Genomic DNA, 1,153,433 nt, shown 5'->3' with positions numbered 1-1,153,433 from the left:
CATCCTCCAGAAATATTTTGGCAAGGTATTCCAGCACCAGAAGAGTATGAGATTTCCTGTTTCCTTTCACCATCACCAAATAAAAATAAAAATTATAATTTTAAAACATTTTGGCCAATTTTATTATTTTGATGTATGCATTGCTTTATCAGTTAAGTTGAGCAATTTTTTAGCAGTGAATTGCTTCTTTACATCAGAAGCAATACTTACATGGAATAAAACTTGAAGAAAAGCCTGAAGTTTTAAAGTAGAAATGAAATGACTTGGTATTCAATATTCTAGATCAGGAACCAAAGCAAAATTTACAGTTTTTATTGTGAGATCTAGAGTTATTCTAAATATGTTTTTAAATTAAAGTTAATATAAAAAAAAAATCAGAGCACTCAAAGAAGAATGGGTTGGTGTCTATATATTTCTAACCTGACCACTTCTGTTGTTACTGACATCATTCTAGGCTAAACTACTATCTCCCACTTGAACAAATACAATAGCCAATTGTTCTCCCTGTTTTTTTCTTTCCTCTTTCAATCTTTGCATACAAAGCAGCCAAAGCAGGCTTTTAAAAAAAATCTGATATTTCTCCACAGTTTAAAAAGCTTCAAATGCTTCCTTCGGCTCTCCTGGAAGAACTGAATGTGTATAGCCTAATCTAGAAGGAACTGCATAATCTCATTCACCTGCTCCCCTCTAGTCAATCCTATAATGTCGTGGCCACACATTTCTGTTTCTCAAACACCCCAAGCTTTTGCTGCCTGAGGGCATCTACATGTCTCTACTACCGGCAACTACTCATTCCCCATGACCTTCCTCTTTAACATCTACTCTCCTTACAACTTAGCCTAAAGGTGCCTTCTTTAGAAGGGCTTCCCCAGTCTTGATTGAGGCCCTCTATCATAAGCTCTTGTAGCACTTGGTAATTTTACTTTTTAAGATTTTTCCAAATGTAGCTATACCATTATTTGTGCAACAACTTAGTGTTCTGTCTTCCCCACTAGATTGTAAACTCCCTGGAGGTGGAGCTGTGCCCATTTTGTTCCTGCCGTCTCCAACAACTAAAATAATGTCTGGAATGTACTGACTTAATTTTAGAGTTTCTCTTTTGAATGCGTAATAGGGTTTATCTCTTTAAAATTCTTTCCTTTAAAGACATTTCAAAATGTGGTTTCCTTATATGTGAAACTGGCATTTAAAATTCAAGCCCGTGTATCAACTGCTTCTATTTCTTAGCACGGCAATTCTTATTAATAGACCTAGAATAAACATTTTTGAAGAATTCATGAATGTCCCTTAATGGGAAACTTATTCTTCATATCCAGCTAAATTCTTGGCTCCTCAGGATAAGGAATGGGGGCACATGGCCCATATCTCTGCACAAAGTAAAAACATGCTAGATAAAGCAACATTATTTTTCTTATGGAATTCTTCAGTCATTCTAATGTCAGATGGTGATATTAGACAATTTTCCTGGTTGAAATGGGGTTCTGAACTCTATGGCTAGTGAGAAAGTGTTCCAAGGGCTGCTGCTAGCTCATGTAACTCCTTAGTGTCTTGGAAAACGGCTCCCCTGCTCAGGATACTTTACTTCCATCTGTTAGCAACTGTTGTAACATGCTACTGATTTTGTTGAAATTTTACTGCCAGAATTGTTCTAATCAGTACACAAATCTGTGACACCCACAATGTGAATGGTGTGCTGTCACTGTACCTGCCCAAATATTCATGGTTGCCTTGGGAGGTGTACCAGATGTGGGATGTAACACTAAAAACATGCTACCCACTGCTTACTTGTGCAGTGTTTTTTCTTCACCAGTGATTCAAAAGCACAGTAAATGTCAAAAATCTTTCTTTGTGCTCATTGGAATTTTTCTGAAGGAAGACAGTAGCCATATAGATAGGTCTTAAATATTTGATTTCTCCATTCTCAGTTCTTCTTAAACCCCATCAGTTTTGCTCACTTCCATTTTGCCCCATGTCACTGACTGATCTCTTACTTTACTTCTAGGATAGACCTTTAAGTTCACTCTTTAAATTCATCCCAGAGGGCTTCATCTTTTCTGCCTGAAAGAAACGACAACGAACAACTCAAGTACTTTCCTGGATAACAGTAAAATGCAGTTAAATTTTAAAGTAGCTGCTTTGTTGATAGGAAGTTTTTCAGTTGCAATGAATTTTATCTTTTCATCCAGCATTTCCTAAAGCGGTGTTCTGTAGGATGATGGAAAAAATACTCAATGCTGTAAAAATTAGGAAACTGCTGGTTCAGCACATTTAACATGTTTTGGAAGTTTTCTTATTTTTTTTTTTTCATAGGTTTTACCTAGATCTTTAGTTAACATGTCTGTAGATGTGAAGTGTTTCAAAACTTAGTTAACCATGACCCCCTTGAAGCACCTGCTAACAAAACCTTGAAAAAAGTTCTGGAGAACACAGGTTTGGGAAACACTGCTTTATTGATTAGTCCATTTTTGTGTGCTCTTGGCAAGCAGCCTACTGAAGTGGAAGGGCAGTGCCTGAGAACTAGGGGACCTGTTTCCAGAACTTCTTTCTGTTAAATAGTTATATACCTTGGGCAATGCACTAAATCCTTCTAGGTCTAGTTTTCTTCTTTGCTGACTATCTGTTCAAAAATGTGGCAAGTCACTGTTCTTATTATTAAGCAGTATATTAGTGTCCTACGGCTGCCATAACAAAGTTTCAGAAACTGGAGAGCTTAAAGTAACAGAAATGTATTGTTTCAGTTCTAGAGGCTAGAAGTCTGAAATCGAGGTACTGGCAAGGCCATGTTCTCTGACAGCTCTAGGGAAGAATCTTGCCTTGCCTTTTCTGGCTTCTGCTGTTTGCAGGCAATCGTTGGTGTTTCTTGGCTTACAGATGCATCGCTCCTGTCACATGGCCATCTTTTCCCATGTGTCTTCACATCTTTCTGTGGTATCTGTCTTTGTGTCCAAAATTTTCCCTTTTTTATAAGGACACGCGTCATATTGGATTATGTCTCATCCTAATGACCTAATTTTAACTTGATTACCTCTGTAGAGACTCTATTTCCAAATATGACATTTTGAGGTACTAGAGGTTAGGAACTTCCATGATATCATTTTGGGGGGACAATTCAACCCGAAAGAGGTAGCTATAAACAAAAGTTGCTTTTTCATCTGAAACACATTAAATTTACAGACTGTATTCATTAGAAAATACGCTTGCTCCCCAGCCCTACGCTCCTCACTGTAGCCAGCTTCCATTTGTCTGCATTGCCTCTTTCTGGGCTGGTCTAACAATTTGCTGTACAATATATGGCCCTCCGACCAGGAGCTTCATCTAGCAGCTCGTAAGAAATGGAGGCTGGTAGGCCTCATCTCAGATCCCTTGAATCAGAATCTGCATTTTCAAAGATCCCCAGGGGATTTCATATGCACATCAAGTTTTAGAAGCTCTGAATTAAAGAATTAACTCCCGTGAGATCAGGGGACTCCTAAAGCTGAAGTAGGAAATTGCCTCCTAAGCCTCCTCGGACCCTGAAAACAAGGAACCTGGCTCTCCAGGTATTCTCCTACTGCCTTCCTGCTTCATTGTCATCTGCTCCCTTGATCTGTCTGGACAATATGGACCCCAGTTCATACCATCTGGTTTCACTTCTGCCCTGATATCCACCTTCCTCATTAGTGCTTTCTAAGCCTGCCCCCTTTCCTGGCTACATCGCACTATAGTCTGCTGCCTTGGTGCCCCCATGCTGTAAATGTAAGTGCCAGTGCACCTGGGGTAGAAGGCATCACAAAGTACATCAAAGACTATTAAACAGACCTATCATCGCATCCTCAGATGACACCAGATTGTTGGTCTCATTAGTTTCACAATGTGTATGGTATCTCTTTCCCCCATTACTAATATAATCCACAAAGCTAAAACAGACGCTGCCCACCAGCTGGGAAAGTGTGTGATGTAAAGCAAAATCAAAATATTATGATATTGAAGTTATAAAAGTATGTATGTAATTATGCCGGCTCTATTTTGCATTGGATTCTCTCCGAGGTAGAAAATGAAATCGCCTTCCTTTGATAAAAAAGTAAAGTTCCACTTATTACAGGATATCATTTGTAGCATAAGTTTCAGTTAAATAAAAATCAAAGTGGCACAAAAGCAATCAATAAGCCATAGGAGTGAGACACGCCATTTTTATTCTTTGTGTGAATTCTAATTCACTAATAAAAGGAAAAAAAAAAGAACACAAAATTTATTATACTTCATCATTATTTAAGTAAAGGGTTATTTTTAATAATGTTTTAGGATAAATTTCCAACTTCTCCTTTTTAGAACTTAATTTGGATCATTAAGATCTTATTACCTATTTATGAAATAGGCAATTTTATTACCTATTTATAAAAAATAAAAAAATTTTCTATTGTTATTAACGTGTGAATCTTTATGTCTCAGAGTAGATTTTTTTAAACTGGGAATATTAATATCCTTCCCCCCTATTTTTTGGACAAAGCCAAATAATATTTTATACTTAAAGGTATGCTGCCACTATCTATATGCAATCACATGAAATTGTTGAGCTGTATTTTAAAACTCTGTATCTGGTTCTTCTTCCCTAAGTCAATGTTGTTTTGAATGTGGGCAGTATTTAAAATGGAGCTGTTTGCTGAAGCTTGATCATTAACAATCCTTATCAATGATGTATAGTTAGATTGAGATGTTGATATCCAAATGGGAAACATTCCATAACAAATAACTATCTTTTCTATATAGTTTGTGTCATGCTTTTCCATTAAATGTGTTTTGGCTAGGCATACTGGAAAGAAAACATTTATGACCAGGGAAGTGCATGCGCTGAAAGCCAGAGCAGTCTGGAAGGAGACTCACACTACACAGAGAAGGCAAAGACGAGATAGAATTGGAGCTCAGTGTTTCTTGTTCTGCTAGTAAGTCACTTAGATGGCTCTCGGCACTTAATTAACCTCCCTGGACCTCATTTTCTGTCTAAACAGGTAGGCTTCCGCTTATGACAGGAAGGTATTTTTGATAAGAAATATGTAAATGAGCTAAATGAATACAATTTTGGTAAAAATTCTTTCTTATTCATTTATTTAGTCATTAAACAAACAGATTGAACACCTATCTATTTCCTGGCAACATCTCTTACTTGAGAAGCTAACTCATAATCTCAGGTACAGATCATATACTTGGACTGAGGGCAATGCAGGACAGGAGAAAAATCTTATGATGCGCAAGGACTGGAAGGACCAGCCTTCACTCTTAAGAGCTGGGTGAACCCTGGCCCGTCACTGAACTCTTCCACTTCAGTTTTCTCATCTGAAAAAATGAAGTAATATTCTCATCTACCTGAGGAAGAGAACTATAAATTGAAAGTGCTATATAATCACTAGTTGTTATTATTTTTATTAATGTGTAGAAACTTAAAATGTGCAAAACCATGTTGTCAAACTGTCAAATAAAAGAATGACTACAGTGCTTTAAACTTTATCTTATGGTTGAAAAGGCACAGGCTGGAAATTAGAATTATTAGAAATACACTGCACATAAAATATGATATGGAAATCCATAATTGTATTCCTCAACTCCAACATAGAATTTGATATAAATCTGAGCAATCACTCATATCTTAACTACAAAGCCCTTTCAGATGAAAGGTTCTCCGTGAATTCAAAGTAATATTGTTGACAAGGTTTTATCGTCAACTCTCAATTTACAGACAAGGTGCTCACCCCCTGATTAATATCAGTTCTCTTTGGTAGATGCAGTTATTTTGCATGGGAATATTGCTTCAACAGGAATCAGGATCTGCCTGCTTATTGTGCAGGCAGAGATAAGCTTCTACATCCACAGAGGTCTGCTATATGCTCTAAATGAGCCCTTACTCTGGTTGGGCAGGGAAGGGTCCACATAGGACAGAGATTTCCAAGAAAGGTGGAAAGAAGGGATGAAGAACCTTTGAAACTGAAGGGGTGTCCCAAGTGAGAGAGGTTAGAAGAATTACCAAACCACAGGCAACAATCCAGTAACAACCTCGTATAAATCTCATCACCTTTTTGCTCGCTGGTTTTCTCACATCAGTGAAACATTAATAACAATAGTCTCCAAGGATCATCCAGAGGAATAAATGAAATGACAGGTAAGCACTGAGCACAGTACCTGCTACATAATGGGTACCCTATAAGATAACTATTCTCCCCTGCTTTCTCCTCCTTTTTTATCATCATCACCGTCACCATCACCATCATTATCATCATCTTATTCTCTTCCTTCCTCCAGGATCAAATGCTTTGGAGCTGCCCCCTGTCCAGAATTCTCTGGTTAAAGCTGTGCCTGTAGCCAGTTTTTCTTGCTGCCAGGATGATGGCTTTAATTAATGTTCTAAATCTCTCAGAGATAATAATCTCATGTCATTTGTTACCTACCACGTCTCTCAGGCTCTCTGAGACTTTCCGTATCTTTTATAGGGAAACATGCGGCCATTTTTTCCTCTCTTCCTTCAATAAATGAAATTATTAGCAACATTCATGACTCTGTGTCCTCTGTCATGAACTGTTTATGTCTTTGCATTATTTTAATGTTATTCCACCTGCTCAGTCTTGCCATTTATTGTGAGTGGGATTTGTACCTTTTGTAACCAGCCTGTATCTTCCTAATTTGAATTTCTTTTGGAATCATTCTTCAATCAGTTCCGGATTTTTCTTTATGACATTTAAATACAACAGTGCACAGCTTTTATTTTTTCTTTTAACATTTAGAGAAAGATGTTTCTTGTAGAAGTTAGTGATTTAATAAAATATTTGCATTTTATTTAAGTAGTATTTATCTATGCCATCCTTCTGTATCCTCATAATTAAGAAATGATTATGAATTGGCCACTATTTATATTTTTATTAATTATAGAAATTATAGAAAATAACCTATGTTCTTGTCATTATTGTGTTCCTGCTAGAACAAAAAGTAAAATTTTGAAAGAATAAAGGATTTTTATGTAAGAAAAGGATTTCAGTAATTACAAGCTTATTTATGGTTGAGAATCTATTAAAAAATCAAGTGAAGCTATATAAAAAGAAAAAATCTAAGCAAGAAAGTTAGACATTAATCTTCACATCATAATTATAACTTAAATACCAATATATATAGTGGCCTTATCTGAAAACATGAGTACTGTTTTCTAGAGATAAATTGGCTGTAACAAATAAGAATATTTCAGGGCACCTGGGTGGCTTAGATGGTTAAGCATCTGCCTTTGGTTCAGGTCATGATCTCAGGGTCCTGGGATCAAGCCCCAGATGGGGCTTCTTTGCTCAGAGGGAAGTCTGCTTCTTTCTCTCACTCGACCTCTGTGCTCTGCCTCTTTCTCTATCAAATAGATAAATAAAATCTTTTAAAAAAATAAGAATATTTATTTTGCTGTAGAATCTGCAGTTCAAACACTAAAAAAGAAAACCCAGGCATCATAATGTTTCTTCCAGAATCTTTTCTTGCAGGATATTTTGAGATAATTCTCTGAAAAGAGTAAAATCCAATTATATGCAAAGAAGAAAAGAATGTTAGACTCTTAAGGAAAGATATCCCATTGAGAAAGCATCTGTGAGGGTCTTGGCTGCACTTTGAGGAGAAATTTTTAAATTACAGTGTATAGGTGGTTTGTAGCTACCACAAGAATGGTGAGTCACTGAGAAATATGAGCTAAAGAGAGGGAATTTCTTGGAGTCACTTACTGAAATCAATACCACTTAGCCTTAAAAATTAAGATAATCCAGGATTTATTCACCAGGTTATGAGTTGTAAGGAGTCTGTGATCGAAAGCATGTTTAGTATAGTATTGTTATTAGTAGTAACTTAATTATAAAAAAGAAAAGAACACAGTTTTCAAGACATTATTATCTCCAGTCATGAAGTAGATAAATACAAGGCAATCCTACTATAGACAGAAACTTCCAGATAATCATGGAAACCAGCCTCCCCCCTCCCCCATTTCAAGCAAAAGGATAAGAGAGAAAGATAGGATGCTTGCAATCTAGACAGCAAATAATGAAAGTTGCTAACCATTGCTTAGAGACTACTGCATGATGTAAATATCCTTTACAACCATGATGTAAAAATCCTATGATGTCAGTGCCGTTATTTTTATTTTACAGATGAGAAAACTGAGGTAGGGAGAAGTACTATAACTTGTTCAATGTCACACCTCTGGTTAATGACAGATAATGGGATTTGAATTCTGGCAGCTTACACTCAGAAACAAGACTGAAATTCTATAGCATACTGTTTTCCAGAGAGCAAAATTCCAAAGAACTGTTCATTCTTAAAAAGATAAATGTTTAGATGCTGGTTCACAACATGAATCACTTTCTGTAACATACTCAATTCAGTTAACAGCATTAACAATTCTATTTTAAGAAATCTCAGTTCACATTAATTAGATTTGGTTATTCAATAGCCTTTGCTGACTGTCTCCAGCCTGTGGTCACACCATGATTATTGTAGATCAGTAATGAATGTTCAGACCACCTGGAAGAACCAGTATGCAGAGAAATTTTCAGGACTTGCCTAGAAAAATTCCTCCCATATCATCTGGGACTGGGTGATCCCAGATGGCAACTATCCTGCTGTGTTTCTACATCAGGCCAAATCTCTACTGAGGTCAGGAATCCATACAATCAGTCACTATACCTTCAGCTGATTCAATTTTGCTAAAAAACAAAAACAAAAACAAAACAAAAAAAACTGTGACATAACAAAATGTCCAAATGAAATGGCTGAACTCTACCATTAAGGATCCAGGTTCTTTCTCTTTTGTCACTCTGCCATCCATAGTGAATTGGCTTTGTCTTGTCATAGGATAGGAGTTATAGCCAATCTGATAATGTCCAGAGGAAGAGAAAACCATCTTCTCTAGACCTTTTCTCATGGTTTATTACTAGGTCACATGTCTACCTTAGCCAATCATTGGCAAGAGAAAAGGAGCTGCTGATTGGCTGAAAGAAACCCTCTCACTGGGGAAAGGATCTCTCTCTTTAGTTAGTTGGAGGAAGGATGGACACTCAAACACCATGATCTGTCAGCAAAGAAAAGGGAAAACGATCATGGATGGGCCACGAACAGGGTGCTCTACAGAAAGACTGACTGCTCGTTTTGAGATTGTTCACCTGTACGTTAAAAAGAAAAAAAAAAGCCTACCTTCTGTTTCAAAATATATATTCATAACATTGTCCATCTTTCTGGTTATGAGAAAGGTTCAGTGGTATTTCCTGCATTCAGAGACATTTTTCATATTCCTAGCTCTAATTTAACCCCAAGATCCCTAACTTTGCAGGAAAAATATTATGTAAATATGACACTCAAATACAGAAAGCAGAAGCAGAATGCACTGACTAGTACCTTGGTAACTGAAGTGGGAGAGATGAACCTGAAGTCACTCAGTAGACAGGTCAAATAACTATTTAATGGATTGTCTTCCTTTCTCTGGTAAGTTCAAAATCTTATTCCAGGTAGGGACATGAGAGTAGTGAAAAAAGCACAGAGAATTTGGGATTTCCAGGACTCAAGTCCATACTCACCTTTGTCTAGGTGTGTGTTCTTAACTGATACTCCATTAATTTCCCTTTCTCCATCAGTAAAATGGGGATAATGAAAATCTATGACAGATTTGTCATGAAGCTCAAATGAGATATTATTTATAAAAGCACTTCCTCACTTAGAAATACTATACTTTCAGTTACAAATAAGAGAAAAAATAAAATTTCCAACACTTTAAATGAAGAGGAGTTCATTTCTTTTTCTCATTATAAGACATCTGCAAGTAGGTAGGCAGGGATCGTAGCTCCATGATATCCATGTCTCAGGATGCTTTTATCTTTCTATTCTAGCTTCCTTAGCAGGTCAACTAATTGCTTCATGGTGACAACATGGCAGTTAGATCTCTAGATATTACTCTAAAGTTCCATGCAGAAAGAAGTATACATGAGCTTTGTCCATTCGTTTCCTCTCAGAACTCTCTCAGCAGTCTTTCACTTATATCTTACAGTCTCCAGACCTGGGCGACAGGGCTAAGACTATCTGCAAAGGAGGCTAGAAAAGCATTTGGCTTTTCAGCCTCCAGAGTAGGAGAGAACCAGGAGAGAGAGGAGTTTGGATAAGATCATCATACCCACCACAAGCATTTTGTAAAGTGAAAACTCTGGTTAAATGTTTAGTGAAGTTTCTTGAAAGTAAATCAGTCACTAAATACATGATGGATGAGAAATAGTAGAAATAATAATAAGAGAAGGTTAAAATGTTAGCGTAGAGGGATGCCTAGTTTCTATCAACATCTCTGTGATAAACATCACTAGGTCAAAACTGTTACCTCCCTCACAGGAAGACATGTCCAAAACAAGCCTCCAAATGAAATGCTACGGAAAGCATGTTTTAACTGGGCACCATTCCCTAGTCTTATCATCATGTTTTACAAGCAGATGAAATCATCTGTGCCCTTTCCCACCTCCTGTTTAGTATTTGTCATTAGAATGGAGTGTCAAAAAGGACTTACAATGCCTAGAACACTTAGAAATTAAAATAGTGTGCTAAGGTACAATGACCTTTTCAATATGCTAGATTTTCAATTGTTCAGCATCCTTCTTATTCTTTTTCCTGACTCCTCTTTATGGGAGAAAAAGGTGAATTGGCACCTAAAGTATGGAGTACTCACAGGAACAAAACAGCACATCATTAAAACAATTCAGAGGCAATCCTGCATGCCTTCAGAGTGGCAGGGGAACAAAAGAGGGTAACTTTACTAATTGTAATGAAGCTGGGGGAATGGATTTAGAAACTTGCCTTACCAATTTTCCTCTAGTGTGCTAGAGGTGCCCTGGTCTGCATGCAAAACATCTATTCATGTTCAAAATGTGAGCCTCTCTATTCCAAAGAATAAAAACTAACAAATCCCTCGATAGTACTGCTAGTCTGCTTTTTTGAAGGAAAATGGGTCCTTCAGTGTCACTGTGGTTTCATGACATCTCTTGGAAGAAGCTTCCTGGGGATGCTCAAGCCCCTCCTCTGGATTTCCCCAGCACTCTACAGGTACTCCCACGTAGAAATGACCACATGGTATCCCACGTTTCTGTTCACTCAGTTTGGTCTCCCAGATGATTATGATCTTCCTGGGGGGCACTTAGCACATGCCCGGCATACAGGAGGAATCCACAAAATGTCTACTGAATAAATGCCATCCTGTGTCAAGGCGCAGGCCAAGTCTCTAAGCTCGTCAAAGGTTCTCCATCTCTGAAGAGCCTTTAGGAAATAGCAGGCATATTCTAGGTGTGCCTGGTTGTGCCACCATCTTCATGTTCTATCCCAAGCTGATTTTGGTACAGTTCTCTCTATGCTACAGAAAATTGGGAGGACTACCTTAGAGTACCACAGATGCAAACAGCTCTATAGCCACTCTGTTATCTTCTTATAATGAAAGAGGAGGAAAGGTGTCTTTCTCAGATAATACTGGTAATTTTAGAAATCAAAATAAAATTTAAAAATCCAGTGTCTTCCACTTTTATTTTTATCTTTCTCTTTCTTGATTCATTCCAGAAGTGGGTAGCTCCAGAAACTGACAGTCAATGATGGTTAGAAAGAGCCAGTCTTTTAAACAGGTCCTTGTACATCCACCATAACTAGATATGTGAGCAGAGCAGGTGCTGGCATATGAGACTGTATATATTTAGGAGGGGGGAGAAACACTATTTTTCTATCTGATTCTGTTAAATAAGAGAAGGGGGATAGGTAAGAAATAGCACATGTGGCAGGGAACAATAAAGCATGTTATACTGGCTAAGAGTGAGGCCTCTGGAGTGGAAGGATCCAAGTTCAAATCCCAGATCTGCTACAGTGGTTTTGTGACCATGGTCACTTAACTTCTCTGATCCTTAGTTTCCATATCCATAGAATGGGGATAATGATAGTGTCTACATCACATGGAATTGTTAGGAGAACGAGATGTAATGTACAGGGTTCGGCGACTGATAGGTTCTCAGTAAGCATTAGCTATGTGACAATAACCTGCCATTTCTCTTCTTAGGAGGTTGAACATTTAAAGGAAGTAGAAAGGTCAAAAGACCTGAGTTATAGACCCAGATCTGTAACAAACTATAGACACGATGCTGGGCAATTCTTAGGGCTTTAGTTTTCTCATCTAATAAATGAGAAAGATGTGGATGAATTATCTCCTGGTTATTCTGGAGTCTCTGGCTTCTAGAAACCAGTGCAAAATGATCTCAACACTTTTCTAAGTATTTTCCATGAGACTGGATATAGTAAAGATCAGTTTCCTGGGAGCATCTTTCGACAGGTACAGGCTTCAAGCCCATATGAGGTCCATGCCCACAAAAAAGGAGTATGTGTTTTGAAAGCATAGCTATTAGTCCTGTCTCCCAGCCCACAAATGAACCCAAAAGACATTGAGAACAAGTGTCCTAGTTGGCTCCAGCCTCTCCCTGAGAGCCACTATTTTTGGGTTCCTGAACCCAGTTCCAATATGAGTGGGGGGATGTGGGAGGAGGCTTCCCACATAACACCAAGCAATTTTCAGACACCAGCAGGTTGTCTGAGAATTCAACTCAATTCTGACATTATTAACCCAGAGATAGCATCAGATTCCACAGGTTAAAGTTTCAGTCCTACAAGACTCCCTGTGCCCTAACTTCAGATACCAGTTGTAAGCCTAAGGTTATTTTAACTCCTGATCTTCTGACTATAAATCAGAATCTCCCCAGAACTCCTCCTCAGGTTCAATCAATAAGCTAAAGAAGCTTACAGAACTGAGCGAAACACGTTTACTAGTTTATTAAAGGATATGACAAAGGATACAGATGAACATCCAGATGGAAGAGATGCATAGGGCAAGGTATGTGGGAGGGGGTACACATAATTCCTAGCTCCTCCACCTGTTCAACAACCAGGAAGCTCTCCAAACTCAGTCCTTTTGGGTTTTTATGGCGGTTTCATTACATAGGTGTGACTGATTAAATCATCGGCCATTCGCAACTGATTCAAGGTCTAGAGCCTTTACCTTCCAGACCTTCTCCCTTCTGGAGGTTGGGACAGGACGGAAAGTTCCAACCCTTTAATCAGGTGGTTGATTCTCCTGGCAATATTCCCTCATCTTTAGGTGCTTTAAAAAAGATGGCTCATTAACATAACAAAAGATATCTTCATCATTCTTACCACTTAGGAAATTCCAAGGGTTTTAGGAGCCCTGCCAGGAATGAGGATGAAAATCAAATACATACATAAATTTCTTATTATAAATCACACTATCACAGCCACTTAATTCCTTCCAGCCTCAAATGCCTCTTTTCCTTGGTCACTACCCAGGGACACCTTTCTGGTCATGCTTCACCACCTAATCCTTATTCTATAAATGCATTGTTCTTCCTGATCCAATCTCCCATTCTCCTCTTCCAAACTCTTTCCTTGGGCCCTTTACAGCTTCTTTTCCATGGCCTTGAATAAGCCCCCCACCCCACCTCCTCAACTTCTTCAGGCAACATTTCCTCAATATTTTTACCTCCACTGACATTTGGCTTATAATCACCTTATCACCTTATAATACCACTTGCACTGCAACCTCTTGAGTGGAGGTTGCTTTTTCTCTCCCAAACCTGTGTAGCTCAGGATTGGGAAGGAGAGTCTATAGCCCATTACTTCTGTGTCTAGTCCCTATAAATGAAAACTTGTCTCCATGAAGCTCCTGACAACTAGACACAATCTCTGTCTATGGCTTCACATCCCTGATTAATGGGTGATTTTGGCAAATAGCTCATGGTCGCCCCCTCTACCCCAATTCCTGTCACCATTCTGCAGAATCCAAATGTGTATGTGGCTGCCTTGCCAGCTTCCCAGTTCCAGGACTTATGTTTGCATGAACATCTACTTCTCTCCAGCTGAGTCTATCAGTTCCATTTTCACATCTTGTACCTTGTCATGACCTGAAATTTTGCCACTTCAGAAATTTCTAATTAAACCATCCTATGCTTCAATCACAACTCCTTATTTTCTTTAAGATTCACTATTTATTTATCTTCTCTGTAACTGATCATCCACTTTATCAAAACAGCCATTCCCTTGACCCATCTACTTTCTCTTTACTCGCAGACCTTTTTCTGCTTGACCTCTCTCTCAATCAAGCTTTAGATTTCATGGTCCACAGTTTCAATCACTCTCTTGAGAAAATCCTAAGTACTTTTGTTGCAACCACCTGACAAAAATACCCATCCCCAGATGAATTTACTATCTGCTGTCTGTGTCTATTCTTGAGCTGTTCAGCATAGCTGGAGGGCCAAAAAAAAAAAAAAAAAAAAAAAAAAAAAAAAAAAAAGATACAACCAGACAAACTGATACCAGCATAAATCCATACTTTCAATCAATCAGGATAGACTAGGTTATGCTTTGGTAACAAACAAAATGAACCAAGATGAAGGAAAGCAAAACATCAACAATGAATCTCAAACATCAAGGGCTAGACACAGTTTATTTCTTGTCTATGCTCCAGAATATGCCCAGTCCAGAATGGGTTGGCAGGGGTTCTGCTCATCTTGGTCACTCAGGGACTCAAGGGTCCATCTGAGCTGATGCTTCCATAGTCATTGCAACAGAGGCAAGAGGACATGCTGATAAGTACTCTGGCTTTGAAAGGTTTCTGTTCATCTTATATGGGCCAAAGGAATTCAGGTGGCCATACCTGAGTTTAGGGGGCTGAAGAAGTGCAATCTTACCATGTGCCAGGAAGGAGAAAAAACAAATATGAGTATTTCTGACTAGCTAGTGACTGCCACAGTTACCAATCTCAGCTGCTCCTGATATTCTTTTTTTTTTTTTTAATTTTTATTAACATATAATGTATTATTAGCCCCAGGGGTACAGGTCTGTGAATCGCCAGGTTTACACATTTCACAGCACTCACCATGGCACATACCTTCCCCCAATGTCTATAACCCCACCACCCTCTCCCTAACCCCCTCCCCCCCCCATTTGTTTTGTGAGATTAAGAGTCTCTTATGGTTTGTCTCCCTCCCGTGCTCACTTCGGCAGCACATATACTAAAATTGGTTTGTCTCCCTCCCGATCCCATCTTGTTTCATTTATTCTTTTCCTACCCCCCCAAACCCCCCACATTGCATCTCCACTTCCTCATATCAAAGAGATCATATGATAGTCGTCTTTCTCCGATTGACTTATTTCGCTAAGCATGATACCCTCTAGTTCTATCCACGTCGTCGCAAATGGCAAGATTTCATTTCTTTTGATGGCTGCATAGTATTATATTGTGTGTGTTTGTGTGTGTGTGTGTGTGTGTGTGTGTGTGTACACACACACACATCACATCTTCTTTATCCATTCATCTGTTGATGGACATCTAGGTTCTTTCCATAGTTTGGCTATTGTAGACATTGCTGCTATAAACATTCGGGTGCACGTGCACCTTCGGATCACTACACTTGTATCTTTAAGGTAAATACCCAGTAGTGCAATTGCTGGGCCGTAGGGTAGCTCTATTTTCAACTTTTTGAGGAACCTCCACACTGTTTTCCAGCATGGCTGCACCAGTTTGCATTCCCACTAACAGTGTAGGAAGGTTCCCCTTTCTCCACATCCTTGCCAGCATCTGTCATTTCTTGACTTGTTAATTTTAGTCAATCTGACTGCTGTGAGGTGGTATCTCATTGTGGTTTTGACTTGTATTTCCCTGATGCCGAGTGATGTGGAGCACTTTTTCATGTGTCTGTTGGCCATCTGGATATCTTCTTTGCAGAAATGTCTGTTCATGTCCTCTACCCATTTCTTGATTGGATTATTTGTTCTTTGGGTGTTGAGTTTGATAAGTTCTTTATAGATTTTGGATACTAGCCCATTATCTGATATGTCATTTGCAAATATCTTCTCCCATTCTGTCAGTTGTCTTTGGTTTTGTTAACTGTTTCTTTTGCTGTGCAAAAGCTTCTGATCTTGATGAAGTCCCAATAGTTCATTTTTGCCCTTGCTTCCCTTGCCTTTGGCGATGTTCCTAGGAAGACGTTGCTACGGCTGAGGTCGAAGAGGTTGTTGCCTGTGAAGGATTTTGATGGATTCCTTTCTCACATTGAGGTCCTTCATCCATTTTGAGTCTATTTTCGTGTGTGGTATAAGGAAATTGTCCAGTTTCATTCTTCTGCATGTGGCTGTCCAATTTTCCCAACACCATTTGTTGAAGAGACTGTCTTTTTTCCATTGGACATCCTTTCCTGCTTTGTCGAAGATTAGCTGACCATAGAGTTGAGGGTCTATTTCTGGGCTTTCTGTTTTGTTCCACTGAGTTATGTTTCTGTTTCTGTGCCAGCACCATACTGTCTTGATGATGACAGCTTTGTAATAGAGCTTGAAGTCTGGAATTGTGATGCCACCCACTTTGGCTTTCTTTTTCAATATTCCTCTAGCTATTCGAGGTCTTTTCTGGTCCATATAAATTTTAGGATTATTTGTTCCATTTCTTTGAAAAAAATGGATGGTATTTTGATAGGGATTGCATTAAACGTGTAGATTGCTTTAGGTAACATAGACATTTTTCACAATATTTGTTCCTCTAGTCCATGAGCATGGAACATTTTTGCATTTCTTTGTGACTTCCTCAGTTTCTTTCATGAGTACTTTATAGTTTTCTGAGTACAGATTCTTTGCCTCTTTGGTTAGGTTTATTCCTAGGTATCTTATTGGAATTGGGTGCAATTGTAAATGGGATTGACTCCTTAATTTCTCTTTCTTCTGTCCTGTTGTTGGTGTAAAGAAATGCAATTGATTTCTGTGCATTGATTTTATATCCTGACACTTTACTGAATTCCTATACAAGTTCTAGAAGTTTTGGAGTGGAGTCTTTTGGGTTTTCCACATATAGTATTGTATCACCTGCAAAGAGTGATAGTTTGACTTCTTCTTTGCCAATTTGGATGCCTTTAATTTCTTTTTGTTGTCTGATTGCTGAGGCTAGGACTTCTAGTACTATATTGAATAGTAGTGGTGATAATGGACATCCCTGCCGTGTTCCTGATCTCAGCAGAAAAGCTCTCAGTTTTTCTCCACTGAGAATGATATTCGCAGTGGGTTTTTCATAGATGCTTTTGATGATACTGAGGTATGGACCCTCTACCCCTACACTTCGAAGAGTTTTGATCAGGAAAGGATGCTGTACTTTGTCAAATGCCTTTTCAGCATCTATTGAGAGTATCATATGGTCCTTGTTCTTTCTTTTATTAATGTATTGTATCACATTGATTGACTTGTGGATGTTAAACCAACCTTGCAGCCCTGGAATAAATCCCACTTGGTCATGGTGAATAAACCTTTAAATGTACTGTTGGATCCTACTGGCAAGTATTTGGTGAGAATTTACGCATCTGTGTTCATCAAGGATGTTGGTCTATAATTCTCTTTTTTGGTGGGATCCTTGTCTGGTTTTGAGATCAGTTGAATACTGGACTCATCAAATGAGTTTGGAAATTTCCCTTCCATTTCTCTTCTTTGGAACAGTTTCAGGAGAATAGGAATTAATTCTTCTTTAAATGTTTGGTAGAATTCCTCTGGGAAGCCGTCTGGACCTGGGCTCTTGTTGGGGATTTTTGATGACTGCTTCAATCTCCTTACTGGTTATGGGTCTGTTCAGGTTTTCTATTTCTTCCTGGTTCAGTTTTGGTAGTTTATATGTCTCTAGGAATGCATCAATTTCTTCCAGATTGTCAAATTTGCTGGTGTATAGTTGCTCATAATATGTTCTTATAATTGTTTGTATTTCTTTGGTGTTGGTTGTGATCTCTCCTCTTTCATTCATGATTTTATTTATTTGGGTCCTTTCTCTTTTCTTTTGGATAAGTCTGGCTAGGGGTTTATCAATCTTATTAATTCTTTCAAAGAACCAGCTCCTAGTTTCATTGATTTGTTCTACTGTTCTTTTGGTTTCTATTTCATTGATTTCTGCTCTGATTTTTATTATTTCTCTTCTCCTGCTGGGTTTAGGCTTGTTGTTCTTTCTCTAGCCACTTTAGGTGTAGGGTTAGGTTGTGTATTTGAGACGTTTCTTGTTTCTTTCCGTCTTTCTTTCTTTCTTTCTTTTTTTTTTTTTTTTTGAACTTTCTTGTTTCTTGAGAAAGCTTGTATCACTATATATTTTCCTCTCAGGACTGCCTTTGCTGTGTCCCACAGACTCTGAACCATTGTGTTTTCATTATCATTTGTTTCCATGAATTTTTTCAATTCTTCTTTAATTTCCTGGTTGACCCATTCATTCTTTAGAAGGATGCTCTTTAGTCTCCATGTATTTGGGTTCTTTCCAAATTTCCTCTTGTGACTGAGTTCTAGCTTCAGAGCATTGTGGTCTGAAAACATGCAGGGAATGATCCCAATCTTTTGATACCAGTTGAGACCTGATTTATGACCCAGGATGTGATCTATTCTGGAGAATGTTCCATGTGCACTAGAGAAGAATGTGTATTCTGTTGCTTTGGGATGGAATGTTCTGAATATATCTATGATGTCCATCTGGTCCAGTGTGTCATTTACGGCCTTTATTTCCTTGTTGATCTTTTCCTTGTATGATCTGTCCATTTCAGTGAGGGGAGTGTTAAACTCTCCTACTATTATTGTATTATTGTCAACGTGTTTCTTTGATTTTGTTATTAATTGGTTTATATAGTTGGCTGCTCCCATGTTAGGGGCATAGATATTTAAAATTGTTAGATCTTCTTGTTGGGCAGACCCTTTGAGTATGATATAGTGTCCTTCCTCATCTCTTATTATAGTCTTTGGCTTAAAATCTAATTGATCTGATATAAGGATTGCCACCCCAGCTTTCTTTTGATGTCCATTAGCATGGTACATTGTTTTCCACCCCCTCACTTTAAATCTGGAGGTGTCTTTGGGTCTAAAATGAGTTTCTTGTAGACAGTATATTGATGGGTTTTGATTTTCTATCCATTCTGATACCCTGTGTCTCTTGATTGGGGCATTTTTAGCCCATTTACATTCGAGGTAACTATTGAGAAATATGAATTTACTGCCATTGTATTGCCTGTAAGGTGACTGTTACTGTATATTGTCTCTGTTCCTTTCTGATCTACTACTTTTAGGCTCTCTCTTTGCTTATAGGACCCCTTTCAATATTTCCTGTAGAGCTGGTTTGGTGTTTACAAATTCTTTCAGTTTTTGTTTGTCCTGGAAGGTTTTTATCACTCCTTCTATTTTCAGTGATAGCCTAGCTGGATATAGTATTCTTGGCTGCATGTTTTTCTCGTTTAGTGCTCTGAATATATCATGCCAGTTCTTTCTGGCCTCCCAGGTCTCTGTGGATAAGTCTGCTGTCAAACTAATATTTTTACTATTTTATGTTACAGACTTCTTGTCCCAGGCTGCTTTCAGGATTTTCGCTAAGACTTGTAAATTTTACTATTAGATGACAGGGTGAGGACCTATTCTTATTTATTTTGAGGGGAGTTCTCTGTGCCTCCTGGATTTTGATGCTTGTTCCCTTTGCCGTAGTAGGGAAATTCCCTATAATAATTCTCTCCAATATACCTTCTGCTCCCCTCTTTCTTCTTCTTCTGGAATCCCAATTATTGTAATGTTGTTTCATCTTATGGTATCATTTATCTCTCGAATTCTCCTCTCGTGGTCCAGTAGTTGTTTGTCTCTTTTGCTCAGCTTCTTTATTCTCTGTCATTTGGTCTTCTATATCACTAATTCTCTCTTCTGCCTCATTTATCCTAGCAGTAAGAGCCTCCATTTTTTATTGCACCTCATTAATAGCTTTTTTTATTTCAACTTCATCAGATTTAATTCTTTTATTTCTCCAGAAAGGGCTTTTATTTCTCCAGACAGGTTTCTCTAATATCTTCCATGCCTTTTTTGAGCCTGGCTAGCACCTTGAGAATCGTCATTCTGAACTCTAGATCTGACATATTACCAATGTCCATATTGATTAGGACCCTAGCCTTCAGTACTGCCTCTTGTTCTTTTTTTTTTTTTTTTTTGTGGTGAGTTTTTCTGCCTTGTCATTTTATCCAGTTAAGAATATATGAAGGAGCAAATAAAATACTAAAAGGGTGGTGAAGACCACAGGAAAATGTGCTTTAACCAAATCAGAAGAGACCCCAAATCATGGAGGGGGGGAAGAAAGGGGTAAAAAGAAGTTCAGAAAAGAAAAAAATAAATAAATAAAGAAAAAATGTAAAAAAGAAAATATATATATTAGACTGGTGAATAGAAAAGGGTCACCCACTTAATTTTGGGAGTACTTTGGTCTCTTAGAAGAAACTACCTCCCCAAATTTTAAAGGATGAAAAACATATATAAGGGTATACACGATGAAGGGATGGAATATGACTACAAAAATGAAATTTTTTTTTAATTTCTAAAAAAGGAGTTGATAAGATAAATTGGTTGGGAGAATAAGAAAAAGAAAGTGGAGAGAATTTTCTCAGGCTGTAGACTAGAACAAAGCCCTGTGCTAGATTTAGGGTATATTTTGATCTATTAGAAGAAATTGTATCCCAAATTTTTTTTAGAAGAAAAAACCCTATGTGTATAGAAAAAATAAAGTTAGATACAATGAAGGATAAAATATGACTATAATAATGAAGTTTCAAAAAAGATTGTTTTAAATGAAAGGTATTTTTTTTGTTTTTATTTTCAGCATAACAGTATTCATTGTTTTTTCACCACACCTAGTGCTCCATGCAATCCGTGCCCTCCCTAATACCCACCACCTGGTTCCCCCAACCTCCCACCCCCGCCCCTTCAAAACCCTCAGGTTGTTTTTCAGAGTCCATAGTCTCTCATGGTTCACCTCCCCTTCCAATTTCCCTCAACTCCCTTCTCCTCTCCATCTCCCCATGTCCTCCATGTTATTTGTTATGCTCCACAAATAAGTGAAACCATATGATAATTGACTCTCTCTGCTTGACTTATTTCACTCAGCATCATCTCTTCCAGTCCCATCCATGTTGCTACAAAAGTTGCGTATTCATTCTTTCTGATGGAGGCATAATACTCCATAGTGTATATGGACCACATCTTCCTTATCCATTCGTCCATTGAAGGGCATCTTGGTTCTTTCCACAGTTTGGCGACCGTGGCCATTGCTGCTATAAACATTGGGGTACAGATGGCCCTTCTTTTCACTACATCTGTATTTTTGGGGTAAATACCCAGTAGTGCAATTGCAGGGTCATAGGGAAGCTCCATTTTTAATTTCTTGAGGAATCTCCACACTGTTCTTCAAAGTGGCTGCACCAACTTGCATTCCCACCAACAGTGTAAGAGGGTTCTCCTTTCTCCACATCCTCTCCAACACACGTTGTTTCCTGTCTTGCTAATTTTGGCCATTCTAACTGGTGTGAGGTGGTATCTCAATGTGGTTTTAATTTTAATCTCCCTGATGGCTAGTGATGATGAACATTTTTTCATGTGTCTGGTAGCCATTTGTATGTCTTCATTGGAGAAGTGTCTGTTCATATCTTTTGCCCATTTTTTGACGTGATTATCTGTTCTATGTGTGTTGAGTTTGAGGAGTTCTTTATAGATCCTGGATCTCAACCTTTTGTCCATACTGTCATTTGCAAATATCTTCTCCCATTCAGTGGGTTGTCTCTTTGTTTTGTTGACTGTTTCCTTTGCTGTGCAGAAGCTTTTGATCTTGATGAAGTCCCAAAAGTTCATTTTCGCTTTTGTTTCCTTTGCCTTTGGAGACATATCTTGAAAGAAGTTGCTGTGGCTGACATCGAAGCAGTTACTGCCTATGTTCTCCTCTAGGATTCTGATGGATTCCTGTCTCACATTGAGGTCTTTTATCCATTTCGAGTTTATCTTTGTGTACAGTGTAAGAGAATGGTCGAGTTTCATTCTTCTACATATAGCTGTCCAGTTTTCCCAGCACCATTTATTGAAGAGACTATCTTTTTCCCACTGGATATTTTTTCCTGTTTTGTTGAAGATTATTTGACCGTAGAGTTGAGCAATCTATACTTTTAATGCATTCCAATCAAAATTCCACCGGTATTTTTCAAAGATCTGAAGCAAATAATCCTAAAATTTGTATGGAATCAGAAGACACCCCGAATTGCTAAGGAAATGTTGAAAAACAAAAATAAAACTGGCAGCATCATGTTACCTGATTTCAAGCTTTACTACAAAGGTGTGATCACCAAGACAGCATGGTACTGGCATAAAAACAGACACATAGACCATTGGAACAGAGTAGAGAGCCCAGATATGGACCCTCAACTCTACAGTCAAATGAAAGGTATTGTTAAGATAAACTAGTTAAAAAACGTTAAAAGTGGGAAGAATAAAGTTAAAAAAAATAAGCATACAAAAAAATAAAATTTAAAAAAATTAATTAAGTTTGCAAGACTAAAGAATCATGGGGAGAAAGCCATGAATTCTGTGCTTTGCTTTCTCCTCTGGAATTCTGCTGTTCTCCTTAGTAAGTGATCTTGGTCTTGGCTGGATTTCTTGCTGATCTTCTTGGGGAGGCGCCTGTTGTAGTGATTCTCAAGTGTCTTTGCCTAAGGGAGAATTGCACTGCTCTTACCAAGGGCTGGGCTAAGTAATCCGCTCGGGTTCGCTTTTGGGAGCTTTTGTTCCCTGAACGCTTTTGGCTTTCCGCAGCGTTCTGGAGGACAGGAATGAAAATGGCAGCCTCCCAATCTCTAGCCTAGAGGAGCTGAGAGCTCGGGGCCCCACTCCTCAGTGTGCCCTAGGAGAAAAGCGCTCAATCAGTCCCATCTCCCTGGCCTCCACCTGTGCTCCAAGCTCACCCAGCCTGTGACCAAGTGTCCCTCTCTCTGGAACACAGCCCCGCCTGGAGTCTCCAAACCCCGTAGATCCCTGTACTCTTCCAGGGAGGTCTCCCCAGATCTTGTGTGGTCCTGGCTCACAGAGCAGTGGCCTGTGCCAAGGATCACAATTTAAGGTAACCCTGAGTTGAGAGTTCACTCCTCAGCTCCATCTCTGTACAGCTTTCCCGCTCTAATACCTGCAAGCTCTGTGACACTCGGACACCCCCATCCTTCTGTTACCCCGCGGGACCTGAGACCATGCTGTCCCTGCATGGGCTTCACTCCAGCTTAGCCTCTGGAGCAATGTCCCTCAGTGGAGCAGACTTTTAGAAGTTTTGATTTTGTGCTCTGTTGCTCCCCACTTGCCGGGAGCCGGCCCCTCCCTCTGTGGTCTATCTTCCTATTGCTTTGGATTCACTTCTCCACTGGTCCGACCTTCCAGAAAGTGGTTGATTTTCTGTTTCTAGAATTGCTGCTCTTCTTCTCTGTGATCTCCTGTTGGATTTGTAGGTGTTCAGAATGGCTTGATAAGCTATCTAGCTGATCTCTTGTTACCTGATGTCAGCTCAGCCTGCTACTTCTCTGCCATCTTCTGCTCCTGATATTCTTAATGTTTCCCAATTAGCTTGCTTTCTTGGCAATGATTTTTTTAAGGTTCTTATTTAAATTCCAGTTAGTTAACATACAGTGTAGTATTAGTTTCAGGTGTACAATATTGTGTTCACACTTCCATACAACACCCAGTGCTCAACACAACCTCCTTTATTCTATTCAGCCTCTGACCCTCTGACCCTGATCCTAGGACAGTGGCTGTGGAAATCTATCATCTCTGGTTTCCTCATCATTAACACTGAAATTATAACAACTGGCAATCTTACTTTAAGGACAAGGAAGGGTAAAAATTAACTGAGAATGTATGAAAAAGTACTTTGAAAAGTTAAAAACCGTATTTTGAATGGTAAGATATTGTTATTGTTTCTGAATACACAACATGCAAAAAATGCAAAAGGGGGATATTAGCATTACAATGATTTAGAACTTAAGTTCCATTTGGGGTGACTTCTTTTGTTTGTTCATTGATATATTCCCAATGCCTACAGTGTCCAACGGTATATTTGGCACTCAAAAATAATTATTGAATGAATTTTTATAAAATATGTGCTCTTATTAGTAAGATAGCATTGCTATTTTAGGATATTATAGCTAAATTTTTTTTTCCAGTTGTGTTGAGAAGTAATTGACATATATTGTTGTGTAAGTTTAAGGCATACGGCATGATGGTTTGATTTACGTATTTTGTAAAATGATTATGGATGTTAAATATTTTGTATCTAAATTCATATACTAGGAACTATTACCTAGTTCTGTATACAACTGGAATTTTTTTTTCCTTATCCACTATAAAACTAGGACAATGTGTTGGTAAGTGTAGGGGGCTGGTTACTTCAAATAAATTAGATCTAAAGTCCTATCTAAAGGCATTTTGGAAGTAAAATTTTGCTTGTTCAATTTTCCATATTCTAAATGCTGTTCAAATTCATATGAGTTTTACGTGTGCATAATAAAACATTGTCATAATTATAAATTTAAAATGCATTATTTAACATATGGTAAACATTTGCCAAAACTGTTTTCATTATATTTTAGACAAGGCTAGTACATTGTTTGATGTATGCCATGATAATTTAACAGGAAATATTTACAATTGATCTTTTTTAAAATTAATTGGCGGCAACTCAACATTTATGCAGCAAATTAGTCATTTTTTAGATTATATTAAATAATTCTTGTCTTCATTTTTTCAAGTTACATTATATAGCAGTGGTATACATGAATAGATATGCAGTTATGATTTGTTTGGTTTCCCTTATAAATACATTGCTTGCTAATATTTTTTTAAAAAACAACTGTTTTTGAATTATTAATCTTTGAGAACATTAAGTCTGGGCAATTTTTTTTTTAACTTCCAAAATTCAAAAGGCCTATTTTTCCTTTTGTCAAAAAGTTTTTTCATACATTATGGTTCTGCTCTGAATGGACATTTAAGGCAATGATCAAAGTGACCGCCATAAATGAGCAGCCTTCCTGAGAGTCACATCCAAGAGAGACAGCTACAGAGTTGCCTGGTTATTACAGAAGCAGAATTTGGGCCTCATTGTCACTTGGGCCACAGATGTCAAGTCAGTTGGATTTATTTTGTTGCCAAATCCCCCAGAGCCTCAGGACTCTCTCACTTCCCCACTGCTGCACAGAGATCACTGAGATGCTCCATTATACCTGCTGAGGGCAACATTGATTATATCTCTTGACCAAATTCTCCTTATCAAAATGATCTCTTATGTTCTCTACCCTTACACCTTAGGAGATATCTTGATACTCATTAGTAAGCAAAATCAAATTAAGCTGTTAATGAACATTTGATGCATTGCCCTTTAGCAACTCAAAACACGCTGAAGCATCTACTATGTGCGAGGTTCTGGAGTGTATAAAAGGAGTAAGAAAAAGATCTCTTTGAGGATATCTACCTGTAGATTTAGGCAATATATAATTTTATTAGATTTTAAAAATCTAACTAAAGGTAACCAAAATTTAGTGAGAAGGTATTATGGGTCAGTCATTGTTGTGAAATCTGTAGATATACAAGTGAATAAGACTCATTCTGTGCCCTCAAGGAACTCATAGAAACTTAGGGATAAATTGCAAATTGGTGCCTATAGGTCCATTCCTGCCTGTAGATTCCTTCTGGTTTTGACTGACACAGTGCTTTAGCAAATTTGAGACTAAACTTGAAATTGAGATTTCACATAAAAATCTGACTTTCCAGTTTCTACAGAAAAATCACAAGATCTGCCATTACTAGTCTCACATTCATGGCACAGTCACCCAACAGCCCTCTCATTTTGACAGGGTATGAATTTTCTAGTTGCCACAGTATCCACCAGACCCTCCTTCTTCCTGACACAGAGGATGAGTCTTAGTGGCCATTTATCAATGAGTTTCAAAAAACACTAGAGAAATAGTTTTAAACTTATGCCTATATCAAAAATGCCGATATCAAAAGTGGAAAATGAAAGGCCCAAGTGACCATGTTTTAAGAAAAATGGAAGGGAGCATATTTCTTTAAAGAAGTAAAAATAATCCAAGATATTTGATGTGCAACTTGTAGGCCTCTGTCATTCATTCGAGTCACTTGCTTTACCTCCTTATGCATTTGGATTTGGAGCCCCTGGTTTAGGGGATATCAGTATAAAGTACAAGATGGGAAAAAGAGAAGAAATTGTATAGGATTATGGGAAAGAGGGAGAGTGATAATTAGTGGAAAATCCAGAAAGTCTTCAATTAGATGGTGGCATTGTGGGTAGGGCGGGAAAGATCACTCAGAGAGAAGCATCATCTTGAAAAAAATCCTGAAGGTGGGACAGCATTTAGTGAATATTAATGAAATAAATGATAGTCAAAGTAAGCAGCCATGGAGTGGGGAGGGTAAATGGGTGATAATACTGAAATTATAAGATCTGATACATAAAATATAATGTTTTATGGGACTTTAGGAAGACTAATGTGAGTATCTCTTGTCCTTCTCATAGCATTGTTCTATAACCATCATAGATCATTTTTATGATATTTTTCAGGCTATCCTTGACTAAGGCTGAAATACCATTCTATTTTTGGGTTGTGCCAACATATAATGTAGAATCATCTCAAAATTGGGCCCAAATTGTGGCTCTATTGGCCAACTGATCATTAAGAATTTGCCCAAGGACTGTATGTGTGGGTCAAGGAAGAGATGACAAGGCAGAAGAACTAGAAGGCATGGAAATTAGAGCCAACTGCTCATGTAGCTCATCTGTTTTCAAGGCTTGCTTGAACATGATCTTGTTTATGCTACTTCTACTTAATTATGGAGTGCTGCTGCCCATTCCCAAGTTTGTGACTCAGTGAATTTCACAACTTCCAGTACATGGTGGGCAGCTCAAGTTATAAGGCTGTTTGATGGTCCATGTTTAGTCATTCAGTTTCTATCAGGTCCAGTTTTATTCCAAGAATTATTTCTCAAAGGAGAATTATCTGTGGAAGAGTACATGGTTTCACTTTACAACCCCAAGTGTTGCATTGCTATTCTCTTATCTGGATTTGTTAGAAGCTTAATATAGCCTTCCACTTGCAACCAGTGTTCTTTATGATTTGATATAAAGAAGAAAGCATTTATCCGATCAATAGTGGCATACCTGATGCCAGAGGAAAAATTAATTTGTTCCAGAAAAAAATAACACATTTGAGGCAGTAATTGTAACTGATGTCACAACCTGATTAAGTTTATGATAATCTACTGTTTTTTTCTCCAAAATTCATCTTTCTTCTGCACAAGACAAATAGAGGAGTTTTATATGAATGTGGTAGGAATTGGTACCCCTCTATATTTTAAGCTTTTAGTGATGATATTAATCTCTGAAAGTCTCCCAGGATTGTATAATTATTACTAGTTTAATGTTTTGGTAGAAAATGACAGTTCCAAGGGCTTCCTTTTGGTCCTTCCTATCATAAAGCCCTCACTTCAAGGGTCAGGAAATGAAATATGATCAGTTGTCAAATATGCTTTTGGAAACAGGGTAAAAAACCCCACAGAGCTAGGTTTACAGAACCCCTGGGCCCTGTGAGAGATGGATTCAAGCCCAAACTCCATTTATTTTATTTATTTATTTATTTATTTATTTATTTTTAAGATTTTATTTATTTATTTGACAGATAGATCACAAGTAGGCAAAGAGGCAGGCAGAGAGAGAGAGAGAGAGAGAGAGAGAGGAGGAAGCAGGCTCCCTGCCGAGCAGAGAGCCCGATGTGGGGCTTGATCCCAGGACCCTGAGATCATGACCTGAGCTGAAGGCAGAGGCCTTAACCCACTGAGCCACCCAGGTGCCCCCCAAACTCCATTTATTATTTGACATCCCTAAGTCCCCACCCTAACTGTTGAATCCTAAAATTTGGGGGTTAATTTCAGAGCCAGTGTCTAAAAATCTGAAACTGTCTGGTTTTTTTTTCCCCCCTTTCCCTAGGGTATATGATCATTCCAATGAATTGATACATTTTCTTCTGGGAAATACTAGAAGGAAATTATATAGTAGTTTCTTGTTGTAGTCTCATTGGGTCCTTCCTCATAAGGTCTTAATCTCCCCTTCTTGTAAGGGACCTTGTTAACTAGCTTAGGCCTGAGAACTGGTAAGTTGATGACTCTCTACTGTGGCTATTTAGTTCAGATATCTGTCCCATAGATTTAATTTTTTTTATTTTTCAAATGAAATAATACTTTACTAGGTTGACAATCTATTTAAGCCCCAGAGACACTATAATTGAAAAGTTATTGCCAAATATCTCTGTAGATAAAACCACTTAGATAGGACTCTGGCCTGTTGTCCAGTATGATAATCTTGTCTTCTGGTGGCTAAGTGCTGTCAGTTGGCCTCTGCAAGTCCTAGTAGCCCTTCTGAATAGTGTTATATTATACTTGCCATTCCTAATCTGAAAAGGGACAAATTTTCAAGGATGCTGGTGCTCCCCTCACTAATATACTCCTCAATACCGTCATAAAAGGCATGTCCTCTGGGATCTCCTTAGGGCCATGGTAAGGAATGGATGAGCCAGTAATATATGATTGATCCATGCCATTAATTTTATCTTCCTAATTGTTTGAATTTCTTCTTACTGCATCAATTTCACTTAATGAAGAACACTGTTGAGTTCTGGTTTTAGTTAACCAGTCAATCAAACTCTTTATAAGGTTGTTCCCAGCCACTCAAATTAATCATTCAATCTAGAATCTATGATTACTGTACCCATATTAACAAATTTGTCTACTACCCAAATTATGTCTCTTCTCTTGTCTATAACCATTAGATTCCATTCCCACTAATGTTTTCCAGGTTTCTGATATCCTCCAAGCATTTCTTGAGCTCTGACTCCAGTTACAAATCTGGGGGCAAATAAGGTGTGGAGGTGGATCATAAAGAGAATTTGCATCCTTGTGAGAAGTAATTGTATTGGGATCTTTACGTTAGAGGCAGCTCAGTGCGATTTAGAAGTTCAGAATTCTCAGAGTCACTGGAATCCACTCAAATGTCCTCATTCCAATTTTTGCTCTTTCCTAATCAATGCCCTCACTTTTACATAAGAGACCTGGCAAGTTTGTGAATTCCATTTGGGTTATAATTATGCAAACTACAGGATAAAAAAAAATTTACACATTAGCCATATGGCTATAAGAGATATTTTTAGGGCACTCTTAGAAGCTCTCTGGTTATCTGTGTCTTAACTAAAAATTAGAAATCTTAACCTTTTATTTAGAAGCAGCCAGTCCATACCACAGTTCTTACAATCCTTTTTTGCTCTGAAAATCTCATTGTAATAATTAGTAGTCTTGCAAAAGCTTTTCTATAGTAAGTACTTCATTCCAGAAAACTATAGATAATTATTTCATTGCTGCTTTCTATGGACTACTAGTATCCCATTTTTCATTGTCATTGACATCTTAACTGCCTTCCAATCTAAGAAAGTCAGATAACTGATTCCAGATTCCTGTCTTTGAGTTTCTATATCCTGGAACCACTTCTGGAACCAAACACTGTTATCAGTCAGGATTTTGCCAGGAAAGCACTTACCTCTCTAGTTTATAGAGGAAGGGAAAAGATTAAATACAAAGGGAATTACAAACTTACAAAGCTATTGGGAGGACTGGGGCAATTAAGGTTTATGGAAACATAATGCTGGCTTTGAGGAAATTTGGAAACCCAGGAATCAGAGTCAGTAACTGGTGATTACAGCTGCTTGTAGCACCAAGGTAGGTAATTCACAAGAGCTCACCTAGAAGCATCATGAAAACTTCATGTTTGCTGTCAAACTAGTCACTGCTAGGGAAGAATGATGGCTGTCCTCTCTTCTGCCTTCCAGATTTTGTGCAAGATGCCTTTTACTGGCAGAATCTAAGTGAGGCAATGAGGTACCTGAAGCAATGTATTTTCTAGGCTTTTTGACCCTACTATATAGGGAAGAATTTGGGAGAGTGGAATCACACTGAGTACAACGATCAATATTTGGCATAGTATATGTCCATCAACTTCTCAAAGATATTTCAAATGTGGCAACAACATATAAACATTCAGGGGTTTTTCCATTGTCTTTCCAATAGGTAGAAGATTATGGTTTTCCCATACTGTTTCTGTTTTTTCCTCAAATTTTGGAATAACTATTTTGAGGCTTTAAGATGAGACTATGTAGGGGGGGAAATGATTAGACTAAGTAGGTAAAAGACCGAAGAGAGTGATTAGGGAGGGAGCTTTTAAGAAGGTTGGAGAGAGGGACACCTGGGTGGCTCAGTGCGTTAAAGCCTCTGCCTTCAGCTCAGGTCATGATCCTGGGGTCCTGCATCTGGCTCTCTGCTCCGCGGGGAGCCTGCTCCCCGCCCCCACACCCCTGCCTGCCTCTCTGCCTACTTGTGATCTCTGTAAAATAAATAAAATCTTTTAAAACAAGAAAGAAAGAAAAGAAAAGAAAGAAAGTTGGAGAGAAAAGCCTAAGAGTAGCTACAATATGAGATCTTTGGATTGGAGGAGAAAATGACTTTTAGAAGCACTGCTCTGAACTATATGATTACTTCATGGTGCTTAAGAGACAGACACAAATGGGGATGTCAGCCATTTTGAAATTCCTTTGGTTGCTGCATTTTGTTTTTATGTTTGTTTACAGCAGAGACTCCACAGATCCCTGAGGATCCCTGGGAGTCTTTCAGGGGATTCTTTGAGGTAAGATTATTTTTGTAATAATATAAAGACATTACTTGACTCTTTCACCATGATGAAATTTCTACTAATGTGCAAAAGCAATAGTGGGTAAAACTTCTGGCAACTTGGCAAGAATCACAGCAGCAGTACCAAGCTAGTTGTACTAGTCTGAGTCTGCTGTTCTTCACAACCATGCACTTGCATCATAAAAATAAAATTAAAATGCTGTTTTCACTTAATAATATCCTTGATGAAGTAGTGAAAATTACTATTTTATTTTTTATTTATTTTTTTGGAAAACTACTATTTTATTAAGTCTTAATTCTTAAATATATATTTTTTTATTTATTTTCCGCGTAACAGTATTCATTGTTTTTTCACCACACCCAGTGCTCCATGCAATCTGTGCCCTCCCTAATACCCTCCACCTGGCTCCCCCACCCTCCCACCCCGCCCCTTCAAAACCCTCAGGTTGTTTTTCAGAGTCCATAGTCTCTCATGGTTCACCTCCCCTTCCAATTTCCCTCAACTCCCTTCTCCTCTCCATCTTAAATATATATCATTTTAATATTCTCTGTGACAATATGAAAAGTACATATATAAAGTGCTTCTGCTGCATACCAAAGTATGATGCTCTTTTGAGGAAAGGCACTTCTGTCTTTGAGTTGTGAACAACTAGTCAGTGTTTTTCACAGAACACTATCTTTACTTGAAAGAATAACTAGCAAACTGTCTTATTCAGATCCAATTCTGAATAATGATCTGATCTTTAAAATGAATAAGATGAGCCTGTCACTTCAAGGAAAATAATTTACACTATATATTGTCAATGATAAAATCCAAGATTTCAAATAAAAATTAACATTATGGGGGCACCTGGGTGGCTCAGCGGGTTAAGCCTCTGCCTTCGGCTCAGGTCATGACCTCAGGATCCTGGGATGGAGCCCCGCATACAGCTCTCTGCTCAGCAGGGAGCCTGTTTCCCCCCTCTCTCTTTGCCTGCCTACTTGTGATCTCTTTCTCTTTCTCTCTGTGTCAAAAAAATAAATAAAATCTTCAAAAAATTAATATTGTGGAAAACTTATACCTACACTATAAGCTTGATAGCTACTCAATAACTCAATGAACCAATATTTTCCAATTGATCAATACACGACGTTATAAAATCATGCATGGGCTAAAGATCCCACTGAAATCCAAGATAGGCCAATGGATTTTAATGATTGCCAATGCCACCTTGCAACTCATCCTAAGTACCTACCACTTGTTGAGTTTAGGTGTGGTATCAAAGAAAAATATCCACAACCATCTGAAAAGGCTATTAAAATATTTCTCTCTTTTTCAACCAATTTATCTGTGTGAGACTGGATTTTCTTTGTATATTTTAACCAAAGCAAAACACTGCAACAGTGAATGGAGAATCCAGATGTCTTATTAAACCAGACATTAAAGAGATTTGCAAAATGTAAAACAATGCCATTACATTCACTAATTTTAACTGTATTTTAATACAGCTATTTAAAATTAAAATGTGTATTTATACTAACATGCAATGGGTTTATCATTGTTATTTTAAACAAATTCATAACAATTTTTGACAGCTATTGTTTATACTATTATTTGATACACATTTGCCTCAAAAAGGAAGGCAAGAACAACCATAAGTATAAGTGGTTGACATTGTCTTAAATGGTATAGGAGTGTTCTCTTCTCTTTCAATAACTTGATAATTGATACTGAGCTGTGAGATGATAGGTTTTCTTTCTCCAGGGTATTTTATGAGTTAAGAGGAGAGTCTTAAAAAAATTTCTTTAATAATTTTTAAAAATTTGAGTGTAGGTGACATGATATTACATTATTTTCACGTATACAACATAGTGATTCAAGTGCCCTCTACATTATGCTATGCTCACAAGTATAGCTGCCATCTGTCACCATGCAATGTTATTTCAATATCATTGACTATATTCCTTATGCTGTGTCTTTTATTCCTGTGACTTATTTATTCTATAACTAAAAGCCTATATTTTCCCCTCCCCTTCAGCCATTTTGCCCAGTTCCCACCCTTTAAAAATGTTTCCGTTTTATATTTGAACAGGATAAATAAGTGTAGCTATAACTCACGTAAACAAAAGATTCCTGGTGTCCCTCGATAAGTTTTTGGTGTAAAGGAGCCTTGAGACTCCTTGTCACTTAAAGCTTGAGAATCATTTTCTTACAGCAACACCACTCCAAGACTGGGCCAAATGGATAATGGCATTACATATGTTTCTTACAATATTGAAGTACACTTTTGTATAAGTTCTTTCCTTATATTAATGTGTGTTTCATAGACTTACTGGTAATTTCAAAATACCTGGGATACTTCAAAACTTACTATTGATTTCTTTTTAAAAAAAATACATTGGGGGCATGGGACACCTGGGTGGCTTAGTGGGTTAAGTGTCTGCCTTTGACTCAGGTCACGATCCCAGAGTTCTGGGATCGAGTCCTGTGTTGGGCTCCTTGCTTAGCAGGGAGCCTACTTCTCCCTCTGTCTGTAGCTCCCCCTGCTTTTGCTCTCTCTCTCTATCTCTCTGACAAATAAATAAATAAAAATCTTAAAAAAAAATACACTGGGTCAGGGCTGGCTGAGTGGCTTGGTTGGTTAAGTGTCTGCCTTCAGTTCAGCTCATGATCCCAAGGTCCTGGGATGGAGTTCTGCATGGGGGCTCTTGTTCAGCGGAGAGGGTGCTTCTCCCTCTCCCTCTGTCTGCTCTTCCCTCCCCCTGCCGCTCCCCTGCTTTCTCATTCTCTCTCTCTGATAAATAAATAAATAAAATCTTCTAAAAAATACATTGAGTCAAGTCACATATACAAATTAATTTAGGAATTATAAACAGTAAAGCAGAGTGGGAAAGCATCTGACTTTATTTATTTTTTAAAAATTTATTTACTTGACAGACAGAGATCACAAGTAGGCAGAGAGGCAGGCAGAGGGGCTGGGGAAGCAGGCTCCCTGCTGAGCAGAGAGCCCGATGCGAGGCTGATCCCAGGACTCTGGGATCATGACCTGAGCCAAAGGCAGAGGCTTTAACCCACTGAGCCACCCAGGCGCCCCAGTATCTGACTTTAAAACCAAATATAAACTTAAATCCTAATTCAGCCACTACTTTACTGTTTTATCCTATACTTTTATAAGATAATATAACTTAGGCTTAAGTATTTTTTATTTAATCTCTTACTTTTAATTTCCTTATTATAAGATAAAGTTAATAATATAGACATTCCCATATTTTAAAATAAGGATAATAACAGACCTCTGTACTTGGAAACAGAATTATGTTTAGATACTACTTAGAATATAAGCTAAAGTTCTGTAAGAATGAAACCAAAAATTACAGCAGTACAAACAAGATTGTTTTTTCTATCTCTGCTAAAAGTCTAGCTGGTCCAGAATAACCAGATATTTCTGCACACAGAGAGTTAGGAGCCCAGGTAATTTTCATTGTGTTGCTTTTTCATTAGTTGGGTTCTTTTTTTTTTTTTTTTTTTTAAAGATTTTTATTTTATTTATTTGACAGAGAGAGAGATAGAATCACAAGTAGGCAGAGCAGCAGGCAGAGAGAGAGGGAGAAGCAGGCTCCCCACTGAGCAGAGAGCCCGATGTGGGGCTTGATCCCAGGACCCCGAGATCATGACCTGAGCCGAAGGCAGAGGCTTAACCCACTGAGCCACCCAGGTGCCCCTCATTAGTTGGGTTCTTGTTGAATATGTATAGCCAAGCTATTTTATGGACACATCTGCATTCCATCCAGTAGAAAAGGGCAAGAGAGAAGTAATCTAGGATAAGAAATTTTTATTCAAGTGATACAGAAGTTGTACATGTCACTCTGCCCATATTCTTTTGAAAAGACCTTAGTCACATGGCTACCTACCTGTAGGATGGGTTGAGAATAGTCTCAAGGTGGAAAACATGTGCTTATCTGAAAATCCATTACCACTGAAGGAGAGACTACACTGAAAAACATTTATCAAACCGCCATAGCTAATGTGTGTTAAATACCTTTTATAGTACCTACTATTTCATAGGTGCTCAGCAACTGGGATCTATTTTTATTTTAAGTTAATACTATACACAAGTATATGCTTTGTCAAAGAAGCTGAAAGGCTAAGAGAAAGGTCTTCTGAGAGAGCTTTTCGGCAAAGCCAGATTTTTAAGTGGAAGAATAAGTTTGGTACAAATATACTTTTCTTGGTTTAATATGACGACTCCTAGATTCAAATTGTACTTCTTACACTTTGCTGCAATGTCTGAAATTTTTACCATTAGAGTCTAACTTCTTTGAATACACTGGGAGTGAATAACACATTGTTATTATGAGGTAGTACTATCTTAGGATAAATTTATTAATTTCTTGTCTCCTGTCCCACTCCTCTTCCTCTTTTGCTATATTATAAAAATCTAGAAGAATTAACATGGAGAAGCAAAAATTTCCTAGTTGGGTGGGAGAAGAGAGGAAACTAAGCAAGGAAAGCCAAAAACCTTCATTATAAGATCAGGGCAGATACCTGTCTGGATAAATGAGGGGCATAATTGATAAGTTCTAGTAGGAAAGGGAGAGTGTGTTGTTCTGACTCAGGGCCCAGCCCTGAGAGGGAATGCCTTTGTGAAACTATAAAACCATTAGGTGCTCCTGAGGAGAAGAAGGCAACAAAAGGGGGCTCGAGAAGTGCTGATATCAAAGGTGCTATTTCACAATTTTTTTCCCAGGGCCAACCATACTTCAGAGATGGTTACAGAGATGGCTACAGCTGCATTTAGCTAGAGACAAATAAGGTATATGAAAATTCTCAGGGCTTCAAGCTTTTAAAAAGTTCAGTGCAATTTCTGGGCTTTTCAGTTATTTAATCAAGAGGGTTACAAATGCAACAACTGTTTGATTGAGATTAATGTGCTCAGAAGTTAACTCTTGCCTTCACGGCAACTGAGAAGTGAACATTAGACATTAAACAGTGTCTAAATTAAATCTGCCTGATTGGTAGCCTGGAACAGAACATAGCTCCTGGAATTTAGCCTTTTCATGGTTGGCACCAGAGCTGAATTAAATAGTGGCCCGTTAGGACATTACCAAAAGTTGCAATCTATGAAGAGTGATGGCAAGTCACTAATAATGTAACAAAATGGGTAAACATGATGTGGTTTCTAACCAGAATTTCTTTTAGAATTTACTAGAAGAAGTAGTTTGAGTGTGTTATGTAGGGTGGATGTTAAACCAGCCAAAGAGTTTGCTTAGAACTCTTTCTGTCTTCATTTAAGCCTATACCTCAAAAGCTGAGAATATCATAACAGGTTATAGGTGTTGGATTGTGCTTACATTCCAAAATGAAGTGCTAAGCCAGCATGCAAAGAAGTTGGATCAATTCTGCAGGCTCAGGCAAACATCTGAGGATATAAACAAGTTTGGGTTGAAGATGTTGGACAAGAGAAGGTTTTTTTCGAAGAAGTAGCTGGAGTATTATGGCTATCCCATCAGTGGCAATGTTAGAGTGGTAGGGTGTGCTTACATCTACCTCAAGGATGAAGAGTTTCAGAAAAATTACTTTAGAAATTTGACTTACATCCCTGAGGTTTGCAATGAACAGAGACTGGGAGAGTATAAAGATGAGAGACTATAGATGGTTTGCTGCTGTCAAAACGCTAGACATTCTCTAAGCAGCAGCAGGCGGGTAAGAGTAACCGGGTCACTGTGGAAACTGCTAAGTAGGCTTGCCACACTCCCAGAGATTTGACTGGTAATGAGACAGTGAGCCCAAGTGGATTCAGGTAGATTCTTACCACATGGCAAAAGTAAGGACACCACGATGTCAGCTCCCCGTGCTTCTCTCCCACAGGACAGGGGTGGCGATGACACCAAATATGGGAAGTGGTGAGAGTTTTAGCCAGTCTGCTGCTAAGAAGCCAACTCTAAACTACAGCCAAGAAGTTTTCTATACTTACACAGAAGCCTACATCTGTACCAAAAGGGGGAAGGGGAGAAGTGGGTGGAAAGCCCTGTGCTCAGCAGAAATTAGGAAGGTAGATGAGAAATGGTCTTGTGGCAGTCTCTCACAAGACAGGCAGGCAGATGAGAAACTGCACTGGGCAGCTCTTCACAAGGCTGCTTATCTCCCCTCTTTTCTTGGAGGAATAACAGGGCATTTAGCCAAGTCTTGAGTCAGACTGGTCAAGACTTGCTATGTGGCCTACACAGAGAACAAGGCTGTCATGGTGCTGTAGTAAAATTGTCTCCCTATCTGCCTTGATATGACGGATAAAAGAAGACCGCATTAGGAAGTGGCTGCTTTGGATTGTACCTTAACAGACAGATTGGAAGATGGATGCAACCTCAGCAGTTTGACCACTATATTGGAAGGACACTTCTTTTTAAAAGATTTTATTTATCTACTTGAGAGAGAGAGAGATAGCAGGAGAGAGCATGAGCGGGGTTGGGCGGGGTGGTGCGGCTGTGGGTGGGGGAAGTCAGGGAGGAGAAGCAGGCTCCCTCGCTTAAATGATAGAGCCACCCAGGTACCCCTGGAAGGAAATTTTAATTACTGATATTGTGCTTTGCCTAGAAGTTCCTGGAGGACTTAAAAAAAAAACATTATTTACAAGTGAACATAAAAGCTAAGATTTCATCCATTGGCAAGGAAGGAACTAGCCTATAGGAAGGATTTAAGGGACAGTGAATGACATTGTTTTCTCTTTGTACCATATTGGGCTCTACTAAATCAAGGCTAAATCAAGAAGTATGCATGAGTAACAACAGATGGTGAGAAACCGACTTAAAAACCTAGGTGGGTATCCCTCTGCTTAGTGGAATATGCAAGTTTGTGCTGGAGTTGAATTGCCTAAAGAAATAGAGGAAGGACTGAGACTGCCCACCTCCTTCTCTACCCCCTCACCTCAAATAAATATTAAAATAATTTTTAAGAAATATAGATTTGAAGGCATGCCAAATTATTAGACTGTTTGTGGCATATAAATTGGTCCAACCCTGGACCACTTCCTAGTTAGACTAAGAATCAGTCTAGTCTCAATGGAAGTAACTCTAAGTGGAATAGATTTCCAATAAGAAGAATTGTAACAATTCCTTTTCCAAGCCTTGCTGCCTTTATGAAGAATTGACTTGGGTTTTCAGGAACTCATTAGGGAATAGTATTGTCTTCCCGGATAGGCCACAGTTCTAATACAGACATGTTTATGTTTTGTTATTAGGACAGACCCAGAAAGTTTAGTACCCAGAAAGTTTCAGTGTTTTTGAAAATATGAAACAACTTCTGTATATAATTGCAGGTTTAATATGAAGATATGGCTAGCCTGGTGATGGTATTAAAGAGGGCACATATTGCATGGAGCACTGGGTGTTCATTGCAAACAATGAATCTTGGAATACTACATCAAAAACTAATGATGTACTGTATGGTGACTAATATAACATAATAAAAAATGAAGATATGGTTAAACATGCTTTCAAAAGATAATTTTTTTTAACAAAGAGAAGAATTTGTTATAATCAGACACCATTCAATGGTTCTTAGCTCTGAAAAACTTGTCTCTAGGGAAACACTGGCGGACGATTCATGACTGAATGAAAACTAGAGGATTAGGCTGCTAAAAATAGTGCTTAAGGTAAGTTTCAAAAGATCTTTTGATTGTTTTAGTGACCAATCAGAATGTTTTTTTTCTTTACTTCATATCACCAATATAAATATTCAACCTTTGTTTTCTAAATGCCAAGATTGATACACCTCTAATCAAATACATGGTGGCACTCAGATTTCATAGAATGAAAGAACTAAAAAGAAACTAGTGTAATTTTTGGCTCATCCAAGCAAATACCCCTAAGTCAGGAATTTTCATGTCTTCTGGGGGACATCCTACACTTAATTCAGAGAATCAGAAAGGGCCTTTTTAAAATACCTAAACTTAGTAATTAACTTTAAAGTGATATGCTTTCCCATACATTTAGCAGGATGATTGGGTGTAATAAAATAAAGCGAACAGTGAAGATATCTTCAGTGCAAAAGGTTGGGTTTTAGCACCTAAAGCCTGTGAGAGTGGAAAGTTGTCTACATACAGTTTTCAGAAATGGAGAGCCAATAGGTTCACATAGCAACCCATTTAAGTAGTATATTCCATGTATGTTGTATCTGCAGATAATTCCCATGAGAGATATTTTTTTCTGGTGTCCCAAATACTAAATGAAAAAGACATCATATATTTCATATGAATATGATGGAGATAAATAGAATTTTGTTTAGAGTAGAATGACCCAGGGCAATTAGCACATTTTTATAACTGGGGATGGATGGGGTATGACAGTGATGGTTGGACAGGGAACAGGTCAAAGAATTTCCATTACCTTGTGCTGACAAAGATAGAGTTTTCTACACATAACAGCCATTCAAATCTTCAACACTATTACCAAAGCAAAACTCAAGAGAATCCCTTCCTTTCTTTATCTCTAAAGTTAAATACTGTCCATGTGTTCCTTTCAAGGGTGTCCTTGATGCTAATTTAAACATTACTGTTCTGATGTGAACATTGTTTTCAGGCTTTAAGTACCTGGATATTTGGTTCTGGATCTGCACCCAGTTGGATGGCTCAGGACCTCTTCCCACCTAGAAACAGTAACACCGATAAGCACAAAGAGTCATATGAGCCTCTCCCCCAAATAAAGGCTGTTCCTTTATTTCAATTCTAGGCATTTGTAATTCATCTTATCACATATCATCATACTCACAGTCTCGGTACAGTCCCAGCTGTATTTCTCCAGGGATCCTGTGGGTTTCCCCACTGAATCTTCCTTGGATGCTTACATTCTGCTCTCTGCACCAAACCCTCACAGAACTGTGTCCTCTGACTTCCACAAGAAATGCAAACCCACTATCATGATTTTTGGAGTTTCCCTGAAGATTTGTTCCAAGATTAATTGTTTATGTATAACACCCAGTGCTCCATGCAATATGAGCCCTCCCTAAGACCCACTACCAGGCTCACCTAACCCCCCATCCTCCTCCCCTCCAAAACCCTCAGTTTGTTTCTCAGAGTCCACAGTCTCTCATGGTTCATTTCCCCCTCCGATTTCTCCCAATTCATTTTCCTTTCCTTCTCCTAAAGTCCTCCATGTTATTTCTTATGCTCCATAAGTAAGTGAAACTATATGATAATTGACACTCTCTGCTTGACTTATTTCACTCAGCATAATCTTCTCCAGTCCTGTCCATGTTGATACAAAAGTTGGGTATTCATCCTTTCTAATGGAGGCATAATATGCCATTGTATATATGGACCATATCTTCTTTATCCATTCGTCTGCTGAAGGGCATCTTGGCTCTTTCCACAGTTTGGCGATTATAGCCATTGCTGCTATGAACAATGGTGTACAGATGGCCGTTCTTTTCACTACATATGTATCTTTGGGGTAAATACCCAGTAGTGCAATTGCAGGGTCATAGGGTAGCTTTATTTTTAATTTCTTAAGGAATCTCCACACTGTTTTTCCAAAGTGGCTGCACCACCTTGCATTCCCACAAACAGTATAAGAGGGTTCCCCTTTCTCCACATCCTCTCCAACACTTGTTTCTTGTCTTGTTAATTTCGGTCATTCTAACTGGTGTATGGTGTCATCTCAATGTGGTTTGGATTTGAATTGCCCTGATGGCTAATGATGATGAGCATATTTTCACATGTCTGTTAGACATTTGTATATCTTCTTTGGAGAAGTGTCTGTTCATGTCTTCTGCCCATTTTTTGATGTGATTATCTGTTTTTTTGAGTGTTGAGTTTTAGGCATTCTTTATAGATCTTGGATAGCAGCTCTTTGTCTGTAGTGTCATTTGTGAATATCTTCTCCCATTCCGTGGGTTGCCTCTTTGTGTTGCTGATTGTTTCCTTTGCTATGTAGAAGTTTTGATTTTGATGGAGTCCCAAAAGTTCATTTTTGCTTTGTTTTCTTTGCCTTTGGAGACATGTCTTGAAAGAAGTTGCTGTGGCTGATGTTGAAAGGTTACTGCCTATGTTCTCCTCTAGGATTTTGATAGATTCCTGCCTCACATTGAGGTCTTTTATCCATTTAGAGTTTATCTTTGTGTATGGTGTAAGAGAATGGTCAAGTTTCTTCCTTTTATACATAGCTATCCAATTTTCCCAGCACCATTTATTGAAGAGACTGTCCTTTTTTCCACTGTATATTTTTTCCTGCTTTGTTGAAGATTATTTGACCATAGAGTTGTAGGTCCATATCTGGGCTCTCTACTCTGTTCCACTGGTCTATGTGTCTGTTTTTATGCCAGTACCATGCTGTCTTGGTGATCATAGCTTTGTAGTAAAGCTTGAAATCAGGCAATGTGATGCGCCCAGCTTTGTTTTTCTTTTTCAACATTTCCTTAGTAATCAGGGTCTTTTCTGGTTTTATACAAATTTTAGGATTGTTTGTTCCAGCACTTTGAAAAATGCTGGTGGAATTTTGATCAGGATGGCATCGAAAGTAGAGATTGCTCTGGGCAGTATAGACATTTTAACAATGTTTATTCTTCTGATCCATGAGCATGGAATGCTTTTCCATCTTTTTGTTTCTTCTTCAATTTCTTCCATGAGAGTTTAGTAGTTCCTTGAGTACAGATCCTTTACCTCTTTGGTTAGGTTTATTCCCAGGTGTCTTATGGTTCTTGGTGCTATAGTAAATGGAATTGCTTCTCTAATCTCCCTTTCTATATTTTCATTGTTAGTGTATAAGAAAGCAACTGATTTCTGTGCATTGATTTTGTATCCTGCCACATTACTGAATTGCTGTATGAGTTTTAGTAGTTTGGGGGTAGAGTCTTTTGGGTTTTCTACATAAAGTATCATGCCATCTGTGAAGAGAGAGAGTTTGACTTCTTCTTTGCCAATTTGAATACCTTTTATTTCTTTTTGTTTTCTGATTGCTGTTGCTAGGACTGCTAGTACTATGTTGAACAACAGTGGTGAGAGTGGGCATCCTTGTCGTGCTCTGGATCTCAAAGGGAAGGCTGTCAGTTTTTCCCCATTGAGAATGATATTCTCTGTGGGTTTTTCATAGATAGATTTTATGAAGTTGAGGAATGTTCCCTCTATCCCTATACTTTGAATCGTTTTAATCAGGAACCGATGCTATATCTTGTCAAATGCTTTTTCTGCATTGATTGAGAGGACCATGTCATTCTTCTCTCTTCTCTTACTGATTTTTTCTATCACACTGATTGATTTAGGAATGTTGAACCACCCTTGCATCCAACAGATAAATCCCACCTCGTAATGATAGATAATCTTTTTAATGTAGTGTTGGATCCTATTAGCTAGGATCTTGTTGAGAATCTTGGCATCCATGTTCATCAGGGACATTCATCTGAAATTCTCCTTTTTGAAGGGGTCTTTGCCTGGCTTGGGGATCAGGGTAATCCTGGCTTCACAGAAAGAGTCTGGAAATTGTCCTTCTGTTTCTATTTTTTGAAACAGCTTCAGGAGATTAGGTATTATTTCTTCTTTGAATGTTTGGTATAATTCCCCCAGGGAATCCATCAGGTCCTGAGCTCTTGTTTTTTGGGAGGTTTTTGATCACTGCTTCAATCTTGTTACTAGATATTGGTCTATCCAGGTTGTCAATTTCTTCCTGTTTCAGTCTTGGAAGTTTATAGGTTTCCAGGAATGCATCCATTTTTTCTAGGTTGCTTAACTTATTGGCATAAAACTGCTGATGATAATTTCTGGTGATTGTTTCTAATTCCTTGGTGTTAGTCGTGATCTCTCTCCTTTCATTCATAATTTGAACAATTCATGGAAACCAATGAGAATGAAGACACATCAGTCTAATACCTATGGGATATGGCAAAGGCGATCCTAAGGGGGAAATAGCCATCCAAGCCTTACTCAAAAAATTGAAAACCCAAATACACCAGCTCTCTTTATACCTTAAAGAACTGGAAAATCAACAACAAATTAAGCCAACGCCAAACACAAGAAGGGAAATAATCAAGATTCGAGCAGAGATCAATGAGTTAGAAACTAGAAATCAGTAGAACACATCAATGAAACTAGAAGCTGGTTCTTAGAAAGAATCAATAAGATTGATAAACTACTGGCCAAACTAATCCAAAAGAAAAGAGAGAGGACCCAAATTAATAAAATTATGAATGAAAAGGGAGAGATCACTCATTTCTTTCCTACTTAAATCACTAGAGCTGTAACCAAAGGGTCCCAAGTGATACCAAAACATTCTCTACTTTCTTGCCTCAATTGCCTTAGAAAGAGCATTTTTTCTGGAATTCTGGAAAATATTTTTTCAACTTGTTATATAAATACCACAACAATAATCACAATTCTCAAATCTGGTAGGTTTACTTACTTATTTATTTATTTATTTATTTTAAGAAGGGTAAGAAGAGAGAGAAAGCTCTTTCAACTATTTCTGATGGATTTTTCAGGGAGACAGGAGAAGGTCTGAAGTTGATACACAAACTATAGGCCAATACACTTAAAGTAGTCCACAAAGGCTTTAGTATTTATCCAAAGTGGGCTGAGATGCGCAACTAAGATGTGTTCTAAAAGTATAATTTCCTGAATGAAGAAAGATTTTCCTGGAAGTTAAACAGGGGTCTGAATGTAATTACTCCTTTTTCTTTGAGGACTCAGATTGCTGGCATTCACTGTGGTGTATAGTCTTCCTATTTGTCATGTGATTAATCAGAATAACTTAACCGTCCCTCCTACTCAGCTAGGAAAAAGTATTGTAAATACGTTAAATATTTTATTGTCTTAGATTTCTTTCAATATAACTAGAACTCTGAGTAGAAATTATCAATTGGAGTAACCGAAAATCAAATTCAAAGAAAATATTATACAGTTCTCATCAAATGATCATCCAGTGTTTCTTGCAAATGTTAGAATTCTAAGCCAGAGTTTCATTTGGCCTTGCATCAAAAATAGAGAAATTTAACAGTAAGAAAATACTTCAGAGAAGAGATGTTTAAGAGACAAATATTTACATATGAGATATGGTTAGGTGTAAATTGTGAGATAGTTATGAGATGGAACAGGTTATTTGTGTTTTCACATAAGGTAAAAGGCATACTATGAGGAAAAATTATTATATAAAATATGGTGTTCCCAATAAAAATGGAAATTGTTTCGAACTATACTTCAAGTTGGTCTGATACTGTGATTGATTATCTTGACTGCAACAAAACTGAGTTTTTCAGACTTAAGGCATTCTAAAGTAGTCTATAGGTTGCCATGGAAACTCCCCAAAATGTATTCTTACATCATTTGGGGGCATTTCCACTGTACCAGATTGACAAGTGCCTGACAGAGAAAGACTGTTCAGTTGGTGCCTTACCAGAGTAGTTTTGGATTGGACCTCAGTGAAAGATAATTATTAGTTAGAATGTATATGTTACATTGCATTTTCCAAACTCTTTCAGATACTCAGTTTTGGTATTCCTTACGACATTTATGAAGTAGGTCAGTATTATGATTGCCCTCTTTATTTAGCTGAGAAAACAAAGAATTGTGGGACTAGAAAGCAATTTTAGGCAGGGCTATAATTAAGCCATCAGGAATAAACTGTCCTGCATTTTATTCTGAGAAATTTCTAGCTTGTTCACAACATCCTTGCTGAAAATAATTTTCTTTTATTCTTCAGTCTATATCTTTCCAAGTAAAATTCAAGTGTATTTATTAAAAACAACAATAAGTAATATAATTTCCTTGTACTTAACAGTGGGTATGTGCTAAGTACTCCACTAAACTCTTTATGCATATTATATTACTTTTTCTCTCACACAGTTCTGTGTACTAGGTGTTACTGCCATTTACAGAAGCAGAATCTGACTCTGAGAAGTTAATTACCTTGCCCAAGTTCTCTACTGAATAACAGATGCAGAATCTGAAACCAGATCTGTTTGACTCCTATGCTTGAGTGCTTAATCATTTTGCCATACTTCCTGTTGCCATTTTGCATTTATACCTAACATGCATTTGTTTTGCCCAGCACTGTAGAAGTATCATATATGTAACATGCATTTGAAGTAGTAGTGGCTGAAAAAACTAAAGAGTTCTGGGGTCAGAGAGCTTTGGGTTCAAACTGAAACTTAAGTGGTTTGTAGCTAATGCTCTCTTATTATTGGAAGGATCTCATGAGATCAGATGACAATGTCAGCCTCAGGGCTTGGTGCAGGGGCACAGAAGAGGCAGTCAACCCATTCTCACAAAGAAGAGTTGTTCTCATCTAATCCTTTCCCCTCACTTCACGTAGTTAGCATATCTGAAATGCAAATGAACATTCATTCACTCTCTCCTTCATTCCTTCACTCCAAAAATGCTTACTGAATTCTTCCTCTCAGACACTGTCCTAGGTGCTGCTGATAAAATAGTTAACACAGACAAAACTCCAGCTCCTCTAGTGCCATTTTCCTTCAAGGATGCCATATTACTTACAGGAGAATATTCACATCCCTTATCAGGGAACCATTAGTCATTGTTGACTGGGCCTCTCTAATGGAGGGGTTTACATAGAGTCTGAATGAAATAGTAGGTCCACAATGATGGGAGAAGGTAGGGAGGATGTGAAAGAGCTGTAAAGAAGACAAGAGACTGAAAGGTCCTACAGGATGATGGACTGGATTTCAGGAAGTGTGGATTCTGCTTCCAGCCGTGAGCTCTGTGTAAGTCCTTCTCTTTTCTGCTCTGACTCCCCATGACCTTCTAAGCACCATGAGAGTAGGACTGTGGTACCCTTATCTGTGTATCCCTACTGCTTGTGCCTGTCCTGGCACATCATAAGAGTTTAATAAATGTTCCAACATAGCAGTCCTAAGTATCTATAGAAATTTAAGTTCCTAAATGCACTTTGGGAAAGATTTTTCTCTTCTGCAAATGAGGTCACACAGATTCTTGCAAAACAAAGTGTGGCCCTCCAATTAACAGCATTGGCTATACCGGGGAACTAGTTCAAAACAAAGAATCCCAGGCCTCACCCAAAATAACTGACTCTGAGTCTGCTTTTTAACAATATCCTCAAGTAATTTGCATGCACATTAATGTCTGAGATGCAATGGACCAGATAATTTTTATAACTGATTAATAATTTTAAGGTAAATATAAGCAATTCTATAATACTACTCTAATAGTGCCTGCTGTTTTCATAAAAAAAATCACAGTACAGATATAAGGTCAGGGTCTTAGTAAGCTGCAACAGGATAGACTGAAATCCTGTGAACCTCTGTGGAAATTTTGGCACCCAAGAGAGAAGGACTTTACAGCTCCTGACAAAGTTAGGGGGCTGTAGACAGAACATATTGCATTTGTCAACCTGGAAACATTAAAGAAAGTTTGTTCTTTTGTGCAATCATTTAGCAATAAGGTAAGGCTTGCCAGCTAGATTTATTGGGATATTGGATTTTATGTTTCTTGTATCGAATAATATTTTTTACATTGTTTATGTCTAAATAAATCTGTCTTCTATTTTACATCACCCTGTTGTATTGCTGCTTACAGATAAAGGGTTCAGGTAGCATAATTTGCTCTGCCCTTGGGATATGCTGCCATACATTAAAACCCAATCACATGGTGACTACAGCAGAGAATTTCAATGTGTTGTGAGAAGTTGCACAGAAATGCTGAATGAATAAAACTCAACGAGACGATGTGGTTTCTGATCTTGCTTTACCTCATCTGTGTCTAGCAAGCACTGATTATCAGCAGATTCAAGCTCAAAGGTGGTAATTTCATTGTAAAATCTATGTCCTAAATGTCCTACATATGATCTAGTCCTTGCAAACAGCCACTTTGTAACACCCGTATTATGCTCATCAATATCTACAGGATTTTGATTATTTTTATGAGGGGTGTGTGTGTGTACAAGACTTGAACCAGTAAGTAATAGCGAAAAGACAAAAATACAAGCAAATGAGAGTTTAAAAATAACCTAAAATTTTGCAAGGGAAATAATGACTATTGTAAGGTATATTAATGTAGGCCCTTCTTTGTGCTTATAAAAAGAGTAGAAATGTACTCGCATTTATCGGAGGATAAAATATGTCCATTTGTGTTACAGTCTTTATCCATTAGTCTGCTTTATGATTTGATTTCATGTTTTCATTGTTCCAAAGCAATTTTCCAGATTGAATCTTAAAAGGATTATAAACCACAAAAGTCACTTTAAATTCTACATGGAGTTAATACACCTTCTGCAATTCTGTGCATTTGTCTTTTAAATTTTATAAAGAAATTTGTTGACACTTTCCCTTTCATGGGTTTCTTACAATATATTTTGTGTAAAATTTGTCAAACACTGATGCCCATCTTATCTGATATTTTAAAACATGCTAGCCAATCAGCATAATTTCAAATGTCAAATATGATAGTTTTAAATTTTTTCTGCATTAAAATACTACCGCAAATTGAAATCATTTGGTGATGCAACATACATAAATAAAAGCTTAAGTTCAGAAAATAGTCATTGGAGGTTGTTGTTTTTTTCTTTTTTCTCTCCTGGGTCTCTCCTTCTGACAAAAGGATGGTCTTATCTTTCTTTTCCACTCTAAAATGGACCCACAGTTGACAGCATTAGGGAATGTAAGAGATCAGCCTTCTTAGCCCCTCTGAAAGAAGCTATGTTGGAAATAGAAGGAGGAAAATAAAAGAGCAATGAATTCTTCTATCTAGAGAAATAAGAGCAGGTGTAATAGTTCTTCAGCAGAGCCAAAACATTTAGGCAAGTTGTCTAATAGAGGCACTAATTTTTCAATTAGAAATTTACTCTTTCTTTTTTTAAGATTTTTCTATATTTATTTGACAGACAGAGATCACAAGTAGGCGGGGAGGGGGGGGGGAAGCAGGTTTCCCGCTGTGCAGAGAGCCCGATGTGGGGCTCGATCCCAGGACCCTGAGACCATGACCTGAGCCGAAGGCAGAGGCTTAACCCGCTGAGCCACCCAGGCACCCCTAGAAATTTAGTCTTTTCGGGGAGTCTGGGAGGTGCCGTCGGTTGTGTTTGACTCTTGGTTTCAGCTCTGGTTGTGATCTCAGGGTTGCAAGACCAAGCCCCGTGAGGAGCCTTGTGTCAGGCTCTATGCTCAGTGTGGAGTCGGCTTGATATTCTCTTCTCCTTTTGCCTACCCCCCCCCCCGCCAATAAACAAATAAATCTTAAAAAAAAAAAAAAAAAAGAAATGCAGCCTTTTCAAAAAGAAATGAGTAGTTGCTGGAATCTCCTTCAATTATCCTCCTTTTCATAATTCGGGTATAGGAAATGGTTCTTACTATTTGTCTGAGAACCCAGCGTAAGAGCTCAGACCAGGTATACCTAGAGGATTCAGCCATGCCCAGGAGGCAAGTGGATTTCTGAGCCGTAATAGAGGTGCCTGATGGGAATAACATCATTGGAAACAGATGAAGAACAGAAGCTTCATAGGAAGGAATTCACTCAAGTAATAAGAATTAAAGGAGACACATCACCTCTAAAGACAAGTTTTACTTGAAATAGTTCATGAGTGTCATCCAGCTTTTTTTTTTTTTTTAAAGATTTTATTTATTTATTTGACAGACAGAGATCACAAGCAGGCAGAGAGGCAGGCAGAGAGAGAGGAAGGGAAGCAGGCTCCCTACTGAGCGGAGAGCCCGATGTGGGGCTCGATCCCAGGACCCCGGGATCATGACCTGAGCCGCAGGCAGAGGCCCCAACCCACCGAGCCACCCAGGCGCCCCTCATCCAGCTTTTTGTCTGGCCCTGCATCCACTCCTTTCTATTCTGGGGATTTGTTAAGCTTGAAGAATAGACAGCTCAGAAAGTGTGAGATAGCCCTGCCTCTGCCCTATGGAACAGAGGGGCAAAAAATGGAATATAAGGTATTTTATCCTCTTCAGTGAGACTAGTATTGGCTGATGGTGAGGTATGAAATAGACCACTGGCTAGGAGTTCAAAGAGCAATAAACTCTGCCTTTGTCGTAGGCAAAGGTTCATGTCATTTAGCCACTGTTAGAGGTAGAGGAGGCCAACAGAGCTTCTGTCTTATTTTAGAGATACATGTTTACATCTCTTACCCGATAGTTTGTTAAATACAGAGATGTAATGAATTAGATAAATAACAACCAGCCTTAGGCACAATGTAGACACCTGGTTATTCATACAGTATTTGTGCATCAACACTGTTGTGAGAGTCAGGGTTGGTAAAAATGATCTGTATCTAATAGTTAAAGAGTTCCAGTAGAATATAACAGATTTGTGATCTATCCTCCTCCCTCTCCTTCTTTTTAACTTTTAATAATCTAATACGATTTTTGGAGGGGTTACTGTAGTCCATGCAAGAGGATACACTTCTCTCTGTTAATATTGGGGACAAGCAATTATCAGTTTCCAAACCAACATTCCAGTTGCCTGACACATGGCTGGAAATGGGCTTTTACCCTTTCTTGGAATAGGTGATTCCAATTCTTCCAGTCTCTCTGATGGCCATTTTCATACCTGTGCTACTAATAGTATCCAAATAAATCCCAAAAGATTATATGACTGAAGAGGCAATGTTTGGGAGATGATTACCCAATTAAATATTTTTACCTGATTAAGGTATTTCTAAATAGACAAAAACTGTACTTTGAGTTTGTACCTACTGAAAAATACATTGTTTTTATCAGACACTAATCCAGAGACAGAATATACCTCTGTTGCTTAGGAAAAAAGAAAAGAAAAAGGTAAAATTAGGGCAGTTGTAAAAATAATCTTTTTGATGAATATCCACAAAATATATTAACAAAATTTTTCTAGAAATGTGAATATTTTTTCAAAATCTTGAAATTACTTCTCACTTTCCGATATTCCCACACTGTTCCACACATGTTCACAATTCAAAATTGTTCTTTCTCCACAGGACAACATAAAGGTATTCAATTTTTTCACTTCCTGGTATGGATGAAGAGTGGACCAAAAGTGAAGATCTGCCACGGGCATTCAATTGCCCCTCACACTTCTCTCATTCTCCATTGCTCAGCTGTCAGTGTGAAAACTGATGCCAACATGCCAGTCCCGGAAATACTGAGAAGCAATCTCTGTGCCAGTAGGGAGACAGTGAAGAGAATTGTTTCTACTACAGTGAGACACTGGGGAGAGCATGTGGTTGGTATCCACAGTTAGTAAACCTGAGCTCACTTTGTTTTGTAAGGTAGGCTTCAGGTGAAGCCAGTTCACAGGAATGTAAGAAAATAATTCTTTACCAATAAGCATTGGCATCATTTCATTTAGCATTTGAGAACAAGTTTGTGAATATCTTCCAGGAGGCAGAATCATGTACCACAGAGTCTCCATGGCAGAAACCACTGCACAGACATCAATTCGATTGTCCATCTCCTAGAGGGATCATCACACTTGGCCCTGTTCAGGGCTAGATGGCTCTCAAAATAGTACTTCAGTAGAGGTAGCATTTTAGAGCTGGGATGGGAAGGGTACCAGAGGTTATCTGTTTCCACCTCCTTATTTCACATATGAAGAAACTCAAGTCCACAGAGGATGTCTATGTGCTGAGAATTAAATAAGATAATTCAAGTAGGTTGTTTACTGCACTGCCCAACACGTAAGCATTACAAATATTATTAGTATGCTGATTCTTAATTTTCTTTCTCTTTAAATATATATCCCTAAAATATATATATATATATCATGAACTTCTTTTATATCTAGTCAGTTACATGGATGTATCACTGTTTTTCAGTAGTTATCAATTAATGGACCTTTAGGTTATTCCTAATTTTTTTCCATTTCAAACAATGTGCAAAAGACAGCCTCAAATATCTATCTTTCTAAACACGTATTATTTCTGTAGGTTAGATCTGAGAAGTGCAACTGCCAATTGTATACATTTAGATTTAAAAAAACTATTGCCAATATTTTTCTAGGGTTATTTTACTAAGCTCTACTCCATCAACCACATATAGGAAGATGTCCCCACGACCTTGCCTGCACTGGCTGTGATCAGCCATTTAAAGTAGAAGGTTAAGAAAACAATAATTCATTATTGTTTTAATTAGCATTTTTACTATTAAGATAGAGCCTCTTTCCCTGTTTGTGCAAACATTTGCATTTTCCTGTGTATTTCCTACCATATCGTTTGCTTATTTTTCCACCGAGTGTCTTTTCCTTATTGATCTGTAGAAGTTATTTATTCAACAAATTCCAATTGAGTGTCTGTATGTGCCATATGTTGTTCTTGCACTGAGAATATAGCAGTGAACAATGGCTACAATTTACTGAACATTTACAATAAACCAACATTAAGCTAAGTGATTCTCACCAAAAAATGCTACGAGCTGAGTAATGTTGCTATCCCCTTTGGGCCATTAAACTGAGATTTGGAGAGGTTATATGACTTGTCTGGGGTCATGTAGTTTGTAAATGGCAGAGCCAGAATGTCAACCCAAGATTGATTAAGTCTCTTCAGGATACTAGGAACTCCAGATGAGGATAGACCCAAGAACATAGCCAGAGGGAGGGTGGCCTGGAAGACAAAGTTCTCTGCAGCACAGTGCATTCTAAGAACAAATAGGGAGTAATGCTGAGGATGACCCAATTAAGAAGGTTAACTCTTTGTTATAAGTATCACAAATATTTCCCCAGTTCTGCTACTTGAGAAGTGTTTTTGCAGTTCTTGAAAAATTTTAATACAGATGGAAATAAAAAGATTATGTTATCATATCTGTCAGTTTATTTCCTTCATGGTTTCTGGATTTTGTTTCTTATTTAGAAAGGTATTTCCCAAATCCAGATTTTCAAAATCTATCTAATATTTCATTTTAATTATTTATGACTTTGATTTTCATTCTTATATATTTAATTCATATGGCTTTTAATTTGGGGCTGAATATAACCTCAAATAATCCAAATAAACCTTTCTCTAAGTAGAAATGAACTTCATCTCATTCACTGTCTTTATTACTTGTAGTTGTTAATTTATTTGCTGTTTAAAGGATTTCAGGTTGAGAGAAAGATATATAAAAGGATTAATAAAAAGTCTACTTGAAAGGATTTTGATATTTCAGTTGCTTCTAAGGTTTTAATGTGTCTTTCTATAGCTGGGCACACTAGTGAGAAAATGTAGAAAAGGCCAACAATTGGCAACAGGTTGATTTCTTCTTGGAGCAGTATGGTGGAAGAGAAAGAATTTGGATTTTAGAATCAGACTACCTGATTTTAAATCCTACTTACATTATTTATTAGCCCAATGACTTTAAGCAATTATTAAAGTTCTGTGATATTCACTGTCCTTGTCTGCAAAAATGGAGTGGCAGATCTCTAACTTATAAAATATCCACCTATTTATCACCTTATAAGATTAAGATAATGTATGTGGGTAGTGGGAAGATCCATTCAGTATTTGGCCAATAATAGGTTCTCAATAAGTACTAGTTTTAATTATGTTTACTATACTTATTATCATGCTACATGTGATTCAGAAATTTGTCTCCTAATCTACCTGATGTCCTTGACATCAAGGACATCAACAATTATATATTTAATCAAATAAATGCTTTCATACATACATTTCTCTTTTAAGTGATAAAAAAGCAATAACAACTTAAAAGTTCTGGTGCTGTGAACAATTAGCCCAGTTGACGTGCATGTAACACATGTTAAGGGACGAACCCATTAGAAGAGGGGCCCTTGAAGTGGTGAAGGAAGGACACAAACACTTTAGGGGAATAAAACACATCCTAGATCATACTATCAATTTCTAAAGTAACTCACAGAGATCCATACAAAAGCTAAATGCAAAAGACTACTCCCAGGCATTCAACAGATTATACCTAATGATGGGAGGCTATGTTATTTGTCATTTAAATGGAAATAACCAGAGTATATTTGAGGAGAAATGGTGGTTAGTTTCCACTTTCATCCAATATAGAATAACAGAAACCAGATTTACTCTCCCACATGAAACAAACAAGCAAAAAGAACAAACTATATGAAATGATGGTTTGCAAGACATTGGATATAAGGCAACAAAGAGTAGTAATGCTTGAAAGATGGGAATCAAATAGAATTGCCTCAGCTTAATGCCTTAAAGGTGTTTTCAGGCTGTTGTGCAGGGAGAGGAAACCCAGTTAGATCCCTGTGGCTTCCTGGGGTCGAAGAGATAGAGCTGGGTATCCAGAGACATCAAGGTAACTGGTGGTCATAGGACTGAGTATTAGAGAGGGAAACGCTGCATGGAGCAAAAACTAATTATATACAGAGGGTCTGCCTGAGTTGAAGTCTGAGCAGAGCATGCTTGCAAAACTACTTGAGGTAAGAGAAAGAAACATTAAAAAATATTAGTGGCAACTGCCTGAAGCTCACACAGGGCTGAGAATAGTGTCTGTGCTTACCAGATTGGAAAACTTCATGGTTTTCATGGGAAACTAAATACAGTATACAGAAAATCTTGCCTCAGTAGTAGAAAACAAACGTCTGTAGACTGAACGTTATTTTAGTTCTAAGAAATATTAAAAGCAAGATATGAAAAGATCAAACTATTTCCAAATAACTACATTCCAGATTAAAGCTTGAAGTATTTGTAAACATAATAAAATATCCAACATCCAAAAAGGTAAAATTCACAAGATCTGACATATATATAAAATTATCAGGCATGCAAAGAATAGGAAAATATGAACCATAATAAGGAGAAAAATTAATCTACCTAAATTGACACTGCAGATGTTAGAATTAGCAGATAAGGACATTAAAATAGGTTTAAAAGTATTACATATATTCAAAAAGTTAAGACATAAAAAAGACCCAAATCAAAATTTTAGAGATTATAACTATAGTGTATAAAATAGGCAATATACTAGATAGGATTACTGGCAGATTAAATGTTGAAACAGAAAAGACTAGTAAACTTCAAGACATAGCAACAGAAACTATCCAAAATGAAACACAGAGGAAAGATTAAAAAAAAAAAAGAAATAAAGAAAGAAAAAAGAAAAAAGAAGAAAAAAAAAAAGAAAGAAAAAGAAAAATGAGCAGAGCATCACCAAGCTGTAAACAACTTCAAGCAGTCATATACTGTACAATTGGAGTCCTGAAGGTCAGTGTGGAAGACACAAGTTTTTGAGGAAATAAGGGCTGAAAAATTTTTAAATTGGATGAAAACTATAAATCCATAGATCTAAGAAATTCAATAAATCTCAGACACAAGAAATATGAAGAAAACAATTAGAGAAAGCAGCCAGAGAAAGAAGTTATGTTACATACAGGAGAACAGAGATGAAGATGACTGAGTTCTCACTGGAAATAATGCAAGTGAGAAGACAGTGGAGCAACATATTTAAAGTACTGAAAGAAAAAAAAAAAACTGTCATCCTAGAGATCTTTGGTCAGGGGTAACAATTTTTCAAAAAACAAAGGCAAAATAACATTATTTTCAGATATACAAAGGCTAAAAGGATTCATCAGCAGATATATTCTTACAAGAAATTTTAAAAATAGTGTCCAGGTGGATGGAACTAAACATGTATAAAAAGGAATAACACTAGAAATGGTCATTATAAGAGCAAATATTTAAAATTTCTTTATTATTTAAATCCCTTTAAAAGAGGAATTGACTGTTCAAGCAAAAATAATTACAAAGTAGTGTGTAGCTTATAACCTGAGAAATGTGTGACAACCATAGTACAGAGACCAGAAAGGAAGAAATGAAAGTGAGCTGCTGAGAGGTTCCCATACCACATGTGAAGTGGTCTAATGCCAATGGAAAGTAGACTGTGACAAGTTAAAGATGGGTACTACAAACCCTAAGACAACTAAAGTAACAAAACAGAGTGACAGCTAATAATACAAATAAGGAGATAAACTGGAATCACAAAAAATTTAAATAATCCACAATAAGGCAGAAAAAGAGGAAAAGAGAAGAAGAGGTGGGAAAATTTGAAAACAAATAGATGGTATATATAAACCTAACTGCATCAATAATCACATTAAATACAAATGATCAAAATATCCAGTTAAAAGGCAAAGATTGTTGGACCCAAATAAATGTTGCCTATGAGAAACAAACTTTAAATATAATAGCACACATAGATTAAATTTAAAAGGATGGAAAAAGGGGCGCCTGGGTGGCTCAGTGGGTTAAGCCTCTGCCTTCGGCTCAGGTCATGATCTCAGGGTCCTGGGATCGATCCCCACATCGGGCTCTCTGCTCAGCGGGGAGCCTGCTTCCCCCTCTCTCTCTGCCTGCCTCTCTGCCTACTTGTAATCTCTGTCAAATAAATAAAATCTTTAAAAAAAAAAAAAAGGATGGAAAAAGACATACCAAGATAAGACTAAAGAAAGAAAAGCTGGAATAACTACTACTTACAATACTACTACTATATTGCTATCAAATAAAATTGATTTCAGAGCATCAAAATATTAGTTGGGATAAAAAGATCATTTTGTAATAATAAAGAGGTCAGTTTGAGATCACTTGACAGTCCTAACATTAAAAAAACTAATAATGGTGTCAAATATATGAAGCAGAAACTTACAAAACTTCAAGATTAAATAGAAAAATCCACAGTTAGGGTAGATATATATTTTTTTAATTATTTTTTATTTTTAAGTAGGCTCCAATGCAGGGCTTGAACTCACGACTCTGAGATCAAGACTTGGGCTGAGGTCAAGAGTTGGATGATTAACTGACTAAGGCATCCAGGTGCCCCTATAATAGATGTTTTGATACCCCTTTCTCAGTAATTGATGAAACAAAGGGCAAAACAGAACAACTATCCAAAAGATTTGAAAAATAGTATATTAACCCACTTGACCTGATTCATATCTGTAGAACAGGAAAATATACATTTTTTTTTCAAGTGCACACAGGACATACAGACCATATCCCAGTTATAAACTAAGTCCCCATAAAGTTAGAAAGGATTCAAGTAATACGAAGTATGTTCTTTGACCACAGTGTAATTATATTAGAAGGCAATGACAGAAATCTCTCTGAAAAGTTCCCCAAATATTTGGAATTAAATAAGACACTTCTAAGTAACTTATGGACCAAAGAAGAAATCAAAACGGGAATTAGGAAGGTTTTTGAACCAAACAAAAAAGGAAAAAAAACTTTTTTAGTTTGTGCAATGCCATTTATAGGTATATTTATACCACTAATCATCTATATTATAAAGAGGAAGTATAAGGTGATGGATGTTAACTAGATTTGTGGTGGCAATCACTTTGCAATATATACCATTATTGAATCATTACATTGTATACCTGAAACTAACACAATGTTATATGTCAATTGCACCTCAATTTTTAAAAATTTAAAAATTAAAAATTAAAAAAATAAAAGTGAAAAGCTCAAACTAATGGCCTTAAGTTTTCCCTTAAAAAACTAGAAAAAGAAAACTGATTAAATTTCAAAGTAAACAGAAGAAAGGAAATAATAAAGATCAGAGCAGAAATCAATAAAATAGAAAACCAAAAATGATAGGAAAAAATAACTGAAATCATAAGCCATTTTCAGAAAAGAACAATAAAATTGATAAATCTCTAACCCCATTAACCAGGATTAAAAGAATATAATCAATGAGCACCAATTATGAATACCAGAAATGAAAGAGAAGGTATCAACATAGATTCTGTAAATATTAAAAGAATAAGGGAATAATTTAAACAGTTTTATGCCAATAAATTAAGAACTTAGATAAAACAGACAAATTCCTTGAAAGATAGGCATTCTTTTAAGCCAAGGAAAAACACATATATTTATAGACCCACATTTATTAAAGGAAATAAGAAATAGATTTGGTAATTAAAAACCTTCCCCACCCTGCCCCCTTGTAACTTCAGTTCCAAATGGCTTGACTGGTAAATTCTACCAAATACATAAGAAGAAATAATGCCAATTCTATAAAAACTCTTCCAGAAAACTGAAGAGGAAGTAATCCTTGCCAATTCATTCTCTGAGACCAGCAAATGATTTTGATACTAAAACCAAAGACGTTGCAAGAAAAGAAAACTGCAAACCCACACCCCTCATGAATATACATGCAAAAATTCTAAACATAATTGTAGCAAATCAAATCCAAGAACAGATAAAAAGAATAATATATCACGATCAAGTACAGTTTAGCCTGGAATGCAAGCTTGGTTTAGCATTCAAACATCAATTTGTCTTTTTAATGAACTTATTTTGTGTCACCTCACAAAAAGCAGAAAAAGTATTTGACAAAATCCAACATCCATTCCTGATAAAAATTCTTAACAAACAAAGAGTAGAAGAAAGCTTCCTTTAAAGGTCATCTATGAAAAAAATTCACAGCTAAGGGTGAAAGACTGAATGCTTTCCCACCAAGATCAAAAACAAGACAAGGATATCTGCTCTCACCACTCCTATTCAATATCATACAGGAGATCCTAGACAGCACAAGGAAAAAAAATGTGCTTAAGTATACACCGCATGATTCTATTTATATGAAGTTCTAAATAAGTGATTGCCCAGGATCCAGCCTGAGACCATGTGAAGTAGGAAGGAGGGAATAGAAAGGGAACTAAGGAAAATTTAGGGGATGATGGACATGACAAGTTCATTACCTTGATTGTGAGTATGATTTCACAGATGTCTGTATATGTCAAACTTATAAAATTATATGTGTAACTTATATGCAGTGTACTGTATAGCAATTATACCTCCGTAAAGCTGTAAAAAAAAGTAGTGGGATAGACAAAGAGGAAAAAAAGAGAAAGGGTTATAATTTCAAAGATCAGTGTATGGGGCAAGATAATGGGGTGGTCTGGATTAGAAAACACAGAAATGAACTTATTTATTAATGAGCAATATTGTCCCCAGTGCCTAAGTAATTCTCTAATAGGAAGTTAGGTGTATAGGGTTGAACATTATCTTTTTCTAGTCATCAGGGTGCCATTTAGTGGCTCTCTAGAAAACCAGCTATAATTGCAGTAATGCAATAATTGCTCAGAGCGGAGCCAGTGACTCCCTGGGGACTCAGCACAGCTCTCAAGACTTAGAGCATCTGACGCTCAGACAGAGGTCTCAGATGCATGCAGAGACAGGAATATGGAATCTTCAACGTCCTGTCCTAGAGAGAACCTGGACTAACCCCAAAGTATTCCCAATTTCCCAGGTTTTCCCCTGTATCCCGGACCCTTTCTAAGTCAGCCCACTAGGCAGAAATAGCAAAAGTGAGGGAGGTGGCAACAGCAGTGCTCACTGCTCACCTGTCCTATTGCAGCTGCTGGGCTAGGAGCTTAGAGCACAGCCCCTTCTACATAGGCCCAGGACCACAGAAAGAGTCTGTGCTGTGGCTTCCCAAGCAGAACATATTCCTTATCACAGCTGTCTCTAGGCACTCCATGAACCTTTTCTTAGCCAGGTCTTTCTCAAGGTTAAAATATGGAAATAAGTACCAAGCTTATCTCGGGGCGCCTGGGTGGCTCAGTGGGTTAAAGCCTCTGCCTTCAGCTCAGGTCATGATCCCAGGGTCCTGGGATCGAGCCCCACATCGGGCTCTCTGCTCAGCAGGGAGCCTGCTTCCTCCTCTCTCTCTGCCTGCCTCTCTGCCTACTTGTGATCTCTGTCTGTCAAATAAATAAATAAAATCTTAAAAAAAAAAAAGTACCAAGCTTATCTCTTTATTTCAATAAATCTTACCCATTAAACTTGACTTTGTGGCTATTTGTGTGTGTATGTTAGATATCATCTACTGGGTTCTTCCATGAGTCAGACACTGTTCTACAAAACTTACGTGGAGGACCTGGCTGGCTCATTCAGTGGAGTGTGCAACTCTTGATCTTGGCGTCATGAGTTCGAGCTCCATGTTGGCTGTAGAGTTTACGTAAAAATAAAATAGTAAAAATAAAAACCTTATGTAGATTAACACATGTAATCCACATAATCCTGTGGGGTCGGTGGTACTATCATCTTCATTTAAAGATGAGAAAATTGAGGCGTAGAGGGGTTAAAGTAACTTGTCCAACTTTTCAGTTAGTAACAAATGATGAAGACAGGATTTGAACCCTGGAGTTCCAAACATGAGCCCCTGCTCAGTTGATCACAACACTAATACAGCTGAGTGAGGGTGAGAACATGATTGGTTGTGAGCCAATCTACTTTCCAAATGAAAAACATTCTCTTGTGCGGCCACAGATGCCTTAAAATGTTTGCTTTTCGGTGACAAGCAGTATCATGTGAAAGAAACAGAATGGCTCATTGTAAAGACATTCTGATGATTTGAAAAACAGCCCCACTGCTCAGTGAATGCCAACAGTGCCGTCTCACCCAGAGGGCCTGGGTTGTCCTCCCTTTCATCTCTGCCCAAACACTGCTCTTGCAAGGAGTAGAGGCTGTAAGGTCAGTGAGAAAGGCAGGCACTGGAGCATCAGCCAGTGGAGAATTGTTGCCCATTGCCCGAAGCTGCCAGAGAGAAACAGGTTGGAGCTGAGCCTCGTGCTCTGAGGCTCTAAGGGAGAAAGACACAGGAATCAGATTTTAAATCACGATAAGAAAGAATTAGAAGGAAATCCTCCAATATTTTAAGAGCAAGTACATCTGGTTGGTAGTATTATGGTTATTAAGGATTTTTCCCTCTATATGCCTGTATTTTCCATATTTTCTAACAAAAACCTATAGTTAATGTAATAATCTTTAAAAAGATAAATGATAGGGGTGCCTGGATGGCTCAGTGGGTTAAAGCCTCTGCCTTCGGCTCGGGTCATGATCTCAGGGTCCTGGGATCAAGCCCTGCTCTCTGCTCAGTGGGGAGCCTGCTTCCTCCTCTCTCTCTCTCTCTGCCTGCTTGCCTACCTGTGATCTCAGTCAAATAAATAAATAAAATCTAAAAAATAAAAAATAAAATAAAAAGATAAATGATAGAAAAACATAAGTAAGCATTTTCTGGCAGAGCTTCCAAAAGACAGAATAGGCTAGAAATATCAAGGGCAGGACTTAAAACACACACACACAACACACACACACACACACACACACACACACACACACACACACACACACACAGAGTTAACTAGGAAGGATAAAGTTTGAATGTGCCCCATCAGAGGTAATGAGATTTCTTTCACAGGCGATAGTCACACATTGGTTGAATGACCTCTTGATGGGGATATAGTATAGAAGATTCAAGCATCTGCTTGGGGAGTCAGCCTAGAACCCTGCAACCCAAAATAGGGTCCATGAGCTGGGCATAGGCATCTGCTGGGAGCTTTGTTAGAAATGGAGAATCTCTGGTCCCCACCCAAGCCACAAGAGTCACCTGAGAAGTATTTAAGTATTTGGCCTGGCTCAAAACTGGGGACTTCTTATTCAGAAGTGTTATGTCAGGGTTATGTTTAGAAACCCCCAGACTAGAAGATGTTTCAGAGCTCTTGAAAACTGGACAGTCTGAGAATCTCAACTTCCCAACCTTGGTGGACAATGACAACAACCAGTTGCTTACTCCTACCCTACATGCCAGAATTCTGCCAGCCCCAGCCACCTTGGACATCCTCCGCTCTTGGGACATATTTGCGGCTTTGACCCATGCTAGTTTGTGATATTGGAGGGGGTCACCCTACCACTAATCAGAGAGTGGTAGGGATGACCTATGAATGCTCGTGTTGCCCCTTAAAGTGGAGCAAGTGTTAACTTTCCTTCTCTCTTATGACTGTTCTTGTGTCTGGTCCTGAGTTCTGATTGATTCTTGTTCTTGGTCTACCCCCAGAATCTCTCTAGAACCCAAAGTAAACTAGTTATATTTGAGTAGCCATCCTGTACTGGAAACTTTTATTTGTTACCACATTTAAACTTTCTCCTCACATTAAGGAAAAGTGATTAATGGCCCCATTTTGCACATGAGAAAAATCAAGGCCTAGGAAGATTAAGGAACATGTTCAATGTTGTACAACCAGCAGGAGGTAGAAATTTGACCCCAGAGCTGCCTGATCACAAATTTCTATGTTCATCCCATTGTCCCATCCACCAACCTAAATTCCCATTGGCAGCTGGGTGGCCTGGGCACCTACATGTTCTTTCCAGTCTAGCGCCATGGACTTAGACAATCCTGTGTAACAAGATGGAGATATTTTTGCCTGCCAAAATGTGAAGGCTGGGAGATTGTGAAAGACAAAGCAACCTGGTGGGGCCATGAGGTCACACATCAGAGTACAGGCTTCAGAAACCTGCAGAGTATGACCCAGCAGTTCCAGTGGAAGAGGAAGGGTGGAATGGCTAGGGAACAGGAAACTGGCAGGTGGTTACACTCTTCATGGAGCTTATCATCTGTCTCTCTCACTGGATTAGGAATTCTAGGAAGATAGGAATTTTGTCTTTCTATCACTGATGTACCTAAAGCACAGTACCTAAAGCACCTTACGGCAGTGGCTAAAACATAATACGTACTCAAGAAATGAAGGGATGTGTTTGCCCCTTGCCCTCCACAAATATCCAATAAAATTACAAAAATTGTGAAGTACTCTGTGCAACTGGATTTCTTGTGAAAGATGATGAGAGATGAGGTATTATTGTACCCAGGTTAGAGCCATGGTTTGGTGAGGACATGGATGCAGGAGTAGAGATAGAGCAATAAAAAATAAGTCTGGGGGTGCCTGGGTGGCTCTGTGGGTTGAAGCCTCTGCCTTCAGCTTGGGTCATGGTCCCGTGGTCCTGGGATCTAGCCCCGCATCGGGCTCTCTGCTCAGCAGATATCCTGCTTCCTCCTCTCTCTCTCTGCCTGCCTCTCTGCCTACTTGTGATCTCTGTCTGTCAAATAGATAAGCAAAATCTTAAAAAAAAAAAAAGTCTGGAAATGTATAGTAATTGTGTGGTGGGTCCTCAATAATTCCCAGTTGTGAGGGTGGATATTTGAGGAAAGTTTATTTAAATCTCAGAGGGTAGGAAACCCCCAACTGACTCCTGAAAGACCTCAAAGAGACAAATGTTCTGGATGACAACTATATTCTCCCTAACTTTTAAATACCAACCAACATCTTCCCCCTGCATGTACATTGGGCCATATACCAAGAGTTTCCAATATGGGGACAGAAGCAATTTTCTCTTGGGCACCAGGTCTGTTTCCATGTTGTCTCTATCGATGCCTCTTCTTCAGAAAGGCTGATTTAGGTCAATGGCTGCCTAACTCTAGTCTGTAAGGTCTTGTACTCAAATTCATGTTGTCCTTGGGGACCCATAATGTCTTGAATCCAAAGAATCCAGTACTATGACAAAGACCTTCATTCTCCTGTGGATTTTGTCTTGTCTTGGCTCCCAGGCATGATTGCTGGCCTATCTGCCTCATCTGCTGCACACAGCTGCATTACAAAGTACTGCTAGGGATCAGGAGCACAGGCTACAGATCTTTCTCTCTCATCTTTCATCTTATCTCACAATCATCAGTGCATCAGCCTTGCCCTTCCCGAGTCCTGTAAATGGTTGGTGCCACCCCCTGCATATTCTTCACACTTTCTGCACATACACTTATCATGGGCTCAATAAATGGGCCTGACTGGGGAGAATCTGGATCACTCTGATCTTTAAAGTCCTGTTGGGCAGCAGTTGGTATCACTTAACCTGACTCTAGGTAGGAGAATCCTGAAGGGATGGTGAAAGTTCTAAATTTCCTTAGTTATGCTTCTGCATAATTTTTGTGCTATTCAGAGTTTTGTTTGTTTGTTTCTGTACCATAGGCTCTACTTTCATTTAAATTTGCAGGCCTCAGTAAAAAAATGTTATAGAGACACATTCCAGAGAACACTAGAAAGATAGTCCATGACTTTGAAAAAGGAGAGAAGTCATTATCTTTTTTTTTCTTTTCTTATATCCTGTATAATAGGCACACAGTGATGACAAGCAATAGCAATGTTAATGAGATTAGGTGTAAATGATTAACTATTATGGACTATTACTATGCTTATTGTGATTTGCATGGCTCTACTGTTGATGCCTAGCAATTAAAAGATTCAAACTAGATTTTAACCATAAGGTACAGGGTATTAAGGAAAAAATGTACATACAGGAAACAGTAAAGAGCAACTGAGTTTTAAAATTATGGAAGGTCTTTGAACAGGTGTGCTTTCTGAGAAGCGATGCAGAATTTACATGTGGGTAGGTGTAGGATGTTAGTAAGCATGGCAATGTGGTGGAGGGTATTGGTGATAATAAACTGTAGAGTGCACTGAACTCTGCTCTTCCTACTGTAGAGACAGAAGGGGGAGATGCCTGTCCTCAACCTGTATCATCCTCCTCTTCCATCTTCTGGCACCCTGTGACTACTTCAAAATGCTCTCTTCCCAATTTGCTCTTTCTATCCCTGCTGCTCCCTTGCCTTTCTCTCATCCTGGAATTTTATAGCTTCTTTCCACACTACTCTCAGTCCCATGTTCATTTCTTACTATACCTTCTCTTAGAGACCTTACTCACTCTCAAGGGGTTAACTACGACTTCTGAGCTGCTAACTCCCAGACCTTTATTTCCTGCTCTAGTGTATCTTTCCAGGCAAGGGCACACATTACCTACCTGACTTTCTACTTCATTTCCAAATGATGCATCACTTAAAGTTCAGGATGCTTCAAAATGACCTCTGTCCAAGCTAGTTCCTTTTCCCAAAGTCTCTCTTTCCAAGTATGGTATCACCATTCCCTTAATTCACAGCTGTCCCTCACCCTCCATATCTAATCAGTCCTCAAATGGCATGCTTTTGATCTCCACAATTCTCTCATCCAGCCCATATATTCATGCCCATTTGCCACTGCCAGAGTTTGGGAGCTTAACCCTTTTCTGGACTGTTAAGATGGCCTCCTAATTGATCCTTCTGCCCTTAATCTCATACTGCCTCATTCCATCCTAAAATCTGCTGCCAAGCTAATTTTTTTCAAACGCTGCTGGGATTGTTTCATGTTCTTAATCAAAACCCTCCTACACTGTGGGAATGCAAGCTGGTACAGCCACTCTGGAAAACAGTATGGAGGTTCCTCAAAAAGTTGAAAATAGAGCTACCCTACGAACCAGCAATTGCACTTCTAGGTATTTACCCTAAAGATACAAATGTAGTGATCGGAAGGAGCATGTGCACCCAAATGTTTATAGCAGCAATGTCCACAATAGCCAAACTATGGAAAGAGCCTGGACATCCATCAATAGATGAATGGATAAAGAAAATGTGGTACATATATACAATGGAATACTATGCAGCCATCAAAACCCTGAACTCTTGCCATTTGCAACAACATGGATGGAACTGGAGGGTATTATGCTGAGCAAAGTAAGTCAATCAGAGAAAGACAGTTATTATATATGATCTCACTGATATGAGGAATTTGAGAGGCAGAGTGGGGGCTTGTGGGGAAAGGGAGGGTAAAATGAAACAAGATGGGACTGAGTAGGGCGACAAACCATAAGAGACTCTTAATCTCAGAAAACAAACTAAGGGTTGCTGGAGGGTAGGAAGGATGTGCTGGCTGGGTGATGGACATTGGGAAGGGTATATGCTATGGTGAGTGCTGTGAATTGTGTAAGACTGATGATTCACAGACCTGTACCCCTGAAATAAATAATACATTATATGTTAATAAAAATGAATAAATAAAAAATTCATACATCTCTTCATTATTCATTGTCTAAGAATAACTCTTGTAATCATTCATTGAACAAATATTTACTGAGCACCTAATATATACCATGTTGGGAGCTGGCAGTGAACAATATGGAAAAGATTCTTGTTTTCATGGCTTTTGAGAAGGTAGGTAGTAAACAAGCAAAGAAATAAGTTGGTGCTATGAAGGAAATGAAATGTAGTAATGGTAGAGAGTGAGTTGTTGGATGGGAAGGGAATTGCTTTCACAAGTTGGTCAAGGTAGACTTTCGGGAAGGAATGACTTTGATCAAAGACCTACCTAATGAGCAGGATCTTGGCATCTGGAGATCTGGGGGGAAAGCATTCTGAGCAGAGAAAACAGCAAGTACAAAAGCCCTCGGAAGGGAAGGTGAATTGTCATTCCTGGCCCTTCCCATGTTGAGCTGAGCTAGCTTCTTAGCCTTATCTCATATAACAACTCCACATGATACTCAGGTTCCAGCCAAATCATCTTTCAAACTGTTCTCCAAACATGCCTTTGTATTCCTGCTTCCATTTTTCCATTTCATGTGGAAAGCCCTGCTCTTTCTTATGACTATTGAAATCCAACAAAAACCCAGTTAGAGGCCACCCGTTCTGTTAAAGTATCACTGATAACCCCCCAGCAAAGTCCAGTTTCTCCTCATTGAAATCTTATTGCACATGCTGGAACCTCTTGTGTCTTACTTGCCACATCCAGGTAGTGCTATAGAAGGCTGCATTCCTGGAAAAGACATGTGATTTAAAGTACATAAGATGAATCTGAATTTTCTCATGGAGACTGTGTCATGATGATGGTTTTTCTCCCAGTCAAGGACCTGATGACTGGAATATAGAGAAATGTTCTGAAACAATAAATTTGAGGAACTCTAATAAATCCATATGCTATGTCAGAGCTGTTTGTATTTTATTTTTAAGCTCCATGATAATAATACTCATATTTTCCATTATATAAAGCATAAAAGCAGAACCAGTCTGGTTGAATCAGAGAAAGGAAACCCAAGAGCCATCCTGCTCAGCTTCTTTGCCCTCTGCAAGGCCCTCTGCCTCCATCTCCACCCCTCACCTCCACCCCTGGGTCCCTGACACCTTTGTGGAACCCTAGGACTTCAGGAGTATGATTCAATGATACACAATCTTACCCAACATAAAGCATATATAAATCAATTCAATTACCCTCATATTTTAATTTTCTTTAGAAGAAATTTTATGGAGGCTTTGAGGATGTAGGTATCAGGGGAGGACATTGCTATAAGGCTCACAGGTAAGAAATGGCCAAAGTATTCACAGGACAGAGGTTCTGAGATCCTATCTCCATTTACTTTTGTTTAGCCAACCCCTCATATTCCTTTAAGTCTCAAATTATGTGTCATTTATTCCCAGAAGCTTCCCCTGACCCCAAGCCTGGGTTATATTCCTCTGATATGATTTTGTATCTCCTCTTCACTTTGTTACCCACAGATCCCTATTGCAAATGCTTGGTACACCTTAATTGCAACAATAGCTCCTCCGCTGTTCTGTGAGCAGCTCCACGTAAACAGCAACTGTGCCCATTGTGTTTACTTCAGAACTCCCAGTGCCACCAACGCATGGCACAAGCTGGGTGCTCTGATATCTGTTGAATGGATGGATGGATGAAAACAGGCAAGGAGCAATTCAAGGCAGGATAAGACAAAGAAAAGGGCCTTACCAATCAGAGCCCATGTGTTAGGCACCCTGATGCCAGTAGACAGTGAGCAATCTGCTATAGAGTTATGAGAAATATTCTGAGTGCCCTATAGCATGGCTCCGCATACATGTTTATCTTTTCTTCTAAACTGTAAGCTTGTTGGAAGGCTCCACCTATAGTGTATACCCATTTCCCTGCAGGTAACATGCCTAGTATCCATCCCCTCTTCTTTTAACAGTCTCTTTCGGCAAGTACTCTTGCACTCTTGTCAGCCAGATGCTGTCAATGGACTGACCAGACTCTCAGCTCCAGAGTGGGTTCTTCAAACCAATCAGCATTCCTTTTCCCAGCAGCCCACAGAGATTGATTCAAGAAGAAGTACATAACCCAGAGACAATGGGCTATTAGCAGTTCTTAGTTGGGGCTTCTGGGAAGGCGTTGCTTAGCAGAGAATTTATAAGCACAACATTTAGCTCTAGACTGGGTCAGAGTCTTTGTCTCATGGCCATCTAGCTGAAAAACCTTGGAGGAATTACTTAATCTCTCTGTGTCTCAGTTTCTTCACATGTAAAATAGACAATGAAATTGTAGAAGTATATACATATACATATATGTACCCTAATACATATATACTTCCATCTATGTATATATCTATATCTCTACCTATGTCCATCTATCTATTGCTTAGAAAGGCACTGAGGTGGATATTAATTACAATTGATCATAGGAATATTTCACAACATACACATTTATCAAATCGCCAAGTCATACACCTTAAGTATATATAATGAGGGGGAGAAAAGATGAAAAACACACTTAATACATGGATCAGTACATATTGTTTCCACTGTTGTCACTGTTATTATTCCACAGGCTATGGCAATAAGAAGATGTGAGGCTTTGGGCTGCAACCATCTTGCTGCCTCAAGGGAAGCCAGCCAGAGAGTGAGGACAGCACAGAAAACAGTGAAGTTCAAGAGTGAGAGAACTGAGCCCAAAGACATGATTTGAGGGGCGCCTGGGTGGCTCAGTGGGTTAAAGCCTCTGCCTTCGGCTCAGGTCATGATCCCAGGGTCCTGGGATCGAGCCCCGCATCGGGCTCTCTGCTCAGCAGGGAGCCTGCTTCCTCCTCTCTCTCTCTGCCTGCCTCTCTGCCTACTTGTAATCTCTGTCAAATAAATAAATAAATCTTTAAAAAAAAAAAAGACATGATTTGAGTCTCTGGACTAAGCCCTGCCTGAAGCCAACCTCATCCCTACACTTTCAAAGATATGAGCTGATGAAGTCCCTTTCTTATGCAAGCCACTTAGGGTTATATTTGCTACTATTTGGAGTGAAAATATTCCTTTTTGGCTCACTCTTCTTTGGTGGCAAGGGAATAAACAGCTTTTTGAATACAAATGTGGGAACTGGGTGATCTTAACTCTGTTAGTCAGATTTGTGTATGTCATATCATTTAACCTTCATTATGACCTTATAGATACATATGACAGGTTTATCCGCTTTGGATGTGGAAACTGAGGCTTACAGGGATTAAGTGATTTTCCCAAGGCTTAGAGTTAGTCAGGGGTGGATGTGAATCATCTACCCTCTGATGCCAAAGCCTGTGTTCTTCCACCATAAACTTTACCTCTCTCCGAAGGAGGAAGAACAGATAAGACCCTGAAGGGTAAGTCCTCCTTATTTAGATACTTGAAAAAACCGTAGGGTCAAATTTAATTTTTCCTGATTTTGATACTGCCTCTGTATCATACAATAAAACTCAATCCCAGGGACAAATGCTAGTTAGTATCCAAATGTTTAGAGAATCAATAATCTTGATTTTTAGAAAAGGAATTAATACCATATTTGAATATTTAGGCTCATATCTCATTTTCTTAGAGCTACCTTAAGCCAGCTGAACATTAAAAATAGAAAAGATCATGAAATTAATGTGCAAGAATTTTTTTCCTTTCTTTTTCCCCTTCCCACTTTTAACCCCAGGCTCTGGGTAGGCAGCAATCCTAATTAGGAAATGATTTCCTTTCAATTAATTATAGATGGCCACAGTCATTCAAAGGTTGTAATCCACAGCTCAATATTAGTACCTTGGGTCAAAATGTTATGTTGGCAAATGTTCCTGTGGTGAATTGTGATTGTCCTGTTTTTAATAGTTATTTCCCTCCTGCTCTCTGTAGAATCAACCTCTTACGAATCCACTCATAAACTGTTAGCAAGAAGTTTTAATTATGAAGAAAATTATATGGATTCCGAGCTATTCGTGACACCTACTCTGCACACACAATTCTCTACATGATGATCGAGGGTTGTCATTGGAGGGGCTCTGCCCCATATGCTGGGTTGAAGGCTGCTAGTGATAAGGAGGGACATTTGTAGTAATTCTAAACCTTCCATGAAAAATCTCCAGGATTTCTGCCACTACAGTTTTGCAATTCATTATTCCTGCTGTCACTTGTAATACTTAATTTTTACAAAAAGCACAAGTTGCAAACCCTCATTTATTACTAGTATAAGTTCTTTACCCCACAATAGCCCCAGTGAAGAAAAGATTATTAAAGTTGGTTTTTGAAATACAAAGACCATGAAACAAAACTTAAAGATAACTTTAAAAGTAATACTTTATAAAAAGTATTGATAGGTGCATCTTTTCTAGGATGTACAAGTAATTCTTTTAGCTCACCACTTCTGATTATATTTGGTGTTAATTTTATCTATGTTTTTTGTTTAAAAGAATTGATTTTGCATAAAAAGGCAACAGAAGAGGAAGAACTCTGCCCCTGAAGTTGCTCTGTGGCATTTATTTGGAGATACATTGGATAATACTTTCAGCAACTAGTTAACGTATGTTCTTACCATAATCAAAATTCTTTTCTCCTTCAGTGCAAAGGCTTATCAAGCAGGACTTGTGGCAGCAGAAATCTGTTAGAGAGGGTTTCTGGGATACTTTATACCATTTTCTTACCTAGAGTTTAGGACAAAGAATGTCACTTCACAGTGAAGCCTTTGGAAGAGGGAGACCTGAGGAGTTGTCAGCCTTGCCCCTTCTCTGCTGAAACTTATACCTGAGGGGTTGTACAATGGATGCAGCATTGTGCTTTGGATATAATTCCAGTGGAAATAAAAAATGATATGGTTTTACTATAACCCACGATGCAAAGCAACTTGCTGCGTGAACTGTACAAAAAGGTCTTTGGGCAATCCATTAGAAAAGGTAGCTGAAGGTAACTTTGTTAAGTTGTGCTCCCCGGACTTTCTTATCAGGCCAACTCTTCTGCCAAACAACTTATTTTTAACATGTGTCCACATCTTGGTAATCTGGCCCTTCTGCCTCATCCAGGGAGGTGAGAAGTTTGGAAAGTCAGATGGCCTTCTTTCCTGGTTGATCCTTCACAACTTCCTCTACCTTCTACTCTGCAAGAACAGAGTCTGTCTGTAGACCAGGGACAGGTTATGTATGGAAGACCCTCTAACACAGTGGCTTATCCATTCCCTCAGCCAGGCTAACATTACAAAAAATTTCTTAAATTATCCTTAGTTCTTTCCCTTAGATTCATGTAATATAATCCCCTGGACTTAATCAAATTGTGGTAGGTATCTCTGGTTTGTTTAACTTGTTCTCATGCCTAGTCTGCAGGCATGGACACACATTCCTAGCCTTCTGGAGAGCTGTACATGTTGATTCTATTGGTTGTTGGCAGATTCTCCATAGAGTCGCATTTTTAAATTCTTTTAACCCCTTCTCCACTCCCCAGCCCAAGTGTCTGCTTCTTCTCCTCCCTGTTTTTGTTGTCGTTATTGTTTTGTTTTACTGACATCAGGTCGAGTCATTCTCAACACAAGACAGAGTGGAGGGGATACATAGGATCTAGACCCTGCAGGGAGAGTGGATTATCAAGTCACCTGAAGCTGAAATCTTTCCAAAAATCTTATTTTTTGCACTGTGAAGGTCACACAGACTTTTCCTCCAGCTACTCCCAGGCTATCTCAGCACATGAGTATATATCTCTGTCCATGTCCAAATAACACAGTGACCATCTTTTCATATTTCTGCTGCTCTTCTGTAACTGTTCCTATTTTCAATTATAACTGTCCCATTTTCTTGCCTGTGTATTTTTCCCCTCCATTAGATTTCATGCTTCTAAGAGGAAGGAGCTGTATCTTCTGTTTCACTTTAATACCCTAAAATCTATACAAAGAGCCTTAATGGATGCTCTTGGCTGCCTGATATGTCTTAACAAGTAGCTTTCATTCTGTGGTGCCCTGGACTTTGAACAGGAAGCTTGTCACGTGGAGGTGCCCCCTTTGACCTTGAGCAAAGCTCTAAATCATAGTCAGCTGTGTATTTTCCTTTTGTCATAAAAATACCACTGCCAAGGAGTTGTCGTCCAACACACACTCCGGAATCAGACCCCAATTTTGACCCCACTGTCGATGCTGAGAACAAGAGGACTGCAAGTCATACCCTGGATACTGGTGTTTTAGCTGTAGGGAAACTGTGTGAAATTAATAGTTCTGCTGACAAAGATTCAGCCACTCTCTTCCTCTTCGAAGAGAACACTTGCCTGACAGGCTCCTGATGAAATTCTTTTTGTCCCTTTCTTGTATTCTAAAAAATAAAACCAAGGCCATTCGCAGAATAATGACATCAAAATAACACTAAGCTTGTGAATGAGTGTAATGAATGCAGAGAAAATTGCTGGCAATTAAGTCTGAAACACTGTCCCTGTCTTTCTAGGCCTAGCAACGCCTTTCCCAAACTGCTTTCTTCCTCCTTCATCCTGCACAGGTTTTTTGAGGACATTTAGACATTTGGTCACTTTAGCCCTTGTTATGCTTTTTTCTCGTGATTTGTTGAGGAGTTTGTTGTTTGCTCTTTTAGTGTTACAACTCCTTTCATTTACTGGGGTTTTTAAGGAGGATGTGAATAATCCCAGGGAGGACAAGATTTCAAAAGCTCCTAAACTGACAGATAATAATGACACTAGGGTGAGCCAGTAAACAAAGAGAGCAAAAACTAAGATCAGGGTTTAGGGAAAACTGGCGTTCAAAACTTGATACAGAGATCTGAGGTCATTCAATCAGGCACTCAGAAACCCAACACAGCGTATAGTCCAATGATGAGGAATACAGGTCAAGATAGAAATGGCCTCAGGTTTGATGATGGGGCATATTGGATTAGATATTTTATTTTGACTGATTATATTTTGTAACTGAAGTGGCAAATGATGGACTTTATTGGTTATCAGAGAAGTACTGTTAAGGAAAGTTGGAGGCTCATTTCTTTAACTCTGACTTTGTCTGTGGATTAGGCTCTTGAGTTTCATTGGCTGTTGATCCCATGAAAAGTGATAGATACCCAGTTATAATTTTCTTTTTGTTTAGAAGAGCATTGTCTTCTTTCTTTCAAATTCCCCTTTTAATTTCAATATAACTACCTTTCCCTGGCTTATGTGTAATCTTAAAGGGAAATGCAGCATATATTTATGAGAATCAGTTCCCCCAGTAAGAAGGGAATGCAGACTTACTCTGTATTAATGAGGCCAGGGAGAAGGAGTCCTTTTATAACACTAATCTTGAATCTACTTTAAACCTCATTATTCTTTTTTTCAATGTACGCTGATACTCCTTGACCTACCTTGAATTATTTTATTTTCCATGCCCTTACCTACTTTGACGTGAATATCCATGCTTTTCATTTCTTTGGATGCTCCTAATGTTTGAAATCATGCTGAGAATCTTTACAATTTAATAAACAGAGAAGTACGATATATTTACCCTGTCCCTGTAGATACTCAGGTCTATCTCACAAAGAAAATGAATTCATCTCTAAGGTTCAGGGCTTCCCAACTGCTTCAAAGTCATGCACTCATATACATTGATGTGAATATGTACATATACATACAGGGCTTAAGAAACAGAGTCCCCTGTGCACTGCTGCAGCTGGATTCTGGACTAGTGAAAACACAGCTGGGAATTCTTTTCAACTCACAATGGGCTCTACTCCAAGCTGTAACCATCACACTGCTTGTTTTAAAACACTTATTCAACTCCTAGGGAACATACAAATTCCTGCAGGGAGTAGTGGGGATAGAAGAAGGCACAATCCTGCCTGCCAAGGTCTAGAGGGCAGGAACCAACCTCTCACAAGGGATGAGTTAGAGCAGAAGAGTCTGGCATTTTCTTCATTTGTTTCACATTTATACTCTGGCAGTAGCTAAAGTCCATACCAAAAGTTGGTTGACAGTAAAGGTAGGGGAGAGGGGAAAGAAAGGTAGTTTTGATTATTTGGTATTAATAATGACGTCCCAAATATTTTCCACTGCATTTCCACTGCAAAGAAAAGATTCAATCAAGAAAGAACAGTTAAGGTTCAGTCAATTAAGCAACTGCCTTCAGCTCAGGTCACGATCTCAGGGTCCTGGGAGCCAGACCTACATTGGAGTCTGCTTCTCCATTGCCCTCTGCAAACCAACCCCCCCAGCTGGTGTTCTCTCTCTCAATAAATAAATATTATATATATATGTATAATTTATATATATATAAATATATATATAAACTAACTTAACTGTTAAATATATATATAATTTATATATATATATTTTATATATATATATATATATTTAACAGTTAAGTTAGTTTGAAAAGTTCCCTTTTAAAGAGAACAAAAATTTCAAAGACAATGAGAGTTAAATAAATCCAATGCTGAAACTGACACATAAACATAAGGCTTTTAAACAAACTCTTATTCTTAGAAAGGCAAAATGTTCTCAGTACAGCAAGGGATTCATCCACAAAAAGTCTTTTCCCTCTCTAATATATCTGTTTAATTATGCAAACAGATGTCAAAAGGGGGTTATAAATGTTAATTTTTGCTCTGGATTCTTTAGCTTCTATCTACCCAGGTCTCTCTCCTTTTCTGACCATGCCTGGAGTCATTGGTCAGTCCTGTACTCACTCACATTTTAGGGAAGAGCAGCCAAACTGGGCAGGGTGCATGTGGATATACACATAAAATTCAAGTATTATTGTCAGCACTAAACTTTGAAAGGATGAGAAACTGGCTCTATGCCCTGTCATGACTTGCAGTTGGTCTGTTGATACATAAACTTTGGTTGGAGGGAAATAGGTCCTCTGACAATAATTCTGAACGTTAATTTTAAGTGCTCTCCCACAGATTTATTTAACTTCCAAAAATACCATGCTTCAAATTAATGGTCCATTTGTTTGAATTGAATGGATGCAAAAATGGTGAAGATGATACTCCAATTCTCAGCTCAGAGGCAGGACTCCTGATTACCCGCTAAGTTATCTGAGGAAGGGGAAAAGAATGTGAACAGAAGTTAGTATCAACATTCTTCACCCCAGAAATAGAGAAGTGCAAGTGACTGAATTAAGACAAGTGGTAATACTTTTTTTTAAAACATTAAAAAAAGTGTTTAAAGTAATCTTTTGCTAAATTTTTATTCTAATGACTTTGCAGTGTTTATTTTATTTTTGAGAAAAGCAATGTCCCCCCCACCCATTCTCCCTGCTCTCCAAAATTGAATAAGACTTTATGCTAAGAGCATCATTTCCTTCTCATGATTTAGGAGTGATCTTTGATAACAAAACTGCCCTGTATTCATTCACTCAACAAATATACTTATGAGTGCAAATTACTGGGCAGGTTCTGTGGCAGATGTGAATGAAACAACAGGGAGTGAGTTAATACACAGTCACTACCCCTGCAGGGAGCTTAGAATCTTGAGGAGAAAGACAAGTTAACAGGTGACTGAGTGGCTGCAAAGAGAAGGATAAAGATCATTCTGATGGTTACTAGGGTCCTTGGGAGCACATGGTAGGGAAATCCAACCCAGATATTTGGAGAAGGGGTTAATGAATACTCTCTGGAGGAATAGAGGGGTTGACTAAAAGCAAAAGAATCAGGAGGTACGGGAAAGGAGTTCAAAGTTGGAGTACGTGGGAGAATTTTTCAGGAAGATAATGTGTTCAGTTGTGGCTGACAGTGGGGAGTGAATTTCCCATTACCTAGAGCAGCCAAGTTCAATCATTGTTTTTGTTCACACTCTCCAATGTAAGAGAGGTCAATAATGAATATTTCCACTGAGTAGGTAAATATGGAAAATGACCTAGTTTTGAACTTGTACCCATGGAGGTAGGTACATCAAGGGGTCATTTTGCCTTAGAATGGGATTTCATACAGGAATATTACTTGCTTGTTCTTGTGACTGTTTCCGATAACTGACAACAATAGCCTGTAACTTTACTTTTGAATTTTACATATATTCATGTGGTATATAATTCAAAAAGAACCAAAAACAACAACACACACACAGTGTGTGTGTGTGTACATACATGTTTATATATATTTCTATATGTCTTTATTTCCTCAATAGTAGATGAAGATTATTCCTAGTAGGTAAATTAAACAACACCCCATTTTAAAAAAATGGTTTCCTACTGTTCTGTTTTATGGATGTACCATAAATAGTACTACTATATAGACATTTAGGTTTATCCAAATTTTGATCTCACAAATAATTCTGTGCCAGTGACCTTGTACATTCCTGCAGGTTAAGTTTCCAGAAGGTGAATTGCTGGATCAAATGTTACGTGCATTGTAATTTTGTTTGATATTGACAAACTGTCATCCATAGAGCTATGTCAACTTATACGCTCATTAGTAATGTACAAGAGTCCATGTTTCCCCATAGTCTGTGTAATTCTTGGATATTTACCAATATAGATTTTTTTAAAAGATGTATCAGATTAATTTTAATTTGCATTTTTTTCTCATTATAACTGAAGTTGAGCATTTTCCCTCTTTTCTAAAGAGCTACTTATATGTCTTTTTTGGGGAACTGTCTTTACATAAATTTTTTTTTAAAAGATTTTATTTATTTATTTGACAGACAGAAATCACAAGTAGGCAGAGAGGCAGGCAGAGAGAGAGAGAGGAGGAAGCAGGCTCCCTGCTGAGCAGAGAGCCCGATGCGGGGCTCGATCCCAGGACGCTGGGATCATGACCTGAGCCGAAGGCAGAGGCTTTAGCCCACTGAGCCACCCAGGCGCCCCTTTACATAAATTTTGATTCCATTTCTATTGTGTTTTGAATTTTCTATCCATTCAAAGAGCTCTTTATACAAAGACACATGATATGTATGACACATAGTTTTCTTTTACATTGTTTAGTGTGGACCTGAATACTTCTGGGGACCAAACTTATTTTAGGGAACACCCCAGTATAGTAAATGGGGTCTTAAACACTGATTCAAGTGATTTAGGGAATTCAGAAATGTTTCCTAAGAAATATGCTGACTTGGATTTCAGATACTCCTGCCCCTTCTAAATAAAGGAGACTATGCCTTATTTTCATCATAAAATATCCTTACCCACTACTCAACTACGTGATTTTCAAAGCCAATGAGTCAGTAGTGACAAGATCATTTCATTCAGCAACCCCCCAAGGAAGCAGAAATTTGGTGTGCTTAATACCAGCTCCCAGGAAGAGCTGTTTGAAGGTAATGTCCTCCAAGTGTGAGGTATGATAAGGTATAGGGGCAATGCTTTCTGATTACTCCTCTAGCATCGTATTCTAGGTTTTGTCTGTGTTTCATTTGAAGACCTCAGGACTACACACTAAAACACGGCGCTATAATCCCTTTAAGAACTGCCTTCATTGGGGCACCTGGGTGGCTCAGTGCATTAAGCTTCTGCCTTCAGCTCAGGTCATGATCTCAGGATCCTGGGATCGAGCCCCACATAGGGCTCTCTGTTCAGTGGGGAGCCTGCTTCCCTCTCTTTCTGCCTGCCTCTCTGCCTACTTGTGATCTCTCTCTCTGTCAAATAAATAAATAAAATATTAAAAAAAAAAAAGAACTGCCTTCATTGCAGTGATAGTTTCATGGGTATATACTTACATCTAAACACATCAAGTTGTATATATTAGAACATACAGGATTTTGCATGTTAATTTTTCCTCAGTGAAGCTTCAATAACATAGTTTTTTAAAAGCTGTCTTTAATTTGTCAGCAAGCATGAGAATTTCTCTCAGAATTTGTTCCAGGAAAAATGCTGTTTCCTAAAGCACTAATTTGTTTTCTCCTTTTACAGAACTAAAGCTTGAGTTCTACCCCCATTCCCCCCTCTTTTATTTAAATGCCTTTAATTATTGTTCTTGCTATTGATGATTAATTTAATTTTTGTGGAGGAGGGGTGATCCAGCTAATTAATAACCAACAATTTCCGTCAGCATTTCCCGACCCAATCTGTATATTAAAATCTTCTGGAGAGACTGAATACCTCCCCGTGTCCCAGACAATTCAATCAACATATCTGGGAGTGGGTCTATTTAGCAGCTGCCCAGGTGATTCTGATGCTCTGTGAAGCTTGAGGACAAGTGAACTAACTAAGGTAAAACTGTATTAACACTCATAAGTTTGAAATGACATCGAGGGTGGAGAGCTGGTTTCCCTCTCTCTCTCTTTCACCTGAAGCACTGGAAAGGAAGATTCATGCAGTATTTTCCCACAAAACAAGAACATTTCCTAAAAAATCTGACTGAAGTGTTAATATTGTCCTGGGCTTTTGAGGTGGGATTTTGTTATTTCACCCTCCCACTTGGGAAAGCTCATTAAAGGCAAGGATCATGTCTTAACAGCTTTGTATACTCAGTGTCCTACCTCTTGCCAGGCATACAGTCTGTACTTAACAAATGTTTGTGAAAGAAAAAAGGAATTAATTTATAATTGTTGAAATTACCCAAGAATAAATTGAACATTCCATAACTGTTTTGTCATTTTATACTGCATTTAGTCACTTAACTAGAAAGCCTGTTATGAAAATGAACTGGTCTCTAAAAATCACCTAAGTAAATATCCTATGAAACAGACATTAAAGTATACAGAGGATAAAGACAGTTTCTGTAACTGTGTTGTGTATTCCATCCCACCCCATATATGTATTTATCTGTTTTATCTTGTTGCCTCTTTGACAACATCTCTTTGATGTTCCTCTCTATAGGAAGAAAGTGAATCAGTGTGGGAGGAAGGCTTTCAGAAAGAAAGAGATGTGGGTGGAAAGAGAGATGGGGGAAAGGAACAGAAAGAGAGGGATAAAGAAAAAGGAACAAAAGTATGAAGTAAGAACTAGTTCTACACCATATGCAATTAAAAGGGGAAAAGTTGAAAATAATGTTCATGAAATTTTTCTATAGGTATTGACCCTTCAGATACAGATCAAGGATGGGGTGAAGAGAGCAAGAGTGTAGTAAAGGGACTTTGACCTATAGAAAGGGATCCCAAACCAACAACACAGATAGCATATCATTTAAGGGCATTTCCCCTGGCATTCCTTCTATTATGGCTCCCCAGCCCATCCCATCTCTATAATTCAGGAGAAGTTCACTGAGTATTTAATATTTGCAAGACATGGTGCTTATGTGAATATGAAGAATTTATCAAGATGATTGGAACAGGAATTCTGTCCTCAGAGATCTTATGTCCATACCTTCAACTATAATTTAAAATAAAAAGTAGTATTTCCCATAAAAAGGTACAGATACAATGGAATTTTATAAGAAAATTCTCCACTGATTCTCATTGGCAACCCTTTTGATGTTGCCTTTTCAAGGTGGTAATATCTCTAAATGTCTTAACTTCCTAGAATCAGCCTATTGTGCCTAAAACGAAATAACTTGCTTTCTAAAGTTACAGACAAATTATCTCCCAATTCCTGAATTCCACAAAATTATATTAAATAGTATTTTTTAAGTGACCAGATATGTATTCCATAGCTCCAGACTGTTAAACTCACAGCCCTTGTCTTTAAGGAGTAGATAACCCCTGTAGGACATCAAACAATATATGAACATACCATGTATATATGATGAAGTCCCCTGATTATTTATAGGAATGAAGTAAAAACTGACATAGACATCTTTGGAGGTTCTTACAATCAATTGATGTATGATACAGCAGAGTTAGAGCCAAGGTTGAGACCAAAGGAAATCTTACAAGAGTTGGGATTCAGCTGATGCAAAGGATGAAATGGAGCTAAATTCAAAGTACCAGAGTACCCCACTTAAATAAGATGTGAAGGCTCATGTTTCAGGGGATAGAAAAGAAAGACACCTCTTTTTAATCCTAGATTGAAGTAACACCTGAGATATTTGTAGAATGTATAGTTTTGTCATTTTATGATTAATGATAGACTTGGAAAAGGCTACTCTTGGGCACATCTTAGGATTGCACTAAGAGAAACTTGGGTTATGAAGGGAACCTGTTATTCTGATGTATGGCAATCATCTCTTTTCATCATCTGAAAGAAATAGACCTCTGTGGCCAGTCTAATAGGAAACACTGATTCTAAAGTGGGAAAGGCCAGGACAGAGAGGTCTTAGACTTGTTAGGTTCTATGCTTTTGTACTTATTTGTTCTTTGCTTTGTTCCAGTGAAAAATTCCTTTTGAAAAGAAGGAGGAGGAGGAGGAGGAGGAGGAGAAGTAGTAGTAGCAGCATCAGCAGTAGCGGTAGTAGTAGTGCTTCTGTTTCAGCAAACCAATGGCCTGGAGATTGATGGGTGGATCTCATTTCAGGCAGTTCAGCCAGGGAGCAAGATGGGGCTCAAGGTATACAAAGCTGGATGATTAGAAGAGGAGCGAGGACATTGACTTCTCTTCACCTGGGTCTATCCTTTGCCAAGTGGCCAACCCTAAGCTGACCTGAGCTAAGAGAGGGAGAAAAGCCTAAAAGGAGCAATTAGAGGTGACTGGCTCATCAGAGCTTCTTGGACTTAAGGGTGACATGGTAAGGAGGTGCAGGTGAGCTCTGAGGAGTTATTGTTAAGGAGAAAAGCCATGTGGTCAAGGGTGGGGGAGATATCCTCTCGGAAGCAGCATGAACCTTTAAGAAGCAGTCTCCTAAGGTAGAGCATGCAAATCCTGTGAACTGCTGCCACAGATCTGGCTGAGCTGGCTCCAGCACTCCATATTGTATATGTCATTGTCAATTTGGTAAACCAGGCAGTGACTGTAGCCACCATTTCAGGGGCCTCATAAAGTGAAACTGCATTATAATTTCAGCAATGTTAAGAGAAACTGAAGGTTTCAACAAAATGAAACCCGGAAACTATAGATATGAAGCTCTATCTTTCCTGAAAACAGCTTTATAGCATATAAAACCAACCTTCCTTTCTGCAATTAAATCAGGACAAAATAAATGTGTCTATTCCTTGACATAACGGCCTTGGAGCATCTTAATGGAAACATTCTAATAAAAGTTTATCTCAAATACTGACCAAAACCTTAACATTGGCTGCAGTGAGAATGGTGAGCAACATCCCCAAGTGTTCAGCCTTATCAAAAAAGAAACTTCTGTGTCGAAACCTGGCAAAGAAGAGTCGGGATGAATTGTGAGAACTGTGGGATAAGAAAAATACAGTGACATCTGGACTGAGCCCCTTCCCTCACTATCTCAGATAAGGTATTTCTGATTTCTTAGTCAAAAGGTCTTCTGAAGACCTCCTGATGCCTCCATCAACCCATCTATAGTGGCTGAAAGATGAATAGGATGACCTCCAATTCCTCCTTCCCTTAGAGCCATGTGAAAGAGAACAGGCCATCACTGTACTTCTCACACTGGAACTAGCTCTTTAAGAATAAAATCCCTTTTTAATCTCTAAAAGAAAGGAAAAGAAAATCTTTTGGCAGCCATAACAGAAATCCTAAGATGTGCTCAGAGAGAAAAACACTCCTAGGATATGCACCTCTTAGTACTAACACAACGCCTTCAACGTGGATGGGAGCCTGACTGCAATTCCCTGAAAGGGTTTTCCATTTCCACAGGAATCATGATGTTTCCAGGCTTTGCCTCCCATAATGACTGCATTCCACAAACTTTAGGCCCTATTCACATGCATATCCACTCCGCAACCCTGTCCCCTCAGCAGGAAACAAGGGATTGACTGATCCTCATTTCAGTCAGTGTAGTCAGGGGACAAGATGGTGCTTGAAGAACAGAAGCAAACAATAATCGATCCATCTTAATCTAAAAGAAGTTATTAAATTGGGATAAAGTGGGTAGTCATTTTCATGTCCATAACAATCATTTAGTATCTTTATTTACTGAAGGGGAAAACCAGAATAGAAATTGACATTGTAAATTTATACTGAAATTTAGCAGTCAAAAATGGAATTCAATTGCTAAATTCATTTCCTGTTGTTCACCTTGGCTTAGAAATACCACCTTGTACTATTGCTGGGAAAAGTCATCTCTTTAAACAACAGTTACTGTTCTTAGACTTCAGAAACTCACACAGCCATATGTCAATGGCATGGACTTTTCATTAAGTCCCTTTTTGAGTTGGTCTCAGTTTGAGTCTCTGTATCATAAACTATTAGCTATATGACCTTGGGCAAGTTACATACCTCTCAACATCTCAGATTTTTCACCTGTAAAAAGGCAGTTACCTCCTACGAGTTTTGGGAGGAGAAATTCAGATAATGGTTATAGACAGTGGTAGCCGGTACCAGTTAAGTGCTCCATAAATGGTAGATGTTAGTAGTAGTATTGCTAAGTGTCTCAGGCCAAGGATATACAAAAACTAGGCAAAATTGGCCAGGGCTGAAGTATTCAATGTACCTTCAGTTTTGTTTTGATTGTTCCACTTCCTGGGAATGAAAGGACGTCACTGAGGTTTTCGAAAAAAGGGATCCAATTTTTTTTCTGTATGCAACTGCTACCCTCTTTGTTAGGCCATGAACACACTGCCACTGTGAATAATGAACATTCTATAATGTTTCACTCAACTTCTGCCTCTTGGCAGCCATGACCAAAATCACCCTGCAGCTGTCATTTACAACAGGGATCCCCAGCCAGTCACTTGCAGCTATCCTGCTGGGAGGGGCAGCTGCTCAAGAGTATTTCAAGCAGGAAAGTGACAGAGCCAGATGCTATCAGGAATTCCTCAATGAGGTCAGAGCATTAGAAAACAGTAAGCTTTGGCTCCCCAAAAGGATGGGGACTCCTGTTTCCAACCCTTGCCAGGCAACTAACCATATGATTTTCCTGAGATCCCGTTAATTACAACAAAGGCCCAGATACTTTACAGTGTTTGGAGATCTACAAAAGTTAGAGAAAACCAGTGAAGCACAATGATAAAGTTTCAAGGAAAGGTGATATGTTACAAAAATCCTCTAAACCTTTCCTGTAGGAGTTCAGAATTTTAAAATGCAATTATGTAAGTGAGGATAACACATAATTTGAACTTTCATACAACTCAGTCAAATACATAAAACACATTCTCTCCTTAAAATGCTCTGAATTCAATAACCTATTTGGGAAGTCTAAGATCTTATTGTTTCTCTCGAATTCTTCCCCCACTAGAATGGGAAAGATGTTCAGAAAAACATTTTTCATTTGCTGTTTCAGAAATGTTAGTTTCTTGGGCCACTTACAGGTGTTACACAAAAGGTGTGTCCAAATTTATCCGAGCAAGATAAAATTAAATAGGATTAATTTAATAGTTAATACTAAATAAGATTCTACATCATCAAACCTCCAGAGCTTTTAATATGCTGATGTACCCTGTGTATAACATTTCAAAAATATGTTGATGGGGGGGAGGTCTGGGGAGGCATAAAGGAGGGGTAGAGTAAAACAACTACAGGAACGTGTTTTCTCTGTAGTATATTTTGAGAAATAAGTGTAGCCTTAGACTGTAAGCATCTTGAGAATGGGGCAATATTTCATTTTTCTTTATTATTCCTAGACCCTAGCACAATGCTTGTTAAAAACACTCATTAGGTGAATTAATAAATGCTAAGGTGATTCTTCAAATTTTTTTTAAGATTTTATTTATTCATTTGACAGACAGAGATCACAAGTAGGCAGAGAGGCAGGCGGAGAGAGAGAGAGAGGAGGAAGCAGGCTCTCCGCTGAGCAGAGAACCCGATGCGGGGCTCGATCCCAGGACCCTGGGATTATGACCTGAGCCAAAGGCAGAGGCTTTAACTCACTGAACCACCCAGGTGCCCCATGATTCTTCAAATTTATTAATAAATGCTTATGCAACAAGGAGGAAAAAAGTTTCTGGTCAGGCCAAAAGAATGGATCAAAGATGTATCACCTGATGAAGGTCACAATCAATTTTACAGTAAAATTGAGTAAACTGAGTGATATTAGGATAAACGGAGACTAATTCAGAAAAGAAAAAAGACATTGATATGTCAGGGAGTAAGAACATAGTCACATATCTAGTAGAACAGAAAAAATATTTTAATATAGGAAATTCAATAAAGGATGAGTTTTGCAAATGAGGGCCATAGGATATTGTCTTCTACCTACCTATGTTCTGGTGGTGACCTAAAAGTCTGCCTTAAGGTAGGATACTCCTTGTTCATCTTCTTTTATTTCACCTATAGCACACCAAGAAGTTGAAGCAGTCCCTGCAGGTGTGACTGCCCTATAATCCCCTATAATCCCTAGTGAATAGATGCCAGTGGGAAGAGAGAAAACAGTTTGAAGGAGATATATTTCTCCATCCAAGCCTCCCTTTTATGCCCCGACACACAACAGGGCCCACACCACACACCTGGCCACTGCTGCCCTGTCTGCAGCTCTTCCCTAACCCACATGGCAGTGTGAAGACCATCTGGACCACTGCTTGAAGGCAGAGTGGATAATGAGTACCCCATAGAGTAGCTACAGAAATGATAACGAACCCCTCATCAGCTGCCAGGATGCAAGCTGCCAAGCCTAGCACCTGCTTCCCACAGAGACTGTACAGGGATGCTGGAGAGGAGAGTTGAGGACCTGCTTACACCTGGCAGGATACTTGGTACAAGGAGATACAGGTTTTCACCTGTCGGAAGGGGGAAAATATCAAACAGTTTCATAATCAACTATGCTCACTCATTTTCTCAAAACTGCATATTGTTTATTCTGAGACTACGCTGGTCAAGAGTTTTTGGTAGGCTGATAAATTATCAGCACCTCATGTGAAAGGCAAAAAAGGTGTTATTTGGGTAATGTCAGATAATTAAGTTGCAATTCTTCAGCGTAAAAAATACCTTTAAATCTCTGGCAGAATATCTATAATCTAATATCTCCTCTTCCTATGCCAGCAGCTGCTGCATTTTAAGTGCTTTCCTAGGGATTCTATGTTGCCAAAAAATACAATTACTTTTCAGTTACTTCAGAAAACTTTTAAACAAACTGTAGGAAAATGTCAGAATCCGAAATAAGAATCTGCAAAGAAACTTGTTTCAATCACATCCATTTTGGCTGCAAGGTGCAAGCTTGGTGATTCCATCTTGATAGATTGTGTTTCATTTGCCTTGTAAGTACCGTGTAATTTATGTCTAGGGTTGAATTCTATCAGTGGAAATCTGAGCTCTGCGGGATTTGCTGTCGGGCTGCTCTCTGTGTGTAAGTTACCAGGTAAGGCCTAGGATCTGTCTTCTGGTCGAGCTTAGTGTTCTGTTAGATTGGCAGCATACAGAATGGTAAGGAAAGTCAAGTCTCCAAATTGATCTCATATAATTACAAAGTGACACTGGGCATTACGGACTTCTAGCAAACCTTTATAATTTCTGAAATGGCTGTGGACTCCTATTTTAAAACTGGAAGACCACTGTCCTGAATCAAGCAAAGGGCTATGCTTAAAGAACCAGGTGGTCCCAAGCCCTTACCTGATCTCTGGAAAGGAAGCGAAAACAGATTATGTGCCTATCACATGGGATTGGTACGATCTCAAATGATCACCTCGATGATCCTATTTAATATTCACAAACCCCTGCAATGTTGGAATTTTTCTTCCCAATTTCCAAGATGAAACATTCAGATGCTAAGAAATTCATTCATGTGACATAAGTCACATGACCAACATATTCTGTGGCATAGCCAGAATGTGAAGCCAGATCTGTCTAAATGCAAAATCCAGGCTCTTTCCATTAACTGACCCAAAAAAGACTACATTAATTTGGTCAGTTCATTAAGATGGTATTTAAGATGCTTCTGAGCTATTCTGTTCAATAGAAAGCTATCAACCAAGATGCCCTTCAACAGACGAATGGATAAAGAAGATAAGGTTCATATATACAATGGAATATTACACCTCCATCAGAAAGGGTGAATACCAACTTTTGTATCAACATGGACGGGACTGGAGGAGATTATGCTAAGTGAAACAAGTCAAGCAGAGAAAGTCAATTATCATATGGTTTCACTTATTTGTAGAGCATAAGGATTAACATGGAGGGCATTAGGAGAAGGAAAGGAAAAGTGAATTGGGGAAAATTGGAGGGGGAGGCAAAGCATGAGAGACTGTGGACTTTGAGAACAACTGAGGGTTTTGGAGGGGAGGGGGGTAGGGGGTTGGGTGACCCTGGTGGTGGGTATTAAGGAGGGCACAGATCGCATGGAGCACTGGGTGTGGTGCATAAACAATGAATCTTGGAACACTGAAAGAATAAAATAAAATTAAATTTAAAAAGTTATCAGCACAGTTTACTGACTTTCTTACTATCCACACCTCTACTTGTGGACCAGGAGAGAGGAGAAAGTGTACAGGACTGTGTTTGTCCCCACAATTCTAGTATACCTTGAAATGCACTGGGATGGAATCTAGGCAGCCGCCACAGACTACCTTAAAGCAGATTCCCCATTGGCATTGGAAAAATATGGCCCATTCGGGTGAAGCCTGTTGTCATCTTCCAAGCCAAACCACACTGAAATGGGATGGATTGCTCTTAATCCCACTGGTCCTCACCATGATCTGTCTCTCCCACCAACTGCCCTGTTCAGTTTCCAAGAGCATGGACTGCTTAATTTTGCTATCAGGGGAAAGCAAACACTAGTTGCAGGAGAAGAATGTGTCCTCCTTGTCCCCTTGGAGCCCTTGGAGATCAGTGGTGTGCAGTCTTCAAAACAAGCCCAAGGCCATATTGGCAGAACCTGAAGCTCATATCACACTTGAGCCTGGGGCATCCTGCCAGAGGAGAAACCTGAAACATCTCAGAAGAAGTAAACAGGATATAGTGATTCATTAACTCACAACTTGTCTCATGAGCAACAATTGCTCCTCAGCTATACCTGGACCAGTTTAGAAAGAAACACAGTATACCCTTTTAAAGAACATCTGGGCACTCTGACATTTCTGCCATCCTTTATTAAAGTGTTTATTTATGACACTTACTATGTGCTAGGCACTCTTTCAGGTACTCAGTGGATATTCAACAATGAAAAAAATGGATAATCACCAAAAGACATTCATGAAAAGAAAGTAATACAAATTTGAGTGCATGCTTCAATCACAATTACCGAAGATATCTATACCTTAAGCTCAAGAATGCAGTAACAGATGTACAACTGAAAATAATTATTTTGGTATTCAAGTGACAGCTGATTTTTAATTTTTTTTTCAAAATTTTCTTTAATATTGGTTTTATACCAAGTTTATAATTTAAAGAAAGCACAAAAATAGGAAAATAGTAAAGTTAGACACTAGAGTTAACTTGTTTGAGCTGTGTTTTTGTGGGTCTCTGATTCTTTAGTGTACGGTTTTTTCCTAATTTTAATAGGGAACTTATATTCCTTGAGTATTAAAGCTCGATGTCATTTGGGATAAGGGTTGGAGATGGTGTGGCAATAAATCTATAAAGAAGAGAAAAATTAGCTTCTAAAAGAAGCACCTACTAAATCTTGATGTTCATTTGTTATATTGTCAAACTGTAATTCCCAATGACAGGAAGGGAGAAAAAGAAAGAAAGTAGAACCTATAACCAAGAATTAAAAAATAGGGTTATGAATTAAACTATATTCACATATACTCTTGTCCAAGAGAACTTATTATTTGAGATATAATTTTAGAACCATCATAGTTTGCCCAAAATATCCTGAAACAGCCTGTGTGTGTTAGTTGTACTATTTAGCCAGTTGAACATTAAGTGGACTTTACTGGTGAATAGATGGTGATGAACTATTGCACTGAAATATTAATATCATTATTATCACAGTGAAACTACACTTTCTCTCCTTTGCCACCATCTTTTCACTTGTCTGAACAGTAATTTCTATTATAGATATGGATTATCCTTGAGGTGACCAGGCTAAATCCATTCACATCCAGGTTGTTGCTTTTTTTTTTGGTCATTATTTATCCAGTACTTAGTCCTGAGTCTTATTTGTCCATTCTGTATTGAGGAAAGAATTAAGTATATTGTTACCACTAACTCATGTGACCACTGTCTCATTAGGAATTTGCAACATTTTCTGATTATCAAATATCTTCAAGCATTACATAAATAATTTCCAGTTGAGCAGGTCTTCAGGAACTTTGGTGCAGTACCAAATACCAGTTGTTATGTTTTTTCTTTAGGTGAGCAAAAAGTTTTGTACTATCACTGAAAACCAATCTGGTGGTTCACTTTACTGCATCTAGAAAGAATTCAGCCTCATACCACGGTTAAAAAAATAAAAAATAAATAAAATGTACAAAATGAGAAGTATCTCCACGAGTAATTTCACACATGCTGCTAAGTACTGCAGAGTATTGCCAAGACTAGCCTTTAATCTCTATGGGAGCCAAAACAGCTGTAAACTCTTATTTGCTGTCAAATGTCTTTTTCAGGGTTATTAGCAGAGAGAGAAGATAAGAAATCCTTCCAAGTTATCTTATTTTATTTTTTGACCTGTTTTTCTTATCATTACTATTTTATAATTGTTGATAGCTTAAAACATGCATAATTTCACCAGGCCCAAGCAAAATTATGAAGTGGGATTCATGAGGCTTTGAATTTCTTAGTGTTTTCCTCACTCTGCTTTCTAGGTTTGCCCCTACATTTCCTTCTAGCAAGTTTCTGGCCCCCTGAACCCAGCTCCCGCCCTCCGTCCAAACCATTTTTCAACAATTTTAAGGGTATATTCTCAGCAAAATGCAGACCAGTGTGATCTACTGACCCACATTCATGGTTCATCACGTTACTTCTCTCAGGTAAGGATCTTACATAAGAAACTGGACCGAAAAGAGTAAAGCTAAGCTGTGGAGAAATCACACTTACTAAAGTTGTCCATCTCCTGAGTGTGGGTCCATTTGTAGATCATTAGTAGACTCCTAGTGTGCTCTAGCTTTTTTTCCTCTAGAGTTCCCAGATATGCTTTGCAGTATTACTGGATTCCCCTACCCCCACTTCAGTCACTCTGGGCAAAAACAAAAACCCACACTACCCTACAATTTGCCAACTTTGCTGCGATCCTCCTAGTGCTGGAAACACCCTCCTAATTTTAAAACACTTTAGAACTTGTAAGGAATAATAATTCCCACTGTTGAATGTGGGATTTAACAGTGATCTGTTGAGCCTGGAGAGCAGACTGTTACATTTTTAGGAATATTGAGAGCCAACTGACATCACCTTGGCAGATTACAATCAACCACAGGTGGAACCATTTACACCATGACTCAACAAATGCTACACAAATTAGCTGTCCCCACCCCCAGCTGGTGTGAGAAGAGCCAGGATTGGCATGTATAATAAACAGTGATAATATTTCCTCATCACACCATAAATTCCGAGTATCTAGCTGTTCTATATTTATGTTGTTCATTCTTATATCTCACTTGCCTGGCATGTTAGGTCTTCACTAAGTATTGAATGAATGAATAAATGAATGAGTTGGAGACAGAGAGATTTTTTATATAGTGAGTACATGTTCTGGACATTGCTGAAATGTCAAAAAAGTCTAGGCCTATTCTTGCTGTGGGCTTAGAAGTTCTTCTGGTAATTGGCTCCGAGCCTACTTATCTTGTCACATTTATCTTGGAACTGGAGTTCACCATTTTCTCTTACCCCACCTCACACTCGTTACCTCACCCATTTCTTTCTGTCACATAAGTTCATTGATATCCTACAGAATATGTTCCAAAAAAGTTAGGAAGAAAGAATAAAAGAACATTAACTGTCTCAGTCTGTTCAGGCTGCTATAATAAACTACCACAAACTGAGTGGCTTATAAACTATAGACATTTATTTCTCACAGGTCTGGAGGCCGGGAAGTATAAGATCAAGGCACCAGCAGATTTGTTGTCTCATGAGAACCTGCTTCCTGGTTCATAGATTGCCATCTCACAGTGTCCTCACATGGCAACAGGGACAAGAGAACCATCCAAGGTCTCTTTTATAAGGGCACTAACTCTGTGCATAAGGGCTCCACCCTCATGACTTAATAACCTACCAAAGGCCCCATCTCCTAATGTTATCACATTGGGGATTGCATTTTAACATATAAATTTGGGGGGAACATAAACATTCACTCCATAACAGAAAACCTGCCTTCTAGCCTCAGCTTAGTCATGTGATACCTGTACAACCTCAGGAGAACATGTAACCTCCCAAATCTTTGGTGTTTTCATGTGTAAGGGAGAATGTTATTAGTGCTCTACCTATTTTAGTGAGTTCATGAGGATCAAAGAAGGTGATGCATATAACAAGGCTTTGTAAACTGTAGAGTGCTCTATAAATGTAAATTTTTTTGTTAAAGGTAGCCAGATGCAATGAAGTAATCACTGACTTCAGAGACAGTGAGAATTAGATCTGAAATCCATCTCCACACTTCCTACCTTTTTGACCTTAAGCAAGACTTTTAACTTTCCTGAGCCTCTGTTTCCTCAACCATAAAATGGGAAAATTGACATCTAACAGGGCTGTTGTCAGGCTTAAATAAAATCATGTAAAAAAGGGGGGGGGGCTATCACAGTGTCCCAATAGTATCTCCTTCCTTTTCCAATTTCCTAGCTCAGATATCTTTGGGATGATATTATTGCCATTGCCATTAGTCCATCATTAAGGTTTCCCTGTTCTCAAGGAAGGACAATTTATATCTTATTGGCTAAGAGAGAAAGCTATGGTCCCAGATCACCTGGCTTCAGTTCTTGCCTCTGCTACTTGCTAAGCCTGTGATCTTGAGCAAGTCATTAAACTTCTCTGGGCCTCCTTTTTTTTTTTTTTTTTTTTTTTTTAACTTACTATAGTACTTATATGATATGATCAAGCATCCCAGCTTGCCTGAGAATAAAGAGGTCCCTAGGACACAGGATTTTCATTGTGTAAGTCCCAAGCAACTGGTGATGACCTGGTCACATCCGTATTGACCTCACAGGACTATAATGACAATGAAGGGAGCTGTAAATGTGAAATACAAATACGGTGGCTTGCAAGGAGTACATATTAGGTAGGACCTTTAGTTATCACTCTTATTTCTCAAGCTATATTCCTTTGGTTCAAAAGTTGAATACTGAGACTTAAGGCACAGTGACAAACTACAATAGAGAGGCTCGGGAATAAAAAGCTAGAGTACAGGTGCCCAGGGCCTGCTGCTGACAATGTTCTGAAATGTCCTGAGCTTCACAGGGTGAGTGGTAAAAGGGGCGGGGGGCACGTCAACCACTGACCCATGACCGTCCTTCTGGTCACTCTGACCTTACTGCTTGAAGAGAAGAAAGAGGTCAGGGAAGAAAACAATTACCTGCCTGTTGGATGCTTCTTGTGAGGACTGACCAAGGCCTGGAGGGTGAGGGGAAGTAAAGCCAGGAATGGGTTTCAGTCCTGCTTTTCCTATCCTCGTTCTGAATGGGGCCAGCAGAGGGCCTGGACTATATTTTTGATGCTATCCTTTGAACACTATTGTAGTGACCTGAGGTGTTAATTCTGAGCTTCTCTCTGGATCTGAAATCAAGCAGCCTGGGTTCCTGTATGCCTCTTGCCCTGCTAGGTGGGTGACTTCAGATAAGCTATTTAACTTCTCAGTTCCTTCTTCTGTGAAACATATAATAACAGGATCAACACCATGAAAATGTTGTGAGAATTAAATGAGATAATCCATGTCATGAACTTTGCTCACTGGCATATGGGAAACTCTCCATAGTTAGTCCCCTCAGTGCCCATTTATATCCGGGGTTGCTGAGGGGAAATGATGACTCTGAGGTGTTGTTTCATTGCTATGCTTTTACCTGTAGATCCTAAAGCCTTCTCTTTAGCTAACTAAACTCACACATATAGTTATTCACTCAGTCTTAACACATCTCTGAAATTAGAATGTTGAAAGTATGACTAAATATTTTTCTAGGCCTAATGCTACTTGAAATGGAAATCATGTCTGGTTTCTCTGCCTTGTTATGAGTTTGTTTGTTTTTTGTCAATAACCAATAAGAATTTAAAATCTGTGCTTCTGAAAACTGGTTCCAGGAATCAGGTTTCAGTGTGTCATCAGTTCTCCCAGAAAGAATGCCAGAAATGAACATCAAACAATAAAGTTATATCTTTGTTTATCATGTGTATCATGTTTAATTGCTTACATGTTTACTCAAATCACTTTTCATACCAAATTCCCAATCCCCACTCTTATCAATGTTTCAGAAGTGGTTTTAATTGTGATAAGGAAGTCAAACAATGTCTGAAATTCCAGCTTCTATTTTTCCTTCCTTCGTGTTCTACTGGGTTTGGCTCTTTGGCATTCTCTAGTATTTTTCCATGTGGAGGATCTTGCTCTTGGAAGCACGACATGAGGCAAGTCTTTCTCCTTCACACAGACTGGCGCTGGCAGAATTCCCTGTGTTGCTCCCTCTCCCACCTCCTCCATACATAAAGGGACCAACTAAAGGTCCCTGGTAAAGCTCTGGGGCCCAGATCTTAATACCAGGAGTAGCCCTCTGCACTCCCCTCTCACATAATCCTATTCTTCTGTAACAGACCTTCAGGTCATGTCATTGGTGGTGGGAGGGTGTGTTGTGAATCACAAAGGGAAAAAAATCTTCGGGCTTCAGGCTGCATGGTCTTTCCACAGTTCACTGATATGCATCATTGATTTGGTGTTTCTATATATATAGCCAAGAAAGAAAATTTCAAAAGTTTATATATTATGACCCTTGACAAACTGTACCCTTCGAGTAAATGTAGCTCAACATATATTTTAAAGGTAATTTTAATAATCATTCTCATTTCTGCTAATTTTTGAATCATTTCTGAATTTCTTCTAGTTCTAGAGATGTTCAACCTGTGGCTTGAAGATCAAAGATTGTGTATCTCTGAAGTTTATGGCATCTCCATTTTAAAACTGGATCCACTCATCAAACAGTAGAACAAAAACCTGGTGTTTGTTACTCTATTTATATTGAACCTAAGACTTAAAATAAGGGGAGAAAAGTCTCCAAATAGTTAACTTTGGACTTCTTGGTGATGGGGCCTGAATATGAATATATCATTCAAAATGTTCCAGGTGATTCTTATGTGCAACCAGGGAGGAGAAATATTACCTTTTAGTGTAGGAAAGCCAAGAGTAGTTTGGATACAGGGTTTGGGGCATATCTGCATCTCCTAGTACTGAGCTCCTACCCTCTACCTCTAATAGTACGCAACAGAAGATTCAATAATGCCATTTTCTTCTAAGCTGTTTGGGACTCTTCACACTTTCTCACTAGAACCTTAAGTATGAGCTTGTGAAGGATATGTACAGTATTGTTACCTGGTAGCAATGACCCCAGACTATCTTTTCTCATTCATTCCCACAGAATCGACATTTGCCTTATTGTGAGATATAAAAATGCACTGAGAAGTTACTATTCCTTTAACCAGGGACTAAAATTCCTATTTTTCATCTCAGTATAATTAGTTTGCATCTCTCCTTTCTTTGCCCTGCTCCCCTTTCTTGTCAGCCACAGAAGCACTGATCCATGATACACTTAGAACTAAGAAAAAACTGGGGGCACCTGGGTGGCTTGGTTGGTGGAGTGTCCAATTCTTGATTTGGGCTCAGGTCATGATTCCAGGGTCATGGGATCGAGCTCTGTGCTCAGTGGGGAGTCTGCTTGGAATTCTCCCTCTTTCCCCCTCCTCTGCCCCTTCCTCTACTTTCTCTCTCTCTCTCAAATAAATAAAATCTACTGAGAAAAAAAAAAAGAACTAAGAAAAAAACTGAATTTCACACAGGAAAGAATGAACATGCCTACTATAGACCATAAAAAACATGAATGGCAGCTTCCTGGCCCAGTCCAGAAACCAGAGTATGGCTTGCACTAAAAATGACAGAATAACTTACATATCTTCCCTCTATACCCTACTGGCAGAAGGTTTTTGAAAAAATGATACTGAACATCCCATGTCCTTGATCAGCATTTTCCTGCAGTCCCACTGGTTGCAGGATGAAGTACAGCCTTCACAGTCCACCACTAAGTGGCCTTACTCCTCAGATCCACAGCTACTAATTCCAGCCTTATTTTCCACTGTTTATCAGCACTACTCCTCATTCTTCCCAAGCAAATTCCCTTTCCACCAGAATGACTATGGGCTTTGAACTAAGACAGATTCATGTTAAAATCCCATGACCTTTAGCAAGTTTTGTTATTCTTTATGAGAAAAAAAAATGATAATAATACTTCTGAGGGAGGATTGCTGTAAGAACTATATGAGATCGCATGTGAATGCACTTAGATGACCAATACATATTTCCCTTCCCTTTACCACTCAAATAGCATTGGTCTCTATTGTGGGTTTTTGAGAGCAAGTCTTACTGTCTCTATAACAACATAAGGTCCTTGAAAGCAAGAGCTTTTTCTTAAACTTATTTGAACATTCTTTAACACTTGCACACAGAAAGTCCTCCATAAATATTTCTGATGGTTGAATAAATAAATAAATATATTTTCTGACCCTCTGTTGGGTAAAAGTTAATAGCATGAAGAGAGATGTGGAAGAAAGAGCCAAACCAGCCTACTTAAAATAGAGTATCCTGACAAATGTTATGATGATTAGCATTAATGATCATTATGGAATATGCATTAAATAACATATCCAGTCAAATACTAGCCTCTTAGGCTTCCTGGACATGAGGATCTTAACTTCACAAAGAATCATTAAGCTTATGTTCCATACAACAACAAAAAGGTACCCAGTATAACACAAAAATAAATTCACTGACATTTGATATCCTTACACTTGCGATATAAAGAATAAAATAGGCTCTTACAGTTGCCTCTTTAAAACTTGAGATATAAAACTTGCGATATAAAGAATAAAATAGGCTCTTACAGTTGCCTCTTTAAAACTTGCCTTTAATAAACTGCCTACTACTATGTAGTCCAGATGTCTATTTAGTATATCAATGTAAAGAAATGCTTTAAATTCCAGGAAAATACGGAGGAGACACACAAAAGGATGCTTTATGGAAAGTCCAGGCAGGCGTAGTGTTTTTTTCATAACAGGGATAAAACACATTTTTTAAAATGATTCTGTATGTAGAAAGGATGGTCCTTCACTATGAGATGAAGAACTGTTTGACAGGGAGATGATGCCAGGTTTCTATTCCTTGGGAGCAATAGCTTTGTCCTCTCTCAAGAGAGAAAGAAAGAGGAACTAGATGTGATGCTTTTGAGTGTTTACTGCTACCACTGCTAAAAAAAAAAAAAAAAAAAAAAAAAAAAAAAAATCATTGTCCTATTAGATGACACAGGAACATACTCAGTTTTGTATTACAAGGTAGGAACGAGCCACTCATTGATGTTCAGGATCCATCAAGACTTGCAGGTAAATTGAGACTCTTAACAGATGACCTTGAAACAAAGCAGTGCTATGTGATATTTCTCTACCACTGAAAAGAAAAGACATTTTTGACAGCTGATAAATGGTGACCAGATCTTGGAGTCATTGTTTTTCTCTTAAAGGTATCTGAAATATAAAACTTAAGAGAGAGGTCATATCTTTGCCAGGCTTTTCAAGAGTTTAAGGTAATATCAAGATCCTACAGATAAACAATGATTTCTCATCGTTAACTTTTTAAGAAAAAATAAATGATACGATTTAGTGAGGATTAAATTTAGAGCACAGTTTAACAAATGCCTCACAATTTCACATGGACAGATATTTATGCAGTTGGATCTTTCTTGCCACATCTAATACTGATGGGACAAACAGAGGTTCACATAAAAATTCCTTGATGTAAATGTATGATAATAGTATCATTGCTCTTCCCCCAGCTAATGCTCTATTGGGTAATCAGTATGACTAAACTTAAACAATGCTGCATTTTATGAGCAACTTCAAGATGTGTTTTACCTAGTTTATTCTTTCAAGTGCCAAATTACCATTTTAAAAGAAGGAAAAATCATTGTTCGTATTAAGGACAGATATTATAGCTAGTAGATAATCAATGACATATGATTTTTTTCTAAAAGGTTAGATTTAGAGTAGAAAGGAAAACTGAAGGGAAACGAATGAAATTCCAGGTTCTATCACTCTCACCAAGGTATCTACAAAATATTTAACGAGAATCAAGTTATAGGGGTGCCTGGTTGTCTCAGTCGGTTAAGTTAACTTTGGCTCGGGTCATGATCTCAGGGTCCTGGGATCAAATCCCAGATCAGACTCCTGGTAGGGCTCCAGGTCAGGCTCCCTGTTCAGCGGGGAGTCTGCTTGTCCCTCTCCCGTCCTCTGCCCCTCCCCCAGCTTGTTCTCTCTCTCACTCTTTGATTAAAAAAAAAAAAAAGAATCAAATTATAAAGTAGTGTTACTGTTATCTTTGTTACCAAATATGACTGTTAATGCTAGAGACTTTTTCCTGTTTCTTTCTAACATAAGCCTGACCATGAGATATAGATGAAGAAAAATATCCTTCAATTACTGACTTTACTATCTTATGGAAAGAAAGCTTTTGCTGACATCATTTGAGAAATGGATCCCCTTTCTAAAGCATAAGCTATGTTTCTGAATTTTTACCTTAAAATGTACAAGTAAACAGACTTAGTAAAAAGACAATATAAAATGGGAATTCATATTTTAATGTTGCTCTCATATATTTTTCTTCAATCACTTAGCTGTCATTTTGAGGCCATATTGTTCCTCTAATCAATAAAAGTAGAGGCGGAAGGATTTTTGAGAAATGTTATATCCAGAACTGATCAAAATGTATTAGTCTTTGTTTCACTTTAATTATCCCAAATAAACAACTTTGTCTAGAAGTTTCTATATATTTTTTATCCTTCTAATCTCCCAGGTACTCTAATTGCTTCCACATTGTAAAGAATGAACATTGTCATGACAACTAAAAGGAAACTTTGCCACCAGAAGTTTTTCAAAATACAATGAAATACTTACTGTTGGGCTTTCTAGTGTTGGCTGAGATTATAAAAGTGCTTTGTGCCTCCCACCTCAATCTAGATCAAAGTATTTTGTCTGCTTACATCAGGAAGAGAGTGTTTGCTTTTTAATTTTTGTGTGGGTTTAGTTGAATATATTTTAGTTACAGTAATGGTACATGGAAGGAAAGAATGTTTAAAGCAATAAAACCTAATTTTCATGGGTAGGAAAGGTGGTGAAAATGCAGTGGAATAAGCATGCAGCTAGTCTTAAAAGACATGGAGTTTCAAAAACATATACCAAGTTTTAAAAAAATAGGCAAGGCTAAACAATAGGGTCTAGGTTTGCTCTCTAGGATGATAAAGCTATAAAGCAAAGCAGGCAGGGAATAATTATAAAAGTCAGTGTAGTGACTGCTGTGGGAGGATGGAATGGCTGAGGTTGAGACAATTCATATGGACAAGCTTCTAAGGTGACCTGGGACGTGGTTACAAGGGTGTTAGTCTTATGACAATTCGTTAAGCTATACATTGATCTATCTTTCTTTATTTTACAATAAAGAGGTTTTTTTTTTTTTTTAAGTAAGGGTATGCAGCTTTATTTTATTTTTTGCAGGTTTAGGTTATGAGCATAACTGTAAGCTATCTATAATTTGGAAAAGTTTTCTTAGACTTAAAGCAATACCTCTTCCGTGGCACATCTCAAAATTGCACAGAGGGGGTTACAGTTCAAAGAGAAAGATCAGGAAGAAATACCATAAAGAGAAGGAAAAACCAATTATTTGAAAATAATTTTTTTAAAGATTTTATTTATTTGACAGACAGAGATCACAAGTAGGCAGAGAGGCAGGCAGAGAGAGAGGAGGAAGCAGGCTCCCTGCTGAGTGGAGAGCCCGATGTGGGGCTCGATCCCAGAACCCTGGGATCATGACCTGAGCTGAAGGCAGAGGCTTTAACCCACTGAGCCACCCAGGAGGCCTTGAAAATAAAATTTTAATTTAGAATTGCCTTTAAATTATTATTAAATTATTCAGTATAATGATTTTTTCAAAGAGAAACATACTGAAGTATCTATAAGTGAAAGGATATAATATCTGAGATTTGCCACAAAAATGATCCAGAGGGATGGGATATGAAAAAAATGGGGTTATAGGTGAAATCAGAGTGCCTGCATGTTGATAATTGCTGAAGCTATGTGATGGGTGCGTGGGGGATTATTATGTAATGTTCTCTACTTTTGTCTATGTTTGAACACTTCTATAGTAAAAAAGTTTCAAAAGAAAAGTAAATTCTAAGGTATACGGTGAGAACATACATGCTTTATAAAATACCTTTAGATACTGTAGTCTATATGGAGTTTGTAGCATGCGATTCAGTTTTATATACCTGAATATAACTACTTGTAAAAATTCAAAAAGAACTATTTTAGAGATTAGCTCTTCACTTGGGACTAGTTTAATTACAAATTAGCGACTTAAAATAATTGAAATTCAATGGCTCTATAACTGAAATGAAATAAATCCAGGTATATGAGCAGGCAGGGAGGTTGGTGTTTCAAACATTCAGAGAACCACTGCATTACTGCTAACCCACAATGGAGAGAGCAAGGGAGAGTTGAGCAAAGGGAAACTGTGCACAATCAAAATGGAGTAGAGAATTGAGTTAATTCCCGAGACAACTAAAAGAGAGGAGAACTCGAGGACAGCTATTATTATTTCTAAAGAAACAGTTATCTTTTGCTTTTTTTCCTTCTCCAGATTTTACACCTGTTTTATGGAAATCAGAATAGTTTGTTCTCTCTTACATACTGTTATTTACTTTAACATAAATGTTAAATCTATAAATAAATTTGTTATAACTCACAATCTTATATTCTTCCTGTTAAAATTTTATTCATTCTTGAGCTAAGAGTTCTTCAATATAAGAAAAAGTATCTTTTCCTGGATCAAAATATTACTCATAGCCAGCTTTTTTAGTTGCTTTCCTAATTACGGCCATTTTCTCTACAGATCAGTGTCCTCTAAAGGACAGAAAAATAGTTCACTAAAAGAACACCCATTCCTAAACAGTAATCTTTTCAGATGAAAAAACCCTTTTCTCAGAGCATCTTTCCTAGACATACAAAACACATAAACAAGCCCTAGAAAACAATAAAAAAACCCTTTAATTTGGAATTAATTTCAAACTTATACAAAGATGCAAGAAAAAGAATATTACAGAAAATACCAATATTCATTTTACCCAGTTTCATCTATTGTTAGTTTTTTACTCTATTTGCTTTATCATTTGTTCTGTATCATCTATCTATACACAGTGTGTGTGTATATATATTTTTCCATGAACAATTTAAAGTAATTTATATATATCAGGCTGTTTACTCCTAAATATGTCAATGTTTATTTCATAATATTTGGGATTTTTTAAAACATAAATAACCACAATGTAGTTTTCAACTTCAGTAAATACAACAGTGAAACAATACTTTTACCTAGTCCACCATCCATATATCCATTTTCTCCACTAACATAATAGCGTCTTAATAACATTTCTTTCCCTCCAGAATAGGATCCAGTCTAGGATCAAATATTGCATTCAGTTATCAGCCTTTTACTGGAAGATTTCCACAGGCTTTGAGTGATTTTCATATTATTGATTTTTTTAAGTATACAAAAATACTTTCTCATTTGGGCTTCTCTGATACTTCCTCATGATTTAATTCAGGTTCTATATTACTGGCTAGAATATTGCATAAGCAATGTTGTATCATTTTCAAGGTATCACATCTGGAAGAACATGATGTCTATTTGCTCTTCATTGGTAATGTGAATTTTGATTACATGGTGAAGATGTCTTGGTATTTGTGTACTACATAGTTACTATTTTTTCCCTTATAATTAACAAGCAACCTATGGGAAATTTTTTGAAGACTATGCAAATATCCTGTTCCCTGTCAAAATTAGCCCTATATTTATATTTATATTTATATTTATATTTATATTTATATTTATATTTATTGATGACTCTTGCCTGGACCAGTCTTCATAAACATATTTATCCAACTCTAATCTTCCTTCTATGTTTGCCACTTGACAAGTATTATACTGTAAGCAAGAGCCCTTCCTCTCCCTTATCCATTTATCTTATTTTCAGTATGAACATGTGGATTCCTAGTTTATAATTAATTTATAATACATGATTGGACTCAGTTATTTTGGCATTAACATTGTCCCAGTTTGGCCATTCATAGACCCTTTGAACTAGCCTCTATCATTTTTTTTAAAGATTTTATTTATTTATTTGACAGACAGAAATCACAAGTAGGCAGAGAGGCAGGCAGAGAGAGAGGAGGAAGCAGGCTCCCCACCGAGTAGAGAGTCCGATGCGGGGCTCGATCCCAGGACCCTGAGATCCTGACCTGAGCTGAAGGCAGAGGCTTAACCCACTGAGACACCCAGGTGCCCTATCATTTTTTTAAAAATCACTTCCTTTATTTCTGGCACAATAAAACCTTGTATGTTCATCTTGTACCTATTCTGCTCCAGTCTTCTGATATTTTCTCTAAGAAGCCCTGGTTCCTTTTAATAAAAGAATATTTAAGACACCAAAACATGCATGCTCAGTGTACTCCTCTGAGGGCTCTCTGCTTGACCACCCTCTTGCTGCCTCTTCACATGGTCACTCCTCTGCTCACTCATCCTCCTGCTGTCTCTCTGTGTGTCCTCATCTCTTCTTACAAGGACATCAGTAAGACTGGGCCAGAGCCCACCCTAATGGGCTCATTTTAACTTAGTTACTCCTTAAACACCCTACCTATTCTTAGGTACCAGGGATTAGGACTTCAACATATGAATTTTGAGGGAAAAAATTCAACCCATGACATCTTTCTATGTTTCCTTTTGTAAAGATAGGTAGGTACGGGAATGCTTTTTTCTTTCTTACACAAATGGTAGCATAGTATTTATATTCTTTTGCACTTTTCTGGCTTACTCTTCTCAGAGGCGTTTTTATGAAACACAGTTTTGAATTTTAGTATCCATTATGTAACATCTGTTACATATGTTCAATAGATTTCCAAGAATTTTTATGCATTTACAATGACTGCACGGATTTCAGCCTCACAGAAACTGTGTTTGGACTAGAGTGTAGGGAGTCATTTTGGATGTTTGGTCTACCAAAGGGTCTTGCAAAACAATAACAACTAGGTGCAATGGCTTAATCCATTAAGGCAGATATGAAATAATTAAATAACAAAATTGTCATGACTGTATCCAGGGAGTATTTGATAGTGTGACTAAAGAAGGAGCATTGTAGCCAGTCATTTTCACTCAGAAGGAGAATCTTTTTCAGGTATGAATGAATATTTTCTCTCCAAAAGTCAGCAAGGTCTGTATAACCTTCTTACTATCACCACACAGCAAAGAAACAATATAGAAAATAAAAGATATCCCTTAACCCCATCCCACCCCACCCCAAAATATCTAAAAACAGTTATACCACAGATTAAATTTGGATTGGTACAATAGCAAATTAGGAAAAGTGGTAGCTCATGCAATAGAAATATACTTGTCAAAGACCTTATACCTAAAGTCTAAACATACAGGATTAACATACAGAGACTAAATTATCTTTGCAGAGGAAACTATCTGGCATAGTGAAAATGTACATGGGTTTTAGAGTCAGATATCTGCATATTAGTCAAGTGTCATTGGCCACCCAGCCAAACCACCTCTAAGTGTTTGGAGAATCTAACACTGTGTGTATGAGTCAGGACCTAGATTCCCATGATGAAATAAAAAATAAAGAAGCTGCTTCACTTCTATGGACTGAATTGTATCTCCCCCAAAGTTGATGTGTTGTAGCCCTAATCCCAGTGTAACTGTATTTGAAGACAGGGTCTTTAGGAGGTAATTAAGGTTAAATGACATCATAGACTGAGGCTCTTAGCCGATGGAACTGGTGGCCTTATAAGAAAAGGAAGAGAGAATGAGAGAGAGAGAGACAGAGAGAGAAAGAGGTCTATCTTGGTCCACAAGAAGAGGTCAGGAGAGGTTACAGTGAGATGGTAGCTGTCTACAAGCCAGGAAGAAAGAACACCAGAACCTCAATCAGCTGCATCTTGATCTTGGACATTTAGTCTCCAGAACCGTGGGAAGTCAATTTCTATTGTTTAAGCTACCCAGCCTGTGGTGTTTGTTATGCAGCTGAGCTGACCAATATACTTGCTCAGACCAGGAGATGCTCTCCATCTTCAGATGCTTTCCTTCTGCAGCAAAGGATGTGGAAAAGGCACAGATGTAGAAAGCTCGTATTGATGCCACAACAGTGACAGAATCCCAACCAGACTCTGCCCTTGAGGTTTAAAAAATTATTATTTATTCCATGTACCACATACAAACACAACTATACAAAAATGCAGAAATGCAATCATATACACAGTGTATTTTTCAGTTTCTTGTTGTCCTTGGTTCTATCATCCTTCATCCTGCCCTTTGCCCAACCCCAGCCAAACACTTCTGGTGACAACCTAGAATATATCCTTCCATGTTTTTCTCTGTATCATCTGTATCATGTATTCATATGTGGAAAAATACATATTCATATATTTGTGTGCAAATATGTAGGCTCTGTGATGTTTTAAAAAGATGGGATTATATTATAGATGCTTTCCTGCATCTTGCTTTCCTTACTCAGCGACTCTTTATGGAAATCTCTCCAAGCTTTCAGTGAGAGCTCAATTTGTCTTCGTTAATGACTGCATTGTATTCCATTAATTCAATCATAATTTATTCAGCCATTCTCCTTGATGGCCATTCACTGTGTCCATTTTATTTTCTATTATGAACAAGTGGCAGGATTTGGGCTAAAGTTCTGACTGTCGAGCCTCCCCTATGTTCCCCCAATAAGTTTTGAGCCCATTTCCCCAGCATAATATGACATATTTTTTAAGGGAAAAAATAAAAAATAATAAAGGGAAAAAGTATGTGTGTGTGTGTGTGTGTGTGTGTGTGTGTGTATATATATATATATATATAAATAAAATTTCTGGAAGGATATTCATAGACATGGTGAGGTGTCTGATAATCTTCTAGTAGGTTACTATTGTGCTTTTGTTAAGCAGAATCAGATTCTATCATTTGCAACCCAGAACCCTAAATGGTACAACAGTATCCTCATCTTAGTTTTGGTATTATTGATTATTTATTATAATTATTATTATTTATTAGTTACTACCCATGTGCCCTCTTTGAGCCCTTACTCAAATTGTAAAATTGTAAGAATTTGGTAAATACAAGCAATATGGTTGGTACAATGATCAATATATGCTAGGTTCTCAAAAAATGGTAACAAGAATCATCATTAATGAGTTACTAATAACAGTTTAAGGATATTAAAGAGAATCAGTGGAAGATAAGCAAGAAGGTGAGGGTCCAAATGGGACTAGGCTCAAGTCTTTACCCATATTTTAATGAGAAGGATTTGGGGTTATTGAGAGAAGCATATAGTTATATATATTTACATGTATATCATATATAGAAGCATATAGTTATATATATTTTTATATATATATATATTTATATGTGTAATTACCTATTTATGATCTCATATAATAATTCCCCAATCTGGATCCAGGCATTCTTATTTTGCCTTTTGCATTGTCACTACAAAGTTTTATGTTACAAGGATCCATTTAAATACCAAAAGGAGTGAATAGACACATCTGATGACCACAGGCACGATTTGGCCCAGAATGGGTAGTGCAAGAAAGCACCTCCTCTTACTCCAAGGCCCATCCTTTGCAAGTGCCACATGTTAAATTACCATGTGACACACTCCAAAAATGTACATATCTCTTTGAATGTTTTTTTTACCATGTAAGGGTATGGTTGCAGCAGCTATTGCAATGAAAAGAATGTCTACATTTAGATGTCGATATTTTAGGTGGGTCATGAAATTAAATTTCCCTTCAGTAGTGAGCATATGTTGACAGTGCATGGCAGAGCTGTGTATGTGCGTGAGTGTGGTTAGGAAGAAGGGAAGAGGCCTTCTGTCTTTTAGATGCATATTCATAGGGAAATTCATAAAGTTCTTTGAGAAAAGTTCCATTTATGTATTTGATTCTTGATAATTAAAGCTATTGACTAAAAAAGAATCATTAGTTTCACAGTTTTCCTCATAATTTAGTGCTGTTAACACATGGCAACTAATGTGTTTAATGTATTGTTTAACATTTATTTTCTGGGTGTTCTAATTTAGAATCATGAGATAAATTTATTTTCATTGAAAATTATTTATTTCACCTTTTTGGATCAAATAATAATTTTCCTTTATTAAGCTTTCAATTGTTCTTTGATGTATTTGCCATTTGCCATTTGTTTATGTAATTTTTCATTAAATTTTTTTCAGTTTTAAACAGTTTATTATAATGGTAATTCATGCTCATGGCTAAAAATTCAACAGTATGATGGTGTATAAACTGAAAAGCACAAATATACCTCTCACCACAGTCTCATTCTAGAGGTAGTCACTATTTACAATCTCTTGTGTATTCTTCCAGAAATAATTTTATGAATATGTAATATCCCTTTAGAAGGGATATGTAACTTTTTAAAAAAGATTTTACTATTTTTTTATTCACTTAGGGAGTGTATGCGAGTTGAGGGGAGGGAGGGAAGGAGAAGGAGAGAGAGAATTTTAAGCAGACTCTGCACACAGCATGGGGACCAATGTGGGGCTTGATCTCATGATCCTGAGATCATGACCTGACCCAAAAATCAAGAGTCAGATGCTTAACTGACTGAACCAACTAGGTGCCCCCAAAAGGATATGTATATGAAGCCATTATATAATTAGAATATTTTATTTAACAGGTATCTTGAATACCTTTCCATGTCTTCAATATCTATGTATATTATATATCCTTATTGTTCATGTGATTTCTGTAAAATATTTATATATATTTGGTACATATATGTTATTTTCATAGCTGACCAGTATTCTATTGCATTGGATGTATTATAAATTTTAATTTTCAATTTATGAACATTTAAGGTATTTTGAGGGTTTTTTTTGTTGTTGTTAGATTATTTGTAATAAATGATTGATGCTAATTCAATTGTCCATCCTATTTTTGAGTCATGGACATCAACTGATCAGAGGAAAGACTTGAAATTCACTAATATCCAACCTATGCCAGCCCTGTCACAACAGTAATTCCTATTGGGCTTCTCTAGCAGTATTCTGGAAACCAATTAACTAAGCAATAACCTTTCTAGAAGCATTACTTTGGTCAGTAAAATTCCCTTACACTTTCATTTCTGGGTGAGAGTTTGCTAAGATTTAATGAAGTTGATTATTTTAATGGTCAATTATATAATTTTCTTTTTGATGACAAAGAATGTTTACCAGTAAGGCGATGGATCAGTAAGATCTCAGCCGAGCCTCTGCACATTGCCTAATTGTTCATGTGATTCCATGAGAAATGCAGTAATAACAAGATAATTCGGAGTGAAAAAGAGAATTAAAAAATTCTCCTATGATATGTGCCAAGTGCTTCCCACTTATCTCATTTATATTTGTAGAGTTTTGTTGTTATTGCTTTTGAGACTTTAATGGTTTTTTAAAAGATTTATTTATTTGGAGGGGGAGGGGCAGAGAGAGAGAATCTTCAAGCAGACTCCCCACTGAACATGGAGCCTGATGCAGGGCTTGATCTCAGGACCCAGAGATCATGAACTGAGCCAAAACTAAGAGTCAGACTCTCAACCGACTGAGCCACCCAGGTGCCCCTTTAACAATTTTTCTTTAATTGCAATTGATTTCTTACTTTTCTATTAATAGATTTCTCTTTTGGTTGATAACCCCCTTTTGTGGTACCTATAAACATTAAGCTAACAGTGAATACAAGTAATTTTATCTTTAGGTTTCTGAGTTTTCCTTGTCTATTTCATGAATGGCTTCAATTTTATAGCTAGTCCCTTTTTCACATTTTGATTGTTTATTTCTATTTATTTTCAAGTCATCACTATTGCAGATACCCCACAATGCATGTATTACCTGAATTCCTTTCATTCTTTTTTATTTCTCACTTTATCTTTTTTGTGATATAAATGATTCCTAACGCAGGACATTCCTATGCCTCTTTGAATGAAACCAGCCATTACACAGAGATTGGTCAGACATTCTCCAGCCACTTCTCTATTTTACTATCAGCTCTGAAATATGCATTATCTTTTGTTTCTTGACTATTTCTCCATTCCTCTGCAGCAACATGTGAAAATCCTTGGCATGGGGGAAAAAAAGATATGCTGCGAAAACAAAAACTGTATTCTTATCTAGATTGACTGTAAATTTTCAAGGTGTTTTCTTCTTTGTGTTCCCAGTACCTTAGAATATGGCCTGATGCTTAGTAGGCAGTCGGTGCTCACTAGGGCATTTATATGCTTTTTGAATAGATCCAAACTGCTAAAAGTGTAACTGCAAAACTATGTCTGGTGATGGAAAAAATCAAAAAAGAATATAGAAAAATAATAATTAATGTGTTAGCATGGGAGGAGTAGTAGGTGCTTTGCTGCTTATTTCTATTTTTTGGCATTATTATACTGCTGATAGAATAATAAAAATTTCTGTTAGAGTTCATCTGTTATAAGTCTGTGCCTGAATTCAGCATTCCCTCTTCTTCTACCAATGACAGAGCACACTGTGGCCTTTCTCTGACTCACCCCTACAATTTTTGATACAATAACATTGAACTGAAAAGAGCATCCAGACTGATGTTAAGGGTAATGATAAAAATAAAAGCCAGTATTGCATATTCACCCATAGGCCAAGCATAGTATTTAGCACATTGCTTGCAGTACCTCATTTAATCCTTTTGACATCATTAGGAGGGAAGATTATTATTGTCTCTATTTTAGAGATAATGAAGTAGAAACTCAGAAATCAAAGAACTTATTTGGGAACCCCCAGTATCTTGGGTCTATCTCCAAAGTCCTTTCTAGTAACCATAATGGAGCTTATTATAAGCAGTTTAGAAAGGGGAGCTGGTAGGCACATCCACTTTGTTCCAAAAGGTTTAATAGGGTTGACTGATTATTCTCGGTTCATGGGTTATAGCTGCTAACCTTAGCTTTGTTTATCCAAAACTCAGATAAATCAGAATATAAGTGAAGTACAAATAAGGTGGACCCATCAAGGGAATTATTTGCATGAAAGACAAAGGTATGGGGTAGGGAAATAAAAAAATACAAAAATAAGGAAAACGACAAATATATTCTTACTCTCAGTAAAAAAAAAGAGTCAAGACCGCAGGTTACACTCACTTCAGGCTCATGACTCAGGATCAGGGGAAAGTGTTCAGATCTCTAACAGTCCCTGTGTTCCAGGCCAAGGGTGTTACTAGCAAGAACAAAGGAGTTCTTTTGCACCATTTCTCTGCAGCTCCGAGAACACCACTTTCTGAGCCACATAAAAGATGGCATATGGACCAAGGGGTAAAGTGTGAGTCAAGGCACCCCTTACATTGTAGCCCTAAGAGTTTCATTGCAGGAAACCAAAGCAAGCAAGGAAAAAAAATGGAGACGATTCCTTTCATGAGTTCATGTGAGACAGCTCTAGTGTTCATAACTGGGCTACTGCTAGTGTTCAGAACTACCTACCTTCCGTTCCTCCCTGGCCTTCTAACTGCTTCCCAGAGTCACACCCATCTGGATGAGGGTCAGCCCTACCAGAATGCACTACACCCAAGGAACAGCAATAGTTTATCGTTTTTGTTATTAAACGTTGCTGTTCTATGAAGATAGCGAACTCTTCAAGGACAAGGGCAATATTATTTTTTGTCCCTTCAGTAGGGCTTAGCAAAATGTTGGGCACAGAGCAAGCAGTTGATAATTCCTCATTAACCTAATTTGACATTAGTTTGGTTCTTACTGTAAGTAACTCGAAACTTTACAAGGTTGCTGAAAGGTATAAATGAAAAGAAGAAATCCCTCCTTCCCAGCTATCACCAAGGACAACATTGCTTAGAAAGGATTAAAACATTTTGTATCTCTACCAGCTATTTCCCTTGGAAGCAAAGCCAAGCCTGTAATGCTGATTAACAATGTTAATGTTCTTCTGTAGGCGGACAGGCAACTCAGAGGCTTGCTTCCCACCTTCCCCTCTTCCTTAGATAGAATGACTGAACTCCTCTAATTTTCAGAAAGAGCAGGAGAGGAAGAAAGAGACCGAGACTTATTTACAGCTATGTAGACTCTACCTGGTATACACATATCCTATAGGAATTTAGAAAGCAGTGAACTTTAAACTGTAACAACAACACAAACGCTCTAGTTTAACCCTGTCTACCGTATCAGAATAAATTAGAAACCAAGAACTGAAAAGAGACTTGATGCTTTAGCCCATTTAAGGGCCTTTTTGCTGAAGTCAGTGAAGTTTCAGTATCAGAAATAGCTTGCAGCCTCTAGATCTCAGTGACTGTAAGAAAAATAAAATACCACAACACACCTGGCAGATTATAGTCTTTCAGTTCAGTTGTTTATTTATACGTTACCATGCATTTTCTTGACTAGGAGACCCCATCTCTCTAAAACATTTTACTGCAAGACCTTATCTGCTGCCAGATTTCCCTGGTGATGAAGGGGTGCTCATTAACTTGTTGGCCTCTTGATGGAAATTAACTGATTTGGGATGACTTGTGTTTACAACTAAGTTCAATAAAGCCTTTTTATCCATGGCAGTAAGGACTGAGCACTGGTCTAGGAGTCAATAAGTTTTAGCCTGATTCCTTTCTGACCTTTGGCGAAAACCTCATCTCTTTGGGCCCCATTTCCTTACCTTACCTGTAAATGAGCAGGTTGGACTAGATGTCTTAGAGGATCCAGCCCAACTCTGATGTCTTTGTTGTGAGAGTGGGGTGTGACAGAGAGGTAACCATCCAGCTGAAAACCAGAAGTGCCTGCCTTGTCATTTAGCTCGTTAAACCCTTATGAGCCTTAGGTTTTTTCATCTGTGAGGATCCGTTCTATTTCAAAATTCTACGGTATTTAAGATACTGCTTATTGAGTCTGAAAAAGCACAAACAAAAGATCTCAGAAATTACCTTTAAGATTTTCATACTGCACAGACTATAGTACAAAAACAACCCGATCTGAGCATCAACCACCGCATTTATTAGGCAAGCAAATGGTTTATCAACACAACCTTGCAGGCGAGAGAGGATGTATATTTTGCAAACACCATTCAGTAGTGGTGGCTTTACCTGCCCTGTCATAACTGAATTTTAAATCACTGTTAGTATTAAGCACTAATTACCACCATGCTGTCTGGTTTTCATGAGGTTAAACACTGTGTCAAGTTGATAAGTTATGTATTTTTAATAGTCTCGATTGCCTGCTTTCTAGAGAATGGTGCCATTAGGAAACAGCCAAACAAGCACAGACTGGCACCTTCATATGATTGGTCATTGGAAAGCTGCATGCCCATTGAGGTACTTATGTAGCCTGCTTCCTATAGTAGGTCCCACTTTAGGGTATGGCCAACTCATCTCCTTGCTCTTTCAGGAAATAGAGTGTCATTTTTTGTACCAGCTGGATTCTGGACCAGGCAGTTGTCTAAGCTGTGAGAGTGTGCCGAGCAGAGAAGGACTGCTTCCAAAGAGCTATCTGTAAGATGCAGAGGGAGTCTGCATTGCTCTGAGGGGCCAGCTTTGTGCTCATCATTCTCCATTCTCTTACTGACTTTCCTGTAAAAGCCCCAAACAGAAGTGTTGGTTGCCAACGATGGTTTGAATCTTTATCTGGCAGATGCCAAAGTCCAAGAGGGAGGAAAAGAGATGGGCTATAACATTTATTGAGCACCTCCTGTTGTTGCCAGTCACTGTTTAACTCATTCAATACTCACGAAGTGACGTTGGACATGATGGAATCCACAAGTTTAAACAACGTGGTCAGCCCTCTGTCTCCATCTCGCAGCTCTGCTTTTCCCTGCTTGACTGTTTTACACGGGCTCTCTTCGTGCAGTAGCAAGACAGCCACCAGCGGCCCCACTCTCACATCCTCCTAGCTTTGCAAGCCCATGCATGGAAGACTTCTCCTTCCCTTGTCTGTACAGCAATCTCTGGGAGATTCAGATTGGCCTTATTCTGTCACATGTTCATGATTAAACCAATCACCCCTCTGAGGCATGGCAAGCGTCTTTAGGAATCGGATGTCACAGTGGTGGCCAGTCCCAGTGTGGAATGGGGGAGAGATTTCTATAAGGAACCAAAACAAGAGGAGTGGGAACACTTGCTAGACAGAAAAACTCTGTCCAAATAGCTACCCCAAACCACTGCAATGAGCTACTAAAGGATAATGCTGGTTCAAGTTGTCAATTTGAATGTTTTCTCTAGAAGAACTGAATTGAGAACCAAAAGGGAAAGTTAAGAGCCATTTGCCAAGTCTCAGTGCACTTACGTATTAATATACATTTAACAGACAAGCTACATAAATCTTTTTTAATCTTTTTTTTTCCTTTTTTCATCTTTTGATGACTCTTGTGCAGAAATGGCAGTTAGCTTTCTCTTGGATACATATGCAGTCATCTAGATTTAAAGGCATATGGTCTATCTTGGATCGTTTACAGATTGCAAGATGTCTCTGAAGCCAAACTTGCTGCTTATTTCATGCCCTGCACATTTAATTACTGCTTGATGTGAATGAAGCGTTTTATCCGAAGATACGTGCTGCTGAAATTTTAGCTGGGTTGAGTCATAAAACAGTTTTCAACAGATTGAGGCAATCTCAGAGGGAAGTTTGTGAAGAAAGTTGGCTTGAACTATCCCACTGTAAATCATAAATGTTTTGAATCTGTCTGATCATTGCTAGGTAAGATGACAACTACAAGTGATCCTTGTTTAATACTTTTCTGGAAAATTCTAAGGCTAAAAAGCAAAATTCCTCTATTGGGGTTAATCAGTATTGGTAAATGGTTAACTATTAACAGGTAGATTCTGAAAGAAGGAGGGCATTTCCCCTGGCCACTTCTTCCTTTTGGGGGTTACACTTTATTTTTAGTTTGGTACAAACTAATTTTTCTGCAGCACAAGTTTTCTTAGTTCTACTCTTTGGCTTTTCTTCCATGTCTTCATGTGAGTTCAACCATCCCTCCAACTGGTCATCTTAGGTGGTACTAGCCTGGGCAGGGAAGAAGCAGTAACTGAGGAGACTATATAACCTAGCGTTTCGGCAGAAGAGCTCATGAGCTCAGGCTGTTCTATCTCATGGGTCACTCTACCAACTTCTAATTATGTAAGCATAAATGTAGGGAAATAGCTAGGCTTATAGTGAGGACTGGATAAAATGATGCTAGAAAACTGTCCTGCATAGTATCTGGCAAGTGTCCTTCATACTAAGTGGCTACTGCATTGTTAATAGTGCACAGGCTCCCGTCTGTGCACATTCTTTGTATTGGAGCACTTGAGGGGTAAGGGGGAGTTACTAGACATTTCTGGCTCCCGTATACCTACTCTGCACTAGTCTCTGCTATTCGCTTCTCTGTTGCCTTCCCTCCATGCAAAATAACTTGGTCAAAATACAAAGAAAAACAAAAAGATTTTATCCAAGCTCTCATTCTGAGAAACAGACTGGGGAAAGTTATTTTATTGACTTCTTTAAACTCATTTAGAGCATGGCATGGTCTCTCCCTGCATCTGAGTCTTCATACAGGCTGTTCCCTCAGTGAGGAACACTTTTCCTTATTTGGTTCCAAGCCTTCTCACAATCCAGACCTTAGTTTACATTCCTTGCTCTCCAGAAAGCCTTGCCTGACTCCTGCCCCGAAGCCAGGGTTCGATGCTGCATCTTCTAGGTCTTCTCTGCCTCCAAGCACTTTAGATTCCCTTACCACAGCAGTGTTCACAGCAGTGTTCACCTCGGGTGACTGACTCTAGCAGAGACTGCAAGTTCCAGGAAGGGTAGAGATCATGTCTGCCTCATTGATCTGTATTGATCATTGTGCTCTTGGCACCTAGCACCGTGCCTGGCCAGGAGCAGGCACTCCATAAATGTCTGTCCTTGGAAACACATGTCAGTTCCTTTTCTGGAAGGGGCTCAAGGATCATTTGCTCTTTTGTATCTCCTCAGTTATCTGTCTCCTAGAGCAGTACTGTTATTATGGTGGAAATGTCCAATGGCTGTGCTGGCTAGCAGAGTAGCCACTAGCCACATGACACTACTGAACATGGGAAATGTGTCTAGCGGAAGTGAGGGGCTTACATTAATTTAATTTAAGTAGCCATATGTGCTATCATGTCAGCCAGCACAGTCCAAGAGCCTGAGGTTTAAAGGTTTCTTTCCAGGAGCTGTAACTTGAGGAACTTTCACATTTAAGGAAAATGGAATTATCACAAATCCAAGAGACTGGCAATAGCCCCACAGTTTATTTAATATTTGGAAACAAGTTCCCAAATAACACGTACATTGCACAACTGGTTGGGTGGTGTAAGTATTTGAGCTTTTGGCAAAGCGGCACAGGGTCTGGGTTAGCATACCTCTCTGCTACTTTATAGCTGTGTGATCCAGGCAACTCAACTGACATCCTTGCCTACTAGTTTTCTTATCTATAAAATGGAGCTGATTATAGTTTCTCCCTCAAGTTGTGTTAAATGATAGTGTGTGTGTATTTAAGTATGTAATAAAGTGTTTAGTATACAGCCTAGCACATAGTATGTTCTCAAAAAAGCTAATCACCAAAGTTGATTATTCTATTCTTCCATTTCTAAATCAGCATGGGGTTTAGATGAATAGTGGTATGTGTTCGTGTGTCTATATACACCCCACCCCCCAATATACCCACTGCCTTTGCTTCGTAACTTTTGATCAGGCAGAATAGGCATGTGAGTGTGAGGTGCTAGGAGGAGGTCAGAGAATATGTGTGATAGAATGTTAACCTGGACCATTATTAGGGAAGGTGACTCATTTTAGAAAGGTAAAGTATCTTCAAATGTTATTTTTAAAGAGAAACAAAGTCTAAAGTGGGAGTAGAATTACTGCTTGCAGAAAGGCTTTGTTGCCAACATTTCTACTCTGCTCCATTTGTGTTCACCTGTCCAGGCTGCCCTTTTGTCATCATCCCAATAGGCAAAATGTTGAGTGGGTAGCTCCCTTGTACCATGCACCCACATGGACTGAAATGAGCTGATGCAATGAGTCCAAAATTCAACCTTCGAGTTTTACCACTTGAATCAGTGTACTATACAAGGTTCGTGTGTTCTTAGTGGCTCCTTTGCCCCATTATTAGGAAACAAGGTGAGCAAGAGTGGGAGATAGGGAGAAGGTTTCCAGAATCAGTAGCTGATTTGCAAGCCTGAGGAGTTTGCATGAAAGGCAGCAGTAAAAGTCAGTCATCAGCTCTGATATTTATAGTGAGAGGGAGGAAAAAAAGAAGAGAGAGTCATGAAATGTTATCAGCAAGTCAGGGAAATAAAGCTATTCAATATAACTCATACCTTACTACCTGTTCTTCATTTTTTAAAAATTTATGTATGATGTATATGTGGGGTCTTTTTTTTTTTTTTTTAAGAAATGGAAACAAGAAACTGTCCTCCCTCTGATCAATGGTGTATGGTAAGTTACTATATCCTTTTGATACAAGAAATTGAAATGAACTAACCACAAATGCAGAACAAGGAGATCTAAAGAGCACTATGAGGCTTCCTTTGTTTTTTCCCTTGCTTTTTTTATGTCAGAAGTCGAGGAATCACATTGAATTTCAAACAATCTGCCTGGTCCCAATACCAAACTGCTGCACATTATTTTGCAACTTGAGACACATCTTGAAAACTATCTTATAAAATACATTTGGTAGGGTGAGAAAACAGAAAAAAACCATAGTTCTCACATGACATTAGAAGACCATCTAGCGTCTTGCAAATTAGAAACAATGCAATATTGTACAAACAGCAAGTGCTCATTTTATTCACAAACAAAAAAATACCAATAGTCTCAGAGGCTATGGAAACTGTTGAAACTGCTGAAGTGGCACCAATTGGGGAGTTTTAACATGCCCCCATGAATTGTCACTATTGGAAGTCCAGAATTATCTGGACTTATTGTTTGTTTTGTAACTTTGATTTATTATTATCCTGGGAGATTAGACCATGGTGTTTGGAATTCTAATGGACCCTCCATGCTTGAAGATTATACTACCTTATGCGACTGAGTAACTAGAAAGCAGGCAAATGTTTAGGGGGAAATATGCTCAAATACTTGACTGAATTCCCTTTTAAGCATCTTTTTGGGTCTCTGAAAGGCATTCGTCTTAACACTGAAACTGCTCTTTGGTTTACAATGAGGTCCTTTTGGGAAGGCTTATAAAAACATTTGTTCTTGTGAGGCCACTGGCTTTCCACTGCAGTGAGTTAACCAAACCAACAGCAGTTAACAGAACTTAAAAGATTCTGAAGGAAGAGTCGCTCTCTCTGCCCATTATTTTGCATGTGAGAGAACTGGAACCCCAGAGGTTGGAGGCCTTGCCCAGCCCACACACTAGTCAGGGGTAAGCCCGGTCCCAGAATGGCAATTTCTAATGTTCCTCTAGTGCTCCTTTGACCAGAGCATGCTCTCTGGAAATCTACGGTACCCAGCACCTACTCCAATGCCTGGCACATAGCAGGCTCTCAAGAAATGTCCATTGACTAACTGAATGGCCTGAGAGCCTTATATTTTTTAAAAAAATCATTTTAAATTAAAGTGCTGAACAAATCTGGTTTTGGGAGATGCTAGCCAAATGCTAACAAGACCATTATGAACAAGAAGAGGGGCTAATTGGCTGTCTCAGTCACTAGAGCATGTTATTTTTGATCTCAGGGTCATGAGTTCAAGCCCCACATTGGGTCTAGAGCTTACGTTACCAAAAAAAAAAAAAAAAAAAAAAAGAGGGGCTACTCAATAAAAGAAACAGGAAGAAATAATTCAGCTGTAGCCTATAGTGATAGCTGAAACTTATCATGATGGAGAGGGGCTGGGAAAGGTGGTAACTTGTGACTATATTAGAAACATTAAAAATTCTTGGCTATGATGCAGAAAAGCATAGTGTGAGATTCCTTTGCTTTCTCTTGCTATTCAAACAGCAGGCGTGCGCTCAGAATGGTTCTTTTAGAGAAAACAGGGTGAAATTTTGACATCAAAAGGGCTTGAGATAACCGTAGTAATGAGAATGACCACTGGGGAAAGAGCTTCCCTCTTTTAGACTGAATTGGAATATATCTATTTTGAGCATTTTTATTCAAAAAAATGGAAATTTTGCTTAATTTCCATTTATCCTGTTCTAAGTCTACCAACCTTGCAAAGCAGAGGTATGATTGATCTTAAAATGTCAATCTCTCACCTAAGGAGAGGGAGAAAAGATTTATTTAAAGAATAAAATGTCATAGAGGTTCTTAGGAGAAAAGCTCCCGAGTTTGGATTTTGTCTTGACAGCCAGGCTTCCAAGTGAGTAATTTTGCCTCTCCATCCATCTTGTAGCAGCACCCCAGATAGTTATGAGTGCAGACATCCAGACGAGCAAATGTTTGCATGTTTTAGGCTCCTTTTTGGCACTTCATCTACCTGGGCACTGACTTTCAGTAAAGAGTTCTTGTTACCAAAAGAAAAAAGTCCTTAGAACTTCAAGGAGATAATAAAATTCTACTCTTGAACACACACATGCCAATAAAATAAATAAAATAATAAAACTCATTCAAAAATAAAAACTCATTCACTAGACTGGGTTTGGGATAAAGGAGCTAGAATTTGGTGTCTTTGATTTAGTCCTAGGGGATCCAGGCAGCCAGTTAAACCCACAATTTGGAGAGCTCACCTGAGTACAGTTTAGTTTTTTTATTTTTATTTTATTTTTATTTTTTATTATTCATTTGTCAGAGAGAGAGAGCGAGCCAGAGAGTGCACACAAGCAGGGGGAGTGGCAGAGGGTGAGGGAGAAGCAGGCTCCCCACTGAGCAGGGAGCCCGATGTGGGACTCAATCCCAGGACCCTGAGATCATGACCTGAGCCAGAGGCAGATGCTTAACTGACTGAGCTACCCAGACGCCCCCTGAGTACAGTTTAAAGTATAAGTGGATACCAAAAATGTGAATGAATTCATCAGAGGGCCTGAAGAATTCTCAGCATCTAGATGCAGTCTACACTCTGAACATTTAATACATGCATTATGCTATATATCCAGCATCTACAGCTGTGCCTGCCTGCCTGGCACATCAGAGGTGTTTGATGGTTATTTTGTTAATATAATTCAGCATTAAAATTAGAGAAAATCTCCCACTGATTTAGATATGGACAGAAATTTATTTTGTTAAAATATAGCCATTATTTTATGACCCTGTGAACTAAAAAATAGAACAAACAAAAAATTTAAAAACATCTTGAGGTATTGTCTAAACTGGCCTCTGTTTCAGAAAAAAGTCTTACTCATATCACTCTAGGTTAGTGAATTCTATTTCTGAAGACCCTTAGATGGAGAATAGCAGTATATAAAAAAAGTCCAGTGACTGGTGCCATGGTTTTCTTTGTGTGAGGGTAAACAATTCCTGTTCTTAACATTTGCTGGATTTCCCAGTGGTGGGCCGATTAATGGTACCCCTTGTCATTGCTCTGGACTAGTTGTAGGGATCTCTAGTCACCTTGACAGCCTTGAAGACTAGGTTCCTCTCCTCATCCTTGCAGTCATTACAAAGGTCAAAGTGCAGAAAAAAGAATCACCATTATAGCAGAAAACCAGACCAAGGAAAAACCACTCTAAATATAAGAATCTATGGCCTGTTCTCACTCTTAGGGAGTCTAAGGAATGAGCCAGTTTCTCTAAGGACCACCAGGCTGCCAGAACCAATGAAGTCTCATTCATCCCTTTAAAATATGGGGAGGGAGAAAAGGCACAGGTGAGAACACAGCCAGCAGTTGTAGTAGTAGTAGAACAATAGCAGTTGGCTATTCTGAAACAATTTAAAGCCTACGTCTCAAAGAAAGAGAGAAAGGGGGAGGGAGCCTACTATGGCCTGAATGTTGGTGTCTCCCCATAATTCATATGTTGAAATCCTAAGCCCTAAAAGTGATGATAATAGCAGGTAGGGCCCTTGGGAGGTGTTAGGTCATGAGGGTACAGCCCTCATGAATGGAATTAGTGCTCTTATAAAAGAGAGCCCCCTTGCTCCTACCATGTGAAGACAAAGACACAGTAAGACGTCTGCAACCTGGAAGAGGACCCTCACCCAACCTTGACGGCAACTTGATCTGAGATTTCCAACCTGCTGGACTGTGAGCCATAAATTTCTGTAGTTTATAAGTGACCTAGTCTGTGGTATTTTGTTAGAGCAGCCTGAACTAATATAAGGCCCAACTAAGAATGTTCCTCATTAGTTCTCTAAAGAGTCCACCAGGAAGCCAACTATTCTTACTTTCCAGATAATGCATGTTTCATTCATTTATTTATTATTCAAGTTCAGTAAACAAATATAGTAGCTCAGACCAATATTATGGATTAGATTGGCAAATACCTCTCTGCTTCTTAGCAGAAAATCAAGCAAGAAATTTACATGTGACTTAAGACTGTTATAAGTAACTTTTTTTTATAGTTTATCTGCTTAAGTTATCTCTACACCCCAACCTGGGTCTCTAACTCATGACCCCAAGATCAAGAACCACACACTCTTCTGACAGAGCCTGCTAGGCACGCCATAGACTGTTCTAAATAATCTCTGTAGGTTACATAGTTACATGCTTATATTCCAAACATATCAAGGACAAAAGGAATGATCTCAAAATAAAATCACCCTTCAAAATTATTAAAAAGGCCTGGAAGATGTTAAATTGAAGAGATAGATTAACATCAAGTCAGGGTCTGAATATACCAGAACTGCTATGTCTTAACAAATTTACTCCCCTAGGGGCAACATAATATACATGAAACTGAAAATGCACAGGCCTGCCACTCTCCAATAGCTGTAGGGAAATGCTCTAATATATTTGGAATCTGCCACGAAAACAGTTTACCCTTTCAGTTATGTCTCATTTTATGGTTTTGAATTTTTAATAAGTTTTATTGATTTTTTTGACCATTTTTCTATGACACACTGAGAAAATTGTTTCAGAATTTTCTCTCTAAACAACTCCATAAAATTTAATTATATTGTTTTTCAATTGTGTAGTTCTTGCATGCTATTTTCCCCACTTTGTGTCAATGACTCATCATGGGGGGAAAAAAAAAGGTTCCCATCCATTTCTTAATTGGTATCTGTATAACTGTAAGGGAAGACATTGGTTTTATCCACAAACTACTGTAGCCAGATTACTGCAGAAATATGAATTAATTAATGCAGAACTGATGTAACGCTGTTACCAGGAACCAGAGAGTTAAATCCAGGCTCCAAGATAATTCCTATAAACCAAAGTGGTTGGGATTTGTGTCTGAATCATGGTTGGGTATTAAAGTGTAAGAGGGAGGGTGGGATGGAGAGACAGAGAAAACCTCACCACAGCACATGGAAGTTTCTCCTTAGGGGAGCCTTGTGGCTCATTGTGCCTGTCAAGTAGGCTAATGTGCCTGTAAATTTCCTCTGACAGAAAACACATCACAGCAGCACCACCAGAAAACAACACAACCAAACTGTGGAAGACTGAAAGCCCAGCACTTTCAAGGGTGATCAGAATGTAACAGAGTAAAAAAATACAACGCACTGAAAATAAACAAAGGCTAGGAAGAAATGAGATCACTTTCTAAGAAAAAGGCATTTATCATTTATAGGCCAAAGGAAATGTTTCTCCCACAGCCATTTTTTATATATTATTTGGCAGTCTCAGTTCAAGGTCAAAAATATCAGAGGGCAAAAGGAATAGGACTCAAGATTTAAGGTTTGTCATGACTGGCTTTGTAATTGCATAAATATTAACTATGTAGAAATAATTGTAAGCACATTATCTCCACATCTCCACACGTAGCTTTAATTTTTAATGTAATCTTTTATCCGCCTTTTCCTCAGCTGGCTGTAGGTTTGTGATTTGCATAGCTAGAATGATCTGGCGCCATCAATTTAGTAATGAAGTCACTCATTGAGCAGAAGAGGCTTCTAAAGATTATACAAAGCTGTAGGAAGGAAGGGTGGGGAAATGAAATTTTATGTTTCAGGTAAATGGGAAGTTTATTTTACAGCACATTTCACCACTGTAAATTTCATATGGCCACTTTAAAATAAATTTGGAAAACAGAGAAGAGGGAGGACAAAGCACCCACATTTTCACCATCCTAACTTATCGGTATTGTACATTCTGGTCTTTTATACCTATGCACACATATTTTTCAAGCAGATGTAATCACTATGTGTGCGTTTATAAATTTTGCATGCTTCTTTTTTCTCTTATTAACACGGTTATCATAACTATAACTTTTGTGATTGTAAAATAATAATAAAAAGAAAGGTCTGTAATTTACTCAGTCACTCAGTTTCTGGTGGCTAGCACAGAAGAATGGTTAAGCAGCTGATGCTGCAGCCAGATGAATCAAATACCAGCTCTGCTACCTAACTGTGTGGATCTGGACAGGTTAGTGAAGGCTGTATCGCAGTTTGCTCATCTATGAAATGGGGAATAACAGTGCCTCTGTCAGAGTGTTCTAGTGAGAGTTAAAGGAAATCATCCATGAAAAGAACCTAACCTGGCTCTACTAAAACAAAGTGTTACTGAAGATGAGACAGTCAAATACATTTCACTGCATTTCAAAATTAACAAAATTACAAAACTGAGTCTCCTGAGACATTGCCATCACCCCACAACTTCCCATGTGCCTTTTACTAGTAACAACTCTCCACTTCCCCTGCTAACCAGACTTTGATGGTTAACATTTCCTCACTTTGTTTCATGCTTAACACGTAAGTATGTTTCCTGAAAAATATAGTTGTTTTGCCCATTATTGAACTTGATGTAAAGGCATCTGTCTCTCCTTCTCTCTCTCTCTCCCTCTCTCACATACACACATATTAACATACACGATATCATTCTGTATTTAGGAGGCATACAATCCATGGCTTGATTCTGTTGTGATGAGGAAAGTTTTGGACAGGGAGCCAGAGAACTTGGCTTCTAATCCAGCCTCCATGAGATCCCAGGCAAATCTTTCTGCTTCCCTGGGGCCTCCATGTAAAATGTGTGCATGTGCTAAGTGTCTTTGAAGCTTTAGAGTACTAAATTGTTAAGCCTTTCCTATTTGAGTACTTTGTTGGCATATGAGAAACCAGAGCCAAAGAGAATTCAGAGAAAGACCTGGGGCCTGCTAGAAATAAGCCTCCTCTTCCCCCAAATCATGCCAATAATAGTGTCAACAAACAAAGGACTATTAAAAAAAATGAAAGTGATGATCCTACACCACAAGTAATTTTCTCTTCTCTGACATATGCATATTTAGATATCTTATTGGCTTTAGTGCATGGATATTTTCCCCAAGATAAATCATAACCATAAAGATTTTAATGTCAGGAGTTTGGCATTCAAATAAATAATTACATATTATAGGTTTTCTTGGACAGAGTCAGTTTTAAACATCTTCACCAATTCTGTGTATTTCTTATATGTATTTGTGTCTGTATTTCTCCCAATACTGCCCATGGTAAATACTGCAGGTTGGCTCATTTAATGTCCATTCCACCCTCCTCTTATGGCATCTTTCATAATGCAGAGACTGGAAGCTTAAGATTGTTTCTAGACTTCTTTGCACCTAGAGTTATGGATATGAATTAGGTCTGCAATTAGATATATTCATGCAAGGTTTAGAAAACATAAGAGAAGTTGGGGCATCTCTGTGACCACTTTTGGCTATATTTCCCTAATAATTAAAGTCACTCAAACATTTTTCTGAAGCAGTGTTCATGACCCATTATTCAGCCCCCTAAAAGACAATAAGCAGTTTGGACAGCAGTAGCTTTCTGGTTCTGCCTGCTATCGCAGGCTTATGTTATTGAAACTTGTATTCCAAAAGTCCTCAGCAGTCACAGCTCTGCTGATAGGTCAACTCTGTATTGTACTGGAATCACTGTCACTTGCTTCTCCAATCCTGTCCATTCATTTTTGTAAGCACCCTCTATTAAATACCTTCGTTCACGAAAATACTTAAAATTGTTTCTATTGTTTACACTGAACCCTGACAGATACACATCCAAAATGTTAACTTTAGAAAATCTATTCACAAGGTATAAAGTATCATAACTCTGTAAAATGCAGTATTGAAAAGTTCTGAAGCCAGAAAAAATAAGCTATACCGTTTAGTATCTATGTACCCTAAAGCAAGTTGTCTAACTTCTCTGTGTCTACACCCTTTCTAAATAAAATAGATATTAATATACCAAGCTTACGGAGTTGTAAGAATTAAATGAGGCAGCACAGGTAAAGCACCGAGCATACGCTAGTCATTCACTATATAGAGATAATTTCTTTCTATCCCCATATTGGACTTCCTTTAGTAATGAAGATAATTAGTAAAATAATTTGGGGGAAATTCTCTTTAAAGGACTTGGTAAAAAAAATAAATAAATAAAACCCACACCCTTATAGGAACATAAAGATTCAGTGCTGATTCACAAAGACAAGAGAAATAGCTTTAAATGCCATTCGAGAGCAAAGAGACTTCTATTATGAGCCAGAGTAATCCATTTTGAGTACTACCAATTCACTCCAACTAGTAACTCAAGGCCCAAATAATCATTAATTCATTCAATGAATATTTATTAAGCCTTGACATTGCTAGACACGACTTTATTCATGAAGATACAGTGATAAATCAAAAGGTCCCCAACTTTCAGGAGCTTGCATTCTACTAGAAGGGACAGACATAAAGTAAGTCAATAAATAATTTCAAATAGTGAGGAAACATGAAGAAAAGGCACTCTACCTTTAGCTCTCTTTCCCTTACCTTCTCAGAAATTAATTACGTTACTGGACTCATCCTCTCTCTCAGCTTCCTTTCATGGAAGGGAAAGCATAGGGCGGTGAAGATCATGCCAACAATGTCATGATTCTCTTAGGCAGGCAAGTAGTTTCAGTATCTGTGATGGGTTTGGGGCCTGTCACTCTTTCATAGATGCCAAAAGAAAACACAAGATGCCTGCATTAGAGACCAAAAAGCATGTCAAAGCAGCATGAGTATGATGATGGTGTTAGTTTCTCATGTCTCCCAAATCCCAGAAGGCCTAAAGGAAGGGATCCAGATGGCTGCCATACACAAAGTGGATTTCTGTTACAGGCCAAGGAATACCAAACTTGGAGAATTTACAGCTTTTATAGTGTTTGGTAACCAAGCTGGCTCTTTGTTTGGGAGAGGATACGACTTACTTGCTCAAGGTTGTTCATTGCAAACACAATCTTGAAACTAACCCAAGTCAAGAGTAGTTGGGAGTCTTGCATTCTTGACATACACTAATAATGTGTAGAGGTGCTCATGGCCCTTGGAAGATTGATTTTCCAGATGGGGAGGAGATAAAATGACTGAACCCTCTATCCTTCATAGTTTTATGCAACTGTAATTATAAAATTTTCTTAAGTTCTTAACCCTTTCCAAATCTTAATCTTAGATATGATGTTCAGTCAGACTTAGAATAGCAGCTGGCAGGGGAAGAGATAACTTTTCCAGTTTAACCAAATATAACCCGAGACTCTTGTATAGCCATAGACCCTCTCATCATCAGAAGAATGGAGCTAGACCTCATACCTTCTAGAAATCTCACTCCAGGCTCTCTATTCCTGTTCAAGATTACATTGATTGCCCATTTTAACAAACCTCAGTTGTGAACATCTATTTATGTAGGTAAGGAAATAGTGTATGTTCCTACCCTGAGCACTCCTCACATGGCCATTGTTCTTTCATTCTGATGCAAACAACTCTTGCTGGATCATCCTCAACTTTCCTTGGGCTCTCAACCCATGGATCAATAACAGGGAGAGAAGATTGCAGACTTGCTCCATGACATATCAATGCTGTTCAAATTATCCATGGGGACTCCATTATCCATTTCCCGTAGTGGTTATTTCAAAAGGTTCTCTGTCCTACTCACTTATTTATGGGACTATTCTTCCCCTTTTCCAGAGAAAATGGAAGGTATTTGGGGAATGCTCTCCTAACATGTCATTTGTTACTTCTTGTAATCCTCCAGGAAATGCTAAAAAATAGCCATCACTATCCCAATGTGGCATGTTGGAAAATGGTGCTTTGCAGATATCATATAACTTTCCCAAAGTCACAAAAGCTATGTGTCCTGGAGAAGGAAGCAGATTGAATCTTTATGATATGGGCCCTGCCTCCATGCAGCTTCCAGATAAGGTAAAATAAAACTTAGTTGTTTTTTTAAGTGTTCATGTTAAGCGTTCGTGTAAAAAGCTCCAGCCTCCTAAGCCACAGAAACATGTGCACTAAAGAGAATGTTTGCTTTTGCCTTTCCTAGATACATTTTCTCATCTCATAAGGATTAGCTGTTTGTTTCCCTAATGACAGAGCTAATTGCTCTGATCCAAAGAGCGAATAAAACTTCTCTTATCTTCCCTAAAGCAAAATATTATATCCTGGGATAGGCATCTAGGTTAATTCTGCTGAAGGTGTTAGGGAGATTGGAGTGTTATCTTTACAGTTATTTAAATTCCAGCTAGGAATGAGACCCTATAGCTTGGAATCACCTGGAGTAAAGAGGAGAACCTTTTAGGAGATGAGGAGGAACATTTGCATCCTTTATCTTTATAAAGAAAAATCACTTCTTGTCCCTTGTCTAGAGAGTATCTGGCCACTCATGTAGAAAAAATGTCATCAGATTTCATAATATCGCCCCAGGGATAAGACCTGGAGCAAGTGGGAGAGAGGAGCATGCCGTTCTTATTTACTCTGGGGTAGTAAGGAATCTAACTCTGATCCAGAACACCTCATGTGCTCATTCAAGTTAAAATGAATAAACACAAACATTAAAAACACAACACTAGGGGCGCCTGGGTGACTCAGTCAACTGAGCATCTGACTCTTGATTTCGGCTCAGACCATGGTCTCAGGGTTGTGAGACAGTCCCATGTTGGGCTCTGCACTCAACTGGGAGTCCGCTTGAGATTCTCTCTCTCTCCTTCTATCCCTCCCCGACTGCTTATGCGCTCTGAAATAAATAAAATCTTTTTTAAAAAATCCCACAACACTAGATATTTCAGAGAAGGGATAAGAACACAAATACTTCTAGACCATGAAGTAAATAGTTACTACAAACACCTGGTAATATTTGAAGAGATAGAGATAGTGTTTGAGCTTCTTTGTGTAGAATGAGTAGAACTTTGCTGGTGGACAAGGCTGCTGAAAAGTATTCTAAACATAAAGAATTGTACCAAGGAACTGAGGTACACCTTTGTTCAAGTTGTTATAAAATTTGGCTTTTCTTCAAGGTGCTTTATTTCCCTATATCACAAAATTGTCATATTATATTAATCTCATTAGAATAAGATACTCTACTGCCATCTTCCAGAAGATAGTTCTAGTAACTACGCAAATTGACAATATCAGCGATACAGACAGAACCTCTTAGGGATGGTCTATGCATGATCTGGTACTATCATATGCAGTGGCCCTGTCTTCTTGGCTCAACAGGAAGAAAGCAAGTTGTTCAGCATGACTAGCATGAAGACTGTGTGTGAAAGTGCGGGGGTGGGGGGATAGGCTGGATAGAAAGGCAGAGATCAGAATTTGAAGAAACTTAGGGTTCATACTACTGTGATTAGAATTAGATCTGAAAGTGCTGGGAAAATACTGATGGATTTTAGGCAAGAACGTGTGGCTGACATTTTCACACACCTAGAATATAGAGCATTGAAAAAGTGGTGACAGTAGGATGAGATTAGTCAGGAGACCTGGTAAGAGACCAGAAGACCACAGGAGGACCACACGATAGGAAAGAATAGGGAGGAGGCTGAATTCTTTGGCCTCAGAGGGACTGGGGCGGGGGTCTTCTTCCTGTCCAGAGGGATTCTCTCTTCCAGAGCTATTGGTCCCCATCACTGTACCTTCTTCTCTACTATCTTGATCTTCCACTTAACTCTTTTTCCTCTGCCTTCAACCTCTCTCTCCACTTGTTCTAACCCTGCAGGCTTTGATTGCCCTAATATGCCAAAGTCTTGATTCTGCTCACCCTGTTTTTCTGCATGAAAATTAGAACAGCTTTATTCACTCTTCAGTTCAGGAAAATACTACCCTTCTAACAAGTGGTTGAATAGTTTGTAAGCTGCAGTGTTGTAGCTAACAGAGCCACAAGGATCACTACTAAAGCTATTAGGTTGGCTCGCCACACTTCCAGAGACTCAGTCAGTAAGCTGACAATATGCTCAACTGGATTAATGGAACTTATTACATACACACTAAAAGCAATATCGGGGCGCCTGGGTGGCTCAGTGGGTTAAGCCTCGGCCTTCAGCTCAGGTCATGATCCCAGGGTCCTAGGATCGAGCCCCACATTGGGCTTTCTGCTTGGTGGGGAGCCTGCTTTCCCCTCTCTCTCTGCCTGCCTCTGTCTACTTGTGATCTCTCTGTCAAATAAATTAAAAATAAATAAATAGATAAATAAATATCAGCACGGTGTCACCTCCCTATAGCTCTAGTCCCACAGGACAATATTGAACTGGAAGGACTTAATTAGAGAGACAGGAGAGATGGATTGATCTGTTCCTGAGAAGCCATCTAAACTATAGCCCAACAGTTTCTAGACTTACACAGAAGCTTGAAGCTATAATTGAAGTGCGGTGGAGTTAGATGGAAAGTCCTATGCTCTACTGAAACTAGGGAGCTTGATGAGAAATGGTTTGATAGAAGTCTGTTGCTCACAGGAAGCTTATCTCTCCTTGGTCACGGAGGTATTGCAGGGCATTCCACCAAGATTGATCAGATATGCCTGTCTGGCTTACATAGACACATGGAAGATCAGGTGGTGGCGAGGCTGTACCCCAAAAACTCCACCTCTGACCTATCATATACTGAAGTAAGAATTATTTTCAGGAGTTTAGGACACCTGTGATATTACCTAATTAACTGTACCGATTGATTGTAGGGGCTTGGACCAAATATTTTCCATTCATCTTAGGCCACAGCAGATGAAAGTGAACATGACCATGATGCCTAGCAAGATGGTAAGGCTAACTTGAAGGATAAATTGTAAAAAGGCTCCCCAACCAGAGCCAACACAGCTAAGTATGTCTCAGGTGTTGTTGAGACTGACCTGAGAAAGCCACACCTTTCCACCTTTCCTGATTCATTAATCTAAGAGCAGTAATAGGTGTTAGCATTTGAGTATATTCTCCCTTGACTGGCCAGCGGGAGGTCTAGGGCAACATGATTGTCTATAATCACTTGCATTAGGGATTTTACACTGGTTTATGTTTGTCAGGCAAGTATAAGGTCTGATGCCCACATATGTACTCTACTATTAGGAGTTTAAGTGTCATTTATGACAACAAGGGTGGGTCAGTTTTATGTCCCTTACAGTGGACAAATTCCTTGATTAGAGCTAAATAATTTCCTGCAAAGTAGGCTACACTGCTGCTTCTGAAGAGGACAATCTGGCTATGAGAGCCAACCAGCCTAGCCCTTTGGTATGGACTGTTCCTGGTGAACTAGATTCTACTAATACAGAAGTTTGTAGTGACTTCGGCAATGGCATTTTGCTGACATGGGGATCAAGGTTTAATTCTTCACTGTCTGAAGGAAAAGCTGTTAAGATTTTTTCAGTAGGGTCCAGAGGGAATGAGAGATGCAGCAATCAGTGAAATTCAGCAGTGGCTTTGGTCTGGAAAAAGCAAACCAGAGAACTTTTTTTCTTAGATAAGAGGAAAAGACCACAGGGGACTGACAAGAATACCAGGCTAGGGGTGAACCATATTAATATCCAGAAAATTAATCTTGTTCTGTCATTTCAGGTAGAAGTCATCCACCTGAAGGAGCAACAGTCCTTAGTTTAAGATCTAAAAACTAAGGATCTAAGTCCTTACATCTAGGAGTCTAGGATTTAAGTTAAGAATGGGGATTCAAGGTTACAAAGGCATTCTGAGATGATAGGCCAGAACAGGTGTCCTCTAAGTGAGAGCCAAGAGAGGCTTAATGATTCCTTCCCCAATTCCTGACTTCCCAGGGATTAGAGTGTTCCTCTCCTACTAGCTGGGCTGTTCATTTCCTTCCATAGTCACATGATTGGTATGACCAGTCTCTGCAGCAATCACTTTATTCTTTTTTCCAATCCACATCATTTCTAACCCACACCACTTGCTTGGATTCACTTCTCAGTGGTTTTTTGTTTGTTTTGTTTTGTATAGCTTATACCATACCAGAACTTGTCCTAACCTAAAGGTGGGGACCTGCCAGGACCTCTTTAGAGTTATCATCTCATACTCATGGTTTTCTTCTGAGCTCTAGTTCAAATATATCTTACTAAGGCATCTGAAATATCTGCTACTTCCAGTTCGTCAGGTCCAATTAGCATAATGTTGTCATAATGAGCAACCAAAATGAACCAATGTGATGTTTTGTGGAATGTCAAGATGATCAACATTTCTGTAGACTATATTAAGGAGAATTGATGTGTCCCTGCACTAACAATGTGAATGTATACTATTGGCTCTTTTAAGTAATAGCCAACTGCTTCTGCTGGTTTTTATAAATAAGTATAGAGAAGATGGCATTAGCTAAATCAGTAGCTGTATAACAAGTAGCAGGGGCTGTGTTGATTTGTTCCAGCAAAAATACTATGTCTGGAACAGCAGCCCCAGCTGGAATTACCTCCTGGTTAAGTTCACAGTAATCCACATTTTTCAAGATCCATGTGACTTATGCAGTGGCCAAACTGGTGAGTTAAATGGGAATGTGATAGGTATCACCACCCTGCTTCTTTCAAGTCCTTTCTGGTGGTATTGTTTCTGGTTTACGATTTTAGAAGGCAGTGAAAGTTCCAGGAGCATCCCACGTGGCTCCTTACTGCTATAATGAACTCCACTTCATGGGTTAAAAAGCCTATTTGGGGATACTGTTAGTTTTAGAATGGATAAAATAACCACAAAGTTCATGTTTGGACCAAATGAACTAACAGAACCAACATGAGCTAAAACTTCATCTAAGTACTGACCAAGATTAACTGTGGATGGAGCATAAAAGTAGCATTTTGTATTCTTAGGGATTAGCATCAGTTCAGATCCAGTGTCTAGTAAACCTCAAAAGATCTGCATATTTCATTTTTTCCAGCACACTATCACTCTAGTAGATGGCTACACAGCCATTTGGGGAAGGCTTGGGCGAACATTTAAAGTGGGTATTGTAGCAGTGGTACAAGTCCTTCTTTTTTTTTTTTTTTAAAGAATTGGTAAAATTATGTATTTTATATAATGTTTTTAACCCATGATATCTAAATATCATTTCCAAATATAAACGATATGAAACATTGAGATATATTACTTTTTTAAGGATTAAAAAATAGATGTTTATTATGACACTGTCCATAATGGCAGAAATCTGAACATCATCTGATAGTCCATCACTCGTACTACTGCTGAGATCTGTGCAAGGTCCTTCCTGAAGGATACTCTCCTTCAGTCAAAGGATTCTGGGTCTGTGAATTGGTTTAGGTCTGAATACCACATGAGGGGCTGTGATTGTCCACTCTGCTGACTAAAGTTAGATTTTACCTACCTGGGCTAGAGCTTTTGCTATTATAAATATCAAGCAGTAAAAGTTAGGTTGGCTATACCTACTTTATTCCTAGGGCATCTCTATGAGGTAAGGCATCTTACTGTACATACCTGCTGCCCTTTAAGGCAAATGTACCCACATCATATTTAGTGCCTATGTGCTGCTTGTCCCCTGCTATTGTCAGGTCCTGTCATCTCCAGTGAAATCCAAAAGTCCATCTTAGTGGTGGCATGCCCTGTAGTCATACATGGCCTACAGAGGGGAACATCCATAGTGATTTTCAAAGATGCATGTCTTCCTCTAATCTCTTTCTCAATTTTTCAGTGAAAGGAGTGTCCCTGGGCCTTTGATGGAATGCAGTTGAGGAAGGGTATGCAGGTCGTATATGGTAAATCCAGAATAACATTTCCCTAAATCTTTGGATTCCCCTTTCCACATGTCTGGGAAACTTGGGCACCTCAAACTCAAAAAATGGGTCCAAGTTTCCATCAATCAACCAACCAAGCTGTTAGAACCACCTCTAGCTGCGTAAGTTGAAACATATAATTAACAACATAATAATAAATTTGGCTCAATATAGTGTTCTACTCCAGCCTCCATAGTCTAACACCTTTAGAAGCCATTCCCACACAATGTTCTCCAGTTCTCTATGTATCAACAAGGTAAATTACTTCTTCTGCCTATGTATCAATTTTGGTGTTTATTTCTTCCTTCACCATAGTATGTACCTATTCCCCAGAAGCATGCTGAGATTTGACCCTAGTTAAGAGTATAATGGCAACGGAGGATGGTTGTGGTGGGTTGTGAGGAGAATGTGAATTCCCTCTCAAGGCATTGTCCCAAGGTGAGGTTGTCACAAAGTTTTCAAGCAGAGGAAGCCCCCCTCCTCAGACACTGGAGGGCAACCTACTTTCATTGGTAAGAGAGGCACAGAGCAACTTAATGGTTCAAGATTGCCAGTTTCATCCGGGTCCAACCCATTCTGAGTTTTGAAGCCCTATTATTTAATCATCAATATCCTAACTTTTACATAAGAAACTTGGCACATCTGTGAATTCAAAGAAAATTGTAATTCAGTAACCCCAAAATTAAAATTTTGTGTTCAATTTTCAGGAACGCCATTTTTGTTGCTACAATAAGAGCCTGTTTTATAATTGTTACAGAAGCCCTTTGGTTCTCGTGCCGTAACTTTGATCTGTGCTTGTCATTCCTCTTTGTAGGTATGCAAAGGAACTCAAAAGAATCCATCTCACATCACAGTCCTTATAGTCACCTTACAGCCATAACAGTCAAGTATCACTGTCACTTGCCCCCCCGCCCCCCCGCACATGCTTCAGTTGGTCCTTCAATCACAATCAGCCACAGGCAATTGATTAATTGGAAGGCCCTGTGTGCCATGAACCACTCGCCATCTCATTTCCGTTTGGCAAAGTGTTCAGCACTGAGCTCAGGCCAAATCAAACCAAATTCCTAACCCCCATCTTCCCAAGGCTAGCTCTTAGGGTTACAGATAAAGCTTAATAAAAATAAAAAGGCTTAAGCAAAAACCATTTTAAACTTTTAAACTATAACAGAGAATTAATGAGAGATTCACTAGTGGGAAGACAACCCTCTTTGAGAATATACAAATAGCAGTTATAAGGAGCTAACCTTATAACTAGCCCCTGGGCTGGTAACTAGAGTTCCCCAAGAAAGGTCCCAACTCCTCCAGGCTTTAGTGGAGAGTGAAGAGTCCTCTCACTGAATGGCAGAGAAGTAACACCTGCAGAAATATGCCCTGTGGATCTTACTACAAAGCTTGTCTCTAGAGAGCCTAGAAAGATGTTCATGGGGTAGTGGCTCATCTTAGCGCCTCCACCACAGAAACACTAGAGTTAGGGATGAGGGGGGAAACTTCTGACCTCCAAGCATTATTGGAGCTTGGCAGTGGAGAAAGCCAGGTATGCTGTAAGTGCCTGCCTACACAGACACCAAAACCAGCAAGAAAAACCCTTTTCTTCCGGTAATGTCTCTTCAGCGCCCTCTACTGACAAAGCTTCAGAGGCTGCGGGCAAAGGAAAACTTACTTAAAAGGGCTCAGATCCATTTTCACAGAGCAGTCAAAAAGGGCGGATTTGGAACAGCGCGGCAATAGAAAATAACCCGCACAAGCATCACTTCTTAGGCTCCACTCAGAGACTCTGTAGCCAGCTGTCGTTTGGCAGTCTCCTTACCCTCAGGTTTCACCAAGAGGTCACCAAAAGCTCCCTGGTTCTCGTGCCATAAAAAGATGAGTCTGGGCAGAATGCAAAGCCCCTTTCTCCTCTATCTCTACAGCTCCTCACCGAGTTGCCGTCCCAGGCACGCCAGGCCCGGGTCCTCAAGGACAGGAAACCTGGGCAGTGAAAAGGAAGTAGGGGAGAAAGCTCAGCCCCTGTAGAACCGGGGCTGCTGGCGCCTGAAGGCCTCTGAGGGCCTCACCTCCACCCAGGTTGCCTGCCAGTTCACAAAAGCCGTCTGAGGTCTTCTCTCCGCCTGGGCGCAGGAAGGCGGGCGCGGGGCGGGCCCGATGGACGGCGCACTGCGATTGGGCGCCGGAGGCCCCGCCCCCATCCCGGCGCGTCGAGAGGGGGCGGGGCCAGCCGCCTGCTCGGCTTCGGGGCTGCGGGCGCCTATTGACCCAGCAGCCGCCTCGCCGCGGCTGTTTCCTCTTGCTCGTGGCGGGCGGTGTAGGAGCGCCGAGTGGCGCTGGAGAACCGGCGCTTCCTTTCGCAGCTGCCGCCGCCATCTCCGCATTTACGGGGCGGGAAGGAGGGAGGGGACTCGCGGCTGCAGCTGGAGCGGGCTTCTCTCCGGGGACGCTCCTCTCCTTGCTCTCCTCTTCCTCCTCCGCGCGCCGCCGCCGCCCGCCTCCTGCGCCCTCCTCGCGCAGCCCGGGTCCGGGAGGAAAGAGGAAGGGGCGCCGGGGGGCGGGAGAGGACGGCCGGCGGGCGCGCGCTCGGAGGAAACTCCTGCCGTATCCGTTCGTCCCCTCGCCCAGGGTGCACCCCGGCCTGGCCTCGGCGGCGGCGGCGGCGCCGCCGGCAGCTGCAGGAAGGCGTTCTGGCGGGGGCGGTGCCGCGGGGGCGGGTCCGGCCGTCCCGGCGCTAAGTTGTGGGGCCCGGCTCCTCCCGACCCTGTTCCTTTCCCCTAGTCTGTTCGGACCTAGCTCCGTGCTGTCGACCCCAGAGCCGCTGATCCCGCACCTCCTGGGTGAGGGGGACACGCCTGCCCTCGTCGAGAAAACTTTTCCTGCTGACTCGGTCGGGGCGGCGGTGGCAGGAAGTCCGGACAGCGACCTCTTCTCTGCCTGCCTTGCGCACCCTGCCGGGTGCGGGCGCTGAGCTTGAGAGCAAGTTTGCGGGGGCCCCTTCCGGGCTGCAGACGGGTCCCGCCTTAAGAGGGACGCCCGACCCCAGGGAGGGCGGTGGGCCCGGGCGAAGGCCGGGGGCGTGTGGTGGCGCGGGAGGCAAGGTGCGGAGCGCGGTCGGGATCCGCACCCGCAGCCAAAAGCGCAGAGAGCAGGAGCCCGGGAGCAGGGAGCCTCCGGCGGCCGCTTGCAGGAGTCCACAGTCCGCTTCCTTCTTCGGTGAGGACAGTGTCTTGGCCCCGAGTCTATCGAGGAAAAATGAAGTTAAGCCGCCAGTTCACCGTGTTCGGCAGCGCGATCTTCTGTGTGGTGATCTTCTCGCTCTACCTGATGCTGGACCGGGGTCACTTAGACTACCCCAAGAGCCCGCGCCGCGAGGGCTCTTTTCCCCAGGTAAGCACCGGCGTGGGGCTCTGCGAGGGTAGGCGTGGGGGCCCGTAGTTCCTCGCCGCTCCGCGACCTCTCCCTCCTGCCGAGCCTCCGCGCCCGGGCAGGGCGAGGACGAACCGGGGGAGGATCCAAGCCTTCTCCAGCCGGGGCTCTGCAGCGTTCGGACGGCGGTGACCGCGACCCGGGAAACCTCCTGCTCCCGGGTGGCCGAGTTAACAAAGTGCCGGGCAGCATGCGGTGGCGGGATCGCGCTCAGGGGCAGTGGCCATGTTCCCGCACTCGCATTCGGGCCTGTTGGGATGGTCTCGGGCACCTGCCGGTTGGAGAGCAGCGCCGGGTTACCGCTGTTAGGAAGCCCCTCGGCCCACACTGGGTTAAGCTGCACAGACCCCCCCCGAGCGCCCCCAGTCGCCGAAATTGATCAGACAGACCCTGTCTGGTCTGTTTTTTCACCCCACTGTCTCTCGAGAAATAAGCAAAAGTTTATTACGTGTTGCAGACCTCTTAGATGTGAATCTGTAGGGTTGATTTTAGTGTCGTCATTCTTCAGCTATTACATAGGGTTTGTTTGGAGCAGACGTGGGAGCCCCGTAGGGAAGCGCGTGTTATACTCCAGCCGGAAGCTGTGGGGCGCTCAGTCCTGCGCCCAGTGGTCAAATTCTCCATCGAGTTGGGAAACCACCCGTCTTAAGTCTTTATATAAAGTTACTAAAAATAAGCAGAGACAGTCGGCTATTTAGAAAGATGATGTGCCGCGTGTGCGATTTGTTTCAAGTTCTTTGCCCATGACCTGTACACTTCAGAAATTTTAGTAAAACTGGGTGTTGTATAGTATTCTCTAATGAATGAACCGGCAGAACTCAAAACCGTGACAAGCTGATCTAACAACTAGACTCAGACATATTAAACAAGCTGACGGGGTTTTTCTTTCTTTTGTGACAATGTAAGTAACCAGAGAGTATCCTTGCCATTTGTTCTTGTGATGTAATAAGGCAAAAGGCTTGAATTTAATTGAAATTAAACCACTAACTTCACCAGAATTCTGAAAGTGAAAAAAACAACAACAACAACAACAACAAAAAAACCAACCCTCTTCGTGGATCCTGTCATCAGTACAGAGCCCTCGAAATATTTTGCAGGTGAAAGGTATTAAAAATATTGTAAACGCGTGTCAAAATTAGAAAATACAGTGAGATAAGCACTATGGAATGTCTTTAAATCTTGACTTTAGAGTTTGTCCAATGCGTTCCTGAGATTGAGTAAAAGTTTAAAATGGGGCAAACCCTCTGAAGCCATAGGAAAAGGAGTTCTAAGCCCTGCCTAACATGTATAATTTGGTGGCTAAAATTGCTGATTCCCTCTCCCACCCCGTATCACATTTTCAGAATTTTCTTCATTACAGGTAAAATCATAAAAGCTGATATATTTTACTTAAGCTGTTATCTTGAATAATATCCTTTGGCTTTGACTTGATGATCACTTGGAAATGATTTATGCAAACATCTGGGGCTGGGGTTCTCTGGTAACCTTGACATTTTACTGTTTCTAAAGAAGTGAGTGACTCATTCAGTTACTGGGAAATCTTAAGCAAAGTTAATTCCAATATTTTAATATCCAGCCTTAGTCCTCCTCAGGGGGCTTAAGTTCTGGATAGAGCAGAATGTGTTTGATGAAAAATGACAGTGGCTGCTGGAAGAGAAGGCTCTTGTCTGTTTTCTGCTTTGTGTGCAAGGGGAGAGGATTTGGAAGGTGGAGTTTTTTATGCTTAAAGTTGACATTCTCAGATTTTTAGGACTGGATTTTAGGTTCAGGAAGAAAGCACTTTTTTGCTGATTTAGTTTTGGAGAACCACTGAATCCCCAGACAGGTAGACAGAATAAGCACTCTGTAAACCTCTTATATGCCTGACATCAATTTATGTGTCTTACAGGACAAACTCAATCCCCACCACCAGTAGATGAGGAAACTGAGGCACAGAGAGATTTACTTGCCCATGGTCACACAGCTAAAAGCTGAGATTTGAACAGATGCCCTTTGGAGTCTAGGCTTTTAGCCAGTATACTACACTCTTAGTAGTTCTTTACCTACTTTTTAGGTCCCAGTCTGCCTGCAGAAAAGATCTGATGTGGAAGATAGAGCATGTTGCTCTGTGGTTCCTTAGCTTATGACTTTTTTTTTTTTTTTTTTTGTTAAAGAGCTTTCATTATGAAGCTCTAACAAATGTGCTCCTTTTTCTGAAACGTTTAACACTTGAGATTTATACCTCTCCCAGAATGTCTTGTTGCTCACTTTAGAGCTAAACATTGTAATGAAAACCATTATGCAACACAGCATCCAGCCTTTTGAGTCAGTTTTAATTTTTTTCATTACTTCTAAATCCCATGTAAACCTTAATTTGATGAGAACACCACACATAACAAAACTAGCTTGCAATATATTACATTTCTTTGGTCAATCTGAAGCAAGCTAGTCTATCACTATATATCGTTTTTGGTGTCTAGTAGAGTGATTTATCTAGAAAGGGATTGATTTCCGCTGAATTTTAGTTTAGGATTTAGGATTTTAGTTTTTTTAAGTCAATGTGGAATCTTCAGTAATGTACATGGTCTATCTGGTAAGCAAGATACGTTTTAAAGCCATCCTAGATGGAGAGCAATCCATTTGCTGTTACACTGGCTTTCATTCTTTTCCCTTCGTCCTCCATTTCTGTGTTATTCACCACTTGGCCAGACTCTGGGGTGGCAGTAGGCCCAACTCTAGGTGCTTCCATTTTTCCCACCCTGGAGGAATAGCCTACCTCTGACCTAGTCTTTGGAAGACTTTCCATTTTGCTCCTTGGGGAATTTCTTTGAGGCTTGGAGGCAACAGGCAGCCTTGTCTGTGTATATTTCTGTGTCTATTTCAGGGTTAATAAATCTCAGCTAGAAAAATTAATAAAAATTACACTGCATTTGAGAGGCTGACCAGGGCCTAATTCCCTGAAGATGCTTTGAGGTAATATAAAAATTCAAATAGATAGAAAAGAAAGACATTGTTAAGGTCCTGAAATTCTTCATTATTTCTTATAAGCAGATTTCACAATTTGCTTACTGTCTACATTGTGTGTAATAGATTGCTTATTAATGTCTTCAGTTTGGATCTGGAGAATTAAATTAATAAATCAGATCTTGTATAACAGACAGTTTTTGAATAATTAGTGTAGGCTATGACCATAAGGATTAATATTAACTCTTAGAAGTGTCTTCAGAGATTTGAACTCTGATAGAAAATGTGAAAGTGAAGTTTTGACTTCCTTGCCCAGATAACAATTATCAAACAAGAAAGTGAGACTGTCTTTAAGATACTTGATTAACAGACTTTAGGATGTGGAGACTTTTATGCCTTTTGGAATTTTTTTTTTTTTTTTAATAGGTGGGGAGGGGTAGAAGATGGGAGAGAATCTTAAGCAGGCTCCATGCCCAGTGTGGACCCTGACGCTGGGCTTGATCTCATGACCCCTGAGATCATGACCCGAGCCAAAATCAAGAGATGGTCGCTTAAGGGACTGTGCCACTCAGGCCTTTTGGATTTTAACTTTCATTGTGAATAAACACATATAAAAATATGCCTAAATGTTTTACATCTCTAGTACTTTTTAAAGAGTCCATAATTGATGTTTGGTAAAAGTTGATTTTAGTCTTCCAGTTGTTTTTTCTTGCTTTCAGAAATCTGAGAATCCTAAAGATGATATATAGAAAAACATGATCTTCCTTGCTTCTGCATACTCTAGTGCACTCCATAAACTTTTGTCGCTGAGGTTTGTGTAGGTATGTGTAAGGGAGTTAGTTTCATTGTAGAGGGTATAATGTTTGAGATCTGTGACTTTGGCAAGTGATGGAACTTTAAGAGCGGTGGCAAGCAGGCACTGAAGGAAGAATGCAAGAACATGGAAGCATCTGGAGAAGCTGGTCTACGCCACCACCTCTTTCGGTCAGTCAGCAATTCTGCTGGATCCCCTGCCCAGCATAAGTTCACTTCCTAAACAGTAGCTGTGACAAGAGTACATCCATGCATCTAGTCTGAAGGCTTAAGTTTATTATTTTTTTAATTGAATTGAATTTGTTGTTCCCAGATCAGCACCGCTCTCAGGGACTAAACAAATACTTTTGTTTGGGAGATGTTGCAATCCTAATTATCTGAAGGGCATTTTCTCTCTGACTCATTAATTAGCATTAAGGGGTATCTGCACTGTGGGCATATTAATCGCCACTTTTTTGGTTGTTTTTACTTTAAGTCAGCTTTTGTATTTTGTGATAGCTGTTAAAACTTTGGCCTTTTTTGACAGACTGTAGTAAGTGTTGAGATTTTTCCTAGTAGTAGTAGTTCAGTAGCAGCTGCTTATCCCTTGCTTGAGTTTTCATTTTTTAGCTCAGTGGTCTTAGTTTTACCTTGTTATTCCCTCTCTTCCAGAGAGATCTTTAAGAAAATGTGAGGATATTCAACAGCTTGGGATAGGATTGCTGGTTGCTGGGTTGTAAAGGCCTTACCTATGCTTTTGTCCCGTTCTGTCTTGGTGGTCAAGTTCTGGGTCACATCAGCTTTTACAGTACACATAGCACTGAAGAGAGGAGGAAGAACTCCTAAAGAGTGGGTTTTGCTTCTTTTTACAGTTGTGATTGGCAAGTTGATCAGGAACATGAAGTTAGACCATTTTGACTAAAATGGGTTTCTGTTTCAGTTGTAAACTTCAAGCCAAGCTGCTAATTTTGAGGTCGAAACCATGATGAGGTTTAAACAAATTTGAGGGTTGATTGTACTGAATGGTGTTTACACTTAGTGTTTGAGAATTGCCAGATTTGCCTTATGATAGGCAGAAAATCATTTGATTTGAATGGACTAAGTCTCCTGAGGTTGAACTGTAACTCTGTCGTGGGATAGTATATAAAATGTAATGTTATTTGTGCTTTTATGCAGACAAACTCATAATTGGTATCTAGGAAATACTTTGTTGAATTTGTAGATCTAACACACCATTTTCTAAGTAAAAGATCAACTTCGAAGCACTTCTCTACCTTTGCCTCACAAACTCATAGCTATTGATATTTGGGGCTGGATAATTCTTTGGTATAGAGGCTGTCTTGTGAATTGTGGAATGCTTAGCAGCATCCCTGTTTCTACTGAGTATAAACCAGAAATACCTTTCTTCCTTCTCCTGGTTGTAGCAACCAAACAGGTCTACAGACATTGCTAAATCTTTTCTGGGGAGGGGGAAATAAACCTGTTGAAAATCACTTGGCTGCAGTCCAGCCAAAGGCCTATTCTTTTTTTTTTTTTTCCCAAAGGCCTATTCTTTATACCCCTGGCACTGTGTTATATATCATTTTGCATTTTAGCAAGGAATGATCAGAAGGCTTAGTTCTAATACTCAAAAGGATAACTAGCATTTTTTGGTGTATCCTTTCTCTGAATGCCTAAAAATGCACTTATGTTTTCAGGATCCTAAATTGCAGTATGTTGGAGAAAATACAAGGGTAGATATTATGTTCATATGTAAATTAAAGAAAAAATAGAGGATTATTATAATGAAATTTCCTTTTTTAAAATTGAATATACTTATTCTGAGAAAAACTTCATGGCTAGGTGATAGTAAATAGATCATCTCTTACTTTTTGCTGGTTGAATTAGAGGTTGAAAGTAGTCCAGGTTTAGTCCCCTTATCTTTTAGCACAGAAGGAAAGACACACTGATCACTAATAAGGTAGTGTAAAAGTCATACACAAACACAATTTGAGATGTCTGAAGGTTTCTTAAGTAAGCTTTATTTCTTTTAATGCTGATGATTTGAGTTACTGCATTTTGTATTCCTTCTTGAGAAAAAGCAGAACAGAAACTGGAAAATAAAGTGGACGGAGATTTCCTTCTTGTTCAATTCATTTTGTTTTAAATAGCCTTTTTTAAAGAAAGGACAGTGGAAGTGGGGTAGGAAAAGAATGAAGTTCTTGGCAGATATTCTCCTTCCTTTTCTTTTGTCCCCAAGGTCTCTGGTCTTGAACTCTGCCTAAGTCAGCTAACTGTGGGCCAAATTTGGCCCACCACCTGTTTTTGTGGGGCCACACGCTAAGAATGGTTCTTGTTTTCAAATGGTTAAATATTTCATGACGTGGCCACACTCATTTCTCTACAAATCGTCTCTGGCCGCTTCTGTACCACAGGAGTTGAGCAGAGCTGAGTAGTTGCCACAGGAACTCTCTGGCCCACAAAGCTTAAAATATTTGCTGTCTGGCCCTTGACTGAAAAAGTTTGCCAGTCCCAGATTTAAACTGTATTTCTCTATTATTAACATTAGAGGCAAATAGTGTGGTTAGATCCGTTGAAGCAGAGGTGTGTATTGAAAACAAAATTCTTGTCACCTGGTTATTAGATAAGCATTAGTGAAACTTAGTTTGTGTTTTGAGACTGTGGTTTAAAACTGGTGTTATATCCGTGTTTCATAGATTTCCCAGGTATCCTTGGGGAACCTCTGTGCTGGAGCATGGACATGCTTGACATGTTTAATTTGTTTCCCTTCTATCACCTGCAGGCTTCTCACTACAAGACTGCCGTGGGATGGAGGGTTCTGGGGCATGAACAGTGCAAAATTGATCCATAGTCTCAAGATCAAAAACTGTGGCTTTATTGTATTTGGGATTAGCTGTAATTCACAGATGGGCTGAATTCTGAGCCTAATCGGACAGCTAGGGTTAGAATTGTGGAGGGAGAGCCCGTGTCCATCAGGATGGAAGGTGGCAGTCCTCTCTGGGACCCTGAAGGCTACTCAGCTTGGAGGCGGAGAACTACCAGGAGGTCTGCAGGGGCACTGGACTGCTAGTCATCAAAGAGTAATAATTTCTTGCTAATTTTGATACTTCTTCATGCTTCTTGAAGGTTATGTGCGACTTTCTTCATTCCTTTTGGCCCAGGCCACCACCCCCATTTATGTCCTCAGAGATTTCACTATCATCATTCAATGGCAGTACACTTAGTCCCAACAAAAATGAGTTTAATGAGTCTCATTGAGTATTATTGCAATTTTTAAGCATTGTCTTTCCATTTTTAAATGTATGCATTTCAGCATTTTTCACATGCACGTGGATTTCTCACTGGCTTCATTTGCAGAAGGAAAAAGTCTCTTGCCTCTAGGAATCAAGAGAAACGAAATGTTTTTTCCAAGGGCAGAACAAGCCCCAGATGTAACCTAGTCCCACCAGTGAACCTCATTGTCCTGAATCAGGAGCCTTGAGAGCTGAGGAATTTGCCAATGATTTTTTTCTTTTAAATTCATGTTTTCTTCCAGGATTGATTGTGTTTTGTGATGGGGAAAGCTCTCCTCCTGCAGGGTGAGGCTGTACTTTGGGGCTGAAGACAGACTTCACAGCAATTCACTCCTTTTCTTTCATATCACAAGTATGAAAAAATGTGGGGATTTGTGGGTCCTGGCCTTTGTGGTGACATTTTTACTGGTGGAACATTAGAAGATGGAAGCCAGAGAATGTGAATTATTCTCAGAATTACTTTCTCCCCAAAAAAGTCCTGAATTTGCATTTTGAGAATCTATGGAGCTAGTCATTCTCTTAATGGTTACCAGTACCCCTAGAAAAGTCATAATATAAAAAGTCAGATAGAGAATTTTAGAGTAGGGAAGGTCCTTCCAGATCAGATAATTTAGTCTTTGATTTTTCAGAGAAGGACACTGAGACACATAAACCCGGCTATTTGCCCTGGGTCCCGTAACCAGTCATAGCATACCTGGGGTATGCATCCTGGCCTATAATTCAGTGCTTTCTGTTGTACTTTACTCAGCACATATTTGCGAATTACTTTGCGTTAGGTACTGTGGAAATTATGATAGAGGTACTAGATAATGTTTCTTGCTTTGCAAGAGCATCTTAGTTATTTGAGGTGGTCATTTGTGAAACTGTCATTTGTGAAACAATTAGAGATAGCTGAGTGTTATTTAATTACTCATTAAAAGAGTTAGAACAGTGCCTGGCACATAGTATGTGTTCAGTAAATGCTAGTTATTGCCAATGAACAGAGATTTATGGAGTAGCCGTCATGTATCAGGAACTGTTGTAGGTTCTGGGCATATAAGAGCTAAGAATAAAATAAGAGTCCATGACCTTAATTCTTGGTATAAGGGCAGAGGCCTTAAAGGAAATTCAATACTAAGTTCTGGTAATGGCTTGGCTCAAGTTGACCAAAGGACCTGGAACCAGCACTCGGCTTTTCTGATTGGGTAGGACTATGTAGGGGGAAAGAACATCTTAGTGTGGAGTTAGGAGCTTAAGGCTTGGGTCTTGAAGGAGCCTGGAATCATGAGAAGAGGTGAGGGGATTGGTTTGATTTGGAGTCTTTGGTGCTTGTAGGAAGTGGTTGGGAAGACATTGTAGATAGTTTGGGATCAGATTGTGAATTGTCCCGGGAGCCAGTCTGAGAAGTTACATGAGTCAGATGATAGTGAGCCACTGAAAGTTATTGAGTATGTTAGGAAGCTGCTTGGGAAAAGCCGTGTTGGAGAATTAATTTCATAGAAAATTTTAGACCTGGAAGGGAGCTAAGAGTATTCAATCTAGATTATTCTGGTAGCAGTGTGTAGGAAGACTCAGAAGCAGGAAGGCAGCTGAGAATCTGTTTAAGGTAATACAGACATAAGGCACTAAATCCCTATACCAGTATCGAAATGGCTAGAATCAAGAGGAAGAGGAAAATGTGCAGACATTTTGTGAAAAAGAAGCATCAGGGCTTTCTCACAGATTTTTATAAAGGGTGTGTGGCTTGAATGAAACAATTTTTCCCACCTTTTTCCTTTGGGGCATTTGGAGAATGAGCTAATACCCTTTGCAGAAAGGGATAGTTTGGAAGATAACCTGGTTTGGGGAGCCAACCTCAGGTTCATGTATGATGAGGTGGATGTTAGTAGAATAGCCAAAGGGGCTGCAGTGCCCGTGTGAGAGGGGAGGGAAGGGAGATGCTGATCTGGTAGTCAGCAGCATAGAGTGGATGAGCTCACTCGGGACTGTGCTTTGTGAGAAGAGAGCAGACAGCCAAGGAACATTTCTTATAGCCAAAAGCTATGCTTCTCGTATTAAGATGATTGTGTAGCAGATGCTAATAAAATGAAGCAGCTTGTATTCAAATTGTCAGAAACCAGCTCATTGATCAGCATACCTAAGAAAAGATAAGACCATCATAAAGAAATAAGATTTCAAAGAAGCATTTCAGTAGGAAACTAAAAAAGACCCTTCTCATTTTTGGCCCAAATTATGGAGTGAAATAATTTTTTTTCCCCCCTAGGTTATAAGAACAGAAGATAGATTACTCTGTGTTTGTGTGTGTGTGTGTGAGAGAGAGAGAGAGAAGAGAGAGAGAGATGAAGAGAGATAGATTTATTAAAGATCAAAAGGCAACACTTGAAATAGGGGATTCATAGCTTAAGGTTGTTTTGAAGATCAGACAGATTTCTGAGTACCCCCAAACTACCTCTTGTTGATAGTAAAGAAGAGCCATTCCTTTTTCATTAGGGGCTGACCACACCCTCCTCCCCCCTCAAACTGAAGAGATAAGAACTGTCTATGGCCCAAGGCCAACTTTTGAAAACTTGTAGGGCCCAATGACAAGAAGACTTGAAATGCAGGATATTTCTTAAAACTTGAAGGGAAAAGACCTAACCAATAATTGTTTAAAATAAAGAAAAAAGGCTTAAAAAGAACCTGAGAAATTTGTATCCTTATCTTGATAGCTGATTGTATGATACTTAGAAATCTGTTTTCATTCTATTTTAACATATTCTGTTGTGCCTTACTATTACGTTTGTTGCTTCTGTGGTGTTTACCGTGCCCCACCTTGCCCTTGTAGATTGAATGGTTCAGAATGGACTTTTAGGAAGTCTGTAGGAAGGCTTTGTAAAACTTTAGAATATTTGCTGCTTGAAATGAGACGTTAGGAAATTCAGAATTTATAATAATTCAGATGGGGCTTGCCTACACGCTTACTTTTCTCCTGTCTGTAGGGAATAGAATGGGCTTATTCAGAAAATGATTAGTATAAATAAGATTGGAGGCAGGCTGTTTATATATTTAAAACAACACTGTCTTCAGAGGGCCCCCAAAACTTTTCTGTATGAAAAACTGTCTTACACATGTCAGTTGCATTTATTTTAATAGACTAACACTGTTTAGGTTGATTTGCTTTTTCCACTACCAACAGTTGTACTCTTTTTACATTAACGTATTTCTGAAAATTACTTGGGTAAACTTATGTTGATGGAACTTGTATCATCAGATCCTAAAATACAATGTATGTCATTCATCCATGCAGAATGAAATTAGGTGTTATAAATAGTACATAATAACAACCCTTGTGCATAAAGGTAGGCATATCTTTAAAAATGTAAGACAGATTAGCAACATAGATCAGCAGTCATTGACCAGATGACATAAGACAGCATGACCCTAGTTCTCTGGGAATTGTTACCATCTGAAAGCATATCCTAAGAACATTGATGCATGTTCTTGGGTGGGATACACTGTTGACATAGGTGTTGACATATGTTGACATAGCTTTTGGCTATAAGAATGTTCCTATGTATAAATGCTATGTATAAGAATAGAAGTACATTAAAAATATGTTGTAGAAGTAAAATTAGTGTGGTTTTCAAAAAAATAATTTCCCCCCAAAATGTAAAAGGAAATGTTCCACAGAACAGTTTGGGAAGTGCTGAAGTAAAGAATTTTATTAGTCAACACCTAATTTGCTTAGCACCACTTAATTGCAGTTATTAAATCTATTTGAAAGTTATAAAGCTGCACTGTATGAAAATATTTTATAATCGAAACATGTTGTACTTACAAGCCCTTGTTACAATAATCGTTTTTAAAAAGGTAGCTGTTTTGCGGCATCTCACTTTATACACAGTAGCGTGGTATCTGAAATGTGGCCTTGGCTGGAGGTGGTTTCTGTGCAACTGCGTGGGGGTGGTGTGGGTGGGGGCCTTACGGTTCTAATCTCCATTTACATCTGGAAACCCTTGGGTGGAGACAGAGCTGCATCCTGGAGCCTGGACACAGCACCAGCAACTGGAGTCCTATCCACATTTTTGGAGGTGGCGAGAGGATGGGGTTCCCAAAGTTGGGGGAAACTGGAGTGGCCTGTTGTTACTCTAGGTCAGGGCTGGGAGGCACCGTGATTCAGGGGCAAACGTCTGAGTCCTGAGGGTCCCCTCCTGGGGCAAGGCATGGTGAGCCTGAAGTCCCAGCTCTTCCCTTCGCCGTCACTTGGCACTCTCGTGTACCTGCGCCTGAGTAGGTTCTGCTAACGTCATATGTAGGCAGGTGTGAGATTGATGAGTAACAATTTGCCAAGGCAAAGCCCACCGCTCCTGTGTTTTGGCAAGGTGTTACATAATTAAGTGCTCCTTGTGCTCATATGGTGAGTACATTTATTTCTTTGAATGGGCCAGTGGAAGCACAAAGGCAATAATACCTTGGAAGAGATTCAGGCATGATAAGCTTCAGGTCTGGAAAACACCATTAAAAGGTCATTTGTCACTGTGGTTTGTGGCTTGTTAAAACTGTAGTATTACATACAGGACTGTGGCCACAGCCTCAGGTCACACTCTTTCTGGCCTCAGCACCGCACATCTTAAGAGGTGGGGTGGTCATTGAGGGGTTTCTTGTCATTTTATGAAACCAGAATGCCTTCCTGTTAGGTGCCTGCGATCTGACTGAATATAAATAGCAGGATTCTTCTGTGTAGTTGAATAGCGGCTGACTGACTTGGAGCTACTGCGGGAACAGTGACACCCCTGCTGGAAAAACAGACTCTCTTTTACCAAATCACTGTTTTTATATTTAGCTTTAATACTGTGGTTCTTAACCGGGGATGTGTGAGAATTGCCTGGTGAGCCTTTTGCAATTATTAAAGGCAGATCTGGGCACTCTCTATAGGTGATCCCCATTTGTCGCCACTGCTTTAAATTCCTATCTGTACTGACCACTCAAATATAGATTGTCCTCACTCTGAGACTTCGTGTCTACCTCACGTTGCTGTTGAGCTGTCTCATAGTTCCAGAACAGAACCTTTGCCCCTCCCTCTGCTCCTTTCCCGGGGCTCGCTCCTGATTTCCCTAAAATGCCACCCATCTTCTTCCCACTTGCCTCAGTAAACAAAACAAAACAAAACAAAACACAACAGCTATTTTTCTTCTTTCTCTGTACCTCCCTTTCCTAGCTCATCTGTCTTGTCACAGCCTTTTGCTTTCCTCCACCGCCTCGATCCAAGCCACCGTGGCATTGACTCCCGATTGCCCCACCATAGCTCCAGAGTAGCCTTAAAACACTTTTTGCTCATTGACCCTAAAACGGTCCAAGATGAAGATGTTGATGTTTCTTTCCTGGAAAAATATTTTTAACTATTAAGTCTTTTCCTACCTCCTTTGGTCAAAGATAGGTGTAGAGCCTAATGAGACCAAAACATGCTCCTGGGAGACAGGTTGTAGAGTCACATGCTCTCACCTCTCACTGCTCCATTGCAGGGGCTCTCAGCCGCGGAGGCTCACAGCTCTCCAATTCTCTGATGGGAATTTGGACGGACTTCCTCTAAGAGGACCAGCCAGTGGAAACTTTATTTATATAGGGTCAGCTTTTTACTGGCTACGTTAGTTTCCTATTGTTGCTGTCACAAAGCACGTGGAGTGGCTTAAAACAGAAAAATCTATGTCTTCCAGTTCTGAGGATTTGAAGTTTGAAATGGGTCTTACTGGACTGAACTCAAGATGTTGGCATGGCTGCCTCTCTTCCGGAGGCTTTAGGGGAGAATCCGTTGCCTCATCTTTTCCATCTTCTAGAAGCTACCTACATTCCTTGGTTCCAGGCCTCCTCCAGCGTGGCATCACTCTGACTTCCTCTTCCTTCTTTGTATCTCCTCTGCTTCTGATTCCCATCTCCCATTTTTCCCCCATAAGGACCCACATGATGACATTGGCCTGTCAGTATTCTAGGACAATCTCCCCATCTCAGAATCCTTAAGTTAATCGCATCAGCAAAGTCCCTTTTGCCATGTAAAGTCACAGAGTCACAGGTTTCAGGGATTAGAACCTGAACATCACTGGGATGGTCATCCTTCTGCCTATCACACCAGACACTCTTTAAACTCATTTGTATGTGCTCACTAATTGAACACTCATAACCACCCTGTGGGTGAGGTATTACTCATTATCCTATTTTACAGATGAGGAAACAGGCACGGGAAAGTTATATAGTTTGCCCAAAGATTCACTGGGGTAGTGGAGCTATAATTCATAATTGGCTTGGATTCATTTTTTATCTTATTATATTTTTCAGCTTTATTGAGATATAATTGATGTAGAACATTGTATTAAGTTTAAGTTGTACAATGTGTTGATTTGATACACTCATATATTACAAACTGGTTATTACCATGGTGTTAGCTAATACCTCCATCGTGTCACATAATTACCATTTCTTTGTTATGATGAGAACATTTAAGATTTACTCTCTTAGCAACTTTAAGTATGTAATACAGTATTAACTATAATCATCATGCTGTATAGTGGATTCCCAGAACTGACTCATCTTATAATTGAAAGGGGTTTTTGTTTTTTTGTTTTTTTAAATAACTGTAAGTTTATACCCTTTCATCAACATCTCTCCATTTCCCCTTCCAAGCTCTACCATTCTACTGTGTTTCTTTGACTTCAACTCTTTTAGATTCCACATGTAAGTGATATCATACAGTATGTGACTTTTCTGTCTGACTTATTTCAGTTAGTGTATCCTCAAGGTCCGTCTATGTTGTCATAAATGAAAGATTTCTTTTTTATGGCTGAATAGTTTTCAAGTGTGTGTGTGTGTGTGTGTGTGTGTGTATACATATACTTGCATAGAATATCTCTTTCCATCCCTTCACTTTGGGTTTATGTGTGTCCTTAAACCTGAAGTGAGTCTGTTATGGACAGCATACAGTTAGGTCTTATTGTTTGATTTTTGTTTTTTTTTTAATTTATCCAGCCACTCTGTCATTTGAGTAGAGAATTCAGTCCATTTACATTTAAAGTAATTATTGATAGCTAGGAACTTATGTCATTTTATTGATTGTCTTTTTTGTAGTTTCCATGTTCCTTTCTTCCTCTTGCTGCCTTCCTTTGTGACTTGGGATTTTCCATAGTGGTATACTTTGATTCTTTTCTCCTCATTTTATGTGCATCTGCTATAGTTTTCTGCTTTGTTGTTACCATGACACTTACATAGACATTTTATAGATATAACATATATTTTATGGTAACAACTTTGATCACATATAAGAACTTTACCCTTTTATTATTTTACCCTCCCTTTTATGTTTTTGATGTCACAGTTCATCTTTTTCTGTTGTGTATCCATTAACAAATATTGTAGCTGTAGTTATTTTTAATACTCTTGTCCTTTAACCATTTTACTGTATAATTAAATGGCTGACACTCCACCATATTGAAGTATTATTTTGAGTTTGACTATATGCTTAACTTTTACCGGTAGGTTTAATATTTTCATAGGCTTTCATGTTACTAACTGATGTGTTTTATTTTAGCTTGAACTATTTTCTGCATTCCTTGTAAGGCAGGTGCTGTGGTGATGAATTCCACCTTAGCCTTTGTTTGGGGAAATCTGTACCTCTTCTTCATTTCTAAAGGTCAGCTTTGTCAGATGGTATATTTTTGGTTGGCATTTCTCTTCTTTCAGTACTTTGAATGTATCATCTCACTATCTCCTGCCCTATAACGTTTCTGCTAAGAAATCTACCAATAGTCTAATGGAGGTGCTTTTTTCCCCCCCTTACAGCTTTTAAGATTCTCTTTGACTTTTGACACTTTTATTATAATGTGTCTTGGAGAGGATCTCTTTAAGTTGATTTGGTATGGTGACCTCTTGGTTCCATGAACCTGAATATCCATATCTCTTCATATTGGGGAAGTTCTTAGCCATTGTTTCTTTAATTAAGCTTTTTGCCTCCTTCTCCGTTTCTGTCCTTGAATTCTAATAATTTGCAGATTGCTTATTAGTCTTTTGTTGGTATCTCACAGATGATGTATGCTTTCTTCACTCTTTTTCATTCCTTTTTCGTTTTTCTTCCTTTGATTGGATAATTTCAATGGATCTTTCTTAGAGCTCACTTACTCTTTCTTCTGCTTGGTCAAGTCTTAAAACTTTTTGTTGACATCAGTTCAATCACTGTTTCCTTCAACTCCAAAATTTGTTTGGTTCTTATTTGTGTTTTCCGTCTCTTTGTTGAACTTCTCATTTTGTTTTTATATTGTTTTCCTGATATTGTTAAATTTTTATCTATATTCTCTTGTAACTCTGAACATCTTTAAGAACATTATTTTAAATTATTTGTTGGGCGATAGCTATATTTCCATTTTGGAAAGGTTTACTATATTCTTTTGGTAGTCACGTTTTCCTGAGTTTTAGTGATCCCTGTAACTTTGCACGGGTGTTTATGCTTTTGAAGAAGAAGTCACCTCTTCCAGACTTTATGGACTGACTTTGGCAAGGGAAGCCTTTTAGCTGTGTGGGAGAGGGGACATTGGAGCATGCTAGTGATCCCAGCGTGCCCCCAGGTCTAACACCTGTGACTCCAGCTCTAGTGGTATAGGGCACCAAGTTCAGGGGCACGTGGTAACATCCCTTTTGAGGTGCATGATGACTCTTAGGCTCAGGTTGCTGGGGTCCACAGCTTTGACAACTGCGTGGTCCTTGGCAAATGCTCCAGGGTGTCAGTGGTGGCTGCAAGGGCTGCTTGTGTCCTGACTGGCACCTCCAGGCCCAGTGACAGGGGCTAGGGAAGACAGCAGTGGTAGCCAAAGCTGGTTGTGTGCACCTGCTGAGCTGTAGAGGCCTGTGCAGTGGCAGGGGCTTGTTGCACACATGCATGTAGTGGTGGGATCCAAGGCAGGCAGCAAAACTGGGGCCAACGGTGGGTGCCCTGGGAGTTGCAGGTGCCCAGGTGGTTGATGGGGACTACCATGACTGCTCAGTCTCACCACAGGCACACAGCAGTGGAGGCTGGCCGTGGAGGTCAAGCTGGGGATATGCTGTGCACAGCTGGAGTGTCTGATGCCAGGAGAGGATGATGGTGCAGACTGGTGACCGAAGACAGGACCTCCTCCATGTTCACAAGCAGCTGTGGAGGCTCAGGCTATCAGCTTGCTCTCCCATTGTTGCAGTCTCCTCCTGAACGTGTGCAGGCAGTGGACAAGTGTCAGATTGGCAGCATGCATATACATAGCTGGAGGGGTTAACTCCATGGCAGTGGGGATCAGCCATGTGGGTCTGGGCTGGAGTCTTGCACTTTAGCAGCCACAGAGGACCCGGCTGGCTGCTGGCGTGGTTCCTAGGTTCCAGAGGGGCTTGGTGGGGAGAGAGCAGGAGGGCCACAGGTGGGTGGCATCAGCAAATGCCAATACAAGGGGTGGGAAAACTGGGAAAATCTGCAGGGATTCCATGGCAGCTGTGCTGGCTATAGGTTCCTTCGGTGGTGAAAGCTGCTGGGTTTGTCTGTAGAGCAGGTCACTGTGAACCATTCTTGTTCATGCTGTGTGGCTACTATTGATAGCCCCTGCTTTTCTTTCTTGTTCCTAGTTGTCTCTCTGTGTCTCTTTGGGTGGTGCTCCCAGTGGCTGGGGGACCTGTTTGACCCTGCTCTTCTTTTTTAGCAAGAGGAACTCTTTCTAGGTAGGGAGTTCCCTCTTCCCTCTTGGCATTGAGCATTGCCACCCTGGGGGATGGGATGATGCAGGCAAAATGAAGCAGTCTTTTTTTTTTCTCTGTGTGGTTATTTTCAGATTTTTTGTTCCACTCTGTTTTAAAGTTTTGTAAGTAGACTCCAGAGCTGCCCCACAGCTGTTTTTGTTCATGGATAGCTGTTTCATTGTTGATCTTTGTGGGAGGATGGAGGCTGGGGTCTCCCATGCTGCCATTTTGATGACATTACTCTTGGCTTAACTTTAGAGTCTGTTCTTATCACAGTTGTTGTGCCCATTCAAAGTGATTTTAGAAAGCTAGGGGCTCTGGGGTGGCTCAGTTGGTTAAGTGTCTGCCTTCAGCCCAGGTCATGACCTTGGGGTCCTGGGATAGAGGCCCACATCAGGCTCCCTGCTCAGTGGGGAGTTTGCTTCTCCCTCTTCCTCTGCCCCTCCCCCAGCTTTTGTTCTCTCTCTCTTGTTCTCTCTCTGTCAAATAGGTAAATAAAATCTTTAAAAAAAAACAACCCCAAAAAGCAAAGTGATTTTAGAAAGCCATAGTTTTGTTCCAGCAACAGCAGAAGTAATGTCTTCTTGAATGCCTATTTGGTAGCAGGCTCTGTGCTAAGTTCTTTGCAGCCATTCCAAGCAATAGGTGTTAGCACTGCGTTTTGCTTATAAAGGAAACTGAGGTTCAGGAAAGTTAAGTTACTTCCCCAAGGTCACAGTGTTACTAAGTGCCAAACTGAAGATTAGAACCCACGCGTAGTCTGACCCAGAGCTCTTGTGCTTAACCGTTCAGCTAAACTGCCTTTATCTTTATCTGGTAAAAGGAGTTATTAAAACTAAAGATAATCATTATTTGCAGTTACTAAAAATAAAAATGTGGTGAGGTGTAATATCCTAAAGCATGAAATGGAGGAATCTGGTACAAGGATAATTAGGAGAATTAATATCCAGTTAAGCAGATTATCAAAGGGTGCAGGTTTGTAATTTATGTCACCCTCTAGGGTAGTTTAGGGGTGATTTGCCAAATGGCTTATTGGCTGTATATCTAAAGTATTTCGCTGACATGCATGAGGTTGGAGGTGTAGGTCCCAAACCTGACTGATCACCAGAGTCACCTGTGGAGCATAAACATTGCAGTTTCTGGGACCCTTCCCAAGATTCTGGGGTGGATCCCTGGGATTTGTAATTTTTTTTTTTTAAGATTTATTTATTGGAGAGAGAGAGAGAGCGCACATGCACATATGCAGGGAAAGGGGCAGAGGGAAAGAATCTTCCAAGCAGACGCCCCTGCTGAGCATGGAGCTCGACTGCAGCCCGGCCCCATGTCACAACCCTGAGATAATGACCTGAGCCGAAACCAAGAATCTGATGCTTAACCTAATGAGCCACCCAGGTGCCTCTGAGATCTGTAGTTTCGAGCAGCCTTTCAGATGCTTCTGACGGTTACTCTTAGAGCCTTTTACCCAATCACATTGGTACACGGTGGGCACATTTTATGACAGAATCCAGGTCCAAAAATGTACTGATGTGATGGAGTGATTTACTGAATCTAACAAAATCTGATAAGAAGCGGGAAAAGAAAGCATGAATGACAGGTGGCATGGAGCTGGAGTTTCAGACATACACACACACACATATGTATTGCAGTAAAATTTTGTTTCTTTCAAATCCCACCATTGGTGATTATATTATAAATGATATTTTCTCTATCATTCTCTTAACTAGAAACTTGATTTCGTTGAGTGAAGATCTTTTACCACTACTGTGGTAGGAAGAATTTCAGAATCAACCTTGGGTTCTTTTACCAAACCATCTTCATCCCCCACATCAATTGAAATTAGAGCCCAGTGAGCTATGATTACTGGTAGTAGTGAACGTTGAAACTTTTGGTTGGACTGTACAGAGTCCATAATCTTTGCCTGCCCTCAAAGAGGAGCCACATAGTCTACCCTACAGATTGTCAATCTGTGGCCAAACATAGCTCAATTTCTGTATCATTTCCCTCTCAGTCAGTGAAGATCACCCTATAATTTAGGACTTTCCTTCTCATTCTTACCTACTTTTTGGGTCACAGTGAAGATTTTTATGAATTTTCTTTCTTAAAAAAATTGTTAGACTGTTTTGTTTTTATTCATATTATTTTTGGTGTAAGCTGTGTGCCGAAAAATGGCATTTAATACTGCCTTGTCTTAGAAAAAAATGTTACTTTTTTTTTCTTTTTTCACCCTGCTGTAAATATTTGTAATTCTTTTGTGCATCAGGCATTGTGCTAGGCATCAGGGTACAGTGATGAATAAAACAGCTGTGGTGACTGTTCTCAATTTAGAGATTTACTTAGTGATGAAAATGGGGAAACAATACATGAATAAATAGGTAAAAAATGTAATAAGGCCGGGGAAGAAGCAGGAAATAGAGAATAACACATGAAGGCCTATTTTAAATAGGATGGCTGGGGAAGGCTGTGCTGAGGGAACGTTTCAGGTGAGATTTGAAGGACTGTATAAAGGGAGAATGCGTATGGAGGTCCTGAGATGGGTTGAGGAGGACCTGGCTGACAACTGAGCTGAGATCAGGGTGAAGCTACATTGGGGGAAGGATAGATAGATGCAGGTGTTTACTGATTGTAGTAGAAGTGCACTTAGAAACTACCACTGGATTGTTGGAAGGGTAATGCAGCTGCTCAGGGCATGGTTGAAGGATGTAAGCCTAGCACTGGGGGGAATTAGTTAAGAGGCTGCTGTGTGCTAGGCAGGAGAGGTTGCTGGAGGCTTGGATTATTGTGGTTGCAGCTGAGAAGGAGAGATATAGAATGATTCCACAAGTATTTTAGATGTAGTAAGGAAAGAGCTTGCAGATAAGTTAGATGTATGAACAGGGTGAGGAAGGAGGAAGAATCAGTTATTCCACCAAGATTTTGGGAGTGACCAACTAGATGGGGATTAATGCTACTCCCTGAAAATTTGAGGATTGTAGAAGGCATTTTTGGGGAGGGTATCTTTTGAACATAAGTTTGAAACCCAAGTTGAGGAATGGGATAGTTGTTTGGCTCGATGGGTTTGTTTTTCAGAGAAGAGGCTTCAGCTGGAGATAGAAATAGAGATGAGACATCAGTACAAAAAAATGGAATTTAAATCATGGGGTGGATGAGATAACTTAAGATCGTATAGAGAAGGCAGAGAGCTCCGGTGTTAACCTTGAGGCAGGCACTCTGTCATTTAGATGCTAGGGGGAGAAGGAGACTGATAAACAGGAGGCAGGAGGAACCCCAAGAGCATGCTGGGCTGCAAGTAAGTGAAGAAAATGTTGCCAGGAGGAAGAAATGGTCTAGTGTGCTGATGCTCCTTGAGATGATGAGTAAGGGGAGGGGAGTGTGTGCTTATCATGACTGACAACATGGAAGCCTTTGGGGACTTTGCAGGGGCAGTTTTGGCTGATTGGACTGGGCAGTTGAGGGAATAGGAGTTTAGAAGGAAGGGGAGGGGTGAGGAGTATAGACTCTTCATACTCTATGTCTATGAAGGCGTTGGGCCCCAGGAAGGGAATCGTGGGGCTAAGGAAAGCACTGGAGTTTGATTTGGTGTTTTGGATAGGATATCATGTTAAGTTGAACCATAGGAAATGGGCAAATTTTACTATTTTTGGCTTAAGAGAATGGCAGATTTCATATCGCTTGACCTGAGGTTACATGTTACACAATTGAGAATGAGTTACTTTTAAAAAGGGAGTTTGATGAAGCAGTGTTGAGAGAGTTTTAACCAAAAGAATACCAGCCTTTGAGCTGTGAGAGAGATGGGTTTGGAGCTCACCAGTCAAGTGTTGGCCTTTGAAGTGGGGAAGGGGAAGGCACACATTTTTTTCCCACTGTAACAGGAAGGAAGATGCTGATGTGCAGGTTCAGCCAAGCTTGAGTGATCACGATGATGCCAATTCCGGCAGCTAGTGCTTACCTGGGGCAAATAATTGTGTAATAAGCTTTCAGATTTAGCTGTGGGTGTACATTGATTGATTTTGCTCATAGGACTGAGTGGGTACTGATCCTGTTTTGCCTTGTACGAGGCTCTAAATTTTCTCTCTTACAGTCATTCGGATTAGTGATTTTTTTTGCTCAATTTTTCTCTTTCATCAAAAGCAAAGTAAATCAAATATCATGACCTCCTTCTCCACTCCTCAGCAGTGCAACATCATGGCCTCCCTATAGAACTGATTAGCAAATCAAAGAAAATGGTTTTCTCACAAGTGATTTTCTTACCTTACAGAAAATTGTCTTATTCAGTATTACTATCAGTATTCCTTGACTTGTCAGTGTAATTGAAACATTATCTATGATTTCTGTTCCTTTAATGCAGACTACAAGCACATCCTTTTAAGGCCATACTACTCTTCTCTGTTGTATATACAAAATTTGCTTATGAGGTGTGTGTATTTCAAGAATTTCAGCCATTTGGGGGGAGACTTTGTGGCACCGCATAATGTAGTTTATAAAAAATGATTTTCATTAGACTATTCTGCTGACATATCCCCAGGCCACAATTTTCTCCACGGTCTTATTAATTCGGTACAGAATTCCAGGTACTGATCATTAATTGTATCTTTAAAGCTACAATGAGATCAGAATTCGTCTTTGGTGACTGCAGGTTATTTTTCACGAAACATTTATCTCCTGTAATGTTTATTTTGAGTAATACTCTCATCCATGGGTTATGGGGCTAGGGCCATCGTAAGGATATTCCCAGACGGAGCCCTCTTCTTTCTCAGTGTGTGCTTATTGAACTACCTGTAGGCAGCTTTGCTGTATGCATGGCTCCAAAATTATCCTTTCCTGAAAGTACAGAAAGGTCTGGAGAAGTGCAGGCACCCCTGTATTAATTTATACACTGCTAGTTTATTGGACGATGAAACATGTAGTATTTAAAAGCTCTAGGGTGCTGATATTTTAGACTAAGTTTTATTGTATGGAGGGGAGTAGCTTTACTAGAGGCAGGACAAGTCATCATGTTCTAATTCTGCTTGGAATCAGAGGAACTTGATTTACTGTTGTTACCTGCTGTGGTAGAAATTGCAAGCATCGCTTGTATCTTCAGGATTGGAAATATTCAACAGAACACATCAGGTTTCAAAAAGCTGTAGTCTCCGTGTTTTGAAAATATGCGAAGAAAAGTTTTTCCCTTTATTTCAGACAGTCTTTGATAGCATGTCTGCTTAGGAAAATCTGTATGGATTAGTTAGGAAAATCTGTATGGACTCTCACGTATTTTGAGCTTCTTTGGGTGAGCTTCGGGTTATGCCAAGGGGACTGCCTTTGGCCTTTCTGCTGAGAATCGCTCAACCAGCATCGACGTCTGCTGATAAAGAAGAGTTTATAGTATGATAGTGCTCACTAGCTTTGCTGACCCGAAGTCTCCATGGTTCACCCAGCTTCTTTTTGAGCCCTGAACTGGTGTTGCACTGATCCATCCTGTTTCCTTTGCTTTGCCATTTTTAGTCATGAACTGATGCATGTTCTCCCTCCTGCCTTTCACTAGAGGAAATGGGGCTTATCTTACAGGATGAGTTCTGTGTTAAAACCTTGCACTTCCGGCTTCTGTATAATAGGCTGGTGAACAAGCTTCAGAGTTCTACCTCTTGGAAACATAGCATGCTGCCCCAGAGGAGACAGTTGGCTTATAGGACTACAGTTTTGACATATAGAGCTATTTCTGTCATATGTCTCTAAGTAGGGTGGGGGAAGCATCTTTCAGGTCTGTGGAGGCTGTCTTAATGTTTCTTGTTTCTGGCTTTGGATATTTGTCCCCAGTGTCATCTTTTCTTCCACCTCCCTCCTCCCCACAAAGATAATGGGCTGCTGACTTGCTTCTAATTTTGGATATTTCTTTTCTCATTCCAAAATATTTTCTCTAGTCCCTTCAGACTTCTGTCAGTTTCACACAGTTTGCTCCAGTGGCCTTCCCTTGGTAGACACCAGTCTGCTGACCTGTCCCCTCCCCTTGTTGAACTGGCCTCTAACCCAGAAGTAGAATCATTCTTTCTCCTGGCTTCCCTATCACAAAGTCAGCAGCTATTCATAACAGGCTAAAGAAGAATATAAATACCCGTAACCAGTTTTTACCATCTTGATTATGGTCTTTCATTTTTTTTTTTTTTCAAAAAGGATGGTATCAAATTACAATTATTTTGTGCATGCTTTTTAAACATTTTCTCCACTGTACCTCCTGAAATACCTTCCCATATATTTCTGTTTTTAAGCAATTTATATTTCTAAATTTTCTGTGACTGAAAGCATTTCCATGATACAGATGTACCATTTGACCAGTTCTTTACCTTTGGACATTTAAGTGTTTTCTCTTTTCCCTTCCTCTTTCTTACTGTCCTCCCGTTATTTCCTTCTTCCTTCTTTCTGACTTCCTGTTATTTACTGGTGATAGAACTTTCGTTTTTGGGTGTTCAGAGTTATTTGCTCACTGTGCGTGTAGTTATTTTATTAAACCCCAGTGTGGACTTTTTGGGTAGGCTGTTTCTAGTGACAGTGTCACTTCCTTTGTTCAGGTGTGGACCCATATGTATATCTGTCTTCCCAGCATGTAGCATTTTGCCTGGTACAGTGAGTATTCACTAAAGATTTATTGTGGAGTTCCAGAAACATAAAGTCCATGGGACAAATATTTAAGTATCTACCATATATTTAAGGCCCAAGATATAGAAGTGAAGAAGACAAAGATTGTCCTTGCTCTCATAAGCTGAAATATTATTCTCTACAACAAGGTTTATGTTATAAAGACGACAAACTTCTTAATGAAATGTGAGGATCAATGAAAAAACCTTAAATTCAGGGGGCTGGGTGGCTCAGTTGGCTAAGTGTCTGCCTTCGGCCCACGTTGTGATCCCAGGGTCCTGGGATCAAGACCCACATTAGGGCCCCTGCTCAGTGGGGAGCCCGCTTCTCCCTCTGCCCCTCCCCCTCCACTTGTGCTCTTTCTCTCACTTTCTCTCTGAAATAAATAAAATCTTTAAAGAAGAAAAATAAAAACAATAAAAAACCCTAAAGTCACACAATGTAGGAAAAGCAGTCTACATGACCTCTAGCATGGTTACTTTTCATGCATATGGCTAATTCGAGTTGATTAATTGATCTTCCTGTAGATGATATTTCTTATTTAGGATTGTCCGCTAGGGTTACTACAATGGAATGATTTTTTTCAGGTTCATACTTTTTGACCCTTTCAAGTAACTAGTATTAGTTAATTGAAATTTAAAATTTCATACCTGAACATAATATGTTGTACTTAGCTATTATAGAGAACTCAACAATCTTTTAGGACTGGTTTTGGGGCAATAGGAAATAAATCCCCCAATATTTTTGGTCTCTCTGTTGCACATTTTAAAATGCGATTAAACAAAGATTGCAGCCATGGAGATTTTCTGCTGTAAATTGGTGTTTCAACACAGCCAGCTGTTCACGCTTTTTGCGATCCCACTTATAAAAGTGGAAAGTAAAGGGTGAGTGGCTGCCCTCTTGGGCAGGCACATAATTTTAAAAAAAAAATGTGTGTGCCTCAGCAGAGCTGTATTAGAGTTTCATATAGCTGCCTTTTTCTTTTTTATTGTAGGGCCAGCTCTCAATGTTGCAAGAAAAAATAGACCATTTGGAACGTTTGCTAGCTGAGAATAATGAGATCATCTCAAATATTAGAGACTCGGTCATCAATTTGAGTGAGTCTGTGGAGGATGGTCCAAAAAGTTCACAAGGTAATTTCAGCCAAGGTGCTGGCTCACCTCTTCTGCCATCAAAACAATTGTCCCTTGTAGTGGACCCCGAAGACTGTTCGTTCACTTTGCAGAGTGGAAGTCAGAATTCAGATGTGCAGGTAATGTATGCATTCATTAATGATCATTGGGTTTTTCTTGCTTTTCTTTCTTTTTTTGATCTGGTGTCTGTTTTCACTTAGTGAGTTACTTAAACTCTCTGGCTTCCAGTTTCTGTTTTTGTAAAGTAAATTGATTAGTCATATGATCATTAAAGTTCTTTTTAGAGATAAAATTCTATAATTCTATGCTTCCCCCAATTTTTTTTTATTATTTTATACTTTATGATTATGGCCTTTTTGTATGCTTTTTAGTTCTTATGTGATCTAGTAGATGAAGACCTTTAGAGGTTTAAATTTGGCTAAAGAGATTCTCTCATCTTCCTATAAAGAATATAAGAAAAGCCCTATTCTTACTATATATCTGTTACACATTATAGGTTTCACACAGTGTAGGGTTAGATACCGTCTGGTGAATATCTCTTTGTGAGAGAGGGAAGGGACATATTCTAGAGCTGTGCTGTTCAGCATGAAAGTCATTGTCCACATTTGGCTGCTGAGCACTTGAAATGTGGCTAGTTTGAATTGAGATGTGCTCTAATGTTAAAGACTACTGTGAAAACAAATGCAAGATACTTTGTTTCATTTTACATATATGTGGAGATAATATTATGAATATATTGGGTTAAATAAAATATATCATAAAAATTAATTTCACTTCACTAGGAAATTTAAAATTAAGGATTTTGGCTTGGATTCTGTTTCTCTTGGATAGCACCTTTCTAGAGGGTAGAGGAGTTGTAATCTAGGATAAGAAAGGACTTCTGCTTTTATTAAATTTAAGGTCAAATGTGCTCTGTTCTGCCAGTTAGCACAGAGCTATGTTTAACTTGTACCTTAGACCTGCAGCTGGAATTGGGTGACAAGTCCATAAAGAGCAAATATTTTACAGTTGGACAAAATGGGCTGGCTCTGGCCTGGCTTTAGAGTAGATGTTTCCACTAACTTCTGGGGACGGAGAACGTGATAGGATCTTGAAGTCATGGCTCACAGGCCAACAGCTGGGGACAGAGTGGGGCAGGCCTTGTGCTTATAATCTTATCAACTAGTGTGTGGCCAGGTTCACACACTATCAGGATTCTGTGTTGTGAAGGTATATCTGTTTTTGTGAGTCTTGGCCTTGTATAGATTTTAAATAAGTACCTTTTAAAGGAAAACAACAAAAAAGGAGGGGGCTGTTAAATCTGGGCTGGACAGAATCAGCCGTGTTGCTGACCAACCCCAGAAGGTGGTCATTGTGGGACAGGGCAAGTTGCAGGGCTAGGAAAAGAAGGAATAACAGAGACTGCTAACACATCCTCCTTTCTAGCTGGTTCCCAAAGATTTATCGACTGTTCCTTGGGAGCATTTTATTTTATTTACTAAATAAATTCATACATTGTGAAGTGAGATGTTGTTGCCTTAAAATACTTTGTATTCATTTCTTACATAATGGCTTGGTATCTTTAAATTTTTTTGTAGCCTGCTTAAATATTTTATAATATATAATAACTTTACATAATTTAAATTTTACCAAAGACATTTGTGTTCTCTGTCCCATTTAGTATTAATAGAGGGGATGAAAAATACAAGTTTTTAGGTTTCTTTTTTTCCTGCAGTATTTTTTCCTTTGTATCCAAATAGGTTATTACCTAGGACTATTACATTGGAAATGTAGGCAATATTTGAACATTTAAAAATTTCCATTTTGACATGATTATGCCTCATTGACTCAGTTGTAGTTTTATTTTTAGAATGAAGACAGTAAATAATACGTGCTAAGTGAAGGAATAGTTGTAGATGCATTTCCATTCAGATACAGATTTTAAAATATATGCAATTAATTGTAAAAAAAAGACAACTCGAAATAAAAAAAGTTATCCGTATTGTGTGTGAAAATGCTGAAATATTTGGTCATAATTGCATTTCATCAGAAATTTTTTCTTTGCTTAAAAAAAAAAGAGAGAGATTTTTTTTTCTTTGTTGTTTAGTTCCTATCAATTTCTATTAGATTGTATTAGAAGTCAAGCAGGGCAAGAAGTAATTGAATGAACATATTTTTCATTAGAAGCAGATGGAGGAGGGGCTTATTTATCAGGATAGTTAAGCAACAGTAGCATTTTAAGAATTTGAATGGTAATTAAATGTTTTCTGCCTTAAACTCTTCAGTTAATGTACACAGAAATAGCTTTATCTAGTAAAATACATACAGAGTACAACAGCTCTGAGCAAATATTTCCAACATTAAGTTCAAATTAAAAATGGTAATACATGGTTAAACTTACTCTGTTTTTTCCCTTTATTTTGTCTTTTGTATTTTTAGATGTTGGATGTTTACAGTCTAATACCTTTTGACAATCCAGATGGTGGAGTTTGGAAACAAGGATTTGACATTAGCTATTTATTTAATGAATGGGACTCTAAGCCCCTTCAAGTCTTTGTGGTGCCTCATTCCCATAATGACCCAGGTAAAATTTGCACTTCAAAAAAACTACAGGTTATTAAGCCCCTGTACACACAGAGTATTTTAATGAGAATCTGGTAGATCCAGTTTCTCAAATGTTTGAGACATTATTTGTTGACTTATTACAGTAACAGATTTCTTTTATATGTCATTGTATTTTGAGTTTTTATTTTTATCAATTTTTGTGCCATTCATGGATAGTACTTGTACAATTGTGAAATGGTAATAAGCACAAGAAGATCTTTGTTTTGAGAATGAAAAGTTGCACTCACTTAAAGTGCTGACTGTTCATTATAGTTACTTCTTATAAAATACGGCATGGGAGAATTACTTCATGTTCATAAACTCTGCACTAGAAAATGCAGAATTTTCGTGGGAACGTTTGAATCTTTAAAATGGAGAAACAGTGTGAAGTGGTTAAGAGTCTTGGTCAGGTGGACCTGAGTGTGGAGTCCCAAGCCCATGGTGTGAGACAACTTTAGGCAAGTTACTGAATGTGAAAGTAAGTATTTTTTCCCCAGCAGAATCAGGATAAAGTACCTACTTCATAGGATGAGGTGTAGAAGCATGACGCATGGCTCCAGGAACTGCTGTCATTATCATTTTTGTTATTAATTCATATGACAGCTTTTGTTATTTATTGGGGCTGGAGACTTTTTCCACCAACGTAAGGGAAAATCGCTAAAATTACAATGGGAAAGGAAACATGATTCAGTGTATAGATCTATTAGTGTGAGTACACTGGCACCGAGTAAATACTTCATGAATTCGGTTGCCGGACTTTTGGGGGCATATACTTTGAAAGACTTCCTTTGAGGACTGACTTAACGCTTCTGTTTGTTATTTTTCTCAATTTCTCCATTTCATCATTACTTTCAGAGGCACCATTATTCATCTAGTACTTTGAAGGCTTTTTCTTTACTCCCAACATTCATTTATCCCTGACTTATATCCCTTCCCACTGGTTTATTGGCATATGTTTCTTTTTGTTTCTAAGACAGTAGAACTTGTTACTTTAGGTCTGGACACATGATTTGGTAAAGTTGTATGTGTATGTTTGTGCATACACGTGTGTGCTGCTTTTGGATGTGAAAGGTACTTGGAGACAGTTTGAATGCTGAAATGTTTGAATTTCCATAAATCTTCAATATATAGTGTGCACGGAGGTATAAAATACGTACAATCAGTATTATTCTGGAATTTGTAGTGAGTACATGTCATACTTCTGACTTTGGTTTCTCTGTCCTTGGACTTAATATCTTTATCTTTTCTTAGAAATGCCTATCAGTCTTATTAACCATTCCTCTTAAATGTTTTGTGTCATATTCTTCCTTAATGTTAGCCTGTCCCTTCAAATCCAAACTCTGATGGCTGGGCATCATGGAAAGACTGCAGGGATCTAGAGCCAGGCAGAATGAGGCAGGCATCCTGGCTCTGCTGTATATTGACCCCAAGTCCTTTGGGCACGATTGAGTGTCTGTCAAATGTAGATCATATGGGAAGAACAGTATCTTCAAGTGATAGTTATCAAGTACATATAAAAGGTGATCACATGTAGTTAAAATTCCTTTTGCTATTTACGTGTATGCCAGATTAAATAGTATATCTGCATTTAGGGTATGTGTACTGAAAAATAGATCTTTGTTTATATCTAGACTTCCAGTGAGGTGAGGTGCTCACACATCACACATGGGATCTGAGTTTGCCTGTAGAACTACAGGTGATTTTCTCTGTAAATCTCATCCACTCTGAAATATTCCCTTATTGAGTGTAATGATGGCAGAGCCCCTCTAGTATTTAAACTGTTCTCTCCTTTCTTCTCTGCTGGCTATACGCAGTTTAGTTCTTGTCACTTGATTAGGTGTGTGATGGGATTCCACTGTATCCAGTTGCTTATAGTTTCGTAAATACACTTGGCAGTATGTCTTGCAGGTTCTCGTGTGAACCCATTTCTCCTCCCTTTTAGATTTTCTAAAGACTTTTATTATCTCCTCCCCTTTTATGCCATCCTCAATTTCCACCTATCTCATTTTTTGTAATTCTATAACACGCACACTAAACTATTGTAATAAAATTTGTAGTTTACCAGGCAGTGTGCCAAATGTTTTATGAACATGGAATGCTCACCATAACCCTTGAAGGTGAGTGCCATTATTCATGACGAAGACGTCACCAGCTTGTCAAGCTTCCGGGGGCCAGTAAGTGGCACCAAGGAATTCCTTGTTAGTTTCCCTGGATCTCCCACCTGAGTACACTTGAGAGCCAGAGAACATGTGCCTCCCGTCATTGCCTAGCACCACATTTGGCATATAATAATTGCTAAATATAGACACGGCCTTCTCGACCTGTCTCTGTGCCCCTCTGAAGCTTCTTGAACTTCATACACTTTGCCCCGTTTGCACACAGTCAGAGATTGTCAACACTTAGAGCACTTCTGCTTCGTCTCCTCACTAGAGTGTAAGCTCAGTGAGGGCTGAGACTCTGTCTTATAACCAGCACGTCGCTAATGCCCAGAAGAGTAAGCAGCACATGGTACTGACTTACTCAGTTAAATAAGCTAATGAACCAGGGAATGTAGCTCTGCAGACTAAGATGAAACGTTGGACCTTGACATACACTTTTCTTTAGTTTCCTTCCCTCCATCTCTTTTTCCTGTTGTCCTATTTCTCTTTCTTTAAAAAAAAATGTATATTTAAAATGTTCTTTGGAATTTTAAATACATATAGCAGAGGATACAAAGCTCTTCAAGGGCGGGGATTGCCTGTGCTTTTGAGATTTTGTGTCTAGGAGTTCCAGCAGAAGTTAGTGTGTTGTTCCCTGGGGAGACTCTCTAGTCAGTGGTCCTCACTGCTATAGGTGACTGTTGGTATCTTAGCAACAACAGTTGACTCTTTTTGTCTTAGTAAACGATGTTAATGACCCTTACCCTCAGGCCCTCCACCACTTGAGGGAAAAATAATGGCCAGACACAGACCTTTTAAAGCGAAAGGGATTTCTGCTATCAAGCGAAATGCTAGAGAACAGAACCCGCTGGCTTTTCTTCATAATTTTCATTGCTCCTTCACAAAAGTAGAGTTGAGGTAAACTAAATTATTCTGTGAAGAACTAAATGATTCGAATCATGAAGAAACCCCTCTTTCAGTGGAAGAAAAGAGATAAGTGTGTGCACAAACATTCCGAGTCAAAATGTGACTTCGTAATGGGAAATCTTCGTATAATACTCCTAAATGAATGTGCAGTTAGGCAGTTTACTTTCTAAATGAGATTTAGAGAGATTTGTTTGCATTTTCTGCAGCAACAGTTTAAAACAAACTTTTGCTCTGTGGCTTGTTTCATCAATGGAGTTTTGTCTGTTGGGGATAGAAGTGTTTGAAATAGACTTTTAAAAGACTCCTCTGTTGCGTTCCCTAACTTTAAGAATTACGTTGCTGTGTTTTTATATATGTTGGTATTTTCCTTTTTGGATCAAGTTCTGGTATCTCACAAGACAGATTAATTTCAAATTATGTTTGTATTTTAATTCCTAATCATGCCTTCTTCCAGTCCATGAGGACATGTAACAATTGTCATACAGTATTTTATGTGGCTTACATGAGTTAAAACAAAATTGGAAAGGAATTGTTAAATAAATGCTGATAACTTTGTACTGTTACGCTTTTGAAAAGTTTTGAATCATAGACCATGAAATTAAATGTTAGTTGATTGATACATGTTCATGTTATATTTAATAAGCTGATTAAAACACAATTACAGCACCTTTGTATCTACAATCTTAATTCTTTCCTTCCCACTACTTAAACTGCTGAAATATTTGGTTAATTTTCCTTCAAAGAAATCACAGTGTGTAGAGAGCAGATAAGGTATACTAAATGGAAAGTTGGACAGCATATTGTTAGTTAAGCAATTTGTAAAATGAACATTAGAAAATAATCCCCCATGTGGTATGACTCCAAATAGGAGAGAGACCTAGGCACAGGAGCCACAGTGGAAAATCATTTTATTTTGCACATTTGCAGTTCTTCTAGAGATTTTATTGATTCAAATGAGTGAGTAGGATTTTTCACTTTTTTTTTAAAAATTAAGACAATTTTGCTTTTAGCATTATATGATAATTTGAAATGTGTTTATGTGCCCTTCTTTTTTTTTTCTTCTTTTTAAAGATTTATTTATTTATTTTAGAGAGAGAGAAAGCAGGGGAGAGGGAGAGAGAATCCAAGCAGTCTCCTTACTGAGTGCAGAGCCAGACGTGGGGCTCAGTCTCATGACCCCAAGATCACGACCTGAGCCAAAATCAAGAGTCACATTTAACCATCTAAGCTACTCAGGTGCCCCTGTGTGCCCTTATTCTTAAAAAACAAGAAAGCCCAAAAACGTGAGGAAGTCACAGTGTGAAGTTATTTGAAAGGTTTTTCTGTTCATTTATTGTTCAGCACAGTCAGAAGAAAAGAGTTCCGGGCAGCCCTAGTTAGGTATCGCACAGGTGGGTGAAAACAGGGGAGACTTGCAAGTCCTGCTGCCAAAGGAACCTGCTGAGTGGAAGGAGATGGTCAGGAGAGGGGAGGTTTGTTCGTGGGCACAGTTTGGGGGGCACTTTGTTCTGTTCAGTAATTGAGGATTAAACTGAGTTCTTTGGTTTTGGCTACTGTGATGGGAAATTTGAGTTTCTGGAGTTAAGATAGTATGGAGGAGAACTGAGTAAGGGCTGATAGTCATTGCCTGTCTTGTATTAGGGGAGTGTCACATAATCCATTCTGCAACCCTCAAAACTAGTAAATTAAACCCTATTTACCAGGTGAGGACAGTGAGGCTAAAGTAGGTATACTAATGTCTTTGGGATCCATCAGTTATAAATTGGCACAGGTTGGAGACTTAAAGCTCAGATTTGCCTGATTCTGAGATCTCTGTTCCTTCTCTTTACCATGCTGCATCTCCAGATACTTTCTTTAGTTGATTTTCTTGCTTTATGGGGATTAACTAATTCGGCACATTTATCTGAAACTTGGGTTGTTAATAGAGTTGCCAGAATTTTTGTTGTTTTTTTTTTTTTAGATTTTATGTATTTATTTTAGAGAGCGCTCAAGCAGGGGAGGGGCAGAAGGAGAGAGACTCCCCCAATGAGCATGGATCCTGACTCTGGGCTTGATGTCAGGAGACTAAGATGACCTGAGTCGAAACCAAGAGTCGGGTGCTCAACTGACTGAGCCACCCAGGAGCTCTTTGGGTTGCCAGATTTAACTTAAAAAAAAAAAAAAGTAAGTTAAGCTTACATTTCCAATAAACAATATTTTTTTTAGTGTATTATGTGTTCTGAATATCATATGGAACACATAGTAAATATTTGTTCAATATTTATCTGAAATTCAAATTTAACTTGGCATCCTATATTTTATCTGGCAATCTTAATTAAGAAAATGTTGGCATTAAGAGTTAAATGTTTACACAGCTTTTTAGAATTATCTTTTTAAGCCATCTCTAGAATTGGTATATTGAGGTTCCTTTTCAGGGGGAAAAGGCTGATTGTTGTGGCTCTGACTGCATTCCCTAGGAGCACATAGATCAAGTAGCATCTAGAGATGTGGTGGTCATCAAACAGGTCCTCATTCTCCCAATCTGGTGACTTTTGTCTGTCTTTCAAGTCTGGGTCTTCAGAGCTCACCAATGTGCCAGTTATACAAATAATTGCTAGTACTTATGGGAATTTTCTGTGTTTCAGGCCCTGTTCTATACACGTCTTAAATCCAGTTCTGCTCTCAGCAACTTTATGGCAAAAGTCCTGTTATTACCCTCATTTCACAGATGAGAAAACTGAGGCAGAAGAGAGTCCAAGTAATGTGTTGGTGGCAGGGCTGGGCTTGAACCCAAGCTGTCCAGCTGTGGACTCAGGGCTTGTAAACATTATTTAATATTGACTCTTGAAGGTAATACTTATGAAACCACAGGCAGAGCTTCTAAGAAGATCTTTTAAATGTTTCCACGTCAGATATCATCTACTTTAGTATGATTAATCATATAAAACATTTTATGAACTATCTCGCAGAAGTAGACCCCTCACCGCACTGTTTCCCGTCCTTTTTCCTTCTGGTCTATCCTTATTAAAATGGATGTCCCTGTCCTCAAATAGTACTTGAGTACATGAGATGGTGGGTGGTTTTCCTCATTGCTGCATATTTTACAATTAGCAAGTCATTTAGATGCAGTATTTTCCAGCTTTTAAATGGTCTCTTTTAGAAACTGATAATTTGCCCCGTATTTGCCTGATCATAAGGCTAACTAGCCTTATATCCTAAGAGTAACTCCTTGAAGGAAGTCACTTTCACTTTTGCTACTAACGGTGTCTCTCATATTATAGACACTTCTTATTTTTTTCAAACCACTAAGCTCTGTTTGGGGAGGACGTGTTAGGGCCTGGCGTGGCCTGTGAACTGATGCTCATGGATGGAGTCCTTAACAAGGGAGGGAAGTAACGTTAGCCCAGATTTAGAAATTTTTGTGGTGGTTGATCTCTTAATGAAGGAGTCAAATACCGAGGTACACAGGTCTTTTAAAGGGCATTTCGAAAAGCAATATAGTAAGGAGTCACAATTGGGCATTATACATACAGCTGTAGGATGAACAAAACCCCGGCTTTCCTAACAGTAATGCAAACGGCTCCCGTGGTGTGGGATAGAATTTCCAGTGAGGACATCTTACATGGGTTCAAAAAGTGCTGTATCTCAAACAACTTAGTGGAAGTGAAGCTGATATGCTTTGAAAACTATTAGATGACACTGAATCACCTGGAAAAAAGGTGAGGTGATTCTGGAAACCCGAGTTCAGAAGCATATACAGGATTCAGCAGGCCTCTAGGTTTTGAAAGACTCATAGGTCTTTGGAAAACCTCAATTTCGTCCTCCGAGTCTCTCCTCCCTCTCGGGAGCGTCTGTCAGCATATTCTCTTCATTTTGCCTCCTTGGCCTCATGAATGTTTTCTAGCAGAATTTTTGCAGTGGTCTCATTTCCTGTTTGTTTTTTACTTTACCATCTTCATTCATGTATAGTATATATAATATACTATATATGTATATATAGAGAGTATATATAGTGTTATAGTATATGAGTATAGTATATGAGTATACAGCTAGTATACTCATTTTTGAAAGCACAGATCAAAAAACCCTAACTTCCTTCCTCCTAAATTTTCAGCAAGATTCGAGAATGGTTTAGAGGATTTTCAGTGATCTGACCCCCACTTCTATTTTTATTTCTCTCCATCCTCCCACCGTGTAAGCTTCCATGCAGCCATACCCGCCTGCCTTCTGCTCCCTGAAATTGACACAGACCTTTGTAGCTTAGTGTCTTTTCCATATGCTCTGCCTTCTATTTGGGAACTACCACCTTTTTCCTCTAGCCAGATGATGACTATTCTAAGAATCTCTTCTGTCCTTATGGTAGTAATTCACCACTTCTTTATTCCCACAGCATTTTGTTCATATTTTCACTGTGGAATCTCTTTTCACTGATTAACTTTATTGCTTTGCCTTCTTAGAGGTTTGAATGTGTTTGAATGAAATCAAACGGGACATTGATTTAAGCTCTTTCACAGTCTGTTGGGTGGGGGGAGGGTGGAGACAAGCTTAACTTACAATAGAAAGGTTGGAATTAAAATTGATCATTAGATTTGATTAAAGCAGATAAAATAATACCAACTAAGATGGTATGTGATGCCTTAAGTGTAAGACCGGCTATTGCAGTCAACTGTGGAAGGGTTTGACAAGTGATGAAAGAAACCTGTTGATCATATGTTGGTAGACAATAACATAATTACTGAATTAAAGAAGCTTTCCTATTTTATGAATATTTGTACTTATTTTTAAATCTGCAAATATCCTGTTAAAACAGAAGTAATCTGAAGCTTCAGTTGTAGTTTTTATGTGTTTATTATCTGGATATAATTATTTTTGGTTCAAAATTTCTTACATTTTCTTAATAGTTGGTACCTATTTAACTTTGAGTAGAATAAATATAGTCATTAAAAAAATCATTGTAGCAGTTAAAATCACAACAGTGTAGCACTGATTTGAGAGGCATGCCGTCTTTGGGATGTGTGTTTTAAATCATCTTAGGGCTGACATAGCTTTTTCTAAATATAAAATACAGCCTTAAAAGACAATGGCCAAAGATTATTAGGTTAGCATCAGAACGGACAGTGCATGCGTTAGAGCTAATTGTGTAAGTGTGCCGTGTCTTTTCCTTTTGGTTTCATTTCTAGTTGGAGGAATAAACTTAAATTTATACCTCATATGCCTTCCCCTCCCCTCCCATCCTTTCGGCCATACATTTCATTCATCTATCACATACTTACTGAATTCTTGACAGTGTAAGCTTCATACCAGGTGCCTGCTTCATGAGAATTGACTGCTTTGAAGTTCAGGTTATAGGTTCTTAAATTTGTAGGAATTGGGGCAGAAATACCTGGAGACCCTCAGACCCTTTGTATAAACATTTAAAAGTCATAAATCACATTGATATGTTGCTAAATAAAAATAGGTCTTTTCCTCCTGCCTTGAGAAACAGAACTGTTATCAGGAAGGCCAGGCGTGGGTTGAGATGCATCAGGCTCCAGTTCTCCACTGGAATGTGTTGGTGTGTGTGAAAAGAGCCAGCCTCTGGTAGCCCAGTTCCATCTCCCAGAAATGGCCCTGTCCTAAACCTGCCCTCCTTTGCTTTCGCACACCCCAGGACTCTTCCCATACCCCTGCAAACTGCATCTGCCCTGCCCATTGCTCAGGCTAGGGAGGTTACCACCTGTAGGCCGACTGTCCTATTGAAGGCCCCTGGTGGGCTCTAGAAACTGTCTTGGGGCCGTTTGAACACAGATTTCTGGGCCCTGGTACTCGAGAGAGCAGGTCAGGGCAGGCTCTGTGTGGGGAGGTTCTTTGCTTTGGGAATTTACTGTGTGAAAGGAGTGTGGTCAGAGGAAGAATGGGATGATCCCTCAAGTGTCCAGGGCTCAGGAAGGGATCCCCTTGCCCAGGTCTTAAATGGGTGCTGTGTATGCCCTTGAACCAAATAAAACTGAGTGTTCCTTCTGAGGATGAGAGCCCCACAAAGTCTTTGGACTTTGAAGCTAGATCAACAGTCAAATCTTAAAAATTGTGTTTTGTCAGTGAACAGCTACGAAGTGTTTAATTGTCCATACGCATTAAAAATAAGCAGTAGAGTTGTCAGCTTTATTAGGCTTTATATTTTAGAACTTTTTTATGATAAAATAGTGATAGCGAATTTGGAGTTACGCCTGCTTTATAGAACTTCTAATTATGTATTCTTCGTTTCAGATATTTCCCCACTTACTAAAAAATGGTGATTAGCTGTTTTATGGGTTAGAGTGTTAGAGGGGAAAAAGAGGAAATGGAAAGGTATTCTTTGTGCTATTCTAACCCTGGTTCAATTTCCAAGTGTATTCAAGGGAAAGAAAAAGGCTGTGAATTGACCACTTAAGTAAATCAGTTTGCTACTGAATGTCTTAAGATTATTAAACCCAGAGGTAGGAATATAATTTTATGTCACAGAAAATCGTCCATACAACTTTTCATGAAATACTATCTTTCTGATTGGTCTCATGTTAATATACAATTGTAGTTTTACAGTAATTGAGGAAAGGAAAGAGCCAATTCAGTGTAGAAGGGAATACTTGATTACTCTATTGTATAAGAGCAATAAAAGCTAATTTACTGTTATATTACTCAATATTGAAAGCTGCAAGAGGCTATCTTTTAGTTCATTCTTCATTAATTGTGCTATATTGTAGTGATATTAGTATCTATTATAGATGAGTTTTATGGAAGGCTTTTAAGTTGACATCTCTGAACATGTTATTTTGGCTCACGTAAATATCTTTGACATATTTTTGGCGTGATTGTTGAAGGGCAGATGAAGTGTTGAAGGTGAAATGGGTTAATCAGTCACTGCGATTTCTTTATGAAAACTCCTGTGATAAACTATTCTTTGAAAGGGTCTTAGCTAATAACAAATTATAACCGATGAAAACAAGTAATTGTACTTAAAAAAGAAAAAAAAAAAACCTGTTACTTTTTCATCTTCATAAAGACGATTTCTTCTAAATTTGCTTTCTATGCTAGATTACCAGAGTTTTACTATTAAATTAATTTTGGAGTCCTTCTGTTGTTCATAGTTCTTTTCTTTTATTGAGTTAATAGCCAAATAATTAGGGCTTAGCTTTGACCTTTGTTGAAATTCAGGTCAAAGTTATGTGTGATGTCTTAAAGACAGTAATTTTCACAGAGCCATTTCAAGAATTTACATGGTCCTTACTGCACCTATATAATAATAGTGTGGTGCAGAAGTAGATGTTACTTACATACGTATGATTTTAGCTGAGTCTTGCAATATGTAGGTAGATATGTGTTAAATTAAATATTATGATGGTACTTGGTAAAGTAAACTCTCTCCACATCGTAATCTTTGTTCTTTGGATGGTAACAACACTGATTTGTCCTAGGACTAAGTTAGTTTGCTGGGGCTACCATCCCAAAGTACTAACAGACTGGGTGGCTTAAGTGACAGAAATTTATTTCCTTATGGTTCTGGAAGCTGGAAGTCCAAAATCAAGGTGTTAGCAGTGTTGGTTTCTTCCGAAGGCCTCTTGTATTGGTTTGCAGATAGCCCTCTGTCTTCGTCTGGTCTTCCCTCTGTGTGCATCTGTGTCCTAATTGCTTTTTCTTGTAACGACATACTGGATTAGGACCCACCCTCATGACCTTATTATACCTGAATCACCTCTTTGAAAGACCCTTTCTCTGGATATAGTTGCATTCTGAGGTACCGGAGGTTTAGGACTTCAACATAGGAATTTTGAGGGGACACAATTCAGCCCATAACAGGGCCATAGAATGAATTCTTTGTAAACCAAAGTTTTGGGTCACCAATATGTTTAAGATGTGGAACGGTTGATTTAAATATTTTAGATAAATGTGTACTCTTCAAAATCTAGATGTTAGAAATATCTTTTATTTCTTCTTTTACCTGTTTTGATTGTAGAGATGGGGAAGGGGCAATTAAAGACTGATGAAGATGATAAAATAACAGTAACTAGTATTTATCAAGTCCTGTGTTATATCCTGGGCTCAGGTCTGAGCGCTTGATGTTGTTTTGTTTTGTTTTGTTTTGTTTTGTTTTTTGTCTTGGATGTTGACATGGTCTGCTCAGCAGTGAGTTAGAGCATTCTAGGGGTAGGTTGGATATTCTTTGCTTGTCTTTGGGAATCCAGATGTAGATCTTGGCTTTGCGCTCTGGGGCAGGAATCCAGGTTTGTACTTTTGCCAAGCAAGATGGAATTCTTTGCAAGCCACTATTTAGTGAGCTATCTTTGAATTTTCTGTATGTACAAGCTTTTTGTTTGAACATAGAAAAGTTGCATTATCCATGTAGTACTTCTCTGGTGACTTTAAAAGTACTTAAAAGTGTCCCAGATCAAGAAAGTCCTGTAAAGAATATTTTACACTGCATTCCTCTTTGGCTTCTAGCTTCAAACCTGTCACTTTGTACACGCTCACTAAATAACTATGTATTGAATGAATAGATTTTAGTTAAAAGGGAGAAATATAGTCATAGTGGCAGTGCCCTTTTCAGAAGCTCATTGTCAAAATCGTTGTATTGTCTTATCTGTCCTAGCAGATTTTAGTATTTTTCCAGCCAATATAGTATATTTTAGATATTAATTACAGACAAAAAGAACTAACCCATTGACCCCTTAATATTTTAGTCATCCCACATGTTTGAGGTTTGGAAAAAAATAAAGAAGTCATTTAGCCTGGAAGTATAGAAACTCCTACCTCTGTAAGATTTCAAAGAGGTTGTTCTCTGAAGGGTCTCTTTGGCCAGTAGACAGCTGGGCATGATGCTTTAATGCTCTGACAGGTAGGGCTATGCTTGGATGTATGGGTCTTGTTAAAAATGTTTCTTTATAATAATGGGGCGCCTGGGGGCTCAGCCAGTTAAGTGTGTGCCCTTGACTCAGGTCATGCTCCCAGGGTCCTGGGGTCAAGCCCCACATCGGGCTCCCTGTTCTGCAGGGAGTTTGCTTCTCTCTCTGCCTGCCGCTTCCCCTGCTTGAGGTCTCTCCTCTCTCTCTCTGGCAAATAAATAAAATCTTATAAAATGATTTTCTTTATAGTGAAATTGCAAATATCTTTAGATAAAATTTCCAGGATATTTGAGAAAAGTCCAAGAACTAAGTCCTCAGTATCTGCAATTTTCTTTTGAAAAAGACCTGACGTACATGTATACACTTGTGGTGTTTGATTAGTGTCAGTTTGTGCTTCCAAGAAATGGAGTAATTTACAGCCTTTGGAAACTAATGCCCGTTCTTGGCAGAATTCTACTTCTCTGTATTCATAATAGGGCTCTTAATTACCTTACTACTTTGCTTCTGGCTTTTAGATACAGTTTATTCTTGTGATTTTCTTTTTCTTAATTTAACTTACTAAAATGGGGGTAGGAAATTTCAGATGTCTTATGAAAGGATACAGTTTTCATCCCACATTATGAGTAGTGCCAGCTTGTTAATGCTGTTCAGATTTTTAAAATTAAAGCAAATTCCTTAAATTAGAGATAGATATAAGTAATTGAATTTGATACCATAATTATTAAGCATAAATAAATACTTTTTGTCCTCAGGTCGTTTTCTCATTTTTTCCTCATTTCTATCTGAATTTTGCAGTTTTCAGAATATTCTTGTCATCAGTGACTTTTTGAGTTTCGTGTCCATTGAAATGGAATTTCACTACTTGAAACATTTTAAATGTGTCTTCATATGAATGAAATACCTAAGGGCATCCAAAGGTGATGCAATGGAATGTGACTGAGTTGAAATCAGACATATGAATCAGACCTTTGTTGTATATTTGTGTCTTGATTTAGGTTGGTTGAAGACTTTTGATGACTACTTTAGAGAGATGACTCAGTATATTTTTAATAACATGGTCATCAAGCTGAAAGAAGACTCACGGAGAAAATTTATATGGTCTGAGATTTCTTACCTTTCAAAGTGGTGGGATACTATAGATAAGCCGAAGAAGGATGCTATTAAAAGGTTTGTTTTAAAACTGTTTTTTGTTTTTTGTTTACTTTGTGTTTTTGTTTTTGTTTTTGCAATTTGGTAATATTAAACATTAATTATACACTGAAGTGTTGAATTTTTAGAAGGTAAAAATTCTTAGCCTTATTATCTGAAACTTAAAATATTTCTTCACATCCTTTTTTCCTTGTTTCTGGTTCATCTCTGAAAAAGTGACTTGAAACTTTGCTATTGAAATCCTATGTTCCACCTTTGTCCCAGAAATTGAATTACTAGGTCAAAGGGGCTCAATATTTTAAACGGCTTTTGAAGCGTATAATCAAAGTGACCCCTGGAAAGATTGTTTCAGAGTATTCTTCTATCTTCCATATAGAATTGTACCAATGTCTCTGCCTAGTTGGCCTCCAGTATAATTTTTTTTTTAAAACTTTGACCAATTTGATGGTTGAAATATTTTAATTTGAATTTTTGATTACTGATAATGTTGCATATTTTCTCATATATACAGGCTAAGTTTTTTGTGAATTGCTCCATAGTATACTTTTTCTTACCCATTTGTAAGTTTATATGCATGTACATCAACCCTTATTTTCCCTCAAGTTATTTGCTTACCTATTAGTGTTTGATATACAGACTTAAAAATTCTTATGTAATTGAACATATTAATCTGTTTTCTTAATGCTTTACTGTCCTGTTTTAAAAGGTCTTTCCCAATCTAAAGATCAAATGAACAGTCCTTTCCCCCCCCAGTTTAATTTATCATTTAGTTTTTAAAATGCTGAAATTTATCTTTTTAATGTGGTATAATGGAAGATTCTGTTCCCCATGTCTCCCTCCCCCTCTGTTCCCAAGAGGTTAAGGATTATCATAGCATGTACTGCTTTCTTTTATTTATTTAATATCACATATATAGCACTTACTGTTTTAGTGGCTGTTCTGAGCACTTCACAAATGATAACTGATAATCCTCGCAGCAGTCCTGTGAAGTAGGTACAATGACTGTCCTCGTTTCACAGATAAAGACACTGGTCGTCTGGGGTCACCCAGCTGGGACGCGCCTGGCTGGTGTGCCATCCAGGCAGCCTGTCCAGCCCCACAGGCCGTTCCCTCCCATGCTGTGCTCTGCTGCTGCCCTAAGATGTAAATTGTCCATTTTTTTCCCTACTGATTTGAAGTGCCGGTCTTTATTGTATTTAAATATGCATTGATTTCTGGGTTTTCTGACCTCTTTCATGGACTTTTCTGCTTGATTCTAATTGTTGTGACTTTAAGATCTTTTTCATTAACAGACAGTTTAAATCTCCCCTTGTCTTTCTTTACTGAAAAATTCCTTTAATGAATGACCACTTAATTTTCCCAAAGAGCTTTAAAATTAATTTGTTAAATTCTTCCTGCCATATCAGAAAAGAAAAGGATTTTGATGGAAGTTGACACAAACATTTAAAGATAATTTGGGGAGAATTGATTTTCGATCATTATCCATCAGACCTTTTTTTTTTTTCTTGACAGGGCACAGCATTCATAAACTTTGCTAGTGATACAAACACACACACACACATACACATGAGATGCGAACATAATAAAGATGCTGGTAGAGTTTTACATATGTTAGGTGGTTAGAAATACGTAAATGCTACAATAAAAGATGTGAAATTTGCTTGTAGACCTGGGTGTCAAAAGGGGTACGGATTGTGAGTTAGTGCAAAGTAGTAGGAAGTGGGTTATCTGAAATATGACAGGATGTTGTTTGGCATATGTGGATGGTCATGAACACAGGCAGTGAACTGAGGTAGCTGGTAGACCTTGGTGGAGCATGAGCGCGTGTATGTATGTATGTGTGTGTGTGTGTGTGTCTGTCTTATGTGTCCCTTTGTGGCTGGTTCAGCTGGGTGCAGTTTTCTGCCTTCTTCACTTACTGTTTCTGAGGGACAAAATTTCACTTAAGCAATACAAAATTTGCTCCCTGATATAATCATTCACTCTGGAGTAAAGTTTTGTTTTTGAAGCAAGCATTTATAGCAGAAGTGACTGTACCTATTTTTTGTCCCTGTGCCCCTGTTGGCTTCCTTTTATTTTTAGGGATTTTATTATTTTTTAAATTTATTACATAGGGTTCATGCCCGATCTTTGCTTATTAGCTCATTCTGTCATTCGTTCTGCAACTGTTTCTTGAACATCTACAATGGGTCTATAAGGTTTGGACCCTCTTGGGCTGAGTATTTCTTTTTTTGATCATAAATTCTTACTCTCACCATTAACAAATAACTACCTTTTCTCTTTTTAATAACTAAAATTACTATTACTACCACTCACTTGTAGTTTGTTGGGGTTTGCCTGATCTCTCCTGTCCTTTTTACATTAAAGAGAATTCATTTAGAACACTGTTCAAATGGCTGAGCCCTGGAACCAGGCTACCTGCATTCAAATTCTGACAACTCCCTTCTACTGTGTGAACTTTGGGTAAATTACCTAATCACTCTGTGCCTCGGTTTTTTTTTGTTTTGTTTTGTTTTGTTTTTTCCATTTGTCAAGTGGGGATGATATTGGGACCTATTTTATTTGGTTTTTATGAGGATTGAATGAATACAAATAAATGCTTAGCCCAATGCCTGGTGTATTTGAAGTCCTTAATAAATATTAAAAGCTCTTGTTATTTTTAACTTTTGTCACTTTGAGCCTTACTTGGACACTCAATATAGATTTTAGTTCTGAAGTCATCCGGAGAATCTTCATCTTTTATTTATTTATTTTTTTTAACAATTTTATTTATTTATTTGACACAGAGAGAAAGAGAGAGAGAGAGAGAGAGATCAATCATAAGTAGGCAGAGAGAGAGGGGGAAGCAGGCTCCCCGCCGAGCAGAGAGCCCGATGAGAGGCTCGATCCCAGGACCCTGGCATCATGACCTGAGCCAAAGGCAGAGGCTTTAACCCACTGAGCCACCCAGGTGCCCTGAGTCTTCATCTTTTAATAAAAGAATTTAACTATAAAATATATGCTTTCTTTCTTAAAAAAGCTTTTTAATGTATTGCTTCAGTGAAGATAACCTTCCCCTCCACCTCCCTGCTCAGACATTTTTAGGATTTTAAAAATTTTACCCATAAAATTCTAAATTTTGACCACGTATCTAGGTATAACTTGTTATTAAATTTTCTGTCTGTCAGTTCAAACATATCTTCGGCTAATGTGTTCTGCTTTTACTATGCACTGTTTTTATTTTCTTTGGGGATTGAATTTTCTAGTTATTGAGTCTTTCCTTTGCACATGCATTTTTTATTTCTTTGTTATATTTACTGTGTTTGGGAGATTTTTCATAAGCGTTCTTTTTCTCCCCCACCTCAGATTCAGTTCTCTGGGCTATGAAGCATGTTCTTTTATGCCTCTGAATGCATGGTTTTAACTGTTTTTGTTTGCTTGTTTTTTAGCCCTCAGTTCTGCATTCTTTATGTTGCACCCTATAAGTCCAAGTATTTTCCCCCTTTTTATTATTCATCCTTGAACAATAACAGGTGTTATATACCTGGAATTTGTCCCAAAACAGAGAGTGTAACTGGCCTCAATTCCTTCCTGTTCTAACTAAATACTTTGTTTCCTTGTAATTAGTTAATATGTGTTAGTTATGTGTTAATATGTGTTAGTTAATATGGACTGGCCGTTCCCCCGATTTCCTTTTGGGAAATGGTCTCTCAGCCACGTCAGATCCTCCCATCTTCCTGCCTCAGGTCAGACAGACCAGCTATGGCCTGAGCTCAGCTAATGTATATTACTGCCTAGCATTGTGAGTCATTAGTAAGCGTCTGAGTGAAACGAGGGTGGACAGATGGAAGCAGGAGAGGCAGACGTAGAGGGAAGGTTGTAGGTCATCCCTCACAGTCCTGGTACATTCACAAGACTCTTCCTGTCCTGGTCCCTGTGATCCCTGTAGCATGGCCTGTGATCCCTGTAGCACAGCCTCTCATTTTCTTCCAGCCCTTCGTCAAGCCTGGACTTGGCATCCTCCGTTCTGTGTGCCCAGCAGAGTCTCCCAGTACCTTTCCTCTCCACAGTTGGCAGGTGTTGTTGGCAAACAAGAAAGCTAGCTGAGGTATTTCCCCTCAGATCCTTTGTTGGAGAGCTGGATTCTGAAAGACTGCATGGTCATCAGAGACCCAGCAGCTGGAGAAGATGTCCCTGTCCTAAATAGGAGTGGCCGAGGGGAAGAGAGGAGCTGGGGCTGTGGGAAGATGGGGAGATTTATGAAGTGTTTGCTCCCTGCTGGGTGAGGCTGCAGAGGCCAGGATTAGCTTTCTCCACTCAGCTCTTTGTTTTGTGACAAGTAAGCCAAATAAGAGCTTTGGCCTGTCTGAAGGTCCTGCTTCACAAGAGTATAGGAAAGAGTCCAGCTACCTCTGTAGGAAACTGGGCTTGCTGCCTGCTGCTTTTCGTAAAGTGAGGCCATGCTTGATTCTTCCCAGCACGGCTGTGTTAGGGAGCCGCCTTCTGTGGCAGTAAGGACCTTGGGGTGGAGCGGCTTCTCTGTAGGATGGGACTCTCCAAGAGCCCTCAGGTTGAAGTATGGAGGTAGTGATTAGTGTCTGTCCCAAGATACAGCTTTGCTTCAGTCCTTGGACCTCCAGATGAAGGGCTGTTGCCCAAATCTCTCCGAGTCCTTTCTCTTTATGATTGTGACTCCATGTTGATTGTTCTTGTAGGGCAATGGCAAGTCAGTACGTGAATAGTTTTAGTTTCATCTGCGTAGTATCTGCCAGAAAGGCCACCAGTTTACGGCATGAGGAGAGTCCCCTTCTCCTTAGTCTAGCTTGGTGCATGTCTCTCTCTTTCTACACTGTTAGCCATTTTACTTAGGTTGAGGTGTATGAAATTGCCAGTATTTCACCATTTTTGACGTACAAAATATCAATTTCATGGGAGTCAACCTAAGGTTAAGGATAGAAAATGGTAAGATGTTGGGAGTGGGAATGCAAATTAGAATGTAATGCTAATTTATTGTCTTAAACTTCTTTGACAGATGCTATTTTGGCAATGGGAAATATTCTGGAAGATAGGCCTGATCTTGATGATACCATTTTGCTTGAAGAAAATACTGTTTTTGTTTGTTTGTTCTTTTTGGTTTTTTAAAGATTTTATTTGAGGGAGAGACAGAGACAGCATGAGTGGAGGGAGGGGCAGAGGGAGAGGGACAAGCAGATCCCCCCTGCTGAGAGGGGAGCCTGACACAGGGCTCAATCCCAGGACCCCGAGATCCTCTGAACCAAAGTCAGGTAATTAACCAACTGGGCCACCCAGGTGCCCCAAAGAAAACATTGTTTTATGATAACATTAGGGCAAATGAGTTTTGTTTCTGATCAAGCTTTGTCAAAGTTTTCTCCCTTCTTGGTATAATCATTCACTTTTATTCACTTACTACATTTGTCTGTGGAACTAGGGTGATAGCATATTTTCCCCTACTTACTTAAACATAACATTCTTAGTATTTCTTGCCTAAATACATGTTTTGGAGAAAAGTTAATAGATGTATAGGTGTGCTCTCAGGATTTAAAATTCTGAGCTTGTACTAAGTGGTGTTACTGATAGAATTTTTTTTTGACTGCTAGTATAATACTTACGCAATGGCTTATTTTTTCCTTTTTGAAGATGAGTCTATGGATTATATGTCTGTACCTAAATTTGCAAGCTAGCTGTTGCAGAACAGAACCTGTTAATTCCAGCAGAGTTCCATGTAAGCTTTTATTGTCCCTGAAGAATACCAATTGATTGTGGGAACTTAACAGAAACATAACTCAAATGATCCCCATAATCTATTCTAGCAGCGACTTGTTTGATTCTCACCCCCTGTGGCAGCAGTATTCAGCTCTATAAGCTTTTAAAAATGAGAACCTAGTTAACTAAAGGGAGATCCATGCAAACAACATCTAGCTTTTTTATTTTTACTTTTTGTGATTCAAAGTAATTTAATCAATTATAGTCATGGTGCCTACTTGTAACACATATCCAGTAGATTTAAAAGAAACTGCCTCCCATTAAATAATCAGCACATTTTCTGTCTATGCTTGTTTTATTTTTGAAAATGACTAGGATGTTAACATACTTTTTAGGCTTCATATTTGAATATTTTCCGGCTAAATGCAGTTAAATACTGCATGATGTTTATAATACATCAAAATGTGAATCCTTATTCAGAACCAAGCAGCTGAAACATTAGCCTTAGCATTTCCTTGACTAGCGCCCAGCAGATTGCATGCTTATTTTTCCTCTGGGCTCTGAGACACTGAGACAGGATTTTAACAGTGCATGTGCTCTTGCTGTTGAGACTGGTGTTCAGTGAAGAAGCCCAATGAGTTGTTGGAATCTAGAACAGTTTATGTGTTCACCGAAGTCTTGACCAGCTTCCATGTGGACATTTTGGTATGAAATAAGGCTTCACATGTGTGTGGGGAGGAAAGGTATTAAAGCGAATGGTTATTGACATTACGGCTAATGAAAATATTTTATCTTCACCACATTGCTGGGTTTTATTGCTTTGCCAAGAATGCAAAATCTTTTTTTTTTTTAATATTATTTATTTGAGAGAGAGTGTACACATGAGAGAGGGAGCACTAGCTGGGGGTTGGGGGTAGGAGCAGAGAGGGAGGAGAAGCAGACTCCCTGCTGAGCAGGGAGCCTGATGCAGGAGTCAATCCCAGGACCCCAGGATCATGAACTGAGCCACCCAGGCATCCCAAGAAGGGAAAATTTTTCATCTTTCTACCAATCCCTTCCATCTTTTTTCCTAGATTTATACCTAAGTGAACCTTGTACTATTTTCTTAACTATCTGTTTGCTTATTGAAATCAGACAAATGTTTGAGATCACCTTCTTAAATAATACAAATCTAAACTTATTGATGTACATTTCAAGTTTCACTATAAAAATGTACCTTTAAAGTTCTCATACAGGTTAATTTATTATACGTTTTATACAGGTCAAATTTTACGGTATTTGACCGAAGGCTGCTGTAAAATTTGCAGAGCAATGAGAAGTTAGAGTGTGTCTTGTGATGTTCAGAGTAAATTGCAGATTTGGATTGATTTTAGAGCCTAAAGATACATAGCATTTCATCAAAGGAATCAAAGCAATTCACCGGTGTCTAAAATAATTTGGGTTATAAGTTGAAGCAGCAGCGGATGAGTATTTGAAAAAGTATAAGGTCCGCCCCCAGCTCCTCCACTCCCAGTTCAGTTCCTGGGAGGCAGCTCTCCTAGCTTCTGCCTAGCCCTCCGTCATTTCAGCTGCCTGCTTCTGTTTACATTGTGGATACTGGCAAAAGCCCTGAGGGACTTCTCTGCTGCTCTGTCTCTGGATATTTCCTTGGTCCCCCTGAAGTCTTTCTTTGCAGTGTCAACCCTGACCACTCCACTGTCCTTGAAATTCTTTCCGCTTTTGTCTTCTGTGACCCAGAGCTCTTTCTCTCCTGGGTCTCTCCCTGCACTGCTGAGCATTCCTTTTTCATCCCCTCAATTTCCTCCTCTGCTCACTTCCTCCACGTCCCTTTCTCGCCCGTGGGGTCATACCTTTTGCTTCTTCTCTTCATCCTGCAGGCACATCCACCCTGTTGTTGTAATTACTAGGTGTCTGGGCTGTTTCCAGATCTAAAGCTCCAACCTCAACTTCTTTTTTCCCTATTTAGTGGTAATAGTAACAGCTAACACTTCCTACGTGCTTAACGTATACCAGGCATGGTGTAAGCTCTTACATGAATTTATTCAGTCCGTCCTATAGCTTCCTTATGAGTTAAGATGAGTTAAAGTTTCCTTATGAGGAAAACTGAGGCAGGGGTGTAAAGGAACACCCCTAGGATCCTCCAGCTAATAAGTAGGACACGAGAGCCAGGCAGCCTTGCCCTAGAACCAGTGTCGTTAAGCATTGTGTGTTCTGTCTTTCCATCTGCCGTTCAGGTCACATCCAGTCAGTCCCCTAAGCCTTGTTAGTTACGCCTTTTTAAGTATTTCTGTGCTCTGAACCCCAGCTCCATCCCCATTACTCTTTGTTTCCTGCTGTTATGAACACCTCCGGCTGGTCTTCCTGTTTCTAGCTCTGTCTCTTCCAGGTGTCCTCCATTTCTCCAACAGAGTTGGGTTTCTAATATACCATTCTGTCCATGCCACTTCTTGGCTTTGAAATGCTTCAGTGACTCTTCGGTGTCAAAAGGTACAGACCCATCTCTTTTGCCTGGCACACGCTGGCCCTTGCTCTGATTCCTCCCTGCTTGTCCGCCCTTACCTCCGATCACCTCCTGCCTCCCATTCTACTCTTAGCCCTGCTGAGCCACGGGGGTGTCCTCAAACACATGCTATTTCTTGTTTAGGACTTTGGCCATGAGTTGAAGCTTAGATTTTTTTTTTCCTTTTGTGCACTGGATAATGTCAGTCTTACTCATTTTTCAAGACTCAGCTGAAAGATTATCTGATTTCCAAAGCCTTCCCTTATTTACTCCACATCATTTATTCAACAACATTTACTGTGCTAGGTTCCAGGGATATAGGAGGTGAGTAAGACAGGCCTGATTCGAGTCTTCAAGGCAGAACAGGGAAGACATGTAATTAAACATAGTATCACAATAAAGTGTTTCCTTCTATGGAAGTAAGAAGGGTGTCTTCGAAGGCTTCCTGAAGCAGGTGGTATTCAGGCTAAAACCTGAAAGGGGTTTGGAATTAGCCACTCAGGTAAGGGTGGGGAAGGAATTCCAGGTTATGAGAGGAGAATTGTGTTTATGGGCCAGGGATTAGCAAGAGCTTGGCATGTTCAGACACCTGGAAGAAGTTTATGAGGCTGCAGCAGTGGAAGAAGGTGTGTTTGCTCAGGCTGGTTAATGTCTAGTCATCAAGGAGATGCAAATTAAAACTACTGCAAGATTCTATCCCAGACCCTTTAGAATGGCTAAAATTGTAAAGCATGACAGCACCAAGAGTTGACAAGAATGTGTAGCAACTGCAACTCTCATGTTGCTAGTGGGAAAGTAAAATGGGACAGTTGCTTTCTGAAAAGCCCCCAGAGTTTTCCAAAGTAAAACATACATAATGAGACCTAGGAGCCCCCTGCTAGGAATTTATCTAAGAGAAATGAATACATGCTCCCAGAAAGACTTGTTTAAACCTTTTCATAGCAGAATCTTTCATGGTAATTTCAAACTGGAAACAGTTCAGATGTCCATCCACAAGATAATAGATGAAAAAATGTAGCATATTCATGCAGTGAAATACTGCCCAGCAATGAAAAAGAATGAATTACTGAAATACCTAGTACTATGGATTAATCTAATGAACATATTAAGCAAAAAAAGCCTGACACCGAAGAGTAAATATTGTCGGATTTTATTTCACGAAGTCTAAGAGTAGCTAAACTTATCTGTTATGGTAGAAATGATGAAGTAAGAATGTCTTTCTTTTTTGGAGCAATTGAGGCAGGAAATGATTGGAAGGGGGCATGAAGGAACTCTGAGTTAAAGGAAATAGTTTGTATCTTTTTTTTGGTGGTGATTACAGGGATGTAAACACTTGTCAAAACTGATCAAACCAAACACATGTGTATTGTGTGTTGTTTTCTCAATTAAAAGTCCTTTAAAAAATACAGTACAGCCATAAACATGATGATAGATCTGTTTATTAACATGAAAAGGTATGCATTGGTATAGTAATAAGTAAAATAAGTTGGTTAAAAACTGTGCCTACCATAACCCCTTATGCATTTATAGCAAGATGGTAGATTTATAAATTTTATTCTTTAATCTCATATTTTCTGATTCATTTTGAATGAGCATTTTATTTTGTTTTAGAAAATGAGAAAATGAAGTAATATTCATTATACAGTGAAATATTTAAAGACTATCCTCTTTTTTGCTGTTGGTTTTTTTTATTTCTTTAGTTTTTGTTTAAATTCCAGTTAGTTAACATACACTGTTATATTAGCTTCAGCTGTACAATGTAGTGGTTCAACACTTACATGCAGCGCTCAGTGCTCATCACAAGTGTTTTCTTTTTTTTTTTTTTAACATTTTATTTATTTATTTGACAGAGAGACAGGGGTCACAAGTAGGCAGAGAGGCAGGCAAAGAGAGAAGAGAAAGCGGGCTCCCCACTGAGCAGAGAGCCCGATGCGGGGTGCGGTGCCCCCACAAGTGTTTTCGTTAGGGGTGCCTGGGTGGCTCAGTGTCGTTAGGGGTGCCTGGGTGGCTCAGTGGGATAAAGCCTCTGCCTTCGGCTCAGGTTATAATCCCAGGGTCTTGGGATTGGCTGTTGTTGATAATACTGCTATAAACTTTGGGGTACAGGTATCCCTTCAAATTAGTATTTTTGTAACCTTTTGTTAGGGTAGTTCTATTTTAACTTTTTGAAGATACTCCATACTCTTTTCCAGAATGGCTGCACCAGTTTGCATAAAGAATATCCTTTTATTAAAACTTTATAGAAATGGGGGCATTTGTGTGGCTCAGGTAATTGTCTGCCTTCGGCTTGGGTCATGATCCCCTGGCATTGGGATTGAGCCCTGTGTCAGGCTTCCTGCCCAGCAGGGAGTCTGCTTCTCCCTCTCCCTCTGCTGCTACCCTCTGCTTATGTTCTCTCTCTCTGTTAAATAAATAAAATCTTAAAAAAAAAAAAAAACAACCCAAAACTTTACAGAAGTGATTAATCGAAGGACACCTGAGTGGCTCATTGGTTAAACATCTGCCTTCGGCTCAGGTCATGATCCCAGGGTACTGGTGTGGAGCCCTGCGTCAGGCTCTCTGCTCAGTGGGGAGTCTGCTTCTCCCTCTCCCTCTGCCCCTTCCCCCTGCCCGTGCTCTTTCCCGCTCTCTCTCTTTCCCTCTTTCTCTCTCTCTCTCTCACATAAATAAAATCTTAAAAAAAAAATGATTGAGCCATCTAATATGGGAATATTCTTAAATAACATTTTTGTACTATAGCTATATTAGTTATCAATGCTTAGGAGAAATTAGGGTATAATATTTATGGTTTGGAAAAAAATTTCATTTAATAAATGTTTTAATGTAAGTCCAAGTATATAAAGATATAAAGGGTACACAGTGAAGAGTAAGAGGTGAACCACTCCTGTCTCCTTGTCATCTATTTCTTCCCACAGGACACAGCTGCTGTGAACTCTTCTATTATAGATACACAGGAAAACATACGTAGATAGACCTGTGTGCAAATACATGTGTATTATGAAATGATAGCATTCCATGTTCATTGTGCTGATTATTTTTTTAGTGAGTCTATTTTTTTATTATAAAAATACTCATAACATAAAACTTAGCATCTTACTGATTTTATTTGTACCATTTGGTAACATTAAGTACATTCACGTTGCTGTGTAGTCATAACTGTCATCTGTCTCCAGAACTTTTTCACGATCTCAAACTGTGACTGTACCTGTTAAACAATAACTTGCCATTCACTTTCACCCCTGCCCCTGGCATCCACCGTTCTTTCTGTTTCTGTAAGTTGAACTACTCTAAGTACCTCATATGAATGGAATCATTCGGTATGTGTCTTACTGTGTCTGGCTTTGATTTCGCTTAGCATAAAGTCTTGAAGGTTCATCCATGTTGAAGCATGTGTCAGAATTCCCTTTTTAAGGCTGAATAATGATACTTTATTACACGAATATACCACACTTTACTTATCCATTCATCCATCATTGGTCATTTGGGTTGTTTCTCCCTTTTGGCTATTGTGAATGATATTGTTGTGAACATAGGTGTTCATGTATCTGTTCAAGTCCCTGCTTTTAATTCTTTTGTGTATATATCCAGAAGTGGAATTGCTGGATCATGTAGTAATTCTATGTTTGAATTTTTGCAGGACCCCCTTGTTTTCTGCAGCAACTGTACCGCTTTACATTGCCATCCACAGTGTGCAAGGTTTCCAATAGCTCCACATCCTCAACACCTATTTGCTGTTTTTTTTTTTTTTTTTAGTATAATTTCCATTCTAATGGGTATTGTACCATGCTTTTTAATCTTAGTGTATCTTGGAGAACCTTTCAGGAAAGAAGAGCCCTTCTTTTTAAAGACAGTATAAAAAGATGTTTTTTTGACTGTTCCCAGTGGGTGACCATGTAGTTTTATTTCTGATCTTTTGTGAATGCATGGAATGTATCTTTATATTTAGTGTGTATAATGCTTCTGTTTATTTTTATACTTTATTTTCTGACTTAATTTGAATGAACATGTATAAAAGTGCATATGTATTTTACAATTTGATAGTTACTGCCAGCAATATGTACCAGTACCAATTTCCATACACCTTTGACCTCATAGTATATTACACAACTTTTTGATCTTTCCACTGTAGTTAAGTGCAATTGACATCTCTTTGAAGTTTTAATTTTCATTTCCTTATGAGTGAGACTAAATCTCTTTTCATTTTGGGGAGGCAGTCATTTCTGAAATATATGCTGCATATTCTTTGTTGACTTGTCTTTTGAGTTGTTGGTACCCTTTTCTAATAGGAGCCCTGGAGTGTTAAATGGTGTGCAAACTAGGTGTGACTCTCGCCCTCACGGGGCTTACAGTCCATGGAGGGAGAGAAAGACTGTAAACATACAGTGTGTAATTTAATTTTGTGATAAATGCTATGAGAGGAAAATTTTGGGTTATATGAAAGATAACAATTTAGGTGGCTGGGCTTTGGATGAGATGTGGTGGCTAGGAAAGGCTCCCAATGGATCCCTAAGAGCCAGTGAGGCAAGCGTTGGGGTGTGGGGGGTGGGAATATGCCAGGCAGAGAGGACAGTGAAATGAAGGGAGTATGGCTGGAACGAAGTAAGGAAGGAATGATAAGAGAGAACACATTTGCCATCTGTCCCTCATGTTCTAAATCTTTATACATAAATTTTTTAAAGATTTCATTTATTTATTTTAGAGAGAGAGAGAGAACGTGTGAGCAGGGGGAGGGACATATGGAGGGGGAGAGAGAGAATCTCTAGCAGATTCCGCAGTGAGCACAGAGCCTGACATGGGTCTCGATCTCATGACCCTGAGAGCATGACCTGAGCTGAAACCAAGAGTCAGATGCTCAGCCAACTGTGCCACCCAGGCGCCCCCTTGTGTACGATATCTTTAAAGACAGGTGTCAACAATATTCAGAAGTATATGATGAATTTCCCCAATTAGTATTGTATGAGAAGTCTTAAAGCGGATTTTATTGTTGTTCTCATATATTAGTTACTTCACACGAAAGGCGTATGAATAGGCACATGATAAGCAAATGTTTTTAGGCTATTAATTGATTCATTGGGAGCCTCCATCTTTTTGAATTTTCCACTTAGCTAAATTTTTATTTAAGAATGAATCCCTGTACATCATCTTGTTTTATTTCATATTTCCCCAGATGTATGATTACAAATTCAACTCGTTTTCTCATGTGAAATTAATTTGTGATTCTTTGAAGCTTGCTAAATGATGCATTTTTTTACTACTGAGTTATCTGTAACAATTTCGCCATTAGGGAAAAACGCTCTTTGAGTCTGTCTTTCTATGTGTGACCAAGTTCCAAATGTGTGATAAGTCTACATAGGGGAAAAAGTGACACTCAGAGAAAATGATTTGCAGTTCCATGTGCTCGGCAAGTACATTCATAAGTGTAAAATCTGCATCTTAGGCAAATCGAGCTGTGACAGATATGCTCAGCCTAATTTTTTTTTTTAAAGATTTTATTTATTTATTTGGCAGAGATCACAAGTAGGTAGAGAGGCAGGCAGAGAGAGAGGAAGGGAAACAGGCTCCCTGCTGAGCAGAGAGCCCGACATGGGGCTCCATCCCAGGACCCTGGGATCATGACCTGAGCTGAAGGCAGAGGCTTTAACCCACTGAGCCACCCAGGCGCCGCTGCTCAGCCTAATTTTGATCAGTTATTTTGTTAAGCTTTTTATACCAAATTCCTCAGCAGTGAAATAGTAGAAACAGAAATGTGCCATGCTGTTACCAGTAGTTACAAGTCAACCATTTAAAAACGTGAAACAGGAGTGTTGTTAATTTTGAAAGTTCGTGCCTGGTTTCCCATTTTCTGTATGTATATATTCTTTTCTTTCCCTCCCTTTCCTTGTCTTTTCACTTCTGCTTCTAGATCTCATGTTTGTTCGGAAATATGAGGGAAAATGTACACGCAAAAAATTTGCCAGAAGCCAGTCTCTTTGGCAGAAACCAAGCAATACGTTCTATGGAGTGGGCATGTCTTTTTTGATTTTGTGTTCCTCTGAGCTAGAGAAAGAGCTCAGTTGTTTCTTGTTGAGCACTGGGTGCATGGAAATTGGAAGCACCTGTATTTGTTCTAAGTGACTTTTTCCATAGCTATAGGTATTTCCCATTGCTTGATTAAAAAAAAATTAGTCTCAAATATAGAGTTGCAGTCTGTCTTAATTTTATTCTCATCGTGTTGCTAACAGTGGCAATTTTAAATAATTGTACTTTTTTGTAGACTACCATAGCTTTTCTGTTATTACTTAGAAATGTTTTTCTAAGTCTTTCCTGAGGTGGTGTTTCTCTAGACTGGCAGTCCTACTTTTTGTACAGTTGCTGTGTTTCTCAACCATCTGGTTAATGTTTTACTCGTGTTTCTTTGGACCTTTTTGTTTTTCTGTCATTTACGAATACTTAACTGCATAGAATACAGGCATCTACATGGGAATTCTGTACCTTTCTCTCTTCTGCATTGCTGTGTATGGGTTTTTGTTTTTGTTGGGTTTTGGTTTTGGTGAGCGTTTTTGCCTAACCCAGTGAATATTTCATATCCGACCAACCATCCTGCCTCTAAGAATCTTCCAGTTTATCATCTGGTTTTCACCATTCTTTTGTATAGACTAGGAAAACCAGACAGTTCAGTGGAATAGGAGGACTTACCAACCTGATGGTTTGGCCAGTTGTCTAGTCACTGTTATATTGCTTCGTATTTCATTTCATGTTGTCGTCGTCGTCGTCGTCTTCTTCTTCTTCTTCTTCTTCTTCTTCTTCTTCTTCTTCTCCTCCTTTCGGTTTTTCTTCTGCTTGATTAGAGACAGTCCTAAGAAAAGCTAAAACCTGTGTCTTTTCTGGCCTGCGACTGTGGCATCATTCATGCTTGTTGTGACCTATTCATGCAGTTTTCCTTAAAAAATGTATCCTTATTATGGGCACCTGGGTGGCTCAGTTGGTTAAGCGACTGCCTTCGGCTCAGGTCATGATCCTGGAGTCCCAGGATCGAGTCCCAGGATCGAGTCCCGCATCGGGCTCCCTGCTCGGCAGGGAGTCGGCGTCTCCCACTGACTTCTCTCCTCTCATGCTCTCTCTCTCCCTCATTCTCTCTCTCTCTCTCTCTCAATAAATAAATAAAATCTTAAAAAAAAATGTATCCTTATTAAAGCTGATTTTCTATCGGAGATGCTCTTTCAAAGTATCAGTCTTTTGGCTTGTATGACATAATAACTTGGCTTTCTTATGAGTTTGCTTTAAATCCCTCTGATTCAAGCTTTTGTAAATAAAAGTGTATCCCGTTCTTTTCCACTAACATAATTTGCTACTTTAATAGTATAAATACTTTAAAATTTTATTTCTCTGCCTTATGTTCTGACCCACTGATGTGTCTTTTTCTGAGTAGGTCACAGTTACGTGGTAGCTTTTTAACTATAAAAGTTCCTTTCTCCAAGGGGGAGTGTAGGTTGCACCTCATTACTGTTTTCTAGAATGTTCTAGGCTATTTTCTCAGATTTATTCTTTTTATCTTTAACATTTCTTACTGCCTCTCTTTCCTTTTATATTTTCTTCTGCTTGGTCCTCGACTCTGCTTTTGGTTGTTTTCTCCTTACGCCCTAGCTTCTCTGTTTCCTCTGTGTTTTAGTCCCCTCAAGCTTAATTTTTATTTTGGCCTCTTTTCCTGAACTTTTCTTCTTTGGTTAGCTCCTTTGGGATGTCTCACCATCCTATCAAACAGCTTATCCAAAATTATATTTATGACCACAAAGTGACCTCCATTCTCACCTCCACTGTTGAGTGTCACACTATGGTGCCGTTAGACACCAGGAATTAACACCCAAGCCATATGTGCTTTAGTACTTTCTTCTATTGCCTGTCGTTGCCCAATTCCCATTGATGATTTTTCATGAGACACATCCTCTCTCATCCTCTCTCTCCCTCCTCTTCAATATTTCCTAAAGCTTTAATATTCTTTTTTTTTTTCTTAAGATTTTATTTATTTTTGTGTGTGAGAGAGAGCAAGCAAGAGCGGAGGGAGAGGGGCAGAGAGAGAAGCTGGCTTCACGATGATCAGGGAGCCTGATTTGGGATTCAATTCCAGGACCCCAAGATCATGACCAGAGCCAAAGGCAGACCCTTAACCGACTGAGCCACCCAAGCACCCCACCGCTTTCATATTCTGCGTTGTACCACCTCACACCTGGATCATTCAGACTCCTTTGCACCTGGCCGCTTGCTGTCCAATTTATTTTGCATGTGTATGTGAGATTCATGTAATCCAAAACTGCCTGTAGATACTGACTTTGAGCCGAGAGTCTTGTTCGTTAATTCCGCATTTATCTCACAACTATTAGAGTGCCCCTTACAGGCCACATACACTTCTCAGTGCTGGGTGTGGGTGAGTGAGCGAAACAGCAGGTGCTAGTCCATGCTCTCTGGGAGCTTACATTATGCTCTCATGGTGGCTGGAGTGCGGGGGAGGGCATGGAAACTAACAAGGTAATTCTGGTTGGTGATAAATGCTATTGTGTGAGAACGTGGTGGTATGGTGGGAGGATTGATTTAAGTTAGGTGCTCGGGGAGACTTCTCTGGGTAGGTTTTATTTGAGCTGAGACATGAGTACACCTGGTACCAGTCAGTTTGGGAAAAATAGGAGGAAGAGAGTAAGTAGGTAAAAATATTCTGGAAAACATTTTAATGCGTGGGAGGCTTTTCATGCCTTCCAAAATTAAGTGACAAGTTGATCTTTAAGATAACCATTGTGTTCGAATAAGAACTCAGTACGGATTACAGTCATCTATGGCATAATGGGGAGGGAAGAAAGGCTAGGTATACAAATGGACCTGGGGAAACTAGTTGCTGTATATAGTAGGTGTGATTCTTTTCTCAGCTGTTTTTGGAGCCCATTCATGCCTCTGGGACAGGGATCATGTAGCAAAAGAGAATTGAGATGAAAAATTCCATCATTGGAGTGATTTTTTTAATTTTACTTTTGATTTCTTAATCTGTAATTTCTATTTTCTGTTTGGAAGCAGCAAAGACTTTGTTTTGACCAATTTATTTCTGAATTTTTCCAAAAGATCTGTTTACTGGAATGCTAAGATAGGGAGCCAGGTTTCTATATTTGATGGCCAGAGTTTAAATCCCAAATCGGTCCTGATGTCTCAGGCTTCCAGGTACTGGCCATAAGACATAAGTGCTGGGTCTGGGCCGAGGCCTCCATAGTGTGGCTAAATCTGGCAATCACCAGAAAGATGTAGGGAGAATTGGCTGGAAGCAGTTTGGCTGTAAGAATAGGACAAAATAACCTTGGACTTAGTTGTGTTATTAAAGAAATGCTTTTTTTTTTCAGAGATTTCCAGCTTGTATATCAGAAGTTCTTGATTTGGGCCTATGAGAATCTAAGGTTTGGCTAGACATTTGGGTTTTTTTAGACACTGTAATGACGTTAGCCATCATAATTCCATGTAAAATTATGTTAGTTGGTGATTCCCATGGCAATACAGATTAAATTAATATTTAAAAATTTTAGGGGCACCTTGGTGGCTCAGTGGGTTAAGCCTCGGCCTTCGGCTCAGGTCATGATCTCAGGGTCCTGGGATCGAGCCCCACATCGGGCTCTCTGCTCAGAGGGGAGCCTGCTTCCCCTTCTGTCTCTGCCTGCTGCTCTGCCTACTTCTGATCTCTCTCTGTCAAATAAATAAGATCTTAAAAAAAAAAAATTAAAAAAAATAAAAATTTTATACAAGGGATTATTCATTTTTAAAATTTGTGTCCATTATCCACTCTGTCATGGATTATATGATTATGCATATGTTTGAATAAATGAGATGTTGTGTTAATGTAGTGGATTCTGTTATAGGTTTTATAGGAAAATGTTTATCTTTTATGCTTCTGGGCTACTTCGACTAAATTTGGCTGGGTACTTGGCTGTTGGGGGTAGGTATCCAGTGATGTGTACCCTTATTAGAGCTGCTTTTCTATCTGAAATTCTACACTATTTTTCAAACCATCTTACTGCAAACTGACAAATCTATGGCATTGAAGGTGTTTGCTTAAATTCTTGACTTCTATACTTCCTTGGACACTTCTTCACATTTTTAATAGTCTATGATTTTGTTTTTTTGGAGGAAAGGATCTTCTTGTAACAATTCAGTTGTTCTAGGGCTTGAAATCTAGTTACCTTGATAGTATTATGGCAAAGGAGTACCCAATGGACAAAAAATGGTAATGCTAGAGTTTTTCAGTCAATAATGTAAAAATAAACTATGTAGACACATTTTTTTTTAAAGACTTTATTTATTTGACAGACAGAGATTACAAGTAGGTAGAGAGGCAGGCAGAGAGAGAGGGAAGCAGGCTCCCTGCTGAGCAGGGAGCCTGATGCAGGGCTTGATCCCAGGATCCTGGGACCATGACCTGAGCCGAAAGCAGAGGCTTTAACCCACTGAGCCACCCAGGCGCCCCTATATAGACACATTTTAACTGAATCTGGAGCAAAGTGCTTTATAATGTTTTCGGTACTCCCAGAGGCATGTTATCTACTGGCTTTACCTTTATTATTATTACTTTTGTGTAGTTTGCATGATTAACTCACCATTGTCAGAAGGACTAAAATAAATATTGGTTTTTCAGTATAGGTATATTGAAACAAATATCGTGCTTAAAAATGACAGTCCTCCAATAAACATTCAGCATATACTGCAAGGAAAGCACTTTGCTAGGTGCTTTGTAAGGTTCAGAAATAAATCAGATGTGTCTCCTAATCTCAGGATCTTTAGAGTTGTCTGGGAGATCACAACCTTACGAAAAGGAACTTCCAGAGTCACCTGCAGTGGCTTTGCTTAGGAAAGGATGGGGAGAGGGGTCACTGCACACACTTTACTAAAGATGTTTTATCACTAGGGCCCCAAAGTTGAAATTTATTCCCTGGTTTAAAAACATTTTTTTAGTAACTTGTATAAATACTGGTTATACTTGGTTGATGGCTGTCCCTAATGTTTACACTATTTTGAATCTTTTATTTAAACTTTTCTTATATATGTTACTGTTAACTATATTATTTTCTCTCTAGTTTGCTACAGAATGGTCAATTTGAAATTGTGACAGGTGGCTGGGTTATGCCTGATGAAGCTGCTGCACATTATTTTGCCTTAATTGACCAACTAATTGAAGGACATCAGTGGCTGGAAAAAAATCTAGGTATGTATTGATGTCTTTCTCCTTCATTTGGACTACTTTGGGTAATTAATTTTGGGGAACGTGAGATGAGGCTCTGTTTTATTTTTTTAAATAACCAATTTTCCCAGTATTTTTTATCCTTCATTAATTTATGATGTCTCTTCAATCATAAGCTAACTTACATAAATATAATATGGTCACTTTTAGGGTCATCTACTTTGTAATCTATTATTTTATGTACTCTTCTTATTAATTATAGAATAATTTTTTTCTAACAGTATCCCATTGGGATTTTAATTTTATATTAAAACTATTTGGTTAGAAGAGGCAAAACCTAATTTACTTGCCTAAGAAAAAGAACAACCAAAGAAAGTTATTAGTTTTGTCATTGAGAATTCCAGAGGTATGGTAGGTTCAGGTAAGGTTGGATCCAGGGGACTCAAATTATATTGTGTGGACACTGTCTCTTTTGGCTCTGCCTGCTTATTTATTTATTTATTTATTTATTTATGAGAGAGAGGGTCGGGGAGGAGCAGAAGGAGAAGGAAAGAGAGAATCTGAAGCAGTCTCCGTGCCTAGCACAGAGCCCTACATGGGTCTTGATCTCACTACCCTGAGATCATAACCTGAGCAGAAATCAAGAATTGGACACTCAGGTGACTGAGCCACCTGGGCACCACTTGGCTCTGCTTATTCTTGCATGGCTTTAGTCTTCTCCTGGTTCTCTTCACATGCTAAGATGGCCATAGGCAACTATGATTCTCATCTTCCCAGTCTAATCAGTAGAAGTTTTTCTTAATACCTTATCTAATTGCTTCACTTCTAATTAAGTGTATAATTCTGAGCCAGTTTCTGTGGCCAGAGGTATAGGGGCTGAAATCATCAAGGCGTAGTCAATTTATTGGAAATGGTCATGGGGGAGAGGGGTTTGTGGAATGCATGGTCAGCTCCACTGGAACCATGTTAATAGGTCCTCCCTGCGAAAGAAGGATCTTGTTATCCCAAGATGTGGGGAAGGGGCTGCTGCACTGATAAAAATCAGTTGTTCACTATAACTTGTAAGAACATGGGACTCATTTAAATCTTTGCAATGTCTAATATTTGCATCTTGCAATGTGTTATGTAATTCTTTTCAAATATTTCATATCTTAGTGTAGTTTTATAGCATTTAGGAAATCCAAGTCCCCAGACACCAGCCAAGGGCAAAGCTTCCAAGCAAGACCTTTCTAAAGATAGTACTTTCAGACCACCTGTATTATGTCTTTTCTGTATAGATGTGATAGCTGCAACTTATTCTGATAACAACAGTCATACCGACGATATGGCAAAAGAAAAAAATAAAGCAAATATATTAATAATTAGTAAATCTGGTGGAGTTGTTTATGGGAGTTCTTCATATTATTCTTACACCTTTTCTTTTAAGTTTGAATTATTCCAAAATATAAGGAATGAATAGGGGTGGCAGTGAGTTAATCTCTAACAAAAAATGGAAATGCCAAGAAATAAGTTCAATAAAAAACATGTATACTTACCACACAGATACTATGGAATTGGTTCGCTATGTTTAAACTGTATAAAAACAATGTAGTTTATGCTAATCACAGATGCTACTGTGATCGTGTATTGAGTTCGTTTCCTTCTGGAAGTCCAGAGTCTTAGTATGTACTGCTAGCCTGAGGGTGCCTCCATGACCAGCCCCCAGCAAATACCCTGAACATGGAGTCTCTCAGGGCTTCCTTGGTTGACAGCATTTCACTCTTGTCACAGTTGTTTCGATTGTTGTCAAAACATGGAGGGATTGAACCCATCGTGTGTGACTCCATAGGGAAATGACTCTTAGAAGCTTGTGCTTGGTTTCCCAGGGACACTGTGCCTGCCTGTGCCCTGCCCCCATGCTTTTTCCCTTTGTGAATTTTTGCATTGTATCCTTTCACTGTAATAAATCACAGCTGTGAGTAGGACTGTATACTGAGTCTTAACAGGTCACTAGATGGGGGAGGCAGACTTAGGGACCCCCTACACAGTGCCACTTTTCTTAAATACTTAATTGTCTTCTAAACCACGAATATTTTCTTGATAAACCTCAGTTTTGGGTATTGTTTTTTCCTTTACATTTAGCTTTTATTGACATATAAGTTAAATTCAGTGTAACATGTAAATCTTAACTATGGAGTTCAAGTTTTGGCGAAAGTATACCCAATGAGCCACTTTTTCATTACCCCAGAAAGTTCCCTCATCCTCCTCAAGTCTCCTGCAGCCAGCTGCTCCCTGATTTCTATCACTGTAGATTATTTTTGCTTATTTCAGAACTTCATATATATGAACTCTTTGGATCTGGCGGCCTTTGCTCAGCATAAATTTTCTTCTTACAATTGTATTGTCTCCTGTATCATAAAATGTACCCACTTAAAGTGTACAGTTCAGTAGTTTTGAGTGTGTTCACAGAGTTGTGCAATCATTACCACCACCTATTTTTAGAATATTTTCAACATTCCCCCAAAAGAAATCTCTTAACCATTAATAGTCACACTCCTAATTGCCTGCAACCTTCCCTGCCCTAGGCCCATGCCACGACTGCCCTTTTTTTTTTTTTTTTTAAAGATGTATTCATTTATTTTAGAGACAGGGAGAGTGTGGGGGGCAGGGAGGAAGAGCAGAGGGAGACACAGAATCCAAGAGTCCGCAGTGACTGCGGAGCCCAACATGGCCTGAGCCGAAATCGAGTTGGACCCTTAAGGGACTGAGCCACGCAGGTGCCCTCTCATCTGCTTTTTGTGTGTATGGATTTGACTTTTCTAGACATTGCAGATACACAGAATCCTATAGTATGGCCTTTGTAACTGGCTTCTTTTACTTGGCATGATGTTTTCAAGTTCATTCATATTGTAGCATGCATCAGTGCTCCATTCATTTTTATAACTGAATAGTATTATTTTGTTTGGAAAGACCACATTTGTTTCTCCTTTTTTCAGTTGATGGACATTTAGAGTGTTCCCCTTTTTGGCTACTGTGCATATGCTGCTATACACACTTCTGTAAGTTTTTTTTTGCTTTTTTTTTTTTTTATTTTACCTAGCAAATCTTTTTTTTAATTTAAATTCAGTTCAGTTAACATACAGCAGATTAATAGTTTCAGAGGTAGAATTTAGTGATTCATGAGTTGCATATAACACTAAGTGCTCATCATTTCATCACCCAGTTCCTTAATGCCCATCACCCAGTTACCCCATCTCTCCCTCCCCACATTTATGTAAGTTTTTGTGAGGACGTAGGTTTTCATTTCTTTTGGGTGTATACCTAGCTGATTGCTGGGCCATACGGTAGCTCTGTGCTTAGCATTTCAAGGGGGCCTAGTTATTTTCCAAAATGGCTCTACCATTCTGCATTCCCTCCAGCAATGTATGAGGGTTCTAATTCCTCCACATGTGCAACAGCATTTGTTACTGTCTTTTTCATTTTCACCATGCTACTGTGTATGAAATGGTCCCTCATGATGGCTTTGATTTGCATTTTCCTGAAGACTAATGATATTAAGCATTTTTCTTGTGTGTATTGGCTATTTGCATATCTTCTTTGGAGAAATGTCTGTGCAAATTATTTGCCAATTTTTATAATTGGATTCTTTGTCCTTTTATTGTTGACTTACAAGAATTCTTCATATATTCTTGATACAGATTTCTTGTCAGACAAGGATTTGCAAATTATTTTTTCCATTCTGTGGGTTGTTTTTCAGTTTCATGAAGGTGTCCTCTGATGCATATAAGCTTTGATTTTCATGAAGTCCTGTTTAGTTTTTCTTTCATCACTTGTGTTTCTGATGTCGCAGCTAAGAAACAGTTATCTCACTTAAGGTCATAAGAATTTACTCTGTGGTTTCTACCTAGGAATTTTATGGTTTTAGCTCTTACATTTAGATGATGAACACATTTGAGACTATGAATTATCTTTTTTGTAGCTTTGGCTGCGTTTTATAAATTCATGTTCTGTTTTGTTTTCTAAGCAGCTTAGAACAACATGTTATTTTGGATGCTTTATTTTTATATTTGGTCATGGAATCTTTTTTAAATTATTCAGGTTTTTGTTAATTTCTGCTTTTGTGAACTCTATTATACAAATATCATTATACATTTTTTAAAGTTGGAATTATTAAGGTTGTCTTTGGGCCCACATAGCCATTTTTCTAACTGTTGCCTGACTTCTGTTATGCTTTCATAGTAAAGGTACTTGGAATAATCCAGTTGTACTAATTATATTATTCATATAACTCATGTTCTAATTTTTAAGTCTATTAGGTTTGACAAAAATCGAATGGTGTATTCATTCTTTTTAATGACTATTTCTTGTCATTTTTCCTAACAATTTTTAGTTTTACATATTTTGATAATCTTAATCTTGCTTGATGGCACAAAATTTTTTTCATGACCTTTCTTGGTATTGGCAAACATGCCCATTATAAAACTTTGGCCCTTTTTTTTTTTTTTTTTTTTAAATGCTGTGCTTTTCCCTAAATTTGCCCGATTCCCCCTTTTGAACAATACTTGCCATACCAAGGAAAACCCTAGCAGGGTACTGGGGTCCTTTCTAGGTCTCATCTCCTTTCATGTCAGAGTTTTAAAAAATACGGTTTACATTCTTTCTTTTTTCTATCGTTGCCTCCTAGGGACTCTTTTAAGTCCACTGCAGCTAGGTTGTTGCTCCTAATGTGTCAAGTGAGTTTGATATGGAAAACATCCCTGACTATGCTAAAATCTGACATCACTGTAGAATTTGATGGTGGATTCTTACTCTCACTTCTAAGCTAATTCCACCCCTTTTATTTGGGACTTTGCAATCCTTTATTATAACTTTTTTTTTTTTGAAGTTTTTATTTACTTATTGGTCATAGAGAGGCAGAGAACGCACAAGTCGGGGGAGCAGCAGGGAGAGGGAGAAGCAGGCTCCCTGCTGGACAAAGAGCTCGATGCAGGACTCAATCCCACGACCTGATCAGATCATGACCTGAGCCGAAGGCAGACGCTTAACTGACTGAGCCACCCAAGTGTCCCTATAATTTAATTTTGATATAATTTCAAACTTATAAAAAGTTGCATGACAGCTGGGAAGGGCTCTTTCATATGTCTTCTACTCGATTCATATCCCCTTTTTTTTTAGCCATTTGACAGTAAGTTGGAGGCATCTTCCTTTATCTTCCAGTCTTTCATGGTGCATTTTCTAAGAAATAAGGACATTTTCTTATATAACCAGAAGAAAGTTACCAAATCCAGAATGGTGGTGGTGATAGAATACTATAATATAATTCATAGGCTATATTCAAATTGTCTCAGTAGCATTTTTTTTTTTTTTTTTTTTTTTTTATAAAAGGTGCTTCTTTTTTTTCCTTGAAGTCCAGGATCCAACCATGGTCATGTGTTGAATTTAGTTATCACAGCTCTTCCATCTCCTTTAATCTGGAACAGCTAGCGCCTCGGCCTTTTTTTTTTTTTTTTTTTTTAATTTCTTGACCTTGATATTTTTGAGGAGTGCAAACCTTTGTTGTAGAAAGTCTTTTTATTTGAGTGTGTCCGTTTCCATGTGATTACCTTCAGGTCATTTTCCCTTCCTCCTTTCCTCTCTTCCTTCCTTCTTTTGTAACCTAACCTAAACCAGTCTACTACTTTTGCTGGAAGATCACTGCAGTGATGTCCTGCTGGCCTCAGTGCACCCTGCTTTAATCCTGGTGCTGCTAGCCTTGGTCAGTTGCTTAATTTGTGTCTGTTGAGTTTCTTTGCTGTTACTATCACATTTTTCTTCTTTAATTCTTAACTTATTTGTGGGAGACACGTTGAGATTAGGTAAATACCCTTTTCCTCATCAGACTTGCATGTTGTAGTTTTAGGATCCATTGATGATTTTCTAACTCTGGCATTCCTTCTATAATTATTAGTTGGAATCATGTTGAAAGGAATACCTTCCCTTTTTATTTCCTTTATTTCCTATTTCTTTTTTTTTTTTTAATTTTCTTTTTATTTGGGACTCATGGATCTCATGGCTTCTTATTTTATTCAGTGGGTTATAATCCAATACTATCATTGTTTATTTTGATACCCCAGTTGTCACACATTTGGATAGTGGAAGCCCCTACAGGCTGTCTCCTGAGTTATTTTAATATGTTCCCATGATGCTTTGACCATTTCTTTACTTTATGCTTTAAGTATAAGTTCCAGGCTTGTTTGTATTTTCCCAGTCACCATCCTGGGATGAGCATTTCCTTAAGGTTATTTTTAATAGAGCATAGTGTCATATCTAGAAGCTAAGGTGTACTCATTGGTCTTGGGGTGTTACAGCATCTAGGCCTTCCTAGGACAGAGCTAGAAAATGGGTGTGGGTGTGTGTTTCTTAAAAAACCTTAAGTTAGGGGCGCCTGGGTGGCTCAGTGGTTTAAAGCCTCTGCCTCCAGCTCAGGTCATGATCCCACGGTCCTGGGATCAAGTCCCGCATCGGGCTCTCTGCTCAGCAGGGAGCCTGCTTCCACCTCTCTCTCTCTCTCTCTCTCTCTCTTTCTCTCTCTGCCTGCCTCTCTGCCTACTTCTGATCTCTGTCTGTGAAATAAATAAATAAAATCTTTAAAAAAAAACAAAAACCTTAAGTTAGTGCTGATGCCTCCTATTTCAATTCAGTGTTCTAAGTACATTCTGCTCTCCTACATTTACGTATTTGGTGGTTCCTTAACAGTGGGAAACCTGGCTCCCTTGTCTTAATTTGCCCAATCTTGGAATACAGGAGAAGTAGTTCCAGAATTGTTAAACCATACCACCACAAAAACAAAAATACTAAATTGAGTTCAAGATTTCTTTAGTTTTTAGAGGTGAATTGCATATGTGAAATACAAAAATATGTGGTTGGTTCTTTGAGTTTTGACACATATTCTTGGTCCTCTGAGAGTTCCGACTTTTTCTCCTGTCTTCTCTGTGGGCTTCCCAGCCCTGTGTTCATCGTCAGGATTGTTCCACAGAGTTCTGAGTATCCTGAATAAATAAAAGATCAGATTTGTATAATGCTGGATAACTAGTTGTCTTTCCTTAATCCTAATCTTTATATTTATTATGTTTATTTTTTTATACTGTACCCTGTGTGAAATTGAGCTATATCTTTAGTCTGTGGCTCTCATAATTGCTGTGAGTCAGTTGTGAAAAATTCCATTAATCCTTTCTGGGTAGAGAGAAAGTACCAGCATTATATTATGTTACAATTATATTTCATCAAGATTTAATGAAATATGGTAGTTATTTTGGCCAGTGCTGCTATTATATAAAAAGATGATTCAGAGCTGTTGTGAGGTATGAAAGACAGCCCGAAAATTCCTTAACATTGTGATTGAGGGGTACAGGTTGAAATATGTTAGCTCACTTTTCTTTATTACATAGCAGCAGTTCCTGGGTTATCCAACTCAAAGGAAAACAAGACTGTGAGGTCTTAAAAGGCGGAGGGCTAGGTCCTGTTTGTTTCTCTAGCTCCATCAAATGGCAGTAGCTTTCTAATACCTACAAGATGGCAGAGTGCCTCTTTCTGCTCCAGCTGATTAACCTCTAGCGCCATTCCTCTGCTTGGGAAGACATGGTGGTGGCAGGATCCTCCCAACTGGGAGCCCTGCTGGGAGTGTATGCTGAAGGATAATGCTGGGGAGATGCTTTGTCCCCAAACCCAGAATACCGTAGAACTCTGACTGGTCTGAATGTATTGTGACTTCTTTTCATTTCATTAGCAATTAAAAAAATAACACTTATTTTCTTTATCAACAGGAGTGAAACCTCGGTCCGGTTGGTCTATTGATCCTTTTGGACATTCACCAACGATGGCTTATCTCCTCAAACGTGCTGGATTTTCTCACATGCTTATTCAGAGAGTTCATTATGCAATTAAAAAACATTTTGCATTGCATAAAACGCTGGAATTTTTTTGGAGACAGAATTGGGGTATGTGGGGTGTGATGAAAGTGGAAGATCTCCCTTGACCTAAAAGTTCTTTCATAAGGGTTATGGACTCCTGCTGTTACGGGTTTTATTCAGAGTTTCCGTCTTGAGAATGAGGTTGCTTCTGGATACACATTCTTACAATTTTTTTCCCAGTGTATTTGTGTTAAGATTCTCTTAATAAGTGCTGAGGCTATTTATCTGTAGAACATTGTGGATTCTTTTTCATGCCTTAAGGAGGTAAAGAAATGTAAAGAATCAGTCTTTTGCAAGTAATGCTTTTACTTCTGTTTTGAAAAGGACGTGTTTTATCACAAAGTTGAACATGTGTTAGAACTTATGTCCAGTCATTTATTTCACATTCAGCCTGTGTTTTCTCCTTCTGGCTTTCCTGTCTCTGCATCTAGTAAGAATTGCTTTTTAAAACCTTAATCCTGTCCTCCTGGAACAGCCCTCCTATTACCTGTACTGCTTGTTTTCACGCTGTGTTCTGTGGGTACACAGGTATTCCCAAGGTCATACTTCTACAGCTCTCAGCTGTGGGGTGGGGAGGAGACAAGATTTAGGCCTCTTGAGAGGTTTTTGCCTTTCCCAACCCCCATTTAATTCAGAATACTTTATTATTTCTTTTTCTTTACTGAGTTCTTATTATGGGCCATGCATTGTATTGTATGCCTTATACCTGCTCTCTCACTAGATCATTATCCTTTAACTTTGGTTCTCTTATTATCCCTTTTAAATGGTGAAGAAATGGATGCTTAGAGCTGTGAAGCCATTTGCCAAAGTCATGCAGGTAGTAGGTACAAATCCAGCTTTGTATAATTCAGAAGCCCGGGCTTTAAGCCCCTGGCATTCACTGCCATCCTGTTACTGAGATCTCAGTAAGATTTCATCTGCAAAAAGGATTTCGTTGCTAAAACAATGTTCAGAAATCACTGCATTGCATCATACTTGCTTTCCTGTGTAAGTTAGTTCCCCCTGTAAGTGTTTTCAAAAAATCATTTGTAAATCTAGACAGTAACTTTGTTATACATACTGCTGTTTTTTCAGTAAGGGAAGAAATTAACTATATAGTTTTTTATTCTGGGAATTAAAACCTATAGGGAAAACAAGAACTCGTAGGGGGTTATATCCTGTATAGTTTGGTCAAATGCAAAGGAGCATATTAATTTCTTAAGAAAAAGGATTTTTAATGTGAAGAGGCCCTACTTATAGTATTGCCCACATTCAAATTGCCTATAAATATCAATCAGCAAGAAATTACTAAGTACTTTTATGTACTTAACACCATGCTTGGAAGAAATGGAGAAAACTTCTTTGCCTATCAGAAATTACAGTCTTAGTATGATAAAAGACAAGACCAATGGCAGCAGATAAACTGAGATGTGCAAATGAGCTGCCAAATAGTACAGGTGCGGCAAAGGAGTGGGCTGTTTAGTGTGTCTTTGATCTATAGGAGAAGGCAAGAAAAGTTGCCACCCAGGGCCTCTGTGCAGATAGCAAACATTAGTGACCAGCATCTATGATGTCACACTCGAGTGTGATTCAGTGAAGCAACTGACAGCACAGAAATATACAAACTATAATAGCTTTAAAATTTGGAAAAGAGCTGGTAATTACTTTAACTAAATGGAGTATGAGATAGAACTGGAATATTTTAGCACTTACCAGATAGATTTGAACATGTTGCTTCAAAATTATGTTTTGGAACTCATTTGAGCTTCTTTGTGTGTTCTGGTTCTTAATGAAGCAGTTATTTTCATTTTTTCAAACGTGCGTGTTGTCTTTTTTCTTTTTCGTTGTTGTTGTTGTGTCTGTCTTTGTCATAAAAGCAGTACATAACCCACTGCTGAAAAGTAGAAATCCACACTTAAATAAAGGGGGAGTGGTATTTACAGATCAGGAGACTACAAAGGTAACAATTGTTAACGCTTGTTTAAGCCTTCTATCACTGGGTGGTAGGCTTCTGACCTCTCAAGGGCAGTGATAACGATACTCGATGGCATTGAGGATTTACTTAAAGACAGTTCTGCGTCACTAACCAGTGCTCACTTTCTGTATATTTTTTGTTTGCTTTGTTTTTGTTCTTGTTTTTTTGTTTGTTTGTTTTTGGGTTTTAAGAAGTACTTTCACTTGTCCTGTGTTGCTTTCTTGGTGAAAAGTCCCAGTGGCTCTTCATTGGTGAACATCGGGGAGACTGTGAACTCTTCTAGTGGCCCTTTCTTCTTCTCACAACAAGAAATAGATAGGAATTTGCCCGGCATTTCATAAGCCTCCCTACCTTCCTCCTTTCTTCCCTTTATTCTCTTCCTCTCTTCTTCTATCCTTTCCTCTGCAGCCAGTGTCACGGTCTTTCTCAGTGTGTCCCATAACTGCTATGGGGGCAGATGTGGCAAGGAGCTGGCAGCCTATATGGGACACAGGGATGGACACAGCCCATAATTTTGGGTGAGCCAGTGATTAAGTTTTGCTTCTGTTCGGTTTGTATCTTTCCAGGCCAGCAGACGCTGGTCCATGTTGGGTCTCTGCTCAGTTGAGATAGAGGAGATAGAGACTGAGATGTGAGTCTCTTCCTTCAGGCTGGTGGTCGTTAAATGCTGCTGGGGTTTATGTACGAGTAGTAGTCAAGTAGGTTGTGGATTTAGGGTGGAGCTTGCATTATATATGTAGAAAGTACTGGCATTTTGATCAGCTTTGGGAAAACACAATTTATAAATCCAGGTTTTGTCTGTTGGCTCTTTATTTTAGATCTGGGATCTGGCACAGATATTTTTTGCCACATGATGCCCTTCTACAGCTATGACATCCCTCATACGTGCGGACCTGATCCTAAAATATGCTGCCAGTTTGATTTTAAACGGCTTCCCGGAGGCAGATTCGGTTGTCCCTGGGGAGTCCCCCCAGAAACAATACATCTTGGAAATGTCCAAAAGAGGTATGAGAATATGCATTTCATTAAGACAGCCTCTCGAACAAAGCAGCAGCTCTGCTGCTCTTTGCTAAAGGGTTCAGTGGCCAACGTTATCCACGCTCAAGGTAGTTATTCAGCCAGATCTAAAGCAACTTAAAAATGCCAGAGCTTTGACTGTGCCTTTTATGTGTTATAACTTAATGGAAAATGAACAACAGTTGATCAATATACAATGGAGAACCTATAACACTCTGTTATTACCCTCTCCTTTGCTCTCATTATAAAAGCCTTCTGCTGCGTTTCATTGATCTCACATACTTTCGTTGATAATAAAACTTCTGGTCTCTATTGTATACATTAGTAAGAAAAGCAACCCAACTGCAAAAACACGTTTATTGAAATGGAACACATAAAGAGTATAATTATCTGTTCTTTTAATACAATTTCAATAATAGTGGATGCTGCCCAGCTCTGATGAATACACTCTTTCGATCTTTCTCATATTTTTGACTCACAGACCATTTTTAATTAGGAATATTTATACTTAAAGATCTTTTCTTAAATAAAAAAGGAATGAATCATTTTTTAAAGAAGAAAATTACGTTCATGACGGAGGCATCTCATTATACCAAGTTACCTATCCTTCTCATTTGTGTGCTTTTAAAGTTTAATTTCTTCACTTAAAAATTACTGGTGTGTAATGCCTTTAAATAAAACATTGTGTTGCAATATAAACCACTCACCTCTGGCAGAAAGATGATACAGGCTTTTATTTTATTTATTTTTAGATCGATTGTGTTATTTATTATCCACATGAGGAGATTTTTGAGAGTGAGGGGGGAACAATAAACAATTAAACTAGGATGACAGCCATAAATTCTGCAAACCACAAGTTTCATTAACTCTATTTTTAAGACCCTAGAATTTCTGGTTTCCAAAAGCCTACTCTGCCTGGGTTCTTATACATGTTATCCTTAAAAAATTTTCAATAACATGATGATAACGCAAATGTAGGCATATTTTTAAACTACTCATATTGTGTACATTAATTGTATAACAATAATTATGTGCTTTTTTTTTTTTTTTTGCCATATGTAAGTTTGATGGTTTCTGGGAACTCCATATTCATGTCAGTTGCTAAGAAGCAGCCAGGCATTCTACCTTCCATAGGAGGGTTAAAATGGGCAGGGGTGAGGTAGGTCAGTAGTTACCAAGCATGGCTGCCCAACTCACCCAGGGAGCTTTCGAAAAATCTCCAGCCCAACAAGATGAGAATATGGTACTCATATAACCACACCCCAGGTGGTTGCAAAGCACAATGATAAAGCCTTTTAGGTAGAGTAAGATCTTTGCAGTAGGCACTGTCAAGTCTATTTATTTTAAAAATTGCTTTTTAAAAACTGTGTGTGGAAGGAGAAGGTGAATTGAGTCTCTGCCTTGAGTCAGTCCTTTTGGCCATAAAATACTCCATTGTGAGCCTCTCACTGTAGCACACACAAAAGTATCTTAACATGGCAGCCTTCTTGAAGCCATAGATCCCTTCTAGCAAAATCTGACTTTCATAGTTATTTTGAAAAACTGTCCAAGATTAGGGATCAGCCTGGTTTCATTTTATTGGTTCCTACTGCAATGAAGATCAATGAGGAAGAGTGAATAGCATGCTTTCTGGGGTTAGGTTAGTTAGAGGAGAATAATCCAGTATATGATGTGGCAAAAGGTAGAGAGTTGGGCAGCATAAGCTGTTCTGTAGCTCAGGAGGTCAGAAGATAGATGCTTTAGTTGGGAACTCCCAGTGCACCAAAGACCTTGTGAGGCTCCTCCTTTTCTTTCTTGGGTGCCGCTGAGAGTACCTGTTTAAAGTGCATTATTGGGGAAAAAAGCTATTTTGTGTAATCCTTTTTGCTGTGTCCCATCTGACACTTCAGAGATTGCCCCCCAGGAACAGATCTTGTGCTCAGTTACTTCCAGTGAACCTGCAAGTGGTTTCCAGGCACCTGGGGGTATGGAGATGAAAGAGTCTATTTAATACTTATGTAGATTTTTTTAAAAACTTATTATAAGTCTTGAAATCTTAACTCTACTGGTTACTTTACATTCCAGATATCACCTTCCTTTTTACTTTGTGATGAATGGAGATCAAAACCAGGCATTCCAGCCTAGTGACACTTGATTTTTAATACCCTAAAGAAAATGAAATTTAACTATAATTTACAGGTTCCTCTACTTCACAAATAAAGAAATACCATTCTTTATCAAGTTGAGTGTTTGTTCTCATACAGTATATTTTACCTATAATGGTGATTTACATGTCACATGATACAGGATATTCTAGGGAATTTTTTCTTTTTTCTTGGTTCGAGTTAAGTTGACATTTCTAACCTGGTAGAAGTGAAGAGCAGATTGCTGCTACATATCTTCAAATGTGATATTGGTCAATTCATTTGGCATTAGTGTACCATAGATTTTGTGAATATCCACTCTCTACCAGGTACTATAGATTGGTCTCTTGGCTTTACCAGCGTTGACACCTTCTGGCAGGAGCTTGGGAATTAGGACAGATGCTGAATGGAAAAGTCACATTTAATGTTTGTGATTTCTTTCCTCTTATGTGTCTTATGCATATACACACAAGATATGATGTATCTAGTAATAAACCTCGGCATTCACTTAAATGATCACTTATCCTTTTCTATGCTGGTTGCCTAGGGGGAATCTGATGGAATGCTCAGTCACAGTGTACTTATATCCGTGATTTCTATGTTTGGTTTTCTCTCTTACTTATTTTTCTCTTATTTATCTTTCTATTTGATTAATCTCATTAGACATGTGTTTTTTAATTATAAATAATCAAGGTTATTTTTGGTAAGTGTGGAATATTAGTAAATTATTAGCAAAAATTGAGTACTCTACCGAATGCTAATCTCAGAAAACTATGTTATGTCAGAACATTATGGTTATATTTTACTCACCAAGTTATTGAATTTTGCTAATAATTTAATATTGCAAGGCAGTTTCAGAGACCATCAGTATAAAAAGATCATGTGAGATTCTAAGTTTAGTTAAATGTTTTTAATTCTATAAAATACTTCTTTCCATTATTGATGTTCTTTGAGTTTCTTTCATAAGTTTTTATACCATGAATTGGAACTTCTCAATAGCCCTTGACATGAAAATTGGAATACTGGGTAAAAAGCACATTAGTCATCACTAATTTCTTAAGCGTGGCATTACATAGAGAACTACTATAAGTTCATCTGCTTATTTAATTTCATTTTTGTAAGCCATTCCTCTTAAATAGTTTGTATTCCTAGACTTGCTCAAATGCTGCCCCAATTCAGCATTCAGCAGTTCAACTCCAAAGGTTTTCTGCAGAATACTAGAATATGAAATATAAAAGCACATCAGCACATTTAGTATTTAGCTGACCTTTAGACTCATGGGTTAGATCTGTGGGAGGTAGAAATCAAAAAAGCTAATTCAACTTCAAAGCTTTATCTGTTGATCAGCACTGGGAAGGACACTGTGACAGATACCCAGTTTATTGATGGCAGGTGTTAAGTGAGTTGCTTTTCTCCCTTTTGAAGAGGAAATCGGGTTCTGTAATCGGTTTCATTCAAACTATTACTTTTTTTATGTTTAATCAGGCAAGTTTAGATCAAATTAGAGAAAGGGGTCTTAAGTCAAAGCCAACTTCAAAGTTTATATAGGTGAGAACTCCTTATTGTCTCTTGGACTGAATTATTTTAAAACACGGACAGTCTGGGATCCAGTGTCTATGGCCGGGCTTCGGGAGGCTATTGATGGTCCCAATTATTATATGTCAAAGTTGGTATGTGACTTTATTTCTCTAAGGATAATCTATTGGAAACTGCGGGTTTTTCCCTCTGGTAAGAATTTATGAGTATGTTTTTAAAAAGATTTATTTATCCATTTTAGAGAGAGAGAGAGAGAGAGAGAGAGAGAGAAAGCAGGGGGGAGGGGCAGAGGAAGAGAGAGTCCCAAGTTGAGTCTGAGCTGAGTGCAAGACCCAATGCAGGGCTTGATTTCATGACCCTGAGATCATGACCCAAGCTAAAACCGAGAGTCTGGATGCTCAACCAACTGTGCCGCCCAGGCACCCCAGAATCTAGGAATATTTTAAAGACTTTATTTTTATTTATTTGTTTGACAGAGAGCGATCACAAGTAGGCAGAGAGGCAGACAGGGAGAAAGGGGGAAGCAGGCTCCCTGCTGAACAGAGAGCCCAATGCGGGGCTTGATCCCAGGACCCTGAGAACATGACCTGAGCTGAAGACAGAGGCTTAACCCACCGAGCCGACCAGGTGTCCCAGGAATATTTTAAATGGATAATGAAAATTAGTTAAATAGTTTTTTAAAAATCTGCCTTATAAATCATACTAATCTAGAATACAGGAAGAATATACAACAATTTCTTTTAACATAATACACTTTTTAATGAGTTGCCCTGTTGTCCTTTTCTTAATATTATTCTTATTTTACCTTTTTCTTTTGTAGGGCTGAGATGCTTCTAGATCAGTACCGAAAAAAGTCAAAACTCTTCCGTACCACAGTTGTCCTGGCCCCACTAGGAGATGATTTTCGCTACTGTGAACGTACAGAATGGGATCATCAGTATAAGAATTATCAGCTGCTTTTTGATTATATGAATTCTCATCCTGAATATAATGTTAAGGTAATTTGAAAATATTTAATTATGATACTGTATTTGAAGTTGAGCCTTCATTATTAAATGAGGCTAAAACAAAATAACCTTAGTTTCTTTGTCCCATATCCCAATATTTCCTAGTATATGTAGTCCTTATGTAAGAGGGTAGTTCTTAAACAGGAAAATTATCTAGTACTGTAGTTGCATTTCTGAAGTTGTCCCTTGCTCCCATTCCTACAGCATTAAAGAGATGTTACTTTTATGTAATTGTCAATATGCACCTACTAAGTTGTCATCTTTATTTTTCAGTGATGTCCTGTTTTTCTACCAGCATTGAAAGTTTGTTTCTCTGTGACAGTTGCATCCTTGTGATTTAGTAGTGTGACGGGCAGATACAGATGAACATGTCATGAATTTTGCAAATGAATATCTTGTGTCCAGAGAATACACTAGCATTTTTCTTGGTTGAGAAGACTTCCAAAATTAATAATTTGTCTGTAGCTCTTCCTCTTCCCCCACACCCACCCCCCAGGTTGGAAAATTTCGAATGTACTGTAAAGTTATGAAAACAACTAAAGTACCCTTCCCCTGAATCCTGCTTCCCCATATCCATAGTTCAGCTACCACATTGATCAATTCAAGGTCACTTTCTCTTCAGCTGTGGCTCACTGTCCTTTCTCACACTCTCCCGGGGATTATTTTGAGGAAATAGTAGTCATTTAGTTTCATCTGTAACCATTTCACTACTTACAAATGATGAGGACTCTGTTTAAAAATACAATCATAATGCCATTATTATGTCTAAAAAATTAACAATAATTCAGTATTATCATGTATCCAGATAGATTCAGATTTTCCTGATCACATACAGGCAATTTTTTCTTAGCGTATGTTTCATGAGTCAGGATTCAAACAAGAGTCCTATCTTAGACCCTACATGAGAAAATTACCCAATGTGTTTATTATAGTCACATACTAACCTATGAGACAGTAGAATATCTATGGAAATACTATAGAAAAGAAGAGATGTTACTGTTTAGGAAGTTAGAAAGCTGATGATAGGCCACATTTTATGTTGGGATAATTCAAGTTTATTAAGTAAATGTAAATAATATCAAATAGTTAAATAAACTTAAATAAAATGCCAAGTGTATTCGAGATACTTACAACTGAACTTCTGCCAGATTATGAACTCAGTGCATCAGGTCTATGTTTAAATTATCTCTTTAATCTCCTCAAAGATGAAGCTGATACACAAACATTTGCTTAGGGGATGGCATATATAGATGGGGTATTTTATCCCTAAATAATCCCTAAATAATAAATATATCCCTAAATATATCTTCCGAGTGAATGATTTTGAGGTCCACAAAAGGATCTAACACTGATTCTAAAAAATTAATGTCCTGATTTTTGTATTTTACCTATTTTCTTCTTTGCCCAATAGGGCAGTTTTTACCGAGGGTTTTAGAGGGGACGGGGGTGGGGGAATGGGTTGGCCCAGTGATGGGTATTAAGATGGGCACGTATTGCATGGAGCATTGGGTGTTATATGTGAACAATGAATCACGGAACAATACATCAAAAATTAATGACGTACTGTATGGTGACTAACGTAACATAATAAAAAATAATAATAAAGTTACTTTTTGATTATATGAATTACAAGTATCACATACATAGGAGGCATGCACAAACCAGAAGTGTACAGAGAATTTTTCAAGTTTAAAAACCCCCATGTAACCGCCTCCAGCATTTCTGGCATCCCAAAAGAGTCCCTTAGATGTCCTTCAAATCATTGCCGAATCTTACAGAAGTAACCTTATTTTCCCTTTTATCATCGTGAGTAGTAGTATTTCTTTTGAAATGATATAAGAAGGGAATCTTAAGTATGTTACTTTGTGTCCGCCTTTGCTCCACGTAGTGTTTGTGAGATTCATCTGTATTGCATATAGCAGTATATTCAATTTTTTTTAAAGACTTTATTTATTTATTTTAGTGGAGTGGGGAATGCGAGCGGGGGGAGGGACAGATGGAGAGGAAAGAGATTCTCAAGCAGACTTTGCGTGGAGTACAGAGCTCAACATGAAGCTCAGTCTCAGGACCCCATGATCATGACCTGAACCAAGGTCAAGAGTCAGATGCTTAACCAACTGAGCCACCCAGGCACCCCATAATACATTCCTTTTTAATACTATATATTATCTTTATTATCCATTTGATATGTCACGATTTGTCCATTCTATTATTAATGGACATTTGGGTTGTTTCCGGGTTTTGTCTATTACAAATAAAGCCATTTTGAATATTGTGAATGTATTTATATACATGTATGTGAATTTATGTGGGTATAAAATGGGATGGGACTTTTTGGTCATTGAGAATGCACGTGTTCAACTTCAGTAGATTTTTCCAAACAGCATCCCAAAATAGATGCACTAGTCCTTGCGCTGCATGACAATTTCAGTTGCTGTACTTCCTTACTGACATTTTTTATTGTAAGGATTTTTTTTTCATTTTTTTTTTATGATTGATGTGATGGTTTTATTTTATATTTCCATGTTGGTTAATGAGTTGAACATCTTTTCATAAGTTTATTGCTGTTTGTGAATGACTATTTAAAGTTTTTGATGACTTTTCCTTAAATTGGGTTGTCTTTTTGTACCATTTATAGCTCTTATATATTTTGGTTTGAATCTTTCTTCAGATAAAAGTTATGCAAATACTGTCTCCCACTATGTAAGCCTGTTTTTTAATTTCTTTCTTAAAGCTGTCTTTTAATAACCATGAATTCTTTGTTTTAGTTAAATCTAATTTAACAGTATTTTCCTTTATGGTTAGGGCTTGTCATGTTCTGCTTAAGAAATTTTTATTTATACCCCATAGTCATGAAAATACACTTCCTATGAAGCTGTCCTCCAGAAGCTTTATTACTTTACCTTCAACATTTAGGTCTGTAATGTATTGGAATTGATTTTGGAATTGATTTTTTTTGTGCATTGTATGAAGATAGGGATCAAGTTGCATTTTGCCCATATGGATATCTACCACCACTTATTGAAAAGACCAGTTTGCCCACTTTACTGCAGCACCATCTTTGTCATTAATTATGAGTGAAACTATTTCTGTGGATCTTGTGTAGACTCTATTCAATTTGTCTATTTGACTAATCTCATACTGTTTTAATTACTGTGGTTTTAGAATGCATATTAATGTCTGATAGCATTAGTCTTCTAATTTTTTTCCTTCTCAAGATTGCATTGGTTTTCTTTATAGTTCTATATAGGTTTAAGATCAACTTTTAAATTTCTACCCCCCAAAAAAGTTGGAATTTTGGTTGGGATTGCATTGAACCTATAGATCAATTTGAGTGCAGTTAACTTCTTTACAAATATTAGGCCATTCATGAACGTGGTATATTCCACATATAAAAATACAGTTGACTTTTGCATTCTAACCTTGTACCCAGTAACCTTCATGTGTTTCCTTTTTTTACGGAATTTTTGTCACTCACATGTTTGCTGCTTTGATTGCCCTTACATACCTTCAAACAAAAGCTTTTTTTTCTTTCTGTGGTTTATCTAGTTATATCTGTTCTCTGTAGGATGTTTGAAATTATTTCACCCAAGCCAGAAGCTTCAATTTATGATTATTTTCTTTTGATGAAAGGAAAAACAAAAGTAAGCAATTAAATTTAGATGGCTAAAAAATTGACATTGTACTAGTCAAGATGGTTAGTTTGCCATTGGTCATTATTTATTTAACAATTTATGTATTTTTTTCCTCATATGTTGTTCTTATAGAGGAATTTGATTATGTTTAAGAATAAGGTTACATTAAAGGTTTAATTTGTTGCCTTTTAATGTAAAAAACATTTACTTTTTTTGTTATTTGGAATATGTACTTTACTTACCAAGAGACTAGAAATTATATATACAGGAGATATATATATATATATATATATATATATATATACACACACACACACACACATACACACACATATATATATACAGGATTATATAGCAATCCTTTGGGACTGAATCAAGTTTGTGAGAAAACCAACCAGTCCACTTACATAAATTTTGCCCAGGAAATCACCAAGAAGGAACTATTTTCATCTTGACTAATACCAAAAATTAATTAAAATATTTTAAAAGGATATACTTTGTTGTTAATATTGACTCTGTGGCATGCCACAGTTCCCTAAAATCTGAAACTGAAGGGGATTTGTGTTATCCCTTTTTTATATAGATGAGAAAGTGAGGCCCAGAAATTTAGATTGCTGAATATTTTGTTACTTTTATCAGTATACTTCCCTGAGCTTCTCTGTACCCTCTGGGCCTGAAGTTAATGCTGTATTTCTTTGTATTTGTGACCCTCATGGTTGTACACACACATTTAATTCTGCTTTTTAGAATGTGTTAGGCGAATAATAAATAACACTTAATTTTTGAGTTACTTACTATTTGCTATGAACTTTTTTTTTTTTTTTTTTAAGAGAGAAAGGGAGAGCGCATGCTTGGCGGGGTTGGGGGAATGGGCAGAGGGAGAGACTTTTAAGAAGGCTGCATGCCCAATACAGAGCCCCATGTAGGGCTCAATCTTATGACCTTGAGATCATGACTTGAGTTGAAATCAAGAGTCAGATGCTTAACTCACTGAGCCATCCAGGCGCCCCTGCTATTAATTTTTCAAAGTGCTTCACCTTAGTTAACTTTTTAAATTCTCTGAACATTTTCTGATAGGTACTGTAATCATCCCTATTATAGATGAGGAAACTGAGACACAAATAGATTAACTTGCCCACGATACATTGTGTTTGGTGAGGCCCAGACAAGACTAGGTAATACTATTGAAAATTGCTTTTCTGTGATGTAAACATAAGGATTTAGAAATAATCGTCTATTTTGCTGTTATAAAATGTATTGTGTCACAAGTGCATGATGATAACTTAGATTTGTCATACTAATATCAGTTTTGTTTCCAGCTGAAATTTTGCCTTTGCAATAGAAAAGTGATAACTAAAACTCAGAGCATTACTTCCCAGTTGTATTTCTAAGCATTTTACTTAGAACCCTATTAGCTGTAACACAGACACAATATATAACATGCCCAAAACCACATATTAGGTAAGTGGTATAGATGGAATTCAAACCCATACTATCTGGATCCAGGTTCTGTGCTGTTCTTAGCGACTCTTTTAGAGCACTACTCGCTGTTTTTTAATTACACTTAACTATTTTTCTGCCACATTGAATCAAAATAGCTTTCAGTGTGTGTGTGTGTGTGTGTGTGTGTGTGTGTGTGTGTGTGTTTGTGTGTGGTAGGAAACAGCAAAAACAGCATCTTACCGTTCTTCAAAGAAAAAATTCCCTTTTAAATTCTCTGTTTGTCTCTAAAAACACTGCCTTTCAATATCTGTTTACATGGTCTGGTATAATACTTCCTTTTTCCTTTGATTTATGGAATAGCTTGGGCTCATAAAAATGGATTTATGTTCTGGTAATTTAAATCATTAGTCAAAAGACCTTTTCATTTGAGCAGTCAACCTTACAGTTCTTGTCATTCTTTGTATTTTACTTCTATTCAGTGTTACCTGCTGATAGAGAAAGTCCATTTTTTTAATAACCTGCTGTTCTTAAAGTCTCCCTCATGAGACCTCAAACTAGGGGCACGGGGAGGCCAGGGGAGTGTATGTGCATATGACATAGGAAAATACATAACAGTTAACCAAACTGTTATGTAAATGTTTTATTTTTGCTGCTTCCCATCTTTTATTCATCTCTGAGTTACTCTATTCCCTGACCCTTACACAGTTTGAAATTTTGGAGATTTGTAAGGCATTTTCAGACCCACAGATTTGTATATCTAAGTAGTACTTCTAACCTGTTAAGTGTGTAAGTTTTATTTCAGTTTAATTTGGGACCTGAAGCAAGTGAAAGAGTTACTATGTATTTCTCCCCCCTGTACTTGGGTTTTGTACAATCTGAGCTAGATTTTCATCCTAACTTGGAAACACATCTTAAATATTTACTATTAACTTTTCCTTTCAGAGCTAGAAGTAATTTTTAAGGTAGAGAATGAATAATTTAAGTGTCACTTTTCTTTTTAATTAGATACAGTTTGGGACTTTATCAGATTATTTTGATGCACTGGATAAAGAAGATGTAGCCATTAGGAAGAATGGCCAATCCATGTTCCCTGTTCTAAGTGGAGATTTTTTCACTTACGCTGACCGAGACGATCATTACTGGAGTGGCTACTTTACATCCAGACCCTTTTACAAACGAATGGATAGGATACTGGAATCCCATTTAAGGTACAAAATTTACGTTTAGATAGCGACATCAATTATTCACCTCTTTTATGTGATCATAGCCTTTTCATAGAGTTTTGCGTAATATACAACATTTATGCAGTATTAGGATGTTTAATGTAATTGTGAAATTTTAATGCAATCAGAGATATGTCTCCAATGCAGAATCAGATTATTACATGGGTTTTTGCTTTGAAAGGAAAAGCAGTTAATGTGATTAGACTTTCTCCTGTATCTTAGGTTTTACATGTTTCCAATTAATTACCGGTATTGTTTGCACACTGTGATAATATCCAGCGGCATGGTCATGTGTGTCTGCACGTCAGTAATCAGGCAGACTAAATTGTTGGAAATAAGCAAAGGTCACAAAGAACAAAAAGGGTCTCTCCATGGCCAAAATGTGGGCCTCAAAGTACATAATATAAAACCAATATATTTTATATGTGGGAAAACTCCAGAGTCTCCACCTCAGTTCTTATTTATCTGAAACGTATTTCTATAGGTGTGATTCTCTGTTTAGAAGAGCAAAACTTGAAAGAGATGAGAACTGATAGTAGCATAGTGATTGGCTGAGAAAGCACAGCGACAGGGAGAAGGCAAAAAGTCAGCAGAAAACAGCAATGCTCTAAACCAGTGTTGTCCAGTAGAACTTTGAGTCACTGGTCCACAGAACTTTCTGCCGTGGTGGAAAACTTCTGTTTCTGCTTTCTGCACTGTTCAGTATGGTAGCCACTTGCCATGTGTAACTGTTGAGCGCTTGAAATGTGACCAGTGTGGGTGAGGAACTGAACTCTTAATTCCCTTTAATTTTAATTGGCTTAAGTTGTGGCTAGTAGCTATCATAGTGGGTCTTGTTGCTTTGTATTAAAGATGAACCACCCCGCGGATTTCTGGGGCTCTTTCTGTGTGTGTGTAGCCTGGGAGGTTAATCCATTTTCATAAGTTCACTTTCAGCTTAGTTCAGATCATGAATTCATGATGATTAATTTTCATGATGAATCCTAATATTAAAAATAAAAAGTTAGTGTGATATGGTGAGTGCTGTGAAGTGTGTAAGCCTGACGATTCACAGACCTGTACCTCTGGGACAAATAGTACATTATATGTTAATAAAAATAATTAATAAAAAAGATAAAAAAATAAAAAGTCATGTCATACCTACATTCTTCTAAGTACTGGTAGAAACAGTGCATTTTGGGAAGCCTTTTTATAAAGATCATGAATTTCTCCAAGAGTTGTACTTTGGTATAGTAGTATGTTGTTGTTATTGTTGTTTTTAATTTTTATTATTTCTGTGCTATTACCTTTATTTCAAAAGCCTGACCTTTGCCTGTTTTGGGGATATTCACAAATATGCTGGGTGGATACGTGTTGCTGTGTTTATAATAAAATAGTATTTCTGTATTATAGAGATTTATGCATTCTTGGCCAGTAGAATATTAATTATCTATTATGTTATTCTAAATTACTTATGATTAAAAACAGAAAAAGTACTAAGTAATGTAGAGATTCTTTTGGACCACTGCATTTTTTTAAAAGTGTCAACTGTTTTTTAGTGACAAGGAGTTAAAATATTGATTCAATCTTACTTTATTGAACATATTTAAGATGAAGTACTTAGTGCAAGTAATAATATATTTTGAAAATCCTGCTTTAAAATAAAACAATAGAAAACCATATAATAATTATGAATTTCAAAATGTAATCAACTGATTTGAAAATAAGTTTATCGTTTGATAAAAGATATTTCATCTTGATGCTCATTTGTAAAACATTTGGACAGGATAGAAGAGTATAAAGAAGAAAATATTTTTTAAATCCCATGTTTGTATTTTGGGATATCTATGTATATGTACCCTTGCAAAGCCAGGAATATGTGTTTTGGATATAGATGAACATATATATACAGTTTCCTTAATTCACATTTAGTGTTTCTCCTGCCATGAATTTTAGAAGGATTAGAATTTAAAGGCAGAAATTATTTAGTATCCTTTAATTATTTCAAAATTTAAAGGAATTTTTTTAAAATATTTTATTTATTTATTTGACAGACAGAGATCACAAGTAGGCAGAGAGAGAGGAGAAAGCAGGCTCCCTCCTGAGCAGAGGTCCTGATGTGGGGCTCGATCCCAGGACCCTGGGATCATACGTGAGCTGAAGGGAGAGGCTTTAACCCACTGAGCCACCCAGGCACCCCAAGCCATATCTCTTTTTAAAGAACTTCTTTTGAAACTGTCTTGAACCGTACATATCCTCTGATGAAAAAAATAAAGCATGAAAATAATAAGTCCCCATATTCTTGCTCACAAACTACTCTTAAGCCAAAGTATTTTCTTCTTTAAAAAACAAGAAACAACAGCGTATGTTTTATCACATTTCAGTTTATATTGTTCCATTCCCTCTAGTTGTTGAATGTTCTCATTCAGCGTGGAGACTAGCCGTTGTTACTGAGCTGTCAGGCCATCGCTTTCTGACTCTCCTTCGCTGTTAGTCTCCCACTCGTGTGACCATTTCTGCGCCATCTCTCCTTTAATGTACATACGTGAGAGTGAATGGCTTTCTGGTGATGAAGTTCCTGGTACGTGTCCGTGTCGATCTTGGAGAGAAGAAAGGACAGAAACCATTATCCACTTCTTACTGCTGGGTGGAGCTATTTTTTTTCACTATGTTATACATAAGTAAACCTATCTCACTGCCAGTGGCTACTGGCTTTTTTCCAGGACCATCTGGAACAAGGGCCCTTTTATCAATTTAGACATGATGTTCTCTGATGATTGATAATTTATATATATATATTAGATGGATATCTTGATGGTTTTATAGGAATGTTTATTATCAATATCTTTTTTACAAATTGTGCTGAAGTCTTGGATTTTTAAAAAACCACATTTGAAAATGTATCAGTACCACATATTTAAATAGTAAATGTTTGTTTTGAAATAAGAATTAATGACTGTTTTATGCAATTAGGGCTGCTGAAATTCTTTACTATTTCGCCCTGAAACAAGCTCAGAAATACAAGATAAGTAAATTTCTTTCATCATCCCATTACATGACACTGACAGAAGCCAGAAGAAATTTGGGACTGTTTCAACATCATGATGCTATCACAGGAACTGCAAAAGATTGGGTGGTTGTGGATTATGGTACCAGGTAATATAATTATTAAAAAGTGATTATAAAACAATTTTTTTAAAATTTTGGGTCACAGGCTTGTATCTTTGGTGAAGTTGTTAATGTACATCAGACCATATCAATAATGACATCCTTTGTAAGTATTGCTTTAGAAAAACAACATCAATATTCAAAGCATTTTTCAATAAATATATTGACAATGTGCTAGCTGTCCTAACTTTAATATTATTGCAGTGCATTTCTGCAAATGGTGTACTAAAACATTATTATAAAGCTGATTCTGTTTTCTCCCAAGTATAGTGTGGTACCAAGGATTTGGTATCAAATAAATCACAGCTATAATCCAAGGTGATGAAGAGCCACACTTAATTGTATTGCAGTTAAATTTCATCCTATTCCATATCCAGTTGTTCTCAGATACCTCTTTTTTTTTTCCCCCTGAGGGACATTGATAAAAAAGAATCAGCCTGGAGGATAGCCAGGAAGTAGAAGAATCTACAAACCTTGACATATATGGATGATATAAGGAATTGGGATGAGAAGGGTTGGCCTGGGCATTGATATCAAAGCCCTCTTCAACTGTTGGAAGGGCTGTGAGATGAGGAGGGGGAAGGGGAAGCTCTGTTATTTTCACATTGCAGAATTGGAAACAGTGAGTACAGACTTTAGCTCAGAACAGCAGGAGACTTGTAAATAGTGCTTCTCAATAATCAAAAGGCTTACCTTTTGTGATAGTGAGATTTCCATCATTATGCCCTAGTTTGGGTAACCATTCATTAGGATCAGCGTAGAGGAGATTCCTATGTTGGGGAAGGAGTTTTGACTATTTTTTCGTTATGGTTTAGTTATTATTTTTTCCAGATTTTTTCCCTATCAGTAATGGTGTACTTTGATAATACTTTAAAATTGTTAAAATATGCTCTGATTTTCTTATAATAGAGATTTAAAAAGTGAATCTCTCTTTTTTTTGGAAGATTTTATTTGACAAAGAGAGAGAAAGATCACAAATAGGCAGAGAGGCACGCAGAGAGGGGGAAGCAAGCTCCCCGCTGAGAAGAGAGCCTGATGAGGGGCTGAATCCCAAGACCCTGAGATCACGACCTGAGCCGAAGGCAGAGGGTTAACCCTCTGAGCCACCCAGGTGCCCCATAAAGTGAATCCCTTTTTTTAATAAATGCTCCCTCCCATATGTGTAAAGTGTATACAGTACATGAAGTCAACATTATGGATTGATCCATAAAACTGATATCACTGATCATAATAAGTGTTAATTAAAATTTTAGTTACAGTATTTTGACTGCCTCTCTAGATATTTGAAAAATAAATTCTTGAGGTTTCATTAGCTGACTTGAGTCCTTGAAAATATATTCATGGTGGTATCTTGAATATCTTTTCAGTCTTCTTGTGGCAAATGTATTTGGCACCTGTTGAGGTTGAGCTGGGCTTAAAATGGAAAACACTCATTGGCTGATAATGATAATTGGTTTTTCTCCCACAGAAGGCATTTTTTAAAGTAAGGTCAGCTCCTCCATTTTTTCCTTTTCACCTGCCTGTCTTCCTTGGTTTATTGAGAGTTTAAACATGAAGCTTATACTCAGAAAAGAGTTCCTAAGAGGAAATGAAGAAGTCGTTCTCCTACACTGTCCGCTTGCTCTCTCTCTGGCTGCCATATTGAAAGGGGCTTGGGTACAGGTCATTGAGTTTTTGCAACCGAACATTTTCTGTCTCATAACCTTTCCAGAAGGCCTGTCATTAGTTCCTCCATATGTTTGGTTATGCTTTTAGCTTATAAAAACATCACGGTACAAAATTGCATCTTAGAGAAAAAAGACAATAATTCTCAAATTGTACTTGACATTTGCAAATTTGCTTTGCGAGCACTTCACACTTCATTGAAAAGTCATACACAATTATCAAGTCATTAGCATAGACATTTTAAGTAGGAAATTTCAAAACACAAGTTAGAGAGTTATAAACAAAGAGGCAGCTAGCATTGGGTTTTCTCTTGTTCTTAGACTGTTGACTGTTTATTCAGATGTTGGCAGAAGTGTCCCTATGAACAAATGTATGAGTTAAGGATTGCATTTGGCTGCTAGTAATAGCAACTTGAAACTGAATAAATCCTATCCTACTTATTTTTGTGCCATGTGGAAGAAGTCTGCATGTCCCGAGTTCAGGTATAGCAGCTCCACAATGCCAACAGGAGTCCAGACTCTTCTAGCTTTCTCTTTGGCCATCTAAAGGTGATTCTTAGTGCACTGCTCTCAACGGTAGATTGAATGTTTATGTAATTATCACCTGGAGAGCAAGAATACATCATGACTATTTGAAGGTTTATTATCATGGCATGAAAAAATGAATTACACTGGGACAGTGTTTGTGATGGATGTTCAGCATGGCATGAGATCAGTTACAGAAAGATTTAGAATTCTGCCAATTTCTATATTGTAATTAAGGTAGTTAGGAGAAAAAAATGAACAAAGAGTAAATATAAGGGCCCATATGTATAGATCGAACTATTCACTGACAAACATGCTAATATCTGCTTTCAACAGTTGTAATGATAACCGAGTAGAAAACTGCAATTTCTAAGTGATGGTCCTTGAATAGTTCAGTGATAAAAGAATACGGGCATGTTAGGATATTAGAGGCTCTGAGAAATCCCACAATGATGAAATGTTGAAACATTGAAATTTTGCTTTCCCAAGCTGTGGGAAATTTACTGTGTTTAGTCTCATTTTGCTTTAAACAAAACGGCTTTATGCATCCTGAGAAAGCATTTGGGGAATACTGTGCCAGTACTTAGTGCTTATCTTGTTAGAAGACTATGCATGTGCCTTTAGGATACAATCATTGATGTGTGACATTCCCTCAGTTTAAGCAGGATTCTTTTGTGCACTGTAATACATATAAGGTTTTAGCTGGTGGAGAACATGACTTTTGTTTTTCAGCTTCTGACAGACTAATAAAGTTAGCCAAGTAGATAATAAAAATAAACTTAAATCGAGGGGCTTGTTTCTCTAACTGAATTGTATTCATTCATGTTGTCTTTTAGTCTGGTGAAAACACTTATCACCTAGGAAAATATTTGAATAGACTAAGAAACTTAGCTGGATGATGGCCTGAATTTACATGCATAAGACTTTAATACTATGTATGTATAATACATTTGCATAGTTAATTAACTTACCGATTGTGATCACTTATATCTCTGAAAGTAATCTCAATGCTCTGCCAAAAAAAGAAGTTATTTCTCTCTTACACATTTTCTTGTTTTTGCATGACAACAAAAATGTTCTTAACATGTAGATCCAAAATTGCTTCCTATATTGGGGAAAATAATATAATCACTCTATAAATATAATAGATTCAGTGGCTGATTGAAAGCACGTTTAGCCAAGTTTCTCTACAGATTTCTCCAGTGGGTTTACTTGGGGTTACTTGTTCTATAAAGCTTTAAAGAAACAAGATGAAACTTGAAAAAAACTTCAAACGAATTCTTTTCCTATGTGTAGTGCTTCAGCAATAGCTGGTAATATAACAAGATTATGTTCCAGAACTGATCTTGAATAGGTTAATTCATATGTATCTCTTTGGTTTCTCAGACATAAAAATACAATTAGAATACAGTTAACAATTTTATTTTTTTTTTTTTTACAGATTTATGTATTTATTTATTTATTTGTCAGAGAGAGAGAGAGAGCATAAGCAGGGAGAGTAGCAGGCAGAGGGAGAAGCAGGCTGTCTGCTGAGCAGGGAGCCGGACGTGGGGCTCAATCCCAGGACCCTGGGATCATGACCTGAGCTGAAGGCAGATGTTTAACTGACTGAGCTACCCAGGCATCTCACAGTGAACAATTTTAATGACCAAGAAAAGTGGCAAGGACAAAGACAGTTTCATTATCCACACCTGTGAAAACTTTCTCTTTTTTTGAACAAGTACATGAAACTTAAGTCAACAAAATATTTATTTGAATTTTTCAGGAATTTGAGGTTTTTTTGAAGTGTGGATACTGATTGAATTTTCTTGTGAATGACAGTTAATCTCATGCTTTCTTCTGCTGTTTCAGCATTTGTTAAAGAATTTAAAGGACCAAATCACTTTTTTGATAACAATGCCTTAAAGCTATTGGAGTGATCATGTTGAATATTCTTAGTATTTGGCATGATATTTATAGAAAGTATCGGTAGTTTGAATAAGTTTACATGTTTCAGGTGTGTACAGAAAGTTTTCTGTTTTAAATGAATCTTTATTAGTGATATCTTTTGATTAACCTTTTTTTCCTAAGGACTTAGTTATGGGCGAAGAAGAGTCAGTTTGTTAGAGGTTTATTATAGGTTTCACTTTGTGAATACAGGGTGAAAGTAATGGTGGCTTAGCCATTATTAAAGAAACTGAAAATATTGTATACAGATATTTGAATTACTTCTCAGACCAGTAAAATTTTTGGTTCACAGACTCTTCCATTCATTAACGAATCTGAAGAAGATAATTGGATATTCTGCGCTGCTACTTATTTTGAAGGACAAAAACTCGTACAACTCTTACTCTTTTGATAACCTCCTAGACATGGTTAGTTGCTACCTTTTATATTATTATAAAAATGTGTGATTCTTTGAATCTTGGGTTGGAAAAGGGGGTGAGAAGCTGAGTGAAAAGAGACGTTGAAAGATAGCGATTTCCTTGTATATTATTTGAAAGAATTTGTATCCTTTTATATGAAATACCCGTGTGTTTGTCTTTCCTATAAGTGTGTCTTTGTTTGATTTATGGTGTATATTTTGTTCTGACTAAATCTTAACATGAAAAATAATGAGCTTGCTTTGTTACATGGAACTTACAGCTTTCAGAACATTATTAAGAGGACATTGTAAGGTAACTGGATGTTATGATTAGTTATTTTTGCTTAGCTTCAATTTGAAGCCCCTTGGTATTTGAACTTCTGTAAACCCTTCATCTGTTCTTGCCGAACTTCAACTTGAATCATCCTAAAGTCTTCTGGTTTCAGGATGAGTCCATGGAGGGCTATGGGCGGTGCTTGGATATTTGTAACCTTAGAGGAGCAGTTAAGGAATTAGGAGATTAGCTATTAGCCTCAATCCTCTGTACCTGACTGCATGGAAAAGGTTGCCTGACATCTGTGAGCCCTCATTCATTTTTCTGTAAGGTGGGATGATACCAGCCTCTGTTTGTATCATTGTTAGGATCAGAGGAGCCAATAAAACAGAACATACTCTAAAAGGAAGAATATACTCTTCAGCAGCAAGGAAGAACAGTTGAAAAAACGGTTGATTGCAAACCTCTTTAGACTTCCACGTGACAACTCAGATGTTTCAAAATTGTAACATTGTATCATTAGAGTCTGTTGTGAACTATACACGTTGAAATTTTACAGTCATTAGAACTTACACATCTGGAATCGGAGATAATAATTCAATATTTTCATATACCGATGCTTGCAATTGAATTATGGTTACACATTTTCATATTAAAGTGAGAAATCCAATAAATGGACATATATTGCTTAAGGATATGAAACCTATAATACAAAGGTAAAATAATGAAACTTTTTGCATTATCTTTAGTACTTTGATTTGCTTGGTTCCTAACTGGACTCTAGTAGTCCCTGGAACATATGCCATACCGAAGTCTAAAGACACACCCATAAAAATGCACACATGCAAGAATTACTTATTTTGAACTTTGATGGACCTTATGTAGCTCGAAGGAGGATTTTTTTCCATCCTTTTTAGGATTTTTCTAAGTACTATACATAACGGGTTTTGAAACTTAAGTTTTAAAAGTAAAATAAAAAATTTTTGTTTATTTTTATAGGATTTGAAACAAAACTCACAAAGTTCTCTACCACAAAAAACTATAATAATGCTGAGTGCAGAGCCAAGGTAAATAATAATTTCTCATAAACTTTTGCAACTGTTCTGATGACTTTTTTGCTTTCCATGACTCTTTTCTTTAGCCAGGATGTACTTTGAGGAGGTATTTTATTTAATGAATTTATTAATTAAATTTTTTTTGAAGATACAGATTTTTCTCCCATGAGTGTCATGTTCAGTGTTAATAGCTAACACAGTGCTTGGTACATTGATTGTTGAATGAACTATTATAATAATATTTTTTTACAGATATTTGGTATGAGATGGTAAATAATGATTTATGATTATGTTCTTTCTTAACTCCTTGTTTACTTACCTTCTTTTCATTGATCCCTTGATCCCATTTTTAAAATGAAGGAAGGAACTTAATTATGAAAGTTTCCTAAGATAAATTATATACTAGATGACTGTCATGGTGATGGTCAGACTGTATCGTTTTAGCGTGTGGATTTATGTTAAAGTAAATGGGAAAGATGTTCAGTTAACCTGAAGATGGGGCGACTAATTAGTGGCTGCCTCTGATTTATAAAGAAATGTTTCATGTTTTTATTGGTAATTATTTAACCAAGTATTCTGTTTTTAATGATGAAATATCACTAGGTCAGTATCCACTATCCCCAGATACACAGTATATTCTTATATACTATAACTTTTTGCTGTCTAAATGGAGAAATTTAGTATGTACAAATTGTAGGATAAAAGAATAATTGTAAAGGATAATTCATGATTTTAATTAAGTATTCTTTATTAGGATTATATTAAAATAAGTGGAAGCAAAGTATTACAGAAAATTTACAATCCTTAATAAAAATGACATTTTGGTTACGCATAGAATAAAGCCTTAGTTGGCTCTAAATCTCTTCAGGAAGTAGAGACTTAAAATGTATACAGCTCATACCTTTGAACAAGAAGACAGGTATTTTTTTAGTAACGCTAAAGTGATGGTAAAGAAATCCTGCATTTCTTTCTTTTAGCCAGAATAAGAAGGGATTAACTGGAAAAGACAGTTTAAGTCTCAACTTTAAAGACTTGTTGCAGGTTTAACAGCCATCAGGTTGCCAGGTCATGAGAGAGTAATGATACCCCCATTGCAAAATGTTTTCTTTGTCTTAAAACAAGTAGTATTTTGATGTAGTTGAGGTTATATGGCTGTTCCTTAAATATTGTGCCCCTTATAAACTCTGATGTCTGTAAATTTCTTTGGCATTAGGTATAATCCCCCTTTTCTGTTTTGGTGGGGGAAGATCTTTGTTTCTGCTGACTCTAAGAATGCCTTATGCTTGCTGTTAAGTAATTTATGCCCCTCCCACACCTCATTAGTCTTCCTTTGGGTGTATGGCAGGGTGGGTGGGATGGAGTTCTAATGGTTTACAAACCCTGTGGCTTTTCTTCTTCCTCTACTGTCCTTGCTTTAGCCAGGAAGGAGTAAGTGATAATTTAGCCCTACCTCTGCTGAAGGAGGAAAGGAGATCCACGTGTATTAACTAAGAAGAAATTTATTTTTGAGCTTTAGTATTGAGGAGTTTTAATTATAGATAAATGTAAATAGCATTTTTGAGACTTAGTAAAATTATCACTTTCTGATACTTCCTTTTGAACAGTTTGTATTTAAATAGTGTTCTTCATCTATTACTCCTTCATAGTTCTTTTCTACCAAATGTCCAGTGCTTCTGCCGTTTCCGTAGTTAGGTGAACTGGGGATACTTAAGATTGTCAAATTCTTATTTGTGTCTTTAGTATTTATTTTGTACTTGAGGACCTCATGAATAGAATTACTTGTACTTCTGGTTTTAAAATCTATGTTTTACTTGATAGCCACAAATAATCTGAGTGACTGATCTCTCAATAAAATCAGTGAAGGATGGAGGAATGACAGTGGCCTTTGAAATGGAAGAAACTGATAGTTTCATTTAGCAGGTACTGAAAGTGAAATCATTGTCTCCACTTCTTAGTCTGGAAGTTGAAAGTTTCAGAAGTATGGTTGTGAGTCTTCTCATGTTCTTCATGAGTCCTGTATAATGATCTAAGGCTTAGCATTATTTGGATGATAAGAATAATTCTTGTTTGAGCAACAGAGTATTAATCTAAATAAACATGCGTTCTCAAGTGAGAGAGACATCCTCCTTAAGAGGGTAAAAATTGGTTTTTGGGAAGTTTGAAATAAAAGGATTTTTTAAATATATGAAGCATAAAAATAGTACTAATAGTACAATAACATATACTTTTAAGTATTGTGTTAAAATTGTATGTGGGGGATGGTTAGCAAAAAATGTCTAAAAGAGTCTTTAAGGAGTTATATGAAAAGTATGAGAAACACTGATCTAAGCTCACACAATTTCAATAATACATGTCAATGAATTTGATCATGCTATTTGGCAACATTAGTTATAGCTATAACCTAACATAATTTAGTTTGGGAGTCTTTTTTTTTTTTTTTTAAGATTTTATTTATTTGCCAGAGAGAGAGAGAGTACACACAAGCAGGCAGAGAGGTAGGCAGAGGCAGTGAGAGAAGCAGGCTCCCTGCTGAGCAAGGAGGCCTATGCAGGACTCGATCCTAGGACTCTGAGATCATGACCTGAACCGAAGGCAGCGGCTTAACAAACAGAGCCACCCAGGCGTTCCAGTTTGGGAGTCTTTAAAAAGGAGTCCCTAATCTGCTCATGGGGATGTAGTACATGTCCATGAGCCTGATTGAGTTCCCATGGTTAGATAAGCTCTATGGTATATGCATTCATAGTCTTTAATGGAAAGCAGGTACAATCAGGAGTTAAAAAGTTAGGACACGTTGATGGAGTCATCAGTTTTCTAGCTTAAAAGAATCCTTAAATGTACAGAGGTGTCTCTTTTTCTCTAAGGAAACCAATTTTTAAAAACTGTAATACAAAGATTTACAGGATTAGGGACACGGAGGACATAGGGGATGGAAAGTAAACTCCTGAGACAGCCAGAGATTTCAGTCTTCTTTCAGTGTTTGGTACTTCAGGCAGGAGGGAAGCAAATATTGCCGCAGCACAAGCAGCCAAGTCATGTGTTTTGAGAACGTGTGAAGGAACTTTTTTTTTAATGTGGAAAATTTTAAATGCCACCGAGTATACAACTAAAGTTGCATTGAGATAACTTCTATAAATGTGAAAATTTAATTTTCAAGTAGAAAAATCTTTTAGTTGGAGAGCAATTTATTAAAACCCATTACATATTTATCATTATGTGCTTTTAATGTTTAGCAAGGCATTTCTTGGTTAGGGATCTTCTATCTCTTTTGGCCAGGAAAAAGAAGGGGTTAACTTGAAATGAAACCATCAAGCATGTGGAGACACAAAAGAAGTCATTGTTTTGGGGGCTTGGGTGACTTCAGAGTATCAACCAGATAGTAAAAGTACTCAATTCCAGAGAAGTCACTCAGTACCTCCCTTGCCATGTACTTGTTGAAGGGTTCTCCCTGGATGGCTGCCCAGCAGCTCTAATTTAATTTCCTCTTGTTTTCTCTGTGCATGCTTTCTTTTTGTATCCTAATCTTTATTAATAACATTATTCTCTTTCTGGTTGTCTAGGTTCTAAAACCCCAGAACCCACTTTGACTTCCATCTTTTCTTGTTCTTTTAAGTTTCATCAGCTGGAGAGTCTTTGGGGTTTTCCTGTCTACTCATCTCTTGACATTCATAGTCTCCTGCCTTCCTATTACTTTCCGGTTTTAAGCCTTTTTTTTTTCTAATGTTTTACTTGAACTACTGCAATGACTTCCTGTTCTTTTGTCTTCAGTTTCCCTCTGCTCCTAATTTATTGCATGTAGTTCTCACAGGAATCTACCCACAGCAGAACATAAGAAAGTTGCTTGGGAGGAAGCGGCAAGTCTTCTAGGACCTAGTCTCAGAAGTCCTAGAAGGTCTTTCCACTGCGTTCTTAGTCAAGCGAGTCACTAGGGTCAGCCAAGATTCAAGAGGAGAGAATTATTCTCCGTTACTTGATGTGAGGAGCACCTGCAGGAAGCGAAGAGAATGGTGGCAGTTGTCTTTGGAGATGGTCTACCACAGTTCACCCCCTGGCCACTGCAGTTCTCGCACCTACCATGTGCACAATATTCCACCTCTTTCCAAGATGCCAAAGTGTCATCCCATTATGATACTGGCCCCCAATTTTCATCTAAATCAGGTCCAAAATGACTCAGTCACATAGCTGCGAATTGATGTTTTCTTATTTCTCTCAGTATAATACTTATTATAGGTTAATTCTGCTAGATTGTAAACTCCTTGACAGCAGGGGTCAAGGAGTTTAAAACTGCTAGGAGTTTAAAAACTGCTTTTACTTATTTCTCCCACCATGCCTGTGGAATTACAGTCAGCATACTATGAATAGAATAAAGACTTGTTGAAATATAATTAATTACCGTTTGAAGAGATTATTAAACCTCAGACACCAGATATGCAGAGACATTCTATGTGAAATTGTGGTATGCTGGTATATCTCCTCCCCAAATCGTTCTTTCATCTAGTGTTTGGAGTTTGCATGCCGGAGGGCTTCTGAATACACTGAATCCTGCTACAAGCAAAACTAAATTAAATAACAATTCAAAGCTTCGAATTTGCTCAACATTTGGACAGCTGCTCCTTGGAGATTTTAGAGTTTCATACCGTGATACCTGAAAAATTTTAGGTTCCATCTTAGCATCCTTGCATTCTTACAGAATTACCTTTGTTGAGATTACATTCTTGAGGGCTCTGTAGAATGAGTGGGTTCGAAAGATACTCCCAAATATCTAAGTGAGTTGACCTCATCAGATCAGTTTTTTTTTTCTTTTTTAGATTTTATTTAAATTGAAGTTAGTTAGCATTATAGTGTATGATTAGTTTCAGAGATCGTATTTAGTGATTCATCAGTTGCATGTAACACCCAGTGCTCATTTCATTAAGTGCCCTCCTTAATGCCTGTCACCCAGTTATCCCATCCCCCCACTACCTCCTCTCCAGCAACTCTCAGTTTGTTCCCTGTAGGTAAGCATCTCTTGTGGTTTGCCTCCTCCTCTGTTTTTATCTTCTTTTTCCTTCCCTTCCCCTATGTTCATCCGTTTTGCTTTTTAAACTCTAGCTATTAGTGAAATCATATGGTATTTGCCTTTCTTTGACTGATTTATTTCACTTAGCAAAATACAGTCTAGTTCCATCCACATTGTTGCAAATAACAAAATCCATTCTTTTTAATGACTGAGTAATATTCCATGCCCTGTATGTACCACATCTTCTTTATTCATTCATCAGTGGATGGACATTTGGGATCTTTCCATGTTTTGGCTATTGTGGACATTGCTGTTCGGATCAGTTTTTACGCACAAGACTTTCTGTTGTTGCTGACTTAAAGAGTATTTGCCTCATTCTATATTTTGTGTTTTTAGTATTGTTATCACAAACAGTTCCTCTCACAATAAATATCTGTTGGTGTAACGAAATTCAAGTCTTCAGATCATTTTTTCATCGGTTACCATGTCATCAGTGTATTTTTATCAAGTCACACTGTATCTAAGAAAATATCTATTATCCCTACCAGTTGTTTAAGCTTATGTTTTAAGTGAAGTAACCAAATTCACAGCCATACAGTTATTGTTTGGAAGTGGAATTTCTAGGGACATAGAATTCTAACCACTCAGATTCTGGCAATGTTATTTATTATAATATAGACCCAGTAGAATCAGTCATTTGGAGTTCAAGAACTGAGCTGCAATTCCGCTACTTGAACAAAAGTGGTTCTAATCTGAGTACCTAGAGTCTCCTGAGAGCTTTGGATGTCAAGATGCAGCTTGCTTGTACCTGGCGGTCTTTCTTGGGGGAGATGGAACAGTGTTAGTGACAACTAGTGTAAGAACTGTGCTTATTGCTCACAGATCGTAGCAACGTGAGCTCAAATCTTGTCGTGTACTAGAAAACTGGTACAGAAATGTCTTCACAGTAGTTAGCCGAAAAATAAATGTACAGAGTCACAAAGATTTGAGGGTTTCTGTCCTTGATAATGAAGGGCTGCATTTTAACACTATCCCAAGGGAATTTAAAGTAATAATAGAATACATGATTTGACTAGGATTTGACACTCTGGACCCTCTGCCGGTTCTGTCACTATGAGAGCAGCTGAAATGTCCTTTCCTTTTAAAGTTACTTTAGAACTTTTCTTTTAATGGGGGAATTGTTAACTGACAGTACTGGAGACTCTTAAAAATAAAACTGAGTTCTAGTCTAGTATAGGTCTGTCTGGGTATTAATAGCATAGTCTATTTAAGAATTAATGCTCATTACTGGATTTGAAGGAGTTCCTAAACTCTCCTCTGAGATGCTTTTCTGTTTAAGTATTAATTGCTTGTGAAAGGTATTTGTTTATTTTCATTTATATTGCATCTGAGTTACATTTTATTAATTTTGACTTTTCCGAGATAGACATTGACCAGTTCACCAATTATCCAGAAACACGTTTCAGCCTGTGTGTAATGTGGGATATTTTTAGAAAGGGTGTCCGACCCTCTACTATTCTGAGTAGAATATAGTACATTGCTTTAAGTAACCAAAAACTTCCTAGGGAGTTAGAGATACCATCAACATGATATATTAGTTAATTTTATATTAGAACTAGTTTAAAAGCCTTTGTGTCTGGATTGCAACATCAGATAATCATATCTGGTATTTGCCATTCTAAATCTGTCATTTGCAGTCTTGTATTTTGCCTGATTTTTTTTCAGGGAAATATAAAATTCTCTGGGGGAGCAAAGAGGGGAAAAGGCTCTACCTTTCCCACAACAGGCTCCCTACCCTTAACATTTCTATTTATTTTATGATATCAGAAATGACGAGTGTTAATTCCTGAAATACTGTTTCAACCTTACATTGACTTAGATGAATAACACCTATTATGTGGAAAAACAAAAAAGTTGACACTTTGATTTTATGTGATGGCAGACGAGGGACTCTGAGACTGACTCTCTCAATTTCCTGTTAAAATTCATGAAAACAAAGAAGATGATGAACAAACAGAGGAACACCAAACCTTGGTTTGACAGTCACCCTATTGCCACAATTTAAGATATCCACAAACTATAAAGTTGATCGACCGGACTGGAAAATACAATTACTCACTGGCCAGTAGTAAACAGTTAGAAATAAAAGCTACACTGCAGGTCTCTAGAAGGAGGTATGGAGATTGAGTCCTTTTCCTTTTTATAATGTCTACCCCCAAAGCTTTGAAATTTGTGTACTCTACCAACTAGAACAGAGAAAGAATATTTTAATATAGGGCTGTGGCTACTTTTTGAGGCTGTTAAGGAGATAAAGTAGCTCTTGTTTACATTCTCTCATCCTAAGATTTCTGTTAACCAATCTCCATTTAATTGGCCAACGAGATCAGCTGATTGTCTCCATTCCCTTTCTGTGCCCATGATAACCTGACCTTGTTCCTAATAGGCCACTAGCTAAGGAAATGGGCACAATTCTCTTCCTTTTGTGTTTCAGTTGAATTGTATGATTATCACGAAACAATTGTTTATTCCCAGACCAGTTTTTCTTATTACAGGATTTGATTAATTTTTACTGAACTGATGAATTATACAAAAAGATTGTGTTTTTTAAGCGAAGTTGGGTGCTTTGGAAATTTTCAACAAATGTGAGTCACTGATGAGATGCCTATAAAAAAAATTGGGAAGAAATCATAAAGCTGTAGAAGCAGTCTGTACTCGCATTGCTTAAGATTTTTTCAAGTGTTAAAAAAAAAAAGATTTTTTCAAGTGTTGAAGTTCTTGGTCTGCTTTAGGAAAACCTAACCTAGAAACCATACATGATTAATCACATGCATGGTTATGCAGAAAATATGACACAGGACTCCAGTTAGTGGTCCCATAGTTAAACCAGAAGCTTTGCTCTTTCATCAGTAGATTAGGAAATGTTATATATATAAGTATATACAAGACATATATGAAAATATGAATTATTAAGTCATATGTGTGTAACTTAAAACTGTCCTACTTAAATTTTACTTTCAAGTCAACTTTATCTCTTTCAGTTAATAGGTCTATTGCAGCCTTAATTACATTGATAAGAGGGCTTCCATTGTGTCTGTATTTTACAGCCAATTTGGAGACTGAAGCTGACAGAAATAAAATAGGCAGAAACAAGTGGGGAACTGATGGTAGAGCATTGACCTAGGGAAGTGTCTGTTCAAGGAAATTGCTATTGGCAGTGGCACGGGCCAGAAGGGTACCATGATAGTCTTTGCTGAAGAAAGAATCCCTCCATTTGTTCACCAGAGTTGGCATAAAACAATGGATATACAGGCATAGCCACCTAGGATGGTGGCCTTTGGGAACTTTTGCACTCGGGCTGTCTCTATGCATGTGGACTTATATTCCTTATTTTATATTTTATATGTTATATAACTTACTCACTCACTGTTCTCCATCATTGCATTTTCTTCCCTTGCTTTAGGCATTATTAACAAACTGGTTATTTAATTTATTTATTTCTTGCTGTCTATCTCCCTTGTTAAAATATTAGCTCCATGATGGCAGGGAACTACCTTGCCTTTGAATCCTCTGGCAAATACTTGCTTTTGAATCCCTCGCCAAATAACTTGTCAAACTAACTCTAGGTAAGTGAGGGACTTTAATCCCAAATAAAGACCAGGAGTACCTTTAGCATATACAAGGTCTGGATGTGTGCTTCTTTGAGGGTAAGTAAAGGGAAAGTTGCCCCAGCAAACCTTTGCAAAGGCTCTACAGAATGTCAGAAAATGGCGGTCCAAGAAGACTCAGAAGAACAATTTTACCTTTTAAAATGATTTATTACAGTGACCAGGAAAACATTACAAAAAAGCCTCTTTGGAGTTCTCAAAAAGTTTGAGTCATGATCTCTAAGAAATCTGAAACGGAAAGCAAAGAGCCGAGATGAAAAAATGGTGAGAAGATAACAGGGGAGCGACAAAAGGAAAGGTTATTGGTGGGGGCACAACAAGAGAGCATCTTCACGAGCGATACTGAAGAGGGAGGCTGCCATTGTGAAAGAGTGTCCAGTGACATGAAAGAAGAAGACCCGTGCAATGCTTTGCAAGAATGCAGAGAAAAGGAAGAGGAGTGGAAACAATGGGTGAGAAGACGATAGGTATGGAGGACAAGATTTTAACAAAAGACAGAGATTTTCTTCAGGAAAAAAAATGGAGCAGAGGCAATGATCAAAGATAGACTTGATGAAAAGTTTTCTGAGCCGAGAAGGTCTGGCTTTGTAGATAAAAGGGTTAAGTTCTGGATAATATAAATGAAAAGAAGGTCACTCCTGGTATGTCTTGGTAACTTAGTCCAATTAAAAGGAAAGGGACATTTGTAGAAGTACCCAAGCAGAAAGATAGATATTGTGTAATGTGGAACAAAAGCTAAACGGACTTGGACTATACAATTTTTAAATCATTTTATACTCACAGTTATCTTTTATATGTGAAAGCAACAAAAAAAGAAGACACTTTCAAATATTAAAACACAAAATGTACTACGGGTACTCTACTTTTTAAAAATTTTTCTTGATAAAATCAACTCAGGTGACTAATACTTGAACCAAAAGTAAGAAGGCATTGAAAATAACGAGACATCGTGAAATGCAAATCATGACTGGAAATTTGGTTACCAGAACCGAAGCTAGATATGTACTGTAGAAAAAGCTACAGGACTGTAGATCTGTAGCTTCAGATTATCTTAACATCTGAAAGAGGTAGAGAGTCAAGAGCATATAAGAGATCTTAAATAAGTAATTGTTTCGCCTCAGGAAGATTTAAAAGATAAAAGCTCCTGGTGAGAGTGATATTTCCTACTCCATTGCCTTCATTTATTGTCAGTGTGCTGTTGACTCACCACATACATATCTCTTCTGAGAAAAGTTTGCCAAGGTTTGCCCACAGGCCAGATGGATAGCTCCATCAGGAGGGTCCACTTGTGCCTCCTTCTCAGTGTGTATAAAACTGAACAACTGGGGCACCTGGGTGGCTCAGTGGGTTTTGTGTCTGCCTTGGGCTCAGTTCATGATCCTGGGGTCCTGGGATCAAGCCCCTCATCAGGCTCCCTGCTCAGCAGGGAACCCACTTCTCCCACTCCGGCTCCCCCTGCTTGTGTGCACGCATGCACTCGCGCACGCTCTCTGTCAAATAAATAAAATCTTTTAAAAAAATTTTTAAATTAAAAATAAAACTGGACTCCCACTCTCTACTCAAATATTCTGTGGTCCTGATCTCCTTAATAAAATTTTAGCATCGTCATCCAGTTACCTGGGCCTCAGTTTTAGAGTTTCTCATTAGTGTCCCCTTTCAATCTCAAAGGTGTACTCATTTGGACCATAAATTGCAGATAACTTGATCATCTTTGTCTCCTTTCTTTCACTTTCACCTTGTATCCAAACAAATATGAGGTCTTTATATTCTGCTTTCTAAATGTATCACACTTCTCCTTAGCTTCAGTACCAGTGCCCTACTTGAAGTTGCTACTATCTCTCCCCTAGGTAATGTGGTGGTGACAGGGGTCCCTCCCTCATCCATTTGTTGGAGGAATTAAATAAGTTTACATAAATGAATTTAATAGTATAGAGTCTGGTACTTAGTAGGCATTTAACAGATACTAGCAATGATGGTACAACTGCTCAAAACTTTTCTCCATTGCCCTAAGGATAAATTCACAGACTCTTTAACTTGACTTATGTGTCTGCATTTTGGTTTCTCTAGCATCATCTTTCATATCACTCCAGCCTGCACTGTGTGCTTTAGCCCTTCAACTATCAATTCCCTTAACATACAATGTTCTCTTAGTTCTAGACCTTTGCTGCCTGGAGACAAAACAAATCCCCCTCCCACCACATCCCAAATCATATACAACACACACACACACACACACACACACACACAAAATTTGCCTGATTGATTCCTGGTTATCTTTTAGGATTCAGCTTAAATGTTGCATTATCTGAAAAGTTTTTCCAGTATCCTTGAGTCAGGCTAGGTGTCACTCTTGTATGTTATCATGGGACTGTGCTTTTAACCACTGTTGTCCCATGTAGCACATATATAACTTTCCTCTGAAGAAGCTTGCAATAAACCCCATGAAGGCACAGGTTGGGTCTTATTCATCATTCTTACATGACACCTAACAGTCTGTCTAGACAGTATCCTAGTAATAAGTGTTCAAATTAGGCATTGCACTGGAAGAAATCAATCCTGCAGAAGTAGTGCTGTGTAGAGATGAAGAGAACTGTGGGCAAAATCTGTCTCTCAGCTTTATCATCTGAACAAATTCTTGAAAAGACTTAAATGTTCAACAGTAACCATCAAGGAATTGGTCAAATAACACCGTGTTCATAAAATTTTTATAAAGTTTAAAAAGATGCCCACATTAGCATGTATTTTGTAATAAAGAGCATAGGATTGGTAAATTCTGAGGTTTTAGCTCACGTTTTTATACAACCTGCCTTTCACATTCCGCAGAGAAAATAAAGACTCGCCTGAATTAAAGAAGTTATAAATGGTTAAGTGAAATAAGGAAGTACTTGGTATACAGGAGCTGTCTGCTGATTGATCATTAAAAATTGTGGTAGAGAAGGTGACAGTTATGAGAAGTTACATGTAGTAATTGAGAGGCAGTTAGGGACAGATTTAAAACTAAATGCTCTGTGGAAAAAATACGTTTGTAGTGATCAATCTTTCTGGGAAAATTTTTGCTTTAGGAGAATCATCTTACATTCGCTGTTTCCTTCTTTTAAGATCAATAGGAGTTTTGGGTACTTCAGTATAATTTGTTGTGGGTGTAGCATTTCATTTCAGATTACGTTCAACTGCACATAACAAAAAACATGCTACATTAGCTTCCCAAGAAAGCAAGTTATTTTTCTTAGGTACAAGTTTCAAAGTAGTAGGTAGTCCAGGACTTGTGATTTGTTCCATGAGGTTGTGAAAGGACCAGGCCCCTTTTAGCTCTCAGCTCCATTAGCCTGTGGTAGTTCTCATGGTCTCAAGATTGTGCCTCATTCTCTAGACGTTGCATTGTGTTCCAGCCAGGAAGGGGTAGGAGGCGCAAAGGATGAAAGTTATGCCACTTGAGTCTCTGACTTTTATTAGAAGCTCCACTTGCTGAATTCTAATTACATTTCATTGGCCAGAACTATGTCACGTGGCCACCTCAAGCATGGAGAATCAAGGGCTTTTAAGCTAGGATTATTGTCTTCCTGAGTTTCTGTCAGGAAGGGAGAATATGAGAACGGCTATTGAGTAGGCAACTAGCATTATCTGCTCTCTGGGTTCATTAACTAGATGACTCAGGCCAGCTACCATATTTTCTGATCATTGACGACTCTTCCCTGCCCTCTTCTGCTCGGACTGGAGTTGTATTCTATGCACTGTAGAAACAGGTCTGCACTGAATAAATCAGTCCTGGGTGCTAGAAGCTTCTGAAAATTTTGTTCTCAAGACTCTCCTACCAGTTCGGTAGAAAAATCGTATCTAACACGATTATTAAAAAACAGCTTTTCCATTTATTCCAAAACCAAAACATAATTAGATATTGCAAAGTAAGAATTGGGAGAGAGATAAAGTAGAAGCATATATGTCCTGTTGGGATTTGGGGTATACACATATTAAGAAAATATAATATTCTTGAACGTTTACTGTTTCTTGGTGGCCTGTTTAGGATCATGTTAAAAGATACTTATTCCTTGGTTCAGATAGTCAGCCATTCAATGACAGATTTATTTTGTATTCCTGCCTTTGTAGCACTGTCCTGGGATATAGTCATGTTTTCCTTCCCCTTTGATTTCTTGTTTTTGTTTTGTTTTGTTTTGTTTCTTTCTTTCTTTCTTGCTCAGCACCTACATAGATAGGGTGTCTTCTATAAGTAGTCTATGACTTCGACTGCTTATATTGCTTACCTTTAAATAAAATCCTCAATCCTTTACCTGAAATCTTTTGTGAGTTCAGAATTTTTAATTTTTAAGAATGTAATATACATATATGGCATATTACATAAATATTTCAGTCTGGGACAGGGCTCATTAAATAATTTAAAATTTCTGGATATTAAGAACAAGTGGAATAAATAATTATATGTGGTTTCATGTCAGTTCAGTTTTGAAAAAACATGATTTTCAGAGTTCTTCAGATTTTGAAGATAGAGATTGTAGATCTATATAATAGAGGTTTGGAAGAGTTGTGAGATAATTAGTTTAAGGTAATTAGTAGCAAATTCCCTAATAAAGAGACAGTATGGGAGAAAACACCATAACTCTTCTGATTGGCATTGGATTGCTATTAGCATCATGCTTAAGTACCTCAAATTTTCTTTGTCCTGATTCCCATCCCTTCCAAAAATTAAAAAATATCTGTCTTTCAAGAAATTTTTGCAAGTCGAGTGGTGCTGACTCTTCACCCCCTGCACCATGTTCAAGAAGCACAGAGGTATTTAAGTACTAACTTTTCTTCTTCTTAAGAGTCCTTTCCTTGACTCTACTTGTCTACTAGTACTCTAACTTCTTGAGTGTACAGTATGCTCCTCATTATCAGAATTAAAAAAGGAATTCTTATTTCTTGCACCTCCTGAAGTAATACTTTTTACAACTTTGCATTAGGCATTTTAAAGTTTATGACAGGCATCTTTAAATAATATAACTGTGTATTAATTCTTTATACATTTTTACCATCATTTAGAGATTTTAAGAAACTGTTTATCAGTAGGCTACCATCATTCTCACATATTGATTTCTAAAAGATTTACAATGTAGATGGAGTTTGTCTCCTTAGTGCTTCCAGGGCATGGTATCTTAAATCATTCTTTTCATCAATTTTATGTGAACTTGAAAAGAATTTTCCTTCCCAGGCCCTTATAATTAGTCTGCTGTGATTTTGTTCCTAGGTACAAAACTATTTTAGATTTTATTAGCTTTAGATTTTATCTGTGAAAGTGGCTGAACAGACTGCATTGAAAATGATAGTTTTAAGTTTTATTTCTTCAAAAGCAATGGCAAAGTAGTTATGCGTTCAGTGAACACCTGCTAAATTGCCTGGTTAGTCTGTGTTTTAATTGCCTTTCTATTGTTTATACTTTAAATCAAACTTTCTTAACTAGCTGTGTGGTTCTAGTTTATTGTCAGATTATTACACAGTGAATTAAGTTTATACAAGGTGTTGTAGTTGTGTGGTTTGTCTAATGAAATTAAAGCGATTTTTTTTGTCGCTTCCAACCTCTTGCAGTTCCCTCACCAGGGATCATAATCAGGGCAGTGCAGAAGATGGCAGGAAAAATATGTGCCCTCTATCTGTCGGATCGAGATTTTTTTGGTTGCCTTACGATGTGAAGGCAGAGTTAGCATAGGGACTACCAACTGTAATCTGGGAAGGATTATAATAATTTCCACTTAAACTCTTTGGAAATGCATAACTTCGTAGAACCTAAGAAAAACTCCAGAAAGGAGATGAGATAGTGTCAAAGAAAAGCTGATGTTTGTTTTGGTGTATCTGCCAGATGTTGCAAATCTTGAATGATTCTCTTCTCTTACTGCTGTAGTGCCACAGGTTCTCCCCCCATTTGTTGGGAGTTATGTAATGCACTATGAAAGAGAGAAAGTAAATATCCGCAATACCAGTAATTTTTTAAAGTGTTGGGGTGGGGGGGAAGTGATGATTGAATGAGAGTCCTTAGTTGTTTTTTTTTTTTTTTTCTGGTTTCTTGCACACTCAGTCCTTTGTTCTCTCTCTTCTTTCCTCCCCATGCCCATCCTGTCTTCTGAGATTGCTGAGATAGAGCTGATTAATAACTCAAAGCAGTTCACAGCATAGACTGAAGTGATATGGCATATTTCAAAGTCTTCTGTTCTTCTGAACCAGATTTTTTTTCCTTCTAAATGCAGATTAATAAAGCGTGCACTACAAGAGGAACAAGGAAAAGGATTTTAGTGAAGGTATCCTGATCCTGAAAAAGTCAGGAAGGGCTTCAAGCCCATCTTGGACTTCAGAACACTTCACAACTTTGTGGTAAAAGAAAAATTTTAAATAGAGCCTTTGGACTTATTTATTTCATCCTTATTTGGAGAGCAGCATTATTTTATTATTTTATTTTATTTTAGGCAAATATTGTATGTGAAATTAGGCTACTTTTCAAAGTAAAGCATACCTGGGTTTTAGGTTTTTTTGTAGGTACTTAATATATACTCAAAGTATTATAGGTAGTTGGATGGCTTGTGTGTTTTCCTTCGAAACGTGTTCTTTATCCCTTGTGACATTTGTGTTTGCCTTCCCTGTGAGTGATGTTTTCTCTAGTGTTTTGTATCTTCTTCAGTCGGTTCGTTGGATTGTAGAGGAGAATGTCTTTCCCAGGACCAATATTGTGTCTAAAAGTGTTTTGAAAATCGAAAGTGGTTTGTGTTTTGTTGTTTCCGTATTTTTACCTCTTATATAACGGCTCACTTGCATGGAGAGATACAGCACCCATAACAAATTGTTATTGTTGTTTTTTTCTTTTCACCTGAAAAACCTCACACAGGATAGATTTCTGTTGTTGACAGAGATATACAAAGTGAATACAAACGTATTTGCCGTTTCTGTCTTTAGTAACAAAACAACTTTATTTTACTGCATTAACTTTTAAGGTCTTTTTATTCATGAAAATCAGCCTGTTTATGTACTACGTGTTCCTCCAAAGTTACAGCATTATAGTTATTGGAGAAATGAAATGTTCTCCCGGTAGATGAAAATTACATTTTGATTGAACATCATTTCTTATGCAGTCACCCATAAATATAATGCCTTCTGCTGTCTTTTTAGAAAATGGCTACAGATGTGATTTCTGAATTGACAAGAAAATAGAACATCTTAATGTTTTAGGTAAAACAGATGGTATTTTTGTTTTAGGCAAAACTCCCTCATAGTGAAAGCAACTTAATTGGTGACAAGACTCTTAGGGTCAGCCAACTTATATACAGCTTTTGTATCTGTTTCTTATTATTGCTTTAGTACCAAAGGTCTTAGAATAGTTGAAAAGGAGTGTTTATCGTCATTACTGCTATTTTCTCTTAGGCCCTGGGAATAGATGTAAGATTTTTCAGGTCTGTTTTATTTACAAAAGTTGTGAAATTGCATGTTGTTTCTACTTTGGTTATATTTTGGCTTTTAGAAGTGCTTTCCCCATTCCTGAAATATGCAGTTGTACTTTTCGACAGTTAACACCTTATAATAGTATTGAATTGCAGCTATAAAGAGTATTTGCAGCAATAAATTCTGATAACGTTTATATACTAACTCTTTCGTTTCCATACCATTGAGCTTTGGGCAGATTTCATGGTTGGGTGCCTAAAAACAGCACAGTATTGTGAAAGGAGCTCTGGGCTGAGAGTCAGGGGCTCAGTCTAGTCCCACCTCTGGCACTAACTAGAACCATTTTTTGGAAACCTAATTTCATTTACTGCACGTGCTGGGAGAGAGTGGCCTGAAGTACATGATTCCTAGAGTTCCATCTAGCTACCATTGGTTTTCTTGTCTGTTAAAACATAAATCGCTATAAAGCATACATTTGGATAAATGCTAAGGAAGGAAGTTTTCGCGTAGAAAACTCAACTGTGGAAATGAAGCAAGCTTGTCCAATAACTGGGACATAGGAAACTATTTTCCAAAATATCATCACGATTGCAAAAATGGAGATTTATTACAGTAATTCCCTTCCTATCACCTCTTAGAAAATGTTAGAACTTACTGAAAGAATAGCTTGTGTTATCATTATAGCAGCTCAGGAAGGTAGTCCCAATTTCATCTCAAAGAAACTCCTTTAAACCGCAGTGCAGCCATTGGAGGTGATTAGAAGGTTTCCGAGTGAAGACTCTTTACTGGGGTGGGCACAGAGCCCTCTGATGAAGCCCCCGACCGAGAACCGTGGGGACGTGGGGACTCTGATGGAACTCTGAGTGCTGCAGGTGGCGCGTCTTCTAGCACATACACCTTGAGTGTCTCCCCCAGAAAGGTGCCTTGAAGCCTGACTGCTTGAATGTAAATCCCGGCTCTACACTTAAGTGGCTCTGTGTCCGTGAGCAGGATGTGGAACCACTCTACACATCTGTAAAATACGCATGATTCTGGGACGTCGTAAGTTAGTTAGGAAACTGAATGGAGTTAATCCAAGTGAAGTACATACTGAATGCTAGACAGTGTTCTAAAGGCAAATTAAGTGCAGCTGTTGGTGTAATTGGTATTATTGTTAGTGTCTTTACCATTATATCTGAAAATCTCCCTACCACCTGCCAAGTCAAATTTACTGTATTAAAAATAGCAAAATTATTTCTTTATGTAAAGTGCTATTTGTGAATTACTGCTTTGTCTCTTAGTATTATAAACAAGCATCATCCTCTACTCAGAGTAATATTTTCCAACAGACAGCATTCCAGAATGTTCACTTAACAATCACAGACTTTTCATCTAAACGAAGATCTTTGATTAGAAATATTTTGTGGATTCCTTGGATTTGAGGTAGAAGGTATTCTCAGAAATTAAATCCTTAGTTGACAACAGCAATTTTAGGCCCCGCTATCATGTTGTTTCATGAAGGCAGCTTCCCGTTTGGATTCAAGCTCATATGCAGTGCACTTGTACGCTTTGCTTCTGCATCTTGTGCTCGGACAAATGACTGTTGATAGAATGGTGGATTCATAATATTTTTGTCCCATGAATTTTAAGAACGTTATTTCTCCTAAATGTAGGGGGAAATGGTGAAATACTGTGTTAGGAAGATCAGTTAACGTTTATGCCCTCCTGTATTCAAATATAGTCCTAATTTTTATTGCAGAGGAAAAGAGTGTTCTGTTCCTTAGTGTTCTTTTTTTTTTTTTTTTTTTGCCTCTTAGATGAGACCATATTTGCTATTTAATCAACTGGAGGCTTTCAAAAAGCATCATTTTTTATTTTTCCCCTCACAAATATAAATTCCATTGTCTGGTAATTGCAGAGAAGCAAGACTGTTACTGTACAGTTTCCAGAGAAGTTTTTATAGGGAAACAGTTAAATATTTGCCTGTTTAAGGAGGCCTCTATTTTTATAAAAATAGAAAGGTTTTTAAACTGGGAGGCCTTGGAACTTCTATGAAAAATCTTGTGCATGTGTGCATTTCTCCAGTGAATGCAGTCTGTATGAGATATTCAAAGTTAGAAAATAAACAGAATTTTAAAAGGCTAGGAATAACCACCTTAGTCACTATAAGGGGCTATCAGTCATTTGCTTTTCACAAAGTACAGGTTCAGGGTTTTCCTTGATTTCTTCATAGTGTTTGCTGTGAGCACCTACCACTGAGACGCTGGGCTTGGGGGCACATCAGACGTGGCCGTCAGTAGATGAGGAAGTGGGAAGGCACCCTCCCTGGAAGAGCGGGTCAGAGAGCTGGATACACTTCCTTTCAGTCTTTGCTTGGGCCCAGTTCCAAGGACCCCAAGTTTTCCTTATTGATCTTTGCCCATCCCCACTCTACCCTCCTTTCCAGCCCTCAAGATTTTCTTTTATGCGTTTGATGGTAAAAAGTCTCAGTCTTTGTGATATGAAGCCACAGCTTAGCCCTCATTTTCAAGAGGAATAGTATAACCTGATGTGTTAGTTTCCTCTTGCTGGTTTAACAAATTACCACAAACTGAGTCTCTTAAAAAAAGCACGCATTTATTGTTGAAGATCAGGAGTCTGAAGTCAGTTTCACAGGCCTAACCAGGTGTTGGCAGGGCTGGTTCCTTCTGGAGGCTCTGAAGGGAGAGTCTGTTTCTTTGCCTTCTTCATTTTCTAGAGGCCACCTGCATTCCTTGGCCCGTGGTCTCTTCACTGTATATTCCAACCTCGTGGTTCTGTTGTCACATGGCCTTCTTGTCAGTTGGACCTCCCTATATCTCTTTTATAAAGACTCCTGTGATTATATTGGGCTCTGCTGGACAATCCAGGAAATCTCACCATCCCAAGATCTTTAATTTAATCATATTTGCAAAGTCTTTTGCCATATAAGTTACTTATAGGTTCTGGGGATTAGGATGTGGACATCTTGTGGTGGGGTGGGGGTGGGGGGGATTGTGGTAAATTTTTCTGTCTACCATACCTGGAAACCTAATTTTTGTATCCAGTGGATAAGTAGATTCTGAGTTTAGAATAACTAAGAAGCATCAAGATAAAGCTGTGTAGATGTTCCTCAAGCACCTCAAATTCAAGAAGTCTAAACCTGAATTTATCACCATCTTGAAACTTCCTCCCACTACCCATCCTTAGGTGTTTGATCCTGGTTAATGGCACTACTACCATGTCTGTCCCCCTCTAACTGGAAACCAGGAGTTGCGAAAGATTTATTTTTCTCTGGTTTTACTCACCCTTTTCCAAGGAATCCAAAAAATCCTACTGATAAGATATCCTGCCTTAGATATCTTCCCTTTTTGTGTTTCTACCCTCCTGTAACGTAGGTCTTCACCTTTCCTGCCTGGGCTATTATAACTAGCTATTTGCTTGGTCTTCTGCTTTTAATCCTAACTCCTTAAATTCTTCCTCTACCTAGCAACTAGAAACATCTGTTGAAACTGAATATGACCATGTTAAACTTTCTAATCACTCCGTATAACTTAGATAATAGGGTCTATTTTCCTTGTAATGGTTTAAAGACACCCATTCCTCACTGTGCCTTGAGATTTAACTCCCTTTCTAGCTCGTATATTGGCATTTTAGAGATTCACTTTACTGTGTAGATTTTAGTGGTATTGGCTGGTTTGTATGTCCTGAAAATAACACCCTTTTTCTTGTATCTGTGCTTTTATTCTCACAGTCACACTACGTAGACCGTATTTCCCTACTCTGCTTTACCTGGCTATCCCTCCCCTGCCCCACTTTTAAAAAGTTGCCTATTTTCATTGTTGTCATATTTTTCCGGTTACTTAAAAATACGTACTTTTTATGGAATAGGGTTTTACATCCGGAAGTATTAAAGAGTAGTTGCAGAATATTCACTGTTAATACCAGAATCTATAGAGGCAGTACCCTGTTAATTGTTTAACTTCTCTTCTGCTCATTGTACTCTGTTGTTGAATATATCTGCAGAATTCTTTATTTCAACTATTTCTCTGAGAATTCATTCTGTTTAATTTTAATGTATTGCGTTTCTGTGGTAAAATTGTTCACCCTTTCACCTACTTTATTCATATTTTCTTCTTTCCTTAGAAATATGAATCATTATTTTAAAGTCTTACCAGTTAAACTCTAGTATCTGGATCATGTGGAGTTCTAATTCTTAACGTATTTTTCTCCTTGGTGTTTCATCATGTGGCTCTGTCTTTTGGGATGTCTCAAAATTTTGTATTACGTTGTAGATGTTGTGTATGAGATTCATGTAGTCTCCAGAAAATATCTTCTTCTGGAAAGCAGTCTTCCTCTAATCTAGCACTTTGCTTAACTGAGGCTAATTCGTGTCTTGTTCATCTAGCTCTCCCAAGTTTTCAGCTAATAGTCTTGCATATTCTGTGGGCCCTACTCCCTGGTAGGTTCTGAAATGTCATGAGGGGGCACCTGTGTGGCTCAGTGGGTTGAGTGTCTGGCTCTTGGTTTTGGCTCAGGTTATGCTCTCAGGGATGGAGCCCCATGTTGACCTTTGCTCTCAGAGGGGTGTCTGCTTGAAATTCTCTCTCCCTCTCCTTCTGCCACTTCCCGCCCCCGCCACTCTGGCTGTCTGTCTCTCTAAAACAAATAAACCAATCTTTAAATAAAATAAAATGTCATGAGATGTCTCTGGTCTACTTTTCATCAGCTTTCTGTTTAGGGTTTAAACTTCCCTTTCTGTGCAGCAGCCTAGTGTTTGACATGTGTACTGATGAGAAAGCTACATGTGTGCTTGAAGTTTCCTGGGTCCTCACCAAATGCTTTTCAGCCTTTTGCTCCCATAAGACCCTCCTCTGGGCTTTGCATGGAACTCGGCTGTTCTTGTTCTGAGAATTGGGCTGCCCCAGGGTAAAAAAAGTGAGAAGAAAGCTCACTCAGCAGGCAGAGGCAGAGGGAGAAGCAGGCTCCCTGTGGAGCAAGGAGCCCAATGTGGGACTCGATCCCAGGATGCTGGGATCATGACCTGAGCCGAAGGCAGCCACTTAGCCGACTGAGCCCCCCAGGCGTCCCGTTCTCTGAAGTTCTTTACACCCCTCAGCAGTTTTCTCTGTTGCCTTCAGATGATGGCTGCGTCTATCTGGGTTTCTAGTTGGCGAGTAGAGGTGAGAGCTCCTGTCTGTCAGCATCTCCATCTCTCTGAGATCTGTGTCTCCTAGAAGCTGGAGCAGCGTTTCTTTTTCAACTTCAGTTTGATAGCTGAAAAACGTTCACTTTGTCTACTTGGGTGTTTATGTTTCTATTGATTTGTAAGAGCACTTTACAAATTTCCCAAATTTTCTTTTCTTTTTTTTTTCTTTTTTTATTTTTATTTTATTTTTATTTTTTATTCTTGAACCTTACTTTTAAGATAGAAAATGCGTGAGCTTTTGTTATCAATTCTGCTAAGCTTTCACTTTGCTATTTTTTTAATGTTCCGGTTAGGGAGACCCTTTGTGCCACAGAGGATATATTTATTTTTTCTACTAATCTTATATCATTTTTTATGCTTCTACATTTTTTATTCTAGACTCAGTGTTGGCATATTGTCTTAAAGTGTCTGTTTAACCATTTGCCTTGCCTATCTATTATTATAGCGATAGGATTGTTTTGCTCTTTCTCCCAGCAAAAGGATTTCAGTGTGATTTTGATTAGCATTGCATAAGATTCATGAATTAATTTGGAGATAGTTGGGGTTTTTTGGCAGTCTTTTTTTTTTCTCTCCTAGGAAAGTATGTCTCTTCATTTATTCATTTTTATGTCTCCCAATAAAATATTATCATCTTCCATATACACAATCATTTTGTATAAAATTAATTTCCTATTTGAATACTGTCCTGATTCTTAATCATCCTGCCACCTTTTTGTGTGTGTCAGGATGCTGTGTGCACCTTTGTCTTGCTACCTACCCTATTATATTGAACTTAACAGTTTCCCTCTCTCTCTCCTCCTAGATTGTAGGTACTTCCACGACAGAAACTATGTAATCACATTCATAAGTTTATAACTACACATACCAGGAGGTATCCTTCTCTCTGTCCTTTTTTTTCTTTTACTTTGTACATGTGTGTATTGTATGCACCTGTGCATTGATCTCCCCCCTTCCATGTTACCCTAACTCTTGTTTCAAGGAATCTTTGTTATCACATACATAGTTTGGTTAATTTCTCTCATTTAGATTTTTATATACCTTACACAGAAAAGCATTTAAGGTAGTTCAGTGACCTGCGTTAATTAAAACATTCACTCCACTGCCCAGTGTGATTCATGTACCAGAGTTCCTGGTCAGGACGCCAGGAGGATTTTGTAAGGAAAAGGAGAGATTTAATTGCTATTGAGATTCTACTTTGTGTCAGGTCTGAGCTATGTGATTTTCCAAGCATTTTATCATTTAACCCCAATAAGAGTCTTGTCTCCTGATTTTATAGATGAGGATATTAAGGCTTAGAGAAATGAAATACCTTGCTGAAAGCCTCTTAAATTCTGAGGCCCATGGTGGGGTTTTCAGCTTGAAGGTGTTTGATTCCAGAACCCAGCAATCACAGAACTCTGTGATTTTTGAGACCTGCCATGGCTTTCTGTTTTTAGTATCTTGATTCTTTTCTCCCTAATGACGAACACGGTAAGCACTGTGTGTTAAACTGAGAAAACTAGGTGGACTATATCAGAAAGACTTCAAGTCTAGAAACTGATATTTTTATAAACATATAAATCTATATATTTCCACATTCAGAAAATTCTTTAAGTTTGCTACTTTTCTTGCAGATTATGCTCCACTAATGAGACTACTTAGGGGAGATGAATACATTCTTATTTGAAATGAATTTTTTATGATGCTGTCACTGATTAAGAATCAGACACACTGAGATCTAGTCTGCTTTATTCTTAACTTTATCTGTGATCTTGGATCTGTTATTTCTCCTGTCTTTGAAAAGGGCTTAATTGTATAGCTTGTTGACCTTAAAAGCATTTTTTTTGTGGAAGTAAAATAACTGAAATGAAAATGATCTGCTAAAATTATAAAGCCCCATACTAGTAGGCGTTATTTATAAATGAAACATTCTCTTAATGGGATTTTTCTGCATTACTCATTTATCAACTATTTATTGAATGTTATTCTGTGTCAGGTACTATACTAGACACATGAAGTTACAATGATTTTTCATATAACCGTAGTGTTTGCTTACTTGATATTAAACTGCACTTAAAGGAGATTTGCTGATACTTCTCATTTTTATCTCCCTTGCACAGTCATAAATATATGTAATGCTTTTTAAATGTTTTCCTTGAATGTTGCTTTGCTTACCTCATATCGTGAGGTCATAAGAAGAGCTCCTTAGTGTATATTGCAAGATTTTTTGCTCCACCGTTCCAGTTTATAAATTTTCTTTTACAAATATAATATATTGAAATGCAAATCGCGTTCTGTGCATCCTGAACTTCCCAAAGAAAGAGGCTCCATGGGGATCTTCGGCATCAGTGAGGAGAGAAAATTCTTCACATGTGAATTTGGAACTAAGGAAATCTCCACAGGAAACCCCAGTTGTCAAAAAGGTGCTTATAAGCTTGACCTGTGAGTAAAATGGTTAAGAAGATGGCTAAGGGAGTAAAGTCAGGTTCAGAGCCTTGTTGTGCCACTTTTTGCTGGGAGTCTTGCCTGCATACCTAACCTCAGTTTCCTACCTGTCCAGTGGGAAAGATGAAAGGCCGTGCATTATAAGTTGCCTCTACAGGCCCGAGGGCTGGGCTGCACAGACAGGAAGCATGCTAAGTGGTAACTCCAAGGTCACTCTGACCACGAGGCATACTCCTGGTCTGCCCTTCATTCAGTCCTAGAAGGAAGCCCACTTGCTCATAGACTCCCATTCATAGTCAGCCCCGATTAGATTTGCCTTAAAGACAGAGTGCCACAGTTGTCTTTTTTAACATGACATGAATCATTTCTACAAAAGGGGTGAAGGAATTCTAAATATACTCGTCCTCAATAGAGTCTTCAAGGACAGAACCACATTTACAATGGAATTCTAGTTCTTCCATAAAATGATTACCAATTTGACATGAATATGTAGAAGTCCTTTCATTTTTCTCTCAAAGTAGATCATAGTCTGTCATCTAATTTGATGGGCAGAAGGTCGCATATGAATGCTTTGCCTTTGTGAGGTGAGGGTTCTTCCTTGTACACAGAGAATTGAGATCATTGCTATAAGCCCCAAGTTAAGGGGGCCTACTGTCCTGATGAGAACGAGGAGTCTGGATGTGACCTGGTGGTAGATGACCCAGAGGAAGCTAATGTGAATGTGGGAAAAATCAAGGGGGCAAAGTCCAGAGCTTCCTGCATAGTTACTTACAAGATGAAATAGAAATCAACTACCCCCATTTTTAGGTTATAACTATTGCTCTCTTCTTCTTTAGTGTGAACCAGATATTATTAATTTCTAATAACTGGGTTTGATATTTAGGATATTGAAACCCATTGATTTCATTCACAGCAGATGGGTTTAAATGGACTCCTATTTAAGGATGTTGGCAGAATAACAATTGTTTGACTACCAAACATGATAATAAAACTGAACATTTAGTTAATTTTTGATTGTGTATTTATTTCCAAAGGAAACTATTTCATATGTGATTATACTTTCTCTGTACTCTACTTATAATGTGTGTGGATAAGAGTTGTGTGTATGTCAGGTGAATTTATGCTGTGGTGCATTTGAAGAACATGGTGTGAATCTCTAATTATGTTAAAAAAAATGATTTTCTTAGTGCAGCATTATACTCATTATATACTCTACACATTTAGTTTTTGAATAGATTCCTGGCATGATAATTACATAATCATTCAGTACAGTAGAAACATCATTATGGTCACATACTAATTAGCTACTAAAATGAAACAAAACAGAAACTAGTTCATAGCTTATTTTTAAAAGTGACTTAATATTGTACAAAACCAAATGTATGGTTAAAATTATTATTTGCTTTAAGTGTGAATCTTTTTCCCCCTATGGGCCATGGGACAGAATCAGTGTTCTGAATGCTTATTACCTAATTGATTGATTGGGAACATGTTACATTTCATTATCAGAGCCTTACAACAAGCCAGGTGTAGTGGAGAATCCAACCAACCTGCCGGTGGGAATTCTAGGCTCAGTCCCTAGGTGTGCCTTAGGGTTTCTGCAGAATTATGATGCTGGCCCGAGGCTTCCAACCATGTCTTAGAGTTCTTCACATAATACCTCTAAGCCTCTGGGAACATGAGGTTCAGCAGTAAATCACTCATTTCAGGGATGCTGGCTTGAACATCTTTGGTGCTGAGGATAGGTGATCCTCAACTGTTTTTCTTCCCCAGTGCACATTAGGAACATAGTATTGTCTTGCTGGTAACAATGAATCCTGGCAGTTGAGATTCTCCAGGTGGGTTTGTGATAGGACAAGTCAGGTGAAACGTCAGCTCTGATAGAGGGCAGTGGGAGGGTGCCAGTAGGTTGGCAGACCCTTCAGGTAAGTCTGTTAAGCATTGCCCTCACTATCCTTTTGAATTGCTTCTGTGGATAAAATAGGGTTTTGCCTAGTACATCAAGGCTTCTGTGTCCTTTGTAAATATGTTTTTGACTACATGGCTTTAGCCACTCTTCTCTCGTACACCTCTGGAATCTTGGTGAACAGAAGTGATGTAAGTTAGGTGGTGTGATCCTGATGCATACTAGAAGCCATTAGGAGTTAGGGATATTTTTATTGCTGTGGTGTTGCTTTTGATATGTCAGAATAATATTTCTATCATAAGAGCTTCTCCTGATAAACCACTGATAAGTCAGACATTTTATATATTTTGTGCTACGTCCTCTTTCTTTTCTTTTATGTTTTCCTGTTGTCCTTCACTTTAGTTTTGACCACGGCAGGTATCAATTTTATTTCTTACTCAATTTGCAATGCAATTGAAATACACAGAACATACATAAAATAAAAGAGCACGACTAAGCTTTCTAATGCACTAAGTACGCAGCGCTAGCTTGTGTCTGCCATCTCTGACGTAGCCACTGTGGGTCAGGGGAGATGGAGTTGCTATCTGACTATTCAGTTCTGTGTTCCTGCAGTTACAAAATTGTATAGGAAACCAAAATATTTCAATCAAGAAAATATTCAGTAATGAATCAGTGAATTATAGTATTCAAACTTCCTCTTTGAAATAAATACCTCTTGATTTATTTGAAGGTAATATGATTCAAATTGATCATAAAGTAAAATCATAAATCTTTCAAAGACTGTGTATTTCATGAAGTCTGCGATATGAGGGTCTAGAACATTTCTGCTCACAGGCAAAGCCTTGAGACCGAGAGGATCTCCAACTAAGAATTCTTTGACTATCAAAATAAGAGAGGACTTCAGGAAAAATGATGAAGTCCTTGAATATTTTTTACAAATGTAGTTATGTTTAAAACCATTCTATAAAAATTAAATGTGTGAAGAATGTCACAATGTGCTAATATAAAATATTGTTGGAGAAAGTCTGCCAGAAACTCCAGTTCATTCATTTTTTGTTCATTCTGAGAATTGCCTGTGGTTTTAAATATTGTCTAAACTTACTCTGATGGTTTGTGTTGTCCTTTTTTTAGCTAGGCCCAATCAAATATTTTTTACTATTGTTTGTTATAAAATTTTAACCCCCTTTTTAAGTGAAGTTACTTCAAATGATCTTTTTTCCAGAACCAACTCTCTTGGGGAATAAGGACCCCATATATATAAAATATATATATGTGTGACTCCGTGTGGATAGCCATACATTTTTGTTGTCTTTTAGTGGTCTGAAATGAATGTCAGGATTTTAATTGAAATTAATTGTGGCTGAAGTACAAGTAGGCAATGCATGTGTTTTCTTACTTAGCGAGTTTAGGCAGAGACCAAGAAATTAGTTGTACCAAGCTGATTGTTTTAGAAAGGCTAATAAAACCATGTGTCATATAGGTCATTTTCTGTGCCACAGAAATAACTTTATTATAGTTCTATTAATGTCTCTTTTTTGTATGTATAACATTTTATTCTTAGAAAGTGAATCATTATTTCATTACCCTTTGTACTGTGTGTTATTTGTGATGAAATTGTACGTTCTCCAAAAATTTTACCAGAATGTTCCTTATAAGTTCTCTTCATGTGTTGACTCTATGACTGTCTATGAGCTGAGTCCTTACACATAGTGTAAAAGAAGTAGAAATATTTTTTTTTAAGACCTGAATAGTGAAGCAGCTGTTTTTGCAGGTATCTTGTGGTCTGTAATCCTTCAGAACAAGACCGAATCTCAGTGGTCTCCGTGTATGTGAGTTCCCCCACAGCACAAGTGTCTTCTGCTTCCGGAAAGCCTGTGGAAATTCAGATGAGTGCAGTTTGGAATACAGCAAGTACTATTTCACAGACAGCCTATGAGGTAGGTTTTTGCCCTAGAACTTAAAGAGGCATCATTTAAAAAGCATAGCCAGTATGTAGTTTATATATGTAGCCATGCCCCCCTTGAGCTTTCAGATTGGCATATGTGAAGTGGTTCAAGTTGTGGATACCAGAGGATTTAACTGACCAGCTATATGACACTAAAGGAAAAGAGATCCTGTGTTTCCCAGAATACTAATATCATTGTTAGTAGGTGTATCGTATATTAGTAGTAGTATGTTATTAGCATGTATATTCTATATCTTTGTAAGTATTAGAACTTTTTCCTGAAGTAATAAAGTCATCGTTACTTCTGATATTTTGAATTTTTTAACTCAATTTCATAAAAATTATGCACATTGAATTTGGGACGAAAAACACCTTTTCTAAGTAATTTCAGTTATTTTCAGCTTTTCACTGCAAAGGTGATGTGACATACCATAAAGGAAAGACTTCCTAACGTATAGGAAGGTGCTTTTTTCCTGAGATACAACTGTGGAAAACCAGGCCTGAAGTAATAGATGATTTTCTTAAAGTAATATTAAACTAGACCCCTGTGTCACTAGAAAAGTTGAATTTTTGGAGTCTCGAGTGCAAGTTAAACTGTACTTCTGAAGGCAGAGCCATAAGCTAGGAACTCTAAATGAGAATTACTTTGCTTGCTAAAAGCCATTTCTGGGGTGGTGGGGTTATGGACATTGGGAAGGGTATGTGCTATGGTGAATGCTGTGAAGTGTGTAAACCTGGAGATTCACAGACCTGTACCCCTGGGCTAATAATACATTATATGTTAATAAAAAAGATAAAAGAAAAAAAAAAGCCATTTCTGGCTGCTTTCATAAATTCACAGTGCTCTAGTTAGAAAGGAAAAGAGTAATAGAAGTTTGGGTCAGATGTTGGAGGAGACCGCCTGTCTAGAAAAGGGAGGAGGAGCTCCTAGAAGGTAGAGGTCACGCACAACCGTGGGTGCATCCTCTGTGCTTTGTGCCTTGTCTGCTGGACCCAGGCATTAGATTCCCTGGATAAATGGAAATGTTGGATAGTCTACCCATAAATTCTTTAAACATCTTTATAGTAGAGTACTCTTTTTAAAATAACGGTGGTTTTTTGTTTGTTTTTTGTTTTTACTAGATGTATAAATGCTTTTCTCTGAGGAGATTATATTTCTCTTTAAAAAACTCTCTCATCTGTCTTTTAAAGATCTCTTTCCTAGTGCAGATACCACCACTCGGACTGAAAGTGTATACAATTTCGGAATCAGCAAGTTCAGACCCACATTTAGCTGAGTATGTCCTGCATAATGGTAACGTCAAAGATAAAGGAATTTTCAACATGAAGAATGTAAAAAGTACTGACGAAGATATAACGCTAGAGAACTCCTTTGTTAAACTTCGGTTTGGTCAGTCTGGGCTCATGGAGGTATGTTCTGAATAGTTTTCAAAGTCATGAAAGGCTTATCACTTTTATTATAATGTGTGCAGATTATGTATGCAAAGAGGGGAAAGTTGATGCAAATACAATGGGAGAAAGAATGGGTGAGCTATATGTATCTGATTTTTGGGGTCCACTGTGACCACTGGCTCCTAACAAGTGTGGTCTATGTGGTGCTGCTCCATGAACTGTTACTGGTCCACAAGATAAGTATAGAAGCTGTGATGGTTGAGAACAATGTTTGTGGAAACTCTGAAAGCACCACGACACAGTAAATGTATGCCTGCTGAATCTAATAGTAAAAAATTTGAGTATATGTTTGGTGTATCACTTTAAATTTAATTGTCCTAGTAATTCACTGTTATTGTACTTCACAAAAATATTGGTCTGTGCATACTGGAAATTAAAAAAAAAACAGAACGTGCTTCTTCAGTACAGAAAGTTTGAGAAGCACTGGTCTTCATTTGTGTGTCTCTCTTCCTTGATGAAATGTGTTCTGACTTTTTATTTCTATTGTGAATGTTTTAAATTCTAAGATATAAAAGTATACTTTTAAGTATTAGTTTTGGGTGTTTATCCAAGAATCATGAACATTAGAAGCTGAATGTTAGCTGTTTTCAGTCTGTCTTCAGGTTTTTGTTTTTTTTTTTAATCAACATAAACATAGAACCAGGTGCGACATCATTAAAATCTTAAAAGTGAGTTGCTTTAAACATCGTTTTTATCCTTAGGAAATGATAAATAAAGAAGATGGTAAACGTCATGAGGTAAAAATGCAATTTTCATGGTATGGAACTACCAGTAAAAAGGACAAAAGTGGTGCCTACCTCTTCTTACCTGACGGGGAAGCCAAGGTAAGTGCCGATGAGCTGAGCTGTGATTAAGGATTTATTGAAAGAGTAATGAAGGAAAAAATAACTTCATCTCATTATTTGGTCATCTGTTAGGTATAGATGAGTTGGTTCCACTATTATATTTCCTTATCGGCACTTGGCAATTGGTAGTCTTAAGTGTTAGGTAAAAAAAATAGTTTTTCAGGGTTGGAATTCAATAAGATGATACAATGAACAATGGATCTCCATGGAAAGAAGCCAGATTTGATGGAGTTCAGGTGCTGTCGTGGTGTTCTATATATATGTGGCATGGCATATAGACAGAGACAAATTATCTAGCCAGAGGGGAAAAGTAAATTGCCCAGTGGGCCATTTTTTCTACTTAACTTTCAACACTTAAAAAACAAAAAAGTTTCTCCCTCACTTTGACCGTAAGGGTGTAATATATGCAAATTTTGGTACATTTTTGAAAATGCAGAAGACTGAAGAAAACAATAAAATTTACTAGCTATTCCAAAGGCCGTGCAAACCACTGCCAACGTTTTGATATATATTTTGTTGTCTTACTATGCATATCCCTTTCTTCCCCATTTTCAAGTTTTGTCTTCTTACATTTACATATTTTTTCATTGTGACAGTGCTCACAATCAGATGGTATGTTCTTTGAAAACACAATTTTAATATATACTGTTGTGATTAAAGGTATGAGGGTCCAATGTCTAACATGGTGACTATAGTTGGTAACACTGTATTAGTGGATATGCAGAGGGAGTAGAACTTAAATGTTCTCACACACACACAAATGTATATATATGTGAAAAAAAAAAAGAATTTCCTATTATTGCATATGTAGATTTTCTCCCAATATTTCACTACTGTGTAGCATTGTGATAAGCTTTCTTTGTACCATCCTTTTTATGCGGTGATGATTATTTCCTGAGAATAACTTTCTAGAGGAGTCATTTTGTGTCAGTGGATGAGGCCTTTAAGACTTGATTCATGCTATTTCTCTGTCCTCTAAAGTGACTGCATAAATATTCACTCCCACCAGCGTTTTTAAGAGTAGCTCTCTAATACCCCACTCCAAGCACTGAGAATCAGCCATATCAAAAGCTTTTCCTATAATAATGGGTGAAAAATATTTTACTGTTAAGAGTTTGCAATTATTAGGGAAGCTAAACTGCATACATTTATTTCTCTCTCCTATATCTTTTGTGACCTTTCTGTATGAGTTCTTTGACCATTTTTCTACTGGTACGACTTACGGATCTGTAAGCATTCTTTATATATGGTAAAAATTAATCCTTTTTCCTATATATAGCAAAATGTTCCATCAGTGTGTCATTTAATTATTTTATGTTGTTATGGTATTTTTTAAATTTTTGGGTAGTCCGTTCTGTATTTTTTTCTTTAGAACATCTCCTTTGCTCTTCTACTTATATAGGTTTTCTCTACTTCAAGATAAGTTTGATTTTTTTCCATATTTTGATGTCTAGAGACCTGTCTCCTGCAAAAGTTACTTTTGTTCTATAATTTAGAAAAGCTTGCTAACCAAAATCAAATAATAGATTTTAAAGAATAGCATCGACCACCCTAAGGAATCTAGTGTTTTGTTCTTTTGATTTTTTAAAATCAGGTAGAAATTAAAGGTAAACTACAGCTCAGAGTAGTCATTCTAGAAAGGGCAGTGGATCCTAAGTATAAGCTGTATTAGTCTGTATTCACTTGAACAGGAATTTGGGTTTTTTTTTTAATGTGTGTTTTTGTTTTTTAACATTTATATTTATTTATTTGAGTGAGAGAGCCAGAGGAGGGCACAAGCGAGGGGAGCAACAGAGGGAGAGGGAGAAGCAGATTCCCTGCAGAGCAGGGAGCCCAATGCAGGGCTTGATCCCAGAACGCTGGGATCATGACCTGAGTGGAGGGCAGATGCTCAACCAACTGAGCCACCCGGGTGTCCCAGGAATTTGGTTTTGATTGACTGTTCTTTTTTTTTTTTTAAGATTTTTTTTTATTTGTTTATTTGATAGGCAGAGAGGCAGGCAGAGAGAGAGAGGAGGAAGCAGGCTCCCCACTGAGCAGAGAGCCTGATGAGGGGCTCGATCCCAGGACTCTGGGATCACAACCCAAGCCAAAGGCAGAGGCTTTAACCCCCTGAGCCACCCAGGCGCCCCATGGATTGCTCTTATACTAAAGGAAAAATGAAAAGTAGCTGTACTTACAGAATATTATTCATGGACAGTTGTGACTAATTTATTTAAAATTATTCTACCTTTAAATAGCTCTAATATTAAATAAAAAGACCAAGAGAATTATCATGTGTTTACAGAGAGAAAATAAAAGAGTCTCAGGGAGGCAGCTGGGCGCATCAGAAGCAGACAAGAGCCCAGAAATCCCCATGCCAGCTCTCGTCTTCTTCCCTTACTTTTTAGCTATATGGTAAAATTAGGTCCAAGAACTTTGTAAACTCTTAACACTTTATGTTAATTTCGGAATATTTTTTCTAGAACTAGAGAGGTACATTTGGAAGAAAACTACGCAGTTCTGAAAATCTGACGCTGCTTAAGTAGCGTCTTACTTACTTACTCGACATGCCATTGTTGAGCCTTTCCAGCCTGTAATGCTTAAGAAAATATAATTCCTTGTAGAAAAAAAAAAGAAAAGAAAATATAATTCTTCATAAATGCTTTCTATTTGTTTCTGTGTTGCAGGAGTTATGTTCTGTTCCTGTTTCTTCTTGACACTAGGTTCGAAGTGATGAAAACTAAACCAATGGTTGCCATAGTTTTTTCAAGTTTGTAAATTTGCTTTATATTCAGCTCTTTCTTTCTAGTAAAAGGGCAGTGTATTTTATAGAGTAGTAAACCTAACTGTGATTAAACGGTGTCTCTGAATCCTGCTTTCTCTTTGCTTAGATGACTCCCTGTGGTCATCCTTGCCACCTGCCCCGACCCCTGAACATTAGGGGGCCATGGTTATAATAAATGTTTGCCTGGGAAAATGTCACTGCTGTAGAATGAATGGTATTTCTAATAAATAACATATGGACAATATAGGTTTTAATTAGAAATTTTTATAGCTGGGAGGAATGTTTGTAGATCATCTAGGCCAGTCACATTGTAAACATTTTTATTTTCTATTTTCAGCACTTTCTGTCTAATGGAAAACCTTATAATCCATTTTTATAGCATGTGCATATTCTGATACATTGTAAGGTTTGGTTTTCACTTGAAAGCGCAAATATCAGGTGTTACGTATTTGCCATTTTGGAAGTGGTAATAAACATCTCTTGGAAATTTAAAAGCTAAAATTTTTTCTTAAAAATGTCATTTCCTCCTCAGCCTTATGTTTACACAACACTGCCCTTTGTCAGAGTGCAACATGGAAGGTTTTACTCAGACGTGACTTGCTTTTTGGAACATGTTACCCATAGAGTTCGACTGTACAACATACAGGGTAAGAAAACAGAGAAGCGTAGTTGTGAAACATGTATACTGGTTCTGGAATTTGTGTGTGTGTCATTTTTAATAAATTAGCCATTGGTTTTTGAACATGGTATATATGGTAGTCTTTTCTTAACTTGCCATCATACTCACTGTGTGGTTTAAAAATATACTTAACTTTTTGATAATCAGAAATGGTCAGACATTTAACTCTACATATACAGGTTCTTTCCTTATATGTATCACCCGTACCTATCATAATATCTGTCTTGGTCATGAGTTCATTAGTTGGAAGCTTTATTTCTAAGATCTAAAAAGAGGGTTTTTTTGTTTTGTTTTGCTTTTAATTTTACCAAATGGGAATTCTGTGAAGTATGGCTTTCAGTTAGTGGATCACTGACCGCCTCGGGGACGCACAAACACACGCACGCGCACCCCTTCTGCCCCACGTACGGCCTGCCTTAAATATGGGATATATCACAGTAGGAGGTCTTACTGGAACTTAACTTCCTTTTAAGAAAAACATTAGTTACTAGTTCTTTTTGTTTACAACTCTTTACCTGGGAGAGTATAAAGTCGGGTGATTATTTGTTGCTTTCTGGATGGGACTGAGCAGCATCTTTATCAACCAAGTGATAGTAAATAGGCTTTTAACCCTCTTAGGGACTTAACCACAGGCAGTGGCTCTTGTCCTTCCTTCAGATTTGGGCGGAGCCGTGGTTCCCAGATACCCTCTGAGTTGCACATTTATTTTGGTTGGTGTTGAATTCACTGTTTTTAGAATGGAGTACTTTTCCAACCATATGCCTAATCCTAGTAAGCGGACCACTTACCATGGTCTCAACTCTCTTAGAAAAGGACCTCATAAAAATGCCACGTTAGATTTTTCTTTGCTGTTAGCTAGGCTGCAAAACTTAGAAAAGGAAATATTGTTTCCCTGGATCTTTATACCAGTAGATAATAAAGTGTTTGAAAACTAATGATAAAATATATGGTCAGATGCTCTTTGCTTTTTGGGTTTTGTGGGGAAGCAAAGGGTACTGTGCTCAGGGAATGTTCACTTTCCTACCTGCAAGGAAACCTGTGCTTCTGAAATAATCTTTTATTGAGTTTTTCTAAAATCTCTAGAAAGTCAGAAATAATATTTTTGACTATCCCTTTCTACTCTTGCATAAGCCATTGTTCAACGTCTCTGAGAGCTGTAAATTACACCTTCAGCTATGGCCAAAAGTTTCATTTTATGGGTAGAAAGTAGCATCGTCATACAGCAGATGTGCTTATCTGCTTTTAGATTTGCTTAAAACTGTTGCTTGTAATGGAATGTTTCTTCCTTGAGTGCGACGGGGCACCCACTTTGGCCCAGACCTGTGTCATCAAGCATGGTTTACCGTCGTTTTTCGTCAGGTGTACTCAGGGGGATAGGCTGTGTCGCAGAGTTAACGCTGAGGCAACTCGCCGGAGAATTCCAACTTCTCAGTCAAGTCTGTTCACTTAATTGCTTTTGCTTTTGTTTAAATGAGTCTGTCCACCATCATGGCCACCTCAGAGTTTTCTCGGGTTGTCCAGGGGATCTGGAGCTCATCACAGAGGACGGTTTCTGTAAATTAGAGGGCCTTCTGCTGCTGTGACTATAAGCTTAGTTTGCTGTCACACCCCAGTGGTTGATTTGGAAATTAATAGGCTCTGGCTGACTTGCCTCATCCCAGAAAACATGTACTTACCAGACCCTAAATTCCTTTATTTTCTCCTCTCTCCTCCCCTACTGAGGAGTCCAAAATGCCCATTGGCTGACTAGTAACCCTTAGCCCCTTAGGGTAACCAGGAACCACCAAGATTTAACTGACTCCCACCCCTCCAAGGTGACCATGCCGGTGGATTAGTGAGTTAAGAAACAGAAGTTGTTCACAACTGAGGCGCTTAGAGTCTTAGCGTAACAAAAGTGATAATAATAAAGTAAGAATACAGACCCCAGATTGCCTCTAGATGTCACAGTGGGTGGAAAAAACAGGCTGGAGCATTTGTATTAGATTTTTGTAGTTTGAAAGCAGAAAGCTTCAGAAGTTGGTGACGAACGACGTATAATGTGAAGTTAACTCAGAGTGCTTCTCCAGGTGAGTTTTACTGTTCTTGCCTGGATTGAACCTGAAACCAGCGTATATAACTATTCGAAGTGACATAGCAATTTTTCTTTTTGCACTCTCAAGCCCAGAGCGTTTATATTTTTTGGTGTGTGGTTGTTTTGTTTTTTTTTTCCAACATGAAAGCTCTCAGTAGGAGATGGAGATACCAGTTCACCTGAAAGGCTTTCGTCCAAACTCTACATCCTTCTGTGTTTGTGTCTGAACCCCTTTCCGTAGATCTCCCTCTTGGGAAAAATAAGGCCCGTTGCGGAGAGAGAGCCTTTTTCTCAGTGGCCTTCCTGACCTCCCTCCATCTGTCATTTTCTTTCACACACCGTTGCATGAAGGCTCAGGTTGTCTGGATCCTGGCTCATTGGGGTTTTAATTCACTGGTCAAAACCTAAGGAAGAGATGTGAGGTCTTCAGGGTGTTTGGATGTCGACAAGTTCAAAGTGCCTGAACGGGGTCTGTTTATGCCGCACCAAAGCAGCTGCACTTGCCATACTTGAAAGCTCTTCCGTGTTTTAAACTTTGGCCTCATGTAAACCAGGCATCTGGGTGATTGATCAAAATCCATGGACAGGATGTAGCTTTCCCTCTTAGGTGTTAAAGAAAACATCAGCCAACTTATATGCTTTTGTAGATCAGCTTGTGTTTAATATTTCTTAAAAGAACACAAATACCTACTTTCGAATTTAATTTACTAAACTGTCTTTGGATGTATGCTAATTTTGCCCCCTTTAAACTGACCAGATGCAGTTACTGGATGAGTATTAAAGAATAGAGCATGTTTGTTGTTAGTACCAAATTTATGAGCCAGAAAAAAGTGGGGCTTGGGGGAGAGAAACTATTAATATTTTATGATTAGATACTATAATCGTATTAGGTTACTAAACCCTTAATTAAACAAAAGATTTTATTACCTCTCAGCAACAAGGATAAAGAAACAGGAAGATTTGTGATATTATGGATTATTTGTCTTTATTGAGAGTCTATATTAAGTGGTTCAAAATCAGTTTACTTAAAATACTCTTTTAAAAAAACTAAAGTAATGTGAACCTGATAAAGTATGCTTAAATTCCTCAATATCTGTTTTAGTTACTCTTTGACCATTTTCTCCCCAAAGTAACCTTTGGCCCAAATTAAGCTTTGAGAGAAAACAAAATCAGGAACAGAACTCAAATAGCACTTCCCAGATTATAAAAACTGTGTGGTCATTATGGATTTTGCAACAAACTGAGTTGGGAGGTATGGGTTCAACCAACTTTGTTTGTTTGGTTTTTTTCCCCCTTGGTGTTTTATATTTAAGTTTCAGTGTCTTATTTGCATTCTCTCCAGATTCTGAAAATGGTAGGAGTTGCTGTTTAGAGCCCTCTCTTAACATCATTTAAGCTATTAAAAAACACTCTGTGTTTCTTTTCATTATTGTTCAGACATTACATTCAAAGGTTTCTAGAAATATTAAATTAGAGGAAATCTTGTGCTCACTAGCTTTAAAAGCTCTACAAGATCAGAGGGATTTAAGAGATTTCTAATGCAACACAATGTTTTGCCTTCCATCAGGTTAAATAAGAAATCCATTTTGCAGCACCCATAATTTAATGAAATGCCCTTTTGGAACTATTTTTTTTTTCAAAGATTATATTTCGTTTATAGAAAATAACATTTTTTCTGGAGGAAATGGTGGGAGAAGTGAGGATTAGTTTTCTCGTACTGTAATCATCTTTTATTAAGTTGAAGCTTTACATGTTACTAAAGCTGCTTTGGCTACGTTAGCTTTTTTTGTTAATCTTGGTTTGGAAGATAGAAAGTGATATAGACAGAAGCCCATGTATCCCCTTATGTTATATTTGTTTCTGTGCCATCACAGTAAGTGCATAACTTGCAGTGACATCATGATCAGTAGGTGACATTTGCTAGCTGTGGTTTCATTTGTCTTTGGAGCGGTAATTATTAGACTTTGGTGCCCTAGTTTTCTGACATCAACAGCTACTTTGAAGAATTAGGTTGCTATGGGTTACCAGTGTGTCATGTTCATTTTCACCAGCACAAGGTTCAGGTTCCAGATCAGTTATAATACATACCTTCAAGCTTCTTTCCCCTGGGACTACGTTCTCCTAGGCAGGTGTTTGTGAGTGAATGAGTATGTGTGTAAACCATGTTTCAGCCTTTAGGAGAAATACCTAAATGCATTACTTTTGGCCTATTTTCTGCCAACATATTATGAAAGTACTAAATGTAATGGATCTTGCTAAAAGAAAGCAAGTAGCCTGGAGGTAAAATGTAATGAACTGCCATCAAAAAGTATGGAAGAAAAGACTTTCCTTTGGCGGCTATGACTGATTTCAGTTTCCTTGAGTGGGCACATTTAGCATTCAAAAAGAGGTCGCTAGTTTTTCTCTGTTTTGAATATGTAATATGATTGGATTCCTAACATGACCCTTGACTTTTAGAGAGTCAAAATGAACTTCATCTGGTTAAATACATAAGAGAATCACATTGGGAATTAGAGATTTGAATCCTTAGTTGCACCTTGAAGCCAACCAGAGTGACCTTGAGTTTGTCCCTAAATTTCTTATGGGCTCAGTTTCTTAAATGGTAGAAAGACTAGATGGCCAATTAGGTGTAACCATTAAGGAGTCTTCACAAAACTTAGTATCACATAAAGTCTCTGTTGTGCTTAACTCCTTGCTCCTAAATTCCATCTTCTAAGGATGCTTGAATCTGGGCCTTCCATCCCTAGAGTCCTACTACTTGTAAACAAGGTCTCAGAGCGTCACTGAAGCTGTTTTTATTTCCATAAAAAGATTCATGAGGATATTAAAATGGTTTGCAATCAATCTCTCATTTTTTCCCCCAGGACTGCATTCCATATTTAGTTTAAGAGTAAAAGCATTAAGTAAGTTATGGCTAGGCAGACTTAGGTAATTAAAACATTTTTGGAATACCATAATATGCAATTGACTGCTAAGGATTTTTTTTCCTTTTAATTGGAACTTTTAGAAATTGAATAAGGAGCTATGCGTTGAATCTGATTATTCCCAACAGGCATGAAAGAGAAGGTTATTTTGAGGGACTATAAGCACATGCTGGTTACACAAATTCAGAACTCAGAGGTTATCTTGTGGGCTCTTTGACATCAGCTGCTATCTTGAAGGCATAGCTTCCTAGCAGGGAAACATCATCCCCCACAAATAAGTGTTGTAGTAAACTCAGATGAAGGGCACAGGGATGGGAAATATAGAGGAAGTATGATGGTTAAGAGTTCAGACTCCAGAGTCAACGCACCTGCATGTCATTTCCAGCTCCTGTCCTAGCTCCGCTGCTTACAGTCTAGCTGCTTGATCTTGCACAAGTTATTACCTCTCTGTCCTGGGTTTTGTCATGCTGAAAAAGGTGACACTAATAGAGTCTACCTCATAGAAGTGTTGGAGGATTAACTGAATTAACGTACATAAAGCCTGGCACATATTAAGTGTTGTATCTCCTTAAGAGGATGTGTAGGCTTTGGGCACCTGGGTGGCTCTGTCTGTTAAGCGTCTGACTCTTAATTTCAGCTCACGTCTGGATCTTAGGGCTTGTGAGTTCAAGCCCCACATGGGGTTCCATGCTGGGTGTGGAGTCTACTTTAAAAAAAAAAAAAAAGAGGATGTGGGCCAGATGAATTAGACATAAGTGTTAGAAAAGAGAGTAGCCATTGAGGTTTGGGGGTGTTGGGGAAGATTTGATAAAGGAAGTGGGATGCTGAGATGCTGTGTCTTAGAGAAATGTCATTTATACAGGCAGAAAGGAGGGAAAGAACATTACAAAGCGTGAACAAACTCCTTTGTTCCTATAAGGATTTGGAAAACTATTACATATATTTAAGTTGACTTCTAGTTTTTATACATTTAAAAAATTGCAAAAGATGTTTTTTCTGGAGTATAATGAATACTGACATTTTAAAATAAGCATATCCAGTGAGTAGCAATTTGATTTTGAAATCATGCATTTTTTAAAAGGCCTGAATAAGACCTTTAACAGTCAAATTTCACATCTTTATTGTCTCCTTGAACTTGTATTTCCATTCCGCTTCCCACAGAGTTTTATCTTAATATACTGTTTTTATGCTTGAGGGTATTGATCAACTTTTCATTACTCTTATGAAACATATATATATATGTGTGTATATTAATTTAAGTTCAAAGATTCTGTCATCCTAAAAATAAGTGTTAAATTTTTTCTGGATTGAGTTATAAAAATTATTAATAGTATACAGTTGATGAAAACAGTCCTAATGTATTACCATTCTGGTCATTTATTTCATGAACTTGAATGAAAACCTTTCTCTCAGTGGATGAATCATATGTACCCTTTAGATTCCACATATGTTCATATATCCATTGGTGAATTATACTTAATGCTAGAGTGAGATAGGTTTCAGCATCGATTTTCTTCTTAACTTTTGTTTTTATAAAGGTAAGGCAAAAAAAGATGATATTACCATAAATAAGTAGGTGGGAATGGAAGGACTTCTATTATAAGAATGTCATTCAGTCCCTTGAACTCCTTGTGAGTTATATTCCATAAATCACAGAATTGTCTATTGTCAAACATGAATTTCAGTCAGTTATTTTTAATGCTTTACTGCCTGACAAATTGATTAGATACACCTTCCATTTTGTTGAAAGCAAACAAAAGAAAATCACATGTTTTGGAAAAATATTTGTTACCCGGCCATTAAAGTTCAGCCAAACACCAGTATTGCTAATTGTCTCTGTTTAGCATCCACTGAGTTAGGATGAGTGAGAGGTATCCTACTGCTTCTTTTTTGGTAAGTTGAGAGAAGTAATGGTAAAAGCGTGGTTTTAAAAAAAAAAAGAAGAAAGAAAGAAAGAAAAAACCAGAAAGAACTGTTTGGCTCCATGGCAAGATCGGCTTGAGAAGTGAGAGTACACAGAATCCAGGCTTCCTGCTTAAGCTGCCTTGGAAAGGAACGTGTTCAGGAGAGAAGGAAGTAGGCCAGTTCAGAGTGACTGTCTGTCTGAAGGGTATGCAAACAGACCATTGTGATTATCCCATATTCTTCCCTCACTTGTCCTGGACCAGCCCCAGCTTGGAAGGGAACAGAAAAGCTTCAGTGTTGTGAGCTGTTTTATTCACTTCCCATGGAAATGCTTTCGGTAGACCTTGTCTGTTGGAATACTATGCAGCCTTCAAAAAAAACCCCAAATCTTGCCATTTGCAATGGCATGGATGGAATTAGAGGGGATTATGCTAAGTGAAATAAGTCAATCAGAGAAAGACAATTATCATATGATCTCTCTGATATGAGGAATTTGAGAGGCAGGGCAGCAGGTCATGGGAGGTAGGGAGAGAAAAAATGAAACAAGGTGGGACCAGAGAGAGAGAGACAAACCATAAGAGACTCTTAATCTCAGGAAACAAACTGAGGGTTGCTGAGGGGTAGGGTGGTAGGGATGGGATAGCTGGGTGATGGACACTGGGGAGGGTATTTGCTATGGTGAGTGCTGTGAATTGTGTAAGCTTGATGATTCACAGACCCATACCCCTGAAACAAATAAATACATTATATGTTAATAAAAAAAAAAAGCTACTGATGTAGATGTTGTATTCCCATGAAGACAGAGCTTCCAAAATACCTGTTGTTTCTTAAAATCAGTATTTAATAGGACAAAAAAAAGACATAGCTTCCAGTGTTCCTGTGTATTTTTTTCTATTATTAAGTCTTCAGGTATATTGTGGTTAATTGGTGTCATCTTTAATCAAAATTTGCAAGCCATGAAATCAAAATGCTCTAACTTTCCTATTATGCATGTACTTTTGTGTCATTGTAAGAATTACTGAAATGAAAAGCCTAAAATTTGTACACTAGTGCCTCTCTCGTAATAAGTTCATCCATAACTCATAGTAGTTATTTATCTAGTGCTTTAGAAATGAAACAAAGTGGTACATCATCATTTTCTTAAATTCGAGACTTGAAATGAAATTTACTCACATTTATATTCATGAAAGCAGATGTTAAAATTTTCACTTGTGGGGAAATAATCAATGTGAACATTTACAGACCTGGAAATCAGCAAGTACCTCAGAGGATAAATTAGATCTTACAATGGATAGGCAAGTTGAGTAAGTCAACATGGAGAAAAAGGTCATCCAACTGTGGGGGTTATTACCATTTTTATTCTTGGTACTTTCAAATGTGAGTACAGTTTTTAAAAATGATAATATTTGCTTTTTTAGAAACATCATCTCCATAATGGCCTACTAAATTTATCATTGTTGCAAGAATTATCCTTAAAGTTTATGTGTTGAATGAAGCAGTGTGTAATTAGTTAATAATTCTATGTGTCAACTCCTGGTTAAGTTGGATAAGTTCACAAAAGCACTGTCACGAAAGTAAATACATAATGCGAAAAGTATTTTTTGTATTTTTGATAATTTAAATACAGAACAAAATACTCCCCAAGTTGGAGGGGCAATATTTGGACTTATAAGCTGTGGTTTTTCATGACAGCTTTTTTTGTTCCCTATTGTTATTGTTAACAATTATTGTTACCATTGTCCTACTTCTGCAGTGAAGCGATGGCTCAGGCACCCCCTCTGCTCAGACACAGATTCAAGAAAAGGGAATGAGGGCAACAATTAGATAATAAGCTTGCATTTTTGCCCAAGAACCTACATTTTTAAGGACACTCACTGAAAACCTTGCTTTGAATCTTAGATGGGTTTTTTGAGGTTTGATTTTATATGATTTCGTATCGATTTCAAATTCAGTTAAACACCTCTTTTAGGTTCTCACCTCCACTTTTCAGTTTCCTAGGTGGCTGTGGCCCAGTTGCTGTTATGGCACATTGATATAAGGACTTGTCCTAATCTTACATTGAGCGGCACTAGTAAGATATGGAAAACTTGCCAGTTGTGAGTCAGGCTCTCTTTTGTTTGCTCTTTCTCCCAAGCTGCTGCCTCTCACTCTGATAACCATTTGAGTATGGCGAGTGGTGTCTCGTATACTACTTGGAAAGGTTCTCTTTGCATTTTAAAATTGCTAGAATAAGGTGATTGGGTTGGTGGAGAAAATTGGGCCAACTCTGAGATTCCATAGGTCTGGGTTGACTTCCGCTGCCCAGATAGGTGTCATAATGATCTGATGGTGAAGAAAGGACACTGTGCAAGAAAATGAGGCCTCCAGTTCTCTGAAAGCCACCAGCTGCTGCCTGGAGCCATGGTCCCAGGCTTTCCATCTGCATTCCTCAGCCACACCCTCCCTCGACATTTCCATCTACCTCTTCTTTCACACACAAAGGATGTGTCAGAGATACCTTCCAGTTTCTTTCCACACAAGAAGGGGTATCCTTCTCAGTTTCATTAAGACTGGTGCTAAGCAACAAAATCAAAAGGTGAAGCCTCCCTCCCCGACCCTTTGCCTACTCGGTTTCATCTTTTTCCCTACCTTCCTAAAAAATAATCTTCTTTTAAAAATACTTAAAATAATTTTTATGTATACAAATAATATCTACGTATACTCTTGAAAAAATGTCACACATTATAGTATATGTATATAATGTAAAATCCCTCTAGAATCTGTTGTGGCCCCTATCCACTACTCTAGAGAGGTAATCAGATACCTGTGTGCACACTCGATCACTTGGGTTTTCTCTCTCTTTCTCTTTCTCTCTCTCTCTCACACACACACACACACACACTTGCAATGCACACCCGTAGAAAGGTATAGTACTGTGTTTGGTTTTAGCATGAAGGTCATCACACTGTACAAATGCTGTATTCACTTCTTGCATCAGATATCTTCGTGGCCCCGGGCAGGGAGCTATCTCATTCATTTGCTACAGAGCATTTATTTGCCTGTTGGTGGACATCTAGCCTATTTTCCCTGTTTCTACCCTTGGCAGCAGTGCACAGTGAATATGCTTGTGCTTGTGATTAGTGTTCATCTTATGTAGACAAGTGACATCATAGTGTCTTTAATTAATATATATTACTTTACTGGCTTTAAAGTGACTGTGACAGTTTTTTTTTTTTTCCAGAATATTTTGTTCTCATAACATCAGGTTATAGAACCTGAGGCTCTGGCGCTGTCTATGTAATTTGTCCATAAAAGTCCTTTGCTGTTAACTTAAAAAAAAAAAAAAAGATTTTGTATTCTTTTTTATAATAGTGGGGCATTTTTTTAAAGTTTTTATTTATTTATTTGACAGAGAGAGAACTCACAAGTAGGCAGAGAGGCAGGTGGGAGGTGGGGGGGAAGCAGGCTCCCCACTGAGCAGAGAGCCTGATGCGGGGCTCGATCCCAGGACCCTGAGATCATGACCTGAGCCGAAGGCAGAGGCTTAACCCACTGAGCCACCCAGGTGCCCCAAAGATTTTGTATTGTTTTAAAGAAGTTTTGTATTCCGGCAAGCTTGTCCTGTAATTATTTTTTTATTATTTTTATTTTTATTCTGTTGTCATTTTCTTCATAATTTATTTGTCTCTGTTAAGTAGCACTTGCAGCATATCAGATCCCAGATCAGTACCCTCTTCCTTTCTTAAAAAATAACATGGAGGTCTTCTTTCTACTTAGAGCCACTGCAATGGCTCTAAGTAGAGCCATTGGTCCCAAAGTAACTTCAACATTCTCTAGTGTTCGGTTTGCTAGCGAGGCATGATGGCTGAGGGGCTTAGTGCTGGTTCTGCCAGCCTCGTGATCTGGGGCAAGGAATGTCCTCCAAGGCTTAGGGTCAGGATTGAGTGAATTACTGTAGTTACTGTACATAAAGCATATGGCAAGCATATGGTACATAGCAAGGACTCAGTAATTTTTGGCTTATTCCTCCACGTAGCTGCTGCCTGTCACTCAGCAAACACTACTATCTGCCCGTATTATGTGCTGGGAGCATAAAGATAAATAAGACATGGTCTCAGTGCTTGAGGAGCTTACACCCTAACATGCATGTGTTTGCTCAAAATTAAAGTACTTATTCTCTTATCTTTCTATTTGTTTAAACTCTGCCTGTGGCCTGGTTTGCTTTCCTCCCATGTCAGCTGACTTGGGCATCTCGAAGGACAGCCTCTCACCTCTTAACGCATTCTCTTTAATGGTGATTCAGCACCTGCTACATTCCCAAAATGTTGTTAAAAACTGGAATGCAGAGGTGTTGTGTAAGACAATCTGTAAGAAGCTAACAGGCTCTAGGGAGGAAGAAAAAAGTGGATTCTGCAAGACTCTTTCCTTTCTCCGTGATGGCTTTCCACCTATGGACTTGCTCCGTTTTTAGCTTGCATTTCCTCTGCTAATAAAGATAAATAATCAGGCACCTGGGTGGCTCAGTGGGTTAAAGCCTCTGCCTTTGGCTCTGGTCATGATCCAAGGGTCCTGGGATCGAGCCTGGCATCCGGCTCTCTGCTGAGCAGGGAGCCTGCTTCCTCCCTCTCTCTCTCTCTGCTTGCCTCTCTGCCTACTTGTGATCTCTGTCAAATAAATAAATTTAAAAATCTTAAAAAAAAAAAAAAGATAAATACTCTCCACTCTTTCTTTCCCGGGACAGAGTGCGAAGTGTTAGCAGCAAGAGGGCACTTACTTCTCTTTCTTTATCAATGACATACCTCACGTCTTTGGACTTTGGACTACTCTTGTTAGGTAGGAGCTGTTTTCTGTCCCAGGACTGAAGAAAAACCATAGGGGTTTAGAAATCCCTGGCCGTCCATGCCCAGGTGGGACCACTTTGGTAAAAGGACCTTTTGCTGCCACATAACTGCAAAGATTCTGTAGACCACTGAGACCACTGGGTTCATACCCATGCTTTCCAGGGAGTTGTCCCCTCAATGCCATGAATTTCTTTGGGAATGGCACACCTTAGGGAATTCTTGACCTAGAGTAGGAAAAGGTAGCAGTCCTTCATCTCCCTCACATAGACTCTTCTTTAAAAAGTAATAAATTCCCTTTCCTAACTCAGGGATATCTCCTTGCTTTGATTACCATTACAAGATTTGTTTTGGTTTGTTCATAATAAGTGTATTAAGTTTGATCTTACTTTAAAAGCCTGTCCTGGCACAGAGTTTAAATTAATGTCTCGCTGAATTGTGAATGGACACCGAGGCTCCTTTTATTTATTTATTTTCTAAGATTTTATTTATTTATTTGACAGGGAGAGAGAGATCACAAGTAGGCAGAGAGGCAGGCAGAGAGAGAGGAAGGGAAGCAGGCTCCCTGCTGAGCAGAGTTGAGGACCCTGTGATCATGACCTGAGCTGAAGGCAGAGGCTTAACCCACTGAGCCACCCAGGCGCCCCTCGAGTCTCCTTTTAAAGGAGATGTAAACATTTGTTGCCACAACAGGATCTGAGCATAATACTAAGCTCAAGAAGGATGATTTTCTCAACAGAAATCATTTATTATTGCCGGAGGTAATATGAAATTACCTATTTTTTCTTGAAGCATGTTTTTTTTGTAAATGTTTTCCAGAGATACAGGACTTGAAATTAATGACACTCTCCTTTGTTAAGACTTTATTTCATGTATTGTGTTGACCCCTGAAAGAATATCCAGTCTAAAGAGGAGAAAATGTACACGGTGCTCAAAACCCTATGAATGCTTCCAGCAGATGAGGTGTTCTCCTGATTGCTCCAGAGGGGACTACATCCTTAGTGCTGCATTTTGTGTTTTTGGCGTCTTTGGTTCATTTATAGAAGCTTGTCTGTTAAAATTCCATATACATTTCATTGGCTTTGAAAAATACTGAGATTGACATCAACCTACTGAAAGGATACTTTGCATTGAAAGTAATACATTTCCTAATCAAAGAAGATACCATTGTTCTAGCATCAGTGGATGTGACTTTTTTTTTTTTCTTTTAACTTCCTGGTAGTAGTGAAGCTTTTTGGGTCAGCTATCTGGTAATTGTCAGAAAGAAAGTTATATGTATATTTAACTGGACAGAAGTTAGTGGTTCAAACTGGCCATAAAGTAGAAGGGAATAATGGTGCCCTCTTCCCGCACACATGAGGTCACACTGCTCATCTCAGCTTTGTGAACGTAGTAAGAAACAAGTCATTTCTGACGGGGGTTGTCAAGTTGGAAGAGTAACATCTCCCAGAAGAGAACTTCTGTGAGAATTTTGAAAATTCTGTTGATGGAGGCTTTTGCCCATTTAGCATTGTCAGTATATTACTGTTTATATTTTACAATTTCTGGTGTACTTCTCACATAAACCTATAGTGCCTGGGCTAGCTGCATTTTTCATGACTTTCCGCAAGTCCCACAGATTCAAACTTCCTTTCCTTAACTCTTCACTTTCACCTTCTCTAAGCCCTGGGGATTCTTCTTGGCTCCCAGAAAAAGTCCTCCTTACTCCCTTCCCCCACTCCCCATTTATCTTTACATAGCTCTCTATCTCAAGAGTGTGGTAGTTATTAGCACACTGTGACAGATTGTGTGTGAGGCATGCTGGGTAATGACTAACAATGGCCAGTACGTGTCCAGGGCTCTTAGAACCTTAAAAACATTCTGCCGTATGAAATAGGATAGAGCCAGTCTTTCTTCTTTTGACTGCTGGCTTTCCTGAATGCTCTTTCTTAGAAGATCCAATATCTCTTCTACACCCTCAATCTGTATTAGGAGTGTTGGATTTCTTCCTAACTCCCCTCTCCATCTCTGAAATAGACCCAAGTCTTCACTGAGGACCAGAAGATAGAGTTAGGGTGGTGTGACAGATAGAAATTAGTGAACAGTTTGGGCTTATCCAAAAAAATAAATGCTTGATACATCTGGGACTTCTTCAAGCTGTCCTCTGCTTTATCTAGCAAAGGGCAAAATGAATCACTCCATAACAAGGGGTCCTAAGAGATAACAAACTCAATTAAAATTGATTTAACTTCTGGGGAGTTCTCCAGATTATACTCCACAAATACTAATATGATAATACCCACTTCAGCCATAAATCATCTCATTGGACCTCATGTCTCTTTTCCTAGATTATAGATCATGGGCAATAATAGACTGTCTCTTGAACCAACAGGGTGTAAATTTCACTGCTTTGGATTTCCAGTGCAGAAGGCGAGTGGTGAAGAAGTAGGCTCCAGTGGCTCTGTCGGGGAAGGACAGTACACAGGACAGGCGGCCTGGCCTGGAGTGGGGCTGACCTTTTCTCATTCAATGTCCTCTTTTCCCTCCAAAACTCATTGGAGAATCATTTGCATGTTATATTTCATCTGCATTTATTTCATCCTAACCTCTTCATCCTTCTGTTGAGTTATATGTGCCCTGGAGTAAGCATTTTCTACCATCTGACAGTTTAAAAAAAAAAAAAAGAAAGAAAAAGGTGAACAGTGGCACAGTTAGCATGAAAAATGGTGAAGATAGGAGTAGAAAATGGGAAAAATGTATGTCACTTTGTTAGTTCCGTACAGTATATTTAAGAAAAGTGGAGCAATAAATTTCTATTAACGTATATATTCTTTTAAATTTAGGAATAGACGGACAGTCTGTGGAAGTGTCCAATATCGTGGACATCCGAAAAGAACATAACCGTGAGATTGCAATGAGAATTTCTTCTAGCATAAACAGTCAAAACAGATTTTATACTGACCTGAATGGATACCAGGTAATTTTCCTTTAAAATGTCTAAGTAATAGCGGTGTTAGTGTGCAAGTTTTATGTATGAAAATGGGTCAGTTAATTTTACATCCTTCGAAAAATTTGCTTAAGTTTACAAATTATTTCTAAAGGAAAACTGAATTTTAACAGGTACTTATAGGTTCTATATTCAACCAGATTTCTGAAGTTAGAACAAATATTTGAGAGATTGGTTTGTAGAACATCTGATTTACAGATGTATTTTTTTCAAAGGCAGATTTGGTGACCATTTGCATGTTAAATGCCTTGATACCAAAATATATCTGAATTTGTCTCACAGAAAGGAAACATAATTAGGGACTGATGGAGTATATATTTTCCCCTCATAAGGAAATGGTCTGTGCATATTTAATTTATTACATATATACTTTTAAATGTGTAATGTAATAATAGGCTCTTTTAAATTTCAGGGAAACTCTTTCCCTCTTTTTATCAATAATGTAAGGGTGTTTACCTTTATGCACACACATATGTGTACATAGACATAGACAGAGAAATACAAACATGTATCTATTTAGAAATGTGGGTAGGTATGTATTTAATCAAAATGTTCACAAAATAGTTTGAAATGGTAATGAGAAAATTGACTCAAAATTTTTCCAGATTGTCAGCACTCTAATTTAATAGGGCTCGTTTGATTGTTACCTAAATCTCTGTATTCAGAGTATATGTGTGTGACAACATAGCTTTGAAATAATACTATTAAAAACATTAGCATGTTTTTGAGACATTAGCATTTTAGAAAGTTCTGGCTATGAATAGAAATAATTTCACAACAAATGCTTTTACTTTGTCTGATTTTCAACTGGGTTGAGTGGAAGGGATTGTGGTAATTTTCTCTTGTGCAATTTTCTGCAAAGGTTAAATTTAAACCTTTTCCAAAGCATAAAAATTGCATTATACACTTTGAATTTACATGTTAATTCTACTGCAGCTGTTTGGTTTTCAAATGAAGCCATGACTTTATGGTGATTCATTTTCCTTGTGTACAAAAGAAACTCTTTTTCTTAAAATCTTACAGAAGCAATTATTTGTATGTGTGGGTGTATACATGAATGAAAAAAAAACTTAGTAAAAGTGAAAAAAAATGTGAATTTTCTTTTCAAGGATCAAGCATTTGAATAAATAGGGAAATATTATTTCTAAATTTATAAATGTCTAAATTTATAACGTAAATATTTCTGCTTCTAAAATAGGCGATTTTTTTTAAGCCTTGGAAAGAGTAGTTCTTGGGCAAAACCAGAAATCTAGACCCACAGGTAGGGAGCATGGCTGGCAGCCCCATAGTCATGACAGTGTGAATGTGTGAATGCCCATTGCATTGAGTGTACAAGTTAATTTGAATGGAAGGATTAGGACTGGAAAGAAGAAATGGAAAATTCTTTGAAACTATCTCTTTTTTTTTTTTTTTAACATTTTACTATTGTTTCTTCAGTTTCATAATTTCCTGGGCCTGTGATACAAATTACCACAAACTGGGTGGCTTAGAACAGCAGAATTTATTCTGTCACAGTTCTGGACAGCAAAAGTCCAAAATCAAGATGTCTTCAGGGCCACACTCCCTCCAGTCTGTAGGGAAATACTCTTTCTTGCCTGTTCTAGCTTCTAGAGGTATCAGGCGATTCTGGGCACTGTTGGCTTGTAGAGCCATCACTCCACTGTCTGCCTCTGCTGTCACAGAATCCCTGTTGTATTCTCCATGTGTCTCCATTGTGTCCAGACTTCCCTCTTAGAAGGACTCCAGTCCTTGGATTAGAGCCCACCCTAATCCAGTATAACTTATGTCTGTAGAGATCCTATTTCAAAATAAAATCACATTGACAGAATGTTGGTGGCCATGAATTTGAGGTGACTCTATTCGGTACAACCAGTAAGTTGGAGGACACACTGCGGGGTTGTTGTAAAGATTAAAGATCGTATTTATGAATACCTAGTACTTTGCCTGGTTATAATGAGCACTCAATACATGTTAACTATTATATTAACTTTGTATTTCTTTCCTTCTTGAATGTCATGTCATGTCAAATTTGCATGAGCTGAATAGGAGAGATGTCATTTTTATGTGGTGTGAATAAGATACCTGATAACAAAGTCTCTGATGTTTCCTGCTGTGGTTTGAGGGAGTCTCCTTGACCCCAGCCAGCTTAGTGCATTTTCTGTCAAAAAATAAAATAATGTATTTCGTGCATTCACATACTAGACCAAGAAAAATTAAAATATGGAACTATCTACATTGAAACTAAACAGGAAAAGTAAGCACTGAAGAGTCTTTAAATATAAATATGAATTTGATTATTTTAGTGTCATATGTTAGAGAATTCGATGAGGGGATCTGTGGTATTTATTAAAACTGATTCAAGAATTATAAAAGATATTTTTTGAAAGGGGATAGAGAGCTATTATGCTTAACATTCATTACAAAAGCAGTATGTTAGATTTAGATGAGAAATGAATACTTAATACCTTTATAATTTGTTTTATGCAAATATTGGAAAACTAGAAGACTTCTGTTAAGGATTTTTATTCTGAATTTAAATAGGAATGCCTATTTTAAAAACCTGGATAAGTTCTACCTTTCTCACTTTAAATTTTTCTAAGATCCTCATTATTTTTTTTATATTGTTTTGAGGAATGTTTTAATTCTTAAATTAGCTCTTCCTTTGAACAAGAAAGGAAGCTATACTCTTTTCTCTTTGGAAGAAAAGTCATCTGTCTGTAGTCAGTACTAATTTTTTAAAGTACATCTGTAAATATCACTTGATTTCTTTTTTTTAAAGTGAACTGTTTGATCTTTTAGATTCAGCCTAGAATGACAATGAGCAAATTACCTCTTCAAGCAAATGTCTATCCAATGACTACAATGGCCTATATCCAGGATGCCAAACATCGCTTGACATTACTCTCTGCTCAGTCTTTAGGGGTGTCAAGTTTGAAAAGTGGTACGTATTGTTTGGAATCTTTTTGGCTCTTACAAGTTTCATTTCCAAGTGTATAATTTTTCTCTTGGTCATGTGTAATAATTATCATCTTCAGACACCGGCCTCCTTCTTTTGAGAACCAGACTATTAGTTAACTTTGGTTTTGTGAGAATAACATAAAATAATGTATTTCCTCAATCTTCTGAGGAAGAATGAGGGACCTAAAACCCCACAGAACCATTGCTTCTTAAAGATAATTTAACTCCCCTGATAGCTCATTGTTTGCACAATCTTCTGTCATTGTCATAATGGAATAGCTGTGGAAATTCTCCAGAAGTAAAAGAAGAGAAGTGGCTGGGAGAAAAGTTAGAGAATTTCCAGAGTTGCGTAAGTTCCCACAAACCTAGGTCCTTCTGAATCACAGCCTTGTAGGGCACTACCACCTGAAAGGAGAGAGCTGAAATCATACAGCTAGGGGAATAAAGAGGTGACAGACACACTTTCAAGGATTCTGAAAGAGAGAACAAGATGGAAAGAGAAGGTAAATCATAAACACAGATTAATTTTTATAAAACTTCTATAGGGAAGCTTATGTCCTTCATAATACATATTTTTCATTGTCATTTATATGTAGTCAATTGCTCTTCTTTCTTACATATTAAGAGTTGCTAAGACAAATATCTTAAGGAGCCAGACAGATAATAAAGGGGCGCAGGTGCCTGGCATACCCTTTGCCACAAACCCATTTTTTTAATTAGGCAAATGCATACATTCTGTATGTCCCCTCCCCACCATGAAAAAGCATACTATTCCTCTTTCTTCGTGGCTTTCGTTACACAAAATCATGAGATGATACCGTAAAGCCATGATTGTCATCATAAGGTTAATAATGGCCTCACATCAGGGATACAGAGGGAGTGGTGGGGCTTTGGCAGGCTGGGGCCCACCATTCCCAGCGTACGATGGGGCAGCTGCTGCTCAGTGCTGGACCGTTGTCGCCCTGGGGTAAGGGGCCCCGGGTTGCCAAATTTTTCTGTTTCTGAAGAGTCCAGAAGTCTTGAACTGCTTATGTTTTAATTTTTAAAAAATTAAGTACATTTATAGATTGGACAACTTCACATAAAATTCCTAAATGTGGTTTAGGGGCAGAGGAGCTTTATTTCTCAGCTTGCCTTTATCAAGGGAAGTGATGTAACTGTCTAGTCCATGACTGCTCCACTCCTCATGTCTAGTTCCCTACTTAAGGACCCAGCTTTGAGAATTTAAGGCAAGGTTTTAAAATGGGCTCAAGAGTCACACCTGCCCCGGGTGCCCCTGCTAGAGACACCCAAGTACCCTAGCATTTGAGTACCTACAAACATAAGAACAATTTTTTTTTTAAAGGTTATTTATTTATTTATTTATTTGACAGGCAGAGATCACAAGCAGGCAGAGAGGCAGGCTTCCCGCTGAGCAGAGAGCCCGCTGCGGGGCTGGATCCCAGGACCCCGAGACCATGACCCGAGCTGAAGGCAGAGGCTTTAACCCACTGAGCCACCCAGGCACCCCCATAAGAACAATTTTGAGGACAACCCAGATTTACTGAGTGTCACATATTAGGAGGGCTAACATTTGGAGACGGGGAGAAGAGAGAAATTGCCAAGAGACTGATGTACTAATTTGGGTGTGAAGTGGTCAAGCCCTAGATGGCCAGTTCATCCCAATGCCTGAGGAGCAAATTCTAGACAGTTAAATGACTATGGTTCTGGGTGGTTTTTTGGTTTGTTTTGGATAGGGCTTTTTTTTGCTTTTTTTTTTTTAGTTTTGTTCTGTTTTTGAAATTTGTAGTCTCATAGTCTATTATTTACAACTTAAACCAGAGGAAGTGTGGAATTACTGCATAGAAATGAAGGAACCAGATATGACCTCTTCTTGAGCTGGAGGAGACAGGGTAGTTGATGATACTAACATAATACCAGGGAGGGAAAGGGGTACATGGTGGATGTCTCCAAATCCTGGGGTTCTTCAGAAAATCCCCAGATACCGAGTAACCCAAATTGTCTTTCAAATCCTACTTAGATTCTACCCATCTGTATTTGTCTTGTTCTCCATGTGTGATGTATGTTTCCTAACGAACCTCATAAACATTTTTAAATTCCAGATGCTGCCACTAAAAACTTTAGAGGACGTAATTTTCTCTTCAGATTAATTCTTTTTAGATCTCACTTAAATTTTGATCTGTCTTGTTTTTAAATTTCATTACCAGATTTTACCAGACATTAATGAAGAATCACAGTCCTATTTTTTACATTTATACTAGCTGCTTTGAGAAAGCCCTTGGTACTGTTTGCAGTACAGATCTGTCTCCTTGGCTTAAATCAGGACCGTGCCTAAACGTACGAGATCCTCACTGGATGTTGGTATTAAATAACCCTGGCCAGTTTGTTTGTCTGTTTGTTTGTTAGGTCAGATTGAAGTTATCATGGATCGAAGACTGATGCAAGATGATAATCGCGGCCTTGAGCAAGGTGTCCATGATAACAAGGTTACAGCTAATTTATTTCGAATACTACTGGAAAAAAGAAGTGTTGTGAATATGGTAGGAAAAGAAAATAACTCGTATGTTCTGATGTTGATTGTTCTTTGCCACCCAAAATTTGACATTATGACTTTCCACTTTTTTTATGACTTAGTATTTTTATGACTTACAATTCTCAGTATTGAGATATCTTTATAATAGATGTAGCCTGTAGTCACAAGAAAGAGAACTTCAGTTACACATATGTCAGATTTGCATTTAGGTCACCTTATTTTTTTATTTTTGCTTATTATGTAGATGGAAAATAATGTTAAGGAATCAGTTTGGATGAAATTTTCTGAAATTATTTTGAAAGAAAATAAGACTTGAATTTAGGAATAGAACCTCGGCCCATTCTTAGGAGATCAAGTTTGATTAGTAAACTTTATTGGAAACCTTTGTGTGCTTATTCTAGTCCTAGACTCCTCAATTGAAAATGGATTTTCTTGTCTGTCTTCTTGCTCAGTTTTCATTTCTCAGAACAAACCCCAGCATTCCATTAAACAATCCGGCTAAAGCTCCATTAGACGTAAAGCAACATGACAATACACCCCTTCAAGGTGACACCAAAGTCATCATCACCGTCCCCCCATGCTTTACTGATTTCCCACCACAGATGACTCTCTACACAGCCCTTTTTTCCCTCATTCTGCTCTCCTCCTTTCTTCACTGACCCATTTCAGATCTTTCCAGCTCTTCTCAGCTGGCAGCCTCCCCACTGACTTCACATTTGACAGGGCTCTCTGTTCTAGGTATCAACCATCTCCTCCCACACTTTCCTTCTTCCCTCATGTTGCAGTGGAGACGTCACCCTCCTCCTTCCCTCCCCCTGCCCGTCAGAGCCAGCGTTCCCCTAGGAAACCCTTTCTGCAGGCTTTCAGACACTCTTCCTTGTCTCCTATTAGAAATAAAAACCAAAACAGCCTCCATGCAGACTCCTCCCCATTTCCCCTTCACCGCCAGCCTGGCTCCCACACCCGGCTGAGCCGGTTTTTGAGAGAGGTTTATGTCATTGCTTCCATGTCACACTCCGTTCATTTTAGTGGTGCTTTAGCCTCCCCCACACACTTTTGCCAGCGTCACCAGATCCGGTAGATGTTTCACACCCTTTCCAGGATCACGAGATTTGTCGTCTTAGTTCACCTTGCAGCAACATTTGACACTGACCATGTCACTTCTCAGAAGACAGTCTGAGCCAGCGCTTCCATGGTACTGTGCTCATTTGGTTTCCCTCCTGCCTCCCAAGTGGTTTTTTCTCTGTCTCTCCAATGGTTATTGATTCAGCCATTAAATGTCAGAGCCCCAAGGGTTGGCCCCATGTCTTCTCCTGTTCTCATTGTACACATTCTCCCTCTGCAATCTCCCCTACTCCTGTGGCTGTGTGACCACTTCTACACGGATGAGACCCGCACATACATTTCACCTCTAACCTGCAGACCCAACCACTTAACTGTGTCCTGTTCTTCAGACCCAACATATCCATGATCACTCTCTTGATCTCTCTTCCCCTCCAAACCTGCTCTTTTCCAGTGTTCCCTCTCTCGGGGACTAGCACCACCTTCCATCCAGTGGCACTACATGTAGGAGGGACCTCTCATTGGTACTTCTCCTTTGCCTGTCCCTTTCTTAAAACAATAATCACCAGTGCTTGGCTCTTTTATTGCCTAAATATTTCAAATATATAAACTCGCTTATTAAGACCACCCTAACCTAAACATCATGTCTTTCCTGAATCATTCTGCGCTTCTTTTCCAGACATATTTGTTCTCAAATAAGCAAAGTGATTTGTTTTTTCAAAACTCAATGTGACCTCACTGAACCCCTCAGATATCTTCTCATTGCTCTCCTGATAAAAGCCAAAAACCCTTCCCATGGCCTGAAGAGCCCCCTTCGTGATCTGGGCCCTGCCTGTCCCCCAGCCTCATCTAGCATGACTCACACTATTTCTGCTCTGGGCCCACTGATTTTCTTTCAGTCCCAAGTACTCCCCATGCACCCTGCACCCATAGCACCTTTCCGTGGATATTAATACATACACACATACATACATGGGCATTTTCTTTGCATTTGCCCAGGGAACTATTCAGAGGAGTTCGAGTCAAAGCTGCCTTGGTCAACTGCTTTTACTTGAGCAGGCCAGAGCACCGTCTTCAGTGCCTCCTCAGAACTGCGCATGTGTCCTCCGTGCATGGATGTGATTATTTTTGATCATTGTCTCTCTCCTCTTTTGGACCATAACTTCACGGAGAGTGGGGGCCATGTTCCTCTGCTTCTAGAATTGTTCCTAACAGAGGAAGCACCCCATCTGTGTTGCAGGAATGAATGCACAAATGCATAAACGAGGGAGCTGTAACAGTGCCCGATGCCACCATATTTACCCCAGGCCCCGCTTGCTGCCTCGTCACATGAGGCATGTGCTCTTCCCCCTGCTCCATTCCAGGGACTCGTCTGCTTCATTTTCATGTGCCCCACACGGTTCCTCGCCTGTGGTAGCTATTCTATAAATAAAACACTAGTTGATTGAATGAAATGGCAACAGCTCATTAAAGCCAAGAATTCTTCCAGTATCTAGCATCTTTTAGGAAAAAAAGATTTTAATATCCATTTTTAGATGTCAAAATTTAAACCAGTTCTTGGGACTCGTGGTTTAAATCAATTACTGACAAGATAGCTTAATTTTAGGACTGAAATTGCACAGGAAAATCATTGTCTGAGTGCTGGCAGCTACTATCTTTTTCTCCTCCCGAAAATGTTTCCAGCTTTTATGATTTTTTTTCTCTCTATATAGACACTAATTTGCAAAGCTTCTGTTAACTATGGCAATAAGCATTTTCATGTCAGATCTATAAAGCTTTCACTTAGAAGTAAAATAATTTGTTTATTCCCATTCAAAAACTCCTTGGATAGTAATTGATTGAAATTTGATCCAATGTTTTTATAATCCTGTGTTGGTTAAATTTTTCTTTTGCTCAACTCTAGATTCTTGGACTTAGATCAATAGTTTCTTTTAAATAAAAAATGAACTAGAGCAGAGAAAATACATTTTAATTTCTAGTGACATTGATTAAAAAGACAGTTGATTAAGGAATGTTCCATCTCACATAGCTTAAACATTCCAGAAAGTACTTTTATTTTCAACTCAGACTCTCATGTTTAAACCATTGACAGTAGGAAGCAGGGTGATGAGGAGACCCTCTCTGTACAAGAAGACATTTTAACAGGAGGTCTTCAGCCTGCCGGAGCCTCTGGGAGTAATCTGGGTGACTAAGTAGAACCGAGTCCTGTTCTTGAGTGTTCCACAGAGAGAGAGTGAGAACAGGGACTGGAGTGATAATTTTGGGATGTGAAGCTGTCCAGTGGGTTGCCGTAGCTATATGAGGTGAATTGTCATCCATGGTAATGACACTCAGGGGTCAACGTAAGTGGAAAGTGGGAATTGTTTGGCATTGACCCTTTAGGTTTTGTTTCCTTGATGCTTACTCCCTTTCCCTTCCCGCCGACTGCTGTATACAGTCGAAGGCATTGAAACAGGAATTAGAAGTGCTACAAGCGTTCAGGTATTACAGCTGTGTCATTTGACCTGTGATACCAGTTATTTATGTGTAAGGAAAAAGAGCTGGGAGAGATCAGATGAAAAGCTCACATGCTTACAGGGCTCAGAGAAGTGATGGCATGAGGGAGGTTGGTCAGGTTTCAGGGCAAACGCTTAAGTGAGGTGACCCCAGGTCTGTGATGGGTATGAGGATACATCCCACCGAGAGCTACAACTCAGCTGCACTTGAGGGAATGTGGGGGCCCTGTGTGACTTGGATTTCCAGTGTTTGGGGTGAAAAAAATAAAAAGTTACCTGTTGTGGGGAGTTTTTTTTATTGTTGCTGACAATTTCAACATGGAATCTCCTGGATTTTTTTTTTCTTTTTTTGAGAGTTGGCCGAAAAACAGACATTAGTACCTTGCAGACCTACCAAAACCTATCTGTAGGCAAATTTAGCCCACAGATCACCAGGCTTTACCTCTGCATTAAATGAGGTTTATTTCTAAATCTTATGATTCATTATATTTTCATTCATTATTTCTTCTGTCTCTGTCTTTTCCTGCATCCTTTCCCCTACTGTATTTTTCTCTCACTTATTTATATTACATTTGCTTGTTGATAGATTAAGTTCAAAAAACATTTATCAAGTTCCCACCATGTATCAGGTCATACCGAATAAGCAAAAGTGATTCAAGATATCATCTCTTATTATCTTAGATAATTTATTTAGCAAGTTTTGATGTAGACGAATGGAAACCTTTGATATTTAGGGATCACATAACTTAAGTGGGCTTAATGAAGGACACCATGGAGCCTAGCAAGAGATTCTGACTTATGAAATAAGGGCTAGAACCCAAAGGAGGTCTCAACTTGGTGTGTTTTGGAATCAGAATGTGCTAGAAACTCTTTATAATTTCATACAGGCTGAAAGGAAAAAGCTAGACCTGAACAGCTTGAAGCCTTCCAACACACAAGAAACCAAATAATGTTTAGAATAGTATATTAGTTACTGCAAGGCTGGGGAATTCATTTACAGCTTAAACAAACACATAAAATTTCCCATAACAAACATGTCTTATCAGCGTTGGGTTTATCATAAAGGTTTCAGTTAAAAGATTACCTTTCCAGGAGATTAGTCGAAAAATGATAATTCACCAGCTAAATATCTTGTCAAGGCCCTCGTTGCTATAAAAATGTTAAGAAAGTTCGTGAATCCTGGAACCTTCCGTGAGATTTTGTCCCGCCCCGCCTGGCCAGCTTCCAGCGATGTTATATATTCTTGGTGCTTTTATAATCCTGAACTACCACTCTTCCGTAGACTTCTCTTCCTTATCCTGCTTAGGACAATAAATGGCACAGTTTTCAAATTCTCAAAGCGCTTACATTCATGGCATTGTTTCCTTTGACGAGGCTTATCATTCACATGTTTCTGAGTCTGAATCCAAAACATGTTGAAGGGTGAGACTTAGACATTCAATTCCAAAAAGAGCGGTTTCTTGTGCAAGGTTGTCTGGGATGACGGTTCCCGGCGCAGGTCCACAGAGCTGTGTCAGACCAACTGAGATTTTGAGATTTGCTTTGGGGGCTAAACTTTGGCTTCCTAGGGCTCACCCCTGGACATTCTGATTAAGTAGATTTGGGTTAGGGTTCAGGGATCCATGTTTAAATCTTCCCAACCCATTCTTACGTGTGGTCAGTTTGGGGGCACTGAGAGCCAGGGAAACTGGTGCGGGTCAGGAGGAATGGTACGTATGCCCACGACTGTTTGAAGGGTATACAAAATCCATCAAGAAGTAGCCTACCTGTTCACTGAAGTGTCCAGGGATTCCTCCAAGGGCAGAGAACAAAGCCAGACAGCTTTTTCTGAATCTTACTTGACCTAGAATGGACTTAATGCCTTCTGATTCTGATACAGCAGGTGTCTTCTTTTCTGTTGGAATCTTTTATCTTTTATTACTGAAAACTGATTTTGTCAGCAATCCTGACCTAGATTATGAAGTCCTTTGATCTTGGAATACATTTAAAGTTTCCGGTTGAAACTGTTCCTTCAGTATTCAACAACATGCATTAAATTTCAGTATTGTTGGTGAATATAATTATCTATGCTTTATTTAATCTTTCTTCTAAGGAAAGAGTGTGGGATGGGTACATATTTTTTTTTTACAATTCTTTCAGACCTGATATATTTTGTCAGTATCTTAATATTACAGTGTCCCTCTACTGCCTTTAATTTTTTTTCTCTCTCTCCGTAGTCTGAATTGTAATGACATCAACAGTTCACTGCTGGCAAGATGCCTGTCACTCTTTGCTCAACACCCTCTGTTCAGTACTAATCTGACATTAATTTTAAGCCCCGTATCTCCTATAAATCCTATCTTTTCACCCAGATAAGTAGCCAAGCCTTTTATTTGAGCCCCATATTACAAAAAAGATGCAAAATCAGAGGATATCAGTGAAATGGACAGTTTAAAAATAAGATACAAAATTAAATTTGTTCCACGTGTCACTGTTCATCAAAAAACCTTTCTACATAAATTATTTTCTTCTCAGTGTTTTTCTATGTGTGCTCTCTTATACCTTAGGCGTTACTGGTTAAGGTTCTACTTAGTCATTGATTTAATTAATTGAGTGTGTCATCTACCATATGCCTATCCCCAGCCCTGGCAGGCTTATTTAATATCTGAACATGCTGAACCACTTGTCTGAAAATATATGACTAAAGTACTTTTTAAATTCTAGTGAATAATTATGTACAAGGTAAATATGTACTAACTATTGCATAACATAATTTAAACAGTTCCTGTTCAGTGGCTGTGATTTACCAAATTTAACAGATGATCTAGGTATACTTAATGTGCTACTTAAAAACCTTATTTATTTATTTTGAGAGTTTCTCCCCCCACCCCCAAGTCCTATAGTTGGGTAACATGTATAGAGATTGGCTTTGGATCGCCACAAGAATTATGGTCTAGTTGAGTATAAATGAAACCATGAGAATATGCTGGGTAAAACCCAAGGGGGAAGAGATCACATATGATGGTGTGCAAGATGTGTGAATATCCCAACCCGTCTATTTAAGAATTTTGCGGTAGGTTGAGAGAGTTTCCATAAAACATTATACCTTAACCTAAAATGGTTTTTTGGAAAATGTTGTCAGGATTTTTAGTACAAAACAGTGGAAAAAAGATTTTTCTAAACATGAGCTAAATGGACACTGTTCATTTTCTTATGTTGCTTACAGGTGAACTTGGTAATCTCTGTGTTGGCTAAGACTGTTATTTCTAAAATATAATAAAATTAAACATAAACTGCTTATATTTCTTTTCTATTTAAACCCTGTTGGGTAATTCCATTAATATTGTGAAAACTGCAAATATGTAACACTTAATTAAGCATTTCTGTTTTTTCTTGATAGGAAGAAGAAAAGAAGTCGGTCAGTTATCCTTCTCTCGTTAGCCACATAACTTCCTTTTTCCTGAATCATCCTGTCTTTACAATGACAGAAAAGATCCCCGTGCCCACCCTTCAGCTGCTAGGTGAATTCTCTCCGTTACTGTCGTCTTTGCCTTGTGACATTCATCTCGTTAATCTGAGGACAATACAGTCAAAGGTATATCCCAAAATGTATCTATAAAGAATTACTTTTTATAATATATTTGATATAAGGGGATGAGAAGCAGAAAGAAATACGGCTGACCCTTGAACAGGAGGAGCTGGAATGCACTGGTCGGCTTACCCAGGTTGTTTTCGATAAACACAATACAGGACTGAAAATGTATTTTTTATTTTCCTTATGATTTTCTGAATAGTTTCTTTTCTCTAGCTTACTTCATTAAAAGAATACAGTGTAACATACATATAACATATAAAATATGTGCTGATCAACTGTCAATGTTATCAGTAAGGCTTCCAATCAAGAGGAGGCTATTAGTAAGTTATGTTTTGGGAGAGTCAGAGTCCTGTGGATTTTTGACTCGTGGGGAGGGGGGTTGTCACCCCTAACCCCCTGCACTGTTCAAGGGTTAACCATACGGTGAGTTTTACTATGCTTCAAGGAGCCTTTAAGAGGACTTAACCTTTAGGCAAAATCATTCTACCTTTCATTTGGTTAGGGAATATTATCTTTTTATAGATAAGAAACCAAACTCTGGCCCCAGGGTCACATAATAGTAGGTGGGAGAACAGGCCTTAAGATCAGCTCTTCTGGCATTTTCCATGCATTTCTCCTTGTTAGCCAGTGTTTCTTGAGGAGTTAGAGAATTAAGAAGCATAGCATTTAATTATTTCTCTATCAGAGGACTTGTACATTGATATCTTTCTCCTGAAAGTCATGGCAACTCAGACCTTTGCATTGAGAAACCAACTCTTAAAGACATCTAAAGATGGACTAGAGAAAGAGAGGGAGAGGCTTTATTAGATTCAGAATTTTTATTCAGTTAAGACTGCTTTTGTTTACATGTATGCCAACTTTTAAAGTCAGAGATTGCATTTGAAAAGAGTAAAAATTAGACATTTGACATCATTTTTATCTTTCGTAGAGCTGTTTTGATATTGTGAATTGACATATGCATAGCTGGAAATAGTAAGTGCTCAGGGATTCTGTAGGGAATGTGATAAATGGCCTGAGTATGAAAAAAAGAGAATGTTCATATTTGAAGACCACGTAAGAAGAGAAAAATATTTCGTTTAAGCACAAAGAACTAAAGCAAACCAAAGTAAGGATAAATGCCTGCAAATTTGGACATACAGGGCTTTTAAAACTATACTGACCAAGAGAAAGAACTTAGGCCTGACTCTGTAGGATTATCCATACGGCCCGTGATAATGAATACAGGTGAACACAGGAGGCCTGCATCTATCTGCATGTGTCAAAAGACTTGTTCGATCGTGTGAACAAACCTGCAGGATTTATTTCGTGCCTGCGACGTTACAGTTACAGCTAAAGGCACTAGGGATACCGTCGTGGGCAAACCCATGACAAACAATAACCCCAGCCTTTCTGAAGCATGGATCCTCATGGAGGGAGAAAAATAAAGAAGAAAAAAGAAGATAGACGTATAATGTGTTAGATGGTGGTAAGTGTCAGGGAGGGAAAGCCAGAGGGAAGGATGGCTCTGGAAGATGACGTAAGTTTGCATAGTGTGGTTAGAAGAGGACCTTGCAGTAAGGGTGTTAATGGAGTAAAAATCCGAGGGAGGTTAGAGAGTAAGAGACCCATGCAGATTTCTGGAGGTAGAGTGGCCCAGGAAGAGTTACAAGCAAGGAGAAAGGCCTAAACATGGTTGCCATGGTGAGAATAGAAGCTCCGTGGGAGCTGGCCTTTTCTTTGATTCCTTGCATCATTCTGTTGCCTAGAAGAGTGCTTGCACATAGAAGGGGCTCAGCCACAATTTGCTGATTGAACAAATCTCATGAGTGCTCTTTCTAGGATTCTGCTGGTCTTTTGTGGGTCAACTTTTTGACTCATGGAAAGAACACACCAGCGATGGATAGCCTCCCTGACTTTTCCTCTTATTAATTCATGAGCCAGAGGGAACGAGGGGGTAGAGTGGCGTTTACCAAAGACTCCGAACCTCGGTCTGCTGCCTCTGGGCATGGATGGTAGAGGATGTTAGCAGCCGTGGATCTGAGGGCTTCCGGGGCACACGGTGGCCACTGTTCCTTCACTTGTTTCTAGATGACTCTCCCATGATTATTTTCCGGAAGCAGATCCAGTTGTCTAGAATCAACGAATGTAGGGTTTTACCCACCATAATCCAGGGCTGGCACCTGTTTTCCATATCAGCTCTTTTCTATGGTTACCTGCTCCTTTCATTCTCCCTGCGTGTTGCCTAGCTTTCTGTCACCCAAGTGTCATCTCTTCCCAGATTAAAAATCCCGTTGCTACTCAACTGGTTCATGCTCTGAAGAATTTAGGCTCTGTGTGGTCTGGCTTTCACTCACTTGGCGTCCGCTTGCTCCTCACGCCCTTCGGGTGGTGGCCCACCTCCACTGCCTGATGGCTGGCCGAGTCCTAACTCAGCTACCTTTTATAAGATGAAGCTACTCTCAGAGCCACCGCCTCAGGTCTGTGGTGAGAAACACAGAAGCTAATGCTGTGAAGGCCCTTTGGAAACAGAAATGCTTTGTAAACATATGTCTGTGTCCTGATGGGACTTGCGGTACTGGTCAGCGCAGGGGCAAACCAGGGTTTTAGCAGAGGAAATAGAGAGCAATTTAACAATTGGGCCAGGAAGAATCAAGACTGAAATGTTAATGTTTAACCATAACTAGCATGTTAGCTCATGGTCCAAACTCAATATTTAGGGCTGTTTCACATTATCCTATCAATCAGTGCCGGTTCCTGTGTTCGTCTTTGACTCTTAGCACATATTTCTAACAGTTGTTTAAAAAGCTCACCAGTATTCCAAGGGGATTGATTTGGCCATTCAAAATCACTTCTTTAAAGAAAATTGCTTTCTGTCCCTTAACCTCTGATAATAGGAAAATAATCATTGAAAGAAGTTGATGTAGGTATTGAATCAAAGAAAGCTTGGTGCTTAAAAAGATGTCAAGTGTAATTTCATGGTTACACCAAAAGAAGACAAAAATGACTTGGAAGAAATCCAGAAGCCAGACCTCAACATTTTGGATTGTGTTCCTATTTTTATGTGCTGGCAGCTCCAAACATATAATCATGAATTGTTCCTTTGAACGTTGCAAAGCATTTTTCCCATTGAAATAATGTGAACATGGCTCTCGGCTTCTAAGCAAGACCAGAGCTCTGCACTGGTCTGTGTGTAAGTAAGCATTTTCATAACTACCACCTCCCAGTATTTCCACGAAAAACGTGTTTGAGAACACCCCGGACACGAGGGAGTCACATCTCTCTTCCTGCCTCACTGATGGAGGAGGCCTCTGCTTGCCCAGCTCCTGGGCCACATCGTCAGAAGCTTCCTGACGTTCTAAACCTCATGTGGGCAGCCTGATTCCTCAGGGAGAAAGTGGTTATGGCCTCGAGCAACAGTGAGAGGGGCCAGGATCTGGAGGTGTGCTGACTCATCACGATGCTGCAGCATTTCCAACTACCTATCCTCAGAGTCAGTGTGTCCGGGTCACACTGGGGAGATTTTGAAATAGAGACTTCTACTGGTTTCCCCATCTCTGCAGTTCTGATTCCAGAGGTCTGGGGTGGGGCAACTTAGGAATTAGTAATTTTTTAAAATTCTCATGATTCTAGAAATTACTGTTATCTCCATTTACTAAACAGGGAAAGTAAGAGCTGGAAATTAAATACCTGAGATAAAATTACGCAGCAGTGAATGGCAGTATTAGGGCCCACATGCAGGTTTCCTGAATCTGGGTGCTGGACAGGGCCTCAGAGGGTGGTGGTGGACTTCTTAAGAGTTACTAAATCTGTTCCTCCCAAATCCAGTTTTTCAGGAATTATTCTGTATTGGTAGATGAGTTTATGTTTTTATATAAGCCTGTCTTGCTCTTATTTTGTATGTTTTTGGAGAAAAACTGATTGCGTGTCGTATAGTTGCTGTCAGATGAAGTTGGAAGCAAACATCTCTTAAACCGTGTCTCACAGCATTGCCGAGTGCCCCCGCGCAGTCCCGTCTAGCAGTGTAACTGTCAGCCTTCTCCTTCTGTAGGCTCGCCCCCCCTTTTCTTTACCACCTCCTTTTCTTGTACTGTCAAAAGCTTGAGATATTAAAAAGAGGATTCTATAAAGGTTTGAAAACTGGTAACAGGAGCACCACTGAAATGGTCGGGAACAGGAAAACCATGCCATCATCAGGAAGGGGTATTAATTAAGGGAGAAGGAAGTCTTGGTAGAGAGGATGCTGGGAGAATCTCACGGGGGCACAGATCATCGATTGAGGTTCTGTAGGCTGGAGTGATAGGTTCAGCCTGGAATGCAGACATTCCAGGGACCAGAAAGAATTTGATTAAGCCATTTAATTAGGCTTCGTGGAGCCGTGCTGCCTGGATGTTTTTGCACAATGATATGTTGTTCGACCTTTTTCCTCTCCCCCAGATTATTTCCACCGCTTTTATGTTCAGATGTATTTTTATTTAATTCACTGATAGATCTGTATCTTTGTATCTGTATCAACCTCTATCTCTGTACATTACATTTAGCTCTATTCTCTGTGACATTTTATTCTGATTCTGCTTAACCATTTCTTGCAGATAGTTAACTAATCATTTCAACATCAGCACCACTTACTGAACAAGATTTTCTCTCTCCACTTGTTTATACCGCCCCCTTTTCTTATAAGAGGCAGTTTAAGGTTTTTCTTCATTTTGTCTTTCTTATAAGAATTGATTGGTGCTTTATTAATCTCCCTGGCATCTGGAAAGGTGAAAATTGTGGAGAAAACTTCCTTTGTTGTACGTATCTAAGAACAGCCATTCACCTTACCTGTTCTTTCTGTCATCTTATCTTGTTGATCAAAACAGAATAACTGTTATTGGACATTTTAATGAATACCCTGGAAAATGAATTTCTACTGGTTATTTCCTGTCTCAGGACTTAAAACACTGTGTAATTTTCTCACCTTTCCAGTTGCCAGAATAACACGGAAAGATGGATGTCGGTAGGCGTTTTCAAGGAATCTGGGCAGGTTGGAGAAATTTTTCCACCAGGTGTTTAGCTCTGCCATAATCTATTAGACCTTAGACATTCTTTGAGGAGGGTGGGGACACATTTCTCTTGGAGAATGTAGTCAAAGTTATGGCTTCTCTCTTCCACAGAAAAAAAGTGTGCACCCATAACATTTACTAGTTTCCAGAAGTGTACTTCTCTATAAAGCTCGCATTATTAATGAGCAAATCAGGTTTCTTTTGGTGTGAGACTGGACCGGTACAGCTCTCTATTCTGAGTTCTCACCCGCTTTGGTAAAGGAACACTGGTGTGCTCCTTTGCTTGTGAGACCTTGCCATGTGTGTGGATAATTTTCAGCATGGCCTTAAATCCTGCTTAAAATGGGGTGAATGGAGCAGGCTGGATGGATGGAAATGACCGTGTCCACGCCTTCCTTTCTGAATTGATGTATATTTTGATAAATTGTGGTTTTAGCGCTGCTGGAACTTTGGATTAAATACTCCCTTTTTCTAACCTCAGATCAGAGAGTGAGCTCCTTCCAGTTGTAGGCTTTTCTTCTATTACATTAGAAGTGATCTTTCTCCTTTCCCTCCCGGCCATTAGCACCAGTCCTTAGCCAGGGTGAAGGCAGGAGGGTGAAGCTGTTACTGTCCTGCTGCCTTTGTTTGAGCCCATCACCTGCACTTACCACCTGGTTCGCATAGCGCACAGCCCCTCATTCTCCCACTTGCCTCATTCCACAATGTGGCAGTGATAATAGGACCCATCTCAGAGATGTGCTGGGGATTAAATGACTCACTTAGAACAGTGTCTGGCAAGTAGTAAGCACGGGGTGCTTGACAAATGAAGTTCTTAACCGTCACGAGCAGTGGTGATTGTTACTAAAAATGAAGTAAAAATGTAGGCACTTTTTTTTTTAATTGAAGGTTGAAGTTTATTCCTAAAGTAAATCTTGATGTCACCTTGACTTGTATTCCTTGTATATGTTTTTTGGGGGGAGGGTTTTTTGTTTTTTTTTTCAAGATTCTATTTATTTACTTGACAGAGATCACAAGTAGGCAGAGAGGCAGGCAGAGAGAGAGGAGGAAGCAGGCTCCCTGCGGAGCAGAGAGCCCGGTGTAGGGCTGGATCCCAGGACCCTGAGTTCATGACCTGAGCCAAAGGCAGAGGCTTTAACCCACTGAGTCACCCTTATATGTGTTTTTGAAAACTCTGAGCAGTTATTAATAAAGTACCTAAAATTGTCTGCATGCCAGGCATTATGCTGAGGGCTTTCTTTGTAAAGAGAGCCTTATTTAGCTCTCCCAGCAGTACTGTGAAGGTGGGCAATACTGTGCCCCCCTGTTTCAGAAGAGGACACTCGCCCACCAAGAGATGGTAGATAACCTTCCCAGGTCATGCAGCCAGTAAATGACGTGCCGAGGGGCGCACCCCAGCACGGCTGACTCCAAATCCCTGCCCAGAACCTCATACTTCTCTTCTCTGGGAACAAAGGGAAGCGAGAGTGCTGAAAATGTTAGGGAATACTCTGCCTGTTTTTCTCTTGACCACTCAGTCACGACGGGACGCCCTTAGAAGGATCCACCCACCATCAGTGGGGAGGATCATGAAGGACTAACGTAGGGCAGATCGGTGATCATTGCTAGTTGACCGTGAGAGGGCATGCTTCGTGACTGGGACATTCACGTGCCCTTAAATGTAATAATGCAAACTTGCATACCACCTCCCCTGTTTCAGAGACTGTTGTGAGAGGAATTGAGTTCTTCTGTGAGAAATACTCCGTACAGGGTCCCGCACACGGCAGCGAGCACTCAGAAAGCGTTAGCTGCCGTTACTGTTATCGTCACTGTGGTTGGCACTTGATCCTCCAAGGGGCGCTTTGGGAGTCTCACCGAGTTTTCTGCGTTCTGAGAAGTTAAATGACGTATTCGCAGACCCAGGACTGGTTCATGGTAGAACCAAACCAAACCTTGCCTCCGATCCAGCTTTTTTTTTTTTTTTCTTTTTAGAATTTATTTGTTTATTTGACAGAGAGAGATCACAAGTAGGCAGAGAGGCAGGCAGAGAGAGAGAGGAGGAAGCAGGCTCCTTGCTGAGCAGAGAGCCCGATGCGGGGCTCGATCCCAGGACCCTGAGATCATGACCTGAGCCAAAGTCAGAGGCTTAACCCACTGAGCCACCCAGGCGCCCCCGATCCAGCTTTTTCTAACCCCAATAGCCTCATTCTGCCAGCCGCTCCGCCTTCCCTCCACTCCCCCCAGTCGCCAGAGAAACCTCACGGCCCCCGCTTAGCCTCAGAGCCGCCGGTTGCTTTACCCAGTGGAAGTTAGTTCCACAGCGGATTCTCCGAGTGTTTTCGGAACACCCAAGTCCTCCTGAGGGGATTCAGCCTTAGCTGTGATCTGAGCTATTTTATAGACACACTCGATTTGAAGCTCACCTTGCACAATGCTTGGCCCAATTTCAAACTTGGTTAATTTTCTTCCCTACCCCCTTCCCTTTTTTTGTTTTTTTTCCTGAGGTCCGGATAGTACTCATACACTAATGAGTATGAAAACAGGTCTTTCAGAGTCTGTTTACTCTCCTCGAGTGAACAGCATCTTTTTGGTGAAGTTATCTGTTTTCTTGCATGCATATTCAAGTTAAATTCACAGTTTCCCTACTTTGAAAAACAGTTTTCTTGGAAATAAAATGACAAGACAGACTTTGAAACTGAAAAACTGCTGCTTTGCCTCAGGTATTTTTGCTTGAAAACTGATACTTTCATGAATATTTAATTTTTAAAAACTTGGACACGATGATTGCTATTTCAGTTGGTGTTCTGGTCCTTACGAAAGCGATACAGTTTTGGTTTGGAGAGAAAGTGTAACTTTTTTTCCCAGCAGTGAAAATTACTCTTTATGACTTCAATTTCTACTTTTCGTATTGTTTAAATCTCTTGTAAAACTAATGACAAAATTCCAAAGATGCTTCCTTTCCTCTTCTTTTTTTTTAATTATCACCTCCAGTCTGCTAAAGGCCTCACACACTCATTATTTCAAGAGCACGTGTTGCCGTGTTGCTCTAGTGAATTAAAATGGCCAGATGCTTCCCTCTCTCTCTCTGCCTGCCTCTCTGCCCACTTGTGATATCTCTCTCTCTCTCTCTCTCTCTCTCTCTCTGTGTTAAATAAGTAAATGAATAAATAATCTTTTAAAAAAGAAAAGGACGCCTGGGTGGCTCAGTGGGTTAAGCCTCTGCCTTCGGCTCAGGTCATGATCCCAGGGTTCTGGGATCAAGCCCCACGTCAGGCTTTCTGCTCAGCAGGGAGCCTGCTTCCCCCCTCCCTCTGCCTGCCTCTCTGCCTGCTTACGATCTCTCTCTCTCTCTGTGTCAAATAAATAAATTAATAAATCTTTAAAAGTGGCCAGAGTCTTTGGTTATAATGATAGGGGCTTTTAAAAGAGCCTCACAAATAGACCACGTAAATAGTGAATCTGAATTGTGACTTTGTTATGATTTTGATGCATAATCATTGACATATAGTTTGGAGGGTCTCTGATTCCTCAGCTACAAAGTTATGATGTCATGAAAGAAAAATTGTGAATAAAAAGTTAAGTGAGAGTATTGATTAATTGGTAGCTGTTTGGAAAATAGTCACCAGTACTTAATTGATAGATTCCTTTGATAGAAATAATAATAGCTAAAATATACCCAGGGCTTCCTCTGCTGCAGACACTGGGCTGAGTCCCTATTACACAACTGAATTTCATCTCCATTTTATGGTAAAGGAGAAACCAGGTTTTGCTAAAAGCATCTAAGAAATTGCAGAACTAGCATCTAGATCTTGAGCTGCCTGACTCCCAGCCAAGCTTTGGATCCATTTTCTACAGCTTCTGTACCAACATTTTCTGTCTCATAAGCTAAGCCACCATAAATAGTATTTTCAGCATCTTATGAGACACCAGGTCTCCAGGAAGAAGGAAAACCTGCATTAACTCCATTTTGCAGACAGACAAACTGATGCTTAGGTAATCAGTGACTACTCTAAGCCTAGACACTTAGCACATGACAGAATTATCCTTGTTTTTCTCCTGGAGACCTTGTATGGGACACACGAAGGATTTTTTTTTTTTTTTTACTGTGCTCTTTTCATGCTGTTTTGGGACTGTGTGAAACACATTGAAATTTTATTAGAAATCTTTATCATATGATTTAAACCTGCTATGTTTATCATGTTGGTCCTGTGATGACTCAGAATTCCTTAAATGACTTTTTTCCTCTCCCTTCAAACAAAATCTTAGCAGTACCACTACAAAATGCCAGTGTGAAATGTCATAAAGCAGGTTATTCCAGCCAAGAATCTGAGGTGAGGACAGCTTTAAATTGTTCAGGCACATTAAAATCAAATCAGTGATGAGAATGCTGGCAGCTCTTCACCAAAGATGTCTCTATGGCACATTTAAAAATCGTGTGCCCTAGTGAGGATGATTAAGAACTTGGACATATGTGTATCTGTGGCCACAGAGGAGAAAAAGGGATCATTTTCATCACAGGTCAGTGCTGAGCACGCTCAACTCCTTTGAATAGCTCTACCTTTCTTAATTCATCCAAGGATTCTTAATTTATTTTGCTTATTATTAGAAACATTGGCCCCCTTTAGGAAACATAAAATTTATTAAGAAAATTGTAATATAAAATACTCAGAACACTCACAGCATCCTTATTTAAATGGATGCAGGAAATTTTACTGCAAGAAAGTGTATATTGATCCCTGTAGCTGACTTGTCATGTTTAGTATTTTTCTCTTTGCCTGCACAAGAAGAATAGCTTCTGTAATGTGAATTTAAATGATACATCAAGCTAATAAATGTGGTTGGCCTAGCAAGTGATAAGCATAACTAATTCAATTTAAATGTCTTTTATATAAAAATAATGAACCAATGCATTAAAGATTAAAAATGTTAATGCAATTAGCAAAAATTAGCATTCAATAAAGAAGTGTGTTTCAGTTTTGAGATGGATGATGTATCATTCAATGTCCAGATAAGGACTGACTAAATTCAGGTACACTTTATTAGCTGATGTATATGTTAAAAACGAAATAAATAAAAATTCACTGCTTTTTTTGCCCCTTTGCAGTGACGTGGGTGGAACTAGAGGGTATTATGCCAAGTGAAATAAATCAGTCCGAGAAAGATAATTATCATATGATCTCACTCATACGTGGAATTTAAGAAACAAAACAGAGGGGATCATAGGGGAAGGGAGGGAAAAATAAAATAAGACAAAACCAGAGAGGGAGAGAAACTGTAAGAGACTCTTAATCGTAGGAAACAAACTGAGGGGTGCTGGAGGGATGGAGTAACTGGGAAGTAGACATTAAGGAGAGCACATGATATAATGAGCTCTGAGCATTATACAAGACTGATGAATCACCGAGCTCTACCTAGACATGAAACCAATAATTTATTATATGTTAAGTAATTGAATTTAAATTTAATAAATAAATGCTTTATTTGAAGAAACTTTGATAAAACAGCATGTGACATGTAGACAAAAGGACACCCAGGTCCTCAGGGACTGTACCGGGAACCAGGGCATGAGGTGACTTAACAAGGAACCTTAAAACTTAGTGTCACCTGCCTCCTTGTGGGGGGAGGTAGAGGGAATGTAGCAGATGTGACAGTGAATGTGAGACCTGAGGGGGAAATGAACGTTCCTGGCTTCACTGCTAAATAAAGCGAGCATTTGTGGTCGGAGAACACTGACTTCAAGACAGTGGAGTGTACGGTGGTGTCGCTATTTGCCTTAACGTCGCTGTGGCGTGTTGGCACTCTCTGCCCATCTGCAGGTGGATGGCAAGCATTCTGATGAAGCAGCCTTGGTCCTTCACAGGAAAGGGTTTGACTGCCGCTTCTCCAGCAGAGACACGGGGCTGCTTTGTTCCACGACCCAGGGAAAGGTGAGCTGAAAAGAGACTTTTGCTTGTTGACTTCATGTACTTTGAAATCCTTGTTTTCTGCTAATAATTCTGACAGTAAGAAGGTAATGTTTCATTACCTCTTCACGGACTCATTCCCCTCAGCTGATATAATTAGCTCAAATCTCCCCATCTTAAGAAAGCAACTTTCAGGTTCCTGGGTGGCCCAGTCATTAAGCTTCTGCCTTCGGCTCGGGTCGTGATCCTGGAGTCCTGGGATCCAGCCCCGCATTGGGCTCCCTGCTCAGCAGGGAGCCTGCTTCTCCCTCTCCCACTCCCCCTGCTTGTATTCCCTCTCTTACTGTCTCTCTCTCTCTCTGTCAAATAAATAAACAAAATCTTAAAAAAATAAGAGAGAAAGAAAACTTTCTCCACCTTCAGTCTCTCTTCCTTGTCAGTATCCAAAATCCATGTCTGGAACATGGGCACCTGTGAGGACAACATTCTCCTCCATTCTTAGGCCTTCCATTGCCAACAGACAAAGCATCTTCTTCCCACCCACTCTCTCCATACTTCCTCCTGTCTCACACATGCTCATGTAGGATCCAGTTCTGCAAAGTCTCAAAGGGGCTAAAGCAGGTTCTATAATAACTAAAGTGGGGTGGCAGTAGGGAAGTGACAGGAAGCAGTGACTGTGGCCATTCATGGAGTTTTACCACAGCCCCAAAGCAGCCTCACTGAACTCCAGTCAGTGGTTTCCCCAGGGGACACGAGGGTCTGGATCTCCCGGTCAAGCCAGATTTGCATGGGAGTCCATGGGGTCAAGGCTGACCTGCTGGCTGCCTCATTTTTCTGTCTCCTTTGAGCTGGTCTTGCTGATAGTTCCCACAGGCCTCTCCTTGGAAGGAAAAGAACCTCCAGCCTTGTGCCTCTGGCTCTGAGCGGGTTGTGCTCAGAGAAGACAGTTGAATGGCGCACAGGCAGGTCTCTGCCCCATGGGGCAGCTCTTCTCCAAAACCTCACAGATACCCTATAGATCAGACTCAAGTGATTCACTTCCAACCCTACAAATTAGAATGTGCATCGGATATGAAAAGGATAGAAAAGAAAATATGGTAGGGGGTCAAAATCCACTTAGGTAGATAAGCTGCTCCATTTCTTGTATCATGCGCTATGTGGAGTTGGTGCTAAGAAAATACTGATGGGGTTTTTTTTTTCTTTTTTTCGTTTTACCTCATTACTGAAGATGTGTGTATACTTGGTTTGTAAGCATTTGTATGTAGATGTTAAGGCCTCAAGTCTTAAGGGGATTATAGTATCCAGAGAGACATGGGGTGAGGGTAGTACTTTCCCAGCCCCTCAACCTTCAAAATGGGAGTCCCTGATATGAGGAGCCTTCCTTGTAGCAGGCCTGTGTCCTTTCTCTCAGCTCTTTGGGCACAAGAAGAACCATGACTGTTAGGTGTTAAGTGTTGAGTATAAGAGGATATGGATGTTTTTAAAGCTTGCTGGCACATAGATGTTTTTTCTTTTTTTGAAAAAGTGGTCGCTGCACAATGATAAGTTATTGAGAAATTAAGAAGAACGTAGAGCAAGTCATTCTCTCCTGGCTACCCTTCTCCTAGGTGTCCCTCCAAGGATGGTCTGTGTGTCTAAGCACACTGAGCTGTATCTAATCTCCTTCCCCTTCCCCTTTTGTCTTTAAGAGGAAAGTAAATACGCTTTTTCATTCTACTATTTTCTACTGACTAAATATATAGATGTGCCAGTAATCTTTCCTCAAAGTTGACCTAATTGTGCAACTTTTTTGTCATTTATTTTCCAGATTTTGGTACAGAAGCTTTTTAGCATGTTTACTGTCACGAGTCTCATACCTTCATCGTTATCCTTGATGCATTCACCTCCAGACGCCCGAAATATAAGTGAGATCAACTTGAGTCCCATGGAAATCAGCACATTCCGAATCCAGTTGAGATGAACCTGGCTTTCAGATTTGGATTGGGAAGCATTGTCTTTTATACACTTCTAGGTTTGACGTGCAATAAGGAAGCACATTATTTTAGCTTCTGGCTACTGTGAGGACATGAATTCTGTGATTGTTACTATTTTTTTTTTAAACCAGTATAGAAAGAAAAAAAAAAGCCATGCGATAGCCAATTTTTTTTTTTTTTTTTAAGTTCCATCCATGAACCACCACCATCAGTATGAATTGATGCAACAATGAAGGAAGAAATGTCTAAAACAACCTCTCCACAGATTGTATCTCAGGTTAAATGCTAACTAACTATATCTGTGTCGGGGGTTGTGAAGAGATTGTTATAAGTAGTCATGTTGCTGATCCTTCATTAGTTTTACAGAAATACCCGTTTTTACCAAAATGGAATAAAAGGCTGAGGGGTAAAAGCTAACGGCCAAAATGGTTGCAGTCGTTCATACTCATTGGAAAAATTTTGTGTATTGAAATATGTGGAAAAGTGCAATCCATCAACCCTTACGATACCCTATACATCATTGATCTTCACACACCCTTTTCTAATGTACCACTTGACCCCTCCCTTCTCACCCTTTGTAAGTATTTCCAGAAATAGCAGATTTTGAATCATTCAATAGTAGAAAAAGAGGCATATTTTCATTACTTGACAACGTGGGATAGGTGCAATTTATTCCATTGTCACTAAAATAGAAGAAGCAATTCCATAGGTACCATAACCTGTTTTAGGTACCACACGGTGTCTTTTTACACAGCTCATTTGAATACAGATGTTCAGAGAGGGGTTTTCTATTTTAAAAATAACCATATCAAGATAAATGTGCCTTATTTTTTTATAAGTCTTGTTAAATCTTTTGGTGTCCCATGTGACTGAGGAAGGGGGGAGAGGGCGGGGGTGGGGAGGAGGTGGGTACTTTCGATGACACATGACGTGTTATCAGTTTTGCCTGACAATGCTGGCCACGTTCTGATCTGTTTCATTAAATTTGTGGTGATGTTATTCTAAACATTTTGACTATTTGAATGTACAGAGATGTCAGAAAACAAAACAAAGAAGAAAAAATACTGTTAATTAAAATACGCTGCTGCCAAGAAGACTGCAGCTTGAAGCAAGGATTTTGTAACATGCAAAATCCATATACTGGTTCCATTTCGCAGGAGGTAACTCAATGAAAGAATGCTTTAAAAGGGACCCTGTTTTGAAACCCACTTATATGTAGCTGATAATTATATGTAGCTCGTGATTTATTTTATTAAAGAACACGTGTGTTGAGTGAATTCCAAACTTTCGTACATGCTAACCTCAAAGGGAAATTCCAAGCCTATGTGCCATTACAATACGTGTGACAAAATTTGTTTGGGATCATGATTAACGTGCCATTGAAGTTGAAGCAACGTTAGAAACATCTAGAACATTCAGTTTTAGGATAGAAAGGATTCACTGAGTATGTACACTTTTGAAAATTCTCTGTGTTACCTAATGAATTTAGTATTCTCTGACTTTACACTTCCCTCTTACCTCCTGCCAGTCCAACATCTTTACAGAGAAGTTGAAACCTAATTTCTGTTTCACCATGTAGTCTGATGATCACCTGTTTTGTTTTGTTTTGTTTTGTTTTAATCAAGATGCAGCTCCTAAGATTATTGCTAAGTTATGTTAAGTTCATAAACTTTTTTCGCCTTTAATAATTAAGGAAACAATACTAGTGTTGATGACGATATTATAAGGGAGTAATTTCATGCAATAAACATGTACTGTAAGTTTCCTTCCTCATTTTGGGAGATAAACAACTAAAAGGAAAAGAAAAACCACACTTCCTTTTTGTGGACATCTATAGATGTTAAGATTTCCAGAAGCAAATCCCAGGAATAAGATCAGTATTTTCTTTGCATCTTAAATGTAAAACCTTCCTTTGGGAGTTCACTGTGTTCTGTGGTTAAGTGGGTGTGCTTAATCATTCTGGAAATTCTGATCAGTTGAAATAAAAAACCTTGATGCAATAACAGTGGTTTTGCCACTTCTGGTTGTTGGAGATGGATCTGTCCCATGTCAGTCGGGGTCTTAGTGTGTGTTGCCACCAGCTGCTCACAGGTAAAGCAGAAATTCTCTTGAAACCAGCAAGTTTCTGCTTTTTATTTTTAGAATAAATCATCAGGGAAATGAAGAGAGGACGCTTTTGCTTTGGGTTGTGGTCAAGAACTGATTAAATAATTTAGTGTCTCTGGCACACAGTAAAAACCATACACTTCAGTTGTGATCTCGGTGGCATATTTGTTTGCTTAGGTTTTATTATGTTTGTTATCGCGGATGTTCAGTTAAGCAACTAGTTCGTTTCTTTCTGTGATCTTTGTTTTTCTTTTTCAAAATTTGAGCTTATACCTGCAGTGTTTGAGAACTCGGCATCCTTGCTTTCTTCAAATACTGATTAAAATAAAATGCTACAAAATGTGTTGTGAAACATTGTAATTACCTTCCCATGTCTTTGTTGTACTTGTGCCGAAATGTTTTCACATTCCTTTGTCTAGAAGAAAATCTTTGCTTTCGTTTTGATTATGTTGCTTATCTTGGAATCAAATAGGTTTTGATATTTTTCTCTTGAAAGATTTTATATCTTTTTGGGAATATGTAATATAAGATCTCTAATAAAAGATGAATCTTACCACGTACATAGTCCTCTAGAGTGCTGCTTAAGACTTATTTGGTCAACAGCGTATATTAATTATATTAAGTGGCAGACGGGGGTGGTGGTGAGTTTCTTGTTGGGGTTTGGGGCCATCTTTGAGTTTGGAGTCTAGGAAACTTCCCAACAACACGATACCTGTGGGGCCTTCTGAGCCAATTGGAGGAGCAGATTCTGGTCAAATTCCATATACTGCAGGACAGAAATGAGGCTAAGAAGGTCCTTGGGGTCTGATCCAAAAGGTAGAGTGTGTTGGAAGAGTGGGACCTGGAGGAATGCCACCAGCCTGCTGGCCCCAAGCAGCCCCCAGTGTAGTAGTTTTCAGGGAGTTCCTTCAAAGCCAGGAGGTGGGGGGGTGGCTGAAAGACAAATACACTGGAGGTTCCTAAGGGTTAGCCAGACAAGTGATACATGCTAACCAGGGAGTTTGGGCTTGTTTTGGGTGACTTAGTAAAGAGGCTAATCGATGTCATATCTATATACCAAACTGTAAAAACTTGAGAAATATCCATAAACATTTCATTAGCAGATAATGGAAATTGTCTTTGGCTCCATCATATTTGATTATCAGTGTGCCAAAATAATTTGAATATTAAAACCTGTAAAGAAAAACCTAATTAAGGTAGGTATATGTTTGCATGCCTCCTATGAGTCTGTGTACTGAAACCAAGGAAGTGTGATTGGGACTGGCTGTCTGAAGGGGTAGCCAGGAGGGGAGTGGCTGAGAATTAGCAAGGGCCCCGTGCTGCTGTATGTCAGAGCAGAGCACCGATGCCCAGAGAGAGGTTGTAGTAGACAAGACTCCCCTCACTGGATACGAACTGAAGCAAAACTAGGAAATTTATTGTTCCCACCAACAGTCAAGGGTAGATAGAGCCCTCCAAATACAGTCAGAGCCAGGTATAAGATGATGTCATCCAGTATCTGTCCTTATCTCCTGTTTTTGCTTTCCTCTCTGTGATTCTCATTCCCAGGCAAGGGCTCCGCATTTGAGGGCACAATGGCTGCCAGCACACCCAGACTCACATCCGGCTGGCTTGGTGACCCCAGCGAAAGAGAGCACCTTTAATTTTTCAGCAAATGTCCTGAGATTGATGTCACTGACTGTTCTCTGGCTCATCTGCTAATGACCGTGGTGACGGCAGAGTTCGGGTCACAGGAATCCCACAGAACCACGTGGGTGAGAAATAGTCCTCCCCCTCCCCAACATGCACACCCACAGAAAATGGGATTTACAACCAGGGAAGAGTTGGATACTTAGAATACTAGGCAGACAAAATTCAGTAGAAATACATTGCCAGAAAGAGCCAAATACACAGATTTGAAGGAAGTAGCACACCCAGTTTCAGTTCCAGGAAGTTCCATAGAAGAGGTAGACTTAAGATAGTTCTTAAAGGATGCATTTGATTGTGTTCCTCGGGAAAGACAGAGTAAAGAAAGATGGTAACAGGAAGCATAGAGAACTAGAAATATTTTCTTCGGCCTGGGGCATCGCCACCCAATAAAACTTTCTTAATAAGGGCAAGTTCGTAATACATGCACTGTCCAATAGAGTAGCCACAAGCCACCTATGGCTTTTGAACATTTGAAATGTAGTAGTGCAACTAAGGAACTGAGTATCTTATTTTAACTTACTTATATTTAAATAGCAACATGTGGCCACTCTTTTAGCACCAGTCTGTTTAGGACAGTAGTAGGAGATACAACTAAATATACATTAAGGTCACAGGAGCTAGAATCCTGCTACTGACTGTGGTTCTCAGACGAGAAACTGATGTCACCTGGAAACTGGTTAGAAATGCAGGATCCCAGGCCCCACCTCAGACCTGCTGAGTCACAATCCATACTTTACAAAGATCCCTAGAGGATTCACATGCACACTAAATCACTGGCCTAGAACATTCCTCAGGAAGTAATTTCTCTCTGCTCTTACCGAACTTTTCTAAACAGCTCTTGACCGTAACTCCTATCCCCTACAATCTTGAGGAAGCATCCCATAATACCTGTCTGGTTGTCCCACCGCCACCCAATTCCAAGCCACCTTCATGTACATGCATTCTGCCTTATAACAGCTCTGTCTACTTCTGTTCCTGCTCCCTTACGTCTCTTTTTTTCACACAGAAACCAGAAAGTAAGATTTGAAAAATACCCTCCCTGTTGAAAATTGTGTGTTTCCCATAATACCTGGAATAACATACGAACATTCACCATGGTCTAGAAGCCCTGCCTGGATTGATTCCCCTTCACCTCAACTCTGAGAAGGGCATGAGGGTGTTGAAGAAATCCTTTCCTGACCCAAATCAGCCTTCTCCTCTCCCACGCTCCCTCTAACTGTTGTCCAGTATCCTGATGGGTCTCTAACATCTCAAGATTATTCCTCTTGGGGTCTTTGCACTTGTCCCTTCTGCTTCATACTTGCTCTCAAATCCTTCCCTGGTGCCTAATTATTCTGGTTTGGTTCAAGTGTCATTTCTCCAGAATCTTCCTTGACCAGCCAATTTAATCTAGTCCCACCTCCACTCCTTCACTGGACATTTTTATGTCACTGCTTCTTTTCTGCTTAAAACCAAAATTGAAACTATGTAGTTTGCCTTCCCCACTAGAATGTAAGCTCGCCTGAAGGCAAGAACCCCACCGTTTATTCAGCATCACATCCTCACACTTAGAACAGCAGGTGTTCGGAAAATATTTGCTCAATAAATGAATGAAAATATGTTTCCCCCCAGTAAGGGTTGTGAAACAAGAATTAGAATTTTCAGAATTACAATTTTTCCAAATCCTTTACATCTTAATCTGTTCGTGTTATTTTCCCACTCAAAAACCTTCAGGAAATTCCCATTACCAGAAATTAAAGTATGGAGGTTTCAAGGTGCATTCCTAATCTCCCTGAAGGATGTGACCTCCTTATGGAAGATACTGTAGTTGCTTAATGAGCAGCCAAGTTCCCTCTGCCTTCTGTGCTAATAAACCCTGATTTTATTCATAAGCAGAAACCCATGAGCTTTGGTAGGTGAATTGTTCTTGATCTAAATTAGTCATGAGAATTTTCTTCTCCAGGCTGGATGATGAATTTAGGAATTGGCACGTGACACAATTTTGGCGAATAGACTGTCATGGGAAGTCAGCTGGGGACTCCTGGGGGAGGCTTCCTTCTTCTTCAGAAAGAGGGAGTGTCTTACCGTCACAGTAATGTTTAAAGGCAGTATTGGTCTAAGTGTTGATGCTAGAGCTGCTGCAGCCATTTTTGCAACCTTGCAGTGACAAGCCTGAGGACAAAAGTCAACTAGATGACCAAGTAAAAAATGAGTAGAGCCCAGGTCCCTTGGTGATGTTGAGCAGCTGAATGAACCAACTCCAAACTTCTTGTTATGTAAAATAATACCACTTTGCTATCTAAGCCATTTTGAGCTTAGTGTTTTGCTAGAACGAGCTAAAAACAATTAAACTGATGATTCTCACGACGGCCTCAGCGCTGTGCTTTCTTGGTTAGGTATTTTCCTGAATGGGTGCATGCATACTTGCACAACTAAGGCTCGGTCGAAGGTCGTAGTCGGTTCCTCAGAACACAGCCCCTTACTTTGTCCCTGCTGCTCCCACCACCTTGCATATTTTGCTCAATACATCTAATCAAATTGTGTTTAATTAATAATATTGTGTAGAGTTGTTTTTTTTTTTCAAATGTAAGGTGAGAAGAAGGTTTTTAAAAAATGCAAAGTGAGTTAAGGATGTGTGTACTAACAAGATGCCTGAAGGTTGCACAGTCCCTGTGGCACATGTGGTCAGTGTCTCATTCACTTCAAATGTGGGATAGGGGCTGGCTCCTGTGTAGCAAGATGAACCTTCCAAATGTCAAATAAAATCTGGAAGGAAGAGGAGAAAATGATCAAGGGGCCGGGGTGGGAGCAACGAATCGGTGGGACTAGCTCCTTTGAAGTATGTCAGCTAAAGCTTTAAATATTTTAATATTTTTTCCCAATAGATGTATATCATTGGAAGACTGTAAACGAATTTCTGAATCTCCAAGCAAGCAGAGGAGGGAAATTGGAAGAGTGCTATAGAAAAGGGCATATTTTAAGGGCTTTGGATGGAGCCTTGTGTTCTTGGCTTCCATGTTCCATATAGCTTTCCAAATTTTTTATTCACAAGCTTAGCCTCGGGGCTCATTTTCTGGTCCCAACTACTTGGTAGCAATGCTACCAAGTAAGATGTGTCTCTAGGGTCTGGATGTATTAAACTTTTCAGTAAACCAAATGGAGCACTCGTTGGTTGGCTTCCCATGCATGATCTGAAGTCTCAGTGAGGCCTTTGTTTTGGTCCGAAACTCCCCTCTGGAGCAGAAGATCTGAGCATTTGCCTTTCTTGGGTTGGATTTCCTTGCCACATGCAGGACTGAAATCATTTCAGGCTGCCTGTATGGAAGTGAGTTTTCAAGAAAAACAATTTGACTCATTCGTTTATCTTCCTAAATGGATTTTTAAAGTGCAGTTAATAAGATTACTTTGAAGTTAAAATCTATTTTCTTAGGTAAAATCTACAAATTAATCCTCATTGAATGTATGGGGCTCCCCTTAATAGAGCCTGAAGGTAATCTGTTTTAGATTTTGCACTGAGCTTTCAACAAACATTAACTGAAGTTGTCATTTGGGCAGGGTACCTGTGGTAGGCTCCGAGGGAGAAGGATTTTCATAACCTTGCCCTGAGGTCTACTACAGGAGAGAAGTCCTGTATGGAGTCAAGAAGCCACGTGATCAGAGAGCAAGTGAGCCACCTCAGCGCTGGCTATAGGGATGATGGATATTTGGATACAGGGGAAGGAGACTTGGCTTCTGTCTGGAGTGATACGGGCAGACGGCAGGGAGGTGGGAGGATCTGAGCTGAGCCTGGAAGGATGGAAGTACATCACTACTATGTGGTTACATGTGGGAGAGGAGGTGACATGACACCAATGGCACCGAAACAAGGTATCTCAAATCTGGTGGAAGTTCCATGAAGGGAAATCACCGAAAGTTAGACCAAAAGTGTCTTTCCTGAATTTTTTTTTTTTAAGATTTTATTTATTTATTTGACAGAGATCACAAGTAGGCAGAGAGGCAGGCAGAGAGAGGAGGAAGCAGGCTCCATGCTGAGCAGAGAGCCCGACTCGGGGCTCGATCCCAGGACCCTAGGATCAATAACCTGAGCCGAAGGCAGAGGCTTTAACCCACTGAGCCACCCAGGTGCCCCATCTTTCCTGAATTTAAAGACCCTCCTTAATCTGTATTTAAGCTTTGGACCCTACAGAAGAGAAGGATGTGGGGTAGCATGAAAGGAAGGAAACGCATGTGTCATTTTCAGGAAACTTTGATGCAAAGTCACATAGTTGTCAAAATTGTGAAGAGGACACCTAGATCTCTGAATTTGTGATACTTTTTTTATAGACACATGATACTGGATTAAGGCAATTAGGAAATGTATATTTCTTATATATGAACCTGTTGACTCCAGAGCTCTGTGGCAATGATTTGGTGAAGACTTCCAGTGTCGAATCCAAACTTGGACAGAACAATTTGACAGGGTATTTCATTAGTCCACAGTCAATCTACTTCAGGATTGTCTCTAGGGTTTAATTTGTCAACTATAAATTCAGGAATATTTGTCACCTAGATAAGAGGTTAAAGAATTAATGAGACACATTATTAAATACTTTCAGCTTTAAAAGGATTTAATATTTTAAAGTTTAGACGAACCTTGTCATAATGCAATCTCTGGGGCCTGTGTCATTGAAATGTAATAATGATGAGGTTTTATAATTCAGTAAAAACTGCAGCAGGTGAAAGATGAGCCCACCTCATCCTGAATCCCATCCTATTTACATGAGGAGAGAAGAGTAAGGTTTTAGCAAAGTTGAAGGCCCAGTTTCCGTAGCTTTCACAAGCCCTAGGAAAAGGGAGCTCTGTGAAGTACAAAATTTCAAATTAGAAGGAAACACAAGGGGCAGGGTGGCACCAGCAAAAACGACTGGTCTTTGAAACTGTGCACCTGGCTTCATTAAAATCTCTAGAAATAAACAATGAAAGTGAAAGCTGTTCAATATTTTAAAAGAAACTACCTATTTGAGCACCTGGTGCCAGGGAGCCAGGAGGCGGTAGGAGCTCTTGCCAGGGTTCCAAATAGAAGACAAACTGTCTATCTCAGGCATACGGAGCCCTGGGAGCTCAGAGTGTGATGGTACCATCTGTGTGACTGTGGCGATCAGCTACCCAATGATGTTCGTGAAGCCATGGGGGGCTCAAGGCAGTGGGCACATTTTGGTTTGTCTGGGTGCAAGGGAAAAAAAAAGGATCACTCACTAAATGTTGGTTCTTTTGTTTCTCTTCCTTTTTTGGAAGGTATAGTAAAAAGGAAACTAGTGATAAAATAATAATAGAAAATAATAAATGGGATGAATGGGTGAAATAGGTAAAGGAGATTAAGAATATATTTACCAGATGAGCACGGAGTAATGTATACAATTGTTGAACTACTAATATTGTACACTTGAAATTAACAGTATGTTAATTATAGTGAAATTAAAAAAATAAAAGGGATGCCCAGGTGACTCAGTTGGTTAAGTATCTGTTTTCAGCTCAGGTCATGATCTTGGGGTTCTGGGATTGAGCCCCGTGTCAGTCTTCTTGCTCAGTGGGGAGCCTGCTTTTCCCTCTCCCTCTGCCCCTCCCCCCATGCTCTCTCTCTTTCTCTCTCAAATAGATAAATAAAATGTTTCATAATAATAATTAATAATAATAATAATTGCCAACATTTATTGAGTGTTATGTGCCAGGCACTGTGAACATATGATATACTTATATCATTGAATCCTTACAACCAACCTATACAGCTAAACTATTATTATACCCATTTTACAGAACAGGAAAGTGAATATTAATGAAACTGAACTCCGATTTTAGTCTTTCTAGGGGCCTGGGAACTACAGTCCACAGGCCAAAGCAAGCCCACTGCCTGTTTTTGTAAATAAAGTTTATTATTTGAAGATCGTGATACTGTTTGTTTACATATTTTCCATGGCTGCACAATGGCTACAAAGGCAGATTTGAGCAGTTCTAACAGACCATATGGCCCCCAAAGTGGAAAATATTTACTAATGGTCCTTTAGAGAAAGACTTTAGTTTATCTGACTGTCAAGTCTGCTTGGTGTGGAATCCATAGAGCTGTCACTCCAGGGAGTATCTTAGTTTTAAGAGAATGGATGGGGTGCCAGCATGGTTCACTCAGTTGAGTGAGGGACCCTTGGTTTTGGCTCAGGTCATGATCTCAGGATCATGGGATCGAGCCCTGCATTGGGCTCTGCAATCAGTGTACAGTCTACTCAAGATTCTCTCTCCCTCTCCCTCCCATGACTTGTGAACTCTCTCTCCCAAATAAATAAATAAGTAAAAAAAAAAAATTTTTTTTTTTTTTTAAAGAGAGAGAATCGAAAATGTGGTATCAGTAGTGGAAAGAGCACTAGACTGGGAGCCTGTCAAAAAGTGGCCATGGGACCTTGGGAAAGTCACTCTACCTCCTAAGAAATTTTTTTTCTGATCTAATAATTAAAGCCACACTGCCAAGTTTCCAAAGTAGAAGGTGTCCTAAACACTTCTTTCTTTAAAAAAAAAAAAAAAAAAAGATTTTATTTATTTATTTGACAGAGATCACAAGCAGGCAGAGAGGCAATCAGAGAGAAAGAAGGGAAGCAGGCTCCCTGCTGAGCAGAGAGCCTGATGCGGGGCTTGATCCCAGGACCCTGAGATCATGACCTGACCCAAAGGCAGAGGCTTTAACCCACTGAGCCACCCAGGGGCCCCCAAACACTTCTTTCTGATTTGCAAAAAGCTATTTAACGGATGAAATAAAATAAAAACTGGTTCTCCATGGCAACACTCACAGCCCTTGCCAAGTTACCTTTTGAAGTCCTATTTCTCCACATTTTGGTTATGGCACCTTTGGGTAGCTAGATGTTTGGGAATGGAAATAGAATTATCTGTTTGAGGCAAAAATGTATTTTTGTTTTGTTTTCTTTTTGTGAGCACCAGTATTTCCTTCTCCTGAAACAACCTAAGCCTGAAGCTTTCTCTGGAGAGGTAGAAGCCTGTGCTTGAAGAATAATATGAAAAACCCTGAAAGGACGATGTGGAAACCATGGAGTTTTGCCCTATGAATGAGCACTAAAAATGCCTACACAGCGTGGTTTCAGAAGACTGCAGGTGACCCCTGGAAAGGGAGATTCTTCTGCTGGAGAGCGAACCCAAGAGATCACTTTAGATCTCAAGAAATCTTAATCTTGGGACGCCTGGGTGGCTCAGTTGGTTAAGCAGCTGCCTTCGGCTCAGGTCATGATCCCAGCATCCTGGGATCGAGTCCCACATCGGGCTCCTTGCTCAGCAGGGAGCCTGCTTCTCCCTCTGCCTCTGCCTGCCTCTCTGTCTGCCTGTGCTCACTCTCTCTGACAAAGAAAAAAAAAAAAAATCTTAATCTTTGGCCTTCCATGGTTAAGTCGGTCCTGCTGTAGCTTTGCTCTGAAAGTTTGAGGGAAAGGTCTGCTTAGGAAAATACAGGCTGCCCTTGGGAGAAGCTCCTGAGCTATGCCTTTTGCAAAGAGGATTTGACGGGAAGACTGGTGTTGAGATCTTTATCTTATTCCATGATGCGACAGGGTAGTTTGAAATAAGAAACGTGCTAGTTCGGTGGTCCTGTCCTGACTCTTTTCTATTTAGGGTTTGAAGATTTGGAGCGGGAGCCAGAAGGAGATAATTAAATGTAAGTCTTTGAATTCAACCTCAGTCAAGTTTGAGTCTGAGAGAAGCTATATGAATATTTTAGGAACAGCAAAATGTCAGAACTTCATGTGCATCCTCTGAAAATGAACTTCCATTTGGCTAATATCAGCCTTGGCCTGTTGGGTCTCGGGCTGATAAAACACTGCGTGTTCTGAGCTTGCTTTGCATTTACCTCCTCTTATGATGCAAGGCCTTTGGGGTGGGTTGAATAGTGGTTCCCAAAAAGATCTGTCTCTGTCCTTACCCCGGGAACCTGAGAATGTTACCTCATTTGGGAAAGAAGCCTTTGCAGATGTAATTAAATTAAAGACCTAGAGATGAGATCATCCTGGATTATCTGGGTGGGTCCTAAATCTAATGTCAAAGACCCTTAATAAGAGCTAGAATAGAAAAAACAGCGAGGAGGGGGCAAGGTGACCTCACAGGCAGAGACCACAAGTCAAAAAATGCCAGGTGCTACCAGAAACTGGCAGAGGCTAGGAAGGGTTCTCCCCTGGATCCTCCAAAGGGAGGGCGGCCCTCTTTTTCGGCTTTTCTGGCGTCCGGAGCTGCGAAAGAATAAATTTCTGTTGTTTTAAGTCACCTGGTTCGTGGTAATTTTTACAGAAGCCTCAGGAAACTAATAGAGTTCTCAAAACATATGTATCCAGGCCATCCCATTGCCCTTTGGAGAAGGGCACGGCAGGGGAGGGGGGCTTCTCCGGTCCCCCTGGGATCCTGTCGGAGAACGAAGGGCTGTGGGAGTATGTTGATTTGTGACAGACATGGTACTGGGCCAAGAGGAGACAGGTACAAAACGAGACAAGAAAGCCTTTGGTATTTGATTCATTTTGTGCGATGGCTTCCCCACTGGCGGTTCAGAATACATGTTGGACTAAAAACAGGAAGATGTTTTTACTGATTTGCCACCATTTACCACAGAATGTTACTCATCTAGTTCCAATCCATTCAAGTAAAGTCTTTTCAAGATGAAATAGCTGGATACTTGTCAATAATAGAGAATATGAATAATTTTCACTTCTCAGGAACGTCTAATTTTTAGAGCACTTTTAATATGTAGACCAATTTGCACCCTCTCGTCTCACAATAACTCTGTGAAGCAGGTCAGACAGGTATGATTACGGATCATTCAAAACTGTGCATCTTAACGGTGGAGAGCTAATGAAGGAGGCCAGATTGGAAGATTATTTTTCCTGATCCAATACTCTGCTCATTGACCTACTCTTTAGGGAATAACTGCACTCAACAGAGACTTGGCAAATTGACACCGTATTTACCTGGAAATATCCTTGCATGAGACGGGGAAAAAAAAAAAAAAGAAAAAAGCCTTAAAGAAGAAAAACAGATTTTTTTTCCCATCACATAACAAAACATACGTATAAACCATATACATGTGTCCTACATAGGATATGCTAAAGATTGCTCTCACATTGGTGGTAAAGAGATAGATCATTCAATAAATAAAAGGGTGTTTATTTGGAGAAAAATAAAATCATGTATCTACCTCAACACACAAAAATAATTTGCAGATGAAAGATTTATTGCAAAAATTAGGACTATAAATATAATAGAAGATATGCGGGAAAATATCTTAAATCATTTGAGGGTAAAGGCCTTTCTATGCATGGTAGAAACTTGAGAGAAAAAAGAAATAGAAAAATTTAATTATAAAAGTTAATAATCATATGGTCAAAGATGCCATTAATATGGTTAAAAGAAAAAGAAAACAAATTTATTCAATATTTTTGGAGCTATTTATTCAAATATGAACCAGACACTGTAGTCGGAGCTGGGAACAAAGACAAGTGCATGCCTGACCTCATGGAGCTTTTTATCCAGTGAGTGACAAACCCACACTGAACAAGTACCTTTGAGTGTAATGAATATTATTAACAGTCAAGTCTGGTTGCCATAGGAGGGTATGATGTGGATGAGTATTGACAGACAAGAATCAACACCTCCTATGTATAAAGAATTCATGGAAATCAATGAGAAAAATATTAATATAGAAAAGTTTACGGTATAGTATAGTATAGAAAAGTATAGAAAAGTTGACAAAGGATATGCAGTGGAAAGTCCCAAATGAGGAAATATAGTTCACCAAGAAACACAGGAAAAGATATTTATCTTCAGGAATAATCAAATATATGCAAATCAAAAGTTGATATAATGTTTTACCTATCAGATTATCAAAGAATAAAATGAATTACAATAGTTAATGATGATGTTAATGATGAGATGTAGAGGATTGGGCACTCTCACATACTTCAGGAGGAGTATAAATGGTAGAAAGCCTGATACACATATTAACACAAACTGTTTAAAAATTTGTTACCCTGTCTAATATGTTATGGACTGAACATTGCTGTCTTCCCCAAAAATCACATGTTGGAACCCTAAGCTCACAATGTGATGGTATTTGGAGATGGGGCCTACAGGAGGTAATTAGTGTTAGAGGGAGGGGGTTATGAGGGTAGAACCCCATGGTAGGATTAGTGCCCTCATGAAAAGAGACACCCAAGAGCTTGTTCTTTCTCTCTTCAAAGACACACTCTGCAGAAAGGCCATGTGAGGATATAGAGTACTATAGAGAATTATGTAGCAACTGACAGATTCTTACATATAGACATGGGTGTATGTCTTAAGATACTTTGTTAAGTGAGAATTATAACTCAATATGTATAGCATGATCCATTTATGTAAACAATACATGTAAAGACGGATATATAGATTTTTATGTAACCATTTACAAAGTGCTAGAGTGTGCCAAGTACTGTGCTCAGCACTTAGCATAATTTATCTCATTTTTATCCATAGAAGAGCCACAAATGGTAGGTAGTATTATTATTCCTGTTTTGCAGATGAAATATTGAGGGCTGAGGTTAATTTGCCTAGTCATACAGCTAATAAGTGGCAAAGCTGGAATGTGAATTCGTGTTCTTAACTATTACACTCTGCGTGAATGTTCAGAAAAGACAAATACCAACAGTTATGGTTGTAGAATAGAGATGGGAATAGGAATAGGACTATGGATGTCTTTAATTTTTTGCTATTATTTATTGTGTTTACTGGTAACATGGGATTATTGTTAAAAATTCAAAGTTACTTCTGTTTTTGGAAGAAAAAGAATGTATGAGAGCATCTTATGACTTTGCCTATCTACGAAACAATGTTTATAGTCAATAAACTGTTGATTGCTACCACATTAATCCAAAATACACCGAAAGCTCTCATTTGGGATCACTTCTTAATTAATTAAGCTGTTACCAAAAAAGCCAATTCAGTTTATAAATGAAGGAAAGAAAGCTTTAATATAAATTATTTCTCTATAAAACTTGCAAGACAAGGAAAACTATAAAAGGTCAAAGCTTAGAGTAACAACCATAGAGTCCCCTAAGTTTTCATTAGTCAAAGGGATACAATTTTCCTGCCAAGTCATTTGAGAGGGATGGTTGTGGTTTGGTGAAAACAGGTTTACAATGGAAATAAATTAGGTTGCCTTAACTAAATGATTTGGATTTAAATCTTGGCCCTGCCCTTTTACTAGTTAGTGCATTAAGTAACAGTAATTTACTCTCTTGAAACCTTGCTTCCTTCATATTTAAAATGGGGATGTTAGTCCCTAACTTTCTGGGTTTACATACATTAAATTCTCCAGCACATTGCCAACCACTTAGGTGCTTACTAACAGTGGCTATATCTATAGAGATATAATTTAAGCTCTTAAGTAGAGAGTTAAAATCGGTCACCTCAGATTTTTCTGTCCTCTGCTACACTAGTCCAGAAGGAAAGTGGTTTTCTCCCACTCACTAGCAGAAGCCGGCAACAGCACCATCCGGACTGGATGTTCATCACTATGGTAACAACTGTGGTCTCCCTGCTTCCTGCTCAGTGTTTATTCTCCCATTTTTCTCTCTTCTCAGAGCCAGACTCAGCTTCATGGCTCCCACTCAGAAGTCCTTTCAAAACGAATAGACAAATTATAGCAAAGTGAAATTGGACATCATCTCTTGTTCCCTCAAAGTAAGATACTGCTAGAGTACCCTTTTTTTTTTTTTTTTTTTTTTGGTAAAAGGAATCTAAATATGGTACTTCCATCTTTGTAACAACACAAGATTACCCCGTTTGATGAAAATATAAGCAGGAGACAAGATTTTTGATACTCACTTGATCCTGACGCATTCGCTGACTACTCTTTAAAGCCCTAACATAGGAGCGTTTCCTTGAAGGGACTGTGAGAGCAAAGACACAGATATAGGAATGCAATCAGGGGATCCAAAGGTCATTGGTTGACTGGCTTCATTGGAAGGGAAGATTGACACAGGTGAGGAGGGGGATGTAAAGCTGGAGTGCTAGTTTGGGGCCATGTTGTCGAAGAGTAGATACCACTACTCTTGTTAGTTTCCTGAGAGAAGTCGTCTCTCCTTGTACCAGTTTCCTCTGTAATGACATCTAGAGTATTGCACTCCCTATGTTTCTGTGATTCTTGCATCTGCAAGAGACCCTAAAGTAGAGAAACTCAACAATATTTGGTCTTAAGTTTACCATCAATGGCCTTAGGGACAATGCTTATATTTGCATAAAGTATAATCTTCTTAGCTTCCTATTTCTGAGAAGCAATCCACTTAGATTCTTGTTTTCACAGAAAAAAATACTTTTGCTGACATTAAACTGGCATTTTTTTCATTCCCAGAAGTCATGTGCACTTATTAAATCAATGGGCTTCATCATTTCCAAGGAGGTTAGAAGAGAGAAGTCATTTCTTGGCCTTCAGTGGGGAAACATAGTTTTAAAAACTCACAGCAAGACCATAGTATTGAAATCCAGGCTTTGTTGAGAGGGGAAAAAAGTTGTTTAAATTTGCCAAAATTCCTTTTACAAATCAAATGCTGAGCCTAGGGAATCTGGGTCACTGAGTTTTATTATAAGCCTTTGTGTAGAGGACCAATATATGCTTTAAGGGTCATTTAAAGGAGGAAGAGGAAAAACCCTTCCTATTTCTGAGAGGAGGTGGCTGGGAGGAGAAAGAAGAAATACACATCATTAGACATGAATATCCCAGCAGTCTAGGCCCCCTTGGGGTTGTGCTTTGTTGGATTATGTGGTGGAAACATGTTCCAGAACAGTGGGTTTATCCTAGCATATATTTCAGAGCTTCCCCACAGTTGGCATGACACTACGTCTAACGTGGTGCCAGACAGGATTTTAGAAACGGCTGAGGGAGGTGTCTACGGGGCTGAGCATTAGATATCACCCCATTTCTTCATATCCTACCATATGCCTTATCCCTGGCAGAGAGGGGAAAGGAAGAAGCAGTGGACCAGAAGGACTCAAGCGTCAGAAAGAAGGCTTTACACGTGTGACCCTACAACTAAGGCTGTGACTTCAGCAGGGGGTGTCCACACGGCATTTGAAGGAACCGGGTTAGGAGAAGCATACCTCAATGGATGCCCCTATTGTCACATGGGCAGCAGACCAAACAACTGGCAGCATGTCAGAGACCAGCAAGGATCCAGGGGACCATACATGACCCTAAGGACATTTCATTTCTGGTACATGGTCACACATAAATGTACCTTTATGTCCAGATGCCAACTTGAGCAGGAAAGAGGACAGGACGGTACTGAGAAGGAAATCAAATTTTGAACTCTCTAAGACAGAGGCATTTTGAGAGATCAAATATATAGAGGATCGAGAAAGTTTATTTTTACTCAGTGTGTGTAATTGTGAACACTCTACAACAGCATTCTTAACCCCACAGAGAACTTCTTGGAGGACTTCTGGAGGAGTAAATGTATGTTTAGCCTTAAATAACAGAGAAAAACTAGCCACTCCTAATGGTTGACCTAAGGTTATGATAGAATCATAGCATCTCATGGTTAAGGGAGATCTTTTAGTTTAACCATGTAGTTAACCTGTGCCAGTGAAAAAATGAGCCTACCAACCACTGTGCAGCCAACAGCATGCTGTGATGTGCCATGATGACTGGAATCTTTGTTACCCAACACAGGACCCAGTGAATATGGATCTCAAATAAAAATAGATGTTATCTGAGCACGTTTGGATTTTGTCAGGCATAGTACATTCTGTGAATGGTCAATAAATACTGAGTACAAAACAGTTAACTTGTAAGAGACTTAGAGGTCATGTGTTTTAATGTTTCTCTGGATTCTCTGCATTGGAATCCCTTTAAATGTGCCCAAGTGCAGATTCTTGGACCCTACCCTTTATCTACTGAATCACAAATCTCTAGGGATGAGCTTGGGGTCTACAGTTTCTATAGCAGATTTATTTTATGCCCCTCACGTCACTGATCTATCCAACCCCTCATTTAGCAGCTGAAGAAACTGAGGTGAAAAGTAAATAGGTTGGTCTAGATCATTTCACAGGTTAGTGAAAGAGCCAAGATTCTATCTAATATTGCTTGTTGACAATTCATTCATGCAAGGAGTTGGTTTCTCTACACAGTACAGTGAAAAAGGAGGGAGAGATGGTGGGGATCGTTGGATGGGATACACCAGGCTGGTTGATCTTGGTTTATTTAGTTAGTTTTTATTAACACATAATGTATTATTTGCTTCAGGGATACAGATCTGGGAATCATCAGTCGAACACAATTCACAGCATTCAGACTAGCATATACTTACCCCAATGTCCGTAATTCAGCTACTCTAACCCTCCTCCCCCCAACTGCTCAGCAACCCTCAGTTTGTTTCCTGAGACTAAGAGTCTCTTATGGTTTGTCACCCTCCCCGGTCCCATCATGTTTCATTTTTCCCCTCCCTACCCACCATGAACCCCCCTCCCACCTCTCAAACTCCTCATATCAGAGAGATCAATGATAATTGTCTTTTTGTGATTAACTTATTTCACTTAGCATAATACCCTCCAGTTCCATCCACATCATTGCAAATAGCAAAATTTCATTTCATTTCTTAATGGCTGCATAGCATTCCATTGTATATATATACCACCTCTTCTTTATCCATTCATCTGTTGAGGGACATCTAGGTTCTTTCCATAGTTTGGCTATTATGGTCATTGCTGTTATAAACATTTAGGTGTGTGTGCTCCTTCAGATCACTACATTTGTATCTTTAGGGTAAATACACAGTAGTGTGATTGCTGGGTTGTAAGGTAGCTCTATTTTCAACTTTTTGAGGAACCTCCATACTGTTTTCCAGAGTGGCTGCACCAGCGTGCATTCCCAACAACAGTGTAGGAGGGGTCCCCTTTCTCCACATCCTTGCCAACCCCTGTCATTTCCTGACTGGTTACATTTAACCATTCTGACTGGTATGAGGTAGTATCTCACTCTGGTTTTGATTTGTATTTCCCTGATGCCAAGTGATGTTGAGAACTTTTTCATGTGTCTATTGGTCATCTGAATGTCCTCTTTGCAGAAATGTCTGTTCATGTCTTCTGTCCATTTCTTTATTGGATTCTTTGTTCTTTGGGTGTTGAGTTTGATAAGTTCTTTATAGATTTTGGATACTAGCCTTTTATCTGATATGTCATTTGCAAATATCTTCTCCCATTCTATCAGTTGTCTTTTGGTTTTGTTGACTGCTTCCTTTGCTGTGCAAAAGCTTTTTAATCTTGCTGAAGTCCCAATAGCTCATTTTTGCCCTTACTTCCCTCGCCTTTGGTGCTGTTTCTAGGAAGAAGTTCCTGTGGCTGTGGTCGAAGAGGTTGTTGCCTGTGTTCCCCTCAAGGATTTGGATGGATTCCTGTCTCACAGTGAGGTCTTTCATCCATGTTGAGTCTGTTTTTGTGTGTGGTGTAAGGAAATTATCCAGTTTCATTCTTCGGCATGTGCCTGTCCAATTTTCCCAACACCATTTGTTGAAGAGACTGTCTTTTTTCCATTGGACATTCTTTCCTGCTTTGTCGAAGATTAGTTGACCATAGAGTTGGGTTCATTTCTGGGTTCTCTATTCTGTTCCATTGATCTATGTGTCTGTTTCTGTGCCAGTACCATACTGTCTTGATGATGACAGCTTTATAATAGACCTTGAAGTCTGGAATTGTGATGCCACCAACTTTGGCTTTCTTTTTCAACATTCCTCTGGCTACATGGAGTCTTTTCTGGTTCCATATAAATTTTAGGATTATTTATTTCATTTCTTCTAAAAAAGTTGATGGTATTTTTATAGGGATTGCATTAAATGTGTAGATTGCTTTAGGTAGCATAGACATTTTCACAATATTTGTTATTCCAATCCATGAGCATGAAACGTGTTTCTATTTCTTTGTGTCTTACTCAGTTTCTTTCATGAGTACCTTATAGTTTTCTGAATACAGATTCTTTGCCTCTTTGGTTAGGTTTATTTCTATGTATCTTATGGTTTTGGGTGTAATTATAAATGGGATCGACTCTTTAATTTCTTTCTTCTGTATTGCTGTTGGTGTATAGAAATGTAACTGATTTCTGTGCATTGATTTTATATCCTGACATGTTACTGAATTCCTGTATGATTTCTAGCAGTTTTGGAGTGGAGTCTTTTTCTTTTCCACATAAAGTATGGTATCACCTGCAAAGAGGGAGAGTTTGACTTCTTTGCCAATTCAGATGTCTTTTATTTCTTTTTGTTGTCTGATTGCTGAGGCTAGGACTTCTAGTACTATGTTGAATAGCAGTGGTGATAGCAGACATCCCTACCATGTTCCTGACCTTAGGGGAAAAGCTCTCAGTTTTTCCCCATGGAGAATGATATTTGCTGTGGGATTTTCATATATGGCTTTGATGATATTGAGGTATCTACCTCAATCAGAGTTTTGATCAAGAAAAGATGCTGTAATTTATCAACTGCTTTTTCAGCATCTATTGAGAGTATCATATGGTTCTTGTTTTTTTTTTTTAATTAATGTATTATATCACATTGATTGATTTGTGGATGTGGAACCAACCTTACAGCCCAGGAATGAATCCCACTTGGTCATGGTGAATAATCCTTTTAATGTACTGTTGCATTCTATTGGCTAGTATTTTGGTGAGAATTTTTACATCTGTGTTCATCAAGGATATTGGTCTGTAATTCTCCTTTTTGATGGGGTCTTTTTCTGGTTTTGGAATCAAGGTAATGCTGGCCTCATAAAATGAGTTTGGAAGTTTTCCTTCCATTTCTATTTTTTGGAACAGTTTCAGGAGAATAGGTGTTAATTCTTCTTTTAATGTTTGGAAGAATTCCACTGGGAAGCCATCTGGTCCTGGGCTCTTGCTTTTTGGGAGATTTTTGATGACTGCTTCAATCTCCTTACTGGTTATGGGTCTGTTCAGGTTTTCTATTTCTTCCTGGTTCAGTTTTGGTAGTTTAAATGTCTCTAGGGATGTATCCATTTCTTCCAGATTGTCAAATTTGCTGGTGTATAGTTGCTCATAATATGTTCTTATAATCGTTTGTATTTCTTTGGTGTTGGTTGTGATCTCTCCTTTTTCATTCATGATTTTATTAATTTGGGTCCTTTCTCCTTTCTTTTTGATAAGTCTGGCCAGGGGTTATCAATCGTATTAATTCTTTCAAAGAACAATCTCCTGGTTTTGTTGATTTGTTCTACTGTTCTTTGGGTTTCTATTTCATTGATTTCTGCTCTGATCTTTATTATTTCTCTTCTCCTGCTGGGTTTAGGTTTTCTTTGTTATTATTTCTACAGCTCCTTTTGGTGTAGGGTTAGGTTGTGCAGTTGAGACCATTCTTGTTTCTTGAGAAAGGTTTTTATTGCTTTATACTTTGGTCTCATGAGCGCCTTTGTTGTGTCCCAAGGATTTTGAACAGTTGTGTTTTCATTTGTTTCCATGAATATTTTTAAATCTTATTTAGTTTCCTGGTTGACCCATTCATTCTTTAGTAGGATGCTCTTTTGCCTCCATGTATTTGAGTTCTTTCCAACTTTCCTCTTTTGGTTGACTTCTAGTTTCAAAGCATTGTGGTCTGAAAATATGCAGGGAATGATCCCAATCTTTTGGTACTGGCTGAGATCTGACTTGTGACCCAGGATATGATCTATTCTGGAGAATAATGTTCCATATGCACTACAGAAGAATGTGTATTATGTTGCTTTGGGATGGAATGTTCTGAATATACATGTGATGTCTATCTGGTCCAGTGTGTCATTTAAAGCCTTTATTTCCTTGTTGATCTTTATCTTAGATGATCTGTCCATTTCAGTGAGGGAGCTGTTAAAGTCCCCTACTATTATTGTATTATTATTTATGTGTTTCTTTGATTTTGTTATTAATTGGTTTATATAATTGGCTGTCCCCATGTTAGGGGCATAGATACTTAAAATTGTTAGATCTTTTTGTAGGGCAGACCCTTTAAGTATGATATACTCTCCTTCCTCATCTCTTATTATAGTCTTTCACTTACAAATATAATTTATCTGATATAAGGATTGCCATTCCAGCTTTCTTTTGCTGTCTGTTAGCATGGTAAATGGTTTTCCACCCCCTCACTTTAAATCTGGAGGTGTATTTGGGTCTAAAATGAGTTTGTTATAGATAGCATATCAATGGGTCTTGTTTTTTAATCCATTCTGATACCCTGTGTCTTTTGATTGGGAATTTAGTCCATTTACATTCTGGGTAACTTTTGAAAGATATGAATTTAGTGCCATTGTATTGCCTGTAAGGTGACTGTTACTGTATATTGTCTCTGTTCCTTTCTGGTCTGTTGCTTTTAGGCTCTCTCTTTGCTTAGAGGACCACTTTCAATATTTCCTGTAAGGCTGGTTTGGTGTTTGGAAGTTCTTTTAGTTTTTCTTTGTCCTGGAAGATTTTATCTCTCCTATTTCCAATGACAGCCTAGCTGGATATAGTATTCTTGGGAGCATATTTTTCTCATTTAGTGCTTTGAATATATCCTGCCAGTCGTTTTTGGCCTGCCAGGTCTCTGTAGAGAGGTCTGCCACCAATCTAATATTTCTACCATTGTAGATTACAGACGTCTTGTCCAGAGCTGTTTTCAGGATTTTCTCTTTGTCACCAAGATTTGTAAGTTTTACTATTAAATGATAGGGTGTGGACCTATTTTTACTGATTTTGAAGGGGGTTCTCTGTGTCTCCTGGATTTTGATGCTTGTTCCCTTTGCCATGTTAGGGAAATTCTCTGCTATAATTTGGTCCAATATACCTTCTGTCCCTCTCTCTTTCTTCTGCTTCTCGGATCCCAATTATTCTAATATTGTTTCATCTTACAGTATCACTTATTTCTCGAATTCTCCCCTCATGGTCCAGTAGTTGTTTGTCTCTCTTTTTTTCATCTTTATTCTCCATTGTTTGGTCTTCTATATCACTAATTTTCTTTTCTGCCTCATTTATCCTAACAGTAAGAGCCTCCATTTTTTATTGTACTTCATTAATACCTTTTTAAATTTCAAATTGGTTAGATTTTAGTTCTTTTATTTCTCCAGAGGAGGTTTCTCTAGTATTTTCCATGCTTTTTTTGAGCCCATCTAGCACCTTGATAATTGTCATTCTGAACTCTAGTTCTGATATCTTACTGATGTCTATATTGATTAGATCCCTAGCCATTGGTACTGCCTCTTGTTCCTTCCCCCTCCCCGCCCCGAGGTGAGTTTTTCCACCTAGTCATTTTATCCAGATAAGAATAGATGAATGAGAGAACAAAATACTAAAAGGGTAGCAGAAAAATATACACTAACCAAATCAGAAGAGACCTGAAACCTTGTGGGGTAGGAGGGGAGAAGAAAGGAGGGAAAATATATATATATTAGACTGGTGAATAAAACAGAGCCACACACTTGATTTTGGGTGTATTTTGGTCTGTTAGAAGAAAGTGCCTCCCAAAATTTTAAGAAAAGAAAAACATATATATACAAAAATAAGGGTAAACACAATGAAGGGATGGAATATGACTGTAAGATGAAAATTTTAAAAGATTCTAAAAAAGGAATTGATAAGATTAGAAGTTTGTTGAAAAAAGAAAAAAAAAAGAGGAAAGAATATGATCAGGCTGGAGACTAGAACAAAGCCATGTGCTAGATTTAAGGTATATTTTGATCTGTTAGAAGAAACTTTATCCCAGAATTTTAAAGAAAGAAAAACCTACATGTATACAAAAAATAAGGTTAAATACAATGAAGGGATAGAATATGACTATAACAATGAAAATTTTAAAAGACTTTTAAAAAGGTATTGATAAGATAAAATAGTTTAAAAATGTTAAAATAGGAAAGAGGAAAATTTTTAAAAATAGAAAAAGAAAAAAATAAAATTAAAAAAATTTAACTTTTAATGACTAAAGAATCATGGGGAAAAAGGCATGAATTCTATGTGTTGTACTCCAGTAGCTCTCAAGTTTTAAAGTTCTCATTGATCGGTGAACTTTGCCTTGGCTGGATGTTTTTGTTGATCTTCAGGGGCAGGGGCCTGTTGCTGTGATTTTCAAATGTCTTTGCCTGAGGTGGAGCCCTTGCCAGGGGCGAGACTAAGTAATCTGCTCCAGTTCGCTCTTGGAGCTTTTGTTCCCTTCCCTGAACACCTTCCATAGAGCTTTGGAGGATGGGAATGAAAATGGAGGCCTCCCTATCTCCTGCCTAGAGGAGCCGAGAGCTCAGGGCCCCACTCCTCAGTGCACCCTCAGAGAAAAGTGATCAATCACTCCCATCTCCCTTATCTCTGGCCGCACTCTGTGCTCACCCAGCCTGTACTGAGTGTTTCTATCTCTGGCGCTTGGTCCTGTTTGGAGTCTCCAAATCCGCCGGAGGAGGAAGGAGGGGTCTCTCCAGATCTGCCACTTGTGGGGTTCCTGCTTAAAGAGCAGTGGCCTCACTGTGCCTTGGAACCCAGTTTCAGGTAACCCTGAGCTGAGAGCTCACTCCTCAGCTCGGTCTCTGCAGCCGGCTTCCTTGCTCTGATACCTGGCAGCTCTGCCACACTCAGACACCCCTGATCTTTCTATGACCCTGTAGGTCCTAAGACCACACTGTCCCAGCAAGGGCTCTAACCCCCCTCCCCTACCTCACCCCCCAGCCTCTGGAGCAACAGCCCTCAGTGGAGCAGACTTCTAAAAGTTCCAATGTTGTGTTCTGCTGCTCTACCACTTACCAGGAGCTGGCCCCTCCCCCATGGTGTCTCTTCCTGTATGTGGCCTCGGATTCAGTTCGCTGCATATCCTACCTCCCAGAAACTGGTCGCTTTTCTGTTCCTAGAATTGTTGTTCTTCTCTGTGATCTCCTGTTGAGTTTGTAAGTGTTCAGAATGGTTTGATAACTATCTAGTTGAATGCCTGGGACCAGACGAAACACAGGTCTCCTACTTCTCCACCATCTTGCGCCTCCCCTGATCTTGATTTATAGTCCCATGATGCTCCTTTCTCTCCCACACTCCACCTCCATGACTCTCCTAAAGCTATTGTTTATATGGTTATTGTTCATGTGGATCTGACTAGGTCAGTAAACTCTGTTGGCTAGGAGTTACATTCTCAGTCCAGTGACATGAGAATTTCGATGATCAGCACATTCCAGTGATGAGGTTCTAAAAGAACAGACTTCTTACTCAAACCCATACACAACTTTGCTTTGTACTGGGAAGGTGATTTCCTAAATTATATGAGAGGCACAGTTTCACCCAGAACCAAGACTTGTTGTCCACCTACAGAGGTCAGTCCTTTCTTATTTGAAAGATACACTTGAAGAATGCATGTTCCACATCAGTATATTGTTTTTATTAAATTTTCCCCAAGAAAGGAGTTTGGGTATTCTGCCCAGAGTTAATTTCTTTTCAAAGATACAGTTGCTGTGAGCCATTTGCTGTCATCAGAGGCCCCGTTAGCTCCATTCTTCTTCCTTTTCTTAATATTTTTTTGTTTGTCAGAGAGAGAGAGCAAAAGCAGGGTAAGCATCAGGCAGAGGGCTCGATGTGGGACTCCATCTGGGACCCTGTGACCTGAGCCGAAGGCAGACGCTTAACCAACTGAGCCACCCAGGTGCCCCTAGTTCCACTCTTCTATTGTCCTAAATGCAATGCAGATTTTTGTCTTTATGTCTCCAGCAGATATTCAGCCTTGCCTAATTCTTCTTCTCCTCCGTGGAATGTTTTCTCATTTCTAGAGTTGTTCTACGAAGTGCTTTCACCTACCTGTTTATATGTTTATGGGCATTTTTATGTTATCATTGGCATTGAACAAATGAGACTTTTAAGGGACAGTAATAAAGTAAATGAAAATTTTTTTCTCTTACAACTAATGCAGCAAACCCACTTTAAGGACTGGCTCTTTTTTGTCCCCAGATGAACTCACACAGCAGGAAATAAAATAGCCTTTTATTTCCAGAGTAGTGTCTGTCAATTCTGCCACGTGGATGTCCATCCAGTCGAAACTAAAAAGTTTCTTGAAAGTTATATTCTCCCCTCTTCCAGCTTTGACCTGGCAGGGTCCAAGATGAGAAGGTGAGCAGGATGTTATTGGCTCCCTTACTCTGCAAGCTCTTCTCTGCCATCCTCCCTAGCTCTCTGACAAGATAAGAGGGAAGAAGGAGAGGCCAGGACTGGCATTAATCTGTGATAGACACTTAAAGTTGACTTTGTCCTGGGTTCTCTGGGATCATCCATTGCTGGGAATCTCTCATTGACCCTTTCCTCCATGTGGGTACATGATTTTGCTAATCACTATGGCTTCCTCCCCCTGCCCTCTGGGCATCTTGTGGTGCCTCTCCATCCTTGAGTGCACTGTCTTCCCAAAACACAGCCCATTTTTCCTTTAGCCACCCTTTAGCACCAAGCCTCAGTCCCATAGTTAACTTGTATATTTCTCAGACACTAGTTTCATGCTAACCTGGTGTCAGAGATCACACTGAAGCTTCCACCTGTGTTCTGCTTTAAGCCCCCTCACTAGATGTGGAGAAATGAAACACAGGTGAAGACAGGAGAAAGCAACACTGTCTCCCAGCTGGGGTTGGAGAAGGCACAGGGTGTGGGAAGGAATGAGATTCAGCACTGCAGCAAATCTCTCTAAAGAAACGTTTTTTTCTCTCAGGGCCTGGGTGGCTCAGTTGGTTAAGCATCTGCCTTTGGCTCAGGTCATGATTCCAGGGTCCTGGGATCAAGCCTCACATCTAGTTTCCTCTTCAGCAGGGAGTCTGTTTCTCCCTCTCACTTTGCCTGCTGCTCCCCCTGCTTGTGTTCTCTCTCTCTGTGTGTCAAAAAAAAAAAAAAAAAAAAAAAAAAAATCTAAAAAGAAAAATGTTTTTCTCTAATTGCTATTCTCCAGGTATTTAATTTTTTTATCTTCTTTTGAGAAAGGCAAAACTGGATATGAACCACATCCATTACAATTCCTGCAGAGGTAGTTTTGTGCATCATTTTGGAATTGGAGAGCAGTTTCCAGCTATTGTCCCAGAGCCCAGACTCAACTGCATTCCATTTTACCTTCCTGTGGTGTTCAGTTGGTGACAGATCTATGCCACTGGGGGTAGGGTGGTAAAGACATAACCTCTAGGGGCTTATCCACCTCTGTGTTTCCTTATGTTTGGGACATTCTCCTCCCCTCTTCCACCTCTTAACTTCCTCTCCTGTGAGTCAACCCCACAGCACCTATTTTGTACCATTTTTCATCCTTTGATTCTGTGACTCTCCCCAGTTTGATATTTCTTTGGCTGCTATCTCCCCACCCCCAAACCTGAGGATTTTTAGGTTTTGTGCCAACTGACTATTCAACTCAAGGCTCCTATTAAAAGGTAAGAGATACAGTTCTTAGAAAGGAACATTAGGGAAGTTTTTCCAATACCCAGGGCTCTTGGTCCCCTGAGTACTTGTCTTCCAGCCTTTCCGCAGAGTCTTGCTCGCTTCAATGGAACTCTGCCGGCTTTGTGGGCACAGAAAGACCCTGTTGTTTGTTGCCTACATAAGTGTGGTATCAAGTATTCATGCTGTGAACTCTATTTGCCAGTGTATTTCAGCTTGTATGTACATATTTTTTTCCAATTCTTTACTTTCAGTCAAAGAACAAACAAAAGCAAACTTAAAAAATGACTTTGGAAAAAAATAAATAAAAATAAAAAATGACTTTGGTAAAACAACAGAAAGCAGGCATAGCCATTTTTTTCAAACTAAGGGTTTTTTTTTTTTTTTGAAGTATTTTATTTACTGTTGAAAAGAAACTAATAGAAATAGATTAAAATAATGTAGATGCAGAGCTAAGAAGATATTAAAATCAACACACTGCATTATATTGTTACCAGTGATTTATTTGGCCATATGACAAACATTATAAATGTTTCAACTTTCCTCTAGATCCTAAAAAGAATGCTTCTTGTTCACGTTAGACTAATACACTTTGGAAAATAATTTGAATTTAAGAAGCTAAATATTTAGAACAATTTTGATTAGACTGTATATTAAAGAGGGTTTATATATTCATCATTAGTAATTCCCAATCTAATATTGCCAATGAGGAAACTCTGAACAGCTGCCATCTAGAATTCTAAAATATCACTCGTTGATAAATGTGCAACATAAGCACCATAGCTCAACAAAATGAAGTGCAATTTTCTCTTCAGTCAGAGAAAAGAGCAAGTTCAAGATTAGTTATGCATTAAACAGTCCATTTGGGGAGGCTAATTAGAGAGAGAAGACCTTGAAATAGAAGTCATCAGAAAAAGCTAGCAGATGAGTATTTTGGAGACTTAATTTGTCCTTTGTCACAGACAAGAACACCTGTGAAAAGTGCAAGTTGCCCTCATCCAAACTCTGGTTATGAGGTTCAGAAGGTTTTCTAATACTGGAGAGGAAAAAACAAAGCCAAAGCAAAACAGTGGTAGTTTAGGAGACTGTCTTCAGGGGTACTAGAGCCTTTTGAGTTCAGGTTTCCAAACTGGTACAACAGGCATGCAAATTAAGTGTCCCCAAAAGACATGAGCACAGAATTTGGATTGTTCTCTTTTCCCCAGGGCTTCACCAGGACTGAGAATGAAGAGGGCATATGGTGTTAAGACAGCCACAATTTCAACAGGAAATCTAACATGTGAAAAAAACTATCTGAGTTCTATGCCATTTAAATGCACTTGGATCACTGTAATTCTCACTCCCACCATATAACAATGCTCTGAAGCTGCCCCAGTTTAATATCACGTATTATTTTTTTGTAGTATATTAATCACGAACAAAAAAGAAGTAATTTTTGTGTAAGTTGGAATCATATTAGTATCATCAATGTGCAAACTTCCCAGAAAATTTAGATGACATTTTTAAACAAATTTGTCTTAGATGATAAACCCAGAAGGTTTCTCAGTATTTTCATATAAAAGGGCAAGGAAAAAAATGTTTTGGAGAAGGGTAAGAGTGTTGATTGTCCATTATGAAGGGTTTCTACCAGAATTAGTGATCACTTCCGTGAAATATCTCCGAGCAGACTGTCCTAGGCTTGTCTTTTCTGAAGAATGGACAAAATGCCCTCAAGAAAAGACCAGAATCATAAATTAAGAGGGTTTTTTTTTTTTTCCTTAGAGGCTATTTTCTGAAGAGTTGTCAGCCCAGCCCTGAAGCGAGATAGGCCAGAAGTTCAACTCCTAAACTTTATCAGTGTCAAAAACTCTCAGATGATCTATTAAAATCTAGGCTGTGTATTTTCTCTTCAGAAAAACTATTTTTATTGTAAAAATAAATAAGTTTTGTTCTTCCTGCGCAAGTAACGAGGCTAAAGAAGGTCACTTGTGGTGATTAAATACTGTGGCTTAGTGTGTGGCTGGCCTTGACCACTCCTCTGAACTCAGGGGAGGCAGTGCTTAAAGGCCAGAGAGTTGCTTCTGGGTCATACCAGTCAGTGCTCTTCCCCTTCTCCTCAATCTTCCTCACCTTTGTAGGGGATTGTAGCTTAGTCCCAAGGGGCAAAACATCCTATTGACCTGAGTAGATTACTGCGCATATATGTTTCTTGAAAAAAAGCTCCCAATCTCCTCAGTCTATGATCTCACCCATGTGAATCACCTCATTCATATTTAATTCCCACAACCAGAGAAAATATTCAAACTAACGACAATAAGGCACCTTTACGGATAATTCCAATGGCACCCTGGAATCGTACTGAAGCAGGACCCTGGAGGCCCCAGTGCCTTTAGTTGGAAGATTATGGAGAAGGCAAGTAGAAACCATGGGGAAAACTGGAAGGCCTAGGGCACCAGTTATTTGCCAAAATATCAATATTTTAGTAATCAATACAGCTATACCAGTATATGCCATCTGGATAGAGGCCCTGCTCACAGCACTATGAGGTAGAAATTATAATCTCTCCTTCACAGTTGAAGAAACGAAGATGCAGAAGGTTTGGGATTTTTGCTGTGATCACTCAGCTAGAGGGAGACAGGGAGAAGGGGAAACCTAGAGCACAGCCATGCTGTTAAGACTCTATGTAGCCTCCCCAGGAGCCAGGCTGGGCATTTATCATCAGCACCTGAGTGTCAAGCCTGGTGTTAAACCAAGTTTAGTTATGTCCTCCGATGCTCCCTCATTCTGTGAAGTTGACCTGTCTGGAAAAGGCTGCAAGGAGACCAGGGAACTGAGCTTCCACGGAAAAGAGGTGGTCACTGTCCCACACCCTCCCTCCAGCAGCTGAAGGAGTCCATGGCTATGTTCAGGCTGTGCAAGACCTCATTCAGTGGCTGTGTTCCCAAATAAGAGATATCAGTTTGAGGGGCCCTCTTTTCTGAGGTTGCTTTGGGAACAGGAGGCTTAAATACAGTCCTCTTCTATAGACTTTTTTTCTCCTCCACTTTTCTCTCTGAAGATCAGGGAAGTGTATGAAGGAAACGAATTTTCTTTTTTCTTCTTAAAACTTCTTGAAATCCAAGAAATTTTGGTATTGCCTGAAAAATTCACATATATTCCTTGTAGATAATTGAAAAAAATGGAAGGCCGTTTTAAAAAATACTTATGCTAAAAAGAAAACTACTTATGCGCCTATTGCCTGTTAATTTATTTATTTACTTATGTAGTCTTGGAATGTACTTAGCGTTTTAAAGTTGGTTTTAAAATTATCAGTTTTTTAAAGGTATTTTTGAAATAGTCTATGAACTCTTCCCCCACCTTATTACATTATCTTTGACATTTATTTGATTACTCCTTTGTTGTCAGACATTGAGGATACATCCAGTGTTGCACTGTTCTGCATGAGGTTCCCTCTAAATCCTGATAACATGACTCTCTGACTCACCACAGACTGTTTCCGTAGGAAACAGAGAGAGGAATGTGGAAAGATTTTCCTTAAAGGCCCTTTGTCATTTTTGTTTTTCTAGTTTGTTATAGCCCTTGGCCCACAGTTGTAATCATGTTAGTGCTTGTCTTATTTTTTTCCTTTAAAATCTTTTAAAAAATATATATTTTATTTATTTGTTTGACAGAGAGAGAGAGATCACAAGGAGGCAGAGAGGCAGGCAGAGAGAGAAGGGGAAGCTGGCTCCCTGCTGACCAGAGAGCCTGATGTGGGACTCAATCCCAGGACCCTGAGGCCATGACCTGAGCCAAAGGCAGAGGCTTAACCCACTGAGCCACCCAGGTGTCCCTCCTTGAACATCTTTACATTAAAGATTTTATGTTTTGAACTAGCACATTTCGTATCAAATAATAGCTCCCAGTATATTGTTTACCAATTGAGATTTTTTTTTTGTATAGAAAAGTTTTCCATTTTATGACCAATCCACTACACTTTTCTATTTTGATTCTTACATTAGTTAATTCTTTTTTTTTAAAAGATTTTTTATTCATATATTTGACAGAGAGAGAGAGAGACAGCAAGAGAGGGAACACAAGCAGGGGGAGTGGGAGAGGGAGAAGCAGGCTTCCCGCTGAGCAGGGAGCCCAAGGTGGGGCTGGATCTCAGGACTCCAGGATCATGACCCAAGCCGAAGGTTGACACTTAACAGCTGAGCCACCCAGGTGTCCCAATATTGGTTAATTTTTTAAAAGACATTGCAAAAATCTAGATCTGATAAGAATTGAATATATTTTCTTCTCATTTCTTTGAGGCTAAATTTTTTCTTTTTTTATTTTTTTTATTAACATAAAACATTATTAGCCCCAGGGGTACAGGTCTGTGAATCGCCAGGTTTACACACTTCACAGCACTCACCATAGCACATACCCTCCCCAATGTCCAAAACCCCACAACCCTCTCCCGACCCCTCTCCCCCCGGCAACCCTCAGTTTGTTTTGTGACAGTAAGAGTTTTGAGGCTAATTTTTAACATTTGACTCTTTAAGCCATCAGAAGATTTATTTGATTGAGGTAAAAATTTTTTCTTCAAAATAGTAATGTAGTTATTCCAGCACTGTTTATTAAGTATTCATTCTTTTCCCCATTAACATATGATACTACAGGGACACCTGGGTGGCTTAGTTGGTTAAGCATCTGCTTTCGGTTCAGGTCATAATCCCAGGGTCCTGGGATTGAGTTTTGCATCTGGCTCCCTGCTCAGTGGGGAGCCTGCTTTTCCCTTTCCCTCTGCCTGCTTATACTTCCTCTCACTCTCTTTCTGTCAAATAAGTAAATAAAAATCTTAAAAAAAAAAAAAAGATATGATACTACATTTCTCTTACACTAAATCGTCATATAAAAACATGAAATATTATACATACAAACCAAGTATTGGTTTCTTGGCAATTTGTTTTGTCCTATTGATATACTTATATTTCCTCGAAGCAATACATACTACTTGGTTTATTGAAACAAGACTCATAGGGTTATTATAAAAGAATTACTGTCTATTCTTGAATTTTCATTTTTCAAAACCCCATTTATGTTAAAAGACCTGAAAAATTACTTACAAAGAGATATATGTACATAATTTATTTATGCATCTTCATTACCAAAGGCTTTTGAATGTTTTAGATAACTGTAACATAGCATAATAGAATGAAAAAAATTAAAAATAAGGTAAATTCAGGGGTCAGGTTTGGATATGAAATGATTGTCCCAAGATAGCAGAGAATAGGCCGTGTATTATCAGCTCTAAGCTTTCTAGTGGTAAGAGCGAAGAAGAAAATGTGACTAGTTACAAGATTCTAAGGTTAAGTGACAGAAATGATCTTTCCGGAAGTGCTACTCCCCTAACACGGAGACCCAAAGTGATGGCAAACATTTGGGATTACATCTCTATGAGGCGAGTGAGTCCCTCCCTCCCTGTGCTTTTGAGGTGTTTCTGTGTGGCTCTCACAACACTCAGAAACAGTACTGTAACAATGAAACATGATTTGTTCCCTGCCCCTACCAGGACCTTCCCAAACCCCACCTGTAATCCTCTTCAGTGTTTTTTTTTTTTTTTTGTCTTTTTTTTTAAATTTATTTATTGTCAGAGAGAGAGCACAAGCAGGCAGAGTCGCAGGCAGAGGCAGAGAGAGAAAGCAGGCTCCCTGCTGGACAAGGAGCCCGATGCGCGACTTGATCCTAGAACCTTGGGATCATGACCTGAGCCAAAGGCAGCAGCTTAACCGACTGAGCCACCCAGTTGTCCCTCTTCAGTGTTGTTTTTTTTTTTTTTTTCATAACCTTTGTGACTGGCACAGTGCTTGGAACAGTTGAGGGTGTGAAAATTATTTTAAAAATAATAATAAATATAAGAAAGAAGAAAAGGAGAGAGGGGAAGAGGGAAAGGACCTTGTAATCAACATGGATTGTTTGAAGTTAGCACCGGCCTATTTTATTCTTTTCAACGCTATTACAAACGAAATTGTTTTTCCTAAGCCCTTTTCCAGGTAGTTTGTTATTAACGTATAGAAAGGCAACTGATTTTTATATGTTGATTTTTGTATGCTGCAACTTTATTGTATTTGTTCATTAGTTTTCATATTTTTTTGTGATGTCTTTAGGGTTTCTTATATATAAGATCATGCCGTTTGCAAATAGGGACACTTTTACTTTTTTCTTTCTGATTTGCATGCTTTTTTTTCTCTTTCCTGCCTAATTTCTCTGTCGAGGACTTCCAGGACTGTATGGGACAGAAGTAGCAAGAGCAGGCCTCTATACATTGTTCTGTGGATTAGTGGAAAAGCTTTCTGGTTTTCACCTTTGAGTATGATGTTAGCTATGGGCTTCTCATGTATGGCTTTTATTATGTTGAGGTACATTTCTTCTTTACCTAGTTTATTGAGCATTTTGATCACGAAAGAGAGTCAGATTTTATTGAACACCTTTTCTGCATCTATTGAGATGATCATGTGATTTTTATCCCACATCCTGTTAATGAAGCAAATCACATTAATTGATTTTCATATGCTGAACCATCTTTGCATCCCAGGGATAAATACCACTTGGTCATGGTGTATGATCCCTTTAATGTGCTGTTGAATTTGGTTTACTAGGATTTTATAGAGGTTTTTTGTATCTATGTTCATCACGGATACTGGCCTGTAGTTCTCTTCTCTTGTGGTGTCTTTGTCTGCCTACTATATTTTTCATTTCAATTATCTTCAGCAACCTTTTCTGTTTGCTGACATTTTCACTTTGTTCATGCATTGTTCTCCTGACCCCAGTAAGCATCATTATCTTGGTTATTTTGAATTCTCTACTAGGTAAATCATAGATCTCATCTGATTACAATCAGTTTCTGGAGATTTATCTTGTTTCTTTTGTTGGGGGGGGGTGTGGGCAGGGGTGGGGAGAACATATTTCCCTGTCTCTATTTTCCTTGACTCTCTATGTTGGTGGCTGTGCATTTTATAAAATAGCTACTTCCCCCAATCTTCCTGGACTGACCTTGTAAAGGAGAAGACCCTCAGGGGCACCTGGGTGGCTCAGTCAGCTAAGCATCTGCCTTCTGCTCAGGTCATGATCCTGGGGTCCCAGGATTAAGCCCCACATTCAGGCTCCCTGGTCAGCAGGGAGTCTGCTTTTCCCTCTGCGTCTCCCTCCTCTAACCCCCTCTGCTCATGCTCATGCTCTTGCTCTCTCAAAAAAAAAAAAAAAAAAAAAATCTAAAAAGGTAAAATCTAAAAAAAAAAAAAAAAAAAAAAAAGATGACCCTCAGCAATATGTCCAGTCAGAGATTCTGGAACCTTCTCAAAGCTTTGTGCTTATCCAACCTGTTTTCTTTGTTCTTAGCAGCCCGCAGGCATCCAGTGTATGCCAGGTCCTATCAGTACGCTGAGACAGAGGAGACTGAAGCCAGCGCCTCAGGCAGCCCCCAGAAAAGCTAGATTGTTGAACACTCCGTCCAACTCTTTCCCTCCCCAAAGAGAAGCTGGAGTCTGAGGGGTTTTGCCTGTTTGCTGTCTTCTGGGTTGGCAGGAGTGGCTGTGGTGGCGAGCTGTATGCTCGATCAAATCGCCCTCTCTGTTCTCTGTAGCCCCGAGGGGCTAGGGTATGTGGGGACCCATCGGTTCTCTGAGATAGGCGAGATTGAAGCCAGGCAGCACTAGGAAAAGTTGGGACATTAGATGTGCGATTGGACTCTCTCCCTCCTCAGGGAGCAGCTGGGGTTTACGGCCTGCTCACTCCGTGTTGAGCCAGAGGGAGAGCTGTGGCGATTGCTTGCACACCACTGCAAACTACCACTTTGTTCTCTGCAAGCTCAGCGGACTAGCAACTCTCCATGAGAGGAGATACAAGCCAGGCCCTTGGGTGGCACTCAGCAGAGTTGGGACCCTGGATGTGTGTTCCAACTCCCTTCCTCCTTAGGGAGAAAGTGGGCACTGGGAGTTCCTTCCTCATCATATGGCTCTGTACCAGGAGTGGGGTTTCTGGCGAGAGAGTGTTTGTTTCCCATACCGGCTTCGATATGGCTGGATTTGCGCTTGCCAGGGGTGCGGGAAACTTTCCCCTGGTTTCTGGACTTCTCACAAAGGGTATTGAGCCATGTGCTGTTGTGAATCATTGTGTCCTTGGAAGAAAGGAGTGTTCAGGGCTTCCTAGTCCACCATCTCCATGATGTGAGGAGAGACCCAGCCTGTCCTTCTAACGTGTCACTGGAACCATCCAGGGTCCCAGATTCAGTTCCCATCACTCAGTTCGTAGGAATGGGATTTTAGGCTCTTGACTCCCTCGCCCCAATCCCAGCCCTGACAGTACACTGTATATGCTCATATTAAATGGCACCAGATGATTTTTATTGTCAAAATGATGGAATTTTAGGGACAGAATCATTTCCAGTTAATAGTGTGACATTAGTAGTTGATAGATTTAGCTTCAGCCTCAGAAACTAAGTCCAGCTCACTCAACTGCCTTCAGCGATGCTATAACTTAGTTCAAAAGGACTGTGTGGAAAGGCGAGCTGCCAGCTGCTTGCTCACTGCTCCTAAGATAAGGGAGGCCCGTTCCCTTCGCTTATTCTCTGACCATAATGTGCTCACAGAATCTGTCAGGACTCATTGCTTACAAAAGAAAAGGACTTACCTTAAATCAGCTTAAGCATGAAATGAAACTCAAAGCAACTAACTCATGTAACTTGTGCAGCTAAAATGTCTAGGGAAAGTTGTCTCAGGGCTCAAACCAAACCCTGTCACCAAGCCTCAGTTTCTCTCTTTTTTTATCATGTCACCTCTCAGCTCCATTCTTGTATGTTGGGATTAATCTTAGGTAGGTCCTCCCCATAGGCCTTTAGCACTTCTTGCTCTGTATCCTACCAACATTATTAACCCCAGAATGGAACTTCCCTTTTCATTTTATTTTCCTGAGTGAGATTCAGTGGTCTGTCTCAGAATCACTCACTCTATCCAGAAGGTTGCAATGCTCTCACATTGTCTATTCCTAGAAATTTAGGATTGGGGTCAGGCCTGGCCCATCTACATGGATTGAGTGTGGACAAGGGGTGGTTCCCTAAAGCGAAAGAGCGTCATGGAATTAAAATAGGAAAGAGTGGATGTTGGGCAGATACAACAGTTAATTTTATCTGTCAACTTGAATGGGTCCTAGGGTGCCCAGATATTTGGTCAAATTATTTTAGGTGTTTTTGTGAGGGTGCTTTGGGATGAGATTAACATTTAAATTGGTAGACTGCTCTCCCTAATGTTGGTGAGCATCACCCAATCGTTGCGGGCCTGAATTTAAAAAGGCTGACCTTCCTCCAAGTGAAAGAGAATGACCTTTACCCCAATACATGTGACCTAGAACATTGGCTTTTCCCTGCCTTCAGACTCAAACTGAAACATCAGTTCTTTTTGCGTCTTGAGCCTGCTGGCCTTTGGATTGGAAATTACACCACTGGTTCTCCCTTTTCTCAGACCTTCAGACTCAGACTAGAACTACCCCAGAGGCTCTCCTAGGTCTCCAGCTTGCAGCTCACCTGCAGGTCCTGGGACTTGTCAACCTCCATAATAATGTGAACCGATGCCTTATAATAAGTATCTTTTTAAAAAAATATATTTTATTTATTTGTTTGAGAGAAAGAAAGAGAGAGAGAGAGAGAGAACATAAGCAGGGGGAGGGGGAGGGGCAGAGAGAGAGAGCAGGAAGCAGATGAGGACAATGACATAGGGCTTGATCCCAGGACCCTGGATCATGACCTGAGCCAAAGGCAGCCACTTAACCAACTGAGCCACTGAGGCACACCACAATAAACATTTTTATACGTATAGATATAACCAACTGGTTCTGTGTCTTTGCAGAACCCTGATTAATAGAGCACGCAAAACAATAGAAACTCTCTACACCCTCCATTTCCTCTCTAAACCCTTCTGGTTGTTTTTGTTGTTGTTGAGGGGTGTGTGTGTGTGTGTGTGTGTGTGTGTGTTTGGTGTGTATGTGTTTAAGGCCCTGTGTTCTATCTACCAGCCTCCTCTCCTCCCTGTCCCTGAAATATGGGGGTGGCCTAGTCCAGAGCTCACCCTTCACGTCTCGTTTAAAGTCCTCCCTTGTTTTATTCTTGAAGAACAAGGCATCACCTACTGCGTAGTTTCACAGGGCACTGGAGTTCCTTGCATCTGTTCATTCTGTTTCCACATAGACTTCTCTAGCTTCCCTACCTTTAAGGAAGAAAGCACACTTTCTTTTTTTGTGCGCCTACTATGTACAAAACACTGTGTTAAATGTTTTATGTAATATGGGTAGGAAATACTTGCTTCTTTCTCACCAACAAGGCAAGACTCAGATAATCATCGTCTCCTCCTCCCCTCTGCTAACCTTATTTTCTTAGTCATCTCTGGTCAGGCAGTTCATGATATTTTTAAAAGTTCTACTTTGCCCCCAACCCTGTTGTTAGGGTCGTAATTCGGTTCTATGATCAGCTGCAGTAAAGCAGAGTAACATCTAGAAAGAGCGGTGGAATTACCTTGGGTAGCAAGCTAATTAGTGGTAAGCGGTGTGAGAGTGGGTCGCTCAGGGTGGTGAGAGCCTGCTGAAGGAGGGTTAAGGCCAGAGGCCGTGCTGTTGTGTCTGAATGGGGAGGGACATCAATTACAAATGTAGCAGTAAGACCCACCCCCAAAATGTCTGGTTTACCTTGCAGAAGTCGGTCTGGCATGCTGTAAACAATCGCAAGGCCCAGGATCAGACCTGGTGCCACCATTGTCCTAATGTGAGATCATGAGGGGGCCACTTCAGCTTTCAGGGTTTGCTTTCCTCTCTGTGACTTGAGGATAATGAGTCCTCAAGGTCGACTTCATGGTTGTGCTAGCTCAGTGTAGTCCCTCAGAATCCCATGCTTAGAATGGCCCCATACTTGGCTGACTGCTCTGCTGTCACCGTTTTGAAATTCTTAATGACTTTTGAATAAGGGGCCCAGGATTTCCATTTTTCACTGGGCCCTGCAAGTTATCCACATGGTCCTGTAGGCCAGGTCAGTGGTTCCATAGGACCCCTAGGTTTCTTCTGTGGAATTCAAGAGACCCGAAGCCCTATTAGTTTGGAAAAAAATAGGTTAACCGTTAACAAAGCTAAATAGGTCTCTGTGTTGGAGGACATCTCAAAGTCTTTAATATGTTAATGTGTTTCATCATTTTCCAGGAAGGGGATATGAAAGTCATTTTTTAAACTTATTTGACCACAAAGCCCCTCCACTTTTCTTTCAAGAAGCATCTCACGGAACAAGTATTACACATAATACATCCTAGGAAATCTTGACCTCAGTGTTTGTATAGGGGGCTGTCATCCCTAGCAACCTTGACGACTTTGATTATTATGAGTCATGTGTGGATGGCTGAGGTTGGGAGTAGGAAATAAAGCTGGAACTAAGGAATGAGGATAATGCTATTTCATGTCCCATGACTCTGTTGCAAGGAAAAGTTATGCTGTTCTAATCTCCCCAGAGCCCATGTAGACCCACCATTTTTCTCCTCTGAATCTTTACTTGTTGTTTTGTCTTCTTAAATGCCCTTATCCACCTTCCTCTAGTAAATTCTTGTTGTTTCTTTTTCCAAAATACATCTCAAATTTATCTATCTTTGTATCTTCCAGCTTTACCCTTATGTAAAATACATTGTCACAAGTGTACTAATGCTATTGTCTCCTAGCTCACCTCCCGGCTCCAGCACATTCTGACTTGAATTCTCTTTTCAAAATGCAAATTGGCCTCATGCCCATGCCCAGCTTAACACCCTTCAGAGATCCTGTTACAGTTAGCGGAAAAACCAGACCCTCTCCCACCACCAAATGCCTGACAAGACCTGAACCTCACTACTTCTTGAGCCTCTACTCAAGCTGGCCTGCCCATCGCTCCCATTCTCCAGTCACAGTGACCTTTTGAGTCTTCCTTGATAATCCCCCATTCTTTTTTTTTTTTTTTAAGATTTTATTTACTTATTTGACAGAGAGAGAGATCACAAGTAAGCAGAGAGACGGGCAGAGAGAGAGAGAGGGGAAGCAGGCTCCCCGCCAAGCAGAGAGCCCTATGTGGGACTTGATCATAGCCCTGAGACCATGACCCGAGCCGAAGGCAGAGGCCCAACCCACTGAGCCACCCAGGCTTCGGGCCAATATTTTTTTTCTTTTTAGGAACATTTTACTTACTTACTGCTCACTGTATCTTGAACATTCCAACTTCTGCTTTTCAAATGGTTCTTCCTCATTCCCCAGATTGTCACTGAAAATCATTTCCTTGGTAAGTAAGACCTTCCTTGACTGCTTTGCCAGAGTAGGTACCCTTACCCTATCATCACCACCACGTACCCCAGTTAGGTTACACAATCAGTGCATACTCTCATTCAATTCTTGGTGTCCATAATAAGCCATAATTAATTAATTTGTTTACTTGTTCATTGTCTAATTTATCACTAGATTGCAGATGTCCTGAGGGCAAGGATTATGTCCCTCTTGTGTCTCCAGTTGTTAGCATATGCTTAGATGTTCCGTAAATATTTATTGACTGAGTGAGTGACTGAATCAATTCCTAAAGGTCTGTAACAAATGCTAACTCCTTCTCTATGGTGTCTTCCCAGACTCAGAAGTGAGTTTCTTTTGTCTAAATTCCTGTGCCGTTTTAGCTGTACTCCTTAGCATTATTTGTGGGTTTACTGAGTCTTCCTAGTGGCTCAAGTTCCTAGAGCAGTATCTCACAGATCATTTCATACCCCAGCTATCCCCAGCACAAAATAGGTGCTCTGTAAATTCTGATTGAATTGATTTGAATAATTGAAAGACCTTTCAATAAAATAAGCAACTAAAAAAATGTTAGAGAGGTTTATTTAAAAATAAAACCACAATAAGTACTGGACTCTTTGCCAAAAATGGGCACGCTTCCCAGACGTTTTAGAGGTCTTGGAGGATGGCCTAAACACTGATCTCCACTGATCCAAATCAACTTCATTAAACACTCCCTGGGCCTGTGAGATGGATGACATGGGAACCGAGTCCTGACAGGTAGGGAGAAGAGACCTCCTGTCTCCAGGTGTTCCTGGCCTCAATTAATGGCCCTGCCATGGAAGCTTTCAAGGAGGAAACTGCCATGGTCATGAGGACTGAATGGTGCCTTTTTCCAGATCTTTTGCAAGTCCCCTCCACCTGGAGGAAGCCTGCATATGTGTGCATGGGTGTGATTGTAATGAAGACTTAGGGAAACAGGAAGGTGTCCGTTCTGGCCAACACACTCAAATGCGAGTGATCATTTCATCTGTAGAACTAACAATAGAGAACTCACGGGGTTTGGGAGTATTAATTATGTTAATATATATCCCAACTTCATATGCTTATAATGGATGGTAAATACAAGTTAAGTTCCTTCCTTTCTCCCTTTCCATTCCAGGTTGAGAGCTCTACCTATGACCTCTAGGGTAGACTGGTTCAGGGTACATAGCTAGAATTTGTGGAAAGGGGAAGAATAGATATAGATAGATAGATATGTTTATGTATGTGTGTGTGTGCATATGGCTCATGTACATATGTTAGATAAAGGGAAGTTTCTATTTGCTATGCATTTTGATATAGTAAATGAACAACAAAATGGACAATTAGCATCTGTTACTTTTGCCCTCCCAAGAGAATGTGATTGGAATCTTGATCTCAAAGTGGATGGAGATGAGTTGCTAGACTAATGTTATTCTGTAGAAAGAAAAGTTCTACAACTGTAAAGAGGCAAACAAAAGTAAGATTTTCTTACTCAAACCAGGAATAAGAACACATTTAATCTGAGGCAGACTGACAAGCAGCATAGAAAAATCAGAATTTCTTGTTTAAAATTTGCTTAATAGCCAGAGGGAGGAATTTCCACTGGTAGATATGGAAAATTTTCAGGTCGGTCTCCAATATTTATTAAATGAACATGGGAAATGGATGCTTAAATGAGTATCTGTATTAGTTTTCTAGGTCTACTATAACAAAGGACCGCAAACTCGGTGGCTTAAACAACAGACATTTATTGTCTCATTGTTCTGGAGGCCAGAAGTCAGAAATCAAGATGTTGGCAGGCTTGGTTCCTTCTGAGGACTGCGGAGGACTGATCTGTTCCAGGCCTTTCCCCTTGGCTTGTTGATAGCTGTCTTCTCCTTGTATCTTCACATCATCCTCCCTCTGTATGTATCTGTCTCCATGTTGCCCCTCTTTATAAGGACACTATTCATAGTGGATTAGGACCCACACTAATATCCTTGTTTTAACTCATTTATCTCTCTCAGGACGCTATCTCCAATTTGGTCACCTTCTGAGGAACTGGGGATTAGGACTTTCATGTAGGAATTTGAGGTGAGAGTAGGAGATACATTTCAATTGAATTTCATAACAATTCTAAAACTTGAAAGTCTCTGCTAAGATGCTATGCTCCTCGCTCAGCAAATGAGCGGCCAAGTCATAAGGTGGTCATTCTTGTGTCTCTGATGAGCAGTTCTGGACAGAGGTATGGAAAACAGATTATGTGAATATAGAACACTTCCAGGAAGAGCTCACTGAAGGTTGAGGAAGTTCTTGAGGCAGTAAGTGTGACGTGATGTGAGAGACTCACATATGGACCAACTGAAGCAAATGCACGGAGGTCTACTGAGGTATGCATCTCCTGGAGGATTTTAAATGGCATGTGAACCAGGTAAGTATTGTGGGATTTTCTTTTTTGTGTGTGTCTCTTTTATAATTATAAGGTGTGGAAAATAATATGCATATTTGTTTCGCTGTTAATGTTAAAAAGGGCGCAGTGTCGCAGAAGGAGATTCTTCCAGAGAAATGGTCATCTGCCCTGACATTCAATACTCTAACAGCAAACACAGCAAAGCGATAGGGAGCTAATGTAACAAGTTCCAGAACGTTAGTATTTCAACTATTTGTTTCTTCCCTCCTCCATCCCAGTAACACAGAGGCATAGTGTCATAGGGCCATTTATTAGATGAGGCTATTTATAAGTTGAAACAATGAAGTTTCTTCGGAGCGGAGGCCTATTCAGTCATTGAGGGAAGGCGCCGGCTGGTAATGGGAAGAGCACAGGTCCCGCAAGCATTATTAAAGATGGCCAGCCGTTGACACAGCAGGATTTCAAGATGTCTTTGGAGAAGGGTTTTAGCCTTCTTTTAGCAAAGAGCAGAGCACCTCATATAAAGACAGGCAGGGCCCTCTGAAATCTTTCCTGGAGCTTAACCAATGGATTTGAACACGCTTATAAAAATGACTGCATAAATATTTTTCTTTGCCCATTTCAGCGCATGCTAATCAGAAAGGCTCTTTGAAAACAATATTTTTATCTGTACCTCAGATTCATCCATACCCATTAGCTGCTCAATTAGGCGAAACAAACTTTTAGTTGCATGCCAGGGGCTTAATTTAATTTGCCTGGGATAAGCAGTTGGCTATAACTGTGAAACCCTGTGTTTTTTTTAGAAATTAAACCAGAGTACTGAAGCAAAAAAACTTAAAATACAGTGTGGAAATTGAAGCAGACCATAGTTCATATTGTGTGGCAATGCGAAGCGATTCAGTAAGCAGTATGCAGGTATGTTAGTCACATCCTCCCGACTTGTTCGTTTTCCAGTTACTGCTTGTTCTTTTTGTTATTTTTTGCTCTAGTCTTGTGGATTCTAAAGCAGAACAACTCAAGTGGTATCAGTTTGTGAAGACAAAAGTAGCTTTTTTTTTTTCTCTTTTTGATTGTGGTGGGGTGGGTGTGTAGTTCAAGCAAGAACAGAGCAAAATAAAAATGGTTTTTATAAATCCTTAGCCTAATATAATTTTCTTGGATTCGAAATGTAAATTCTATTGAATTACTTTCCAGCCATCATATAATGTACTTAAGCATTTCTAGACAGTGAGACCCATTTGACTAAAGTGCAAAGGGGGAAAAATTTAACTTTGCCAAAAAATGTTCTTTTGTTGATAATCACCAAAACAACATCCACGATACACAATTCTTACAAAAAGGAAGTTAAAAAGTTGATTCTGTATGGCACGTAAAAGAAGTATATTTAGGTATGAGTCACCTTCCTAGAAAAATGGTGGAATCAAGAGCAAAGCCTATTTCCGTTGCGTCTCACTCACTGACACACATGTGGTGTGGAAAAGGAGGAAGAACCATGGATGGGGCATCAGAGGCTCAGGGTGTGAGTTCTGCTCTGATACTAGTATCAGCTGCCTGACTGCAGGCAAGTCACCGGACCACTATGTCTCAGTCTCCTGATGTGTGAAAAGGTGAAAGGAATGCTATCTGTCTGAGACAGGCCACAGGTTGGTCTTTATCAAAGGAGAAAAAGAATGTGATGACATATTTCAGGGGGGCGGGAAATGGGCACCGGGGAACACAGGTTCAGAGGAATTTGGAAGTGAAAAGCATAAGGGCCAGACGTACTGGCTACTGAGGAGGATGCATAGAAGAAAAGCCTCAAGAAGTGTGAGTGGGGAGGAGCTGGGGAGAGAATAGACAAGACACTGCGTGGAACTCCTTGAGGGAGATGGGTGGCCTCTTCCCGGTTGACTGTCTCTGTAGTGTGCACCTTCCGCTGAATGTCCCCGCTCTGCAGTCATGGAGAGAGCGGGATTTAAGAAACAACATGTGTTGGAGAGGATGTGGAGAAAGGGGAACCCTCTTACACTGTTGGTAGGAATGCAAGTTGGTGCAGCCACTTTGGAGAACAGTGTGGAGATTCCTCAAGAAATTAAAAATAGAGCTTCCCTAGGACCCTGCAATTGCACTACTGGGTATTTACCCCAAAGATACAGATGTAGTGAAAAGAAGGGCCATCTGTACCCCAATGTTTATAGCAGCAATGGCCACGGTCACCAAACTGTGGAAAGAACCAAGATGCCCTTCAACGGATGAATGGATAAGGAAGATGTGGTCCATATACACTATGGAGTATTATGCCTCCATCAGAAAGGACGAATACCCAACTTTTGTAGCAACATGGACAGGACTGGAAGAGATTATGCTGAGTGAAATAAGTCAAGCAGAGACAGTCAATTATCATATGGTTTCACTTATTTGTGGAGCATAACAAATAACATGGAGGACAAGGGGAGATGGAGAGGAGAAGGGAGTTGAGGGAAATTGGAAGGGGAGGTGAACCATGAGAGACTATGGACTCTGAAAAACTGCCTGAGGGTTTTGAAGGGGCAGGGGTTGGGAGGTTGGGGGAACCAGGTGGTGGGTATTAGGGAGGGCACGGATTACATGGAGCACTGGGTGTGGTGAAAAAACGATGAATACTGTTATGCTGAAAGGAAATAAAAAATTTAAAAAAATAAAAAAATAAAAATAAAAAAGAATCCTCGTGGAGTCAGGGCCAGGGAAGAATCAGGGGGATTTTGTGTTGAGACTGAGTCCCCAGCCAAACCTGGTGGATGGGAACAGTCCATGCAACCATTGACAGCGATGAGGTGATGACTGAAGGGATAGAGGAAAACAGAGAGAAAACCATTGGATGCCAGTCTCGTGAGATTCTCCTTGTGCTGGGTTTATCCAGCGGGGAAAAGGGACAGAGGGAAGCAATGCGCTGATGATGGCTCATTTGTAGATTTACTTGCTTAATTGGCAATGAGGGAGAGAAGCTGCTCACAGGTGAGTTGCCAAAGTGAGTAAACGTGAGTTATGCTAAGAAATTAACAAAAGATGAATTTTAGGCAACTTTCTGGAAAACACAGTCTGGTGATAAGATCCACTGGACTGTGAAATAGCCTTTCAGTAGAAAGGGGAGGGTGTGCCATCATTTAAGATATTTAAAACAAGACTAGCTAAAGCATCTGCTAGAATCTTATCCAGAAGGGAAAAATCCAGACCTGGCAAGAGATGAACTAGCTGATGTCTGGGAGCTCTCACACCTCTCATTCTTGATGTTGAGAAGTTGTGGTTGAATCCCTGAACATTTTCACAAATGCATTTAAGACTGGGAGCTGTGTGACTCATTAGTCATTGTGGTAATCTCTAGGATTCAGTGCCAGCTGCGGAATTTCAAGCAGATGTGGCAAAACAGTGAAGACCACCTTTCAGATTCATATCCTCTTCATCTCTCACTCTGGTTCATCCTTGGAAATCCTTGGAAGAATAAGGCATATTTTTAAAGGGCAAGTTAGGTAGTGGCAGAGATACTAAAAAAAAAAAAAAAAAAAAAAAAAAAAATGAAAGCAAGAAATCTGTTTAAGAAAGAAAGCTTCCAACTTCCTAATTTATATTAAGAAGAGGAAAGTTGCAAATGCCAGATTTGAGTACTGTAGACCATGCCTTGATCTGACAGTTGTAAGACTGTGCCCAACCCAGAACAATTGTCAACTGCTAATTATGCATTTGAGCATTAGGCCCAGCAAATTGATAATTCTAGACCATCTTCCCTCTGCTGTCTAATATGTTCCTAGTGTGTCCCTTGGCTATTTGCTAGCAGAATGAACTATATCCTTGATAAGATGGTCATTTGAGAGGATATGCATCTGGAAGGACTGGCAGAAGAGAAGAGATAGGAGTGCTCCCTTGGTAAGAGTAACGACCATCTGTCAGTTCTGAGTCTCCGGGCTAGGCTAGCTGGGGAAAAGACAGGTGCAGATCAAAGTTGAAAAGACTCGTTTTGAATGAATTTGTCAAAAGTTCGCCTTACTTAATTTCCAAAAGGTACTAAGCCAGTGGCTTTGAATTGGCCTCCCGAGAGCACACTTCCATTGCCTACTACTGACACACATGCTGTGTGGAAAAGCAGAAAGAACCAGGGTTGGGGCCTCAGAAGCTCGGAGTGTATGTCCTGGCTCTGATATTTATATTAGCTGTTTGATTTCAGACAAGTTGTTTAACCATATTGTCTCAGTTTCCTGGTGTGTGAAAAGTGAAAAAAAAATTCCCTATCTTTCATAGATAGCCCACAGGGTTGTCTCTGTTAAGGGAGGAAAAAAATGGAAACAATTAGTATATTTATTCTGAAAGAAAAGCACTTAGGTTAGAAAAATGTGTCCTATCAAAGCCAAGTCCTCTATCCATTTAGGAACTGGAGCTTATCCTCTCTCACTTAAACTCCAACAATTCCTTATTGTCTTAGCCAGTTTGGGATGCTATAGCAAAAATATCATAAACTGGGGTGCCTGGGTGGCTCAGTAGGTTAAGCCACTGCCTACGGCTCAGGTCATGATCTCACGGTCCTAGGATCAAGCCCTGCATTGGGTTCTTTGCTCAGCAGGGAACCTGCTTCTCCCTCTCTCTCTGCCTGCCTCTCTGCCTACTTGTGATATCTCATTCTCTCTCTCTCTCTCATTGTCAAATAAATAAATAAATAAAATCTTCAAAAAAATAAATTTACCATTGGATCAGTACCTAGAATAAACCTAGCATACAGTAAGTACTCTGCTATGGTATGAATGTTTGTGTCCCCTGTCCACCTGCCCCCCTGCCCACCTCCCACCAAATTCATATGTTGGAATCCTATTCCTCCCAAACCATAGTATTAGTAGGTAGAGCCTTTGGGAGGAGATTAGGTCATGAGGGTAAAGCCATTATTAATGGAATTAGTGCTTTTGTTTAAGAGATCCCACAGAGTTCCCTCACCCCTTCTACTTACTCTGTGAGGACATAAGGAGAAGGTGCTGGTTATGAGCCGGGAAGAGGAACCTCAACAAAATATGGCCATACTCCTTGACCTTGGACTTCCCAGCCCCCAGAGCTATGAGAAAGAAATTTCTGTTGTTTATAAGCTACCCAGCCTGTGGTTTGTTTGTTGTTGTTGTTGTTGTTTTTTTTCTAGCAGCCTGAACAGATTAAGATATACTCCAGAGTGATTTTTTTTTTGCACCTTGTTAATTAATTCACCACATCTTTTACAGTTCCTTAAAAATTGTTTTGTTATGTTTGACTTTTGATGCATAAGGAAACCAGGTCTTCTTTATGGAGCCAGAAGATGCCTGTTTATTGGCTAATTCCAACATGCTATTCTTTATTCTCATAGTTGAGAAGTAGTATTTGTTTAGTGGCTGATTCTTTATAACTCCCATGTTTTTTCTCCTGAAAGACTCCTAGGTATGTCAGTGTATCATAGATCACAAGTGAAATTGACCACTTGTATGTTCTTTGGAATTGGCTTTTTGATGAAACTATAAAAAATCTGGGTTCCTCTTCTTTGGTCATCTTCCTGAAACATAGTTGTGTCAGTATGGGGATGCAGATTGAAGCAATTAGACTTGAGAATAGAGGAGAGTGAGCTGACAAGAGTAAGCCAGGTTGAGTCTTGGTCCCAGCAGAGAGATGAAAGCAGAACTGAGGGCCTGGTACATAGACTGATATGACACCTTGGAGCAGAGCAAAGAGGTCTGGTTGCTGGAAGGTGGGAGGCTAGTGAAGGCCAGTTATAAAGCAGGAGAGGAGATCGTGGGACTGAGCCAGAGGAGTAGATAGCAGTCTGCAGAAAAGAGGACATGGTGATGAGGAAGAAACAAATTTCCACTTAGGGTGTCCCTCAGATAGCTCTTTCTGGAGCACTAACCACATGCTTCATTCGACTTAACTGATCATTTAGGAAAACCCCACATCTTTCAAGCTTTGTGATTGGAAGCTGAAAGATCCATTCTATGTCCTCAAAGTGCTCACACTCTGATGTGTTCTTTGTCCTTGATAAACCTATGTGCATAACAAATCTTTGTTAAACTAAGTAAATTGGTTTAATTTCAGAAAGATAAAGGAAATTGTTGAGATTGGGGGACAAAAGGAAGGTTACAAGGAAGAGAGAAGATTTGAGGAGGAAAGGTGCCTCCTTGAAAATAATGGTCTTTTTTGGTTTTTCATTATTGTTTCAGTATTTATCAAAAGCTTCCTCAGTGCAGCTAGTGCTTCACTGTCAACAGGGAAAATTTCCCCCTTTTTCTCCTTTGCTCACATCAGCAAAGGAGCATGGATGATGAAATAGGAAATCTGAAGTCAGTTAGATAGGCACATTATTTCCAAGTGTCTGAAAAATTTTATACAGGAGAATTTTAAATGTAGGCAAACGTTTATAAACGCTGTTCTTATCTTTTATGCTCTTCTTCTTTTTTTTTTTTTTCCCCCTAGGACTCCTTGGAGAAGTTTGCATGACATTCTGTTTGACGTAAAATCAGCATGTGTCCCAAGTAAATCAACAACAGCTGTTTTAAATAGCAGACTGTATCCCAAAATATCATTATGAACCAAGGGAAGAATTGCTTGGATGCTTATGTTTTCAGATTACACTGATGGATCCTAGCATCTGGACATTGTGGCCACGGGTAGACAGAGTTCAAGTTGGCTGAGAGACGGTGAGCTATTTAACAGAAAATGTGACCTTTGGGGGAAATTTCAATGTGATCTCAGGGTTAGACGTGCCAGCAAGAAAGGAGCCCAGCTACATTCCAAAAAGTCATGCTTCAGTTAGTTGAAGCTTTTACTTGGAATCTTAGGGATTTCTCTGAATGGGCCAGCAAAGCAGTTCAATAACAGATGGTTCCCCAAAACACCCACATCAGTGTTCTAGCAAATATTCAGTACCCTCCTCCCTTCACGAATTTGTTGTATAATATGATGGACTAATTGTATTATGCAATGTCACAGAAAAAGTTTCTGTTCTATGACCTAAAGAATGTTTTAGACTCAGGATAGCACCGGCTCTACCCTCAGTCTTTTGCATTGCCTCCCATTAGCTGGGATTCCTTTGACAATGACTGTGGCACTGCTCTCTGCTTGGATATCAGGCATAACAGAAAGGGTTAGGTATTTCCTCTTTACCTCCTAACAATTGCTTCTTTGAGCAGTATGTTCCTTTCCCACAATACTGCCAAATGCAGGCTTTACCTAATGAAACGGTTCCATGGGGTTACACAACAGCTTCAGACTGTAGGTGGCACATGCATATCTCAGGAGCTTTGGAGCAGGCCCAATGCATCTTTCCCATGCAGGCAACACTTCCCTGGGGAGCCTCCCTTCTGCCTTATTTTGTAGGCTTGCTAAGGGGCATTACATCAACTTTCACTTCTAAGAGATCCCTCCCTGCCTGAGCAGGCTTGTCCATTGGGCACAATTTTATAAGTCCCTGTGTAATCTCATACCTATTAAGAGGACTACTTTCAAAAAATCAGAAAATAACAAGTGTCGGCAGGATATAGAGAAACCGGAACCCTTGTGTACTACTGATGGCAAGGTCAAAAGGCACAGTTGCTATGGAAAACAGTATGGTCATCCCTCAAAAAGTTAGAAATGGAATTACTATATGATCTAATAATTCCATTTCTAGATATTTATCCAAAATAGTTGCAGGCAGGATCTTGAAAAATTATCTGTACACCCATATTAATTGCAACAATATTTACAAAACCTAAAAAGTAGAGACAACCCAAGTGTCCTTCAATGAATAGGATAGATAAATAAAATGTGCTATATATCTGCAATGGAATATTACTCAGCCTTGAAAAGTAGGGAAATTCTAACATATGCCATAGCATGGATGACATTTGGGGACATTATACTAAGTGAACTAAGCCAGTCATGAAATAGACAAATATTGTACAAATCCAGGGGAGAGTCATAGTTTAATGGGTATAAATTTTCAATTTTGCAAGATGAATAGCATTCAGGAAACTGGTTGTACAACAATGTGAATGAGCTTAACACTATTATATATTTAAACATAATTAAGATGATAAATTTTGTGTTATATATATTTTACAATAACCAGAAATTTTTAAAAAAGATTAAAGAAAAAAAAAAAGCTGAGTGACTAGGCTTAGTATCTCAAGGAACTGCCAGTTTTGACCTTGTGTCCCAGATTCTCTGTGACATCACACCTGCTGTCTTTGGACTGACAACCCTAGAAAGCTGGACTGTTGGCCAGAGCTATTCCACCTTTCCTACACATATTCCCAGCCTGAGGACAGTCCCCTCCCAAGCCCCCACACTTAGCCATTGGCAGGGCTTTGGGCCCCCTGCTACTCTGGGATAAAGTTTGCACATATCTCCACTGGTCATAAACCCCCAAAGACATTAATAAGAAACATCTATTTCTATTACTTTTATCCAGGTTTTGCCTAATACAAGTAAAAATGTGAGTCCAGAAAGTTCACTGGTCTAGCTTGTGTTTCCCCACTAATTTGGTGCCCTTTTATTTGAAATGGTTGGTGTAGTACCCGATGAAACCTGCTGGTCCCAGACCTCTCTTGCCACGGAGAAAATTTATCTGGGGAACAAAATGACTTATTTATTTTTAAATATTTACTGTTAAAAAAATAGGGAAAAAGCTTGTTAATTTCAATGCTTCTAGAATGGCTTCCAGTTAGGTCCAAATCCTTTAAGGCTCAGCTCAAATGTCAAAAGATCCTCTGAGTCAGAAGTGCTCAATAACTTCCTCTTCTGAATTCCCTTTGCATTTTATCCGAAACTCTCTTAAGACGTTTATACTTTTTATCCTAGGTTATGGTTATGGATATATATCCATATTCCATATAGACTTATGTCATATAGGTTACTGTATTGCTGTGTTTCCCACAATGCCTGTCCATGGAAGATGCTTAATATATATTTGCTGAATATAAAATACAGAAATCCTTGGAAAGATTATGCTAACTCCACAAAAACAAATAGAAAATGGCAAAATTTCTGGTTCCATAGCTCCTGGGTAGAGCAGATATCTTTGGCCAAGGGTGGTGGTCCCTTTCCGGTTCTTCCCGCATCACCCTCCCCAGGCAGCTGAGACTCATGGGAAGCCTGACTCCAAGTGTGAAGTTGTTAATGAGACAAAGGCAAAGTGATTTTGACCACTCATCCAAGTCACCATGGAATCTAATTAACAAGCATGGTCTTGACCAATGCGTGAGAATAAGAGTTCACATGCATGCTCACATTGCCAGAAAGACCTTTCTGAGGAAAAAGGAGTCTCACTAAGTGACAAAAATGGTTATTTCACAGTGAGAAGAAGCCTGGTTTTTATAATGGAGCACAGGCAGGGAAATCTGTTCGGCTTGAGAGACCCAGACTTAACTCTTTCAAGTGAGCAACAAAGGACTCTCCAGCTTTCAAACTGCATTTCTTCTGTCTGGACTCTCTCCTAACTCATGCCCAAGGTCAGAGGAAGGGTGGAGCTACAAATGGAGTTACAAAATTTTTTTTATCAATGCTGCTACTTTTCCCTTGGAGGTTAATCTCTGTTCGGAATCCTCTTCACGGAAGAGCTTAGAAAAAACACAAAATAGAATCAGTGGGAACAGCATCCAAATTGCTCTTTCCCTGGGAAAGAGCTCTTGACAAACCCTTCATGGGACACTCCACTGAGAAAGGCATTCTTGCTCTTCTCCCTTCATAATTAACGGGTTATGCAGCCATGTTACCCTGTCCTTTTCCCTAGATCCTGAAGTTACTTTTAGTGCCTACCAAAAACAGTGAATATGGAGAACACGTTGTTCACGCCTTCTGCTGTACTGTATTTACTATGTGATCTTGAACAGCCGGGGAGTATATGGATGAGTCTCCAAGACCAACACCTCATGAGGTCTCTTCTCTGTGGTATGTTTATTTCCCCTTTATTAGCCAACTAAATGCTGCTTATATGTGCACAATTTTCATTTTTGTTCAGTATATATTTGGTTGTCAACAATAAGCCAAGTATAGAATATACATTTAGATAATGTTTCTACCCATAAGGATGTGCATGGTGAGTGGAAAGCCAAATGATTACTAAAGAAATGCAATGCTTAGAGGCTTAAGGGAAGTTCCAGCATCCATTCTAATTCCCTTTCCCTGGAGGAACCATGCAGAAGCCTTCTTTCCCCACAGATGTCCTCCATTCCCACCCACCAGCCCAACCCTTCTTTTGCTCCCACATCAGATGTGCTTACAGACTTGAGGACTGGCTCTAGCTCTTCTGAATTCCTGAACCATATGTTTAAATTCTTTGTTTTGCAAAGTGCTGAGTGGTTCTACCAGAGATAGAGATTCATAGCCAAACTCTACAGTAAGTACTCCCTGCTTTGGTGGGTGAAAATGATGATGTTCAGCGAGACCCAGTGTCATCTGAGAATAAGCTAATTCTGTGATACTCACAGAGCTAGAAAACTGTGTTCAGTTATGTCCTATAATCTAACATGTGTGAGATGATCCAAAGTGTCTTGGGGTTTTCTCAGTGGAAAATATAGAGGCTTTGGACCAGATTTATATGGGAACTTCCATTTCCCCCTTATTAATCCTTTCTTCATCAAAATTTGATCTGATTCCTGGGGCACCTGGGTGGCTCAGTGGATTGAGCCTCTGCCTTCGGCTTGGGTCATGATTCCCAGGGTCCTGAGATCAAGCCCCACGTCGAGCTCTCTGCTTGGCAGGGAGCCTGCTTCACCCTCTCTCTCTGCCTGCCTCTCTGCCTACTTGTGATCTCTCTCTCTGTGTCAAATAAATAAATGAAATATTTAAAAAAATTTGATCTGATTCCTGAAAATAAGATAATAATCCTAGAATGCTCCATTTATTAATTTCTCTTTCAGGTGACATTTTTTTTTTTTTAGCATCTGCTATGTGCAGAAATAGTTCTCCAGACAAACAGAACACATATATGTTTATGTTTAATAAATATACATATGATTTATAAAAAAGAATTGTTTTCCCATGATTATGGAGGCTAAGAAATTCCACCATCTGCTGTCTGCAAACTGGAGATCCAGGAAAACCAGTGGTGTAAATTCCAGGCTGAGTCCAAAGGTCTGAGAACCAGGAACACCTGATGGCCTAAGTCCCAGTCTGAAAAGACAGATGTCTCAGCTCAGCAGTCAGGTAGAGAGAGTAATTCAGCTTCTTTCTGATTTTTGTTCTATTTGAGTCTTGAGTGGGTTGGTTGATGCCCACCCACTGTGGGGAGGGCAATCTGCTTTACTCAGTCTACCAATTAAAATGCTCATCTATTCTGGAAACAGCTTCACAAACACATCCAGAAATAATATTTAACCAGGTCCCTGGGCCTCTTGTAGCTCCGTCAAGTTGATATATAAAATTAACCATCACAGCAAGTCTCCGCTCTGGATACAAATAAATAAGAGCTGGGTCTTATCTCCAAGGTACAAAACCATTAAAATCACGTCTCCATTAAAGAGAGCCTCCAGGGCGCCTGGGTGGCTCAGTTGGTTGAGCGACTGCCTTCGGCTCAGGTCCTGATCCGGACTTCCAGGATCGAGTCCCACATCGGGCTCCCAGTGACTTGGGGAGTCTGCTTCTCCCTCTGACCTTCTCCTCTATCATGCTCTCTCTCACTCATTCTCTCTCAAATAAATAAATAAATAAAATTTAAAAAAAAAAAAAAAAAAGAGAGAGCCTCCAGTGGGCTTGGTCAGCAAGTTCTCGCGTGCTCCTTCCCCTTCACTTTGCTTCTCACTCGGTGTGACAGGCCAGCTTGCAGTGATGTAGGTAAGTTGTGTTCTCCGAATCTTCTGACACTCAACACAAGCTATCTCCTTAGACGGGAGTGGCCTCCCTGCCTTTGTGTCCCTTACACGCACACTCATCTCTCACATCAGAGCTCAACAACTACCTCTTCCATAAAGCCTTCCTTGATTTATCCAGCCAAATTTGGACACTCCTTCTCCAATATTCTCCTAACACTTTGTACATAGTCTCATAAACTTGCTGAGAAATACGTCTCACCCCCAAACCATAAGCTCTTTGAGAGCAGAGACCACATATTTTTACCTCTCAATCCCCATCATCTTTCCCAATGACTTGGGAGGCGCTCTGCAAATGGCAGATGGCGACGGAATAAATAAGTAATTAAATGTAGAAAATGATGAATACTGGTAAGTGGCAGCTTTTGTTTATCGAGTGGTTCTTCTATGTCAGCCCTTGTACTAAGGTTGTTGTGTTTGTTATATCATTGTCATTTCCCAGGGTATAGATGAGGAAACTGAGCTCGGAGAGGTAGGTTGTCTTGCCTGGTTTGACAGGGCTAGATGTGACGGAGTCAGATTTGGACTCAGGCCTGTCTGGTTGCTTTTAATTGCCACATGGCATTGTCCTCGCGGGGACGGAGCTGACCCACCAAAGTGAGCCTGTAATTGAGAACGTTGTAGCTCTTTTTAAAAGCAGCAATCAAACCCACGTGTATTATTGCAAAATAGATCGCACGTGACTTCCCAGTCTGACCTACGGCCTCCGATGATGGTTTTAGGAGGAAACAAAACCCTGGCGCTGAATGAGCAGAGAGCAGGCAGTGCCTCTTCTTCACAAGTCAGGTCACCGAGTAATGCACAGTGTTTAATTGATGCCTGATCAAATTCAAATCTCATTTGAATGTGGAAATTAAAGTTCTCTACAGTGAACTCCGAGGGATTTTGTCAACATGAGATAACTCTCTTCCAAGATAATGACTAAATTTAATCTCACATAAGCCTGATAACAGGCAATTCTCTTGACAGCCATGGGGCTGCTAGGCTGGTGTGTGAGTGGTGAGGAGCTGAACAGTGTATGGAAGTCTTGGAGTATGGTATGTGAGGGAAGTCGGGAGCAGACAGCAGGGCATTTCTAGGAAAAAGAAGGCCTGCATCAAAGAGGCCTGGCTAGGCCTCTTAGAGCCAAGAGCTCTGTCAAAGGTACACACAAAGATAGTATTGAGATCTTAGGGGCAATTCTGGATATATTCATTTCTATTTTTTTTTTCTTAATGCTGTGCTCCTCTTCCCCAGCAATGCTGCTCCTGGGAATTGGTTTCTCTTCCTCAGGGTAAAATAAATATATGGTAAGGGCCTATTTAGCCAGAGTGATTCCATCCGGTTAAACAATGACGTTGTTGTTTATAGAGTAAAACTTAAACTGTCCCTGCCCCCTTCTTCCCCCAGGGGACTTACTTAAAACAAGTCCCGGAAACCAGTCCCAGGTAACAAAGCCCAAATACAAGGGTGGGTCAGGCCAGGTGGAGGTATTCAGTCAGTGGGGGCGCCTACTGTCTCCCTAGCTACCAAGGAGTATGGGCCCTGCCCTTTGGGCGCCTTTTGGGCACCAATTCTGACCAAGGTGATAGGCTAGTTCAAATATCTACTATAGGGTAAATTGTAATTCAATTGGTCACTTATGTGTGACCTAGCAGGACTGTGCAGCTTTCTCTGTGTTACAATCTCATTGGCCACCTGTGCGTGGCCAGGCCCAGCCACATGGCCTTTGCCCTTAAAAGCTAGTCTGTAAGGCAGGGAGGGGTCGCCTCTTTGCAAGGGGCGGCCCCGGCTGGTCAGCTGGTCGGTTCGATTCTCCTTGCTTGGTGCGAAAATAAAGCTTTGCTTGACCTTCGCTTTGTATCAGTCTCGCTCCTTTGACCATGGACCCAACAATATAATATTTTCTCACTTCATACTCCAATCCAGAAACACTTGGGCCTAAACATGTATTATCCATACGGATTGGGGACAGAGAAATTAGCCAATGACTGAGGTCCTAGGTCCTTCTCAATTTATTAAAAAAAAAAAAAAGTCCTTTTATTTGGACTCTGCTACTGATGAAGTTCTAGAACCTGGGTGAGGTTCGGTGGGCTGAGGTCCGGAGCCGATGACCAAGAAAGAATTCTTGAGACATCTTTGGTGCAAAATGGTGGTTTATTAAAGCACGGGGACAGGACCCGTGGGCAGGAAGAGCTGCTGCCCCGGGTTGTGAGGGATGGCAGGTTATGTACCCTGCAGTTGGGGGAAGGTGAGGGCAAGGGAGGTTTCAATGGAGCTTTCATATGCTAAAGAGGTCTACAAGGTTGGGGAAGGCAGGGATACCCAAGGCTTGATCAATGTTGTCTTTTGGCAAGCCATTAACATCAAGATAGTTGGGAGATTCCTGGTGGAATGTCATAATCCTGCTATCAAGCATCTTTGTTAGTGAGATTTAGGTATAGAAGAAACTTAACTTCACTTACATTTCTTTCTACCCCAGCCTCCTTCAGTTTTGTTTATGGAGGGGAGGGCGACATTAAGGCTTGAGGAACTGAGTCATTTTGCCTCTGGAAATTGTGCTATTGATAATGTAACTTCTTTGTTAAACCAAGGGAGACTCCTGTCTTGCGGGATTGTGATCTCAGCAAGTTAACTATTTGTTTTGGCAGTCAGGGGTACCTGAGGAATGCCACACACATCACCGAGGGGAGTGGATGGAGAGAGGGTGCAAGGTGCCAGCTTTTGCTTTGTCCTCAGCCAGCCTCCTGCTCCCTCATCACTACCATCTGACATTGAATGGACTTTCTTTATTTCTTTTCCTCCTCAACCACTGAGAGTGATCAGGGTCTCCGAGGCCCACAAGGGTCCCTGCCCTTTGCTTTCTGGGGCAGATGGAAGGTAGGACTGTTGATAGACCAGGGGCATGCCTCTGTGGGTCATGGAGACCGAGGTGGGGGTAGGGATTGCTGTCTTTATGTTGTATGGAGCTTTTTACCTGTGGGTCTACTCAGCTAGCTTTACTCAGAATTTCTTTTCAAAACCTCATTTCCAATTTCCCCAACTCTCTCTCAACAGGGCCTGGCCCTCCAAGGACACTCAAGGTCAAGCAAACAGGCAGAGTCCTTGTGGTCCTTTCCAGTGATTACTGGCCACCTGTGGTCCATCCTTGCAGCTGCAGGAGGCTCATGGTCCTGTTACCAACTCTTGCAGTTGAAAGGAGCCAGATCAGGCCTTTGATTGCCAAGGTGGGAGAACCAGAGCTGCTCCACAGTTGGGACAAAAGAAGGATGCTGCAATTATGGATTGGAAGGCACCACTCTTTGTATCACTGACTCTCTCATTGAGGGAAGGATTACACAGAGATAGACAGCAGGGACATCCATATGGACAAGACTTGCCAGACCTCCGCTGGCTGACTAAGGTCACCTTTTTCTGACCACAGAGTGCTGTGTTCTCTTGACACAGAGTATGCATGGTAAGGGAGTGTGAAACCATGCCCTGGGATGTGTATTGTCACTGTTTTATTTATTTTTCTTTCTAATCAGTCGTGGAATCTGAGAGTGTGCCGAAATGATTTGGGCTCGAGGAGCTTATGATACGGAGGGATGCAGTGATAACACAGACATAATAATGGACAAAAAAAGGAAGGAGTTTAAAATGTCTGCAAAATTGTGTGGAGGCATCTGAAAGGGCTGTAGGAGGAGACTTGAAGGCTCTCGTAGGTAGCCAAGACAGGATTTGAGAAAAAGCAACTAGCTTGGTCTTAGAGAATGCGCCAGATTTGAGTAGGGGGAGGGAAGGACATTCTCAGAGCCAAGAACAAAGGGGAGGCTATAGAAGCTTTGGTTCAGTGTTAAAGAAAAGTGGAACAATTCTAAGCCACAGAAGGACAGGCTGTGAGGGTCTTTGACTGAGCACCGAGTTCCTGAGGGCACCCTCGTTCAAGGCAAATCAACTGTGAATCTCCCGCATGTCAAGGGTCCGCTAGGTGACCCCTCAAGGTCACCAAGCAGCCGAGGTGGCAGATTGCTGCGGTGTATCTGTGCAGTCGTAGGCTCAAAGCACGGCTTTCTTAACCACTTTGATTTGCTCCCACTCCTAACCCCTTTGAAGCTTGCCAAAACACAGGTGTGCTTTTGTTTTGATTACAAACTCAGAGAGCTGCTGGTGGGACTTTCAGAATCCGGAGGCTGCTGTTGCTTCCGCAGCTGCTTCTGCCCTTCCGGAGTGGAGGCCTGAGCTGTTGGGGGAGGGGAGCCTTCGGCTTCAGCGGTTTGGGTGGGAGGTGCCTTTTCCACTGTTGCTTCCCACCTCCCTCCCTTTGGAAGCAAAGGCTGCTGGCCCCTTTCAGAGAAGATCGGGAGCTTCCTCCTTGTCACTGATGGCTCTGCAGTGCCAAGCGCTGACAGGAGGTCATGGCTGCTTTCAGCTAAGCATTAGCCCTAATGGGTTTGGCAGGATTTTAAAATAATCAAAACAAAGCAGGTAAAAAGGTCTGGAGGGGGAGGGATATGGTGACTGCCTCAGCTCAGATCACAGGATCTGCCCTGCAGCCAGGGCCCAGAACAGCTCCGAGGCCCGATGCCAAGGGTCTGAGCTGAATAGAAATCTGGAGTGGCTTTATCAGACAAATTAGTCTGTGATTAGAGCTGAAAAGAGTCACGAGTCTTAACTTGTATTTAGCACTCCAAGGATAAGGTGTCCTGTGTGGTACTGAATCATGCCCTCTGGCCCAGGCAGTCTGCAGATGAATGAGGAGGCTTATCAAAGAAGCCGGTGGAGGAAAGATGGGGCGGGCAGGGGAAACCTGTGAGTGGACATGCTTTGGCTTTGTTTGGGGAGGTTTCATTTCGGACATCTGATCCTAGAATATGTGTTAGAGCTAAGGAAAGACACAACTTGGACCAGACTGGGTATTGAGCTCTTCATGAAATTAGAATAGCGTATAAAATATCTCGGAAAGGGCGCCTGGGTGGCTCAGTGGGTTAAGCCGCTGCCTTCCGCTCAGGTCATGATCTCAGGGTCCTGGGATCGAGTCCCACATCGGGCTCTCTGCTCAGTGGGGAGCCTGCTTCCTCCTCTCTCTCTCTGTCTGCCTCTCTGCCTACTTGTGATCTCTGTCAAATAAATAAAAAAAAAATCTTTTAAAAAAATATCTCGGAAAGAAAGAATGGGCCTTCGAGGTGGTGGAGAGCAAGGGAGTCACCCACCTATCTTTCCTTCTGGCTTTGTGGCAGGAGATTTGTGTTCCTGCCCCGGCGCTGAAGCATGGGGTGACCAGGTGTGACCGCCTGCCCATGGTAGGGACTTGGGCTTGCTTCCTCGTCCCTGACCCCAGGGCAGAACTCAGGGGCACTTCAGGGGATCCGCAGGAAGTTAGACTCTGAGGACAGCCAGGGAGGGAGGCGGCCAACAGCCATCTCTGGTTTTGCTCCCACTTCTGCCAGAGGCTCTCTCCTCCAGCCTTGGTGCCTGTCTTCTAGCTCGGCATGCTTCTGGCAAGGGCAGAGCGTTGAAAAGATTCTTTCAGAGATAGCAAGAGGATCTGGCTCTGGAATGGGCCAAGCATTGGTCAGGCCAGGCAGTGGGCAGCAGTGGGCCCAGCGTGGCCCCGGAGTCTGGACGGAGCCCTGTCCTCACTTGGCCAGGGTTCTTCCTCAAAGGCTCTTTTTTGACTGCACACACACCAGGCAGAATGGTGGACTGAGGCTAAGAAAATGGGTCTCTTGCCTGAAACCAAAGGGAAGAACATGTGGCTAGGCTGAGGCCCAGGGCTGGCTAGGACCAGCCCCTGGAAAATGCTCAGAAAGCAGCACAATTGCTTTCTCTCTTTGTTTCACTCCGAGACATGCCAGGCTCTGTCTGAAACACCTGTTTGTGTTTCTGCTTTATTTTTTTCTCACCGCACCAGGGTTTGCTATTTCTTCAGCACGTCGCAGGAGAGGGCCATCTCTTAGCTCCCAATTTTGCAAAACCCTCAGTTCAGCTGAACAGTTGAGCTGGGCCTCTCAGTGCCAATTCTGAAGTCACAGAAAGGAAGCTGATTAGTTTAGATTAAGTCCGTGCAGGCAAAAGGGTTGGGAGAGAGGGATGTGATGATGGCCTCAGTTTGGATCATACTGTATTTCTAGCAACCTAGGGCTAGAGCAGCTCCAAGGCTATGATCATGAGGTGGGGGGACAAGGGAGGGAGAAGGAGAGGGGTGGTACTGGAGGAAGGTCATAAAATATTATCATGCCTGCCTGGACCCTCATTCTGTAGGACTCAGAGACTTGTACTGGTATGTGTATTTGTGTATTGCGTGTGTGGTCTTATGGTTGGACGCAAACCCCCAAAGTGCTTACCACATTAGACAGATAACCAGATAGAGAGGGGAAATTTGGATCCACCTTTTATCTAGACATTTCTTTTTTTTGAAGGCACCTCTCTGCTTTATACATCAGTGAAGTTCCTCATTAACATGGCCCTTCTGAATCTGAAGATTTGGTCCCAGATTATGTAATCATCCTCTGTCTTCCCTGGGTAGATAAACTGATATATACTGGGGAGCCTTTTGTGAATTTACATTTCCTTTAATATGCATCGGGCACAGATGGTTACCAGGTTGTCTCCAATCCATAAGTCTTCTTTCATCAAGGGCTGATCAAAATTTAGTGCAAGCAGGTTTAAAGGGACAAGCTTTTAGGCTTGGAAATGTGCATATAAATAAAAATGTTGCTGTAGCGGCTCCATTGTTAATGAAAGAAAAATGATCCATGTCCTCTTCTGGGATAACGGAGTCTCTGAATATATTTATTTCAAGATTTAGGTGCTGGGGGGACTGGCCACAAATCACAGAACAACCATTAATGAGCCTCTGTCCCTACCTGTTAAGCTTATTAACTGCCGGTTACCTACAGTTCTATATCCCACCTGGGGAAACAAAATGGATGCTTTGGCAATACAAGGGCTGAAAAATACAGAAGTTAATCAAAAGCACAGGGGGGGCCTGGAAATGCAATCAGAAGACATGTGCTGTGTGAGATTACTGGGGGACCGGCGGGTTCTTGGGAGGAAGCCTCGGACGCTGTCTGATCTGAGATTTAGCTCATGAAACCCACCTCGTCCTTAAATCAGTGACTCCTCTGAGGTGCATGCAGAGGACATGAAAGTCACCCTCCCTGCCCTCAAGGAACCTGCATGCTAACTGGGTGGGCACAGGCCTTGTACCTGAATGAGAGGCATTCTGATGGAAAGCAAGTTCAGGGCAGTTATGCAAAGTCCGAATGAGTAAGGGCTCACGTGATAAAAATAAGAGAGTGTGGTCTCTTGGAACGAGCCCTTAGCTGGGACACAAACTTTGGGTTTTGCTTCGGTTCTACCATATGATAGTGTCTGTGCTATCTATTCATTCTCTCCCAGTCTTGGTTTTCTCATTGATAAAATAAGAATTTGAACTCTGTCATTGCTAAAGAATATTCATGAAGTGCACTTTTATGTTTCCATAAGACAGGAGTGGGGGCAGAAAATTGCTCAGAGAAAGGGAGAGTTGATTTGAGTGTTTAGCAAAGTGTAGGATTTAACTCAGGGAGAGGAAGGAAGAACCATTCTTAAGGATACTCTTAGGCATGGAGCTTAGCGGTCCTCCTGCATGTGTATGCAGAGGGTGGGGTGTCATGGAGGAAGGGGCATGAGTACAGGCTATAGGCAGAGATGCGCAGAGCCAGGTACGTGGATGGGCTTTACAGACTTAATGTTGGAGCCTGTGGCTGTGTTCTTTGACCCAGTTTTTAATCCTCCCAGTCGCCTCCCCCCTTTAAGGCCAGGTTCTTGCTACTAACAGCCGCAGCCGTCTTTTTTAAGTAATTTGAAGGCAGAGATAAATACTGGAAACTAAAAAGCCTTCACTCTATGATTAATTAAAGGAATCATCTCAAATTTAGAAAATTGTTTAAATAAAGGAAGACACAAAATTGCATCAGTATGCCTCCATATGTTAATTATGGCTATTTTTCCTTGTTTCTTTGCTGCTGCTACAGCCATGTCCCATCTATCACTTGGTTTCAGGCGTCATGATCAATCGACTGTACCATAAACAACATGTTGTACATGTGGCAAATGATAACATCATTTGACTCGACACAGGGTAAAAAACTCCCACGTTTTCATCCTTCTCGTCTCTCAGAAGAGAAAAAAGGACAGCCTTGAATTAATTCCTTACTTATAGAGTCAAGCAGACATTTTTTTGTGGGCTCTATTGGGGTAGAGAAGGGGGACCCAGCTGCCCCCAGCACTAGAGCCGCAAAGATGGCAGCTGTGGAAAGGAAGTCTGTGCTATACGCAGAAGAGTATCTGACATGGAGTAGGCACTCAGTTGCTCTTAGTTAACCAAATCACCACTCCCTGTTTTAGTTTCTCTGTTATTGATGTTCAGCTTCAGAGAGAATTAATATTTATCATCAGAAGAGATGTTTTTACCCTTGGAGAAGAGCAAGTCTTTTGTTTGTTGAGAATAAGTCAATGTTGAAGATCTCCTAAGGAGGAAGCACTTTACTGACACCCAGCTCCTCATGGGATTAACCGGTGGTCTTCCATTTCTTCCATTTCTGCTCCTTCCATTAGCTGTGTGGCTGTGTGCTTACAAGAGCCAATTGTGTTTGCTTCTGAACCTCTTCTACCTAGTTGTCCTTAGATATGTACTTGTAGAATTTAAATATTACACAAACTGATGATACCTTTAAGGAAAGAGAGTTTTCTTGATGAAAAATACATTGAGTGCTTTGGAGGAATTCAAGAAAGTCAAGTGCTTTTAAAGTCTATCTGAAATTAGTGGGCGAGATACCTGTAAATGATTGAAAAGAAGTAAACATCTAGGAGGAAGACACTTTCAACTTTAAAGAAACTAAATCTGGAAATAATTGGTGTTGTATGGGTTGTGTGAGTGTGCTTGATGCAAGAAAGACAATGTGCAACTCCAACTGGCAAGCACCCACTCAAAGAAAGTACACATAAAGTTTCAAGGGAACAGAAATATTTAAGCCATTATGTATACTTTTTGAAAATGTCTTGCTGCCTTCCTAAACTTTTTTCCAACAATTTTTTCTGATTGGTAGACACATAAGAGTTCTACTAAAAAAATAAAAAAATAAAAAATAAAAAGAATATAAAAATATTAAGGCCACACAAAATCAGCAGTCTATGTTTAGTGAAAGCCCAGTAATTGGCAACCATACCCTTGGAGACTGCACCAATATGGAATCTTAGCCAAGCGCCCCCAAGTGAAATGTGACCTGAGCCAGTGGCCTTTCATGGGAGGAGTTGGTGTTATCAGTAACGAATCCATTTTGCAATCACCTTGTTGTCCTATACATATCTCTTGCTCTCTCATTCTCTATTATGTAATGTTTTACACAAATTATTTGGAAAAGTTTTCCAACTTAATAGAAAAATATAATGGCATGAACTTTATATGCCTTTTGCCTAAATTCACAAGTGTTAACGTTTTGCAATCATTGCTTTGTTTCTCTCTTTCTGCAGAGCTTCCTACCACACTTCTACTACTTCTCCCCCTTTCCTCTTTCTCCTCTTCTTCCTTCTTCTTATGAAACTTGCTAAAGGGTTTGAGATGCCATGATGTTGACCCCTGAATACTTCTGTATGTATTTCTTAAAAACAAAAATATTCTTTTACTTACTCATCATGTGATGATCAGATTAAGGAAACTTAACATTGATATAATATTCCCTAATACACAGTTCATATGTAGGCCTCATTTTAATCACATCTCCTTTTTAAAAAAAAAAAAATTCACTTAAGAGAGAGTTCGAGCAGGGGGAGAGGCAGAGAGAGAGAGGGAGAGGGAGAGAATCCTTAAACAGACTCCCCACTGAGTGTGGAGCCCGACATGGGGCTTGATCTCGTGACCCATGAGATCATGACCTGAGCTGAAGTCACCAGTCAGATGCTTCACTGACTGAGCTACACAGGTGCCCCTCAATCACATCTTTTATATCATGTTTTCTTGATCCATGATCAAATCTAAGATCACTCATTCTACTCACTGGTCACTTTGTCTGGAATAGTTCCTCAGCCTTTAGTTGTCTCTCATGGCCTTGATATTTTGAAAGAGTACCTAGACAGTTTTGTAAAATGCTCCTTAATTTGTTTTTCTGACTTTTTGGCAGGAATACTACATAAGTAATATTATGTCCAACCTAATGCATCATACCAGGAGGCACAGGATGTCAGTTTGTCTCATTATTGGTGATGTTAGCTTGGATTGTGCAGTTATGGGGTATCCACTGTAAAGTTACCTCTTTTTCTTTCTAATTAGTATTTGGAAACTGTATAAGTACCGTGTTTCCCATCAAACATTTACCCAACTGTTTTATCATCCTATGATAATTCTCGTGAGTCAGTTATTACTAATGGCTGACGAATGTTATACCTGTTTCTACCTCACCACTTTTAAATGGAGAAATCCAAGTACTTACTAAAATTGGAGGTGAGGTTGGAGAAAAACAACATGGATTCCTTCTTCACCCCGCAGCAAGCCAGTGAAGCAAAAATGTATTCCTTTAGCCACTCCCTGTGCCCACAAGTTGCATTCTAGATTCTTGGGCATGTTATATCCTTGGATATAACATATCCATATATGTATGGCTATGGATATAACATAATTTCCTCCTTCCTTGGGCAAACCCTACAGTTTGTCAGTACTTTTAATTCCTTTGCTCACCATTCCTAATGTTTCTGCATTTCCTGTGTTCAGCCTCAAAAACATGCAAGATCAGTTATTTCTTGTTCAACCCATCCAGTTTTTTGTTTGTTTTTTTGGTTTTTGGTGTTTTTTTGTTTTTTTGTTTTTTGAATGGAGTAGGTAGGGGGAAAAGATACCTATAAAAGCACCATATCATGAGGATAAAGGAAAGGAGGGAGAAGACCCTCAGATATCTGTCCTTAGTGAAATAACAAAAAACACAACTGGATGTCTTACATGATGAGGGCGAATGTCCTCAGAGCATGGCTATGATTACCTTCTTTTTTTTTAAAATATTTTATTTATTTATTTGACAGAGAGAGACAGCGAGAACACAAACAGGGGAAGTGGGAGAGGGAGAAGCAGGCTTCCCGTCAAGCAGGGAGCCCAACTCAGGGCTCCATCCCAGGACCCCGGGACGCTTAACAACTGAGCCACCCAGGCGCCCCTTTGATTACCTTGTTATGCTAACTGAATGTCCATCTACTCCTTGACTTACTTCTTTGCTTCATTTAATGCCTACATGTCCTAGTGCTTGGCTTATCTCATTCACATCTCACAATACCCACATATCATAGGTACTACTGTCAGAGTCTCCATTTCACACAAGAGAAACCAGACTCTGGTTGGCCTAAGATCATGGAGCTGATAACTGAGGCAATCTATTTCCAGAGGCCACTCCTTTTGCCACCCTGTTTCCTGAGAAGTGAGAAAACTAGGCAGCATAAAGCTCATGTACATAAGTATGGAATTACCTTCTAGCCCTCTAGCTAGAGTTTACTGACTACATTTTGCACAAAATTATGCTTTGCTATGTAATCATCTTGGTGATATGGTTCCCCCTGACGAGTGGCAACTCTTCTCAAATCATGGTTGATTCTTAGGAGAAATAACAATGGCCCCACTGACAGATGGCAGCGGGACAGCTGGAAAGTTCCCAAATGGCCCACTACAGAACAACTGTAGTGAACAGCCTGACACACCCAGCCCTTGAGACGACAGCTTAGAGCAGTGAGAGATGCTCATATACGGATAAAACTGAAAAAAGAAGAAAATCACGCCTTGTGTTCCATTAATCTCTTTTGACAAAAGAATTTACTTTTGTGAATCTGCTCCTACACTAATAAGAACAAGGTATGGTGGTCTGGGGGAAAAAAATCACCCCATCAGAGCTGCAAAATGAGGAAGCAGGATTCACTGGTCTCTAAAAGTTCCCCTCCAGTTTCATGAATCTAAACATGAATTGTTACTGTAATCATCTAGTTCTAGAATATCAATAACTTCTTTGTTTGTGTGATACATACACATGACCCACACTGAAGTTAATCCTAATGTTCAAACCACAGTAAAATTCTTTAAGATAGTGCTCTCCTAATTGCTTTCTGGAGCAGACACTTTTGGTGAATAAACTCTCCCAAGACTAGGAAGAACACTGACATCATTACCATATTCAGAAGACAAATGTATCACCTCATGAAAATGTTAATGGGCAGCACTAATTGGAAGCAGAGGTCAGGCTGGGAGTTCCCTGTAGATTCTGAGAGCTCCCAGAGGACTCTGGCAGAGATACAGCCCATCATTCCAGGTCTGGGCAGGGAGTGTTTTAAGCCCCTTAGACTTCCTGATCGTTTTCCTTCCCTTTGCTCTGTGTCTGCCTTTGTTCTTAGCTTCCTCCTCCTCCCTGCCTCCCCCTCTTCTCCTTGGTAGCATATTCCTCCTCTCTGCTGTACATTTCTGGCATGAATGTTAAGGATCAGTGATGCAAAGGAAAGAGAACAAAACCAGGAGAAGTGGTGTCTTCAGAGGAAGCAATAACGAGACATCAACCTGAAAATTATTTAAGAGTGGACTGGAACATCTAATATGGGGCATATCGTACATGAGGATTCCCCTTCCCCATGTCTCTGTCTTGCTGTTGTCTTTCCATTGAGAGGCCAGCTCACAATAGGAAAAAAAAAAAAAGACAAGCAATAAAGATCTGAGGTTAATTTCAGCTCCATTCTTGTTTTTACTTCTTTTGTTCCCACTTGAAAATTATGCTGTCCTACTGTATTTTACTTATTTTTGCTAGCTGTGTCACACTCTTTCCACAATAAGAGGGAGTCAAACAACAAGCACGCACAATCTGTCCAATTGTGAAAAGCAATCAATGTGTTTCTATTATTCATAATGATAATCAACCCTTACATAGTATGTACCACTTGCCAGGCACTGTTTTATCCTTTTTTTTTTTTTTTAAGATTTTATTTATTTATTTGACAGACAGTGATCACAAGCAGGCAGAGAGGCAGGCAGAGAGAGAGGAAGAGAAGCAGGCTCCCCACTGAGCAGAGAGCCCGATGTGGGGCTCAATCCCAGGACCCTGAGATCATGACCTGAACCGAAGGCAGAGGCCTTAACCCACTGAGCCATCCAGGCGCCCCTGTTTTATCCTTTTATATATATGTTGACTCGCTTAATTCTCCAACACTCCCGTGAGTTCAGCCCCATTATAGCCCCCCCCCTCCACATTTTGGGGAGGAAGAAATTGAAACCTAGAGCCATCAAGTCAGCTCTGCAAGGTCACACACTTGAGAAGTGATAGAACCACGACTTGAAATCATATATTCTGAGTCCAGACACCAGCTTTTGACCACGGTGTGATGTCGCCTCCTTTGGTGCAGCTTCCATGCATGAGATGAGTGAAAACATGAATGAACCCATTGGGGCTGAGTGAACTATTCTGGACCAGCTGTTCTGAAGGTGGGACTCTACACAGCTACTTGTCAGGGGCTGTTAATACGTGTAGATTTAAATACAACCCAATTGATTTCCAAAGCCCCAGAGATCTAACTAGAGATTCCAACTTTGACAAGGGTTTTTTGTTCGATTTTGCAAGAATTTTCTGTTGGTCTCTTCTGGTCATTTTAAATTCTCATAAGAAATACGCTTCCCTGAAACCCTCGCCTTTTCTTAGGCATTTTGAAGGTCTCATCTTCCTCTTCCTTATCTCTATGGCTGTCCCTTGTCATACCTGCAGCTTTTTCTACCTGACAGCAAATAGTTTATTTGCCTCTGAAGCAGTGCCAAAGAGACTGTTTCAGCCTGAAACCTCATTTGGCTCTTTTGCTAGAGAGCAAAGCTTGCCTGGCACAGAGGCCCTCATCAGTGGGGGCTGGTGGCTCCCATGTCCCTTTGAGGAATGGGGTTGGAAGCGTTTCCTTGAGATGTCCATTCACTTCAAAGCTGAGCTGTATTGCTTATGTTTGTGGATATTGTTCTCCCTTGAAGTAGAATTTTAGCTAATTCCAGGTCTTCTGATGTTCTGATGGTTATCTCCTGGTACAAGGAAAGATATACAAAATTTCCTTTGAAATTCATGCATTGGCATGGCCCTCCCCTCAGCCCCAGTCACTAGAGCCAGCATTGGGTTTCCGATGTTTTTCAGTCTGCCCACAGTGCTTTTAGCTAGGGGTGACAGAGAGAAGGGACCGAATAAAAATGTTGCGTTTGTTCATGCCATTTGTACAGAAGGATACATTTGTTAGCACATAACCTTAACCAAGAAGTAGCTTTAGGAACCAGGGATCTGCATGATCAGTGGAAGCCCACTCTTCCATTTGGAAGTCATGAAAAGTCCATTTCAGATTTTCCAGTTTTAATGATATCCCAACGATGTGGCTTCCTCTCATGCATGATCGCTGTGAGGGGCTGTACCGGTAGAATTACCATTGCCCATGTTCTCCGAGGGATGGTTGCTCGGGACACAAAAATGGCTCCGTGAAGTGAATTCCATTCCGCCACTGATGTTTTATTTATTCATCAGGTTGTGACACTGTCCTTATGCCATGGTTATGAGTAGGATGGCCCTTAGGAGACCCTCGACTATGTTTTATGCCTTTCCTACCCTAGTGAGGAAAATTATTCCCGGTTTTCCTTGGCTAGTCCAAATTTATGCCTGCTGTCTCAGGCTTATTATGAATAATATTCTTTTCCCTCTAAAAGCTGTCCCAATTTGGATGGTAAATGATATGAGTATACGATTTCTAGGGAACCCAGAAAAATATCCTATGGAAAATCCATAGAGTTGAAAAATGAGCCTTAGAACTACACAGCTTCGTTGAAACCCTGGATTTTCCGTGGCTGATGAGACAATTTAAATCTCTCTGAGCTTTGTTTCTACATCCAGAGAACAGAAATTATAGCACTTCATAGAGTTTTTGTGAGAATTCACTGGGTCAATATATTTATGAAAACACCCAGACGCGTGCATGACACCCAAAAAGGAGTTACAGCAACGTCTGTTTAAAGACACAGTTTTTCACCTGAGGTGAGGGTAGGGCTGGATTGTACCTGCCTGTGGTTTAAAGGAAGTTTTGAGATGGGAATTAAGTGAAAGAAGAAAGCTAGAAGGTAAGAGAGGAGATGAATCAGAAGTAGTTCTACTGCAAGACACAAGAATGCTGATTTTAAACACAGCATGGAAATTGTTTCCACTCAGGGCTCCGTAGTAACTGCCCACAGACCCTCCAGGGCATGTTGGAGGTTTCTCAATGTATTTCATGTCTTGAGATTTTGATGCTTTTCTGTGCTCCAGCCCCCCTCCCATGTTCTTTTGAAGCAAGCTCGCTTCCTCTGAGGACACGACATTTCTGTAGAAAGACATGTAGGGGTTCTGAGACTTGAGTCTCCAATAAAAGAAAAAAAATTAATCTGAAAACAGAAGAAGCCTGATCGCCATGCTGGGGAGACCAAGAGAAAAGGTAATCCAGACACAGCCATTTCCAGGCAGTTGGTTTTAGCTGGTTAAACATGAATTACAATAAGTACAGTGACAGGCATCCTGCGTCTGCAAGATGTAAAGGTCTAGACACAACCAGGTTCTACTTTTTTCTGTCTCTATGTATGACCCATTGACTGCTTCACTCGGAATAAAGATAACTGCCCAAGAAGTGAAAGCCTTCAACATGTCTGTACTTAATCATCTCACTATAAATGTAGTACATGTTTATTATAGGAAATATATCTGCCTTCCTACCATTTATGGGCAACCACTGTTTTGACATATTTTATTTGGTCATATTTCTACAATTTTGTATTCATTATTTTTTCTTTTTGCTCACATTATGTTATAATGTTATTGTGTTGCAATTCCACTGGATTAATTGTCCAAAGCTTACATAATTATTCTCCAAATATTAGAGTTCATTTGTTTCAGATTTATGAATTAGACCTCTTTGTGTACAAATCCTTGTCTGCATCTGGAATTATTCCTTTAGGATAAAAATTAAGGAAGGGGAAGTATAGAGACCAAGGTATGAATCTTTTTCAAGTTCTTTAGGTATACTGAGAAGCTGAGAAGCTATTTTAAAACACTGCTCAGTTCACAACTAATTTAACATTCTTCTCAAAATCATTTTAATGATATGTAGTAGGCATGAAGCATAATCATTGTAATTAATCTTTACAGCACTCTGTAACATAACACCAGTCAAGCCAGCATACAGGTTAATCTAGATTTCAATATGAAAATTCTGATTTCTCCTGTACTTAATATTGATGATATGCAGTATTGAATACTAGAATAATAGAGGTTGGTTCTGTCACTCTTACGGTTTCTCACGGTCTGATGTTTTTCTGGGAGTCCTGATGGCACCTTTTCTTGCTCATCTGTGTATTCAAATTATTTTAAAAGCTAAGCTGGCAGCAGGTAGGGAGGAAGGGCAGACATTTCTTCCTTTAGAAACAGCTTAAGAAGTCACGGGTGGGCTACGCCTTTGGTATTTGCAGCATGTTTCGACACAAATTATGGAAAAGATGTTTTAGTTTTAAAAAGAAGGATTTTTGTATTCTGTTAGCTTCTGTGGATGAGCATTGTAAAAATTGGGCAGAAATCTTGGAATGGATTTTCATAAGTGGGTGTTCAGGCTCTGTAGTTCCTTTGTGTCTCCTTGAGGGGAAAACTCGAGTCCAAAATGACAGCCTCCAGCTCTGTGGCTCTCTCGGAACTTATTGGCAAGAGAGAAACCTCTCGCCTGCAGAGGAGAATAGCTCTCTTCTTTCTTTGCCTTTTTCCTTCTCTGGCCAAGAGAAAAGAATCCCTCAGAACCAAGGTCAGGTCTCGGACTCGGATCACGATGCCATGTCTGAGAGCAAGGGTTCCATTGGGCTCAGGCCCTGTGCAATGACTCAGTGGTGCACGGTCAATGGGGTGACTGCCAACTGACTTTCTTTGGGAAAACTTGCATTCAAAGTTTCTACTCTCTTGCACAGTGAGAGAAGAGTGCTAGTTCGAGTTCAGGCAATTTTTGGTCAAGATGGATGTGTTTAGAGTTGATTTTGGCATAGTATTTTTACAAGCATTGTAAACTTCTTTTCTTTTGGCTTAAACATTCTCAGTATCTTCAATAATCTGGTCAGCCTCCTCCGCAAGACCACCAAGCTCGTTGGTCTCATCTAGAATCCTTCTTGAAACACTTTTTTTTGAAGCACTGTATCTATGTTAACAAAAATCCCTCATGCATCATCTAGTGTCACTAGCCCATATTTTAATAGTGCAATATATTCATGTGACCAGGAAACTACTGTTGAGACAGGCCAAAGTTAAATTTCCCCTCCTCACACCACACACACATCATACCTTTGGCTTCTCATAGATCTGTTATCTGTTATGGCCTTGGGAGTTACTACCAGTTCAGACTCAAGCCTCTTTATTCTGATCTTGTAGAAAATTTTCTATTTATTTGGCTACAAGACTTTACATCTATATCAATTCAAATGCATCCAGTTTAAGGCCATAGTATCATACCATGTACCCAGAAGGTGTTTCATAAATGCTTGTGAACATTCAGTTCTTCCTGAAGTTGTCAGTGAAGAAATCTATTTCTCTCTCCTCTCCCTACTTGCATTAACGCAACACCAGAATGTGTCTCTAATGGTCCTAGTGCCACATTTTTAAAGAAAAGAAAAAAGGGAAAAGAAAGGAGTCAAGGATTCATTGCCCTCCTTAATAATACATGTTTTCTCTTCTCTGGGTAGTTTATTATTTAGAAACTGTGGACTCCAGTATCTTTCCTATAGCAAACAGAAACAACATAGGGTAAATCAGGATGATTAGTATGCAAAGGGCTGATTCTAGGATATTCACTATAGCTTGTCCTTTCAATGTGTCTTCTTTTGACATCTTCACCCTGGGTATCCTGGCAACAGAGCACTTCACAAAAAACAAAAGTCCCATAGACACTGTTTGCTGAATTCCATCAGAATAATAAAAAGACTGTTTTATTGAAGCATTTGCTGAAGACAGTAATTTAGAAAAATAGCAAGACTGCAGCTAAATGTACTTGATTCAAAAGTGACTGACACTGAAGGAAACCTCAGTCCACGGATGGTGTCTTTGGGTCATATAATTTCTCAACCATCTGCAGGAAGAGAGGAGAGTGAAAAAGAGATGATTTATGGGCTAAGATGGGAAGTAAACCGCCATGAATGTACTAGAGTGAGAAATCCCTAAAAGGGCCTCAGTGTATAATGCAGGGCACCTGTCCCCGCACGAGCCAGAGAGGTGCCTTCCCAGCTTGTGTGAATAACCTTAGAAAAGTCCTCTGTCGGCTGCCCCGGGGGAGCCTTCCCGTCCCTAGCGCCCCATCTGTTCTGTGCTAGAGTCGTACACTGGCTACTTAGGGCGGCACACTGACTCTTTCCAGGCCTTTGGGGATCCAATCACCTTAGCAAGACATTTGGAACTTCTGGTCCATTTAGTGCTGTGATAATGCTATCAATGATTCCCTCTGGGCCTTAACAGGTTAATTAAAGCACCTCCGTCAGACTCTAGCTATCTCCTTGCTTAGGCACTGGGGAGAGGAGGTAGCAGCGCATGAGCGGACGGCTAATATGCTCTGACTCCTATTTTTTTTTTCACACTTGTCCATACAGTTCCATACAGTTCCACACCAAAGGCTTCTAGCATTGGTGCGGGGACTGTCTGCTCTTCCTGAGGGCAAATGAGGATATGTTATCCTATCCCAAGGTTGTTTGTCTTTGTTGAACAGAACTCAAAACTCACAAGGGAGGAGTTTAGGGTCTAGAAGTTTAAGGTCTTCAAAGAATTGCATCCAAGCAGGCTGTGGAGTGAATGCAGGCTTCGGGCCAGTCTGCCCAGTCCAAGAGATCCCTCCTCTTGCTGGCTCTCTCACCACTCACTTCCCCATCTTCAGCGGACGGCTCTCTTGTGCTGTGAGAGCCTGAATCCCACCCCCACCCCTCTTCCGGGCCATGGCTGGTGGGACCAGGATCAGACCCCTGACCCCATCTGTCTGGTCAACGTCTCTCCCCTGGGAATTTGGAAATGGAATTCAGCAGTACTTGTCAGTTGAGCAGTGTTTTGACCTGAGGACATTTGTACTTGGAGGGCCAACTCACGTGAGCATGCGAGAGCAGACAGAAATGACAGCCACATAGCACAGCTAGATGAGAGAACATGAAGAGAGGGAGGGAGGGAGAGAGGGAGAGAGAGATGGTGGGTGGAGGGAAACAGAAGGAGGGGAAAGGAGTGAGAGAGAGAAAAACCGTCCTGGATCTTGGCCTCTTTCTAGGGGTAAGTTCCGGTTTCTTCCGGGGTTCAATTCTACTCGTTTCTCTTGGGCTCTCTGCCAGACTTACACCAGAGACCTGATTTGGCATAAGCTAATTTGAGTGGGTTTAGCTTAATTATAATTAAAAAAAAAAAAGGCATAACCAAGACAACTGATGAAAGCAAGCTTCGGGACTGGAACCCAGGCCTTCTTTCCCCGGGAGATCCTGTTGCCTGCATTACCAGATCTTGTGTCTCTTGCTTGACTCCAGACTGTGGGGGAGGACTCTTTCCTTGACAGCTCAGCTCTGTCGTGGTGGGGCCAGGGAGCACAGACCAGAAGTTTTCTCTGAATGGGTCTACCCTCCAGCCCATGTCCCCGATTGTTTCCAAACCAGACCATCTGCTGACATCCAATGCTCGTCCTCACTAAGACTAGAACAGAATACTCTTCTAGGCTGTGGCCCCCTCCACCTGCCCATCCAAATGGCATGTCTCTTCAGACAACTCTTGGACCCTTGCATTCCGGATTCCTGTATAACCTCCAACCAGCTCAGGATCAGTTTCTGGGACCCCATACCTGTGAGGCCTCAGGTGACCAAGGTAATGACTTCTTCCCCTTTGGAAGGGGTCACCTGAGAATCATTGGAGGAGGAGGATCCCAGGCAGACCCTCACTCACTGCTCTGAGATGCTGGTTCTTGCTCTTTTACGATTGTATGCCATTAGCACAAGGGCAAACTGACATTCTGAGTGAGGCTAATTGTTGGGGACAGGAGGGAAGCAAGAGCAAAACTGGGCTTCTGATCCTGTCAACAGTGTTTCTGTAGCTCCTGCTGGGGGAGGGCCCCTCTCTCCAGGACAAAGCCGGCTGCATGCTTTGGGTATGAATAAAAGCCATGTAGTGATCCAGGTTTGATCTCTGCACAGAAGCGCTTCCTGCATAATTTATGGCTTTAGCATGGGCAGTCATAGGTTTCTGGGCAGAAAAGGAGGCTAACATATTCTTGTGGAGCAAAGGGTAGAATTAGGGAGATAAATGGTCCTCGAGAAGCTTCTGACCATTCCCATACTAATCAGAAAAAAAGTCTACGTGATGCTGATTGCACTTTAAACAATTTTGGTGGGGGAAGGGCTAATTTGACCCAGCTGGCTGCATTCTCTTGTAGGGCATAAGACATGGTTAAGAGGGGTAGCTCTAGTCCTTTTGCGACCATTGTCACAGCAACACTTTCCTTCTCTTTGAGAGATAGAGCAAGTTCTGTTCACAGAAACCAGTGTGTTGTTAGGCAGAGCCAGGGTATATCAACATCCAAGTGGGCTGGAGTCTGAAATTAATGGCCTTTTTCCATGTCAGGCATCACCTTCCTGACAAAATACATGCAGGCACATACAAACACACACTCGTGTTCACATGCGTATGCCCATACATACTCATCCCACAGCAGTAATCCCTTGGATACAATAGATTCTCAAACTAATGTAATATTAGGATGAGAAGGGGCTTTAAAGGCTGTGCTGGTTATTTATTACTGTGGGCTAAAAAGAACAAACCTTGATTATCTCACAGACTCTGGGGCAGGACACGGACCAGGCTCGGCTGCCTCTGGCTCAGGGTGTCTTAACAAGACAGTAGTCAAGGTGTCAGCCGAGGCTGCCATTGTCTGGAGGCTCAACAGGGCAGGAAGGATGTGCTCTGAGGCTCACTTATAAGGCTGTTGACAGGTCCTGGGTGCTCACTGGTGGTTGGCCAGAGACATCAGTTCTTTCCACAACGTTTGCATGGAGAAGCTGGCAGCTGGCTTCCTTCAGAGTGAGTGAACAAGTGAGTAAGAGGTCAAGGAAAGGAGAAAAGATACACAAGATGAAAGTCACCTACTCTGGGGCACCTGGGGGGCTCAGTGGGTTAAAGCCTCTGCCTTCGGCTCAGGTCAGGATCCCAGGGTCCTGGGATCGGGCCCCCGCACTGCGCTCTCTGCTCAGCAGGGAGCCTGCTTCCCCCCTTCACTGCCTGCCTTTCTGCCTACTTGTGATCTCTGTCAAATAAATAAATAAAGTCTTTAAAAAAAAAAAAAAAGAAAAGAAAAGGAGAGAAGACACCCAAGATGAAAGTCATCTACTCTTTTTTTTTTTTTTTAAGATTTTATTTATTTATTTGACAGAGAGAGAGATCACAAATATGCAGAGAGGCAGGCAGAGAGAGGGGAAGCAGGCTCCCCGCTGAGCAGGGAGCCCGATGCGGGGCTCAATCCCAGGACCCTGGGATCATGACCTGAGCTGAAGGCAGAGGCTTTAACCCACTGAGCCACCCAGGCCCCCCATATGTGGTGTTTCTTGAAAATGACTGCCTTCAGTTCCTTCCCTGCCTGTATACACATCATTTCTGCACTGAGACGCAGAGTGTCTGCCTCTCCCTTCTTGAATCTGGGCTGACTTGCGACTGCTTGGTCCAACAGAATACAGCAGAAGTGGTGTTACCCATTCCTGGACCTAGAATTAAGAATGTCAGCAGTTTCTACATTCTCTCTTGAATAACTGCATGAGAAGTCCAAGTGGTGGTTGGAATCTTATCCACCCTCCGGGTTTTCCAAGTTTTACAGACCATGTCTGTTTTTATTCCACTGTAAAACATTTTTTCTCATTATAAACTATAGTTTCTCACTGGGGCAAGTTGGGAAAAAAATAAAGAGATATGGGTCGGGGCAGGGAGAGGGATGAACAGGCAGAGCACAGAGGATTTCTAAGGCAATAAAAACACCCTGTATGATATCATAATGATAGAAACATGTCATTGCCCGCTTTCCCAAACCCATGGACTGCACAACACAGAGAGGAAACCCTAAGGTAAACTATGGATTTGGGGTGATTAAAATGTGTCGATGTATGGTCATCAGTGTCAACAAAGGCCTCACTCTGGTGGGGGATGTTGATATCAACGGAGACTATGCTGAGTGGAGGCAGGGTATATATGGGAAATCTCTCAACCTTCCCTTCAATTTTGCTCTGAGCTTAAACTGCTCTGAAAAATAAGTTGTTTTTTTTTTTTTTAAAAAGCACACATAAGATAATAAAAATCATTGGACTTATACTCCTTAGTGATAAGCACTGCTAACATTTTGCTATATATCCTTGCAATTCTGCCTCGCTAATAAATCCATCACTTGTCTACCAATCAATTTATCTTTATGTATTTTATCAAAAATATTCAGCTTGATTTATAGGTGCCTTTCCAAACTCTGCCAACTTTCTGGCCAGGGTCATTATTCTCCTGGTCTTAGAAGCCTAGGACACTCTGACAAAGAGTTGTAAGGTATTTGGCTCCAGGAATTATCCATTAAGAAAGAGAGCTTGGAAGAGAGCACTGTGGAAGAGGGGGAGAGAGGGAAGAGCCACAATTTCCCCCTAATTGATTTTAAAATCTCTGATTCTTAGCATACCCATTTTTTCCATCTTTTAGTGCTCAAAACCGTTTTGTTTTGTTTTGTTTTAACTTCAGAGAACCCACTTCTATTAAGGGAGTGGAATGGATGAGCTACAGAAAAAGTTCTCCCTGTGAAAGCACTTACTCAGCAGAGGCCCCATTGCCTAAAACACTTAGTCTAGATGAAAGAACAGATAACCAACGCAGATCTGCAAGTTTGAGATGATGGAACTTTAAGATAATGAGTTCTGCTTCAGGTAATACAGAATGAAGTAGAATCACAGAAGATGATTCTCAAACGCTGACTGCAAAGCCCGGGGGCGAGTTGCGTGAATGGGAGGGGAGGGTTGGGACGGGGATAGAATAGGTCTGGGCTACAGCGGCTGGTGTGGCTGCTGACCGTCCTGGGGAAGAGAACAGCTAGTCCGTCAGCAGCATGTCCTAAGGGAAGCCCAGGAATCATTTGTGGCTCTAGAGCAACACAAAGTAAAACATTAGATACAATATCTGCTCTATTAGGATGGTGAGGGAGTGAGCACAGACCAGGGGAGAAGGATACGCTGACAAGTACAAACTATCGTAGCTATGAACAATCAATAGAAAGTTGATTGCAAATACATCCGTACCGGGAGTCATGTAAAATTCAAGAAAATCTGCTTTGCCACCTTCTTGCGACAGCATAAATAGATAGCAAATGAATAAAAGGTAACGAATCACTTGGGGAATGAAGTGGTTACCTTCTCCGCCCTATGAATATTGAAAATGTCATTTGTTACATCAAAGCTTGGAAGAGTGGAGGCCTATGTCTCTCACTGAAGCATCTGCTTTCCTTCCTTGCTCTTCTAGCATGAGAAGGCTTGTCCCTTACTCTTTGCTGGAGGATGCTGGTTTTGAGGCTTGCCAGCACCCGCTACACTCCCATGTCTGTTTGATGGCAGTGTCGTATTTTATGGGCTCTTATAACTTATTATGTCCAAGTTTCCTGCCATTAATCACTAAAGTCTACCATCTTCACATTTCTGAAATACAATTTAATGAATTCACATCCACTGAAACAAACCCCTTTTCCTGGCTGCTGTAGTGCTGAAAAAGGAATGTGTATTTCTGGCAAGTTGTCTGATCGAGTGCAGTTCCACCACGGAAGAATAACCCTCTCGATTCTAGCATCAACTCTCTCCTTTTTTTTTATTCCTAGAGTGCGTTTTTGCAAATCTGTGATTGTTGCAGCATTAATTAGAAAGACCTTTGACTTTATTAGATAACAACCGTTGACCTTGGTTGGTTTCTCATGCTGAACTGAGTCCAAATGACTGGTACAGGCTGGGTATTGTGACAAATTTCTTGACTGTGCCGGTTTACTGCAACTAATGTTAACATTGGACAAAACAATGTCTGTACCCCATTACATGCAAAGATAACACATGCATGTTAAGAAATGGCAAAATGGAGATGAACATCACATGTAAGTCTCTTTCTATAGAATATATTCCTATCATAAATATTTGAACATACAGTTTTAAATTCAGATATTAAAATACAGGCTACCTGGTTCTTCCTCTCATTGTTATTTTGTATCCATGTACATGTTTATGAGGTGTCTACCACGGTGACTAAGATAGTATTAGCGAGGAGTAGTCAAGTTCTGGTAGGACTGTAGTGGTGGAGACACAGAAGAGAGAACTGAAGAACATTTTCCATAAGGAATCCACGGGGAAGTAATTCTATGTAGAGGAAGAAGGATTTGGATAACTGAGCTTTTTCTCTTGAAACAGCATCAACTGGGTGTTGGGAATGTTGGATTCAAGGTGCCAACTGACACGAAGGAAATGAAAAATTAACTCTTTACCACAGTAACCCTTCTGGAACTAAGATACCTGTCTGAGATGTCCCTTCTGCCCCCCAGAAAAGCAGGAGTGAGCCTTTGGCCTGGAGTTGGGTGTGGGATTCCAGAACCAGCTGCTGGTCATGCCTGGACTTGATGTGTGCATGTCTCAGATTTAATAGGTAAGATCCGGGGGAAGGCATATTGAAAAGCCAGGGGGAATGTCTAAACCTATGTTTGAATTCATTCTAATTCACCCCATTATAGAAGAAATATAATTTTGTTTTCTGAAAATCTACTGGATTTGGAACCCTGTGTGCCCATTTCTGTTCAGTTGGTGGCACAGTCCTTCACTGTCACTGGGATTCCTTCTCCCCCTAGAGATCGCACCAAACCTTGGGAGATGGGGATCGTACATGTGTAATGTCTGCAAAAGAAAAGATCTCTGACTTATAAGTCCACCGTGTTCACTGCTGGTATCCTTGCTTCCAAATCCTCACTGTCTCCTGACATCTGGTAGTTCCTCTGGTTCTATGTCCCATGGGATGTGAATGGCTTTGCCAAAGCCAGGACCCTCTGTGCTTAGGGTTCTTCCTCCTGGGGTGCCCATGGCACCATCTCTTTCTGAGGTCTTTAGCTGCAAGGTGCCACCCCAGAATAAGACCAGGTAGTTCTGCTGTTCTCTGGGTGCACGCCGCTCTCTTGCCCCAGCCCAGGGGAATCCCATCCTGCACTTGTACTTTTCCCAAGCCCTCTGCTTCTGCAGGCAGACCTCCTCCTCAGTGGGGTTAGGGTTAAGGAAACACAAACAGGAAAATCCAACAGGTGTCTTGTTTTACTTCGCCATGGACCTGCCCTAAGGCAATGAATCAAAGAGCTGGCTACCTGCTTTGATGAAGGAAGAAAGAGGGGGGAAAGCACAGGGAGGAAATCAACTTAAATTAATACTTCAAAATATGATGCAGCGGCTTCAGGCGTGAACCCGAAGGGGCTGGGCAGAGAGGGAAATTCTAGGCTTGAACACCACCGTGGTGAAAAGTCTGGGGAGCCCACAGATTGCAGGCTTAGAGAAGTAAGTGGGAGGTGGAGCCTGAAATAGTTCCTTCATCTGGGGTGGAAGTGTCCAGCTCTGGCGTCTCTTTGCAGGATGTGTGTGGTTCCATGGAAATGGGGGGAGAGGAAGCAGCATGAATGTTTCTTTCTGTATTTGGTTTTGAAAGAACTAAGAGAGTTAGAGGTTTACCCTCAAAAGGAAGTCGGGTTTATCCTACTTTCTGCTGATAGATTGATCTGCGTTTGCATTTCTGCTTCCTGGTACGCCTTGCCCCTCCCGGGCCCTGGAACGCCATGTGCTCCTAACCCAGGGCGAAGCAGACTTGGAAGGCTGGGGTGAGCAGAAGGCGAATATTCGTTGATCCACTGCTGGGCTGGACTCAGTTATTGATTAACTTATGGAGCAGAGAAGACACCGCGGATGATGCTCTTTCAAAATAAATCAGTATTCCGGGCACTGAAAGGGAAACCAGGTTTGAGGAAATCGCAAAGACAGGCTGAGAAAAGATCAAACCACAGAAGGTCAGGTACCACCAAGAGGTTGCTGGCAGAATGATGTAGCCTCTTTATTGATGATTGTAGGCAGCTGGGGAAAGGCGTCCAGGGAGGTGATCTATTCACAGCTCCCTCATTCCAATGTGGACTGCATCTTTGAGTCCACCCAGAAAAGATCAAGAGGAGAAAGAACTGGGAGTGGGGAGAAAGGGGCGGCTCAGCGGGCACTGATGGAAACACGGACGGCTGGTGAAGGTGAAGGGAAGAATGCAGCAGAGCTGAGATGTATCCTTCCGACGTGGACGTCACCCTGGGCTGGGCTACAAGATGGCAGAAGTGAGAGGGACTGCTCCCTTTTTCCCTGCCAGGAGCTGTCAAGTGCTAGAAACATCATGAAGGGCTGGGCACAAGTGTCTTCATTTGCCCAAGTGTGAGCATGGCCGAGGGCAGGCGGGTAATGTGGAGTCAAGCATGGAGGGGGCTCAGTGGCCATTAAGACCACCGGAGCAGACACAGCAAATCACCGGCAGCTGGGGTTTCCTAGCTCGGCTTTTGTCTTCTCGCCTGTGTGACAATGATGCCCGAATGGAGTTGCAGTATTAAATGAAATCAAGTAGTGATTTAGGCATTAACTTATTCATCTATTTTTTTTTTCTTTCTGGGTAGTGAGGATATCAGTGTAAAAATGAAGTCTCAGACGATAAACAACTCAACACAGAAATGTAAAAGAGAGGGTCAGGTCCTGACCAGTGACCGCAGCAAAATGAAGCAGGCTGAGCACACAGAGTGACATGGTGTTAGGGAAGGTCTCTTGACCAAGGGGGCATTTGAGAAGACGCCAATGAACAATGGGAACAAGCCATGCCCCTCTCTAGAGAAAGAGCATTTTAGGCTGTGGAAACAGCAGAGGAAACCTGGGGACTGAACAGACTTGGTGCACTTGGGCAATGACTAGACTAGAAGCTGATAAGAAAGATGAGAGCCATAGGAAATGAGGTTAGAGAAATGGCCAGATCCTGGAGGGCCTTGTAAGCCATGGGAAAAACTTAGGGCATTATTTTAAGGGTGATGGGAAATCCTGACATATGCAAAGGTTTTTTTTTTTTTTTTTTTTTTTTTAATTTTTTATTTATTTTCAGCATAACAGTATTCATTGTTTTTTCACCACACCCAGTGCTCCATGCAATCTGTGCCCTCCCTAATACCCACCACCTGGTTCCCCCACCCTCCCACCCCGCCCCTTCAAAACCCTCAGGTTGTTTTTCAGAGTCCATAGTCTCTCATGGTTCACCTCCCCTTCCAATTTCCCTCAACTCCCTTCTCCTCTCCATCTACCCTTGTCCTCTATATTATTTGTTATGCTCCACCAATAAGTGAAACCATATGATACTTGACTTTCTCTGTTTGACTTATTTCACTCAGCATAATCTCTTCCAGTCCTGTCCATGTTGCTACAAAAGTTGGGTATTCGTCCTTTCTGATGGAGGCATAATACTCCATAGTGTATATGGACCACATCTTCCTTATCCATTCATCCGTTGAAGGGCATCTTGGTTCTTTCCACAGTTTGGCGACCGTGGCCGTTGCTGCTATAAACATTGGGGTACAGATGGCCCTTCTTTTCACTCCATCTGTATCTTTGGGGTAAATACCCAGCAGTGCAATTGCAGGGTCATAGGGAAGATCTATTTTTAATTTCCTGAGGAATCTCCACACTGTTCTCCAAAGTGGCTGCACCAGTTTGCATTCCCACCAACAGTGTAAGAGGGTTCCCCTTTCTCCACATCCTCTCCAACACACGTTGTTTCCTGTCTTGCTAATTTTGGCCATTCTAACTGGTGTAAGGTGGTATCTCAATGTGGTTTTGATTTGAATCTCCCTGATGGCTAGTGATGATGAACATTTTTTCATGTGTCTGGTAGCCATTTGTATGTCTTCCTTGGAGAAGTGTCTGTTCATATCTTCTGCCCATTTTTTAATATGATTATCTGTTTTGTGTGTGTTGAGTTTGAGGAGTTCTTTATAGATCCTGGATATCAACCTTTTATCTGTACTGTCATTTGCAAATATCTTCTCCCATTCCGTGGGTTGCCTCTTTGTTTTGATGACTGTTTCTTTTGCTGTGCAGAAGCTTTTTATCTTGATGAAGTCCCAGAAGTTCATCTTTGCCTTTGTTTCCTTCGCCTTTGGAGACATATCTTGAAAGAAGTTGCTGTGGCTGATATCAAAGAGGTTACTCCCTATGTTCTCCTCGAGGATTCTGATGGATTCCTGTCTCACGTTGAGGTCTTTTATCCATTTCGAGTTTATCTTTGTGTACGGTGTAAGAGAATGGTCAAGTTTCATTCTTCTACATATAGCTGTCCAGTTTTCCCAGCACCATTTATTGAAGAGACTGTCTTTTTTCCACTGGATATTTTTTCCTGTTTTGTCAAAGATTATTTGACCATAGAGTTGAGGGTCCATATCTGGGCTCTCTACTCTGTTCCACTGGTCCATGTGTCTGTTTTTATGCCAGTACCATGCTGTCTTGGTGATCACAGCTTTGTAGTAAAGCTTGAAATCAGGTAACGTGATGCCACCAGTTTTATTTTTGTTTTTCAACATTTCCTTAGCAATTCGGGGTCTCTTCTGATTCCATACAAATTTTAGTATTATTTGCTCCAGCTCTTTGAAAAATACTGGTGGAATTTTGATTGGAATGGCATTAAAAGTATAGATTGCTCTGGGCAGTATAGACATTTTAACGATGTTTATTCTTCCCATCCAAGAGCATGGAATGGTCTTCCATCTTTTTGTGTCTTCTTCAATTTCTTTTAGGAGTGTTCTGTAGTTCCTCGAGTACAGATCTTTAACCTCTTTGGTTAGGTTTATTCCGAGGTATCTTATGGTTTTTGGTGCTATAGTAAATGGAATCGATTCTCTAATTTGCCTTTCTGTATTTTCATTGTTAGTGTATAAGAAAGCCACTGATTTCTGGACATTGACTTTGTATCCTGCTACATTACTGAATTGCTGTATGAGTTCTAGTAGTTTGGAGGTGGAGTCTTTCGGGTTTTCCATATAAAGAATCATGTCATCTGCGAAGAGAGAGAGTTTGACTTCTTCCTTGCCAATCTGGATACCTTTTATTTCTCTTTGTTGTCTGATTGCTGTTGCTAGGACTTCTAATACTATGTTGAACAAGAGTGGTGAGAGTGGGCATCCTTGTCGTGTTCCTGATCTCAATGGGAAGGCTGCAAGCTTTTTCCCATTGAGGATGATATTTGCTGTGGGTTTTTCATAGATAGATTTGATGAAGTTCAGGAATGTTCCCTCTATCCCTATACTTTGAAGCGTTTTAATCAGGAACGGATGCTGGATTTTGTCAAAAGCTTTTTCTGCATCAATGGAGAGGATCATGTGGTTCTTCTCTCTTCTCTTATTGATTTGTTCTATCACATTGATTGATTTGCGAATGTTGAACCATCCTTGTAACCCAGGGATGAATCCTACCTGGTCATGGTGGATAATCTTTTTAATGTGCTGTTGGATCCTGTTTGCTAGGATCTTGTTGAGAATCTTAGCATCCATATTCATCAGTGATATCGGTCTGAAATTCTCCTTTTTGGTAGGGTCTTTGCCTGGTTTGGGGATCAGGGTAATGCTGGCTTCATCAAAAGAGTCTGGAAGTTTTCCTTCTGCTTCAATTTTTTGAAACAGCTTCAGGAGAATAGGTATTATTTCTTCTTTGAAAGTTTGATAGAATTCCCCAGGGAATCCGTCAGGTCCTGGGCTCTTGTTTTTTGGGAGGTTTTTGATCACTGCTTCAATCTTGTTACTAGATATCGGTCTATTCAGGTTGTCAATTTCTTCCTGGTTCAATTTTGGGAGTTTATAGTTTTCCAGGAATGCATCCATTTCATCTAGGTTGCTTAGCTTATTGGCATATAACTGTTGATAATAGCTTCTGATGATTGTTTCTACTTCCTTGGTGTTAGTTGTGATCTCTCCCTTTTCATTCTTAATTTTATTAATTTGGGCTTTCTCTCTTTTCTTTTGGATTAGTGTGGCCAATGGTTTATCGATCTTATTGATTCTTTCAAAAAACCAGCTTCTAGTTTCGTTGATACGTTCTACTGTATCTCTGGTTTCTACCTCGTTGATCTCTGCTCTAATCTTGATTATTTCCCTTCTTACGTGTGGAGTTGGTTTGATTTGTTGTTGATTCTCCAGTTCTTTAAGGTGTAGAGACAGCTGGTGTATTCTGGATTTTTCAATTTTTTTGAGGGAGGCTTGGATGGCTATGAATTTCCCCCTTAGGACCGCCTTTGCTGTATCCCATAGGTTTTGGAGTGAAGTGTCTTCGTTCTCATTGGATTCCATAAATTGTTTAAGTTCTTCATTGATCTCCTGGTTGATCCAAGCATTCTTAAGCAAGGTGGTCTTTAGCTTCCAGGTATTTGAGTTCCTTCTGAACTTTTCCTTGTGATTGAGCTCCAGTTTCAAAGCATTGTGATCTGAGAATATGCAGGGAATAATCTCAGTCTTTTGGTATCGGTTGAGCCCTGATTTGTGACCCAGTATGTGGTCTATTCTGGAGAAGGTTCCATGTGCACTTGAGAAGAATGAGTATTCTGTTGTTTTAGGGTGGAATGTTCTGTATATATCTATGAGGTCCATCTGGTCCAATGTATCATTCAATGATCTTATTTCTTTATTGATTTTCTGCTTCGATGATCTGTCTATTTCTGAGAGAGGCGTGTTAAGATCTCCTACTATTAATGTATTCATATCAATATGACTCTTTATCTTGATTAATAGTTTTCTTATGTAATTGGCTGCTCCCATATTGGGGGCATAGATATTTACAATTGTTAGATCATCTTGGTGGATAGTCCCTTTAAGAATGATGTAGTGTCCTTCTGTATCCCTGACTACCGTCTTTAGTTTAAAATCTAATTTATCTGATATGAGAATCGCTACCCCGGCCTTCTTTTGAGGCCCATTGGCGTGAAAGATGCTTCTCCATCCCTTCACTTTCAGTCTGGGTGTATCTTTAGGTTCAAAATGGGTCTCTTGTAGACAACATATGGATGGGTCCTGTCGTTTTATCCAATCTGCAACCCTGTGTCGTTTTATGGGTGCATTTAGGCCATTCACATTGAGAGTGATTATTGAGAGATACGTTTTTATTGACATTGTGTTATCTTTGAAGTCTTTCTTTCTGTCGATTGTCTCTATATTTCTGTTCAATGCTATTCTTAGGATTTTTCCTCTTTTATAGAACCCCCCTTAATATTTCCTGCAGTGTCGGCTTGGTGGTTGCATAGTCTTTCAAGCCTTGCCGGTCTTGGAAACTCTTTATCTCTCCATCCATTTTGAATGTCAGTCTTGCTGGATAAAGTATTCTTGGCTGCATGTTCTTCTCATTTAGTGCCCTGAATATATCTTGCCAGCCCTTTCTGGCTTGCCAGGTCTCTGTGGACAGGTCTGACGTTATTCTGATGGGCTTTCCTCTGTATGTAAGGAGCTTCTTTGTCCTAGCGGCTTTCAAGAGATTGTATCTACAATTATGATTCCTCAATTTTACTATGAGGTGCCTGGATGTTTTTTTTGAATCTATAATCTTGGGGGGGGACCTTTCTACTTCTAGTACATGAACACTTGTTCCATTCGCAAGATTGGGAAAATTTTCATGAAAAACTTGTTCCACTATATCTTCTAGACTTCTTTCTTTCTCCTCCCCTTCAGGGATTCCAATAATTCTGACGTTGGAACGTTTCATGGCATCATTTATTTCCCTGATTCTGTTTTCGTGGCTTCTAAGCTGTTTGTTCCAGGCTTCCTCCTGATCCTTTCTCTCTATTTGTTTGTCCTCCAGATCACTAATTCTATCTTCTGTCTCAGTTACCCTAGCTTTTAGAGAATTTAGATTAGATTGGAACTCATTGAGAGCGTTGTGAACCTCATCCCTGGTGGCCTTCAGCTCTGCCCTAACATTATGAACCTCCTCTCTGGTCGCTTTCAATTCTGCCCTAATCAATTCTGTTTGGTCATCCATGGCTTTCTCCAACCTAGCTATTGCCTGGATAATTGTTAGCCTGAATTCTCTTTCTGACATATTGTCTATGTTGATAGCCGTTAGCTCTGTTGCAGAAGGCCCATCCTCTGTATTTTTCTTCTGTTGGGGATTCCTCCTCCTAGTCATTTTGGTGAGAGATGACTGGACAGATGTAGCTGGATGTATTGACCGTGGTGCAGTCAAGGTGCACCCTGGAACGCTTCTGAGCACTCAGGATTCCCCACCCAAATGAGAGAAAAAAGAAAAGAAAAAGAAAAAAGAGGGAGAGAGAGAGACAGGAAAAAAAGGGAAGATAAAAGTGAAGGTTCAGCCCAAATGGGCCCCAGGGTAAGGTTTATGACGTATACAAACAAAAACAGACAAACAAAAAGACTGATAAAAGTATATGACGAGAGAAAATATATATATATATAAGCAAAAAAAAGGAGGAGCCTCGTCAAGAAGAACCCCAAGTATAAGATTTATATACTATCCGGACAAACATAAATACACAGAGACACTGGCAGAAGAAAAAGATGGGAGCATGGTTATAGATTCTCGGTGTGGGCGAGGAAGGTTATTTTGATTCTTCCTGGATGTATCTTGATATCTTTGTTAAAGGACTCAACTTTCCTAAGAAAAAGGGGGATTAAAAATTGGTTCACCTATAGGGGTAGCATTGCTTGGAGAAAGGGGATTACCTTGAAGTTTAACTCTATATGAATATTAGAAAATAAAAATAAAAAAGGAATAAACTGGACTAAACTAAATTAAAAATTTTTTTAAAAATTAAGAAAATAGAAAAGCAAAAGAAAAACACATGTGTATGTATCAAAAAATTCAGGTTAGAAGTTTATCATGGAATTTGATGTACTGGACATCTCACTGTGATGGTAAATAGGTTAAAAAATTATCTATATAAAAAAAGAAAAAGGGGCGCCTGGGTGGCTCAGTGGGTTAAAGCCTCTGCCTTCAGCTCGGGTCATGATCCCAGGGTCCTGGGATCGAGCCCCACATCGGGCTCTCTGCTCCGCAGGGAGCCTGCTTCCTCCTCTCTCTCTGCCTGCTTCTCTGCCTGCTTGTGATCTCTGTCTGTCGAATAAATAAATAAAATCTTTAAAAAAAAAAAAAAAAGAAAAAAAATGAACCAGAATAGTGGGAAAGAATTAAAAATAAAAGTTGTATCTATGAAGTAGTGGTGGTTGTTCTCTTGTAGTCTTTTTTTTTTTTTTTTTCCTGATTTGTTTTCTGGGGGAGGGGGCTGCCACGTGGGTTTTCAGTCAATGATGTTCTCTGAGTTAAGTCCTCCCGACCCCCTCAAGGGGGTGGGCTCTGAGAAAAACTTTTTTTTCAGGTTTTTGTTCTCTGGAAGTTTTTATGTTTGTTCACTTCTTTTCTCTCGCCTTGACAGCTTTTGATGGTTTTTGGAGGTTTAGAGGAAAGAAAACTGCACCCCAACCTCCCTCTCAGAGAGAAGCCTCAGTCTGCTCCCCTGCAGGTGCTGCAGCCGCTGGGCCGCTGGCAGAGCAGGTTCTGAGTCGCGGTCCCTGGGGACGCAGGATCTCCTGCTTGTACGCAAAACCAAGGCAGCTGTGGCTGTCTGGGCAGCTCCAGACCGCCAGAGAGGTTCCAAGCAGCAATCGCACACTGAGATTTTCCCGCTGGCTGGGGCTAAGAGCTCAGGTCTTGCGCGCACCTCTCCCAGGGGATGGTTTGGGGTGCAGCGCCTCCAGCTCTATCGGCTCTATCGCCGCGTGGGTCTATCGCCGCGTGGGTCCCAGAACACCAGGCTGGGCGTTCGTGCACCTCTCTCAGGGGAGGTTGAGGCACGCGCGCATCTCCAGTAAGGTGCGCGTTCTGCCGTCTGGTGTGGCTCCCAGCCCCTCACGGGAGCCGGACTCCACCCGTTCTCGGGCGCACTGGCGGCTCCGGGACAAAGACCAGGTTTCTCCGCCGCACTCTCCGGCTCAGCGCCAGGAGATGCTGCCCTGGGTCTGGGGACTTAAGCCCCTATCCCTATCCGCCCCGATTCCCACAATTTCCCCGCTCGAGTCTTTGCTCTTTTGAGTGCTTTCAACAAGACTCCAAGTTAATGCTGGTCCCCAGATGCCGGGCACTCTCGTATCGGGGTATTATTTTCCAGTCGGTCGCCTCTGGTGGCTCCCTCCCCCTTTTGTTTATCTTCCGATATCAGTCCGACGTTCCCACTCCACTTTACCTGCCCACTGGCGTCTTCTGGCCCCCGTAGAGATCCAGACGTGTATAATTCTGATCTCAGGCTGATTTCATGGGTGATCGGAGTTCTTTGGTAGGTAATCAGCTCACTTTAGGGTGCAGGTTGAAAAGGCGCCTCCTCCTACTTCCCCGCCATCTTGTCTCTCCCTGCAAAGGTTTTAATTAAAACATATATAAAGCACTTAGTGTGTGTCAGGCTGTGTTCTAGAACTTCACTAATTCAACCCTCACATGACCCTACGATGGACGCAGGAGGTTAAGCGACTTGCTGAAGGTCACATGGCTAGCAGGTGGCAGAGCCAGGATTTGAACCTCGACAGTGTGCCCTCAGATTAACGCTCGTCACTTCCCATTTTCAGTCGCATCTTCTAGTTACCTGTGACCTGGTGGTTTCTTGAGCATTCCTGCCCTTTGCCCTCCTTGGAGCTTTTGCAGAGGACTCGGTCTCTGCCTGGAATGTTCTTGTGTCTCAGGGCCTTGTTCAACGTTGCTCATTCTCTTCTCAAATGGGATGACTGACCGCACCTCTAATAGTTGGCCTACCCATCCTGTGATTTTCTTCGTTAGTTTCTTTTTTTCATGGCTTGCTACTCTCTGCGATGTTTTCATGTGTTTGTTCACTCATTATTTTTGTTTTTGTGTGTCCCGACCATTTGACTCTAAGCTCCATGTGAATAGGGGCATCTGGCTTATTTACTCAGGATCCCTGGGGCCGGGACCCAAAACATATTTTTTGAATAAATGAACAAATTAATATTCTATGAACAGATTTTATGTGAAATTTCAAAATTTTTTCTTTTTTTAAACAGTATATCCATTTGGAGATGGCCTGGTTGAAGTGTCATAGTTACATCAAAGTGTTCATGGTTTTTCTTTTCTTTCTTTCTTTTTTTTTTTAAGATTATTTATTTATTTATTTGACAGACAGAGATCACAAGTGGGCAGAGAGGCAGGCAGATACAGAGAGAAGGGGAAAGCAGGCTCCCCGCTGAGCAGAGAGCCAGATATGGGGCTTGATCCCAGGACCCTGGGATCATGACCTGAGCCGAAGGTGGAGGTTTTAACCCACTGAGCCACCCAGGCGCCCCTGGTTTTTCTTTTCTATAGATGAGAAGGTTTGGAGTTTTGCAGAGTTGCAAGACAAATAGAACTTTGACTTACCTTTCATAATTTCATGACTAATTGCATGTATTATTGGTTATAATTGGTTTCTTTCTAGTGGGAAGTATTCCAAAAGTCAAGAGGCACAAAAATAATGATACTTTTTTTAGCCTACGTGGAAAATATTTACATACAAATATTTCAAAATATGGAAAATTACACAAATATACACAATTCTTTAGTTCATCATTAATTAAGGCATTAATCCAAACAATAATTGCGTACCTCTACGAAACAGACAATGTGCTACATTCTGGAGCACAGAGATAAATAGGTCAAAGTTCTTCTTCCCAATGAGTTTATAATTTAATGGGAAAGACAGCTAAACATAGTTAAAACCCATTTCAACAAGCTCTGTGCTAGAAGGAAGCCCAAGATATGAGAGTATGTGAGAAGGAGTACCTAATCCTGGGCAGGGGGCTTTTCTCAAGGTAGGCTTCATGGGTTTCCTGCCTGAGATGAAGGCTGAAGGGGTCAGAAATGAGCATTCCTGGCTGAGGAACAGTGTGTTCAAAGGTACAGGGGTATGAGAGGGCCTGCAACATTCTAGGAGCTGGAGACAGAACGGTTAGAGCCCATCCTACATGGATATCCTTAATGGGTTCCATATTGATAATAAGCAGAGGCTCTGTCATCTGGTTCCCAGATTTCTCTGCGTATTTACCCCACCTTCCCTCCAATAGCTGTTTCCCCCTCTGTTTAGGGTTATTCTACATACTCCCTCCTTATTCCAACATATAAACCTTCTTTATGATATTACCAATCAATAGTGTCTTTCCTAGTCTCTTATGGTATTCAACCTTTTTGCTACCCTTTATTGCCTGGCTCTACTACTGCCTCTTCCAGAAAGACTTCTCTAACTGAACCTGTCCATGGTGATCTCTCCCAGCTTTGAAATGATTTCATCCTTAAAACAATATCCTAAAAATCGATTTCAGGGCACCTGGGTGGCTCAGTGGGTTAAAGCCTCTGCCTTTGGCTCAGGTCATGATCTCAGAGTCTTGGGATCGAGCCCCACATCAGGCTCTCTGCTTGGCAGGGAACCTGCTTCCTCCTCTCTCTCTGCCTGCCTCTCTGCCTACCCGTGATCTCTCTCTCTGTCAAATAAATAAATAAAATATTTTAAAAAAACCGATTTCATCCTCTTTTAATTATTTTAAGCATTAAATTTGCATCCCCAACTCATTTGTGAATTTGGCAATGGTAGATACCCCTTTGTGACTTTAATTTGTTTATCTAGCTCAGTATAGAGCATGACGGACATACTACAGTTTGATAGATCTTAACTGATGTTTTTTTCTCCCAAAGGCACTGCTGTATGCTGATTGTGGTTTGGAGTCCCTAGCCTCTTGTACCTGGGTGGTAAAATGGGCAGGGATTTTTTTTTTTCCTCCTATATTAATATGTCCTGTGACCCTGGGTAATTAAAAAGAATGAACTAGATCTGTATATACCTATATACATACATCACCAAAACACAATGTTGAATGGAGATAGCAACTTGCAGAATGATACAGTATTTAGGTAAATTTAAAATTTATATATATACTATAGCATATTTTTAATGGTCATTTATATGTATGTTAGAGTATAAAAAATGGACTGGAAGTCTGTATGTGCTAATTCATGCTAATGGATTTGGAAAGAATGGTCAAAGAAGACTGCAATGTGATCTATTTTTATTTCACAAAATAAAAAATCCAAAGCACCTAAGACAAAACATTTTCAATAGTCCATGCTATTTTTCTAATATGTTAATATGTTAATAGGTTGTGGTAGTGTTTACAGTATTATTTCTTATATTTTTCTCTATTTAAAGATTTTTCTCAAACACATAAGTAGATAGGCACACATAGAAATTGAATATGTGTTCAAGAGCTCCAGTATTTAGGAGGAAGAGAGGAATAAGGAAGGTAGGGTTATAGCTTGAACAGCTCAATCACTGTGAGGAGAACATTTTTCTCATAAAATATTCAAGGCCCTGCTAGTTCCCTGTTATTGGCCATTGTAGCTCAGGACACAATTCTAGTAAAAATAAATTCTGTGGCCTTTGCATGGTCTTTGGTTTTACTGTAGGCTCCATGAGATAATGTGGGATCTGCCCTAGAGGACTTCAGCTAACACTCTCTGGTGAACTGGAGCTTTCTCTCTGCCTTTTCTGAGCTATATGATTTCAGGTAAGGTTAATGGACATTAGTTTTACCAGTAGGTGGACTATATGGGGCCTGAATTTTAATGCCTGAGCCCCTGACATTCTAAGGTGAATACAGACTCAGGAGAGTTACAAATAGGTAGAAAGCATCAAGGGGCTGATCATTAACATTCCTGTGAAAGCTAAGGGGGGGGGGGGTAGGTCGAGGGGTTCGGCAGTGATCTAGAGCCCAGAGGACCTGAGGACATCACCAACTTACAAGGTCTGAATTGCTCTCACTTAAACTCACATCAGTGGAAACGATGGGAAGACTTTAAATGAACAAATTGAGCTGACTCAACAAGATTATATGACCTTACAACCAAGTTCAGCCTGAAGAGACAATAAAGAGACAAGTGAATCCAAAAGAGGAGAGCCCAGTTGTTTTAATACCAACTCAGAGAGAGGGAAGTTACTTTGAAATCCACGTCTGCCCAGCTTCCAAAGAATAGGTCTTGAAGTAGTCATTTAAAAATGTTTGAAAATTACACACCTGTACATGTGTGTATGTGTGTGTGTATGCACCCACACACATACTACATGCACACATACCCCTGAACATATGCAAATGAGACATATACATGTCAGATGATTGATAAATATGTATTTCATATATATAAGCTAATAGATTATAGGCATATAGATCCCAGTATCTCGGTTGCTACGATCAAGAAATGAAGCAAAGCAGCAAGCAGCCCGTGGTAGGCACTAAATTGCAGGTTGCTATCATTATTATTAACCATAGTGATAAAATTTGTTGGCCATTAAACTTAGGGAAAAGAGTGCACAGAGGTCTAGGTAGAGGCAGGATGCGTCTCTTCGCACCTAGTGCAAATACATGGCTCACATGCCAGCACCACAGAGGGTCCCTGTGGAGACGGCCTTTCCTTTGCTGCACACAGGGGTGGTGGGGCTCCGTGGTGCTGGCTGCATTCTCTAGCACCAACACTAACAAGGGAGCGGGACCATCACCATTCTAGACCTTCAGAAATGGAGGCTCCGTGAAGTTAAGTTACCTTCCCAAGGCTGCAAAACAATGAAGTGGCGGGTCTGGGATTTGATCAAAGGTCATTCCCCTGCACCCATATTTAGTAATGTGGTTGATCCAAAGGCCCCTGAATGGTACTGGAGCAGACACTGCAGGGCATCTGGAGCGATCCTGCTCTGGCTCTGGGTTGTGGGCCATCTTTGGACATTTTCCACCTTGGTCCCTTCTCTTGTGTGTCCTGAAGGGACCCAGGCCCTGGGAGAGTTTTCTCTTTGAATGAGTGGTTTCTGTTTGAACAAAGATTTTCATTCCAGAGGGGAGCCCGTGCACACATTGATTATCACGGATAGACTTGCAGAAGAAAGAGAGCAGAGATGATCAGCTTTCACAGCTAACATTTATTTAGCACCTACTGTGTGCCAGGCTCTGTTTTCAGTGTTTTCCATGTGTTAGTCACTCAATTCCTTAATCCTTAGGATAACACAATTAAGTAGATACTATTGTTACCTGATTTTACAGTTGAGGAAGCAGACACCGAAGTCACAGTCTCTCAGTGGCAGAACTAGGATGTCAGCCCAGGCAGTCCAGTGCCAAGCATCTTGCGTGGTGGAGGCAATAATTGCTATTTATGGCCCCGAAGGCTTTATATCATGGTAATAGAGTTGTGTGCAAAGCAAAACGGCAGTTAGCAGAAACAGTTCCCTCTACCTCAGCAACCCAAAGGCTCTGCTACCCAGAGTTAAAGATATGCTTCTCCTACGATTGTGTCACTGGCATCTAATTTTAGAGCAGTTAGGTAGCAGCAGGGATTCTAACCCATATTTACTGAAATCAAATTAAATGTCTGCTCATTTTGTTATCTTGGAAATATACCTTGCTTTAATGATATGCTAAGTGGATACAATGTCATGGTAAAATCACAGAGTATACCATCTTTGTTGGCTATATATAGGCAGGCTTTTGTGATGTTATTTTTATGGGAACTCATGTTTTTGGTTGTCTGATTTATGCATACTCCAACTTCTTTTATGCTCTACATTTTGCTTGTTCTCCTTTCACAAATTCGCCTTGCTTGTAACAGGGAGTGTATTTTGGGTTCAAATGGATAAGGTAGCCTGAGACATTCCAGGCCCCAGGAGTTCTCAAATATTCTAATGGTTTCTAGTTAGGGAGAAAGAAACAAGTAACAAGGTAATAAGAAGCACTCAGGAGAACACATAGCTGCTAAATTTCATTCTGCTTGTTTTCATTTATAGCCTATACCTCAAGATCTGCAGTGTTTACCTCCCTTCTGTGCTACAGAGAATGGTTGGGTCCTGGATTTCCTCCTTGATCGCAGAAGCCATTGGCCTAACACTTTCTGCCAAATGTACAGGTAATTCATGGTCCAGACGGCAGAATATTCTGTTATATAATTGTCCAGTAACATGTTCAGGGAACCACATGAGTTTTGAAAGCACCATCTTTTGTTAGGCAAATCTAGATCATGGAGCTTTATTCATTTTGATTCCACAGTCTTTCACTTAAGATCACTGGACCTGGCTTAGCCCACTGAGACAAGGCTTTGCCAAATGTATAGATGAGTCCAGGCCTGGGCGAAATGGTGATGTTGGTGAACTTTTCAGTGGTGAACTTTTCCAACATACGTGTCCTTTTCTTGTCGTGATGAGGCCACCTCTGGTGAATCACGCCTATGACTTCACCCTCCTGCTCCTATCACGTTTGGGGCTTGTGAAAAGATCTGAGAAAATCATTTGCAATAATAGGCGATTGACTGATGAGATGCATTTGTTTGTGTACTTAGAGTATATTCTGGGACATTTGCCTTTTAATAGAACTTCAGGCTTCCTCCAGAGGAATTAATGCATTCTAGAAGTAAGGAGCTGGTCAAGCAAGCATATTTCTGAAACTGGACATTTCTTTCTGGTACCCATGAACACATAAATGGCCACTTTTACTGCATACTTGGGAGACTGACCGTGCATATTAAATGTTCACTTGAAGAGAAAAATAAAATGTATACCAAGGTTCGTTGTCAACTGCCAAAGGCAAATGATGAGATTATTGTAGCTTGTTGTTAACTACGGTGCATCAACACAGTCCGATAATACATGTGCTTATAAAAATTAGCAGAAGTTATTTTACCTATAAAGTTAACGTTAAAATACAAGTTTCTATAACTTGAATTTTGCACTACTCTAGAGTGCAGTAATAAAGCTAAAAGGAGCTTTAAAGGTCAGTGTTTCCTAAGTGCGGTCTGTGTACCAGCAACATCGCCATCAACTGGAAACTTGTTAGAAATATGCATTCTTGGGCTGCTCCTGAGAACTATCACATCAGAACCTCTGGGGATGAGCCCCACAGTCTGTATTTTCACAAGCTCTCTGGATGTTTTCGTGGGGCACATTATGCCCAGAGACTGAGATCTGTCTTTGCCAGTAATTCAGCTAGCACAGGTTTACTGCGGGAATTATAATTTTTAATAGTAACATTTCACAAGCCAGAAGCACATAGAGTAATGTCTCCTGATGAGCCAATAAAGAAATAACGCTCCAGACCAATGAGAGAGTAACTGCATTATTGTTCTAGGCAAAGAGGAGACGAAAGAATGTCCAAACTTAGTTGAGGTGTCTCTTTCTCCATGGTCGTTCTTGGGAGAATCAGTCCTTCCAACTCAAAAGCTGTGTGTCAGCTTTTGGCTGTCCCTTGCTTTGGGGGCACTTCTCTGGTGGGTGATGGCACTGGGGTTGGAAGGCAGGGTGGGCTACTCCAAAGGTTACTATTACTCCAGGGACCCCCAACATGGCTTGCACCATTGTCTACAATGAGTATCCCTGCTAAGCAGAAAGAGATGTCCCTTCCCACCTGAGTCTGCTGCCTGCTCTAACAACCCGGCAGACCGAGAGAGCCCTGGCTATAGCAGGAACAAGTATCTCAAGATCTTTTGGAGAGTTATTTAGATCAGCAAAGAGTGGCCTTGCCCAGGCAACATTCTTGGTAAGTCCTCATCAATTCTGGGTATTTAAAGTTTGAACGTGCCTTATGTCATAGTAGCTCCTCCGCACAGTCGTATGAATAAGCATTCAGTAGGAGAACATTTCTGTCCATATCATCTTGGCACAGCCTTCTCAATTTTCCTTTAGATCAAAACAACGTCACTTAAGCCTTGAACAAGGAGATCAAAACAATGTCACTTACGTCACAAACAAGTGGATTTGAAAACAAACCAATACATGACACTGGGTAATTCTGATGCACCCAAAACTGTGAGAAGCAGGGTTGTAGATGCTTATGTTTGAATGCATCCTAACTCACAGATGAGTAAATTGAGGCTCAGAAGGATGAAGACACTGAGCAGAGCTGCTGATTTTTACCATCCCAGGAGAAGTCCGTTTGGCTCATCAGCCTGGTTGAGTGAGGTTTGTGCGGCGTCTTTGATTGACTGGATGGTCAAATCATTTTCCTGATTGTGCGGCTTTACCCTTTAAGGCTGGGGCGGGCTGGGCGGTGGGGAGGTGAGACTTGAACAACTTCAATCTCTTGGAGCCTCTTAGGGATCAGGCTGCTCCATATTCACTCTCTTTAAAAAGATCAGCATTCATTTTCCTTTAAAGTTGGGGTTAGTCTGCCTGAGTTGCATACAAATAAGATGAATGAATTCATTACCAAAAGCTAGATTAAGTTTTGCAGCTGTTCCGCCTGGGGATCTAGTAGAGCGAGGGACCAGCACAACGGAAAATCCTTTACTGATCAAGGCAGTCTGAAAATGCAATCTTACGTGGTAAGTAGCATTCAGAAATACTGAAATGAAGTGAAAAATTAAAATGACTTTTGCCTAAACATGTGGGGAATGGGGAAATCCTGGGGTGCCACCACACATACATCAGAGCTGTGGAATGCAGATGGTGCCTTTTCAGCTGACTCACCTCAAGGGGAAGGGAACTCAGGGGTATGGGAAAAGAGGATTCACACGCAAGATTTCAAAGGGGCTGTGTACATTTCAGGACAAATACTGACGTGTGCCGCTTTAGCAGACTCGTTTATCTCTAAATCACAACCTCTAACCTAGGCGGTATCCCGGAACTGCTTTCTTTCTTACCTGGTATCCTCAGAAGAGGAATGTCAACGCTGCATTCACCCAGCCCTCCCTTCATGAATGCAGCCATTCATCCTGCCAATATTTTAAAACTACTATGTGCCAGGACTATTCTCGGGTTGTTTTTTTCTTTTCCTTTCTTGCCTTTTATTCTCAATTGAATGAGTAATTTTTATCTTCTATTTTTCCCTCTACTAATTTGGAAGTTACATGTGCTGTTGCTTTCTTTTAGTGGTTTTCCTAGAATTGTACCAGATATACTTAAATCACTGAAGTTTAAAATTAGTCAGAATATTGAACCTCCTTCCAGTAATACCAGTTCTCTTCAAAGTTGAATTCCGTTTGTCCCTCTCTTGCCGTTGGTTATTGTGTTGTATTTTTAAATTACTTTTAAAAAGTTGACATTATTGTCACTGCTTGATACAATCCATGTTGATTAATTTTGGTTCCCTTTATTCCATCCTGCATCTCAAAGCTTACATCTAGAATCACTTTCCTTCTGCCTGAATACTTTTGAGGTGATCCTTTAAATTGGTGTGTGCTAATGATGAACTCTCTTAGGTCTGTAAATGTCTTCATTTTTACTCTTTTTTCTAAGGTTTTATTTATTTTTTTGACAGAGAGAGAGAGAGAGAGACCACAAGCAGGGGTTGCTGCAGAGGGAGAGGAAGAATCAGGATCCCTGCTGAGCAAGGAGGCCGATGTGGGAATCAATCCCAGGACCCTGGGATCATGACTTCAGCTGAAGGTAGATTCTTAACTGACTGAGTCACCCAGTTGCCCCAATTTTTACTCTTTTCTTGAAAGATGTTTCACAGGATATATACTTTCAGATTGGCAGACATTTTCTTTGAGGACTTTGAAGGTGTCATCACTATCAGGATTCTACTGATGTATTGAAAAGTTAACTGTCTAATTTCTTTCTTTGTTTACAATCTGGGTTTCTTTTTTTTTTTTTTTTCTCTTGAAATCTTTATCCCCTTGTTGATTTTCAACAATTTTACTATAATGCATTTAAGCTTGAAGTTTCTTTTAAACTTTTAAATTTTTTTTTATTTTTATTTTTATTTGGATGCACTAGGTTTCTTGAATCTCTGGATTGTTGGCTCAGATTAGTCCTTGAAAGTTTTCAAATAGCATCTCCTCAAATATTGCCCTGACCTCTTCTGCCTCTTCTCTCATATTAGTTCTCCAGTATTTTTACCTTGTCGTGACATTTTCCACCATCCCTTGCCCTGTCTTCTGTGTGTTCTGGCCTTTTTTTTTTTTTTTTAAACTCTTCACAGGGCACTCAGGATCATTTGCCTGATTTTATTTTCCTAGAATACAGAAGGCATTCAGTAAATTTTTGTTGAATGAGATGAAATACTAAACTTGAAAAAAATGTTTTTACTACATGACACTAGTTTTCTGTAAGACATACTTCTTGGAAAAACCTGATCTGATATAATTAGTTGCAAAAACTAAAGCCTATAATGTCAATGATTTGGCTAAGGGTAAGAGCCAGGTGGGGGCATATCTGCTCTTAGAACTTAGATCTGACTCTAAGGCCACTGCTCCTTACAGTCTACCACACCATTATTTCATAATCTGAAATATTATGGTAAAGGTAATGGCAATATGGTAAGAGGGCTCCGCTATTTTCCCTCATGAGATGTTACAGTAGCGTCTTAAAAATAACCCATTTCTGGGGTGCCTGGGTGGCTTAGTTGGTTAAGTGACTGTCTTTGGCTCAGGTCATGATCCTGGAGTCCCAGGATGGAGTCTCGCATCAGGCTCCCTTGCTCAGCAGGGAGTCTGCTTCTCCCTCTGATCCTCTCCCCTCTCATGCTCTCTGTCTCACTCTCTCTCTCTCTTAAGTAAATAAATAAAATCTTTAAAAACAAAAAAGTAACCCATTTCCTCTAGTAATGCTAAGGAGAGATAAGGTAATCGGAAGTGAGGTAGGAAAGGACAGCAGGTGGTTTGAGAGTTAAGCAAGGAAGGTCTGGACAGCTTTCAGTATGATGACTCACTAGCGGCGAGCCCTCCGGTAAGCAAGCATCTTCGTGTTCAGTGGCTGGCAAGAGCCACCCATGACTGTAACAGGTAAAAGCAGTAGATTTACAATGAAATCTTGTCTAGAGTAAAGTTGATGGAGAATGTTTCAAGAAGGAATAAGCACTTACACTAATGCCTGAATAATTAGCTCTAGGAGAGGGACCCCTTCTCACAATTCTAAGAGCAGTTGTCTGCTGAAATTAGATTCTTTCTCCTGAGTGAGAACACAACTGAAATTCGCTAAAATCTATGAATGTGGTGTGAGGGGAGTCTTAAGTGATGGGGGAAAGTGGAAAAGCAGAGAAAATACAAGATAAACCCAAATACCTGCAACAAAAATATATTTGTGTGTGGGAGCAGGGAGATGGAGGGGAAATGAATTCTTCTCGGTTGTTAATAAAAGACTACAAAATAGTGGCATTTATATATGGATAAATCAATGTAATAGCCTAAAAGCTTTTTATGAAAATTTGGACTAAAGCAAGCATCCCAGAGAACTGGGAGATGCCATATTTTTACCCTTTTGCTTTTGGCTATTTTCGCACATTTTTGAAAATAATAGTCATATACTTGTTCAGTTCTCCCCACTTCTGTTAGTTCCCAATACAAAATCACAGAATGTTTAAAAAAAAAAAACCAAAACACAATGTAATAACTCCATGTACTCACTTTCTTGCCATGTCCCCATCCTTGGCTTTGAAGCAGTAATCACTCCCATATACCTGTCTGTCCAGTTCCTCCCAATTACCCTGTATAGTACATTGCTTCACAGATACAATCCAGAGCTGCATGATGATAAAAGGGGAGGGGCGACTTTCATGTTCATCTTCTCTCCTAGTTTTGAAACAGTAATCATTCCCATGATTTTTATCCTACCTTGCTGTCAAGACAAACTCACTAGTTCCAAGCCTCAGTCTAACACGGCTCTAAGAGCAGCTCTCTGGAGAGGAGGGACCGTCCCAACTTGTACAGCAAAGAGGAATGACTGATGGCTAAGGTGGGGGGACAGGGGCAGATCCAAGCCTACACCACAAACTATAGATATTTTGGCAACATGCTTCCTGCCTTTATTCTCAAAGAGACAAAGCAAAAGATTCAGACCAATATATTTTCTCCTTTTCACCCCAATAAAAAACATCATCCTATCATGAAATGATAAGATCTGACGTGTTCTCTGAAGACCATCTCTTTTCAGGCAGTCATCTGCATTAAAGCCATCTGTCAGCTCCTCTTGCTTATTAGTCATGTCCCTGAGAAACCAACTGTAGTCTCTACTAATCCTGAAAGCCATGAAATATTATTGATCAGAAATTGGAAAGGATGACACTGAGTTGCACATAGTCTCTATCCCTGCAGTATAGAGTAAAATAAAAAATGGAAAATTTGATTAATTTTTATGAGGATAGAAAGCCAGACAAGAACAATCATCTCTCAGTATGTATTTTTTTTTTTACTATCTCTCGCCCTTTTCTTCTGGTTAGTTGGTTGGAATTTTAATCTGCTTTGTGTCCTGAAAACTGATTTGGATACATTTTCTGTCCTAAATATTTTTACTTGCTTACTTGTCATAATTGCCATGTACAAAGAGGTGATTATTCACCCAAATCATTTAATCCTAATCCTTTTCCAAATCTGACGTTTAATCTAGAGTGTGTTTTGAAATTAGCAGGATAGAAAGAACACTGGCATTTTAGTCTGACAGCCTAGCATCGAGATCAGTTCTTATACTAAGTCACCTTGCAATTTGGGTAGGGTATTTGGACGTGATTTATTTTTTTATATATAATTTAAAATGAAGTGACCTAATATATTCATTAGTTCAGTCATTCAATTATCCACGCACCCATCTTTCCATCTATCTATCCAACCAACCATTTGTCCTTTCAAAAGACATAATTAGTAACATGGGCCAGGAAGTAGGGATAAAGCAGCAAACTCACCAGAAACTGTCTGTCCTTGTAAAGCTTAAAATCTAGTAAAGGAAAATAAGTAGGTGATAAATAATTAAGCTATACAGTACGTCAAATGATCATGGGGGTTATGGAGAAAAATTAAGTAGGAAGGGTGCTAGGGAGTTGTGATTGTAAGCTGAGTAAGCCAGGGAAGTCTTTCCAGAGAAGGTGGCATTTGAGCAAAGACCTAAAGGAGGTGAAGGAGTGAGTCGTACAAATACCTGGGTACAAAGTGTTTCAACCAAGGAAACGGAGTAAAATTCCTGAGGCAGGAATGTGCCTGCCACATTCAAGGAGAATGCGGGAACTCAGTGCGGCTGGCGTGCCTCGAGAAAGGGCAGAGTGGCAGAAGATCAGAGAGATATTGGGAGCAGATGATGAAGAATCTTGCAGGCCACTGAAAGGATTTTTGGCTTCTCTTCTGGAGGAGATGAGGAACCATGGGAGATTTGGGACAGAGGAGTGACGTGATCTGACTTAGGTTTGGGGTTCCGTGTTGAGAACAAGCTGTGCTTGTTGTGGGAAGGGAGTGGAAGAAAAGGCAGAAGCCCAGAGACTAGTTAGGAGACTATTGGTATCATCCTGGGCCAAGGGAGTAGCAGCGAGGTGGTGAACAGTAGTAGATTCTGTTGTGTTCTGAAAGTAGACTTAGGTAGATTTGCTATTTAGAAAGGAAAAAAAAAGAGAGAAATTAAGGATATTTATAGGATTTGGCCTGAGGGGTTTGAATAATAAGCTGTCCAGGACTGAAATGGTAGCATGGGGCCAAATGGGGGAGGAGCAATTCAGTGGGGTGAATAAAGAGGTGGGTGTTGGACTGATGAGTTTGAGATGCTTGTGTACTGTGCCCCGAAGAGGCCCACACCGGGAGCCAGATCCCACTGAGTCCTTGGGGCTACAGAGAAAGTAATAGGCAGAGATGATGGAGTGGCCACCCCAGCTCTCAAAGTTCTTATTCCTTACAGAGGGAGCCAGGCAGGAAGACAGATAATCACAGCCAGTAGGCAGACTAGCCTAGACTGCAGGAACAAGTCATTTTTACCCAGAACTCTCCTTTAGGATACAAACCAGTAGCCCTCCATATGGTTCAAACTTTTGATCACTTATTCAGCTTTCAGACTAGGCACAATCAATATCACACCTCCTCTGATTACAATCCCTTTCCTGACACCGTTAGAGATAAGACTGGAAGAGACCTCTATCACCCTAGACACACTTGCAAACCATACTTTGATGGGTATGTGATTATATGCCTCTTTGAAAAAAGTTTCAAGTGAAATCAAATCCTCCTGCTGATATTTCTGACCTTCACCTTCTTGTTCTATATATTTTTGCCCAATTTTTTGCCCGAAGCTAGGAATTGTGCAGATTAAGCTATGTATTCACCAGCATGCTAACACAGAAAAGATGTTGTTTTGCTACCATGTGTGATTACCATTGGGACCATGTATTTTCAGAAAATTGCCCAAGATTGGTTTTGAATGAAATTAAGGGGTATCAAAAATATAGTTATGGCAATTTATTTTATTTTATTTAAGATTTATTTATTTGAGAGAGAGAGAAAGCAAGGGGATAGGGAGGAGGAGAGGGAGAGGAGGAGAGAGAATCTCAAGCAGATTCCCTGCTGAGGATCGAGCCCGACATGGGGCTCTATCCTCATGACCCCAAGATCATGATCGGAGCCAAAATCAAGAGTCAGATGCTCAACTGATTGAGCCACCCAGGAGCCCCTAGTTAAGGCAATTTAAAATCGATGTCTAAGACTGAGTGAACACCTGTAGGAATTAAAGTAATTGTGCTGGGCAGTAGATTATAGGTGTTTTATTTTTATTTTTTCAAAGTTTTAAAGATTTAAAACTCTATAGGAAGAAAATATTGCCATAATTGTGTATTAGATTGATATCATGCGCTTGAATATTGATTTAAGAAGCATCTATTTTCTGTTTAAAAAAATATATTTTATCTTCCTATCTTTCTTTTAAATTACATTGTGAAGCTAGTACACAACGTGTTTGTGCTACAGGTCATTTTTTTCCTATTTATTACTATGCCCACAGTTCAAATGAGCTGACAATGAGGAAATGAAGGCCTGGCTTGTCCTGACAGGTATCAACATGACATAAGCCACTCATTTGGGCTTCTTTGGGTATTCTTTTCTCACAGCTTCCTCCAGGAAGAGCCTTGGAGGGGCATGGTAGGGGAACATATGGGGCCAGTCCTCAGAGAGGTGAAAATGAACAAACACAAGAGTTGGGTGACATAGACCCACAAGACTGAGATGCAGTGAGATGACTGGTTGTATTGGGATAGAGGTTTGGCAGACATACCTGTCAGTCAACAATTTCATTTCCTTTTACCTCCAGGAAAAGAATTAGAAACTTGGGCAAGAGTAGGAATAATAAAAATGCATCTTTTTTTGTCTCCTGGAGATCTTCTGGCCTGTGGGTTTTGGGGTTTTAGGGAGTCTCTCTGTATCTCTCATTGCGTGAGGCCTGTAAGACAACTTCGACTTTGTAGACTCAGACCCTGATGGGGCTCACGGCAGAGAGAGAGAACATGTGTCAGCTACCTAAGTCTAAGGCTCGCTCCAAGCTCCAAGAGACGAAAGTAGATGTGGGGAACAACTGTTGTTTCCATACAGCATCTCTTCTTGGTTAATAGCATCCACTCCCCTCACTGGTCCTCTTCTACTCAGCCTGATTTTGTAAGAATCGGCCCTTACCTCTCTGGCCTAACCAGTGGGTCTGTGAACCAAGCATATATAACCAGTGCTCTTTGCTGAAGTTGAAAGGATGAAAGGAAGAGCTTTCTATTTCCCGTGGGCCATGACCTGCCGAGACATGACTTCAAAGCTGCCAGATATCCCACCGTGCGGAAGATAGCTGATAGGGTAAAGTCAGTGAGGACAGAAGCCAAGATGAGAAATGGGTAGAAGTGGAGTGGATGAGAGGGGGAGTGGGTGTGATCTAGACGGTGAGAATGCTTTATCTTATTTCAGTCCTGTGTTCCTAGAGACACTCTACTCCTTCCTTTTTGTGCTTTGGTGCTGTGATCCAGTAAATCACCTTTAATTTTTTTTTTAATTCTTTGAATTTGTTTCTGTTAGTTTCAGCCAAATAATACAGATGAATACAGGGGACTGCATACTTTATTCTAAAACTCTGAGTTCATGTTTCCAACATAGGTAGAGGCAGGTGAGAGAGAAATTGTGCATATGGCTGGAGGTTTTCTATGCTGATTGTTTTTTCTTTCCCCTTCCTCCTTCCTTCCATTTCTTTCCTTCTTTCCATCCTTCCTTCCTTCCTTTTTTCCTTCCTTCTCTCCTTCCTTCCTTCCTGTTTTTATTCCTTCCCCCTTCCTTCCCTCCCTCCCTCCCTTACTCTCTTTCTGAAATTGAGCGTAAGATGGCAGAAGTAGATGAAGACCCCTACAGTAGCAAAGAAGAATTGGTAATTAACTGAATTAATCACATTTACTGGAATTACTAATAACTATTTAATGTATAGTGTCCAATGTAAGTGAGGATTTAATGAAGTAGAAACATTTGGGAGAGGAAGAGAGGTAACATTAAACTGTGCCCATTACATTGTCAATACAAGCTAGATGCTCTATATCCATTACCTTGTTTATGTGTTTATGAGAGGCTTATAAAGTAACTGTATAAATTACACATACTTTATGACCTACCTTAAGTGAAAAAGAAAACTTATTGGCTCCCATAATTGAAATTGACTAACTCCAAGAGCAGAAATGGTTTTGGAGGGTGTTTCTTCGGTGCTTATGTGATGTCATCAGATTAGTTTCTGAGTCAGGACCTCTGTCTTGTGTAACTCTTGTTACGCGGAAGACTGTGTGAGGGGCACTCCCAGGTTTGGGCAGCTGCTCCTGCTCTTTTTCCTCATGTTTCCCTTATTCTTAGGCTTACTTGGTGGACCCTGGAACCTGAGTCTCATATTATGCCAGCACCTATGAAGGAAAGTCAGTTTCCATTACAGTACAAAGAAAAGTCCTCGAATTGAGTCTTGGCATTTCTCTGCAATTGCAAAAACAGTTGAGATTATTATAGTTCCTTGGAGTCAGACAGGTTGACATTAAGTCCTGACTCTGCCACTTGCTGGCTGTGTGAGCTTAGGTATATCCTTGACCTCTCTGAATCTCAGAGATGGCCAATACCTTCCTGTTAAATTTAGTGCCAGACATTTGCTATCAGAAAATGAAAGTTATATAACCCGATTTGTTTGCTATGTCTTTTTGAGATCCTAGATGTTAACGCTTTGGTTCAGGAGCTACAATATACTTCACTCAGGAAACTTGGTGCCTTGATTATTCTTCTTTATTCAGATAGACTTTTTTTTTTTTTCATCTTTAAATTGTCTTTGATAGTTATTTCTAGCAATAGCCAGAAGATAATCTATTGAAAGAGAAAAGGTTATGGTCACCCAACTTTTGCCTGAGAGACTTCACTCTGATGTTTTCTTTCCAACTAGAAAGAAGCTTTTATTAATTCATACTAAACTTTTCTCCTTTCATCAAAATCTGAAACTTTTGTATAATTAGAGACTCCACAAATTGTTCTAACATTGATTTCTATTGTATACAAGTTTTATTTTAAAACATCTCTATCTTTGTTTTTCTTAGATTTTTAACTTCCTAAAGGCTACAAAACAGTAACTATAAATTAAAAACTAGACACCTGTTTGTCTTATGTGAAATTATACACACAGAAGGACAGTGACTATTTCCTTGCCCCTCTCATATCTCTACTGTACCCCTCCTGTCCATAGAAATTTCTACCTGTCCTCCCCTGACAGGGGCTATCTTTGGTGCTCAGTCTGTCTGGCAAGAATCTTAATGTGGGGTAATGCTCCTTTTGATAGGACTATCACAGATAGCACAAAAACATATGCTCTTGAGATTCGCCTCTGGAAAATTAGAGGAAATTCAGAATTTGTCATCTTAGATTCCTTTTTTTTTTTTAAATTCTTTCCCCTTTCATTTTTTAAAAATTATGTTATGTTAGTCACTGTTGAGTACATCATTAGTTTCTGATGTAGTGTTCCATGATTCATTGTTTGGGTATAACACCCAGTGCTCCATGCCATCCATGCCCTCCTTAATACCCAACACCAGGCTCACCCCGCCCCCCACCCCCCTCCCCTCTGAAACCCTGTTTGTTTCCCGGAGTCCACAGTCTCTCATGGTTCGTCTCCCCCTCTGATTTCCCCTGCTTCATTTTCCCCTTCCCTCTCCAAATGTCCTCCATGCTATTCCTTATGTTCCACAAGTAAGTAAAACCCTATAATTGACTTTCTCTTTTGAACCGAGTTTGGGTTATGAGAACACATACTTATCAACAAGGATGAAATATCCAAAGCACGCTGGGAAGCTGGAAACTTCTGGAACATTTCTGTAGTTCAGAGGTGGAGACACAGTTTCTGCCCACTAAGGCATCCTCCTGTGTAAACGCCTCAGGGAATCCAGTCCTGCGAGCTTGGAAGATTATCTTTCATTGTCAGAACTTTCATGTTCTTAAAATATAATAATATAAAAAGAGATCTTCAGGCACCCTTCCCCCCTTCTGATAGAGTTCTACATCACTGACCATGTCACACACTTTGAAACCAGGCGCATTCCTCTGTGGGGAACACAGGCAGCTTTTTGTGAGAAATGTCAGGTGCTTAAGGCTTAGAGGAGATAGGAGAGCTTCCCCCAAATATTTGATATTTGTCAGGTGAAAAGGGCTCCCAAGGACTGAACTGGAGGTAGAACCAGTGGATGGCAGCTTTTATGGGGGGGGGGCAATTTAATGAGAAGTTTCCTAAGAATTGTAGCTGTTCAACAAAAGAACAAGTTTCCCGGAGGTCTTCAATTAAGGGCTCTCTGATATTTTTCAGGTTAGAGAGCAGAAGCAAGAGGTTCAACCTAGGGTTCATGTGCTCTGAGAATGTCCTAAAAAGAAAGGAATCAAAATAGTTTCTTGGCCCTATTGGATACACTGACATTCTGAATTGTGAAGAAAATTTATCCTGTCCCAGTCTCAGCATTCCCTCCACACATTTTTTCCCCCCAAGGAGTGGAATATAAATACTTGAAAGGGCAGAGGGGATATGCAGGAAGGAAACATAAAAAAGCAACGTGAGCCGGGTGGGCGCTGGGATGAAATAGAGTCAAAGTCTGTTTGGAAGTGCTTGCTCCTACTGCGTCCCTTCGCTGTGTGGGAATTGCGACCCAGTGTTGCCAAATCTCCTGAAGTTGCAAGAAAACCAGGAGACAGATTTATTTTTTTTAAGTTGTGAAAGCTCTTGATCTTTGAAATGTTGGTAACTAAAAACATTCAAAACACAGTGCAGGACTGAGGGTAGGGGGTTCAAACAAAACTTGTCTGCAAATCAAATTTAGCCCTCAGGCCACTTTCTTGTGACATCTGGAAGGAGCAAAGAGATAATAAAGCGAATGAATAAGTAAATATCTTGGTCACGAATGAGAACACAGATGAGAATTTGTGATTTCTCAGTCACGTGTCATTAACTTTGTCATTGTTTGTGTCATGTAATGTCTTGATCATGGGGCTTAGGTCTACTAAACATATCCGCTGTCCTCAGAGTGGAGCAGACATCTCAAGAGGCAATATGGCAGTGTTAAAATATCCTAGGTACACATATACAGTCAGGGCTCTTCTGTAGAACACTGTCAACAGTGTACCATATTGGAGGTATGATAGGGCAATTCAGTCAGAGAGACTTGGGGTAATATTCCTATGTCCCTCCTCACCAGCAGGTGGCCTTCGGAAGATCACTTAACCTACCCAAGTCCTAGGTTTGGGGTCTGAAAGATGGGTAAGATGACACATACCTCATAATGTGGGTGTGGGTTTGAGTGGAAGGAGTTTTATGAGGTACCCAGCAGAGGGCTCAACGCAAAGCTGGAGCTCAATTAACTTCCCTAGATTTTTCTCTGGGATCTTCCCTCTCACTCATTTAAGATGATTTTCTATTGAAAAATATGAGTATTGTCAGAGTTCATCCAGGAAAAATAAATGAATGAATCAAATAAAAACAAATGACATAACTAACATAACTCATGTAATGGTTAATTTTATATATCTTGTCTGTGCACAGTGCCCATATTTTGTCAAACATTATTCCAGATGTTGCCATGAAGTTGGTTTTTTGGGTAAGTTTAACTTTTAAATTGGTAGACTTTGAGTAAAGCTGATTACTTCTATAATGTGAGTGGGCCTCACCCAGTCAGTTGAAGATCTGAATAAAGCAAAAGCTGACGTTCCCAGGGCAAGAAGGAATTCTGCAAGCAGAGAGCCTTTGAGCTCAGACTGCATATGTAGGCCATATATGTGTATGTTATGTATATTTATATCTATATTTACCCTGTTGGTTTTGCTTCTCTGGAGATTCCAGACTAATACAGCCAACAATGCCTCAATCTGCAGTATAAGATGTATGAAAGGGTAATTAATTCATGCAAAAAGTGGTGATGAGTTATGCAGGGGCTTTGATTTGAATCCTGAACTGTGTCGCCCCCTGCTCCCCACGGGGCCTATGGTCCTGGAGGTAGGTCCAGACTTGTCCGGTGCCAAGTGCTTAGTTAGTCTGACTTCAGTAAAAGTCCCAGCTGACAGATGACAGAGTTGCTGCTGATGCCCATTGGATGATTCACCTTTCAAATCCTCCTTCCCAGTGCTGGGGAAGAAAAAATTTCCTGCTCCTTCTGCTCTTGATACTTTATATCCTGCCACTTCATAAAATGCTCTTAACGTTGCTGGGAAAGGCTGTGTGGAGTTAAGCTCGTTGGGATTACCCTTGCTCACAAAGTTCTCCATGTGAAACTATGGGAGACAGAAATTTAATTACTGCAGGAATTTCATGTGGGGTTCTTTGGAGCCCGTATCGTCATGTTTTGTGTTTAGCGGATCTCAGAAAGTGACGGTGATACTAGAGTTTTATGGCTTATTCTGATTGTATTCAAAGTAAAAACGGGCACAGGTGGACGGTCGTTCAGAAATCATGCCATTGATTAGGAGCTATGATGTCACAGGGTAAGAAAAAGGCAGCACTTGTACCGTCATCACTAAACATACCCATTGGCCCCACATCCGCACCTACAAGGCACAGACGGGAACCATTTCACAAGCTACAACTTGCAACAGGAATGGATAGTCACACAGAGCACTAGTCCCACAGTAAACAGGATTGCGCTGCTCGATATTATTCTGTAATTTATGGAGACTTGAACGTCCATTGTGAGGGGGCTGGGCAGAGAGAGAGTTAGAGGTATGAAGGGGAATTTTAATTACTTTTCTTTCATAAAATGAGAGCAACCTTTCCAGAGAAGGCAGATGTGTATAAATTCTTTAAAGAAAAATAAAGGTTGGCTAGGAACTTTTAAAAAATCAGAAGAAAATGTTGAGATGGTCATCACTTGGTACTTGTAGTTGAAAGAGGGTCTGATTCTCTTATTTGAGCCGTTAATGGTAAGCAGAATTCCAGACACAGCACCTAGACTTTCATTTTAAAAGTTGCTAAAATCTGGTGGAATCAGGGCTCCCTTAATGTGACGTGCAAGACCTTCTACTCGCACTAGGACGCCTTCTGGGTTCTCTGAACAGGGGCACCCTAATTTGGATTCAGACCTTTATTAACTGAAAAGTCCTGGAAAATTGCTCCCACTGGAAGTTTGACAGCACCCATTATCTTAAAGCAATGCCTAGTCACCATTTTTAGGTTAAAACATTATTAAATAGATTCTTCACTCTTTCTTCCTTATGATGCTGCTTTCACACAAATTTCATCTCACATTTATAATTCATTCCTCCATAATTTCCTCCCATTATGTCAAAATTTTTCAAATGTTTCTGTCTTAGGTTTTTAAAAAAATTTCTTCTATGCCTTCCCAATTACCATATTTCTTTTCCTTCAAATGTTGCTCACCATTGTGGCATTAGTCTTTTAAAATATACGTATCAGAACCTTTTATTCACAGGGAACAATGATCTCCATTCAAATGTCTTCTCCTATTTTTTATTTCTTTGTAAAAGTATAAAAGAGGAAAGAAAATGATCGAAGCTGACATTGGTTTCCCTCTCTCCGTCACAGTGCAGATGATCCACTTCCTGTGTGCACAAGCCTGCACGACCCCCATTTTTCCCACGCTCCGTTGATAGCACCCACCAGTCATCAAGTCACCCAGGATAGAATCTCCCAAGACTGACATTGCTCCTTTGTTTTCCAAGTCCTCCATAACCCTCACTACTTTACTTGGTACACTCCCTGGTGTCTCTCCTATCTGCCTCCAACCCTGGGGCCACTGCCATGATGGAAAGATCCTAGTCATCTCTCCCCACCCTGCCCCCTTTCCCCCCAGTCCTCACAGGACTATTTCAGTTGCCTCCTATTTCTAATTTCACTTTCTCCATTTATTCAATAAATACTCTTGAGATCCCTACCATCAACTGTGTCGGGGTGCTCATCATGTTGGGCAAAACTGACGATCAGTACCCTAATGGACTTTGCAGTTAATGAGGGGAGGGAAATGCGAATTACGTGATCATAAAAATATGTAAGCATAGACTCTCAGCTGCCATAATAACTCTCCCCACCCCAAAATCTCTTCACAGTGTTTAAAATCCTTCAGAGTCTCCCCGTTTCCTTTAGGAGAAAAATCCCAAACCCAGCGAGGCACGGCATGTGGATCCTTCATGCTCTGCCCCTTAAGGATCTTTCCAATCCTTTCCCTCAACACTGGCATCTCACATCCCTCCCCCAACACCGGAGAGTTCACCAAGCCAGTGGGACCATGCCTCAGCTGCCTGCTTTTGCTGATGTTCTTTCTTCTGCTTCAATGTTCTCCTTCTCAGCTAGGCTAGAACCGATGCATTTTCCCAGACTCAACTCAAATACCAACTATAATTTTTTGACAAATTTCTTGCCTTCCTCATATCATTTTTGTCTCTCCAACATGTGGCACGACCTACCTTTGTGTCCCTCTGTGCCTTATTTAGACGTGGGACCCACTCCTATGGGACTCCATTGCAATCGCACATTCATATGATCCTCTCATGTGGGAGATTAGAAATGCCGTGAGGTCAGAGATCCTGTTTCATTCCTCATCTCTGCATTCTTAGGGTCATTTCTTTCTTTCTTTCTTTTTTTAAATTTATTTGGGGGAGAGCAAGCTAGAGAGAGAGAGAGAATGTACAAGCAGGGGCAGGGGAAGAGGAAGAAGCAGCTCCCTCCCGGTGAGCAGGGAACACGCAGCCAGACTCGATCCCAGGACCCCAGGAACGTGACCTGAGCCTAAGGCAGATGCTTAACCTACTGCGCATCCAGACATCCCTCTCAGGGCCAATTCTTATCACTGACACCCGGCAAGGTAGTTAATTGCAAATGAGTACGTGAACGAGTGAAGAGCCAATGCTTGTACTGCACACATATTTTTCATCCTGCCATCACCCCAAAAGGGTTTTCATTTATAAATGGGTTTCCATTTACAGATGCGGTCATCATGTTAAAAAACCCCAGGTTACACAAGTTGTAAGGGTTGGAGCCTAGCCTTAGCCATGAGCAGGAATGAATGATTGAAAGACTCAATGAATGACTAAGTGGATGAATTCAGAAAAACTAAAATAACTTCATGAAATTTAATTGTTCTTTTTTTTTTTTTTTCTGTTGCTGTGGAGGAAAATTATTTGTAGATGGGACAGTTCTGACTCTAACTTAATAGAAACATGGGCAAGGTCTTTGGTCTTACTTTATCTACAAGGAGACTGTGGTGTACCTGTCACAGGTTTTCGGGGCCGATTAAGTGAGATAAGGCGCTTCCCGCGGTGGCAGGTGGCAGGTGGCAGGTGGTCGGGCTGGGTGAGTGGGAGCACCTGCTCTTATCTTCAATCATGCTAGGCTTTCTCTTTCTTTCTTCTAAAGTTTTAAAAAGAAGAATATAGAAAATAATCACACAAGCCTCCATGTACATAACAGCTAGACCTACATAAATTAACAAAGTGCAAATCTCTTTTACAGGTAAAGTCATAACACAGTAACATTTTACAGTTACTGTTGAAATCTTCCCACACCTCCCTTCCCAGAGGTGAGGCCTATACTGACCTTGAGCTGACTTTTCCCATTGCTTACAGTTTATACTTCTGTCACACACACGTGTTTATGGAAAAACAATGTATACAAATGTTTTGAATGCTATTAAAATTTGTGTGAAAGTATCATTTTTTTTCACTTCTTTTCGCAGCTTGCCTTTTCACTTTATACTATTGAAATTTACCTATTTGGGCACACATATAACTGGATCATTCCTTCTGTTTTATGAATATGATATCAATTTCTTCATCATATGAACATATATTCATAAATATACATTTTTAAAAATGTTGGCTGTTAAAACAAAGCAATATCCTGATATATGTCTTACTGTGTACATATGCAAGAGTTTCTTTTTGTCCCTTCTCAGCTAGGATTTTCGGAGAGAATTAAAGCCTTCTGCCCTCAAGCATCCCTCATATGTAATGAATGAATTCTCACCTATGAATCTAGAATGGAACTAGCTATGTATCCTGGGTGAATGGACAAAATTGTTACTCAAATTATTTTTTTATGGGACAGTTTTCTCATAGAACCCTGTGAGAGGGGTTATACATAGAAAGGGAAATACTTGATTATAGGGTATACATTGGCTCAACCCTGTGAAATTGCCAATATGTAATCACTTTTGACATACAGAAATAGCAATTTTATTTAACTCAACCCACATGTCTTTAACTGAAAAATTTTGCCTAATGAGATGGCATTTTATTGTTTATGAGATGATATTTTATTGTTTTAATTTGTATTTACTGGATTACAAGAGATTATGAGAATCTTTTTATATACTTTTGATAATTTGTCTTTTCTTTTCTATTTATTTTAATTTTTGCTCCATCCCCACCCCCCCATTTCTCTAACCTCTTGCCTTTAAAGATACAGGTATGTATGTGATAGTATATATCGTCTCCCTATCTTTGGGCCTTTAAAAAATTTGTATCATTTTATGCAGAACTTTAAATTTCACTATAATCAAAATTGTCAATCTTTTCCTTTAGAGGTTTTTTTTTTTTATTATTTAGGACTCCTTTTCTTTGAGGTCAAAATACATTTTCTGTATTTCCTCTAACAGATTCAAAGTTTTGCTTTTTTACGTTGTTTCTTAAAATATTTAGACTTTAAATTTTTTGTGTGTGAGATGAGGTAGTGATCTAATGTAAGCTTTTTCTACCACCCCATTTTGCCTCCTCAAACCCACTCATGACTTAGAAATTAAAGACTTAATATCTGGCACACCCAGAGGGTCTGGGGTCAGTGCTAAATCTCTTTTATGTGATTAGTGCCTCTACTTTTTGAATATTTGGACCCCATTCTTGCCAATACTCACTATCTTCAATGTGATAGTTTAATAATTTCTTTATAATGTGGGAGAAAAATTGCCTATGTTGTGTTGTTGTCTTCAAAATGGTCACACATCTTCTTTGCTTTTTGTTCTATGGATTTTTAAGATCAGTTTATCAAATAAGTTCCACCTAAAAAAGTCTATTAGGATTTTTAGGAGAAGGTTTATTATTTGGATCAAAACAGAAAACAAATGATAAATTTTTTGTCCATGTTTCTCTTTTAATGTGGAGGTCTTCTCTCCTCTCTTTTCTCTTGTAATTTATTTATTAAAACAACAACAACAAAACAGGCAAACATGTTTTGTGAGCTGTTGAGTTTCTCATGAAAACACAGACTGTTGGTTTCTGATTGCATTTTCAAGGCATCCTTCAACATGTTTCTCTGGCCCTGTTAGTTCCTGTAAGTTGTTAGTTAGAGCTAGATGATTGATCAGCTCCAGATTTGACTTTTTTTTTTCCCCCAGTTGCATGACTCCATCAAAGGATTATAAACTTGAATCAAGAAACAGAATGTGTTGGAGTGCCTGGGTGGCTCAGTTGTTAGGTGTCTGCCTTCAGCTCAGGTCATGATTCCAGGATCCTGGGATGGAGCCCCGCATCGGGCTCCCTACTTGGCGGGAAGCCCGCTTCTCCCTCTCCCACTCCCCCTGCTTGTGTTCCCTCTCTCGCTGTGTCTCTCTCTGTCAAATAAATAAAATCTTAAAACAAAACAAAACAAAACAGAATATGTTGTTATTTCTGTTGCGTCATATTAGCAGCTTCCATGATCGTTGCCTAGATCCTTAATGCAACAGCGGGGGAAAAATGGTGATATTCTAATTCTATCATTCTTTCTTCATTTACTAGCTGGAATACATCCATCGAGAAGAGCTTTCCTTTCTCAACTATTACTCTGAAATGCAGTTTGAATAAACCAGGCAAGAAGAATTCTTAACTCTTTTCCCTTTTTTATCAGTTTCCAAAACATTGGGTTACTTATGTAGTAGACCCCAAGGTGATCTTTAGTATTGTTTTTTTTTAATTTTTTTAATTTTTATTTTTTTTAATTTTATTTAGTATTGTTTTTAACTCATGGCTTTAAACTTATTTGGTATGTCTTAGTCCATTTCATTATATTGTCATCACTGACGTCTAAACTGTCGCTGGCCAATCATAATGTCTCCACTGGGGTTGGCTTCATCAGCACATGGCCTGTGCAGTCCTCCAGGACCCCACTCTCTGGAGGGCCCTGAATTAGTCTCCTGTGCCTGCTAGAACCAATGACTGCACACTGAGGGTCTTACAGCAGCAGAAATTTAATTTTCTCACAATTCTGGAGACCAGAAGTCCAAGATCAAGGTATTGGTTGAACTGTACTCCCTCCAAAGGCTCTAAAGGCAGATCCTTCCTTGCCATTTCCAGCTTCTGGTGGCTCGAGGTGTTCCTTGGCTTGTGCCTGAGTAACTCCAATCTCTCTGTCTTTCTCTCTTCATGTGGGACAGTCCTTTCTGTGTGTCTCTTACAAGTGCACTTGTCACTGGATTTAGGGCTCACCCCATAATCCAGGATGATCTCATCTCAAGATCCTTAATTACACTGGCAAAGACCCTTCTACGAAAAAAGATGACATTCACTGGTTCTGGGGGTCAGGCTGTGGGGATATCTTTTTGGAGGGCTACGCTTCAGCCCACTGTAGGCCATATGCTTGGTTTAATTTCAATGTAGTTAAATCTTATCATTGTTTTTCTCTAGGGTTAGTGCCTTTTGTGTCCCATTTTAGAAAAGCTTTGACTATTCCTAGTCGTGGATATATATTCCATGTTTTCTTCAAAACCGTTTGTTTATTTTTGGCATTTAAATCTGCAATCCATCTGAAAGTATTTTTTTGTGTGAAGTAGGAGATTGGGTTCTACATTCATATTTTAATATGTAGCAATTGACCTGGCACCGTTTTTGAAAGATCATTCTTTTTCTTGCACTGCAGTGTCATCTTCAGAAGTCCTGTCACTAAATGTGTGTAGACTACTTATGACACTATCTACTCCGCTGGCCTATCTGTGTATCATAATTGTTCTTGATATCTTTTGGTGTAACATCCCCAGTGCTCATCTTCTTCAAGCTTGCCTTGGTTTTGTAAGGTTTTTGCACTTATCTGTACATTTGAGAATGTATATGAAATACAGAATTTTAGAATCCTGTTAATTTGCACAATTTGGGGGGATTTTGTTTGGGAATGCGTTGTATCTGTAGATTAATTTTGACATTACTGACACATTCACAATGCTGAACTTTACAAAACCTGTCCGTGATAAGTCTCTCCATTTAGTTAGAATTTTATTTTTTTGTTGTATGATTTGTTTTCGTGTAGAAATTTTTTACAATTTTGTTAGATATAACCCTAGGCATTTGATATATTTTAGTGCCACTGTAAATAGTATTGTTTGTTAAATTCTATTCTGACTCATTTGCTATTAAATATTAAGTCAAACAGTTGCTAACATTTGCTTGCCACTTTTCTACAACTTTGATCAGTAAGGAAAGGAGCCAAACTGGTTTGTAGATAATTTATTAGTCAGGGCACATATTTACATGACTTCTTTTTAGCTACCCCCCTTCCCAACCCCCACCAAGTTCATGGGAGTGAGGCAGAGTGGGCCAAGGGGAATTCTGCCCACACAGGTCTATGGGCAGCTGAGCAACACTGAACATTGGAAAGTCCCTATCTTTTTTTTTTAAGATTTTATTTTTTTTATTTGTGAAAGAGCATAAGGAGGTAGAGCAACAGGCAGAGTGAGAAGCAGGCTCCCTGATAAGCAAGGAGCCCAATGCTGGACCCTGATCCAGGAGGCTGGGATCATGACCTGAGCCAAAGGCAGACGCTCAACTAACTGAGCCACCCAGAGGTCCCTGGAAACTTCCAATCTTACGAGGCTGCTATAAACCTGCCTGTTCTCCCTGCAGGAGACAGAGATTAGGTTTATTATCCAAGAATGTAAGCAAGTGCCTCCAGTGAGATAAATCTCTCAATCTCTCTAGAACAGTATATTATCTCTTCCTTCCAAGGGTTTACTATTCACACTTGCCTCCTTATTTAGAATGTCAGGACTATACAGAAATGAAAATATTCATGGAGAATTTTGATCAAATCTATGTAAAATCACTTAAGAATTCTAATTGTCGGTGGATTTTCAGTTGATTAATTGAATTTTCTGTATACACAATCATATCTTCTGTGAATAACGGCAGTTTTATTTTTCCATTTCCAATCATTTAGCCTTTGATTTCATCTTGCCTCACTGCATTGCTTGGAATCTCCAATCAAGCTTGCATAGAAACAGGGATAGTGGGTCTCCTGGTTCATTTCTCATTTCAGGGAGAAACCTTTCATTTTGTGTGTTGTTAGACTGTTGTAGTTAACTTAGGTTCAGGAAGTTCTCTTTTTATTAAAAGATAATAAATGGACATTGAATTTTCATGAGATGCTTTTTTTTTGCCTCTATTGACAGATAATTATATAATGTCTCTACTTTATGCACTTAATATGGTAAATTACACTGATAACATTTTGAATGTTAAACCACCTTTGCCTACCTGAAATACCCATTTGGTGGTGATATATTGACCTTTTTATGGGTGAGATATCCTAATATTTTGTTTGGGATTTTTTAATGTAAGCTCGTAAGATAATATGTTCTATAATTTTCCAGTCTCGTAATGTTCTTGTCAGATATTGATATCAAGGTTAGGCTGCCCTCAGGAAATGAATCTGAAAGCATTTACTATTTCTCTTCTCTGTAAGTATTGGCATGAGTGTTAATTCTTTAAATATTTGAAATAGTTCACCAGTGAATGCATCCAGACTTGTTGGAGTATTCTTTATGTGGGAAGGTTTTAATAATGAATTCAATTGCTTTAATGGTTATCGAACTAATTATTTTTCTTTCTCTCTCTTTTTTTTAGTTTTAATCCGTTCTTTTTTTCAAGAAAATTGTTCATTTCATCTAAATTTTACAGTTTCTTTAAATTTTGGATGTATATTTACTATGTCCTTTCTATTTTTTTGGAGTTGATTTACTTTATTTTATTTAGCTTCTTGAATAGAAAGGTTTTTTTTTTTAAAGATTTTGTTTATTTGAGAGAAGGAGAGACAAAGCACCCACGAGTCTGGGGTGAGGGGCAGAGAAAGAAGGAGAAGCAGACCCCCGCCCCCAGCAGGGAGACCCATGTGGAACTCCAATCCAAGACCCGTGAGATCATGCCGAGCTCAAAGGCAGGTCCTTAACTGTCTGAGCGACTCAGGCATGCTTATTTATGTATTTTATTTTATTTTATTTTTTTAAGATTTTATTTATTTCTTTGACTGGCAGAGATCACAAGTAGGCGGAGAGGCAGGCGGGGGTGGGGGCGGGGGGGACGCAGGCTCCCTGCTGAGCAGAGAGCCTGATGTGGGGCTCGATTCCAGAACCCTGGGATCATGACCTGAGCCGACCTTACCTTTAAAATACATAAATAAGGGGCACCTGGGTGGCTCAGTGGGTTAAAGCCTCTGCCTTTGGCTCAGGTCATGGCCTCAGGGTCCTGGGATTGAGTCCCACATCTCTGCTAAGCAGGGGGCCTGCTTCCCCCCTCTCTCTCTGCCTGCCTCTCCGCCTACATGTGATCTCTGCCAGTCAAATAAATAAATAAATAAAATCTTAAAAAAAAAAAAAAGGTAAGGTCTAGGTTCAGTCTGGGGGTTGAACTTATCAACCCCAAGATTGAGAGTCTTAGGCTCTACCGACAAAGCCAGCCAGGTGCCTCCTGATTATTGATTATTTTTTAGCCTTTTTTTTTAAAAGCATATTTTCGAAGATTATAAATTTTCTTTTGAGTACTGTTTTAGTTGCACCCTTCCAGTTTCAAAGTTTGATAAATCGTGTCTTCATTATTATTTAATTTAAAATCTGTTCTGATGTATTTCACGTTTTGCTGGAGAGGCTTATCCCCAGCGAGCCACGGACCACGGACGGCTGAGCCTGGAGCTGCACCTGGGCAGTGAGAAGCTCCAGACCCTCCTCCCTTGCCCGAGGAATACTGGTTCCGCCCACTGTGTTTGCGGTGGGAGGCATTTTCAATGTCGCACGCAGCCTTGGAGGAATCCAGTGCTGTTGACTCTGGGGGACTGTGTCAGTGAGGGAACCGAGGTAAGGGCTCCATATAAACTTTAAAGATTCTGGGGGGTGGTTGCGGAAATGCACTCATCTTATGACGCCCTCAACAAATACCGTTAAGTTCCCTCGCCTCTAAAAACTGCCGGCAACCAGTGTGAAGTGGTTTGCTGCTTTCTTCCATCTCCTTGCCCCTGTGTATATGGCCAGTTTGCAAACCAACAATTTTCTTTTTGACTGATGAATATGTATAAGTATGCTGTTCAGTTTTCAAGCAATTGGGGATTTTCTAGTTATCTTCATGTGACTTTTTTCAAGCCATTTGATTGATTTTGAGCTTGACCCCGTTATGGTCAGAAAAAAAAAAAACAACAACAACGCCGAAATTATTTAAATCTTTTGCAATTTGTTGAGATTTGTTTTATGGGGCAGCATATGGTGTGCTTTGTAAATACTCCATTTTGCACTATAAAGATTTTGTATTGTTCACTTGTTGGATGCAATGATCTACATATATCAGTATCCTTACTGATTTTTTTTTTATCTGCTTGTTCTATCCCTAAATTTTTAAACAATTAATTCTCCTTTATTTTGCTAGATTTTTTTTTTTTTTCAGTTGTCAACCTGTTATTGGTGGCCAAACTATCAGTAGGTATTTGGAAACTCTGTTGTTGGAGTAATACAGATTTAGAACTAGTATATCTTTCTGGTGGATTGGATCATTTATCATTATAAAATACTCCATTAATTGCTGCTAATGTTCTTGCCTTAAAGTTTTTTTCATCTGACTTTGTATTTAGCTTTCCATGGTGTATCTTTTGCCATCCTATTGCTTTCAACCTTTTCCTGTCCTTGTACTTCAAATTTGTCTCTTGAAGCAATTTAGAGTTAAATACTGTATTTTTAAATACTGTATTCTTAGATGATAATCTTAGTCTTTTAATAGTAGCATTAAGTCCCTTTATGCTAATATGATTATATATTTGTGTTTAAATTAGCATTTTATTTGACCTCTCTTTATATTCCTTTTTATTTTTTTTAACTCTCCTTGGACTAATCAAATATATTTTTATTTTTCTCGCTTTATATAGTTTATTCTTTTTCAATTTCTAGAGATTAAAGCGTGCATATTCATTTTGATATAAGCTAATATTACTTTACCACTTCCTTAAAACTGTAGAACCTTAGAACACTTTAATACACCCTTTTCTGTATTTTTTTTATTCATGTTTTTAAAGACTTTACCTTTTTATTTAAAGAGAGAGTGTTTGCGCCTGTGCTCCCATGCTTGAGCGCGATGAGGGGGAGGACCAGAGGGAGAGGGACATGCCAGCTCTGCACTGAGCTCCTAGCCCTACCTGTGGGGCTTGATCCCACGTGCCTGAGATCCTGATCTGAGCTGACATCAACAATTGGATGAGCTCAACCCACCCAGCCACCCAGGTGTCCCTAGTTTTTTTTTTTTTTTTTTTTTTTTTATTGTGGGTCTACTGGAAATGATTTTTTTCAGAATTTGTAATGAAAATGTGTTTATTTTGCCGTTTATTTAAAAATATTTTTTCTGGGTATAGAATTTTAAGTTGGCAGTATGTCATTCCTTTTTTTTCTGGTATTCATTATTTCTTTTGAAAAATAGCTTTAATCTTTTCATAGTCACCTTTGAAGACAAAATTTCTTTTCAATTTAAATAGTTAATATATTTTGTCTTTGTTTTTCAGCACTTCTTAAATAATTAGCCTGGTTTTTAAAAAAAAAATTTTTTTTTCAAAGGAATTCTTATTTTCTTCCCACTTCCCTCTTCTACTAACCTAAGGTAAAAATAACGTCCTTTAGACATTTTGGGAGACAAAAACTCAATTCCCTGTATTTGATGCTTAATTTGTGGGTAGATTTTTTAAAAATTCTAATATAACTTCTTTAATTGTTACTGGATAACACAGGTTTTTTACTTATTCAGGTATCAGTTTTGGCAATGTATATTTTTCTATAAAATTATTTCACCTGAGTTTTCAGATTTATTGTTAAGAATGTTCTTAGTGTTCTCTCCCTCCCTCCTTCTGTATGTTCCCCCCTTTCTCTCTTTCTCAGTCTGGATTTTTATTTTTTTTTTCCTTTTTCCTTTTTAACTCAGTTGTATGGTTATGATTTTTAAATATATTTTCTAAAGCATTTCTAATCATTTATTTTGCTAGAGAAGACCATATAACTTCCGTGATCTTAGTAACTTAGTAAGCATATAACCAACGGGAACCGTGTTAGGCCTGGACAGATTCAGCAGAATATTTTCATATTATCAGGAAACAAAACACAGCCAATTGTATTACCTTCCTGACACAGCACAGTTTCTTTTGTGATAGTGTGACTTATAATTTATTATAGGTAGTGATGTATAATTTATTTATTTATAAGTAGTGACTTAGAATTTATTTATTTTCCTATCTTAATTCTATTTTTATTGCTCTACATTTTCGTCTGTATTTATTTCCCTCTTCTGTTCTATTCTGTTTTGGGGACAATGCAGGGTCATTGTCAAAAACCTGCCGTCTTAGGAGAAAGAATCCACTTTTGACCATCCCAAAACATTAAGTAAGAAACAATAAATATGGCAAGATAAAAAATGTTTCACCCATGTTTTCAGATAAACAGATGTATACTGTAGAAATGTCATGATGCTTTTCCAGTCTATTGTAGTAGTTTTACAAAATTTATCCTGCAATTTAAATAACTCTTCCCTGTCTGTACATGAGAATCCCATCGGCATTGCCTTTCTTCTCAGAGATAACTTTTTTAAATACCTAGAATGGAGATGATTGTAGGTCAAAGTCATAGAGACAAGTTACGTAGTGATTATTTTCCTTGGCTATGCCATCTTAACGAACCTTGTTCTCCTCGTGATGCAGAAATGATCCCTTCAAGAATCATTTAGGGACTACTATCTCACCAAAATAGGAAAAATTATATTTTCCTGCTTCTTGACCTTTCTCTTAATTTTTGATTGGATTGTGGGCAATGTTATATTGATAGTTTATTTTTGTCTTCCTTTAAAAGTTTGACAGGTAAGTAAGCTATTTTTAGATTCCTTTGAGAATTATTTCAAAGCTATAGATTGTATCTAGAGGAACTTTTATTCCAAGTAGAACTTTAGTTCTACTTTTAAGGAGTGACACATCTGGGATCTCTACTGAATCCCTGGGTGATCCCTCTACGCTAAATACCAGAATTCAGGTATCTCCAAGATTCTGGGACCTGAGAATTGTTGAACTTACTGCTTTCTTGCTGTCAGTTGTGCTTTACCTACTCTTTAATTACTCATTGGGAAGTCTCAATCAATGGATCTTGATATGCAGCCACAGCCCCAAGAGGACACCTGTGGACGTATCTGGAGATCATTCTCTGCATGGCTTGCTTTTCTGCCCCACAAATCTCGCTGCATCAGCCTCCAGCCCTTCTCTGTTTTCCCAACTCAGTGAGAGCACCGTGACTGCTTGAATTTTTGTCTTCCTGAACCACAGTTTGAAACTTGTCTCCCGGGAGAAAGCTCGGGATATCGTGAAGCTTAGCTCATTTGTTTCTCTTCTGGTGGATCACAGACTGAGGCTACCTATTGTTTAATAACTGTGAATCATTTCTTCATACATTTTGTTAAGGTCTCTAGTTGTTGTTGGAGAGTGGCGAGTCTGATGTTCGTTTCTTTGTCATGGATAGAAACAGAACCATTAGCCAGTATAATTCAAAGTTAACTAAGAATTTATTTTTCCTTGACTTGGGGAGGGGAATTCTGTTACATTCTCCAAGGATACTTGGAGTACACAATGTCTTCCACATATGATACAAAAGTGTATGAACCTTAATAAAATTCTTAGGTCAGACTCCTTAATGATTTCTTGCCTCTAAATCTTAACGAATGCATGAAAGGATTTCTTTCTCCAGTGAATGACCATCCAAACTTTTTTTTAACAGAAGGCCAATTGTTAGCAGTAGAATGGATATTGATTGAACTCAACTAAGTATTTCCCTTAGCAAACTATCAAAGAATTGACAAAACTAGAACTATGTTAAAAATATACATGTACAGCCCAGAGAACAGATGGAATAAATAACAGAGGAATTTAGAAATAATTTTTAAAATCCTTAGTGAATGTTTTTCTCATGCTTCAGAATTGCCAATCATACTCTCTAAATCACAGTAATATTGAACTTAAAATAAAATCTGGTTTGCATATCTTTTCTGTCTGATATGACACACTGTAGTTAACATGCCATTTGCAAAAACAAACATACTATTAAGTAAATTGGATTAGTCATCCAGATAGCATTTACCTATTTCCTGAAACATCGAAGGAGAGAAAGAGGAGTTGAAGATGTGAAATGATAACCTGGCTTTTCCTAGATCATTGCAGACCCGTACCACACTATCATATTCCTGACTCCTTAGCCGTATCAGTGAGAAGAATGCCAGTGTTAACTCACCCTATTGACAATGTGTTCTTGATTATTTAGTTGACTTTAGGGGGACTAAATATTGTCCTCTTTTCACTATTCCAGCACTCTGCCAAGGGCTTCCCATCATGCAGACTTGAAGTGTTGAGGATTGCTCTTGAACTGACAATATATTGATAATTGTTGAAGTCTTGGGCTCATGGGTATTGGTTCCTGTCTACCCCCATAATCAGCCTTTTGGTCTTCCTCTCTCTGCTTCAAGGGTTTGCCTTTCTCCACTGAGACTTTTTATTCCCTTGGCCTCATACCATTTTCACTGCATAACTCCATCCACCTTTCTCTCCATTCTCTGATGCCAATACCTGTTCTCTGATCTCTTCCTCTTTCCCTTAGTCACCCTGAACCTAGAATTTGCTTCACCATGAACTCCAGCTTTGCCATGAACCCTTTGCCTCTATTCAGGATCCATCGCCTCTTTGAGTACCCTTTGTGTGGCCTTGTGTCCTGTAGCCATTCACAGAAACATTTACCAGAATGTTCTGAGATCTCAGTCCTCACTGGATCAAACGTTGGTGCACTGTCTGATTTCTTTTCTTTTCTTTTTTTTTTTTTTAATGTCTGATCTGTCTTCTGAGTATTTCTGAGGAAAGTCTTTCCTGCACACTCATGTTCTCTAGTTGTAAACTGGGTCCTTACAGCTCTTTGAGCACATATTTATTCATCTCCTTTGACTGGCAACTGTATTCAGATACTGACCCTGCTTCTGAATTCCTTATTCCTAAAAAATAACTTAGCTCTCACTTTAAAGATGGCAGATGAATGAACATAAATTGCCTCAATTTTCATTTTTCTTTGTCAATTCCTCTGCGTTGTTTCCCATTTTTTTCCTTTCTCTGTGTGTCTGAGAATTATGGCCCTTCTCATTTTTAGGAGTAGACCGTCCATACAATGCTCAAGTCCTTACAGTCTTCGGAACCCCCTCTTTTAACCCTGCTGCCATCTCAAGACAGTACTTTATCTCTGCCTCTGCTTCTTGAAAGCATAGTACATATGTACTTACTATGTCTGCTTCTTCATGGCTTGCTTACTTCTTGATCCTTTGGTCACCTGGTGGGCTCTCAGTCATCCCATATGATAACCCATGATTGTTACTTATTATCACTGGCGCTATTCATGTTCTCTGCAGAATTTTTTTCATTCTACTTTTTTAGTGCCTGAATCTTCCCTGACTTCATGAGGGTATCCATGATGGCTGAGAACACCAACAGGCTGCGATGAAATAGGCTGATTGTATTGATAACTGTGGTGCTGACTGGGAGTTGGAGGTGCAGGTGTTAGGTAGTCTGGAAGACCATCCACCAAGGTAAATTTCAAATCTGAGGACATAAAGGTGGGATCATAATTGGAGTTACCGAGCCAACAATTTAGAGCTAGGAAGACTTTATCACAGCAAAAGCAGCTGGAATTCGGCAGGAAATGTGAAGTTGGGGGGAGATCATTCTAAGTGATGGCTTGCACATTGGTTGGTGTTTGACGATTGCCTTTGTGAGCTGGCAGAGGCAAGATAGTTGGAACGACCAGACTGGTTTTAAGGCCATAGGTGTATCTGCCACTTGACTTCTCTGAGACTCTGTCATGGGCAGGGTTGGGATGGCTTTTCCTTATATTTTCCATGAGGTCTAGTGCATTTTTAGAATAAGACTAGCTCCCAAATAAGTCCTTTAGCCCCTATGCGTTTGGTTGCTCCAAGCATTAGTGAATTAAAAATTGCTATCACTGCCTGATCTGGGTCACTATTTCTGGTTGAATGGGCTGAATATGGGTCTATGTATTCTTTAAAAGACAACCAAGAGAGACTGAGATCAGGTTAAGGTTAAGTTGCAGACAGTTTGCGATCAATACTACAGGCTCACAGGGATCTCTCCATTAGCACCTCAATTGAGGATGCTGTGTGCATCAAGGAGGCATACCAGGGAAGGGTGTCATCCACACCAGGGAAGGGTATCATTCATTACTGATCTGGGCAGTGGTGGGAGATTGAGGGATTGGATTAGATGGCTAATTGGGCTCAGTGTGAGGTTTTATTCTGCAACACTTCCTTGTGTTCTTGGTTTCTCTATTAGAGGTAGGGCCCTGATTGACTCAATTCCAAAGATCTGTGAAAGCTGGTCTCTACTTCATTGGCAGAAACTAGCATTCAGTGATTGGGAGTCTCCAATGGAGCCTGATTGTGTCACCCTTTACCCATGGGCAGCATTTAAATGTGAATGATGTATTTTTGTGTGTTTAGTGTTTTGTGATTTTTTTTCAAAAATTTGCAAGCATTTTCTGTATTATCATTGTGGTCTTTGATAGGAATAACTGTGATTTCTTCATTCAAGTGAAGATTTATTGTAGCTCTGACAGCAAGGACTTTTTTGTTCCATTGGTCACTGGGGACTTGGGGTTTGTGTGCACGAGCATGCTGTGATTTGATCAGAGGTAAAGAAAATAACACCACTCTCGGGTGCCTGGGTGGCTCAGTGGGTTCAAGTCTCTGCTTTCAGCTCAAGTCATGAGCCCAGGGTCCTGGGATCGAGCCCCACATTGGGCTTTCTGCTCAGCAGGGAGTCTGCTTCTCCCTCTCTCTCTGCCTGCCTTTCTGCCTACTTGTGATCTCTATCAAATAAATAAATAAATAATCTTAAAAAAAAAAAAAAAAGAACACCACTCTTAAGTTAAGCACACAGGTGAACCTCCATTTTTGAATTTTCAGTCTTCATGTCAGTTCGTTTCCTTAGTAAATACTATTGCCCCCATTACATTACTACACAGTCACATGAAATGACTAAATGACTGTTTGATTGCCCAGGGCTATCTAGTGGTCCCATTGGATTATTTTATGTACTTGGCTTAATTTCAGTCATTGCCGGTAGTGCTGTTGGTTTTCCTGTTCCCTTTCCCTTACCATAGCCTTGCATTAATTTGATTACCCAAGGTGGCTTTGTTGAGAATACTATATACAATAAGGTAGATTATTAGCAATGGTTTTTATTTTTTTTTAAGATTTTATTTATTTATTTGGCAGAGAGATCACAAGTAGGCAGAGAGGCAGGCAGAGAGAGAGGAGGAAGCAGGATCCCTGCTGAGCAGAGAGCCCGATGCGGGGCTTGATCCCAGGACCCTGAGATCATGACCTGAGCCAAAGGCAGAAGCTTAACCCACTGAACCACCCAGTCGCCCCAAGCAATGGTTTTTAAAATCATTTGCAGGCAAATTGCTGTATCAGCGCCCCATAATAATGTTGACTAGTTCTATTCTTCGCAAAGTCCTTTTTATTCCTCCAGAAATAAGTCATAACTCTTAAGAACTTTGGCTCTAAACTAAAATATGAGCCAGCAGGCATTATACTAGAACACCCTCCAGGGTAATAACATTATTTCCATCATAAGGGGATCGTACATTTAACAGTCATAAGAAAAGGACCCATTCCTCATCTCAGAATCATGCTCCAGTCTTTTCATTTTAAGTTTCTCGCTCTGCTGATGAGCATGAAGCTTGTGTTTGAACTAAGAAGGACATTTCCGTGGACATTTCTTTGCTCCCTAATCCTTGCATGGGCTGCTCATGTCAGCCATGCTATCCTGACTCTTAGTTTATTGCCTTCATTTGTCCAATCTTGCTCTTTCAGTCCCTTTAAAACATTTAATCCTTGAAATCACACAGTTCTGCTCCTACAGTCCTTTCCATATGATAGGATCAGAAAACTCGAAGTGGAAATATTTTCCTTTTTAGGACAGTCTTTGGGTATCAGTACAGCAAAGGTTGCAGTCACAATAATGTGCAAAGTTGGGATGGATTAGATTAAATTTCCTTAATTTGGGTTTCTTGGGCTGTCTCTTTTCGGCCCATTGTGGGCAGAAGGGAGAACAACTTTCTTCCCTAGGTTAGGAACCCATGTCAGGCAAAATATATTTCTTCAGCTTTGGGGAGTAGAGACTGAGAATTTTATTTTGCCTCAAGATGGCTACCAGCTTGTGCCTAGTGGGGAATTGCATTTTTGACACTTTTGTGACGATCAGATCCTGCCTTGAATTGCTTTCTAACAATAGGTTCCATTTATTGAACTCCTACTATGATCCAGATCTATATAAAAGTGCTTTCCATATGTAGCAGTTGTGAATTTTAGTCTATAACTCAAATGTGCAAACACAGATCTATTTTATCTAGATGTAATTCACATATCACAAGATTCACCCTTTTTAAAGTGTACAACTCAGTGGTTTTGATTATTTTCACTAAGTTGTATAATCAACACCACTATCTAATTCCAGAAAATTTTTATCACCCCAAAAAGAAACCCCATACCCATCAGTGGTCCCCTCTATTTCCCCTTCTTCTCAGACCCTGGTATCCACTAGTCTCCCTTCTGTCTCAGTGGATTGTCCTATTTTAGATATTTCATTCAAATTGACCATACAGTATATGAACTTTTGTGTCTGGCTTTTTCCACTTAGCATAGCTAGTTCATTCATGTGGAAGCATGAATCAGTATTCCATTCTTTTTAAAGGCCAAATAATATTCCATTGTATGGATATGGCACATTTGTTTATCCATTCATCACTCGATGGACATTTGGAGTCTCTCCACATTTTGTGGAAATGGATAATGCTGCTATGAAAATTTGTGTACAAGTTTTTGAACATTCATGTACATATGTTTTCATTTCTCTTGGGTGAAATGGAATTTCTGGGCCATATGGTAACTACGTTTAACTTTTCAAGGAACTGCCAAAGTGTTTTCCAAAGCAGCTGCACCATTTACATTCCCATCAGCAATGTATGAGGGTTCCAATTGCTCCATATCCTCACCAGTATGTCATTATCTTTACTATAACCATCTTCATGTGTGAAGAGGTAGCTCATTGTAGTCCTGTCCCATTGTATGTTCTTCAAGTCAACTTACTTTCTACTGTAAGCTTTCATCCTGCCAGACTTAAGCTCAGTGATTTTCAGTGTTTGCTAATTGAGGTCACATCAGGATCCTGGGAGACTTACACAGTACGTGGATTTGGGCAGGTGATGAACAAAGGTGTCTGGTCACTTGAATTACCCACACACACAACACCTAAACATCCAACAGTTTGGTCCACGTGGCCAATATGTGCACCTTTCGTGAGGTGACCAAGGTTTCCATCTGCATATGGGCATCAGGAAGCCATGCATTGCTTTGTTTTACTCTGACCACAGTGGGCCTTGAGTGATTGAGCCTGAGTACACGTTCCCCATCCCCTAGGATCTCTCTAGTTCTCCTCTAATCCAAAGGAATCTAGCCTGAAAGAAATTTTTTCCCCTTTATGTTTCTTCCACCAGAAAAAGTCTTTTTCTTACCCCCCTACCCTCAACTCTAGGGGTTAAGATTATGTAAACAAAAACGATGAAGACGGGGCACCTGGGTGGCTCAGAGGGTTAAAGCCTCTGCCTTCGGCTCAGGTCATGATCCCAGGGTCCTGGGATCGAGCCCCACATCGGGCTCTCTGCTCAGCAGGGAGCCTGCTTCCTCCTCTCTCTGCCTGCTTCTCTGCCTACTTGTGATCTCTGTCTGTCAAATGAATAAATAAAAATCTTTAAAAAAAAAACAAAAAAAACGATGAAGACAAATGATTTCAAAGCAAAAAAATAAAATAAAATAAAAAATTTCTGCCATGCTGTATGCTTCCTCCTGGGCAATAAGCATAGAGCCCACTTCTTGCTTTTGTGGGAGGTGGGGAGGAAACATTTTAAGGTAGGCTAGGTCTTCATCTGGCTTCTTTTAGACAATACTAGGCAGACAGCTACCTAACCCCTAGACAACTAAGGTTTGCCATCTCAAGATGTTATCTAGTCACTTAGGCAATTTATAACTGAATTCTTAAAACCTCAGGAGTAAGGATTATCACCCTGTTTGCAGGTGGGAAAACTGGGAGTCTCAGAGACTAAGTAGCATTTTAAGCAGATAATAAACATTGGTGTAATGAATTGAACTTAAACAGGGTTCCATAGTTCATTCATGACAAAACTGAGAATCACTCTTGAAAGATTCAAGCTCTCCACTCAGTGTCAGTATTTGAAATTTGAACTTACTGAAGAGGTTGGCTCCAGATGACTAGTTGCATTCTTATAGTGAATTTTGTTCCTGGATTCCCTAGACAGTAATAGTATTTCTTCTTTTTTGTGCTGAAAACAAAGAAAATCAGTTGTCCTATAGACATGAATCAGCAGGCTCTCATGTACTGCTTCAAGTCAGGAAAAGTGTAACCAGTCGTGTGTGAAAAAGCCACAGAAGCTGGATTTTTGTTGTGTGGTGGTGGTAGTTGTTAACAGTCTCCTAAGAACAAACTTTGGCACCCAGGCTTGATTTGCAAAAGGGTGAATTGAACCCAGTGTAGGAAAAACTGAGTGTGGCAGGGGCACCATTTTCCATTTGAGGGGAATCACTATCCTGGTCACTGGAATTGGGGATATTACTGTTTTCTGAGACATTTTCCTGTTCCCATCCTTCCGATAGCTGTGGCCTGTGAGCTGTGTCCCACTGCACTTAGCTCAGAAACCACACCCTCGCCTTAGTGTTTACCTTACCCCACAGGGAGGCCACATATTATTTGCAAATCGGTATATTGACCTTTGCACATAATACCTTTTCTTTCAGTACTTTTATTCCACGTAGTTCCAAAGGCCCTCCTCGTGCTCGCTTCGGCAGCACGTATACCAAAGGCCCTCCTCTGCCTGTATTTCTCCCTGATTAAAATGTGTGGTGCACCTGGGTGGCTCAGTTGGTGATGGCAAGGTCCTGGGATCCAGCCCCACACTGGGTTCTCTGCTCAGTGGAGCCTCCTCCTTCTTCTCTCTCTGTCCCTTCCCCACTTTCCCCTCATGCCCTCTCTCTCAAATAAAAAAAAACAAAATCTTTAAAAAAAAAAATATACTCCTCAAAGTGTTATCATCAGTCATTCACACCTCCATCAATTCATCTAAATTTACCAGGGGTGTGTTTATATTTTGAGAAGCTTTATCTTGAATCAGGGGGAAAGGACTTTTATTTATTAATACAATTTTAACTTCAGTGGAGCAGACTACCTTGTGGTGTGATTTCCTAAAAATGGGGCTTATGTTGGGGGTTGTGATCATTCATCATGCTGGTATTTAGAGAAGACTTTAGTCCAAGCCAGGAGAGAGCTAATGCTTTATATGTCTTACCTCATTTAATAAGAACAGCCCTTAGTTGTAGGTATTATTATTGTCGTGCTATTTTACAGATGAGGACATTCAGGCTTAGCAATACGAAGTGGTTTTTCCAAGGTTACGTGATTAATAAGTGATGGTGTTAGAAATTTGATGCAAGGATTTCTGACTCCAAATACTCTCTCTAGTCGGCCGTTGTCTCCTTTCATGCTTGCTTTTGCCATCTCAAAATAGATCAGAATGTTGTACCTGGAAACTAATGAATTCCCAGGAAAGACAGAGCAACTGTGGATCAGGTAGAAGAGGTGTTACATATTAAAATTATATATTATATAAAATTATTATATTATATATATTATATAAAAGAGTTACATAAAAGAATATTATTATAAAAGAGTTATATAAGTACCTATTATGACTGAATGTTTGTGCCCCACCCCCAAATTCATATGTTGAACCCCTAACCCTCAAAGTGATGGTATTTGGAGGTGGAGCTTTTGAGAAGTGATTGGGTTTAGATGAGGTCATGAGGGTGGAACCCCAGTGATGGGATTAGTTTCCTTATAAGGGGAGGAAGCCACCAGAGTTCTCATCTTCTCCATGCAAGGATTCAGCGGGAAGGCATCCGTCTGTAAGCCCTCACCATGAACTCAATCTGTCGACACCTTGATTTTAGACTTCCCAGCCTCTAGAGCTGTGAGAATTAAATTCCTGTTGTCGAAGCCACTCAGTCTTCAGTATTTTGTTATAGCAGCCTCGGCTGACTAAGCCAGTGCTCCGTCCTAAGATATCACCAGCCCCAAGTTCCTCTTTTCTCCCCCAGGGCATCAGTTAGGGTTGTGTTCTTGGGTGCCAGAAGGCTTCCGATTTCGAGTTCACATTCCCACATGCCTGCATATTTATGTGTATGTCCGTATCAGAGACTATCATGCTTGTAGCCCCTGCCAGCCAGCGAGCTGCCATTGTAGCTGGGATTAATAAGAACCAGTGCTGAAAAATGGACCCAGACTGCCCTTCTGAGGCACGAAGAGGAAGAGGGTGCAGGGAATACAAGGACCAGTGTGATGTGTACCCTGAGGCTGCCCTCTACCCTACTGACTTGTCTTTTTATTTTTTTAATTATTTTGAGGAAATTTTTTTTTAAGATTTTATTTATTTATTTGACAGAGAGAGAGACAGTGAGAGAGGGAACACAAACAGGGAGAGTGGGAGAGAGAGAAGCTGGCTTCCTGCCAAGCAGGGAGCCTGATGTGCGGCTCGATCCCAGGACCCTGGGATCATGACCTGAGCCGAAGGCAGCTGAAGGCAGCCGAAGGCTTAACAACTGAGCCACACGGGTGCCCCCTGACTTGTCTTTTGACACAGACAGTTACCAGGGTAGTCCAGACAGAAATAGGAAATAGGGAAATTCTGTGGACGTGTCAGGGAGAAGGGTCGCCTTCCTTGCAATGATGAAAGTTGAATCTGTCATTAGCGCTGTGATTTATGCCTAAACAGAGAGTTAATCTGGGGAAAGAAAATGTAATTATGTATTATTGTATTGTCATCCTTTCTTTGTTTTGGTTTCTTCTTTTCATTCCACAGACAGACTCAGTTCTTCCCCATCCTACAGAAAATGCCTTTGTAGGCTATAGATTTATCTCCGTTTTCCATAATTTCTCCCCACTCGCTTACTTCTCTTTGGACTCCTTGTCCCCTTATAATTGGGCTTCTGCTTTCACCGTTCTACTAAGGTGTATTTCAGTGAGAGTGTTCAGAAACAAAGCACAACCAAACTCCCAATAGGTAAGTCCAAAGGACATTTTTCCAACTCATGCCACCACACCATCTGTAGCATTTGGCTCTGTGGATTGGACTCCCCTTGAAATTCTGGTCTACTTCATATGCTGTAGTAGTACTTTCTTCGTTCTCTTTTGTTCACCACATTCATTTATTTATTCATTCTCTCTGTTAGTTTCCTGGGGCTGCCATTACAAAGTACCACAAACTGGGTGGCTTAAACAACAGAAATTTATGATCTAACAGTTCTGGAGACTGGAAGTCTTAAATCAAGACTGCTCCCAGGGTTGCTCCTTCTGAGGGCTGTGAGGGAAGGATCATTCCAGATTTCTCTCCTTGGCTTGTAGATAAACATTTTTTTTTCCTTGTGAATCTTCATATTGTCTTTTTTCTAAGCATGTATGTCTGTCTCTGTGTCTGAATTTCCCCTTTATATAAGGACTGCAGTCATACTGGATTAGGGCCCACCCTAAGGATCACATTTAACTTGATTACCTCTATAATGACCCTTTCTCCAAATAAGGTCACATCCCAAGATACTAGCAGGACTACAGCATGTCTTTTTTGGGGCGGGGACACAATTCAACTTACAACATTTAACCAACTTGATTTGGTTGAATGTAATTTGTCTGACGTGTTGAGCTGGGAGTTTGGATCTGAAATGACCTAGTACCTACCTTTGGAGGGATTCAGAGTCTAGTGGGGAGATAAACCTAGACCAGGTTTTGTCTAGAGCTTGACAGGTAGTGAATTAACATAACCTGCTGGCTGGCTCCACAGTCCAACCCTGGAGAGTTCCCCAAAGTAAAGGAACATCTGGGGTTCTAAGGAATGAAAGCAAAGACTGAGAAACCCAAGGAAGAGGGTTGGTTATTCTGACATAAAGTGTCCTAAGTGACAAAGGCAGAGAGAAGCCAGGTGCTATAGTCAGGGAGAGTCACAGATGTATCCCTTTCTCTCCATCACACTGCCTGGAATGGCTAACAGGCACTTTTTTTTCCATCACAGTGGGATAGGAAAACCTTCCAACATCAGCCCAGTTAGTAGGGTAGAGGGGATTATGGGATAATCTCAAACTAGGAGAAGGGTGGTTTAGGAGCAAGAACACAGATACAGGCTAACTGGCTTACTTTTAGCCATTTTCTTCTTTTACCCATTCATACTTCATATCTTTAGGCTGTTACAGCTAGAGGTTTAAAGCTTTCAGAGAAAAGCAGTGCTTTGAGCCAAGAAATGGAGTGATTTCACCATTTAGAGGTTGAACTTCTAGGAATATCCCTTCGGGACTTTCTACAGTGTCCTCGATGTTGTCCCAGATGGCCTTAGGACTAGATCGTTATAACACATTTGGCACAATATGCTTGAAAACGTAAGTATGGAAATACTTGGAGTTGGAATAAATATTAGCATGGAATTTTGTGGTTATCAAACTCTACAGAGCCTCATGTCTTCCTATGAAACCCTAGGGATGGGCTCGTCATCTGCCCACCTCAATTCACCAGAGGTGCTTTGGTTGAGAATGGAGTGATTGAGTGCACAGACTCTGGAGCTGGGTGCTATCTAAATATATGGTTCTTTGACCTTGGAAGAGTTTCTTAACCTCTGTCTTCTTGATTTCTTTCACTGTAAAATGGAATTTATAACCGGACTTACCTCATAGGGTTTTGTGAGGATTAAGATGAGGGAAATTATACATGAAGCATTTAGAACCAACATTCCTGCAGAACATATGCTCGGTGAGCATTGTTGTTCTTATGATTTATTTCAGATAATGGGGCTTGGGGGACGATTTGACTTGGCAAAGGAGTTTTTAAGCAAGTTTAGGACTTCTGCTTTAATTCTTTCCGTAATTTCACAGATGGAAAGATTATGACTCACCCATAATCATGCAGTTAGCAGAGTGCGAATAATTTCTTGGAGCCCCTGACTCTCAACAGGGTGCTCTGTACCCTCTCCCCAGCCCACTTCCCCACCAGCTATTTTGGACATCCTAGCTCCCTTCCTGTGTTAGTCGTTACTCCTGGGTCACAAGCAACAGAAGACAATTCAAACTGGCTTAATCGGAATAAGAATTTATCTAGCTTTGGTCATCCTCGTATCCAGATCTACTAATTCTTATCTCCTTAGCATCTCCTGCCCTCTTCCCAGTGAAAGATCTTTCCTCCTAATTATGGGAAGAATCCAATGACGCACTCATGGTCTTATTAGTCCTGTGTATGGTGTGTGTGCCCATTTTTAAACCAATTATTGTGACCAAGAGGCCCACAAGCTCTGGCTAGGAATGGATCAGGGGCCCGATCCTAGAGCTAGAGGTGGGTAGGTGAGTGCTCAGCACACTCTACAGTGACTTTGAGTGCAAGGGAGGACGCTCCCAATGGAGAACTAGGAATAGGGAAATGATTTCTGGGAAAGGAAAAACAACACAGGTCCTCATTTCCAAAAATTGACTTAATCACCAAAGAACTGAACACCTCAGAGTGAGCACTCCTGTAACTTACAAGAGCTGGGCCATTTCAGTTTACACTATCAAACCGTTTACTGCTGGTTCAACCCAGTTCACTCCCATCCTTTGCTCCCGGTGGTGGCAGCCATGTCTTTTCTGCTCCCATGGCTCTGCTGATTTCTTGTTCCTTTCCCTTTTGGGGTGGGTAGGAGCAGATGGGGAGAGAGAGGATCTTCAGCAGGCTCCACACCCAGCATGGAGCCCAATGAGGGGCTCGATCTCACAATACTGAGATAACGACTTGAGCCGAATTCAGGATTCAGATGCTTAACCGACTGAGCCCCCCAGGCATCCCATCTTGTCCCCTTCCTTTTAACCAGAGACTGTCAGGAGGGTGCTTTTCAAAACAAGTATCTAAACTTTGGACTAGGAAGGTATGATTGGTATGTAACATTTTAGGTGATAATACATTGCCAACAACTTCCCATGAGTCTTATCACTTTTTAGTTACTAGTGTCAGTGTTGGCCCTTAGAGATCCTATGGGAATATGGCCTGTCCCATGTGACCGCTAAGTGGCGTGAGCTACAGGCATATGAGGCCCCAGTGAGCTCAGGATGCCTTTTCCATCCCGGTGCAGTTCTAACTAAGACACGGGCCTCTCAGTCCCCGAATAACCCCAGTCTTGGAAATTGCACCTCTCCCCATGTGCCACCATCACAATTAGCGTGACTTGAAGCGTTCCAGCTACAGTTTAGAAATTCAGGCTTCAGGGAAAGAACTGCAGAGACTTCCTAAGGAGGGTCCTCATTTGTAGAATTTCCTCTGCCTGCCCTGATTGCAAAGCCCCAGTGAGAAAACCTTCGTTTTGTTATGGGGAGTTACTCATGCTAATATAGGCAGTCAGTGTTGTTTGCAATCTATTTAAATTAAACATTATTTTGTACTGGCTCCCCGAAGAGTCTGTATCACACACAAAAAAGCACCATTTCATAAATCTAATAAACAACTAAACAAATACATGCCTTTGTGCATTGATATCCCTTGGAATGGCTGTATTTTCCTAAGTTTGTTCTATATGATTGCAAAGACAGCTACTTGTACTTATTTGTGCATGAGTAATTCCTGTTTCCTTGGAAGTAAAGCCAAAGGCAGACATTGGCTGCTTCTCTGCACATCTCTATGTGTACACAGGGATCTATAAATATGAATGCTCCTACTTCCAGAGTTTGAAAATAAAACGACCAAATATTTTTTGAATGAAACTGGTCTTGCTTTTAATTCATACCAGCTCTCTGGAAAACATGCTAATAAAACCACTGTAACCATCACCTGTTTCTTTGGAAACATCAGTGTAATTAGCCCTTTCAGGAAGGGAACAAAACGGTATTGGAGACCTCGGTTTGAAATACAGTGAAGCCGAATACAGTATCTAATTACCGCGATGCAGGTTTTTTCCTTTTGCTTGGATTTCCTGGCAAGTCGTTATTTGAGGCCTTCGCTCCCCCTTGTGAGGACTGTGATAGTCTTGGCATAAATTTCGCCAGGTGGAAGAGAAACCTCCAATCTTGCGGGGTTTCTTTCTTTCTGTCTGTCTCTCCCCCTCTCTGTCTCTGTCTCTCTGTATGTCTTTCTGGTCTTTCCTTTTCCTCTGCTTTCTGGTAAGGTATTCTTAGAAGTAATCAAAAGGGCTGTGTGTTTCGAGGGTGACCCCTGGAAAGTCAGGAGTCCCTTCAGAGCCAGGCTCCAGACAAACATTTCCATCTCTTCCCTTTCGTCTGTATCCCCCAGGACACCCAGGCCCTTGAATCTCCTCTGCCCCATGGTTGGACTCCCTTCTGCTCCAGGTAAGGATTCTATTGGCGTGGGCTTTCAGAGTAAAGAGGGATCTTGGAGGAATCTGGGAAGGTGTGTAGAGGCACCTCCTGGAAGATCTGAGCTAGAATCCTTACCCTCTTCCTCAGCCAGCTTTTGTCTTTTCAGCTTTGTCTATCCGGTGAAGTCTTTTGTCCCTTGTGAAAGGAATCCCTCTGTGAGCAGGATGGGGGAAGCTATTTGTGAGTTAGGAGTCTTCCTCTGGGGGAAGGGGATGAGGATAACAAATAACAAAAGCATCATAAATACAGCTGGTGAGAGCTGGGATTTCCAGGTGACTGCTCTGGGGCTCCTAGGGGCTCCTGGGGTTAGGAGTTAAAACCCCTGCCTTTGCACCTGACTCAAGGACTAGCCAGAGGGAAGACTTGTTCTGGCTGATGGTAGTCTCTCTTCACTTCCTGATGTGCCCCAAAAGCGTGAACTTAGTTGAACAATGAGGCTCCTCAATACTCCAGTCTCATTTCATCCTCACAATACCTAAAGTACCCCTGATTCTATTGTGTGAATTTTCACTCATTGCCATAGCCTCAAAATGAACACCCATGCTACAGACTACGGACTGTTGAGGAAAAACAAACCAGTGGGAACATTTGCACTTGAATTTCATTTATAGGACCCCACCCCTTTAAAGTTCTCTTTGTAATTATTTTTCCTCAAATATGTCCAAGGAGTGCACACTTTAAAAATTATGTTTGAAACCTGTTCTGAGACACAAAGTACCATCAATAGTGATTATCTTTCTTCTGGAAATGGTAATAGGTGTCAATAAGCATGTTTTCCGACTGGGAGCTTCTGAGGTACTTGGGATAAATCTGGAATAATTTACCATGGTTTCCCCAAGACGAGCGCGGAGCCCCGCCTAGCACTTAGCCTCTTCTTTGTTCTCTGTAACTAGTGCCCATGGTTTTCTTTCACTGCCTGCAGTCGACTCTACTTCGTCTTGCTTCTGGGAGTACGTGCTGTTTCCTTAGCCTGGAGCACTCTGGGCCCCATCGTTCCTCTGAGAAACCTCTTCCCACTCTGCAGATTTCAACTTCGACATCAGGACATCACGTCCTCCCCCTTGTGAGCTATGCCCTGAAGAGATACTTGGGACCCCTTCTCCCATATTTGTGGTTGTTTTTTCAGTAACTTTCTTTGTCGTTGGATGAAGTTTCCTGAGGACAGGCACTGTGTATATTTTTTTCTCGTATTTGCAACTGTCAACACTAGCCTTGGCATACAGTAGTCACCTAGTAAATCTGTGTGGGAAATGTATGCCCGTGACAGGATCAGGAATTTACTGTATGTAAAACTTTGCGGTAGAAAGTCCTCTTTTCTGTTGTCTTTTTAAAAAGTGCGCACACTGGATTCTGCATCATTTCTTTGTGGGTGATAGAGGACAGGAAGTGTGAACAAATCTAATAAATGAAAAACCGTGGTGTCATTTGCAATGTAATTAGCTCAAAATAGGCTCCATATTCTTTCAGGCATGACCTTAAGCCTCATGGATTGCTCACAGTGCCTCCTGGTCATTCTTTCCAAGGCCACCAGTGTGAGCCTAGGAATAAATACTCTAAAAATGGGCTTTGGCTTCACATTTGTCCTTTTCTCTGGTATGTGTTGGAAACACTGACCTTACTGCCTCTACCCTCACCTCCACACTCCAGGATATTCAGTTAGGTCTGGAGAGAGTGTTCCAGAAGTTTTGACCGGAAAGTGAAATGTAGACTGAACAAAGAATGCTTAGTCCTCATTGATTTGATTGTAATGACACCAAGCTCCCAGGAGGTCTAGAACACAAAGAAGTCGAACTTTACTAAATCCTGTGCATGGAATGTTCAGAGCCGGAGGTCTCTGGCAGGCTGGTGTCTCCATGCTGACCTCTTCTACAACAGCTGCCTCGCTCCAGTCCCGAGAGTCAGGCTGGGGGCCCTGGGCTTCCTCTTTGCTGGATGACGAGCCATCCCAGCTGTAAAAGGGTCCAGTTCACTCCTGATTTAACCTTAATGCTTTCTTAAATCTTTGCTGTGTATTCTTGGCATCATCAGAACTTTTCATTAGTAATGCAGTTTTATTTTGGACCATTAAATTGTTTGAGTTCTAATAAGCGTTTACAAATGCTTTTATTAACTTTTTAGCTTCTAAAGTGTCTTTGAAGCTTGTGAGTCTTGGGTAGTTTGAATAGAGCCTTAACTCTCCATAGGCAGTGTTCACACTAAATCAAATGATGTTTTTTAACGGAATGTTACACCTTTGAAAATTTACATAGGAAATAATTCTTTGATCAAATTAAGGATATGCGTTGTAATAATTTACTTGGATACCACAAAACTTTACAGCAGTAGGAAATCTTCCTTTTTATTTCTACTCCCTGCTTTTTCCCATCCCAGCTTATCCCGGTATTAAAACTTCCACGGAAATGGTGAAGTCTGGAACCGATTTATAACTTCATCATCTTTGCAGCACTTAACTGAACTTGCTCAGAGAAGTTAGACTCTTTTCAGGCTAAAAAAATACACTTTCAGGCAAACATTCGTTTACCAGAAAAGCATTTGCTAGGGATGAAACCCATCTACACATTATAAAACATGGAACAAAAATTTCTTATGTCCTCTTATGTTCCTGAATTGATTCTAGCCAAGGAAGGTCAAAACAACAGCTTCGAAGACAACCAAGACAGGGCACAGGGTCTGTTGATGAAGTCAGGAGCCTTCTGGTTGAATGAGCTGTCGTCTGGAGCCCTTAGAGTTTCCTGATCCTCAGCACTGGTTAAACATGGCCTGTCCTAGGCAGCCGGCAGCTGTCCTAGGTGTTAGAAGGCTGCAGGGTGTATAGGTACAGCCCTCGCCCCAACAGCTCACTTCTAGTCTTCTGAAAACATTCAGAGTAGGCTTTTTATGAGCACAGGTCGTGGGGTTGTAAAATGAGGTCACATACGGCAAGGTTCTGAGAGTGCCCGACACACAACCTCCCTGGGTTACTCTAAAGGGCGTACCACCATTTTAGAGATGAAGAAAATTTTGGTTTATGATTGGAAACACAAGCTTGAGGAATATCTCAAAGTGAATGTCTGAAGTTGGCAGCAGCTTCTCTGGCCTTTGCTTCAAGTCTCCTGTCATATGAGTTCCAGCCTCTGAATTAGCTCATTACCAGACGCCGGTGTCTGGGTTATTACTTCACCCCTTTTTTCTCATTTTAATCGTGACAGAGTGCAGCCGGAGTGCAGGGACAGTTCCTTAGCATAAGGAGGTCAATTTTAAAAAAGAAAATCAGAATGTTAAAGAAAAGTACTTTTTTTCCCTAACTTAATGGAAAATTCAAGTTGTGCAAGGCCTTTAGGAATTAAACAATTGCGTAAGTTTGTCAGTGTCCGGATTTATTCATTCATACCCTGCTTTTTTCTAGAATGATTTCAAGTAGATAAAGCAATACATGAAATACACCAAAATAACAGGTGGAAGTGGGTTATAAGGAGAAATCCAGACGGGTGGACACAAACTGGTTTTGGAATAAGCCTGAAGACACATACTATGGAGACACCTGTGAAAGGAAGGGTATGCTTATGTCTATAATTTCTGACACCAAAGGAGCACAGAACACATGATGATCGCCTAAGGAAAAAAAAAATCCATGTAATTACCATCTCCTCCTGAGGTACTGAATTGAATTCTGTGGGCTGGTCTTCCTCAGGGGTAACTAAGTTGACAGACTATTTTCTGTCAAACTGTTCAAGAGATTGTAAGCTCCTTGGGGCAGCAGCTCTTTCTTTGTAACTGTGGCATCTGACTGAGTTCCTAGCACATAGTGGGTGCTGAAGAAACACTGGTTGACCGGCTGAGTAGATGAGGAAATTCAGAAATGTGAATCAAGTGATCTGCCAGTTTGGAGCAAGGGTTAATGTGTCTGTTTGTTGGTGACTAAGTGACATTCTTGGACTCCAGCAGATTTTAGTTTACAACATGATTATCTGGAATAAAGATAGATTTGCAATCAAAGTAAATAAATTGCTAGAAATCACTTGGCAATTAATAGATACCACTCTTAAAATGCAGCATTTTAATACCTCTTACTTAAGAAAACCTTAATGGAGCTAGTTTATAATAACTAAATTGTTTTTAAAAAAGAGAAGGAGGCTGTTCACTTATTTGTGGAACATAAGAAATAACACGGAGGACATGGGGAGATGGAGAGGAGAAGGGAGATGAGGGAAATTGGAGGGGGAGGTGAACCATGAGAGACTGTGGACTCTGAAAAACAATCTGAGGGTTTTGAAGGGGCAGGGGGTGGGAGTTTGGGTGAGCCTGGTGGTGGGTATTGTGGAGGGCACGTATTGCATGGAACACTGGGTGTGGTGCATAAACAATGAATTCTAGTACACTGAAAAGTAATTAAAAAAGTAAAAAATTTAAAAAAAGAGAGAAGGAGGCTGTTAAAAACATGTTTAAATTTTCTAGAATACAGGGTTGGAAGGAGCCTTCCAGAATGCTTCATTTATCCCCATTTCCCACCCTTGTTCTGTAGAGGAAGAGATAGACCAGATCGTTGACGTTTCTTGCTCAAGTTTATGCCAGAGTCAGGATGGGAGCTCTGAGTAACTTTCCATTTGGTCAAACCACAGCCTGTCCACCATTCCCTTAGACCAGTTTGGTCAAGTGATAAGGTTGTCTCAGAGAATAAAACTGAATAAAACATCAGGAATTGCATGAGGTGATACTGAAAATGTAAGAGTCTGTGTAATTGTTTGGCAAATTTTAACAGTGGTAATATATCAAGATTTTAATTTGCCTGGTGATGTATCTGTTCACCCATAAGGTGTATCCGGCTTGAGTTTGATATGATTTACTACTGGTGGTGATTACTTTGATTCAATACCTGATGTATTTACAGAAATTCCGGAACAGGTGTTTGTGATTCAGCAATGTCTCCAGCATCTAATTCCGTATGCAAGTTAGCAGGTCATGTATCATATTTATAGGAACTCCATTACATTCATAATAGGGTAAATTTTTTTTTCCCTGGGAAAAATCTTGAAGTTTATCAGTGAAGTAACTATGTATTCATGGCCATATACACGAAAGTTTGTAAATCTGAATTTAAATTTTTTCCCCCTTGTTCTTTCTGAATTTTCTTGTTGTCTGAGAAGGAAAGCCCTGAGTTGCTTTTACTTTATAAATTTCTGAGCTTTGTTTTCTGGCATCCCAATGGTGGGAGGTAATGCTTTAGAAAGTGTTTGGAAGTGATGTTAAATGAAAATCTTGGCGCCTCAGGAGACGGGCCAGTAGGACATAGAGTAAGGCCTAAATAATACCGCTGGATGTTGGGATAAAGAGCTCATTCCGTCTCCTGGGTCTGTAGACCTTGTTCTTGCTTCCAGGCTGTGAACAAGATGCTAAAATAGATTGCTGATCCCTCGCCTCCGGGAGCTGCGTCAAGGCTTAAACTTGATTTAAGCACACAACACCTGGAAATATTTTTATCCTCTTCACTCCAGGCTGGATTTGAACTGCTGACTTGGAGATGAAGTGTTCTACAGCTCAGACCCAATCCCTACAGTCAATCAAGCTCCTTCCTCGGACACTTTGTATTGTGCTGGGCCCTGAAAGGTGATATTAAATGGCCCTGAGGAAAAACAGGGTGTTGTTGCTACTGTTGCCATTGATGGTAATATTGACGTGCTATCGCTTGGCTAGAGAGTTCTTTTATTAAAATAAAAAGTGAAAATTAGCTTATACCATAAACCCAAACCGGAAAGACAGGCCATGATCTATACAAAGAGAGGACAGTTGGATTATACGTTCTGCACAAAAGAAACAGATAAATTTTTCTGAAGAGGCTTGCCAGCACCACTCTTCATAAATGTGTGTTCAACAGATAGTCTAATTGCCTCATTTATAGTAGTCAGACATGCTGGTTTTCTTCCGCATTATTTACCCTTCCACTGAGTTTTGGATTAAACAGTGAGATGACATTTCAATCCTGAGGGCTGCTTGTCTTAAACATTGCTTCTGTCTTCATGACAAGTGTTTTATTGTCACTTCTGACTGGATTCCTATTTTGTTTAGTCAGTTGTCTGTCTTTGCCGAGTTTGCGAGTTTAGCGAAGCTTCTGAGAGTAATTTTTAAACCCTTCAGTTATCATGGCTCTTCAAAAATGAACTCTATTCCTTTATGAATGAATAAGACAAACTGGAAGCAATTCTGTGACTTGTTCCTGTGGATCGGAACACAATCATTTACATCCATATAATGTTTTCCTTTGTGCATATTAATCCGTACAACTGTTGCAGTCACTTGGTTAGATAGGTAAGGTATTCATTCATTCATTCATTCATTTATGTATTTATTCAGCACGAATTGGGCATTGGGCTAGGTTCTAGGGGTGCAAAATATGAAAAGGAACCATCCTTGTCTTCTGGAAGCTTCCAGATGTTCCCTTCTAGTGGGTGCTAATAAAATCCAATACCACAAAGCATGTACAAACTATAGAGGGAGAAACAGAGAAGGATTGGTAAAGTTTGTTGGGAAGAACAAGAAAGAATAAAACTTTAGGGTAAGATGTAAAAAGAAAAATGTTTTCCGGACTGGTCAAGGGATGATACTGAAGTAGGGGTGCTATTACCATTGTTTTATAAATAAAGAAACCGAGGCTAATAAAATAACGAGACTTGCTCAAGGGTATAAACCAGTAGATGAGAATTCCGGCACTTGAACTGAGATCTTCCATTCTTTTTTCATCATGCCCCAGTTACCAGTCAACAACTCAGTATATGGATTTTTCAAATTTTCATAATTCTATAAAACAGTGCCGTATATATTCATCTTGTTTGAGTATACAAAGGCATTGAAGTCTTAGAGAAAAAAATGTAACATATTTGTAATTTTGTATATTATTTTTACTGATGTATGAGCCATATATGATTCAGTATAAATCTTAAGTGTATAGCTTAATGAATTCTTATAAAATGGACATACCCACAATCAAAAACTAGAATACTACAAGTCTTTTGACAGCCTCCTTCATGTCAACTCTTAGTAATTTTACTCCCAATAAATTAACTACTATTCTGTCTTCTATACAAATACATGCTTTTGAGTTTTATAAAAACAGAATCGCATAATATGTAGTCTTTTGTGTTTGGTTTCTTTTTCTCAACGTTATGTCTGCAAGATTCACCCAAGTCACAGCATGTAGCAGTAACTTGGGTTATCATAATTCTGTACTATTCCATTTGTAGGAATATGCTTTATTCATTCTATTGCCTATAAACATTTGGGTTATTTCCAGTTTGGGTCTATTATGAATAAAGCTTTCAGGAACATTTCATGTGTGTCTTTACTGTACATATGTGTACATTTCTGTTGGGTATACTTCTAGGAGTAGCGTTTCTGGCTCATAGGGTATGTATATATCCAACTTTAGTAGTTCTTGCCATGTCCATTTCAATTCAGTCTAATGTTTCAATGTCCTTTATTATGACTAGTAATTTCCTGTGTCTTGTTTAAAAATCTTTGCTAGTCCCAAGGTCATGAATATGTTCTCCTGTATGTTCTTCTAGAATGATTGTTTTATCTTACACATACAGGCCCAGAATCTGTCTGGAATAGATTTTTGAGTATGATGTATAATGGCGTGAAGGTGTTCTTTTCCCTTATATGTATGTGTAGTTGATCTGGTGCTTTCAGTTGAAAAGACCATCCTTTCATGACTCTATTGTTTTGTCAATACAGTGGAACTTTTGTCAAATATCAGGAGATCATATAAGTGTGAGTCTAATTCTGGATTCTCTCTTCTATGTCAGTAATATCTAACTGTCTATATATATGCCAAAATAATGCTTCCTTAATTATTGAAGCTTTATGATGTCTTAATATCTGGCACTATAAGCCCTGTCATTTTGCTTTTTGTTGTTCTTCAGGTGTCTTTCCTGTTCTTGGCCCTTGCCATTTCTACAGAGAAAGCTGCATTTTAATTAGGATCTGCTGAATCTGGGAAGAAATGAAGTTTTATAATATGACTCCAGCCCATAACTGTAATACACCCTTTCCTGTATTTAAGTATTCTCAAATTTCTTTCACCATGGTTTTACTTTTCTATGTAGAGGCTTTACAGAACTTTCTTTTATTTCTAGGTATTTGAGGATTTGTTTGTTTTTGAAAGTGAGTGAGTCGGGGGTGGGAGCTGGAGAGGGAGAGAGAGAGAGAATTTTAAGCAGATTCCATGCCCAGTGCAGAGCCTGATGTGGGGCTCAGTCTCATGACCCTGAGATCATGACATGAGCCAAAACCGAGAGTCGAACACTCAACGGACTGAGCCACCCAGGCACCCCTTGAGGATTTTTAATGCTCTTATAAAAGTTCTGAATTAAAAAACTTTCTTAATTATATGCTGCTGCTACTATCTATTGATCTATACATATAAAATGTACTGATTCTTAATACTGAGTTTAAATGAAGAAACCTTGTTCTATTCATTTATTAATTCATTGTCCATAGTTTGAGAAGTTTCCAAAGCTTATCATTATATTATCTGTGAATAGGAATACTTTCTTTCTGCTATGGAATAAATGTTTATATCCCTCCCTTCCCCCTTCAAATTCGTATGTTGAAACTTAGCCCGCGTCACTATGATGGTATTAGGAGGAGGGGCCTTGGGGAGGTGATTAGGCCCTGAGGTGGATCCCTCATGAATGGGATTAGTGTGCTCCTAAGGGAGATCCCAGAGAGCTCTTTCTCCTCTTCTGCCATGTGAGGACACGGTAATGACAGCTGTGTAGGAACCTGCAAGTAGGTCCTTGGCAGGCGCTGGTCTACTGGCGCCTTGGTCTTCGACTTCCCAACCTCCAGAACTGTGAGAAATAAATTTCTGTTTATAAGCCACCTAGTCTACAGTATTCTGTTAGAGCAGTGTGGATGGACTAGGATGCTTTCCAAGACTTCATATATTTTATTTTTATTTTCTCTTGCCCCGCCTAGCACTTCCAGTAAATGAGTCAGTGATAACTGACATCCTTGTTTTGTTCCTGATCTTAAGCAGGGAAAATTTTAATGTGTCACTGTTGAAACCCCTATTAAATGTGACATTTGTTATAGGAATTTTCCATAACCTATAATCAGATTAAAGATGTTTGCTTCTATTCCTAACTTGCTAAGAATAGAATACCTACAAGGTAGATACATTGCTCCTCCTTTGGGGAGGAAGACATGAAAGTTGACAAGAAGTTCAGGAAATGTTATTCCAATATGGCTGAATCCTGGTCAGTGGCACGTGGGAGAAACAGGGAATTTGCCCATAACAAAAAAGCAGAAGAAAAGAAGAGAGAGAATCCTAAGTAGGATAGATAAAGGAATTTCTTCTCTTTTTAATTTTCTCTCCTAAGTCACATTTCTCCTATCACGTGGCTCTCACCTGATTTGACTTCTCTCACTATTCTTGTGTCTCTTTTTTCTTCTTGTAGATTCAGTTCACACAGGCTCTGGCTATAATAAGCAGATATGCATCCTTCTAACCATTCCACTGTTCCTTTTTGCTTGGAAACCACTTTTTAATTTGTAGTGTGAGTGACTGGTGAGCCCCTCAGCCGATCCTATCCCATGAGCCACTGCAGCAGATGTCTCTTGACCTCACCTTCCAGGCAACAAGGTAAGCTCTGGTGCTTTGCAGCTCCCCTCTGAAACTTTCTGCCCCAACCCCTCACATTTTCTAGTAACAGCTGTGCTGTTGGAGTCTTGGTGATTAACAAAGTATCAAACCATTCCCCTGGAACCCTCTCGAATTGCCTCTCATGGGGAATCTGATGGATCTCTACTTCACAGATGGTTTATCAGTACATCAAGTAATAACTTGCTCTTCTGTCTCCATTCTCCTGGGTACATTTTAGAGAAAAAAAAAATCTCCAGGTCATATGATAGGTGTTTCATCTTTGTTAACAGGAGCACCTGGTAATGAATCTTTATAATATTAGCGGCATGCTGAACCAGCCCTATCCCTGAATTCACTCGGAGACTGTAACTCCACATTTGCTTTAGCTTTCTTACGAAAGCTCGAGATTATTTATTTTCTCTGTGTATGTTCTTGGCATATTTCTGCCTAGAGGAAGAGCAAAATCAATAAGTCCTACAGTTTTATTAAGTTTCTTAAAGAGCACGATATCTGATCTGCTGGCTTGAGTTGGTTAATCACTATCCTGTATGAATCCATCTTTGGATGGTGCTTTTTTCTTTTTTTTCCTGCATGTTTTTCAGTTGTCTTTAGTAATAGTGTTGTCTAACTTGCTAACCTTATTTAAAGAATGATTGTTGCTCCTAGCAGCATGTCCGAGCCTTTAAGTATAGCCCAAACCAGCCAAAGGTAAAGACTATTTTCCTACATACACATTCTTTCGCCTTTAAGCCTTCTGTACTATCGTTCAGTTTCTCTTCTGTTTCTTCCTATGGGTCTAGTTGTGGCAGGCTTAACTGCCACTCAGCCTACCCCCAGTTTGCAGTGAAAGTCCAGTGAGACAACGTGACATGTATCCAATTTCACTCTAACATGGAGAGTCATGTACACAGGGCATGGGATCAACGAGTCCGTCCCCAAGTTACTCTGCTCTACTGGGAGAAATCATCCAGCAGGTTGAACAGACCCTTCAGTCTCAGCCGGACTCTCAGGGCCACCTGGAGTCATGCCCCCTCCCAGCCAGTCAGCTGCTGCTCCCTTTTGTTTCAGTAGCTATTCCGAATGTTCACCGCTTTCTTCAAATCCCTTCCTCTATCCTGTCTTCTCTTGCTCTCAGCGGATGACCTTGCCTTCTCATTCTTTCAGAAAAACAAGGAATAACTCACTCCCACAACCCAAAACAACCCATAAACTATATTTCCATCAGGACCCAACCTTTCGGTCTTTCCTGTTTTCCGTGAAAGACTGTCCGTCTCCCTGGGAAAGTCTGATTCATCTACCTGACCACCTGCACTGGAGTCTGTCTTCTGCCTTGACAGAGACCTTGGGCCATCCATCATGCACTTTGTATTGTTTGCTCCCTTCAGCATATGAACATGTTCTTTATAATGATATCCTCTGACCCCCATATCACCCTCTAGCTCCTGTTGTATATCTCTTTTCATTTGCAGCCAAACTTCTTAAAGAGCCATTTACATTTCCCATTTCCCTTCCTCACTGGCCATTTACTGCTCAATGGACAGCAATTTGTCTTCTATCCCCCAAACAGCCATGAAATTGTTTCCACCAGTTAACTTCATATTTTTAAGTCTGACGGATATTTTCTTTTTCCTCTAGTTATTTGGCAGTGTTAACGACACGTCCTTTTCAACCTCTCTTCTTTTCACTTTCGTAACATTTTTCTCCTCTGATTGTCCTATTATGTCTTTGGACACTCCTCTCAGTTGACCTTATTGGCTACTTTTCTTGGGATCCTTCTAAATGGCAGCATTCACTGAGGTTTCTTCCCAAGTGAGGCTACATTTTGCCACACTGACTTCTACAATCACTTAGCTATGGCTGACTCATAACTTTATTTTTTTTTTTAAAGATTTATTTATTTATTTATTTGTCAGAGAGAGAGAGAGAGAGAGAGAGAGGAGTGAGAGTGAGCACAAGCAGACAGAGCGGCAGGCAGAGGGAGAAGCAGGCTCCCTGCTGAGCAAGGAGCCCGATGCGGGACTCGATCCCAGGACGCTGGGATCATGACCTGAGCCGAAGGCAGCTGCTTAACCAACTGAGCCACCCAGGCGTCCCTCATAACTTTAAATATACAGCCCATTCCTCTCTGCATCGTTTCAGACTCACATTCATTTGACCATCTCTTAGTTGCCAGAACTCAACGTCTCCCAACTAGTCTCATTGTCCTTGTTCCTAAGCGGGCTGCTTCTGTACTTGTCTTAAGGTACGGCACCCAGAGGCCCAGAAGGAAACCTGAGTCACCCCTGAATTTTCCTTCTTAGCCAGTACATCTTTGTATGCTTTATCTCCTGGACATAAATCTCTTTGTTCTCATTGTCACTGCTCTATTGTGCCTAATTGTCTGCCTAGCTTTCTAGCTAGTCTTTTAAAAATTCAGTCTGACTCCAGAAAACCCAGTACACTTACTTTTACTAGAATGATGCTTCTAAAATGTGGATCCATGTAAATTTTGCCGAAACTTATCTATAGAGTTGAAGCAAGTCCAACAAATATTGTGACTTTTTTTTTTTTTTATGGATTTAAAAAGGTGACTCTAAAATAAAGAAAAGCAAAGGGCTAAGAACAACCCAAACATTTGTGAAGAAGATTAGGGGGGAGACACTCGATTTATTGATACCAAGGTTTGTTCTAAAGCTGTAGTTAATGTGTTACTGCCTCATGGGTAGACGATCACCCAGTGGTACATAGTGGAAAACCTAGGAAGAGACCCACTTATAAATGGAGCTGTGATCTTTGACAGAGTGAATTAGGGGAGACGGAAACGATCCCATATTTCAAGTATGAGGGATTAAAACAAAACAGAGATAAATAGGTTATTGAAGAGCTGGAAAGGCAAAGGTGTGGGGCACAGCAGTGCCATTAGCTTTGCAATTCGCAGCTACAACCATCCAGAGAGTCAGTATTTAGCAGCTGCAGAGAGGTGGGCCAGTTTCAGGACACTCCTACCAAAGACACAGCGTCCCCAAGAAAGGCGACTAGCATAGGAATTCTGAGTCCATCTGGCTCCTGAAAACCCTCCTATGGACCCACATCTGTATTTCCCTTGCCCTTGTTGCTGGGAATGAGTTGTTTGTACCTCCCCACTGTTTTCCCAATTTGCATAAGTGCATTTCTTTGACAGCATCTAAACCGCATCTCAAAGCTTGCTGGCAAAGAAGTTTGGAAAAGTCAATTACTAGGTTTCTAGCTTTTGTGATACTGGGGACAGCAAGAAGAGGAAATCAATGGGTGCCAAGGGCCACAGAAACCATCTAGCTCAGGGAGCATTGAAAATCAATGAAGAAAGGAAGAACTGTTCAATAAATAGTGCTGGGACAACTGGATAGCCATTCAAAAAACTGAAATTGAATTCCTGCCTCTTGCTATACACAGGGGTCAACTCAGAGAGAGAAGGACTTTGCACAAAGAAAAACGTTAGGCAAAAAATATAGGAGGATATTTTTCTAGTTTTGGGGTAGGGAAGGTTTGTCAAACAAGATATACAGAGTTCTAACCATAAAAGAAATTGTTAATTCAAATATGTTAATAACCTCTGTTTACCAAAAAACATCATAAAGAAAGTGAAAAGACAACAAAGTGCTGGAAGGTATGTGTCACACATATAGCCTACAGAAGTTTAATACCCAGAGTATATTAAAAAAAATTCACGGGTGCCTGGGTGGCTCAGTTGGTTAAGCGTCTGCCTTTGGCTAACTAAGGTCATGATCTGAGGTCCTGGGATTGAGCTTCTCGTTGGGTTCCCTGTTGGGGAGCAGCTTCTCCCTCTCCCTCTCCCTGCTGCTCCCCCTGCTTATGCTCATTCTCTCTGTCAAATAAGTACGTAAAATCTTAAAAAAAAAATAAGAAAAACATACACAAATAGAAAAATGGGCAAATGACATGTAAGTATATGGTCAGTGAACCTAAAAAGGTCTTTAATCTCTTTAACAATCAGGGAAGTAAAAATTTTGATCAAACTGAAATATTACTCTTACTATATTGGTAAACTAATAAGTAAATATTGAATCATCCTGGATTCTCCTTCCTACCCACCACATCTTTGTATGTTTTGTCTCTTAAATACAGGCAGAATTTTTTTTTTTCTTTTTCATTTTTATTCCCATTGTCGCTGTGTTAACTCACAAAGTATTGGTTAGAATAGGGATCACGAGGAATTCTTATGTAATGGTCTTGGAGAAGTAAATTAGAAAATCACTTTGGAAAACAATTTGGGATCAGCTTGGGAATCTGAACATGGAAACACAATACACCTGAGCAACTTCACACCTAGTATAGACACCAGAGAAATTCTCGTACATGTGCCAAGAGGACAGGCTCCTAGAAAACAGTTTGTAATTGCCAAGAGTTGGAATTGTTTAGAATGCATTCTTAAGAGAATGGATGTATATACTGTGCTACATTTGCACACTGGAATATTATATTATGGTGAAAATGAAGGATCCATAGCTATACTCAGGAACCTATACTTCTTAGAAATCTAATGTTGAATTTTTAAGGAAGTCTTAAAAGTCCATAATCGGTATGATATCATAAAAATGATATACAAACATTAAGTAATATGTTTAGATATACATAAACATTTAATAAAGCTATTTTTAAAAAGCAAAGTAGAGATAGATACAGAATATCTCTGGCTTAATGGGGAGGGGATGAGTTGAGGTGGAAGGGAAATACTTATTCATAATGTATTCACTGGATAGTAGGTTCATGTGCATTTCCTGTCTTATGCTTTTCAACATAAGTATATGTTAATAAACTATATTGCATGTGTCAGAAATAACACTAAAAATTTAATGGAAAATAATCCATATTCTAAGATGTTGAGCTTGTTTTAAGACTAAGAACGGTCATTTTAAAATGCTTCATTTTTGATGTTGAGTAAATATATTAAAAAAACCTATACTCTGTCGTGTCTCTCTGTCACGCAGATGACCACACAGTTGCTAAAAATATTAATTTTAGCTCCATGCCAGAATGGCTTACTGCCCACCAAAACATAAAGCAGAGTACGGAAAGCAAATAACTCTGATTTACTAAACTGGAGGAAATGTAACATACATTGAAAAGCACCTGGGGATTTTATGTGCTAACATCCAGCAGGGGAAATAAACCTGTGAAAGTGACAAAGTCAAGTCAGAATCAATCACTATGGGTTTCGGTTTTCTTTTGAAATCTTAGAACATTTCACTGTTGGAAGTAGTGGGGAAAAAAGCGAAAGGAAATAAAAGACAAAATTGCTCATTGTCTCTCTTTTTAATCCTCCATTATCTCCCCGTTCCTTTTTGGACAAGGTTTCAACACCTGAGCTTTACACACAAGGCTTCTCCTCTTAGGGTCTTTCATTTTTCTGCCTGTCCGGCCTCATCTCCTGTCACATTCCTGACCTTCTGCTCATACCTTTCTGGTAAGCCAGATTCCACTTCCTGTGGATCCCTGAGTAGGTCCTGCTGTTTTATGCCTCTGTGCTTTTGTCCAGGCTGTTCTCTCTTCCTGGAAATCCCATGCTATCTTCTTTCCCTCACTGACCTCTCACTAGGAAGTCTCCACTGACCCTTTAGTATGAGTCTCCCTTAGGCCCTTATGCATAACTTTCTCACTGTAGTTATCATGCTCCCATAAAAGTTAATTTTCCTGTCTTCCTATTAGACCTTAAGCTCTTTGGGATCAAAGATTTTTTTTTTTTTAATTACAGAGTGCTACCCAGTATTTATCACAGTGCTTTATTGTCAGTAATATTAATTGAATCAACGTGTGTGTGGGGAAGTACTATTTGGGGCCTAAATTTCTTCACTGCATTGAGCTCTCCTCCACTGCTCCTGAGAGCTGGAGGACACCTCCCACTCACCTCACCTAGTTAACTCTACTCATTTTCTCAGGAATCTTTTATCTCCATGACTAGTTGTTTTCTTCTATATGTGCTCTTCATAGGACCATTTATTACTCATTGCATTTTACTTTTATATCAACTTGTATCATTCTTTTTTTTAAAATTTATTTATTTGTTAGAGAGAGAGAGAGAGAGTGAGCACAGGTCGACAGAGTGGTAGGCAGAGGCAGAGGGAGAAGCAGGCTCCCCGCCGAGCAAGGAGCCCGATGTGGGACTCGATCCCAGGACGCTGGGATCATGACCTGAGCCGAAGGCAGCCGCTTAACCAACTGAGCCACCCAGGCGTCCCTCATTCTTTTTTTTTTTTTAAGATTTTATTTATTTGACAGAGATCAGAAGTAGGCAGAGAGGCAGGCAGAGAGAGAGGGGGAAGCAGGCTCCCTGCTGAGCAGAGAGCCTGACGTGGGGCTTGATCGCAGGACCTGGGGATCATGACCTGAGGCGAAGGCAGAGGCTTTAACCCACTGAGCCACCCAGGTGCCCCTCAACTTGTATCATTCTTTGAGTAATGTCAGCTTCTCCCACTAGACTGTAAGCTCCGTGAGTGTAGGGACTACGTCTGCTTTTTTTGTTCATTATCATGCTTCTATATGGCAGAGGGTAGGCTTGGAATAAGTACTGACTGAATGAACGAACTATGAGCATGTCTGGAAGCCAGGACACCAGAGGCATGTCTGATGGACTGGCAGGTGATGTGTAATCCACTCTGTTAAGGAGAGAAGATTTCCAGGCAGAGGGTGAAGGACCCCTTCCCGTGAGGGAAACGCAGGTGCATGAGATAGCCTGCTGCGAGGCCCAGGTGACAAAGTTGCACACGTTCGAGTGGAGGAGGAAATTCCTTGGCTGCTCCAGAATCCAGTGTGGGGCTTGGGGTGCAAGGCAACTGAACTTGAGTATTCCCTCTTTGACATCAGATGCAGCATCCATGGCCAGACACTGCTTTCAGCTGGCTTTCTGGGTCAGCTTTCCCCACTAAAGATGGCGGGGGTAGGGGTGGGGTAAATAATCAGGTGTACTCCTACAAGATAGCCTGAGGTAGACATAACTAACACTCCACTAACTAACACTCCCTATGAATATAACATATAACACATAACATATATCATATATATAATATAACATATATAACATATATAATGTAATATATAGCATATAACATATAACATATATATACTATAATATATAACATATATAATGTAATATATATAATATAACATATAACATATATATATATATAATATAACATATAACATCACTAACACTCCCTATGAATCCTGCCTTTTGCATGTGGAACCTATAGCAGTGAAATTAAAAAGGTTTTAAGACTTTTTAAATTTTCATCCCTTTAGGTCCACAGATTGCTGAGGCCTGGAAGAGTCCGAATGTGACATCGGAGTTCTTGGCGTTTCTGGGTAAGAACTAAGGTTTCTGAAGTATTTGAAGTCTTCCAAAGGATGTAGTTTCTGGTCTCAATCTGTAGTGATGTGTTTCACTGGCCAATTTACATAGTTGATAGTCTGGTTTGTAAAAAGAGCCCTTTAGTTTGACCATCTGGAAGTAGTACAAATTATTGATGTTAATTATGTCTCTTCCATATTCTATTTTTGTGATCCTCTCAGTGTTCAGCCTTTGGTGATACATATGACCATCATTAATATTTCATGTCACATAAGATGGCCTCTAGGTCTTCATTAAGTGAGCTTGTATTGCCAAATAAATATGTTAAATCTGGGAGAACAAAGGCATTTATTGCCTCAGACTTTTTGCCAGAACTGGCTTATATTTTCCGTATTATCTTCACATTGAACCTCCTCTTATTCTTAAGCCTTCAATTACTCTGGAAGCAATCTTTATTATCTATAAGATACTTGAGAACTTCAATTCGGTTACCAATGACGGCGCCTCCGTCCTTCAACTGGAGGCACTTCACTAGATTCAAGAGAGGAAACCTGAACTGTATGTGTGTATGTGGTGGTGGTGGGGGAGGGCGGTACCACCCTGTATGTAAGGGGAGCTTAGATGTGTTTTCGGCTCTTCCACGGACTCTCTGGGGCTCAGATTTTTCCTCCATACAATGAAGTTGATGAATATAATGGAATCAAGCAAAGAGAACGGATCTGTACTCAGATCTGGTAGGAAGGTCAGGGCAGACCCTGCAAAAACTCAACAAATACACACAAACACACACCCACATACACGCAGACACCAAGTATGGGGAAGGCCTGATGCCCATCAGAAGGTGGTGGAGGAGGATGTGGCCCAGACCTAGAGAATTTCTGCAGGTCTGAGTGGTCCAAGCAGGTCTTCGCTTGTTGCCTTCCCCTCCAGCTTCTGTTTGCAGAAAAATATAATATTAACCTAATTCTTTATACCTCTTCTCTCTCTCCATCACTGACCTGCTTCCCTCCTTTGGCATCTCTTTAAGAGAATATTTCTGCTCGAGCTTCTGTCTTCTCACATACTCGAACCAGGTACTTTGGATAATGCTAGTCCTGGTTTAGTTTTCAAGGGTGGCCTTAATTAGCTCCATTGTCATTGCGTCAGGCCAGCGCCTACCTTCAGAAAATCCAGCCACAGTGAGCTCTGATTTCCTGAGTCCAGCAGTCTAGAATTTCAGACACACGAATATTAATGTTCACCGACACTCAGATTCACAAGCTTCATGGCGTACCGAAGCGACGAGTAGGAGAGGAGTAGATTTCCTCCAGTCTCATTCAGTCCACTGCTCCAGCAGGAAGAACTTCCAGCCTGCTATATCTTAGACTGGAGGCCTTTTTAAATAAGGGCATCTGAAGATAAACATTAATTAATTAATTAATTAATGAACCATTACCTAAGCCCACACTGAAGAAGAGATAGTACCCTTCTTACCAGCCCTGTTCTTGAGAAACTATGGTTTGTGCTCTGCTAAGGGTTGGGTTACTGCATGCTTAGTCTTGGATCTGGAGGCACCAGCAAAGTCTCATACTTGATTTAGTTAAATTATTTTAATTTTAAGCTTCTCTCTGATGGGAGAGCTACTGGCACTTTTTTTTTTTTTATCAGTTTCTTTATTTTCCACTTTCTCTATCATCTAATATTTTTCTTTACAACAAATGGAAATGTGATATAAATGCCTTTTTTATTTTTTAACAGCTTGCTTTTTCACATAGACGGCATTTTGTTCTAACAATTTTCTGTGTAAGTTATTATAGTATTCTACTCATGGTATTTTCTATATTTATTTTTCACATTCTGGATTATTGGTCTTTTAAATATTGATACTTTAAAAAATCTATCTTTGGATATGTAATTTTGATATCCACCTGGATATGTAATTTTGATAGTTACCAAGCAATGTACTATGGTTTCATCGCTTAGATGTTTGACTTATGGTCACCAAACAATCTGAGCTGTTTCATATTATTGGCTTCAACTGGCCCAGTGCCTGCACTGTTAAATACAGAACTGGGATTCCTTCCCTTTCTTGGTCATCTCCATAAAGTAGAAGTCCACAAACAGCTAAAATTTTTCAGGGAGTCTTGAATTCTGACCTATCTCATAGGGCCCAGGAAGAGAATTCAGTTTTCTTAGTATTCTTCAATTTCCCATTCTAGAAACATGGCATAAAAAACACATCTCTGCAAACCCGCAGGTGACAAACAAGTTGTATTCCTTTCCTAGTGCTGTTAGAACCAAGGACTATAGACTGGGTGGCTTTAAACAACAGACTACTGAGGGAGAATCTGTTTCTTGCCTCTCTACCATCTTCTGGTGGTTGTTGGCAATCTTTGACATTCCTTGGTCTCCAGGTATATTATTATTCCACTCCCTACCTCTGTCTTCACATTCTGTTCTCCTCTACCTGTCTCCGTGCAAAATTCCCTCTTCTTACAAAGATCCCATTCAAATCAGATTTAAGGTTCATGATCTTGGGATGCCTGGGTGGCTCAGTCTGTTAAGCATCTGACTTTGGCTCAGGTCATGATCCCAGGGTCCTGGGATTGAGTCCCGCAATGGCTCCTGGCTTCTCCCCTTGCCTGTTGCACCCTCTTCCCCCATCCCCCTGTCCCTCTGACAAATAAAAATAAATAAAATCTTAAAAAAAAAAGAAGTTTGGGGCACCTGGGTCGCTCGGTGGGTTGGGCCTCTGCTTTTGGCTCGGGGTGTGGTCTCGGGGTCCTGGGATCGAGCCCCGCATCGGGCTCTCTGCTCAGGAGAGCCTGCTTCCCCCTCTCCCTCTGCCTGCCTCTCTGCCTACTTGTGATCTCTCTCTCTTTGTCAATAAATAAATAAAGAATCTTAAAAAAAAAAAAGAGAAGCTCACCATGATCCAGTATTAATTCATCTTACCTTGATAATATCTACAAAAATTCTATTTCCAAATAAGGTCACGTTCACATGTTCTGGGTAGGCACAGATTTGGGGGCAACAATATACAGCCCAGTATGCTAACCACCAAACTTTGATTTGGCTTCTCTCTTGAGGACTCCTCTTGAGGAAGATTTTATCTCTTCCTGTTTTTAATGGATAACTCCTATAAAAATTAGAACTAGATTTGGATGTAAGTCAAAACCCAAAGAACATTTTTTTCTTATTCTCTCTCTCTCTCTCTCTTTTTTTTTTTTTGGTATGTGACAGGAAGTGTGGAGACAGATGGTACAGAGCAGGTACTGTGACTCACGGTGCCAACTGGGAGCCAGGTGCTCCCTGTCTTCCTGTTCAGTCACCCTTAGCATGTGAGTTTTGACCTTATGCCTCTGCCTTTGGTCACAAGATGACGATGACTCCACTTTAACACAGTTGAGCAGAGGGTATCCAGCAACTGTTTCCTTTTACAGAGATTTCCTAGAAGTTCTGTCCAAGGACTACCACTAAGAGCTCACTGTTCAGAGCCAATTTATTTGCCAGGAAGGTGGGAAGGGTTTTTTTTTTTTTTTTTTAAGTTATTATTATTTTTTAACAGGGCAAATTACTGCCCTAGAACAAATGATGTTTCAGTGAGGAAGGAAGGAGGGAAAATAGAAAATGCAAACTACTAAACCTCCCAAAGTCTCTCAGAGCCAGGACTCTGGTCCTCAGTGAGGAATGAGAGTTACTGGACTGGCCCATGTCTGGGCGTGTGTGCAGACATGCGCCCACGCAAGAGAGACCCAAGACTGACTCCCTACGGATCTTGGCCAGAAACGCTTTCACCTTGTACCAAACAACACCTTCTGCTACCAGCTTCAGAAACTCCCACACTGTTGCAGCTTCCTCGTGAGGCTTGTGTTTTGTGGATATAGAACACTGGCTCAAAACCACAGACTTCAATGACGGGTTGCGTCATCTTCTAGTAAGTGTATTTTTATATGTTATTGTACATTCTGATGTATGTCTTATCAATTTTCCCTTACATAATTGGGTGACTTTCCAAGCTTCCTATGGTCCTGTAGGACTCGGTTGCTGCATAAAGCTGAGATGTTTGGAGGGGCTTGATTTTATTAGGCCTGGGTGGGATGTATCGAATTGTTCTGTGTGGGTGCAGTGCTGTTGTGCACTGTTGGCGTGATGTTTCAACAAGGCAAGGGAGCCATGGCAGAATATCAACTAATAGATCTAGCAGAGTAAAGAGGAGAGAATATTCAACAGCCTTCCTCTTCAGTTTTCCCTTTTTGTCTCCCCATTTGCTTGGCTTTGGGCCGAGTTGCCTTTCCCTGTTATTGTCATTTTACTTACCCCTAAAATTAGCCCAAAGGTCTTAGTGGGTAGTTAATTCTTTAAGACAGATTAAAAAAAAAATCCGTCTCAGCCACCAACTGCATTTCATCTCCTCCTCTCTTCAGCTCCTTTGATTGTGACACAACCAGCCGACCTCGTGCTTCAGACTCGGGCTCTGGCATCCAACAGACGCTCGGCTTTTCTGTATCTCTTCTCCCTTTGTTCCCGGGTATGTCTGCTAGGGACTTCTAAGGCAGGAGGAAGCCCGGCGTTGCACCTTTTCCCAGACCGCATGCAGCATACTAATGCTCGCTCCCCGGGCGCTTGTAATTGCAGATATGGACTGTTTATGTCAGGGGATGAAAGTGGGTGAACAGCTGCGGCTGCCAGGCAAAAGATAATGCAGAAATGAGAATGTCAGAGCAGCTTTCTTGGGCCTTAAATTAACTTTGCTTGTTTCTCTTCTCTCGCTCTCTTTTCCATTCAGTCTTCCCACCCTCGCGTTCCCGGCACCCTTCTCAAGACTTTCATCCATTTTGCTGCATGAACTGTGTTGGCTGTTCTGGAAAGGTCTGGTGGCCCTCACCGGAGGGGGTGGGTAGACCGATGGTGTGGTGGGCACCTGGAAGGTAGAGGTAGGGATAAGAAGGCAACGCCGCAGAGTACGGAGGGAAAGAGTTTGTCGTGGATCACAGCACCTCGCTGCAAGCACTGATGAGAGCATGTCCAAGATGATAATTCAGGTTCCGGTTCTAATCCTTGGCCAGCAAGTTAAAAGTATATACAGCAAGGCTAGTGATGTTATGCTCACAAGGAATTTTAATACTGGCTAGTTGTATCTGCCTCTGGGGATTAAAATGAATGATGCATTGCACATGCAATGAGTTATTCTCTGTCCTTCTCTGCACAGTGAGAGCACAGCTCATCTGTGCACCCCTGGCTGTCCAGTCTTTAATACTTGCTTTGCCATTCCTCTCCCCCCTTATCTTGCAGGAGTTCAAGTGGCTATTTGTTCCTCTCTACGCCTTGCAGCCCAGCACTGAGATAATTCACCCTTCCTCTCCTTATTGACAGACACAGACATCACTCTGGCAGTGAGGACAGAGATGAGCTAGCTGCCCTCTGCCCGAGCCTGACCTGGCTCTATGTGGGAGGCCTGGCGGCAGCCTTCATAAACTCCGTGGGCCCTGCATCAGTGGACCATCCTTTGGTGCTTCCAATATACGTGCTCCTCTGTGATCTGGCCCTTTGACAACACCATTTGTTGTCATCGATTTCTTGATGCTCCGAAGGCTGGTGGAATCTGCAGGCAGTTTCTTAAATCGTAGAGGAGGAGAGGCTGCATACTAACCCTGGTGGGACCCGCCAGTCTTTTCTGGCTGGGAAGAGACCCATCTAGGGTCCGAGTAAGCACACAGTAGTCAGATCCATTTATTTCAGCAGGTATTTATTGAGGAGGTGCTTGGAATCAGACATGATGCTAGGCAGACAAGGCATCAAAGATGAATGGGACCCTGACCTTCGCCTCTGGGTGCTCAAGTCCTAGCGAGGGTTATAGTAAGACATGCTCATGAATAACTTGCAGGTCTGATATACAGCAGCAATTCTACAATCCCTTGGGCTTTGGGTGGGCTGACACATGGTAGGTTCGTTCTGTCTGGGATAAGATCTGGGAAGTTTTAGGAGGCAGTAAAATGGGGAGCAGGACCATGAAGAATGACATAGCAGGAGTGTGTGTATGGGCATGTGGTAGGAAGGAAGGTGGACATGAGAAAGGGTATTACAGATGAGAAATGCAGAAACAAAAACTGTTTTTCTAGGATTGAATTCTACATATGTGTGTGTCTTAGCTTGAGCTACCATGATAAAAGACCAGATGTGGGGTGCTCAAACAACAGAAATTTATTTTCTCAGAGTTCTGGAAGCTGGAAGTTCAACATTAGGATGTCAGCATTTGGGGTCTAGCGAAGTCTTTCTCTTTGGCTTGCAGCTGGTTGCCTCCTCTCTGCCATGTCATGACAGAGAGAGAGAGGAGAGAGAGAAAGAGTGAGCGAGTGAGCCAGCACAAGATGAACACTCTCTGGTGTCTTTTACAGGGACACTAATACCATCAGACTGGGGCCCCGTCCTCATGAACTCATCTTACTCTTACTACTTCCCAAAGGATCCATCTCCGCATACCTTCATATTGGGGGTTAGGGCTTCAACATAGGCAATTTTGGAGGGACACAATAGTCCAAAGAAGTATGGTTCAGAGAGCCAAATTTCTTTATTTTTTAATAGAACTTTTCCCAATGTCTTAACATAAAATAGCCTAGACTGTCATGTAATCAACATAGCATTGTTCTTTACTGTACATTTCCATCCTTCATCCTTTCCCTAGCTTTTGTTTTTAGAAATCACTATTCCATGTCTTTTGGGAGTTGCACAACAGGGTTGGGGGGCACTACTTTGCTCTCTGGTCAACTTCTGTGGGTCTCAGTTACATCACTTGAAAAATGAGAGAGTGGCACTAGGTAACTCCATGGGCAATTTAATTCTTCTCCTTCCTGCCCTTTCCATCTATTCTTCCCTTCCTTCTTTCTTGGAAAAAATATTTTGTTGGACACTCACAAAAAATTCTTTAAATTAAAAAAAAAATCAGTAGGTATCATGCAGTAGATAAAGTGAAAGCACTGCCATGATCATCTTGTTGTCCACTATGGTGTGGGTGAGGTTTTGGAGAGGACGCATTGGTTGTGCAGCACCTTGTCTGACCATCTGTACTCTTGTATGAATGGCCAAGGCCCGATTCCTCCATTGTCCACACCTTTTATCCCTCAGTCTTGCTTTTGCTGGTCCTCTAACTGTGCAGAAAGCTGTTCTAGCCCGTAAGAAGAAGCCAAGAGAGCCTTTTTCTGTACATGTTGAGTTAATAGATTGGAAGACACAGGATCTCTTCTGATGGTCTGCGTGTTCACTAAGAAAGAATACTCAATTTATCCATCTTCAAACTGAGAAATTCACCTCTATCTGTTAATGATCCAGTAGTAAGTTTATGCCGACAACTATACAATATTAAGAAAATACAGCCTTCATGGGTCCAGTGGTACATATGGGAAATGAATACTAAGAAAGTAACTACTATGTGTCTCTGTGAGTGAGTTCTATTAGAGTTAAAGCTACTAACAGCTGGTGCCTTAGTTCCCTTTCCTGTCCCACAATACTCAACTCCTAGACATAGGTGGGAGATCTTTAGTTTCCTCTACAGGAGTTTTCTAGTTAGACAGAACTTGAGTTTCTGGCCTCTTAGGATTTCTCTGAACTGTCAAGAGGTGATCGTCTGCTTTCCTTATGATGGGTAGTACTTAGTACATTGGTGCCATTTCCACTCACTTGGATAAACTGAACTTGATTATCAGGAAGGCTTGAGAATTCCAAGATTTTTCCTCCCATTTTTGGCAGACAGAGTGGAAGAGCAAATCCACACAACAACTCTGTGATGGCATATCTATCGGGTTTATTGTTTCTCCCATTTTCCATCTGCTCTTAGTTGCCCCATGGGAGCAGGCAGCCGTTAGAGGCCTCTCTGTCCAGATCCTTCCCCCGGTGGGAGGATGACTCTAAACAGAGTTGGGTTTTACTGTTGTCATTTGCTGAAAGTTCAAGATTAGCTGGAGACTGTTGGTCACCTGCACCCAGCTCTCTTTTGGCACCACGAGTCTTCCTGTTTGGGATCACTTCCCACTGCCCAAGGTTATTATGCCCTGGCCACTCATTACCCATAGCAAAGCTCTTCCCAGCTCGCTTTACTTTATACCCACTCCTTCATGGCTATTTTAAACACACAATTACTAGGGAAGAATAGGTGACATTGAGGGATAATGTTAACATCAACACCTGGCTCTCACAGTAGTATGACAGAGTCTACCTTGCAGAATTACAGGTTCTGTTTTGATAATATGGTTTCATCTGGTTTCTTTCAGGAATCATTTGAAATTTTGTATACCCATGCACACGCACGTGCACACACGCACTTTTCTCCTCAGGAGACCACAACAGTGACTGTTTTTGTTGAACGAAATAGAAACGACATCACATCTCAATGACTGTATAAGCAGTGAGCAAAATCATCTGCCAGGTAGTTTTTGCTTATACAGAATCTGATTATGATTATTATTCTATTTTTTAAAGACTTTATTTATTTAACACAGAGAGAGAGAGAGAGAGAGAGAGAGAGACCACAAGTAGGCAGAAAGGCAGGCAGAGAGAGAGGGAGAAGCAGACTCCCTGCTGAGCAGAGAGCCCAATGTGGGGCTCGATCCCAGGAGCCTGAGACCATGACCTGAGCCAAAGGCAGAGACTTAACCCACTGAGCCACCAGGAGCCCCCTGATTATTATTTTTAATAATAATAATGATATTATCATTTATGGAGATTTGTTATATGCTGGACACATTTCTAAGCAGTTTAAGGTATTAACTCATTTAAAGACACTGAATAAAGCTGAAAAAGATGTAAGCAAACACTGTGTCTACTGATGCAGGTGATTCATCAACACTATACTTTCTTGGAAATTCATATCTCTTAGGTTGTTCAGGGTAAGTTCTTTTTGTCTCCCTCTTTTTTTCCCCACAGGACCTAGAAGTAGGTTGAGGAGAAAAGGCCTCCCTGAGAAGTCAGACAACATGTGGCCCTGTCCTCTGAGAGGAGCCAGAGGCTCTTGGTTCTTCTGTCCCTCGTCACTGGTGCAAACTGAATGTGTATCTCCTCTCCTTCGTACCTTAGTACTCCTCTCCTTAGCACAACTTTATCTTCCCCAAATCTAGCACACTGCAAGGTGTGGTATGAGTTTAGTGTCAACATTTGGCAAATTTGGTAGAGCTCTCTGCTTATTTACCCTTGGTGTCCTTGCTACTATCCTTGAGGTTTTTCACCTGGGCAGATGATGTGGAAGGCATAAACGCCTGAGTCAACCCACATAGGAGTTAGTGTGTGGATAGCCCGTCCCCCAAATGCCAATATTCTCAACCTGTGCTTTCCTCTTCTTCGACTCACTAGGATGCCTGTGGCTCCTATAGGGTTGAGATTAGGGAAAGGAAGGGAAGCAGGAGGTAGGTGTATATATTCTTGCTGACTGATATTTATACAGCGTGGGGCACATTTGTGGAGTTGTGGGAGACCTCTCCCACTGTCACTGAGAGACGCTGTCCTCGAATTTCACCTTGGTATCGGCAAATGAAATCTTCAAGGAAGTTACTTCTCATTCCTTCCTCAGCCTCAAGGCCGGGAGTAATGCACTTTCAGCTTTTCTAGACTGGGATTACTTTACCTCTGCAAGTGGCCCATGGAACAAGATTTAAGACAACCTCAAGCCTGCCCTTCCCTGAGCATGGACCACTTCTGGTCCAGAGAAATCTGGTCCAATAAATTCTTTGTTCATGAAGGTCTGGGGAAGGGTCTCCTTGTCATCAGCCTGCCGAGGGGCTGGCTGCCCATAGTAACCTCCCTTTAGATTTCTCAGGAGTGACTGAGATCTCAGGCCCCTTTGTCCCTAAGCCCTTTAAGGCATGGATTCAGTTTCATGTTAAGGGAGGGTATCTTTAAAGACCTTTTCTCTGTTTTGATCGAGAGAAATGTGTCTCCCATTCCTACATCTCCCCTACCTCTCCTTAAAATTCCCTTCCATCATCTCTACTCTTTCTGGGCCTTTCTAAGTTCTTTGAAGGATTAGAGGTAGATGTTCATCTAAATATCCCCAAACTGGTTCTCAGCCACCTGCTTAGAAAGCCCTGCTTTGGCTTTCTCACGGCTCATTTTGTAGGTGGGATCGATCCCAGTCAAAACTGTACCGAGATAGTTCCATTTGAACATTTCGGTTCACCTCTGACCAAACAGAATATTGGCAAAAGTTATGGCTCATCAGTTCATAGATGCATTCATGTAAATAGCTAACACGCATAGTAGGAGATGCTTAGCCTAATTATATAATCTTTGAAATGCGATTAGAGCAATTAGCTGTCATGCTTATTTATCATATTGGTGACATGTAAATGATTGATAACAGCCAGCGTTAGTGGCACCTAAGAATATGATACATTGTTGGTAGAGTATGCACTGGTAGTCTTTTCTGGAGAGCAGACCATCAGTCTTCATTAAGAAAAGTGCATGTTCTTTGAGCCATCACTTTATACCTCACTTTGTACCCAGTACATACAATGACAGGCTAAAAGACATTTTTTTGATCATTACTCAGAAGAATAAAACCTAGAAACAACCCATCGGTGGCAGAGAAATTAGCAATTTCCAAATCCACCTGGAAGTTATTGGTATAATAACAGTGGAAGTCATGTGTGTCGCTTCTAGGTTTCATCTTTTGAAAAGGAGATGTACTGTCTCTACGCTCTTCTCCTGACTGGATATATAATAGGAAGACCCTTGGGATGTCCAGGAACCCGATGGAAGGAGCTTGGTTCCTGAATGGAGCAAAGCTTCCTCTTGGCCTGTGATATTCTCAGTGGACTGGTAGGTGAGTTAAGACATAAACTTTTACTGTACTAAGCCATTGATATTTTGGGATTTATTTGTTAAAGTAGCTACTGTTACCTCAATTGAAAAGATACATATAATAGTTAAAAGGAAGGGACTAGATTACTATGACTTGATTGAATTTTATTTCAAAAGCATAAGTGAAGAAAGCATATGGTATCATGTATATTAAATAATACATTGCCTAATACATGGATAAATGCATAAAAAAATTCTGGAAGGTAATCACCAAAGTAATAATAATGGATTCCTCCAAAGAGGGGAGTAGGATCAAGTATTGTGGTAACTGGGGACTTTTGCTTTGTATTATTGAAATTTTTATGAGGAGAATATTTTTTGAATTACATGTATAATTAAAAATTATTAAAGAAATTGGATTGGCTCCCTGGGCAGTTGCTTGGCTTGAACTGCTCCTTTTTGTTTCTTTTCTCATTTATATGAGAGAAATAGATAAAAACTTTTCATCCTGCCCCGTTCACCAATATCCCATAATCATTAGAGATTATTGGGAATAATTCCCAAATTAGGGTTTTTGGTCCAGTTGTAGGGAAATTTATCAAAGCTTTAGAAAACCCACAGAATACTCTAAAAGAACTTAGAAGAAAAATGCTAACAAATCAACTATGAGAGCAAAAACAGTGATAGGTAGATTTAGAATTATTTTGGTGGGACTGTTGATGGAATGCTACTGAATTCATAAGTAGGTCTTTTAAAGAAAACTAGAATCACTCAACTGTCTCCTTTGATAATTACAAAAGTGATCATGTGACATCAGCTTTCAGCAAGCTACGATGACCTAACTCCTTATTTAGAATTCAGTATGATAACAGTATGGTAATAACAAGAGTACATTTCCTCTCTGCACTGCTGTTGGCATCCAATGAGTCATTTGGGTGTGTCTTCCAAGAGAGTAAGGCTCTCTCAAGTGTCCGGCACGAGTGACCCAGAAAACAGCAATAACAAATGCCTTCTCCCCTAGTCCACCCCTCGGCCTTTTATGCACTGCTTCCTTCAGGCTCACCCTCTCAGGCTAGATCCTTGACACATTTACACGATGGTAACTGGTGCCTCTTTGGCTACCCCTTCTGTTACCAAGGCAACTGCCTGTCCTTAGGCCCTTTGGAAAAAACCACCATCAGAGACTCTTAGAGGCTCTGTGGCTTGGAATAGGCTGATCATCCTTCCCCCACAGCTTCAGAAGTTTTCCTTTCCAGATCCACGCCTTAGGCACCACACACCAGTTCCCAGGAGGGAGGGAAGCTGTGTAGGTTTCTCCCTTTTTCTTTTCTTTTTTTTTTTTTTAAGATTTTATTTATTTATTTGACAGAGAGAGATCACAAGTAGGCAGAGCCGCAGGCAGAGAGAGAGAGGAGGAAGCAGGCTCCCTGCTGAGCAGAGAGCCCAATGCGGGACTCGATCCCAGGACCCTGGGATCATGACCCGAGCTGAAGGCAGAGGCCTAACCCACTGGGCCACCCAGGCACCCGGTTTCTCCCTTTTTCACTGCACTTCCCTAAACTGGATTGGATTTGACTTCATACTGCCCATTTCTTTCCCCGTTCAGGGTTTCATTCTGGCGTTCCTGCCACAGCATTTAGTAATATTCAGATAGAAAAGATACAGTCATGTCTAGCTCCGGGAGTTTTTGTGAGAAGTGGAATGTGTATCGATGTGCTTAGCAGGAGCACCGTAATGTTAGCTTCTTCCCCTCGGTTTCTCATTGCTTATATTCTGCAGGTGTTTATCCGTGTTACAAAATACCAGCCAGGTGGGGTCTTAAGTGAGGAGTTTTAGAATGAATGCCAGGAGCTGTGCCTCATGGGGGACGGAAGTGGCTCAGTCTGGGAATGATGAGGTTGGTGAGGGTGAAGGGGCTGGGGGGTGAGGGGGAGTCAGGAGCGGGAGAAGCCAGGAAAAGACAAATGCGGACCGCGGAAGCTCACTATGCCAAGAATTACATCCTGGCAGTAAACTTCGCTTCCATTTGATTGTCATGTTAAAGCTGAAAATCGGGGCAAAAGAAAAGCAGCAGAAAGTCTAACTCCTACCCCACTGTGTGGATGATTGCTTTCTAGTGCGAAGAGCCAGAGTGAACAGAGCCACCAGAGTGGTGCAGGGCCGAGCGTTAATGAGAAGATGGATGACTGTATTTCTGTAAGTCAGAATCGCAATCGGGCGAGGTGTCTCCGGTCCACTCAGCAGGCCTCTGCTGACCTCGTCTGCATTCTGCCAACAGTTTACTCTTTCTTGCCATCTCCAGTCTGCGGCTCACATGGATCCGGTATGGGGCCGGCACACAGGCTCCTCCGTTTCCTTTCTCCTGCAGGCCTTCCTCTCATACCCACCTGCTCCTTTCCATCTCTCAGTAGATACTCTGCCTCCCTTCTCCCGTATAAGAACCCCCTCGCTTTCCAGAGCCGTTTCTGAACCATAGATGATCCTTACCCTGGGAATGCTTCAAATGATGACACTGTTGTCTCCCACTGCCCCTGCTTGTTTCCTTTTCCTTAGTAATTTTAATGCTTTGTGCAATTCTTTCTCTTCTGCCTTCTTGGGATTCAAGTTAATGACCCTTAATCTCCTCCTCCTTGATTCAGTTGAATACTGATTTTGTCCCTTCCTCCATCTGTCCAAGTTTTATCCCCTCCAGGGTCAACTTAAAAACTCTCTCTCTTCACAGCCTTTCCTGATTCTTGCGGCAAGAACTGCTAGTTAGCAAGTTTCTCTGGAGGACCGTATTCCTTTATTTGTATAATTATGCATTTAAAATTTTTGATCTCGAATAATTAAGGTTTCCCTTGTTAAAAATATGATATTTAAGGACAAGAACTGTGTTTTACTCACACTGGTGTTTCTACCAACCCTGTTCCAGCACCTCATCTTACACTTGGCATGCGGGATGCACTTAATAATGTTAATTTGGAGACTGAATGATGACATTTGCTTCCTTATCTTTTCTTATTACAGTTGCCATAAACTATAAGCCTTGAACCTCAAGAATTCCAGGAACTCCCTGGATCACTTGATCACTTCTATAATATGGTGTTTTTAATTATTCAGTAATATTTTTAAGCATATCTTGTATGTTGAGCCCTGTCCTAAATTGTGGCATATGAGCATTTTTTAAAATATTTTTTTAAAAGATTTTATTTATTTATTTGACAGACAGAGATCACAAGTAGGCACAGAAGCAGGCAGAGAGAGAGGAGGAAACAGGCTCCCTGCCGAGCAGAGCGCCCAATGCAGGGCTTGATGGCAGGACCCTGGGATCATGGGAGCTGAAGGCAGAGGCTGCAACCCACTGAGCCACCCGGGTGCCCCAGCATATGAGTATTCTAACTGGCTCAGGATGAAGTCATTTGTCCATCCCTGGGGCTAGATAAGGGAGGATCCATCAACCCCCTTGAACCACCAGGCTTGTAATTTAGGGGAAGGGTAGTCCCTGAAGGAAGAGCATGTGTCCACCACGTTTCCCACTTAACTTCTTCCTTGTCTTCAAACCTGTCCCTCTTAATCCATCCTGTACCCTTCCTCCAGAATAGGCTAAGTTGCAATTCTGAACAAGTCCTATTTTGTTTAAAATCCTTCAGTAGCTTTCTGCCTGAAGTTCAAGTATCCACTTTAGCATATACGGCTTTCCTGGGCTTCCTGCTTCTGAAGCATCATCTTCTTTCTCGAAGCCACATGTATGCCCACCCTTTAATCATGCCAACCTTCTTTTAGTTCTTAAACCTGGCATGCTATCTTGAGCATCTGTGATTTCTTCACTTCTTATTTTTTTGTTTCTAAAATGGTTTTCTTTTTCTTTCTTTCTTTTTTTTTTTTTCTTTTCATTTTAACCTAGTATATTAGCTAGCTCAGGCTGCCATAACCAAATACCATAGACTGTGTGGCTTAAACAACAGACGTTTATTTCTCACAGTGCTGGGGGTTGAGAAGACCAAGATCAAGGTGCTGACAGATTCAGTTCTTGATGCGAGCTGTCTTCCTGGCTTGCACATAGCTGCCATCTCCCTGTGTGCTCACATGACCTCTTTGTGCACTTGGAGAGGGGAAGAGAGAGAGAGAGAAAGAGAGAGCATGAGTGAGCTCTGGTCTCTCTTCTTCTTATAAGGACAGTGATCCCCCCATTATAGGAACTCCACCCTCATGACCTCATCTAAACCTAATTACCCACCCCCCACACCAGTGCCATCACAATGTGGGTTGGGTTTCAACATGGGAATTGGGGGGAGGTGGGCCAACATTCAGTCCATAACAACTAGTAAACTTTTGACTCTTTAAATTCAGTTTAAGGATCATATATCTTGGCAGTCCCTCTTGACTTCCCTGTTTAAATATCTCCTCTCTGTTCTTACGTCATTACGTGGTTTGCCCTGTTGTAGCACTCGTCACACCCTCTGTAATAGACAGTTGACATGTCCACTTTCATTTTACTGTGGGTCCTTCCGTTTTACTCAGTTTTTATGTCCACAGCGCAGACTGGAGCTTGGCTTCTAGTAAGAACTTGGTAGTTTTAAGGGATCTAACTCTCAGTCCTTTTTAGGCCCCTCCATTAAATCCAGAATAAATAACAATTCCAGAAGTGTTTACATTGGGCATACGTGTTATTTGATTCTGGAATTTGGTGCAACTTTATTTCTGTTTGGATGGATATTCTCTTGCTAGTTGGATGATTAATAATAGTTACTGCTGCCATTGAAGCTCTTATAAATGGAACGATCCTCATTATTCATTTGCTCCTCTGGCTATGGCGCTGTGTTGTGAAGTGCCCCAGGCAGGGCCCACATCCCAGTCACTGTTCCCCAGCCTGTGCCTGGCACACACAGAGTGCGCACTGAATGTTGAGTGGACGAATACAAATATGTACCCTGTTTTTCCAGCTAACGTCTCACCTTCTTGTAAAGGTATTGAAATCAGCTCTCCTGTTTTCCAGTTTTCGGATCCCACCTCTCTGTATCTTTAAAGAACTGCTGCTTTTGCAGTTATCCCCGTCTTCTCTGACCAGGAAGCCTAGACACTGGGAGAAGGATATGCTCTGTGCTCGTGATGCTCTACCATTGACAGGTTTCAGCTGCAGGGCAGGGGCGGCTAAAGGAGAGGCGTGCCGGGAATCCCATGTGGCAAATTCCCGTCCTCTTCGTGTTAGGTCGTGTCAGTGAAGCCCAGGTAGTGGGGTTGGGGGCACGGCGCAGGGTGCTCTGGAAGTCAGGATCGGTTAGAGGCTGTGGACACCAGGGTTTTTTTGAGAAAATTTTTGTGGCTATCCCTTGCTTTCTTGTTAGGGGTTAGGAGGTAAATGAAGTAATGAGAATAAATGAGTAAATGAGGGGGTGCTGGAATAAGAATCAAAAGGTCAGAGTCTTGGGGCGCCTGGGTGGCTCAGTGGGTTAAAGCCTCTGCCTTTGGCTCAGGTCATGATCTCGGGGTCCTGGGTTCGAGCCCCACATCAGGCTCTCTGCTCAGCAGGGAGCCTGCTTCTCCCTCTCTCTGCCTGCCTCTCTGTCTGCTTGTGATCTCTGTCTGTCAAATAAATAAATAAAATCTTAAAAAAAAAAAAAAGGTCAGAGTCCTGGCATCCGTTTTTGTTTTTTTGTTTTTTTTTTCCTGCCTAGATGCCAAATGTTGAGCTAGTCCTAAGTCTCCCATGAGCCTTGGTTTCTGTATCTCTGGTGTGGGATAGTAAATTCCACCTCCTTGGCTAACAGAAGTGCTTCCGCAATCAATGAGATAAGGGCTGTAAAACCAACTGCAAATTGCTAAGAAATTTAACAGAGTTAGGGGTCATGGTCACTTTTGCTTTATGAAAAGGTGGTATCCTCACGTAATTCCCAGATTTACAGAGGTAACTAGATGGCCTACTTCGCTAGATCCTGTTATTACCAATTTCACTTTTTTCTTTGGAGAATAGGATTTCATCTCACTCAACAATCCCAGAGGCTCATTAACTTGTGTGCTGTGCCCAGGGGGACTAACCCTTGTTACGGGGATTTAACTCCTTGTCGAGAAGTCAAGCAGCAGAAGGGAGGGCGTATGAGAGGGGCCTGCGCACCAGCAGGCTCTCACAGCACCATTTCACTTGGCGTTATTTTTGGACAAGCCTCGCTCTGGTAGAAAGCCACAGTTTTCCTCTGTCACCCACCTTCTCAAGCTTCTCCTCAGAAAAGTCATCACGGTCTGACCCTTAACAAAGATTTATTGAGTACTTTGATTTTGCCAAGGAGTAGAGAAAGATGGTGGGGAGCAGACAGATGGGTTTACAGAGTTTATGTTCTAGTGGAGAAAATGAACAAAAAATAATTACAGATATTGGGGAAATAGCATTAAAAACCAAAATCTTCTTCCAACCTAGAAAACCTTCCTGCAAAGGTAGTAGAGACAGAAAATTGTTTTATTATTGAGATATTAAACCAGAGAGGGACATGCACCACAGGCAATCCCCTAGGAGACTATAAAGATGGAAAGAAATCTCACCCTTTTGGTAGCCAGGCAGACACAACCCATTCCTACATGTTTCCGAGATAATAACTAATCCTTAAGTAAGAGGACTTGACAGCGCCATTCGTCAAACATAATTGTCCTAACCATACCATGGTAATTGGGGTGACCGTCTATGTTAGCTTGTTGGCTTTACCCAGAAGAAAAATTTTTCATACCTTTATAACACAGGGTGGTTTTGGAACTTGGAGCAAAGTGCCCACCAAAATTAGCCTCCTGCCCTTCCAGAGAAACTGGGAGATAAGGGTGCTATCCTCCTTGATGTTTATATTTCAAAGAGGTAGCTCTCATGTCTTTGAGAAAGACATTTTTAGGTTATCAAGATGACAAAGGGCCCATCTAGGTTTTTTTTTTTTTTTTTTAAAGCTTTTATTTATTTATTTGATGCAGAGAGAGAGATCACAAGTAGGCAGGGAGGCAGGCAGAGAGAGAGGGGGAAGCAGGCTCCCCACTGAGTAGAGAGCCCGATGCGGGGCTGGATCCCAGGACCCTGGGATCATGACCTGAGCCAAAGGCAGAGGCTTAACCCACTGAGCCACCCAGGCACCCGTAGGTTTTTTTGTTTGTTTTGTTTTGTTTTGTTTTTGTTTTTGTTTTTGTTTTAAGATTTTTATTTATTAGAGAAAGAGTGTGTGCACACAGGAGTGCCAGTGGTGGGGGTTGGGAGGGGCAGAGGGAGACAGAGAAGCTGGGTCCCCTTTGAGCAGGGAGTCTGACACACCTGACACAGGGCTGGATCCCAGGCCCTAAGAGCGTGACCTGAGCTGGAGGCAGAAAAGGGAGCCACCCAGGTGCCGCATGGGCCCATTTAATTTTCAAAAGGTTTTATAATCATTGCACAGGGAGGCGAAGGTGCTTACAAGTTTTCTAAAGTGAATGGTCCTAGAAAAAGGAAGAGAGGGGACTCTTTGCCCTTATTTTAAACAGGGAGAATTAAGCCTCCTATTTCAAATTTTTTATTTGTCTTTACACAGGGAACTAATAAGAGATTTCCAAAAGTAGAAAAATGTTCCTCTCAGAAAGAGTGCACTTCGGGTTTACTTTTTCTTACTGATTTGTGAATGCTCACTCAAATTGAGGGTAATATTTATCCGTCGTAGCCTGCACATATATTTTCATAGTATTTCTTTTGTCTTATAAGTTCATGGTATATTTTTCTGCACAAAAACACTAAGACTCCGTACCCCCAGAAACTGGGGGAGAAGCATCAGTGAGATTCCATTTACTGAAAGTGTTAAAACTCCATTCTGTAAGCAAACAAGTACCAGAAACCTGAGGGTGTCCCTCAACCTGGAGCTTGTTCTCACTTTGGACTTAGGGATTGTTGAAACAGCTGGCAGTGATCATAATCATGTTTTAACTTGATAATGTTTCAGCATTTTAATCTGAGCACCTTGCAAATCCTGGGACAAAGCAGGTTCTCAGTAAACCTTGGTGGATTTGATGGGTAGCTGAGTTGTCTAAAGACAGAACACCCAGAGTGGGATGAATGTCATAGCAGGGTCAGCTGATACCCCTGCAGATTCCCCCAGATAATTAGCTTCATGAATACTGATGCCTCAGCATTTTCCTCTCCTCTGCCAGCCCTCGTGGGAATATCTGAAAAGCACTTATAACATAGACTTAAGGTTAATGAACATAAAGCCATATTAATTAAGCTGGCGAAGCTTCCTTGCTATATTCTGCCAAATCCTAGAACTTCTGCTGGATACATCTAGTCTCTAGTGGCTGAATAAGAGGGGAGCTTTTCTGTTCTTCCTCCCCCAACAAAATGCATGCCTTCCCGATACTTGGGCTTGATTCCCCAATTCTCTGAGGTCGATCAATTTTGCTGATCGTTGGTAGATAAACACTGCTAACTGATGGCAGTTTTCAGTTAGATAACCTGCTGCTTTCTGGTTTTGACCACCATCATCTTTCTCACTTTGCCCAGATACTTTTTCCTCTGCTGGTTAGGGTCCATTCTGACCGCCTCCTATCCCCAGGAGCCTCTGGGGGTTTCTCTCTCTCATCAGTTCTCGGAACACCAACCTCCTTTACATGCCGCACTCTATTACAGCCATGTGTGCAAGATATGCATTTTACTGTGTACATGTATTTAGGATAATAGAGTCACCTAGGGGTCATCACTGACCTAGAATATGACGCTGCAAGTCAGCAGTGTCCTGCTTCTTCAGGAAATCCTCAGATATGTAATTGTGTTTTTCTGGATTCAGCCAGTAATATGTTCATAATTAATCTCATTAGCGATCATGAAAAAGGAAGTCCGTTTTTCACTTTTGGGAGGCACGGAGCCCTTTGAACTACTGCGAAAGAAGAATTCCCCACAAGGAAAAAGGTGCACCATTGAATACAAGGAAACTGCAATTCATATAAAGCTACCCTAGGAGTCTGCAAAGACTTAGGCGACGGCTGAGCTTTAAACATTTAAACTTTCAGTTAGTTAGCTGCTTGGCATTATGCCACTTAAACATACAGATGATTGATTTCATTTTTAAATCACTTGACCACATCATCCTGATGTCTTGGCATTTTGCCCACAGCCTCAGCATGCAGGACTTTCAAAGAGAGCTCTTTACTGCCGTCTCATGGTGAACCAATGTATGTCTGTGGCTGAGTTAGGAGGCAGTGGTGGCTCTCCAGCTCGCTCAGCAGGTAAGTGTGGGTAAATTGCACAATCTCGTGTAAGTTCATTTGTGAGGGCCTCAGTTTCCTCTTTTGAAAATTGCGAAAGTCTGTGAATATGGAGCTAACTGGCAAGGAAAATCCTCAGGACTCTGGATAACTTAGCATAAAGCCATACATTTGGCTTCTGCTATTTTCACTTTGACTACCGATGTACCTACTCCCTGCCTCACAGGTACTAGTGGTTGGCGAAGAGTTCTGTGTCATCCCTGTGAATGAAGACACCTTTAGATGCTCCTTGTCCCAGGGTGTAGGAGTCCCTTCATTTTTGGAATCCAACAGAGGCATTCTTCATGAGGATAATTAAAAGCTTTTGCCCTCAACCAACAAAACAGGCTTTAATCAAAAAGTTGAATGTGGAAAAGTTGAATAAATCAGGTACAAACCAGGATGCAGATATAGAAAGATCAAAGTGGAAATTACCTCTGTCGGTCCCTTGAAGAGCAAATTGTTTTATTGACTTTTCTTCAGCATAGTTCTTGTTCCACCTTATAGGGTTTTTCTTCTTTGCATTAAAAAAAAAATGGAATTTGATGATCTGTAAGGAGAAGAAAAAAGACCTTTGACTAACACAGCCTCTGACTAGTTAGGGGCAGAGCTGACTTTGATATTGTACTTTCTAATTACAGTGGAGCCTTTCATGGCCTCCTGAGTAAAAGCTAGCTACTTTCAAAAAAATAGACAAGGGGCGCCTGGGTGGCTCAGTGGTTTAAAGCCTCTGCCTTCGGCTCGGGTCATGATCCCAGGGTCCTGGGATCGAGCCCTGCATCGGGCTCTCTGCTCAGCGGGGAGCCTACTCCCCCCCCCCCTTCTCTGCCTGCCTTCTGCCTACTTGTGATCTCTGTCAAATAAATAAATAAAATCTTAAAAAAAAAATAGACAAGGATGTAGGCAAGGAAACAAGGGCATCTTGCTATTCCTGGAAATAAGAGCCCGAGATGCTTATGTGCGGAGGAACCGCTTGGGCAGTATCTGTCCCTACCCAGACGTCAGCCTTCTGGGGATGGGAGGAGATGTGGTGAATCCCTCTCCTGAGAATCTCTGAGGAACACATGGGGCCTGAACAAGTCTCGTTCCACCACTTAATCAACCCAAGGGATATGAGCAGCAGTGCTTTGCCTGGTAGTTATGTAAGATGAAAGGAGTCTCAAAGTCGAATGAAACTGTATTATTCAGCTGCTTTCATTCACTCTAAAGACATCCTACTCTATAGGTTATGCATGAATTTCTCCCATTTGCAGGAGTAAAGCGCAGTAGCTAAAAGTCATCAATGTTTTATAAACTGTGACTAATCCCCCACATAGTGTCTCTCTCTACTTCCCCACCCTTCCTTACTGTTCAGAGGTTTTTATTTATTTATTTACTTATTTTTGTATTTCCTGATATTTAGCTGCTACTTTTCTGTGTCGTTATTATTTTTTTTAAATCACTTGAGACCATGGCATACTATGGGGTTTAGGATTGATAGGGTTATTAGGAAAGCCTGCTCTCCCAAGCCTTTAGATTGCTTTGAAATATTTTGCTTGAAAATAGCAACAAATGAATCGGCCCTGCCTTCCAGAAGCAGCAACATAGTGCATTTCCAGGGTCCTTTTGGCTTTTACCGTGCTGTTGCCACCCAAAATAGTGGTGGGCTCATAAATGTTTAGCAAATCATGGTAATGAATGTGGCAAGGACAGACACAGCCAGTGTGTGTTTTTTTAATCATGCATCATTTAGTACAAAGACTCTTGGATGTTTTGGCAAATTAATTTTTAGAAGGGAGAGAGCAGCTGGGCTCTAGCCCACAAAGCTACACTAGCTATGTCTGCTAATGAAGTTGCTACCGCTCCTTCCTCCTCTGAACACACGCATGGAACCAGAAGGCGCAGGGAGTTCTTTGCTGTTTTCCTCCAGGGTTTTGGCTGAAGCCATGTCTGTCATTCTCCATTGTTCTCTAGGTTCTAAGAGTTCCTGCTGCACTGTGTCAGCAACTTGAGTGTGGCGATAAGCACCCGTTTCCAACAGTCACTCTCTACAATTTAAAAATCAGTCACAATGCCACTTTCTTTGAAATCCGATTGAATATGTACTCCTAGACATGTCTACCAACGTCACTCCTCCCCACCGTGCTTGTATGTGTGGTATTTTCTGTGATGTTACATAGAAGGTCTTAACATGACAGAGGTATTTCCTAGGCGTTGTTCTAAAGGGGAATAGCCAGAAAGGAAACCACATTTGAAGGAAGTTCCACATTTAGGTAGCCTTCTAAGAAAACATCAGATGGGAAACAGAAGGAGTAGGAGATGTACATTAAAACACGTAGACGCGGTAAAAATCTTGCTCGGGCTTTGTTGTTCCAGTAGCCTCTACACTAAGGGCTGACGTTAGCCCCAGAATCTTCATTAAGTCTCCTCTCCCAGCCAAATGATACCCCCAGCACAGACAGCACACATGAGCCACCAGATTTTCTTTTCTTCTCCTACACTGCCTTTCTGTTCTGTTACCATTCAGTCCTTTAATGCAAACACACACACACACACACAGATGTGTGTGTATGTGTGTGTGTGTGTGTGTTATAGAATATATATAAATCAGGAATATATCTTTTTTTGGTGCAAACCCTCTTTCCCTTGATTTTTTTCTAGTTCTACCTCTTAAGCATCACTAGAGTCCGCCAACACTAAATCCCAGGAACTATCCTTGCTCTGTTTAGAGGAACAAGAGGAGCCAAGTGGGCAAAGCCAGAATTCTCTTCTGCAGGAGAGAAGAGAGGCTGGGAATATTTATATTTTCATACTTTTTTAATGGCTACAGTCTTGTTCCGGGGTACACATGACCTTCTTTTAAAATTTCTAAGAAAATTGTACCCTTTTCTGCCTTTCAGAAGAGCTGCGGGGCATGGGGAGTGGATGAGGTGGAGGTCGGGGGTTGGGGGGCCTTAGTTTCAGGTCTTTGCTATGGTGAAATACATCTTCTGAGACCTTGACGACCTGACTTGGAGTTAACAAAGAGACTTAGGAAGAATGAAGGCTTTTCATATCGTTTCATAGCGCCATTTAATACTAAAATCTTTTATATTTTGATGGATGAATAACTCTTTGACTATCTTCACTGATAAGAGTTGAACATTATAAGTAATTTGTACTTGAAGCCTGTGTGTTTGGCTGTTTGGTTGCTATGTGGTCTCAAGGATGAAGAAGTCCGACAGGCAGGTATTTCGTGGTTTGACGCCTCCCAGCACCTTTTGTGGTGATGCAGATGTGGTGATCCTGAAGGGGAGGATGATACCTGATCTCTTTGGGGAACTTAATTTGTGTCAGCTGTGTTCCAGGAACTTTAAGTGTATTAATTAATTTTTTTTTAAAGATTTAGTTATTTGTTTGACAGAGAAATCACAAGTAGGGAGAGAGGCAGGCAGAGAAAGACAGGGAAGCAGGCTCCCTGCTGAGCAGAGAGCCCGATGCGGGGCTCGATCCCAGGACCCTGAGACCATGACCTGAGCTGAAGGCAGACGCTTAACCCCCTGAGCCACCCAGGTGCCCTGTATTAATTAATTTAATCTTTGTGCCAACCTCATTAGGAACTTCTGTTACTTCGACTCTTTGTGTAAGGAGACGGAGAAGCTAAGTAACTGGCGAAGTGGGTTTGGCTCCGGGTTGCTCGTACTGCCCAGGCACACCCCGTGCCTCACGCTGTAGCGTTTAATAAATGGCTAAACAGAACTTATCCTAGGGCTGCCTTGGGTGGGCTGTCAGCCAGTTTGCCACCTCTGCTCCACATTTATCTCTATTAGAGACACAGATTGGAAAGTTGCCACTGGCTTCTGATGTCAGATAGTGTGCCGTCCAACTACACATTAATAAATAAGGACAGAAAATAGAATCACAGCTTTTGGCCTATCTGTGGCAGACACACTGGCCCTTAGGGCGCCCGGTTTCTGAACAAATTAAAGAAATTACTGTAGAATTATGGTGAGCAGCTTTCAGATAGGAGCATCTGCTATTTTGTGCCCAGTACTGTGCTAGATAAAGATAATAGAAAACATAAAAGAAAGAGCAAAATACCATGATCAGTTTTAGATCCGTCTGCATTTTTGTCGGGAAAACATGACAACACACGGGAAATAATTAATGAACAGTACGAGGGCACGTGGGGTAAGTTTCAAGGTGTGTAGTTCCGATAATGAGCATTAGAGGAGCTTTGTAATACGCATGGCCTCTTCAACAACTCCATCGTCGGCGAGCCCTGGGAAATAGATTATGTCCTTCCATGCTCACATCTTCAAAATCTTTAAGTATGGCATGACTATCAGCATTGAGTCAAAAATTGGCCAGGAATATTTTTCCACATTTACTTTGGACTCATAGATGTACAGAGGAGTTAGAATTGGCATTGGAAGGTATAGCGTGACCCCTAGAAGTGTCTCTGCCACTTGCAGGAAGGCTAGGGTCCTGGTTCTTCTTTCGTTCTAAAATATCCAGTGACATGGCATGACCCAAATGGCTAAGCCATTCATTTGTTCAGTACATAATTAGAAGTTGCTACTGTGTGCCAGCTTGTTTTTTTGGTTTTGTTTTTATTTTTGTTTTTGTTTTTTTTCCCCTAGTTTTCTCAGATTTTAAATTCTAGGAAGATAAAGCACAGAATTTAGTGTCAGGAAATCTGGGTTATAATCCTGGCTCTCTCCTTAATTTATAGTGAGGCAGAATGAAAGTCAATTTACCTACCTTGGCTGCAACTCCACATTTGTGAATGAGGAATTGGCTACATCTGTTGTTTATAAACTGAGCTCCATGGAGTTCTCTGATTTCTTTCTCAAGGTTGCCTGGGGGATATTCTGGAGTGCGGTTGTCAGCCAGGGGCAGTTCCTCACCCTTCCCTTCACTCCCAGAGGACATTTTAGTATCTCTTGGGGAACGTGTTTGCTCTTGGCACCTACCGGGTAGAGGCCACAGATGCTGCAGAAAATCCCACAATGGGTGAGGTAGCTCCCACAACAAAGAATTATGTGGCCCCCAGTTGCCGATATCACCAAGGTGGAGAAACTGTGCTGTGAGAGATGTGCAGGAGCCTGAGCTGGTGGGACTCTGGGCCCCTAACCCACTAACCCCAAAGCACATCCACTTCCATTTGGTGGCTACAGCAGACATGAATTTGACAGGCAGTGAACAAATGTGCAGACTTGAACTTTATGTTCTATAAGTGAGCTTAAATTATATCTTAATCCCCCCCATGTTGGTTCTTAGTCAGTTCAGAGTTCACACTAAGGTACTTCAAGGTTCTGCTCCTTCCTTTTTTCTTCTTAGCTCTGAATCTGTCTCTGGGTCTTGAAAAATCATCCTGGCCTTGGAAGAAGTATGTGCAGGTCTAGTCCACTATCACCTTTGATGCTATACTGTTCTCTGCAGTCAGAAAGCCCTCTCTGCTAGTCTTCAGCCATCTGGGTTTTCGTTTTGCTTTTATTTTCTTTAAGATTTCATTTTATATCAGGGAAATACAAATCAAAACCACAATGAGATACCACCTCACACCAGTCAGAATGGCTAAAATTAACAAGTCAGGAAATGACAGATGCTGGCGAGGTTTCAGAGAAAGGGAAACCCTCTTATACTCTTGGTGGGAATGCAAGCTGGTGCAACCACTCTGGAAAACAGCATGGAGGTTCCTCAAAAAGTTGAAAATAGAGCTACCTTACGACCCAGCAATTGCACTACTGGGTATTTACCCTAAAGATACAAACGTAGTGATCCGAAGGAGCACGTGCACCCGAATGTTTATAGCAGCAATGTCCACAATAGCCAAAGTATGGAAAGAACCTAGATGTCCATCAACAGATGAATGGATAAAGAAGATGTGGTATATATACACAATGGAATACTATGCAGCCATCAAAAGACATGAAATCTTGCCATTTGCGACGACGTGGATGGAACTAGAGGGTATCATGCTTAGCGAAATAAGTTAATCAGAGAAAGACAACTATCATATGATTTCTCTGATATAAGGAAGTGGAGATGCAACGTGGGGGGTTTGGGGGGGATAGGAAAAGAATAAATGAAATAAGATGGGATCGAGAGGGAGACAAACCATGAGACTCCTACTGTTACAAAACAAACTGAGGGTGATGGGGGGGGAGGGGGGTAGGGAGAGGGTGGTGGGGTTATGGACATTGGGGAGGGTGTGTGCTATGGTGAGTGCTGTGAAGTGTGTAAACCTGGTGATTCACAGACTTGTACCCCTGGGGCTAATAATACACATGTTTATAAAAAATTAAAAAATTAAAAAAAAAAGATTTCATTTTATAGAGCAGTTTTAAGTTCACAGCAAAACTGAAGGGAAGGTTTAGAGATTTCCCATGTACCCCCGTGCCCTTACACAAGTATAGCCTTCCCCATTGTCAACATCTCCCAGCAGAGTGTGGAATCTGTTGCAGTTGAAGATCCAACACTGACACATCATAGTCACCCAAAGTCCTTAGTCTACCTTAGGGCTCACTCTTGTTGTACATTCTGTGGGTTTGGACAAATGCATGATGACACATATCCATCATTATGGTGTCATACATAGTGTTTTTGCTGCGTATTTCACCTATTCATCCCTCTTCCTCCTCAACCCCTGGCAACCATTGGTCTTTTGGCTGTCTCCATAGTTTTTCCTTTTCCAGGATGTCAGAGAGTTAAAATCACATAGTAAGTAGCCTTCTCAGATTGGCTTCTTTCACTTAGTAATATGAGTCCAAGCTTCTACCGTGTCATTTCATAGCTTGATAGCTCATTGTTTTTTAGTTCTGAATAAATATCTAGATATACCACAGTTTGTTAATTCACTTACCGAAGGACATACGGATTGCTTCCAAGTTTTGGCGGTTAAGAAAGCTATGAACATCTGTGTACAAGTTTCTGTGTGGACGTAAGTCTTCAACTTGAGTCATCAGTGTCTCTCTTGCTGCTCTTGTCCCTCACCTGCCGTAACCACTAGCTCAAGGACCTCCCAGCGTGTACAACAGCATGCTCTAATCACAGCTTTAATGACATGTCTGGTTCATTGCCTCAGCCGCTTGTGTTCTCATTTGGGGGAGTCACTGGAAATTTTCAGATTTGTTCTGTTACCCCCTGGGCTGTGGAGCCTCCAGGCAGGGCTCTCTCAGATCCTTTCTGTCTATACCTGACCTGCCCCCATTTCTACTCATGGTTCTGGTCCCATGCTGGAGAGGGGGGGCTTCTCTCTAAGGCTCCCTGGCATTCCTTGTGGGGGTCTGAGAAGTGGGACATATTTTTCTCCAGCTCTCAGACCCCCTAATCCTATCTAGACTTCCTTTATAGGGATCCCCATCACTCTCCTTTCCTGCTCCCAGCTGGTTGAAATATATCTCTTTGTAAGAGTGGAAAATGGCTCCTATGTAATCTGGCATTTTTTCTAACCTAATTGTATATAGTATAAAATTAATGCTCTTATTTTTATCAAAACTGCCGTTTCAATAAATGCTTTCTTCTTTCAAAAATCCTTCCTCTTGAAATAGAAAAACTTTGTCTTTTAAGCTATTAACTCTGCCATGAATTTCAAAACCCTCGATGTAAAAATTGCCTTCCTTGAAACCCAGCAGCGTCTGGCCTCTCCTAATGATATGGAATGCCACTGATTCAGTGGATAGCTACAGTTTCAGTGCGTTGTTTTTTTTTTTTTTTTTTTTTTAAGATTCTATTTATTTATTTGAGAGAGAAAGAGAGAGCATGAGGGGGAGAAGGTCAGACGGAGAAGCAGTCTCCTTGCGGAGCTGGGAGCCTGATGCGGGACTCGATCCCGGGATTCTGGGATCATGACCTGAGCCGAAGGCAGTGGCTCAAACAACTGAGCCACACTGGCACCCTCATTGTGTTTTTAAAATGTGATTTGCTGCTTAAAAAAAAACGAATGGAAAGAAGGAAGAAAGGAAGAAGGAAGGTACATGGATGGAAGGGTTGAAAAGCCCGGGGTCAGTGGTCTTTATTCTTACTGTTTCATCATAAAGTGATCTGAATGTGTGAAGAGTCTGGGTCTCTCCTCTGTGTCTGTGGCTCTCCTTCCTTGATGTCTAATTTTCTTCCCTCAAGGGACCACTGGAATAGAGGCCTCTGGAGTTTCTGTAGGAAAGCAAGGAGATCCACGAGGAATTTTTCCTTTGAAACTCATTGTCAATGGATAAACAGGATTGGATAATTAGAAACATTTTACATACATATATGGCTGAATACTACTCAGGTATTATCCCTACCTAGAGTCTTTTCTCCTGATCACCTGGAAATATTCAAAGAGAGCAAATTTTTTTTTCCTAAATGGGAAAAATAATACAATTTCCCAAATTCAGGGATTAAGGAATCTTATCTCCCTGAATCTTTTTATCATCTGTCCTACCAATCTATCATCATATATGTATTGATTATTTGGTGTAGGTGGTAATTTCTATTATTTAGGAGACTAAGATATAAATCTCCAATGGTGGGGCAAGAGTTTATTTGAGAGTTACTATGTTTCATTCATTCATTCCAAGAATATTTACTGAAAGTACATTCCTTGGATAAACCCCTTGACCTGGTTTAACATTAGAAGACTAGATCCTAGTCCTGCCAGTTTATTAACTAGTGATGTGATTCTGAAAAAAGTCACTTAATCTTTATATGGCTCAATTCTTGAATCTTTAAAACTGAGGGCTATTTCTGTGGTTCTATTTTAGCAGAGATGTGTACCTTTTTCTCCCACTAGCCACCCTAAGATATAAACAGCTTTCATAAAATCTAATGTGCAGGTGAATGTAACTCCTACAGTTAATGATTTATACTGTCATTGGTTAAATACTCAATCAGTTCTTTTTCACCTGTGTTATCTTCCTTAGCAATAATTATCTGATCAACTGCACAGCAAGTAACAATTACCAATCTAATGAATGTAAGCCAATGGGAACCCAGGAACTCAAATCTATTTTGACTACAAATAAACTTTCTGTATTTCAGATGAAGTCTAAACTATAACATGTATATTTTTACTTATTCAAAGTAATTTGACAAATAAGATACTTCAGCTGAAAACAAAGTAAAACCAATCTTATTTTCCCTTTTCTCTCCATTTAATTTTCTATGTTGGGCAAAGTTTAATCAATGAAGGGTGATGTTGAAATCTAACACATTTATCTGGTGGTCAGGTTTCTGATTAAAGGAGGAACGAGCATTGAACTTGTCAGGACAACATTCTGGGAAATGAAGCTGTTCAGTCATGTTGCATCTGCTCTTGGAATCATTTATTATGAAATTCATTCATTTAAAAGAAGGTGAAGATAATTAGATTTTCACCTCAAAGCTTTGCTCTGTGGGGGGAGCTAACATTTTAAAAAGAGGAGACTTGGGGAAGGGCACATTTTTATATGGGGGTTATTAGGGTCCCAAGGAAAAATAATCTACCTACCATTGCTAAACCTCATGGCATGCCACCAAAATGCCTCCCGGGAGGTTTTCCATCTATGTTAATGCTCATAGTCCCATCTCTTCTTTTTTTTTTTTTTTTTTTTTTTAAGATTTTTATTTATTTATTTATTTGACAGAGAGAGATCACAGTAGACAGAGAGGCAGGCAGAGAGAGAGGGAGAGAGGGAAGCAGGCTCCCCGCCGAGCAGAGAGTCCGACGCGGGACTCGATCCCAGGACCCCGAGATCATGACCCGAGCTGAAGGCAGCAGCTCAACCCACTGAGCCACCCAGGCGCCCCCCATCTCTTCTTGAAAAGGGGACTATCTGGTTATTGAAATTGGGTGATAATTCTGTGGGTTCACATGTTCACATTTACTTTTGAATTAGAGTAGCTGATAACTCTACTATCCACTGACTGTGTAACTCATTTTCCCTGACGTTCTGGTTTCAGATGAGACTTTACTTGCAATCTCCAGATGGACTAGGTGCTTGTGTTTAAAAGTCTGTCCATGTGTACTTGGGTATGTGAAAAGCAGGAGTAGTGCATGAGGATTGCAATATAGGTTTTGCTCTAGATCCCGTTCTTAACCTTCCCACAGTCAAAAGATTGATTGGAATGCTGATTCCAAAGCTGGCTCTATTTTGGGTTACTCTGAAATGCTGGCCAAAGCATTAACTCGCTCTCTCTTCCTTGCCAAGGTAGTCAATGAAGACAGTGATGGGCTCCAAAGCAGATTCTGTTGCTATTAGTCAATGCGTAGTAAAGGCCTAGTCTAGTACATTTTTTTGCAAACATGAACCAGCCAGGAGTTTTGCCCTTTACACATTCACATGGCTTTAAGATGAATAAATAAAAATAACTTGGTCATGTACCACTATCATCTGAAATTTCATTTATAGCAGATACTGTTGTGTTTCTGTTATTACAGATTCAATATTGACTGGAGTTGCATCTAGATCCTATCTCCTAGCTATTTTGTAGGTGAGGAATATAATCCTTGGCTAGGTCACTCGGATGCTTCTGCTTTACATATTCTGTTCTCACAGAGAACTCCGAATACCTCCGTATTTAAAGTGAACACAACCAAGAATCATCTTTTGGACGAATAAGAGCTAATCTGTGGTAGAATATGATTGCAATTGTTTCTTCTCCTTAAGTGTTCATTTGCTCAGAAAAAGCACAGAAGAGAGTATATGGATCATTTGAAGCTTATCAGGATCTGTTGAACGCGGAGCCGTATTTGGGGCTGCATCTTTTCGGTTGAGAAAAGGAAATTAATAAGAGATGGAGATAATCGTGGCTTCTATGGAAGTCAGCTTGCAGTACAGGTATGACTGGCTCCCACTGAGGTTTACACAGCGAGATAAGCTGAGCTGCTGATTGTTTTGTGGTTTTTTGCAGAGGCCTGTCACAATGCAGTGTGGTGAGGATGTATCAAAGCACCGTCCGCCACCACAGGTCAGAATATTCTCGTGCCTTGTATTTATGTAGCACCTGGCTCTAGGGACCTCACAGTGCCGGCACACAACATTACTCCCTGATTACATTTCTCAAGCCCCTGCAGCAAGAGGGTGACCGCCGTGCAAACCCAGCCCTAACTGCCTGCTCTGAGCATGGAAACAGAACAATACTTGGAAATTCAGCCTCACGCTTGAACTTTAAGTGCAGAGCTGCATGATGAATTAAAGGCAAGGAGGCTTGGGCTGGCTGGCAGAAAGGGCTTTTTCTCCAGAGCCACATTAAGTGTAAAAATTAGGTTCAAAGATAGAGTGGTCATGGTTGGTAATATTTAAAAAAATGGCTGGGTGTATGGATTATTATTAAGAAGTAAAATAAGAGATCAGTTATCAAGAGAAAGATGGTCTAGCTCGTGGATTCAGTTTGGCCACCATTTATTTGCTGCATGTCAGTGGCTCATCAACACACAGTAAAGGAACTCTGCTTATTTTAATCTCTATCATGCCATAGCTCTACTTGCGGGAGAGAAGTGTAACAGAGGCAGGAGAAATTTGTGGCCCAGGGAGCATCATATACGTCCAGGCTATCTGGGAACTGGCAGACCTCCCAGTTCAGCAATTTAGCACATTTATTGGGAATAATGGAATACACCTCTATATCAGAGGGACGTGTGCTCAATCTTTCGTATCATATTTTCTGGATGTGAGTATCAGTGTTTTCACTGACTATGCTGTGAAGTATATGGGGTCCTCAAAGCCTAGAAAACATGTGGCTGTGATTTCCACTTAACAATAATGTCCCCAGTTATAGATACTTATCTGTAACAAATAATGATAGTGAGGTTGCTGCCCCCCTCCCCACCTTCTGCCCACCTTTTTTCCTTGCATCTGGCACATGGGCTAAGGGCAATGATTCCTTCTCTTCTTTTATTAGCTTGGCCAGATAGTTACAGGTGGAATGATGATCATCTTATTTTCATATGTGAGAAAACCCAGCTAAACCTTCAAGAACCAAACCATAATTAGTACATTGATCCATATTGAATAACTTGCCAATATATTGTCATCACTGTAAGAAGGAAAGAATGGAATGGAATCCATAGCAATGGGTCATTATGATGAGTGTAGGGGTTAGTTTTTTCCTTTAGTACTCAGAACGAATGAATGTTTAACAGACCAAAGACCATCTTAGACCTAGACAGTTGTGACTTTTGCCATAGGCTCAGTGCTTTAGTGGAAACCCCTCTAGTCTTGTTCTGATTGCTTCAGTCCTGATGGGGAGAGGAGTGCCTTGGGGGCCAAGGGAACATGTCTATTTAAAATCTGCTTTCCGGGGTGCCTGTGTGGCTTAGTGGGTTTGGGTCATGATCTCAGGGTCCTGGGATCGAGTCTTGCATTGGGCTCTTTGCTCGGCGGGGAGCCTGCTTCCCCTCTCTCTCTGACTACTTGTGATCTCTCTCTATCAAATAAATAAATAAATATATTAAAAAAAATAACAAACCTGCTTTCCTATTGTTGACCATATTCTACCCACAGTCTGGTATCGACTGGCCACAGATCCACCTCTAGTGAATTTTTTATTTTTATTTATTTTTATTTATTTTTATTTTTTATTTTTATTTTTATTAAATTTTTTATTTATTTTCAGCGTAATAGTATTCATTGTTTTTTCACCACACCCAGTGCTCCATGCAATCTGTGCCCTCCCTAATACCCACCACCTGGTTCCCCCAACCTCCCACGCCCCGCCCCTTCAAAACCCTCAGGTTGTTTTTCAGAGTCCATAGTCTCTCATGGTTCACCTCCCCTTCCAATTTCCCTCAACTCCCTTCTCCTCTCCATCTACCCTTGTCCTCTATATTATTTGTTATGCTCCACAAATAAGTGAAACCATATGATACTTGACTCTCTCTGTTTGACTTATTTCACTCAGCATAATCTCTTCCAGTCCTGTCCATGTTGCTACAAAAGTTGGGTATTCGTCCTTTCTGATGGAGGCATAATACTCCATAGTGTATATGGACCACATCTTCCTTATCCATTCATCCGTTGAAGGGCATCTTGGTTCTTTCCACAGTTTGGCGACCGTGGCCGTTGCTGCTATAAACATTGGGGTACAGATGGCCCTTCTTTTCACTCCATCTGTATCTTTGGGGTAAATACCCAGTAGTGCAATTGCAGGGTCCTAGGGAAGCTCTATTTTTAATTTCTTGAGGAATCTCCACACTGTTCTCCAAAGTGGCTGCACCAGTTTGCATTCCCACCAACAGTGTAAGAGGGTTCCCCTTTCTCCACATCCTCTCCAACACACGTTGTTTCCTGTCTTGCTAATTTTGGCCATTCTAACTGGTATAAGGTGGTATCTCAATGTGGTTTTGATTTGAATCTCCCTGATGGCTAGTGATGATGAACATTTTTTCATGTGTCTGGTAGCCATTTGTATGTCTTCATTGGAGAAGTGTCTGTTCATATCTTCTGCCCATTTTTTAATATGATTGTCTTTTATGTGTGTTGAGTTTGAGGAGTTCTTTATAGATCCTGGATATCAACCTTTTGTCTGTACTGTCATTTGCAAATATCTTCTCCCATTCCGTGTGTTGCCTCTTTGTTTTGTTGACTGTTTCTTTTGCTGTGCAGAAGTTTTTGATCTTGATAAAGTCCCAAAAGTTCATTTTCGCTTTAGTTTCCTTCGCCTTTGGAGACATATCTTGAAAGAAGTTGCTGTGGCTGATACCAAATCAGTGGCTTTCTTATACACTAACAATGAAAATACAGAAAGGCAAATTAGAGAATCGATTCCATTTACTATAGCACCAAGAACCATAAGATACCTCGGAATAAACCTAACCAAAGAGGTTAAAGATCTGTACTCGAGGAACTACAGAACACTCCTAAAAGAAATTGAAGAAGACACAAAAAGATGGAAGACCATTCCATGCTCTTGGATTGGAAGAATAAACATCGTTAAAATGTCTATACTGCCCAGAGCAATCTATACTTTTAATGCCATTCCGATCAAAATTCCACCAGTATTTTCAAAGAGCTGGAGCAAATAATCCTAAAATTTGTATGGAATCAGAAGAGACCCCGAATTGCTAAGGAAATGTTGAAAAACAAAAATAAAACTGGCGGCATCACGTTACCTGATTTCAAGCTTTACTACAAAGCTGTGATCACCAAGACAGCATGGTACTGGCATAAAAACAGACACATGGACCAGTGGAACAGAGTAGAGAGCCCAGATATGGACCCTCAACTCTATGGTCAAATAATCTTCGACAAAACAGGAAAAAATATCCAGTGGAAAAAAGACAGTCTCTTCAATAAATGGTGCTGGGAAAACTGGACAGCTATATGTAAAAGAATGAAACTCGACCATTCTCTTACACTGTACACAAAGATAAACTCGAAATGAATAAAAGACCTCAACGTGAGACAGGAATCCATCAGAATCCTCGAGGAGAACATAGGCAGTAACCTCTTTGATTTTTTTTTTTTTTAAAGATTTTATTTATTTATTTGACAGACAGAGATCACAAGTAGGCAGAGAGGCAGGCAGAGAGAGAGGAAGGGAAGCAGGCTCCCTGCCGAGCAGAGAGCCCAATGTGGGCCTCGATCCCAGGACCTTGGGATCATGACCTGAGCTGAAGGCAGAGGCTTTAACCCACTGAGCCACCTAGGCGCCCACCTCTAGTGATTTTGTGTGCCTTTTTCTAAGACTTCTCTGAGGACGAAGGACAGTTCTTTGAAAGGTATGTGGATGGAGCTTGGATTTCTGGATTGCATGTCCTTGGTATGCTTTTGAGGTCCTTCACCATGGGATCACTAGTAGGAACAAGAGGGGGAAATGGATGTCCTGTGAGCTGGGTCTCTATTGGTACCCTTGCTCTGTACCATGCAAACACTAAATGTGGGTTAGTGTAGACAGATGCCAAACAACCCAGTACCCTCCACCTTGTCTACCAGTATACCTCCAGAGTGAGTTTTAGGCTTTTGGCTGTAGAAGTAAATTTTTATTTTTTCTTGAGTTGCTTCAAAGCTTTGGCTCTCTTCCTTTTCGCTAAAACCCAAAGGCCAACCTCAGATTACATCCCACTTTTTCAATCTTCTTAAATCTTTGTAGGGACAAAGAACGCCAAAGGCAGCACACATATACTCAATCAAGAAAGTAATTCTGGAAACGATGGTCTGCACAAATGGATAAGGCAATTAGGTAAGATGCCAGTAGGTCTGGTTTTAATGCTCAGGGTGAAACTATGTTGAGGGACTTTGTGTGTGTGTATGTGTGTATAACTGATTGCCCCTTGGCCTGCTTTAGTCCCTGCTTCTTGGAAATGATTTTCATATCCATGGTTTTTCATCATCAATGGTTTCTTTCCTTTTTATATGGCAAGCATGAGCCTGGCAAGGCTCAGTATCAGCAGGACTTTGAGATGAGTAGACAGAGTAGCTGTTGTGGGAATAGAGCACTGGGTATAATTTTACAGAAGCTAGCCAGGTCTGTCCTCTTCTCTGTCTAATACCTCTCCTAGTCTGTAGTTCATGGCTTAGGAAGTAGGGGTGGGGGTGGGTATAAAAGGGATAGGAAATGGAAGACTCTGGGAACTTGAGAGAAGGGAAGGGGGATCAATGAAGAGGTGAAGGTACAGTAGGGAAATGGCAATCAAACCTGGTCTTTTATGAAATTTTAATCAAGGAGAGGCTTGGCAAAGTGAATGCCTGTTTAAAAATTGTGTCATAAGCATTTAGAATAATTTCTTAGGGTAGATTCCCCAAAGTGAGCGTAGATGGGTCAGAGGTATCAATATTTTGAGGCTCTTCATATCTATGGCAGATTGTAATCTGCCGTCCAGCCAGATGTGTCCAAGGTTCCTATTTTATAGGATCTTTGCTGGTGTTAGTAGTTACTGCTTTTTTATTATTTAAAAAGGGCTTTGCTTCATAGCCAAGTGTACCTTCCCATTTTTATTTTATTTTCTATTATGAATCAAACAGTTTTCAATATGTTGCCTTGTATTTTCTCCCTTAAAAATATTTGTTTAGGTTTTTTGCCCAGATATGTGTATTGGTATCTTAGTATTTTGGTTAGATAAATCTTCCTTTTAGATACCAAATGGCACAGCTAGCATATATATGTACGAAATAGAATACCATGAAAACTTGTGCAAAATGAGAAGATATCAAATGGCACAGCTAGTGTGTATATGTAAAAAGTGACCAATGTAATGTGTTTTAACCCAATGAGCTCTTTTTTTTTTTTTTTTGGGGTGTGTTCACCCCCACATGCTCTTTTCTATTTTGTTTTATTTCTATTTTATTTAAAAAAAATCAGTTGTGATATTATAGCAGTTGAGTGATTTAAGATGAGGATAAAACTGATTTTGTCCCATTATAAGGCGATATTTAAAGACTGGTCGTTTAAAATCCAGCCAGAAGCTACTGTGGTCATCAACTGAATCAAAACTGTAGCTAATTCTAACTTGTTTTTAAATCAGCTAACAAATGTTTTTCATGTAAGCACTGGTATGTGATACATATAAGCTGATTTTCTCAGCAGCAGAAAAATAAATTCAGGGAGGTTTTTGCTCCTTTGGGAAATATTACAGAGAGATCTGTTAAGAGAGAGGGAGGCTTGAGCTAAAGACTTTCCCTTGGTCCCCAGAGATGGTAGAAATGAAACGGCCACTTGAATCACAGTCTCCATCTGCTATAAGGGTTTATACTGAAGCCTTCTTTCACTTAATTTTCTGGACTAGATTATTTCTAAATCTTCTTTTTTTTTTAATTTTAAAAGAATAACCCATATACCATGGGTGAAGAATGGGAAGACATAGTAAAATGTACTTGTATCTCAAACTAAATCAAACTTGATCTTTTCTGAGTGGTTCCAGTGGTTACTCTTTTCATTCATTTACTCATTTGTTCAATTAGTATTTATTGAGCTTTGTGCTTAAGTAATGAAGCTAGGTGCAAGGGGGATATAAAAACCACTCAGGAAATCTTTTAAAAAAGGGAGGGGCTGCCTGGGTGGCTCCGTGGGTTAAGCCTCTGCCTTCAGCTCAGTTCATGATCCCAGAGTCCTGGGATCGAGCCCTGCATCGGGCTCTCTGCTCTGCGGGGAGCCTGCTTCCCCCTCTCTCTCTCTGCCTACCTCTCTGTCTACTTGTGATCTCTGTCTGTCAAATACATAAATAAAATCTTAAAAAAAAAAAAACAACCCAAAAAACAACTCAGGATCCTGCCTCACCAGCATGTGTGGTTGAGTGGGTATGATGTGGCTCTGTCTTAAACTGAAATAATCTAAGTGAAAGTGATAAACACAGACGAGGTTCGGCCAAAGTGCCCTGGATTTTCGGTGTGGGGAGGGCATCCCCATATTCCTACCTTGACCAGGCTTTTGAACTGTTGCTTAGTGTTCCATTTCCTTGTGCTTATGTAGTCTGAGGCGCTCCGCTGCAAAGAGCAGAGCTTGCAGGGTATGTAGCTCCACTGCCTTGCTGTCCAGCAGAGGATCTGTCCGTGGTTAAAATAGGCAACTGATGTTTCTTGGTGCGGTACTTCTCTTCTGCTTTTCATTTGGGATATTATTTCTTACCCATTGAGTATAATCTGATGGGACTGAATCAGGGATGTTGTCCTTCTTCACTAAATTTGATACATTAACTAAGCTATGCGAAACCTGTAAATCTACTCTAGAATTTGAATCTAGAATAAAGGGACAGAATTCGTCCTCTTTGGGTTGTTACTACAGTTCCCATTTCCAGTCTTGGTTTCTGCTCATATCTGAGTCTGGTACTCTAATCTTCCTGAGGTGATTTTTCAAAATCTTCACCTGAGGTAGGTTTGCTTGAGTTGAGTTTTTGGTGTTATTTGGAATATCTGTTGTTTCCTGTTCCAGACCCATTTGGACTCTCTTCCACCCCACTGTGTGTCTGTCCAGGAGGCTGACTTGAATAGACTATATATATATCAAGGAGTTTCTCTTTCCCTCTGGTTTCTGGTTGGGTTTTGACAAAGGGGAGTCTGTATAGGAGAACAGAAGAAGGAGTGTGCAGTCGTATCTCTTGGTCCCTTCCTTGTGATGTCGACCTTGGGCTGCTGTGTTTGTCAGCTAGGTTCTGACCATAAGGGGTAAAGAACTGCCATGCTAAGTAAACACAGAACACTACCAAATCTGTCAGGCTAAAGATTAGGGAAATGGTAGAGGAGGGGTGAGACCCTGAGGAAATGAATGAGATTAGATATGAACAAGGTCAAGAAATTTTTACTTCTAATTTTTCCAGAGCTCCCTCTTGAAGAGAGAGCCTGTTCTCATTCCTTTTCCATCCGAGGAAACTAGCTCTCTTCTGCTTAAACTTTTTTGGTGACTGCACTTGAGATAGTGTTTCAATTGCTTCAGAATTTGATATCCGTTTTCTTGGGCATTTACCCCCTGCACATTTCCCTGTGGTCCAAGAAAAGGGTTAGTTCCCAACATTGACCAGGACCAGGTTAAAAAAAAAAAAAAAAGCCTATATACTGTAAGAGTAAATGGCCTTATAAAATGAGTTTGGAAGTATTCTCTTGTCTTAAATTTCTTGAAAGAGTTTAAGAAAGCTTGGAGTTAATTCTTTTTTAAATGTTTGGTAGAATTTACCAGTGAAGCCATTTGGTCCTGTGTTATTCTTTGTTGGGAATTTTTTTTTTTTATTATTGATTCACTCTCTTTATTTGTTTTTCATCTGTTTAGGTTTTCTGTTTTTCCATTATTCATTCTTGTTAGGTTGTATGTTTTTAAGAATTAATTTCTTCTTCCGATCCATGACCATGGAATGCTTTTCCATCTTTTTGTGTCTTCTTCAATTTCTTTCATAAGTGTTCTGTAGTTCCTTGAGTACAAATCCTTTATCACTTTGGTTAGGTTTATTCCCAGGTATCTTATGGTTCTTGGTGCTATTGTAGATAGAATCGATTCTCTCATTTCCCTTTGATATTTTCATTGTTAATATATAAGAAAGCGACTAATTTCTGTGCATTGACTTTGTATCCTGCCACATTACTGAATTGCTGTATGAGTTCTAGTAGTTTGGGGGTGGAATCTTTTGAGTTTTCCATATAAAGTATCATGTCATTTGCGAAAAGACAGAGTTTGACTTCTTCATTGCCAATTTGACTACCTTTTATTTCTTTTTGTTGTCTGATTGCTGTTGCTAGGACTTCTAGTACTATGTTGAACAACAGTGGTGAGAGTGGGCATCCTTGTTGTGTTCCTGATCTCAAAGGGAAGGCCGTCAGCTTTTCCCCATTGAAGATAATATTTGCTGTGGGTTTTTCATAGATAAATTTTACGAAGTCAAGGAATGTTTCCTCTATACCGATACTTTGAATCATTTTAATCAGGAATGGATGCTGTATCTTGTCAAATGCTTTTTCTGCTTCAGTTGAGAGGACGATGTGGTTCTTCTCTCTTCTCTTACTAATTTGTTCTATCACACTGACTGATTTGCAAATGTTGAACCATCCTTGCATCCCAGCACCAAGAACTATAAGATAGCTGGGAATAAACCTAACCAAAGAGGTAAGGATCTGTACTCGAGGAACTATAGAACACTCATGAAAGAAATTGAAGAAGACACAAAAAGGTGGAAAACCATTCCATGCTCATGGATCAGAAGAATAAACATTGTCAAAATGTCTATACTGCCTAGAGCAATCTATACTTTCACTGCCATCCTGATCAAAATTCCACTGGCATTTTTCAGAGCTGGAACAAACAATCCTAAAATTTGTATGGAACCAGAAGAGACCCCAAATTTCTAAGGAAATGTTGAAAAAGAAAAACAGAACTGAGGGCATCACATTGCCTGATTATAAGCTTTACTACAAAGCTGTGATCACCAAGTCAGCATGGTATTGGCACAAAAATAGACACATAGACCCGTGGAACAGAGTAGAGAGCCCAGATATGGACCCTCAACTCTGTAGTCAAATAATCTTTGACAAAGCAGGAAAAAATATGGAAAAAAGACAGTCTCTTCAATAAATGATACTGAGAAAATTGGACAGCTATGTGTGGAAGAATGAAACTTGACCATTCTCTTACACCATACACAAAGATAAACTCAAAATGGATAAAAGACCTCAACATGAGGCAGGAATCTATCAAAATCCTAGAGGAGAACATATGCAGTTACCTCTTTGACATCGGACACAGCCACTTCTTTCAAGACACATCTCCAAAGGCAAAGGAAACAAAAGCGAAAATGAACTTTTGGGACTTCATCAAGATCAAAAGCTTCTGCACAGCAAAGCAAACAGTCAACAAAACAAAGAGGCAACCCTCTTTTTTTTTTTGTCATTTTGCAAATGACACTACAGACAAAGGGCTGATATCAAAGATCTGTAAAGAACTCCTCAAACTCAGCACACACAAAACAGATAATCACATCAAAAAATAGGCAGAAGACATGAACAGACACTTCTCTAAAGAAGACATACAAATGGCTAACAGACACATGAAAAAAAGTTCATCATCATTAGCCACCAGGGAAATTCAAATCAAAAGCACATTGAGATACCACCTTATACCAGTGAGAATGGCCAAAATTAACAAGACAGTAAACAACATGTGTTAGAGAGGATGTGGAGAAAGGAGAACCCTCTTACACTATTGGTGGGAATGCAAGTTGGTGCAGCCACTTTGGATAACAGTGTGGAGATTCCTTAAGAAATTAAAAATAGAGTTTCCCTATGACCCTGCAATTGTACTACTGGGTATTTACCCCAAAGATACAGATATAGTGAAAAGAAGGACCATATGTACTTCAATGTTCATAGCAGCAATGGCCACAATCATCAGACTGTAGAAAGAGCTGAGATGCCCTTCAACAGACCAATGGATAAAGAAGATGTGGTCCATATATATGATGGAATATTATGCAGCCATCCGAAAGGATGAATACCCAACTTTTGTATCAACATGGGTGGGACTGGAGGAGATTATGTTAGTGAAATAAGTCAAGCAGAGGAAGTCAATTATCACGTGGTTTCACTAACTTGTGGAGCATAAGGAATAACACGGAGGACATTGGGAGATGGAAAGAAGTGAGTTGGGGGAAATTGGAGCGGGAGACAAACCATGAGAGACTATGGACTCAGAAACAAACTGAGTGTTTTGGAGGGGAGGGGGGAGGGGGGTGGGGGTTTGGGTGATCCTGGTGGTGGGTATTATGGAGGGCACATATTACATGGAGCACTGGGTGTGGTGCATAAACAATGAAATCTGGAACACTGGAAAGAAATAAAATAAAATGAAAAAAAATTAATTTCTTCTGGGTTATCCAATTTGATGGTATATAATTGTCCAAAGTATTCGTAACATTTCCCTGGTATCAAAATGAGACAAAGATACTACAAAACAAGCAAATAAACTATAGATGAATACCCACAATGAACATAGATGCAAAAATCCTCATAAAATACTACATTAAAAGGATCATATGCCATAACAAAGTAGGATTTAATCCAGGGATTCAGGTATGGTTCAACATACACAAATCAACTAATGTAATATACCACATTAATAGAATGAAGGGAAAAATAGAGTAAAAAATAAAAACTACATGATCATCGCAATAGTTACAAAGAAAACATTTGGTAAAATTCAGCATCCTTTCATGACAAAAATGAGGCAGAGAAGAGATTCACTCTAACATAATGAAGTCCATATATGAAAATCTCACAACTAACATTACACTCAATGGTGAAAAATTAAAAAGTTTTCTTGTAAGATAATGAAGAAGGCAAGGATGCTCACTCTCACCATTTCTAGTAAACATAATACTGGAAGTCCTAGCCAGAACAGGTAGGCAAGAAAAAGAAATAAAAGACATACAAATTAGAAAGAAGTAAATTTACTTGTTTGCAGATGACATGCTCTTATATATAGAAAACCCTAAAGACTTCATGATAATAAAAGCAGAATTTGATAAGTTTGTAGGATATAAAATCAACATGCAAAAATCAGTTGTGTTTCTATACACTGCAAGGGAAATATTCAAAAAGGAAATTAAGAAAGCCATTCCACTTATAATAGCACCAAAAGGAATAAAATACTTAGAAATAACCTTAACCAAGGAGGTAAAAGACTTGTACCTTGAAAACTTTAAAACGTTAGTGAAAAAAATAAAAGATACAAATAAATGAGAAGATATCCTATATTCACAGATTGAAAGACTTAATGTTAAAATGTTCATACTATCCAAAGTGATCTACAGATTCGATGCAATCCCTGTCAAAATCCCAGTGACTTTTTAAAAAATAGAAATAGGAAAAACCATCCTAAAATTCATATGGAAACACAAAAACCTGGAATAGCCGAAGCAATTTTAAGAAAGAAGAGCAAAGGTAGAAGCATAAAAACAGACATACCCCGATGGAACAGAATAGAGTCCAAAAATAAACCTATGCATGTATAGTCAACCAATCTCCAGCAAACATGCTCAGAATACATAATGGGGAAAGGATTGTCTCTTCCACAAATGGTGCTGGGAAAACTGGCTATCCATATGCAAAAGAATGAAATTGGAACCTTATATACAAAAATCAGTTCAAAATTGATTAAAGACTTACACATAAGAAACTAAAATTCTTAGAGGACGACATAGGGGAAGCCTTCATGATATTGGTCTAGGCACTTATTTCTTGGATATAACACCAAAGGCACATGGAACAAAAACAGCAAAAATAGACAAGTGGGATTATGTCAAACTAAAATGCTTATGCACAGAAAAGGAAATAATCATGAGAGTGAAAAGGTAACTTATGAAATGGGCGAAATTCTTTGCAAACCATATATCTGGTAAAGTGTTAATCTTTTAAACATATAAGGAACTCCTACAACTTAATAGCTTAAAAAAAGATGCTCTAGTTTTAAAAGGGGCAAAGAACTTGAATAGACGTTTCTCCAGAGAAGACATGCAAATGGCCAACAGGTATATGAAAAGATGCTTACATTGTTAATCACCGGGTAAATGCAAATCCAGCCACCATGAGATATGTGTTAACACTTAGGGTTTTAATATAATTTTTGTCCAAAAACAAAAGATAATAAATGTTGGTGAGAATGTAGAGAAATTAGAATACTTGAACACTTTTGGTGGGAATGTAAGATGATGTAACCACTATAGAAAATAGTATGGAGGTCTCTCAAAAAATTGAAAGTATGCTAGAAAGTTTGCTAGAAAATGCAATAGAAAATATCCAGCAATCTCATGTCTGTGTGTATGTGTATGTATAAAGATTTATTTATTTTAGAGAGAATGGGAGGAGCAGAGGGAGAGAGAATCTCAAGCAGACTCTTCACTGAGCACCGAGCCCAATGTGGGGCTCAATCCCAAGACCTGAGATCATGATCTGAGCCAAAACCAAAATTCAGATGCTTAACCAACTGCACCACCCGGGTGCCCCACATCTGCTTATATATTGAAGTCAGGATCTCAAAAATGTATCTATACGGCCATGTTCTTTGCAAAATTATTCATGATAGCTAAGACATGGAAATAACCAAAATGCTCTTTGATAGAAGAATGGATAAAGAAAATATGGTCTATAAATACATTATTCAGTCTTAAAAAAGAAGGAAATCCTGCCATATATAATAACATGAATAAATGTGGAGCATTATACATTAAATAAACTCATCATAGAAGAACAAGTGCTACATGATTCCATTACTGTGAGGTATCTAAAATACTCAGACTCCTAGAAACAAGAGAGTGGAATGGTGGTTGCCAGCGGCTTAGAGGAGATGGAAATGGGGGGGTAACTATTCATTGAATATAAAGATTCAGTTGTATAAAATGAAGTTCTAGAGATCTGCTGTACAACATTCTGTCTATAGTTAACAATACTGGGTTGTGCACTTCAAAATTTGTTAAGCTAGTTCACAACAGTTCTTAACAATAATAAAGAGAAGCTTACTTCCGAACAACATATTTCATTATCTGGAAAAAAAAAAACAGTTGTAGAGGATATTATTGAGACAAGTCGCATATTTAAAATACAGATAATGAATTATGTAACATATATCTAAATCAAATTTCTGGATTTTGGTAACTGTATAGTACTTATGTAAGAGAAGGTCCTTGCTCTTGGGAAATACATATTGAAGTGTTTTGGGGTAACAGTGCATGATGTCTACAGTGTCCTCCAATGGCAAATAATTAAGAAAAAGTAGGGAATGAGGATATGTCTCTATACAAAGTTAGGAACTGGACAAAGGTTTAATTCTCGTTGAATCTAGGTAAAGGTTATATTGAAGTTCTTCATGCCATTCATGTAACCATAATGTGTTTTTGAAGTTATATCTCCATAAAAGAACTAAATGAAAAAGAAATACAGTTGCAAAAAAACCCCACAAAACAGCAAAATGGCCTTGCCATTCTTTATTGTTGGGAACCCAAAAAGTAAGCTATGAGGGAATTCTTGAGGTGTTTGGGAAACACTCATAAAATGTACTCAGAGAACTCATAAGCACCTCTGCACTCCAGGAAACAAACTGAGGGTTACAGAAGGGAGGCGGGTGGGGGGGGGCAGGTAACAGGGGATGGGTATTAAGGAGGACATGTGTGGTGATGGGCAGTGGGTGTTATATGCAGATAATGAATTGTTGAATACTACAACAAAAACTAATGTATTATATGTTGGCTAATTGAACATAAAATAATCAGAGAAGGTTAAATTCATAGAAGTGAATACACATTTGGGATTCAAAATATAGTATGTTGGCTTCAACACTTGGTAGGGGCTTGAATAGTTTGCTGGATTGACTGATCTAAACCTGTACCCAGAGCTGGCTTACAGTTAATGAGGTTAAAATGCTAGCTCTTCCCCATGCCTGCATTCTGAAGAAGTAGCTGTAGGAAATGGGAATGGTGGAATGGGTTTTTATGTGCGACCAACTCAACCACTTTCGGTCACACACTCTGGGAGAATGTGGAGGGTACTGCCTTCTCTGAAGCATTAGGAAGTCATTGGTAAGGAGCACACCACCATTTCCGAAGACTTCTGAATTACCAGTTCTCTGTTGGTCAGGTACAATGTAGGGACATTTTAGTGGATTTGGTTTTTTTTTAATCTCAAAGGGAATAATGTCATATGGAATTTTAGAGAACAGGTGGTAATACAATTACCACAATAAAATCATGTCTAAAATGGTAATTAGAGGATTTTGACCTGCAGGAATTTCTGGCAATTTCACCTTAGAAATGATATAGATGGGCAGCCTAATAGAATGCTTTTTGAAACATTTGAAATACATAGCAAAAGGGGGGGCTGCCTGGGAAGAAAATAATTACAAAATTATTAAAGTGGGATTTATCCATTTCCTAAGTTAGTGCATAGCCCCAGAGTCCCTTAAGTGAAGCTGAAATAAAGTCCATTTGAGGAACAACTGTGTAATAAACCCACAAGCCTTTTTCAGATATTCCTAGAGCCATTTTCCAGGGTGACTGTGCATGGGAGAAATGGAACTCAGCTCTTCAGGCTTTATTGGGTACTGGCTCTGAACTTAAGATCCTCAGAGACCCCAAATGACATGGTAGTTCACAAGTCATACTAAGAAATTTATGGAGCTCAGGTGATATGGAGTCCTGCACACTTGTCTGTCTAAAGATGTGTCCAAAGGGAACAGGAATCCATCCTGAGGTTATTTTTCCCAGTTGTGAAACATTTACTTAGTCATTGAAAAACTTCCATATCGGTTTCCTGACTTGTGGATTGCAGAGAGAAAAGCATAAACCCAGTCTGTACTTCTATCTGTATAGTATGTAAGAGTAAATAAGAAGAGTTTGGCTACTACACTGCAGTATGACCTGAAAGACCATGGTGAACAGAAATCCTCCATAGGATCAGAACTTGTGGTTGTTTATTTTGTGTGAAAAGGGAGACAGCCCAAAGCAGAGACCTACAGTTGACCCATGGGCAATAGCTAATGGGCTGATGGACTGATCAGAGCTTTGGAGATAACCATGCTGAAAAATTGGTGGCAAGGTCATCTGAGAGGGAGGAATGAATGGATCTCTCAGAATGGGTACAGCATATGAAGATACTCATGTTCCATATAGTGCACATCACAGAACATCCACTGAAGAGATGGACAAGATGTTCTTTCCCTTGATTGCCAGTCTTTTCTTCAGTCACCTACTTCTAATCCAATGAGTCCAACTACAAAGTGTCTAGAGTTGCAGGGATGGAAGTTATGCAAACTTGTGGTCTTCCTTCAGTTGGCTGCTGCTGCTCCTGGTCACCCAGACCATCAGCCATATATACCCAAACAATGAACTCCTGATAAGGCACCATTGTCTTTCTTTTTCCTTCCTTCTTTCCTTCCTTCCTTCCTTCCTTCCTTCCTTCCTTCCTTCCTTCCTTCCTTCCTTCCTTTTTAGATTTATTTATTTGAGAGAGAGGGAGAGCAGGGTGGGCACAGATGGAGAGAGAGAATCTCAAGCAGGCTCTCCACTGAGCAGGAGTGTGACTCAGGGAGTTTCATGTCAAGGCCCTGACATCATGACCTGAGCCAAAATCAAGAGTTGGACGCGCAACCAACTGAGCCACCCAGGTGCCCCAGACACCATTTTCAAGGGAGGACCAGCAGTCAACCTGTTGGTACACTAGTTTGACCGCTCTCCGGATAGGGAGGGCACGTCTTTCTCCTTATAAGGGTAGATTCATATTTCAGGAAGGCTCAACCCACCGTCCATGTATCTGAGGAATGTTTTCTTCATTGCCGTGGTTCACCAAATGACATCACCTCTAGCCAGGGTACACATTTTACCGTAGAACAAGGTGCAGAAACACAGGCACACACCCGTGTCCTCAGACCTCTTTTTGCTGAGAAACTGAGAAGCACTTGGCTCCGTAGAGTGTTGGGATGGTCTGCTGGAAGTTCATTTGCATTTCTAGCTAGGAAACATGTTGTGAAGTTCAGGTGCTGTGTGATAAGATGCAGACACCAGAAAAGGCATTGCTCTTAGTTACGCATACACCAGTTTCTCTTTGTGCCTCCTGGAACCAAGAAGTGAAGAAGAGTCTTACTATTACACATAACAACCCGTTTGGGAAACATTTGCTCCCTATTTTTGCCCTTTTGGCTCGGGTGGTTTTGGAGAACTTATAGTAGAAAGGAGGGATTATTTTACCAGCAAGCGTGTGACATATGTGACATATTGGATGTTCTGGTCATTTTGGTTTCCTTGTGATTGTCCCAGTTACCTGGAAGGAATGTGATTTCTGATCATCCCTGAAGGCAAAGAGTAGCAGGGGACCAGGGGATTTAATGGGGAAATTTTTATACAGTCAACAATCTGTTCTCAACAGTTCTGGTCAATGGAAAACTAAAACAATCTAATTAAGACTGCTAAAACCTTAGATTTTGTAGAACTCGAAGTTTGTGCCACACCATCAGGTAAAGTTTTTGTCTAGTTGGAGGCCTGGTGGAGATGATGGAATCCTGGGATGGGATGACAGAAGATTATCAGCTCAGGTTTCATGGCTAGCTATAGAAGCAGCAACTGTAGCAGTTTTATTCTGTATTTTTTTCTTCCCTCTTTTTCTCCTCTTCCTCATTTGATGGACACACATGGTGACTAGCATTTTAGGTTTGAGTGGTACTTAATTGATACCAGCCTTTTCTAATGCTTTAACTAAGGAGACATTGTGTAACATCTGTATTGGGGACACATGACTTAAAAAACTTCTTTTTCACTTAACTTTATTGAGGAAGAATTGACAAATATAGTTGTGTATACTTAAAGTCTTCAATGTGATGACTTTTCGTACATTGTGAATGATTACCAAGATCAAGATAATTAATAGATCTATCATCTCACATAGTTACTCTTTTCTTTCCTTCTGTGGTGAGAACGATTAAGATCTGCTCTAAGCAACTTCCAAGTATATATGTGTTATAAACGAGAGTCACCATGCTATACCGTAGAGCCTCAGAACTTACTCTACAACTTATTACTAGGAATTCGTACTCACATCACCCCATTTTCCTCTTCCCCAGCCCCTGGCAACAACCATTCTATTCTCTGTTTCCAAGAAATTGTTTTATTTATTTTTAGATTCCACCTCCAAGTGATACCTACCTTATAGTATTTGTCTTTCTCTGGCTTATTTCACTTAATATAACTCCCTCTGGTTTCTTCCATGTTGTCACAAATGGCAGGATTTCCTTCTCTTGTAAGTCTGAATAATAATCCATTATATATGTGTATCTATGTATGTCACATTTGCTTGACCCATCAAAGGCCGTTTGGGTTTTTTTCCATATCTTGGCTGCTATGAATATGCTGTGGTGAACATGGGTGTGCAGGTATCTTTTTTTAGATACTGGTTTCCCTCCCTTTGGATATATACCCAGGGATGGGATTGCGAGATCATATGGTAGTTGAATTTTTAATTTTTTGAGGACCCACCGTACTGTTTTCCATAATGGCTGACACACTTTGTCTTTGGATAAAGGATAAGGGTAGATCCTGGTGGGGTAAAAAGGTGGACCATTCTAAATACCTTCTGATATCACTCTAGATTCTCTTCATTTTTTCCTCCATCCAGGTCTCCACCTCCGAAGGCTGTGGATTCATTTGGTTTCACCACTGGGAGTCTCTGTAGGCTCGCTTCAGGTGTTTGGGTCCCTTGACTAGGAGTGACCACTTTTATACAGCTCTCTTCTTTCAGGTTCTGTTAACCCCTCCTTTCCCCTTGTTATTGCACTCTCCTTTGTGGTTCTTCTACGCTGACCCACAGCTGCGAATAGAATTTTGATCTTCCTTGGCATATTCCAGAATATGTTACCCATTTCTTGTTGGGTCCCTGACTGATCTCGTTGCTTAATGCAATACAGTGGCAAATCAAATGAACCAAAATCCCGGTGTGCATTTATCTCCACTTCATTTATATGTTGACATTGTAGTGATGACTAACCTTCTGAATCATCAAAAAGATTAAATTATGTGTAGTAAAAGTTTAAGATGTGAAACACTTTGATATCCCATGTTTAATACATATGATATTATTTTAGTACTATGATAAACTTTAGAAATATTTTATAACATTTTAAGGGCTGAAGAAACAGAGCCAGAAATATTAAAAGACTTAGCCAAAATGTTGAAGTAGTACCAGAAATGTGACTGGGATCTTGTACTTTTCTCAGAATAACCTCTATTCTTTGGCTTGTGCAATATCAAAAACTTGGCGTTTTTATTTATCCTCATTAGCAAAGCTTTTCCATAATTCATTTAGACCCGTATGTCTTATCTTTATGGATATAATAAAATTTATACAGCCAGTCATTGGAAATGACTTCACGGAATCCTTGACAAATTTGGTGAATTTTAGATTGTAATTTGTATTTGTTTTTCAAATTATACACTGAACTTCTTGAGGTCTAGGCTTTGATTTTGACTTCTATACACTCAACGCTTAGTACAGTATCTGTCACTGGATCCGATAGTGTCTATCACCAAATACTTTGATCTATTCCCTCCAGTAGATTGCTTAATAAATAAGTGTCCGTCGCAAGCTGGGGAAAAAGATAAGTCTTTTCTAAATGGCCTGCTTTCCCTGAATATCTTTAAATGGTACGAAACCTTTTCAATTTGTTTTTCTGGACATGCCGAATATGAAGCCAAGAGTCTGTGCTTTTATCAAGTGTCTTTTTTATCTTCAAAGTTTAGATCACCTAGCTGCAGTCAGCATTGTTTTATAACCAGGAGCATACCTTCTCATTTAAGTTTCTCCTCGCTCCCCAGGAGCTTTCTGTGACTTCACCATCAGCTCTGTAATTATAGAATCTGGAAGCACGTCTTTGAAATTCAGAACTTGCTCTTCAGGTGGTCTGTTGGGACATCCTAAGGTATTTATGTATGATGAGATTTATTGACAGAATCACTTCTGCTTTCCTAGGTAGACAGAGAGCCTGGCCAGGGCTATACAGCCAGTGTTCTCTGTCAAGGACACTAGCGAACAGAGGCTGACAAACCTGAGGGAATCCCCCAAGGATATATGTTCTGGACAATGACCCAAGCCAAGGTCATTTGCAGCCTGTCGCTGCAGGCTGGCAGTGATATCCATGCACAGGAGCTTTAAAACTGAAATTGTTAGAATAGCGATAGGATATCTAATATGGTTCGGATCACTTAATTATCGAACTTTTCATCTTCAAATGAAAAGGAATAAAATGAAGTCTTTAGGCCCTGTGCATTGGACTACCAGATGCAATTTCATTTAGTGAAATCGTGTATTGAATCCACATAAGGATGTATGTGTGAACATATGGAGAGAAGGGCATACTATCACATTAAAATTATAACAATCCAAGAGGCTGGAGGAACACAAGCTTTATTTATTTATTTTTCCAACCAGTCTCTGTACTGCCTCTTAAAATAAATAAGCTTGCTGTGTCTCCTCAAGGCAGCTGCCTAATATTGTTATGTTTCTACAGAGTCCCGAATAAAGGAATTGCTCATTCTTTTCAGTTTTCACTTTCAGCTGTTAAATTACATCTTCAACGAAAGGGAAAATGACAATTGCTAAGAAATGGCACAATACTTTGGCTTCTTTATTTTCTTAGCCTAGTGCCATTTTGGAGTCAGCAACTGAGAGTGGTGGTAGAGATTGGAGGGCATAGAGGGAGGAAGAGACCAGCATTTCCAGGCCTATTGGATTTTAAACACCATCATGTGGATAGGTGTTAATGCCTGGAGAAAACGAAATGACTCTGAGTATTTGCGAAAGAGAAAACATAAAGTGTGTGAAGAGTCAGAAAGAGAGGAGTTGTTTCTGCTTTTAATGTTTGATCACAGAAGTCGTCCACCTGTGGTTTATATCCACTAGGACTTTAGGACGTCCTTTTTGTGGCATTTTTGGGGGCCATGAAATGAATATTGCTACTCTTGCATAGAATTGATACATACAAGTCAAATAGTCAGGATAAATCAGTTTCTTCTTTACTCCTACTGCTGTTTGCTTGGTTTGCCTTTGGAATTTTCAGCAGCCAGAGGAATTGAATGAGTTAGAAATACGATGTGCTCTTGTGTTGGAAACGAGGGAAGGATGAAGAATGGAGGAAGCTTTCATGGTGGCCTGTCTCTGGGGAAGCCTTCCTTTCTCTCCTACTTACCAGAGACATCTTTGTCTTCTGTTTTCTCCTCACGTTCAGGGCTGTGCACAGTAGATATTTGTAAACAACAGCCAGTCTACATCTTCTCTGTGGATATAGGGTTTCCCTGGAATGCCAGTGGCATAAGGGGAATGATAAGGGCTGATAATTAGGCTGACAGACAATTAGGTAGGTGTAACAACTGATGTGGTTAAAATATCACCTCAGAAAAGGTCCCTGCCCACAAGAGAGAATAGTGAGTTCGTGAGTGACTTCCTCTACACGTGTACCAGGGGCTGTCAGACTGTCCTGGCGGGCAGAGCATATTCAGTCCTCTCTGGTCTGCAGAGAATGGCTGTGATGTCATTGCCTAGCAAACAAGAATGTTACCTGTGACGGAGTCAAGAATTGACACATCACTCAGCTCAGCCAAGTAAAACCTGTGATCTCTGGAGACTCATACCTCCCAGACACAATTTCCTCATTTGCTGTACATCAGTCACTATGTGAAATAGTGTTAATTCTTCTAAGCCCTTAGAGTAGGTGGCAGTGCTAAGAGAGTATCAGTAGAGTTTCACAGAATGTCGGTCTTACAGGGAGTAAGCATTTTTTTTTTAGGGGAAAGTTTGGTTATTCCCTCATAAAATAGAGAATCAGGGGCCTTTGCTGTCCTCTGCCTATCCTTTGTACTTTATTTTTCACTCATTCTTTTCTTGATCCAACATTTACAGAGAACCTACTTTGTCACACTGCTGTGCTAGTCACAACGTGTATAAAGACGAATGTGATGCAGGTGGACTTCACAATTTGCCTTTCCCGTGCTTCCAGCCACACACCTACTTCTATATCAAGAATGCTTAATGTCGGCTCTGTGGTCAGCCATTTCCTGAAGGAGTCTGCAGACCTGTATGTGTGTGTATATGCAGAGAAGACCCAGTTTTCATCACACTTTTCAGTAGGCCTAGGGAATAAATCTTTTATCATGGTAATTATTGTTCCTGGCAATTTGACTAGATAAGGGGATGTGTTTGATTAAGTTGGCAGATTTTAGACGTTGGATTATACATACAAGCCAAAAATTGATAAATTTCAAGACGAAAGGCCTCACAAAACTTGTGCAAGAGCGTCTAACTTCTGGAGAGCAGAGACAATGTCGTTTGCACATTTCACTGGGCATCTGGGGCTTTGTGTAAGAAGTGATTGCTCGGGGCGCCTGGGTGGCTCAGTGGGTTAAGCCTCTGCCTTTGGCTCAGGTCATGATCTCAGGGTCCTGGGATTGAGTCTTGCATCAGAATCTCTGCTCAGCAGGGAGCCTGCTTTCTCCCCTGTCTCTGCCTATCTTTCTGCCTACTTGTGATCTCTGTCAAATAAATTTAAAAAAAAAAAAAAAAAGAAGTGATTGCTCAACACATTGGACATAGAAATACTGCAAAACAAAAGAATTTGATTCACCATCAGCCACTGATCTACTTTTTACAAATCTAGCTATTTTTGGTCATTTTATAACTTTGATTTTTTAGAAACTAGGATGTTCTTTGAAGTACGGGATAGGGTTTTGCTCTATCTTAACATTTAGGGGTATTTATTGTTGTGATGTATTTTTGACTACTTAAAATATCATGTATTTTAAACTATGTAGTGTCAATAATCAATATAATTTGGAATGACAATCAGCAAATTACTGAAGTGGTTACTTTGCTGTTAGAGAAACAACCATTGTTGACTTAATGGTAGAAAACCTCACAAATTATAAAATGTTTCAAACTTTATTTAACACTTTTATTGAAATTATGTCAAGTTTCATGACAACTGTATTAGATAAGAACTGCTACCCTTGTATTACAGATATGGAACTGATGCTTAATTGCAATCCACCTTCATTGAAATTATTAGCTATACTTGAGTATTAGATAAACAAAGCAGATGTGTAGAAAGTCCCCTTATTAGTTATATCTAAATATGATATTTGTCAAATGTTTTATCTAGTGCATTAAATGTAGATGGCTTTAGTGCATGCAAAAATCATGAGTTTTCAGTAGCTGTGTCAGTACAGTCTTTGATTAATAAATGTGTAGTCAGTGTTCCTTGTTGAGGACATTTAACTTTTTATGCCTTTGTTCTGTTAGATCAGAATCTTTCGAGTTTCAGCAGTTGCCCATCACAGGGTTTTAGAGTAGATGGAAATGCTAGTGGTATTTTCTAGGAAATAAACTGCTAACAGCTGGTTACCATTTTGCCAAGTGTACAGCGGGTGCTTTACACACATGAACATGGACTTGTAAGAACAAACCTTTGTGGTATAAAATATTTCAGATGAGGAAATTGGTGTTCAGAAAGTTGAATAACCTTTTTGAAGTTACTCAGTCCATGAGATGTCCACCTGGGGTTCCAATTTAAGTCCTTTTGATTCAAAAACTCATCCCATTACCCATGAACTCTTCTAGGAGCAAATTTGGAGGAAATACTGAAAAATGAAGTTAACTGTTAGGACTCTCACATTAGTTATCTGCCCAATGGGTCACATGTTCTCCTGGAGACCAATAATGGAAAGGCAGTGCCAGCCCAAGCTGATAGAAACTGACAAGAGACATGCCTGTTGCTGATTTATTTTTCCATTTGTTCCCAGGGAGTCAATTTAATGGCTGCACAAACACCATCCAAATGTGAAGAACTGTTTAGGGTCACTCAAAATGAATAGCACTGTTAGTTCTGACTAGAGATGAGCAGAATAAAGTTGGCAAGTGTCTCTGCTCCTGTTCTTTGGCTCTGAAAGTCATCATCCCCAAATCGTTGGAGCCTTGGTGAATTTCAACCCTACCTTCTACGAGGATTCCTGTTTACGGAGGCTGGAGACACGGAAGCATCTCTTGAATGTTCTTGAATAGCTATATGAGGTTTGCAGATTCAGTAATTCCTCATTTGAGTCTCTGACTATATGCTTTAGATGTTTTGTGTTTGTGTGTGGATATTGTGCGTATTTGCGTATCTAGGGGATATTAACACATATAAACACACGCCATATGTCAAGAGCTAACATTCACTAAATATTGCATGCCTCTGCATATGTTATATTTATGATAGCTATCTTGATATTAAATCTGTAAGACATTATCATCCCAAGTTTACAAATGAGTAAACTGAGTCTCATGAATATTAATAATCCCTAGATCTAATACAGTATTGTAGTTTACTGTGCTGCCTCAGACACTAAATGCATTGTCTGGTGCAGACCCAGAAACATACATGTAAGCACACTTATCCAAGTTTGTCAAGGACAGAACTTTTAAATTTATCTTTCTGAATAATGTAGAAATACGGCATAGTACAATATGATGAAAGTAATTTCTGTTTCTTCAGTTAAATTTTTTAAAAAGATTTTATTTATTTATTTGACAGAGAGAGACAGAAATCACAAGTAGGCAGAGAGGAGGCAGAGAGAGAGGGGGAAGCAGGCTCTCCGCTGAGCAGAGAGCCTGATGTGGGGCTCAATCCCAGGACCCTGGGACCATGACCTGAGCTGAAGGCAGAGGCTTAACCCACAGAGCCACCCAGGTGCCCCTTCTTCAATTAATTTTTATTTAACTAGTTTGCCTGAATCCATAGTAGAGTGGCCAAAAACATCATTCTCAAATTTCAGTGATTAATTTGACATAGAGAAGTAATAATAATAATTTAAAAAACCCTCTCATGACAAGTCATTTTTTTTTTTAAAGGGCAAAAAGAGTGAGGGGTATTTTTGCCCTCTCATCTCTGTGGCCACCATTGAAATGTAAAGGTATTTATGTGACAAGTATAGTGAGCTAATACTGTGCTGCACATTCTATGACAGAACCTATAATTGCATTTTTCCTTTTATTTCTTTAGAAAGAGGAATATAGACAACTTTCATGTGTGAAATCAGGTAACAGAGTAAAACTTCATATCAGAGATCTGAGCACACAGAGAAAGTATTTGATATTGAGTGTTGGAAAGAAGGTTTTTAATTTTCACTTATATTACAGGCAAGACTAAGGGAAAAGTCCCTGAGCAAAGCAGGGAGAAAGAAGGCCCAATTTAGCCTATAGTGGACAAAGGAAGAACTTTGTCATTTAATTTGTTAATATAAAGAGACAAAGTGCTTGATAACATGAGCACATACCATTTATTTTCTTCACTCATTCAGTTAGCTGTGGGAAGATGTCTCTTCACGATACAAGCCATGGATTCCGTGGGCTCAAACAATCAGGAGCAGGTGTGGCGAACACAAGGGCGTGACGAGGTAGGACAGGAAGCAGTAGTCAATTCCTTGAGTAGGCGAGTGGGCCTCCACTGCCTTGCTCCTCTGGGGCCTGTGTTCTTTCTGAATAGAGAGGATCAGTGTCCACCTCAAGGGAAGTACAGTAGTTAGCTAGTGGCCCTGCTCGTTCGCTTACATGTAGTGGGTAGCTGCTGTCTCTAGAAGGATTAATTTGATTATTATTTCATAGTGTGAACATTAAAACAACACGACAAAAACATCCTGTCCAAGGGGTGTCTGATTCTGTTGCATGTATCCGTTTTTCTTTTCCTTCTTGGGACGGGTATTGTATCATATCCCCTGGTGGGTAAGTGTGGGCTCTGCAGTCCTTCGTGCATTGTCTTTTGGCAAGTGACTTAACTTTTCTAAACCTCAGTATTCTCGTATGTAAAATGGGGATAAGAGCAGCTACCTTGTAAAGGTGACCTGTGAAATGCCTAGCACAGTGCCTGGCACAGTGGAAACTCTTCATTGTTAGATTTTAGAAATGCGGAAGGTTAGGCAGTTTAGTCAAGGACACAGAGTTAGTGTGTGGCCAAGGAGAGATGCGTACGCAGTTTTGGTTGGCTCTAAAGCTCCCTTTGCTCCTGTACTATCAATCGCATTTATGTCTTTGTGTTTAAAAATAAGACTGTTTCTTCTGAAAACCAAACTTCACATGACAGTCATGTTGGAGATAAGAGGGATGCTTTCAAATGGTCCACAATTCTAGATCTAGATTAGGTATCAGAAGCCATACTTAGCCCCAGTGCTAACTGAGAAAGAAAAAGAGACAGAAACACACACACAGAAGGAGGCAGAGAAAGGGAAGGAGGGAGGAAGAAAGGAAGCCCCCTACGTTTAAGAGTTCAACTTTAACAAACAAATCCTATCCTAGGGCACAAGGATTCCTTAGAAATGGCTTATAAAGAAGAATGAGGAAGAGAGTCCTCTTAACCAGGCAGAATTCTTAGGAATATTAGTGATGACTCTTACAGTTGCCACTGACACCAATCCACTCCTAACTACCTTGGGCAAAAAAAGGGGGTTTGTTAGAAGGCTTTGGGAGTAAGTCATGTGCTCATGTGGAGAGTTGAAAGGGGGTAGTGATACTTGTGTGCTCCAGCCACAACTGGGAGCAGTAACCAGATGACACCAGAACTTCTTCGGGATGTCTCACATCAGCTTTAACCTGCATTTCAGCTTTATTCTTATTTTTATTTTTTTTTAATTTTTATTTATTTATTTTTTAAAGATTTTATTTATTTATTTGACAGACAGAGATCACATGTAGGCAGAGAAGCAGGCAGAGAGAGAGGAGGAAGCAGGCCCCCCGCCGAGCAGACAGCCCAAAGGGGGGCTCGAACCCTGGGATCATGACCTGAGCCGGAAGGCAGTGGCTTTAATCCATGAGCCACCCAGGCGCCCCTTATTCTTACTTATAAATGCAGACTTGCAGAGACCACGGCTGTTGACAGCTTCCAAGGGTCATGACTTGCGGCTTTCATCACTATAGAGTCTAAGTAAAGTAATCAGTTACCATTTCGAATCCCAAGGAGGAGCTCTGGTTGACCCCACCGAGGTCCAGCACAGGGCCCATGGGACCATGGCATTAAGAACCATTTAGAATTAGTGGAAGAGCAATTCTCTACAAAGTGGGGACTGGCTGATAGACGACTCTCCAGCTCCTTCAGGAAGCTGGAAAGCAGAAGACCATTTGTGTTCAAAACAGGTTCACCAAAGTGTAAACTTTCGATTTGTGAGGCATACATATGGGCATACATGTTTAAAATATGTGTGTGGGTACTCTTTTCTAGGAAAACTTAAAATACCATACTACTCTTGAGCAGATTTTCCTAAAATGCGCGGCAATCAGACTACCCTGCTCATCTCATGTTGCAGTCTTTTATTCTTCTAAATGTATAACGCAACTCTACAAGAAGCCAGGATATTTGCGGGAGAGGGGCCTTTAACTTTTAAGGCTAATGGTAAAAAGCACAGTTACATTCTTTTAAAACATGCCACTGAGATTTCAAATCCCAAACTTGATCAATCCAATAATATACTTGTTGAAGCTTTTCTGTTTATTTGAAAGCACACACAAATGACCCTGATTTTCTCTTTTCCTTTTTCTGTCGTTGTTTAATTCCCATCACTAATTACCTCCATCATGGGCTTAGAAAACGTGTTTTCCAGAGCCCCAGTTTACTCCAGATCTATTATATTTTTAAACATGAGCTTTCCCCTGATGAAAAAATTAGAGTTAAAATGTGGTCCCTCCTTTTTCTTCTTCTTCCTAAATATGGATATTTTCCTAAAAGTGTTTGTTTTCATCCTTTTTTCTCCCTCCTTTGGTAAATGTATTCACTCCTATAGTTCTAACTATTACCTTATATTGTTGACTCCCAAATCTGAAACCCCACCTTTTCTCTGTCTTTCATATCCAGTTTCCTATGAATTTGTCTACATCTACAACTCAAGGTGTGCAGGGGAGAGCTCATTACCCATCCTCTACAACCTGTTCCCTCCTGGGACTTCTGAAAAGTAAATGTCTACTAATTGCTCAGCCAGTGAGACTTGAGTCATATTTTCAAATGACTTCTCTGTCACCCTACCAACCCCAGTCAGCATCTAATATCTTACCAATTCTGCTTCTTATTCTCCCAGTTCTCAGAACCACTATCCTTGTTCAGGTTGATATCTTCTCTTGCCTAGACCAAAAAACAAAACAAAACAAAACAAAAACAAAAAAAAACAAAAACAAAAACAAAAAACCAAAACCAAACAAACAACTAAAAACATTTTTATTTGAAATAAGTGTAGGCTTGGGGTACCTGGGTGGCTCAGTCAAAAGTCTTTTGCCATTGGCTCAGGTCGTGGTCCCAGAGTCCTGGGATTGAGCCCCACATCGGGCTCCCTGTTCAGCGAGGGGGGAGTCTGCTTCTCCCTTTGCCCCTCCCTCTGCTCATGCTTATGTTCTCTCTCTCTCTCTCTCTCTCTGTTATACAAAATCTTAAAAAAAATAATTTTAGGTTTACATAAAAGTTATGTAAATAATATAGAGAGCTCTTATATCTCTCACTCAGCTTTCCTAAAGCTGACATCTTGTCTAACCTTGATGCATTTATCAAAATTAACATTGGTAACCATATTATCAACTGAACTCTAGTCTTTATTTGACTTTTACCAGTTTTCTCACTAATGTCCTTGATCTGTTCCAGGATCCAATCATGGATCCACATCACACTGAGTTGTCATGAATCCTTCATTCTCAACAACCTGTCACACTTCCTCAGTCTTCCTTCATCTTTTATGACCTTGACACTTTTGAAGTGTATAGGCCAATTATTTTGTAGAATGTCCTTTTATTTGGATTTGTTTGCTTGTTTTTCATGATTAGGTTGAGAGTATGCATTGTGTTTTGGCATGTATTTTTTTTTTTTTTTGTCACCCTTTAAATAGCTTCTTTGCTTCTAGTTTCCTTCTAGTTTCTTCATCACATCGTATATGTAGTTATCGTTTTGAAGTATATAGATTTATCTGCATCTTTACTCCTGCACAAAATAGCTTTTAGAGATACTCAATCATTTTTTAGATGAAGCTCACATCTCTTAGCCTGACATTCAAGGCCATGTATAGTCTGATTCCAAGGCACATTGCCTGACTACTCTTGACTCATGCTAGGCTGGTGGTCCTGAAGGCAGGCTGATCTGACTTTTCCATTTTCTTTGCGGGGCTCTGTGGCTCTGAGTCTCCGCCTCTGAATGCTTACCCTATATGATATATATTATTATTATCCTCATTTTACATACAAGGAAGCCAGAGCTCAGATCTATAACTTCCCCAAGGTCAACAATCAAACCTGATATGCAAACTCAAGATTATTTCCCCTTTGGAAGTTAAGGGATTTAACCTCTGCTATACTGTAAGCCCCTGTAGTCAAAACCCTGGGTCTTACACATCTTGAATTTTCTCACAGAATCCAGCAAAATATCTTATCCATAGTATAACTCCAATTTATGTTGGCTGAATGGATGAATGAGTAAATATTGAATTTCAGGCTAAAAAAATGTGCAGTTGTGATTGTGAAGGGTGGAAAGGGAATCAGAAGTTGCTTATATCAGCATTACACTCAGATAAAGATTTGTTGTAATGTGTATTGTATAACGATCATGGTTCCTTATTAGCAAGGTACATTCCAAAGCTGCTTCTGTACTGGGTTCTTTCTCTAGTCATATTTGGAATTTAAATTATTTATAGAAGTCTGGGCATTTTCTTAATCTACCTTTGAACCAGATCACACTCCAGCCCAGCACAGTCCTTGCTGTATGACTGGCCGCTTGGTAACTAACCACAGAGTTACCATTTTGGAACGGGTGTGGGGTTGGGGAGTGGGCTTGCAACTTGAGAGCTTCTACAGAAAGATCTCTAAACCTCTCTGTTCAGGCAGGGAACAAAGGAGCTGCTGAAAAGAGAGGGGCTGAAGATGGAGGATTTGATACCACTACAGGGAGGTGACCCTCTACACTCTCCTTTGTATGCTGGGTTGCACTGAAATGTAGTTTCTGTGTTACTGGCTGTGAGTGAGCACAGCTTTGTGCAGCTCTTCAGCTACTGGAGGGCACTAATGTTTCCCTCAACAATTTTGATTTGTGTTTTAATTTTCCTTCAGAGAGCACATAATATATTTTCAGAACTGGTTAATTCTCAAAACCTCTGGGTGCTATCGAAAAGTGGCATTTAAGTTCTCTGCCTCTGCTTTTAAAAGAGCAATGCATTCTCATTTTCAAACTCTTAGGTATCAAAGACCTAGTGAGGGCATTATGAATGCTGTCCTCTCTATGGCACCTTTAAGGACAAATCTGTTCCCCAAATTGATAGTGTGTTGATATTGGGTGAGAGAGAGCATTGAATAATATATTTTACATCTGTTCAGTAAATCACGTCTTCACTTTTGTTTTATTCCCCCTCCCCCCCCCCCAATAAAAATTTGTTTGGGACTCTGTTGGCAGTGACATTTTTAATCAACCAAAATTAGATTTTCTGAAGTTATTCTTTTCCAGTGGGAAAAAAGTCCACAAGTCCGTATTTAAATGAGATTTGGTTTTGTGTTTGAGGGAGAATAGTATTTTTCTTTTTAACTTATCATTTTGAATTTTAGACGCGTGAACTGTTATTTTTTAAAAAAATTTTTTAGTGTTCCAAGATTCATTGTTTATACACCACACCCAGTGCTCCATGCGATCTGTGTCCTCCCTAACACCAGGCTCACCCACCCCCCACCCCCCTCCCCTCCAAAACCCTCAGTTTGTTTCTCAGAGTCCGTAGTCTCTCATGGTGAAGCATGAACTATTATTAACGATAAAATGGGCAAAGTGTGTTCATACTCAGTCTAAATACCATCAAACTATTTCCTTTGAAAGATAAACTGAAAAAAAAAAAAAAAAAAAAAAAAAAAAAAAAAATAAAAAAAAAAAAAAAAAAAAAAAAAAAAAAAAAAAAAAAAGAAAGATAAACTGTAATGGATGACTCAGTTGTCGGAGCTACCTCATTCCCAGAATTGCAAAACAAGGATGAATATGTTTCCAATTACTCCTCAGGGCGCTTCCATTAAACTAGATTTAATACCATTCGATAATCATTTGCAGATTCTTTCTCACAATTACCTGTCAATTCAGCCTCTTCTTTGCATCCCGTGACTGCTTTGATGATCCATGTTGATTCTCTCCTCTACTCTGTGCTCTGTCACAGTCTCCCATTTGGTTTCCTCCTTCTACCCTTGCTTGTTCTCATATTCTTTTTCCATACCCCGGCCTCATCACCCTAACAAAATGCAATTCTGACCCATGTCATACCACTGCTTAAGACTCTCTAAGGGGTTCCATTGTTCTACAAAACAAAGGCCACAGTTCTTTTTCTTTCTCCGGCTTTACTGAGATATGATTAGCTAATGAACACTGTATCTATTTAAGGTGTACAATGTGATGTTTTGATATATTAATACATTGTGAAATGATTCCCCCAATCTAGCTAATTCACCTGTCCATCACCTATTTAACTTTCTTTTTCTTTTTTGGGGTAGGGAGACTATCTAAGATCTGCTCTCCTAGCACATTTCAAGTATACAGCGTATTACTAAATATTAAATATAATCTCAATACTGTACATTAGATCTCCAGAATTTATTCACCGTAGAATGAGAAGCTTGGATCCCTTGACCAACATCCTCCATTTCCTCCAGCCTCTGGCAACCACTCTTTTACTCTCTGTTTCTATGAGTTTAGCTTTTTAGATTTCCACATTACAAGTAAGATCATGCAGTATATGTCTTTGTCTAGTTTATTTTCCTTAGCATAATATGTTCTAGGTTTATTCATAGTGCAAAAGGTAGGATTTTCTTCTTTTTCTGGCTGAATGGTATTCCATTGCATTTGTATGCCACATTTTCTTTATCCATTCATCTGTCAGTGGACACTTACTCAGGTGGTTTCCAAATCTTGGCTATTGTAAATAATACTGTGTGAACATGGGAGTACAGATATCCCTTCAAGATACTATTTCATTTCCTTTGGATGGATCGTCACAGGTGAGATTGCTGAATCATACAGTTATTCTACTCTTAATTTTTTGAAGAAACTCCATTACTTTCCATAGTGGCTGTACCAATTTACAGTCTCACCAACAGTATTTCAGTTTCTCCACATCCTCACCAACACTTGTTAATTTTTGACTTTTTGATGGTAGCCATCTTAACAGGTGTAAGAAGATATCTCAATGGTTTTGATTTGCATTTCCCTGATGATTAGTGGTGTGGAACACATTTTTCTGTATTTTTTGGCCATCATATGTCTTCTTTGGAAAAATGTCTATTCAGGTCCTTTGCCACCTTTTGAATCGGTTAATTTGTTTTTTGCTATTACTTTGTATGAGCTTTTAAAATATATTTTTGGTATTAGCCCTCTCTTGAATATGTGATTTGCATATATATTCTCCTATTCCGTAGGTTGCTTTTTCATTTTGTTCATGGTTTCCTTTGCTGTGCAAAAATGTTTTAACTTTATGTAGTTCCACTTGCTTATTTTTTTGCTTTTGTTGCCTCTGCTTTTGGTGTCATATATGAGAAAATTGCATGCCAGTGTCAAGGGGTTTTCCCCCTACATTTGCTTCTAGGAGTTTTACAGTTTTAATTGCTATGTTTATGTCTTTAATCAATTTTGAATTGATTATTGTGTATGGTGTGAGATAAAGGTCTAGTTTCATTCTTTTTCATTTGGACACTCACTTTTTCTCAATATTTTTACTAAAGAGACTATCCTTTTCCTAGTGACACAAATGAATGATACCCCATGGTCACATAGATTGGAAGAATTAATATTATTAAGATGCCCATACTGTCCAAATCTATCTGCAGATTCACTGTAATGCCTAATAAAATTCCTGTGATATTTTTCATAGAAATAGAAAAAGAACGCTAACCTTCGCATAATTCTTGTTTAGGACAAAGCACCTAATTAAAGTCAACTTTTTGTTTCAGGGGGCTTGCTGCTTAACTTCAGGAATATTGGCCCGATTTTGATGTGTAGGATGGAATGTATTTCCATTTGTTTATTGGTTCATTCAACACGTGTTTAATGAATACCTACTATATGCCATGTAGTATCATCAGTGCCAGAAATGAGAGCAAAAATAGAAATAACCTAAACATTTTTCAATTGCTTACACATAAATGAACTTGTTTGATTACTAACACAACCCAATGAAGAGGAAGAAGGAGCTTCTGGCACGATAGTGGGGTCAGTATTAAAAATGTTAACTTTGAAGATCAAGCTGGAGAGGGATGCAAGTTAAATCCAGAACCAGAGTGACAACCCAGTGACTTAGACGTGGCAAGAGTGAAGAGTTAAGAGCTGAGAGACACAGAAGGGGAGGGCAGTGGTCAGAAAGGGGAATATATCAGTCTCACTATATCCCCAAAGACCACAGACTCCAGAGGCTCTTGAGTTTAATGGCTCAGGATGCCTTGCAAGTAAGTGTCGTTTCCATGGTGATGATGGAGTTACTTGTAGTCTTCTGGAAGCTTAAGTGTCACATTGGGATTTTAGTGTCCCAAGGAGTTGTATGACCTGCTTTATAGTCCACTTCTTAGCCTGGTCTGTTTATACACTCTAGGAGTTTAGACACAGATATGAATATGGTAATGGATTTTTATTGGTGTTAGCTCAAAACCCAGGAAATCAAAGGGTTAAAATTGCAAGTAGCTTAATCTATTAACTCACTTTCATTTTAAGTTTCACAAAACCTCCTTTCCTCAACTGATAAAAACCTATTCCATTTTAAATCTCTCCAAGCTCTTGTGAGTGGTGTGGGCGAGTGACTTTCTTGAAATGGGCAAGTTTGCTCCTGTGGCTCTGTGTAGGAAAAGTAAATAATATTCTAATGTCAACATTTAGGTAAACGACTGTATCCAATAACATGTTGACAGTATACTTTCATTACTTAGTGGAACTCCCAGGGTGATACAGACCTATTAATAGCAGCCTTGAGTTGCCTTTAGTTTGTTATTAGTTGTCTGTTTGTCCAATCCACAGTTGCATAATTCAGACCACATTTGCCCAGTTCATCGATGAGTATCCCACAGAGGATGAAATTAAAGTCTCAGTAAAATCAAGATTTATTATCTCTATCCATTTTCAGGATATCTCACTCTGTCAGAGAATATTAAGGTAACCTGACCAAACAAATTCTAAACATTACCCTTACTTTTCTCAAAGTGTTCAAAACAAATTCTAAACATTACCCTTATTTTTCTCCAAGTGTCCAAAAATGGGTCTAAAAATGATCTCTTCTAGTATCTTTTCAGCCCTGACCATCAGAAAAATGCTGAAAATTAACTTTGCTTTTTATTTTTTGAGAGAGAGAGAGAGAGAGAAAGAGTGTGTGTGTGTGTGTGCATGAGGGGGCAGGGGCAGAAGGAGAGGGAGCGAAAGAATCCCAGGCAGACTCCATGTCCAGGTGGAGCCAGTGCAGGGTTTGATCTCATGACTCTGAGATCGTGACCTGAGCCAAAATCAAGAGTTGGATACTTAACTGACAGAGCCACCCAAGTGCTCCTAAATTAACTTTGTCTTTTAAACACCTGCTCCTTCATGTAATTCAGGGACCCATGAGTGAATTACTAACCTAGAAAACATGGGATGTAGCAGAACTTTTCTCTGAATTTTTCCAGCTGGCCCTCATCAGTTTAATGGAGTAGATTTCCTCAGTGCCTAAACTGAAACTTCAAGTGTTACCCTTTATATACAAAGATGACCCTTTCATACCTTTATCCGCGGAGGCTGAATTCTGAGTTTGTTTTTTCAGTACTGTGTTGCTCAGTTTGCTATGGTCTAGCCTGCATCCTTTGCTCAGTATCCTTGTGACCGTGAAGCATTGGTATGAGATGGTTAGTTAGACTTCGAGCTGTCATGCGTAGTTCTGTCATGATACAGGTAGTGGGGCTACATAGAAAGCCTGTGACCTAGACTATGAAGGCACACGTAAACTGATGCACTAACCATCCTAGCAAATCACACATAGCTAAGTTATCCTACGGTAGGAAAGGAGGACAGTGTTTAACCAAGAAAGCATGAACATATCCATTACTTAATACATCTAAAGAGCCAAAATTAGTACACAGTATTCTAGGAATAAGTGTTTATTTTTTAATAGTTTTAAAAGATTTTACTTATGTATGTGACAGAGAGAGGGAGAGAGCACAAGCAGGGGGAATGGCAGGCAGAGGGAGAAGGAGAAACAGGCTTCCAGTTGAGCAGGGACCCGGATGCAGGGCTCCATCCCAGGACCCTGGGATCATGACCTGAGCTGAAGGCAGAGGCTTAACTGACTGAGTCGCCCAGGTGCCCCAGAGTAGGTGTTTAAACCAAAATGCTTAGAATCAAGTAGAAGAGATCAGAATAATATATGTGAAAAACAAACAAACAAACAATAAACATATGATGCATATATTCAAGTGGCATGCAGAGATAGTCTAATAATACTGGCTGGGTTTTAAAAAAATTGGGGAAGGAATGGGGTTGGTGTAATGCATCAGCTTCACAAAGGCAGTATGACCTGTATGCCCAAAGAGGGAATAGAATTTATTCAAATGTAAGGGAGTAAGAAGAGCCAACATATTTTACTATGGAAACAACTGTTTTGTTTTCCTTCTTATTTTCTGATTTCTTAGAAGGATCCAACCCATTCTTAGGGAATGCACTTCACTGCACACACCCCACCAACAGGGACAGAATGCAAATATTTTCCCTCACCTCAGGGGAGTGTTTGAAAACACTCTCTTGGAAAGGAAACTAATTTATTTGGTTGCTAATTATTTTGGCTCTGGTTTTAATGAGCCATCCACTGTAAAAGATAAAGAGGATAATAAGGTTTGTCTCTGTCTCTCTTTCTCTTTTTGGTAAAGTGATTAACTCGGGAGGGAGACAAAGCATAAGAGACTCTTAATCTCACAAAACAAACTGAGGGTTACTGGAGGGTGGAGGGTAGGGATAGGGTGGTTGTGTTATGGACATTGGGGAAGGTATGTGATATGGTAAGTGCTGTGAAATGTGTAAGCCTGACAATTCACAGACTTGTTCCCCTGGGGCAAATAATATATGTTAAAAAATAATTTAAAAAAAAGAGTATTGGTAAGTATGATGGAGCGTTTAAGCTCATGGACCCTGGTGCCAGATTATCTGTGCTTGAATCTCTGCTTATTAGATGTGTGACCTTGGGGAAATTGTTTACCCTCTCTATGCCTTAGAGTCTTCATGCATAAAAAGAATAATAATAATAATACCTATCTTAAAGGGTTATAATTATGATTTAAGTAGTGGTAATTATTATTGTTGTTATTATTATTTATTGTTATACTGTTATTGGTTTGGAATCCTGAGAAGGGATGGGGAATAGATGTTATGGACAGATGGGACCACAGAGACTTCTAAAATGATTCCAGAGAAATTGCCTAGGAAGTGTGTGTGTGTGTGTGTGTGTGTGTGTGTGTCTATGCTGGGAAAGGATAGGCTGGGCATGAGGCAAAGCGTTGCCTGCAGGGTGTCTGTTGAATGCGCTAGAGAAGGGCTCCATGAAGAACACCGTTCTGGTTCCCTGTCAGATTTATCCCCAGCAGCCAACTGCCTTGTTTGTGTCTAGCAAAGAATCTCCTTTGCCTTCACCTAGGACCCAGCCAATTGATCCTGCAACCTCTGAGGGAAGGAATATTTTGACAACTGCTGTCTTCATCAGTGTTTTCTTTATCATTTGGTAGTCCAGTGGAAGCAAGGGCCATGAATACCCTTAAAATTGGGTTTGTCCCCTCCTTTCTCTCTGCCTGCCTCTCTGCCTACTTGTGATCCCTGTCTGTCAAATAAATAATAAAAAATAAAAAATAAATCTTAAAAAAAAGGGGGGGGCACCTGGGTGGCTCAGTCGGTTAAAGCCTCTGCCTTCGGCTCAGGTCATGATCCCAGGGTCCTGGAATTGAGCCCCACATGGGGCTCTCTGCTCAGCGGAGAGCCTGCTTTCCCCCCACTCTGCCTGCCTCTCTGCCTACTTGTGATCTCTGTCTGTCAAATAAATAATAACAAATAAAAAATAAATCTTTAAAACAATTGGGTTTGTCTCCATCCAATTAACAAGGGTGGACAACTATGAACCCTGCAAAACAAATAAACAGTAAGCAAACTGACAAGAACAAACAGAACACTTATTTCAATTGGGGGCCCACGGGGTATGCAGGGGTTGGTGTTGGAGGAGTTCCTCTAAACCTGTATGCCTAGGGTATTATGAGCTGGGCAAGTTTGAGACCCCTCATCTGGAATAGTATTTAGTGAACACCCGTGTTACAAATAGCAGAGTCTTGAAATTGTGAAAGGACCCTTTTTTTTTTTTTAAAGATTTTATTTATTTATTTGACAGAGAGAGATCACAAGCAGGAAGAGAGGCAGGCAGAGAGATAGGAAGGGAAGCAGGCTCCCTGCTGAGCAGAGAGCCTGATGCGGGGCTTGATCCCAGGACCCTGAGATCATGACCTGAGCGGAAGGTAGAGTCTTTAACCCACTGAGCCACCCAGGTATCCCAAAGGACCCATTTTTAAAGAACTACTTGTTCCATGGAAGAAGGCTCTCAAACAAGTGCCTCAGGTAGTGCCTTGCAGTGTGGCGGTTGGACCAGCAGCATCCGTATTAGCTGGGAGCTTATAAGATATGTAGAATCTCAGCTTCCACTCCATATCTACTAAATCAGAATCTCCCTTTAGTTTTATTTTATTTTATATTTATATTTATATATTTATATATTTCTATATATTTTTGATGTAGTGTTCAGTGATTCATTAGTTGCATATAACACCCAGTGCTCATCACAACAGGTGCCCTTCTTAATACCCATCACTCGGCTACCTCATCCTCCCTTCCATTCCCCTCTGAAACCCTCTGTTTGTTTCCCAGAGCCCAGAGTTTCTCATGGTTTGTCTCCCTTTCTGATTTCCCCCCTTCAGATTTACCTTCTTTTCCCTATGGTCTTCCGTGTTATTCCTTATGTCCCACATATGAGTGAGACCATATGATAATTGACTTTCTCTGTTTGACTTATTTCATTTAGCATTATCTCCTCCAGATCCATCCATGTTGATGCAAATGTTGGGTATTCATCCTTTCTGATGGCTGAGTAATATTCCACTGTGTATATGGACCACATCTTCTTTATCCATTCATCTGTTGAAGGGTATCTCGGCTCCTTCCTCAGTTTGGCTATTGTGGACATTGCTGCCATGAACATTAGGGTGCATGTTTTCCTTCTTTTCATTACATCTGTATCTTTGGGGTAATCTCCTTTTAAAACGCCCAAGGAGATTCATGTGCACGTTCAACTTTGGAAAACTCTGCTCCAGTGGACTCAAGTGAGTCACACATCTTTTTAGAGTATCTGGAATAGGAAAATATTGTGAGGGACTCTGGTTGATCATTTCCCCAGATCCAAGGAAAAATACCCCCAGAAAGCACAGATAATGCTAATAAGCATAACAAATACAAACAAATCCTCTTCTTTGAATTAGCAGTTTAAGAAATATCCAAAGAAATGTCTGCAGTTCTTATTTTAAGACCTTTTAAACCCTCAGATGACTTGAAGTGAAAGATGCCTCTGGAATGCAGCATAACACTTAGATCCTTTAGAAATTTAGATCAAAGGTGAGAGTCATCAAAGTGTTTGTGGCCTCAAAGGCAAAAAGACAACAGTTGTGAAATACAAGAGTTGTGTTGAGACAGGGTTTGTCCCTTTGTGCGTCTTTATGAGGAAGAGTGCTTCTTGAGACTTTGAACCCTTGAGACCTGCCAATCCGAGAAGAAAAGGTGGCATTTTCCTTTAAGCTACAGGTTGCATTCTGTTCAGATCCTCAAGCATCAAGGTCAGACCCTGTTCAGAATAACTGAATGCTAATTGACTCGCCGAGAATTAATGTGCATTATCTTGTTTACACCAATGTTCTGCTGGCAGTTTGTAAATCATTCTCTCTGGCAGGCTCTGACATGGATTTGAAGTTTGTTTCTGTTTTATAGGAGTTGGGTTCATCTCTAGCTACGCTAGAGGGTTAGAGAAATTAGATGGAATGAGAGAGGGGGGACCTCTTCCCTGCACAATTCTGCATCATGAATGATCGTCACAACTGACAGGAATTGTAGAGACTGCATTTACCTCCAGGTAAGAAACAGACTGGCTGGGTAATTATGCTAACACTTTCCAGGGAAATTTTTTTTTTTTTTTTTTTTTTTTTTTACCTTTGCTGAATGTATACAGGCTCCTGCTTGCTTGAGCATCCCCTTGGCAACTAAACAACACACAAAAGCATACACAAAACACACACACACGGGTAGTCGCAGACTGGCTGGCACACTCATAAAGACCATCAAGGTGACCTCAGTGATTTGTATGGCTACTCCTTGCCATGGTCCATTTCTCAATGGAGTGGGCAGTCTTCCAAATACACAGCAGCTCTCTGTGCAGTAATCACTTCGACTTTGTTGAAACACCAAGCAGGAGATACACAGTTCCCCTCCATCTTGCTCTGCTTTTGGTCTGCATTAACTGTAATCCTACCGTTGTTTATTTTTCTTGCCACCACCTGGCTGTGTAATTTTGGGCAAGTCACTGTGCCTCAGTTTCCTTATCTATACAATTAAAGGGTTGTCCTCTTTAGCTCTGGCCAGGATTTCATGCTTTTCCCTTTGGTCCTAGGAAGCAAAATGGTTGCCAGCATCTAGACAGCTCATCTTGGACCATAAACCTACAGGAAGCTGCAATGCTAGAGGGAAACTATTTATAGAGGCTTTGTTGGGAATTCCGGATCTGTCTCTGACTCAGTATGCTCTGAACTTTGGCAAGTCTCTTGGATCTTCTGTTTTCTCGTCTGTAAAATGGAGATAAATATCCTGGCTTGCCTACCCTGCAGGGCTATGATGAGACAGTACACTATACTCAAGAAAGTGCCATCCAGGCCAGAAGGTAGCAAATGTCTGGGTGTGTCCGATCAGTCTTGGTCACCAGGGAGGGAGCATCGGGCAGTCCCAGAGGCTGAGGGTCCTCAGCCAGAGCTACTATGGGTGTTCAGCTGAGGCCAGATGGCAGAAGCCTGTAGGGACAGCAGGATACTGAGAAGTATCACCTCGTCAGGATTTCTATAGGAAAGTCTCAGGCATGTGAAATGGGGACGAAGCCAGATTTGGGAATCACTGATCTGGAGATGGGGAAATCTTACTACTTTCTTGATCTCAAATTTTGTTATTCATTGTACATGACAGGCTATCCCTTCTTACCTCGGATGTCTGAAGTGTAGTCCTGACAGGGTAGAGCTTACAGGGGGGTCTTCTTCCATGGCCGCCTTCTCAAGCTTGACAAATAAGCCTTCTAGTCTTGACTCATGATTTTCTTGCCTATGTACTAAATGGAAGAAATCTCGGACAAAAGATTCATGTTGGACATGAACTTCCTGAGAACTGTGCTTCTTTCGGGAATGAGGCAAGGTTCGTCTTGAGCTTTCTACTGATGGGGATTTAGGCTCTGGTGATTCATTTGCCAACCCAGTGTTGGAATGAATATTCTTCTATCTTGAAGTGTAAACTATTTTTAAATCATAAGCTGACATAATGTAAATTGATTCTTACATCTCTCCTCTGCCGTGGCTGCAAGTTTCTCCCAGGCCCTGTCAGAGTTCTCTTTGAAACACGAACCAGGGCCCAGTTGAGCTTTGTCCTTTGCCCTTTGGAGTGCTGCAGCCAGTCGTAGAGGATGACAGGAGGAGGAGAAGAGGAAGTAGAGGAGCCACACGACTCAGTTTCTACTTAGAGAGTTTTGTCACTCGTTAGAGTCTGTCTGGAGCTGACGCCAGTACAGCTCTGTGCCTAAGGAACAGCTGTGGGATGAGTTTATGCAAATTGCCTCACAAGTGACAAAGGCTTAGGCTTGGTCCTTCCCTTCATTATTTGATCCAGCTCCCCCATGTCTGGGCTGTCTGAGTGTAAACTCAAGCTAGATATTTCAGAGCCACAGTCCCAGGCAGCTGCCATTAAGGACCTCAGAGGAGGTGGCTGGGGTGGAGGCATGTGGAGAAAAAAAATGACCCCATCTAAAATATGCGATTCAAAAGTAAAGAAGCAGAGCAAATTCTCAGGGGTAGACTTTGTCTTTTTTTTGGTCCCACTTCAGTTCTTCAGTGAAATGAGATAAGAACATCTGTCTCCTGCTAAACAGGAGCCACGTTCTTTCAGGTAAGAGTGATAATGCTGGGGGAACGCATTTTTGCAAACTTGCCTTAATATATTTCTGGGGTAATGGACTTTCACAGCAGCCTCAAGTGCTGCTGTTAATAGCTTCCTGCTCCTTCCAGCAGAAATGCACTAGAGCTGTTTTCAGATGTGTGTTCACTTTGAGGAAAAGAATAACAGAACCTTCTCTGAGAGAGAGAGAGAGAATAAAAAAAAAAAAAAAAAGATTAAACCCTTCCTTTAATCTAGTGGGAAAGAAGAAATTACCTCAGTGCATGTCCTACTCCTCTAACCAGCAGTATAGGGGAAAAGCTACTTTCTGCATGACCGAAAAACATTTAGGACACAGAACCTGGGCTCCAACTCCACTATATTTCCTGGGCTACTTTAATACAGTAAGCTTTGGACTCCAGGGAGAAAGTCCAAAAATACTAGAGCCTATTTGTTCAAAGGCAAGTAACAAAGATGGAAAACGCCTGCTTTTGCCTTAAAGGAAGAAAGGAATATAAAATCTTAATGTTTTTATTGTTAAACTCTAAATCAAAGTCAGACCTTGGAATATTGTTCTTTATTTTTATTATAACAGGCTATGTGAAGACATGGTAACACATATTCAAATAGCACAAAAGGAAATATATTATAAAGGTATTCTCCAGTTCCCTTCCCTGAAGCCATGTCTGATACTCTTTTCTTGTGGATCCTTTCCAGAATGTTCTCAGCATATCAAAGTGTGTGTGTGTGTGTGTGTGTGTGTGTGTGTGTGTGTGTGTATGTATGCATATTAACAGAGCTCCCTCTCCCTTCATTTAACATGACTACTTGGATTGTGCATACATTCTCCTGCCCCCTTGCTTTTTTCATTTTAAAAGATGCCTCAGAGATTATTTCAGATCAGGTCACAGAGCCCAGCCTTCTTCATTTTAATAGCTCTATAGAAGCCCACTGAGGTGTGTATCATAATTCACTTAACCAGCTTTCTACTGATGGGGATTTAGGCTCTTGTGATTCATTTGCCAACCTAGTGTTGGAATGAATATTCTTCTATCTTAAAGTGTAAACTATTTTTCTTTTTTTTTTTTTAAGATGTTATTTATTTATTTGACAGACAGAGATCACAAGTAGGCAGAGAGGCAGGCAGAGAGAGAGAGAGGAGGAAGCAGGCTCCCCGCTGAGCAGAGAGCCCGATGCGGGGCTCGATCCCAGGACCCTGGGATCATGACCCGAGCTGAAGGCAGAGGCTTAACCCACTGAGCCACCCAGGTGCCCCAAAGTGTAAACTATTTTTCAATCATAAGCTGACCTAATGTAAATTGATTCTTACATCTCTCCTCTGCTGTGGCTGCAGGTTTCTCCCAGGCCTGGCAGAAAACTTCAGCAGCCTATTGTATTTTATTTTTGAAATATTAACTATAGATCAGAGTGCTGTGCTGATTTCTGGAGGTGGGATTTCCCTCTGGTTTAGTTTAGCTGGTACCAACCTAGCCGGGGAAGAGGGTATGAGCTGTTTGCACAAAGCTACCAGATCAGTTACTGAGCAAATAAGACCCTCTCTACTACAATAGTAAGGTCACAAAAGTCATCTTAACAGCCTGAGGAAATCAATTCCAACAATAGTCTAGGAACCACCTCTGACTCAGGGCTTTCTGGATGCACAGAATTTCTGCCTCTGCATTGATAAGGTCATACATATGTATGCAGCAGAACTCAGGGCTCCCTAGGGCTCCGGTTTTCAACTCTGAATAAACAGAAACTGGAACACATTTGGAATGAGACTGAAGGCTCTGGGAATATTGGAGCTTTGTACTTTTATTTTTTAACTAGCAAGCATGTTTTGGGGATGGATAAATAGGGATCGAGCTGCATTGGGATGGTGAGGTACTCCTTCTACCCATCAGATGCAGGACCATGCACAGATAACCGAGGTCTCCTTTAAAAGCTACAAGCTTCCCATTCAGAGTAGAATTGCTAGAGAAGGTTTGTCCTTTGATTTGTTCTTTGATTGATAATGGCAAAGGGAAACAATACTAGGAAGGGGGCAGGCAGTACCTAGGTAGTGAGAGGAACACAGGTTGAGAGTTAGATGACCCAACTTTACTAGTTCTAGCACTGCACAATTTCATTTAAGACCAAGTCAGAAAGTACAGGTCACAGTTAAGTACAAAAAGGAAACATATTCCTTCTACAGGACTGTCTTGACTCGGGTGTAAAAAGCATCCATGGACCCAATCTCTCTTCACCTTTCAAGTTTTTGTTTTCTCTGTGTCAACTTTATTCTCAGTCTCCAAATGGTGTACAGTGGGTGCCAGCAGCCCCTGTCCTGAATCTTCCCAGGCTCAAGGGTGCCAGATAGGAAAACTCCTTTTTCCCTTAGAGTTTAAAAGGATGACTAAGGATCTAAGGTCGGAGTGCTCTTACCAAGTGCATGGGGGAATGAATATGGATGCCTCTGAATTCATTAATGCCCAAAACAGCCTCTCACTAATGTGCACATGGCTTTGGTTCACTTAATTTCTTATTGTCTAACTTTTCCTTCTTCGTAAAATACAGTCAGACTTAATCTTTTTTGGTGAACTCCTCTAGTTCTAAACTAATTTCCTTTCTTCCTCGCATCCTTTGTTTTTTCACATTTATTGAACATTTATTCTAGACAGGCAATCTCGTGGTTCCTGTTCTTGACTGTTTGTATTTTTTAATATGTATAAGAAACAGATATGTATCTAAAAACATATGTCATCTGGGGAGCCCGGGTGGTTCAGTGGGTTAAAGCCTCTGCCTTCGGCTCAGGTCATGATCCCAGGGTCCTGGGATTGAGCCCCACATCGGGCTCTCTGCTCAGCGGGGAGCCTGCTCCCTCCTCTCTCTCTCTCTGCCTGCTTCTCTGCCTACTTGTGATCTCGGTCTGTCAAATAAAACACACACACACACACACAAACATGTCACCTAATAAACATAAGTATAAAGCACATGGGGAACACAGAAGAGGGAGCAGTTAGTTGTGACCATAACATTTGAATCTAGTTTGCAACTTGACTAGACTTCTTCAGTGTCCGTGGTGCCAACATTAGGAGGCTGGGCACGTGGAATAGAAGGACTAAGTTGGAATTACTGGCAAGGAGGAAAGTTCAGTGGCAAAATCAGCCATGCTTACATAGGGAGTTACTAGAGGCATCTCTGTTGTTCCTTTCGGTAGTGCCCAAAGATGGTTGAGGACAATCTAGAGACAGATCCAAAGGCACTGGCCAAATGAAGAGTAGACAAGTGTGATTTCTGAGCATCAAGAAACTGAGTTAGAAAATAAATGCTGAACGATAATTAGGCTATCCTATCTGCAATTAACCTATAATTCTAATTCTAATAAGAGATTGTCAAAGAACAAAACAAATCGAACTCCATTAAGCCCAACTGAACCACGCCCCCACCGTCAGTCACACCAGGAAACAGCACAGGGAGTTGTATGAAGTTGGAAATCAGTGGACAAAGGGGATTGGAATTTTTTTTTTTTCCCCTAAAATCTTGAAACCTGGGAGAGTCTCCCTTGTGATGGATTGTGTGTTTATACCTGAAGTCAGAGGAATAAATTAGAAGACCTCTTAAAGCCCTAGGGTCCTCACATTCTAATATTTGGCTTTACCTCAATGGCTGTTCTATGAAGTGACTTTACCCCGAATGAAAAATTGCTGCTGTATAGTGGTTGATGCTGATTAAGGAGACAGGGGCCTGGGAACTGTTTTAAAGAATACAAAGAGAATTCCATTCTCTCTAAATTGGGACAGAAAATAGCAACCAGAATTATAAAAAAAAAATATATATGTTCTCCTTGAGCATATATTCTCCTTGGGAATGCCAGAATGCCAGGGAGGATCAGTGCAAAGACAGGAACTGTGGATACAGAAGGGAGTTAATCAGGGTTGAAAGACTGACTACTCTGACTTCCCTTTCTAATCCAGTTCTCTAAAGCACATTCTTAAGAGTGTGTGTGTGTGTGTGTGTGTGTGTGTATGTATATATATATAATTCCCTTTTCTAGGCAGAGTTAATTGCAGTTTTATTTAGGAATAAGAGTGCCTTACTTTATCCTTTAAAGTTCCTTCTGGACTATTGTGATTCTATTAGAATGCCGTAGGCATTAAATAGTGTCAGGAAATTGTGTGTTCTTGGTTCTCACGTAAAATGGAGAAAAAAAAGATGTTTCAAAGAGAAGAAAAAGAAAAAAAGGAAGTCTTTCCTATTCAGTGTTTACTTTTCACAGGAATACAAATATTTAGCATTGTTGTGATTTCCACACTGAAGATGAATGTCAGTTTACTGCAAAGATGTGAATTAATTCTTGAAGTAAAGTCTAATACTCAAAATGAATTTTTGAATGTATATTAGGAAAAGCATGCTGTACTAGGCCCCATGGAGAATGTTAAAGACATCGTCACCATCATCGTCATCGTCAGGGGGCTTCTAGGGTAATGGAAGATAAGGTTTAGACTGATGTAGGCACAATATATTCTAAGATGCTTCCAAGGAAAGAAAACTCTCTCAGGATTAATTCTAAAGATGGTAGTGAAATTTAGTATGGACCCTGAAACAAGTGTAGATTTGCTGACAAGAAAGCAAGCAGGGGAGGGTTTTAAGTTGGAAGGAACATCATGAGCAAAGAGACAAGTGGGAAGTACAAGAGGTAACAGCAGGTTACACGTGGAGTGGGTATGACTGACAAGGACTTAACTAGCAGTAAGGAAGGAACAGCAAAAAGCTATGTGGAAATCTCTGGTTCACCTTTGGGGATGGAAAGGGACTGACCCATCAGGAAGCATGGGCTGAATGGCTTTGCGCTGAGTCCTTGCTGCTAGACCATTACATTGCATTGTGGTAGAATGGAGTGAGGGTAGAAGGACTATAAAGGAGTTAGCTCTCTGGGACCATCAGGATTCTTACGTTTGGGTCACATTCTAATAATTTTGGGGGCTTTTTAATCATTTTGTTCCTCAAGCACAAACTCCTGGTCACACTGCCAGCATCAGCTCCCACTCCTCTCCTGTATGATAGGAATAGTTTCCTTCCATTGAGTATAATCTTTGTCACGTGCTCTGACTTGTGATCACTGACTCTCAAGTCAACCTTACAAAGTATATGTTATTATCTCTATTTTATAGCCAAGTAGACTGGAGCTCGTAGAATTTAAGCAGCTGTCCTCAAGTAATAGGGGTGACAAGGTCAGAGCCAGGACTCAAACTCACCAGCCATGTGAGTGATCCACCTTTGAAGTGGATCCTCCAGACCCAGTCAAACCTTCAGATGAATAGAGCCCCACCTGACATAAGACTGAAACTTCATGAAAGACCATAAATAGAAAGCCAAGTCTTTACTGGATTCCTGAGAAAAAGCAGCAGAGATAAAAATGACTGCTTTTGTTTAAGAAGTCACACAAAATATCCTAAGGATATCAGTGAGACCTCTTTCTTTCCCCAACCCAGTCTGTTCTTGTCCAGTGGGCTCACAAAATGCCTATTGTGTTAGGGTGAGGGGTTGGCTTTCCGCTGAGCAAAATGGATTTCTACTCACCAAGGCTGACTGGGGTACAGCCACTGCTGAGTGCCCAACCTTTCGACAGCAGACCAACACTCAATTTCGTGTGATAGCACAGTGCTCCAGGGGAATTAGTTAGCTGGTTACATGGGACCACTTCCATCATGGAAGAGACACACGTTGTTCTCATTAGGGTAGACACTAACTCTGGGTACTGATTTGCTTTCCCTGCCAGAACTACCATTCATTGCTTTAAGGCATGTTTTATTCACTGTCATGGTGCATTAGTTTTCAGTGTCGCATAACAAATTACCAGAAACTTATTGGCTTAAAACAACACTCTTTTGTTATCCCATGGTTTCCATGGGTCAAGATTGTGGGCATTGCTTATCTTGGTTCTCTGCTGTCTCAACAGTCTGCAAAGTGTAGTCAGTCTGTGTTTTTGTCTGCAGGTTCAGCTAGGGAAGAATCTACTTCTAGTCTCGTTTGGCTTGTTACTGGCTGTAATCTGGAGGATATCTGAGGTCTTAGAGGTTGCGTGCCATTCCGTATCATGTGACTCTATAGGCAGTTCAGAATATGACTATTTACTTTTCAAGGCCAAGAGGAGGATCTCTTTCTCCAGTGTGTTAAGATAAATCTTACATTTTGAAATATGATCCTGAGAGTAATATTCTATCATCTTTGTCATATCTGCAAAGGCCTTTGCATCAAAGGTAACATATTTACAGGTTCTAGAATTAGAATGTGGGCATGTTTGGATAGCTATTACTCTGTCTACTCCAGGGGCTTCTAGATGCTGTGACACTTCTCACCATGAAGAGAAGAGACCCCACAACGAAGAATTATCTGGCACAAAATATCAATAATATTGAAGTTGAGACACTCAACTTTAGGGTAATTTGTTACATGACATTATTAAGGCATTAGCTGAATATTGTGCTGATAATGATGATTCCCTAAAATTCTCCCAGTCTTAGTGAATGTTGCAGGAAAAGCAAAGAGTTAAGAGTGATCAGACTTATTTTTAAACCCAAGATTGGTCATATATTAAATATCTGGAGGGGGCACATTGGTGGCTCAGTCAATGAAAGTGTCTGCCTTCGGCTCAAGTCATGATCCCAGGGTCCTGGAATGGAGCACAGTCAGGCTTCCTGCTCAGTGGGGCATCTACTTCTCTCTCTGCCCCTTCCCCCTGCCCCCAGTTGTGCTCTCTCTTTTTCTCTCAAGTAAATAAATAAAATCTCTTTAAATAAATAAATAAATGAACAAACAAACAAATAAATAAATACGTATCTGGAGTACAGAAAATCTACCCCTAAATCTCAGCTTACTCATTTATAAAATGGAAACAAGGGGCACCAGGGTGGCTAAGTGGGTTAAAGCCTCTGCCTTCGGCTCGGGTCATGATCCCAGAGTCCTGGGATTGAGTGCCGCGTTGGGCTCTCTGCTCAGTGGACAGCCTGCTTCCCCCTCTCTCTCTGCCTGCCTCTCTGCCTACTTGTGATCTTTGTCTGTCAAATAAATAAATAAAATCTTTAAAAAATATATATAAAATGGAAACAATAATACACTAGCTCATAGAGTTGCTCTAAGGTTTACAAGATCTTATATACCTAAGAGATATTTGTAAGGAAATACACAAAACCAAGATATATTTTATTATTTGGATTACTGGAATTTTAATAAAAATTACATTAGGATAACACATTGTTATTATTATAGGACTAATAAAAACAGGTGAAAATGTTTACCACCTGATTTTATAGATTTCTTTAACCTATTACATATTGACACAGAAATGACTACAATTTTGCAAAAAAAAATCACTGGTATATTTAATTAGAAGAAAAATCCTAAAACATACACATACATAGAACACAATTATATAAATCATATATATATATACACATACATATATATATTAAAAAAACACAACATGTTATGTATCATTGAAAATCAGTGTCATTTTAACTAAAAAGTTTGGATTCTCTCAGCTAAAGACTGGCTTCTTTAAACTCTTTAACTTCCTTTTACTTGGTAATATTAGTTTTGATATATATGTACATATAATTTATTTAGGGGAAATTGAATATAATAAGTTAACAAACCCAAAATGACATGCATAGTTTTAGGACCACATGTAAAAGAGCACAACCGTTCAAGAAGGTGAGCTTCAGATTGTAGAATGTGTGCTTTTTTGACTCAGGATGAAATTTGGTGGAAGGTACACAGGGAGTTGCTAGGATTGAACTGTGCGGGCCTCGTTCCTGATTACTTTCACTACAGGCCTCTTTTCTGTCTTACAAATACCAGACTGAAAACAAGACTCAGGCAAACAAAGCCAGTATTAAGAGCAAACCAACTTGTCTTGTAGGAGCTTCAGTTTGGAGAAGGTAGTTTGGAGAGAAGTTTAGGAAAGGTTGTACAGCTTAAAAGGATGTGATTAAAAAAAGGGGGGTAGAAATTTTGGGTTTATTTAAATAAGGATTTTCTCAGCCTACATACTTCTGTACCTATAAACCTTATTCTGTCTCCCGTTAACCTGATTCCCTCTCTATCAAAGCAACCTATCTACACAGCCTAAAACACACAAAGCACCATGTTTCTGGGACCCTGACACTCCATGGAGAGTGTCTGTGAGTTGGCATTTTCCATTCCGTGCTATAGTAATGGTGCTTGTGTTTTACCAAGATCTTGGGGCACCATTGTAAATTTCCAGCATTTTTTAAGGCAAGTATATTTCAAATATGCCACTCTTTTGAAGAGGAAGCGGTATGCGCAGATAGATTCCCTCCTCTCCCCTGGGTAATGGTGAATGCACAGTGACATTATTAACTTTTGATGCAAGATTTTTCTTAATTTATGTTCATAGGTGACCAATATCCTTCTTTACCCATCCTTTTTTTATTCACATAACCCCAAGTCTCTGTCTGGTCTGGAAAATGAAGTGCTCTTTCGAGCACATAATCTTGCCTAGAATATGCAAATCAGCATGCGGTCTGGGCTAGGCATTAAGAACTCCTCTAACTGAGACTGAACAGAATGAAAACCTGGGAGGAGCCTCTTTGGACTTGGGGCTTTTAACTCTCAAGAGCAAGAAAATTTGATTTTGAAGTTTAATGTTTTTGAACTTGAATGTTTTTGGACTTAAACTTGCAAGTAAATTTAATCTCTGATCTTTTCTCTCTGGGAATTTGATAATAGGAAGCGGTTTATATTGAATCTTGGTACATCTCTATGTTGGTGTTTTATTATTCAAGTATCTTCATGTTGGCATTTCATATCATTGCAGGATTTAGAATTTGCTGTTTTGGATAATGTGGCTGGAAGTAACTTGAGAACCAACATAGAGAAGAGACTTTTATTTCCAGCCTTGAGTACACAGTGGAATTGATTTAATTAATCCTCTTTTCTGACCAATTCCAGAATATACTGGAGTCAAATCTAAGCTGTCCACAAGTTGTCCCTGGATAAAACACAAAAGAGCAGTGGCTGGCCTTAGGAGAGTGGTCTAATGAAGATGGGAGCAGGGCTCTGCCCTGAAGGCTTACTCTTCTGCCCTGAGAGGGAAAATCTCAGCCCTGGTTGACCACAGGCTTAAGGATTAAGCTCAGTAGTTAAGAGAATGAAAAACTAGTGACTCTAAGTAGCAAACACTTCTCGACTCCTGATGTTTTCTTCCACAAAGAGGAAGCAGAGAAAGTGTTATTCTTTCTCCTTCCTTCTACCCCAGCGTAAGGAGGGAGAATTCGTCATATATTTTAGATGTAAGTCCTGTGTCTTAAGTGTGATTTCATGTTTCCTTTCAGTCTATGTTTTGATTTTTTATTCTCTCAACAGTGACTATCACAGAGTAAAATTTTTAATTTTGATGAAGCCTAATTTTTAAATTTTTTCCTTTATGGCTCATGATTTTAGCATAATGTCGATGGGCACTTCACCAAACTCTAGGTCATGAGTATGTTTCCTTTGTTTTCTTCTATAAGTTTTATAATTTTATGTTTACATTTATATCTGTGATCTACTTTGAATTAGTTTTTGTATAAGTGAGTTTAGGTCAAAGGTCACATTTTTTTTCCTGCATACTGATGTGTAATTGCTCCAGTACCATTTGTTGAAAAGATCCTAATTTACCCATTAAATTTTGCATATCTTTGTCAAAAAATCAGATTGCCACAACTGTGTAGGAATATTTCTGGACTTTCTCTTCTGTTCCATTGGTTTGTGTGCTATTCCCTCACCAGTAGCACTCTATCTTTGGTAAAGTGTCAGATTCACTTCCTGCAACTTTTTTTTTTTCTTTTTCCAAAATTGTTTTAGCTATTCCAGCTTCCTTATTGTTTCATATAAATTTTAGAACCATTTTGTTTTAGCTATTCTAGCTTCTTTATTGTTTCATATAAATTTTTAGAACCAGTTTGTCCTACAAAATATTATTCTAAAAAATGTAGTATTCTAAGATTTGAGGTTTTTTCCCCCCAGGAATATATAGATGAGTTTGGGAAGAGCTGACATCTTTATTATATTGAATCTTCTAATCCATGATTATGATATATCTCTTTATTTAGGTCATCATTTAATTCTTCTTTAGAATTTTAAGGATTTTTAGTAAGAGCTCTCTTTTTTCTAGATTTATAACATTGGTATTTAATTTTTTTGCAACTATAAATGGTATTGTTTTTAAGTTTCCAATTATACACTGCTAGTATATGTGATTGATTTTTGTGTGCTGAACTTTTATCCTATGATTTTATTAAACTCAGTAATTCTAGTAGCTTTCTTATAGATTCATAGGGATTTTCCACATAGTTAACTTTAGAGTTCTTGAGTCAGGGTGTTTTCTCTTTTTTCCTTTCCTCTGTGACTTTCTCTTATTATGATTATTATTATTATTTTTTCATTTAACCAGAGTTCTTAAAGGATCATCAGGTTTACATTAAAAAATTGGATTTCATAAGTCAATCGGCGAAAGACAACTATCACATGATCTCCCTGATATGAGGAAGTGGAGATGCAACATGGGGGGTTAGGGGGGTAGGAGAAGAATAAATGAAACAAGATGGGATCGGGAGGGAGACAAACCATAAGTGGCTCTTAATTTCACAAAACAAACTGAGGGTTGCTGGGGGTCGGGGGGTCGGGAGAGGGGGGTGGGGTTATGGACATTGGGGAGGGTATGTGCTATGGTGATTGCTGTGAAGTGTGTAAACCTGGCAATTCACAGACCTGTACCCCTGGGGATAAAAATACATTATGTTTATAAAAAATAATAATAAATAAAAAAAATTTTAAAAAAATTGGATTTCAGAACCTCCCAATATGGTAATATCTTGGTCAACTCCATAGGCTGAAACTCCAAACATTTGTTTCTTAAAGATAAGAGTGAACTGGAAACAGTCCTGTCCTCTCAGGGTGAAGCCTTGTTTGAGTCTTTTTCTTTAAATAATTAAGTTTCTCTTGGTTTGTTAATGTCCCTGGTATTGTCCCAGGGGAAAAATTAATTTCTCATTGGGATAAAAATAACATAACTCTATGCCTCAAATTGTCATTATTTTTATATAAAGTGGCTGGCATTCAACAGAAAATACCTAAACATACAAGAGGAAAAAAAAATGTGGCCAAATCCCAGGAGGGACAACATACTGTAGCTAGGTGAAGTGAAAAAGTCAGATACAGACTTTAACATAACTCTGTTCAGTATGTTTAAGGAAATGAGTGAAAACTTTGAAAGAGGACAAAATAATAAAAAGTAAGAAGTTCCAGAACTTCTGTAACTAAAAAAAAAAAAAAAAAAATACAGTATCTAAGTTTAGGAATTTAATGGATGAGTTAAAAATATATTATTTAGAGTTGAATAGACAATAATAAATTGGAAGACTTTTCAGAAGAAAATATACAGAATGAAGCATGCAGAGACAAAAAAGAGGGAATATATAAAAAACAGCATAGGACAAATAGGGATGCATAAAACTTTCTAATCAAGGTTTACACCTCTGGGACTCTAGAAGGGAAGGAGAGAGGGCAAGAACAGGAACAATAAAAAAGAATTGTTTTGAATTTTCTATGAAATGTGAAAGACACCAAGCCACAGATTCAAGGCACTATAAATAATAAATAAGACATACAGCACAGTAAATCCACTAAAACCAATGAAAAAGTAAAATCTTTAAAACAGCCAGGAAAAAAAAAGATAGTGTATCTAAAAAGATGCAACATTCAGAGTGTCAGCTGACTTCAACAGAAAGAATAGAAACCAGAAGGAAGAGAAATATCTTCAAAGGATTAAAATAATTTATAACCTAGAATTCAGAGTACGGTAAATCTTCCCCTCCCATGGAGAATTGAAGACATTTGTATTTAAGCAAAAAGCCAGAATATTTAACATTGAATAAACCATTAAAGGGATCATTTGGATTCAAGGTTTATGGTAACTAGAACTCATTAACTTTGGGTCCCTGTTTAAGAGAAACAATTAAAATTTTGAGTATAAAGTTAAGTTAATTAGTAAAATGTATTGGAATAAAAAATAAAGAAATACTTTAAAGAAAAACCAAAAAAACCTTACAGATGTCCCCAAATCTAAATTATATATTTAAATTAAATAACTATTAAACATATCTATAATCCTTTTTTTTAAATATTTCTGAGTTACTTACTGTACCAATTTTGCCTATTGTTTCATTTAGACCACTAGTATTATCAGGAAAATGTGCATCAAATACTCTAAAATATGATCCTTTCTGTTGATATGCATAAAACATCACACACAAATAAGCTTGATGCTTGTGTATTACCCATATTTATATTTCCCAAACAGAAATTCTGATACATTTTACCTCACACATCTCGCATCAAGAAAGAAAATGTGCATGTTTATTTATAATGCTCTAATTTAACCTATTCTTGATAAGAGGAACCTTTTGTTTTTATTAATCATCATTTAGAACCTAATCTTCCATTTATGATTTTGTGTGTCTGATGAATCAAAGAATTTCCCACATACCAGCTGGTTGTTTGGAACACTTCAGTCTTTTCTTCTTTGTTCTTACTTTATATACATATATTTATTTATTTATTTATTTTTTGCATAACTACATACTTCCAATGCAGAGCACCATAGGATGTATTCTTGTGATACAACCCTCGTCCTCCATCTTTGTGTCATGATGCCAGGCGAATAAGCAAAACAGATGGTAGGAATATCCCAAGATGGTTAGGAATTATTTAGCTATACATAGAAGTGACAATGAATCACAGAAATAGATTCCACTAAATCCAAGCTAGATGTCTGTGCAACTCAGCTTTCTCTTAGCTTGTATCCAATCAAGTCCTATTTGTTGTGGAAGGAAGTTTGATGGGGAGGAAACATGAGTTTAAGAGTCTATGGTCTTAGCTCATTTTGGCTAAAACATCTTATTGTGCAAATTTTATAAAAGCATATAATCATGTGGACACACTAGAAAGGGCCCTTACCAGTAAGCTTTTCTAAAACTTTCATTTCAGTTCCTTCAGAGCAAATCAGCCTCTGAGAAAACATCTTCTTCAGGCACAAAGAAACAAAAACAAAAACTTGATTTTAGATGGAAATTTTGACATGCAGGGAAGAATGAAGAAGCAAAAACTGGTAGCTATAAGGATGAGTCTAAGGACCATTACTACATAAGACAATAAAATTAAGTCAACTGTCACTTAAAACAGGTATAGAATTAAAGTACATAATAAGAATAAAGCGTAAGTGAGGAGGAAGGAGATGTAGAGTTATGTACTAAAGTACCTGAGTCGTCTTGGAAAAGTGGTGGGAACTAGTAGTGGGGGAACATGTGACTTCAGTAAGTATATGAAGCTTGTTTTATCTACTGAAATCATCGAAAGAATAGTAAAGGAATGTACAGTTATTGAGTTAATAGGAAAATGGAATATTAAAAGATACTAGGCAAGAAAGGAGAGAAAGAGAAACAGAATGTAGACAAGACAAATAGGAAACACTTACTAAGATGGCGATTTAATTGCAAATATATCATTCATGATTAAATGCAAATGAACTATCTGACACCACTAGAAAACAAAGACTATGGGACCAGGTTCAAACACAGTAATTATATGCCACCTATAAGTGATGCACATAAACTAGAAGATGGGGAAAGTTTGAAAGTGAAAGGGTAAGAAGAGATATGTAATTCATATGCCAACAAGAAAGCTGGTCTTACTAGATTAATATCAGCCAAAGGCAAGAAACATTAAAGACAAATTGGGATATTTTGTAATGCTATAATATTAATTTCACCAGGAAGCTATAATAATTCTAAATGTGTATGCTGTATAAAGCAAATATTAACAAAACTAACAGGAAAAATAGACAAATCACATTCATAGGGACATATTTTAGCATACCCGTCTAATGTATATTTAAGAAACAACACAGATCTCAAAAGGCAAAAAAGATACAAAGCAAAAGAGGGAATACTCGCCAAACTTAGTTTATAAAGCTAGCCTGACAGGGACATTAAAAGAAAAATTATGGGTCAATCTCACCCATAAACATAGATGCCAAACTTTTAAACCACATGTTATCAAATCCTATCTAGCAATACATAAAAATGGTAATATGCCATGATTAAGTTGGCTTTATTTTAGGACTACAAGATTGGTATAATATCTAGAAGCCAACCGATGTAATTTATCACAGTAACAGAATAAAAACGAAAACTCATATATAATCCAAATAGATGCAGAAAACACTTTTGAAAAAATATATTTTACACTCATGGGAAAACATGTAGAAAACAATGACTGGAAGAGAACTCCCTTAATTCTGATAAAAAATCATTTTAAAAAAGGCATCAATTTTAATTATATTAATCCCTCTGAGATCTGTATCACGACATGGAGGTCCAGTAGAGCTCCTTTCATTCAGTATCATTCTGTAGGTTAATGTCAATAAATTGTAGCATGAATGCATACATAAATGATGGAATTGGGAAAATATATAAAATTGTTATTTACAGATAATGGTTGCATTTCTAAATAAAATATGAAATTCACTTGTGAATTTTCAGAAAATAGTTGTTGGGATTTTGATTATGATTACAGTAATTCTTTAAATCAGTTTGTAAAAGGCTTTACACTATCGAGTGTTCTAGTTGCTGAAATGTTTTATTTCTCATTTATTTAGACCATATTTTATTATTAGTTCTGTGAATTCTTGCTTTACATATTTTGAGAGCATAATTTTAGATAGATATAAATATTTTCCTTGCATACTGAATTTATCATTTTGAAATCTTTCTCTGTATCCCTAATAACACTTCTTTTAATAGTATAATTTCTTGGATATAATTTAGCTTTATCAGTTTTTCTTTCGGTTAGTGTGTATAGGGTCTTCTTTCTTTCTTTTCAAATTTTCTGTATCTGTGTTTTAGATGTCTCTTGTAATCACATTGGGTTGTAATTTTCTTTAGTCTGATCAAATTTTTCTTAAAATTAAAGCACTTAGTCCATTTATGTGTCATATAATTGTTGATATATTTGAATTGAACTCTGTAATTTTTTAAAGTGTATTCTATTTGCCCTCCTTGTTCTAAATTCCTATTTCTTTTCTTTGTTTTCTCCAGCTTTATTGAAATATAATTGCCATATAACATTGTGTAAGTTTAAGTTGTCCAAAATGATATGATAGCTACAAATACACTGAAAAAATGATCACTACAATAAAGTTAATTCACATGTCCATTGCAAACCATATATCTGATAAGGGTTTACTGTCTAAAGTATATAAGGAATGTATACAGCTCAGTAGCAAAAAAGCCAAATAGTTTGATTCAGCAATGGACAAAGGACTTGAATACACATTTTTCCAAAGAAGACACGCAGATGTCTAACAGGCAAAAGGAAAGGAATCCACTATCACCCATCATCAGGGAAATGCAAATCCAAACCGTAATTACATATATCACCATACACCTGCTAAATGGGTTTTATGCAAAGACAAGAATCAATAAATGTTAGGATGCGGAGAAAAGAGAACCCTTCTATACTGCCGGTAGAATGTAAATTTGTGCAGTCGCTACGGAAAACCGTATGGAGTTTCCTAAAAAAAATTAAAAATAGAATTACCATATGATCGAGTAATTCCACTTCTAGGTATTTATCCAAAGGAAACAAAAAAAAACAACATGAAAAGATACCTGCACCTGCATTTTCATTGCCACATTATTTACAGTAATCAAGACATGGAAGCGTTAAGTATCCATCAATGGATGAATTACTAAGTATATATATACACACACACAATGGAATATTTTTCAGCTATAAAAAAGGATGAAATCTGGCTATCTAAGATAATGTGGGTAAACCTTGAGATCATTATGTTAAGTGAAATAAGTCAGAAAAAGACAAAGGCTGCATAATCTCACATACATGTGGAATCTAAAACAAAGCAAAAATAAAACCCAAGCTCACAGATAAAGAAAAAAGACAGGTGGTTTCTGGGGATGGTGAATGGAGGTTGGGGGGATGAGCAAAAGGGATGAATGTGATCAAAAGGTACAAACTCCCTGTTACAAGATAAATGAGTCGTGGGGATGTAATGTACAGTGTGGTGACCATAGTTAATAGTATCGTATTGCATATTTGAAAGTTGCTAACAGAATAGATTTTAAAAGGTCTCCTTACAAGGAAACAGTTTTCTTAGCTATATGTGGTGACAGATGTTAACTATACTTGTTGTGATCATTTTGCAATATATATAAATATCAAATCATTATGTTGTATACCTGAAACCATTATAATACATAGGCTAGTTATACCTCAGTGAAGACCATGCAAAGACACAAGAAGACAGCCATCTATGAGCCAAGGAGAGAGGTTTTAGAAGGAATCATCCCTGTTGGCACTGTAATCTTGGACTTATATCCTGCAAAACTGTGAGAAAATAAATGTTTGTTGTTTAAGCAAGAAAAAAAAATAGCATTACTGCTTTTTGCTTAAGGGTAGGTATCAATCTACTGGAAGAATTTAAAGCTATGCCACAACTCACATGTCATTAGAGTTAATTGCCAGCCACCACGAGAAGACAATGTAGCCCTAAATGGCGGCACAATTGAAATTCTGATCCAGGAGTAGTAAGCCTGTTGAGAGACTGAGAGGCAATAAATTCAGTTCAGGGACATTTTCTGCATATAAAATGACCCACAGAGTTGACCCTGAAATGAAATCAAGTTGAGAATTGATTGGAGAAAAATCATTTGGGATAGTTGTAACATAGTTATTCATGATTTTATAGTTACCAAGAAATTAGAGGCTGTTTTTCTCATCACTATATCTCTGAAATGACAAATCTCCATAAGTGTTCTAGGGCTCAGTAAACAGGCACCAGAGGTAGGACCCAGGTGGTGGGAGGTTCATCCTGTGTCAGTGTTAGTTTTCTGTGCCTTGAATCTTATCCCCAGTCCTTGTCTATGGAATATATTGTCAGTAAAATCTCAACACAAAAAGTGCTCTGGGGATTCTAGAGGAAGTATGTTTTTTTCTAGTAGAATGGGTTCCCTATGAAATCACCTTATCAACCTGGCCGTGAAAGTTCATGGAGTAGGTGAAAAGGGGGTGGTGAAGGAGATGTTGTGAGCAAGAAAGAAGATATTCAGGAATGCTTGCCTGTTATTTCATTGGCAGCTTTTAAGAAAGCTTTTTCCTTTTAAGAAAAGGAAAAAAAAAAAAATCTGTGGCAAAACTTGCTTTTAAAAGAAGCTTAGATGACACATCAGAAACCCAAACCAGTCAGATTCCAGGGTGCTAAGGGAACTTGAGTGGTTTGAAATTGGTAGACTGGTGGAAATTTTATAGTGCTACAGGTCAGAGAGTGTTTTACTTGTCTTTTTATCACCTATATCTGAAATATAGGAAGCATCGCATAAATGTTTGTGGAAAGGAGAGAGGGAGGGAAAAGAAAGGAAAGGAAGGGTACTGTTTGTAAGATTGTCTAAAGATTGCTCAGGCTAATTAAAGAAAGGGAAGTTGAAATAAAGATCAGATTAGAGGTGAAGTGAAATCTGTATTTGTCATCTGTAGGATAGATGTCTGGAAATATATCTTCTCTGAGCAAAGGGCAGAAGTGCATAGTGAAAGTGTGTGTAACTGGAAATGTCAAAGGTTCTTTCCAAACGAATGTAGACAATTTGTAGCCTTAACAGTCTGGTTACTCTTTTGTGATAACATTTATAATATAAATGTTAGTCATTACCAAAACTGGCCTGGAAACTGTAGGTTCAAAAGAGTGTTTACAATTCCTGTTGCATTTTGATATAGCAAATACTGTCCAAATCTATACCCCAACAAATCTTAATTTAGAGTATTTTCAGATTTTTAAATTGTCTGGTTTTGGGGGAATGTGACAGAATCTGGCAACATAGTAACACTATAACATTTTCATGAGTTTTACTCAAAAGGTTGGTACACGTATAACTATGCCTATTATTCTGAAAAACCGAAATCATTGTTAATGGGCTGTATTATTACTTGATATTATTAAACTCACTGAATAAGTTATTAATTAATGAGGCTGATAAATCCACAGAGAAATGCTATGCATTCCTTTTCTTTTATGTCTTAAAAATATAGCTCCCACAGTCTACAATCCACTTAACTGGGCTCCCTAATACATGGGAATGAGATAAAGAAGGCATTTAAAAATTGCTAGACATGTAGGATATGATGATTCCCACAAAGAAAATCACAAGTAGACAAATAGAAGCATATTTCTGGTTTTAATTCATTCTTTAGAAATTTTATTTATGTACACTAGAATCATGGAATGGACTCATGACTCCCTATATCTTTCCAAATAAATCTGAGTAATTCAATCACTCTAACAGCCATGGTCCCTCTGCATCTCTGTGTCTACCAATCGTGAACTATGGTAGAGATGACTTGCCACACCATGATTTATCAGATATCAGATGGATTTGTTGAGAAGGAGGTCATCATCATCTGGGAAGCTACAGGAATGAAGTGAGGCAGAGGGAAGGTGTATGGACTATGAATTTATTTGCTACTGTCATCTCCATAGTTGAGCATAATGCCCAACATAATTTAATAATTAAAAAATAACAATAAGAAAATACATGAATAAATGAAAAGAAGAAAGATGGAGGTAGGTTGAACTGACATTAGGCATTCAGATGAGAAAGCAAGACTGAATCTTCATGGAACTTGTATTTTGTAGTAATGATATAGACAAGTGGAAGATATTCTGGTTCTAGCTGTTGCTTTGAGTTCAGTACAGGGCAGGATTTATAAGTCTAGGGAGGCTAGCAAGCCTCACGCCAAAGGATGTGCTCATTCGTCTTCCCATGACTCGAGAAGCAAAAGGTGATAAGACTTGGAATGGGGGAGCATGTTGGCAAAAGCAAGGCAGAGTTCCAGACTTTAAAACCTCCATTATCTTATCATTTTAAAATAAACTTTTCAGATTCAAGTACTGTAACATTATATAGTAATAATGGAAGTGCACATCTCATAAGCTTATGGTTCCATGAATGCTTAAAAAATGAACAAACACACGTGAAAAGGCCCATCTCAATAAACAGGATATTACCAGCACTTCTAGTTATTATCTCTCCCTCCCCATTAGGGTAACCACTATCGTGGTTTGTAAGAGGTACAGTGGTTTTGCCTCTATTTACATGTTATAAAAATGAAATCAGACAACATGCCATTCTTTAGCGTTTGCTTTTTTATTTTCTTATTATGTTCGTGGAATTCATCCATGTTATTACATGCTCTAGTTTGTTCATTCTTATTGCTGTATAGTAATCCATTATTTGTGTATAAAACCTTTTATACATCCATCCTATTTGGATTGTTCCAGAGCAACACTATTATAGCAAGACTATTATAAATAGTGTTGCTCTGAACATTATTGTACAAGTCTCTTGGTCAACATGCCCACAGATTTCTTTTGAGTATGTAGTTAGAAGTGTGATTGATTATTAGACCACAGGTTGTGTTTATTATCCTTTTTAAAAAGATTATTTATTTATTTATTTATTTATCTGATAGAGAAAGCATGAGTGAGAGGCAGAAGGAGAAGCAGGCTCCCCACTGAGCAGGGAGCCCTATGAGGGACTTGATCCCTGGACCCTGAGATCGTGACCTGAGCCAAAGGCAGGTGCTTAACCATCTAAGCCACCCAGGTGCCCTATGATTCTTTTTAAATAGATATTGGTGCTCATATTTCCAAGGAGGTTGTATAGGTCCCCAGTTTTTGAATGGGAATCTTCTGTAGCTATAGCATAGGCAAATGAGGACCCAAAGAGAGGCTACACTCTGAGACTTGATGATTGTCTTTGTGGGACTCAGAATCGCAAATGCATGCATCAGAATAATTTACTGGATTAGGAAGTATAGGGCTCAACTTAAGAAACACTAGAAATCCAGTAGAAGACATGAAGCATCTGCATCCTCAATCTCATGGCAGTGATAATGACAGAAGCCACCAAGGGGGAATTCCAGTGATCAGCATCTTGACTTACTCAGCTGTGTGGTCTACTGAGCTCAGGGATTGCTCAGACCCAAGCTATTGCCTAAGCTCGTCCTAGGGACCCTGGAGAGCTAATTTCCTAACCCTTTCCTGCATGGCTGCATGTGACTGGAGCAGCTCACTAACCATCACCATAAGAGAACTGTGTATTTCCACACCTAGGAGTCCAAACTAAATTAATCCTATTCCCTAAGAAAGAAGCACATTTCTCTCTACCTCTCTCTAAGAGCTTCTTCTTTATATCCTTCCCACGCTATTAGCTGTGAGAACATTCATTCCCTTTTAAGTAAATTACCCACTCGGAATGGTCTGGTTAGTTTGTAGCCTGACAAGACAATTACACAAGCCTTCAGATGTACTTTTCTCAAATCTGGGTTATCAACCTCATCCTTGTTTGTAGTATAAAAATGTTCTAGTGAGTTTAATTTTGTTTTTGTTTGTTTAAGTTTTTATTTAAATTCCGGTTAACATGCAGTATAATATTGGTCTCAGGTATGCAATTTAGAGATTCAGTTCCATATAATACCCGGTCTCATGACATTAAGTACACTCCTTAAAACCCATCACCTATTTAAGATATTATTTATTTATTTGTCAGAGAGAGAGAGGGAGAGAGAGCGAGTGAGCACAGGCAGACAGAGTAGCAGGCAGAGGCAGAGGGAGAAGCAGTCTCCCCGCCGAGCAAGGAGCCCGATGCGGGACTCGATCCCAGGACGCTAGGATCATGACCTGAGCCGAAGGCAGCCGCCCAACCAACTGAGCCACCCAGGCGTCCCAACCCATCACCTATTTAATCTACCCCCCCATCCTTCTGATAACCATCAGTTTGTTCTCTTTAATTAAGAGTCTGTTTCCCAGTTTGCCTCTCTCCTTTTTTCCCTGTGATCATTTGTTTTGTTTCTTAGATTCTATGTATGAGTGAAATCATATGGCGTTCGTCTTTTTCTGACTTATTTTGCTTAGCATAACACTCTAGCTCTGTCCATGTCATTGCAAGTGGCAATTTCATTCTTTTTTATGGCTGAGTAATATTCCATTGCATATATGTACCATATCTTCCTTATTCATTCATTGGCCAATGGACATTCCGTAATTTGGCTATTATAAATAATGCTGTTATAAACATCATGGTGCATGTATCCCTTCAAATTAGCATTATTGTATTCTTTGAGTAAATACCTAGTACTGAAATTGCTGAATGATAGAGTGCATTTATTTTTAACTTTTTTGAGGAAACTCCATGCTGTTTTCCACAGTGGTTGCACCACTGTACATTCCCACCCACAGTGTAAGAGGGTTCTCTTTTCTCCACATTCTCACCAACACTTGTTTCTTGTGTGAATTTTAACCATTATGACAGGTGTGAGGTGATATCTCATTGTGATTTTGATTTGTATTTCCCTCATGAGTGATGTTGAACATCTTTTCATGTGTTTGTTGATCATCTGGATGGCCTCTTTGGAAAAATGTCTCTTTATGTCTTCTGCCCATTTTTTTGTTGGATTATTTGTTTTTTAGGTGTTGCGTTTATAAGTTCTTCATGTATTTTGCATATTAACCCTTTATTAGATATGTCATTTGCAAATATCTTCTCCCATTCCATAGGTTGCCTTTTAGTTTTGTTGATGGTTTCCTTTGGTGTGCAGAAGCTCTTTATTTTTATGAAGTCCCAATCATTTATTTTTGCTTTTCTTTTCCTTTGCCTCAGGAGACATATCTAGTAGGAAGTTGCTACTGCTGATGTCAAAGGGGTTACTGCCCATGTTCTCCTCCAGTATTGTAATGGTTTCTTGTCTTGCATTTAGGTCTTTTATCCATTTCGAGTTTATTTTTGCGTATGGTATTAGAAAAAGGTCCAGTTTCGTTCTTTTGCATGTTACTGTCCAGTTGTCCCAGGACCGTTTATTGAAGAGACTTTCTTTTTTCCATTGGATAGTCTTTCCTGCTTTGTTGAAGATTAATTGACCATATGGTTGTGGATTCATTTTGTGTTTTCTATTCAGTTTCATTGATCTATGTGTCTGTCTTTGGGCCAGTACTATTCTGTTTTGATCACTAGAGCTTTGTAATACAACTTGAGGTCTGGAATTGTGATGCCTCCAGCTTCGCTTTTCTTTTTCAAGATTGCTTTGGCCACTGGGGGTCTTTTGTAGTTCCACACAAATTTTTGGATTGTTTGTTCTTGTTGTGTGAAAAATACTTTTGGTATCGGTCCCAAAATTTACAATTGCATCAAAAGCCATGAGATACCTAGGAACAAACCTAACCAAAAAGGTAAAAGTTCTGTACTCTGAAAACTATAAAACACTCATGAAAGAAATTGAAGGTGACACAAAGAAATGGAAAAGCACTCCATGCTCATGGATTGGAAGAACAAATACTGTTAAAATGTCTATATTACTCAAAGCAATATACACATTAAATGCAATCCCTACCAAAAGTGAGTTTAATTTTGAAATCAAGAGACAATAAAGGAAATAGAGAATCCGTGTACACTTTGATGTTATATTTTACTCCCTACCAAGTTTTTTTTGACTTAATGGAGAGCAAACTGAGTTTGAGATAGCTAGGTGATGGTGGGTCTACTCATTCTTCAAGGTAAGGAAAATGCATTCTTCATGAGGGTAGCTTTGATGATATGTATGTATCTGTACAAACTCATTCTCTTCTCTCTGCTCTGTCCGTGGCAGAGGAGAGGCCAATATGCAACCCTGTCCCACATATATGGCTATTTCTGACATCAGGATTCATGTAAGGCAAGTTGGGGCACAGATATCTTTTCTCTTAGCTTTTCATTGGCCTAAGCACTTTCATAGGGGAATGTGACATTTAAGGAATAAAGAAGGAGGTGATGTTTAGGAGACTCAGACTCCTCATTTGAATAGCATAACTAGTGGCATTAGGAAGCTCTTGGTTTTAACTGATGTTAAAACTAGTTGAATAAGTTGAGTGACTTTAACTGGTTGAGTAACAATAGTTACTGGTTTAACTAGTTGAATAACTAGTTGAGTAACAGTGTAAGGTGTCTTACTTACCTTCTGAGTTTCTTTTCCTTGGCTGAAAGAATTCAATAGGATAATATAACCAAGTAATTAATATATTATTAATTAATTAATATCAATTATTAATTTATATATTATTAATTAATTATATTAATAATAATATATACCAGGATAGTGGTGGTGGAGTAGTCTGCTCCAGATGTAATTGTGGGGGATGCATTCCCTGAGAAGTTTTTTTAAAGGTTTATTTATTTATTTTAGAGAGAGCAAGAGAGAGTACATGTGCGTGCCTATGAGCAGGGGAGAGGCAGAGGGAGGGAGAGACTCCCAAGCATACTCTCATTGCCCCCCGCCTCCCTCAAGCATGGAGACCTATGCAGGGCTCAATCTCAGGATCCCAAGATCATGAGTGAGATGAAATCAAGAGTCAGACACTTAAGCAATTGAGCCATCCAGGTGTCCCACTTGAGAAAAATTAAAAAATAATAATGCCTACTAAAAGTTAGGTTACAATTTATTAACGCAATGTACCATCAGTCCTTAACAATTTCAGTAATAAAGTACTCTACCCTGCCAGATAGCCCACTCTCATCCTTTCTATATTGGTATTACCAGTGAGTAGTTAGAAGATACCAGTCTCTCTTATGAGAGATATTGATGTTTGCATGTATCTTCCTAGGATGCCAGGTGAGATTGGATGATAAGATAATCTCAGCCCTAGGTTCTCAACTATCTGGGGGTATAGAAATGAGGTTACAGAAGATCTCCTTTCTTCATGAAGACACAATACAGCTGTGGATTAATTCTTGAGATTTGACTCACTCACAAACTCTATAGAAAAATTCGGTAGTCAAAATAAATTCAATTTCAAATTGTCTTTTGATGAAAATAATCTGATTATCTGTCAATAATTACAGTTTTCTAAATCCTTCTTCCAAAGGAATAACATTATTCATTTTCAGTATTCTACCAGGACAGAGAGATTGGTGTACCTCCCAGAAAAATAACCCAATTAGCTCAAAAAGAAGTGTTTGCTATTAAGCAATTAAAATAAGTATTTGCTGAAGGTAACTTTGTGTCTTCCCTTCTGAATGTGATTCAAAGGCATGATTAGCTCCGGGAGGAAGCAATATGGTTATCACTCAGAAGCGTTCTCACATTAATCTTTTATTAGATGGCATATTCTTTCCATCCTTGACGTTCACCCTGCAGATATAATGGATTCAAACAGACCATAATCCCTAACTTTCCTTCCCTTCATATCCATGGGTCTGGGTTGGAATTGAATAGAGACGGATGTTCATGGCTTTTCTTCTCTTGAGGAGAAAATATAACTTTTGTTGTTTATTATTGGCAAGCCCACTGTACCGAGGTGAATTCTACAGCACAGCTGAAACAGCCATTTAGCTGATGCTCCCCCACCCCACCCCGACTCCCCTTTGGCTGCATGTGCAGTCACTTGCATAAAGAGTAAATATCCTGATCCTAAATGAAAAATCAAAAGTAATTCACATTTTTTTTTTAAACTGTAGTACTATTTTTTCTCCAGGAACCAAAGCACTGGTATTACTCTTGCACTGTGCTGATGTAATGTTGTTTTATTTAAAACCTAAGTAGCTGTCTGGTGGATCACTTGAAGACACAGGTGTTCGACTTTATTCCTTGACAGTAGCAAAATGAAAATAATTTGTAATCTCCAGTAGACACTTGATTGTGAGAAATGAGAACCTCCAAGTTTTATGCAGACACAACAATTTTGATAATCCCTAGTCATGCTATCAGAGATTATTTTTACTTCCCTTTGGACCGTTTGAGCCAAAAGTTATCTATTTCTCTAGCTTGATCCCCTTGAAAGAAAAAAAAAATCATCAAATTTGACATTAACATCAAGTCTTGATTGATAATTTTAGTTGCTTCAGTGCGTTCTCACAGAAGCAGGCATCAGAGGCTGCAGACCCCCTTTTCCTGCTGTAGTCAGCCAGCTAAATGCCTATTAGATTTGGTGTTAAGCCACACCACCAAAGGAGTGAGAATCTGAATCGGCTTCCCTGTTGTCAGCTAGTCTCACACATTTATTTCAGAGTGAAAATTTGTCACTGCTTTACCATTCTCTGTTTCTAGAGCAGAGATTTATTTTCATCTTTGGAGTATTCTAACATAGAAGGAATAAAACACTTTGAATCAAGAGTTTTTACTATAGCTCTCGGATGTTGCTTAATGGAACAAAATACTTGTAAGGGTACAAACAGACCAAGCCTTATCAGTATATGTGAAATAAATGTGAAGATTCTCATGATGTGTCTCCCCCTAAAGTTCCTTTACTAATTTAGCAAGGTAAGTAATGAGAGCAAAGTCACTTTGACTTTCTATTTTTTTTTTCTTTATATTGTTTTTAAGAAGGTGGAAAAGGTAGAGCCAGTCATCAATAAATGATGGTTTCTTAGGGGGAGGGCCTTATGTTTGTGTTCCTAGATGTTACTTCTGTCTGGGTGAAGGGAAAATATAGGTCTTGTTCTCATTCTGATGGTACCACACTGTGTAGACGATGACTTTGAGAGTGGTAAGAACATAAGAATTTACTCTTGTCTTTTTCCTATAAAATCTGAAAGCAAAACTGGAAACACTGTGCATAGGTATCAGATCATATTTTAAGGCATCAGGCATCCAAGAAAGCAGCACACTTTACTTTGTCATTATCCTGTTAGGTTTTACTAAGAAAAAAAAAAAAAAAGATTTTCTTTTATTTTCTTTTTGCCCTTCCCAGATCAGTTGCTGTACAAGGGCACATTAGTTATATGTTTCTGGGTAACAGATTAGCCCAAAGTCAGCACTGGCCTCATCCTCTTCCTACTCCCACTTCCCATCTTTGTCTCAGTAATGGCTACTTACTCTTCTTAGTTAAAGTAGCACTGTTTCTTGAATCCTTCTCTGATCATCCCCTCTGGTTTATGTTTGTTTATTGCATATTCCCTTGGGATGATATTCCTAAATCATTAGCATGATCATTTCATTAATTGTGTTTCTCATCCCCAGGATGGTAGGGCACTTACGTGTTTGCTCACTGTGCAATCGCCAATATTGAATCCAGTGTCCGCCTCACAGCAGAATCTCAAAAGTTTGTTGGTTAAATGCCCATAACAGTGCCATTTAAAAATGTAGCTAATCTTCCATCTGTGACTTTTGGATACAGTTGTCTTGTTCTGTGCCATCTGACACTAACAAAAAAGCCATTGTTGGATGCTAGGGCCCATGGCTGAGCATTGAATTTTCTTGGTGACTTTAGACATAGAAGCCTGATGGTGTTTACAGTTACTCCTCTAAATGTCTGGCTCTTATCCTCAAGAGATATGAGCAGAAAAGAATGAACAATGTTGAAGAGTCCACATTTCTAAAGCTGTACATAGTTTTCACGATCTTAAGGCAGGTGTGCTGGTCTTCTCACACTTGGCCATCTTTTCCTCTTTTCCATGTTCCAGACAGGTAGAGCTTGGGGGGAATGGTAGCTTTAAGCTCCGATGAATATCTAGTCAATATCTAGTAATGTGTTCCTTACATCTTCCATGTATATCTCTGAGCACTGGGGACTCAGGCAGGCACAGGAGAGAGAAAAAAAATCAGGAAAAGAACAATTATGGTATTGCATTAGAACAGTATGTAAACACACACACATACATACACACACAATAAACATTGTGGACCTGCTGTTTATCTAAAGTATATTAAAAGGTACAGTACTACAGCTCATATTATTACTTCTTGAAACAGGAACTATATCTATTTTGTTCAGCATTGAATTCCTAGTACTTAGTACAGTACCTGGAGCGTAATATGTGCTGCTTAAATGTTTGTTGAATGGATAAGAGATATACTTACTATGTCGCAGGGTCTGTGCTAAGTGCTTTACAGGAACTGGCATGCTTAATACTATCAACAACCCCATTATTATTAACGTGCCTGCTATCAGTTCATTGCCTTTTAGGTCCTTGTGCAAGTTCACACAGCTAGCAAGTGAAGACCCGGCATCTGAATCCAAGTAGTATGGATTCAGGGTCTCTGCACCAAACCACTGTGCAAAACTGCCTCCTACATGTAAACATAATGAATATATTGTGTTTCACAAAGTTATCACTTGTGTAATACAAAGTACCTTTTTTATTCTTCAGTTGGTGGTGACATATAAGCTATTATGTATGCATTTTAGAACTCTGTGATTCCATAGCTTTCCACCCTATATCATATTTTATACTGCTCACTATCATTCTATGATTCTTTATGTTTTCAATCGAAAGGTGTTATTAAATCATTTAAAATCTTTACGTAGATATCAGTCCCCCAGTCACGTTAATTTATCCACCTAAGTCATCTCTAGTTTTGTTATGCAAATATCTGTTTTGTGGGGAAGATTTCTGTGCATATATTACCCAGTTACAGGTTGTGTGTAACTTTGAGTGTTTCCTCAAACTATACTTAGAATTAACCATACGACCAGGTCACCGTGGTAAAATCTTAGAAAATAGGTAATATGCTAGTGTGACTTTTTGATACCTTATTATCATTGTGCACCTACCATAATATAAAAAAAAGTTAAATATTGAAAGGAATCAGTGAGAGGGTGGAAACCGATGAATTAGGGGTGATGATTACTGGCAGGGGGAAATGATCCCATCATTTGTGAATAGATAATCTTGACTTTACCCTTGACCTTTCTGGAATTGTTTACTTGAAAAGATAAAAGCTCCATGAGAATTTGGGCTTCCACTGTGTCCTGATTCACATTGCTCTTTATGTTTGGTTTCTCCAAAATTAAGAAAATTTAAGCTGTTAAGTCAAGATCTCTCCAAAACAAATCTCCACACACACACACAAATCATTTTCAGCCCTATAATTTGGAGTTTTGCATACCCCCTCTGGAAGTGTACCTTTTTTTCTTCTCCCAGTCCAAACCAAAATAATTTACTGGTTTGAAGAAAAATGATTGAGTTCTAAACTTTACCTTAGAAGACAGTGAATGAGTAAGCACTGTTCCCACCTGACAGCCAAGCCAACACAGTATCTTTTAGGATCTAACTTGGCTCTGCAACTCATTATTGTTACCATCATTATATCTCCAATATGACAGCTTTAGTTTTCTGAAAAGGGTTTAATTGGTTAAAGAAAACTCCTGTTCATTTCCAGGAGCATGATGCCTGTTCTTTCTCTCAGAGGGGAAGGATGAAAGTCAAAGCAGGAGTGCTCATTTTGAGAACCCTGTGGAGTGGAGATGCCCCTTTTGACCTTTCTATTGTCTTTTCATTCTTCAACAGAAAGATTCCACAGAGAAAACATAGGGAGCTTACATGAACCAGAGCTGAGTTCCTGCACTTAGTTATGTGTGATTCAGAAACAGTTCTGGTAAGTGGAGCATCTTGTTTGTAATCTTTTTGAATATAATTTTTAAAGATCTCTGTGTGGCCGCATTTATTTTTTATTGTATATATACATGTGTCCAAACATATGTTTGTTTATTTATTTATTTATAAATATTTTTAAATTTATTTGACAGAGAGAGAGAGAGAGCGAGGGAGGGAGCACAAGCAGGGGGAGTGGGAGAGGGAGAAGCAAGTTTCTGGCTGAGCAGGGAGCCCGATGCAGGGCTCGATCCCAGGACCCTGAGATCAAGACCTGAGCTGAAGGCAGACACTTAACCACTGAGCCACCCAGGTGCCCCAAACATATGTTTATATATGGGTATGAAGTGTGTGTGTTATGCATTAGTTTATGCTTCCATAAACAAAAAATGACTTTGAGGTACTGCTTCCATCGTGCGGTACCTGTGTACTGGTTATTTTGATTTTTTTCCTTAACTGTGCCCAAAGGATATTACTTTTATCCCTTTTCACGTGAGTAAACCCATGTTAGTGAAGTGAGGTTTTTTTTTTTCCATTTTGTCTTCTTTCAGTTAATTTTAACTTCATTATTAAGATGAATTGTAATGATGTTAAAACCCCAGAGGCAAACTGGCTTCATTTGATTTCTTCTGGTAGATGGGGGGGAAAAAAACCAAAAAACAAAAAAAAAACTGTTAGCAGTTCTAATCTTCTGTGAAATGTGCCCTGTACTTTGTGCTTACATTTTTAATGTGCCTTTCAAAACAGAATTGATTTGGTTCTTTCTTTTAAAATATAAAATAATAAATATAAGGGAAGGGATAATTTTTTTTCTTGTTTGGGGTATGAGCAACTGAAACAGTAAAAACAATCTCACCATAATAACCACTTGAAAACAAAACAATACCATTTTTAGGTAGTTTGAGTTTCCAAGAAATATCTGCATCAAGATGCAGCTTGTTTGACGATGTGTCATCTCAGGAAGAGAATTTTGCCTTGGCACTTCATGAAGTCTGTCCCCTGCTTGGGACTTCTGGTCTCCCAGACAAAAAGAGATGCAAATAACAGATTATGTCTCATGTTCACTCAAAGGAAAACATATTACAGATGTGTCAAGTATCATGATTTCTGGTGGAATATCAGGCACACTTGCGAAAAAAAAGGACACATTTTCATGAGTGATGTAGGTTTTTATAATGTAAACTTTATTTTACGCAAAGAAGGGGGCCATTTTTTGCCAAGCTCGCTGTAGTCATCAGGATAGCCCCTGCATTACGTAGAAGCTGCCCTCTTCCATTCGTTTATGTAAAAAATATTTATTGAGCATCTTCTCCGTGTCTTGTTCTGTAGGAGCAAAAAGCATGAATTCAACACAGACCCTGCCCTCAAGGAACTTCTAGTCTAATAGCAGAGGTGAACCAGTGTGTATCGCTTATACTCGTGGAAGAACAAAGAAAAAAAGAAGAAGAAGAAAAAGAAGTAAGTGCCACATGAAAGTAATATGAGTATTTATTGTGGGATCTCTTGGGAAGGGAACCTGACTTAAAGACTGTTTTCTCTGTGGAAGGCATCAAGTACAGAATGGGGTGCCTTTTGCGTGGACACTATTTTTCTGTGATGTAGTTTAATCTCACCGGAAGGTTTGAGAACAGAGGCATTTTCCGTTGCTGCTTCTTTATCTTTTTCTGTCTTGGTAGAGCAGAGGCTTCTGTGAGCTAAAGGGGCCCCTCACCCACCCTTTTGGTAACAAACCTGAGCCTGCCTTGCCAGCCTAATTATTAGCAAATTGCTCTTGCTAGATCAATGGGCATGCTTTCAAGTCTAATAAGAATGAAAAAAGCGTTCAAAGCTGAGATATTTTTAGTCCTACAGACAGATTGATTTTCTATGAGATTCTGAATTACCTTAAAAAACTTCTTTTAAATTCTAGCTAACATTTCTGGTTTGAGATTCATGATGATGAAAGAATGTTTTCTTGGATGCCCCTCCTTCTCCAGCTAGTTTCTCATTTCTCTGGGTTGGGCATTCATTCATGCTTTCTCAGTAAATGTAGCATCCCAATGGTATCAGCTTTTGTTGTATTTAAAAAAAAAAATGGTAACTGATCATTTATCATGATTCTGTAGACTGTCTAAATGTTCTGGGCTGTGATGAATCAGCTGGGGTAGGATGGCTGCATTCTTATGTTTGGAAACAGCTAGAAAACCGGTGAGGGCTGGGATCTCTCTATGTACTTCCTCATTATTTGGAGGCCGTAGGGGTCCCAGAAGAAAATAGGGGCGGGCCCCCCATTTATGCTTTTGAAGTTTCTGCTTCTGGCATGTTGGCTAATGTCCCGTTAACTAAAGAAAGACATAAGACCAAGCTTAGATTTCAAGAGTTGAAGGAGACTGCATTTCTTGATAGGAAAGGTGGCAGAGTCACATTGCAAAAGACAACGCATGCAAGAAGGTGTGAACATATTTGAGGCTCTTATATTTCGCCATACCAGTTTACCTCTGAGAGATGGACAGGTGAACTCACAAGAGGAAGTTATTTGGGCATAGACATTCTAGAGTGGATCTTAAAGAGCTCCAAGCGTAGACGGACTTCCCTGAATCTCCCCTTTATTGCAAGCTTCCCCCTCCCGCAAATCATTACCTCTTAGAGGTTTCGGAAACTGCGCTAAAGTAGATGTTGACAGAGGTGCTCATGGCCAAGAGGGAGGCTCTAAAACAAGAGTGGAGCTTGTTAAAGGGAAAAAATGGCACCGGACAAGATGAACAGACAGAAGCTGACTTTTTTTTTTTTTTTTTGGTGCTATTGCCAGCGGCAGGGCAGAGAGCCCAGAACAAGTCTGGATACTTAGTTTCATGGAAACAAAAGGCGGAGGGTTTTAAGCCCTGAGAGTGAGCTTGTGGAAAAGTCCTGGAGATGTTAAGAGAAGAAGTGGGCCAATGGAGGTGTTGAGCATATTTAGTTATTCCGGAACTTGCAAATGCTGTTTTTCTGGGAATAACCTTCCTGTGTTTGCGAATCGACACCCTGGAAGTTAGACTTCTGTCCTCCACAGGGACTGGGAGATAGGGGCGCTACCTTCCCCAATGTTTACATTTCAAGAATGATTCCTAGGCCCTTAAGAAAAACATTTCCTAAGTTGTGAAACTGGCAGGAGGCTGAGAGATTTACATTTATTTCAAAGGGGTAGAGAAAGAATTTACAGTGACAAGTTTTCTAAAATATGCTCTTGGAGAAATGGAAGGTCAGAGGCCTGGACTCCGGAATAAGCCTGTCTAAAGTACAGTCAAGCTGGCGGGGTCATGAAGATCCACTTGATCGTGCTGTCCAGGAGCAAAACAACCTGTTGCTTACCTCTGCATGGGTCTGCCTGGGCTAAACACCCTCCTTGCCATAATGACTGAGAAAAGAGGGCATTTCAGCCAATTTCATGTTTTAATAACTGTTCAGATAGTTTGTAAGGAATTTTAGGAAAAATCTCTGTGTGTATAATTCTTTTGTTTTCTATGCTATTTTCTAATGAATAGTTGATATCATCATTCATTGCCAGTGTCTCTCACCTGAGGGTCCCTCTGGGTCCCTCCTGTGGGGCTCTGACACAGTCACATATCTATAGTGGTATTATATACTGAAGTCTCCATTAAAGGCCAGGTAACCGATATGCATTCTATAGAAGAGGAAAGGAGGTCTAGAGACATTAGATGATTCACCCTAAGTCTCATAGACTGGTAAGTACAACCAAGCTGGGATTTGGATCAAAGCGTGTCTGACTGTAGTATCTAGGCTCTGAGTACTTCTTGAACAAGCTGGTCTCAACAGTAAAGCTGGTCCTGGGTTACTTGTGGGATGCCCAACTATCTTAAATATCCTTTAACTTCCTGTGTATTTCTCATTTTTCCCTCATTATGGCATCTGTCCTTCTAAAACAGTTACCCTTGTCCCACATGGTCCTCTCACTTATTAAAACCAATTCCAAGGTAAGGCCTTGATGTCCAGTAACCAAAGGTGTTGGATTAAGGCATCCTTTTAATTGGGAAATGAAATGTTCATAACCTATGAAGGAAAATTCAATCACCAATCAAGTGGGTGAGGGAAGCATTGTTTTTGTCTGCTTTCTTTTTGTTTTTAAACTAGTAGAATGAGGATGAGAGGGAAGAGAGTGCTGTGTCCAAGGTGCGTGAAGACATAAGTCATCCAGCAAGCATTGTATAAAGGTATAGCCTTAATAACCCAGGACCAGAAGTTCTATTGGAAACTATTCTCATGCTCTGAGAGGTTGCTTTTCTGTCAGTAGAAGAATGTAATTTTTTTGAACTTGCTTGAAGGGAGGAGATTTCTTAATTTTCTCAAGAGTAAAATTAATGTCTTAAGAGTACTGTTTTCTTCTAGTAGAAGTTGGTATTCCCTCTTGTCTTAATGCTGTTAATAGCAAGGTTCTTCTTAGAACCATCCTGAAAAATAATGAGCCACCTGAACAGAAGAAACTCTAATAGACCATTCCCTCTTTCTCTGAGAAATTCTGTTTTGTGCCATTCCTGTTTGGACCATACTATGCAATTAAGGGTTTTCTATTTCCTGTGAGTGGAGGGAAGAATGCTCATTGAATAATGGATGTAAATGTGACGCTCGTGTATTTCAGGAATGGTGAAACTGAGACTTAATTTGATAGAACAGGGAGGGAAACAAGGTCTTCTCCCTCTTGTGATGCCTCCGTATCTTATTTCTGAAATAAATAACCCGTAAATAATTGGCCTAGATGTAGTATAATAAAATGGTTCAGTTTTATAAATGGTGATATGTAGGAAGTGCTAAAGAACTTGTGACGTTTTTCTGGTTTTTGGTTAAATCTTCAGAGGCATGACTGCCCAGGAGGCGGAGATGTTGGTTCTTTCCTAATTATCTCAGTTGGAAAGTCCGTTTGGCCCATAGGAACGTGGCCAGGTAATGAATGTGGACATCATCGTTCTCAGCTCGGATTCAGAAATCTGCTTTTCAGTGCCTTGTGGAAGGCAGAGGCTGGCTGACTCACTGTCACTTTAGCCTCTCTGTTACCATGGGTGTAATCCCAAATCAAAGACCCCAGTTGTAAGCACTGTCAATTTGGCATCTTCCAAGATTTAAAAAAAAAAAAAAAAATCATCCCACTTATGAAGATTCTGGTTGTAATGAGCTGCAAATCATTACAGAGCTTTCCTTTGGGAAGCTCAGAAGACAGAGATGTAGCTCAGAAGATGCTACTTTTGGAGTTCCAAATAGGTTTATCTCAGTCAGCATCTAGGCTGCAGTAACCAACTTGTGATTAGAAATGCTCCAGAGGAGGAAAAAAAAATGGCATTCACTGATCTTGGGACACTTGAGAACTCAAATTCTGTTACCTTGCAAGCTGCCGAATCCTTTCTAAATGGCCTTTGTGAGGGTATCACCAGGCAAAGGGAAATGAGGCAGGCACTTGTAAGTCATTATTTCTAGAAAATGTCTGTTCATGTAATCCCATTTGGTCCGGGTACGTATCTCAGACTCTCAGCACTGCATGGCAGGTAGGGCAATAAGGCGTTAACTCGTGGTCAGGAGATTTGCTTCATACCCGATTACTTCAAAATAGCGAGTTGTAGGGAGCTGGTGCAGTGTCCAGTATGAATTACTTCCCACTTCGGGTGTGTGGAGGTACAGAAAGTGGTATGAAATTGTGCTCTAGAAAACCTCAGGCATACTGGCTGAGACTAAGTGTGTGGCTTGAACAGCGATGTATCATTCTTGTTAAGTTAGGAGAACCTCTCCAAGTCCCAACTTAATGGGTGATTGTTCTGTAGACCATCATAACAACCGAAGAGGGAGTTTCACTGAAGAACCAAATAGTTAACCTGCCCGCGTGTTTGTTTTACATTAGCCGCTAACACTTTTTCCCATCTTACTCAATCCATCTGAGGGAAGGAAAGAACAGTATAATTGATGGGCTCAAAATTACAATCAGGTCAGTAAACTGCCTGATTTACTGATGCTGTGTGTCAAACAGGCACATGCTGGGTAAAGGGAGGGTGGGGAAACGTGTGTGTTGACTCTCTTCAAATGCTATTTTCCAGCCCACAGAAACAACCATTGTAACCTGTTTTTCATTTCCCTTTATTGCATGAAGTTTTGATGTGTGTGTCTTCTGCCTTAATGGACAAAGATACTTAGCTGGATGCGGGCAGTTTGTAGGAGGGATTAGAGGGCAAATCTAAAGCTTGGGGTGTAATTAGGTATTTGATCTAAAGAGAAAGGAGGCTCAGGAAGGAGAAAGAGTTCAGTTAGAATTTCTGAGTTAAAGGGGAATCCAATTCTGAGGCAGTGGCTATTGGTAGCTGGCAACTTTTTGCTGTAGTCCATACAATAGGAAACAGAAGTGAAGGATAGGGTTTCCTTCCAACCCCTGTCTTTCTTCCACACCTGTATCCACCCACTGATGTGTAAATACAGTGCTTCTACAGTGGTACAGACACGCACCTCCATATCTAACCTAATATTTAACCAGAGACATGATATTATTTTTTAAGAGTGATTTTGTAAGATACAGGCTGTATGACTCAGCGTGATCCAGTTCTGTTTTCTATCAAAGTAGGTCCCTTTGGGAAAGGATACACTAAGAAAATTGTGTTTTGCATTCCTATGCAGACTTTTTAGTGACAGTTAATTTTACCCATGAGGCTTGTTTTGTGAATATGTTTTTGTATACAAACAATCTCTAAATGTACTGGATTCAGTGTGACTGATATAATATGACTTTTATCTAAAAAAAAATAGACTTCTGTCATGCAAAGCATTCTTTTGGGGTTGATATCTTTTAAATCACGTTTATTACTTCAAGGACTCCATATACACTCTCTTTCAGATAACTTTTTGTTTCTCTACTGGGAGGCTTATCCATATTTACAGCCCTGTGATGGATTTTCCTACACTTCTTGCAAATAGGGGTTCTTTCTTCTTATTCTATGCCACTTCTTCATCTGTTGCCTTAAATCCATCTCCGTCCTCATTCAGACAGGTATGATTCCATTTACTAACATTTCTCTCTCACCTCATTAATTTATGTCCTGTGCTGACTCTTTCCCCCTCACATTTTTTTTTAAGACTTTATTTATTTATTTGACAGAGATCACAAGTAGGCAGAAAGGCAGGCAGAGAGAGAGGAAGAAGCAGGCTCCCTGCTGAGCAGAGAGCCCGATGCGATGCGGGGCTCCATCCCAGGACCCTGGGACCATAACCTGAGCCGAAGGCAGAGGCTTAACCCACTGAGCCACCCAGGCGCCGCTCCCCCTCACATTTGAAGAAATTCAGGTGTCTCCCATTTTCAAATTACCCGGCTTTGACACTGTGTCTCCCATCTGAAGTAGCTTCTCAACTCTTGTCTCATGGAAATGTCTCTTAGTCTCTTCTTACCCTTCTCTTCTTATAATATTAACCGCATGCCATTCCATCATTTAGCATTCATTGCTCAATTTGCTGTGATTGGCTTCAACCTCCCACACGCTGGAAACTGCTCTTGAAGATTATCAGCTACCATCTCATTGCCAGTTCCAGTGAGCATGTTCCCTTTGCAGCTTCCAGGCTTTTTTGCTCACGCTTGCCTACTCTGTGCTTAGCGTAGGTAACACCACCTTCTTCTAGTCAGCCTTCCTGTCTGCGGCCGTTGATCCTCACTGTTCAGGTGTTGGTGAACCGCAGGCTTCTGACTTCTGCCCACTGTCCTGTTTCACACAGTGTCTTTTAGTGTTTCCAGCCTTTCCCTTATTGCCTCCCAGTCCTTATCTTTAGGTTATACTTTTCTTCAGTTTTTCCAGGTAAGCTTGTTGGATATTTGGGACATTCAGATGTCCCAGACACCCCTCAAACTCATTAAGTTCCAAATTAAACATCAGTTCCCCCCACTAGAATTTGGACTTACTCTTCTACCAGTATTTTTTTTTTTTTAGAAATTCTTAAGTACCAGCATTTATAAAGAATAATTTAATCATTGATACTGTATGTGAGTGGCAGTAAGATACAGTGTAGGACCAGGTTCAGGGACAGGACAGTGTTATCCCTGCTTTCAGCTTTATGTAAGGGGTTAGATTGGGTTTTCTATTACACTGAGACAGGTGCTACAACCCCTAACTCTGAATAGATATCAAAACCCTAGCCTTTAATTAAGGAATATCTTATCCAGTCTCTCCTGTGTCTTAGCCTTTTCTTACCCCCCTCCCCAAATCTTACCTTAAACTTCATGAACAAAAGTCTGTCTCCTGGAGATTTTTTTTTTAAATTAAAATATAGTTACCCAGGATTTCTATGTATTTGAAGTATATATGTATGGAGTGGAGTATAGAGAGTTATTCTTTTTTTAAATTTTTCATTAATATTTAATTTTCAAAAATGTGGTACCTGTACACGGCTCAGGATCCAGACGGCCCGGATTACCCTTGCACCTGCTTTGTCTACAGTTGCCAATTTCCATGGAAGTATCGGCAGGTACCCAGTGAATCACTGAGTTCCGGACAAACCTCCTTGTACCCACTACGTAGTCCTTTCCTACATTCTTACGGTAATCAGAACTAATTTCCAATTAGTAATCAGAGTAGTTAATAACTGGCATGAAGTAGCCTATAAGCATGAAGAGCAAAAAATGACTAGCAGCAGCCATAACTTTGAAATCATAATGAGTAACCATTAATTTTCGTTGTTAAAATCAACTTTATTAAAGAATCATTTATATCCAACAAAATGAACCACTTTAAGTATTGAGCTCTAGGAGTTTTGAACTCACTCAATCACCATGCTAATCAAAATAAGGACCATATTTACCACACCCCAAATTTCCCTCATGCTCTGTATCATTTTGCCAGAGCTGTTGTAAAAAGCACTTCAGACTGGGTGGCTTAAGCAAACTTGTTGTCTCGCAGATCTGGAGGATGGAAGTCTGAGATAAGGTTTGGGAGAGTTGGTTCCTTGTGAGGGCACTGAGGAAGACTCTGACCCATGTTCCTCTCTTAGTTTCTTTTGGCTTGCTGGAAGTCATTGGCATCCCTTGGCTTGGAGTTGTGTCACCTGATCTCTGCTGTCTTCATGAGGCATTCTCCCTGTGGGCCTGTCTCTCTGTCCCAGTTTCCATGTTTTATAAGGACACAGGTCATATTGGATTAGAGCCTCCCCTAAGGGTCTCATCTCAACTTGACTACATTTGTAAAGATCCTATTTTCAAATGAGGTCACATTCTGAGGCACTGGGGGAGTTAAGACTTAAACATATCTTCTACTATCACCTCCCTTTTCTAGGAGCATTCCCCAATACACCACGTGAAAAAGGATCCCTGTTCTATCTCTTCTTTAAGGAACCCGTGTCTTGGGTGGATTATGTGGCCCCGCAAGTTCAGTGGTGCTACAGGGGCACAGGGATGCTCTGCACAGTGTCTAGAAAGCCCCCACAAGAGAGTCACAGTGCAGACCTCTAAGGTTCTGGGGAAAGTGCTGTGTTCTGGGGAAGAATATGTCTTACTGTTTGAAAGCAGCTTGTGGTGTGCTACTGTGCCCTAGGAGAGATTAAAAGTCTGACAAAGGAACCTTATATGAATATGCCACCAGAGGCACCCATCATGATCAGGGTGTTAACAGATCTTCTAAGGTGATAATGCCAGGCAGGTACATCAGGAATCCTTTTATGATAGAAATGTTCACACAGTTGCAGGAGGCACAAGTAAATCACACAAACAGGTGGTTCAAATTCCTGTCACTGCTCTCAAAAAATTTATGGTTTCTGTGAAGTTTCCTTCAACAACCAACAGAGCTCAATATGTTACTGCTGGGATGGAGTGAGTCACGACTACATGACAGCTTTCTTAGACGTGGTCATGAAAGACAGGAAGGGACATTTACCAGTGGGTAGAACTGCAAGCATGCACTTGAATGTTTGTACTGTATGAGTGAGGAATTGATCTAAGGTATGATCAATTAGTTGGTTATTTAGGGATGTTGAAAGAACAAGATTAGAAGACCAACAGTGATGAAGTTTAAGGAAGAGACACATGGATACACCGATGATAATGGGCACAGAAATTGAGAATTGGTAGGTCTCACATCCCACCAACATCTACCTCATAGAGTCACTGCATATCAGCTGTGTAGGATGACTCATTTTGCAGCTGTTAGCCAGTCTTTCTCCTTGGTTATCCCCCTACTTACACATTGGGTCTGTGAACAGAGTAGTGATCATGGTGGGTGGACAGAGAGGCTGCCTGTCCTAACGCTGAGGATTTCTGGCTGCCCTCCTGCTAGCCCAAATTGACTGAGACCAACTCCTTGACTTGATATCATCCCTTCGAGAGACCAGATAACCATTTAGGGGAAGGCTGATTATACCAGATCCGTTTCAACCCTGGAATTGTTAACCATTATCCGATAACTCAGCTATGGATCTGGTTTCATAACTTGGTAGTGACTCTGCCAACACTATCCTTTAAGGGCTTTTAATGCCTGGAAAACTTTCTCATAAAGAAGGTATGACTCTGGGTGCAGGACCACCCATGTGATCCACTGCTACTGCCTTATCCACATCGTGTGGGAAAACTTGCCTCGTAGGATGATAGAAGGACTTATTAAAAGCTCAGTTAAGGTACAAGCTAGAGTATCATTCTCCACAAGGTACAGGATCTGTTCACAAGGTTGGAGTTTATACATTGAACTAATGATCAGTGTTTCAAATGTTATGTACTCAATAGCTAAACCACCTGGATTCGGGAACTGTGTGGAAGTAGGACCGGCTCTCTCATCATCTCTTCTAGGGATCCCCTTGTGAAATCGTGTTTATCATCTATGCAATCTTAGAATGTGCTAGATTAAAAGTCCTCATCCTCAGGACTGGTGAAGTGATGCTTTCAACAAGGGATATAGTAACACATCCATTGAGCTTGAAGCTGTGACTTCCACTTGGACATTTTGGGCTCCTTGTGCTACTGAACCAGCAAATAAAGGAATTACCATTCTGGTTGGGGAAATTCACCTTATGCTTAGTTTTTATTCTTGTATCCCAGTGTAGATCTAGGGTTATTGCCCTGCTAATAGGACAGAAAGGAGTAGATCTAAATTTCAGGGAACTCACCGTCTTTTGATACCTTTAAACTCAGTGCTAATCATATATTGAAAATGGTGGCAACATCAGCCCAACAAGGATAAAGCACCTGAGGATGTGATGCGTCAGGGTAGGAAGGTCTGGATCACCCTTCAGGCATGTATATTAGACGAACTTAAGCACTGTTTAAGGGTAAGGCAATCCAGAATGAGTAACGAGATCGACGGTTTTGTAGAAACTCTTATTTGGTGCTCTGGTTTTTGGCAAAGACTCTTAGGCATTGGTGAAACCTATAGAGGGACAGGCTCATAGAATTCACTTTCTCTTAATTCTTATCCTTCTCGCACCCACATTCTTCTTTGGTTACTTTTTGTGAACTTTTCTTTTAGGTTTTATGCTAGTCTGCAGTCATTGCCAGCTCCTTATTTCAGGGTTGGCATATTATTTGGAAAGCACTCTGAATCTTTGTAAATTTTTTTAACTTATGAAATATATAAAGCATATAGGAAAGTATGGGGAATAATATTGCAGGCATCCATTATATCCACCAAATAAAATGTCATAGGTATAGTTGAAACCATTTCTTAATGCTTTGCAGAACCACTCCGCTCCCCCTTCAGAGAAGGCCACCACACTAAAGCTGGTGTATATATATTTCCGTGTGCATGTATTCATAAATAATACATAGCTACATATTTGAAAATTAAATAAATTATATCACATGGTATATAGTTTTCTGTGTAACTTATTTTTTTTATTGAACATGTTTTTGAGATTTAATTTTGTTGATTAGGCTTGAGTTTTTGGTTTTTTTTTTTAAAGATTTTATTTATTTATTTCACAGACAGAGATCACAAGTAGGCAGAGAGGCAGGCAGAGACAGAGAGGAGGAAGCAGGCTCCCCGCTGAGCAGAGAGCCCGATGCGGGGCTCTATCCCAGGACCCTGAGATCATGACCTGAGCCGGAGGCAGAGGCTTTAACCCACTGAACCACCCAGGCGCCCCAAGCTTGAGGTTTTTTTTTTTTTTTTTTTAAGTCCAGGAGCTGGCTTTGTTTCATTTTGTGTTGTTTTTTTCACTATTATTTTAATTATTCCTGTTCTGAGACCATCAATTCTTTATATAACTCTAGATTGTTCCATTCTCATTAGCAGAGCTCTAGTAATTCTGGAACATAAGAGACACACTCTTTCCTGGGCAACATATGCATAGTAGAATAAATGATTACCACTGAAGAGTCACTTGTGTTCTCTCCCTTGCAGTACTGTGGTACTGGTTTCAGGAAAACTCTCCTGGATTTCAGTTTTGCAAGGGAATGAATTCCAGGTTGAGACCCAGAAAATTTAACAGATGTTATTGACTCTGTTACCCATTTACTTACCAATAATTATTGAGTATAAATTAGTTCTCACTTTTGTTATTTTTTCCAACAAAATGCCATTCTCATTGCTAGAAAATATATTGTGTTTGGAAGCAATAAAAAAAAAAAAAGAACAAAGGATGAATGAGGCTTCAGTGGGTAACTGGGAAATAACTCTAAAATTCTCACAGAGAGCTACCACAGTAACTGAAAAGGATCAATAAACCCACAAGTAACATCAAACAACAGCACCTCTGTTAAACATAACAGCTATACCATGGAGCTAACTGTGCTAAATCCTTTCTTTCCTCTTAAAAAAATGTGTTAAAACAGAGTTTTAGGAGTCTAACAAAGTCTTTATAAACACAACTACTCTCCAGAAATTTAGGATCCACGTCCATTTTTGAAGTTTTTATTTTTCCTCCCTAACTTAGTACCAAGAGCCTCCTCTGTACCTACTGTCATGATTGTTAGTAGCCTTCCAAGGAACTGTCTGTACTGGGGGCCTCAGAGCGAGTGGTGGCTGGTGATATTAGCTCTAGTTTATAGCCTGTGCCCTTCTAATAGCAGTGGTCGGGCATTATCAAATACACTCAGCTCTGTCGAGTCCCATCGCAGTGAACAATATAGCCAGGAGGAATTTGGATGTAAAACAAAACAAAACGAAACAAAAAACAAAAAAGGTAGTATAAGAGCAACTAGCAGAGTTTTGTGGAGCTCTGCTTGCTTATTTTGGTTTGATGACAAGAAAAACATTCTGGACTTTGAATGAATTGGACTCTGGGTGTTGGAACATTGTCAATTCCTTATAAAAACTGTATTCACTTTCTACTTTAAGTGTGGAGGGGTCAGATATCCTGCATTTTTTTTTTTTTTTTTTTTTTTTTAGTTCATAGATCTCCAGATTAAAAGCTGCTGCATCCAAAGCTTTGCATTTGAACACGGTGTAAATCATGAAATCCTTTCCATATTGGCTCCTTTCACTTAGTAATATGCAACTAAGCTTCTTCTGTGTCTTTTTGTGGCTTGATAGCTCATTTTTTTTTTTTTTTTAGCAACGAATAATATTCCATGGTCTGGGTGCAACATAGTTTATTTATTCATCCACCTAGTGATGGACACCTTAGGTGCTTCCACGTTGAGGCAGTTATGAAGAAAGCTGCTATAAACATCTGTGTGCAGGTTTTTGTGTAGACATAAATTTTCATTTCCTTTGGATAAGTACCAAGGAGTGCAATTGCTGGATCTATGTTTAGTTTTGTTAGAAATCACCAAACTCTCTTCCAAAGTGACTGTACCATTCCCATCAACAGTGAATGAGAGTTCCTGTTGCTCTACATCCTCACCAGCATTTGGTGTTGTCAGTGTTCTGGATTTTGGCTATTTTAATTGGTATGTAGTTGTAGCTCATTGTTGTTTTAATTTGCATTTCCCTGAAGACATATGATGTGTAGAACATCTTTTCATGTGCTTACTTTCCATCTGTAAATCTTTTTTCAACTATATTTTTATTTTGAAAGGAATCCTCATATTTAAAAACTGCTGACATAGGCATATTTAAAAGTACTGATATAGGCACTAATATCTAGTACTACTAGATATTAGAGTTAGACAGTGCCCATGTTTCAGTTACTTACTGGCTCAGAAAGGTGCTAGTGTTAGAGGGATGAGACCAATAATGGGTCTGAGAGACAATTTGTCATGTACCCAGGACGTGCCAAGTACTCATGCCAATGGTAGGATGCAGGTTTAGTGTTCCCTCGTCCCTCCTGGGGACTGGTCTCCTGGTTATAGGAGGAAAGGGATAGAAATCCTGCTAATACAACAGTGGAAGAACACTATGCAAAAGACCATCACTATTGACATGACACATGCTTGTTTTTGCCCTAGAAAATTTCACTCTGAAGTTGCTAAACACTCCATCAATGATGCATATGAAAGGTCTGCCCTTGGCCCTCAGAACTGAATGTTAAGAGCTTGAATCCTGGCTGTGATGCTAGTAGAACGTGGGGAGCAGAAAGTGCACGTGGAGACTGGAGAGGGAGAAAGACTAGGAAGAAGCAGAGATGAATTAAATCCCAACTGAGATTTAATTTAATGACTGAAAGGTGATTTGACTGAAAAAGTAAAGAAATTTTTGCATGAATATCTGCTCTCTCAGATTTTGTTATCGTTTAGTAGTGCGATAGATTAATACTTTTGAAATGTTAACTTCTGTTTGTCTTCCCTTTCAAGCAGATAATAGCCTATACACATTGCCACAGGGAAGAAATGCAGAGCAGAAAGCCCATCGATTTTAAGTCTCTTTCTGGATTACGTGTTCAAAATCCTTGGGCTTCAAGGTAACATGGACAAAGATATTCTCAATAAATAATCATGCACCAAAGTTTAAGGAATGTGGGTCTTTCCTTAGAGATTTCAAAATCATTTCCCACTGGAAGGGCAGAAAGATATAGAAGGAAACTGGGGAGATAAGAGACCTGGGTGGGTCCCACAGAGGTGTGCTGTCCTTCATTAGTGCTGTTCATCCAATGTATCTGGTTAACCTCCCCCACCGACCACCCCCGTGTTAAGGAAACACGGTAGGATGGCATTTCTCAGTCCTCTTCAGACTGGGTGTAGCCATATGACTTACAGTGACAAATACAGTGTGAATGAGAATGGTATGTGTAGCTGTAAGAGCTGTGGTGTGACCCCCCACCTTCCGCCTCGCTGCAGTGGTTTTTATGGAAGTGCATGCTGAGATGAAGCCTCCCAACAGCCTGAGGCCCTCAGTGAACACCGGGACCAGAGCTTGTCCAGCAGCCTTCCCTGGACCCAGCACGAGAAGTTAACTTTTCTGGTTTTAAGCAATAGAGATTTGGGAGGCCTGTGTGTGTGTGTGTGTGTGTCTGTCAGTATGCCTGTGTGATTAGTCCCAGCAGGCCTTAACAATAGAGCCGTAATGTAGCCCTCAGAAGTCTAGTTGCTGAAGTGCTTAGACTCCGAGGTCACACTTCCTGGGTTGGAAACCCTGCTCTGCCACTGACTAGCTAGCTATACATGTTTGAGCAAGTTATTGACCTCTCTGTGCCTCCATTTCCTCATCTGTAAAATGGGAGTAATAATCCTGTGCAAACGGTTGTTGATTAAATAAGTTAATATTTGTAAGAAGAGCTTTGGGCACATTGGTAACCCACAGATGTTAGCTTTGCTTCTTCTTTCTCTCTCCCCCTGTCCCTCACATCAGGCCTTCCCTAAGAGTTAACCCATGACAAAGAAACGAGCAAAATTTTAATCTCCAAGGAGTTGAAATAGTTGCTTAATTCATTTGAAGTTTCAAGAAAGTATTAAAGAGGAGCCTTGATGAGCATTATAGAATCCCTCTTTTAATCATATCTGCTTAACTGCGTTTATTGAATTATTGTCTGTGCTGTGAGACAACTAGGCATCTACCACTACCCCACTTCCTTAGCGCTGGTCTCATGTGAGAATTCTCCTCCCTGAGTCATGCTCTTCCCTACTCCCTTCCCTGGGAAAGGGGCCACCGCACTCTCCGGAAGAGAGCTAACTAACATTGAGGCTGTTTCATCTTCACACCTGTAGTGAATCTAGAAGCCTCCCTAAGCTATCTGGGTGAGTCCTATGGGTTTTAAAGCAATCTTTTAACATAGTCACTTGATTTTAAAGACAGAAACCTCCCTGGAACATTTAGCCACGGGCACCACTTTTGCTCTTCTGAGCGACTGCTCCCTGAACTTCTCTGAAGCTGGTGTTAGGGGTGGTTGGGATAGATTTCCGAAGATTCGAGTTCTGTGCTGGACCATTAAGCCTTTGAGGTCCAAGAAAAACCACAAAGGATTGCCAGTGTCAGGACTGAGGGAGGAACAAGCTTTGAAATATAGGAGAGGATAAAAAGCAAAACCTCTGCAGGTATATCATTCCCAATCAGATAAAAATACAAACCAAGTGGACAGTAAAGGTGAGCTTTGAAAAGCTGCTGCCCATGGGGTGGAAAAGTTTGGGAGGAGAGGGTCAGAGAAAGGGGGGGGGGGACAAAAACCCCTCCTGGTGCATTTAAACCTAAAACCTGCTGTTTAATTATACTATTACCACAAAAATTCTTTCGAGCCTGTGGAGTAACCAAAAAGGAACAAAATGACAAAGCGCACAGGTAGGCATTCTATAGGATTCTGGACATGGAAACCCTGTTTCCTGTTTAGAAAGTCTCTCAAAACCCTCAGTTCTCAATCACAGGTTTCATCTGCATGGCTCATGAAAAGATCACAAATTTCAATTTTTCCTCCAGGATGCTGACGAGAACATTTAACCAGAAAGAAGGTCACTGGTAAAGTGATTCAGGGTTTATTGGATTCTTAAGGTTGTTTTCCAGGGATATTTATAAGAGAAATGTAATTTTGGAAAGGAAAATATGTTGTGAATTGATGGCAATTCTTTCTGGCTGCAGATCTTTATTAAGGCAAAGTATTGCAGCCACACAGAAGAATTTTGAGTCTCCGTTTTAACTTCTTCTCACATAAAAATGCACCAACCACAGTATTCTGTAGAAAGACCTGGAGTTTTTCATGCCTTTAGTTTTGTGGTTTCCTGATTTACATGGGGCATTGTGCATAAATATGCAGCGCCCCATTTCCTTGATGAAAATAGGCTTTCTTATTTTATGGGCCTGCATACATTGTACTGAATTTCTCCACAAGGGACAAAATTTATGTTGAAAGCTGATCCAAGGAAAATTGACTTGAAAGGATTTCTCCAAAAGTAGCAAAAGTGCTTACTTTGATCATAGTTCCTGGTAGCTGAGCCGAGGAGCTAAGATCATAAGACATATATATTGTTAATAATATGAACAGTCTTACCAAAAAAAAAATCAATCAATTTAGGAAATTATAGATCACAGAGAACACTATTTATCATGATTTTTTTATATAGAATTTTCTATTTGCCTCCCCTCAAGAGATTTGTCATGGTTCAGAGCATCTTTACAAACATACTCTAGGAGCTACCTACACATTTTCCATAGTCTCAGCCTTGGTTTCTAAGTGTGGGCATATTAAATACACATCTTTTATAATGGGGTCTTGACAAGACCATATATGATTTCGTCTGCCCTACTGTATGTTTTGTCCAGCTCTCACCATAATTCCTTTGGGATTGTTCAATGATATTGTTCAATCCCTTGGTAGAAGTTTTATATCATACCTCCTTCCCTTTCATCATCTTCCCTTTTTTTTTTTAAAGATTTTATTTATTTATTTGACAGAGATCATAAGTAGGCAGAGAGGCAGGCAGAGAGAGAGAGGGGAGGAGGCGGGGTCCCTGGTGAGCAGAGAGCCCGATGCGGGGCTCTATCTCAGGACCCTGGGATCATGACCTGAGCTGAAGGCAGAGGCTTAACCCGATGAGCCACCCAGGTGCCCCTCATCTCTCCTTTCTTGCTTGCTTTCTTTCTCCTCCTCCTCTTCAGCCATCTCCTTCTCCTTTAGTGCTGCTTTTGAATGGCTTCTAACACAATAAAATTCTAGGCTAAGAAAGTTCCATCATTTCAAGTCTCCATGCAGACTTGTGGTATAGCAGCAATGATACGGGGGCGATTAGAATAGATTTATTCACCAAACAAGAGCTGTAGGCAAGTGTCTGAGGTCAGTAGCATTGGGAAACATAAAGCACACCATCTGCATCCAAAGAATTTACAGACCAGTAGGTCATAAAGACAGGATAGTAGGGAAGGAGGGTAAGTTGTTCAGAATTCTTCATGACTTTCTCTGTTGTAAAGAATGACCTCACCCCACTCATACCCACAAGTGAGAAAAGTTTGAGGGTTTCAACTTTCTTGGGTTTCTTTTTTTTTTTTTTTTTTTGTCATTTGAAATTTGCTATAAACAGAAATTATCTTTCAGCAAGTGAGAATTTATATTAAAATCATTCTATTCATAGTGCATTAAAGATCTGAAATATAATTTTCCTAAACCATGCAGGCAGAAATGTTGAAAATCAGATATGCAATGATAGGAAAAATAGTATTTGAGTGCAGACATCACTACAGAGGACTAGAGCACAGGACGGTGACAGTTCTCATTTGATCAGCATTGACTGTAGAAGCTATAAGTTGGGTCTGTGTGTTGCTACCAGAGCAACACTTTAAAAACCAGCTGGATTTCCTGCTTTTCGTACTGAATTTATTGTTTGAACATACTGACTTATTGAAAGGGTCAGGTTTTACTTTTTTACACATGGTGTGTGTAAACCAGCTCTAGACCCATAGTGAGATTTGGGCACATGGTCCTTAACTTGATCCCATATAACTTGGACTTCCTTCTGATTTCCTTTTGGTTCTTGGAGGTTGTTGGTATTTTTCATGGTACTCTGTGATGGTGAAGCAACCTGAAATACACTTGCCGTAGTAAGGTAGTTTTTCTTAACAAACTCCCTTTCACAACACAGTATTTTTTTTTTTTTTCCATCTGCTTAAGGAAACTGTTTTTTGTTTGTTTGTATGTTTGTTTGTTTGCTTATTTTTGAGGATAAAATCTTTCCCCTGGTTTTCAGGGCTTTTTGTAATTATATGTGGTAAATATGTGGGTGAGGAGTTAGATACCCAGCATTCCTTCTTATGTGCTTTTCTGCCTTATCCTCTGTGGCAAAGGCTACAAGCCTGAGAAGTACATTTTCTAGACTACTTTGTCTCTAGTGTTTTGGACAGCTTGACCTTCTGCCTCGTAGACACACTTATACAAGATTTGGAAAGAAAGGAGGCAGAAGCTATTTTATTCTTACTTTCATAGTAGACTAGGGCTTTACAGAGATGAGTTTTATAATGACCTCTGTTTTCCTTTGCTATTTACCTGCCCCAGATGTGTGGAGCAACTATGAAGTGTTATTGGTTTTCTGCAGGTTCTTAACCTCTAGATCTGACTTTGCCTAGGCCTTTCTGTGATTCGTAAGTGCCTAATTTCCTGTATTCTATCCTTTTCTGTTTAAAATACATGGAATGGCTTCTCTTTTTCTTTTTTTCTTTTTCTTGCTTCTCCGTTTCTAACTGAACCCTGACTATGGAACATAAACTCTCGTCTAATGAAGATTCCTAAAGCAGACAAAACAGGGACTGACCCCATGCTTTGATGCATTCCCTAGTCTCCCCATTTCTTCCACCTACTCAGAGCCAGCTGCGTCTGCCTCCGTGCACTATTCCCTGTTCCTGAGCCCCCACTAAATCCACATTTCTTAATTCTTTCAGTGGTAGCACTCTATGTTGATCGGTTCCAGCTTTAATCCTCTTTTGTGTTGCTGTTTTTAAAAATCACTTGTCTCTTTAGTGTCCCCCATTATAAGTTCCAGGAGAATCAGCCTATTTTATTTTTCTTTTGATTCCCTTACAGAGACAACGTAGTATCATACACATAATGGGCTTACTGAAAACACACACATACGTGAAAAGCCACTCTCTGTGGTTTTGTTTTGGGATTGTAAAAGTTATATAGGCTTATTATATATAAAGAAGGTAACAGATAATAGTCTTAATTGTCTAATTCAGAAATGATCACTATTAACATGTCAGTACATTTTATTCATGAATAATTATAATTTGAATTATATGAGGAATGAGAACAAAGTTTTTTATACTTTATACTTTTTTTCTACTAACATATGACCAATATTTTGCCATCATTAAACATTTCACATGAGCACTGAGCTGACTTTACAGCACTTGGATTGTACACATGTGCCATCATTTATTTAACCATTTTTCCCCTGCTAAATATTTAGGTTGTTGCTACATTTTTACTGTAAAAAATGCTACAGTAAAATTAATTGGACACTAATCTTAGCATCACAAAAAATTCACAGTGGATCTTTTCCTTAAGATTAGAGATATTTAGGAGTTACCTACTGAAAATGAGTAACATTTTAAGTGACTTACAAAGAGTGATAAGAATATGGAGAAGAAAGCTTGCAATGATAGAATGGCTCTCCTCAGGTATTAATTTAGTAAAGAAATAAATGAATAAGTGATTGAATGAATGAGCAAAATAGTCCTGTTGCTAATTCACTTCACCTGTGGCACAGAAGTAAAAAAGTTAGAGGCTGTATTTAAAGATTTTATTTATTTGTCAGAGAGAGAAAGAGTGCATGCACAAGCAGGCAGAGGCAGAGAGAGAAGCAGGCTCCCTGCTGAGCAAGGAGCCTGATGCAGGATTCGACCCAGGACCCTGGGATCACGACCTAAGCCGAAGGCAGCAGCTTAACTGACTGAGCCACCCAGGTGCCCCTAGAGGTTGTGTTTAGAAATGCACTTTGTATCCATCTGTGTAACGTATGCATCCACTACTAGCTGTACTCTCTCCTGTGTCTGTTAGGGATTTTGAAGCATCTCTTACACAAAAGTTGGTATAAGTCTAGTCCATACTAACATCATCAGGTAAAGAATCCAGGTAATGACATTATTTCACTTCTTAATTTATGAATAAATCACTTAAGTTCCGTGAAATCCAGACTAAGGGGGATACCGAGGGCCCTTTGAAAGACAAATAGGTGGCACTTTGGTGTTAACTGATTGACCTTGTGCAGAGCAGAGTGGAGTAGGAAGGGGAGCACTGTGGCATATTGATGTGGGCCAATATAAATGTTCTGGGCCAAAATCAAATTATTTCGAGGCTTAATCATTTTAAGGGACCACTCTCTGGACTATAACCTAGATGGGCAGTATGAGATAATTTCTCATTTGAGGTTGTTGCAGTGGGTAAACAAAGATAGCTATTTCCAGATTAGCCTCTGGGCACTCAATTCCCAGAATTGGCACTTAGCATATCAGACACTGATACTTTCTTTTTGCCATATTGGTGCTTTCAAAAATGGAAAACCACATCAAATACCAATATAATACAGGGGGAAAATTAAAGGTCAGATTTCATATAATAAAGGAAATCCATTTTCTCTGCTGGCACTCCCTAGAACTTCAGCACTCAGGATGTTCGGGGATAGCTGTAGGATGAAAAACATCAGAGGAGGAAGGTTTTTAAAAATTATGACAAATCTGATGAGCAAGATTGCTTTCAAAAAATGTTTCAGAAGAAAATCCTAAAGGGAGCAAAACACAGCATAAAATAATGTTGGTTTAGGTAATGGCATAAGGGATCACCTTGCAGAAACTTGTAGACAGCCTTCTCTTTTGTTTGGCATGAGTGATTAATAGCTGGTTCTGCCCATAATTTGTCATCTCACACACTGGGCTCTCAGCACCCTGATGTATTTTCAGCAAACACGGCTTTTACTTTGGCACAGGGTCTTGACAGAACAGTACTCAAGACAGAGCATATATTTTGTTAGAGCACTGTGCAGTGTGACCTAGGAGTAAGGAAATGGTAGATCTTCCAACTGTATCTTAACAGTGGGTCACAAGTGAGAAGGTCACTCTTGGAGACAGTGATAAGAGGTAAGTTTTCTCAACTAGTTGAGAAACATTGCACTGAGTCTGCAATGTTTAAATATTTTGCATATATTAACTCATTCAGTCCTCACAGTGATGTAAGTGAGAGGCACTGTTGTGGTGCTGTACAGGTGAGGAAACTAAGCTCTGTTTCTATGGAAACAGAAATCAGGGAATTTCCCTAAATCGTCAGAGCTGAATTATCTGGGATTCACACAACACTCTTTTCCTTACAGTTTCTCTGATGACTTCACTGCATTTGCCAGCTAAATCTTTACCAATCTGGCCTCAGCCATCTTCTCTGTCTCAGCTTCTGCTACCATGCAGTATGATTTCTGTATTCTAGGCACTCAGATCATTTGCCATTTGCAAAATGTGCTTTGTCTCACCCTGTCCACATCTGTCTGACCTGCACTTCACACCTTCACTGGCTGGCAGATTTCAGCTTCCAAGTTCAATGAATAGCTTCTATTCCTAAAGTCATCACAGATGTCTGCTTTGCAGGAGAACATACTAATTCCCTTCTCTGTTCTCTCATGACCTTTCTTCCTTGCCCTGATTAGCGCTTAGCATGTTACATTGTCATTCTGAATAACTCTTTCAAGTGGCTTTCCTTCAGAACAGGAGCAGGAATGACATGCTGCCCAATTTTTTTTTTTTTTTAAAGATTGCCCCATCTGTGGTAGCATGTGTGGTATCGAGTATGTATGTCATAGGCTTATTTTGAATTAATAATTACAAATAAATGGGTAGCTACATAAACGATTACCAAACACCAGAAGAATGCGAACATTATCAGACCAATTAAGAATAAATGGTGCTTATTTACCTGAAATTAAGGCTAATATATGTGATTCTGATCTAAATAGCTGGTGCCTTTACTTATATGTATATGTCTGGAGTTGGAAACTACTAATATTCCCAAGATTGACCTTAAAGCCATTCTCCCCGGCAAGTCATGCCCTACTTTTTGCTTCACTGCCACCTTCTGCTGTTGCCTTCAGCAATCCACGTGCCTCTGGTGTAGTCATTTTCTGTATTGATCATTGACTGTGAGGTCAGAGGAGCAGCTGCTGGTGAAGGCTCGGCACTCCTTCCTCACGCTTCCCTCTCACACTAGCCTCCGCTTCCCTGTGCACTTTATTCCCTCTTTCATGAATATTCATGGACACCTTCTGTTTAGGAGGCATTGTTCTAGGGGCTTGGCCCTGAGATGGGAACAAGTCCCTTCCCTCACGGGGTGGGCAGAGTGAACATTGGAGACGTAGATAAAGAGCCGCGGTTTCGAGGTCTTGGCTTCTCCACCTCTCCTCTCCTGATTCTGCTCTTGATGAGACCAGCTCCCAAGACTAGGAACTTCAGGTGTGAGCAGTAGGAATGAAAGGGTTCAGAGAGGAAGCTAGTACGGCCGGTGTGGCAGGTGAAATGGGAAGGAAGCTGCACAAGAGAGGCCTGCTGAGCAGGGAGAAGATGTGGAGAAACTCATCCAGAAGGTAGCCATGCTCTCTTCTAAATGGAAATACTCATAACGTTGAGAATAGAAACAGACAAAATGCAGTAAATAAAAATAAAAACAGTAATAGGTGGCATTTCTGTACCATAGTCTTCCATGTATTTTGTGTGTATGAATTCAGACAATCTTCATAAAACCCTCCTGAGTATTACCTCAGGAGGTATTACCCTCCTGAGTAATAGTAAACGGAGTATTACCCTCGTTTCACAGGTGAGAAGACTGAGCCATAGAGAAGTGACTTAAGCAAGTGGGTGACAAAGACGGGATTTGGACTCAGGCAGTTTAACTCCAGAGTTCTTGTTCTGAACTATTAAATAATATTGTCCCTTAATAAATACTTCTTTAAGTAAAAACAGATGTAAATTATCTTACTATATCACAGGAAAAGGAAGGACGTTTTATATGTCTTAAAAGCTGGTTCAGCTAAATTTTAGTTCTCATGAATTGATTTTCTGGTATATAGATTATTGAAGCATTTCAGCTTTGCCTCCTCTCTTGTGTCTTCAGATCTGCTGGTATGCTTTGTATAAAAGAGAACAAAGGAGAAAAATTAATTGTACCATTTCATAGAGGCCTAACCACTCGGTGCTCCTCCATGTCCTGCTGCTGAGCTAATTTTCAAAATTGATATCATATATGAAAAGCAATTTTCTGTAGAAATTTTGTAGAATTTATTAATAGAATTCTGGATGGTCACTAGCGTGGACCATAGGGAGAGGGAGGTAGCTGATAAAGCTGAGGACTGTTCTCACATTGGAAACAGGCACTAAGGTTGGGACATACCAGCTCTGCAGGGAGCTGGATAGAGTTCCAAAGGCTCTAAGCATACGGGCATTTACTAAAAAAAAAAAAATGTGACTACCAGAGGGAAATCAGTCTCGATAATGGCTTAGAAAAAGGGTCAACAAACTATAAAAGACTATGTGGTAAATATTTTAGGCTGAGCTACTTCTGGCACACATGGTCTCAATTCTCCAGGACAACAACTCAACTCTGCCACTCTAGAACACATAAAACTAGAAGGAACCCTTGAATGAAAGAGTATGATGGTGTTTTGTTGAAACCCTGTTAAATAGTGGGCCAGATTTGACTCGTGGGGCCACAGTTGGCAGGATTCTGGTTTAGAACCATAGGTCAGCAAAACAGTTGTCCTTGAATAGTATAACTCACCATGATTTATGTTTCTTCTGTTGAACTTCTGGTTGGAAGTCCGAGAATTTCTACGTTGAAGAAAGGTATCAGGAAGGATGTTAGAAGTAAATATAAACCTGAAGAAGAATGGTCAGAAGCCCAAGAAAAGGTGTTGGGCAGTGGTTTAGGAAGCAGTTTTCTCACTTGAGGGTTCACGGCTGGTTCCCTGGCCATCAGTTATAGGAGACAAGGAAGATACGTAGCAATGGCCTCACAGTCTAAGGCCTGCAGAACTGACTCCATGGTGCTTATGAGGAGAAGAATGAGGAAGCCTCCTGTGCTAGCTGCAATGCCACCCCGTATCTGTCCCGGGATAAACGGGTGATGGGATAGAGGCCAGGACAATTTCTGGCCTTGGGTATCTGGTAAAATGTGAGGCTGGAATAATTTAACTACCTTAGGGTACATTTTATGTAGACTCATGGGTTTCTCTTTTTTTATACTTTGTCTTTCTCTCATTTTTAAATGTTTTCCTCAAAAAGGATTATTTTAGAAAAATTTCAATTTTCATCTTCCCTAGACATAACTGTGCCTAGTCCTCTCTGTCAGCTCCCACTGCATTCAGCCCCTTGGGTTTCTAGCCTGGATTATTGAACAGGTTCATAGGCAGCCTCATTGCCTCTAGCCGTAGCCTTGAGTGCTTGTCTGCTTCTCCAGCATTCACTTTGACATTCACTACTTTGAACTTCATATTTGAACAACATCAAATGGTGTTTAGTTTCTTTCCATGCTGAGCTATTTCTTGCCTCTGTACCTTTGGTCACACTGAAATTCTTCCTCCTTGGCCAGACTGCTTAACTTCATTCATCATTTAAGACCCAGATTGCATTACTGTCTTACAGGCTATGCACATTTATTCCGTTGTGCTAAAATATTGTGTTTCCTCACCTTCTCCTTGGAGTGTGAATAGGACATGTATTCTTATGTCTGCACCGCAGGGTTCAGTACATACTATGTATGTTTTTAAAATCAGTCATGAATGAATCAGTGTCTGTGATAAGTAGGGGAACAGGATGTTCTCAGGATTGAGGTTTAAAACAGAGAGGAGAGAAGTCAAAACTCGGGACAGAGAAAATGCATAGAGTGCATAATTGGCTAGTTGCATTCAGTGTAGGATGAGTTAAGGATGAAAAACAGATGTGGGGTAGGTAAATAAATAAATTACAAGTCATTCCACATACCTTCTTCCTAATTATTTGGGGGGGGCAGAAATGACATTTATTGTAAGAATTTGCATGCAGTAGTCTAAAGAGATTTTGGCATTTGTATGAGTTCTGAGCAACACTGGTACTCACAGGAATGTACATCTAATTTTTCCCCTGTCATAATTAATGGCAGTAACTTTTAATGATGGCCTCTGCCCTTGGGTCTACAGACATTCAAAACAATTTGGTCGGGCATTTTAATGTGCAGGGAAAAAATACTATGGACATATTAAAACAGCCAAATCCTTAAGCCTTTTCTGGACTTATCTGTGGCCATTGCCACACTAGCTCATTACCATGGTGATGAATAGTTGGTGGTGCTATCTCTAAAGTTTTCTGTACGATTCAATGAAAATATCAATAATAACTATTCATTATTGGTTATGCCTGGCATCATGCTAAGCACTTCACATGCATTATTCCAATTAATCACAATAGCTCTGTGATACAAATTAGGACTCTGAGGCCCAAGGCCACCCAGCAGCAGAGCCAAGATTCTGACTCCAGTGACTATGTTCTTTATCATCACACTGTGCATTTGCTCTAATTTATTCATTTGTTTAGGTCTTTCTTTTTCAAATGCCTTTAGTCAACACAGCAACTATGGGATCTGTACACACGCTGGAAATAACATGGTCTGCTAATTCCAACCCTTCCCTCACCATATAAGCCAGTTCTTAGTTTCAAGCTCAGGCTCAAAATGTAGACCCTTCTATGAGTTATCTGGCAGCAAGCAGGTGAAAGAAAGAATTCAAAACCATTTCCTTTGTTGGGAGAGACATGCCAAGTAGTTGGGAGGAACTGGGGCTGCCTTTCTGACATTGCTCCATTCAGCCCACGGTCTCCTCTCTTGGAGAGCCTCACTGAAGTCCTTCCCATAATTGCCTGCCTGGAAGGTGGAAAATGGGACGTGCAATGTCACAGCAAATGAGGGCAAGTGGAACCCAGTAGAGCTCGTCAGTGAAACGGCTCAGGATTAGCTGGACACTCTCACCCATTTTCCTCATTTCGTTTTTCTTCAAAAGAATACTGCATAAAATATAGCACAGTAACCCACAGCTTATTTTAAAGTGCTGTCTTCTGGCAGCACGCGTTAGCACATGATTAGAGTTGAAAACTGAGAAACTAGACCTTCTTCAGTGGCTAGCCTGCTGTGCGAAAGGCAGTCAGGTAACACACCCCAGGACGAACCAAGCCATAAGCATTTATTAAGTATCTGTTTGCAATCCGGCATGAATTTGAAGGCTTTGGATACTAAAAGAATATGAGGAGCAAAGTTTCAGTTTAACTCTAGCAATACACAAGTCAAAGTAATGCGTTTCCGTCTTAAGTGGCTGATAGAAGCGACGGCAATTGAGAAGATAAATAGTTGAATGACAGCTGGACTCGTCGGGCATAATGGGCATTTGCTCTTACCGTCTATGGTGTACTCCTCTTTCCTCTAATAAGATGATGCAGAGTTTTCTCTGGGGAATCATGCATCACCCACTTTTAATCCATTTAGTTTGGGTGATAGGTGATAGCTAAGACAGGAATGGGCACATTACTGATGGCAGCCAATGAAATTTTTTTTTTTTAATTCTTATATTACCTGTAGTTGAAGCCAGTCTTACACACATGAACTTTCCAATTAAGTGAAATGATGAATTCCCCCCCCCTTTTTTTTTAAATATATGGCAGTTTGCACTGGGTTGCTACTACTTGCAACCAAAGGATTCCTAAATTGGGTTGGTTTGTTTTTGGGTTTTTTTATTTTTATTTTTATTTTTATTTGCTTCTAGGTAGGGCATTATAGATTTCTGCTTCTGGGCAGGATACAGTCAATGCCAACGGGGTGATGTTCCCACAGCAGCAGCTTCAAATGGATGGATAGATTACAAAATTCATATTTCTGCCTTCATGAGAGGGCTGTGGAAGTAACAGAGATGAGATAAACCATAATTTGAGAGAGAATTAAGCTGCCTACCTCTGGCCATTTCCAGCCTGGGTCATCTGCCAAGTTTGGGCATGATCAGAGGACTAGTCTTGCTAAAGGAGCAGGACTCTGCTGAGGGGAGAAATAACTACCTTAGCTTTTAGCTCTTCAGTGGGAGTGGTGTGGCAATTTGGAAACTTGAGGGGACTCAAACGTTTGTTTTCTCCAAACAAGTTCTGGAGTAACAAGGGAGCTAAGCTAAAAGCTACTCAAATGTGAGGTAAAATATCCAGAGATTCCTGGTGCTTAGGAAGTTGGATCTGCTAGTGAGGGAGCTTGCATCGAAAACATTAATTACCTGTCAGGAATTCAAAACATTGGCTTGGGGGCTGGATAGAGTGACTGAAACTTACAAAGAGTAGAAACGGACAACATCTACTGTTCTGGGCTTGGTAGACAGAGTCCTATCAGGGTTCTAATAAAAAATCTAGAATATGCATGTCCTTAGAGCATTAAGAATCAGAAGTGTACTGAATATTATAAATATTGCAATCTAGTTTTATCCCCAAAGAGTTTCTAATTGGATTGAGATGATCATGTCCTCTTCGTATTTACTTAAATTGGATAAAGCACTCTTCAGTGAAATATGAAATGATTTGGACCCTCTTTGATTCTTTTATTCATTATATCTGGCATACAATTAAAAATTAATAGACCTGCGAAAAGGCAAGATAATATGACCAGTAATTAAGAGAAGAGGCAGATAAATAGATGTCAGTCCACGGATGATCTAGGTCACTGAATTAGCAGACAAAGTATTATAAATAATATATTAAAGAAATTAGAGGCAAGGACCAGATAGATAAAGGATATTTATAAAAACCAAATAATCACTCTAAAACTAAGACCACAACAACAGTAACAACAACAACAAAACACAGGACGTGGAAGTGTCTGGATATAGTAGAACATGGGTACAACTGAACACAGTTTAAAGCAGGTCATTAGAAAACATCCAGACAAGGTGCCTGGGTGGCTCAGTGGGTTAAAGCGTCTACTTTTAGCTCAGGTCATGATCTCAGGGTCCTGGGATCGAGCCCCGCATTGGGCTCTCTGCTCAGTGGGGAGCCTGCTTCCCTCTCTGTCTCTGCCTGCCTCTCTGCCTGCTTGTGATCTCTCTCGCTCTCTCTGTCAAATAAATAAATAAAATCTTTAAAAAACAACAACAACAACAACATCCAAACTGATCCACAGAGGAGAAGAAATGGAAAGGACAGAATAGAGGGCAAAAAACATCAGAAACAAACTTAAAAATTTATAGTACGTAACCTGTGTATAACAGGAGCCCTAAAAGGAGAGCACAGAATGGGACAGCAGTAATATTTGACAATGGTTAAAAATTTTCACAATCAAAATTCATCAGCCCAAAGATTCAAGAATGTAGTGAATATAAAGTAGGAGAAACAGATATGGGCACATCCCAATAAATCTGGAAGAAATACTGAAAGAAAAGAACCTTGCAAGCATCCAGAGAAAAGTCACATTACTTTCAAAGAAAATAAAATTAGATTGTTAGCTGACTTCTTTAAAAACACAGTGGAAGCCAGATTGTGGTGGAATCGTATCTTAAAGTGCTGAATGAAAATAACTGCCAAATAGAATTATGCATTCTGCAGGAATATCCTTCAGAATAACAGGAATGTTTTCAAAGATTGTGAGAACTTTTCTTCAGTAAGCCTGCGGTAAGAGACAACCTAAATAAAATTCATCAGGCAGAAAGATTATCATAGATGGAGACAAAGAAACGTAGGAGAGAATGAAAAATACCAGAAAGGATAAGAGATAAATGTATGATAGGTATGTTAATAAATACATGAGTATATGTATATGCAAGTGTATTTGAATATTGAATATCTGCGGAGATGCATTTATATGTAGAACTAAAATGTATGACAACAATAAAAGTCAGGAGCTTGAAAGTCCTAATGCATTGACAGTACTACAAAGTGGTAAATGTAATAAACTGAGTTAACTGTGTAATTCAAGGATGTGTTTTGTAAGATCTATGAGTATTGCTAATAGAAGAATATGAGAATATGTGAGTACACTTGTTAGAAAGAAAATACAGAATAATAAAATATATGATTAAACCAGAAGAAGAATGGAGAAAAATTGAACAAGTGGGAAAAATAGAAAATGAATGATAGAACAGTAGATACGGCCCTAACTATTATTAGAAATTACTTTAACTATAAATGGACTGAATGCTCCAATAAAAATATAAGGTAGACTGAGTAACAATTAAAGTCCCATTATGTTGCTGACCAGAGACAGAGACTACTTGAAGGACACAGAAAGTTTTAAAGTCAAAGGGTGGAAAAATGTTTTAACCACCAGTCAAGAGAAAATAGCCAAACTAAGAGACAAAGTAGACACAAATAGCAAGAAGCAAGGGTATTTCCTAGTAAGGAGGTTCATCCACAGAAAGACATTCTAGTGTGAAATTTATATGCACCTAACATTGTAGCTACAAAATAGATGAGCAGAAAATGAACAAATTCAAAGCAGAACTAAAATGACATTAGAAAATTCCTACAATTAGAGTTGATTTAACAAGCACACAGAAACTCAGTAATGGGATAGATCTGAACAACAAAATTAATAAACATGACTCAGTTGACATACATAGAACGTGGAATCAGCTTTAATAGAATTCAGATCATTTCATGTGCACATGCCAAAATTGACTGTATGTTGCGCCAAAAGAAATCCTCAAAAATTTCAAATGATTCATTCTGTTCTAGGACGGCATTGACATTTAGCCAGAAACAAATAACAAAAACATGATGAGGAAATTCTCAAGTTCACTGAAATTAAACAACAATCTTTTAACTAATCCCTGGGTAAAATAAGCAATCAAAATGGAAATCAGAAAATATTTTATGTGGAATGACAAGGAATATTAGCATATGAAAACTTTTAGAATGAATCTAAATTAGTGTTTGTAGGAAAATTTTTAGCTTAAATGCATTTAAAGAAAATTAAGAGGAAAATAAATATTTAAACTTGTATTTCAAGAAACAAGAGAATGAAGAGCAAATCAAAGCTATGGAAAATAGAAAGAAATAAGGGCAGAAATAAATGATACAGAAAAAATGATACATGGGAGAAAATTAACAAAGATAAATATTTTGTTTTTTCTTTAAAGATTATTGAAATTGAAAATTTTTAACTACCAACCATGATAAAGGAGGGAGGGAGAGACAGGAGAGGAAGGGAGAGAGCACACTAGGTTTTACTTTATAGATAAAAAGAACGTTTGAACTTTAGGTGAAGAAATTCAACAATTTAAAGAAAATGGACAATATTGATGAAAAACATCACATACCAATGCTAATAGAAGTAGACAATTTGAATAATCCTTTATCTGTTGATGAAATGGAATTCTGGTATTAAAAAATATTTTTCAAAGATGTGTATGACTTCACCAGTGAATTCTTTTATTCACTCAAGAAAGAAGAGCACTAACCTTGGACAAGCTCTTACAGAGAAAATTCAATGAAGAATCTTTTTCTCATTCTTTCTATGGAACCATCTCACCTTAATTGCAACACTTAATAAGGGTATTAAAAGAAAGGAAAATTACAGACCAAATTCTCTTATGAATATAGATGCAAAAATCTTTAACAAAAATTAGCTAATTGAATCTAGTAGTATAGAAAAAAGACAATATAGTCAAATGTTGTAGACACAAAAGATTGATTTTTTTTAAAGATCAATTAATATAATTCATTGCGTTAATTAGAAGAGAGGAGAGTGACATCATCAATATGGTGACATAGGTCATTCCAGACTTCAGGTTTCTTTTGCAAAGAAACTAAATAGAGACTATCCATAGACAAGACACTCTTGTGAAAATTCCAGAATCCAGGGGTGAGACTGAAGCATCCCCCTTAGACAATAGAAACCTTGAAGAACCACATTAAATGAATAAGAGAAATAGATTAACTTTGACTGCGTATCCTTGCCCCAGGCTGGCATAGAGTTGCACTAAGAGAGTCCTCCTGTGTGTATGGTCTTCTAGTGGGAAGAAAATAACTTAAGGTGGATATCTAGGTTCCCCGGCATTGTGGGACTCTTCCCAGGAGGCGTAATCAGTTTCACATCTCAGGGATCACTAGAGGAGTCTCTGGAACTCTACCACTGGGGAATCAAGGATAGAAAAGAGGGGCAGGGCTGACAGTAATCAGAGCTCAGATCTTGGTGGACTGTGTTGCTCCTTGCAGAAGTGCCGGAGCAGAGATCCCAGCCAGTAACTCTGCCCATCTGCAGAGCTGAGCTGCTGGCCCCATCCAGCCAGGGAACTCGGTTAACAGTTGTGCTTGATTTGGATCCTCATCCAATAGGCCATACTGGTCAGGAAGCCCATTGTACAGCTCTACCTGGACAGGGGATCAAATTCGCAGAGAGCCAACACAGCAGTCCTGCCCAGTAGTTGAACATAGCCTCGGGAGGCACAAAACCAGTGAGCCTGCAGAGTGACCCCGAGCAGCCCCAAGTCCTATCTTATGGTAACAGTATCCATGGAGTCCAGCCAGCACTGATGAAGCCCAGCATTTGGCCTACCCAGTTAATGAACAAAGCCTACAGAGAACCAAGTCAGTGACCCCACGCAGTTGTGGACCATAACCTATAACTCCATTGGACCACAGAGCCCACACAGAGACTTTGCACGACTGCATAGCACAGCCTTCAGCCCCACTCATGTGTTGGGTGCAGCTGGCAGCCCCGCCCAAGCAAAGAGGTCAGCCAGTGACCTTGCCCAACAGTAGAGCACAGCTACCACCTTATCTGAGGGTGAAGTCCAGCTTCAGGACACAGCCTCTGGCCCCACCTGAATGCAGAGCATGGCTGGCAGCACTGTCTGGTCAGGGAGCACAGTTTGAGGCCCTACCAGGCCAGGAGCAACCATGGAGTGTCTCCCACAGCCCTGCCCAACTGCAGAATCCAGCCAGTGGTACTGTCCTGTTAGGGAACATAACCTGCAACCCAGCCTGCCCAGAGAGCATTGTAGAGAGCCCAGCTGCTGGCCTCGAACATAGTCCGCAATCCTGCCTAACCAGGGAGCCCACCGGTGTCCCCACTTGAATGTGGAGTCTGGCCAGCTGGGGATCTGATGCACAGCATGTGGACTGTCGTTAATAGTTAACAACATTGTAAACTTGAAATTTGCTGAGAGATTAGATCTTGAAAGTTCTTACCACAATATATATATTTTTCAAATTTACATTTATCCCATTACATGCCTAAACTCACACAGTATTATACTATGTTAAATATATCTCAAAGAAGCTGGACTCCAAGGAAGACACACAAATGGCCAAGAGACACATGAAAAAAGGGCTCCATATCACTTGTCATTAGAGAAATACAAGTCAAAACCACAGTGAGATACCACCTTACACCAGTTAGAATGGCTAAAATGAACAAGACAGGGAACAACAAATGTTGGAGAGGATGTGGAGAAAGGGGAACCCTCTTACACTGTTGGTGGGAATGCAAGCTGGTGTGGCCACTCTGGAAAACAGTATGGAGATTCCTCAAGAAGTTGAAAACAGAACTACCCTATGACCCAGCAACTGCCCTACTTTGTATTTACCCTAAAGATACAGATGTGAAAAGAAGGGGCACGTGCACCCCAGTGTTCATAACAGCAATGTCCACAATAGCCAAACTGTGGAAGGAGCTGAGATGTCCTTCAACAGATGAATGGATAAAGAAGATGTGGTTCATATATACAATGGAATATTACTCAGCCATCAGAAAGGATAAGTACTTACTCATTTACATGGACATGGATGGACTTATACTAAGTGAAATAAGTCAATCAGAGAAAGACAATTATCATGTAGTTTCACTCATATGTGGAATGTAAGAAATAGCACAGAGGATCATAGGGGAAAAGAGGGAAAACTGAATGGGAAGAAATCAGAGAGGGAGACAAACCATAGGAGACTCTTGACTCTGGGAAACAAACTGAAGGTTGCCGAAAGGGAGGTGGGTGGGGAGATGGGGAAACTCAGTGATGGGCATTAAGGAAAGCATGTGATGTGATGAGCACTGGATGTTATACGCAAGTAATGAATCATTGAACACTACATCAAAAACTAGTGTTGTACTATATGTTGGCTATTTGAATTTTTTTTAAAAAGCCAGGAAGAAAATATGAGAAAAAAATTGTATGATCATCTTTTATGTAAACTGCATCCTAATCAGTTATAAACATTAAAAGAAACCCTACTTTATCCATCAGGGAGAGCCTACAGAAATTACTTCTTGATTTGAATCTTAAAGCATTAATAAGAAAAGGAGTGCCTGTTGTCTGAGCTAGTAGGATTTTCCACCAGGGATACTGCAGATAGAATTCCTGCATTGGATCTGGGGTCCTACAGAAGACGACTAACATGGCTTTTAACTTCCTGAGTCCATGATTCACATGTTTCATCAACAACAAATCAAATTATAGCTCATCAACTCCTTAAATGTCCCAACTTTAAGACTATTTTCAGTGTGAGGAAACATATAGCAGTTATCAATTTATTTGATGGTAGTTGCCCCAAGTATATGGCAGTAAGAGACATTTTAAAAAGTAATCCATATATGCTCTTAACATGTGGACTATAATGTCCCTCACTGTTGATTTATCCGAACAATAAAACCATGTAAAAAACACTTCAGTGTAGTCCTTAACAATATGAGCTTTGACGTTAACATACCTGTGTCTGAGACCTTGCATTGCTTTGCATTAGGTGTTAGGAAAGCTATTGGAGTCTCAAAATTTTTTGCCTTCATTATTTTATAAGGGAGACCTGGACCCTGGTGAACTTTCTTATCTATAGCTTCTTACACATCAGTTGAACTGAATTCCCCCCACAAAAGCTCCCAATTATTTCCTCATGTATAGAATGAGAATAATAAATGTAACATACTCATTGAACATTTATAAAAATTAAAAGAGATCATTTATGTAAACTTGTAAGTCAGCACATACATATTATGTGCTCAGTAAATAGTAACATTAACAGTGATCATTATTCCCATTTCCTTTCTTGTAAACAACAAAAGTGTAATTCTTGCCATCTTGGAAGTATTAAGCACATTTTTTCTTTGGCTTTGGTAACCACTACTGATTTTCTCAACAATACTTTGTTTTTGACACTTAGATAAGGTTGTAAATTAAAGGTCATTTTATCTTGCTGGCCTCCTTACCTAGTTCAACCACCAAGCCATCTTTAAGCACAGTGAGACTGTCCACAAGAGCAAAGCCCCCTTCTACTTAGATCTAATTGGATTTCGACAATAAGGACAAAATGGAAAAGGTGTTAATTAATTTGTATTGCTTTTCTTTGGTAGCTACAGGGAATAAAGGGTGCTTTTATCAGGGAAAAAAGCAGGCTTCGCATGTGGCCCGGAGATGGGTGGATGGCAAATCATTGTGGTTGGGTTTTATGGAGGACGGTTTCTCCATGTGCCAGGCTACCGCCCAGCCCAATAAAGATGCATACGTACAGGTGATTCCATATAGAGGAATCTGATCTTGAACGGATCTCTTGGTGAAGTTGATTTTCTGTAATCAGTTTCACTTTACGCATGAACACTTACTGTGATTTGTGTGCCTAGCAATGATGAGGGTGATTGCCTGTGACAGACGGCATCTTGCTGGTGACCCATGGATGAGCCTGTCCACTACCAGAGGCAGTGGGGAAACTTTTTACCAGACTCTAGTTAAGCTCTAATCTAGCTCAAGTGTGTGGTTGAGGATAACGTCAAAGACCAGGTTGGACTGTCTGACAAAAGCTCTCTCTGCTCTCCTGGCCCTCTGCCTTAAATAATAGGAGTCTGGCTTTGGAGGTGTCATACGCTGAATGGGTCCCCTCAAATTCGAATCTTGAAACCTAATGCCTAAGGCAATGGTTTTGGAGGTGAAGGTTTTGCCTCGTGAATGGGATTAGTGGTCTTATAAAACAGACCCCAGAGATCTCTCTTGTTCCTCTATCACATGAGAACACAATGAGAAGACGTCCATCTATGAATCAGGGAGCTGGTCCTCACCAGCCTAAATCTGCTGCCACCATGATCTCGGACAACCTCCAGAACTGTGAGAAGTAGACGTTTGTTCTTTAAGCCACCCAATCTGTGGTATTTTCATTACAGCAGCCTGAACAGACTAAGATAGGAAGATCTAGTGGATTCCGTTGGTGGTGGTACCATCCCAGTAAGAGGTCACATACATCTAGAGCCTGGCTTAGCTCTAGGCTCTGCCAGGTTCTCTGTGATTTATGGGAGCAACAGGACAGAGTCTTGTTCTCCCAGTTGCTGTGAGAAATCCTTCACCTGACTGTACACCCTCCCATTCTAAAATAAGCATTATACTTTACATGCTGAATACTCCTAAGATAGAAAACATGTTGACTTAAACTTAATCTAAGATGTAAATGTCTATCAGCAGCAAATTTCTGAGACCACTTCTTAATCTATGGATGGTCCTTGGGAGCTGGCAGTACAAAACCCTCGAGGGAAGAAAACAGTATAGTCCGAAGGAAACATCTATTGTTTAATGTCATCCAGTGTTAGCCTGGTTTAGCTAATACAGTGTTTTCTCAAAGTTTTGAGGAGCTTGAAAAATTCACTTTTCTGAGCCCCAACCCTCATGTACTGACTCAAATCTCCAGTGGGGTAGGCAGGACTCCGAAAATGTGTTCGTGTAATAATGTGTAAGTTTCCGCATGACCCTTTGCACACTCGCATTTGAGGATCTTAATTAGGGTATGTTAGGGTATCAAAGGAATCTTAGGGTAATCAGCTCTGTGAGAGTTTGCCCGCCACTGTGCATGCTCATGGGGAAAGGGACTACCACGCCGGACTGCCAGGGGTGGGTGTGAGTTCACGCTCTGCCTGCTGGCTTGGGAAGGATGTCCTTTACAGGGATATGCTCGAGCCACGACTCCTGACTCGTTCCCTCTGCTGTCTGTATTTATAGCTCCCGGCGTGGCACAGTGCAACCGCCTGCTCCTTCATCATTTTAATATTTCCCCCAGATTCTCTGCCCACTGATAACATTTTTCTGTTCCAAACTATTTAATTTATTAATTCCACCCTGAAGAATGTGCAGCAATTGTCTGCTGCACCCAGGAAACACACACACACACACACACACACACACAGAGCCTAACACCACAGCTGATACTGGAGACAGGAGATGATTCATCCCTGCTGTTCCCACCTGATCAGAAAGCCTGGTGTTCATATATGTTAATAAAAGTAAGACACCGTCATCTCTACCCTTTCCATAATGCTTGCAGGTGGAGCTGACATTTGCCTGTGAATTTTTCAGTAACAGCCATGGGGTGCTGCTCCCAGGTCCAGCTCTGCTCTTTGCTTTTGTACCAGCTGGTCTGCACACCTTCAGGCTTCAATTGCCCACAGCACAGCTCTCGGAATCCTCTTAGTTCTAAAGCTTTCTTTGAAGGCCCTGGGAGAGCCAGCTTAGTGGCATCCCTGCCTTGCTCCCTAGCTCCTTTCCTTCATGTCTCCCCTTTCCCAGGCTGACCCTCTCTTTGTCTTCCTCCGCGGTTACCTGCTTCCAGAGGACACTCCATTGCAGACCGAAGCAGGCTGGGGGAGAGGTCACTTTAGCTGAGGCGAGTCTGGCCTTGGGAATAAGCACAGCCCTTACTCACCGGTCCAGGGGGATGCCGAGCCTGTGACATGGTCACTTCGTCTCGCTGACTGACAGTTCACTCCTACACCCAGAGGAGTGTGGTGGACTCACTTGACAGTCTCCTCAGACTCGCCGGAATCTCAAAGAGCCTCCTCAGAAGAACATTCCACACGGGGAACCTTGATTCTCCTGCCTCATTAGGCTGTAGGATAGCTCACAGATTGCACCCACCCCCTGCCCCTCTCTGCTCCGAGGCCGGATGGTCTGAGGGCAAACGGTACGAGGCCTTGCTCAGGCAGCCTTCGCCAGAGCGATGTTGTAAGCCGGAAGGATGCAAGCGGGTTTCACTTTGTGCACAGACGGCATTTTAAAATGGATAAATCTTTCTTCAGTGTGTAGCTTTTCAAAAGGAGTGTAAAAGGCACACGCACAGGAACGGATCTTTTGAGTACGTGTATGTGGGAGACAAAGAACTATAAAAACTGCGCTTCTCTTTGACCAGACCAAGGACATCAGCCTCTCCCTTTTGCCACGTGGTCAGTGCAGCTGCGTCCTGGGCAGGTCCCCAGGCCCGGTCCTCAGGCCAGCTCCCTGGCCACCTCCCCTTGCTCCCAGCACCACCCGGGGCCTCTCATCACTTATGTGACCTTGACAGTTTTTGGAGACAATTAACCTAAACAACGCCTGAGTATGACCAACCATGGGAGCATACTCATTTCTAACCGATGACCTTAAATAGGAATCCGATAAACTTTCAACTTTTCAAATACCCTCAGAACATTTTGTAGCATCGTGGCTATGGATATCCTGGATTGCTCGATCTGTTCCTTGACGTGAAATTTCTCCTTTCCTCTAATAACATTTTTAGGAGCTGACTTAGTTCAGGGGACGTTTTATCCGCGATTGAGCCAGATATACTTTTTTATACTTAGTTGTTTCACTTCTGATACCAATTTGTAGCCTTTTGAGTGTGTTTGTTGCACATTTAGTTAAAAAATTCTCCACGTGTCCATGCACACGCGGGACTGAGGTGCTGGCCGTTTCCTTTCCAGCCGAAAGCACAGATATAATTGAAAACACTTGATCTTGACTGTTAATTGTTCCTCGCCCTTCGGTCTATTTGGGCCCTGGAGCACAGAGATATCACTGCGAGTGCTTCCAGGCAAAGCAGATTTAGGATGATCCCTGGGAAAGATGAATCGAAAAACATAAAATGGAACAACAGGCGTTCATTTGCCAGGTGATAGCTATGGAGGCAAGAGGAGGCCTGGTCTCGGGAGAACTACAGGAGAGAAATGGACCCCAAGTTAAGAACAGGAAATGAGCAGAGGAATAAATCCACCAAACTACTGATCAGGTGTGGGTCTGGCTTAAAGAAGAGGATAGCTTTAAGGGGTGCTGAAAGTCCAGGGTAGAAAGATAGGTTAGCTTCTTCTAGGTGCATTAGCTACCTGTAGCTGGACAAGATGTATGTACACAAAAAGTTAATAAGACAAAGATACCCTTGTTTGATCAAATCTGTGCCTGATGGCCTCCGAGCAAACAGCTGGGGATTGTCACGGGCTGGCGAATGATCAGTATTTGGAAACAGGTATCAATCAAAGGGAAAGATCACACAAGCCACAGCTTTCCTCTTCGATGCTCTGCAAACACCAATCAACTTCAAATGTGACAACTACTGCCACATCCACAAACCCTTTTAAGAATGTCAACGTCTCTCCTTGGAGCCCTAGAAACTCTGACTCATGTTGCCAAATGGTATGAACTGAATGTTTGCGTCATCCCCCAAATTTATACGTTGAAATCCTAACCCCCAGCGTGATGATATTAGCAGAGGTATCAGGCCAGGAGGGCAGAGTCCTCATGAATGGGATTGGCGCTTTAAAAGAAGAGACCAGGTGAGCTTGTTTCCTTTCCGCTCTCTCTGCGGTGTTAGGAAACAGTGAAAAGACGGCCATCTACAAACCAGGAAGAGGGTTCCTGACAGTCACCAGATCTGCCAGCCCCTGAGTCTTGGACCTTTGAGCCTCCAGAACTGTGAGAAGTACGTTTCTGTTATTTTAGCTACTGGGTCTTTGGTGAACTGTTAGAGCAGCCTGAACTGATTAAGACCCCAGGCCAAACAAACAATCTGTGTTGTCTCTAGGCCCATGGTAGAAGCTCCCCAAAAGGTAGCAAGCTAGAGGGGCTTGGTCTGGCAAGCAGGCTGAGAGCAGTGCCCTTCCACACTAATCAGATCCCTGGGCTAAGTGTCCCGTGCCCCCCATTATGAATGTACCTATTAGAGATGGGACTGATCAAAGTATGGTAGAGAAACGGAATAGTCTTATAAACCCATATACTTATTGTGTACACATTAGCAACCTGCATAGAAGCCTTTATAAATATATCGGACCCAGAGTAATTGCTTCAGGTTCTCAACATATTTTCCCTTATTACTGGAAAACGAAAAGATTTTTGTTTTTCCAACCTGTATCCAGACTTTCTTCTTTTTATTACTTAACTGTGACCCCATACCTGTGCTTTTTATCCATCTGCCACTTCCATTAACCCTGTGGTGTCTGGTGTTCATCCTCACAGCTGTATTGAAATTTCTCTCTTGGAAGTCACCAGTATCCTTTCCTGTGTCATAAGATATAATTTTCCTTAACTGTACCATTTGACTTTTGGCTTTCAGTTTCTTTTTCCCACTTCTTGTTGCCTTGATTTCTATGATCGGATACTTTCTGGACTCTTTTATTTCTCTTGGTGCTGTCCTTGGGCTGAGCCTTCAAAGGCATGAGGCATGCCCAAGGTAGCCATTGGGAGTAATGCAGTTGAACCAGTTTCTCACCACAGTAAGAGAAAATTTGCATGTATGGGCAATTGGGAGCTGTGGGAGGGATGTGAACTTGGGGCTGGCTTGGGCTTTGTGAATTAGGGCAAGTCTCTATGCCTCGGTTTTCTAGTCTGTAAAATGGGCATATCGGTGCATGATTCTGGGGTGTTATGGTAAGCATTTACCAAGAAGAATTTAGTGTTTCCCCTTGGCTTGACTAAAGTTAAATAGGTTTTTCCTGCCTCTTGGTCCCTGACCTCCGTCACGCATAGGCCTTTATGGAATCCAGGTGACCTATAACTCTCCCACCCTCTGATTCAGTAGAGATGAGTCCAGACCGAGTCCCGAAAACCCTGTGAAAATCCCCGCATGCCGTGCTAATCCCTGAGGGGACCGCTGTCATCCTTTCAGCAGTCTGTAGACAGAATAGACCGTGTGCAGAGACTTCTTGACATTTATCCCAGCCCTAGGAAAGGTTGGGGGTGAAAGAGAGGGTGGGGCTGACCCAGAATTTTGAGTTTTCTGAAGCTCTTCAACGTATTACAAGCCGTGAGGTGAGCCGCCAACTGAAAGCCCTCGGATTAGCCGCGTCCTGAGTTAACACACCTGCCGGGCGGCAGAGACCTCAGACACGTGCTGAGGGCGGGCTGGAAGCAGGCTGACTGGGTTTTCTTCGTTGCTGACAGTAGATCAATTGTATAGAATCCCTTTAATGCTTTTGGTCCACACCTGTTTGTGCCTTGGGCATTTCTTGGTTTCTAGAGTAGGAGGGGAGAGGCTGGAGGCAAATATATAGACATGATTAGTGACTGCCTCGCCATCTCTCTCCCATGGTACCAAAGAAAAACCCATCCAAACCAAACAACACCACCAACACCCTCCCCTCCCCCCCCCCGCCAAATCCAGCCATTTCCATTTTCATCTGTTCTGAATGAACATCCCCCAGGGAAACAGACGCTTCTTAGCGGCTGTTGAGTCTTCCTTCAGAATCTCTGATGGGTTACTTTCTCGCAGCCTGCTTGTTGTGGGCTCAGGAGCTGGTGTGCCCGAGGGAGGCGGGTGTCGAACAGTGGTGGCTGGTTCTCAAGTTGTTCCCGAGCAAGTATTTTGAGAACTATCGTTGCAGAAATAACAGCATCACAATATTTAGGGCTACAGAAGGTCTGGGAGAGGACCGATCCAAGAACAGGAGCCCAAAACAGATCCCAAACATAGACAAGAGAGAGAGGCAGTACGGGGCTCCCCCTGACATCTTCACAGTGTTCGCTGGGAGTAAGGGTGCGTCGCCTTTCCCCCCTGGGTCATACTCAGGTTCTAAAAGATTCCGCAAGTGGGGACAGCAGGCTGACAATTGAATCTTCCCTTGGGCCTGAGTTGCTTCTCTGGATCTCTTCTTTCTGCTTCTCTACTGTGATGAACTGGACTGAAAACACCAGCTGTAACCACTTTAAGATCTTCTATTTGCCTTTAAAGTATTTTACCTCATGATGTGTGTATGTATATCTATTTTTGTCAGAAGCGGCCCCAGATGAGCTGGCTGCTGCTCTGGCTACTTTGGGCTGCCCATTCCTAAGAGCCAAATCTCTTCTCTGCCCACATTCCTCCCCCACCACAGAACATGAGCGCACATGGAATCCTCGCAAGCTCCTAAACCTTTCCGTATTAGAGTTATCCGTATGGTCCTCTTGGCAAATAGAAGCCTACAACTGGGCAGTAGCCTTCTTTGCATTTAGCTGAGGTCAGGTGACTATGTTTGTGCTAAGGAACATAACGAAACACGTTGTAGAGAAATCCTGGGACGTCTCTTTCTTCCCTTCCTCTTAGAATGTGACTGTGATGGCTGGGACTCCAGCAGCCTTTTTGGGCTGGGGGCCACATCTTTGTAATCACAGGAAGTGCCTGAGTCTCTGGTGACCATGGAGCTATCATTTCAGTCCAGGCCTGGCTACCCTTCTACTTTTTTTTTTTTTCTGATGTGTGTGAGAAATAAACTCTTATTATCCCTTCCAACGTGAGTTAAAATACTCTTTTTAATCTTATGTTAACTACATCATCAGCATGTGCTAACATACTGGGTTTACTTTTCTCCTCTTGCTATTTTGTGTTACATTTCTCTGGGAGCTCCTAGCAACCTTATATAGCTTCTACTATTTTAACTCTTCCCTTAAACAAACGTTAGTGGAAACCAGTATTCCAGGAGCTATGCCAGGCCACTGGAAAACAAGGATAAGTAATATAATACCCCATGGCTGTGAAATATTCACCAGACCCCCACTCTAAAGAAGTGCAGGTGAATGACAGCAGATGAATATCACTACCACACAAATCAGCTTTGCTGTTGGCATATAAAAAGAACACGTCTGGTCTCTGGCCTTGAAAAAAATTTAGCCTAACAGAAAAGGAGAACAGAAGGGCATAAAATAATGAATGTTTACAAGCATTCAGGGAGAGAACCAGCTTGGTGCTTCTTTTCCTTGGAGGCTTATTGTTAAAAAAAAATTACTAATCATCTGGAAGTCTTACTATGAAAATAGAATCTGCAGTGACCTCATGGGGAGCCCAAAACTTTCAAATTGTATTCCCTCTTCCCTTTGCTGGTTGGGAACAATCCAAAAGGAGGGCGACTGTGAATGGCCAGACATCTGCAAGGCAGCTTTTCTTTTAATTCTTGTGATTGTTTTAATGTTTATTTGAAACAAATGTACTTTTCAGTCCTTGAGCCCTTATTAGCTCATTCTGGAAACATGGCTAAAAGCATGGTAGGGGAAAATGACAATTCTTTTTCCCCTTCCTCTAATTCAGGGGTTTTGAGGTTGCCATAGGTGCCAACGCCTCCCCTAAAGCCAGATGTTCTTCATGTTTCCACATGCACGCAGAGCGTCAAGCCTGCGGGGGTTACTAGGACGCGGCTTTGATCCGGGGCCCGCTCCTTGTAGGTGCGTGCGTTCTGGCTCTCCACGGACTCTCCCTCTGCCTTCACGGCCGCAGCGGGAGGTTACCTAGCCACCGTCCTGCAGGTGAGGGAACCAGAACTCAGGGAGATGAAGTCAGCTGTTCCAAGTCATGCAGCCAGCAAAGGCGGAGCTGGGATTTGGATCCAGGCAGCCTGACTCCAGAACCCTTTGTTTTTAACCATGTCACTATAGCTGCTGAAGTAAGAGCTCACCAATATAAGAAAAGATGGGAAATTTGTCAGGACAGAGAGCTAAAACCCCAGGAGTATGCTGCCTCCCTGCCTTCTTCCTTCTGTCACTCAGTTTGGGAGGTTATGATGTTGTGGAGGGAGAATGTAGGGAGAGTAGGTAATTTCAGCCTGGAGCAGGAGAGCCCGTCTCCCGGTCAGCCTTAGCGCAGGCCGTGGGGTGGGCCCGTGTGGGCTCTGCTTTATGAGCAGGCAAAGCGGGTAACACTCTGTCACCACCCACCCTTTTCCTCCCGGACCCTTGCAGATAAATTTCATTACCCCTAGACCACAAGGACCTCACCACAAGGAGAGGTGGGAGACGTGGCCTGGCCGGTGGTTACTCTTCTCATGTTTTCTTTTCTCTTTGGAAGCTAAGAAACAGTCTTTCTGCTGGGTCTCTGTCCTTAGCTCTTGTGCCTTCGGGCCAGCTGAAAGATAACCTCAGAGTGGAGCCCACACTAACACATAGCTTTTATTGCTGTAGAAGGCTGTCTGGGTCAGAGATCAGGCTGAGCATGCTCATAAATAAATAAAGGAAAATGGTGGCCTTTGGGTTTGCTCTTCCCTGTGCCAGGAATGTTCTCCCCTTCCTGCAGTCTGACTCTCAGCACAGATGTTACCCCTTCATCCAGGCCTGTCATAAACACCCCTCCAGTATCAGCCCATCCTATTTAATTGCCTTCGGAGAGAGCATCTTTTCTCTCTGAAATCACTAGTTTTGAAATCACTAGTTAGGATGATATGTACTGGTTATATCAGTAGTTCTAATGATGTAACTAATGGTATAAAATACTATACCTCATGATTACTTGTTATTACTAGTTGTCACTAGTTATATAGTTATCACTAGTTATAATCTCCTTGAAAACAGGGGTCTTTTTTCTTATTCAACACTGTATCCTGAGCTTGTAGCATTTGTACCGAGCATACATGCCTAGTTGGAGGAATAAATGACTGTGTCCCATTATTTTCTTTGGATAGGACTAGCAAAATCAGTCTGTAAAAACACAACTAGAGTTGACAAAATTTGGTCACCAAGGGTTAGCATGCATTTCCCTTTATAATAAAGTCCAGAAAGTGGAAAGTTTCTTTCCTCCACCTGACCAGTGTGCGTGCTAAATAGGGGGCCAGCCAGCTTGCTGGGACTATGCATTCCCTCCACGCGTATCCCCCCATTCTGCCACACTCTTCCTGAGCGAGTTCTGTTTTCGGCAATTGTCTTGTACTATTTCTGCATTGTGTGCGTGTGCGTGCACACACACGTGTGGTGCTGTCTAACAGTCTCTGTGTTAGAAGGTACTTCAGCACCTGTCATACTGCCAGATGAACCCAGTAGGAGAATGTTCATGACATGAGCCAAATGTTGATCAAGGTGAGCCAGGAACATTTTCTGGTAACGCCCCACTAGAACACTTGTTTACCAGACACACCCAGTCATAAGGGGTAGCCATCCCACAGATTCCAGAACTTTAAAAGAGAAGTTAAACTTCTTTTTGCAACCCAGAATGAAGTTCTTGGAACAAGCCAGTGGCATTTTCCACCACTCTCCATCTCCCGTGCTACCAGGGGACTTAAACCATGAGGAAACACAGGCATTTCCGTTTCCCAACTGATTAATCCTATAAACCATCCATTATTCATTGTGGACCTGCTGTGCTCAGCGTCCACCCTAGATGCTATAGGGGATGCAGACCACATGGGCTTGCACTGTAGGATTTTATATTCTGAGATGAACTCTACTTAATGTAGAATATAATTAAGACTAAACTGGTTTTTAGGACAATTTTGTAATTGTTACAGCATTGTTTCAGGTCTGTAAATCTTATTTCCAAAAAAAGATTGTGACAGGATAGTGTCCCATATTTTTAGTGGCAGCCCCTTGTGCTGTCTTGAATGCGTAACAGACTCTTATGGACCAAAAGAGTGGTTTGAACATTATGGAGCCTGATAGAAGTTGGTCTAGGCTAATTGAAAGGAATGGAAGGTGGGACAGAAATTCTATTCTACTCCCAGGGCACATTTCAAGAGAAAGAGTCGCATGAGTCATCCCTAGAAGCATCACTGCCCTGCTGAAAGAGATGAGCTTTTCGTTGACCCAGAAAGTTTCAAGGTGTCCCCACAAGAGGTGGCAGCTATGAAAATGTCCCAGTCAGGTCTAGGAGACCAGATCCAGCTTTAATCTTGGTATCCTGGCCTCTCTAATTAGTCACAGTATTGCCAGTCTCAGGGCCCACGGCTCTGTCCCAGGCCTGGGAAGCTCTGCGTGGCCTTGGGTGCCACTGTCTGTCTGCTTGTGTTGTCAGAATGGCTGCTCTTTGACTGAGTTCAAGTTCACCCTTCTTTTGTTCCGTTCCTTTATCTGACCAGCTATCCTGAACCTCATTCAAATGCCATGTGCATGTTTTTGAAACTTGGCCGTTTAATTCACAGAAGAGCCTTGGGAAACTTTTAGGTTTCGGGTTGTGCCGGGGTCACATTGCTTTGAGTTTCAGCTTCTCACTGATGTTTAAAAAAGACTCAAAGAGGGACTCCAGCTGCCCCTTCTGAGTTTGGCCAGGTGTGTTAGCAGAAGCCAGCAAGGAAAGGAGGCAGACAGTTTGCAATCATGTCACATGATTTCAAATGGATTTACTTGTTAGACGGTATTTCATAGATGGGGATTACTGTTCATCACAATACACTGAAAGCATGAGAAATGAAGAATTAAAAAGTAGTAGTGGAAATGATTGGTCCTAGGTCCGTGGGCCCCAACCTGGGAGCCGGGGAGTTCAAGATTCCAGCAATTTCCACCTCAGGTTATCTGTTTTTTTTTTTCAGCTGAGACATTTATAAGCTCTCCTAGTTTCTGCAGACCTCTATGCCCATGTCTAAAAGAAGGAAAGAATCCTACCTTTGTTCCCAGAACCTTAGGACAATGAGGGAATGACTCAGTGCAGAGGTGTTCTGGAAATTGGAATTGCTTGGAATCCTGGTAACAAAGTAAGGAAATATCTCAAGAGGTCTCTCACGCTTTTTTTCCAAAGTGATGTTGCAACCAACCACTAGAAAGACAGTTATTTTACTGTTTTATTTTGAAAATGTCCCTTGGAAATTAAAATTTTTATTAAACCTTACTTCCTACTACCCCTTGTTTTGTACTGGGCCATGCAGAAGATTACCCAGGCAATGAGCTGAGAGAAGTGGACAGCATGAGCTTCCCGAGTCATGGTTCCAGCCAGAGCCTTACAGGTGTACAGCCCTGGGGCAGTGTGGTGGGGGGTGTCTTTCTTCATTGTTGCTGGGTCCTCAGGATCTGCTTCTCCAATTTGCTTACTGATGATTTGGTCTTTGAGTATAGATTTGTCACTGAAGAATTATTCAGTTGCTATAAAAGATGCCATGACATGAGGAGATGTAAAAAGTCTATCCCTTTACAATAGAGGAAGCTAGCAAGCATTGCACTCATGTTTGGAATCAAACTGTTTTCCTTACCATTTTAGGTCTCTTCTTGGTTCATGGTAAGAGTCATGCTTGTAAGTTAAGTTACATCATCTACACTTCATAATGAAACCACTAGACCCTGAAGCCAAGTCATGTCAAGTTGAAAGTGTTTTAAGCTCTTCGTACATCTAAAACCATCTCCACACAGAACTTTTATTTTCCTTGAAGCTTTTCAAATTGACTTCTTTCACAGGGAAAAAAAAAAAATCCTTGCATGCATTAAGTTCTTTGGACTTCCCTATTTTTATTTCCAAACTGGCACATTATCATTTCCTCTGTCATACACAATCTGACCTTATTGAATTCTTTGCCATTTGATCTCCTTAAGTAGCTCAGCTTCATCAGCCTCTTCTCTGACATTGAGAGTTTTTGCATTATGCTGAATATAAATTACCCCATTCTAGTTCTTTGAAAAATTACAGAGTTTCAGATTTTATGTGGTTTGCTCATAGTATTAAACTCCAAGAAAATAATTCACAATAGCTGATCAGATGATCTGATCAGATCTAAATTTGGGTGAGGACCATATTTGCTGGATCTTAAATTCTTCACTTGGCTTTGTGTTTTGTCGCTTATGCATCTTGTCTTGGTTATCCATTCTTGAGACTGACATTTCGCCCATCAAAAGAATAAATGCCCTTTCAGCTTAAGTGACTTCATTTATAAAACGGAGTCATTAATAACACCTACTTCATTGGATTAGTGGATTAAAAGACATGCTACATGTTCAGTATTTAGAATCAGTACCTGACATATAGAAACTAGTCCAAAATTTCTATTTATTATTATCATTATTATTATTATTACTATTATTAAGTACGTTGTTGAAATGGACATGGTGCATGTTCTTTAAATGGCATTTGGTTCCAGATATCAAATGTTAGGACTATTGATATCATTTACAGCAGAATAGGACTCTCAAAACACACGTAAGTGATGCTGAGACCCTCCAGCCATATTTTGCAGGCATCTTGGACCAGTCACAATCTCATGGCATTAGTGTGTCCTCCCTAATAAAAGACTGCTGCTTTCTTACTTTTTTTTTTTTTTAAATTTCATGCTTCTAGCACGTGTTCTTAGTCCAATGTCTCTTGGTAATTACATTGTATTTTCTTTAAACATGTGCACTTTTTTTTTTTTTTTTTTTTTTTTTTTTTTTAAAGAATTTATTTGTTTATTTGACAGACAGAGATCACAGGTAGGCAGAGAGGCAAGCAGAGAGAGAGGAGGAAGCAGGCTCCCTGCTGAGCAGAGAGCCCGATGTGGGGCTCGATCCCAGGACCCCGGCATCATGACCTGAGCTGAAGGCAGAGGCTTAACCCACTGAGCCACTCAGGCGCCCCTCATGTGCACTTTTTTATAGACAGCTTTCACAGCTAGAACAACCATTTTGTATTTGCCATCCTACCTATCTCACAGGATCAAAAAAAGCTCGAGGTCATTTAGTTCTCCCTCTGCCATCAGATCGGATGCCAATGCAGTCACCTCAAGGAGATGAGACATTCTTGTAAAGTACCTCCAGAGAAGAGCACTGCATATCATTCTTTGTAATTTAGGTCAAAATACTGAATAAAAGTTTTGCTTGACTTAAATATTTTCAAGTTTTGTTAGCTTTACTATTCTTTACTCTAGTATGTTTTTTTAAATACACTTAAAACAATTTTTTTTTTTTTTTTTTTAAGGAGAAGCCTGTGGCTTTTTTTTTTTTTTTTTTTTTTTTTGGCCTTTAAATGATGTCCCTACTAACTTTTCCTTATTAGTAAGATAGAGTTCACAATATCTTCAACTCAGATGGCAGGAATCCCAGCTCACACAGACTTGAGAAAGATTTTAATATATAGTTTAATTGAGAAGAAAAAGGCTAGGGTGGCTTTGGATTCTGTTTAAACCAAGAATCAACACCATCAGGCTATGGTTTCTCCAGTTCTCTCCTTTCCCACTGATTCCATTCTCCTCCAGGTTATCTCCTTACTCCATAAAATACTACAAATTTCTCCACTTTATTCTCAGCGGGTAGTCCAGAGGGAAAGAGAGGATCTTGGTAGAACAAAGATAGGTATTTACAAATGTCTTGAAGAACTAGGTTAGAGAGGCAGTGATAGGGTGAGTACTATAGACAGGGTAAGAACTTTTTAGAAGGTGTTTTTTTAAGGCCTAAATGAGGAAACAGCCATGGAAATATCCTAAGAAAGATGCTTCAAAGGAGAATAAACAACAAGCGTGAATGTCCCGAGACCGAAATGAGCTGACATATTTTAAGGATAAACAGAAAGCTGGTGTGGCTAGAACTGTAAATGAGGAGATTTGGAAGAAGATAGGGTCAGAAGTTGGCAGGATCACACTTTATGGATTCCTATAAACCCTCACAAGAAGCCATTGGAACGTTTCCAGCCAGGGGGGAATTGGTTTGAATTAGTGTTCACAGTCTAGTTTTGGCAGCTTCGAGGACGATGGACTGTCATGAGTATGTTAACCTGGTCCCCTCACTCTCCCATGCTCCTGAATGTAAAGCTAAGACAAGAACATAGTCCATTTGTATGGCATATATGGGAGATGGTGATCCTAGGGAGCCTGAGTGTGAGAGACCAAGGAAAAAGAAATCGCTATATAGAAGCTAGTACAAGTTCCAGAAATAGATACCTTATTTCCCACCATCTCTGATGAGGTTACTTGCCCTTCTTTGTACTCCCTCACCTAGGGAAATACTCTGGCTGTGACCTGAGTCACTTACTTTACTCTTCCGTGTGCCGCCAAACCTTTCCTGAGCATAGGAGCTAACAAGGGGGCGGGCAGCAATGCCTCAGAGGGGAACTAAGGTACAATTACCGGAAGAATGATGAATGGATAATGGATGGCATCGATGATAGATCATTGTCATAGTTCCTCTTCCTTAAAGTTCAGAGAAGATAGGGTCCAAAAGTAGTAGCAGCAGGGTGTTATATACTGGAATTTCTTTATTTTTCTATGATATTGAATAATGGGCTTTTTTTTTAAGATTTATTTATTTATTAGACAGAGATCACAAGTAGGCAGAGAGGCAGGCAGAGAATGAGAGGAGGAAGCAGGCTCCCCACTGAGCAGAGAGCCCGATGTGGGGCTGGATCCCAGGACCCTGAGATGATGACCTGAGCCGAAGGCAGAGGCTTAACCCACTGAGCCACCCAGGTGCCCCAAATAATGGGCTTTTGATTTTTATTGTGCCTAAGGAATACAGGTGAAAAAGCACAGATACAGAGCACCGATGATAGAAAAATGCTGAAAATAGGAAACCCAATAGCAAGTTTTGAGAAAACACTCTGCTGGACTTGATTGGGTAGTTACTGCAATGTTTGCTGAGTAATTTATTTAAGGCAGGGCATTTATCTAGCATTTGGTGCATCTCTAAAAGGAGCTTTATCTTTGAGAGAAGCACTTTAAATATTTCATATCTCTCAGTTAATTTGGATCTAAATATATCATAAAATAATCTTTAAGCTAATTTCAATTTCAGATTACTTTCGAGAACCCTACCTCTTATGCTCTCTGAGAAAAAGGAACAAAGGAAAAATTTTGTGACTGGAGGGTCTAGCACCATAGGTGAAGATAAAAGAGTGACACATCTGTGTGTTTGTGTTTGGGGATTGCTAACAAGGTGAAGCTCAGGAGAGATGTGCCTATCTTTCCACATAGCGGAGGGTCAGCAGAGAAAGAACTCAAGCCAGGAACCATTTGAAAAGATCCCAGTAAAAGATTAAAAAAAAAAAAAAAAAAGGGAGAGACCCCAGGCTGCGAAAGATAATATTGTTAAAGGTGTGTGGAAGCATTCCCAATGAAAGGAAAAAACGAAACAAGAAATAAGGACACCCCAAGCAGAGAGGAATAATGTTGCTCACGTTAACTCAAAGGTCAGATGGCTGAGTGGCATACTTGCAGCGCTGAGGGAGGAAGGAGGAGAAGTATTTGAACTTGGTCCAGTGCCTACCAGTCGTCCTGCAGGGATGACTCTCCCCTGGGAGACTGGTCGATATTTTTTTGTGGAGGCCTGATTTTCTAAAAATTCATGTCTTTATTCTGGTCTTATTTGCTACTTCCTTTAGTATTGCTGTTCAAGGATAAAAGTTTGATTTGTTTTTGTTGGAGGACATGCTTTCCTTCCTGAGGCATTTAAGATTTTCCCAACTTCTGGGAATTTCAGACCCCCAGGCTTGGAAGCTGCTTCTCCTAAAAAAAAAAAAAAAAAAAAAAAAAGTCAAAGCGCAGGTAGGTTTTTGTTTTTCAGTATGATTCCCAGTCTGTGGAGGCCTATTCACAGAGATCCATTTCTCTGGCCCAGATCTTCAATAGTCTCCAAATTGGAGTTTATGCTTGAAGATGAGCTAGGGAAGCAATGAAGGTGGGCACAGAACACAGCCGAGACTCTCACTGCACAGCAGAACAAACAAAAGAAAACCCTGCATTGATTTTATATTTGTTGAAGTAAAACAAAAACAAAACCAAAAACACTCATTGTTAGGACAGACAGAGAAGTCCTGAAATTTCAGTGATTTACCAAAGTGAAATTTTTTCCTCGCTCATCTCCCCCAGCGTGTGAATGGGTGGGTGGGTGGGCGGAGGGGTCAGGTGGGAGGGGATTCTGCTGGACACAACTTTAAGGAGCCAGATTTCTTCTTTTGCCTCTGTCTTCTGAGACTGTGGAGTCTTTTCCCTCCAGCGGGCACATGGGGGAAGGGAGATAAAATCTCCTCCGGGAGAGAGGTAGGTGGGGAGAGTGTCATCAGCCAGACCTGGACGCGATGCAGTCACCAGCCCTCATATTCCATTCGCCAGACTCAGGGTGCGAGGCCACACCCCAGCAGAGAAGCTGCAGGACAGCGGTGTCCCAGGTCGGCCCCAGCAAACGTGTTAGCAGCTTCTCCTGCCCCAGCCCACCCACTCAGTCAGCCCATCCTCCACGTGGCGGGTTGGAGAGGACTAATTCCAGTGCAAACAGCCAGTTGCCAAATTTTCAGGAATTGTGAAAGCCAGTTGTTAAACACGGCCATTATTTAAAAACAAATTTTATAAACCTACTATTTAAAAATACTTAAAACTAATTAAAAACTAATTAAAAAGTCAGTATTTTAGAGTTAAAGATAAATACTGAATAAAGATAAATACTGATGAAAACTCATCACCTTTTTTTATTTACCTTACTGCTTTTTTCTTTTCTTTTCTTTTTTTTTTAATCTTATTTATTTATTTGACCGACAGAGATTTTGACAAGCAAGCAGAGAGGCAGGCAGAGAGAGAGAGAGGGAAGCAGGCTCCCCGCTGAGCAGAGAGCCAGATGCGGGGCTTGATCCCAGGACCCCGAGATCATGACCTGAGCCGAAGGCAGAGGCTTAACCCACTGAGGCACCCAGGTGCCCCACCTTACTGCTTTTTTTCCTTTCCTCTTGAGGTTATGTCTAATGTATCTGTGGTGAGGAAACACTGTCCATCTCACCTCAAACTCATATTCCTTGACTTTACGCTGGTAGCCTGCTGTCAGCCAAGGTGGGAATAAGTCTTGTTAGCAATAGGCAAATGATGCAGGTCAGGGGTTGACTTACTGTTTTGTTCATTGTCTGGACTTAAGGAAGTGATTGCAAAAATATTAGTAATTCAGACTGAATTTAAAAGTACGGTGATCCTCTAGCCTTTACGTAGTGGATAGCATTCAACTTGAGGAAAGTCTTTTGGTATTATACATTATTACCCACTTGAGCAAAGGAGTTGTTTGCTTCACTGATGAAAGACTGAAGGTCTCAGGGCGACTGGGTGGCTCAGTGGGTTGAACCTCTGCCTTCGGCTCAGGTTGTGATCTCAGGGTCCTGGGATCGAGTCCCACATCGGGCTCTCTGCTTGGCGGGGAACCTGCTTCCTCCTCACTCTCTCTGCCTGCCTCCCTGCCTACTTGTGGTCTCTGTCAAATAAGTAAATAAATTCTAAAAAAAAAAAAAAAAAGACTGAAGTTCTCAAATATGGTTGTACTGAAGCCAGAAGAGGTTTGGTTCATGAGTCAAACTTGTATAAGGGTGCGAAATAGTTTTAAAAGTAAGCCACTCATCAAATTTAATCACGGTAAGTTTATTAGGTAAAGTTACTAGATTGGGATGTGACTCCAACCGTCAAATCATGGTTAACTTGAAACTGTAGGTTGACCGAGGATAGAAGGGTTTAGCAAAACTCAGTGAAACATTTTTTGAGTCCATTGGCTATATGGAGTTTACAATAAGGAGTATTTTATGTTATATTATTACTTGCAAATTATGGGCTCCACATCATTCATATCAAAAAAAATTCACAGAAAACTTAAATATATATGTATGTATTGCTATATGTCTATATATACATATGGGATATGTGTGTGTGTGTGTGTGTGTGTGTGTGTGCATTTCTCCCCAGAGACCACAATAAACTCACATATGTATATATGATATGTTTGTATATACATACAGGATATGTGTATGTGTGTGCACATTTTCCCCCTAGAGACCACAATAAACCTACATATGTATGCATATATGATATGTCTGTATATACATATGGTATGTGTATGTGCACACTTCCCCCCAGAGACTGCGGTAAACTACATATGTATACATGTGTTCTATGTCTGCATCTATGTGTGTGTGTGTGCAGGTGTTAAGCCCTAATCAGCACACAGTCACCACAATCCAGCGTCATTCTCAGCACTGTCTTAAATTCTTCCTCATCCCTCTCATGCTCTTTCTCTTATTTCCTTCCTTCCTCCTCCCTCCACCCCTCATTCCCACATCTCATTCTTCAAAACTCACCTCAGGTGTTACCCTCCACAGTTTTCACCCTGGATCTCCCAAAGTGAGTTCAAGGGGTCCTGTCTTTGTGTTGCAGCAAATGCCTTATGGGCTCACTGCTCTTCTGGCTCTCACGGTTAGCACTGCCTCACCTTTTGTTACAGTTGTGATGTATTTAAATGTGTATCTAAAAAAAATGTGTATCTACCTAAATATTGTGATCTAAAATTTATGTAAATTATGATATTTATGAATTCTTCTACATATTACTTTTTTTAAAAACCTCAGCCTCTTGTCTGAGATACATTCATAGTGAGACCCAGAGCCATAACACGCTTATTTTCACTCCTGAGGAGCGTGCCGCTGCATAAGTGCATCACAATTTATCTATCCTCTGCCTACACACATGTCGATTTTTTCCACTTTTCCACTCTTAAAAACACTTAACTGTTAGAACCGTGAGCGTTATGACATGACTTTCCTGGTTTTCATGTGCATGAAGCCAAAATTAAATTTTATAAGGCAATATCAAAATATCTCTTGTATTATTTTTATTGATGACTACTTCTCCCTGCAGTGTACGTACATTCCTGTTGAACTACATTCACTCATATGCTTTGACCACTTCTTATCAGATTGTCTTTCTCTTTATTTTTATAGAGTTTTGAAACTTCTATTTTCACTTTCTTGGTGGTATATTTTGATAACCACAAATTCATAATTTTAACATATCCAGTCATTTATTTTATGGGTCATGTGCTTTTTAAAAATCATATTATGTTAGTCACTATACAGTACATCATTAGTTTTTGATGTAGTGTTCTATGATTCATTGCGTATAACACCCAGTGCTCCATGCAATCCGTGCCCTCCTTAATACCCATCACCGGGGTCCTGTGCTTTAAGAAATTTTTTTCCACCCTTAGTTTATAAAGATACTGTTGTATAGTTCTTCTAAAAGTTTTCAAAGCTTTGCTTTTCCTCTTCAAGTCCAAGCTAATTTTAGATGACTAATTCCTTTCCTGGCCCCATTTACCCGGTTGTCTAGTCTTTCACCCTCCTCCATCATAGGTCATGTTCCAGCAGACACATGGGTCTGTTGCAGGGGTCTCTGTTCCTGCTCATTGTTCTTCATCAGTCTCTGCACTTACGCCATGGTACCATAATCCTAAGAATTAAAAATATTATCTAGAAAGGAGAATTGTCCCATCTTGTTCTTATTCAGGAGTGTCTTGGTTCTTTTGGACCATTTTTATTCTGTATCCATTCAAAAGAAGCTTTCCAAGTTTCATGAAATACCTCACTGACGGCTGATAGGACTGGTACTTAATCTTGAGACTCATTTTAAGAAAAGTGACATCTTTACATTATTATATCTTCCTCTTTGTGGACATGACCATTCTCTCTTCTGTGTGCCTGTATCACTCTCACTTTTCTTTAATGTCTTTCAACAAACTTTAATAATTTCCCCATTAAGGTCTTGCAAATTTATTAGATTTCTGCCTAAAAACTTTGTCACTGTGACTGCTGTGAATAACGTCCTTTAAAAATTGCATTTTAAACTGTGTGTGTGTGTGTGTGTGTGTGTGTGTGTTTGTGTTGTATTAGATCATGTAGAGCTAGCCACCATGACAAAAACATCAAAGCCGTGTGAGGGCTGTTCACGAAACAGTGCTTGGCAGGGAAACGGGACAGAGGAAGGCTCTCCCTCATGCCATTACCTGGGACTCAGGCTGACTGAAGTTTTGTTACCTTCAGCACATGGTTTCATTGTACCCAGGCAGAAAGGGGAAGGGGCTTGGAGAAGCAGTACTGGGAAGTTTTGAAAGGTCTGGGTTGTGTATGGTATGCATCACTTTTGCTTTTATTTCAATGAATGGAAATAAACACAAAGCCACCATAACTGTTGGTACTAGGGGATATGGGAAGTGAAGTCTGTGCCAGGAAAGCCAGTTCTAGAAACTCTGTATTCTTGAGGTGGAGACACACAGTTCTGCTGGGGAGGTACCTGTCTCTGCCAAAGTCTACCCCAGTGATTCCAGCTAACTTCCACACTCTTATTCCCACATATACACTACTTTCCTCTTCCTAAGTATTACCCCATCTGGCTCAAAGCCCAGCATATCTGAAGAGTGCCCTGTACTCTCTGTAAGGTTTCCGGAGTCCTCATGGTCCAGCAACCTGGGATCTGTAAAGACCGTTCCTCTCTTGGGGTGGGATGGAGGTGGGAGAGATGCTGGGATGCTCCATTTGTACCTCCATTCAAGATTTAAAAACTACTTACCCCCAATATTGGGAGTGCTGATGGCCAACAACCCTCTGCTGCCTTCTCCAAAGACATGGCAGCTTCCCGATCTAGGGGCCATTCAGTGTGAGAATAAAAGGCCAGTGTTCTCAACCCATCTCAGGCAGTGTTGAAGAGACAGCCCACCATTAGAAACCCCCCAAGGGATGGCTGAAGCTTCCAGTGAGACTGTGGATGGAGATCTACCTCTCTTTTCAATTCTGCTTATTGGTTTTTCTCCACAGGAGTTACTCCCAAGAGCATTTTCTGGTAACCTCCTGGTGCCAATCTCTGTCAGAGTCTGCTTCCTGTAGGCGTCCAACTGTGAATTTCCCAGAAAGCAGAATTAGGGTCTAATTAAAAAAGTTGTTCTACTGCCCAGGTGCGGGGACCTCAGAAGTTTCTCCCTATAGAGCTACTTCATTGTTAGGGATTGATGTCTGGCATCTCCTTATTCGTCTCTGTTCTCAGTGGAACTGTGTGTGGCTATTATCCTTTTCCCAGTGCACCACTTGTATATTGTGTTGTCTGTGATGGGGTGGTGGAGTATCTGACGATTAAAGGGTGGCAGGTGGATATTTTGGGGGGTCATGAAACAGTCCTGCATCCTGATTGTGGTCGCAGTTACATGAATCTGTACACGTGGTGACATTTCACAATCTCTGTCATAAAAATAAATATATAAACACTTGTGAAATCTGAAGTGTCTCTAGTTTGTTAGTACAGTAGAATTATGTCAGAAACCATGTTCTAGTTTTGATCGTTGTACTATAGCTATGGAAGATGCTATTATTTGAGGAAGCTGGGTCAAGGGGACCTAAGAACTCTTTGTACTACTTTTCCAACTTCTGTGTAAGTTTAAAATGATTTCAAAATCCAAAGTTTTTTTGTTGTTTTAAAGAAGTTTCTTACCCATTGCTTTTAAACTCTGGCTTATGGTGAATATTAATTTAAAATTATATAAAGCTTTTTTTTAATTATGAAAAGTTTTTTAGGAGAGTAAGACAAAGCTATTTCCACACTCACAGTTTGTCTAAAAGGAGCTTTAGACTGATGTGTGAGAGGGTGCCATTGACTGGCTCTGTGTCAGTTAGTTACCATGATGGGACATTCACTGCATCAAACATTATACTTTGCTTCCAGTTCCTTGAACACCAGGACTCTACCATGTTTGATTCCCAGGTCTCCCTCTCAGACTGGGTTTCTTGTATCTTTGAGCATCCCAGAAGCCACAGACTTGGGGACACTGGAGATAGCAGGTATGGGAGAGAATCCAATCCTGTTCTCAAAGAGCTTATAATCTTATTTGGGAAGTAAGATGGCCACATGAAAGGATTTGGCAATTTAAGGAGCACATAAAATAACTAAATGAGTAGATAAATAAATAAATGTGGGAAAAGGCAGCAAAAGGGGTGAGGAGGAAATATGAGGACAGGGCATAATTCTAACTGATCTGGCTTTAACACAAACAAGTCCAGTTGGTTTGGTAGTAGATAACTGAAAATACTTCAGCATCCCTCCCATCAAGACATTGGGTCTCTTGTTCCTTCACTAAGGTTGCTTTAACCAATGAAATGCCGTGGAAGGGATGTTATGCCTGCATCAGGCCAGCCTTTATGAGGCCTGGCAACTTTCTGCTCCCTTGGAGCCCTGAGGCTCTTTGTAGGAAGTTCAGATAGCCTGTGGAAGAGACCCCGTGGAGATGTAGAGGGACGAGTATGGTTCAGGTCCAGATACCCCTACCAAGGTGCCATTCATGTGACTGAGACTTTTTGGGACCCTCCAGGCTAGTTCAACTACCAGCTGAATACCATCTAGTGACCCAGTCAACACTTAGAGTTGGAAGAATCACCCACTGGAGCTCTGCCCAAGTTTCTGACTCAAAAATTATGAGTTTGGTTGGGGAATGAAAGACCTGAAATGAGTGATTTATTCCAGAGATAAGGCATTGTAATATTATGAGAGAAGCCAGAAGTTAGGTCTAGAACGGATGGTTGGGGGATCAGAAAATTCACTAACTAGGGTGAAGGGAAAAAAAACACACCTAAGTGTCTCAACCTATTTAGACTTCTGTAATGAAATACAACAGACTGGATTGCTTACAAAAACATTTATTTCTCATAGTTCTGGAGGTTGGGAAGTCCAAGATCAAGACACCTACATGCTTGTGTTCTGATGAGGGCCCTCTTCTTGGTTCATAGCTGTTGTCTTCTCACGGTGCCTCCATGGTGAGGATTACCTCTGGACTTCTTCTCTAATAGCCCTGAATGGCCTAATGATGAGCCTTCATGACCTAATCACCTCCCAAACACCTCACCTCCTCATAATATGAGCTTCAGGGACTAGGATTTCAACTTGTGAATTTAGTGGGGGACAAAAATATTTCAGCCAGAGCACGAAGGCAAGCTCTTGTTTCTGCAATAGAAATAGGCTGTGATCTCTCTAGGCCCCCAGGACAGGCAGTGGGAAAGAACAAGCTGGATGTAAAGCAGGGACATACTGGAACTAGCTGGGACGAATGGAGTCCACAAGGACAAACTGACACTCACATCAGTGTCACCCCGCATCTAACCTGGATGATGGAGAAGATCTGCAGAAGGGTCTGGGCGCCTTGCTGCAGAGTTACACATGTGTCTAGAAAAAATGAGAAATTTGGTGGGACGGTTGCCGCCCCAGGCTGCCGCTGCCCAATGCAACAAGGTGGGCCATCAAATCAGCAGCAGAGTGCATGAATTTTAGAGGCTCCTTTTGAGCTTCATGCCCACCAACACACCCCACTTCCCGATCTCATGCAGATTCCTCTGTGGCAACCCTAACCTGAACCATACAAGGAAGGGAGACCTATGAACCATAGTTCCAGCTTGGTTTCATATTTGGATTTTCTGTGTACTATTTAGAGGCTTATGATGGTCAGAATAGGGCTCCATGGACCTGTTGGGAGGACTGAGTGACTTAGAAACTACCACGACATCATGCATTTTAGAATTTAATAAATGGAAGACCAAGACTACAATGAGTTGGTTGCTCTTGGATGTTTTAGTGAGCCAGAAATATACATGGGAATGAAAAGATCCTTGGCTCTGAGTCCACCTGCCCCCTCTATACCGAGTTGAGGAAACAGTGAATTCATTCATCTCAGTCTGTGCCTCAGCTCACATATCCTTCGGAAGCTTGGAATGATTTAAACGGCTTCTTTTCCTCCACAGAGGAAAGTTTGTCACATTAGCTCTTTCTTGCGTGGCAGGCTTGAAAGTCACATCATTAGCAGATGTTGCAATTTTCGTTTCTCCTTAGGGGATGTGATGGGTTGGGACTTAAGCACAGGTGTTCAGTGAAGACCATAGCCTGTGATTCGGGTTAAATGTGACATAATTTTATAAGTACTCAGCTTCTTCCCACCAAAGCATCATTATCAAATAGAGAAAGTCTTTCGTGGCTTTCTAGGATTTAGTGTGACCTCAGAATCTTGACACTTCACGTTTCTTTCGAGGGCAAACTTGAGCTTGCCTCTCTTGCTGTTTTCATGTCTAATGAATGTGTTTTTCTTGAGAGGCTTTGATGTCAGGTTGTTTCTCACCCAGAGCTACACTTTAATGTCTTATCTGAGGAGTGCAACTACTAGAGCTTTACAGTGTCATTAAATTAGGGAGGCGTGGGAGCTGCCGCAGCAAAGGGAGGCCGAAATCTTTCCATTTTACTATGAAAGAGTCCGCATTGAAAAGGGAAAGGGCCTGTTTTTACTGTTTATTTGGTCTTTGGTCTTACGAAGAACAGAAAGAAGAAGGTTTTCCATTTGCATTATGCCATTATGGGATTTCAGCTATCGTACTGTACAAAGGTGATTACGGTTAATTTTAGTCTTAGGAGAACTCGGCCAACAAGGTTCAGTCCTCTCAAGAGGTTGGGTTGCACCGAGAACAAGACCAGATTACTGGTTTCAGGATGGAGGGGAGATAACAACATCAAGAAAGACAGGCCCCCCTCCCTTTTTCTTAACGCTTTGGGAGAGGACTCCAGCACTGTTCTGTTACTCCTAGTGACAGTGGGATGATGACAACAGGCGTTCAGTTCCAGGGACTTTTGGGTTCCTACAGGTTAATGAGGACCTAGACTAATAGCCCTATTGGGATTTCAATTTAGAGTTTTATGTAAGGTAATATCCACTTCCACAGAAATAAATATTTTTTATCTACACAGAAGGTTTGGCTCTTAGGATTAAAAACAAAGTCATCTATTGGGTAATTTTTTTCCCCGTAATTTGCTACCCATGCTAAAACAGCAGCAAAGTCAAACCCAGTTGGGTGATGATGATCATCATCATCATTAACACCTTCATTTTCTTTTAGTTCAGAATAGGTTATTCTTCAGAGCAAACATAAACTGTGAGTCTATGCACAAGGGCATAATAAATGCTAAGAGAAATGCTACTCTGCATTAACAAATGCATTGCATTAGAGTCGGCTAGTAGTCTCTTGGCAATAGAGATGTTACTGGATGCCATTATATTTGGAGTTAGCTTTTGTGACCTTTAGAGGCTAGCTAATGTAGAGGAAGAAAGGAAGACATATCTTATTGTGCAGACAATGCACACTGTAAGACAGGTTGCAAAAAGCTATTGGTTGCATCACATAAATCTCTTTGCCTCAGAGAAGTTGGAAAGATCTTAGTAATTCATGGGCACAAACTTTAATTTACTGTTTTTCCTGGGTGCCACTAGGGGATACGAGGAGGGAAAAAACCTTATTACGAGGTGCACTGTTCTATTAGGGGATAAAAAAAGAATACGAAAAGAAGATTCAGGGGTTGCTGATCACGATGCATTTACTCATTATCAAGAACATAAAGTAAAATTTCCATGTACATAATTGTTTGAAAAGTCTTGCAGCATTATTAATTTTCTTTTGGGCTGCACATGTATACTGAGGCACTAGGCTAGTACTTTGAATGATTACATTTTCTGTTATGTCAGGATAAAATGAAGAAAATCATTTTCATGGCTATCTCTTTTTATGGGAACCGATTTGTGTGTGTGTGTGTGTGTGTGTGTGTGTTTGTGTATCCCTTGAAGTAATATATGTGATAGATAAAATGGGTTTGAGAATCTAGTGAGTGACAAAGTGGGCAGAGATGGGTATGTACCCTCCTTTTTCTTACTGGGATTTCTCATGATGTTTTGGGGAGAAGTTTTCCAAAATATGCAAACTAGGTAGAAAGAACCACCTCTTTGGATTACGACCTTGACCTTGTTTGCTGTGTACTAAAAGAGGCCCAAAGCCTCCAGACTGTGGTTTTGTTTCTGGTAATGCTATGTGGTTCCATTTCCCAACCCTGAGATGGAATAGCAGCAATATTCTTTATTATTATCATTTATTATTATTATTATTATTATTATTACTATTATTATTGTTATTGTTATTCCCGGTTATGCCTGGGGTACAGCAGGCATCTGTGTGGGGACCAAACCCACAGCATGAACACTTTCACAGCTCACTTAACACTGGAGATGGCTGAGTCAGAGATGCAAAGCCACAGGAAGTTCCTCAGAAAGAGATTTCTCAGTGTTCATGCCACGCACTAGAAGTCCTCCCACCTGCCATTCATAGGTGTCACTGGCCCTGTTTTGCCAATCATAAGCCTCCTTTCTCAAGACACTTCCTAAAGAGAAGCTCTCAAGACAATACTCTTAACACCGGCCCAAACTCTACAATGTACCCAGGATCTCAAGAGTGCAAATCGTGCTGGCAAATAACATTTACTATATAAATCAAATAACACATTCATTATCTCCGAGGACCTTGAAACTAGCACTGGAAATTAAGTTGAGTTTCAGGCTGCCTCTGCTCTGCTTTGGGGAAAACAGCAGGGAATTGGAAATATTGTCATGAACACCAGTAATACTATGGTTGAGAATGTTTAGCCCCTAGTGAAACTAGTGATTTATAAGTCCTGAAAGTAGTAATGATGATTAAAACGATAGAGAAGAGTTTTTCTTTTCTCAGAAATATTTACAGATGAGCAGGTACAACCACGAAGGAAGTTTCTTATACGCCTTTTTTTTTTTTTTTTTTCATGGCACAGCAGGAGAGGAATATTCTAGATTCAGGGCCTATCCCTCAGGGCCTGATATGTTCAGGACCGCTCGCAGTAGGTACAAAGTGGGACGTGCTACAAAACAGGCAGATTTGCCATTTCATGCTTCTGTTTTTTTGAATAGTAGTAAATTGTTCTGAAACCATAGGCATTGTGTCTGTGTGACAGGCAAGTGTATTAAAGCATTAATTTTTATTTGCTTTTCCCAAGTTTTTTTCTAAGTGGGTAGACAGCCCCTTCACATTTTTATTCTTCAGAGTGTTTTCATAGAGCTCAAATCAGAGGCTGCCTAAAGTCAGCAGTCCATTCTGTCTTTTGTAATGGCCGAAGTTCTTTGAAGGTGTGATGCTGGTGTCTCAGAGGGAGGAGGGGGAAGCCGGGTTTCTCAGGAGAAACCAGCGCAAACCTCCTGGATGCGATAGCACAGTAAATGATGTCTGCAAAGCCGTCGGGAGAGGAGGAGCCGCTGTGATGACTGCAGTGGAACCCAGAATTGGATTTAAGTGTATTTAAAGAGAATACATTTGATATTTCCTATACACTAGAGTTCATGGGATGAGATTCATACCTTCCTGGGTTTTGGTTTGGTTTGGTTTGGTTTTATTAATGTGTCCCGCCAGTTCCGCGATACCTTGTATATCGTTTGCGTAAGTCATTCTACTAGACTGTAAGCTGCAAGGGTGTACTAATTAATAAGCCACTGTTGCTCAGCTTCACACGCACCCTTTGACGCCCTGGTTTGTGCTGCTGGCACGGAGACTGCTCAGTCATGTGTCTGCTTTGCCCTTCCACCTGTCTGTTAGGCTCTGCCATCAGCGTGACTGGAGGGAGAAAGTCCTGAAAGGGAAAAGGAACGCTTTCCTTCCTGTTTGCTTTCTGTCCTCCTAGACACATATCTCGACTGTGGCAGCTCCTTCTGGTAGGAGCACTTGATTTAAATTTGCAGTTTTCCAACTCAAAGAACTGCTGACATTGTGTCCTCTCAGAGACCCAGCACCAACAGGCCAGGCTTCCTTTCTCAGGGGTCTGGGTCCCAGGGCCACACAGACTTTCTGTGAGCTGAGACACGAGCATCTACTGGCCGATCTCTCCTCAGAGGTCTGAGTGACCCAGCTGTGGGTCTCCCCAATTACAAGGGTTTAAAAATTCTGAATGTTTCCCTCTGATCTTTCAGTTCTAGGACTACAATCTGTGACTTACTCTGTTTGATACTTGAGAATTTCATTATGTCTTCTGAGCTCTTCAGTAGCTAGTTAACTCTGTTGTGTATTCTGTGTATGATACTCTCTCTGTTAAAGTATTGGGTCTGGTTTCTGTCTCCTGACGGGACCTGACAGACAAAAAGGGACTTTTTCTTACATGCAGCACTTTCACCTCTGATGGTTGGAATGGCATCTTGCACCCAATACATGCTCAGTAATGTACCTTGGTTTGATTTAATTCGTTGCCATAGGATTGTCTTTAAAGCCTACTGGTAAAGACCAAGAGCTTTGGGATTTGATAGAGATGGGTTGAAATCTCAGTTCTGCAACTTAGTAGCTGTCTTGTTTTAAGCAAACTACTTAATCCTTCTATGCCTTCTATGTCTTTATTTCCCCATCTGTAAAATGGGAATTGATATAGTGTCTACCTCATATGTTGTTGCGAACATCAATGGGCCACTATAGGCAAAACCGAGCACCTAGAAAGTGTTGAATAAATTATAGTTATTATTTGTATAAGAGAGGAACTTCAGGAGAAGAGGAGTTTGCAAAGTCATATGGAAAAGTATGGAAAAGGAAAAAGGAAAAAGTATAGAAAAGGAAAAAGTAAAAAAAAAAAAAAAAACCAAACCCCCAAAAGAACAACAAAAGCAGAGTGTGTGTTGGAGTTGTGGGGGGAGGATAGTAATATAGAGAGGACAGTGGGTATGTGGGTGAAGGTGACTGAGCTGATTTTAGGTAAAATATGCAATCTTATAATGAAGGCTCCGTAGTGTGTTTCATCTCGTCCTCTGTCCACTTAAATAACAATAAATTTAAACAAAATGGGTGAGCCTGATGGTGGGTATTATGGAGGGCACATATTGCATGGAGCCCTGGGTGTGGTGCATAAACAATGAATTCTGGAACACTGAAAAGAAATTTAAAAATTAAATAAAAATTTCAAAAAATGTTTAAATTAAAAAATTTTTAAAAATTTAAACAAAAATGTTTAATTTATGCAATTTAAGGGAACTGAATTTCCAAAAATAAAAAAATTTCTTCATATTTAACTGCTTTGTTACAAACCTTTCTAAAGGAGATTACATATTATATTACCTTCTTTTATTCTTTCCACTGACTTATACTTTGGTAGAGAAATGTTCCTTCCCACTTTGATAACATGTCAAATGTTCCTTCTGATCTCTTCCTGAAGCTGCTCCCTTCTTTTTCCGTTGAAGAGTCTGTGCTGTTAAGCATGTGTCTTGTAACAATTCTGTCACATCCTTAAATTGTAATGTAGAAGCATAAAGTTCTCATTTGTTCAAGCTGAGATTTCCACCTCAATTGTGTGGAATAACAGGCTTCAATTTGTGTACAGGTTCACAAACCAATAATTGGGTTGAGCTCATGTCCTGTGCTCTTTCTCCTGGGACATTTTCTAGTATTTGTATGTTATGCTGGACGCTAGCTGTAAATTAGTCAGTGCCCACGCAAAGCATGCTAGTGAGTTTGAAAATGGTATTTCATGTCTTCAGAGAAGGTCTCTTGGACCAAACCACCCAGTGCATGTTGTCTCTGACAAATAAATCAGAAAGGATGGCATTCGGTTTAGCTGACCTGTAACAATTGCTTTGGTTAAAAAAAGAGGGAGAGAGAGAGAGAAAAGCACTTTGCTTGCCACAGTATAAACATGCACACCACTGATGCTGGTCACCATGAATGTTGTTCAGATTCATTTGTCCCTATACTGAGTCGTTCTGGGTGACTAGGATTAATGAAGACGAGGTCAATGGTAAGGGCAGACACAAAAAAACCTGTAGAATAAAACCCAATTCGTACTTGTTTTTGTAGCATATATGCATTTGTGTGTGTGTATATATATGTATACACACATATACATGGTAAATATGCAAATATATATGTATGTGAAGCACACATTTCTCTCTGCTTTTATCTGTTGTCCCGTCCTGGAAAAGGAAGGAAAAAGTATTGTGACTGCTGTGGGCGCTTCCTCTTATTAGTCCTACTGCCTGTGTAAGGGAAGCATCAAATGTGTGTGTGTGTGTGTGTGCGCGCGCGCACGCACACGCCTGCGTGCACGGATGCATGTGCACATGTTCACTTGTATATGTATGTGTGTGATAGAGAGATTGGGAAAGAGAGAGGTGTAGTTAAGCCAGAAGGCTGTTCGAGGCACCAGGGCGACTAGACGTGGGTATCAGGATGCAGAGGCAGTAAAGATGCAAAAGCAGATTCTGCCGTTTGTTTTGTCATCTGTTTTGTTTTGTTAGGTTCCACGTAAGAGCGAAATCATCTAATGTTTGTCTTTCTCAACCTGATCTATTTCCCTTAGTATTATACCCCCTAGGTCAGTCCATGTTGTTGCAAATGGTGAGATCGCCTCCTTTTTTATGGCTGAGTAGTTGGGTCAGACAGTGACAGACAATAGCGATGCTTACAGTGAGCACAGCTCAAGATGCTGAATCACTATATTGTACACCTTAAATTATGGAATGTGTGTCAGCTCTACGCAAACAAAAAATAAGAAGATACAAATCCAGTAGGTTAGAAATGGTGAATGGAAGGCAGTCTAGTTCAGTGTAAGTGACTGTCCGTGACTCTAACTGGTCATTTATGCACAAAGGATAAGTTTTAATGGACAGGAACAATTTAAAGGACCTACAGCAGAGCAGAGTGCAATTGCCAAGCTGTGTTTTTCTAAAAGACCCCCAAATTCTCTTCCCTTACGGTTTATGGTTCTGGTTAGCCAAGGAGTAAAGATTCAGATAACAAAATTTTTAGACTGTTTTTCACATTAAAGATAAAGCCGTTCTGAAGGAAACCATAGATGTAGAACATGCATGGGATTTAACCTACAGATGGTTTGATATGTGTAATGGGTTCTTAGAGGTCTTTATTTTGTCTTTATTCTATGTTCCTTCAGGAGAGTTAGGATTTTAAGGAACGTAATTACCATATGTGGAAATAAGGAATTATTATATTTTATTATTAAAGAGGTTTGTTGAATAAGTCTGAGTTAAGACTATGGAGGAGTATAATTCCAATGTAAGTAAAATAAAATTTCACAATTACCTGGAAATTTTACTTTAGAAAGTTGTAAAATAATAAGTAGGCATTTTATTAGGAAGAGTATGATCACATGAAGAAAAAAACTATATTTAAAATAGTGGTCTTTCTTAAGAACTTTATAAATTATAGCAAACAAGTAGCTAAATATTTAATTAGAATGAAATAAAAGTATTACGAATGTACTATAAAAGTTCTGCACTGAGCAAGAGGTTAAAATTCAGTGTCCATTAAAAAAGTCAAAGGGTAAAATCAGCACTTACATGAAAATTATTAGGCATGCAATTCCATTTAAGGATGCTTTGAGTCCTTGCTCTGAATATCACCTCCTCATTCCCTTTGGTCCTACCCAAATCCACATTTAACAAATTTAATTTATTAATTTATTAATTTATTCAAAAGATGTTACTGAGACATCTACCATATATGCCCAAACTATTCTAGCCATAGGTAATAGAGCAGTGATCATGACAGCTACAGTCTCTGTCCTCTTGGAGCTTATGTTTCAGTGAAGGAGACAAAAAAGAACCTAATAATCCAAGAGATACATCAAATGTTTTCAAAAGAAGACCTCAAGATAAAAAAAAAAAAGTAGAGAAAGCAAATAGGAAAGGAATATATGGGGGCTGGTATGTGACATGTTAGATGCAGTGGTGACTAAGCCCTCCTTGAGGACGTGGCATTTCATCAGTCTTGAATGCAACAAGGACACGAACCATGAAGAAACCCAAGCTTCCCAGGTAGAGGTGACTTTTGGTTCAAGAACTTGAAGCAAAAATAAGCCTGTCTTGTTTTTTTTTTTTTTTTAAGATTTTATTTATTTATTTGACAGACAGAGATCACAAGTAGGCAGAGAGGCAGGCAGAGAGAGAGGAAGGGAAGCAGGCTTCCCGCCGAGCAGAGAGCCTGATGCGGGGCTCGATCCCAGGACCCTGAGTTCATGACCCAAGCTGAAGGCAGAGGCTTTAACCCACTGAGCCACCCAGGCACCCCAAGCCTGTCTTGTTTAAGGAAGAGCGAGAAGACCTTAGGCAAAGGGGAAGTAAGGGAAGGAAAAATGGCAGGAAGTAAGGTTGGAGAAATGTATTAGTTACGTGCTATTACCTTTTTTACACACTGAATTTTCTGAAACAGCAGCCATTTTCTTGATCACAATTCTGCAATTTGAGCTGGGCATAGCTGGGTGGCTCTTCTACCAACCATGTCTAGGCTCTAGTCATCTGATTCAACGGAGGCTGATGGGCTGAGTTGGTCTCAGTCACGTATCTGATGGTTGGTGCTGGCCCTTGGCTGAGTCATATGTCCCCAGCCAGTTTCTTTACATGGTAATGAAGTATTCCAAGAATGTAAGCCCCAATTCCCAAGCACTTAACAAGCATCTTCATATATCCTGTTTGCTGATATCCCAAAGAACAAAGCAAATCACATCTTCAAGTACAGCATCAAGGTGTAAAGAGAATGTACAGGGGTTATAATTCACTGGGGCTGTGAGTGTGAAAAAATATGGAAGGCATGAAGGGGCCAGGTGACTTTACTCCTTCTTATCTTCTGACTCTTCTTCCTTTGCTTTTCCTTCACAATGCTCTAGATTGCTTTATGGTTCTCCCAAGAGTTCCAGTGACAGCCTTGCCATCCTTGAGCAATTTAAACTGTTCCCAACCTTGTTCACATAATGCTACGTACACACAAAAATAATATTCTAATAGGCTACATGGCTAATTAGGTTAAATGCTTGCTGCTACAAGTGACCAGCCCTGGTTTCTGGGGCAGCAGTGACAGCCTACAGAGTCTGAGTGGTACACTAATGTACTCTAATGTGCTATTTGAGAAGTTCTAACTTAAAAGATTTGAACCGCAAATTCTCCCTCTAATACCTTCCTTCAGTCCTACCACTTTCAGATTGTAAGAACAGCTAACATGTATTTGAAAGACACTTATTCTGACCCAGTATTCATTATCCTCTTTCTCTCCTGGTTAGTAGAACAGATTTTGTTTGAGGCAGGATTGTCCTGTTAACAAGCAATGACTCCTGATAGATCCAAGTCAGTCTTAGGGATTGTTTCCTTCACTTTCTCAGGGTTAGTTTGAACTAGGAGTATTCATGATATCGATCTAGCTAAAGAAGAGTTAGGGTTAGGGTAGAGCATCAGCAGAGCCATGTTCTGGCTCTTTAAGGACTATCCTCCCTGGCCTCTTCCAGCTTCTGGTAGTTAGAGGCAGTCTTTGGCATTCCTTGGCTTGTACATACATTCATCTCACCTCTGCCTCCATCTTCACATCACCCCTGAGGCTTGACCCTGTAGCCTTTGTTCTGCTAGGTATTGCAGAAGCATGTGTTGACCTAGAGGGGCCATAAGATCAAAGGAGCTGAAATGCTGAGCTAAGACCGGGAGGGCAGCTCCTCAGAAACTTCTATACAGAGAATTTGTCTGCTGAGACATTAGCACAGAGGGGCTGTAGTTGGAGGATGTTCACTGTCATAGAAAACCTAATCTGTCTCGACTCACACACTATCTTTGCTGGGTATATATTTATATGGTAATATTCTTCACACATGCATCTTCTCATTTAATCATCCAGACAACCGCATAGGTAATCTGTCTTATAAGCAAGGATATGATGGTTCGGAGAAGTGAAGTTGCACAAGGGCCCACAGCTACTGAGGTGGGAGAGCTTGGACTTAAACTGAGTCAGAGCCCATGCTCTTAGAGTTCCTGCTCTCATTGCCTCCACTCATTTACCTACCTGGTGAACCACTATACTCTTTCACACACATCACCCACCTCCCATATCTGGTTAGTACCATTTCTGTTCATGGTCTCATCTCAGATGGTTGTATACCAAATTTAATCATAGAAGAGGCGTTTTCCTTGATTTTTATGAAACTGCTACTTTCTGCTCATTATAATGATGTGAAAAAGTGATTAAAAGAGCAATAGGCTATGGTTAATAATACTGTATTTATACATTTAAAATAATGGTAAAAAGGTACATTTCATGTTAAAATGTTCTTGCTACAATAAAAATGAAAAACAAGAGAAATTGCCTCTCTTACAAAATGTCCACATATATGCAAATGCACAACATGCATACTATCATGATAAAAAGGTTCTTCCAAGTACTGAATAGACAGTATTTATTATACTTAATCATTTTTATTTCTAAACTGGACGTTGAATGGTCGTGCATTCATGGATTTAAATACATTTCTGCGATGTACACATAACTAATCTATTGAAGGCATAGGTAAGCAAATCAGTATAAAATAAGATTAGTTCATGGAGGGTGAGGTGCATTCAAATGACACATTTCATTTTAGTCCCCCTTTCTAGTTGATTGGTTCAGCAGAAATTTTCATTTGTCGGAACTACTCCATTGATCCATTCTGCTGACCTCTCTCTCAGTTGCCTTTAGAAGTTGTAAGTTTCCCTTCAGCCTACTCCAACTCTTAGAGTAACCATACTTCACAGAGCTTTATGAAACCTCAAGTTCTTGTCCCTGAAATAAAAGTCGAGTTATATTCACTGTGAATGCTTTCCTTCAGCTGGGTGGAATGGAAACTTTTCTGTTTTCATCTCTTCAAATAACAGTCAGGTCACAGAGAGGCCACAAAGAAATCAACAGAAAAACTTGCTGTTCATCCCATCAGTGGTTCTAGCCATTGTGAGAAAGTGAATAGGATGCATTTTCCTGACATAAGCTACCTACTTTTTAGTTTTGCCTATGCCTTCCAAATTCAAGAAGCTGTGATTCAAAAAATAAATGCAGTTTCTGTGTTTATATTAGAAGTCTACTGCAAATATTCTCATTGAGCATTTTGTCTTTTTTAAAGTATGTGAGTTTCTACTATAGATGAATAGGACTATAGTCTATGACCTCTGGCCTCTAAGACTTACTATTGCATTTGATAAAAATTAGAGCAGTCAGATCTGTAGCAGTCGGATTTGACTATAGTTCCCGATAAAGTAAACCTTTATAAGTTTGAGTCCTGCTTTAAAGGACATCAGGACAACCATCTAGAATTTATAAAAAGTATTAATGTTCGAACATTCTTACAAAGCAAGAAGAAGAAATACTTTCTAAATTTCTCATTGCTTTCACTCTAACGTAGCTCCTTAAGTTGTATTTAAAATATAAGGCATTAGCTGATATTTGAAGACATCTAGTTAAATGCTTACTGCTTAGGGTTGGTGAACATAAAATAAAAATTCAGCAGAAAGTCCCACTGGTGACTGCTTTCTACAAAGAGAAATTCAGCTGGTTTCATATTACAGCCCTATACCAACTTTTTTCTAACTGTACCTTTCCTTTGTTGAGTGGAGTGAGTCAGGGTGATGGTAGCAATTGCCTCTAAAAAGGTAAAGGGTTCCAAATTCACAGAGTGCATGTCCTTGATTTACCTGTGCCACCACAGAGAGGACCCAAAGCTGAGTATAGAACATTTTGGTCCTAGAATCCTGGTGAAAACTGCATGAACTTTATAGTAAAAGTCATGTACTTACCAGTAGATTATGAGATTTGGTACTTTTTACATATTTGACCATCTGAGACCTCCAAAAGAGTCTAGCTTATAACAAAAACAATAAATCATAGGCCATTTGCTATTCAGAGAAATATAATTATTCTTTATATGATGTTAATAAGAATAAGGATTTTTTTTTTAAGATTTTGTTTATTTATTTGACAGACAGAGATCACAAGTAGGCAGAGAGGCAGGGAGAAGCAGGCTCCCCACTGAGCAGAGAGCCCGATGTGGGGCTTGATCCCAGGACCCTGGGATCATGACCTGAGCCGAAGGCAGAGGCTTTAACCCACTGAGCCACCCAGGCGCCCCAAGGATCTTTTTTTTAAGTTTAGATTTGCTGTATGCTTTTGTACTCAAGTATTGCATAAAACCTACTCCAAAATTTAATAATTTAAAACAAATCTAAATGGAATAGGAGAAAATATTTGTAAACCATATATCTGATAAGGGGTTAGTATACTAAATATATAATGAACTCCGCAGTTGCAAGAAAACAAATAACCTGATTTTAAAATGGGCAAAGGACCTGAATAGACATTTCTCAAAAGAAAATCTACAAATGGCCAATAGATATATGAAAAGGTGCCCGACATTAATAATCATAAGGGAGATACAAATCAAGACCATAGTGAGTTGTCACCTAATACCTGTTAAAGTGGTTATTATAAAAAAAAGACAAAAGATAACAAAAAAGTATTGGTGAGGATGTGGAGGAAAGAGTACTTTGTGCACTAATGGTAGGAATGTAGATTGATACTGTCAAAAACTATGGAGGTTCCTCAAAAAACTAAAAACAGAACTATCATATAACCCAGCCACTTCTGAGTATTTATGCAGAGGAAATGAGATCAGTATCTGGAGGAGATATCTGCATCCCCATGTTAATTGCTGCATTATTTATAGTAGCCAAAAGATGAAAACGACTTAAGTGTCCACTGGTAAATGAATGGATAAAGAAAATGTATAAGGAAATGTATGCGTATGTGTGTGTATACGAATATATATGGGGGGGAGAGGGAAAGAACAATAGATATATGTAATGAAATATTATTCAACCACAAAAAGGAGATCCTGTCATTTGAGACAACATGTATGTACCTGGAGGACATTATGTTAAGTGGAATAAACCAGACATAAAAAAACATATATTGTATTATTGCACTTATATGTGGCATCCAAAAAAAGTTGAATTCATAGAAACAGATTTTAGAATGGTGGTTACCAGGGGCTGGAAGGTGAGGGAAATGGAGAAATGTTGGTCAAAAGTATAAAGTTGTAGATATGTGGGATAAATAATTTCTAGAGATCTAAGGTAGAGTATGGTGCCTATGGTTAACAATACTACATTACATAATTAAATTTTTCTAAGGGAGTATATCTTAATTATTCTCACAAAAGGAAAAATAAAACCAATAACTATGTGAGGCGATGGCTGTGTTAATTATCTTGATTGTGGTAATCATTTCAAAATGCATACGTATATTAAAAGGCCACATTGTACACCTTAAATATAGGCAATTTTTGTCAATTTTACCTTAATAGGGCTGGAAAAAATAAAAAACAAAATAATTGCTCTCTCCTAAATTGTAATTGAGCAGGATTTGGTGTGGTCAGCTTGCCTCTTTTCTATGTGGTATCAGCTGGGGTGGTGCAGTGTGGCTGATAAATTCACTTTTAAGCTGGCTCACTCACATGGGCAGCAAACTGCTGATTGCTATGAGCTGGGAAGCTCCACAGGGCTGTTGGCAAGAGGACTTGATTCTTCTTCACGGGGACCTGGCAATGCAGCTGCTTGGGCTTCCTCACAGCATGGGGCCTGGGTTCCAAGAGGGAGAAAGCAAAAACAACTAGTCCTCTTAAAGCCTAGGCTCCGAGCTGACACAGCTTCATTCCTGCTGTATTTTAATAGTCAAAGCAGTCCCAGGCCTGCCTAGATTCAAGACAGTGAAGTAGAAGACTCCATTTTGGTACGAGTGACATGCATCTACAGGAAAGGAATGAATCAATAGGGTTATCTTTGCATCCAAGACCTTGCACTGTAATTAATAGAAGACCAAAGGTTTGAAGGCAGCAATGACTAATATTAGACATTTGATCTTGGGTCGGTATTGTAAGGGCCTACTTAGCCAGAGCGACTCCATCTCGGTTAAACAGCCATTTTGTTGTTTGTGCAGTAAAACTTAAACTGACCCTGTTCCCCGCCCCCCCCCCCCCCCCCGGAGGAACTTACTTAAAAGCAAGTCTGGGAAATCAGTAAAATATGGTTGACCAGTCCCTGATAACAGAGCCCAAATACAAGGACGGGTTAGGCCAGATGGAGATAACAGAGCCCAGAATGCAAGGACGAGTCAGGCCAGGTGGAGACATCCAATCAGTAAAGCACACATACTATCTCCCTAACCACCAAAGAATGTAAACCCCGCCTTTTGGGCTCCAAACTTGGGTGCCAATTCTGACCAGAGTGATAGGCTAGTTCAAACAGCTACTATAGGGTAAATTGTAATTCATTTGGCCACCCGCATGTGACCTAACAAGACTATGCAACTTTCTCTGTGTGTTTTACAATCTCATCGGCCACCTGTATGTGGCCAGGCTCAACCATATGGCCTTTGTTCTATGAAAGCTAGTCTGTGAGGCTGGGGGTCGTCGCTCTCTCTGTAAGAGACGGGCCCAACCAGTCGGTTTGATTCTCCATACTGGCACGGAATAAAGCTCTGCTTGACCTTCGCTTTGTATCAGTCTCGCTCCTTTGATAACCTACCCCATCAGGTATGATCCCCCGTGTTCATCTCAGGAGCTTTTAGTAACCCCTTTCCAATTGTTGAACAGTTAATTTCTTCTTTTTAAATGTCAATTACCAGTGTTTATTTGAAACATAGGGAAGACTGATGTTTATCACAAAAGTCTATGGACACAGAGAACACTAGTTTGAAGCTGGGACACCTGAAACCACAGTGTGGCTCTCCATTCATAACCATCTGATTTGATCGTGTTCAGGAATACTTGGAAATCTGACTAGCTTTCTGGATATGATCATATGATCATATGATCAATATGATCATAACTAATATGAGGTACACTTTTGGCTAGAGATTAAAGAATATTTAAATATCAAGATAAGAAATAGACCTATATGTAACATAAAATAGTTGAATTTGCTGGATTTTGACTTAGAATAGAGGAATAAATGCTAGCCTTCCACATAAGTAATTTTTTTACCAACCTCCTTTAAAAAGAATTTCATCTGAGAGATGGTTTCTTTCCAGGCAAAACTAGAATAAACATTTTTTGGTGAGGCTACTGTTTTCTGCATTACTTTGGGCATTTCAAGCTTAATATAACATGGTCAGGAGAATTGAGAAGGTTATATTAGTGTTTCTCAACCTTGGGGCTATTGACATTTTAGGGAGGATAATTCTATGTTAAAGGGGGCTGTTCTGTGCATTATAGGATGATCAGTAACATCCCTGGCCTCTGGCCACTAGAAGCCAATAATTCACACCAGTTGGGACAATCAGAAGTATCTCCAGACATAGCCAAATGTTCTCTGGGGTAAAACTTCCCCTTTTGAGAACACTGGGTTTTAGCAAATTTACAATTAGAAGAACCATTTTTTTCTGAGGCCACTTTCTTTGGTGTTCCTCTGTCTGCCCTTTCATAGTTGAAGGTATCTTCATGAGCTAGTTTTATCTTCCACTTAAATAATAAAAAAGACTCCTTCAATTTAAAATTTGAATTGATGTTTCAAGAAATATAAATGAGTATGTTTGCTTATTCTTAATGAATTTTACCCCAGTGCTATTTGTGGATGCCTTTAATAAGTGATTTTTTAATTTAAGTATGCTAAGAAAGAAATGCATAAAATAGAAAATGTAAGTAAGGCTTATGGAATATAGGGCTGGGGAGAACCTTCACTATCAGCTATCACAGACTCACATGACAGTAGAGCTAGAAGGGCTTTTGATGCATGTTGCCAAACTGCTTATTTGCAAATGAAGAAATTGAGGTTTAAAAAGATCATTTGACTTAGTCACATCCTCAGACTTAATCACAGGCAGAATCCAACGTAGAAATTAAAATCTCCCCATTTTCAGCTCAGCTCTCTTCTCACTATCCCATGGTGCTTTTCAAGGGAGCCTTCCCTTATTATCTTCATGGTGCAGTATTTTTACATAAACATATGCTACAGTATTTTTAGACAGAACCCAATAGCACCGTGGGTGTTAAGATTGAGAAGCTGCAGGAAGGGAGGAGGTAGGAAGGAATGCTTATTTCAAGGAAATTTTATGTCTGCGGAGTCTGTTAGGATGAGGTTTAACTGTCCCAATAAACACTTGTATATGTATTTTCTATTTCCAGTATTTGGCTATGACTGTGTCTACTTATGAAACTATCTCTTCCTCTGCTCTCCCACTTTCAGTAGGCTGGAGTCATTATTTGACACCATGCTCTTGGAAGTATGATTTACCTTCCTATTTAAGAAACAGGCAAATCTAGCTCCGAAGTTATTCCCTAGGGTGACATTCACACCATAGCTTGAATATGTTTTGACTGTTTTCCCAGAGAAACTAGGCCTGAGGAGCAGGAACAGGGGATGTTAGCAGCCCACCTTGCAATGTTGGGGAGAAACATCCAGAGAAAAAGCTGCTTCGGAGAGGTCTCAGCCAGCACCTTCTTCAACAAGGTTCTGCTGTCTCTACTTTCTAGATTCTTCCCAAACCTCTGTGCTGTCCTTTTGCTATCCCTGATGCCAGAAAACTCTTCTGTCAGTTCAACCAATTCATCTTACACTTAACCTTTAAAATTTAGGATAACTCTTCTAAACATCCATTTGTTGTGAGGCAATTTACTGACCCTGACAAGTGACTCAGGATGGGCATGTGCTAAAGGAAGGTAGGACATACTCACCTTGGTCTGCAGATTGGGAAATGCAGGCACAAGAAGTTTGGGACATATCTGAAGATTCAACACACTTAAGCAATAGTGCTGATGACTCAGTGCTTTCTCTTCAACCCTGTTCTTCCTATACTTTCTAATGCATCATCTTTAAGATAAACTAGAAGGAGATATTTAGCATCTCGTCTGCTGAAGAAGAGAAAATCTGAGATACGGCAGTCAAAAGTAAATGTTAAGTGTGGGAGGAAGGAGTAGGTATTCTCCACTATCTTTCATCTTCGTCTCTCTAAATAGTATTTGAAAAGATAATTTACTGAAAAAAAAATAGAAGGATTAAATGAAATTATCATTGTTACTCTAGAACTTGATTTAAAAGTATTGGTCAGGGTCACTGCTCTAGTAGAGAGAGCAATGGTCATAAATTCTCCACAAGACAGTTTGTTAAACATCTGGTGAGTAAACCACTCCAAATTCTTTTGAATTTAGGCAGGTAATATATGCATGCGTGAACAGATGTATGGATGGACAGGTAGACAGGTGAACTATAGACAGAAAACTTAGGCTTCTTACTACATCACTAAGTATGTAAATCAGCTTTCAGTTGGTTGTAACTTTCTTCTGAGATTATATGTTCGGTTTTTCATTCCTGTCTCATCATTGGTATATGCTCCCTTTCCTCCCAAATGCAAGCAGTACCTATACCTATTCACCCCTGGGAAGGATTGAGACTTTGGGTTTCTGAACTCTTTCCACCTAATAACCAAAGAATCATGCTGTCTTCTGAAAGGAGCAAAGAAGGATCACACACACACACACACACACACACACACACACACACACCCTCTCTCTTCTAAAGATTTTATTTCTTTATTTATTTGACAGACAGAGATCACAAGTAGGCAGAGGGAGAGGGGAGAAGCAGGCTCCATGCTGAGCAGAGCCCAATGTGGGGCTTGATCCCAGGGCCCCGAGATCATGACCTGAGCCGAAGGCAGAGGCTTAACCCACTGAGCCACCCAGGCACCCCTCTCTCTTTTAATCATTGGTAATTTTTAGGGGGTCAAAGCAACTAGGTACTTAAAATTGGTTAATGATTGCACGAAGTTTGGATCAGAAAGTCTATATTACTGTGATGCTACTCTCTTAATCCTATTCTCACTTTATTTATATTCTATTTAACTAATAATCAGTTACTGACTTAAATACATGTGTAAACCCATAGCATAGAAACTTTTTTCCAGCAACTTTGAATAATTAATAATTAACATCCTCTCTATAAAAGACTTGTATATATTTGGTACCAATAAGTTTCCAAACATTAGTTCTCTATGTGTTTCTGTTTTTAATTTTATCTGCTCTTGAGACCAGCATAATTTGGTTTAGGTCATTTAGAATAATACGCTCTATTTTTAACAGGCTACATAAGAAAAATTTGTTGTTACTTGTCAGTGCAACAAAATTCTTAGTCTTTTGAAATGATGGGAAATATTCCTAAAGACTAATGTGCCTGAACATTTATCATAGCCTTATATATAAAGGAGGATAGATGGGGACAATACTTCAAAGTAGTAGATTAAATTAAGGTACATCCAAACAGTGCAGCTATGAAAATCAAACCTTCAAAGATTTCACCGAGAAAATGCTCACCAACAATGACATGCATAGATCCTTGGGTTGGAGTGTGTGTGTAGAAAGATCGTTCTCTGTGCTTGTAGAAAGTAGCTTTCACATAGGACAAGCTTTCACATAAGCCACTGCCCATTCTGATAGAGGGTAGATTTTGAGTGTGGCCAAAAACCAAAAACAAACAAAAAAACTCCAGTAATTTTAGCAGTTACATAAAAACCCTCCTTGAGGGGCATCTGGGTGGCTCATTGGGTTAAGCCTCTGCCTTCAGGGTCTCTTAGGGTCTCAGGGTCCTGGGATTGAGCCCCACATCAGGCTCTCTGCTTAGCAGGGAGCCTGCTTTCCCCTCTCTCTCTCTGCCTGCCTCTCTGTCTACTTGTGAGCTCTCTCTCTCTGTCAAATAAGTAAATAAAATATTTTTTTAAAAAAAAGAAGCCCTCTGTGAATTGCCTCACTCAGCTCTTAGAATTTAGAACACTTGTCTTTCTAGACTCCTTCCTTTAAAAGTCCATGGTAAGTGTATGGGTCTTGGAGAAAGGGAAAAACAAGGTCTACTAGTCTAATCCCAAACCAGAGGGGCTGACATAGTCCCTTATCAGATGTTCCCTGGAGATAGTCTTCTGTAAAGAGGCTTAAAACTAAAGCCTAGGGGCACCTGGGTGGCTCAGTGGGTTAAAGCCTCTGCTTTCGGCTCAGGTCAGGATCTCAGGGTCCTGGGATCGAGCCCCGCATCGGGCTTTCTGCTCGGCGGGGAGCCTGCTTCCTCCTCTCTCTCTCTGCCTGCCTTTCTGACTACTTGTGATCTGTCTGTCAAATAAATAAAAATCTTAAACAAACAAACAAACAAAAAAACCCAAAAAACTAAAGCCTAATAGTAATACTAAGAGTAGCTGCTTTGAGGTTTTGGGAGTTTATGGTCCTTATTGTCTCTCAGTCTCATACATGATATAGTTTTACATAGAAAAACTCAGTCTACCAAATATTATGCATGATACATATGAAATATATCAAAGATGTGATGGATATAATTCAAAACATTGATAGTGACTCTTTCTGAATGGAGAAAACGTAGGTAGCTTCCATTATTTTTTTCTTGAAGCTTTTCTATACTTTTATAAGGTTTTTTTTAATCAGAACAATTATACATATGCAAACTTTTACACACAAACATACATGCCTTGAGAATAAAAAAGAAGTGAGGGTGAAGTATATTTCAAATTCTGGGGACAAGATCAAAAAGCATAGCTCAGATATGTTATTTGCTTATCCAAGAAATTAACACACTGTGATTCTCTTTGACTATTAGTTTAGATCAGTGTTCATCTGGTCATAATTTTATGCAACGTCCATATCCCTAGTATTTTATACAAAGCAAAGTTCATTGTTCAAGGTCTGTCTAATAGCGCACCCTCATTTAAAAAGGTTGGTCAGTTTCTGCTCAAGAATGAAATGAGCAGTTTGCAAAAAAAAAAAAAAGGATAAAGATCTGTTTGCTTGGCTCCGTTTTCTCGGGGCCAATGATAAAGTAACTAGAAGCCAAAATGTCAGGAGAGCCAGCATTTCTCCCAATTTCTCACCTTGTTGAAGCCAAATGAATCCTTTTTAGTCTGATTTGGAGTGGCACAGTCACAGGAGGTTGTAGCCACACGCCATGAGAGCAAATTAGGCTGGCCCATTGTAGGTGACATATAATTGTACCTGCAACACCTCCTTCAGGGCCTGGAGGCATTTGTAGCCAGATTCTTAGCATGGGTGGCTTTCCACCTCCAAACTCCTGTGTGGTAATTGTATCCTTCCTCTCTTCATACTGGTCTCACTTGAGTTCCTGATATAATTCTGCACAAAATCCTAACCCTCTTAGTGTTCATATAGAAAGCTGAGCACTGAGAGAAAGAGTAGAATGAGGAAAATTGGATTTTTCCATGTTTCACCCCTAAACGGGTCCATTCCCAGAAATACCTATATACTAGTGCCAGACACTGTTCTGGGTACTCATCAGTTCTTGGTTTTGGTGTTCAGAAACCCTGGTGATTGTAAGTCATCTCCACATTGGTGATGTTTCTGAGTTAGCTGGGAGTTTGGAGAGCTGTGGGAATTGCTCTACACATTCAGAACCCACGTGGGCCTCCCCAAGATCCTCTGAAGCATCACTGATCTGGAGATGGTCTTGTTATCTCAGTCATACCGACGCCAAAGTTAGAATATAAAATCGGTCCCAGGAAGCACCCTTTGCTAACCCAGAAGACCTTTAATTCCATGAGAAACTGTAACTGTTCATGTTGACTTGAATTCAGGGCTTTATAATTGAAAAGCACAGTGTGTTAGGCAGATTTATGAGATGGCCCCCAAGATTTCTGCCCCGTGATGTACGTGCAGATTGTATAATTTTCTCCCCTTGTGTGTGTAAAGAAGGTGTGAATATAATGAGACAGAACTCCCATGATGAGGTTATGATTCAGTTGTCTTTGAGTCACAAAAAGGGAAATCGTCTGGTATTGACCTGATTAAGGTAATCTTAAAATGTTCTAGACCCTTCCAAAAAGAGATCTGAAGCATGAGAATGTGAGAGAGTTTTAACAGGAACTGTGGGGCAAGGACTCAAGTGTAGCATCTAGTAACTTAGAGTGACGCCTGGCCAACGACCAGGGAAGAAAAAGAGGGCTTCAGTCCAAGGCTTGCAAGGAACTGAATTCTGCCAGTTGCTTGAATGAGCCTGGAAGAGGACCCCAGGCATCATATGAGACCCCAGAACTAGTTGACTCCTTTATTTCAACCTGGTGAAACCTAGCTAATTCATACCCAGACTCCTGACCTGTGGAAACTGTGAGATAATAAATGTGTATTGTTTTAAGTTGCTAATTTTGTGGTAACTTATTACAGAGCAATAGAATACTAATCTATACCTCAAAGTTCGTTTAGTTTTTGAGGTAAAAACCATACAGTGTCCATAAAAAAAATAGATCATGTGGCTTCTTTTTACTTACCTTCAGTTCATGGAAAACATTTTCTCTCAAAGCAGCTCATTCAATGGTGTAAAAGCTTTTAATTACCTGACATTATCGTCTTTTTCGTATTGATTTGAAACCTGGTCTATAATTTTTACTCATTGATCTTAGGTCTATACTCTGGAATAACATGAAAAAAAAAATCCCCAGTTTTTCCATCATATGTTAGCCTTTCAATTATCTGAAGACAGTTGTCATCATTAATGAGGCCTAACATACTCTGTTTAAAAATCCAACCTCCTGAACTGCCCTAATTTGACACTTATTTTTAGATATTTCATCAATCTATACATTCAGATTTGTCAGACATTCTTAAAATAGGATACCCAAAACATTATCCAAACTGTAGTCCTGTGCTTTCGTCGCCTCTCTTATTTGCATATGGAGCAACTAGTAATATGCTCAAAATTAATTTTTGGAATTTTTATCCAAGTATCACTAACATACAGTGTTACATTAGTTTCAGGTGTATCATATAGTGATTCAGCAGTTCCATACATTATACGATGCTCATCATGGAAAGTGTACTCTTAATCTTCACCTATGTCACGACTCCCCCACCCGCCGGTAACCATCAGTTTGTTCTCTGTCTTTGGGTCTGGTTTTCTGTTTATTTTTCTTTCTTTGTTTTTGTTCTTAAATTCTACATATGTGTACAATGATATGGTATTTGTCTTTCTCAGACTTAGTTCACTTAGCATTACACCATCTAGATCCATCCACGTTGTTGCAAATGGCATGATTTCATTCTTTTTTTATGGATGAATAATATAATATTCCATTGTGGGTATGTATATGCATATGTGTGTGTGTGTGTGTGTGTGTGTGTACACCACATCTTTATCCACTCATTTATCAATGACACCTGGGCTGCTTCCAAAATTTGGCTATTATAAATAATGCTGCAATAAACACAGAGGTGCATAGATCTTTTCAAATTAGTGGTCTCCTATTCTCTGGGTAAATACCTGGTAGTGGAATTACTGGATCATATGGTAATTCTGTTTTTAATTTTGGGGGGAACCTTCATACTGTTTTCCACTGTGGCTGCACCAGTTTGCATTCCCACCAACAGTACACGAAGGTTCCTTTTTCTCAACATCTTTGGCGGTACTTGTTTCTTGAATTTTTATTTCAGCCATTCTGATAGGTATAAGCTGATGGCTCATTGTGGTTTTGATTTCCATTTTCCTGATGACCAGTGATGTTGGGCATCTTTTCAGGTATCTTTTGGCCTTCTGTATGTCATCTTTGGAGAAATGTCTGTTGATGTCTTCTGCCCATTTTTAATGGGGTTATTTGTGGAATTTTTTGTGTTGAGTTGTATAGGCTCTTTATACTGGATATGTCATCTGCAGGTATCTTCTAGTATTAGATATACTAGTATCTACTAGTACATAGTAGATACTAGTATCTACTAGTATATAGTATATACTAGTAATATCTAGTATCTAGTATCTAGTATTTATTATATATATTATATTTATTATACATATATTTACATATATTAAATATATATAACATATATTATAATCATACATATAAATATATATGTATAATATATTTATATTTATATGTATGATTTATATTTATATTATTTATACTAATTATACATTATTACATATAAATATACATATAAAAATATACATATATATTAATTATACATATAAATATATATATTATATATATATCTTTATATATTTTAAATATATAATATATATAAATATAAAGTCAGCTACACCTTCTACAATTGAAAATCGTAGCCTTATGAAGAAGTGGTCCTGTAGTGTCGACTGTACAATGTTCCCTGCTCACCAGGACCTAGCACTTTAGGGGTGTTTTCTATGTGTGTTGGGTTTGCTCTGCTGTTGTGACTGAGCCAGTTTTCTCTTCATTCCAGTCATCTGCAATGGCTCTTTTTCCCTATCGTGGGCAGGGTTTGGTTCATATGTTAGCAAGTCAGTCTGGGACTGCCTCGGGCTTGAGTTGAATCAGACCAGGGGTTTGCCAGAGATGCAGTAACACTGAACTATAGGGCATTTTCCTTGTGATGTACCCTGAAAAAATTTCACTGGTGGGTAGGACCTGCAGTCAGACCTGAAGTTGGACTGGTATGTGTAGTTATCTTCTGCTTTCCCACGTGTGAGTTTGGAGTGGTACTGAGCCTATCAGGGCTGCTTGGACACTGCTAGGCCTGTGGCACTGCTTTGGATGGGTTCCATCAAAGGGTGTATTGGAGGGACAGGTCCCCGGGGAGAATGTGGGGATGTGGTGTACACTGCCAACGAGGTCCAAGCTGGTTCACTGTAGGAGAGGGGTCCAGCCACTGCCTGGGAGAAGGCCTGTCGAGTTCTGCTGGGATTGAGGGGTTGAGTCTGCAGAAGAGCATGTGGATAGGGCAATTGTTAGCAAGCTAGGTGGAGAATATCTAGGCTGTGGGGTGGGGAGAGAAATGGCAAGCTTTTTTTTTTCTTTTTTTGAGAAGTCTCCCAAAGATTCCTGCCCCTCCAGCTCTGAGATTAGTAAATAAGTCTCCTTCCCTTATACCCCAGGAGTTTTTCAAACTGCTGCTTTTATGCGTATCTCAGTGGGGTTGTTTATTGTGCTGTCTCTTAAAGGATGGGACTCAGTTTCCTATCACCCTCCAGGCTCTGCCACACCTCAGCCTGCTGATTTAAAGTTCCAGGTGTTAAGCCCCACTAATTGTAAGAATTCCTGAAGTTAGACCCCTCTGGTTCTCAAAGAATGTTATGGGGATGTTATTTTAAGTTAGGGGCCCTGGGAAATAGACCCTAACACACAGTTTCATTTGCATCATGTTCAATGAGGGGTGCTCTAGGGAACAACATTAGTGAGGTACTGAGGAAAGCAGAGGTTTGCAAAGGAAGATGTAGGAGTGCAATGTAAGTGCAGCAGAGACTTCCAACTACTCCCCAGAGAACTCCGGAACCATGATGGCCTTGCGGAAGTGGCCTAAATTGAGGCAAGAAACCAGAGCCTTTATAACCTCATATCAGCCAATTACTGGACATAGCCTGTTCCTGAGGAGGAAGTGTCCCTATCTTCAGCTGAGGTTAATTTCCAGGAAAGGACTAATCTATGAGCCATCGGCTGACAACACCCCTGGCAGCTGGGGAAGGAGTGTCTCTGGAGATCTGGGTGGTACTCAACAACAGTCATTATTACCGTCCACTTATTGCACTACTCAGATCCACATGCTTCATACAAAAACCTGCCCCATCAGGGAAAAGCATTTCCAAGATGCTGGTTTGTTTCACTTCCTGGGGAACTAAAAAAAAGTTGTTGAGTGGCATGAACTACAGCTTCTTGCCATTGAAGGTCATTGCAGGATACACTTCAAACTCATTTTTGTTCTTATATTACTCTGTTTAGATTCTCCTCACCCTCACCCTCACTCTGCTGGGCTGGGTGGATTATTTGATAGGATGACTCAGACTCATCAGTGAAAGACTGAAGCCCCTAGTCACCATGCCTTCCCCAGGCCATGTTTGGCTACAGTTTTCCACTTAGTGATCAAATTGGGCAGGAGGGTATAAAAGAAATGCCCCAGTGAATTACCTGAATGTCCAGGTGTTTCTTCCCTTCCCCCATTTTAAGGCAGCTCACTTACCTCCTCTTTATGACTAGAGTCAGTTCATTCTGACATGGTATTACCTCTTCCTTGCTTGTTTGTCTCTTAGCTCAAGGAACCTGAAGTAATCCGGTGGCAGGCACAGCAGCTTAAAGTTTAACATGACTCTTTTTGTGTCTTCTGGTAAAAACATTTCTTCTTCAGAGCTAGGATCTGAGATAGAGCCTAGAATTGTGGAGAGAAAAATACCAAAATTCTCTTGAGAGGGTCCCTGGGAATAATGTTAAGCAGGACTATTACTCTGGTTCTTGATTCCTGGATGTACGAATTTCACTTATGGGGAACACAGCACTTGGTAATGGTGGTTGATGTAGGACACGCACTCTGGTCTGGTGGGTGGGTATCATAGGGTGTCCTATCCAAGATACCACAGCTGTGTCTTCAAAAAGCCATATGATTTATCATAGTGGGCTGAAATATGTGATAGGATTAGTGGCTGCCATAGTCATATGCCCAATACCATACTTCCTCTGCTGTCAAACAGGACCCTTAGGCAGATGCCATGTTATACAAGATCCTGTCTCAGTGACTCATGAATGTAAACCTTCAAATAAGCTAGCTAGCCGAAACACGTGGGCAGAAATTACAAATCAAACCCAGGATGAGTATCGGTTTTAGTCAAGTGGACATCCTTCCTCTTTCAGCAATTTTACCAGAGTGAAAGAGGTTCAGAGGAATGAACTTGCTCTTTGAGGGACAGTGCCTTATGAGGGACTCAGCATTGTTTTTTGTTTTTTGTTTTTTTTTTCTGGGAGACTGGACATTCGGGAGTGACAGAAATTAGATAGATCTTTGTAAGTGGGAATTCCATGCATAGCCTACATTCCTGCCACCAAAGTGGCTTCATTAATGTATGTGTTACATAGGCACTGACGTCGCTGATAATGAGCCAGGTTGAAATCAACTGGCTAAGTCATTCTGTCTAGCTCGTTGGTCAGTCTCTTACATAGTCAGTAAACTCTGGTGGCCATTCACAGCAATGCGGATACCTTCACCCTTAGTGCCTATTTCTATAGATAGATAGATAGATATGCACATGACTCTTTTCACACTTCTTTGTCACACCCAAGATTATGACAAGGAAATGTGAAAAGGAGTCTTTCTCTATCTAGTCCCCAGATTAACAAGCCGAGCCATTCAACACTGTCAATGAGTGAGTGTATATTATTGTATCAGGCTACTTCTCTATCTCCATAAAGCCAATGACCAAGCTCACTACGTAAAGCCTTGCCCATTGGAAAGATTTTCTCCTACTACAGTCTTCCAGCAACATACCACAGTAGGCCAATGGTTCATCAGTAATTCATGTTTTGCCTGTGTCAACATGCCTAGGCAACCTATCCATGAATCATTCTTACATGGATTTTCCCCCCCTCCTCTCTAAGCTAGTCATAAGGACTCACATGTAGCCATGGATGCGAAGAGAGGGACAGAGACAGTGTGCCAGTGGTAGAAATCATAGGGTTTTGTTGTCCCTGTGTATGTGGTTAATTTCTGCTCTCTGGCCTTGTTCATGCCAGTTCTGAAAGGTAGGTCTTAGATCTTATGAAAAATTGCTGTTGGGCCCACCCAACTTATGACATGATGGGTATAAGAGAAACCAGCTCATGGTTGTTAGTATGGCAACATGGTCACCTGTGTCTCCTAAAGTTGATCTTCCCCTGTAGGACTGAATAACATACCAGAAGCTATTTTTCAAATAAAACCTTGGCATATCTTTTTTCTCAACCCAAGAGTTCTGTGTTTTGATTTAGCTCCTGGGGCTTTTATAAATGCCAAAGGGCATCTGCTTTTACCATAGATACCTCTAATTCACTGGATCTACCAGATTGCATAGGTCAGGCAGCAGGACAGTTTATACTACAGATGGGAAATAAGTCAGGAAACTTTCCTGGCCTGGACCCCCAAATTCGCAGCCATCTATGTCACTCAAGAATGGTCAGACGGCATTCCTAAGAGTAAAATAGGCTGGTTGTAGAACCTGATGTGGCCAATCAGGCATTATGCTTTCTTGTTAGTAGTGAGAATCTTTAGATTCAATAATTTGTCTTTTACTTTGGGTGGTAAAGTCCTAGTATGTCCCTGATTACTGAACCCCTAAAAAGCTAACTGATATGACAGGAACCTGAATCTTTGTCAGGTTCATCATCAGTCGTCATATACTAGGTACGAATTCACCTTAATTTGTTCTACTAAAAATAATAGAACTCTCATAGCAGCAAAAATTGAGGTTATAACTTGGGTAAATGTGACATAAGTCCACTGTTTCCTCCAGGGTGGTTTTTTTTTTTTTTAAATATAGGTTACCCTGATAAGGTAAATAGATATATGATATGGACTACCACCCCCGACAATGCTTAGGCCATTAAAAGTGGCATTAATTTATGCCATTCAACCCAGTAAATACTGTAGTTTTTGACTTAACTGTGTTTGTTAGGAAAGGTGGGGGATAGTTACAGAGGCTTCCATGCTACCTTTGACCCTATGGCTAGGAAAAAAATTACAGCAAATTGTCAACTACCAGGTATGTTATTATATATTCAAGGACTTGGAAAATGACCTCTGAGAGGGTTTATGGATCCCCTGTAGCAACTGTGAGCTGTACCAACCCAAGAGTCCATTTATTTCCTTACTCCATAAAACCCAGTGTAACAGGAGGGCTATAATGACACTTTGAGTCCCCAGGTATAAATGTTAACTTGATATCTATTAGAACTGTGTTTAACATTTCTTTTCATTAATGTGTTACCTTAGCCAATTTAGGCTACTATGACAAAATAGCTTCAGCTGGGTAGCATATAAATAACAGAAGCTGATTTCTCACAGTTCTGGAGGCTAGAAATCCAAGATCAGGATGCCAGTATGGTCCAGGTCTGGTGAACCTTCTGAGTTAAAGATGGCCACCTTCCTGTTGTTTCCTCAGCATGCCAGAGAGCAGAGACAGGAAGCAAGCTCCCTTGTGAATACTCTAAGGACACTAGTCCCTTTCATGAGGGCTCTGCCCCTATGACCTCATCCAATTCTAATCATCTCTTAAAGGTCCCACCTTCTAATACCATCACATTGAGGGGTAGAGCTTCAGCATTTTAATTTTGGGGGAACACAAATATTCATTTCATAATATGTGTGGTTAACAAGGTAAATGATCATAGATTCCTTTGAGGAAGGTCTTAGTGAATCATGGCCACTGCTTGGGTGTTCCACAACTTTTCTTCCTGGGTTCTTTTTCAGCAAGTGGGTTCTGGCTCTAAAAATGGGTTCACATCCAGAATTTGGGCAAAAGATCATTACATTTCATTGAAGTGTCTGCCTTCAACTTCATAATCTTTCATTTTTCCTTTCTTTTGAATGTATAAATTAACAACTAGACTGTTGGCTGCCATCTATTTTGCTTCTAGCAACTCCATATTCTCTGTGGGCCACTATGGGCATGCCACTCATTTAAACAGTTGTGTCTACCTTGCTTCTGATGGCTAAGTGTCATCATTTGATTTCTGGTATTCAGAGATTCCTTTGTCCCCATTGCTATCAGAGAGCAATAGCTTTTTGTATCATTAGCCCTGACCTACAAAAGAAAGGTAAAACTGAATTTCTCACGATTTCCATTTTTTATTGTTTAGGATGGATTTGGGATATATTTTTAGATATAACCAAAAGGACTTGCTGAAAAATTAGATGTGGGGAATGGGAAAAAGACACTTAGCGTAGATGACTGCTAGATTTTAGGCTTAAGCAATGAGTTATGATGTAACCATTACTGCTACATGGAAAAAAATGACAGGAGTAGCAGGCTTGCTAGAAAGAAAAATTAGGTGATCTTGGACACTTGCATATGTGGGATTTACTTCTTAACTTGAAGATAAGATTTTGCATATGACCCTGCTATATTTCAGCAGTTTATTTTTTATCTGTCTGGTTACTCTAGTACACTAGAAAAACTGTTATCTGCCTTTAATTGGGACTTACTTAACCAGGGCCTGAGTCACAATCAAGCCAACCTTGGGTTGGTAAAGGAATAAGTCAAGATACTTGGCACTCTTCCATTTCTTCCCATTTCTCTATATACCATATGGCTCTGTTTCTTGGGTTGCTGGAGGCAGCTGACTTTCAGGATTTAACATCTGCATGGAGAGTCATTTCAAGAAGGAGATGGAGGAAGAAGTTGCCACCGTTGCCAGTATAAATCATGGATATTCAAGGAAATTAGATAAGACACATCCCTGAAGAGCACACTCGACTGGAAATGGGTCTAATGTTATTCAGGTGCTGGAAAACCTGACCTTCTCTGCTTGATGCATTAATGGGGTAGATAGCTGTCCTTACTGCAATGCTATCGTTTCCCTAAAAGAATCAACCATGAGATTTGAATGCTAGTTTGTCAGAAAGCTTTCCTCACACTCTGATTATAGGGAAGAGTGAGCCAGCTGCCTCATTAAGAGCTTGGCTTTTAGACAGACCATATTATGTCAGAGAACAGTAAATGGTCACACCATTTTACAAATGGGAAAATGAGGGAGTGAGGGAAAGTTTTTGATTTTTCTAAATTCATATTGAAAAATGCCAAAACTCTAAAAGAGGGGTACTGGCCGATTGTGGGACCAATTAGAGGGTAATCTGCCCTGTGACACAGAAAAATAGAGCAAAGAGATTGACTCTGGCAGCACCTGTGTTCATTGGCATGCTCATAAAATGATTGCAATTGGATTGAAAATAAGATCCTACAGGCAAAAGTGGTTTTTAATGGTTCAGCTCTCTACCTCCAAAAGGTTCATTTTAGCCCATTTATAAAGGATTATACAGGAAAGTCCCTTTGCTGGAAGCCCTTCTAGCCTTTCTCAGCCTTTCTTCAGGTAAATGTTGAGGAAACTTTCAACTTCTATTTGGGATACACTGACTTTTTTTTTTTTTTTTTTTTTAGCTAAAGCTCTCTTTTCTCATGCACTAGAGATTTGGGTCTTAGATATCTGTGACGCTTTGAATTCTCCTACATTCGGTGGTTTCTTTATCATATGATGTTACTTTCTTATTAGAAAAATTTAAATTGGAAAATATATTCTCCAAAGCAGTCAAATTCAGACCTTTAAATTACCTGAGATGGTTAATAAAAAAGTGCCATTCTCAGATGACAAAGACCCCAATCAATTCATACATTGGGAGGGGGAAATATAGGTGGCAGCTAAATAGTGGGAATAAGGCAATTTGGATTAGAAGAAAACTTTCCTCATTGTATCCATTTACATTTATTTTACAAGTCCTGTATTAAATAATTACAGACCACCTAGAAGCAGTTAGGTCAAGAAACAGGTTATTAGAAATGGTTTCTACCTTTGATACTGTGGTAGGAGAATAATGGCTGCCCAAAGATGTCCCCATCCCAGTCTCCAGAATCTGAATATGTTACTTTACATGGCAAGAGTGATCTTGCAGATAGGATTAAAGTTGAAAACGGGTAGATTATCCTGGGTTACCTGATTGGGTCCAATCTAATCATATGAGTCTTTAAAGTGGAAACCTGTCTGGCTGGAATGGAGAGAGTTGTGATAGTAGATTGAAGGGTCAGAGAGATATGATGTTGCTAGCTTTGAATATGAAGGAAGGGGGCCAAAAGCCAAGGAATTCAGGAAGCCTCCAGAATCCAGAAAAGACAGGCAAATGGATTTTCCCCTAGAGCTTCCAGAAAGGACACAGTCTTCTAAATATGTGTCTTTTTAAAGATTTTATTTATTTATTTGACAGAGAGAGGGATCACAAGTAGGCAGAGAGGCAGGCAAAGAGAAAGGAGGAAGCAAGCTGCCCACCAAACAGAGAGCCCAATGCAGGGCTCGATCCTAGAACCCTGGGATCATGACCTGAGCTGAAGGCAGAGGCTTTAACCCACTGAGCCACCCAGGTGCCCCAGGACACAGTCTTCTAGACACCAATGAGACCCATGTTGATTGCTAACTTCCAGAACTATAAAATAATAAATGTGTACTGTTTGAGCTCTGAATTTGTGGCAGTTGATTATAATAGCAATTTAAAAAAAAAGAATGCAGGATTACGTCTTTGATACATTTTACTATAACTCTGAAAATCTTTGTGTGAATAAGTGTCCTATAATTATCAAGAGATGAAGAGCAAGAGTATGGGCAAATGAGCATGGAGAATCCATTTTCTTTTTTAAAAATAAATTTACAATTTTTTTACATTTATGATTATAGGAATAATTCCTATCCAAAATAGAAATTCTGAAAAATGAATGAAAATATAAATTAAAAAAATTGAATGCCTTAGAAATTTCAATGTTGTCAGTTTCTGTCAACATATTGTAATAATCCTATTTAAACTCTTCCTTAAGTATATATTCGTGTATATAGATGTATCTGAACACATACATACACATTTGTATACATACATATATGTGTTGGTGTACATATATACATACCTAAGCATGCATAAACACAATAATTGAATTTTATTGTATATATGTAAAGAAAAACCTATTTACATTCTCTTCTCTTCTCCAAAAAGCAGTACATCCAATTAGTTGTAAAGTCTTTGTTTTCCTGAGCTCCTTAATGGATTTGTGAATATACTTGCATATGGTCTATATAGTCACTGAGCTAGAAATTTGGCAGTCATCCTAGACATCATCTTCCTCATTCCTCACCACCAATCCATCTTCAATCTCTGCCAATGTTACTGTTTTAAGATACTAAATCTGTTTCTCTTTCTCTCTCACTACCACCCTTTTCCAAGCCACCATCCTAGTCTTCCTGGACTACATCATCAGCCTCCTATGTTGTCTCATTCTGACTTCAAAAGCAGATCCTCACATGCAACCAAAATGATGTTTCCAAAATATATATCAAATATCATCCTGAGTAAAATATTTCAGTGGCTTTCCAATGCTCTTAGGATCAAACCAAAATATCCTGAATTTGACCAAAAATGACCTGTGTTGTATGCCTTCTTCGTGCTTCCTCAGTGTTTTCTTGTGTGGATGAAAGCTTTGGGAAAATTTAAAGAAGTTCTGAGCTTTGTATCTTGACTACTCTGTAAAAGTGAGGAAACAATGCAAGAACAAGTCCCCACAGATTAATTCTGAAAAGATTTTCACCAGAGATGCACCTGCTGAAAATTGGATTCTGTATTATTTGTATTTCTCCTTTAAAAAAATTAATTCCAGTACTGTGAACATACAGTGTTATATTAGTTTCACGTACATAATATAATGATTCAGCACTTCTATACTTTACTTAGTGCTCATAATAAGTGTACTCTTTAATCCCCATCACCTATTTCACCTATCTCCCCCAACCCCTCCCTTCTGGTAATCATTAGTTTGTTCTCTATAGTAAGAAGTGTTTGTCCCTTTTTTTCTTTGTTTTATTTCTTAAATTCTACTTATGAGTGAAATACTACAATATTTGTCTTTCTCAGATGTAATTTCACTTAGTATTATACCTTCTAGATTCATCCTTGTTGTTGCAAATGGCAATATTTTCTTTTTTTATGGCTGATTAAATTCCATTGTGTGTGTATACGTATATATTATGTGTGTGTGTATATATATACACAGGTAGATATAGATATAGATATACATATGTACATATACACAACCCACATCTTCTTTATTGATTCATCTATTGATGGACACTTGCTTCTATATCTTGGCTATTGTAAATAATGCTGCAATAAACAGTGTTTGGTATTTTTTTGGTTAAACACCCAGTAGTGGAATTAGGGGATCATATGGTAATTCTATTTTTAATTTTTGGAGGAATCTCCACACTGTTTTCCACAATGACTACACCAGTTTGCTTTCCTACCAGCAGTGCGTGAGAGTTCCTTTTTCTCCACATCCCTGCTATGCTTGTTGTTTCTTGTGGTTTTGGTTTTAACCATTCTGACAGGTGTGAGGTGATACCTCATTGTCGTTTTGATTTACATTTTCCTGTTCATGAGTGATGTTGAGCATATTTTTATGAGTCTGTGGGCCATCTGTATGTCTTTTTTGGAGAAATGGTTGTTCATAACTTCTGTTCATTTTCAGATTGGATTATTCAATCTTTGTCCTGAGTTGTATAAGTTATTTATATATTCTGGATACTAACACTTTATTGAATTTGTCATTTCCAAATATCTTCTCCCATTCAGTAGATTGTCTTTTAGTTTTGTTGATTGTTTCTTTAGGTGTGCAGAAGCTTTTTATTTTGACGTAGACCTAGTAGTTTATTTTTTGCTTTTGTTTCCTTTGCCTCAGGAGACATACCTAGAAAAAAGTTGCTGTGGCTGGTGTCAGAGAAATTGTTGCCTGTGCTCTTTTCTAGGATTTTTATGGTTTCAAGTCTCACATTTAGGTCTTTAATCCATTTTGAGTTTATTTTTCTGTATGGTGTAAGAAAGTGATCCAGTTTCATTCTTTTTCATACAGCTGTCCAGTTTTCCCAACACCATTTGTTGTAGAGGCTGTCTTTTTCCCATTGCATAGTCTTGCCTCCTTTGTCAAAGATTATTTTTTTATAGATTTAATTTATTTATTTGACAGACAGATTGCAAGTAGGTAGAGAGGCAGGCAGAGAGGTGGGGGAAGCAGGTTCCCTGCTCAGCAGAGAGCCCAATGCAGGGCTCGATCCCAAGACCTTGGGATCATGACCTGAGCTGAAGGCAGAGGCTTAACCCACTGAGCCACCCAGGTGCCCCTGTCAAAGATTATTAATCATATAATTGTGGGTTCATTTTTAGGCTTTCTATGTTCTGTTGACCAGTGTGTCTGTTTTTGTGCCATACCATACTGTTTTTGATCAACTTTGTACTATATCTTAAAATCTGGGATTATGAGATCCCCAGTTTTGCTTTCCTTTCTCAAGATTGATTTGGCTATTTGGGATCTTTTCTGATTCCATATAAATTTTAGGATTCTTTGTTCTAGTTCTGTGAAGAATGCTGTTGGTATTTTAATAGGGATTGCACTAAATCTGTAGATTGCTTTGGGTAGTATGGACATTTTAACAACATTTGTCCACCCAGTCCAAGAGCATGTAATGTCTTTGCATTTGTTTGTGTCAGTATCAGTTTCTTTCATCAGTGTTTTATGATTTTCAGAGTACAGGTTTTATACTGCCTTGGCTAAGTTTATTCCTAGGTATTTTATTATTTTTAGTGCAATTATAAATGAGACTATTTTCTTAATTTCTCTTTCTGTTATTTCATTATTAGTACTATATAGAAATGCAGTAGATTTCTGTATATTGATTTCTTGTTCTGTGACCTTATTGAAGTCATTCATCGTTCTAGTAGGTTTTCAGTGGAGTCTTTTTTTTTTTTAATTTATTTTTTTCTTACCATAGCACGTACCCTCCCCAATGTCCATCACCCAGCCACCCAATCCTTCCCATCCTCCTCCCCTCCAGCATCCTTCAGTTTGTTTCCTGAGATTAAGAGTCTCTTATGGTTTGTCTCCTTCTCTGGTTTCATCTTGTTTCATTTTCCCCTCCCTTCCCCTAGATCCTCTGTCTTGTTTCTCAAATTCCTCATATCAGAGAGATCATATGATAATTGTCTTTCTCTGATTGACTTATTTCGCTTAGCATAATACGCTCTAGTTCCATCCACATGATTGTAAATGGCAATATTTTTATTTTTCAAGGCTGCATAGTATTCCATTGTGTATGTGTGTGTGTGTGTGTGTGTGTATGTGTGTGTATACACCGTATCATCTTTATCCATTCATCTGTTGAGGGACATCGAGGTTCCTTCCATAGTTTGGCTATCGTGGACATTGCTTCTATAAACGTTCACGTACACATGCCCCTTTGTAAAAGGGGAAAGATTTATGCAATCTGAAGAGAAACCAGAATATGTGCACGTGCCCCTTTGGATCACTGTATTTGTATCCTTAGGGTAAATACCCAGTAGTGCGATTGCTGGGTCATAGGGTAACTTTATTTTCAACTTTCTGAGGAACCTCCATGCTGTTTTCCAGAGTGGCTGTACCAGCTTGCATTCCCACCAAGAGTGTAGGAGGGTTCCCCTTTCTCTTCATCCTCGCCAACACCTGTCCTTTCCTGAACTGTTAATTTTAGCCATTCTGACTGGTGTGAGGTGGTATCTCACTATGGTTTTGATTTCTATTTCCCTGACTCTGAGTGATGTTGAGTACTTTTTCATGTGTCTCTTGGCCATTAGGATGCTTTCTTTTTTTTTTTTTTTAAGATTTTATTTATTTATTTGACAGAGATCACAGTAGACAGAGGGGCAGGCAGAGAGAGAGGGGGGGAAGCAGGCTCCCTGCTGAGCAGAGAGCCCGATGCGGGACTCGATCCCAGGACCCTGAGATCATGACCTGAGCCGAAGGCAGCGGCTTAACCCACTGAGCCACCCAGGCGCTCTAGGATGCCTTCTTTGCAGAAATGTCTATTCATGTCTTCTACCCATTTCTTGATTGGATTATTTGTTCTTTGGGTGTTGAGTTTGATAAGTTGTTTATAGATTTGGATACTACCCCTTAATCTGATACGTCATTTACAAATATCTTCTCCCATTCTGTCGGTTGTCTTTTGGTATTGTTGACTGTTCCCTTTGCTGTGCAAAAACTTTTGATTTTGATGAAGTTCCAGTAGTTCATTTTTGCCCTTGCTACCCTTGCCTTTGGCGATGTTTCCAGGAAGAGGTTGCTGCAGCTGAGGTCAAAGAGGTTGCTCCCTGTGTTCAAAAGGATTTTGATGCATTCCTATCTCACATTGAGGTCTTTCATCCATTTTGAATCTATTTTTGTGGGTAGTGTAAGGAAATGATCCAGTTTCATTCTTCTGCATGTGGCTGTCCAATTCTCCCAACACCATTTGTTGAAGATACTGTCTTTTTTCCATTGGACATTCTTTCCTGCTTTGTCAAAGATTAGTTGATCATAGAGCTGATGGTCCATTTCTGGGCTCTCTATTCTGTTCCATTGTTCTATGTGTCTGTTTTTGTGCCAGTACCATACTGTCTCGATGAAGACAGCTTTGTAATAGAGCTTGAAGTCTGGAAATGTGATGTTATCAACTTTGTTTTTCTTTTTCAACATTCTTCTCGCTATTCAGGGGCTTTTCTGGTTCCATATAAATTTTAGGATTATTTGTTACATTTCTTTAAAAAAAAGTTGATGGTATTTTGGTAGGAATTGCATTAAATATATAGATTGCTCTAGGTAGAATAGACATTTTCACAATATTTTTTCTTACAATCCATGAGCATGAAACGTTTTTCTATTTCTTTGTGTCTTCCTTAGTTTCTTTCATGAGTACCTTATAGTTTTCTGAATACAGATTCTTTGCCTCTTTGGTTAGGATTATTTCTAGGTATCTTATGGTTTTGGGTGTAATTGTAAATGGGACTGACTCCTTAAGTTCTCTTTCTTCTGTCTTGCTGTCGGTGTATAGAAATGCAACAGATTTCTGAGCTTTGATTTTATATCCTGACACTTTACTGAATTCCTGTATGAGTTCTAGCAGTTTTGGAATGAAATCTTTTGGGTTTTCCACAGAAAGTATCATATCATCTGCAAAGAGTGAGAGTTTGACTTCTTTGCAGATTCAGATGCCTTTTGTTGTTTTTTGTTGTCAGATTGCTGAGGCTAGGACTTCTAGTACTGTGTTGAATAGCAGTGGTGATGGTGGACATCCCTGTGGTGTTCCTGACTGTAGGGGAAAAGCTTTCAGTTTTTCTCCATGGAGAATGATATTCGCTGTGGGTTTTTCATAGATGGCTTTGATGATATTGAGGTACGTGCCCTCTATCCTTACACTATAAAGGGTTTTGATCAAGAAAGGATGCTGTACTTTGTCAACTGCATTTTCAGCATCTATTGAGAGTATCATATAGTTCTTGTTCTTTCTTTTATTAATGTATTGTATCACATTGATTGATTTGTGGATGTTGAACCAACCTTGCAGCTCAGGAAGAAATCCCACTTGGTCATGGTAAATAATCCTTTTAATGTACTGTTAGATCCTACTGGCTAGTATTTTGGTGAGAATTTTTGCATCCATCTTCATCAGGGATATCAGTCTGTGATTCTCCTTTTTGATGGGGTCTTTGTCTGCTTTTGGGATCAAGGTAATGCTGGCCTCATAAAATGCGTTTGGAGGTTTTCCTTCCACTTCTATTTTTTTGGAACAGTTTCAGGAGAATAGGTATTAATTCTTTAACTGTTTGGTAGAATTCCCCAGGGAAGCCATCTGGCCCTTGGGCTCTTGTTTGTTGGGAGATTTTTGATGACTGCTTCAATGTCCTTATTGGTTACGAGTCTGTTCAGGTTTTCTATTTCTTTCTGGTTCAGTTTTGGTGTTTATATGTCTCTAGGAATGTATCCATTTCTTCCAGATGGTCAAATTTGCTGGCCTATAGTTGCTCATATGTTCTTAAAATTGTTAGTATTTCTTTGGTGTTGATTGTGATGTTTCCTCTTTCATTCATGATTTTATTAATTTGGGTCTTTTTTCTTTTTGATAAGTCTGGCTAGGGGTTTATCAATCTTATTAATTATATATATATATGATTAGGTTGGTGAATAGAACAGAGGCACACACATGATTTTGGGTATATTTTGGACTGTTAGAAGAAACTGCCTCCCAAAATTTTAAGGAAAGAAAAAAATATATATATGGGTAGACATGATGAAGTGATGGAATATGACCGTAATGATGAAAATTTTAAAAAGTTTTTAAAAAGGAATTGATAAGAAGTTGGTGGAGGGGGGTGAGGAGGGAATGTGATCAGGCTGGAGAGTAGAACAAAGTCATATGCTAGATTTAGGGTATATTTTGTTCTCTTAGAAGACACTCTATCCCAGAATTTTAAAGAAAGAAAAACCTACATGTATACAAAAAACAAGGTTAAATACAATGAAGGGATAGAATATGGCTGTAAAATGAAAATTGAGAAAGATTTTTAAAAAGGTATTGATAAGATAAAATAGTTAAAATAGGAAAGAGGAAATATTAAAAAAGTAGAAAAAAATAATGAAAATTTTAAAAATTTAACTTTGATAGAGTAAAGAATCATGGGAAAAAAGCCGTGAAATCTATATGCTATATTCTTCTAGTGCTGGAGATTTATAATTCTCATTGATCGGTAAAGTTGGTCTTGGCTAGATGTTCTTGCTGATCTTCTAGGGGAGGGGCCTGTTCCAGTGATTCTCAAGTGTCTTTGCCCCAGGCAGAATTACACCACCCTTGCCAGGGGCCAGGCTAAGTAGTCTGCTCAGGTTTGTGCTCCATAGCTTTTGTTCCCTGAATGCTTTTCAAGCATTTCCCATCCTCAGCTTTGGAGGATGGGAATGAAAGTGAAAATGAAAATGGTGACCTCCCAATCTCCAGCCCCAGCGGTGCTGAGATTGGGGCCCCACTCCTCAGTGCACCCTCAAAGAAAAGCAGTCAATCCTTCCTGTCTCCCTGGTCTCTGGCTGCACTCTGTGCTCACCTGGCCTATAACCAAACATTTCTATTTCTGGCACAGGGCCCCTTTTGGAGTCTCCAAACCCAGCAGATTCCTGCAGCATGCTCCTGTGCAGCTTCTCCCAGTGGAGGAAGAAGGGGTGTCCCTGGATCTGCCACTTGTGGGGTCTCTGCTCAGAGTGGTGGCCCGACTATGCCTTGGATCGTGGTTTAAGGTGCCCTTGAGCTGAGGGCCCCTTCTCGGTTCCATCTCTGTAGCCAGCCTCCCAGCTCTGATCCCTGGTAGCTCTGCCACACTCAGGCATCCTTGTCTTTTGTGACCCTGCATGTCCGAGACCACACTGTCCCAGCAATGGCTTCACCCCAGCTTAGCCTCTGGAGCAATGTCCCTCTGCAGAACATACTTCTAAAAGTTCCGATTTTATGCTTCTGCTGCTCTGTTGCTTGCTGGGAGCCTGCCCCTCCCCCCATGGTCTATCTTCCTGTATATCACCTTGGATTCACTTCTCCACATGTCTTACCTTCCAGGAAGTGGTCCCTTTTCTGTTCATAGAGTTGCTGCTATTCTTTTCTTCTATCTCCTATTGACTTTGTAGAATGTCTCAGAATGGTTTGGTAATTATCTAGCTGAATTCCTGGGACCAGATGAAATTTAGGTCTCCTACTCCTCCACTATCTTGCCCCCCCCCACTTTAGCATTTCCTAGTATTTTGGCATCAGCAGATAGTGTAAGTTTTACTTCTTCCTTAGCACTGTGGATGCTTTCTGTTTATTTTTCTTGTCTGATGGCTGTGGCTTGAACTTCCAGTACTATGTTGAATGAAAGTGGTGAGAATGGACATTCTTATCTTATTCCTGACCTTAGGGGGAAATACCCCAGTTTTTCACCTTTGAGTGTGACATTTGCTGTAGGTTTTTCATATAAGACCTCTATTATGTTGGGATATATTCCCACTAAACATGCTTTGTTGAGGGTTGTTTTTTTTTTAATCATAAACAGATGTTGTATTTGGGCAAATGCTTTTTTTGTATCTATTGAAAGAATCATATGGTTTTTATTCTTTCCCTTAATGTGATGTATCACTGTGATTTGTGAATATTGACCCACCCGTGTATTCCGGGAAAAAATCCCACTTGATTTGTAGGGAATGATTTTGTATTTTGTGGTGAATAATCCAGTGTATTGTTGGATTGAGTTTGCTAATATTTTGTTGAGAGTTTTTGCTTCTATGTTCATCCTCTAGAGTTATTGGCCTGTAGTTCCCTTTTTTGGTAGTATCTTTATCAGGTTTTGGTATGAGGATAATGCTCATCTCAGAAAGAATTTGGATGTTTTTCTTCATCTAATATTAAAAATAGTTTGAGAAGACTAGATATTACCTCTTTTTTAGATGTTTGGTAGCATTCACCTGTGAAGCATTTGGTCCTACACTTTTGTTTGTATTTTTCCTTTTTAACTAAAAATTATGTGGTGACTATTTTTCCATGTTATAAGAAGTCTTTTTCAGATGAAGTGGAGCAGAAGAGGGGAGACTGTTGAGGTACTGGCCCAAGGTATCCCCCATATAAGAGAGTAAATAATAATGGACTTTATAGATCTTGTCAAACCATAAGATCCTGTAGTTGCTGCAGATGGTGGGGTCCATGGTAACTATTTCACCCACTGGCCCCAAGAAAGTGTCTCCTTCCTGCCTCAACAAAGCGAAGGAAAATGAGTCACCATGCATTGAGAGTTTGTATTGCGCCAAGTACTGTGACATTTAGAGATTATTTGAAGTATACAAGAAAGGCAATCTAATCACAGTCATTCTGCAAGAGACGACGAAAAGTCCATATTTAGTCATTCCTCTGAACAGGAAAATCCATGGAGAAGTTAGGGGACTAGGGCATATTATTAGGGAAAACTTCTGTTCAGACAGAGAACTGGGTGCCTTTTGCTTTAGAAACAAATGGAACCAGAAGCAAAGGGTGAGAATAAGAACACATTGCTGAGAGTCAGATACTGATGGTCTTGTAGCCCATTTGCTAACACATTAATCTGATGCGCCCCTATTATGTCCAAATTTTAATTGGGTTTTCCCATCTTATTCTAGAAAGGTTTTAGAGTAGAGTATAGACTATATAAAATACAGAGAGATAACATTTGTTGGAAGCAGGTGAAAAATTTAAAAGAAAAGGGTTAGGGGCCATGAAGTGAATGATGAAATAAGCAGAGAAAAGTTGTGCCCACAGTTGTGGATTCTAAAGTACCAAACTCTGCCAGTGTCCCGCAGCAGGCAGTGGTGAATTAATCGCTGATAAGTATAGACTAGTAGGGCTTCACCATAAGTTGAGGCCTCTACGTCTGACAGACCTATTCTCAACCTGTTTGCTCCTCAAGCATCTTCTACTGCTGCTTTTAAAATGCGCATCATACTTATCATTACCTGTGCAAAGTTTATTTTTAGTGTTTATAAGCTCCATAAAAATTTCATCTGGAACATTTAGTAGTATATTCCATCACCTAACATGGGAACTAGTGTTTATCCGTTACTCAAATATATTTTTTTTAAATTATTGAATACTTGATGAAAGCAGGAGGTTATACAGAAACATGGGGAGAGTTAAAATGGATTGAACGAGAGCTAGAATACAATTTCTTTTTCAAAAATGTGACTTTATGATTGCATAATATGCAGTCATATGGACGATGTCATGATATGTTGAAACAGTCTCCTATTGTTGGATATCATGTTTATTTCCAGTAGCACCATGCTGAATATCTTCATTCATAAATCTTTATCCCATCACAGCTAGGCTGGATTCCTAGTGAAATCATTGTATTGAGGGATGTGAACTATTAGAAATGAAGGATTGTCTTCTCTCCAAAGAGTAACTGACCTAAAATACTATCTGAAATTTTATATTCCTTTGTCTTTTGTTATTCAGTCTCCACATTCAGGGGATCATTTTAAACTTGTGACTCACAGAAACTACTGCATATTTTAAAAGGCACTATGTTCTGACCCTCCCAGTTTTATACCCACCAACATAACATAACTTTGAAGGCAGAATAACTCCTCTTTACCTCTCAGATGTCTGTGGATGCCCATTTCCTAATCTCTGGAATCTGTAGTTGTATTATGTTGCATGACAAGGGAGAATTAAGGTTGTAGATGCAATTAAGGGTACTAATCAGCTGACTTGAAAAAATGGAGATTATCCTGGATTTTGGTGGAGTTCATGTAATTACAGAGATCGTTTAAATACAAAAGGGTAGGGCAGAGGAGTGTGTGTCAGAGTGATGTGATAAAAGAAAGACACAAATGGCCATTGGTGACTTTGAAGATTGAAAGGGGCAAAGAGGCAAAAAATAGGAAAAAGCAAGAAGAGGGATTCTCCCTCAGAGTCTCTAAAAGGAAGCAACTCTGACAACACTGATTTTTTTTTCCCCCAGTGAATCCTAACTTCTAGAACTATGATCAATTTGTGTTGTTTTGAGCCAACAAATTGGTGGTAATTTATTACAGCAGCCACAGGAAGTTAATAGAACACTCTTCAGCTTCTGAGGACCCACTTCTGCCTAGCCTCATCTATGCCCTCTTTATCTTTGAAAATACCACTTTCCCATTCGAGAAGCAGGTGTTCAGCCAGCTCTCCATGCTGCTGCACCTTCTGTTTTATGGTTGTGCCCCTAATCTCACACATACACACACACATACACACACACACGCTCAAATATGGAGGAATGGGATTGTTAGTCTCAATTCAAAACTCCAGTTTGAAATTTATATCCATTGATGTCTGATCAGCAAATCAGCTGGTATTGGCAAACACCAAGCCGGGGTCACAACCCTATTCCTTTGGCTATTGTCCAGAGCTCTGCCTTCTTTGATAGATGCTAATCACACATTCTCAAAAGGCAAGACTAATCTTTTAACACAGTTTCTTAACCTATTTCTGAAGCATGCTCTTTCTCCCTGACAGATCCAAACTGAAAAATCCTTACATGTTTTTAAACACTTAGAGTAGCAGACGTGGGTATGGCAGATGACCTTAAACAAGGTGATCGCTTAGCCAATGTTGATTGCACCCTCTCTGTCAACAAATCCCAAAGAGGAGATCAGTCTCTGTGTGAGTCTCGCTAGGAAATAGATTATTGTTTTATGGGACTCTTGTTGCAAATCCCTGTGAACTCCAACATCAGTCATGGGCTGCAGTTGCAGTGTAGGAATTTAATAAATGAACACAGTCCTTGATTAAGAGCAATGCTTATGGATCAGATGCTTCGTCAATGTGCCATTGTCAGGTTCAACTCAGGTTTGACAAACACCCACAGCATAGCAGACATTGTGCCAGGAGCTTTCCCATTATCTCAACACTTTTGCAAAGAAGTAAACTGTGACTTATCAAGGTTAAGCACATTTCTCCAGCTCACATAATACTGAAGAGTCAGTATTTGAGCCTCCAGTCTTTTGATATGGATTCAGTGCTCTTTCCACACAGTCTCTGCCTCCCAGCACTTAGATTAAGAGTAGGGGAAGCACAGGCCTGAGGCCAGCTCCCTGCCGCAGCTTGGCCTAATGGCCAGTTCCAGGCTTTGTACAACTATTCATTTTCTGTTAACTTCCCTGCTCACAGCCTCCCATTGTGGCTAATGCAGAGCAAGAGACTGTTGGTGCAAATCATGGGGAAGGCAGCGCAAGTTCAGCATCCCAGGCGCAGAAAGTGTGCCAAGAGACGGAAGAACATATTTTGCAAAGGGGAAACTGATTTCTCCATTGCAGCCCCATGGGGGCATTATACATTATTTAAATAAATGGGACTAGAATCACAACATTATAGAACTAAAGAGGACCATAGACAGCATCTAGTTCTTTTCCTCACTTCAAAGATGAGGAGACTAGGGGTAGGAAAAATTAAGGTTCAAGGTCAAAATCTTACATAATACATCCATGAAGGTTGAATTAAAGCCTCTCAATTTAGAACAATGGTTTTTGTTTATACATGATGATTTCTCCTCTGAAGGACTCTAATTTTAAATAATAGCACTGCATAATTTGGCTATATAATGTTCATGTGTTCCTATGGAAAAAAATGTCATTTCTTTATAGTGGCATATCCTGTTAAAATGACTAAAAAATTCAATAGAGCTCTAGTGAATTTTGCAGCCACTTAGTGCAAGACCCCAGAGTAGAATTGTAAAAAGCAGACAGACATGATTTGTCTGCATGAATGGAATCCTTTGACTGTGGTTTTCTTCAGACAAAACAATTAAGGTAAAATAATGGTCAAACACTTAAAGACAGATTTATCTTTCAAAAACGATAAACTACCACTGCTAATGATAACGAAATGACAACTGAAGAAATCATAAAGATTTTGTTTCTAAAGCAGAAAAATGGCCAGTAACTTCATCCCTGATGCTTATGTTTGTTTTATGTAAGTGAACACTGAGAAGAATAAGCCAGAGTAAAAGCAGAACAGGCAATTTTGGAACAGTCTCTAAAGTGACTGAGTGCTTCCGTACATCTTCTTAAGTTGACTATGAAAATCCCCCTTATGCATTCCTTCATTGATCCTGATGAAGGACTCTGATGGTTTTTGATTTGAGGCAGTAAAAATAAAAACTATGAAGAATGAAGAAAAGAACCTTGCAAGGTACTATTATCTATTAAATTAAATTTGATGCAGCTGGCTACTGAATGTTCCTGTGATTTTGATTTATATGCACATTAGAAAACTTCATCTGTTTTAGGTACACTGTATAGAGTTGGTAAAATAGAATGTTCATGGTAATTTCCATAAAGCTGGATGGCAAAAATTTGTTCAGGAATATTAACTCTTATTATGTCACTTTATTTTAATGAGAAAATAAATTTTCAACTCCTTGTAATTCTGACTTATAATACTTTATTCTAAATACAAAACTTGCTTTAAGTTTTGGTGAGCATTTGTACTAAAAGAGTACCAGGTTCTAGTTCCTAAGTAAGTAGTCTATTCAGAAAGTTTTGTCTTTGACATTGTAGGAGCCCAAACAAATTTTGTTCAGAGTTTGCTTTAATCTAGATAATTTTTATAATCAGAAGTTCCCAGGATGGCAACATCTTTCTCCCTTTCCCTCCATGAATAACCAAGTTTTCAGTCCCTACCCACTGGGATAATTATCTGCAATTGGCATGTAAAGAAGCCATTCATTAAGAAATAACCTGCTGAATTCCTTGGTTTGGAAATAAGCCATCCTATAACTTGATGCAGTGGAAAATCGTTACATTTTAGGTGGTCAGCCTGAAAATCTATTTTCTTTTGTCTGGATCCATGGGGAATAGCAGGCACTTTCCTCCCAGATCACTTTAATTCTTTCTAGATGAAATAGGCAACTGTATTTGCATTAATTTAATTAATACAGCTATTTACAGATTCTTACTGCCTAGTAAAAGTAGATCTATGGCAAGGAAAATTAATCCCATTTGAAGCCTAGTATACTTTTATGCAGAACTCAATAGCATTTCCCTTTTTTATTCTTAATGATTCAATGATACATATAACTGTATTGCTAATACCAGTGATTGCTGTAGTTGGTGGGATGTGCATGAGAGTGTGTGCGTGTGTGTGTGTGTGTGTGTGTGCACACGCGCATGCACCAGATTGAAGGTGTACGTCTGCGTATCCAAACATGCTTGCGTAAGTGGCAACCATGAATAGAAGTTGAAATCTGAACTAAAAAGCATGCTAGGTGTTTTCAAAACGAGTCTTGAAAATTTGGATTCTTACTAACCCAGCTCTCAGAAGGGGGATTAGGCGTGATGGTGAGTGTTCAAATTTGATTCCAAGTCACTTTGTGAGCTAGTAATTTGTTCTCTGAGATTTTCTGAAACTTTGTTATTTTTTTCACAATTCCTTCAACATCCTGGCGAGGCTGCTGTTGTTTTCCATCTCATATAGGAAACAAACTAAATATGGAATTCTGAAGGGATGGAATTACGTTTTTAAAAGGAGGGTAGTGGGAAACGAAGATTCAAGATCTCTATGCTGGAAAGTCTTGGCAGAGTCAGGCTGAGCTCTAATTCTGGGTGGAACGAGGACCTACTTGGCAAGTGCCTGCCTTCATGGTGCCAGCACAGGAAGGCAAGATGTGAAAGTAGAGCATGGACACACTCTTCTCTGGGGACTTTGATTCACTTCTTTGATTTTTTTTTTTTTTTTGGCTAGATCTCTTTGCTTGGCTCAAAATTTTGTTTTTATGTTGGCACCAATGACTGACTTCTTAGGGATCTTCAGGAGATTATTCTAAATTTGAGAGTGTAGTTTAAGATGTTTCTACTAAGTTTAGTAGAGAGAAAACACTGAAAATGCCGGCAAATAAAATATAGATGAGAAATGTTCTTCAGTTGTTGAAAAAAGAAAACATATTTTGTTGATGTATGTGTATTTATAGTCAGTGCTGACATTTCTTGCTACACTAACCTGAGCATCAGAGGTTACAGCTAATTATCACCCAAAAGATTCTACGTCTTTACTGAGATAGTATTAAAATAAAAAGACTGGAAAGAAAATATCAGAAAAGCACTAATAAAAAGTAGTGCGAGAAACTACATTATAACGAAAATAAATAAGTAAAATCACAGCATTCTGAATTTGCAACATGGTGGGCTAAATAATGGGAATAAGTTTTCCACTGAAAACATCTGAAATAGCTAAGTTTGATATTAAAACACTAATAAAAATAATTTAAGTAATCATATTCATTTCAGGCCAAATAGACTATAGTGAAAAATCATTAATAGAGATAAAGAGTGTCACTTCATAAAGATAAAAGGTTTAATTCACCAAGAATATACAACAGTTTAAAATTTTTAGTACTTATTAATGCAATTTCATATTTTTTAAACCCTAAGTTGCTAGAACTTCAAGGGAAATATACAGGTCCACACTTTCATTGGGAGATACTTTTAACATCTCTCACAGAAACTGAAAGATCAAGTAGACAAAATACATGTGTAGGGCGCCTGGGTCGCTCAGTGGGTTAAGCCTCTGCCTTCAGCTCAGGTCATGATCTCAGGGTCCTGGGATCGAGTCCCGCATCGGGCTTTCTGCTCCGCAAGGAGCCTGCTTCCTCCTCTCTCTCTCTCTGCCTGCCTCTCTGCCTACTTGTGATCTGTCTGTCAAATAAATAAATAAAATATTTTAAAAAATACAGCACACTTTTAAAAATATATATATATGTGTAAAAATATAGAAATTTTTAACAGCATAACAAAGAAGATTGAAATAATAGACACATAAGGACATTTCCACTCAAAAGACAGAGGCCTCACTGTTTTCAAAAATAGGTACAAATTATAAAAACTGGCGGTATACTGAGCTGCCTCTTATTGGCTTTTTGCCCTTCTGGGCATTTTTAAAACTTGGAGTCTCAATTTCCTCAACTTTCAAATGAAACTAATAACAGTTGCCAGTTGTAAGGATTGCACTAAGCAGTGTACAAACACTTGAAATGTACAAAGCTACTCAGGAAATGGTATCTGTGTGTATCCTACTATGTACCTCACCTGAGTGTCAAAGAGGAGAATCTTTATAAGGCTATCCTAATATTTCAAGGATTTGGAGAATAAGGTTATATTCTGCTTCTCCCTAATTTTTATGGTTTTATATAATTTCATTTTTTTTCTGCTTCCTCCCTGAGCTCTACAGTTTAAATGTTCCAAATATTTAATACCAAAAGATTACAGTCCTAGCTCTTCAAACACTGTAGTCTCCAAAAGTTAAATTTGTAATCTTTTACAGAAAAATTCTGGACTTTCTGTAGTTTTATTCTACTTTGTAAGCGTAGTAATACCCATTGCTGCTGGATGGTGAGTATACTAACATTTCTGGAATAGCTCCAAAGTTCAGAAGAAGCCGTTTCACCCAGAGGTCACAAATTCTTCCCCATGTAGATTCTAATTCAGTTTTTTTTCCCCCTAATTCAGTTTGAATAAATCCTTACAGTAGTCAAGTAGTAACCATGTGGTTTCTTCATAGCATTTAGAGAGTTCTGATATTTTGTTTGCCAAGTGTGTGTGTGTGTGTGTGTGTGTGTGTGTGTGTATCAAACTTATCCAGAATACAAACTCCTACAAAGGTTCACAGTTAATATTCTTCTAGTATTCATCTACACTTCTTAGCAAGCATTATAGTCAGTGCTCAGTAAGTACATGTTGATTGATAAAAGACTCATCAGACACTGGATTAGAGAAAGGTTATGGAAAAGGAAAGCAGTAAGTGAGAGCTAGAAAGTAGTCTATGGAAAAAGACTGAAACAAACCTCAAAGACTGAATGTTCTGGAAAACCCTGCAAGTGCGATAACTAATGAAGTGCATGATGGTGAGTGATTGCTCACAAGTCATTGATGATGTAGAGAGTATGTACGTACAGTGCAAACCAGAGCTGCAAGCCAGCTGATGTAATTTTTTCGTTAGCAGTGGCACAGACTATAAAATATTTATTTTCATATTCTAAATATGTGTGCCTGGAGTAAATAAATAATTTAATGTTCAGGCTATAAATTATTTACTCAGTTATTCCAAATATATATACTATTTGCATTTTACTGAAAGTAAAACAAATAGACTGGTGGTCTTTTAGAGTTCTGAAATAAAAATAAAGGAAAACAATTAAGACTTAAGCTACAGTAGGAAGTTTTCTGTAGTGGAGGAAGAAATACCAGAATGTAGCTCCAGTTATATTGGAAAACCAGGAAAACTGAACCTTCCATGTAGAAATGTCAGTTCCACTTGATATCCCAAATGCCCAACCATGAATTATCTGTATTTTCATTGAAATTTCTGAGTTAGACATTTACAATAGAAAACTTGGTACCACAAGATCTACTTTTTTTTAATTCCTTTAATTCCTTAAGGCTTACTGTGACTAAAGAACGGTAAACAAATAATGCCCTATTTGAGTGGTGTGCTCAAGAAGCCTGGCTGTATGGCTGGTTTATTCCTTGGAATCCCTCTGCCAAAGATTTCAAATCTCCAGCAGTGACTCAGAAGAGAGCTTCTTCTTGAACAAACTTGCTTTCTTCTTAAGCATATTATCTATTGCTTGGCTAAACAATTCAGATTCATTCCCTTGGCAAGCAGAATTCTGAGTTAGAATCATTTTTGGCCACATCTGTTCCCAATATCAAGCATGGAATCATGCCTTCTTGTCTCCCACACACAGGCTGAATCCACCATACACACCATGACTGGTGGAGTTAAGTCTACAGTGATGGAGGATGTAGGTGTGCTGCCCAGCGGCCAAAGACTCTACTGCACAGAATCCTTATCTTTATTCTTGAGACAAAACATGATGTTAATTTACAAATGAATGATCCTGCCTTATTAATGATTCTTCCAAAGAATTTATTTCACACTGCATACTGACAAGGACGTAGCCTCTAGAGTGTTCCCTATTTTATCTGGGTGATCTTGGGCAAGTTAATTTGTCTCCGTTTTCTCACCTTTAAAAGGGGGATGGTAATGTTGTACACCATGGGCTTGTTAGAATTAAAAGAGTTAAAATACACAGAACACTTTAATAATGCCTTGTACATAGTGTTCAATAAGGGTTAGATGTTACTGTTAGTATGGGTTCATATTAGTTTATTAAATTTTGAGGTTAAGAAAGGGATTTTCCTTTTGTTTCCTTTGCCTCAGGAGATTTTTCTAGAAAAATATTGTTATGGCCAATGTCAGAGAAATTACTGCCTGTACTTTCTTCCAGGATTTTTATGGTTTCAAGTCTCCCACTTAAGTCTTCAACTCATTTTGAGTCCATTTTTGTGTATTGTGTAAGAAAGTGATCCAGTTTCATTCTTTTGAATGTGGCTGTCCAGTTTACTCAACACCATTTATTGAAGAGACTTTTCCCCATTGTATAGTCTTTCCTCCTTTGTCAAAGATTCATTGACCATGTACTCATGGGTTTATATCTGGGTTCTCTACATCATTTCATCAATCTGTGTATCTCTTTTTATGCCAGTACCATACTGTTTTGATTACTATGTCTTTGTATTATATCTTGTGAAATCTGGGATTATGAGACCTCCAGTTTTGTTCTTCCTCAAGATTGCTTTGACTGTTTGGGATATTTTCTGGTTCTGGTTCCATGTAAATTTTAGGATTGTTCGTTCTAGTTCTGTGAAGAATGCTGTTGATATTTTGATAGGGTTTGCATTAAATCTGTAGATTGCTTTGGGTAGTATAGAAATTTTAACAGTATTTGGTCTCCCAATCCATGAACATGGAATATCCTTCCATTTGTTTGTGTTATCTTCAGTTTCCTTCATCATTGTTTCATAGTTTTCAGAGGTCTTTTACTCCCTTGATTAAGTTTATTCCTAGGTATTTTATCATTTTTGTTACAATTACAAATGGGACTATTTTCTTAATTTCTTTTTCTGCTACTTCATTATTAGTATATAGAAATGCAACAGATTTCTGTGTACCGATTTCATCTCCTGTAACCTTACTAAAGTCATTCCTCAGTTCTAGTAGTTTTTTTGATGGAGTCTTTCGCATTTTCTATATATATGGTATTTTAGCATTAGCAAATAGTGAAAGTATTACCTCTTCCTTACCAATGTGGTTGCCTTTTGTTTCTTTTTCTTGTCTGATTGCTGTGCCTGGGAATTCCAGTACTATGTTGAATAAAATTGGTGAGAGTAGACTACCTTATCTTGTTCCTAATCAAAATAAAAAGCTTTTGAGGAGTCAAGATGGCGGAGAAGTAGCAGGCTGAGATGACATCGGGTAGCAGGAGATCAGCTAGATAGCTTATCTAACCATTGTGAACACCTACAAATCCAACGGGAAATCGAAGAGAAGAAGAGCAACAATTCCAGAAACAGAAAATCGATCACTTTCTGAAAGGTAGGACCTGTGGAGAAGTGAATCCAAAGCGACGGGAAGATAGACCCCGGGGGGGAGGGGCCGGCACCCGGCAAGCGGCGGAACGACAGAGCACAAAATCGGGACTTTTAAAAGTCGGCTCCACTGGGAGACATCGCCCCAGAGGCTAAACTGGGGGGAAACCCAGGTGGGGTCAGCATAACCCCAGGTCCCGTGGGGTCACAGAAGGACTGGGGGTGTCTGAGTGCCGCAGAGCTCGCAGGTATTAGAGCGGGGAAGCCGGCTACAGCGACAAAGCCGAGGAGTGAGCTCTAAGCCCGGGGTTACCTGGTGCCAGTCGCAGGCTGGGTGGGCTCGGAGCGCGGCCGGAGGCCACGGAGACAAAAGCGACCCGGCGCTTTTCTCCAGCTCCAGCAATTGACTGCTTTCCTCAAGGCGCGACCGCAAGCCAGGGAGGCGGAGCTGTTGGGCGCTTTGCTCTGAGAGCGCACTAAGGAGCGGAACCCCAAGCTCTGGGCTCCTCCGGGCGGAGAGATTGGGAGGCCGCCATCTTCATTCCCGTCCTCTGGAACTCTACAGAAAGCGCTCAGGGAACAAAAGCTCCCGAAAGCAAACCCGAGCAGATACCTCAGCCCGGCCCCTGGCAAGGGTGGTGCAATTCCGCCTGCGGCAAACACACTTGAGAATCACTACAACAGGCCCCTCCCCCAGAAGATCAACAAGAAACCCATCCAAAACCAACTTCGCTCACCAAGAACAGTGGAATTCCACAGCAGGAGAAAGCAAATCTTATCTGGACAAAATGACAAGGCAGAAAAACTCACCTCAAAAAAAAGAACAAGAGGCCGTACCGAAGGCTGGAGACCTAATCAATACAGACATTGGTAACATGACAGATCTAGAGTTCAGAATGACAATTCTCAAGGTTCTAGCCGGGCTCAAAAAAGGCATAGAAGATATTAGAGAAACCCTCTCCGGAGAGATAAAAGCCCTTTCTGGAGAAATAAAAGAACTAAAATCTAACCAAGTTGAAATCAAAAAAGCTACTAATGAGGTGCAATCAAAAATGGAAGCTCTCACTGCCAGGATAAATGAGGCAGAAGAAAGAATTAGTGACATAGAAGACCAAATGACAGAGAATAAAGAAGCTGAGCAAAAGAGAGACAAACAAATACTGGACCACGAGGAGAGAATTCGAGAGATAAGCGACACCATAAGATGACACAACATTAGAATAATTGGGATTCCAGAAGAAGAAGAAAGAGAGAGGGGAGCAGAAGGCGTATTGGAGACAATTATTGGAGAGAATTTCCCTAATATGGCAAAGGGAACAAACATCAAAATCCAGGAGATGCTAAGAACGCCCCTCAAAATCAATAAAAATAAGTCCACACCTCGTCACCTGATAGTAAAATTTACAAGTCTTAGCGACAAAGAGAAAATCTTGAAAGCAGCCCGGGAAAAGAAGTCTGTAACATACAAGGGTAAAAACATTAGATTGGCAGCAGACCTATCCACAGAGACCTGGCAGGCCAGAAAGAACTGGCATGATATATTCAGAGCACTAAATGAGAGAAACATGCAGCCAAGAATACTATATCCGGCTAGGCTATCATTGAAAATAGAAGGAGAGATAAAGAGCTTCCAGGACAAACAAAAGCTGAAAGAATTTGCAAACACCAAACCAGCTCTACAGGAAATATTGAAAGGGGTCCTCGAAGCAAAGAGAGACCCTAAAAGGAGTAGATCAGAAAGAAACAGAGACAATATACAGTAACAGTCACCTTACAGGCAATACAATGGCACTAAATTCATATCTCTCAATAGTTACCCTGAATGTTAATGGGCTCAATGCCCCAATCAAAAGACACAGGGTATCAGAATGGATAAAAAAACAAAACCCATCAATATCCTGCCTACAAGAAACTCATTTTAGACCCGAAGACACCTCCAGATTTAAAGTGAGGGGGTGGAAAACAATGTACCATGCTAATGGACATCAGAAGAAAGCTGGGGTGGCAATCCTTATATCAGATCAATTAGATTTTAAGCCAAAGACTATAATAAGAGATGAGGAAGGACACTATATCATACTCAAAGGATCTGTCCAACAAGAAGATCTAACAATCTTAAATATCTATGCCCCTAACATGGGAGCAGCCAACTATATAAACCAATTAATAACAAAATCAAATAAATACATCGACAGTAATACAATAATAGCAGGGGACTTTAACACTCCCCTCACTGAAATGGACAGATCATCTAAGCAAAAGATCAATAAGGAAATAAAGGCCTTAAATGACACACTGGACCAGATGGACATCACAGATATATTCAGAACATTCCATCCCAAAGCAACAGAATATACATTCTTCTCTAGTGCACATGGAACATTCTCCAGAATAGACCACATCCTGGGTCATAAATCAGATCTCAATCGGTACCAAAAGATCGAGATCATTCCCTGCATATTTTCAGACCACAATGCTCTGAAGCTCGAACTCAATCACAAGAGGAAATTTGGAAAGAACGCAAATACATGGAGACTAAACAGCATCCTTCTAAAAAATGAATGGGTCAACCAGGAAATTAAAGAAGAATTGAAAAAATTCATGGAAACAAATGATAATGAAAACACAACGGTTCAAAATCTGTGGGACACAACAAAGGCAGTCCTGAGAGGAAAATATATAGCGGTGCAAGCCTTTCTCAAGAAACAAGAAAGGTCTCAAATACACAACCTAACCCTACACCTCAAGGAGCTGGAGAGAGAACAACAAAGAAAGCCTAAACCCAGCAGGAGAAGAGAAATCATAAAGATCAGAGCAGAAATCAATGAAATAGAAACTAAAAAAACAATAGAACAAATCAACAAAACTAGGAGCTGGTTCTTTGAAAGAATTAATAAGATTGATAAGCCCCTGGCCAGACTTATCAAAAAGAAAAGAGAAAGGACGCAAATAAATAAAATCATGAATGAAAGAGGAGAGATCACAACCAACACCAAAGAAATACAAACAATTATAAGAACATACTACGAGCAACTCTATGGCAACAAATTTGACAAACTGGAAGAAATGGATACATTTCTAGAGATGTATAAACTACCACAACTGAACCAGGAAGAAATAGATAACCTGAACAGACCCATAACCAGTAAGGAGATTGAAACAGTCATCAAAAATCTCCAAACAAACAAAAGTCCAGGGGCAGACGGCTTCCCAAGGGAATTCTACGAAACATTTAAAGAAGAATTAATTCCTATTCTCCTGAAACTGTTCCAAAAAATAGAAATGGAAGGAAAACTTCCAAACTCATTCTATGAGGCCAGCATCACCTTGATCCCAAAACCAGACAAGGATCCCACCAAAAAAGAGAATTACAGACCAATATCCTTGATGAACACAGATGCGAAAATTCTCACCAAAATACTGGCCAATAGGATCCAACAGTACATTAAAAGGATTATTCACCACGACCAAGTGGGATTTATTCCAGGGCTGCAAGGTTGGTTCAGCATCCGCAAATCCATCAATGTGATACAATACATTAATAAAAGAAAGAGTAAGAACCATATGATACTCTCAATAGATGCTGAAAAAGCATTTGACAAAGTGCAGCATCCCTTCCTGATTAAAACTCTTCAAAGTGTAGGGATAGAAGGCACATACCTCAATATTATCAAAGCCATCTATGAAAAACCCACCGCAAATATCATTCTCAATGGAGAAAAACTGAAAGCTTTTCCGCTAAGGTCAGGAACACGGCAGGGATGTCCGTTATCACCACTGCTGTTCAACATAGTACTAGAAGTCCTAGCCTCAGCAATCAGACAACAAAAAGAAATTAAAGGCATCCAAATTGGCAAAGAAGAAGTCAAACTCTCACTCTTTGCAGATGACATGATACTATATGTGGAAAACCCAAAAGGCTCCACTCCAAAACTGCTAGAACTTATACAGGAATTCAGTAAAATGTCAGGATATAAAGTCAATGCACAGAAATCAGTCGCATTTCTTTACACTAACAACAAGACAGAAGAAAGAGAAATTGAGGAGTCAGTCCCATTTACAATCGTACCCAAAACCATAAGATATCTAGGAATAAATCTAACCAAAGAGGCAAAGAATCTATACTCAGAAAACTATAAAGTACTCATGAAAGAAATTGAGGAAGACACAAAGAAATGGAAAAATATTCCATGCTCATGCATTGGAAGAACAAATATTGTGAAAATGTCTATTCTACCTAAAGCAATCTACACATTTAATGCAATCCCTATCAAAATCCCATCCATTTTTTTAAAGAAATAGAACAAATAATCCTAAAATTTATGTGGAACCAGAAAAGACCTCGAATAGCCAAAGGAATATTGAAAAAGAAAGCCAAAGTCGGTGGCATCACAATTCCAGACTTCAAGCTCTATTACAAAGCTGTCATCATCAAGACAGTATGGTACTGGCACAAAAACAGACATATAGACCAATGGAACAGAATAGAGAGCCCAGAAATAGACCCTCAACTCTATGGTCAACTAATCTTCGACAAAGCAGGAAAGAATATCCAATGGAAAAAAGACAGCCTCTTCAACAAATGGTGCTGGGAAAATTGGACAGCCACATGCAGAAAAATGAAATTGGACTATTTCCTTACACCACACACGAAAATAGACTCAAAATGGATGAAGGACCTCAATGTGAGAAAGGAATCTATCAAAATCCTTGAGGACAATGCAGGTAGCAACCTCTTTGACCTCCACCGCAGCAACTTCTTCCTAGGAACATCGCCAAAGGCAACAGAAGCAAGGGCAAAAATGAACTATTGGGATTTCATCAAGATCAAAAGCTTATGCACAGCAAAGGAAATAGTTAACAAAACCAAAAGACAACTGACAGAATGGGAGAAGATATTTGAAAACGACATATCAGATAAAGGGCTAGTATCCAAAATCTATAAAGAGCTTATCAAACTCAATACCCAAAGAACAAATAATCCAGTCAAGAAATGGGCAGAGGACATGAACAGACATTTCTGCAAAGAAGACATCCAGATGGCCAACAGACACATGAAAAAATGCTCCACATCACTCGGCATCAGAGAAATACAAATCAAAACCACAATGAGATACCACCTCACACCAGTCAGAATGGCTAAAATTAACAAGTCAAGAAATGACAGATGCTGGCGAGGATGCGGAGAGAGGGGAACCCTCCTACACTGCTGGTGGGAATGCAAGCTGGTGCAACCACTCTGGAAAACAGTGTGGAGGTTCCTCAAAAAACTGAAAATAGAGCTACCCTACGACCCAGCAATTGCACTCCTGGGTATATATCCTAAAGATACAAACGTGGTGCTCCGAAGGGGCACGTGTACCCGAATGTTTATAGCAGCAATGTCCACAATAGCCAAACTGTGGAAAGAGCCTAGATGTCCATCAACAGATGAATGGATAAAGAAGAAGTGGTATATATACACAATGGAATACTATGCAGCCATCAAAAGACATGAAATCTTGCCATTTGCGACGACGTGGATGGAACTAGAGGGTATCATGCTTAGCGGAATAAGTCAATCGGAGAAAGACAACTATCATATGATCTCTTTGATATGAGGAAGTGGAGATGCAAGGCGGGGGGTTGGGGGGAGGTAGGAAAAGAAAAAATGAAAAGATGGGATTGGGAGGGAGACAAACCATAAAAGACTCAATCTCAAGAAACAGACTGAGGGTTGCGGGGGGGAGAGGGGACGGGAGAGGGTGGTGCGGAAATGGACATTGGGGAGGGTATGGGCTATGATGAGTGCTGTGAAATGTGTAAACCTGACGATTCACAGACCTGTACCCCTGGGGATAAAAATACATTATTTGTTAAAATAAAAAAAAAAAGCTTTTGAACAGCAAAAGAAACTATCAACAAAACTAAAAGACACCCTACTAAATAGAAGATATTTGTAAATGCCATATCCAAAACAGTTAATTTCCAAAATATATAAAGAACATAGGCAACTTTATACCAGAAAAGCAAATAATTTAATTTAAAAATGGGCAGAAGACATGAACAGACATTTTTCCCAATAACACATACAGATGGCCAACAGACACATGAAAAGATGTAGTTTCACCCATCATCAGGGAAAACCACAATGAGATATCACTTCCTACCTGTCAGAATGGCTAAACCCAAGGACACAAGAAACAACATGTGTTGGCAAGTTTGTGGAGAAAAAGGAACCCTTGTACACTGTTGTAGGAATGCAAGCTGGTACAGTCACTGTGTAAAACAGTGTGGAGTTCCCCATCCCCAAGTTTAAAAACAGAATTACCATATGATTCTATAGTTCTACTACTGGATATTTATCCAAAGAATATGAAAACAGTAATTAAAAGGATATATGCACCTCTGTGTTTATTATGGCATTATTTACAATAGTCAAATTATTGAACTAGCACAAGTGTGCATCCATAGATGAATGGATAAACAAGATGTGGTAAATATATACAATGAAATATTACTCAGACATGAAAAAGAATGAAATCTTGTCCTTTGCATCAACATGGATGGATTGAGAGAGTATAATACTGAGTGAATTGAGTCATTCAGTGAAAAACAAATACCATATGATTTCACTTATATGTGGAATTTAAGAAACAAAACAAAGAAAAAAAGAGACAAATAACAGACTCTTAACTATAAAGAACAAGATGGTGGCTTCCGGAGGGAAAGTGGGTGGGAGAATGGGTGAAATAGGTGAAGGAGATTAAGAGTATATTTACCTTGATGAGTACTCACTAATGTATAGAATTGTTGATTACTATATTGTACACCTGGAACTAATATAACACTATGTTAATTATAGTGAAATTAAAAAATATTAAATGGGGTGCCTGAGTGGCTCAGTCAGTTAAGTGTCTGCCTTTGGCTCAGGTCCTGGTCCTGGACTAATTAACAAATGAGCAATTGGAGTGAGATGCATACATCAGCACAGTGAGCTATTAAAGTCTTTTTTCCCCCCATGCTTACTGAACTAACTTTATTATCATTTTTTAAATATCGTGTTCAATGATTCATTAGTTGCGTATAACACCCAGTGCTCACCACAACACGTGCCCTACCCAAAACCCATCACCTGGTTACCACCCCCACTCGCCTCTGAAACCCTCAGTCTGTTTCCTGGGGTCCATAGTCTCTCATGGTTCATCTCCCTCTCTGACTTCTCCACCTTTGGATTTCCTTCCCCTCCCCTATGGTCCTCCGTGCTATTGCTTACATTCCACATATGAGTGAAGCCATGTGATAATTGTCTTTCTCTGTTTGACCTATTTCACTTAGTATAATCCCCTCCAGTTCCATCCATGTCAATGCAAATGGTGGGTATCCATCCTTTCTGATGGCTGAATAATATTTCATTGTGTATATGAACCACATCTTCTTTATCTGTTGAAGGGCATCTCGGCTCCTTCCATAGTTTGGCTATTGTGGACGTTGCTGCCGTGAACATTGGGGTGCAAATGCCCCTTCTTTTCTGTACATTTGTATCTTTGGAGTAAATATTGTCCAGACCCAGTTGCTGGATCGAACTATTAAATTCTTGAGAATATTCAGGGTGACTGACTTTCAGCATATACATACACATATAACTGTACAATATAATTGTCATATAATTAAACAACTTATTGACTATGTATGTATGATTTAACCAGAAATTCCCTTGTCAATCCTAAATAGAAAAAATTTCACCCCATTTGGCAACAAATTGAAAAAAATGTTGTTCTGGAATTCCCTGTGCGATAGGCTGGTGCATTTACCTAGAAACTGGTAAAAGTTACGTCCTCAGAAAAGGATAATATCTTCATGTCTTGGTAGCCTTTTTGTGTTACATTGTTGGGTCTCCCTTACAAGCTTCCTACTACTGAGCCTGTATTAGAAACAATAATCCTTGGGCAATAGAATGGTGGACAACAGGCCTCTGTCCTAGGAACAACTGTACTTATCGCTCTCTGGAAACTCTAGAGTCACTGTGACTGCCCACTCCTTAACTGATAATACAGCTACCAGTAAATCCTCTGAGTACATGGAGTCTGGTGGAGGTAGCTCTGGTTAGAACTTGTGGCAACCAAAGTGGGAAAGCAATGTCAATATTCCTCTGAGTTTTCCATGGGCAATCCAGGACCCAGATCTGGGCTAGGCTTGATCCAATTGCCAACCTATGAGTGGGTAGGATAGTCATGGCCTGGACCACAATTAGGTAAAAAAAAATCTGTGTTGTCAAATGAAAATCGTTGGTGGTAAGAAGTGGAAGCAACCTGTCTCCGCCACGAGTTGTCTCAGCCATGAGTTGTTGTATCCTCAGCTGAGTATAAGAGGGGAGGGTAGAAGCCAATAACAAAGAATCTGTCCTATGAGGACTTAAAAGGGAGGTTTCCTTGCTCTGTTCATTTCTATATGTATAAGGATTGGGGGTGAGTACAGGGAAGAATATTCATATAATCTTTGATCTGGCCTAAAACTCATTCTTGGTGCTCAACTTCATTTCTTCCTTGATATTCACTCTATCCATGAGCCTTGCCAAGTCAGTATCATTTATAGCAACATCGGAGTATCCAAAAGGGAAAGAAGAATGGGTGATATAAAGGAGAGAGTGAGACTCAGGGATGGGATGTGGTAGGGACCTCCATTATGCATAACAGTTCATTATAAAGCTATGTCAACATTTTTTTTTTAAGATTTTGTTTATTTATTTGACAGACAGAGATCACAAGTAAGCAGAGAGGCAGGACGGGGGCCGGGGGGAAGCAGACTCCCTGCTCAGCAGAGAGCCTGATGCAGGGCTCGATCCCAGGACTCTGAGACCATGACCTGAGCCGAAGGCAGAGGCTTTAACCCACTGGGCCACCCAGGTGCCCCCTATGTCAGCATTTTGATGTAAATGAACACTATATCAACCTTGTGATATAGTGTTTCAATTATTTTTACTTTTAGCAATGAACTTTCTGATAAGAATTTGTTTGAGTACATATTCATTAATAGAAATAATGCTTTATGTCACTAAATTTTTTTTCCATCTAATTTAGAGTTCAACATTCGTATAGGTTTCTGCCTCCTCTTTCTTCTGTCTTTCTTTTAAAAAATTCTTTGATCTGTAGGAGTTAAAATATTAATAATGCTTTTCTTTAAGATAGTGAATGATTTTTATTTTCTTTTGTGTGCTTTTGTGTACTTTCTAAATATCATACAAAGGACCTCCATCACTGTAGTGATCAGAAAAAACTATTAAAGTCATAATGGAATTGCAAAAGAAAAGCTCACAATATTTCCCGTGAGGCCTTCCTCTGGCTTTCTTCCAAGAAAACATTTTCTCTCCACATGTGAGTCACAAGAAATTTCTCAATGCTTTGTTATTCTTATTTCCATCACGTCTCTCTCTTTTACGTGACCCCCACCTCATTTCATCATCCCTGCTTCTATTCTTGTACTAAGATAGTTTGCGGAGGGGAAAACGAAGATGGTATTTGTCAATGCTGCTCTGAAGTACTTCCTCTAACTTTATGACCCTCTATTGTACCTCCTTACCCTCCCTGCATCTGCTCACTTCACACTTTTTAACTGAGCATGAACATAAAAGGAGAAAGCCAGACACCTCTCCACCTCTGGGGCCATGCCTAGTTTGGCATAGGATCATGGAGAGTAATGCTCTAAGTCATGCTCAATTTCTTCCTCTCCTCACCATGCTATATCGAAAACACTTCCCATTCTTGGTTTCCATTCATGTCTAGCCACTAGCTCACAGCAACTGATTTTTGGTCTTTTACATTTATTTCTTAACAATTCAAAAGAGAACAAAAATGTCTTTTTTATACTCCTTACACTTTCCATGTTCATTGCTGATTCAATGTCTGGGCTAAGAGTTGCTGCCTTGGTAAGCTGCTTCTCTGCTTTTCCTACCCTTAAGTCTTTCTTTTGGGGACTGGTCCTTGGTTTACTGAGCCTGGTACCCCGCTCTGTGGAGCATCTGGGCATGGCTGAGGCTTTGCTGTATCTCAGTTTCTCTACTGTATCTCTGTCTCTCCCATCCTTTCTTTCTCTTTATTTATTAGAAATATGACATTTCCAGGCCATTTCTCATTAAAGAGTATTCATGGTGAGACTGCTAGAAAGAGATTTCACAGTCAGATCCTAAGAAAGGAAGGAAGAAGAGCTGCCTTTAGACAGAAGAAAGCTACATGTATTAGAGACCTAAAAAATCCATACTACAATTCCTAAAAATCACTCTGCAGGAAGAATGTCGGGGCACCTGGGTGGCTCAGTCCTTAAGTGTCTGCCTTCAGCTCAGGTCATGATCCCAAGGTCTTGGGATCAAGCCCTGCATCGGGCTCTCTGCTCAGCAGGAGGCCTGGTTCTCCCTCTCCCACTCCCCCTGCTTGTGTTCCTTCTCTCACTATCTCTCTGTCAAATAAATAGATAACTCTTAAAAAATAAATAAATAAAAGGAAGAATGTCCTGACTTTCTTGAAACATTTTCTCCCATTGGGTATGGTATGAAGAGTCACCTACCATTCTCTCTGTTGGAACACCTTCCCCTCCACATCTGCCTCACCAATTTCTACTCATCTTTCAAGGTTCAGCTCAAACAGCTATCATCCTTGGAATATATTATTTCTTCCTCCCTTCACTCCAGTGAATACCTTTACCCATAGCCCACTTTGGTTTAGCGAGGTGAACCGTCTACCAAGCAGCCACAAACTCTCTTTACCATCGTCTTCATCCTCTTGCACTGCATTGAAATTGTTTATTTTTACTACAATACTGTGAGAAGGCTTTGTGTCTTCCTTTCCTTTTTATCCTTGATACCTACCATGTGCTTAGAGCACAGTAGCATCTCAGTATTTGTTGAATGGATAGAAGTTTGTGGCTCTGGTCCTTCTTTTGCAGCTTCAAAGACATAGAATCCATGGCGAGAGGACAAAGGCCATACTGTGTCACAGAAATTCCTCCCTGTGATTAAGTGGTTAGGGACATCTTTTTTCCCGTTGGAAATGTGAGATGCTGATAGAGTCAGGTTTTCCTGAAGATAAAGTCTCCATTTAGCCTCTGGGACTCCATAGTAAGTTTCTCTTCATGGAAAGAGCTAAACTGTACCACTGTGCTCTTCGTTTCCAGTTGTCAGCCTTCAGCAATCTTGCACAACTTTTATTTTGATCTCTGTGATTCTTCATCTCTAGTGCTGGCAAGAGAAGGGTGAGTAGGAAAAAAGTCTCTAATGCTTCACAGCAGCTTGGCAGTCCCATGCAGCTTTGGAAATCCAGAGACCATCCCAATGTTGGCTGTGCAGTGACATAGCTCCAAGTATTTTAGCTCTGAAAAATGAGTTCAGTTGCTGTGAGCTAACACATGCACTTTGCACATCCTCTGTTGTTACTAGGTGGAGAGAGTGTCACAGGATAAAAATGCCAGAACTGAACAGGCTCCTTGAGATCATAATCTTATTTTTCAGGAAAGGACTGTGACAATCAGAGAAGTGAAGTTATTTGCTCGAGGTCTCACAGCATTTAGTAATAAGAATGGAAGTAGAACTGGAAGTCAGGTTTCTTGTGCCCAGTCTAGTACAAATCTAAACACAGTGGAATGAACATTTTAGCCTGGAGAGGAGGGCTCATGACTTTGAATGCAAAAGGGAAAAAAGAGTGACTGGTGGTGGTTGTTGGTGGTGGTAAACTGTGCAAAAAATAGTATGTGACTTTAGGGGACCTCTCTGGGTCTTAGTTACCTTATTTTTAAAGTGGGAATGATAATAGCTACCCTGCCACCTGTTTTGAAGATTAGGTAATACCATGTCCGCACAATGCCAGCCACAGACCCCAGCCCTAGGGGACATTCAGTAAGGAAGGATCTTTATGACCAACCAGTATATTGTCCATCTTTGCTCCATTCCAGCTCCAGAAACCTTCCCAAGGGACACTCGGGGCAACAGCCCACTGTCTCCAAAGCAGTCACACAGGACAGATTTGTGAAGGGGTTTGAGAGCAAATCTAGTGTGTAAGAAAACAAGCAAATTCCCATAAAGCCTAATTATTTGCACTGTTTATTAATAGCCCTGCTCCTCCTTTTCTCCCCCAGCAACAAATTAGGATCTGACTTGAGGTATGGTTCTGGGAAGGCAGGGCCTCGTGTGTATTTCTGCAGGGGGTATCTCCTGCATAATGCATCCTGGCATCCAAAGGGGGCCTGGATGTCTGCCTGTTCTCAGCTTCCTTTTGTATCTCCCATCATTACCCATAAAAGCCTTCATTATGATTCGAGTCCCCTTTATTGCACGTATAAATAAAATCTGACAAAATTGTAAGTAAATCCTTTAGTGGTAAAAGCTGATAGAAGAGGGCAAAAATTAATTTTATGCATGAAGAATCTCATTAAGTAGCTTCATGGAAATAAAAAGAACTGGCATCAGAGAGTAGTGGGGGGCAGGCTTCTCAGGTCTGCAGGTTCTGCAGCCTCGCCCGTGAGGAGGGAGTGGGCCCCTGCTGCTCCCGGTCGCTCCGAGGATCCCGTGTAGCACCGGAGCCAAACCTTCTGGGAAAGGCTTCTGTTCCAAGGCAGGCAAAGGCTAGCCCCAGGGCCCTCCACTCCACCTCCGGGGAGACTCCGTACGCTAGTGGGGAGAGGGAACGCTGAGGGAGGGGCTTCAGAAACCCTGCACCAGGTAGGGCAAGGCCAAGGCATGCTCCTGAGAAAAGGACATTCTGGATAGTACATCTAGCATAGGAGCATCTGGGCATGGCTGAGGCTTTGCTGTATCTCAGTTTCTCTGCTGTATCTCTGTCTCTCCCATCCTTTCTTTCTCTTTATTTATTAGAAATATGGCATTTCCAGGTCGTTTCTCATTAAAGAGTCTTCATGGCGAGACTGCTGGAAAGAGATTTCATAGTACAGCTCACTCCAACTCCTCCTCTGTGGGACCCTCCAGGGCTGACTTCACTGCTGGTACCACGCCCGTCCACCTGGAGACACCTCTCAGGGGAGGGTGAAGGTTGGCGCGGAGGCCTGCAAGGGGAGGGGAGACGGGAAAATGAGGCGCAGTGGAGGCACGTGGTCCAGAAAAACAAGATTCATCTGCTGAGGGCAGGAAATGTGCATACAGTAGGCTCAGATGCTCTGACAGTGATACCCAAGCTTCAGTGACTGATTCCACATTAGTTCTTGACTGACTGATACTGTGCATGCTTTTCATTGCATTTTTTCTCGTTTTCATTCATATCAGCTGGGATCAATGACCCGATTAACAGGACTTGTTTACCCCCACCACCCCACCCCCACCCGGGGAAAGAAACCCCTGCCATAAAGACAAAAGTAATCTGTTCAACGTTCGTCCCCTCTCACCAGCTTTCTGCTCTCAGCCACTGTATGTTCCAGCCTGGCCATTCAGCGGTAGAGGCCGAGTTGGCCCTGGATGTAAAATAACTTGTTATCAGTCGCTTCTGGCTTCAGTGTACAAAGACCGTTTCATACTCAAGTAGCTGATTGCAGATAGTTTTAATTGGCTGGTTGTGTGGGCAAGTACAGTAGATTTTAAGCAAATAGTGAAAGTCTGTGGAAAAGAGATGTTTTAAGAAAAGATGGCATTCTTTGCTTATTTTCCACCATGCCCATGTGTCTCATAAGGAGTAGACGATGAGATAACATGGGAGCTCTACTGGATATCAGAAAAAGAAACAAGCACTAACAAGAATAATAAAAACAGGAGGGAAAGAACAATTCTTCAGTAACAATTCCTTATTGGTGTTTAACTATTCCCGGGAAGTTGCATCTGTGAATCCCTGAAACGCGCTGAGAAGACACTGAACCTGAGCCCGTGGGCTGGGGCTTTGACAGGGCAGAAATAGTATTAGAATAAGGGTCAGAAGGGAATTGAATTCTGAAGCAGCAGGAAGTGTGAACGACGTTGGAATCTCTGCTCGTCTAAGACCTTGTGTAAAATAGTTAATCTTTCTGGGCTTCAGTCTCCTTAGAGTTCCTTGGAGGATTGGAGGAAGCTACGCAGAGTCTCTTCTACCACAGGCTCTCCATAAATGACAGCTCTTAGGCATCTTTCGGGAGCTGAGATTGGATGTGTAAGGTGAGCCAGATTGTAATCTCTGGGCCTTTTCCAACCATTTGCATCTGACTACTCCTTCATCTCCCTGCATATCTTCTGTTCCATATGTCATGTCTTCGCTTTGATGAAAGTACCAAAGTGATTAGAATAAAGAGCAAATACATTTTTGAAATGTCAGCCCCAGAGCATTGTTTGGATATGGTTTCCAAGTTCCTTTCCAAATTGTTTTCAAGGAATTCAATTTTCTTTCTTAACTGTGCTAGCTGATCAAGGCACCTGCTTCATTGGTTGAGCATGCTTTGGGCTTTGTAAAACTCTGTCTTCATCAGCAGCAGCAGCCCAGTTGTTTGTTCTCAATTGCTGGCTTTGCCTTTTCTTTTGTCATGACCAAAGAAAGGTCATATTTTACCTACTAATACCTCACTTGAAATAAAAAAAAAAGAGAGAGAAAACAATCTAAGTCTCATGCCTGCAATTTATTAGGGAATTATCCATTTGTGAGTTCTGTTTGGTACTAAGATCATCAAATCTATGCAAGTTGTTTGCTGCTCTCTTAGAAAGCTGTGCTTTCATGCAGTCTTAACACTTTGATAAATGTGAATTTGGCTAATTCTTCTTAGGTTCTTTTTCATGCTTGTTCACCTCATTGAGCCATTGTTTGACAAAGACAAAACATGAGGGGAAAGAAACATTATGGTATTCCACACACCCTACCCTGTGTGGACCTTGAAAAAATAAAGGATCTTGGGACTCACCCCCACATAATCCAGGAGTACAGTTTGGGAAGTTCTCTTAAATGACCCAAGTATGGCTGCCCCATCAACTTGTATCTGGGGAGCATTACCCTAGTCCAAACTCCACATTTCACAGTTGAGGAGATTAAGAGAAAGGGGAGTCAACGTAACCGTCAAGCTCACAGAGCTAGATAATAGCAAACGGGTTTCTGCCTCCTGGGGCCATACAGAATCCACCACTTTCCTACTGTGCCTTGGAACCATTGGTTTGTTGTTATTATATGCATGGGGTTTTAAAAGTGATTTCTTTAACATTATAACTGAAAATGTAGACTCTGTAATTCTTACTCTGAATGATGGGTAAGAATATTACAATGTCAAAATGGCAAAGCACTACGGTTTCTGTCAAAGATGCCTCCTAGAGAATTCGAGTTTGGAGAGAGAATGGACAAGTTTAGGAAATCTCAGTTTTGCTTTCTCAGTTCCGTGAATGCAACCACCCTCTTCTTTGACATGCTGGGTCTTGAGATGGCCAACCAAGGCGTCTTTGCTTATTTAACAATCACATTCCGCTCCTACATTGATGGCCCAGCCAGTGCTGTAATTGGCCTCCTCTGACATGGCTGGCTTGGCTGGCAGGAGGAGCCAGGGATGTGATCTCACAGCTTTGAGAATTCAGAACATCCCTTGATGGTGATAGAATTTGGCTACCCTTTCTTCCTCTTTTTCCATATCTGTCTCTCTTTTTCTCTTCAGACTGCTTCTGGGTACAGCAGTTGGGATAGATGTAAGAACCATAAGTTGTCCAGTAACTGTGGAGTGGTTGGAGTTAGGACTGACAGCAATCCTTGACCCCTCCTCAGCCTCTTATGTCCTCTAGGTTGGCAGCAGTAAACTCCTATAGTTCTTCCTCTGCTCTCTGTCTCAGGTCTCCTTTTTCATGATGATGGCAGAAATGAATTCCTTTGTATGTTTTAGTGTTTTCATTCCACTGAGGAAGTTCAATTTAAAGGCAGTTTCTCTGTTAAGGACTTACTAAACTCTGAGCCTCAATTTCCTCATTGGAAAAATGTGAGAATTTAGCTATTAATATAGTGTTTGGTCACCAATACAAGGCAATGGTAATAAAATAGTAACTATGGATATCTCCTTACTACTATTAATTATATTAAGAATTTTGATACAGAAGTGTTTTTCTTGTGAAAGATTCTAAAATCATTCTACCACATGCAAAGCTTTTTAATATACATTCCCCCAAACGTCTTGTAGAAGAACATATTTCTTCAATGCATTTGTCACAATGTATTGCAATTACATTGTTTTTAGGTCCTTCTCTTTTACCAGAGTTTGAGCTCCTTATGGACAATGCCATGACTTACACCTCTATCCTCAGGGGCTCAATGCAGTGCCTGGTACAGAGTAGGTGTTCAGAAAATGCTTGATGAATGACTAAAGGGAAGCTCTCAGGCTGAAGAAGATACTGGGTAGTCATGCAGCCAACAGAAATCTCTCCTGTTTAACAACCATAAACAGTCTGGACTTTGAGTTTTAGCTTTCCACATTAGAAGGAATGATAATCAGCTTTGTCCTCCTCCCCTGTGACTTGTAACTCATGCTGCTATGGGTTAGAATCCTTGGCAGGAATAAGGCAAAAAGCCATTCTGTCAAACTTGGCAAATTGCTATAAATTCGGATAATGGGTCTACTTAGTTTTTTGTGTTGTCTTTTTTGTTTTGTTTTGGTTTGTTTGTTTGTTTTTTGTTTTTCCAAATGAGGCAATCTGGGCTTTCTCTTCTCTTTATTGGAGTCAGATAGTCGTACAGTTTTTTTTTTTTTTTCAGGTCTCATTTTCCTCTCCCCTGTTATAAAAGAATAGAGAAATCAACTCAGATGGGAACTTACATTAAGCTGGCACTCTACAGCTATGTGGCCCTTTGCTACAGAGGGACTTGTTTGTAAGAAGTAGTTTTAGAATTCTGAGGTTTCTGCATAGACACACTACACTGGTTTTTTTGTTTAATAGTGATTCCTAAGAAGGCACGACTGACCTATGCATTCATCCAATAAATATTTGTTATGGTTCCAGTAAATTAGGCCAAGATTTTCCTCTACAGTTATTTTGAAGATAAAGCACCAGATAAGCAGAAAAAGCTTCCTGGTCTCTAGAGCGTTAGCAGATACTTAATTCTCTTTTGCCAGTAGAGAATCAGCAGATGTTACAAATCAGCCTCCCAGAATCCATCAGGGGTCACAACCTCAAGCCTTGGCAGGTAGGAGTGGGGGTACGTGAGATGATATGAGGGGGAAGAAAAAGCAAATGTGGCCGTCTCTACTGTACACGTTTCACCCCACACACATTTATGCTCATCTTGCTGACTCGGTAGCTGCCTGCCCACTTTGATTTGCTCCTTTCTCTTAATGATTTCCAAAGGTAACAGGAGAATTGCAAATAAAGGAACAAATGAGGAAAAGAATGTACACCCTAAGTAGTTTTTAAACAATTCATCTGGAAAGCTTATGCACAGCTGCCTACGCTTCTGAAGGCCATTACCAGTTCCTGGAAGGATAATATCCCCACTTCCTGTTCACTGCATTTATCTTCTCTGCTTGGCAGGAGAAAACCATTCTGCTTTGCCTTGCAGGAGATCAGGGACCAATTTTCATCTCACCTGCTTTCATCGGAGCTCATACCACCACCTAGTAGGGCGCTGGGCATGTAGTGTTCAGTAAATATTTGTATACTTTACTCAGTGGTGCTATTTTCCTCTGTACTAATCAAAACAAGAAAAGTCATTTGAGTCTGAGAGATCTGCAATAGGGTCTGTTGGAAATAGTGGCTAGCAGGATTCCAGGCACCCTTAGCAGAACAGCACACCATACCAGGTCACAGCCATTTCCTTTTTCGCACCAGGGGTGCCTCTTTCTAACCCCCATATCAAGCCACTTGCTCTGATGTTCGCCATTCCCTAATGACTACTTGTGGTGCTTTGCAAAGAATAGAGTGACTCACTAGGTCCCAGTCCTGACGCTGTGTGACCTCAGAAAAGTTACTTAATTTCGTTGGACATTTATTCTTTATCTCTACAACAAGAAGGTTGTAGTAGACCATTTCTAGGGTTAGAATGGCTGAGGTTTTCTCTGGGTACCGATACTGCTCTTCTGGAAGGCCCTGCCTGGAGCACTGCACTTATATGAGCTGGGAGTCCACATTTTGGAGCAAGAAAGGAGTATCTGGGTTGACTATGATTTTTTCTGTACGAGTGGAATGGTGAGTTTGTAAATTGAGTATTGTGCCTGTCCTGGCTGTGTTCTGAATCTTATTAGTTGTGTGGCCATGGACAAGTTACTAAATGGGTTTTCTCATCTATAAAGGAGCATAACAGTAGTGCCTAACTTGTGGAGTTGTGATGAGAATTAATTATGGTAAGACATAAAGAGTGCTTAGAATGGTGACTGAGACACAGTATACACTCAATAAATGTTAGCTTTTATTGTTAACGTTACATTTCATTTCTATAATTAAGATCTCTCTTAGCTCTGATATTTAATTGATAAGCCAATATTTGACTTGATGAAAAATACTGGACAAGTATTAAAATACTTGATTTTTGGATAATCTGTTAAGTATTATTAGTGATTTGCCACTAGGGGTCGGGAGCCATCAATCTTCATAGGATGTTGCAGATGGGTTAATCCTAATTCTCCATCAGGTGGACTGCCAGGTGATGATAAATGCAGCTGGGATTTGTTGTTTTTTCTGCTTTTCACTTATTAATTCATAAAATATACAATTAGTGAATGTCGACTATGTGCCAGACACTGTTGTAGACCCTGGAGATGCAGTGATAATTCAAACACACAGGACTCCTATTCTCAAAGAGCTTAATTCTAGTGGGGCAACAGATAATCCATAAGTAAACAAAAAAGTCGGTCTCGGATCGTGAAAGGTACTCTGATGACAGTAAAACAGTCATGGGGTAGATGTGGGAGGGGACACTTGACACTGAGTGGTCGGGAAAGGCTACCATGGGAACAAATATTTGAGCTGAGTCCTGATTTGTTAGTAGGAATCAGCTACCTGCGGAGATGAGGAAGGTAGTCACGGTCAGTGGGAAGAGCATGTGTGAAGGCCCTCTTGCAGGAGCTTGGTGTAATCAAGGAACAGGAAGAAGCCCAGTGAGGTCGGGGTAGAGTTAGCGCAGAGGAGGATGGTAAGGGCTAAGATGGGCAGTTACATAGGGACCGAGTGCTTTGGGCACGATAGGTCCTAATAAGAAATTAAGATGTTATTCTAAATGTATTAAGAAGCCAAATGTATTAAGAAGCCATCTGAATGTTATAAGCAGGAAAGTGACACAATCTGATACACATTTTAAAAACCTCATTCTGGTTTCTTTCTGACAGATGGATTTTTGTGAATGAAAGTGAAATCAGGTTAACCAGTTGCCACTAATCCAGGTAAAACCAGAGAGGGCTGAGAAGGTGAGGAGAATAGGAAGATTTGGGATACATTTCAGAGGTGGAGGTATAAGGATTTGTTTCCAAAAGTGTTCACTACCTTATGTGATGTGTGTCTCATACGTGAAAACTTCTTAAAGGGCCACAAGCCCACTTTCCTTAACTATTTTCATGAGTCTATCAGTATTCCGCTTGGTGTTATCGAAGCCCGAATGCATTAATACGACTTTTCTGAGTGTTTATCTTGGGAAAAAAAGTTGCTCCCATGCAACTCACACACCGAGGAACTGAATCAATAGGGCCTGTCAAAATAAATGTCATCGCTTGGTCTCTTGGATATGTCTCTATGGCTTTCGGGCTTTTTTTTTTTTTTTCCATAAAATAAATTACTGAAAGTTCACAGCAGCGATTAAATGCCCATTAAAACCCTCACTTGTTAGAGAGGGAACATGAGTGAACCTAGATTCTTAAGCCAAAGAACTCTCAACACACGCAGCAGCGTTCCCTCCCTTCGGCTGGCTCTGTGTGGGTGAGCTCCTTGCCTCCCATGTTCCTTCAGAGCACTGGCAATTAAACTAGTCAACTTGCAATGACTAACTTCTCCCGAGGAGACTTTAATCCCAGCATACCCCTTGCAGTGCCTTTTTGTTTAAGTTTTTAATTTTAATTCCGGTAGAGTTAATAGACAGTGTCATATTCGTTTCAGGTATGCATTGCTTTTAAGATACGTGATCTGAGATTCCTCTCATCCCAGAGGAGGGACTGAGAGCTCCAGTCCCTCTGCTTCCCATCCAGATGAGCAATGCAGCTCTGTTTTTAGTGCCCTTTCTTATCCGGTCACTTTCACATCTGTCTGAAGACATGTTTCCCAGCAGAGTTTGACTTTCACTGTGGGCAAACTTTGCTGTTCATTTATAAAGTATAGGATATAAAATCTAATTTGACTGGTCAGATAATCAGTATGTGGATCACTTGGACATGTATGTCTATTTTTATTCTATTTTTTTAAAGATTTTATTTATTTGAGAGGGGAAGGAGAACAAGCGGAGGAGGCAGGGGCATGGTGGAGAGAGAGAAGCATACTCCCCGCTGAGCAAGGAGCCTGATGTGGGGCTTGATCCCAGGATCCCTGGGCCCTGGATCATGACTTGAGCTAAAGACGGGCACTTAAACAACCGAGCCATCCAGACACCCCAGTGTTTACTTATTAGATTCCTAATACTTCTTCTCTAATGTAAGCAGAGAGGACATTTACTGGAAGGATAATAGGTAGCTCTTAGTCTGGAAGGAAATACTTGGAGACGTAGCTGAGGTGAGGTAGGTGATGAGAACTACTGCTGAGATCATACTGTGCGAGAGCTGCCAGCACTGCCCCTGTCGCTGGGCCCACTCCACCGCTGGCCTTGCTGCTTCTGGTGCTCCTGGACGGTGGGCAGTCCTGCAGGGTCCCAGGCTTCCTCAGGCAGAGCTGCTACTGTTTTCCAGATGTCACTGCTTCCCTCTCTGCTGCCTCTGTGCCATCGGATTGTGTTCTGGACCATTCTTAGTTCTTCGTGTGTCACTCCCTCCGGATTCAAAGTCCTGTGAGGCAGTGGCCCATCGGAAGTGATTGGGTTATGTGTCTGTGCTCATGGACATGTGAGCATGACAGACAGGCTGGCAGATATCAGGAGAGTTAAACCGGTCCTTTTAGCTTCTGTAGTGATAGGCAGCGCTCTGCATTTCAGTCTTTAATTCTGGGCTGTAAATATTTATCTTAGAGGTTCCTTTGGTGAAAATCTGTTGGGATTCACTTGTTTCGTGTATGACAACATTGAGGGTCTCTATTTCTCTCCTTTTTTGACAGTCTGATATCTAATTGACATAATAAACTGCATGCATTTGAAGTGTAGAATTTTATATGTTTTGAAATATGCATTTACCTGTGAAATCCTAACCACAATCAAGAGTATATATACATTCATCACCTTCAGAAGTCTTTTACTGCTTTTCTCTTACTCTTCCAAAGTGACTATTGGTTAATTTGAATTTCCTAAAATCATGCAAAAATGTCATCATACAACGTGTATTTTTTAATATTTGACTTCTCTCACTCTAATTATCTCACGTTCATCCATGTTGAGTGTATCAGTAATTCTTCCTATTGCAGGAGAGTGTTCCATTGTGTGAGTATATGTGTCTGACAATCTGTTCACTTACTACTTTATTGACATTTGGGTTATTTCTAGGTTTTGGCCATTACAAATAACGTCTATTAATATTTGTGTACAAGTTTTCATGTACACCTGTGCTTTTATTTCTCTTGAGAAAGTATCCAAGAGTGGAAAGTCTGGGTCATATTGTAGGTGTATGTTTAACTTTTTAAGAAACCATAAACTATTTTCCAAAGCAGTTGTACCATTTTACCACCAGCAATGCATACACGCTCTACTTGCTCCAGACCATCCCCAACTTCTGATATAGTCAAAAACCGACAAAGTCTTTCACAGCTCTGGATAACATATATCTACAGCTCAGGATCCAGTGTAAAAGAGAGAACATCTCCTTTCTTCTTTAAAAAAAAATTTTATTAACATATAATGTATTATTAGCCCCGGGGGAGAACATCTCCTTTCTAATACCATGTAAAAGATACAGTAGCCTCCCCTCCACCTTATCTGTGGCAGATATGTTCCGGAACCTCCTATGGATGCCTAAAACTGTGGGTCGTACTGAACCCTGTACATACTATGCTTTTTCCTTAACATACATACCTGTCATAGAGTTTACAAATTTACAATTTACAATTGTAAATTTACAAAATATTTACAAAATAAGTACAGTATTTTACAAAATTTACAAAATAAGTACAGTAAGAGGTCAACAACAATAACTAATCATAAAATAGGAGAGCTATAACAATATACTATAATAAAGTTAAGTGAATGTGGTCTTTCCCACTCAAATTATCTTATTGTCCTATACTCAGCCTTCTTATGATGATGATGATGTGAGATGATAAAATGAAATGTGGTGAATGACCTAGGTATTGTGACATAGCTTTAAGCTACTGTTGACCTTCTGAGAATATAGAAGGTTGTCAGAAGGGGGATCATTCACTTCGGGACCATGGTTGACCATGGGTTGCTCAAACTATGGTTTCACTTTCTGCAGTTGGGGCAGTCAGGGGACTGCTGTATTAAGAAATCATTCTACCAGTGTGCCAAGCATTTTTCTATGATCTTGTCCAGGAGAAGAGAGATACTGTAATAGTAAGTTTCAACATGGCCACAGAAAACAAAACAATAGGTGTCTTGAGTTTAAGGAGCATGGAAAATGAGTGAAACTCTAGTAATATTATCTAATAAATTTTATGAATAATATACAATGTAGACAATATAAATCTGGCTTTCTGTATACACAAGGATCAAGACAAGAAGTCTAGTGGTTCAAGATAAAAGACACAGAGTGTATATTAAGGACCCCTGTGCTGACCCAGAAGTGTTCAATGGCAGGTAATAAATGAGTCCTGGAATAATTCTCTAAGCCAAGGGGAAAAAAAAAAAAAACAATACAGTGGCTTTTTAGTATATTGTTAAAGCTTAAAAGTGCCTATTGGGATTCCATACTTCATCACTTAAATGATGACTATTACTTATGCTGTCAGTGAATTATGTATATAACACGGAAAATACTAAGTTCAAGAAGTATTCAATTACTGCCAAATTAAAACACCAGGAATCTTGGCCTTCAAAAATGTTCTGTATCATTTCCATATGTTCTGTCTTTTTTGTTTAGGTCTGGTGTTCCTTCAAAAAGGTGTTCAACTAGAGATATACTTGATACATAATTTCCTCAGTACAATCAAAGATTGTAGTGATTTGGTTAATACTCAACTAGAAACAGAGATTGTTATTTTGAGGTACCAGTTTATCTTCTGCTTCTGTAGGCCTAATCTTTCTTTGTATTTTTATCTTCAGTATAGACATGACGTTTTAAATAATGATATTAATGATACGATAAAATTACAGTTTGCTGATGCCTTATAGAAATAAAGTCTATTGCATGATGGAATATAGATTGGTATGGGGTTACTGATGCCTCTCCAGTGTTTCAGAACTTGGGTCAGTTAAATTGTTTTCATCTCTTAGGAGGTTTGAATAATTATCTCATGAAACTCATATGAAATTATTGCTATTAAAAGAAGTAGTTCATTGAGAGCAATGTGGATATTTGAGTTTTGAAAAACATCAGGAACATCATTTGACTGGCAATATTTCAAACATCTGGCTTGACACTGACATGGTTGTTCATCATCTCTTCTTATCTACTTGATTTCTCTCTATCTCATTAAATTGCTGTGATAGACTCCCTCACTGGTTAAAAAAAAAAAAAAAAAAAAAGTCTTACCTGCAAATGTAAGCATTGCTACCACATTCTCTCAGGTGTAAATTTTCCTTAACACCAGGTACATGGGCCTTGGCTTTCATTGCTCATCCTTCCATTCCCAAATCCCAAGGCCAGTGTTCCATCATGTGACTGAAACAGTCTTCAATTCCAGGTGCCAGGTGGCATGGCTGTATGAGGGCTGCAGGTATTGAAAAGATGAAGCCGTTTTATTTTATGTGCTCTAAACTTGCTTGATTGATTCTCTCATACCTATGCCATAAAAACGGGGTGGCTGCTTTGCTCTCAACGTTAGGCTGCACTGAACCAGAAAAGAAAGTTAGATGAGAATCAGAAGATATTCTGCAGATGGGTTTCCTAAAGGAAAACTCTACAACTGCAATGATTAGGAAGCTTCTAGGTATCTCAGCAATCCCTTTGGGAACTCATGGGAGAAATGGTACTTCTCCATACATCCATCCCCGGAAAACTGGTGAGCAAAGTCTTTAAAGTAGTTGCCTCAGGAGTGAATTTTCTCAGCAAACACCATCAGTAGATCATAGAAAATTTCCATGTAAAGGTTCAACATTGCAGTGGTAGCTTTCTTTCATGAATTGCATTGACTAATTGAGGGTTCTTGTTATTTTTATGATGCAATGATGCAGCTGAATATTTACTAAGGATATTTGTGCTCAAAACTGTGGTTACTCCTAGGGGAGTAGAAAAAGGTAGGACAAAAGTCATTCCCTTACGGTGTGCTAGTGAACACAAGATAAAAACAATCAATAGATAAACAGGGAACAGAGTTCCCAGTGTGACAATAAAAGAATCAAACTGTGATTCATGGCATCTGGGTAGGCCTTCATGCTCTGCTAGTTTTTTGTGGGGTGGATTTAGGCAAATCCGGTAATCTTTCTGGACCATAAATTCCTCACATATAAAATTACAGTGTTAGACCAACATTATAGGATTGATTTGATATACCTTGATATACCTTCATGTAATCATATTTCTGAAGGCAAAGGTGATACAGAGTGAGGTTCTTTTCCATTTTAGTTCCTATTTCATTTCTTATGTGAATTACTAGTGGCTTCCTATACCCTGGGAGGTGCCCTCATCCCATTTGCTCCTATTCTGATGTTCCAAATGTCATTAAGATAAAAATGACAGTCACTGTTTATTGGCTTGGTGGACAGATTCTGACTCCTCTCTGCCATTTTCATCTTGATAATATTCCAGGAAACCACATCCCCTTCCTCAGCTTCCTCTGCAGAGGTAATCAAGTTGTTTAGTAACTGAAGGTTTTGTGGGGCTAACAGGGGAGGTTTCTCTTTCCTTCTTGTGTGTTCTTTTCCCCTCTTATTGCTGTTTTGAACACTCCATTGGACGATCCCATCTGTTTGCTGGGGAGCTCCTCGTTTCAGACTGAGCCACTGAACCTACCCATAGCCACCTACCTCTAGACTTCCAGTTGTATAAAACAAACAAAACCCAAAAAGACCCACCTAAATATATACTGCTGTAAATTGGATTTTATGTTACTTGTATTTTAATATGTTCCTAACTGATACAGCACACCATGAAGTACTATACATAGAAAACATCATCATTATCTAAAGCTAACTGGTACTGAAAAGGCAACCTAAGGTGAAACCATATAAAGCGGGAACATCAACATTATAGTGAATAGAGATAAAGTGTTTAATTGGAATTTTATCTTGGAAAATGCAACTAAAATTGGTGAAAATAATTTAACAAATACCTGCCATTTAAGTTATAACTACAGGCAATGGTACCACTGTGAATTTTTTTTAACAGCTTTACAGAGGTGTAACTGACATGTCACAAAATTTACCCATGGTGAGTATACAGTTAGACAATTTTTAGCAAATTTGTACAGTTGTACAATTATCACCACAATCCTATTTTAGAACATTTCTATCACCCTAAAAGGTTCCCACATGCATGTTTTTTTAGTCAATTTCCACTCTTAGCTCCAGCTACAATCATTAATCAGATTTGCGTATCTATAGATTGGCCTTTTCTAGAAATTGCTGTTATGAGGAATCATACAATCTTTTGTGATTGACTGCTTCCATTTAGTATAGTATTTTTGACATATATTCATGTTGTTGCATGAATAAATAATTTGACCTTTTGCTCAGTAGTAGCCCATTGTTTGGAAATACTACATTTTGTTTATCCGTTCCCCACTTCATAGATATTTATTTGGATTACTTCATTTTTTGAGTTATAATGGAAAATGCTGCTTTAAACATTGATGAACAAATCTAAATGTAGACATACATTTTCATTTTTCTTGGGTAAATACTGAGGAGTGAAATTACTGGATCACATGGTAAATATATGCTCAACAAGTATAAAAACTGTCTGTTTTCCAAACTGGCTCTACCAGTTTGCATTTCCACCATCAGTGGATGAGTTTTCTGGGTTCTCTGGGACAAGTTTTCTGGCATGTGGCCCAACACTTGTGATTGTCTTTTTGTTTATGGCCATTCTATAGAGAGTAGAATGTTGTCTCATTGTAGTTTTAATTTTTATTTTCCTAGTGTCTAACAGTGTGGAGAAACTTTTCATGTGATTATTGTCTGTTTGTATATAAAGCTTTCCCCATTTGAAAATTAATTTCTCTTACATTGTATTGTAACACTTCTTTATACATTCACGCAATATAAAAAACATTTTTTAGTTATATGATTTGAAAATCTTGTATTATGTGGCTTGTCTTTTCATTTTATTGATAGTGTCTTTTGCAGAGCCTGTTTTTTAAATAATGTCTAATTTATCAATATTTTCTTTTATGATTGAACTTTTAGTGTTACAGTGAAGAAATATTTGTCTAACATAAATTCACAAAGATTTTCTCCAATATTTTATTCTAAAAGATATTTTCATGTGTTATATGAGGTAAGGACTTAAGTTCTTTGTTAAAAAAATATAGCTCTCCGGTTGCTCCAGCAGTTTTTTGAAGACTTTTCTCATTGTGTTTCCTCACCACTTTAGTCAAAAATAAGGAATAGCATGGAGAATCACAAGGGAGGGGAGGAAAAATGAAGGAAAAGAAATCAGAGAGGGAGACAAACTGAGAGAGACTATGGGCCCTGGGAAACAAACTGAGGGTTCATAAGGGAGAGGATTGAGGGGATGGCTTAGCTGGGTGATGGGTATTAAGGACGGCACATGTTGTGATGAGCGCTGGGTGTTATACACAACTAATGAATCGTTGAACACTACATTAAAAACTGATGATGTACTGTACGTTGGCTAACTGGACATAATTAAATAAATAATTCCAATAAGATATCTTTTGGACACTTGATTATGTTTCATTGATATAAATGTTCTGATGCCACAACTATCTGAAATCAGGTAGCATGTCCTTCGATTTTGTTATTTTTCAAGATTATTTTGACTAATGTAGGTCTTTTGCATTTCCATATCAATTTTAGAAGTAGTTTGTCAATTTCTATAAGAAAGCCTGATGGGGTTTTGACAAGGATTGAATTGAATTATATGGATTTATTTGGGGAGAAATGTCATCTTACAAATATTTGGTCTTCCTTTCCTCAAATATGCTATGTTTCTCAATTTATATAAAGCTTTAAAATTTTTCAGCAATGTTTTATAGTTTTCAATGTGCAAGGTTTTTTTTGTTGTTGTTAAAATTTTTTCTAAGCACTTTACTACTTTTGATATTATTTTGATGGTAATTTTCTTGACTGTGCTTTGGGATTTTTCTCTCTTAGTATATAGAAGTGTAACATGCATTGATCTTGTATCTTGATAATTTCTTAAGTTTGGTCATGGACTCTAGTAGATTTTGTGTGAATTTCTATAGGATATTCTACCTACAAGATCATATTATTTTTGAATAAAAACAGTTTTTCGGGCGCCTGGGTGGCTCAGTGGGTTAAAGCCGCTGCCTTCGGCTCAGGTCATGATCTTAGGGTCCTGGGATCGAGTCCCACGTCGGGCTCTCTGCTCAGCGGGGAGCCTGCTTCCCTCTCTCTCTCTGCCTGCCTCTCCACCTACTTGTGATCTGTCTGTCAAATAAATAAATAAAATCTTTAAAAAAAAAAAAAAAAAACAGTTTTTCATCTTCCTTTTCAAAATATATGCCTAGAATACCTTTCAGGATTTGACCTTTTGAAAACCCTCCTTCTGTCCCCTCCATTCTTTATTCCTTACTCCCTGGCCACACTGACCAAGTTTTTTTTTTTTTTTTTTTGCACAAGTTACTCCTTTTCCTGCAATGCTCTTTACCCAAATACTTTGGGCTGCCTCCTGCTATCATTTCCATCATTCATGTCTCAAATCAAACATCATCACATCAAAGAACTTCCCTGGGCAACCTGAGAAAGTCTCCAATACTACAACCATTCTGTATCATTCTGTAATTATTCAGAGTACTTACAACCCCTCTAAAATTGTACTGATCTTTTCACATGTTTATTTTCTGCCCACCCCCAATCCTGAACTTCAGTGTAATTTCCTGGAAGACAGTGATCAGTCTACAATTTCGACTGCTTGGTTCCAGTGGTTAGAATACTGCTTGTCTCATAGAAGGTGTACTTTTTTTTTTTCTTTTTCTTTTTGTTCTATGATTGATGGAAGAAAGAAAAAGAGAAAACTTTAAAGCATCCAAACAAACTATTCAGGAGAATAACTTTCATACTTTAGTTAGTACTATAAAATGGACTGCAAATTATCACAGGGATTAACTGTTCTAAAGGGAGGAAAAGACATTAAATAAAGGTGACCTGATACATTTCGATCATGTGTCATGAAACATTACAGGATATAATATCTTAGTGCACTCATAAACAGTCATGGGGCCTGTGTGTCGTACTTGGAGTCTGAGGAAGAAATATTCACTTGGTTCTGTGCAGATTCTTGCTGTGAGTTAGTTTGGGAATTAGGAGTACGAGCTCTAGATTTGGAAGTTGCTATCAAGCACAGACCTGCTCACAACATATGGGCCTGTGGCTTGACCTCTGTTCTTGCTGACCTACGCCCAACGTCTCCTGGCCTTTCAGCCTGAAGCTAAGACAAAGTATCGCCATCACAGGATGCTGTGCCGCAGGGTGAATGGAGCTGACTCAGGGCCGCCGAGGCCACTCAGGCACACCGTGGCATCCGCTGTTAGGCCCGCCAGCTTATTTACTAGTTTCCTTGGTGTCGTCGTCTTGACAAGTAACTCTGGGAATTCAGTGCATTTTTCCCCTTCAGCTAGACACCTCCAGAATATCTGACTCTCTGGATGTGTCAGGCAGGCTCTGTAATTAAATGGCTCAGCATTTCTGTTTGTCAGGGTGATATAAAATAAGGGGAAAAAATGTTTGCTTTGTGAAGCCCTGCCATAAAGCCTTCAGAAGGGATTATACATCATCAGGCCTTTGGCTCCCAATGGAAAATGCTCTGAAAGACAAAACATCTTTAGTGTCAATTTTCAACCAGAAGAAAATTGAATGAAATGAAGTTTGACGTGTGGAATGGTTTTCATAAGTTGTTTCAAATGTGAGTCACAAGAAATGTCACTTTGAGGACATGACGGATCAGCTGAGATACTTCTAATAATTTGAATAGAGCTCAGAGCTGACTTACCTTTGTGTGCTCTCGGGCCATGCCATGGCCCACATTCAGTTAAGGAAGAACTGGGCCTGTTCGTTATTTGTCATGGCAGAGTTTGTATTTGTGTGTTATGGTTGGTTCTTCAGAAAGAGAGGCTGAAACCAGCTTGAAAAATGCTTTGGAAGACTGTCTCTACCTTCATTTATGTAAACCCATTGCTTGAAAATCACTCTTTTATCAAAGACTTCCATCTGTGCACACATTTTTGAATATGTTTTATACCAGCAAAGTTCACATGTACTGATAATAACATAATGAAATATGACCACCACAGTTGCATCTTGAAGTCACATTAGAAATTCAGTCCCTAAAATTAACTCTGATATGCTGTGACGAAACATAGTTACTGCACAACACAAAAGACTGTAAGAAGAGTGTATTTCTCAGAAACTATGGTCACATATACATTTTTGGGTGTTAATATGATTCAGATATAATCCCATAAAGTATCCATAGTTGGCTAGTCTCAGTTCTAGATTCAGTATACAGGTTAGAAGAATTATTTCAGGTTTATTTTTTAAAGGAATAAGGATTTTCCAAGCCTTGTACCATACATTTCTTTGTGTAGTTGTGGGTTAAACTAGTAGTTAAACTAGTACATCCTCTTCCTCCTTGCCTCTTTCCCCATTCTTAGTCCCCAGTCTCTCCAGACGCACAAAAATAGGTGGATTTGTTTCTGTTGTCCTATAGCTCATGGAAAGTTAAATGAAAAAAAAAAAAAAAAGACAAAACCAACATAGCAGCTGTCAATCCTGACTCACAACCTCAGCAAAAGCAAGAAATGAATGAATTAACTAACCTTCCCTTGGAGAGGTTTGGCTAGAAGCTGGGAAGAATTGGGACCCCCCCAATGTTTCTTCCAATATATTGGACACATTAAAATAAAAGTATTTCATTTTATGTTTATGAACGTATGTCACTGTGCCCTCCCTTAGTGTCTGAGCCATTATAATATTTTCAGTAATGGATTGTCCTTCCTTTCTAGATTGCTAGGAGGTGAGTTTAAGATTCATAGGGAATAACTGGTCCTTCAGGTGAGAGCAGCCCATCATCACAAGGAGCAGCAAAAAACATGCATTGGTACAGGATGGATTGGCTTCCTGAGTTCACTGCATCCCATTTCCTAGGGCTTTTTTCTGTAGTAACTAGGGCAATTCTGTGTGAGAGCTTCGATGGTTGTGTTTCAGCCTCCCACACAGTCCAAATGCTAATCCTTAGTGGATTTAAAGCACCAGGCCCTTCAGTATTCGTCATGCTGATCAATTTTAATTGAAAAAGGGAAAGCACACATTTTGCACAGTGTGGCACAAGGTACATCCACTAATGGAGTTGCTAGGAGGGAGGCCAGAGCATTTCCTACATGCTCCTCTCCTAAGAAGCCTGTCCCCTTTGGATGGAGTCTGTATTCTGGGAGGAATCCACGGACAGTACAAAGGAAAAAAGGGCTCACTGGCCTTCTAGCAGAGCATTCAGGTCATCCTTGGTTGTCTACATGAAAAAGAATGTCACAGTCATATCATACTGCCTATTGTATCCCTTAAGAGCAATCAAGTTCATGGACAGTGGCTTTATTGTGCCCTGTTAATAATGAGTACCGTTTGCTAAACATGGAGGCTGAGCATATAGAATCCCATTTGTTCCTTGCATTGATTCTTGGCCCTGGACTTACCCAGCCTGTGCCTACCTTCAGCATTAATCCCGATGACTTCCCCACACAATGTACTCTGGCCAGGTTGATCTTTCTTTAATATGCTTCTTTCACTCTTTTTCCATGACTTTCCCTCTTTTCTCTCATAGTCTTTGTATTTAAAAATCCTCTTAAAATTCTCTGTACATTTTTGCCTAGCTGACTCCTTACTTTTCTGTTCTTTTCTCAAATATCATCTTTTCAGAGAGACCCTTCTGGACCATCTGATCTAAAGTCGTCCCTCACCTCATCATCACTCATGACTATGTATCCTTTTACTTTGCCTAAGGTCACTTTTCTCAGAGTAAAATTGCCTTGTTTCTTTACTTTTTTGGTCCATGTTCTTCCTCAGAATGTAAGCTCTACAAGGAGAGAGAGTTTATCTGTATTCTGAATCACAACTGCCACAGACATGGCTGCACTGAGCATCTCTTCATCCAACATTCATGGCAAGAGAAATTGACACGTCCAGATAATTATTATCACTAAATAAGTAAATGGCATTTTAGAGAAGCCAACTAACTTATCTATAACTACTAAATGGCAGTAATAGGATTTGAACCCAGGTTTGCTTGAATGAGTCCTAGCTGTACAAGTTGACTGCAGAGCTGTGAACATCTTTTCCCTCGGAATTACCTTGTAATTTCTCCAGAAATTGAATTCATTCATAGTTTTTTTTTTTATTTCTTTTTTTTAAAATTTTTTTATTTTAATAAACATATAATGTATTTTTATCCCCAGGGGTACAGGTCTGTGAATCGCTAGATTTACACATTTCACAGCACTCATCATAGCCCATACCTTCCCCAATGTCCATTTCCCCCCACCACCTTCTCCTGCCCCCCCTCCCCCCCCCCACAACCCTCAGTCTGTTTCTTGAGATTGAGTCTTTTATGGTTTGTCTCCCTCCCAATCCCATCTTTTCATTTTTTCTTTTCCTACCTCCCCCCAACCCCCCCCCCCAGCTTGCATCTCCACTTCCTCATATCAAAGAGATCATATGATAGTTGTCTTTCTCCGATTGACTTATTTCGCTAAGCATGATACCCTCTAGTTCCATCCAAGTCATCGCAAATAGCAAGATTTCATGTCTTTTGATGGCTGCATAGTATTCCATTGTGTATATATACCACTTCTTCTTTATCCATTCATCTGTTGATGGACATCTAGGCTCTTTCCACAGTTTGGCTATTGTGGACATTGCTGCTATAAACATTCGGGTACACATGCCCCTTCGGAGCACCACGTTTGTATCTTTAGGATATATACCCAGGAGTGCAATTGCTGGGTCGTAGGGTAGCTCTATTTTCAGTCTTTTGAGGAACCTCCACACTGTTTTCCAGAGTGGTTGCACCAGCTTGCATTCCCACCAGCAGTGTAGGAGGGTTCCCCTCTCTCCGCATCCTCGCCAGCATCTGTCATTTCTTGACTTGTTAATGTTAGCCATTCTGACTGGTGTGAGGTGGTATCTCATTGTGGTTTTGATTTGTATTTCCCTGATGCCGAGTGATGTGGAGCATTTTTTCATGTGTCTGTTGGCCATCTGGATGTCTTCTTTGCAGAAATGTCTGTTCATGTCCTCTGCCCATTTCTTGACTGGATTATTTGTTCTTTGGGTATTGAGTTTGATAAGCTCTTTATAGATTTTGGATACTAGCCCTTTATCTGATATGTCGTTTGCAAATATCTTCTCCCATTCTGTCAGTTGTCTTTTGGTTTTGTTCGCTGTTTCCTTTGCTGTGCAAAAGCTTTTGATCTTGATGAAATCCCAATAGTTCATTTTTGCCCTTGCTTCCATTTGCCTTTGGCGATGTTTCTAGGAAGAAGTTGCTGCACTTGAGGTCAAAGAGGTTGCTGCCTGCATTGTCCTCAAGGATTTTGATAGATTCCTTTCTCACATTGAGGTCCTTCATCCACTTTGAGTCTATTTTCGTGTGTGGTGTAAGGAAATGGTCCAATTTCATTTTTCTGCATGTGGCTGTCCAATTTTCCCAGCACCATTTGTTGAAGAGGCTGTCTTTTTTCCATTGGATATTCTTTCCTGCTTTGTCGAAGATTAGTTGACCATAGAGTGGAGGGTCTATTTCTGGGCTCTCTATTCTGTTCCATTGGTCTATATGTCTGTTTTTGTGCCAGTACCATACTGTCTTGATGATGACAGCCTTGTAATAGAGCTTGAAGTCTGGAATTGTGATGCCACCGACTTTGGCTTTCTTTTTCAATATTCCTTTGGCTATTCGAGGTCTTTTCTGGTTCCACATAAATTTTAGGATTATTTGTTCTATTTCTTTAAAAAAATGGATGGGATTTTGATAGGGATTGCATTAAATGTGTAGGTTGCTTTAGGTAGAATAGACATTTTCACAATATTTTTCTTCCAATACATGAGCATGGAATATTTTTCCATTTCTTTGTGTCTTCCTCAATTTCTTTCATGAGTACTTTATAGTTTTCTGAGTATAGATTCTTTGCCTCTTTGGTTAGATTTATTCCTAGGTATCTTATGGTTTTGGGTGCGATTGTAAATGGGACTGACTCCTCAATTTCTCTTTCTTCTGTCTTGTTGTTAGTGTAAAGAAATGTGACTGATTTCTGTGCATTGACTTTATATCCTGACACTTTACTGAATTCCTGTATAAGTTCTAGGAGTTTTGGAGTGGAGCCTTTTGGGTTTTCCACATATAGTATCATGTCATCTGCAAAGAGTGAGAGTTTGACTTCTTCTTTGCCAATTTGGATGCCTTTAATTTCTTTTTGTTGTCTGATTGCTGAGGCTAGGACTTCTAGTACTATGTTGAACAGCAGTGGTGATAACGGACATCCCTGCCGTGTTCCTGACCTTAGCGGAAAAGCTTTCAGTTTTTCTCCATTGAGAATGATATTTGCGGTGGGTTTTTCATAGATGGCTTTGATAATATTGAGGTATGTGCCTTCTATCCCTACACTTTGAAGAGTTTTAATCAGGAAGGGTTGCTGCACTTTGTCAAACGCTTTTTCAGCATCTATTGAGAGTATCATATGGTTCTTACTCTTTCTTTTATTAATGTATTGTATCACATTGATGGATTTGCGGATGTTGAACCAAACTTGCAGCCCTGTAATAAATCCCACTTGGTCGTGGTGAATAATCCTTTTAATGTACTGTTGGATCCTATTGGCCAGTATTTTGGTGAGAATTTTCGCATCTGTGTTCACCAAAGATATTGGTCTGTAATTCTCTTTTTTGGTGGGATCCTTGTCTGGTTTTGGGATCAAGGTGATGCTGGCCTCATAGAATGAGTTTGGAAGTTTTCCTTCCATTTCTATTTTTTTGGAACAGTTTCAGGAGAATAGGAATTAATTCTTCTTTAAATGTTTCGTAGAATTCCCTTGGGAAGCCGTCTGCCCCTGGACTTTTGTTTGTTTGGAGATTTTTGATGACTGTTTCAATCTCCTTACTGGTTATGGGTCTGTTCAGGTTATCTACTTCTTCCTGGTTCAGTTGTGGTAGTTTATACGTCTCTAGAAATGTATCCATTTCTTCCAGATTGTCAAATTTGTTGGTGTAGAGTTGCTCATAGTATGTTCTTATAATTGTTTGTATTTCTTTGGTGTTGGTTGTGATCTCTCCTCTTTCATTCATGATTTTATTTATTTGCGTCCTTTCTCTTTTCTTTTTGATAAGTCTGGCCAGGGGCTTATCAATCTTATTAATTCTTTCAAAGAACCAGCTCCTAGTTTTGTTGATTTGTTCTATTGTTTTTTTAGTTTCTATTTCATTGATTTCTGCTCTGATCTTTATGATTTCTCTTCTCCTGCTGGGTTTAGGCTTTCTTTGTTGTTCTCTCTCCAGCTCCTTGAGGTGTAGGGTTAGGTTGTGTATTTGAGACCTTTCTTGTTTCTTGAGAAAGGCTTGCACCGCTATATATTTTCCTCTCAGGACTGCCTTTGTTGTGTCCCACAGATTTTGAACAGTTGTGTTTTCATTATCATTTGTTTCCATGAATTTTTTCAATTCTTCTTTAATTTCCTGGTTGACCCATTCATTCTTTAGAAGGATGCTCTTTAGTCTTCATGTATTTGTGTTCTTTCCAAATTTCCTCTTGTGATTGAGTTCTAGCTTCAGAGCATTATAGTCTGAAAATATGCAGGGAATGATCTCAATCTTTTGGTACCGATTGAGACCTGATTTATGACTCAGGATGTGGTCTATTCTGGAGAATGTTCCATGTGCACTAGAGAAGAATGTATATTCAGTTGCTTTGGGATGGAATGTTCTGAATATATCTGTGATGTCCATCTGGTCCAGTGTGTCATTTAAGGCCTTTATTTCCTTATTGATCTTTTGCTTAGATGATCTGTCCATTTCAGTGAGGGGAGTGTTAAAGTCCCCTGCTATTATTGTATTACTGTCAATGTATTTATTTGATTTTGTTATTAATTGGTTTATATAGTTGGCTGCTCCCATGTTAGGGGCATAGATATTTAAGATTGTTAGGTCTTCTTGTTGGACAGACCCTTTGAGTATGATATAGTGTCCTTCCTCATCTCTTATTATAGTCTTTGGCTTAAAATCTAATTGATCTGATATAAGGATTGCCACCCCAGCTTTCTTCTGATGTCCATTAGCATGGTACATTGTTTTCCACCCCCTCACTTTAAATCTGGAGGTGTCTTCGGGTCTAAAATGAGTTTCTTGTAGGCAGGATATTGATGGGTTTGTTTTTTTATCCATTCTGATACCCTGTGTCTTTTGATTGGGGCATTGAGCCCATTAACATTCAGGGTAACTATTGAGAGATATGAATTTAGTGCCATTGTATTGCCTGTAAGGTGACTGTTACTGTATATTGTCTCTGTTTCTTTCTGATCTACTCCTTTTAGGGTCTCTCTTTGCTTAGAGGACCCCTTTCAGTATTTCCTGTAGAGCTGGTTTGGTGTTTGCAAATTCTTTCAGCTTTTGTTTGTCCTGGAAGCTCTTTATCTCTCCTTCTATTTTCAATGATAGCCTAGCCGGATATAGTATTCTTGGCTGCATGTTTTTCTCATTTAGTGCTCTGAATATATCATGCCAGTTCTTTCTGGCCTGCCAGGTCTCTGTGGATAGGTCCGCTGCCAATCTAATGTTTTTACCCTTGTATGTTACAGACTTCTTTTCCCGGGCTGCTTTCAGGATTTTCTCTTTGTTGCTCAGACTTGTAAATTTTACTATCAGGTGACGAGGTGTGGACCTATTTTTATTGATTTTGAGGGGCGTTCTTAGCATCTCCTGGATTTTGATGTTTGTTCCCTTTGCCATATTAGGGAAATTCTCTCCAATAATTGTCTCCAATACACCTTCTGCTCCCCTCTCTCTTTCTTCTTCTTCTGGAATCCCAATTATTCTAATGTTGTGTCATCTTATGGTGTCACTTATCTCTCGAATTCTCTCCTCGTGGTCCAGTATTTGTTTGTCTCTCTTTTGCTCAGCTTCTTTATTCTCTGTCATTTGGTCTTCTATGTCACTAATTCTTTCTTCTGCCTCATTTATCCTGGCAGTGAGAGCTTCCATTTTTGATTGCACCTCATTAGTAGCTTTTTTGATTTCAACTTGGTTAGATTTTAGTTCTTTTATTTCTCCAGAATGGGCTTTTATCTCTCCAGAGAGGGTTTCTCTAATATCTTCTATGCCTTTTTCGAGCCCGGCTAGAACCTTGAGAATTGTCATTCTGAACTCTAGATCTGTCATGTTACCAATGTCCATATTGATTAGGTCTCCAGCCCTCCGTACGGCCTCTTGTTCTTTTTTTTGAGGTGAGTTTTTCTGCCTTGTCATTTTGTCCAGATAAGATTTGCTTTCTCCTGCTGTGGAATTCAGCTGTTCTTGGTGAGCGAAGTTGGTTTTGGATGGGTTTCTTGTTGATCTTCTGGGGGAGGGGCCTGTTGTTGTGATTCTCAAGTGTCTTTGCCGCAGGCGGAATTGCACGGCCCTTGCCAGGGGCCGGGCTAAGTATTCCGCTCTGGTTTGCTTTCGGGAGCTTTTGTTCTCTGAGCGCTTTCCGTAGAGTTCCGGAGGACGGGAATGAAGATGGCGGCCTCCCAATCTCTCGGCCCGGAGGAGCCGAGAGCTTGGGGTTCCGCTCCTCAGTGCGCTCTCAGAGCAAAGCGCCCAACCGCCCCGCCTCCCTGGCCTGCGGTCGCGCCTTGAGGAAAGCAGTCAATTGCTGGAGCTGGAGAAAAGCGCCAGGTCGCTTCTGTCTCCGTGGCCTCCGGCCGCGCTCCGAGCCCACCCAGCCTGCGACCGGCACAAGGTAACCCCGGGCTGAGAGCTCACTCCTCGGCTTTGTCGCTGTAGCCGGCTTCCCCACTCTAAAACCTGTGAGCTCTGAAGCACTCAGACACCCCCAGTCCTTCTGTGACCCCGCGGGACCTGGGGTTATGCTGACCCGGCCTGGGTTTCCCCCCAGTTTAGCCTCTGGAGCGATGTCTCCCAGTGGAGCCGACTTTTAAAGGTCCCGATTTTGTGCTCTGTCGCTCCGCCGCTTGCCGGGTGCCGGCCCCTCCCCCCGGGGTCTATCTTCCCGTCGCTTTGGATTCACTTCTCCGCAGGTCCTACCTTTCAGAAAGTGATTGATTCTCTGTTTCTGGAATTGTTGCTCTTCTTCTCTTCGATTTCCCGTTGGATTTGTAGGTGTTCACAATGGTTAGATAAGCTATCTAGCTGATCTCCTGCTACCGGATGTCGTCTCAGCCTGCTACTTCTCAGCCATCTTGACTCCTCCCTCCTCATTCATAGTTTCTTTACCCAAAAGTGGGATCAGCAGCTAATCATTTGTCTAGATAATTTAATTCTGAATTCTTAAAGCTTCATCTAAGCATTTTTTTTCCTCTTGTGACTACTTGACTCTTTCATCTATACCCATAATGAGTCTCTTGGCATTTGCCTTCCCCCAACCCCAGTCCCCAGCAACCACTAATCTAATTTCTAACTCAATCCTGGATATTTACTAAATGGAATCACATAACATGGGCCTTTTGTGTCTGGCTTCTCTCATGTTGTATATACTCAAGGTTCATCCAAGTTGTAGCATGCATCAGTACTTCAGTCTTTCATAGGACCAGGTAATATTCCCTGTACTACATTTTGTTTATGCATTTATCAGTTGGATAACTGTACATAGTGGTACTGTGAAAACATGTGTACAGGTTTCTGTGTGGACATGTATTTATAATTTTCTTAGGTATATACCTAGAAATGGAATTGTTGGGTCAAACAGTAAGTCTGTATTTTTCTTTTTAAGAAAATGTTTAACTATTTTCTTTTTTTTTTAAATTAACATATAATGTGTTATTTGTTTCAGGGGTACAGGTCTGTGATTCATCAGTCTTGCACATTTCACAGCACTCACCATAGCACATACCCTTCCCAAGGTCCATCACGCAGCCACCCTATCCCTCCCAACCCCCTCCCCTCCACCAACCCTCAGTTTGTTTCCTGAGATTAAGAGTCTTTTATGGTCTGTCTTCCTGTCTGGTTTCATCTTGTTTCATCCCCCCCCCCCTTCCCCTATGATTCTCTGTCCTGTTTCTACCAAACTGTTTTCTAAAGTGACTGCACCATTTTATATTCCCACCAACAATGTGTGAGGGTTTCAATTTCTCCACATCTTCATCAATACATTTCTTGTTTGTCCTCTTGATACTAGCCATGCTAGTGGGTATGAAAAGTTATCTCATTATGGTTTTGATTTGTGTTTCCCTAATGACTAATGATTTTGAGCATCTTTTTTCATGTACTTATTGGCCATTCTTTATCTTTGGATAAATATCTATTAAGTCTTTTGCTCATTTTTTAAATTGGATTATTTGTCTTTTTATATTTGAGTTGTTAAGAATTATTTTAAACTCTGAGTAAAAGTTCCTTATCAGGTATATGATTTGGATATATTTTCTCCCATTCTATGGATTGTCTTCTAATTCTCTTGATGATGTCCTTTGAAGCACAAAGTTTAAGTTTTGATGAAGTCCATTTTATTTTTCATTTTGCTGTCTGTGACTTTGGTGTCATATCTGAGAAACCATTGCTTAGTCCAGAATCACAAAGCTTTAAAGTTATGTTTTCTTTTAAAAGTTTTGTATTTTTAACTCTTGCATTTTGAATTAATTTTTGTATGTGGGGTAAAGTAGGAGTGCAACTTTCTTTTTTTTCTTTTTACATATGCCTATCTAGTTGACCTAACATAAGTTTTTGCAAAGACTATTCTTTCGCCATTGGATTGTCTTGATACCGTCATCAAAAATCATTTGACCATTTAAGCAAGGGCTCATTCATTGTAAACTCTTTTTTTTCTTTTCTTATCTTTTATGGTGTTCAGTTAGCCAACATGTAGCACATCATTAGTTGATGCAGTGTTCAATGATTCATTAATTGCATATAACACTCAGTGCTCATCACAACACGTGCCCTCCCCAATACCCATCACCTGGTTACCCCTTGCTCCACTCCCCTCCCCTCTGCAACCCTAAGTCTGTTTCCTGGAGGTTCTCTTTCTCAGTGGGTACTTAAAACTCAGGCTCTACCTAAACAGATCCAGCCTTTACCCCTTGCACCAATTCCAGAGATAGTTAGAAGGAACATGAAGTAAGAGAAAAATATCAAGATATACTTGTAGCAAGATACCATTCTGAGCTAATGTGCTAGAGGATATAAAACGTAATTCAAATTAATGCATCAGGAGGGTGAGACAATTTTTATATGTGAAGTCAGTGTTTTAGTTAGGAGTCTTTGGTTGCAAGTGACAAAAACTAAATTTACTTAAACAAAAGAGAACTATATTGGCTCGTATAATCAAACTATAGAAACAGAAGGCAGCAGCTGGCCTTTGGGACTTCTGGAACTAGGTCCTTAGACACCATTGTGATTCTGTCCCTGTATTGCAGCTTTTTAAAATCTGCAGCCCTTTTAGCAGAAGAAACATGGCTTTCTGCTACTCTTGGCTCTCTCCCTTTTAGCTACCCAATTAGAGAGAAACGGACACTTCTCTGGCAGCTACAATTTAAAACATTCCCCAGTTTGGCTTACTTTGATAACATATCCTGGTGCTAGCCATTCTGTCCAGAAAGATGTTGCTCTGACTTGGTTCATAGGCGCACCCCTGTGGCCGGAGGATAGGGCCTGTTACCAGAAAAAGAGCCATCAAATGGGGCAGTTGAAGCAAAGAACCATTGATCTCTAGGCAGGGGGCTAGAAATCAAGAGCCACACAAAAACAAATAAAAACGTCTTCCTGTCATCTGAGTCCTTTGTGCACATCTAATATCCCAGGAACCTCAGCTCACCCTGGGATACCATTTCAAGGCCTTATAGAGAAATACTTACTTCTTGCAATTCCTTTCTCCCCATGGACATAGCCTATGATGTCACACTGAGGTTACATCATGTTTGTTGGTATGATTTCCTTGTTGGTTTGATTGCAAGGGGGTAATGAAAAATCTGAACCAATCTCCTCAATTTTTCTCCTTTTTTAATTGCTCAGATATTGGTTCATTAGAAGTTGCAAATTTCAGTGCTGCCTAGTTACCAAGAAGCATTCAGCTCTGTTAGAAATAAGTGACTAAAATATCAAATAATCAGTCTTGAAGGAAACATTAGAATAGGGTTTTTTAAATGCTTGGGAAACAGCAGTGGTTACTTCATTACTTCCAAATAATTATCACCATTCATATCCTTTTGGAATCCTCCAGATGGCAACAAGATCCACCACCCTCTTTGGGGAAGGGAGAGCTTGGGCTCTCTGCTTATGAAGGAGCAATCTATTTAAGTAAGAAAAAATAAGAACACTGAAACTACTTTTACTAGTGATGTGACAAACATAGCAAGTAGTTGCATGCTAATTCAGGCTATCACCTTTAATTAGGACTTGGGGAGGCTGAGTTATGCTGTCTCCAGTCTTTGGAAATAAGCGCTCATGATCAAAGAGCTACCTTCTTTAAATAATTTAAATAGATATCCATTTTAATTAAAGTAGATATTGAATATTGGATATGAAAATGACTGCTTTTTTTTTTTTTTAACCTTTAGATTTGGCGGTGGCTGCTTAAATGAGTAGGTCCCTGTACAGAAGGAAACAGCATCTGGTGCAGTCCCTCTTCAGGGCTGAAGATCAAGCACACACTCCACTGGAGACCCTCTGTGATCCCAGCACCTCCCTGGATTGGAGCAGGTGGGAGGAAGCCCCTTCCACAGTCACCTGGTGGGTCCCTGTATAGGTCTCAATGGCTGCCAGAGGACAAAACAATCTGGTTCTGCTCTTCTGAAAGGGGGCTATTTCTCTCCCTGACCTAAAACAAGAGTGGTTTGGAGTGCAGCAAAGCATTTGATGAATCATGAGACATGGCCTCAAAATTTCTTGAAAAGGTCTCTGCTGGAAAGATGAAGCATTCAGCCTGTAGAGACCCAAATGTATCTCATGTACACTCATCATGAGCCTGCTTGTGCTGCCTTTTAAGGGAGAGTAAAGATGCCCCAGAGAAGAGTCTGGCAAAGCAATATTAGACGGCACAATTTCACCTGTCCCCAAATTTTTCAATACTTCTTACTTCCTGCTTCATTATATCATTTTCTCTCTCCTCTCAATTATCTGCTGCTTTCCTCTTTTCTCCCAGATTCCTGGGCTAGTAGAGCATAGACATGGTCATCAGGACATCAATTCATAATCACTTTCAAAAGAAAATTAAGAGAGATGCCTGCGTGACTCAGTTGGTTAAGTGTCCGATTCTTGGTTTCAGCTCAGGTCATGATCTTGGAGTCATGGGATTGAGCCCCGCATCGGGCTCTGCGCTCAGCGTGGAGTCTGCTTCAGATTCTTTCTCCTCGCCCTCTGCCCTTCTCCTCTCATTCTCTCTCTCTCTGTCTCTCAAATAAATAAATAAAACCTAAAAAAAAAAATTAAAGCGAGAAAGCAAGAAAGGACACAAAGAAAAGAACTGTGAAAGAGGGACTTGATAGCAAAGGGCAAATTTCATTTACTTATGTTTCAGATTTCTGTATGCCTACAGGCTTCCTTTTTAGCTATTGGTGGGGGGGGGATGGAACATGGGCATGGGGAAAAACCAGTTTTTTTCCCTTCCTTCCTTCTCCTCACTCTTTTAAAATTTTTTTCCCTTCCTTCCTTCTCCTCACTCTTTTAAAATGTGTACAGATACTGATTACAGATCCAAGGTGATTTCATTCATCTAACATTCCACTGAAGTGAGATGGACAGATTAAATTTCACTGCCACTCATTTTACAGGTAGATTCCATTAATCAATGAAAATCCATAAAAATCATTCCAGGATAATACTCTTCTATATGTTTACAAAAACCCCAACAGCTCCTCTGAGATTCCCTGGGCTCCCATTCACTGGATCAGATTTGTATCTTTTCTCTTTCGCACTGACTGTTCAACGTCTGCTTGTCCCTGCAGGTCACACTCCCTTGGTCTGATTAACTTTTGGTGATCCATCACCAACTGGACTGGAACTTTCTCTGAGGTAGGCTTGAACAATTGTTTTCTGGCTTCATGCACTGCACGTATGGACAAGAGTTACTGTGTGTTTTAGTCAAGGGTTCCAAATGCAAGCAGCCTTCTTTATTTCCCTACTTGGCCCTTACCCCAAAGAAGGAAGACCTTGTACAAAGGGATTGGAGACCATGCAAATAACAGTTTTCTTAATGGAAAATAAAAATTAAACAGAAGCTAAAACTTCCAAGTCATGGTAGTTGAGGCAGCGCATGCGGAATGTGGGTGCACAGGCAGAGGCAAAGGAGGGATGATACGGTGAGAGTGAGTAAGGTGTTTTAAGGATGGCAGTGAGTTGGGGTGGTTAATATCACACTGAATGAGTCAGGTGGTCATGGGAACTTAATCATGATGGGAGGGAGAAGAGTAAAGGAGAGGTTGAAAGAAGTCTCAAAACAGGAGAGAGTGTTCATTGTCAGAAACGTCAAAAAGAGAATTTCCAGACAGCTACAAAGTTGTGATACAATTAGATTGGGCTTCTGTTTTTCCTAACATTGGCAAAGACTGAATTGGTATGTATCTGAGCAAAAACTCCTATATCCACGGCCACGGGATGATGAGCTTGAAAACATTCTCTTCTGAAACAAACCTCAGACGCTTGATAACTCTGGGAGCAAAGTTTGTGCTGAAATAAAAGTAAAGTTTGTTTTAACAAATGCATTGAATTCTGAAATGAAGCTCAGCTGGTATAAAAATTCAACATCAATTGCATACAAACATTTTGCATGACCTTGCATTAGAATAAGCCTTTCAAAGGACTAGATGTAGTATAAATTGAGCAAGAATCCAGCTCTTTTCTAAATGCCAGTATCAGACAAGTCTCAAGATTGCCATGCTCCCACTGGAACTCAGACTGACACTGACACTAGGAATAAATGGGCCATTGGCTATATCTGCTCAGAAGCTCAGGTTCATCCTTTCTATTGTCACAGTGAAATTCATAATAAAATGCCAGCAAAAGTAAAGAGCAAGTCAGACCTGTCTCTTTCAGCTACAGAATAAGCAGCTGCTATGATAATCATACCCCGCTACCCCAAACACCAGCAATCCCGTTAGATATGTTTATCTGCCAGAAAAGACGTCATCCTATGAGGGAGAAGGACTGACTTCCGCAGACTCTCATTTCCTGTCTTTGGAGCACTTTGAGAAATAAAAGATGACTGTGCCTTCCCTGACCATTCCTAGAGCCAAGTGAGTTTTTTTTTATGTCTAAACCACTTCTCTTCCTTTCTTTTCTTGCTGCTTTCCTCTCCTACATTCCATGACGGTTATATCTCTGTTAAACATGAGAAGCAAAGAATAAAAATTGTAGGATTTAAACATCATCTTGCTGCAAGAAAGTCCTGCCTCATGGAAGACAATGACCAGCTATTTGGCCAAAAGGATTTCCTGTATTCCCTGCAATGAAGACAGTTTGGAGCACAAGTCCTAGTCTGCCATCTTGCACACTTTGCTTGTGACCCTTTATTACTGCTCTCTGGGGATGGATCAATATTGGCTCAGTATTGCAGTCCAGCCCCAAATTAGATCTCTTGCGTGGGGAAACCTGAACTGAATCGAACATATCATATGCTATTAATCCTCTTGCACTCTCTTTTCATCCCAACATGGTTTTGGTTTTTTGTTTTGTTTTTTTGCCATTAAGGAAAACTTGGAAGTGACGGGACCCCATGGTTAGTCATGAGGAGTGGCCAAGGCAGCACTGAAATAGTCCCTGTGAGCGCTTTACCCCTGAGACAGGAAACCAAAGTAAAGACCCACGGTGGCTATCAGAACCCGGTAATATAGAACACAAACACACTTCCGTCTATCCTGTTGGCCTCAGGACTTTGAATTCATCTTAAAATACACTGTTTTATTCACGTGGTATTTTAGTAGTAATGTTCTTTGATGAGAATTACATGCTAGCACAAAGGCCACACCACCAACTAAAGCAGAGAATTTGTATGCTGGCAATGGTCACCTTCAGAAAGATTCATCTGCCATTCGCCTGTCAACAGTTTCAAAGAACTGGACACAATTTCTTCTCAGCTCCATTCCAGCACACACACACCACAGGCATTCATTGCCTCTGACAGGAGTTAGAGCCACCGGAGTTTCTGTGAGACACCACTGTCACAGTGATACCACAGTGGTTTAGACCTTTTGTTTGTTTGTTAGTTTGTGCATGTATAGCACTACATGCTTGCTTTATTTTATTCCGTGTTTTGCAATAAACTATCATGGCAGGGATGGCCTTTCTTGCTGCATTGCTTGTAAGTATGCCCCGAGGCTAACAAGCATGGCCATATCTGATGAAAATGAGGAGATAACTGTGTCAAACGCTGCTGGAAAAAGGCTGGTACGTGTCTATTAGCAAGTTCTGAGGCTTCCATGCATGTGTGTGTCAGGGGGTAGGTAGAAAAACATATCTCTGTAGTTCATACCCTGCATTCATTCATTCATTCATGGAACAAATATTTACTGATCCAAAGTGCTAGGTGCTGCACAAAAGATAGCAACTCCCCATGGCCTAATAGAGCATATCATCTAATAAGAAAGAAAGATACTACTCAGATAAGAAAGAAGTGATACACATTTCTTTTTTTTGTTTTGTTTTGTTAAGATTTTATTTATTTACCTGACAGAGATCACAAGTAGGCAGAGACACAGGCAGAGAGAGAGAGAGAGAGAGAGAGAGGAAGCAGGTTCCCAGTCGAGCAGAGAGCCCGATGCAGGGCTCAATCCCAGGACGCTGAGATCATGACCCGAGCCAAAGGCAGAGGCTTTAACCCAATGAGCCACCCAGGCGCCCTGTGATACACATTTCTATTGGAAAAGAAATAGTGTGCTGAGGAATGCTCAGACCTTAGGTTAAATAATAATGATGAAATGAATTTGGTAAGAAGTTTTGGAAAGAGAGGTTATAATTCTGTGCTCAAGCATATTAAAGGATATTGCAAATATTATATTTTCTTAATAAAATAGAGTCTATTGATTAGTAGAATTAGATGAAATTGTTGTCAGAAGAAAAGGTGTTGATCATCAAGGTGTTAAGTTAATTTAGAGATTATGTAGGTATTTATTGTTACATTATTATACTATTTATTGAGAGATTACATCAGATAAAAGTGTGACCAGTGGCATGGCACTTATAATCATGAAAGGATAAGAATTACTGAGGTGGAGTTTGCAGGGGTTTGGACAGGGACAGAGTAATAAATTAAGTGGAAAAGGGTTTGTGATGGATGAAAGAAACATGCAGAGGTTGCGTGCTTAAGGATATACTGATCTTGCTGTGTGTCCTTGGGTCTCTTGCATATGGATCCTGTAGCGTGCGCATCGTTAGCCCGACTGGAGAATTGGTAAAGAGCTCACACTGCCGTGTCTGCTCTTCTAGTTAGCCTTTTGGACTCTTGCCTCATATATTTTGTAGCTTTGTTATCAGGTACATAAATATCCAATTCTTGAAGAATGAATTCTTTATCCCCATGTGTTTATTGATATAATATATTTGTTGATTCAGGGTAATACTTCTTTCTGCTGATATTAAGATAGCTACTTTAGCTTTCTTTTGATTAGTATTTACATATCTTTTTTTCCTTTTAGCCTATCTATCTGTGCTTTTGTAACTAAGAATGATTTACCCCAGATAGCATATAATTAGAACTTGTTTTTTGGGGGGCACTTGGGTGGTTCAGATGTTTAAGTGTCTGCTTTTGGCTCAGGTCATGGTCCCAGGGTCCTGGGATCAAGCCCCATGTTGGGGCTCCCTGCTCAGCGGGGAACCTGCTTCTTCCTCTCCTTCTGTCTGCCACTCCCCCTGCTGGTGCGCTCTCTCTCTTTCTCTCTGTCAAAATTTTTTAAAAAACAACTTGCTTTTTTAATCCAATGAAACACTTTTTTTGGTCTAGTTCATGTTTTTAGACAGTTTACCCTTAATGTCTTATTGATACATGTGGATTAAAGACTATCATCTGTCTAGCTATTTTCTATTTGTTCTGTCTGTTCTTTGTTCCTTTTCCCTCTTTTCCTGCTTTTTCTTCCATTTTATTTTATTTCTTTTCAGTGTTCCAGCATTTATTGTTTATGCACCACATCCAGTGCTCCATGCAATATGTGCCCTCCTTAATACCCACCGCCAGGCTCTCCCAACCCCCCACCCCCCTCCCCTCCAAAACCCTCAGTTTGTTTCTCAGAGTCCACAGTCTCTCGTGGTTTGTCTCCCCCTCCGATTTCCCCCAACTCACCTCTCCGTTCCATCTTTTCCTGCCTTTTAAAAAAGTTTTGTTATCCCATTTTATCACCACTGTCCACTTATTGTTTATTCCCCTTTTTAATAATTTATCAGTTGCCCTATAATTCATAATATACATCACATAATTTATTACCACTTCACAATAGTGAGAAGTCCTTACAATATATTCCCAATTCTTTCCTTTCATTTTCTGTGCTATTTTTGTCATTTATTTTACCTTTATATGTGCTATAAATAAAAAATACTTTGTTATTATGTTTGCCTTAGACAGTTTTTTCTCTTTTGTGACCAATTAAAAAATAAGACAAAATGATCTTTAACTACATTTAGTATATTTCTAGTCCATTTCATTTCTTTGTACAGACCTCAGTTCTATTGAGTAGCCTATTCCTTCTACCTCAAGACTTTAATATTTCCTCTGTGGATCCTCATGCCATTCATTTGCTCATTTTTTGCATCAGGAGCCTTTCTTTCTTTCTTTCTTTTTAAGATTTTATTTATTTATTTGGCAGACAGATCACAAGTAGGCAGAGAGGCAGGCAGAGAGAGAGGAGGAAGCAGGCTCTCCGCTGAGCAGAGAGCCCGATGTGGGGCTGGATCCCAGGACCCTGGGACCATGACCTGAGCCAAAGGCAGAGGCTTTAACCCACTGAGCCACCCAGGCGCCCCTAGGAGCCTTTCTTTCTTTTTCGCTTTTGAAAAATATGTTTTAACTAAACATTGAATTCAGAGTTGACAAGATTTTTTTTTTTTAATTTCATCACATAAAAAAATGTAACTCCTTTTCCTTCCAGTCTGAATAGTTTCTCATGAGAAGCCTATAGTTCTTCTATATATTTTCCCCTCTCTATGTAATATATTCTTTATTTCTTGTCACCTTCAAGATTTTCTCTTTGTCTTTAGTTTTTAGCAGTTTGAATATAATATCCCAGGTGTCTTGGTTTGTTTGCCTGCTTGTTTATTTGTTTGTTTGTTTGTTTGTTTTTGTATTTATCCTGCTTGGTGTTCTCTCACCTGAACTTCTTCAGATCTGTCATTTTGTGTATGTCATTAGTTTTGGAAAATTTTCAACAACTATTTGTTCAAATATTACCTATGCTCTCTGTTCATTTCTCTCTCTCTCTCTCTCCTTGTGTTTTAGATTAAGTCATTTGTACTGACTCATCTTCAACTTCATTGTTTCTTCTACTCAGCTATATTAAATCTCTGATAAGCCCATTGAATGCATTCTTTGTTACTGTGCTTTTCATATCTAGAATTTATATTTATTTCTTACATTTTCTCTCTCTGCTGAATTACTTATTTAATCCATCATCTTGTTCACCTTTTCCTCTAGAGCTTTTACCATATTGGTATTTATTTTCTCAAATAGAGATTTCTTTTATTAAAAGAGATTTTACTTATTTATTTGGCAAAGAGAAAGAGAGCACAAGTAGGCAGAGCAGTAGGCAGAGAAAGAGGGAGAAGCAGGCTCCTCGCTAAGCAGAGAACCCATTCTGGATCCCAAGACCCTGAGATTATGACCTGAGTCGAATGCAGTTGCTTAAACAACAGTCACCTAGGTGCCCTTCAAATAGATATTTCTAACATCAGTATCATATCTGAGTCTGATTCTATTGATTGCTTTGTCTCTCGACAGAAGGTTGTTTTCCTCTGCTTTACATATCTTAAAATTTTTTTGTTAAAAGATGAAGCTGGCCATCTTGTATAGGACAGAAGAGTCTGAGGTAAAAACTTCTGAGACCTGGAAATGGATACATCTCTCCTTTTTTTAGGCTTTTTTTTTTTTTTTTTGTCTGTCTATGTCTTTGTATGTGTGGTGGGAGTGGTTGGGTTATTATTTTTATGAGTTTAGCTGGATTTTGGAGTTGTCACTAGAATTACTCTCAGTATAACACAGACTTCAAATCATTCAGGACTACTTTCTGTTTAACATGTGGACTTGTTTTCCGGATGGTTTTTGTTCATTATCTGTTCCATCCTCAGTTTTGGGTCTTCCCTTGTATTATGCCTCAAAAAGTTCTCTCTGCTTGCTCTTACCCCTCTTCAAGCAGTAGACTACTGTTGTTTTGTTTAAGTATCAGTCCTAAGCAGATACTGTGTTTCTGAGTCTTGAGGATAGGTCTTTCTCCATTATCTTACCCACTCTCAGCTGTAGGTCTGGTCCCAGCAGGCATTTTCATCCCTCTTTCAAGTGTATAAGGTTTTGTTTTATTCCTTTCCCCAGCATCATGGGTTTTCACCAATGCCTTAGGGCATTAGGTTTTTTTCTCTTCTTCTAAAAGTTTAAACCCTTTATTTCATAGAATTACATGGGGAGAATGACTGTGCTTTTGCCCCAGTGCCCTTATTTCTCCAGACCTGCATCGTAAGGGACATACTTTTAGTCTTGTTGTGTGAATATACCAGGTCTTTTGCAGAAAAAAATCCTATGATGAATGCAAGTTCTCCTTGTGCTTGTATCGTCGAGGGGTTCTTGATACCTTTGCCAGACTGCAGTAAGTCTTTAGCAGTTCATTAAAGGATTAATTGAGTTCTGACTTGTGACATATAACATCGATCCCAGATAAGCAAGTCCTCATATCCTAACTCTTGTTGGATGTGTTTTCCTTAGATTTCAGATTAGTTGGTAGTCATAACTTCTCTGCTGGGTTCAAGAAAAGTTATGAACTTTCAAATTGTTGGTGTTTTTGCTGCTCCTGCTGTTGTTGTAAGTGCAAAAACAATGATCTTTACAGCGTTCTACATCCTGAGCAGAAACTGAAAGTCCCAGAACACACAGTATTTAGCCGGGCATGTGACCAGTTGGAATCTGTTTCCTGGCCTCTCTTATGCCTAGAACTGGCCAATTACATGGACATGGAAGTTGTGCAACTTCCAGTAAATAAAAGGAGGGGGGGAGGGAGCATGCCCTTCTTCCTTTTCCTTGTTCTGCTGACTCAGATGCAGACCTGAGATCTGAAACTGATGTGACTGTCTTGCACCATGGTGTAAATTTAGGAAAAGAGACCATACTTCGTAGTATAACAAGATAAAAGGAGCCTCATATAGCACTTTACCTATGCAGATATTCACCTAAGTGAGAGAAAAAAATAAATATAACATCTGTCCTGTTTAGTTTGCTGGGTATTCTTATTGCTGAACCTAATTCTAACTTATTTTCGTGTCAGTGATTAACAGTTGGCATCAAGAAGAGACAAGTGTTTTAGTACCAGTTTTCTGGTTAGCATTTCTGGTGCAATAGACTTACTCTTTCTCCATCCCCCCACCCCTAACCTTTAGCACCCAGCACCCAGCTGAGGGGCTAGCACATCACTGGAGCGCAATAAATACTCATCAATGAAAAATGCAGGCATACTATCTGACTGTGACTTCTCCAGATGACAAATTTGCACTGATATTTTTGTTATTTTATGTAATCATGATTTATAAGCACCTTCCCACCTGCAACATTTAACTCTACCCTCAATCTTTAGTTAGAGATACATAATTAACAGAATGAATTCTTCTTTTTTTACTTTTGGTCCCCCTCCCCCACCTTAAGGACGTAAGGAGAGCTAAAAGGGCAACAACAGTCTTATAGAGGAGAGGAAGATGAGAAGCAGGGAATTGAAAACTTGTAACTCAAAAAAAATGGCCCCTGATAACTAAGAGGTAGCTCCAGGTCATCTACTGGGATAACTCTTTAACTCTTTAATTCTGGTTGAGTGTTAGGCCGTGAAAGCGTTCTTGGAAGAACTACTTTCTTTCCTTTCCCAGAAAGCTGCTATCTTCAAGTTATTTATATCCCATGTTGAAGAGGAAAACAGTAAGACAGTTCTACAATCTGTCACTGGACCATAGAGCAAATGCTTGAAGCTCCTACCAAGTAGCCAAACGTGGCCTGAGAACACCTGTGCCATCTTAGGCAAACTGAGTTCCTGAAGACCAGAATCTATGCCATCTGTTTAAATTTCAAATGTCATACCATAAAGAACATAATATGGAAGATATTTCTTATACCTACAGCTGCTGTTACTGCAAAAATACCAGAAGCTAACAACTTGAAGGATTTAATTGGAGATGAAGGAAACTGTATTGAGAGATAACACCTCTCCATGTAAGAAGCAAAGAAAAGGCATGTTTCTCTTTTCTGTGTATTATTAGAACTTGTCTGCCCTCCTCAGCACATCAGCACTAATGATGCTGAAGTCCATGAAAGATAATTGCCTTGAGTCATTCTCTAGCCACAGAGAAGGTAAGATTAATAAAGAACATTTGTTATAATTTTGCAACCAATTTATATAATGGAACTCATAATAAATAACCACATTTAACACAAGCATTCATCAAAGCCAATTTACACATCAATTTGTTCACTATGTGTTAAACCAACCATTTGTAAGAATAAGTTAGTTTCTTCCTGTGTCCCCTTTTCTCTCTATTAAAGTAGAAATTATTGTTAGATATGGTAATTTGGGGGGCTTTTATAGAGGCAGCATTGATAATGATATATGTTGACTTCTCAGCTGTTGCTACATGATGTATAATTTTGCACAGCATGTTGCTTCTGTCTGGACTAAGAGGAAATTATTGTTTTAAAAATATAAAACTATTATTGATAGTCTTTTCTTCTCTCAGTAACTTATCACTTCAGGTGAACACAGTTCACCATAAAAGAGGCTGTGTATTTCTATGGACTGTCACCTCATAGTAATTCACAGAAAAAGGGACAGGTGCAGTCTAGTAAATGAAATCCACAAATTATCTCCAAGCATTTTATTAATTAAACACCATTTAATTAATACACCATTTTCAAGTGACCCTATTCCCAAGCTTTAGCTAACATCGTCACCTCTCCCATTTTTATTTTCCCACTGCTGCAAGATGATGGCTCTCATCTGTTTCTATACTAGAAAATGCTGCCCTTACACAGTTACTTACAAATCTGTGTAAAAGGAAAAGACAGATCCACAATCTTACACTCACAAAGAAAAATTCAAGTCAGAATTATTGCTAGTATATATAACAGAGTTCAGTAAGAGAAAGACCAACATCATAAATGGTTAGTGGTGCCTAGTGTGGTAGGCTGAATAACGGCCCCCTTAAACTATCCATATTTAATCCCAGGAGCCCATGAATATTTTACCTTACATGGCAAAAGGAAATTGGCAAATGTAATTAAATTAAGGCTCTTGAGGTGGAGAGACTATCCTGGATTATCACTGTAATCCCGAGGATTCTTATGAGAAGAAAGCAGAAGGTCAGTGTTAGAAAAATGGAGATACGGTAACGGAAGGAGAGGTGGGAGGGATGCAAAGTCATGAGTCAAGGAATGAGAGCAACCTCTGGAAAGTATAAAAGCAACTATATTCCTACTGAATTCCTCTTTTATATCTTTGAATCAAGGCCATGTCTCTTTGTTCAGAGATGTAAAATAACCCCATGATGTCGCTCTATCAGGTGAAGACTTAACAAAGGGTAAAAGAGATACTTGGGATCAAAGTCCTTGCTTGAAGAACATGCTTGATGAGGTTTCTAGAAATTGATACTGTCATTATAAAGATGGCAGTCATATTGAGAGTGATAGGTGATTGAATTCTTTTCCCTTCTACCTCTATTTTTTCAACCTTAGAAAGTTATTTTACCATGAAGGCAATGCCTAAATATTCAGTAAATTATCTCTGAATGACTGCTTTGGGAAGAGCATGAAGTTCGGGTCTTTAAGACACTGAGTGCAATAAATTGTGATCTAATTTATAACTTGAATGTGTCCTGTAGTGTCAAGTTTTGCCTGTTACTTATCACTTTGGCTCTCATAGTATGAAATACAATTTATTTCTTGCCTTTTCTTTTGCTAGTAGTTTCATGTATGTTAATCTTCTTTCCCTCCAAAAGTAAAGTTTCTTAAAGATATAGACCAAGTGCTCTGAGTCCTCAAGAAGCCCTCTATAAATTTATGATTGGTTAAAAATAGACTTTATTTAATTTTTTAAAGATTTATTTATTTATTTTAAAGAGAGCACCCACCTGTGCACGAGCGTGGGGAGGGTTAGAGGGAGAGAATCTTGAAGCAGTCTCCCCCCTCTGATGCACGGCTCCATCACACATCCCGTAAGATCATGACCCAAGCCAAAACCAAGCGTTGGGTGTTTAACCAACTGAGCCACCCAGGCACCCCTAGACTCTTTTATTTAAGCCAAAGTGTTATTGGTGCTTTTGTCTGGGACAGGTCATTATTCTTTTAGCCTAATGATACTGAGGTTAAGTGTCTGAATCAAATAACATCTTTAGGATTAAGTTTCATACGGTTGCTTTTTCTTCTGAACTTATATTCATTCTTTTGACTTTTATCTCTCAAAAAGGAATTTTACTATATTAAATAATACCTAATTCTAAAGAATAAGTCTTATTCTCCCTTGAAAAAGAATGGGTCTTAATCCTTTTCTAAGGATCTTCTTAATCCTTGTTTCAATATTTTTTATGTCATTGAACTGAACTGCTTTCTTCTAACACCTTTCTTAGGTGATAGCTTCTGACCTTGAGTCACAGACTCCACGTGGTTGGTTGCATGCAGGTTTGAGGTGCCCAAGGCAGCTGCAGGTTTGAGGGAATGAGCCGAGTCCATGGCTGGTGCCACAGAGCTCACAGCCTCCCTTGCTTCTTGCTCCTGTCAGACTGTAGAGGCCACTTCATAATCCATGAACCCAATACCATATATCAGTTACTTTGATTTAGTTTCTTTCTGAGCAATGTGCTAAATGAGTTTGTAAAGCTCCTAAGAAGACGTAGTCACAGAACATGTCCACATACTGAAAATGTCAGATTTATATATCCAGGAGGCTACCTGAAGCCAGGAGATTCAAAATGATTTCTTAATCTCTCTTTAGAACTCTAAATATGAGATTTCTTCCCATTTCATAGAAATTCTCCAATGAATAATAACTGCAGTCACTAGAGTTGTTGGGAAGACAGCAAGAATATAAGCTACATACCTGACAGAGTAATTATTATAAATTAACAAATACTTTTAAAAATAAGAACAAAAGCCACATGGTTCTAGTGTTGGCAGTTAGGGTAGTAGCTTCTGGTGTGGCAGAATCTCTGTGATCCATTACACAGTGTGGGCAGGGAGGCTAGAGCCTTTTCCTCTGTCTTCCAAACATTGTATGAACTACCTACACCCTGCAGTTTTTCCCATTCTGCTTGATCTAGCAGGTTCAGTGGTCTGCCATGAAGAATTCTGAACCACACACCATTCAATCCAGAAAAGAAAAAAAAAAAAAAAAAAAAAAAAAAGCTTACACAGCACAAAGAAAGGAAAGACAACTATAGGAAGTAAACTTTTTGTGACAGTTGACTTTCTTCTGAGCACAGCCATTAATCCTGCTGTCAGCAGGAATGAGGATGCTTCCTGAGGAAGGTGTAAAGCTGCATTCTCGTAACAGTGAGCAGTGGTGGCATGCAGATGAGAATGAGCCTTCAGCGCCTATAGCCTCCCGTTTGTTAACTCTGCTCCAAAACTTTGTTATTAAATACACTTTCTGGGGTGCCTGGGTGGCTCAGTGGGTTAAGCCTCTGCCTTCAGCTCAGGTCATGATCCCAGGGTCATGGGATCAAGCCCCGCATCAGGCTCTCTGCTCAGCGGGGAGCCTGCTTCCCGCCCCCCCTTCTCTCTCTGCCTGCCTCTCTGCCTACTTGTGTGCTCTCTTTCAAAATAAATAAGTGAAATCTTAAAAAAAAAAAAATAAAAAAAATAAATAAATAAATAAATACACACACTTTCTGTTTTTTCTTTTAAACCCACAGAAAATAGGCTTAATCTCTGGGCGATACTGAGGCCACAGAAAATCCAACATATTTTTATTGATTAATTCTTTTAAATGCTTGTGGAGGAAGAGGATGGATTTTGTAAAGAAAATGAGGCACGGAGAAGAGAAAAAATAATCCCGCGTCCCCTCTGCCTCAGACTCATTTAGACTGCTACAACAGTGTATTTCCCTCAGGTGTCGCTTTTATCCCCTCACTACTAATTTACACTTTGCCAGAATTCCCTTTGGTTGCTTCTCGGTCTCAGTGCTCCTCGGATTTCTCCACAATGCACAGTTGGCATCTGTCTCTACGAGAGTCCTGCTCAGGCTCAGTAACTTGAACCACTGCCAACCAACCACGGTGCCATTTCTGCTTCCACCTTTACTCCAGCCCTGCAGATAATGCCAACTCTACGTGAAGACTTTCTCAGGCCTTGTCCATTTCTCTCCCAATACCCACTTCATCCTTCTTGCAACATCAGTCTGAACTCATGACTGCTAATCTGAAAGCCATCTCCAAGTTCCTCTGCAGCTGTCCTCCCCATCCCTCATAGTCTGTGATTTTCCCCAACGCTCTTCCTTTAAGTCACTGGAGTACGATGTGGGCTCTGAAGCATTTTAGCGCTTTGTGATATCCGCCAGCCCCAAAGTGACTCTAAAGCAATATACATTAAACACAAACTGTTCTTCTCCTGTAAGGGCAGATTCAAGACAAATTCTCCCAGTTGCTCTTTTTTTTTTCTTTTTTCTTTTTTTTAATCACGTGGCTACCCCTAGGACCATCCTTTCTAGATATTCTAAAGCCACTACGGAATTTTGTACACACTCCCAATCCGAGGGTTAGTCTACTCTCCCCAGACTCCGCACATTCATGGACACTGATGTTTGATCAGTGCACATTCATCCGACTGCTTTTGGTGAAAGACCACTAAGTCGTGTACTTTGCGGGGTGAAGGTGGGAACACACGCAAAATAATCCTTGTCCTTAGGTTTGTAGTATGGGCTCTACAAAGGGAATTCTTTTCATGTGGCCTGCCTGCCTTAGTTTTAATGCTATCACAAATGGTTGAATGTTAACTATCACATATAGAACAGTTCTCCTCTCATCTGTCAGCTCTGACTACCTCTTCCTTAGGTCAGTGTAGATGAGTGGAAAATGCACAGTTTGGAGCCAGGAAGACTGAAGAGCATATTCTGGATGTTCCACCTCTAAAATATCTGATTTTGAGCTAATTTTTTTTTTTTTTAGATTTTTTTTATTTATTTATTTGCCAGAGAGAGAGAGAGAGACTGAGCACAGGCAGACAGAGTGGCAGAGGGAGAAGCAGGCTCCCCGTGGAGCAAGGAGCCCGATGTGGGACTCGATCCCAGGACGCTGGGATCATGACCTGAGCCGAAGGCAGCCGCTTAACCAACTGAGCCACCCAGGCGTCCCGAGCTAATTTTTAACTTCTTTATATCTTGTTTTTTCCTCAGATGTAAAAGCAGAAATGAAATGTCACGATTTAGTTGAAATTTTGATGTGAGAATTAAAACCTAAGTGAGATCATGAACATATTACCAGCCACACTAACCATTACATGTGCAAATAAATAACATATTATTTTTCTACAGTAATAAGAAATCAGATTTACTCTCAGCTGGCGTATGTCACTCCAATAGTAGAAGCCTAGATTAATCCGGGTTAAAAACAGGTAAAACATACATTCTGCTCAGGGCATCAGTGCCCAGGAAAAGTTAAATTACCAATTCTTTCATTTTTAGATAGTATATTATCAGAATCCCAATTAATTATGTTATGGTATGCAGGATGCCCAAACTACAAGGAATGAACTACTTAAAACCAATAAACAGTGGGATGATATTATTGGAAAAAAAATTGTCAATAATAAGCGAATCTTCTACTTCCTTAGGCACATTTAGACCTAAGTGGCATATCTTTTGAGATCACTGTTTATCATACTAGTTGACTTCCTGCCGTATTCTTTTGTTCCCTCAGTGATTTTAATCTAGCCCTTAAGTAAAGTCGAGTTTTTCTTTCCTCTCTGTAATCATTACGATATAGACATTTACTCTGTTATTTTACCTCCTACTTCCAATCTTTTTTCCTAAAAGCAGTGTGTGTCAAAAACCACTTTCTGTCTTCGTATTTGGGAGCTTCGTGCCACAGTAGAAAAATGCCTACTGTCTGTTGTTGCTGTTGGGTATAAATGAGGCTGATGTATTTTGGAAACTGCCTGTCCAGAGCCACTGTAGTTTGACTAATGGATCTGAACAGTGATGTCAATCTTATTCTTTTCTTTGTTTGAAGATACTCACTGGCAAAACAGTGATTCATCTTTCCAGGTAACCCATGAAGTAAAATGCAGCAGTCTAAAAGCAACTTGACATGAATGCAACAATCTTTTTTCAGCTTTGGGCACTCCAGGATCTGAGATGAATAGGCTCTATAAATTTGACATATCAATATTTAGGTTTCTTTAATTTATTTCTATATATATAACGGGATGATCAAACCACTTACAAATCAGGCATGATTTACCTGTCTGGCCTAGCACAGTGCATCAATATGTCCTCCCAAGCTCCCTGCAACAGATTTTTTACCCCTCTCTGCCTATCCTCTGTCATTTGCTGGGCCCTGAAAAATCCCATCGGGCAACCTTTGGGGATTCATTCCATGACCATGGTGGTTTGTGCTAGCTTACAAGTTTAATTTGAATAATTATTTTGTTTGCCTAAATGTTGTGCTTAATAAGTATTTTTTAAATTGTATCTATTTATTAATTTTTTAAATCTAGTATAATTGACATACAGTGTTATATTAATTTCAGGTATACAACTTAGCAATTTTACAATTCTGTGCATTGCTCAGTGTTCATAATGATGACTGTACTCTTAATTCCCTTCACCTATTTCATCTATCCCCTCACCCAACTCCCCTTTGGTAACCATTAGTTTGTTCTCCGTAGTTAATGCAAATGGCAAGATTTCATTCTTTTATATGACTAACAGTCCACTCTGTGTGTGTGTGTGTTTGTATAATATAATGCTGCACTAAACACAGGAGTTCTTGTACTCTTTGGGTCAATACCACATAGCGGGATTACTTGATCTATAATTCTGTTTATAATTTTTTTAGGAACTTCCATACTGTTTTCTACAATGGCACACCAGTTTGCATTTCTACCAGCAGTGCAAGAGAGTGCCTTTTCCTCCACATCCTCACCAGAACTTATTTCTTGTGTTTTTCTTTTAGCCATTCTGACAGTTGTGATGATATCTCACTGTGCTTACAGGAAAAGACCTCAGTGTTTCCCCAGTGTTGAGTATGATATTTTCTGTGGGTTTTTCATAAATGGCCTTTATTAGTTGAGATATGTTCCCTCTAAATCTACTGTGTTGGATTATACTTTGGCAATCTGGTTATACTTTGGCAAGTGCTTTTTCTGCATCTATTGAAATAATCATATGGATTTTATTCTTTGTCTTGATGTGATGTCTCACATTGATTGATCTATAAATATTGAACCACCTTGCATCCCAGAAATAAATCCCACATGATCATAGTGGTTGATTTTTTTCTAACATATTGGTGGATTTGGTTTGCTAATGTTTTATTGCTGAAGATTTTTGCATCTGTGTTCATCAGATATTGGCCTGTACTTCTCTTTTATTGTAGTGTCTTTGGTCTTGGGATCAGTGTAATGTTAGCCTCATAGAATGAATTTAGGAGCTTTCCTTTTTTTTCTAATTTTTTTTTTTTGGAACAGTTTGAGAAGCTTAAGTATGAACTCTTCTTTAAATGTTCAGTGGAGGGGTGCCTGGCTGGCTCAGCGGGTTAAGCCTCTGCCTTCGGCTCAGGTCATGATCTCAGGGTCCTGGGATCGAGCCCCACATTGGGCTCTCTGCTCAGCGGGGAGCCTGCTTCCCCCTCTCTCTCTGCCTGCCTCTCTGCCTACTTGTGATATCTCTCTGTGACAAATGAATAAATAAAATTTTTAAAATAAATAAATAAATATTCAGTGGAATTCACCTATGAAGCCATCTGGTCCTGGAGTTTTGTTTATTCAGAGTTTTTGTTTGTTTTTTAAGATTTTTACTTATTTGGGAGAGAGCAGGCATGAGCAGGGGAAGGGCAGAGGGAGAGGGAGAAACAGACTCCCTGCTGAGCAGGGACCCAGAAGCAGGGCTCCATCCTAGGACCCCAAGATCATGACCTGAGCCAAAGACAGACGCTCAACTGACTGAGCCACCTAGGTGCCCCAGTTTAGAGTCTTTTGATTATTGATTCAGTTTCATTGCTAGTAATCAGTCTGTTCAAATTTTGTATTTCTTCCTCTTTTGCAAGATGATATGTTTCTAGGAATTTATTTCTTTCAGGTTGTTAACTTTGTTGGCATATAATTTTCATGATATTTTCTTATCCTTTGTATTTCTATGGTATCAGTTGTCATTTATCCTCTTTCATTTCCAATTCTGTTTGAGTCATCTCTCTCTCTCTCTCTCTCTTTGGTGAGTTTGGCTAAAGGTTTATCAGTTTTGTTGATTTTTTTCAAAGAACTAGATCCTGGTTTCATCGATCTTTTCTATTGTTTGTGCATGTTTTAGTTTATATATTATTTCTGCATTACTCTTTATCATTTCCTTCTTCTACTGGTTTTGGGTTTTGTTCTTTTTCTAGCTTCTTTAGGGTTAGGTTAGGTTGTTTATTTGAGATTTTTCATGCTTCCTGAGATAGACCTGTATTACTAAAAACTTCCTTCTTAAAGCCACTTTTTTTTTTTCAAAGATTTTATTCATCCGTTTGACAGAGAAGATCACAAGCAGGCAGAGAGGCAGGCAGAGGGAGAGAGGGGAAACAGGCTCCCTGCTGAGCAGAGAGCCCCATGCGGGGCTCGATCCCAGGACCCTGGGATCATGACCTGAGCCGAAGGTGGAGGCTTTAACCCGCTGAGCCACCCAGGCGCCCCCTTAAAGCCACGTTTGCTGCATCCCAAAGAATCTGGATCACCGTGTTTTCACTTTTGTCTCCATATATTTTTTAAGTTTTTATTTAAATACTAGTTGTTAACATAGTATAATATTAATTTCACATGTGCAATATAGTATTCAACACTTCCATACAACACTGGGTGCTCATCACAAGTGCCCTCCCTAATCCTCATCACCTATTTCACCCATTCCCCCAACCTCCTACCCTCTGCTAACCATTTGTTCTATATAGTTAAGAATCTGTTTCTTGCTTTGCGCCCCCTACCTTTTTCTCCCCTTTGTTCATTTGTTCTGTTTCTTAAACTCCACATATGAGTGAAATCACATAGTATTTGTCTTTCTCTGACTTACTTATTTATTTGAGCATAATACTCTCCAGCTCTATGCATGTTGTTGCAAATGACAAGATTTTGTTCTTTTTTATGGCTGAGTATATATATATATGTGTGTGTGTGTGTGTATACATACATATATATGTATACACACATATCCACACACATATATACCCATACGTACATATATATGTGTGTATATATATGTATACACACACGTATATATGTATACATACCACCTCTTTATCCATTCATTAATCTATGTACACTCGGGCTGTTTCCATAATTTGGCTATTATAAGTAATGCTGCTATACACATTGGGGTGCATGTATCCTTTTGGATTAGTATTTTTGTATTCTTTGGTTAAATACCTAGAAGTGCAATTGCTGGGTTGTAGGGCAGCTCTATTTTTAACTTCTTGAGGAAACTCCATACTGTTTTCCAGAGTGGCTGCACCAGTTTGCATTCCCACCAACAGTGCAAGAGGATTCCACATCCTCACCAAGAGCTCTTGTTTCTTGTGTTGTTGATTGTCCCCTTTATAATTATATAGTCTCCTTCTTTTTCTCTTGGTATAGTCTTTATTTTAAAGTCTCTTTTGGGGGTGCCTGGGTGTCTCAGTGGATTAAGCCTCTGCCTTCGGCTCAGGTCATGATTTCAGGGTCCTGAGATCGAGGCCCACATCGGGCTCTCTGTTCAGAAAGCCTGCTTCCCCTGCCCCCTCTGCTGGCCTGTCTACTTGTGATTTCTCTCTGTCAAATAAATAAATAAAATCTTAAAAAAAAATAAGGTCTCTTTTGTCCGATATAAATATTGCTACTCTCTTTCTTTTCATATCCATTTGCATGATAAATGTTTCTCCATCCCCTCACTTTCAATCTACATATGTCTTTAAGTCTGCAATGAGTCTCTTATGGGCACCATATAGGCCTTGTTTTTTATCCATTCCTTCACCCTATGTCATTTGATTGGAGCATTTAGTCCATTTGCATTCAAAGTAATTATTGATAGGTATGTATTATTACCATTTTGTTACTTGTTTTGTGGTTGTTTTTGTAGCTTTTCTCTGTCCTTTCTTCCTTTGCTTTCTTCTCTTATGATAAGCTGGCTTTCTTTAGTGATACACTTGGATCCCTTCTCTTTATTTCTTGTATATCTATTACTGGTTTTTGATTTGTGGTTAACATTATGTTTGTATGTCACATCTGCATAGAGCAGTTTGTATTAAGTGGATAGTCATTTAAGTTTGAACCCCCTTCTTACTCCGACAAGCACCACCCCCACATTTATGTATATGGTGCCATACTAGATCCTGGTTTGTAAAACCAGGTTGTAAAGGTTGTAAAAGGTTGTAAAGGTTGTAAAACCTTTTATGTTGTGAGTCCCTTGACTGATTTTTATACACTTACTTTTACTGCTTTTGTGCTTTCTACTTTTCCTTCTTATATTTTTTCCTTTCTACTCAAAATGTCCACTCTAACATTTCTTGTAGGGCTGGTTTAGTAGTGATGAATTCCTTTAACTTCCCTTTGTCTGGGAAACCCTTTATCTACCCTTATATTCTGAATGATAGCCTAGGTGGATATAATATTCTTAGCTGCAGATTTTTCCCTTTCAACACTGTGCGTATATCATATCACTTCTCTCTGGCCTGTAAAGTTTCTGCTGAAAAATCAGCTGATGGCCTTATGAGGTTTCCCTTATATGTAGCTGTTTTTTTGCTTCTTTTAAATTTTTATCTTTATCACTACTTGTTACCATTTTTTTTGGCTTAAAATTATTCTTGTTTTTATTGTGTTATGTTAGTAACTATATAATACATCATTAGTTTTTGATGTAGTGTTCCAAGATTCATTGTTTACATATAACACTCAGTGCCCCATGTAATACATGCCCTCCTTAATACCCACCACCAGGCTCACCTATCCCCCAACCCCCCCTCCCTTCTAAAACCCTGAGTTTGTTTCTCAAAGTCCATAGTCTCTCATGGTTCATCTCCCCCTCCAATTAGCACCCCCCCTTCACTTTTCCTTTCCTTCTCCTAATGTACTCCATGTTACTCCTTATTTCCACAAGTAAGTGAAACCATATGATAATGGACTTTCTCTGCTTGACTTATTTCACTCAGCATAATCTCCTCCAGTTGCATCCATGTTGATGCAGAAGTTGGGTGTTCATCCTTTCTGACAGTTGAATAATATTCATCGTATATATGGACCGCATCTTCTTTATCCATTTGTCTGTTGAAGGGCACCTCAGCTCTTTCCACAGTTTAGCTGTTGTGGACATTGCTGCTATGAACATTGGGGTACATATGGCCCTTCTTTTCACTACATCTATATCTTCGCAGTAAATACCCTGTAGTGCAATTGCCGGGTCATAGGGTAGGTCAATTTTTTAAAAAATTAACATACAATGTATTATTTGTCCCAGGGGTATTTGTCTGTGAATCATCAGGCTTACACATTTCACAGCACTCATTATAACACATACCCTCCCCAATGTCCATAACCCAGCAACCCTATCCCTATCCCTCTACCCCAGAAGAGACCGTAAATAGCCCGAGGAATGTTGAAAAAGAAGACCAAAGTTGGCGGCATCACAATTCCAGACTTCAAGCTCTATTACAAAGCTGTAATCATCAAGACAGTATGGTACTGGCACAAAAACAGACACATAGATCAATGGAACAGAATAGAGAGCCCAGACATGGACCTTCGACTCTATAGGCAACTAACAGGAAACAGGACAAACAGGAAAGAATTTCCAATGGAAAAAACACAGTCTCTTCGACAAATGGTGTTAGGAAAATTGAACAGCCACATGCAGAAAAATGAAACTGGACCATTTTCTTACACCACACACAAAAATAGACTCAAAATGGATGAAAGACCTCAGTGTGAGACAGGAATCAATCACAATCCTTGAGGAGAGCATAGCCAGTAATCTCCTCGACAGCAGCCACAGCAACTTTTTCCCAGGACATCACCAATGCCAAGGAAAGCAAGGGAAAGATGAACTATTGGGACTTCATCAAGATCAAAAGCTTTTGCACAACAAAGGAAACAGTCAAAAAAACCAAAAGACAACTGACAGAATGGGATAAGATATTCCCAAAATTGTAATGCCACCAACTTTTGGCTTTCTTTTTCAACATTCCTCTGGCTACTTGGGGTCTTTTCTGGTTCCACATAAATTTTAGGATTATTTGTTCCATTTCTTTGAAAAAATTTGATGGTATTTTATAGAGATTGCATTAAATGTGTAGATTTCTTTAGGTAGCATAGACATTTTCACAATATTTGTTCTTCCAATCCATAAGCATGGAATCTTTTTCTGTATCTTTATGTATTCCCACCAACAGTGTAGGAGAGTTCCCCTTTCTCTGCATCGTTGCCAACATCTGTCATTTCCTAACTTGTTAATTTTAGCCAATCTGACTGGTGTGAGGTGGTATCTTATTGTGGTTTTGGTTTCTATTTCCCTGATGCTGAGAGATGTTGACCACTTTTTCATGGGTCTGTTGGCCATTTGGATGTCTTCTTTGCAGAAATGTCTGTTCATGTCCTCTGCCCATTTCTTGATTGGATTATTTGTTCTTTGGGTGTTGAGTTTGATAAGTTCTTTATAGATTTTGGATACTAGCCCTTTATCTGATATGTTGTTTGCAAATATCTTCTCCCATTCTGTCAGTTGTCTTTTGGTTTTGTTGACTGTTTCCTTCGCTCTACAAAATGTTTTATCTTGATGAAGTCCCAGTAGTTCATTTTTGCCCTTGCTTCCCTTGTCTTTGGTGATGTTTCTAGGAAGAAGTTACTGTGGCTGAGGTTGAAGAGGTTGCTGCCATGAGCATGCAATCCATGAGCATGGAACGCTTTTCCATTCTTTTGTGATTCCTCAATTTCCTTCATGAATACTCTATAGTTTTCTGAGTACAGATTCTTTGCCTCTTTGGTTAGATTTATTCCGAGGTATCTTATGGTTTTGGGTGCAATTGTAAATGGGATCATGTCCTGAATTTCTCTTTCTTCTGTCTTATTTTTGGTATATAGAAATGCAACGGATTTCTGCACACTGATTTTATATCCTGACACTTTACTGAATTCCTGTATGAGTTCTCGCAGCTTTGGAGTGTAGTCTTTTGGTTTTCCACATAAAATATATCATCTGCAAAGAGTGAGAGTTTGACTTCTTTGCTGATTTGGATGCCTGTTATTTCTTTTTGTTGTCTGATTGCTGAGGCTAGGACTTCTAGTACTATGTTGAAGAGCAGTGTTGATAGTGGACATCCCTGCCGTGTTCTTGAACTTAGAGGAAAAGCTCTCAGTTTTTCCCCATTGAGAATGATATTTACTATGGGTTTTTCATAGATGGCCTTTATGATATTGAAGTATGTGCCCTCTATCCCTACACTTTGAAGAGTTTTGATCAAGAAAGGATGCTGTACTTTGTCAAATGCTTTTTCGGCATCTATTGAGAGTATCATATGGTTCTTGTTCTTTTTTTTAATTAATGTATTGTATCACATTGATTGATTTGTGGATGTTGAACCAACATTGCAGCCTGGGAATAAATCCTAGTTGGTTGTGGTGAATAATCCTTTTAATGTACTGTTGGGTCCTATAGGCTAGTATTTTGGTGAGAATTTTTGCATCTATCTATTGTATTTTTAGTTCAGGTATTGAGTTATTCATCTCTGAATGGTTCTGTTTCATATTTTCTATCTCTTTGTCAAAGGCCTCACTGAGATCTTCCACTCATTTTTTCAAGTCCAGGGAATATCTTTATGACCATTACTTTAAATTCTCTATCAGTTTAAAAAAGGGGGGAGCACCTGCATGGCTCAGTGGGTTAAAGCCTCTGCTTTTGGCTCAGGTCATGATCCCAGGGTCCTGGGATCGAGCCCCACATCGGGGTCTCTGCTTTAGCGGGGAGCCTGCTTTCCCCGCCCCTCTCTCTGCCTGCCTCTCTGCCTACTTGTGATCTCTGTCTGTCAAATAAATAAATAAAATATTTTAAAAAATAAATTCTCTATCAGGCATATTTCTTATCTCTGTTTTATGTCTCTTGCCATGATATTTTCCTGTCCTTTTATCTGATACATATTCCTCTCTCTCTCATTTTCTCTCTCTGTGTCTTTTTATCTGTGTTAGGAAAAGTCATTTATATCTCTTCTCAAAAGTAGTAGCCTTATGAAGAAGAGGTCCTGTAGTGCCCTGCCATATAGCATCTCCTGTCTACCAAATCTGGCAGTTCAGGGGTGTCTCCTATGTGTGTTGCATATACCCTGCTGTTGTGGCTGAGCCACTTTTGCCTTCAGTCCTGTCATCTGTGATGGCTCTCTTTGCATGTTATAATTAGGATTTGGTCCTGTGCTGTTAGAGACCCAATCTGGGGCTGGTTTGAGCTTGAGTTGAGTCAGACCATATGCTTACCAGAGAGTGATAGCATCAGACTGCAGGGTGCTTTCCCTGTGTTGGCTTCTGAAAAACTTTTGTTGTTGGGCAGGGCCTGCTGTTGGATCCAATATCTGCCCTCAGTCCACTGCCGGTATTACAGTCAGACTGGTTTTGTAGTACCCCCTCCCCCCCGCCCCCCCGTGGCGGAGTCACTTCAGGTAGTGCTGGCTTCTATCAGAACTGCTTCTACACTGCCAGGCTTGTGGCATCTCTTTGGGTGGGCTCTGACCAAAAACATAATGGAAAGGGCAGATCTGCCCTGTAGAACACAGGGCCAGAGCACAGGATATGAGTAAGGTTTAAGCAGGTCTGCTGTGGGAGGAGACCTGGAGCTGCTTTAGAAAACTCCTGTGACAGGGTTGGAGTGGGTGTGTTCAGAGGAAAACATGATGACAAGCATGCAATGGAGCAAGGTCCTTGCTGGAGCCATTGGTGGAGGGGGCCTGCAGTTCCCCAGAACTCCTGCTGAGGCTGGACAGGTTGGAGGAGGTGGATATGCATAAGGACATCTGAGCAGGCACACAGTGTTTGCAAAGTTTGCCTGGGTCTGCAATGGGAGAAGACCTAGAGCAGAAGACTTGGATGAAAGGGCGTCTCCACAGGGGAACATGGTGGTGGGGTGCACTGTTAGCAAGTTAGGTGGGAAGTGTCACTACTGCACTGGTTCCCACTGGTATCTGTGTGCCTAGGCTGGGGACAGGGCAGGACATTGGTGCCTTCCAGCTCCTAAATTCCTGGAGAAGTCTCCCAAAGATCCCTGCCCCTCCAGCACATACCCTGAGATTAGCAAACAAATATCTTTCTCATATTGCCCAGGCATTTTTCTTTTTCTCTTTCTTTCTTTCTTCCTTCCTTCCTTCCTTTCTTTCTGTATCAGCTAGGAGTCATGCATTTATTCAAGTCTGATTTTTGTGCACTTTGTTTTAAATACTGGTAGTGGACTTTGTAAGAAATAGCATCTCACAATGAAGTTATAGGTATAAGCTAAAAAACAAGACATTTTAATTTGAAATTTATGTTAACCGTATGTGTAATCCTCATCAGTCCTTAGTTTGATGTCTCTCTAGCCATTTTGATTGTATGAGGCTCATCCTCTTGTAGATTCCTTAGGTAGTTTTCACTGGAATAATGCTCCCTGAGTTCTTGTTTGTTGACAACAATTCATGTTCTTTATCTCTGAAGTCAGTCTTACTGAATATAAAATTCTTGGCTCACACTCTATTTCCTTAAATATATTCAATGTGCTAATCCATTTTACTCTGGGATAAAGCACTCTGTTGAAAAAATCCAGTGATAACCTAATTTTCTTGTCTTTACAAGTCATATGTTCTTTTTTCCTAGATATTCCCCCAATTTGTTCCTTTTTCTTTTCATTCAGTAATTTTACTAGAATATGTCTTATCACACTGGTCCTTCTTTTTTTTTTTTTTAAAGATTTTATTTATTCATTTGACAGACAGAGACCACAAGTAGGTAGAGAGGCAGACAGAGAGAGAGAGAGAGAGGAAGGGAAGCAGACTCCCTGCTGAGCAGAGAGCCTGACAAGGGGCTCGATTCCAGGACCCTGAGATCATGACCTGAGCCGAAGGCAGAGGTTTTACCCACTGAGCCACCCGTGTGCCCCCACACTGGTCCTTCTAATTTATTATTCTCAATTATGCTTTCAGTGTGAAATTGAAATCTTTTTTTTTTTTATTTCAGGAAGAAATAAAATTTCACACTGAAAGCATAATTGAGAATAATAAATTAGAAGGACCAGTGTGGGGGCACCCGGGTTGGCTCACTGGGTAAAACCTCTGCCTTTGGCTCGGGTCAATTTCAGGAAAGTTTTCCTAATGAGAGTATTTAGTATTTGTCCTGTTCTTTTACTTTGGATTTCTTCTCCAAGGATGCCATAATCCAGGTAACTGATACTCTTTTTCCATCCTCAGTATTTGCTACCTCCTCTTTCTCTTCAATCTCTTCAATCTCGTACTTCATTGATTTTTTGTTTTTTGTTTTTAAATTTTCCTCTTTTCACTTTCTGTTTTTTTAAGGCAACATGGAATGGATTTATTCACTCTTATATTCCTTCTAGTTTAGTCTTAACTTTTGAAATAGCTTTTCTTTCATTTTTTTATTCTTTGCTGAATTCTGTCACCTCATTTCAGAGTTTTCCTAATTATGAGATATAGCAGATCCCACTTATCTGTGCAGAATCTGTTCCAAGATCCCCAGTGGATGTCTGAAACCACAGGTAATACCAAACCCTACATACATTTTTTTTTTCCTATACGAACATACCTATGATAAAGTTTAATTTATAAATGAGGCACAATAAGGAATTAGCAGCAATAAGTAATAATGAAATAGAATAGTTCAACAATATACTGTAATGAAAGTTGTGTGAATGGTTTCTCTCTCAAAATATTGGACTGTACTCCCCCTTATGATGATGATGTGAGATGATAAAATGCCTACATGATGAGATGAAGTGAGGTGAATGGTGTAGGCATTGTGATGCAGTGTTAGGAGGCTACTGATCTGATGATTTGCCAGAAGGAGGATCACCTGCTTCCCGACCACAGGTGATTTTAGGTAACTGAAGCCACAGACAGTGAAACTGTCAATAAGGGAAGACTAATGTATTTTGTTTTCTCATGTCTTGTAATGTTTTCTTAATATCTTTTAGTTATTTTGAAATAGGAGGTCGCAGGTTTTTGGTTTTTGTTTTTTCAAGTATGGAATGCTTTGCGAATGTGCGTGTCAGCTTCGTGCGGGAGCCATGCTAATTTCCTCTGTATATCGTTCCAGTTGTAGTATATCTGATACTCAGCCTCACTTAGGTGAGCACAGTAGATCACAGTTTTGATCTGTATCATGGGCATGCCCTTCTGGCATAGGAACAAGTTATTCTACTTCTTTTTCTCTTTTTATAATAATTTTGCATGGGATTTGAGCTTCATACTTGCTAGTTACTTTTATATAAATACGGCTTTCCTGGACATCTGCACCAAGCAAGGCACAGGAAACCTTCTCTAACATCACAGAGTTCCTTTCTTAGTTCTTTTTGTATGGGGCTCAATAATAGGGTGGCTTGTTTCCTGAGCTTTTCTTGGTTCTATTGGCAAACCCCACTTCAGTCTGAACCTTCCCTTTTCTTCATCTCTGCTGTCTCTATCCTCCTCAATTTTAAATCCATTCTTCTTTGGAAGCACTGTGACTTTTCTTGGCCTTTTCTTCTTCCACAGACATTACCAAAACAAGTTTGTCAGGTTTTTTTGAAAAACCCTGTTAGAATTTATTTTCTATATTTCATTTAAGTATTTAAAAATCCTGTATATCTCAGGGCACCTGGGTGGCTGAGTTGGTGAAGCGTGCAACTCTTGGTCATAGTGTCCTGAGTTCAAACCCCACGTTGGGTGGAGAGCCTGTAGTTAAACAAGCTGGGTCTCTCACTCATTGCCGTGAGGAAACATGCCATATGGGACTGTGGGTGTGTGGTAACTGAAGTCAATGAAGTGAGGGAAGACTTTGTAAAGGGCTTGAATGAGGGTTATCATGCAGCAGTGTAGGATATTAGAAATCCAGGATCAAGGTGTTGGTAGGTTTGGTTCTTCTTAGGTCTCTCTTCTTGGCTGGCAGGTATTGACCTTGCCCTGTCCTCACACAGTCTGCTCTGTGTGCACATCTCCCCAGGCATTTTTCAACTGCTGTTTCTCTGCTGTATCTCAGTCAGGCTGTTTGTTGTGCTGTCTCTTTAAGGATAGGGACTCCGTTTCCTCTCACTCTCCTGGCTCTCCCAGAGCCTGCTGAGTTTTAAAGATCTAGGTGTTAAGCCCTGCTAATTCTGAGAACTCACAGAATTATTCCCTTCTTGTGTTCAAAGGCAAATGTTACAGGGATTTGTCTTCCCCGTGTGAGTTCCCCATGCCTGGGCTTCTTGGTGTGAGGGTTTGTTCCTCTATGCCTGAGGCATCGCTCCCTCCCATGGACAGTCCTGTGAGTCTCTTTGATTCCCCACTCTTTTCTGCCCTTCCAGTCCTCTTCACTGTGGTTTCCTCTCTACAGAACTATGGAGAATCTGTTCTGCCAATCTTTGGGTCATTTGCTGAGTTATTTACACTGATTATACTGATGTGGGTGTTATCATGTTGTATCTGTGGGATGAGGTGAGCCTGGGCTTCTCCTATTATGCCATTTTCCCCCAAAAGTCTCTTAATAAGTGTTTTATGTGCTTCAAATCTATGTGAATTATCACAACCCACCTTCTAGTCTAGGTCAGGAATGGAATGCATACTTGTTTTCCTGGACTGAACCAGGATTTTAAAATCAAATTGGTCACTAAAATATAATAAACAGATTATTGTATATTTCTGGAAAGCATCAATATTTTGACTACTTAAAAAAAAAGCATCAGAAGACCTACCACTAATGAGTTAGCCTTCCTGCACAGCAATTGGCCAAAGCTGAGGAGCGTTACCCCATGTGAAGGGAATCTGTTCTCCTGTGTCCGAGTCCTTGTGATCCTTTTGTTGGTCTGAAAATGAGGGCGAGTTTCAGTTACCATTTGTCATCGCACTGGCATTGATATTTTCCTTCAAGTCAAGCATTCTGTCTTTAGGCACACGTCTCCACCAGAGGTAGAAAAATGAAGAGGTAAAGAGGCTGAAGGAAAAAAAAAAGGGCACTGTTATTACTTCATGGAAGTGTGATTATCGTAGATGACTCACCCGTTTGCATCCTTGCTCATTCCCTGCAGATACTTTGGTTTGCAATCCCAGTTCTAAACCCTCCTGGATTTAGGAACACCAGAACTGCCTTACTTGTTTCCCGACTAAATCTTTCACATTTTGTTGCCGTCTCACAAAGTATCAACTTCTATTTAAACAGTTCTTTCAGAACTTTTATCTAAATATTTGTATTCTTAGGAAAGCAGAGACATATTATGGAGCCGCTGATTACTCTTCAAGTCATCTACCATCTCAGTAACTTGGCACATTCCTATGAGCTGTTCTTTGGTGCAAACCATATAAACAAATGCTGGGTGATTTAATTAAATGGGAATTTATTAGAAGGATATGGGATGGCACCATGGTCAGTGAGAGGACTGAAAAGAACCAGGCCCAGCAATGTGGAAATAGATACAGCTCAGAGAAGTTGGATGGCCAGAGTAAATGATGGTTTTATTAACATGCTGCTGCTGATGAGTAATATCTCCAAAAGGTTTTTGGGTTTCATTCTTCTACCCATTAACTCAAGATTCAAAGTTCAGATGTCCAGATGGCCCAGAGTGAATGACACTTGTCTCTAAGGGGGCGAGGTCACTATACCTTGATTGACGGTCTCAACAAAACTACAAAGAGTGAAGGAGACATAATTTGATAAAAGGAAATCCAGATGACTGTGACCAGAAGAAAAGGAGAATAGTGGCCAGAATACAACTAAATCCCACTACCAGGATCTGTTCACTGTAATCTAGCAGATGACTTCTAATGTCTTTAAATTATGTAATATTTCAATAGAAAAATAAGGTAAATCCATTTGTTCTTTTGATACTTTCTCTTCTTAAATTTGTACTTGCTGTTTTAAATTATTTTTCACAAAATTTCCCCAAATTGAATAAGCTTTAGGGCTCACATCCCTACATCCCTCCTGAAAGAATTAAACACAGCATTCACAGTGCATTTTTTAAATCAAGGAGGCATTAAGATAGACACAGGATAAATCCTACATGGGATCTGCTTCAGACACTTTTTTCTCCCACTCTATCATTTTTCACCTTCCCTTCTGCCACTTTCTCTCTCTCTCTCTCTTTCCACTCAAGAAACAGAAATAAAGGTAAGGGTAAGAGGTCATCACAAGACAGAGTAGGGTCAGAAAACAAGGGGGAAGCCATGTTGGAGGCCAAAAATTTGGGTGGATATTAGAGAAAGAAAAACAACTTTGAGGTATACTACTATTATAAGTTAAGCCTCTAGCAAATTTAGATGTTGAAATTAAATTCATATATTCAATGTTACTGCATTTCATTTTTGAAACATAAAGAAGGCGAGATGGCAGAGGGGTGGGGGTGGGTTGGCAGTCCACAGGGAGGGTGGCAGAAAAGAGGGGTGGAAAGGGAAAGGTAAGGGTGGGGTCAAGGGGGTAAAACAGAAAGGATATTGCATGCATGGAAAAGTCCTACACCCACCCCACACCCATCACTGTTTTGATCTTGTAACTAATTCTTCTCTGCCTCTCCTATCTCCCAGCTTAGAGGATTTGCTTAAAGTTATAGCCAAGCCCTGCTCAACATATTCCCCTCTCCTACACCTTCCCTCCTCACTCCCAGCCCACACCAGGCACAGCAGAAAAGCAGTTTAGAGATCTCTCATCACTCCCTCATAGTCCCAAGCTGCAACTGAATATTTCTAGCCCACTACAGGATCTGTTCACCATAATCTAGCAGATGACTTCTAATGTCTTTAAATTCTATGACGTTTTGATACAAAGAAAAATAAGATGACTCACTTTGTGCTTTTGACACATTCTCTACTGATTGCATTTCATGCTTATAAAATCATGTACTGTCAGCCTGACTCCTTACAGAAAGGGTCCAAACCCCTAGTATAAATAGAGAAGGCCCACTCTTGGTGTTTCAATTCCAGAGACTATTTTAAGTAATAAATCCCTTATACTGTGTGTAGAATTAGGAAAGGCTACTTAAACTACCATAAGGCTGATGAATAGATCTAAGTGTCAGAATGTATTTGGGAGTTTTCTTCCAATGCGTAGGGCCCTCTTTACCATCATTTTCAGCTAGATAAAACCCACTAATCCGTGGTGGTGCCTCAAGATAGAACACTCGTTTCCCTCAGGATTTGCTGGGATAACTGAGGATATCCCATATTCTTACTTTGATCCATGTAACTTCAGTGAGCCATAGATTGTCAGAAGCAAAAACAATTCCTTGGCAGAGAGCTGCCAGGGACCATTCATGGCTCAGGAGATTTAAAAAATGGTATCGGAGAATATCTAAAGCTTATGAGCTGCAGACCGGCTGTACAGATTTGTTAAAAGCAGAGGAATTATTTATGCTGGAGGGAAGAATTACAATAGAAACAGATAGGGATTTGGGTTGATGTGCTCAAAACTGAGTTGAATTTCGTATATACTATGAACCCCTATTTTTTAGTATAATTCAAAAATCTTTAAAAAGCAGTAAGCTGGAAGTGATCAGTGTGTAGCATGGGCCTGTGAGGGAGTGGTGAGAGATCTCTAAACTGCTTTTCTGCTGTGCCTGGTGTGGGCTGGGAGTGAGGAGGGAAGGTGTAGGAGAGGGGAATATGTTGAGCAGGGCTTGGCTATAACTTTAAGCAAATCCTCTAAGCTGGGAGATAGGAGAGGCAGAGAAGAATTAGTTACAAGATCAAAACAGTGATGGGTGTGGGGTGGGTATAGGACTTTTCCATGCATGCAATATCCTTTCTGTTTTACCCCCTTGACCCCACCTTTACTTTTCCCTTTCCACCCCTCTTTTCTGCCACCCTCCCTGTGGACTGCCAACCCACCCCCACCCCTTTGCCATCTCGCCTTCTTTATGTTTCAAAAATGAAATGCAGTAACATTGAATATATGAATTTAATTTCAACATCTAAATTTGCTAGAGGCTTAACTTATAATAGTAGTATACTTCAAAGTTGTTTTTCTTTCTCTAATATCCACCCAAGTTTTTGGCCTCCAACATGGCTTCTCCCTTGTTTTCTGACCCTACTCTGTCTTGTGATGACCTCTTACCCTTACTTTTATTTCTGTTTCTTGAGTGGAAAGAGAGAGAGAGAGAAAGTGGCAGAAGGGAAGGTGAAAAATGATAGAGTGGGAGAAAAAAGTGTCTGAAGCAGATCCCATGTAGGATTTATCCTGTGTCTATCTTAATATCTTCTTGATTTTAAAAAAAATGCACTGTGGGGCACCTAGCTGGCTCAGTCAGTAGAGCATATAACTCTTGATCTTGGAGTCCTGAGTTTGAGCCTTATGTTGGGGGTAGAGATTACTTAAACATTTTTTTTTTTAAGTAGGCTCCACACACAGTAATGGAGCCCAATGGAAAACTTCAACTCAGAACTCAGATCAACCTGAGCTAAGATCAATAGTCTGATGCTTTAACTGACTGAGCTACCCAGGTACCCCTATTTTTTTTTTTCTTAATTGTACTGTGGGGACATGTGTGTGGCTCAGTTGGTTAAGCATCTGCCTTTGGCTCAGGTCATTGTTCCAGGGTCCTGGAATCGAGTCCTGCATCGGGCTTCTTGCTCATTGGGGAGCCAGCTTCTCCCTCTGCCTACCACTCTCCTTGCTTGTTCTCTCTCTCTCTCTCTGTCTCTCTAACAAATAAATAAAATCTTTTTAAAAATTGTACTGTGAATCAAATGTTTTAATTCCTTCAATAGATGTAGGTATTTATTTATATTTATTTATTTATTTATTTATTTATTTATTTATTTGACAGAGAGAGAGAGATCACAAGTAGGCAGAGAGGCAGGCAGAGAGAGAGGAGGAAGCAGGCTCCCTGCTAAGCAGAGAGCCTGATGCGGGGCTCGATCCCAGGACCCTGGGATCATGACCCGAGCCGAAGGCAGAGGCTTTAACCCACTGAGCCACCCAGGCGCCCCTAGATGTAGGTATTTAAGCCCTAAATCTTACTCAATTTGGGGGAAATTTTGTGAAAATTAATATGTAACTATGAATACAAACTTAATTTCAAAGGTCAATATTATCTGGCTTCTGATTCTGATATGGAGAATAACCAAAGAATCTTTCTGAATCATAGTAAGAGCAATGTCAACAAAACAGATTGAGTAAACATCATTTCCTAACAGGATAATGAAGAAGAGTAGATATATAAAGGCTTGATAAACTGGTTTCCAGAGAAAAGCACATGCTGCCTAGTTGGAAAGAGGACCAGAGCAGCTTTTCTACCTGAGGGATAGTCGTTGGTCTGGATATGGATGGGTGGAGATGTAGGTCTGTTAGTGAAGAGACTCTGCAGGGCAAAAAGAAACCAGCTGAGTTTCCCATGATACTGAGATGGCAGGAGATGTTTAAATCTGGAAGAGTCCAGGGGCACCTGGGTGGCTCAGTGGGTTAAAGCCTCTGTCTTCAGCTCAGGTCATGATCCCAGGGTCCTGGGATCGAGCCCCGCATCGGGCTCCCTGCTCGGCACGGAGCCTGCTTCCCTTCCTCTCTCTCTCTGCCTGCCTCTCTGCCTACTTGTGATTTCTGTCTGTCAAATAAGTAAATAAAATCTTTAAAAAAAAATCTGGAAGAGTCCAAACAAAGAACAAATTGCTCAAATAAGTTTCCCTATCTGGATATTACTAAGAAATCAGCCATAGAAGAGGGGCTGAGAAGCTGAGAGAAATCACCCATGTTCTTGTGTTCCTTGGATTCCAGAGCACTGCCAAAGTTGAATTCAAAGGTATGCCCCTTCAACGATGAATTTATGTGGTTCATATACACAATGGCATATTACTCAAGCCATCAGAAAGGATGAATACCGAACTTTTGCATCAACATGAATGCAACTGGAGGAGATTATACTAAGTGAAATAAGTCAAGAAGAGAAAGTCAATTATCCTATGGTTTCACTTATTTGTGGAACATAAGGAATAGCATGGAGGACATAAGGAGAAGGAAGGGAAAAATGAAGATGGAGTAATCGGAGTGAGAGAGGAACGAGAGACTATGGACTCTGGGAAACAAACTGAGGCTTTTAGAAGGGAGGAGGGATGGAAGGATGGGTGAGCCAGGTGATGGGTATTAAGGAGGGCATGTGTTGCATGGAGCACTAAGTGTTCTATGCAGACAATGAATCATAGAACACTACATCAGAAACTAATGATATACTGTATAGTGACTAACATAACATAACTTTAAAAAAAAAGGCAAAACGAAAATGTCTTAAACTGAATCCCAGCCTTCTTGAAGTTGAAATTTGGGTAAGATTAAAAAGGCAGCGGTGATACAGGAATAGGGGGACAGGGCTGATCACAGGTGATCTCAGTAACTAAAGCTGTGATATAGTTACAGTTTATTTTGACTCTATATAGATTCTTAATGCCAGTACCTTTACCTTAACTGGCAAAGAGGGACAATGGCTTGCATTCTCTGGCAAAGAAGCAAAATTAATTAAAAATTTTATATTGCTTCTGGGTGCCTGGGTGGCTCAGTGGGTTAAAGCCTCTGCCTTCAGCTCAGGTCATGATCCCAGGATCCTGGGATCGAGCCCCACATCGGGCTGTCTGCTCAGCAGGGAGCCTACTCCCGCCCCCCCCCCGTCTACTTGTGATCTCTGTCTGTCAAATAAATAAACAAAATATTTAAAAAATTTTTATATTGCTTTTTATGTATAATATTCAGAATACAGTAAAATATCATGGTATGTGATGAAATGGGAAAATAGGTCTCATTACCAAGAGGAAAAAGTCAATGTAAACAGAATTAGAAGTGCCTCAAATACTTCCCATAGAGGAATTAGAATTAGCAGCTCCAGAATTTACCATAACTACGAAAAAGAAGGAGTTTATGGGAAAAGACCAATTAAATGGTTACAGAGATAAAATACTTTGGGAGATGTGGAAATTCTAAAATAAAAGAAAATCAAATTTGATTTCTAAAATTAAATTTTAAAATGTTCAAAACAAAATTTCATTGCATAACTATTAATACAAATTGGACAGTGTAGCATAAAGATCTTCAGTAGAAAATTTCTAACTGGAGAGCACAGGGGGCAAAAGGTAGGAGAAAAATAAACAGGGCATCTGTAACTTCTGGGAATTAACAAACTATCTAAAATGTATGTATTTGGAGTCTCAGAAAAGGGGTGGGGAGAATAAGACAGAGAACATGTTTTACAAGTAATGGCCAAAATTTTTTCAACCTTAACAAAAAATATCAATATGTAGATTATAAAGCTTAACAAACTCCAAGTAACAAACCTTAAGCAGAATAAAGAAAACCTCACCTAGGGATACATAGTGAAGTTGCTGAAAGCCAAAAGGAAAGAAAATACTTTTAAAGCGGCCAGAGGATAAAAAGACACATTATATACAAAAGGAATAACTGTAAGAATGATAGCTGACTTCTCATCAGAAGCACCGCAAGCCAGAAGATGGCAGAATGACTGATGGATCCAACTCTTGGTGAAGATGTGGAGCAAACAGAACCCTCACACATTGCTGGAGTAGCTGTAAAATAATATACCAGCTGTGGAAGATATTTGAGTTGTTCTTACATAGTTCCACTTTTTTTTTTTTTTAAGATTTTTATTTATTTATTTGACAGACAAAAGTCACAAGTAGGCAGAGAGGCAGGCAGAGAGAGAGGAAGGGAAGCAGGCTTCCTGCCGAGCAGAGAGCCCGATGCGGGGCTCGATCCCAGGACCCTGAGATCATGACCTGAGCAGAAGGCAGAGGTTTTAACCCACTGAGCCACCCAGGTGCCCCATTATATAGTTCAACTTTTACTATCTATGACCTAAGCATTAGACTTTTAGTTCTCTACCTGGAGAAATGGAAATATCTGTCTACGGAATGTCTCATATGAGTATGTGTGTTGTTAAAACTGGAAGCATTAATGAACAGGGGAATGGATAAATAAACTTTGATAGAGCCGTACAACATGGAGAGTAGAAACATGAAAAGCTGAGCCATCTAAGTAACTCCCGTGAAGCCTGCTGAACCCCAGCTGACCTTCAGACACAGGCATGATAATAATGAGTTGTGTTAAACCACCCAGTTTGGTTTAAGCACTGGGACAGTGTTATGGAACATTATTGTGGCGATAGCTAACCAAGAAACTCAGTAACAAGATGTTATGCAGCTTCTTCTACTTACTGGTATGTTGCTTTTAAGGTCCGTAATTCACTTTGCTGTTTTGCAGACAAACAGGGAATTGTAGTTATTCTTCCAATAATGAACATTTGTTTCACTAACATCAAATTTATACCCTGCTGTTCTGAAGTTTCTGTGTCTTCCTGCATGCAAGCTAACTTTTGTTTCAGTGCCAAACCATAGTAGAACCTTTCGGAAGACATTTTAGGTAACATTGCTACACAATTTGTACAGAGTCAACAATGTACATAGCCCAAGTGAAGTGAGGTTTGTAGTGAACCACCAGACACTGAGAAACTGTGTCACAACTGTTGTTTGGCTGACAGCAATTGTAAAGTGCCATCAGTTGTAAGAAACGCTTCAGTTTTAAGATGCTAGAATGGGAATTAAGTGTGCTTCTTAGAATCAATGGAAAATGACACATCCCTGGTCACTTTATTTGCAGCCAGATTTGCTATTGCTGCATCTGGACTTATCTTTCTGGAAGAGGTTCATTGTTTTCAAAATGCCTGTTTTCAAGAAAGGATTTAGAACTTTCTGTGTCACTCCTGTGCCTCTATCTGTTGAATATCTTTTAGACCCTGCTATATATTTTTCTCTCCGAAAGGTAGCATGTTTCAGAATTTCCTTCTTTCTTAATACTAATATCCTTCCATTCTGTGTATAAAACACTACTTATCTATTCATCCATTAATGGACATGTGGGTAACTTCTACCTTTTGGCTACTGTGAATATTGCTGCCGTGAACATGGGGTGCCCCATCCCTTTGAGTACTATAATATTTAAATGATGGTGAAGGAACACAGTAGGGGGGAGAAGGAGGAGAGAATAAAATTCCCAATCTGTATTCATCAAATATTTCAAAATATTATTCCTGTTACCATCTTGTAGCATCTCCTTGATGCTTTGATCTCAGGGACACAAATAAGTTGTCAAACAAATCAACTCAGTTTTTAAGGATATTAATGTGTATGTGAGAATGACTAGTATTTATCAATTCTTCCCATAGAGGAATATTATTTTAACTTTAAAAAAACAAGTCAGTAGAAGAACTAACTTCATTTGATGGTAGAGACATTGTTTTATCCTCCTTCTTATAGTAGGAAATGATTGGGAATTCAACTCCAAGCAATCCTATCTCTTGAAAATATTGTTAGAGGAAAGCTACTGCCAAATCCAATCAAACCTATTTTCCTTACCATTGAAATGGCAGCTATAAAGTGAATGAAAGCCACTGAAACACCTACATGCACAAATTATGAGCTCTGTAGTGCCTCTCTTGCAAATTATGCCTCTCTGCTTGAGCTGAAGCAATCACAGCCATTGATAGGATCAATATATGCCTTTCTTATTGAGAAAAAAAGATAAAGTACTCACTCTTCTTTTTTTTTTTTTGAATAGAGCAACAATAACACAAAGAGTGTCCTTCTGCAGCAAAGATGTATGTATTTTTATTTATAACTTAACTTTTTCCAACATAATTTTAAGGCAGTTGAGGCAATTTAAGTTTTGTTATTTGGTTTTACTTTTGTCTAGGTAGTATCATACAGTTTCCAGTGGAAAAATACTTAGATCCATCCTCATAGTATAGTGTAACTTACCCAAAGCACAGGGTTTAAGCTGAAATCTTTTCAGCTCCTAAATCACCATTTTATAATTTATGTTCTGAGTAAAACATATTAAAACTTTGGTGAATTAAATAACAACTTCAAATGAGAAATCATATTTTTAACATAAATTTCACAGTATTACAGATAAGGCTAAAGTTGTTGGTTTCATTATCCCCCTGCCATAATTTCCCACCACTCAGTAAAAATTCCAAACATCGAACCGTGGCTTTCATAGTTCTACATGATATGGCCCAAATTTACTTTTTTTTTCCATTTTATTTTATTCTATTTCTTTTCAGTGTCCCAAAGTTCATTGTTTATGCACCACACCCAGTGCTCCAAGCAATACATGCTTGCAATACATGCCCTCCATAATACCCACCACTGGCTCTCCCAAATCCCCCAACCCTCAGTTTGTTTCTCAGAGTCCACAGTCTCTCATGGTTTGTCTTCCCCTCCGATTTTCTGCAAGTCGCTTCTCCTCTCCATCTCCCAATGTCCTCCATGTTATTCCTTATGCTCCACAAGTAAGTGAAACCATATGATACTTGACTCTCTCTGCTTGACTTATTTCACTCAGCGTAATCTCTTCCAGTCCCAACCATGTTGATGCAGAAGTTGGGTATTCATCCTTTCTGATGGAGGCATAATACTCCATTGTATATATGGACCATATCTTCTTTATCCATTCATCTGTTGAAGGGCATCTTGGTTCTTTCCACAGTTTGGCGACTGTGGCCATTGCTGCTATGAACATTGGGGTCAGATGGCCCTTCTTTGTACTACATCTGTATCTTTGGGGTAAATACCCAGTAGTGCAATTGCAGGGTCATAGGGTAGCTCTATTTTTAATTTTTAAAGGAATCTCTACACTGTTTTCCAAAGTGGCCGCGCCAACTTGCATTCCCACCAACGGTGTAAGAGAATTCCCCTTTTTCCACATCCTCTCCAACACTTGTTGTTTACGGTCTTGTAAATTTGGCCATTCTAACTGGTGTAAGGTAGTATCTCAATGTGGTTTTGATTTGAATCACCCTGATTGCTAATGATGATGAACATTTTTTCATGTGTCTGTTAGCCATTTGTATGTCTTCTTTGGAGAAGTGTCTGTTCATGTCTTCTGCCTATTTTTTGATGTGATTATCTGTTTTGTGTGTGTTGAGTTTGAGGAGTTCTTTATAGATCTTGAATATCAGCCCTTTGTCTGTAGTGTCATTTGCAAATATCTTCTCCCATTCTGTGGGTTGCCTGTTTGTTTTGTTGACTGTTTCCTTTGCTGTGCAGAAGCTTTTGATCTTGATCAAGTCCCAAAAGTTCGTTTTCGCTTTTGTTTCCTTTGCCTTTGGAGACATATCTTGAAAGAAGTGGCTGTGGCCGATGTCGAAGAGGTTACTGCCTATATTCTCCTCTAGGATTTTGATAGATTCCTGCCTCATGTTGAGGTCTTTTATCCATTTCGAATTTATCTTTGTGTATGGTGTAAGAGAATGGTCAAGTTTCATTCTTCCACACATAGCTGTCCAATTTTCCCAGTACCATTTATTGAAGAGACTGTCTTTTTTCCATATTTTTTCCATATTTTTTCCTACTTTGTCAAAGATTATTTGACTACAGAGTTGAGGGTCCATATCTGGGCTCTCTACTCTGTTCCATGGGTCTATGTGTCTGTTTTTGTGCCAATACCATGCTGACTTGGTGATCACAGCTTTGTAGTAAAGCTTAAAATCAGGCAACATGATGCCCCCAGTTTTGTTTTTCTTTTTCAATATTTCCTTAGCATTAACTAGCATTCCTTAACATTCGGGGTCTCTTCTGGTTCCATAAAAATTATAGGATTTTTTATTCCAGCTCTTTGAAAAATGCTGGTAGAATTTTGATTGTGATGGCATTGAAAGTATAGATTGCTCTAGGCAGTATAGACATTTTAACAATATTTATTTTTCCAATCCATGATCGTGGAATGCTCTTCCAACTTTTTGTGTCTTCTTCAATTTCTTTATTTTTTTTCCCCAAATTGATGCAAAATACTTATTGCAATTTCTTTCATGAGTGTTCTGTAGTTCCTTGAGTATAGATCCTTTACCTCTTTGGTTAGGTTTATTCCCAGGTATCTTATGGTTCTTGGTGCTGGGATGCGAGGGTGGTTCGACATTTGCAAATCAATCAATGTGATAGAACAAATCAATAAGAAAAGAGAGAAGAACGACATGATCTTCTCAATTGTTGCAGAAAAAGCATTTGACAAGATACAGCATCCGTTCCTGATTAAAATGATTCAAAAGTATAGGGATAGAGGGAACATTCCTTGACTTCATAAAATCTATCTATGGAAAACCCACAGTGAATATCATCTGCAATAGGGAAAAGTTGACAGTCTTCCCTTTGAGATCAGGAACACGACAAGGATGCCCACTCTCGCCACTGTTATTCAACATAGTACTAGAAGCCCTAGCAACAGCAATCAGACAACAAAAAGCAATGAAATGTGTTCAGATTGGCAGTGAAGAAGTCAAACTCTGTCTCTTTGCAGATGACATGATACTTTATATGGGAAACCCAAAAGACTCCACCCCCAAACTACTAGAACTCATACAGCCATTCAGTAATGTGGTAGGATACAAAATCAATGCACAGAAATAAGTTGCTTTCTTATACACTGACAATGAAAATATAGAAAGGGAAATGAGAAAATTGATTCCATTTATTATAACACCAAGAACTGTAAGATACCTGGGGCCAAATTTACTTCTAACTTCATGTCCTTCCTATGCCTCTGGGGCCTACTCTTCTCCAGCTCTAGTGGATTCCTTGCTTTTCTTTGAACATACAAACTCATACCTATCACATCAGGATAGGCTGGGTTATTCTGCAGTAAGGTGTTAACTCCAAAATCTAAAGCTCTTAAAACCAAAGGCTTTGTCTTCTTGGGCCCACCATTTTTATTAAAAGATATAAAGGTGAAAGAAGACTCAATATCTTGACCACTGTTAATTATGGTTCTGAAAGGGGAAAAAAAAGAAACATGTACGTTTTCCAGCCAACAAGTAAACGCTTCAGTCCCGAAGTGACACACACTATTTCTTTTCACAATTTGTTGCCCAGAATTTGCCATATGACCCATCACAATGCAAAACGGCCAGAAAGTACATTGCTATCATGTGCCTGGAAGGGAGGAAAAGAAGAAATATTTAGCAAAAAGCATGAATTAAACTACTACAGTCATTTTTTACTTGCTGTTAAAGCTGACTGGAACGTTCTTCCCCCAGGAAATCAGATAGCTCATTCTCTTTCTTCCAATTTTGCCAAAATCCTTACAAAGTTCATCTCTAATAACCCCATCTAAAATGAACTTTCCTTAATTACTCTCTCCCTACCTGCTTTTATTGTTGTCTTCACTTATCCCTATCCGAAAGTATATATTTTTATTACTTGTTTTATACACATAAACACACATATTTTAACACGTTAAGTACTATATTTTCTTCCATGTTCATTGACTCATAGATATATCCCCAGTTCCTAAAAGTCTTTGGAACCCAGGAGGCAGCAAATAAATATTAGCTAAATGAATTAATAAATGAATCCATACATCAGATTGGCATATAGTATTTAGACTCTCCATCCATGTATATCTCTTCATATGTGTGAGAGTAGGTTTCCATTTTAGTTTCTGAAGTTTTTTAAAACTGCTTGGCTATTCAGCAGACTTCCTCTCCTGGTTATCTAGGGTCAGGGCAAAGCTGAAGCTCAGTCTGTTTTTAAAATTATAGGAAAATCAAGGAAATCAAGACATTCTTCTTTTTTGAATTTTAATTCTGATGTAATTAACATGCAGTGTTTTATTAGTTTCACATGTACAATATAGTAGTTTAACAATTCCATATGTTACACAGTGCTCATCAAGATAAGAGTATTCTCAATCTCCCTCACTTATTTCAAGCATCCCCCGCCCACCTACCCTCTGGTAACTGTCTGTTCTCTGTAGTTAAGCGTATGTTCTGTGGTTTGTCTCTTTTTCCCCCTTTGTTCATGTTTGGGTTCTTAAATTCTACATATGAGTACAATCAAGTGGTATTTGTCTTTCTCTTACTGGCTTATTTCACTTAGCATCATACTCTATTTCCAACCCTGTTGTTGCCAATAGCAAGATTTTGTTCCTTTGTATGGCTGAATATTATTCCACTGTATATTTACACTACTACTTCTTTATCCATGTATCACTGGACACTTGGTCTGCTTCCATAATTTGGCTATTATAAATAATGCTCCAATAAACATAGGGGTGCATATATCTTTTTGAATTAGTGTTTTTCTGTTCTTTGGAAAATAGCCAGTAATGCAATTGCTGATCATAGGGTTCTTTCTTGTACTTTTTATTTTAGCCATTCAGTCAGATGTAAGGTGCTATCTCATTGGGGTTTTGATTTGCCTTTCCCTGATGATAAGTGATGTTGATGATCTTTTCATGTGTGTGTTGACCATCTGATATATGTCTTCTTTGGAGAAATGTCTGTTCATGTCTTTTGCCCATTTTTAAATAGATTATTTGTTTTCTTGGTGTCAAGTTGTATATGTATTTTTTTTTTAATTTTTTTTTTTTAATTTTTTTATTTTAATAAACATATAATGTATTTTTATCCCCAGGGGTACAGGTCTGTGAATCGTCTGGTTTACACATTTCACAGCACTCATCATAGCACATACCCTCCCCAATGTCCATTTCCCCACCACCCTCTCCCGTCCCCCTTCCCCCCCGCAACCCTCAGTCTGTTTCTTGAGATTGAGTCTTTTATGGTTTGTCTCCCTCCCAATCCCATCTTTTCATTTTTTCTTTTCCTACCTCCCCCCAAACCCCCCCACCTTGCATCTCCACTTCCTCATATCAAAGAGATCATATGATAGTTATATTTCTCCGATTGACTTATTTCGCTAAGCATGATACCCTCTAGTTCCATCCACGTCGTCGCAAATGGCAAGATTTCATGTCTTTTGATGGCTGCATAGTATTCCATTGTGTATATATACCACATCTTCTTTATCCATTCATCTGTTGATGGACATCTAGGCGCTTTCCACAGTTTGGCTATTGTGGACATTGCTGCTATAAACATTCGGGTGCACGTGCCCCTTCGGAGCACCACGTTTGTATCTTTAGGATATATACCCAGGAGTGCAATTGCTGGGTCGTAGGGTAGCTCTATTTTCAGTTTTTTGAGGAACCTCCACACTGTTTTCCAGAGTGGTTGCACCAGCTTGCATTCCCACCAACAGTGTAGGAGGGTTCCCCTCTCTCCGCATCCTCGCCAGCGTGTATATGTATTTTTGATACTAACCCTTTTTCAGATATGTCATTTTCAAATATCTTCTCCCATTCAGTAGTTTGTCTTTTAGTTTTGTTGATTGTTTCCTTTGCTGTGTAGAAGCTTTTTATTTTGATGTGGTATTAATAGTTTATTTTAAATTTTTTTCCTTGCCTCAGGAGACTATCTAGAAAGATATTATTATGGCTCATGTCAGAGAAATTACTGCCTATGCTCTCTTTGATAATTTTTAAGGTTCCAGGTTTCACATTTATGTCCTTAATCTGTTTTTGGTTTATTTTTGTGTTATAGTGTAATAAAGTAGTCCACTTTCATTCCTTTGCATATAGCTGTCCAGTTTTCCCAGCATCATTTGTTGAAGAGACTATATTTTTCCTATTGGATATTTTTGCTTCCTGACCATATAATCCTAAATTCATTTCTGGGCTCTCTTTTCTATAAACCTATGTGTCTATTTTTGTGCTAGTTCCATACTCTTTTGATTACTACAGCTTTGTAATATAACTTAAAATCTGAAGTTGTGATACCTCTTTTTCAATATGGCTTTGGCTATTCAGTATCTTTTGTGGTTCCACAGAAATTTTAGGATTGTTAGTATTAGTTCTATGAAGAGTGCTGTTGGCATTTTTATAGGGATTTAACTAAATCTGTAGATTACCTTAAGTATAATGGATATTTTAGCATTATTTGTTCTTCTAATCCATGGGAATGGAATGTCTTTGCATTTGTTTGTGTCATCTTCAATTTCTTTCATTAATATTTTGTAGTTTTCAGAGTACAGTTCCTTGATTAAGTTTAGACGGGCATTTTGTTATTTTTGGTGCAACTGTAAGTGGGGTTGGTTTCTTAATTTTTCTTTCTGCTGCTTCATTATTAGTGTATAGAAATGTAACTAATATATGTACATTAATTTTGTATTCTGCAACTTTACTGAATTCATTTATCAGTTCTAGTGGTTTTTTGGTGGAGTCTTTAGGGTTTTCTATGTAGAGTATCATATCATCTGGAAATTAATGAAAGTTTTACTTCTTCCTTCCCAAATGGGATGCCTTCCCCTTTTTCTTTCTGATTGCTGTGGCTAGGACTTTCAGGACTATGTTGAATAAAAGTGGTGATAGTGGACATTGTTGGCCTTGTTCTTGACCTTATGGAAGAAGCTCTTAGTTTTTCACCATGAGGATGATGTTAGCTGTGGATTTTTCATACATAATCTTTATTATGCTGAGACATGTTCCTTCTAAACCTTACTTTGTAGAGGGTTTTTATGAAGAATTGATGTAGTACTTTGTAAGATGCTTTTTTTTTTGCATTTATTGGAAGGATCATATGGTTTTTACCTTTTGTCTCATTGATGTGATGTATCCTGTTGACTCATTTGTGAATATTGAATACCCTTGCATCAAGGAATAAATCACACATGATCATGGTGAATGACTTTTTGAATGTATTATTGGATTCAGTTTGCTAATATTTTATTGAGGATTTTTTTAGATCTATGTTCATCAGAGATACTGGCCTGTACTTCTCTTTTTTGTAGTGTCTTTATCTGATTTTGGTATCAGGATAATGCAGGCCTCATAGAATGAATTTCAAAACTTTTTTCCTCTTCTGTTTTTGGAATAGTTTGAGAAGAATAATATGAACTCTTTAAATGTTTGTAAGAACTTACCTGTGAAGCCATCCAGTCCTGGAGATTTGTATGTTGGGAGTTTTGGATTACTAATTCAACTTCATTGCTGATAAATGGATTGTTTGAATTTTCAATTTCTTCTTGATTCAATTTTGGTGGTGATATGTTTCTATGAATTTATCTATTTCTTCTAGCTTGTCCAATTTTTTGGTATATAATTTTTCATGGTATTATCTTATAATTCTTTGTATTTCTGTGGTGTCTGTTATTTCTGCTCTTTCATTTCTTATTTTGTTTGAGTCCTTTTTTCTTCCTTTCTCTCTCTCTATCCTATGAATCTAGCTGAAGTTTTATCAATTTTATTGATCTTTTCAAAGCAGCAGCTCCTGGTTTCATTGATCTGTTCTTTTTTTTTTTTTTTTAGCTTCTATATCATTTATTTCTGTTCTCTTTATTATTTCCTTCCTTCTACTGTTTTGGGGTTTTCTTTGTTCTTTTTCTGGTTCCCTTAGGTATATAATTAGGTTGTATATTTGAGATTTTTCCTGCTTCCTGCGGTAGGCCTATATTACTATAAACTTTCCTCTTAGAACCACTTTTGCTGCATCCCAAATATTTTGGAATGTTGTGTTTTCATTTTCATTTGTCTCTTCATATTTTTTTTATTTCTTTGATTTCTTAGTTGACCCATTCTTTGTTTAGTTACATGTTACTTAACCTTCATGTATTTGTGTTCTTTCCAGATTTTTTCTTATGGTTAATTTCTTTTTTTTTTTTTTAAAGATTTTATTTATTTATTTGACAGGCAGAGATCACAAGTAGGCAGAGAGGCAGGCAGAGAGAGGGAGAAGCAGGCTCCCCGCTGAGCAGAGAGCCCGATGTGGGGCTCGATCCCAGGACCCCAGGATCATGACCTGAGCCGAAGGCAGAGGCTTTAACCCACTGAGCCACCCAGGTGCCCCGGTTAATTTTTTTTTTTAATTTTTTATTTCTTTTCAGCATAACAGTATTCATTGTTTTTGCACCACACCCAGTGCTCCATGCAATCCATGCCCTCCCTAATACCCACCACCTGGTTCCCCAACCTCCCACCCCCCACCCCTTCAAAACCCTCAGGTTGTTTTTCAGAGTCCATAGTCTCTCATGGTTCACCTCCCCTTCCAATTTCCCTCAACTCCCTTTTCCTCTCCATCTCCCCATGTCCTCCATGTTATTTGTTATGCTCCACAAATAAGTGAAACCATATGATAATTGACTCTCTCTGCTTGACTTATTTCACTCAGCATAATCTCTTCCAGTCCCGTCCATGTTGCTACAAAAGTTGGGTATTTGTCCTTTCTGATGGAGGCATAATACTCCATAGTGTATATGGACCACATCTTCCTTATCCATTCGTCCGTTGAAGGGCATCTTGGTTCTTTCCACAGTTTGGTGACTGTGGCCATTGCTGCTATAAACATTAGGGTACAGATGGCCCTTCTTTTCACTTCATCTGTATCTTTGGGGTATATACCCAGTAGTTAATTTCTAATTTCATATTGTTCTAGTCAGAAAATATGCATGATATGACTTCAGTGTCTTTGAATATGCTGAGACTTGTTATGTGATCTATTCTGAAGAATGTTCTGTGTGTACTTGAATACAGTGTGTATTCTGCTGTCTTAGGATGGAATGTTCTGAATATATCTGTTAAATACATCTGGTGCAATATGTCATTCAAAGTCACTGTTCCCTTTTTGATCTTCTGTTTGGATAATCTTGATGTCAGGGGGTTGTTAAAGTTCCCTACTATTATTGCATTACTATCAATTACTTCCTTTATGTTTGTTATGAACTGTTTTAGGTATTTAGATGCTCCCATATTGGGTGCATAAATATTCACATGTGATATATCTTCTTTTTCTCTTGATACTGTCTTTGTTTTAAAGTCTATTTTGTCCAATACAAATATTGTTACCTGTCTTTCTTTTCATATCCATTTGCATGACAAATGTTTCTCCATTCCCTCACTTTCAGTCTGCATATGCCTTCAGGTCTGAAATGAGTCTCTTGTGGGCACATTATAGGTGGGTTTTGCTTTTTTATCCATTTCTTCACCTTGTGTCATTTGATTGGAGCATTTAGTCCATTGGCATTCAAAGTAATTATCGATATGAACTATTGCCATTTTGTTACTCATTGTGTGGTTGTTTTTGTAGTTTTTCTCTGTTCTCATTATCTTCTCTCATGATAAGTTGGCTTTTTTGGTGATATATTTGAATCCCTCTTTATTTTTTGCATATGTATCACTGATTTTTGATTTTGATTTATGGCTACCATCAGGATTGTATATAACATCTGCATATAGCAGGCTCTATTAAGTTGATGGTCACTTAAGTTTGAATACATTCTTTAGTCCTCTTACCCCTATGTTTTAGGTATATGGTGTCATATACTTTACATCCTTTTTTTGAATACATTCTTTAGTCCTCTTACCCCTATGTTTTAGGTATATGGTGTCATATACTTTACATCCTTTTTTTTTTGTGAATCCCTTGGCTTATTTTTTTACAAACACACTTAATTTGACTGCTTTTATCCTTCCTATTTTTCTTACTGTTTTTTATGGTCTTTCCTTTCCACTCAAAGATTCCCCTTTAACATTTCTTGGAGGGCTGGTTTAGTAGTGATGAATTCCTTTAACTTTTGTTTATCTGGAAAACTCTATCTCTCCCTCTATTGTGAATGATAGTCTTGTTGGATAGAGTATTCTTGGCCACAGATTTTTCCCTTTTAGCACTTTGAATATATTATGCCACTCCTGTCTGTTCTGTAAAGTTTCTGCTGAAAAACCAGCTAATAGCCTTATGGGGTTTCCCTTATATGTAACTGTTTTCTTTATTCTTGCTGCTTTTAAAAATTTCCTGTTTATCACTATGTTTGCTATTTTAATTACTATGTTCTTGGTGTGGCCTTCCTTGGGTTGATTTTTGAGGGGATCTCTGTACCTCTTAGATTTGAATTTCTGTTTCCTTCCCCATATTCAGGACATTTTCAGCTATTATTTCTTCACTTACATTTTCTGCCCCCTTTTCTCTCTCTTCTTCTAGGATCCTTATAAAGCAAGTGTTATTATGCTTGGTGGTGTTGCTGAATTTCCTGTCTATTCTTATTTTGGTATATTTTAATCTCTCCTGTTCGCCTTGATTGCTTTCCATTAGTCTGTCCCCTAGGTCACTGATTTGTTCTTTTGCTTCCTCTAGTCTCCTATTCATTCCATCTTGTATATTTTTAATTTCATTTATTGTGTTTGTCATCTCTGATCGGTTCTTTTTTGTCTCTTTTTTAAGGCTCTCACTAATGTCCTCCACTATTTTCTCAAGTCCAGTGAGAATCTTTATGATCATTACTTTACATTCTGGATCAGGCATATTACTTGTTTTCATTTCACTTAGGTCTTATACTGTGGTTTTGTCCTTTTCTTTCATTTGGACTTATTCCTCTTTTCATTTTGTCTCACTGTCTGTGTCTGTTTCTATGTCTTAGGAAAGTCAGCTACATCTTCTGCTCTTGAAAGTAGTAGCCTTATGAAGAAGAGGTCTGTAATGCCTTGCAGTACAATCCTCTTTTTACCAGAACTTGGCACTTTAGGGGTGTCTCCTATGTGTGCTGCATGCACTCTGCTGTTGTGGCTCAGCCACTTTTGCTTTCAGTCCAGTTGTCTACAGTGGCTCTTGGCCTGTGTTGTTGTCAGTTTTTGTTCCCTGTGGTGTTAGTAGACTCATTTGAGGCCACCTTGGCCTTGAGTTGAGTCAGACCAGGCATTTGGCAGAGATAAAGTAGCACCAAACTGCAAGGTGATTTCCCTGTATTGTTCCCTCAGGGGTTTCATTGGTTGGTGGGGTTTGCAATCAGACCAGCTTTCTTCCCCCAACCCACAGCAGGGGTCACAGTCTAACTGGTATGTCTCATTATCTTTCCCTCTCCCCAGGGCTGGAGTTATTTCAGAGTGATGCAGGTACCTGTCAGTGCTCTTTGCTCGCTGCCAGGCTTGTGGCCGTGATTTGGATGGGCTCCTGAAAAAATGTGTATTGGAGGGAGTGAATCCACAGCATGCTTGGGGGTGGGCACATAGTTTTAGCAAGGTTTGTGTCATGGTTCTCTGCAAGAGGGTATTTGCTGATGCTGCTGTTGTTGTAACCAAGTCTAGCTGGATTGGATGGGGCAGATCCAAAAAGCACATGAGGGCAAGATGCACAGTGTTTGCAAGATTTGTGTTGGTCTTCTAAGGTTGGGGCCTGCAGCATCCCGACTGAAGCTAGCCTGGCTAGACTGTATGATCCACTGAAGTGCTGTTGGGCAGGTTGTGGTATAAGAAGTTATGTAGGAAATGTTGGCACCATACTGATTCCTGCAGGTTTCCACAGCTGGTTCCAACTGTTTATGCTGGGAGCCAAGAGAGGAAAATGGTACCTTCCAGCTCCTTTGTTCCTGAAGGGAGTCTCCCAAGGTTCTTTGTCCCTCTGGAATATGCTTTGAGATTAGTAAATAACCCTTCTCTCTTATGTGTCAGGCAATTTTCAAACTGCTGATTCTGTACTTTATCTCTTTGGGGTGTTATACTGTCTCTTTAAGGGCAAGGATTCAGTTTCCTTTCACTCTCCAGGCTCTCCCAGAGTCATCCCACTATTTCTTAAAATTCCAGGTTTTAAGTCCTGCTGGTTTTAAGAACTCACAAAATTTGGCTGCTCTGTTTTGTTTTGTTCTGGTTTTTTGTTGTTGTTGTTTTTTTTTTGTTTTTTTTTTTTAATGTTCAGTTAGCCAGCATATAGTACACCATTAATTTGTGATGTAGTGTTCAGCAATTCATTAGTTGCGTATAATACCCACTGCTCATCACATGTGCCCTACATAATACCCATCACCCAGTTATCCCTCACCCACCTCCCTTCTGTAACCCCCAGCTTGTTTCCTGGATTTGAGAGTCTCTCAAGGTTTATCTCCCTCTAATTTTTTCCCATTTATATTTCCCTCCCTTCCCCTGTGGTCCTCCACACTATTCCTTATGTTCCACATATGAGTGAAACCATATGATAATTGTCTTTCTCTGCTTGATTTAGTTCACTTAGCATAATCCCCTCCAGTTCCATCCATGTTGATGCAAATGGTGGGTATTCATCCTTTCTGATAGCTGATTAATATTCCATTGTATATATGGACCACATCTTCTTTATTCATTCCTCTATTGAAAGGCATCTCAGCTCCTTCCACATTTTGACTGTCATGAACATTGCTGCTATGAACATTGGGGTGCATGTGGCCCTTCTTTTCACTACATCTGTATCTTTGGGGTAAATACCTAGTAGTGCATTGGTGGGTTGTAAGGTAGCTCTAATTTTAATGTCTTGAGGAACCTCCATACTGTTTTCCAGAGTGGTTGTACCAGCTTGCATTCCCACCAACAGTGTAAGATGGTTCCCCTTTTTCCACATCCTTTCCAACGCTTGTTTCCTGTCTTGTTAATTTTTGCCATTCTAACTGGTGTAAGTGGTATCTCATTGTGGTTTTGATTTGTATTTACCTGATGGCTAGTGATGCTGACCATTTTTGGTTTTCAAAACCAAATATTACAGGGACCTATCTTCCCTGTACAGGCTCCCTGGTGTGATAGCCTGTTTCTCTCCCTTCTTAGTGTCTGTGGATCCCTCCCACCTTCCTGAAGACAGTCCTAGGGTCTGTTTTGATCTCCACAAGTCTCCAACCTTCCTACCCTCTTTGATGTGGCCTCTTCTATACATTTAATTATGGAGTTTATTCTGCCAGTCTTCAGGTTATTTCTCGGTTATTTATACTGATGTGTTATCCAATTGTATCTGTGGGATTAGGCGAGCTTAGGGTCCTTCTACTTTGCCTTCTTCCCAGATCCTATCTCAAGTGACTATTTAAATATTATTTCTTTTGGGATAACTGCTTTGTCTTTCATGTTCTCTACCTCTCACGCTCTTCTCTTTTCTTAGATGACATTTGAACACACAGAGGAGAGATACAGCCCATGCAAGGTAGTGGAGAGGTGATTGAATTCTTAAATCTTCCCAGTGTCCAGTGAATTCTCCCTGATCTCTACTGCAGAATGGATGGGCTGATACATTTTTGGTACTAATGTGTCATGAAGTATATCTAATCTTCCCTGTTTGGGTTTCTTATGCTAACAACAGATTTCTGGCTTCTCATGTCACCCAGACAACAGACCGTGTCTTTGTAAAGCAGCATGTAATACCTCTTTTAATACCTCTCTCTACTTACCAGTTCCTCAGTGGTGCAGCAGCAGGTCAACCCACTAACCTGAGGTGCTCAGTCTCCTTATCTATTTGTAAGCACCCCTCACCTTGAAGTAGGCAGTGAGGGTGTCAATCACTATTAAATTTACCCCTTCCAATGCTTACTCTCTACAATCTCCCTGCCTGGTAGAGGGTTGGGCCTTCTCCTCCTCAAGACCCATCTTTCCTCACTTCTCGGGCCACTGGTCTCATGCCCTGGTGATCATGTTAAGGGGTGAATGCAACTGAAGGGACTCTACTATAGGTATTCTTTAATCATTGTTTTTGATTGAGAAGCTTTTGATGGAGAAGTCAAATGAAACATTAGAGCTACAGATGAACAGGAGTCAGTGTATTTGTAAAAAATCAGAAGCATGCCAGTATTTATAATACCTGTAAAAAATTAATTTTCTAAAGGCTTTAGTGTGCTCACAAAAGTAACTTGTATGTGAGGAGGAAATGTAACAGACTGTTAATGAACTTGGAATCAGGTAACCTAGGAAGGGCATAACCTTTTCTGCATAACCAGGATGGGGATGGTTCTTCTTTCTCACAGAATTTTCTCCACTGTGCAATAACTCCAGTAATATAAATATTGCCTTTGATATCAGTTACAATGGGGTTAAACTGCATTCATTTTGTATGTTATCTATGATGTGCAAGCCTTTTGCATTTGTAATAGACACAGAAGCCAGCAAGCAAATGGCAGTCTCCATGAGAGTACACCCGCCACTGCATCCGCAGCACAACAGGGCATGGTGTGAAGGGGTACTCACTCACTGCTGTTAAATTAACACACTTCTCTAAATGAGCTTTTTAGTTTTATAGAAATATTTTAAACCCTCCTTCAAGTCATTCATTCATTTGTTCATCCATCCCTCTATTCACTCATACATCCATTCATTCAGTTATTCCAGAAACATATATTGAGAACTTGCTGTGGACTAGACACTGTTATAAGTTCTGAGCAATAACATCATTGAGTAAAAATACAAAGTCTTGGCTCTCAAGAAGTTTATCCTCATTCTCCTCATCATTATTGTGACTGTCACCATTTTTAGTCTTAACATGCTGATATAATTGCAGATTCACTGTAGCACATTGCTTAAGAACACAGGCCTGGGAGTCACATAAGTTCAAAAGGCCCATTTAGTAGCTGTGCAACCATGAACAAGTTAACTGACCTCTCTAAGCCTTAATTCCTTATCTATAAGAAGAGATAATTACACATCTGTCCTGAGTTGTGAAAAACTAATAATTAAATGAGAAGCCTTAACACAGTATTTGGTCCATAGTAAAACATAAAGATTCAGTACATACTGGTTTTATCATTCTCCTCCTCCTTATCTTCCTCCTCTTCATCACCATCCCCACATTCACTGGCCTGCCTATTGTTCTTTAAAATTGTTGCTGTGCTACTTGGTTATCTAGAGTAATTTTAAGGAGGAAAGTGAACAGGAAATACAAGCTTTAGAATCATAGCAAACGGTAAAGAGATAAGACTACCTTTGTAAATCCAGGTTTTAATGCCTACTTTACTTTCTAAAGGCTATTTTGCTGTCCCTGGAGGAACAGATAGTTCTGCATCTACAACCTTGGATTAATACTCCATTTCACTTTTCACAGGCACATTTAAAATATAGCCATCAGTGTTCTTGTGAGGTATGGTGGTGCTTAAAATTACCTGCATTATATTGATGTACAAGTGGTACAAGACATAAGAATAAGAGCTAGGAAATCTGAGTTAAAATCCAAGGTTTGCCTTTTGAATTACTTGTGCCTTATATCTAGTTGCAGCTATTACCAAAATCCTTTTCTTTAAATTGTCTTTATGTGTATAATTGACATACAATGACATGTTAATTTTCAGGTGTACAACATAGTAACTCAACTTCTCCATACATCAGTCTGTGCTCCGCAGAAGTCTAAGTGCCATCTGTCACCATATAACACTATTACCTTATCATTAACTATATTCCCTATGCTGTGCCTTTTATTCCCATGACTTACTCATTCCCTAACTGGAAGCTTTTACCTCCCAATCACCTTCACCTATTTTGCCCATCACTCCACTCACCTCCCCTCTGGAGGTTCCTCAAGAAATTAAAATAAATAGCCATATGATCCAGTAATTCTATTACTGCGTATTTACCCAAGGAAAATGAAAACACTATTTCCAAAAGATATATGCACCTCTATGTTTACTGTAGCACTGTTTACAATAGCCAAGATAGAGAAGCAACCTAAGTGTCCATTGATAGATGAATGGATAAGGAAGATGTGGTACAAAAATCTGTTTTAAAAACTTATTTTCTTCAAAGTTCAAATAATACTTAGTCGACAAATACAACATGTCAATAAAATAGAGTCAAGGAATAGGAAAGAAAACCTCCATTTGCCTGAATTGAGTGACTCTACAAAGAACACGGAAGTGGCACAATCAAAACTTTTTCCTACTGTCTACACCTCTGCTTCCCAAATACAATTTATTTTTTCCAAACTATCATAATAATAACTGTACAGTGGGATAAATACAGAGTAGCATATTATTACTTGCTCCTGAATGATTACTTAAAACAATCATGACTTCACTGGATATTTCATGAATTGTCAAACTTTTTAAGAGTTTTAACTTTTTAATTCTTTTGAGAGCTCATCAAAAACTTTATTACAATTCAACTTTATATACTTGTGGTTTTTCTTCTATATTGTTAGTGTGTATTCATAAGTGGCATGTTATGTTTGGACAGAGAGCCTCAGAATGGTATCATAAGCAGAACTGGCTTTTGGGTAAGACTCTTGATTGCTACTGTTTTTCCAAATCTCTAAGGAGGTGTTGTGTGGTCATTAAGAGCTCACAGACCTAAGTGGCATTGTTGCACATTACTTTTAAAAGCCCCCTTTACCTCAGGATTCAATGGACATTATTTTACCTGCTTCATAGTTTTGTTGTATTCAGTGAAATAATAAATACCTATGAATTACCAGTGTTCAGTTTTCTCATCTGTAAAATGAAAGCACTAGATTATTGATTGTAAGCACTAACACTTAACATCTTATGAGCTATTTCATTCCTCCTTATCATCTCCCTGTTTTCATGAGTATTGATTTCATCTGTGTTGGCCCCAAGGGTTGTAATGGACTCTCGAGTTTTTCTTCAAGGAACTTCAAACCGTTATTATTTGGTAATTAAATAGCTAGGTTTTAGGTTTATTTTCACCCTTCTCCTTAAACCAGGCATGGGGAATGATTGATGGCTAACTTAAATGAAAGATGACTTCTCAGCATTTTATTTCTCTTTCTTTGGGTTTTGGTTGCCTGGGCCTATCAGGAAGCTACCAATGTTCAGTCTTCCTGAGAACTTAGCATTTACTCAAACTCAGTTTTCCAGTGAAATGAAATGAATGTCTTTGAGAGGAAACTTGAGAGTAAATAGTCATGGCATCACTGGATTGCTAGTGGTCTTTGTATAAGAGGAACCCTCTTACACTATTGGTGTAACGCAAGTTGGTACAGCCACTTTGGAAAACAGTATGAAGGTTCCTCAAGACGTTAAAAATAGAGCTACCCTATGACCCAGCAATTGCACTACTAGGGATTTACCCCAATGATACAGAGATAGTGAACAGAAGGGCCAAATGCACCCCAATGTTCATAGAAGCAATGTCCACAATAGTCAAATTTTGGAAGGACCTGAGATGCCCTTCAACAGAGGAATGGATAAGGAAGTTGTGGTCCATATATATATGCTGGAATATTACTCAGCCGTCAGAAAGGATGAATACCCAACTTTTGCATCGACATGGTTGGAGCTGGAGAGGATTATGCTAAGTGAACTAAATCAAGCAGAGAAAGACAATTATCCTATGGTTTCATTTATATGTGGAACATATGGAATAGCATGGAAGACATTAGGAGAAGGAAAGGGAAAATGAAGTGAGGGAATTCAGAGGGGAAGATGAACCATAAGTGACTATGGACTCTGGGAAACACACTGAGAGTTTCAGAGAGGAGAATGGGGGAATGAGTTGGCCCAGTGATAGGTATTAAGGAGGACATGTATTGCTATGAGCCCTGGTGTTACACACAAACAATGAATCATGGAACACTACATCAAAAATGAATAAAGTACTGTACAGTGACTAACATAATAATAATAAAAAGTAGATGTTAGAATATATACAGATAAGAAAAAAAGTTGCACTCATGGTTCTGAAATGCTTAACCTCTACCATGTGCATTAATTCATAGGAAAAAAAAAAAAAAAACCTGCCTTTTCCAGTATAGAATAGGCTTCGGGAATTTCACTAGAAAGTGAGATACCACAAAGATCTTCCAACTAAAAAGTGCTTTGGAAATGCATTTGTTTTTGTTTACTCTTGGCTTTCCAATGAAGCAGGAATAAAAAAATAACAAGGCACTAGGTCCCTTAGCTAGAATGATCGGAGGAAAAAGTGAGCCTGAATAACATCAGAGCCAAATTATCCTCGAAATCTATGTCACTATGAAAAATGCATGTAGCTCCAAAGTTACCAAATCAACAAATTTGCAAAACTATATAAATATGTGAATTTATGTTATGGAAGATGATAATTTAAAATGAGTTTTGCTTTAAATTTCCAAACACATCCTATATGTCAGAAAAAAATACCTAGAATTAGTGCAAGGAGACTTACAAATACTTGAGGTCTTAAGTGGCCAGCCTAGGGCTGTGAAGTACAGTGTGGGAGGAATTCATTACTAGGTATGTCTTTTCTATACAGGCATTGGCAGAGCAGGTTTTCATGGCTTCCTGCCTTCACTTGTGTTTAGCCCACAGGAAAGCTGATAAATATCACCAGTTAATGACATATAAAACAAATAGGGGTCCTCTTGTTCGTATTTCCACTTCAGCAAATGGAGACGTGAGGAGGAATGAAGTGGCTTCATGAGACGTATGGTAATTTTAAATGGGAGTCACCCACTGACCAAAAGTAAGAGCTTCATGTGTAAACAGCTGGACAAAATTTGAAAGAAACCTGAAAAGCAATCACCAATAAGTTAAATTTGGAATTTGGAAGTCAAGGTTAGTGAAACTATAGGCCAGTCAATCCCAACCAGGAGCAGTTTTATTCCCAGAGGTACTTTTGGTAGTCTGAACTGGTGGGGTTGGGGAGGGGGGAAGGCAAGGGGTATGACTTACATCTTGCAGGTAGATACCAAAGATACCGCTAAATAGCTGAAAATGCTCAGAAGGCCCAATTTCTATTAAAATAATTATCCAACTTAAAATGTCGAAAGTGCCACTACTGTAAACCTTGCTATAGGACCTTGTGGTATGGACAGTGGTGGGATGGTGGTATATGAAAAGAAGGAACTGTGTTTACTAGTTATATACTGTATCTTTCTTTGGATTTATTGATATAAAACATTTTTAAAAAGTGAGAATGGTCACTCATAATCAACTAGTCGACAGTTACAGTCATTTGTCCAAGAGAGGATTTTTAGTGGTAAGAGCAGAAGAATCAATTATTTGAATTATAGTTGGTACACATTATGTAGAGTTTCTAACATTGTTGCGGTGAGTTATTTTGTCTACTACTACTTCATGTCCCCAAACACCCACTCAGTAATGTCAGAGTAGAGATATTTATTTGGGGTATTTTCTTCCCTAAACTTCTCTTTGGGGTTCCCCACAAACCTTTCCAAATCTTTTGATTTATCTTTATTAAATTACACTAGGGGAAAGGCTTATTTTCATCTTATGCTACTCAGAATTTATTTACTATTTATCTTTTCTCTCTTTTGTCCCTTAATATATATCTTTTAATTTCTAATGCCCTAGTAACCTGGCTAAAATTCCTATAAATATTTCATTCTCAGTAAGGTAAAATGTTTATTAGGTAGTTGATGTGAAAAAGCTGCTGCTTTGGTAGTTGCTAACAGAAATCTATAGAGAATTCATAGTAAATGAATGTAGGAAGACCTGGGTTTACTCTTTCAAAATAAATGTAAACATAGAGTGAAAGTAGCATAGGAACGAGTCATGGAAATGAGTTTGGGGTAGAAAGGGATTTAGACCTCGAGAAGTTAATGCTTCCAAGCAGTAGAGGCACGTAAAGATGCGTAAGAGCTGCAGAGAGTTAATAAGACATGGAATATATTTCTCATTCTCCTTCTTCCTCTTACCACCTTGAAGTGGGGAGACTGGGAAAACAAGTAACCAGGGCTCAGAAACCATAACCTAAACACACAAGAGTCACTGAGAGAACCACCTGGTGCCCAGCCCAGCCTGGGACTCAGAGAACACTTTGTGAATTGTGAGACAAAATCAATATGAAAGGTAAATTACAAAAGAGTTCCAGTTAAGCTTGTGTTAGATGAAGTGCTTACTGAAAGAATTAAGGGTTAGTTATAAAGATTAATTATAATAAACTTGCTTTACATTAACTTAAAAGGTGATGCTTTCTTTCAAGCTCCTTTTTTGGGGAGTGGAAGGGTCTAGGGAAAGCTTGCAGAAAAGGCGGCCCCAAAATGCAGAAGATAAAAGGGGTTGGATTAATTCGTATTGCATGTAGTAACATGTTCTAGGCATTGCACTACGTATTTTTTCCAGTTATTTAACAAGTGCCTTTCAGTCCCAAACCTACCCTTCCATCTGCTTTGTGATGCAGGGGACAGGAGCATCGGAGGAAAAGCTCCAGAATGGCAAAGGATGACCCCGATTCTTCCCATTTTCTTGCTCTTCCTGGCAGCATGATTTGAGACATAGACAATTGGTTCTTGTTTCCTCTTTCCCTCTGTGCCCCCAAACTGCCTTCCTGTGCCCTGTCAGAGGCCCCAGCAGCAGTAGGGCAGCACCTTCCTGACAGAGGGCTGGATCCCACCTTATGCAACTTGTCTCCACTGCTTCTAGATTCTAATAATCCAGCCCTCTTTCCTTCTGATGCCCTGGCCATGGGGGTGGTAGCAATGTCTTGCACTTGGTATTGTTTCTATGTTTCCTATTCATTTTCTCAATTCTCTAACACCTTTAAAATAATTCTTTACATTAAACCCTCTCTAAAAATGACTGACACATTCCTGTTTTCCTGATTAGCTTCTGACTGGTGCCACTCTTTACACAAATGGTACCCATTTTATAAATGAGTAAACTGAAGCTGCAGTAGTTATAGTGACATACCCAATGTTTTGTGGGTAGCAGGGAGCATAGAATGTGAACCCAGCTCTATAAGCCCCAGCCTTTTCTAATAGTCCAGGTATAGGAGGAAGACCAAGAGAGATGTGTGTTGTCAGACTGTAAGAATTTTAAAGATTAAGAATAAAGAATTTTATAAAATAATTTAAGAATAAAGGTATAAACATTCTGACTATTCATCTCTTTCTCCTTATGTATGTGTGTATACATACATTGTTTTTTCTTTGCTCCCTTAGAAATCTCTACTACTAGGGGCACCTGGGTGGCTCAGTGGGTTAAAGCCTCTGTCTTCGGCTCAGGTCATGATCCCGGGTCCTGGGATCAAGCCCCACATCGGGTTCTCTGCTCAGCAGGGAGCCTGCTTCCCTTCCTCTCTCTCTCTGCCTTCCTCTCTCTCTCTGCCTTCCTCTCTGCCTACTTGTGATCTGTCTGTCAAATAAATTAATTAATTAATTTAAAAAAAAAAAAAAAGAAATCTCTACTACTATGATAGAAAAAGAATTACTTTTTTTAAAGGCATGAATCCATAAGGAGAAAATAGGATAGTACATTGAAAATACTAAGGAAAATGTGGAAGTTGGAAAGCAGGTGAACAAGTGGGAACAGACTAAGCAGAACAGAAAAATGAATAAATAAACCTAAGTCTGCAGGAAGACTTAAGGCAAACTAATCCACGCCCCAGAACACCAGAATAGTACAGAAACTGGAAGCACCAGGCTTGTATGAAAGTGGTTCTGAAACAGCAGAATTTGCTGACATTCTTGTAAGTAGCAATGAGATGTCCAGAGACCCTTCCCCACAACTCACAGCCCAGTGTTTCCCTCTTTCACAGCCTATCAAAAAGGTTATGACTTAAAAGGGCAGTCTGGTAAGGCTGCTGTCACTGCGGGACTTAAGGAGAAAAGGGCTTTGAATGGAAGGATGGTAGAAAATGGAGACATCTGTGGGTGGGAGTGAGTAATAAGGAGCTCCTTCAGGGGGGAGAGTAGTTGACAAAGCAAGATTTTCAAAATGATGAAACTCAGGGAAAGGGGACTGGCTGGCCTTCTGTAGGAGAGATTTCTTTTCATATATGAAGAAAGCACAGATTAATGAAGGTATTTGGAAAGCTGCACTGGGAGATATTATTTCTGAGAAGTAAATCTCTGTAAAAGGAAACAAGGATGACACAAAATGTTTGGGAAGAGCCACATAGATTTGAAACAGCCTTATAGAGAATCATCATAAAAAGACCTTCCTCGAACCTCTCATTTTTCTATTACATATTATTGTTATCTTAAAGAATGATACTGTATATTCATATAATATGGGTCACAAATTCAACCCCAAATTATGTGATTTTTTAAAAAAATTAGTTGCCAGTATTTTAAAATTTAACAGCTTTTAGCTCCTTCTTGAAAGATTGCATGATGCTATAATACTGGACATACCTTGATGAGTATAGCCAAGTGCTGGGAACTTTTTTTAGATGGGGAAGGTATTCCACAGTTCATTTTGCTGAGTTCTGTTACCTTCTTAACCTGGTAGTCATTTGAGTTTAACATCCCTAATAAAGTAAACTGTCTCTTGAGTATCAAGAAATAGAGGTGTGGTTATTATCTGTGATTTTCAGAAAGAGGTGTAAGCCATCATGGGAAACCCAACCCAACCTATAGATTGAGAGTTTCAGAAGTGAAGTGCCTTTTAAAAATCACTTGTAATTGGCTGAATCCCTCTGGTAAGTGTTCCTGTTACCTTCTAGGACCATCCAGATCCACCCTCATAAACTCATCTGGCAAGGTAAAACCACTGTCACTCAGGGGTCTCCTTTGGTATCCATCAAAGACCAAATCATCCTGAGATGAATGGCCTGCTTAGATTTATTTATCTACTGTACTTCACTGAATTCAAGTTTCTGACCTAGAGTTGGATGCGGCATTGACTATGAAATACAAATCCAACCAAGTGCCTTACTTCTTTTATTTGTAATAATAGTTAATAGGAGTATCAGTTGGTGCTCATTCTATTTTCAGGGAATAATTCTTAAATGTGACATTAATAATTTACAATCCATTTCCATGTAACGGTCCACTGAAAATCAATACTCTGAGAATCATTAAAGATGCTGTATGATCAAAAGAAAAAAGTCAATTAGGAAGAGCTCTAGACATACTCTTGAAAATGTTTAACTAGTAAAATCACTTCACTCAAATGTGATTAAGAGCTGCTAATTTAGGACGAAGATAAAACTATTAAAGAGTCTGCACCAGGATAACAACTCCAAAGAAATGGCTTCTAGTTAATTAGAAGAAGTTTTTCCTAACATCTAGCTATCTTGGTCTCTTTCATGCAATTTCTGGCATATGGACTTCAATTTTGGGGTTATGTTATTTCTAATGAAATTACTTCAGTCCTAGGAGGAAGCTCATAGGGTTTGGTTTGCTTGTGTAGTTTCTCTTCTCTTCTCTTCATAATTTCTCTGAAGTGATTTTTTTCCTTTAACTCTTTGTCTTTACGTTCTTGGGCCTCACATATTGCATCTTCTTTCTGTCGAATCTTTAGCTCTTTCTGCCACTGTCACAGAGAGAAAGTGTCATTTACATATGATTTTCCATGAAAAAATGAATAAATATATCAATTTATCTTTTCAAAATGAAGATTCCATATCCAGTTATCTTCCGTTTTTCTCACAGATATTCTTGAGGAATTTAAACCCCAAAATAACTGGAAAAATATACAAGCCCTCTATTAGAAATTATGTAAGTCTCACTCCCTCCCCCACAAAACAAAAGAAACCATATTCGCTCTTAAAGTTTTTAATAATAATAAACCATTAAAAAGAAGAGACAATAGGGTTTACATTTTTATATTACAAAGGAATTTCACTTCTTACTCAATATTGGTATTTACATGATAGCATGGAATCATAAAATGAAAAATCAAGCCAAAGCAAAACAAAAAGAAAAAACAAATTAAGGTGAAAGGCAAATTTGTGATTACATATGGGGTAGAAAATGAAATTGATGGGCAGACAAATACTGATTCTGCAACAGACAAATATGAAGACTTCTAAGAGATTCATCTCCATGAAACATGTTAATTATTGACAATAACAGCATTATGTGGAGGCAAAAGTTGTAGGAGTCAGTGGTTGGAAATAAGGACTGCAAACCAACCAAACATCATCATCATGAGGACCCTACTTCCCTTCTACTATCTTTAATGAAGGAAGTGGTGAAAGAGGTGGTAATCTGTCTTCAAACTGGGTAAAAAAGTTCAGGACAGAATGACCCTTAGCATGAAATGTTGCAAATTGCAAAAGATACTTCATACCCTTGCTTATTTCTTATTTTGTTACCCTCAGCCCATCCATACTCACAGACAACCAGACTATGCTTAATGACCTATCAATTAACTTACAAATTACTATATACTAGTGTTGGATTATAACTATTATTTGGGGTCTATAGATACTAATAAGCAGGACTAAGCCACAGAATTTACAACAAATTTCTCAGCCTTCCAAAGGCAGTAAGTTTTTTTAAAACATAGAGTAAATATTAAACAAAAAGTTTAATAAAATCATATTCACTTTTCTTATTCCCAGTTAAATTTTAAATACAAAGTTACCTTGATAACTATGTAGCCATCTGTGACATAATTTTTGTCATATAACTGAATAATACTACTGTTTGACAAAACTACTCATCTTACGTTGTAGCATAAAAGTGGTGGTTGGTGTAATAATGACAGTATATTTGTTTATAACAAAAACAACTAAACTACCTTATATGAGAGATTTCAGTGTACTTCATGACCTTGATCTTTACATTGTGAAAAATCAACAGAGGGCTAATTCTTAAGAATTTAAACACATTCTATATGCTATTTAGTCCATACTGTATTATAAGAAAAACAGAAAATACTTTTTCTCCTATTCCAACTCTACTCCTAAAAGAAGCAGTTATAAAATGATTTCCTAAGAAATCATCAACTAAATATAGCCCAGTGAATTAAAGTATCATAAGTGAATAATCTTCTATGGTCACTGCTTGTTTAAGTCATACCAAGAATAAAGTGATTAAAGCCCATCTTATATTTCAAGGGTAAAGAATGGTCATCAAAAATTGAGTCAAAAGATTTTTGTTCTGTTACAAAAACTACGCTGTTTAAAAGACATCAGTGTTCAATATCAGATCTTTGTCCCAAGAAATCAGTACTAATTCAGGAAACAGGATGGAGCTAGTATTTCACAAATGACAGAAAGCCAAATTTGCTGTAACCCAATAAAGGCAGTACAGTATATAGATAGCACAGTAAGATATAATTAAGTTTGGCAAAGCCCAATCATGGCCTTATTTTTAAGTTCCACGTGTTAATGTCTTAGTCTCAGAACTATACTTTCTAATTCAAAGTGCCTTTAAAGAACAAAGCTTTTGTTGCTAATTTAAGGAATTCAGTCTTACATGATGGTCAATGATTCTTGCCAACTCTTCATCAGCCCTGGTGAAGAAATCCGGGTAAGAAAACAGGGGAAGTTCTGATACAAAAGGATGTTCCCTTCAAAAGAGCACAAGAAGAAATCCAGTATTAGGCATAGATACTCCTTCTCCAAGAAATGTATGGATTTGGAAGTCATTTCATACTAAGCATTTTGATTCTACCTTGTTAACATTAAGTACTTCAGTTATTCTGTTCTTTGTAGAAAAATATATATAGCTTTTTGTTTCTGTAAGCCATTTTGGGATACCTAAACTGACATTTTGAAGGGTAGGGAATACATACATATAGTATGAGAACTAGAAAATAATAAAAAAAAGTAATTTTCTTCTTGGAGGTATAAATACTACAGCTGTTCAATAACAGGAGATGTTAGGATATGAAGGGTTAAAGGAAGCCTGAAATAATTTGACTCAATGGGGAGATGAAAGTAACCATAGTCACACACAACTTTGTGACTGTGGAAGTTCTGGTGAAAGTCTAAGCCTAAGAATTTGATCTAAGATATCCTTTAAAAAAAAAAAAAGTTTGATTTCAGTACTTCCCCAAGGTCTTTTTAGTGCTAAAGGTGAAACTATGGCAGACAGTTTAGCAACAGTTCAATAGAAGTGTTGGCAGTGCAAATCTAGGCCCTAAAGTAGTGGAGATTTACTGCTAAACTGTCCACTTAATAGGTGTATTATGTTAGTTATTATGAAGAAATGATTGTGAGTCTAGAAATATGTAAAGCAACAAAATGATGGTAGAAAATGTGGTTTTAAAGGAAAGTAAGTAGGTGTAAAGGAAAAGCTCTTAGGCAAGGGGCTAAGAAGAGACATAGCTCACGAAAATTTCCCATATTCAAAAGTCTGATTACTTTTTAAGACTGCAGTGTTGGACACGTATCTTTTTGCAATTTGCTGCCTATACCATTTTTAGCAAACTTTATATTTTTTACATCCTATGCTTCCCACATATCACTAGGTTCTCTTGCATTATGCTTCTCAAATCTTACCATTTATCTTCATCTCTACCATCATTTCCCTACTCTAAGCCATCATCTTTCACCTGGACCAATACTTCCTTTTAGGAATCCCTAACATCCATTATGCCTCACCCTTTTAGTTCTTGTCTGTATATAGTAGCCAGAGGTTTTGTTGTTGTTGTTTTTCAAAATACAAATGGTATCGGGGCACCTGGGTGGCTCAGTGGGTTAAGCCTCTGCCTTCGGCTCAGGTCATGATCTCAGGGTCCTGGGATCGAAACCTGCATCGGGCTCTCTGCTCGGCAGGGAGCCTGCTTCCTCCTCTCTCTCTCTGTCTACTTGTGATCTTTCTCTGCCAAATAAATAAATAAATTCTTAAAAAAAAATACAAATGGTATTATGTCAATCCCCTACCTTGAACTGTTCACTAACTCTCAATTAACTTTAGAATTAAGGTCCCATTTGTTGTTAAAGAAGCCTGAAGTAGACTGTGCCATTGGTAAAGTGACTTTGCTTGTTTTCTCCAGACTCACTCCTCTCTCTTCTTGTCCTAGGTTTGTGCATCCCTAGCAATGGGCTTTTTTATAGTTGCTGCAGTGTACCTTGCTTCACCCTGCTATTGTTCATTTGCATGTGCTGTCATCCCTTCTTCAGTGCCCATATCCCCCAACTCTCTCTGCCACAGGTCTGGCTAATGCGTACTTATCCTTCCACTCTCGTTGAAGCCACTACCATAGTTCTCAATCTACCATGGGCCTTTCCTTCATCACACTTACCTCAGTTGTAATTTTATATTCATATGTGCATCTGTGGGAGTTTTGTTTTTCTCACTTAAGTATGAGTTACATGAATGTGGGAACTTTCATTTGTTTGGTTATCATTGGTCTCCCCAGTGCCCAGCACAGTGCTAATAAACACTCAATGAATGTTTGTATGTTTGCTGAATTATTGGATGAATAACTCTGAAATGATTTCATCCCCTTTACACTCCAGACAGTCAACAGGAGCCTACCAGACAGCACTTTCTTGTCAGTGGAACAGTGCCCAGGACAAGAGGATGGCAGTCTCAGGAGACAAGTCACAGAATGAAGCTAATAGCAGGAGTTCAAAAGGAAAACAAGTCAAGTGGTAGGTAGCAGGGAACATATATGGACCCCTCTCCCAACTCCTGAGATTCGAAAGCACCGTGGGACAGAAGAGCAATGGGCTTTCCACTGCATGTACAATAGGGACCTGTGCCATTATATTAAAATTATTATATTATATTGAAGGAAAATACAATCCTAGAATGCTGGGAAATTGGGGGACACTGGGAGCTGATTCTTGGGTTAACTATATTCATTTAATAAAATTTTGGGTACTTCTAACATTCAAAGAATTGTGCTAAATGCTACCAAAAAAAATAATAATAAGGGGTGCCTGGGCGGCTCAGTTGGTTAAGCGGCTGCCTTCAGCTCAGGTCATGATTACAGGGTTCTGGGATCAAGCCCTGCATCAGGTTCCCTGCTCAGTGTGAAGTCTGCTTCTCCCTCTTCTCCTCCTCCTGCCTGTGCGTTCTCTCTCTCTCTCAAAAAAAAAAAAAAAAAAAAAAAAAAAAAAAAAAAAAACTTAAGAAAAAAGATAAATAAGACAGAACTTTAAAATTATTTAAAGGTTAAAAATATTCACATGATTTGCCTCAATTCTTTCCTGAATTAATAAAAGTCGAAAGAAATGCATCACAATATAAATAATATTGGAAAACTTTTAAAAGGGAAGATTAAATGGATATGCTTGTGCATCTGGTTTTTGTTATCTCTGTTGAATGTACTAAAAAAGAAAAATGCATAGTTGTTAGAAGGCAACATGAAACAAACATTCAATCATATAAACTGAAAAATATAGTAAAATCATTAAGCATGTGGGCTCTGTAGTCCAATCTCAAAGCAAATTTTCTTTCTGCCACTTAGAACTATTTAATCCCTCTGTTCCTCAGTGTCTCCATTTTTTTTTTAAATTAAATTTTTTATTTATTTTCAGCATAACAGTATTCATTGTTTTTTCACCACACCCAGTGCTCCATGCAATCTGTGCCCTCCCTAATACCCACCACCTGGTTCCCCCACCCTCCCACCCCGCCCCTTCAAAACCCTCAGGTTGTTTTTCAGAGTCCATAGTCTCTCATGGTTCACCTCCCCTTCCAATTTCCCTCAACTCCCTTCTCCTCTCCATCTACCCTTGTCCTCCATATTATTTGTTATGCTCCACCAATAAGTGAAACCATATGATACTTGACTTTCTCTGTTTGACTTATTTCACTCAGCATAATCTCTTCCAGTCCTGTCCATGTTGCTACAAAAGTTGGGTATTCGTCCTTTCTGATGGGGGCATAATACTCCATAGTGTATAGGGACCACATCTTCCTTATCCAGTGTCTCCATTTTTAATATAAAAAATAATAGTACTTGCCTTGTTTTGATGAGGTTTAGAAAGGAAAATGCATAAAGCTTGTTTGGTGGAACAAATACTAAATAAGTTTCAGCTGTATCATTCTTATCATCAGCATTATTAAAAGAATGTAAAGGGGGAAGCCATGGCTTTTGGCTGGTACTTAATAAGGAGGGAAAATGAGAGAAAATTTAAAAAAGGAATAGAGTATAAACAATTAAGTCATTAATGAGATGTACAATTTTGATGTTTGGAATTAAATGGGAACCGGAAAGAAACCTGTCAGAAAGCTGTTATATAACAATCCTAGGTTTGCCATAACAAATTACCACAACTCATAGGCTTTAAAAAACCCATTCTCTCACAGTCCTTGAATCCAGAAGACCTAAATCAAGGTATTGGCAGGGTTGGTTTCTCTGGAGGCTCTGGGGAAAATATATTCCATGCATCCCTTAGCCTCTGATGGCTGTCAGAAATCCTTAGCATTCCTTGGATCATGCACACAACACACTCATATTTCTCTGTCTTCACATGGCCTTCTCCTTCTGTGTCTCTGTATGTCTTTTCTGTCTTCTCTTGTAAGAACACAAGAAGACACTGTCATTGGATTTAAGGCCCACATGAGAAAGAGAGCCTTAACTTTCCCCTAAGCTTGACCAAACCTTAGACAGGCTTCTTCCTGACCTGAGGCCCCTGGCCATCCCTTTAAAATGCAATCAATCAAGATAGATAGTGCCCCTATCTTCTAGTCTTTGTGGTAGAGTGGGAGCCTAAGTTAGAAAGTGACAGAGAGCAAGCATAGATGACCTCATCATATTGACTACCCTCTCCTCTAACATCCTCTGGTACTTTTCCACTACCTCACCTCAACACTTGAAAATCCTCCTGTCTTTTGTTTCATGGGAGTTGAATTCAATCTCTCTCCTCTATTCCAAGACTTGAATAAAATCTTCTTTAATTTCTGGTGTAATTTTTCTTTCATACCCGATTTCAAGATCATCTTTTTATTATTAAGTTTTTATTTAAATTCTAGTTAGTTAACATCGTTTCAGGAATAGAATTTAGTGATACATCACTAACATACAACACCTATTGCTTATCATAAGAAGTGCCCTCCTTAATACCCATCATCCATTTAGCCCAACCCCACCTCCCCTCCATCAACCCTAAAACAGTCTCTTATGATTTGCTTCCCTCTCTTTTTTCCCCCTACATTCTTCTGTTCTGTTTCTTAAATTCCACATATGAGTGAAATCATATGTTGTCTTTCTCTGATTGTCTTATTTCACTTAGCATAATACATTCCAGCTCCATACATGTCCTTCCAAATACTAAGAGTTGATTGTTTTTGATGGCTGAGTAATATTCCATTTTACATATATGCATACACACACAGAGAGAGACACAACACATCTTCTTTATACATTCATCAGTTGATGGACATTGGGCTCTTTCTATAATTTGGCTATTGTTGACAATGCTGCTATAAATATTGGGGTGCATGTGCCCCTTCAAATCAGTATTTTTGTATTCCTTCTGTAAATACCTAGTAGTAAAATTGCTAGGTTGTAGGGTAGTTTTATTTTTAACTTTTCGAGGAAACTCCATACTATTTTCCAGAGTGCCTGCATCAGTTTACAGTTCCAGCAACAGTATAAGAGGGTTCCCATTTCTCCATGTCCTCCCCAACATGTGTTGTTTCCTGTGTTGTTAATTTTAGCCGTTCTGACAGGTGTGAGGTAGTAACTCATTGTGGTTTTGATTTGTATTTCCCAGATGGCTAGGGATGTTGAGCACTTTTACATGTGTCTGTTAGCCATTTGTATGTCTTCTTTCAATAAATGTCTGTTCATGTCTTCTGCCCATTTATTGACTGGATTATTTGGTTTTTGGGTGTTGAGTTTGATAAGTTCTTTATAGATTCTGGATACCAACCCTTTATCAAATATGTCATTTGCAAATATCTTCTCCCATTCTTCAGGTTGCCTTTTAGTTTTCTTGATTATTTCCTTTGCTGTGCAGAAGCTTTTAATCTTGAAGTTCCAATAATTCATTTTTGCTTTTGTTTCCCTTGCCTTTAGAGTTGTGTCTTAGCAAGAAGTTGGTATGGCCAATGTCATAGAGGTTTCTGCCTGTCATCCCCTCTAGGACTTTGATAGTTTCCTGTCTTAAATTTAGGTCTTTCATGCACTTTGAATTTATTTTTGTGTATGGCATAAGAAAGTGGTCCGGTTTCAATCTTCTGCATGTGGCTGTCCAGTTTTCCCAACACCATTTGTAAAAAGACTGTCTTTTTTTTCCATTGTATATTCTTAACTTTGTCAAAGATTAATTGAGCATATAGTTGTGGGTTCATTTTTCATTTCTGGACTTTCTGTTTGGTTCCATTGATCTATGTGTCTATTTTTATACCAGTTCCATATTATCTTGATGACCACAGTTCTATAATATTGCTTGAAGTCCAGAATCATGATGCCTCGAGCTTTGCTTTTCTTTTTCAAGGTAGCTTTGGCTATTCAGAATCTTTTGTGATTCCATACAAATTTTTTTAAAGATTTTATTTATTGATTGATAGACAGAGATCACAAGTAGGCAGAGGCAGGCAGAGAGAGGGAGGGGGAAGCAGACTCCCCGCTGAGCAGAGCGCCCAATGTGGGGCTCGGTCCCAGGACCCCGAGATCATGACCTGAGCCGAAGGCAGAGGCTTAACCCACTGAGCCATCAATTCCATACAAATTTTAGGATCATTTTTTGTAGCTCCGAAAAATGCTGGTGGTATTTTGGTACGGATTGCATTGTATCTGTAGATTGCTTTGGGTAGTATAGATATTTTAATAATATTTGTTCTTCCAAGCCATTAGCATGGGATGTTTTTCCATTTCTTTGTATCATCCTCAAATTCTTTTATAAGTGTGCTATGGTTTTCAGAGTACAAATATTTTACCTCTTTGGTTAGGTTTATTCCTGGGTAGCCTGTGGTTTTTGGTGCAGTTGCAAATGGGATCAATTCTTTGATTTCTCTTTCTGCTGCTTCATTATTGATGAAAAGAAATGCAACAGATTTCTGTACATTGATTTTTTTATCCTACAACTTTGCCAAATTCACGTATCAGTTTTAGCAATTCTTAGAGGAGTCTTTCAGGTTTTTTACATACAGTATCATGTCATCTGCAAACAGTCAAAGTTTGACTTCTTCCTTACCATTTTGGATGACTTCTGTTTCTTTTTGTTGTCTGATTGCTTAGGCTAGGACTTCTAATACTATGGTAAATAATTGTGGTGAGAATGGACGGACATCCCTATCTTGTTCCTGACCATAGAAGAAAAATTCTGTTTTTCCCCATTGAGGATGATATGTCGCCTTTATGACATTGAGGTATGTTCCCTCTATTCCTACTTTGTTGAGAATTTTTATCAAGAATGTATTCTGTACTTGATCAAATGCTTTTTATTCATCTATTGAGAGGATTACGTGGCCTTATCCTTTCTTTTATTAACGTAGTGTATCACATTGATCTATTTGCAAATATTAAACTAGACTTGCAGCCAAGAATAAGTCCCACTTGACTGTGGTGAATAATTCTTTTAATGTACTGCAGGATTCAATTTGCTGGTATTTTGCCGAGAATTTTTGCATCCATTTTCATCAAGGATAATGGCCTGGAATTCTTTTTGGTGGGGTCTTTGGTTTTGGAATCAAGGTAGTGCTGGCCTCTTAGAATGAATTTGGAAGTTTTCCTTCCACTTATATTTTTATATATTTTTTTAATTTTTATTTAAACTCTAATTAGTTAACATTCAGTGTATTATTTTTTTCAGGAGTAGAGTTCAGTGATTCATCACTTACATACAATACCCAGTGTTCAATATGACAAGTGCCCTCCTTTCTATTTTTTCGATCCCATCGTTTCTATTTTTTGGATCAGTTTGAGAAAAATAGGAATGAACTCTTATTTTTTTTTTAATATTTTATTTATTTATTTGGCAGAGAGAGAACGAGAAAGCACCAGCAGACAGAGCAGCAGGCAGAGGGAGAAGCAGGCTCTCCACTGAGCAGGGAGCCCAATGCGGGGCTCAATCCCAGGACACTGGGATCATGATCTGAGCCAAAGGCAGCCACTTAACTGACTGAGCCACCCAGGTGCCCCTGAACTTTTCTTAAATGTTTGGTAGAATTCCCCTAGGAAGCCACTTGGCCCTGGACATTGTTTGTTAAGAGATTTTTGATTACTGATTTGCTGTCTTTGCTGGTTATAGGACTGTTCAAATTTTCTATTTCTTCCTATTTTAGTTTTGGTAGTTCATATGTTTCTAGGAATTCATCCATTTCTTCTAGATTGCCCCATTTGTTGCTATATGATTCTTCATAATACTCTCATAATTGCTTACTTATATTTCTGTGGTGTTGGTTGTGATCTTTCCTCTTTCATTTGTGATTTTATTTATTTGGGTCCTTTCTCTTTTATTTTTGATAAGTCTGGCTAAAGGGTTATCAGTTTTGTTAAGTCTTTCAAAGAACCAGCTCCTAGTTTTATTCATCTTTTCTACTGTTTTTGTTTGTTTCTATATCATTTATTTTTCTTTAATCCTCAATATTTCCCTTCTGCTGGCTTTAGACTTTATTTGCTTTCCCTTCTCTAGTGTCTGTAGGTGTAAGGTTAGGTTGTATATTTGAGACTTTTCTTGCTTGAGGTAATCCTGTATTATAATGTACTTCTCTCTTATGACTGCTTTTGCTGCATCCCAAAGGTTCTCGACCATTGTGTTTTCATTTTCATTTGTTTCTGTGTATTTTCTTCTTTAATTTCCTGGTTGACTCATTCATTCTTTAGTAGCATGGTCCTTAACCTCCATGTACTTTTGGTCTTTCCAAATTTTTCTTGTGGTTAACTTCAAGTTTCATGGTGTCGTGGTCTGAAAATATACTTGGTATGATCTCAGACTTTTTGTACTTGTTGAGGCCTGATTTGTGACCCAGTATGTGATCTGTTCTGGAGACTGTTCCATGTATACTCAAATGTGTATTCTGCTGCTTTAGGATGAAATGTTCTGAATATACCTGTTAAGTCCATCTGGTTCAATGTGTCATTCAGAGCCATGGTTTCCTTGTTGATCTTCTGCATAGATGATCTGTCCATTGTTGTAAGTGGGGTGTTAAAGTCCCTACTGTTATTGTATTATTATTGATGAGTTTGTTTGTTATTAATTGATTTCTATATTTGGGTACTTCTGAGTTGGGGCATACATATTTACAATTGTTACATCTTCTTGTTGGATAGACCCCCCCTTATTGTAATATAGTGCCTTTCTTCATCTCTAGTGACAGTCTTTTTTTTTTTTTCTTTTCAGCGTAACAGTATTCATTGTTTTTTCACCACACCCAGTGTTCCATGCAATCCGTGCCCTCCCTAATACCCACCACCTGGTTCCCCCAACCTCCCACCCCCCGCCCCTACAAAACCCTCAGGTTGTTTTTCAGAGTCCATAGTCTCTCATGGTTCACCTCCCCTTCCAATTTCCCTCAACTCCCTTCTCCTCTCCATCTACCCTTGTCCTCCATATTATTTGTTATGCTCCACAAATAAGTGAAACTATATGATATTTGACTCTCTCTGCTTGAGTTATTTCACTCAGCATAATCTCTTCCAGTCCTGTCCATGTTGCTACAAAAGTTGGGTATTCGTCCTTTCTGATGGAGGCATAATATTCCATAGTGTATATGGACCACATCTTCCTTATCCATTCGTCTGTTGAAGGGCATCTTGGTTCTTTCCACAGTTTGGCGACGGTGGCCATTGCTGCTATAAACATTGGGGTACAGATGGCCCTTCTTTTCACTACCTCTGTATCTTTGGGGTAAATACCCAGTAGTGCAATTGCAGGGTCCTAGGGAAGCTCTCTTTTTAACTTCTTGAGGAATCTCCACACTGTTCTCCAAAATGGCTGCACCAACTTGCATTCCCACCAACAGTGTAAGAGGGTTCCCCTTTCTCCACATCCACTCCAACACACGTTGTTTCCTGTCTTGCTAATTTTGGCCATTCTAACTGGTGTAAGGTGGTATCTCAATGTGGTTTTAATTTGAATCTCCCTGATGGCTAGTGATGATGAGCATTTTTTCATGTGTCTGATAGCCATTTGTATGTCTTCATTGGAGAAGTGTCTGTTCATATCTGTATCTGTTCATATCTGCCCATTTTTTACTTTTAATGCCATTCCGATCAAAATTCCACTGGCATTTTTCAAAGAGCTGGAGCAAATAATCCTAAAATTTGTATGAAATCAGAGGAGACCCCGAATCGCTAAGGAAATGTTGAAAAACAAAAATAAACCTGGTGGCATCACGTTACCTGATTTCAAGCTTTACTACAAAACTGTGATCACCAAGACAGCATGGTACTGGCATAAAAACAGACACATAGACCAGTGGAACAGAGTAGAGCACCCAGATATGGACCCTCAACTCTATGGTGAAATAATCTTCGACAAAACAGGAAAAAATATACAGTAGAAAAAAGACAGTCTCTTCAATAAATGGTGCTGGGAAAACTGGACAGCTATATGTAGAAGAATGAAACTCGACCATTCTCTTACATCGTACACAAAGATAAACTCGAAATGGATAAAAGACCTCAACGTGAGACAGGAATCCATCAGAATCCTGGAGGAGAACATAGGCAGTAACCTCTTTGATATCAGCCACAGGAACTTCTTTCAAGATATGTCTCCTAAGGGGCGCCTGGGTGGCTCAGTGGGTTAAAGCCTCTGCCTTTGGCTCAGGTCATGATCCCAGGGTCCTGGGATCGAGCCCCGCATCAGGCTCTCTGCTCAGCGGGGAGCCTGCTTCCTCCTTTCTCTCTGCCTGCCTCTCTGTGATCTCCATCTCTCAAATAAATAAAATCTTAAAAAAAAAAAAAAAAGATGTCTCCTAAGGCGAAGGAAACAAAGGCAAAGATGAACTTTTGGGACTTCATCAAGATCAAAAGCTTCTGCACAGCAAAGGAAACAGTCAACAAAACAAAGAGGCAACCCACAGAATGGGAGAAGATATTTGCAAATGACAGTACAGACAAAAGGTTGATATCCAGGATCTATAAAGAACTCCTCAAACTCAACACACACAAAACAGACAATCATATTAAAAAAATGGGCAGAAGATATAAACAGACACTTCTCTAGTGACAGTCTTTGATTTAAAATCTAATTGTCTGATAGAAGTATGGCTACTCCAGCTTTCTTTTGATGTTCATTACCATGACAAATAGTTCTCCACCCCCTCATTTTCAATTTACAGGTGTCTTTAGGTCAAAATGAGTCTCTTGTAGGCAGCAAACAGATGGGTCTTGTTTTTTCAATCCATTCTGATGCCCCTACATCTTTTGATTGGAGCATTTAGTCCATTTACGTTCAGAGTGATTATTGATGGATATGAATTAGTGCCATTGCATTACCTGTTAAGTCACTGTTCCTGGATATTTTCTTTGTTCCTTTCTAGTCTTTCTTGCTTTTAGTCTTTCTTTCCACTTGAAGAGTCCTCTTTACTATTCCTTGAAGGGCTGGTTTAGAAGCCACGAATTCCTTTAGTTTTTGTTTGTCTGGGAACCTCTTTATCTCTCCTTCTATTCTGAAGGACAGCCTTGCTGGATAAAGTCTTCTTGGCTGCATACTTTTCCCATTCAGCTGGTGGAATATATCTTGCCAGTATCTTCTGGCCTGTCCAGTTTCCATGTGGAGAGATATGCTGCTAACCTTGTTTGTCTTCCCTGTAGAATAGGGATTTCTTTTTCCTTGCTGCTTTCAGGATTCTTTCCTTATCTCTGTATTTTGGAAAATTTACTGTGACAATGTATCTTGGTGTTGGCTTGCTTTTGTTGATTTTGGTGTGAGTTCAATGGATTTGGATGCCCATTTTCTTCCCCAGATTAGGGTTTTTAGCTATAAATTGCTCAAATAAACTGCCCCTTTTCCATCTCTTCTTCTGGTACCCCCATGATATGTTTTTATGTCTTATGGAGTCACTGAGTTCCCTAAGTCTACGGTCATGATCCAATATTTTTCTTTCCCTCTTCTTTTCAGCTTCACTATTTTCCATAATTTTATCTTCTATATCACTTATTCATTCCTGTGCCTCTTCCATCCTTGTGATCATTACATCTAGTCAGTTTTTCATCTTGGTTATAGTGTTTTTTGTTTGTTTGTTTGTTTTTGTTTGTTTGTTTTTAATTTCAGGCTGACTAGTTTTGAGATCTTTTATCTCTGTGGTAAGAGACTCCTTGGTGTCTTCTTGGCCTCTCAAGCCCAGTTAGTATCTTTATGATTGCTGATTTAAATTTGGTCCAGGCATTTAACTTAAATCCGTTTTGATTAGATCCCTGCTGTGACCTCTTCTTTTTTCTTTTGGGATGAATACCTCCATCTTGGCATTTTGTCTGGGTCTCTGTCTTCTGTGGGTTAGGAAAGCCTCTTATGTTTCCTGCTCCTGAGAGAAATGGCTATAAAAACAAGAGGTCATATGCTGTGCAAGGCCTGGGGCTTCAGGAAGTGTTTCTGGTATATGCTGTTCACTCTGCCCTTGTGCTTTGGCTGCTCCTTCCTCTGCAGTTTCTCCTTCTCTACAGGGGTGAGTGTTTGGACCTTTTCCACTGTATGGTGAGTTTTAATTAGGTGTCTGCTTGTTAAAAGAGACTAGATCCTATTTTCCCCCTAGGGCTGAAGCTTTGCAGCAGTCTATGGTCAATAGACTTGTTTGTGTGCCGCTGGGGGCAGAGGAGGTGCTGTTGGTGTTCTGGGGGAGGGGCCCACTGCTTCTTTTACTTTAGGCACTCTTGCCCTAGTGAAAAAGTACCTGCAGGGTACAGGAGGCGGGGCTTGCTGTAAGTGGTTCAAGCCTCTACTCTGAGCACTGTGCCTCTCACTGAAGTCGCCTGTGCTGATGGGCAGGAGTAAAAATAGCTCTCTTGTCCACAGGGGAATTTGGGCCTGCTGCCATTTAGGAAGCCCTCACAGAAGAGTGAACAATCTTCCCTCATTTGTCCCAGGCATCCCTCAAATCTCTGCCTTTACCCTGTATCTGATCTTTCTACCCAGCTGGAAGCCCAGAGCTCCTGTGTTTTATCCAAGTGGGTTGGCTGTGTTTCAAAACTTCAAATTTTAGGGACCTCACGTGGCATGGACCTGTACTGATCTTCTGGCAGAGGGCCTTGCTGGGCTGTCACTTGTGCTGCTTTCTCCTAGAAGGGTAATCTAATGAATGTGCAGGGGACTGGAGTTTATGTTAAGGTGCAGCAAAAAAATGACTTCCAGGTTAGCTGCCCTTAGCAGCTGCCTCTGCTCCTAAGCTAATGAATGGGCAGCTGAATGGTGCCTACTTGTTCTTTTGTCCCCAGAGAGGCAGTGCAACCTCTCCAAAATGCACTCCAAGAAGGGTAACTTTCTCTCCCAGTGCAACCCAGGAGGTCCCCACTGTGTTTGCTCTGGAGCCTCTGCTCTCCTTCTCTATAGGAGCACCCCTACACTTTCCAGGAACCATCCAGGTGATAGCAGGGACTTCTAAAACTTGAGACACTGAGTTCCACTTCTTATAAAAACTTGCGACTTCTTATAAAAACTCCTTGTCCCAGTGAGTGGTTTTGGAGAAGTATTTCTCCTGTGCAGCACCCTGTGCTTTGTTCTCACTTGTTCGCTCACTCACTCTCTTCCTCTCCCTCTTCCTTTCCCCTCTCCTTAATCAGGGCTTCTTCCCCTGCACGACCCCGTGATGCTTTTCACTTCCAAATCACTTCTCTGCACCTCCTACCTTGCACAATGTGGCCTCTTTTCTCCCTCAAGCTGTGCAGTTTGTTCTCTCAGCCCGTAGGGTGACTTCCTGGGTGTTCAGAATGATTCTATATTGCTCTAGCTGTGTTTGAAGGATGAGGCAAGCATAGGGTCCTCCTATTACTCTGCCACCTTAACTCCTCCTCAAGACGATCTCATCTTGAGATCTTTACCTTAGGGACCCAACTAAAATCACACTGACAAGTATGGGGGCTTAGAACTTGGACATATCTTTTGGAGGATACAGTTCAACCCATTACAGGTGACAAAGCAAGAACAAAGCCAGGGATGAAGAAAACAAAGGACTCATACGAGAAGTACATAGACTCAGAAGGATAGAATCTGCAATACATCTAAGAGAAGAGTTTGTGACTCATTTCTTCACTCATCCACTCATTTATTTATTGCAAGAGGGATGTTACTATAAGGACTGGGGGAAAATCATGTTTTTAAAATTTTTAAAAATTTGCATACAGTGTTCTGGAAATTCAGTGTTCATATGGGATGTAGACAGGCAAAGAGATAGCTACGGTACATTGAAAAAAAAACTGCTGTAAAATAGTAAAGTAGGCTTATACGGACTACAGAAGTGGGAGGTGACATCATTTAATATAGTCTGAGAGTAAGAGAAAGTTTCTTGCATGAGTTATGCATGGTTGTCCCAATAGGATGATTCTATACTTAAGAAAAAACACTTAGGTCACATTCTGTTTCTTTAATATGTCAAGGATGAGAAAGGTACAACAATATTTAGTAAACAAAAACACAAACAAACAAAAACAAGGGATAACATAGTTCCTTATACAGAGTTATGGTTTTTCAGGTTCCCAAGGTCTTCTGAGGATATATAGGTATGGAGTAAACATCCCATCACATAAGAGTATTCCCCAGGAACATGTGGCATGACCAAATCTAAGGCCTCTTTATTCCTGAATTTCACACTCTGAGCTATGATTCAGCATTGAAGTATCAACTCAGCAGGTAAAATATTGCTTTTATCTCAGGCAGACTTAAATAACCTATGGAATTACCCAATGAGGAAAACATACTGTATTATTTAAACAACCCACAGAATTACAACCTTGTTTAGCAATTGAACAACTTGTGCCTTTATCCCACATTTACCTATTTGCAGAGAAATTGGGTGCCCAGACTCACTGGCTGGCATTTTTTCTAATAGACTTTGATCTATCTATCATCATAGATTTATGATCCTCAAAAACACTGTGGATATCACTTTTCACCAACTCCAAACTTGTTCCAATTATATACTTTTTTCCCCCTTTGGGATGTTTAAATTTTCATTATTTGGCTACCAGAATACTCTCTCTGACAAACTTACTTCCTCAAAGACTTCCTCTGATCTATTGCAGTTTCTTCTTTTTATTTCAAGTTTATTGAGATATAATTGACATATAACACTGTGTAAATTTAGGGTATACAACGTAATTAAATACAGATATATATCTAGAAAATCGCTACCACAAAATTAGTTACACCTCAGTCATTTCACACAACTAACAGTTTTTGTATGTTATGAGAACATTTAAGATCTACTGTTAACATAGTTCAAATATATAACACAGCATTGCTAACTATGTTAACAATGTTACCATGCTATATATTACATCTTCAGAACTTAGTCATCTTATAATTACAAATTTGTACCCTTTGCTCAGCATCTTCTTATTTCTTCCTTACTCCCACCCCCAGCAAATAACAATCCACTCTCTATTTCTATGAGTTCTGCTTTTTTAGATTCCACATATAAGTAAAATGATACAGTATTTGTCTTTCTCTGTTGGGCTTATTTCATATTTAACTTAACATAATGCCCTCAAGGTCAGCCCTTGCTGTCACAAATGGCAGAATTTTCTTCTTCTTTTATGGCTGGATAATATTCTGTTATGTGTATATGCCACATTTCTTTATTCATCTGTCAGTGGGCACTTAGGTTGTTTCCATGTGTTGGCTATTGTAAACAGTGCTGCAGTGAATATGGGGGGTACAGATCTCTTTTTGAGGTAATGATTTTGTTTCCTTTTGACATTTACCCAAAAGTGGAATTGCTGGATCACACTGAAGGTCTATTTTTAATTTCTGAGGAAACTCCATATTATTTTCCATAACAGCTGTATTCATTTTAAGTTCCCATCAAGAGTGCACAAGGATTCCATTTTCTCCACATTCTCACCAACACTTATCTTTTGTCTTTTTGATAACAGATGTTCTAACAAGTGTGGTTTCTTTGTGGTTTTGATATGCATTTCTCTGATGATTTGTGATGTTGAGCACATTTTTTTTTGTACCTATTGGCCATTTGTAGGTCTTTGGAAAAAAATGTTTCTTGGGTCTTTTGCCCATTTTACAATTGGATTGATTTTTTGCTACTGAGTTATATAAGTTCCTTATACAGTTTGTATATTAACTCCTTATCATATAGATGGTTTAGAAATATTTCCTCCCATTCTGTAGGTCGCCTTTTCATATTTGACTGTTTCTTTATCTGTGCAGAAACTTTTTACTGTGATGTAGTCCTACTTCCTTATTTTTGTTTTTGTTCCCTGTGCTTTTCATGTCAGGTGCAAAAAAAAATCGTTACCAAGACCAATGTCGAGGTGCTTTTTTCTTGTTTTCTTCTAGGACTTTTACAGTTTCAGTTCTTATGTGTAAGTCTTTAATCCATCTCTCTTTAATTTTTCTGAGTGGTATAAAAGGGGCATCTGATTTCATTATTTTGCATATGATATCCAATTTTCCTAGCACCAATTATTGAAGACACTCTTCTTTCCACTGAGTATTCTTGGCTGCCTTGTCAAATATTAGTTAGTTGTATATGCCTGGGTTTATTTCTGGGCTTTTGAGTCTGCTTTATTGGTCTATATTTGTTTTTATGCCAGTACCATACCATTTTGATAATTATAACTTTGTAATATAGCTTGAAACTGGGAAGCGTAATGCCTCCAACTTTGCTCTCAGGATTGCTCTGCCTCATGGAGGTGTTTTGTGATTTCATACAAATTTTAGGGTTTTTTTCTCTATTTCTGTGAAAAATTTCATTGAAATTTTGCGAGTGATTACGTTGAATCAATAGATTGCTTTGGATAGTATGGACATTTTTACAATGTTAAAATATTCTAATATTAAGCATGGAATATCTTCCCATTTACTTGTGTCGTCTTCAGTTTCTTTCATCAATGTCTTAAAGTTGTCAGTGTATAGAACTTTCACCTCTTTGATTAAATTTATTCCTAAGTATTTTATTGTTTTTGATGCTTTTGTAAAAGGTGGTTTTTTACCTAGTTCATTGTCAGTGTACAGAAAAGCACTTGATTTTCTATGTTGATTTTGTATCCTGCAACTTTACTGAATTCATTTATTAGTTCTAATGGCTTTTCATGGATCCTTTTTGTTTTCCTATATATAAAATCAAGTCATCTGCAAAACAAAGACAGTTTAAGTACTTTCTTTCTGACTTCAATACTTTATTTTTCAATGTTCCAAAATTCATTGTTTATGCACCACACCCAGTGCTCCATGCAATACATACCCTCCTTAATACCCACCACCAGGCTCACCTAGCCCCCCACCTCTCTCCCCTCCAAAACCCTCAGTTTAATTCATTTTCTTGCTTATTTGCTCTGGCTAGGACTTCCAGTAGTATGCTTTCACCATTGAGTACAATGTTAGCTGTGGGTTTGTCATTTATGGGCTTTGTCATGATGTGGTATGTTCCTTCAACCCAATTATTAAGTATTTTTATCATAAAAGTGAATTTTGTCAAATGTCTTCTCTGCATCTATTGAGATGATCATATGATTTTTATCTTATTCTATTAATGTGTTTTATCACATTTATTGACTTACGTATGTTGAAACATCCCTGTGTCCCAGGGATAAATCGCACTTGATCATGATGTATGTCCCTTTTAATGTGCTATTGAATTTGGTTCGCATCTATAGTCATTAGAGTAAGTGACAAGTACTTTTTTTTTCTTGTAGTATCCTTATTTGGCTTTTGTATTACGGTAATGCTGGCATCATATAATCAGTTTAGGAGTCTTCTCTTCTCTTTAGTTTTTTGGAGAACTTTGAGAAGGATTAATGTTAATTCTTCTTTAAATGTTTGGTAGAATTAACCAGTGAAGTTGTTTGGTTTGGGATTATCTTTGTTGGGAGGTTTTTTTTGTTTTGTTTTGTTTTTTGATTACTGATTCAATTATCTTACTTTTATTGTCTATTCAGATTTTCTATTTCTCCATGATTCATTCTTGCCAAGGTTTGTAGTCTAGGAATGTATCCATTTCTTCTAGTTTATCCATTTTTTTTGCAATATAATTATTCATAGTAGTCTTTTATGATCCTTTGTATTTCTTTTCTTTCAAGATTTTATTTATTTGAGAGAGGGAGAGAGAAAGAACATGAGTGAGATGAGGGGCAGAGGGAGAAGCAGTTTTCTGCTAAACAGGGAGCCTGATGTGGGGCTCAATCCCAGGACTCCAGGATCATGACCTGAGCCCAAGGCAGATGCTCAACTGACTGAGCAACCCAGGCGCCCAATCATTTGTATTTCTGTAGAATCTTGTATAATGCCATTTCTTTATCTTATTTGTTTGAATTTTTTCTCTTTTGGGGGAGAAGTCGAGATGAAGGCTTGTCATTTTTTTTTTTTAATCTTTTCAAAACAACAGATCTTGGCTTCATTAATCTCTTCTAGTGTTTCATGGTCTCTATTATTTCTACTCTAATCTGCTATTTCTTTACTTCTGCTAACTTTAGGCTTATTTTGTTCTTTAGCTAATTCCTTGAAATACTAGGGTAGGTCATTTGAGATCTTTTTTTCTTAAGATAGATGTTTATCACTATAAACTTCCCTCAGAAGTGCTTTTGCTGCATACCATAAATTTTGCTATGTTGTGTTTCCATTTTCATTTGTTTAAAGGTATTTTTTGACTTCACATTTGATTTATTCTATGCTCCTTTGGTTGTTCAGGAGCATGTTAACTTCCACATATTTGTGAAATTCCAGATTTTCTTCTGTTACTGGTTTTTAGTTTTTTTTTTTTTTTTTTTTTTTTTTTAATATTTTATTTATTTATTTGTCAGAGAGAGAGAGAGAGAGAGTGAGCACAGGCAGACAGAGTGGCAGAGGGAGAAGCAGGCTCCCTGTGGAGCAAGGAGCCCGATGTGGGACTCGATCCCAGGACGCTGGGATCATGACCTGAGCCGAAGGCAGCCGCTTAACCAACTGAGCCACCCAGGCGTCCCACTGGTTTTTAGTTTTATAACATTGCGATTGGAGAACTACTTGGTATAATTCCAGTCTCCTTAAATTTGCTAAAGACATGTTTGGTAGCCTAACATCTGATCTCTCCTGGAGAATGCTCCAGGTGCACTTGAGAAGAATGTGTACTCTGCTGTTGTTAGGTGGAATATTATGCAAATGTCAGGTCCATTTGGTATAAAATATAATTTAAGTCCAGTATTCCTTTTTATTTTTCTGTCTGGATGTTCTATGCATTGTTGAAAGTAGAGTATTAAAGTGTCCTACTATTATTGTATTGTCTGTTTCTCCCTTCAGATATGTTAGTATTTTCTTAATATATTTTGGTGCACCAATGTTGGGTGCATATAAATTTATAGTTGTTATATCCTCTTGATGAATTGACCCCTTTTTCATTAAGTTATAACCTTCTTTATCTCTTGTTACAGTTTTTGACTTGAAGTCTACTTTGGACAATGTCAGTATAGCTACCTTTTTTTTAAATTTTATTTGCATGGTATATCTCTTCCATCCCTTTATTTTGACTCTCTGTGTGTCTTTAGAATTGAAGTGAGTCTCTTGTAGGTAGCATATAGTAGGTCTTTTTTTATTATTATTCATTCAGTCACTGTGTAGCTTTTAATTGGAAAATTTAGTACATTTACATTTAAAGTAATTATTGATGGGTAAGGATGAATTAATGTCATCTTATTTTTGTATAGTTCCTTTGTTTCTTCCACTTTTGATGCCTTTCTTTGTGAATTGATGTTTTTCCCTATTGACATGCTTTGATTCACTTTTTTTTAACCATTTGTGTATTGACTATAAATTCTTGCTTTGTGGTTACCATGAGGCTTCTATAAAACATCTTATTAAAAATACATCTTATTGATACAATAGTCTATTTTAAGATAATAACAATTTTGATCACATACAAAATTAGATCTTAAGTAGAACTATCCATTGGTACTCCAGCAGCATTTTTCCCAATTCCATTTCAATTCAGTAATCTTAGGAACCCTAGAACATTCAGGAAAATAAAGGTTTTAAGTCCTTAGAGATTCATATAGCCATAACTTTCACATACAACCTATTCAGATTTAAACATTCATATATCTTTTGAAAAGGAAGTTAAAAATAATTTATTTTTCTGGGCACATGAATGGAAGGCTTTAAATAATGTCAGTTTTCCATTTGGGAAGGGTGATCGATTCAAGCAGTAAATCATATCTAAGTATTCTTTGTTTTTATCTTCCTTCACCATAATTAGCTTGCCCAAATCACAGAGCCTCAAGATTACAGCTTCCTATAAGGGTCAAGATTTAAAGCACATATAATTACAAGAAATTTATCTGAAATGGGCTAGTAAAGCAGACTAGTAAAGTAAAAAATTGTTCTCAACTTAACCATTACTATTACCACTACTTAATCTTCCACTTAAAAATATGTGAAACCTATTTAATTGTTACTGTTTTGTAGTACCTGCATTTTAAACTATTCTATAAATACTCTTTACTTAGTGTAAGGCAAAAAGTTGTTCTGCTCTCCCCCTTCTGATATCTTCAGCCCTGGCAGTGATCCCATTTCTGTTGGGTATGAAGACTTCCCAGTTAGGGGAGGCTCTAGGGTCATTGGGCTTCTGCCATTCCCAAAGATTCTCATTCCACGGCCTCTGTCACAGACATCAGCTTCTAAAATTTCAGTCTCACTTTTCTTTGCCAGTCAGACTATTGATCTGGTGGTTTCCATATATAGTGCCTGCCGGAAAGTTTCAGGTGTCATTTTCACATTGATCAGAGCTTAAAGAGCAACTATGGAACTCAAAGTCAAGGCTTTTTGAATTTTAATATCTTAATCTTTAATATCTTTTCAATCAACTAAGTCAAAATTTTCAATGGAATATTCCACTGAATAATTCTTCTTGTATTTTTAAATACAAAATTTTGCAGTGCTGTGCCAGGGATGGTCCTTGGCCACCCTAGCATTGCAGATTCAACTTCTACTTTAGTTTCTCTACACTTGCCTATATCAATTTAACCATTAAAGTCTGGGGTCATTTCATCCTTCTAATGTTAGACATTAGATTGTGGATTAGATTAGGATTGTGAAGTCATTGACTGAAAGATGCCAAAAGACATAGCAAAAAGATGTTATTTTTTTTTAATGTTAAGTTTTTAAGGGCAGCTTCTAGAAATTTATGTAGATGGTTCCACAAAACAAACATAGCTTGCCCCCAGACAGAGGTATGGCTCTAGGAATACCTCTGAAACAAATCTGGAAGGATGGTATGAGGAGGTGTTAGTATAGTGTTATTGAAAATAAAGATGCTTATAACTTCACTGAGTACATGTTAGTCCCTTGAGGGACACAGATTGCAAGGAGAACAAGGGATAACTTCAGGTTTGAACATGTTGAGTTTAAGTGTCTTCTTAACACTGTTTGGAACCAGTTACTCTCTAGATCTGCTGTATCACTGTCATCCTGGGAATACCCCTTGCCACTGTTCTCTGTTGGGGTCATTGTTTTCCTAAACCTGCTATGCTCCTTTTTCTTGATTTATTCCCTCCTTTGGGGGGCATTCTCAAGAAGCTTCCAAAGACATGGAGAATAAAAAGTAAATCATTTGAAAATATCTTTGTTTTACCCTCACATTTAATAAGCTGAAGCAGGAAATATTCAGGTATCATTTATTATCTGGACTTTACCCAAAGTGAAGAACAGAATAGATTCAGCTACATTCTTATGCAAAATCTTGTTACCTATTTCCCAAATATTATAAAGCAAATATATTTGAATACCAAGGGATATTTATGATTCTAGAGTGTATTGCTCCATTGTTGTCTTGCTTCTGATTCTGATTTTGAGGCATCTGATACCATCCTGATTCCCAGTCATTTGTAGTAGCCTGTTTAGTGTCTCTGGAGCTATATTATATATTTATTGCTAATTTTCTCTGTAGATGAGCATTAAAATCTCAATGAGGAAAACAAAGCTTATTTCTTGTTCATATAAAGTCTGGTACAGTTCATTAGGAGTTCTCCTCCATCTGGTGACCCAGGAATCCAAACTCTTTCCACATTGTAGTGCCACTGTCTCTACATGTGTCTTTCAAGTTTCCTTTGACAAGGGAAGAAAGACTGGGAGGAAAGATACTAGGTCTTAATTGCTTTGACACAGAAATGTCATGTCATTTCAGCTCATAGTACTTGGCAAAATATGCATGATTCTAATGTAGGGTTTTTAAACCTTGACCTATTGACATTTAGATTAGATATTGCTTTGTCATATGGGTGTCCTATGCATTGTAGGGTATGTGGCAACATCTCTGGTCTCCACATGAATGGCATTAACTCCCTCCACTTATGGCAATGAAAAATGTCTATTAATGTTGCCAGGGTCTCCTGGGAGGCAAAATTACCACTGACTGAAAAATCACTAACTACAAGGAAGTCTTCCCAGGAAAACAAAAAAAACCAAAGTATTTTATGATTGCTAATAGTTTCTGTCACAGAACATTTTAAGCTTCTTTTTTTCTTAGTTTTTATATTTTCATAAGGAAGTGTGTGGTAGGCAGATTTCCAAAATCACCCAGTAATCCCCCCGCCACACCTTCTATTCACTCCCTGGGTAATTCTCCTGGAGTATGTATGGGCTAGCCCAATGACTTGCTTGTAGCCAATATGATATAACAAAAGTAATGGACTATTTCTTCTGTGGTTAGGTGTGACTCTACCTTGTTAGCAAACTCCTTCTTTTGCCTTCTTGGTATTTATGAATTGGCAAATCAAGTTGTCATATTGAAGAGACATACAAGTAACAAAGATGGTCTATGGCTAACAGACAGCATGTTGTTTAGATTCTCAGTCTAACAACTCACAAGAATTGAATTCTGCCAATAATTTGAATGATCTTGAAAGTGGAGTCTTCCCAGGTTTGCTTTCAGATAAGACCCTAGTCTTGGCCAACACTTTGATTGCAGCCTTGTAAGAAACTTTCAAACAATGAACCCAGATAAGTTATGTCTGATTCCTGACTCACTGAAACTGTGAAATGATAAATGTGTGCTTTTAGTTGCTACATGTTATAATCATTTATTATATACAATGGCTAATGCAAAGTGCCTTACAATAGGTTTTTAAAAAATTTATATTTAGTACTGTTTGGATACCTTAAATGTATAAATTTGTCTTTAGTTCTTCAAATTAAAAAAACAAAAACAAAAACCTTTCATTGATAAATAACTTCCTTGGTCTTTGTTCCCTTTTTGCCCCCTGGAATTCTCTTTATTCTTTTTTCCTTTTCCCCCACTGGAATTCTCTTTATTCTAATGTTAGACCTCTGGAACTGTGCCTCTCATTTCTTATCTTCATGTTCCCATTTTCCTCCTCTGTCTTAATTTTACTTTCTGAGAGAGCTTTTCAGCTTTATCACTGAAACCTTCTGTTGAATTTTTAGCTTCCACTGTTATGTTTTTAATTTCTAAGAATTCTTTATCACTTGCACTATTCTTTTTTATAGCTCCCTTGTTCAAGGATGAGAAAATTTTCATTTATTTCTAAGAAGATAATTACAGATTTTTAGCTTTACTTCTGTCCTGCATGGTTTCAGTTTTCTGAATGACTTTACCTTTTATTTGGGTCCTCCTGCCTATTATTTTTGGGAGTAGTTTTACAAATATTTTGTGAATGGTGGAGGACTAGGAGGCCTAAATTTCATCTGGTCCCAGGAATTCAGATAGATACTTATCAAACCATTCTGAATACCTACAGACTCAATAGGAGATCAAAGAGAAGAACAGCACCAATTCTATTAACAGAAAACCGATCACTTTCAGGAAGTGTATATTTTTCTGGGGTTGTGTTTACCCTTTAAGATTTGTTCTCTCATTCATCTGTTCTTCTCTGAACAAAATGACAGGGCAGAAAAACTCACCTCAAAAAAAAAAAAAAAGAGAGAGAGGCACTACCAACTGCTGGGGACCTACTTAATAAGGACATTAGTAAGATATCAGAACTAGAATTCAGAATGACAATTATAAAAATGCTAGCTGGGCTTGAAAAAAGCATAGAAAATACTAGAGAATCCCTTTCTGGAGAAATAAAAGAAATAGAGAAAGGATAATAAATAATAAATTAATAAGTAATAAATAATAAAAATATATAAAATATAAAATATATAAAAATATAAAAAATAAATATTTTTTAATAAAGAAAAAATAAATTACTAAAATGTAACCATGTTTAAATTAAAAAAGCTATTAATGAGTTGTAATAAAAAGTGGAGGATCTTACTGCTAGGATACATGAGGCAGAAGAGAGAATTAGTAATATAGAAGACCAAATGATATAGAATAAAGAAGCTAAGCAAAAGAGAAATAAACAACTACTGGATCATGAGGGGAGAATTTGAGAGATAAATGATACCATAATATGAACTAATATTAGAATAATTGGTATCCCAGAAGAAGAAGAAAGAAACAGAGGGGCAGAAGGTATATTAGACCAAATTATAGCAGAAAGCCTCCCTAACTTGGGGAAGGAAACAAGCACCAAAACAAGGAGGCACAGGGAACCCCTCTCAAAATCAATAAAAAACAGATCAATGCCCCATCATCTAATAGTAAAACTTACAAGTCGCAGAGACAAAGAGAAAGCAGCTGGGACAAGGGATCTGTAACCTATAATGGTAGAAATATTAGATTGGCAACAGACCTATCCACAGAGACCTGGCAGGTCAGAAAGGACTGCCATGGCATATTCACAGCACTAAGTAAAAAAAAAAAAAAAAAAAGTGCAGCCAAGAATACTATATCTAGCTAGGCTTTCATTGAAAATAGAAGGAGAAATAAAAACCTTCCAGGACAAGGTTTCTTCTGAAAGAATTTGCAAATATCAAACCAGCCCTACAGGCAATATTAAAAGGGATCCTCTAAGCAAAGAGAGAGCCTTAAAGTAATAGACCAGAAACAAACAGAGAAAATAAACAATAACATTCACCTTACAGGCCATACAATAGCACTAAATTCATATCTTTCAATAGTTACCCTGAATATAAATGGGCTAAATGCCCCAATCAAAAGACACAGGGTATCAGAATGGATTAAAAAAAAAACAAGACCTATCTATATGCTGTCTGCAAGAAACTCATTTTGGACCCAAAGACACTTCCAGATTTAAAGTGATGGGGTGGAAAACAATTTACCATGCTAATGAACATCAAAAGAAAGCTGAGGTGGCAATCCTTATATCAGATCAATTAGATTTTAAGTCAAAGACTATAATAAGAGATGAGGAAGGACACTATATCATACTCAAAGGGTCTGTCCAACAAGAAGACCTAAAAATTTTAAATATCTATGTCCCTAACATGGAAGCAGCCAAATATACAATTAATAACAAAAATCAAAGAAACACATAGACAATAAAACAATAATAGTAGGGGACTTTGACATCCCCCTCACTGAAATGGACAGATCATCTAAGCAAAAGATCACCAAGGAAATAAAGGCTTTAAATGACACATTGGACTAGATGAACATCACAGATATATTCAGAACATTCCATCCCAAAGCAACAGAATGCACATTCTTCTCTAGTGCACATGGAACATTCTTCAGAATAGATCACATCTTCGGTCACAAATCAGATCTCAGCAGGTACCAAAAGACTGAGATCATTCCCTACATATTTTCAGACCACAATGCTTTGAAACTAGAGCTCAACCACAAGAGGAAAATTGGAAAGAACACAAATACGTGGAGGCTAAAGAGCATTCTACTAAAGAATGAATGGGTCAATTAGGAAACTAAAGATTTTAAAATATTCATGGAAACAAATGAAAATGAAAACACAACTGTTCAAAATCTTTGGGACACAACAAAGGCAGTCCTGAGAGCAAAGTATATAGTAATACAAGCCTTTCTCAAGAAACAAGAAAGTTCTCAAGTATACAACTTAACCCTACACCTAAAGGAGCTGGAGAAAGAAGAGCAAATAAAGCCTAAACCCAGTGGAAGAAAAGAAACCATAAAGACCAGAGAAGAAATCAGTGAAATGGAAACCAAAAAAACAGTAGAACAGATAAACAAAAATAGGAGCTGCTGCTTTGAAAGAATTAATAAGATTGATAACCCCCTGGCCAGACTTATCAAAAAGAAAAGAGAAAGGACCCAAATTAATAAAATCATGAATGAAAGAGGAGAGACCATAACCAACACCAAAGAAATACAAACAATTATAAAAACAGATTATGAGCATCTATACGCCAGCAAATTTGACCATCTGGAAGAAATGGATGCATTCCTAGAGACATATAAACTACCAAAACTGAACCAAGAAGAAATAGAAAACAGGAACAGTCCCACAACCAGTAAGGAGATTGAAGCAGTCATGTAAAATCTCCCACAAACAAGAGCCCAGGGCCAGACGGCCTCCCAGGGGAATTCTACCAAACATTTAAAGAAGAATTAATATGTATTCTCCTGAAACTGTTCCAAAAAATAGAAATGGAAGGAAAACTTCCAAACTCATTTTATGAGGCCAGCATTACCTTGATCTCAAAGCCAGACAAAGACCCCACCAAAAAGGAGAATTACAGACCAATATCCTTGATGAACACAGATGCAAAAATTCTCACCAAAATACTAGCCAGTAGGATCCAACAGTACATTAAAAGGATTATTCACAATGACCATGTGGTATTTCTTCCTGGGCTGCAAGGTTGGTTCAACATCCACAAATCAATCAATGTGATACAATACATTAATAAAAGAAAGAACAAGAACCATATGATACTCTCAATAGGTGCTTAAAAAGTAGCTGACAACGCACAGCATCCTTTCTTGATCAAAACTCTTCACAGTGTAAGGATAAAGGGTGCATACCTCAATATCATCAAAGCCATCTATGAAAAACACACAGCAAATATCATTCTCAATGGGGATAAACTGAGAGCTTTTCCGCTAAGGTCAGGAACATAGCAGGGATGTCCCCTATCACCACTGCTATTCAACATAGTACTAGAAGTCCTAGCCTTGGCAACCAGACAACAAAAAGAAATTAAAGACATCTGAATCGGCAAAGAAGTCGAACTCTCACTTTTTGCAGATGATATGATACTTTATGTGGAAAACCCAAAAGACTCCACTCCAAATCTGATAGAACTCATACAGGAATTCAGTAAAGTGTCATGATATAAAATCATTGCTCAGAAATCAGTTGCATTTCTATATACCAAGAGAAATTAAGGAGTCAATCCCATTTACAATTGGACCCAAAGCCTTAAGATAACTAGAAATAAATCAAACATAAGAGGCAAAGAATCTGTACTCAGAAGACTATAAAGTACTCATGAAAGGAATTGAGGAAGATATAAAGATACAGAAAAACATTCCATGCTTATGGATTGGAAGAACAAATATTGTGAAAATGTCTATGCTACCTAAATCAATCTACACATTTAATGTAATCCCTATCAAAATACCATCAACTTTCTTCAAAGAAACGGAAAAAAGAATCCTAAAACTTATATGGAACCAGAAAAGACCCTGAACATCCAGAGGAATGTTGAAAAAGAAAACCAAAGCTGGCAGCATCACAATTCTAGACTTCAAGCCCTAATACAAAGCTGTAATCATCAAAACAGTATGGTACTGGCACAAAAACGGACACATAGATCAGTGGAACAGAATAGAGAGCTCAGAAATGGACCCTCAATTCAGTTCAACTAATCTTCGAGAAAGCAGGAAAGAATGTCCAATGGAAAAAAAGTCACTCTCAGGGCACCTGGGTGGCTCAGTATTAAGCGTCTGCCTTCAGTTTGTGTCATGGTCCTAGGGTCCTGGGACCAAGCCTTGCATCAGGCTCCCTGCTTGCTGGAAACCTGCTTCTCCCTCTCCCACTCCCCTTGCTTGTGTTCCCCCTCTTACTGTCTCTCTCTGTCAAATAAATAAATAAAATCTTAAAAAAAGAAAAAAGATACTCTCTTCAAATGGTGTTGTGACAACCGGACAGCCACATGCAGAAAAATAAAACTGGACCATTTCCTTACACCACACACACAAATAGACTCAAAATGGATGAAAGACCTCAATGTGAGACAGGAATCCATCAAAATCCTTGGGGTGAACACAGGCAGCAACCTCTTTGACCTCAGCCACAGCAACTTCTTCCTAGAAACATTGCCATAGGCAAAAGAAGCAAGGGCAAAAATGAACTCTCGTACTTCATGAAGATCAAAAGCTTTTGCACAGCTAAGGAGACAGGCAGCAAAATCGAAAGATAACCAACAGAATGGGAGTGAATATTTGCAAATGACATATATAGGTAAAGGGCTAGTATCCAAAATCTATAAACAACTAAAGAACAAATAATCCAATCAAGAAATGGGAGACATTTCTGCAAAGAAGACATCCAAATGGCCAATGGACCTGTGAAAAAGTGCCCCACATCACTCAGCATCAGGGAAATTCAAATCAAACCCACTGTGAGATACCACCTCATACCAGTCAGAATGGCTAAAATAAACTAGTCAGGAAATGACAGGTGTTGGTGAGGATGCAGAGAAAGGGGAACCCTCCCTACATTGTTGATGGGGATGCAAGCTGGTGCAGCCACCCTGGAAAATAGTACGGAGGTTTCTCAAAAGTTGAAAATAGAGCTACCCTATATCCCAGCAATCGCACTACTGAGTATTTACCCTAAAAGTACAAATGTAGTGATCCAAAGGGACATGTGCACACATATGTTTCTAACAGCAATGTCCTCAATAGCCAAACTATGGAAAGAATTGAGATGTCTATCAACAGATGAATGGATAAAGAAGGTGTGGTGTATATACACAATGGAATACTATGCAGCCATCAAAAAAAACAAAATTTTGCCATTTGCAATGACATGGATGGAACTAGAAGGTATTATGCTAAGCAAAATAAGTCAATCAGAGAAAGACAATTACCATATGATCTCACTGATATGAGGAATTTAAGAAAGAAGACAGAGGATCATTGGGGAAAGGAGGGAAAAATGAAACAAGATGAAACCAGAGAGGGAGAGAAACTGGTGAGTAATTAAGAGTCCCCAAGATAGAAGTCTCTGTCTTTTTGGATCCTAATCTTAGAAGTGGTGTCTTCTCCTTTCTGCAATATTCTAGTCATTAGAAGTGAACCCCTAAATCCAGCCCATTACTCAAGAGAAGGGATTACACCATGGCATGAATATCAAGAAGCAGAGATCAATGGAGGCCCTTTTAGGGGCTGCCTAGCACAGGAGTGAAGCCGTTTTCTTGAAGAACCCAGAAATATCAGGACTTACTGGCCTTTTTTGTATCAGACAGAGACATCACACAGTCTGTTTTGTCAGGCATATCATTCTGGTCCCCAGTAAGAGGGAAAGGAGTAAAATGGAAGTGATAGAGATGGAATCTAGGGGCTCTGAATCGTAGTTTTGTATGAAGCTTTTGCCTTCATTCAGCACAATATCCTTGTAGTCTTTGAAGACTTCTAAAGCAGTAAAACAGTATGATCAGAATTGTTTCAAAATGATTACTCTGAAAGTTCTGCAGATTGAACAAGAAATACTTAAAGATGTGAGATCACTTCAGGGGTTATTGAAATGGAATGGTAGCAGAGTATGAAAGATTAGAAGAGTTGTCTCACCAAAGGAGCAATTAAATTACCATAGCAACTCTGCAGATTTGGGGTAGGCAAATGGGGAAATAGAAGAGGCCATGTTTTTTCCTCCCTTTCCTGCTTCCGAAGGACTTAACTGTTGCTGGTTAGAGAACATAATAATATAGGACCTTCAGGCTTGAAGCTAAACAACAAAGAATGCCTACATATCAATATTCCACCAGTGTTTTCCACAAGTTCTCACCTATGATTTCTTGACATGCTGATGTGTTTCCATAATTAAGGGAGATATACTACAAATCATATTATTAACAATAGCTAAGGAAAAAATTCTGGAAATTATTTGTACTTTAAAAATACACTATGCTAGATTTGCAGCATGCCTATAATACTACTCTTACTTTTGTCCTTTATAATATATCCTTGATTGGACATGGATCAATGGAGCATGCTAAAAAATAGCGTATAAGCCAGAATCTATGTTTACTGTGTGGCAATCTTTAGTAATAGAGGAATCATAGGAACTGGATTTCTAAGTGGAACCGAGAACCCACCAGTAGTTTTCAGACAGAAATAGGGAGAAAGGCTCACATGAAAGTAGGTAGTCATTGCTCTATAATTAATTGTTTTCACAAGGTCTTTACCAAACCAATGATACAGGTACTAATTTTTGCAGCACCTAAAGGGTTACTTTTCCCCTCCCCATATCAGCTCCCCTGTATGTACAGTTAACTTCTGCAGGCTATAAAAATTAATTTAAAATTTTTTTAAAAAATTAAGTTTTTTCTTCTATTTATATTTCTTTTGAGAAGGAGGGAAAGAGAAGCAGGGAGGGACAGAGGAAAAGGGAGAAAAAGAATCCTAAGCAGACTCCATGCACAGTGCAGAGCCTGACACAGGGCTCAATCTGAACCTTGAAGTCACGACCTGAGCTGAAATCAAGAGTCAGATGCTTAAACAACTGAGCCATCGAGGTGCCCTAGATATTAGAAATTTGATGGTCAGAGATTTATTTTATCCTAGAAGGGTTACTTACTCTAAATGAAGTTTTACTGAGGGTTAAAAGAATCATGCAGAGATAGGAAGGGCCCTGTTTTCCAAACAGATTGAAGATAATAACACCGTTCAGCAATCTAAAATACAGATAGAATTGGTAGGGGGAAAAAAAACTCACATTCCAGCATAGCCACATTAGATAAAAACCTATCAGAAACTGTTCCCAGTTTCTATCCAGCTATAGCTCTAACTTTGGGTATCCACTAGTATGCAAATATATAGAAAGGGACACATTACAATTTGTAAATACTGTTTGTTGGCAAACACCAGCCTTATATACATCTCTCCTCAAAAAATGGCAAGTAGAAGAAAACTTCCAAAGTAATCTCTAACTTATTGAAAGCCAAAAAGAATGTACATTGTCGCATAGATCCAGAAGAAAATAAACTTTCAAAAAATTACTTAGAGCAGGAACCTGAAAGTAGGTATAGAAAAGTACTTGGCATTCAATAGGATATAAGATGTATCTACAAAATAGGAACTCACAGTCCTAAGAATAGGAAAGTCAGAGAGAAAAAAAAAATGTGAGCAAGGATGGTATGAAAAGATAAAATGCCATGGTAAAAGACCAAGACATAGGAAAGCGTTTTAGGAAAACAGAGAAGACATTATGAAAAATAAACCCATGTTAAAGATTATGAGCTCATGATTTCCAGGGATAGAGGAAAATATAAAGTTCAAATAAAGAGAAAACTAAAATGGAATAAAATATTATACAACCCAAGAATTATCAATTTTTAAAATCCCAGAAAATTTGAAAGAGAAGTAGTATTCAAAAAACAAAACAAAAGAAAGATATGACCACAGAAAACTTACAGAGCTGAAACAGATCTAAGTATATGTATTTAAATGAATTTCTATACCAGTTCAAAAAACAATGACAAGAGACCCAAGGCAAAAAGTAACTACAAGGATAAAAACAAAATTCTACAAATACCAAGAGAGAAATAAATAAAATCAGCCTTACGTTTTGCCACTGCAATGTAAAATGATAAAAGCACTGATTTTGTTTCCAAGATTTTAGATTTTCTAGTGCTTAAATTCTTTACTTTTAATACTTTTTTCTGCTATATTGTTTTTATTTTATTCTAAAATGTTACCAATTGCATTTCTAAATTTTAATTCCAGCATACTTAACAGTGTTATATTAGTTTCAGGTATACAATATAGTGATTCATCGATTCTATATATTACTCAATACTTGTTGTGATAAGTCTACTCTTAATCCCCTTGACCTATTTCATCCATCCCACCACCAATCCCTCCTCAGGTTTTGGAATGAGGATAATGGTGGCCTCATACAATGAATTTGGAAGATTTCTTTCATCTTCTAATTTTTTTGAATAATTTAAGAAAGGTATGTATTAACTCCTCTATAAATGTTTGGTAGAATTTACCTGTGAAGCTGTCTGGACCTGGACTTTAGTTCGTTGGGAGATTTTCTTTTTTAAAAGATTTTATTTATTTATTTGACAGACAGAGATCACCAGTAGGCAGAGAGGCAGGCAGAGAGAGAGGAAGAAGCAGGCTCCCCGCTGAGCAGAGAGCCGGATGCAGGGCTCCATCCCAGGACCCTGGGATCCTGACCTGAGCGGAAGGCAGAGGCTTTAAACCACTGAGCCACCCAGGCACCCCCAGGAGATTTTTGTTTACTGATGCAAATTCATTGCTGGTAATCATCTCTTTAAATTTTCTATTTCTTCCTAATTCAACTTCGAGAGGTTATATGTTGCTAGGAATTTATCCATTTCTTCTAGGTTTTCCAGTTTGTTGGATAGTAATTTTTCATGATTGTCTCTTACTATCCTTTATATTTCCATGGTGTTCATTGTTACTCTCCTCTTTCATTTCTGATTTTTTTGAATTCTCTCTCTCTTTGTGACTTATGAGTCTAGCTAAAAGCTTATTAATTTTGTTGATTTTTTTCAAAGAACCAGCTCCTGGTTTCGTTGATGTGTTGTTTTCTTAGTTTCATTTTGTTTATTTCTGCTTTACATTTTGGGGTTTTGTTTTGCTTTGTTTTTTTTAAGTAGGCTCCATGCTGGGCTCAACACAAGGCTTGAACTCACAACACTGAGAGATCAAGAGCTGAGGCTGAGATTAAGAGTTGGATGCTCCACCCCTCTGCTCTACTCTTCATTATTTCCTTTCTTCTAACTGGTTTTGAATTTTGTTTGTCCTTCTTCTTCTTGCTCTTGTAGGTGTAAGGTTGGGTTGTTTATTTCAGATTTTTCTTGCTTCTTGAGGTAGGCCTATAATGGTATAAAATTTACTTTTAGAACAGTTTTTGCTGCATCCCAAAGACTTTTGGATCTACAGTATTTTCATTGTCGTTTGTCTCCATGTATTTTCAGATAACTTCTTTGACTTCCTGGTTGCCCATTCACTGTGTTAGCAGCATATTATTTAAACCTCCATGTATTTGTGTTCTTGCCAGATTTTTCTTCTTGTGTTTGATTTCTAGTTTCTCTAGTGCCCTGCGATGCAATTTCCCCTGTTCACCAGGACCTAACACTGATGTGTGTTGCATGCACCTTGGTCCTGTAAGACTCTCCTACAAGACTTGATTTTTATAATTTTAGGTTTTAAACCCTGCTGATTGTAAGAACTCCTGAAATTTGGCCCCTCTGGTTTTCACAGCTGAATGTTACGAGGATTCGTTTCCCCGTGCAGGCTCCCTATTTGTTGCTCACAAGGTCCCTGGTATGAGTCTGTTTCTCTTCCCTGTGTTCGTGGTTCCATCCCTTCTTTGGACAGCCCCATAGTTCCATTTACCTTCTCTTCTGGTCTCTGCCCTTGCTACTCTCTTTGATGTGACCTCTTGCCTACATTTAACTGTGAAGAGTCTGTTCTGCCCATCTTCGGGCCATTTTCTTGGCTATTTACACTGATGTGGCTTTCATCTAATTGTATTCATAGAATGAGATGACTTAGGGTCTTCCTACTCTTCCATCTTTTTCCAGGAATCCAGTTAATGATTTTTAAAAATTGAATGGCTCGTGCTTTTGGTGTAGTAATTAAGAAATTCTGCGTAACCCACAAAAGATTTTCTTCTCTTTTTCTTGCAGAAATTATGTAAGTTAAATGTGAAATTTGGTTTTGGATTCATTTTGAGTTAATTTTCTGTAACATCCAAGGTATTTGTCAATTTTTTATATGGCATTCCAGTTTATTCTAGCACCATTTAAGAGACTGTTCTTTATCCATTGTCATTACATTTGCACCTTTGTCAAAATACAATTGACTGAATTTGTGTAGGTATATTTCTAGACTTTTTTTGTTCTGTTAATTTATTTGTCTATCTTGATGCTGATACCACACTCTCACTTGATGTAGTTTTATAACAAGTGTAGATACCAGGTAAGATTCTTATTTTTCCAAATGGCTTCTTATATGCTAGTTCTTTTTTTTTCCCTGTAAATTTCATAATCAATTTTATGAGCTATGGCTATAAAAATACTGTTGAGATATTGTGATTGCACAGCAGCTCTAAATCAGTCTCAAGAATATTGACATCTTCAGGGGCACCTGGGTGGCTCAGTGGTTTAAGCCGCTGCCTTCAGCTCAGGTCATGATCCCAGGATCCTGGGATCGAGCCCCGCATCAGGCTCTCTGCTCAGCAGGGAGCCTGCTTCCCCCTCTCTCTCTGCCTGCCTCTCTGCCTACTTGTGATCTCTGTCTGTCAAATAAATAAATAAAAAATCTAAAAAAAAAAAAAAAAAAAAAAAAGAATATTGACATCTTCACAATATTGATTTCACCAATTCATGAACACTGTATCTCTCTCCTCTTTTGATCTTTTAAAATTTTTTTTATCAGTAGTTTTTAACTTCCTGCACATTATATCTAATTATTGCATGGTTTGGTTTTGCTGCTATTGTAAAACATTTTTATTGTGATTTCTAATTATTAATGACTAGTATATAGAATTACAGTTGATTTTGTATATGGTAGGTAATCTTGCTAAACTCCTTCTGGTGACTTTTATAGATTTCATAGGATTTTAACAGATAATTTTATCAGCTATAAATGAATTTTTTTTCTTTAAATGTTCCTTTTCATTTCCTTTCTCCATTATATATAATGTAAGCTATAGGTTTGCATAGATTTCCTTGCCCTTTCTGTTCTGAAGTCTATGTCACACTGCTTAAGGTGTTTATGTTTTATTATATTGGCCTTTAATGCTTTATGGAATTAAAAATGAGTCTTGGTTTTTATAAAATGAAACTGTGAAAGAACTAAACAGGTTGACTATGACAAATAATTCAGCTGAGGAAACAGGCTCAGAATGTTCACACAAGGTATTAGAGGCTCAAATGTGAGTCTGAAATGAGGAAATTAAAGTGCTAAGAGGCTGGAAGCTGTGTTACAACCCAAATAGTGGCAGAACCAGAGCTAAGATCCCCTTACACTGGGTCATCTCTAGTTTCATCCAAATTAAAAAACATGTCTGCCAGTAAATTTGCTCTTAATGAGCACCTTATTATCTGAAAGTTCAAAAGGTAAACAGTAGAGATTTAAAGTCAAGTGTCTTATGTCTGAGATTTTCAGAATGGGGACTCTATTCACTTTGGTAATAAATTACAAGGAATAGCTCATTGTGCAGCAGGTAACTGCACCAAAAGAAAATGTAAAGTCATTTCCATTTTGTATATTCTGATCTCATGACATCAGGAAAATAATCAGTATGTGATAACAATGTGACCCTCAAAGTCATCTCCAGTTTTTGGTGCAATGGCTTTATGAATTAGCAATTACTTTTTGGTTTTCCAGGTGCTATGCTTTACAAAAAAGCTCTCTGTTAAGCACCTCACACGTTGAAGAGAGTATATGCAGGCATTGGGATACAGTGTTTTCCATTGTATTTGTTACTGAACACTGCCCTTTTTCACTTTTGCAGGAGAAATTATGATGGATAAGTGCAGTTGGTATAAAGTCATTAGTAGATTGCTCTTTTACTTTTTTCTTTCACTGGCATTGTCCAAAACTGATTAAACAGAAAATTAAAACACTAGGCTATATATTGAGAAATTCTTTTATCAAAATATCTTATTTCTTGCCCTTTCTTTCATGTTCTCTTATTCAAATTACTACAGTAATCTTGTAATTTTTATAGCTGTCCCTTTTAAGATACATTTTCAGAACTTGTTCAGAGAAGACTTGATGGAATCTATTTTCAGTCTCAGTAGGAGAATCCTAATTTGCATCTCCTCATGGGTTGCTGTGGCCTAAATTGATCTACACTGACCTAGTTCATTTTAAATCAATTCAAGTTTTTTTGTGTGTGCACACAGAACCAACTACTACCTGTATTTAGAGGCTGCAAAATCAATTCTAAGGAAATTTAAGCAATCTGGATGGGTTCTTCAAATAGAAGTGTAGTGTATTGTACTGTTCAGAATTGAAAAGGGCACTGAGGTGAAACTGAGAATTTAGAATTTAGAAACTAAAAATTTAGAAGAGTTTAATCAACCAACTAGTCAAAAACTGTATCAGTTGTCTGTGATACAAAATACATTTTGTTCCTCCTAATATCCAAGTATAACTGTATCATCTGATGTCATTGCTATAAAAATCATTTCTAATACCATGTTATTACATTTCTTTTAAGTATACTTAATTTCTTCTAAGTATACTTTGTGGCAAGAAGGACAATTTGTTATTCTCCTACAGTTGTAAAGATTGTACTAGGCTATCTTAAAGCCAAGATTCTGTAGCCAGCTTTACTTTAGAAGTGAGATGTTAAAAAAAAAAATCTAAACTGAATAAGGGTCTTTGGTAGTTTACTAGAACCTGCTATGCTATTTAGCCAGTCAACGAAAATAAGGGAACTTCTCTCAGTATTTTAGCACTTGCTTGTAAACAAATTTTCTCTTAAGTAAGCTGCTGGACTATAAGGAGATAACAATTATAATTCTTACTATATTTTTTAAAAGATCCCATACTGGAAATATATAACACTGCTGAGCTTTAAAAATACCAAATGTGCAATAAATGCATTTCATAAATGATTATTATATTAAGTATAAATAATAAGTGCTATAATGAAGGTAGGGCTATAGGAGTTCCTAGAAGGGAAAGAAAACTTCTTGCTGGAAAGAATTAGGAAATGTTTAACCTACAGTAAGTTACTTCCACAATATAACCGCACTTGTGCTAAGTCTGGAAGAGTAAGCGTGAATCCAAGAGTTGTATATTTTAGCAAGATTGAATGGGCAATAGATTGTAAGATGAATCAAAAGTGCAGAGATTTGTAGTAAGATAATTTAAGACACTATTTCAAAAGTACAGGTGAGGCTTGTGAAATATAAATAGAGAATAGCCAGTGGAGATGAAGACCAAGTAGAAAAATGAAAACACCATCTGTCCACTATTTGGATTTGGAAAGCAAGAGAGGGAAGGATTTGGAAAGCAAGAGTAAACTAACCAACTGACTACCTACCTAATAACTAACTAAAGCAAATCAGAGATGTTGAGCCTAGATAGTTCAGAGGTTGATAGTGCTTTCACCAAAATACAGAATAAGAAAGAGGGCCAAATTTTAGAAGGATCCATTAAATGCTTAGCCTTTTGAAAGCTAAGGTAGATACTCCTTTGATTACTGATGAATGACACTCAATTACTTCAGTTTTAGACAGTGTACTGAGTTTTTGGTGTCAACAAGATGTTCAGGTGTAGGTGCCCACCAAGTAGTTGCAAAGGTAGAAACATGGTATAGAGGTAATAAAAATGTCCTAGGGAAAGGCAGTAGTTAAATCCACGTGATCACAAGGAAGGAGGTCACAGCAAGGAGAGAAAACTTTGGAACAATCCCTATAGTTAGAGGGGAAAAAAATCCAGAGAAAACACTACCACAGATAGAAGAGGAAAACTAGAAAGAAAAAATGTCTTAAAAAACAGAGAAGCAATTTTAAAAGGGGGTAGTTAGGCAAAGGCAGAGACATGGATATATGATATGTTAAGAACAAAGAAAAAAGGTTTAAAACCAGTTACATTTATTTTATTTTGTAGAAGGTTTTTTCTTTCTTTAATTCACTTCTTTCCTGTCTAAATATTTATGGGCATGAATCCAGAACAATATGTATCATGAAAGTACAAATTGTCTATGATCATATCTCCTTGAGATAATTGCTGTTTAATTTGGCTTATTTCCTTCCAGTCATTTTCAGTGTATGTGGAAATAGTCAATGAGAATGCATTAGTTGTCAAATGTGCCATTTGTCAATACAACTTTATGGTCTTTGAACTGTTTAATGATTTCTGCCTAAAATTCAAATTTGTCTGAAAACAGTGTTGCAACTCACCATATTTTAATGCTTAATTTTTCCTAACAAATCATTTTCATTCCTTTTTAAAATTTAATCTCATTTTAACTATTTCTTCTCAGTTACACTTAGCTTAATTTTTCCTTTGGCTACTATGGAATTAATGGCATTTACTTTTATTGTTACAATTTATATGTTTTGTTTTCTATGTCTTGTATGATTTATTGTTTTTACTGTGTATATTTTCTATTTGGAATTGTTATTTCTCTTCTGATTTACTCCCATGATTATAAAGTCATATATTCTATTTTTAATTCTTTTCATTATAGTAACATTTCTCAGAAAATTCTATATATCAAAAATTTTTAGGGTAAAAAATTATTTTGCATCATATTTTCCTTTTGATTCTTTCCCCACTCTATATAAGAGGGGGGTAGGGTCACCTGGGTGGCTCAGTGGGTTAAAGCCTCAGGTCATGATCTCAGGGTCCTGGGATCGAGCCCCAGATCGAGATCTGGCTCTCTGCTCAGTGGGGGGCCTGCTTTCTCCTCTCTCTGTCTGCCTCCCTGCCTACTGGTGATTTCTGTCAAATAAATAAATAAAGTCTTTAAAAAAAAAAAAAAGAGGGGGGTGTAACACATCTTTACTTCATTTTGTCAGATTTTAAAACGATAATGTGTATTTTAGGAGCTATATTATTATTTAAGCTTATTAAATAAATTATAACTTTATTTTACACCATACTATTTTTATGCAATACTATTTTCATTCAATTTTGTAATAAATGTAAAACAAACTGAAATCTCTGTTTAATTTGATTAAATGTTCAGTGATGTTTCTAGAAGTATTAGCTGGATGAAGATTTCTAAAGCTAACAATCAGATCACTGTTCTTCAAAGAATGTAGAGTCTAATGGCTTTCTTTTAAATTTTTATTTATTTATTTTTAAATTTCTTTTCAGTGTTCCAGAATTCATTGTTTATGCACCACACCCAGTGCTCCAATGGCTTTCTTTCAATGATATTGTTCTTTCTTGTTCTCTACTGTGGTTGAAAACACTCTGAAGATTTGAGTTAAGTCCATTCTTAATCTCTTAGTTTAGGTACTTTATAGATAGTATAGAGGTGTTCCAGTAAAGATGGTGGAGTCAGAGGACCCTAACCTCACGTTATCCCATGGATACAACTAGATAACAGACACATCAGTGTCAATAACCCAGAAAATAGCCCAAAGACTGATAGAACAGAACCTTCACAGCTAAATGCAGACAAGAGTCCACATCAAAGAGGGTACAAAGGGCAGAGACCAGGTCAGGAGCTAAACAGACCAGCAAGAATGTGGTCTGTTGAGGAATGCCTCAAGAGGGAGGCAATTTGTAGGTGTGGAGAAGAGAGAGAAACAGACCCTCACAGAATCAATGCCCAGACTTGGTTTAATGCTTGCAATAGGAGCCCTTGAACAAATAAGATTAATTATTGTAGTGTGTTTCTAAAAACAAAACAAAACCAACAATAACAAAAACTAAAGTTGAGGACCAGAAGGTTTCACAGGTGAATTCTACGAAACATCTAATGAAAAGTTTACAGCTACTCTTCTCAAACTATTCTAAAAAATAGAAGATGAAGGAAATCTTCCACATTCATTCTATGAGACTAGCATTACCTTGATACTAAAACCAGATAAAAACGCTGCAAAAAAGAGATCTATAGGCCAATATCTCTGGTGAACAGAGGCAATAATCCTCAACAAAATATTAGCAAACCAAATCCAACAGTACATTAAGACATCATTCACTACAATCACATGAGGTTTATTCCTGTTATGCAAGTGATTTAATATTCACAAATCAGTCAACATATATTACATTAGCAAGACTAAGGATAAAAACCATATGATCATTTCAATAGATGCAGAGAAAGCTTTTGACAAAATACAATGTACATTCATGGTAAAAATCCTCAACAAATGAGTGTTATATGGAACATGTCTCAACCTACTAAAAGGCCATATATGAAAAAAAAAAATAGTGATCAAACTCAATGAGGAAAAAATAGAGCATTTTACCTAAGATCAGGAAAAAGACAAGGATGTCATTCTCATTACTTTTATTTAACATAATACAAAATAGAAGTCCTAGCCACAGCAATAAGGCAAGAAAAAGAAACAAAAGACACCCAAATTGGGAAGGCAGAAGTAAAACTTTCACTATTTTCAGATGCCATGATACTATATAGAGAAGACTCTAAAAACTCCACCAAATAATCTAGTGGAACTGGCAAATGAATTTAGTAGGGTCACGGGATACAAAGTCAATATACAGAAATCTGTTGAATATCTGTACACTGATAATGAAGCAGCAGAAATAAAAATTAAGAAAATAATCCCATTTACAATTGCACCCAAAATAATAAAATCCTGAGGACTAAACTAACCAAGGAGGTGAAAGAACTATACTCAAAAACTATAAAACACTGATGGAAGAAATTGAAGATAAGACAAACAAATGGAAAGATATTTCATGCTCATGAATTGGAAGAACAAACATTGTTAAAATGCCCATACTACCCAAAGCAATCTACAGACTTAATGCAATCTCTTTCAAAATACCAATAGCATTTTTTTCCCACAGAACTAGAACAAATAATCTTAAAATTTATATGGAACCATAAAAGACACTGAATAGCCAAAGCAATCTTAAAAAGAACAGAACTAGAGGTCTCACAATCCTAGACTTCAAGATATGCTACAAAGCTAAAGTAATCAGAACAGTGTGATACTGGCAGGAAAGTAGACATGTAGGTCAATGGAACAGGATAGAAAAAGTCCAGAAAGGAATCCACAAATATATGATCAATTAATATTTGACAAAGGAGTCAAGTATATGTAGTGGGAAAAAGAGTCTCTTCAAATGATAGTGTTAGGCAAACTGGACAGCTACATGCAAAAGAATGAAACTGGACCACTTTCTTACACCATACACAAAAATAAACTCAAAACAGATTAAAGACATAAATGTGAGATCTGGAGCCATAGTAATCCCAGAAGAGAGCACAGGCAGTAATTTCTGACATCAACCATTGCAACATTTTTCTAGATATGTCTCCTGAGGCAAGAGAAAGAAAAGCAAAAACACACTTGGGACTACATCAAAATAAAACGCTTTGCACAGCAAAAGAAATGATTAACAAAACTAAAAGGGAACCTATGGGATGGGAGAAGATATTTGCAAATGACCTATCCAATAAAGTGTTAGTAACCAAAATACATAAAGAACTTATAAAAGTCAACACCAAACAAACAAAATAAAACCATATAATCCAGATTGTAAAATGGGCAGAAGACATGCATAGCCATGTCTCCAAAGAAGACATCCAGGTGCCCAAAAGACCCATGAAAAGATGCTCAACATCATTCATCATCTGTCAAAAGGCAATAAAAATCACAATGAGATATGACCTCACACCTGTCATAATGGCTAAAATAAAAAACAAGAAACAAATGTTGGTACGGATGTGGAGAAAAAGGAACCCTCATACATTGTTGGTGGGAGTGCAAACTGGTACAACAACTGTGGAAGATAGTATGGAGGTTCCTCAAATAATTAAATACAGAATTACCATATATTTCAGTAGTTCTGCTGCTGGTCATTTATCCAAGAAATATGAAAACAGTAATGCAAAAAGATATGTCTGCCCCTATGTTTATTTCAGCTTTATTTACAATAGCCAAATTAGAGAAGCAACCCAAGTGTCACTCAATACATGAATGGATACTGAAGATGTGGTATTATATATATGCACACAATAGATTATTAATCAACCATTAAAAAGTTTGAAATCTTGGGGCACTGGGGTAGCACAGTTGGTTTGACTCAGGTCATGATCTCAGTGTCATGAGATCAAGACCTACACTGGGCTCCATACTCAGCACAGAATCTGCTTAAGTATCTCTCTCCCTCTCCCACTGCTCCCTTCTGTGCCTGTGCTCTCTCTCTCTCTAAAATAAATAAATCTTAAAAAAATAATTTGAAATCTTGCCATTTGCTACAACATGGTTGGGTCTAGAGAGTATAATGCTAAGTGAAATAAGTCAGTCACAGAAAGATAAATATCACACAACTTCACTCATATGTGGAATTTAAGAAATGAAAGAACAAAGATAAAAGAGACAAATGAGAAAACAGGCACCAACTGTAGAGAACAAATTGATGGTTACCTGAGGGGAGGTGGGTAAGGGAAAGGGTGAAATAGGTGATGGGGATAGAGAGTAGATTCATCATGATGAGCACTGAGTAAGGTATAGAATTGTTGAATCACTATATTGTATACCTGAAGCTGTATATAAATATAAAAGTGTATTTTAACAATACAACATTGTTAAAAGTAATTAATTGGACTTCATTAAAATTAAAATGTTTTTCTTTATGTAACATACTACCTTGGAAGATGTAAAGACATACCACAGATAGAAAATATTTACAATACAGATACCTAGCAAAGAACTTATACACATGATTAAAAGAGAACTTACAAATATTTTACAAAACAAGATTATATAGATGCTAAATAAGTACATGAAAATTTGCTCTGCATCAATAATCTTTAGGCAAAGGAGATTTAAGACTACAAGATACTACTGCATATCTGTAAGAATGTCTACAATTAAACAATTTTAAAAAACTGACAATATCAAGTGTTCACAACTAGAGCTTTAATATGTTCCAAATGGGAAGGCAAAAGAATGTAGCCACTTTAGATAACAGTATGGCTGTTTTTTATAAAACATAACATACTTTTTGCATATAATACAGGAATTTCACTGCTATGTATTTATCCAGATGAAATAATAGTTTATATTTACCCAAAAATGTTTATAGTTATGTTTATAGTGACTATAAAAAGTGAATATAAAAATATTCATAGTTCCCAAAGCAGCGGAAACCAAATGTCATTAAACTAATGTATAGATAAAAACTTGATATATAGTGAAAGCTACTCAGCAATGTAAAGGAATATACAAATATATGCAACAGCACAGACCAATGTCAAATGCATTATATTAAAAGAAAGAAGTCACTGAAGATAGAAACCAGGTGCTATAAGTTAAAATGGAATTCAAATAATATCTTCCAATAGAAATAGTGCTATATGTCAGAAAGACTTCCCTCTTTTTATAAAAATCACTGCAAATGTCACAGATAATAATATTCATTATAATACATTCTAAAATTTGTATTTTGACAGGACAAGGTGGCAAAGTATATATGTATCATATACGTAATAGGCAATAAAGTCAGATGTATTTATTATGTTATATAACATATATATATATTCACTCATTGCTTATGATGATAAAGATACTATATCCAAATCTATCATATACCCATAGAATCTTTATCATAAACTCCTTGAGGATGGAAATTGTGTTTTTCTGCCATTGTTTAACCTAACTTCTTTTCTTAAGATTTTATTTATTTATTTATTTGAGAGTACAAGCAGGGGGAGGGGCAAAATGAGAAGGACCTCCCCAGTAAGCAGGAAGCCTGACAGAGGGCTCAATTGCAGGACCCTGAGATCATGACCTGAGCTGAAGGCAGATGCTTAACCAACAGAGCCAACCCAGGTACCCCTATGGTAACTTCCTATAAATAATGGAATTTCTCCCATCAATTATATCTTGAAGATCCTGTGTGTGCTTATTACTATTATTTTTAATTTTTTTCTGTTATTTTAGTTTCATTGTAATCCATCTTTTAACTGCTGATTTTCTTAGTTTTCTTGTAGTATTAATTTGTGGGAATTTTGGTTGTAAGCTAACTTTAAGTAGATGTTTTAATTTCTACCTCTCACCTCCTTCACCCTTCACTTGCTTTCCTCCTCACTCTCTTTGCTCAACCATTCCTGTATCTTAGTTTTACAACCATCTTCCTTAGGTTATCCCAGTATTCTGGTGTTCTAATACAAAACAAGGTCACATGTTGGCTTTGTGGAGCTCTCCTCCTTTAGTTAGATGGAGATACTGCAAATCAGTGAGCCAGCAGAGTCTTAGCTCTGCTCCTAGATTAGAGGTTACATCTGTGTCCTCCTAATTTCCTGGGAATACAGCCTGATACAAGCCATAGGCTCAGGCATGATTAATAGCAGCTATCATCATCCCCTTTCAGGAGAGAAGGGGAGCTGACTTAAATTATAAAAGTGAGCCTGGGTACAGCCCCCACCTTATGTTGAGGTGCTTTTATTCCCTGATACCCCATAGCAACTGAACCCAAAGAAGTCTCTACCAGCTATTGGCCACCATGCTAAGCGTCACTCACTGCTCTCCATTTCTTTTTAGGTTTTTATATATAGATAGGCTTTCCTCATTTTTTTGTATGACTATGAACTTTTTTACTTTTAAAAACCATTTTTATATACCTTCTGTGTGCCTGGGGCAATTAGAAGGGATGAAATGCTCTGGAGCTTAAACTATGTACTTACTGTGCTAGTTTGGTTAGAGGCCTTGTATGTAAAACAATCCAAATATTTGCCAAACTAACTCATATACATTTCATCAAATATGAAACATTACAGTTATGTTGTGTTGAATTCTTTTTTTCCCCATCCAGCATTGTGTATTACCATCAAATCAAAATGAATGTCTCTATGAGGTTAATAGTAACTAATCCTTTCAGATGATCATTAAGCATTTTTGAAGAGGCAGTCCACTGGATGGCATATGTACAAATTAACGTAGGCACATTTCTTTTCCAGCCTTATTATTTTGCTTACATACTTCTGTGTAGCAAATACAGGCATTACAGATCACATTTTATTCTATTGCCTTGGAAACATCAACTTTCTGCTATTCTCAACTATATCAGCAGTAATCCTTAGCCCCCTGATGCTAGGTAAAGTAGAACTCTCTTTTAGACTACATGGACCAACTGTTATTTGCACTAAAGCCTTTATTCTTTGATCCATTAGCAGGGTTGATGTCTCTTAATGTCAAAAGGTGCACAAAGCTTCAAAGACACATAGCACTGAGTTTGATCTAAAAAATACAAAGTCAAAGATCTTTTAAATCTTAGGAATAAGTCCTGCCTTTTACCTTATACTAGTGAATTAAAAATATTACCAGCTCATGCCTACTGGCCATTGATATTAAAAGTAAGTAGCTATGAAATAGGACTTCCAAATATTCTTCAAAGTATTTGCCTTGGTGAGACATGAAGAGCCTTGGTTTCTTACTGGTTTCTAAATACCATTCCCCACTAAAAGGAATCAGGTCTCCTTGAAGAAATGGCTGACTTCAGAACTGGGGCAGGAAAGATATAAGGTGAAAAGTAGCTTGTTCCAGAAAGTCTAGAAGCACTTAAAAAGACTGGGACATATCAAAATGATGGAGGAACCTGACTGAAGGGCTCTAATTGGGAATATGTAGGACCAAGTAAGTGATAAAGAATGATTGAAACTCATTGAAAAAATTAAGAATCACTAAAATGATAAGCAAATAGAGGCTCGGGTGAAGATGGCAGAGGAGTAGCAGACAAAAGGACATCAGGTCCCAGGAGCTCAGCTACATAGTTATCAAACCATTCCAAACACCTACAAACTCAACGGGAGATGGAAGAGAAGAGAGCATCAATTCTAGGAATAGAAAATATTCAAATTTCAATTCTAGGAATAGAAAATCGACCACTTTCTGAAAGGTAGGACATGCAGAGAAGTGAATCTGAAAAGAAGGGAAGATAGACCATGGGGGGAGGGGCGGTCTCCTGGCAAGCAGTGGAGCAGTGGAGCACAAAACCAGAAATTTTAGAAGTCTGCTCCCCTAAGGGACGTCACTCCAGAGGCTGAGAGGGGGTGGAGCCCTCACGGGGACAGTGTGGCCCCAGGTCCCATGGGGTCACAGAAAGACTGGGGGTGTCTGAGTGTGGTAGAACTCCCAGGTATCAGAACAGGGAAGCCAATTACAGAGACAGAGCTGAGGAGTGAGCTCTCAGATCTGGATTACCTTAAACCATCATCCAAGGCAGAGTCAGGCCACTGCTCTTCAAGCAGGGACCCCACAAGTGGCAGATCAAGAGATACCCACTCCTTCCTCCTTCAGGAGGAGCAGCATAGGAGCATGTGATAGGAATCTGCTAGGTTTGAAGGCTCCAAATGGAGCTGTGCACCAGAGACAGAAATAGTCACAGGCCAGGTGAACATGGAGGGCAGCTGAAGACCAGGGAGATGGGAAGGATTGACTGCTTTTCTCTGAGGCACACTGAGGAGTGGGGTCCCCGGCTCTCAGCTCCTCCGGGCTGGAGATTGGGAGGCCGCCATTTTCATTGCTGTCCTCCAAAGTTCTACAGAAAGCATTCAGGGAACAAAATCTCCCAAGAGCAAACCTGAGCAGATTACCTAGCCTGGGCCCTGACAGGGTGGTGCTATTCTGCCTCGGGCAAAGACATTTGCTACTCACTACAACAGGCCCCTCCCCCAGAAGATCAGGAAGAACATCCAGCCAAGACCAAGCTCACTGACCAAGGAGAACAGCAGAACTCCAGAGAAAAGGGAAAGCAATGCATAGTATTCATGGCTTCCCTCCCATGATCCTTTGGTCTTGCAAACTTAAATTTTTTTAATTTTATTTTTTTCCTATTCTACTTTTTTAACTTTTCCTTTTCTCTTTTAACAGTTTTTAGCTAGTTTATCTTAATAATACCTTTCTTAAAAAAATCTTTTTAAACTTTCATTGTTATAGTCATATTTTATCCCTCCATTGTATTTAACCTTATTTTTTGTATACATATAGGTTTTCCTTTCTTTAAAATTTTGGGATGCAATTTCTTCTAATAGATCAAAATATACCCTAAATCTAGCAGATGGATTTGTTCTAGTCTCCAGCCTGAGCACATTTTCTCTTTTTTTTTTCTTCTTTTATTTTTCCAACCAACTTATCCTATCAATTCCTTTTTTAGAGTTTTTTTTAAATTTTCATCTTTACAGTCATATTCCATCCCTTCATGTTTACCCTTTACCCTTATTTTTGTGTGTGTGTATGTATGTGTGTGTGTGTGTATATGTGTGTGTGTGTGTGTATATATATGTGTGTGTGTGTGTGTGTGTATGTCTGTGTATGTGTGTGTGTATATATATATTTTTTTTTCTTTAAAATATTGGGAGGTAGTTTCCTCTAAGAGACCAAAATACACCCAAAATCAAGTGGGTGACTCTGTTCTATTCAACAATATAATTAATATATATCTATATCTATAGATATAGATATATGTATTCCCTCCCCTTTCCTGCCCCCCACGGTTTTGGATCTCCTCTGATTTGGTTAGCATATATTTTTCCAGAGTCTTTGCCACCCTTTTAGTATTTTACTGTCTCATTCATATACTCTTATCTGGATAAAATGACAAGGTGGAAAAACTCACCACAAAAAAAGAACAAGAGGCAGTACTGATGGCTAGGGACCGAATCAATATGGACATTGGTAATATGTCAGAACTAGAATTCAGAATGACGATTCTCAAGGTGCTTGCTAGGCTCAAAAAAGGCATGAAAGACACTAGAGAATCCCTTTCTAAAGAAATAAAATCCCTTTCTGGAGAAATAAAAGAACTAAAATCTAATCAACCTGAAATAAAAAAAAGCTGTTAAAGAGGTACAATATAAAATGGAGGCTCTTACTGCTAGGAGAAATTAGGCAGAAGAGAGAATTAGTGATAATAGAAACCAAATGATGTAGAATTAAAAAGGTGAGCAAAAGAGAGACAAACAACTACTGGACCATGGGGGGAGAATTCAAGAGATAAGTGACACCAGAAGTCAAAACAATATTAGAATAACTGGGATTCAAGAAGAAGAAGAAAGAGAGGGGGGCAGAAGGTATATTGAAGTGAATTATAGTAGATAATTTTCCTAATACAGCAAAGGGAAGAAGCATCAAAATCTAGGAGGCACAGAGAACCCCCGTTAAAATCAATAAAAATAGGTCCACAACTCATCATCTAATAGCAAAACTTACAAGACTTAGTAACAGAATATCCTGAAAGCAGCTCATGACAAGAGGTTGGTAACATACAATAGTAGAATATTAGGTTGGCAGCAGACTTATCCACAGAGACCTTGTAGGCAGAAAGAACTGGCATGATGTATTCAGAGCACTAAAAGAGAAATATATGCAGCCAAGAATACTATATACAGCTAGGCTACCATTGAAAATAGGAGAGATGCAAACCTTCCAGGACAAGCAAAAACTGAAAGAGTTTGCAAACCACAAACCCGCCCTACAAGAAGTATCAAAAGGGGACCTCTAAGCAAAGACAGAGCCTAAAAGAAGTAGACGAGAAAGGAACAGAGACTATGTACAGTAACAGTCACCTTACAGGCAATATAATGGCACTAAACTCCTATCTTTCAATAGTTCCCCTGAATATAAATGGGCTAAATGCCCCAATCAAAAGACACAGGGTATCAGAATGGATAAAAAAGCAAGACCCATCCATATGCTGTCTACAAAAAACTCATTTTAGACCCAAAGACACCTCCAGATTTAAAGTGAGGGGGTAGAAAACAATGTACCATGCTAATAGACATCAAAAGAAAGGTGGGGTGGCAATCCTTATATCAGATAAATTAGATTTTGAACCAAAGACTATAAGAGATGAGGAAGGACACTATATCATGCTCAAAAGGTCTGTCCCATAAGAAGATCTAATAATTTTAAATATCTATGCCCCTAATATGGGAGCAACCAACTATATAAAACAATTAATAACAAAATCAAAGAAACACATTGACAATATATAGTAGGGGACTTTAACATCTCCCTCATGGAAATTCATCCAAGCAAAATATCAACAGGGAAATAAAGGCCTTAAATGACACACTGGACCAGATGGGCATCACAGATATATTCAGAACATTCTATCCCAAAGCAACAGAATATACATTCTCTAGTGCACATGGAACATTCTTCAGAATAGATCACATCCTGGGTCACAAATCAGGTCTCAACTGGTACCAAAAGATTGGGGTGATTCCATGCATATTTTCAGGCCACAATACTCTGAAGCTAGAACTCAATCACAAGAGGAAAGTTGGAAGGAACTCATAAATGGAGGCTAAAGAGCATCCTACTTAAGAATGAATGGGTCAACCAGGAAACTAAATAAGATTTTAAAATATTCATGGAAACAAATGAAAATGAAAACACAACTGTTCAAAATCTGTGGGACACAGCAAAGGAGGTCCTAAGAGGAAAGTATATAGCAATATAAGCCTTTCTCAAGAAACAAGAAAGATCTCAAGTATACAACCTAACCCTACACCTGAAGGAGCTTGAGAAGGAACAGCAAAGAAAGTCTAAACCTAGCAGGAGAAGAGAAATAATAATCAGAGCAGAAATCAATGAAATAGAAACCAAAAGAACAGTAGAACAAGTCAATGAAACAAGGAGCTGGTTCTTTGAAAGAATTAATAAGATTGATAAACCCCTGGCCAGACTTTTCAAAAAGAAAAGAGAAAGGACCCAAATTAATAACATCATGAATGAAAGAGGAGAGGTCACAACCAACACCAAAGAAATACAAACAATTATAAGAACAGATTATGAGCATCTATACGCCAGCAAATTTGACCATCTGGAGGAAATGGGTGCATTCCTAGAGACATATAAACTACCAAAACTGAACCAGGAAGAAATAGAAAACATGAACAGACCTATAACCAGTAAGGAGACTGAAGCAGTATTCTAAAATCTCTCAAAAAACAAGAGCCTGGAGCCAGACGGCTTCCCAGGGGAATTCTACCAAACATTTAAACAAGAATTAATACCTATTCTCTGAAACTGTTCCAAAAAATAGAAATGGAAGGAAAACTTCCAAACTCATTTTATGAGGCCAGCATTACCTTGATCCCAAAACCAGACAAAGACCCCATCAAAAAAGGAGAATTACAGACCAATATCCTTGATGAACACAGATGGAAAAATTCTCACCAAAATACTAGCCAGTAGGATCTAAAAGTACATTAAAAGGATTAGTCACCATGAACAAGTGGGATTTCTTCCTGGGCTGCAAGGTTGGTTCAAAATCCACAAATCAATCAATGTGATACAATACATTAATAAAAGAAAGAACAAGAACCATATGATACTCTCAATAGGTGCTGAAAAAACAATTGACAAAGTACAGCATTCTTTCTTGATGAAAACTTCACAGTGTAGGGATAGAGGGTACCTCAATACCGTCAACACCATCTATGAAAAACCCATAGTGAATTTCATTCTGAATGGGGAAAAACTGACAGCATTTTCCCCCTAAGGGGAAAGGGGAGGGCTGTCCACTATCACCACTGCTATTCAACATAGTACTAGAAGTCCAAGCCTCGGCAATCACACAATGAAAAGAAATAAAAGGCATCTGAATCAGCAAAAAAGAAGTCAAACTCTTTCTCTTTGCAGATAATATGATACTTTATGTGGAAAACCCAAAAGACACCACTCCAAAACTGCTTGAAGTCATAGAGGAATTCAATAAAGTGTCAGGATATAAAATCAATGCTCAGAAATCAGTTGTATTTCAATACACCAACAGCAAGACAGAAGAAAGAGAAATTAAGGAGTCAATCCCACTTACAATTGCACCCAAAACCTTAAGATACCTAGGAATAAACCTAACCAAAGAGGCAAGGAATCTGTACTCAGAAAACTATAAAGTACTCATGAAAGAAATTGAGGAAGACACAAAGAAATGGAAAGACGTTCCATGCTCATGGATTGGAAGAACAAATATTGTGAAAATGTCTATGTTCCCTGAAGCAATCTACAGATTTAATGCAATCCCTATCAAAATACCATCAACTTTTTTCAACGAAATGGAACAAATAATCCTAATTTTTTTAAGGTTTTATTCATTTATTTGAGAGAGAGCATGAGAGAGGAGAAGGTCAGAGGGAGAAGCAGACTCCCCATGGAGCAGGAAGCCCGATATGGGACTCAATCCCAGGACTCTGGGATCATGACCTGAGCTGAAGGCAGTTGCCCAACCAACTGAGCCACCCAGGTGCCCAATAATCCTAAAATTTATATGGAACCAGAAAAGACCTCGAATAGCCAGAGGAACGTTGAAAAAGAAAGTGAAAGTTGGTGGCATCACAATTCCAGACTTCAAGCTCTATTACTACAAAGCTATAATAATTAAGACAGTAAGGTACTGGCACAAAGATAGACACATAGATCAATGGAACAGAATTGAGAGCCCAGAAATGGACCCTCAATCTATGGTCGACAAAGCAGGAAGGAATGTGCAATGCAAAAAAGTCTCTTCAACAAATGGTGTTGGGAAAATTGGACAACCACATACAGAAGAATGAAACTGGACCATTTCCTTACACCACACACAAAAACAGACTCAAAATGGATGAAGGACCTCAATGCGAGACAGGAATCCAACCAAATCCTCCAGGAGAAGACAGGCAACCTCTTTGACATCAGCCACAGCTGCTTCTTCCTAGGACATCACCAAAGCCAGGGGAAGCAAGGGCAAAGATGAACTATTCAGACTTCATCAAGATCAAAAGCTTTTGCACAGCAAAGGAAACAGTCAACAAAACCAAAAGACAATTGACAGAGTGGGAGAAGATATTCACAAATCACATATCAGATAAAGGGCTAGTATCCAAAATCTATAAAGAACTTATCAAACTCAATACCCAAAGAACAAATAATCCAATCAAGAAGTGGGCAGAGGACATGAACAGACATTTCTGCAAAGAAGACACCCAGATGGCCAACAGATGCACGAAGAAGTGCTCAACATCACTTGGCATCAGGGACATACAAATCAAAACCACAATGAGATATCACCCCACACCAGTCAAGAACAGCCAAAATTAACAAGTTAGGAAATAGCAGATGTTGGCAAGGATGCAGAGAAGAGGAACCCTCCTACACTATTGGTGGGAATGCAAGCTGGTGCAGCCACTCTGGAAAACAGCATGGAGGTTCCTCAAAAAGTTGAAAATAGAGCCACCCTATGACCCAGCAATTGCACTACTGGGTATTTACCCTAAAGATACAAATGTAGTGATCCAAAGGGGTTGTGTACTCAAATGTTTATAACAGCAAGGTCCACAATAGCCAAACTATGGAAAGAATTGAGATGTCTATCAACAGATGAATGGATAAAGAAGATGTGGTATATATATACAATGGAATACTATGCAGCCATCAAAAGAAATGAAATCTTTCCATTTGCAATGATGTGGATGGAACTGGAGGGTATTATGCTAAGTGAAATAAATCGATCAATTTTGAAATTATGATCACTATTCAAGAAATACCAAACAAAAAATATCAATGATCCTTAAGCTAGTGGTTGGAGGTTTTAAAATCACCAATAATGAATAGACTAGCACCATCCTTGATATGTTACACTGAGAAGGACATATCATTTCTGTACTTTTATTGCTGAAGATGGACAACCTGAATCTAATTATGAGGAAAAATTAAACTCACATTGTGTTTCATTCTACAGGATAGTTTCCTGTAGTCTGTAAAAAATGTCAAGATAAAGAAACAAAGAAATGTTGAGGAACGGTTCCAGACTAAATGAGAAAAAGGAGATATGACAAACAAATGTAATGTGTGATTCTGGATCCTAGACCTATGGCGAAAAATAAGCTATGAAGGAATTTTCAGGAAAATTGGAAAAATTTGAATATGGACTGGGAATTATAAGATAGTATTAGATCAACTTTAATTTCCTGATTTCAGTAATTGTACTGTTTCTTTTTTTTAATTTTTATTTCTTTTCAGCATAACAGTATTGTTTTTGCACCACACCCAGTGCTCCATGCAATCCGTGCCCTCCCTATACCCGCCACCTGGTTCCCCCAACTTCCCACCCCCCACCCCTTCAAAATCCTCAGGTTGTTCTGTGTTTCTAATAGAGAATATTCTTGTTCTGGGGAAATACACTATAGTATTTAGGGATAAAGTGGTATGATATCAAAATTTACTTTCAAATTGTTTGATAAAGATGTATGTTGTACCTGACATATATACATCACATGTGTGTATATGTTTGTGCAAATAGACAGATGGATAGACAGATAATAGGTATTGAATGATAAAGTAAATGCAGCAAAATTTTAACAATCTGTGACTCTGGAAAAATGATGTATAAATATCCTTTATACTACTCTGGCAAATTTTTTGTTTGAGATTGTATCAAAACTAAAGCCATTCTCCAAAATACTTGTATTAGGATGCTAAACACTTATTCCAAAAATATTGCAAATACTATTTTTGTGCAAATAATTTTTGATGTACTGTTAAAAAACTATCTTTAAGAATACTTTGCTTCTCTCTCTCTCTCTCTCTCTCTCACACACACACACACACACACACACACACACACTTCTATACATATCGTAGTTGGATATTTGTTAGATATTTTAAACTTTATGTGTTCCAAGCATTATTATTTTTACCCATTTAGTTCTGTCTTTTCCCTTGATCTAATTCCAAACCATTCTTATTTTAGTTAAATGGCAAAATTCTCCCTCTTGCTGAGTTCAAATACATAAAAGACTTATTACCAAGACCTCTTTTCCCTTCATTTACTCCATCTCCAATTCATTAGTATTTACTGTTAGTTCTATCTTCAAATACACTTCTCTAACCTCACCTTTCTGTCCTTACTTCAGATCCTTTGTTGCATTCACCTGCCCTACAGTACCACCCTCCCACCTAATCTCCCTGTATCTCCTCTTGCCTCTGTGTTCTTCATCATAGTGGCCTTCCTTCTGCCCATTCCACTGGCCAGGCTGACAATTCTCATCTGAAGGCCTTCGTGCTTGCTATCTGAAATACTCATCCTCCAGATACTCACATGGCTATCTCTTTTCATCATCCAGGTCTTCACTCAAATGTCACCCCCCTCTGAAAAGGCTTCCCTGACTACCCTGTAAAAGGAAGCTATATTATACCTCTTTTTTTCATCACATTACTTGAACTTTTTCATAGCACTTCCCACACTGAACTTAAGATAATATATTTTGTTATAGTTATTTTTATTCCCACATTAAAAGAGCCATAGAGGAGGGAACTGACTCTTCAGTCTCTTACCAGCAGAGTGTAGTACCTGACAAATTGTAGTTTCTTAATAAATATCAAATGAGTGAAAATGGAGAAAAGCTACCCAAGAAATATGGACTTGTAATGTTGTTGCTAATGGACAATAATATCTTATGTACTTAATGCTGGAGTCAGCAACCTGAGACTATGTTGATGGGAGCTAAAAAGTTAAAAAGCTGGGGAGAGGAGAACAAGGAAAAAAAAAACTGCAAGGCTAGACAAGCCATTATGGGGCCAGACTGAGTTTGGGATCTAGACTTACGCTGCCAGTTTGCTCAAAATGCCATTAATTAGTAGGTGGTTTTGCCCAGAAGAATGGGATAAATGTAAAGGATCCTAGAAGGCTAGCCCTCCTAGCCTATAGTATAACCCTTAAGCTCAAATTTATTCAGGTGTAACAAGCAGCATCAGAGGATATACAGTTCTCATGTTAAAAAAAAGAAAACATCTTTATACATGGGTGCCTGGGTGGCTCAGTCGTTAAGCGTCTGCGATCAGCTCAGGTCATGATCCCATGGTCCTGGGATTGAGCCCTGCATCAGGCTCCCTGTTCAGCGGGAAGCCTGCTTTTCCCTCTCCCACTCCCCCTGCTTGTGTTCCCTCTCTTGCTGTGTCTTCTATCAAATAAATAAAACCTTTAAAAAATCTTTATATAATCATTCCATATAAAACATAAATGATGAGGAACTTTTTATTTTGAACAAGAAATATAACTGAAGACAAAATCAGAGAGGGAGACAAACCATACAAGACTCTTAACTATAGGAAACAAACTGAGGGTTGCAGAAGAGGTGGTGGGTGGGGGGATGGGGTATCTGGATGACGGGCATTAAAGAGGCCAGTTGATATAATGGACACTGAGTGTTATATGCAACTGATGCATCACTAACTTCTACTTCTAAAACTAATAGTATACTATATGTTAATTAAATTGAACTTAATTTTTAAAAAAAGACATAACTGAGATAATATATATTATCATAGCATTTGGAAAGACCTGAGAGCTAAACTTATATATACCATGAAACTAGTATATATTATATATCATGAAACTACTATAAAATTCCATGCTTCCAGCCCACTAAGTACAAATGTTTTCCAAGGACTTTGAGGCAGGAAATTAAAAGAAAATCATGCTAATGTCTGTCCTGGTAATACTCACACAGGAAACCAGGCTTCCTAAGTCAGTACCATCCTTATAAGCAGACAATTTTCCTGAAGAAACTCAGGCTAAAATCACTACCAAAAGGCAAAGATTGTCAATGTAGATACGGAGTGAAAATCTGTCTTCACTTTCTGCCACTGCATTAGCACACTGTCAAATGAATATGCTGATAGACAAAGACAGGGAAAACCAGGTCAAGAAGATCAGCCTGGTTGGGAAGCTGTCTTGATAAAATATTATATCAGTGAGGCATCAAACTGGAAGTTCCTCAGAGCTATAGTTATGTCTAGATTCCTGTTTGTCACTGGGACCTCTACCTGACAAAGCTGTCACATTCAACTTCTTAAGACATTCCATCAGTGTCATCTATGATTGTAGTTAACATCACATGACAAGGCAGGGTCCATGAAAGGGTAGTCTAGAGCCCAGACCTTTTACCAGCACTGAAGTTAGGCTGCCTAATATTTTATCTTGGTCCCATTTCAGTTAAGGGATCTGAATGTACCAGACTATTACTTTCTTATCCTCCTTAGAATACCTCTTATTTAAAAAAAGTTTCAATTTCAATTTGCTATTTAAATAGGTTGCCATCTCAGTATTTTGATGTATAAATAAACATTATAAAAAGTTCCTTTAACAACTCAAGAATTCCAAAAATTTAACACATATACACAACCACTAATTTAGGAGCTTGAACTAAATAATAATAAAATGTGTCCAAGCATGTATCTATAAATTCACTCATCAGTGCATTGTTGGTAAAAGTAAAATGGGATGTCATGTACAACATGATGGCTATAGCTAATACTGCTGCATGATATATAGCAAAGTCACCTGGAGAGTAAATCCTATGAGTTCTCATCACAAGAAGAATTTTTTCTTTTTTCTTTCTTTTTACTTCATATGAGAAGATGGATGTTATCTGAACTTACTGTGGTAATCATCCCATGAAGTATGTAGATCAAACTATCATGTTGTATGCCTTAAAATTACACAGTGATGTCAGTTATTTCTCAATAAAACTGGGGGGAAGATGAGATAGGCTTTTACAGAGCCAGACTTTAGTAGAACAGCACCACTTTCAATCTTAAACAGCTGCAGAAATGTTAGGAAAATTCTATTTTTAATGACTAATAGCAAATTTCTGAAAGAACAAATGATTAGCCAACAAATCTCTGGGATTTGTGAAATTCAAATCAAAACCACATTGAGATACCACTTTACATCAGTTAGAATGGCAAAAATTAACAGGACAAGAAACAACAAATGTTGGAGAGGGTGTGGAAAAAGGATAACCCTCTTACACTGTTGGTGGGAATGCAAGATGGTGCAGTCACTTTGGAAAACAGTGTGGAGATTCCTCAAAAAATTAAAAATAGAGCTACCCTATGACCTGGCAATTGCACTACTGGGTATTTACCCCAAAGATACAGATGTATTGAAAAGAAGGGTCATATGCACCCCAGTGTTGATAGCAGCAATGTCCACAATAGCCAAAATGTGGAAAGACCCAAGATGCCCTTCAACAGACAAATGGATAAAGAAGATGTGGTCCATATATACAATGGAATATTACTCAGCCATCAGAAAGGAAGAATAGCCAAACTTTGCATCAACATAGATGGGACTGGAGGAGATTATGCTGAGTGAAATAAGTCAAGCAGAGAAAAAAATTGATGAAATAAGTCAATTATCATATGGTTTCACTTACTTGTGGAACATAAGGAATAACATGGAGGACGTTAGGAGAAGGAAATGAAAAATGAAGGGGGGGAATCAGAGGGGGAGATGAACCATGAGAGACTGTGGATTCTGAGAAACAAACTGAGGGTTTTAGAAGGGAAGGGGATAGGGGGATGGGTGAGCCTGGTGGTGGGTATTAAGGAGGGTCCGTGTTGCATGGAGCACTGGGTGTTATACGTAAACAATGAATCTTGGAACACAGCATCAAAAACTAATGATGTACTGTATGGTAACTAATATAACATGACTAAAAAAGAAAAAAATCCCTGGGATTTGCTTGGCTCCTCCAAATTCAACATTATCAAAATTCTATATTTGCTCCTAATAGGATATTATAGGATATTTGTGTTACAAACAAAATGCAACAATAAATTATCTTTTCTTTTAACTTAAAGAAAGTAAAACATTTAGAAATTAACTAAATGACCAATGACAGAGAATTGGTTAAATGAGCTGGGACTCCTGCTGGCAACATAGTACTCAATACTATTATTGAGTAGAAAATAGTAGTTCATTTATTGACTTACTCTTCCAGTATTTGCTGAGTATCTACCATGCATCAGCCTCTATTAGCAATGAACGAGACAGAAAAATCTCTGCTCTCATGACATTTTCATTCTAGAGAGATTTAATGACTTGTAAAAACCTTCACATTCTAAGAATAACTGCAAGTAGATTACAAAATTGTATATACAAAATAATCTCAATTGTATAAAATAAGCTACTTATTTACTAAGTGAGTACTGCTGTGTGAATTGAAAGGCATCTGTGGATAAATTGGGTGTTGCCTGACAAAAACAAATAGCTACTCCAACAGATCCCCACCATTTTATTACCTCAGTATTCTGAGACAGATGCAAGTTACACCATGCAAGAAAGTAGATCACTCTCTAATGTAGATTCATATAAACTAATTTAAAAAAATAAATGCACAAAAACAGAATGCCAGATATTAATTTACAAAAATAACTAATTTACCAGCATAATCTCTCCCTACAGACAGTTCCACACAGGAAAACAATTTTTTTTTAAGTTTGCATATTGAACAAAAGAGCAGAGCAAAGGAAATTAGATAGATTAGAGCTGGTTGTTGCAACACTCACTTTTCTCTGCTTCCAAGTGCTGACTAGCCTCCTTAATTGACCCATTCTTTCTTTAGGTAAGTTTGTTCACTCAGAAGAGTAAAATAACATGATTGAATGAGGATCTTTTTTTTTTTAATTTCTTTTCAGCATAACAGAATTGAATGAGGATATTTTGGTATGTATAACCTCTCCCCTTTAATGGGTATCCATTAATGGGCATTTATTTCTAGGTTTTGAATTAATGGGTATTTATTTCTAGGTTTTGAAGTTCATAGGGCCACATTGGTATCTTAGTGGTTGGCCAAAATATGTATGGGGTGGGTGTGTGTATTTGTGTACTAGGTAAACCATTAATGGTATTTATTTATCCATTAATGGGTATTTATTTCTAGGTTTTGAAGTTCATAGGGCCACAGTGGTATCTTAGTGGTTGGCCAAAATATGTATGGGGTGGGTGTGTATATTTGTGTACTGGGTAAACCACCTCCAAAAAATAGATCTGGAAGGGAACACACTAAAATAGTAATAATGACTATCTAAGGTTGATAAGAAAAGGGATGAGTGAGGCCTTATTTCTTTTTCTCAATTTTTATGAAAAATATGTATTATGTTTAAAACCAGAAAAGCAATTAAAGAAGATGGTGACAGACTAATACTCTCACCAAGGAAATCAGGGACATAAGCTTAAATCATTCACCTTGCTAAAGGAATAGTGCTGCTAAAACAATGAATAGCAGATAAGAAAGGTTTTCAAGGGAAGACAACAAGAGATAAGCTAATCCTTCATCCTTACTATTTCTCCATATATCTTGTCAACTGTGGATACAGAGTAAGAGACCGGAAATCTGGGCTTTGCCTGGGTAGAGGCCTACTGATAGGGGACAGAAAAAGTAGGAGAACTTTTGGTGGTCTTCTAAGGCTGGAGAGACAAAACTGAATAATTAGTGACCTTCAGAATCCAGCCAGTTTTTCTTTAGAAGTATTAAGTTCTACATCTATGTAGTGTGGGAAGCTAACACACTAGCAGTATACCTCTGAAAAATCAAAAGAGCATTTGCAGCATAGTTTCAAAACTATGAGTGCCATCAGTTCCAAAACTCATGAAATATTTCAAAAAGCTTGCAAAGAAAAAATAAGACAAATACAAAGAAAATAACACCTAGGCATATCATATTTAAAACTACTGAAAACAAAAGGTAAAACTTTTCAAATGAGATCTATATTAGCTTGTTTGGGCTACTGTAAAAAAAAAAAAGTGTCACAAACTCATGTGCTTCAACAATAGAATTTTATAGTCTCACAGTTTTGGAAGCTTTTAGACAACAAGATCAAGGTGTTGGCAAGTCGTTCTTTCCTGAGAGCTATGAGGGAGAAATATGTTCCATGTTTCTATCTAAGCTTCTAATGATTTTCTGACAATCTTGGCATTCCTTGGATTTGGCTGCATCACCCTGATATCTGCCTTTATCTTCACATGGCATTCTCCCTGTGTGTATATCTGCATCCAAATTCTCCCTTTTTGAGACAAACCATAAGAGACTCTTAATATCACAAAACAAACTCAGGTTTGCTGGCTGGAGGGGGGATAGGGAGAGGGTGGTTGGGTTACGGACATTGGGGAGTGCTGTGAAATGTATAAGCCTGACGATTCACACACCTGTCCCCTGGGGCAAATAATACATTATATGTTAATAATAATTTTAAAAATTCTCCCTTTTTTAAGAACATTAGTCATACTGATTTAGGGGCCCACTCCACTCCAGTATAACCTCATCTTAACTAATTACATATGCAATATCTCTATAAGATTACATTTTGAGGTACTGAGGATTAGGACTTCAAGATATTAATTTGGGGGAGACAGTTTGAACCCATAACAAATTCTTGCCTTAAACAAATCTATAACTTTAAATATAAATGTAGAAAAGAACGACTAGTAACTAACGATATTCCTTATGAGCAGGGATATGATAACGGTAAATGAAACATTAGCAAATCTATTTGAGTGGTATATATAAACCATAATATATCATGATCATAAGGGTATAACTCCAGGAATACAAGTTCAGTTTATCAAATAAAAAATCAAGCAATGTAATTTATCAGTTTAACGGAATTTAAAAATATACATATCACTTTAAGAGGGGAGGTGAACCATGAGAGACTATGGACTCTGAAAAACAACCTGAGGGTTTTGAAGGGGCGGGGGGTGGGGGGTGGGAGGTTGGGGGAACCAGGTGGTGGGTATTAGGGAGGGCATGTCTTGCATGGAGCACTGGGTGTGGTGAAAAAACAATGAATACTGTTACGCTGAAAATAAATAAAAAATTAAAAAAATAAAAAATAAATTAAAAATCCTTGAAATAAATAAAATCAATAACAATGAAAAAAAAAAGAGAGACGCATGAATATATTTGATAAAATCCAAGATCCTTTTATAATAAAAAATTAGCTTATTAGGAATAGGAATTGCTTCTTAACTTGATAAATATGCTTTTTTAAATCCACAGCTGATAATTAACAGTGATTCATTGAAAACTTTATCCATTTAATTTTTTGAGGACCTTCTATACTGTTTTCTAGAGTGGCTGCACCAGTTTGCATTCCCATCAACAGTGTAGGAGGGTTCCCCTTTCTCTACATCCTCCCCAACATCTGTTGTTTCCTGTGTTGTTAATTTTAGCCATTCTGACAGGTATGACATGGCATCTCATCAGGGTTTTGATTGGTATTTCCCTGATTGCTAGTGATATTGAGCATCTTTTCATGAGTCTGTTGGCCATCTGGATGTCTTCTTTGGAAAAATGTCTATTCGTGTGTCCTTAACTGGATTGTTTTTTGGGCATTGAGTTTGATAGGTTCTTTATAGATTTTGGATACTAATCCTTTATCAGATATATCATTTGCAAATATCTTCTCCCATTCACTAGGCTGCTTTTTAGTTTTGTTATTTCCTTCGCTGTGCAGGAGCTTTTTATCTTAATGAAATTCCAATAGTTCATTTTTGCTTTTGTTTCCCTTGCCTCTAGAGATGTGTCTAGTAAGGAGTTGCTATGGTCAAGGTCAAAAAGGTTGTTGCCTGTGTAGTCCTCTAGGATTTTGATGGTTTCCTATCTCATATTCAGGTCTTTCATCCATTTTGAATTTAATTTTGTGTAGGGTATAAGAAAGTGGTCCAATTTCATTCTTCACTCTGCATATTGCTTTCCAGTTTTCCCAACACCATTTGTTAAAGAAACTGTCTTTCTCATTGCATATTCTTTCCTGCTTTGTTAAAGACTAATTGAGCATATAGTTTTGGGTCCATTTTTGGGTTTTATTCTGTCCCATTGATCTATGTGTCTGTTTTTGTCATACTGCCTTGATCACTACAGCTTTGTAATATAGCTTGAAGTCTAGAATTGTGATGCCTCCAGGTTTGTTTTTCTTTTTCAAGATTGCTTTGGCTATTTGGGGTCTTTACAAATGATTCCATACACCTTCCATGGAAATTTTAGGATTGTTTATTCTCATTCTGTGAAGAATGCCAGTGTTATATTGACAAGGATTGCATTAAATATATAGGTTGCTTTGAGTAGTATTTTAATGACATTTTAACGATATTTGTTCCTCCAGGCCATGAGCATGGACTGTTGTTTCCATTTCTTTGTGTCATCTTCAATTTCTTTTGTAAATGCTCTATAGTGCTCTATAGTTTTCAGAATATAGGTCTTTTACCTCTTTGGTTAGGTTTATTCCTAAGTATCTCGTGATTTTTGGTGCAATTTTAAGTATAATTGGTTCCTGATTTCTCTTTCTGCTGCTTCATTATTGGTGTAAAGAAATGCAACAGATTTATGTCTGTCAATTTTATAACCTACAATTTTGCTGAATTTGTATATCAGTTCTCAGAGATTTTTTGCTGGAGTCTTTTGGGTTTTCTACATAGAGTATCATGTCATATGTGAATAGTGGAAGTTTGTCTTCTTCCTTCCCACAGAGAACTACCCTATGACTCAGCAATTGCACTACTGGGTATTTACCCAAAGGATACAAAAATACTAATTCCAAGGGGTACATGCACCCTGATGTTTATAGCAGCACTATCAACAATAGCCAAATTATGAAAAGAGCCAAATGTCCATCCACTGATGAATGGATAAAGAAGATGTGTTAATCTCACAAAACAAACTGAGGGTTGCTGGAGGGGAAGAGGGTGGGAGGGATGGGGTGGCTGGGTTATGGACATTGGGGAGGGTATGTGCTATGGTGAGTGCTGTGAAATGTATAAGCCTGATGATTCACAGACCTGTACCCCTGAGACAAATAATACATCATATGTTAATAAAAAGTTAATTAATGAAAAAAGGTGTGGTATCTATATACAGTGGAATATTATTCATCCATAAAAAAGAGATAAATCATGCTATTTGCCACAATGTAGATGGATCTAGTGAAATTACATATTATGCTAAGAGAAATAAGTCAGATAAAGATTAATACCCTAGGACTTCATTCATATGTGGAATTTAAGAACCAAAACAGATGAACATATGGGAAGAGGGGGAAAAAGAGGGTAGCAAACCACAGAGACTCTTAACTATGGAGAACAACTATGGAGGGGAGGTGAGTGAAAGATAGGCTAAATGGGTAATAGGTAGGAAGGGGTCACTTGTGGTGAGCACTGGGTGTTATATGTAATTGATGAATAACTAAATTCTACTTCTAAAAACAGTATTATACTGCATGTTGATTAGAATTTAAATAAAAATTTGAAACAAGAAAAAGTCTATGGCAAATGAAAAAATATATAGTTAATAATAAAAAGAAAGAAAGAAAAAGAAACCTTTATCCATGAGACTAGGAATTATTCAGGAAATGCACATTATCATCACTTCTATTCAACTATAATTTGAAGGTCCTGGCCAGTATAATGAGGAGAGACAAGTACACAAAACACATAAATTCTGGGATAGAGAAAAGAAAAACAATATTATTATCCTCAGTGACTTTTGTATATCGAAGATATCCATAGATACATTTTTAGACTTAATATCTATATTTAACAAGGCCCCTGTATATAAAATGCACAAAACATTGCCATTTATGAAAACAAATACATAGGAAATAAAAATTTTAAGATAACATTTACAAAATATCAAAAAATCAAATATCTAGTAGTAATGCTAACAAAAATATTTAAGCATTCTATACTGAATATTATCAGAAACTAAAGAACATCTTAGTAAATTTAGGAATATTCTAAGATTATGAACTGAAAGGCTCAATACTCTGAAGATAGTATTTTTTCCCAAATTAACTCCTGTATGCAACATTCATTAGCCAATGCTAAAATTTTTGTGAAAATTAAACTGGCCTGAAGACCCTTAAGGATGAATACTGAAGTAGAATAGGTATTTTAAACAAAATTTATGATACCAAAAATAAAAAGTTTTTTTATACAGTCACAGAAATTCAAACGATGTTATTAGTTAAGGATATAAAGTAGACCAATGGCACAAAACATAGTCTAAGAAAAGCCCACTCGTGTGCAGTTATTTATGACTAAGATAATCCTGCAGTACAGTGCAGAAAGGCTATCTTTTTTTCTTTTTCAATAACTATGCTGGATCTATTGGATATCCATAGAGAAGAAACATTTTGTATATGTGGCACCACTTACAAAATTCTATCCCTTATAGATTGTAGTTTTTAATATAAATGGCAGTGTCCAGGCAAAATGAAGTAACAGAGCTTAATGTATGCTCCTATTTGAAAAATTGCTTTTTTAAAACTGGAAAATTTCTAAATACGGATTTTTAAAAACTTGTCAACACACTGGACATCAAAAAATGATAGACAGCCATCCTCAAAGACAGGAAACAGATAAGGTCCCATTATCCTAACTTAACTGCCCAGGCAAAGTCATTAAGCCATGGGTTGGGAGGGAGAATTCAGGCAGAACTCAGCTGTTGCCTGAATAAAAGAGACGGATCTGGTTGTTACAGGAGGAGAAAGCAGCTAGTTTTCAGGGCAAGTTGCTGAAAAGGACAGAGCTTCGTAGAGCAAGAATTCTGAACATCTCCAGAAGGCCCATGTAGTGATCAACCCATGCATTTGAGGGAACTACCTCAAGTAGTGATCAACCCATGCATTTGAGGGAACTACCAGGGACTGGAAAAAAAACCAATGGAAAAAATAGAGAAAATAATCCCTGGTGCTTATACAGGAGCAGAAGTAGCCCATTTGCAATCACATTTCTCCGTCCTTTTATTGTCCCACATTAATGGCTGGAAATGCAGAAAGCAGTGATTATATTTCTATCTTTTGTTGTATTTACTGTAACATCTATTGTATGATATGCAATCCATGCAGAAATAAAATTCATGGCAAGAATAACACAGAGGTCAGGAGTGAAGAGATGAAGTATAGTGTTCTTATGTGCTATGTAAAGTATTACAATAGCACTGGGAGGTTGGCTGTGATAAGTTAAAGATGTATACCATGACCCATATAGCAACCACATAAATAAGAGAGCAAAGAGTTATAACTTATAAGCCAACAAAAGAGGTAAATACATCATTAAAAGCTCAATTAATTCCAAATTAATTCAAGAATAACAAAAAGACAGCAAAGAACCAGCAGGATAAATATGGAAAAAAAGAAAGTATAATTAAACCAAATCATATTACTAAATATATTTAATGTATATGGTGTGAACATCCCAATTCAATGGTAAAGATTGACAGAATGGCTAAAGAAAGATGAAATAAAATCTGCCTACAAGAAACACACTCCTCACTACAAGTAGGTTAAAAGTAGAACAGAAAATCATATTCCATGCTAACACTAATCATACAACATGTTAACATTAATCAGAATAACACTGGAGTGGCTATAAAAATGGCCATTTGTGGGATAAGCCACAGAAAGGCTGTTTGTGGCCTGTGACAATCATCATGAGTGATCCTAAAGTCTAGACAGAGGCCAATGTGAGACAGGGTGACAGTTATGAGCCCATCAACTACATTCTCTCCGTCATTACCTCACCTTCCTCACTGGAACTACAGCAAGCAATTATTTTGTTTCTTTTGTTCTAACAAACATTGCATTTGGGCTCTTGTTTATAAAGAGTATTTACCACTGAGGGACAGGGTGCTCGGAACAGAAGTTCAAGAGGCCACTATCCCCACAGCCACATCTAGTCTGGCTATACTCAGTCCACTCTATGCAAAACAATTATTCAAATATAAAAGGATACGACCTTTCCCTAGTTTATAATCTATGAAGAAAATCTAACATGAGCTCTTTCACAGCCTTACCTGGAGCAAAGAGAGATGTTACTGTCACAGTTTTTGTTGTAATTAAATTACTTTATCTTGTTGATTGTCAGAAGGCCTAGTTAGCAGATCAAAGGATATGTGAAAGCAAGTGTCTTAGTTAGAATAAAGGTGTTTTTATTTAGAAAATACATTTCAGTACATGACCTCTTTATAGCCTAAAATAAGAATTTGAAATTATTAAAATGAAATTAGCTTTTGAGATAAAGAATTATTTTTTCTCTGGAAATGCTGTTGAGTGTAGAAATGCTTTCATAGGCACTATTTAATCCTTTTAATCTCACAAAACTCATGAGGCAGAGAAAATTATTCCAATTTCATATTCAGAAACTGAGGCTCTGACTGGGCCATTCCTTAAATTCATAGAGCTAGTTTTGAACAAAAACTGGAACTAAATTTTTTCAATAACAATTAAAGTATCATTAATGCTACATCACAGTTACCTCATAACATATGTTACTAATGAATTTAACCTGAACAATTGACCCTTAAAGTGAAAATTATTTTTTAAACTGTAATCTCTTTAAATTTGAAGGAAAATAATGAGAAAAATGTAGGTTTATTCTTTATTGATTTTAATGTCAGAACCAGGGTCTATATTTAACTATCAAATTGACTATTTTATTTTTCCAGACATGTTAACCTAATTGAGTTGCTCTAGCACCATCCATTAAATTTAATCAAAAGCATTGGGAAAAACATTTTTCATTCTTGTAAAGATTCAAATATGATTCAATGGCTCACTCTTCCAAACATATTTGTTCCAATGTGTTATGTCCCCTACTTTTTCAAAATAAGTTACTTCAAAAATTATCATTACTTATATACTTAAAGGAATTATTTGACCCAGGAGTTCCATTTTAGCTCTATCAACAAATCAATTAGAAAGCTTGTTTAACATTTATTATCAGACAAATACAGAAAACACAGGAATAAAATATATTATCCTAATTCTTAAAAGGTTTACGATCTAGCATTAGAAAGAACATAAAGGCAAATACTAAGTAAAATAAGAGATAAGGAGATAATGAAGGAAAACTAACTTTAAATAATGGGAAGTAACAATAAAGTGAGGTAATAAAATTATCAGTATACAAACCATGTAAAAAAAAAAAAAACACCATAATTTTAGGTCTAAACTTTGGGGCATGCTTTAAGTGCTATAAGATTTCTGAGTAGGGAAAATAATGTGTGGTGGGATAATTAAGAATACTTCATGAATTCCAAAAATGACTACTGAAGTGGACATTACTCAGAAGACCAGGTAAATGAGGGCAATTTTATCATTGGATGGAGTGACTCTTATTACCCTTATAGAGATCGATCAATCATACCAAGATTCCCTCTACTTTTCTACTCAGAATAAATGGATACCTCATAGGTAAATCGTTCACTCAGTGAGGTAAAATAGTAGTCCAATAGTAAAGCACAGACTGATTTCAAGAGGGTCAAAAGTGGAAGTGGAGAAATCACACTGAGACTACTATAATTATCACGGTGGAAGATGATGGTGGCTTGGACCTGAGGATTAACAAATAGAGAGGAGAGATATCCATGTATCTAAATATATTTTGTCAGCAGAACTCTCAAGAGTGCTACTGAACTGAATATAGTGCTAAGAAGACCTGAAGAAGAAAATGAACATATTTTATTGAGTTCTACTATTTATTTGAGAAATGCAAGTGTCTTAGCTTCAGATAGCAAAGACCTTCCTTTGTTTTTCTATTCGTTGTTCTCCCTCCATTTGGTTTACAACTGAAGAATACCGTTGATTGTTATTAGCAGTTAAGAACAGAGACAAAATTTTAAATCTCTTGTAGCTAAGAAAGCTCCAGTACCGAAAAGTCAGGATTTGAATCACACTTAAAAAGTGGAGAATAAAAAAGAGAAAAGACCTAGCCAAGATCAATACCCATCTTCAGACTGAAATAATATGAAAAATAAAATTCATAAAGCCTAGAGTTACTTTTAAATAATTTTAACGTACTTGTAAAAATCAACACAGAAATGGGAAAAATAATTATTTAGAAAGAAAATTAAGATTATTTAAAGACTTATTTATAGCGCGCCTGGGTGGTTCATTCGGCTGGGGTCATGATCCCAGAGTCCTGGGATCGAGCCACACATCAGGCTCTCTGCTCAGCGGGAAGCCTGCTTCTCCCTCTCTCTCTCTCTCTGTCTGCCTCTCTGCCTGATGGAGGGTGAGAGAGATAGAAATTCAAGCAGATTCTGCTGCTGAGTATGGAGCCTGGCACAGAGCTCATTCTCACAATCCTGAGATCAACACCTGAGCCAAAACCAAGACTTGTACACAACTGAGTGTGCCACCAAGGCACCCTGAAAATTAAGATTTATAAATTAATAACATTTCTGCCCAATTTTGCTGTAAATTTAAAACTGCTCTAAAAAAGAAAATATTAAAAAAAGAGAGAGAGAAACACAACCCTGAACCTAAACACCAAAATTATTCTTAAAGAAAAATATGGGGAAGAGGATTTCTAGAGAAAATACTAAAACAATTGAATCCTTTAAAGATTGTATAAAGGGAAAATAGAAGAGGTAACATACCTAAAATAGCTATCATTTTTTGAACATTTATGATTTAGCAGGAACTATTTTAAATATTTAATCCTCTTGGCAATAAAAACTTATAATTTCAATTATGTTCAAAAAATGAAAAAATATTTTAAATATTAAAAACTAAAAAACGGGCACCTGGGTGGCTCAGTTAGTTGAGCGCTGGACTCTCATTTTTGGCTCGGTTCATGATCTCAGCTTCATGTCAGCCTCCACACTGGGCTGAAGCCTACTTTTCTCTCCCTCTCTCACTGCCCCTCTCCCTGCCTCCAAAAAAAGAAAAACTAAAAAAAACAAAAACAAAAAAACAACACCCACATAATACAATAATACAAACAATATGGTTTTCAAAAGTAAGTGATGAGAAAAGGAATATATTCGCTTAGCCTAAAAAGAAATAGATTCTGAGACTGGAAAAATACAAAATCCCCAAATAGACTGTTGTGTTAAAGTATACTGAAAAAAGAAAATAATACAGAGATAGTGAGAAAGTAGAAATGCAAAAATATGCTAAAAATGCCAATATATCATAAAAAGGAGTGTTAGAAGTAATGATTTAAAAAAAAGAGGTACAATATACCAATAATGCAAAGATAGCTTAACACTTAAAATTTTTCTATTTAATTTATAAATTTACAAATGTATTATATTATTATAAATTTATAAATTTAGAACATTAATAAAAGGTTATTAATTATAACATTAACAGGTTAGAAGGAAAAATTATCATCTCAGTAGATCTAAAAAAAAAAACCAAATTATTCAGTCCTAAGAGAAACGCATTTTAAAACTCAAATCAAACTGTGAAATAAGGGAAGACTTATTTAACTTAGAAAAATATATCTTTTCAAAACTGAAGCAAAAAATATACTTAATATTGTGACTTTAGAAGAATCTCTTTTTGATTCAGAGAAAAATGTCAAAGACACTCATTATCACCACTTCTTTTCAAGATTACACAGACATACTAATCTAGATATAGGGAAAGGAATAAGCATATTAATAATACTGTTATTAGCATGTGATATGATGTATACATAGAAATACAAGTGATTTCACAAATTATCAAGTATAGTAAGATGTAGAATGATCAATAGTTTATGCAGTATCCAATGAGAAGTTTTTCAAGAAACTTACATAATTTCATTGAGGAAAAAAAGATCTAAATAAAATGGAGACCTATCATGGAGATTACAAACATTCTCAATTGATTTATAAACCCATTAGAATTCAAAGAAAAATTTTAAAAGGACTCTATAGAATTGAACAAATTTGACCTAAAATCTATAAAAAGTAAAGGATTAAGAATAGATAAAACCATGTTATATATATGAAAAACTAGAAAAGATTTGCCCTGTCACACTCAAAGACTCACTAGAAAGCTATAATCATTCAAACACTGAGTAACTGGGACAGAAACAGAAAAAGGAACAAGTAGAGAAACAGACTATATGTGTGTGGTATATGACATAGCATTACAAATTTGTTGCAAAGAATAGGCTATTCAATAAAAGAATACCATGACAATTTGTGTTCCAGGAGGGAAATGGTAATATATCCCTACCTTTTACTATGCACAAAAATAAAATATTTTAACCAGGTGGGCTAAAGACCAAAATGTGAAAAACAAAACCGTGGAGGTTTTCTCAAGAAAATAAGGGAGAATAGGATAAGATAGGGACAAATTTTTTAAGTAAGATACAAAAATGCAGAATGCTTATAGAAAATTATAAATTGAATACACTAAACAAATTTTATACCTCAAAACACATTTAAATAATTAAAACTTCTATTTTGGAAAAAATTTGGGCAACACAAATTTAAAAAATCAATGAGAAAAATTCAAGCAACAGTGGAAAAATATGGCACAGAATATGGTCAGGTATTTCATGTAAGAGGATTCAAAATAACCCAACAGCATATTAAGATATGTACAACTATAGAAGATAATGCAAATCAAAGGAAGAATGGGACACTCTTTCACATAATGGTAAAGAAATTTAAATCACTAAGTTTTGGCAAGAATTTAGATCATTAAGGATTCTTACACATTACACGTCTTTACATTAGTTCTGCAAATTATACAATCACTTTAGAGAACAATTTGGCAATAGCTAGCAACGTTTAATATGCACACTTGTATGACTCAACAGTTCCTCTTCTGCGTATGTTTCTCTTGGAAGCTCTTACTCATGTTCCCAAGGAAACATGAGCTAGAATATTCACTCTAACACTAGAAATCAAATATTTAAAAAGTTGGAATTACCTAATGTCCAGTTGTAGCAGAAAAGATGATCTAAGGTTTAATCTTACATTTGCATGCACTGTGTATACTGTATACAATAGTGAACTAGATCTATAACCATCAGCATAGGTAGTTCTAAAATACATAATGTTGGGGGAAAAAAACTGCCACAGTAGAGAATTTCAGAATCACAATTTTGAGTAAAAAGGCATGTTGTAAATAAAAGAAATATTAGAAAATTTAAAAAAAATTAAAACAATGAAACAAAACAAGTAAATCGCTTATCAATATATCTAGAATATATATAGACACCTGGACAAAAATGAGAGCCCGAAATCTTAGAAGAGTGATTACTTCTGAAAAGAGAGGGAAGATACATGGGTGGAAGTGTGGCGATGTACTTGAAACTATAATTTTTTTTTCAAAAAATAGAGAAAAAAAAAGAATATGAGCAAAGTGAAGGAAATGTGGAAAGAGCTCACCTCTCTTAAATACACACCCATGTGTGGTATATTATTTTTGTTATTTGGTTCCTGTTTGATAATTGTTGTATTTTCAGTTATATTTAAACATAAAACTTATGTCTTATGTTTATAGGCCATATTAAGGTAAGAAGGCCATTCTAATTTTGACACCAAAGACAGAAAAACATACAAGATAATACTGACTCATTTGACTATAGAAAAATTGAAAATTAGACAAAGTGTTTATATAGTTAAAACAACAAAAAAGAAATTTAAATATAAGTGATTACTAGAAGACTCCTGTACCAACATACAGGACAAAGTATTAAAAATTCTTAATAAATCAAAAGAGTTTTAACACAGTTGGAAAAAAATAGAGACTATTTTTTTAATGGGCAAAAGAAGGAAGCTGTGGCCAATAAAATTAGAAAATAAAAACATTGTGGCAAATAAATTAGCAAAACCCTGCACCTGCAACTCAACAGTAACCAGAGACATGCAAATTATAACAATGTATAATTATAACTAACATTATATAGTATTTTTACTTCAAAATTGGAAAATACCCCCAAAAGTTAGTAACACATTAAAATTTAATAATAAAATTTGTACGGAACCACAAAAGACCCTGAATAGCCAAAGCAATCTTGAAAAGTAAAAACAAAGCTGGTGGTAACACTATTTCAGACTTTAAGTCACATTACAAAGCTGGAGTAATCAAAACAGTATGGTTCTGGCTCAAACATAGACAAATAGATCAATAGAACAGAAAGCTCAGAAATAAACCCACAATTATATGGTCAATTAATCTTTGACAGAGGCAAGAATATACAATGAGAAAGAGTCTCTTCAATAGATGATGATAGGAAAACTGGATAGCAACATCCAAAAGAATGAAACTGGGCCACTTTAACATCATACATAATAAAATCAAAATGGATTAGGGACTTAAATGTGAGATCTCTAGAAGAGACCACAGGTAGCAATTTCTCTGAAATTTGCATAGCAACATTCTTCAAGATACATTTCCTGAAGCATGGGCAATAAAAGCAAAAATAAACTGTTGGGACTATATCAAAATAAAAAGCTTTTGCTCAGCTAAAGAAACAACCAACAAAACTAAAAGGCAACGTACTGAATGGGGGAAGATATCTGTAAGTGACATATCCGATAAAGGGTTAGTATCCAAAATGTATAAGAAGTTATACAACTCAACACCCCAAAGTCAAATAATCCAATTTAAAAATGGGCAGAAGACATGCACAGACATTTCTCCAAAGAGCACATATAGATGGTCAACAAACCTATGAAGAGATGCTCAACATCACTCAACATCACAGAAATGTAAATTGAAACCATAATGAGATATCACCTTATACCTATCAGAATGGCTAAAATCAAAACCACAAGAAGCAAGAAGTGTTGGAGGGTGATATGGAGAAACAGAACTCTCATGCACTGTTGGTGAGAATGCAAACTTGTGTAGCCACTGTGGAAGACAGTTTTTAATTTTTTAAGGAGGTTCCTTAAAAAATTAAAAATAGAACTACCCCCTATCTAGTAACGGCACTACTCTGTAGGTATCCAAAGAATATAAAAACACTAATTCAAAGAGATACATGCACCCCTTTGTTTATTGTTGCTTTATTTATAATAGCCAGACTATGGAAACAACCTTAGTGTCCATCAATAGATGAATGAATAAAGGTGTGATACATATATTTATACATATACACATTAGAATATTATTTAGCTATTAAAAAAAGAATGAAATGTTGCCATTTACAACAACATAGATGAATCTAGAGAGTATAATGGTAAGCGAAATAAACCAGTCAGAGAAATGCTAATACCATATGATTTCACTCATATATGTAACTGAAGAAACAAAACAAATGAACAAAGAGAAAAATAAAGGGCAAACCAAAAAACAGCCTCTTAACTATAGAGAACAAACAGATGTTTACCAGAGGGGAGGTGGATGGGGAGTCGGTTGAAATAGGTGAAGAAGATTAAGAGTGCACTTATCTTTTTTTTTTAAGATTTTATTTATTTATTTGACAGAGATCACAAGTAGGCAGAGAAGCAGGCAGAGAGAGGAGGAAGCAGGCTCCCCGCTGAGCAGAGAGCCCGATGCGGGGCTCGATCCCAGGACCCTGGGATCATGACCTGAGCTGAAGGCAGAGGCTTTAACCCACTGAGTCACCCAGGTGCCCCGAGAGTACACTTATCTTGAGGAGCATTGAGTAATATATGGAATTGTTGAACTACTATATTGTACACCTGAAATGAATGTAACACTGTATGTTAACATTGGAATTAAAATAATAAAGGAAAAAAGTTACCTAGTTGCAGAGCACGTGAGAAAGGGCACCTGATTCAGTACTGGTGGGAAATATAAATTAGTAAGGGCTTCTGAATGGTGGTTTGGAAGTATTTACCAACATCCATTAAATATGTATACCTTCTGACTCCACACATTCATGCTCATACACTTATTCTAAGTAAGAAGAAAGGATGTTTGCTAATTATTCATCATAAGGGTATTAACTTCAGCAAACACTAGTTTAAATATGCATAAATTAAAAATGATATAGATGTCCAACAACAGGAAAATAATTAAATAATATGGGTAACTACTCAATAATTACTTTGAAATAAACATTATGCTCCAAAAAATCTGATTATGATACATTAATAAGAGAAAAAGCAAGTTGTAAAACTCTAAAACAGCTCACCAACTACAGTTCAATTTTCTATGTGTATAGATTTATGATGTATATAATTAACTGTGTATGTTTAATGCATGTCCCATATATGACTTATGTGTGGGTATGTGTGTACATACTGTTGAAAGAGCAGAACTGTAGAGTGTAAAAGTAGAATACCTTTTAAATCTGCCCTGCCCTGCCCTTTCTGACTGCTTTTTGTTAGATCTAGCTCTTTGTATATCTCGGGTAAAATCTAGGTTTGGCCAGATCTAGTTTATGATTACTTTAGACAAATACTCCTTCAGTTAGTTTTGTTATAATTTAATTTCAGTACTTAAAACATCCAGTCATGTGTAATGCACAAACTTCATTTTAGATTACTGTTTCTATCCTCCTCCAGCTTAGAAACAGACATGCTGTCGACAGACGTGCTGTCTACAGACAACACAAGTGACTTCTTTTTACTCCAAAAGCTCTTCTACACGCTATCCCTGACTTCTAATCTTCCCAGGGCACCATCAGAAGGAAGTCGGTGAAGTGAGAAGAGGTGAAGAACAGAAATGGTTTCTGCTGCCTAGCAGTATCATGATGTGGCATAACCATTCTCCAGGCCTGACACATGCCTTACGTCTGCTTCCTGGAGATTCCCAAGCAGCAGTTATGTTAATGTGAGCTACGTCTTCTCTAGATGACCACCTACTGCTCCCCTCAGCTATTGATTCCCTGCAGCCCACCCTTTCTCTTTGCTACCAGTACCTCTCACTCCTGGACTGCCCATATCTTGACCATGAAAAACACCCATGTATTCTTTTGTTCTAAAAAAAAGTGATGAGTATTTCAAAAGAGCCACTTCTCCTCTAGGACACCAAGTACACAGGCCTGGTTTCTATTTATGTATGGCATCTTGCTTGGCCACAGGTGAGAGAAGCTTGGCTTCTCTCCTGAGAAGGTAGGCACAGAGCACAGACTACAGAGCACAACTCTCCCTTAGACTCTTCAGAAAGGAACTCTTTTATATGATGCATCCTTAGTAATGACTGGCGGCCAACTGTAGTCAAACCTGTTCAGCTACTCCTCAAGAAGTCCTGTATAGCTAACGTAGCAGTTCATGTTAGCATGTGGGTACTTGGTGTCATTGTACATCCTTTTGGCACCTTGATCCATCTGAGACAGAAACTGAGACTCATTTCCACATATATATGGATTGAACATACCCAGATATTTAAGGATATGTAAACATTGGATGTTTATTTAACAAATGTTATCAGTAGTTATTACTAGCAAGTAGAATTACATTGAGTGTTGCTTTCTTTTCTTGTGTCTTTTTATTTACCTATATTTTCTCATTTTTCCATAACATACATATATTATCTATATATTTTTTAATTCTCTTATAAATCTTAAAATACAGGTATTTCCTGGTGACAGGGAAAAACATCCCTAAAGATTGTATACAAATTTTATGCTGAAAGAAAAATGATGTACAAAATGAATAATGTAAACACATCATCTCACTTGCCCCCCCAACTACTAAGGATTTACAGTCTGGTTAGAGTTACATATATGTTAAACGTTCACAGCTCTACATTTGTCTCTAAAATGCAGACTGGCAACTAGATGGATGTTTAATAAGGAAGTACGCTCAAAACCCCACCTGGATTTCAAGACAGTATAATTTTATTTCCTTTCTATTTTCTGCTCAATGTCTTTGGCTGGTAGCCGTGCAATAAAATCTTTCTTAAATCTGTTTGGTGGTCATATTTTAAGAGCTAGTTTTATGTATACACTAAAGAATCATATTTTTATGATATCTTCTGCCATGATTGAGAGTTTTTCTCGTCAGCAATAAGCTCAGGTACAAAATATTTAAATCACTGTTCTAAATTAATAAGTGACTTACAAATTATTTTATCCTTTCATCCATCCATCCATCCATCCATCCAATTATCCATTTATTTCCCTAATATTTATAGAGTGCCCAGGCCCTGTGCCAGGTGTAAAGTGCAATACATACTTATATAAATCATGGTCTCTTGTCCCAAAGAACTTATTTCTTATAGAAAAAGTAAGACCTAGAGTAGAAGCAATTCAATACACAGATAAATACTTTATCAATGTAAGATTATAGAACAATGATATACTTTGAGCTGTGGTCAAAGATTTAGAAGAATAAAAGTGACAATCTTTCCAAGAAAGAATCACATTTTTTATGGTTTTTTTTTTTTGAAAATTGTATATTGTTATGGCTTTATGGGAACTTTATAGCTGGTGTTGGCAACCTATTTTCATTTAATGCTTCTGGTTTTTTAATGTATAATATTAAAAATAAAGGATATCTTATCGGTAAGTATTATAAGCTGAACTGTGTTCCCCAAAATTCATATGTTGAAGTCCTAACCCTCAGTACCTCAGAATGTGACTGTAATTGGACATAGGGCCTTTAAAAGGATAAGGTTAAAAGAGGTCACATAGGCAAACCCTAATGCAATCTGCTTGACTGGTATCCTTATAAAAAGAGAACACTGAGGGGCACCTGGGTGGCTCAGTGGGTTAAAGCCTCTGCCTTCGGCTCGGATCATGATCCCAGAGTCCTGGGATCGAGCCCCGCATCGGGCTCTCTGCTCGGCGGGGAGCCTGCTTCCCCCTCTCTCTCTGCCTGCCTCTCTGCCCACCTGTGATCTCCCTCTCTCTCAAATAAATGAATAAAATCTTAAAAAAAAAAAAAAAGAGAACACTGAAAAATACAAAAAGATGTTAGGAATGCCCATGCACAGAGAAAAGTTCATGTGTATATGAGGTCCTGAAGAGAAGGCAGCCATCTGCAAGCCAAAAACATGTATTTCAGGAGAAACCATATCTTGCTGATACCCTAGTCTTAGAATTTTAGCCTCTGGAATTTTAGCCCCAGTCTGTGGTATTTTTTTATGGAAGCCACAGCAAACTAATATAGTATGTGATCATAAAAAATAGAGTTATAACAAAATTTTCATAAAAATTTATTTGTGATTAATAAAGAAATATTATCATAATGATTCTGGTCTTCTTTTCATAAAAAGAAGTAATCTGACAGTGGACTGTCCATGTTGTAATGAACAATCTAATGACAAGAGTATGACAAGAGTAATGACAGACGAGCACAACTCTGCCAGCATTTATCAGATGTCATTCTTACTGCACTTGTGGCCATTCTTTTTTTTTTTTTTCTTCCTGAATGGCCTGAGGATATAGGTGCTTGATGATTTGCATTTTTATAAAAAAAAAAAAACAGCTTTTTTCAGTTAACTTACTTCTTGTATTTTGAGGATGGAGCTTTTAATTTTCAGGTTTTTGGCCTTGTAGTACCAAGAGACAAAGGATAATAAAATAGATGGCCTTACAAATACAAAATTCATTTATTTTATGATAGTCAACAAACAGGACAAGAAGGTATGTGAAAGCAGACCTGCCTTTACTAGTTGGGCTTAACTTTAAAAATTGGAAAAGCTTTTCAAAGCAATCTTGAGGCCTGTTTCAGATTTAAAGAATAAGTATTTACAAATGAAACAGTATTCTAAACACATTCAATGGAATATATCCAACTATTTTGGCATTAAAGTATTTCTACAATAGAAAGCCAGCTATGGGTTTCCATTTTCCACTAGAAGTAATGGTTAGTTTGACTTAGATGGTTGAGCATCTATAAGAAGACAAAAGCTATCTTGCACAATGGGTCTTTGTATTTTTTTTAATTTTTTATATTATAGTAGTATTTAGAGATACGGAATGATGCTAGAGTCTAATGATATCTACTGTTATTAAGCAGTCCCTCAAAGTAACAAAACTAGTTTTGTAAATGCCTTAGTAAAGCACTTTGAGTTCAACTTTATGTCGTTGTGGGGTTTTGCCCAAATAATTATATTTAATTATTATGTTTACCTGTCAGCAAGTTGAAATGTGGAACTATAATATTAACAAGACCATTTATTACATAAATTTTTATGAGTATGTTGATTGAACTGTCCTTCAGTAGTTATATTAACTGTTTCTTAAGGAAAACCAACCTCCAGCTTATCAAAAACCTCTATTTCCCCTCACCTTGAAAGTTAAATTTCCTAAAACATCTGTGTTCTTTTTAATAAACTGCCTACAAGAATACAACAGTTTCATAATGATGATAAACCACTGTCAACAACATCAACATACATCAAATGAATTGATTAAATCTACATGCTCATTTTGTATAATAGAAATACAATCACTGCAATAAAACACTGTCATGGGATTAATGTCTTCTACTTTGAAAATGTAAGTCTTGCCTTTGGCTTGGTATTTTATGAAGCAGCAGGAGACCATTATCCTGTGACAACATTTTATTTCATTGACGTCGCAAATATTCTTAATATCCTTTATATTTATGTTCAGTTTAGAATGAGAGGATTAGAATAGGTGTTATTACAGTGGAAAGGCATTCATTATTATATTCTGAATAGCATTACCATGTGACATGTCTCAACCACAGAATCTCTTGGCAAGCACTGCATCTTTTATTCTTATGTATTCACAGCAAAGCTGACTGTATCCCATGCTATAATTTTTTCTTGTGTTAATCATCACCATCAACCCAGTTTTGCTGCTATATGTGCCCACTTTAATTTACATACTATGAAAATCAATCTGATCACTAAAACATTAACAAATATTAAAAAGAACAAGTTTTCTAACTTTAAGTCAAAATAATAACCATAAATTCAAATTCTTATTCTACTTTAAATAGATTCCTTCCTTTCATTTTGAAATCACTGCCCTCAGCACTTTTCCACACTCTGAATTCTAAGGATTTGCCTATGCATGTAAAATACAGAATTGCAATAATTATCCTTATAACTCAAACTAAGAGAAACACAACTTCATCTGAAATATCTAGGCAACTGAGGCCATTTTTTGGCTTGGATTATCCAGAAAATGACTTCAGTATTCTACCACATTTTGCATGTGTATATATAGAATCAGATACAGGGTGAATTAAACAAAGTAAGATTCAGAGTGTTAAATGTAAAGAGGAAGATAGAATAAGAAACTATGAAAATTCATTTGTGAACATCAATATTGAAAGTCTATGCACAGCAAAGGGAGTTAACACAATTTTCAAGATGCTGATATCCATAAGGCAACGTTTTGAGCTTATCAAGCTTTTAAGTGCCAAAGTTGCTTTGTTTGTGTTAGACCACTGCTGCAATTACAGTTCAGCTAGCTAATGAAATGCTAAGCAGTGTTTTGTCTATGCATTGTTATAGAAGAAGTGGAAGTGTTTTGATTAAGAGCAGATGGAGACAATGATTTTTTTTTTGGCTACTTCTTTGTGGTTTAAGAATAAGGTAGCAAAAAGCCACGGATTGATATCCTTAGTTGAGACTTAAAGTGTCAATGAATTTATGGTTAGGTCTACATGACCATGATAGAACTAGAAATTCTTTAAAAAGGTGTTGGCTTTTTAAAGAAATGACCAGTCTATATAATTTTGTGACTTCCTTTTTCTCCTAAAATATCCAAGAAGAACTCATGAGTCACAGCAATTAATGTCTTAAACGCCTGAGGTATTGATTTCACTGACTTATTTATTCATTTCTTTTTGTCTAGCAGCTCCTGTCAAAATACATTTAGATGCAAGTCATAATGGATGTATGGAGATTTCTTTTAGCCATATATTCTAGATATTTTTCTCCATGTAGGCCCAATTAAATTATAATACATAGAGAAAATATTGCATAAGTGTGTGACTTGATGAATTATCACTGAGTTCATTATATTAAACAACACATATATCAAGAAATAAAACATTGTCAAAGTAACAGAAGGCACTTCATGACCCTTTCCAGTCACTGGTCCCTTCCCAAATATCAATCCTACATTACAACACTATATATTAGTTATGATTCTTTTAAAACTTTATGTAAGTGGCATAGCATATAATCTTTTGCATCTTGATTCTTTAGCTCAAAATTATTTTTATGTAAAAATAGCCTGTTCATTATATAACACTTAATGACTATACTACAGTTTGTCTGATCTACTGTTCATGCATATTTTGAATTTTTCCAGTTGTCCACTAGTTTTTATTTAACAGTCTCTGTTTTGTGGTGGTTGTTCATTAAATGGATTATTTTCAAAATATGGTCATGTCAGTATCTACCAAGGCACTACTGAATACAACTTACTTTCTATGTATAGTCAAGAGATCTATCCCAAGACCTAATTCTTTTTTGTAAAGGATTCAGTTTAATTCATAGCAACTTGTATTAGGTATGTTTTATACATTTATCAAATTCAATATAATATTAAAATGTATGATTTTTTTCAACTGAGAGGAAAAATACATAATTCTAATTCTTTCTTTTAAATCTATTCAATTAATACACAAGTTCCTTTTCATATATTACTTTAAATATTCATCCTCAAAATGGCTAGCCGTTATTTCTGTATTCCTTTTCTTTTAGTTCTCAGTGACATTTACAACTTGTTTTATATCCTAAAGAAATAAAAATTGGAAGATAAGTTAAGTAAGCCCAGTTTACCTTGTGTTCCTTAAATGGCAATGGAAGGAGAAGGAAACTTCTATATTCTACATGAAAGAAATCATTTACAGAGATTAATAAATGAATTACTATTTCCTTTTTTAATACTCAACTCTTACTAGAATAGTCTTCCAAGTTTATTTTCATCATCTTTTATTTATATCCATATGCAAGCCTCTGAGCAACTCACCCTAGTGGTATGAAGAATTTATAGATATTTTCCTCCAAAGTAGTTAGAGATAATGAAAGGATAAACAGAGAGTTCACTGTAAACTACTGACCACACCAAAACAGAAGACTTGAGGGCGTTTTGGTTGTTGTTCACCTGTTTTCTTAGAGAATGAAGGGGAAGAAATTCTTCCAAATGCCTGTTATATTTATATACTTTTATATTGTAATACTTTTGTTACAATGGGACTTGTTCCTTACTCATTTCCTTTGATATTAATGGGGACTCTATTTGAACTGGTTCTTTGGAGCATGGTACAAGATTTTAAAAAGCAGCAGAGATTTTTTTTTTTAATTTTTTATTTATTTTCAGCATAACAGTATTCACTGTTTTTTCACCACACCCAGTGCTCCATGCAATACGTGCCCTCCCTAATACCCACCACCTGGTTCCCCCAACCTCCCACCCCCCACCCCTTCAAAACCCTCAGGTTGTTTTTCAGAGTCCATAGTCTCTCATGGTTCACCTCCCCTTCCAATTTCCCTCAACTCCCTTCTCCTCTCCATCTACCCTTGCCCTCTATGTTATTTGTTATGCTCCACAAATAAGTGAAACCATATGATACTTGACTCTCTCTGCTTGACCTATTTCACTCAGCATAATCTCTTCCAGTCCTGTCCATGTTGCTACAAAAGTTGGGTGTTCATCCTTTCTGATGGAGGCATAATACTCCATAGTGTATATGGACCATATCTTCCTTATCCATTCATCCGTCGAAGGGCATCTGGGTTCTTTCCACAGTTTGGCGACCGTGGCCATTGCTGCTATAAACATTGGGGTACAGATGGCCCTTCTTTTCATTACATCTGTATCTTTGGGGTAAATACCCAGTAGTGCAATTGCAGGGTCATAGGGAAGCTCTATTTTTAATAAATGGTGCTGGGAAAACTGGACAGCTATATGTAGAAGAATGAAACTCAACCACTCTCTTACACCGTACACAAAGATAAACTTGAAATGGATAAAAGACCTCAACGTGAGACAGGAATCCATCAGAATCCTCGAGGAGAACATAGGCAGTAACCTCTTTGATATCAGCCACAGCAACTTCTTTCAAGATATGTCTCCAAAGGCGATGGAAACAAAAGCGAAAATGAACTTTTGGGACTTCATCAAGATCAAAAGCTTCTGCACAGCAAAGGAAACAGTCAACAAAACAAAGAGGCAACCCACAGAATGGGAGAAGATATTTGCAAATGACAGTACAGACAAAAGGTTGATATCCAGGATCTATAAAGAACTCCTCAAACTCAACACACACAAAACAGACAATCATATTAAAAAATGGGCAGAAGATATGAACAGACACTTCTCCAATGAAGACATACAAATGGCTATCAGACACATGAAAAAATGTTCATCATCACTAGCCATCAAGGAAATTCAAATCAAAACCACATTGAGATACCACCTTACACCAGTTAGAATGGCCAAAATTAGCAAGACAGGAAACAACATGTGTTGGAGAGGATGTGGAAAAAGGGGAACCCTCTTACACTGTTGGTGGGAATGCAAGCTGGTGCAGCCACTTTGGAGAACGGTGTGGAGATTCCTCAAGAAGTTAAAAATAGAGCAGCAGAGATCTTTAAAAGGAGTATCTGCTCTATGTAAGAAAGAGATGTGGAGAGTAAAGGTAAAGGTCAGCTCTCCAGCATCATCTAAAAAGGTGTCTACTGAAATATAGTATTCTATTTCCTACTTGTATTTGTAGAATTAAAATAAATATCAATCTATTTCACAACATCATATACACTAATAATTGTGTTCTCTTTAGTATTAAAGACCGCTCAGTATTGGCAAGTAAAGAATGGCTTATTTTGAATCCAAATGCCCACTTCTCTGATTTCTACTTTAAATTAGAAGACTACTATATATCATTTTTTCTTATATAAATAACTAATATACACTTGATATCTGTTATCTTTTAGCTACCAATGGATAACTCCTAAGTATTTGATTAAGGTATCTGGTCTAATTTGGCACATGAGAATAAGATGAAGTGATATTAATATGGAATCTTAGACCTTTACTTCTTTTTTTTTTTAAAGATTTTATTCATTTATTTGATAGAGAGGGAACACAAGCAGGGAGAGTAGCAGAGGGGAAAAGGAGAACCAGGCTCCCTGCTGAACATGGAGCTGGACATGAGGCTCAATCCCAGGACTCCAGGATCATGACTTGAGACAAAGGCAGGTGCTTAACCAACAGAGCCACCCAGACAACACTTAGATCTTTATTTCTATGTAATCTTCTTTCATGTGACACTAATGATAGTGAAACAAAGGGCATTATGCTATGTGAAATAATTCAGTCAGAGAAATACAATTATCATATGATCTCACTCATATGTGGAATTTAAGAAACAAGGCAGGGGATCATACAGAAAGAAAGGAAAAAATGAAACAAGATGAAACCAGAGAGGGAGATAAACCATAATAGACCCAATCATAAGAAACTAACTGAGGGTTCCTGGAGTGGAGGGAGATGGGGGGACGGGATAACTGGATGATGGACACTGGATAGGGTATATGCTGTAATGAGGACAGGTTGTTATATAAGACATATGAATCACAGACCTATACCCCTGAAACAAATAGTACATTGTATGTTAATTTAAATAAATAAATAAGATAAGTAAAGTATAATGTTACTGTTTCTAAAAATTCATTAGGACTCCCTAATTTCACTTACAAGGTAAACTTGTTAATGTTAAACTACATTATTTTATATATGAATGATGAAATTACTTTTCAGGTTATTTCATTGAAAAAAATATGATATAGGGAAAATCAGCATAAGTCAAGAAATCACATTTCTATTCCTAGATGTGTTGCCAATGAATTGAGTATCTTCAGACAAAAAAACTTGTCTTTGAGATCTGGATTTCATATTTAAAATGAAGTAACTGACCACTAGATTGTGGTGAAAGACTTGAAACACTCTCCTCCCCAGTTCTGTCTTGCCAAATCCCTGAAATTATGTAACACTTCATCAAACACACACACACACACACACACACACACCCCAAATATGTAATATCAGAGCTGGAAAACAAGATGGGGCACATTTTGACTAATCTCTGAATCATAGAAAATACATGTTGATACACTGAAGTACAGGCATCTGGGTGGATCAGTGGGCTAAGCATTGCCTTCTGCTCTGGTCATGATCTCAGAGTTCTGGGACTGAGCCCCTCAGTGGGTCCCCTGCTCAGCAGGGAGTCTTCTACTTCTCTATCTGCCCCTCCCCACCCCCTTCTTGTGCTCTTTCTCTCAAATAAATATATAAAAAAAATTTTTTTAATGCACCAAAGTAGAAAACCACAGCTCCAAATTATAGGAACAGACTTTTTTCAAAAGATGGAAATGTACTTGCAGTTGGTATATATGAAGAGTGGACTATGAAGCAATCATCTGCATGATCCTTTGGTCTCCTACATCCAGGTGCATGATAATAGTACGAAAGGGAGGAAAGAATGAAGGTATAGATGGACAAAGTTTTCATACTATTTAAATTGGTAACAATGTGAGCCAAATTTTCCTAAGTTATTATTTCGTAAGTTAAAGTTTAAATTTCCTAGGTTATATTATTAATTGTAATCCCAAGATAACCACAAAGAAAATAAATTCAATGAAATAGTAAAAGAAATGAAAAGGGAACTAAAATAGTTCACTAGAAAAATATTTAACAGAAAAGAAGGCAGTAATCAAAGAATCAAGAAAATAAAAAACAAAGAAAAAATAGGAAAATGACAGCTACAAGTCCTCCTTTATCAGTAATTATACTAAATATCAATGGATTACTACTCCAATTAAAGGCAGAAATTAGGAGAACATCTTTTTAAACATAGATATTATCAATGAAACACTTTAGATTCAAAGATATATAGATATGTAAAGATTATATATATAATATAAAGATATATATAGTATATACTATGTATGCAATATATATGATATATACTATGTATACAAAGAGTAATCAAAACATCTTATCATGGAGCATAGATTAAAAAACAAAAATTATTATTAGAGGGGGAAAGGACATTCAATAATCATTCAAAGGTCAATCCATCAAGAAGATATAACAGTTATGAATATGTACACAGCTAACAAAAGAACCTCAAAATACATGAAAGAAAAATGAACTTAAGGGATTAATAGACAATTCAACAATAATAGAGGAGACTTAATATCCCATTCTCTGTATTCATAAAACAACTAGACAAAACATCGATAATGAATAGAAGATTTGAATACTATAAACCAAATAGGCATAACAATGTTAAGAATAGAAACATACACATTTTTCTCAAGTGTACATGTAAATGTTTTCCAGGATAAATCATATGATAGACCATAATACTTCAGGTCTCAAGACATTAAAAAGTACTAAAATCATACAAAGTATCTTCTCCACATACAACGGAATAAAATTGGAAATCAACAAAAGGAGGAATTTTGGGAAATTCACATATATGTAGAATTAAACAATACATTCCTAAATGAGCAACTGGGTCAAGAAAAAAAGTAACAAAGAAAATTAGAAAATACTTTAAGATAAATTAAAATTAAAGCATAACATATCAAAGTTTTTAAAAAGAAGATAGCTCTCAAATCAATAACCTTTCATCTTACATAAAACTGGAAAAAGTAGAGAAAAACCAAAGCCAGCAAAATGAAAGAAATAACATCAGAGTGGAAATAAATGCAATAGAGAACAGAAAAACAACAGGGAAAACTGGCAGAACCAAAGTTGATTCCTTGAGCAGAAAAGAGAAAAGACTCAGAGTTCTAAAATCAAGATGAAAAAGGAAACATTACTACTGACCTTACAGAAATTTAAAAAAAAAATTACAAGGGAATATTGTGAATAATAGTGTGTCCATAAAACAGATAACTTGGTTGAAATGGACAAATACCTAGAAACCACTACTGAAAATGACTCAAGAAGAGGTAGAAATTCTAAATAGAACTATAACAAATAAAGTGATTGAATTAGTAAAAACAACAGTAAAATCTCCTAAACAAAATCCCAACACAAGATGGATTTACTGGTGAATTCTACTAAGTGTTTTAAGAATTAACATCAATATTTCATACTCTTCTGAGAAAAAGAGGGGAATACTTCCCACCTCATTCTGTGAGACTAATATCCTAATACTAAAACCAAACAAAAAACTGACAAGAAAAGAAAATGACAGGGCAATATCCCTTATGAATATAGACACAAATATTCTAAGCAAAATACTATCAAAGCAAATTCAGGAAAAAGTAAATGAATTGGGGGCGCTTGGGTAGCTCAGTAGGTTAAGCCTCTGCCTTCGGCTCAGGTCATGATCCCAGGGTCCTGGGATCGAGCCCTGCATCAGGCTCTCTGCTCTGTGGGGAGCCTGCTTCCTCCTCTCTCTCTCTGCCTGCCTCTCTGCCTACTTGTGATCTCTCTCTGTCAAATAAATAAAAAATTTAAAAAAAAGTAAATGAATTGAACATAGGCACATTTAGAAAAGTAAAATATCATGACCAGTTTGGAGTTATCCCAGGAATGTTAGAATACACGTTATGATACAACAAATCAAAACAAAAAAGTGAAGATATCTCCATAATGGAGAAAATAATTTGATAGAATTGAATAACCATTCCTGATAAGTCATAGCCTATATGAAGACCATTGTCTATATAAGAAATTAATATATAACATACATAGCATACCTGATAGTGTGAACAAAATAGTTTCCAACAAACATTGTATGGCCATTCACTTGGGAAAAAAATCCTAGATTCCTATCCTATACCATAACCACAAATTCTTTAATGACCTAAATATGAGAGGTAAACTTTATAACTTTGGAAGAAGAAACTGAAGCATATTTTTTATGATATAGTTTAGGGAAGGACTTTTTTAAATGGACAAAATATTTGAGTAAGTAGTAAATTCAACCTCAATGAAATTAAGAACTTACATTCATCATAAAATCACCTAAGTGTAGAAAAAGGAAACTACAATCAGCAAAATGAGTAAACCAAAAGATAAATGGACAAATGCCAAGAATACCCATTCAGAAGAAGCTATCCAATAGGGAAACAAATAAATAAAAATAAATTCCACCCATTATAAATCACTACAGTGAACTATTGTTCATCCATTAGATTTCCCAAAATAAAGAACTCTGTGAGTAATAAGTGTTGTTGAGAATGTGAAGCAGTGAAAAGTCTAATAACTGTTGGTGAGAGTATAAATCAACACAACCATCTCAAGGGAAAGGAGGGAACCAGCATTATCTTTAATGTTATTCATAAACAAATCCTATAACCCAGCAATCACACTCTTTGGTATATCCTAGGAAAATGGTACCATACATAAACCAGGAGTTTGTATAAAACTCTTTTAGCAGGAGGGAGGAGTCAAGATGGTGGAGGAGTAGCAGGCTGAGATGATATCAGGTAGCAGGAGATCAGCTACATAGTTTATCAAACAATTCTGAACACCTACAAATCCAACAGGGAATTGAAGAGAAGAAGAGCAACAATTCTAGAAACAGAAAATCAACCACTTTCTGAAAGGTAGGACTGGTGGAGAAGTGAATCCAAAGCAATGGGAAGATAGACCACAGGGGGAGGGGGCTACCTCCTGGCAAGTGACGGAGCAATGGAGCACAAAATCAGAACTTTTAAAAGTCTGCTCCACTGAGGGACAACACTCCAGAGGCTAAGCGGGGGTGGATCCCTCATGGGGACAGCGTGGTCTCAGGTCCCAATGGGATCACAGAAGGACTGGGAGTGTCTGAGTATCGCAGAGCTCACAGGTATTAGAGCGGGAAGCTGGCTACAGAGACAGAGCCGAGGAGTGAGCTCTCAACTTGGGGTTACCTTAAACTGTGATCCATGGCATAGTGAGACCACTGCTCTTTGAGCAGGGACCCCACAAGATCCAGGGAGACCTCCCCCCACACACAAGAGCACAGGGATCTGCTGGGTTTGGAGACCCCAGGTGGGGCTGTGTGCCAGAGACAGAGACACTCAGTCACAGGCTGGGTATGCTGGGCATGTGGCCAGAGGCCAGGGAGATGGGAGTGATTGAGCGCTTTTCTCCAAGGGTGCACCAAGGAGTGGGGCCCCGAGCTCTCGGCTCCTCCGGGCCACAGATTGGGAGGCTGCCATTTTCATTCCCATCCTCCAGAGCTCCACAGAAAGCATTCGGGGAACAAAAGCTCCTGAGAGCGAACCAGAGTAGATTACTTAGCCCGGCTCCTGGCAAGTGTGGTGCAATTCCGCCTCAGGCAAAGACACTTGAGAATCACTACAACAGACCCCTCCCCCAGAAGATCAGCAAGAAATCCAGCCAAGACCAAGCTTACTTATCAAGGAGAACAGTGGAATTCCAGAGGAGGAGAAAGCAAAGCATGGAATTCATGCTTTCTCCCCATGATTCTTTAGTCTTACAAAGTTAATTAAATTTTTAAACTTTTTTCCTTATTCTAATTTTTTAACTTTTACTCTTCCCTCTTTTAATGTTTTTTAACTAGTTTATCTTAATACCTTTCATTTAAAAAAATCTTTTTGAACCTTCATTATTATAGTCATATTTTATCCTTCATTGTATCTAACTTTATTTTTTGTATACACGTAGGGTTTTTTCGTCTAAAAAATTTTGGGATACAACTTTTTCTAATAGATCAAAATATACCCAAAATCTAGCACAGGGCTTTGTTCTAGTCTCCAGCCTGAGCAAATTCTCACCACTTTTTTTTTCTTCCTTTTCCCAATCAACTTATCAACTCCTTTTTTAGAATTTTTAAAAAATTCTTATCCTTACAGTCATATTCCATCCCTTCATCATGTTTATCCTTATTTGTGTGTGTGTGTGTGTGTGTGTGTGTGTGTGTGTGTGTGTGTGTGTGTGTTTCTTTCTTCAAAATTTTGGGAGGAAGTTTCTTCTAAGAGACCAAAGTACTTTCAAAATTAAGTGGGTGGCTCTGTTATATTCACCAGTCTAATATATATTTTTTCTTTTTTCTTTCTTTTTTTTTTTTAATTTTTAACTTCTTTTTGCTCCCTTTCTTCCCCCCATGATTTGGGGTCTCTTCTGGTTACATTTTTCTGGGGTCTTTGCCACACTTTTAGTATTTTATTCTCTCCTCCATACATTTTTATCTGGATAAAATAACAAGGCAGAAAAACACCTCACCAAAAAAAAAAAAAAAAAAACACAAGAGGCAGTACTGAAGGCTATAGACCTAATCAATATAGACATTGGTAATATGTCAGATCTAGAGTTAAAAATGACTTTCTCAGTGTGCTATCTGGGCTCAAAAGAGGCATGAAAGATATTAGAGAAACGCTGTCTGGAGAAATAAAAGAACTAAAATCTAATCAAGCTGAAATCAAAAAAGCTATTAATGAGGTGCAATCAAAAATAGAAGCTCTTACTGCTGGATAAGGATGAGGCAGAAGAGAGAATTAGTGATATAGAAGACCAAATGACAGAGAATAAAGAAGCTGAGCAAAAGAGAGACAAACAACTATTGGACCATGAGGGGAGAATTCAAGAGATAAGTGATATCATAAGATGAAGCAACATTAGAATAATTGGGATTCCAGAAGAAGAAGAAAGAGAGAGGGGAGCAGAAGGTATATTGGAGCAAATTATTATAGAGAATTTCCCTAATATGACAAAGGGAACAAGCATCAAAATCCAGGAGGCACAGAGAAGACCCCTCAAAATCAATAAGAATATGTCATCTAATAGTAAAACTTACAAGTCTTAGTGACAAAGACAAAATCCTGAAAGCAGTCCGGGACAAAAAGTTTGTAATATACAATGGTAAAAATATTAGATTGGCAGCAGACTTATGCACAGTGTAGGAGGGTTCCCTTTTCTCCGCATCCTCGCCAGCATCTGTCATTTCCTGACTTGTTATTTTTAGCCATTCTGACTGGTGTGAGGTGATATCTCACAGTGGGTTTGATTTCTATTTCCCTAATGCTGAGTGATGTGGAGCACTTTTTCATGGGTCTGTTGGCCATTTGGATGTCTTCCTTGCAGAAATGTCTGCCCATTTCTTGATTGGATTATTTGTTCTTTGGTTGTTTATAGATTTTGATGTTTCTAGGAAGAAGTTGCTGTGGCTGAGGTCGAAGAGGTTGCTTCCTGTGTTCTCAAGGATTTTGATGGATTCCTTTCTCACATTGAGGTCCTTCAACAATTTTGAGTCTATTTTCATGTTTGGTATAAGGAAATGGTCCAGTTTCATTTTTAACATGTGGCTGTCCAATTTTCCCAACACCATTTGTTGAAGACACTGTCTTTTTTCCATTGGACATTCTTTCCTGCTTTGTTGAACATTAGTTGACCATAGAGTTGAGGGTCTATTTCTGGGCTTTCTATTCTGTTCCATTGATCTATGTGTCTGTTTTTGTGCCAGTACCATACTGTCTTGATGATGACAGCATTGTAACAGAGCTTAAAGTCTGGAATTGCGATGCCACCAACTTTGGTTTTCTTTTTCAACATTCTTCTGGCTATTCGATGTCCTTTCTGGTTCCATATAAATTTTAGGATTATTTGTTCCATTTATTTGAAAAAAAATGATAGGATTTTGATGGGGATTTCTTTAAATGTGTAGATTGCTTTAGATAGCATAGACATTTTCACAATATTTGTTCTTCTAATTCATGAGCATGGAACATTTTTCCATTTCTTTGTGTCTTCCTCAATTTCTTTCATGAGTACTTTGTAGTTTTCTGAGTACAAATTCCTTGCCTCTTTGGCTAGGTTTATTCCTAGGTATCTTATGGTTTTGGGTGCAATTGTAAAGGGTATTGACTCCTTAATTTATCTTTCTTCTGTCTTGTTGTTGGTGTAAAGAAATGCAACTGCTTTCTGTGCATTGATTTTATATCCTGACACTTTACTGAATTCCTGTACAAGTTTTAGCATATTTGGAGTGGAGACTTTCGCATTTTCCACATAAAGTATCATATCATCTGTAAAGAGTGATAGTTTAGACTTAATCTTTGCTGATTTGGATGACTTTAATTTCTTTTTGTTGTCTTATTGCCGAGGCTTGGATTTCTAGTACTATGTTGAATAGCAGTGGTGATAGTGGACAGCCCTGCCATGTTCCTGACATTAGTGGAAAAGATCTCAGTTTTTCTCCATTGAGAATGACATTTGCTGTGGGTTTTTCATAGATGGCTTTGATGATATTGATGTATGTACCCTCTATCCCTACACTTTTAAGAGTTTTGATCAAGAAAGGATGCTGTACTTTGTCAACTGCTTTTTCAGCATCTATTGAGAGTATCATGTGGTTCTTCTTCTTTCTTTTATTAATGTAATGTATCACGTTGGTTTGTGGATGTTGAACCAACCTTGCAGCTCTGGAATAAATCCCACTTGGTCATGGTGGATAATCCTTTCAACGTACTGTTATATCCTACTGGCTAGTATTTTGGTGAGAATTTTTGCATCTGTGTTCATCAAGGATATTTGTCTGTAATTCTCCTTTTTTGATAAGGTCTTTGTCTGGTTTTGGGATGAAGGTATTGCTGGCCTCATAAAATGAGTTTGGAAGTTTTCCTTCCATTTCTATTTTTTGGAAGAGTTTCAGGAGAATAGGAATTAATTCTCCTTTAAATGTTTTGTAGAATTCCCCTGGGAAGCCATCTGGCCCTGGGCTCTTGTTTGTTGGGAGATTTTTGATGACTGCTTCAATCTCAGCACATCAACAGATGAATGGATAAAGAAGATGTGGCACATATATATACAATGGAATACTATGCAGCCATCAAAAGAAATGAAATCTTGTCATTTGCGACAATGGGGATGGAACTAGAGAGTACTATGCTTAACGAAGTAAGTCAATCAGAGAAAGACAATTATATGATCTCCCTGATATGAGGAAGTTGAGAGGCAAAGTGGGGGTTTGGGGGATAGGGGAGGAAAAAAATGAAACAAGATGGTATTGGGAGGGAGACAAACCATAAGACTATTAATCTCACAAAACAAACTGAGGGTTGCCAAGGGTAGGCGGGTAGGGAGAGGGTGGTTGCATTATGCACATTGGGGAAGGTATGTGCTATGGTGAGTGCTGTGAAGTGTGTAAACCTGGTGATTCACAGACCTGTACCCCTGGGGCTAAAAATATATTATATGTTAATAAAAAAAAAAAGAAAAAATCTTTCAGCAATTTTGTTTGCACTAACAAAAATTTTAAAGAAGTCCTGAATGTCCATTCATGGAAGCACTGAATATGTTAATAAAAAAAAAAGAAAAAATCTTTCAGCAATTTTGTTTGCACTAACAAAAATTTTAAAGAAGTCCTGAATGTCCATTCATGGAAGCACTGAAAAATAGTTTATCGTATATTCCCACAAAGAAATATTTTACCCCTGTGAAGATAATTGAATTATCATGGCTACATAAACCAACATGAGAGTATCTCTGAACCATAATATTAATTGATTAAACAGAGTAAGTATTCCTAATTACTACATATAGCAAGGACTTTTTTTTTTTTTCAAATTTTTATCTAAATTCTAGTCAGTTAATATATAGTGTAATATTGGTTTCAGGAGTAGAATTTAGTGATTTATCACTTACATATAAAACCCAGTGCTCGGGGCGCCTGGGTGGCTCAGTGGGTTAAAGCCTCTGCCTTCAGCTCAGGTCATGATCCCAGCGTCCTGGAATCGAGCCCCGCATCGGGCTCTCTGCTCAGCAGCGAGCCTGCTCCCCTTCCTCTCTCTGCCTCTCTGCCTACCTGTGATCTCTGTCTGTCAAATTTTTTTTTTAAAGATTTTATTTATTTATTTGACAGATCACAAGTAGGCAGAGAGGCAGGCAGAGAGAGAGAGAGGGAAGCAGGCTCCCCGCTGAGCAGAGAGCCCGATGCGGGGCTCGATTCCAGGACCCTGGGATCATGATCTGAGCGGAAGGCAGAGGCTTTAACCCACTGAGCCACCCAGGCGCCCCTCTGTCTGTCAAATTAAATAAAATCTAAAAACAAACAAACAAACAAACAAAAAAAAAACAACCCAGTGCTCAACATAACAAGTACCCTCCTTAATACCCATTACCCATTTAGCCCATCTCCTGTCCACCTCTTCTTCAGCAACTCTCATTTTGATCTCTACAGTTAAGAGTCTCTTATGGTTTGTTTCCCCTCTTTCTCCTTCCTTCCCCAAGGTTCATCTATTTTGTTTCTTAAATTCTACATATGAGTGAAATTATATGGAATTTGTCATTCTCTGACTTATTTCACTTAGCATAATACACTCTTGTTTCATCAACATCACTAAAAATGACAAGATTTCATTCTTTTTCATGGCTGAGGAATATTCCATTGTATATATCTTTATCTATTCTTTATCCACTCATTTTTTTATCCATTCATCACTTGATGGATATTTGGGTTCTTTCCATGATTTTGCTATGGCTAAAAATGCTGTGAGACAGCTGAGAAAAAAATTGCTGAGAAACAAAAAGATAGTTTTGGAGGGGAGAGGGGTCAGGGGATGGGTGAGTCTGGTGATGGGTATTAAGGAGGGCATGTATTGCACGGAACACTGGGTGTGATGCATAAACAATGAATCTTGGAACACTGAAAAAATAAAATTAAATTTAAAAATAATTAATTAATTAAAGTTTTTAAGGTTAATGAAAAAAATGCTGCTATAAGCATTGGGGTGAATGTGCCCCCTTAGAATCAGCATATTTAGATCCTTTGGGAAAATACCTAGTACTACAATTGCTGGACTATAGGGTAGTTCTATTTTTAACTTTTGAGGAACCCCCGTACTGTTTTCCAGAGTGGCAACACCAGTTTGCATTCCCACCAACAGTGAAGGAGCGTTTCCCTGTCTCCATATCTTCCCAACATCTATTTCATCCTGTGTTGTTAATTTTAGCCATTCCAACAGGTGAAAGGTGGTATCTCATCTTGGTTTTGATTTGTATTCCCCAATGATAAGTAAAGTTGAGCACCTTTTCATGTGTCTGTTGGCCATCTGAATGTCTTTGGAAAAATGTCTATTCATATATTCTATCCATTTTTTATTGGAATACTTATTTTGGGGGAGTTCAGTTTGATAAATTCTTTATAGAGTTTGGATACTAACCATTTATCAAATATGTCACTTGGAAATATCTTCTCTCATTCCATAGGATGACTTCTGATTTTGTTGTTTCCTTCACTGTTCAGCTTTTTATCTTGATAAAGTCCCAACAGTGGGAAGTTGCTATGACTAAGGTCAGAGAGGTTGCTGCCTGTGTAATCCTCTAGAATTTTGATGGTTTCCTGTCTCACATTTAGGTCTTTCATCCATTTGGAATTTATTTTTGTGTATGGTGTAAGAAAGTGGCCCAGTTTCTTTCCTTTGCATGTTACTGCCCAGTTTTCTCAACACCAATTGTACAAGAGACTATCTTTTTTCCACTGCATATTCTTTCCCACTTTGTCAAAGATTAGTTGACCATATAGTGGTGGGTCCATTTCTGGGTTATCCATGCATTTGATCTATGTGTCTGTTTTTGTGCCAATACCACACTGCCTTGATCACTACAGCTTAGCAATATAGCTTGAAGTCTTGTGGAATTTTGATGCCTCCAGGTTTGTTTTTCTTTTTCAAGATTGCTTTGGCTATTTGGGTCTTTTGTGACTCCATACAAACTTTAGGATTGTTTGTTCTCACTCTGTGAAAAATTCTGGTGGTGTTTTGACAAGGACTGCACTAAATGTGTAGATTGCTTTGGGTAATATAGATATTTTAACAATATTTGTTCTTCCAGTCCATGAGCATGGATTTTTTTTTCCCATTTCCTTGTGTCATCTTCAATTTCTTTCATAAGTTTTCCAAAGTTTTGAGAGAACAGATGTTTTACCTCTTTGGTTAGGTTTATTCCTAGGTAACTGATGGTTTTTGCTGCAATTGTAAATGGGATTGATCTCTTGCTTTCTCTTTTTGCTGCTTCATTATAGATATAAAAATTTTAAAAAAAATTAAGCAGATTTCTGTGCATTGATTTTATATCCTGTGACTTTGCTGAATTTGTGTATTAGTTCTAGCAATTTTCTGATGGAGTCTCTCAGGTTTTCTACATAGAGTATCATGTTGTCTGTGAATAGTGAAAGTTTGACTTCTTCCTGGCCAATTTGGATGCCTTTTATTTCTTTTTGTTGTCTGTTTACTGAGCCTAGGACTTCCAGCACGATGTTAAATAACAATGGTGAGAGTGGATATCCATGTCTTCTTTCTGACTGTGAGGAAAAGCTCTGTTTTTTCCCTTTGAGAATGATCTTAGCTGTGGTCTTTAGATGAAATTTAGTACATTTCTAGATTCTTTAGCTGTAAAGTTAGGTTGTGTATTTGAGACCTGCTTCTTGAGGTAAGCCTGTATTGCCATGTACTTTTCCCTTATGACTGTTATTCCTGCATCCCAAAGTCTCTGAACCACTGTGTTTTCATTATCATTATTTCCATGTATTTTTTAATTTCTTCTTTAATTTCCTGGTTGATCCATTCATTCTTTAGTAGTATGGTCTTTAACCTCCATGTACTTTTGGTCTTTCCAAATTTTTCTTGTGGTTAACTTCAAGTTTCATGGTGTCGTGGTCTGAAAATATACTTGGTATGATCTCAAACTTTTTGTACTTGTTGAGGCCTGATTCGTGACCCAGTATGTGATCTGTTCTGGAGATTTTTCCATGTACACTCAAATATGTATTCTGCTGCTTTAGGATGAAATGTTCTGAATATACCTGTTAAGTCCATCTGGTCCAGTGTGTCATTCAAAGCCATGGTTTCCTTGTTGATCTTCTGCATAGATGATCTGTCAATTGCTGTAGTGGAGTGTTAAAATCCCTTACTATTATTGTATTGTTATTGATGAGTTTCTTAATGTTTATTATTAATTGATTTATATATTTGCATACTCCCAAGTTGGGACATACATATTTACAATTGTTAGATCTTCTTGTTGGATAGACCCCTTTATTGTAGTATAGTGCCTTTCTTCATCTCTTGTGATATTTGGTTTGAAATCTAGTTTGTCTGATGTAAGTATGGCTACTCCGACTTTCTTTTGATGTTCATTACCATTTCTTTTGATGGTTCTCCATCCCCTCACTTTCAATCTGCAGGTGTCTTTAAGTCTAAAATAAGTCTCTGGAGCAAATAGATGGATCTTGGGTGTTTATTTTTTTTTAATCCATTCTGATACCCCATGTCTTTGATTGGAGCATTTAGTCCACTTACATTCGGAGTGATTACTGATAGATATGAATTTAGTGCTGCATTAACTGCTAAGTCACTGTTTGTGGATATTTTCTCTGTTCCTTTCTAGTCTTTCTTGCTATTAATCTTTCTTTCCACTCAAGGAGTCCCCTTTACTATTCCTTGGAGGGCTGGTTTAGAAGCCACAAACTCCTTTAGTGTTTGTCTGGGAACTTCTTTGTCTCTCCTCCTAATCTGGAAGACAGCCTTGCTGGTTAAATTCTTCTTGGCTGCATATTTTTCCCATTCAGCTGGTGGAATATATCATGCCAGTCTCTTCTGGCCTGCCCAGTTTCTGTGTGGAGAGATATGCTGCTAACCTTGTTTGTCTTCCCTGTAGAATAGGGATTTCTTTTCCCTTGCTGCTTTCAGGATTCTTTCCTTATCTCTGTATTTTGGAAAATTTACTGCCACAATGTATTTTGGTGTTGGCTTGCTTTTGTTGATTTTGGTGGGAGTTCACTGGATTTGGATGCCCATTTTCTTCCCCAGATTAGGAAAGTTTTCAGCTATAAATTGCTCAAATTAACTACCTCTTTTCCTTCTCTTCTTCTGGCACCCTTGTGATATGCTTTTATGTCTTATGGAGTTGCTGAGTTCCCTAAGTCTACAGTCATGATCCAATATTTTTCTTTCCCTCTTCTTTTCAGCTTCACTATTTTCCATAATTGTATCTTCTATATCACTTATTCATTCCTGTGCCTCTTCCATCCTTGTGATCATTACATCTAGTCAGTTTTTCATCTTGGTTATAGCATTTTTTTTTTTTAATTTCAGGCTGACTAGTTTTGAGATCTTTTATCTCTGTGGTAAGAGACTCCTTGGTGTCTTCTTGGCTTCTCTCAAGCCCAGCTAGTATCCTTATGATTGCTGATTTAAATTCAGTCCAGGCATTTAACTTAAATCCGTTTTGATTAGATCCCTGCTGTGACCTCGTCTTTCTTCTTTTGGGATGAATACCTCCATCTTGGCATTTTGTCTGGGTCTCTTTCTTCTGTGGGTTAGGAAAGCCTCTTATGTTTCCTGCTCCTGAGAGAAATGGCTATAAAAACAAGAGGTCACATACTGTGCAAGGCCTGGGGCTTCAGGAAGTGTTTCTGGTATATGCTGTTCACTCTGCTCTTGTGCTTTGGCTGCTCCTTCCTCTGCAGTTTCTCCTTCTCTACAGGGGTGAGTGTTTGGACCTTTTCCACTGTACGGTGAGTTTTAATTAGGTATTTGCTTATTAAAAGAGACTAGATCCTATTTTCCCCCTAGGGCCGGAGCTTTGCAGTAGTCTATGGTCAATAGACTTGTTTGTGTGCCGCTGGAGGCAGAGAAGGTGGTGCTGGTGTTCTTGGGGAGGGCCCCACTGCTGCTCTTACTTTAGGCACTCTTTTCCCTAGTGAAAAAGTATCTTCAGGGTGCAGGAGGTGGGGCTTGCTATAACTGGTTCAAGCCTCTACTTTGAGCACTGTGCCTCTCACTGAAGTTGCCTGTGCTGATGGACAGGGGTAAAAAATGCTCTCTTGTCCACAGGGGAATTTGGGCCTACTGCTATTTAGGAAGCCCTCACAGAAGAGTGAACGATCTTCCCTCATTTTTCCCACGTGTCCCTCAAATCTCCTTTACCCTATATCTGATCTACCTGTGCAGCTGGAAGCCCTGAGCTCCTGTGTTTTATCTCAGGCATGCTGGCTGATTTTCAAAACTCCAAATTCTAAGGACTAAGTGTGGCACAAACGTACACTGATCCTATAGGGGTGGCTCTCATTGTGCTGTCACTGGTGTCAGTTTATCCCAGAGGGCAGTCCTAAGAATGTGCAGGGATTTGGAGTTTATGTTAAGGTGTAGGAAAAAACTGGATTCCTGGTTAGCTGCCCTTCAGCAGCTGCCTCTGCTCCTATAGTATTGAATGGGGCAGCAAAATCGTTCCCAGTGGCTCTTTTGTCCTAGGAGTGACAGTGCTACCTGTCCCAAGTGCACTCTAAGGAGACTGTCTCTCCCAACATGATCTAGGGGATACTCAGAGCACACTGATTGCATCTGGGCCTCTACCCACCTTTTCTAGAAGAGCACTGTTACACCTGCAATCTCAACCCCAGTGCCAACAAAGACTTCTAAAACTTTAGACTTTCAGTTCACTCCTTGTAAAAACTTGGGATAATCAGCCCCTTTCTTTTTCCCAGTCAGTGGTTTTGGGGAAGTGTTTTTCTTGTGCAATCCCCTATGTGCTGTTTTATCTCTCTTTCTCTATCTTTTCTCTCTCTATGATCAGTGCTCCCTCCCCTCACAGCACCTGTAATTCTTTTCTCCACCAAATCAGGTCTCCACACCTCCTACCTTCCACGATGTGGCCTCTTTTCTCCCTCTAGTCATGCAGTTTGTTCTCTCAGCCCTCAGATCAATTTCCTGGTTGTTCAGGATGATTTGATCATTATCTGGTTGTGTTCAAGGGATGAGGCAAACATAAGGTCTTCCTATTTTGCCATCTTAACTCCTCTTCCCTATATGGATCCTTTTAAATAGAGCCTAAAGTCAAGCTAAACTAGTTAATAAGCTAGTCACAGAAGTATGCACATGCTATAAACATTTTCACAAAACAAATGAAAAATAAACACAAAATTCAGAATAGTGGTTACCTATGAGTTCATGCAGGTAAATGAGGCTGTGAATAAGCACACATTGTAAATTTTAATACTGAAGTTATGTGGTAGGCTAATAGGTATTTATTATCTTAATTAACTTTATAACATATTTACACTGCATATATTTCAAATTTATCAAATATTACATAAAATAAATTGGAGCTTAGTAAAGTTAAGCAAATCAGAAGATCATTGCAAAAGCAAAAAAAAAAAAAAATCTATGGTTTCAACCAGATTAGTCTTATCCCTATACAATGTTAACATTATTCTACCATTCTGGAGGTTCTTATACTTTGGTGCATATTAGAATCACCTAAAGGATTTTTTAAAATTATGATACCTGGAGTCAACCTTTAGAGAGTTTAATTGGATTGAGATGGGGGCTTGACATAGGATTTTAAAAGATTCCATGTAATTCTATGTGTAATAAAGTATGACACATCAAATAACAATGTCACAGAGACTATCTCACTTGGTTGAAAGAACAAAATGAAAACAAACATGTTACCTAAGTTAAAAAATTCCATTTAGCCCAAATGTCTTACTTGTATGAAGAAATGTTGAAAAAAATCAGAGTAAATAATAAAAGTGCAAAATATGAAAATTATAATTTTCTAATCCAAAAATCTAGAGACAAGAATATGTATTAGTATAACAATTTTAGTAACAAATTTATAATAAAACTGAATAAACTATTCTACTTAACTCCAAGAAATAAATAGACACATTGCTGAGCATGAGAATAAACAGAATAAATGTCATTAACTTAATGCCACATTTGTAACCTTTATATTTGCTAGAACCAAAATGAAAGTCATCTGGTTTTTTTGGAAGAGTAATGACTCAATTATTAAGTACCAGCTGAAGGGAATAAATATATGTTAAATAAAAATGAGGACAAATGCATGGTCCCTTTGCTAGTAAAGAACCACTGAGCTTTAAGTATAGTACTGACAAAGATATAACAGAGCTTAAACATTTCATGAAGATGGGACTATCCTGTTTGCATTATTTTCCAGTTAGATATGGTTATTTGTAATTGAAGGCTGTGATTTATTAAAGTGCATTCAAAGCACAAAATTAGGACAAAAAGAATTCTATTCACAAATTATTGGAAATTTAGAGGCTTTATTTAAAACTTCTATAGTCACTTTGGTTGTTCTATTCTGTAGTTCATTATAAGAAGATTTTCAGTCTTTGCATGCTAAAATTATGTAAATATATTAAATTTACTTGTATTGTATAATATTTAAGCTCTTTAACAATTCAAAATGATACTGAATGCAGTTTTTTTCATAAAAACAATTGCTACTTTTTTCATACCAACAAAGAGGCTGCAAATAATTTTAATGAATTGATGTTCATGAATAATGTTACTTATCTAGATTTTTGGATTAAAAAAACATAAGTTTCATAAATGTAAAGCCTTATATTTTTACTTCAGTGTGGTATTTATAGAAATTGATTTAGGTTGCCATCATGTGGTATAATGACTCTGTTCAAAAGACAAATGCATACCAGAGTAGAATATAGATCTATTATAGCAATGCCACAGTTTTAGTAATATTTTATTCTACCTAAGAATTCTACTTAAGAATTATGAGAGAATACGTAGTTCAGATTAGAGGACAAATTCTGTTCTTTCACAATCAGGATGCCTCCTTGTCTATAAGGCTTATAAGGGGAAATAGAAACTATAAAATCAAAATCTTGTAAACAACGGAGTTGGGCTGATTTATCATCTTCCCCATTACCAAACTTAAGTGATTAGATGAGGATATCAGATAGCCTCAATTTGAAGGGAGAGATATTTTACATTATCTTTTTGGCTCTAAAGAATCTGATTGTATATCACCCAGCTACCTTAAGAGGAAAGAACATACAGGAAGAAAGAAAATAAATCCATCTTTTGATACTAAATGTAAAATGTCTTGTCCTAAATCTACTGAGTGCTGTGTCTTGATGGAAAGAGAACCCAACAGGAGGCTTGGAGTTCTGAAATCAAGCCATCAACTTTCTGATTGCTCGTTGGTAAATCATTTAATTTACTGGGCCTTCACTTCCTCATTTGTCAAATAAAGTGTTTGGATTGGACGTATCTATGATCTCCAAATCAATAATCTTCCTGCAATTTCACCTTCCCTCACACTTCAAAAAAGCCTTATGTATCAACAACAACCATAAATTAATAAAGAAAATTGAAAACCTATGCAAGAAATAAAGAAAAGACACTGGGAACTGAAGCACAATTCACAGTGTACAAAGGCAGTAAAATTAAGCCATAAAATGTTTGTAAGACCATAAATGTTATAAATTTCACAGAAAGAGAAGATGAACAATGAAGACTGGAAGACACTCAGCAGCTTTATGAGGATGCAAAACTTGAATTGAGCATAGAAGACAGGATTTAGGTAGGTTTGCGTGGGGGAGCATTCCAAATGAGTGAGGGAGAAAAAGCAAATGGAAGACAGGCCAACAATGGAAATAATTAAGCAATTTGAGAGACAAAAATTCTGTACACTATCTGCTATAGATTGAAATTCCTATGTTGAAACCTAATCCGATGATATTTGGAGATGGAACCTTTGGTAAGTAACAAGAGCAGAGCCCTCATAAATGAGATTCATACTCTTATAAAAGAGATCCTACAGAACAACCTTGTCCTTTCTGCCATGTGAGGACACAGCCAGAACCTGTGCTATATACCAGGAAACAAGCACCCACTAGACAGTGAATCTTTCAGCATCTTGTTCTTGACTCCCCAGCTTCCAGAACTATAAGAAAGAAATGTTTGTTGTTTAAGCCATGAAGTCTATGGTATTCTGTTATAGCACCTCACGTGAACTTAGATACTAATCAAATATATTTGATTTGACCTGAAAGGTATTTTAACAATCAGGATATTTCACATATAAATCCCTACTTCCAGCTTCTTTTACAAGTGGAATATCTGATAACCCTGGCCCATAGATCCCTATATGCCAAACTGCTGATGAGGTTGACCTTTTATATAATGCATGTTTTCTCCAATCTACCTCTTTCAGAACTCTCTCATGTTTCCCCATGTTGGTCTGCTTTACACATTTTTGTTGTTTGCATAGGCCTGCAAGCACTAATTTGTTGAGTATGGAACCCCTGGAGATAAAGTCATATAAGCCAAGGTAGAAGGCATGAAAACAGAGGACAGTTAGAAAACAAGTGAAGAGAGTGGGTACATTCAGTGTCTGATAATTTAAATTCATCTATTTTATAAAACCTAAGTTAAGGACTTTTAAAATAAGCATGGGAAATAATATAGACTATATATAAAATAAGGTAACACCAGGTTTGGAAGCTTTTATACTTCTTAATCTTATAAAATGGATTTCTTATTAAAGTAAGAAGAAAACAATACTGTTTTATTTAAAGACTTTATTTATTCAAGTCTTTGAGTAAGTCTGTCTCAATTTGAGACAGAGAGATACAGAAAGAGAGAGAGAGAGAGAGCATGAGCATGTAGAGAGGGAGAAGCAGACTCCCAACTGAGCAGGGAGCCTGGTGTGGGGTTTGATCCCAGGATCCTGGGATCACGACCTGAGCCAGAGGCAGATGCTTAACCATCCGAGCCACCCAGGTACCCCAAGAAAAAAATACTGCTTGTTTTAACCAATAAACCACATTCCTATAACCACATCACTGGATCCAACCTTAGAATGAAGAGACCAGTGATAGAATTGACTTTAAAAAAAAAAAGGCAGGATGACCATATCACTGCACAGAGTTTGTAAATATCTAGATCATATGACTTGCTCAGAATCTTCCTCAGCTGTATTATTAAGGGGGCCTTGATATTTTTTTTTAAGATTTTATTTATTTATTTGACAGACAGAGATCACAAGTCACAAGTAGGCAGAGAGGGAGGCAGAAGAGGGGTTGGGGCAGGGGGTTGGGTAACAGACTCCCTGCTGAGCAGAGAGCCAGATGCGGGGCTAGATCCCATGACCCTGGGATCATGACCTGAGCCAAAGGCAGAGGCTTAACTCACTGAGCCACCCAGGCACCCCTATTTTTTTAAAAGTCATTTTCCAATTCCAGTTCTTGGCATAACAAAGTGGTTTAATTTTAATTACCCTCCCAGAGATGGCAGTCATTAATTCCAGATAAAATATAAAAACCAACTACTTAAAGGCAATGGAGAGCAACCAAAAGTAGACAAATTGAAGGGAGCTGTACTCTTGAAAGTAGAACGCAACTGGGTGATATCAATGTTTATGTGACATCTCTTGAGGGTACACTCCAGTCTTCCCAGATTCAGAATAGCTAATACTCAAGCAAAACCTTCAGGTGTATTACTTTAGGTGTCAGAGGATGGTGTTTGAGGCAGCCATAGTGGCTGTAAATTAACAGAGTAAATTCCAGGAAGCATGGCACCAAAAAGGATAGAAGTCTGAAAATATATGTGCAAACCCATTTCAATTCTTGGACAACATGAACTCTACTCATATGGAAGAGACTCTACAGAGCAGAGTGAAAAGTAACAGCTGAAGGCTGAGGAGTTAAGCTGAAACTTAAGTTGACCACTGCAGGAGAGAATTTGGAATTTGCATACTGTGCTGTCTGAGGAAGTTGGCAAAAATTGTTAGCTGGCCATTAAACTTCAAAAGACCATAACTCAGGAGCAAAGAAGTTTCAGAACTAAGGAATGTCTTTTAAGACTCAAGCCTACAATGTAACAGACTCTCCTAATAAAGTTCCACAAGTTCAATGTGATCAGCCAACAATTAAATTGCTATCTAACAAAAATCAAAACTTTTCACAGGAAGTTACCAGAATCCAGAGTCTCTACAATGTTCTTACATTTTATATGAAGTAATACAATACTAAAGGTATGTTGAAGATGCATATTATAATACCTTAAACAACCATAAGACAACATAAAAGCATGGCCAAAAAAGCCAATAGGTGATATAAAATGAAATAGTAAGACATATTCCAGTAATCCAAAATAAGGCAGGAAAGGGGGAACAGAAGGGGAAGAAAGATGTACTGTATGGGAAACAAATAGAAATATTGATAGTAGTAATCCAACCATAGCAATATTTACATTAAATTTATGGGGCAAAGGGGTACCTGGGTGTCTCAGTTAGTTAAGCAACTGATTTCAGCCCAGGTCATGATCTCAAGGTCCTGGGATAAAGTCCAAGTCAGGCTCCATGCTTGGGGGAAGTCTGCTTCTTGCTGTCCTTCTCCTTCTGTCCCTCCCATCACTCATGTTCTCCTTCTCTATCAAACAAATAAAATCTTCAAAAAAATTTTTATAGGAACAATGAAGAAAAGAGAGAGAAACAAATCAAGAAACAGACTCAAATTTAGAAAACGAATTGATGTTTTGGGGTAGGGGCGAGGATGGATGAAATAGGCCATGGGGATTAAGGAGTATTCTTCCTGGGATGAGCTCAGGGGGATGTATGTAATTGCTGAACCACTATAGTGTTCATCTGAAACTAATATAACACTGTATGTTAACTTTACTGGAAATAAAATAAAAAATTTAAAAACCTTTTATATTATAATGAAAGAAAAAATTGAACTGGAAAAAATTTTTTTTAATTCAAGTGGAAGAAAAATTCCATTTAAAAAGCAAAAAATGTCATACTAGCTTTTTAAAAAATATTTTATTTATTTATTTGACAGACAGAGATCACAAGTAGGCAGAGAGAGAAGGGGAAGCTGGCTCCCTGCTGAGCAGAGAGCCTGATGTGGGGCTCGATCCCAGGACCCTGGGATCATGACCTGAGCCAAAGGCAGAGGCTTTAACCCACTGAGCCACCCAGGCACCCCTCAAACTAGAGTTGTTAAAAGACCTAACCATATTCAGTCTACAGTATATTTTAAATTTAAAAAAAAAAGGTAAAAGAAAATGAGTGGACAAAAATATAGAAATATATATCATAAAAAGATAGGCATTAAGAAAGTAGTGTGGAAATATGAATACCAGACCATGCACATTTTCAGAGAAGGTAGATTAACCGTAAGAAAATAAGGATATTTGGTTAATTCCTCAGGAAATGTTGAAATAATAAATGTATATGTACTTAATAGGAGAGATTCAACAAACACAAAGCAAACTCTACAGGATAAAAAGGTGATACAGTCAAATCTATAATCATAGTTGGGAGATTTTTTTACACCACACTCTCACTAAAAGATACAACTGTGAATGAGAGTAAAAGAAAATAGTAAAGGTAGAGAAGATTTTAATTATACTACCAACCACTTTGAGCTAATTTGACATTTATATAATATTACACATAACTGCAGAATGCATACTATTTTCAAGTATTTGAAATAATGCACCTGGAGCATTCACCAACACAGATCAAATGTTTGAGCATAAGGAAAATCTCATCAAATTTTTAAAAATGGTAATTTCACCAAGTATAGCCTCTAATAACAATGAAATAATATTTATATGAATAAATATGATATCTATAAACCCCCATACATTTTGAAATTATAAGACAGAATTCTAAATAATCATGATTCAAAGAAGAAATAACAAGAATAAGAAAATATTTTGCATTTCATTATAAAATGAAAATACATCTCAAAAACAGAGTTTAGAGGGAAATTTGTAGCTTTGAAGACATCTTATAAAAAATTAGTTTTTAATGAATGACCTAAGTCTATAACTTAGAAAACTTAAAAAAAAAAAAAGTCAATGTATACCCAAGGTAAAAAGAAAGAAAATAACTAAGAAAATAGACAATAATAAAAACAAAAACTGGAAAGGAAGCAAGATGGTGGAGGAGTAGGAGGTTGAAATAGAATTAGTTACCAGGAGTTCAGCTAGATAGTTATCAAACCATTCTGAACTCAACAGGAGATAGAAGAAGAGCAGCAATTCTAGGGACAGAAAATCAACCACTTTGGGGAAGGTAGGACATGTAGAGAAGTGAATCCAAAGCAATGGGAAGATAAACTGCAGGGGGAGAGGCCAGCTCCCAGCAAGTGGTGGAGCAATGGAACACAAAATCAGAACTTTTAGATGTCTTCTCCACTGAGGGATGTCACTCCTGAGGCTAAGTGGGTGTGGAGCCCTCACGGGGCCAGTGTGGTCTCAGGACCTGCAGGGTCACAGAAAGACTGGGGGTGCCTGAGTGTGGCAAAGCTTCTGGGTATCAGAGTGGGTAGCTAGCTACCAAGACAGAGCCAAGATGGGGGCTCTCAGCTTGGGGTTACCTTAAACCATGATCCAAGGCAGTTGGGCCACTGCTTTTCAAGCAGGGGACCCCACAAGTGGCAGATCTGGAGAGACCCCCTCTTTCCTCCTCCAGGAGGAGTGGCATGGGAGCCACAGCATGAATCTGCTGGGTTTGGAGAATCCAAATGAGGCTGAGTGCCAGAGATAGAAATGCTCGGTCACAGGCCGGGTGAGCGTGGAGTGCAGCCAGAGACCAGGGAGGTGGGAGGGATTGACTGCTTCTCTCTGAGGGCGCACTGAGGAGCGGGACCCTGAGCTCTTGGCTCCTCTGGGCTGGAGATTGGGAGGCCACCATATTCATTCCTGTCCTCCAAAGATCTATGGAAAGCGTTCAGGGAGCAAAAGCTCCCAAGAGCGAACCAGAGCAGATTACTTAGCCTGGCCCCTGGCAGGGGTGGTCCAATTCACCCTCAGGCAAAGACAATTGAGAATCACTGCAACAGGCCCCTCCCCCAGAAGATCAGCAAGAACATCCAGCCAAAACCAAGTTCACAGATCAATGAGAACTGCAGAACTCCAGAGCTATGGGAAAGCAACAAATAGAATTCATGGCCTTTTCCCCATGATCTTTTAGTCTTTCACAGTTAAATATTTTTAATTTTATTTTTTTCCTATTCTATTTTTTAAATTTTTCCTCTTTCCTCTTTTAATGTTTTAAAACTGTTTTATCTTATTAATACATTTTTTTAAAAAACCTTTCTAAATTTTCATTGTTATAGTCATATTTTATTCCTTCATTGTATTTAACCTAATTTTTTGTATACATATAGGTTTTTTTTTTCTTTAAAAATTTTGGATATAATTTCTTCTAATAGGTCAAAATATACCCTAAATCTAGCTCCAGCCTGATCACATTCTCTCCTCCTTTTTTTTTTCTTTTTCAAACCAAATTATCTTATCAATTCCTTCTTTAGGATCTTTTTAAATTTTCATCTTCACAGTCATATTCCATCCTTTCATCACGTTTACCCTTACTTTTGTATATATATAAGTTTTTCTTTCTTTAAAATTTTGGGAGGTACTTTCTTCTTAGAAACCAGAATACACTCAAAATCAAGTCACTGGCTCTGTTCTATTCAACAGTGTAATATATATGTGTGTGTATATATATATATATATTATATATATATATATATATAATATATATATATTTTCCCCCTTTCTTCCCCTCTTCCCCCAGTTTCAGGTATATTCTGATTTAGTTAACATATATTTTTCTGGGGTCTTTGCCACCCTTTTAGTATTTTACTCTCTCATTCATATACTCTTATCTGCATAAAATGACGAGGTGGAACAACTCACCACAGAAAAAAGAACAAGAGGCAGTATCGATGGCTAGAGACCTAATCAATATGGACTTTGGAAATATGTCAGAACTAGAGTTCAGAATGACAATTATCAAGGTGCTAGCTGGGCTCAAAAAAGGCATGAAAGATATTAGAGAATACATTTCTAGGGAAATAAAATCCATTTCTGGAAAAATAAAAGAACTAAAATCTAATCAACTTGAAATCAAAAAAGCTATTAATGAGGCACAATAAAAAATGGAGGCTCTTACTGCTAGGACAAATGAGGCAGAAGAGAGAATTAGTAATATAGAAGACCAAATGATGGAGAATAAAGAAGCTGAGCAAAAGAGAGAAAAATAACTAGCAGATCACGAGGGGAGAATTTGAGAGATAAGTGACACCATACGATGAAACAATATTAGAATAATTGGGATCTCAGAAGAAGAAGGAGGAGGAGGAGGAGGAGGAGGAGGAGAGAGGGACAGAAGGTATGTTGGAGCAAATTATAGTAGAGAATTTCCCTAATATGGTAAAGAGGACAAGCATCAAAATCCAGGAGGCACAGAGAACCCCCCTCAAAACCAATAAAAATAGGTCCACAGCTATCATCAGATAGTAAAACTTAAAAGTCTCAGTGAGAAAGAGAAAATCCTCAAAGTAGCTTGGGACAAGAAGTCTCTACTACAACGGTAGAAATATTAGATTGACAGCAGACTCATCCACAGAGACCTGGCAGGCCAGAAAGGACTGGCATGAAATATTCAGAGCACTAAACAAGGAAAATATGTAGCTAAGAATACTATATCCAGCTAGGCTGTCACTGAAAATAGAAGGAGAGAAAAAAAGCTTCCAGGACAAACAAAAACTAAAAGATTTTGCAAACCCCAAACTGGCACTATAGGAAATATTGAAAGGGGTCCTCTAAGCAAAGAGAGAGCCTAAAAGTAATAGACCAGAAAGAAATAGAGAAAATATACAGTAATAGTCACCTTACAGCCCATACAAAAGCACTAAATTCATATCTTTCAATAGTTAACCTGAACGTAAATGGGCTAAATGTCCCAATCAAAAGACACAGGATATCAGAATGGATAAAAAAACAAGACCCATCGATATGCTGTCTACGAGAAACTCATTTTAGACCGAAAGACACCTCCAGATTTAAAATGAGGGGTTGGAAAACAATTTACCATGCTAATGGATATCAAAAGAAAGCTGGGATGGCAATCCTTATATCAGACAAATTAGATTTTAAACCAAAAACTATAATAAGTGATCAGGAAGGACACTATATGATACTTAAAAGGTCTGTCTGACAAGAAGATCCAACAATTTAAAATATCTATGCCTGTAACATGGTAGCAGCCAATTATATAAACCAATTAATAACAAATAAATTAATAACAAAATCAAAGAAACACATTGACAATAATACAGTAATAATAGGGGACTTTAACAGCCTCCCTCACTGAAATAGATCATCTAAGCCAAAGATTAACAGGGAAATAAAGGCTTTAAATGACACGCTGGACCAGATGGACATCACAGATATCTTCAGAACATTCCATCCCAAAGCAACAGAATACACATTCTTCTCTAGTGCACATGGGACATTCTCCAGAATAGATCACATCCTGGGGCACAAATCAGCTCTCAACTGGTACCAAAAGATTGGGATCATTCCATGCATATTTTCAGGCCACAGTGTTCTGAAACTAGAACTCAATCACAAGAGGAAATTTGGAAAGAACTCAAATACATGGAGGCTAAAGAGCATCCTACTGAAGAATGAATGGGCCAACCAGGAAATTAAAGAAGAATTGAAAAAATTCATGGAAACAAATGAAAATGAAAACACAACTGTTCAAAATCTTTGGGACACAGCAAAGGCGGTCCTCAGAGGAAAGTATATAGTGATACAAGCCTTTTTCAAGAAATAAGAAAGGTCTCAAATACACAACCTAACCCTACACCAAAAGATGCTAGAGAAAGAACAGCAAAGAAAGCCTAAACCCAGCAGTAGAAGAGAAATAATAAAGATCAGAGCAGAAATCAATAAAATAGGAACTAAAAGAACAGTAGAACAAGTCAATGAAACTAGGAGCTGGTTCTTTGAAAGAATTAATAAGACTGATAAACCCCTGGCCAGACTTTTCAAAAAGAGAGAGAGAGAGAGAGAGAGAGAGAGAAAGGACCCAAATTAATAAAATCATGAAGGAAAGAGGAGAGATCACAACCAACACCAAAGAAATACAAACAATTATAAGAACAGATTATAAACAACTATATGCCAGCAAATTTGACCATCTGGAAGAAATGGATGCATTCCTAGAGACATATAAACTACCAAAACTAAACCAAGAAGAAATAGAAAACATGAATAGACCCACAACCAGTAAGGAGATTGAAGCTGTCATCTAAAATCTCCCAAGAAACAAGAGCCCAGGGCCAGACGTCTTCCCAGGAGAATTCTACCAAACATTTAAAGAATAATTAATTCCTATTCTCCTCAAACTGTTCCAAAAAATAGAAATGGAAGGAAAATTTCCAAACTCATTTTATGAGGCCAGCATTACCTTGATCCCAAAACCAGACAAAGACCCCAACAAAAAAGGAGAATTACAGACCAATATCCTTGATGAACACATATGCAAAAATTCTCACCAAAATACTAGCCAATAGGATCCAACAGTACATTAAAAGGATTATTCACCATGACAAAGTGGGATTTCTCCCTGGGCTGCAAGGTTTGTTCAACATCCACAAATCAATCAATGTGATACATTACATTAAGGAAAGAAAGAACAAGAACCATATGATACTCTCAATAGCTACTGAAAAAGCAGTTGACAAAGTACAGTATCCTTTCTTGATCAAAACTCTTCAAAGTGTAGGGATAGAGGGTACATACCTCAATACCATCAAAACCATTTATGAAAAATTCACAGTGAGTATCATTCTGAATGGGGAAAAACTGAGAGCATTTTCCCCCTAAGTTCAGGAACATGACAGGGCTGTCTACTATTCATCATAGGCTATTCATCATAGTACTAGAAGTCCTAGCCTTGGCAACCAGACAACAAAAAGAAATTAAAGGCATCCAAATCAGCAAAGAAGTAGTCAAACTCTCACTCTTTGCAGATGATATGATACTTTATGTGGAAAACCCAAAAGACTCCACTCTAAATCTGCTAAAATTTGTACAGGAATTCAGTAACGTGTCAGGATATAAAATCAATGCATAGAGATCAATTTCATTTCTATACACCAACAACAGGACAGAAGAAAGAGAAATTAAGGAGTCAATCCCATTTACAATTGCACCCAATTGTACCTAGGAATACCTAGGAATAAAGATACCTAGGAATAAGATACCTAGGAATAAACCTAACCAAAGAGGAAAAGAATCTACTCAGAAAACTCTAAAGTGCTCATGAAAGAGATTGAGGAAGACACAAAGAAATGGAAAAACATTCCATGCTCATGGATTAGAAGAACAAATACTGTGAAAATGTCTACTTAAAGCAATCTATACATTTAATGTAATCCCTATCAAAATTCCATCAATTTTTTCCAAAGAAATGGGACAAATAATCCTAAAATTTATCTGGAACCAGAAAAGACCCCATGTAGCCAGAGGAATGTTGAAAAAGAAAGCCAGAGTTGGTGGCATCACAATTCCAGACTTCACTCTCTATTACAAAGCTGTAAACATCAAGACAGTATGATACTGGCACAAAAACAGACACATAGATCAATGGAACAGAATAGAGAACCCAAAAATAGACCCTCAACTCTATCTTTCCATCAAATCTTCTATCAACTCTATCAACTAATCTTTGACAAAACAGGAAAGAGTGCCCAATGGAAAAAAGACAGTCTCTTCAACAAATGGTGTTGGGAAAATTGGACAGCCACATGCAGAAAAATGAAACTGGACCTTTTCTTTACACCACATACAACAATAGACTCAAAATGGATGAAAGATCTCAGTGTGAGACAGCAATCAATCCAAATCCTTTAGGAGAACACAGCCAGCAAAGTCTTCAACCTCATCCACAGCAACTTTTTCCTAGAAACATTGCCAAAAGCAAGGGAAGCAAGGGCAAAGATTAGCTTTTGGGACTTCATGAAGATCAAAAGCTTTTGCAGAGCAAAGCAGTCAACAAAACCAAAAGACAATTGACAGAATGGGAGAAGATATTTGCAAATGACACATCAGATAAAGGGCTAGTATCCAAAATCTATAAAGAACTTATCAAACTCAACACCCAAAGAACAAATAATCCAAACAAGAAATGGGCAGAAAACATGAACAGACATTTCTGCAATGAAAACATCCAAATGGCCAACAGACACATGAAAAAGTGCTCCATATGACTCGGCATCAGGGAAATACAAATCAAAACCACAATGAGATACGACCTCACACCAGTCAGAATGGCTAAAATTAACAAGTCAGCAAATGACAGATGTTGGCGAGGATGCTGAGAAAGGGGAACATCCCTACACTGTTGGTGGGAATGCAAGCTGGTGCAGGCACTCTAGAAAACAGCATGGAGGTTCTTCAAGAAGTTGAAATAGAGGTACCCTACGACCCAGCAATCACACTACTGGGTATTTACCCTAAAGATACAAATGTAGTGATCTGAAGGGGCATGTGCATCCAAATGTTCATAGCAGTAATGTCCACAATAGCCAAACTATGGCGAGAACCTAGATGTCCATCAACAGATGAATGGATAAAGAAGAGACGGTATATACATACAATAGAATACTACACAGCCATCAAAAGAAGTGAAATCTTGCCATTTGCAATGACGTGGATGGAACTAGAGGGTATTAAGCTGAGTGAAATAAGTCAATCAGAGAAAGACAATTATCATACAACCTCCCTGATAAGAGGAATTTGAGAGGCAGGGTGGGGATTTGGGGGATAGGGAAGGAAAAAATGAAACAAGATGGGATTGTGAGGGAGACAAACCATAAGAGACTCTTAATCTCACACACAAAAAAACTGAGGGTTGCTAGGGGGTGGAGTGGTAGGGATAGAGTGGTTGGGTTATGGACATTGGGGAAAGTATGTTCTATGGTGAGTGCTGTGAAATGTTAGGCCTGATGATTCACAGACCTGTACCCTGAAGCAAATAATACATTATATTTTAATAAAAATAATTAAAAACAAAAACAATATTATGGGATTATGACACCAAATAGTCAGAAAAGTACATTGAAGGATAAAGGCTAGGGAAGGGAACAACCTACATTACCTAGCCTTTGGACAGAACAGCAGACTGAGGACAGCAGACTTACTGCTACATCATGGGGCTGAAAAGGATACTTAGGGAGGTGAAATATACAGCTACAATGTGAAAGAAAGTACAAGGCTTTCTAGACATTTAAGTAGTTCTTTCACTTTGCAAAGAATTCTGACCACCTTTCTAAATTTTCATAAACTAGTCACAATACAAAATATGGAATGGTGTGGTTTGTTTACAAATGATTCTTTCCTGTTTTATAGGAGTATGCATTTTATTTCTGAAATAAATTTACATGTTATATCCCACTAAAATTTTCTCCAAAGAATGGGACTTTCTTCCCATTGTTTCTAGAGCTCTTGCAAGCACAAATGGGTGTAATAAGTGATCCAAACACCTTTCACCTCCTTACAGTGGAAGAGGAAAGAAAAATATCTGCCTTCTGTTATATTATATGCTGTACCAAATAAAAATGCTAAAGAAGCACTTCAGCTAAATATAAATCATAATTTAAAGCATTAAACTCCTGAAGACAAAATATCAAGGTCTGATCTATTAATTAGCTTATGTTTATAAAGGAATTTCAAGAGAAAAGTAAAATGTAAATACTAATTAATCTTACTATAATTAATCATTATATTTCTTTATCCTTATGATAATGTTATATAACACTTAAGAGGAAATTATGATGACATTTTAAGTATAATCAAGGACAAAAACTTCTCAGTGCCTTTATTACAAAGTTATAGGATAATTTTTCATGAGATAAATTTATCTCAGACAGGTACAGTCTTAGAACAACCATTTTAAGGGTCCTTACAGTGGGTATAATTTAAGGAAAGATCCCAAATAGCCCCCACATGGCTTGGCTATATTCCTGGAATTTACCCCATTAAAAATTCATTCTGTAGGATCAATGGCTTTCACGCCTTCAAGAGAACTCTACAAAATTTTCAGTAATCGTTGGAAGAAAAACCCTTAAGACATCGTAACTTAACATCTCAAAAACCATTGGTTGATGCTAACAAAGTACACAAGAGGTGGTTGTGGATAACAAGCACCATCAGAAGTGGGAAAGAGCTCTAGCATATTCAGCTAATTTGTGTAGGTCTCATCTGTATTGAGAACATACTGTAGGGAAGTAAAGTTTTGTTTAGTTTTTAATATATCTCTATTGAATTACAGTTGGGAGCTAGGTCTGAGAGAATAATCTCAGAGCCTGAAGTGTAAAAAGTATATGCAATATAAAATAAATTTTATAATTGGAATCACTATGAAAATGGGAATTTTCCTTGCTTATTGCTTGAAATTTTACAGTAAAGGAAGAGATGACTAAAGAGAAACACAGGTTATTATTGTGATTGTTGGGATAGCAAATATCTTAAGTATAAAAAAATGGTTAATAGAACATAATTTCTAAATTTGTGAGTGTGTATGGTTTATTTTGTTTTTGCTCTAAATTCCCTGTAGACTGTATATATTTATGTATGTATGCGTGTGTATGATTTTTAAACAAGTTAAATACATGCAAGTATCTCCATTAAAGCAAAGGACCCAAAATTAAAAACTAACCTCAAATCTGACCTTTCATATTATCATAATTTAAAAATATCAGTGTCATTGCATAAATACTATTCTATTCTTATTATGCTAATCACATTGAATGAGTTGATCAAATGTTGCCCTCATCAGGCCAGAAATGGTTTACCAGTGAATTTCTGCAGTTTCTAGGCACTGAAACTATAGCCAGTTAATAGAGTTGTAGATGAAAATGGATATCTCGATGATTGGGAAGGATGAGTCCTATCAAAGGAATTTTCAACAGGCATTTAACATAAACCTAGGCCATTTTCAAGTCGAGTTTTAAACCTCGAAAAGGGGATTAAAGGAATAAGAGCAATGCCAATTTAATTCAGCCTTCACTGTCAGACCACAATTTGTTCTTTTTAAAAGGTAAACTGGCTCTGTTATGCCTCTGGTTAAAACCTTCCAGTGACTTCCTTTTGCAGTGGAATGAAACCAGAATTCCTTATCTGGACTGATAGCTTGTAAGGTCTGGCTTCAGTGACAGCTCCCCCTACTCTCCCCTCACTCATTACCCTGCAACCACACTGACCACCCTCTTAGTTACCACTTGTGGTAAGTATTTTCCTTCCCTCACATTCACTGTTTCCTCTGCCTGCACTGTTTCTTACAAGGCATGGTGATTCTCCTCCAGCAAGTCTCTGCCCAAAATTAAAATCAAAATCAAAATCTCCACTCACGGAGATCTTTCCTAGTTCTCCAATTACTTCCAATCCTATCACCTACTTAATTTCACTTATGGGTCTTAAAATAATCTGTAATCACCTCATTTGTTTATAGATTTATCTGTCCACTATCTTAGGTTATGAAATTCATGAAGGCAAACAGCCTAAGTCACCACTCTACCTCCAGTGCTTAGCACTGTGTCTGGTCTACAGAAAAGATTTCAGCTCTGTTCAGCTTCCTACTATATGTAGGTGATTGTATACCTGAGTAAAAATTCAAGGGAAAAGTCAAACTCCTAAGGGACCAACAGAATAACACAAATATGCTTATCAGTTTAAACTTCACTAACTTAATTGAATTATTCATTTCACTTTTTATCCAGAGGTGTCTAGTAAATGCACCCAGATCCTATTTTACTCAGCTTTGCATAGGTTGGAATTCTCTGGCATAAATTTGGCCAAGATCTTTTTTCTTCTCTTTTATCTTCTCTACTGTGTTCTTAGCTATATGCGCATTCTCCTAGCCCTGTACAAAAATACAGAGCAAGCCTTAAATTTTGCTGCTGAATTATAGCAAATGTTTTTCCTTCACCTTATCTTCTACTTCCAAAACACTAATCTGTGTGGCTGTCAAATGACTGAGCATTAAATGGAGCTGTCTGACATTTTTAGAGGAAAATGATGCCCTTGACTTCTATACCCAAGAAACTGACCCTTAAAATTGTATAAGAACATTGGATAATTGATCCTTTTTTTCCCCTTTCTTCCCCCTGTTTGTTGTTTGCAAGTCATACCATGTAATCCTTGGACTATCTTGGCAGGTTTTTTTTTTCTTTAAAGATTTTATTTATTCATTTGACAGAGAGAGAGAGATCACAAGTGGGCAGAGCACCAGGCAGAGGGAGAGCAGGAAGCAGGCTCTCTTCTGAGCAGAGAGCCCAATGCAGGGCTCAATCCCAGGATCCTAAGACAGGACCCTGAGATCATGACCTTAGCCCAAGGCAGAGGCTTAACCCACTGAGCCACCCAGGTGCCCCAATCTTGGCAGCTTTTAAGCCTAAATCAATCAGGCAATTTATAATCATTAAACAAGTTGTGTATGTGCAGCTATAAATGAAAATAGTTATTTGTCTAGCTTTATTTGTAACAGTCACTTTAGAGAGTGCCATTTTAATTATCGTAAGTTTTGGTACTAGTCTTTATCTTATAATGTGAATATTTTGCTATACTCTATTAAAAATCTTTGTAAAGTTAGGTTGTGACCTGTTTTGGGGTTTTTTTTCAAGGCAAGTGGTGTTGGTTTTTTATTTGCTTTTATGTTTTATGTTTCGGGTTTTTGTATTTTTGTTTCTCTCTGGTGCAAGCCTGTTTTCCTTCAGGTTAAATGCATATATTTTTTAAATCTACTTAAACTTGAGCATATTAAGGTATTTAATGGTCCATTTTACCCCTCATCATTTAAGTCCCCAATAATCTAAATGCAAGTAAGCTGAGAAAACAGTATTAAATGTAGTTTTCCACAGAACAGAGGGGAAATACGACAATTATCCTACAGCTGTGATGTACCAAGACCGCCAAAAAGGATCTACTGACGTCCTAAAGGGAATTTCAGGGGTCTGAAATGCCCACTTTGGCTGTCTCCATCAATCAAATTAACTGCCCTCTTCTCCCATTCTCAGTCAAGTGGTAATACATAACCACAATTAAAGGTGAATGATATGGAATGGCTTTCTGACAGTGGGGCTTACTCAGCAACAGAGCATATGAACACTGACTAAATAATTTCCATTTCTGATGACTGGAAAGCCCATTGAGTTATGGTTGGATTAGCTGCATCTCTCAGTATGGGAAGAAAAGGGAGAAAAAGCCTTTTTGGGAATTTCAGTGCTCTGACTTATTTAAGTACATTCTTTCCTAAATGTATAATGTTCTGTATATATATCATGCCAAAATGCAATTATATTTTTCTTTTTCATATCTTGCAGCCATATTACCACTACCTTGGGCCTATCACTTTATCATACTCCTGAGCATACTGACCTAGTGGCAATAATAATCTACAATACAGGGCTACAGTGACTACTTACTTAGCCAAGGATAGAAGAATGTACAGTAATACTACACACTGATCCTATCTGGACTCAAGTGCAGTATTAGTGGTTTTCTAGATAGTCTGGCATCCAAAATTTAGAGACTTTCGTAACATTGGGCTTATTAATAGAGTAGAATAAGGAACTGAACAAGAGATGGGGGAAAGGGAGCTTGTGAACTAATTTTATGATTTTTTCTTTTATTTAAATGCCTTTGTCATAAACTCTCCCCACTTATTATCAGTATGCTTAATGTGCCATTGATTCTTTGGCCAGCTGTGTTTAAGACTGTGTGACAGCAAGTGCTGCTTGATGACTGAAGACAACTAGGATGAATACATAGATGTTGGAAGTTCTTCCCAAATGAAGCAGAGGGTCTTACAGGTAGATTTAGGAAGCCACCACTTGTCCAGTTGTTTTGCCTGTTCCTGCTACCACTTGCACCGCTCCATCACCTCCACCACCTTGACCACCACTCCTGCGAGACAGGAATGCTGAATACATGCGCCAAACCTTTGGTCTGGGCTAATCCAGTTCATACTTGACCGAAACTCCTCGGAGGCAGATATGCAAAACAGTGGCAGAGAGGTGCTGGCCCAGGTTCTGAGAGTGGGATTAACTGCCCTGCCTCGGCCCACAGGCTGTGTCACTTCCAGACTCACCTCTCCCAGCCAGATACAGTTTTGTCAGGGAAGCTGTCCTGAGTGCCAAATGGAATTCACCATTTATTGTCTCTTCTTCCTATATCTTATCCATGAATAGAAGGTGAACATTATAGGAAAAAGATCCATGGGCTTTAGGGAATTTGTGAGGAGGAGTAAGTTAGATTCCTTTTTGATGCTTAGCCTTGAGAGACAGACTCCTAAAAATCACTTCTGGCTGCAATACATGCTATTTATAGCTTAGCAAAGAAAGCTAGTGAATTTATTAGATGTGACCTTTTTTGGTACAATTCACTTATCACAGCCCTCCTTGCTTGGTATCAGTATGCTAATAGGTGGCTGATTTGTCAGCCAGCTGTGCTTAGACTTCTGTATGACAATATTGGTTTGCTCATGTAAATGATTTAGTAAAATTACAATGCTAAAGATGGGTTTTCTCCTTTGAATAGCTTTATGTGGGGTGGGGGAGACAGAAAGGGAGCCACTCGACATTGGTTCTAGCTTAACAAGACTCAGGTTAGTGAACTATGGTGAACAGCCAAGAATTTAGGGACATATCACTTCAGATATGATGGATGCTTAGTAATTACTGATCTTATATTGCAGTGACAGAGTTGGCGTTGAAAGTGGAAGCTGTTCAAAATGATAAATGGATGTGACAATTTATTAAAGATATAAGGCATGATTAGTGTTGGGTATAGATGTACCCTTTTAAGAGAGAGGTGGAAAATGAAAGAAAAAAAATAAAAAGAATTTAGAATGGGAGCATTAAAGTTTGGGGAAGGAAGGTAAATCGGCAGCACACAACAAATTTATTTAAAAATGCACACATTCTAGAAATGTAGCAACTAAATAGTTTGGAGATAATGAAGACACGCAGAAACAAGTGTTACACAATTGTCATCCATTCATGGTACCTTCTCCCATTTTCCCAATTGGTATCTTCCATCATATGCTCTCTTTTCTGCATTGCTCTTCTCCACTGGGGCTCCCTAGTGCAGAACATCTGGAGCCTATTTGGAGGACATTTTGAATCTGCTCTGAGACCTCTGATTTCACTGCAGTCCTTGCCACGAACATTTCACACAGTCTGGCTAACTTGTTAGGGCTGAGAAAGTTTTACTTTCTCAAGTAAAAATGGAGGACGTGAAGTACTGGTTCTAAAAGTGCTTACGGGGAGAAATTAATTCCCTAAACACACATCTCTGTACCTTGTTTATTGGATTAAATGGAAGAGACATACTGTGCCATTGCTAATGACAAAAATACATCATTAACAAGTCTTATCTTTAAAATAATTGGAAAGCCTAGTAACATTCTTAACCAGAAAGGCCAATTACATTTTGCTTCTATGTGACAATCTATCTCTATAATTTCTTGGTATTTTGGTGCCAATCTTGGTATTTATTGACATGTGCAAATGTTTCATTAGAAGATAGAAGTTTATTACTGCTGTGTGTATACATAAATATATGTATATTATGAGCAGTATACCATATTATTGGCCTTCCTGACTAATGGGTCTTTTCTACAAACTTGGAAAGCTTCGTGCACTGTTTGGGCACTTAATTTGTTTTCATTAGGTAGATACTGCAAGTTCTTTGAAAGTATGCTTCATATACAAACAATTCTTTGCAATTTTTTTGTCATGTGCATTTATATTTTTTGTGCAGTGAGCAGAAAGTGCTGCTAAAGATACTCAAAGAAGGAGATTCTATCACTATTTGGGTAGGTTATAAGAAAGTCTCCCTTTTATGTCCTTAATATCAACATCTCTATATACTTAAAATTTTTAAAAAGCATTACTTTACCATCTTTTCAGATGTTAAATGGTGGTAATCCTCAAAATTCCACACTAGCCTTGCCTTCTCTCTCATTTAATCTTCTTTACCAAGGCAGTGTTTTTTTATGCCCATCAATCAGTCAACACCTTCATTCTATGACTCAGCTCAGACTTCTCTAAATTACAGAAGTGAAATTCACTGCCAACAGGACTCAGCTCAGACTTCTCTAAATTACAGAAGTGAAATTCACTGCCAACAGGACATCTCCACTTGAAGAACTCAAAAGCACTACTTCAGATTCAACATTTCTTTTTTTTTTTAAGATTTTATTTATTTATTTGACAGAGAGAGATCACAAGTAGGCAGAGAGAGAGAGAGAGAGAGGAGGAAGCAGGCCTCCTGCCGAGCAGAGAGCCTGATGAGGGACTCGATCCCAGGACTCTGGGATCATGACCTGAGCCAAAGGCAGAGGCTTAACCCACTGAGCCACCCAGGTGCCCCCAGATTCAACATTTCTAAAGCAAAGCATAGTCTTCCTCTACTCCCAGCTACACCTTAATCTCCCCCACCATTCCTTGTGTCAGTGAATGGAACCATTACTAGATTAGTTGCTTGAACTGGAAAAGACATTTCCTTCTCCTCACTCATGTCACTTTTCACCTCTAATCATCCTCAACTCCTGCTGCTTTTTCTTCCAGATATTATGCAGATCCATCTACTTCTTACCCATTTCTACTGCTGCCAACATAGTGCATGTTATCTGCAACAACATTCTACACATGTCTCCTGCATAACAAAGCCATCGACAGCAGTAGTGAAAATTGTTATGATGCATATGATATTGATCAATAACAGCATATATTTATTATGTTGCATTTATAAACATACTATTATATATTTATTAATAAATAGTGAAAATTTTTGTGCTTACTTTGTGCCAGATACTGTAATAAGCACTGTTTTAAAAGATTTTATTTATTTATTTGTCAGAGAGAGAACGTGCACACACACAAGCAGGGAGGGCTGCAGGCAGAGGGAGAAGCAGGTTTCACACTGAGCAAGGAGCCCAAGGTAGGACTTGATTCCGGAACCCTAGGATCATGACCTGAGCTGAAGGCAGACATTTAACCAACTGAGCCACCCAGGCATCTCTGTAATAAGCACTTTTTTTTTAAAAAGATTTAATTTATTTATTTATTTGACAGACAGAGATCACGAGTAGGTAGAGAGGCAGGCAGAGAGAGTGGGGGGGAGAAGCAGGCTCCCTGCTGAGCAGAGAGCCCAATGCCGGACTTGATCCCAGGACCCTGGGATCATAACCTGAGCCGAAGGCAGCAGCATAACCCACTGAGCCACCCAGGCGCCCTGTAATAAGCACTTTTAATTGACTTTCTCATAGGCACCCAATAAGAAAGGTGTTATCATTATTCAATTTTATAGAGAAAGGCATTTAGGTGTGGAGAAGTCAAATGACAAGGTCACTTAGCTATACTCTTTCATACCTATGATCATGCCACAACTCAAACACATACACATACACACACACTCAAACAGCTTTGTACCATCTACTCCTCACTCCACTACAAATAACAACAACAACAACAACCAAATCAAACCAAACAAAACAAAACAAATTTAATTCCTTCATTGGCTTCTAAGATAAAGCTAACCACGTCTCCAGCTGCAGCTGCCCATGGTCTCAGTGACCCAGCCACAGCACTGTTCTCTTAGCTCTTTAGATGCTTGATAATCCCCTTGACCAAGGGGACTTTGTACATCCCATGCCTCTCTGTTTGGCATACCACCTTCCTTCCCTGATCTCCCCTCCCAACTCCAAGTCTTCTTAATACCATGTACCTCTCTCTTGAGGCACTTTTCATTATTTATAGCACCATATAATTCTCCTTCATAACACTTACCATTATAAAGATTTAACAGATATTTGTGATTTTAATTAACATCTATCCCCTACACTTGCTTATAGGTTCCACTGGGAAGTACTGTAACTATTTTTACTCATTTTGTCTTAGACATATTCTTTCATAGTATTTGACCTATATTAGGCATTCAATAAATAATTATTAATTAAATGAATATATGAAAAAACAAAATTTTGTGGGTACAAATCCAACTAGAAAGTGAGAGACTATGCTAATCTGATTAATGCCATACCTAAGTTTACATTCTAATCAACCAGTTAATACACATTTGTCAACCACTGCAAATGGCATTTCATCACAAGCTGAACACTGTCCTTTTCTCTGGAAGAGCTAAGTGCTGACATCAGCAACATGGTCCTGTGAGTTGTTCCTATTTTTTCTCTCCTTTGATTTACAACTAATTAGACATCCATAATGGGGGGGGGGGGGTGTGCGAACATCTCTTCACAGTATACCAGAATACCTAAGAGATCCATCAATCTGTGAACCCAAGAGTGTGTGGACTGGACCATGGAAGAGGTGGCAGAGAGAGGGAAGTGTCAGCAGAGGCAGTGATAGCAAAGAAAACAGTGGAGGGTCCAGCAGTAAGCCAATACAACTTGTCTAACAGAGGAAGTAACAGGTGAAAGGGGTGAGTGGGAGTCTGCCTAGCCACAGGCACTGCAGTTGGAGGGGCCAGTTGTTGTCTCTAAGGGAGACTTCAGTGACTAGACAGAGAGAAAAGAAAGGGAAGTAGGCAGACAAAGAGCACTGAAGGAAAGCTTCTTCTGCTGTCTTACCTGGGAGGCAAAAGGACCACCTACACACTTCTGGGACCCCCTCAACTGAGGATCCCTATACCAGATTGTGGGCAAACCCAAAGTTCCAAGTACTAACTGTACACCTCCCCCTGACCCCTGCCACAAACCTTCCCCCCACCCTTATGTACCACTCCCAATCTTAGCAGGCAAAAGAAACCAAAAACTTGTGCTATAGCACCATCTTCTGGAAAGCAAAAGGAAGACTCCTAACTACCAACCTGTAGAACTATTAAGATGAAAGTAAGCAAAACCTTCCTTTAACAAGAAAGGTGTTCACCACTTCAAGTGCAGAGACAGAGGCACTTCTCAAACACAATGAAAAATCACAGTAATATGGTATCACAAAAAGAAAATGACAATCTTCTAGCAACGGAACCCAAAAATACATGGAATATTGCAATCTAGCTGATAAAGAATTTAAAACAGCCATTATAAAGAAATTAAAGAAGCTCTAAGAAAACTCATAAAGGCAATACAATGATCTCAGGAATAAAATTAACAAACAGGAGTACTTTACCAAAGAAACTGAACTTCTAAAAAAGAAGCAGAAATTCTAGAACTGCAGAACCTAAATGAAATGAAGCATGCATTAGAATGAATTGGAAATAGAGGAGATCATATGGAAGAGAGAATTAGCAAGCAAGCTTGAGGTTAGAAATACAGAAGTGATTCAGGTGGAAGAGGAAAGAGAACTAAGATTTTTAAAAAGTGAACCCTGTAATAACTGACTTCATTAGAAAAGCCAACATAAGAATAATGGGTATACCAGAAGGAGAAAAGAGGGAGAAGGGAGCAGAGAGAATATTTAAAGGAATAATAGCTGAGAACTTCCTAAACCTGAGGAAGCAACTTGATATACAAGTTCATAAAGCTAATAAAACATCTTATTATCTCAACACAAAAAGACTTTCTTCAAGAAACACTTTATTAAAACCATTAAAAGTCAATGATTCAAAAAACAATTTCAGAGACAATCAGAAAAAAGTAACATACAAAGAAACTTCCATTAACCTATCACTAGATTTCTCGGCAGAAATTCTACAGGCCAAGAGATAGTGGAATGAATATTCAAAATAATTGAAGATAAAATTGCCAGCCAAGAATACTCTATCCAGTAGTTATCCTTCAGATATAAAGAAGTAAGTTTTTCCAGAAAAGAAAAGCTGAGGGAGTTTACAACCACTAGCCCTGCCTTAGAAGAAATGTTGAAAGGAGATCTTTAAGCTGAAAAAAAGAGACAAAAGCATGAAAAACTCTGATTAAGGTGATAAAAAGAATATTATAACTTTTTAAGAATAATATATTAAACTCTAAACTATTGCATATAGGTTAAAGGAAAGGAGCATTAAAAATGACTTTAATTACTACAACTTGGTAATGAAATCACAGCATAAAAATAGATAATTTGTGAGATCAAAAATATAAAAAGGGAAGAGAAAAAGATGTGACTTTTATATGTGAATAAAGATAAATTACTATCAGCAGAAAAAGGACTTTTTTTTAATTTATTTTATTTTATTTTTTTTAAGTTTTTACTTATTTATTTATTTGACAGAGAGAGATCACAAGTAGGCAGAGAGGCAGGCAGAGAGAGGAGGAAGCAGGCTCCCTGCCAAGCAGAGAGCCCGATATGGAATTCCACCCAGGACTCTGAGATCATGACCTGAGCCGAAAGCAGAGACTTTACCCACTGAGCCACCCAGGAGCCCCAGGACTATTTTTTTTTTTTAAATCCACACACAGCATGGAGCCCAATGCAGGTCCTGAACTCAGGACCCCAAAATCAAGACCTGAGCTGAGATTGAGAGTCCGTTGCCTAATTGACTAAACCACCCAGGCACTCTGAAGAAGGACTATTTTATCTGAAATGTTTTATGTAACCTCGTGGTAACGACAAAGCAAAACTCTATAACAGAGACATAAAACAAGAAAAGGGGGGGTGATACAGAGCAAATCACCATGGAAAAACTGCCAATTTACAAAGGTAGACAGAGAAGGAAAAAGAAGCAAAAGAGAAACAAAACAACCAGAAGGCAAAAGACAAAATGACAGTAGTAAATCTTTCCATATCAATAATCACCCTAAATGTAAACAGACTGAATTCACCAATCAAAAGGCACAGAGAGGCTGGATGGATTAAGACAAAACAAAACAAAACAAAACAAGATCCAACTATAAGCTGCCTGCAAGAGATTTATTTCAACTCTAAAGACACACATAGACTTAGGGTGAAATGATGGTAGATTGTATTCCAAGCAAAAGGAAACAAAACAAAGGCTGATACTTATATCAGTCAAAATATACTTGAAGCCAAAAAAGGGTAACAGGAAACAAAAAAGATCATTATAAAAAAATAAAAGGGTTAAGATATATCATAAACATATACACTACCAACACCCAAGCACCAAAATATATTAAGCAATTAATAACAGACCTTAGCAGTGAAATAGACAATAATACAATAATTGTGGGGACTTCAGAACCCCATTATCAGCAATGGATAGATCGTCCAGATTAAAAAAAAAAAAACAATAAATGTTGCAATGAATCATACTTTAGAACACATAATAGACATCTACAGAACATTTCATCCAAAAACAGTAGAATACACATTCTTCTCAAGTAGGCATGAAACATTCTCCAGGATAAATCAGATAGGCCACAAAACAAATCTTAGCAAATTTAAGAAGAGTGACTTATCTTCTTAAGAGTGACTTATCTTCTCTGACATCTCAGACTACAGTGGTATGAAACTAGACGTTAACAATAAGAGGAAAGTGGAAAGATCTATAAATATACAAAAACTAAACAACACATCACTAAACAGCCATTGGGTCCAAGAGTAAATCAAAAGAAAAATAAAATAACTATCTCAAAATGAATGAAAATACAACATATCAAATACTTCAAAAACAGTTATGGAAGGAAAGTTTATATTAATAAATGCACATACTAAGAAATTAGAAGGATCTCAAATATACAACCTAGCTTTACACCTCAAGAAACTAGACACAAAAAGAAAAAAGTAAGCCCAAACTTAGCAGAGGAAAGGAAATACTAAATGTCAATCAGACATAAATGGAGAGAATGGATAAGGAAGATGTGGTCCATATACACTATGGAGTATTATGCCTCCATCAGAAAGGATGAATACCCAACTTTTGTAGCAACATGGATGGGACTGGAAGAGATTATGCGGAGTGAAATAAGTCAAGCAGAGAGAGTCAAGTATCATATGGTTTCACTTATTTGTGGAGCATAACAAATAACATGGAGGACATGGGGAGATGGAGAGGAGAAGGGAGTTGAGGGAAATTGGAAGGGGAGGTGAACCATGAGAGACTATGGACTCTGAAAAACAACCTGAAGGTTTTGAAGCGGGGGGCGGGGGGGGGGCAGTGGGAGGTTGGGGGAGCCAGGTGGTGGGTATTAAGGAGGGCACGTATTGCATGGAGAACTGGGTGTGGTGCAAAAACAATGAATACTGTTACGCTGAAAAGAAACTTAAAAAAAATACAAAAAAAAAAAAAAAAGAAAGAAATGGAGAACAAAACAAAATGAAAAACCCTAAACAGTAGAAAAGATCAATAAAGCTAAGGGCTGGTTCTAAAAAGACTGACAAAATTAACGAGCCTTATCTAGACTAACTTAAAAGGTGGGAGAGGGAGAGAAAACTCATAAATAAAATTAGAAACGAAACAGAAGACATTACAACTGACATTACAGAAATACATGGAATCATAAGAGACAACACCACAATTACACACCAACAAATTACATAACCTAGAAGAAATGGGTACATTCTAGAAACAATCTAAGAAGACTGAGTCAGGAAGAATTAGAAAATCTGAATAGGCCAATAGCAAGTAAAGACATTATCTAAGTAATCAAAAAATTCCCAACACATCCCAAAGAACAAATAATCCAATCAAGAAATGGGCAGGAGATATGAACAGACCTTTCTGCAAATAAGATATCCAAATGGCCAACAGACACATGAAAAAGTGCTCAACATCACTCAGCATCAGGGAAATACAAATCAAAAGCCACAGAGAGATACCATCTCACACCCGCCAGAATGGCTAAAATTAACCAGTCAGGAAATGACAGGTGTTGCAAGAATGTGGAGAAAGGGGAACTCTCCTACAGTGTTGGTGGGAATGCAGGCGGGTGCAGCCACTCTGGAAAACACCATGGAGTTTCCTCAAAAAGTTGAAAATAGAGCTACTCTATGACCCAGCAATCACACTACTGGGTATTTTCCCTAAAGATATAAATGTAGTGATCAGAAGGGGCACATGCACCCGAATGTTTATAGCAGCAATGTCCACAACAGCCAAACTATGGAGTCTAGATGTCCATCAACAGATTAATGGATAAAGAAGATGTGGTATATATATATATATATATATATATATATATATATATATATATACACACACACACACACACACACACACACACAATGGAATGTTACACAGCCAACAAAAAAACCTGAAATCTTCCCATTTGCAACAATGTGGATGGAACCAGAAGGTGTTATGCTAAGCAAAATAAGTCAATCAGAGAAAGACTATTATCATATGATCTTGTTGATATGAGGAATTTGAGAAACAGGACAGAGGATTATAGGGAGAGGGAAAAATGAAACAAGATGAAACCAGAGATGGGGAGAAACCATAAGAGACTCTTAATCTCAGGAAACAAACAGGATTGCTAGAGCAGTAGGGGGTGGGACGGATGAGATGGCTGGTGATGGACATTGGGTAGGGTATGTGTTATGGGGAGTGCTACGAATTGTGTAAGACTGATGAATCACAGAACTGTACCCCTGAAACAAATAATACATTATATGTTAATTTAAAAAAAGAAACAAACTTTATACTTACAATAAAAAAAAAAAAAATCCCAACAAAGAAAATTCCAAGACCAGATGGCTTCACTAAAGAATTCTACCAAACACTTAAAGAATACCAATCCTCCTCAAACTCTTCCAAAATATCAAGGAGAAGGAAACACTTCAAAATTTATTCTATGAGGACAGTACTACTTTGATTAACAAAACCAGATATGGATACTACAAGAAAGAAAAACTATAGACCAATATCCATGATAAATATAGATGTAGGAATTCTCAAAAAATGTTAGCAAAACAAATTCAAGAACACATTAAAACAACTGTACACCATGACAAAATGAGATTTATCCCTGGGAGGCAGGGATTATTCAACAGATGCAAATCAATAAATGTAATTTATTACATCAAAAAAAAATGAAAAATCACACAACCATCTCAATGGACACAGAAGAAGCATTTGACAAAATACAACATCCTTTCATGATAAAAACCCTCAAGTGAGTGGCAGGTATAGAAGGAACATACCTCAAAATAACTGAGGCCATATATGACAAACCCAGAGCTAACGTTATATTCAATGGAGAGAAATTGAAAACATTTTTCCTAGGAAGGGAAAAAAGGCAAAGATGTTCACTCTCACTATTCAGGATAGAACTGGAAGTCCTAGCTAGAGCAATTAGGCAAGGTAAAGAAATACAAGACATTCAAAGTAGAAAAGAAAAAGTAAAATTGTTATTTGCCAAAGATATGAGCCTATACTCAGAACCCCCCCCCAAAAAAAATCAGTCAAAAAAACTGCTGGAATTAATCAACAATTTCAGTACAGTGATGGGGTAAATAATCAACATATAGAAATCAATTGCATTCCTTTACACTAATGATGAAGCATCTGAAAATGAAACAAAACCTTACCATTCACAATAGCATCAAAAACAAAATACTCAAGGATAAACTGAACCAAAGAAGTGACACATCCATACAATGAAAACTACAAAGCTTTGCTGAAAGAAATTGAGGAAGATAGAAACAAATGGAAAGATATCCATGTTCATGGATCAGAGAATTAATACTGTTTAAAGGGCCGTACTATCCAAAGCCAACCACAGTTTCAATGCAGTCCCATCAAAACACCAAAGGTACACTCTACAAAAAATATCAGAAACAATCTTAAAATTTAAGTGGAACCACTTAAGCCCCGTGATAGCCAAAACAATCCTGAGGAAAAAAAGAACAAAGCTAGAGGTACTGCGTTTCTGGATTTCAAACTATACTACAAACCCATGGTAATAAAAACAGGATGGTACTGGCACAATAAATGATATATCCATCAACAGAACAGAGAGCCTAGAATTAAACCCCACCATATATGGTCAACTAATATTCAACAAGGGAACCAAGAATACCAAAGGGGAAAGGATAGTCTCTTCAACACTTGGTGCTGGGAAACTGGAGAAACACAAGCAGAATAATGAAATTGGACCCTTATCTCACACAACTCACAGAAAAAAAAATTAACTAAAAATGGGTCAGAAACTTAAACATAAGACTTGATACCATAAACACCTAGGAGGTATTTAGGGAAGACACTGATACTGGTCTCGGCAATAATTTGGGGGTAAATGAAATGAAAAGCACAAACAACAAAAGAAAAGTTCAACAAACTGGGCTCCATTAAACTTAAAAACTTCTCAACAGCAAAATAATTAAGAAAATGAAAAGACGGGGCGCCTGGGTGGCTCAGCGGGTTAAGCCTCTGCCTTCAGCTCAGGTCATGATCTCAGGGTCCTGGGGTCGAGTCCCGCATCGGGCTCTCTGCTCAGCAGGGAGCCTGCTTCCTCCTCTCTCTCTGCCTGCCTCTCTGCCTACTTGTGATCTCTCCCTGTCAAATAAATAAATAAAATCTTTAAAAAAAAAAAAAAAGAAAATGAAAAGACAACATGCAAATTGGGAGAAAATTTTTGCAAACCATTTATCAACTAAGGGTTTAATACCCAAAATATATGAAGAGCTCAGTCAACTCAGTAACAAAAAAAAAAAAAGTCAATTTTTAAAATGGGCAAAAGAACTAAAGATATTTCTTCAAAGAGGACATCAAAATGGTCAACAAACACATGGGAAAAAATGCTCAATATCACTAATTAGGGAAATGCGAATCAAAACCAGAATGAGGTATCACTTCACACTGTTAGAATGGCTATCATCAAGAAGACAAAAGACAACAGGTATTGACAAGGATGTGGTGAAAAAGAAACCATTATATATTGTTGGAAGGGACATAAACTGGTCCAATCATTAGAGAAAACAATATGGACCTTTCTCAAAAAATTCAAAATAGATGTACCATACAATCTAGCAGTTCTAATTCTGGAAATATGTCCATTCATCAGCAAATGAATGGATAAAAAAGATGTGTTATCAATACACAACAGAACATTATTCATGAAAATGGAAGATATCTTCCCATTTGTGACAACAAGGACAGACCTTGAGCACATTAACTAAGCAAGGTAAGTCAGAGAAAGACAAATACTATATATTACTTGTAAGTGAAATCTAAAGTTAAAAAAACAGAATAAAATGATGGTTAACAGGTAACAGAGGGAGAAGAGTGATGGTGCTTAAGGATAAATACTTGTAATGAGCAAATAAGTAAATAACCCACAAGCTAAAATGCCCTGTAAAATGAATATAGACAATAATATTGTACTATAATTATGTAATGTGATAAATATCACTACATTGACAATCATATGACAATTTATAAAGTGTATCAAAGTAATACCTGGGGACGCCTGGGTGACTCAGTTGGTTAAGCAGCTGCCTTCGGCTCAGGTCATGATCCCAGCGTCCTGGGATCGAGTCCCGCATCGGGCTCCTTGCTCAGCAGGGAGCCTGCTTCTCCCTCTGCCTCTGCCTGCCACTCTGCCTGCCTGTGCTCGTTCGCTCTCTCTCCCTCTCTCTCTCTCTGACAAATAAATAAATAAAATCTTTAAAAAAAAAAAAAAGTAATACCTGTACATCTTAAACTTATATAATGCTACATGCCAAGTTTACTTTTTAAAAAGAGCAAAGTTCACTTGATAAACCAAACAAAACACAAAAGAAAAATGGGTTGTTCTTGTTTTCTGTTACACAGCTTAGTCTTCCCATAAGGCTATCATTTTGATTCTAGCTGACCTGTATTTGAAACATAGAATTTTTTACATCTCATCCAGTGCATTTTAATACTTCAGCCATTTTTAAAAATCTTTCATTCCCATCATGTTACTATGAATGGAAAACTTTTGGGGTTGATGTTCCTGTAGAAGACAGATGAGGACTGATTTATCTCTCAGGCAAGACTGCAGATAAACTGAGTCACGTATTGGAAATGGATGTGGGGTGTGTGAAGCATGTTTCTGTCACTGGGAATTGGACTTCACTTCTTTTTTTTTTTTAATTTTTTTATTTTAATAAACATATAATGTATTTTTATCCCCAGGGGTACAGGTCTGTGAATCGCTAGGTTTACACATTTCACAGCACTCATCATAGCCCATACCCTCCCCAATGTCCATTTCCCCACCACCCTCTCCCGTCCCCCTTCCCCCCCGCAACCCTCAGTCTGTTTCTTGAGATTGAGTCTTTTATGGTTTGTCTCCCTCCCAATCCCATCTTTTCATTTTTTCTTTTCTTACCTCCCCCCAAACCCCCCCACCTTGCATCTCCACTTCCTCATATCAAAGAGATCATATGATAGTTATATTTCTCTGATTGACTTATTTCGCTAAGCATGATACCCTCTAGTTCCATCCACGTCGTCGCAAATGGCAAGATTTCATGTCTTTTGATGGCTGCATAGAATTCCATTGTGTATATATACCACTTCTTCTTTATCCATTCATCTGTTGATGGACATCTAGGCTCTTTCCACAGTTTGGCTATTGTGGACATTGCTGCTATAAACATTCGGGTGCATGTGCCCCTTCGGAGCACCACGTTTGTATCTTTAGGATATATACCCAGGAGTGCAATTGCTGGGTCGTAGGGTAGCTCTATTTTCAGTTTTTTGAGGAACCTCCACACTGTTTTCCAGAGTGGTTGCACCAGCTTGCATTCCCACCAGCAGTGTAGGAGGGTTCCCCTCTCTCCGCATCCTCGCCAGCATCTGTCATTTCTTGACTTCTTAATTTTAGCCATTCTGACTGGTGTGAGGTGGTATCTCATTGTGGTTTTGATTTGTATTTCCCTGATGCCGAGTGATGTGGAGCATTTTTTCATGTGTCTGTTAGCCATCTGGATGTCTTCCTTGCAGAAATGTCTGTTCATGTCCTCTGCCCATTTCTTGATTGGATTATTTGTTCTTTGGGTGTTGAGTCTGCTAAGCTCTTTATAGATTTTGGATACGAGCCCTTTATCTGATATGTCGTTTGCAAATATCTTCTCCCATTCTGTCAGTTGTCTTTTGGTTTTGTTAACTGTTTCCTTTGCTGTGCAAAAGCTTTTGATCTTGATGAAATCCCAATAGTTCATTTTTGCCCTTGCTTCTGTTGCCTTTGGCGATGTTCCTAGGAAGAAGTTGCTGCGGTTGAGGTCAAAGAGGTTGCTGCCTGCATTGTCCTCAAGGATTTTGATAGATTCCTTTCGCACATTGAGGTCCTTCATCCACTTTGAGTCTATTTTCGTGTGTGGTGTAAGGAAATAGTCCAATTTCATTTTTCTGCATGTGGCTGTCCAATTTTCCCAGCACCATTTGTTGAAGAGGCTGTCTTTTTTCCATTGGATATTCTTTTCTGCTTTGTCAAAGATTAGTTGACCATAGAGTTGAGGGTCTATTTCTGGGCTCTCTATTCTGTTCCATTGGTCTATATGTCTGTTTTTGTGCCAGTACCATACTGTCTTGATGATGACAGCTTTGTAATAGAGCTTGAAGTCTGGAATTGTGATGCCACCAACTTTGGCTTTCTTTTTCAATATTCCTTTGGCTATTCGAGGTCTTTTCTGGTTCCATATAAATTTTAGGATTATTTGTTCTATTTCTTTAAAAAAAATGGATGGGATTTTGATAGGGATTGCATTAAATGTGTAGATTGCTTTAGGTAGAATAGACATTTTCACAATATTTGTTCTTCCAATCCATGAGCATGGAATATTTTTCCATTTCTTTGTGTCTTCCTCAATTTCTTTCATGAGTACTTTATAGTTTTCTGAGTATAGATTCTTTGCCTCTTTGGTTAGATTTATTCCTAGGTATCTTATGGTTTTGGGTACGATTGTAAATGGGACTGACTCCTCAATTTCTCTTTCTTCTGTCTTGTTGTTAGTGTAAAGAAATGCGACTGATTTCTGTGCATTGACTTTATATCCTGACACTTTACTGAATTCCTGTACAAGTTCTAGCAGTTTTGGAGTGGAGCTTTTTGGGTTTTCCACATGTAGTATCATATCATCTGCAAAGAGTGATAGTTTGACTTCTTCTTTGCCGATTTGGATGCCTTTAATTTCTTTTTGTTGTCTGATTGCTGAGGCTAGGACTTCTAGTACTATATTGAACAGCAGTGGTGATAACGGACATCCCTGCCGTGTTCCTGACCTTAGCGGAAAAGCTTTCAGTTTTTCTCCATTGAGAATGATATTTGCGGTGGGTTTTTCATAGATGGCTTTGATAATATTGAGGTATGTGCCTTCTATCCGTACACTTTGAAGAGTTTTAATCAGGAAGGGATGCTGCACTTTGTCAAACGCTTTTTCAGCATCTATTGAGAGTATCATATGGTTCTTACTCTTTCTTTTATTAATGTATTGTATCACATTGATGGATTTGCGGATGTTGAACCAACCTTGCAGCCCTGGAATAAATCCCACTTGGTCGTGGTGAATAATCCTTTTAATGTACTGTTGGATCCTATTGGCCAGTATTTTGGTGAGAATTTTCGCATCTGTGTTCATCAAGGATATTGGTCTGTAATTCTCTTTTTTGGTGGGATCCTTGTCTGGTTTTGGGATCAAGGTGATGCTGGCCTCATAGAATGAGTTTGGAAGTTTTCCTTCCATTTCTATTTTTTGGAACAGTTTGAGGAGAATAGGAATTAATTATTCTTTAAATGTTTGGTAGAATTCCCCTGGGAAGCCGTCTGCCCCTGGACTTTTGTTTGTTTGGAGATTTTTGATGACTGTTTCAATCTCCTTACTGGTTATGGGTCTGTTCAGGTTATCTATTTCTTCCTGGTTCAGTTGTGGTAGTTTATACGTCTCTAGAAATGTATCCATTTCTTCCAGGTTGTCAAATTTGTTGCCATAGAGTTGCTCGTAGTATGTTCTTATAATTGTTTGTATTTCTTTGGTGTTGGTTGTGATCTCTCCTCTTTCATTCATGATTTTATTTATTTGCATCCTTTCTCTTTTCTTTTTGATAAGTCTGGCCAGGGGCTTATCAATTTTATTAATTCTTTCAAAGAACCAGCTCCTAGTTTTGTTGATTTGTTCTATTGTTTTTTTAGTTTCTATTTCATTGATTTCTGCTCTGATCTTTATGATTTCTCTTCTCCTGCTGGGTTTAGGCTTTCTTTGTTGTTCTCTCTCCAGCTCCTTTAGGTGTAGGGTTAGGTTGTGTATTTGAGACCTTTCTTGTTTCTTGAGAAAGGCTTGCACTGCTATATATTTTCCTCTCAGGACTGCCTTTGTTGTGTCCCACAGATTTTGAACTGTTGTGTTTTCATTATCATTTGTTTCCATGAATTTTTTCAATTCTTCTTTAATTTCCTGGTTGACCCATTCATTTTTTAGAAGGATGCTGTTTAGTCTCCATGTATTTGCGTTCTTTCCAAATTTCCTCTTGTGATTGAGATCTAGCTTCAGAGCATTGTGGTCTGAAAATATGCAGGGAATGATCTCGATCTTTTGGTACCGATTGAGACCTGATTTATGACCCAGGATGTGGTCTATTCTGGAGAATGTTCCATGTGCACTAGAGAAGAATGTATATTCTGTTGCTTTGGGATGGAATGTTCTGAATATATCTGTGATGTCCATCTGGTCCAGTGTGTCCTTTAAGGCCTTTATTTCCTTGTTGATCTTTTGCTTAGATGATCTGTCCATTTCAGTGAGGGGAGTGTTAAAGTCCCCTGCTATTATTGTATTACTGTCGATGTATTTCTTTGATTTTGTTATTAATTGGTTTATATAGTTGGCTGCTCCCATGTTAGGGGCATAGATATTTAAGATTGTTAGGTCTTCTTGTTGGACAGACCCTTTGAGTATGATATAGTGTCCTTCCTCATCTCTTATTATAGTCTTTGGCTTAAAATCTAATTGATCTGATATAAGGATTGCCACCCCAGCTTTCTTCTGATGTCCATTAGCATGGTACATTGTTTTCCACCCCCTCACTTTAAATCTGGAGGTGTCTTCGGGTCTAAAATGAGTTTCTTGTAGGCAGCATATTGATGGGTTTTGTTTTTTTATCCATTCTGATACCCTGTGTCTTTTGATTGGGGCATTTAGCCCATTAACATTCAGGGTAACTATTGAGAGATATGAATTTAGTGCCATTGTATTGCCTGTAAGGTGATTGTTACTGTATATTGTTTCTGTTTCTTTCTGATCTACTACTTTTAGGGTCTCTCTTTGCTTAGAGGACCCCTTTCAATATTTCCTGTAGAGCTGGTTTGGTGTTTGCAAATTCTTTCAGCTTTTGTTTGTCCTGGAAGCTCTTTATCTCTCCTTCTATTTTCAATGATAGCCTAGCCGGATATAGTATTCTTGGCTGCATGTTTTTCTCGTTTAGTGCTCTGAATATATCATGCCAGTTCTTTCTGGCCTGCCAGGTCTCTGTGGATAGGTCCGCTGCCAATCTAATGTTTTTACCCTTGTATGTTACAGACTTCTTTTCCCGGGCTGCTTTCAGGATTTTCTCTTTGTTGCTAAGACTTGTTAATTTTACTATCAGGTGACGAGGTGTGGACCTATTTTTATTGATTTTGAGGGGCGTTCTTAGCATCTCCTGGATTTTGATGTTTGTTCCCTTTGCCATATTAGGGAAATTCTCTCCAATAATTGTCTCCAATATACCTTCTGCTCCCCTCTCTCTTTCTTCTTCTTCTGGAATCCCAATTATTCTAATGTTGTGTCGTCTTATGGTGTCACTTATCTCTCGAATCCTCTCCTCGTGTTCCAGTAGTTGTTTGTCTCTCTTTTGCTCAGCTTCTTTATTCTCTGTCATTTGGTCTTCTATGTCACTAATTCTTTCTTCTGCCTCATTTATCCTGGCAGTGAGAGCTTCCATTTTTGATTGCACCTCATGAATAGCTTTTTTGATTTCAACTTGGTTAGATTTTAGTTCTTTTATTTCTCCAGAAAGGGCTTTTATCTCTCCGGAGAGGGTTTCTCTAATATCTTCTATGCCTTTTTCGAGCCCAGCTAGAACCTTGAGAATTGTCATTCTGAACTCTAGATCTGTCATGCTACCTATGTCTGTATTGATTAGGTCTCCAGCCTTCGGTACGGCCTCTTGTTCTTTTTTTTGAGGTGAGTTTTTCCGCCTTGTCATTTTGTCCAGGTAGGATTTGCTTTCTCCTGCTGTGGAATTCCGCTGTTCTTGGTGACTGAAGTTGGTTTTGGATCGGTTTCTTGTTGATCTTCTGGGGGAGGGGCCTGTTGTAGTGATTCTCAAGTGTCCTTGCCACAGGCGGAATTGCACCGCCCTTGCCAGGGGCCGGGCTAAGGAATCCGCTCGGGTTTGCTTTCGGGAGCTTTTGTTCCCTGAGCGCTTTCCATAGAGTTCCGGAGGACGGGAATGAAGATGGCGGCCTCCCAATCTCTCGGCCCGGAGGAGCCGAGAGCTTGGGGTTCCGCTCCTCAGTGAGCTCTCAGAGCAAAGCGCCCAACAGCCCCGCCTCCCTGGCTTGAGGTCGCGCCTCAAGGAAAGCAGTCAATTGCTGGAGCTGGAGAAAAGCGCCGGGTCCCTTTTGTCTCCGTGGCCTCCGGCCAGGCTCCGAGCCCACCCAGCCTGCGACCGGCACAAGGTAACCCCGGGCTTAGAGCTCACTCCTCGGCTTTGTCGCTATAGCCGGCTTCCCCGCTCTAATACCTGCGAGCTCTGCGGCACTCAGACACCCCCAGTCCTTCTGTGACCCCGCGGGTCCTGGGGTTATGCTGACCCCGCCTGGGTTTCCCCCCAGTTTAGCCTCTGGAGCGATGTCTCCCAGTGGAGCCTACTTTTAAAAGTCCCGATTTTGTGCTCCGGCGCTCCGCCGCTTGCCGGGTGCCGGCCCCTCCCCCCGGGGTCTATCTTCCCATCGCTTTGGATTCACTTCTCCGCAGGTCCTACCTTTCAGAAAGTGATCGATTTTCTGTTTCTGGGGTTGTTGCTCTTCTTCTCTTCGATTTCCCGTTGGATTTGTAGGTGTTCACAATGGTTAGATAAGCTATCTAGCTGATCTCCTGCTACCCGATGTCGTCTCAGCCTGCTACTTCTCCGCCATCTTGACTCCTCTGGACTTCACTTCTAATACCACTTCAATTTCTAGAAGTCTTTTTTTTTTTAGTGTTTTTTTTATTAACATATAATTTATTATTAGTCCCAGGGGTACAGGTCTGTGAATTGCCAAGTTTACACACTTCACAGTACTCACCATAGCACATACCCTCCCCAGTGTCCATAACCCAACCACCCTCTCCCTATTCAATTTCTAGAAGTCTTAACACTTTAAGTGATTGATCTGAGCTGATGATATAACTAATTTTTTAATAATCAAATCACAAAGGCTCAAAAATTAGATCATCTCTGAAGACTCATTCATGCTCTTCATCTCTCCAGCTGAAAATTATGATCATCCATGCTAACTATTAACATTACAAGCTTTACTCTTCCATAATGCATCTTGACAACATACCTTCAAAATGCATGCACAACATAGAACCATCATGAACTATGTTTTCATTCTAAAACTAGAAACAGGAAGGGAAACAAGACATGACCAAAAACGAAGTCATCAAGAAACTATAAGCTCTCTTTGAAAAGTTGCTAACAGCAATTCACAGCTTAGTAATATATATGTGCACAAAAATCTAAATTTTCCACTTATCATTGATCCTAATTTTCCTAAGGTAAGAATTAAATATTATAATCTGAAGAAAAAACTTTTTAGGAAATCTACTAAATTACAGAACAAAGGGGGAAAGGAACTAACACATCCAAATTCTTTGTCTACAGTTTTTCCTTCTATCTTCAGGACAAACCTGAGAGGATACACAGCTTTCACATTTCAAAGATTAGAAGCGTGGGGCTCAGAGAAGTTTAATTACTTAATCTAAATCAATCAGAAAGAAATGATAAATAAACATATTTGATATTTTGTGAAGGAGACACATATTTCTTTTTACCTCTAGTGAAAAAGAACTAGAAAGTTTTAAGACATCTTTTTTTAACTTTTAATCTCCCCCTCTCTTCCTCTCTTCATATATATGCACTCTACATCAAAGAGGAGGCACTTGCTAGTAAGTCAGTATGATTTTCACTAAAGCCAATGGAAAGAAAAAAAAATCATACTGACTTACTGAAAGTGCCTCCACCTTGACATAGATTTCCTAATATTAACTAGAGACATGCAGAGCCCAGGAAAAAGCATCCCTTAATCAAAATCAAGTTCTGAAAATCAAGAGACAGAAATTGAAAAAATAAAAATAAAAAGCTTTTTCTTATGAAGTTTTTAAAAAAGATTTTATTGATTTATTTGAGAGAGAAAAAGAGAGAGAGCATGAGAGGGCGGCAGGGCAGGCCAAAGGAGAAGCAGACTGCTGAGCCAGGAGCCAGATGTGGGACCCAATCTTGGGACTCCAGGATCATGATCTAAGCTGAAGGCAGTTGTTTAACCAACTGAGCCAACCAGGTGTCCCTCTGATGAAACTTTTTAACAAACTGCTCAAGGCTTTGCCACCAGATGAATTTCACATGAGGGGAAAGAAAGCATCAGAGTTGACTCAGAAGTCAGTATGCACATAAGTTCAAACTCCCACACTTAATGACTGTGAGTCCTTGGGCAAATTACTTAACCTCTCAGATGCCACATCTACAAAATGGAGATATCTATAGATCTATAAAATCTATAAAATGGACAAAATATTCATATCTATTGACATCTAAGGGTCATACATCTAAGTGTTTAACACAGTGCCTTGTTTATAAAAGGCACTCATATGGGGTGACAAACAGAATTGTTCAACTATGACATCAGAGATTCATCTTAAATTGCCTGGCAACTTGTGGGCTAGAAGCAGGGGTCCTAAGAGTCCCTACATTTGGTGGAGTTTCTCCTAAACCCAACTTCACAAGGAGGCCAAGGGCCATCTTTTACCAGTAAGAAAATTTCCCAAGGGCTCCAGGTTCTGGAGAGCTGGCATTTCTAGCATCCCCTATCCAGCTGGTCCCCCATCTCAGATGGCTTGGCAACTGAGCCCAAAATGTGTATTTCTTCCTTGAGAAGGTATTTTTCACACTTCCACTATAAGAAGGTACAATAGCAATCAGACAGGGTTTTTTTTCCCTCAAAACACAAACCGAATGGATGTCCAATTACTTCCCTAACTCCAGCACCCTTCTCCATGGGATAATGAGAAACAAACATGTGCCTCACCACTGACCACTGGACTTTCCAATAAAGCCTGTTCTTATGGGACATTGTGGCATTTACCTTTCCCACCTTGTTGCCATTCAGTAAACGTTAGCTACTCCTCATTCTATTACTTTGGTGTTAGCTCCATTTATAGAGGAAGCTTCAGAGAAGATGTAGTAGCCTTGGGTATGACTGTTTATGAAGTTAGCCATGTAAAATTTCCTGCCTAAATGACAACAGTTATTCTTAGCACACTGTTGTTAGTTTTACCTCAGATCTCTTCCATGTGCTGGTCTCGTGAAGTCTTCTAACATAAAACTTGTGAGCAAACTAAGCACAGTCAGAGATAAAGTTTTAAGTTAGAATTTTCCAAGTCTTTACATATGTGCAAAAAATTAGTTGTTTGTAAGTTTATAGGGATTCAAGGAAGAAAGCTTAGAAAGTACACTTAGAAACTTCAGAAGCAAAACAGATGGGGGAAAAAATTTGGTCTTCAGAGTTCTCAATTCTCAGCCTTAAGGTAAATTTATGATATTTTTACAAAGAGAGAAAAGGAAACTACTATGCTTTGAAGTAGAAGTAGTATATGCCTAGCTTTTTGGCTGCAGTTTTATGATATAATAAAGAAAGCATAATGATTTTTTTAATTTAAAAAAATGCTAAGGGGCAAAAAGTGCATGCACCCAAAAGAATGTCCCACTAACTTAAAGCAAAACTAAAAATAAAAACATCATACAGAAGCAAAATGATATTTTCTTTTGAAAATTTTCATAAAAGAAAGAAGTCAAATATGCAAATCATTCAGGGTAAAATATATGTTTATAAACATACAAGAGACAGAATTCCTGCTTTCAAAGAATTTTATAGGCTAAAAAGACAAGAAAAATATTTTTGGAAAAAATTATAGGTCGTGAGATGTAAGAGATGCTTCATCAGTAAGGAAGCTCCTATTTTCTCCTTAATAGTAAAATTTCAAATTTTCACAGTGAAGTAAGTATGCTTTAGTGCTCCAAGGTAATGAAGAAACATACTCTCTTAAATTTCCTGTCCTACCCATCTTCTGTAGGTGTCTTTAAGTGTTGGCCTTCTTAATGTCTTTCACCTTACTATTGGTAGGAAGCACAAAATGGACACTCCTAAGGAATAGTTGATGAAGAACTGGTGATAGGACCCTGCCTGCACCCCAAGACCTTTAAGAGGTGAAAAAGAGCAGAGCACCCAGCAGGCTTTGAATTATGTCTTTGTGCTTTAGCTTTGTAGCTAAAGCATGCTCAGATGGTCATTAACTGAACGAATTTCAGTTTGTGGACCTGGAAGTGGGAGGAAGCGGAGAAACAACAAAAGGAGCTAGCTGTGAGACTGCTGAATAGATGCAGAATCAGGCAAATGGAAGAAATAACCTTTCCCACGCTTTGTGTTTAGGGAGCCAGAGAGATTTCATCAAAGCATAGCTTAGACTGAAGTTTGCTTTTCAAAACTTTTTCAAAAGCAGAGATTTCATCCCCATACTCCTACTGGACAGGATAGACTGTTCAGCCAGGCCTGATCTCACCTGTGTCTTCAGGCCACTGAGCTGTAGCGCTAATCCACTCACCTCTGCTATTCCTAGAGAGGAGTCTATCCCTAAAGGAAGCTGGCAAAATGCATAACTCCAGGGGGCACCCTTCACACATGCTAAAGCATGAATGGTGCAATGTGAAAGCTGCCTCCTGAGCTGTGCCACGTGACATGCTCCCAACAGAGGGATGATGAGGCTGCTGGGCTCCATCAGGCCAGAGACACTCTAAGTTAAATTGCTAGAGCCTGTAATGAGCAGTGAAAAACGGATAAGGACATAAAATTTTTTCAAAGATTAATGATGAATGATTGTCATTTGCGTAATGAACTGTAGACTCTGGTGAGAAATTTAATTGACTAATCCTTCAAAAATCTATAGAATTCTCTGAGTCATAACCCCACCCCACTACTCTTTGGTCTCATTTCCCTCTGACTTTGCATGTTCTCTTCCCCTATCCCAAATCCTTGTCCACATCCCTTCATTTGTACCTTTCATTAATATATCTCTTCTCAGTTTGTCCCTTTCATCTTTCCTTTTCTGCTCACAACATTTATTTCTCTGTTCTGCTATTTTTTAGAATATTTTTGTTCATTTATTTGAGAGAGAGAGAGAGCAAGCAGGAGGGAGAGGAAGAGAGAATCTGAAGCATACTCAACGATGAGCAGAGAGCTCAAAGGGGGGCTTGATCTTACAGTGGGGAGATCATGACCTGTGCCAGAACCAAGAGTTGGACAAACTGTGCCATACAGATGCCTCCCTGTTCTGCTATTCTAAGCATTACCAATATGTCTCCTCTTCTCTCTCTCTGCTTTTCCTTTCTGTGTCCCAGTAGGCACCATTCATCTCCATCTGCCATTTTACTGTCTATTGACCCTTCATGTCCTCTTGCCAATATCCAGTTTCTTCTGTTTTTCTAGTTTTCTATCTTTTCCTTCAACTGACCATAACGAGAAGCCAAAGTACACTTGTCCAATGTTCTCTCTGTGGTCCCAGATTGATTTTCTTCCATGTCTTTGGTCCTTGAGAATATACAGAATATTTTGGGGGATTCTAAAGTAAATCTTAAAGCCCTTGATATTTAAAGCTGGCATTTTCATTATACTTTGATATACTGCAATCTTACAAATATTTATAATATATACTGAAGAATATTTTTATGATATTTTTTCTTCCAACAAGAGTACTGAAGTCCAGGCTGTGTAATCCTTCAATTCAAATGTATAAATCTTCCTCACTGACTTTAGAATTCCTGAAAAAATGCTCGAAACTATGTCAGAATGCTGCTCAAGCCTTTGTCTATTTTTCTGTGGACTTTTGGTGTGCACAAAAGCCAAGCCTGCTTGCTGGCCTTATTCCACCAAATTATTATACCTCCAATAAAGTCAACCTTTGGACAACAACATTTTCATAATTTTGGAACACAAATAATGATTTATACAACTCTGAGCTTTTAGATTAAGTAGAAAGCTAGTCCAGTAGAAAAATAATATAAAATAAATAAAACATTAATTAAGAAGAATAAAGAGGACAAAATGCAAATACACAAAATGAGAATTGGTTGAGGAAGAAAATAACCAAAGAAACAGAGGAATCTTAATACACTACTTTAGTTAAATATGGCCAAATAATTCTGAAAAGGGGGATAAAATATGTAGTATTCAAAGGAAGCATAATCTGCTAAAATTGACTGAAAAAAAGAAAAAGAACAAAAAAGACTGATATTCAGGGTCGATACTCCAGATACTTTTATAGAATGGACCTCAAACAGAAAGAATTGAATTTAGCTGTACCTGTGCATTCTGGCTGAATTAGCCTTGCCAATAGCCATACAAAAATAGAAAAATTCGGCAAAGAGCTACCCTTAGAAGAGGCATAAGGTACTGATGGTTTAAGAGGGAATTCTATCAAACCTTGAAATAGTAGATAATTCCAAATTACTGAAATTCTTTTAGAACATAGAAAAAGAAAATAAATAAGAACTTAGTATTTAATAAGTTAACATTTTAAATCAGAATAGATGTTGAAAGGTGCTAGGTGATTCAATAAATATTGTTAGGACGACCGAGTAGCCATCTGGATTGACAGCTCACACCACACACACACACACACACACACACACACAAACTTCAAATGGACCAATGGCTAAAATATTCAAAATAAGTCCTTAAAAGTACCAGAAAACAATATGACAACATTTTAATCACAAAATGAAAAGAACTTTTCTAAATAGATTTATAGTGAAAAATTGATAAATTATATTACCTAGAAACATGACTAAGGCAAAAAATACTATAAGCAAAATTTAAAGATAAGAAGTGAAGGGGAAAATCAACATTTTTAGTTCTTACCATAGAGAAAGAGACACATCAATTAATAAATAAATAGTTCTAGCAAAGCTAAGTGAAAAAGAAACAAACTCAATGGAAAAATGGGCAAAAGAAAGAGTTAATTCCCATATAAATGAAAAACAAAAGGCTCTTAACATCTGAAAATTATTCAAACCACCCACCTAAAGAAAACAATTTTAGAAGCCATATTTCACTTTTCAGATTACAAAAACCCAAAAGTTTGTCAACACCCTCTACTGGAAAAACTAAAAACAAACAAGTACTTCAGATATTGCTGGGGGCGGGGGATATAAATTTGCACAATTCCTCTGAAAGGCAGTTTGAAAATATCTACCAAAATTACAAAGGCATATACCCTCTGACTCAGAAATCACACTTCTGAGAATTTATCCTGCAGGTATACTTTCTCATGTATAAAAAGTCCTAAAGTGTAAGTGGAAGGTTAAATTCTGTGGTAATATATAGTAGCAGACAATCTAAAACAACCCAGATGCCAACCAATAGGAAAACTGATTAAATAAACTGTGGGACATTCATAGTAAGGAAAACATCATAATAGATTAAAAATATAATAATAATGAGAAAATTCTCTATGTACTGGCATGAAAAAAATCTCTAAGAAATGAAGTTATATAAAAAATGTGAGATGTTGGGTGCCTGGGTGGCTCAGTGGGTTAAAGTCTCTGCCTTCAGCTCAGGTCATGATCCCAGGGTCCTGGGATCGAGCCCCGCATTGGGCTCTCTGCTCAGCAGGGAGCCTGCTTCCTCCTCTCTCTCTCTGCCTCTCTGCCTACTTGTGATCTCTGTCAAATAAATAAATAAAATCTTTTAAAAAAATGTGAGATGCTAAATGATACATTTAGAATGCTAACTTTTATGTAAAAATGGAGGGACAAATTAAAATAAAATTCCTTTTGTTTATATTTTATAGACTCTGAAAGGATACACAAGCAATTATTGATAGGGAGAGACAGTGGTAGACTAGGCAAATGAAGGTCAGTTATGGGAGGGAGGCTTTCATCATATTAAAACACTGATTAATTTTATATAATATTATCTATTTTAAACATGAGGAAATAATTGCTAAGAAGAGAGTACCTGCTTAAGATAGAATACCTAGGAGCTGTTGGGGCCAAGATTTGAATTGAAAAAGAGAAAATGTGTTAAATCATAAGGCACATATTAAATATCATTTACATGACTTTGAAATGCAGTACATTAGAGTAACAGGACTATTTTGAATAATGTTTCATTTTACCTTATAGTAACATGTAGAACTCTCTTCTTCACAGAATCCTTTTTGTTCAGATATCTCCCTGGATCCTGTTTTTTCAATGGTTCTTTCAAAGGAAGAACATGGGTTTCGGTGGAGGGGAAGAACAGGTTGGAAAGAGCATTGGCAATTCTCCAGCCTATGTATTTAGAGTAAGTTTCATCCCCTACGTTCGATGAGATTTTTGTACTATAATTAGTGAAGGGATCAGTTGGGTCATTTAACTCAGCCTGTTGAAAGAAAAGAAAAAGGAATCAGTTGAAACAGAATTAAATGAGAGGAAAAATGACACATTTTTAAATAAAAGATAAATGTATGTTCATTTGACTAATGTTGCATTCTTCCTGTTAAATAAAAATAACTTCTATAAGAAAAAAAGCAGATTCCCAAAAGATTTTTAAAATTATAAGTTATTAATGAAATAAACAATTAAGCATGAAAAAAGTCTTGAAATTTCAAAAATTTAATGATATGATTTCCTTTCTTTTTAAAGATTTATTTATTTATTTGACAGAGAAAGCACAAGTGGGGGGGGGGAGAAAGAGGAAGAATCCCAAGCAGACTCTGCACTAAGCACAGAGCCCACCATGGGGCTTGAGCTCACGACCCCAAGATCACAACCTTAGACTCACGACCCCGAGATCACGACCTAAGACAAAACCAAGAGTCAGACACTTAACCGACTGCACCACTCAGGTATCCCTTAATGATATAATTTTGGTCTTAAATTTGTATGGTTCTCATACCTGAATTTCATATTTATAATATTTAATAAGAAATTAAGCAATCAGAGAGGAAGCAAGATGATGGAGGAGTAGGAGGCTTAAATATTAGGTCCTAGGAGTTCAGTTGGATAGTTATCAAACCATTCTGAACACCTACAAACTCAACAAGAGATAGAAGAAAAGAAGAGCAGCAATTCTAGGAACAGAAAATCGACCACTTTCTGAAAAGTAGGATGTGCGAAGTGAATCTGAAACGATGGGAAGACAGACTGCAGGGGAGGGGACAGCTCCTGGCAAGCGGCGGAGCAGTGGTGCACAAAATCAGAACTTTTAAAAGTCTGCTCCACTGAAGGACATAGCTCCAGAGGCTGAGCAGGGGTGGAGCCCTCATGGTGACTGTGTAGTCTCAGTACCCGGGAGGTCACAGAAAGACCGGGGGTGCCTGAGTGTGGCAGAGCTCCCAGGTATCAGAGAGGGGAAGCCAACTACAGAGACAGATGAAGAGTGAGCTCTCAGCTCAGAGTTACCTTAAACCATGATCTGAGGCACAGTTGGACCACTGCTCTTCAAGCAGGGACCCCACAAGTGGCAGATCTGGAGAGACCCCCTCCTTCCTCCTCTGGGAGGAGTGGCAAGGAGTAGAAAACTGCTGGGTTTGGAGACTCCAAACGGAGCTGTGCACCAGAGATTGAAGCACTCGGTCACAGGCCGGGTGAGCATGGAGTGCGGCCAGAGACCAGGGAGATGGGAGGGATTGACGGCTTCTCTCTGAGGGTGCACTGAGGCATGGGACCTCTCGGCTCCTCCGGGCTAGAGATAGGGAGGACGCCATTTTCATTCCCATCCCCCAAAGCTCTATGGAAAGCATTCAGGGAACAAAAGCTTCCATTCAGGGAAAAAGAGCCCCAGAGACCAAAACAGTACAGATTACTTAGCCTGGCTCCTGGCAAAGGTGGTATAATTTTGCCTCAGGCAAAGACATTTGAGAATCACAGCAACAGGCCCCTCCCCCAGAAGATCAGCAAGAATATCCAGCCAAGACCAAGTTCACTGATCAATTAGAACTGCAGAACTCCAGAGCAACACGTAGAATTCATGGCATTTTCCCCATGGTCCTTTAGTCTTTCAAAGTTAAATTTTTTTAATTTTATTTTTCTCCTATTCTATTTTTTTAACTTTTCCTCTTTCCTCCTGCAATGTTTTTTTAACTCTTTTATTTTATCAATAATTTTTTTAAAAATCTTTTTAAATTTTCATTGTTATAGTCATATTTTATCCCTTCATTGTATTTAACCTTATTTCTTGTATACATAAAGGCTTTTTTTTTTTTCTTTAAAATTTTGGGATACAATTTCTTCTAATAGATCAAAATATACCCTAAATCTAGCACATGGCTTTGTTCTAGTCTCCAGCCTGATCACATTCTCTCCTCCTTTTTTTTTCTTTTTCTCTTTCCTTATCAATTCCTTTTTTAGAATCGTTTTTAATTTTCATCTTTATGGTCATATTCCATCCCTTCATCATGTTTATTCTTATTTTTGTATATATATATGTTTTTCTTTCTTTAAAATTATGGGAGGTAGTTTCTTCTAAGAGACCAGAATACACCCAAAATCAAGTAGGTGTCTCTGTTCTATTCAACAGTCTAATATATACTTTTTTTTTATTTTTTCCTCTTTCTTCTTCCCCTAGTTTTGGGTCACTTCTGATTTGGTTAGTGTATATTTTTCTAGGGACTTTGCCACCTCTTTAGTATTTTGTTCTCTTATTCATCTGTTCTTGTTAAATAAAATGACAAGGCAGAAAAACTCACACACATGAAAAAAAAAAAAGAACAAGAGGCAGTACTGATGGCTAGGGATGTAATCAATATGGACATTAGTAATATATCAGAACTAGAGTTCAGAATGACAATTATCAAAGTGCAAGCTGGGCTCGGAAAAGGCATAGAAGATATTAGAGAATCCCTTTCTGGAAAATAAAAGAACTAAAATCTAGTCAACTTGAAATAAAAAAAGCTAATAAGGAGGTGCACTAAAAAATGGAGGCTCTTACTGCTAGGACAAATGAAACAGAAGAGAGAATGTGATAGAGAAGACCAAATGACAGAGAATAAAGAAGCTGGGCAATAGAGAGAAAAACAACTACTGGACCATGAGGGGAGAATTCGAGAGATAAGTGATACCATAAGATGAAACAATATTAGAATAATTGGGATTCCAGAAGAAGAAGAAGAGAGAGAAAGGGGCAGAAGGTATATTGGAGAAAATTAGAGTAAGAAATCCCCCAATTTGGGGAAGGAAACAGGCATCAGAATACATGAGGCACAGAGATCCCTCTTAAAATCAATAAAAATAGGTACACATCCGTCATCAGATAGTAAAACTTACAAGTCTTAATGACAAAGAGAAAATCCTGAGAGCAGCTCGGGACAAGATGTCTGTAACATACAATGGTAGAAATATTAGATTGACAGCAAACTTATCCACAGAGACCTGGCAGGCCAGAAAGGACTGGCACAATATATTCAGAGCACGAAAAAAGAAAAATATGCAGCCAAGAATACTATATCCAGGTAGGCCGTCACTGAAAATAGAAGGAGGGATAAAAAGCTTCCAGGACAAACAAAAATTGAAAGAATTTGCAAACCACAAACCAGCCCTACAGGAAATATTCAAAGGGGTCCTCTAAACAGAGAGAGAGCTGAAAGTAGTGGACTAGAAAGTAACAGAGAGATAATATACATTAACAGTCACCTTACAGACAATACAATGGTACTAAATTCGTATCTTTCAATAGTTACCTGAATGTAAATGGGCTAAATGCCCCAATCAAAAGACACTGGGTATAAGAACAGATTAAAAAAAAAAAAAAAAAGAAGACCCATTGATATGCTGTCTGCAAGAGACTCATTTTAGACACAAAGGCACCTCCAGATTTAAAGTGATGGGGTGGAAAACAATTTACCATGCTAACAGATATCAGAAGAAAGCTGGGATGGCAATCCTTATATCAGATAAATTAGGTTTTAAACCAAAGACTATAATAAGAGATGAGGAAGGACACTATATCATACTTAAAGGGTCTGTCCAACAAGAAGATCTAACAATTTTAAATATCTATGCCCCTAACATGAGAGCAGCCAATTATATAAACCAGTTAATAACAAAATCAAAGAAACATAATCGACAATAATACAGTAACAGTAGGGGACTTTAACAGCTCCCCTCACTGAAACAGACAGGTCATTGAAGCATAAGACCAGCAAGGAAATAAAGGCTTTAAATGACACACTGGACCAGATGGACATAACGGATATATTCAGAACATTCCATCCCAAAGCAACAGAATACACATTCTTCTCTAGTGCATATGGAACATTCTCCAGAATAAATTACAATCTGGGTCACAAATCAGGTTTCAACCAGTACCAAAAGATTGGGATCATTCCCTGCGTATTTTCAGACCTCAATGCTCTGAAACTAGAACTCAATCACAAGAGGAAATTTGGAAAGAACTCAAATACATGGAGGCTAACGAGCATCCTACTGAAGAATGAATGGGTCAACCAGGAAATTAAAGAAGAATTTAAACATTCATGAAAATGAAGACACAAGTGTTCAAAATCTTTGGGACACTGCAAAGGTGGTCCTCAGAGGAAAGTATATAGTAATACAGGCTTTCTCAAGAAACAGGAAAGGTCTCAAGTACACAACTTAACCCTGAACCAAAAGAAGCTGGAGATAGGACAGCAAAGAAAACCTAAACCCAGCAGGAGAAGAGAATCATAAAGATCAGAGCAGAAATCAATGAAATAGAAACCAAAACAAACAAACAAACAAACAAAAAAAAAACCTCGAACAGATTAACAAAACTAGGAGCTGGTTCTTTGAAAGAATTAATAAGATTGATAAACCTCTGGCCAGACCTACCAAAAAAAAAAAAAAAAAAAAGAGAGAGAGAGAGAGAGAAAAGACCCAAATTAATAAAATCATGAATGAAAAAGGAGAGATCACAACCAATACCAAAGAAATACAAACAATTGTAAGAACATATTATGTACAACCATATGCCTGCAAATTTGGCAATCTGGAAGATATGGATGCATCCCTAGAGATGTACAAACTACCAAAACTGAACCAGGAAGAAATAGAAAACCTGAACAGTGCCATAACCAGTAAGGAGACTGAAGCAGTCATCAAAAATCTCCCAACAAACAAGAGCCCAGGGCCAGACAGCTTCCCATGGGGAATTCTACCAAACATTTAAAGAATTAATACCTATTCTCCTGAAACTGTTCCAAAAAATGGAAATGGAAGGAAAACCTCCAAGTTCATTTTATGAGGACAGCATTACCTGGATCCCAAAACCTTGATCCCTTGATCACAAACAAGGGATGGGTCAAAAAAGAGATTTATAGACCAATATCCCTGATGAACACAGATGCAAAAATTCTCACCAAAATACTAGCCAATAGGATCCAACAGTACATTAAAAGGATTATTCACCACAACCAAGTGGGATTTCTTCCTGAGCTGCAAGGTTGGTTCAACATCCACAAATCAATCAATGTGATACAACACATTAAGAAAAGAAAGAACAAGAACCATAGGATACTCTCAAGTGCTGAAAAAGCATTTGACAAAGTACAGCATCCTTTCTTGATCAAAACTCTTCAGTGTAAGGATAGAGGGTACATGCCTTAATATCATCAATGCCATCTATGAAAAACCCACAGTGAATATCATTCTCAATGGGGAAAAACTGAGAGCTTTCCCCTAAGCTCAGGAACACAGCAGGGCTGTCCACTATCACTACTGCTACTACTACTCAACATAGTACTAGAAGTCTTAGCCTCAGCAATCAGACAACAAAAAGAAATAGAAGGCATCCAAATAGGCAAAGAAGAAGTCAAACTCTCACTCTTTGCAGATGATATGATACTCTATGTGGAAAATCCAAAAGACTCCACTCCAAAACTGCTAGAACTCATACAGGAATTCAGTAAAGTGTCAGGATATAAAATCAATGCTCAGAAATCATTTGCATTTCTATACACTAACAGCACGACAAAAGAAAGAGAAATTAAAGAGTCAATCCCATTTACAATTGCACCCAAAACCATAAGATACCTAAGAATAAACCTAACCAAAGAGGCAAAGAATCTGTACTCAGAAAACTATAAAGTACTCATGAAAGAAACTGAGGAAGACATAAAGAAATGGAAAAACGTTCCATGCTCCTGGCTTGGAAGAAAAAATATTGTGAAAACATGCTACTTAAAGCAGTCTACACACTTAATGCAATCTCTATCAAAATACCATCAACTTTTTTCCAAACAAATGGGACAAATAATCCTAAAATTTTTGTGGAACCAGAAAAGACCCCATGTAGCCAAAGGAATGTTGAAAAAGAAAACCAAAGTTGGTGGCATCACAATTCCAGACTTCAAGCTCTATTACAAAGCTGTCATCATCAAGACAGTATGGTACTGGCACAAAAACAGACACATAGATCACTGGAACAGAATAGAGAGCCCAGAAATATATCCTCAACTCTATGGTCAACTAATGTTTGAAAAAGCAGGAAAGAATGTCCAATGGAAAAAAGACAGTATCTTCAAAAATGGTGTTGGGACTACCGGACAGCCACATGCAGAGAAATGAAACTGGAGCATTTCTTTACACCACACACAAAAATAGACTCAAAATGGATGAAAGATCTCAATGTGACACAGGAATCCATCCAAATCCTTGAGGAGAACACAGGAAGCAACCTCTTTGACCTCAGCTGCAGCAACTTCTCACTAGAAACATCACCAAAGGCAAAGGAAGCAAGGGCAGAGATGAACTATTGGAACTTCATCAAGATCAAAAGCTTTTACACAGCAAAGGAAACAGTCAACAAAACCAAAAGACAACTGACAGAACGGGAGAAGATATTTGCAAATGACATATCAGATAAAGGGCTAGTATCCAAAATCTATAAAGAACTTATCAAACTCAACACCCAAAGAACTAATAATCCAATCAAGAAATGGGCAGAGGACATGAACAGACATTTCTGCAAAGAAGACATCCAGATGGCCAACAGACACATGAAAAAGTGCTCAACATCACTTGGCACCAGGGAAATACAAATCAAAACCACAATGAGATACCACCTCACACCAGTCAGAATGGCTAAAATTAACAAGTCAGCATACAACAGATGTTGGCAAGGATGCGAAGAAAGGGGAACCTGGTGGGAATGCAAGCTGGTGCATCCACTCTCAAAAACAGTATGGACATTCTCAAAAAGTTGAAAATAGAGCTACCCTACAACCCAGCAATCCCACTACTGGGTATTTACCCCCAAAATAGAAATGTAGTGATCCAAAGGGGCTCACGCAATTGAATGTTTATAGCAGCAATGTCCACAATAGCCAAACTATGGAAAGAACCTAGATGTCCCTCAACAGAGGAATGTATAAAGAAGAGGTGGTAGAGGAAGTGGAGATGCAAGGCAGGGAGGGTTGGGGGGAGGTAGGAAAAGAAAAAATGAAAAGATGGGATTGGGAGGGAGACAAACCATGAAAGACTCAATCTCAAGAAACAGACTGAGGGTTGCGGGGGGGAGGGGGGATGGGAGAGGCTGGTGGGGAAATGGACATTGGGGAGGGTATGGGCTATGATGAGTGCTGTGAAATGTGTAAACCTGACGATTCACAGACCTGTACCCCTGGGGATAAAAATACATTATATGTTTATTAAAATAAAAAAATTAAAAAAAAAGAAGAGGTGGTAAATATATATATAATACTATGCAGCCATCAAAAAACAGAATCTTGCCATTTACAACTGCATGGATAGAACTAGAGGGTATTGTGCTGAGCAAAATAAGTCAATTAGAGAAAGATATCACATGATTTCTCTGATAAGAGGAATTTGAAAGGCAGGGCAGGGGACTGTGGGGGGGTTATGGAAGGAAAAACTGAAACAAGATGGGATTGGGAGGGAGATAAACCATAAGAGACTCTTAATCTCACATAATACCCTGTGCATTGCTGGGTCATGGGGGGTAGAGATAGGGTGGCTGGGTTATGGACATTGTGGAGGGTAGAGGCTATGGTGAGTGCTGTGAAATGTGTAAGCCTGATGATCACAGACCTGTACCCCCGGGGCAAATAATACATTATACGTTAAATTTTTAAAAAAAGAAACTTAGCAATCAGTTGAATTTCATCTCTCTATACATAATTTAAACTTTCATTGAAATCAACAAAAATCTAAACTTTCTTTGAACAAAATTTGTGTTAAGGAAAAACAGAAAAGGGCTTTGTATTTAGCTCACATTGGGGATGTTCTACGATTTATATTTAAATTAAATTTAATATGGTCTAATCTTTAAAAAAAAAAACCTAATAAAAATTTCCACAATACTTAAGCAATTTTTAGTCAGGACTGTGCTATTTTCTGAAATTTCCTATTTATGTTCAATAATGTCCATGACTGATTTTTAATTAAACCTTCTTTTGAAATGGCTAGAGGCATATTTTCTCTGGCTAGAATTGGTAATGATAAATGAAGATGTAAGTTTCAAAATTTCATGTTACATTTTTTTAAATGTTCACAATATGTTCCTTAGGAATTCTTTTGTAAATAAACTGGAGGCTTCCTCCTTGCATTAAAATTTTTACATTTTTTATTCAATATTACCATCTTCAGGCAGTTTATTACCAGTCACTCAGGATTCATTTTCTATGCCTATTGATCGTGTGGTAGAAAATTAAGGAATAGAAAATGTTTCCCTGCATACGAACATCCAACTTAAACTCTTAAGGCTGTCAAGATCAGGTTTGGCTCAATCAAATTACTATTTAAAGATGGACTAGTGCATTTAGACAAAATTATAGTGGGAAAAAATGAGAACAATCTCATAATAAGAACTGAAAAACATAAAGGGTTAAAGCAAATGAAGAAAATAACCAGAGGCATGTAAGTAAATAGGGATTACTGTGAAAGCTCGGGAGGATGGGAAAGAGTAAAATGCAAAACTATGTATGTTTATAGTATACAGTATAAGCAAACAATTATGTCTATACTATTCCCAGTTGTTGCATATCTTGATTATTAACTAGACTGAAATCACAGAAACAGCATTCAATTTGAAATAAAAAACTAAACAGTGTCTAGGACATTTTGTAGCTGTGGTGACTTAGAGGAAATTAGTTAATGTCTCAAGGTCTGCAGGTTCATCTGCTAAAAGGTAATTACAGTACCTATATTTTTCTAGCCATTTCTTCTTATTTACTGTTTGTGTCCAGTACAAACCAATTCGATAGCCTGAGAAGTTACTATGAATAAAGGCATAAATACACAAACACAATATATAATCCAAAATAGATATACAACATTCACGTATGAAACAAAATGTAAGTTCAATCACACACTCAGTAGCTTGAGATCTGTTCAATATGGTCGTTCCGGGGTAGATTTCTAAAGATTTAAAAAAAAAAATGATCTCAGTTAGCAAGACTACTGTGGTGATATTAGATACTAGAATATGTAGTCATCAATGTGCAACCGTGTGAACAAAAGACTGTAAGGAGTATCTATTTTTAAAAAGGTTTCTCTGCCTCAAGGCAGCTGTGAAAGATTTACTTTCCCTAATTCAGCACACTTTAGGCTTAGGACCAGGTTTTAACTATCTAAAAATATTGACTGATAGCAGAAAGCATTCCAAATGAGACCATTCTGATTCATAGAGTCTCTTCAAAAAGTATTTACAGAAAGAGTACAAAAATTCTGAATTTAAGTTTCCACTCTTCACTTCCCATATTTGATTTATAGCTTAATTCACGTATTTGTCTTTTTAATTTCAAGATGTGTCAATTTTACCTTTAAAACAGATCATTTTTTCAATTGTAAAAAGTATTCAACATTTGCAGAAATAAAAAGTATTTTGAAATTAGTTGAGGTCAGTGCACTTTTTGGAATCATTTTAGCTAAATGAATCACACTTTTATTGAGTAGGAATAGGTGGTAAATATATAAGCAAAATTTACTCATTATGCTTGGATTTGGGGTAGACTCAGTTCATCACTACCCTGGTACATGTCAGTTACTATATAAAAAGTCAAACGTGATGTAAAATCCAAAGCCTCAAAAGAAAGAGTTCACTTCTCAAGAAACAGTGATATCTAGAGTACATTGGCCTTAAATTAATACAGCTGAAACATCAAGGAATTACAGTAACACCTGGAAGTACCTTTTAATGCACCTATAAATAGAATCTTAGAAACTTTTTGTATTACCTATTTTACAGCATTAATGAACCAAATGGAAACCAGATCTCTTCTCCATATTTCATCCTTTGTCTCTAGATAAGATAAAATCTATTCTCATCTTTAGGTACGGTTTTATGTGTCTTGTACTTCTTAAACCATGTAAGAATATCACCTCATTACTAATTTTGGATATTGTTTCATCTTGTAGTTGAAACTCCAGCAGATTTAATATTGGGATTCATTTTCTAGTCAAACCCTTCACATGCTCTCCAAACCATTCAATTTTAGGATCCTCAACATTTTCCGTGTCAATAAGGTATGGAATTAACAAATTCAAAGAAAATCTGTTTGTTCCTTGTCACTATGGATGTCTATACACCATCTGGATTGGATTTAGAAAATGGGGAGGTACAGCTGACCCCCCCCTTATCCATGGCGATGTGTTCCAAGACCCTCAGTGAATGCCTGAAACCATAATACTACTGAACCCTAGATATGCTTTTCACTATACATACAGACCTATAATGGGGTTAATTTATAAATTAGGCACATTAAGAGATTAACAACTGTAATAAAGTAGAACAATTGTAACAATATTCTGTAATAAAAGGTTAGTGAATGGGTCTCTCTTTATCTCTCAAAATATCTTATTGTCCCGTACTCACCCTTCCTCTTGTGGTCATGCGAGATGTTAAAATGCCTATGTGATAAAATGGGAGGTGAATGGCGCAGGTGGTGTGAAGTAGCATTAAGCTATTATTGACCTTCTGATGATTGGTCACGAGCTTCATCTGCTTCTGGACCATGGGTGACCACAGGTAAATAAAAGCTCTGAAAGCTAAACTGCTGATAAGGAAGGACTACTGGAGATGTTTCTTGGCTGCAGTCTCATAAGAGCAGAGATAAAGAACAGAGACGAGACTAGCTGTTCACTGCAGAGCATTACCACTTGTGTGGGTGGTCGATTTAGCTAGATTAGAGGCAGCTGAGGTATTCTGGGAGGAGTTACTGGAAAGCATTACAACAGCTGCTTGATTTGAATAAATCTGCTTGGGTAGGAGCACGCCAGAATCAGCAGCCCCCATCTGATTCTGGCCACCAAAGATTTGCCCCGGTTCCCCTCCCACTTGCATACCTCCTCAGATACCAGATGCGTGGAAAACCTTCAGCCATGGTGGGCTGGGTGCAGGCAGGGTGGTTTAACAATACAGTTTATTCTGCTTACCTTCCCTGGCTCAAATTTTTTAATAAGAAAAGATACTTCAAAATCAATAATAAAATGTAATATTGTGCAAATATTTTACTATGAGCTCTTGCATTATAGGAGTGATGGATGAGGGGCACCTGGATGGCTCAATCAGTTAAATGCCTGCCTTCAGCTCAGGTCATAACCTCAGGGTCTCAGATTCAAGCCCCCGCTCCCTGCTCAGCAGGGAGTCTACTTCTTTCTCTCCCTCTGCGTTCCCTCCACCACCCCCCTCTGTTCCCTGCAATTCTGGCTCTCTTGCATGCTCTTTCGCTCCCTCAAATAAATAAATAAAATCTTTTTTTAAAAAAAGAGCAATGGAACAATAAATGTGTAAGTAAATGAATGAACAAAAAAAAAATGGGGGTAAATTTCTGGTAAAAAATACATTGTCTTCAGACATAACATTACCCTGCATTACAGAACATTGATGCTGTCTTATCATGATTCATTTGGCTACCCCTTGTTTTCTTACTTCCCAGACCAGAAAAGTTGTAGATCCAGATGCCAATTCTTTCAACAAGCAAAATGAAGGCATTTCTACATCTTTCATCATGGTTTACTCATTGAAAGCCCAGGTAAATTTCTCTCCCCCGTTGATGTTCGAGGCATTTGATTAACGGAAGTATAGTATCAAATATCAGTCAAATGCATATTTACTTTATCTAGAAAAGATTTTGTTTTATTGCTTTCCTGGAGGAAGAACCAGCAAATAGTATGGGCTTTGCAATTAGGTCTGAAATCAGTTCTGGCATTTCCATTTATTAGTTGAGGGTGCGAACTTTGGGAAATGTTACCTCTCTAGGCCTATGTTTTGTCTTTAGTTTAGTTTTGTCTTGTTTTTCATTTGTGATATGGAGATAATAATAACCACTCTGAGTTTTGTGGGGGTTGACTTAGCATACAGCGAGAAGTTCAACAAGTGTCTAGGAATTCCCTGAGACAGAACACTAATGCTCCAGCCTTTGCAGATCACCCCATAGAAGACTTGCCAGACTGAAAACAATTATGTTATATTGTCACTTTTACATTGGCAAATTTGTGAAATAGAATCATGATTATTCAACCACAGTCATTTCTTTTTTAAAGAGTCTTCCTTCACTTAAAGCCATTATTCTAATATTATAATTCAGAGACTTAAATGCCAACTACATATAAATATATATCTATACTTCTTGGGGGTAGACAACACAATATATTAATGACTGTTCCCTACAACAGATACCAAAGTCATGAATTCACTACTACTTGGTCTACCAATTAACATTACTTCAAACTCCATTTATAAACATTATTTATACAGTATTTACATTTTTATCATATGTCCCTACTTTCTAGCAATGCCCAGGTAGGCTTTAAAATTTGGAATTTTCCTTACTGCATTATTGAAACAACATTTTTTACTAAGAAATGAATAGCTATTCCTGAACATTTATGTTAATTTTACTCATTTAGTATTAAAGTTGGGAAGGTGGTATTAAAAAATATTTCTCTCACACACATGATCTAGCCACATGTAAGGGCAGATACACACCCTTTTGTCTTTGTATTGGGCACAATGATGGTAAAAAACTAGCATTTATGTAAGTTAGCAAGCAGATGCATAAATCAGTACAAAGGGAAATTCTTTAAGGAATCACGACATAGTAGCAATGCTACATAAATAAATAGAGTCTCTCCAGAGTTTTAAATTTTCTTTCAGTAATTAAGGAAATGTAGCAAACATGTCAACATGTAATTAACTCACACTCTGCTTGACATGAGAGAATGAAAAAGAAAGAAATAGGATGGTAGCTATTGCAGCAGAGTTTATAGCAAATTCTGTTTCTTTCATCTCTCTCTGTTGTTTCTCCACGTCTCCTTACGTAATCCTAGAGCTAGGTATATTTAACTTGTTTTCAGGGAAAAAGATGACAATTTTATTCTTTAAATTTCAAAATTTAAAGTGAGTCATATGTAGTCCCAAAAGATTATTTCCTACAGGAGTTACAAAATCTCCAAAGAGAGGACAGCATTAGAAACTCCTGACTATTAAAATGTGGTCCTTAGTTCATCATTATCTGTCATTACCTGGGGGCATGTTATAAATACAGAATTTCAGGCCCTAGTCCTATATATCTTAAAGTCTAAGAACTAATGTAATAGATTAAGAAAAGCACCAAGATGGGAATATCCATCTTTCCAGTTGTGTGATCTTACACAAGTTATTAAACCTCTCTGAGCATGTTTTCTTATTCCTAAAATGGGGTGATAATAATACTCCCCTTTACAGTGTTATAAAGGTTAAACACGAAAATTGAATACATTTTCTAGCACAATGTCTGATATATGAAAATTCTTCAATAAACGTTAATGCCTTATTTGTATTTAATTTTGGAGAGAGGACATGGCAGAGTGGAAACAGAAGAGCCTTTAGGTTAAGCCACTCATAGATGCATCCACCACTGGCCACTTATTTTAATTGTGTTTAGACTCAGACACTCCCATCTTTGTGTGTGATGGAGGTGCTGGGCGAGTTATGGAGCACAGGTGAGTTAATATATGTAAACACTTAGCACAGTGCCTGGCTCACTGTAAGTTCTACAAATAGTTTTGTTCTCTTAAAACAGTGTATCCTGTTACATTAGAATTCTACTGGTAAGTTTTCAAAGAGACTGTACTCTTCCAAAAAGACATCTCCCTTTCCACACTCAGAAGTTCATTTATGTCAAAAGAAGAGCCATATGTGGAGGAGAAGAGAGGGAGGTACTGAGAGAATAGAATCTAATCGTATTGTTTATTCTATTTTGCCACTTTATAGAGTACATTAGGCGTATAAGAATATCATTAAGAATAAAAATAAATTTTAGTTTAAAGATCTCACCATGAAACATTGACCACAAAGTGCGTTACCTGATGAGTCAAAGGTACACTGAATAAAGTCACATATTCATTTTAGCTTTACATATTTCTTTTTGATATTTTAGGTCATATACCAGATGGAAGAAAGCATTTATACTTGATGACTTTTCCTAGATGTGCCAACATATGCTGCTGAATTGCCTGTACAGAAGAGCCTTGCTCATTGCAAGTCTCCCTGGAAGTATTTCAAACAAAGCACATCAATTAACATTTGTTTATTATGCCACTATGAGTATATGACAGTTTTTGATTTCTTTCCCAAATTCTCAGGCAACAGTTGGGTTTATATTGAATTTGTCAGATGAAGGTTCATGTTTAGGGATCTATTTAGAATTGTTTTTCATTTCAAATACTCTATTAAATATTTCACCTCTCCTGTAACCTCCATTAAGCATCAAATTTCATGAACAGATATAACAAGATTTATAAAGATTTTGTTTTATTTATTTGACAGAGAGAGACAGATCACAAGTAGACAGAGAGGCAGGCAGAGAGAGAGGGGGAAGCAGGCTCCCCGCCAAGCAGAGAGCCCGACGACGTGGGGCTTGATCCCAGGACCCTGAGATCATGACCTGAGCCGAAGGCAGAGGCTTAACCCACTGAGCCACCCAGGTGCCCCTATAACAAGATTTATAGATGATAGGATGCTATTCTGGATTTAAAAAACATGCAAGACATGAGAGCATATAGTATAGTTAGTTAAAGATTTACCAGGGATGCAGATAAATTGAGATATTAAGTACAAAATTTCATTCATTAAATTCAATAGTTTATCATATGAATTGTACATTTACTTTTAAAGCATAAAAAGAGAAAATTTCTACTTAATTCCATAAACATGGAGGTATATTCAATCCTTCTGAAACAAATCCTTCCCACTATAATGTACAATAGTTTATCATTAAGGCTTTGTTTCACTCTGTGTAGGTAATACAATGATGACTTTACATGATGAAAGCTTCTGGCAACAAGGTGTTAGGAGGGAAAGAATAAACAAAGGTTGTCCTATAAACATAGACATCTGCATCAACTGAAATAAAAGTAGAATACATATTTTATTTTAGATGGAAACATCTGAGACACAAGCCTTCATAGGTTTAGAAATAAATAACCTAATAACCTTTGTAGTTTTATTACTGTATCAAAGTGTTGCCAAGTTAGTGTCAAAAAGAAAAAAAGAAAAGGAAAACTTGATTTTACCATGCACATGTTCTGTAAAATTAAACACACTTCAACGATAAGTTATATAGAAAGTGTTCAGACTATTCCAGACAAGAAAGCATGATTTTAATATAATCAAAATATTTGCTGTAACACATTATACCTATAGTCCAAATGAGCTCCTTCTTTTTGAAATCATTTTACTTTTGTCTTATTCAGATACCTGAAGTTTAGTTGTGTAACTTATTCTACAGTATCACTGATTAACTCCCTTAAAAAGGCATTCTTTAAAATCTGAAATCAATATGAATATTATTTTCCTCAGAGAAATTAAGCATGAAAGGGAATGTGGAATTTAGGAAAGAAGATCACATAGGAGTAACACAAGAACCGAGCACAGAGACCACAGAGAGAAAAACTGAGAACTGCATGGATGTTAATCACTTTGGTCACTTGACCATTTTGGTCATTTGGCCATTATTATTCCTGAAACCCACTATAGACATGTTAATATGCAATTTAACATTAGGAAAATATCATCTAATAATAAACTGAAAAAAACCTTTATGACCAAAGTCATAAAAATGATACAAAGAACTCCATTTTAGGGGTGCAAAGAACCTCAGAATAAACAGAACAATTGATTAGAACTTAACTTTATGTCATATCAATACCAACATAGAATTCTTAGCCTATAAAACTACCCTTCAGATTTTTTCCTTTAAAGATTTTGTTTATTTATTTGACAGAAAGAGATCACAATTAGGCAGAGAGGCAGGCGGCGGGGGCGGGCGGGGGGGGGCGGGGAATCAGGCTTCCAGATGAGCAGAGAGCCTGATGCAGGGCTCAATCCCACGACCCTGGGATCATGACCTGAGTCAAAGGCAGAGGCTTTAACCCACTGAGCCACCCAGGCGCCCCTCCCCTTCAGATTTAAATGGAATAAAAACCTCTTCAAGTAAATGAAAATTAACAAAATTAGACACCAAGAGATTCTTACTAAAAGAATATGAAAGGGTTTTCTTTGAGCAGAAGAATAATGCCATGCAGAAGGTCAGAGATTCAAGAAGGAAGGGTAAAGAAAGAAACCTGCAAATATGTGGGTAAATTTAAAGAATATTGAGTGTAAAAAATAATAATATATTGATATCTATAAACACATGCACACATAAACAACATCCATATACACACACAATTAAAATGTTCAACAAGAAGATTATGTAAGTAAAGAGAAATAAGTGGAGTTATATTTTTTTTAAGATTTTATTTGTCAGAGGGAGAGAGAGACAGCACAAGCAGGGGGAGCAGCTGCTCCTCCCCTGCTGCTCGCTCTCTCGGGGAAAAAAAAAAAAAGATGTTACAATTAAAACTTTTCTATATGTATCTATGACAAATTGTCAATACTACAGTATTGTTAAGGAAGACATTATGACCACACTACAAAATTCTCCCAGGGAATAGGGAAAAAAAGATAATCACTTCCCAATTCATTCCATAGATAACAGCGTAACTCTGATGCAAAACCTTATAGGAAACATTATAAGAAAAAAAAATTCATATGGATGCAAAATCTTGAGCAAAATATTATCAAAGTAAATATGACAATATTAAAAGTGATATTACGTCATCATCAAGTGTTTTCATTCCAGGAATGCAATGATTGTTCAACATTAGAAAAAGCAAACAATGTAATTTACCACAGTATCCATGGGCAAGTTACTTCATCTTTCAAAAATTTAAATGTCCTTATTTAAAATTTCAATTTCCTCATCTATAAAATCAAGAGCATGAAAATACAAATAACATACGGTTTTTATGAGGATTAAATAATTAATGCATATAGTGCTTAGCACATGGCACACAGTAAGTGCTCAACAAGTCTATTATTATCAATGCCTTTAAAAATGGTAAAAATGAAAGAAACATTTATATTAAATAATTTAGCTGACTAAAATTTCACATATGCAACTCTTACTATGTCAAAAAAAAGGTCACCCAAAACTTAGAGGTTTAACACAACTATTTCTTTAGGCCACAGTTCCACAGGTCAACAATTTAAGGTAGACACAGCAGAACGGTTCCTCTGGTCTTAGCTGGGCTCATTCATGTGTCTGTAGTCAGGAACTGGTTACTTTTTGACTGGGGTGGGGAGGGGGCAGTGGATCAACTAGGATGGCTTGTCTCCATGCCATATTGTCTCTCATCTTCCAACTGGGTAACTTGAGTTTGTTCCCATGACAGTTACAGTGTTCCAAGAGAAAAAGAAAGGGCAGGCCCCATTCCATAAGCGTTTTTAAAATCTCCATTGGGGAGCGTCTGGGTGGCACAGTCTTTAAGCATCTGCCTTTGGCTCAGATCATGTTCCTGGGCTTGAGCCCTACATTTGGCTCCCTGCTAGGCAGGGATTCTGCTTCTTCCTCTGCCTCTACCCCACCCCCCACCACTGGCTATCTCTCTCTCTCTCACACATACACACACACACTCTCTCAAATAAATAAATAAAATTTTAAAAATAAATAATTTAAAAAAATAAAATCTCCACTGTCATGTAACACTGTCATGTAACATTGGTATAGTCTTACTGTCCAAATCAAGTCATGTGGTCAAGCCAAGTCTTTGCGTATAGAAGGAATCATGCCAAGGATGTGAATATATGGAGTCTTAAATAAATTGGGGACAATTACTGTAATAATGTACCAAAAGTTTCAGGACAATAATTCATTATTTTAAAAAGATATAAGGAAATGTATACATGATTTTACCCAAAACAAATTACCCACTATTCAAATTCAATAAGAAAAATTTTCTCCCATAAACCTTAAGAGACTCTTAATCTCACAAAACAAGTAGAGGGTTGCTGGGGGGAGGGGGGTAGGGAGAGGGTGGTTGGGTTATGGACATTGGGGAAGGTATGTGCTAAGGTGAGTGCTGTGAAGCATGTAAACCTGGCGATTCACAAACCTGTACCCCTGGGGCTAATAATACATTATATGTTTATAAAAAAACTTTTTTTAAATTTAAAAAAAAGAAAAAAGAGAAAAATTTTCTCCCAAATCTAATTGTTTTGCTTAGCATTTCTATTTTTATTAAACCATCTCTAAGTTTCTAAGACATTAGCATGGTAATCCAAACATAACTTTCAAATGTAATGCCTACTACTGTTCAACCTAAACCTTTTTCTCCAACTAGGCAGGTAAACCAATGGCTCTTTTTTTTTTTTAAATATTTTACTTATTTATCTGACAGAGAGAGATCACAAGTAGGCAGCAAAGCAGGCAGAAAGAGAGAGAGGGAAGCAGGCTCCCCGCCAAGCAGAGCCCGATGCAGGACTTGATCTCAAGACCCTGAGATCATGACCCCAGCTGAAGGCAGTGGTCCAACCCACTGAGCCACCCAGGCGCCCTCCAATGGCTTTTTCTTACACAGTGTTCTTATTTCTGCTCAGCTCACATTTCCTTATCTAAGAGACACACTCCTTGAGTCATTTAGCATAACTCATCATTAAGTCTCTAGCTCAAGTACTACTTAAAGATGACAACAATGTATTCCTCATTAATATAAGGAAAAAGTTAGAGACCAAACATTTACCTGAACTCCCACTGTGTGCCATGAACTTTGATGGAACTAGCCATATAGATAATAGTCCATCTTCTTTTTTTAAAAAAGGATTTTATTTGAGAGCAAGAGAGAGTACATGCACACATGCATGGAAGGGGCAGGTAGATGGGGGATGGAGGATGGAACGAGAGGGACCACTGAGTAGGGAGCCTGACCACACAGGACTCCATCCCAGGACCCTGAGATCATGACCTGAGCTGAAGGTAGACACTTAACTGACTGAGCCACCCAGCGTCCCCTATAATATTCCATCTTCTGAATCTTCTGTCTCTTGAATAAGACACTAAAGATTACTGTGTAAAGGACATTTTTGGGATTTCTTTGTGTTTTCCATAGACTTCAGCATGGCAAAATAGATTTAGGACTCAATGTGTACATATTTATTTCATATTTTCCACTGAATTTGGTGAAAATTTTTATATAATTTCTTAGTGTATATACTTGTAGTATCTTAATATTAAATAAAGGAATTTAAACTAATTTAAGTGATATTTCAAAGTCACTAGCTAGGCATTCTATCATTTATATCCATAAATCACTTATTTTGTTCCTTTAATAATCCAAATCTCTCTATCTCTATCTAACTTTTAGATAATATAGATCTAGAGTGAATTGTATATTTTAGTTCATCTATCTAATGCAAATAAGTATTTCTTATATTAAATATGTACTATATCTAGCTTAATATATCTGCCTTTAGAAATTTCTAGTTTAGGGGCACCTGGGTGGCTCAGTTGGTTAAGCATCTGCCTTTGGATCAAGTCACTTCTCAGAGTCCTGGGATCTAGCACCATGGCAGGCTCCCTGCTCAGCTAGGAACCTGCTTCTCCCTCTCTCTCTGCCAGTCCTCCCTCTCCTCTGCACACACATTCTCTCTTTCTTTCAAATAAGTCAATAAAAAATCTTTTTAAAAAAATAAATTTATACTTTAGATTTTTCTCTGAGGAAAACTTGCCTTCCCACACATTTACTATTTAAAATGAATGAAAGCGTCCTTTAGAAGTCTTCTCACTAAGCATTAAAAAAAAAAAAAAACTAGCACATCTAGTTATACTTTTGTTTATTCCTTTATTCTCAGAGCTGACTGCTTCAGTAATAGGTCTTTCCTTGGACCTAGCAACTAAAAAATATTTGCTATGTCTGAAAAAAAATATTTGCTATGTCTGATTAACTGACTTATGAATTTCAAATATAATTATCTATAGATATTTACTAAAATTTTGAAGAAAGATTATCCTATACCAAATGATTGGCCCTGAAAACAGGCACATGAATAAGATTCTAATTATAGAAATGACAAATTTGAGTGGCCTTATTTATTTGTTGATGACATACAATCCATTTGAGATGTGAAGTGGCATATAAAAAAAGATGCAAAACCAGAGAATAATATGAATAATTGAGAATTCATAAAAAATGAAAAAACAAAGAGAAAATAATAAGACTGAGTGAGATGAAGTCATATTGTCCTCTATTTCTTTTTAGAAACTAACCAAAATTTGACTCTCATTTTTTAAAAACTTTATTGAGCAGCTTATACAAAATAATAATAAGGTTCAGAGAGCACATGAAACTAAATACTAACAAAGAGGATACTGGGTGATATAGTGGTCATCATTGTAATAGATACAATAGTAATTATTGTTTTCTTTTTCTTTCTATGTTCTGTCCGCAACTAAGAATAAAACTGAAGCATGGTTCCATAAAAGCAAGCCCATGCAATCTAAACCAATGTAGTTCAAGTGGACAGCTCTTGATTGTCTTCTCTATAAAAAAATATTAGAAGTCTAGAGAAAAGGAATGCGTGTTTTTAGATAGTCCTCCATAAAGATTTTTACTCCAAGTCAGATTTATTTTTTAAAAACAAGAGGCGCCTGGGTGGCTCAGTTGAGCGACTGCCTTCGGCTCAGGTCATGATCCTGGAGTCCTAGGATCTAGACCCACATCAGGCTCCCAGCTCCATGGGGAGTCTGCTTCTCCCTCTGACCTTCTCCCCTCTCATGCTCTCTCCCACTCTCTCTCTAAGTAAATAAAATCTAAAAAAAAAAAAAATGTTAAAAAAAAGAAAAAAGAAAAACAAGGAGTTTAAGGTTTTGTTTCCTACTAAGAATCTGGAGTGTAGGTGTTCTGTGTTGCAATGATGCCCCCCCATATGCTTTAACAACCCATTAGGCAGAGTTAATTCATTATTTGCTCTTCTTACTTGTTAACATGAATTCACATTCCTAATTATTATTAGAAAACAGGATATTAAGACTGTTAGGATAATTGCACATGTGAAAACAAGAAAAAAACAGAAACTTCAGTGACAGGAAAAAAGTGTGCTTTAGGGTAACAAACAAATTAACCTAGCTCAAAATAAGACATAGAAAAGAAAATAAATGGTGGGAGTTTAAAAATATCATAGGATACCATATAGATAAAGCATTCTGGAAAATCACATTTGCATTTCATGAAGAATGGGTAACTAATGTCATAATGATTTTCTTCAAACGTGAAGAAAAAATATATATAGTCATTCAACTAGAACAAGACAAACCAAGAACTTGTAAAGTACATATTTAACTTTAAAGAAAAAGAGTAGTGTTAGTGAATCTAGATTTGTGATGTGTATTATTGAATGCTGGAAGGAAAAACTTACAAGCAAGATAACTAAATAATTTACCATCCAAATTGAGACACTTTTGAGAGTGAATTAATTCACTACTAATAAGAAACTTGGGAAAATTTAGGCATAGACCCAGGCTAACCTGGGCAAACTGGAATGTGTGGTTAGCATACCTAAAATGTCTCTTAGGCACAAACCCAAAGCAAAACGATTATTCTTCCCCAAAATCACCTCCTCTCTTCAAGCTTCTTAGTCAGAAGATTGCCAACCCTCTTATCTTTAACTAAACAGAGATCAGTATTAAATTTTATTTTTTTTAAAGATTTTATTTATTTATTTGACAGACAGAGATCACAAGTAGGCAGAGAGGCAGCAGAGAGGGAGAGAGGAGGAAGCAGGCTCCCCGCTGAGCAGAGAGCCCGATGCGGGGCTCGATCCCAGGACCTCGAGATCATGACCTGAGCCGAAGGCAGAGGCTTTAAACCACTGAGCCACCCAGGCGCCCCTCAGTATTAAATTTTAAAAACAGTGTTCTCAGCTGAGTTACTGATACTAAATATGGACATTCTCTTCTCCTTGCAGAGAAAGGACAAACACTTCCTGATAATATAAGTACCAATTTATTGCCTTGACCTTTATCTTACCTGAGCTATATATATGCCATTATGGATTCGCCCATCTTTCTCATGATCCTTTGTTTTCTGTAATATTTGCCATATTTTGTTTCTAAATCCATCCTGCTCATCATCTCCTCGAAGTTCCCATAACATTTTCACCAGGTTATATATTAAGCCATAGTATCCAATCCATGTCACTTGATCGCCTGTTGAAAAAGTATATTCTTTGGGAAAACATTGTTTTATTCATCTTAGAAAAACACAGTTTTGTGAAAAAGAAAAACTTGATTTTGCTAATATTTTAAAGCCTGAAATTCTGAGCTTTGGAATTTGTTTTCCTCTTCACAGCTCTTACTCCTTTAATTTTAAAAGATCATAGATTATTTAACAATTTCCAGCCATAAGAAAAGATCTGCACCTAACTAATATCATTCCTCATAAATTTAAAGTTGGACAGGTAAACCAGAAACTATGTATTAAAAAAAAAAAGGAAACAACTTTGGGATTCAAGGAAAGAGGCATTTGTTCAAGGCAATAGGAACACTTAGACCACCATGGTGAATTTTTATAATGAGCTAGATAGAGAACACGAGAAAAATCACTGCCTTTTATAAAAGTGACCAAGCTCAATGAAACATGGCATTTGAACCAAGAGAAAGCCTTGAAAATAATGTGAAAAGCAGACATAATTGCTGATATAATTAAAGGCTGGAAGATTTTTTTTAATAATAGAGACATAAATCAACTAAAATAGAGGAAAGGGAACAATGGATCCAGAAGAGATTTTTAAAAGTCTAAGACACTCCTTCTAAGATGTATTACAATTAGTAATTTATATAAATTATTGAGGTCCACTTCTAAAATATACTTCTCCCATACAGAAAGGAAGAAGACGTCTCTCTTTACTCTTTATCTTAATTATTTCTTACTTCTTACCTCGGTGGTATATTGCTATGCAATACAATTCAGGAGAAGAGAATTTTTTTTAAGATTTTATTTATTTGGGGCACCTGGGTGGCTCAGTCATTAAGTGGCTGCCTTCGGCTCCTTTCATGATCCCAGGGTCCTGGGATCGAGCCCAGCATTGGGCTCCCTGCTTGGCGGGAAGCCTACTTCTCCCTCTCCCACTCCACCTGTTTGTGGTCCCTCTCTCACTGTCTCTCTCTCTGTCAAATAAATAAATTAAATCTTTAAAAAAGATTTTATTTATTTGAGGGAGACAGAATGAGAGCACTAGTCAGGGAAAGGGGGTTAAAGAAGACAGAGAGAAACAGATTCCCCACTGATGCAGGGCTCCATCCCAGGACCCTGGGATCATGACCGGAGACAAAGGCAGCCACTTAACCAACTGAGCTACCCAGGCACCCCCAGGAAAAGAGAATTCTAATTTAGGTAGTGATGGGATAAATTTGGAGAATAAAATAATACAGCAAGTTTCAAAGAGTATATGAACTAAAGTTAGCCAAAGAGCAACATAAGAATAACAAGTATATGTGAAGCAGATTAAAAAAAAAAAGGAAGAGAAGATTCAGAAAGGGAAATAGAAGTGTTTCAGAGTCAACTAAATTCTCTATTGTACTGTCCCCTAAATCCTGATGATAGTCTGCATGACACTGGAACTCATGAGCGCTCATCTTGAGTAAGGACGTACAATATAAAGTAAGTACAATATGAAAAAGTCAAAATCCTTAATATTTCCTAATTCAATACAGATTTTTATAATCCACACTAGTAATAACAATAATTATTATTATAACTGGAAAGCTTGGGCATTCCTGCTACTATGTGCCCTTATTCTAGTCCTCACTACAATCCTGCTATGAAGACCATATTATGCTTAGCATAATAGATAGAACATATGACCTTCAACTTGGTTGAAAGTCCCCTAGCATTACACAGCTGATGAGTGACCTAGCCAGGTAAAAGTGAGTCTTATCTTATTCCATGCAGCACAGCCTTTCCAATTCAGATAAGTGCTTTTCCTTCCTTTTATTCCATTCATAAGAAAGGAAGAGACTAGAAGGTAGAAAGAGGCAGAAGTGAAAGTATGTGCACATCTTAGAAGTGGGAGGAGGATGGCAAATATCCGCTTCCAAACTTAAGGCATCTTTCATCATTTGTATTGCAAATACAAGGCTACAGTTAAGCAGCCAATTCTTTTGAAAATGTAATTTTCCCCCACAAAAATTTTACAAGTTAAAATTAGCATGCTGCAGTATTTGAAATTATATGTATGAATTGATGTAAGCAAGATGATAGAATAGGAAGTCCCCAGTCCTCATTTCCTCATAGAAACAATTGGGCAGTCATCCATAAACAAAAGTACCTTTCTCAGGACCTTAGATCCGGGTAAGAGGTTGTAAAACACCAGTGGAACCCAAGAGTGAGCAGGCAGTACCACACCCAAGTGGCGCACCTGTTGGCACGTATGTGATGCCAGCCGTGGACCTACTGTGAACTCAGCTCCAGCCCTGTTTATCCACAGTCTTATCCACTAAAGGACCCAGGAGGAACCATGTCTGTTGGTGCCCCCAGTAACAGGCCCACTGACTGTGGGCCCTGAAACAGCTCTGTGATCTGGCTTCAGCCTCACTCTCCTATGGTCCAGAGGTGCCTATTCCCACCCAGGAACCCACCCATGGACCTGGAAGGAGTGTGTTCAGGGAAGTGACATCCACTTGCACCCCAGCTAACAGGCCTAACATCTGTAGATGCAGAGACGGTTTCATAACCAGGCTTCTGTCCTGCTCAACTATGGTCCTGGAGGTGGTCCCATCTACTTTGGGACATGAGACAGAAATTGTGCCTACTCATTCCTTTGGCAACGGACCTACTGACTCCCAGTAGAGAGGTAGCTGTAAGACGAGAGAAGGCAGAGGATGATAGTGAGCATCTTAAACTGAGCTGAGGTAAAGAGTTCATATTAGGAATGGATAAGGGGTACCTGGCTGGCTCAGTTGGTGGAGCATGCAATTCTTGATCTTGGGGTTGTGAACTCAAACCCCATGATGGGTATAGAGTTTACTTAAAAAAAAAACTTGTTGGTGCTCTTGGCTGGATCAGTGGTAGAGCATGCAACTCTTGTCTCAGGGTTGTGAATTAGAGCCCCAAGTTGGGTGTATAACCTACTTTTTAAAAATGGATAAGGTAAATAAATAACTAAAGATAAATGGGGTCAGATTAAGTGGTAGATATTTGAGCAAAAGAGTAGTGTCCTATATGTTCAATGAAATGTTATGTCTATCCAAACAACAAACTGGGAAACCAATGCAGGAATTTTATGAGTAATCTAGGTCTTTACTGTGATGAGCAGTAGAAGCTTGGAGAGTAAAGGCCAAACAAGATATTGTGGGGAAGATCTAATAATACTATTTAGCTATGGAGGAGGAAAGCATGAAGTGGAAAGGAGTAGTACATTTTTTTAAGCTAAGGAACTTGAAACAATAATGAAATCACTTGCAGAAAAGACCTTATTGTAGAGGAGTCAGGGGAGAAAGGAAATAAAATAATACTTGGAAAATGTGGCATGGTTGGGGGTAGGAGTATCTAATTTTTAGAGGCCTATAATTTGTTGTAAAACTATAGCTAAAATTTAAGTAAATTGCAGAATGAAATTATGGATGTGTGACTCTATCAGAAAAATAAGGCTTATCAAAAGAAATGAAATCTTGCCACTTGTGACGACGTGGATGGAACTAGAGGGTATTATACTGAGCAAAATAAGTCAATCAGAGAAAGACAATTATCATATGATCTCCCTGATATGAGGAAGTTGAGAGGCAAAATCAGGGTTTGGGGGATAGGGAAGGAAAAAATGAAACAAGATGGGATCGGGAGGGAGACAAACCATAAGACTCTTAATCTCACAAAACAAACTGAGGGTTGCCAGGGGTAGGGGGATAGGAAGAGGGTGGTTGGGTTATGGACATTGGGGAAGGTATGTGCTATGGTGAGTGCTGTGAAGTGTGTAAACCTGGCGATTCACAGACCTGTACCCCTGGGGCGAGTAATACATTATATGTTAATAAAAAATAAAAAATTTTAAAAAAAGAAAAATAAGGTTTGAACTTGATATGAGTAACAACTATGAGATTTAAATTAATAATTCTGGAATTATGAACCTCAAAAATTTTTAAAAAGAGGCTTTGAATAACAAGATGGTAAATAAAATACACTGTGAATTTTAACCCACTTATGTATTGGTTTATAGAGTCCCAAACTCTTTACATTAATAAGAAGGATTGATTAAAGTACATATAAGCCACCTTCATATATTTTAAATTATTGGTTACTGAGGAATAAATATTTTATAAGTCTACAATAGTCAAATCATTGAATTGAATATGGTTTGTTTTTTAGAATCTACAAGACCAGTGATTAGTCCATAAAATATATTCTGGTAACTGAGTTCTCAAACTCACCAAACTTTTAAAATGCCGTTGATAATTTTTAAAGTGAGCTGTTCACCTATTGATTACAGTGAAATATTGCTTACAAAGAATACTTGTAGGGAAAATCTATTGCATCCAATTGACTGACAGTTAATGGAAAAAAAAAACTTATAAAGGCAGATGGGATGTGTTACAATTGTCATAAAAGGCAGAATGAAGTATAATATGCATGTCTAGACATTTTCTAAGAAGCATACCTGCTATGAAACTCTTCATCCAGGGACTAAGCTGAAGAATAAGGCACTCTTTTGTTCTGCTTTGAGTGACCCTATGGCAGCTATCAAAGATGTTACTTTAAATATACTGAGAGAAAATGTGTCTGCTAAGCAGACAGTATCCTAGGAAATAACAAAACTGAGCCAGAACAAAATTCTTAACAAATTAATAAATTTCTTAATAAATTTATTAAGAAACTATGCTGTTTGAAACCCCGTATCATGATCCTTTCTTTCTAGCAATGTTTTATTTTAGTGTTTGAACTCCATGGAAGCCTTTAATTGCCAGTCTAGGTATTTAGATTTCACAAATTCATTGAATGTGTAATATGAGTATTTCTACTCATATGAATGAGTATAAATGAATGCAGCCTTTACAATTTTGACAAATGTAATTTGGCAGAATCAAATATATCACTAAAATGTAACCTGACTGTAAGATGTAGTTTAAAACATGATCTTTGTGAAATGCCACATAAAGGAAAGGAACTAGATCAATGCCAAGAAACCAATGGACAAGAACCAGTCAGCACGCCAGGCATTTAACAAATATTTACTGAGTCAATGCTATGTGCCAATGGCTGTTCTAATGTGCCAAAGAAAAAGACAGTGTTACTGCTCTCAGGACACTTAGTTTTAGTAGAGAAAGACAGATACTAAAAAGGTAAACAGAACAATATCTGCTCATAATGAGTGTCAGGAAATGACAGGTGGTAATAATGTGTTCAACAATGACTGGAGAAGAAAGCCACTATAAACACAATGAGAGAAAGATCACCATGAACACATAGTATTCAAGAAGATATGATGGGGGTGCGTGGGTGGTTCAGTGGGTTAAGCCTCTGTTTTCAGCTCAGGTCATGGTCTCAGGGTCCTGGGATTGAGCCCCGCATCAGGCTCTCTGCTCGGCAGGGAGCCTGCTTCCCCCTCTCTCTCTGCCTACTTGTGATCTCTCTGTCAAATAAATAAATGAAATCTTAAAAAAAAAAAAAATCAGATATGATGGATTTTTAAAAAGTTAACCATCCAAGAAGCTGGGGGATTGTAGTATCTCTGAATGCAGAGGCCCACTCTAAATTATTATGGTGAATTTGTAGGCCATGGAAAGGAGTTTGGAATTTATTCCTAGTGTAATGAAAAGTTAACAGAGCATTTTAAACAAGGAGGGGAAATGATCTGCTTATGTTTTAAAAATATTTTTGGTTTCTTGATAGAAAAGTTTCTAGGGAGTATAAGGGAAACAGGGAGGCTTTCAGTTTTTGTAGTAGTCTAGAAGCAAAGTGATGATTACACAGATTCAGGAGTTGTACAGTAAAGAATAACAATGTTCAGAGAGAGGGCTGGCCTTTGCCCTTGCCTTCTGGAAGGTGACTCTTAGGCATTAGAATTTCCTGTCTGATAAAAATGTGGTTGTTTACATGGTAGCCTTAGGCCATGGTATCAATTTGGCCTCTGGAAGGACCAGAGACTGAGATCAGCATGTGTATGTGACTGAACCCCAATAAAATTCTGAATACGAAATCTTGGTGACCTTCCATAGTTGACAATACTCTATGCAAATTGCCATACATCACTGCTAGGAGAATTAAATGCTCTCTGCACAACTCCTGGGGAAAGGACAATGGACAGTTCTGTACAACTGTCCTGAACTCTGCCCTATGTACTTCTTGGCTAATTTTAATCTTTATCCTTTTACTACAATAAACCATAAAACCGTAAAACAGCCTTGCTGAGTTCTGTTAGTTCTACTAACAAATTAGCAAACCTGAGGATGCTCAAAGTCCTAGGTGATTTCAGAACTGATAGTAGTCTTAGGGACCCTTGAACTTCATAAAAGATAACGACAGAGATGTAGGGGGGGTATACTTTGGATAACTAGTAGAATAAATAGAAATTCTAGTGTGCCCCTTATTTTCAGAATATTATACTATAGTGATAATGATTTTCTATATCTATATACATATTAAATATGGATAGTTATTTTTATATATCATCATATTTGATCATTACACATATTAAACAAATACCCAACAGAATAAACCAAAGAGAACAAAAGTATTACTAATTTACTCAGTTTTGTTGCAGGTAATATAGAAAACAAAAAACAAAAAGCAAAAGTCAGCTGATTCCTATATTGGCATAGAGCAGTTAACTGAAACATGATGGCAAGTGGAATGCTGCTGTGATTACAAAAATTTAAGGAGGTGTGGAATGCCTGGATGGCTCAGTTGGTTAAGCACCTGCCTTTGGCTCAGGTCATGATCCCAGGGTTCTGGGATCAAGTTCTGCATCAGGCTCTTTGCTCAGTGGGGAGACTGTTTATCCCTCTGCCTGCTGCTCCCCTTGCATGTGCACTCTCAATCTCTCTCTCTCTCTGACAAATAAATAAGATATTTTTTTAAAAAATTAAAGAACTGAGTAGAACTTGCCTTGCTTAACTTTTCTATCTTTTTCCATAGTCAAGTATGGCAATATGTTGATTAAAAATAATTATCTTCTGGAGTTACAACAGGAAACCAAAGAAAATGGTCTACTTGCTTTTCAAGAACAAACTGTGAATCTTATAAATAAATTAAAGAAATATCAGACTTCTGATTTTTGGATATATTTTAAGTTTCATTAAACTAAACAATACCACCATGATTTTGGACTATCTCTATGGAAATAGTTAATCCTCACAAGTTTTTTTTAATCCAAGGGTAAATAAAGAAAAAAGAAAAAACTAACAAAGATTCTTTTGGAAATTAAGAAAAAGGAATGATAACTTTACATTTATAAGCACATTACGTGCAAAATTTCTTTTAAAATCCACAATCTTGTAGAAACTAAGATTCTGAACATCATCTAGAACATGAAAATTGCGCTGAGACTCATCCCAAACTTCTGACACTCCAAATATCTGACACCAAGTCTCATTCAGTGCACATTATATTCATCTACAACTGAGCCATTTTGGTGCTGTTTTCCCTCCTCTTCTTACTAAATTTCTCATGCTTCACCTTTTTTTTGGGGGGGGGTGGATTCTATTGCTTTCTACTGTTCTTTCCTGTAAGTAGTTACTTAGACAGTCTTTAAAAATTAAAATAACTGTTGGGGCACCTGGGTGGCTCAGTTGGTTAAGCATCTGACTTTAGCTCAGGTCATGATCTCAGGTTCTGGGTATTAATGCCTTCATCAGGCTCCATGTTGGGTTCCCACTCAGCAGGAGTCTGCTTGTCCCTCTCCCTCAGCCCCTCCCCCATCTCGCTCTCTATCTCTCTCTCTCTCTGTCTCAAATATATAGAAAAAATCTTTTTAGAAGGGTGAACCATGAGAAACTATGGACTCTGAAAAACAACCTGAGGGTTTTGAAGGGGTGGAGGGGGTGGGAGGTTGGGGGAGCCAGGTGGTGGGTATTAAGGAGGGCATGTCTTGCATGGAGCACTGGGTGTGGTGCAAAAACAATGAATACTGTTACGCTGAAAAGAAATTTAAAAAAATTAACTGTTCACTCAAAACAGTAAGAAGTATCTGGATCAAATAAAGGAATAATGATTTCTGTACCCATCAACATATTATCAAGTTACTTTTAATAGATGTGAGGGGTAAAGAGCAAAGTGACCCTAGGGTATGAGTATTCATTTCTGGACCAGATTAAATGACAAACAAAGTCAGAAGCACTCTGGAGGATCTTACTATAATTCTGGCTGGTACAGCAAAGGAAGTTACAAGTATCTAATTGAGTTATTTTCATTAATATTATACATTTGCTTCTAAATTAATCTGGATAGAAAGCCAACATCTCTCATTCTTTTTCTTCTCTACTAAGGTATATTATTACAAAAAATGATTCCTAAAATTGCATATTGCAATATACTTTAATATTATTAATATTTTTTAAAAATCTCACTATTTCTAGTTCATGGGGTTTTTTTTCCCCACTATGTTAAGCCACAGATGGATTTGAGACCACTGGCTCAAATGTGATATATCCTTGTATTTATGCCTCAAAAATGTGAGTAATGTTCCCAGGAGATTTTCAGCTCCTTCATTTGAATAAAGACTTGTACATGGTCAAAAACTTCTGACTGAAAACTCCAGCATGTCATTTTAACCCGTCCCAACCAAAAGGAATAGTAGCAACCAAAACAGGGGATAAATAGAATTGATAGTGGAATCTTTTAGTTTAAACATGTGCAGAGCTAGATTAAGATTCATTTTTAGAATGAGAGCAAAAACTTCCTGAAAAAAGTTGTAACATTTAACTTTCAAAAATCATGGTAACCTTTTATCCTGGTTATTTGTGCTTTATGAAAATCCCCATGTAAACTTAGAAAATTAGGTCTTGGGGTGCCTGAGTGGCTCAGTCGGTTAAGCATCTGCCTTCAGCTCAGGTTATGATCCCAAGGTACTGGGATCAAGCCCTACATTGAGCTCCCTGCTCAGCAGGGAGCCTGCTTCTCCCTCTATTTCTCCTTCTGCTTGTACTCTCACTCACTCACTCTCTGTCAAATGAATAAATAAAGTCTTGAAAGGAAAGAAAGAAAGAAAGAGAGTGGAAGGAAGGTAGGAAGGAGAAAAGGAGAGAGAGAGAGGAAGGAAGAGAGGAGGAAGCAAAGAAAGAAAATGAGGTCTTGTCTCTACAATTAGTATCTATTTTTATAATCAATACAGATTAAGTTTTGATTGCTGAGGCAGTATTGACAAGGAAGAAAACGGTTAGCTTTACCCATATTTATTGGGTATAAAGTAGTCTTAGATCACAAAATAAAACTCCTTTCCAAGAAATATTTAACCACAGGGACTCTTTCTTTCACCTCATACAGTTTTCAGCTCTTCTCACACATTCTGAACTGAGACTATTGTCCTCTGCCTCTCCCACATCCCCAAAAGCACTGACAGCAGCTCAGCCAAAGGCTACAGTAGATGGAAGGGGAAAAAGAGTATGTGTAGCAAGCAGTTCCTCACACAGCTCCCCTCAGTCTCTGATATCCCAGGCTCAGAGCCAGTTGTCTGGCAACATATTCAGTTGTAACCCCTTCCCACCCACCCCCACCTGAAGTACTAATATAAAGAAGAAAGAGGAAAGTATCTTGCTGCATCCTAGAGATTTGACCACATCATTTCAAACTGGACTTTTCTCAGAGAAAGTTTGTAGTTTTGGGAAACTATTTGAAGTTCCAAATTATAGACTTAGAGGCCAACTTGTGACACATAGCTAATGACATGGGGGCTAGTGGAGAAAAATGCAGGTCAAATACAGGTTTAGTCTTGGTCAACTTACGGCTATCTGACAAGTTCTGAAACCACACTGAAAGCTGAGGATAGCAATAATAATGCAAAAGATATAAATGTGTTGTTATTATTATTATTGTTATATTATTTCATATATGTGTGCATACAGTATTTCTCAACTTTCACTTGTATTTTAACTCTTTCTCATTTTTTTTTCTGCACAGATCTTGCACATTTTTTTCTGTAGTTGTCTTCCAATCATGTCTTTTATGATTTGTGGTTTTTATCTTTTCTTTATGAGACCCTTTCCTGCTTGACTTTTAAAGGTACTGTGCTATATTTTCTTCTAGTCATTTTAAATGTTTTAATTGGGGGAAATTGGAGGGGGAGATGAACCATGAGAGACTGTGGACTCTGAGGAACTAACTGAGGGTTTTGGAGGGGAAGGGGGTGGGAAGTTGGGTGAGCCTGGTGGTGGGTATTGTGGAGGGCATGTATTTCATGGAGCACTGGGTGTGCTGCATAAACAATGAATTCTGGAACACTGAAAAGAAATTTAAAAAATAAAATTTTTAAAAAATTTATTATGTGTGATTATGATGCATGGTACTTAACCAACCTTTAAAAAGTCAAATGTAGGGACACCTGGGTGGCTCAGTGGAGTAAGCCTCTCTCTTCAGCTCAGGTCATTATCTAAGGGTCCTGGGATCGAGCCCTGCATTGGGCTCTCTACTCAGCAGGGAGCCTGCTTCCCCCTCTCTCTCTGCCTGCCTCTCTGCCTACTTGTGATCTCTCTCTCCCTCTCTGTCAAATAAATAAAATCTTAATAAAATAAAAAATAAATAAAAAGTCTATGCATATATAATTATCAAAACAATCATTGATAATCCATTCTTTCCATCTTTATCAAATGCTAGAATAGACATATTTCCATATACATATTCACATACACTCACATCCAATTTTACTCTTCCTCTCTCTTTCTCTCTCTCTCTCACACACACATGTGTAAATGTATACCAATACTTGTTTACATCCAAAACATTATTTTTTTTATTTTTTAAGTTTTTATTTAAATTCCAGTTAGTTAACGTATAGTGTAATTTAAGTTTCAGTAGTAGAATGTTGTGATTCATCACTTACGTATAACACCCAGTACTCATCACAAGTGTCCTCCTTAATATCCAAAAGCAGTTTAACCCATTCTCCCACCCACTCCCTCCAGCAACCCTCAGTTTTTTCTCTATGGTCAAGAGCCTGTTTTATGGTTTGCCTGTCTCTTTTCCTATGTTCAACTGTTTAGTTTCTTAAATTCTCCATATGAGTTAAATTATGTGATATTTGTCTTTCCCTGACTTATTTCTCTTAGAGTATTATACTATCACATCATTGCAAATGGCAAGATTTCATTCTTTTTGATGGCTGAGTAACATTCCATTGTGTATATATGTATGTACACTACATCTTCTTTATCCATTCAACAGTCATTGCACATTTGGGTTCTTCCTATAATTTGGCTAGAACTTCCAGTACTAAGTTGAATAAGAGTGGTGAGAGTGGACATCCTCTCTTGTTTCTGAGCACAGAGGAAAAGCTCTGCTTTTCCCCATTGAGGATGTTATTGGCTGTGGGTCTTTCATATATGGCTTTTATGTTTAATTTAGATGTTTGGATGCTCCCAAATTAGGGCATACATATTTATAATTTTTAGATCTTCTTGTTGGATAGACCCTTTATTATGATATGGTGCCCTTCTTCATCTCTTGTGACAGTCTTTGGTTTAAAATCTAGTTTGTCTGATATAAGTATGGCTACTCTGGCTTTCTTTACAAGTTTATTAGCATTATAAATGGTTCTCCATTCCTTCACTTTCAATCTGAAGGTGACTTTAGGTCTAAAATGAGTCTCTTGTAGACAGCATATAGATGGGTCTTTTTTTTTTTAATCCATTCTGATATCCTATGTCTTTTTATTGGAATATTTACATTTAGAGTGATTATTGATAAATATGAATTCAGTGCTAATCAGTGTTTCTGGAGATTTTTCTCTGTTCCTTTCTAATCTTTGTTGCATTTGGTCTTTCTTTCCCACTCAAACAGTCCCCATTAATATTTCTTTCAAGGTTGGTTTAGTGGTCATAAACTCCTTTAGTTTCTTTATTTTTATTATTTTTATTATATTTTTGTCTTGGAAAGTTTCTTTCTTCTTCTACTCTGAATGAAGCCTTGCTGGATAAAGTATTCTTGGCTGCATACTTTTCCCATTCAGCAGGTTGGATAAATCATGGCACTCTCTTCTGGCCTGCCAAGTTTCTGTGGAGAGATTGCTGCTATTCTTATTTGTCTTCCCTTGTAAGTTAGGGATTTCTTTTCTCTTGAGGCTTTTAGAATTTTTTTCTGTATCTCTTCATTTTGTAAATTTAAGTAAGATATGTCTTGATGTTTGCCAGCTTTTGTTGATCTCGATGGGAGTTCCCTGTAATTCTTGGATTTGGGTGTCTGTTTCTTTCCACAGACTAAGGAAGTTTTAAGCCATAATTTCTTCAAATAAACCTTCTGCCCCTTTTCCTTCTCTTCTTCTGGGACTCGTATTATATGAAAGCTATTATGGAGTTCCTGAGTTCCCTAAGTCTACATTCATGATCCAATATTTTTCTTTCCCTCTTCTTCTCAGCCTCATTATTTTCCATAATTTTATCTTCTATATCACTTATTCATTCCTCTACTTCTTCTACCCTTATCATCATTACATCCAGTTGGTTTGGCATCTTGGTCACAGCATATTTTATTTAGGCATAACCAGGTTTTATGTCTTTTAAAGAAACACCCTATGTGTTTCTATGCTTTTCTCCAGCCCAACTAGTATCCTTATGGTGTTCTATGCTTTTCTCCAGCCCAACTAGTATCCTTATGGTGTTCTATGCTTTTCTCCAGCCCAACTAGTATCCTTATGGTTGTTGGTTTAAATTCTGGATCAAGCATATGTATATGTGTTTCAAGTAGACAGATCCCTGGCTGTGACCTTTTCTTGGGATGAATTCCTGTCTTGGCATTTTGTCTAGGTCTGTGTCTTTTTCTCTGTGTTAGAAAAGCCTGGTATGTTTCCTGCTTCTGATTAATGGCTTTATGAGGAAGAAGTCACATATTTTCCAGAGCCTGGTGCTTCAGGAAATGTCTCTGGTGTATGCCATGTGCACTCTGCTGCTATGTTTTGGCTTCTCTTTCCCCAGGTCAGTCCTCTGCAGAGTTTCTCCATTCCTGCAGTGGAGAATGTTTGGACCTTTGCCAGAATGTGGTGAGTTTTAACTAGGTGTGTTCTGGTCTGCTTGTTAAGAGACCTGATGCTATTTCTACTAGAGCTCAAGCTTTGCAGAACTCTCTGCTCAGACATGGAATGCCATGTGTGGGGGAGGTGGCAGGGGGGTTTGCTAGTCTTCCAGCGGAGGGGCCTACTGCACTAGTTCTCAAGCACACTTGTCCTAGAAAAGCTGCACCTATGACATGCAGAGGGGTGGGGCTTGGTGTAAGCATTTTACACCACTGTTGGTGCTGTGTTGCTTACTGAAGTTAGTTTATGCTGACAGCAGGTGAGAGAAATGGTGGCCATGGTCTCCTTTATACCAAGAGAGGCAATGCCATCTCTCAGATGCACTCCAAGAAGAGGGAATCATCTCTCTCAGTGCATCCCAGGGGATCATCAGATTCTCAGATCTTCCCGCCCGCTTTGTGCTATCTGTCATCCTTCCCCACAGGAGCATCTCAGCACCCACCAGGCCCCACACCTGCCACACAACAGACCTCTAAAATTCTGGTTCTTGAGCCCCATAGTTATTTTTTTAAAAGTCATGAAAATCAGCCCCTCTCATTTTTCCAATCAGTGGTTTGGGGAAGTGATTTCCTTATATGATCCCCTGTATGCTCCTCTATCTGTCTTGTCTCTTTCTGTGACCAGGACTCCATCCCCTCCATGGCACCTGTGATCCACTTCCCCCCCAATCACATCTGCACACCTCCTACCTTCCATGATATGGCCTCTTCTCTCCTTCTAGATGTGAAGTTTGTTCTATCAGTCCTCAGATCAATTTCTTGGGTATTCAGAATGATTTTATATTTATGTAGCTCATTTCAAGGAACCAGGCAAGCCTAGGGCCTCCTATGATTCCACAATCTTAGTTCATCCACTCTACATCCAAAGCATTCTTGACATGAATGGAACCCAGAGAACCAAAAGCCAGAGATGCTTAGCAATGATTCTATTAAATATGGAGCAGAGCTACACAAAACAGCACAGCAAGGAAAAACCTTCACATCTTATTGGTAGATTTTCTAGCAAAATAATAAGTCATAAGCCACATAGATATTCAGAAGTTAAGTTTATGTTACTCCTCATAAATTTCTAGATTTAAATTTATCACTACCAAAGTCTGAGGCTCAGACCCATTAGGATCAAGTCAAATGTCATAACTTTCTCAAAAGAACACAATAATTGAGCTGCTGAGCATTATTTTATTCCCAAAAGCAACCAAGAAAATAAGAACTTGGTGGAAATAAAAGGGCAAAACAATTCCAGTGGGAAAATTGTAAACTTATAAAAAGAGAAGTTGAGGGGCAGGAGTCAAGATGGCGGAGAAGTAGCAGGCTGAGACGACATCAGGTAGCAGGAGATCAGCTAGATAGCTTATCTAACCATTGTGAACACCTACAAATCCAACAGGAAATCGAAGAGAAGAAGAGCAACAATTCCAGAAACAGAAAATCGATCACTTTCTGAAAGGTAGGACCTGCGGAGAAGTGAATCCAAAGCGAGGGGAAGACAGACCGCGGGGGGAGGGGCCGGCTACCAGCAAGCGGCGGAGCAACAGAGCACTAAATCAGGACTTTTAAAAGTCTGCTCCACGGAGGGACATCGCTCCAGAGGCTAAACCGGGGGGAAGCCCAGGTGGGGTCAGTGTAACCCCAGGTCCCGCAGGGTCACCGAAGGACCGGGGGTGTCTGAGTGCCGCAGAGCTCGCAGGTATTAGAGCAGGGAAGCCGGCTATAGCGACAAAGCCGAGGAGTGAGCTCTCAGCCCGGGGTTACCTTGTGCCGGTCGCAGGCTGGGTGGGCTCGGAGCATGGCTGGAGGCCACGGAGATGGGAGCGACCGGGCACTTTTCTCCAAGTGCCAGCAATTGACTGCTGCCCTCCAGGCGCGACCGCAGGCCAGGGAGGCGGGGCGGTTGGGCACTTTTCTCTGAGGGCGCACTGAAGAGCAGGACCCCAAGCTTTCGGCTCCTCCGGGCCAGAGACTGGGAGGCCGCCATCTTCATTCCCATCCTCCAGAATTCTACGGAAAGCGCTCAGGGAACAAAAGCTCCCGAAAGTGAACCTGAGCGGATTACTTAGCCCGGCCCCTGGCAAGGGCGGTGCAATTCCGCCTGCGGCAAAGACACTTGAGAATCACTACAACAGGCCCCTCCCCCAGAAGATCAACAAGAAACCCAGCCAAGACCAACTTCACTCACCAAGAACAGTGGAATTCTAGAGGAGGAGAAAGCAAATCTTATCTGGACAAAATGACAAGGCGGAAAAACTCACCTCAAAAAAAAGAACAAGAGTCAGTACCAAAGGCTGGGGACCTAATCAATACGGACATTGGTAATATGACAGATCTAGAGTTCAAGCCGGGCTTGAAAAAGGCATAGAAGATATTAGAGAAACCCTCTCCGGAGAGATAAAAGCCCTTTCTGGAGAAATAAAAGAGCTAAAATCTAACCCAGTTGAAATAAAAAAAGCTATTCATGAGGTGCAATCAAAAATGGAAGCTCTTACTGCTAGGATAAATGAGGCAGAAGAAAGAATTAGTGACATAGAAGACCAAATGACAGAGAATAAAGAAGCTGAGCAAAAGAGAGACAAACAAATACTGGACCATGAGGAGAGAATTCGAGAGATAAGCGACACCATAAGACGACACAACATTAGAGTAATTGGGATTCCAGAAGAAGAAGAAAGAGAGAGGGGAGCAGAAGGTATATTGGAGACAATTATTGGAGAGAATTTCCCTAATATGGCAAAGGGAACAAACATCAAAATCCAGGAGATGCTAAGAACGCCCCTCAAAATCAATAAAAATAGGTCCACACCTCGTCACCTGATAGTAAAATTTACAAGTCTGAGCGACAAAGAGAAAATCCTGAAAGCAGCCCGGGAAAAGAAGTCTGTAACATACAAGGGTAAAAACATTAGATTGGCAGCGGACCTATCCACAGAGACCTGGCAGGCCAGAAAGAACTGGCATGATATATTCAGAGCACTAAATGAGAAAAACATGCAGCCAAGAATACTATATCCGGCTAGGCTATCATTGAAAATAGAAGGAGAGATAAAGAGCTTCCAGGACAAACAAAAGCTGAAAGAATTTGCAAACACCAAACCAGCTCTACAGGAAATATTGAAAGGGGTCCTCTAAGCAAAGAGAGACCCTAAAAGGAGTAGATCAGAAAGAAACAGAGACAATATACAGTACCAATCACCTTACAGGCAATACAATGGCACTAAATTCATATCTCTCAATAGTTACCCTGAATGTTAATGGGCTAAATGCCCCAATCAAAAGACACAGGGTATCAGAATGGATAAAAAAACAAAACCCATCAATATGCTGCCTACAAGAAACCCATTTTAGACCCGAAGACACCTCCAGATTTAAAGTGAGGGGGTGGAAAACAATGTACCATGCTAATGGACATCAGAAGAAAGCCGGGGTGGCAATCCTTACATCAGATCAATTAGATTTTAAGCCAAAGACTATAATAAGAGATGAGGAAGGACACTATATCATACTCAAAGGGTCTGTCCAACAAGAAGACCTAACAATCTTAAATATCTATGGCCCTAACATGGGAGCAGCCAACTATATAAACCAATTAATAACAAAACCAAAGAAATACATCGACAGTAATACAATAATAGCAGGGGACTTTAACACTCCCCTCACTGAAATGGACAGATCATCTAAGCAAAAGATTAACACGGAAATAAAGGCCTTAAATGACACACTGGACCAGATGGACATCACAGATATCTTCAGAACATTCCATCCCAAAGCAACAGAATATACATTCTTCTCTAGTGCACATGGAACATTCTCCAGAATAGACCACATCCTGGGTCATAAGTCAGGTCTCAACCGGTATCAAAAGATTGAGATCATTCCCTGCATATTTACAGACCACAATGCTCTGAAGCTAGATCTCAATCACAAGGGGAAATTTGGAAAGAACTCAAATACATGGAGACTAAACAGCATCCTTCTAAAGAATGAATGGGTCAACCAGGAAATTAAAGAAGAATTGAAAAAATTCATGGAAACAAATGATAATGAAAACACAATGGTTCAAGATCTGTGGGACACAACAAAGGCAGTCCTGAGAGGAAAATATATAACGGTACAAGCCTTTCTCAAGAAACAAGAAAGGTCTCAAATACACAACCTAACCCTACACCTAAAGGAGCTGGAGAAAGAACAACAAAGAAAGCCTAAACCCAGCAGGAGAAGAGAAATCATAAAGATCAGAGCAGAAATCAATGAAATAGAAACTAAAAAAAACAATAGAACAAATCAACGAAACTAGGAGATGGTTCTTTGAAAGAATTAATAAGACTGAAAAACCCCTGGCCAGACTTATCAAAAAGAAAAGAGAAAGGACGCAAATAAATAAAATCATGAATGAAAGAGGAGAGATCACAACCAACACCAAAGAAATACAAACAATTATAAGAACATACTACGAATAACTCTACGCCAACAAATTTGACAATCTGGAAGAAATGGATACATTTCTAGAGACATATAAACTACCACAACTGAACCAGGAAGAAATAGAAAACCAGAACAGACCCATAACCAGTAAGGAGATTGAAACAGTCATCAAAAATCTCCAAACAAACAAAAGTCCAGGGGCAGACGGCTTCCCAGGGGAATTCTACCAAACATTTAAAGAAGAATTAATTCCTATTCTCCTGAAACTCTTCCAAAAAATAGAAATGGAAGAAAAACTTCCAAACTCATTTTATGAGGCCAGCATCACCTAGATCACAAAACCAGACAAGGATCCCACCAAAAAAGAGAATTACAGACCAATATCCTTGATGAACACAGATGAGAAAATTCTCACCAAAATACTGGCCAATAGGATCCAACAGTACATTAAATGGATTATTCACCACGACCAAGTGGGATTTATTCCAGGGCTACAAGTTTGGTTCAACATCCGCAAATCCATCAGTGTGATACAATACATTAATAAAAGAAAGAATAAGAACCATATGATACTCTCAATAGATGCTGAAAAAGCATTTGACAAAGTGCAGCATCCCTTCCTGATTAAAACTCTTCAAAGTGTAGGGATAGAAGGCACATACCTCAATATTATCAAAGCCATCTATGAAAAACGCACCGCAAATATCATTCTCAATGGAGAAAAACTGAAAGCTTTTCCGCTAAGGTCAGGAACACGGCAAGGATGTCCGTTATCACCACTGCTGTTCAACATAGTACTAGAAGTCCTAGCCTCAGCAATCAGACAACAAAAAGAAATTAAAGGCAACCAAATTGGCAAATAAGAAGTCAAACTATCACTCTTTGCAGATGATATGATACTATACGTGGAAAACCCAAAAGGCCCCACTCCAAAACTGCTAGAACTTGTACAGGAATTCAGTAAAGTGTCAGGATATAAAGTCAATGCACAGAAATCAGTCGCATTTCTTTACACTAACAACAAGACAGAAGAAAGAGAAATTGAGGAGTCAGTCCCATTTACAATTGCACCCAAAACCATAAGATACCTAGGAATAAATCTAACCAAAGAGGCAAAGAATCTATACGCAGAAAACTATAAAGTACTCATGAAAGAAATTGAGGAAGACACAAAGAAATGGAAAAATATTCCATGCTCATGGATTGGAAGAACAAATATTGTGAAAATGTCTATTCTACCTAAAGCAATCTACACATTTAATGCAATCCCTATCAAAATCCCATCCATTTTTTTAAAGAAATAGAACAAATAATTCTAAAATTTATATGGAACCAGAAAAGACCTCGAATAGCCAAAGGAATATTGAAAAAGAAAGCCAACGTCGGTGGTGTCACAAGTCCAGACTTCAAGCTCTATTACAAAGCTGTCATCATCAAGACAGTATGGTACTGGCACAAAAACAGACATATAGATCAATGGAACAGAATAGAGAGCCCAGAAATAGACCCTCAACTCTATGGTCAACTAATCTTCGACAAAGCAGGAAGGAATGTCCAATGGAAAAAAGACAGCCTCTTCAACAAATGGTGCTGGGAAAATTGGACAGCCATATGCAGAAAAATGAAATTGGACTATTTCCTTACACCACACGAAAATAGACTCAAAATGGATGAAGGACCTCAATGTGAGAAAGGAATCTATCAAAATCCTTGAGGAGAATGCAGGCAGGAACCTCTTTGACCTCAACCGCAGCAACTTCTTCCTAGGAACATCACCAAAGGCCACAGAAGCAAGGGCAAAAATGAACTATTGGGATTTCATCAAGATCAAAAGCTTTTGCACAGCAAAGGAAACAGTTAACAAAACCAAAAGACAACTGACAGAATGGGAGAAGATATTTGCAAACGACATATCAGATAAAGGGCTCGTATCCAAAATCTATAAAGAGCTTAGCAAACTCAACACCCAAAGAACAAATAATCCAATCAAGAAATGGGCAGAGGACATGAACAGACATTTCTGCAAAGAAGACATCCAGATGGCCAACAGACACATGAAAAAATGCTCCACATCACTCAGCATCAGGGAAATACAAATCAAAACCACAATGAGATACCACCTCACACCAGTCAGAATGGCTAACATTAACAAGTCAAGAAATGACAGATGCTGGCGAGGATACGGAGAGAGGGGAACCCTCCTACACTGCTGGTGGGAATGCAAGCTGGTGCAACCACTCTGGAAAACAGTGTGGAGGTTCCTCAAAAAACTGAAAATAGAGCTACCCTACGACCCAGCAATTGCACTCCTGGGTATATATCCTAACAATACAAACGTGGTGCTCCGAAGGGGCACATGCACCCAAATGTTTATAGCAGCAATGTCCACAATAGCCAAACTGTGGAAAGAACCTAGATGTCCATCAACAGATGAATGGATAAAGAAGAAGTGGTATATATATACAATGGAATACTATGCAGCCATCAAAAGACATGAAATCTTGCCATTTGCGAAGACGTGGATGGAACTAGAGGTTATTATGCTTAGCAAAATAAGTCAATTGGAGAAAGACAACTATCATATGATCTCTTTGATAAGAGGAAGTAGAGATGCAATGTGGGGGTGTTGGGGGGAGGTAGGAAAAGAAAAAATGAAAAGATGGGATTGGGAGGGAGACAAACCATAAAAGACTCAATCTCAAAAAACAGACTGAGGGTTGCTGGGGGGAGGGGGGACAGGAGAGGGTGGTGGGGATATGGACATTGGGGAGGGTATGTGCTATGATGAGTGCTATAAAAGGTGTAAACCTGGCGATTCACAGACCTGTACCCTTGGGGATAAAAATACATTATATATTTATTTAAAAATTTTTAAAAAAAATTAAAAAAAAAAGAGAAGTTGAAAGTATGGTATTAAACAAATCTAACTAAAGTAATTCAGTATCAAAAAAAGGCAACTCATCAATTTTAAATGATAACAAGGACAGGGGTTATCAATTATTTTAGATCAACATAATGGAGCATCATATTTATTAAGAATATGTATACTATATACTTAAGTAAAAACAAAAGTAGCACAAAATTACCAGGTGCATATGAAAATAAAATAATATGTTTTACCAGTACTTGACTAATGATGTGACACAAACTAATTTTTCACTTTTATAAATATCAACTAAATACAACATTGGATACGTTATCAAACAAGATGGTAAACTCCAAGTGATTAAACATTTTGGCTGTTCAAACTGGTAACACTATCACTATATATGATAAAATACATTACTAAGTTGTGTTAGTATGTTTGATGGCATAAACTTAACATCTTTTCTAATTTTTATTTAAAAGGTCTTATTTTATTTGAGAGAGAGCATGAGAGAGAGCACACAGGAGGAGAGGGGTAGAGGGAGGAGCAGACTTCCCACTGAGGAGGAGCCCGATGTGGGGCTTGATTCCAGGATTTCAGGATCATGACCTGAGCAGATGCTTAACTGACTGAGCCACCCAGGCACCCCCATCTTTTCTAACTTTTAAACAATATAGGCAGTTGCTGGCCTACCAGCCATACCTTGCCCCTTCCCTAAAAATAGAATCCTATTCTGTATCCAGATAATGGGAACAAATTCTCATGGGCCATCACAACTGCCTATCTTCATCAGGCATTTACTTTTCCTAGCCTTTCTTGTAACTTGAAGACCAGGGTATCCAGCCCTGTGAATTTCACACAAAGGACAGTCTTTGGAGCCCTTCTGGGAAATCTTTTGTTTTATAATAAGGTGGATAGACTCTTAAGGAGAGAGCCTTCTCTTTCTTCTTGCTTTGCAATGCTGAGTCTGTGACATCTAGAGCTGAAAAGTTCTTTTAGTAATGAGATAACAAGCATAGGAATAGAAATCTAGCATCCCTGAGAAGTAGAGTAGAAATACATAAAGAGACAGAATCTTGATGACATCTGTGAACCAATAAAAGTCTCTCTGTTCCTCATTAAGCAAGATAATAAAACCATAAATAACTTACATCTTGTTAAGAGATTTGTTTACCCGAGTCTAAGGCAAAAATTGGATGGATGAGGAAGGAATGAAATTATGATGAGACAAGTGTTGTCCAAGCATTGGGCTATTAAAGAAATTGCATCATATAACAGAATTTGTTAAGAAGATAATTAATTACCCACCAAACTAACCAGAAAATTTCTACTCTTAGATGTGTCAGTCAATAAGGCATTTGAAGGAGGGATGAGTGAGATGAATAGATACTAGCTTCAAATTTTGAGGTGAGAATAATAAAGGAAGAGACATAAACTATTACTAAATTTGGAGTGTGTTAAAAGTCATAGGGTGGAGTGAAATAAAAAATAGCACTGGAATCATTTCAAAAATGGAATTAGATATGTCCTTCATAGTACTAAGGACATTGTGCTGTGTGGTGACTCTGATGACCCCCAAGTCCTAAAACAGTAAATGTTAGCAATGAAGACAATCTTCCAGATCATGGCAGAGATAAAGAGTTTTCAAATTTTGGAATCATGATTTACCTAATTTGGGAGATAATGATCCTTTGGGGTTTGAGAATAAAAATTAAAACCATTATGAGTACTTATTTTCATCTTGCAGCCTATTAAGTAAAAAGAAATTTATTGAAATGCAGCTTCCTATTAGAATCTCTTCATCTCTCTCCCACCGTTTGGCTTTGTATTAACATTCAGCAAGATACTTACTGAGTGGGCACCAGGGTGGCTCAGTCAGTTAAGCCTCTGCCTTCAGCTCGGGTCATGATCTCAGGGTACAGGGATGGAGCCTGGCATCGGACCCCCTGCTCAGTGGGGAGCCTGCTTCCCTCTCTTCCCTCCACCTTTCCCATGCTCACTCTCTCTCCTGCTCTCTCTCAAATGAATAAATAAAATCTTTAAAAAAAAAAGATACTTACTGATGGATAAGAATGATACTGAAATTCCTTTTGAAAGATCATTTTTATATATGCTTTTTACTGTGGTTTGCTTTTCAAGAATTTACTCACTTTTTAAAAAAATTAACATATAATGTATTATTAGCCCCAGGGGTACAGGTCTATGAATCACCAGGTTTACACACTTCACAGCACTCACCATAGCACATACCCTCTCCAATGTCCATAAACCAACCACCCTCTCCCTATCAGCCTACCCCCAGCAACCTACTCACTTTTTTTTTTATTTCATGGTTTTCTTGTTAATTTTCAGTGACTAAAATACAGATTATTTGCTTTCAATGAACTTCATAATTTCTAGTAAAATATAACTGCATCTCCAGATTTTATGATTTCCTATTGTTTCCAGTATATAATGTAATCTAACTGCATACACAAAATAATGGGCTTAATTGTACAGGAATACTTTAACACAATCTTTACTATATGGCCATATGATAAAAGTACTTAATATTTTCAAAAATTGTCCTTACGAAATTAGGGTACCTTATATACTTGTGCATCTTCTACATAAAAAATATGGCAAAAGGTGGATACCATATACATAGATACAAATACAGATATATAGATATTTTACATTCTGTTATGAAAATCTATTAGTCCAGATAGACTAATTATTTTACTAATTATTATTTTACTAATAATTTTATTTTACTAATAATTATTTTACTAAATTATTGTTGTTTGATGTTCAAGAAACTGCCCTTTTCCTAAGTTTTCTTGACTATTTCTTCCAGATCATCTATAGAATTAACTTGTCAATTTATATTCTTTTGACTATTCTACTGGAATTACATTTAACTCATAGATAATTTAGGAAGAATCTATATCTTTATAATACCAAAGTTTATATTCATTTATTTCAAGTCTTCTTTTATGTCTTTAAAGTTTTATGGATTCTGTTCTTTATAGAGCACATTCCTTAGGATTTTGCTGTTTTTATGCTATTGTAAGCAGGGTTTTGTTTTGTTTTGTTTTTCTATTTAGTTATTGCTGGTATATAGTAAGGTTATTGACAGTAATGTTTCTTGTAACTAGCCATTTTATTTAATTAGTGCTAATATTATTTTCATACTCTTGGCTATTCAAAGTAGACATTCAGATCACCCATAAGTGCTTTTCCAGTATTGTACCTGCTTTTTTCTTTTTGTCTTATATCAGCTAGGATATCCAGAATGTGGTAAAATATCACCAATTAATGTAGAAATCCTGGATTTTACTTAACTTAAATGAGATTATTTAACTTAACTTAAACTTAACTTAAATGAGATTATTTTTAGTTTTTCATTCTGATGTTGATTTTGGTTTCTGATAAATACTCAACAATTAAAGAAAGTACCCTTGTATTTTTAGTTTTAATCCTGTTTGCTTTATCTTCTTAAAAAATTAGGCATGTGTTTTTAGCTTAATCAATTCTGTTTTGGCATCTATTAAGAGTAACTCTTTAGTTCTAAGAGATTTAAATTTTGTCATAATGATCTCTCCTTAGATTCCTAGAATGAAGAGTATAAATATAATTTCCTTTAACACACTGTTGAATTTGGTCTGTTAGTATTTCACTTAAGGTTTTCATATATAAGGGGCACCTGGGTGGCTCAGTCATTAAGTGCCTTTGGCTCAGGTCGTGATCTCAGGGTCCTGGGATTGAGCCCGCATTGGGCTCCCTGCTCAGTGGGAAGCCTGCTTCTCCCTTTCCCACTCCCTCTACTAGTGTTTCCTCTCTTGGGCTCTCTCTGTCAAATAAATAAATACAATTTTTAAAAATGAAAGACTTATACATATAAAACAAGATGAAACCAGAGAAGGAGACAAACCATAAGAGACTCTTAATCATAGGAAAGAAAATGAGGGTTGCTGGAGAAGAGATGGGTAAGAAGATGGGGTAAATGGGTGATGGATATTCAGGAGGTCATGTGATGTAATGAGCACTGTGTGTTCTATAACTGATGAATCATGGAAGTCTACCTCTGAAATTAACAATACATTATATGTTAATTGAATGAATTTAAATAAAATTAAATTTAAAAAGATTTGTACATATACAGGCATTCATAAGACAGAGTGGCCTATCTTTAATACTCTTGTCACCAAGTTTAGGAGTTGGGAGAGAACATATTTTGCTTTATAGGAATCATTCCCCAATTTTTCCTAAATTACAATATTATGATATTATATATAGAACATATAAATAATTAATTTGCCCAGCACATTCTAATCACACACATAATGCTAAATATGTTTTGAGCATGTATGTACATGTAGGTATATAAAGATAACAATGACCTTTCACAATAGGTCAAGAGTCCTTCCATATTATAATTGGAAATAAAAGTTGTACAAAAAGTATACATTCTTCTGTATTAATATACATTTTATTATTTTCCCTGAAAGCTACTTGTGAGGATACCCAGAATAAAACATTTTTTAATGACAAGGTTTGGGACCAACAACCACTCTAATGCGTTTAAGAGAAAAGGATATATTCATTATAATTAAAAAATAATTTTAATAATAACTTTATTTAATTGCTCTTCAACTCTACTTACAGTTGTTTTTGCTAACTATAATTATCCTCAACACACTTGAATGGGTTTTCTCAGTTACCTAAGAGGCTGGCAGATATTAAATTGTTGTTCAAAACACATAAGCTTGACAGAATGCTTATTGGATGTAAAGAGCAATGTTAATATGCAAGGTGGTTATGAGTTGCTAGTATTTAAGGTACTTCAATTTATGAGGGAGATATAGATTTTATATGAGCTAAAGCTTCAAAAACTATAGAAACTTAATTTTTTTTGCCAAGTTTATAAAAGAAGACATTTTTCTATGAAGAGATATTCCTAGTGTCCCTCCTAGGATTTTAGAAGGGTCCTATGTGATGCAAGGTCCTCAAAATTAAATGTCATTAGTTTCTCTGTAAATAAAGCTATGCTTCTGGTGAAATTGAAGATATCTCTACAGATAAGTTGATGACATTTTTGAAATAGGAATCCATAATCATCACAATAAGCCCTGCCTTCAGCGAACTAATAGAACTCACAATGTTCAAGATAAAAGTAGAATGTGTCTACTTAGCAAGTCTAGATATTCTGATGTCCCAATGTATTTTCTTACATGCAATTTTGTCAAGTGCTACCAAAAACATCCAATATTTAAAGAGAAAGACAGATTCATCCCGAGATTCAATACATTTAGTATTGTATATATCAAACTTTAGATTCCAGGACCAAGGATCTAATTCTTTTTTGTTCTTTCCACTCCACCCCCCCCAAAATATCCATTTTTTATTATCTTTTTTCCATAATCGCTTCTTAACTCTTCATATTTAGCCCTCCCCATCCTTACTTCCCCCATCCACACCTTCTCTTCTCCAAATTCAGATTTAAACAAAATAGACCCTTCAAACTACAGATTGAGTCCTACTTCCCTTAACCATATCATAGCCATGTTTACCTAAAGTTGTTTTTAAAGTTCTTTGAAGATTCATGAGTCATTAATATAGAATGATGCATATAATGCATATTCACATTATAATGAGTAAATAAATGGACAACTCTTGTGAATTAAAAAGAACTTGTGCCAATTATTTTTGAAAAAAAATGAGATTAAGAGGATAAACAATGTATAAAGATGATGTTTAATAACCATTTGAGGGACACCTGAGTGCTCAATTAGCTAAGCATCTGCCTTTGGCTCAGGTCCTGATCCCAGGGTCCTGGGATTGAATTCTGTATCGGGGACTTCCCCATGCTTCTCCTTCTGCCTGCCACTCCCCCTGCTTGTGCTCGCTCTCTCTCTCTGAAAAATGAATACTTAAAATATTTTTTTCCCTGAAATAGTGTGCTTCGGTGTGGTTTTTTATGGTCCTTTGTGGCATTTATTTATTTATTTATTTATTTATATTAGTTATTATACAGTACATCATTAGTTTTTTGTGCAGTGTTCTATGATCCATTTTTTGTGTAGAACACCCAGTGCTCCATCCAAGAGGTGCCCTCCTTAATACCCATCATCGTGCTCACCCATCCCCTCACCTCCCTCCCTTCTGAAACCCTTAGTTTGTTTCCCATAGTCCATGGTTCTCTCCCATGGTTCTCATGGTTCACCTCCTCCTCTGATGTCCCCCCCTACCCACTTCATTTTTCCTTTCCTTCTTCTAATGTCCTCCATGCTATTCCTTATGTTCCACATATAAGCGAAACCATATGCTAATTGTCATTCTCTGCTTGACTTATTTCACTTAGCATAATCCCTTCCAGTTCCATCCATGTTAATGCAAATGGTGGTGGGTATTCACCCTTTCTGATGGCTAAGTTATATTCCATTGTACATACGGACCACATCTTCTTTATCTATTCATCTGTTGAAGGGCACCTCGGCTCCTTCCACAGTTTGGCTATTGTGGACATTGCTGCTATGAACACTGGGGTGTATGTGCTCCTTCTTTTCACTACATCTGTATCATTGGGGTAAATGCCTAGTAGTGAAATTGGCTGTTCACAGGGTAGCTCTACTTTTAACATCTTGAGGAACCTCCATACTATTTTCCAAAATGATTGTACCAACTTGCATTCCCACCAAGAGTGTAAGAGGGTTCCCCTTTCTCCACATCCTCTCCAACATTTGTTGTTTCATGCCTTGTCAATTTTTGCCATTGTAACTGGTTTAAGTTGGTATCTCAGTGTGGTTTTGATTTTAATTTCCTGATGGCTACTGATGTTGAACATATTTTTATGTGTCTGTTAGCCATTTGTATGTCTTCTTTGGAGAAGTGTCTGTTCATGCCTTCTGCCCATTTTTTTGACTTGATTATTTTGGGGGGTGGTGTTGAGTTTGAGAAAGTCTTTATAGACCTTGGATAACAGCAAGGGTGCCCACTCTCACCAATGTTATTCAACATAGTATTAGAAGTCCTAGCATCAGCAATCAGACAACAAAAAGAAATAAAAGGTATTCCAACTGACAAAGAATAAGTCAAACTCTCTCTCTCCCCAGATGACATGATACTTTATGTGGAAAATCCAAAAGAATCCACCCCCAAATTACTAGAATTCAAACAGCAATTCAGTAATATGGCAGGATACAAAATCAATGCACAGAAATCAGTTGCTTTCTTATACACTAACAATGAAACTGTAGAAAGAGAAATTAGGGAATCAATTCCATTTATAATAGCACCAAAAACCATAAGATACCTTGGAATAAAACTAACCAAAGAGGGGCACCTGGGTGGCTCAGTGGGTTAAAGCCTCTGCCTCCGGCTCAGGTCATGATCCCAGGGTCCTGGGATCGAGCCCCACATCGGGCTCTCTGCTCAGCGGGGAGCCTGCTTCCTCCTTTCTCTCTGCCTGCCTCTCTGCCTACTTGCGATCTCTATCTGTCAAATAAATAAATAAAATCTTTAAAAAAAAAAAAAAACTAACCAAAGAGGTGAAGGATCTATACTCTAGAAACTACAGAACACTTACAAAAGAAATTGAAGACACAAAAAGATGAGAAAACATTTCATGCTCATGGATCAGAAGAATAAACATTGTTAAAATGTCTATGTTGCCCAGAGCAATCTATACTTTCAACATCATCCCAATCAAAACACCATTGGCATTTTTCAAAGTGCTGGAACAAACAATCCTAAAATTTGTATGGAAACAGAAAAGACCCTGAATTGCCAAGGAAATGTTGAAAAAGAAAACCAAAGCTGGGGGCATGTTGCCTGATTCCAAGCTTTACAACAAAGCTGTGATCACCAAAACAGCATGGTACTGGCACAAAAACAGACACATAGACCAATATATCAGAGTAGAGAGCCCAGATATGGAGCCTCAATTCTATGGTCAAATAATCTTCAACAAAGCAGGAAAAAATATCCAGTGGAAAAAAGAAAGTCTCTTCCATAAATGGTACTGGGAAAATTGAGCAGCTATGTACAGAAGAATGAAACTCGACCATTCTCTTATACCATACACAAAGATAAACTCAAAATGGATGAAAGAACTCAATGTCAGACAGGAATCCATCAAAATCCTAGAGGACAACATAGGCAGTAACCTCTTCAACATCAGCCACAGCAACTTCTTCCAAGACAAGTCTCCAGGGGCGCCTGGGTGGCTCAGTGGGTTAAGGCCTCTGCCTTCGGCTCCGGTCATGATCTCAGGGTCCTGGGATCAAGCCCCGCACCGGGCTCTTTGCTCAGCAGGGAGCCTGCTTCCCTTCCTCTCTCTCTGCCTGCCTCTCTGCCTACTTGTGATCTCTGTCAAACAAATAAAATCTTTAAAAAAAAAAAAAAAAGACATGTCTCCAAAGGCAAGTGAAACAAAAGTGAAAATGAACTTTTGGGACTTCATTAAGATAAAAAGTTTCTGCACAGCAAAGGAAACAGTCAACAAAACAAAGAGGCTACCCACAGAATGGGAGAAGATATTTGCAAATGACACTACTGATAAAATCTTAAAAAATAAACTATTTTGAATTGAAAATGTCATCTCATCAAATCTCAATGCAGATTCCATTTCCTCTCTTTCATTCATTCATATATTCAACACTTGTTCATTGAGAGTTTACTCCAAAAGGGGGAATGCATTAGGTAATGTAGTGTGAAGCAATAAAGACTAAAACCTATTCCCTGACTTGCAAGAGAACAAAACCTGGTAAAAGAAGCTTTGTACAGATTTGTAAATTACTTCACAATATCCAGTCTTCCTTTCTTCCTTAGTAATATGAATAATTACTTTTAGCTTGGCTGACTGAAACTCAAAAAACAAAATAAACTCTCCTTAAGTTTGGCCATATGATTACATTTAAGCCAATGAATTTACAGCAATAATGCTATGTGGTACTTTCCATTAAGAAGACTTAGTAGAAAATGGATATTATTATTCTTTCTTTCTGCACCCTCAGAATAGCAAAAGAAAGTGAACCTGCCTCCCTGAGAACCTGTTGAGTCCTGACACCAATCTTAGACTGCTCACTTCTGGATTTATTTTATGAATAAATGAAATAAATTTTCATTTTATTTAATCTAGTGTATTTTTTATTACAGGTAGCCAAATCTACTCCTAACTAACATAGAGAAACAAAATGATTATTAAAAATACAAGCTATAATTTGGTAAAATCCACTGGAGAAGTACAAAAGGAAGTTCAGAGAAACATGAGGTTATATATATTAGTAAATTAGCTTTTCTATTCCATATATTTATCTCATATATTCCTCAGCATGTAGCATATAGAAATATGAAAGGCAGAGAAAAGAAATATCCAATATCCTTATTCAGTTGAGCTGGGTTATCTATTTGTTCCTTAAGCCATATAATATTCTCTGTACTTCAGTACCAAAAAAAAAAAAAAAAAAAAGATACGTTTTGTGTTGTCAGTATCATGACATCAACTGAATATTCTGCTAGCTTTTTCCTGTCTCACAAGCCTGATGGAATTGATAATATTTTCAGAATAGGGTTTAATTAATTTTCAGTGAATGATATTTGGCTGCATTAAGTGGCACATGTCACCTATATTAACAAGCTGAGAGATTATTTCAGTTGCACAGGGCTTTTAGAAAAATTGTGAGGTCAATGATATCTCTTTTGAAAATTATGTGTTATTTAAAAGGATTACAGAAAGAAATCAAGAATGATACACCAAGCAGATGAGTTACAGACCTACAAATATACTCAAAAGAAAGCAGGGCATGTAGATTTTGGATTCATGATTTCTGAATTCTTCTTCAGTTTTAAAATACGACTCTGTTTTCTAGAAGATATAGACTAAAACCTAGAGATAGCATAGCTAGGAATAGATCAAAGACAAATCTTCAAACATATCCTACATTGAGCAGTAAGAAATAATATAATTTATCCTGGAGTAAGTAAAAGATGGTCATTGCAAAAGAATTTTGCAATAAATAAATTTATTATAAATAAATTTTAATTATTTATTTTTTATTTATTTTATTTATTTATTTTAATTATAAATAAATTAATAAAATTTATTATAAATAAATTTTTTATAATTGCTCATTTCTGCAATTTTGTAACTAACATAAAGCCAGTGGATGAAGAAAATGTGGTATACATCCACAACAGAGTACTGTTAAGTCTTAACAATGAAGGAAATTCTGCCATATGTAACAACATGGATGAACCTGGAGGACATCATGCTGAGGATGGTCACAGAAAGACAAAAGCTGCATGGTTTCACTAACATGAGGTATCTAATAATTCATAAAATCAAAGAGTATAATCAAAGAGTGTGGTTTCCAGAAAATGAGGGAAAGGAGAAATTTTAGTTACTGATCAATGGACATAAAGTTCCAATCAAGGAAGACAATAAGCTCTAGAAATCTATTATACAACACTGTATCCACTGTCAACAATAATGTATTGTACACTTAAATTTTTAAGAAGGTTGATTTCATGTAAAGTGCCCTTCTCACACTAAAATAATTTTTTAAAAAGACAAATATATAACATTTGATTAACTTCCATACATATGGAAGTTAATATATAAATATAATATTATTTACACTTTTATATACATAATAAACATATAACATTGATATAACCTCCATATCACAAAGAACTGTGAGTTATGAGGATCACTGAATTCTATCACTAAAATGTACAAGGATTTTTAAAGGAGTTAAATATTTTCCATGTATAAAAACACAATACTGTTATTGAATATTTTTCTGAATAACCTTCCCCAAGATAAAAGGTATATTCAAGATTTAAAAGAGTAGCATTAAACATTTCAATTGGTTCTAAGATCCCAATTAACTAGCATTTGCTTTTTAAAAAGGAGATATTGCTCTGTAATAATGTTTTTTTCTAAGTTAAAATGACTCAAAATGTAGTATAGAAAGTTATTTGACAACTGTGATGTATATTTCATTCACTAAATCATTGCCTAACCAGTTTAAGAAAATAATTCTCAACAAAAGAATGAAAAAGGAAGAATGCCATATTTGCTTTTCTCATTCATAAACAACATTGAATGAAAAAATACTTGGGTCTTACATGTCTTCACAGCATAACACTGGAATAAATTACTACCAATTCAAAATTAACAACATTATAACCTTCCAGCAATCTTAAAAAGCTAATTATAAACCATATTGAAAATATGTTTTTCACAAAGTATGAAAAGTTAGCACAGGAGCTTGGCAGTAAGCAGCAATGGGAGATGATGGCAAAGTGAAGAGGTGGAGAAAGAGAACCAATGCAATTATCATCAAATATTTGAAGGGCCTGCATATGGGAAATGGAAGAGTGTTGTGGTTTTTTTTTTTTTTTTCCTTACGGTCTCCAGGAGGGAAAACTTAAACCAGTTAGAAAGATAGATTTCTTTTTTATATAATGAAGAATCTTTCATGGTATTTAAAAGTGGAATGACCAGGGGTGCCTGGGTGGCTCAGTGGGTTAAAGCCTCTGCCTTCAGCTCAGGTCATGATCCCAGAGTCCTGGGATCAAGCCCCGCATTGGGCTCTCTGCTCAGTGGGGAGCCTGCTTCCCCCACCCCCTGCCTGCCTCTCTGCCGACTTATGATCTCTGTCAAATAAATAAATAAAATTTTTAAAAGAAAGCGGAATTACCTGCTTTGGGAAATAGGGAGTTCTGAATCTCTGTTGATTTTTAAGCAAAATATGATTGTGGGAATATTTGCAAATGGGTCTACTAGAGATTTGTTCATTGGATGAGGACAACATGATCAACAAGATTTTTACTATTTTATGATGTATTTGGTTCAATCATTCACTATATATTTCCTATATAAGACACACTAAATGAGTTTCTGCAGTTTTCTCATAGAACACACCATTTCAACTGTTAATTTCACAACACAGATTCTATAATCAAGGCTTGTTAAGTGCTTATTGTTTTAACACTCTGAAAACCAAAGAAGAAGCATAAAAGATGGCATTTCAAGCACAGTGTACAAAGCTATGTTTCCCTCTTTGTAAAATTATTTATAAATCATCTGATATAAATACTCTCTGACTAGATGCATAAAGGTCTGTAACAACAAGTAAGAAAAGTATTTTCCTCTATGATCAGGACAGCATTTTACCAGCTTGTTTAACAGCTAAATTTATAGGCTAGGTTTTATTTAGGTTTAATAATACAGATTCCTAATTCCACTTTTAGAATTTTTGATTCAAAATTCTAGAACAAGGCCCAAGAATTTACATTAGAAATAAGGACCACACTTTAGGAGGAGCAAGACAGCAGAGGAGTAGGAGACCTAAACATCATCAGGTCCCAGGAGTTCTGCTAGACAGTTGTCAAACCATTCTGAACACCTACAAACTCAACAGGAGATAGGAGAGAGGAAGAGCAGCAATTCTAGGAGCAGAATATCAACCACTTTCTGGAAACGTGATTCTGAATCAACATATGAGAAGAGAGACTGTGGGGGGTGGGGCTGGCTCCCGGCAAGCAGTGGAGTAGCAGAGCATAAAATCGGAACTTTCAGAAGTCTGCTCCACTGAGGGACATGGCTCCAGAGGCTAAGCAGCGGGTGGAGTCCTTGTGGGGACAGTGCGGTCTTGGGACTAATGGGGTCACAGAAAGACCAGGGCTATCTGAATGTAGAGCTCCCAGGTATCAGAGCAGGGAAGCCAGTGGCAGAGACAGAGCAGAGGTGGGTTCTTTCAGCTAGGGGTGAGCTTAAACTGTGATCTGAGGAACAGCTGGGCCACTGATCTTCAAGCAGAGACCCCACAAGTGGCAGATCCAAGAGACCCCCTTCTTCCTCCTCTGGGAGGAGCAGCTTGGGAGCCTGCAGCAGGAATCTGTTAGGTTTGGAGACTCCAAACGGGACTGTGCACCAGAGACAGAAATGCTCGGTCGCAGGCTGGGTGGGCACAGAGCATGGCCAGAGACCAGGGAGACGGGAGGGATTAGCTGCTTTTCTCTGAGGGCACACTGAGGATTGGGGCCCTGAGCTCTCAACTCTTTTCGAGCCGGACATTGGGAGGCCACCATTTTCATTCCAAAGCTCTACGCAAAGCACTCAGGGATCAAAAGCTCCTGAGAGCATAAGGGAGCAGATTACTTAGCCTGACTCCTGGCAAGGGCTGTGCAATTCCGCCTTGGGCAAAGAAAATTTGAGAATCACTGCAACAGGCCCCTCCCCCAGAAGATCATCAAGAACATCCAGCCAAGACCAAGTTCGCCTATCAATGAGAACTGAGGTACTCCAGGGCTAGGGGAAAGCAACACAAAGAATTCATGGCTTTTGTCCCATGATCTTTTACTCTTTCAAAGTTAAATTTTTTTAATTTAATTTTTTCTTATTCTATTTTAAAAATTTTTCCTTTTTCCTATTTTAATGTTTTTAAATAATTTAGCTTATCAATACCTTCTTAAAAATCTTTTAAAAATTTCATTGTTACAGTCATATTTTATCCCTTCATTGTATTTAGCCTTATTTTTTGTATACACATAGGTTTTTTTCTTTAAAATTTTGGGGTACAATTTTCTTCTAGTAGACAAAATATACCCTAAATCTAGCACATGGCTTTGTTCTAGTTTCCAGCCTGAGCACATTCTCTCCTCTTTTTTTTTTCTTTTTTTAACCAACTTCTTATCTTCTCAATTCCTTTTTTAGAATCATTTTAAATTTTCAACTTTACAGTCATGTTCCATCACTTCATTGTGTTTACCCTTATTTTTGTATATATATTAGTTTTTCTTTCCTTAAAATTTTGGGAGGTAGTTTCTTCTAACAGACCAAAATACACCCAAAGTCAAGTTTGTGGTTCTGTTCTAGTCAACAGTTTAATACATATATTTTTTTTTCTTTTTTTCCTCCTTTTACTCCCCCCAGTTTCAGGTCTCTTCAGATTTGGCTAGTATATGTCTTTCTGGGGTCGTTGCTACTCTTTTAGTATTTTGTTCTCTCATTCATCTATTCTTATCTCATTCATCACCTTATAAAATGACAAGGTGGAACAACTCACCACAGAAAAAAGAACAAGAGGCAGTACCAATGCGTAGGGACCTAATCAATACGGACATTAGTGATATGTTAGAACTAGAGTTCAGAATGATGATTATCAAGGTTCTAGCTGGGCTCGGAAAAAGCATAGAAGATATTAGAGAGTCCCTTTCTGGAGAAATAAAAGAACTAACATCTAACCAAGTTGAAATCAAAAAAGCTATTAAGGAGGTACAATAAAAAATGGAGGCTCTTACTGCTAGGATAAATGAGGCAGAAGAGAGAGTTAGTGATATAGAAGACCAAATGATGGAGAATAAAGAAACTGAGCAAAAAAGAGACAAACAACTACTAGACCACAAGGGGAGAATTTGAGGTAAATGTTACCATAAGACGAAACAATATTAGAATAATTGGGATCCCAGAAGAAGAAGAAAGAGAGAGGGGGGCAAAGGGCTCATTGGAACAAATTACAGCAGAGAATTTCCCTAATTTGGTGATGGGAACAAGCATCAAAATCTAGGAGCACAGAGAACCCCCCTCAAAATCAATAAAAATAGCTCCACACTCATCATCTAATAGTAAGACTTACAAGTCCCAGCAACAAAGAGAAAATCCTCAATGCAGCTTGGAACAAGAGGTCTGTAACATACAACAGTAGAAATATTAGATTGACAGCAGACTTATCCACAGAGACCTGGTAGGCCAGAAAGGACAGGAATGATATATTCAGAGCACTAAACGAGAAAAATATGCAGCCAAGAGTACTATATCCAGCTAGGTTGTCCTTGAAAATAGAAGCACAATAAAAAGCTTCCAGAATTTGCTAAAGGAATTTGCAAACACCAATAAAAAGCTTCCAGAATTTTCTAAAGGAATTTGCAAACACCAAACCAGCCCAGTAGGAAATATTGAAAGGGATCCTCTAAGCAAAGAGAGAGAAAATAGAAGCACAATAAAAAGCTTCCAGAACAAACAAAAGCTAAAGGAATTTGCAAACACCAAACCAGCCCAGTAGGAAATATTGAAAGGGATCCTCTAAGCAAAGAGAGAGTCTAAAAGTAACAGATCAGAAAGGAACAGAGACAATATACAGTAACAGTCACCCTACAGGAAATATAATGGCACTAAATTCATATCTTTCAATAGTTACCCTGAATGTAAATGGGCTAAATGCCCCAATCAAAAGACACCGAGTATCAGAATGGTTAAAAAAACAAGACCTATAATGTGTTGTCTGCAAGAGACTCATTTTAGACCCAAAGACACTTCCAGATTTAAAGTGATGGGATGGAAAACAATTTACCATGCTAATGGACATCAAAAGAAAGTTGGAGTGGCAATCCTTGTATCAGACAAATTGGATTTAAACCAAAGACTATAAGAGATGAGGAAGGACACTATATGATACTTAAAGGGTCTGTCCAACAAGAAGATCTAACAATTTTAAATATCTATGACCCTGGGGCACCTGGGTGGCTCAGTGGGTTAAGCCTCTGCCTTCGGCCCGGGTCGTGATCTCAGGGTCCTGGGATCGAGCCCCGCATCAGGCTCTCTGCTCGGTGGGGAGCCTGCTTCCCCCTCTCTCTCTGCCTGCCTCTCTGCCTACTTGTCATCTCTCTCTCTCAAATAAATAAATAAAATTAAAAAATAATAATAATAATTAATAAATAAATAAATAAATATCTATGACCCTAACATGGGAGCAGCCAATTATATAAACTGTTTATATAAATTGTATAAACAGTCAATAACAAAATCAAAGAAACATATCGACAATAAAACAATAATAGTAGGGGACCTTAACACCCCACCCTCACTGAAATGGACAGATCATCTAGGCAAAAGATCAACAAGGAAATAAAGGCTTTAAATGACACACTGGACCAGATGGACATCACAGGTATATTTAGAACATTCCATCACAAATCAACAGAATACACATTCTTCTCTAGTGCACATGGAACATTCTCCAGAATAGATCACATCCTGGATCACAAATCAGGTCTCAACTGGTACCAAAGGATAGGGATCATTCCCTGCATATTTTCAGACAACAATGCTTTGAAACTATAACTCAGTCATAAGAGGAAAGTTGGAAAGAACTCAAATGCATGGAAGCTAAAGAGCATCTTACTGAAGAATGAATTGGTCAACCAGAAAATTAAAGAAGAATTTTAAAAACTCATGGAAACAAATGAAAATGAAAACACAACTGTTCAAAATCCTTGGGATGCAGCAAAGGTGGTCCTCAGAGGAAAATATATGGCAATACAAGCCTTTCTCAAGAAAGAAGAAAGGTCTCAAGTACACAACTTAACCCTACACCTAAAGGAGCTGATGAAAGAAGAGCAAATAAAGCCGAAACCTAGCAGGAGAAGAGAAATAATAAAAGATCAGAGCAGAAATCAATGAAATAGAAACCAAAAGAACAGTAGAACAAATCAACAAAACTACGAGCTGGTTATCTGATAGAATTAATAAAATTGATAAACCTTTGGTGAGATTTATCAAAACGAAAAGGGAAAGGACCCAAATAAATAAAATCATGAATGAAAGAGGAGAGATCACAACCAACACCAAAGAAATACAAACAATTATAAGAACATATTATGAGCAGGGCACCTGGGTGTTTCAGCGGGTTAAAGCCTCTGCCATCGGCTCAGGTCATGATCTCAGGTTCCTGGGATCGAGCCCCACATCAGGCTGCCTGCTCAGCAGTGAGCCTGCTTCCCCCCCTCTCTCTCTCTGCCTGCCTCTCTGCCTACTTGTGACCTCTGTCAAATAAATAAATAAAATTAAAAAAAAACATATTATGAGCAAATACACACCAGAAAATTTGACAATCTGGAAGAAATGGGTGCATCCCTAGAGACATATAAACTACCATATAAACCAAGAGGAAATAGAAAACCTGAACAGACCCATAACTAGTAAGGAGATTGAAGCAGTCGTCTAAAATCTCCCAACAGGGACGCCTGGGTGGCTCAGTTGGTTAAGCTGCTGCCATCAGCCCAGGTCATGATCCCAGGGTCCTGGGATCAAGTTCCACATCAGGCTCCTTGCTCAGCAGGGAGGCTGATTCTTTCTCTGCCCCTGCCTGCCACTCTGCCTGCTTGTGTATACATGCTGTCTCTCTCTCTCTCTCTGTGACAAATAAATAAATGAATAAAATCTTTAAATAAAATAAAATCTCCCAACAAACAAGAGCCAGTCACTTCCAAGAGGCATTCTACCAAAGATTTAGAGAAGAATTAATACCAATTAATTAATTAATTAATTAATACCTATTCTGAAACTGTTCCAAAAAATAGAAATGGAAGGAAAACTCCCAAACTCATTTTATGAGGCCAGCATTACCTTAATCCCAAAACCAAACAAAGACCCCATCCAAAAGGAGAATTACTGACCGATATCTTTGATGAACATGGATGGAAAAATTCTCACCAAAATACTAGCCAATAGGATCCAACAGTACATTAAGAGGATTATTCACCACGACCAAGTGGGATTTATTCCTGGGCTGCAAGGTTAGGTCAACATCCGCAAATAAATTCTTGTGATACATTAATAAAAGAAAGAACAAGAACCATAGGATACTCTCAATAGATGCTGAAAAAGCATTTGACAAAGTACAGTATCCTTTCTTGTTCAAAACTCTTCAGTGTAGGGTTAGAGGGTACATACCTCAATATAATCAAAGCCATCGATGAAAAACCACAGTAAGTATCATTCTCCATGGGGAAAAACTCTGAGCTTTTCCCCTAAGGTCAGGAACACAGAAGGGATGTACACTATCACCACTGCTATTTAATATAGTACTAGAAGTCCTAGCCTCAGCAATCAGACAACAAAAAGAAATAGAAGGCATCTGAATCAGCAAAGAAGAAGTCAAACTCTTTCTCTTTGCAGATGAAATGATACTTTATGTTGAAAACCCAAAAGATTCCACTCCAAAACTGCTAGAACTCATACAGGAATTTTATATCCTGACACAGTAAAGTGTCAGGATATAAGCTCAATGCACAGAAATCAGTTGCATTTCAATACACCAACAGCAAGACAGAAGAAAGAGAAATTAATGAGTCGATTCCATTTACAATTCCACCCAAAATCATGATACCTAGAAATAAACCTAACAAAAGAGGCAAAGAATCCGTACTCAGAAAACTATAAAGTACTCATGAAAGAAATTAAGAAAGACACAAAGGAATGGAAAAATGTTCCATGCTCATGGCTTGGAAGAACAAATATTGTGAAAATGTCTATGTTACCTAAAGCAATCTACACATTTAATGCAATCCCTATCAAAATCCCATCCATTTTTTTCAAAGAAATAGAACAAATAATCCTAAAATTTTTGTGGAACCAGAAAAGACCCCATGTAGCCAAAGGAATGTTGAAAAAGAAAACCAAAGTTGGTGGCATCACAGTTCCAGACTTCAAGCTCTATTACAAAGCTGTCATCATCTAGACAGTATGGTATTGGCACAAAAACAGACATATAGATCAATGGAACAGAACAGAGAGCCCAGAAATAGACCCTCAACTCTATGGTCAACTAATGTTTGAAAAAGCAGGAAAGAATGTCCAATGGAAAAAAGACAGTCTCTTCAACAAACGTTGTTGGGAAAATTGGTCAGCCACATACAGAAGAAAGAAACTGGACCGTTCCCTTACACCACACACAAAAACAGACTTAACATGGATGAAAGACCTCACTGTGAGACAGGAATCCATCAAAATCCTGCAGGATAGGGCGCCTGGGTGGCTCAGTGGGTTAAAGCCTCTGCCTTCAGCTCAGGTCATGATCCCAGAGTCCTGGGATCGAGTCCCACATCGGGCTCTCTGCTCCTCAGCGAGCCTGCTTCCCTTCCTCTCTCTGCCTGCCTCTCTGCCTACCTGTGATCTCTGTCTGTCAAGTTAAATAAAATCTAAAAAAAAAAAAAAAAAATCCTGCAGGATAACACAGGCAGCAATCCCTTTGACCTCAGTCGCAGCAACATCTTCCTAGAAACAATGCCAAAGGCAAGGGAAGCAAGGGTAAAACCGAACTATCAGGACTTCATCAAGATCAAAAGCTTTTGCACAGCAAAGGAAACAGTCAATAAAACCAAACACAACTGACTGAATGGGAGAAGATATTTGCAAATGACATACCAGATAAAGGGCTAGTATCCAAAATCTATAAAGAACTTATCAAACTCAACACCCAAAGAACTAATAATCCAATCAAGAAATGGGCAGAAGACATGAACAGACATTTCTGCAAAGAAGACATCCAAATGGCCAACAGACACATGAAAAAGTGCACAACATCACTCGGCATCAGGGAAATACAAAACAAAACCACAGTGAGATACCACCTCACACCAATCAGAATGGCTAAAATTAACAAGTCAGCAAATGACAGATATTGGCGAGGATGCAGAGAAAGGGGAACCCTTCTACACTGTTGGTGGGAATTCAAGCTGGTGCAGCCACTCTGGAAAACAGTATGGATGTTCTCAAAACATTGAAAGTAGAGCTACCCTACAACCCAGCAATTGCACTACTGGGTATTTACCCTAAAGATACAAATGTAATGATCCGAAGGGGCACATGCACCTGAATGTTTACAGCAGTAATGTCCACAACGGCCAAACTATGGAAAGAACCTAGATGTCCATCAACAAATGAGTGTATAAAGAAGAGGTGCTATACACACACACACACACACACACACACACACACACACACACACACAGGAATACTATGCAGCCATCAAAAAATGAAATCTTGCCATTTGCAATGATGTGGATGGAACTAGAGGGTATTATGCTAAGTGAAATAAGTCAATCAGAGAAAGACAATTATCATATGATCTCTCCGATATGAGGAATTTGCGAGGCAGTGCAGGGGGATGTGGGGGGCAGGGGGGTAGATAGGGTAAAAAATGAAACAAGATGGAATTGGGGAGAGACAAACCATAAGAGATTCATGTCATGAAACAAACTGAGGGTTGCTAGGGGGTTGGGGGGTAGGGATAGGGTGGATGGGTTATGGACCTTGGGGAGGGTATGTGCTATGGTGAGTGCTGTGAAATGTGTAAGCCTGATGATTCACAGACCTGTACTCCTGGGGCAAATAATGCATTATATGTTAATAAATAAAAAATTAAAATAAAATACAATCTATCCTTTATATTATCCAAAAAAAAAAATGACATAAGGTCCACACATGATACACAGTCTATGAAAATGCTTTTACAAAGAGTGCCATACGATAATGACTGTCAGAATTTCTCAAAGTCATCTTTTTCACATTCTTCAAAATGCAAATAGATAATTTTTTAAAATTTTTCATTATAGGGCAACTAACCTAGTTAGTTCAGTATAGTGAGGTAGTTAGTATGGACTCTGAAGCCAGTCTGCCTAGGTTAAGACTCACATGTACTGCTACTAACTATATTTCCTTGGACAAATAAACTCTAAGTGCATCAATTTTCTTGTCTATAAAATGAGGACAATATGAATATCTAGGTATAGTGTTGTAATGATTGATGAATTAGCCTAGACTTGTGCCTGACATTTAGTAAGAACTCAATAAATGTTAATTATTGTCATCCTTTATGACCCATCAAGGCAAAATACTTCTCGAAATTAGAATTCAACAAGGATCAAGCAAAAATTCTGTACATTTAAATAAATTAATTTTTATCATCTTCCCTCATGTTTTTCCAGATCAAAATTTTCTCATCTAGAGACTATGCTGCCACTATGTCACACACCTAAAACTAATACAACACTATGTTAACTGGAATTAAAACTTATAAATAAGTAGATAAGTAAATAAATAAATGAAAACAGATTTAAAAAATAGAGACTATGCTGTAAAAATTTGTCTTTCAAATAAGGATTCATTTGGGCATCTGAGCATATTCAGACCTGCCTATATCACAACACCCCTGGGGATGTATATTAGATTTCTCGGGCTGCCATTACCTAATACCATAGAGTTAGAGTCCTAAACATAAGAAATTAATTTATTTTCTCATAGTTCTGGGGGCTAGGATTTCCAAGATCAAGGTGCCACCTGATTCTGTTTATGGTAAGTACTCTTTTCTTGGCTTTTAGATGGAAGCTTTCTCACTGTGTCTTCACATAGAGGTGAAAACAAGCTCTCTGTTGTCTTTCCTTGTAAGGACACTAGTTCAAACATATCATGGCCTACCATCATTACATCATCTCCACATTGCAGGTTATAGTTTTAACAAATGAATTTTGGGGAACACAATTAAGTCCATAGTAGCAAATGTTAAGTGTATAATTGGTATTTATAAGCATATATAGAAATTTCTATTCAATCAAAAACACTAAAAGGCAGCACTTCAAGTCACTGGCAAAAGATCTCACACTAGAATTAATAAAAGTCTGATTGACTCTATGAAAAGTTTGTTTGACACAAAACCTCAGAATAAAAACGGAATATGCAAAGTAATCATCCACTTTTCTAGATTCTTTAAGTTCTGCTCTCATATCAGATCAGATCACTAGGAAATTGTCTTCATGGAAATTATTACTTCAGTTTTCTATAACATTGCCTTCACAAAACTATGATTTGAAGTGGTTTTTTTTTTTTTCATTTTAAAGCCTTTATATAAAAATGGTCCATAAGAACATTATTTGATGCATTCATAAGAGGCTATTTATATATTATATATACCACTTAAAAATATTTTTCACTGTCACTTAAATCTTTATATATAAATAAAATAGGATCCTAAGGATATAAAGTGTACAGAGAACAAGTGTTAGGGGAAAAACCCTTCCTCAATGATGTTTTCTCATTAAAACAATATTAACAACCACATTAACAACCATAACATCTATTAACATTTATTGGACCCTTACTATGCACAAGGTACCTAGCCAAGTGTTTATATGTTTCCATAGTTTTTTCTCATGAAAAGCCCTATGATATGGATAGCAGTCTTATCATAATTATCAGGTAAAAAAATTAGTCAGCAAAATTAAATAATTTGACCTAAGATTCCAAGTTATGAGTTTCAGAATTAAAATACAAATCTGTGTGACTTTAGAATGGTTGTCTCATTCTAAAAATTTACACACTTAAAGAATAAAATCAGGAGAAAAATTTATTTTCAATTAAATATAGCTGCAGCCAGGTTCTTTAAGTCACTTTCCAAAAAGACAAACTTATCTTCCCCAGTAATCATGTTAACAACACCTACACAGATGATACTACTTTTGGAGCTGTTTCCTGTGGTCTTGTAAAACTGGTGATCATTATCAATGATCATGCATACAGGGTAACCCAGACAAAATCATCTTCCACATGTGGAAAAAAAACAGTCAGTGATGCTACAGAAATCAAGGTTTAATGAATCACATCAACACAGTTTTTTTTAAAACCTATCATTGACAGTTAAAATATTCAACTAGGCATTTGTACAGTCATGTGAAATAATGGCTTTCCATGGTAATGACTGATATGGGAAAGCCAAATATCCAATATGAATGTGAGGAGGAGACTAAAAGTTTATGTTCAAAGGTTGTACATTCTCTGGTCCCAACAAAGATGAAGACCATTTCCCCATATTCTTGACATGTCTTTAACAAAACAGTCATCAGATAATCAACTTAGTTCAAACATTTCCCATAAGAAAAAGCAAAGATGCTGTAAGTATTGAGGGCTTCAAACCATTCAGAATCTTTAATGAGACAAATCTCACTAGTATTATTTATGGCTTGTACCAGAAGTTTGATGTCATAGAAATCAGATTGACTCTTCACTGTAGAGGCAATTTTTATATGTGTATCTTCTTTATTGCAGATCAAATATTTAAATATGTTGCACAACCAGAAACATCTATTTGTCCACTTGGGTTGAGAAAACACTGGCAAAATACTGCTTAATTATTTCATTGCTGACTTCAAGTATTAGCATAAGAACATCAATGAAAGCAAAAGAACCATCCATTGCCTCAGCACCATCTGTGAATATATAACGGTCAACCCTATCCAGAACTCACTTTGTTAGGGATTGTCTTTTACCTCTCTACTGTAATAACAGTTGAAGAATAAAATGGTTTATTTTATTTTTATTTCTTATATTTTATTTTATTTTATATATTTTACATAATATTTATATATATAATTTATATTATATGATTTATATATTTTATTTATATGTTATATATTTTTTAAATATTTATATTTATTTTATTTTATTGATCCATAAACTATATGTTGGTTGGTACAATGAGATTCAGAAACTTCTAAATTAAACAAAAGTATCAATCTCAATGAAATCATCACTAATGGATCCAGATGGCTATCTCACCTATGGTCATATATGAGAATATTCAGAATTTGCACTTTCTTAGATGTCATACTTTCCCCTTGGTATTGAATTCATATAAAGCAGAAACAAGTGTGCTCATTCAGATTTATAAAGATGAGAAAACAATGACCAAGGATGACTATATGTTTGGCAAATTCAAGTCCACAAATAGCTTTCTATAATATGTGCATTGCTCAGAAGGAAGAAAGGTCACATAAATTCTCAATAGGTCTGCTGTTGACAGAGAAACAATTACAGGGAAAGAGAATAACATTTGACCTAGGACAATTTGGGGGGTGTTGTCTAGGAAGCTGAGCAATATAAACCTGTAGATGATAAGCAGAAAGACAAAAATCTCTTCCAAGAACTCACCCAAATTCTGTACCTGTACCCTCAAAATAAGTTATTCAGGAGAAGAAAAGAAATTGCAAAGAAGATCAGCAATGAGCAAGTGAATGCAATAAAATCATCAACTGGCTGGGGAAAAGAAATGATACTGCTGAGGAGGAAAAAAATTTTGAGTATCTGCAGAAAGATGCAACCCTGTCATCATGAGGTTATGACAGCACTCAGGGGTTATGGCCAGCAGGAGGCCAAGAGGCTTATGGCAATAAAGATCCTCCCCATGGAGAAATGTCTATTGGACCCATCACTGAAGAGAATCGTTAAAGAACAGCTAGACAAAAACCTGAAACTTAAGATTTGTAGACAAATCTGGTTAGTGGCAGATTAAAATCATATATTGAGCTGCTGTATAGGAAGATTTCTGATCATTATAAATACTTAAGAATGTGCATACCTCTTCACTTAATCAATATTATAAAAATGGGAGAAATATTTATGCTAATTTGTATATTAAAAACTAGGAATCTGTGCAAAATTGACTAATAAAAAATAAGCATAATTTTTCTATGAACTGGAAAAGGACAAGCAAGTTGCACTCAGAAATGATAGGTTCCAACTTATTGTTTAAACCAAAAATGTACTGAAAATAATTTTAAAATATCAAGCAAATTTTTTAAAATGAAATTAATATCTCCTATGAAGTTCTTACTATTTAAAATTATATTCAAGCATAATTTATGCCAACTCAATGAATTATGGTTCTGAAGAAAGACAATACTCTTCCTCCTTCTGTACTTTTAAAATCTTACAATTATATTTAAAATTCAGTGATTTTTTTTTAATTTTTTTATTTTAATAAACATATAATGTATTTTTATCCCCAGGGGTACAGGTCTGTGAATCGCTAGGTTTACACATTTCACAGCACTCATCATAGCCCATACCCTCCCCAATGTCCATTTCCCCACCACCCTCTCCCGTCCCCCTTCCCCCCCGCAACCCTCAGTCTGTTTCTTGAGATTGAGTCTTTTATGGTTTGTCTCCCTCCCAATCCCATCTTTTCATTTTTTCTTTTCCTACCTCCCCCCAAACCCCCCCACCTTGCATCTCCACTTCCTCATATCAAAGAGATCATATGATAGTTATATTTCTCTGATTGACTTATTTCGCTAAGCATGATACCCTCTAGTTCCATCCACGTCGTCGCAAATGGCAAGATTTCATGTCTTTTGATGGCTGCATAGTATTCCATTGTGTATATATACCACTTCTTCTTTATCCATTCATCTGTTGATGGACATCTAGGCGCTTTCCACAGTTTGGCTATTGTGGACATTGCTGCTATAAACATTCGGGTGCACGTGCCCCTTCGGAGCACCACGTTTGTATCTTTAGGATATATACCCAGGAGTGCAATTGCTGGGTCGTAGGGTAGCTCTATTTTCAGTTTTTTGAGGAACCTCCACACTGTTTTCCAGAGTGGTTGCACCAGCTTGCATTCCCACCAGCAGTGTAGGAGGGTTCCCCTCTCTCCGCATCCTCGCCAGCATCTGTCATTTCTTGACTTGTTAATTTTAGCCATTCTGACTGGTGTGAGGTGGTATCTCATTGTGGTTTTGATTTGTATTTCCCTGATGCCGAGTGATGTGGAGCATTTTTTCATGTGTCTGTTGGCCATCTGGATGTCTTCCTTGCAGAAATGTCTGTTCATGTCCTCTGCCCATTTCTTGACTGGATTATTTGTTCTTTGGGTATTGAGTTTGATAAGCTCTTTATAGATTCTGGATACGAGCCCTTTATCTGATATGTCATTTGCAAATATCTTCTCCCATTCTGTCAGTTGTCTTTTGGTTTTGTTAACTGTTTCCTTTGCTGTGCAAAAGCTTTTGATCTTGATGAAATCCCAATAGTTCATTTTTGCCCTTGCTTCTGTCGCCTTTGGCGATGTTCCTAGGAAGAAGTTGCTGTGGTGGAGGTCAAAGAGGTTGCTGCCTGCATTCTCCTCAAGGATTTTGATAGATTCCTTTCGCACATTGAGGTCCTTCATCCACTTTGAGTCTATTTTCGTGTGTGGTGTAAGGAAATAGTCCAATTTCATTTTTCTGCATGTGGCTGTCCAATTTTCCCAGCACCATTTGTTGAAGAGGCTGTCTTTTTTCCATTGGATATTCTTTCCTGCTTTGTCGAAGATTAGTTGACCATAGAGTTGAGGGTCTATTTCTGGGCTCTCTATTCTGTTCCATTGGTCTATATGTCTGTTTTTGTGCCAGTACCATACTGTCTTGATGATGACAGCTTTGTAATAGAGCTTGAAGTCTGGAATTGTGATACCACCGACTTTGGCTTTCTTTTTCAATATTCCTTTGGCTATTCGAGGTCTTTTCTGGTTCCATATAAATTTTAGGATTATTTGTTCTATTTCTTTAAAAAAAATAGATGGGATTTTGATAGGGATTGCATTAAATGTGTAGATTGCTTTAGGTAAAATAGACATTTTCACAATATTTGTTCTTCCAATCCATGAGCATGGAATATTTTTCCATTTCTTTGTGTCTTCCTCAATTTCTTTCATGAGTACTTTATAGTTTTCTGAGTATAGATTCTTTGCCTCTTTGGTTAGATTTATTCCTAGGTATCTTATGGTTTTGGGTACGATTGTAAATGGGACTGACTCCTCAATTTCTCTTTCTTCTGTCTTGTTGTTAGTGTAAAGAAATGCGACTGATTTCTGTGCATTGACTTTATATCCTGACACTTTACTGAATTCCTGTATAAGTTCTAGCAGTTTTGGAGTGGAGCCTTTTGGGTTTTCCACATATAGTATCATATCATCTGCAAAGAGTGATAGTTTGACTTCTTCTTTGCCGATTTGGATGCCTTTAATTTCTTTTTGTTGTCTGATTGCTGAGGCTAGGACTTCTAGTACTATATTGAACAGCAGTGGTGATAACGGACATCCCTGCCGTGTTCCTGACCTTAGCGGAAAAGCTTTCAGTTTTTCTCCATTGAGAATGATATTTGCGGTGGGTTTTTCATAGATGGCTTTGATAATGTTGAGGTATGTGCCTTCTATCCCTACACTTTGAAGAGTTTTAATCAGGAAGGGATGCTGCACTTTGTCAAACGCTTTTTCAGCATCTATTGAGAGTATCATATGGTTCTTACTCTTTCTTTTATTAATGTATTGTATCACATTGATGGATTTGCGGATGTTGAACCAACCTTGCAGCCCTGGAATAAATCCCACTTGGTCGTGGTGAATAATCCTTTTAATGTACTGTTGGATCCTATTGGCCAGTATTTTGGTGAGAATTTTCGCATCTGTGTTCATCAAGGATATTGGTCTGTAATTCTCTTTTTTGGTGGGATCCTTGTCTGGTTTTGGGATCAAGGTGATGCTGGCCTCATAGAATGAGTTTGGAAGTTTTCCTTCCATTTCTATTTTTTGGAACAGTTTCAGGAGAATAGGAATTAATTCTTCTTTAAATGTTTGGTAGAATTCCCCTGGGAAGCCGTCTGGTCCTGGACTTTTGTTTGTTTGGAGATTTTTGATGACTGTTTCAATCTCCTTACTGGTTATGGGTCTGTTCAGGTTATCTATTTCTTCCTGGTTCAGTTGTGGTAGTTTATACATCTCTAGAAATGTATCCATTTCTTCCAGGTTGTCAAATTTGTTGCCATAGAGTTGCTCGTAGTATGTTCTTATAATTGTTTGTATTTCTTTGGTGTTGGTTGTGATCTCTCCTCTTTCATTCATGATTTTATTTATTTGCGTCCTTTCTCTTTTCTTTTTGATAAGTCTGGCCAGGGGCTTATCAATCTTATTAATTCTTTCAAAGAACCAGCTCCTAGTTTTGTTGATTTGTTCTATTGTTTTTTTAGTTTCTATTTCATTGATTTCTGCTCTGATCTTTATGATTTCTCTTCTCCTGCTGGGTTTGGGCTTTCTTTGTTGTTCTCTCTCCAGCTCCTTTAGGTGTAGGGTTAGGTTGTGTATTTGAGACCTTTCTTGTTTCTTGAGAAAGGCTTGCACTGCTATATATTTTCCTCTCAGGACTGCCTTTGTTGTGTCCCACAGATTTTGAACTGTTGTGTTTTCATTATCATTTGTTTCCATGAATTTTTTCAATTCTTCTTTAATTTCCTGGTTGACCCATTCATTTTTTAGAAGGATGCTGTTTAGTCTCCATGTATTTGCGTTCTTTCCAAATTTCCTCTTGTGATTGAGTTCGAGCTTCAGAGCATTGTGGTCTGAAAATATGCAGGGAATGATCTCGATCTTTTGGTACTGATTGAGACCTGATTTATGACCCAGGATGTGGTCTATTCTGGAGAATGTTCCATGTGCACTAGAGAAGAATGTATATTCTGTTGCTTTGGGATGGAATGTTCTGAATATATCTGTGATGTCCATTTGGTCCAGTGTGTCATTTAAGGCCTTTATTTCCTTGTTGATCTTTTGCTTAGATGATCTGTCCATTTCAGTGAGGGGAGTGTTAAAGTCCCCTGCTATTATTGTATTACTGTCGATGTATTTATTTGATTTTGTTATTAATTGGTTTATATAGTTGGCTGCTCCCATGTTAGGGGCATAGATATTTAAGATTGTTAGATCTTCTTGTTGGACAGACCCTTTGAGTATGATATAGTGTCCTTCCTCATCTCTTATTATAGTCTTTGGCTTAAAATCTAATTGATCTGATATAAGGATTGCCACCCCAGCTTTCTTCTGATGTCCATTAGCATGGTACATTGTTTTCCACCCCCTCACTTTAAATCTGGAGGTGTCTTCGGTCTAAAATGAGTTTCTTGTAGGCAGCATATGGATGGGTTTTGTTTTTTTATCCATTCTGATACCCTGTGTCTTTTGATTGGGGCATTTAGCCCATTAACATTCAGGGTAACTATTGAGAGATATGAATTGAGTGCCATTGTATTGCCTGTAAGATGATTGTTACTGTATATTGTTTCTGTTTCTTTCTGATCTACTACTTTTAGGGTCTCTCTTTGCTTAGAGGACCCCTTTCAATATTTCCTGTAGAGCTGGTTTGGTGTTTGCAAATTCTTTCAGCTTTTGTTTGTCCTGGAAGCTCTTTATCTCTCCTTCTATTTTCAATGATAGCCTAGCCGGATATAGTATTCTTGGCTGCATGTTTTTCTCGTTTAGTGCTCTGAATATATCATGCCAGTTCTTTCTGGCCTGCCAGGTCTCTGTGGATAGGTCCGCTGCCAATCTAATGTTTTTACCCTTGTATGTTACAGACTTCTTTTCCCGGGCTGCTTTCAGGATTTTCTCTTTGTCGCTAAGACTTGTAAATTTTACTATCAGGTGACGAGGTGTGGACCTATTTTTATTGATTTTGAGGGGCGTTCTTAGCATCTCCTGGATTTTGATGTTTGTTCCCTTTGCCATATTAGGGAAATTCTCTCCAATAATTGTCTCCAATATACCTTCTGCTCCCCTCTCTCTTTCTTCTTCTTCTGGAATCCCAATTATTCTAATGTTGTGTCGTCTTATGGTGTCACTTATCTCTCGAATCCTCTCCTCGTGTTCCAGTAGTTGTTTGTCTCTCTTTTGCTCAGCTTCTTTATTCTCTGTCATTTGGTCTTCTATGTCACTAATTCTTTCTTCTGCCTCATTTATCCTAGCAGTGAGAGCTTCCATTTTTGATTGCACCTCATGAATAGCTTTTTTGATTTCAACTTGGTTAGATTTTAGTTCTTTTATTTCTCCAGAAAGGGCTTTTATCTCTCCGGAGAGGGTTTCTCTAATATCTTCTATGCCTTTTTCGAGCCCGGCTAGAACCTTGAGAATTGTCATTCTGAACTCTAGATCTGTCATGCTACCTATGTCTGTATTGATTAGGTCTCCAGCCTTCGGTACGGCCTCTTGTTCTTTTTTTTGAGGTGAGTTTTTCCGCCTTGTCATTTTGTCCAGGTAGGATTTGCTTTCTCCTGCTGTGGAATTCCGCTGTTCTTGGTGACTGAAGTTGGTTTTGGATGGTTTCTTGTTGATCTTCTGGGGGAGGGGCCTGTTGTAGTGATTCTCAAGTGTCTTTGCCGCAGGCGGAATTGCACCGCCCTTGCCAGGGGCCGGGCTAAGTAATCCGCTCGGGTTCGCTTTCGGGAGCTTTTGTTCCCTGAGCGCTTTCCGTAGAGTTCCGGAGGACGGGAATGAAGATGGCGGCCTCCCAATCTCTCCACCCGGAGGAGCCGAGAGCTTGGGGTTCCGCTCCTCAGTGCGCTCTCAGAGCAAAGCGCCCAATAGCCCCGCCTCCCTGGCTTGCGGTCGCGCCTCGAGGAAAGCAGTCAATTGTTGGAGCTGGAGAAAAGCGCCGGGTCGCTTTTGTCTCCGCGGCCTGCGGCCGCGCTCCGAGCCCACCCAGCCTGCGACCGGCACAAGGTAACCCCGGGCTTAGAGCTCACTCCTCGGCTTTGTCGCTATAGCCGGCTTCCCCGCTCTAATACCTGCGAGCTCTGCGGCACTCAGACACCCCCAGTCCTTCTGTGACCCCGCGGGTCCTGGGGTTATGCTGACCCCGCCTGGGTTTCCCCCCAGTTTAGCCTCTGGAGCGATGTCTCCCAGTGGAGCCGACTTTTAAAAGTCCCGGTTTTTTGCTCCGTCGCTCCGCCGCTTGCCTGGTGCCGGCCCCTCCCCCCGGGGTCTATCTTCCCGTCGCTTTGGATTCACTTCTCCGCAGGTCCTACCTTTCAGAAAGTGATCGATTTTCTGTTTCTGGGATTGTTGCTCTTCTTCTCTTCGATTTCCCGTTGGATTTATAGGTGTTCACAATGGTTAGATAAGCTATCTAGCTGATCTCCTGCTACCCGATGTCGTCTCAGCCTGCTACTTCTCCGCCATCTTGACCAAGAAGCCAAAATTCAGTGATTTAATTACATAATAAATCCACTATTATTAACCACCCAACTACTATGTTCTAGATGTTATATTACACAAATATAACTTGGACATGATTCATCCCAGTTACCTCAGAACTTAATGGAAGTGAGAATCACCTACATAATATATTATAATAATATATAGATTACAATGATATTCATAAAGAAAAGGTCTAGTCATCTTAAAAAGAAACTCTTGAATTAATATTATCCCTGTAGTACTCTTTTAGAAATAAAACTATTTTATTCTAATAGCTTCCATAAACAATGTTATCAAAATGACCTTTAGTCTTGAGATGTAAAACAGGTATACTTTGATGGAGTATAAAATGTCAGATGTACTACTGATGTACTACAATGTACTACAATATTTGAGTAATTGGAGAGAAATCCCCTGAATGGAGGGGAACAAGAGAAACAGTGGATGCCTAGAGAAAATGGAGAAGATAGATGGAGAAGTCCTAATGTGGAAAGGAATAAAAGAAACTTTATATATATTTCCTAAATTTTCCTAAGCTATCTTTGTTTTCCAGGAATATAATGTGAATAATAAATCAACTGAGCCTAGTTTGTATTTAAGTTGTTTTAAAATTGTTAATTAAAATTTTCTATGTTATAAAATATTCTTCCCAAATTTGTAAAAAGTCCTACTAAATTTAAAATAGTTTCCCACTTCAAAATGTTAATTTTCTGTAAAAGGTTTATTCCTATAACATAATAAAAGCCATATATGAAAAGCCCAAGTTAATATCATACTTAGTGGGGAAAAACTGAGAGCTTTCCCCTAAGGTCAGGAACAAGATAAGGATGTCCACTCTCACCACTTATTTAGCATAATATTAGAAATCCTAGTGACATCAGTCAGACAACAAAAAGAAATAAAAGACACCCCAATTGGTAAGGAAGAAGTAAAACTTTCACTATTTGCAGGTGAAATAATACTGTATATTGAAAACTCTAAAGATGCCACCAAAAACTACTAGAACTGGTAAATGAATTCAGTAAAGTCATAAGGTTAAAAATCAATGTGAGGAAATCTATTGCATTTCAATACACTAATAATGAAGAAGCAGAAAGAGAAATTAAGAAAATAATTCCATTTTTAATTGAAGCAAAAAAATAAAATACCTAGGAACAAATCTAAGCAATGAGGTGAAAGACCTGAAAACTATAAAAGAGTGATGAAAAGAACTGAAGATGATACAAAGAAATGGAAAGGGATTCCATGCTCATAGACTGGAAGAAAAAATATCATTAAAATGTCTATACTATAACAAAGCAATCTACACATTTAATGAAATCCCTATTAAAATACCAACTTTTCACAGGGCTAGGAAAAATAATCCTAAAATTTATATGGAACCACAAAAGACCCCAAATAGCCAAAGCAATCTTGAAAAAGAAAAGCAAAACTGGAGGCATTGCAATTCCAGACTTCAAGTTGTTTTTCACAGCTATAGAAATCAAAACACTATGGTACTGGCACAAAAATAGACACATATATCAAGAGAAAAGATTAGAAAACCCAGAAATAAACCCACAATTATATGGTCAATTAATCTTCAACAAAGCAGGAAAGACAACAATGGGGAAAAGTCCCTTCAATAAATGGTATTGGGAAAACTGTACACCTACATGCAAAATAATGAACTGGACCACTTTCTTATACCACACAGAAAAATAAATTCAAAATGGATAAAAGACCTAAATTTGAGCGCTGAATCCATAAAAATCCTGGAAGAGAACATAGGCAGCAATATCTCTGACATCAGGCATAGCAACATTTTTCTGGATATGCCTCCTGAGGCATGGGAAATAAAAGCAAAAGTAAACTACTAGTACTATATCAAAATAAAAAGTTTTTATACAGCGAAGAAAACAACCAATGCAACTAAAAGACCACCATACAGAATGGGAGAAGATATCTGTAAATGACATATCCAACAAAGAGCTAGTATCCAAAACAGAGATAACTTGTACAATTCAACACCCCAAAAACCAAATAATGCAATGAAAAAATGGGAAGAAGACATGAATAGACATTTCTCCAAAGAAGACATCCAGATGGCCAACAGACATATGAAAAGATGCTCAAAATTAGTCATCATCAGGAAAATGCAAATCAAAACTACAATGAGATATCACCCTACACCTGTCAGAATAGCTAAAATAAAAAACACAAAAAACAAGTTTTGGTGAGAAAAAGGAACCTTCGTACACCATTGGTGGAAATGCAAACTGGTGCAGCCACTGTGGAAAACAGTATGAAGATTCCTCTAAAAGTTAAAAATAGAGCTACCCTACAATCCAGCAATCACACCGCTGGGTATTTACCCAAAGAATACAAAAACACTAATTCAAATGGATACATGCACCCCTATGTTTATAGCAGCATTATTTACAACAGTGAAATTATGGAGGCAGCCCAAGTGTCCATCAATAGATGAATGGATAAAGATGTAGTATATACACGCAATGAAATATTGTTCAGCCATAAAAAAGAATTGATTCTCGCCACTTGCAATGACTTGGATGGAGCTAGAGAGTATAATACTAAGAGAAATAATTCTAAGACAAATACCATATGATTTCATTCATATGTGGAATTTGAGAAACAAACAAAAAAATGTGCAAAGGGGAAAAAAAGAAAGAGAAAGAGAGAAACAAAATGGACTCAGCTAAAGTGAACAAACTGACGGTTACCACAGGGAAGACGGCTGGAGGGATGGGTGAAATAGGTGATGGGGATTAAGGAGGGCACTTGTGGTCAGCACTGCATGATATATGGCATTGTTGAGTCACTGTATTAGCCATCTGAAACTAATAAAACACTGTAGGTTAAAAGAATAAATAGAAGTAAATAAAAATAAAATAAAATAAAATAAAAGGTTTATTGTTATATGTAGACAGGGACATTTAAGAAATATTTCTCAACAAGTTGAGAAATAATTTACTTACAATTATCCGATATTTTTGAAGAGAAATATTCCAAAAGACCTAAAATACTTGCTTCCTTCAATTCTGGTGGTTCTTCTGATTTACTCATGAGTAAAATATCTTTTTGTGAACGTTTACAGACACAGAAACCAATAAAAACAGTTTTTCGCAAATTAGAAGTGGTTGCATACAAGCAGATTTCAGCAAGAATTGTTATATACATGTAGACTACATTCCAGGCCCAGGAAAAGTCATCTACCTTGCAGCCTTCTTCCTAAAATGAGAAAATAGTTATTAGATAATCAAGGGACATTGTCATAATTAAAACTATATACTGTACTTACAATAAGAAATATCTTCAAATTTTATAGAGTTGTTAAATAACCATAACCAACTAATAGTTCTAAAATGTACTTATTAAAAAAACAGGTTTTCCATGGGTAGATTGCATAAAATCTAGCTCAAAGAATAAAAAATACAAAGAGCTAAAAAGTATATAAAGAACAATTTTTCAATTTCCTTAGTAATCAATAGAATATAAATCAATCCAATGAAATATCACTTCCCCATATTACATTTTAAAGAATCTTTTTTATATAAAGCTCAGTTGTTGTGTGCAGCACTTAATACATTTTTCATAGGAAAGCAAGGCAATTATATATTCTGGAGAGGAATTTGGAGATCCATTCTACAAATATTTTTAAAAAGTTCATAGTCTATCATTTAGTAATTTATTTTTATGAATCTATTCTAAAGTAATAGTCATAAACACAGATAAAGATTTTATGTACAAAAATACCAGTTCAACATTATTTGCAATTAACTGTGAATAATTAGAAATAGACTCAATATTCAACAATGAAGTAATAGTTAAATTATCTCATACAGACCAAAATATAAATTTTAATAATATGTCATTATAATGAAAAATGCTTTCATAATATATTTTAAATTTTGGAAACTAAACCATATATGACTATATGATCTCAAGTTTGTTAATAAAATTTAAAGTCCTTCTGATGTGTGTGTGTGTGTGTGTATATAATCTATTTCCCTATCTTTACATCTCTATCTATATCAATCTGTCTATCTATAGTGGGATATATGATAAATGTGCTTTTACTTTCACATTTAATTAAAATTTTTATCACAAGGTTATGCTCATTATAAGCCCTAATATGATATACAATTTAAGTAGTGGCAAAAATAAAAATTGTTTCTCTTCAGGTCTTTTAAAACACCTAAATTAACAATATACCATTACCTGGTCTTGAACAGACATAATGCTTGAAAGGAAATCTTTCATTAGTTCCATTAAAGCTTTTAAGCAGGCCATGTTTAGTTTGGCAGCCTCCCCAAGGACCAACAAAGCCAGTATTGAATCCAGCCTAGGAATTTTGTGAGCAAAACAACAAAGACCTTAATTAAAATAATAAACAATTTTTAATGAAAAAATTGGCCAGAGTTAATGAGTATCCCAGATTACCAGATACATTTACTTTTAATAAAGATAGATATTGGTTGACACTGTTTCTGTTTAAAGTCTACAAGAAAGAACTACATTTTGGCAAGATATTTGAATTCAGAATAGAGTTCTATTGAAACTCTGAGAGTAATAAATACTATAAAAGATCACATTTCTTCATAGATTCTGTATAACAAGCAATCAAGGGCTCTGGTTCTAGAGTGTCCCCAATATCTCACAATAGTTTTTGATTTTTAACTTTCTACAACTAAGAAATGAATTGCAAAAATGTTTTCCTGTAAAAAAAAAAAAGAGAGAGAGAGAACAAATTTAAAAATGACCTTCCCAAAAGTCCAAAAGTTCAAAGTACTTGATTTTACAAAAAGTATAATTTCTCAAAATCTATATTTCTGTTTGATTAGAAGACTGTCAAGATTTATCATTCAAAGTAGTATATAATAACTGGAAAATCACACAAGAATTTATTAGTCATAAACGAACATATATTTGATAGTTTCAGGAAATTATACATTAAGTGCTATTTTCACCCAACTGAAAGAGATACAGTTTGAAGGAGAACTGGTAAGAATGCAAATGTAATATTCCTCTACCTAGACCTGAATATTGCCTTGATTTATAAGCTATTGATAAAGAGTTGGCATATTTTACAATTTGAATTTCACAACTGTGATATTTCAGGCCAGTAAGCCAAGTTCATTATCATTTTCAAAAGGAAATACCTCTAATCATGAGGAAAAAAGACAATTGTTTATATTTGAATAGAGCTTTACAGATCTCAATGTGCTTTCACATAAATTATCTCACTCACTGAACCACAATTTTTTGACACATTCAAGACCCCTCTGAAATCTTTTTTTTTAAATATTAGAAAATTGAGACATAAACATATCTGGGACATTTACCCAGGTTCCCATTTTAAGCTGGGTTAATGATAGCTAAATTCTTCTCTCACCTAAGGACATTTCCAGTATTGCTTTTCCAAACCATTATTTAAGTACATAGAAAACAGACTTATTGTGGTGATCATTTCACAATATATACAAATATCGAATCATTATGTCATACACCTAAAACTAATACAGTGTTATATGCTAATTAGCTTCAATAAAAAAATTTAACCTTAATATGACAACGCTGCCTATTGTCTACCTCATATTGTCTGCTCCTTCCTTTCAGAAATAAACCTCAGTTTTGTTCAAGATGGCAAAATGCTCAGTAAACATTGCTCCTCAAAATGGAAATGTTCTATATCTTGTGTGGTGAACGTGATAACCACTACACTATGGAAATCGGCAGTGTTCTATATCTTGTGATTACACAGATGTATGCATTTGTCAAAGGTCATAGATCTGTGTACATAAACTGTGTGAATTTCATTGTATGTAAATTATATCTTAATAAATTTGACTTAAAATATGAATCCCCTCGGGCGCCTGGGTGGCTCAGTGGGATAAAGCCTCTGCCTTCAGCTCAGGTCATGATCCCAGGGTCCTGGGATCGAGCCCCGCATCGGGCTCTCTGCTCAGCAGGGAGCCTGCTTCCTCCTCTCTCTCTCTCTGTGCCTCTCTGCCTAGTTGTGATCTCTGCCTGTCGAATATAAAATAAAATCTTTTTAAAAAAAATATGAATCCCCACACACCCTTGAAGCTTGGAATAGCCATAAATGTAGATTTAGTCAATAATACAAATAATACAAATAGTACAAATAATACGAATGGAAATGTATTATGAAAGGTTATTATTTTTCTAATTAAGAAAGTGATGAAATTTAAATAATAGGTAATTTTTTTTCATCTTGTCTCTCCCGCTTGGAAAACATACATGATGCCAGAGGGTAGAGCAGCAGTCTTGCAACAATGATGATGGAAGTCCAATACCATCAATGGAAGAAAAGGAAGCTAGAAGGAGTTTGGGTCTTGATTTTCTTAAGAATCTCTGTATCAGTTGTGTACAGCTTGTTATGTGCAATAATTAGTGCCTATTTGGTAATGCAACTGTAATTAGGTTACTGTTACAAGCAGAAGAATTGAATCCTGATAGACTCAACATGATGTTTACAAGTATGAACTTAGAGTCAGAAAAATTATAGATGGAATCTTAGCTCTGCCACTAATTAGGTATATGACTTAGGGCAATTTGCATAGTCTACCTCAGTTTGAATCTACTCATCTTTAAGTAAGTATAGCAAAACCTACATTTCAGAGACTATTACAGGATTTAAGTAAAATGCTCTATGTGAAATGGCTAGGTTCAAAATGCTGACCTGAATCGAGTTACAAAAAGACTATTTCTTCAAAGTCAAAGGATATGAATTTGATAACTTTTCTCTATGAAGTCCTAGAGTGACTGAGGTCCAGATAGCCTCCGAGGTGAATGACTACTGACTCTCACCCCACTTCATAATAAGGTCAAGTAAAGGAGAGTATAGGAGTATAGTCTCAGAGTTTACAGAACTTCCTTGCCCCTGAATATACCTCATAGGCCTATGATTTTGGTTCTTCTGTTCTCTTTTAAGTCTGGAAAATTTTAACTAACACAGGGCACTCTCACTAGAATATGGATGAAAAAAGATCCATTTGTGTCGACCTCCTGTGGTAGAAAAATACTTCAACACAAACACACTATTTTCAATCAACCTACTGATTGTAAAATCTTCTGTAAGTGAAAGTACCTTTGCTTAAAATAAAATAGAAACACCAATACTTAGATATTAGAGTTTGTTAAAATTCAAACCTGAAAACCAATGCACACAGAAAGATAAGAAGTTAATTAGGTTAGAAATTTTGCACTAGCTTCTTTGTGAACTCAGTACAGTACAAATCTCAATTATTAGTAGACTGACTTGGTTTTATAGTGCCATGAAATTAAACATGTATAAAGTAATTTGCAAATATTATAAAATTTCCCCTAATTTTATAAATAAAAAAACCAGAGCAGAGGTTTACTGGCTTGTCCAAAGTGTCACCGTTACTTGATTCATTTTACTTTAAGAAAAATTTTTTTTCACTTTTAAAATTAATGTGAACCACTGCACACAGGTAAACAGTACCATATCCTGGGATGGACCTCAGCAATGCTTCCTCCAGTCCACTGTCCCTTCTATACTAATATAAATCAGCTAAAATATAGCAAATAAATAAATATATAGATGATAGACTAGCTAAAATATAATAATAAGAGGCTTCATAAAAAACTACTGACGTATCCGACTATCTACACAGCCTTATAAAAAGGTTAGGAACATCAGCATTCAAGACAGTTTTCCTAGGTTCTCCCTACTTCTCTACAACGATTTCTTCAATGACCAAATTGCAATTTTAAAAGACGGAATTAAGATGTCTCCAAGTCACAACGCTTACACAGCGTTGTTTCAGTCTTTCAATAGACACCTCAGAAAACACTGACAATGTCAAAATCCACACAACCCTAAAAATGAAAGACCGAGAATGAAAGAGAAGTCACTAAGAGCAGGAACTGATAGGGAATTTCCACAAAAATAAAGTTGAGGGAGCTGGGTTAAGAACGACAGCAAGGAGTACCCACATCCCACTTCGTGAAATACAGCAGCCTCGTGTCCCCAGCTAAAGTTAAAAGGGGAAGAAACTATCTCGACTATCTAGGGTGTTTTTCAGAGCTTCAGAAAAAAGTAAAGCCAGTCCCTTACTTTGGAGGACTGACTTTGTAAGGAGCCAGGGTATTATTTCTGTGCTCTTTCCTCATCTCTCTCATCTGGCAACTTCCACATGACACAAAGGGTAGAAAACCATGCTGTGGCAATCGGCGTGTAGGAGGCAGGGAGGAGGAGGGAGGAGCACTATAATGGGAACACTGGAGGGCATTTTCTCCTCAAAAGTAAAATATCGAAGAGTAGGAAGAATAGAGGAAGGTCCCTGATGATAGCGCATGTTGAGTGTTGCAGCATTTAATAACGCTGTTATGAATGCTGTGAATACAAACCTCCTGCTTTAAAATACCAAGTTTTTAAAAATTTCTCCTAGGTCATGAGGTAAGTAAAATAGAAAACGGAGACTAGGAAAGCAAGGGCTGAAGAGAATACCAGTCTGAATATTTAGAGAGGATCATAGCTCTGAAAATTATTTCTTATAGGGACCAAAAGATATTTTTAGAGACTCTTAAGTGCCTTTAACAAAGCTGAATGAGAGAAAAAGACAATGAAAAGCCCTGATACTGAGATGAAAGGTAGTATGGTAAGGAAACGAGTGACTGAAAAGAGATTAAAATACAAAAATATAATTCAAATCCTTGATGAGGAAGTTAACTGCCAAAGTTGCTCAGAAGGAAGAAAACTGGCAAACTGAGACCCAGTACTAATTCCCACCAAGACAACCAGGTATGCTTGGGTGGCTCAGTGGGTTAACGCCTGACTCTGGATTTCAGCTCAGGTCATGGTCTCAGTGTCAAGGGATCAAGCCCTGCCTGGGCTTCTATCCTTAGCAGGGAGTCTGTTTGAGAGTCTCTCTGTCTCCCTCTGCCCCTTACCCGACTCAAGCGCTAAATACATTAATAAATAAAATCTTTTTTTTTTTTAAAGAAAGAAACAAACAATCAGAGAAACAGAATCAAGGAGAAAAATCTGTAGTACTACAAAAAAAGAAAAAAGAAAGAAAAAAAGGAATTTTAAAAATTTTAAAGTTATGAAGAAAATGGAATTCAAATGAAGGAAAAGCTTTCCAATGACAAGAAGCCAAAAATTAAAATTTAGTGCAGGCATATATGGGTTTTCCACTTTAATGTGATGTATAATCCAAGCCCAGAGAGGGAGGAGCTGTGCACTGAGCATGTGAACGATGAATAATCAATGGAAGGCCTTCAGGAAACTCAGAGCCATCACCACCTCATTTGTGCACAGCTGCATATAGCAGGGCTTTTCTCTGGTAAAGTGGAGGATTTGCCTCAACAGCTTTGTAAAGCTGGCCCGTGAGACAAGAGAGGATGCCTTTTATATGCTGGCTGCCAAATCACAAAGAAGTTCCTAAAAAATTCTGGATTGAAAATAAAATAGGAAAAAAAGTAGACTGGTTTTGAACATCTAATCATAAGTTAGGAAATGGCATAGCAACATTTAGAGATTTAAAGTGGAAATTAGGAAAAAAAAAAAACAACTCTGAGCCCAGAGGCCTATTTCCAGACAAAATGTACACTACACTTTCCAGGGGGAAATGAATGGTGACAAATATTATTCTCAGCATAGAGTTGTGCATAAGCAAGAAATCACCTAATGAAATAGGGAGCCTATGTCCATACTTAGAATTTACTCAAACCAACCAAGAAATGAATAGTATTTCAAGTTTAAGGATGGGAAATCCTAGAGGTAAAAGGCTGACAGTGAGTAGGAAAAATAGATAAAGTTTAATAAGTCAAAATAATATCAGAAATATGACCCTTAAAATTAAATATTGATATATAATTTATCCTTTAAGGAGGGGATAGAACATTTTAAACAGTGATTTAACTTTAATGTTATCAGAAACTCCAGAGTATATTAACATACTAGGAAGTATGTTAAGGGAGGGTTAATTCAAATAAAATTAGCTCAATCTTCATTGCACGCGAGGAGGGCAGGCAGGATTTCATTCTTGATTTTGGCCATTTATGAAAACTACTTTGAAGAATGCATTTCTCTTGCCATTGTCTGATTTTTGATACTCAGAAAAAATGGACTACATGTGAATCTAGTCTTTAGTATGTCTGCTAAAAGGGACTCTGTCTTCTGCTGGCAGAGCTTCATTCTCAGAGCTCCAGGGATAACAGAGGGCAAGAACGAAGGCCTGGCGGGTTGGACGAGCCAGGAAGGCAGCTTCACCAGAGAAGGCACCAGTGGATCACTAACTGTCACCTCCATCCAGTCCTATCAGGCACTTCATCTGTTTGGTTTATTGGCGGTCGTGAGTCCTAGTAGCAGGACCTTTCAGTCTTTGTTTTTGCTCCTCTTGCTCTTTTCTGATCACGGAAAGTTATGAGACTCTGATGTAACCCGCGTCATGCCAAAATAGTTCTTATTAAATAATTTTAAGCCAGAGAATGGTATAATCACGTTTAGGTTGTAACCCTGGCAGCAGAGTATGACAGACTATGGAAAGGAAAACTTAAGGCAAAGAGACCCGTTAAAAAGCTCCAAGAGTCATGAGACGATATGGGCCTAAACCAAGGTTGTGACAGAGCAGGTAGAGAGCAGGGGCACAGTTCCAAAATGTAGCTGTTAGGGTGTGTAATTTGGTTAACTTGAGGAGGAGATGTGTGCCAGCTATGGAGATCGAAATGCAGTAGGTAGAAGCCTCTCTAGGAAAAAAACAATTCAGATCTGAACTAATAGAACAAGAAGTAATAGGGGAGACTCCGTGTATAAAAAGTGTTTTCATTACTTATCTCATTTAAATCTTTCAAAAATGCTCTCTGAAGTGGCTGGTGTAATTATTTATCTGCTAACCAGACACTGTTCATGGGGCTAAGCAACTCATTCAAAATTAGACAGGTAGCAAGAGAGAGGACTAAAACTCGGGTCTTCTGACTTGAGGTTGAATGTTTTTTTACTGTATCATAACCTAGCAAGGCATAATTACATATTTACCCTTGCTGGAGACTGAATGGTTACACTTAGCCCAGAGGATCACAGGATACATTTAAAAATCCAGTAAACAAGTCTGAAAAGTAAGGACTTACATGGCCATCTCAGCTTATGAAGGAGGAGGGCTAATGACAAAAAAGGTGTTTGAATGGTTTGTGTTAGACTGTCACTTGAACATTATAATTACTGGGGTTCAGGAGATAAGCAATGTCGGTATCCGTGATCTAGATAGAAAGTAAGGCCTTGCTGCCTATACAAAGCAGTTAATTCCTTGCCTGATTCATTTCAATGCAAACACAAATACTATACCTCTGGAAACCACTTGCCGTGTCCATATAATTTTAAATTGTCAAGCTTTTTTGGAATACATTCATGGAGTGCATTAAATCAGCTATTTTGCTTTGGGAGATATAATTTTATATGTTATACTGCTCTACTGAAATGCCATACTGCATTTCTCAGAAGTCTTCATTGGCTAATAATTCAATTATAAACACAATTCATTATTTTCATGTTAGATTAGAAAGCCTTTTGCACTGGCTTGAGCTATCTTCCCAGAGCAAATGGGGCAGTTTATAAAAGGCCAAACCACAGGGTGGAGCATTGAGAGTATGAAGCATCATATAAAATTTAACCATATTAAACGGAAATCTGCCTGACAGCAAGCTGGTTATCAGCAGCTCAGGGCAGCTAAACTTCCCAGATAAAGGCTGGTGCATGACAGCTGGGAGGGGCTGATGTAGTAGTCCCTTTTTCTCTACTTCTTCACCCTGTTTTATAATTTATTGTCTTTAGTGCATTTCCTCTGCAGGGTTTTTTTCCCTGTCCCCTAGTGAGCAGAGGTCGCTCTATCTCTGTGATGCCTTCCCTGAGTCCTTTGTGGATTCTGGGCCAGCTCTTTTCAGGCTCAGCTGAAACCACTTGCTTCTATTTCTTTCCTTTTCTATGGTATAATCTTTATAAAGGGGGTTGTAAGAAGCAAGGCAGAGATTTACGGGATGAGTTATCTACTAATAGATAACATCAGAAATGGGCAGGTGAGAACCACTCACTTACATGGGCACAAGCAATTTTTGCCAGTATTAATCAAATGTCTTCTGATCAATGAGTTGGATGGTCTCCTCTCTGCATTTTAAATCTCTGAACATTGATTCATCATTATGGTAACTTTACTGATATGCATGGAAAACAAAATTGTTCAGGTTACTCCTCTTAATAGTCACTTGGCATTAAATTTCAACTGCTACACCAAATTTATCTTCCACCAAGTGTCACAGCTCCAAGGCTATCTGGTCCAGCAAATCCTGACAAAGTCTCAATTTACTATCAAGGTCTGATGCCTCAATATTTCTATTTCATTCTAAATACACTGTTCATTTTCTTAATTTTTTACATGTACCCAGTCTTTGGCATATGTAAGACCAACATTCAAGTTTCCCCAGAAATGGAAAGCATTTCTGGTTTGATTTTGATAATTACATCACAGTTTGTTTTGTTTTATCTGGAACAGTGACTTCTGGATAGCTATATAGATTATTCCATAAATAATAAAAATTAATTCTTTAATATTTGGTATAACATCATCATTACAACAGAAAATTTGACTAGCAGAAATTAGGCAAATTGTGAACTTAAAAATTAACCTTTTAATACCAATGGATTATTTTTGTTTATTAGAGTCATAACTTTTTTAAAAAGAAAGATTGAAACCTCTTTTAAAAAACGGTAAATATAATGGGGTGCCTGAGTGGCTCAGTGGGTTAAGCCTTTGCCTTCGGCTCAGGTCATGATCCCAGGATCCTGGGATTGAGCCCCGCATCGGGCTCTCTGCTCAGCGGGGAGCCTGCTTACCTTCCTCTCTCTCTGCCTGCCTCTCTGCCTACTTGTAATCTCTGTCAAATAAATAAATAAATAATCTTAAAAAAAAAAAAAAGCCTTGCTAAAAAAAAAAAAAAAACGGTAAATATAAGAAACAGACTCACAATTATTTGGCAGTGTTTTTTTTTAAGCAATTGTCTTTTCCTTTTGATTTTATTTATTTATTTATTTATTAGAGATTTTATTTATTTATTTGACAGAGATCACAAGTAGGCAGAGAGGCAGGCAGTAGCGGCGGGGGGGGGGGGGAAGCAGGCTCCCCCCTGAGCAGAGAGCCCGATACGGGGCTCGATCCCAGGACCCTGGGATCATGACCTGAGCTGAAGGTAGAGGCCTCAACCCACTGAGCCACCCAGGTGCCCCTTCCTTTTGATTTTAAACAGTCACTGTTTTTTTAGTTTACCCCTCTGTTCATTCAGCATTGTCTAAACACTGCCATGCCCTCCCTCACTTGATCTCCACCATGTCTTCCCAGTAAATGAGAAGTCAGTATTTAGTGACAAGATGCCTCAAAATTGTTATCTCCTTACTTATACAGCCAGAATGATAGTGGGATAAAGTACTGAAGCATGCTATATGGGGACCCTAAAAATCTTGCTGCACTCACTAGTAACCTAATAAACGGGGCCTCAGTTTCTCCATTTGCAAAGTCAGAATAGTTTGGTATGATCTCCAATGGCCCCAAATCTGTAAATACTAAGTTTGAAAATAACTACCTTAAAGACTGTTAAATAACAAAAGTCAAGCAAGTAAATTTGACGTTCTAATTGGCTTTATTAAATGATTCCTGAATCAGGGGCACCTGGGTGGCTCAGTGGGTTAAAGCCTCTGCCTTTGGCTAAGGCCATGGTCTCAGGGTCATGGGATCTAGCCTCGCATCAGGCTCTCTGCTCCGCAGGGAGCCTGCTTCCTCCTTTCTCTCTCTGTCTGCCTCTCTGCCTACTTGTGATCTCTGTCAAATAAATAAAAATCTTTAAAAAAAAAAATGATCCCTGAATCAGGCAGCACCCCATCTATTGAGTAGAGAGGAGTTCCAAGGATTTGGAAGGTTTTTATAGAGGGAGGGTCACTGGAGCAAGAAAGTTGTTAACAAAAGAAAAGGATTATTCTAGGTGAGGCTGCTTTCTAGGGGGAAAAGCAAGGTGTCATCATGCAGATGATCTCATCTTTTTAGGGGGAAGGAGAGGGTCCAAATGGTAGACTCATTGGTGTAGACTGAAAAATTCCTAGCTGACCTTTTTAAGACTAAATTTCTGGGGGAGGTTGAAACTGCAATTAGATTATGTATATTATACACTGGTTTGGGAACTTGGGCCAAGTGACAACATTTGGGGCCTGTGGTTGGTTGGTTGGTTGGTTGAACAAGACAATTCATTAACAAATTAAATCAATGTTGATGCGGTGCAGTAAAACTGAAATTTGGTTAAAGAAACAGTTCCTTGACTCTCAGAATTAACTAATCTTAATAAGCCACTTTTACTATCTCAGTATTTCTTTAAACTTGCTTATTTGGTAACTCTTAGAGTACTTTGAAAATAAACCTGACAGTCAGGAAATACGTATTTTTATATGTTAAAATGTAATTTCGCTTATTTTTTAAATCAAGGTAGAGTCTTTCAAGAGCTAAATTAGTTCTACACCTTTTTGAAAACTAAATTGTGTCTATGAATCCCCTACAACTTATTTTCTATGGTAAGAGTGGTCTGAAAGAATCTCCATGGCTTTCAGAATAACCAAATTTGCACCAGTGAGAATCTCTAATTTTTGTTGTATTTATCAGCTCTCTATTAATATATGCTTATTAAAATTATATTATATTTGTATTGTAATTTTCCCATTTAAAGATATTATCTTTAGTTTTAAAACATAAAAGAATCACAATCTTTGTTAACTGCAATATTGAGTACATTTCTCCCATCACAGGACAAGACAGAATAAGTTCTTGATGAAACATCTTCTGAACTAGGCTATTTCTAGGAAATTAAGCAATCTCTAAGCCATCCTCCAGAAATCTTTACTTAATCTAGAATCCCCAAAACTTCAAATTAAACTAGGAAAACACCTTTCCTTCATAAGGAATCCTCCAGATTCTCAGAATTTACATATACAAAGGCCTTTGGCGTAGAGTGGGCAGTCAGAGGCCTAAAAACAGGAACAAATTTTTTTTTTAAAGATTTTATTTATTTATTTGACAGACAGAGATCACAAGTAAGCAGAGAGGCAGGCAGAGAGAGAGAAGGAAGCAGGCTCCCTGCTGAGCAGAAAGCCCCATGCGGGGCTCGATCCCAGGACCCTGGGACCATGACCTGAGCTAAAGGCAGAGGCTTTAACCCACTGAGCCACCCAGGCGCCCCAACAGGAATGAATTTTAAGAAAACTATATGATTATTGAATTTGCAACTTGGCTATGGCATGACAGATTTATTATTACTATTATTATTCTTGTTACTATAATTAGTATTATTACTACCATTAGCATTGGAAGAGGAATTAAGAACTCTGATTATCCTCAAATACTGAACAGGTATATCCCATCTGATCACTCTCCTCAGAAATATTCCTTTAAAATTCTTCTCCCCTCCATTGAATGTTATTTCCTCTTTGGTAGTAATATAAGACTTCTTTTTCCTTCTCAAATTAACATATATACAGGAGGAAACTAACATTTATCAGTCAAGATTTATTTTTGTTACACTTTACAAGTAAGGCATAAAGAAACAGAATCTCAATGTATTTCCTCCAAGGTTAATAAACTGTACCTCACTGCTGTTGTTCAACAACTTAAAAAATAAGGGATGTTTTAAATGGGGGGAGGCACTTCTTCTCAATAACAAATTTCATTTGATAAAGATAAATTAAGCAATACATGCATGCAATCTAGCAAAAAAAAATGAGAGAGATAGGAACAATTTATTGATGAAATGAACTAATACAAAATATATAAATTGCCCATGCATTTGGAACTGAGATTATAAATTATTTTCATAGTCAACTAAGGTGTGATTAACATTTTAGAACAAAGGTTATTTAACATTTAAACACAAAGGTTTCTCCATGAGTTACTTTGGATTTATAGAATCCCTCTTACCAGCATTTCTTTTGAAGCTGCACTTTATGAAAGAGGAGATGTTCAAGCACCTTATTCAGCTGAGGACTATTCTTCTGAACACATGACCAGGCAGCAACACAGTGCCAGAGCAGGTGGTTAACTTGATATCCTCCCTGATTAAGTTGCAAATGTTCCTGGAATTAAAACATAAAAATATATCGGGAAATGAGCTATTTGACTTGAATAAACATGAAAATAAACTTAAAATATTCAAATGAAAATTCATTATTTTCTTAAACTTCATGTTACACCAAACAGAGCAGCTTACTTAAGTATATTTTTGTAAATATATATAGTGTGAGGGAGGAAAAATAACTTTCTATCCAACCTTCCAGGTTCTTGACTGAGACCTTTGCACCCCCTGTAATAAAACACAGATTAACAGGAGAAAATCAAACATAAGTTTAATAACATGTATACCTCCTGTACGCATGGGAGAGACCCTGGAATACTTTTAAAAATGGCCCAAGCCATTATCTTACATAACTTCTCTAGCTAAAGACAAAAGGGGGGATGGGCAATTACGGATGATTAACAGGAAAAGCCTAGTAAACAAGGGTAAGGGTGTTATGCAGAATTTGTCACTGCCTTCTCCACTGATGAGTTTCTAGAGATTTAGAGTCATCCTTCTCTTAGTACAGAGGGAGACACCCATACGAATGGACACCTCTCTTAAAATGTAAATATCTCTTACAAAAAGGGTAACTTTTACTCAGTTTTCACAGCTTCTCCTATATCTGTGATTTCTTAAAAATAATCAGCCCCAAATAATCCTTATGCCAAAGAGTCATATTTTGGGGCAGCAAATTTTTATTCCCTTCGATTGTTAACCTGAACCTAATGTCTTAATTGCTTTTCACGTAGGTCCCTTGTGTTCAATGATATCAGTTCTACACTATGACAAAAATCCTATATCCTCTACAGGACAATTATTAGAACAATCGAGCTTCTTAGATCCTATATGACTTAGTTCTTCCTGACACCCAAAGAGGAGGGGACAGAGAAAAGTCTGAACAATGATCAAACAGCAAATTAGTTTTAAAATGTGGATTTCCACTTTAAGAGCAAATATTCATGCTTACCTGGACATGGTCAATGTCTACTAAGTAACTATTTCAAAAGTCTACAAATTCAGGGGGAAAATGGGCTGTTAATTCTTTGTTTTTTCTTGAAGTGCTTCCTAACCCTTTCATAGATTTAACTGGTCTGCTAAAGTTAGGGGTATGAAGAAACCTGATTTTATTGTTAGACAGTGATAACATAGCGCTCTCATTTAATTGTTTCCAACAATACAGATTCAAATACACATCTTGTGATATGTATTTAATATTTCATTCTTTTATGCTCAAAAGAAACACTTAGAGAGACTCCAAAAGGGTTTATAATTCTCATTTATTATACAAACAACATCAGATATACAACTTAAAGATAATTGTCATGTTAAGTATTAAGTTGAAAGGCCAGAAATTCATATATAAATTTTAAACTAAGATGTATTAAGTTTCTAGTAAACTGTTTAATTAAGTCCCACATATGTGTATTGATCTATTTTTTACGTTGGCAACTCAGATGCTAGAGATAAAAGTTATGAGTAAGATAAAGTCTCTGTACAAGGCTCCTGACTGTGGGAAAAAATCACTCAGAAAGGTAAATGAAAATAAGCCAATGTTTAGAGTGTTAGAATATTCCATAGGAAAGCTTTATTTTAAAATATCATAAGACAGTGGCCTGGGTGGCTCAGTTGGTTAAGCTCCAACTCTTGATTTGGGCTCGGGTCATGATCTCAGGGTTTTGAGATCAAGCTCTGAGATGGGCACCATGCTCATTGTAGAGTCTACTTGTCCCTCTCCTCCCCCTGCTTGTGCATTCTCCCCCTCTCTCTCTATCTCAAATAAATAAGTAAAATCTTTAAAAAAAAAAAAAAGTTAAGAGGGCTCTTTTAACACAGTTTCAAAACACTGAGCAGAGCATTAAATGACTCCCAAAGAACTTTTTTTTGCCCCCCTCCCTCCCTCCCTCTTTCTTTCCCCTCTTCCTTCTTTCCTTTTTTTCTTGGCTTTATGACCACTTCCTACAGTTCTTTAATCTTCTTGCTTTGCTGCCCAGCTTGGGATTATGCTCCTTTGCAAACTGGATCCTGTACACATAGGCCAAACAGATATTAAAGAAAGAGACAGACCACTCCAGATTGGTAGGTGACAGGTCTAATAAGCCAGGGAACTTACTTAGGAGGCCTGTCTTGGGTGACTGCAAGACAAGCAAACCTCTGCACGCACCTGAATCCTAAGGTTTATAGGAGGCCTTAACTGGGTTCAGACACTTATACCACCCAGATGATCCCAAGAACACCTTGCTCTCTCAGGGCTACATCCTTGACATGGCTCCAGCTGTGAGAACACTGAGCAGAACATGCATCCCAGGGAGAAGCCTCAGATTGCACAGGTCCAGCTCATGAGTCAACCAGTGGCCCCAACCTCTCGATTATGTCCTTTAACAAGCTATCAGTTACAACTTGTACAATATGAATTTTGAGAAGTCCACCTAAAAAAGTGCTATTAACCTAGTGTTGGCTGAAATTTCAGATAACCACATCAGCTTGAATTTTATACAAATTTGAGTACACAAGCTCTGAATATCAGACCAGATGCTCTTTTAAAACAGAAATGAGCCTTGAAGAATGGGATGTATTTTGGCTATTCAGAGATACTTTTTGAGCTTCACCCTTGTTTTCAATCATCTGGGGGATGGTTGACATTGTCATAAAAGGACCTCTCAACACAAATGTGCAACTTGGATAATAGGACATGAATCATAGAATAATGCTTCTAATTTTAAAGAACCTGTGTCTCAATCTAACCCAATCTTGGTAACCATGTACAACTGCAGTATAGCACAAAATGTCCCATATTTAGATGACTTTGGCTTCCCGAGTACTTAAAGCATTAGAGGATGAGACTGCTAATCACACTTGAATGTAAACTCTGTGTGTTTCCTAGATTTCAGAAAACTACTTGTACTTTAGGACAGATGCAGCTATTTAGTAAAGGGTCTGCCACATTTCAGTTGACCTTAATCTACTATCTCCAAAAAACTATGTTGTTATTTTCATGGGACAACTGTACTCAGCAAATTCAGCTCTGCTAGTGAGCAACATACAGAGTGGAAAACTCAATCCAGTCTTCTGGCTCTGAAAGCCACAGAGCTAATTAAAGTGCACCATTTGTCAAAGTCAATGGAAACCTTGTGTCTGGATCAGCTTTAAAGGATGTTAAAAGAAGAAATGGGACCAGGGAAAGGAAATTTCCTATTCTTAAATAGAACCAACACCCACACTGTGTGTATCCTAACACGTATATCCTACAGAATTCTTTATCTTTTCAGCAATTTTATGGCAGCACTTGGAAAACAAATTAAATGCTTATGCTTTTACTCCAATGCTGATAAGTATACTAAAAACAAAGTATTTTGCAGTGGTCAAAATATGCTGTCACGGACCTTTTAGCATTACCGGAGAATGAGGGCTATAGGAATAAATCCTCAAATCCTCCAATGTGGCATGTCAGTAACAAAAAAAAAGGAGGGGGATGAATACAGATGTATTGTTTATACTTCCATTTTCCTCTCTGATTCTTCCTGTCTTCTCCCAGTAGGTGAGAGAGATGGGTACTGAATGGGTAAGTACTCAACTGAACTGGAAAGGCTGGCTTAGACCAAGCTATACTGAAGAAATTGAGCTGAAACTGGGGAACAATGTTCAAACATGTAATCAAGCACTGAATTAGTTAGCTGAACCAGAAATTTTAGCAGCATTGTGGCTACACTACCTTTCAAATTCTTTCTATTGTGTGGGAATGAGAGGAGAAAACGGAGAACAATAAATCTGATAGGCTAAACTCTGTTATAATCCCCTCACAGAATCAGAGGTATAGAGCTGAAATAGAACTCAGAAAAGATTGAAACTTTTGCAGCTATACTGCAGAAACCTTCCATTTCCTTGTAGCTTTTGTACAGCAAGAGTGATAAGAACAATAGATTTCTTTCTTTTGTTTTTTAGATAGCATCTTCTTTTTTAAAAAATATAATAATTTCAGAGGTAGAATTTAGTGATTCATCAGCTGCAAACACCACCACTCATTACTTCAAGTACCCTCCTTAATGTCCATTACACAATTACCCAATCCCTCCAGCCAGCTCCCCTTCAGCAACCCTCAGTTTGTTTCCTATAGTTGAAAGTATCTTATGGTTTGCCTCCCTCTCTGTTTTCATCTTATTTTATTTTTCCTTCCCTTCCCCTAGGTTCATCTGTTTTGTTTCTTAACTTCCACATATGAGTGAAATCATATGGTATTTGTCTTTCTCTGACTTATTTCACTTAGCTTAATACCCTCTAGTGCCATCCATGTTGTTGCAAATGGCAAGATTTCATTATTGCCGAGTAATAGCTTTTTGATGGCTGAGTAATATTCCACTGTAGTCATACAATGAACATTGGGGCTCTTTCTGTAGTTTGACTATTGTGGACATTGCTGCTTTAAACATTGAGGTGCATGTGCCCCTCTGAATTGGTACATTTGTATCCTTTGGATAAATACCTAGAAGTGTAATTGCTGGGTTGTAGAGTAGCTCTATTAAATTTTGTGAGGAAGCTCCATACTGCTTTCCAGAGTGGCTGCACCAGTTGGCATTCCCACCAACAGTGGAAGAGGATTCCCCTCTCTCCACATCCTTGCCAACATCTGTTGTTTCCTGAGTTGTTAATTTTAGCCATTCTGACCCATGTGAGATGGTATCTCATTGTGGTTTTGATTTGTACATCCTTGATGCTAAGTGATGTTGAGTATTTTTTTCATGTGTCTGTCAGCCATTTATAAGTCTTCTTCGGGGGGGGGGGTTGCTGCTTTCTTTTGGAGTATATGTGAGAGAAGGAAATACATATGACCCAGAGATTAAAGTTTGTTTTTTGAGATATATCAGCCTATATTGTATTTGAACAATTATATGGCTCACTGTAGCTCTGTTTGCATAATACATAGTTTATTACATACCAAGGAATTCCATGATTGGGACAGTTTAATGTTGATCACTAATATCCAAGTTAGAAATTAAAAAACAATTTTTCACATACTAGGGATTATTTTATTTCCTCAATTTGAACCATTTAGAAACACTTCAGTAGACTTTAATAGAATTTTAAATGTTATTACATATGAGTTATGGAAGCATCAAGTATTACAATTGCTGTCATTAATAGCCTGTACCTTATGCACTTTCCTTTTAATACAAATATAATATCTTAAAATCCTCATTTATAAGTTAATCTAAATTACATTGTTATTTCCAATTATATAGCTGAGATGAAATCTATAAGGAAAAAGGTATTATGACATTACTCTATTTAAAGTAGCAGTGGTGCATATTGATGTCTCACTACTAATACTATTAACTGCTGTCCAGGAAATGTGCATATGGTTTAGTGTTTTTGCTATTTGAACCTCTTGCTCTACCCCCACCACCAGCTAACCTCATCTTCAGCATATTACAGTATTGGCAAGCACAATTACTTAATCATATCAATATTATCTGACTCATTATGCACTAGGATATACTCACCATATCAGAATCGATGTTCTTATGGCTTTTCTTGTTTTCCACAGGACTAAAAATTGATCCAGAAAAGAGTTCTCTTTTGTATATAATTTCCATGGTTTTCAGAATGAATTGCACATTTGAAAAGATGTTTGGATACTTGTGATATGAGTCTCCAGAGAAACAAAGTGCTATTGTAAGATAAATAATTTGTGATAAATAATTCATTAGTATCTTGCATTGTATTTCATTTGTCTTTTAGTTACTAAAATATAATTAAATTCAGTTCTTAGATATTGAAACTGCTATACATTGCCTCATTTAAGATTTATATGTTATGTATGACCCCTGCTGGCATAATAGGAAACTACAAGGTAAATAATACATAAGAATTGATATAATTCAGAACAGCAATTGCATAATGGTCAAATGTCCAATTAAGTATAGTTACTGCACAACAATGGTTGGAAACTTCCAGGTGAAAATAAATCAAGTTATAACATACTCTATTCATAACAGATACTTTGAAAATGTAATCCTACAAACAAATCATCACTGTTAACCCTACATTTTCCAGTTTTATTCATTTTCAAGAAGTTATTGCTGTTGATTATTTTAAAGAATATATTTTAAGTATAGCCACAATTATGTCAACATAACACTAGGCGGTATTTAATAGAATTATCTTTATGTTGTTCTTTTTGTAAACTTTCAGACAATTTTTGAATTTCAATCTATTGACAGTTGAAAAAAATAATAATAACTACTCTTCTACTGGATGGCTACATGGAGAGGAAGCAGATGCTAATGGCCCCAGGTAAAAATCATTATGTTGCTAAGGCTCTACTTAACAGTATTTGATAGAAGGGTAAGATCTAGGGATTTTATCCTTATATGAAACAAAGTTATTGGTTTTCTTGGGATAGATCTACAATAACAAGCTAATGTGAGATCTTGAAATTTTATTCATATTTTTCAAAATTTATTTGCCACTATCATCTGATTATTTGATGAGTCACTATGCTGAACACAGTGAGGAGTTAAAAAGAGGATTATAATGTATGAAGAAATCAAAACAAGTGATATGACAGACATAAATTCTTATTCTGCTAGTCTATAGTCTTGTCTTGGTTTCAAACTGTCAAAATTTGTAGTAGTGTTGCAATTTACTGCTCAATCTCCAGAACACTTCTGCTGTTATCTCCTATTCCCTCCTCCATGACTTTTTCCACCAAATATTCCCTCTCTTGTATCTTGAGTCTCTTTATCTCTTATCCTACAACATACTAATCTTTTCCTCTTTTGACCTTGTTTTTTTTTTATTTAGTCCATTAACCAAAAAAGTTTATTTAAAACTAAAAAAAAAGTTTTTTGAAAAGACAAATTGACAAGCCTTTACTAAAGTCAGAAATGAAGAGAGATGGAGGACCTGGGTGGCTCAGTCAGTTAAGCGTCTGCCTTCAGCTTAGGTCATGATCCCAGAGTCTCAGGATCCAGCCCCACATCAGGCTCTCTGCTCAGCTTAGAGCCTGCTTCTCCCTCTGCTCCCACCCTGTTCATGCTCTCTTTTACTCTCTCTCACATAAATAAAATCTTTTTAAAAAAGAGAGATAAATATGAAGGAACATGTTACAATAGAAATACAAGGGATAAAAAAATTAAATACAAAAGACCATAAGAGACTACTATGAAAAATTATACACCAACAAATTAGACAGCCTAGAATAAAAGGATAAATTATAGGAACATAAAACCGAAAAGACTGAATCAAGACAAAACAGAAAATATGAACAGAGTGATTATTAGTAAGGAGATTGAATCACTAATCAAAAACCTCCCAACAAACAAAAGTCCAGAACCAGACAGATTCACTGATGAATTCTACCAAGCATTCAAAGAGAATACTATTCCTTCTCAAACTCTTTCAAAATACAGAAGAGCTTTGAAGGAACTCTTCCAAACTCATTTTACAAGACCAACATTACCCTACCAAAATCATACAAGAATGCCACAAGAAAAGAAAATTAGAGGCCAATAACCCTGATGAACATAGATTTAAAAATCCCCAACGAAATATTAGTAAACCAAATCCAGCAAAACATTAAACAGATCATACACCATGATTAAGTGGGATTTATTCCAGAGACACAGGATGGTTTAACATCCTTAAATCAGTCAATGTGATACATCACATTAACAAAATGAAAGCTAAAAATCGTATGATCATCTCAAAAAATGAAGAAAAAGCGTGTGACAAAAATCAACATCCGTTTAAAATTAAAAGAACTCTCAACAAAGCAGGTATAGAGGGAATGTAACTCAACATAAAAAGGCTGCATATGACAAGTCCACCGCTAACATATATTCAAGGGTGAAAAGCTGAAAGCTTTTCCTCCAAGATCAGGAACAAGATAAGGATGCCCATTCTCACCACTTTTATTCAACATAGTACTGGAAGTCCTAGCCAGACCAATTAGGCAAGAAAAAGAAATAAAAGGCATCCAAATTAGAGACAAAGAAGTGCAACTGTTTTTTGACCTTGTTTTTTCATCTAACCTATTGATCTATTTCTCTTTCCCCGTATAACTAAGCTTTCTGTAATAGTTCACCATCTCTGTCTTATGCTTAAACTTCCCCTGTACTTTGTTTACCTCCAATCTGAATTTTGCTTCCACCTCTCCAATGGGAAACCTCCCAAGATCAACAGTGATTTTCTGTTTACAGAATCCCATCAACTTTCAGACTTCCTATTATTTAAGACTTCTATAGCTCTTAATGATGTTGATCTTCTTGAACCTCCCCTCTTAAGATTTCTATGTCATTACTCCCTTTTATTTCCCTTTACTGATGTATGGCACTCCAATTATCTACTAAATGTTTATGTTTCCCAAGCCTTTTCCTAGAATTAATTTCTCCACCCTCAATACCTTCCACCCCAAGCTTATTTCAGCCATTATAATCATCAAATCATCAAATCATTTCAGCCATCAAATCATCTACATATCTATGAAATAAGTGAATCCCAGCCTTTGCTTATTTTCGTAGTTCCAAATCTGTATTTCCAACTGCTCACTGTACATATATACCTGAGTGACCTTCAAATTTCAACATGTCCAATGATTCTTCAAGATTTTTTCAGTTTAGAGTACCATTATCTTGACTATATTTGTCTATATGTAAAATTTTAGATTCCTCTGGAATTCCTCATTTTCCCTTACATACAGCCTACATTCAATTGATCATCAAATTTAGTGTCTTTTTCCTCCTCAACATTTTTTAAAACTATTCTACTCTATCTCATTCCCATTTTAAAAGTTCATAATCTTTAACATCTCCTGCTCAACTAATGTCATAACTAATTGGTGCCCTGCACCCACACTCTTCTTACTCTAGTTTGGCATCTACATTGTCATTAGTATTACCTTACTAAACTTGAAATCTAGAGAGGTAGAAACTATTACAGATGAGGAAACTGAGTCACAAGCAAGGTCATGCACTTAGGTAGAAAAGTTAAAAGTAAAACCCACACAGTCTAGCCCAGAAGCTGTGATCTGCAATACTGTACTTATTACTTCTCATGAAAAATAAAATACAGCTTATGTTCTTCATAGTGATAGTCTGAGCTGCTCAAAGTATAACATAAAGCATTTATAAGTGTAGAAAATAAAAGATAGTCTACCGTACAAATATGGTTGAAGCCTAAATAAATGTTGTTTAAAACTTTCTAGGTGACCATGCAGGAAATATATAAAAAGTCGTAAGAAGACCAAATAGCCAATCTGTCAAAAGAAAAAGAAAAAAGTATTTTTGTGTTGCATCAATAAACGTTTAGAAACTATATGGAGACTAAGCCATTTTATTATTACATTTGCTTTTGATGAAACAATTTCAAACTCACTTGAGCTTATGTGCTTTTGAAATAACTTTAAAACATTTATATCAAGGTTGAAATACCGGTTCAGCCAAGAAACTTTTATAAATCATCTCTACATTATATATAATGACCAATACTGAATGCTATTTTGTTCCATGTCCTACAGAACAGTATTTTTCAAATTGCAAGTCATGCCCCTTAAGTGACTCATGAAATCAATTGAGAGGGGATTTTTAAACAAAATAAAAGAGAAAAGAAAGTATCATAGTACACTGCACAGTTCCTTGTTTCGGTATATAAATCAGTGTGTATTATGTGTGCTGGATTGCAATGCAAAAGATATTTCTTTCTATGAGTCTTAGTCAAAACAGTTTAAAAAACATTTCTTTAGATAGTTTTGAGAAATACTGTGCTTGGGATTCCCTTATGGAAAAAAGTCATTGTTAAACACTACTATCTTACCTCTGTGAAGTTTCATGTGTAGCAAGCTTGTTTTACATAGAATACAAAAAATGGTATATCTGCAAAAATATATGCTGTGTGAAATTTTCACAGAATATGAGAAAAACCCCACAAACTAGAGAAATAAAAGGAACACAAATTCCTAAATTGTTAAATCATAAGATTATGTAAAAAACATATAAAACAATATCACTATCAAGATACATGTAGTCCAAATCCTCCTAACAACGATGCAGGGTACTACTGTCAGATCTACATGTAAAAAATAAATAATAATAAAGTAAAAAAGATGATTCTACAAGTTTCAGTGATTCAACCAAGACAATTTTTTAAAAAGATTTTATTCATTTATTTGACAGAGATCATAAGTAGGCAGGGGGGGGGGGGAAGCAGGCTCCCCGCTGAGCAGGGAGCCCAATGCGAGGCTCAATCCCAGGACCCTGAGATCATGACCTGAGCCCAAGGCAGAGGCTTTAACCCCCTGAGCCACCCAAGCGCCCCCAACCAAGACAACTTAACAAATAAGTGGCATGACTGAACTTTAAGCCCAAGACTGTGCTGTACCAAAAGTCATGAACTTTCTATTATAACAGAGATTTCCAAGCATTTTTATCACAAAATTCTATTGGTAAAATAAATAAATAAAAAAGAATGCACCATCAATATTTATAAATGTATGTATAAATTATAAATATCCACCATTTATAGATTTAAATAAAAAGAAAACATTTATAAAGCATATCCAAGGGATCTCTTCATACAGACCACTTTGATATAGTAGTATGCTTCTCTAAGAGATTGAAGTTAGATGGGAAGTGGAAATTGTCATATCATTTAAAAGAATACTGCAGTATTCTAAGTGTGAATATTAAAATAAAAAATACCCCTTGTTATAGACAATGGATGAAAATTAATCAAAGGGAAAATAACTTGCAAGGATGAGAGATGGATGTTGAAAGGAAAATTCATGTTCAAGAATTTCACATCATACAAAATAGAAAAGTACATGAAAAACAGATCAGTTTGCATGATCACTCTATTATTATACCCCAATTTGGTCGTAAGTTTCACCTGATCTAGAGGCTCTCCCTCATCATAACTATGCTTGGGAAAATGGTTTTATAAGCTTTCATCTATAATATCCTGAAAGCCTAAATTTTTATTTAAAAATCTGCCTTTCTATATCTCTAAAATATTCTGGGACCCTCTGTGCATATTTCCTCAAGTCTCATTTGTGTACATATTCTTTCTGTAGCTTGACAGCTTGAGCTTTGCCTCTTAAACTGGATCTCTCCTTGTCAATTCCTCTTTCTTCACTCTCCCATCTTTCCTTCCTTTATTCCTTACTACCTTTCTTTCCTTCTCTTTCTATGACTACTTCTCTTAATTTTTCAGACTCTATTATCTAACAGTGAAATAGAAATGCTGAATAATATTTATAATGTGTTATATTTTAATGGTTGGTTAAGTGCTCCATGGTTTTTATAGATGCTTGAAGAACACTTTATATTTCTATCAAAACTATATTAAACTACTGTTGCTTATATGTTATTCTCTACACTTCAGTTAAGTAGACTTTAATACTTAAGATGATTCTACACTCAGAGGTAAATAATGAGGAAAGGAGGCACACAATTGTGAAAGTAAATAATATTATCGAATCAAATATTTCTGGCTCTTCATAGTGCTGAAATTTATCAAAAAATGGTGCATAGGAAGGTGGGTGATGCTTCCCTAGCAATACCTTTCGGTATAGCATACTGTCGGTATAGCATACCATCAAAAAGAAAAGATCAAAAGGGAGGTTTGCAATTGACTGTTAGATATAAAATAAAAAGTCTACAAAGTCAAGAAGGATAAATGCAATGGCTTCTTGTCTGAAATCAAAGGTACTTATAGAGCATGCTTATTTCCACTAGCTAATTTATATTATCTAGAACAACAAGCAGTAGACTTTAAAATTAGTATCTGAGACCCAAAGTAAATGTATAGCATTATAGCTGAGAGTCCACTGGGTTTCAAAACCTTCTCTGCTGAGACCTTGAATAATAACTTAGACTCTCAGGGCGCCTGGGTGGCTCAGTGGGTTAAAGCCTCTGCCTTTGACTCAGGTCATGATCCCAGGGTCCTGGGATCAAGCCCCACATTGGGCTCTCTGCTTAGCAGGGAGACTGCTTCCTCTTCTCTCTCTTTCTCTGCCTGCCTCTCTGCCTACCTGTGATATCTGTCTGTCAAATAAATAAATAAAATCTTAAAAAAAATAACTTAGACTCTGTATGTCACAGTCTGTAAAATAATGGCCAATGATAGCACTTACCTTTTAGTATTGTTATAAGGATTAAATGAGTTAATATGTTTAGTTCATCTAAAGCACTGATCATTGTGCAAGGCATTGTGCAAGTTAAGTTCTAAGTATTCACAGCTATTACGTGAACCTGTGCAAATTGTCTAAACTGTCAGGTGAGAAGATATAGGAATCTTCTTAAAAATAAATGACATAGTGATGGGGCACCTGGGTAGCTCAATTGGTAAAGCATCTGACTCTTGGTTTCAGCTCAGGTCATGATCTCTGGGTTGTGGGACTGAGGCCCACATAGGGCTCCATGTTCAGTGGGTAGTCTGCTTGAAATTCCCTCATTACCTCTCCATCTGCCCCTCCCCCTCCACTCACACATGTGCTCGCCCTTTAAAATAAATAAATAAATATTTAAAAATAAATAAATGAATGACATAGTATATATAAATTATTTTGTGCAATGGCTAAGACTTTATTTTATAGTCATTTATTGGTAGCATAAATATAAATGGCAATGAATGGAAAGTGGTCACTAAAGGGAATGAGAAGAAAAGGGGAGAAAAGCCAGACTTGCTTTATGTTTCTCCTGTCATTCTTTTATCTTTAATATAGATATATAGGTATCTTTTTAAATCCCTATAATAATTTTATAATATTTTATATATCTCCAAAGGAGATATATAAAACAAGGAAACTGGAAAAAGAAGAAAAAGTCATCATGGGAACATCTTGCCTCTCTTCTCCCATCCTTCTATGCAAAGCCTCAGTTCTATGCACATTCAACTTCTATTATGTGCTCTCTGAATCTTGCCTTCTATCCCCAAACATGTCAGAGAGTATCCAGGCTTGATTTCTAAGGATTAAAATATAGTATCTTCCCAAAATGCCCTGGCTGTCATGAATATTTTTATGGTTGGTTTCTACAGTTCATAGTCAAAAATGAATAAGAAATTTTTCTTGCAAATAATACTTAATAATTTTTGCAAGTAATTCTTAAAATACATACATCCTAAAAATAATTATTCTCAAATTTTTTTCTTCTGGCTTTTCTTTATTTTCTTTGCAATAAAACCACTCCTTAACCTAAATTTTTCTGACTCATAATAAATTTTGCAACTGGCAACCATGATCATCACAGGGAATAGAACCATATGTCATCCAAGACCTTATAAAACATGAACCCCATGAAGATAGTTTCCCATCTTATGGCTCTAAATGACACATATTACTGAGAGAACAACTCATCTTCTCAAACTGGGCAACTATTTAAGATTATCTGTTGACATTTTTAAATGGAAAGTGGCATTTAAAAATATTTAAAAGAGAAAAGTTACACATGCAGACATTCATATAAACTTGACTTTAATTAAATATTATTTTCTTACATAGTTGGTGAAATTATATTTTCCCAAACTACCACCATTTGGATACCAAGTAATAATGTATTATCCACATTTAAAGAAGATTAAAATAAACTACCAAACAAGAGAATGTTCCATAATAAAACCAAATGGTCTGTTTAGATCCTAAAACAACTGTCATGTAACTACATGTAGTATTTGTAGCAATTAAAACATATTTAGAATATTTTAAAACATACCTTTATCAGCTTTATTTCAACTGAATATAAGTATGTCTTTTGGAACGCATCACAACAGAGTCTATATAAAACTGATTCCGCAACAAAAAATAAGGTAGGCAGATGATCATAATCAAAGGAAGCATGGTCCAGGGAAGCATAAAGCATATTTAAAGCTTCTGAAATATTAAAAAGGTAGAAACTTCATAATTTGAAGATCTCACTTTTGTCTACATGCTACAATTAAGCCTTACAATTAACTATTTGTTGTCACCAAAACCAGACTGTGGTTTTAAAATATTAAAAAATTCAAATGTTAAATATTTACAAATTCTTTGACACCCCCTTCCATTAAGAAGTGAAATCTAAAAAAAAAAAAAAAAAAAGTGAAATCTATACCCCTTTCCCCTTGAACATGAGTAGGTCTTGTGACTGCTTTAACCAATAAAATGCTAGATCAGAAAAGGCAATAGAGCTGCCACTTGGATCTCTTTCTCAAGATACTAGCTTTGGAAAACTTAGCTGCCACTTAGGAAGTCTAATAACTCAGAAGTCACTAAATTGGAGAGACTACAGAGCTAGAGATAGAGAGAGAGAGATGCCCAAGGAGCGCCAGCTGTTCCAGCCAACACAAAATAGATCACGAGGCCATACAAATAATAATGGGGAAATGAGGCAGAACTGATTGATAAAAGATAGTGCTAAAGATAAGTGCTATAAAGAGAAGAGTGGAAAACCTAGAAAATCAAGACAGAGGAAATAGGACCCCTCAGAGATTAAAGAGAAAGAACCCAGAGCTAAGGCCCTAGAGAAAAATACACCTCAAGTTATTACAAAGAAGGGCTTTTGAAGGGCTGTCATGTAAATATCTGAAAAGAAGAGCAAATGCAGGGACCTGAGGAAGGAAAAGCCCTGACACATCCAAGGAATAGAAAAGAGATCAGTATGGCTGGAGCATAATGAATCGTAATGAATAAGAAGGGAAGGCAGCCAGGAATAAGATCATACAGAGCCTTGTAGTCAGGGCCTCTTTAAAGCGTAATCAGAAGGCACCAGAAATGATTTAAGGTTTAGTATGATCACTGCTGCATGGAGAGTGAACTATAGAATGAGGAGCAGACAAAAGATTTGCAAGACACAGATGTGGAGGTTTTTCAGTTGTGGAGCTGGTACTAAGAATTCATATTTAGGGTTTTTATTTGGAGTTCAATATCTTGAAGAATGAAAAAGCTTTTGGCTGTGTGTAACAGGAAATGCAAAGAAACGTCTTCAAAATAAGTATGTTTATTATTTCACAAGATCGTAGATGGAAAGACTGTAGGGCTGGCTCATATACCTGCCCTCTGTAAGCATTTTTCTTTCATTTTCTAGTTCTTCTGACGTACATGATAACAGGGATGACCACACAAGCTCCAGGCATCTTTGTTTGTTAAGCCATTTAGAGACACATCAAAAGGCATAGGGAGGGAAGAGGTGCTTTCTTCCCAGGTCTATCTTTTTCAAAAGCAATTCAACAAAAAGTACTTGAAATAGACCTGCTTTTATATTTCTGGTTAGGACCAGCTCCTGTGACCACTCGTAATCTCATCACTGGCAAGCAAATGGGAATATCCATGATTAGTTTAGATCACCCAAGACTCACTGCCCAGCCCTCCACCCCACCACCCACACTACACCCAGGCTGCAAGGGCCTGCCCTCTTCTGAATCACACGACTGCAGGACACCTGGACAAAAAGGTTTAATGGGCAAAGAAAAACAAGTAGCTACTGGTTGTTGATAAGCGAGGGGTGTTTACTTCAATATCTTTTAAACATTTAATAGAGGTCAGGCTGTGGATAGCACTGTGATGACAATGCCATAAAGACAAGTTAAATACAGAATTATTCTTACTCTTCCTATTGGTTGAAACCTCCCAGTTCGCCCTACAAAAGTCAGTTTACGTGGAGAACTACTCTCTGACTTCATACGGTTAACATTCTAAAGCTCATTTTAAAAGGCTTACACACAAAATTCAGGATAATGATAAAAGGAATGTTACCTCTTTAAAAGCAATGTTTTTTAATTTCTTCTTTAGATTGGTTGGAGGATGGTTTGGAAGGAGACATATAAATGAGAAGTGATAAATGAAAACGTAATGAGTAAAATGGCTGCTTAAAATAAGTGAAAAACAAAGGACCATTTGGTTAACGTTTTATGAGTAAGAATTATAAAATGCCAAAACAAGCTTCTCTAAAGTATGGTGCCTATTGTAATTGAAAATCACTTCAATGACATTTTATATTACTGTTTAATTAGTTACTAATTTTAGAAAAAAGCAACGAAGACTGTGCTGAACGAAAGTTTTTAAAACAATTTTGTAATTAAAAAGTTGAGCAGTCAAATTCATAAATCCAAAATTACAAAAGGAGCTCTCATAGTGAAACATTACCAGATATTTCAATAGGGAAAGGCGAATTTTCCTTGGCTCCTGCACAATTTCTTAATATTAAAGGTCACAAGTTATGCCTTTTCTGCTAATCTAGAAAACATTCAGGGTAACTAAGAAGAGCTTAGTAAGAGTACATACCATCTTGGATTTCTCCTTTGCACTGAGCTAGATATATTACTTCCGTCCATGCAGTAGGAAGATGCACATGCTTCCCAGAGCCTAAGGTTTTCAGACCCAATTTTCTCTGTTATGAGTAAGCATGAAAAGGAAAACCAAAATGTATAGCTTCTTACAAATTTATTTACTAGTTTACTTATTTTGATTATCCCTTAGTTATATTCTGAAAGTCACTCTATGAGGCTATACTCTATAGCTAGTTTATAAAAAACTTTGTATTTTTGTTTATATTGATTTTATTTTTTGACATTTTATGTAAATTGTACTGTGCTAAAATGTAAAGAATGTTTGTTAATATTCTGAGTTATATCATTAGTTATTTGCTAAAAATAATTCTCATTCTTTACTCTCAAGGGATTACTTCTACCTCATTATCCCACCCAGAAAATGCATCTCTGATTCTAGAAGGAAAAGTATATTGAATGCGATTCAACAGAAATTAGCTTCATGCCAATTTGCTGGAAAACTCTGGCTACTTCTCTGTGAATGGACTGAAATTAATGAACCTGAGACAGATACCAAGATTGCTACTCTTCCCTTAATGGGCCCACTCCTGGAGCTTCCCCAGGGAGCAGTTGGACAATTGGACAGAAGCTCACTGATGAATGTATCTGCTAGCACCTCTCAGCATGCATACTTGCCAGAAGAATATTCTTTTTCTAATCAAATTTTTTTCAAAATTGTAACATATGTGAGCAACAGTGAAGTGGAATGCTGGGAAATCACCACCACCACAACAAAAAAGATGGCTTAATATATGCTCCAGTTCTGTGCAACTTTTATTTTATTAATTTTTTATATTATGTATATTGGTAATATGGTAGATATGTACCATATGTATATATACATATACCAAAATATATATGTATATGGTATATGTATATTTGGTAATATGTATATTATTTCTATGCTTAACACAAACTGGATCTAATGCAAGAGCAAAACAAGGACTTATTTCACTTCGTGTTCTGTTTTGATATGTGTTTGAAAATTTGGAAGCTAATGCATACTCTTAAAGAATGTTTTTTCTGTAAGTTCGGTGAATAGTTAGAGAGAGAGAACAGAGTACATCGTGCATGTATTGTGAAGGTTTAGGGAAGCTTCCTTTCTTCTTTGGGACACATGATATCTCAGTCAACCTTCTTTTTTTTTTTAAGGAAAAAGTGGAATTATCATAATCAAAAATTTATTTGCCAGCCTTTCATATTTTGTGGTGAGCTCCTGGACTAGTGTCAACAGCTAACTATATTCTTCAATAATTTGTGGAGAATCTTCACCTAAAAAGCCCTTTGACATTGAATTATCTGGTTATCAGGTTTAATTTTACTTTGCGTTAATATCTTTAATGGTACTTAATGATTTTAAAAGTTATTTCTTATTTTTACTTTTGATATTTTAGAACATGTAACCACCCACCAACTAGAACAGAAAGAACTAGAAAGTCCATATATTAAATAACCACCCACCAACTAGAACTAGATAGAACTAGAAAGTCCATATATTAAATAATCAAATAGTGTACTATTACCTTACATCTGAGAATGGTTTTTCTAGCTAGGTCCAACAATTCTTCCTTCTCTTTTGGATTTCTTGCTTGGTTGAATCTCAAGATGAATTCTTTTGTGATTGAAAATGATGGACTAAACCAAAAAACAAATCAATAGTTATAGCTAATAGTTCTCAAATTTTAATTAATCAATTTCTAGGGGCTAAGCACAGCTATTTTCTTTTGAAAAAGTACTTTACCTTAATAAAAATGTTTCATACACATACAGAGAAATCAGTAAGATAAAAACATATATATATGTGTACAGGACTCCTAGATTTATCTAATCATACTCTTGGATTAAGAAACAATTCTCATGATGTAAAAGAATTTTGTAGCTTCTGAAAGAAAAGTTTCTGACATGGTTGCTGGAAGTCTTGTTGGTATATGCCTTCTTCATAGGTAAAACCCAGCACAGCTCCAATTATGTTGAAGACTGATTTATCTCCTTTCATATAACAGTGTTGGTTCAATTTAAGCTAAATTTTTATTCCCTTCATGCAAGCGAAATGCAACTGTGGCAGCAGTAAAATGAGCAAGGGAGGAAAGATGTATGTGGCAAGGTCAGAGAGGTGACAAGTATCAGATTAACTCTGGATGAGATGAGAAGTTATTGCAGGATTTTGATAAGAGGAGTGGCATGATTTAGCTTAGGTTCTAATAGGCTCATCCCAACGTTTATTGAGATTTGGAGTGTGGAAAGGTGGGAGGTAACAGGGAAGGAGGCACATGTATACTTAGGTGAGATGCAACAGTGGCTTAGATCAAGAAGATAGCAATGTCAGTAAAAAGAAGAGTTTGGATAATGGGTATGTTTTGACATTAGCTCCAATTAAGATTGCCCAAAGAATTAGAAATTAGGCATGAGTGGAAAAAAAAAAGAAAGAAAGAAAAGAACTGAGTAACTGGAAGGCTGGAACTGCAACTTTCTGAGAAGAGTAAGATTGGTGGAGAAGTAGATTTGGGGTGAAGGTAGAGAATAAGCTCAGTATTGGATATATTATGTTTGAGATGACCATAGCCATCCTAGTAGAGACATAGAATAGACAGATACATGAGTTTGAATTTCAGGGGGAGAAGTTCAGTCTAGATACATCAGTTTTGGAGTCATTATTGAGTCATTAAAGACACATGTGGTATTTAAAGCCTTGCAAATAGAAAGGAACCCCTGGGGAAAGTACAGAGAGAGTAAACAAGTATTTCAAACAGAAGTAGGAAAAATAAGTTGACAGTGTATGCAAGAGAATGAGTAGAGTGATTATAATGATAAACCACAGGATTTAAGATGGGCATGGGATCAAAAGTGATATCAGAGGAACAGTGAATAAGTTGTAAAATCAATGAGTTGTTTATTTGTGTGGTCAAATAACCGTTAGAGTCATGCTATCAGAACGAGCGGTCCAGAAGAATAAAACACATTTTTGTAAAAACTTACTATATTCAGAATTTACTGAGTTAGTTGTTTTGTGGGATACAGGGAAAAAAATACATGAATAAAAATCAGATTTTGCCCCTGCATAATTCACAGTCCTATTGAGGAGACAGATGTATGTAAAAGTAATGGTGCCTTAACGATCACAGAATAAGCAGAGGTATTGACCGTCTCCTATTAGACTTTAAAGTGGGGATACAAGAATGAAATAAAAAGCCCTGCACTCATGGAGCTTGTAGTAAAACAGAGGAATAGTTGAGGTATTAGCATACACAAGCTTTGCTAGAACTGGGCATTTTGAAATTAGTAATTTCATTCTTGATTTCGTGTTCTCAATCTCACTCTTGCCCATGGAGATAGATAGATACAGTGTAGGCTGGCTGAAAACTCTTTCTTGATAGTCATCTGGGATGACATTTCTTTGATGCTCATGAAGAGTCCAAAATAAATCGTCCCATTTGTACAAAGTGCTATGGGAATTACAAGAAGATAAGGAATCTTTGAAAACATGGAAAGTGAATGCCTTTCAGCTTTCTGTATAGATACTGAGTCCCTTAATTGGTGTCCCATAGCTCATGTCAGTAAATATTTAGTAGGAATTAAATATAGCTATTTGAACCATGTCTAGCCCATCACAAAGAAATTGAGGTTTTACACAAATTATCATATAATGATATACAAATAACACCTAAGAAGCAAAAAAGACACTTTAAAGAGTAAATGTAGGCATTTGAAAAGAAAATATACTTTGGCTTCCCACATTCCAATTTCTTCACACATTCTACTTTCTTCAAAAATAAATGTAATGTATTGTAAGTATATAAGTGCAGTCCTGCGGAACAGGTAGTAAATAAAGAGCATCATTCTAATTTTACATATAGAGAAAATATACTTTATTTTAATAACCTACCTAAACTATTTATCAGAACTTTTTTTTTTTAGCTGACAACTCATTTGTTTAGTAAATATTTAAGAGAAGTCTCTTACACACAAGATATTTTGCTATATACAATGAGGGCGAGAGGAGAAATCATATTCAACCTCAGAAAGTTCCCAATTTGGAAGGGAAATGAGATGCAACAAAAAAAAAAAGAAATCCTGTAGGATTTAGAAGTAGAAATCATGATTCCAATGATTCCTAGTCATATAATCTTTGCTTAATCACTTAATCTGTGTGAACTATCATTTGCATATGTGGAAATGAGGAGAAAATCTTGAAGAATTCTGGAAAGTATCAAATCAGAACACAAAGTCTAGTTCCTGATACATATCAAGTGCTGAATGACTGTTAGTTATCAGCAATACTGTTTTTGGTTAAAGGCTCAAAAAAAGCTTCTTTGCAGAAATGGCACTTGAGCTATACTTGAATAGTGAAGAACTGGCATGTGACAGAACAGCGACTGTCCTTTCAAAATTCTTTCTCTGCCTTTTCTTTGGTATATGATCACCTAGCTACTCTATATTTCCCAGTCTTTCTGGCTGCTAGATATGGGCACATGGCCAAGCCAGTGGGATATGAGCAAATGTAATATATGCAAATTTCAGGTCACCTCTAACTTAAAGACATACCATTTTCTCTAGAATGATGCTTTTTTCTCCTTCCTGTGAACTGGAACAAAGATACAGTGCTGAATCAGCTTTGATTAGGGAGATGAGTACAACACCCTATGAGATAATGAGGGTCCTGAGTTTCTCACTGACCCCAAAAGCAGAGCTGTCCTGTCAGCCTTGATCCACTGGCTTTTTATGTCAGATAATACATTTCTATCTGATATAAGCCACTGAAATTAGAGGTTTCTTTCTATAGTTGTTTCAAATTTATTCTAACTAATACAAATAGGACCAAAGAGAAAAAATAAGAATTTTAACCCAGCATAGACAGAATCCTTAAAATCAAGATGGGAAGGGAAGACGGAAATTCTGGGTTGAGAACAAACATAAACGGCATTGAAGAGTGGTCTATGGCAGAGATTCATAGCTGCCTACATCAGTGTTTATTCTCCTTTTTCTTATGAAAAGATTCTTTCTTGCAGTTAGGTGTACCTGTATGCCAATGTTTCAGCTAGTAAAGGTAAGTAAAATGTGCCTGTTCCATGCAAACAAGCAATTCTAGACTGAGATACCAAAGAACAGATGAAGATAAAGAGCATGACCAAAAATACACATCTGCAGGGATATCAAAACTAAGGACAAAGAGATCATTGGAGTTAATGTTTAGAAAGTCTGTGGAAATCTTCAAGAGTAGGTTTCACAGGGTGCCCGGGTGGCTCAGTTGGTTAAGTGACCAATTTCGGCTAGGTCATGATCTCACAGTCATGAGATCAAGCCCTGTATGGGGCTCCATGCTCAGTGCAGAGTTTGCTTCAGATTCTTTCTCGCTCTCCCTCTACCCCTCCCTCCACTTGTGTTCTCTCTCACTCTCCCTCTCTCAAATAAATAAATCTTTAAAAAAAGAGTAATTTCACTAGTGAATTACTAATACTGAGTTGAGTTTAGGGATAACAAAAATCTGTTATCTGAAAACATTCTGCAAAATACAAAGCTGTAAGGTCTTCATGATTAGTGCCTGCATTGGCCATAAATACTGTACAGTTTCAGATTCACTTGATTCTTGCCTGCGTGATCTTCATGGCCCAAAGAGTGAGCTGTCCCTCCTCTTCTACATTTGGAGTAGCCGTGTGCTGGATGACACAAACCGGAAGTATGGATGAGTTAGCACCTATGTAATGAATCCTGACCAAGGAAAATGCTAGACAAAAAGCAACAGATGAGATGAATAACCCTTCTCATTTCTCCATTCCATGAGATGTGGCTTCTTCCTGAAACCATGCCTTAATGAGTCCCATTATACCAAGTATGGACCTGTCTGCTATATTTCATTTTGCCAAGTTGTGATTTAGTGCTCCAGGTAGTAATGCATCAAGGTTTCCTGCTTCATTTTCCTTTTTTTTTTTTTAATCTTTAGTGCACTGAATTTGCATTTATTTCATCCCAAATAAATTATTAGAATTTTAATCCTCTTCTCATATTCTGCTTTCTAGAGACTTGGGCTAAGACAGTGGTATAAGCCCCGGTATAAGAAGACTATGATTTCTATGATTTTGTAAGACTCTACATACTTTGTACAGATATTCTCATCAGTAACTACTGATCTCTCATTTGGGGTAATACATTCTAAAAGAAGCTACATTTAATTGCATGTGTTCATGCTCTTTATGGCCATCCAGATCCTAAGTTACCATATTTTTGGATAAATCATCTGTAGCCATCCCCAAACATGACAATATAGATGTCTCAGGCTAAAATTAACAGACCTGATTACAAGGTCTTAACCATTTAGAATTTCACTAAAGGCTTATAATAATTCAGATAAATGAAAAACATACTATAGATAAAATAAACAAATGACCAGAATATAAATGTAAGTCTAGAAAAGTTTCTTCTTGCTGCTGACAACATACATTTATAGCCCATACTACAATGCTATATTGTATTATAAATGTATGTTTATCAAAATCAGTAACATTATATAGATATGTACATATAGAGCATTTTAAAATATTTAGAGCATGTATTTGCAGAGCACATTTTCTAACTATAAAAGTGTCAAAAACATTAATAAAAAAGAAAAATTTCAGGTTTATTAACATTTTAGGAAACTTTGAAGACTAGAGCCTCCCAAATATAAAAAAAAAGAGCAGCTTTTGTGAGAAAGATGTAAAATAATCTAATAGCTTGACTAAATCTTCCTAATGTAAGACTTACATTCCCTTTTATTCTTTCCAGTCAACTAAAATAAATGTATGTATTTGATGTAAGTCTTCAAAATCTTTTAGTCTTCTCCACCTCTGAGATGAAGTAGAAAAAGCAACAGACTACACACAATAAAATAAACTTAGTTAAGAAGAAAATCGCAACAAAATAGTATACTCTGAACCAAGTAATCCATTGTAAGATTTGTGATTTTCTCTTTGGTCTGGAATAGACTTCAGTACCTCATTGAAGGATTTACAGGGAGCCCTAACTGTGTCTCTAACGGAATCCACACTAGGCCTGCAAAAACACATGTTTTAAGGAAGAATACGTGAAGCAAATACAATATGAGGCATATGACAATTCATGTGACACCTAAGAAGAAAAATAAAGGTTATGTTCCTTCATTCAAGACAGGTCTCTGCTTTATCTCAAACAGCTGGTGCCAGAAACAGAATCTGGTTTCCCTTGGTACAAGGGGCAATGGAGACAAGACCAGGTATGTTTTCTAAGTGACCATGCAATAAGCAAAAGCCAGGATTTTCAAGGTGCAGGAAACTTGGACTCCCTCCACATTGCCTAACTAAATGCCTAAGGTAAAAGCAATCAGAACTAATCCCAGTCCCTTCTTCCCAACCCCAGGGAGCTGTAGAGAAGGCTGCTATGGTGCTCAGCAGAAAAGTAAAGAGAATGGAAAAACATGTGTGTGTATTTGTGTGTGTTGCTGAGATCAATCTTAATGCAGATTTACACTCCAGGCCGATTTAAAACTCATGGGTAAATTGGGTAACGGGACGTAGTCACATGGAAAATGTCACATACCAGAATAAACTATTCAAAGTACAGTAAAAAGAGACCAAAAAAAAAAAAAAGAAAGAAAATGGAGATGAAAGAGTGGAAGGTCAAAAATAGTCAAAAATACAATGAGATGATCTAATACACATTTAGTAAAAACTCTCAGAAGGAGAGAAAATAAGTTGTCAATGTAATTTCTGAAGAAACAATATCTGATAACTTTTTAGGAATCATCACACAGTCCTCAGATTTAAAAGGTTTGAGAGATCCATGCAAATAATTTTTTAAAATTACATTCTGACACTTCATAGTAAAACTGCAGAAAATGCAAGACAATAAGAAATTTTTGAAAGCACCCAAGGTAGGAGGACACAAATTAATATTAAAGAAATAGCATCAAAATGTCACCTAACTTCTCAACAGCAATAATGGAAACTATGAGTGGAATGACATCAGTCTGCTGAGGAGGGAAAAGAAAGGGAATAAAAGTGATAACAGACCAAAGATAATTCTATATTCAGTTTTAAATTTCCTTCAAGAATAAGAATAAAATAAAAGTATATTCAGACTAACAAAATCAGATTTTTCTCAACAAAAAATTCTAAAATTTTAGAGGTTGTATACCTGGCAAAAGAAAGACAAGGCCTAAGAAGCAAAAAGGAAGGCAAAGCAAGGGAAGTGATTAACAATAAATAAAATATAAAGGAACATTAACTACCTAAATTAGTTAATGTAGTAATGAAGTCTAGTGGAAATTTAAAAACCACAAATTAGAATTAAATTGCTAGATAAGGTTTGAGGACCCTAATTATACTTAATCATGAAATGTTTATTCTTTTTTAATAAAGATGGAGATAACATGCTTAGAATCGGTAAGAGAATTTAGCAATATAATTGCATGTAAAATCAATGTATAAAAATCGATTGTATTTCTCTCTTCTGGAAACATAAAAAAAATCTATTTAAAAATATATGTGTAAAACATATAATTGTATACAAAATACCAAATACAGGGGAATAAAACATAACATCTTAAAAGATGCACAGTCCCCCTAAGAAAGAAACATTAAAACTTCACTGAGAAAATTTCACAAGTAACTAAATAAATGGAAGTTATATCTTGTTCATAAATTGGAATCCTTATTATAATAAAGATGCCATTATCCTCAAACTTGTCTATAGATTCAGAAAAATCCAATAACCAATCCCAAGTTTTTAAAAAAAATATGACAAGCTGACTCTAAAAATTATATTAATGAAGAAGAACATATTTGGAAAATCAGTCATGTTGACTATTGCTATTATTAAAATGATGATAATCAAGGTAGCGTGGCACTGGTATAGAGACAAATGGGCCAATGAAACAGAATAGAGAAGCTAAAAACACCCATTATATGCGGATACTTTATGCAATAGTTGTACTAGCAAAATATTGAAAAAGGATGTTCTTTTCAAAACATGGTGTTAATCAACTAGGTATTTAAATAAAAAAGGAAAATTAGACCTGTAGGTAACACCATTAACAAGAATTGTTTCTACAGGTATTCCGTGAAAGGCAAAATAGTAAGGTTTTTAGAAAATAATGTATAAGAGTATCTACATGATATTGAGGTGGAGACAGATTTCTTAACCAAAATACAAAAATCACTAATCATAAAAGACTGAGAATAAGTTCTGTTCACTAAATGGCATATATCCCATGATCCAACAATTCCATTCCCAGGTATGTACCTTAGGATATGTGCTAGGATGCTTATACAAGATTGTTCATGGAAACATTGCTCATAATAACCAAAAACAGGAAATAATTGAAGTGGCCAACAACAGAAGAATGAATGGATAGTTCACAGTATGTTAATAAAATGGGCTAATGGAGTGAATGAACAAAATCAGCAATGTAAAGTATATAACTACTCTTAAAATCATAATGACTATATTAATTTCCAGGACTTCTGTATGATGAAAGGCATCACAAAAACAAAGTTAAAAGACAAGCCAAGGATTGAAAGAATTCATAACAAATATTTAAGAATATCAAATATCAGTAAGAAAAAAACACCTAAAAAATAAATTGGGAAATAAACAGATAAAAGTAATTCTAATGGTAACAAATATTAAAAGATGCTGAGTCTCATTAGTTATCAGAGATTTTAAAAAGTTATCAGGCAAGTCCCACTTGTGGCCTATTACAATGACAAATAGAAGAAGTCTGACAATATCAGGCGATGGCAAAGATGCAGGAGGTGATACTTTCATATACTGTTGGAGACAATGTAGATTGATTGAGATACTCTAGACAGCAAGAGCATTAAGGAAAATTCAAAAAGTGAGGAATAAAAAAAATCCCACTCCAAAGCAGCACTTACCCAGATATACAAAGAGAAATAAATAATGATTTTTACTATAGCACTGATTCATTGGCAAAAAACTGGAAAATAAATAAAATAAGAAATATGCATTATATGTAACACTACACAGCCACTAAAATGAATAAAGAAATAATTATCAATAATAAAACATAATTACTGGTATGGATTGAACATAACACTGACTTTTAAAAAATCAAATCACAGATAAATGAGTTAGGTATAATTATATTTATATTTACATGGTAAATGCAATTTTATATTCATTCATATTAAAATAGAAAAATGAAGTGAAATGATATATACCACAATTATTTTAGTTGGGAGGGCAGGTGGTCAAAGAGCTTCACTTTTATCTGTTGATCTAGTTTTTATTAAGAAAAATATTTGAAACAAATGTAACCAAAAGTCACTATGCAAGTTTTCTTACATAGTCTATAATTCTTTTCATTTTTAAGTTTTTAAAAATTTCTTAAAATCACAATTTTTAAGTTATCAACAAGCTTTGATCTGATTACTTCATTTTAGAAACTTTATCCCAAGAAAATAATTTGAAATGCAGAATGACATTCTATTTTGGCTTAATTCGAAATAGCAAAGGACACAGAAATAACTAAAGTGCTTCATAAGAAGGTAGTTATTAAATACTTTCTCTTATGCATTTCACAGACTATTATGACAGCTTAATAGACATATATAATTATAGGACAATGTTTATTTTATTTTTTTTATCTTTTTTTTAAGATTTTTATTCATTTATTTGACAGACAGATCACAAGTAGTCAGAGAGGCAGGCAGAGAGAGAGAGGAGGAAGCAGGCTCCCCGCCGAGCAGAGAGCCCGATGTGGGGCTCGATCCCAGGACCCTGAGACCATGACCTGAGCCGAAGGCAGAGGTTTTAACCCACTGAGCCACCCAGGTGCCCCAGACAATGTTTATTTTAAACAGAAAGTGTAGAATTCAAAATTTCAGAAATATATGATCATTAAAAATTATGAATCTATTTATTTAAAAATAGTAAATACATAGAAATACATATTTTAGAGCTATATATGACTTTAAAGAAATTGTTCATAATATTCCGTGCTTTCTAAATTCTATAACGCACATAGATCTGCAAGTTTATTAACACAAAAATTCTTTCAAACTTACGTTGATTTATTTTTCCTTCTTTTCCTTAGATTTTGAATTTTAGACTTCAAGAATTTTTCATGATAAGAAGAAGATATCACTCCTAATTTATTAATCATGGGTGACTTGTTAACAGACATACTCACAGACCATAAACCTAAAGAAAAATATTAAATTTTATGTTAGAGTACAAATGCACTTACAGTACTAAAGAATACATTACAAGCAAATTCATGATTTGTGGGGAAAAGGGTGGCAAGAAGGTAAATGAGACTTAGGAAAGAAATTAGAGTAAGGAAGAATTTAAATGTAAAATGTCAGACCCAGGAGTCAAACCCAACTTTGAATTGAAAACCCACATTCTTTCTATTATGTTACTATTAAAAATTTATCCTTTCATATAATATAGCCTTTACTATACTTTAGCTATTGTATCAGCAGAACCATTGGAAGAACAATATGGCATAGTAAAGAGGATACAATCAAATTGATTTACTTAATTGCTTGTGCCTCAGTTTCCCCACTTGTATAATGGGAATAGTACCTCCCTACAGAGTTGCTGTAAGAAATAGATCAATATATGTAGATTGAGCTTGGTATATAAGAAGCTTTATGTAGGGGCTTGTGATCATTATTAGATTACTATGTTTCCTTCTTTCTAAAATTACTTGTAAATTTTTTTTGTCTTCTGTCTTTTTACCAGTTAGATTATGCTTTCTCAGCTTGTCCTCATATCCAGTTTTATTTTCCTTTTGAAATATGTCTGAATACATTTTATGAGTATAAGACCAAAACTAGAAGACACTATTTCTGTTTAGTACAGTATTTAAATAGCAAAATGAAGTACTGAAATACGTAGTCAGATTTACATTGAATTATTTTTGCACTTAGTTTTTAAGCGAGGTAATTGTTAAAACTGATTAATTAAGGTTCTAACAGGAAGCAGAAAACACACTCAAATGGAGTAACTAAATAAAGGGACTCCAAAGAGATGGGCAGAGTTATTCAAACAAACAAAAAAAAATACAATGAAATAATATCTGAGATGGTGCCATTCTCGAGTCTGGAAGAAGGCGGTGAAGCCACCACTCTTGGAACTGAGGGAAAGGAGGAGCCAGGAAGAATAGCTGTAGGAAAGTGGTATTTGATTTAAAAACAAACAAACAAACAAACAAACCAAACAAACAAACTTTGGCCTTTGGTCTAGACGTACAGCCCATCTGAGGCTGCCTGCTAAGAGGGAGACTAGAAACAGGAATTTCGATATCACCCTTCTGCCCTTCACTCCAATCACCTGCCTGCACTTCCCATTAGCTAAGCCAAACTAGAAGCCAGAGAAGGTATAAGGCAGAGTGGAAAAGGACAGACAATGGATCTGGAAGTCCAATGGGAAAATATCTAGTACAAAATGGATTATAAACATAAAACATTATTATCTATTGCTATCGGTTATAGCAAGGTCTGCTTCTAATAATCTACATCCATTGGAATATAAGGTAAATGTATTTTTAAGTCAGTAGCTATACTGCATTATATATATAGTGATGTCACTTAGAGTGACCCTAATTTTAATATACAATATAAGTTTTTCCCAAACAGGACTAATATATTCAGGAGTTTAATTTTTTTTAAAGATTTATTTATTTGACAGACAAAGATCACAAGTAGGCAGAGAGGCAGGGGGAAGCAGGATCCCTGCTGAGCAGAGTGCCCGATGCGGGGCTCGATCCCAGGACCCTGAGACCATGACCTGAGCCGAAGGCAGAGGCTTTAACCCACTGAGCCACCCAGGTGCCCCAGGAGTTTAATTTTAACAGTGAACAACATCATATTGGATTCACATCAGATGTTCCTACCTTAAAAGGAACTCGGGAAAACAATTACAAACAATTATTAATGAAGGAGATAAAGCACACATAAGCACCAAACAACAATAATAAAGAAATAGGGATATTCAAAAGATTTAATTTGATAAATATGGTAACAAATGTTGCACATTTATGGTTGCTATTATGTTTGACAAGTATTTATTGTGAGTCATACAAAATTATGAAGATAAGATGTTTAATTACACTAAGACAAAGTTTTCAAAAGAAGACAAAAAGAAACCCACCATTCATAAAACATCACATATTCCAGAAATAGAGATTAGAAATACATATTTGAGTCAGACATACTGTAAGATAAATTACTTTTAAAAAATTAATTCCAAATGAATAGAAAGGGAAAAATATAGGCAACCTAGGAAGAAAAATAATTGAAGGGAAATTGAATGGAAAGCAAACTGGTCTTTGTGTGCATGTGTTAGGCATACTGACCTAGAGCTCTTAGACATTTAGTGATATATTTTATAGCATTGACTACAGTCTGCCATATTTTTTGATATTTCAAGAAGTTAGAGATTAAGTGTTTGAACTAATCATTGAAGTTATTTTCCAAAGATCCTGCACATCTGCTGGTACTAGTGGTAAGTATTTGCACCATCTGCTCAACACGCAAGTTCCACAATACCCTGTTGATGAGACTCCCCGAGATTGGATGGGTGGAAAAACTCAAAACTGCTGCAGAAGTTTTTACATGCTTCCTCTCCATTTCTGCCTTATCTTGGGAGTACCAGTCTTGAAAGTAATAGTGCCAGTGCTTAACCAACAATATTTTATTATTCAAATACTATTTGAATAGAAGATAGTATGACTTACCAATGTATTTTATTAGTTAGCATTGCTTTTGACTAAGAGTAAAAGAAACAACAACCAAATAATCTCAAGTTTCTCAGAAGAGAAGAGGAATGTCCTCAAAAATGTTTCCCATTGAGATGTTAGAATTAAATCCTCAGTGGGATAAATAAACAAAGAAAACAAGGTTTAAAATGACACCCCATTCTCCAAAGATATCTCAAAAAAGAGAATCTAAAAATGTTATCAACTTTAACAAAATTTTTAGTTTTTTCATAAGAATATTCTTCATTAAGGACTACCTGGGTGGCTCAGTTGGTTAAGTGCCTGATTCTTGACCTCAGGGTCATGAGTTCAAGTCCATCATCGGGCTACACACTAGGTATGGAGCCTACTTAAAGTTTTTAAAATTTTTTTTAATTGCCCACTTCAGATAAATATGCAAGGTAAATCTGTGGACTTTTCATAGAATCAGTTTCTCAGTAGAATTCAAACCCTGAAGCTATCAACAAGGAATTATTATTACTATTATTATTATTATTATTGATGTGTGTACAGTAGGGCTTTTTTTGCATTGTATTACTATAGCTGGAGTCACATATACTAGTCATTAGTGGAGCCAACACATCAAGGTTCTAACACACTATTTGATAAAAAATTTTGTTGCACCATTTATTAAAACCTACTAGGGTAATCATTTGTATTATTTTATTCCTTCTCAGGACAGTTACATGCAGGAATACTGACTGGTGAATTGTATTAAAAGGACAGAGAAAGACATATATCAAGCTCTTCAGTAACACCATCTGAAAACAAGAAAAGTAAAACGATGACAAGAAATTTTATTTTTCTGTTATCACATACAAGACACATTTCTTTTATTCTGCTGAGAAATCACAATCATTAAATATAAAGACATTAGAATGGACTTATTAAACTGGATTATTTCACTTTTACATCATTGTCAAAAAGTAGACATTTTTCCTGAATTAGCAAAACATTATGTAAATTTAAAATGAGCTTTTTTAAAGTTAAATAGATCTTTAAGATTGAAATACCCTTATACTCTCTATAGTACCCAAAACAAATGGTGCTGACTGAATTTGTAGATTGAAATGAAAACAAAATCTTAAGTGAATAAAAATGATCTTAAGGATTGGATTGCTTCTTTTTTAAATAAAGTCTTCCCTTGAATACTAAAATGAAAGTTTAAAAAAAAAAAATCATGGGGCCCTGGGTGGCTCAGTGGGTTAAGCCTCTACCTCTGGCTCAGGTCATGATCTCAGGGTCCTGGGATAAAGCCCCACTGCTCAGCAGGGAGCCTGCTCCCCCCCACCACCACAAACCCCCCTCCCGGCTCTCTCTGCCTGCTTCTCTGCCTACTTGTGATCTCTCTCTGTCAAATAAATCAATAAAATCTTTTTAAAAAAATCATTATTTTGACAGCAACTATTTCTTAGACCAACCTCTTCATTTGCTCTAATTTTCTTGATTTATACAGCATTCCACCATAGAGGATGGTCTATGGTAACTCACATTTTCTTTACCACTTTCCGGAGATAGTTTCCAATAATTTAAATAAATTCCACAGATTTACCTAGCATATTTATCTGAGGTGGGTAAAAGTGTGATTTTTACCTTTTACTTATATCAGACATGATTTTTATATTAAATTATATCTACCCTTAAATTTATTCCGGTGCAGAACATCCAATATCTGGAATCTAGTTTCTGTTGTCTCAGCACTGAGATCATCTTCCCAAGGCTGACAACCATTTCCAGGTAAGCAATTCCGTGAGAGTTTTTCAGTACTGATCTTGCCTAATCGCACTAAAGTAACTGACTCTGCCTACCATCCCTTCTAGAAATAATGCATCTTCTTTTTTCATTTATCATGACACTCCACTCTTGGCTTATCTCCTTCTGTGAGGTCTCCTTCTCACACTTCTGTATCGTGTAATAGGGAACCATGAAAGTGCAGGAATCAACAGCATGCTTTAAATTCTCACACCAGCACAGATTACATCTGGGTCACTGTGCAAATTACTTAACTGTCAGGTACCTCGGTTTCCTCATCTATAAATAGGGATTATAATAGTATCTGGAAATGTGGCCACAAATGAAGGAATGCTGGCAGCCAGAGAAGCTGAATGAAGCAGGAACATATTTTTCCCCTAGAGCATCTGGAGGAAGTGCAGCTCTGCCAACACTGTGATTTATGCCTCGTGAAACTGATTTTGGACTTCTGGCTTCCAGAATTGTGAGAAAATGAATTTCATGACACCAAGTTTGTGGTAATTTGTTACAGCAACCACAGGAAACTAACACACAATTCATTGATACCTTTATAAATACAGTGAATATATTTTTTAAATATTCTTAGCTATAATGAAAAATTAAAATAAAAAGCCCAATTGTTCAAAATAATAATAATAATATATCCTGTGAATGGGTCATTATTATATCCAAGTGAAGAGTAATACTCATTACTTACTATTTGTTCTTTGTATAATATTCTTCTAATTAATCATACAAATGCATTAAGTAATAAACATTTTAGACATAAAAATACTATATAATTAATATATCACAATGTATGAACTTAAATGATAATTGTTAAATCTGAGCTAAAAGTGAATGGGGATTAATTTACTTATCTCCCAACTCTACTGCATGATTGAAGTTTTATATAATAACATTTTTTAGAGTATTGATTCACACTTAACATAGGCTTAATCAATTTCTTCTCAGTAAGTAATTAGAACTCACGAGGCCACCATATATAATATCATATAGATAGATAAAAATAAAGATATAAATATATATATGTCTATACATATATATTTATATATATAAATATATAAATAAAGATATGATATATATTAGATTCTAATCATTTAATCAACTCTAAAACATATGTCATATTTTATGAAAACCAAAAGAATAAACAGAACACTTAAACAAAAGCTGCTTTTAAAACTGCAATACAATTATTTAAATTAGCTTATCATTTTCCTTTATTCTTATGCTCATTATTTTCTCCCCAGAATACCTTTCTAAAGTTTTCCATAATTTTATTATTTTTAATGACTTTTTAGAATGTCAACAATATTAGCAGATCCTATGCTAAAGAGACAAATTTCTAAACCACTCAAGGTTACAGGATTCGGATCAGCATGGGAAAATAAATTTATAGGGAAATCTCACCTATTAACATAGCTGCAAAAATTCTAAATAAAACACAAGGAAACCAAATCTAGCAATGTCAATAAAAAATAATTCATTACAACTGAGAAGACTTAGTCTAGAAGAGCAAGGATGATTTACCATTATAAAAATATATTATCACAGATCATAACATTGATGAACTTAAGACAAAAATGTAGAAAATATTTTTATATATACTAAAGATTAATTCAGTTAAATCCATTTTCATTCATGATTATAAAAACAAACAAATTTTTTTAAAAGTCTGCAAGGTAGAGATGTCAGTTTTCCTTAATTTAATCAAAGCTATCTAAGAAAAACTAAAGGAAACATGAAATTAACAACAGAATTTTAGAAGTTTTGTCTGAAAAGCCAGAAATAATGCAAAGGATATCCTTATTCTTATGACTTAATTCAACATTTAATAGGCAGTCCTAGCCAAAAAACAAAAAAGAGAGAGAAAGAAAAAAGAGGTATAAATATGGGAAAGGGGGGGCAGTATATTAATTTAAAAATATATAAAAATCTCAGAAGAATATGCACATACAAAAAAAGAGATTACATCCAATTAAAAAAAAGATTTCTGAATAAACAGTATAAAAAAGGTGATACAGAATTCAATACCAGTAAAGATAACTAATTAACACAAGCTTTTGGCCTCTGTCTTTAAAAACAACTTTGTAGGGGCACCTGGGTGGCTCATTGAGTTGGTTAACTCTGCCTTGGCTGGGGTCATGATCTCAGGGCCCACATCAGGCTCCCTGCTCAGCGGGGAGTCTGCTTTTCCCTCTGCCTGTTGGCTTTTCCTGCTGGTACTGGTTCATTCTCTTCCTCTCAAAGTAATAAAATCTTAAAAAAAAATAAAATAAAATAAAAACAACCTTGTAGGAATAAGAGATTTGAAATCCAAGAAATTATCAGAGAAAAACCCAGAACTAAGCTACTGGGGAACTGAAAGGCTATTGTGAACCGATATGCACACAGGTGGAGAAAGACATAGACAGATAATGTGGCTCTAAGAAAATAAATTAGTAAGTCAAGCAGGCAATAAAATAGGAAAACAGCTAAGGTACAGAAGATTTAAACAATATAATTAATATAATGTACTAAACAAACCAAATCAAATTCTGTATTCAATCAAAGAATATGCATTCTTTCCAAACACACAAGTATAATTTCTAAAAATTGATCACATTCTAGTCTAGAAAGCAAGTCTTATTATATTACAAAAAGTAGGTAATGTACATAGTAGATTATATTTCCTGGCATCAAAACATAATAAGTTAGAAAATTATAACAAAAAGATAAATTAACCCTCTATATAGTGGGAAATGGAGCACCAAATTCTGAGTCACCTCTGGATCAAGGAAGAAATAACAATGGAATTTCACAATACTTAGAACTAAATGATAATAAAAACATTGCATATAAAACCATATTTAATAGGTAATAGGTAATAGGCAATTGCTTCTCAGTAATAAAAAGCAAACTACTGCTGCATGCACCAAAAATACATTGAGTGAAAGAAACAAACACAAAAGTACATACTATATGATTCCAAATACATGAAGTTTAAGAACAAGCAAAGCTATTCCATGGCGATAGTCTATAGGAGGATGAGACTTGGGGCTGGAGACTAAATGGAAGATACAGATGGAAATATTAGATACTGGAGGTGCCAAAGTGACTATAAATATGTATCAAAACTCAGTGTCGCAGACCACATTTTTTAAAAATGATACAACAATATCTCCTATACTGTATGTTGTCTGCAGTGTGGCCTTGTCACTCCCTCTCAAGAAATGGAAGCTAAATTTACTCTCTCCATGAATCTGGGCCTAACTTAGTGACTTGCTGGACTGACAGGGGCACAGAAGCAAAACTGTGGCGCAATGAAACCACACTATAAAAAAGCTTTGTTGCTTCCTTCTAGGTCTCCTAAGGATGTTCTCTCAGAGTCTAGCCACCATGATGGGAGGCCAACATCACATGGAAAGCCATGCATAAGAGCTCTGTTTGATGGCTCCAGCTGAGTACCCAGCCAGGCCCCCAGCTGACAGCAAGCAGCAACTGCCAGCCATGTGAGTGAGCCGTTTTGGACGTCCAGCCCAGCCAAGTCTTTGGATGACTAGAGCCTCAGCTGACATCCAACTGAAATCACAGGAGAGACCCCAGATGAGAGTTACCCAATTGTGTATAATCAACTCTAGGACCAGGAGAGTAGATTTTTAAAAAATTGTTTAAGCCACTAAATTTTAGAATGGTTGTGACCAGAAAGAGAGACCCAGAATACTCATTGAACTATACAATGAACCGTCATGCATTTCACTACAGACAAATTTTACCTCAATAAAAATAAGATTGTAAGAGAACATATCACATTAGAATTAAATTTACTGACATAAAAGAGAAGTAAAAATGACAATGGCTCGGACAAGATAGAAGTGTATTTCTCTGATGTTAAACATCTTTTTAAATCCAAAGTTTGACAATTTGGGATCTGTTTGGGATCTGTTTGGGATCTTCACACTCACAAGAAACCAAAGCTGCATCTAAATCTTCCTTTCATGGTCATTGTCAGGCCCCACCTTGTTCTGGGTTTTTCACTGACTTGTGTAGCAACAAAACAATGGGGAGCCACTATTTGTCGCTGTGTTGTATTGATTCCCATCTTCAAAGGAGCTCTGTTAATCAAGCCTCCTTCTAAGCCCTTCTGTCATTCTCCCAAATCAGGGCGGCATTACCCTGTCCTAAACTAATACCATAACTTCTTATCTTCCAGTCTCCTTCTGATCTCTCTTCCTCTAGCCTCATCTTTTACATGACTGCCAGAGTAACTTTTCCAAATATAAATCTCCCGATCATTGCGCAGACCCTCTCTCCTGTTCAAAACCCTTTAACATAGACCTACCACCAACAATAAAATCCAGAGTCAGACTAGGAAATATTCAGATTGCTGGAGCATAAAGTTTGAGTATATGGATTATGTCAACATCAACTGTGTTTTTTAAAATCGCTCATTATTTTACTTGCCACTGAAAAATTAAATTATATTTATCAGCTATAAATCTTAATTACAGATATTTTGTGCCAAGTATGATGGGAACTGGATTATCTCATCCATTCTGGACCCTTTACTTATAAACAACCAATTTATCTATTTTACCAAGTGGCATGAGGGGAAAAGTGAAGAGATATAAAACCATGTCCCTTTTGGAAATAATTGAAAGACTAAACATGTTTAATTTGTAAAGGAGAAGCATGAATGATAGAGTATGACAGATGCCTCTTAAATATGATGGCTTTATATATTTTAAGACTTCTCACTTTTTGTTTGTACTTCTCTATTCCAAGGAGAGTTATATATGTCTTATATACATATATTTTATATATATATATGCTTTCTTCCTTTCTCGCCTGAATTTCTCCAAGCAGAAAGCTAAAACTGCCTTTAGTCTCTGGCTCCACCCTATCTTAAAAAAGCAAAAACAAAAAATTAAGCTCATTGAAGAGATGACACTGGGTGCCCTGTAAGGAGGGAAAAAGCTTTGGGATGTGTGGAGAGCGATGTTTCCTGGAAGGTAACAGAGGTCATTCAGAGCCATCTCCTTTCTTGTAGCAGCATCCCCTGGAGGTGACGGTACCATGGAAGAAATGTTGGGGTATGTCTGGGTACTGCATCTTGAGAGACTGGATCCCACAGTATAACAGAGGCATAAAAATCTTTTACCAGTCTCATTGTGGCCCAGAAAGGATGCCAAAACAGAGAGGACCACACAGATGTGACAATTGCCCCAATGCCCCATGGTAACTCTCCAACACTTTCATGATGTGTAAGTACCTAGGACCTTTGTATAACCCCAGGGCAGGGACAAGACTAATCAAAACTAAGAATGAATATCTAACCAGTCAAGCACAATAGAGGCTTGGAGTATACATAGTCAATTTAGGCAAAGTACAGAAATATTTCTTGCAATACATAAGTCTATTGACTATGATTCATAACTAGTACACATATTTTAACTTTGTAGTAGCATGTAAGATAATAATAACTAATATGAAATAGGGATATTCAAGATACTGAAAACTAAAGTGTTTAAAGTATTTACAGATGATTTATAAAACCTTGGACAATGAGGCAAATGAACTAAAAAGTACCAGTAAAGTTTAAACAGGAACTACTTTCATTCATCACTTATCAATCACTTATTTACTAACTTATTCAGGAAAATTGCAATGATCTAATGTTTAAATAATAAAGTCTTGATCTGACTGAAATTCCTTAAATCTCTTTTACTCACCTTGAAAGGATTTGAATCTAAAATGTAACCAGAGGATATGGAATGGAGAATCTCACACATACACTATCAGGCAAATGAAACTCAAAAAATGGGAGACCAGTTCCCCTATAAATGGCTGGGGAACTTATTTCACCACCAACAGACAACCCCCAAGAATCTTTCCTCATTCTAAAGGCAGTGTACTTACTGCTTGGAGTCTGGTTGGACTTCCTCCTTCTTTGCACTCCTCTCCCATAAATATAGTCCACCCAAAACCTTCAAGAAACAGCCTGTAGTTTGCTATAGTTTGTGTTTTCCAAATTGCAATTCTTTTACTATTCCTGAGTAAACTCAGTTTCTGGTAGTTTGAGTTTACCCCAGTTTACCTCTTTATTTAGGTTGACATTCATCATAGGAAGCCATTTGGCTTTGATACAAACTAATGTGATCAATGGTCTGTAAAAAAATTGGAAAAATGGATGTAATTGTCCATGAATTCTTTTATTGGATTTATGTTTATGTCAGTACTTTTTTATTCATTTGCAACATTCAATATAGAAGATGAAATTTAAAAAAAGTACACACACACGCACACACATACACACACACGCACCAACATATAAGCTAGAAATAGAAGACTGTTTTTGACCATTTTATATTTAGCACTGTCAAACAATAATCACATTATTCATTGTAAGTGGTTGCCAGTTAGGGAATTCAATTTGGTTCAGTTTTCCCAAAAAATAAAAGTGCTAATGATGTCTGAGCTTTCTGTGTTTAAAAGATAATTAAAATATGGTCTCTTCCTTAAGAAATTATAATCTGGAGAAAAAAGATGGGCCTGTAAACCAACATTATCACATTTCAAGATGCTGAATTCTATGAAAGAACTCCAGGTAATTTTAGATGAGGAAAACTGCAAGAAAAATATTTGGTAAACACTGTATTCTATAAATATATACCAAGATCTGAAAAACAGTGAAATTTTAATTTAAATATGATAAGATATGTTTTCCACCTATCTGTCTCTTAACAGGATTCTTTCTCTATTTTGCCTGAGTTCAAATAATGTAAATGTCTTCACCTAATGAGTAGAATACTTAAAAATTGGAAGTACTTAACACAATAGAATTTCATTGCAGCCCCAAACTATGAAATAATATGGTGGCCTGTAATTGTTCTTTTAGTAACTCGAAACAAGTATAAATCAAAATCTTAAGGTCATTCCTGAAGGAGCAAAAAATCATTAGAGAAGAAACAGGAATCGAAGAAAAAATGGAGCGGTGCCTGAGCATCTGACTTTGGCTCAGGTCATGATCTCTGTTCCATGTGAGACGGAACTCTGCACGAGGCTCCCCACTCAGTGGGAAGTCTGCTTGTTCCTCTGCCCCTCCCCCCACTCATGCATATTCTCTCTCTCTCAAATAACTAAAACCTTTTATTAAAAAAAGAAAGAAAGAATGGAACTAAATCTCTGAAGAAAGACAAATTTTGGATAGAGAGAGCCAAGAAAAATAAATCAGATTATGAAGACTAAAAGCTAAAGACCAATAAAGATATAAAACATATAAAATGATGCTAAACTTTCCAAATAGGGGAAATGCCTGATTGGTGGCTCAATAAACAAAATAGAATTGACCATGAAAAAATGAACACTGAACGTGAGTATCGATATTCAGAAGACAGACTACAGAAATGTAAAAAGCTTCGTGGTGTAAAATATCTTAATACATGCATTAAAAAAAATTTAAGGTTTACTTATTTATTTATTTGAGAGAGAGAGAGAGAGAAAGCATGAATGGAGGAGAGGCAAAGAGAGAAGGACAGAGAATCTCAAGCAGACTCCCTGCTGAGTGCAGAGCTTAAGTCAGGACTCCATCTCACAATCCTGAGATCACAAACTGAGCCGAAACCAAGAGTTGGATGCTCAACGGACTAAGCCACCTAGGTACCCCTGCATGAAAAAATTTCTGCTGAAAATTACACTGATGAATTTTCTAAGGTGATATCTGCTGAGAACCTTAGTTCTGAACCTGATGAAAGAGTTCTGTATTGCTGCTATGTTCTGGAAGAAATTAACCATGGCTGGGGAAAGAAAAACTGCAGGTTTTAAGGACACTAACGCTGGCTGGCTGTTCTTAGGGTCCTAATGTTGTAGGATGACTTGGCAGTAATTAGAAAAACCCAATGTCCACAGTATGTGAAGGATATACTCAATCTGTTAATGCATCACTGAGTAAACAAAGAAGTCTGAATAGCCAGAGAAGTAGATAAGTGACCTAAGAGCTGAATGACCACTGCACCAGGTGCGTGAAGTTATTATAGCAATCTGTACAAGAAGAAAAATATAAAATTTATCCTTCTCAATAACTGTTCTCTGTATCCCCTCCTATAAAAAGCATTTGTTCAATATTTGTTCTTACCACTTATACAATGTAACACTAGTGATAAACACATGTGGCCACGAAATTTCATATCCTATAAATTTAAGTATAAACTTGTCTTAACTGTGGACTTGCTGACACAGAGATCCAAGAATCCAAGAGATGTGATGAGTTCAGTCTTAACGATGCCATTAATATCAATTACAAATGTATGTATAGACATATATTTCCAATTCTCTTGAGTATGGACAAGGAGTGAAATTATAGGATCTTGTGATAACTCCGCATTTAACCATCTGAGGAACTGCCAGATTGTTTTCCAAAAAGCTACACTATTTTACATTCTCACCAGCAGTGCCTAAGGACTCTAATTTCTCCACATACTCAACAACACTTGTCTTTTTATTTTTAAGTCTATTTAAGTAATCTCTACTATACCCAATGTGGAGCTCAAACTCACAACCCCAAGATTAAGAGTTGTGTGCTTCTCTGACTGAGCCAGCCAAGCACATCAAAACTTATCTTTTTAACTACAAATATCCAAACGGGTATGAAAAGGTTTTATTTGAATTTTCCTGATGGCTAATGATATTGAGAATTTTTTCATGTGCTTACTAGTCATTTGTATATTTCCTTTGAAGAAATGTCTGTTCAGATCCTTTGCCCATTTTTAATTGGGTTGTCATTTATTAATGAGTTATAATTATTTTTTATATCTTCTAGATACAAATCCCTTATCAAAAATGTGATTCCCTGACATTTTCTCCCATTCCGTGGGTTATCCTTTCACTTTTTTGATGGGTATCCTTTGAAGCACTAAAGTTTGTAATAATGATGACACATTGGGTGTGTTATTTCTTTGACTGTATGTGCTTTTGTTGTCATATCCTAGAGACCATTTCCTAAATCAGAGTCACAAAGACTTAGGCCTATGTTTTCTTTTAAGAGTTTTTATAATTTTAACTCTTACATTTAGCTCTTTGATCTATCCGAGTTAATTTCTGTATATAGTGTGAGATAGGGTTCCAACTTCATTCTCTTGCATGTGATTTTTGTATATTGATCTTGTATACTGCAACTAGGCTGAGCTTCTTTATTAGACCTAATAGTCTGTTAGTTAATTCTTTAGCATTTTCTATATATAGCATCATGACATCTATAAATAGAGATTGTTTTACATTAAAAAAAAAACTAATCTAATTGTTTTATGGAAATACAAGCAAAAATAAAGAGTACATTTTTTAGTTTTGAATAATAATTCCCAAATATGTTCTGTGGAATACAGATTCTTGGGATGTAATTACCTCCTAAAAGGTTTTGTTGTGAAATAAGTTTGGGAAATACTGCACTAAACAAAATTAAATAGGTTTGCATACCCTAAGATCTCTAGGAGTGGTTAATATTCACCTGTGCACTGCAAATTTCCCTAAGCAGTAGTACAATATATAATTTTTCCTTCACTCGACCAGGAGAAACCTTTAGAACACTATCTCCTAGAGTCACATGCATGAAACATTTTGGGAAATTCTAAATGATAGCACTAAACTATTTTTTAGCACTTGTGAGCATGCCCCTTACTAGAAGTTCTGGATGGACAATTAACTTCAAGAAAGGAACACTTACCAAATTAATCATCCTAATAAATGGTTCTGATAATGAATCAGATGTTCAATAAGACAAGAGCATTAGTCATCAAGATAAGGATTCATACAAAATAGTTCTTACTGAAATAAAAATCTGGTACTCACCTTGAATCTAAAGATTTATGTGGAGCAGCAAAACAAAAAATGTTTACAAATTGCAGAAATATGTTTCAAACAGCTCCAGCAAGCTGTCCGAGTGCTTGGCAGTTCATTCGCAACCTGGAGTAGACCCAGAATTTAAAAAAAGAGAGAGAGAGAGAGAAGTTTTTAACATTAAGCCCTAGTGTATTTTTTAAGCTGATTAAAACAATGTTGGAAAAGTACACTTTAAAAGACAATTTTGGAGAACTAGACAATATTAAGTTGTATCAAGCCTTTGGGTAGATAGCATGATAAAAGAATACAAGATTTAGACTGTAACCTTAAAGATCAAATGATAATTTGATCGCGCGCATCTGGGTGGCTCAGTGGGTTGACCTGCTCTTGGTTTCAGGTGGTCCTGTATCTTACAGTGGTGAGATTGCGGGGGCGGGGAGGTGGTGCCTTGGCCTCTGCCCTTGGCAGATAGTCTTGGAGATTCTCTTCCTCTGCCCCTCCCCCCACTCACATATGCACTCTCTCTCTCACACACATAAATAAATAAATAAATAAATAAATAAATCTTTTTAAAAAATAATAATTTGGTCAAAGACCACCAAAAAGATAGAATCCATTCAGACACATTGTTAAAATAAGGTAAATAAGGTGATCCTAGTATCACCTTACTCCACATATACACACAGATTTTTCCTAATCAACAGCTCATACCTTTTTCTCAAGATTGCCTTTTAAAACTCTTATTTCACATCCTCAAGATACCTCAAGATACCTCCCAACACACACACACACACACACAGAGCGCCACACATTTCCCCAAACTTCTTTTTAAGATCAAAAGAGTCTGCGTATAAAAAAAGGCGTGGGGCGGGGGAATTCACCGACTATAGAAAGATTTGAAGACCGTTCAGCAAGGCAAGGAGGGTTCCGAATTAAAGGTTGCCAGGAGAACAAGCAAATCCAGTCCAGAGAAAATAAGAGTTTCCCCAATGATATTAAGAAAGTTACCCCACCTCCTTTAGTCTCCCCGGGGAAAAAAAGCCATTTCCTTATGAAATAACTGGAGGCTGATTCCCCACCTTCTCCCTCCCTGCCCTCGCGGGAGTTTCCGCACGGGATTGCTGAGATTTCTTCGGAGGGGCGGGGTGGCGGGTCTGGGAGAGGGGCATGAGTAATAAAGGCTCCTTCCAACAGCCGGAGCTATGGAATCCTGGAACAAGGTTCAGCACATCCATTTGTGGGTCTTTGTGGGGCTCCCGGCCGCCCCCATGGTGGATGTGACCGCCTGAGCCCTCAAATCCTCCGAAACGGGACTCACCAAGGTTCTCGAGGTCGCTGGGGAATGAGGCTGGTTGCTAAGGACGCTGAGGGAGTCACTTTAAGAGCCTGACGGTTGCTCTTTCAGCGGCTGGGCTTAGCCAATCAGAACGTGTAAATGCAATTCCACATTCCCTTCCACTCCTTCACTACGCGTGTGTTCAGTTTCCAACGAATAGATGCAATGATGTGTGAAAGACATCATTAGCTTTAAAATACGATCATAAAGCACAGAGTAATGATTCGTTTTAAATACTGTACATACGTTGGCTACGCGGCCAGTAGGTCGGGGGAGAAGGGGTTTGGCAGTGCTTTAGTGGCTCCTCAACGTCTAAATGTGTCCTCCAAAAACTTTGCCTGCCCCCAAATCTAAATTTAAAAAATAAAATCAACATGATTGCTATATAAAGGTAGCTGTGTCTTCTAATACAATTGCTGTTTCTAAGCTCCTTTTACATAGAATATCTAAACCTGCCAATGTTCTCTGCAGTTAGGATAGTGAGTAATCAAAGCATCCACAGTGTTCTGCATGTACTAAGTACAAGAGGGAGAATTTAAACACAAAAGAATGCCTAATTTTTTTAAAAGATTTTCTTCACTTGACACAGAGAGAGAGAGAAAGAGAGCACAGGCAGGGGGAGTGGCAGCAGGCAGAGGGAAAGGGAGAGGCAGGCTCCCCACTGAGCAGGGAGCCAGATGTGGGGCTCCATGTGGGACTCAATCCCAGGACCATGACCAGAGCTTAAGGTAGATGCCTAACTGACTGAGTCACCCAGATGCCCCAAGAATGCCTAATTTTTAAAGATAGGATCCAATAAAATTAATTTAAATTCCTATAAAATTCCTACCTATCAATGGGCGAGGAATGTCAAATATTCTACAAATGTTCACAAATGTTTCAATGGAAACATATGGAACAATGGAAACAATATGGAAGAACAATTCTGATCAAATTCAAAGCTAATATGCAGGCATTGTCCTGGTGAAATAACTGCCTTAAAAAATTAATAACTTCAAAAGAGAATTTAACTGATTCAAACTTGAAATACATCAATCCTGAATTATTTCTGTTATAATAGACCAAATAAGTCTTTTGATTTTTTTAGTACATTTGATATTTAAAAGAGAAATTATTAGCCCAAACCCACAGAATGTACACCACCAAAAATTAACTTTAATATAAACTACAGACTTTGGGTGATTATAATGTGTTAGTGGAAGTCTATCAACTGTAACAAATGATTACCCTGATGGAGGATGTTGATAATCAGGAGGCTATGTATGTGTGGGGTTAAGGAGTACCTGGGGGATCTCTGTACCTTCCTGTTAATTTTTCTATGAACTCTAAAAATAATACTTTTTTGTAAATAGTTGTTTAATTTTAAAAAATGATAAAGTTTAAAAAAACAGAAATCACATATCAGATCACAGACTTTTCTGAAACACATTCCTCCTAGTAGATCAGTAAGTTGAGAGTAAGAACAAAAGTGAAATTAAGAAACACTATAAAAGATGTATCTCAGAAAGCAAATCTTAGAATGCCAACCTCACAGAATGTGTTCCAAAAAGGGGAAACAGAGACATAAATAATAATAAAGAACAGCAGGGGAAAAACCTCTTTGATCAAAAAAAAATTTTTTGAGACAGCAAATCAAGAGTGCTTACCATATTCCAGCCATAGCAACACTTTTCTAGATATGAGACAAGGAAACAAAAGCCAAAATTAACTATTGGGACTTCATCAAAATAAAAACCTTCTGCACAGCAAAAGAAACAATCAACAACAACAAAAAAGATAACCTATAAATGGGAGAAGATAAATGTAAATGACACATCTGATAAAGGATTAGTATCCAAAAATATAAAAAGAATGTAAACAACATCCAAAAACAAAAAATCCAATTAAAAATAAGCAAAAGCTATGTACAGACATGTTTCCAAAGAATATAACCAGATGGCCAAAGATGCTGAACATCACTTATTATCAAGGCAATGCAAATCAAAACCACAATGAGATATCACCTCACACCTCTCAGAATGGCTAAGCTCAAGAACACAAGAAACAAGCAGTATTGGCAAGGATGGGGAGAAAAAGGAACCCTTGTGCACTGTCAGTGGGAGTGAAAACTGGTGTAGCCACTGTGGAAAATAAGTTGGATGCTCCTCAAAAATTTAAATATAATACTACCCTATGATCCAGTAATTCCATTACTGGTTATTTACCCAAATAATATGAAAACACCAGTTTGAAAAGATATCTGCACCCCTATGTTCATTGTAGTGTTATTTATAATAGCCAAAGTATGGAAGCAGACCAAGTGTCCATCAATAAATGAGTGGATAAAGAAGGTGTGATGTATATATCACATTATTTGCATATAATGGAATACTACTGAGCCATAAAAAAGAATGAGATCTTGCCCTTTGCAACAATATAGATGGATCTAGAAGGTATAATGCTAAGTGAAATAAACCAGAGAAAGACAAAAAACATGTGATTTCACTCATACGTGGAATTTAAGAAACAAAACAAATGAAAAAAGTAGAAAAAAGACAAACAAACAAAAAAAAAGGACTCTTAAATATACAGAATAAATTGATAGATACCAGAGGGGAGGTGGATGGGGGTGACGGGTTGAAATAAGAAAAAAAAAAGGAGTGCTTACCATATTCCAAGTAAAATGAGTATGGAAAGACTGCAGCACATAAACACAACTTAATGTTTTTTTTTAATTTCCTGAGATCTAGAAAAAATACTAGAAGCATTAAAAATACAAATAGATTACTTGCAATAAAAAAAAAGTTGGATTAAAAACTCTTCACATTTAAAAATCAGCTGATTCCGTAGAGCATTCAGAAAAAAAGTAGCTCGTCATGAATTCTATATGGAAGACAGCTAAGGACATGTTTATATAAGGGAGAATCCACAAATTCTTCTCCTACTCCTCTATACTTTAAGATGAAACTATTCAAACCACACAAAGAGCACACCACTTAGACATTAATCAAAGTTAAGAATTCGAAAATGCAGAAGTTGTGACTGGAAACATCTGATGTTAAGCTCTGAAACCAGATGTACCTAAACAATTAATTTTCCCTTGGCCACAAAATGAAAAAGACAGAAAAATTTTTTGAAAGAGACATGTTTTTAGCTTTTGTAATCCAGGTTCAAGTAAAGAAGTGTGAGAAAGGAATAGGGGCAGTCCTCAATTTTCATAAGGAAGTGTAAAATAAAGATGTTACACTATTGTCACGTGGAGGAATTCAGTTAGATCTAAAATTCATACTGTACACTAAATGATGGATCTCAAAATATAGAAATATATAACATGTTTTTGTAAGCGAACACTTAGTGACATAAATATAGACCTTGGCAAGTAGAAACTATGAATCACTAAAGGAAATATTTCATAGACTATAAAAAAAAAATCTAACCTCTTAAAGTTACCATATAAATTATACGTGAGTACATCTCAAATCCCACAGAGTGAGCATGTGTGTGTGTGTGTGTGCGTGCGCGCATGTGTATGTTTTAGAAGAATGAGAGTGAAGAATGAAACATTTTTTTAAGTTCATTTGGAAGAATAATGGGCAGATTAGCCAAGAAAATTACAAAAAAGAAGAAAGGATATGAGGGTGCGGCTTAATACATATTAAAACTTATTGTGAAAATTTTTTCTTGGTCCATATATACATTTGAAATAAATAATTTCAATATCTTCATATTCCATCCTTGAGAAAATATATAGCTGCATCATGGTGGCTAACAGGGTGACTTGCCATAGTAGTGCTTAATAAATATTGCTGGGTGAATTCCTGCATAAAAATGTAGATGATTTTATCTGGTGAGCTAAATTAAGTTTATGAATTTCTGAATAAAATATTAATATAAATGAATGACCTGCTTCTTTTGTACTTTAGCAGGTCATATCATTTTTTGCCAATTCTTGAAGACTGTCAAAATAATCTATATTCTTCACTTGTATTTCAACTTAAGTCTGACTGAATAATGACTGGACTTTTAAAAATACATACTAAGCTACTTCATGACTATAACTATTTCTATCATATGAGTCTTTCCAAAGCAAACTAATCCTTCAAACTGATTTACTAAGGGAAAAGGCAAAAAGAAATTAATCCATATCTTTCTATTAATATAATTTTTAATAGAAAGATATGGATTAATTATGAAATTTTTCCTAATTTTTTATATTTGATGCCTTCAGTATCCTCCATCCACTCATTGTTATGTAATAGTTTAATTGTGCTTGTTTAAAAATATGAACACAAATTGTTCGATAACCTCCCTTCAGAAGATGGAGCCAAATTCTTTCTACTTAGTGTTGGCTTGGATTTAGTGACTCACTTCTAGAGATTAGAACATGACAGAAGTGATGCGGTAGAATTACATCATAAAGACAGTGTAGGATACTCTTTGCTTTCTCTCGAATCATTTGTTCAGGGAAAAAGTCACCTGTCACTTTAGAAGGACACTCCAGAGTTCTATGGAGAGGCGGTCCTGGGTGGCTTAGGTCAGTTAAGCATCTGACCCTTGATTTCGGCTCAGGTCATGATCTCGGCTCAGGTCATGATCTCAGGATTGTGAGAGTGAGCCCCAAGTCAGGCTCTGTGTTGGGTGTGGAGCCTGCTTAGGATTCACTCTCTCCCTCTCCCTCTGTCCTCCTCTTCCCTTACCCTCTCTCCCGCTCACATGCTCGGCTCGCTCTCTCTCTCAAAAAAAAAAAAAAAAAAAAATTCTATGGAGAGCTCTATGTAGCAAGGAATTAAGACCTCCTGACAGCAAATCAGCAAGAAAAGGAGGCATTGTTTCCACAATGAACTGAGTGAGTTATCTTGGAAGTGACTCCTCCAGTCCCAGCCAAACCCAGTTAAGTCTAAAATAACTGCACCTCAAATTGAAGTCTTGACAGCAATGTCATGAGAGACACAGACCCCTCGTGCATGCCTGAAACTGTGATAGTACCAAATCCCATATATGCTCGTTTCTTCCTATACATACATTCTCATGATAAAGTTTAATTTATATTTATTTAATTAATTTATATTTATTTAATTTATAAATTAAGCACAGCAAGATATTAACAACAGTAGTTAATAATAAAATAGAACAATTACACTGTAATAAGAGTTTTGTGAATGTGGTCTCTCTCTCAAAATATCTTCCTGTCCAGTACTCACCCTTCTTCTTGTGAGGATATGAGGTGATAAAAGGCCTACCTGATGAGATAAAGTGAGATAAATGGCATAGGCATCGTGATGAAGCATTAGGCTACTATTGGTCTTCTGACTATACTTCAGAAGGAGGATCATCTGTTCCTGGCCTGCAGTTTACTGTGGGAAACAGAAAAGCAAAGGCAACTGAAAACCTGGGAAAGGGAAACCATAGATTAGGAGGCACTTCTCTACTGTCTCCTACCTTACAGTGGTCTACTCAATAGAGGCTTCCACCTTTGCCCCATACAGAAGTCACATTGGTCCTTCAAAAACATCATTAGGGTCATCTCATTCCTCATCTCATTCCTCATCTCAGCAAAGTCCTGCTAAATCTGTCCCGTATTCTCTTTCTGCTCTCAGTGAGCCCTTGCTCACTAACTACCTAGCTTGTCATCAGGACTTTACACTTACTTCTGCTTTGAAAGTGTTCCAGATATTCACACAGGGCTCATTCCTTCACTTCATTTAAGTTTGTTTAAAGATCTCCTCCTCACAAAGGACATCCTTGACCAACCAATCTAAAAAACACTGCCTCTACCACTGACTTGACTTTATTAAATATATCATGTGTCATTATTTGACATTGCATTATGTTTGTTCCATTATTTGACATGATTTATTTATCTATTAGTCATCTCCTAACTAGAACATGAGTTCTAACAATGCAAGGACTTTGGCTTATTTATCATTCTAACTTCATTGCTTAGAACATTACCTGTACGGAGGATAGGTGCTCAATAAATGTACTTCACTTAAAGGACCATATAGATGAATCATTTTAATTAATAATTAATGGATAATCACTTGATATTTGGTATCCTGGCAATTTTTCCTGTTACGAGCAATTACGTCATGAACATGTGCATAAGTAAATATATATACCTTATATTTATTTCCTAAGATTTAGGAGTCAAAAGATTATCATTTTTATGGTTTTTTAGACATTTTGTCAAATAGCCCTCCAAGAAAAAGTTGTTATATTTTATGCCACACTAGAAATGAATGACAGCCACTTTCTTCTCACATTGCATGACAATGTACATTTTCCCTTTTAAACATTGTCTTTTAAATAGGGGAAATATAGCTATTAAGTTTTCCTTTCTTCAATTACTGGCAGACATTTTTTCACATAAAATGGCTGAGGCATTTTTTAAATTTTAAATTTTATTTTTTTTATTTTATTTCACATAAAATGCTGAAGCATTTATTTTATTTCAAAATGGCAGGCATTTTTTTATGACTTGCCTCTTCATGTTATTTGCTTCTATTTCTACTGATATACCCTTACTTATTGCTAAGAGCTTTTTTACAATAAAGTGACTCATTGTCTTTATCATGTTAAAATGTAGTTTTTCCTAGTTTGTGATTTTTCTTTCAATTTTGATTACTATGATTTCCCTTATTTATTTGCACACAGAAATTTAAATTTTATATGGTTAAATTGATTAGTCTTTCCATACATGGTTTTTGACATTTCTGTCACTTTTAGAAAGTTTGCCAACTGACTATTTGAAAAATAACCCCTTATTATTTTCTCCCAATATTCAATCTTTTTAAAAGTAAAGAAAAAGGGGCGCCTGGGTGGCTCAGTGGGTTAAAGCCTCTGCCTTCGGCTCAGGTCATGATCCCAGGGTCCTGGGATCGAGCCCCGAATCAGGCTCTCTGCTCAGCAGGGAGCCTGCTTCCACCTCTCTCTCTATTTGCCTGCCTCTCTGCCTACATGTGATCTCTGCCTGTCAAATAAGTAAATAAAATCTTAAAAAAAAAGTAAAGAGAAAAATACAATTTGTTGCAGCTGGAATTTATGTGGGGGTGACCTGTGAGGAGGGGCTGGCTACCCTGCTGTCCTTCTTTTACTAATTCATCTCTTCTTCATTGATATGGATGAGAAATTGTGAGATGCTATGGTTTTTATATTACAAGTGCACACACACGCATAAACACAGGCCTTTCTCTCCTTCTCCTTTTAAGAAACAAGTTTTGGACCTGAGCCAAATGCATCTTTAATTCAATCATTTCTAAGGAACAGAGAAATATTTTGTATTGCCATGCTCAGTAATTAATTTGATATTAGTTGCCCAGTAATTTGGTATTAGTACTTGAGTAATACTAGATACTCAATATTATACATATATAATATTATATATCTAGTAATGCTAGATACTCAATACTCAATTGTATTGAGAGACTCAATACAATTGCCTAAGCCACATACCAACCCAATGAATGAAGTTATCACTTCAAAGAAAGGGTCGCGTCTGGATGATTAAGAATCGTGTGTCAAGATTCTCTTCTGAAAGCCCTCAGAATCCTGGACGTCCAGTGGGGAGGTAGGGACACAGGAAGAATCCATGGAAGGCTCGATCAAGTCTAGGGAGAAGGACTTTGCCCGAAGAGCCCATGGAGCCCATGAAAACAGGTAGTAGAGGACTCTGTTCAGAAGTCCTCTTAGTTGTTCAACTAGGGTCTCAATCTTGAACATATCACTGGACTTTAAAGACACTAAGTGACTTAAATGCACCAGGAAAAAAAAAAAATTACAACTGTTTTGTAGCCTCGGAAAAGCAAAATGCTTAATTCCTAAATCCTGAGAGCCGTTTACATTCGTGGGGGAGCGGAGGGGGAAAAGGAGGTTTTCTCCACCGACGGTCTTTTGTAATACTTGCTCTAGCTGTCCATCGTACCTTTTAGTTCACTGGGCAGAACCAGCTCTCTCAATAGAGCCTAGCTAAAACTCTAAGTGCGGGAGGCAAAGTTACAGAGACGTTACCAACACCCCGCAACTCTAAAGTCTAATCGCTGCCTTGCAGCGGGCGAGGCACTAGACCAGTGAGGAAAAGAGAAGACCTAGATCTGAGGCCTTTGAGTGCAGCAGGACATTTCTGGCTGAGATCTCAGTGAGTCAGCTCCACCGTCCCTCGATAAAACGTCTTTATTCGACCTCCGCTTACCCAGGCTGTCCTTCCCACCCCAGTTCCCTTGGCATCTCTTTGGTACAATGTTCCATTAACCCCCCAGTCATTTTTCCACCTCCTCCAAGCAGAGACTTCCTTTAAGGATTGGCCCTAGGTTACCGCCGCGTCTCCGTAGCAACGCTCTCTCGCCAGACCGCCGGAAAAGGTTATGATCACGTGCTCACCAAACTTCCGGGTTTGCAACGTGACTTCCGGTTGTCAGATCGCTTCCAGACGCGGCGGGGGGCCGGGAAGAAGCCGAGAGGCCGGAGGTCGCGGTGGCCCCAGTGGTTGTGGGCTCCGGGTGGGCTCGCATCGTCCTGCCCCGTCTGCGATGCATCCGCGGCGCCCGGACGGATTCGATGGCTTGGGCTATCGGGGCGGTGCCCGGGATGAGCAGGGTTTTGGCGGCGCTTTCCCGGCCAGGTCCTTCAGCTCCGCGTCGGACCTGAGCCACTGGGTGACCACTCCCCCAGACATCCCCGGTAGCCGCAACCTGCACTGGGGCGAAAAGAGCCCGCCCTACGGCGTACCCGGCCCCTCCACCCCGCTCGAGGGCCCCGCGGAGGAACCGTTTCCCGGCGGCAGCAGCGGAGGCGGCGGCGGCAGCGTGCCGGGACAGAGCACCGGTGAGGGACCTGGGAGCGAGGCAGGGGTGGGTGGAGTGGCGGGGCCGCGGCCCGCGGCCTGTAGACCGCGGAAGCCGCGCCGAGGGTCCCGCCTCCGGTGCCGCTGAACGTATCGCGCGCCACACCCTCTGCCCTCCTTTCGTCCTCTGCCCTTGCGGCGGGCCTGCTCCCTCTTCCCAGCACAAACCTTTCCTCCCGGATCACCTCGGGAACAGACACCTGCCTTAACTCTGGACTGCGTGGTAGGAGCTTCGAAGGGTTTTGGTGTGTGACATCCCATGGCCTAAATCAAGAAGGAAGGAAATTGGATTATTTATTGTTTATTGGGAATTATGTGAACAATACCTAGTTCACTGACACCATTATTGCCTTGAATTAATAATGGTAGCTTTGGGTTCTGTAAAGTTTTTCAGCTTTGGCAGGCTTCGATTCAAACCTGACTCTACCACTCTCAAAAGCTAAGACATTTTGTTAACCTCTGAGAGCCTTGCGTTTTTTCACCTTTAAGGTGGCTAGAAGAATAATTCATAGAGTTTTTTAAGGTTAAATAAAATGAAGTGGTGCTCGCTTTGTCAGCTCATATACTAAATAAAATGAAGTGTAAGTAATGCCTCGTATAGTATGGAGCACATAGGAAGCTAAAAAAAAATTCGTTTCCTTCCTTTTCTGTTTTAATCATAGGAGTTTTGTCTGTTTTCTAGACTCTCAAACTGTACTCCTAAATTTTCCCATCGCCTATTTCTCACCTAAAAACTCCACTAAGAAGTAAAAAACACTGAGACAATGTCAAGACGTTGGAATCAGGACATAATTATTCACTGTAGAATGTCAGAAGACCTGTGTTTTAATTGTAACACTGTAATCTAAATATTCTCAACTTTTTGTTTATTCACAAAATGGAAAGAATCACTGCCTCTTCCCATTTTGAAATCATTAGAATAGACTAGACCATTAAATATTAAGTATAGTCTAGATATGTTCATTTGCATTTATTTATGTGTACTTGGAAGTACAGTAATTTTTTTTTGAGTTAACTTGGAGGAATAGATTTTAAATATCACCTAAGAGCAAATGAGGATGAGGAGGAGGATCTTACACAGTGTTATACAGTTTGTTTTTTCACCCTCTCTAGTTTTCTTTCTGTGGTCCCAAAGTAGTACTGGAAAGTTATAAATAATTCAAAATGCATGTATGATTGCTACACAGTTAACTTCTTAGGCAGTAAAGCTGATATTTTTATCTTATAATTTGTGCTTTAGTGGTTCAAGTGAGGAGGAACTCTTAAAACCAGGGGGTGTTTGCAGCAGTTAAGAGGTTGGCAGTGGTAATTTTGCAAGGAGAATTGAAGACTGAGACTTAGACAGTTAACTTACACAGTTAATAAACCTTTCTAACACTTTGCAGAAAATATCAGCAGCATTTTCTGTTAACATACATGCAAAAAGGGAAAAGCTGAAAGGAGGAAAGTATCTTAATTGGCAAAAGGACCTTCTTTCTGGCTTGTACATTTTTCAAGGCAAGGGTTAACAAAATAGTTTCCCTAGGGACATGTTTACATGGCCTTATTCTGACTGTAAGGAAATAGTGACAGCATGTGAAAGAGCTGAGAGAGAGAAAAGAGGAGGAGAGAAAAAAATTATCCCTTGTGAATATTGTATTATAGTAGAAATGTAATGTCTGGCCCCCTGAGGTTGTGGTATTTCACCATCATGATTTTGAGATTTTTAGCCAAGGAGAAATTCATTTATTTGTTCTGACGTATGCATAGGAGTGTTTCCAGCTGTAAACTTTTCTAATAAGACAATAGAAATGCCATCAGGAGTAGTGCATATGTACCCAGTAGCTTCTCACAGAGATCTAACTAAGCAGTTACTCTCAAAATATTTAAAACTTGTCGAGAAGAGAGCCTCATTTAACCATTTTGATTACCCTAAGTACGCTTTCGATTTAATAATTTTGAGGTGTCTTTCTTGCAACTGTTCATTTAACATAGATGTTTTCCATCAATAACAGCAAGTGACTAATTTTACAAGATGGGAGGTGAAGTTGTTGGTTAAAAAAATTTAAATTGTAGTTAGAAGTTGAAAAATGGTAATCCTTAGTTTCTACCTGCAGACATGTTTGATTTGGCCCACAGTGTTGTAATGCTTTTTAAAATAGTTGCTGGTATTTTAAAATTGGAAGATATTATGTAAAAATGACAATATCTCTTTAGAAAAATAACAGTTTAGAAACACTGGGCCCACAGTCCTACATGTCAACAGTGAATTGGAGCTGAGGAGCCGGTCTATCTTGCAGCTTCCCACAGCTTCCCTGGCCCATATCAGAATTTGACTCTAGGACGTAGAATTTAAATAAATATCGTGTTAATAAAAGAAAAAAAAATTTTACAGTAAACCTAAATATTGGTTATGAGTAATCTTATTTCTTCCTGTTTTAGAGCAGTTGAATAGATTTGCTGGATTTGGTATTGGCCTTGCAAGGTAATGCTTTTTTCTAATGATTTTTAATTGAAGTTTTTATTTAAAGTGTTTTATTCAGAGTGTTTTAATATAAAATATTAAATGATTAGTATTGCTTCCTTTAGATTGATTCTTTGGAGCAGAGAATTAAATGTTGAATAATATTTTGCAGAAAAAGTTATTTAAAATCTATAACTTGATTTTCTTTAGTAAGGATAAAGAATAGCCATTCAAATTATAACCACAAAATAATTTTGTAAGTTATTTGCATTGAACCTTCCCCTAAACATTCTAATTGTAATATGATATTTAACAACATGGAGTCTGGGTTTTGCTTACAATCAGCATTTAATGACCACCATTATTTTTTTATTTTTAATGATCATTTCGTGGGGAAAAAACCCTCCAATTTTGATTATGTGATCTCTGATGAATATTATTTCAAAATACATCAGAATTCCACAAAGGGTTATGTTGCATGCCAGGACAACTCATTGTTTTAAAATTTTAATCAAGAAAAAAATTATTTTATTTGCATAATTAAACCTGAGTGTTACTGTAAATAGGAGCATAATTCTGAATTAAAATTTTCCTTTTGCTAGAATTTATTTTTCTTTAGCCTCACTGTTAAAAGCTATTGTTCATTTGATACATTATTTATTTATTTATTTATTTTAACGTTGTTTTTTTTGTTTTGTTTTATTTTGTTTTGTTTTTTTGACAGAGATCACAAGTAGGCAGAGAGGCAGGCAGAGAGAGAGGAAGGGAAGCAGGCTCCCTGCCAAGCAGAGAGCCCAATGTGGGGCTCGATCCCAGGACCCCGGGATCATGACCTGAGCTGAAGGCAGAGGCTTTAACCCACTGAGCCACCCAGGCGCCCCTGATTACATTATATGTGTATATGTATACGCCCTGCATGTGCTCTCATGCTTGTGCAGCTGTCACTGTTAGTATGTAACCTGCAATTGTAATTATTTTGTAGGGAATGCTCTCAAGAAATATTTGATATCCAAAATAGTCAATTAATAGTTATTAAAATCCTTATAACTTAATCCCTCATAACTTAAATGCAATGTACATCAAAACTAAAATTTATAGAAGGTGGTTCATGAAGAATAGATGATTCTTCTGATAGGAACTTTGTTCATAGGATATCTTCTGAAAGAAATGGAAAGGAGCATTTAAGTTGTCTAGGAAAGGAGTTTCCCATTTCAGGCACGGAGCTGTAGTTTCATCTTTAGAGTACATGTATTACTTACTATTTTATGTTACTGCCCTTGCTTACCAGTTTGAAGATCTGGCTTTAATTCTTTTCATATTGAATTTTGTTGTTCTTAGAATGATTTGCAAATATATCCAGACAATTTTTTTTTAACTGTTAGAATGGGAAACAAAATAATGTATGATTCTTCAAGCAAGAATAATTTCAGATACATATTTGTTGTAATTTAAGTTTTGGCTATTGTGTGTGTGTGTGTGTGTGTGTGTGTGTGTATACACAAATATATATATATTAATTATATATTATATATATAAATTATTTTATAGCCTCTTTACAGAAAATGTACTGGCTCATCCTTGCATTGTTCTACGCCGCCAATGTCAGGTAAATGAACTTTTCTGTTACCTTCTAAACAATAATCCTTACTCTGATTTAAAATACAGAACTCAGATCAATGGCTGAAACTGTATAACTGTTACTCCATGTGAAATGTACCAGAATCTACAATAGATCAGTCTCAGACTTTTTGGTCTTGAAAACTCCTACATCATAAAAAATTTTGGTTTTGAAAGAAGAAGGTCTAACCTTATATGCATATGTATTGAAAATGGAATATTTTATATCTTTTTCAGATAATTGGCAGATTTTCTTCTTTTTTACTATACCAAAACTAAATAAATAGTAATATATTAAAGGTTATTTGCAATGAGAAATTTCAAACCATGTGAGTTAACTTTTTGTACTCTCTTACATTAAAATCTAATGATCTATGTATGATTCTATAACATCATGTGTTGATTATTTGAAAAATATTGGGACGCCTAGGTAGCTCATTCGGTTAAGTGTCTGCCTTAGGCTCAGGTCATGCTGGTTCCTGGGATCAAGTCCCACAGCCGGCTTCTTTCTCGGCAGGGAGCCTGCTTCTCCCTCTGCCTGCTGCTCCCCCTGCTTGTGCTCGTGCACGCTTGTGTGCTCTCTCCCTCTCACAAATAAATAAATAAAATCTTTAAAAAAAAAGAAAAATACTGATTTACTGAGTTCTGTAGATCTTCTAATGTTAAGGCATTTGATTATATAGTACTTTAAAAAATTGTCATTAAATCACTACCAATCCCACCAGAAAAGTGTTTCAGTATTGGTAAGTTCTTCATGGTAGATGCAGTTTTTTCAGAATTCTAAATTTTGCTTGTAAAGTCAGATTTATCATTAGCATCCCATAATGCCAGTTTTTTTTTCCTTTAATCAATAGGCTCACTTTGTTCTTTTTTTTTTTTTTTTTTTTTTTAAAGATTTAGTTGTTTGTTTTAGAGAGAGAGAGTGAGGAGGTGCGGGGTGGGGCAGGAAGGACACTCTCAAGCAGACTCCCGGGTGAGTTTAGAGTCCAATGTGGGACTCATCCCATGACCCATGAGATGACCTGAGCCAAAACCTAGAGTCATACGTTTTGCCAACTGAGCCACCCAGCTGCCCCTGTATGTTTTTCTCACATGTTAATAACTGTAGTCTGGTAGTCAGTTTTTGCAGAAGAAATGGTGTTCCATGAAAAAAGTAGCTAGTTCAGCTTGCAGCTTCATCAGACAAGTGCTTTTCCTCGCAACAGCATTCTTACTTCATTATGTAACACACAGAATAGTAATTACAAAGATGTATACTTGGGGCGCCTGGGTGGCTCAGTGGGTTAAAGCCTCTGCCTTGATCCTGGGATCAAGCCCCGCATCGGGCTGTCTGCTCAGCGGGGAGCCTGCTTCCCCTCTCTCTCTGCTTGTCTCTCTACCTACTTGTGATCTCTGTCTGTCAAATAAATAAAATCTCTAAAAATAAAAAAAATTTTTAAAAAAGATATATACTTAAGAATCAACATTTTATAAAATTAATGCATTTTACTGTTTCACCAAGGACATTCTTAAGTGAAAGTGGCTTTTTCCTTTTCCAAGTGAATGGGATAAAGAATATAATATGTACAAAAATACAGTTTGCTGCCAGCTGTCTTGATTCATGCTAAGGAGTAAGCAGTTTTAGCCACCATTGTTTTGCGCTATTTTTGAAAATGTCAACACAATAAAAAAGACAAGTGATGCCTTAGTATCATTAACAAGATAATTTTAAACTTGTAGATCCCCCGAATGGCCCCATGGATTAAGTGGGCAACTCTGTGGTAAAAGCTTCCATAATCTAACTTAATCTTCTTTGAAAATTGAGTTAGAAAATATATAAATAATTGCAAATTAAGCTGCTCATGCTTCAGCACCCAAAAAAATAGTCATTAAAAGCATGGACAGTGCATGTAGCCTAGAACAGTGGATTTCAGACATGTATTCTACTAAGCAACAGTATCACATTGTGATTCAGTGTGTACATCTATACAAGTACTTAAATGTTTTATGAAATAATGGCATTAGAATGTGTGATGCATTCTGATACTTTCTTTTTTGTTATTTTATAAAATATCACCCCCCTTTACTGATTTCATAATTTACCAATTGTTTATAGTTTACAGTGTAAAAAATGCTTGGTATTAGGAGACCTGAATCTCCTGTTCCCTGAGTTCTTCATTGGCTCCTGTGTGTTCAATGGAATGAATGTTTTGCTACACCAATGTAATTCTAGTGTTTATGGAAACATAAATGTCAAACAGCTTGTCCTTCTTTATTATATATTCTACATTACTGTGTATATTGTGCATTGGTGTTCTGTGTTGTGTATATATATATATAGCCATATATACTGTACTTTAATAAGTTATTTAAATGTACTTTTAATAGTAGTAATTTTGTTTAGGGTAACTTCCGATGACTTTAGAATTGGGCTTTTGTTTATGCTTTGACTCCTTTGTATATCTTTGATGACACTGTTATTTCTTGACAAAACAATAACAAAAATAATTTACAACATAATCTTTTATAGGTTAATTATCATGCTCGGCATTACCATCTCACTCCGTTTACAGTCATCAATATCATGTACAGCTTCAACAAAACTCAGGTGAGAATTAGTCTATAGGTTCTATTAAGATTATTTATAAGTACCATATGGTCTTAGTGGTAATTAAACCAAGAGTAATTCCTTTTAATTTAGTTAACAAAAATATTTTAAGGCTTGCTCTAAGACTAATGTAACCTGGTAATGACATCTTTTGGTGTCACTGAATAATTAATATATTCATATCATTTCCAAAATTAATTAAATATTAGTAATGTTTAATTAGTATTAGAGATGTAGTTAATTGGAATATTCACATTGCCTAAATATTGGCCACTCAACAAATAATAAAACGATAGGAATTAATGTAGTTGTAGTTATCTACTAAAATGTCTTAAAATAATGCCTTATTGGAAAATATTAGTAAACATTTAATATCAGGTTTTATTAAGAACTTTTTTGTGTTTCTTATTTAGGCATTAATAGAAATAACAATAAATTTTGTTCATTTTAGGGACCGAGAGCCCTTTGGAAAGGAATGGGAAGTACGTTTATTGTCCAGGGAGTCACACTTGGAGCAGAGGGAATAATAAGTGAATTTACACCTTTACCAAGGTAACCTTTTTGGCATCTTTTCGATATCAGCTTCGTATTAAACTTTAAAAAAATATGATAGTTTCTAAAAATACCTTGAATTTGAAAACTTACCTGAAGTAGCTAAGAGATGAAATAGAAACCAAAGTTAGATATATCTTATTGAATTAGTATGTGATAAAGAAAATGCTTCCTGGTCTAGTATCTATTGAGATAGGTCTCTCAGCTCCTACTGACAGCTATGTTGCAACAACTGTCTACTAAGGAACAAACATGAGTATGTGAGCAGTTCTTACTGTTTAAGTAGCCACTTGGATGAAGGAGACATATGTAAGCAAATTAAAGTAGTACATCAAGATTAGTGCTATAATTAAACAAACCCCATTCAGTGCCCAGGGGATACTTCACATGAAGTTATTGGCAAAGGTTTGAAGAAACAACTGAAATCTGAGCTATATCTTCAATTATGAGTAGGAATTTGACTTGGCAGAGAAGGAGAGCATTCCAAATAGAACTGACAGTATGCCCAATTTTATGGAAATTGGAAGGTCTGCATAATAAAAGTCTTGTGCTTGGAATACTGGACATTTATGGAGTGGAATAATAGGAAAAGCAGCTGAGATGCTAGTTCGAAGCATGGTCATGCCTTTGTAAGGGACTTTGGCTTCATTCTCTGTGTAATTGGGAATCTAAGGTGTTTGTTTCAATATATGGGTTATTTGATCAAGGATTTACTCAAGTGGCAGTATAAAATAAAAAAAGTAGACTGGTATAGCCAGTGACTTGTGGAGAACTGTTATAGTAATCTAGGCCAGACTGGAAGGGATCTGAAGTGTGGAACAGAAAGGGATAGGCATTTCTGAAGTCTAATAGATTGGTAGATTGGGAATCAGAGGATGGGAGAAAATTTCCATCAGTGATAGACTTCTAGACTGGAGAATACAAAAAGAAGAATAAGTTGGAGTGGGAAAGAAGATGAGGAATTTATCTTTCAATAGATGAAGTTTGAGATTCCTGCAGGGCAGCTAGGAGGACATTTCTAATATGTGGTTGGCACCATGGATTAGAGTCTTAGAAAAAATTTGAAGCTGGAGGCATAACTTTGGTTGTTCTGGCATAAAAGCAGCAGTTGAAGCATTAGGATTGGTGAATTTCCCTGAGGACAAAGTATACACTAAATGACAGAAAGTGGACCAAGGACAGTATCCTTGGTGATGTGTGAAGGCATATGTGTATGTCATGTGTGTATGTGAAGGTGTGTGTGGTAGGAGAGGTAATTGAAGTCAGTTTTAAGAGATACTCACAAAAACCATTGAACATAGTAGTAACCTAGGATAATAGTATCTTAGAAGCCGAGAGGAGAGAATTAGAATGTAGAATTGTAGATACATTTAGAAGGAGAGGGAAGAGAAATTAGGAAAGCTTGCTTCTGGGTCTGTTTACTCTCTGAAATAAAATATTGGGGTCAGAGCAGAAAAGCATGAGAAGAATGATACACATTTGAGACAGTAAATGCATAACAGGAAGGAAACCTTACAAGGAGTATATATGAAAGGACCATTAGTAGGTGATAGTGGAAATCATAAATTTGCTTAGGTACTATTTGGCAGGACTCTAACTTTGTGTATCAGTGCTGTATGCCAGAGATAGCATCAAAGACTTTGAATGGTTTGTTAATCCAGAGTTAGTCCCTGGCAGAGTGAATTTTTTGGATTGACTAGGAAGTGAGGTAGTCGAAGGTACAACCACTAGTGTCTCAATCTTAGGATTCAGACTTTGCAGGGAATGAAATGAAGGCAGGAAAGACTGAAATCAGGCTTTTTGCCAATGTAATTGCTTTCAAAGGACTTCATAGAGTTCTTTAACACAGACTTATGAAATGTTAAAATCAAAACAAAACATTTGGCCTACTAAAAGTTTCCCCTCTCATACTTAAGAAATCTGAATTTCTGTCTTTAACTAACTTTATTCACTCCACTGCTTTTTATATCATAGTATAAGATCATAAGTTAGTACTTGTCAACAAGTGTTCTTAAAATTCTCTCACAAACAAAATTTTATAAAGATCTAATAAAATTCAGGAATTTCTATATATTGAAGTATAAAGAATTCTGTATATTTGTAGTCAGAATACTATTGGTCCTGGCTATACCACTTCTGACTTCTGGGACTTCAGATAGGTAATGCTATTTCTTTAACACAGAGATGAAATAGTAACTTTAACTTAAGGTTTAAGGGAAGGAAAAAGAGGAATGGGAATAGGATGGTGCAGAATTTCATTGAATTTTATTATCTAACTTTCTTATTCTATTGACCTTATAGACATGTCGGTTATATAGGTACGTATTTTCTCTTGGTCATTTTGCGTCTTATTAAGAAGACACAAAAGGCTATCTTTGTTGTATTCTACTGGGATAATTTTTCAGATAAATCCCACTCATTCATTCATCTCCTGAGTTCCTATTATATGCTAAGTCCTTTGCTGAAAATGAGGCATACAGTGAGGAGAGGAAACAAAAGGTAACTGTGACCATGAAGCTTACAACCCAGTATAGGGACATCCATTAAGTAAAATAATCCCATTAATGAATAAATAATTACAAATTGAGATGTGTTCCCAGAAGGAAAAGAAAAGATTCTGTGAGATTAATAAAGGGTTAGGAACAGTGCCCCTAAGAAAATAACACTTAACCTGACATCTGAGTGCTGATTAGGAGGCTCAGAACAGTTTGTGTGAAGACAGTGTTGCATAGGGAACATGGAGAATTCTGGTAACTTGAGAGAAGGCTCATATGGCTAAAGCTCAGAGAGCAAGAGGGAGAGCTGTGTGACAGAATGCTGAAGATACAGGTGAGAGCCAGATTGATGCAGGGCCTTGTAGGCCACTTCAAGGATATTGAAGAGTTTTAAGGAGAGGTCAGTGACATCAGATTCATGTTTTTAAAGGGTCATTTTAAATGGAGGTGAGATGATTTCGGGAGGACCAAAGTAGATAAGAGGACACATGTTCATATTCTACAACAGTCATCTGGGTGACAAGTAATGGTAACTGGGACCAGGGTGGCATCTCTTGAGATGGATCTAAGTGGATTCTTTTGAAATGTGTTTAGGTAAAACGGATGGTATGTAGTGATGGACTAGGGATAGTAGGTGATAGAGGAAGAGCTGTCCTGGATGACTTCTAGGATTTTGGCTCATGTAACTAAATGTCAAATAAAGCCATTCTCTGAAGTACAGTATAAACTTTAATTCTGTTTTTAGGCAGGGAGAAAGCAAAGTCACAGCAGACAGGGTAGCAAAGCAGTAACCCAAAGTGATTCACAGAAGTTACCACCTGAGGAGAATGAGCTTGGGGGGTCTCCTACACTGAGGTTCCCTAATTGCACAGCCATCACTAGGTAGAACAGGTGAGACAGTATGGATTCACAAATATTTAGATTTTCATTTTCATTTTGATCACATCTGAGAGAAAAAGAGCAAGTCTGTAGTGCCCATGAAGTCACCAAGCTTAGAGCTTTACAGTATTACTATTTTAAAAGAAAAAGTATGTAACCCAAGATAATCATCTGTGATCTCTTTATCTAGCACCCAGACCCCATCCCAATTTTTCCCCAAATCTTCCAAGTGGGGTAAGGGAGACTACATGTACCCTTTACTTTCATATGTCATTTCTCATTTACATAAGGAACACCTGTAACCAAGTCTCCCTGTGTATTTCAGTCTCACAAAAACTATTTGGTTGACCTCCAGCTTCATTTGACGCATCTCACATTTTGTATTGTACCAGTATGAACATCTTACAGTTTCTCCTCATGTTGTCTGTGTCTCCTAACCACTCTTCTGAATTCACTGACTTTGAACATATTCTATTTTAAACACAATGAAATCTTTCTCCAGTTCAGTAGATTTCTTTTTGATTAGTAGTTACTGAGCAGGGACCACTAAAAGAGTCCCAGAATAGGGAAGAAAGATCATTAGCTTGATTTTGGACAAGTTCATTTTTAGATGCTTTGCCACACCCAGGTAGAGTTATCAGGAGACAGATGATATACATGGTTGACATGCAGAGAAATCTAAAGTGAAGCTAATGGATTTGGGAGGTTTTGAAAGCATCATCTTGGATAACATTACATTAGGAAGAAGCATAACATGTAAAGTAAAAAGAGGGCCTGACCCTGTAGGAACTCTAGAATAGGTGGCTGGCTTAAGAAAATCCTACTGCAAAGGAGTCAAAAGTAGAGACTAGAGGGGAGGAGAAAACCAGAAGAGTATGCGATAGTGGAATACAGGGACAGAAAATGCTTCAGGAAGAAGGGAGGAACCTGAGGGCCTGCTGTCTGTTGAAGGGGAAATAAAGTATATCCAGCTCCCAGTGCTCATCACCGGTGCCTTCCTTAACACCCAGCACCTATTGAACCCATCCCCCTGCCCACCTTCCCTCCAGTAACCCTCAGACTTAAAAATGTCCGTTGGATTGGGGACCTTGGCAAGAGCTGTTTTTTAGAATAATGGGGTAGAAGCCAATTTGGCGTGGGTTCAGAGGTGAGTGGGGTGTTAGGACATGGAAAAATAGCAAGTTCAGAAAGTTGGCTGTGCAGAGGAAAGATGAAGAGAAGTAGCTGGAAGATGGGTTTGGTTGAGGGAAGATTTTTTTTTAGGAGGGCAGGTATCTGTACATGTGAAAATGAGAGAGAATGATAAGTAAAGACTTTAAAAATAGAGTTATTTAAAAATTCTGTTGCTTTTTTGTATTGATTATGCATGGAAGCATGGATATCAATCTGTCAAATAGAGAACTATTTTAAGAAAAAGCAAGTCATTTCTCTTTAATTTATTGCTCTTTTTCAAGGGCAGGCTGTGCTTGTGAAAATAGTGAGTTAAATATGTTTACCTATCTTTTGGCATTTGATAATGAAATATAAAGAGGTTTGATCACAAGTAGATTTTCATACTATTCTCTTTCCTAAAGTGTTTCAGCGTGCTAATTTAAATTTCTAGAGCTGTGGCAATAGGTTTTATCCACAGATAGAGATACAAGGAAGAGAGTCTCATATTTTTTATACTTGATTCTAAATTTCATTTTTCCCACTTTTAATAATCTTATTGGTGTTTAGAATTGGCAGTAGTAATTAGTATTGTATTCGAAGGCAGAGTAGCCCTGTCCTTACAGAAATACTGATCACAGACCCATCTGTCTCTAATGTTAATGATGGTTTCATCCTTAAAAATCACTGTCATAATGCCCTGTGGTAGTACTCTCTTGGGGCCGTGGTAAGAGTAACAGCAGTACCCAGGCGATTTGTAAACCATGTAGCATATATTGTTTTAGAATCGTGAAGTCACTGTCAAAAAGATGGGAAGCCTCATCTTTTTTATATTTTTTCATCCAAATCATTGGTGGTCATTTCGGCTATATTTTTCTATGGTTGTTAAGGCCTAAAATATTAGTCTTAGTATTAATTTAATAAAAATGCGACCCAGAAGGCTCTCTAAGGTCTTACTAATCAGAGTTGGTTGGTCTATTGTCTAAGTTTCTCTGCAGATCTTCTATTCTTTTAGAAATTCTGCATATTACCCATGTTGTAATTGTACTGAATTTGTTCTTAGAGGATTTATTAATGATGATTTTCTGCACCTTTTTTAATACAAAATAAATTTATTCCCTGTCTCCTTAGGTTTGTCATATTCAGTTATTTCAAATAGAAGATGTTTCCTCAGCTCTCTGCTGGGGCCGTGGTGCCATGGGTGCTGGTTTCGTCAAGGGCACTGGTGGCAGTTCTCTTTATTTCACACTTTATTTCATTTTACACTTCTGTCTCTTTGCTGTTCAGCCTCTCTCACCCTTCTCCCTCTTCTCCCACCCCTTCTACCTCTCTCTCTGCTTTCTCAGTTTATTCTGTTTCCTCATTGACTTTTCCTTTTGCTCTCTCTCCATTCTCCTTTCTCCTTTTTGACTTTTCTCATGATGCAACTTTCTCCTCTTTTAATTCTGCAGCTTGCCTCTCTTCTTTTTCTTCTCTTTTTTCTGATTTCCGAGGGTGACCTAAACAGCAGGAAGCACACAGTGCGAGACCTTGATCTCAGACCGGGCGCTTTGCCTGTCACCCGAATGTGTCCCTGTGGGTCTTCTGACCTTCCTTTGTCTCATAAGTAAAAGAAACTGGACCACACCTGCTCTGCTTGCCTCACAGGATATCTTCCTGTATCAAATGGGATGAGAGGAAGTACAGGCAGAGTGTACAGACTTCCACGTCCTAGAAACCAGGGTTTAGGACCCACTTCCGTCACTAACTAGTTGTATGGCTTTGGGTAGGTTATGAACCCTCTCTCAGCCTATTTCCTCATCTATGAAATTGGGATAACAAAGTCATTGTGAGAGTTAGAAATAACTCCTGCAAAGCACTTTGCACCATGGCTGGCCTTGTAGGTGCTCAGAAAGATATCGGAATATAATAAAGGTCACACAATAAATATCATAATAAAGAAAGGCACTTGGAAAATTTGGTGCTACACAAATGCCACGTTCATTCTGCATTACAGTTACTTAATTGTGTTTTTAAATTCTCATCCTTTTTCATCCGTTATCCTATTTTTTGTCTCCCTTTCCCCATCTCAACTCTTCTTTCTTCCTCAACCTGTCATTTTTATATCTCCTCCTTGAAGTTTTCATGTTCCTCCTTTAAGTATTAAGTTTTTTATAATTAGTGGTAGTTTTTCCTCTTCTGTCAACCCCTTCTTTCAGCTCATAGAAAAGTACTTAGTACATTTTTTTCTTTTTAAACCACCATAATTGAACTGTGTCCCAGAAAAGAACATGTTCACCGTTAGAATATATTTCTCCTACAGATTTTTTTCTTAATTACAATCAATTACCTTTTTGAAAGTCAGACTAGTTCAAGATGTTGTAAATAACATGGCTTCTGTTTTATTGAAATTTATTTTTTAGGGAGATTTCACATAAATGGAATCCTAAACAAATAGGAGAACACCTTCTACTAAAATCGTAAGTATCAAAAGTGGCACTTATATTGAAAATTTGCATTAATTTTTATAGTATTAGGGCTGAAAAAAATCTTAATACAGCAAAGAAAATTAGGGCAATAAAATATTCAAAAGACAGTTAACATAGAATTGAGGAATAAAATCCTGAAATATATATTATCTTTAAAATAGATCTTTCTAAATTTGGAAGGCTGAAATCACAACCTAATTTTTCTCTGTGTTCTTAGGAAGTTAGCAGAGGTCTTCAACTTGTTTAACCCAATTTGCCAGAAAAATTATTATTTTATTATTAAGCAGAAACAAAAAGTTATTTGTATAGTGATGAGCAGACGCAAACCTTAGTGTCATTAAAACCTAGTCCTAAAGACACTTCATGATTTTACAACACTGACCATTTTTGTAGATTAGAATTTTACTCTTCACTTTTTAATTTTTTTTGAAGATTGTGAATTGGAAATCCCCCAGCTTGCTGGCTCCCTCTGTGGGACATTCCAGCACATTATTACTTAGTGATGTTCCATTCACCTTGAAAACTACTTCTTGCCAGGACCTGGCCCATAGGGTTAGGTAAGTCCCACCTTGATGTTATTTTAAATAACTATATTTTGCAGGCTTGCAAAGTTGTAATATTACTATGTCTAAGTAGTGATGATAGGAAACAACTTTGCAAAGCTGTACAATATTGTTTTTTAATATAAGGGGACTTCACTCATCATTGAAGACTGGCTTAGCTCTGCTGGGTGGGAAATCTGGGAATGGATAATGATAATCAATAGGATAATAGTAGAACAGTATACTTGTTCAAATGTCACTAAAAAGACAAACAGTGGAATGGATCCCTCATCCTAACTTTTAAATATCAGATTTATAGGCTATGTTAGCTATATGCAGGTATATAACAAGGTTACATTAGCTGTATGCAGGTTAGACAGTGAATCATAATCAAGCCTACATTTTACTGGTTTAAAATAAAATCCATTTTCTTTGCAGCCTTTCCCTGTGTTTACTTAAATTTTATCACTAACTGTTCAATAAGGCATCTTACAGTTCAGGTCTCCAAAGTATCTTTATGCTATAGATATTAATAGTTTAAAACCTTAAATATATTCAGGCTTGAATATAAATTACAGTGTTATATATAAGTAGATATTCAAAATTTAGCATAAGCATGTTGTTTCAGTATACTGATAAATTTGTTTTAATTTCTACAGCCTAACTTACATGGTGGCAATGCCTTTTTATTCAGCAAGTCTAATTGAAACAGTACAGGTGAGCTACTTTTTATTGTCATTTTTTAGATAAAAATTTTTTGAATATTCAATATATTGTTTATATCAGATTCTGACTGTATACCAGAAGAGTTTAAGACACTATCCTTTTATAATTTTAATCTATCAAATACCACCCATATCCCAGAGATTGTATACTAGGTCATTGCTGGTTGTGTATCTTTCCTTTGCAAAATTACTCCACACTTCTAGTTTTAATTCTTTTTATCCATCCCATAGCCAGCTGTATTCTTCATTCAGGTATCTCAGAACCCAGCCAAGAGCTTATTCTGAATACAAAGAATCTGTTTGGTTTTTTCAACTTCTTAAAATCTTTACAAACAACTCAGATGTTTATGGCTTGTCGCCAGACTGTGAATTACTAATTACCTGAGCATAAAACATGCTGGATAATCACCCCAATAGTGAGCAGGTAGTTCCATAGATAGTCTACAAACAGCATTCTTTTTAAATATGCCTTTTAAGGAACATTTGGTACCATGGTGTGTTAAATTCTACAAAGCTAAAGCAATCTCCTGTCAGCCTTTTAGTGTTTTACCATTTCTAACCACATGGTGGCCCTTCAAGTACAGTGTATTGATGTACTTCTTACCATACCATTCCTACAGTTAAAACTCTAACCTGAAGATAGTATGTATTAACTTCACATATACTCAAAATCCAATTAATTGTACACCACCTATCTCCTGCCTCCAACACCAGATCTTGTTGCTTATTTCTTATCTTCAGTATGTATGTGTTTCCTCTGTAAGAACCTCACAGGATTAGCCCTTTGCTTTTGTAATTATTCTTTTCCACTTAGTTGCTTTTTTGGCCTTATTGTTGATTGATTGATTATTTATTTATTTATTTATAATTAACTTGAGTTAAGTAAAGTTAATGTTTTGCTATGCAAATATACTTTCCTCTCCCCTAGCTTTTGGCATTGTATCAAATGATATGATGTTTGTGTAAGGCTGAGTTTTACAGAGCTATCACTCAATGAGATATCCACATTTGACAGATAAGGGGGTAAAATAGCAGGAAGGTAGTTCTTTAAAGAAAAAATAAGCAGTGTGATATATTGGGGAGAACAGATTTTAGCTTTAGACAGACCCTTACCAAAATCACATTTCTCTACTTAAGTTTGATCTGGGAGTAAACAAATGTTTTAACCTTTCTAGATCTTAATTTTCTCATCCATAAGATGGGAATAGCATTTTAATAACAGTTATAAAAATTAGATGAGTTATTTATATAAAGTGCCCAGCTCACTGTCAGTTTTTTGTTTTTTTTTTACCCAATATCCAGCCACTGTTTTTCCTTGCTCCAGATTCCACCTGCTGTCTCCTTTTGACTCCTTTTGTGTATTTTCTAGAAGTCTGTCTTTTACTTCTTACAGTTTTTCTCTTTTGAGCACATTCTTTCGATAACCTCTTTCCCATCTTTTCCGCGGTCCTCCAAAGTTTTATCCTTGGCCTGCTCTGCTTTTATCCTATAGTCACCATCCTGAAGAACTCATTTACTCTTATGAATTGTTTCAACTCTAATATCTATGTAAATTAAATCATCTTCCCCTCATACTCAACTCATAAAACAGTCTCTTCTTAGTACCCTGAAAATTAGCTTCCTTTTGAGCTTCTTCTCCTATTCCACTAGTGATACTATTGATATCTGCCCCCAGAGACTCAAAACGTTAGTTCTGATTTTTAAGAAAGTCTTGGTTTTTATGTTTCTTTCATCCTTCGTAACCAATTAGTCATATGCCTGCTTATTTGTAACTCCACCACGTATCTGAGATTTGTCTATTTCTCCCCAGTGACAGGCAGCCATTCTCATCCTTTCTTTAGCACACAATCAGCTTACTACGTTAGCTTCTTTCTTCCTACTTCATTCATGTTTCAGTGGTTTTTTTCCCCCTTCTGGGAGCTCGGATTTCTGAGAACATTTTTTCCCTGAAAAAATACGCATTTATTTACAAATCTCCAACAACTCCTGAAGCTCTTAAAAATGAGCTTCCTGCTGATCTGTTGTCTTTATTAAAAATCTGTGATCTGGCTCCTGCATTTTAAGGTCACTTTGTACACTCATGCCATTGTTATCAGGTTGCAATGTTTATATCCTTTTCTGATCAAGAATCTGTGTTGACTCTTATTCCCTAATGTCACTGTAAAAAGGCAGATACATTATAGATAATATTGAGGGAGTGCCTCTGGAAGCCAAGCCTGTTTTCATGTAATACTCTCAGCAGCCCTGTGCATAAAAGATAGGTGGGACTAATCCCATTTTTATAGAATGGTAAACCGATTCTTAGGAAAAGTAACTAGCCCAAGGTTACATAAAGGGTAAGTAATGGGTGGAGGAGGGTTTAAGCTTGTTTTTAAGAACTCTGAGCACTGTACAACCTCTTTAGGTGTCCGGTAGCTTTTCACAATGAGTTCTAAGGAGCTTCTTGAAGATAGAGGAACCAGGTTGTCCTTTCCCCATCTCCTCCCTTGTTTCCCTTGCCAGTGAGAATAGCTCCCAGCTTCACAGATGTCTGTTAGTTAATTTCATTTGAAAAAAGAATCTAGGAGCGCCTGGGTGGCTAGCTCAGTTGGTTAAGTAACTGCTTTTGGCTCAGGTCTTGATCCTGGAGTCCCAGGGTCAAGTCCTGTGTCAGGCTCCATGTTCAGCGGGGAGTCTCCTTTTCCCTCTGAGCCTCCCCCATCTCATCCTCTCTCTCGCTCTCTCTCTTTCTCTTTCTCAAATAAATAAAATCTTTAAAAAGGAAAAGAAGAAGAAAAAAGAATCTGATGCCTAGATAACTTTGGAAGTGTGCAAGCCATTGATATTTTCCCCCTGTAGTCATAAATTGGGATTTAAAAGAGACCTAAAAAGAGCCCTTTCTTCTGGCACAGTAAGCAACTGTTCACTTTTATTTGTTTCATCATTTTTATTTCAGAGTGAGATCATTCGCGATAACACTGGAATTTTGGAATGTGTAAAAGAAGGAATTGGAAGAGTGATTGGCCTCGGAGTGCCTCATAGCAAACGATTGCTCCCACTCCTTTCTTTGATCTTCCCTACGGTGCTGCATGGAGTTCTTCATTACATCATCAGCTCAATCATTCAGAAGTTTGTCCTCCTAATTCTAAAGAGAAAGACTTATAGTAGCCATCTAGCTGAGAGCACTAGTCCAGTGCAGAGTATGTTGGATGCTTATTTTCCAGAACTTATTGCTAACTTTGCTGCCAGTCTTTGCTCTGATGTTATACTTTACCCATTGGAAACAGTCTTGCACCGCCTTCACATTCAAGGAACACGCACAATCATTGACAATACAGACCTTGGCTATGAAGTGCTTCCAATTAACACACAGTACGAGGGAATGAGAGACTGTATCAATACCATAAGGCAGGAGGAAGGAGTGCTTGGTTTTTATAAGGGGTTTGGTGCTGTTATAATACAGTACACACTGCATGCAGCTGTTCTACAGATTACCAAAATTATTTACTCCACCCTTCTTCAAAATAGCGCTTGAGGTTTAAGTTCCTGGTTAGTCTAAAAAATATAATCTGGGTACTTTGTTATGAAATTATGAGGGATAAAAGTGAAGTACTGGGGGGGAAAATGGATTCGAAAGTGAAACTGGTAGGAAAAGCCCATGCTGATATATTGACTCTTCATTTTTTAAAAGGCATAGGTACATATTTTGGATGAAAAGTATTCTAAATTTGAAAACTCAGTGAAAGTAACACTCATGCATTGAATTCTAGCTAGTGTAGCACTCATGCTAAACTAAAAATGATCCTGGGCAGAAGGAGAAATTTGTCAGCAAACATAAAACAAGATTTCACAGAGCTGAGTTTATTCCATCTGACTTTAGAATTTATTAGAAGTTTACTTCACCTTCTAGATTGATACTGCTATGTCATCCTTAATAGAGTATATAGTACCAATATAGTTTACCTTTAAGTAAATAAACTATGTCATCAGTGATAAAGATGGAAAGGACTGGATTTGCCCACGTGTAAGCAGGACTTGAGGAATTTTAAATTGCATTGTCCCTGTGTAACTTCGTAATGGCTATATATTTATTATATAAAGCCATTTATGTACATACACGGAACTTGGAATTTCCTTCATCTCTACAAATTTTCCACTCAGATCAGCTTATTTCATAAAATGAAGTCATGTACTTTCTGCTCGAATAGCAGAACAAAACATTAAAAGATACGGTACCCAAAAGATTTAAGGCAAACAGTACATTTGTCCATATCCAAACCCAGCATTTCAATGCCAGCAACTGAAAATTCGTCATATGTTTATAAAGTTTGATTTGCTTACCTAGATATGTGAATCATCAGGCCATTTTTAGAGCCACTCCTAAGAGCGAGAGAGTAAAAAATAATCATGACAACTATTAAACAACTATTAATGTTTCCATATTTACAAATTGTGTCCTGAAAGGAATGTCACTTGCCTTATATTTCTGAATGACTTGTCTTAGAGGAGACACAATTAAAATTCATGTGAAAATGTGTGCCTCTTGCCTTCCATATAGTCATCATTAAATAATGGCTTCAGTTTTTATTTTCTTCTAGTTTTTATTTATAGTTTCATTATTTAAACTAGATATACATAAAGGGAGAAGCAAGTTTATTCTTATCACCTTTTGTTTAAACTTGTTTGAATGAATAATGAAGAAAAAATAAAAACATTAAAGGGTTCTTCCTGCTTTTTATGGATGAGGAAAAGAAGTAAATCTCAAAAATAATAAGCAAAAACATGGTTGTTGGTTTGTTTAAAAAAAAAAAATTCTGCCTGTTCCTAAATTGAAGTTGGTGGGTGAGGTTCTTTGTATAATAAAATAATAAGCATTTGACCGATACATCATTAAACATTTTAGAGTTTCATTTCCTCACAGGAGTGATCGCAGTTTTACTACAAACCATTTAGCACACTGAAGTGCAATGATTTTGCACCAATATTGGCCAACCTAAAACTGAGATTTACTTGCTAAATGTCAGCGTAACAATTACTTTTTGTGATTAATAGTTTTAGAACCAAAAGATGTTATCCAAAAAGTGTCAAACCATATGTAAAGTAGCAACTCTGTCTATGATCTTGTGTGGTATATGTGTGGTTTTTTAAAAATCACTAAAATACATACGTTTTCCATTTTTAAATTCCACCAAGAGGGGAAAATAAAATTAAACGCCATTGGTCACATGTTGTATTTTCTGGTTAATCTTTTAGATCATGGTTTGCTTTGCCCTACCTATGACACTTAAATTGTTTTCAGTGCTTTTGAACTGCTAAGTAAATTATTAGATGTTTATAATCTGTTCAACTTCTAATCATTTTTATTATCATCAAAGATTGTTCAAATAAGAGTAAACTTCAGAAAATTTCAAGTTTCAGAAAATATCTAGAAAACAATCTGAATGGAATCAAATATTTACTAATGAGAGTCCATGAGATCATCATGTAATTAAAAATTAGTTATTTCAAGATTTTTGACAAAAATTAGTGTAAAGATTCAGTTACATAAATCTGTCTCATTATAGAATCCTTACAAGATAGATAGTCAACCACATACAAGTAAGGTTGGTCTTTTGTCTCTTTGGAGGCAGAATACAAATTAATATTCAAGTTGGGATGTGGCAAGTAAAATACTAATCATTCTTTAGTGCCATTCTAAATTAGTTGAAATATAAAAATCCTTAAAATTCAAGGACTTAGATGCTGACCAAATACACTTAAATGAATTTAGAAAGGAATAAGTGTAGTGCGTATTAGGCACACTCTCCCTTTAAAAATTGCTCTAGCTCCTTACCATATACGTGCCAAAGTCAAATATCCATTGGCTACATTTTTTTAAATGATAATAGCTCAGAATATTTTTTAATTCATTATGATTAATGATATCATGAATAAAATTCTATTAAAATGTTCCACAGGCCCTCTTACATAAGCCATGGTCCTTATGGTCCTCTTACATAAGCCAGATTTTGGCCATGGAGCTGAAGTGTGATTTGCTTGCTTTACCTTATAGGGTTTCTTTCATCTGAGTCAAATAGTATGAAAGTGATTGAGCTAAAAACTGAAAAACCTGGTAAATACTAACTTAGTATGTTAAGTGAATTTATGAATTGATTTAGCACATTTGCATATAAATTTCCCTTGAGCTACCCTTCTCTATTTTATGAGCCCTTGAAAAATAATCCTTAGGTTTTTAAATTTATTGAAGGCTCCAAACTCCCTGCACTAGATATTACAAATATGAAACAAACTGATTTCAAAATGACCAAGATTTGGGGGATGTGATAACTCAGCCCTTTTCAGAAACAACTGGAGAATGAAGAGATTTCTCTCACTTTTGCAAACATGCCTGACTACTCACAACTGTCTTTTTAGCACTGGCTTCGTTAACAACTGCACAAAGCATTCACTTTACTGATTGAACACGAATGCTTCAATATTTCTGTGTATTCATATATCTGCTCAGAAAATAAAACACATGCTTTGGTATTTGTTTTTTGCAACTGAGATTGTGGAGGATATTCACCCTCAGTTTGATTTCTTCATCTTTTGGGACATGAAAGACTACTCTGCCAGCTCTTTAAAAAACAGGTTTGAATTATTATTTTCAATAATACATAAGCAAATAAAATCCCCTTGGCAGCAATTCACATTGCATTAGAATTTGAGTGATACTTTGGCATTTCTGCTTTCTCTCTCTTCCGGATAATTGCACAGTTCTCTTGCTCTCTCTAAACTGGATGTGTAATGTCTTTCTTTTGAAAAGTCATCGATTATCATTAATGTGATACCAAGTTGTATAGCAGAGTAACAAAAACTTGTGATACTATGAGTCTTTTGCAATATTACCTCAGCTAGAAGAGGTATTTGTGTATGTGTTTTTAAGTTGTTTTTGTCTAGTGTTTTAAATGTTTTCAGCAAATTGTGTAATATGAAAAATTTCAATAAAATGTTGAAATAAAAACAGTATTTTTCTCTTACTCATGCTAGAGTGCTACTCGGGCCCTTGGTAAAAGAAATGTTATATTTTTGTAGGTAGGAATGAAGATCAGGAAAAATATATGAAGTTAAACTTTTTTCCCCGCCATTTAAAAAAAAATCCTGATGTAACTGTGACGTGGCTCACAAAACAAGTCACCTACTTTCTAAAATAAGGTTTCATGTGCATTATATTTTGTAGAAGTCTTCCACATTCCCATATTTGCTCCTCACAGCAGCCCTCAGGCATTTTCTGAGTAGTTTTGTTTAGGGAAGAAACAAATACAGGGAGGTTGTGACTTATCCAGTGTTAAGTAACTAGGGGAGTGATGCCAGCAAGATGGCAAGTGGGCAGTTCCAAACTTCTGTCCCTCTATAGAGACTTAGAAAAAAACAACCAGAAAGTCAGAACCAACTTTGTCAGAACTCTACACAACAAGTTTACAGCAACCAAGTGAATGCAGAATCAAGAAAAAAAGGCAACTTAATGGTAGGGAAACCTTTGTGGGGGTTTTACTTGCCTTTGCCCCCACTGCCTTCCTGGCATCTGTGGTACCCCATGTGCCACTATGGGACATGGTCCTTGGCTCTGGAAGGGATAAAGGAGATATTATTTGCAAGTTAGTGTGTTTATGTGTACTAACTTCTCTAGGGGCTACCTGAAAAACTAAGGCAAAGTGCTCATTTGTTTTCCCTAACTGGAGCTCCACTCAGGCCAGAAAAATGGTATGCATTTCCTGAAAACATTGTAAGGTGATCAGAAAAACCTCAGCCACTTAGGGCAAACAATGATGGTCGGGACATACACGAGACTGTCTAAAGCCAGAGAGAGAGTTGCTCTGGGGAATCAGGGCATTCAAAAGTCATCATGCATATTAGGGAATTTAGAAAGCTATGCACATGCTTGGGACAGGATGCATGCTCAGAAAAGAGCTGAGATGAATCTCAGCTTTCATTACTGCTGAGCTCTAAGCTCAGTGCAAACAGGAAGGAAGGGTGAGGCAGAGTTGTAAACGGCCTGGCTAAGTGTTAAAGGGATGCTCCAACAAAGCCAATCCACAAAGTAAAGCAAATATCTAAAGCCAGAAATCAAACCTAGTTTTATATCTAGTTCAGTGTCCCACCACAATGGGACCCCTCAAAGTCAGGGACAGATGCTCTAATAATATCTGCTCTTCAGGAAAAAAACAATAGCTTACATTTTCAAGCACTTAGTATAATGGCCGATCATTAATAACTTAAATGTGTTATCTCATTAATTCCCTACAGCAATCTCATAAAATAGGTCTAACAGTATCCTCATTTTATAAATGCAGGAACTGTAGCTGGGAGTTTAAGAGCATTGTCCAACCAAGATCACACATAGTAAGAACAAGAGCTAGGATTGGGCCCAGGACTTACTCCATTCTTGCCCCCCTTGGCTGGTCACCAGGCTAAATAAAGTTTGCCTTGCTTTAAATAGTGACATCCAAAAGAAGGACCAAAGGACACCACCGTTCTCATTAATCGATGAATTGCTTCTCAGCTTAATCTGTCCTGGGTCTACAATGGAAGAGGTGTTTGGGAGATCCTCACCATCTCCCTCCCTTCTCAGGTTGGAAACCTCTTTTCCCTCTCTCTTTCAGTGCCTGTAGCCTCTTTTTTTTTTTTTCTTTTTTTTTTTTATTTCACTTTTTAACCCAGTGCTATCCAATAGAACTTTTTTTTTTAATTAACATATAATGTATTACTTGTTTCAGGTGTACAGGTCTGTGATTCATCAGTCTTACACAATTCACAGCACTCACCATAGCACATACCTTCCCCAATGTCCATCACCCAGCCACCCCATCCCTCCCACCCCCATCCACTCCAGCAACCCTGTTTGTTTCCTGAGACCAAGAGTCTCTTAAGGTTTCTCTCCCTCTCTGGTTTCATCTTGTTTCATTTTTTCCTCCCTTCCCCTTTGATCCTCTGTTTTGTTTCTCATATTCTTCAAATCAGTGAGGACATATGATAATTATCGCTCTCTGATTGATTTATTTCCCTTAGCATAATACCTCCTAGTTCCATCCATGTAGTTGCAAACGGCAACATTTTGATCTTTTTGAAGGCTGCATATTCCATTATATATATACACCACATCTTCTTTTTCCATTCGTGTGTTGATGGGCATCTGGCTATTTCCATAGTTTGGCTATTGTGGACATTGCTGCTATAAAAATTGGGGTGCATATGTCCCTTCAGAACACTACATTTGTACCTTTAGGGTAAATACTCAGTAGTGTGATTACTGGGTCATACGGTAGCTCTATTTCCAACTTTTTGAGGAACCTCCATGCTGTTTTCCAGAGTAGCTACACCAGTTTGTATTCCCACCAACAGTGTAGGAGGGTTCCCCTTTCTCCACACCCTCGCCACCATCTGTCGTTTCCTGACTTGTTCATTTTAGCCATTCTGACTGGTGAGAAGAGGTATCTCATTGTGGTTTTGATTTGTATTTCCCTGATGCTGAGTGATGTTGAGCACTTTTTCACGTGTCTGTTGGCCATTTGAATGTCTTCTTTGCAGAAATGTCTGTTCATATCTTCTGTCCATTTCTTGATTGGATTAGATACTAGCCCTTTATCTGATACATCATTTGCAAATATCTTCTCCCAGTCTGTTGGTTGTCTTTTGATTTTGGTGACTGTTTCCTTTGCTGTGCAAAAGCTTTTGATCATGATGAAGTCCCAATAGTTCATTTTTGCCCTTGCTTTCCTTGCCTTTGATGATGTTTCTAGGAAGAAACTGCTGTGGCTGAGGTTGAAGAGGTTGCTACCTGTGTTCTCCTCAAGGATTTAGATGGGTTCCTGTCTCACATTGAGGTCTTTCATCCATTTTAAGTCTATTTTTGTGTATGGTGTAAGGAAATAGTCCGGTTTCATTCTTCTCCATATGGCTGTCCATTTTCCATTTTTCCCAACACCATTTGTTGAAGAGACTGTCTTTATTCCATTGTACATTCTTTCCTGCTTTGTCAAAGATTAGTAGACACATTGATCTATGTGTCTGTTTTTGTCCCAGTACCATACTGTCTTGATGATTATAGCTTTGTAATAGAGCTTGAAGTCTGGAATTGTGATGCCACAAACTTTGGTTTTCTTTTTCAACATTCCTCTATTTGGGGGTCTTTTCTGGTTCCATATACATTTTAGGATTATTTGTTCCATTTCATTGAAAAATCCCTATTTTATTTTATTTTTTTAAAGATTTTATTTATTTATTTGACAGAGAGAGATCACAAGTAGGCAGAGAGGCAGGCAGAGAGAGAGAGAGGGAAGCAGGCTCCCCGCTGAGCAGAGAGCCCGATGCGGGACTCGATCCCAGGACCCCGAGATCATGACCTGAGCCGAAGGCAGCGGCTTAACCCACTGAGCCACCCAGGTGCCCGAAAAATCCCTATTTTAATAGGGATTTCATTGAATGCATAGATTGGTCTAGGTAGCATAGACATTTTCACAACATTTGTTCTTCCAGTCCGTGAGCATGGAATGTTTTTACATTTCTTTGTGCTTTCCTCAATTTCTTCCATGAGTACTCTATAGTTTTTTGAGTACAGATTCTTTGCCTCTTTGGTTAGATTTATTCCTCGGCATCTTATGGTTTTGGGTACAATTGTAAATGGGATCGACTTCATTTCTCTTCCTTTTGTCTTATTTTTGGTGTATAGAAATGCAACTGATTTCTGTGCATTGATTTTACATCCTGACACTTTACTGAATTACTGTGTGAGTTCTAGCAGGTTTGGAGTGGCGTGTTTTGGGTTTTCTGCATAAAGTATCACATCATCTGTAAAGAGTGAGACCTTGACTATTTCTTTGCCAATTCTGATGCCTTTTATTTCTTTTTGTTGTCTGATTGCTGAGGCTAGGACTTCTAGCACTATGTTGAATAGCAGTGGTGATAGTGGACATCCCTTCTGTGTTCCTGACCTTAGGGGAAAAGCTCTCAGTTTTTCCCCATTGAGAATGATATTTGCTGTGAGTTTTTCACTGGCGGCTTTTATGATATTGAGGTATGTAACCTCTATGCCTACACTGTGAAGAGTTTGTTTTTTTTTTTTTTAAAGATTTTATTCATTTGACAGAGATCACAAGTAGGCAGAGAGGCAGACAGAGAGAGAGAGGAAGGGAAGCTGGCTCCCTGCTGAGCAGACAGCCCGATGTGGGGCTCGATCCCAGGACCCTGAGATCATGACCTGAGCCGAAGGCAGAGGCCTTAACCCACTGAGCCACCCAGGCACCCCCACTGTGAAGAGTTTTGATCAAGAAAGGATGCTTTACTTTGTCAATTTTTTTAATCTATTGAGTGTATCATATTGTTCTCGCTTTTTCTTTTATTAATGTATTATATCACATTGATTGAGTTGCAGATGGAAGTAAACTTGCAGCCCAGGAATAAATCCCACTTGGTCGTGGTGAATAATCTTTTTAATGTACTGTTGGATCCTATTGGTTAGTATTTTGATGAGAATTTTTGCATCCATATTTATCAGGGATATTGTTCTATAATTCTTTTTGTCAGGGTCCTTGTTTTGTGATGAAGGGATCAAGGTTTTGGGATCAAGTTAATGCTGGCCTCATCAAATGAGTTTGGAAGTTTTCCTTCCTTTCTATTCTTTGGAATAGTTTCAGGAGAATAGGTATTAATTCTTCTTTAAATGTTTGGTAGAATCCCCCTGGGAAGCCGTCTGGCCCTGGGTTCTTGTTTGTTGGGACATTTTTGATGACTGCTTCAATCTCCTTACTGGTTAGGGGTCTGTTCAGGTTTTCTATTTCTTCCTGGTTCAGTTCTGGTAGTTTATAAGTCTCTAGGTAAAAATGCATGCGTATCTTCCAGATTGTCAAATTTGCTGGCATATCATTAATCATAATATGTTCTTATAATTGTTTGTTTTTCTTTGGTGTTGGTTGTGATCTCTCCTCTTTCATTCATGATTTTATTAATTTAGGTCCTTTCTCTTTTCTTTTTGATAAGTCTGGCCAGGGATTTATCACTCTTATTAATTCTTTCAAAGAACCAGCTCCTAGTTTCTTTGATCTATTCTACTGTTCTTTTGGTTTCTCTTTCATTGATTTCTGCTCTGATCTTTATGATTTCTCTTCTCTTGCTGGGTTTAGGCTTTTTTGGTTGTTCTTTCTCCAGCTCCTTTAGGTGAGGGTTAGGTTGTGTACTTGAGACCTTTCTTGTTTCTTAAGAAAGGCTTGTATCACTATATACTTTCCTCACATCACTCCTTTTGCTGCATCCCAAAGATTTTGAACAGTTGTGTTTTCATTTTCATTTGTTTCCATGAATTTTTTCAATTCTTCTTTAATTTCCTGGTTGACCCATTTATTCTTTAGTAGGATGCTTTTAGCCTCCATGTATTTGAGTTCTTTCCAACTTTCCTCTTGCGGTTGAGCTCCAGTTTCAAAGCATTGTGGTCTGAAAATATGCAGGGAATGATCCCAATCTTTTGGTACTGTTTGAGACCTGATTTGTGACCCAGGATGTGATCTATTCTGGAGAATGTTCCATATGCACTATTGAAGAATGTGTATTCTGTTGTTTGGGGATGGAATGTTCCGAATATATCTGTGATGTCCATCTGATCCAGTGTGTCATTTAAAGCCTTTATTTCCTTGTTGATCTTTTGCTCAAATGATCTGTCCATTTTGAGGGGGGGTGTTAAAATCTCCTACTGTTATTTTAATATTGTCAATGTGTTTCTTTGATTTTGTAATTAATTGGTTTATACAGTTGGCTGCTCCCATGTTAGGGGCATAGATATTTAAAAATGTTAGATCTTCTTATTGGACAGACCCTTCTTGTTGGACATAATATAGTGTCCTTCCTCATCTCCTATTATAGTCTTTGGTTAAATTCTAATTTATCTAAGGATTGCCATCCCAGCTTTCTTTTGATGTCCATTAGCATGGTAAATTGTTTCCATGTCCTTACTTTATTTTTTAAAAGGTTTTATTTATTTATTTGACAGAGAGAGATCACAAGTAGGCAGAGAGGCAGGCAGAGAGAGAGAGGGAGAAGCAGGCTCCCTGCTGAGCAGAGAACCTGATCCAGGGCTGGGTCCCAGGACCCTGGGATTATGACCTGAGCCAGATGCAGAGGCTTAACCCACTGAACCACCCAGGTACCCCCAAAACCTCCACTTTTTATTGTACCTCATTAATAGCTTTTTAAATTTCAACTTGGTTAGATTTTAGTTCTTTTATTTCTCCAGAAAAGAACTCTGTAGTACCTTCTGTGCTTTTTCTAAGCCCCGCTAGTATCTTTATAATCATCATTCTGATCTCTTGTTCTGACATCTTACCAATGTCCATATTGATTAGGTCCCTGGCAGTCAGTACTGCCTTTTTTTTTTTCTTTTGAGGTGAGTTTTTCCATTTTGTCTTTTTGTCCATAGAAGAATAGATGAATAAGAGAACAAAATGTTAAAAGTCTAATGGCGACCCCAGAAAAAAATACACTAAATAAATCAGAAGAGACTCACAACCAGGGGAAAAGAAGGGACCAAAAAAAATATATGATCAGCCTGGTGAATAAGACAGAGATACACACTAGATTTGGGGTGTATTGTGGTCTGTTAGAAGAAATGAACTCCCAAAATTTTAAAGAAAGAAAAAAAATACACAAAAATAAGGGTAAATATGATGAAGGTATGGACTGTGACTGTAAAGATGAAATTTTTAAAAAGATTTTAAAAAAGAATTTGATTAAGAAGCTGGTTGAAAAAAGAAAGAAAAATTAAAAAAAAAAAAAGGAAAAGGAGAGAATGTGATCATGTGGGAGACTAGAGCAAACCCATACACTAGACTTAGGGTGTATTTTGGACTATTAGAAGAAACTGTATCTCAATTTTAAAGAAAGAAAAACTTATATATATACACAAAAAAAATAAGGTTAAATAAAACAAAGGGATAGAACATGACTGTAAAAATGAAAATTAAAAAAGATTTAAGAAAAAAAAGCCATTGATAAGATGTTGGTTAAAATAGGAAAGAGGAAATTTTTTTTTAAAAAAAGAAAGAGAATTTTAAAAATTTAACTTTGAAAAACTAAAGAATCATGGAAAAAGCCATGAATTCCATGTGCTGTATTCCCCTAGCGCTGGAGTTTTGCGGTTCTCATTGATCGGTAAACTTGGTCTTGGCTGGATGTTCTTGCTGATCTTCTGGGGGAGGGGCCTGTTTCAGTGATTCTCAAATGTCTGTGCCCAAGGCAGAACTGCACCAGACTTACCAGGGGCCATGCTAAGCAATCTGCTCTGGTTTGTTCTTGGTAGCTTTTGTTCCCTGAATGCTTTCTGTAGAGCTTTGGAGGATGGGAATGAAGATGAGGCCTCCCAATCTCCAGTCCTGGAACTGCTGAGAGCTCAGGGCCCCACTCCTCAGTGCACCCTCAGAGAAAAGCAGTCAATCACTCCTGTCTCCCTGGTCTTTGGCCGCACTCTGTGCTCACATGGCCTATGACCGAGTGTTTCTATCTCTGGCACATGGCCCCATTTGGAGTCTCCAAACCCAGCAGATTCTTGCAGCACACTCCCGTGCCACTCCTCCTGGTGGAGAAAGGGTGGGTGTACCCGGATCTGCCACTTGTGGGGTCTCTATTCAAAGAGCAGTGGCCCGACTATGCCAGGGATCATAGCAACCTCAAGCTGAGATCCTACTCCTCAGCTCCACCTTTGTGGCCAGCTTCTCTGCTCTGATACCTGGTAGCTCTGCCACACTCAGGCACTCCCAGTCTTTCTGTAACCCCATGGGTCCTGAGACCACTCTGTCCCCACGAGAGCTCCACCCCCCATTTTACCTCTGGAGTGAAGTCCCTCAGCAGAGCAGATTTCTAAAAGTTCTGGTTCTGTGCTCCACTACTCTTTCGTTGCCAGGAGCTGCCTCCTCCCTGCACCGTCTATCTTCCCATATATTGCCTCAGATTCACTTCTCTGCAGTGATCACTTTTCTGTTCATAGAATTGTTGCTACTCTTCTCTTTGATCTCCTGTTGAGTTTGTAGGTGTTCAGAATGGTTTAATAATTATCTAACTGAATTCCTGGGACCAGATGAAATATATGACTTTAACACTCCTTATCTCCTTTGTTACTTTTTAAATTCCATCTTTTGTCCATGTCACTGGCTCCAATTTCTAAACATCACCTTAGAATTTTCCTCTGTTCTAAGGCTTTACTTTTTTGTGCCAAGAACATATCATGTGCAACCATTGTTTCAATTGACTTCTCAACATTCTTCTTTAGCCCTGATTTTCCTCTAAACTCCAAACACGTATCTCTAATTATTTCACACACTTTGTCACTTGTGTTCCATACTATTGCCTTGAATTCAATATATTGAAAGTTAAATTCATTATCTTTTGCAAACTGGTTCTCTCCTCTCAATAATGTTACCATGCTCCCAAACACATGCAATCAATTTAAAATCATCTTCAATATCTCCCCAGATATTTCATAGTTAATCAATTATCAAAACTTATCAAAAAGAGCATGGCTTGGAGCCTGGATCACCTGGCTTTGTTCAGGTTCCATGGCATACTAGTCATCTTTCTGAGCCCCAGTTTCCACCCCTGTGAAAGAAAATAAGATGTATCTCACTGAAGTTTAAAAGAAATAGTGTCTGTAAATAGCTTGCAATATATTTTTTTAAGATTTTATTTATTTATTTGACAGAGATCACAAGAGGCAGACAGAGTGAGAGGGGAAAGCAGGCTCACCGCCGAGCAGAAAGCCCAATGTGGGGCTCGATCCCAGGACCTCAGGATCATGACCTGAGCTGAAGGCAGAGGCTTTAACTGACTGAGCCACCCAGGTGCCCTAATAACCTGCAATATTGAAAGCATTCCCCTTTCCAATTTCCTTTTGACCTCTGGAGTTCAAGTTCTCTTTATCTCACAAATGAGTAATAGATTTTCTCTAGAGCCTTACTCTTTGTAACTATCCTTTTATTGACGTTGCTTCCTTGCTTAATTGTTTTCGTTAACCCCCCAATGCCCTTAAAATTAGTTCCTACTAACCATCCAGGTGCTTATGCTTTCCTAGGGGCTTTCCATCTCTTCCCAGGCTTCCTCTGACTGCTCAAGGCCCCCTACATGAGCAGCAGCTAGCTTAATCACATTCTTGTCTTTGCATCTTTGCTTGGTTTCTGCTCCCCCAAGATTGTATTCTCTCATCTTATTCTTGTCTTTGCATCTTTGCTTGGTTTCTGCTCCCCCAAGATTGTCTCATTCTTGTCTTTGTATCTTTGCTTGGTTTCTGCTCCCCCAAGATTGTATTCTCTCATCTTACCTGTACAAATCCTAACTATCTCTGGGATTCCTAACTCAAATCCTAAGGCACTCCAAGGGCCAATGTTCCTTGAGCACATTTTTTATGCTAAATGCCCTGACATCACAGGAGAGAAGCAGCAAATGAGACACCAACCTATGCACATGGAACTTCTGGCCAGCCTTCTCAAGCTACTCCTATGTAGCCAACTCTTTTCATCCTTCAAAGTCTCACAGAAATAATCACTGTTATCATATCTTTTGGCACATAACACAGGTTTCTTATTGAACAACTATATTTATTATTGTTTCAACAAGACTCTAATCTCCATCACAGTAATGGCTAAATTTTATTGAGTTTTGGATCATAGGCAAGAAGAACTTTTCCCTTCTTCCCTTCTAGATTCTTTGGCTGGTCTAATAATTAAATTGGCATGATACAGATTAACAGAAGGAAAACAAATTTAATTTTGTATGTATGGGAGCCCGTAAAAATATAAGACTCAAAGAAGTGATGAAATCAGGCATCTTTTATACCTTTTAGACAAGGAAACTATTAATAAATTTTTGAAGAATTGACAAGATGGGGCACCTGGGTGGCTCAGTGGGTTAAAGCCTCTGCTTTTGGCTCAGGTCATGGTCTCAGGGTCCTGTGATCAAGCCCCCCATTGGGCTCTCTGCTCAGCAGGGAGCCTGCTTCCCCCTCCCCTGCCTGCCTCTCTGCCCACTTGTGATCTCTGCCTGTCAAATAAATAAATAAAATCTTAAAAAAAAAAAAAAAAAGCTTTGACAAGACACAGACATTTGCACATGGGGTAGTAAATTAGTGAAGAAGTACCAAGGTTTGTTTACACATATCTCTTGGCCCTAAATTCCCTATGGCTGGTGATAAGGATGCTTTCTCCCCTCCTAGAGGGTACTTTCACATGGGAGGTTTATTTCCTACCCTCAGGGGCACAATGGAGGGTCAGAGTGTCCTTCTTTCATGAGCTTTTTCTTTCTTTCTTTTTTTTTTTTTTTAAGATTTTACTTATTTATTTGACAGAGAGAGACACAGTGAGAGAGGGAACATAAGCAAGGGGGTGGGAGAGGGAGAAGCAGGCTTCCTGCTGAGCGGGGAGCCTGATGCGGGGCTTGATCCCAGGACTCTGGGATCATGATCTGAGGAGAAGGCAGACCCTTAACGACTGAGCCACCCAGGGACTCCTCATGGTCTGTTTCTTAAGTAACTCTAATTCCAAACAATCTATATGCCAAAGTGAGTATTTTGGAGGGCATATTCTGCTCCCCTTCAGATGTGTGCTACACACTGTGCTAAATGCTTTACAAACATTATTTATTATTTATAAATTTTACAAACACCATTATTTAATACTTACTGAGACCCCATGAGGGTTATTGCCCTCATTTTATTTTAGATATTATCATATAATCATTAAAGTATAATTTATTACAATTATAATAATTACATAATGATTAACATTTGGTTATATTAATAATATAATTATTAATAATATTACTATATAGTATCTCTCTCTTTTTTTAACTAATCTCTACACCCAGTGTTGGGCTTGAACTCATGACCCTGAAAGCAAGAGTCACATGCTCTGGGGCGCCTGGGTGGCTCAGTCATTAAGCGTCTACTTTTGGCTCAGGTGGTGATACCAGGGTCCTGGGATAGAGCCCCACGTTGGGCTCCCTGATCAGCGGGAAGGCTGCTTCTCCCTCTCCCACGCCCGTGGCTTGTATTACCTCTCTTGAGGTCTCTGTCCCTCTGTCAAATAAATAAATAAAATCTTTTTAAAAAAGAGAAAAATGAACCACATGCTCTACCTATGGAGCCAGTGAGGCACCCCTGTTACCTCATTTAAAAAAAAAAAGAAAACTGAAGCTTAAAAATATTCATGACTTGGGGAAAGTCACATACCTAGCAAGCTTGTGAAGTAACAGAATGTCTGGCAGGCTAACTACAGACTTTGATTCATATTACCTCCCAGAGAGTCTTCTTAAGATTCAAAATAAGTTTACCACTCCATTCCGCTCTAGCACCTAGAATATTTCTGGGTACACCCAAGTATTGAAAATATAAACTGTATTTACTCTAAGCAAGTAGCTTGTTAAGATCATAATTTCCAGTGTGGAAGAGGTCCTTCCCATCATCTCAAGTTCTCATACCTAGGAACTGAGTTTGGAACCATGACCACCAGCCTGAAATCTGGCCGTGAGGCTGGAGCCTGTCTACAGAGCTATCCTGAGGAATGGCTCGAAACAAACCTAGACTGTTAAGACTCCTTAAAGAATCTCTTTACCTCCAAATCAGAGTAGTCTACTGGAGTCTGGTTGAAACTGTCTTTAAACAAAAGCATAAGGGTGCTAAACAAAGCCTGTTTTGGGCTATTATGAAATCTTGCTCTCTGATCTAACCTGTTGACAGGGGAAACTTTCCATGCCTCCCTCAAGCACCCAGTGCCCAAGGAAAATATGTGTTTGAAATGCCAACTTCTTTAAATTACTGATGTAGTCACAAGACTCCTGCATCCAACAATGGAAATGTAGGGCCCCCAAGCGTATTTTATGTCTTTAAAAAGACCTGTGATGTGCTGCAACTAGTGAGCAGATGACTTTTTTGGGCTAGCTGAAGTCATTCTGAGCCAGACAGAAAACATGGCCTGTATCTTGGGGAAAAGATAAACTGGGCATCATCAAGATTTGGATAAGAGAAGAGGTTCATTCTCGGTTACAGCATTTGTCCAAATCGCTGCTGAAATGTCCATAACGTTGACATCATTCCCGGTCTTTTATAACTTAAGGGGAAATAGAAAAATTGCCTGTTATGTAACTTTGGATGTAACATTTTCTTGAATTACATCCTGAAGCTAAATTAAATTCATTCCCAGAGTAACAAAGATGCTATGTGGATGGTGGCTCTGTAAAAATACATAAACCCATTTAAAATAAAATCAGAATATTCACAGTGACATGTATCTATGTACACAGTATAACCAAAGAGGGCAACATTTGATAATTCTGCTGATTTTTGCTCTTCATTTAAATACTCACCTTCAAAAGATAAGGTAAAAAGCAAGCCACAGACTGGGAGAAAATATGTGCTAAACATGTATCTGATTAAGGACTTGTATCTAAAATACACAAAGAACACTTAAAACTCAATAGTAAAGGAAGTAAATAACTCAATTAAAAGTAATTAAAAGTTTAAAAAGTAAAAGTAATTAATAAATAGACAAAAGATCTGGACAGATTTAGACGTCTCACCAGAAAAGACATATAGATGGCCCCAAAAAAGCATAAAAAAGATGTTAAACATCATATATCATAGAGATTGCAATGAAAACAGCAAGATAATACTATGTAATTATTAGAAGAGCTAAAATCCAAATCATTAACGATACTAAATGCTGGTGAGGATGTAGAGCTACAGGAACTCTCATTCACTGCTGGTGAGAATGCAAAATTACACGCTTTGGAAGAAGGTTTGGCAGTTTTCTTGCACAACTGCACATACTTGTACTGTACAGAATCAGGCTACTAGGTATTTGCCCAACTGAGATGAAAACTTATGTCCATACAAACACCTGCAAACAAATGTTTATAGTGGTTTTACTCATAACTGCCAAAAAGTGGAAGCAATGGAAATGTTCTTCAATAAGTGAATGGATAAACAAACTGATACACCCATACAAAGGAATATGATTCAGCGATAAAAAGAAATGAGGTACTAAGACGCAAAAAGACATGAAGAGACTTAAATGTTTATTGCTAAATGAAAGAATCCAGTCTGAAAGCCTACATACTATATGGTTGCAATTATATGATTTGTGTCCTAACTATATGATATTGCATCCTAACTATACAATTGCAAATATATGATTTGCATCCTAAAATGGGAAAACTGCAGAGACACTAAAGGGATCAGTGGTTTCCAGAGGATGGGGAATGGAGAAGAGAGGGAGGGATGAATAAGTGGAGAACAGGGGATTTTTAGAGCAGTGAAATTACACTGTATGATACTGTAATGGCAGATGCATTACACTATGTCCTTGTAGAAACCTACAAGCTGTTCAACACGAAAAGCAAAGGTAAAGTATGGACTTTAGTTAATAGTAAGACATCAGTATCAGTTCATTAATTATGTCAAATGTACCACACTAATGCAAGTTAACAGGGGAAATTGTGGTAGCAAGGAAGAGAAGTATATGGGAACTCTCCCTACCGCTTGCTCATTTTTTTTTTTGGTAAATCTAAAACTGTTGTATAAAAAAGTCTCTTAATTGAAGAAGTACAAATAGTTGTCTCATCCCTCAAAGTTCTTTCTCTAGTGTTAATATTTTGTATAACCATGGTAAAATTAACAAGAAACAGATAATTAACATTAGAAATATGTTATTAATTAAACCACAGACTTTAATTCCACTGTTTTTTCCACTGATGTCCTTTTCAAGTTCCAGGATACTATCTGGTGTCTCGCCTTTCATTTAGTTGTAAAAATTTTAGTCTGTCTCTCTCTCTCTCTCCTTTTTTTTTTTTTTTTTTTTGGTCTTTCATGATCTTGACATTTTTGAAGAGTACTGATCAGTTATTTTGTAGCTTGTCCCTTAATTTGGATTGGTCTTCAGTTTTCTCATGATTAAATGAGGTTGTGAGTTTTGGTCAAGAATCCCATAAAAACTGGTACTGTGTCTTTCTTCTTATCAAGGGATTTATGTCAGCATGTCTTCTTACTGGTGATGTTATCTTTATTTACTTCATTCAGATGGTGTCTGCTGAGTTTCCCTTCTGTAAATCTACTGTATTTTCCTTTGTATTTAATATAAGTATCTTGAAAGAGATAACTTTGAAACTACACAAATTCTATTTACTCTGAAATTTTTGCTCACTAATTATAATATTCATTGGTGTATCCTGCCTCCAAAAATTATTACTGTGGTATGTGCCCATTCATGATTCTCACTAATTTTTGCTCACTAATTATAATATTCATTGGTGTATCCTGCCTCCAAAAATTATTACTGTGGTATGTGCCCATTCATGATTCTCTATTTCTACATTTCCTTTTAAATTTATCAATTGGAAAATTATAAGAGTAATATTTTCTTCTTAGTTGTTTATTTATACCAGAATAAACTCATGCAAGAAGAGCACATTTAATTGTTGAGTCAAAACTCACAAAAAATATATGACATTTATGAATATCTATGCAACAAATAACAGAAACCAACTTTATAAAGAAAAAAGCAGTAAAAAAAGTAGTAAAGATGCAAAAAATATACGAGTTAGTAATATCAAGTTTCAACATGTCATTCTCAGTATATTACAGATAAAGTGAACAAAATAAGTACTGATGTTAAAGATCTAAACAACATACACAATCATGCAGATTTTATGGATATATATCTAATGTTATATCTTGATACTACAGAATAGATCTTCTAAATATATCATTGGAGCAAAATATATTGATTGACTGTTTATAAAATATTGATCATATATTAGGTTACAAAGTCAACATCTGTAAATTCTGTAATGTAGAAATATTGTAAATAATATTTCCTAACTGCCATACAATACAAATAGAAATTATTTTTAAAAAATTTTAAAGACACTTTCACCTAAAATTTTAAAAAAATTTCCACTAAATAACTCTGGGTAAAAGAGGAAATAAAATCTGAAATAATTATAACAAAATACTAAATATCAAAATCTATGGGATACATTTAAAAGAGTGTCAGAGGAAAACTGATAGTTCTATATACTTCTACCAATTAAATCAAAGAATTAAAATAAAATAAAATTTCAAGCTTAAAAAATGGTAAATGGAAAGGAATCATTAAAGGGAAATCATAATTTAGATAAAGCAAAATTAATGAGATAGAATAAAGAAATAGATTAGATCGAATTTTGAAAAGATTAACAGAATAGACAAACTACAAGAAAATCTGATCAAGAAGCAAAAGGTGAAGCACAAATATACAAAATGAAAAATAAAAGGCAAACAGTGATACAGAGAAAATTTTAGAAAGCATAAGAAGCAAGTTTGCAGGGCTCTATGCAAATATTTTTGAAAACCTACATAAACTGAATAACTAGTGAAATACAGATTAACAAAAGCAATAGTGTTTGAAAATGGAAACTTAGGCCAACTAATTTTTTTTAAAGATTTTATTTATTTATTTGACAGACAGAGATCACAAGTAGGCAGAGAGGCAGGCAAAGAGGAAGAGGAAGCAGGCTCCCTGCTGAGCAGAGAGCCGATATGGATCCCAGGACCCTGGGATCCTGACCTAGCAGAAAGCAGAGGCTTTAACCCACTGAGCCACCCAGGCACCCCATAGGCCAACTAATTTTAGTAGAGGGAATTGGCAAGGTTATCAAGGAACTATCCCACAGAAAAACAGGCCAGATGGTTTCACAGGAGAATTCTAAGAAATTTTTGAATACCAGAGGTAGTCACAAGGTTCCATAAATTGTTCCAGAGCACTAAGGGTGAAGGAAAACTTCCTAATCATTTCTATGTAACAGATATAACTGAACCTGATAGTACAAAAAATTATAAACTAATATCATTTATGAATATTGTTACAAAATATTTAGTAAAATATTAGTAGAGGATAAAACATCACATTAAAGAAAGGGCATACCATGATCAAGCAGAATTTATTATATGAATCAGGACTGCAGTATTAGAAAACCATTAACATAATACACCATATTAACAAATCTAAGGAATAAAACATGCAATTATCTCCATACATGTTGAAAATTCCTTTGACAGAAATCAACACCCATTTCTAACAAAAAAAAAAAATCAAGAAAAAAGGATTTGATGGATAATCTCTTAACATGATTAAATATATAAACCCATGTTAAACTTAATAAATAACCCCTAGAAATAGTTCCACTCAGATTAAGAACAAAGAAAAATGCCCACAAACTTGACCCCATTCTACCTTGTACTGCTGCTGTTAGCTGATGCAAATAGATAAATCAATTAGAGACACAAAAATTGGCTTAAAAGATCTAAAACTATCCGTATTTGCAGATGAAATTTTTGTTTGCCTAGAAAACCCTAACATATCAATAATAAAACTTAAAACTTTTAGTTAGGTCTTCAGTTCAATAAAAATTAATATACAGAAATTAATTACCTTTATACATTCAAATAGTAAGACATAATGGCAGGGAGAAATATCCCTCTTTCAATAGCAACAAAGAAGATTAAATACTTCAGAACAAAATTAACAAAAAATATCCAAAACCCATATGGGTTAAAGAAAAATTTTAAACCACTCCTGAAAGATAAAAAGGTATATATATTTTTTTAAAAGGTATATTTGATAAAATGGAAAGATTTTTGTTCTTGGATTGGATGACTCAACATTGAAAAGTTATCAATTCTTCTTAAACGACTTCGAAAGCTGATGCTTTAGAAGATTTTATGAACACTGACAAGTTTATACTAAAGTTAATATGTAAAAACAAATTTTCAAGCCAAGACAGAACCGAAATGGAAAACTCTAAAGGACACGTCATCTTACTAAACATTAAAATATATTGTAATATCTCTGGAACTAAAACAGTGTAGGGCCAGAGCAGTAAGAGACAGAATATATAAAATCCAGAAATAGATCCAAGTGCATATGAAAATTTAGCATAAGATAAAGGTGGCATGGCAAATCACTGTGGAGGGGAAAAGATACTCTTTAAACAAAATGTGCTGGGCAATAGTTTTACTGCTTAGAAAAAGAAAGTTAAATACATACCTCAGAGCTTCTAAAGAATAAAACTCTAAATGAATCAAAAACCTAAATGTAATAAAGGAAAAAGGAAAAATTAAACAGTATAAGTATTAAAAAAAAAAGGTGAATTTCTTTATAACCTGGATGTGGGAAAATTTTCCTAACTATGATTAAAAATCCAGACCATGAATTTAAGGTTAATAAATGTCAATAAGAAATTTTAAACCTATAACAAATTAAAAAAAAAACCCATAAACATGTTCAAAATGACACTAGAAGAAAATATTCGCAACGTAAAGCTGCTATCTCAAATACATGAAAGACTCTTAAAAATGGATGGAATGGGGTGCCTAAGTGGCACAGTTGGTTAAGTGACTGACTTGATTTTGGCTCAGGTCATTATCTCAGAGTGGTGAGATCAAGTCCTACATCAGTCTCTGTGCTCAGCACAGAGTCTGCTTGAGATTCTCTCCCACTCCTTCCCCTCTTCCCTTTCCCCTGCTCACGAGCTCTTTCTCTCTCTCTAAAATAAATAAATAAATAAATAAACAAACAATAAAATCATTTTTTAAAAGGGGGGGGGTATAAGAATGGCCTTTAAGTATGGGATAAAATTTTCACCTACACTCATAGTTACAGACACACAAATTAAAGCTACACTGAGATATAATTTCTCATGCATGAAGTTAAGGAAAATTTTAAAGTGTGGTATCTTCTGGCTGGGTATGAGAAAACAAACACTCTGGTGCATTTCTGGTAGTTACTCAACTGGTACAAGCCTTTTAGAATAGAATTTGGCAATATCTAACAAAAAATAGATAAGCATTTTCTATTTAACTCAGGGATCCCATGTCATTGTGGCTTCAAAAAAGAAGCGAAGGGAGCCTGGGTGGCTCAGTGGGTTAAAGCCTCTGCCTTCCGCTCAGGTGATGATCTCAGAGTCCTGGGATCGAGCCCTGCCTCAGGCTCTCTGCTCAGCAGGGAGCCTGCCTCCCCCATTTCTCTGCTTGCCTCTCTGCCTACTTGTGATCTCTAATAAATAAATAAAATCTTAAAAAAAAAAAAAAGAAGAGGAAACTGAACTGGGACAACATTTGTATAAAAAAAGGAAACGTTTTTCTTAAAATCCCCCCAAAGACTTTCCCTATTATTCCTTGGCTCCAAATGTGTCAAACAGTGACTCCTTACTCCAAGGAAAGGAGAGTAAGTAACTGGGGAGGCAGCTAGGCGTGCCTGCCAGGGCTGTGTGTGCTTTCCAGAGGGTACTCATCGTCTTTTGATAGCCTTCTTGTATTTGTGGAATGTCCCACGTTCTGAATCCCATCTCAGAAGCCAGAACTCCCTTTTCCAGGATCTCTTGCATCTAAGACTGAGACATGTGACCTAGAATGTGTAGTCAATGTGCCTGTGTGAAATTTCAGATGAGAAAATGAAAGACTACCAGGAAATCCATCCTTAGGTGAGGATCTAACCAAGACATTTCGCTTTTCAGGAACAGTGATGATGAAAGAGCATCGCTGTTGTAAACTATGGTGTCGGTTTCCAGGGGTGGCACATTAGGATCACTACAAAAGCCATGGCCTGGTGTGGCTTATGTGTTAGGCCTTGCTGCACATCCTCTAAGCCTGCTCCTTGGTTCACCCAGGCATGCTGCAAAATGCTAGTGTAATTTAATATATTCTCTTTCTGCTTAAACTATAATTTAAGTGTGCATCATAAATATCATATAATATAAATAACAATCATCTAAACATATAAATGTAAATGATAAAATATGTATAAAATAGATGATTATCATTGATATTATATAATATATATAATCTGTTTGTTAACTATCCCTCCTAGAATGTGAGTTCATGTGGACAGGAATCTTATCTCTCTTATTCATTTTCTTCTTCTTTTTTTTTTTAATCTCTCTTTTTCTTCATTTTCTCCCCAGAGTCCAGCATAGACCGTGGCAGGGACTGAATAAATATTTACTGAATTAGATAATGAATGAGGAATAAACTTTTCCTTTGATATGTGAGAAAAGAAATAGGGAAGGCCATAAACTTAGATATGTTTGTAGGTTGGATGGTGGGAAGTTGAAATTCTATAGGAAGTTCTAAATATATCCTACTCCTTATCCTATAGGAACTAGAGTATATAAAATAAAACTAAGCTTTTTCTGATAGCTTGGGATTATCATTATAACTGTCAATTGTTTGCTATGCCTCAGTAAGACAAGGATAATACTGAAAGCCATATATGCCATCAAGATATCCTATTCACATTAGGTGTTTTTTTTTCCTGTTTCTTTCCAGCTATTACCATGATTACTTCTTGTAATATTTGTACACTTGTCTGATTCCTGACTTTGAGAAGTTTACATGGTATATTGGAGAGAAAATGGGTTTTAGAATTAAACAAATCTATTTTTGAATTCTAGCTATATCCTTTAACACCATTGTGTCCTTGACAATATTAAACACTTTGAGCTTCAATTTCCTCTTTGATAAAATGAAAGTAATAATACCAAATAAACAAAAATGTTGGAAATATTTTTAAAGAGTGTGTAAGGTTGTGGCACATCGTAAGTTCTCAATGAAATGCTGATGTTAGAAGAAAGTAGAGCTTAATCTTTTAGAACTCTAAGCATTTTAACCCATTTCTTTGCTACATCAGGTACCTGATAAATGTCCGGTGAATTCCTTCTGCTGTCAATGAATCTGTTTCCTTTTGCTTTCATTACAAGCTGTGTCCTGCTGATGTTTTTGTCAGTTCTAAAAATTACGACTTTTCTCTTTTTCCCATCTCTCATTTCCTTTTTGATTTTCTTTCTCTAGTTACAGGCATTTCTTCATTGCACTGTTGCAGTAAAATTTGATTCGTGTATATATCTCATGAGCCAGTACGTGTCCTAGGTGCAAAATCATGCAGTCATTTTCTCTCTTCTAGTTTCTCCAAATGTCTGTTTGGTTTTGTTTCTTTGCTCCCTCCTCAAGCAGATTTTGTAGTCCCGCCCCCCCCCCCATGGCTAGAGAGGTTATTTGAGAGGTACTTACTCTAAATATGTTTTGCTGCTTGAAGAAGACATTTACAATGAAGCTTCTCCTGATTTCCTATTGAAATACCTCCTAGAGAAATAAAAGGAAAAGAAAACTCAAATTAACAAAAAACAGGACTGTCAGTCTACTGATTGTCAGAATCTCAGAGGATTTTCCACTTTATGAAACCTCACAGTATGTTGCATTCAGAGACTGACCCACAGGAAATAAAGTATGAATGTCCAAAAGTGGGTAAGAATACTATCTATTTTTTTACCCTCATTGTCTGCTCAATCCTATATTTGTAGTTTAGTCAACGAAGGAAATATTATGTGCTGACAAAGTTGCCACGATAACAAAAGGTACAACTGCCAGCAAAAACTCCTACAAAATATTCACGTATCTATTCTTGGTAGATAAGTCTATTTGGCTGTATAGACACAAGGAGCTCCTCAAATAGCTTTAGAAGCCAAAGTTCTATAATTGGCTTCTCTGAAACCCAACCTTAGGAGCATCAGAAGGTCAGAGGCTATTGTGCTCTAATTTGGGATTTAGACTAACAAACTCAATACAGTTTGAGAATATAACTTACTTAAAAGCAAATCAAGGTTGCACCTGGGTGGTTCAGTGGGTTAAAGCCTCTGCCTTCGGCTCGGGTCATGATCCCAGGGTCCTGGGATCGAGCCCCGCGTCCGGCTCTCTGCTCAACAGGGAGCCTGCTTTCTCCTCTCTCTCTCTGCCTGCCTCTCTGCGTGCTTGTGATCTCTGTCTGTCAAATAAATAAATAAAAAATCTTAAAAAAAAAAAAGCAAATCATCTTTTTGGCATCCTTCAGGTAGATGTGGGTTTATTTTGTTTTACACGTGTTTGTTTTTCCCTCTACCCACACTCTACCAGCTCCAAGCCCAGCAGCATAAGTACAAAATGTTGGAGGTGGTACCAATGAGCAGCAGAGTTTTGATACACCTAATTAGTGGTAACAGAGTGTACTAACTGCCTTACTATTTATTTCATCAGTGGTTGGCAAAGATGGATATGCATTTAATTTGGGTTTTTGTAGCTTGTAATGGCCCACTTAGTCACTTAGTTCATTATAACCTTTGTGTGGGTTACCTGGACCAAGATAAATTGTACCTGAGGACTTCAGTAATAACATTATTGGAGAAAGATGGGAGATAATAGATGGTTGTGGTTGTGATAATTTGTTACACAGCAACTGATAATTAATGCCATTAATGATTTTATAATACCTTTTAAAATATTGTTTAAAAACAATAAGTAAAATATTATTGTAAATTAAAAATTATTTTATTGTAAATAAAAATAATTTTATTGTAAATAAAAACAATAAATATTGTTTCGATTTTTTTTACAGTGTAGAAAGAAGATCTGATCAAGAAAGAAGAGTAAACTGCAGTTATTTATGGTCATTCAGAAAAGAAAAAATGAACATCTTATAAACTGCAATGTCTTTTCACTTTAATCATCACACTTAAGCCTCATAAGGGGTCCAGATGGCAGACTAGGAATGTGATAAGTCCAGAAAGGCTTCCTGTCTGAGCAATATCATACATCAAACAACCAAACTGGACAGGACCTCCAACTTTCATGTATCAACTCCCACAATTCTTGTTGCTAGATTACTCTGCCTCTGCTTACCATTTCTATCCAACAGTTGGTTGGCAGTCAATTAAATAAGGAAGCGGAGAAGCATTCAAGAGTTTAGCTTTAAGCTATAATACCCAATATAAGAGTGGGAGTTGGAATGAGAGCTCCCAGCTGTTATGTTACTTATGCCATTATTTTATAAGAAATTTTATTAAACCAGATAAACTGTCATATTACGTATAGCCCATGACCTAATAGGCCGATCTCCCATCAACTCTTCATATATCAGCTACTTGGTAAAACTGTTTTTTTTTTCTGGTTTTGTTGAGATATAATTGATATACAGCATTATATAAGTTTAAAGTGTACAGATTTGACTTACATATATTGTGAAATGATTATACCACAGTAAGTTTAGTTAACATCCATCATCTCATATAGATACAAAAAAAAAAAGAAAAAGGAAAACAAGGTTTTATTCTTGTGATGAAAACTGTTACGGTATACTCTCTTAACAACTCTCAAATATGCCATACGTCAGTATTAGCTATAGTCATTATGCCGTACCTGACATCCCTAACATGACATCCCTAGTACTTATTTATCTCTTAACTGAGAGGTTGTACTTTTTGACCAGTTTCATCTGATTCTCCCCTCCCTCCAACCCCTACCACTGGTAACCACAAATCAGATTTTTTTTTCTGGGAGTTTGGGGTTTTTAAAATTTTAATTTCTTAGATTCTGCATATAGGTAAGATCATATGGTGTTTAATTTTATTGCATATTAATAAAAGCACTTAAGACTCAGTTTCTTTATTATTTGGGAAGGCTTATAGAGCTTATAAAACTTTCTAAGGCTGGAGATCAATGGGATGAAACTAACAATCAGTTGAAAAGTCTTATAAACTAACAACCAAGATGGTCTGGCATTTACATTCAAGAATGCACCTGTTCTGCTGCAGATGAGTTGATATTTGGTTATCTGAGATCTATGTTGATTTGTGAGTCACTAAAAATATTTCTTCATGAACCTTAGTTTCAGTATGTCTTTAGATGTTTGGGCTAAAGAAAGTATGAGACATCAAAATACTGAGGCATTTGGCATCATTTTACAAATGAGGAAATATTTGGGTGAACAAAATCATTCTTCTCAAGCTAAGAAAGTATTAAAATTGTGGTTTTAAAACAAGCATTCTTAAAGCAATTGCTTTTCCCTGATTTTCAATTGCTTTACTTTAGTGTTGAAATCACCTGAGATTAGAGATCCTGGCTAGGATGGTAATATCATCGCCCATCATGATATTTGGTGAAAGTCGCTAACCCTCAGTTTCTTTACTGTAACAGGGGATTATTAATGCTACAATCTTTCTAGTGTTTTAAAGAAGATCACTTAACTTAATAGCTGTAAATTACAGTAGTATAATGCCTATGACAAAATTTTCACCAAAAGCTGAAGACCTTTTATTATTTAATAATAGTTTCTTAAATGATAACAATCAGCCAGTGGGACCATATTTTTCCTGCTTCTGGAGAAACAATCTAGAAAAATGATAGTGAGTGAGAAGTAATGGGGGTTAGAGAAGTAAAAGATAAAATCAGTTATATTAATTAATTTTAATTCGCATTATCTAGGAATAAATTATATCGAACTTTGGAAGGAAACTATGTATTATGCAGCACATATCAGACATTAGAAATGTTCTTTTACTCCATGAAATACATTTTCCAAAATATTCACCTGGCACTTAACCTATATATTTTTGAGAACCAGTTACTTTATTTCTTATTTAAGTTGTGAATTACATGACCATCTTTCCTTAGGTGACACTTTGAAATATGAAGCCTGGTTTCCAGTTCCAGTTCTCCTGTTAGAATTTCTGTGCCTTCTGTTCAGTAAGACCTAGATGAAATGCATCCCCTTCAGTAAAGCCTTACTCAAGTCCTTCAGGCACAGGAGGCTTTTTCCCCTGGGCTTCCTCAGACAACATTGCACAATTATTCCTGTTACACTGTGTTCCAAACAATTATTTACATACTTCTTTGCTCCACTAGGTGGCAATCAAAACAGAAATACACAGTTACAAAAAAATTTTTTTATTTCATCTGTCTGCAGAGAGGGGCATACATAAATATTAACTAAGTAAGTGATGAAAGGAACGAAGTTGATCTTCCACTCTGAAATGGAATACAAAAAAATATGTATACCAAGTCTATATCTATATACCAATGTAGATATAGATAAAAATTACATGATGTTTAGAAAGAAAGACAATCACTCTCCTGCTAGACCTCTATGGTTACTTTCAATGGTGTGACGAACAGGGCTGAGACTAGTGGTATTCTCTCTGCTCCCACAGTGGCCTCTCAGCAGCTCCTTTTGGCAATTACTCTTGGCAGTGGCTCTTGGCACAGGCTCTCAGCGCTGTTCCCATCTGCAAGGGCTCTTCTCTGAAATGGCTCCTGCTGGCAGTGGGTTCCATTACCAAACTTCAGGGCAGCAACAACTCAGCCTACCTTGAAGGACACTGGCCGCCCTTTTCCTTCCCTTGGTGCCTGTTCCCTGCTCTCTCACCACCATTTCTAGGGGCAACTTGCGGCAGAGTCCCCACAGAGCAGTTATAGAGTGGAACTGCTCTCTTCAAGAAATAAGTTTAAAGAGACGAAGATAAAAATTCCAAGTTAAAGAATATAGTGCTATATTCTCTGTAATTTTCTATGGTCTACTCCATGATTCCTGAGGTTTGGGCTCCCCCTTTGGAATTGTAACTGCTTGAGGACATTCTACCAACCCTCAGTGACCGGCAGAATACAGTCTACTGGAAGTTTTATTGTCTAACCTTATGTGACAGCACACGTCTCCCCTTTCTTCTTGTGAAAGCACTCTAATATTCTTTTGGGGATGCTTCCCTCGCCTAGTTTCAATGAGTGTGATCGAGGCGAAGAGAGATGACACTTACCAACCCTTTTGTTCAAAGAGTTACACTATGTTGTATGTTGCGCAGATTCTATGTTGATCGAAGCAATAGAATTCCAGGAATTTTATCTTTGTATGTATCTATGTATTTAAAAAGATAAATTGTCTTTCTGATGGCCTTGTCAAAGATAAAGGATTATATAATCTTTAGCTGCTGGTGGCAGTACATGGAAATGGTCTGCTTATGAGAATGTGTGTCTGTGTATATGTATAAGACAGACAAACAGACAGGGAAAGAGAGAGAGAAAGAGAGAATCCTGAAAATAATATTTAAATGCCAGGACATAACCTGCTCTACCCATGGGCTTCTCTGTTACGTAACTTAATAAATTATTTTCATTCCTATTCTTATTATTTGCATAAACTAGTTATTATTAGGTTTCTGAAACTTATAAACACAATAGCTCAACTAACGGATCAAGAAACTAAGAGACCGATGGAAGCACCAAATCCCACTTCCCCATTTTCTCTGAGTAGCAGCCATACAACCAGATAGCTAGGATTTGTAGGACAGTTTTATTTCAAATATTTCCTCTTATTATCCCTATCAATATAGTTCTAATTTTCATATTTTATACTTTATTACTTTTTTTTTAGAAATAAAAGGTAATTATGTCCATAAGACATAAGGACACCAATGAGAACCAGACTGCCTCATATTATTTTGGGCCTTTCAGTATTATTCTATAAATCTTAAATTACAAAAGGTTTAGTGACAGCTGCTCTTCCACATAGAATTGTTGCAAAATATTAATTAGCATTTGTAAATATATATATATACACATATATATAGTATATCAGTTTACATAGTATATCAAATAAAAAGTGTATACAAGTATGTAGTTTCAGTGTTATTATTTCTATGAAAAACTTGGCATTGACTGTGAATTGCTTGTGGATGGCCATTTCTCCCCTCATACAGCAGAAGGCTTAGAAATAGTACCTATGTCCTGACAGCATTTAGCACAGTTTTTGTTGCATGTGACGTACTTTTGTTGGCTTCTTCATCTGGATATGGTCCTCAAGAAAGTTCTAGTTGAGAACCCTTCACTAAAATCAGGTGGTTCCAATATGGAGGAAAAAATTTAAATTATAAATTATAGAATGCTCATCCAAGTAATTCAACTTTCCCAAAAAGTGTAAGAAAATTTCCAGAGAAATGAGGTATGTTGTAGGAAAAATAATTCATTGCTCTGTATTTCTGTTTCATTTTACATGTGCAGATGTACTTCATTTATGTGATATGGTTGGAATTTCATAACAAACCCCTATTTTCTCATGATCTAGGATGTAAGTGTTCAGAAATGGCCTGTGGAGTCATTTCCTTACTCATGCATAAGTTGAGGTGCCAGGAAAAAAGTTTCAGTCTTTTGGGAAATCTTCCTGGATCCAGTCATCACTCTTAGGAGAAATACTATGAAGGAAACACTGAGAACTTAGAGCCCTTCCATGTCATCCTCTCTCTTGTCACGTGAATAAATCAAGCCTCAGAGAGCATCATTGATGTACTGATGTTCACCTGCTGCTATAACCTATTGTCCTATCTTCCGTCAGTCTGTCATCAATTCCACTGCACTGGGCATAATTTGGGCACACATAGATGAGCTTTTTGTTTTAATAATCACATATTTAACTTACAGTGTATTTAAAAATCACTAAAATCAAACTTGAGATTTCACAAGTATTAGTACTTAGGGCAAGAATAAGTTTAAAATAGTAGAGAGATTTGATTTAAGTAGGATTAATGAAAATTAAAATTGCATGTGATAGGTATGTGCCTATGGCCAAAAATTATGAATATGATCTGAAAATGGCTAAAATCTGAAAAATGGTTACTTTCATAACATGTGGAATGGCAAAATATATATGTATATATACTATGAAATAGGAAAAATTCTTACAAAGATACAAACTTGAAATAATTTTGTTTCATTTTGAAAAATTGATTCTATCAAAAATCATAGAAGTGCATGAATATATAAAACTGCAAATATGCATTAAGTAAACATTTATTTTTTAAAATTCTCTAATTTTCAATTTTGCAGGAATTCTGTTTCTTAAAAATTGTTAGTTCTCTTTTTTTCCAACATACCTTAGCAAAAATAAGGTATTTGGATAACTGAGAGAAATTAAACTTATTCATTAGCTAGTGATTTTTTTTTCAACTACTAACTTACTCATTTGATTAGTAATTAGTAAGGGATCCTCACACGTTGGGCACTAGGCATTGGGAATACAACAGTGAGTAAAAAGTAAAAATATTTGCTGTCATGGAGTTTACATTAAAGTGAACGAAGAAGGCAATAAAGAATGGTTATGTAATATGTTTTAAAAAATGATTAAGTACTATCATAAAATATAAAGCAGAGAGGAGTGATAGAAATTGAGCAAAAGAGACCTTTATGTTAAAAAGGGTCCAATAGGGACACCTGGGTGGCTCAGTCAGTTAGGCATCTGACTCCTGATCTCAGCTCAGGTCTTAATCTCAGGGTTGTGAGTTCAAGCCCCATGTTGCACTCCATGCTGGGTGTGGAGTCCACTTAAACAAACAAACAAACAAAAAAAAAAGAAAGCCCTCTCTGAAGAGACATATGAACAGGGTCCAGATTGAAGTAAGAGAGTGAGCCTTATGAATATCTGGGAAAGAACAATTTGGACAAAAGGAAAAGCAAATACCAATCACTCCATAAACCCAACATCTCATCTTTATCTCTTAAGTAATATACATTTTGGCCTATGTCTCTTTTTTTTTAATTTAAATTCAACTAGCCAAAGTATAGTATACCATTAATCTTTGACATAATGTTCAATTATTCATTAGTCAAATATAACACGCTGTGCTCATCTTATCATGTCTCTGTGATTCTCACCAACATGCAACAAAAGTGATTTCCAATCAGTATGTGATATTTAATCAGCTTGCATGACCACTATTTAGTTACAAAGTTCTTTTATGTGTATTGTTGTATTTGGTATGCATACCCACCTTGTAGTATAGTAAAAAGCACTTTTTATCATCTCTACTTTTTTTTTTTTTAATTTGACAGAGAGCTGGGGGCTTGATGCAGAGCTCAATCCCAGCACCCTGGGATCATGACGTGAGCCAAAGGCAGAAGTTTAACTGACTGAGCCACCCAGGTGTTCCTATCATCTCGACTTTTTAAGGTAAAATTAAGCCTTAGAAAAGTTAAGTGATTTCCCTAAAACCATTCAGATAATAAACAATAAATCCTAACCTCAGACCTAGATCTGATGTAGGAAGTCTGGTACATCCCATTAAAGGGTAAAGAAAAAAGGAATAAAAGAAAGGAAAGGAAAGGAAAAAGGAGAGAGAGGGAGGGAGGAGAGGAGAAGAGAGAAGAGGAAAGGAGAGGAAGAGAGGTAGGAAGGGAGGGAGGGAGGGAAGAAAGGAGAAAAGAAGGAAGGAAGGGAGAAAGGAATAGAGAGAGAGAGAAAGAGAGATGGTGGAAGATAGAAGATGGAAGAAAAATGATGTAAGGAAAATCCTAATGTAGTCCAGTCTAGAATAAAAACTTCTAAACTACTTCATCAAAATGCAGAAATTGTGGATGAGGGTGGAAAGAGATGAAAGACATTTAGTGGACTGAGGTGGGAGTGGGGAGAAAGGGGAGTAGTGGAAAGTAAAATATTTTACAGATCTCTCATCCTATTTGCATTGGAAAGAAATGGGGGGAGAGTTTATGTTGTGGAAGAATTCATTTGTATTTTATTTCCAAACACTATTAAAGAAATGGGTGTGGTTATGAGAGTGGGGAGAGGGAAGGTAGACATTAACAGAACAGAGGAGTAAAGCAGAATTTTCAATAAGAGAGAGGAGTAAATGAAAAGAATAACAATTTGGTCAAAGTAGCATAAAGATGGAACTAGAAACAGAGAACAAACTAATACGAAGCAAATTTTAAAATAGTATCCCTTGGGTGGAATGAAGGAATGAATAATCATGACTATATTGAGAGCAAATAGACTGTGTTCTCCAAACAGAAGAAAAAAGATAGTCAAATTTGCTGTTAAAATAAAAGCTACATGGGCGCCTGGGTGGCTCAGTTGGTCAAGCAACCGTCTTTGGCTCAGGACATGATACGAAAGGCTCAGGATCCAGTCCCGAATCAGGCTCCCTCCTCAGCGGGAAGTCTGCTTCTCCCTCTCACCCTCCCCTCATGTTTTCTCCCTCTCATTCTTGCTCTCAAATAAATAAAATCTTAAAAATAAATAAATAAATAAATAAATAAAAACTACATGCTTTTTTTTTAAAAAGATTTTTATTTATTTATTTATTTGACAGAGAGAGATCACAAGTAGACAGAGAGGCAGGCAGAGAGAGTGGGGGGGAAGCAGGCTCCCTGCTGAGCAGAGAGCCCGATGCGGGACTCGATCCCAGGACCCTGAGATCATGACCTGAGCCGAAGGCAGCGGCTTAACCCACTGAGCCACCCAGGTGCCCCAAAAACTACATGCTTTTTATAAAACACACACAAACACACACACACACACAAACACACATACATACACGCTTAAACTACCGTGGTAAAGATCAGTTAGAAATTAAAGGGAGGGGTAGACAAAAGAATCCCAGTTAAATCTAAGCAAAGCAAAAACATCCAGAATGAAAATATCAATAGTGAAAAAAATCACTACTTAAAATTTATTATTAAAAGAATGAAACAAAATACGAGTATCATATAATGATAAAAGACACAATTTACAAAGATACAGCAATTACAACCTCTATCACTCAAAAACATAGCATGTGAATATATAAAATCTTTTAAAAAGTGATGTTCAAAATGAAATTTTAGAGGAAGACCTTGAACTATAGATGTAGTATATCAGACTATGTATAAATACCCTCAGTTCTGGTTTAAAGTTAAAAAAAAACTAGGGGAACGGCATAATTCAGTCAATAATCTTGCCTCAGTAGATCTATATAATCTCATGTATATACACATATGCACATGCATAAAATTTAAGGGACAGTATAAGTTTTAAATCCATTGAATATTTACATAAATTGCACATGTACTTGGCCAAAAAGAAACTTTAACATATTTTTTAAAATCACATTCTCTGACTATAATTTAAAATTAGAAACTAATAATAAAAACTTAATACTTATGAATTTAGAAATATATTCCCAGATAACTCATAAACCAAAGAAAAAATTGAAAAGGAAAAACAAAAACTACCTAGAAAGCAATAAAAAATTTCATAATAGAATCTTTGGACACAATGAAAGCTATGCCAAAGAAACAGTTTAAAACATGTCTTTAAATGCTATTATTAAGAAATACCAATAAAAATGAGAAATATGTGAACATTAAAATAATTAAAAACTAGGAATAAATAAAAAAAGAACAAAGCTGAAATTTATTAACTACAAAAATAAAAAAACAAAAAAAGTGATAAATAAATCCTCCCTTGAACTTTCATGTAAATATGAAAGAGAAAAAGAGGGGGGAAATGAGAGAAGGTGGGATGGAATAGAAGTAGAGAAGGAGCAAGCAAAAGCACAAAAATAAGCAATATTGAGGATCAGAAGATATAACTATAGGAAAGATGCTAATTGTAAGAGAACACTACACGCAACTGTACTGTAACAAATTTAAAAACCTAAGAAAAAATATATATTTTCCAGGTAAAATATAAATTATTAGATTAAACCCAGTGTGGAAACCATGAGTAGACCAATTTTCATAGAAAAGACTGGAGGGGCACTTGAGTGGCTCAGTCAGTTAAGCATTCAACTCTTGATTTTGGCTCAGGTTACCATCTCAGGGTCCTGAAACCAAGCCCCACGTTGCACTCTGTGCTGAGTGTGGAGTCTGCTTAAACTTCTCTCTCTCCCTCTCCTCCCTCTACCCCTTCCCATCGTGTTTTCTCTCTACAAAAAAAAAAAAAAAAAAAAAAAGACCAGAAAGGTCATTAAAGACCTATCATAGAAATAGGAACTCAGTGCATAGGAAAAGTATCACACAGACCCAAAATCTGGGGGAAAAAGATTCCCAGTAAAGTTGCTTGGAGGAATACTGGTTCAGAAGGGCCATCTTATTCCCTGAAGTAGATGTAGTGCCCAGAACCAAACACATGATCAGAAAAGACCAGAGAGAACCCTAGGCCTGCACCTCTGACAGACATGAAGATTCTGGGCTCTGGTCAACCAGTTGATGAAAGGCTGTCTTAGTGATAAAAGAGTGATCCAACTCACAGCCAAGCTGCACCTGGGTGGCTCAGTAGGTTAAGCATCTGCCTTCAGCTCAGGTTTTATTCCAAAGTCCTAGGATGGAGTCCCATGTCAGGCTCCTTGCTCAGCAGGGAGTCTGCTTCTCCTTCTCTCTCTGCCCTTCCCCTGTTCCTACTCTATCTCTCTCTCTCAAACAAAATGAACAAAATCTTTTTAAAAAATTAAAAAGTGGTATTTATGCTCATCTTCTTGGCTCTGAACATTTTAAGAAATCTCTATCAGGTCACTGACTGGCACCTGAGATAACAGACTTCAGTTTTGATCATGACAAGGAATACAGTCTTTGCAAAAATAGTTTGGAAAAAATCACCAAACAGTTTGATGACTGAAGCCCTCAGTGCTTCACAGAGAACCCTGGGATAAAGAGAGAACTTGATTTCCCACATTGTTACATGATAATTTTCAACAACATCAATTTTCAACAAAATAACAACAACAACAAAAGTCAAAAGGCATACAAAGAAACAGTGAAGCATGGCCCATTCAAAGGAAAATAGTAAATTAACTGTTTACTGGTTTAACTATTTATCTGGACTTACCAGATAAATACTAAATCTAGTGTGTCCAATATACTCAAAATGCTAAAGAAGACCATGGACAAGGAACTAAAGGAAATTTGAAAAGTGATGTATGTGCAAAATGAGAATATCAATAAAGAGATAGAAATATTATTAAAGGAATCAAAAAGAAACACTGGAAATAATAACTACAATAACTGAAATCAAAAGTTTCCTAGAAGGATTCAACAGCAGGCATGAGCAGGTAAAAAGAATCTGTGAATTTGAAGATAAGACAATTGAAATTGTCCAGTTTTAGGACAAGAAAGAAAAAAGAATGAAGAAAAGTAAAGAATCTGAGGGGGCTGTCAGGACACTATTAAGTAGATCAACATACACTTTTGGGGAATGCTAGAAAGAAAAGAGACAGAGGAAAGTGAAGAAAGAATGTTTTGAAAAATAATGGCTGAAAACCTCCCAAGTTTGATAAAAGACATGAATCTATACATACCAAAAAACTCAACAATCTCTAAGCAGAGATCAACACTCAGACACATTAAAATCAAATAAAAGATGTAGAAAAACAGAAAATACCAAAAATCTCAAGATAGAAGGTATAAAATTATTCTCAATGAGATTAAGAGCAAATCTCTCATCAGAAATGATGAAGGCTAAAAGGCAGTGGAATGATATATTTAAAGTTCTAAAGAAAAAAAGCTGTGGTATCTGGAAAAAGTATGCTTCAAAAATGAAGGATAAATTAAGATTTCCCCAGAAACAAAAGTTAAGAGAGTTCTTTGCTTGTAGACCTGACCTACAAGAAACGCTTAAGGAAATCCTTCAGCCTAAAATGAAAGAACACTAGACAATAACCCAAATCTATATGAGGACATAAGGAACATTGGTAAAGGTAACTACAAAGATAATTTAAAAGCCAGTACTAATATATTCTTTGGTTTGTAACACCTGTATTTATTTTCCATATTATTTAAAAGACAAATGCATAAAATAGTCATCATAAACCTATGCTAATGGATACACAATGTATAATCTGTTAACAACTTAAAGGGGGTGGGAGAGGGAGCTTCTTATTTCCTGGTTCTTTCTTGGTTCTTTCCTGCGAACTTATTTCCTGGTTCTTTCCTGAGAACTATTCATCTTACGGTTTATCCTTATCTTGAAATTTTCCCCATTGCCTTTCACCACAATGTCTACTGTTCAGCCTTTAGATAGAACATCTCCAAGGTTAATTCCTTTGGGAAGAGATTAGTAGTTAACTATGTATTATAACCTGCTTCTCCACAGAGAAATTTCTGAGCCAGAGATCTGGAGCCTGGGGTGAGGACAATGGCAATCTTCTTTCTGTGTGATATCTTCACTCTAAGAGCTAAGTGCTTGGTTTTGGAAAGAGAGCAGCCTCATGTCATTTTGGCATGTGTCTCCTAGTATGGAACCAACACTGCATGAGCTGAAGCAAGGATAATTGGAGCCCCAAGATCCTCAGGATGTCACGGCCTTGGTAGAGCCTCTAATTCCACAAGTGGAGGCTGGATGGAAGAAAGGAACTTGCACCACTCAACTACACTCCCCAGGGACTTAGCCTCAGCAACAGACTGTTTTTGAAAGACAAAGTAATTATTTAAATAAAACATAAGATTATACTATGGGATTTATATATGAAAGGTGAAAGAAACAAAAACAGCACATAGAATGGAGGAGTTTAATGCAATTTTTCTCTCATAAGTCTTTTTAGTATCATAATATTAGCATCTAAATAGACAGCGATAATAGTGAATACTGCAATCCATACAGCAATTATTTTTTAAAATTTACCCAAAGATGTATAATTAACTTGTCACTAAAGAAAACAAAATGGTTTGTATATAGCAGAAAAGAAACAAATAGTAGGTAGAAACAACAGGAAAAAATAGCAATATGGTAAACCCAAACGTATCAACATATATATTATTTGTAAATATAATTTTATTTTACATTTATAAATATTAATGTATTTTATAAATAAATAGCAGAGATTGACACCAATAAAAAGGCAGAAATTGACAGGCTACATATAAAAATATCAAGAACCGAGTGTGTATTTTCTATAATGTACTTTAAATATAATGACATAGAAATGAAAAGCAAAAAGATAAGACATGCCATGTAAACAGTAATCATAAGTCAGTTGGTATGGCTATATCAATATCAGACAAGGAAGACATCAAAATAAAGGGAATTACCAGAGATAAATATATATAAATATCTATATATATATAAATATATGTATACATATAATACATATATAAATATATATATACATATAAATGTATATATGTATATATATATATTTATATAGATAGATGTGTGTGTGTGTGTGTATATATATATATATATCCTATAGTGATAAATGGATCAATCTCTTAGGAAGACATAAAAATCCTAAATAAGTAGTAACCTAATAAAAAGTTCCAAAACTAAAAATAGAGGAAAGGTTTTTCAGTATGATAGTTGATTTTTTATGAATGTTCAATGTTTAGGAATGTTTATGAATGTTTAGGAATTCAGTGGAAGATAGTCTTTTTAATAAATGGAATAATTGTATATCCACTGACCAAATGGAACAATTGGACATCCATTGACAAAAATATGACTTAAATTTAATATATAAACATTAATTCCAAATGAATCATGGATTTAAATTTAAAGCATAGGGGCACCTGGTAGCTCACTCAGTTAAGTGACCAATTCTTGATTTCAGATCAGGTCATGATTTCAGGGTCCTAAGTTTGAGCCCCATGTTGGTCTCTGCTCTCAGCACATAATCTGCTTGACATATTCTCTCCCCCTCTTCCTCCACCCCTCCCCAACTCATACTCGAAAAGGAAGATGGAAGGAAGGAAGGAAGGAAGGAAGGAAAGAAGGAAGGAAGGAAGGAAATCTTTTTTAAAAATGTAAGAAGTGAGGCACCTGCATGGGTCAGTCAGTTAAGTGACTGCTTTTGGCTAAGGTCATAATCCTGGAGTCCTGGGATTGAATCCTATGTCAAGCTCCCTGCTTGGTGGGGAGTCTGCTTCTTCCTCTCTCCCTCATCCTGCTCTCATGCTCTCTCTCACTCTCTCTCAAATAAATAAATAAAATCTTTTAAAATAAAAATAAATAAAAAGCTCAGTCAGTTAAGTGTCTGCCTTCAGATCAGGTCATGATCCTCAGGTCCTGAGATCCAGTCCCTCATCAAGCTCCCTGCTCAGCAGGGAGTCTGCTTCTCCATCTCCCTCTGGCCCTACCCTTTGCTCTTTCTCAAATTAATAATTTAAAAAAAAATTAGAAAAACATGGGGCGCCTGGGTGGCTCAGTGGGTTAAAGCCTTTGCCTTCGGCTCGGGTCATGATCTCAGGGTCCTGGGATCGAGCCCCGCATTGGGCTCTCTACTCAGCAGGGAGCCTGCTTTTTCCTCTCTCTCTGCCTGCCTCTCTGCCTACTTGTGATCTCTGTCTGTCACATAAATAAATAAAATATTTTTTAAAAAATTAGAAAAACAAAAATAAATGTAAAATGTAAAACTATGAAGCTTTTAGATGAAAACATAGACCATCATTGGGATTGAGGATAAAGATTTTTTAGAGATGAAATTAAATGCATGATCCATAAAAGAAAATAATAAGTAGAACTTCCTCAAAATAAAAAAATTTTGCACCATGAAAGACTAGTAAGAGGATGAAAAGACAAATGACAGATCTAGGAAGAAATGCTTGTAAGCTATAAACCCAATATATTTTTATATACTTACACCATCTAAAGAACTCTCAATATTTAAAACTCAATATTTAAAAAAAAACACAAATAGCCTATTATAAGATGGGCAAAATACATGAATGGATATCTCATCAAAGGGATAATGTGGATGGAAAGTAGGCACATGAAAAATGATCAATATCTTTAGTCAAAACCATAGACATGGGGAACATTTTAGTAGCTGCTAGGGAAATGGGACTTGGAGTGGGTGACAGGTAGGGGAGAACACAAAGAGGTAGCATAAGGGATTTCCTTGTGGTAATGGAACAGTTCTATATCTTGATTGTTATGGTTACATGCATATATCGGTGGAAGAAAATTGCACAGAACAATATACACAAATTCACACAATGATAGCAGTTATAGCAAATGATAAAAACTGGTAAGGTCTGTAGTCTAGTTAACAGAAATGTACCAGTGTCACCTTTCTAGTTTTGATATTGTACCACACCTTTATAAGAGGTTTGGGGAAGCTGGGGGAAGAGCACACAAGACTCTGTACTATTTTTACAACCTTTACTTAGCCTTAATTATTTCAAAGTCAAATGTCTTAAAGCATACATCAATCTCCCTATATAAAAGAACACAAACCTATTCCCTGTGGTGAAAGATAACCACAACAAAAGGGGGAATGTGATGAACCCACAGAATACTTAAAGTGTGAAGAAACAGGTGGGTGAATCTAATTCAGGAGGTAGTATTTGAGTTTAGTTTTTCATTATGTTACACTCAGAGATTGTTCAAGAGTAACCTCAAGGAAGAATTAAAGAGGACATTACCTTCTTGCCTTCTAGCGCTACAAGAGTATTCTAAGGGCTTCAGATAGGTCTCCCTAATGTATACAGCTCTTATGAAGAATTTGAGCTTCTGATGTCCATAATGCACAACGATAGAGCAAATAATGGCACACTGTCTGAAGACTTCAAGGGATCACTCACCCAAAACAAGTTTGGATCTAACACCTGAAATTTGTTCTTTATAATGTTGGGAAACAGCTGAGTATTACAACTTTGTATATGTGCTGCCGAAGCGAGCACTACAACTTTGAATGTATGTGCACATTTCTGACTTACCCAGTCAACCAAAGTGAAAATGAAGTTCCCGGGAAAAACTGACCATTCTGGTTTTCAACTATCCCTTAAGTGAAGTCCCCTCAGTGCTTGAGCCAACAACAGAAATTGAATTGTTGCGATTCACTCCCAAATCCTCCTCAACCCAGCCTTGTCCATTCTGTGTGCTTCCACTAACTTCTGCTCTTTAATACTTCCTTAAATGGAACTGTCCCTTTGGTTTCTCAAACTATACACGATTTCTTTATTTCTTCTTATTCCTTTAAGGTGTTTTGTTTTACTCTTTTTTTTTTAATGCTCAGGACTAATACAAAAGAGAGTTATTTATCAAGTGTTTTGTATAATATTCTAGCTCTTGAGATGTCTTGCAGTTTTACACCAAGGGAAATGAGACAAAGATATGACACAAAGCTGAAGTATAACAGAGGGAAAGCACGGTTTGATTAAGTTCATGGAAACTTCAACTATTTTATAGATTCCATGATGCTCATTGACCCATAGGACCCAAGATGTGCATCTGTCTCACTTAGCTTAAACAGAAACATCTGTTCTTAAAAAATTCAACAGTTTTAGTCACTTTATGTAGTAGTGCAAACCTCCCCATAACATCTCTTAATAAGGCTTTGCATACATTTCAAAAAACTACCATTCAGAAATACCAATATTTCTGAAACTTGAATATTGACTCTAAAAGTTTGAATTGAGTCCTCCTCATTTTGATGGTCAACAGATCAAGTAAATACCAAAATCACACAAATCATCATTACTAATGTGAGTAAAGAGTAAGGCAAAACAATCTGTCAAAGTAAATTCAAAATATTAACAGGTGACTCTAGATAAGGAAAGGTAGTAGAATTGTAAACTAGCTTATTTAAGAAAATAAGAAGGGAAAAGAGAAGTTTCAGATAGCCCCCTTTTTTTAAGCTAAAATTCTCTCCTGATTCAATTAGAACCATTCCAACCACATATATTCCATAATGTAAATAAAGTTACATTCTGAGATCAAAGCAGATATCTAAGATGTATGAATGAAAACAGATCAAGTTGAGGAAACTATACATATTTAATAAGTACATGGAGTTAGCATTGTTTGTTTTTAAAAGATGTTATTTATTTATTTGTCAGCGATTGAGAGAAAGCACAAGCAGAGGGAACAGCAGAGGAAGAAGGAGAAGCAGGCTCCCCGCCTAGCAGGGAGCCTGATGCGGGGCTCTATCCCAGGACCCTGGGATCATGACCTGAGCTGAGTATGACCATCTGACCTGAAGGCAGATGGTTAACCAACTGAGCCATGCAGTTACCCCTGCATCATTTGTTTTAATACCCTACTTACATAGTAGCTTTCCGAGAGAGCAAACATTTTAGTTAATCCCTAATAAAATGAACAGGATGACATTCATTTTTTTTTTTTTTTTTAAAGATTTTTTTTTTTTTATTTATTTATTTGACAGAGAGAGATCAGAGTAGATAGAGAGGCAGGCAGAGAGAAAGGGAGAGAGGGAAGCAGGCTCCCTGCTGAGCAGAGAGCCCGATGTGGGACTTGATCCCAGGACCCTGAGATCATGACCTGAGCCGAAGGCAGCGGCTTAACCCACTGAGCCACCCAGGCGCCCCGACATTCATTTTTACCTCTAAATATTTCTACTTCTCTTTGCCTCTCCATCTTCTTGTTTATCATTGTCTGACATATTAAAATTCTGATAATCCTCTCAATGTCTAGAATGGTGCTGAAAACATCGTATTGCAATATATTCTTATTAACTGAACTAGATTAAAACATCAGTGACACAGACAGAAGATGGCTGATACTAAAAGGCCCTAAGTAAAAAGGGGAGTAATCCTGGTGAAAGTGGAAGGTGTAAAATTGAGGAAAGAGTGAGAACAGATTAAAAACTGAGTAAATTAGGGGGAAGCAAGGTCCTTGAAATTCAGGTTCAGGAGGTGAAAGCTCAAAGATGCATTATCAAGTGAAAACAAACATGTTTCTTTTTAATTAAGAGTCTTGCAGCTCCTTTTGTAAATGTGTACAATTGACTTGGCACACCTAGAAATTTATTGTTTCACCTTCCTGTCCACTTTCACTCTTCCTTAATAGGACGAAGCAGGATGAAACCTAAGAATGAGATCATGATATCAGAATTCCTTCCCTGGAAAGGCAAGTGTAAGACTGAGTCTGAGGTGCACATAGGGAATCTAATGCTGTATTTCAGGCTCTTTGCTCACATGAACGCTCAACAATTTGGTAGGTGTTTGGAGCCTGAGTGGGCGTCCTGCGGAGGAATTGCAAAAAATGCCAAGGAGACAGCTTTGCAGGCTAGGTCTCCACATGGTTTAGGAATGTCAGTGGCTTCTTCTGCTAAACAGTGAATTTTTCATTATCCAAAACGCAAAGACAGTACAGAAATAATACAAGGGATGGCTCATGTGTTTGTGTTTTCCACAGTCCACAGCCCTCCCCTCACATCTCAATCTTCTGCCCATTCTCTACCTGCCAGCCTTATTTTCTCACAAGTTTGCAGTTCTACCACCATCTTGGTCAGTTTCAATATGTGTGTTGACAGTATGTTATATAACCTGGGTTCAAAATTCCCTGATATATTGAAGTATAAGGGACTTGATCTCTCTTCCATGCTCTACTCCCATTGTTACTGCCTGGATTTTGCCATCATCTAGAACTGTCCCATATCTGAAATCTTGTCTCTTTAGTGATAATTGATCAGTGTAGAAATTTTTAAAAAGAATCATTCACAATCCCGTCATCTAGAACCATGTGAGAGTTCATTAGTGCCTCCTCCATCTTTTCAATTAGGAATCCAACAGTGAGAAAAGATGTACTTCTTTTTGGCTTCCTTCACCTCCTAGAGATTCAAGTATGGCTTTATCTTGTTCTGCTAACTCAGCTCCAGTCTATTCATTTTTTCATCTTCCAAAATTCTTGAAATATCTTTTCCTGCTCTATCTCCCTCTTTTAATCTTTGTAGGGTCCTTTCTTCTTATTTTGTTTAGCAGTTTTGGGGAGGGAGCGGAGACAAACAAGTGTAGTCAGTCTGCCATGTTCAACTTCCAGCTAGCATCAGTCCTTAGCAATGGCCCACTCAGCTTTGCTTACCACATTCTTAACCACATTTTTACCATCTCTTTCACTCTCTTCACTCTATGTTTCCCACTGCATGTGCCAATCTCCAGACATATACATCCCTTGATACTACACTTAAGGAATCAAGGTCTTCAAAAAGCAATATGAAGCCTGTCACTGTTTGCTTATGGTCTTAGCCACACAGTAAAGCTATTTAACAATCTCCTGAGGTTTTCATCTTTCTTTTTTTGCAATCCCATGGCAGCATTTCTAAGCCTTCACTATGCTGTTCAGGCCATGAAGTACAGGTCTCTGGAGATTTATTGCCTGAGTTCGAATCCTGGTTCTAGAGTTTACTAACTCAGTGACCCTGACGTGAGCATCCTGCATAACCTCTCTCTGTCTAAAATTTCTTATCTATAGAATAGGGATGGTAATAGTTACTAATAACTTCACATGGACTATAAGAATCTTAGGAGTATTGCACTGATTAAATGTGTTAATGGAACTAAGGCTTCTAGAAGAGTTTCTTATAAATAAAAAGTGTTATGACCTGGGCCACCAGGATGGCTCAGTTGTTTGAGTGTCTGACCTCAGCTCAGATCATGATCCCATGATCATGATCCTGGAATCAAGCCCCACATTGGGCTCCCTGCTCAGTGGGGAGCCTGCTTCTCCTTCTCCTCTGCTGCTCCCGCTGCTTGTGCTTTCTCTCATTCTCTCTGTCAAATAAGTAAATAAAATCTTTTTTAAAAAGGTGTTATGACCCCTTCCCTTAAGTAAAAGAACTAGTCCTCTTCTACCCAGAGAAAATAAAAGGTTTCCATTGTTAATTCCATTATTTCATCACACACTCTTCACAAATGTTTGTGTATTACAGTAAATGTTTATTTACTGTATACATATTTCTTTCCTTCTTCCTTACTTCAGAGGAAAATGTGTACTACTACAAAGTAAAGTACACATAATATGTACAAGAGGAAACTTGGCAGTACCTAAGCCATCCTAGCACCCTCAGAAGGGTTTCAGGAAGAAGTGACATAGCTGGGTTTTGACAGACAGATATGAACCAGATGACAGACTGGAGACAGCACTTTAGGGAAGAAGAATCTCATGTACAAACATTTAAAGACGTACATTGTACAACATTTTGAGAACTACGATCATTTTTTTAAAAAATATTTTATTTATTTATTTGGCAGAGAGAAATCACAAGTAGGCAGAGAGGCAGGCAGAGAGAGAGAGGAGGAAGCAGGCTCCCTGCTGAGCAGAGAGCCCGATACAGGACTTGATCCCAGGACCCTGAGATCATGACCTGAGGCAAAGGCAGAGGCTTAACCCACTGAGCCACCCAGGCGCCCCCTACGATCATTTTTAACAGAGCAAAGAATCCCTATGTGTGCATGCCAAGTACATGTTGCATTTGGGTGTTTCTCTTCTTTTTTATACAGTGCTTCTGAGCATTTTATTAGCTGTATTACATTCTTATTCATTCATTTTCCAAATCTGTATCTTTTCTTCAGGCTGTGTATCTCATGTGGTCTGGAATGATGTCTTATAATGCCTTTGATTGCTTATAACGTATATTACATGGCCAAATGTGTTGTAAGCCCCCAGTAAATGATTATTAAATAATGAATTCTTTGAACTCAAAAATATTTCCATTACTTCAGTCAGTAATTTTTCTAGTAATCAAGGAAGAGCTCATTTAGATAGACATGTTTTTATATTGACGATAAACATGTGAGCATGAGAGACATTAACATAAGTTAGAGTTTTGCATTATACATATAGTTAACAGAAATAGAACGATGAATGTATACTAAGATACAACCAAAGTAATGTATGCTCTAGATAAAATTTCTTTTATTAAATTTAGTCATGCTTGCAAAATGTTGATAAATTTATAAAGCCACATTGATCAACGACAATGCTTACATTAAACTGAGTTTGCACAGTTATAAGGGGAAAAATTCCCCTAGAATAGCTTTACTACCACCTTTCAAGTGCAGCTCTGTAAAATAGAAAGTTCTGCAAAGTCTGTCTTCTGCATCAAGAGCTTCTCCCTCTGTACTTCTCCTTTCTGCTGCGTATTGGGGGCATTATTCTCTCCACTTTAAGCCATGAGTGCCCTTCAACCTCCGGTGTCACATCCTGCTATCGAAAGATGGAACGGACCTGATGCAATGTGGATATGCTTCTCTTAATGCCTCCAGCTTTTCACAATATGATACTTCTACTACTTTTTTTTTCCCAGTTGTCCCAAGTCTTTTTCTGAAAATTCCCTTCATTTTAATGGACAAACAGGAAATGATAATATGAGCCATTTACATATGATGAGCTTTGACAAATTATATATTACTACGAAAACATTTGATTCAACATGTTCCTTCAGACAGGATGTATATGTTGATCGGTTTTTTCCTCTGGTGGCAAAATGGAAGATTTTTATTTCTGTTTAAGGAATTTAGGTTTTCTGCCATAAAGTGAAGAAATTTTTAATTTCTGTTTTTCATAGGGGCATATAGCTTACCCAGACAGACAAAAGCTCTAGTAAACTAAAATTCTGTAAGTAGCCTGTTCATGTGGTGTTGTTTCCTCTGGACACCCAAATCTTGACCATAATGATCAAGAATGGTACGTTCACTTCAGGTACTTAGGAGCACTTACTTATCTTAGACTTTGTGGAAATGGAAAAATAATGATTTGTCAAATATAATTCAAAAACTTTTTCAAATACTCTGATAAAAGCATAAAATGGAGTTCTGTCCCACATTTTCCTGATTTAGTCTTCTACCAGATTCTATGACTCTCCTTTGGAGACACCTACTTTATTTTACCTATGGATATAACTACTTGCTTCCATGTGTCAGTTTAATTCTCCTTAAGATAATAAAATTTGTGGGGCACCTGGGTCGGTTAAAGCCTCTGCCTTCAGCTCAGGTCATGATCCCAGGGTCCTGGGATCAAGCCCCACATCGGGCTCTCTGCTCAGCGGGGAGCCTGCTTCTCCCTCTCTCTCTGCCTGCCTCTCTGCCTACTTGTGATCTCTCTCTCTCTCTCTGTCAAATAAATAAATAAAATCTTTAAAAAATAAAAATAAAAAAAGATAATAAAATTTGTTACACGTTCATTCTGTATAGACCACAAGGGCCACTCTTCATCTTTCGTAGTTCCCTGCCCCACTCCCTTGTTCAGTACAATGTTTCCTTGGCCCATCTTTTAATTTATATCTTTCAAATAATTATCCCTGAACTTCTCCGCAGTATTTCTCTTCTTAGGTTCCTTAACTTGTTTATGTTCTTTATTCTTTATGACCTCTTTCTCTATGGGGCGGGGAGAAGCTCTTGCTTCAAAGGGGAGCCTGCACACAGGCTTCCTGGCCAAAAGTTGCCCAGACCAGGTCAGCACAGCCCACCTGACCAGGACCCTCATTTCTGCTGTTGGGATGATGCTCCATACATCCTGTGTATCTCTCCAGACTGGTCTTCAGCCCTGGAAGTTCCCAGGCCCACTGCTGTTTTAGTGACAGCAACTCATAACCCACCCGACCTATACCCAAAGAATTTGCACATCCTTGCACCTCACTGGAACCTCACAACAGCCCTGTGAGGAGGACAGGATGGATTATTGTGCCCATTTTATAAATGAGGAAGGGGAGGCTCAGAGAAGAAAATGTTTCCCCAAGACTATGAGAACTGATAAGGCATAGAGAGTGAACTCACTCCAAATTCTAGTCGAGTCCCTTGTACTTACTGAGAACTACTCTACTTTTGAAATCACAAATTCAGACATCCTCCTCTCTTACTGCAAGTCCTTATTCCTCCAGCTCTTTCACGTTTTTATTTCTCCATAGAGTACGGGTGATTGCACACAACAGTAGTTAATGGCATAGTCTCTAGAGCCAGATTTCCTGGGTGTAAATCCTATCCCTATCACTTACAATATACATAACTTGGTGCAAGCTGATTAGTATCTGGGGTTTTCAATTCCCTCATCTACATACAGATGGAAAAAAATAGCATCTAACTCACAAAGAATTGGAGCTCTCCAATCTGTAGAGTAATAACATTTCTTGAATACATATTATGTGCCAGGCACTATTTTGCATGTTTTACAAGTATGAATTAATTTAACTTTCAAAGCAATCCTGTGAGTTAGATGTTATATACTGACTTTTCACTATCTACAAACTGCCTCATCCATTTTCTCTCATTTCTTTTTCAGTACAGTTTTTGCTGGGATTAAAATTTTTCCTCTACTACAGGTTGAAATGAATGGGTGCCTGTGAATTAACCAACAAGAAACAAATTAATAGAAGAAAAGACAAGTTTACTCATATTTATATAGAAGAGCACAAAAGAAGTGGTTTTCTGAACATCTAGATGTAGGGGCTTATTTACCAAGTTAATAGAGGAAATCAAACAAATGGACAATTGGGAAAGAGAACTGGGCTTTGAGGGGAATGAATGGAAGATATGACAGTTTGTGATAATGTTTATGCAGTCTCTCATCCTGGTGCTAATAACTAGGTTCCTCTCTAGGGGATTTATGGCAACTGTGTTTTTTGAGAGGCATATTTTGTCAGCCAAAGAAATTTAGGTAAGATTTGTTCAGAATTTTTTTTTAGTTTTAAATAATCTTCATGACAGCCCAGAAAGCTGAGAATCTACCCAATTCCATGGCATGTAAATTTTTTGCTAACAATCTCACTATATAATATCTTTCTCTTGCATCAGTCTGGCAGCATCACAGCTCTGGATCAAGCTAAGAATCTACTTTGTCTGTTCCTACACCTAAGGGACTGAATTTTGTAGAACTGTTTTAAGATGCATTAGTCTGTTCAGGCTGACATAACAAAATATTGTAGACTGGGTATCTTCAACAGTATTTATTTTCTCATAGTTGAGAAGTCTGGAAGTCCTAGATCAAGATCTAGAGGACTGATTTCTGGTGAGGACTCTCTTCCTGGCTTGTAGACAGCCACCTTCTCATATATTCTCACATGGTGAAGAAAGTGATCTCTGGTGTCCCTTCTTCTTTTATGAGGACATGATTTAACTTTAATCACCTCTTTAGCGGCTTCAGCACATGAATTTTGGGGAAACCCAGATATTCATCCATGATACATGACCATACAAAGAGGTAAAAGTATAAATTCATGTGATAGACTTTGTTCACACCTTTAACATAAACCACAATCCTACAATTTTTACTATTCACTTTTTTCTCCCATTCATCACAGTCACTATTTAAAATCTCTACCCTCCTCAATTTTAGACCTTACTACCTCCACACATTCTGGGCTAACAACCTCACTTACCTAACTTATAAAATAAAAATATAATAATTTCTGTTATGTAACATGCAAAAATATTTTCATGCTCATTTAAAATATTTCAAATGAAAGGATTATTTAATCTGGTTTAAACCCAATTCCTTTACTTATTTTCTAGGTACCATCCTCTTCCATCTACTCTGGGATCACTTCTCACCTCTAAAGTTTACTCTTTCCCTCTTTAGGCACCCTCCAACCAGGATTTTTAAATATCCTCTGTGTTACTCATCTTAGAAGTATAAAACAGAAAACTTTCTTCACTTGCATGTCTTCCTTCAACAACCAGCCTATCTCTCACCATCCATTTTCCCTTCCATAAACAAACTTTATATAGTTCTTGTGTGTATTTATTCTTTCCCCTTTGTTCATTTTGAAACCCATAGCAGTCTAGCTTCAATCTCCACTATTCCACCAAAATGTTGTGATCAGAACTTGATAGTAAATTCAAGTGACTTTTCAATATTGACTTTTGCTACATTTGATCCTGTTACCCTCATATTCCCTCTTGGAAGACTTTTTTGTCTTGCCTCTAAAGATACAACTCTCTTCTCATGATTTGACTGAACTAAGCAGAAACAGTGAAATAAATGGTATAGTGACTAGAAAAACGTGACTGGGAAAGACAAGCATCTTAGGCTATTATTCCTTGGGAACTGATGGTATCAGAATAACGTTAAGAAATTTTTCTCTACGTATTCATACTTTCAAAACTTTGAGATGGGCAACAGCCCCTGTAATTTTATTTTCATCAAGATAAAATTTATATACAGTGATATACACCTGAATAACCAACATCCTAGTAAAGGTATAAAACATTTCCTGCATTTCAGACAGTTTTCTCATGCCCTCTTCTAGTCAAATCCCCCAATTTGTGAAGGCAACCAGTGTATTATTTTACCACCATAGGTTTTACTTGTTTGTAATTATCACATAGATTGAAGCACTCAGTTTGTCCTCTTTTGTACCTCCATGTCTCCCTCAACATAGCATTTTTGTCGTTCTTCCATGTTGTGTGAGTGAGTAGTTCTTTTTATTGCTGAAGAATGTGCTATTACAATGAATATACTGCAATTAGTTTACCCATTCTCCAAGTGAGGGCTATTTGAATAAAGTTGCTCTGAACTTTTTGTACAAATGTTTTAAAACATATATTTTATTTATTTTGAGTAGATAACTAGGAAGAATTACTTGGTTCTAATAATATAAGGATTTTAGGGATTTATACTTTTTAAAAAAGATTTTATTTATTTGTTTACTTATTTGAGAGAGAGAGAGAGAGAGCACACAAGCATGGGGAGGAGCAGAGGAGGGGGAAAAACAGACTCCCCACTGAATAGGGACCCTGGGATCATGACCTGAGCTGAAGGTATTTGCTTAACTGACTAAGCCACCCAGGCACCCCTGGGGAATCTATATTCTTATCAATATTTGGTTTGATCAACGTTTTTGTTATTTGCTTTTTGTTTTTAAATAGCCATTCTAGTAGGTGTGCAATGGCACACCTACTAGAATGTGCAATGGCATCTCACTGTGGTTTTAATTTTCATATCCTTGATGACTATTAAGAACCTTTTCAAGTACTGACTGGCTTTTCAAGTATCAATTTTATGAAATATCTGTTCAAGAATTTTGCTCATCTTTAAACTGAACTGTTTGTCATATTTTTTTTTTAAGTTGTAACAGTTGCTTATGCAGTTTGAATGAAAGACCTTCATCAAATATATGTATTATGAATACTATCTGCCAGGATTTTTCATTTGCTTATGAGTGTGTTTTGATGAGAAATACTTTTTTTAATGTGAAGCGCAATTATATCAATTTTTTCTTTTTTTTTTTTTAAGATTTATTTATTTATTTGAGAGAAAGAGTAGGGGGAGGGACAGAGGGAGAGAATCCTTAAACAGACTCCCTGTTGAGTGTGGAGCCTCATGCAGGGCTCAATTCCATGACCCATGAGATCATGACTTGAGCTGAAACCAAGAGTTGGGTGCTCAACAAACTGAACCACCTAGGAGCCCCCATTTCTCTTTTATATTTCCAGCTTTGACCACACTAAAGTTGTGAAAACATTCTCTTATTTTTGCTAGAAGTTCTACACTTTTTGCTTTTACATTTAGGTCCATGATGCTTCCAAAATGAATGTTTAAATATGCTACAAAATAGAGGTCAATATTAATTTTTAAAATAATTTTTAGTAGATTCATCCAGTTGTTCCAACATGATGTGCTGAAAAGATTTCCTTCCCATACCAAATGGCATTGGCATCTCTGCCAAAAGTAAATTAACTCTATATATCCAAATTCTTTTCCATTAATCTCTTTACCTTTTCTTTTGCCAAAATCAGTGTCTTGATTACTGAAACTTCATAGTAACTCTTGATTGTAGATATTGTGAGTCTTCAAAATATCTTATTCTTTTACAAGATCAATTTGACTATTCTAGTTCATAGGCATTTCCATGCACATTTTAAAAACAACTTGTCAGGGCGCCTGGGTGGCTCAGTCATTAAGTGTCTGCCTTTGGCTCAGGTCATGATCCCAGGGTCCTGGGATTGAGCCCTGCATCAGTCTGCTTGCTAGGCAGGAAGCCTGCTTCTCTCTCTCCCACTCCCCCGGCTTGTGTTCTCTCTCTTGCTGTCTCTCTCTGTCAAATGAATAAGTAAAATCTTAAAAAAAAAAAAAAACAGCTTGTCAACTTCCACAAAAACTTGATTGATAGGATTTCAATTGGGATTGTGTTCAATTGACTGATAAATTTTAAAGAACTGACATCTTCAAAAACTTGAACTTTCCATGAATATGGTATATCTATGCATTTATTTAGGACCTTTTCAATTATCTCCACAGCTTTTTGTAATTTCTAGTATAGTGCATTTATTCTGGCTGGTATTTGCTGAGTCTCTTGGATTCTTGAGTTGTCGTTTTTCAACATATTTGAGAACTTTGGGGCCATTATTTTTTCAATATTTTTAGCCTTATTCTTTATCTTTTTTTTTATGTAACTCAAATTACACCTATTTAAATAATTTAATATTGTCCCAAAAGGTCATTGAGGCTTTGTGAATTTTTTTCTCTTTGCCGTTTAGGTTAGATAACTTATATTCTCTTGAATTTCACTGATCCTTGTCTATATTATGTAATCTTCTTTTAAGTTTATCCAGTGACCTTTTCATTTTAGATATTATATTTCTTGTTTCTAGAATTTTTTTAAAGATTTTATTTATTTATTTGACAGAGAAAGACACAGCAAGAGAGGGAACACAAGCAAGGGGAGTGAGATAGGGAGAAGCAGGCTTCCCGCTGAGCAGGGAGCCCAATGTGGGGCTAGATCCAAGGACCCTGGGATCATGACCTGAGCCGAAGGCAGACACTTAACGACTGAGCCACCCAGGTGCCCCACAGTTAGTAACTTTTTATTGTTATAAATTCTCTGCTAGGATTCCATAACTTCATTCTTTAGATTCTTGAAGTCATTAATAATATATTTGAAATTTCTGTGTGCTAATTTCAACATTAAAGACTTTTTAAAAAAATTTTTAGTGTTTTTAATGGGTGGACAATTTTTTTTTCAATTTCTTTTCAGTGTACCAGAATTCATTGTTTATGCACCACACCGAATGCTCCATGCAATACATGCCCTCCATAATACCCACCACTAGGCTCACCCAACTTCCCACCCGCTGCCCCTTCAAACCCTCAGATCGTTTTTCAGAGTCCATAGTCTCTAATGGTTCATCTCCCCCCAGACATCTTAAATGCATCTACTTCCTGCTTTTGAACTTGGTTATGGGATCCATTTTCCTGGTACTTGCCACATACGGTAATTTTACATTGTATTACAGATAATGTAAGGATGCATCATAGGGAGTGTGGATTGATTTCTTTCATAAAGAGCATTGGCTTAGATGTAGCAAGTGATGAAATTATTGGCAAGTCGTCTTGCTTCTACCAAGCTTGGCTTTTGGCATGTAGTTCTTTCTCTTATAGCACAACTATTTTTGGGTCTTGTTATGGACTAAATTGTCTCCTCCCCAAAATTTACATCTTAAAGCTTTAACCCTTAATATGACTGTATTTGGAGGTAGAGACTTTAAGAGGGTAATTAAGGTTGGATGAGGTCATAAAAGTGAGGCCCTAATCTAATAGGACTAGTGTCATTATAAAAAGAGGAAGAGACACCAGTGTTGTATGCACACAGAAGAAAGACCTTGTGGATACACAGCAAAGAAGTCCATCATCTACAAATTGGGAAGAGAGTTTTCACCAGAAACCAACCTTGCAGCACACTGAGCTTAGACTTCCAGCTTCCAGAACTATGAGAAAGTCAGTTTATGTTGGTTAAACCATCCAGCCTACAGCATTTGGTTATGGGAGCCCAAGCAGACTAATAAGGTCTCAACTGAGAACTTAACGAATTCAGTGAAGTCTCTCTGCTATGACTGATTGAAATATTCAAATTTTACTAGCACTGCATGACTTTTAGCTCTCTGCCCAAACATTAGCCATTATCTGCTAGACTTTATGGAGTCTTGTGTGCATGCACAACGATTTTGCTCTCAGCAAAAGGCCTTAGGGCCACAAAGACTTGGGACTCACCTTTTCAAAGTTCACTTTTTTGAGACTCTTTCTGCTTCACATGACAGAGTTACTGTAAAGGTTAAGTATTAGGGCCCCCATATGACTTTAGCTTAAAAAGGAAGGAAGCAAGCAAGCAAGCAAAAAGAAAAAAAAATGGGAGAAATTTTGCTCTTGTTGAATTCTTAATATTACCTGGTTTTATTAATAGCAATAATAATTATAATCATTATAAACATCACCATTGCCATAACTATTGAGAACTTAAACACATTCTCAAAAACTTCAATGAGAAAAAGTATTACCCTCACTTTATACATTTTAAGACCCAGGCAATACAAGTAGCAGAACTGGTACAGAACTAGGATTAAAACAAGCACATGTCTGATTTCAATATCTGTTCCCTTTCCAACATGCTACCCTGTCCCTGGTCATAGTAGTTTCCATGGGAGGCACACTACACGATGTAGGTTAGCATGGAGAATTTTATTAAAGAAAGCTTTTGGAGTTAACATCTTTGAGGGGTAAATGAAGCAGGATTGGGAAGAGTTAAGAAGCTGAACTGTGGTGCTGTCACAATAATGCCTCAGATGATCTTGTAAGGAACTGTGAAGCTGGAATGGCCCATTGGACTTGTCTGAGTTGTGGTATGGACCTGAGTCTTCATACTGTTCTGTTGTTGTCATTGAATGCAGTCTTCCCCTAGAAGGGGATCTGAACTTGAGCAAGGCAGCTTTCTTCAGCAGAAGCAATTCCCAATGAGGGCTGAAGACTGAGAGATGTCATTTGGCAACATTCCTAGAAGCTTGGAGAAGAATTCCTTCAGTCCAAAAGGGGAACTTGGTGGTACAGCACAGCAATACTGCATGATACCTCCTCAAGATACAGCAGTGTTTATTTATAAAACATTCATTTTAAAAAAAAACTCTGACTCAGGAAAAGAATGAATTTATTCAGAAGAATAAGTATGTGAGATTTAAGAGAATTTAACTGTTTTTATAGAAAGAAAGGAAATTTCAGAGAACATAAGTACAGGGAAAGAATCAACTAATGCATAGTCAATTAAAAAATTTTCTAGTAGAAGAAACTTATTTTATTTTTCAAATTTCATTATGTTATGTTAGTCACCCTACAGTACATCACTAGTTTTTGATGTAGTGTTCCATGATTCATTGTTTGCATATAACACCCAGTGCTCCACGTAATCTATGCCCTCCTTAATAATCATCCCCCTGCTAACCCTTTCCCCCACCATCCTCCCCTCTGAAACCTTCAGTTTGTTTCTTGGAATCCATAGTCTCTCATGGTTTGTCTCCCCCTCTGATTTTACCCCCTTCATTTTCCCTTCCTTCTCCTAATGTCCTCTATGCTATTCCTTATGTTCCACATATTACTCAGCCATCAGAAAGGATGAAGAAACTTATTTTTAAACAATCACACTTAGGTAACTTTACCAGTCCTAGAATAAAAAATATATATATAATAAACACCTCTATACTCATCATCTAGCCTTGTTAATTTGAAATATTTTGTCCTTTCTACTTCACAAGATTTGAAATAAATGTTTAAACAAAATAGTTGGACCAATTTGTCTATGCCTTCAAGATTCTGTATTAATCTTTGCTTTAGCCTAACCTCTCTAAAGATCAGAAGCCCCCAAAAGCATCTGGTTTATTGGAGACTGTAATCCTACAGAAGCTGGAGGAAAGGAAAAAGGGCTGTGGGGCAGGCATGGGAGAAAACACAGGCGGAGGATTTTCATATTCTCCTCTATTTACCTTTAAAAATCTTATAAATCTGTGGTTATATTCCACCTTCATTTCTATTACTGTTTATTTGTGCTTTTTTCTTAAAATTTTCTTGGTCCACAGTGTGAAATATCTGTTAATTTTATTAGTCTTTATCAAAGAACCAGCTTTTGCCTTTGTTTACAGTCTAGTCTATATACACTCTAATTTGTGCTGCTTATTTTTGTTCCTTTTTATTCTTTTAGTATATTTTTTCTTTTTCTAACTTCTTGAGCAGGACATTATTAATTTTAAGAGTTATTTGTTACCATAAAATTTAAGGTTGTAAATTCTTCTCTTTTTTTTTAAGATTTTATTTAGGGGTGCCTGGGTGGCTCAGTGGGTTAAGCCTCTGCCTTCAGCTCAGGTCGTGATCTCAGGGTCCTGGGATTGAGCCCCACATCGGGCTCTCTGCTCAGCGGGGAGCCATATTCCCCCTCTCTCTCTGCCTGCTGTTCTGCCTACCTTGCGATCTCTCTCTGTGTATCAAATAAATAAATAAAAATCTAAAAAAAAGATTTTATTTATTTATTTGACAGACAGAGATCACAAGTAGGCAGAGAGGAAGGCAGAGAGAGAGGAAGGGAAGCAGGCTCCCTGCTGAGCAGAGAGCTCTATGTGGGGCTCAATTCCAGGACCCTGAGATCACGACCTGAGCTGAAGGCAGAGAGAGGCTTTAACCCACTGAGCCACCCAGGCGCCCCAAGGCTGTAAATTCTTTTTATGTACAACTTTATCTGCATTCCATATATAATTTTAATTATAGTCTACAGCATTTTAACTTTCTCTTGAATGTGCAGAGAATTGAGCTCAATTTAGCCCTCAGTTTATTGTAAACTATCATTATCGTTCCATTCAAGGCTTTTCTATTAATTATTATTTTGTTACTTTCAATTCCACTTCTCACGCCAGCCACTTCTCCCAATAGGCATTCCCTCTAATGGGTTTGATATTTGGTTTCCAATATGCATGTATCTTTGGATATAGTATTTGTAATCACAGTGTTTATTTTACATAGGTGGTACTATGCTATAAACTTGTTCTCTTTCTTGTTTACTTTGTTTTGGGGATCTCCCTATAGAATTATGTATGCGTCAAGTTCATTTTTTGTCCTATGGTATGCGTCTATCACATATTACTCAGCCATTTCCCTAAAAATGGACATAGCTAGGTTTCTTTCAATTGCCTCCATCACGAGGTATAGAAGTGCCATGCTAATAAGACTTGTTATGATTAGAAGAAATAACAAACATAAAATGTCAGAAAGTTATTACACACACACACACACACACACACACACACACACACACAGCTTTTAGGTTAAAAAGCATTTTCATTATAGCTTCTGAGTTCTCATGGCCAAATGTGCCTTCCAAATCCATTTGGAACAAAAGATAAGAGCCACAAATCATCATATACCCAGCCCCACCAAAGGGGTAATACAGCAGCCCCTTCATCATTGTCCTCAAGATTCTTTTCACTCTGCCAGTGCTCTAACCATGGCATACTCTGGCAAGGAGGGAGTGAAGTAGAGAGCAAGGTGATGCATCCCCAAGGCTGTATTGAAGCCTTTTCTCACCAAGACAGAGTTCCAAATGGGCCCAGAGCATACCGGGTTTCAGCTTGCAGCACCACACCTGAGTTAATTCTCCTGCCAAGAAGTCATGCTCCTTCCTGATTCCAGAGAAGAAAGAACTAGATTCTCTCCAAAGAGGTTGTTACAAATGATCTGCTGGCAGCCAAATTATTGGCATCCAGGCTGCCGCTAAAATAACTACATCTCTAACCAAGTGTATACCAGGGAACTAGTGAGAAACAATATGATGGAAATAAACAGTTTCGGATTTACTTAGCAGGAGCAGTCAAGTTTAGTAAGACAAAAAAAAAAAAAAAAGAGCAACTCTTGATAGGCTACTCTTTGCTTGCAAATTCCTTTAAAGACCTTGCTGCCTACAAATAGATGCCACAAATATGGGATGATGAAACAAGTAGTGGGTGGAGAGTAAGTTCTGCTGGGTCCTCTTGGGGCATAATCCCACACATTTTACATTTTTCCCCTTGGCTCGGTTTCCACATCTGTAGCATGAAGACATTAGATGAGATTTTCTCTATGTCTTCTTCAAAGTCTTACCTTTTTTTTCCTAAATAAATGTTTTACGATCCATACTTATTTAAATTATATCTCTCTTTCTATTTTTAGCTAGCATTTTCTATTAAACTGAAGGAGAAGAAAGGACAGTATCACATATGGATGCAGACAAATTACTGTTAGCTAATGCATAGTGAAGTACCAATTGGTGCAAAACCCTTATTTTTTTAGGAATTAAATCTAAGAATGCAGATTTCAAAGAAAAATTTTAAATTATGTAGTCCAACCTCTTCATTTTACAGGTAAAATGAAAATATTCATTTTACAGGTAAAAAGAATAAAAAGAAAAAGCAGAGAGCCCGCATCAAGTTCTCTCTGCTCGCGGCGGGGAGCCTGCTTCCCCCTCTCTCTCTCTGCCTGCCTCTCTGCCTACTTGTGATCTCGTCTCTTTCTATCAAATAAATAAATAAAAGTCTTTTTAAAAATATTTAAAAAAAAATAATATGTGATATGAAGCAGTGCAGATATCTGCCCAATAATGACTGGTTTGTTAGATAAAGGGACCAGGACAAAAACCCCAGGATATCTGAATACCCAGTTGTGAGGTTACAGCATTATCTCTGAGAAAGACTCAATATCAGTTCTATTCATTCAAAGATGAATGAATTCAAAGATGAATCAGCATGGCTTATAATTTAATCTGAGAAACTCAGATTAAAAAAAATAAAAGGAGGAAATAAAGTGGATTATGAAAAATGACACACCAGTTTTGAATAGTTGCTGTGGAAACACAAAGATGGGTAAGGTTCATCATGCTTGTCAAAAGCCTGGACTATGATATCTCTGAATGAAGTCCACTTGTCCAGAAAAATCAACCACCATTAATACTACTTTGGCCATCTAGTTTTCTTGTTGTTGTTTTAAAGATTTTATTTATTTGACAGACAGAGATCACAAGTAGGCAGAGAAGCAGGCAGAGAGAGAGGGGGAAGCAGGCTCCCCGTGGAGCAGAGAGCCCGATGCAGGGCTCGATCCCAGGACCCCGAGATCATGACCTGAGCTGAGGTCAGAGGCTTTAACCCACTGAGCCACCCAGGCACCCCTGGCCATCCAGTTTTTTAAGTCAGTTCTAACAGATTGATTCCTATCTCTTCCAGGGTTCTCTCAGTGATTCCTGCTGGTGCTAGGAGAAAAACCTAGTCTCCATGAGGAAGCTAAAGTGAAAAACTAAAAATTAAAGTGAAAGGTGTACTGTAGAAAGGGAAGCTGGTATAAAGCTGGTGTAAAGAGAACACTGGCAATGATAGGAACAAATAAATGGCAGTTGTTCATTTGGTGTAGTATTCCAGATATTCTGTGAGGCAGTATTTGAAATGGTGTCCATTTTGCTACCAGAAGCAATTAATACTTTTTACTCTTAATGCATTTCCTTTTTCTCTTCTGGAAGACCTTTGGCACTATCCTGTTTGTAAATCCCTGGGTTAATCCAGTGAATCATGGCTAGGAATCTGTATTGCTCTAAGAGTAGGCTCATGAAGCAAAGAAGACTCCCTAACTTTGGGACCACAAGATTTCTGGAGAATCACCTGCATTTGGTTAGATTCAGGTGAGTTTTGTTTTGATTTATCTGGGACATCATACTTTACAAAACGGCCCAGGACTTGTTTGGAACTCATGTACCTGAAGACAGTTGCATACAGGGCACATGGTTCCCTTTCTGCCACTTGCTTTCAGTCTGGCTCAGACTTGCAGTAGTTCCTAAGTTATTTTATCACAACTAAGTTCCAGCCTAGTGCGGAACTAAATGACATGGTCTAGTTACTTCTCCTTGGGCAACCTATAGTCTGTTCTTTGCAGTCTTCATATTTTTTAAGATTTTTTAAAGTTATTTATTTGACAGAGAGACGGGGATCACAAGTAGGCAGAGAGGCAGGCAGAGAGAGAGAGGTGGAAGCAGGCTCCCTGCAGAGCAAATAGCCTGATGCAGGGCTCCATCCCAGGACCCTGAGATCATGACCTGAGCTGAGCCGAAGGCAGAGGCTTAACCCACTGAGCCACGCAGGAGCCCCAGCAGTCTTCATATTTGATCCAAATGGAAATCCACACTCACAACATATAATGTAATATTGGAGATGATATGATACATGATATGATATGATATAATACAATATAATATAATATCTGGAGTGTATGAAATTTGGAAAAACCCAAACTGCTCTTTTTATTCCCACTCACACCCTCCACCCACTTCCTGGCCATCTCTCATTTTCTCTCCTCTACTCACTTTGGAATCTGTTCAGAAAATTTCTATTCATTGAATCTAAAGGAAGAGGCAGATATATTGTGTTAATGGTGTGATGGACTAGTTTGACTCTCAGCTTAGTGCATGGGCCCTGTGCCTGCAGTTGTCTTTATTTCAATCTGATAGAAGCCTTTGATACCTTGATTTCCCCACTTCTGATGAGGCTCACTCCCTGATTAATAATATTTTCCTAAGAGCAATATCTAAGGTATTCTATGTTCACCATAAACATTTCCCCTTACTAGCATGAATATGTTCACTACATGAATACATTCTTACTTCTGAGCCAGAACTTTTCCGAGTATATTGCTACATATAATTGCCTACTATATTAAGTCCCTTACAATACTAAATAAATGCCTTAAGGGTTGGGATGATTGGCAATATTACCTCTGTGCGAGAACAATTAACATAAGTAAGTTATACATTCATGGTCAGGAGGATGACTATTGATGATGTCATTTATTCTATACTAAATTACTTCTAAAACCCTTTTCCCCTTACTGATAGATAGCTTGGCAATGTACTGCCAATACTTCTGAACTTATGCACAGAAAAAAACCTTCACATTCAATTTGACCATGAAACTTAACAGTATAATGAAAGATAAGTGAAGGAGCAAAAAATTTCTGAGCTATCTTTTTAACCTACAATATGCAACATAGGTGAAAAAATAAACAATGCATATCCAAGTACCTCCAGAATTTAAGAAGATCCTAGAGATACCTCTGATTGAAACCACCTGGAGACAGATCCTTTCTCCATTTCTGACAATGGGAACTTTATTTTTTATAACCAGGACTTTTTACTTGCTGAACAATGGTCTTTGATCTGATAATAATGCCAGGTTCCTGTTCCATTCCTACCAGTTCTAGTCTGACATCCTTCCCAACCCCTATTCTGCTTATACCCATCCCAAAAGACACAGGAAGTGAGTTCAACATTTCCCTGGAGGATGTGTAAACTGGTACGAATCTTCCAAAGGGCAAACATACCATATCTATAAATAAAACACCCATTCCTTATGACTAAGTGTAAAGTATTTGCCCTACTAGTTATCCACCCTAGAGAAACACCAGAATAATGCAGACAGAGACTTGTCCAAGAATATCTGACCGCAGCTTTCTTTGTAACAACAAAAATTGGAAAGAAATTCTTAGATTTGAGCTTGAGTGGTAACAGTGGAAATGGTGAGAAGTGAATGAATATGAGGTGGGCCTAGTTAACAGTATGTGCTGACTGATGAGATAAGGGTGGGAGACAAAGCACAGAGTCTTTTTTTTTTTAAGATTTTATTTATTTATTTGACAGACAGAGATCACAAGTAGGCAGAGAGGCAGGCAGAGAGAGAGGGGGGAAGCAGGCTCCCTGCTGAGCAGACAGCAGAGCCGATGCAGGGCTCCATCCCAGGAAGGCAGAGGCTTTAACCCACTGAGCCACCCAGGTGCCCCAAGCATAGACTCTTTAAAGTCTCAAGAACCTTTGGCCTAAAAAACCTGGAAAAATAAAGTTGCCATTTACTGAGATGAGGAAATCTGTGGTTAAAGCTACTTTGAGTGGTGGTGGTAGAAGGTAGGAATCAGGAGCTAGTTTTTGGGGTGCCTGGGTGGCTCAGTGAGTTAAGCCTCTGCCTTCGGTTTAGGTCATGATCCCAGGGTCCTGGGATCGAGCCCGCTCAGCGGGGAGTCTGCTTTCCCCTCTCTCTCTGCCGGCCTCTCTGCCTACTTGTGATCTCTGTCTGTCAAATACATAAATAAAATCTTTTAAAAAATAAATAAATAAAAATTAAAATTAAAAAAAGAGCTAGTTTTGGTTAAGCTTTAGGTGTCTATTAGATAATATGTATAAAGATGTTAAGTAGATAACTGGATATATAAATCTGGAGCTCAAAAGAAAGTCTAGGCTAATGGCATAAATTGGGAAGTAATCAACAAATAGTATTGACAGACATAAGATTGGGTGAGTTCACCTAGGGATTAAATGTAGAGCGGAATCTCTGAATTTAGAAGACAGGAGGATAAGCAAAATCAAACAGGAAGGAAAAAGAGCAGGAATTAAGGGGGAAATCCAGAACAGGTTATTACTTGAGAAGGCACGTGAAAGAACAAGATGCAAAAAGGGAGTGATCAACTGTGTTAAAACTTGAAAATGCTAAAATGATGTCAAATGCTGTGTTAAATTCTGAAAACAGCATTCGTGTTTGCTTTAAGTCAAATTTTCAGAACGCTCTGGCATATGTCAAGAACCTGAAATATTTAAAACATTAAGGAGTAAAACCAGGTCATCAGTGTAGCTCGTGGCCTTAGCAACTTCCCAATTTGCAAAACAAAGTAGGCTGTTGGAATTTTATTAGGGCACTTACAGAATTCACATCTTATTATGAAGAAAAGACAGGTTTTCTTTTCATAGGTTTTCATGTGATTTTGGAACCAATTTTGTTACTATAGATTTAAGTTTCCAGTTCAGTTGTTCAGAATGGTTATATAAATGAAATTCTGATAGCGTGGAGCATATCTAACATGAGTAAACCTGCTGCTTAGATGAACTTTCAGTATCAGGAGTTACAAAGGTATTTTTGAAAGCCTTCCAGTTTATTGTGTTGGCACATGTCAATGGGCATGTTTTTTTCTTTTTTTTTCTTGTTCTTTTTTTAAAGATTTTGATCCTATACCAACTACTCATTTGTTCATTGTTACTGAAGAAAATTACAAAACTATATAGTTTTAAATGACCCTATATATTAATTAATATTTCTCCAATTATAGTTCAATTCTTGATGCTACTTGAGAATCCTTTTATGTTTCTCAATTATTAATTATTGTTATTGTTGTTTCTACTTTCTGTGGTCTACATTTGATTCAAATCTTTAATCCCGGGGCTCCTGGGTGGCTCAGTGGTTTAAAGCCTCTGCCTTCGGCTCAGGTCATGATCCCAGGGTCCTGGGATTGAGCCCCGCATCGGGCTCTCTGCTCATCGGGGAGCCTGCTTTTTCCTCTCTCTCTGCCTGCCTCTCTGCCTACTTGTGATCTCTGTCTGTCAAATAAATAAATAAAATCTTTAAAAAAAAAATCTTTAATCCCGCTGCACTTCCCAAATATTTCTCAAAATTAATAAAATCCATTTTACACAAACTCTTTCCCCCACAAAATCTACACATTTAACATCCATACCATCCTTTCGTCTTCTCTCCTGCTTGTGGAAATGGTATCACCCATCTATATAAGGTATACTCTGACTATATTCTGGATGTCCCCTGAGTTAGACACCTCTGTTTACACTGTTACTTTTTTTTCCCTGTATCTTCAAACTTCTCATCTTCATTGGTTTGTTCTCATTGATATTTACATTTAAGTTTCTACCATTTAAACAAAACACAAAAATTTCTCCATGGCCCTACATGCTTCCCTATCATTCTCCTTTCTTTGCAAATGAAATTCTTTTTTTCAAAAAATTTTTATTTATTTTTTATTTTTGAGACAGAGAGAGGGAGAGTGTGCACAAGGGTGGGGGGCAGAAGGAGAGAGAGAAGCAGCCTCCCCTCTGAGCAGAGAGCCCAGTGCTGGACTCCACCCCAGGACCCTGGGATCATGACCTGAGCTGAAGGTAGATGCTTCACTCACTAAGCCATCCAGGCGCCCCTGGAAAATGAAATTCTTATCAACAATGATTCCACCTCCCCTTCAAATCACTCTTCAGTTCATGACAGTTTATCTTCTGTTCCTGTCACCCCATTGAAATTTCTCTTGCCCAAAAAACCAGCAACTTCTTCATTCCTAAATCCAATGTACATTTTCTTTTAATGTGACTGAACCCTTTAGACCACTTCTTTTTTTAATGAAAGATTCCTGGGTCACCTGGGTGGCTCAGTCAATTAAGTGTCTAACTCTTGATTTTGTTGGTCATGATCTCAGGGTTGTGAGACTGAGCCCCATGTCAGGCTCTGCACTGAGTGTAGAGCCAGCTTAAGAGTCTCTGTTTCTGTCTCCCCCTTCCCGGTCCCTCCGGGCCACCAATTCCCTGTGCACATGCTCTCTCTTTCTAAAAAAAAAAAAAAAAAAGAAAGAAAAAAAAAAAGAAAGAAAGAAGAGAAAAAAAAAGGATTCCTGTATTTTGTCCTCTATGACATTACATCCACTTCCTTGGTTTGCTTCCTCTTTCTTTGGCCATTTCTTCTCCATTTGCATGCCGTTCCGCCTTTTCGTTAAATGCTGGTCTTCCTAAGGATCATGATTCAAGCCTTCTTATTTGTACATTTAATACATTCTCCCTGGGTGGTTTCATACACTATCATGGTTTCAATTGCAATACCATAGTGATATTTATCTTTTGGGCAAAAGTCAAATTGAAATCATAATTACTACTACTAATAATAAAAACCAAACTTTATAAAAAGTGCTGGATTAGAAGTCAAGAAATCATGGTTCCAATTTTGTTTCTATTATTCATAATTAAAACATGACTTTAGGAAAGTAGTAAGCTTCCCCTTTAAAGATTCAATTTTTTAAAAATAGGAATTAAAAGACTTCCTCTAGTTATAGACAAAGTGGTTTTGAAATAGAGTAAGATTACTAAAGAGTAGTGAAAACTATTTAGAAGTATATGAATGTAGATGATGTTTTATGGTTATATGTAAATTTGTACATATATATCAATGATTTTGTACCCATGTATATTATAGGACTATAAAATGTGATTCGTCATATGGGGCATTACCATTCTGCTTAGACTTTTGAAATACATATTTTTCTAACTTGAATGGGTTTATTTTATTCCCCATATGCCTAAAACATAATATATTTTGGAGAACTACAAGGCAGTTACTATATTTTCAATATTATACAAAGGAAACTATAGTTAAGAGATATTAAATAATTTGTCTATGATCACACATGTAACAAATGACAGAAGTGTAGTTTGACACAAAACTATTTTTAAAAAATCCCTCTTTCACCTCCTGCCACATTATCAGTCCTCAGTCCTGCTTTCAAGAGGTATCTACTTTTAATCATTTCAGGAATGGAATGATATGGCTTCAGATATTTTCTTAAAATAAAAACATGTGATAAATATCTGAAATACCTATATTTTGAAGGGACATAGATGAAATCACTTAAGGCGTGATAAAAGCAATAAAAATCCAACAGTAAATTGTGTGTCTGTATATGTATGTAATACCTGTATCCTTAAGTTGAACCAAATTTATTAATATATTTTATATTTGCTTTATAACACTTTCCCTACAGGAGTTTAACAGCTCCACCTTTTTTTTTTTAAGTTAGACTAACATATATAGGGAGAAAGAATTTCCAGAAATTTCAAACAAACTTGACGCAGAGAAAATAACACCACTCCTGAATGACTCATTCTAATTGCTGCACACATCACATGCACGGGATCATTACAAAACTTTCCTTTTTTTTTTTTTAAAGATTTTATTTACTTATTTGACAGACAGAGATTGCAAGTAGGCAGAGAGGCAGGCAGAGAGAGAGAGGAGGAAGCAGGCTCCCCGCTGAGCTGAGAGCCGGATGGGGGGCTCAATCCCAGAACCCTGGGATCATGACCCGAGCCAAAGGCAGAGGCTTTAACCCACCAAGCCACCCAGGTGCCCCCAAACTTTCCATTTTCTTACATCTGATTAATACAGGGATTGTCAAAGAATCACCAAGTGAAGCTACTAGAAGGAAGTGAGCTAAAGAGTTAGGATGTGGCAGTTAGAGAGTAAGGTGTTGAAATTCAAATCATGGAGATGGTGTAGTTGTTGCAAGGACATGTGTTTCTAGTTTCTTTGTTTTTCTGGTGATTGTCATCAAATTCCTACCTTATATATGTATGCCTCCATTGCTTGATTTATTTATTTTTAACAGTTCCTATTGACTTTCCCTTGGGAATGTTGGAATATTTTGGCTCATTTATACTGTTTTTAACTTAATTTTCTCTACTCCTATTTTTTAATTATTATTTTATTTAGTGGTATGGTATATTAGAAGTTAATTTTTTTGCTTACCACATTCAAATGTTGAGGCGATTTCCCTCTAATCATAGCGGGGGGGCCCTTTCAGTCTCATGGCTCTATCATCCCAGAAGCCTTCACTGTCCTCTGTATGTAACTGGTAGAAGTATAAAATTGAGCCAAAGTTGAATGTATCATTGCTTAATAGGATGCAGTATAAAATGCATTCTTTTACCTGTTTATGAAAGAGAAGTCATTTGGACTTTTTTTTAATACCAGCCAAGTAAATCCGACTGGAGTTTGTTGAAATTATTGGTTGATCTTTCGGTTATTTGGGCCCTTTCAAAGAGTTGGAAGGAACTTAAAATTGGTCCATAAGAGCAATACAAGAATGAAGTAACTCGGGGCGCCTGGGTGGCTCAGTGGGTTAAAGCCTCTGCCTTCGGCTCAGGTCATGATCCCAGGGTTCTGGGATTGAGCCCTGCGTCAGGCTGTCTGCTCAGCAGCGAGCCTGCTTCCTCCTCTCTTTCTGCCTGCCTCTCGGCCTACTTGTGATCTCTGTCTGTCAAATAAATAAATAAAATCTTAAAAAAAAAAAAAAGAATGAAGTAACTCCACTAGATGAATTTTAATCTAAGTTGTGAAATTCAGTCCACATCTCTGTAGTCTCAGAATTTTAACTCTTATTTGTCCAAGATAACATTAAAGTTCTATAAATGATTATTACTTCCTTTTCCCTTAATCAACCTGATTTTAAACATTATAACTCTATCCCCCAACAAAAATATAATATCTTTAAGCAATTGGGCAATTCAATTTGCCATGTAAGAAGACAAGTGTCTGGCTCCAACTTTTCCTTAGTGGAGACAAAGGCAAAAAGTAATCTTAAGAGGCAAACACTATAACAAGTAATAATGAATATAACAGAATTAAAAAATGAAGATTTTTAGTAAAGCAATATTTATCATGAATTCTGCTAGAGTATTAAAGCTCCCGATTCCATAGACTAAAATGTCTGATTTGGTGTGGTTTTTTTCACTTTGTTTTCTTTAAGTTTTTGTTTAAATTCCAGTTAGTCAACATACAGTGTAATATTAGTTTCAGGTGTACACTACAGTGATTCAACACTTCCATACATCATCCAGTGCTCATCAAAAGTGTACTTCCTAATCCACCTCCTCTCTGATAACCGTCAGTGCTTTCTCTGTAGTTAAGAGTCTGTTGGGGGCACCTGGGTGGCTCAGTCAGTTAAGTGACCAACTTTTGTTTTCAGATCAGGTCAGGTCAAGATATAAAGTTCAGACATAGAGCCCGCATTAGGCTCCACACTCAGTGGAGAGTCTGCTTCCCTCTCCCTCTGCCCCACACCCCACTTATGCACTCTCTCTCAAATAAATCAATCTAAAAAAAAGTCTCTTTCTTGGTTTGTCTCTCTTTTCCCCTTTGTTCATTTGTTCTGTTTCTTAAATTTTACATATGAGTGAAATCGTATGGTATTTGTCTTTCTCTGACTGGCTTATTTCACTTAGCATTCATTATACCCTCTAGATCCACCCATGTTGTTGCAAATAGCAAGATTTCATTCTTTTTTATGGCCAAAAAGCATTCCATTTCGTATATATATGTACATTCATATATTCGTATATGTTCATATATTCATATGAATATACACATATATGAGAAATGGGATGTCTTTTGTTATATATATATAGATCATATATATGATCTATATATGTATCATATATATATGATATTATTTATATATATATACACAAATAAAAATCTTCTTTATCCATTCATTAATTGATGGACACTTGGGCTGCCTCCATATCATGGCTGTTGTGTTGCTATAAACATAAGAGTGCATGTATCCCTTTGAATTAGTATTTTTGTATTCTTTGGGTAAATACCCAGTGGTGCTATGGCTGGATCATAGGATAGTTCTATTTTTAACTTTTTAACTCTTTTTCCTACCATGTTTCCTGTCACTCTAAAGCAGATGACCTGAGCCAACAGTGAAACTCACCTTTAATGTTACATTTACTCATTTGAAGGAGCCCCATCTTACTTCTCTGGCTGATTGTGAGATTTTTTTTTCTCTTTACTTTTTGTTTTCAGCAATCCCACATTAAATTTCTAGGTGTGGATTTCTTTTTATTTGTTTTGTTCTGTATATTTGGCCTCTAAATTTGCATACTGATATCTTCCATCATTATTAGGAATTCAACAGCCATTGTCTCTTTAACTATTGCCTCTTCCCCATACCTTTCCTCCTATACCTCTTGGACTTCAAATAAATATATATTATATCTTTATATTTTTTCTTCTATGTTTTTTTGCTCTCCCCCTCCTATTTTCTAACTTTTTTTCTCTCATTACTGCATTTGCCATAATGTCTTCTGACTCTGTTGTTATTTTGCTATTGTTGGTATTCCACATGTATTTCTGAGAGTCACCTTAAATCTATTATGGAATAAAGTGGAATAAAGTACACAATTCTTCACAATTCCATGTTTCACAATATATTCCAAATTATTATTTCTTTCCTCTGTGTTTCTGTGAATTTTAACTCAAAAGAAAAGCAAAGAGAAAGGACAAAAAGGCAGCAGCTTAAAAAATGGCAGTATCAGCTCATTCATACACATAAGTATGTGAAGAAAAGCAAAACAGATAAAAAATGGCAAAAAGGAAGAAGTAACTTGAAATATGCCAATGTTATCTTACTCATTATTATGAGTAAGGCTGGAAATTTTAAAAAATAAAGATCAAAAGGCACTAAAAAGGAAACACAGCAAATTTATTTTATTCAGTGTATAGTGAGTGATACTGATTTCACATAATTGTTCTACAGTAATCGAGTCAGAAACAAACTACTAAAAAGGGTGTTTTGCTTTTAAATTTTTACTCACCATTACAGTATCTGTGATCATTTATGGTGTGCATTTCTCATTTCCTGCCAAGTGCTTATCTGAATCATCGACAATTTACTGCTACCTTCAACAATAGGAATACATAGCCGATAGCACATTGAGGACAGTGTATAATGATATAAACACATTCAACAGATAATGATGCAAGAACATGTATTTTTTCAAATTTTTATGTCAGAAACCTCATCTTAATGATTAGTAACATGCTTGAGGTAGTTTTCATGAGCACTGAGAAAAAAGAGCTTTCTTTGTCACCTCGCCTTCAGTATTTTCCCCTCATGTTAAAATAAAATAGTATGGTGGTTAAATGTGCTTTTTAGGATGACTGAAATGGGTAGAGGTTTAAAATCTATTGTTTACTATCCATGTTATTTCACCTCTTCAAGCTCTAGCTTCTTAACTGACCAAAAGAAAATAAAATTGTCACTTATGTTCTAGATTTCATTGTGTTCCCCTAATGAGAAAATGCACAAACAGCACTTGGCAAGAGTTCTCGACACCGACAATATGTCACAATAATTACAAGCTATCACTATAATCTTCTGCAGGGGCTGGCTGCCAGGTAAGAATACACCTGTATGAGAAGAAAAATTGAATTTGACTCAAAGTAAAGGAGAAGAGGGAACACAAGGACTCCCAGGGTTACAAACGTTATGAAGTCCCTGAATATCTAAGGATGTCAGATCCCCAGTGTTACGAGAAGACTTAGTCCTACCTCACAATATACCCAAATCTTTTCCCCAGCCCAGCAACTTCACTCGGGGCTGCATAATACTTGAGCTTCCACGTAAGACAAAAACAAAACAAAACAAATGATCATGGGGCAAAAAAGAGAGGCAAACCAAATAACAAACTCTTAACTATAGAGAAACAAACTGATAATTAAGGGGAGGGGGCACAAATGGGTTAAATAAGTGATGGGAATTAAGAAGGGCACTCATTGTGTTGAGCACCAGGTGTTGTATGCAAGTGTTGAACCACTAAATTGTATACCTGAAACTGATATTACACTGTAGGTTAACTAACTGGACTTTAAAATCATTTTAAAAAGAAAGCATAAAAAAAGAGCCATATACTTTTAAAAAAAATAGAAGAGAGCAGGATACAGGAGAAATTCTGGGAAAAAGCAAGTGAATACAATCAAGACTGATTCTATAGGAAGGATGGAAAACAATACAGAACAAAAACATTTCAGGACTTTTTGCTGATAGAGGAAAATAATGACAATGATTCAAAGCTGGGCATTAAAATCCATGGACAGGATTAGGGTAGAGTTATGTTGTATGCATTTATGAGAAGAGGGTATATAAAAGAGAAATAAGTATATATAATCAGTTCTAGGCTTATTAATGAGTGCCTATTTTTCCTATAATTTTAGGAACTAATGTAAAGGGTCATAATAAATACAATAGCTACACAGATTATTGAACAATATGTCATCTTACTGTGGCCCTTCTATCTATCAATAAAGAAGGCTCCATACAGGCATAGGGATAATAAAAGTACTATCAAGGAACTTGTGATAGATTTTCTGGTTCATTAACTATTTTGAATAGCTGAGTCAAGTTTAGATCTATACCAATCTGCCCTAGAGTCAAGATGACTATAAGCTAATGATTTTCAACATAAAGTTTAAAAATGGAATTAAAGTTTAAGTCTATAAAAATCATCAAAATACATTATTTACTTGAGCCAGTCAATGGAAATGTTGCTAAATTTATAAAGTTTTGAATCTTTAAAGACTTATTTATTTTATTTTATTTTAGAGAGAGAAGGGGGGGAAGAGGGGAAGATGGAGAGGGAAAGAGTCTTAAGCAGACTTTGCACTGAGCGAGGATCCCAAGACAGGGCGTGGAGCCCCACTTGGGGCTCAATCGCACCATCCTGAGATTACAACCTGAGCCAAAACCAAGAGTTGGACACTGGCATGACCCAGAAACTCCTAAAACTTTGAGTCTTTTAAAGGCTTTTTAAGTTAATGTAAGAATAAATATCTCCCATCAGAGAAACTCTCAGCAAATAGAAAATTTTTTGTCTGATTTTTGCTTTTTTAATTTTTTTTATTTTTATTATGTTAGTCACTATACAGTACATCATTAGTTTTTGATGTAGTGTTCCATGACTCAATGTTTGCATGTAACACCCAGTACTCCATGCAATCTGTGCCCTCCTTAATACTCATCACCAGGCTCACCCATCCCCTCAAGTCCCTTTCCCTCTGAAACCCTCAGTTTGTTTCCTCAGTTTGTTTCTCTCACGGTTCATCTCCCACTCCAAGTCTCGCCCTTCATTTTCCCCTTCCTTCTCCTAATGTCCTCCATGCTATTCCTTATGTTCTGCAAACAAGTGAAACCATGTGATAATTGGCTTTCTCTGCTTGACTTATCCCACTTAGCATAATCTCTGCCAGTCCCATCCATGCTGATGCAAAAGTTTTTTTAAATGATTAAAAAAAAGGCAAGTCATTGACTAGATCAAGGTATTTAAAAACATATAACTGCCAAAGAATTATTATGAAAGTATATATATTTTTTTAAATAAAATAATGAGGGGCGCCTGGGTGGCTCAGTGGGTTAAGCCTCTGCCTTCAGCCCAGGTCATGATCTCGGGGTCCTGGGATCAAGCCCTTCATTGGGCTCTCTGCTCAGCAGGGAGCCTGCTTCCCCCTCTCTCTCTGCCTGCCTCTCTGCCTACTTATGATCTCTCTTTCTCTGTGTCAAATAAATAATAAAAACTTTAGGGGCGCCTGGGTGGCTCAGTGGGTTAAGCCTCTGCCTTCGGCTCAGGTCATGATCCCAGGGTCCTGGGATCGACCCCCGCATCGAGCTCTCTGCTCAGCAGGGAGCCTGCTTCCTTTCCTCTCTCTCTGCCTGCCTCTCTGCCTACTTGTGATCTCTGTCTGTCAAATAAATAAATAAAATCTTTAAAAAAAAAACTTCAAATTAAAAAATAAATAAATAAATAAAATAATTAAAAGCAAGCTAATCTAAAGAAAATGATCAAAGTATGTGAAATGTAATTCACAATAAACAAAAGCCAAACGACCAATGAGAATATTTTAAGTGTTCAAATACAGTCATAAAATCACAACCACTGTGGAATTTTATTCCACATCAATCAGAACTGACAAAAGCTAAAGACTCTAATAACAAGTATCAGTAAGTAGGTGAAGAAACAGATTCCCATATCCTGATGACAGGAATGTAAGTTGGTATAAACATACATTTGGAATTATTTGGTTATACTTATGAAAGTTGGTATGTGCATACCCTAGGATCTAGCAATTCTTTATGTATCTGCACTTAGAAAAACCCTCACAAAGAATATATTTACTAGGCTATTCATAGCAACACTGTTCACAATAGCCAAAAAAATTAATAAATCCTATTTGTCCTTCTATAGGGTACAGGATAAATACACTTTTTTTTACAGTGGAAAACTGTAAAACAGTAGCTTAATATATTAACCTGTAAAACAGTAGTTGAATATATTAAATGATTCTACATGCATCACCATCAGTAGCTCTCTCAAAGTAATTCTGATTTTAAAAGTCAAATTGCTGAAAGAAGCAGTATAATACCATTTTTTAAATTCTTGATTAGGCACACCTGGGTGGCTCAGTGGGTTAAAACCTCTGCCTTCCACTCAGGTCATGATCCCAGGGTTCTGGGATCAAGCCCCGCATCAGGCTCTCTACTCGGCAGGGAGCCTGCTTCCTCCTTTCTCTCTGCCTGCCTTTCTGCCTACTTGTGATCTCTGTCAAATAAATAAATAAAATCTTTAAAAAAAATAAATAAATTCTTGATTAAAAAATAATTTCTTTGCCTTGTTTATAAAGACAAATGTTTACAGTCATGTTCAAAAACATGCAAAGCCATGAATTGTGGTATCAAGGTGGTAATAAAGTTGTGAGGCACAGCAAAGGAGAACATGCATTGTTAACATTTAATTTCTTAAAAAGAAATCTGAAACAAATATGTCAAAATATTAACAGCTAATGTAAGTGTTAGATGTACATTTTCTAAATATATTAGCTTCTGCATTTATATACTTTGTAGTATGTTCATAATTTATTTTCAAATAAACATTAGAAAAGTTGTGCAACAAAAGAGTCAAATCCTTGACCTACAAGATCTCTCTGGAATCAAAGAACTTAAAGAAAATGTGTTTTTTTCTTTGATCTATGGAAAAGAGAGATACACAGTCTTAGAAAGGGATAGGTAATGGAAGGGGATTAAAAATCAACTAACAGCCTTGCCACTTTGACATATTGGTAACTAATGTGCTGAGCTTCCTTGCAACTTGGTCAGGCACTTCACAGTTTACTTGTTCCTTTTAGTCAGTATCTTCTCAACCTTATATGTTCTTAAGCATTTCTAAAGCAACAAAGAATTTTATTTTAAAATTTTTAATTTGAGTATTATTGACACAATATTTCATTAGTATCAGGTGTACAAAACAGTGATTCAACTTCTCTATAATTTATGCTATGCTCACCCACAAGTATGTTTCAAGGAAAAAAGCTAAACGGATGAAAACATTATCACTTTGGGTAAGCTCTGCAAATCTGAAAGCCACAGCGAAGTACATCTTCAGGTGTAGCCTGCCATGCTATTTTGTCACAGTTCTAGAAAATGTCTGATTCTCAAGATGTTAGTGCCTCGGACTTCTGTAACCTGTTGGTTGACATAGGTCATCAATATACTTGTGATAATATTTAAACATAAAATAAAAAGTAAAGGGGGGGGAGGAGTCAAGATGGCAGAGAAGTAGCAGGCTGAGACTACATCAGGTAGCAGGAGATCAGCTAGATAGCTCAAACCATTCCGAACACCTACAAATCCAACAGGAGATCGAAGAGAAGAAGAGCAGCAATTCTAGAAACAGAAAATCAACCACTTTCTGAAAGGTAGGACCGGTGGAGAAGTGAATCCAAAGCGACGGGAAGATAGACTGAGGGGGGAGGGGCCGGCTCCTGGCAAGCGGCAGAGCAATGGAGCACAAAATCAGAACTTTTAAAAGTCTGCTCCCTGATATGAGGAAGTGGAGATGCAACATGGGGGGTTTAGGGGGTAGGAAAAGAATAAATGAAACAAGATGGGATCGGGAGGGAGACAAACCATAAGTGAGTCTTAATCTCACAAAACAAACTGAGGGTTGCTGGGGAGAGGGGGGTCGGGAGACGGTGGTGGGGTTATGGACATTGGGGAGGGTATGTGCTATGGTGAGTGCTGTGAAGTGTGTAAACCTGGTGATTCACAGACCTGTACCCCTGGGGATAAAAATACATTATATGTTTATAAAAAAATTTAAAAATTTAATTTAAAAAAAAAAAGCAAAGCACTTAAAAAAAAAAGTCTGCTCCACTGAGGGACATTGCTCCAGAGGCTAAGCTGGGGTGAAGCCCACGTGGGGACAGCGTGGCCTCAGGTCCCACAGGGTCACAGAAGGATCAGGGCTGAGTGCTATAGAGCTCACAGGTATTCGAGTGGGGAAGCTGGCTACAGAGACAGAGCCGAGGAGTGAGCTCTCAACTGGGGGTTACCTTAAATCATGATCCGAGGCACAGGCCACTGCTCTGTGAGCGGGGACCCCACAAGATCCAGGGAGACCCCCTGGAAGAGCTCAGGGATCTGCAGGGTTCAGAGACTCCAGGTGGGGCTGTGTGCCAGAGACAGAGACGCTTAGTCACAGGCTGGGTGAGCTCGGAGCGCAGCCAGAGGCCAGGGAGATGGGAGTGATTCAGCACTTTTCTCTGAGGGTGCACTGAGGAGTGGGGCCCCATGCTCTCGGCTCCTCTGGATCAGAGATTGGGAGGCTGCCATTTTCATTCCCATCCTCCAGAACTCTACGGAAAGCGTTCAGGGAACAAAAGCTCCCGAAAGCAAACCCAAGCGGATTACTTAGCCTGGCCCCTGATACGGGCACTGCAATTCCGCCTTGGGCAAAGACATTTGAGAATCACTACAATAGGCCCCTCCGCCAGAAATCTACAAGAAATCCAGCCAAGACCAAGTTCACTTACCAAGGAGAACACTGGAATTCCAGAGGAGGAGAAAGCAAAGCATGGAATTCATGACTTTCTCCCCATGATTCTTTAGTCTTCCAAAGTTAATTCTTTTTAATTAATTTTTTTTCTTCTGCTAAATTTTTTTAACTTTAACCCTTTCCTCTTTTAATGTTTTTTAACTAGTTTATCTTAACAATACATTTCATTTTTTTAAAAAATCTTTTTTGAACCTTCATTATTATAGTCATATTTTATCCTTCATTGTATCTAACTCTATTTTTTGTATACACGTAGGGTTTTTTCTTCTAAAAAAATTTGGGGTATGACTTCTTCTAATAGGTCTAACACCCTAAATCTAGCACAGGGCTTTGTTCTAGTCTCCAGCCTGAGCAAATTCTCTCCACTTCCTTTTCTTTATTCTCCCAACCAACTTATCAACTCCTTTTTTAAAATTTAAAAAAAATTTTTTTTCAACCTTATAGTCATATTCTATCCCTTCATTGTTTTTACCCTTATATATGTTTTTCATTCTTTAACATTTTGGGAGGTAGTTTCTTCTAAGAGACCAGAATACTCCCAAAATTAAGTTGGTGACCCTGTTCTATTCACCAGTCTAATATATATATTTTTTCTTTTTTATATTTTTCTTTGTTTTCTTTTTTTAATATTTTTTTCTGAACTTCTTTTTACCCCCTTTCTTCCCCCCATGATTTGGGGTCTCTTCTGAGAGAAGAGTGCTTCTGAGAGAAATGTGCTTGGTTAAAGCACATTTTCCTGGGGTCTTTGACACCCTATTAGTATTTTATTCCCTCTTTCATATATTCTTATTTGGATAAAATGACAAGGCGGAAAAACGCAAAAAACACAAAAAAAAGAACAAGAGGCAGTACCGAAAGCTAGGGTCCTAATCAATATGGACATTGGTAATGTGTCAGATCTAGAGTTCAGAATGATGATTCTCAAGGTGCAAGCCGGGCTCGAAAAAGGCATGGAAGATATTAGAGAAGATATTAGAGAAACCCTATCTGGAGAAATAAAAGCCCTCTCTGGAGAAATAAAAGAACTAAAATCTGACCAAGCTGAAATCAAAAAAGCTATTAATTAGGTGCAATCTAAAGTGGAGGCTCTTACTGCTAGGATAAATGAGGCAGAAGAGAGAATTAGTGATATAGAAGACCAAGCGACAGAGAATAAAGAAGCTGAGTAAAAGAGAGACAAACAACTACTGGACCATGAGGGGAGAATTCGAGAGATAAGTGATACCATAAGACGAAACAACATTAGAATAATTGGGATTCCAGAAGAAGAAAGAGAGAGGGGAACAGAAGGTACATTGGAAAGAATTATTGTAGAGAATTTCCCTAATATGGCAAAGGGAACAAACATCAAAATCCAGGAGGTACAGAGAACCCTCCTCAATATCAACAAGAATAGGTCCACACCCCGTCATCTAATAGTAAAATTTACAAGTCTTAGCGACGAAGAGAAAATCCTGAAAGCAGCCCAGGACAAGAAGTCTGTAACATAATGGTAAAAATATTAGATTGGCAGCAGACTTATCCACAGAGACCTTGGCAGGCCAGAAGGAACTGGCATGATATATTCAGAGCACTAAACGAGAAAAACATACACCCAAGAATACTCTATCCAGCTAGGCTATCATTGAAAATAGAAGGAGAGATAAAGAGTTTCCAGGACAAACAAAAGCTGAAAGAATTTGCAAAGACCAAACCAGCTCTACAGGAAATATTGAAAGGGGTCCTCTAAGCAAAGAGAGAGCCTAAAAGTAGTAGACCAGAAAGGAACAGAGACAATATACAGTAATAGTCACCTTACAGGCAATACAATGGCACTAAATTTATATCTCTCAATAGTTACCCTGGGCTAAATGCCCCAATCAAAAGACACAGGGTATCAGAATGGATAAAAAAACAAAACCCATCAATATGCTGTCTACAAGAAACTCATTTTAGACCCAAGGACACCTCCAGATTGAGAGTGAGGGGGTGGAAAACAATTTACCATGCTAATGAACATCAAAAGAAAGGTGGGGTGGCAATCCTTATATCAGATCAATTAGATTTTGAGCCAAAGATTATAATAAGAGATGAGGAAAGACACTCTATCATACTCAAATGGTCTGTCCAACAAGAGAATCTAACAATTTTAAATATATATGCCCCTAACATGGGAGCAGCCAACTATATAAACCAATTAATAACAAAATCAAAGAAACAGGAGCACTTGGGAGGTTCAGTGGGTTGAGGCCTCTGCCTTACGCTCAGGACATGGTTCTGGGGTCCTGGGAACAAGCCCCGCATCAGGCTCTCTGCTTGGTGGGGAGCCTACTTCCACCTCTCTCTCTCTGCCTGTCTCTCTTGTGATCTCTGCCTACTTAGGATCTCTGTCTGTCAAATAAATAAATGAAATGAAATAAATAAATAAATGAAATGAAAGCCCGCATTGGGCTTTCTGTTCAGCAGGGAGCCTGCTTTCCCCACCCCCCTGCCTGCCTCTCTGCGTACTTGTGATCTCTGTCTGTGAAATAAATAAATAAAATCTTAAAAAAATAATAAAAATTTAAAATTTAAAAATTTAAAAATATCAAAGAAACACATTGACAATAATAATAGTAGGGCACTTTTAACACTCCACTCACTGAAATGGACAGATCATCCAAGCAAAAGATCAACAAGGAAATAAAGGTTTTAAATGACACACTGGACCAGATTGACATCACAGATCTATTCAAAACATTCCATCCCAAAGCAACAGAATACACATTCTTCTCTAGTGCACATAGAACATTCTCCAGAATAGATCACATCCTGGGTCATAAATCAGGTCTCAACCAGTATCAAAAGATTGGGATCATTCCCTGCATATTTTCAAACCACAATGCTCTGAAGCTAGAACTCAATCACAAGAGGAAATTTGGAAAGAACACAAATACATGAAGACTAAAGAGCATCCTTCTAAAGAATGAATGGGTCAACGAGGAAATTAAAGCAGCATTGAAAAAATTCATGGAAACAAATGAAAATGAAAACACAATGGTTCAAAATCTGTGGGACACAGCAAAGGCAGTCCTGAGAGGAAAATATATAGCAATACAAGCCTTTCTTAAGAAACAAGAAAGGTCAAAAAAAAAAAAAAAAAGAAAGAAAGAAAGAGAGAAAGAAAGAATCAAGAAAGTTCTCAAATACACAACCTCATCCTACACCTAAAGGAGCTGGAGAAAGAACAACCAAAAAAGCCTAAACCCAGCAGGACAAGAGAAATCATAAAGATTAGAGCAGAAATCAATGAAAGAGAAACCAAAAAAACACTAGAACAGATCAATGAAACTAGGAGCTGGTTTTTTGAAAGAATTAATAAGATTGATAAACCCCTGGCCAGACTTATCAAAAAGAAAAGAGAAAGGACCCAAATAAATGAAATCATGAATGAAAGAGGAGAGATCGCAACCAACACCAAAGAAATACAAACAATTATAAGAACATACTATGGGCAACTCCACGCCAGCAAATTTGACAATCTGGAAGAAATGGATGCATTCCAAGAGACATATAAACTACCAAAACTGAACCAGGAAGAAATAGAAAACCTGAACAGACCCATAACCAGTAAGGAGATTGAAGGAGTCATTAAAAATCTCCCAACAAACAAGAGCCCAGGGCCAGACAGCTTCCCAGGGGAATTCTACGAAACATTTAAAGAAGAATTAATACCTATTCTCCTGAAACTGTCCCAAAAAATGGAAATGGAAGGAAAACTTCCAAATTCATTTTATGAGGCCAGCATCACCTAGATCCCAAAACCAGACAAGGATCCCATCAAAAAAGAGAATGACAGACCAATATCCTTGATGAATACAGATGCAAAAATTCTCAACAAAATACTAGCCAATAGGACCCAACAGTATTTAAAAGGATTATTCACCACGACCAAGTGGGATTTATTCCAGGGCTGCAAGGTTGGTTCAACAACTGCAAATCAATCAATGTGATACAATACATTAATAAAAGAAAGAACAAAAACCATATGATACTCTCAATAGATGCTGAAAAAGCATTTGACAAAGTACAGCATCCCTTCCTGATTAAAACTCTTCAAAGTGTAGGGATAGAGGGCACATGCCTCAATATCATCAAAGCCATCTATGAAAAACACACAGTGAATATCATTCTCAATGGAAAAAAACTGAGAGCTTTTCAGCTAAGGTGAGGAACATGGTAGGGATGTCCATTATCACCACTGCTATTCAATATAGTACTAGAAGTCCTAGCCTCAGCAATCAGACAACAAAAAGAAATTAAAGGCATCCAAATCAGCAAAGAAGAAGTCAAACTATCACTCTTTGCATATGATAGGATACTATATGTGGAAAACCCAAAAGAATCCACTCCAAATCTGCTAGAACTTGTACAGGAATTCAGTAAAGTGTCAGGATATAAAATCAATGCACAGAAATCAGTTGTATTTCTTTACACCAACAACGAGACAGAAGAAAGAGATATTAAGGATTCAATCTCATTTACAATTGCACCCAAAACTATAAGATACCTAGGAACAAACCTAACCAAAGAGGCTAAGAATCTATACTCAGAAAACTATAAAGTACTCATTAAAGAAATTGAGGAAGACACAAAGAAATGGAAATATGTTCCATGCTCATGGATTGGAAGAACAAATATTGTGAAAATGTCTATGCTACCTAAAGCAATCTACACATTTAATGCAATTCTTATCAAAATCCCATCCATTTTTTTCAAAGAAATGGAACAAATAATCCTAAAATTTATATGGAACCAGAAAAGACCTCGAATAGCCAGAGCAATATTGAAAAAGAAAGCCAAAGTCGGTGGCATCACAATTCCAGACTTCAAGCTCTATTACACACCTGTCATCATCAAGACAGTATGGTACTGGCGCAAAAACAGACACATAGATCAATGGAACAGAATAGAGAGCCCAGAAATAGACCCTCAACTCTGTTGAGGAAGGAAGGAATGGCCAATGGAAAAAAGACAGCCTCTTCAACAAATGGTGCTGGGAAAATTGGACAGTTACATGCAGAAAAATGAAATTGGACCATCTCCTTACACCACACATGAAAATAGACTCAAAATGGATGAAGGACCTCAATGTGAGATAGGAATCCATCAAAATTCTTGAGGAGAACACAGGCAGCAACCTCTTCAACCTCAGCCACAGCAACTTCTTCCTAGGAACACTGCCAAAGGCAAGGGAAGCAAGGGCAAAAATGAAATATTGGGACTTCATCAAGATCAAAAGCTTTTGCACAGCAAAGGAAACAGTTAACAAAACCAAAAGACAACTGACAGAATGGGAGAAGATATTTGCAAACGACATATCAGATAAATGGCTAGTATCCAAAATCTATAAAGAACTTATCAAACTCAACATTCAAAAAACAAATGATCCAATCAAGAAATGGGCAGAGGACATGAACAGACATTTCTGCAAAGAAAACATCCAGATGGCCAAAAGACACATGAAAAGTGCTCCACATCACTCGGCATCAGGGAAATACAAATCAAAACCACAATGAGATACCACCTCACACCAGTCAGAATGGCTAAAATTAACAAGTCAGGAAATGACAGATGCTGGCGAGGATGCGGAGAAAGGGGAACTCTCCGACACTGTTGGTGGGAATGCAAGCTGGTGCAACCACTCTGGAAAACAGCATGGAGGTTCCTCAAAAAGTTGAAAATAGAGCTACCCTATGACCCAGCAATTGCACTACTGGGTATTTACCCTAAAGATACAAACGTAGTGATCTGAAGGGGCACGTGCACCGGAATGTTTATAGCAGCAATATCCACAATAGCCAAACTATGGAAAGAACCTAGATGTCCATCAACAGATGAATGGATAAAGAAGAAGTGGTATATATACACAATGGAATACTATGCAGCCATCAAAAGAAATGAAATCTTGCCATTTGCGACAACATGGTTGGAACTAGAGGGTATTATGTTCAGTGAAATAAGTCAACCAGAGAAAGACAACTATCATATGATCTCTCTGATAAGAGGAAGTGGAGATGTATTGTGGGGGGCTTGGGGGGTAGGAAAGGAATAAATGAAACAAGATGGGATCGGGAAACGAATAAATGAAACAAGACAAAGCATAAGAGTCTTAATCTCAGAAAACATACTAAGGGTTGTTGCGGGGAGGGGGGTCGGGAGAGGGGGGGTGGGGTTATGGACATTGGGAAGGGTATGTGCTATGGTGAGTGCTGTGAAGTGTGTAAACCTGGCGATTCACAGACCTGTACCCCTGGGGCTAATAATACATTATATGTTTTTTTAAAAAAAAATTTTTAATTATAAAATAAAATAAAATAAAAATAAAAAGTAAAGAAAAAATTTTAAGTGACCTGGTAGATCTCAAAACTCAAATGCAAGAAGAAATCAAAGAAATGTGAATGTTTTAAATCATGAAAATGTTAAAAGTATATGTTACTGAGAAGTCAGGTACAGGATGAGTCAACTATTACATCTCAGTAGCAATGCCAACAGAAATATGTGAGCCACAATCGTAATTTAAAATTTTCTAGTAGCCACATTAAAAAGAAACTGGTGAAATTAATTTTAGTGGTATATTTTATTTAGCCTAATATATCCAAAATATTGTCATTTCAGACCATATGATCAATATAAAAACTATGAGTGAGTTATTTCACATTTCTTTTGAAAGTCTTTGAAATTGAATGTAAATTTTGTACTTAGAGCACACCACTAGACACATGTCAAGTGTTTACCAGCTACCTGTGGCTAGTGGCTGTTTTCTGTATACGTAACAATACAACTGTCTCAGATATCTTAGGCTCCTAAGATTACCTCAGGGAATCTTAATCACGATTAAGCATATTATGATAATTATAAAAACAGACACTAGGTGATCTAAAAAATGGAAACTGGATATATAATATTTTTACCTAGTAGTTGAGCTTTTGTATTAAATTGACATTCTTACTAAATACTTACCTAGTATAATACGAGCATTAGGAAATTTCTTTTCATTTATTTGGATGATTTCTTTTTTCTGAGTACTCTCTTTGGCTATTTTAAGATATTTTCTATATTTGGGGAGGTGTCAAACATTCAAGAACATATGGAACACATGACATCATAAACCATATTCACCACATTTAAAATGGGTACATTTAATTACATGTAAATAATACCTTATTTGAAAAACTGCTTTGCTTAAAATATAAAGAAAATAGACAAAGAAGTGACACCTTTAAAACACTAATACACCTCTTTAAAATTGTTTGCATTTGCTGTTCCTTACGCCTAGAACATGTTGCTCCCACTTTCTTCGGTTTTTACTCAGATATAACATTTACATTAAGCCTTCCTTGGCTACCTAATCTAGAATGGCCAGCACTCCTGACAAGCCCTATCTCCTTTGCCTTGTTTCTTAATTACCTACTATTTCCATTTAACATACTACATATTTTGTTAATTACCTCAAATATTGTTTGCTGACCCTCAAGAATGTAATGTCTGTAAGGGCAGGGATTTTATTTTTGGTCAATGTAGCCTACTCTCATATCTCCAGAGTCTAGAATTGTGTCCTGTATCTGATACTGAATATATATGTGTTGAATTTATGAATGAATTTGTGCATTTATTCTATTACTCTATTTTAATAATTCATTCATCATTCAACAAAACTTAATTATGGACCTTTAAAGCATTGTGCTAAGCACTGGAAAACCGGGGCTTGGATGCAAATATAAGAATAATTGAAACCAGGGTTTGGCAATATATAGTTCACTGGTGAAATCCAGCTTGTAACCTGATTTTGTAAATAAAGTGTTATTGAAACATAGCCACACTCAGTCATTTATGTGTTGTCTATGGTGGTTTTCACACAACAATAGCAGAATTGAGTAGCTATGACTGAGACCAGACCATACGGCCCTCGAGCTAAACATATTTCCTATTTGGTCCTTTATAGAAAAAATATGATCAGGACCTGATGACCCCTGCCCCAAAGAAGATAATTCACTTCAACTTCTAAAATCTTTCTGTTTGCAGATCAAATTTTGAAGGCCCTGATTACTATGGTAGCATTTTTAGCAAATAAATATCTTGGGTTTTACTATGAAATAAAGCTTTGAATACATCAAACTAGAAGTCACATACTTTCTTACTGACTGTATTCTAACTGAATATATCATCGAATGTTTCTCTTCATGCATGTATTTTTAAATGTTTATTAGGAATTTTTACATTTTGAGCACTTCAGAAAAAAATTATTACAATGATTTACAATTTCTGGATTCAATAAATATCCTTTATTACTAAAATAAATCAATATCTAGAATTATATGCAGACCCCATGTCAGCTAACAAATAAGTAAGATAACTGTATTAATCTCAGGAATGAAAAACATGCATGATCACTTAAGTCACTTTGCCACTGTGTTCTTTGGAAGCAGGTGGATGTGGCTTGATTGTAGGAGAATCCACGGCCCAGTTTGCTGGGCGGACTTCTCCATGGGTTTCCACAAACTAGACCACCTTCACCAAGCAAAGGGTCTCTTCCACACTTCAGCCCGGGGGGAGATCATTGACATTCAAATGCTTGATGATTCCACTGGGGTCAATGATGAAGAAACCTCTTAGAACAAAACTGGGCCTTCTAACAGCATGCCATAATCTCAGGGAAATCTGTTTTGTCAAATCTGACAAGAGTGCGATGCTCATGTGGCCCAAACAGCCATTCTTCCTTGCTGTGTTGATTCAGGCAAGATGGATAAAGTGGGGATCCACTGAAACCACAACAATTTCACAGTTCACACTGTGAAATTCTCTGGCTTTGTCACTAAAAGCACCAATTTCTATAGGACACACAAAGGTGCGTCCAAAGGACAGAAGAAAAGCACCAAGTATTTCCCCATAAAGTCACCAAGGATTAGGTCTTGGAACTCCCCTTTGATAACGGCGGTGCCCTTAAAATAGGGAATGTGCTGGGTGATGGCAGGAACATGGTATGAGGAATTGGTGCTAAAAGTGAATTTTGCTTGACCAGAACCAGACCACAATACATTTGTCCAACATGTTCTTCAGCAAACAGCAGGTCTAAGGGCTGCAAAAGCCTTACTTGTAATGTAAAAAGAAATACCCCGACTTTCATATTCACACATTCAAACTGTCTGCTGTTGAGAATCTCCCTGCACAGGAATTTGAGAGGCAAGCTGCATTTGCAGGGTAATAAAGAATGCCCCCTTCAAGTGCTTATTTCCATCATGTAACAGCTCCCATTTCACTACTATTACCTTCCTCCTCCTAGGTTTGTGTGTGTGTGTGCTTCCTCATGAAAAATTAAGAATGAATCAGTTATTAGGCAACATACCTGTATGAACAAACATTGATTTGTGTTCTGCCAGTTGTCCCCATCATTAAGTGAGAAAAATGATCCTGGCCTTGGTGGTGGTGGTGAATCAGCCAGTTAACGGGAGCTCTGACGAAACAATGACCTGAAACTTGCTATGTGCATATACACATTCTTTTTGCTCAACAAAAAGTTTTGCAAAAGAAAGGGGTTTTTTTTTCCATTTTCAAAAGAAAGCTACATCTTTTAAATCCACAGATGGTATGAATCATTCAGGCTTTCTTTGTACAAGCTAGTGTAAAGAATAAGTAAAGTCAACTGCCAAGTTAGAGAAATCTTGGTCTTCTTTCTGGGCATGAGCCACCCTTCTTCAGATCTTTTCAAGGACTCAATTTTTGGAGGGAGTTTAAGAGAGGGTTGATTAGAAGGTACAGAAAAAGGGGAATTTGCCAACTGTTTTGAGCCAAAATTGTTTAGTCAGGAAGGGGAATTGATATTTCAGTAAAAAACCTGAAATAATATTACTAATAAAACTTTAAAAAAATTTTTTATTAGGGAGAGAGCATGAGCAGGGGAGGGGCAGAGGGAGAGACTCCTAAGTTGTTTTCATACCCAGTGCAGAGCCCAGTGCCGGCTTGATCTCACAACCCTGAGGTCATGACCTAAGCCAATATCAAGCATTGGATGTTTAACAACTGGGCCACCCAGTGCCCCAAATTACTAGTAAGACTTTTAATGAAGTACAGTAAAAAGTAGAATGGGCCAATTAACATTCTAAAACTCATATATTCTTTTGTGTGTGTGTGCATGTTTCTTACCACAAAATATTTCTGCTAAATGCTGTTTCATATCTATACAATTTAAATTTTTTAATTATTACATTATAATTACCAATGAAAAAAAGAATTTGTCAACTCCATGAAAAACTGAACATCTCTAATTTCAAAATTTATCTTCCACAAAGCAAAAACTACCTGAAATTTCACCAATAGAAATTCACTCTTTACCTTCTTACTTATTTTATAAATTTAATTCCTAATGTTGTCCCTCAAAGTTCCTCCACCAGAATCACCTATTTCAGCTAATTGAAATCATCTAGTCACCCAAGTTATAAACCTTTGCACTTCTCTTTTTAACCATTTCACCTTTGTGATGTACTATACTTCCAAACCCCATTAATTATTCTCTCTTCTCCATCATGATTTTCATTACCCATTTCAATTCCCTTACAGACACTCAAATGGACTACTACAATGATCTCATAACTATTCTCATACTTACCAGACAACCTTTATCCAATAACTCATGCTGCTTCCAAACTGCCCATCTACCATGGACTTAATCAGGACATCTTGACATTAAGGAAAAAAGAAAGTAACAACAAAAACAAATGTAAAAAGATGGGTGGTTCCTGACATTACCTACAGAATAAATATTTTAAAAATCCTCACTAAGTGATTGAAGATGGTATGGAAAGAACATTGGTTTTACACGATTATTCTAGTATTTATTCGATTTTCAATCTTACAGAAATCATTCAAATTCTCAGAGCCCTAATTTGTTTATAAAGCCTAGTAATACCTACCCAAGAAAGTTGTGATCTTTGTAAAATAATTCATATGAGACTGTCAGTAGAGCAGAAAATCTGGAAATCAGTTTTACTTCTTTCTTTTCTCAGTATATTCCCAAATACTTTTGATTCTCCTGCTAAGCTCAACCCCTTGCAATCTGAGTTCTAACATTCTAATTTCCCACAAACATATGCACATCTGTATCTCATTTCTTTTGCCTGGAATTTATCATGTCTCTTATCCTTCTTCATGCAGCCAGGTTCTGCTTATCTTTCAAGACTTACATCAGGTAATACCTCTCCTGGGACAATTTCTCTCAGCCATCTGCACTTCCCAATCATAAGAGATTTCTGAGCCTTCTAGGTCAACAGTACCACATTTCTATGTTTTCACATGCTTTTTGTCAAGAACTGTAAATGAGGTGAATTTTTGTCTACTCTTAAGCTGACAAGTTAGTCTGTCACATTTTCATGCTGGCAGAAGATAAGAGAATCCTGTACTAGAGACAACAGTCTTTGTTAATCCAAGCACAGCAAGCAGTATGAGTTGGTTTTCCTTGCTTCCCAAGCTCCACGGTTTGGAAGGAGAGGGGGTCCAGGTGGATGCAGAGCATGCTGTGGAACCCTGAGCTTAGAGAACCTGAATCTATGAATGAGCTGGGAACAAACCTGCCAATGTTTGCCCCAAGGGGAAACATCTTTATTATACTGGACAGCAAACAAATCTGAACTTGGCTCTGCAAGGAGAGATTAAGGCTTTCATTCTACAAATATCTATATAAAGGTAAACGAGAATGAAAGAGCAATTCATTCTGCTTGCACTTAAAGAGATAAAAATATGTATGCTTGGAACTATCCTAGAATTTGATTGTGACTGTAATCATTAGTGACTATAAGTCACAAAGTGACTGTAAATTATTTAACTCTAAATCTTTGACTTCTATAAGGTTTCTGATGTAAATAACATCACAAAACCCTATAAATTTGCTTTGGTTTTGGTTGGAAAAGTACAGTTATAGTTACCAAAAATTCATCTAAAAACTATGAACAGTAGCTATGTCTTCATAGGTATCTACTGTGAGCCTCACCCTTTATGTACACCATTAATTCTCATGCCAAACACCTGGGGAAATTTCTACATTCCAAAGTTTTGGACTGATTGGTTAAGTTACTTACCCAAACTGACAAAACTAATAAGAGGAGGAAATACGCTTTTTTTTTTTTTGAACCTAGACTATTTGGTTCCAAATTCTATGAACTAAACTGCCCCGTATGAATTCTCTTCTAAGCTGACTCCTCTTAGCTCTCCTAGCAGCCAAGACTGAAGAACTAAGTCAATTGGAGTTAATTCTGGAGGTTTCCCAGACTCAGGTCCTCGAGTGACTAGATCAATAGTGCTAAGCAGGAGCCACCAAGAATAGAGAAAGAAGAGCACCTAAGTCTCACTTCACCCACCTTCCAATTTTGGCTAAAGTCTGTCCTAATTGTAGGTATACTGGAGCACAGTGGTTGCCTTTTCACTTCATAGGAATGTTGGAGAAGCCTCTCTTTGGCAGAAGAGATGGGGCCACTTAGAAATGCAGAGCAATTTTATAAAGATGTCTATTAGCATTTCTATTTCTTAGGTTAACATTGTTCATAAAGTCTCAGATGGTTTCTTTTAATCATCCATCCATTCATTTCTCTATCGAGTTAACAAATATTTGTGGCAAGCTAATGAAGTGCCAGATAATTCCATAGAATAAAGAAAAGACTCAGTGTAATGGAAGGAATGTGAACTTTTAAATCAGACAAAGTTTAGTTGGATCCCTGCCTCTACCACTTACGTTTTCTAACCACTCTGAGCCTCTGTTTCATTGTATGTAAAGTGAAAATAATAACCCCTATCTATGAATTTAAAAAGATAAAACCAAAGAACTGTATCAGGGCACCTGGATGGCTCAGTTGGTTAGATGTCTGCCTTCGGCTCAGGTCACGATCTTGGGATCCTGAAATTGACCCCTGCATCAGGCTCCCTGCTTAGTGGGAAGTCTGCTTATCCCTCTCCTTTTGCCCCCACTCATGGTCTCTTTCTCTCAAATAAATAAATAAAATATATATATATAAAAAAAAAGAACAGTATCTGTTGCCTACCAGAGTGCCCAAACAAGAATGATATCCCCTTCCTTTCTTTCAGACACTACAAGGCTATGATGTGCTACTCCTGGGAGACTTAGATAAAGAAAAGACTGGTCTCAAATAACAGAAATATTCAATTTTAGATGAAACTGTCTGCATGCTAAATATGGATTTTGGACCAGAAATGAAGAAACCAATCTTCTGCCTTGGAATGCCATTAAAGGAACATCAAACCCTTATGATCAGTGCCATTTTTTCCAGAAGAATTTCAAAGTTTGGCTGGGAGTTTTGAGAGTTGAATTATCTGTGCCTGTTGGACAAGTTGGGTGGAGCACACAGAGATAATCAGCCGACTGTTCTCCAACTTGACTAGTACTTAAAAAGAAGCAAACTTAAAGAAATTCTGTAAAACATAGGTGATGAAAGAACTAGTCTTTGTTGAAGCTAAGAAAACAGTAAATTTTACTACAACTCTTCTCTTTCAAGGAAAAGAGAATAGCAACTTCAAGTACTGATGGTGATCTGGAACAGAGAGAGAGAGGGAAAGAGAAAGAGAATGAGAACAAGGAAGAGAAAGAAAGAAAAAGCTTTTGGGGATTTTCACTGAGAAAGTGTCCAGTCCTTTTAACTACTTCAGTAACTGCCAGAGATCTGGATATTGAAAATGTCATTAATGTTATCAATTTTTTTTATTTCTTCTACTATTGATGAAAGTGTTCATTGAATTTGGTGTACTGGTCATTGCAGGTACCCTGGCAGAGCAGTTTCCTTTTTTTTGTTCAATCAGACAACCTTTAGCTTAGTCACTAGTAAGAGTACTATTAGATGTTCAAGCAAAATGCTCCTGCATAGTTGGAAGAAATGCTTTTAGCATATATGTCCTGGCTTCGGTGACAGTGTAAGAGGAAATATATCTGTATCGCTTAATGCTCAAAAGAATTATCAAGGCACGAGCACTTTGAACATATAGAATTTTCTTCTTCACAAACTCCCAATGCAGTATGATGATGATGGGACATGGGATTAAAGCTAAAACACTGACATTTGTGCTATAGTTTTGCTACAGAGAGGCGGTTTTGATTTTTGAGCTTTTAACACAAATGTGAAACCTAATATTCCTGTGTCTCCGGTCCTTCTATTCTCACTCCTACTCTTTAAGAAATAAATTCTTACCACTAGTTATTGTGCCCAAAATAACACTGTTGCAGTTACTGTGTACAAATGGTGTTAACCAGAAAGATGAGAGTATTCTAAATGTCTTGGGAGGGGGGAGGAAAATTCCTTCAAAGAGTTTGTAATTTACTTGGGGAGAGAATAGAGAAGAACCAGAATGGAAGGCATAATATTCTTCAGGCCATAAAATAGAAAGAAATTTGGCACAATGAGAATATAAAGGAAAAGCTACTTCCAGCCTGTGATATTGAGAATTTCATCAACATGAATTTCCCCTTCCTAAATCAATAGTAATGACCTGTGCAGATGGTTTTCCCTCTAGCAACTTTAACTGCCCCCTCTTGTCTTCTTCATTGGCTTCAGCATGATTAGAGGAGCAGAGAGGGAAACAGAAGGAAACAAGAAAAGGCACAACTCAAGAGAATCAACCTTTTTTGCCCTTTCCAGAGAGAATAGTATTGACAGCAGTTACCCTATGATTTTGCCCAGTCTCTCTCTCATGTTCTCCTAGTCTTTTTTTTTTAAGATTTTATTTATTGATTTGACAGAGAGGGAGAGACAGCAAGAGAGGGAACACAAGCAGGGTGAGTGGGAGAGGGAGAAGCAGGCTTCCTGCTGAGCAGGGAGCCTGACTCAGGCTCCCTGGCATCATGATCCAAGCCAAAGACAGATGTCTAACAACTGAACCACTCAGGAGCCCCCCTGCTTAGTCTTTCTTAAAGAGTCTATTTGGTAATGTCCCCATATGTGAATGAAAGCCCCGGACTTTGTGAACCACAGCTCATCTTGTGGCTTCTCTCTGGTGCTACTACTTTACCCTGATGGCAGGGTAAAGTTCTTCAAGAACTTTAAGTTCTTCAAAAACAGAACAGCCGTCTACTTTTACACTACTTACCAATAATCTGTTTCCCAATTCTTGTTCTTTCTGCTCTAGCCTCTTTCCTTTTTGAGGTAACAGAACTTTATTTTACCCTTTTATTTTGCAATAATTATAGATCCACAAGTAGTTGCAATGTAACCTTTACCCAGTTCTCCCACTGTTTGCATCATTCATAATTATAGTATCAAAAGCAGGAATTTGGCATTAATAAGAAAGTGACAGTCTTAACCTTCCTTACTCTCAAGCCATCACCATTAAAAAATCCATCACTCACTGAACCACCTGCTATTATCTGCACTACGGTTACATTTAGGGTCATTTGTAGAGGATTGTGGGTCTCGGAAAAGTCACACTCTGTACTCTTTTCTAATATTTTTATCAAGAATAATATCTGTAAGTCATTTTCAGGAATCACATTTAAGGGGAAAACCAAACTAAATAACACAGTGAAAACAGAGGTTTGTAGAGATATGAGTGCTGAGTTGTAAAGCCAAGCAGGCAGCCCCAGATCTGAATTGAAATGTCATAGATCTGGAAGACCATTCCATGCTCTTGGATCGGAAGAATAAACATTGTCAAAATGTCTATACCGCCTAGAGCAATCTATACTTTTAATGCCATTCCAATCAAAATTCCACCGGTATTTTTCAAAAGCAGGACCAAATAATCCTAAAATTTGTATGGAATCAGAAGAGACCCCGAATTGCTAAGGAAATGTTGAAAAACAAAAATAAAACTGGTGGCATCACGTTACCTGATTTCAAGCTTTACTACAAAGCTGTGATCACCAAGACAGCATGGTACTGGCATAAAAACAGACACATGGACCAGTGGAACAGAGTAGAGAGCCCAGATATGGACCCTCAACTCTACAGTTAAATAATCTTCGACAAAACAGGAAAAAATATCCAGTGGAAAAAAGACAGTCTCTTCAATAAATGGTGCTGGGAAAACTGGACAGCTCTATGTAGAAGAATGAAACTCGACCGTTCTCTTACACCGTACACAAAGATAAACTCGAAATGGATAAAAGACCTCAACGTGAGACAGGAATCCATCAGAATCCTCGAGGAGAACATAGGCAGTAACCTCTTCGATATCACCCACAGCAACTTCTTTCAAGATATGTCTCCAAAGGCAAAGGAAACAAAAGCGAAAATGAACTTTTGGGACTTCATCAAGATCAAAAGCTTCTGCACAGCAAAGGAAACAGTCAAAAAAACAAAGAGGCAACCCACGGAATGGGAGAAGATATTTGCAAATGACAGTAGAGACAAAAGGCTGATATCCAGGATCTATAAAGAACTCCTCAAACTCAACACACACAAAACAGATAATCATATCAAAAAACGGGCAGAAGATATGAACAGACACTTCTCCAATGAAGACATACAAATGGCTATCAGACACATGAAAAAATGTTCATCATCACTAGCCATCAGGGAGATTCAAAATAAAACCACATTGAGATACCACCTTACACCAGTCAGAATGGCCAAAATTAGCAAGACAGGAAACGTGTGTTGGAGAGGATGTGGAGAAAGGGGAACCCTCTTACACTGTTGGTGGGAATGCAAGTTGGTGCAGCCACTTTGGAGAAGAGTGTGAAGATTCCTCAAGAAATTAAAAATAGAGCTTCCCCATGACCCTGCAATTGCACTACTGGGTATTTACCCCAAAGATACAGATGTAGTGAAAAGAAGGGCCATCTGTACCCCAATGTTTATAGCAGCAATGGCCACGGTCACCGAACTGTGGAAAGAACCACGATGCCCTTCAACGGATGAATGGACAAGGAAGATGTGGTCCATATACACTATGGAGTATTATGTCTCCATCAGAAAGGATGAATACCCACCTTTTGTAGCAACATGGACGGGACTGGAAGAGATTATGCTGAGTGAAATAAGTCAAGCAGAGAGAGTCAAGTATCATATGGTTTCACTTATTTGTGGAGCATAACAAATAACACGGAGGACATGGGGAGATGGAGAGGAGAAGGGAGTTGAGGGAAATTGGAAGGGGAGGTGAACCATGAGAGACTATGGACTCTGAAAAACAACCTGAGGGTTTTGAAGGGGCAGGGGGTGGGAGGTTGGGGGAACCAGGTGGTGGGTATTAGGGAGGGCACGTATTTCATGGAGCACTGGGTGTGGTGCAAAAACAATGAATACTGTTACACTGAAAATAAAAAAATAAAATAAAAAATAAAGAATAAAAAAAAGAAATGTCATAGATCATTTTCAAATCATTGACATCTCACTCCATGGATGACTGTGAAGATGCTGCGGCTGGTTCTCTATAGCAAACAGGCTAAGAACACAGTCAGCTTTGACTTTAAAAAGTAATTGTTCTTTTTCTAAATCATTTTCATGTATTCAATAATTCAACAAACACATGTTGAATGATGTCCCATGCACTGGACTAGGCTTTGGGTGAAGAACATAGAACAAGGAGCAGAGGGACAT

At 38.5% G+C, this 1,153,433-nt stretch overlaps 4 protein-coding genes and 1 pseudogene across 5 annotated transcripts; 3 read left to right on the top strand and 2 right to left on the bottom strand.

The window, feature by feature from the left end:
* Positions 1-129,378: 129,378 nt before the first annotated feature.
* MAN2A1 (mannosidase alpha class 2A member 1) lies at positions 129,379-297,024 on the top strand. The gene is made up of 22 exons (XM_080804167.1): positions 129,379-130,481; positions 154,848-155,105; positions 157,405-157,549; positions 170,464-170,635; positions 189,899-190,026; positions 197,784-197,957; positions 200,703-200,889; positions 205,381-205,558; positions 211,651-211,853; positions 214,821-215,003; positions 219,444-219,558; positions 220,822-220,889; positions 248,241-248,406; positions 249,606-249,824; positions 250,568-250,690; positions 254,011-254,125; positions 268,697-268,830; positions 271,660-271,801; positions 274,225-274,358; positions 281,288-281,482; positions 292,299-292,409; positions 294,193-297,024. The coding sequence occupies exons 1-22, from the start codon at positions 130,347-130,349 to the stop codon at positions 294,343-294,345; spliced, it is 3,438 nt and encodes a 1,145-aa protein (XP_080660293.1). The 5' UTR covers positions 129,379-130,346; the 3' UTR covers positions 294,346-297,024.
* Positions 297,025-450,360: 153,336 nt separating this feature from the next.
* LOC308343046 (uncharacterized protein) lies at positions 450,361-761,808 on the top strand. Its single transcript, XM_080803887.1, has 11 exons — positions 450,361-450,924; positions 457,635-457,797; positions 459,555-459,672; positions 459,893-459,971; positions 466,859-466,970; positions 515,874-516,015; positions 546,437-546,524; positions 547,850-547,978; positions 696,814-696,955; positions 698,200-698,266; positions 761,430-761,808. Exons 3-6 carry the CDS (start codon positions 459,617-459,619, stop codon positions 515,969-515,971), a joined length of 345 nt encoding a protein of 114 aa, XP_080660013.1. The 5' UTR covers positions 450,361-450,924; positions 457,635-457,797; positions 459,555-459,616; the 3' UTR covers positions 515,972-516,015; positions 546,437-546,524; positions 547,850-547,978; positions 696,814-696,955; positions 698,200-698,266; positions 761,430-761,808.
* TMEM232 (transmembrane protein 232) lies at positions 757,355-1,018,758 on the bottom strand (the record flags this gene model as incomplete). Its single annotated transcript, XM_080804319.1, has 13 exons — positions 757,355-757,546; positions 759,439-759,532; positions 901,925-902,169; positions 924,111-924,289; positions 978,155-978,407; positions 979,398-979,521; positions 991,172-991,326; positions 996,803-996,969; positions 1,000,458-1,000,557; positions 1,005,011-1,005,168; positions 1,007,557-1,007,662; positions 1,009,124-1,009,235; positions 1,018,640-1,018,758. The coding sequence occupies 13 exons, from the start codon at positions 1,018,756-1,018,758 to the stop codon at positions 757,355-757,357; spliced, it is 2,004 nt and encodes a 667-aa protein (XP_080660445.1).
* Positions 1,018,759-1,042,587: 23,829 nt separating this feature from the next.
* SLC25A46 (solute carrier family 25 member 46) lies at positions 1,042,588-1,065,487 on the top strand. Its single transcript, XM_080803424.1, has 8 exons — positions 1,042,588-1,043,038; positions 1,045,479-1,045,521; positions 1,047,049-1,047,106; positions 1,049,627-1,049,704; positions 1,050,156-1,050,256; positions 1,057,182-1,057,238; positions 1,058,449-1,058,506; positions 1,061,450-1,065,487. Exons 1-8 carry the CDS (start codon positions 1,042,744-1,042,746, stop codon positions 1,062,026-1,062,028), a joined length of 1,269 nt encoding a protein of 422 aa, XP_080659550.1. The 5' UTR covers positions 1,042,588-1,042,743; the 3' UTR covers positions 1,062,029-1,065,487.
* Positions 1,065,488-1,144,293: 78,806 nt separating this feature from the next.
* On the bottom strand, positions 1,144,294-1,145,036 carry LOC308343276 (thioredoxin-dependent peroxide reductase, mitochondrial-like; annotated as a pseudogene). Its single transcript has one exon. The product of its transcript is annotated as a thioredoxin-dependent peroxide reductase, mitochondrial-like (transcript).
* Between the last annotated feature and the right edge of the window lie 8,397 nt (positions 1,145,037-1,153,433).

The sequence above is a fragment of the Martes martes genome, assembly GCF_963455335.1.
Source record: "Martes martes genome assembly, chromosome: 5".
Taxonomy (NCBI): Eukaryota; Metazoa; Chordata; class Mammalia; order Carnivora; family Mustelidae; genus Martes; species Martes martes.
Note: the sequence above shows the minus strand (reverse complement) of the source record. Positions and strands in the feature narration are given on the sequence as shown.

Coding starts and splice junctions, on each gene's coding strand:
- MAN2A1 (XM_080804167.1), top strand. CDS start 130,347: ATGAAGTTAAGCCGCCAGTTCACCGTGTTCGGCAGCGCGATCTTCTGT. Junction 205,559..211,650: donor ATCCTGAATATAATGTTAAG/GTAATTTGAAAA, acceptor CTTTTTAATTAG/ATACAGTTTGGGACTTTATC. Junction 211,854..214,820: donor ATACTGGAATCCCATTTAAG/GTACAAAATTTA, acceptor TTATGCAATTAG/GGCTGCTGAAATTCTTTACT.
- LOC308343046 (XM_080803887.1), top strand. CDS start 459,617: ATGCCAGGAGCTGTGCCTCATGGGGGACGGAAGTGGCTCAGTCTGGGA. Junction 459,972..466,858: donor AGATGGATGACTGTATTTCT/GTAAGTCAGAAT, acceptor TTTTGCCCACAG/CCTCAGCATGCAGGACTTTC. Junction 466,971..515,873: donor CTCTCCAGCTCGCTCAGCAG/GTAAGTGTGGGT, acceptor TCTGTTTTATAG/GAGTTGGGTTCATCTCTAGC.
- SLC25A46 (XM_080803424.1), top strand. CDS start 1,042,744: ATGCATCCGCGGCGCCCGGACGGATTCGATGGCTTGGGCTATCGGGGC. Junction 1,045,522..1,047,048: donor TTTGGTATTGGCCTTGCAAG/GTAATGCTTTTT, acceptor ATTATTTTATAG/CCTCTTTACAGAAAATGTAC. Junction 1,047,107..1,049,626: donor TTCTACGCCGCCAATGTCAG/GTAAATGAACTT, acceptor AATCTTTTATAG/GTTAATTATCATGCTCGGCA.